Raw genomic sequence first — 1,075,375 nt, 5'->3', positions numbered from 1 at the left:
AATGGAAGGAGATATCTGCTCAAAACTTTCTGTGCTGGTGCAGACAGTGGCACCCGACATGCCTGCGTTGTCGTTTTCCACCGGGCACTCTTTGGGTCGGCGCAGCACGCAGAAACACCTAGATTGAAGATAAGCGCCTTTTGCTATTGACCGCGACGAACATAGAAGATGCACAAACTTCTTGCAATTCCGGCCCGGCCGAACGGAAGAAGATATCTGCTCGAAACTTTCTGTGCAGGTAAACTCAGTGGCACCCGACATGCCTGCGTTGTCGTTTTCAGCCGAGCACTCTTTGGGCCAGCGCGGCACGCAGAAACACCTAGATTGCAGATAAGTGCCTTTTGCCATTGACCGCGACGAACATTGAAGATGCACAAACTTCTTGCAATTCCGGCTGAACGGAAGGAGATATCTGCTCAAAACTTTCTGTGCTGGTGCAGACAGTGGCACCCCACATGCCTGCTTTGTCGTTTTCAGCCGGGCACTCTTTGGGCCGGCGAAGCACGCAGAAACACCTAGATTACAGATAAGCGCCTTTTGCCATTGACCGCGAAGAACAGAGAAGATGCACAAACTTCTTGCCATTACGGCCGAACGGAAGGAGATATCTGCTCAAAACTTGCTGTGCTGGTGCAGACAGTGGCACCTGACAAGCCTGTTTTGTCGTTTTTAGCCGGGCACTCTTTGGGCCGGCGCAGCACGCAGAAACACCTAGATTGCTGATAAGTCCTTTTGCCATTGACCGCGACAAACAGAGAAGATGCACAAACTTCTTGCCATTACGGCCGAACGGAAGGAGATAGCTGATTAAAACTTGCTGTGCTTTGTCGTTTTCAGCCGGGCACTCTTTGGGCTGGCGAAGCACGCAGAAAAACCTAGATTGCAGATAAGCGCCTTTTGTCATTGACCGCGACGAACAGAGAAGATGCACTAACTTCTTGCCATTACGGACGAACGGAAGGAGATATCTGCTCAAAACTTGCTGGGCAGGCGCAGCACTGAGAAACAACTAGATTGCAGATCAGCGCTTTTTGCCATTCATCGCGACGAACATAGAATATGCAGACACTTCTTGCAATTACGGCCGAACGAAAGGTGTTATTTGCCCCAAACTTGCTGTGCTGGTGCAGACCGTGGCAACCGACATGCCTGCATTGTCGGTTTGGCCCGGGCACTCTTTGGGTAGTCGCAGCACGCAGAAACACCTAGATTGCAGATAAGCGCCTTTTGCCATTGACCGCAACGAACATAGAATATGCAGACACTTCTTGCAATTTCGGCCGAACGGAAGAAGGTATTTGTTCAAAACTTGCTGTGCTGGTGCAGACAGTGGCATTGGACATGCCTGCATTGTCCATTTCATTCTGGCACTCTTTGGGCAGGCGCAGCACGCAGAAACACCTAGATTTCAGATAAGCGCCATTTCCCATTGACCGCGACAAACAGAATATGCACAAACTTCCTGCAATTACGGCCGAACGGAAAAAGATATTTGCTCAAAACTTGAGGTGCTGGTGCAGACAGTGGCACGCGACATGCCTGCGTTGTCGTTTTCATTCGGGCACTCTTTGGGCAGGCGCAGCACGCAGAAACACCTAGATTGCAGGTAAGCGCCTTTTCACATTGAACGCGACGAACATAGAATATGCAGACACTTCTTGCAATTACGGCCGAACGGAAGAAGATATTTGCTCAAAACTTCGGTGCTGGTGCAGACAGTGGCACCGGACATGCCTGCATTGTCGTTTTCATTCGGGCACTCTTTGGGCAGGCGCAGCACACAGAAACACCTAGATTGCAGATAAGCGCCTTTTCCCATTGACCGCGACGAATATAGAATATGCAGACACTTCTTGTAATTACGGCCAAATGGAAGGTGCTATTTGCACCAAACTTGCTGTGCTGGTGCAGACCGTGGCACCTGACATGCCTGCATTGTCGGTTTGGCCGGGGCACTTTTTGGGCAGGCACAGCTCGCAGAAACACCTAGATTGCAGATAAGCGCTTTTTGCCATTGACCGCGGCAAACAGAATATGCAGACACTTCTTGCAATTACGGCCGAACGGAAGGTGCTATTTGCCCCAAACTTGCTGTGCTGGTGCAGACCGTGGCACCCGACATGTCTGCATTGTCGGTTTGGCCCGGGCACTCTTTAGGCAGGCGCAACACGCAGAAACACCTACATTGCAGATAAGCGCTTTTTGCCATTGACCGCGACAAACATAGAATATGCACAAACTTCTTGCAATTCTGGCCGAGCGGAAGGAGATATCTGCTCAAAACTTTCTGCGCTGGTGCAGATAGTGGCACCCGACATGCCTGCGTTGTCGTTTTCAGCCGGGCACTCTTTGGGCCGGCGCAGCACGCAGAAACACCAAGATTGCAGATAAGCGCCTTTTGCCATTGACCGCGACGAACATAGAAGATGCACAAACTTCTTGCAATTCCGGCCGAACGGAAGGAGATATCTGCTCAAAATTTTCTGTGCTGTTGCAGACAGTGGCACCCGACATGCCTGCGTTGTCGTTTTCAGCCGGGCACTCTTTGGGCCGGCGCAGCACGCAGAAACAGCTAGATTGCAGATAAGGGCCTTTTGCCATTGACCGCGACCAACATAGAAGATGCACAAACTTCTTGCAATTCCGGCCGAACGGAAGGAGATATGTGCTCAAAATTTTCTGTGCTGTTGCAGACAGTGGCACCCGACATGCCTGCGTTGTTGTTTTCAGCCGGGCACTCGTTGGGCCAGCGCAGCACGCAGAAACACCTAGATTGCAGATAAGCACCTTTTGCCATTGACCGCGACGAACATAGAAGATGCACAAACTTCTTGCAATTCTGGCCGAACGGAAGGAGATATCTGCTCAAAACTTTCTGTGCTGGTGCATACAGTGGCACCCGACATGCCTGCGTTGTCGTTTTCAGCCGGGCACTCTTTGGGCCGGCGCAGCACGCAGAAACACCTAGATTGCAGATAAGGGCATTTTGCCATTGACCGCTACCAACATTGAAGATGCACAAACTTCTTGCCATTACGGCCGAACGGAGTAAGATATCTGCTCAAAACTTGCTGTGCTGGTACAGACAGTGGCACCCAACATGCCTGCATTGTCGATTTCAGGCGGGCACTCTTTGGGCCGGCGCAGCACGCAGAAACACCTAAATTGCCGATAAGCGCCTTTTGCCATTGACTACGACGAACAGAGATGATGCACAAACTTCTTGCCATTCCGGCCGAACGGAAGGAGATATCTGCTCAAAACTTGCTGTGCGGGTGCAGACAGTGGCACCCGACATGATTGCGTTGTTTTCAGCCGGGCACTCTTTGGGCTGGTGCAGCACTTAGAAACACCTATATTGCAGATAAGTGCCTTTTGCCATTGACCGCGACGAACAGAGAAGATGCACAAACTTCTTGCCATTACGGCCGAACGGAAGGAGATATCTGCTCAAAAACTTGCTGTGCGGGTGCAGACAGTGGCACCTGACATGCCTGTTTTGTCGTTTTCAGCCGGGCACTCTTTGGGCCGGCGAAGCACGCAGAAACACCTAGATTACAGATAAGCGCCTTTTGTCATTGACCGCGACGAACAGAGAAGATGCACAAACTTCTTGCCATTACGGCCGAACGGAAGGAGATATCTGCTCAAAACTTGCTGGGCAGGCGCAACACTAAGAAACACCTAGATTGCAGATCAGCGCTTTTTGCCATTCATGGCGACGAACATAGAATATGCAGACACTTCTTGCAATTACGGCCGAACGAAAGGTGCTATTTGCCCCAAACTTGCTGTGCTGGTGCAGACCGTGGCACCCAACATGCTTGCATTGTCGGTTTGGCCCGGGCACTCTTTGGGTAGTCGCAGCATGCAGAAACACATAGATTGCAGATAAGCGCCTTTTCCCATTGACCGCGACAAACATAGAAGATGCACAAACTTCTTGCAATTCCGGCCGAACGGAAGGAGATATCTGCTCAAAACTTTCTGTGCTGGTGCAGACAGTGGCACCCGACATGCCTGCGTTGTCGTTTTCAGCCGGGCAATCTTTGGGCCGGCGCAGCACGCAGAAACACCTAGATTGCAGATAAGCGCCTTTTGCCATTGATCGCGACGAACATTGAAGATGCACAAACTTCTTGCAATTCCGGCCGAACGGAAGGAGATATCTGCTCAAAACTTTCGGTGCTGGTGCAGACAGTGGCACCCGACATGCCTGCGTTGTCGTTTTCAGCCGGGCAATCTTTGGGCCGGCGCAGCACGCAGAAACACCTAGATTGCAGATAAGCGCCTTTTGCCATTGATCGCGACGAACATTGAAGATGCACAAACTTCTTGCAATTCCGGCCGAACGGAAGGAGATATCTGCTCAAAACTTTCGGTGCTGGTGCAGACAGTGGCACCCGACATGCCTGCGTTGTCGTTTTCAGCCGGGCAATCTTTGGGCCGGCGCAGCACGCAGAAACACCTAGATTGCAGATAAGCGCCTTTTGCCATTGATCGCGACGAACATTGAAGATGCACAAACTTCTTGCAATTCCGGCCGAACGGAAGGAGATATCTGCTCAAAACTTTCGGTGCTGGTGCAGACAGTGGCACCCGACATGCCTGCGTTGTCGTTTTCAGCCGGGCAATCTTTGGGCCGGCGCAGCACGCAGAAACACCTAGATTGCAGATAAGCGCCTTTTGCCATTGATCGCGACGAACATTGAAGATGCACAAACTTCTTGCAATTCCGGCCGAACGGAAGGAGATATCTGCTCAAAACTTTCGGTGCTGGTGCAGACAGTGGCACCCGACATGCCTGCGTTGTCGTTTTCAGCCGGGCAATCTTTGGGCCGGCGCAGCACGCAGAAACACCTAGATTGCAGATAAGCGCCTTTTGCCATTGATCGCGACGAACATTGAAGATGCACAAACTTCTTGCAATTCCGGCCGAACGGAAGGAGATATCTGCTCAAAACTTTCTGTGCTGGTGCAGACAGTGGCACCCGACATGCCTGCGTTGTCGTTTTCAGCCGGGCAATCTTTGGGCCGGCGCAGCACGCAGAAACACCTAGATTGCAGATAAGCGCCTTTTGCCATTGATCGCGACGAACATTGAAGATGCACAAACTTCTTGCAATTCCGGCCGAACGGAAGGAGATATCTGCTCAAAACTTGCTGTGCTGGTGCAGACAGTGGCACGCGACATGCCTGCATTGTCGGTTTGGCCCAGGCACTTTTTGGGCAGGCGCAGCACGCCGAAACACCTGCATTGCAGAGAAGTGCTTTTTTTCATTGACCGCGACGAACATAGAATATCCAGACACTTCTTGCAATTATGGCCGAACAGAAGGTGCTATTTGCCCCAAACTTGCTGTGCTGGTGCAGACCATGGCACCCAGCATGCCTGCATTGTCGGTTTGGCCCGGGCACTCTTTAGGCAGGCGCAGCATGCAGAAACACCTAGATTGCAGATAAGCGCTTTTTGCCATTGACCGCGACGAACATAGTATTCTATGTTCGTCGCGGTCAATGGCAAAAAGCGCTTATCTGCAATCTAGGTGTTTCTGCATGCTGCGCCTGCCTAAAGAGTGCCCGGGCCAAACCGACAATGCAGACACTTCTTGCAATTACGGCCGAACGGAAGGTGCTATTGGCCACAAACTTGCTGTGCTGGTGCAGACCGTGGCACCCGACATGCCTGCATTGTCGGTTTGGCCCAGGCACTTTTTGGGCAGGCGCAGCACGCCGAAACACCTGCATTGCAGAGAAGTGCTTTTTGCCATTGACCGCGACGAACATAGAATATGCAGACACTTCTTGCAATTATGCCCGAACAGAAGGTGCTATTTGCCCCAAACTTGCTGTGCTGGTGCAGGCCATGGCACCCGACATGCCTGCATTGTCGGTTTGGCCCGGACCCTTTTTGGGCAGGCGCAGCACTGAGAAATACCTAGTTTGCAGATAAGCGCTTTTTGCCATTCATCGTGGCGAACATAGAATATGCAGACACTTCTTGCAATTACGGCCGAATGGAAGGAGCTATTTGCCCCAAACTTGCTGTGCTGGTGCAGACCGTGGCACCCGACATGCCTGCATTGTCGGTTTGGCCCGGGCACTATTTGGGCAGGCGCAGCACTGAGAAACACCTAGATTGCAGATAAGCGCTTTTTGCCATTGACCGCGACGAACCTAGAATATGCAGACACTTCTTGCAATTATGGCCGAACGGAAGGTGCTATGTGCTGGTGCAGACCGTGGCACCCGACATGCCTCCATTGTCAGTTTGGCCCGGGCACTTTTTGGGCAGGCGCAGCACGCAGAAACACCTATAATGCAGATAAGCACTTTTTGCCATTGACCGCGACACACATAGAATATGCAGACACTTCTTGCAATTACGGCTAAACGGAAGGTGCTATTTGCCCCAAACTTGCTGTGCTGGTGCAGACCGTGGCACCCGGCATGCCTGCATTGTCGGTTTTGCCTGGGCACTCTTTGGGTAGGCGCAGCACGCAGAAACAGCTACATTGCAGATAAGCGCTTTTTGCCATTGACCACGACGAACATAGAATATGTAGACACTTCTTGCAATTACGGCCGAATGGAAGGTGCTATTTGCCCCAAACTTGCTGTGCTGGTGCAGACCGTGGCACCCGACATGCCTGCATTGTCGGTTTGGCCCGGGCACTTTTTGGGCAGGCGCAGCACGGAGAAACACCTAGATTGCAGATAAGCGCTTTGTGCCATTGACCGCGACGAACATAGAATATGCAGACACTTCTTGCAATTACGGCCGAACAGAAGGTGCTATTTGCCCCAAACTTGCTGTGTTGGTGCAGACCGTGGCACCAGACATGCCTGCATTGTCTGTTTGGCCCCCATTATTACCACATCATTCTGATTTGCTGCCTTGTTTATTTGCCTCAGTAATTGATCTTCTGGCTCTTCCATTATGTTCGGTGTCTTATAGCAAACCCCTGTCAGAATTTTTTTTATATACCCCCTGTATGTTGTAGGTTCCCTCCCCCCATTCCCTAGTTTAAACACTCCTCCCCCTGCTAGCCATCTTCTCCCCAAGCACAGCTACACCCTCCCTACTGAGGTGCAGCCCGTCCCTATGGTAGAGCCAGTATTCGACAGCACAGTCGGCCCAGTTCTCCATGAACCCAAACCCGTCCTTCCTACACCAGTTTCTGAGCCACTTGTTTACCTCCATAATCTCCCGCTGCGTCTGGCTTGTGGTACAGGTAATATTTCAGAAAATATTACATTGGAGGTCCATGCCTTAAGCTTGCGGCCTAAGTCCCTGAAATCATTGTTAAGGACACTCCACCTACCTCTTACTTTGTCATTGGTGCTAATATGTATCATTACCACTGGGTACTCTCCAGCCCCACCCAGCAACCTGTCAACCCGATCTGCGATGTGCCGAACTTGACCCCCCGGAAGACAACACACTGTTCAGCGATCACCGTCTTTGTGACAGATCGCCCTGTCTTTCCCCCTAATAATTGATTCCCCCACTGTCAGGCCTGCCCTGCACTCCTCCTTTCCACCGCACTGGAGCAGACACCCCCTGGCGGTTAGAGGCAGAGTCCTGCTGCAGTACTGCTAGCTCTGAAATGGCATCTCCCTCATCTGCCAACCGGGCAATCTTGTTGGGGTGTGCCAGATCAGGACTAGCCTCCCTGACACTTTTCCCTCTACCCCGTTTTCTAACTGTGTAATCCAGATAATTGCCTGATTGTCCTGCACCTCCATCCCACTATTCCCTCCCACCTCTACCCCAGAGAGTACTTGCTCACTGAGCAGGAGACTCCTCTCCATGTTGTCAATGCGTCTCAGTGTTACCAGTTGCTCCTCTAGATCCAGGATCTGGGCTTCCAAATGAACAACTCGCAGACATCTTGCACAACAAATGCACCCTCAAACTGCTGTTCAAGGATTGCATACATCGCGCAAGATGTACATCGGACTGCATATTTCAACATTGAGGCCATCTAGTTATGGGGATTTCACAGTTTAACAGCCAAAAATGCACAGTAACTATTAGAGTTAAGTTCTCAGTAGACCTTGTGAGTTAAAGCATGCTGGGAGTTGTAGTCCCTTCACTGTAAAACTTGCAAAATTACAACTTTCAGCATGCCTGGACAGTCTTAGGCTGCCTGGGCATGCTGGGAGATGTAGTCCATTTACTTTAAAACCTAACCTACATCCTAACTAAGCTACAATCTAAGCTAGCTACGCAACACTAATGTTAATCTATGCAAACCCCATACTAACACTTTGCTAACTATGCTGGTCTCCCTCCCTCCCCACCTCCACAAACTTACGCTAACCCCACACTAACTGTGTGTAAGTAGTTTTCTACGGATCGTGGAAAACTTTACATCACCAGCAGACGAATGGAGGGGTATAGTCACAAAAATAATTGCATATTGTGCGCTAACGTCCTCTGAAAGTCCAGCTTATATTAGTAAGAATATCTAGCAGCGTCCATAAGTGGGCAGCAATAGTAGGCAGCACTAATCAAGCAATGCTGGTCAGAGAAATCCATAATGAAGGTAAGTGAATTATTGAGCAAACATAGTAACCAAAACATCATGCTGTCATCACAAAAAAACAAAAGCAATAAGTAAGGCAATATAGCAGAATCCAACAGAGGAAAGAAATAGCCACAGTAAGAGGAATGCATAGTCTCCTGTAATAAATCATGAATGAGGTCACAAATCGTATTGCACCAAATGACATACAGCAACACACAGATAATACAGAGCATTTGGCAAACATACCCAAGGGTTTGTGAATAAATTATGATGGCCCACCTCCCCAAACAGAGGGGTCAGAGAGAACCTGTGAGGAGTAGAGAAACAGTACTGCTGGATTACTGCTGCCTACTATATCTTCCCACTACCTTAATACTACCAAGTCTCAGGATGGACTTTACTATGGACCCTGGTAGATTTTCTTACAATATGTGCCTATTTGGGACGTGTGACTATTTAGTCTGGCCCCCTGCATTTGTCTGCCGACAAGCCGCTCAGCAGCTCCTAGTACCCTAACAGATGTAACGTGCACACCTTCCCTGCTGAATTAAGTTAACCTGATTTCTGATAAGAGTCTGGTCTTTATATACCCACCTGATCCACACAGGTGCTGTCGGCAGCATGTAAGATATCATTGCACTGGATGCTGTGGGCTTGGTGGGAGGTTTGATTGCATACATCGCAGAAAGGCACTATTTACTAGCCTTACTGTGATGCAGGGAGTATGGTAATGTGTCACAATGCCTTTCATGCTACATGCTGTGAAGCAATTACATCTTGCTCCTATAATATGCTGTCTGGTCTGTATGAACCCTATGTTCACCAGGCGTTGTTACCATAGCTGATATACTGGGCTTTGTGTTAAATAGCCGATACTGTGTTTACGATTCCATAGCTGTCATATGGTGCATTATTGTCTCTATAGTGGTCATACAGTGCTTATGATTACTATAGCTGATAATTTGCGTTACATAACTAGTAACTGTATGTTATGCGTTAGTGTTAGTTAGCTGATATATGGTACATTAATGTTACTTGGGGCTTCTGTATTGGATATACTGGGCATTTAACATTATTTTAGCTGACATATGGGCCTATTGCTGGTAATTTGTGTTTGTTACTGTTGCTTTTATATACTGTGTATTAGTGGTTAATTTAGCTGTTATGCTGAACATTAATGTTATTCAGGGCTTACATTACTATAAGCTCATATACTGTGCCTTGATGTTACTGGAGATGTTATGCAGTGCTTATGTTACTTCAAGTGATTTACCATGCTTCAACGTTAACGGTTCCCTACAGTGTCACATACATACGACTCTCTACAGTGTGACATACATACAATACATACAGTTACCTACAATGTGACATATGTACTGTTCCCTACAGGGTACTATGCATACAGTTCCTTACAGTGTGACATACATATGATACATATGGTTTCATACAGTGTGACATACGTACGATTACCTACAGTGTGACATATATACTTTTCACGACAGGGTAATATGCATACAGTTCCTTACAGTGTACGTTTCATAGTTTATCAAATTCTTTTGTTTTCAGCTCTGTCACATTATGTATGCTAGTCAAGTATTTTAGGCTTTGGTCATAGTTTTAGGTCGAGAATATTAGGCTGTTATCACGTTGTTCTTGTAGGCAGGTCAGGTATGGTAAACATCATTATAGTTGGCAACATTCATAGGATACCCAAGCAAGTATTATTCTAAGACCAGGTTGTTTTACCTCTTAGCTCTATACGTTTGGTTTGGTCGTCACTTTACATGACTTTCGTATGTCACACACTCCCGTGAGAGATAGGCTGCCCGACAATCCTTCGAGCCTCATTGTCACGATTCGGCTGGCAGGAGGTGGATCCTCTGTGCCAGAGAGGGATTGGCGTGGACCGTGTTGGTGGACCGGTTCTAAGTTGCTACTGGTATTCACCAGAGCCCGCCGCAAAGCGGGATGGTCTTGCAGCGGCGGTAGCAACCAGGTCGTATCCACCAGCAACGGCTCAACCTCTCTGACTGCTGAAGATAGGCGCGGTACAAGAGAGTAGACAAGAGCAAGGTCGGACGTAGCAGAAGGTCAGGGCAGGCAGCAAGGATCGTAGTCAGGGGCAACGGCAGGAGGTCTGGAACACAGGCTAGGAACACACAAGGAAAGGCTTTCACTGGCAGGGCGAGGGAGTGCAGGGGAGGGAGTGCAGGGGAAGCGCGCGCCGGGACAAGACAGACGGGGAACGAGTCAGGTACGGGAGCCGGGATGCGCATCGCGAGTGGGCGCCTCCCGCATCGCGAATCGCATCCCGGCTGAGAGTGATATTGCAGCGCACCCGGTCAGCAGGTCTGACCGGGGCGCTGCGAATGAGAGGATGCTGCGAGCGCTCCGGGGAGGAGCGGGGACCCGGAGCGCTCGGCGTAACACTCATATTGTTATTATTCCTTTGTACATTACAAACGTTCTCATTTGGGGCAGATTGTATCATCATCTCGTTGTCATTTGTTTTGTACGTTACATACGCCCCTGTTAAGAGGCAGATTGCTTGACAATCCATGAGCCTCATGATGTTTCTGTGTTACATATGATTCTGTCCGGAGCAAATTGCACTGTCAGACCACAAGCCTCATGTTTAGAGATGAGCGAACTTTTAAAAAATTCGCTTCGGCCGATTCGTCAAATTTTTCCGAAAAGTTTGTTTCGGGTCGTATAAATTTGAGGTGAAACTGTATTAAAAACGGCTATTTCTGGCCTACAGAGAGCCCCAATAGGGGTGTAGAACACTTTGCCTTGCTGTAACACGCAGAGGGAGTGTGCTAGGTTAGTAAAATCCTACTGTTATTCACTTTGGCATGCAGATTACAAGCATTGCCATTAGAATGCCCGCTGCAGAGCATCTATGTAGCAGCAGGGAGACCTTAAGGTGTCAAAATTGAAGAGGATAAAGAGATCTTTTATGTCATATTTAATGTAATTTGGTGTGAAAATTAAATTTTTACATTACCCATTCTGGCGAGCATCGAGCTGGCGGTCCTCCACCAGACGAGATACCACCTGTTCCAACCTCTGCCTCTCAGTGCCCTCCTGATTATGAAAGTATGAATTTATCATTTAATCAGTTATGGTTCATTGCTATTGCTCCAACATGTTTCATTGGATTCTTGAGATAATTCCACAGTTCATATGACATCGAGGGCCAAAGGACCTCAGTCTTGAAAAAAATTACAACCCCTAAGATTAAAAGATGAATGTTTAAATCTCTATAGTGGTACCATCCAAAAATGTAAGGCCCAAGCCCAGAAGCATCAGTAAGCCAAGTAGTTAGTGAAAAAACGCAGGAGCAGTCAGACGCAGGCATCAGCAGTACACCCGAGGGTTTCATTGAAAGATCAATGTTGAAATCTCAATTAGCTAGTGCTACCATAACATATATTGAGTTTATATCCCAGTCCCAGCAGCATCAGAAAAAGATATATTGGCTTAATGACACAGCAAGGAGGTGGGGAAAGCATAAGGAGCCCATATAGTGTCTGAATGGTACAGCCTGAAGGTGGCTGAAGCATGAGGAGACCATATAGTGGCTGAATGACACAGCGTGGAGGTGTTGGCAGCATTAGGAGACCATATAGTGGCTGAATGGCACAGTCAAGAGTTGGAAGCAGCATGAGTAGACACTAGGCCTTCACAATCCCTATGATTAAAATATGAATTCAGATTTTTTTTTTTATAACATTCCTTTTTATTCAAAATTTTTAACATATACAAAAGCATACATCAAACGTAAAATGAAAGGTATAACACTTTGCATATAGTGCAATCAAATAGTGATATAACAATAAAAATAGGAAAAACATACACAAGTTTTGAGTAGATATTAGAAGATCTAGGAAATGCAGTTATCATTTTACAAAATAACAGACAGTAATCGCATAGGCAGGTTCCACCAGGATCTCCATTCATCCCATTCCAATAGATCAAATTTGAATAGTGTTATGAGGGCCTTGCAACCATACGTCCCATCTAGCCATGAACTCGTACTCTTTGTCACAAGCCGAAGCCACCTTGTACTCATGCCAACCGTTAAGATTAACCCTAGATATAATTTCCTTTATAGTCGGTATTTGGGGGGAGCTCCAGTTTTTAACAATAATCATTCTAACTACAATAAGTATGTGTAAAATGACAGATCTCTGGAAAGAAGAGTATTGGTCTATGTCTATATTTAATAGGGCCAGGGCCGGGTTCAGGATAACAGGGAATCCACAAATGCCAGACATCAGCTTACCCACTTTCTTCCATAATATAGGTATCTTGGAACATTGCCACCATATGTGGTAAAAGGTGCCTCGTTCTTTACATCTCCAACAGTTCCCTGATGAAGAGGTGAATTTAGATAGCTTGTCAGGGACCATATACCATCTATATAATAGTTTATTTAGATGTTTCCAGATGAGCAACACACCTGGAGAGCTTCGGTACAATTGAATGCGCTCTACACCACTGATCATCTGTAAATGCCATAGCCATGTCCTCTTCCCATCTAATTCTATTCACATCACCTCCTGCGATTAATCAAAAAGGAATAACACCAGGAAATACCCCCTCTATGGGCCCCCCCCTGTGAGAGCCATTTGTGTAGTTCAGAGTTAACGGCAGATCCAGGAGCCCGGATAGACCCCATAGCATGTCTGACCTGGAGGTATTTGTAAAAATCTTTATTGTCAAAAGAGAAGGAGTGATGTATCTCCTCAAATGTTAAGCACTTCATCACATCCCAAATGTCACCCAAACTACGTATCCCTTTTAAAATCCAGGTACCCAGATTTAGATGAGGTATAAGGGCCTCCAGTACCCCCACAGGCATCTCCACAGGCACAGTGTCATATAAGCGACGTGGTAGGACATAAGTGGACCATACAGAGTAAATAGCTGCAATCATGGGATGTGCGGAGGAGGGTTTTATGTTAAATAAATGCGTAGCAGTTAGTGTGTGAGCTATAGGTGTGTGGTTCAGTTTAAAACATTCAATTTCCACCCACAATTTCTATTTATCCATGAGCCACAAGGACTTCAATTGATCTAGAATCACTACTTTGTAGTAACATGCTATAGATGGACAACCTATCCTCCATTTTTCAATGAAGGGTATAAGGAAGATGTTTTTATTCTAGATTTTCTCCCCCTCCACACATATTTCATGATCAGTGATTGTAAAGATTGGACAGATTGGTATGGCAATGCTATTGGTACATTCCGGAATGCGTATAAGATCTTAGGGAGGACCATCATCTTAATAGCGGAGACTTTACCCAACCACGACACCCCCGGGCTGGGCATTTGAGAGGTGATCCTTTTTAAATCTTTAAAAAGAAGCACATAATTAAGATCAAATAGTTTTTTTATAGGGAAGGTTAGTCTGATGCCCAGATAAGGAATGGATTCTTCTGCCCACGAAAATGAGTATAGGTCCCTGAGTCTAGCCACTACCCCATTAGACAGACCCATATTTAGAATATATAACTTTGAGGGATTAATCTTGTAGTAAGAAAGTTTACCAAAGCCCTCCAGCTCTCCGACAATGGCGGGGATGGAGTTAGTAGGATCCTTACATATTATTAGGATATCATCAGCGAATAAACCAATGCGATGTTCCATATCACCTATCTTTATACCAGCAATATCCGGATTAATTCTAATACTCTCTGCAAGGGGTTCCATTGCTAGGGCGAAAATAAGGGGAGATAAGGGGCACCCCTGCCTAGTCCCGTTTGTGATATTAAATCTATCAGACAAAAAGCCTGAGGTGAAGACCGAGGCAGAAGGCTGCGTATATAGTGCCATAATTGCATTTTTAATTCTATCAGAGAACCCAAATTTAGACAACGTTCTGCCCAGGTATCCCCAGTGGATCCTGTCGAACGCCTTTTCAGCATCCAAAGTGAGCAATAGTGAAGGAATCCGACAGGATTCCACATGATGAATTAAGTTAATAAACCTTCTAGTACCATCCACTGTCTGTCTTTGCTGGATAAATCCTACCTGGTCATTTTTAATTAGTGAAGGGAGGATGTTATTTATTCTGTTAGCTAGGATTTTAGAGTATATTTTTAAATCAATGTTGAGAAGCAAAATTGGACGAAAATTTTCAGGCCTATCAGGGATCTTCCCGGGCTTAGGGAGCGTAACTATGATCGCTTGCAACATTTCAGGAGGAATATATCCTGATTGGAAAATATGATTAAGCAAAGGGAGGAGATGCTTACTAAGGATATGCTGGTATTTTTTGTAATATTCCCCCGTAAACCCGTCAGGTCCCGGCGATTTATTCAGCTTCAAAGACGTTATAGCCAAACTTAGTTCAGATTCCGTGATAGAGCCATTCAAGAACTCCAAATCTGCAGTATCAATAGACGGGAGGTTCAATTTTGATAAAAAGCAATCTATCATCAGTCCCTGGGGTCCCTCAGGATCTAGTTTTAAATTATATAGCCTCTCGTAATAGTCTGCTAGTGCATTTGCAATCGACTTAGGATTCAATATTTTCTCCCCTTTATTATTAAATATATGGGAAATCTTAGCTTTATTGGTTTTGTTCCTAAACTTATTAGCTAACATTTTCCCTGCCTTATTACCATGGCCATAAAATAGGGAATTGGTTTTTTTAAGAAAAAAAATCGAATTTATAATAAGGGGCCTGATGTAGTTGAAACCTTAGGTCTCGTAGCACTTTACTATTGCGAGTTTTTTTATGGTCATCTTCCAATTGTTTAATTTGCAGTGAAAGGCTATCTATCTTCTGGGACCTCATTTTTTTTGACAAGATGCTAATTTAATACATTCCCCTCTTAACACCGCTTTGTGGGCACACCAATGAGTAAAAACATTGGTATCAGTGAGAGAGTTCAGTTGAAAATAATCATTCAGTTTCTGTTCTATGGTTAAACTAGTGTGAACATCAGATAGGAGGGAATTATTTATTCTCCATTGAAAAACTGGGGGGGGCGTTGTATTCTTCGAGAATACTAGTTGTGACTGGGGCATGGTCTGACCAGCTGATAATCCCTATCTCTGACTTTTTCGACAACTGGAGAAGTCATTTGTCTACTATAATCATATCAATACGGGAATATACACGGTGAGTATGAGAAAAGAAAGTGTAATCTCTCTCCTCAGCATTAAGGGTTCTCCATGAATCGAAAAGGTCTTCCCTAAATAGAATGTTTCGATATGTCTGTATTACTGTCAGAAGTTGTGTGAGTGTTTTTGTCTATACGTGGGGATAATACTTTATTAAAATCTCCTGCCAATATTAGTGCTCCGTATTTATTTTGGGAAATTCTTTTAAGGACGTGGTTCAGAAAATTACCTTGTCTTGTATTCGGGGCGTAAATAGATGCAATAGTATACTTTCGATTGTTAATGTCGCAATTCAGTATGATGTATCTATTATAAGCATCATATATAACATCTATTGCCTTAAAAGCTACCGAATTCTTTATAGCTATTAGTACCCCTTTTTCTTATTAATGTTTGGGGTAAAAAAAATATTAGGAAAATTCCTATGTCTAAGCTTGTGGGCATCAACCGCCAACAAGTGGGTCTCCTGAGCACAGATAACGTCACATTTCACTCTGCCACACTCCCTCCAGAATAGACTCCGTTTGAAAGGACTATTAAGTCCCCTCACATTGAATGTAGTAATATTAAGTACCATGATGAGAGAACCTCAAAAGATCCCTAACTGACCCCTGAGTGTATTGTAATATGGATTCGTACCCGATGTGACATAAAGACCTACGCGTACAAGATGAATACCTTAGCGCATTTAGATTTTGTGTTGCATTATTGACAATAACTTGTGACATTTTAAACTTCAGAACAACGGTTCTGTCAGAACCAGCCAATACCCTGCGGTAAACCACGGCCAAGAGGAAGGCGTGGGTGATACAGGATTTAACATAGAAATACAATCTCAGCAAAAAAATAAGTATCAACATTTCCATACATTTAACTCGCCCTGAGAATATTGTGAGTATTGCTAACCCAACAAACAGTAAGTTACCCATAAGAAAATCCCTGAGGCAATCTGGTAATAATGTCCACTTGGTAGAGAGTAGTCCTCAGTCACCCACTCAAAGTGTCCTCGAACCTAATCCCCTCCTGCAAAAGGAAGTGTGAAGGTTAAATCACAGAAGGGAAGGACCTTGAGAGAGAGGGACCACACATGAGGAAAAGGGGGACAACTGCTTAGAAAAACAAGTTAACCAAGATAAATCACTAGTAGTGGTATTAGTCCATAAAGATTGTTGCAGTCTGGTTGTCATTTCTTGGAGAAGGATGTTCACAGGAGCCAACCTTCATCCCCTTACGTAGGTAAGCGAGATCTTGAATGGGACCTCTTATCCTGTCCAGAGGATGGTCCTGGGGACTTGCGCTGAACTTTCTACTATTCTTGATGTAAAGGAGTGGGTCTGGGTTTAGGGGAGTCCATCATAGAAGTCTTGATTCTCTCAGGGAACCATTTGCCCACCAAATGAAGAGCCTCTCTTGGCAAAGAGAGGGAGTGAGTAGCTCCATTCCGGGTAACCAACAATTTTACTGGGAAACCCCACCTGTAGGGAATCCCCTCCTCTCTCAGGACAGAAGTGGAAGTAGAAAAAGCTTTCCTCCTTTTTAGGGTAGCAGCCGACAGATCAGCAAATAAAGTGGTGTTCAAAAGCTGCTCTTAGTACCTCCTCCTTGAAATGAAAAAAATGAATCCTGGCTAGGACATCTCTCGGAACATCACAAGAGAGATGAGATGGTTTAGGTAGACGGTGAACTCTGTCCACAATCATGTCCCTCTGGTCAGCCTGTGGGACGAGAGCACAGAAGTAGTCAATAAGGAAATCACGCAGCTCAGAATTCTGTACTGACTCAGGAATGCCTCTGAAGCGGACGTTATTCCTCCTAGACCTGTCCTCCAGATCCGCCAGTTTTAGCTGAATAGAAACAATGTCATCTGTTGTCTCATTTTGAGAGTCCACTAAGGCGTTATGTGCATCCGTGAACTTTTCCATTTTATTTTCCAAATGAGCCGTACGCTCCCCAATTTGTGCCACTTGTTTTGAAAGTGAGCTTATAGATGATAAAAAGTCTTTCTGTAGGGACTCTGAATTCTTTGAACAGATTTCTCATAGTGGATTCAATGTTAACAGGTAACTTATCATCAACTTTTGAGGCCATGTCAGCTGCGTCGCAAGGTGGAAGAGGGATATGCGTGGCAATGTTAGGAGAAGAACCCTGTCCCCGAGTTGCTGATTTTGTAGCGGTTATAGATTCAGGATGAGAAGCTAGAGAACAGGGTCCACCTGTAGCAGAGCTGCAAGGTTGGTCTGAGAAATCACTATCTTCGTTAGCTAAACTGCCAGAGGGAGTGGATTTATTTCTTAAGGAGTAGTATTCAGTAAGTTTATTAGTATCCTTCTTTCTGGAACGTCTATGAGACATATTATATCAATCCCATTTAAAGAGGGTGCCAAATATATTGTTAAGCCATCTAATCTTGCTGTAGAATCTTGCTGAGGAGACAGCGCCCTCTAGTGGCGGCAGCACAGAAAGGAACCGATCTGTGCAATGCATACAGTCACACATATAAAAAAAAAGTGCAGCAGAGGCTGGAAAGTAGGAAGATATGATGAAATAGCACAAGTACGTCCTTGTTTGAGAATACAAAGTCCCACACAAAAATCCTTTAGAGAGTGAATAGATGAGTCATCAGGTGCATCACAATTCAAATGTTCCCCCTGCAGAATCGCCACTTAACTAAGTTCTGGAATGAATCCTTAGTCCAGTGCTGTAAACTACTGTTTTATTGTCTCATCCCAGGGATGACCAATTAATATTCTTCCCTTACAGTCAGTCTTAATTCTGTGACATAAAGACCTACGCGTACAAGATGGTAGTTTTGTAGGTGAGTACAGTCAATAGATAGGGCAGATACCAGCAACCCCCCGTCTCCTTGAGGGACAGAGCGGAGGGAGAGGACAAGATGGCGACTGCTCACCACAGACCCACGTTTTATTTCCTTTTATAAGGTAGATCACAGTCCCCCAATATGTTGGGATAAGAGGGGTACTCACTATCTATGCAGTGTATGGGTCCAGGGGGTCAATGCCTTGCAGCCCGCTCACTCACTGTGCTTTGCAAGTGACGTCCCGCTCCGGTGCTGATGTATGCGCAGCGGCGCACGGTAAGAATGGCGTCGGCGGCCTCACTGCGCTCGCGGCTCACGTCTCTCCCCGTCTCAGCTTCAGCCGTTATGGGATGGTAGATGTCAGGGCTGCGCCGATGACTTGGCTCAGGAACCGCCGCTGCCCCACGTTCCTGTGACCATCTGTCCGGCTGGGAAATGTGCCTCCGCTCATTGGTAAGATGGCGCCGACTGTACCACAGCACACGCGCCCCCGTTCTTCTGAACTCAACAGCTCCGGTCTTCTTGAACGGATCGGGGCCGGGATTATATCAGACTGCTTCTCTCTGTCAGCGTTATCAGTTGAGGGTAATGAGCCATCACGCTTAGAGGGTTAGCTGCTACTTTTTAGCAGGGCTTTAGGGAGAGCACCTTACATGTGCGTCTTCTCTCCTCCGCTGTAGGCCACGCCCCCCAGAAATTTAAACCAAACATTTTGCATAGCTAGTGCTACCTACCATAACAAAATCTTCAGTCCCAGACCCAAGCCCAGCAGCAGTATCAATAAACCATATATTGCCTGAATGACACAGCCTGGAGTTGGCTGAAGCATGAGGAGACCATTGAAACGTATGATTTTTTTAAATTTATATTTAAAATTTTGAAATTTAAATTAATGATTTTGAACATTTAACTCCCAAGTTTTAGTGTCCCGGACCCCGGCGTGTGGGTACAAAGGGCCAAATCTAACAAGCCCCCACAGGGCTCATGTGGCCGTGAGATGTAGGCGCAACGTCTCCATTGCCCTGACCAGACATTGTTTCCAACACTTTCCACCAAGGCAAACCATGTGAAGAACAGCGTGACACCACCGTGCCCTGCTCACATGGTATGCTGAAGGCCCACTGAGACTTGTCCAGGCAATGAATGCTGAGGACACGGTGGAGGATGAGGAGGCGGAGTCGCACACTGTCATAGGACCAACGGGCTGACAGAGTGGAGCAGGAAGCAGCATGAGTACACAAGAGGAGTTCCCAACCCCTAAAATTAAAAGGTGAATGTTGAAATCTCTATTGAAGATGCGTGTTAGGTAGTGCTACCATCCAACAATTTAAGGCCCAAGCCCAGAAGCATCAGTAAGCAAAGTAGTTGCTAAAAGACACAGTCAGCAAAAGTTATCAGCAGTACACAAGAGGATTTCATAACCCCTAAGATTGAAAGATCAATGTTGAAATCTCAATTAAGCATGTATGTAAGCTAGTGCTAAACATCCCAAAATTTAAGGCCTAAGCCCAGAAGCATCAATAAGCCAGATAGCACCTGAAACACACAGTCAGGAGCAGGCATCAGCAGTACCCAAGAAGCATGAGGAGAACATATAGAGTCTGAATGGCACAGCCTGGAGTTGAAAAAATAGGAGATAAATTCTCAGGATGTGCAAATAAAACGTAACTTTTACTATTAACTATATATGTTAAAAGGTAAATTTTCTTAGTGCAGATTAATGACGTTGCACGATGGCAAAACAAAAGTAAAGATAGAGTATAGGCTGACCCGGTGTGGCTGGGCCCAGCACACACAATGCCGCAAAAATCTGTTAAAAAACAGTAACAAAGCTCAAAAGATTATACCACCAACGCGTTTCTACCACCAGTCTTGGTGGTGTCATCAGGGAGGTCTATATAATAATGAACAGTCGTAACTCACCAGAAAGAGTGGCCCAAATTGGTGCAATGGAACAACAAAATATGAAAGTAAGCAACTGCACTATAGACAGATTACATGACAATATAGGGAAGCAAGATTTTTATCACTTCTAATAGGTGCTTTATAAAATATAATATAATTGCCCATCGACCTGAAAAGCAGAAACACGTATCATGCCAACAATAAATATATATATAAGGCTAGGTGTGCACTATAGCGGTCCTGTAGAAAGAGAAGGGAACGCATATAAGCATTTTATCCCTGGGCTGGTTTGTTCAGATGCCACTGGTAAGGGTCACCTAAAATAAAGAAATAAAGAAAATCCACTCACAATGTTTCCTGTGAAAGGAAGATATCTATAGATCTGTACAAAGACAGTCCATAGTACTCACGGTCACTGTGGTAGTACAGCAGAGAGACGTGAGACACCTGCATCCACATGAGACACCTGCCGGGATTACCGGCTCTTTCGCGGGTTCCAGCGAGCGTGTGGCATCTGACGTCACATCCGCTCCTAGTCGCGACTAAATATGAGTTTGGCCCAGCCCCCCGATCGACGCAAACACAGAGGGCGTGTGCAGTTTCGCACGTCAGAGCCAGCGCTGGTTGTCATCGAAGTGCGGAGCGCTGATGTCAGGAGAATATAAGGAAAAAGACAGGTAGGTCTGAGGCTAAGGTACAGAAACAACATCAGCCACGGTGCGACGTGCATCGGGTTCAAATCTTCATCATTCCCAAATATACATTTTTACATGGTTAGTTATTAAATGGATTCCTTGAATTTAATAAAGTAAATATGCAATTTGTCGCTACAGGGGATATCCAGAGGTACTATAACATCAGTAACAATGATAATTTATAAAGACCAGATATTTATCAGATATTTATCATCAAAGGCAGGGACGACAAATGTGTTAGTTGTTGGAGTGGGGAGAGGGTGAATGGAGGGCAGGTATATGGAAGAGGACATTCGGTGGATAAGATATAAGAAAGAGTAATGGATTAAATGATGGGCGAAAGGGGATTCCATGTGGCCCCACATGTAGCCCCACATGTAGAGGGGATGGTAGCTATTTATAAAAACATGGCTCTAAGGGGTGCTAAACTAGCCCTATAACTCCCTAAAAAAGGACCCTGCAGCCTAGGCAGCGTGGCCGCCGTAAAAAGGGCGGTCCCGCACAGGAACCTCCTATATCGTGCTACACTTATACCTAGATAAGGGTAATGACCACTAAACTCCTAATGGCTGACTACAGCAATCCCTCACTGCATGGTTGGTCATTAATATGTGAGGCCACACGGAAACCATGGAATACAAGAAACACCCAAATTGTATGTGCTCATTCAGGCCCCTAGGGGCTACTGTGTTTAATCTGTGTATCCACCGACATTCCTTTTGTAATAAAATGCGGTCAAAATTTCCCCTTTTTTCTGAAGTAAATACTCTCTCGATACCTATAAAAGATAACTGTCCTATATCTCCCCCATGTATGTTATTAATGTGATTTGCGACAGAAGTGTCACAGTGATTTCTAATGTCCCCAACATGTTCTAGAACCCTTTTCTTGAATTCTCTACTGGTATTCCCTATATATGAAAGAGGGCAAGAACAAACAGCAAGATATATAACCGCCCTAGTTGAACAGTTAATGAAGTGTTGGATTACTTTGGATTAAGTTTGATGGGGTAAGGTGTTCGTTCTAGTGACATGTTGACAGGCCCGGCAGTGTCCACATTTGTAGCACCCTTTGGTGCGTGCTAGATGGCCCAGCCAGTTCTGTGTGCTAGAGCGATTTGTTGAAGATGGCTCTGGACAAGCAGGTTGCCAAGACTACGGCCTCGTCTATATGTAATCTGCGGGGTATTGCTGACAATTTCTTGTAGATCTGGATCTATTTTTAGAATGTCCCAATGTTTCATAATTATGTTACGTATGGGGTTCGCTAATTCGCTAAGGGGATAAGCCCCTTATGCACTTTGGGCAGCAAGTAGAACGTGGGAATCACCGGAGTGGATGGTGATAAAAAATCAAATTCCTTTTTATCTATTCATTTCTTGGATAAAGCAACTATTATATTTTATAAAGCAACTATTGGAAGTGATAAAAATCTTGCTTCCCTATATTGTCATGTAATCTGTCTATAGTGCAGTTGCTTACTTGCATATTTTGTGGTTCCATTGCGCCAAATTGGGCCACTCTTTCTGATGAGTTACGACTGTTCATTATTACATATACCTCCCTGATGACACCACAAAGAATGGTGGTAAAAACGCATTGGTGGTATAATCTTTTGAGCTTTGATACTGTTTTTTAACAGTTTTTTGCGGGATTGTGTGTGGCTGGGCCCAGCCACACCGGGTCAGCGTATACTCTATCTTTACTTTTGTTTTGCCATCGTGCAATTTCATTAATCTACACTAAGAAAATTTACCTTTTAACATATATAGTAAAAGTTACATTTTATTTGCATATCCAGAGAATCTCCTATTTTTTCATTATTATTGTTGGATGACTATATTGTTGGATTTGGTGGCCTACGTAAGACCACTCATACTCATTCTTACGTAATTGGCACAGCCTGGAGTTGGCAGAAGCATAAGGTGACAAAACAGTGGCTGAATGAAACAGCCTGGAGGTGGCAGCAGCAACAGGAGTCCTGAAAGTGACCCAGTGACAGTGGTGCGGTGGGTGGCAATACCAGTACCAGGTGATGAAGGTGGCTGGAATGTTTGTAACTGGGGAGCAGTGCCTTAAATCTGTTTGGCACCATTCATATTTGTGCAGTGTTGGTGTAGCACCATGGTCAATCTACTCTGATGTATCTGGCATTGGTGGGTGGAAATCCTGGCTGATCCATGCCTGATTCATCTTCACAAAGGTCAGTCTCTCCACATTTTTTGTGGACAGGCAAGTTCTCCTTGGGGTGACTATGGCCCCCACTGCACTAAACACCCGCTCTGATGCCACACTACTGGCCGGGCAGGACAGCTTTTCCAGGGAAAACTCTGCAAGTTGCAGCCACAAATCAAGTTTGGCTGCACAGAAGTCCAGCGGATCTTCAAGGTATGTTGACATGGGCATGTCAAAGTATGCCACCACCTGCTGGTTCAGGTCCTGCTTCATGTCTACCTGCTGCTGATGAGTTGCTTCACTATGCGGGTGAAGAAAGGTACTCCTCAGCGACTGTATACTCAGGCTGCTGCTGATGGAGCTGGTACTGATCCTGCCACCCCACCCCAGCAGCCATGGCAGTGGAAGGTGAGCGCAGAGGGCCCCCCCGAGTAAGACCTGCTAGTGGATGGACGATGGTGCCGATAGGCATCAGCCAACTGAATACGTAGGATCTCTGTAGTAGGTCAGTTAGTCCTCCCTCTCAGTGGGTGTAAAAAAAGGCACCCATTTTGTGCGGGTAGCGAGGGTTCAATAAGGTGGAGACCCAGAAGTCATCCTGCTGCCGAATGGTGACAATTCGGCTGTCACTACGTAAGCAAGTGAGCATGTACCGTTTGTGTACATGTGTACATGTTCCCATTTGTGTAAGTGACTCCATCTCCACTGCATACTGCCATGGTGTGTCTGTGTCCTCTGTCTCGCCTTCCTCATAACCCTCTAGTTCATCATTAGTGTTGAGCTGCATAGGCCATATTCGAATTCGCGAATATTCGCGAATATATGGACGAATATTCGTCATATTCGCGAATATCCGCATATTCGTAATATTCTCGTTTTATTTTCGCACACGCGAATATTCGCATGTGCGAAAATTAACATATGCGAAAATTTGCATATACAAAAATTAGCATAAGCGAAAATTCGTATATGCGAAAAGTCTCACACAATAGTATTAGAGCCTTCTTACACCACATAAGCTGGAAGCAGAGAGGGATGATCACTGTGATGTGTACTGTGAAAAAACAAACAAAAAAAAAACAAAACGAATATTCGTAATTACGAATATATAGCGCTATATTCGCGAATATTCGCGAATTCGCGAATATGCGATATTCGCGAATAAAATTCGAATTGCGAATATTCGCGAGCAACACTATTCATCATGCTCCTCCCATACTGATGACTAGAAACACCGCCCATCTCATCAAATCTAAACTGTGCTACTCATCCTCCTCCTCCTCCAGTTAAGCCCCCACATGGATCATGCAATGTCTCCCTTGCCCTGACCAGCCATCGTTTCCATCACTTGTTGTAGGATATGAAGCAGTGGAATTACATCATCCATCCCATAATCCTGGCGATTTACATATAATGTGGCTTCCTCAAAGGGCCTGAGCAAACGGCAGGTGTCAGGTATGAGCTGCCACTGGTTCACATTGAAGTTATACACGAGATTACCCCTATCCGCTTGGATCATCAAGAAATCGGTGATGGCTTTACTCTGTTAATACAGTCGGCCCAACATATGCAGGGTGGAATTCCAACGTGTGGCAGCATCACAAATCCGTCTATGTTGGGGGATACCATTCTGATGCTGCAGCTCAAGGAGGGTGTGCTTTGAAGTGTACGAGTGGCTGAAGTGAATGCATAGTTTCCTTCCCATTCTTAGGATGGCTTGTAAATGGGGGGAACACTTGAGGAACTGCTTGACAACCAGATTTAACGTGTGTGCCTTGCAGGACGCATGGGTCACCCTTCCTTATCGCGGCCATGATGTTCTTCCCTTTGTCGGTCACTATGATTCAGATATCTCCGATTTCTTTACAAATGACTTTTAGCAGTTCATCCCGTGTGACTCTTTTCGCCAAGAACAGCCTGACACCGCCGCCCCCTGCACACATGGTATGCTGAAGGGCCACTGAGACTTGTCCGGGCAGTGGAGGCTGAGGACACAGTGGAGGATTAGGAGGCGGAGTGGCACACTCGCACAAAACCAACGGGCTGACAGCATGGAGGAAGAAGCGGTGTGACCTGTCAAAGTTGGGGTTGTGGCTGTGCAGGAACCACATTCACCCAGTGAGCCATAAAGGACATGTATTGTCCCTGACCATAGTTACAGCTCCAGACATCAGCACTGCCGTGCACTTTGCAACACACTGACAGGCTCAAGGACTGGCCCACCTTCTCTTCCACAAAATTGTACAGGGCTGGTACTGCCTTCTTCGCAAAGAAATGACGGCTTGGTACTCTCCCCCTCTGCTCGGCACAAGCCATCAGTTCTCTGAAAGGTGCAGAGTCCACACCTTGAAAAGGGAGGGACTGCAGCACCAGCAACTTAGACAGGAGCACATTCAGCTTCTGCGCCGTTGGATGAGTAGGCGCATACTGTTGTCTCTTGGATATGGCTTCGCGGATGGATTGTTGGCGGAATGGCTGACTACAAGTGGGAGAAGCAGGAGCATCTGGATTGACAGAAAGAGGGTATGACACACAGCTCCCTTTGGCTGAGGTGGTGGAGCCTTGGCTGGCTGAAGGAGGGAGTGGCTGGCCACTGGGTAATACAGCAGGCTGGACCACTACATCGGAGCCACGGTTCTCTCAGGCCGCTTTATGGTGGCGAAGCATGTGTTGACGCAGGGCCGTGGTGCCAACATTGGGACCCTGGCCACACTTCACCTTCTGCCGACATATATCTTGCATGTGGCTACGTGAACCTCCTCTGGATGCTTGATGAAAAACTGCCACATCGCTGAGTAGCTGATTTTCCCACCAACTGTCCGCACTAATTGATTGCTACTGTTGCCGTCTCCAGGAATCCCTGTTCCACAACCTCCCGGTAAGGTAGGCTGCTGCAAAGGAGGTGGTCTCCCCCGGGCACGTTTGGCTCCAGAATTTCCACTTCTGCCACCACACTGACGGCCAACCTTGCTACCGCCTTGCTTGCTCAGTTGCTGCCTCAAGGGCAACCTGTAACTCTCTTCTCCTGATGATGATGAAGCTCCTTCTGCACCCGGCTCCCAATTGTGATTGGCTTCATAATCATCGAGTTGTGTCTGCACGTCACTGATGTCCTCCTCAGGTTCCTCAACAGTGTCTGTTTCAGGACCCTGAACCCTGGCAACACTGCCTCCCATGTCACTCTCCTCATCACTACTTGCCTGCCTAGCGGAGGAAGCTGCGCATGTCTCCACCACTTTCTTATGTTACTTCAAGTGATATACCATGTTTCAACGTTAACAGTTCCCTACAGTGTGACATACATATGGTTCCCTACAATGTCACATATGATACATACGGTTACCTACCCTGTGACATACATACTGTTCCCTACAGGGTACTATGCATACAGTTCCTTACAGTGTGACATACATACAGTACCATACAGTGTGACATACATATGATTACCTACAGTGTGACATACATACTTTTCCCAACAGGGTAATACACATACAGTTCCTTACAGTGTACGTTTCATAGTGTATTGTCCCGTTATTTTGTTTTCAAAGTACTTTAGGCTGTGGTCATAGTATTACACTCAAGTTTTATGTGCTTAGGTCGGGTATATTAGGCTGTTATAGTGTCACTTTCTTGTAAGCAGATCAGGTATAGTAAACATCATGATCGTTGGCAACATTCCTAGGATACCCAAGCAGGTATTATTTTATGTCCAGGTTGGTTTACCTCTTAGCTCTTTACGTTCGGTTTGGTTGAAGGCTGATTGCTGTCATCAATCTGTAAAGCCTCATCTTTATAGTTTCCTTTCTGGTCATTACACACACCTTGTTACAGCCAGTTTGACCTTGAGGTTCGAGGTAAGCTTTAAGTCGTCACTTAACATGACTTTCATACGTCACATGCTCCTGTGAGAGATAGGCTGCCCCACAATTCTTGAGCCTCATATTGTTGTCATTCCTTTGTACATTACAAATGTCCGTGTTTGGGGCAGATTGTATCATCAATCCACGAGCCTCTTGTCGTCATTTGTTTTTGTACGTTACATACGCCTCTGTTAGAGGCAGATTGGTTGACAATCCACGAGCCTCATGTTGTTTCTGTGTTACATACAATTCTGTCCAAGGCAGATTGCACTGTCAGTCCACGAGCCTCATGTTGTTGTCATCTCTATCTTCCTCTTATGTTTGTTACTATGTGTCTGGTTGCGGTCTTAGTTGTACACGTCTTAGTGTTAAGTTCTTTGGTACAGCTTGTTCATGTGTTGTCACGTGTGTACCTATTGGGAAATTTGCCCTTTGGTCTTTGTAACCTGCTGGTCATGTAGATTTTCTGTTGCGATTGCCTCAGGGCACAGCAGTAATAATATTCTTTATGCCTGCAAGTATGAGGATACTGCCTTACTGGTACATGAAACCTCAGGTTAAGTATGTTATATCCTTTTATGTTTCGTCTATGCGGGTCTTTCTGTTGTCACTTCATGTATGGCATGGCTCAATAGTACTTATATGTGTACCACGGACACTTTGCAAATTTTCCTCTTCTGGCACTACCTATCTAAATACCTACTGATGTCTGTGTTTTGGCCACTTCTCAATCTAACCGACTCATAGTACCTTCTGTCTATCTAGCACTTCTCCAACATTTCCTATTTTGATCACTTGGGTTACCTTTATCCATGCTCACCCTGGTAGTACCATTCCGGTAGGCGCTATGGGTTCAGTAGTGCGAAGTGGTACATCCAGAATTCCATCTTGGCTTCGGCTCCCTAACAGCTGAGTCAGCTCAGAAGCTGACTCAGCTGTTAGGGAGCCGAAGCCAGAGGTAGGGGCTTCTCTTTGTCAGTTATCACTTATATGTTAAGTAAGTTAGGGCACTGTTATCACTCTGTTCCATTAACATGTTCCGACCTTAGGCTGTTAACTGCAGCATTTTGTCTGTAATCTTGGGTTCATATGACGTAGGTTATGCTTAACCATTAATTCATGCATTACCTCACTGATGGATTTTGCTCCCTTTCTTTAGGATACCCTTCATGGCTGTCCAGGCACACCCCAGGCCTAATTATTCATGCAAGTGGTACACCCTACTTATGGTACATGTAACTTGACCACAAGTAGTGGTTGGCTTGATTAAGTTAATCTGATTTGTGGGAGAAGTCTGGTTTTTATATACCCACTTGATCCACACAGGTGCTGTCGGCAGCATGCAGGACATCCCCACCCTCCCTTCCCTTTTTTTTTCTACAGTCACTCTCAGGGTATCCCCCTTTCTTTAGTATACCCTTCACGGCCGGCCCCCCCACCCCCGCCGGTTTATCAGCCCAGTGCTGCACCCCACAATCCCCACATCGGGGTACTGATCCTTTGTCACCCGCGAGCGCAGCTTCTCTCCCCCCCTGCCAAATAATTATCAGCCGCTGCGCTGTATCTATTCCTGTGTCCGGGCTGCAAATATTAAAAAGCAATCTTTAACTTACCTTCGTCCTCCGTTCCCCCATTGCTAAGGCACCGGCCTCATGGTCCCTCCGCTGTTCTTGCTGCATCCTGGTGTTGTGACGTCTCAGAGCCTTCAGCCTATCATCGACCGCCTCGGCCGATGATAGGCTGAGCCGACTGTCATGTAAGAAGCCGGCCGCGAACAAGAACAGCGGAGGACAGCGAGGCCGGTTCCTTAGCAACGGGGGAACGGAGGACGAAGGTAAGTTAAAGATTGCTTTTTAATATTTGCAGCCCGGGCATTGTCTAGGTCAGTGGTCTTCAACCTGTGGACCTCCAGATGTTGCAAACATTTGCAACATCTGGAGGTCCGCAGGTTGGAGACCACTGGTCTAGGTCTTATTATCGGGGTAGGGCTTATATTGCAGCCCACCCCGATAATCCGGCTAGGGCCTATTTTCGGGGAAACACGATATATATACATATATATATATATGTATATATTATGTGTGTAACCGCTATTGTACATGACTGTGTTTATACTATTATGTTTCTATCACTCTGGTATTGTGATTATTCATTGTGTTTATTGTTACCATGACAACTGAAGTCTCACCTAGCATGCTGGCTGCGGTGTGATGTCATCATTGGGCACCTTCTCACATGTATATTACTAGCACTAGACATGGTTTGTTTAGACAGCAGAGGAAGAAATCCTGCTGAAACATTTCCTGTTACTTGACACTATGTGAATAAATGTTCACCTTTTCTGCAAAACTGGTGAGTGCTGGGCCTTTCTTAATTTATACTGATCTCTTTTTGCCACACGCACCCCCACCAGATATGGAAGTGCCAACCACTATCTTCCACATATAACGGAAAGACTGAGATGTCTTCTCTTTTTAAAAACCATTCCTGGCTTTCTGTTCAATAATTGCAATTAAAACCTGAACTGTGAATATAATCTAAGAGGTTTTAGGTACCAATTACATTTGGCAATTATCAGCCAAATAAGACTATATTTTAATAGGCTGTGTTTACATGTTGCACTTGCACTGCAGTTTAATTGCGGTAACAGAGTAACATAGTTCATAAGGTTGAAAAAAGACCAGAGTCCATCAAGTTCAACCTATATCCCTAATGAGTCGATCCAGAGGAAGGCAAAAAACCCCTGATACTAGAGGTAAAAATCCCTTCCCATCTCCAAAAATGGCAGTCAGAATAAATCCCTGGATCAACGTTCTATCCTTATAAATCTAGTATACTTGACCAGCAATGTTATTACTCTCCAAAAATGCATCCAGATCCCTTTTGAACTCTCTGGCAGAGAGTTCCATAGTCTCACTGCTCTTACAGTGCTGGTATAAAAACCTTCTTTCATCAAGACATAGAGGATGCCCCATTGTTATGGATACAGTCCTGGTTATAGTTATTAGGTTGCCCCTAAGCCTTCTTTTTTCTAAACGAAATAACCCAAATTCTGATAATCTTTCTAGGTACTGAAGTCCTCCCATTCCCCGTATTACTCTGGTTGCCTGTCTTTGAACCCTCTCCAGCTCCACAATATCTGTCTTGTACACTTGTGCCCAGTACTGTACACAATAGTCTATGTGTGGTCTGACTAGTGATTTGTGCAGTAGTAGAATGATTTCCTTGTCGTGGGCATCTATGCCCCCTATTGAGGCCCCCCACGATTTTATTTGCCTTGGCAGCCAATGCCCGACACTGGTCACTACAGCTAAATTTACTGTTAACTAAGACCCCTAAGTCCTTTTCCACATGAGCCATCCTAAAGTGTTCTCCCATTTAATTCATAATCCCAGCCCGGATTTTTCTTCCCCATGTGCATTGCCTTACATTTATCAGTGTTAAACCTCATCTGCCACTTCCTAGCCCAAACCTCCAACCTATTCAGATACATTTGTAATATACGACACCCAGCGATTCCCGCGGGTCCAGTCTGGAGCTCACCTCCTCATAAAAGCTGACGAGGTTAGTTTGACAGGACCAATCCCTCATAAACCCATGCTGATATGGGGTCACACATTTATTTTTATCAAGATACTCCACAATAGCATCCCTTAGGAAACCCTCAAAAATTTACATACAACGGAGGATAAAGGGGTATTCCAGGAATTTTTTGTTTATTTGACTATGCTACAGGGGCTGTAAAGTTAGTGTAGTTCATAATATAGTGTCTGTACCTGTGTGTGACAGTTCTCTCACAATTCTTCTGTGATTTAAACTCCAATATTTATTTTTAACAGCATACAAAATGATTGTCTCAGATTTTTTCCAGGTTGCAATGCAGCCGAGACCTGACTCACTAGTCAGCTGATGACAGGGAGCCTGTCTCCTTCAATGGGTGGAGCTATCACTTGGTGGGAGAAAGATCAATCTGCAACTAATGCAACAGCTTTAGGCACCCTGGTTGAAAACCACAGGTCTTTTGAATGGATGCAGCTCATTTATGTTTCAATGGGTGGGATGGCTGATGTGTGGGAGGGAGGAAAATGGAATTATGGGATTTGTAGTAAAAAAAAGAAAACTGAAACAGGAAAAACCAGTTCACAAAAAGCTAGCCACAATGTTATGGTGGGCTCACAACATAGCCATTTAGCCCCAAGACAAGCACAGATCCTTCCTAAGCATGTCCATTACAATTTTTGTCTCAGATTTTTCCCAGGTTGCAATGTGGCCGAGACCTGACTCACTAGTTAGCTGATGACAGGGAGCCTGTCTCCTTCAATGGGTGGAGCTATCGCTTGGTGGGAGAGAGATCAATCTGCAACTAATACAACAGCTTTAGGCACCCTGATTGAAAACCACAGGTCTTTTGAATGGATGCAGCTCATTTATGGTTCAATGGGTGGGGTGGCTGATGTGTGGGAGGGAAGAAAATGGAATTATGGGATTTGTAGTCAAAAAAAGAAAACTGAAACAGGAAAAAACAGTTCACAAAAAGCTAGCCACAATCTTATGGTGGGCTCACAACATAGCCATTTAGCCCCAAGACAAGCACAGATCCTTCCTAAGCATGTCCATTACTGTCTGGCAGGTAAGTACTAAAATCACCTTATGGTGGATAACCCCTTTAAACTAACAGGTCTATAATTCCCGGGGTAACCTTTTGGCCCCTTTTTAAATATTGGCACCACATTTGCCATGTGCCAGTCCTGGGGAACAGTCCCTGTCACTATAGAGTCCTTGAATATTAAAAATAGGGGTCTGTCTATAGCATTACTTAATTCCTTTAGAACACGGGGGTGAATGCCATCTGGACCTCGTGTTTTGTCTATTTTTAATTTTTGTAGGCGGCAATGTACTTCTTCCTGGGTTAGACAAATTACCTGTACTTCTTCCTGGCTTAGACAGGTGACCTGTACTGGGGAGTTTATCTTATCTCGCCGTATTTCACCTGGCATTTCCTTTTTCTCTGTGAAAACAGTGGAGAAGAATTTGTTTAACATTTGCTTTTTCCTGATCCCCGTCTATAATTTCTTCCTCATCATTTTTTAAAGGGCCTATACTTTCATTTTTAACATTTTTGCTATTTATATAGTTAAAGAGCATTTTGGGATTAGTTTAACTCTCTTTGGCAATGAGTCTTTCTGTCTCTATTTTTATCTGTTTTATATTTGATCTGTTTTATACATATTTTACATTTTTTTCTATAGCTTTTTAATGCTTCTTCACTACTGTCCTGTTTTAGAAGTTTAAATGCTTTATTTTTGTCATTTATTGTCCCCTTAACATTTTTTATTCATCCATATTGGTTTTCTTTTATTCCTAACCCTTTTATTCCCATAAGGTATATATATCTTACAGTGAGAATTTAAGATATTTTTACAAGTCTCCCATTTAGTGTTAGTATTCTTGTTTTTGAGGACATTATCCCATTTTATATTGTTAAGGGCTTCTCTGAGTTGATCAAACTTTGCCTTCCTAAAGTTCATTGTTTTTGTGGCCTCTCGGAAGATTCCCTTATTGAAAAACAAGTTATAATGTATGATCCCTATTTCCTCGGTGTCCTTCTACCTGCACATTTGTTACTCTGTCAGGTCGGTTAATATTAAGTAGGGCACCCCCTCTGGTCGGGCTCTGCACCATTTGGGACAGATAATTGTCTTTAGCTATAGTCAGAAACCTTTATGTTTCCTTTATGAGATTCACAGATCTCAGTTTCCCAGTTTATATCAGGATAATTAAAGTCCCTCATTACCACATCATTCTGATTTGCTGCCTTCTTTATTTGCCTTAGTAATTTATCTTCTGGCTCTTCCATTATGTTTGGTGGCTTATAGCAAACCCATGTCAGATTTTTTTTTTATCTCCCTATATTTCTACCCATAATGACTCCACATTATCATTTCCCTCCCATATATCCTCCCGCAGTGCGGCCTTCAGATTAGACTTTACATAAAGACAAACTCCTCCCCCTATCCATTTTGTCCGATCCTTCCTGAATAGACTATTACCCTGTATGTTGACTGCCCAGTCACAGCTATCATCCAACCAAGTCTCTGTTATACCCACTATGTCATAATTCTCCTCAGACATCAAACACTCCAGTTCGTCAAGTTTTATTGGACAGACTTCTCGCATTAGTCAACATGCAATTCAATGGTGTGTGTTTTTTTTCCTATTGAGCCTATCCCAATTAAGTATTCTAACCCCTCCCTCAGCTCCACCCCAGGTACATTAATAAGTTCCCCCCTCTCTATCTAGACTATCTTCCCCCTCTACATTGTAGTTTCCCTCCCCCCCAGTCCCTTGTTTAAACACTCCTTCACCCTTCTAGCCATCTTCTCCCCAAGTACAGCTGCACCCTCCCCATTGAGGTGTAGCCTGTCCCTACGGTAGAGCCTTATCCGACAGCAAAGTCGTCCCAGTTCTCCTTGAACCCAAACCCTGCTTCCTCCAACAGCTTCTGAGCCACTTATTTACCTCCCTAATCTCCCACTGCCTCTCTGGTGTGGCTCGTGGTAAAGGTAATATTTCAGAAAATATTTTCTTGGAGTTCCTTGTCTTAAGCTTGCGGCCTAAGTCCCTGAAATCATTTTTAAGGACCCTCCACCTACCTCTTACTTTGTCATTGGTGCAAATATGTACCATGACTGCTGGGTCCTCTCCAGCCCCACCCAGCAACCTGTCAACCTTATCTGCAATGTGCCGAACTCGAGCACCAGGAAGACAACACACTGTTCGGCGATCCCGGTCTTTGTGACAGATCGCCCTGTCTGTCCCCCTAATAATTGAGTCTGGGCTTCCAAATGAACAACCCGCACAACAATATGCACCCTCAAACTGCTGTTCAAAGATTGCATACATCGTGCAAATGTACACCGGACTGCGTTTTCCGACATGGAGGCCATCTAGTTAAGGGGATTTCAGATTAACAGCCAAAAAATTCTAAGTAGACCTTATGAGTTAAAGTGACAGTGTAAAGAAAGTGACACTCACAGCGATCTCAAACTCGTGCTTTCAATCTCCTGTTTTACAACTCTCTTTCAACTGCCTCTCTTCCAAAGCAACATTCAGACAGAGCAAGCTCTGAACTGAGTCCCAGTCTAAGATTTAAGCATCTGTGACCAAGCTACTCCTCCCCCTAGAGGCAGAGTAGAGAAAAAAAGTGAAAAGGCTGTTTAAAATTCTATCAGTGATCCCTCTATGTGCAAATGTAAGTACTAACACAAATCACTCCAACTTCACATATTCACTCCGCACAGCAGATATCTTTCTGTTTTATAACTCTTTCAAATGCCTCTCTTCCAAAGCACACTCAGTGCTTTGTAATCACTGTAAAATACTGAAGTACTGCGACAGTACAGCTGACAAATTAGTAAGCATTTGTTTGTATGTTGATCACATCAGAATTTTGTGACAGGCTTTCATTCAGGTTTTTGAGCCAAAGCTAGAGGTGGATTCAAAAGGAATGAAAAATGTATCAGGAAGGACTTGTACTTCTCCTTACCACTGGTTCCACTTTAGGCTTTGGCATTTAAAAACTAAATGAAAAAAACTGACACAAAAAGCTATGTGTGAAACCCAGCTCCCCTTAGGGTACTTTCCCACAGACGGGTTAACAGCAAATCTCCTGCTGCGAGTTTGAGCTGCGGTGGGTTTACTGCTGTAGAAAAATCACAGCAGATTACACTAACTATAAAAAAGTTGCTGCGGATTTTCCACTGCAGAAAGTCTGCCATGACTCAAATTCTCAGAGGAAAAGCAGGTCTAAAAACCAATGTTTGTTGTCTGCACCTTTCCTTGTGTAATACGAGGATGTACAGCTATACCCACACTATAATTAGGCCATGAGGCCTTAACCTCTTAGGGATGCTGGGCGTACGGGTACAACCCCGTTCCCAAGTTTTAAGGACTCAGGGCATACCTGTACACCCTGAGTCTCATTACCAGGGTTTAAATCATCCTCACAAGTGGAGAACACTTCAAACCCCATGGGTCCCGGCTGCTATCAGCAGCCAGGACCCAGGGTTAATGCTGGGCACTGCTGATCGGGATAATGCCCTGCATTAACCCTTTAGATGCTGCAATCAAAGTTGATTGTGGCGTCTAAAATGAAAGTGAAACTGTCCCGGCAGTTCAGCGGTGCTGATCGATACCATTGCAACAAAATCATGATGTCCCGATCAGCTTACTGGGTGACGGGAGGGTCCTCACCTGCCTCCTCGCCGTCCGATCGGTCATCTGTTGCTTCATGACTGTTTAGCAGACTGGAGCAGCAGGGCTCCGATAACATTGATCAATGCTATGCTATGGCATAGCATTGATAAGTGTATGCAATCAAAAGTTTGCATGTTATAGCCCCCTATAGGGGCAAAAAAAAAGTAATTAAATGTGTAAGCCCCTCTCCTAATAAGTTTGAACCCCCCCCCCCCTTTTCCTATTTTTTTAAATAAAATAATGTTTTTTAAATAAAATACAGTTCTGTACTTGCTCATGATCGAAAGTCACTGATCTATGACACTTCTCCCAAAAGCTCTGCAAACCGCATAGCTTTCGTTTCACAATACAATGAGCAATCTCACCGTGTTTCTGAGATTGTCAGAAAACACTGGCATATATTGAAAAGATCATTCCCATCCATCAGTGACTTTCAATCACCACCTTTAATGACCTATAAGCGGGCACCAAATCTCCGTGATAAACTTGTTTGGGCCGACATTGGGACGCAGTCCTCTACTCGACAACTATATTTAACTGTCAAAAGTCAAGGTTGTTATCCCTGTTGCCACTGTATAAATTGTTCCAAAATGGTCAAAGGGCCAACATTTATCTATCCACAACATGGCAAGACCTACAAGATTAGACACTATCTTACTTGTTCGTCTAAATTTGTTATTTACATTCTTTTATGTCCGTGTAACCTCTTATGTGTGGGAGAAACCACAGGGGAATTTCGTACACGCCTTAATCAACATCGCTACACCATTAGGAAGGGGAGGAGAGATCTCCCTGTCCCCAACCATTTCGTCGAATGTGGCCACTCAGAGCGGGACCTTCGTTTCGCTCTGATTGACCACATTCCCCCCCTCAAAAGAGGAGGCGATCGCATCGCTGCCCTTCATCGTTGCGAACTACGTTGGATTTTCGAGTTATAAACACTCAAACCCAACGACCTTAATGTGGACTTCCCCATTGCTAATATTTAATCAGTCTAATTATATTCATTATTCATTAACTGTCACGCCCTTAGCCTTTGTATATTGTCACCTGTGGTTATGCTATGAACATACTGTGTAAAAAAATTTTTTGAATTTTTTTGAGATTGTAATCTCCTCTTTTTTAATTTCACTTTCTAGAGACGGCATGACGGAACCTGCATGAACATTCATTCTCCTCATCATATGTTATATCTGGGAAACAGAAGCTCAACCAGAACCTATATTGTTTTCATTATGTGATTTATCATTCATCAATCATACCTATTACCGTATATACTCGAGTATAAGCCGACCCGAGTATAAGCCGAGACCCCTAATTTCAACCCAAAATCCCAGGAAAAGTTATTGACTCGAGTATAAGCCTAGGGTGGGAAATACCTCATCCCCCCCTGTCATCATCCAGACCCGTCATTAACATCCTCATCATCCCCCCTTCATCATCCCCTTATCATCCCACACATCCCCCCTTCATCATCCCCTTGTCATCATCCCACACATCCCCCCTTCATCATCCCCTTATCATCCCGCACATCCCCCCTTCATCATCCCCTTATCATCCCACACATCCCCCCTTCATCATCCCCTTATGATCCCACACATCCCCCCTTCATCATCCCCTTGTAATCATCCCACACCCCCCCCTTCATCATCCCCACCCCCCTTCATCATCCCCACACCCCCCCTTCATCATCCTCTTCTCATCATTCGCCCTCAGTGGTCTTCAACCTGCGGACCTCCAGAGGTTTCAAAACTACAACTCCCAGTATAAGCCTAGGGTGGGAAATACCTCATCCCCCCCTGTCATCATCCAGACCCGTCATTAACATCCTCATCATCATCCCCTTGTCATCATCCCACACATCCCCCCTTCATCATCCCCTTATCATCCCACACATCCCCCCTTCATCATCCCCTTGTCATCATCCCACACATCCCCCCTTCATCATCCCCTTATCATCCCGCACATCCCCCCTTCATCATCCCCTTATCATCCCACACATCCCCCCTTCATCATCCCCTTATGATCCCACACATCCCCCCTTCATCATCCCCTTGTAATCATCCCACACCCCCCCCTTCATCATCCCCACCCCCCTTCATCATCCCCACACCCCCCCTTCATCATCCTCTTCTCATCATTCGCCCTCAGTGGTCTTCAACCTGCGGACCTCCAGAGGTTTCAAAACTACAACTCCCAGCAAGCCCGGGCAGCCATCGGCTGTCCGGGCTTGCTGGGAGTTGTAGTTTTGAAACCTCCGGAGGTCCGCAGGTTGAAGACCACTGCGGCCTTCAACATCATCCAGCCCCCCTCTCACCCCCTTTAGTTCTGAGTACTCACCTCCGCTCGGCGCTGGTCCGGTCCTGCAGGGCTGTCCGGAGAGGAGGTGGTCCGGTGAGGAGGTGGTCCGGGCTGCTATCTTCACCGGGGGCGCCTCTTCTCCGCGCTTCCGGCCCGGAATAGAGGCGTTGCCTTGACAATGACGCAGAAGTACGTTGGCAATGAACGCACCTCTGCGTCGTTGTCACGGCAACGTGACTATTCTGAGGCCGGGCCCGAAGCGCTTAGAAGAGGCCTCCCCGGTGAAGATAGCAGCCCGGAACCACTATCCCACCGGACCACCTCCTCACCGGACAGTCCTGCAGGACCGGACCAGCGCCGAGCGGAGGTGAGTACTGTACAGAACTAAAGGGGGTGAGAGGGGGCTGGATGATGTTGAAGGCCGCAGTGGTCTTCAACCTGCGGACCTCCGGAGGTTTCAAAACTACAACTCCCAGCAAGCCCGGACAGCCGATGGCTGCCCGGGCTTGCTGGGAGTTGTAGTTTTGAAACCTCTGGAGGTCCGCAGGTTGAAGACCACTGCGGGTGGGGGAGTTCACTCGAGTATAAGCCGAGGGGGGTGTTTTCAGCACGAAAAATCGTGCTGAAAAACTCGGCTTATACTCGAGTATATACGGTACTTTTATTTCTCTATAACTCTTTTTAATAAACTTTTTTGTTTACATTATTTAGTATTTTTATCCCTTTGAGCTATGGATGTACAGACTCCATGATAGATGTGTCTTTGCACAGTGGGTGACCTAATCATTTATTCCCTTAACCATTTAGACCTTTCTAGGATCGATTATGTATGTGTACATGGATGTGGGACACTTCTGGCTAGGGCTACAATTATGCCACTCCCAATTATGGGACTGGTGGAGACTGGGGTGTTTCCCGTATATCATGGGTTACCCCCATGCCTCCCCACTGTCGGGTTCCTGTACCATCTTTGTTTCGGGCACCTAGGGAGTCCAGAATGCAGTGTCCGGTTGCATATGGTCTCCTGTACGTTTTGGATCCTGGTCTATTATTTCCAAAAGAGTTTTATTACTTCTGCGGTAGTTTTTTATACCTATCATTTTGGTCCCCTGAACGTGCAGACACAGATTGAGTCCCTTCCTATATTTACCTTTTATTTTATTTATGTTTTTTCTTTATTTTTATTACTTTTTATTTCTATTCTTCATCAGTTTTTTTCATTTTCTTAATTTTTTCATTTTCTCCATTATCTACTACACCTTTAATTGCGCCATTTATTTACATTCTTGCTTATTGATGCGCCAATGTTGGTTGCCGTTCTTCTGCATCTATATTATATTGCCCTCTATTGACCTCTTTAATATGACGGCCGCGGAGTATTCTTCGCTCTGCCCCATTCATTTTGTACATTGCCCTTAATTGAGCCCTTTAGCATGATGGCTTTACTGCGCATGCGCCAATGCGCCTGTTTCCGGTTGGTCTCCTGTGCTTCCGTTTACTCTGTACACGCCACGCTCGCGCCTGTCACAGGGTGATGATGCAGCCGGCGTTTGTTTTTCGCATCAAGCAGGTTCCGCCCAGAGCTTCCGTCCATGTGAGTCACTTTCATGTTATTATTATGTTTATTCTATATACATATGCACCATTTTGATATCACCCTTTATCACTATTGATATGTTCTATGCTACTGTATGTACATTTGATTGAATATTTGTACCGATCGCTTCTGTTTTCTTATGCAAATGTGTGATGTAATGATGATGTCACAGTTTCCACCATATTTATATCACTACCTGTACACTGTGTGTTTGCTTGATAAAGGCTGCAGGTACGCAGCTGAAACGTTGCCTTTGAACTAGATGGAATAAATGCCACTTTTATTTTCATCTGAACTTGGAGTGCTGCAGTTCTTTTTGGACTATACATGTATATATATATTATATATAAATTCAAATAATAAATAACATGTATGAAATAAAGACAAGGTTAATATAATTTTTATATATAAACCCTTTTTATTATTTGGATATTCTGTAACATGTATTTATCCCCAACGAAAGTTGTCTTTGCAAGAAACTGTAAAGAATAATAATGGCATCACATCACACATTGTCACGCACCTGGATGCGGGCGGTCTGGAACAGGATGTGGATCCTCTACCTGTGTGGCTGATGACTCGGACCGTATCGGGGAGCGGAGTCTAACGTGCCGCCGGTCTTCACCAGAGCCTGCCGCAAACCCAGGTCGCTACCCCAATACGGCTCGACCACACAGGTAACTGGGCAAGACGAGGTACAGGAGGATGAGACAGAGGCGTAGTCAACGAAGCAGAAGGTCAAGGCAGGCGGCAAAGGTTCATAGTCAATAAACGTAGCGGAAAGGTCTGGGTACACGGGTATGGCAAACAGGAAATAGGGTACGCTTTCTCTCAGGCAAATGGCACTGAAGATCCAGCAGGGGGGTGTGGGAGGTGCAACAACTTTATAATGTGCTGTTCAGGTGCATTACTAATTATGGGCGTACTGGCCCTTTAAATCTCAAAGCACCAGCGCGCGCGCCCTAGGAGACAGGGACACGCATGCTGGAGTTGAGAATCAGTGAAGGAGGCAGCAGAGGAGCGAGGAAAGTGACGGGCCATTACTCGCATGCGGGCGAGTCCCGCAATGCGAATCCCGGCCCTGCCGGAAGCAGAGACAGTGCGCTCGCGGCTGACATGTGCGGCCGGAGAGCAGGTAGTAACAGTACCCCCCCTATTGGTCTCCCCCTCCTTTTGCGGCTAAGAAAATTCTTGAGCACCCAAGACCTTTCCTCTGGACCGAAAACTTCCAAATCAACCAGAAAAGAGCGTTTTCCTCTGACAAACTTAGAGTCCAAGATTTCCTTCACAACATACACATCTGAGGTACCAAAGATGGGAGCAGGAGAGATGTCCCTTGGAGAAAAACGGTTGAAGATGGATGGTTTCAGGAGAGAAACATGGAAGGAGTTCGAGATCCAGAGAGAGGAGGGAAGATGAAGGGAATAAGCCACAGAATTGAGCCGTTTCTTGACTTTATAGGGACCCAAATAACGAGGACCAAGTTTATAACTGGGTATCTTGAAACGGATACATTTAGTGGATAGCCAGACTTTGTCACCAGGAGAATACTCAGGAGGAGGACGTCTCTTCTTGTCTGCCTGAACTTTCATGCGAGAAGTAGCCTGTAGAAGTGAAAGATGTGTCTTTTGCCAGATGGAAGAAAAATTCCGTACTTGTCCATCGATGGCAGGAACTCCAGAGGAAGATGACAAAGGAAGAGGAGGACGAGGGTGATGTCTATAGAACACAAAGAAGGGAGAAGCACCAGAGGAATCGGAATCTTTGTGGTTGTAGGAAAATTCAGCCCATGGTAGCAGATCGACCCAATCATCTTGACACGCAGAAATAAAATGGCGTAGATAGTCTCCCAACACCCGATTCACCTTCTCGACCTGTCCATTGGACTGAGGATGGTAAGCCGATGAGAAATCCAACTTGATTTGAAGACGTGAACACAGGGCCCACCAGAATTTAGAAACAAACTGAACCCCTCGGTCGGAGACAATATGGGAAGGAAGTCCATGCAAACGAAAGATATGATGGAGAAAAAGCTTGGCAAGTTGTGGTGCTGATGGGAGACCAGGTAGCAGTACAAAATGAGCCATTTTAGAAAAACGATCTACTACCTAGTGAGGAAGCATCCACTTCCAAGAAAAATGGCTTGTTAGGATCAGGTCTGAATAAAACAGGAGCAGAAGCAAAGGCGTACTTCAACTGTTCGAAAGCTTCTTCAGCCTCTGGTGTCCACACCCTGGGATTAGCCATCTTCTTGGTAAGGGAGACGATGGGAGCTACCAGAGTAGAGTAATGTGGTATAAATTGTCGATAGTAGTTGGCAAAATCAAGGAAGCGCTGGGTCGCTTTCAAACCAGAAGGTTGAGGTCAGTCTAGAACAGCGGACAACTTGTTGGGATCCATCTGGAGACCTTCACTTGTAACAATATAGCCCAAGAAAGGAAGACTGTTTTTTTCAAAAGTGCATTTTTCCAGTTTGGCATAGAGACGATTTTCCCGGAGATGCTGTAAGACTTGGTGGAGATGAGAGCGATGAGATTGAGGATTGGACAAATAGATGAGTATGTCGTCCAAATAGACTATGACACAGGTGTATAGAAGATCACGAAAAATATTTTTGAAGAACTCCTGAAAGACTGCTGGAGCATTACAGAGTCCAAATGGCATGACAAGATACTCAAAATGTCCATCACGGGTATTAAATGCAGTCTTCCATTCGTCCCCTTTATGGATGAGAATCAAATTATATGCCCCACACAGATCAAGTTTGAGAAGATTTTGGCACCTCTCAGGCGATCAAATAATTCCGAGATTAGTGGTAGTGGATAACGGTTCTTTACAGTAATTTTATTTAACCCACTATAGTGGTCGCAAAGAACCGTCTTTTTTCTCAACGAAGATGAACCTTGCCCCGGCAGAAGAGGACTTCCTGATAAACCCCTTCCGAAGATTTTCTTGGATAGAGTCTGCCATGGCCTGGGTTTCTGGAACAGACAAGGGGGTAAATTCTGCCTCTGCGAGGAGTGGTGCCGGGCAGTAAGTCTATAGGGCAATCGTAGGGGCGGTGTGGAGGCAATACTTCAGCTTGCTTTTCACTGAAAACGTCTGCAAAGTCCTGGAGAAAAGTAGGCATGCCAGGCAGAGGTCTAGAAGTTGGTTTCAATTTAGTAACACGTACATGGATACAGTGACTGTTACAATGTGGACCCCAGCGTAGGACTTCTCCAGTTTTCCAATCCAGCTGTGGGGCATGGAGCTGTAACCAAGGTAGACCAAGAAGGAGAGGAGAAGTACAGTGTGGGAGTACGTAGAAGGACAAGGACTCCGACCTGCATAGACAGGTGTTCTTTGCGGTATAGCACGGTACAGTCCAGTCTTTTTCCATTGACTGTAGAGATGTACAGGGGTTTCAGAAGGCGGAACACAGGCAGACTATGCTTATGCACAAGGGAGGCATCAATAAAGTTTCCCGCAGAGCCTGAGTCCAGGACGGTCAGAACGGAGATGATCTCTATGGAGGGAAGAAGGAGCTGGACTGTCAAATTTAAACGTGGAGAGGCCTCTCCTACAAACCCAAGGTGCGAGCATTTCCCTGTGGCTGTGGACGTACAGGACAATCTTTGAGGAAATGATCGGCACTGGCGCAGTAGAGACACAGATTCTCAGCTCGGCTGCGAGTTCTTTCTTGTAGAGTCAGGCGAGACCGATCTACCAAAGTAGAAGGTTGCGGTCGTTGTTGGAAGACACGTGCCAAGCGAGGAAAGCGCCATGGTCGTGCTGATTCTCTTTCTTGATGTTGTTCCTCAGAGAAACGGATATCAATCCGGGATGCCAATTATATCAGTTCATTCAGATTAGATGGCAATTCCCGGGCAGCAAGGACATCCTTTATTTGGCTAGATAATCCCCTCTTGAAAGTAGCGCAGAGAGCTTCATTATTCCAAGACAACTCCGACGCCAGGGTCCGGAACCGGATGGCATATTCGCCCACAGTGGAGTTGCCCTGGGAAAGACTCAGCAAAGCAGTCTCAGCGGAGGAAGCTTGTGCAGGTTCTTCAAAAACTGTGTGAAATTCCATCAGGAAAGCCTGGAGGTTATTAGTGATAGCATCACTGCGATCCCATAGTGGAGTAGCCCTGGCCAAGGTTCTACCAGACAGGAGACTGATGACGAAGGCCACCTTTGCTCGTTCTGTGGAGAACTGGTCCGCCATGAGTTCTAAGTGCATGGAGCACTGTGTCACGAAACCCCGACAAGTCTTGGGATCCCCCTCAAACTTCTCAGGAAGTGACAGACAGAGTTTCGAACCGGAGGCAACTGCAGCAGCGGGAGGCAGTACTGAAGCTGGAGGAGGCTGTGGCTGAGGCAGATTCTGCTGAGCAGAGAGCAGCTGTTGCATCATGGTGGATAGCTGGTTTAGCTACTGTGCCTGCTGGGACTGAAGTGCCACGAAAGATGCAAGATCCGAATCAGGCAAAGGAACCCCAGTTGGATCCATGGCCGGATCTTGCTGTCACGCACCTGGATGCGGGCGGTCTGGAACAGGATGTGGATCCTCTACCTGTGTGGCTGATGGCCTTCCTTCCTATCCCCTGCAGACTCCTATCCCCCGAGGGGTGAGTCCCATGCCCTTACCCATGAAAATCTGTTGCTGATCAGGTATAAGGACAAGGGGGATGTCCCTATGCTCACCACAATTCATGGGAATGGCAGCACCCCTGTCCCTGTGTGAGGTACCTGTTACGCCGAGCACTCCGGGTCACTGCTCCTCCCCGGAGCGCTCGCGGTGTTCTCCTCGCTGCAGCGCCCCAGTCAGACCCGCTGACCGGGAGCTCTGCACTGACATTGCCGGCGGGGATGCGATCCGCATAGCGGGACGCGCCCGCTCGCGGGTCGCATCCAAATCTACTCACCTGTCCCGTTCCCCGGCTGTCACGTCCTGGCGCGCGCAGCTCCGCTCTCGCGTGCGCCTGCGCGCCAGCTCTCTAAGATTTAAAGGGCCAGTGCACCACTAATTGGTGCCTGGTCCAATCAGTGTAATTAGCTCCCATCTGCTCCATGTCTATATTACCTCACTTCCCCTTCCCAGCATTGTCAGATCTTGTTGCCTCAGTGCCTAGTGAAAGCGTTTCTGTGTTTGCCTTACCAGTGTTACCAGACCTTTTGCCGTTGCCCTTAACTACGAACCTTGCCGCCTGCCCTGACCTTCTGCTATGTCTGACCTCGCCTCTGTCTAGTTCTCCTGTCCCACGCCACTCTCAGCAGTCAGTGAGGTTGAGCCGTTACCGGTGGACACGACCTGGTTGCAACCGCCGCTGCAAGACCATCCCGCTTTGCTACGGACTCTGGTGAATACAGTAGCAACTTAGAACCAGTCCACCGGTACGGTCCACGCCAATCCCTCTCTGACACAGAGGATCCACCTCCAGCCTGTCGAATCCTAACAGTACCAATTGGCATATCAGTATTAAAATTGCAATTTTCAAACATGAAATATACAGAAATGTAAATATGAAAAACAAACAAAAGGAAATAAGGTAAAATAAAAGGAAGAAAATAAGTAATGAAACAATAGGAATGAAGAATTATTAAATAAATTAATTAAATACATAAATAAATAAATAATTTAAACAAATTAATGATTAAATAATAATAATAAGAATGAATAAATAATAATAATGAAAAAATTATGCTATAATAATAATAATAATAATAAATAAGGAAGAGAACAACAACTAATCTGTTACACTCTGCTGGAGCAGCAATGTAAGAGGAGGAGCTTGAACTCCCTTCTGACTGATTACCTACTTTATATCTAGCATACTAGATTACACCTAGTAAAGTTTTTTTTTTCTCTGTATTGTGATTAAATTTTTCTGCTGGAGATAAAGAGTACCTGCCACCATCTCCATTGCTTTATATTATGCTGCTGGTATGTTGCCCTCTTCATTACCTGCCCCCTGCAGTTTTTCTTTTTTCTTTTCACCCAGTATTTCCTTCATAATCCTCTTTCAAACTTGCTCACTGCTGGCAGTGTTCAATGTAGCTGAGGTGCGCCATACAGCGTGCACATTGCTTGCTCCCATCTGTCTGATTGACAGGCAGGGAGCTGTGCTGTGCTCTTCAGTGTCCAGGCTGCACCTCATCAGAGTTAGGACTCATGCGTGAGTCTGATTTCTATGAGAGACTTGCAGCCGGGACATGTAGGGAGACCCCTAGTAGTCAGTTTTTACAAGTCAAAAAAGGAGAATGATGAAAAAAGAAGGGAAAGACTGGCAACCACAAAGAATGCACACAAACACATATACAAATAAATATAAATATTACTTTATTAGAAAAACCACAAAGGGGGAGACCATCTTAAAAACACTTAAAAACACAAATTAATACACAGAGAGAAGGGACGTGACCCTATCTCAACCCCCTAACCAACTGTCACGATTCGGCTGGCTGGAGGTGGATCCTCTGTGCCAGAGAGGGATTGGCGTGGACCGTGTCGGTGGACCGGTTCTAAGTTGCTACTGGTATTCACCAGAGCTTGCCGCAAAGCGGGATGGTCTTGCAGCGGTGGTAGCAACCAGGTCGTATCCACCGGCAGCGGCTCAACCTCTCTGACTGCTGAGATAAGCGCGGTACAAGGGAGTAGACAAGAGCAAGGTCGGACATAGCAGAAGGTCAGGGCAGGCAGCAAGGATCGTAGTCAGGGGCAATGGCAGGAGGGCAGGAGGTCTGGAACACAGGCTAGGAACACACAAGGAAACGCTTTCACTGGTACAATGGCAAGAAGATCCGGCAAGGGAGTGCAGGGGAAGTGAGGTATAAGTAGGGAAGTGCACAGGTGAAGGTACTGATTAAAACCTCATGCGCCAATCAGTGGCGCACCGGCCCTTTAAATCTCAAAGACCCAGCGCGCGCGCCCTAAGGAGCGGGGCCACGCGCGCCGGGACAGCACAGACGGGGAACGGGTCTGGTAAGCAAGTCGGGATGCGCATCGCAAGCGGGCACGTCCCGCATCGCGAATCGCATCCTGGCTGGGAACATTATCGCGGCAGGTTTGACCGGGGCGCTGCGAATAGGAGAACGCTGTGAGCGCTCCGGGGAGGAGCGGGGACCCGGAGCGCTCGGCGTAACAGTACCCCCCCCCCCCTTGGGTCTCCCCTTCTTTTTGGAACTTGAGAATTTGAGGATAAGATTCTTGTCCAGGATGTTGTCCTCAGGTTCCCATGATCTCTCCTCTGGGCCGCAATTCTCCAAATCAACCCAAAAATTTTTTTTACCTCTGACCGTCTTGGATGCCAGAATTTCTTTCACCGAAAAAACGTCAGAGGACCCGGAAACTGGAGTGGGAGAAACAACTTTGGGAGAGAAGCGGTTAAGGATGAGTGGTTTAAGGAGAGAGACATGGAAAGCATTGGGAATACGGAGAGAAGGAGGAAGAAGGAGTTTGTAAGAGACAGGGTTGATTTGGCACTTGATTTTGAAAGGACCAAGATAACGTGGTCCCAGTTTATAACTGGGGACACGAAAGCGGACATACTTGGCGGAGAGCCATACTTTGTCTCCGGGAGAAAAAATGGGGGGAATTCTTCTTTTCCTATCGGCATGTTTTTTCATCCGGGATGAAGCCTGTAAGAGAGAATTTTGAGTCTCTTTCCATATGGTGGAGAAGTCCCGAGTCACCACATCAACAGTGGGCAAACCAGAGGGCATGGGAGTGGGAAGGGGGGGAAGAGGGTGACGGCCGTACACCACGAAGAATGGGGATTTAACGGAAGATTCAGAGACTCTGAAATTGTACGAGAATTCAGCCCATGGTAGAAGATCTGCCCAGTCATCCTGGTGGGAGGATACAAAATGTCGCAAATAGTCATTCAGAACCTGATTAATTCTTTCTACTTGCCCATTGGATTGGGGATGATAAGAAGACGAGAAGTTTAATTTGATTTTGAGCTGATTACAGAGGGCCCTCCAGAATTTAGACACAAATTGAACGCCTCTATCCGAGACGATATGCGTGGGCAGCCCGTGAAGGCGAAAAATGTGTATAAAAAATTGTTTCGCCAACTGAGGCGCAGAAGGAAGACCTGGAAGAGGGATAAAATGTGCCATCTTGGAGAATCGATCAACGACCACCCAAATAACTGTGTTGCCATGGGATAAAGGTAAGTCAGTAATAAAGTCCATACCAATCTGAGACCATGGTCATTCAGGAACAGGCAGAGGAGGGAGGACACCAGCAGGCTTCTGGCGAGGGGTCTTGTCCCGGGCACAGACTGCACAAGCCCGCACGAAATCAACAAAATCAGCTTCCAGGGTAGGCCACCAATAAAATCGAGAGATGAGCTGGATGGATTTTTTGATGCCAGCATGGCCTGCGAGGTGTGAGGAGTGTCCCCACTTGAGAATACTGAGGCGCTGGCGTGGAGAGACGAAGGTCTTCCCTGGGGGAGTTTGTCTGATGGAAGCTGGAGAAGTGGAGATCAGACAGTCCGTATGAATAATGTGTTGCGGGGAAGCTTCCACTTCAGAGGCATCCGATGAACGAGAGAGGCATCAGCCCTAATGTTCTTGTCAGCAGGGCGAAAATGAATTTCAAAGTTAAAACGGGCAAAGAACAACGACCACCTAGCCTGGCGAGGGTTCAGCCGTTGGGCAGACTGAAGATAAGAGAGATTCTTGTGATCAGTGTATATAATAACTGGATATTTGGATCCCTCCAGCAGGTGCCTCCATTCCTCAAGCGACAATTTTATGGCCAGTAGTTCTCGATCACCAATGGAGTCGTTTTTCTCCGCCGGAGAGAAGGTCCTAGAAAAGAAACCACAAGTAACAGCATGCCCGGAAGAATTTTTTTGTAGGAGTACTGCTCCAGCTCCCACCGAGGAGGCGTCTACCTCCAGCGAGAAGGGCTTAGATGGATCAGGTCTGGAGAGTACGGGAGCAGAAGAAAAGGCAGTCTTGAGATGATTGAATGCGTCTTCCGCTTGAGAAGGACAGGACTTAGGGTTGGCGTTTTTCTTGGTTAGGGCCACGATAGGAGCCACAATAGTGGAAAAGTGCGGAATAAATTGTCTATAATAATTGGCAAACCCCAAAAAACGTTGGATAGCACGGAGTCCGGAGGGGCGTGGCCAATCCAATACGGCTGATAGTTTATCTGGGTCCATTTGTAGTCCCTGGCCAGAGACTAAGTATCCTAAGAAGGGAAGAGATTGACATTCAAAGAGACATTTTTCCATTTTGGCATATAATTGATTGTCCCGAAGTCTCTGAAGAACCATGCGGACATGCTGGCGGTGTTCTTCTAGGTTAGCAGAAAAAATCAGAAAATCGTCTAGGTAAACCACAACACAGGTATATAGAAGATCACGAAAAATGTCATTTACAAAGTCTTGGAAGATGGCAGGGGCGTTGCAAAGCCCAAAAGGCATAACCAGATATTCAAAGTGTCCATCTCTGGTGTTAAATGCGGTCTTGCACATTAAGAGGGGTTTCGTGCGGTAACGCACAGTACAGTCCAATCTTTCATTATTAACAGAGGCGATGTTGAGGGGTCTGGCAAGACTGGTCACCGGGATGTTGAACCTGTTGATGAAAGAGGCCAAAATAAAATTTCCTGCAGATCCGGAATCCAAGAAGGCCATAGCTGAGAAGGAGAAGGTAGAAGAAGAAATCCACACAGGCACAGTAAGACGTGGAGAAGCAGAGTTCACATCAAGAGCTGTCTCATCTTTGTGCGGAGTCAGCGTGCGTCTTTCCTGACGTGGAGGTCGGATAGGACAATCCTTCAAGAAATGTTCGGTACTGGCACAGTACAGGCAAAGGTTCTCCATGCTGCGTTGTGTCTTCTCTTGAGATGTCAAGCGAGACCGGTCAACTTGCATAGCCTCCACGGCGGAAGGCACAAGAACGGATTGCAGTGGACCAGAGGAGAGAGGAGCCGGGGAGAGAAACCGCCTTGTGCGAAAAAAGTCCATATCCTGGCGGAGCTCCTGACGCCTTTCGGAAAAACGCATGTCAATGCGGGTGGCAAGATGAATACGTTCATGCAGGTTAGCAGGGATTTCTCGTGCGTCCAGCACATCTTTGATGTTACTGGATAGGCCTTTTTTAAAGGTCGCGCAGAGGGCCTCATTATTCCAGGACAATTCGGAGGTGAGAGTACGGAATTGGATGGCGTACTCGCCAACAGAAGAAGGCCACAGCTGAGAAGGAGAAGGTAGAAGAAGAAATCCGCACAGGCACAGTAAGACGTGGAGAAGCAGAGTTAACACCTAGAGCTGTCTCACCATTGTGCGGAGTCGGAGTGCGTCTTTCCTGACGTGGAGGTCAGATAGGACAATCCTTCAAGAAGTGTTCGGTACTGGCACAGTACAGGCAAAGGTTCTCAATGTCCTGTTCTCGCGTGTCCTCTCTTGAGGTGTCAAGCGAGACCGGTCAACTTGCATAGCCTCCACGGCGGAAGACACAGGAACGGATTGCAGCGGACCAGAGGAGAGAGGAGCCGGGGAGAGAAACCGTCTCGTGCGAACAAAGTCCATATCCTGGCGGAGCTCCTGACGCCTTTCGGAAAAACGCATGTCAATGCGGGTGGCAAGATGAATACGTTCATGCAGGTTAGCAGGGATTTCTCGTGCGTCCAGCACATCTTTGATGTTACTGGATAGGCCTTTTTTAAAGGTCGCGCAGAGGGCCTCATTATTCCAGGACAATTCGGAGGTGAGAGTACGGAATTGGATGGCGTACTCGCCAACAGAAGAATTACCCTGGACCAGGTTCAGCAGGGCAGTCTCGGCAGAAGAGGCTCGGGCAGGTTCCTCGAAGACACTTCGAATCTCCGTGAAGAAAGAGTGTACAGAGGCAGTGACAGGATCATTGCGGTCCCAGAGCGGTGTGGCCCATGACAGGGCTTTCCCAGACAGAAGGCTGACTACGAAAGCCACCTTTGACCTTTCAGTTGGAAACTGGTCCGACATCATCTCCAAATGCAGGGAACATTGTGAAAGAAAACCACGGCAAAATTTAGAGTCCCCATCAAATTTGTCCGGCAAAGATAAACGGAGGCTGGATGCGGCCACTCGCTGCGGAGGAGGTGCAGGAGCTGGCGGAGGAGATGATTGTTGAAGCTGTGGTAGTAGCTGCTGTAGCATCACGGTCAATTGAGACAGCTGGTGGCCTTGATGCGCTATCTGTTGCGACTGCTGGGCGACCACCGTGGTGAGGTCAGCGACAACTGGCAGCGGGACCTCAGCGGGATCCATGGCCGGATCTACTGTCACGATTCGGCTGGCTGGAGGTGGATCCTCTGTGCCAGAGAGGGATTGGCGTGGACCGTGTCGGTGGATCGGTTCTAAGTTGCTACTGGTATTAACCAGAGCCCGCCGCAAAGCGGGATGGTCTTGCAGCGGCGGTAGCAACCAGGTCGTATCCTCCGGCAGCGGCTCAACCTCTCTGACTGCTGAGATAAGCGCGGTACAATGGAGTAGACAAAAGCAAGGTCGGACGTAGCAGAAGATCAGGGCAGGCAGCAAGGATCGTAGTCAGGGCAACGGCAGGAGGTCTGGAACACAGGCTAGGAACACACAAGGAAACGCTTTCACTGGCACAATGGCAACAAGATCCAGCAAGGGAGTGCAGGGGAAGTGAGGTATAAGTAGGGAAGTGCACAGGTGAAGGTACTGATTAAAACCTCATGCGCCAATCAGTGGCGCACCGGCCCTTTAAATCTCAAAGACCCGGCGCGCGCGCGCGAGCGGGCGCGTCCCGCATCGCGAATCGCATCCCGGCTGGGAACATTATCGCAGCGCACCCGGTCGGCAGGTCTGACCGGGGCGCTGCGAATAGGAGAATGCTCGGCGTAACACCAACGCTAAATAGCGTGTAGATAGGCAACTGTGGGATTAAGGAGAGTGCATTTTGCTGTCATGGTTTTTGGGGGCCATGTTGCATTTAGGAGTCCCCCATGGAACCAAAACAGCAAAAAAAAAACTTGGGAAACTAGAACCCTCAAGGAATGTAACAGGGGATATAGTGAGCCTTAACACCTCAAAGGTGTTTGACAACTTTGAGTTGAAGTTGGACGTGAAAATGGAAAATTTGATTTTAACACTAAAATGCTGGTGTTAAAGGGGTATTCCGGGAAAAAAAACTGTTTGATATCAACTGGCTCAAGAAAGTTAAACAGATTTGTAAATTACTTCTATTAAAAAATCTTAATCCTTTCAATAATTATCAGCTGCTGAAGTTGAGTTGTTGTTTTCTGTCTGTCAACAGTGCTCTCTCCTGACATCTCTTCTTGTCTCTGGAACTGCACAGAGTAGAAGAGATTTGCTATGGGGATTTGCTTCTAAACTGGGCGATTTCTGAGACACGTGTCATAAGAGAGCACTTAGACTTTTCTGTCAGTACTGTCAGTACTTTTGAGCTTCTGAAGTTGAGTTGTTTCAAGTTGAGAATATTTTCAAACAGTAACCAACCCCTCAAGGCTAGTACTGTTACGCCGAGCGCTCCGGGTCCCCGCTCCTCCCCGGAGCGCTCACAGCGTTCTCCTGTTCTCAGCGCCCCGGTCAGACCTGCTGACCGGGTGCGCTGTGATAATGTCAACAACCAGGATGCGATTTGCGATGCGGGACGCGCCCGCTCGCGATGTGCATCCCGACCCGCTTACCAGACTCGTTCCCTGCCTGTGCTGTCCCGGCGAGCACGGCCCCACTCCCTAGGGCGCGCGCACCGGGTCTTTGCGATTTAAAGGGCCGGTGCGCCACTGATTGGCGCATGGGTTTTAATCAGTATCTTCACCTGTGCACTTCCCTATTAATACCTCACTTCCCCTGCACTTGCCGGATCTTGTTGCCATTGTGCCAGTGAAAGCGTTTCCTTGTGTGTTCCTAACCTGTGTTCCAGACCTCCTGCCGTTGCCCTGACTACGATCCTTGCTGCCTGCCCTGACCTTCTGCCACGTCCGACCCTGCTCTTGTCTACTCCCTTGTACCGCGCCTATCTCAGCAGTCAGAGAGGTTGAGCCGTTGCCGGTGGATACGACCTGGTTGCTACCGCCGCTGCAAGACCATCCCGCTTTGCGGCGGGCTCTGGTGAAAACCAGTAGCAACTTAGAACCGGTCCACCGACACGGTCCACGCCAATCCCTCTCTGGCACAGAGGATCCACCTCAAGCCTGCCGAATCCTGACAGTAGATTCGGCCATGGATCCCGCTGAGGTCCCGCTGCCAGTTGTCGCTGACCTCACCACGGTGGTCGCCCAGCAGTCGCAACAGATAGCGCAACAAGGCCGCCAGCTGTCTCAACTGACCGTGATGCTACAGCAGCTTCTACCACAGCTTCAGCAACCATCTCCTCCGCCAGCTCCTGCACCTCCTCCGCAGCGAGTGGCCGCATCCAACTTCCGATTATCATTGCCGGACAAATTTGATGAGGACTCTAAATTTTGCCGTGGTTTTTTCTCACAATGTTCCCTGCATTTGGAGATGATGTCTGACTAATTTCCAACTGAAAGGTCAAAGGTGGCTTTCGTGGTCAGCCTTCTGTCTGGGAAAGCCCTGTCATGGGCCACACCGCTCTGGGACCGCAATGATCCTGTCACTGCCTCTGTACACTTTTCTTCACGGAGATCAGAAGTGTCTTCGAGGAACCAGCCCGAGCCTCTTCTGCCGAGACTGCTCTGCTGAACCTGGTCCAGGGTAATTCTTCTGTTGGCGAGTACGCCATCCAATTCCGTACTCTCGCCTCCGAATTGTCCTGGAATAACGAGGCCCTCTGTGCGACCTTCAAAAAAGGCCTATCCAGTAACATCAAAGATGTGCTGGCCGCACGAGAAATCCCCGCTAACCTGCATGAACTTATTCATCTGGCCACCCGCATTGACATGCGTTTTTCCGAAAGGCGTCAGGAGCTCCGCCAGGATATGGACTTTGTTCGCACGAGACGGTTTCTCTCCCCGGCTCCTCTCTCCTCTGGTCCGCTGCAATCCGTTCCTGTGTCTTCCGCCGTGGAGGCTATGCAAGTTGACCGGTCTCGCTTGACACCTCAAGAGAGGACACGCGAGAACAGGACATTGAGAACCTTTGCCTGTACTGTGCCAGTACCGAACACTTCTTGAAGGATTGTCCTATCTGACCTCCACGTCAGGAAAGACGCACTCCGACTCCGCACAATGGTGAGACAGCTCTAGGTGTTAACTCTGCTTCTCCACGTCTTACTGTGCCTGTGCGGATTTCTTCTTCTACCTTCTCCTTCTCAGCTGTGGCCTTCTTGGATTCCGGATCTGCAGGAAATTCTATTTTGGCCTCTTTCATTAACAGGTTCAACATCCCGGTGACCAGTCTCGCCAGACCCCTCTACATCGCCTCTGTTAATGATGAAAGATTGGACTGTACTGTGCGTTACCGCACGGAACCCCTCTTAATGTGCATTGGACCCCATCACGAAAAGATTGAATTTCTGGTCCTCTCTAACTGCACTTCGGAAATTCTTCTTGGACTACCTTGGCTTCAACGCCATTCCCCAACCCTTGATTGGACCACCGGGGAAATCAAGAACTGGGGTACTACTTGCCACAAGAACTGTCTTATGTTTGCTCCCAGTACTGTCAGTCAAAACCCTATGGCTTCTCCGATACCAGGTCTCCCCAAGGCCTATCTGGACTATGCTGATGTTTTTTGAAAAAAACAAGCAGAGACTTTGCCTCCTCACAGGCCTTATGACTGCCCTATTGACCTCCTCCCCGGTACTACTCCACCCCGGGGCAGAATCTATCCTCTGTCCGCTCCAGAAACACAAGCCATGTCGGAGTACATCCAAGAGAATTTAAAAAGGGGATTTATCCGCAAGTCTTCCTCCCCTGCCGGAGCTGGATTTTTCTTCGTCTCCAAAAAAGACGGCTCCTTACGACCTTGCATTGATTACCGCGGTCTTAATAAAATCACTATAAAAAAACGCTATCCCCTACCTCTTATCTCGGAACTCTTTGACCGCCTACGCGGCGCCAACATCTTTACCAAATTGGACTTAAGAGGTGCATATAATCTCATCCACATCAGGGAAGGGGACGAGTGGAAGACCGCGTTTAACACCAGAGAAGGACACTTTGAATATCTGGTTATGCCTCTTGGGCTTTGCAACGCCCCTGCCGTCTTCCAAGACTTTGTAAATGACATTTTTCGTGATCTTCTATATACCTGTGTTGTGGTCTTCTAGGTTAGAAGAAAAAATCAAAATATCGTCCAGGTAGAACACCGCAGGCATGTCCACATGGTTCTTCAGAGACTTCGGGACAATCAATTATATGCCAAAATGGAGAAATGTCTCTTTGAATGTGAATCTCTTCCCTTCCTAGGATACTTAGTCTCTGGCCAGGGACTCCAAATGGACCAGGACAAACTATCAGCCGTATTGGATTGGCCACGCCCCTCCGGACTCCGTGCTATCCAACGTTTCTTGGGGTTTGCCAATTATTACAGACAATTTATTCCACATTTTTCCACTATTGTGGCCCCAATTGTGGCCCTAACCAAGAAAAACGCCAACCCTAAGTCCTGGCCTCCTCAAGCGGAAGAGGCGTTCAACCATCTCAAAACTGCCTTTTCTTCTGCTCCCGTACTCTCCAGACCTGATCCATCTAAACCCTTCTCACTGGAGGTAGACGCCTCCTCGGTGGGAGCTGGAGCGGTACTTCTACAGAAAAATTCTTCCGGACATGCTGTTACTTGTGGTTTCTTTTCTAGGACCTTCTCTCCGGCGGAGAAAAACTACTCCATTGGTGATCGAGAACTACTGGCCATAAAATTGCCGCTTGAGGAATGGAGGCACCTGCTGGAGGGATCCAAATACCCAGTGATCACAAGAATCTCTCTTATCTTCAGTCTGCCCAACGGCTGAACCCTCGCCAGGCTAGGTGGTCGTTGTTCTTTGCCCGTTTTAACTTTGAAATTCATTTTCGCCCCGCTGAAAAGAACATTAGGGCTGACGCTCTCTCTCGTTCATTGGATGCCTCTGAAATGGAAGCTTCCCCGCAACACATTATTCCTCCGGACTGTCTGATCTCCACTTCTCCAGCTTCCATCAGACAAACTCCTCCAGGGAAGACCTTCGTCTCTCCATGCCAGCGCCTCAGGATTCTCAGGTGGGGACACTCCTCACACCTCGCAGGCCATGCTGGCATCAAAAAATCCATCCAGCTCATCTCTCGTACTCTGGAAGCTGATGTTGCTGATTTTGTTGGGGCTTGTACAGTCTGTGCCCGGGACAAGACCCCTCGCCAGGAGCCTGCCGGCCTCCTCCATCCTCTGCCTGTTCCTGAACGACCATGGTCTCAGATTGGTATGGACTTTATTACTGATTTACCTTTATCCCATGGCAACACAGTTATTTGGGTGGTCGTTGATCGGTTCTCCAAGATGGCACATTTTATCTCTCTTCCAGGTCTTCCTTCTGCGCCTCAGTTGGCGAAACAATTTTTTGTGCACATTTTTTGCCTTCATGGGCTTCCTACGCATATCTTCTCGGATAGAGGCATTCAATTTGTGTCAAAATTCTGGAGGGCCCTCTGTAATCAACTTAAAATCAAATTAAATTTCTCGTCTTCTTATCATCCCCAATCCAATGGGCAAGTGGAAAGAGTTAATCAGGTTCTTGGTGACTATTTGCGACATTTTGTTTCCTCCCGCCAGGATGACTGGGCCGATCTTCTACCATGGGCCGAATTCTCGTACAATTTCAAAGTCTCTGAGTCTTCTGCTAAATCCCCATTTTTTGTGGTGTACGGCCGTCACCCTCTTCCCCCCCTTCCCCCTCCCATGCCTTCTGGTTTGCCCGGGACTCGGGACTTCTCCACCATCTGGAAAGAGAGACTCAAAAATCTCTCCTACAGGCCTCATCCCAGATGAAGAAACATGCCGACAAAAAAAAGAAGAACTCCCCCTGTTTTTTCTCCCTGAAACAAAGTATGGCTCTCCGCCAAGTATGTCCGCTTTCGTGTCCCCAGTTATAAACTGGGACCACGTTATCTTGGTCCTTTTAAAATCAAATGCCAAATCAACCCTGTCTCCTACAAACTCCTTCTTCCTCCTTCTCTCCGTATTCCTAATGCTTTTCATGTCTCTCTCCTTAAACCACTCATCCTTAAATGGATCAGTTTCTTCATATCCAGCATACACATCTACCGAGGAAAGGGCCGTGTTCTGCTTGTAAGAGCCCTGAAACGCGTCTAGGTGTATGATTTTAGCACCGATATTTCACTCACCTCTGAAGGATCGATTGTGGGTCAAACCAGCAATACCATCCAAGTCTACACATCCAGGCGGCGTTGCCAAGCGCCTGAGACGTCACACGCCATCAGGATACCACGAGGTCTGCACCGCTAAGATTCCAACTGCAGCGAAGGATCACGGGAGCGGCTATCATTCACACTGGTCTGTGGCAGGCAGACCGCCAGCGTCTTTTCACCACCCGAGATTTGCGGACCTCACGAGTTGTCCTCAGGTGACGTTACAGTGGGACTCTATTCAAGCTGGTAAATATTAACCCACCCATTCCTTTCAGTATATCAGGATTCTATATCAGTTACGGGACTTTAACACATCTCTGGATTTCCAGTTACCGGACTATCAAAAGTGATTTATTATTATATTTATATTTTTTTTTATATTTTTTATTTTACATTATATATTTTTGTAAAAATATCGGTGCTTATATATTACAAGTGTATGTCTAAGTAAATTTATTCCTTCACCTCGGCACAAGGGCCCTGTGCAACGAGGCTAAGTCATATCAATTGACATTTTATATATATTTTTAATAAAATTGTATCCTATATTTGAAGCATGATCCAGCTATTTATTTGTATTATTTTTTATCCATGTATCAGGCAACTGGTGCTTGTCACGATTCGGCAGGCTGGAGGTGGATCCTCTGTGCCAGAGAGGGATTGGCGTGGACCGTGTCGGTGGACCGGTTCTAAGTTGCTACTGGTTTTCACCAGAGCCCGCCGCAAAGCGGGATGGTCTTGCAGCGGCGGTAGCAACCAGGTCGTATCCACCGGCAACGGCTCAACCTCTCTGACTGCTGAGATAGGCGCGGTACAAGGGAGTAGACAAGAGCAGGGTCGGACGTGGCAGAACGTCAGGGCAGGCAGCAAGGATCGTAGTCAGGGGCAACGGCAGGAGGTCTGGAACACAGGCTAGGAACACACAAGGAAACGCACAATGGCACAATGGCAACAAGATCCGGCGAGGGAGTGCAGGGGAAGTGAGGTATTAATAGGGAAGTGCACAGGTGAAGATACTGATTAAAACCCATGCGCCAATCAGTGGCGCACCGGCCCTTTAAATCGCAAAGACCCGGCGCGCGCGCCCTAGGGAGCTGTGCCGCGCGCCGGGACAGCACAGACGGGGAACGAGTTGGGTAAGCGGGTCGGGATGCGCATCGCGAGCGGGCACGTCCCGCATGGCGAATCGCATCCCGGCTGGGGACATTATCGCAGCGCATCCGGTAAGCAGGTCTGACCGGGGCGCTGCGAACAGGAGAACGATGTGAGCGCTCCGGGGAGGAGCGGGGACCCGGAGCGCTCGGCGTAACAGTACCCCCCCCCCCTTGGGTCTCCCCCTCTTTTTAGAACCCGAGAATTTGTGGATAAGGTCCTTGTCAAGGATGTTGTCCTCGGGTTCCCATGACCTCTCCTCTGGGCCGCAATTCTCCCAATCTACAAGAATTTTTTTTTACCTCTGACCGTCTTGGATGCCAGAATTTCTTTAACCGAGAAGATGTCAGAGGAGCCGGAAACAGGAGTAGGAGCAACAACCTTGGGAGAGAAGCTGTTAAGTATTGCTCTGGTTGTAATCAAATCAAATGCACATGGGTGATGCTTAGGGTGAACACAAACTTGGGACGGATTTCCATGTGGATTACTTCATTTGTAAAATCCGTACTGGCATCACTCTCAGTGAATAGATGGATAAATGTCCGCGGTTTTGAACTACCATCATGTGTAAAAGCATATAGACACCAATCATAAGGACATCATAAAAATAGACAAAATTGAATACACAGTGTATTAAATCAATATACTTACAGAATATATCTTATACAAATGCAAATAAAGAAAATAATGAACTAAAAAATAATAATCATAAAAAGGTAGATTGAAATAAAAATAAAAAATGATAATAAATAAATAAAAATTAAAATAAGTGAATAAAATATATAGATATGAAAATAAATAAGAAAAGAAAGAGAAAAGAAAAAAGGAAAATTATAAAAATGGAAATAAAAAAAAAATAAAAAGAGTTGTTGCAAAAGATAATTATAAAAAATAAAATAAGTGTAAAAAAAAACAATAAATGAAAATAATAGAGAGATTGATAAATAATAATAAATAATACTTTTATGAGAACCACAATCATGTGAGTTGATATGTATAACTACCAAACCTAAACTTCGTACTATGAAAAGGAAGATGGAAATTCACACAACCAGGACTATATATTGTACATATACCTATGAATGAAAATCTTGCTGTGGAGAATATGTAGGGGACAAGGAAGCCCCCCGGGTCCACCCTGAATATAAAAAGAGGGTGGACTCTGGGGACCTGCACGTCCCCTACAAGAAACCAAATAATTCAAAAGTAGAATTCAGCCCATTTGGCTCTAAAGTATCAAACTCATAAATTGTTTTGCTCTCTGCTCTAGACATCCTTATAATTAGACTTCCCCCTCTCCAATCTTTTTTTATTTTCTCTATCCCGATGAAGGAAAAAAAATTTAAATCTCTATTATGCACATTTGCAAAATGTGCTGACAGGGGATGTTTCTGATTGCCATTTTTAACCCCTTAACCTCTTAAGGACCCAGGACGTATGAGTACGTATGAGTACGTCCTGGGTCCCGGTCCTGCGATATAACACGGGGTCACATGCGTCATAGTGAAGCCGGGACCCGCCTCTAATAGCGCTATTAACCCTTTAGCCGCGCGCTCAAAGCTGAGCCGCGCGGCTAAAAGTGAAAGTAAAAAGTGCCGGTTAGCTCAGGGAGCTGTTCGGGATCGCCGCAGTATAATCGCGGCATCCCGAACAGCTGTAGCACAGGAGGAAGGTCTCTTACCTTCCTTCCTGCAGTCCGATCGCCGATTGAATGCTTCAAGCCTGAGATCCAGGCTTGAGCATTCAATCGCCGAAAACACTGATTGATCCATTCCTATGGAGATGAATCAATCAGTGTTAAAGATCAGTTAATGCAATGTTATAGCCCCCTATAGGAGCTATAATATTGCATTAAAAAAGTGTAAAAAAAAATCATTAACCCTTTCAATTATCCCTTCCCCTAATAAAAGTTTGAATCACCCGGCATTTCCAAGAATAAAAAAAACACAGTGTAAATAAAAATAAAAATAAACATATGTGGTATCGCCACATGCGGAAATGTCCGAATTATAAAAATATAAAAAATATACCGCTTTTTAACCCCTTAAGGACCGAGCCCTTTTTCACCTTAAGAACCGGAGCGTTTTTTGCAATTCTGACCACTGTCACTTTAAACATTAATAACTCTGGAATGCTTTTAGTTATCATTCTGATTCCGAGATTGTTTTTTCGTGACATATTCTACTTTAACTTAGTGGTAAAATTTTATGGTAACTTGCATCCTTTCTTGGTGAAAAATCCCCAAATTTGATGAAAAAAATGAAAATTTTGCATTTTTCTAACTTTGAAGCTCTCTGCTTGTAAGGAAAATGGATAATCAAAATAATTTTTTTTTGGGTTCACATATACAATACGTCTACTTTATGTTTGCATCATAAAATTTATGAGTTTTTACTTTTGGAAGACACCAGAGGGCTTCAAAGTTCAGCAGCAATTTTGAAATTTTTCAGAAAATTTTCAAACTCGCTATTTTTCATGGACCAGTTCAGGTTTGAAGTGGATTTGAAGGGTCTTCATATTAGAAATACCCCATAAAAGACCCCATTATAAAAACTACACCCCCCAAAGTATTCAAAATGACATTCATTAAGTGTATTAACCCTTTAGGTGTTTCACAGGAATAGCAGCAAAGTGAAGGAGAAAATTCAAAATCTTCATTTTTTACACTCGCATGTTCTTGTAGACCCAATTTTTGAATTTTTGCAAGGGGTAAAAAGGAGACAATTTTTACTTGGATTTGAAACCCAATTTCTCTCGAGTAAGCACATACCTCATATGTCTATGTTAATTGTTCGGCGGGCGCAGTAGAGGGCTCAGAAGGGAAGGAGCGACAAATGTTTTTTGGGGGGCATGTCACCTTTAGGAAGCCCCTATGGTGCCAGGACAGCAAGAAAACACACATGGCATACCATTTTGGAAACTAGACCCCTCAGGGAACGTAACAAGGGGTAAAGTGAACCTTAATACCCCACAGGGGTTTCACGACTTTTGCATATGTAAAAAAAAAATTTTTTTTTTACCTAAAATGCTTGATTTCCCAAAAATTTTTACATTTTTAAAAAGGGTAATAGCAGAAAATACCCCCCAAAATTTTAAGCCCAATTTCTCCCGATTCAGAAAACACCCCATATGGGGGTGAAAATGTCTCTGCTGGCGCACTACAGGTCTCAGAAGAGAAGGAGTCACATTTGGCTTTTTGAAAGCAAATTTTGCTATGGGGGCATGCCGCATTATGAAGCCCCTATGGTGCCAGGACAGCAAAAAAAAACCACATGGCATACCATTTTGGAAACTAGACCCCTCGGGGAACGTAACAAGGGGTTAAGTGAACCTTTATACCCCACAGGTGTTTCATGACTTTTGTATATGTAAAAAAAAAAAAAAAATTTCCTAAAATGCTTGTTTTCCCAAAAATTTTACATTTTTAAAAAGGGTAATAGCAGAAAATATCCCCCAAAATTTGAAGCCCAATTTCTCCCGAGTACGGCGATACCCCATATGTGTCCCTAAACTGTTGCCTTGAAATACGACAGGGCTCCAAAGTGAGAGCGCCATGCGCATTTGAGGCCTAAATCAGGGATTGCATAGGGGTGGACATAGGGGAATTCTACGCCAGTGATTCTCAAACAGGGTGCCTCCAGCTGTTGTAAAACTCCCAGCATGCCTGGACAGTCAGTGGCTATCTGGCAATACTGGGAGTAATTGTTTTGCAACAGCTGGAGGCTCCGTTCTGGAAACAGTGGCGTACCAGACGTTTTTAATTTTTATTGGGGAGGGGAGGGGGGCTGTGTAGGGGTATGTGTATATGTAGTGTTTTTTACTTTTTATTTTATTTTGTGGTAGTGTAGTGTAGTGTTTTTAGGGTACAGTCACACGGGCGGGGGTTCACAGTAGTTTCTCGCTGGCAGTTTGAGCAGCGGCAGAAAATTTGCTGCAGCTCAAACTTGCAGCCGGATACTTACTGTAATCCATGTGAGTGTACCCTGTACGTTCACATTGGGGGGGGGGGGGAACATCCAGCTGTTGCAAAACTACAACTCCCAGCATGTACGGTCTATCAGTGCATGCTGGGAGTTGTAGTTTTGCAACAGCTGGAGACACACAGGTTGTGAAACACCGAGTTTGGTAACAAACTCAGTGTTTTGCAACCAGTGTGCCTTCAGCTGTTGCAAAAGCTACAACCCCCAGCATGTACGGACAGCGGAAGGGCATGCTGGGTCTTGTAGTTATGCAACAGCTGGAGACACACAAGTTTACTACTTAACTCAGTGTGCCTTCAGCTGTTGAAAAACTACAACTCTCAGCAGTCACCGACAGCCAATTTTTGCATTGATAGGACTTATTGATCGCTTTTTATTCATTTTTAAATGATATAAAAAGTGACCAAAAATGCACTATTTTGGACTTTGGAATTTTTTTGCGCACACGCCATTGACCGAGCGGTTTAATTAATGATATATTTTTATAATTCGGACATTTCCGCACGCGGTGATACCATATATGTTTATTTTTATTTACACTGTGGTTTTTTTTTATTGGAAAAGGGGGGTGATTCAAACTTTTAATAGGGGAGGAGTTAAATGATCTTTATTCACTTTTTTTTTGCAGTGTTATAGGTCCCATAGGGACCTATAACACTGCACACACTGATCTTCATCATTGATCACTGGTTTCTCATAAGAAACCAGTGATCAACGATTCTGCCGCATGACTGATTATGCCTGGATCTCAGGCACTGAACAGTCATTCGGTTATCGGACAGCGAGGAGGCAGGTAGGGGCCCTCCCGCTGTCCTGTCAGCTGTTTGGGATGCCGCGATTAGCCGCGGCTATCCCGACCAGCCCGACTGAGCTAGCCGGACACTTTCAGTTTCGCTTTTAGCGAAAGCGCGGCTCTGAGCGCGCGGCTAAAGGATTAATAGCACGCGGCGCCGCAATCGGCGCTGCGCGCTATTAGAGGCGGGTCCCGGCCTCACTATGACGCCAGGCCCGCCGTGATATGACGCGGGGTTACTGTGTAACCCCGCGCTATATCAGGAGAGCAGGATCAAGGACGTACCTGTACGCCCTTGGTCCTTAAGGGGTTAATATTCATAATATGCTCCCCAATATGTATCTTTAAAGTTCTCTTGGTTCTTCCTATATATTGTTTCTTACAACTACATTCTATTGTATATATAACACCTGTAGTATTACATGAAATATGATCTTCTATGGACCATTTGAAACTGTTGCTACAAGATATTGCTTCTATAGTTTTTTTAGGACCCTTTACTTTTAAACGATTGGGGCATAAACCACATCGGAAGAATCCTTTTGTACTAAGCCAAGTTTCAGATGATTTTTGAGTTTTATTTGTTGGGGATTTGACGGAGGGTGCCACCGCTCGTCCTAGGTTTGGGGCTTTGGTGTAAACTATTGCAGGACGATGAGGTATAAGACAGCCCACATCTTTGTCTGCTTTAACTTTACTCCAATGTTTGGATATAACATTCTGTATCTTTTTATGATCTGAATTGTATGGCAAAATTAATTTCAGATTGTGTTCTGTAGATTCAGTGGTTGTCATTTTAGGTGCAAAGAAAATTATGAATATTATGAATATTAAAAATGGCAATCAGAAACATCCCCTGTCAGCACACTTTGCAAATGTGCATAATAGAGATTAAAAATTTTTTCCTTCATCGGGATACAGAAAATAAAAAAAGATTGGAGAGGGGGAAGTCTAATTATAAGGATGTCTAGAGCAGAGAGCAAAAAAATCTATGAGTTTGATACTTTAGAGCCAAATGGGCTGAATTCTACTTTTGAATTATTTGTTTTTTTGTAGGGGACGTGCAGGTTCCCAGAGTCCACCCACTTTTTATATTCAGGGTGGACCCGGGGGGCTTCCTTGTCCCCTACATATTCTCCACAGCAAGATTTTCATTCATAGGTATATGTACAATATAGTCCTGGTTGTGTGAATTTCCATCTTCCTTTTCATAGTACGAAGTTTAGGTTTGGTAGTTATACATATCAACTCACATGATTGTGGTCCTCATAAAAGTATTATTTATTATTATTTATTAATCTCTCTATTATTTTCATTTATTGTTTTTTTTTACACTTATTTTATTTTTTATAATTATCTTTTGCAACAACTCTTTTTATTTTTTTTTATTTCCATTTTTATAATTTTCCTTTTTTCTTTTCTCTTTCTTTTCTTATTTATTTTCATATCTATATATTTTATTCACTTATTTTTATTTTTATTTTATTTATTATCATTTTTTATTTTTATTTCAATCTACCTTTTTATGATTATTTTTTTGTTCATTATTTTCTTTATTTGCATTTGTATAAGATATATTCTGTAAGTATATTGATTTAATACACTGTGTATTCAATTTTGTCTATTTTTATGATGTCCTTATGATTGGTGTCTATATGCTTTTACACATGATGCGGTAGTTCAAAACCGCGGACATTTATCCATCTATTCACTGAGAGTGATGCCAGTACGGATTTTACAAATGAAGTAATCCACATGGAAATCCGTCCCAAGTTTGTGTTCACCCTAAGCATCACCCATGTGCATTTGATTTGATTACAACCAGAGCAATACTTAAATGGATCAGTTTCTTCATATCCAGCATACATACCTACTGAGGAAAGGGCCGTGCTCTGCTTGTAAGAGCCCTGAAACGCGTCTAGGTGTATGATTTTAGCACCGATATTTCACTCACCTCTGAAGGATCGATTGTGGGTCAAACCAGCAATACCATCCAAGTCTACACATTCAGGCGGCGTTGCCAAGCGCCTGAGACGTCACACGCCATCAGGATACCACGAGGTCTGCACCGCTAAGATTTCAACTGCAGAGAAGGATCACGGGAGCGGCTATCATTCACACTGGTCTGTGGCAGGCAGACCGCCGCGGTGACGCATGCCAGCGTCTTTTCACCACCCGAGATTTGCGGACCTCACGAGTTGTCTTCAGGTGACGTTACAGTGGGACTCTATTCAAGCTGGTAAATATTAACCCACCCATTCCTTTCAGTATATCAGGATTCTATATCAGTTAGGGGACTTTAACACATCTCTGGATTTCCAGTTACCGGACTATCGAAAGTGATTTATTATTATATTAATATTTTTTAAAATTTTTTAGATTTTTTATTTTACATTATATATTTTTGTAAAAATATCGGTGTTTATATATTACAAGTGTATGTCTAAGTAAATTTACTTCTTCACCTTGGCACAAGGGCCCTGTGCAACAAGGTTAAGTCATATCAATTGACATTTTATATATTTTTAATAAAATTGTATCCTATATTTGAAGCACGATCCAGCTATTTATTTGTATTATTTTTCATCCCTGTATCAGGCAACTGGTTACTGTTTGAAAATATTCTTTTTAATTTCTAGCACCTGGTGTAGGTGCAAAACCTCCTTACCTCGGCTAGTTAATTGTGAGCTGCACAACCCTTTTTGTTCAATTTACAAATCTGTTTAACTTTCTGGAGCCAGTTGATATATAAACAAAGTTTTTTCCTGGATAACCCCTTTAACTTAATTTTTTCTTTTTCACAAGGGGGAATAGGAGAAAATGCCCCCCAAAATTTAAAACTCCATTTCTTCTGAGTATGCAAATACCCCATATGTGGATGTAAAGTGCTCTGCTAGTGCACTACAATGCTCAGAAGAGAAGGAGAAAAATTTGGCTTTTTGAAAGAGAATTTTGCCGAAATGTTTTGCATTTAGCATGTCCCCAGGGTTCCAAAACAGCAAAAAAACACATGTCACACTATTTGGGAAACTGCACACCTCAAGCAATGTAACATGGGGGGTACAGTGAGCCTTAACACCTCACAGGTGTTTGACGGGTTTGCGTTAAACTTGGACAAGAAGATGAAAAGTTTAATTTTTAACAAATGATGGTGTTACTCCAAATTTTTCATTTTCACATGGTGTAATAGGAGAAAATGGATCCCAAAATTTGAAGCCCAATTTCTTCTGATTAAGAAAATGCCCCATATGTGGACGTTAAGTGCTCTGTTGGCACACTACAGGTCTCAGAACAGAAGGAGCACCATTAGACTGTCAGGATTCGGCAGGCTGTGTCAGAGAGGGATAGGCGTGGACCGTGTCGGTGGACCGGTTCTAAGTTGCTAATGGTTTTCACCAGAGCCTGCCGCAAAGCGGGATGGACTTGCAGTGGCGGTAGCAACCAGGTCGTATCCACCGGCAACGGCTCAACCTCTCTGACTGCTGAGATAGGCGCGGTACAAGGGGTAAGACAAGAGCAGGGTCGGATGTAGCAGAAGGTCAGGGTCAGCAAGGATCGTAGTCAGGGGCAATGGCAAGAGGTCTGGAACACAGGCTAGGAACACACAAGGAACGCTTTCACTGGCACAACGGCAACAAGATCCGGCAAGGAAGTGCAGGGGAAGTGAGGTAATATAGGGAAGTGCACAGGTAAAGACACTAATTAAAACCCATGCGCCAATCAGTGGCGCACCGGCCCTTTAAATCGCAAAGACCCGGCGTGCGCGCGCCCTAGGGAGCGGGGCCGCGCACGCCGGGGCAGCACAGACGGGGAGCGAGTCTGGTAAGCGGGTCGGGATGCGCACCGCGAGCGGGCGCGTCCCGCATCGCGAATCGCATCCCGGCTAGAGACATTATCGCAGCGCACTCGGTCAGCGGGTCTGATCGGGGCGCTGCGAACAGGAGAATGCTGTGAGCGCTCCGGGGAGGAGCGGGGACCCGGAGCACTCGGCGTAACAGTACCCCTCCCCCCTTGGGTCTCTCCCTCTTTTTAGAACCTGAGAATTTGTGGATAAGGTCCTTGTCAAGGATGTTGTCCTCGGGTTCCCATGACCTCTCCTCCGGGCCGCAATTCTCCCAATCTACAAGAATTTTTTTTTTTACCTCTGCCCGTCTTGGATGCCAGAATTTCTTTAACCGAGAAGATGTCAGAGGACCCGGAGACAGGAGTAGGAGCAACAACCTTAGGAGAGAAGCGGTTAAGGATGAGTGGTTTAAGGAGAGAGACATGAAAAGCATTAGGAATACGGAGAGAGGGAGGAAGAAGGAGTTTGTAGGAGACAGGGTTGATTTGGCATTTGATTTTAAAAGGACCAAGATAACGTGGTCCCAGTTTATAACTGGGGACACAAAAGCGGACATACTTGGCGGAAAGCCAAACTTTGTCTCCAGGAGAAAAGACAGGAAGAGTTCTTCTTTTTTTGTCGGCATGTTTCTTCATCCGGGATGAGGCCTCTATGAGAGATTTTTGAGTCTCTTTCCAGATGGTGGAGAAGTCCCGAGTCACCTCATCAACAGCGGGCAAACCAGAAGGCATGGGAGTGGGGAGGGGGGGGGAAGAGGGTGATGGCCGTACACCACAAAGAATGGGGATTTAGCGGAAGACTCAGAGACTTTGAAATTGTACGAGAATTCGGCCCATGGTAGGAGATCGGTCCAGTCATCCTGGCGGGAGGAAACAAAATGTCGCAAATAGTCACCAAGAACCTGATTAACTATTTCCACTTGCCCATTGGATTGGGGATGATAGGAAGACGAGAAGTTTAATTTGATTTTAAGCTGATTACAGAGGGCCCTCCAGAATTTCAACACAAATTGAACGCCTCTATCCAAAACGATATGCGTAGGAAGCCCGTGAAGGCGAAAAAGGTGCACAAAAAATTGTTTCGCCAACTGAGGCGCAGAAGGAAGACCTGGAAGAGGAATAAAATGTGCCATCTAGGAGAAACGATCAACGACCACCCAAATAACTGTGTTGCCATGGGATAAAGGTAAGTCAGTAATAAAGTCCATACCAATCTGAGACCATGGTAGCTCAGGAACAGGCAGAGGATGGAGGAGACTGGCAGGCTTCTGGCGAGGAGTCTTGTCCCGGGCACAGACTGTACAAGCCCGAACAAAATCAGCAACATCTGCTTCCAGGGTAGGCCACCAATAAAAACGAGAGATGAGCTGGACGGATTTCTTGATGCCAGCATGGCCAGCGAGGTGTGAGGAGTGTCCCCACCTGAGAATCCTGAGGCGCTGTCGTGGAGGAACGAAGGTCTTTCCAGGAGGAGTTTGTCTGATGGAAGCTGGGGAAGCGAAGATCAGACAGTCAGGAGGAATAATGTGTTGCAGGGAGGCTTCCATTTCAGAGACATCCGAGGAACGAGAGAGAACGTCAGCCCTAATGTTCTTGTCAGCGGGGCGAAAATGAATCTCAAAGTTAAAACGGGCAAAGAACAACGACCACCTGGCCTGGCGAGGGTTCAGCCGTTGGGAAGACTGAAGATAAGAGAGATTCTTGTGATCGGTGTATATAATAACTGGGTATTTGGACCCCTCCAGCAGGTGCCTCCATTCCTCGAGAGCCAGTTTTATGGCCAGTAGTTCTCGATCACCAATGGAGTAGTTTTCCCTCCGCCGGAGAGAAGGTCCTAGAAAAGAAACCACAAGTAACAGCATGTCCGGAAGAATTTTTCTGTAGGAGCACAGCTCCAGCTCCCACCGAGGAGGCGTCTACCTCCAGAGAGAAGGGTTTAGATGGATCAGGTCTGGAGAGTACGGGAGCAGAAGAAAAGGCAGTTTTGAGACGGTTGAACGCCTCTTCCGCTTGAGGAGGCCAGGACTTAGGGTTGGCGTTTTTCTTGGTTAGGGCCACAATTGGGGCCACAATAGTGGAAAAATGTGGAATAAATTGTCTGTAGTAATTGGCAAACCCCAAGAAACGTTGGATAGCACGGAGTCTGGAGGGGCATGGCCAATCCAACATGGCTGATAGTTTGTCCGGGTCCATTTGGAGTCCCTGGCCAGAGACTAAATATCCTAGGAAAGGAAGAGATTGACATTCAAAGAGACATTTTTCCATCTTGGCATATAACTGATTGTCCCGAAGTCTCGGAAGAACCATGCAGACATGCCGGCGGTGTTCTTCTAGGTTAGAAGAAAAAATTTAAATATCGTCCAGGTAGACCACAACACAGGTATATAATAGATCACGAAAAATTTCATTTACAAAGTCCTGGAAGACGGCAGGGGCATTGCAAAGCCCAAAAGGCATTACCAGATATTCAAAGTGTCCATCTCTGGTGTTAAACGCGGTCTTCCACTCGTCCCCTTCCCTAATGAGGATGAGATTATATGCACCTCTTAAATCCAATTTGGTAAAGATGTTGGCGCCACGTAGGCGGTCAAAGAGTTCCGAGATAAGAGGTAGGGGGTAGTGTTTTTTTATAGTGATTTTATTAAGACCGCGGTAATCAATGCATGGTCGTAAGGAGCCGTCTTTTTTGGAGACGAAGAAGAACCCTGCTCCGGCAGGTGAGGAAGACTTGCGGATAAATCCCCTTTTTAAATTTTCTTGAATGTACTCCGTCATGGCTTGTGTTTCCAGAGCAGATAGAGGATAGATTCTGCCCCGGGGTGGAATAGTACCAGGGAGGAGATCAATAGGACAGTCATAAGGCCTGTGAGAAAGCAAAGTCTCTGCTTGTTTTTTGCAAAAAACATCAGCATAGTCCAGATAGACCTTGGGGAGACCTGGTATCGGGGGAGCCATAGGGTTTTGACTGACAGGACTGGGAGCAGACATAAGACACTTTTTGTGGCAAGTAGTAGCCCAGTTCTTGATTTCCCCGGTGGTCCAATCGAGGGTAGGGGAATGGCGTTGAAGCTAAGGTAGTCCAAGAAGAATTTCAGAAGTGCAGTTAGAGAGGACCAGAAATTCAATCTTTTCATGATGGGGTCCAATGCACATTAAGAGGGGTTCCATGCGGTAACGCACAGTACAGTCCAATCTTTCACCATTAACAGAGGCGATGTAGAGGGGTCTGGCGAGACTGGTCACTGGGATGTTGAACCTGTTAACGAAAGAGGCCAAAATAAAATTTCCTGCAGATCCGGAATCTAAGAAGGCCACAGCTGAGAAGGAGAAGGTAGAAGAAGAAATCCGCACAGGCACAGTAAGACGTGGAGAAGCAGAGTTCACACCTAGAGCTGTCTCACTTTTGTGCAAAGTCGGAGTGCGTCTTTCCTGACGTGGAGGTCGGATAGGACAATCCTTCAAGGAGTGTTCGGTACTGGCACAGTACAGGCATAGGTTCTCAATGCGGCGGCGTGTCCTCTCTTGAGCTGTCAGGCGAGACCGGTCTACTTGCATAGCCTCCACGGCGGAAGGCACAGGAACAGATTGCAGCGGACCAGAGAAGAGAGGAGCCGGGGGAGAGAAACCGCCTCGTGCGAACAAAGTCCATATCCTGGCGAGCTCCTGACTCCGTTCGGAAAAACGCATGTCAATGCGGGTGGCCAGATGAATAAGTTCATGCAGATTAGCAGGGATTTCTCGTGCGGCCAGCACATCTTTGATGTTACTGGATAGGCCTTTTTTGAAGGTCGCGCAGAGGGCCTCGTTATTCCAGGACAATTCGGAGGCGAGAGTACGGAATTGGATGGCGTACTCGCCAACAGAAGAATTACCCTGGACCAGGTTCAGAAGGGCAGTCTTGGCAGAAGAGGCTCGGGCTGGTTCCTCGAAGACACTTCGAATCTCCGCGAAGAAAGAGTGTACAGAGGCAGTGACAGGATCATTGCGGTCCCAGAGCGGTGTGGCCCATGACAGGGCCTTCCCAGACAGAAGGCTGACCACGAAAGCCACCTTTGACCTTTCAGTTGGAAATTGGTCCAACATCATCTCCAAATGCAAGGAACATTGCGAGAGAAAACCACTGCAAAGTTTAGAATCCCCATCAAACTTGTCCGGCAATGATAAACGGAGGCTGTATGCGGCCACTCGCTGCGGAGGAGGTGCAGGAGCTGGCGGAGGAGATGGTTGCTGAAGCTGTGGTAGAAGCTGCTGTAGCATCACAGTCAGTTGAGACAGCTGGTGGCCTTGTTGCGCTATCTGTTGTGACTGCTGGGCGACCACCGTGGTAAGGTCAGCGACAACTGTTTCTATCTTTGCAGATGACACCAAGCTTTGTAGCACAGTACAGTCTATAGAGGATGTGCATAAGTTACAAGATGACTTGGATAGACTAAGTGTCTGGGCATCCACTTGGCAAATGAGGTTCAATGTGGATAAATGTAAAGTTATGCATCTGGGTACTAATAACCTGCATGCATCGTATGTCTTAGGGGGGATTAAACTGTCAGAGTCACTGGTAGAGAAGGATCTGGGTGTACTTGTAGATCACAGACTACAGAATAGCATGCAATGTCAGGCTGCTGCTTCCAAAGCCGGCAGGATATTGTCATGTATCAAAAGAGGCATGGACTCAAGGGACAGGGACATAATACTCCCCCTTTATAAAGCATTGGTACGGCCTCACCTGGAATATGCTGTTCAGTTTTGGGCATAAAAGGGACACTGCGGAGTTGGAAAGGGTGCAGAGACGTGCGACTAAACTAATATGGGGCATGGAACTGTCACGATGCCGGCTGGCAGGTAGTGGACCCTCTGTGCCAGAGAGGGATTGGCGTGGACCGTGCTAGTGGACCGGTTCTAAGCCACTACTGGTTTTCACCAGAGCCCGCCGCAAAGCGGGATGGTCTTGCTGCGGCGGTAGTGACCAGGTCGTATCCACTAGCAACGGCTCACCTCTCTGGCTGCTGAAGATAGGCGCGGTACAAGGGAGTAGGCAGAAGCAAGGTCGGACGTAGCAGAAGGTCGGGGCAGGCAGCAAGGATCGTAGTCAGGGGCAACGGCAGAAGGTCTGGAAACACAGGCAAGGAACACACAAGGAACGCTTTCACTGGCACTAAGGCAACAAGATCCGGCAAGGGAGTGCAAGGGAAGTGAGGTAATATAGGGAAGTGCACAGGTGAAAACCCTAATTGGAACCACTGCGCCAATCAGCGGCGCAGTGGCCCTTTAAATCGCAGAGACCCGGCGCGCGCGCGCCCTAGGGAGCGGGGCCGCGCGCGCCGGGACAGAACAGACGGGGAGCGAGTCAGGTAGGGGAGCCGGGGTGCGCATCGCGAGCGGGCGCTACCCGCATCGCGAATCGCATCCCGGCTGGCAGCGGGATCGCAGCGCCCCGGGTCAGAGGACGTGACCGGAGCGCTGCAGCGGAGGGAGTGAAGCGAGCGCTCCGGGGAGGAGCGGGGACCCGGAGCGCTCGGCGTAACAGGAACATCTTAGCTATGAGAAGCGATTAAAGGAGTTACAATTGTTTAGTCTTGAGAAGAGACGTTTAAGGGGGGATATGATAAACGTATATAAGTATATTAATGGCCCATACAAAAAATATGGAGAAAAACTGTTCCAGGTTAAACCCCCCCAAAGGACCAGGGGGCACTCCCTCCGTCTGGAGAAGAAAAGGTTTAGTCTCAAGGGGCGACACGCCTTCTTTACCGTGAAGACTGTGAATTTATGGAACGGTCTACCTCAGGAACTGGTCACAGCAGGAACAATTAACAGCTTTAAAACAGGATTAGATACATTCATGGAACAAAATAACATTAATGCTTATGAAGAAATATAAAATCCCATCCCTTCCCCAATATCGCGCCACACTCCTACCCCTTAATTCCCTGGTTGAACTTGATGGACATATGTCTTTTTTCGACCGTACTAACTATGTAACTGGCAGCGGGACCTCAGCGGGATCCATGGCCGGATCTACTGTCAGGATTCGGCAGGCTGGAGGTGGATCCTCTGTGTCAGAAAGGGATAGGCGTGGACCGTGTCGGTGGAACGGTTCTAAGTTGCTACTGGTTTTCACCAGAGCCCGCCGCAAAGCGGCGCATGTTGCATTTAGCATGTCCCCAGGGTTCCAAAACAGCAAAAAAACACGTCACACTATTTGGGAAACTGCACACCTCAAGCAACGTAACATGGGGGGTACAGTGAGCCTTAACACCTCACAGGTGTTTGACGGGTTTGCGTTAAACTTGGACAAGAAGATGAAAAGTTAAATTTTTAACAAATGATGGTGTTACTCCAAATTTTTCATTTTCACATGGTGTAATAGGTGAAAATGGATCCCAAAATTTGAAGCCCAATTTCTTCTGATTAAGAAAATGCCCCATATGTGGACGTTAAGTGCTCTGTTGGCACACTACAGGTCTCAGAACAGAAGGAGCACCATTAGACAGTTAGGATTCGGCAGGCTGGAGGTGGATCCTCTGTGTCAGAGAGGGATAGGCGTGGACTGTGTCGGTGGACCGGTTCTAAGTTGCTACTGGTTTTCACCAGAGCCCGCCGCAAAGCAGGATGGACTTGCAGCAGCGGTAGCAACCAGGTCGTATCCACCGGCAACGGCTCAACCTCTTTGACTGCTGAGATAGGCGCGGTACAAGGGGTTAGACAAGAGCAGGGTCGGACGTAGCAGAAGGTCAGGGCAGGCAGCAAGGATCGTAGTCAGGGGCAACAGCAAGAGGTCTGGAACACAGGCTAGGAACACACAAGGAACGCTTTCACTGGCACAATGGCAACAAGATCCGGCAAGGAAGTGCAGGGGAAGTGAGGTAATATAGGGAAGTGCACAGGTGAAGACACTAATTAAAACCCATGCGCCAGTCAGTGGCGCACCGGCCCTTTAAATCACAAAGATCCGGTGCGCGCGCGCCCTAGGGAGCGGGGCCGCGCACGCCGAGGCAGCACAGACGGGGAGCGAGTCTGGTAAGCGGGTCAGGATGCGCACCGCGAGCGGGCGCGTCCCGCATCGCGAATCGCATCCCAGCTAGAGACATTATCGCAGCGCACCCGGTCAGCGGGTCTGACCGGGGCGCTGCGAACAGGAGAACGTTGTGAGCGCTCCGGGGAGGAGCGGGGACCCGGAGCGCTCGGCGTAACATAGACTTTTGGAGAGAGAATTTTGCTGGAATTGAAGTAGGGGGCCATGTGCATTAACAAACCTCCCATGGTGCCAGAACACCAGGGGTTGTTTGGGTTTAAAATTTGGAAGACAATGTACTCTGGGCTGGTACATTAAAGTCGAATGTAAAGGGAATTAAAATTAGAGAAAAGGATAAAAAATGTAGTGCTCCATGGAAGTTTGATACTCCCTGAAGCAATCCTTAATGCAGAGGCCCGGATGATCGGGGCAAGTGGCGCATTGAGTGGTGGTTTCCTTCTGAATCCCCCTCTTGCGAAACTGCATTTTTTCTGGGATCGTCCCTTCTTTCCAGTGTTGGGGACCTCACCTGGAAAATGTTGGCCAGGGACGCAGTTCCAGAGGTGCTCTGACCCGCTCTTTGGTGGTCACCAAAGATTATGGCTAGAGATAAGCAAATTTTTGAAAAAATTTGACTCGGACGAATTTTCCGAAAAAAATAAGTTTCGGTCCGAATTTATTTGCAGCGAATCGCTATTAAAAATGCAAATTTTTGGGCTACAGAGAGCCTCAATAGGAGTGTAGAACACTCATAGGGAATGTGCTGTGGTAGTAAATTAATAGAATGACACAGCCTGGAGGTGGCGGCAGCATGAGGAGACCATATAGTGGCTAAATGACACAGCGTGGAGGTGGTGGCAGCATGAGGAGACTATATAGTGGCTGAATAACCCAGCCTGGAGGTGGCAACAGCCTTACAAGACCATAAGGCCTCACAATTGAAAAGATTAAATATATTTTTCAACATTTTTAATTGAAGATTTCAAATAGATGAACCTAAAAAGTTTTATTTTATGTGCCAACAGTATGAGGAGACCACATGGCGGCACAGTAATACAGCCTGGAGGGAGGTGGCAGCAGCATGAGGAGAACATTATCTGGCAGACTGACACAGCCTGGAGTTGGCAGCAGCAAGAGGAGACTAAATAGTTGTTGAATGACACAGCTTGGAGTAGACAACAGCCTGACGAGACCATAGGGCCTCACAATTGAAAAGATTAAAGAGATTTTTTTACATTTAAATTGAATATTTCAAATAGATGAACCTAAAAAGTTTTATTTAATGTGCCAGCAGCATGAGGAGACCATATTGCGGCACAGTGAAACAGCCTGGAGGTGGCAGCAGCATGAGGAGACCATAATCTGGCAGAATTACACAGCCTGGAGGTGGCGGTAGCATCAGGAGACCATATAGTGGCAGAATGACATCGCTTGGAGTTGGCGGCAGCAAGAGGAGACCATATAGTGGCTGAATGACACAGCCTGGAGGTGCGTTTTCCGAAACATCGTAAGTGTTGACGCAAGCTCCACAGCTGTTCCCCTTCGTGAGAGGAAGGATCTTCAGCCAGAGGAGGCCCGAACATGGGCTGAGAATCTCCAGCAGCATGAGGGGTGTCTAGCGTGTCCGAGAAGGTGCACCTTGGGTGATTTTGTATTGTAACTTTTCATATGTTGGCATATTTCTGCATATTGGATTGTGAATTCCGTGAAATGTTCACTAAAGTACATTGAGAAAGTGAAACCGGTGAGTGGCGTTTATTATTTCTACTGCATGTCTGTCAAGTGAGTAAGGAGCCTTCCCAGGAACCGCACTAAACTGATAAAATAAAAACAAAAGTAAAAATAGCACTACACTGATACCCAGGTGTGAATAGGTGGCTTTCATATTTTATTATTTGGACTTTGTGGCAGCATGAGGAGACCATATAGTGGCTGAATAACACTGCCTGGAGGTGGCAGAAGCATGAGGAGACCATATAGTGGATGAATGAAACAGCCTGAAGGTGGCAGAAGCATGAGGAGACATATAGTAGCTGAATGACACAGCCTGGAGGTGGCGGAAGCATGAGGAGACCATATAGTGGCTGAATGACACAGCCTGGAGTTGACGGCAGCAAGAGGAGACCATATGGTGGCAGAATGAGACAGCCTGGAGCTGGCATCAGCATGAGAACATTTAGTGGCAGAATGAGACAGCCTGGAGCTGGCATCAGCATGAGAACATATGGTGGCAGAATGAGACAGCCTGGAGCTGGCATCAGCTTGAGGAGAACATATGGTGGCAGAATGAGACAGCCTGGAGCTGGCATCAGCATGAGGAGAACATATGGTGACAGAATTAGACAGCCTGGAGGTGGCATCAGCAGCATCGTGAGTCCAGAAAGTGACCCGGTGACAGAGTGGGGCGGTGGGTGGCAATACCAGTATCGGTGACGAAGGTGGGTGAAAGGAGAACTTGGCATGAGATGTCTGACATCAGGCGGGTGGCAGGATCAGAATAGTAGCTGAGGCAGGTAGGCAGAAGAAAACGGTCTATTTTGTAAAAGTGTTAGTGTGCACAAGTAAGTATTGAGGATATGCATTATGTAAAACGTAACTTTTAACCCCTCAAGGACACATGACGTACTGGAACGTCATGTGTCCGCTCCCGATCTATAACGCGGGGCCACGGCGTGGCCCCGCGTCATAGCGGGTCGGGCCCGGCCTCTAACAACGTCCAGGACCCGTGGCTAATAGCGCGCGGCATAGATCGCTGTGCCGTGCGCTATTAACCCTTTAGACGCGGCGTTCAAAGTTGAAGGCCGCGTCTAAATTGAAACTGAAACCATGCCGGTTAGCTCAGTGGGCTGTTCGGGATAGCCGCGGCGAAACCCGAACAGCTTACAGGACAGTAGGAGGGTCCCTACCTGCCTCCTCGCTGTCCGATCGCCGAATGACTACTCAGTGCCTGAGATCCAGGCATGAGCAGTCAAGCAGCAGAATCATCGATCACTGGTTTCTTATGAGAAACCAGTGATCAATGTGAAAGGTCAGTGTGTGCAGTGTTATAGGTCCGTATGGGAGCTATAACACTGCAAAAAAAAGTGGAAAAAAAAAGAAAAGGGAATAAATATCATTTAACCCCTTCCCTATTAAAAGTTTGAATCACCCCCCTTTTCCCATAAAAAAAAAAACCACAATGTAAATAAAAATAAACATATATGGTATCGCCGCGTGCGGAAATGCCCGAATTATAAAAATATATCGTTAATTAAACCACATGGTCAATGGCGTGCGCGCAAAAAAATTCTTTTAGCTGGAAATACGAAAAGGTTTCTGTGTGGGGCCACTCTTTTTAGGACAAGTAACACTTGCCTCCAAAAGGTGGAAGGGAACAACGTATTGTCCATTGTAGCAGGTGGTGGTAAAAACTTCCCCTGTAAGGCCCTTACTCGCCCTAAAAACCCTGGGGAATGGTAATGTTTTTAGTGGGAAATAGGGAGAGGTTTCTTGTGTGGGGCCACCCTTTTTAGGGTAACACTTGACAAGAAGGGAATTAATAGTGCGAGAGTAGGGCCTTACAGGAGAAGTTTTTACCACCACCTGTTACAATGGACTATACGTTGTTCCCTTCCACCTTTTTAGAGGTCTTTGCATCACATCAATACTTGGTGGTGTAGGTGGCATATGGTGTTTTTTGCACACCTTTCCTTTTCTTAGATACAAAAAAAATGGGGTTTATATATTTTATTCTAAGAAAAGTTAAGTTTTAGCTAATGCATATCCTCAATACTTGTGGTTTGATGCGGTGGAATTTCTGTAAAAGGGGAGCAGGACATTAAATACAGTGGTCCCTCAACATACGATGGTAATTCGTTCCAAACGACCCATCGTTTGTCGAATCCATCGTATGTTGAGGGATCCGTGCAATGTAAAGTATAGGAAGCTGTACTCACCTGTCCCCGCCGCTCAGGACCAGGTCCTCACCGCTCCCGATGCTGTCCAAGGGGCTCCCGATGCTGTTTCGCTGCTCCGGTGTCTTCTTCGCGATCCTCCGGCTTCTTCCGCATCTTCTTCAGGGTCTGGGCCTCGCTTTCTGGTGACGTTATTACGCTGCTGCGCCGGCGTGGCGTGCGTAGTGACGTAATAACGACGCCAAAAAGCGAGGCCAGGACCCCGGACAAGATGCAGAAGATAGGGAAATGTAGATATGTGTAGCTCAACCACAGAAAAATGAGCGAGGTTAACTAAAAGCTCTCCCCCACAGAGAGATGCAGAAAAGTGAAAAAATAGAATATTAGTCCTCAGCTCAATATCAGAAAAAAGATTAATGGGGGATGTCTGGTATCAATAATAGAGAAAAAACACAATTAATGTATAAATGGTATTTAATAAATATTAAATAGTGCGTTCCCGCAGGGCCCTACGGTAGCGCACAATTAGTTAAAAAAGAAGTATAAAATACAACAAGTAGTTACACTACAGAGCGAGTGTATCTATTATGGCTAACAGCCATATAATGATACACTGGGTGATCCACTGGGTGATGATATGTTAAAGTGTTACTCTGATCAGAATGATAGTAAATTCAGTGTGCACAAAAATAAGAATAAAAATAAAACGTTCCTCCTGATACACCACTGAGGAAGGGGTATTACTAATCTGCTCTGAACCCCGAAACGCGTTTGGTGACTGAGATTGAGCCTCTTGTATTGGTCTAGTTCACACTACAGCTGCGGTTATACAAGCACCTATCGGATAGTTCCTCTCTGGAGAGATTTCATCCACTATCCATTCATTACATGGTCCGGTACTTAAACTCATCTGCTGAACCGGTGTAGAACCCTCCACCATTGGATCAACATCTCTATCTACATGCAGTATTACTATACAACATCATTTAGCACCAACTAACCTCCCGCACAAGGTCAGCTGACCTGCCATCAGCTGACCTGCTACGTCAGACGCCAAGAGCTAACTCGCCGGTGAGAGCGGCTGGATATTCTGCGACCAACACTCCGCCCCGGCTAGAGAACACCTGACGCCAAGGGACAGCTCGCCGGTGAGAACGGCTGTATATCCCGCGACCATCACGCCGCCCCGGCTAGAGCTTATTCGTTCATCATCCATCTGTCCACCAGCGGTGCGGTGAGTGGCACAATCGTGCCAGTGACTTTATTTCTATTTGTAGGCTGTGGAGTGGAGAAACCGGCAACAGCGATTTAATTGCAATATCCACTATTCAAACAATTCATATGGTATCATCATATACAGTATACGTTTTTTTGCAGGACATTATTTTAGGCCAATTATAGGATCTATCCTACAGGTCATAACTCCATCATTTACAGGACTGTCACTTTTCATTTTCAGGACTTATTTTTCTTGTATCACCCATTTTTTCTATCAAACCATTTTTTTTTAATTTTAATTATTTTTTTATTTTATTTTTTTTCCAAGAGGAACGTTTTATTTTTATTCTTATTTTTGTGCACACTGAATTTACTATCATTCTGATCAGAGTAACACTTTAACATATCATCACCCAGTGTATCACCCAGTGTATCATTATATGGCTGTTAGCCATAATAGATACACTCGCTCTGTAGTGTAACTACTTGTTGTATTTTATACTTCTTTTTTAACTAATTGTGCGCTACCGTAGGGCCCTGCGGGAATGCACTATTTAATATTTATTAAATACCATTTATACATTAATTGTGTTTTTTCTCTATTATTGATACCAGACATCCCCCATTAATCTTTTTTCTGATATTGAGCTGAGGACTAATATTCTATTTTTTCAAGATGCAGAAGATGCCGGAGGATTGCGAAGTGGACCCGGAGCAGCGGGAATAGGTAAGCAAACCTGCCCGGAATGCTTAAACTGCTATCCGACAGCAGCTTAAGCATTTTGCACTGTCGGATAGCAGTTAATGCGATGGCCCCGACATATAAAAGCATCGTATGTCGATGCTGACATCGACATGCGATGGCCTCTGAAAGGCCATCGTATGTCGATTTTATCATATGTCGGGGCCATCGCATGTCGAGGGGGTTACTGTATGTTTTGCGCTATCCACATTTGTGAAGTGTTGGTGTGGTACCATGGTCAATCTACTCTGATGCATCAGACATTGGTGGGTGGAAATCCTGGCTGATCCATGCCTGATTCATCTTCACAAAGGTCAATCTCTCCACATTTTTCTTGGACAGACGATGGGGTCTCCTTGGGGTTACTATGTCCCCGCCGCACTAAACACAAACTCTGATGGCACAATACAGCTTTTCCAGGGCAAACTCTGCTAGTTGATGCCACAAATCAAGTTTGGCTGCCCAGAAGTCCAGCGGATCTTCAAAGTGTGTTGGCAGGGTCATGTCATGGTATGCCATCACCTGCTGGTTCAGGTCCTGCTCCAGGTCTACCTGCTGCTGATGAGTTGCTTTTCTATGCGGGTGAAGAAAGCTACTCATCAGTGACTGTAGACTCAGGCTGCTGCAGTCAGACCTGCAAGAGGACGGGCGATGGCGCAGATAGTTACATAGTTACATAGTTAGTACGGTCGAAAAAAGACATATGTCCATCAAGTTCAACCAGGGAATTGAAGGGTAGGGGTGTGGCGCGATATTGGGGAAGGGATGGGATTTTATATTTCTTCATAAGCATTAATGTTATTTTGTTCCAGGAATGTATCTAATCCTGTTTTAAAGCTATTAATTTTTCCTGCTGTGACCAGTTCCTGAGGTAGACTGTTCCATAAGTTCACAGTTCTAATGGTAAAGAAGGCGTGTCGCCCCTTGAGACTAAACTTTTTCTTCTCCAGACGGAGGGAGTGCCCCCTCGTCCTTTGGGGGGGTTTAACCTGGAACAGTTTTTCTCCATATTTTTTGTATGGGCCATTAATATACTTATATACGTTTATCATATCCCCCCTTAAATGTCTCTTCTCAAGACTAAACAATTGTAACTCCTTTAATCGCTCCTCGTAGCTAAGATGTTCCATGCCCCATATTAGTTTAGTCGCGCGTCTCTGCGCCCTTTCCAGCTCCACAGTGTCCCTTTTATGAACAGGCGACCAAAACTGAACAGCATATTCCAGGTGAGGCCGTACCAATGCTTTATAAAGGGGGAGTATTATGTCCCTGTCCCTTGAGTCTATGCCTCTTTTTATACATGACAATATCCTGCCGGCTTTGGAAGCAGCAGCCTGACATTGCATGCTATTCTGTAGTCTATGATCTACAAGTACACCCAGATCCTTCTCTACCAGTGACTCTGCCAGTTTAATCCCCCCTAAGACATACGACGCATGCATGTTATTAAGTAGGCATCAGCCAACTAACTAAGTAGGATGTCTCTGTAGTAGTTCAGTTTGTCATCCCTCTCAGTGGGTGTAAAAAAGGCCCCCATTTTGTGCCTGTATCGAGGGTCCAATAAGGTGGAGAGCCAGATGTAATTCGCTGCTGAATGGTAACAATTCGGCGGTCACTATGCAAGTGAGCATGCATAGTGCCATTGGAGGGACTCGGATGGACTCCCTGCCTCCATTTCCAGTGCATACTGCCACGGTGAGTCTGGGTCCTCTGTCTCGTCTTCCTCATCACCTTCTAGCTCCTCTGGCTGCTCCTACTCCTCCTCTCCTGTTAAATAACTATAAAAATCACTCATTTCGCGAAACCTAAACTGTGCTTCACTGTCCCCCTCCTGCTCTTCTTCCAGTTCAGCCCCCACAGGGCTCATGTGGCCGTGAGATGTAGGAGCCAGGTCTTCAGTGCCCTGACCAGCTATCGTTTCCAACACATGTTGTAGGAAATGAAGCAGTGGAATGACATCGTTCATCCTGTAATCCTGGCGACTGACTAATAATGTGGCTTCCTCAAAGGGCCTGAACAAACGGCAGGTGTCACATATGAGCTGCCACTAGTTACACAGGGGAGTCCCCCTATCCGCTTGGATCATCAAGAAATCGATGATGGCTTTCCTCTGTTCGTATAGTTGGTCCAACATATGGAGGGTGGAATTCCAACGCGTGGAAACGTTGCAAATCAGACTATGTTGGGCATGCCGTTGTGACACTGGAGCTCAAGGAGGGTGTGCTCTTGCTCCTCCTCTCCTGTCAAATCACTATAAAAACCACCCATTTCGCGAAACCTAAACTGTGCTTTACTGTCCCCCTCCCCCTCCTCTTCCAGTTCAGCCCCCACAGGGCCCATGTGGCCGTGAGATGTAGGAGCCAGGTCTTCAGTGCCCTGACCAGCTATCGTTTCCAACACATGTTCTAGGAAATAAAGCAGTGGAATGACGTCGTTCATCCTGTAATCCTGGCGTCTGACTAATAATGTGACTTACTCAAAGGGCCTGAGCAAACAGCAGGTGTCACATATGAGCCGCCACTAGTTACACAGGGGAGTCCCCCTATCCACTTGGATCATCAAGAAATCAGTGATGGCTTTCCTCTGCTCGTATAGTCAGTCCAACATATGGAGGGTGGAATTCCAACGTGTGGAAACGTTGCAAATCAGACTATGTTGGGGGATGCCGTTCTGATGCTGCAGCACGGAGGGTGTGCTTTGCGGTGTACGAGTGGCTGAAGTGCATGCAAAGTTTCCTTCCCATTGTTAGGATGTCTTGCAGATGGGGGGAACACTTCAGGAACCGCTTGGCAACCAGATTGAACACGTGTGCCAGGCAGGGCGCAAGGCTCAGGCTTCCTTGTCGTAGCGCAGACAAGATGTTCTTCCTGTTGTCGGTCACCATGGTTCCCATTTCCAGTTTTCGTGGAGTAAGCCATGATTCAATTTCTTTATGAATGAATTTTAGCAGTTCCTCCCGTGTGACTCCGTTCGCCAAGGCAAACCATGTCACAGGACCAATGGCCTGAGAGCGTGGAGGTGGAAGTGCTGTGACCTGTCCAAGTTGCTCTTGTGACTGTGCAGAAACCACATTTACCCAGTGGGCCGTAAAGGACATGTATTGTCCCTGACCATAGTTACAACTCCACAAAGCAGCGATGCCGTGCACTTTAGTACACATCGACAAGCTAAAAGGACTGGCCCACCTTCTGTTCCACAAAATTGTGCAGGGCTGGTACTGCCTTTTTGGCAAAGAAATGATGGCTTGGGACTCTCCACCTTGGCTCAGCACAAGCCATCAGTTCTGTGAAAGGTGCAGAGTCCACCATTTGAAAAGGGAGGAACTGCAGCACCAGCAACTTGGACAGGAGCACATTCAGCTTCTGCACCAATGGATGAGTGGGCGCACACAATTGTCTCTTGGACATGGCTTCGCTGATGGATTGCTGGCGGAAAGACTGACTCAAAGTAGGAGGAGCATGAACATCTGGAGCGACAGAAGATGGATATGACAGACAGCTCCTTTCGGCTGAGGTGGCAGAGCCTTGGCTGGATGAAACAGGGAGCACCATTCCACTGGGTGATGCAGCAGGCTGGACCACCGCATCAGAGCCACGGTTCTCCCAGGCCGCTTTATGGTGACGCTATATATGTTGATGCAGGGCCTTTGTGCCAACATTGGGACCCTGGCAACGCTTCGCCTTTTGCCGACACATCTTGCATGTGGCCATGTTAACATCCTCCGAATGCTTGATGAAAAACTGCCACACTGCTGAGTAGCTGATGTCTCCTCCACTTCTGGGCTGGGCAGTAGCTGCTGACTGTCTTCTAGTAGATTGCCCTCATTAAATAGTGGAGCTGAACCCACAGCATGCGATACTTCTGTGGGGGAGGGAACAGCATAGGACAGGGGCAATGGGAGGACAGGGACTTCTCCCGGGCCATGCACACTGAGGGTTGTGTTTGAGGAACCCACCGACTGTTGACTGGGGGTGTCGAATGTCACATATGACTAAGTGAATGACCGAGTTAACCAATCGATGACGGCAAATGGGTTGCTGGTCGAGACACGACCGCTAGCTTATACTGGGAGCTCAGGCCACTCGCCCCTAGTCTGCTGTGACCTTTACCTGATGAATTTAGGCCTCTGCCACTTCTCTGCCTGACATACTGATACACCAGCTGCGTGCGTATATGTTACACTTATGAGAGGAGGACAATACGCTCCACTACCCTTAAAACTGTATTAGTATTTTTGCTGCAGATTTGCTGCTGCAGATTTTGCTGCCCATTGACTTCAGATTTTGCTGCTTTTAGACTACAGAAACAAGTATGTAGCTTTTGCTGGGCTTTCACAGTAATTAGGCCCAAATTAGTTTAACAGGAAATTATATAAAGAACACCACGTAGGTGTACGTACAGTTTACACTTATGATAGCTGGACAATACGTTCCACTACAAACTGTATACGGCTGCAAAAACAAGTGTGTAGCTTTGGCTGGCCTTTCACAATAACTAGGCTGGAATTACTTTTTCTGGAAAAAATACGTACACATAGTTACATAGTTACATAGTACATAGTTAATACGGTCGAAAAAAGACATATGTCCATCAAGTTCAACCAGGGAATTAAGGGGTAGGGGTGTGGCGCGATATTGGGGAAGGGATGAGATTTTATATTTCTTCATAAGCATTAATGTTATTTTGTTCCAGGAATGTACCTAATCCTGTTTTAAAGCTGTTAATTGTTCCTGCTGTGACCAGTTCCTGAGGTAGACCGTTCCATAAATTCACAGTCCTCACGGTAAAGAAGGCGTGTCGCCCCTTGAGACTAAACTTTTTCTTCTCCAGACGGAGGGAGTGCCCCCTCGTCCTTTGGGGGGGTTTAACCTGGAACAGTTTTTCTCCATATTTTTTGTATGGGCCATTAATATACTTATATACGTTTATCATATCCCCCCTTAAACGTCTCTTCTCAAGACTAAACAATTGTAACTCCTTTAATGGCTCCTCATAGCTAAGATGTTCCATGCCCCATATTAGTTTAGTCGCGCGTCTCTGCACCCTTTCCAACTCCGCAGTGTCCCTTTTATGGACAGGTGCCCAAAACTGAACAGCATATTCCAGGTGAGGCCGTACCAATGCTTTATAAAGGGGGAGTATTATGTCCCTGTCCCTTGAGTCCATGCCTCTTTTGATACATGACAATATCCTGCCGGCTTTGGAAGCAGCAGCCTGACATTGCCTGCTATTCTGTAGTCTGTGATCTACAAGTACACCCAGATCCTTCTCTACCAGTGACTCTGACAGTTTAATCCCCCCTAAGACATACGATGCATGCAGGTTATTAGTACCCAGATGCATAACTTTACATTTATCCACATTGAACCTCATTTGCCAAGTGGATGCCCAGACACTTAGTCTATCCAAGTCATCTTGTAACTTATGCACATCCTCTATAGACTGTACTGTGCTACAAAGCTTGGTGTCATCTGCAAAGATAGAAACAGAGCTGTTAATACCATCCTCTATATCATTGATAAATAAATTAAACAACAGCGGTCCCAGTACTGAACCTTGGGGTACACCACTAATAACCGGGGACCAATCAGAGTACGAATCATTGACCACCACTCTCTGGGTACGTTCCATGAGCCAGTGTTCAATCCAGTTACAAACTAAAATTTCCAAACCCAAAGACCTTAACTTACCTGTCAGATGTCTATGAGGGACAGTATCAAACGCTTTAGCAAAATCCAGAAACACTATATCCACAGCCATTCCTCTGTCAAGGCTTCTACTCACCTCTTCATAAAAGCAAATTAGATTGGTTTGACAACTTCTATCCTTAGTAAACCCATGCTGGCTATCACTTATAATACTATTATCCCCTATGTATTCCTGTATGTAATCCCTTATAAGTCCTTCAAACAATTTACCCACAATGCATGTTAGACTTACCGGTCTATAGTTTCCTGGGGAAGACCTAGAGCCCTTTTTGAAGATTGGCACCACATTCGCCTTGCGCCAGTCCCTTGGCACAATACCAGACACCAGAGAATCTCTAAATATCATGAACAGGGGTACAGATATTACTGAACTTACCTCTCTAAGAACTCTTGGGTGTAGTCCATCCGGTCCTGGGGATTTGCTTACATTTATATCACTTAACTTACCTTGTACCATCTCTACATTAAGCCAGTTCAGTACATTACATGATGTGTTACCAGCACTGACCTGGCCAATGTCAGCTCCTTCCTCCATAGTGTATACAGAACTAAAGAACCCATTCAGTAGCTCCGCCTTCTCTTGATCGCCTGTGACAACCTCCTCATTATCATTATTAAGGGGTCCTACATGCTCTGTCCTTGGTTTTTTTGCATTTATATATCTAAAAAAATATTTAGGATTAGTTTTGCTTTCTTTGGCCACCTGTCTCTCATTTTGAATTTTTGCTGTTTTTATTACATTTTTACAGATTTTATTAAGCTCCTTGTACTGTTTAAATGTTATAGCTGACCCATCAGATTTGTATTTTTTGAAGGCTATTTTTTTGTTGTTTATTGCTCTTTCAACATCATGTGTCAGCCATGTAGGATTTAGTTTTAATCGTTTATATTTGTTCCCCTTTGGTATATATTTAGCTGTATAGTTATTTAGAGTTGATTTAAAGATGTCCCATTTACCTTCTGTATCAGTATTTGACAACACCTCCCCCCAGTCTATGTCCTGTAGTGCAGCCCTCAGCCCAGGGAAATTTGCCTTTTTAAAGTTATATGTTTTTGCCTTCCCCGCCTGTCTTTGTTTTCTACATTTTAAGTCAAAAGTAACTATATTGTGGTCGCTATTACCAAGGTTTTCCCGCACAGTTACATTACCAACCAGCTCTGTGTTGTTGGAAATGATCAGATCCAACAAGGCATCACTTCTTGTTGGGTCCTCCACAAACTGGCCCATAAAATTATTCTGCAATAAATTTAGGAATTGTCGCCCCTTTGTAGTTTTAGCCAACCCCGGACCCCAATCTATATCTGGATAGTTAAAATCTCCCATTATTACCACTGTACCTGCCCGGGCGGCCCTCTCTATTTGTTTATGAAGCCGAACTTCTATCTCTTCAGTGATATTAGGGGGTCTGTAGATTACACCAAATACAATTTTTTCAGTATTTCCCTCCTTTTGTAATTCTACCCACAATGATTCCACATCCTCAGAATCATCACACACTATGGCATCGTTCACACTGACTTTCATACCACTTCTTACATACAGACAGACTCCACCACCTTTTCTGTTCATTCTATCCTTGCGAAACAATGTAAACCCCTGCAGATTGACAGCCCAGTCATGCGAGGAGTCCAGCCATGTCTCAGTGACCCCAACTATATCAATATGTTCCTCCTTCCTATATCAAGGCCTCAAGCTCCCCCATTTTATTTGCTAGGCTTCTGGCATTTGTGAACATACACTTTACATTTCCATCCTTTATGTTATTGGGGTTAATAGGATTCAAGGGTGTAAGTTTTATTTTCCTATGAAGCTTATTCCTATTAACTATTCTAACCCCTCCCTCCGCTCCACCCCCAGGTACATTTATAATTCCCACCTCTCTATCTACACTATCTTCCCCCTCTTTGCTGTAGGTTCCCTCCCCCCAAGTCCCTAGTTTAAACACTCCTCCACCCTTCTAGCCATCTTCTCCCCAAGCAAAGCTGCACCCTCCCCATTGAGGTGCAGCCCGTCCCTACGGTAGAGCCGGTAACCGACAGCGAAGTCAGCCCAGTTCTCCATGAACCCAAACCCTTCCTTCCTACACCAGCTTCTGAGCCACTTGTTTACCTCCCTGATCTCCCGCTGCCTCTCTGGTGCGGCTCGTGGTACTGGTAGTATTTCAGAAAAGACTACCTTGGAGGTCCTTGCCTTAAGCTTGCGGCCTAAGTCCCTGAAATCATTTTGAAGGACACTCCACCTACCTCTTACTTTGTCATTGGTGCCAATATGTACCATGACTGCTGGGTCCTCTCCAGCCCCGCCCAACAACCTGTCAACCCGATCCGCAATGTGCCGAACTCGTGCGCCAGGCAGACAACACACTGTTCGGCGATCCCGGTCTTTGTGACAGATTGCCCTGTCTGTCCCCCTAATAATTGAGTCCCCCACCACTAGTACCTGTCTGGCCTGCCCTGTACTCCTCCCTCCCTCCTTACTGGAGCAGACACCCCCTGGCGGTCAGAGGCGGTATACTGCTGCAGTTCTGCTAGCTCTGTAATGGCATCCCCCTCATCTGCCAAGCGGGCAAACTTGTTGGGGTGTACCAGTTCAGGACTAGCCTCCCTGACACTTTTTCCCCTACCCCTCTTTCTAACTGTAACCCAGCTAACTGCCTGACTGTCCTGCAACTCCGTCCCACTGTCCTCCCCCACCTCTATTCCCGAGAGTGCCTGCTCAGTGAGCAGGAGACTCCTCTCCATGTTGTTAATGCTTCTCATTGTTGCCAGTCGCCCCTCTAGATGCAGGATCTGGGCTTCCAAACGGACAACTAGCACACATCTCGCACAACAATATGCACCCTCAAACTGTTGTTCAAGGATTGCATACATTGAACAGGATGTACATTGGACTGCATTTTCCAACATGGAGGCCATCTAGTTATGGGGATTTCACAAATGTATAGGAAAAAACAGACAGTCAAAATTACACTTAAAATTTTTTGTAGACCTTGTGGGTTCAAAAATTAAAACTCACAGCGATCTCAACCTCCTGCTTTCAAACTCCAGTTTTTGAAACTCCTCTTTCACGCCCCCTCACAGCAACACTTAGAAGAGCAAGCTCTCAATAAGAGTCCCAAGCTAAGATTTATACACCTGTGCCCAATCTACTCCTCCTCCCCCTAGAGGTGGAACAGAGAAAAAAAAAAAATAAATGAAAAAGGGTGTTTAAACTAACAGTTATCCCACTATGTGCAAAAGAGAAAAACTTACCCAAAATATGAATGTGGGCTATAGGCAATTGCACCCACTCCACAGATTCACTCCGCACAACAGATAATCACAGTTTTTGAAACTCCTCTTTCACGCCCCCTCTTACACAGCAACACTCAGAAAGAGCAAGCTCTCAATAAGAGTCCCAAGCTAAGATTTATACACCTGTGCCCAATCTACTCCTCCTCCCCCTAGAGGTGGAACAGAGAAAAAAAAAATAAAAATGAAAAAGGGTGTTTAAACTAACAGTTATCCCACTATGTGCAAAAGAGAAAAACTTACCCAAAATATGAATGTGGGCTATAGGCAGTCGCACCCACTCCACAGATTCACTCCGCACAACAGATAATCACAGTTTTTGAAACTCCTCTTTCACGCCCCCTCTTACACAGCAACACTCAGAAAGAGCAAGCTCTCAATAAGAGTCCCAAGCTAAGATTTATACACCTGTGCCCAATCTACTCCTCCTCCCCCTAGAGGTGGAACAGAGAAAAAAAAATAAAAAAAATGAAAAAGGGTGTTTAAACTAACAGTTATCCCACTATGTGCAAAAGAGAAAAACTTACCCAAAATATGAATGTGGGCTATAGGCAGTCGCACCCACTCCACAGATTCACTCCGCACAACAGATAATCACAGTTTTTGAAACTCCTCTTTCACGCCCCCTCTTACACAGCAACACTCAGAAAGAGCAAGCTCTCAATAAGAGTCCCAAGCTAAGATTTATACACCTGTGCCCAATCTACTCCTCCTCCCCCTAGAGGTGGAACAGAGAAAAAAAAAAAAAAATGAAAAAGGGTGTTTAAACTAACAGTTATCCCACTATGTGCAAAAGAGAAAAACTTACCCAAAATATGAATGTGGGCTATAGGCAGTCGCACCCACTCCACAGATTCACTCCGCACAACAGATAATCACAGTTTTTGAAACTCCTCTTTCACGCCCCCTCTTACACAGCAACACTCAGAAAGAGCAAGCTCTCAATAAGAGTCCCAAGCTAAGATTTATACACCTGTGCCCAATCTACTCCTCCTCCCCCTAGAGGTGGAACAGAGAAAAAAAAAAAAAATGAAAAAGGGTGTTTAAACTAACAGTTATCCCACTATGTGCAAAAGAGAAAAACTTACCCAAAATATGAATGTGGGCTATAGGCAGTCGCACCCACTCCACAGATTCACTCCGCACAACAGATAATCACAGTTTTTGAAACTCCTCTTTCACGCCCCCTCTTACACAGCAACACTCAGAAAGAGCAAGCTCTCAATAAGAGTCCCAAGCTAAGATTTATACACCTGTGCCCAATCTACTCCTCCTCCCCCTAGAGGTGGAACAGAGAAAAAAAAATGAAAAAAAATGAAAAAGGGTGTTTAAACTAACAGTTATCCCACTATGTGCAAAAGAGAAAAACTTACCCAAAATATGAATGTGGGCTATAGGCAGTCGCACCCACTCCACAGATTCACTCCGCACAACAGATAATCACAGTTTTTGAAACTCCTCTTTCACGCCCCCTCTTACACAGCAACACTCAGAAAGAGCAAGCTCTCAATAAGAGTCCCAAGCTAAGATTTATACACCTGTGCCCAATCTACTCCTCCTCCCCCTAGAGGTGGAACAGAGAAAAAAAAAAAAAAAATGAAAAAGGGTGTTTAAACTAACAGTTATCCCACTATGTGCAAAAGAGAAAAACTTACCCAAAATATGAATGTGGGCTATAGGCAGTCGCACCCACTCCACAGATTCACTCCGCACAACAGATAATCACAGTTTTTGAAACTCCTCTTTCACGCCCCCTCTTACACAGCAACACTCAGAAAGAGCAAGCTCTCAATAAGAGTCCCAAGCTAAGATTTATACACCTGTGCCCAATCTACTCCTCCTTCCCCTAGAGGTGGAACAGAGAAAAAAAAAAAAAAATGAAAAAGGGTGTTTAAACTAACAGTTATCCCACTATGTGCAAAAGAGAAAAACTTACCCAAAATATGAATGTGGGCTATAGGCAGTCGCACCCACTCCACAGATTCACTCCGCACAACAGATAATCACAGTTTTTGAAACTCCTCTTTCACGCCCCCTCTTACACAGCAACACTCAGAAAGAGCAAGCTCTCAATAAGAGTCCCAAGCTAAGATTTATACACCTGTGCCCAATCTACTCCTCCTCCCCCTAGAGGTGGAACAGAGAAAAAAAAATAAAAAAAATGAAAAAGGGTGTTTAAACTAACAGTTATCCCACTATGTGCAAAAGAGAAAAACTTACCCAAAATATGAATGTGGGCTATAGGCAGTCGCACCCACTCCACAGATTCACTCCGCACAACAGATAATCACAGTTTTTGAAACTCCTCTTTCACGCCCCCTCTTACACAGCAACACTCAGAAAGAGCAAGCTCTCAATAAGAGTCCCAAGCTAAGATTTATACACCTGTGCCCAATCTACTCCTCCTCCCCCTAGAGGTGGAACAGAGAAAAAAAAAAAAAAAATGAAAAAGGGTGTTTAACCCCTTAAGGACAATGGACGTACTCCTACGCCCCCGTTTCCGAGTCCTTAAGGACCGAGGACGTAGGAGTACGTCCTGTCCATTCCCGGCCCCCCGCCGCTAGCCGGAGGGGAGCCGGTGCCCGATGCCTGCTGAAATCGTTCAGCAGGCATCGCGGCATATCGCCCAGGGGGGTCATTATGCCCCCCCATGTCGGCGATGGCCGCAGATCGCTGGACAATTCAGTCCAGCGATCTGCGGCGATTCCGGGTCAATCGGGTCTCCAGTGACCCGGTGACCCGGAATTACTGGCTGATCGGGGCCGTCAGAGACGGCCCCGAACAGCCAGAGCCTGCAGGGGTGAGGTGGCACTGGTGCCACCTCACGATCGCCCTGATTCGTCGGCCGGATTACCGGCCGACGAATCAGGGCGCCTGCTGCGGGTGTCACTCCCGCACCTGCTCCGCCCCTCTTCCGGAGGACGTGAGCGGGTGCGGGACGTGCACCCCTGGTGCTGGGGACCCCGATCCCCGGCGTTAATGTTGGGATCGGGGCCCCAGGAGCGACGACGGCGGCGGCAGCGGGACTGACCTGTGCGGCGATCAAGCAACAGCAGGAGGTGAGTGACAGCCTCCTGCTGTTGCTTAGCAACAGCTCCCAGCATGCAAAAAGGGCATGCTGGGAGCTGTAGTTATGCAACAGGAGGAGGCAGACCACCACAACTCCCAGCATGCACTTATGGGCATGCTGGGACTTATGGTTTTGCAACAGCTGGAGGCACATTCTTTCTATGGAAAAATGTACCTTCAGCTGTTGTGTAACTACAACTCCCAGCTTGCACAAACAGCTTAAGTGCATGCTGGGAGTTGTAGTGGTGCATCTGGTGGTTGCATAACTACAACTCCCAGCATGCCCGTTGGCTGTCGGTGACTGCTGAGAGTTGTAGTTTTGCAACAGCTGAAGGCACACTGAGTTAAGTAGCAAACCAGTGTGTCTCCAGCTGTTGCATAACTACAATCCCCAGCATCCCCAGCCAAAGTAGTATGCCTCCCGCTGTTGCATAACTACAACACCCAGCATGCCCTTCCGCTGTCCGTACATGCTGGGGGTTGTAGCTTTTGCAACAGCTGAAGGCACACTGGTTGCAAAAGACTGAGTTTGTTGCCAAACTCGGTGTTTCACAACCTGTGTGTCTCCAGCTGTTGCAAAACTACAACTCCCAGCATGCACTGATAGACCGTACATGCTGGGAGTTGTAGTTTTGCAACAGCTGGATGTTCCCCCCCCCCCCCCAATGTGAATGTACAGGGTACACTCACATGGGCGGAGGATTACAGTGAGTATCCGGCTGCAAGTTTGAGCTGAGGCAAATTTTCTGCCGCTGCTCAAACTGCCAGCGAGAAACTACTGTGAACCCCCCGCCCGTGCGACTGTACCCTAAAAACACTACACTACCACAAAAAATAAAATAAAAAGTAAAAAAAACCCTATTTGGGAATCACTGGCGTAGAATACCCCTATGTCCACCCCTATGCAATCCCTAATTTAGGCCTCAAATGCGCATGGCGCTCTCACTTTGGAGCCCTGTCGTATTTCAAGGCAACAGTTTAGGGTCACATATGGGGTATCGCCGTACTCGGGAGAAATTGTGTTACAAATTATGGGGGGTATTTTCTGCTATTACCCTTTTTAAAAATCTAAAATTTTTGGGAAACCAACATTTTAGGTAAAAATTTTTTTTTTTTTTTTACATATGCAAAAGTTGTGAATCACCTGTGGGGTATTAAGGTTCACATTACCCCTTGTTACGTTCCCCGAGGGGTCTAGTTTCCAAAATGGTATGCCATGTGTTTTTTTTTGCTGTCCTGGCACCATAGGGGCTTCCTAAATGCGGCATGCCCCCAGAGCAAAATTTGCTTTCAAAAAGCCAAATGTGACTCCTTCTCTTCTGAGACCTGTAGTGCGCCAGCAGAGCACTTCTCACCCCCATATGGGGTGTTTTCTGAAGCGGGAGAAATTGGGCTTCAAATTTTGGGGGGTATTTTCTGCTATTACCCTTTTTAAAAATGTAAAAATTTTGGGAAACCAAGCATTTTAGGTAAGAATTTTTTTTTTTTTTTTAACAGATGCAAAAGTCGTGAAACACCTGTAGGGTATTAAGGTTCACTTTACCCCTTTTTACGTTCCCCGAGGGGTCTGGTTTCCAAAATGGTATGCCATGTGGTTTTTTTTTGCGGTTCTGGCACCATAGGGGCTTCCTAAATGCGGCATGCCCCCAGAGCAAAATTTGCTTTCAAAAAGCCAAATGTGACTCCTTCTCTTCTGAGACCTGTAGTGCGCCAGCAGAGCACTTTTCACCCCCATATGGGGTGTTTTCTGAATCGGGAGAAATTGGGCTTCAAATTTTGGGGGCTATTTTCTGCTATTATCCTTTTTAAAAATGTAACATTTTTGGGAAACCAAGCATTTTAGGTAAAACATTTTTTTTTATTTTTTACATATGCAAAAGTCGTGAATCACCTGTGGGGTATTAAGGTTCACTTTACCCCTTGTTATGTTCCCCGAGGGGTCTAGTTTCCAAAATGGTATGCCATGTGGTTTTTTTTTGCTGTCCTGGCACCATAGGGGCTTCCTAAAGGTGACATGCCCCCCAAAAACCATTTGTCGCTCCTTCCCTTCTGAGCCCTCTACTGCGCCCGCTGAACAATTAACATAGACATATGAGGTATGTGCTTACTCGAGAGAAATTGGGCTACAAATACAAGTAAAAATTTTCTCCTTTTTACCCCTTGCAAAAATTCAAAAATTGGGTTTACAAGAACATGCGAGTGTAAAAAATGAAGATTGTGAATTTTCTCCTTCACTTTTCTGCTATTCCTGTGAAACACCTAAAGGGTTAATACACTTATTGAATGTCATTTTGAATACTTTGGGGGGTGTAGTTTTTATAATGGGGTAATTTATGGGGTATTTCTAATATGAAGACCCTTCAAATCCACTTCAAACCTGAACTGGTCCATGAAAAATAGGGAGTTTGAAAATTTTGTGAAAAATTTCCAAATTGCTGCTGAACTTTGAAGCCCTCTGGTGTCTTCCAAAAGTAAAAACTCATAAATTTTATGATGCAAACATAAAGTAGACATATTGTATATGTGAACCCAAAAATGTTTTATTTTGAATATCCATTTTCCTTACAATCAGAGAGCTTCAAAGTTAGAAAAATGCAAAATTTTCATTTTTTTCATCAAATTTTGGGATTTTTCACCAAGAAAGGATGCAAGTTACCATAAAATTTTACCACTAAGTTAAAGTAGAATATGTCACGAAAAAACAATCTCGGAATCAGAATGATAACTAAAAGCATTCCAGAGTTATTAATGTTTAAAGTGACAGTGGTCAGAATTGCAAAAAACGCTCTGGTCCTTAAGGTGTAAAATGGCCTGGTCCTTAAGGGGTTAAACTAACAGTTATCCCACTATGTGCAAAAGAGAAAAACTTACCCAAAATATGAATGTGGGCTATAGGCAGTCGCACCCACTCCACAGATTCACTCCGCACAACAGATAATCACAGTTTTTGAAACTCCTCTTTCACGCTCCCCTCTTACACAGCAACACTCAGAAAGAGCAAGCTTGAGGTGTACCTACAGTTTAAATTTATACAGTTTTAAGCGGAGCATATTGTCCAGCTCTCATAAGTTTACACTGTAGGTGCACCTACGTGATGTATGTTTTTTTTCCTGAAAAACTAATTTGTGCCTAGTTACTGTGAAAGGCTAGCCAAAGCTACATCCTTGTTTCTGTAGCCTTATACAGTTTTAAGCGGAGCGTATTGTCCAGCTCTCATAAGGCTACAGAAACAAAGGTGTAGCTTTGGCTGGCCTTTCACAGTAACTAGGCCAAAATTAGTTTTTCAGTAAAAAACTAACAAAAACAAACATACACCACCTTTGTACGCACAGGTTACACTTATGAGGACAATAAGCTCCACTATGCAACCTATATTAGGCACTGTAATCAGGTGATTATGGCTTTTTGTGCTCACCCTAACTAGCCTGTTAGCTTTACAGTTGTTGTACACCCAACTGAAGCAGTACAGAATCGCTGTGTAGTAGAGCCCAGTAGTGTTATTAGGCACTAAAAGTAGGTGACAATGACTTTGAGTGCTCTGCTTAGCTGGCCCCTTTAAGCTTTCGAGTTGCTGTACACCCCACTGAGCAGTGGAGTCTCTGTGTATTACACCCAAAAGTGTACTTTCTCTCTCTCTGTCAGTGCTTTTATGGAGTGATTTGGGATTGTGGTGAATCGCTACTGTCAAGCTGTTTTTCTGTGCAACGCACACAATGCTCCATCTCTCCCTGCAATGAAATGCTCTCTCTGTAATAACATGCTGAAGTGACTCACTGCAAGATGGCTGAAGATTATATATGGTTGTGACATCACAGGGGTGGCTGGCTGTTGCATGTAATTCAGGGTCATTCCGCCTACCCGCCTTCCCAGAGTTCCTTGCCCCATGTCCTCACATGTGCATCCTCCATTTTGGATGCCCTGGAGCCTGGACCGCACTAAATGGAGTTTAATGAAGCAAATTTTTTCTGAAATTCATTACGAACTTGGATTTGTCAGATTTGATTCGCTCATCCCTAATTAAGACCTTTAGAACTTCCTTTTGGAACTGAAGGAATGTCCCTGCATTGCCAGCGTACTGAGATAGTACAAAAGAGTTGTACATGGCAACCTGTACCATGTAGACCGCAACTTTTTTGTACCATGCCCGTGTTTTCCGCATGGCATTATATGGCTTGAGGACTTGATCAGAGAGATCAACTCCCCCCAGGGAGTGACCCTGAATTGCATGCAGCATTGTTCCCCAAAACCATTTGGCACCAAGCAAAATAAAAAACCTTTCTGAAAGGGGTGAAAAATTACAAAAGATCCTGATATAGTATAAACCTAGATGCCTATGCTGTGGAATGATACCAGGTGAAGGAATCAAAACATTTTGTTCTAATTCTACAGGAGAAATATTCACATTAAAATCCCTGAATAATTGTGCCTCAATCTATGTTATATATTTGCGGATTACAGTACGTGGGACGCACAGTACAGACTCTACGTGCACGTCTAAATAAGCATAGACACAATATTAATACAAAATTTATGCTTCATAGTGTTTCTAGGCATATTACCTTGTCGCATGCTGGAGATGCTAAAGATCTTTTAGAATGTCTCATCGAATAGATTCCTGTCGATAGCCGAAATCGTTTTCAACAGCTCATCAATAGAGAGTCCTTCTGGATTTTCAAAATTAACTTGTTGCACCCTGAGGGTTTGAATTAAACCATTGAAAGAACAACGATTTGACATATTTTTATTAGAATTGTTAGTCTCCATGCAATCTACTTATGTTATTTGTGTTTCCACCTTTTAGGAGTAATAGTTGGCGTTGTCATATCCGGTGTATGACGTATCCCATCGATTCCCTATATATATTGACTTTACTATATTGACACGCCTGATGAAAGGGCCAACCCGATCCAAAAAATGCATTGTGTGTAAATAAATAGTTTATCTCCTACCTTGCTTCGCTTGCACCTTCCTTTCGGAACCATTACCTCTCCGGCAGCGCAGAAACCAAGTTCCTCAACTCCTGTCCGAAGTTCCTCCAGCGTGGGAAGTCTGCTGCAGCCCCATTCAGCTACGTTGCTCTGCGTTCACGAGTGTTGTGCCTTGTCTTGCATAACCACACAAGGTGAGCTTACTCAGCACCTTCATCTGCCCTTGTCTTATAACTGGACCTGCGCATAGGAGCACTTTGTGTTATTTCTCCTTTCTTCAAAAAATGTGCAATGGCACTAATACTAAGCTCATGGTTTATGTCTGTATATAAAGAGGATATATCCATAGTGACTAAAATGTATGTCTCTTCCCTTGTGAATACTAAAAAGTATTTCTGCAACAATAAATCTATGTAGTGCGATAGATTACTGGATAGTGAATTAATGCCCAAAATAAATAGGCAGCCTGGTCAATTCTTCTGATCTTTTTCAACTTTAGAAAGAAAACAAAAAATAATGGAATAGATGGTTTACTAGGGCTAACAATCTCTTTAGGACTTACTTAAAACACCTTCGAAAAACAACAGTTTATGTTCATCTGAATATTTCTCTGTGGGGTTAAAAGCAAGAGGTGCATAATAGGTGCTATCAGGCCTCAATGCCTATTTTATGTTGTTGTCATGATCCATGATGACAATCCCACCTCCCTTATCCACAGAGCATATATCCATGTTATCCTTGTTCTGGGATAGGTTTTTCACTACAAAGTTTTCAGCTTTCGTCATACTGTGGTTGTATTTTTTGTGTGACTTAGTCTAGTTTGCAAAGTCTGAAACCATTAAAGATGAAATGATGAAAACCTTTCTAAAAAAAAGTGCCCTTGATTGATGAGGAAAAAAAATTAGACTTTGGGCACAAATCCATATTTATAAAGGCAGGACATAGTGTGGTGACGTGTGCTAATGTTTCATCTCTTTTGGACCAACTGCTTCCTTGATGTAAAAAAAATTGGGTGATGGTAAGTTTTATAATTAACCTGTTGAGGTCTATAAACAAATTAAAACTATCAGCTTTATTAGTGGGTCAAAAGGACAGGCCCCGTTGGAGGACATTTTGTTCAATATTATTGAGAACATAAGAGAGATTACGGTAAATATTTTTTACTGTCTCTGCTGTTTCTTTCTGTGCCTAATGGCTTTTTTTTGTCCTCTCTCCATTTCGGGCTCAGAGGCTGGATTTTCAAAACGCCCGACAAAACCTAGTTTGGCGTTTTTTGCCCTGAAATCGTGGCGTTTTCCTCCCACAGAAGTCTAAAGGAGAGCAAAACCGCCAAGAAAAATGCCATGTGGATTTTAACTTTGGCGTTTTTGCAGGCGGTTTTTATTCTTGTTTGGAGTTTAGCGATCCAAAAAGGTGATGGACATTTCGTAGGGTACCAATAAAAAAATAATAAAAAAGATACAGTAGTGATGGAAAAAAATTATATCTAACGAAATTAATCCTTTTTATTTCTAAATTTGTATTCATTTTTAAACGGGGATCAATTTATGTGGGCGGGTAAAGCACAAAAAATGTAGCCGACAATAATAAAAATGTAGTGTGTGTGTTTTTCACATTTTTTAAAAACATTTTTAGGTAGTACTACTACTCCCAGCATGGAACACACTGTGTCCATGATGTGAGTAGTAGTACCTGTACTAATAGACAGATCATCCCTTTGCGATCCTCCTCTATAATTTAAAGATGCGGCCAGCTGCTCTTCTATGGTCCCCTGTACTGCCGTATATATACACCTATTCATATTTCCCGCAGAGAGCTGTGATTGGGCAGATGGTTTCAGGTAATCACAGCTCTCTGTGGAAAATATGACTAGGTGTATATATACGGCAGGGCAGGGGACCATAGGAGAGCGGCCGCATCTATACATTATACAGGAGGATCACTGCGGGTGTCAGTAGTGATACCCGCTGTGATGTGTTCTTAACTACAAGTACTACTACTCCCAACATGGAGTACACTCTGCTCCATGCTGGGAGCTGTAGTACCTGCATTAATAGACCGATCGCAACAGGTGTCAGAAGTTATGTGCGATCTGTCTATTAATGCAGGTACTAAAGCTCCCAGCATGGAGCAGAGTGTGCTCCATGTTGGAAGTAGTAGTACTTGCATTTAAGGATACATCACAGCGGATGTCACTCCTGACACCTGCTGCAATCGTCCTATCTATTGCATAGATGGAGCGGCTGTATACAGCACTCGCATCTCTGCTGTGTATTCCTGCCAGTGATGTGAAGAGAACATCGCTGATTCATATTTCCCTCTGAGAGCTGTGATTGGCTGCAACCATCCGGCCAATCACCACTCTGGGTGGGAAATATGAATCAGCGATGTTCTATTCACATCACTGTCCAGAGTACAGAGCAGAGATGGGGAGCACTGTATACAGCTGCTCCACATCTCTGCTATATTATGGGCGATTGCATCGGGTGTCAGTAGTGACTCCCGGGGCAATATGTCTATTAGTACAGGTACTACTACTCCCATCATGGAACAGTGTGTTCCATGCTAGGAGTAGTAGTACTACCTAAAAAATGTAAAAAATAAAAATAAAAAAAAAAGAGAAAAAAAAATGAAACACACAAACACACTTTTTATTATTTATTAAAATTTCGTTAGAAAAAAAATACATTTAGTTAAACACATTTTTTTGCATCTTTTCTTTTTTCTTTTTTGGTACCCAACTATTTTTGTACAAAAAACGCCAAAGGGGCCAAAATAAGGCAAATTCCACACAAAGGTAAAATCGCAAGAAAAAATGCCAAAACTCAGGGAAGCAGCGGCAGTTTTTCTGCCGATTTTTCTGGCATTTTTAAGCCCAAAAAAATCGCAGGACAAAAACCTCAGTTGAATTCTAGACTATGGCGGGATTTCCAGGATGAGGATGGACGGTGGTGTTCTTTGCATACATGAAGAAGCCCTAAAAAAACAGTGGAGTTGTTGGATGGTGGACTGACCGTATGCAATCTGAAGAGGGCTAGTACCCTTGAAACACATCATTGCACTTAAACACCACTGGTGTTCAACCAAATGTGGGAGTATTCTGGAATTCTTCACTGGAGCAAACAGTGCCTATTGTGTATGAGGTAGTTTTTTTTTTCTCCTTCCTACTGCTAATGTCCATTAACACAGTAATTTTACCTTGAATGGATGGATAATTGCCCAGTTTAAAAGACCCAGCTTAGGCCAACCATCTGCAGTGTATGAACAGTTTTAAAGGATCTTCCCAACATTAACATTATCCACAGGACCTGGGAACAGTATCCCATTATAATGGAGATCATGCCTGTGTACTGCTGCTTCAACTATTGTGCATGGGACTGCTCCACCATCTTTTGCAGTCCCATAGACAATGAATGGAACAGCAACACACTTGTGAGGCTAGGGGAAGACTCATGGCCTCAATTCTCATGATTGCTGGGGGTCCAGGAGGTTGGACTCTCCACAAGATAACACATCCTAGATATGAATGAATGAACTAATCGTATGGAATACTTTCGCCTTTACATAGTTGAATGTGCTGACGACAAAATCACACAAAAATTATAAATGGAAATTAAATATATCAACCCATGGAGGTCTGGATATGAAGTCACACTCAAAATCAAAGTGGAAAACCGCACTATAGGCTGATCAAACTTTGATGTAATGTCCTTAAAACAAGTCAAAATGAGGTTCAGTAGTGTGTGTGGCTTCCACGTGCCCGTATGACCTCCCTAAATGTCTGGGCATGCTCCTGATGAGGTGGTGGATGGTCTCCCGAGGGATGTCCTCCCAGACCTGGACTAAAGCATCCACCAACTCCTGGACAGTCTGTGGTACAACGTGGCGTTGGTGGATGGAGCGAGACATGATGTCCCAGATGTGCTCAATCGGATTCAGGTCTGGGGAACGGGCAGGCCAGTCCATAGCATCAATGCCTTCTTGCAGGAACTGCTGACACACTCCAGCCACATGAGGTCTAGCATTGTCTTGCATTAGGAGGAACCCAGGACCAACCGCACCGGCATATGGTCTCACAAATGGTCTGAGGATCTTATCTCGGTACCTAATGGCAGTCAGGCTACCTCTGGAAAGCACATGGAGGGCTTTGCGGCCCCCCAAAGAAATGCCACCCCACACCATTACTGACCCACCGTCAAACCGGTGATGATGGAGGATGTTGCAGGCAGAACGTTATCCCCGCCATCTCCACAACCAGCGTCTTCAGACTGTTACATGTACTCAGTGTGAGCCTGCTTTTATCTGTGAAGAGCATAGGGCGCCAGTGGAAAAATTGCCAATCTTGGTGTTCTTTGGCAAATACAAAACATCCTGCACGGTGTTGGGCTGTAAGCACAACCCACACCTGTGGACGTCAAGCCCTCATACCACCCTCATGGAGCTTGTTTCTGACCGTTTGAGTGGACACATGCACATTTGTGGCCTGCTGGAGGTCATTTTGAAGGGCTCTGGCAGTGCTCCTCCTTGCACAAAGGTGGAGGTAGTGGTCCTGCTGCTAGGTTGTTGCCCTCCTATGGCCTCCTCCACATCTCCTAATGTACTGGCCTGTCTCCTGGTAGCGCCTTAATGCTCTGGACACTTCGCTGACAGACACAGCAAACCTTCTTGCCAAAGCTTGCATTGATGTGCCATCCTGGATGAGCTGCACTACCTGAGCCACTTGTGTGGGTTGTAGACTCCGTCTCATGCTATCACTAAAGTGAAAGCACTCCCAGCATTCAAAAAAGACCAAAACATTAACCAGGACGCATAGGAACCACTTGCATGTGGCCACCACTTGCAGAACCACTCCTTTATTGGGGGTGTCTTGCTCGTTGCCTATAATTTCCACCTGTTGTCTATTCCATTTGCACAACAGCATGTGAAATTGATTGTCAATCAGTGTTGCTTCCTGAGTGGACAGTGTGATTGATTTGGAGTTACATTGTGTTGTTTAAATGTTCCCTTTATTTTTTTGAGCATTGTATATCTATACCTCACTCTATAGGTGTGTATGCATATATAGTCACCACACATCAGCATACCATAAAAATTTGCATAAAGCAATCTCTAAGTTTGGTCTCTGGAAGTCATTACGCTGTGTTTGTATATCTTTATAAAAGGTACTCTGATGAATGCCCGGGATGGGGGACCATAACCATGTGATGTAAATAAAGCCTAATATCCTTGGTACACTTCAATCAAAAACTGATTTTATATTATAACATGGAAGGTTCTACTTGGTCAGCATCAGTACAGTATCACATAGTGTGGATTACAACGCTTTCGTAGTAGAAAATTCTTATATTAATATATAATATATGCTATAATTGCACTTTTAAATATCTAGCACACAATGTTCAAGTTAAAAAAAATAAAAATAAATTAAGTTAATAGAAATAACTTAAAATTAATTTTCTAATAAAATGCAAATTAACTAGAGCTCAGTATAGGAACTTCAAGTTTGTGAAAATATGATTAATAATCCTTTTTTTCCTTACATTACTATTCAGCAAAAAAAACAAAAAAAAAATGAGTAGATTTTTAACAGGAAGAGCTATAGTTTCAAAATGCCTTTAGTAGCAATGCGTTTATTATAAACCTTACTATTTATAGGCATTTGTCTTTTAAAAAGTGAAGGCACAGTAGTTTTATCCATATCTAAGAAAAACATACCTTAAAGTTTTTTTTTTTATATTTAACAATCTTAACCCCTTAAGGACCAGGGGTTTTTCCGTTTTTGCACTTTCGTTTTTTCCTCCTTACCTTTAAAAAATCATAACCCTTTCAATTTTGCACCTAAAAATCCATATGATGGTTTATTTTTGGCATCACCAATTCTACTTTTGTAATGACATCAGTCATTTTACCCAAAAATCTACGGCAAAACGGAAAAAAAATCATTGTGGGACAAAATTGAAAAAAAAACGCCATTTTGTTAATTTTGGGGGCTTCTGTTTCTACGCAGTAAATTTTTCTGTAAAAATGTCACATTCTCTTTATTCTGTAGGTCCATACGATTAAAATGATACCCTACTTATATAGGTTTGATTTTGTCTTGATTTGTACTTCTGAAAAAAATCATAACTACATGCAGGAAAATGTATATGTTTAAAATTGCCATTTTCTGAACCCTATAACTTTTTTATTTTACCGTGTATGGGGCGGTTTGAGGGCTCATTTTTTTGCGCCGTGGTCTGAAGTTTTTAGCGGTACCCTTTTTGTACTGATCGGACTTGTTGATCGCTTTTATTCATTTTTTCATGATATAAAAAGTGCCCAAAAATACACTATTTTGGACCTTGGAATTTTTTTGCACATACGCCATTGACCATGCGGTTTAGGTAGGAGACCCTCCTCGTGTCCCACAGCTGTTCGGGATGCCACTATTTCGCTGCGGACATCCCGAACAGCCCCCTGAGCTATCCAACAATGTTTTACTTTCACTTTAGACGTGGCGTTCAACTTTGAACGCCACGTTTAAAGGGTTAATAGCGCGCGGCACCGCGATCAGTGCTGCGCGCTATTAGCCATGGGTCCCGGCCATTGTTAGAGGCCAGGCCCGACCCGCTATGACGCTAGAAAGGGAAAGGACTCAGGACGTACCGGTACGTCCTTGGTCCTTAAAGGGGTACTCTGCCCCTGGCATCTTATCCCCTATCCAAAGGATAGGGGATAAGATGTTAGATCGCCGCGGTCCCGCTGCTGGGGACCCCAGGGATCGCAGCTGCGGCACCCTGCCATCATTACTGCACAGAGCGAGTTCGCTCTGTGCGTAATGACGGGCGATACAGGGGCCGGAGCAGCGTAACGACCGCCACGCCCCCTCCCATAGACTTGTATTGACTCACTCTGCGCAGTAGTGATAGTGGGGTGCTACAGCAGCGATCCCCGGGGTGCCCAACAGCGGGACCCCGGCGATCTGACATCTTATCCCCTATCCTTTGGATAGGTGATAAGATGTCTAGGGGCGGAGTACCCCTTTAACAGGTTAAATTTGTGTTCTAAATGAGCTCATGTGTATTCAGTAATAACAACATTTCCCTCTATTAAGGGTTTACCAGATTTTGTAGTGTACTAGTTAAAAGGGAACCTGTCATTACTTTGCAGCCTGAATCACAAGCCACTGGGGCAGTTCTTGATTGCTTCTGTTTGCCAGTCACACTAGTCTCCCTATACCAAACAGCCAGAGATCAAGCAATCATGGCCGGTGAGGTGAGGAGAAGCTGGCGGGGACTTACTGTTCGCGAAGCGTGAAAGTGATGACAAGTTTCCTTAAAAGGGCGCTGTCAGAATCAAAAGCTTTTTATATGTTGTACATCTTGGCAAAACCTTAACTTTTCTAATGTACTTCGTAAGAAAATTTTATTTAATTTTTATAGAAATCATGGCTTATAAAACCATGGTTTTGTCCAAGCTGAAGCAAAGGCATGGACAAAGTCCCATCAGACAGGAGAGAGCACAGAGAGTGCTAGCCCAACCCTCACTTACTAAACTTTGTCCATGCCTGTGCTTCTGCTTGTGAAAACCCATGATTTTACATGCCATGATTTCTATGAAAAGGAAATAAAAATTTTTTATGAAGTATATTAGAAAGGTTTTTCCAAGATGTACAACAAAAAAAGGTTTTGTATGTGACAGTGCCTATTTAAAGTCTTGTCTATGCAAGTCTATAAAAGAGTACAGTAGTAAATCAGTAGTAAATTCAGCTACAATGTAAACCCTCTACTTAAAAGTGTGAATAAAAATTAAGTCATTGTACTGTCATTTTATAGTTCTAATTGGGTCAGAAAAGACAAATTTGTGATGGCAAAATTGTAAATACAATAGTAAGGAATTAATACAGGAAAAGAGAGATATGCATGAGTGAGTAGCATACGCAAATTTTCTTAAAATAGGTAGTGGCAATACTGGCACAGACCAGTGCATTACTTTAGGTTTATTGGTGCATCATCTAGTAATTATACATATGCTTTACTATTATTTACATTCACAACATAATGCAGCAAGAGATTCAGGTAATACATGGTTTTCAGGTGTCTTTGTATATATTGTATACAGAAAGAGCAAAAGAGCTGCTAGTTCCCAGCTCTTAAAAGACTTCTTTCATGACCCCATCTGATGACTTGTTCAGCTCAATCCTCACAGATTTTTCACCTAAAATAAATTAATAAGAAACAAAAAAAAGTATTAATTTCGAGACAAACCTGTATTAAAAAATATAGTTTGGAAAAAATATACATAAAACATAAAAACAAGAGTGGAAAACAGGCTGAACAGGAAGAAAGCCAGCACTCCAGAAGAGTATGTGTAATGTGCTAAAATTTTATTATTCATGTCACAATGCTTTGGTCATGTTCAAATATTAAATCTGTTTCAATAACAATGTTTCAGGCTATGCCCTTTCTTAGGCTTAGCCCCCTGATACTTCTTGTCTACCTGCCCACCAGTAGTAAAGTGACAGTTACCACACCCCTTTTCTAACAGAGCCTCACTAGGCCACGCCCCTTTGTGACATCATGTCACGCCCCTTCCCCGTACAGCTGCGCCCCTTTTCTCCCACAGTCATTGTTGTAATCTCCTAAATGTGTGTGACTGTTTATAGTACTATGTTAACTTAAGACATGTCTTACGACCCTCCTCCCTGCACAGCGTCTCCCACAGCCAGTGACATAATCTCCTAAGGGGCGGTGAATGGGCATAGTACTATGAACATGTCCAGCAACAGACTGCTTCTACGGCAGCTGTTCTTGCTTCTGTCAATATTCACATAGGAATCGTAGTCACGGTATTCATTTCACATTATATAGAAACATTTGCTCAGTATGTTAGTATGTTTTATAGAACATGTGAATATATAAATGTTATATCAGGTTTTCAACAGAGGTCAGCACAGAATGTTATATAAACAATTATACCACATTATATAGAAACAGATACTTTTTATGGTATTTTCACACATGCAGATATAACCTGATAATCCATCATCACAGCTGAATAGTTTGTTTATACAATATGTGTCTATATCAATGAATAGAAACGCCTCTATGTAAGGGATCTTGAATTATTTTAGTGTGGGATCTAAAACATATCATTTATAGCATCGTACATTGCATAATATTGATACCACCTTCTAATATAACGTTCCATGACCCATAAAATTAACCCCTTAAGGACCAGGCCATTTTACACCTTAGGACCAGAGCGTTTTTTGCACATCTGACCACTGTCACTTTAAACATTAATAACTCTGGAATGCTTTTAGTTATCATTCTGATTCCGAGATTGTTTTTTCGTGACATATTCTACTTTAACATAGTGGTAAAATTTTGTGGTAACTTGCATCCTTTCTTGGTGAAAAATCCCAAAATTTGATGAAAAATTTGAAAATTTAGCATTTTTCTAACTTTGAAGCTCTCTGCTTGTAAGGAAAATGGATATTCAAAATATTTTTTTATTTTATTCACATTTCCAATATGTCTACTTTATGTTTGCATCATAAAATTGACGTGTTTTTACTTTTGGAAGACACCAGAGGGCTTCAAAGTTCAGCAGCAATTTTCCAATTTGTCACAAAATTTTGAACCTCGCTTTTTTTCAGAGACCAGTTCAGGTTTGAAGTGGATTTGAAGGGTCTTCCCATTCGAAATACCCCACAAATGACCCCATTATAAAAACTACACCCCCAAAGTATTCAAAATGACAATCAGTAAGTGTTTTAACCCTTTAGGTGTTTCACAGGAATAGCAGCAAAGTGAAGGAGAAAATTCACAATCTTTATTTTTTACACTCACATGTTCTTGTAAACCCAATTTTTACAAGGGGTAAAAGGAGAAAATGTATACTTATATTTGTAGCCCAATTTCTCTCGAGTAAGCACATACCTCATATGTAAAGTGTTCGGCGGGCACAGTAGAGGGCTCAGAAGCGAAGGAGCGACAAGGGGATTTTGGAGAGTACGTTTTTCAGAAATGGTTTTTGGGGGGCATGTTGCATTTAGGAAGCCCCTATGGTGCCAGAACAGCAAAAATAACCCACATGGCATACCATTTTGGAAACTAGACCCCTTGGGGAACGCAACAAGGAATAAAGTGAGCCTTAATACCCCACAGGTGTTTCACGACTTTTGCATATGTAAAAAAAATTTTTTTTTTTCACTAAAATGTGTGTTTCCCCCCAAATTTCAAATTTTTGCAAGGGCTAATAGCAGAAAATACCCCCCAAAATTTGTAACCCGATCTCTTCTGAGTATGGAGGTACCCCATAAGTTGGCATGAAGTGCATTACGGGCGAACTACAATGCTCCGAAGAGAAGGAGTGATATTTGACTTTTTGAGAGCAAATTTTGCTCGGGGGGCATGTCGCATTTAGGAAGCCCCTATGGTGCCAGAACAGCAAAAAAAAAAACACATGGCATACCATTTTGGAAACTAGACCCCTTGAGGAACGTAACAAGGAATAAAGTGAGCCTTAATACCCCACACGGGTTTCACGACTTTTGCATATGTAAAAAAATATATATATTTTTTTCACTAAAATGTGTGTTTCCCCCCAAATTTCACATTTTTGCAAGGGTTAATAGCAGAAAATACCCCCCAAAATTTGTAACCCCATCTCTTCTGAGTATGGAGGTACCCCATAAGTGGACCTGAAGTGCACTACGTGCGAACTACAATGCTCAGAAGAGGAGGAGCACCATTGAGCTTTTGGAAAGAATTTGTTTGGAATGGTAGTTAGGGGCCATGTGCATTTACAAAGCCCCCCGTGGTGCCAGAACAGTGGACCCCCCCACATGTGACCCCATTTTGGAAACTACACCCCTCACAGAATTTAATAAGTGGTGCAGTGAGCATTAACACCCCACTGGCGTTTGATAGATCTTTGGGACAGTGGGCTGTGCAAATGGAAAATAAAATTTTTCATTTTCACAGATCACTGTTCCAAAAATCTGTCAGACACCTGTGGGGGCATACATGCTCACTGCGCCCCTTATTACATTACATGAGGGGTGTAGTTTCCAAAATGGGGTCACATATGGGGGGGTACATTGTTCTGGTACCATGGGGGCTTTGTAAACACAAGTGGCCTTCAATTCCGGACAAATTTTCTCTTCAAAATCCCAATGGCGCTCCTTGTCTTCTGCACCCATAGAGCACTTTACATCCACATATGGGGTATGCTCTTACTCAGAAGAAATTGGGTTACAAATTTTGGGGGGCTTTTTTTTATTTTCCCTTGTGAAAATGAAAAATTTAGGGTGACACCAGCATTTTAGTGAAAAAAAATTTTTTTTTTCACTTTCCCATCCAACTTTAATGAAAATTTGTCAAACACTTGTGGGGTGTTCAGGCTCACTATACCCCTTGTTACGTTCCGTGAGGGGTGTCGTTTCCAAAATGGGGTCACATGTCTGTATTTATTGTTTTGTGTTTATGTCAGAACCACTGTAAAATCAGCCACCCCTGTGCAAATCACCAATTTAGGCCTCAAATGTACATAGTGCGCTCACTCCTGAGCCTTGTTGTGCGCCCGCAGAGCATTTTACACCTACATATGGGGTATCTCCGTACTCAGGAGAAATTGCGTTACAAATTTTGGGGGTCTTTTTTTCCTTTTACCTCCCGTGAAAATAAAAAGTAAAGGACAACACCAGCTTGTTAGTGTAAAAAAAATTTTTTTTTTACACTAACAGGCTGGTGTAGACCCCAACTTTTCTTTTTCATAAGGGGTAAAAGGAAAAAAAGCCCCCAAAATTAGTAACGCAATTTCTCCCGAGTACGGAGATACCCCATATGTGGCACTAAACTGTTTCCTTGAAATACGACAGGGCTCCGAAGTGAGAGAGCGCCATGCGCATTTGAGGACTAAATTAGGGATTGCACAGGGGTGGACATAGGGGTATTCTACGCCAGTGATTCCCAAACAGGGTGCATCCAGCTGTTGCTAAACTCCCAGCATGCCTGGACAGTCAGTGGCTGTCCGGAAATGCTGGGAGTTGTTGTTTTGCAACAGCTGGAGGCTCTGTTTTGGAAACACTGCCGTACAATACGTTTTTTATTTTTTATTAGGGGGACAGTGTAAGGGGGTGTATATGTTGTGTTTTACTCTTTATTATGTGTAAGTGTAGTGTAGTGTTTTTAGGGTACATTCACACTGGCGGGCTTACAGTGAATTTACCGCTAGGAGTTTGCGCTGCGGTGAAAAATTTGCCACAGCCCAAACTTGAAGCAGAAAACTTACTGTAAACCCGCCAGTGTGAATGTACCCTGTACGTTCACATGGGGGGGCAAACCTCCAGCTGTTTCAAAACTACAACTCCTAGCATGTACTGACAGACCGTGCATGCTGGGAGTTGTACTTTTGCAACAGCTGGAGGCACACTAGTTGGAAAACCTTCAGTTAGGTTCTGTTACCTAACTCAGTATTTTCCAACCAGTGTGCCTCCAGCTGTTGCAAAACTTCAACTCCCAGCATGTACTGATCGCCGACAGGCATGCTAGGAGATGTAGTTATGCAACAGCTGGAGGGATCGCAACTACAACTCCCAGCATGCAGAGACAGCTGTTTGCTGTTTAGGCTTGCTGGGAGTTGCAGTTTTGCAACATCTGTAGAGCTATAGTTTAGAGACCACTGCATAGTGGTCTCCAAACTGTGGACCTCCAGATGTTGCAAAACTACAACTCCCAGCATGCCCAGACAGCAAACTGCTGTCTGGGCATGCTGGGAGTTGTAGTTTTGCAAGATCTGGAGGTGCACAGTATAGAGATCACTTTGCAGTGGTCTCAAACTGTAGACCTCCAGCTGTTGCAAAACTGCAACTCCCAGCAAGCCTAAACAGCTCTCTGGGCATGCTGGGAGTTGTAGTTTTGCAACATCTGGAGGGTTACAGTTTAGAGACCACTATAGTGGTCTCAGACTGTAGCCCTCCAGATGTTGCTAAGTAACTCACCGACTTCCGTTGGATCCAGGGAGCTGCGTCGCGGTCCTCTTCTTCCGCTGATCGTCGCCCGCTGCCGCCGCTGATCGACGCCGCTGCCGTCGCCGATGGGTAAGTGGATCTTCGGCGCCGGTCCCTGTCGGTTTCCCCGTTCTGCCCCGCCTATTGTGGGTGGGCAGGACGGGGAAACCGAAAGAAAACCCCTCCGCCCCCGATCTGCTATTGGTGGTCGCGTCTAGACCACCAATAGCAGAGATAGGAGGGGTGGCAACCCTGCCACCTCCCTCCTATCGCTACAGGGGGATCGTGGGTGTCTAGGACACCCGCGATCCCCCTTCTATTCCAGGTCACCATAGACCCGTATGACCCGGAATCGGCGCAAATCGCAAGTGTGAATTCACTTGCGATTTGCGCCGATCGCCGACATGGGGGGGTCTAATGACCCCCCTGGGCATTTGCGCGGGGTGCCTGCTGATAGATATCAGCAGTCACCCCGGCGCGATCCCCGCCCGGTGCGCGGCAGGGACCGAAATCCCCACGGGCGTACAGGTACGCCCTTGGTCCTTAAGTACCAGGGAGCAAAGGCGTACCTGTACGCCCTTGGTCCTTAAGGGGTTAATACAACACCTGATATTGTGCCCCATCAGTCATAACATGAATACAACCGCCTAATATGTTTCAACAGCCATAATATTAATACCGCCTTCTAATATATAATTCCATGACCCATAATATTAATACAACGCCTAATATTGTGCCCCAGTCATAAAATGAATACCACCACCTAATATGTTTCAGCAGCCATAATATTAATACAGCCTCTTAATATAGCGGCCATGACTCATAACATGAATACAACACCTAATATTGTGCCCCATCAGTCTTAACATGAATACAGCGCCTAATATGTTTCAGCAGCCATAATATTAATACCGCCTTCTAATATAGCATTCCATGACCCATAAAATTTATAACACCGCCTAATATTGGGGCCCAGCAGCTATAATATTAATACTACGCCCTGATATTATGTCTCATCAACCATAATATTAATACCACTGTCTAATATTGTGTCTCTAGGTTGAAGTCTTTTTTCAAACTTACAAACTGTTACTATGTCTTTTATATAGTTTTTGCTACATATATCAAACACATTTCATATAATAAGATGTTTTATTTTGTACATTTCTAAAGTTAAATACCATTTACAGGAATAAAGTAATGCTACCTCTTAATATTGTGCCCCATCAGCCAAAACATGAATACCACCGCTTAATATGTTTCAGCAGCAATAATATTAATACCGCCTTCTAATAAAGCGTTGCATGACCCATACAATTAATAACACTGCTTAATATTGGGGCCCAGCAGCTATAATATTAATACTACGCCCTGATATTATGTCCCATCAACCATAATACTAATACAACCGCCTAATATTGTGTCTCTAGGTTGAAGTCTTTTTTCAGCATTACAAACTGTTACAATGCTTCCCTTTGGAGCATTTTAGGTTTTGTTTTCTTTCTTTGTAATCCATGATATTCTCAAAGTTCCCAACTTAGAGTTGCAATTATTTTACACCGCTCTATAAGCGCTTTAGGTATTGTATACATGACAAAGATTTAGGATAATGTTATAACCAATAATATACAGCGCAACCAGGTATTGTTCCAAATGTAAGGAAAATATATCCAAATCAAGCTGTATAAACAGCGTTTTCCAGCAGAAGCACATTTTTCTGTACAGAAGCCACACATTCGGGGTACAGGCAGGATTTTCTATTACACCCTTAAAAACTGTGCAAAAGCAGCGTACAAGCATTTCCAACAGTCAATCCCCCTATTTCTCACATTAGACACCCCTAAAAGTAACAAAGCTGTGTATGTAGGGGATATATCAATGAATGGAGACTTGTTACACTATGCGCTCCGGCCTCACACGCTGGCAGTGAGCGCATGTTCCCCTTACCTTCTGCTGCCTACGGGGCTGGGACTCGCATCGCGGGACGCGCCCGCATGCGAGCCCCAGTCCGTCACTCTCCGGGTGTTTCTCCTGCCTCTGCCTCCACCTCTCTGCTCTGGCGCGCGCGTCCCCGTCCCTTAGGGCGTGCGCGCACCGGAGCTTTAAGATTTAGAGGGCCAGTACGCTCATTAGTGTAATCACTTGTGGCTTGTTTATAAATTCCTCCCCCCTCCTCAGTTCTCTGCCGGATCGTTGTTGCCTTGTGCCCTAGAGAAAGCGTTCCTTTGTATTACCTTGCTGTGTACCAGATCTCCTGCTCTTGTGACTTGACCTTGCTCCTCTGCCGCTTGCCTACTGAACTCCTGCTACATCCTGACTACGCTACTGTGCTGCCTGCCCTGACCTACTGCTATCCAGACTATGAGTTGCCTCATCCCTCCTGTGCCTCGCATCTCCTCAGCCGCCTGTGTGGTCGAGCCATGCCAGGGGTAGCGACCTGGGTGTCGACTGCAGCTGCAAGCCCATCCTGCTTTGCGGCGGGCTCTTGTGAAGAACAGCGGCACCTTAGACTCTGCTCCCTGGTACGGTCCGAGTCATCTGCCACATAGGTCCAGGGGATCCACATACACCAGAGTCCTGTCTTCAGAAACGTGAGTGTTACAAGACTCCTATATGTAAGGGATCTTGAATTATTTTAGTGTGGTATCTAAAACAGGGCATTTATAGTATCCTACATTGCATAACTTTAATACCACTCCTAATAGTGTTTCATCAGACATAACATTAATACAGCCTTCTAATATAGAGATCCATGACCCATAACATTAATACCACCCTCTAACATTGTGTCCCATGAGCTATAATATTAATACCATGGTCTGATATTATGTCCCATCAACCATAATATTAATACCACTGCTTAATATTGTGTCTTTAGGTTCAAGTCTTTTGCAACATTACAAACTATTACAATGTTTCCCTTTGGAGCATTCCGGGTTTTGTTTTCTTTCTTTGTAAACAATGATATTCTCAAAGTTCACAATTTACAGTTAGTTATTTTACACCGCTCTATAAGCGCTTTAGGTACTGTATACATGACAAAGATTCAGGAAAATATTATCCCCAATAATATACATTGCAGCTAGGTATTGTGCCAAATGTAAGGAAAAAAAATATCCAATCATACAAATATTGCTAACATATAAACTAAAAGAAAATACTATATTGATGATGTTATATACCGTAATTATAATACATAAATAATTCCATTATTATTATCAGTGACAGTAATAATAACAGGACATGTATGAAAGCATAGTAAATACTAGAGTAGGTGTATTTTAGGCTTCTGAGTCAAAGTATTTACATGAACAGGGCCCCTTCATTTAATATAAAGCTTAATTTTATTCAATAAAAGGGTTGCTGTAGAACGCAAGTAAGTAACATAGACAAAATAAATCTGAGGCAAGGATCTCATCTCTAAGAATTATAATTCTATAATGAAGGCACTACCAATGTAACTGCCTGTCAGTGCTGAAAATCATGGTATATTCCTAGGCTCCTGGTAACATGGAATGTTCTGCTGAACTGTAAAGTTACACATCTTCAATGTAGAAATCTATGTCAAGAGGGGTCAATTCAATCATACAAAGCCTGAGAGGGTATGCTTTAGTGGCAGACCAAGTGAGCTGCATGGCTAGTGTTTGTCATTTTAGAGCTGTAGTTTTAAACTCCAATAGTAGAGTTTAATTAAAATAAACGTCACACAAATTTGTGGTGGATTTACAAATGAGTCTTATTTTGAGAATTTTTTCTCTTTTGTGTGCTTTATTTGTAAATTACAGTCAGGCTAATACCGCTCCTAATTTTGGCTAAATAATGACCAAAATTCCAAGAATAATCATATGGGGCATTTGAAGTTTGTCCCTAACTAGCTGATAGGAAAACAATATGAGAACAAAAAGGAATAAATTAATTGAAAAATGCACACAATATTCCATGAGATCTTTGAGGCCTTATGGTATATGGTGTATATACAGCTGAATAGCTTGTTCATACAATAGGTGCATGGGTTTAACCATCACAGAGACAAAGTCCAGCAACACATTTCAAATTTGTGCTACTTGTACATACCCAAAAGGTAAATACTTTCAAAGTGCACAATTTATAGTTACATTTATTATGCACCCACTCCATAAGGGTTTCAGCTACTATATACATAACAAAGATTCATGAAAATATTGTGCTATCCAATAATATCCAGGGCAAATAGGCTCGGTGCCTATTGTAAGTAAAAGAAATGTTGCCAATCGTAGAAGATTTAGTAACATATAAACTTAAAGAAAATACTATAATAAAAATACTATAATAAAAATAATAACATCATAACATAAAAATAATAACATCATTATTATTTTTATTATAGTATTTTCTTTAAGTTTATATGTTACTAAATCTTCTACGATTGGCAACATTTCTTTTACTTACAATAGGCATACATTATTTATCATGTGCTATAAATATAGCACATGATAAATAATTGGCATTAAGCGTTGTCAGTGACAGTAATATTAATAGAACATGTATGAACACATAGTAAATACTAGAGTAAAACTATTTCAGGTTTTGCCAATCATTCTCACATGAACGAACATCACAGGAGGCACCAGGATTTGACTCTAAACACGGCACAATTCTTTGGTATTCTCACAAAAGCGGGGCTTATACTTACTGCACTTTCACTAATAAACAACAGGCTGCATTCTCTAGAGGTGCTGAGACACCTGACTGTAAGCTAGCGGTTTCTCCCTACACATACGTAGTGGCCCTCGCCTCTGTACCAATGTGTAAGGCTACACCATGAAGAAACTGCAGGCGGTGTAAAAGTTTACAATAGTGGCTCTATAGCAATCCATTCCTGAAATAACAAACACAAATGAAAATAACAAACACATGAAAAATGTATAACATTCCCTTATTATTAATATTTAATATTTATTTATTCAGCTTTTATATTATTTGTTATTGAATGATTTGTAAACACAACCAACTATTCAGGGTTTTATTAAAAACTTTAAAATAACAATCAATTCGCTGCTTTCAAAATAAGCAAAAATGTTCCTAGAGCTGTTTTATGTTAAAATGTCAGTGTGATTACGTGGTTCCTGAACAGTGCCTCTGTGTGGAAAGTGTTATGGTAACATCTACAGACACTAGGATGCAATGCTCTGCACATACCCCCATGTGTATAGTAGTGTAAGTGTGTACTACATGCACACTGCTATACACATGGTAGTATGTGCAGAGCATTGCAACCTAGTGTCTGTACTACAGACATAAGGGTGCAACGCTCTGCATATACCCCTATGTGTATATCGGTAAGCAGTGCACACCGCTTTACCCCTGGGGATTTGTGCAGAGCATTCCACCCTTGTGTCTGTACTACAGACATGGGTCGGGTGCAATGATCTGCAGTCTGCAAATACCTCCATGTGTATAGGAGTGCTATAGAAAAAGTGTAAAGTAAAAACAAATTAAATGTAAATAAACCGCCCCCAATAAAAATTAGCTCCACCTTTTCCTATTGCTATACAAAAAAATCATAAAGAAAAATATATATATTTTTACATATCTGATACTGCCGCATGGCTAATTGTCTGAACTATTAAAATTAAATGTTAGTAAATCGTTAACATTTTATTTTAATAGTTCAGACAGATATATCAAATTTACGCAGTATCAAATTTACGCTGGTTTCTGTACAGGATCATTAATAATGACCCTGTATAGCAACCAGCGTAAACTTTAAAAATAAAAATAAAATTGCTGTTGTTTGGTCACATCACATGCTAGAATACTTTTAATATGGCCATTGTACATAATTCTTCAAGTAGAATCAGCTGAACCCCTTATTTTGGCTTTTTTTTCCGATTAAAGATAAAATAATCAACAACTAATCGATTATTAAAATAATCATTAGATGCAGCCCTAGTCCCCTGATATATTTATACATGCACAATGATCTAAGTCTTCTCAGCAACATTTATTCAACTAACAGGTCATTATTGTACTTTATGATCATGAAGTGCAAGTCCACTAGCCACGTCATGGCCACCTGTAAGTAGCTGTTCCCTAACGGCCCTAGCATAACATGGTGTAGCACTGAGCGGCACCCATTGCCGCCACAACACCAGTGCCCTCAGGGGGAACGACCCACTGGCAGAGCAGACCCAATGTCCCTCAAACCATTACTAGGGCCGAGCCTTCCCACAGACACGGAGCAGCGGCGGTGGTGTTTTCACGAGGTCTAAAATCTGCCCTGGCTTGAGTGTTCTAAAAGATGAGCTTGAGAGGGGTCCCCAAAGACCCAAGGTGCATTGTAGAGGCGCAAAACTGAAACTCATATACTGTTTTTCTAACCCGATAGGGTTTTGGAGAGGCCAATCCATAGAGCCTTTAATGTGGTTGTTTTAATGGCGCCGCAAAACTGTTAACATAACACTTTCCACACAGTGACACTATACAGACAACACTGTAATCACATTGACATTTTTAACATAAAACAGATAGATCTAGGAACATTTTTGCTTATTTTGAAAGCAACGAATTGAATGTTACTTTAAAGTTTTTAATATAACCCTAAATAGTTGTCTGTGTTTACAAATCATTCAACAAAAAATAATAGAAAAGCTGAATAAATACATATTAAATATTAATAATAAGGGGGTGTTATACATTTTTCCTGTGATAAGCAACAGATTTGTGTTGGTTATTTCAGGAATGGATTGCTATAGAGCCACTATTGTAAACTTTTACACTGCCTGCAGATTGTTCATGGTGTAGCCCTACACATTGGTACAGAGGCGAGGGCCACTATGTATGTGTAGTGAGAAGCCGCTAGCTTACAGTCACGTGTCTCAGCACCTCTAGAGAATGCCGACTGTTGTTTATTAGTGAAAATGCAGTAAGTATAAGCCCCGCTTTTGTGTGAATACCAAAGAATTGTGCCGTGTTTAGAGTCAAATCCTTGTGCCTCCTGTGATGTTTGTTCATGTGAGAATGATTAGCAAAACCTGAAATACTTTTACTGTAGCATTTACTATGTGTTCATACATGTCCTATTAAAATAACTGTCGCTGACAGTGCTTAATGCCATTATTTATCATGTGCTATAAATATATAACATCATTATTATTTTTATTATAGTATTTTCTTTAAGATTATATGTTCCTAAATCTTCTACGATTGGCCTGATTTCTTTTACTTACAATAGGCACTGAGCCCGTTTGCCCCGGATATTACCTGGATAGCACAATATTTTCATGAATCTTTGTTATTTATATAGTACCTGAAACACTTATGGGTGGGTGCATAATAAATGTAACTATAAATTGTGCACTTTGAAAGTATTTACCTTTGGGTATGTCCAAACAGCTCAAATTTGAAATGTGTTGCAGGTCTCTGTGTTGGTTAAACCATGCACATATTGTATAAACAAACTATTCATCTGTATTGATGAAGTATCAGATTATATCTACATGTGTGAATATGCACAATAGAAATATATATATCAGCTCACCCCAAGCCCACCAGATTGAGCACGGAGCAGGGTGCGGACTGCACCCAAGTCTTGTAAGCAGAAAAATATGAAGAACTCCAGCTCAGTGCAGATCAATGTGCCAACTCAAAGCTACATGGGTAAAACACAATGTGACCCATTTCAGCCAGGTGCTGGCCTTACTCATACAATTAATCCACTGGGTGAATTGTATATATGGGCATGGACAGAGTCCCAAATGCACGACAGGTGTGGAAGACCACCCTCATGCAATTAACCGACTCCCCCATGTCCATTCACAAAACTGGAAAATATAAAACCATTATATGTGCATATAATGTATCATATATAAATCAATTAAAAAGTATACAGATACCAAAATTTTGAAAATATAAGGAAAGAAAAACAAAAAACGTAAATTCTACCTAATTTTATTAGAATGCAAAAAGGTTTGATAAAAATAATAATAAAAGTTCAGAAAAGAAAAGTGTATTTAGATATGCATGAACTTATAAAAGACCGCAATAAGATAGATACAGTACAGACCTTCCATTTTATATAGTCATAGTACTTAGAGAATTGCAAGCATGCATACTGTACTCATTCTATCAGTTTGTCAATAATATAGAAACCAAGAAGTATTTAATGCTAAAAAACTAAATTCTCAAAGAAATATATACTGAGAAAAGCCGCAAGCGTGTGAATAAATACATACGATATAAAAAATCACATTAAGGGTACGGTTTGGTTTCAAAGCTGAAACAAATACCAAGCTGAACCAAGATAAATCCAGAAAATCAAAACTGACGGAAACCAAGCATTATATGAATAATATATGCATGTTGATGAGACAAATTGCGTGCTCTCCGTCAGTATGATTATGGGTGGAAGTGGGTATCTGTTCTAATATAACACAATAAATAAATCTTGGGAACCAAAGAATGAATGAAAAAAGGAAAAAATACTAAATAATATATGAGTATTAGATAGAAAATATATACTATATATTATAAAAAAATGTGTGAATATACCATAAGGCCTCAAAGATCTCATGAAATGTTGTATGCATTTTTCAATTGATTTATTCTTTTTTGTTCTCGTATTGTTTTCCTATCAGCTAGTTAGGGACAAACTTCAAATGGCACCTAGGAATATTCTTGGAATTTTGGTCATTATTTAGCCAAAATTAGGAGTGGAATTAGCCTGATTGTGATTTACAAAGAAAGCAAACAAAACAGAAAAATTTTCAAAATAATAGACTCATTTCTAAATCCACCGCAAATTTGTGTGATGTTTATTTTATAAATGAAACTTTACTATTGGAGTTTAAACTACAGCTGTAAAATGACAAACACTAGCACTGTAGCTCACTTGGTCTACCACTAAAACATACGCTCTCAGGCCTTGTATGTTTGAATTGACCCCTCCTGACATAGATAGCTACATTGAAGAGGTGTATCCTTATAGTTCATCAGAACATTACATGCTACCGGGAGCCTAAGAATATACCATGATTTTCAGCACTGCTAGGCAATTACATTGTTAGTGACTTCATTATAGAGTTTGTATAATTCTTAGGGATGAGATCCTTGCCACAGATTTATTTTGTCTATGTTACTTACTTGTGTTCTCTAGCAACCCCTTTGTTATATATAATTAAGCTTTATTTTAAATGAATGGGACCTGTTCATGTAAATACTTTGACTCAGAAGCCTAAAATACACCTACTCTAGTATTTACTATGTGTTCATACATGTCCTGTTATTACTGTCACTGATAATAATAGATTTATGTATTATAATTATATAACATCATCATCAATATAGTATTTTCTTTTAGTTTATATGTTAGTAATATTTGTATGATTGTATATATATATTTTTTTCCTTACATTTGGAACAATACCTGGCTGCAATGTATATTATTGGGGATAATATTTTCCTGAACTTTTGTCATGTATACAGCACTTATAGAGCGGTGTAAAATAATTGTAACTGTAAGTTGTGAACTTTGAGAATATCATGGTTTACAAAGAAACAAAACAAGACACGGAATGCTCCAAAGGGAAACATTGTAACAGTTTGTTGCAAAATGACTTCAACCTAGAGACATAATATTAAGTGGTGGTATTAATATAATGTTTGATGGGACATAATATCAGGCCGTGGTATTAATATTATAGCTCATGGGACACAATATTAGAGGGTGGTATTAATGTTATGGGTCATGGATCTCTATATTAGAAGGCTGTATTAATGTTATGTCTGATGAAACACTATTAGGTATGGTATTAAAGTTATGCAAAGTATGCTACTATAAATGATCTTCTTTAGATCCCACACTAAAATAATTCAAGATCCCTTACATAGAGGCGTCTCTATTCATTGATATAGCCGCTAAATACACATCTATGTTACTTTTAGGGGGATCTCCTGTGAGAAATAGGGGGATTGACTGTTGCAAATTGCTTTGGTTATACAGCTGTTCTGGGATGCGGCTATGTACACTGGTTTTGCACAATTTTTAAGGGTGTAATAGAAAAACCTGCCTGTACCTCATTGTCCCTACTCTTTGGAATGTGTGGCTTTTGTACAGAAAAATGTGCTTCTGCTGGAAAACGCTGTTTATACAGCTTGATTTGGATATATTTTTCTTACATTTGGAACAATATCTGGTTGGGCTGTATATTATTGGGGATAATATTTTCCTAAATCTTTGTCATGTATACAGTACCTAAAGCGCTTATAGATCGGTGTAAAATGATTTTAACTCTAAGTTGTGAACTTTGAGAATATAATTGTTTACAAAAAAATAAAACAAAACCTAGAATGCTCCAAAGGGAAACATTGTAACAGTTTGTAAGTTTGAAAAAAGACTTCAACCTTGAGACACAATATTAGGCATTGGTATTAATATTATGGATGATGGTACATAATATCAGGCCGTGGTATTAATATTATAGCTGCTGGGCCCCAATATTAGGCAGTGTTATTAATCTTATGGGTCATGGATCTCTATATTAGAAGGCGATATTAATATTATGGCCGCTGAAACATATTAGGCGGTGGTATTCATGTTATTGCTGATGAGGAACAATATTAGGACAAAACCTAGAGACACAATAATAGGCAGTAATATTAAGATTATGGTTGATGGAACCCTATATTAAAATGTGGTATTAATATTATGGCTGCTGAAACATATTAGGCACTGTATTCATGTTATGACTGATGGGGCACAATATTTGGTGTTGTATTCATGTTATGGGTCATGGAACGCTATTTTAAAGGGGTACTCCGGTGAAAACCTTTTTCTTTTAAATCAACTTGTGGCAGAAAGTTAAACATATTTGTAAATTACTTCTATGAAAAAATCTTAATCCTTCCAGTACTTATTAACTGCTGAATGCTACAGAGGAAATTTCTTTGTTTTTGAAACACTGATGACATCACGAGCACAGTGCTCTCTGCTGACATCTCTGTCCATTTTAGCAACCATGCATAGCAGATGTATGTTAAGGGCAGCATGGTGGCTCAGTGGTTAGCACTGCTGCCTTGCAGTGCTGGGGACTAGGGTTCAAATCCCACTAAGGACAGCAATAAATAAAACATTATTATTATTATAATAACGTCAGCAGAGAGAACTGTGGTCGTGATGTCATCAGAGAGCATTCCAAAAAGAAAAGAATTTCCTCTGTAGTATTCAGCAGCTAATAAGTACAGGAAGGATTAAGATTTTTTAATAGAAGTAATTTACAAATATGTTTAACTTTCTGCCACCAGTTGATTTAAAAGAAAAAAGGTTTTCACCGGAGTACCCCTTTAACCCCTTAACGACGCAGGACGTATATTTACAAATATGTTTAACTTTCTGCCACAAGTTGATTTAAAAGAAAAAGGTATATTTACGTCCTGCGCCGGCTCCCGCGATATGAAGCGGGATTGCGCCGCGATCCTGCATCATATGGCGTCGGTCCCGGCGCTCATCAACGGCCGGGACCCGCGGCTAATACCACACATCGCCGATCGCGGCGATGTGCGGTATTAACCCTTTAGAAGCGGCGGTCAAAGCTGACCGCCGCTTCTAAAGTGAAACTGAAAGTGACCCAGCTGCTCAGTCGGGTTGTTCGGGACCGCCGCGGTGAAATCGCGGCGTCCCGAACAGCTGATCGGACACCGGGAGGGCCCTTACCTGCCTCCTCGGTGTCCGATCGACGAATGACTGCTCCGTGCCTGAGATCAAGGCAGGAGCAGTCAAGCGCCGATAATGCTGATCACAGGCGTGTTAATACACGCCAGTGATCAGCATAGGAGATCAGTGTGTGCAGTGTTATAGGTCCCTATGGGACCTATAACACTGCAAAAAAAAAGTAAAAAAAGTGTTAATAAAGGTCATTTAACCCCTTCCCTAATAAAAGTTTGAATCACCCCCCTTTTCCCATAAAAAAAATAAAACAGTGTAAAAAAAAAAATAAACATATGTGGTATCACCGCGTGCGTAAATGTCCGAACTATAAAAATATATCATTAATTAAACCGCACGGTCAATGGCGTATGCGCCAAAAAAATTCCTAAGTCCAAAAAAGCGTATTTTGGTCACTTTTTATACCATTAAAAAAATGAATAAAAAGTGATCAAAAAGTCAGATCAAAACAAAAATCATACCGATAAAAACTTCAGATCACGGCGCAAAAAATGAGTCCTCATACCGCCCTGTACGTGGAAAAATAAAAAAGTTATAGGGGTCAGAAGATGACATTTTTAAACGTATACATTTTCCTGCATGTAGTTATGATTTTTTCCAGAAGTGCGACAAAATCAAACCTATATAAGTAGGGTATCATTTTAACCGTATGGACCTACAGAATAATGATAAGGTGTAATTTTTACCGAAATATGCACTGCGTAGAAACGGAAGCCCCCAAAAGTTACAAAATGGCGTTTTTTTTTCGATTTTGTCGCACAATGATTTTTTTTTCCGTTTCGCCGTGTATTTTTGGGTAAAATGACTAATGTCACTGCAAAGTAGAATTGGCGACGCAAAAAATTAAGCCATAATATGGATTTTTAGGTGGAAAATTGAAAGGGTTATGATTTTTAAAAGGTAAGGAGGAAAAAACGAAAGTGCAAAAACGGAAAAACCCTGAGTCCTTAAGGGGTTAAGAGGCTGCATTAATATTATGCCTGATGAAACATATTAGGCAGTGGTATTCATGTTTTGGCTGATGGGGCACAATATTAAGAGGTAGTTATTACTTTATTCCTGTAAATAGTATTTAACTTTACAAATGTACAAAATAAAAGATCTTATTCTATGAAATGTGTTTGATATATGTAGCAAAAACTATATAAAAGACATATAGTAACAGTTTGTAAGTTTGAAGAAAGACTTCAACCTAGAAACACAATATTAGACAGTGGTATTAATATTATGGCTGCTGTGACACAATATTAGGCAGTGTTATAAATTTTATGGGTTATGGAACGCTATATTAAAAGGTGGTATTAATATTATGGCTGCTGAAACATATTAGGCGCTGTATTCATGTTATGACTGATTGGGGCACAATATTTGGTGTTGTATTCATGTTATGGGTCATGAAACGCTATATTAAGAGACTGCATTAATATTATGTCTGATGAAACATATTAGGCGGTGGTATTCATGTTTTGGCTGATGGGGCAAGATATTAAGAGGTAGTATTACGTTATTCCTGTAAATAGTATTTAACTTTTACAAATGTACAAAATAAAAGATCTTATTCTATGAAATGTGTTTGATATATGTAGCAAAAACTATATAAAAGACATATAGTAACAGTCTGTAAGTTTGAAGAAAGACTTCAACCTAGAGACACAATATTAGGCAGTGGTATTAATATTATGACTGCTGGGACATAATATCAGGCTGTGGTATTAATATTATAGCTGCTGTGACACAATATTAGGCAGTGTTATAAATTTGATGGGTCATGGAACGCTAAATTAAAAGGTGGTATTAATATTATGGCTGTTGAAACATATTAGGCGCTGTATTCATGTTATGACTGATTGGGGCACAATATTAGGTGTTGCATTAATTTTATGGCTCATGGAACGCTATATTAGAAGGTGGTATTAAAGGAGTTAAGATGCCTGATCGCGGGAGTCCCGCCACTGGGGACCCCCGTGGTCTTGCACGCGGCACCCTGTTTGTAATCAGTCCCCGGAGCGTGGTCGCTCCGGGACTGATTACCGGCAACTACAGGGCGGGCGGCGTGTGACGTCATGCCCCCGTGTGATGTCACGCTCCGCCCCTCAATGCAAGCCTATGGGAGGGGGCGTGACAGCTATCACGCCCCCTCCTGTAGGCTTGCATTGAGGGGCGGAACGTGACATCACATGGGGGCGGGGGCATGACGTCACACGCCGCCCTGTAGTTGCCGGTAATCAGTCCCGAAGCGAACACGCTCCTGGGACTGATTACAAACAGGGAGCCTCGTGCAAGATCACGGGGGTCCCCAGCGGCGGGACTCCCGCGATCAGGCATCTTATCCCCTATCCTTTGGATAGGGGACACGATGTCTAAGCACCGGAGTACCCCTTTAATATTATGCATGTACGATGCTATAAATGATATGTTTTAGATCCCACACTAAAATAATTCAAGATCCCTTACATAGAGACATCTCTATTCATTGATATAGACACATATCGTATAAACAAACTATTCAGCTGTGATGATGGATTATCAGATTATAGCTACATGTGTGAATATACCATAAAAAGTAGCTGTTTCTATATAATGTGAAATAACTATTTATTTAACATTCTGTGCCGACCTTTGTTGAAAACCTGATATAAAATTTATATATGTTCACACGTTCTATAAAACATACTAACATACTGAGCAAATGTTTCTATATAATGTGAAATGAATACCGTGACTACGATTCCTGTGTGAATATTGACAGAAGCGAGAACAGCTGCCATATAGAAGCAGTCTGCTGCTGGACATGTTCATATTACTATGCCCATTCACCGCCCCTTAGGAGATTACATCACTGGCTGTGGGAGAAGGGGGGGGGGGTAAAGCTGTGCAGGGCGGAGGGTTGTAAGACATGCCGGAACATGTTTATATAGTACTATAAACAGTCACAGACATTTAGGAGATTAGGACAATGACTGTGGGAGAAAGGGGCGCATCTGTGCAAGGAGATGGGCGTGACATGATGTCACAAAGGGGTGTGACATGACATCACAAAGAGTCGTGGTAACTGTCACTTTACTTCCGAGTGGGCGGTTTGACAAAAAGTATTCCCCCCTCACTACTGCTGTGCATAGTAAAGGATCAGTATGGGGTACAGAATGACGCAGGAGTCCCAAGAATCTTGCATGAAAGAGTGTGCATCACAGTGTGCATGTAAAGGACTCTAAGTAGCTGCACAGATGACTGAGCTTGGCAAGAGTGATACTCTCATTAAATTAAACATATTTTGCTCTGAAAAAAGTTATGCTGAGCTCAAAATGTGTTTCAACAGTATGTTTGAGTTATGTCAGCATACTGCAAAAAATGTATGCTGAAGTAAACCATGCCACACTTCCAGCAGGCCCACTACAATTTATGAACTGAATGGAATTGGTGAAGTTTTATTTGAACAAGGCTCAAAAGCCTACTATGTTTGGCCCAGTAATCTTAAAGGGACAAGTGTAAGTATGCCACACTGTGTCAGGATACCTTTTTGACAGAATGCAGATATATATCTGATGTACTGGTAAAATCCAGTATGAACCCACCCTTAGATAGTTTATCTGCTCTTATCATTACTGTATATAACTGGACACGTGCTGTGATGTACAGCGCTGCAGGGAGTAACTTCACGCACAGAGCCGAACATTTACTGCGACAGCTACAAAGTGAGTGCAGAAGCTGTGCTTTCTTCATAGCAGATGAGCTGAAAGCAACCACAGATAACAGTGGATCTCAGCAATCACGCTTATGTCCGACTTTTAACCTATATATGCTGTGGTTAATGGCATCTATAGGCAAAATAAAGGATTCGGTGGGCTCAATGGACACACACAGTGCAATCCTGAGGGGCCGATAATTGCAAACGGCTGACAGAGGTCTCTCCTCCTTCAGCATGTAGGATAACCAATCTTATGCGGCCTGCAGAGTCAGGCTGGACAAGTACATCACTGATAGTACTGTCCAGTACCATGTTGCATAGTACTGAACAGTACATTGCAATATAATGATTGCTATTAATAGTCCCTATAAGGGATTAAAAAGCGAGCCCTTGTACAGTAAGTTATAGGGGTCAGAATAGTACAATTTTTAACATACTTATTTTGTCAAAACAATTTGACAGTTATTACCACTTTTGGGGACCAAGGATGTACCTGTATGCCCTGGTCCCACTCCCATGCTATGACGCGGGGTCACCAGGACCCATGTCTAATGCCAGACATCACCGATCACGGTGATGCCTGGCATTAACCCCTTAGAGGCGGTGATAAAAGTTGATAGTCAGGTCTAAAGTGAAAGTAAACGGTTCCCGGTAGCTCAGTCGGGCTGTTCGGGACCACCGCGGTGAAATCGTGGTGTCCAGAACAGCTGAGAGGACAGGGGGAGGGTCCCTATCTGCCTCCTCTCCGTCTGATCGGTGATCTGCTGCTCCATGCCTGTTCAGCAGGCTGGGCCAGCAGAGTGCCTATAACACTTATCAATGTTATGCTATGGCATAGCATTGAACAGTGTATGCAATCAGAAGATTGCATGAAATAGTCTCCCCTAGAGACTAAAAAATGGGGTAAAAAAAAGGAAAAATAAAGTCAATAAATGTAATTTAACCCCTTCCCTAATAAAAATTTGAAGTACCCCTCTTTTCCCATTAAAGAAAAAAAATACGTAAACAAAAATAAACATATGTGGTATCACCGAGAGAATAAATGTCCGAGCTATAAAAATATAACGTTAATTAAACTGCACGGTCAATAGCCTATACGTAAACAAAATTCCTAAGTCCATTTTTTGTCGTCTTTTTGATCATTTTGTACCCTAAAAAAACTAATACAGTAACCCCCCGACATGCGATGGACCCGACATATGATCAAATCGACATACGATGGCCTCTCAGAGGCGATCACATGTCGATGTCAGCATCGACATACAATGGTTTTATATGTCGGGGCCATCGCATTAACTGCTATCCGACAGCGAAAAAATGCTTAAACTGCTGTCGGATAGCAGTTTAAGCATCCCGGACAGGTTCACTTATCTATCCCCGCTGCTCCGGGTCCACTTTGCGATCCACCGGCGTCTTCTGCATCTTCTCCGGGGTCCGGGCCTCGCTTTCCGGCGTCGTTAGAACGCCGCTGTGCACGCCGGCCCGGCGCAGCAACGTAATAACGTCACCAGAAAGCGAGGCCCGGACACCGGAGAAGATGCGGAAGAAGCCGGAGGATCCCGAAGAAGACGCCGAAGCAGCGGGACAGCATCGGGAGCCCCTGGGACAGCATCGGTAGCGGTGAGGACGCGGTCCGGAGCGGCGGGGACAGGTGAGTATTGAATGCAAATTTTACATTGCACGTATCCCTCAACATATCATGGATTCGACAAACGATGGGTCGTTTGGAACCAATTACCATCGTATGTTGAGGGACCGCTGTAAATAGTGATCAAAACAAAAAAGGTACAGATAAAAAATTGGTACAGATCACGGCGCAAAAAAATTAGCCCTCATACATCCTGTATGCGGAAAAATAAGAAAAGTTATAGTAGGGGTCAGAAGATGACAAATCTAAACATACTAATTATGGTGCATGTAGTTATAATTTTTTTTGAAGTAGTAAAATAAAATAAAACCTATATAAATTAGGTATTCTTATTACCGTATGGACCTACACAAAAAAATAAGGTGTAATTTTTACAAAAAGCGCACTGCATAGAATTGTAAACCTACCAAAAGTTACAAAATAGTGTTTTTTTTTTCAATTTTGCCCCACAAATATTTTTTTTTCTGGTCTTGCTGTAGATTTTGTGGTAAAATGATTGATGTTTTTTGCGCCACCAATTTTACTTTGTAATTACAAACCCTTATATGGGTCTGTAGGTGGAAAATTTTAAGTGTTATGATTTTTAGAAGGTGAGGAGGAAAAAAACGAACGCGCAAAAATGAAAAATGGCCCGTTCCTTAACCCCTTAAGGACCAAGGACGTACCGGTACGTCCTTGGTCCTGCTCTTCTGATATAACGCGGGGTTACACAGTAACCCCGCGTCATATCATGGCGGGCCCGGCGTCATAGTGAAGCCGGGACCCGCCTCTAATAGCGCGCAGCGCCGATCGCGGCGCCGCGCGCTATTAACCCTTTAGCCGCGCGCTCAAAGCTGAGCCGCGCGGCTAAAAGTGAAAGTGAAAGTTCCCGGCTAGCTCAGTCGGGCTGTTCGGGATAGCCGCGGCTAATCGCGGCATCCCGAACAGCTGACAGGACAGCGGGAGGGCCCCTACCTGCCTCCTCGCTGTCCGATCGCCGAATGACTGCTCAGTGCCTGAGATCCAGGCATGAGCAGTCATCCGGCAGAATCGTTGATCACTGGTTTCTTATGAGAAACCAGTGATCAACATAGAAGATCAGTGTGTGCAGTGTTATAGGTCCCTATGGGACCTATAACACTGCACAAAAAAAGTGAAAAAAAAAAGTGAATAAAGATCATTTAACTCCTCCCCTATTAAAAGTTTGAATCACCCCCCTTTTCCAATAAAAAAAAAAAACACAGTGTAAATAAAAATTAAAATAAACATATGTGGTATCACCGCGTGCGGAAATGTCCGAATTATAAAAATATATCATTAATTAAACCGCTCGGTCAATGGTGTGCGCGCAAAAAAATTCCAAATTCCAAAATAGTGCATTTTTGGTCACTTTTTATATCATTTAAAAATGAATAAAAAGTGATCAATAAGTCCTATCAATGCAAAAATGGTACCGTTAAAAACTTCAGATCACGGCGCAAAAAATGAGCCCTCATACCGCCCCATACACGGAAAAATAAAAAAGTCATAGGGGTCAGAAGATGACAATTTTAAACGTATTAATTTTCCTGCATGTAGTTATGATTTTTTCCAGAAGTCCGACAAAATCAAACCTATATAAGTAGGGTATCATTTTAATCGTATGGACCTACAGAATACATATCAGGTGTCATTTTTACCGAAAAATGTACTACGTAGAAACGGAAGCCCCCAAAAGTTACAAAACAGCGTTTTTTTTCAATTTTGTCGCACAATGATTTTTTTTCCCGCTTCACCATAGATTTTTGGGCAAAATGACTGACGTCATTACAAAGTAGAATTGGTGGCGCAAAAAATAAGCCATCATATGGATTTTTAGGTGTAAATTTGAAAGAGTTATGATTTTTTAAAGGCAAGGAGCAAAAAACGAAAATGCAAAAACGGAAAAACCTCCGGTCCTTAAGGGGTTAAGGGGTTAAAAGTAGTGCAATAATAGAAAAGCATGAAAATACAGGTATTGTTTAAATTATATTGACCTGCAGAAAAAAAAAAGAGTTCATGTCTCCCACCCCCAAAAAGTTGCAAAATTGAAGGTGTTTTTTTGGGCCATAAACACAGATCCATCTGAAGCCATGTTTCAATGTGCCATTCCAATTCTGAAACAAGATGCATAGGCTGTTGCACTCCCAGCTTTGGCTGCTCTTTATTGCCAGCCTCTGCCTCTGAAGAACAGTAGGAAGAACGAATTGTGACCACTGTATACAGCTCTAGTAAAACTACATCTGCCATACTGGGTTTAGTTCTGGAGACCTTACTTACAAAAATGTTAATAAAACAGAATGGTTTCAAAAATGTACAAAAAAATGTAAATAAATTGGTGGAAAGCATAAACCTTTTAATCTTTAGTTGGGGAGAGAGGGAGATCACAAGCAATGTAAGCAGAAGTGGTTGGTAAATACAAGTGAATTTATATGGAACCTGCTGGCAGCATGATGCAAATCATTTACTTCCCATTCAATGCACGTATGTAATGTGTCTGAGTAATTGTTTTTAGATAATAAACGGTTTGATGCCTATGCTAAATAATTAAGTACCTGTAGTTATTTGGGTGTTACACAGCCGCTCTTTTTCCCTGCTGCATGCACACTTCATTCTTGATGCCATCCCTGCTTGATTTCAATCATCAGGCAGGAGGGAATGCAGAGAGAGGACTCCTTGGCTTGGAGCTTTTGTGTAAAGACCCAGTGACCCCAGGTACTTCATTGTATATACAGCACAGGCAGCAAGAAAAGTTTATTATGAAAGTTGAATAAAAACATTTACCCACCTGACTGCCTTTGCGATGGGTACCATAATATTATATTGTGCGGTGACATGAATGTACCGCTCTTTCCCTCATGTGTTACCTCAACAGGCCATTCTGCAATCTCCAATAGTAAATTAAGAGCCCTACGCCTAAAGTTGTATACGATGCAGCTGAGTGACATGTGGCGGGCACTTCATCCCCAGGGGCGGGATTACACATTTTACTCCCATCCCAAGCAATCGTACAGTAGGACTGACTATATATTCTTTCCTCATCATCTCCTGCCTGATATCTCCTCGGCCTCCATTGGGATTGTTACACTATTCAACCAAGCTTCCGTTTTCTGTTCATTTTCCCTCCCCTCTTTTGCCAAGCCCCATTCTTCATGGAAGCTGAATGAGTCATCGCTTTTGGATGCTCTTTGCCTCCAGGATCTCAAAGACTCAATTATAAAATTTTAATTTCAAAAGTTTTATCGTTTTACAATAACACAGGAAATCGTAACACAAATAATAAGAGAGTACAGAAATTGTCACTTCACAGGCAGTAAACAAGTCGGTAGTAGCAGAGAAGGTGAATTTACAATGTCCTACCAAAGTCCAATCCAGTCATGACAACCCGAGAGTAATTAGGACAGTCCCGAAGACCAGTAAGTCCGTTGAGGTTTCTGGACAGCTGCAACATAGCAGCTCTGAGAGTCTCTTAGAACAGAAGGTAGAAAAAATCAAGGAACAGGGTAGGGCAACCGCCGAGCGTGGGGCACGCCCGTTTTAGTAACAAACCAAAAAGTCATGTCCGCATAAGTTCACTAGCCAATAAACACATATCCCTAGAGATTAAAAAAACAAAAACAAAAAAAGTAGGAAGAGTGAGTAAGTAGAGTAGAGAGAAGGGACAGGAAAGTAAATTGCTATCTTGTAGATCGAATTAAGGGTAAATGGACACATAGTGCAGGCTGTGCATCCAGAGGTCCCAATGTTTCAAGAAAGTAAGATCCCGTTGATTGGACAGTGCATAGGTACGTTCATATTCACATATGAGATTAACAGTAGACAGGATTTCAGGTAAGGTCGGGGTCAGTGGGGATTTCCATTTCCTGGTTAAACACAGTTTTGTGGACATACAGATATGAGCAATGACAGTTCTAGACATAGGAGGATAATGATCTAGGTCTAACATCAATAATGCAGTCGCCGGGCTTATTTGCGTCTCTATTCCTAGAAGTCTGGAAACAACAAGATTAACCCCCGACCATACAGATTGAAGAGCTGGGCATTCCCAGAGTAATATGCAGCAACGTACCTGTCTGACCACAGTTCCTCCAGCAGGTGTTAGGGCAGGTGGGCTCTATCTTGTGTAGCCTATGTGGTGTAAAGTACCGTCTGTCTATGGTTTTGTGTATAGCTTCCTGATGATTGGCACATCTAAAAATGTTGCGAATGCTGCGGAAGGCCATTTGCCACTGATCTAAGGAAATGGTGCATTGAAGATATCTTTCCCATCTGTCCATGTAAGAAAAAGTGGCTGTACCTATCTTGTCTTCTAATAAGTCATAAAACAGGGTAATGCCTCTAAATATGGTTCCAGAAGAGTTGAAGTACCCATCAATCTCGCTGGCAAACGGAACTTGGACAGCCAACCAGTACTCAGCAAACTTCTGATCTGTAGACTTTTGTAAAATTTCTTGTGTGGTAGTAGGAAGATCTCTCGCAAGGACGGGAAATGGATACTACCTGTGCTATCTAATATGTCTCCGACTGTAGTAATCCCGGCTGCCTTCCAGGGGGATAAATCTAAGTCTGTAATATAAAGTGTCAGATGGTCTAACGGGATAAGTTTGGGCGGGCATTGAATAAAGTTAGGTAGGTCTTTGAGGCAGGATCTCAATACCTTAACATCAATTGGAGTAAGGCCAGTGTCTTCAAGTCTAGTGTTTGAGAATGTAGCTAGCATCCTAGATCGTAGAGAACAGTCTGGGCAGTAAAATTGCTCCAGATTCACCCACAGTTTTTCAGGTTCCCCTGCCCACCAGTGTCGTGTCTGATCTAAAATGCATGCTTTGTAATATCCCTCTATATCAGGACAAATCAACCCACCTGCCGACCTGTGATGTACCATGACCTTTCGAGAGATTCTAGGACGCCTTCCTGACCATATACAGTCGTTCATAAGTTTATGTACTGCTTTGAAGAAAGATTTAGGAATTGCTATGGGCAGTGTACAAAAGAAATACAGCAACTTCGGAAGCAGAACGGGGTGGTCACGTGACAAGAGGATGTGATCTCGTCAGCTCCAATCGCTCCAGGAGATCTCTCCCTCCGTCCTCAGAAACATGATGCCTCATCCCCGGACTGATTACCCCAGATCGGGGTTGAAGAAGTGAAGTACCCCCATGGAGGACTTTGCCTGTACCTGTGGATGGGAAATGGATGGTCCGGGTAACGGTGCAGCGTGTGAGTTGCGTGGCGGAGGTGGATGGGTGGAGAGGCGTGCAGGGAAAAGAAAGGAGACCCGGCCACAAGAAGGAGGCGCGGCAGGAAGTAAGAGAGCGGAGCGCAGGGAGGTCTGGGTGGTCAGGTGACCTCTCCGTGCTGCCGCAGAAGGACGCCATCCACCACGAGGGCTCCGAAGCTGGGAGAATGCTGCTGAGGTTGGCGGTAAGGCTGGAGAAACATCTTCTGTAATGATGAGACTGAACTTACTCCTCCTGTGTTTCCTATGAGGGGGATTGCGGGCAGCGGCGTGGGGCTATGGAATGACGAATGCGGAGATGGGCGACCTGTGTGTTATATGGTTACAGTCAGCCCAGGGATGGGTACCATTCATTTTCATATCGCCCTATATCTCGCACTGATGATGTACTATGTACACCTGGTTGGGTGTGGAGGGGGGAGAAGTCAATCGTAATATACAGGAATATGCAAGAAGGGAAAGGGATGTAGTTTTATAATTCTGCATAAGCATTAATGTTATTTTGTTCCAAGAATGTATCTAACCCTGTTTTAAAGCTGTTAATTGTTCCTGCTGTGACCAGTTCCTGAGGTAGACCGTTCCATAAATTCACAGTCCTCACGGTAAAGAAGGCGTGTCGTCCCTTTAGACTAAACCTTTTCTTCTCCAGACGGAGGGAGTGCCCCTCGTCCTTTGGGGGGTTTAACCTGGAACAGTTTTTCTCCATATTTTTTGTATGGGCCATTTATATACTTATATACGTTTATCATATCCCCCCTTAAACGTCTCTTCTCAAGACTAAACAATTGTAACTCCTTTAATCGCTCCTCATAGCTAAGATGTTCCATGCCCCATATTAGTTTAGTCGCGCGTCTCTGCACCCTTTCCAACTCCGTAGTGTCCCTTTTATGAACAGGCGACCAAAACTGAACAGCATATTCCAGGTGAGGCCGTACCAATGCTTTATAAAGGAGGAGTATTATGTCCCTGTCCCGCGAGTCCATGCCTCTTTTTATACATGACAATATCCTGCCGGCTTTGGAAGCAGCAGCCTGACATTGCATGCTATTCTGTAGTCTGTGATCTACAAGTACACCCAGATCCTTCTCTACCAGTGACTCTGCCAGTTTAATCCCCCCTAAGACATACGATGCATGCATGTTCTTAGTACCCAGATGCATAACTTTACATTTATCCACATTGAACCTCATTTGCCAAGTGGATGCCCAGACACTTAGTCTATCCTTAGTCTTGTAACCTATGCACATCCTCTATAGACTGTACCGTGCTACAAAGCTTGGTGTCATCTGCAAAGATAGAAACAGAGCTGTTAATACCATCCTCTATATCATTGATAAATAAATTAAACAGCAGCGGGCCCAGTACTGAACCTTGGGGTACACCACTAATTACTGGGGACCAATCAGAGTACGAATCATTGACCACCACTCTCTGGGTGCGATCCATGAGCCAGTGTTCAATCCAGTTACAAACTAAAGTTTCCAAGCCCAAGGACCTTAACTTACCTGTCAGACGTCTGTGAGGGACAGTATCAAACGCTTTGGCAAAATCCAGAAACACTATATCCACAGCCATTCCTCTGTCAAGGCTTCTACTCACCTCTTCATAAAAGCAAATTAGATTGGTTTGACAACTTCTATCCTTAGTAAACCCATGCTGGCTATCACTTATAATACTATTATCCTCTATGTATTCCTGTATGTAATCCCTTATAAGTCCTTCAAACAATTTACCCACAATGCTCGTTAGACTTACCGGTCTATAATTGCCTGGCGAAGACCTAGAGCCCTTCTTGAAGATTGGTACCACATTAGCCTTGCGCCAGTCCCTTGGCACAATACCAGACACCAGAGAATCTCTAAATATCATGAACAAGGGTACAGATATTACTGAACTTACCTCTCTAAGAACTCTTGGGTGTAGTCCATCCGGCCCTGGAGATTTGCTTACATTTACTTTACTTAACTTACCTTGTACCATCTCTACATTAAGCCAGTTCAGTACATTACATGATGTGTTACCAGCACTGACCTGGCCAATGTCAGCTCCTCTGTCCATAGTGTATACAGAACTAAAGAACCCATTCAGTAGCTCCGCCTTCTTTTGATCGCCCGTGACAACCTCCCCATTATCATTATTAAGGGGTCCTACATGCTCTGTCCTTGGTTTTTTTGTATTTATATATCTAAAAAAATATTTAGGATTAGTTTTGCTTTCTTTGGCCACCTGTCTCTCATTTTGAATTTTTGCTGTTTTTATTAAATTTTTACAGATTTTTTTAAGCTCCGTGTACTGTTTAAATGTTATAGCTGACCCATCAGGTTTGAATTTTTTGAAGGCTATTTTTTTTGTTGTTTATTGCTCTTTTAACATCATTTGTCAGCCATGTAGGATTTAGTTTTAATCGTTTATATTTGTTCCCCTTTGGTATATATTTAGCTGTATAGTTATTTAGAGTTGATTTAAAGATGTCCCATTTACCTTCTGTATCAGTATTTGAGAACACCTCCCCCCAGTCTATGTCCTGTAGTGCAGCTCTAAGCCCAGGGAAATTTGCGTTTTTAAAGTTATATGTTTTTGCCTTCCCTGTCTGTCTTTGTTTTCTACATTTTAAGTCAAAAGTAACTATATTGTGGTCGCTATTACCAAGGTTTTCCCGCACAGTTACATTACCAACCAGCTCTGCGTTGTTGGAAATGATCAGATCCAACAAGGCATCACTTCTTGTTGGGTCCTCCACAAACTGGCCCATAAAATTATCCTGCAATAAATTTAGGAATTGTCGCCCCTTTGTAGTTTTAGCCAGCCCCCGGCCCCAATCTATACCTGGATAGTTAAAATCTCCCATTATTACCACTGTACCTGCCCAGGCGGCCCTCTCTATTTGTTTATACAGTCGACCTTCTATCTCTTCAGTGATATTAGGGGGTCTGTAGATTACACCAAATATAATTTTTTCAGTATTTCCCTCCTTTTGTAATTCTACCCACAGTGATTCCACATCCTCAGAATCATCACACACTATGGCATCGTTCACACTGGCTTTCATACCACTTCTTAGATAAAGACAGACTCCACCACCTTTTCTGTTCATTCTGTCTTTGCGAAACAATGTAAACCCCTGCAGATTAACAGCCCAGTCATGCGAGGAGTCCAGCCATGTCTCAGTGACCCCAACTATATCAATATGTTCCTCCAGTATCAAGGCCTCAAGCTCCCCCATTTTATTTGCTAGGCTTCTGGCATTTGTGAACATACACTTTACATTTCCATTAAGTTTTACACATATAGTCTCACTAATGGGATTTTCAGAGTTATTGGGGTTAATGTTATTATTTGAGTTATAAGGGCTAATTGTACTATTTAAGTTATTGGGGCTAATGGGATTTTTGAGTTATTGGGTCTAACGTTATTATTTAAGTTATTGGGGCTAATAAGATTTTTTGCGTTAATGGGTCTAACATTGTTATTTAAGTTATTGGGGCTAACAGTATTTTTTGAGTTAATGGGGCTTATTGTAGTTATTGAGTTATTGGGGCTAGTGGAATTTTTTGAATTATTGGGATTACAATTTTTCGGTCTACATTTATTTTTACGGCTGGTTTGCAACCCATGGATCTCCTTATCCACTGGTCTTAACCTCCCCCCACAGGACTCCTCTCCACCCACCATTAAGTCCTGACCCCTCTCTAACCTATCCATCCCACTGTCTGCTTTCTTTGCTTTATTATCCTCCCCCCACTCACCTAGTTTAAATACTCAGCCACCCCTTCCAGGATTCTCTCCCCCAGCACAGCGGGCCCCCTTCCATTCAGGTGCAAATTATCCGTAGAATAGAGTTTGTACCCCAATGAAAAGTCAGCCCAGTGCTCTAAAAACCCAAACCCTTCCCCCTCAAACCCCGACTTAAGCCATGCATTTAACTCCCTAAGCTCCCGCTGTCTTTCCTACGATGCGCATGGCACAGGAAGTATTCCAGAGAACACAACCTTAGAGGTCCTTCCCTTCAGCTTGTCACCTAGTTCCTTGTAATTATTCTTCAAGGACCTCCACCTACCATGTATTCTGTCGTTGGTTCCCACATGGACCACGACAGCTGGGTCTACCCTTTCCAGCACATGCCGAACCCTGGCACCAGGGAGACAGCAAACCATTCTGTTGAGGTGGTCTTGGCAACAAATTATTCTATCCGTCTTCCTGATTATAGAATCCCCTACCACTAACTGTCTTGGCCTACCTGCGTTACCATCCCCCACACTACTAGTTGAGCTGTTCCCACGGCTGTTAGGGAGACCAGTATTCACTAGGGTTGCCATCTCTGATACTGAGGCCCTCGCATCATCGCCCAACTTAGCAATTTTACTTGGGAGATAAGAAGCAGAAGTGGCCTTCCTTTTCCTTGCCCCCTTTCCAGTCCCTCTAACTACATTAACCCAGCTCCCTACTTGGGCCTCCTGGCTAGTTTCTCCAACCTCCATTTCTACCCCACTAACTGCTTGCTCTGTAAGATTGTCAATCCTCTAGATCTCTAATACGAGCTTCCAGGTGGGCAACATGCTCACATTTGTCACAGCGGTATTCACCCTGAAGCTGCTGCTCCAGAGATGTATACATGTGGCACAATGTGCACTGAAGAAAACCCCCAATCCTGCTGTCCATATCCTTGGTGACAAACAGCTGTTATTAACTATTAAGAAAAACTACTTTTATCAAGGGAGTGTAATACTTAGTTTACAGTGGGTCCTGCTTAATACTCCTGCTTTTTAAACTTCTGTGTATAAAACTTCTCAGATGTAACACTTAATAATACAACACTTTAGAATACAAACCCAGCTTCAGTTAGACTCAGTCAGAGCAGGGCTCACAGAGTTTCCCAGTTAGTTTTATACACCTGAGAGCAGTTAATCAATTAACCCCTCCCCCAGGTGTGCTACAGACAGGAGGGGAAAAAATGCAAGGGGAAAAAAAATGCAATCCACATTTGATGCTCAGAGAGGACAGATTATTTGCAAGAACTAACAACATAGGCTCTGCAGCATATCAGAATTGTAAGTGATTGTATGAGGGGGGAGACGAATACTATGTAAAGCCTTTGGTGTAACATCTTAAAGAAGGAAGGGGAGAAGAGGCACTTGCTAATAAAGGATGTATAATTTTTTCCAGGAGGTAGATACTATCCCACACACTTGATGTTCAGAGAGGACAGAAACTAGAGCAGATGAACTGTAAGTCCAATTTTCTGATATCTTAAGTATAGCATTTGTCTGGACCTCATGATGGAAATGGTAAGGAAATACCATGGCTCTTTGCTTTCTCCCTCTGGTATAGGCACTTTCTATGGGATTATTACACAGAAATATATTGTAAAGTGTTATGGCTCCCAAGATTCAGCCTAGGAGATCTGGTGGTAACTCAGCTGGGGAAGCAGGAAAACTGGATAAATTCCTAAAGTCGCCTAAAGAAACTATTGAAGCGAGGACACAAAGACATGGAGAAAGCATGTATGGTTCCGGATACGGGGTATTACAAGAGGAAGGAATGATGGAGGAGGGAGAGACCGAAGATGTTAATACTCCTATACTGTCATCTATACTATGTGGTGTGGAGAAAAGTAAGGAAGAGTTGACAGTCCAAGTGGGTAGCCTCAGCTCAGATGTGAGTTTGATTCGTGAGGATATAAAAAAGGTGAAAGAAAGAGTGGGAAAGATAGAGAAAATGGTACCCCAAATGGATGGTAAAATTCATAGTAATGAAAAAGTGCAAGAAGATCTCACTAAAGAGAATAAATATTTAAAAGGGAAAATTGAAGACTTAGAGGACAGGTCAAGGTAAGAGTTATTGGCCTGCCAGAGGGGGAAGAGGGAACTGACCCCATTGCCTTTTTTACAAAATGGTTGCACAATATTTTTGGAGAACAGACATTCTCTGCTTGGTACGCTATAGAAAGAGCACACAGGATTCCTTTTACTAAACCGCATCCAGGAGCCCCGCCAAGGATGCTATTGTTAAAATTTATGTGCGCTAAAGATTCTCCTGAAGCTATCAAGAGAGAGGGGGAAAGTGGAAGTGTTTTTTTCTACCCCGATTTCTCGAAAGAGACTCAAAGGAAAAGAATGGAGTACAGAGACATTAAGAAGAGGCTGCACAGTCTGAATATTGTCTTTTCACTGTTATTTCCAGCCCGTCTGAGGGTGGTTTATAATGGAAAAACACAAATTTTTTTGTCCTCAGGGGAAGCAGGAAAATGGCTGGAAAGTCAGGGGTTATAAAGTTATAAAGTTTTTAAAATTTGGAGGAGGTTGAGGGGAGAGGGAGGAGTATAAGAGCAAGTGAATAGTGGAGGGATCCGTTGTTAGGAGCGGATTGATGGGGGGATAGGGGGGGTAGAGGGAGGGAAGTCAGCCTGGTATAGTGACAAGAGTGAAGGAGGGGGCGTGATAGAGGAGTATGGAGACTCAGGGTAGCCAAGGTGGTAAAGTGCTAGTTTGGAATATTAGGGGTATCAGGGAGAGAAAGAAGAGTAGCTATTATGGATAGGATTAAAAATTATTTGCCAGCAGTCATATGTCTGTTAGAAACACACCTAACTAAAGAGTCTGTACATCTGATTAAAAAGAAATTTGCAGTTCAGGAATTTCATTCCTTTGGAACTAACTATTCATCCGGGATCTCTGTATTAATACATAGAAAAGTGAATATACAGGTTAAAAATGTCTTGTGTGATGACAGGGGGAGATTTGTGTTTCTCAATGTAGTGTGGAACAAGGTGTTGGTGGTTCTTGCGTTTGTCTATATTCCCCCCCCCCCCCCCTTTAAAACAGAGGTATTGTTAAATCTGTTGGATTTCTTGAATGGGAAAAATTACAGGGATTTGTATATCATGGGTGACTTTAACTCTGTGATGGATAACAAAAGGGATCGTAGAGGAGGAATAGTAAGGGAAGGGGAGCAACTCCCTAGCAGAGTTCTGCATTGAACTAGGGTGGAGGGACGTATGGAGAAACCTGAATCCAGAGAGAGAAACATTTTCCTGTTATAGTTTGTCCCATAAAACTGCGTCACGAATCGATATGATCTTGGCTAATGATAGTGGGGCAAGGGTTATTAAAAAAAATTGTTTATGAACCTAAGGGAGTGTCTGATGATTCTATGGTGGTCTGTAATTTGGGGTATGATGAGCCAGCTCCCACCCAGAGTAAAATTAGAACTATTAGAACTCGTGGATTAGAGATTGGGGGAACTAAGTATACAGAGCTTGTATTTGGAGTATTAGGAGTGGCAAAGATCTTGATTCTAAGGAAATGGATGGCACCAGTAGCATCTTCAATGGATGAATGGTTGGAAGGTGTAAACAAGGTTAGGCTTTATGAGATGATGCTTTATAAGAACAGTGGAAAAAAACAAAAAATAGAGAGTAAATGGCTACCCTGGGAGAAAGGTGAGAAGAGAGCGAGAAGAGTAAGGAACGAAAGGTAGTATAAGGGAAGGGCCAGGCTGACTTAAGAGGGAGGGAGGGGTTAATAGGGGAAATTATGAATTTGTAAGGATTTATATTATTTATTTATTGTATGTTCAAAAATTTATAAAAAAAAATATAAAAAAATAAAAAAACTTCAGAAGCAGTAGCATTTTGAACGATGCCAGTCTGCCGAACCAGGATACCATCTGCTTTCCGTAAGTAGAGAGGAGGAAAGGGAGGATAATAGTGGCAGAAAGTTGGTTTGAAAGAGAGCAGAAGTGGGGGAGGTTAGTTGAATGCCCAAATATGTAACACTACGTTGCTGCCAATCTAAAGGGAATTGGGGTTTCAGAGAATCTAGCAAAGGGGTGGGGACCTCTACTGACAGAACCTGTGATTTAGAGACATTTAATTTGTAATAGGACAATCTGCTAAAGGTTTCCAGAGTAGAAAATAGAGAACTCAGGGACTGCTGCGGATCCGTCAGAGACGGTAGCACATCATCCGCAAAAAGGGTTAATTTGTGCTCCACACCCCCCACTTGAACACCCTTAATGTTTCCGTTGAGTCATATGGCTTGCGCCAGGGGTTCTATGGTAAGAAGGGAAAAGCAACGGGGAAAGGGGGCATCCCTGCCGTGTGCCATTCGACAAGGTGAACCGATTTGAGTATAATGCTCCAATGGCCGACACAATCTGCCCCTCGAAGCCAAAGGCTCGTAGTGCCGAGAAAGCGAAAGGCCAGCTCACCCTGTCAAATGCCTTCTCGGCATCTAAAGTAAGAAAAACTGCCAGAATCCTCGCCTTTTCGCAATGTTGCAGTAAAGAGATCACCCTCCTTGTATTGTCTGGCGCCTGTCTTCCCAGAGTGAATCCCACTTGTTTTCGACCCAATAGAGCCGGTAGGTATGGACGCAAGCGCGTTGCTAAAATCTTGGCATAGATCTTAGCATCCCCGTTGAGAAGGGAGATGGGACGATAGTTGGATACCTGGTCCATAGGCTTCCCAGGTTTAGGGACGGTAGTGACGAGGGCATCCAACATATCGGGGTAGGGAGCCGGTCTCTACAGCCGAGTTATAGACAGGTAATAAGTGTTGCTGTAGAACTGGAAGGAAGCGTTTGTAGTATTCATTCGGAAGGCCATCAGGACCGGGTGCTTTATTTGAGGGCAAGGACTTAACAGCGTTTGAGATCTCTAGTGCAGTGATTAGTGAATTAAGAGTAACTAAAGCAGAGGGAGACAGTTTAGGAAGGTTAAGATTAGACAGAAAAAGGTTGATAATGCAAAGAGAAAAACACAGCCAAAGGTGCGCCCCTGGGTGAGGACCGTATGGAAAGATGAATCCAGGTAAAAGAAAAGATGGGTCCTTACCCTTGGGTGTTGCGCTAAGAGCACAACACCTCCAGTAGCGTCTGAGATAGAGGAAAGTCGGACAGCTGCCACGAAGAACTTTACGGAGTGACGTCAGTCTCACCGGTAGTAGAACAACAAGAGAAGGAATAAAAAACGTTTTCCTCAATGAAGGCGCTGGTCCGTGGGTACATTTAAATGTTTAATTATGACATATAAAGCAACGCGTTTCGACCCCCGACAGAGGTCTTCATCAGGCATAAAGTACAGCATACAAAAGACTTCCTTTTATACGATTTTACAACAGATGACTACTTCCAGAATACCGGAAAAAAGCTGTGTGCAAAGGAATCAGTTCGTAAAAGAATAATTGTAAAAAATAGCAGATAAAATACATGTATGCTTTAAAACATTTAAAATTAACCTATACAACATCAAAGAAAAAGAAACAGTGTCCCTTATAAATAAATTACATGCCAAAGTGACATGTGCTATACCCAGAGCATCCAGTAGATGGCAATGTTAACAACAGAATAGAGAAGTCTCATGTACTAAATGGAAAGACGTAATAATAAAAATCAACCACCAGATGGCAGTATTCACCCCAAATTTTTTTTTAGAGGAGTTTAACCTGTTTTGTTACGTTCAAGGGTTGGATAGCAAGCAGAGCGGACAGATTTGGAAGAAATCTCCCCGGTCACACTAATCAGCACATACACTACAGATGATTGGACCGATTAAGGTAAATGGCAATATATTAGTAGAGGCACAAATGTTTGCTTCTTTATTATATTGATATAGATACTTATGTGAGGGATATCCTAATAAAGAAAATGATGTATAGGCTGTCACAGCGAAGCCCACTTGGGTAAAGGAAAATTATCACAGCAAAAACCACTATTATAAAAGGAAATTGATATGAAGGATAGAATGGATATGAAAAGGGCTGGATAATTACAGGTAAACGTATAGTTGATGTTACAGTATTACTTCTGACAGTTCATTCAAACCGTCCGGAACTAAAGTTCCCATGCGATAAATCCAATAGATTTCCTTTCTTTTCAGTTGTTCAAATCGATTTGGAACATGGATAGGGACCGCTTCCAGTGGTGTAATAGTAATAGGGTACTGTATATCCGGATGAAATTGTGCGCAGTGTCGAGATACTCCATGTAATAGAAATGTATTTCTGATGTTTTGCCGATGTTTATTATGTCGATTGTGAAGAGCCTGTGTGGTGCGTCCTACATATTGAAGTGAGCACATACATTGTATAACATAAATGACATATTCAGACTGACATGTTAGTCTAGTTTTAATATTAAAAGTGTCACCAGTTTTTTTAGATGTTATAGTTGTCAGGCCGTGGGTAATTTCTTTACAGCATAAAGTTTCTTTTATTGCACTTGTAGCTTCCCGGTAATAGACCATTATCTCTGGTTATTTGTCGGTGCTGTCGCAATTTCATACTTTTGAAAATAAACTAAAAGATGAAATGCACCAACAGATAGATGTCAATTTTCTCGAACTGTATATTAGAGAGAAAATTACACCTCGCAGATTGAGACTGACCTTTAACCCATCTTTTTTGGAGGATGCAGATTATGTTGAAAACTGGCATATTTTACTTGATAATTGTTCATTTAGACTGCTAAAAAACATTTGTGATAAACGTATATCTCGCTGTATTGAACTAAATATTGAAATAAGGGGTATACATGATTCATTACAATGGTTTTCCACCATGGCTGACTTTAAGAAAATAAATCACAATATTTCTACTCGATTAATTAAATTAGAAACTGAAAAAACTGAGAAAAAAAGGCCAATAAATATAACAGAGACCGGAGTGATTACAATTCGGGTGACCCAGTGGTCATGGCACAAACAAAAGAATAATACAAACAACAACTTGTCCTCTGTAGCCTGCAATTCTGGCACATCTTCTATTGGGGCAGTTGCCACTAGCAACAACACTAGAACGTCACGACATTTCACCAACAGTAAATATAGAAATTTCCGCAAACCACATCATGCAAAATCATACCAGCAGCCACCGAGGGGCAATTCACATTTGCAGCCAGCACATATCCAGTCTTCATATATCTCTACTTCACCTACCTCAGCTTCTTCTTTAATTATCCAAAATACAACTTTACCTATTGTCACAGTTCCTGCATCAGCAGGAACTAATTGCTATTCAGAACACAATAACTACCCTCAGGACTCATCTCTGGTACCCATGCAACCAGTATCCAAACCTGATGACCATCCAGACCCCCCCCCCCCCCCGAACCCCCAGGAGCCTTTTTCTACAAGCCAGTAAAACAATTGAGTCAGGGTATCAGGAAACCAGTTATCCCAGTACCAATTTTACATCTGTCTCCTTCGCCATCACCACCTTCACAGCCCAATTTTTCTCTTCATAGTGATCTCATTGAGTTGCTAGATCTTTCTGTATGTCCCACCCCTATCAGAGCCTTTTCCAGTGTACCACTTACAACATCACCTATATCAGACACCGATCTAGATACCAGCAATAGCAGCAATCTAACCATCATAGATAACACTGACAATCATACATTTACCGTTCCGTTTATTGAGAGTGTCCACAATTCAGCTGCACCAATTGCATCTACTAAGGACCTTTTTTTAGGGGCTCGCCCAAAAGTGAATCAACGAAAAACGCAGTTCTTCAGCCCCAGGAGTCAAAAAAGGAAAAAAGGAGCAGACGTGGACACAGAGGAGGACAAAAAGGGAAAAAAAGGAAAAAAAGAAATATCCTCATCATAAATCCTGCAGAAGCAGGAACTCAAGATCTCATATATAAAAACTCTGAAAATACCACCCATTCAAACTCTGTTTACATATTTAATATTTCTAGGCATAAACGTAATGCTCAAGAGACCTCTCTATTACAGAGGGGTTTATCTTTCTGCCCTACCTCCACAGTGAATCATTTTCAATTATTCCTAGACTTTCAAAAATGTATAAGGAAACTCACTTTACAAAGGTTTTTTTCATTAAAAGAGTCCATGGATAAAATAGGGGTACCTGACAACATTGGTCAGAATGAATATAATAAGGTCGGATTAATAGCTAACCCTGTTGCTTCATCTGAGCCATCAGATTCTTCTGACACGAGACACCAACCAGTAAAATTGCCTTCCACTTTTTATCCCATATACAAACATGGACCACATATTGAAGTTTTTTCAGATCTTGTTTTGGCAGATTTTAATAAATTAATTCCTGAATATACAAAAAATTCAAATAAAAAGCACAATATTACTATTGCTGAAAGAAAAGCACTCAAGAATTTGCAGGATAATAAACAAATCATTTTCCGCCCCGCGGACAAAGGGGGAGGGCTTGTAATTATGGATTTGGACTACTATGAAGGTGAAGCCAAGAACATCCTGTCTAATGAAAAATATTACAGTGTTGTACAGTCTGATCCGTTCCTGCAACTGGAAACTAATCTCCACAAATTAATTGATGAGGCCTTTGAACAGGGCCTACTCACTAAAAACGAAAGAAATTATATTAAAATAAAGAACGGCAATAAACCGTATTTTTATTTTTTACCAAAAATCCACAAGGATGTGAACAAACCACCGAGTCGCCCCATTGTTTCCTGCACCCATTCTTCAACTAGTAATATGGCCCATTATGTGGACCTTTATCTACAAGAATATGTGGTAAAACTCCCCAGTCACCTTCGGGACTCTACGCACCTCATTTAATCCCTCCTTGATTTTAACTGGAAACGGGATGGCTATTGATTACGTGTGACGTCACTGCACTTTACAGCAACATTCAGCATAATAAAGGATTGGCCTGTATACAAGAATTTCTTAAATCGGATCCTTCCTTATCTGATCCACATAAAATATTTTTAATTAACGCTCTGAAATTTATTTTAGAGAATCCTTTTTTCTCCTATAATAAAAAAAATCATCACCAGAATGTCGGCACGGCGATGGGTGCTAAAGTCGCACCATCGTTTACAAATCTTTTCATGGGTGCATTTGAAAACCATTTTATCTGGAACAATCCCACTTTAAGTCCTCACATTATTTTATATCGTCGTTTCATTGACGATTTGTTTTTTATTTGGGAGGGACCCCCCATGCTCAGAGTTTTTGCTTATTGAGACCCTTAACAACAATGACTGGGGTATCACCTTCACCATGGAATCTAATGCAGATTGCATCACGTTTTTAGACATTGTCATCTCTCATGATGAACACTCCATTTTTACCCATACTCATTTTAAATCTGTAGATGCAAATAGCTATCTAGATTTTATCAGCAATCATTATAAAAAATGGATTCATAATATCCCGTTCAGTCAGTACCGACGCATTCGAAAAAATTGCACCAAAGATAATGATTTTTTTACCCAATCCCGTATTCTTAATAAGCATTTTAAATTAAAAAATTACCCACCACAGATTATTAATGAGGCATTTGCTAAAGCTAACCTCTTAACCCCAAAAAATTGCCTACTCCCGAAAAAAAGGAAAAATGATGAAGAACAGACCAAAAATTTCGCTGGAAATTTCATCACTACTTTTAACAGCAATATTACAGATATTAAAAAAAATTTAAAATCGCATTGGCATATATTACATCAAGATAATTATTTGAAAAAGTCTCTATCCAAAGTACCCAAATTGACTTTCCGGAGGGCGCTTAATTTAAAGAGTCTTCTGGCCCCTAGTCAATTGCGACAGCACCGACAAATAACCAGAGATAATGGTCTATTACCGGGAAGCTACAAGTGCAATAAAAGAAACTGTTTATGCTGTAAAGAAATTACCCACGGCCTGGCAACTATAACATCTAAAAAAAACTGGTGACACTTTTAATATTAAAACTAGACTAACGTGTCAATCTGAATATGTTATTTATGTTATACAATGTATGTGCTCACTACAATATGTAGGAGGCACCACACAGGCTCTTCACAATCGGCTTAATAAACATCGGCAAAACATCCGAAATAAATTTCTATTACATGGAGTATCTCGACACTGCGCAAAATTTCATCCGGATATACAGTACCCTATTACTATTACACCACTGGAAGCAGTCCCTATCCATGTTCCAAATCGATTTGAACAACTGAAAAGAAAGGAAATCTATTGGATTTATCGCATGGGAACTTTAGTTCCGGACGGTTTGAAAGAACTGTCAGAAGTAATACTGTAACATCAACTATACGTTTACCTGTAATTATTCAGCCCTTTTCATATCCATTCTATCCTTCATTTCAATTTCCTTTTATAATAGTGGTTTTTGCTGTGATAATTTTCCTTTACCCAAGTGGGCTTTGCTGTGACAGCCTATACATCATTTTCTTTATTAGGATATCCCTCACATAAGTATCTATATCAATATAATAAAGAAGCAAACAATTTGTGCCTCTACTAATATATTGCCATTTACCTTAATTGGTCCAATCATCGGTAGTGTATGTGCTGATTAGAGTGACCGGGAGATTTCTTCCAAATCTGTCCGCTCTGCTTGCTATCCAACCCTTGAACGTAACAAAACAGGTTAAACTCCTCTAAAAAAAAAACATTTTTGTGAATACTGCCATCTGGTGGTTGATTTTTATTATTACGTCTTTCCATTTAGTACATGAGACCTCTCTATTCTGTTGTTAACATTGCCATCTACTGGATGCTCTGGGTATAGCACATGTCACTTTAGCATGTAATTTATTTATAAGGGACACTGTTTCTTTTTCTTTGATGTTGCATAGGTTAATTTTAATTGTTTTAAAGCATACATGTATTTTATCTGCTATTTTTTACAATTATTCTTTTACGTACTGATTCCTTTGCACACAGCTTTTTTCCGGTATTCTGGAAGTAGTCATCTGTTGTAAAATCGTATAAAAGGAAGTCTTTTGTATGCTGTACTTTATGCCTGATGAAGACACCTGTCCGGGGTCGAAACGCGTTGCTTTATATGTCATAATTAAACATTTAAATGTACCCACGGACCAGCGCCTTCATTGAGGAACACGTTTTTTATTCCTTCTCTTGTAGAAAAAGGTTGATGACATCCCTGTTCAGCACCGAGCACTGAGAGTCTGTTTGCAGATTATACAAGGACTCTTAATAGTCCCGGAAGGCGTCCGCTATTTGTCTGGGAGAGCTCAAACGTACTTGTGACTTGGGGTGTTTGAGGACTGCAATGAGTTGTTTATAGAACACCGGTTTCAGTTTCTTGGTTAGGAGAGAGCCGGCTTTATTGTCATGTAGATAATAAGATAGTTTGTTTCATCTAAGGGTCTTCTCATAGTCACGGAGCAGTAGCTTCCGCAAATGGAGACGCTCAGACCGGAGCTGGGAGTCTGTATCCACAGACGGGGTTTGGTTTTGAATGGCCTCCAAGGCAGCAATAGCATTAAGGGACTCTGTGAGTTCCAAAGTTCTACGTTTTTTCAGGGTTGCACCCAGTTTGATAAATGTGCCTCTTATGACCGCCTTGTGTGCCAGCCAAACTGTTGTGGGGCTCACAAAGTAAAATATTCTAGTAGTGCCGAGTGAGTGGTATGAGCAATTAAATGTGTGTTCGCTCGCCAGACAAAATCACTGCGTTTATCTAAAGTATCACTGATGGTAAGGGATATTGGGGCGTGGTCGGATCAAGTCTGACTGCCTATCTCAGTAGAGACTGACCTGTCAATAAGGCTTCTGTCAACTAAGATGTGGTTGATTCTAGACAGTGTGTGATGTCTTGCAGAGCAGTGAGTATAATCACGCTCCGAAGCGTGCTGGAGGCACCAGCTATCAAAAAGGTCGTGTGTAGAAAAAAAGGAATCTAAATAGTATGGGCTTGAGGTGCTCGGGGAAGAAAGGTCAAGGGAGGGAGATACTACGGCATTGAAGTCTCCGCAGATTAATAGGGCACCTTTGCGTATCCCATGTACTTTGCGCATTACCTTAGATAAGAACCTATTTTGGCGTGTGTTGGGCGCATAAAGATTAACTATTGTGTATTCAACATTGTCTACCAATGCAACTTTAATGATAAATCTACTGTGCAGGTCTACAATTTGCTGAGTAATAGTAACAGCAATCTTATCACTAAAGGCCACCAACACTCCCTGCTTCTTCCTCGCAAAGGAGGAGGTGATCACTATAGGATATTTTCTGTGACGCAAGGCAGGAGGATTGTTTGAGGAAAGATGTGTTTCTTGAACACATAGTATATCGGCATGTTTCCTTACTGGCTCACGTCACAGGAAACTTCGTTTTTGCGGGCTATTCAGCCCATTCACATTGAAAAATAATACTTCCAAACCCATTTCGTAATGTTGCGGCAGCAAGGACCAAAAGCCAGAGGGAGAAAAAAAAAACAGAAAGCAAAGGAGAAAAAAAAAGAAAAAATAAGGAGGTAAGAGGAGGGAAATGTAGCTAAGAGAATACACTCTAGCGGGGTATTAGACAGGAAGACAATGCAGTAGAAGGTAAAACACCAAGATAGTTAGAACAACCAGAGAGAAGAGCAGAAAAGGAAGGAAAAGGAATGAAAGAAAAAAAAAAGGGAGAATAAGATAAATATATTCAGGGAAGGAAAATTAAGAAGAACCAGAGTAAGATAAGAAGGCGTTTAAAATATGAAAACACCTGTATGGGGTACGTGGAGTAACGACTACAACAATACAATATTCAACAGAACTCTTATAGCATCAATACAGTGAGCATCTGAGAACAAACCGGTTACCTAAGACAGCAAAGGTAAGTTCAACATGTCTCTAACTATGCATATCACGGGGGCTCCGGAGAGCCTTCTTCAGAGCAACTGATAGGAGAACCTTTAGGAACCGGGGCCGGGAATCCCCATTGAAGGAGTGTTGCGAATCCCGACTCAAGAGAAGTAAAAGGAGAACAACTTGTTCTGATGGGATACCAGGAGCTTTGTAGGGAATCCCCACCGGTAGGGGAGTTCAAAGCGGCGCAGTTCCTGAGTGAGGGGTTGCAAGTTACGTCTTGCCTGCAGCGTTGCAGCCGATAGATCCATAAAGAGTTGTATGTCCTCATAGGGAGCAGGCAGAACTCTACGTTTCCTGGAAAATTGCAGCAGGCGGTCTTTGGTCTGGAAGAACGTGTATCTTGCCAAAACATCCCTCGGAAGGCCCTCAGTGTCACGATGCCAGCTGGCAGGAGGTGGATCCTCTGTGCCAGAGAGGGATAGCGAGGACCGTGCTAGTGGACCGGTTCTAAGACACTACAGGTATTCACCAGAGCCCGCCGCAAAGCGGGATGGTCTTGCTGCGGCGGTAGTGACCAGGTCGTATCCACTAGCAACGGCTCACCTCTCTGGCTGCTGAAGATACAGAAGATAGGCGAGGTACAAGGGAGTAGGCAGTAGCAAGGTCGGACGTAGCAGAAGGTCGGGGGCAGGCGGCAAGGTTCGTAGTCAAGGGAGATAGCAAAGGTACTGGTACACAGGGTATAAACACACAAAGAACGCTTTCACTGGCACTAAGGCAACAAGATCCGGCAAGGGAGTGCAAGGGAGGAGACTAGATATAGCCAGGGAACAGGTGGGAACCAATTAAGCTAATTGGGCCAGGCACCAATCATTGGTGCACTGGCCCTTTAAGTCTCAGGGAGCTGGCGCGCGCGCGCCCTAGAGAGCGGAGCCGCGCGCGCCAGCACATGACCGCAGGAGACGGGAACGGGTAAGTGACCTGGGATGCGATTCGCGAGCGGGCGCGTCCCGCTGTGCGAATCGCATCCCCAACGGCCATGGCAGAGCAGCGCTCCCGGTCAGCGCTGACCGGGGAGCTGCAGGGAGAAGGACGCCGTGAGCGCTCCGGGGAGGAGCGGGGACCCGGAGCGCTAGGCGTAACAGTACCCCCCCCCTTAGGTCTCCCCTTCTCTTTATCGGGTAACTGCCTCCCCTGGGATGAGGACACCGGGAAAGGATGGAGGGATTCCTCAACGGCAGGCAGAACCGCAGGAGTAGGAATGGGGAGAGAGGGCAGAGGGCGAGACCTGGCACGGGGCAGTGTGACACCAGGACGAGGGCCATGAGGGGACACAGAAGCTTGCCTGATGGAACTGGGAGGGGGGGAGGGGCATTTCCTGTGGCAGGCAGAGTCCTTAATGACCTTAGGGGGACCGAATACAGGGGGAACCACAGAGTTACGGCAAGGGTTACTGGGAACCGGTTTTAGACAGTTCTTGGCACAAGAGGACCCCCAACTCTTGATCTCCCCAGTGGACCAATCCAGGATTGGGGAATGAAGTTGAAGCCAGGGAAGTCCAAGGAGAATTTCCGAGGTGCAATTGGGGAGGACCAAAAGTTCAATCCTCTCGTGATGAGATCCGATGCTCATAAGAAGGGGCTCCGTGCGGAAACGTATGGTACAGTCCAACCTGGCTCCGTTGACCGCGGAAATGTGGAGTGGCTTGACAAGACGGGTCACCGGAATACGGAATTTATTCACAAAGGACTCCCGAATAAAATTCCCAGAAGCTCCAGAGTCCAGGCAGGCCACGGCTGAGAGGGGAGAGCTGGCTGAAGTGGAAATCCGAACAGGTACCGTGAGACGTGGAGAAGCCGACTTGGCATCAAGAGACGCCACACCCACGAGAGCTGAGTGCGAGCGTGCGTTTCCCAGACGTGGAGGACGGATTGGGCAATCCACCAAAAAATGTTCAGTACTGGCACAGTACAGACAGAGATTCTCTTCCTTACGGCGATTCCTCTCTTCCAGGGTCAGGCGAGACCGATCCACTTGCATGGCCTCCTCGGCGGGAGGCCTAGGCGCAGATTGCAGTGGAGACTGTGGGAGAGGTGGCCAGAGATCTAAGTCTTTTTCCTGGCGGAGCTCTTGATGCCTCTCAGAAAAACGCATGTCAATGCGAGTGGCTAGATGAATGAGTTCATGCAGGTTAGCAGGAGTCTCTCGTGCGGCCAGAACATCTTTAATGTTGCTGGATAGGCCTTTTTTGAAGGTCGCGCAGAGGGCCTCATTATTCCAGGACAATTCTGAAGCAAGAGTACGGAATTGTACGGCATACTCGCCAACGGAAGAATTACCCTGGACCAGGTTCAACAGGGCAGTCTCAGCAGAAGAGGCTCGGGCAGGTTCCTCAAAGACACTTCGGATTTCCGAGAAGAAGGAGTGTACAGAGGCAGTGACGGGGTCATTGCGGTCCCAGAGCGGTGTGGCCCATGACAGGGCTTTCCCGGACAGAAGGCTGACTACGAAAGCCACCTTAGACCTTTCAGTGGGAAACAGGTCCGACATCATCTCCAGATGCAGGGAACATTGGGAAAGAAAGCCACGGCAAAACTTAGAGTCCCCATTAAATTTGTCCGGCAAAGACAGGCGGAGGCTAGGAGTGGCCACTCGCTGCGGAAGGGGTGCAGGAGCTGGCGGAGGAGATGATTGCTGATGAAGTTGCGACTGAAGTTGGTGCACAATGGTGGACATTTCTGACATCTGGTGGGTTAGATGGGCGATCTGTCGGGCTTGCTGGGCGACCACCGTGGTGATATCAGAGGCAACTGGCAGGGGAACCTCAGCGGGATCCATGGCCGGATCTACTGTCACGATGCCGGCTGGCAGGAGGTGGATCCTCTGTGCCAGAGAGGGATAGCGAGGACCGTGCTAGTGGACCGGTTCTAAGACACTACAGGTATTCACCAGAGCCCGCCGCAAAGCGGGATGGTCTTGCTGCGGCGGTAGTGACCAGGTCGTATCCACTAGCAACGGCTCACCTCTCTGGCTGCTGAAGATACAGAAGATAGGCGAGGTACAAGGGAGTAGGCAGTAGCAAGGTCGGACGTAGCAGAAGGTCGGGGGCAGGCGGCAAGGTTCGTAGTCAAGGGAGATAGCAAAGGTACTGGTACACAGGGTATAAACACACAAAGAACGCTTTCACTGGCACTAAGGCAACAAGATCCGGCAAGGGAGTGCAAGGGAGGAGACTAGATATAGCCAGGGAACAGGTGGGAACCAATTAAGCTAATTGGGCCAGGCACCAATCATTGGTGCACTGGCCCTTTAAGTCTCAGGGAGCTGGCGCGCGCGCGCCCTAGAGAGCGGAGCCGCGCGCGCCAGCACATGACCGCAGGAGACGGGAACGGGTAAGTGACCTGGGATGCGATTCGCGAGCGGGCGCGTCCCGCTGTGCGAATCGCATCCCCAACGGCCATGGCAGAGCAGCGCTCCCGGTCAGCGCTGACCGGGGAGCTGCAGGGAGAAGGACGCCGTGAGCGCTCCGGGGAGGAGCGGGGACCCGGAGCGCTAGGCGTAACACTCAGGCAGCGGCTTGGGTCGAGCCACTCTTTGTGCCTTGTCATTACAATATTCAAACTCTTGCAAATCGGGCAAACAGTGACGTGTCAGCTCCTGTACATATTTGATGAGTTGGGAGTTAGGGATGTTTTCTGGTATCCCCTAAATTTAATATTATTGCGTCAGCTGCGATCTTCAGTATCGACCAGTTTTTCTTGAATAGTCGCCATCTTGTCATCCAGCGCATTATGGGCATCCACTAATCCATTGTGGGCAGCAGCAAATGAAGCCAATTTAGTTTCAACGTGGGAGACTCTAGTTTCAAGGACTGTCACTGAGGACTGCACAGGAACTAGCAGTGAGGAAAAGTCCTTGTGCAGGGATGAGCGCAAGAGCTGTAGCATGTCTTTAAGCGCAGTTTCAGATACAGCCTTGTCTGTAACCTGGTAGGCTGCAAACATGTCCACATCCTCAGTGTGTGGGCCAGTATCCCCCAGCGTAGCTGCCACCTCGCCACCTGACTCATTAGCAGTGAGCCGTGGTCTTTGCTTCGCTGGGCTAACTAGTGGGGATGCAGGGTCATTAATAGGAGAGCTTGTTCTCCTGAGCAGCGCTGCTGCGAGAACTCCCGGGGTCAGGGGGAGGGTATCATCTCCTCCATCTCCGTCCGCCATATCAGAGCTCTCATGTGGAGTGACGGAGGCCCAGTCATCAGGTAAGGTACAGTCTTTATGGGCTATAGTGCAGGGCAAACCGTTCCCTTCCTTAGGGCTGCTGGGTCTGATCTTCCATTGAGGGAGCGGCAGCTGTGAGCGCCCGGAGTTGGAGCGAGCGGTGTGACCGCTCAGAGCCTCAGCACCATCTTTGAGCGTCCGCCTCCGGAAAAAAAGTGTGGTAGAGGTGCCTTAGGACCGGGTTTATTCTGTCTCTTCCTGCCCAGTGTCGCCATGCTGCTGTCACAGTCAGCGGGAGTCGCAGAGGTCGTCGCTGGCAGGTGCAGGATAGTTTTAGAGAGAGTCTGGCACGGAGCTCAGCAGTTAGGCAACCATCTCTCAGCACGGTCAGGCCACGCCCCCTCCATTATCCAATTTTAGCGACCCCACGCCCTCCACTATGAAGTGGGATACCCTGAAATGTGTGCTTCAAGGTGTTTTGATGAAGCATGGGGCTCGGTTGAAAAAAGAAGCTTCTGCCAAATTTTTGTCACTGATGCAGACACTCCATGTTTTGGAGACCCAACACAAAAGAACAGAGCAAGAACAGGTATATAGAGAATTGATTCAGGTCTGCCATGAGATGTTAGACCTGATGAATGCTAAACACAGCTACTACAAGCAGATCAAGGGAAAGGTTTACTATGAGTGGAGCAAAAAATCTGGCCTCTTACCTCCGCTCTTAAAGACAAGAGATCCTCCGCATTCATACCTGCTATCCGGACAGACTCCAGCTCCACCTCCTACCTTACACCTGATATCCTTGCTATAGTTCAAAAATATTATACTGATCTATACAACCTGCCCAAGCCTACAGCGTTATCCACCTCCTCATCCATCCCCCTGTCCCTACAACAATACATGGCATCCACAGCGCTCCCACGCCTCTTAGATGATACTATCCAGGCTTTGGAATACCCTTTCTGAGGAGCTGGTGTTGGCGATCTCTGCCCTGCCGTCTGGTAAAAGTCCAGGTCCGGACGGATACACTGCAAAGTTCTACAAGACTCTTCGGGCAGAGTAGCTCAATCCGCTCCTCACGGCTTTTAACAAGGTCTCCCTTGGGTCCCCTCTGATCTCCCCTCGGCGGGAAGTTAAGGTGAGCTGGTCCGGGCCATCTATGCTGCAGGGACCGTCCGGTGGGGATGGTAAGTCGTTGCGGGCTGTCCATTTTCACCCGGGGGGGCCTCTTCTCCGTGCCCGACTAGTGATGTTGCCTTGACGACGACGCACAGGGACGTTGCGCATGAACGTCCCTGTGCGTCGTCGTCAAGGCAACGTCACTTCTCCGGGGCCGGGCCCGAAGCGCGGAGAAGAGGCCCCCCCGGGTGAAAATGAACAGCCCGCAACGACTTACCATCCCCACCGGACGGTCCCTGCGGCATAGATGGCCCGGACCAGCTCACCCTAACTTCTCGGCGAGGGGAGGTGAGTACAAAACAAAAGGGGGGGGGGGCTGGATGATGACGAAGGCCGCAGTGGTTTTCTACCTGCGGACCTCCAGAGGTTTCAAAACTACAACATACTCGAGTATAAGCCGAGTTTTTCAGCACGATTTTTCGTGCTGAAAAATCCCCCCTCGGCTTATACTCGAGTGAACTCCCCACCTGTCAATCCCTTCATCAGTGGTCTTCAACTTGTGGACCTCCAGATGTTGCAAAACTACAACTCCAGACATGCCCGGACAGCCGCTCGAGTATATACGGTAGTACAGTTTATGTACATCCCTTAGAGGCTTTCACAACTGAATATATGTCCTTCTGTTCAGTGTGGGAAAGGGAATTGGACTGTTCTTTCTCGGATGAGGAATGGAGACAGGTCTTCTCATGGTGCCACCGGTCCTCCACCTCATGCAAAGCCCATGAAAGTTAACTTGTTACTTGCTCGCATCTATCCGAATGTCTCTGACGCTTTTTGATGTTGTGGGGACCCTGGTGGCACCATGACCCACATCTGGCCGGACTGTCCAGCTCTGACCCCTTTTTGGACATAATGTCCAGGCTGACATGCTTCCCGATCTCTAAAGCACCTAAACTGATTCTCTTATCAATCCTCCCAAGACACTTATCCAGGTCCTCTGCACGATTTCTCCACTTCCTGTTATTAGCGGCCAGGACTGTGATCCCCAGGTTATGGGAGTTGTCGACATTCCCCTCTGTCTCGTCCTGGCTTTGTGAGGTTTCCCACCTGCATAGGATGGAGGAACTGTTGGCTTACTCCCGGAACCAATTAGATAGATTTCATAGCATTTGGTGGCCCTGGATGGAGTTTATGTCCTCGAATGACATTGATACAATCAAGAAGTGGGGGGCTCAATCCAATAATGGGTGCATGCATCCAATAATGGGTGCATGCATAATAATGGGTGCATGCATCAGCGAAAAGAAGCACAATTGTCAAGTAGAGAAAAAGCTACACTGGAAAATAGAAGCACACCAAATGCATAATGTAGAAATACAAATAATCTCTTTATTGCACAATTAACACACAAAGATTAGATATCATAAGACATACAGTTTGATAAAAACATTTAAAATTGGCCATAAAGGGCCAGAGCACAACTGAGAGGAGAGGCCATGAACCCCCTCCACTAAAAAGGCACCTGTCCTGAAATATGATGTGATAAGAGATGGCACATGAACCCCAGTCAGCATTCAACACAGCCCTCATATAATAGTATATATAAACAGAGAGTATACTAATACACCTAGTTAAAAAAAAACTGCCAGACTCTTAGAATACTAAAAGTGTACAATACAAGCAATATACCACCATAGATGAGGCAGGCGAGTCAGACTGGAGGACATCCAAAGGTATATAATAGTAAAGTCAGGACAGGGCTACAGAGGACGCGTGGGGCGTTCCGTCACCACTGGCGACTTCCTCAGAGGTGTTGACGAATGACTTTGAAACCCTACACCTAGATGGTTAATCTTCACTCCCATATATCCACCTGTTCTGTTCCGCAACAATGCAGAAATGCAGACCTTATCATAGACCTTTCTCTCTCTTTCTCTTCCTACTTCTTTTCCTATTTCTCCCCTACACCTTTTCTTTTCTAGCCTTCTTGTCTGTCTGTCATGTGTATATATATATATATATATATATATATATATATATATATATATAGGGGAATATGCAAAGCAGCTCATTACACAACCTTTTCAGGTAGTGTTCCCTGGTATCAGCTTAGCTCCTGTTAAGGAATATAAAAAGCTGAATGGGATATATGCCAAGCCAGACTACTCCCCAAAAGGGAAGTTTCGACCCATCTGCAGACAGCTGTTTCGGGGTTTTTGCCCCTCGTCAGTACAGAGCAGGGTGATCTGGCTTGGCTGTGGTGAGAGGCCTGAGGCTTTAAAAGGGGTCAGTACTTTCCTCAGGGAGAGTGGTAGGGGAATATGCAAAGCAGCTCATTACACAACCTTTTCAGGTAGTGTTCCCTGGTATCAGCTTAGCTCCTGTTAAGGAATATAAAAAGCTGAATGGGATATATGCCAAGCCAGACTACTCCCCAAAAGGGAAGTTTCGACCCATCTGCAGACAGCTGTTTCGGGGGTTTTGCCCCTCGTCAGTACAGAGCAGGGTGATCTGGCTTGACTGTGGTGAGAGGCCTGAGGCTTTAAAAGGCCTCTCAAAGGCCTGAGGAAAGTACTGACCCCTTTTAAAGCCTCAGGCCTCTCACCACAGCCAAGCCAGATCACCCTGCTCTGTACTGACGAGGGGCAAAAACCCCGAAACAGCTGTCTGCAGATGGTTCGAAACTTCCCTTTTGGGGAGTAGTCTGGCTTGGCATATATCCCATTCAGCTTTTTATATTCCTTAACAGGAGCTAAGCTGATACCAGGGAACACTACCTGAAAAGGTTGTGTAATGAGCTGCCTTGCATATTCCCCTACCCAGAATGCCTGCGGAGTGCTAAATGGCCTAACCTGAATCTCCGTTACACCTGAAGAGGTGTCCTCTCCCTGAGGAAAGTACTGACCCCTTTTATATATATATATATATATATATATATATATATATATATATATATATGTCTGTCCGGTGAAAGCGATTTGTCTTAATTATCATTTAATTAGCGTTTGTTCTCCCTCGTATATCAAACAGAGCAACAGCGCATCCCTGGACCCTATTTGCTCTCTTTAGTAGTGAATGTCGAGCAATTTTGCATGGGATAGTTGATGTTTATGTTCATCCCTGTTATGACTGTATGCCTAATGAGATTGTAACCTGTTTGCTTTGTCGTATCTCCGACTCCTTGGGGGCTTCACCTTACCACATGCCCTTTGCAGTTTCATGACAATGTTATGTTTACTTGTAAAACTTAAGACATACTTTGGATAAAAAAAAAAAAAAACATTTACTCGGACGCGCATGGATAAATTGGACATTTAAATGGGCACTGTCATGAAGTAAAAAAATTGATATGTTGTAGTACTTAAGTACTACAACATATCTCTAATATACTTTAATAAAAAAAAAGTGATTTTAAACAAGTTTAAAATCACTTTTAAATTCGGCCACTAGGGGTCGCCCTCCTAGTGGCCGAATGCATTCGGCAGTGACGTCACTACTGAATTTCGACTCATTTAAGCCTGGCAATGAGTCGAAATTCAGGCACTGCGGTGCTTGCTCCCGTCTGTCAATCAAACAGGCGAGAGCGAGCATGCTGATAGCTGGGGCTGCGCGCATTGGCCAGCACCACTGGCCTCGCACACGGTCCCACCCGCCCACCCCCGTTACCCTGTCCCTGTGCCCACGAGCGTGATCGCTACCATCGTCGCTAGCGGGGTCCCTGTGCCCACTAGCGGTGTCACAAGAATGCCGAGCGCGGCTCTGTTCCCCGTCCCTGTCAGCTCTCAGGGTACGGGAACAGATTTAAAAGCCTTGCGCGACGCTAACAGATTTAAAAGCCTTGCGCGCTGCGCATGCCCAGTACTACGCAAATAGCGTAGGGCTAACGTCAGGCTCCTAGGGCTGCCTAAGTTAGCCCTACGCTATTTGCGTAGTGCTGCACCTGCGCAGTACTACGTTAGCCGCTCAAGGCTTTTAAATCTATTCCCGTACCCTGAGAGCTGACAGGGACGGGGAACAGAGCCGCGCTCGGCATTCTTGTGACACCGCTAGTGGGCACAGGGACCCCACTAGCGGTGATGTAGTGATCGCGCTCGCGGGGGGCATTCTTGTGACACTATGACACTAGACAATAGGGTGCCTCCAGCTGTTTCACAACTACAATTCTCAGCATGACCTGACAGCTAATAGCAATCATGGCGTGCTGGGAGTTGTAGTTGGGAAACAGCTGGAGGCACCCTATTAGATAAATAACACTCATGCATAGACGATTTGAGGGCAGAAGCAAGCGCCCAGCAAGGCGTCAGTGATGTTGCGCCTGTTGGGAAGCGCTGCTTCCTGTCCTGCTTTATAGAGCAGATTTAGAAGCACTAAATCTGCTATATTAAAGCTATTAAAAAAAATGTTGAAGCCAGGTAGGGGGTTAGGGCTAGATTACTACTAGGTAGGGACATATTAGATTATATAGTACTTGGTGGAAGCTACGCTTTAATGAATTGCATCACCTGCCAACACAGTCACTTTATTAAAGCTGCTGACAGGTTCCCTCTAAACAAGTCCAGGATAAATATATCCAAGACAACAAGATGAAAATAAGGAAAATAAGATAAAGGCAGACTACAAAGTTTTCCCCGAAATCTGAATTTCTGTACTTTTACTTTCAATAAGCTCCTTTCTTTGAGGTCTCATCCCCACAAAAGTAAAGGATTTCCTACTCCTGCTGCCCTGTGATTATCCACCAAGTCACTACAGAGTTCAACACTCACCCCTATAGTCCCTTATGATTGGCTGTTGCACAGGATCAGCTATCTGCAAGGCCCTTTCCCTATCTGTAGGAAGTCATCCGCAATTTTGCAATTCATCCATTTTATCAAGTAGGCACAGCTAAGCACTTAATTAACCCCTTGGCGGCAATCAACGTTAATGTACGGTACAGCCACCTCGGCCCTAAAGCACGCTACATTTACTATTAGTGCAGTAGTTCTAAGAAGCATGCTTCGGAGTCTTCATAGACTGACTGCTATCAGCAGGTGGTTTTAGAAGATCTATGGAAAATTGAGATTCAGCATAGCATCTACGTGATTTTTTACAATTGTATTTGATTTTTAAATATTTTTATTGTCATTTTTACAAATAAACAAAAGTATATAATCAGTGTTATTATACTAGTTAAACAACATTTGAATACCAAAACAATTGCAGAGCTTACACTTAGATTGGTAAATAAAATTCAATTTTTCTTTTTAACATAACATAAAAAATGCGACATGAACTTCACAAACAAGGTTTACCAATACATACAAATTGGAGCTTGGGGTCCAGTGATAATAAATTATGGGCAAATTGGCATAAATATAACACATCCATGACTAGGAAAATATGATATCTTACACAGCACTATAGTATCAATTTAATATGTCACTAGGGGGTAATGGAGTGGTGGGGTACCAGTACAATGGGTGAGAAATTCTTGGCACTTAATGCACTTATATGATATGTAGGATTGTTTTAGGTCAATGGGCCTGCCTGCACCTCTATAGGAGTGTGCTCCGTTATATCGGAGGCACAAGCAGGTGACATATTAAATTGATACTATAGTGCTGTGTAGGATATCATATTTTCCTAGTGATGGATGTGTTATATTTAGGACAATGTGCACATAATTCATGATCACTGGACCCCAAGCTCCAATTTGTATATATTGGAAAACCTTGTCTGTGAAGTACCATGTCGCATTTTTTATGTTATAATAAAAATTTATTTTTATTTACCAAGTGTAAGCTCGGCAATTTTTTTGGGTATACAATGGTTATGGGCAGAGTACTTAGTACTCATATATAGGCCCAGGGGAGGAGGACTTAATTGTTTATTGATAGTTAAACAACATATACATTTTTTTTTGGATTTTTTAAAATGTACAATACGCCGCTTATTAGTTCATAAAACCATGGAAAGTTGCAGCTTTGTTATGAACTAATTCAATATTTGTTCAGCTCAGTTGGGGCTTGCTTTAATTACAGTTGATTACGATGTGATAATTTACCCCTTGTGATCGAGCAATGAATCTAAAGTCAACAATGTAAGTTGATTTTTTTTTTACATTTAACCAATAAACAAAGATATAGTTATAATTATAACTCGGAAAGAGTGTACTCTTTAAATTGCATTGTTACCTGTTTTCCACATATTTTATGGCATTGGATATCCGGGCTTCCTGTGCCTTCCCCTTCTCCTCTGTCTCCTTCACCACAGAGAGGGTTATTGTGTGTGGTTGAAAATGTATTACTCATCACATACTGTTGAGATTTTGTTAATTGAGAAATACATTGTAATTGAATCGTCTTGCATTTGCTTTGTATTAAGCATATGCAATACCACCATAAGAAATTTATAACCACAGAAGTAGTGGTTCGGTAACCTGCTTGTGCACGATAATTAAAATAAAATCATGACATCCTCTTTATTAGTAAGACAGCGCTTAGTATACTTTATTTTATTTGACTGAGTAGTGAAGTAGCCATGCCCTCATAAGGGTCTGTGGATGAAAATATAAAAGAGTTATGATTTTTAGAAGGCGAGGAGGAAAAAACGAAAATGCAAAAATAAAATTGGCCTGGTTCTTAAGGCCAAAATGGGCTTGGTCCTAAAGGGGTTAAAGAATCATGTGAAACATTTGCAAAGTCATATAAATATTGGGGAGTTTTTTGCTTTCTTCCCCAGGTATTTTTGTAAATGTAATGAAATGGTAAAATATCTCCTTTTCTCATTGTCTCGTAATTTATGTTAAGTTTGAAGTTCTCCAAAATGACATAATCTGATCAATGTTATACAACTCTGAAATATAATGTATTCCTTTTGCTTGCCATGTTTGTAAACTTTTAATACTTGTAAAATAGCATATGGTTTAATTTTTAAGTATCTGGCTCATTCCTGTCTCCCTGCTCTAGATTAGTACTCCAAACTTTGAGGGCTGCTTTAAGGATGGTGTTGGGTTTAAACATACCGTATATACTCGAGTATAAGCCGAGTTTTTCAGCACGATTTTTCGTGCTGAAAACACCCCCCTCGGCTTATACTCGAGTGAACTCCCCCCACCCGCAGTGGTCTTCAACCTGCGGACTTCCAGAGGTTTCAAAACTACATCTCCCAGCAAGCCCGGGCAGCCATCGGCTGTCCGGGCTTGCTGGGAGTTGTAGTTTTGAAACCTCCGGAGGTCCGCAGGTTGAAGACCACTGCGGCCTTCAACATCATCCAGCCCCCTCTCACCCCCTTTAGTTCTGAATACTCACCTCCGCTGGGCGCTGGTCCGGTCCTGCAGGACTGTCCGGTGAGGAGGTGGTCCGGTGGGATAGTGGTTCCGGGCTGCTATCTTCACCGGGGAGGCCTCTTCTAAGCGCTTCGGGCCCGGCCTCAGAATAGTCACGTTGCCGTGACAACGATGCAGAGGTGCGTTCATTGCCAATGTACTCCTGCGTCATTGTCAAGGCAACGCCTCTATTCCGGGCCGGAAGCGCGGAGAAGAGGCGCCCCCGGTGAAGATAGCAGCCCGGACCACCTCCTCACCGGACCACCTCCTCTCCGGACAGCCCTGCAGGACCGGACCAGCGCCGAGCGGAGGTGAGTACTCAGAACTAAAGGGGGTGAGAGGGGGCTGGATGATGTTGAAGGCCGCAGTGGTCTTCAACCTGCGGACCTCCGGAGGTTTCAAAACTACAACTCCCAGCAAGCCCGGACAGCCGATGGCTGCCCGGGCTTGCTGGGAGTTGTAGTTTTGAAACCTCTGGAGGTCCGCAGGTTGAAGACCACTGAGGGCGAATGATGAGAAGAGGATGATGAAGGGGGGTGGGGATGATGAAGGGGGTGTGTGGGATGATTACAAGGGGATGATGAAGGGGGGATGTGTGGGATGATAAGGGGATGATGAAGGGGGGATGTGCGGGATGATAAGGGGATGATGAAGGGGGGATGTGTGGGATGATAAGGGGATGATGAAGGGGGGATGTGTGGGATGATGACAAGGGGATGATGAAGGGGGGATGTGTGGGATGATGACAAGGGGATGATGAAGGGGGGATGTGTGGGATGATAAGGGGATGATGAAGGGGGGATGTGTGGGATGATGACAAGGGGATGAGGATGTTAATGACGGGTCTGGATGATGACAGGGGGGGATGAGGTATTTCCCACCCTAGGCTTATACTCGAGTCAATAACTTTTCCTGGGATTTTGGGTTGAAATTAGGGGTCTCGGCTTATACTCGGGTCGGCTTATACTCGAGTATATATGGTAGGTGTAATCCCTTTACTAGCATAAAAAAATTAAGATCTCCAGTCTTTGATGTTATGTAGGCTTTCTTCTAAGATAGCCTATTCTTTTTTTATTTTCAAGTCTAAGCCACTCCAAAGACTATTTTAATATGATTACTTTGTGGAGCACACTCAAATTAGGCAGCCCAATACCTCCATGGGCATATTTTTTGTTAATATTATAAGAGAAACCCTTGGTAGACATTTGTCTTTGAAATTTATTGAGAAGGTTATTAGCCATTTGCAAAGGAAGAGTTCTCATCATGTATGTTATCTTTGGAAAAACAAACATCTTTTATAAATTTGCTCTCCCAAACCAGCTCTAATTTTGTTTAGCATAAGCCTCCTAGTTGAAGCTGTATGTCATCATATAGTTTGGGTAGGTTTTCAATAATTAAAAGTGTTTGTGTTATTCGTTAATTGGATGCCCAGGAAGGTAATGGACTTGTTCTCCTATTTGTATTTGTACAGAAATAACTGTGCTTTGTCATGTGTATTTGAAGTATATTGGATTTTCAGTATTTATTTTCTAATAAGAAAGCTTACTAAATCTCTCAAGTTCATAAAGTATTTGGGGGAGGGAAGAATATGGATCAGTAACTAGCAAAATATCATCCGCGGATAAGCTTATTTTGTGCTGACTATTTATCTGGGAAATGCCTTTAACCCCTTAAGGACCAATGCAAATAAACCTGTACGCCCCTGAAAGACCAGGCCTGTTTTTTCAAATCGGGATGTCTGTCTTTATTAGAGAATAACTCTGGTAACGTTTTGCCAATCACGATAATTCTGACATTGTTTTTTTGTCATAAGTTGTCCTTTATGTACATAGAAAAAGTAAGCCGATATCATTTGTAGTTTTTTTTTACAATGCAAAAAATCATGAAATTTTTACCCAAAATTACGATTTTTTGCTATTTTAACACTAATAGGTTGCATATATTTATACTTTCTGACCAAATAGTTTATGAAACTTATACTTTCAGATGTCTACTTTATTTTGACGTCATTTTTTTGTTTTTATTTAACATTTTAAATTAGTTAGAAGCCTAACAATTTAACTTGAAATTTAGAAAATTTGAAAAGTACATCTTTTTTTATGTGCTATGCAAGGTTTGCTGAAATTAAAAGGTAGTAGAACATAGGAACCCCCCCCCCCCCCCCCAAATGACCCCATTTTAAAAACTAGACCCCTCAAGTTATTTGCTAGGGGGTACAGTGAGTATTTTAACACCATAGTTTTTTGGCAGGAATTATTACAAAGTCAGTGTTAAAAATTCGAAATTTGCAATTTTTCACAAATGCATCATTTGGGGGGCATATTTTTTGTACATCACTTCTGATATTGAAAGAAATTCACCCTATATTTTATTTAGCTGCTTGTCCCATGTTCGGAAATACCCCCGCTTTGGCCATATATGGTTCCTTGGCCGCGTGGTAGGACTCAGAAGGAGAGGAGCGCCATTTGGCTTTCAGGGCAGAACAGTACCCCCACCCCCACAAGTGACCCCATTTATATACCGCACCCCTACAAGTTATTATTTGGACCAGGGACCTCTCTGATTGGTCCTTGGTCGGCTGGCAGTATAACGTGTCTGTCTGTGACAGTTAAAGCTCCTGATGGATATCTCCGCCATGTTGTGGGAATAAGCACCCGCTCATGGCGAATATACCCATCACTGCTGCGGCTGGGTAGCTCAGTGTGTCCGCTCATGACTGCTGGCGGGAAATCCGCCGCTATGAGTGGACACACAAAGCTACCCAGCCACAGCAGGGAGCTCATTACCGTGACTGCTGCATAATGTGTAGGATCACATGGTGGACATCCGCAGCATATTACATGCTGCGGATGTCCGTCAATGCGATCCTACACATTATGCATTTTTTTTTATTAGATTCATTTAATAAATGTATTTTTAATATTTTTTTTACACTTTTATTACATTTTTATTTATTTTTACACTTTTATTTTATTTATTTATTTATTTTTACACTTTTTAATGCCTTGGAATAGTTAGTATTCCAAAGCATTGCAGTTATATGCTGCCTGCCAGTTTTCACTAGCAGGCAGCATATCAGGGCGTGCCTCTGGCAAGTCCTTTCAGGCAATACCCAGGGCAGACCTGGGGGTCTTTGTAGGACCTCCAGCTGCCCAGGTATGCAGCAGCACCCCACGATGCCCCGGGGTGCTGCAGGAGAGACAGAGGGAGCCCCCTCCCTCTGTCAGAACTCCTTACAGCGCGCGGTCACTTCTGACCGCGGCTGTAAGGGTTAAACTGTCAGGAGTGAAGTGAACTTCACTCCCGACAGCGCGGCAGGTCCCGGCCAGCCGCGGCCACACACAGCACCCCGCGATCGCGATGCGGGGTGCTGCAGAGGAGACAGAGGGAGCCCCCTCCCTCTGTCAGAACACCTTACAGCGCGGTCACTTCTGACTGCGGCTGTAAGGGTTAAACTGTCGGGAGTGAAGTGAACTTCACTCCCAGCAGTGCGGCAGGCCCCGGCCAGCCGCGTATTACACACAGCACCCCGCGATCGCGATGCGGGGTGCTGCAGAGGAGACAGAGGGAGCTCCCTCCCTCTGTCATAACACTTACAGCCCACGGTCATTTCCGACCGCGGCTGTAAGGGTTAAAATTGCCGGGACCGAAGTTTACTTCGGTCCTGGCAGTGCAGCAGGGTCCCGGCTGTGTGGTACAGCCGAGTCCCTGCCGCGATCTCGTGGGTGCACTGGGCAGCACCCACGAGAATAATGGACGGGTATAGACGTCCATGTGCGGGAACGGCCGCCAACCTGGACGTCTATACTCGTCCATGGTCGTTATCGGGTTATAGTACGCGCAACTAAACTAATATGGGGCATGGAACATCTTAGCTATGAGGAGCGATTAAAGGAGTTACAATTGTTTAGTCTTGAGAAGAGACGTTTAAGGGGGGATATGATAAACGTATATAAGTATATAAATGGCCCATACAAAAAATATGGAGAAAAACTGTTCCAGGTTAAACCCCCCCAAAGGACGAGGGGGCACTCCCTCCGTCTGGAGAAGAAAAAGTTTAGTCTCAAGGGGCGACACGCCTTCTTTACCATGAGAACTGTGAACTTATGGAACAGTCTACCTCAGGAACTGGTCACAGCAGGAACAATTAACAGCTTTAAAACAGGATTAGATACATTCCTGGAACAAAATAACATTAATGCTTATGAAGAAATATAAAATCTCATCCCTTCCCCAATATCGCGCCACACCCCTACCCCTTAATTCCCTGGTTGAACTTGATGGACATATGTCTTTTTTCGACCGTACTAACTATGTAACTATATAGTAATTGCTTCTGCTAGTGGCTCTATTGCTATAATGAATAACGGGTGAGAGAGTGCACCCCTGTCTCGTGCCATTTGTGATCATAAATAAATCCCATTGACCAATATCTTAGCCGAGGGTGACGCATAAAGTGCATACACGGTTGATATAAATTTGTGCGGGAAGCCGAAGGTCCTCAAGACCTCCTTCATATATACCCAATGGACCCTGGCAAACTCCTCCTCTTCATCAAGAGACAGAAGAACAAAGGTGTTTATTTTTTTTTAGCCCACGATGTGAGGTTGATTACCCTCCTGGTCCCATTGCTAGCCTGACAGCCTAGGGTAAAACCCACCTGATCTTTGTGTATTATTGAAGGGATTATGTTTGTATCATGTTAGCTAAAGATGTCTCAAAAACTTTGACGTTGGTATTTATCAAAGAAAGAGTCTGAAGTTTGCCAGTGTGGTTGGGTCTTTTCCTGGTTTTGGCAACATAACCATGTTAGCTTCCAACATTTTCCTGGGAAATCTGCCTTAATGTTAATTATATAGTTGAACATTTTAGATGTTTAGGTGTGATAGTCTCCCCATAGCTGGAATAATATTTGGCAGAAAAGCCATACAGCCCCAGTGCTTTTTTATGTTTTCAATTTTTAAATACTAAGTGAACCTCGTCATTTTCTATGGTTTTCATTAACCGCTTAAGGACCACAAGGGGCTGCCAGCACATGCTGTCACAAGGGGGGGCGGAGCCGTGGTGTCACGATACTCCGGCCCCGTGATCGTGAGTCATCAGACACAAAGCGATCTTCACTCCGTGAGGCTGATGATAGAGGGTGCTATCCCTTTGGATAGAGGTGAATATGTCTAGGGCCAGAGTATACCTTTAAGGAGTTAATGAAGTGATTGTGTCTTCACTGATTTTTGGAAGGGAACAAGTTTTGAGAAAATATTTCTGTGTATTTCTGTGATGTTTGGTTGATGAGAAGGTTCATCATCATTTAGATTATATAGCTTATTGTAGAATTTCGCTATCTCATTAGTTCTTTGTTTTAGGTGGTAAATTCTAGTTTTAGATATCTTTATATGTGAGGTAGTGAATTTATTTAATGTTTTAGGGCCAAGTCCACCATTAAGTGGGCTTATTTAATAGATTGAATCCATTACTTTTCATAATTCTAAGATGTTTGTCAAAATCATCAGTGAGTAGGTTGTACAAAGCCATCCCCTGCTCTCTCAATAATTGGTCAACAAATATCTCTTTTTCTTATGTGATTTCTCTAAGGTATTTATATTCTCTAGAATGTTTTTCAGTTTTTGGGATTTTATTTTTCTATGTCTCACGGCTGGTTGCATGAGTATATCCCTAGCAAATGCTTTGTGCGTGGTCCACACTATAACAAGGTTATCTATTGGTTGGCTTTTAAAGTTAAAGTATTCCTGAATCTGCACGAGTTTATCTTTGTAGTCTTTATGAGTAAGAAGGAAGGAGTTTAGGCGCCACTTGTAGGTACCATTAGGGTATGATGATGTTATGGTCATGTGTATTGGGGCATGGTCTGACTATTTTTTATTCCCTATACTGGACAAGATCACTCCCATTATGTCTTCTGATGGAACCAGGAACATGTCCAGTGTAGTATACATTTGGAATGTGTTTGTCTGTATGTAAGCACCTCCATACATCTAGTAAATTGTTTCTTTGTGACCATACCTTTAAAGGGGTACTCCGCCCCTAGACATCTTATCCCCTATACAAAGGATAGGGGATAAGATGTCTGATCGCGGGGGTCCCGCCGCTGGGGACCCCCGCAATCTCTCCTGCAGCACCCGCATGTCATCAGCTGCACAAATCAAAGATCTTCTATGCTGATGACTCACGATGCAGGGACTGGAGTATCATGACGTCACGGCCCCATCCCCTCAATGTAAGTTTATGGGAGGGGGCATGGAGATAAGATGTCTAGGGGCAGAGTACCCCTTTAACCCCTTGGGGACGGAGCCCATTATGACCCTAAGGATGGCAGCATTTTTTTCAAATCTGACCTCTATCACTTTATGCATTAATTACTCTGGAATGCTTTTACTTATCAATTTGATTCCGAGATTGTTTTTTCGTGACATATTCTACTTTATGTTAGGGGTGAATTTTCGTCGATACTTGCATATTTTCTTGCATAATTTAATTACCAAAATTTGATGAAAAAAAAATTTGCCATTTTTCTAACTTTGAAGCTCTCTGCTTGTAAGGAAAATAGACATTCCAAATAAATTATATATTGATTCACATATACAATATGTCTACTTTATGTCTGCATCATTAAGTTAAAATTTTCTTAAATTTGGAAGACATCAGAGGGCTTCAAAGTTCAGCAGCAATTTTCAATTTTTTTACAAAATTTTCTAAATCGGAATTTTTCAGGAATCAGTTCAGTTTTGAAGTGGATTTGAAGGGCCTTCATACTAGAAATACCCCATAAATGACCCCATTATAAAAACTGGACCCCTCAAAGTATTTAAAATGACATTCAGAAAGTTTGTTAACCCTTCAGGTGTTTCACAGGAATAGCAGCAAAGTGAAGGAGAAATTTCAAAATCTTCATTTTTTACACTTGCATGTTCTTGTAAACCCAGTTTAAAAATTTTACAAGGGATAATAGGAGAAAAAGCCCCCCAAAATTTGTAACCCAATTTCTCTCGAGTAAGGAAATACCTCATATGTCTATGTGAAGTGCTCGACGAGCGCAGTAGAGGGCTCAGAAGGGAAGGAGCGACAATGGGACTTTGGAGAGTGAGTTTTTCTGAAATGGTTTTTGAGGGGCATGTCACATTTAGGAAGCCCCTATGGTGCCAGAATGGCAAAAAAACTAAACAAACACAAGGCATACTATTTTGGAAACTACACCACTCAAGGCACATAACAAGGGGTACAATGAACCTTAACACCCCACAGGTGTTTGACGACTTTTCGTTAAAGTCTGATGTGTAAATGAAAAAAAAAAATGTTTTCCCAAATTTACCATTTTTACAAAGGGTAATGGGAGAAAATGCCCACTAATATGCATAACCCCATCTCTTCTGAGTATGAAAATACAGCATGTTAGGACGTAAAATGCTCTGCGGGAAAACTACAATGCTCAGAAGAGGAGTCACATTTGCCTTTTGGAAAGCAAATGTTGCTGAAATGGTTTTTGGGGGACATGTCACATTTAGGAAGCCCTTATGGTGCCAGAACAGCAAAAAACAAAACAAAAAAAACACATGGCCTACTATTTTGGAAACTACACCCCTCAAGCAATGTAACAAGGGGTACGGTGAGCCTTAACAGGTGTTTGACGACTTTTTGTTAAATACGGATGTGTAAATGAAAAAAAAAATTTTCACTAAAATGCTGGTTTTTCTCCAAATTTTATATTTTTACAAGGGGTAATAGAAGAAAATGCCCCCCAAAATTTGTAACCCCATTTCTTCTGAGTATGAAAATACCCCATGTGTGGACATCAAGTGCTCTGCTGGCGCACTACAATGCTCAGAGGAGGAGGAGCGCTATTGAGCTTTTGGAGAGAGAACTTGTTTGAAATGGAAGTCAGGGTCCATGTGCGTTTACTAAACCCATCCCCCCACCGTAGTGCCAGAACAGTGGACTACACCCCTCACAGAATTTAATAAGGGGTGGAGTGAGCATTTACACCACACTGGCGATTGACATATCTTTGGAACCGTGGGCTGTGCAAATGACAAATTACGTAAATGATCACTTATTTACATTCTTATTACATTCCGTGAGGGGTGTAGCTTCCAAAATGGGTTCACATCAGGGAGGCTCATTGTTCTGGCACTGTGGGGGCTTTGTAAACACACGTGGCCTTCAATTCCGGACAAATTTTCTCTCTAAAAGCCCAATGGCGCTCCTCTTCTGAGCATTGTAGTTCGCCCGCAGAGCATTTTACATCCACATATGGGGTATGTTACATATTTTGGGGGGCTTTTTTCCCATTTTCCCTTGTGAAAATGAAAAATTTAGGGTAACACCAGCATTTTAGTGGAAAAAAAAATTTCCCTTAATTTTCGCATCCAACTTTAACGAAAATTTGTCAAACACCTGTGGGGTGTTAACCCCTTAGGACTCATGACATTCTCATAAGTTTTCATTTCAGAGTCATTAAGGACTCATGACGTATGAGAACGTCATGAGCTTTCCTGGCCCCCCCGCAGCCAGCTGGAGCAGAGTCGGTGCCCGATGCCTGCTGAAATCGTTCAGCAGGCATCGCGGCATATCGCCCAGGGCGGTCATGATGACCCCCCATGTTGGCGATGGCCGCAGATCGCTGTACAATTCAGGCCAGCGTTCTGCGGTGGATTCCGGGTCAATCGGCTCTCCAGTGACCCGGTGATCCGGAATTACTGGCTGATCCGCGCCATCTCTGATGGCCCCGAACAGCCATAGCCAGCAGGGGAGAGGTGGCACTGGTGCCACCTCACGATCGTCCTGATTCGTCGGCCGGTTTACCGGCCGACCAATCAGGGCGCCTGCTGCGGGTGTCACTCCCGCAACCCGCTCCGCCCCTCTTCCGCAGGACGTGAGCGGGTGCGGGAAGTGGACCCCGGGAGCTGGGGACCCTGATCCACGGCGTCCCTGGTGGGATCGGGCCCCCAGGAGCGGCGGCGGCGATGAGGGACTGACCTGCAGCGGCGGCGTGGATCAGCAGTTGGAGGTGAGTGACAGCCCCCTGCTGTTGCTTAGCAAACGCTCCCTGCATGCTGGGAGCTGTAGTTATGCAACAGCAGGAGGCAGACCACCACAACTCCCAGCATTCCCTTATGGGCATGCTGGGACTTATAGTTTTGCAACAGCTGGAGGCACATTTTTTCTATGGAAAAGTGTACCTCCAGCTGTTGTATAACTACAACTCCCAGCTTGCACAATCAGCTAAAGTGCATGCTAGGAGTTGTAGTGGTGCATCTGCTGGTTGCATAACTACAACTCCCAGCATGCCCGTTGGCTGTCGGTGACTGCTGAGAGTTGTAGTTTTGCAACATCTGAAGGCACACTGGTTGTAAAACACAGTTTTTTTTTTACTTGACTCAGTGTTTCACCACCGGTGTGCCTCCAGCTGTTGCAAACTACAACTCCCAGCATGCACCGCACATGCTGGGAGTTGTAGTTTTGCAACAGCTGGAGGCACACTGGTTATGAAACACTGAGTTAAGTAGCAAACCAGTGTGTCTCGTGCTGTTGCATAACTACAATCCCCAGCATCCCCAGCCAAAGTAGTATGCCTCCAGCTGTTGCAAAACTACAACTCCCAGCATGCACTGATAGTGTACCCTGTACATTCACATTGGGTGGGAGAAACATCCAGCTGTTGCAAAACTACAACTCCCAGCATGTACGGTCTATCAGTGCATGCTGGGAGTTGTAGTTTTGCAACAGCTGGATGTTTCTCCCACCCAATGTGAATGTACAGGGTACACTGACATGGGCGGAGGTTTACAGTAAATATTCGGATGCAAGTTTGAGCTGCGGAAAACTGCCAGCGAGAAACTACTGTGAACCCCCGCCCGTGTGACTGTACCCTAAAAACACTACACTACACTAACACACAATAAAAGAAAAAGTAAAAAAACACTACATATACACATACCCCTACACAGCCCCCCTCCCCTCCCCAATAAAAATGAAAAACGTCTGGTACGCCACTGTTTCCAAAACGGAGCCTCCAGCTGTTGCAAAACAACTACTCCCAGTATTGCCAGACAGCCACTGACTGTCCAGGCATGCTGGAAGTTTTACAACAGCTGGAGGCACCCTGTTTGGGAATCACTGGCGTAGAATACCCCTATGTCCACCCCTATGCAAGTCCCTAATTCAGGCCTCAAATGGCGCTCTTTCGCTTTGGAGCCCTGTCGTATTTCAAGGCAACAGTTTAGGGTCACATATGGGGTATCACCGTACTCTGGAGCAATTGTGTTAAAAATTTTGGGGGGTATTTTCTGCTATTACCCTTTTAAAAATAACCAAAATTATGGCACAGTACAATATATATTATAATTAGGGATCTATGATTCCTATTTATAATTATTACATATGGCCCGCTATGCACTCCTTATACTGAGAATATGCACAAAAAATGGGATGGAGTACTAGATTAGTAAAATATTATGACTTTATTAACAATTCATTACATTATATAAAAAGAACAAACATCATAAAAGGGAAAAGCCAACTTGTGGTGGAAAGAGGGCGTCACTCCAGAAGGTCCACAATGTAAACTACAGTATTAGACACATTACATATATTGCACTACTGCTCATTCTATTGCACAATCCCATAGAGGATATATCTCAAAAACTATAAAGTGTTTAGAGACAGTATACATACCAGTAAACAAAATACATGTACAAATGAAAGAGGGACCTCTGGAGAGACACCACCCCAACATACGTTTCGGGTTGTCCTTCGTCCTGGGGGCATATAAAAAGCAGCTCCTGCTGAGAGGACGTCTCTCCAGCGGTCCCTCTTTCATTTGTACATCTATTTTGTTTACTGGTATGTATACTGTCTCTAAGCACTTTATAGCTGTTGAGGTATATCCTATATGGGATTGTGCAATAGAATGAGCAGTAGTGCAATATATGTAATGTGTCTAATACTGTAGTTTACATTGTGGACCTTCTGGAGTGACGCCCTCTTTCCCCCACAAGTTGGCTTTTCCCTTTTATGATGTTTGTTCTTTTTATATAATGTAATGAATTGTTAATAAAGTCATAATATTTTACTAATCTGGTACTCCATCCCATTTTTTGTGCATACCCATTTTAAAAATTTAAAATTTTTGGGAAAACAAGCATTTTAGGAATTTTTTTTTTTTACATATGCAAAAGTCGTGAAACACCTGTGGGGTATTAAGGTTTACTTTACCCCTTGTTACGTTCCCCGAGGGGTCTAGTTTCCAAAACAGTATGCCATGTGTTCTTTTTTCTTCTGTTCTGGCACCATAGGGGCTTCCTAAATGCGGCATGCCCCAAGAGCAAAATTTGCTTTCAAAAAGCCAAATGTGACTCCTTCTCTTCTGAGACCTTTAGTGCACCAGCAGAGCACTTTTCACCCCCATATGGGGTGTTTTCTGAATCAGGAGAAATTGGGCTTCAAATTTTGGGAGTTATTTTCTGCTATTACCCTTTTTAAAAATGTAAAATTTTTGGGAAACCAAGCATTTTAGGTAAATTTTTATTTTTTTTTTACATATGCAAAAGTCGTGAATCACCTGTGGGGTATTAAAGTTCACTTTACCCCTTGTTACGTTCCCCGAGGGGTCTAGTTTCCAAAACAGTATGCCATGTGTTTTTTTTCTTCTGTTCTGGCACCATAGGGGCTTCCTAAATGCGGCATGCCCCAAGAGCAAAATTTGCTTTCAAAAAGCCAAATGTGACTCCTTCTCTTCTGAGACCTTTAGTGCACCAGCAGAGCACTTTTCACCCCCATATGGGGTGTTTTCTGAATCAGGAGAAATTGGGCTTCAAATTTTGGGAGTTATTTTCTGCTATTACCCTTTTTAAAAATGTAAAATTTTTGGGAAACCAAGCATTTTAGGTAAATTTTTTTTTTTTTTTTTACATATGCAAAAGTCGTGAATCACCTGTGGGGTATTAAAGTTCACTTTACCCCTTGTTATGTTCCCCGAGGGGTCTAGTTTCCAAAATGGTATGCCATCTGTTTTTTTTTTTTTTTTGCTGTTCTGGCACCATAGGGGCTTCCTAAAGGTGACATGCCCCCCAAAAACCATTTGTCGCTCCTTCCCTTCTGAGCCCTCTACTGTGCCCGCTGAACAATTAACATAGACATATGAGGTATGTCCTTACTTGAGAAAAATACAAGTAAAAATTTTCTCCTTTTTATCCCTTGCAAAAATTCAAAGATTGGATCTACAAGAACATGCGAGTGTAAAAAATGAAGATTTAGAATTTTCTCCTTCACTTTGCTGCTATTACTGTGAAACACCTAAAGGGTTAAAACTAGAGATGAGCGAACTTACAGTAAATTCGATTCGTCACAAATTTCTCGGCTCGGCAGTTGATGACTTTTCCTGCATAAATTAGTTCAGCTTTCCAGTGCTCCGGTGGGCTGGAAAAGGTGGATACAGTCCTAGGAGACTCTTTCCTAGGACTGCATCCACCTTTTCCAGCCCACCGGAGCACCGGAAAGCTGAACTAATTTATGCAGGAAAAGTCAGCAACCACCGAGCCGAGAAGTTCGTGACGAATTGAATTTACTGTAAGTTCGCTCATCTCTAGTTAAAACACTTACTGAATGTCATTCTGAATACTTTGGGGGTGCAGTTTTTATAATGGGGTCATTTATGGGGTATTTCTAATATGAAGACCCTTCAAATCCACTTCAAAACTGAACTGGTCACTGAAAAATAGTGAGTTTGAAAATTTTGTGAAAAATGTGAAAATTGCTGCTGAACTTTGAAGCCCTCTGATGTCTTCCAAAAGTAAAAACTCTTATGATGCAAACATAAAGTAGACATATTGTATTTGTGAATAAAAATATAATTTATTTGGAATATCCATTTTCCTTACAAGCAGAGTGCTTCAAAGTAAGAAAAATGCTAATTTTTCATTTTTTTCATCAAATTTGGGGATTTTTCACCAAGAAAGGATGCAATTTACCACAAAAAATTACCACTATGTTAAAGTAGAATATGTCACGAAAAAACAATCTCGGAATCAGAATGATAAGAAAAAGCATTCCAGAGTTATTAATGTTTAAAGTGACAGTGGTCAGAATTGCAAAAAACGGCCGAGTCCTTAAGGTAAAAAGGGCTAAGTCCTTAAGGGGTTAAAGGGGTACTCCTGTGGAAAACTTTTTTTTTTTTTTTCCAATCAACTTGTGCCAGAAAGTTAACCAGATTTGTAAATTAAAAAATATACAATGTAGCCCGGACCTTCTAGGTGAGTAAATGAAAATGGATATACGTGGATCGTGCTTCAATAATAATCAATATTTATTATAAAATATAAATAAGATTCGGCACTTCTCACAGGGCCCTTGTGAGAAGAACATACATATTAAAAGGCAACCTAACAATGTATTTAGGCATATAGTAATTAAAACTATAATCCTGGCATAGGATAATAAAATAGCAGAGTAAGATCTGTACCAAACAAATATGTTAAAGAGTTGCTCTTCTGGGTATTTAGGGTAGATATGTCCCTTTTAGATACAGTAGCAAACAGTCTGTAATATTAGAAATTGTTACCGGTCTGTAAATGGTAACTCAGGTGATGGGTGTTGTTCCCGCAATGCGTTTTCCCAAACAAATGTATTTTTTATAATAAAGAGAGATAATAAAAATAAAGATAAAAATACATTTTTTTTTTATTTTTATCTTTATTTTTATTATCTCTCTTTATTATAAAAAAATACATTTGTTTGGGAAAACGCATTGTTATACTTTTCCAACAGAATTCACACATCACTTTATACTTAGTATTGCTCTCTAGGTGAACCGATCCATTGAATCCATTTATGCTTTTTATTTTTATCTATTAATGTGTTAAGGGGTGGGATTTGTGCCTATATAAAACAACTGATGATTCATGGCAACTATCATGACTACTGAGGAAAGGGTTATATTATAAAACCCTGAAACGCGTCTAGTCGTTTATCTACTGGCATATTATTACCCTCGAAGAACTGTGCCCAAACCTCATGGCCAGTTATCTTTTATGAACTGTACCATTATCAGCGCTCTTACTCTGCTACCTGCCCGGTTCAGCAGTTCAGATCCATTCCGGTGTAACCATCCTGGTGTAGCCATCCCGGCTCTGACTACAGCTGACGTCAGACGCCGGCAACACGAGGTGAACTTCCAGCCCTCCAGTACATGGTCCTGTTCACCAACCAGCAAAGCGGTGAGGAATACCAACTCCAGCGCACGCCAGCGCCAGCAGTCCCCGGACACCATTGCGATCTTCGGCGCCTGCCAGCGCCTCAGCCGTTAGCGACTGCCACCGCGCTCAGATACTACTGGACCAGGCTCACGATTGGAAGCGCCGCACAGAGGACTGTGCACACCACGGACACTCAGCCATTGCGGGAACAACACCCATCACCTGAGTTACCATTTACAGACCGGTAACAATTTCTAATATTACAGACTGTTTGCTACTGTATCTAAAAGGGACATATCTACCCTAAATACCCAGAAGAGCAACTCTTTAACATATTTGTTTGGTACAGATCTTACTCTGCTATTTTATTATCCTATGCCAGGATTATAGTTTTAATTACTATATGTCTAAATACATTGTTAGGTTGCCTTTTAATATGTATGTTCTTCTCACAAGGGCCCTGTGAGAAGTGCCGAATCTTATTTATATTTTATAATAAATATTGATTATTATTGAAGCACGATCCACGTATATCCTTTTTCATTTACTCACCTAGAAGGTCCGGGCTACATTGTATATTTTTTGGTTTTCCCTTTTCTAGCAATTAAGGTATAGTTGCTTGCCCAGTTTGACCTCGGTGCGTATTAGTTGTGAGCTGCACATACCTATATAAGATTTGTAAATTACTTCTATTAAAAAATCTTAATCCTTCCATTACTTATTAGCTGCTGAATACTACAGAGGAAATGGTTTTCTTTTTAGAACACAGAGCTCTCTGCTGACATCTCTGTCCATTTTAGGAACTGTCTAGAGCAGCATATGTTTGCTATGGGGATTTTCTCCTACTCTGAATCGTTCTTAAAATGGACAGAGATGTCAGCAGAGAGCACTGTGGTCATGATGTCAGCAGAGAGCTCTGTGTTTCAAAAAGATAACCATTTCCTCTGTTTTTCAAAAAGAAAACCATTTCCTCTGTAGCATTCAGCAGCTAATAAGTACTGTAAGGATTAAGATTTCTTAATAGAAGTAATTTATAAATCTGTTCAACTTTCTGGCACCAGTTTATTTAAAAAAAAAAGTTTTCCACGGGAGTACCCCTTTAAGGCTCACTATACCCCTTGTTACGTTCCGTGAGGGGTGTAGTTTCCAAAATGGGGTCAAGCATGGGTATTTATTTTTTTGCGTTTATGTCAGAACCGCTGTAAAATCAGCCACCTCTGTGCAAATCACCAATTTAGGCCTAGACTGTACATAGTTCGCTCTCACTTCTGAGCCTTGTTGTGCGTCCGCAGAGCATTTTACGCCTACATATGGTGTATTTCCGTACTCAGACGAAATAGAAATTTTACTTTTACCTCTTGTGAAAATAAAAAGTATGGGGCAACACCAGCATGTTAGTGTAATTTGTTAATTTTTTTTTTTTACACTAACAGGCTGGTGTAGCCCCCAACTTTTCCTTTTCATAAGTGGTAAAAGGAGAAAAAGCCCTCAAAATTTGTAGTGCAATTTCTCCCGAGTACGGAAATACCCCATATATGGCCCTAAACTGTTTCCTTGAAATACGACAGGGCTCCGAAGTGAGAGAGCGCCATGTGCATATGAGGACTAAATTAGGGATTGCATAGGGGTGGACATAGGGATATTCTACGCCAGCGATTCCCAAACAGGGTGCCTCCAGCTGTTGCTAAACTCCCAGCATGCCTGGACAGTCAGTGGCTGTCTGGAAATGCTGGGAGTTGTTGTTTTGAAACAGCTGGAGGCTCCATTTTGGAAACACTGCTGTACAATACATTTTCATTTTTATTGGGGGGGGGGGGGGGGGCGGGGGACAGTGTAAGGGGTGTATATGTAGTGTTTTACCCTTTATTATGTGTTAGTGTAGTGTTTTTAGGGTACTTTTGCACTGGCGGGTTTACGGTGAGTTTCCCGCTAGGAGTTTGTGCTGTGGTGGAAAATTTGCCGCTGCTCAAACTTGAAGCAGGGAACTCACTGCAAACCCACCCATGTAAATGTACCCTGTACATTCACATGGGGGTGCAAACCTCCAGCTGTTGCAAAACAGACAGACTGGAAGTTGTACTTTTGCAACAGCTGTAGGCACACTGGTTGGAAAACCTTCAGTTATGTTCTGTTACCTAACTCAGTATTTTCCAACCAGTGTGCCTCCAGCTGTTGCAAAACTACAACTCCCAGCATGTACTGATCGCCGAAGGGTATGCTGGGAGATGTAGTTATGCAACAGCTGGAGGTACACAACTACAACTCCCAACATGCCGAGACAGCTGTGTATGCATGCTGGGAGTTGTAACAGTGGGGATCAAAAGTTTGGGCACCCCAGGTAAAAATTTGTATTAATGTGCATAAAGAAGCCAAGGAAAGATCTCCAAAAGGCATCAAATTACAGATTAGACATTCATGTCAACAAAAGTTAGATTTTATTTCCATCATTTACACTTTCAAAATAACAGAAAACAAAAAAATGGCATCTGCAAAAGTTTGGGAACCCTGCAGAGTTAATATCATGTACTGCCCCCTTTTGCAAGTATCACAGCTTGTAAACACTTTTTGTAGCCAGCCAAGAGTCTTTCAATTCTTGTTTGAGGTATCTTTACCCATTCTTCCTTACAAAAGTCTTCCAGTTCTTTGAGATTTCTGGACTGTCTGTCACGCACTGCTCTTTTAAGGTTTATCCATAGATTTTCATAGATGTAATCCCCCGTGGATTTCGAGGTGTGTTTAGGATCATTATCCATTTGTAGAAGCCATCCTCTCTTTTACTTCAGCTTTTTCACAGATGGCATCAAGTTAGCATCCAAAATTTGTTGAAATTCTACTGAATCCATTTTTCCATCTACTCGTGAGATGTTCCCTGTGCCACTGGCTGCAATACAACCCCAAAGAATGATTGATCCACCCCCATGCTTAACAGTCGGACAGAGGTTCTTTTAATTAAATTCTGTTCCCCTTCTTCTCCAAACGTACCTTTGCTCATTCCGGCCAAAAAGTAAAATTTTAACCTCCACAGAACTTGTTTCCAAAATGCATCAGGCTTGTCTATATGTTCATTTGCAAAGTTCAAACGCAGATTTTTGTGGTGAGGACGCATAAGAGGTTTTCTTCTGATGACTCTTCCATGAAGACCATATTTGTACAAGTATCTCTTTAAAGTGGAATAGTGTACCACAACTCCAGTGTCTGCCAGATCTTTCTGGAGGGATTGTGCAGTCAAACGTGGGTTTTGAATAGTTTTTCTCACAATCCTGCGAGCTGTTCTGTCTGATATTTTTCTTGGTCTTCCAGATCTTGCTTTAACTTCCACTGTTCCTGATGACTGTCATTTCTTAATTAGATTCCGAACAGAGGATATTGACATCTGAAAACGTTTTGCTATCTTCTTATAGCCTTCTCCAGCTTTGTAAGTGTCAACTATTTTCAGTTTCAGATTTCTAGACAACTGCTTAGAAGAACCCATGGTGCTAATTGTTGGGGCAAGGCCAAATGAGTCTGGGCATTTAAAACCTTTGAGATTGACATCACCTGGTCTTCCCAGATGATGATTGAGAACAATCCATGACACTGGTAGGTCTCAGCTTTGCAAAGGGGGTAGTGCATCCTATAAATTCTGCAGGGTGCCCAAACTTTTGCAGACACCATTTTTTTGTTTTCTGTTATTTTGAAAGTGTAAATAATGGAAATAAAATCTAACTTTTGCTGACATATTATAAGAATATCTAATCTGTAATTTGATGCCTTTTGGAGATTTTTCCATCTTTCCTTGGCTTCTTTATGTACATTAATACAAATACAATACAAACCTTCAGCGCCGGTCCCCGTCAGTTCCCCGTTCTGCCCAGCCTACTTTGGGTGGGCAGAACGGGGGAACCGAACGTTAAACTCCCCGCCCCCGATCTGCTATTGGTCGTCGCTTCTGAACGACCAATAGCAGGGATAGGTGGGGTGGCACCCCTGCCGCCAAACTCCCATCCCTTCAGGGGTCGTGGGTGTCTTGGACAACCCTGATCCCCCTTATTTTTCTGGCCGACATGGGGGGGGGGTGTCTCAGGACCCCCCCTGGGCCATTGGCTTGGGATGCATGCTGAATTTCAGCAGGCATCCTGTTCCGATCACCGCCCAGCGAGCTGCGGTGATCGGAAATGCGGAGGGTGTACAGGTACGCCCTCCGTCCTTCATTGACAGGACACGAGGGTGTATCCATACACCCTCCGTCCCCGACAAGTTAACTCCACACTGTTTGGGTGCTTGATTTGTCATGTCAACGGTCAGATCAGATTGTTTTACTTTCTCTAATTTTTTTTGCAGTTTATTCAGGAAATTGATTTGTCTTGCGTTATGGACATACATGTTTATTAACACATATATTTTGTTATTTATTGAACATATCAAAATCAAATATCTTCCTCTTGGGTCTGGGAAGCTATTAATAAGTTGGAATGTGACCGAATCTCTGACCGCCGTCATGACCCCTGCCTGTTTTTAACTCAAGTTAGCCATTAATAGGTTAGAGAAGTTTTTGTTTTTTAAATTAGGGTCATTGCCCTTTTGGAAGTGGGATTCCTGTACACAGATGACATCAGTTTTAGAACTCACTACTTCATTTCATAAAAAAGACCTATTTTTCGGGCTGTTAACCACTTAAGGACTCAGTCCGTTCTCTTTCTATAATGCGGGGCGCGTCATAGCGGGTCAAGCCCGGGTCCGTGACTAATAGTGCGTGGCACTGATCGCGGTACCGCACACTGTTAACCCTTTAGATGCGGTGTTCAAAGTTGATTGCTGCGTCTAAAGTGAAAGTAAACTACTCCTGGCTAGCTCAGTTGGCTGTTTGGGACCGCCGCAGTGAAATTGCAGCATTCCGAACAGCTGGAACACACAAAGAGGGCCCCTACCTTCCTCCTGTGTGTCCGATTGCTAATGACTGCTCCGTGCCTGAGATCCCGGAATGAGCAGTCAAGCAGCAGAATCATTGATCAATGTTATCCTATGGGATAACAATGATCAATGTTAAAGATCAGTGTGTGCAGTGTTATAGACCCCTATGGGGGTTATAACATTGCAAAAAAAAGTGAAAAAAAAGAAGTTAAAGAGCATTTAACCCCTTCCCTAATAAGTTTGAATCACCCCCCCCTTTCCCATAAAAAAAATAAAAATAAATAACAGTCTCAATAAAAATAAACATATGTGGTATCACCACGTGCGGAAATGTCTGAATTATAAAAATATATCATTAATAATTCTCACGGTCTATGGCGTACGTGCAAAAAAAATTCCAAAGTCCAAAATAGAGTATTTTTGGTCACTTTTTTATCATGAAAAATTTTATGAAAAGCGATCAAGAAGTCAGAACAATACAAAAATGGTACCGCTGAAAACTTCATATCGCCCCGTACGTGGAAAAATAAAAAAGTTATAGGGGTCAGAAGATGACAATTTTAAAGGTATAAATTTTCGTGCAAGTAGTTCAGATTTTTTCCTGAAGTACGACAAAATCAAACCTATATAAGTGGGGTATTATTTTAATCATATATGGACCTACAGAATAAAGATAAGGTGTCATTTTTACCGCAAAATGTACTGTGTAGAAACAGAACCCCCCAAAAGTTAAAAAATGGCATTCTTTCTTCAATTTTGTCGCACAATGATTTTATTTCTGTTTCGCCGTAGATTTTTGGGTAAAATGACTGATGTCATTACAAAGTAAAATTGGTGGCACAAAAAATAAGCCATCATATGGATTTTAGGTGCAAAATTAAAAAAAATATGATTTTTTAAAGGTAATTAATGGAATTTTTTTTACAGAAAAACTCCTTAAGGGGTTAAGCCCTCTACAGTTTAAGCTCATACATTTGATTGACACTGTGTATTTCCATCTGTGAGCGACACAACTTTTAGCCTGATGCTCCCAGAGGGAAAGGGTGTGTATACTGTGATATTTGTCTTACATCCAACAGATGCTGGAGAGACACGAGGAGATGCCCAGGAGCCTCAAGTCTCAACAGGCTTAGCAATTCAGGAAACTTTGGAAAAAGCTACTTTCCTTGATCTATAATAAACGTAAACAAAAGTAGTGTTAACATTTAATTAGTAACAAGAACAGGTATTGCTATGTAATAAGTTCAAGAAAATAATAAGACATAAGAATAGAAGTGAAAGATTGAAGGAATAGGATAGAGTAACTTTGGTGTGTGACGCAGTGTCACGTGAATCTGGGGGAGACTCACTACAAAGATATTAGTAAGAAGTAAGAAAAAGTAATGAGGATTGGCTAAACAAGTTTGGTTTGAGTTTCAACCTTCGTCCGTACGTCCTTTGGAAGGCCGAGGGTTATTTCCCCATTGTCATAGTCTTAGTCAGACAGAAGGAGACCAAGTGGAAATCCTGGATAACCCCTTTAATATATTCTGAAAGAAAGGAGTCAAGCTGATTGGGAGACAATAGCAAAAGACTTTCTTAAGAGTAGCATACTCTCTTTATTTAAGTTTTCTGAGGCGTCTTTTTTCTGAGTCTCAAAATCTCTGTCACCCTCAGCTGGATCAGAGTCATTGTCCTGTTTATGCCATTGTTTGGCCAGACTGGTGCTAGGTGAGGATTCCACTGAAGACATACTGTTGGTGAGTGGTTTGGATCTATTTGTGCTGGTAAAAACAGGTTTATCTTTGGGTTGGTTCTTTTTACTCATAATCGTTATTTCTTTCTTAAACTTGTTGGCATGCGGATTGTCTCTTTTCAGATTTTGATGATTTGTGGATCTGTGACTTTTCCCAGGTGTTTGATTCTGATATTGTCCCCTTCTCTCCATATCTGTTACCAGTTAGGAAATGAGAAATATGCAGAGACAAAAAGCAGACAAGGGAAGGCGCTGCCCTGTGCCGCTACCGGGGGGTGAGACCGTGTAAATAAGTGCTGTCGATTCCTCAAATACCTGGTAATGTTGGGCTCAGAGCTCAACATCTATTATTGAGTAGAAAGTGTAGTGCGGGGCTGCCTCCAGACCCGGGTCCACCTGCAGGGGGCAGATGGTAAAGGACTTGAAAAAGAGAGCGGGCCGCTCTCGAAACGCGTTGTCTATGTGAACAAAAGAACTAAAGCCTAATCCACGGCATCCGTGGTTCTTTGATACCTACGGTGTGCACCCCAAAAATTACCTGTTTTTTCCTCCCCTTTCGGCAATCGCCAGCGGTAACGCAAGCGGTTAGGAAATGAGTGATGTTATGAGCACCCCTAGTCTGCTGAGGGGAATGGTGGTCCCTTGGGATGTCTATATAAAAACTCCACTGTTGGAACTTTCTTTAACCCCTTAAGGACTTAGCCCATTTGGGCCTTAAGGACAATTTTATTTTTACGTTTTCGTTTTTTCCTCCTTGCCTTCAAAAAATCATAACTCTTTTATATTTTCATCCACAGACTAGTATGAGGGCTTGTTTTTTTGCGCGACCAGTTGTCCGTTGTAATGCCATCACTCACTTTACCTTAAAATGTATGGCACAACCAAAAAAATACTATTTGTGTGGGGAAATTAAAAAGAAAACAGCAATTTAGCAAATTTTGGAAGGTTTTGTTTTCACGCCGTACAATTTACGGTAAAAATGAAATGTGTTCTTTATTCTTTGGGTCAATACTATTAAAATGATATCCATGATAATATACTTTTCTATTACTGTTGCACTTAAAAAAAATTCGCAAACTGTTTAACCAAATTAGTATGTTTATAATCCCCCTATTTTGAAGACTTTTTCCTTTTTCCATATAAGCGGCGGTATGAGGGCTCATTTTTTTGCGCCCTGATCTGTACTTTTTATTGATACCATATTTGCTTATATAAAACTTTTAATACTTTATACATTTTTTGGGGAATAAAATGTTATAAAAAAAAAGCAGCTATTTTGGCCTTCTTTTTTTTTACGTTCACCGTACAGTATCATTAACATTTTATTTTAATAGTTGGGATATTTACGGGCGTGGCGATATCAAATATGTATATAAAATATTTTTTTTTCCACTTTTTGGGGGTGAAATAGGGAAAATGGGACAATTTACGTTTTTATTGGGGGAGGGGTTTTTTAAAATTTTTTAACTTTTATTTTTTACTTTTTTAACTTTTATTTTTACACTTTAATAGTCCCCATAGGGGACTATTTATAGCAATCATTCGATTGCTAATACTGTTCAGTGCTATGCATAGGACAAAACACAGATCAGTATTATCGGTCATCTTCTGCTCTGGACTGCTCGATTGCAGACCAGAGCAGAAGACCCGTGGAAGGCAGCGGAGGCAGGTGAGGGGACCTCCGGCTGCCATGCTGGATGATCGGGTCGCCACGGCAGCTCTGCGGGTGATCCGATCATCCATTCAAAGTACCGCGATGCTGCAGGTGCCGTGATCTGTATTGATCACGGCATCTGAGGGGTTAATGACGGACATCCGCGCGATCGCAGATGTCCGCCATTACGGGCTCCGATGCTCGCGGTTATGCATAGGACGTAAATGTACATCCTGGTGCGTTAAGTACCAGCTCACCAAGACGTACATTTATGTCCTGTGACATTAAGGGGTTAAAGAAAATACAGTTCTGGGTGTGAATCACTATTTTACTTTGGGTACAATCAATGCAAATAATCTCACAGCCCTCCGAGTACAGTAAATTATAGAAGAATACTAATAAGAATTCTGGCAATGCCAGCTTACCAGACATTCTCACAGTTGAATATTTTCAGTTAAATGGCACTTCCTATTTGTGCTGCAAGTTGATTCCTTTGGGTACCAGACCTGCTGGTAACAATGTAAGGGGAAAAAAAGGTGTTGTTTCTTTAAATGAAGTGAAAAATGTGCACTTTATGTGGTGCACAGGTAATAGGGATATTACAGCGCTGTCCACAACCAAGGTAAGATGAAAATATTTATTACATGTAACGCGTTTCAAGGACGCTCCGTCCTCTTCCTCAGACATGCATAGGACTAAAATTACGGCAATATATACAGCTAATCACATGATCAGGAATGACATCATAGTACATTTGCGTAAAATTAACATAGCATTTACATAAAAAGACATAGAGAGAAACATAAAAGAACATTTATAAAAAGGTAAATTAATTGTTTCCAGATCACCAGTATATGACCAAGATTACATTCTTTTTTTTTTTTTAATCTTTTCAAAAAATGTTTTCTTCCAAAGAAAATCTTTTAGAAAAATTCCTTTGAAAAACTTTTCAAAAAACATCCCCCATAAGAATACAATATATTCTCTTATATTTAACATGTTTTTTCAATTGTTTCATTAAGCCCTCTCGGCCATAACGTGTTAAGTGTGAAAATCCAAAAGGATTCTCTATTCACTAATTTTCTAAAGCGGTCAGATTGATCAGAGGGAATATTTTCTAAAATAGGGTCACTATTATGTATAGTCATAATGTGCCTAGAAATGCTGTGTAAAGCAAAATTCTTTTCAATATTATGTCTATGTTTGTTCATACGGGATCGAGCTGATTGAACAGTACGACCCACGTACTGTAGGCCACATTTACAGGTTAAAAGATATATAATATACTTAGATGAACAATCAAATTTTTCTTTTAAGTTGAAGGTTTCCCCCATTGCGAAAGATACGACCGATGCACACGGAGGAATCGCAATCCATCCGCAACACATACATCGCACACGATCGCATCGAAAGATACCGCCAGTTGTGAATTCAGTTCTACACTGTTTTTTTGTATGTATATCCTTCATCTTGCTTGGGGCTAAATGATTCCTTAGTGTTTTTGCTCTTCTAAAAGTTAGAAGGGGATGATTTGGAAGTAAAAGATTTAAAATAGGGTCTTTCTTGATTATGGGCCAATATTTATTCATAATAATTCTTATTTGTTTAGTACTATTATTATAAGTAGTAATAAAGTTAAATTTGGGTGTAATTTTATCTTTTTTATTTTTACCATTGTAATTAATTAATTCTGTTTGTTGTAATTCACCAGCTTTTTTATATGCATTATTTAAGATCTTTTTTGGATATTTTTTTCTCCCTATAACGGTTATATAAAATTTTAGATTGCTCTCTGTAATCCTCTAGAGAGGTGCAGTTTTTCTTTATTCTTCTGTATTGCCCATATGGGATGTTAGTCAACCACTTCGGAAAATGGCAACTATCGAATCCCAGAAAGCTATTAACATCCACTAATTTAAAATGCGTTTTGGTGCATATTTTCTGGTGCATATCTTGAAAAATTTCTAGGTCTAAAAAAACACTGGAAGAGGACGAAAAATTCATAGTAAAAGTAAGACCCCAGTCATTATTGTTTAGCTATTCTACAAAAATGTTTGCTTCTGTATATGGACCCTTCCATAAAATAAACAGGTCGTCAATGAACCTCTTAAAGTATAAAATATTGCCATTTAAAAACCAAGGGGACTGTGCGATGGACACACTTTCAAATACACCCATATATAGATTTGCATAACTGGGTGCAAAACGTGTGCCCATCGCACAGCTTGATCTGCCGGTATACCACACCATCAAAGGAAAAAATATTGTGATTTAATATAAATTTAATTGAATCTAATAAAAATTGAGCTTGCATGTCTCCCATTAATTTATCATTCTCCAGAAAATATTTTAATTGCATCTAGGCCTTTTGCCTCTAAAATATTAGAGTATAAAGCACTCACATCAAGAGTCAGAAATGGATAGTCTCCCTCAATAGATAAATGTGATAATTCCTTGATTAATTGTGTGGAATCCTTCAGATAACTTGGCAAATTTAAAACATACGACTGTAAAAACAGATCAACATAATGCGATAAGTGGCAAGTGATAGCATTCATACCCGATATTATGGGGCGACCCGGAGTTTTTTTTTATATTTTTGTGTACCTTTGGTAGATAATAAAATGTAGGTAGAGAATAATGTTGCACTTGCAGGAAGGTCTTTTCTTTTTTATTTAAAATACCATTTTGGTTTGCCTTTTGAATGAAAGTATTATAATCCTTAAAAAATTCTAAAGAGGGGTCTGATGGTAGAATTATATAATAATCACGATCAGATAAGATACGTAAAGCCTCCTCAATATAATCCTCCCTGTTTAAAATAACTGTTCCTCCTCCTTTATCAGCAGGTCTAATTATTATTTGATCGTTTTCTTTTAAGTTTTTTAGACCAGTTTTTTCTTTTTTTTGTAAGGTTGTTTTCCATATGGGAGGTTGGATTAATAGCATTAATCTTTCGAAATTCATCGCTTACCATCGCATAAAATGTGTCAATAAAATTACCACGTGAGCTTAACCCCTTCAGGACCAAGCCCATTTTGGCCTTAAGGACCAGAGCGTTTTTTGCAATTCTGACCACTGTCACTTTAAACATTAATAACTCTGGAATGCTTTTAGTTTTCATTCTGATTCCGAGCTTGTTTTTTCGTGACATATTCTACTTTAACATGGTGGTAAATTTTTGTGGTAACTTGCATCCTTTCCTTGTGAAAAATCATAAAATTTGATGAAAAATTTGAAAATTTAGCATGTTTCTAACTTTGAAGCTCTCTGCTTGTAAGGAAAATGTATATTACAAATAAAAAAAAAATTTTATTCACATATGCAATATGTCTACTTTATGTTTGCATCATAAAAGTGACGAGTTTTTACTTTTGGAAGACACCAGAGGGCTTCAAAGTTCAGCAGCAATTTTCCAATTTTTCACAAAATTTTCAAACTCACTATTTTTCAGGGACCAGTTCAGGTTTGAAGTGGATTTGAAGGGTCTTCATATTAGAAATACCCCACAAAAGACCCCATTATAAAAACTCCACCCCCCAAAGTATTCAAAATGACATTCAGTCATCATTTTAACCCTGTAGGTGTTTCACAGGAATAGAAGCAAAGTGAAGGAGAAAATTCACAATCTTCATTTTTCACACTCGCATGTTCTTGTAGACCCAATTTTTGAATTTTTACAAGAGGTAAAAGGAGAAACTTTATACTTATATTTGTAGCCCAATTTCTCTTGAGTAAGGACATACCTCATATGTCCATGTAAAGTGTTCGGCGGGCGCAGTAGAGGGCTCAGAAGGGAAAGAGCGACAAGGGGATTTTGAAGAGTACGTTTTTCTGAAATGGTTTTTGGGGGGCATGTTGCATTTAAGAAGCCCCTATGGTGCCAGGACAGCAAAAAAAACCTCAAATGGCATACCATTTTGGAAACTAGACCCCTTGAGGAACGTAACAAGGAATAAAGTGAGCCTTAATACCCCACAGGTGTTTCACAACTTTTGCATATGTAAAAAAAAAATGTTTTTTTTCCACTAAAATTTGCGTTTCTCCCCCCAAATTTCACATTTTTCCAAGGGTTAATAGCAGGAAATACCCCCCAATATTTGTAACCCCTTCTCTTCTGAGTATGGAGGTACCCCATAAGTTGACCTGAAGTACACTATGGGCGAACTACAATGCTCAGAAGAGAAGGAGTCATATTTGGCTTTTTGAGAGCAAATTTTGCTCGGGGGGCATGTCGCATTTAGGAAGCCCCTATGGTGCCAGAACAGCAAAAAAAATAACACATGGCATACCATTTTGGAAACTAGACCCCTTGAGGAACATAATAAGGAATAAAGTGAGCCTTAATACCCCACAGGTGTTTCACGACTTTTGCATGTGTAAAAAAAAAAAGAAAAATTTCCACAAAAATGTGTGTTTCCCCCCAAATTTCACATTTTTGCAAGGGTTAATAGCAGAAAATATCCCCCAAAGTTTGTAACCCCATCTCTTCTGAGTATGGCGGTACCCCATAAGTTGACCTGAAGTGCACTATGGGCGAACTACAATGCTCAGAAGAGGAGTCATATTTGGCTTTTTGAGAGCAAATTTCGCTCGGGGGGCATGTCGCATTTAGGAAGCCCCTAAGGTGCCAGAACAGCAAAAAAAAAAAAACACATGGCATACTATTTTGGAAACTAGACCCCTTGAGGAACGTAACAAGGGATACAGTGAGCATTTGCCCCCCACTGGTGTCTGACAGATCTTTGGAACAGTGGGCTGTACAAGTTTTCATTTTCACGGACCACTGTTCCAAAGATCCGTCAGACACCTGTGGGGGGTAAATTCTCACTGCACCCCTCATTACATTCCGTGAGGGGTGTCTTTTCCGAAATGGGGTCACATGTGGGGTTTTGTTTTTTTTGCGTTTGTCAAAACCGCTGTAACAATCAGCCGCCCCTGTGCAAATCACCTCAAATGTACATGTGCACTCTCCCTTCTGGGCCTTGTTGTGCGCCCCCAGAGGACTTTACGCCCACACATGGGGTATCTCCGTAGTCAGGAGAAACTGCATTACAAATTTTGGGGGGCGTTTTTCCCTTTTACCTCTTGTGAAAATGTAAAGTATAGGGCAACATCAGCATGTTAGTGTAAAAAATTAAATTTTTTTACACTAACATTCTGGTGTAGACCCCAACATTTCCTTTTCATGAAGGGTTAAAGAAGAAAAAGCCCCCCAAACCTTGTAACGCAATTTCTCCCGAGTACGGCGATACCCCATATGTGGCCCTAAACTGTTGCCCTGAAATACGACAGGGCTCCAAAGTGAGAGCGCCATGTGCATTTGAGGCCTAAATTAGGGATTTGCATAGGGGTGGACATAGGGGTATTCTACGCCAGTGATTCCCAAACAGGGTGCCTCCAGCTGTTGCAAAACTCCCAGCATGCCTGGACAGTCAACGACTGTCCGGCAATACTGGGAGTTGTTGTTTTTCAACAGCTGGAGGCTCTGCTTTGGAAACAGTGGTGTACCGGACGTTCTTATTGGGGGAGGGGGGCTGTGTAGGGGTATGTGTATATGTAGTGTTTTTAACTTTTTATTTTATTTTGTGGTAGTGTAGTGTAGTGTTTTCAGGGTACAGTCACATGGGTGGGGGATTACAGCGAGTTTCCCAGCGCAAAATTTGCTGCATCTCAAACTTGCAGCGAGAAATCCACTGTAAAACCCTCGTCCATGTGAATGGGGGGGGGGGGGGTGCACCAGCTGTTGCAAAACCACAACTCCCAGCATGCATGGTCTATTAGTGCATGCTGGGAGTTATAGTTTTGCAACAGCTGGAGACACACAGGTTAGGAAACACTGAGTTAGAAACAGACAATGTTTCCCAAACAGTGTGTCTCCAGTTGTTGCAAAACTACAACTCCCAGCATGCCCAGACAGCTGAAGGGCATGCTGGGAGTTGTAGTTAGGCAACATCTGAAGGGCCAGATGTTGCTGAACTAAAACTCCCAGCATGCCTGGACAGTCAGTGCATACCGGGAGTTGTAGTTTTGCAACAGCTGGAAGAGCACGGATTGGAGACCATTATACAATGGTCTCCAAACTGGGGCCCTCCAGATGTTGCAAAACTACAACTCCCAGCACGCATGGTCTGTTAGTGCATGCTGGGAGTTATAGTTTTGCAACAGCTGGAGGCACACAGGTTAGGAAACACTGAGTTAGAAACAGACAATGTTTCCCAACCAGGGTGTCTCCAGTTGTTGCAAAACTACAACTCCCAGCATGCCCAGACAGCTGAAGGGCATGCTGGGAGTTGTAGTTCGGCAACATCTGAAGGGCCAGATGTTGCTGAACTAAAACTCCCAGCATGCCTGGACAGTCAGTGCATGCTGGGAGTTGTAGCTTTGCAACAGCTGGAAGAGCACAGATTGGAGACCATTATACAATGGTCTCCAAACTGGGGCCCTCCAGATGTTGCAAAACTACAACTTCCAGCATGCCCAGACAGCCAAAGGCTGTCTAGGCATGCTGGGAGTTGTAGTTTTCAGACTCCTAGAAGCAGCAGTGAAGATCTTCACTGCTGCTTCTGAGGACCATATACTTACCTCCGGTCCCGTCGCTGCTCGTCCACGTGGCCGGTCCCGCGCTGCTCCTCGGTCCCGCCGCTGGTTCGGGTAAGTCTATGCCGCGAGCCCCCGCAGCCATCGTCCCCCGTTCTGCCCGACTTCCAGGGGCGGGCAGTGCGGGGGATCTGAACTTTCACCCCACAGGGACCAATCACAGTGATCGCTGACCAGGACCATCAATGGATGGTCCTGGGGGTGAAGCAGAAGTTGTCCCCTGCTGGAAACAGCGGGACTTCTGCCAGTTAACCCGTGCGATGCTGCGCATCGCCGGGTTAACTGAATGTCATTTATAAACGTCGGGATGCGCGAACGCACTGCACAACCCGGCGTTTATATATGACATTCTGCGGGAAGGGGTTAAAGGAGAAAAAGAAGATTTAGGTTTTACTTCAACATGTCTATAGTTGTCAACAATAGGTGGTTCATTAGTCTGTATTTCACACATTTTCTGGGATTTATTGTCCTGAATGTAAAAATGTCTGGCCAAACTGAGTTTCCTTGTGTATTCATTTAGATCAAGAAATAGTTGAAATTGATCTGGGTGGGACGTAGGGCAAAAGGAAAGACCCTTTGCTAAAAGAGATATTTCATTTTCTTTGAGGATATAATCCGATAGATTAAAGAGTTTGGCTGAATGATTAGTGGTTATATGTGCAGTTTTTTTCTTCCCCCCCTGCATCCTCGTTTATGATTTTTCTTTTTCCTTTTAGGGATGATGGTATGTGTGAACTCTCTAGGGGAAAGTAATGTGTGATTTTTGAGACCCCACATTCACAGGTCGGGAGACTAAAAAACTATCAGTGTCAGTGGTATCAGTAGAGTTAGTCACTGCATGAATTGTATTTGAAAGTATATCAATATCAGATGTAGAGAGTGCAGAAGTGTCATGGATAGTGCAAATGGATAAATCTAGAGCTTGACATTCCTCCAGTCTTAGGGTTGGAGTGTCAAAATTTCTTAAATTTTCATTTTTGTGAAGAGTTAAATCTCCTATTTCTTTGCTCAAAGATTGATAATTTTTTTTTGATTAAAATGGTAGGTGAAAGTGGATAAGGTGAAAATTTTTCCATATCTAGTTTAATTAAAGAATGTGCGGTCATTCGTGGTTGTAACAGTTCAGACTGCACGTGTAGCTGCTCGTCAGGAACTGTTGTTCCAGGTCCGACTTGCATCAATCGTGTGGGTGAAGGGGAGTCAGGTGCTTCGAGCTCCAAAATAGGAGGTAATTCAGACACTGTAATATGAGAATGTCCAAATTTATTTTCATTTATATTTACAAGTGGCAAATTTTATTCCAAAATTTGTGGGGATTTAGTTATTAGGTTAGTGACATATTGGTGATTTGCAGAGTGATTGTTGGTATTAGTGCCATTTTTTCGCCAGGCAGAATTAATAATTGTTCTGCCATTATTGGAAGTAGAATATCGTGTATTTATATGATTTTAGACCTAGAAATTTTTTAAGATATGCACCAGAAAATATGCACCAAAACGCATTTTAAATTAGTGGATGTTAATAGCTTTCTGGGATTCGATAGTTGCCATTTTCCGAAGTGGTTGACTAACATCCCATATGGGCAATACAGAAGAATAAAGAAAAACTGCACCTCTCTAGAGGATTACAGAGAGCAATCTAAAATTTTATATAACTGTTTTATATAACTATATCTCCCACACCTCACCAAAAAGAAGCAGTTTTAGCCATCACATTAGGTGAGTTAAGTAAAGGGGTGGTCAGGGGAGCAGGAAAGGTCCTACCTCTTGTGCTCTCCGGCACTCCACCTTGGCAGGTGCTTGTCCTGATCATCATGTGCAGCGGAAACCTATTGCACATCACATGTGGGCATGGTTTCGCCCTTAAATAATTTTATAAATCTCCAAATGACCCTTGGCACAAGAAGGTTCTCCACTCCTGTTATAAATAAAGAACAATTTCCCAAAAAATAATGACCTATTAAAGGTATTGTCCCACCATTAGAAGTTAATCCCTATCCACAAGATCATGAGATGCCAATGCGGAAGGAGGCCATTTTGGATTTGGTGTTCACAAATGGGGATTTGGTATATGATGTTATTGTTGGCGAAAGCTTGGGATCTAGTGATCACCAATCAGTGTGGTCTAATGAGAACAGTGAAGGAGTCACACCACACAAAAACAAAACAGACTTTTCCAAAATGAGATTAGTCATAAATGAGTCCCTATCAGACTGGAACAAATTACATGGAGTTCAGGAGAAATGGGACTACTTAAAAGACGCTTTATTGAAGGCAACAGAAAATTGCATTAGACTTGTCAGTAAAAGCAGAAAAAGGAAGAGACCACTGTGGTACTCAGCAGAAGTGGCCAAAATCATAAAAAAAACTAAAAACTAGCATTTAGTAATTATAAAACCACCCAGAGCAATGAATATAGGGAAATCTACAAGATTAGGCAGAAAGAGGCCAAGCAAGTTATAAGAACTTCTAAAGCACAGGCAGAAGAAAAACTAGCTCAGTCTGTGAAAAAAGGGGATAAGACAATCTTCAGATATATAAATGAAAAAAGGAAATTAAAACAAGGAATAACTAAATTAAAAACAAAGGAAGGAAGGTATGTAGAAGAGAATAAGGGGCTAGCCGACTGCCTTAATGAATACTTCTGTTCAGTTTTTACAGAAGAAAAAGAAGGAAAATGACCTCCATTAGAGAGGAAAACTAAGGAATCATTTTGATGCATGTGTCTTTACAGAGGAAGAGGTTCTACGTTTGCTTTCTAAAGTGAAGACAAATAAATCACAGGGGCCATGGGATACACCCAAAATTGTTAAGAGTTTAGTGGTGAGCTAGCAAAACCGTTAACAGATTTATTTAACCAATCAATGGTAACAGGAGCCGTCCCGGAAGATTGGAAATTAGCAAATTTTGTGCCCATTCACAAGAAAGGTAGTAGGGAGGAATCAAGCAACTATAGGCCAGTAAGTCTGAAATCAAGAGTGGGGAAATTAATGGAAACCCTACTAAAGGATAGGATTGTGGAACATCTAAAATCCCATGGATTGCAAGATGAAAAACATGGGTTTACTTCAGGGAGATCATGTCAAACAAATCATATTGATTTTTTTTTGACTGGGTGACTAAAATAATAGATGGCGGAGGGGCAGTAGACATCGCATATCTAGATTTTAGTAAGGCTTTTGACACTGTCCCACATAGAAGACTTATAACTACTCAATAAAAAAAACTACAGTAATTGAGCTTGGACTCCAATATTGTTGAGTGGATTAGGCAGTGGCTGTGTAACAGACAACAGAGGGTTGTAGTCAATGGAGAATATTCAGAGCAAGGTCTTGTCACCAGTGGGATACCTCAGGGATCTGTACTGGGACCAATATTGTTTAATATCTTCATTAGTGATATTACAGAAGGTCTCGATGGAAAGGTGTGTCTTTTTGATGATGACACAAAGATATGTAACAGGGTTGATGTTCCTGGAGGAATACGCCAAATGGAAAAGGATTTAGGCAAACTAGAAGAATGGTCAGAACTCTGGCAACTGATATTTTATGTGGATAAGTGCAAGATAATGCACCTGGGGCGTAAAAATCCTCAGGCAGAATATAAATTATTTGACACAGCCCTAACCTCAGTATCTGAGGAAAGGGATTTAGGAGTAATTATTTCAGAAGACTTAAAGGTAGGAAGACAATGTAATAGAGCAGCAGGAAATGCTAGCAGAATGCTTGGATGTATAGGGAGAGGTATAAGCAGTAGAAAGAGAGAAGTGCTCATGCCGCTGTACAGAACACTGGTGAGACCTCAATTGGAGTACTGTGCGCAGTACTGGATGCCGTATCTCCAGAAGGATATAAATTCTCTAGAGAGAGTTCAAAGAAGAGCTACTAAAGTAGTACATGGATTGCAGGATAAAACTTACCGGGAAAGGTTAAAGGACCTTAACATGTATAGCTTGGAAGAAAGAAGAGACAGAGGGGATATGATAGAGACTTTTAAATACATAAAGGGAATCAACACGGTAAAGGAGGAGAGGAGATTTAAAAGAAGAAAAACTACCACAAGAGGACATAGTTTTAAATTAGAGGGGCAAAGGTTTAAAAGTAATATCAGGAAGTATTACTTTACTGAGAGAGTAGTGGATGCATGGAATAGCCTTCCTGCAGAAGTGGTCGCTGCAAATACAGTGAAGGAGTTTAAACATGCATGGGATAAGCATAAGGCTATCCTTCATATAAGATAGGGCCAGGGACTATTCATAGTATTCAGATTATTGGGCAGACTAGATGGGCCAAATGGTTCTTATCTGCCGACACATTCTATGTTTCTATGTTTTAGGGAGAAAAAATATCCAAAAAAGATCTTAAATAATGCATATAAAAAAGCTGGTGAATTACAACAAACAGAATTAATTAATTACAATGGTAAAAATAAAAAAGATAAAATTACACCCAAATTTAACTTTATTACTACTTATAATAATAGTACTAAACAAATAAGAATTATTAGGAATAAATATTGGCCCATAATCAAGAAATACCCTAATTTAAATCTTTTACTTCCAAATCATCCCCTTCTAACTTTTAGAAGAGCAAAAACACTAAGGAATCATTTAGCCCCAAGCAAGATGAAGGATATACATACAAAAAACCAGTGTAGAACTGAATTCACAACTGGCGGTACCTTTCGATGCGATCGTGTGCGATGTATGTGTTGCGGATGGATTGCGATTCCTCCGTGTGCATCGGTCGTATCTTTTGCAACGGGGGAAACCTTCAACTTAAAAGAAAAATTAGATTGTTCATCTAAGTATATTATATATATCTTTTAACCTGTAAATGTGGCCTACAGTACGTGGGTCGTACTGTTCAATCAGCTCGATCCCGTATGAACAAACATAGACATAATATTAAAAAGAATTTTGCTTTACACAGCATTTCTAGGCACATTATGACTATACATAATAGTGACCCTACCTGTCTGAAACTTTCTATTTTAGAAAGTATTCCCTCTGATCAATCTGACCGCTTTAGAAAATTAGTGAATAGAGAATCCTTTTGGATTTTCACACTTAACACGTTATAGCCGAGAGGGCTTAATGAAACAATTGAAAAAACATGTTAAATATAAGAGAATATATTGTATTCTTATGGGGGATGTTTTTTGAAAAGTTTTTCAAAGGAATTTTTCTAAAAGATTTTCTTTGGGAGAAAAAAATTTTTGAAAATATTTTTTGAAAAAAAGAATGTAATCTTGGTCATATACAGGTGATCTGGGAACAATTCATTTACCTTTTTATGAATGTTCTTTTATGTTTCTCTCTATGTCTTTTTATGTAAATGCTATGTTAATTTTATGCAAATGTACTATGATGTCATTCCTGATCATGTGATCAGCTGTATATATTGCCGTACTTTTAGTCCTATGCATGTCTGAGGAAGAGGACGGAGCGTCCTTGAAATGCGTTACATGTAATAAATATTTTCATCTTACCTTGGTTGTGGACAGCGCTGTAATATCCCTATTACCTGTGCACCACAAAAAGTGCAAATTTTTCACTTCATGTTCCCTATGCCTAGCCAAGGGCGGGATAAGCTGCAGTCCTAGGTGGATATCCAGGTGGAGTCTCCATCCCAACCATCCGAAAGGATTACATGCCTGCTAGAGCGTTAAGCCTCTATAGCACAACATCATCTGGTGAGTCTCTCTATCATTAGGGGCTCACTTTCTTTTGTCTATTGTCCTTCACAGTGGAGCGCTTCTCCATCCTTTTTATTTCAGTTTGTTTCTTTAAATGTCCAGTCAGGAGACCTGCAGCTGTTTCTAGTAGTGCACAGATCCTGTGTTGTAACGGTGGTTCAATGTATCCTGTGTGGAAGAGCTGACCAGCCACCTTGATCCAGGTCTAATAGGTTTCTTCACCTCTTTTAAAGTTGTAGTCTGTTTGTAATTCTGTCTAGCTGTGATAATGAGAGAGATAAAGATGGCTGTGGTCTTCTTTCTTTTCTGTACTTTTGGCGGGATTACAGGCGCCCAAGTTGTTGTTTGTCCAGGAGGGTAAATAACTGTTGTAATCCTTTAGGGTTTAATCTCCTTTTCTTCCAAGCACATTGAATGTGTTTTTTAGTATTGGTTTGTTTCAGGGGTTATCAGAACATATCCCCCCCCCCCCCCCTCCTTCTTTCACTCTCTGGTTCTCCTGTATGTCTCTTTCTCAGATACCGGCACCGATCTTCTGACCGCTCTGGAGAGGTAGCTGTATGGCCGAGAGTCTGTTCTTCTGCACTGACGGTTCTCAGAAGTATGGGGTTAGCAGGAGCTGTGTACGGATTATAGGGCTTACCCGCTAGCTATTCAGGGACCTCTCTGGGCGCAACAAGTCCTCCCTGCTTTCCCGCTCAGCAGACCTTTCATGAACTGCTGCGCTGGTTTGATTTCAGTTCTGTCAAACAACTACAGACCTTTCTTGGTATGATCACTTACTGCCAACAATGGATTCCGGATGCCTCAGCACTGATGCAACCTCTATGATGCCATTCCAACTATATCTCAGAAGCAAGCACTATTATGGGAAGCCATACAGTGTTTGAACCACCTACAAGACCTTATCTTGTCTGCTCCAGAACTTGGCATCCCGAACTATGAACTACCATTTTATATGTCCCTCTCTGAAACAAAGGGCCATGCCTCTGAACAAAAACATGGAGACAAATTGAGACCTTTGGGATACTACTCATGCAGACTAGATCCGGTTGCATGAACTGCACCAACCTGCCTTTGAGCTGTGATAGCAGCTAAAGACCTTTTGGACAAAACTTTGGACATCATTCTTGGACATTCTATCATTATCCTCGCTCCACATGATCTGAAAGCTATTTTGACTCTATGCCAAAGAAATCCACTTTCTCTACAAAGACAAGTGAGGCGTCAATGCTCTCTCTTACTCACGGATAATGTCACTCTTCAAAGATGAGAGAGCAGGGAGAAAAAAAGCAGAGATGGCGCTTCAATGGTGTAGTATATCGAGATTAGGTGATTTTAAGAGAAATCAAAGGATGCTCACCTTTTTCTGTTGTGCGAGCAGGCACAACGCTGATGCGCGCTTTGAATGAGTATATCGGGAGGCAGCTAGCCGTCGGTCCCGCTTAGCAAGCGGAATGGAAGCGATGTGCAGATGTGGAGTCTGGGTTGCCCGGCAGGGCTAGCCAGATGTCCGATGGAAATCCGACTTAATGGCTGGGTTGGCACATGCCTGAGGTAGACACAGATGCGGTGTGGAGTTTAAAGTATTTATTTCAGGTGTAGAACAATGCATTTCGAGGGGGCACCCCTCTTCGTCAGGTTCATAACACACAGTATGCATTACACTCTCTTATATACATAGACAATTTCAAATTTTGGCAGGAGAGCGGGTCACGGGGTCAGTTGTGCCCCAGGGTCCACTGCTGGGTGGGCTTGTGCTGTACAACTTATTGTGAGGCTGCGTATTACTGTGAGAAATTTTTCCCATTGAAATCAATAGGCTCAATAAAGCCTATGGTAGGTGTGCTGACACGTTGGTTTGCTATACAGGAGGGACTGTGGTCAGGCAGTGGATGGGGATGCTGTGTTTCAAATCTCGGCACATGCATGAACTCTAGTATGTGGGTGAACTTTAATTTATGTCAGGTTGACAGATGTAGGTCAGTGGGTTAATTGAATAACAATGTGGTCATGTAAAGCAGATGTGTGTAGTGATGATTGACAGTGTGGGGTAATTGTCGTGGGAAAGTAAACAAAGGCCATGTGTATGCTTGGAGTGATCTGGATGCTTGGTAGTGACTTGTAACAATGTGTTACATACTTTAAGCCAGTAGATGGCAGCAAAGAACTGTAAATTCTAGCTGCCTATGTGTTGAATAGAGGAAACTTGAAGTTTGCTGACTGGAATATAATATTAGTTTTAAGAAATGAATTTCAGTTTCTGCCTTAATTTTGTTGGGGAGGGGGGGATGTGATGGATTATGGGGGTTGGGATGTGGTGGTGTTTTGTTTTACTTTACTTTGTTTTATATATTGGAGTGGTATGGAGTGTGGATCCATGATGGGGCGGGGGTTTTTAATGGTGGTGTTATTTGAAGAGTTCTGTTCAGGGCCGCTATCAGGGGGGTACAGCCAGTACTCCAGTAAGGGGCCCGAGCTCCCAGGGAGCCCGGGCCCCAGCTGCACCCCCCTTCAGCAGCCTGCAGTCCAAGTACAGAAGCAGGAGACTGCTTTTTAAAGCGGTCTCCTGCTTCCAGGGGCAAACAGAGAAGGCCTGCTGCTACCAGAGACATTTTTTGTGGCATGTTGTACCTGTAATATCAGCGCAGGGGCCGACGTTGTGCTGACCATCTGGTACCAGAGCAGAGAAGGAGAGCAGAGAGGACGTCCCTCCCCTCTCCTCACACTATTGATGGAGCATGATCACGTGATTTGTTTTTCCTTCTACAAGACCCTGACACTTGGTTGCCACTGGTAATTGGAAGACTTCCTACGCCTAGGGAAGGCATCCATCAATCATAGTAAGTTACTTTCTGGAGAGGGGAGAAGGGGAGAAGGGAGGGGGATGGGAGTTTGTAATTTGGGGATTAGTAGGAGATTAATAGGCAATATCTCATGCAACAGCTAGAGGCCCCTTGGTTGAAAAACAATGAGATAGTGACTATTTACCTCCATCTCATTGTTTCTCAACCAGGGTGCCCTCAGCTGTTGCAAAACTACAACTCCCAGGATGTCTTTGGCTGTGTGGGCATGCTGGGAGTTGTAGTTTTGCAACAGCTGAAGGAACCCTATTTGGGAAACACTTTAATATCTATCTATTTATTTATGTATCTATTATCTGTCTTTCTCATATCTATTTATCTCTCTCTCCCCCCCAATAGGGCCCCTACTCACTAGGCACCAGGACTGGTTGCGGGCCATATCTATCTATTTTTCTAACCAAAGAATAAGTTGGCCAGCACTATTATTTCCAAACTATTGTAAAAACCTGGCTTGCAGGTGAAGGCTGCTGGGCTAAATATACAGCAACAGGACAATACAGCAGCACACTGCTAGCACAAAGATATAGATGAAACATGAGTATATAGATAAAACATGAGTATATAGATAGAACATGAAAAGCTATACAGCTGTAATGCAATAAATGAAGATATGAAACTATGAAATTATGAGGTACTTAGCTTGCAAATTTGGCGCCAAATAGCGTGGACCGTCCCACCACGGTAAGGGGACCTCATTCTTGGACGGACCCTACACTGTGAATATGCCTCTGTGTGAACAGTACAGCAGGCATTGCAAGGTCTGGGATGGTCCACGCTATTTGGCGCCAAATTTGTAAGCTAAGTACCTCATAATTTCATAGTTTCATATCTTCATTTATTGCATTACAGCTGTATAGCTTTTCATGTTCTATCTATATACTCATGTTTTATCTATATACTCATGTTTCATCTATATCTTTGTGCTAGCAGTATGCTGCTGTATTCTCCTGTTGCTATCTATCTATCTATCTCAAATCTATCTATCTACCTATCTATCTCATATCTATCTATCTACCTATCTCATATCTACCTATCTCATATCTACCTATCTATCTATCTATCTATCTATCTATCTATCTATCTATCTATCTAGGGAAATAGGAAGAGCAGCACAGTGCTAGCAGTGTGCTGCTGTATTCTCCTGTTGCTATCTATCTATCCATCTCTAATCTATCTATCTATCTACCTATCTATCTAATATCTATCTATCTACCTATCTCATATCTATCTCATATCTGTCTATCTACCTATCTCATATCTATCTATCTATCTATCTATCTAGGGAAATAGGAAGAGTAGCACAACCTTGGTTGAAAGCGGTGGGTGCAAGCAGTAGAAAGGTCCCGGGTCAGGGGTCCCATAGATATCCACACCACAAATGAAGACTGAAGCACTACAGTATGTAAAGGTGAATAAGGTTTATTGACCCAACATCAAGGAACAACGTTTCAACTGCCCAATTGCAGTCTTGCTCAAGCTCAACAACCAGTGAGATTAACAGGGTATTTATACAGAAAGTGTACATAACATTAATTAGTTAACAAGATGAATTAAGTGATTAAGATCATATTTATAAGAACTACATCCACAAAATGTATTCATAAAGTGCATCAGTGCAATGTGCATTTTAAGACATAACTGCTTTACACTGCAAACAGTGTTCCGTATATGTAATCGTGATAGTGACAATATAAAATGTGATAAGAGAGGCAAATGATACATAATAAGATAAATTAAGTGTACAGTGTCGTTATAATTACCATGCAAGCCGTCTGTAACATGATTAAAGTGGTAGCGTGGGACGCCGCTCATACTTCCGGCGCATCACGCCGTTCCAAAAGTCAGGGCGCAGTCCCAATGACAGGCCGGCGTCCCGGGAGTCATAGAAACAAAGCACTACGTACTCGCGCGCAAGTGCAGTGTGTCTCAATGAGTCCTAAAGTGCCATGAGAGGGTCTGGCAGCCCTCACATACATACGAACAATATGGGTTAGTGCAAGGGGGATACATACCGGAGACTCTCACCCCGTGCAGATGCACAGGGAAGGAGACCCCTAAACGCACGGAGACCCCCGGATCAGCGGCGGGTCACCATGAGTATGCTGGCACATACCCCCCTATTACGTACCCAGAAAAATGCAAAGATGGCAACAGGACAACATAATGCTATGAATGGATAGTACATGTTCAGACGCTTGCCATGGTATTTTTCGTGTTTCGTACGTTGCCTTCTCTTGAGTGTAATCTAAAGAAATAAATAAAAACATAGCATGAGATACAAATATGTTTGGAGACTGGAAGATCAGTACGTTGCTTTCTTATTGAATAACGGTGTTGATTGATGCGGTTTTTGAAAAGATAAAGTTGTTTTTCCTACATAGATGTAACGACACGGGCAGCTAAGAACATATATCACGTGGTCCATAGTGCACGTGAGATATGACTTGATGGGAAATGTCTGACCCGTGCCCGGATGTACGAAATTAGGGCCTTTAATCATGAATTTACAGTTGATACATTGTCTGCAAGGGTAAGAACCTTTATTCTGGACTGTGATGAAAGATTGGTTGGTACTCTGATGGGTGGAAATATCAGCCTTTACTAACTTGTTGTGGAGGCTAGGAGGTCTGCGGTAGGACATAGTGTCTGAAATTCCTGTATATCGGGGAAGCTCTTTTGAAATAATATGCCAATACTTGCATACCGTACTCGCTATTTTTTCGAGTTAGGACTGTATGTAGTAACAAAAGGAATGCGTTTAGGGGAGTTAGTAGAAATTGGGGTGGAGAGTAAAGTACCTCTATCCATATCCTTAACCTTTTGTTTGCTTTGTTCCACAAGGGTAGGGGGGTAGCCCCTGTCTCTGAAGTTTTTTGCCATGCAATCCAATGTTGGTATGATGTTATCTTCTCTGCTTACAATGCGTCGTGCCCTCATCATTTGGCTCTTAGGTAAAGAGCGGGACACATGTTTAGGGTGAAAGCTATTGTATTTCAATATGGAGTTGCAATCAGTGCTCAGGCCCGCTCTTTACCTAAGAGCCAAATGATGAGGGCACGACGCATCATAAGCAGAGAAGATAACATCATACCAACAATGGATTGCATGGCAAAAAACTTCAGAGACAGGGGCTACCCCTCTACCCTTGTGGAACAAAGCAAACAAAAGGTTAAGGATATGGATAGAGGTACTATACTCTCCACCCCAATTTCTACTAACTCCCTTACACGCATTCCTTTTGTTACTACATACAGTCCTGACTCGAACAAAATAGTGAGTACGGTACCCAAGTATTGGCATATTATTCAAAAGAACTTCCCCGATATACAAAATTTCAGACACTACCCTTAATGTCCTACCGCATACCTCCTAGCCTCCGCAACAAGTTAGTAAAGGCTGATATTTCCACCCATCATATATATATATATATATCATATTTCCACCAATCTTTCATCACAGTCCAGAACAAAAGGTTCTTACCCTGGCAGACAATGTATCAACTGTAAATTCATGATTAAAGGCCCTAATTTTGAACATCCGGGCACGGGTCAGACATTTCCCATCAAGTCATCTCACGTGCACTATGTACCATGTGATATATGTTCTTAGCTGCCCGTGTCGTTACATCTACGTAGAAGAAACAACTTTATCTTTCAAAAACCGTATCAATCAACACCGTTATTCAATAAGAAAGCTACGTACTGATCTTCCAGTCTCCAAACATTTTTTGGAGGCTGAGCATAAAGAGAAAGATCTCAGATTCACATTACTTGATCATATTCCCCACCCTCAAGTATGGTGGAGACCGCACGAGCCTTTTAAAAAAACGAGAGTTGCGGTGGATCCATACACTCAACTCCTTGCGGCCTCATGGTCTCAATGTTGAATTTGTGGTAACCCCAGGTATTTTGAATGTAACATAAATTAAGAAGCTATTATGTTTGTTACCGTTAGCAACCATCTATGAGGCCTCTTGTAGGCTATGTGAATTTAATACAATCATACTATATTTGTATCTCATGCTATGTTTTTATTTATTGTTTTAGATTACACTCAAGAGAAGGCAACGTAGGAAACACGAAAAATACCATGGCAAGCGTCTGAACATGTATTATCCATTTCAAGCATTATGTTGTCCTGTTGCCATCTTTGCATTTTTCTGGGTACGTAATAGGGGGTATGTGCCAGCATACTCATTGTGACCCGCCGCTGATCCGGGGGTCTCCATGCGTTTAGGGGTCTCCTTCCCTGTGCATCTGCACGGGGTGCGAGTCTCCGGTATGTATCCCCCTTGCACTAACCCATATTGTTCGTATGTATGTGAGGGCTGCCAGACCCTCTCATGGCACTTTAGGACTCACTGAGACACACTGCGCTTGCGCGCGAGTACGTAGTATTTCTTATAAATATGATCTTAATCACTTAATTAATCTTGTTAACTAATTAATGTTATGTACACTTCCTGTATAAATACCCTGTTAATCTCACTGGTTGTTGAGCTTGAGCAAGACTGCAATTGGGCAGTTAAAACGTTGTTACTTGATGTTGGGTCAATAAACCTTATTCACCTTTACATACTGGAGTGCTGCAGTCTTCGTTTGTGCTGTGGATATCTATCTATCTACCTATCATTTCGAAAGGGGCAGGGCAGGCCTTGAGCCGTGTAAGGGCAGCCCTGGTTCTGTTGCTTCTTTGCATACAAGGGGCTGAAGCGTGCCAAGTTTGTAGATCCAAAACATTTCCCTTCGGATGAGGTTTTGAAGTCGGTTGGAGCTGTGGGTGGGAATGTGGTCCATGGGGCTGGATGTTCTTTAGTACAGTGTCTGGATACGCTGAGTAGATGGAATTTCTTTTTTATGTTGTTTCGGTGTTTGAGCCTGGAGTGGAGTTCCTGGGTAGTTCTGCCCACATAGGGGGACATGTATAATTGCCTTTAGACTACTTTTCATGTGTACAGATTTTGCGCAATTGCGCTTTTTTTTGCATTTGAGCTGCGTTTTTTTCTTGGTGGATGATTTTCTAAAGTTGGTGCACCATAGACAACTTAATCCAGTGGACTGGAATGTATCATTTGCGCAAAAAAAAAAAACGTACATTTTTTTTTGCGCAATTGTGCTTTTTTTTTTTGCAAAAATAGACTACAAATCTATGACTGGTAGCAAGGACACATAGAAAAGTGTTGGACGCTGGACGATGGAGGAGCCAGCCCTCAGCACTGCAATACTACAACTACTCACATCATGGGACAGAATCTGTCCATGATGGGAGTAGTTGTAGTACCGCAGCGCTGAGGAACAGCTCTTGTACATCCCCCGGCTGCGGGACTCTAGTGGGACTACCACTCCCATCATGGACAGACTCCAGCCATGATGGGAGTTGTAGTCCTGGGGCTGAGGTGCAGATCGCAGCAGGTCATTCTCTAGAGACCCGCTGCGATCTGCCACCGGGACAAGGGAGCTCTGATTGGTGAATAGCTATGCACAAATCAGAGCTCATGTGTTCCGGCGGCAGGGATTATGAATTATGATAGTGTATACAGAAGCCAGCGGCAGCGCAGTGAAGGACCCTTCATCCTCAGCACATGGAGGGACAGTAGAGATCCTTTAAAAAACTGGGCAGGCAGGGACAGATAGACCAGGGGCTGTTGGGAACAGACGAGCGCCGCGCAGGCATGCATGTATGATACATGTATGATGTGTATGCATCTATGTGTGATGTGTATGTATGATGTGCATGTATCTATGTATGATGTGTATGTATCTATGTATGATGTGTATCTATGTATGTATGATGTGTATGTATCTATGTATGATGTGTATGTATGATGTGTATGTATCTACGATGTGTATGTATCTATGTGTGATGTGTATGTATGATGTGTATCTATGTATGATGTGTATGTATGACGTGTATCTATGTATGATGGGTATGTATGATGTTTATGTATCTATGTATGATGTGTATGTATCTATGTGTGATGTGTATGTATGATGTGTATCTATGTATGATTTGTATGTATGATGTGTAAATTCTGCAGTAGGGAGTAGTAGTCCTAACAGTCCCAATAGAGTCCCGCAGCCGGGGGATGTGCAAGAGCCGTCCCTCAGTACTGCGGTACTACAACTACTCCCATCATGGGACACAGAATGTCTCATGATGGGAGAAGTAGTCCAAGGGACAGATCACACTGGGTCTCATTCCTGAGACCCCCTGCGACCTTTACTACTCCGCCCCTAATGATAACATCATTAGGGGGCGGAGCTATACAGTCCAGGCTCTGTTCTCATTATGTGTTTTACATAATGGGAACAGAGGGGGAGATTTATCAAAACCTGTGTAGAAAAAGAGTGGTGCAGTTGCCCATAGCAACCAATCAGATCGCTTCTTTCATTTTTAAAATGGCCTCTGAAAAATGAAAGAAGCGATCTAATTGGTCACTATGGGTAACTGCACCACTCTTTCTCTACACAGGTATTGATACATCTCCCCCAAAGCCTTTCTGGCAGCGTGTTCCCAAACAGGGTGACTCCAGCTATTGTTTAACTACAGCCCCCCATGATGGGAGTTGTAGTTTAGCAACAATTGGAGGCTCCCTGTTTAGGAACACACTGCATTATGTGCACTCTCCCCAGGGGAAAAAAAATACTAACCCATTTTTCATGTTTTTCTTTTTTTCTCATTTCAGATACGTGAATGCGAAGGACTATGTCAGATTCGGTGTACTGCGATGATTTTTTTATGTCATTAAAATGGTTAACGAGGGCTGTGGGGGAGTGTTTTTTAAGTAAAATTTTCTTTTTCAATGTGTTGTGTTTTTTATAATTGAATTTTCAGGCTTAGTAGTGGAAGCCATCTTGTAGACGGAATCCATTACTAAGCCGGGCTTAGCGTTAGCACCAAACCACACAAACCAGCTAGTGCTAACCCCCAGTTATTACCCCGGTACCCACCGCCACTGGGGTGCAGGGAGGAGCCAAAGCCAACAGGCCAAAACGTCAAAAATGGCGCTCCTGGGCCTAGGCAGTAACAGGCTGGTGTTATTTAGGCTGGGGAGGGCCAGTAACAATGGCCCTCGCCGACCCTGTTAACATCAGGCTTTTGCTGCTTGGTTGGTATCTGGCTGAGAATGAAAATACTGGGAACCCTATGCGTTTTTTTTTAAATGAATAAATAAACTCATAGGGTTCCCCATATTTTCATTCTCAGCCAGATACCAACCAAGCATCAACAGCCTGATGTTACCAGGGTGGGCAAGGACCATTGTTACCTCCCCAGCCTAAATAACACCATACTGTTACTGCCTAGGCCCAGGAGCACCATTTTTGACGTTTTGGCCTGTTGGCTCTGGCTCTTCCCGTCACCCCTGTGGCGGTGGGTACAGGGTTATAATTGGGGGTTAGCACTAGCTGGTTTGTGTCTAACACTAAGCCCTGGCTTAGTAATGGATTCTGTCTACAAGACGCCTTCCACTACTAACCCTGAAAATGTAATTATAAAAAACACGACACATTGAAAAAAAAAATAATTTAAAAAACACTCCCCCACAGCCCTCATTAACCCTTTTATTGACATTAAAAAACCAATGGTCATTGTCCCAATCCACCGAATCTGACGTAGTCCTCCGCATTCACGTATCTGAAATGAGAAGAAAAGAAAAAAAATGGATAGTACATTTTTGTCGCACTCCCCTGGGGAGTGCGCCCATACTGCAGTGTAACAGGGAGCCCCCAATTGTTGATGTCTACCTACTGTCTCCTGTATATACAGTCATCTATAGATGGGTGTATATACAGGATAGCGCACAAAGACTTTATCCAGAACTGCTCAGCAGCAGCGTGGGTTAACGCTTTCCTTGCTGGGCTCCAGTATAGTATACATGGATACACTATGCACCCCCTGTATACTATACAGCTGGCGGAGGTAAGTAGTGATGCTCTGCACCCTGTATATGTATATACTATACAGCCGGCGGAGGGGAGTAGTGATGCTCTGCACTGTGTATATGTATATGCTATACATCACTCCTCACCTTCTCACACTCTGTGGGCCGGGCGCTCTGCATCCGATCCACAGAGCGGTACCTGAAGGTAGTGAAAAAAAATCCCCACAGGGTAAAAAAAATTATTGTTTCCGCACACCAGCAAAAATGCAAGAAAAAACGCAAGAAAAAGCTGTGACAGTTTTTCTGGTGGACAAAAACATCAATGGAAGCCGAGACTCAAAGCAATAGAGCAAAATCCCTGTGTCCACTTTCCCTGTGAGGTGTAGATCAGGTGTACAAATAGAACTGTGTGGAAATTTAGAACGTTGCACAAGTATGGTAAATTTGGTGCAATTGCACCACATTTAGACCAACCAAAGTGATCTAAAAAAGACGTCAACATTGATACATTTCCCCCATAGTTTTTACCGCAGATGCAGGAAATGACATAGATTACGTAACTGGATTTGCATGTTAGGTGGTGTTTTATGGGGAATTTTAGTGAAAGAGGTTAGTGAAAGATTCTTTTTTGTGAGAAATTATTTTGCAGCAGATGCAATTTTTTGTGTGACATTTGTACGATCCTTCTGGTGCACTGGCGGTTTTTGACTGTTTTTTCTTGGTGTGTCGTTGGAGTCGGCTGGGGGCGATTATGCTTCTCAGTGTTGGGGCTCTGCAGTATGTGATTGTGGGTTTTTCGGGGAGTACGGTTTTGAGGAGGGGGTCAGCTTATAAGATATGCCAATGTTTGTGTAGTATGGATTTGGTTATGGGCAAAGTTGTATGTGGTACTGAAGTTAGTCTTGTTTTGTGTTGGGAAATGTTCTGGATCTAAAAACTTGGCATGCTTCAGCCCCTTGGACTCAATGAAGCAACAGAACTCATCAAATAACACCACCACATCAACCCTACAAATCCACATCACCATTAAACCCCCCCCCGCCCCATCATGGATCCACACTCCACACCACTCCAATATATAAAACAAAATAAAGTAAAACAAAACACCACCACATCTCAACCCCCATAATCCATCACATCCCCCTCTCCCCAACAATATGATGGCAGAAGCTGAAATTTATATCTTAAAACTAACATTACATTCCAGACAGCAAACTTCAAGTTTCTTCTATTCAACACATAGGCAGCTAGAACTTACAGTTCTTTGCTGCCATCTACTGGCTTAAAGCTGTATGTAACACATCGTTACAAGTCACTACCAAGCATCCAGATCACTCCAAGGATACACATGACCTTTGTTTACTTTCCCACGACAATTACCCCACACTGTCAATCATCATTACACACATCCACTTTACATGACCACATGTTATTCAATTAACCCAGTGACCTACATCTGTCAACCTGACATAAATAAAAGTTCACCCACATACTAGAGTTCATGCATGTGCCAAGATTTGAAACACAGTATTACCACCCCATCCACTGCCTGACCACAGTCCCTCCTGTATAGCAAACCAACATGTCAGCACACATACCATAGGCTTTACTGAGCCTATTGATTTCAATGGAAAAATTTCTCAGTTATACCCAGCCTCACAATAAGTTGTACAGCACAAACCCACCCAGCAGCGGACCCCGGGGCACAGTGACGTCACAACTGACCCTGTGACCCGCTCTCCCTCCAAAATGTGAAATTGTCTATGTATATAAGAGAGTGTAATGCATACTGTGTGTTATGAACCTGACGAAGATGGTTGCCCCCTCGAAACGCATTGTTCTACACCTGAAATAAATACTTTAAAATCCACACCGCATCTGTGTCTACCTCGGGCGTGCGCCAACCCAGCCATTAAGTCGGATTTCCACCGGACATCTGGCTAGCCCTGCCGGGCAACCCAGACTCCACATCTGCACATCACTCTTCAAAGATGCACAATCCTGAATCCAGCTACCCTGATTCCTCTCTCGGGAAGAAACTGAACAAAATGATGATGACCTCGGTGATCCTAAGCACAATTGTTTAGAGGTTATGGAAATGGAGACATCACATCTGCCAATGGTCCAAGAAACACCATTGGACAATGCAACCTTTACTTTCTACACAGACGGGTCCAGATATGCTGATGAAAGTGGCAACTTCCACACAGGATACTCAGTGGTAAGGCCATTCGAAGTTCTGCGGGCAAGACCACTCCCTCCCCATGTTTCAGCACAAGAGGCGGAACTCATTGCTTTAGCTGAAGCCTGCCGCATTTCAGAACCAACCACCAACATTTACACGGACTCTGCTTATGGGCATGGAGTGGCGCTGCACTTCGGATTTAAATGGGCCTTGAGGGGGTACATGACTGCAATAAAGAACATGACCTCTATAAAGAACTTTGAAGCTGTCAGGACCCTGATTGAAGCCTTAAAATTGCCTGAACAAGTGGCAATCAAAGTCAAAGCGCACGGAAGTTTGGACTCTGAAGAAGCCAAAGGAAATTTCTTGGCAGACCAGGCAGCTAAAGAAGCTGCAATACAGCCCCTCGCTCGAGAGGAAGCAGGGGTATATGTGGTGACAAGAAGGCAGAAGAAAGGATCAGAAGAACCAGAAGAGGAAAAGGAAAACCCCGGACTCAAGACACTGAAACAGTTCTAGACTCAAGCCTTGGACAAGGAAAAGAGTATATGGGAGAAAATGGGAGCTGAACTCAGTGAATCAGATGGCCTATGGAGAAAAGCAAACAAGATTGTCTTCCCCAAGCCCTTTACCCGGGGGTGACTCAATGGGCTCATGGAGTCATCCACAGAGGAAAAAAACAAATGATCACTTCTATCAATAAAATCTACCTTGCACCAGGAATAACAACACCAGTTGAACAATATGTCAAGGGATGTGACATTTGCAACACCTGCAACCTTGGAAGAACAGAAGTTACTCCGAAGAAACACTTGGCCAAACTTTACTATCCATTTCAGAGGATCTAGATTGACCACATGCAATTGCCCAAAAGTGGAAAGTTTAAGTATGTGCTAGTAGCAGTGGACATGTTCTCAGGATGTCCAGAAGCCTACTTAGTCACTAATATTACAGCAAAGACTACTGTAAAGAAACTGCTAACAGAGCTGGTACGCAGATTTGGAGTCCCTGAAGTAATTGAAAGTGACCAAGGACCGGCTTTCATTGTGGATATTACAAGAGAACTTTCGAAAAATGGTGGGAGCAGACCTCGGACTCCATACCCCATATCATCCCAGAGCAGTGGGAAACTTGAAAGACTAAATGGCACCTTAAAGAACAAAATCCTTTAAGCCATTAAAGAACAGTCCTTTCCATGGCCAGAAGTGCTGCCCATAGCTTTGTACTCTGTTATGTCATCCTTATTGTAGGCCCAAAAATGAATCACTATGTCTTAAATATGGCAATAATCTCAGAAGACCCAAAATAGGGTTGAAGTGTAGTTCATTGAAAGGGCACAGACCATGCCATTGATTGAGAAGGTGTATCTCTTCTAAGGGACATGTAAAGAAACTAAGGGTCAAAAACAATGGTTTATTGATAAGTGCTTTACCAAACAATGATAAAGTCTTGGGAGTAGCAAATACTGAAAGTGTTCACATCTTAACAGCTGAGATTTGAAGACAATGGCTCTCATATGTATTGAGCTAAGTGATACCGGGGGACTGTAAACAAAGGACAGATCCCTGAGATAGGTCAGTTTCAACTAGCCAGAGGTGACCTGCAGGTTAACATGAGATGTCTTCAAAAGACTATTCCTATAGATGATCTCATAATATGATCTTTGTAGCATGAATATGCTATCTTGCCCTATTATACAATATTGATATACATATATATATATATATATATATATATATATATATATATATATATATATATATAAAACTGATAGATAGGGGCTATATAACCATTAGCATTATTATTAATATGTTTACAGCTATATAGCTAAATGCTGTTTTCAGGTTTATAAATAATGTGTGAGATGTGTAATCATGCAATTGGTGTTGCCTGATGGATTACTTCATGACTATTGTTAATCTCAGGCATAATATATCATATTATGAAAATATAGTAGCCATAATACCTGGTATAGATATATTTATCCCTTATGGTGAATTTAATCACACAGAATATACCGGCTATAATTGAAGATCAGCTGTGATGTTATGTCACTTCCCACTAGCCTGATCTCCATATACACACCCACCAATCATCATTGGATGATCTGATATTTGTGGGGGTGGATCTTTTAGACAGGAGACAGGCTAAAAGCAGGTGTGGGGGAGACAGACGGACAACACACACTGAGGGAGACAGAGGCACCCCATCTTCATCACAGAAGATTCTAGAGGCTACCTGAAGGGGCGGAGCCATGAAGAGTCAGGGAGATATACTTTAGTCCATAAGCCCATTCTTCACTGCTAAACCGGTTAGGACTCCATGCATTCCCATGGACTCCAGGCAGCCATTTTTCTTTAATCCAGAAGTGCTCTTGGTAAGATACACAGGTTTCTTATTTGATTAAGTTACCTAATTTCAATGTGGACAGTTATGTCACATTTATGAGCAGACCGGCTTATTATATATATATATTCTCAATTGTGAGATGGTAACAGTAGTTTATAAGCCACACCCCCTTCTAACTGCAGATTGAACGGAGTGCGCCTTATGGGGATCAATGCAATGATCATATTGCATATAGCATAGTCTGTTGGGATCATATTCTGCTTGTACACATGACATAATAATTGCCACGAGGAAACTTAATTTAAGTTTTCTTAATAAATAGTATATTTAATACTGTATCTTACCAGAGAAAATTGTGGTTAGGACTGGGCGGGGTTTATTCCCATTTTATGCATCTAGAGATAATATGCCCATAGGATATCATATAATGTGATGATCCCTACACAAAGTAATCTACTGATATCTGAACTAACCCACTTCTGTGATTAAGTTTAATTATTAACATAATATATTAGTGCATTATAGTTTAAATCTGACATTATGTCATGGATATTCGTTATATAATTTCTTTTATATAATCATGGTCTGTTTGTATTACTCTCCTTAATGTTAATCAACTGTAACAAATAAATGTACTTATTTTTATAATAACTGTGTAATCATTGTATTATATTGCAAAAGTTACTCTACCACTACTAAAGAACTCATATCTGGGAAAATAGTCGGGCCCAGATATGGGGAATTGCATTGTTTGTATGTTTTTGGCAATTCATAACGGTCATAATATTTTTCATATTTTTGTTGACCATAATTAATAATTCATATAAATGAGTTATTAACCCCCAACAGTTAGAAACACACCCCGACAGCCAACAGGCCTAACCCCATATGAGACACTCTTGGGGGGGGGGGGGGGGTTCCTAAGCTAGGATTTTACTACCCTCAGTGCAGGAAATGATAGTTTGGTAAAGTTTGTCATCACACTGTGTAATGAGCTGAGAGTAATACATGTTGCAATCTACTGTCTACTCTTCCATTCCAGATGCTGAACCAGGAAGTAACAATCTGCAGCCCGGAGAGTTTGTCCTCGTGAAAAGACACGTGAGGGGGCCGTTGGAACCTAGATTTGAAGGTCCTCATCAGGTTCTACTGACAACTCTGACTTTGGTCAAACTAGAAGGAAAATCAACATGGATATGCCTCACACTGCAAGAGGGTTCCTATACCATGCTTCTGATACATATCCTTTTTAGTATAAGTGAGGTGTAAACCCAGCAACCCAATTCGAATCCACCACACTACTGGGCCGACTTGACAATGACCCAAGAGTGCTATCCCACGTCTTGGTATAACTCTTCCAATGCCCAAGTGGCTACCTTTAAATTTGACTACTGTGACATAGTGAATTGTCCCGAGATGCCAAAACAATGCCTTATGTATGTAACAATTCAATATACATGTGTGAAGGATGACTACTGGGGGAACAAATGTGACTATTGGGGAACAGTGGGATGAAACACAGGGACTGACTGGGACTATAGACCACAGAGTGCCAATAGAGGAAAAGACAATACTGGCAAATCTCTACTACAGAGAATGACACTAAATCAGGCTCTTTTAAGGACAATGGGAAAACTGTCTAGTATGCCTGTGGAATTGAAGAAAAATTCAGGGTATCAATATTTCTCATGGTTAGGAGACTGAGGAAAAAATAAAAAATGGCTTCTCCAAATAGTTATCACATTAGTGGTTTTCAGTGCAATAATAATGACAATTGCGTAGTCCCCTGTGTAAAGAAAACATTAATCTCCACAGTAGAGGCCGTTCGTCTGAAAGCAGTGAAGTATCCCATACCCGTTTTTTTCTTTTTTCCACCTGAACCTGAGACTATTAGGAGCAATATATTCTAGAGAAAGATGTTGTGTACGGTAACAAATATCTTTTAGGGGGGGAATTGATAGGGATGACCCTTACGTTTCTGATGACTGATCAATATATTAATACTAATATGCCATTGCTGATGGAAAAATATATTTGTTACCTACCCCTTAACCCATAAATCAGCTTGCAATCTGCTTGTGACTACGATGGAGGCTTTGCCATGATGCCGGCACGGCCGAGATAAGGAGTGGAAGACAAAATATCTGACGGACAGAGAACTCTGGAATTTCCCGGTAGAGGAACTTCTGCCAAGAAATTAAGAGATGCTAGATATGCTAATATATACGGATGCAATAATCAAACAACCAATAAAAATGTAACATGCCGATTTTGACGTCATAACTAAGCCTCCTATCTTGTCAAATGTAAAAACTAAATGTACTTCCTGGATTAAACAGAACTCTTTTGGGGCAGCTGCGGGTATGCTGAGAAAGAGTTTATACCAACATCCTGTTTGGTGTATAATTCTTGTGTCGACACTTAGCAGTATATAACAGCACAGTCAATAACATTTGAAAGCCTCTCATCGAGCCATCCTTGACACTATTACTACCTAAAGAGGGCAACTATGAGTACCTTATGGGGGCTACTTTGAGTACCTAAAGGGGTCTACTTTGATTACCTAAAGGGGGCTACTATTACTCCCTAAGAGGTGGCTGCTAGTACAACTACCTAAAGGGGACTGCTAAAACTACTTTCTACAGGGGGCTGCTACTGCCCACTATCTAAAAGGGAGCTACTGCTACTATATATGGGGTATTGTAAGTATCTACCTATCTACAGGGGGACCTTCCTACAGGGAGTCATTTCTATGTATAAGGGGCTGCTGCTGCCTACAAGGGGACCTACCTACAGGGATAAACCCCTACCTATAGGGGGCTGCTGCTGCCTACAAGGGACAGCTAACTATGAGGGGAATCTACCTACAGGTGGTCCCTACCTACTCAGGGCACCTGCGTAATGGGGAAAACAACTGTGAAGGGGCCTATCTACCTACTTAAGTGACCTAACTACTTACTTGTGGGGGAGCTACCTACTCTTTCCCAACTCATTTATCTACCCACCTTACTGTGTGGGATACCAAGGGGGTTATATTTACTGTATAGAATGCTATAGGTGCTGGAAAAGTGGCAACTGGCAAGTTCTGTTGGGATGAAGGTGGCTGGAAGAAATTCTCATCATGGTCTGGGCCAGAAGGAGAAGAAAAAGGAAAGTGAATGACTCCAATCAGAGAAAACGTCACCTTATGTAACTGTATGTAATCACTTATATGGTCTGCAGAGCCTGAGTAAAGCTGATATCTACCACTATATGGTCATTGTATGTGGGGAATATTTCCTCCTTCCATACTGGTATTAGTATTATTGGTCTCAGTATACAAGATTTGGTAAGTAACAGTATGATGGCAATATGTATAGTAATAATATTCCTCCTTGTATAATGGTATTATTGGAAATATTCATCTCAGTATACAGGATTAGGTCAGTAATAGTATGATGGTTATATATATGGTGTAAGATTACTCTTAGTATACTGGTATTATCAGTCTCATTATACAGTATTTGGTCAGTAACAGTATGATGGTAATAATATTTTCTCCTTGTATATAGGAATTATTGGTAATATTGGCCTCTGTATACAGGATTTAGTCAGTAACAGTATGATGGTGATAATTGTATGGTGATAATATTTCCTCCTTGTATACTGGTATTATTGGTATTTGGTAAGTAACAGCATGATGTAATATATGGTGATGAATGGCTCCTGTGTCATTGTGTGGGGACAGGGAGTTTATGCATGCTGGGAGTTACAAAACTACTACACCCAGCATGCCTGGACAGCTGTTGGCTGTCAGGGCAGGCTGGGAGTTGTAGTTTTGTAACCGCTAAAGGTTCAATGCTTGGAGACCACTGATTCATAGGCTAAGGCAGCAGTTTAAAGCGATATTACCATCTAATTATATTATCCCCTATCTGCAGTATAGTGGATAACAAGCAGATGGTGGAGTCTGACTGCTGAAACCCCACCGATTCTGTGGATGGGGACATAATTGTCTCCAGAGTGAATGGTGTGGACGATGCGTGTAAATGTTAAGCGACCTTATAGAAAATGATTGGTGCAGTGGCTGTAAAGGTGTGGTCTGCACCGTTCAATTAGGGACAACTATATGTACATTCTCAGGATCAGCTGAGGTTCCCGCAGTCAGACTGTGGATAAAAGATAATTCATATTATGGTAAAATTCCTTTAACCCCTTAACGGCCAAGGATGTAAATGTACGTCCTGGTGCGGTGGAACTTCACGCACCAGAACGTACATTTACGTCCTGTACATAACCGCGAGCATCGGAGCGCTGCTTGGGTCATGTGCAGCAGGTCCCAGCTGCCGATAGCAGCCAGGGACCCGCCGGTAATGTTAGACATCCGCGATTGCGCGTATGTCTGCTATTAACCTGTCATATGCCGTGATCAATACAGATCACGGCATATGCGGCAGCACCTGCCTCTACCGCCTTCCCGGCTTTTTCTGCTCTGGTCTGAGATCGAGCAGACCAGAGCAGAAGATCTGATCAGTGCCCTATGCATGGCACTGAACAGTATTAGCAATCAACTAATTAAAGTGTGTCTCCTACCCCAAATAAAAATGTAACATAGTAACATAGGGGAAGATACATAGGGGGAGATTTATCAAAAGCTGTCCAGAGGAAAAGTTGCCCAGTTGCCCATAGCAACCAATCAGATCACTTCTTTCATTTTTAACAAGGCCTCTGCAAAATGAAAGAAGCGATCTGATTGGTTGCTATGGGCAACTGTGCAACTTTTCCTTTGCTCAGGTTTTGATAAATCTCTGATATAGTTCGTAAGGTTGAAAAAACACCAGAGTCCATCAAGTTTAACCTATAACCTTAATGAGTCCCTACTGAGTTGAGGCAGAGGAAGGCAAAAAACCCTCATACCAGAGGTAAAAATTCCTTTCCGACTCCAAATATGGCAGTCAGAATAAATCCCTGGATCAACGTTCTGTCCCTATAAATCTAATATACATAACCAGCAATGATCTTACTCTCCAAAAATGCATCCAGACCCCTTTTAAATTCTTTTACAGAGTTCACCATGACCACCTCCTCTGGGAGAGAATTCCACAGTCTCACTGTTCTTACAGTAAAGAACCCCCGTCTGTGGTGGTGTAGAAACCTTCTTTCCTCTAAACGTAGAGGATGCCCCCTTGTTATAGATACAGTCCTGGGTATAAATAGATCATGTGAAAGATCTCTGTACTGTCCCCTGATATATTTATACATAGTTATAAGCCTTCTTTTTTCTAAACTAAATAACCCTAACTCTGATAATCTTTCTGGGTACTGTAGTCCTCCCATTCCCCGTATTACCCTGGTTGCCCGTCTTTTAACCCTCTCCAGCTTCACTATATCTTTGTTGTACACTGGTGCCCAGTACTGTACACAGTATTCTATATGTGGTCTGACTAGTGATTTGTACAGCGGTAGAATTATTTCCTTGTCGTGGGCATCTATGCCCCTATTGTTGCACCCCATGATTTTATTTGCCTTGGCAGCAGCTGCCCGACACTGGTCACTACAGCTAAATTTACTGTTAACTTAAACTCCCAAGTCCTTTTCCACGTCAGTCGTCCCAAGCGTGCTCCCATTTAATACATAATCCCAGCCCGGATTTTTCCTCTCCATGTGCATTACCTTACATTTATCAGTGTTGAACCTCATCTGCCACTTCCCAACCCAAGCCTCCAACCTATCCAGATCCATTTGTACAGTGTCCTGTCCTCTATTGTGTTTACCGCTTTACAGAGTTTAGTATCATCTGCAAAGATTGCTACTTTACTATTCAACCCCTCTACAAGGTCATTAATGAATATATTAAATAGGACAGGACCCAATACTGACCCCTGTGATACCCCAATCAGAATAAGTACCATTAATAACCACCCTCTGTTTCCTATCACTGAGCCATTTACTTACTCACTTACACATTCTCCCTCAGCCCAATCCTTCTCATTTTATGCACCAACCGTTTATGTGGTACCATATCAAATGCTTTGGAAAAATCCAGATATGTGACATCCAGCAATTCCCCCTGGTCCAGTCTGGAGCTCACCTCCCCATAACAGCTGATAAGGTTAGTTTGACAGGACCGATCCCTCATAAAGCCATGCTGATATTGAGTCATACATTTATTTGTATCAAGATATTCCAAAATAGCATCTCTTAGAAAACCACCAAACAATTTACATACAACAGAGGTTAAACTAACAGGCCTATAAGTTCCGGGGTCACCTTTTGTCCCGTTTTTAAATATTGGCACCACATTTGCCATGCGCCAGTCCTGGGGAACAGTCCCTGTTACTATAGAGTCCTTGAATATTAAAAATAGGGGTCTGTCTATTACATTACTTAATTCCTTTAGAACACGGGAGTGAATGCCATCTGGACCTGGCGATTTGTCTATTTTGATTTTTTGTAGGCGGCACTGTACTACTTCCTGGGTTAGACAGGTGACCTGTACTGGGGAGTTTACCTTATCTCGCTGTATTTTACCTGGCATTTCATTTTCCTAGGTGCACACAGTGGAGAAGAATTTGTTTAATATATTTGCTGTTTCCTGATCCCCGTTTATAATTTGTTCTTTATCGTTTCATTTTTGACCTTTTTGCTATTTATATAGTTAAAGAACATTTTGGGGCTAGTTTTACTCTCTTTGGCAATAAGTCTTTCTGTCTCTATTTTTGCAGCTTTTATCTGTTTTTTTTTTACATATTTTACATTTTTCTCTATAGCTTTTTAATGCTTTTTCACTGCCGTCCTCTTTTAGTAGTTTAAATGCTTTATTTTTGTCATTTATTGCCCCCTTAACGTTTTTATTCATTCATATTGGTTTTCTTTTATTTCTGACCCTTTTATTCCCATAAGGTATATACATCTTACAGTGAGCATTTACTATACTTTTAAAAGTTTCCCATTTAGTGTCAGTATTCATGTTTTTGAGGACATTATCCCATTTTATATTGTTAAGGGCTTCCCTGAGTTGGTCAAACTTTGCCTTCCTATAGTTCATTGTTTTTGTGGCCCCTCAAGAGATTCCCTTATTGAAGAACAAGTTATAATGTATTATATTATGATCACTATTTCCTAGGTATCCTTCTACTTGCACATTAGTTACTCTGTCAGGTCTGTTGGTTAACATTAAGTCTAGTAGGGCACCGCCTCTGGTTGGGCCCTGCACCATTTCGGACAGATAATTCTCTTTAGCTATAGTCAGAAACCTTTTTCCCTTATGAGATTCACAGGACTCAGTCTCCCAGTTTATATCAGGATAGTTAAAGTCCCCCATTATTATCACCTCATTCTGAATTGCTGCCTTGTTTACTTGCTTCATTAATTGATCTTCTGCCTCTTCAATTATGTTTGGTGGCTTATAGCAAACCCCTATCAGAATTGTTTTATTTTTATCTCCATATATTTCTACCCATAATGACTCCACATTATCATTTCCCTCCCTTATATCCTCCCGCAGTGCGGCCTTTAGACTGGACATTACATGAAGACAGACTCCTCCCCCTTTCCGTTTTGACCGATCCTTCCTGAATAGACTATAACCCTGAATGTTGACCGCCCAGCCACAGCTATCGTCCAACCAAGTCTCTGTTATACCCACTATGTCATGATCCTCCTCAGACACCAACCACTCCAGTTCCTCTGTTTTATTGGACAGACTTCTGGCATTAGTCAACATGCAATTCAATGGTATATGTTTTTTCTTTCTTTGAAGCCTATCCCTATTTACTATTCTAACACCTCTCTCCGCTCCACCCCCAGGTATATTAATAAGTCCCCCCTCTCTATCTACACTATCTTTCCCCTCTATTTTGTAGGTTCCCTTCCCCCCCCCCAGTCCCTAGTTTCCACACTCCTCCACCCTTCTAGCCATCTTCTCCCCAAGCACAGCTGCACCCTCCCCATTTAGGTGCAGCTCATCCCTAAGGTAGAGCTGGTAACCGACAGTGAAGTCAGCCCAGTTCTCCATGAACCCAAACCCCTCCTTCCTACACCAGCTTCTGAGCCACTTGTTTAACTCCCTAATCTCCCGCTGCCTCTCTGGTGTGGCTCGTGGTCCCTTTTTCCCATTTTACCCCAAAAAGTGTAAAAAGATAATATATATTTGGTATCACCGCTTGCGTAAATGTCCGAACTAATAAAATCTAATGTTAGTGATCCCGTGCGGTGAACGGCGTGAACGTAAAAAAAAGTGCAGAATTGCTGCTTTTTTGTTACGTTTTATTTAAAGGGTACCTCTCATCAAATAAACTTTTGATATATTTTAGATTAATGAATGTTGAATAACTTTCCAATAGCATGTTAATGAAAAATATGCTTCTTTCTATTGTATTTTTCCCGATCAGTCCTGTCAGCAAGCATTTCTGACTCATGCTGGAGTCCTAAACATTCAGAGCTGCCAGCCTGCTTTGTTCACAGCCAAACAGGCTGTGAACAAAGCAGGCTGGCAGCTCTGAGTGTTCTCCTTTGTGAACAAAGCAGACTGGCAGCTCGTAGTGTTTAGGACTCCAGCATGAGTCTGAAATGCTTGCTGCCAGGACTGGTAGGGAGACCCCTAGTGGTCATTTCTTCAAAGTGGAAAATTAAATAGAAAGAAGCATATTTTTTAATAACATGCAATTGTGAAGTTATTCTGCATACATTCATCTATAATATATCAAAAGTTTTTTTGATGAGAGGTACCCTTTAAAAAAAAAATGTATAAAAAAATTTATGAAAGTTTTATATACACAAATGTATCAAGAAAAAGTACAGATCATGGCGCAAAAAATGAGCCCTCATACGGAAAAATGAAACAGTTATATCATTTGGTTAAAAAGTTTAAAAATTTTTTAAAGCGCAACAATAATAGTAAAGTATGTAATCATGGGTATCATTTTACTTGTATTGACTCACAGAATAAAGAACATGTGTCATTTTTACTGTAAATTGTACAGCCTGAAAACGAAAACCTTCCAAAATTTGCAAAATTGCGGTTTTCTTTTTAATTTCCCCACATAAATAGTATTTTTTTGGTTGCGCTATAGATTTTAGGTAAAATGAGTGATGTCATTACAAAGGACAACTGGTCGCTCAAAAAACAATCCATCATACTAGTCTGTAGATGAAAATATAAAAGAGTTACGATTTTTTGAAGGCGAGGAGGAAAAGATGAAAATGCAAAAATAAAATTGGCCTGGTCCTTAACCCCTTAAGGACGCAGGGTTTTTCAGTTTTAGCATTTTCGTTTTTTTCCTCCTTACCTTTTAAAAATCATAACCCTTTCAATTTTCCACCCAAAAATCCATATTATGGCTTATTTTAAACCATATTGATTATATTGAGGAAGCCTCACATTCTGCCAGATAGTAATTATTAAGAGATTTTATCTTCTGATCCCTCAGTCATGTATTTTAACCACTCAAGGACCGACCCATTTTTTACCTCAATGACCAGGCTCTTTATTTTTTATTTTATTTGACATGTATCTCTTTAAATGGTAATAACTTTAGAACGCTTTTTCTGAGCAGAGCGATTCTGAGATTGTTTTTTCGTGACATATTGTACTTTATATAACTGATGCATTTATGTTGACACAAGGCTTTTATTGGGAAAGGGGCTTTTTTATACTTTTATTGAAGAACTTTTTATTTTATTTTTTACACTTTTTACAGGTTATACTATGCTGCAATACATTTGTACTGCGGCACAGTATAACCTGATGAGCTGCACACACTACAGCCTGTGCGATCCAGCCTTTGGATCAAAAAAGCCTTGTGGTCGGCCAAAAATCTCGGGCATTGGTGCAATTAGTAGTCATCTCTCTCATTTTGTAGACTTTTTTTGCAACAATATGTCCTAGAGTTGTCGGCCTATGTGAAGGACTCATCCTAAAAATTGATAAACTATATAACCTCTCAGTTGATGGCACTGATTCTATTTTTTTTTTGAACAGTAGATGTTTAACTCTTTTTTTTTATATTGAGGACAAATTCTTAGGGGACAACCAATCGAAATTTCTCCTGGATTTTGTCAAAATCATTTTAAATCACAATATTTTCTCTTTTAACCTCTTCAGGACGCAGGGCATATGGATACGCCCTGCATTCCTAGTCCTTAAGGACGCAGGGCGTATCCATACGCTCGTGGGAATTCCGGTCCCCACCGCTAGCCGGTTGGGGACCGGAGCCGGATGCCTGCTGAAATCGTTCAGCAGGCATCCCGGCATATCGCCCAGGGGGGTCATTATGCCCCCCCATGTCGGCGATGGCCGCAGATCGCTGGACAATTCAGTCCAGTGATCTGCGGCGATTCCGGGTCAATCGGGTCTCCAGTGACCCGGTTTACCCGGAATTACTGGCTGATCGGGAACAGCTATAGCCAGCAGGGGTGAGGTGGTACTGGTGCCACCTCACGATCGTCCTGATTCGTCGGCCGGTTTACCGGCCGACCAATCAGGACACCTGCTGCGGGTGTCACTCCCGCAACCCGCTCCGTCCCTCTTCCGGAGTACGTGAGCGAGTTCGGGACGTGGACCCCGGGAGTTGGGGACCCCGATCCCCGGGGTCAATGTTGGGATCGGGGCCCCAGGAGCGGCGGCGAGGGACTGACCTGCAGCATGGATCGTTGGTGGTGAGTGACAGCCTCCTGCTGTTGCTTAGCAACAGCTCCCAGCATGCAAAAAGGGCATGCTGGGAGTTGTAGTTTGCAACAGCTGGAGGCACACTGTTTGTGAAACACTGAGTTAGGTCACAAACTCAGTGATACATAACCAGTGTTCCTACAGCTGTTGCAAAACTAAAACTCTCAGCATGTACAGTCTGTCAGCGCATGCTGGGAGTTGTAGTTTTGCAACAGCTGGATGTCCCCCCCCAATGTGAATGTACAGGGTACACTCACATGGGCGGAGGTTTACAGTAAGTATCCGGCTGCAAGTTTGAGCTGCAGCAAATTTTGTGCCGCAGCTCAAACTGCCAGCGAGAAACTACTGTGAACCCCCGCCCGTGCGATTGTACCCTAAAAACACTACACTAACACAAAATAAAATAAAAAGTAAAAAACACTACATATACACATACCCCTACACAGCCCCCCTCCCCTCCCCAATAAAAATGAAAAACGTCTGGTACGCCACTGTTTCCAAAACGGAGCCTCCAGCTGTTGCAAAACAACAACTCCCAGTATTGCCGGACAGCCGTTGACTGTCCAAGCATGCTGGGAGTTTTACAACAGCTGGAGGCACCCTGTTTGGGAATCACTGGCTTAGAATACCCCTATGTCCACCCCTATGCAATCCCTAATCTGGGCCTCAAATGCGCATGGCGCTCTCACTTTGGAGCCCTGTCATATTTCAAGGCAACAGTTTAGGGTCACATATGGAGTATCGCCGTACTCGGGAGAAATTGTGTTACAAATTTTGGGGGGTATTTTCTGCTTTTACCCTTTTTTAAAAATGTAAAATTTTTGGGAAAACAAGCATTTTAGGTAAAAAAATTATAATTTTTTTTTACATATGCAAAAGTCGTGAAACACCTGTGGGGTATAAAGGTTCACTTAACTCCTTGTTACATTCACCGAGGGGGGTCTAGTTTCCAAAATAGTATGCCATGTGTTTTTTTTTTTTTTTTGCTGTCCTGGCACCATAGGGGCTTCCTAAATGCGACATGCCCCCCGAGCAAAATTTGGTCTCAAAAAGCCAAATATGATTCCTTCTCTTCTGAGCATTGTAGTTCGCCCATAGTGCACTTCAGGCCAACTTATTGGGTACCTCCATACTCAGAAGAGATGGGGTTACAAATTTTGGAGGGTATTTTCTGCTATTAACCCTTGCAAAAATGTGAAATTTGGGGGGAAACACATTTTTGTGAAATTTTGTTATTTTTTTTTTTTACATATGCAAAAGTCGTGAAACACCTGTGGGGGGTGTTAAGGCTCACTTTATTCCTTGTTACGTTCCTCAAGGGGTCTAGTTTCCAAAATGGTATGCCATGTGTTTTTTTTGCTGTTCTGGCACCATAGAGGCTTCCTAAATGCAACATGCCCCCCAAAAACCATTTAAAAAAAATGTACTCTCCAAAATCCCCTTGTCGCGCCTTCCCTTCTGAGCCCTCTACTGCGCCCGCCGAACACTTTACATAGACATATGAGGTACGTGCTTACACGAGAGAAATTGGGCTACAAATACTGTGTTTCTCCAAAAATAAGACCGGGTAATTTTAGTCACAAAAAACACACTAGGGCTTATTTTCAGGGTAGGGCTTATTTATTTACGGTATGTACCTTGAACAACATGGGGGGCTGTAGCAGTGTGGAGGATGGGGGCTGTAGCCATGTGGAGGATGCCGCACCCCCCCATCTTCCACACTGCTACAACCCCCCATCCTCCACAGCCCCCCATCCTCCACACTCCTGCAGCCCCCATCCTCCACACTGCTACAGCCCCCCATCCTCCACACTCCTGCAGCCCCCCATCCTCCACACTCCTAAAGCCCCCCATCCTCCCCTTCCCACGTCATCCTCCACACTCCTACAGTGCCCCCCACCCCTCTGCCATAATAAACTACGGTACACATTTCATCCCCAGCGGAGACCAGCACTTCCCCACCTTCATACGGGATCTCCTTCTGTTGCTTAGCAGCCGGGGGCAGGGACACGTCCGTGACATCGGCCGTGCATACGCAAGGACATTTTAAAGCGACAGCGTCCCTGTCCCGACTCAATTACGGTAACTTGCCACAGGACCAGCCAAAGGAGGGGATGGGGGTGGGGGGGGGAGTGGGGTCTGCGGGCATTACTGGCGGCCGCGGTCCAGACCGTGGTCCACCAGTTGATTACCCCTGGCCTAGGTCTTATTTTCGGGGTAGGGCTTATATTGCAGCCCACCCTGATAATCCTGCTAGGGCTTACTTTCGGGGTAGGGTTTATTTTTGGGGAAACAGGGTAAAGTATAAATTTTCTCCTTTTACCCCTTGTAAAAATTCAAAAATTGGTTCTACAAGAACATGCGAGTGTAAAAAATTAAGATTGTGAATTTTCTCCTTCACTTTGCTGCTATTCCTGTGAAACACCTAAAGGGTTAAAACACTGACTGAATGTCATTTTGAATACTTTGGGGGGTGTAGTTTTTATAATGGGGTCATTTATGGGGTATTTCTAAGATGAAGACCCTTCAAATCCACTTCAAACCTGAACTGGTCCCTGAAAAATAGTGAGTTTGGAAATTATGTGAAAAATTGGAAAATTGCTGCTGAACTTTGAAGCCCTCTGATGTCTTCCAAAAGTAAAAACACGTCAATTTTATGATGCAAACATAAAGTGGACATATTGTATATGTGATTAAAAAAAATTATTTGGAATATCCATTTTCCTTACAAGCAGAGAGCTTCAAAGTTAGAAAAATGCAAAATTTTCAAATTTTTCATCAAATTTGGGGATTTTTCACCAAGAAAGGATGCAAGTTACCACTAAATTTTAACACTATGTTAAAGTAGAATATGTCACGAAAAAACTATCTCGGAATCAGAATGACAACTAAAAGCATTCCAGAGTTATTAATGTTTAAAGTGACAGTGGTCAGAATTGCAAAAAACAACCGAGTCCTTAAGGTGAAAAAGGGCTAAGTCCTTAAGGGGTTAATGATACCATATACAGGCAAACAAGGGGCTGCGCTACGGGCACTCGTTTTGCAAGTTATGCAAATCTCTGTACGGGACTGTTTGAGTATTTGTACATCGCACACTACCCTGCACTAACTGGTCATATTTTATATTTTAAATGTTTTATTGATGACCTGTTCTTTATCTAGAAATGGGACTTTGGAAGAAGCCCAAGCCTTTGTTGCACATGTAAATAATAACGATTGGGGACTAGTTTTTACCCATAATTTTTCTAGTGACAAAATTGTCCTTTTAGACTTGAAAGTTTTTAAAAACATTGAGGGAAAAATGTCTACATGCACGCACTTTAAAAGAGTGGATGTGAAAAGTTTTTTGGGGATTGTAACAGTTGCCATTATTGTAAATGGTTGTGTAATAAACCCTATGGGCATTATCAGAAAATACAAAAAAAATGTAACCTTAGATAGTGATTAAAGAGCCCAATCCAAAATTGTATATGGCAGTTTTAAAGAAAAAGGCTACCCTAAAAAAATCCTCAATAATGCATACAAGAAAGTCCAAAAGCTAACCCAGGTTGATCTGGTAAAAAAGAAAAGAGTAGGTGTGAATAGTGTCCAAGTGAAACCTAAAAAGCAGATATAAAACAAATTTAAATTTGATTATATTCCAAATTATAATTGTAATACCTCTAAGATTAGGGATATCTTGGTAAAACACTGGTCTATCATAAGGATGGATAAAAATAAAAATGTAGATAAAAACATTGTTACTTTTGATGTTAAAAATATTGGCAATTTTCATTGCGGTAAAACCTGGTGTCTGTGTTGCCTCTGGATTCTGATTCCAGTTGCTATAGGGTACGTTCACACGTATGCAGATTTGATGAGCAGCATTTGATGCACAGGATTTTCTGCTGCAGATTTCAATGTAAACTAAATGACTGAGCACAGCTTCTAATCAGCAGTTACAAATACTGCACATCAAATCTGTGCAGGATCCTGTATGTGTGAACGTACCCATATAGTTTTGTTCACACTCAACAGATGAAGTATTCCATCTGAAGATGAGCAAAAAATCTGAGCAAAACATTTTTTTCTGCATATTGTATCTCGCCACATTTTCTTGGTTCATAATAATGATTGGGATTGTCTACAACTCTTAAAAAGTATCCCTGAATACTGCCGAAATAGATATCACAGGCTTATAAATCACAAATCATTTTGGATTTTCAAATTAAACACGTTATGGCTAGAGGGACTTAACGAAACAATATTAAAAAACTTCATATATATATATATATATATATATATATATATATATAGGGGCGTGGCTTGGCACGCTGGCGGCAAGTTGCATCCTGTGAGAGCTCCTGCCTAGGCCCTGATAAAGGAGACGTTTTGGCCTTGATGGGGCAGAAACAGACATAAAAAGAAGTCAGGGACCACTACAGACCTCTCAGAAGCCTCCCAGACGATTACCTCCTTCTTCCGCCCGCAGCCCGGACCCACCGCTTCTCCGGCACTGCTGTGGCCTGTGCCTGCTTTGACTCGGCCGCCACTAGCAGTCTCCTCCTCGCTCACAGCTCCTGCAGGGGCTTGCACAGCACGGACGCCGGGACTTGCGCACAGCCAGTGGAGAGCGATCCCGCCTGCCGCAGACAACCTGGACCTCCGCACAGTGAGTTGCTCTTAAGAGGACTTTCCTCCGCTCCATACTCCTGACTGTGCCCGCTGCCGCCATTGCTCCTGAGCGGGTGACTACCCCTCCCTCCCACGCCATGTCTGCCTCCCAGCGGTCTCAGAGCCCCCTCACCCCTGCCTGCACAGCCACAGCTGCCTCAAAGCTGCAGCCTGCCTCACAACAGCTGCAGTCCCTGAGATCTGCGCCTACTGCTACTGCAGCTCCCTCCACCATCACTGAGTCAGTGCCCCCCCATAGGGCTTGGGCAACCCCTGCAGTCTCAGTGGCCTCCTCCATCTCGTCCTCAGCAGCAAGATTCGGCTGTACCAAGTAATGGCAGCCCTTCTGTTGTACCCTATGGTTCGCCACTCCATTTAACTGCACCTGATCCTCCTGATGAATATCAACCCATGGACTCAGATGCGTTCCTCTCTGGTGAAGACTCCTCTGGACATGACAGTGTCCCTGACTACTGTGGGGAAAGCCCCCAAGCGAAAAAAAAAACTGTTTAAGACCCCTAAAAAATTCGTGCCTGCCAGCTGCTGAACATGCAGACTATTCCTCATCTGAAGATACTTGTGCCTCTCCCAGGGCCCGGGGCCCTGGTTATAGCTCATCCGCTTCCCATCCCCACCCTTCAACACATCGGGTCGCATCCCAACCGCTCCTCTCTCTTAGCTATTCTTCCTACCAAAATGGACCTACTATCCCTGGCAGAGGATATGAAAAAAAGTCATGGAAACAAGACCTGGCCCGGTCCAGGCTGAAGTTTCCCACCTAGTGACCTGGGTTCCTGACCTAGAGACCTTCCGCTCCTCAACTGCTTCTGAAGTCCACACACTGAGGACTGCCACTACCTCTCTCCTAGATCAGCAAACCCTGCTGGTTGACTACTTGGATGACTTAGACAACAGAAACATGAGGAATAATATTCGCATAAAAGGTCTCCCTGAATCTGTTGCCCTACAAGATCTACCTACTACTCTTCAAAAGGTGTTCAACAACATCCTGCAGAGACCAGCTGACTCCCCTGTTGAATTAGATCGTGCCCATCGGGCTCTTAAAGCGAAGGGTCCTGACCCATCAAAACCACGGGACGTTATCTGCAGGGTACACCATTACCTTCTGAAAGAAGACATCATGCGACGCTCCGGGCAACTGAAATCCTTGCAATTTCAAGGGACTGAGATCTGCCTCTTCCTGGAACTGTCGCTTCGCACCTTACGCTTGAGAGCCACCATGAAACCCCTTTTGACCACACTTCTTTTGCCCGACTACCTTACCGACTCGACACTCAATGGAAGTCCGCTCTGCCCTACGAAGATCTAGCGGAGAGAAGACCTCCACTCCTATGCCACTGAGGAGAGGGCGTACGACCTAACTTTCTACAAGATTGTGATGTATTAGGTTCTACTATCTGCTCTGGCCTTGGCTGGACTCTCTATAGCTATCAGGCCTTGATTTGACATGGTTATTTATCTGTTTGACTTCTCATGTGCTGAACTTGGTCCTAGACGACCATAGACTATCTCCCTTGCTGCTTTCCTTAACCTCCGTATGTCGCTCTACCTGATGTTATGTGTAAAAGACCCCCATTTCCTCTGTGCCATAAGTGGCTACCCACCACTCCTTTTTTCAGTAGTCTCCTCGGTGTTCAGCATTCCTCCTACTTCGCAGTGGGGGAACTCTATTAGTTTCCAACCGGCCCTTGGCCGTTGTTAATTCTTTTTTGTTACTTGACCCCGTCCGTTACGGTGTTGCTTGTTACTGTCATGACTTCTACATTACCTCACTAGACTAGCACCCAGACTAACTCTGTATGTGCTTCACTGTGGCCCTTATGGCCTTCCTCTATAGTCCCTGTGTACCCGTGCTCTTATGGTTGCTTTTCCTATACTTTCTCCTGTCCTATCTTCCTTATCCTTACCGTTCTGTCCTTTACCTTCCCCATAGACGGAGACATCTTTCCCTTGGACGACCTCGGTGGGTGACGGCGCGGGCTTGGCCCAGGTGGGGCGGTAAGTTCTACCAACATCTATACCATTGCCATGGCAGCTGACATTAATGTTACTAAACTAAATGTTAAAGGATTCAACACACCTGAGAAACGTGCACAAATCACATATTCCTTTCACAAGAAACACATCCTGGCCCTACAGGAGAAGAATTTCAAGGAGGGCCATATTCGCCCTCTTCCCTCCAGATACTATTCGACTTGGTTTCACAGTCCCAACTCTGAATCCCGGACCAAAGGGGTCTCCCTAGCGTTCCACAGGTCCCTGTCCATCTCTGTGTTGAACACAATCATTGATCCGAATGCTCGCTTCCTCTTTGCGAATTGTGACCTCTCGGGCCACCGTCTTACAATAGCCTCCGTCTACGCCCCCAACCACAATCATATAGCTTTCCTTACCAAAACCCTGGAGACCTTGTCCTCATTTGCGACTGGACACATATTGTTGTGCGGCGACTTCAAAGTCCCTATTTCTCCACTGTTGGATACCTCCTCAGGCCATTCCCTTATTTCCTATTGCAAGCTGAGAGCCCTCCGGACCCGCTTTCATGCCCTGCACCTTAATGATGCATGGCGTACCCTACATCCTCAGACCCGCGACTATACTTTCTACTCCCACCCCCGTAACTCTTACAGTAGGATAGATTATATCTTTTGTTCACACCATCTATTACCAACAGTGACGTGCTCCTCCATAGGCTCGATCACCTTCTCCGAACATGCACCTGTCCAGCTTGTCTTTTCTCTTCCCTTGTTCTCCAAGCCCCACTCCACTTGGAAATAGAATGAATCCCTCCATCTGGATACTCTTTGCTTTCAGGAGCTACAATCCGCGATCTCTCATTTCCAATCGGACCACGAGTCAGACTCTTCCTCCCCTCTTATCAAGTGGGAGGCGCTGAAGTGTGTGCTCCATGGAGTACTGGTGAAGCATGGGGCGAGGCTGAAGAGGGAAGCAGCAGCCAAGCTTTCCTCACTACACTGGGAACTACATTCTTTAGAAACTCTTCACAAACAATCCCAACAGGAACAGGTCCTTCGGGACATTATTAGAGTCCGTCACAAACTCCTAGCCCTGTTGAATGTAAAATACAGATATTACAAACAACTATCTGGAAAACTCTTCTATGAATGGGGCAACAAATCGGGCAAACTGCTGGCGAGAACCCTCAAGGAGAAAAGATCTTTCCTCTATATCCCCGCAATACGGGTCAATGTGGGATCCCTCTCCCATCTCACACCTGATATCCTTGAGGCTTTTCGCTCGTATTATTCTGCTCTCTATAATCTACCACGCCCAGGCACATGTTCCCCGACTGCCGCCCCCCTTCCCTCGCTCCAGTCCTATATAAACGCTACCCCCCTTCCAACGCTCTCTGAAGAGACTATCTCCTCCCTGGAGGCACCGTTCACATTGGATGAGTTGTTCTCATGCATAACGTCCTTACCTGCAGGTAAGAGTCCGGGACCTGATGGTTACACCGCCAAGTTTTATAAACTTCTCCGATGTGAACTGTCCTCTCCTCTCTGCCCTTAATACCATTTCCACCTCCTCCCCCCTCCGCCATCCTTTTTGCGGGCCATCATTACGGTGATCCTGAAAGAGGGGAAAGACTCTTCCTTGTGCTACAACTATCGCCCCATCTCACTGCTTAATACTGACACTAAGCTCTTCGCAAAGCTCATTGCTAACAGGCTGGCTACTCATATGCAAGCCCTAGTCCACGTTGATCAAGTAGGCTTTGTTCGTGGCAGAGAGGCCAGAGACAATATGCTACGAACCTTCTCGGTTATTCACAATGCTCCTAAACTCGGAATCCCCTTACGCCTTCTCTCACTAGATGCTGAGAAGGCCTTTGATCGCGTGGACTGGGGCTTCCTACGGGGCACTCTATCTCAGATTGGACTGGGTTCACGGATGATGGCACACATAATGGCGCTCTATGCACACCCACAGGCTCAAATTAGAGTTAACGGCCAATTGTCCTCCCCCTTCGACATTTGTAATGTGACGAGGCAGGGGTGCCCTACCTCCCCTCAGTACTCTCCACCATATGCACCTATGCACACTACTCAAACTATAAGGTGAACTCCACCAAAAGCGAAGCACTTAATGTCTCACTCCCTTCTGTGGTCGTTCACCAACTTAAGGCAAACTTCCATTTTAACGCTTTCAATTTAGCACCTAAAAATCCATATGATGGCTTATTTTTTGCACCACCAATTCTACTTTGCAGTGACATTAGTAATTTTACCAAAAAATCCACGCCGAAACGGAAAAAAAATTCATTGTGCGACAAAATTGAAGAACAAATTTCATTTTGTAACTTTTGGGGGCTTCCGTTTCTACGCAATGCATTTTTCGGTAAAAATAATACCTTATCTTTATTTTGTAGGTCCATACGGTTAAAATGATACCCTACTTATATAGGTTGGATATTGTCGTACTTCGGAAAAAAATCATAACTACATGCAGGAAAATGTATATGTTAAAAATTCTCATCTTCTAACCCCTATAACTTTTTTATTTTTCCACGTACGGGCCGGTATGAGGACTCATTTTTTGCACCGTGTTCTGAAGTTTTTATCGGTATCATTTTTGATCGCTTTTTATTCATTTTTTCATAATATAAAAAGTGACCGAAAATACACTATTTTGGACTTTGGAATTTTTTTGCGCGCACGCCATTGACCGTGCGATTTAATTAACGATATATTTTTATAGTTTGGACATTTTCGCATGCGGCGATACCACATATGTTTATTTTTATTTACACTGGGTTTTTTTATGGGAAAAGGGTGATTCAAACTTTTATTAGGGAAGGGGTTAAATGACCTTTGTTAACTTTTTTTTTCACTTATTTTTTGCAGTGCTATAGCTCCCATAGGGAGCTATAGCACGGCACACACTGATCTCCTATGCTGATCCCTGCAAAGCCATAACTTTGCAAGGAACAGTCAGATAAGGGCTCGATTGCTCAAGCCTGTAGCTCAGGCTTGGAGCAATCAATCGACGATCGGATGCCGCGGAGACAGGTAAGGAGACCTCAGTGTGCATCCTAGATTTTATTGCGATGTCCCGATCAGCCTGACTGAGCTGCCGGGAAGCGTTTACTTTCGTTTTCAGACGCGGCGTCTGAAGGGTTAACAGCTCCTTTGCTGCTCATTATAAAGACTGATTTGACCAGATCAGAGTGAAAAGACTTCTCCTGGTTAGGAAGGGTCAATATTGTGAAAATTAACATTCTTCCTAGACTTCTCTATATCTTCTCTTGCGTTCCCTCCAACCTCCCTAAATCCTTCTTTGGGGGACTCGCTTCGCTCCTATCTGGTTTTATCTGGGCCCATGCTAGACCGAGAGTAGCCTGTCGCATCTTGATTAGATGCAAATCTGGGTCTCCCTGATTGCCTCTTTTATTTTTTAGCGGTGGTGCTGACCAGAGTCACGGATTGTCGAGCAGTCCCGACAACTAAACAGTGGTTGACCCTGGAAGCCTACGCCTCCCCTCTGGACCCTAAAACTCTATTGTGGCTCCCTATACAGCCCCTGACGGCTGCTCTCTCCTCGGATGTACCCCCTGTCACCTCTTTAATCGCATTTACCCAACGATGCTACTTTGCTAATCCATCCCTCTTCTCCCCGGACGGACCCCTGATGCTGGTATTTGACAATCCGAATTTCCAACCCGCTCTCTCTTTACCCTCCTTCCTTGGCCATTCTAGGTTGGAGGGTGTCTCCTTCTGTGCTTTCTTGGACCACTCTGATCTGCGACCTCTCAGTGGCCTTGTGCCTGACTCCTCCACCACATCTCTCCAACACTTTTAATGTCTGCAACTTCAACATTTTTACTCTTCCCGGAGGCTCTCCCTAAAACTACATCGCCCCTTTTCCTTGTTTGAGAAACTATGTGTCTATGTGTATCTACGTCAGGGCCTGGTCGCCCAGTTAGCACCATCTACTCGCTCCTCCTCGACTCCTTAGAGTAGAATCCCCCCCTTTCCGAACCGGCTGGGAGAGAGAGCTATCTAGTGGGTTCTCTTGACGAGGAATGGGACATGGCAGTTCATACGTGCCACAAATCTACCTCTAGTAAAGCACAGGTAACGGACTGTAAAGTCCTAACGAGGTGGTACTGTCTCGTATATATCCTGGCGTACATGACGTTTGCTGGCGCTGTGGTGGAGACGGAGGCACAATGTCTCACATTTGGTTACACTGTCCCGTCCTAGCCCCATTCTGGACCCATGTCCGTGAGGTCATACACAAACTGACTTCTATACGCCTTGAGCTAGACCCGGCCCCTCTCCTTCTTTCCATTTTCCCTCCATCTATCCCAAAATGGCACTCTCACCTTATTGGCTTTATGCTTCTGGCAGCCGGGTTGGTAATCCCAAGGCTCTGGAAATTCACTACTGTCCCATCCTTCTCCTCCTGGGCCCAAGAACTGTCCCACATACATGGGATGGAGGAGCTTATCGCTGGCTCCAGAAACCAAACGGTGAATCACCATCGAATCTGGGGCCCTTGGACTACATTTCTGTCTTCTGATGACTATAGAACCTCGTATATAACACCCTAGCCTCCCACTAATCATGTTGCACCTTTCTCGGGTGTGTTGTTCTGCTCTACATTGTCAGAATACCTGCCCTACTGGGGCCCTGCCCGTGCCTGTTGCCTCCCGAGGTATATACTCCCCCTGATCCATTCCGCCTTTCTCCCAGTACCCTCCTTCCCCCTCTCCCTCCTCCTACTCCCCTTTCTAGCTTGTATTTCTCAATTTCTTCACTTCTCCTGCTTCTCACTTGGACTGCCGTCATCATTCCATTCTTGTCAATCACCAATTGCATCCTCAGTCTCCCATTGGCTGACCTGACCCCTCTGTGTACAGATTAATATCTACGCAGAGAGGCGAGTATTATGTTGCTTTCATTGTGCTTCAGTAACGCACCCCTTACTCTGTTATCTCTTGTAATATTCTGATCACGCCACGTACTAGTGTATCTGGTGCTTTCTTGGTGACCAATTTGTATGCGACCCTTACTTTGCCACGCATATCCTTGTTACTTGGTCCCACTGACATGTTTTTTTTTTTCCTTTTTATTCTGTATTGCATTGAAAATTTAATAAAACTTACTATTCAATATAAAGTTTGTAAACACCTTCTCATTCAGAGTTTTCTTTATTTTCATGACTATGAAAATTGTAGATTCACACTGAAGGAATCAAAACTATGAATTAACACATGTGGAATTATATACATAACAAAAAAGTGTGAAACAACTGAAAATATGTCATATTCTAGGTTCTTCAAAGTAGCCACATTTTGCTTTGATTACTGCTTTGCACACTAATTCGCTTGATGAGTTCAAGAGGTAGTTACCTGAAATGGTCTTCCAACAGTCTTGAAGGAGTTCCCAGAGATGCTTAGCACTTGTTGGCCCTTTTGCCTTCACTCTGTGGTCCAGCTCACCCCAAACCATCTCGATTGGATTCAGGTCTGGTGACTGTGGAGGCCAGGTCATTTGGCGCAGCACCTCATCACTCTCCTTCTTGGTCAAATAGCTCTTACACAGCCTGGAGGTGTGTTTGGGGTCATTGTCCTGTTGAAAAATAAATGATGGTCCAACTAAACGCAAACCGGATGGAATAGCATGCCACTGCAAGATGCTGTGGTAGACATGCTGGTTCAGTATGCCTTCAATTTTGAATAAATCCCCAACAGTGTTACCAGCAAAGCACCCACACACCATCACACCTCCTCCTCCACACCAGCACACCTGTGAAGTGAAAACCATTTCAGGTGTCTACCTCTTAAAGCTCAACAAGAGAATGCCAACAGTGTGCAAAACAGTAATCAAAGCAAAAGGTGGCTACTTTGAAGAACCAAGAATATGACATATTTTCAGTTGTTTCACACTTTTTTGTTATGTATATAATTTCACATGTGTTAATTCATAGTTTTGATGCCTTCAGTGTGAAAATGAAAATAATGAAAACTCAGAATGAGAAGGTGTGTCCAAACTTTTGGTCTGTACTACACATATATATATATATATATATATATATATATGATTCCAAGAAAAATAGGGCGGCGCTCCAGCGATCCAATATACAAAAATAACTTTATTCACACAATAGTGAAGCAACGTTTCAACCTTCTCAATGAGGTCTTTCTCAAGCATGTATATATGTATTTCATTTATTTAATGTCTTTTTTATACTATTGAAATGATGATATAATTTCCGCTTGACCTTTAACCTTTTTTTTTCTATTCCTTTTTTTAAATGTCATATTCATACAGTATAAATTAGTTCACATAGCACATAACCCCCCCTCCCTGTGTGGAGAAAAAAATAATAATAATTATAATCGCCCACACTACCATTTCCCCCATACACTCTCTTTGTTTCTTCTTTGATTTACCTATTCTAAATCTTTTGAAGCTTTTAACCCCTTAATGACCAAGGACGTATATTTACGTCCTTGGCCGGCTCCCGCGATATAACGCGGGGTCACGCGGTGACCCCCCGTCATATCAGGTCGGTCCCGGCATGTATCTGAAGCCGTGACCCGGGGCTAATAGCACGCTGCAGCGATCGCGGTGCCGAGCGCTATTAACCCTTTAGATGCGGCGTTCAAAGTTGAACGCCGCGTCTAAAACAAAAGTGAAAGCTGCCCGGCTGCTCAGTGGGGATGATCGGGACCACCGCAGTGAAAATGCGGTGTCCCGATCAACTGAGACACGAGCCGAGGTCCTCTTACCTTTGCAGTGAACAGTGTATAAGATCAGTGTGTGCATCGTTATAGCCCCCTAACTTTTGTAAAAAAAAAGTTAATAAATGTGATTTAACCCTTTCCCTAATAAAAGTCCAAATCACCCCCCTTTTCCCATTAAAAGAAAAAAACATGTAAATAAAAATAAATATACACATATGTGGTATCGCCGCGTGCGTAAATGTCTGAACTATAAAAATATATCATTAATTAAACCGCATGGTCAATGGTGTACGTGCAAAAAAATTCAAAAGTCCAAAATAACGTATTTTGGTCACTTTTTATTTCATGAACAAATGAATAGAAACCGATCAAAAGGTCTGATCAATACAAAAATGGTAACGCTAAAAACTTCAGATTAGGGCGCAAAAGATGAGCTCTCATACCACCCCATACGCAATAAAATAAAAAGTTATAGGGGTCAGAAGATGACAATTTTAAACGTATAAATTTTTCTGCATGTAGTTATGATTTTTTACAGAAGTACGACAAAATCATACCTATATAAGTAGGGTATCATTTTAATCGTATGGACCTACAGAATAAAGAGAAGGTGTCATTTTTACTGAGAAATTTACTGCGCAAAAACGGAAGCCTTCAAAATTTACAAAATGGCGTTTTTTCTTCAATTTCGTTGCACAATAATTTTTGTTTTCCGTTTCACCATAGATTTGTGGGTAAACTGACTAATGTCATTGCAAAGTAGAATTGGTGGCGCAAAATTTAGGTAAAAAATTTAAATGGTTATGATTTTTAAAAGTTGAGGAGGAAAAAACGAAAGTGCAAAAACGGAAAAACCTGTGGTCCTTAAGGGGTTAATCCTCTCCACCAAGCATAGCCACTGTTCAATATATGGGGGATTAGGATCAAACCATTTCCGTACTATCAAGTATTTAGCAAGCATTACCACTTTCAAAAAGAGATCCTTCAGGCTCCCAAAATCATTCATATCTCCCAATATTGCCGACCTAACACCCATACTTATTGTCTTCTTAACCACTTAAGGACCAAGGGCGTACCTGTACGCCCGCAGGAATTTCGGTCCCCGCCGCGAGGGAACCGGACCGGGGTGAATGCTGATATTGATCAGCAGGCACCCCGCGCAAATGCCCAGGGAGGGTCATCAGACCCGACCCCCCCCCCCCACATGTCGGCGATCGGCGCAAATCGCAAGTGAATTCGCGGCTATTCCGGGTCATACGGGTCTATAGTGACCCGATGACCCAGAAAATAAGGGGGATCACGGTTTTCCAAGACACCTACAATCCCTCTAAAGGGATAGGAGTGAGGTGGCAGGGGTGCCACCCCTCCTATTCCTGCTATTGGTCGTATATACGTGACAACCAATAGCAGATCGGGGACGGGGGGGTTAACTTTCGGTTTACCCATTATGCCCACCCACAATAGGCGGGGCAGAATGGCGAAACTGAAGGGGACCGGCGACAAAGTCCACTTACCCTGCGGTCGAGGCTGCGGGCGACGATCGGTGTAGGAGATCGTAGGGCGGCCATGTCGTGCGGCTGGCTCCCTGGATCCTAGGGAAGCCGGTGAGTTGCCTAGCAACATCTAGAGGGCTACAGTTTGAGACCACTATACAGTGGTCTAAACTGTAGCCTTCCAGATGTTGCAAAACTACAACTCCCAGCATGCCCAGACAGCTATTTGCTGTGTGGACATGCTGGGATTTGCAGCTTTGCAACAGCTGGAGGGCTACAGTTTGGAGATCACTGTGATGTGATCCAACTGTGGCCCTCTAGATCTTGCAAAACTAAAACTCCTAGCATGCCCAGACAGCTATTTTCTGTGTGGGCATGCTGGTATTTTTAGTTTTGCAACATCTGGAGGGCTACAGTTTGGAGATCACTGTGCAGTGATCTCAAACTGTAGCCCTCCAGATGTTGCAAAACTGCAAATCCCAGCATGCCCAAACAGCAAACAGCTGTCTCGGCATGCTGGGTGTTGTAGTTGCGTACCTCCAGCTGTTGCATAACTACATCTCCCAGCATGCACTTCGGCGATCAGTTCATGCTGAGAGTTGTAGTTTTGCAACAGCTGGACGCACACTTGTTGGAAAATACTGAGTTAGGTAACAGAACCTAACTGAAGATTTTCCAACCAGTGTATCTCCAGCTGTTGTAAAAGTAAAACTCCCAGCATGCATGGTCTGTCAGTACATGCTGGGAGTTGTAGTTTTGAAACAGCTGAATGTTTGCCCCCCCCCCCCCCCCCCCCCATGTGAATGTACAGGAGACATTCACACGGGCAGGTTTACAGTAAGTTTCCTGCTTCAAATGTGAGCTGCGGCAAATTTTTCGCCGCAGCGCAAACTCCTAGCGATAAACTCACTGTAAACCGCCGCCAGTGCGAATGTACCCTAAAAACACTACACTAACACATAATAAAGGGTAAAACACTACATATACAACCCCTTACACTGTCCCTCCCAAGAAAAATGAAAAACGGATTGTACGGCAGGGTTTCCAAAACGGAGCTTCCAGCTTTTGCAAAACAACAACTCCCAGCATTTCCAGACAGCCACTGACTGTCCAGGCATGCTTGGAGTTTAGCAACAGCTGGAGGCACCCTGTTTGGGAATCACTGGCATAGAATGCCCCTATGTCCACTCCTATGCAATCCCTAATTTAGTCCTCAAATGCGCATGACGCTCACTCACTTCAAAGCCCTGTATTTCCGTACTCGGGAGAAATTACACTACATATTTTGGGGGGCTTTTTCTCCTTTTACCCCTTATGAAAAGGAAAAGTTGGGGTCTACACCAGCCTGTTAGTGTAAAAAAAAAAAAAAAATTTAACTAACATGCTGGTGTTGCCCCATACTTTTTATTTTCACAAGCGGTAAAAGGAAAAAAAGACTCCCAAAATTTGTAAGGCAATTTTTCTGCTGAGTAAGGAAATACCCCATATGTGAAGGTAAAATGCTCTGCGGGCGCACAACAAGGCTCAGAAGTGAGAGTGCACTATGCACATTTGAGGCCTAAATTGGTGATTTGAACTGGGGTGGCTGATATTACAGTGGTTCTGACATAAACGCAAAAAAATAAATACCCACTTGTGACCCCATTTTGGAAACTACACCCTCACGGAACGTAACAAGGGGTATAGTGAGCCTTAACACCACACTGGTGTTTGACGAATTTTCATTAGAGTTGGATGGGAAAACAAATTTAAAAAAAATTTTTCACAAAAATGCTGGTGTTACCCAAAATTTTCCATTTTCACAAGGGAAAATAGGAAGAAAGCCCCCCAAAATTTGTAGCCCCATTTCTACAACATAACCCATATGTGGATGTAAATTGCTCTGCGGGCGAACTATAATGCTCAGAAGAGAAGGAGGGCCATTAGGATTTTGAAGAGAAAATTTGTCCGGAATTGAAGGCCACGTGTGTTTACAAAGCCCCCATAGTGCCAGAGCAATGGACCCCTCCCACATGTGACCCCATTTTGGAAACTACACCCCTCATGTAATGTAATAAGGGGTAGAGTGAGCATTTACGCCCCACAGGTGTCTGACAGATTTTTAGAACAGTGGTCTGTGAAAATGAAAAATGTAATTTTTCATTTGCTCAGCCCACTGTTCCAAAGATAGACAACATTTTACAACTAACATAAAGTAGAATATGTCACGAAAAAACAATCTCGGAATCAGGTAAAAGCATCCCAGAGTTATTAATGCTTAAAGTGAAAGTGGTCAGATGTGCAAAAAAAGCTCTGGTCCTACAGTGAAAATTAGCCTGGTCCTTAAGGGGTTAAACCTTTTCCCCCGACAGTCCTCTATATGCCCCCCAAAACCTCTTACCTTTTTACAACTCCATATCAAATGTATAAAGTTTACTTTATCTTCCGAACACTTTGGACATGTAGAATCGACTCAAGAAACATTGGGGAATAATATAGTCTATAAACAATCCTTAACTGTAAATACTGGAATTTTTTTTCCAAAGACCCCAACATGACATTATTCAGGACTTTCTCCCATGTAGGACCTTCCAGGGGGCCTATATCTCTTTCCCATTTATTTTTAATCTCATCTTGGATTATAGAAGATGTTTCATGAATTAAACATTTGTAAACATTCTTCAGGAACTTCATTGTGCTCTGTGGTTGCATAATATATGTAAAAAGTTTATGTGTTCCTATAATAAATGTATCTCTATCACTAGTGTATCTATCCTCTTCCTTTCATTGAAGATAGAAAAGTTCCTTCCCTTACCTAATGTTATATTCTACCCTCAGTGAGTCAAAGGGTCTCAGGTCCCCCTGATGTACAAATTCAATACCCCTTTGAACCCAAAATTGCTTTTCCAAACATCTATTAAATTCACTAAATTTATAATTCCCCCAAATCTTTGTGCATCCAAAACTGTGTCTAATTCCACAAATAAGTTTTATTTAATTCCAAACTTTATAGTATAAAAATTTATCACAGGTTCCAAGATGCTATTCCTGGTGCCTTGCATTATATCCTGTACTTTTGCCGCCAGGGGGTAAAATCTAAAATTCGGTAATGCCCATCCTCCTTTACCTTCTGGTAGAGTAAAAGCTGAGTATTTTATTCTTACTCAACCACAGTCCCATATTAATCTATTAAGAATTGCTTCTAGACCTTTAAACCAAAAGTCCGGTACCCATACTGGAGCAGCCCTAATAACAAACAAAATCTGCGGTAGAAAGATCATTTTTAGTGCTGCCACCTGCTATCTGCCTGTGATAGCGGTAATTTACAAAATATATTAACTTTTTTCTTGATTTTTTCCTTCAAATGTTTAATATTTGCATCCATGAATGTTTCACTATTTGATATAAAATTTTCACTACTGGCAATAGAAAAGATTTATCTCAATTCCCCTTCATTCCAGATATCTCTCCAAATTCATCGACAATTTCCATTACTGTTGGTATCATATAATTTGGTTTATCTAAAAATAATATCCTATTGTCAGCATATAAAAGGATCTTGTTATTCTCTCTCTTTATACCAAACCCCTTTTTATCTACCGACCTCCTAACTGCCTCAGCCAGTGGTTCTATAAATAATACAAAAAGGAGCCTTGTCTAGTTCCCCTAGAAAGTGGGAAGGAGTCTGTCAATCTTCCATTAATTATTATACTAGCAAAGGGGTCGCTGTATAACAATTTCACCCATCTAATAAATCTTTCACCAAACCCAAACTGGTCTATAACTTGCAAGAGAAACTCCCATTCCAGCCTGTCAAAGGCTTTCATTGCATCCAATGACAGGGCGGAATGGGAGGAATCCCCTTCCATCTTTTTTTTTTTTTTTTTTATTCTTTATTTATATTTGCACACAACATTACATTCCAACAGAGATCTCTCGAAAAAAAAAAGAAAAGAGAAAAGAGCAACATTGATGCTCAAATACATCTCATCTCTCGCCTTATAATCTTTTTATAAGCAATACTCTGTGTACCATATCTTATTATTTTCCCTATTAACCCCTTCCTCCCCCCTCCCCCAATAAAATAAAAACACAACAATAACACCCCTTGGGCTCCTCCCCTTCCCCCCCTAAACTCCCAACCCTTCCTCTCCCCCTCCCCTCCTCATTCCTCCAACCAGCTCATATTCCAATACCTCTTGGAATTTTTTCCAGCTCTCCCAGATATTCTGAAACTTATCTTCTTCTTCCCTATCTCCTAAACGTAAATTTTCCAGATACATGGCGTCATTTACTCTTGTATACCAGCTTATTTAAGATGGGGCATTTTTCTCTCTCCACAATACCGCCACACAGCTTCTAGCCGTGGTTATCAAAAAGCTAAGTAGGGATTCTCTATAGCTCTTTAAGGGGATATCATTATATTGTAACAAAAAAAATTCTGGAGTGAATGGTATATCATGACCTGTTACTTCACTAGTAATCTTATGGACCTGTTTACAGAATTCCCTCAACACAGCAAACTGCCAAAAAATATGTAACAAAGACCCCTCCTCCTTTCCACAGCGCCAACAAACAGTATCTGAACCCTCTTGGAATCTACCTAGCACCATTGGCACTCTATACCACCTCGCCATTATCTTATAATTAGACTCCTGTATACGAGTAGAGATAGCTGAGCGATGTGTGAGGCTGAACATCTTAATCCATTCTTCCAGTGAAAAATTTCTAATTTTCCCATTTGTGCGTAATTCCCGTTAAAGTTCCACATTTTATATATCAGTGAGACTGCATGTTTAATCCGTGTCCCTACCATACATATCTCTTCAAATCTCATATTAGTACTTCTAAACCAATCTGGGATTGGAATTGAGGCCAAGTAATGTCTTAACTGTAGTTCCCTCCAGAAGCCCAACTTACTTCCTCTACCTAATTCCCCCACCTCCTTCCATTCTTTGAGTTGTTCTTCTCTCCTCATATAACTTACAAATTGTCGGCCTCTATCCATTCTCTAAAGATTGGGTCTTCTAAGCTGACGGGAAAGGCTGGATGCCCTACTATAGGAATCTGCTGTGAATTATTAGGCAATAATATTTCCTGTACCCTTTCCTCTATGCACACCGCATGAGTGGCGCCAATGGTTGGATGTTCTTTCACCCCCCCCCCCCCCCCCCGAATAGCTCTTTTTACACCATGGGAGAGATTTTAAAGGGATTTTAGTCTCTGCCTCCTCAACTTCTACCCAAAGTTTACCCCTTGGTTGTCTGCACCATTCCATTACCCGTGCCAAATGTACAGATATATAATAGCCCTTTAAATCTGGTAAACCTACCCCCCCCCCCTTATCTTTAAGGCGGCACATCGTCTCTCTTTTTATCCTGGCCTTCTTCCCCCCCCCCCCAACCAAATCCTGCTGAATTTGATTCATTCCTTTAAAAAAAAAAAAATTGGAGGGAATTTGATTGGAATACACTGGAAAAGATATATGATTTTTGGTAAAATAGCAATCTTATAGAGTGCACACCTCCCAAACCACGAGAAAAGGTTAGGAGACCACTTCCGGCAATGTTCTCTTACTTCAATAACAAGGGGCGGGACATTCAAATTATACAGATCTTTTTTATCGGCAGCTATCCAAACCCCCAACAATCTCACTGCCTTATCCGCCCATTTTAAACTAAAATTCTCCTGCATAGTAGCCACTATCTTAGTATTTAATGAAATATTTAATGCTGCAGATTTCTTCAAATTTATCTTGTAGTTAGATAACGATTATATTTTTCAAATTCATTCAATAGCGTAGGCAGTGATATTATTGGTTCAGTAATAAAAAAAATCAAATCATCGGCAAATGCTGCCACTTTATGAGTCCTACCCTGAACTGTAATTCCATGCAGGTTAATGTTTTGTCTAATTTTGCATAGAAAAGTTTCTAGTACCAAAATAAAAATCAGTGGTGAAAGTGTCTTGTCTGGTGCCATTTCTTAACTCTATCTCACCCAACAAAATCCCATTGACCCTTACCCTAGCTGTAGGGTATCTATATATTTCCATAATACAGTTTAGAAAACTTTCTTTAAATCCTAAATATTTAAAGGTTTCTTCCATATAAGTCCAGTTCACCCGGTCGAACGCCTTCTGTCGCTAATAACATTGCCGGAATTCGTCTCGACCGGGCGAACTGGACCAAATCAACGGTCCTAATGGTATTATCCTTCGACTCTCTACCGGCCATAAATCCCACTTGATCTAAATTAATAATACCCTCCATTACATTTACCAATCTAGAAGCCAACATTTTTGTGAACAGTTTATAATCTACATTTAATAGTGACATAGGTCTATAGCTTTCACATTGAGATGCATCCTTCCCTTCTTTAGGAATAACCACTATTGTTGCTCTGGTAGTGTATTTAGGTAAAGGTACCCCTTTCCCTACTGCATTGAAAGTTTTTAAAAAATAAGGTGCTAGAATTTCCTTTACACTCTTATAACAACCCAATGAATACCCATCTGGGCCAGGGGCCTTCCTCTCAGCTATTGTTTTTATTGCGCCTTCCCATTCCTCCAACGTTATCTCTTTGTCTAATTCCTCTACCAACCCACTGTCCAACCGCGGAAGTCCTGAACTTTCTATATATTTTTTTACTTTTTCTCTGAATTTCTTACATAATGTCGCCCTATTCTGGTTGTCAATGTTATATAACTCTTCATAGAATTTTTTTTAATGTTTCTGCTATCACGGAGGGACAATACGTAATCTTCTCCCCATCTTGGCGTATTTTCGGTATATATGAACTAGCTTTTTGTGTCTTGGTTGCTTCCGACAATGCTTTACCTACTTTATTACTATATTCATAATTTGTCCTTCTCAACCTTGAAATCTGTTTTTTTGCTTGATCCATCAAAAGAGATCTAAGTTCTTCCCTTTTTTGCATGACTTTGAACTGTAAATCCTGCTCCTCTCCTCGCTTGTGTTTTACTTCTAGTTCCCCTAGTTCCTTCATTACGATATTCATTTTTTCTGTTTTAATCCGTTTAATTCTTGAACCATGCTTAATCAGTATCCCTCTGGCGAAGCATTTATGAGCCTCCCAGAGGGTACCTGGTGTAAGCCCCTCTGTGTCGTTGTTCTCAAAAAACTAATTTAATTGCTTTTTTAAATCTCCTATAGTTACCAAATCCTTTAATAACAAATCATTTAGCGACCAACTCCACTGCTTCGCCACCAACGCTGTTATTTCAATTACAATTTTAATTAAAGCATGATCCGCGAAAATGATGTTATCTATACTTGCTGTTCTCACACTGTCTATATCTTTTTGTTTTAGAAAAAAATAGTCTATTCGCGAAAAGGAGTTGTGTACTGAGGAATAAAAAGAAAAATCTCTATCCCTCGGATGCACAACTCGCCAGACATCCAGTAGTTGGTTATTATGTAATTCTTTTTTACACCTTGTATTGCTGCTGTACTCATACCCAAGGTACCTTTAGATGTATCCAACTAGGGGTCTAACACCAAGTTGAAATCCCCCCAAAAATTTGTATCCCTTCTGAGAACCTTTCCAATTTATCGAATAGCTTCTTTAGAGCAATCTTCTGTTTAGTATTAGGTAGGTAAGCCGATGCTAAAGTATACTTCTGTGACAAAATGGTCCCCTTCAGAAATATATATCTCCCTTCCTCACCTACTTCACTCTCTATCTCTTCCCAAGGAATATTTTGAGCTATAAGAATGCTAGTCCCTTTTGCCCTAGCCTGTAAGGTAAAGCAATGATAAGCTTTCGAAAAAAATTGGACATCAATTTATATTTATGCTGTTTCATATAATGTGTTTCTTGTAAAAAAAATGTCCAATTTTTCTTTTTTTAACATATTCCATAATTTAGACCGTTTACCAGCGTTATTTAATCCTCTCACATTTAAAGAACCAATTTTCAACCACCTTGTCTTACCCTTAGTACCTAACTTCTCCATAGTTCAACAACCCTATTATAAGAATAAGCAAAGGAAGAGGGAGAGAGAAAAGATAGAAGGATAAGGAAGAGGGAAGGGATGGAGAAAAAAAAAACCCAAGGCTATCTGCCTTCTCCTACAAATAAAAATAAAAAATTAATAAAAATGAAACAAAAAAAAATAAAAAATTCTATCTGCATATTGGCCAAAACCTTTGCTATATTATCATGGATTTGCCTACCTGGTATAAAGCCGGATTGGTCCGAGTGAATCAGTGTCGGTATTACCTCAACCAACCTTCGTGCCTGAATTTTTGCAAAAATGTTCACATCCACATTTAATAATGAGATTGGTCTCAATGATGTGAGCTCTATTATAGACTGTTCTTTCTTAGGAATAAAGATAATATTTGCCTCCATCATGGATGGAGTTTGCCACCCTTAAAGGATTCATTAAAAACAATAATATGGGCAACAATATCTCCCCCCCCCCCCCCCATTCCTTATATATCCCCACCGGGATACCATCCAGACCGGGAGCAGACTTTTCAGATAAAGAATCAAGTGCTGCTTTCGATTCCTCCATAAATAACTCATCTTTATTCTCAGAGAATTTAATATCTGATTTATATAGGCTAGAAAAATTTCAAGGACCTTCTGCCATATTTCTTTAGGCTGAGTTACTATTTCACCTCCAGCCGTCAGAATGCTTCCAATATCCATACTACCCTTTGTCCCCTAAATAATTTAGCTAACAGACTGCCTTGTTTCGCCCCTTCAATAAACTGTTCCTGTCCCCGAAAAAAGGCTTTACGTTGAGCCTTTTCCTGCAAAAATTTTGAAAAATTATCTTGTGACTTTTTCAAACAATCATATTGTATTTGTACCGGATTCATAGCCAACTCCATCTCCCCTTCCATAACTTCCTCCTTCAATTTTTTTTCCAACTCTCCAAATTCCTTCTTCTTATGAGATATTTCCCTAAACAGTAACCCTTGAATGTAGGCTTTAAAGGAGCTTGATGAAAGGTTTATATCTAAAAATTCCTTAAGCTGGGTTTCAATTAAATCTTTCCTATCAATAATACTCAACCACTAGGGGTTTACCGAAAAATTGCGTGGACGTCTCAACAGCTCCCCACCAATTGTAATCTCAGTGACCACTAAGCCGTGATCAGATATTGACCTAGGGTGGTATGACATTTCCTTCACCATTGGAAGACCACTATCATTACAGAACTCTAGGTCTATTCAAGAGGCAGACTGATGGGAATTTGAATAACACGAGAACACATCTTTTGTCAGATATAATTGTCTACAAATATCTTTCCAACCTAGTTCTCCCATTAATCTAGCCAAATGAGTTTGAGGTGATTTTAAATGATCTTTACTCCTCCCGACACTCCTCCTATCTCTCTCATTATCCTTTACACTATTGAAATTGCCCCAAATAAACATCGGAATATCCTCTTTCCCCTTTAAGAATTTCAGAAATGAATTCAGTGGACCCACCTGAAATGGAGGATGAATATAAAAGAATGCCAATATCAGCATTTGCTCTCTAAATTTAACGTGTACAAATACACATCTACCCTGATGGTCAAGTACTTTTTCAAATATATTAATTGGAAGACTCCTATGAAAATATAGTGACACCGCTTAGGAGAATTTAGAAAATTTTGAATGTAATACAATTTTTGCCCACTTAATATTCAGTGATTGCTCTGTTTCAACTGTTACATTAGTTTCAACCAGGGCTATCACTGCAGGAAGGAATTTTTCCACGCCGTCAAAAACTGCCCATCTTTTAAGTCTCTCTCCCATCCCACGGACGTTCCATAGAATAATCTTAAGTGCCATTTAACCCCTTAATGACCACGGACGTACATTTACGTCCTGTGTATGACCGCGAGCATCAGAACGGTGCTCAAGTCATACACGACAGGTTCTGTCTGCTAGCAGCAGCCGGGGACCCGCCCGTAATTGCCGACATCTGCGATCGCGCGGATGTCCGCCATTAACACCTCTGCGGCATCTGTGGCATTGCGGTACTTTGAATGGATGATCGGATCACACGCAGCGCTGCCGTCTCCGTCGAGCAGACCAGAGCAGAAGATCACCGATAATACTGAGCAGTGCTGTGTCCTATACATAGCACTGCACAGTATTAGCAATCAAAGGATGTCCTATGGGGACATAAAAAGTATTAAAAAAAAGTTGAAAAATTTTAAAATAAAAAGTAAAAAAAAGTGAAAAATCCCCTCCCCCAATAAAAATTGTCAGTTTTTCCCATTTTACCTCCAAAAGGCGTAATTTAAAAAAAAAATAAACATATTTGGTATCGCCGCGTGCGTAAATGTCCGAACTATCAAAATATAATGTTAATGATCCCGTACGGTGAATGGCGTAAACGTAAAAAATAAAAAAAAGTTAAAAAATGCTGCTTTTTTTGTCACATTTTATTCAAAATTTTTTTTTATTAAAAATGATCTAAAAGTTTTATATATTCAAATGTGGTATCTAAAAAAAAGTACAGATGACGGCACAAAAAATGAGCCCTCATACCGCCCTATATATGGAAAAATGAAAAAGTTATAGGTGGTCAAAATAGGGCGATATTATTTTAGAATACTGATTTAGTACAAAAAGTTTTAGATTTTTTTTTAGGCGGTCCAAAAATATAAAAGTATCTAGCCATGGGTATCATTTTAATCGTATTGAACCCACAGAATAAAGAACTCCTAAATGTGCAACATTTTGGTTTTCATTTAAATTTCCTCCCTAAAAAACAATTATTTTTTTGGTTTGCTGTACATTTTACGGTAAAATGAGAGGTTTCATTACAAAGTACAATTGGTCACGCAATAAACAAGCCCTTATACGGGTCTGTAGATGGAAATATAAAAGAGTTATGGATTTTAGAAGACGAGGAGTAAAAAACGAAAACGCAAAAATAAAATAGGCCTGGTCCTTACGGTGAAAATGGGCTTGGTCCTTAAGGGGTTAAATCAGAGGGGGGGGGAAACAAAACAAAAAACCTTCCACACAGGGAGTCCCCTCCTCCACCCCCCCCCCCCTTCCCCAACAATTCTGCCATCCCAGCAGATCTCTTCCTGACATCAATTTCAGGTAAATTTCCCTGATGCTGTTAGTACGGAGTGCTTGGGGGAATTTCTCCCACCCGATCTTCTTTGTGTAGGTTTGGGAGGCATTCCCCTTCGACGTACTTAACCCCTTAAGGACTTACCCCTTTTTCACCTTAAGGACTCGGACGTATTTTGCAATTCTGACCACTGTCACTTTAAACATTAATAACTCTGGAATGCTTTTAGTTATCATTCTGATTCAGAGATAGTTTTTTCGTGACATATTGTACTTTAACATAGTGGTAAAATTTTGTGGTAACTTGCATCCTTTCTTGGTGAAAAATCCCAAAATTTGATGAAAAATTTGAAAATTTAGCATTTTTCGAACTTTGAAGCTCTCTGCTTGTAAGGAAAATGTATATTCCAAATATATTTTTTTTATTCACATTTTCACTATATGTCTACTTTATGTTTGCATCATAAAATTGACGTGTTTTTACTTTTGGAAGACACCAGAGGGCTTCAAAGTTCAGCAGCAATTTTCCAATTTTTCACAAAATTTTGAAACTCGCTTTTTTTCAGGGACCAGTTCAGGTTTGAAGTGGATTTGAAGGGTCTTCATATTAGAAATACCCCATAAATTACCCCATTATAAAAACTACACCCCCCAAAGTATTCAAAATGACATTCAGTCAGCGTTTTAACCCTTTAGGTGTTTCACAGGAATAGCAGCAAAGTGAAGGAGAAAATTCACAATCTTCATTTTTTACACTCGCATGTTCTTGTAGACCCAGTTTTTGAATTTTTACAAGGGGTAAAAGGAGAAAATGTATACTTATATTTGTAGCCCAATTTCTATCGAGTAAGGACATACCTCATATGTCTATGTAAAGTGTTCAGCGAGCGCAGTAGAGGGCTCCGAAGCGAAGGAGCGACAAGGGGATTTTGGAGAGTACGTTTTTCTGAAATGGTTTTTGGGGGGCATGTTGCATTTAGGAAGCCCCTATGGTGCCAGAACAGCAAAAAAAAAAAAAAAAAAAAACACATGGCATACCATTTTGGAAATTAGACCCCTTGAGGAACATAACAAGGAATAAAGTGAGCCTTAATACCCCACAGGTGTTTCACGACTTTTGCATACGTAAAAAAATAAATAAAAAGATTTCACAAAAATGTGTTTCCCCCCCAAATTTCACATTTTTACAAGGGTTAATAGCAGAAAACACCCCCCAAAATTTGTAACCCCATCTCTTCTGAGTATGGAGGTACCCCATAAGTTGGCCTGAAGTGCACTACGGGCGAACTACAATGCTCAGAAGAGAAGGAGTCATATTTAGCTTTTTGAGACCAAATTTTGCTCGGGGGCATGTCGCATTTAGGAAGCCCCTATGGTGCCAGGACAGAAAAAAACAAACACATGGCATACCATTTTGGAAACTAGACCCCTCGGAGAACGTAACAAGGGGTTAAGTGAACCTTTATACCCCACAGGTGTTTCACGACTTTTGCATATGTAAAAAAAAAAAAAATGTTTTTACCTAAAATGCTTGTTTTCCCAAAAATTTTACTTTTTTAAAAAGGGTAAAAGCAGAAAATACCCCCCAAAATTTGTAACACAATTTCTCCCGAGTACGGCGATACTCCATATGTGACCCTAAACTGTTGCCTTGAAATACGACAGGGCTCCAAAGTGAGAGCGCCATGCGCATTTGAGGCCTAAATTAGGGATTGCATAGGGGTGGACATAGAGGTATTCTACGCCAGTGATTCCCAAACAGGGTTCCTCCAGCTGTTGTAAAACTCCCAGCATGCTTGGACAGTCAACGGCTGTCAGGCAATACTGGGAGTAGCTGTTTTGCAACAGCTGGAGGCTCGGTTTTGGAAACAGTGGCGTACCAGACGTTTTTCATTTTTATTGGGGAGTGGAGGGGGGCTGTGTAGGGGTATGTGTATATGTAGTGTTTTTTACTTTTGATTTTATTTTGTGTTAGTGTAGTGTAGTGTTTTTAGGGTACAGTCGCATGGGCGGGTATTCACAGTAGTTTCTCGCTGGCAGATTGAGCTGTGGCAGAAAATTTGCCGCAGCTCAAACTTGCAGCCGGATACTTACTGTAAACCTCCGCCCATGTGAGTGTACCCTGTACGTTCACATTGGGGGGGGGACATCCAGCTGTTGCAAAACTACAACTCCCAGCATGCGCTGACAGACTGTACATGCTGAGAGTTTTCGTTTTGCAACAGCTGTAGGCACACTGGTTATGTATCACTGAGTTTGTGACCTTACTCAGTGTTTCACAATCAGTTTGCCTCCAGCTGTTGAAAAACTACAACTCCCAGCATATACAGTGCATGCTGGGAGTTGTAGTTTGCAACAGCTGGAGGCACACCGGTCGTGAAACACTGAGTTAGGTAAAAAAAACTCAGAGTTTCACAACCAGTGTGCCTTCAGCTGTTGCAAAACTACAACTCTCAGCAGTCACCGACAGTCAATGGGCATGCTGGGAGTTCTATCTTTGCAGATGACACCAAGCTTTGTAGCACAGTACAGTCTATAGAGGATGTGCATAAGTTACAAGATGACTTGGATAGACTAAGTGTCTGGGAATCCACTTGGCAAATGAGGTTCAATGTGGATAAATGTAAAGTTATGCATCTGGGTACTAATAACCTGCATGCATCGTATGTCTTAGGGGGGATTAAACTGGCAGAGTCACTGGTAGAGAAGGATCTGGGTGTACTTGTAGATCACAGACTACAGAATAGCATGCAATGTCAGGCTGCTGCTTCCAAAGCCGGCAGGATATTGTCATGTATCAAAAGAGGCATGGACTCAAGGGACAGGGACATAATACTCCCCCTTTATAAAGCATTGGTACGGCCTCACCTGGAATATGCTGTTCAGTTTTGGTCACCTGTCCATAAAAGGGACACTGCGGAGTTGGAAAGGGTGCAGAGACGCGCGACTAAACTAATATGGGGCATGGAACATCTTAGCTATGAGGAGCGATTAAAGGAGTTACAATTGTTTAGTCTTGAGAAGAGACGTTTAAGGGGGGATATGATAAACGTATATAAGTATATTAATGGCCCATACAAAAAATATGGAGAAAAACTGTTCCAGGTTAAACCCCCCCAAAGGACGAGGGGGCACTCCCTCCGTCTGGAGAAAAAAAAAGTTTAGTCTCAAGGGGCGACACGCCTTCTTTACCGTGAGGACTGTGAATTTATGGAACGGTCTACCTCAGGAACTGGTCACAGCAGGAACAATTAACAGCTTTAAAACAGGATTAGATACATTCCTGGAACAAAATAAGATTAATGCTTATGAAGAAATATAAAATCTCATCCCTTCCCCAATATCGCGCCACACCCCTACCCCTTAATTCCCTGGTTGAACTTGATGGACATATGTCTTTTTTCGACCGTACTAACTATGTAACTATGTAACTATGTATTTATGCAACCAGCAGATGCACCACTACAACTCCCAGCATGCACTTTAGCTGTTTGTGCAAGCTGGGAGTTGTAGTTATACAACAGCTGAAGGAAAAAATGTGCCTCCAGCTGTTGCAAAACTATAAGGGCATGCTGGGAGTTGTAGTTATGCAACCAGCAGATGCACCACTACAACTCCCAGCATGCACTTTAGCTGTTTGTGCAAGCTGGGAGTTGTAGTTATACAACAGCTGAAGGAAAAAATGTGCCTCCAGCTGTTGCAAAACTATAAGTCCCAGCATGCCCATAAGGGAATGCTGGGAGTTGTGGTGGTCTGCCTCCTGCTGTTGCATAACTACAGCTCCCAGCATGCCCTTTTTGCATGCTGGGAGCTGTTGCTAAGCAACAGCAGGAGGCTGTCACTCACCTCTTGCTGCTGCTCCACTGCAGGTCAGTCCCTCGCTGCGGCCCTCGCTCCTGGGGCCCCGATCCCAACAGGGACACCGGGGATCGGGGTCCCCAGCACCCGGGGTCTTCTTCCCGCACCCGCTCACGTCCTCCGGAAGAGGGGAGGAGCGGGTTGCGGGAGTGACACCCGCAGCAGGCGCCCTGATTGGTCGGCCGGTAAACCGCCCCACGAATCAGGGCGATCGTGAGGTGGCTCACCCCTGCTGGCTCCGGCTGTTCGGGGCCGTCAGAGATGGCCCCGATCAGCCAGTAATTCCGGGTCACTGGAGACCCGATTGACCCGGAATCGCTGCAGATCGCTGGACTGAATTGTCCAGCGATCTGCGGCCATCGCAGACATGGGGGGGCATAATGACCCCCCTGGGCGATATGCCGGGATGCTTGCTGAACGATTTCAGCAGGCATCCGGCTACGGTCCCCAACCGGCTAGCGGTGGGGACCGGAATTCCCACGGGCGTATGGATACGCACTGCGTCCTTAAGGACTCAAAATGCAGGGCGTATCCATACGCCCTGCGTCCTGAAGAGGTTAATACCAGCAATATACGGCACCTAAGAAAATATTAGTTCAAAAAGTGTTTTTCTTACCCCCAACCTTCTTCATATCATCATAGTCATATGTAGAATACAATAGGGAAAGAGTCACTCACTGTTCAGTCGATTATATTCTGGGCAGATAAGATGTTTCCCTGTTCCAGAATAAGATAGAAATGAATACTGTGAGAGGCACAGAAGAGTTAACGTTTCCCCAAGCTTAGCGAGATAGCAGACTTTATAGAGTTACAAGAACAGAGTAATTACCACTAAGAGGACCACCAAGGTAGAATTTCTGTGGCTAGTAACTTTACCAGGTAAATGCGTAGAGGCAGGTGTTCTATTGGTAATACAACAGTAACATTGCCAGTGTTAAAGAGTACCTGTCATCATCTAAACTTTCCCTGATCCCCCTCTCCATCTGTCCCTTACTCTAACTATGCCTATCCCTGTGTTTATTGAGGTTTAAAACGCTGTGGAAATACCTTTTTTTTATCCATCTTCATTATCTCAGGAGCACTGTCTTTCTGAGGGAGGGAAGGAGGCGGGTCCCAGCAGGCATGATGTCACATGAAGCCTGGCCGGGACTCTGCTTCTGACAGTCTTCCTGTATGCTGCTCTCCCTCTGCAGCAGTGTTTCCCAACCAGGGCACCTCCAGCTGTTGCAAAACTACAACTCCCAGCATGCCCAGACAGCCAACAGCTGTCCGGGCATGCTGGGAGATGTAGTTTTGCAACAGCTGGAGGCACCCTGGTTGGGAAACACTGCTCTGCAGTGTGCATACAGACTAAGTACAGGGGAGGGACGGCAGCCTGTCTCTCTCTCTCCCCTGTGTCTCTCTGCACTAAAAAGTCAATGCTGAGAACCAGGGGCGGTGGGAGCAATTACAGAGGCAGTAATTAAGATGAATGTCAGGAGGGGGGGGGGGGGGCACTGAGCAGGGAGTGCAGTGAGATAATACAATGTATAAGATAATGTGTGGTGAGGGCCAGGGAGAACACAGAGCAGGGGGAGGGGGAGGTGACTGGCCTCTGTTATATGAGAGGCATGTGCAGGCTTGTAGCTCACAGGCTGGGAGCGAGTCCTGAGCTGAGAGTACTGAACTTCCGGTGGAAGGACCAGAGCCCTTTCAGCATTAGTCCTAAAAGCTGTACACTTACTATGAAAAGCATAGGAAGCTGCCTGCAGACCAGGCATAGAAGAGAGACCCCTAGTGGCCAAAAGTATAAAATGAAAAAACTGGTATAAATATTAATATTTTTTAATGAAGATATATTACAATATCTCTTCATTAATGATTATGAACAACATATTAAAAGTTTTTATTGATGACAGGTACTCTTTAACGGAACATTTCCATGGCTAGTGGACTGTAGAGGGTTAATGCATAGGTGCAGATGTTATATTGATAATACACTGGTAACCTTGCCGGGGGTACCAAATCCAGTAAACCAAGAGTCACCAAGGCTAACATTTCCATAGCTAATAAACTTTGCAGAGTCAATGAATAGGTACAGATGTTATACTGATTACACACAAGCCTTGCCGGAGTTACCGGAGCAAATAACCAGAGATAGCCACCAAAGTTAAAGGGGTACTCCCATGGAAAACATTTTTTTTTTAATCAACTGGTGCCAGAAAGTTAAACAGATTTGTCAATTACTTCTATAAAAAAATCTTTTAGTCCATTTTACGAACTGTCCAGAGCAGCATATGTTTGCTTTTGATTTTCTTCTGCTCTGAACGCACTCCTTGGCAGCACGCCAGGAGTTTTCCACGTGACTGCCTCATCACGTGGTGCCTCTCCTTCACCCACACAGCTTTGGGACGGACCATCTCAGATCTCAAGTAGGGGGTGAGACGCAGCATCGTCTGTCACTCACCATACTCCAACTTGCAAAGTCTCACCACTTCTTCCCTCCGGCCGCTCTTCTCTTCACCACAGCCCTTCTCACATTCCTCCAATCTGTCTTCCCTTCTCCAACGACCATCAGCCCGGCACCTAAATATATCATAGACTGGTCCATCCCGCGCTCTCCCTCCGGGGAAGGATCGCAGCTCTCAGGGAGAGGGAGGGGGGGGGGTGGAGACCTCCGCTGCGTGCCTATGGCATGACGCCCTGTTGACCTTTAGCCTTTACTATTTATTGTACCTGTTGTATGTCATTTGATCATGTCTGATGAAGGGGTCAGTTCGATCCTGAAACGTGTTACATGTGTATAATATTAACTTTAAAAAAAAATATTATTTCTCAAGTCACCACGTTTATGGAGTTCCTGGCAGCTCATTGTAAACCCTCAAATGAAAGGTATTGCTGATCCTGAAGGTATTTACTTTTGCTATCAGCAGCCAGAACTCCCTGTTGAGTTGCTTTTCGCCAGACAACCCCTTTAAGTGGCTGGATCAATAGCAATCACAGCCTTTAAAAGATCGAATGACAGGTGCTGCACCTGTTGACTGCCCAATTACCACCTCTGCAGCATGTTTTTGTGTTGTCGATCCCGTTTCCATACTAGCTAAAGGCCTTCACCAGGCCTGTGTGTCTGCCACTCTAATACAATTTGCCTCAGGTAATAGCATAGCATTGAATGATATAAGCAATCTAATGATTGCTTATAAAAATTCCCTAGTGGAGCTTAGTGTAATTATTTTATAAATGTAAAAAAGTTTCTACCTTAATAGAAATTCTATTTACCCCCTTTAAAACAAACAAACAAACAAAACAAAACAAAAAAACTAAAATAAATAAAATAAAAATATTTGTTATAGCTGTAATAGATGTATCTATGTTTTCCTTCCATGTAAAAAAATGATTCATTTAGGAGCCCCCTTCCCCATCTGCCCCTCCCCTCTCTGCTCACTTCATCTGGCCCCCACCATCGTCTGAAGACTTTGAACAAAGAAAACCCGGGGATGACTCAGGAGTGGCATGCCTTTCCCCCTAGCAGGGGGTGGGAACCTATTCTAATTAAAGAGGTTATATAAATCAGGAGCCTGCTTAATAAAGATCAGAAGTATTTTACCACTGACCAAGTGTGTCTGTGTAAATTACTCCAGTGCATGCACAAGAAATCAAAGGCCTTTTTTGTATTTGGTCGGGAGTAGGATACTTACCAGGCTATCTGATTAAATCTATATCAGAATTGGCGCCCAACGTGGGGCACTGGATTTTTTCAGGCTCATCGGCAAGTTGCTGGATACGGAGTAGAGATTTAAACAAAGGCCAGATGGCAGATGGAGCTTGATCAACTCCAAGTGTGTGGTAGGACATTCTTGTACCTAGCCAAATGTACCCCTGTCTCCCCTTTGTCTTATCTTTCTGCTCTAAGACGATTTGCTTGTGACTCAAACGAGTCAGGTAATCTCACCCAGTGTTATTTTACCCAGTACCTGTCATTTAAGTAACTATCTACTACCCGAGTGTGTATGAAGTGTGTGTGAGTGAATAAGTAGGATCCTGGCAGGAGGGTAGTCAGGGAGAATTGATTTTTGGTGCAGGACGCCAATTAGCTGGGCCTATGTCTCTTAGGGAAATTGAATTTTGGAGTAGACTGGCATTGGACTGTGTGTATTCTTAAAATAACATATTTCCAGGGACTCCCCAAAACAAATAACATATTCTCGGGACCCTCTTTGCATTGTAACTCATTGTCACGATTCGGCTTCCAGGTAGTGGATCCTCTGTGTCAGCGAGGGATTGGCGTGGACCGTGCTAGTGGACCGGTTCTAAGAAGCTACTGGTTTTCACCAGAGCCCGCCGCAAAGCGGGATGGTCTTGCTGCGGCAGTAGCAACCAGGTCGTATCCACTAGCAACGGCTCTACCTCGCTGACTGCTGAGAAGGCGTGGGACAGAAGGACTAGGCAGAGGCAAGGTCAGACGTAGCAGAAGGTCGGGGGCAGGCGGCAAGGTTCGTAGTCAGGATGGGTAGCAGAAGTTCAGGTACACAGGCTTTGGACACACTAAACGCTTTCACTGGCACAAGGCAACAAGATCCGGCAAGGGAGTGCAAGGGAGGAGACTAGATATAGCCAGGGAGCAGATGGAAGCCAATTAAGCTAATTGGGCCAGGCACCAATCATTGGTGCACTGGCCCTTTAAGTCTCAGAGAGCTGGCGCGCGCGCGCCCTAGAGAGCGGAGCCGCGCGCGCCAGCACATGACAGCAGGGGACCGGGACGGGTAAGTGACCTGGGATGCGATTCGCGAGCGGGCGCGTCCCGCTGTGCGAATCGCATCCCCAACGGCCAAGACAGTGCAGCGCTCCCGGTCAGCGGGACTGACCGGGGCGCTGCAGGGAGAAAGACGCCGTGAGCGCTCCGGGGAGGAGCGGGGACCCGGAGCGCTAGGCGTAACAGTACCCCCCCCCTTAGGTCTCCCCTTCTCTTTGTCCGGTAACTGCCTCCCCTGGGATGAGGACACCGGGAAAGAATGGAGGATTTCCTCAACGGCAGGCAGTACAGCAGGAGTGGGAATGGGGAGGGAGGGCAGAGGGCGAGGCCTGGCACGGGGCAGTGTGACACCAGGACGGGGACCATGGGGAGGCACAGAGGCTTGCCTGACGGGACTGGGAGGGGGGGAGAGGCACTTCCTGTGGCAGGCAGAGTCCCAGTTCCTGATCTCCCCGGTGGTCCAATCAATGGTGGGGGAATGAAGCCGGAGCCAAGGCAGACCGAGGAGGACCTCAGAGGTACAGTTGGGGAGAATAAAGAACTCAATCCTCTCAAGGTGGGGTCCAATAGACATGAGGAGGGGCTCTGTGCGGTAACGCACGGTGCAGTCCAATCTGGCTCCGTTGACCGCGGAAATGTAGAGCGGCTTAACGAGACGGGTCACCGGGATGCTGAATTTATTAACAAATGACTCCAAAATAAAATTTCCAGAGGCACCGGAGTCCAAGCAGGCCACGGCTGAGAGGGAGGAGTTGGCTGAAGAAGAAATCCGCACGGGTACCGTGAGACGTGGAGGAGCAGACTTGGAACCAAGAGACGCCACACCCACGTGAGCTGGGTGCGTGCGTGCGTTTCCCAGGCGTGGAGGACGGATAGGGCAATCCACCAAGAAATGCTCGGTACTGGCACAGTAAAGACAGAGATTTTCTTCCCTACGGCGATTCCTCTCTTCCTGGGTCAGGCGAGACTTATCCACTTGCATGGCCTCCTCGGCGGGAGGCCCAGGCGTAGATTGCAACGGATACTGTGGGAGAGGTGCCCAGAGATCTAAGTCTTTTTCCTGGCGGAGCTCTTGGTGTCGCTCAGAAAAACGCATGTCAATGCGGGTAGCTAGATGGATGAGTTCTTGCAGATTGGCAGGAATCTCTCGTGCGGCCAGCACATCCTTGATGCGACTGGATAGGCCTTTTTTAAAGGTCGCGCAGAGAGCCTCGTTATTCCAGGATAATTCTGAAGCAAGAGTACGGAATTGTACGGCATACTCGCCAACGGAAGAATTACCCTGGACCAGGTTCAACAGGGCAGTCTCGGCAGAAGAAGCTCGGGCTGGCTCCTCGAAGACACTCCGGAGTTCAGTGAAGAAGGCCTGGACTGTGGCTGTGGCAGGATCATTGCGGTCCCAGAGCGGTGTGGCCCAAGACAAGGCCTTTCCTGAAAGAAGGCTTACTACAAACGCCACCTTAGACCGTTCTGAAGGAAACAAGTCCGACATCATCTCCATATGCAGGGAACACTGAGACAAAAATCCGCGGCAGAGTCTGGAGTCCCCATCAAATTTGTCCGGCAGGGACAAGCGGAGGCTAGGAGCGGCCACTCGCTGCGGAGGAGGTGCAGGAGCTGGCGGAGGAGATGGTTGCTGCTGTAGCAGAGGCAGAAGTTGCTGTAACGTGGCGGTCAACTGCGACAGCTGCTGTCCTTGTTGGGCAATCTGCTGCGATTGCTGAGCGACCACCGTGGTAAGGTCAGCGAGACTTGGCAGCGGCACCTCAGCGGGATCCATGGCCGGATCTACTGTCACGATTCGGCTTCCAGGTAGTGGATCCTCTGTGTCAGCGAGGGATTGGCGTGGACCGTGCTAGTGGACCGGTTCTAAGAAGCTACTGGTTTTCACCAGAGCCCGCCGCAAAGCGGGATGGTCTTGCTGCGGCAGTAGCAACCAGGTCGTATCCACTAGCAACGGCTCTACCTCGCTGACTGCTGAGAAGGCGTGGGACAGAAGGACTAGGCAGAGGCAAGGTCAGACGTAGCAGAAGGTCGGGGGCAGGCGGCAAGGTTCGTAGTCAGGATGGGTAGCAGAAGTTCAGGTACACAGGCTTTGGACACACTAAACGCTTTCACTGGCACAAGGCAACAAGATCCGGCAAGGGAGTGCAAGGGAGGAGACTAGATATAGCCAGGGAGCAGATGGAAGCCAATTAAGCTAATTGGGCCAGGCACCAATCATTGGTGCACTGGCCCTTTAAGTCTCAGAGAGCTGGCGCGCGCGCGCCCTAGAGAGCGGAGCCGCGCGCGCCAGCACATGACAGCAGGGGACCGGGACGGGTAAGTGACCTGGGATGCGATTCGCGAGCGGGCGCGTCCCGCTGTGCGAATCGCATCCCCAACGGCCAAGACAGTGCAGCGCTCCCGGTCAGCGGGACTGACCGGGGCGCTGCAGGGAGAAAGACGCCGTGAGCGCTCCGGGGAGGAGCGGGGACCCGGAGCGCTAGGCGTAACACTCATTGTATATGTGTTGTGTCTTGTTTTGTCTCGTGTCCATGAATTACGTGTTAAGCTAGCTAATGTATTACTAGATCTAGTTCAAAAGTGTTTGTTGATTGAATTCTACTGTGTTAGTGTTTTAAAAGATATCTTCTAAAGTACAGGAGGGGTTTCAGTTGTGCAAACAGCTGGAGGTTTTGCAGCTGCAGCCCACTGTCCACCAAGAAAGAGAAGGAAGGGGAGGGCCTTGTGGGCTCTTGCTGAGAGAGGGAGATTTTAAGTGCAGGGTTGAGGCTTGCTTACATTGCCTGTTCAGCCTCTCTGTGTTGTGTTGAAGGAAGCAGGGGGGCTGAGCAGGGGGGGATAGTGTGTGCAGCACATAGACAGAATATTGGGACAGTGAAAGTTAAGGAGAAGAATAGAGTGAAGGATTTGGATCTCAAGAGAGATGGGGCAAAAGATTGTGAGGCCAGAGAAAAGTTTTTTGGCATGTGACTTGGTGGCAGAAAGAGAGGGGGAAGGGAATGTGAGAAGAATAGATAGGCTGTTAAAAGTATGTGGGATACCATACACAGCGGGGGGGGGGGGGGGGGGGGGGGGGCGTTTACAACCTGAATTATGGAGAATAGCACTTAGAACAAAGAAAGGAGTCTTAATGGACAGAAAATTGCTCAAGTCAGCGGAAGCATGGTTTAGTATGGCTAAATTTGTACATAAGGAGGGATGGTTAGAGCAAGAAATAGAAAAAGGGGACCAAATTATGTGTCTATCATAAATGTGAAAATATAGATGAAATACCTTCTGTACCATCTGCATCCAATGTTGGAGGGTGTAATCAGCCACCACCATATCCTTATTGATCATGTTTTCATTGTGGTGCTCAAAATTCCTTATGGAATGATATTTGTTATAGTTGTGGCAGGCACAGGCCGCACCCTAAAATCTCTACCCCCATTGTTTCTTCCTCCATATATCCCATGCTTTCTCCATATGGAGGTAGCCATGTTACCACTCCCAGAAGTGAAGTTCCTCCCATTTCCGCCCCTAGCAACCATGTCAACTCATCATGTACTCCCACTTCCACCCTTAGTAACCATGTTCCCAATGCCGGAAGTGAAGTTCCTCCCACTTCCGCCCTTAGCAGCCATGTTGACTCACTCAGTATTCCCACTTCCTCCGCCCCCAGAAGCCATTTTGGGACAGTCACTGTTCCAACATCTTCCTCCACCCCCAGCAGCCATTTTGGGACAGTCACTGTTCCAATGTCCTCTTCTGCCCTCAATAGCCATATTGAGGCACCCACTGCTCCTACAGTTCCTTCCATTCCTAGCAGCCATCTTGCTACACCCATAAAACCTGTCCTTATCTACCCTGTACTTAACTTAGATGGTTCCTATCATGTCCCTCCGGTACCTGTTCTCACTCTCTCTACGGATGGATCAGAAGACAGTGAGGAGCAGAAGGATGAGAAAAACAAATCTGAGGTAGCCAGTGGAGGCATAGATCTGGCAGGAGTGGCCCCAACTCAGCAGTTCCAATCTCACACATCTGCTGCTGAGGTTATCTTCCCTGTGGACCCTTATGGACCAGGACCCCATCTCAAAGGACGAGGGACCCAACTGGCACCTACTTGGCAACTACCAACCACCATGCCTTTTACACCCAAAAGTGTCAATATGTCAGCATATGACCCAAGGAATCAGTCTGAGACCCCTTTTGAAGACACCCCATCAGCTTCAAGGTGGCCCAAGGATTATACACGGGGCAATGCCCCTCATGATGCCCCTACTATGTATGGTACCTTTAGCCCTTCTCAAGCAGCTACTCTTGTTGCTCAGCTCCCAGACCCAGAAAAGCAATCAATGCCCTTTTACCGTAGGATCCGGGAAATCCAACAGACCTACTCAGCTTCATTGAAGGATCTACAGAGGATATTTCAGATTAAGGCTGGGGATGCTTACTGGCCAATTATGGAACCTGATCTTAGGAAAGGACACTACCCTGAAGATACCACATACCAGTCAGGCACCTATTTCTGTGAACGCCTGTTGAAGTGGGCCCAAGACAGATTAGCCGATCAAGCGACCAATGTCCATGATGTTAGTCAAGACAAAGGCAAATCGGTTGAAAAATTCTATGCCCGACTCAAGCAACTCTTCTATGACCTTGTCCAACAAATCACATTCACAGATGTTGTCCTCTGCTTTTGTCAATGGCCTGAAGGCTCCCATAAAGAAGGGCCTTGTACCGTCACGCCCGGAATACAGAGTGTTGACCTTGATACCCTACTCTAAGTGGCAAAAGGGTTAGAGTCCAGCCATGCTCTCACCAAGAAGCCAACCCCTCTTATGATGACTGAGGACCTCCCTAACCCACCGCCTGGACGACGCCAACCTTCAGTCTGTTATAACTGCAACAAACCTGGGCACTTTCAAAGTGACTGCAGATCCCCAAGAAGATCAGACCCCCATCAGGGCCAGTATTCAGGCAATTACCAGCACCAGAAACATAATGGACTCCCTGGTACACCAGACCCCAGGTACTACCCAAGCCAAGGACAAAGACTCGTGCAGAACCATATGGATCTGCTCCCATAGGATTTGGGCAAGCCTGTGTCTCACTCACCAGCTATGGCAGTATCAGCAAACAACAAAGATGGCCCTTTGGCTAGAATTACTCTACCCATCGAGGGACATCCCATCACTTTCCTGATAGACACAGGTGCAGCCAGAAGCGTTATTAGGGCTCAAGATCTACCTGATCCCTCTTTCCTGTCCACCACTGATGTCTTCTGTGTGGGTGTTGATGGTATCCCTAGGAGCAGCCCACTCACGAAGCCTCTACAGATTTCTAATTTTCCTCACTTGCTGGCTAGATTTGTTGCTTCCTCCACCTGCCCACTCAACCTGCTGGGTGCAGACGTCCTGTCAAGACTGTAAGCCACTATCCGATTTGGAGAAGATGGTACCATCTCTGTGTCCTCTCCATTAGAGACCGAGGATATCTCTGCCTTGTGCTCAATCCCTTTACTCCTGGCCCTGGAACAAGCTTCTCCAACCACTATACCGCCTGAAGTGTTGGCCCGTATACCGGAATATCTGTGGTCAACTGGACCTGAAGAGATAGGTCGCCTAAGAGTACCACCAGTGCCTGCTGTCCTTAAACCAGGAGCACCCCTTCCAAGGAATCCGCAGTACCCATTGAAGAGTGCCCAATCAGAAGCAATCACTAAACAAGTTCAGACCTTAATCAACAATGGGGCTCTTACACCCTGCACATCTCTGTGTAACACGCCTCTGTTTCCAATTAAAAAGAAGACTCCAAAGGGAGAGCCTGAAAAATACAGGATGGCTCAAGACCTGAGAGCTGTCAATGAGGCCACAGCATTGGATAGTGCCTCCTACTGCCAAGTATTTCACATTCGTGGACTTATCTAATGCTTTCTTCAGTATACCTTTAGATCCGAAATGCTGGTACCTATTTGCTTTCACTCATGAAGGACAATAGTACACCTGGACCGTGATGCCTCAAGGAGCTCAGAACTCCCCTAGCCAGTTTTCCAAGGCCATGACTCTCATCCTATCCACTTGGCAAGCGCAGAACCCATCTATAGTGCTTCAATCATATGTGGATGATCTCCTTCTGTGTGCTGACGACCTTCCATCTGCTGAGAGACACTCAAAGCCTGCTCTGTTACCTAGCCGATCAGGGTTGCAAAGCCTCCAAACAGAAACTTCAATGGTGCTCCACCTCAGTTGTGTTCCTTGGTCATTACATTTCGCAAGGAACTAGACACCTTACTCAGGACAGAGTGCAAACAATACACAACCTTCCAATACCAGCAGGGCCCAAGGCTCTACATGCTTTCCTAGGATTAATCTCTTACTGTCGGTTATGGATCCCAGAGGCCTCTCTATTGATGCAACCACTCTATGACCTTGAAGACAGACCCCTCTGACCTTCCTGAGGAAGCCATTTCCAACTTCTTCAATCTAAAAAATGCCATCACCTCAGCACCTGCTCTGGGACTACCGGACTATGATAAGATTTTTAAACTGTATGTGTCAGAGCGACAGGGACATGCTACTGGAGTCCTCTCTCAGTCTCATGGCAACAGAATGCGACCAATAGGCTACTACTCCTGCAGACTTGATGCTGTGGCCAGAGGAAACCCATCCTGCCTTAGAGCTGTGTTTGCTGCACAAGCACGTCTGGATAAAACTGCAGACCTAGTTCTGGGACACCAACTCATTCTTCTGGCTCCACACGAAATCTCTGCTATACTAAACCAGACTCAAACCAAACATCTCTCCACAGCACGGCATCTCAGGCTCCAATGCTCCCTGTTGATACCCGACAATGTCACTCTACTGCGATGCAATGTATTTAATCCTTCCACTCTGCTTCCACTTCCTGAGGGGGGGAGACAAAGGGAAAGATGATGATGAAGATGGTCATGAGGATTCCAGTCACACAAAACACTCCCATGAACTCATGAAAATGGAAACCGCACACTTGCCAACTGTAAGTGAAACCCCTTCTGCCCAATCCAGACCTCACTATGTTTGTGGACGGTTCAAGATTTGCAGACGAACACGGAAGATACCACACAGGATATGCCGTCACAACAGAAGATGCAGTACTAAAAGCTGAGGCCCTACCTCCTACCATGTCAGCACAAGAAGCTGAACTTCAAGGCCTGACCATGGCATGCTGCCTGGCATAAGGAAAAACAGCAAATATCCACACAGATTCGAGATATGGTTTTGGCATCACACATGATTTTGGAGTCATCTGGAGAACCAGAGGCTTTCTGACAGCAGCGGGAACACCAATGAAACATAGCATGGCCATCAGGGATCTGATGGATGCTCTACTCCTCCCAACTCAAGTGGCGATTCTGAAAGTGAGGGCTCAGGGACGATTGAACTCTAGGGAAGCAAAGTGCAATCACCTAGCGGATTCTGCAGCCAAGCAAGCAGCCAGAAACTCACAGTAAGAGAAGAGCAGAGTGGAAAATACTTCAATGCGGGCTCTACAAACCCTACCAGTGGACAAATCCCAACTGAAAGAACTTCAAGAGGCAGCAAGTGCTGAAGAAAAAGCCATATGGAAACAGAAGGGGGCCATGTTGAATAGGAATGGCTTATTCGAAAATAACAGGAAACCCTGCTTACAAAGAAGTATGTATCCAGCAGTGGTACAGTGGGCACATACATGGTGCTGTTCATCTGTCAAAAACTCTCATGAATGCCCTCATCCAGAAATATTATACAGCACCAGGGATCACGCCACTAACAGACATTTACTGCAAGTCCTGCGCTATTTGTGCAAAATGTAATCCAGGCCGTACAGAGAAGACACCCCAGAAACACCTGGCAAAACCATTATATCCATTCCAAAGGATACAGATCGACCACATCCAGATGCCAAAGAGCGGAAGATTTGAATACGCCCTTGTGGTGGTGGACATGTTCTCGGGATGGCCGGAGGCCTACGTGGTAGTCAATATGATAGCCAAAACCATGGCCAAGAAACTACTCAGTGAAATAGTGTGTCGGTATGGAGTACCAGAAGTAATAGAAAGTGACCAAGGACCTGCATTCACAGCCACATTGACTAAAGAAATTTGGTCTGCACTAGGAGTTACTTTGTCTTTTCACACCCCCTATCATCCCCAGAGCAGTGGGAATGTTGAAAGGATGAATGGTACCCTTAAAACGCATATGTTGAAAATGTCCCAAGAAACTGGTTTGCCCTGGCCTGATAGTTTATCCATAGCCCTCTATAGTGTCAGATACACCCCTAGAGGAGAACATTCAATATCCCCTTATAAGAACTTGTTCGGCACTGCTCCTAGATTAGGGTGTTACTATTCTCAGCAGCTACAAATGCAATCTGATGCCCTAACTAATTATGTGACCGCATTGTCAACAGAGTTGACTAAGATACATGCCCGAGTGTTTTCTTCTATTCCAGATCCTGAAGCAGATACTGGAACTCACAAGCTATTGACTCGTGATTGGGTACTAATAAAGAAATTTGTGAGAAAGAACCCTCTCAAGCCCAGATTTGATGGTCCATTCCAAGTCTTGCTGACCACAGCCACTTCAGTTAAAGTGGGAGGGAAGAACACTTGGATCCACGTCTCCCACTGCAAGAAGGCATCAGCACCAGAGGACTAAAAAGCTACGCTGTCCAGACCATGATGATTATACATATCCTTTTTTCAGTATCTATGGCACTAGGCCAAGAAGTTTCCATTACTCGAAAAAGTGACCTACCCACATTCTGGTATAATTCCTCAAACACCCATGTGGCATCACTTTCCTTTGATTACTGTAACGTAGTTAGCTGTCCAAACCAGCGCTGGCAATGTAGTATGTATCACCCATCTCAGTCAACTTATATTTGTGTCACTGATGAGTACTGGAGGGATAAGTGTGCCTATTGGGGAGCAGTAAGGTGGAACACAGGGGAGGACTGGAGATATAAGCCAGAAAGTGCCTTAAGAAGAAAGGATTTAAATGGGAAATCCTTACTCACCTGAATGACCCTGATCAAAACAGGGACATGTCATCATGCAGGGAGAATATAATATAATAAAATGGTAGCTATTGCCAACCCCATTTTTGAAGACACCATGGCCATAGAGACAGGATACTCTGATACAAATCTCTGGTTAGAATGGATGAGGAACTCCGCTGACAAGTCCAATAAATCCGGCTGCTATGTTTGTGGCAGTGCAAGACCCCATCTAGGTACAGTACCATTAAATATTCCTGAACAGGCAGAGGAATGCTTTCTTAGCCTGTACACTAATAGTTCCACAGACCACATCAGTTGTGAGAACTGGAAGAAAGAATACCCTATAACTACCAACACCCCCAAGCCAGGAGACAGCATAACTATCTACCCTGGGAACTACACTTGTTATTCTGTCCCAGGAAACCAGGGTAGATTTAGGGGGATCTTTAGCAAGGGTTATTGCTCCTCGTATAGGGAAATAGACAAAACCAAGTTACAGAACCAGGTCCAGTCACTAGGGGACATATATTTATTTTGTGGGGATATGAAACTCAGAACTCGATTAGAAGGGAACTGGACTGGAGAATGCACACTAGCTAAGGTTCTTATGCCCATACACATTTTCACTACTGAACATACAGAGGAACCCAAATCACACTCTAGAAGTAAACGTGCAGCCCCTGCTGGGAGCATTGACCCCCATGTATATATTGATGCTATAGATGAATTTAAAGCTAGAGATCAAGTAAAAGCTGGATTTGAGTCTATAATAACCCAGATTTCCATAAACAAGAATGTAGATTGGATAAACTATATCTATTATAATCAGCAGAGATTTATACATTTCTCAGTGGATGCTCTTAAAGGTCAGGCGGAACAACTAAGCTTCACATCTACTATAACATTGCAAAATCGTATGGCATTAGATATGGTGTTGGCGGAAACAGGGGGAGTATGTAAAATGTTTGGGGAAACCTTTTGTACCTATATACCAGCCAACACAGGACCCAATGGTAAAGTAACCATAGCCATAAAGAAATTAGAAGATCTATCGATAGAACTTAAAAAGAATTCTGGAATCTCAGAACCCAGTGATCAGTATTTTGATTGGATTGGAGTGTGGAAAAAGACTTTGGCCCAGATAGGAATAACCATACCTATAATCCTGATAATCCTAGCCTTTGTTGTGTGTTGTGTTTTGCCTTGTTTAAAGAAGATGTGTGAGAAGGCTGTCGAAAATGCTATAAACTATAAAATCAGTAAACCTTAGGGACAGCATCTGACTCCATATGTGTAAAGTCTGAGGCTAAGGGGGTCCATGGACAAGCCATGGGTCAACTAAAGTACAGTGAAACGTTCGAGAAAACAAATTGGGGCAGATGAGTTAGGATGATGGAAATTAGGGAAAGGTAAAATGATCATTTTTTTTTTTTTGGGGGGGGGGGGGGGGGGGGCTGGCTTGTAATAGATGTATCTATGTTTTCCTTCCATGTAAAAAAATGATTCATTTAGGAGCCCCCTTCCCCATCTGCCCCTCCCCTCTCTGCTCACTTCATCTGGCCCCCACCATCGTCTGAAGACTTTGAACAAAGAAAGCCCGGGAATGACTCAGGAGTGGCATGCCTTTCCCCCTAGCAGGGGGTGGGAACCTATTCTAATTACAGAGGTTATATAAATCAGGGGCCTGCTTAAGAAAGATCAGATGTATTTTACCACTGACCAAGTGTGTCTGTGTGAATTACTCCAGTGCATGCACAAGGAATCAAAGGCCTTTTTTGTATTTTGTTGGGAGTAGGATACTTACTAGGCTATCTGATTAAATTTATATCATAGCCACATGCAGAACTGTCTGACCTAACATTCACATCCAGAAAGAGCAGATTTAAGACCGCAGGAGCATGCACCCAGACGACAGCCTCTGTTTCACGCCAGTAGGCATTTACTCAGGCCCCCGGTGAAGTCCATTAAGTGTGTTTGTATTTGTACAGATATTTTTTTTTCACAATATGGTGCACAGTATGTATTAATGGTAAGGAGTAACAGGAGGTTACTCCTTACCATTAATACATACTGTGCACCCAATTATGAAAAAAAATATCTGTACAAATACAAACACACTTAATATAATACAGGACACAGTATGGTAAAAACAATATACAAACTAAAGAAAAGTTCATTACGGTCATTCAGACCTAAAAGACCGAGCACTCTGGTTCACATAATTCAGTGAGCTTCTGCTTGCAGCAAGTACTTGTGCCTGTCTCCTCCTCTATAAGGCCATTTAACCCTCTCAATGCCTGCAAACTTCCATGGCCATGCATCTCCTTTATCGACATTTAACATACGTGAAATTAATCTGGGAGCCCCCACTCCTGTTTTTAGTGATCACCAATGTTCCTTGATTCATAAGTACAACGTTCTTTTTGTTTTCCCTATGTAATACAGCCCGCATGGGCATATCAGATAGTACAATACATACGTGCTCTTGCAGGTTATGAATTGTCTCACATTCATCCTGCAGGCACCGAGAGTAAATTTTCTGTCTGGTGTAATAATTTAGCAGTAAGTTTAATTTCTGCATCTAAAAAGTTACCTATAGGAAAATGACCTATAAGCCAGTTAGATTTTTTCTGACTTAATCCTACGAGCCTGTCTGTTCTTTAATGCATTGCCGTTAGTTTTATTGGGGAATATTTATCAAAACCTGTGCAGAGGAAAAGTTTCCCAGTTTCCCATAGCAACCAGATCGCTTCTTTCATTTTGCAGAGGCCTTGTTAAAAATGAAAGAAGCAATCTGATTGGTTGCTATGGGCAACTGGACAACATTTCCTCTGGACAGATTTTGATAAATCTCCCCCATTAAGTCTATAGGCAATTAGGGGACTGTGTATGCAAACTTCTTCTAGATCTGGGTGACGCTCGATCATATGCCAGTTTTTCCTGATCGTATTATTAACCTCTTCAGGACACAGGGTGTATTTGCTTTCCAAAAGCCAAATGTGACTCCTTTTCTTCTGAGCATTGTAGTTTGCCCGCAGTGCACTTGACGTCCACACATGGGGTATTTCCATACTCAAAAGAGATGGGGTTACAAATTTTGGGGGGCATTTTCTCCTATAACCCCTTATAAAAATGTAAAATTTTTGGGGGAAAACCAGCATTTTAGTGAAAAAAAATTATTCATTTACACATCCGACTTTACCGAAAAGTCGTCAAACACCTGTGGGGTGTTAAGGCTCACTGGACCCCTTGTTACGTTCATTGAGGGGTGCAGTTTCCAAAATAGTATAACAAGTTTTTTTTTTTTTTTTTTGCTGTCCCGGCACCATAGGGGCTTCCTAAATGTTACATGCCCCCCAAAAGCCATTTCAGAAAAACTCACTCTCCAAAATCCCATTGTCACTCCTTCCCTTCTGAGCCTTGTAGTGCACCCACAGAACACTTGACATCCACATATGAGATATTGCCTTACTCGAGAGAAATTGGGGTACAAATTTTGGGGGGCTTTTTCTTTTTCTCCTTTTACCCCTTTCAAAAACTGGGTCTACAAGAACATGCAAGTGTAAAAAAATGATGCTGCTATTCCTGTGAAACACCTAAAGGGTTAACACACTTTCTGAATGTCATTTTGAATACTTTGGGGGTGCAGTTTCTATAATGGGGTCATTTATGGGGTATTTCTAATATGAAGACGACTCAAATCCACTTCAAAACTGAACTGGTCCCTGAAAAATTCAGATTTTGAAAATTTTGTCAAAAATTGGAAAATCGCTACTGAACTTTGAAGCCCTCTGATGTCTTCCAAAAGTAAAAACATCTCAACTTTATGATGCAAACATAAAATAGACATATTGTATTTGTGAATCAAAATATAATTTATTTGGAAAATCCATTTTCCTTACAGACAGAGTTTCATGAAATTTGGGGATTTTTCACCAAGAAAGGATGCAAGTAACAACAAAAATTTACCACTATGTTAAAGTAGAATATGTCACGAAAATACAATCTCGCAATCAGAATAATCGGTAAAAGCATCCCAAAGTTATTAATGCATAAAGTGACAGTGTTCAGAATTGCAAAAGAGGGCTCAGTCCTTAACCCCTTAAGGACAAGCACAAGTAAACCTGTACGCCCCTGAAAGACCAGGCCTGTTTTTCAAATGGGGGAATGTCTGTCTTTATTAGAGAATAACTCTGGTAAAGTTTTGCCAATCATGATAATTACGACACAGTTTTTTTGTCACAAGTCGTCCTTCATGTACATAGTAAAAGTAAGCTGATATCATTTGTAGTTTTTTTTTTACCATGCAAAAAATCATGACATTTAAAAAAAAAAAAAAAAGATTTTTTGCTATTTTAACACTAATAGGTTGCATATATTTATACTTACTGACCAAATAGTTTACAAAACTTATACTTTCAGATGTCAACTTTATTTTGACAGCATTTTTTTGTTTTTAATTAACATTTAAAATTAATTAGAAGCCTAACAATATACTGTATTTATCGGGGTATACCACGCACCGGCCTATAACACGCACCCTCATTTTACCAAGGATATTTGGGTAAAAAAAGTTTTTTACCCAAATATCCATGGTAAAATGAGGGTGCGTGTGTGCGTGTGTATACCCAGATATACCCCCAGGAAAGGCAGGAGGAGAGAGGCCGTCGCTGCCCGCTTCTCTCCCCCTGCCTTTCCTGGGGTCTAGAGCCCTGCTGCCGGCCCTTCCCTCCTCCTGGCTATCGGCGCCACTGCCCGTTCTGTCCCCCTGACTATCGGTGCCGACGCCCCATTGCCGGCGCCGATAGCCAGGGCGCCGTCGTTGCTATGCGCTGCACGGCGCGGCGCATGACGTCAGTGCGCCGTGCATAGCAACAACGCAGGGGATGCACGCCGAAGGCCTGCAGCAGCGCGGACCCGACCCAGGTAATTATGCCACCGTGGATGGGGGGAGGCAACGGGGCAGCGGCGCCGGCACCGATAGTCAGGGGGACAGAACGGGCAGCGGCGCCGATAGCTAGGGGGAGAGAAGGGCCGGCAGCAGGTCTCTAGACCCCAGGGAAGGCAGGGGGAGAGAAGCGGGCAGCGACGGCCTCTCTCCCCCTGCCTTTCCTGGGGGTGTATCGGCGTATATCACGCACATAGACTTTAGGCTAAAAAAATTTAGCCTAAAAAGTGCGTGTTATACGCCGATAAATACGGTAACTTGAAATTTAGAAAATTTGAAAAGTACATATTTTTTTATGTGCTATGCAAGGTTTGCAGAAGTTTGAAGGTGGTAGAACATAGGAACACCCCCCCCCCAAATGACCTTATTTTAAAAACTAGACCCCTCAAGGTATCGTTAGGGGGTACAGTGAGTATTTTAACACTATAGTTTTTTGGCAGGAATTATTACAAAGTCAGTGTTAAAAATTCGAAATTTGCATTTTTTCACAAATGCATCATTTGTGGGACATATTTTTTGTACATCACTTCTGATATTGCAAGAAATGCACCCTATATTTTATTAAGCTACTAGGCCCGTGTTTGGAAATATCACCGCTTAGGCCATATTTGGTTCCTTGGCGGCGTGGTAGGACCCAGAAGCATAGGAGCGCCATTTGGCTTTCAGAGCATCATTTTAGGCCGAATGGATTGTAGGCGGCACTTCATGCCTGCAAAGGGTTTTAGCTGCCAGAACCATACCGCACCCCCACAAGTGACCCCATTTTGGAAACTACACCCCTAAAGTATTCATCTAGACCAAAAGTGAGTACTTTGAGTCATTTTTGTGTGGCTGGAATGGATACAAAGTCAGTAGAAAAATAAAAAAAAACATTTTTTTTCACAAATGCATTATTTGTGGGACATATTTTTTGTACATTGCATCTGAAAAGTAGCAAACGCCCCATATTTTATTACGCTGTTTGTCCCGTGTTCGGTAATACCTCCGCTTAGACCATATTTGGTTGCATGGCCACACGGTGGGACCCAAAAGGAGAGGAGCACCATTTGGCTTTCAGGATATCATTATACAAATTATAGTCTGCACTTCATCTTGCAAAGCATTCCAGCTGTCAGAACAATACCGCACCCCCAGATGTGACCCCATTTTCAAAACTACACCCCCTAAAGTATTCACCTAGGGCAAAAGTGAGCACGTTGAGCCCTTATTGTGTGGCTAGAATTATTTCAAAGTGAATGAAAAAAAATAGAAATAAGCTTTTTTTCCCTACAAATTCTTTATTTGTGGAACATCATTTTGGTACGTCGCTTCTGAAATGGAGGAAATGCCCCCATATTTTATCACGCTGTTCGTCCCAGGCTGGGCAGTACCCCTACTCAGGCCATATCTGGTTGCCTGACCGCCTGGTAGGACCAAGTAGGAGAGGAGCCCCCTTTGGCTTACAGGGCATCATTATATGAATAGTCCCCATTCATACTGCGTTTCTGCAGTATCGGTGTCTGTTGTCATGTCAAAAAAGGGATGCGAATGTATACTGTACCCGTCTCATTCAGAAATGGATGGAGCTGCTACAGTATACGTCAGCATCACTCTTTTTGACGTGATGCTGACGGATACCTCTAACACTGCGGAAACGAAGTATGAACGGGACCGCAATGTAGGGGCACATAGAGCACATCCGCAGGTTATCTCACACCGCGGATGCCCCCCAGCAGTCAAAAGGGCGAGATCACTGCTGTGGCTGGGTAGCTCAATGTGTCCACTCATGACTGCCGGCGGGAAATCTGCCGCTATGAGTGGACACATAAAGCTACCTAGCCGCAGCAGGGAGCTCATTATTGTGACTGTTGGCGGGCATCCGCAGCACGTAATATGCTGCGGATGTGCGCCGTGTGATCCCACACATTATGCATTTTTATTTTTGATTATACTTATTTAATAAATATATTTTTATTATTTTTTTACACTTTTTTTACATTTTATTTTTTTACACTTATGGTCTTTCTTTTTACACTTTTATTTATTTTATATTTTTTTTACACTTTTTTTTAATGCTTTGGAATACTTAGTATTCCAAAGCATTGCAACTATATGCTGCCTGCTAGTTTTACACTAGCAGGCAGCATATGAGGACGTGCCTCTGGCACGTCCTCACAGGCAATAACCAGGGCAGACCTGGGGGTCCTAGTAAAGACCCCCGGCTGCCCAGGTAAGCAGCAGCACCCTGCGGTTGTTGCAGGGTGCTATAGGAGAGACAGAGGGAGCCCCCTCCCTCTGTCAAAACTCCTTATAGCTCGCGGTCGCTTCCGACCGCAGCTGTAAGGGTTAATTTGCCGGGACCGAAGTTGTCTTCGGTCCCGGCAGTGCAGCAGGTCCCCGCCCGCCGGGGATCACACACAGCACCCCGCGATCGCGCTGCGGGGTGGTGCACAGGTGACAGAGGGAGCTGCAGCTGTAAGGGTTAAACTGCCAGGACCGAAGTTTAGTTCGGTCCCGGCAGTGCGGCAGGGTCCCGACTGTGTGCTACAGCCGAGTCCCTGCCGCGATCTCGTGGGTGCACTGGGCAGCACCCACGAGAGCTATGGACGAGTATACACGTACTAATGGCTGAATGTGCATTCAGCCTGGACATGTATACACGTCCATGGTCCTTAAGGTGCTAAGGTGAAAAAGGGCTGAGTCATTAAGGGGTTAATCATCTGATTCATGGAGGTATTAGAACACAACTCTGTTTTCTTTTTTCTGAGTAAGTAAGTCTTTTCTGTTTATCTGGTTAACTCTTGAGAAGACATTCTGTCTGTTAGTCTGTGTTTCAAATCCATTGCTTGGTTTAGGAAGGTATTATTGTTGTTGTTTAGATGTTTTAAGTGAAAAAACTGACTGTATGGAATACTTCTTTCACATAATAGGGATATGAGCTCTCAAAATGTAACATGGCAATATGTGCTATAAATTTTCTGTAACCAGATGTAATCAATCTACCTTCCTCTACATGAACCAGCACATCCAAAAACTCGAGGGACTGATCATTAAACTGTAGGGTAAATGCCATATTGACTGTGTTGGTAAAGGGGTATTCCAGGAATTTATTTCATTTGACTATGCTACAAGGGCTGTAAAGTTAGTGTAGTTCATAATATAGTGTCTGTACTTGTGTGTGATGGTAGTCTAAGGTTGAGTTTACTGTCCACCAGTACCCCCAAGCCTTTTTTTGTAGAAGTTTTACCTAATGTCTTATTATTTAGCACATAATTGTACATTTTGTTATTACGACCCAAGTACATAACCTTACATTTATCCACATTAAAGGGTACCTCTCATCAAATAAACTTTTGATATATTTTAGATTAATGAATGTTGAATAACTTTCCAATAGCATGTTAATGAAAAATATGCTTCTTTCTATTGTATTTTTCCTGATCAGTCCTGTCAGCAAGCATTTCTGACTCATGCTGGAGTCCTAAACACTCAGAGCTGCTCTCTGCTTCCTGTCACTGAGCCAGTTGCTAACCAATTTACATATGTCCTCCCCCAATCCCAGCATCCTCATTTTATTTAATAACCTTTTCGGTGGCACAGTATCAAACGCCTTCGAAAAGTCCGGATATATAATATCCACAGCTTCACCCCGATCCAATCTATAACTGACCTCCTCATAGAAGCTGATCAGATTAGTCTGACAGAACCGATCCCGCATAAACCCATGTTGGTGCTCTGTTAGAAGGTTATTTTCATTAAGATATTCCAGAATAGCATCTCTCAGAAAACCCTCAAAAATCTTACCCACTACAGATGTTAACCTAACAGGCCTATAGTTCCCAGGATCCCTTTTTGAATACTGGTACCACATTTGCAAAGCGGCAGTCCTGTGGAACAATCCCTGTCATTATAGAATCTTTAAATATAGTGAATAGGGGTCTGTCTAGCACGGTATTTCATTCTTGCAAAACCCTGGGATGGATGCCTTCTGGGCCTGGTGATTTGTGTGTTTTTATGTTACTAGGGCAGCACCTCACCTTTTCTTGGTTTAAACAGGTGAGATTTGCCAGAGAATTTACTTCATTCCCTTCCCTGTTATCTGGCATTGGACCTTGGGCAATATATACCAGTAGGAAAATTTCAGGTTCTTAGGGAGCGGTTTAAGAGAAATTTTCTCTGACATAACCCCTTTATTCACATATTCCTTAGTAAGGTATGAACCTTTTCTTTGCTCTTAGCAGTGTGGTTACAAGATAGGCTCTCATATACCATGAAATTCCCTAACTGGTTATTAACTTCCCCAATGTAATCCGTCCTGTACCCTACCACCACTGCCCCTCCTTTATCTGCTCTAGAGACTACTTTCTCTTCATGATTAGCTAACCAATCTAGAGCATGTTGCTCCCCTCTGGAAATATGAGGAGTGGGTTGTGGGTATATCAGGGCCCTAATGGTGTAACTATCATGGGGTCCCTTGCTTGGTTTTAGGATTAACTGCAGAGGTACCTTCACCTGACTCATCTGATAATGAGATGTTAGATTCAGATGTAATAAAGTCTGACTGGACAGGCATCCTTTACTTGTAAGTAAAAAGAAATAAATAATAATAAAAAATAAAAAAATACAAATGTTTTGTAAATATGATATTGTTGTAATTATATTGTCCCACAGAATAAAGATCGTAAAGATATTGTATGTAAGTTTTGTTCAGCATTTTAAGCCAAAACAGGGAATGGGTCCAAAATGCTGGAAAAGGTATAAATCTTTCAATCAGTTTTGGCTCCACTTCGGGTTTTGGCCCCTCAAAAAACTGACTAAAATTAGATCAATATACTACATGTAAACCTTGCTTTAGCTGTCTCAAATAATACATAGAGGGGGAGATTTATCAAAACCTGTGGAAAAGAAAAGTTGACCAGTTGGCCATAGCAACCAGTCAGACTGCTTCTTTTATTTTTCAGAGGCCTTTTTAAAAATGAAAGAAGCAATCTAATTGGTTGCTTTGCGGATAATGTTGTGCTGAGAGCACAACACCTTTGCTGGCCCGTAGACTCGCTGGTTCCTGTGCGTCGTGGATCAAGACAGGCAGCAGCCTTGGCGTCCTTCCGATGCTTGCACAGTAACGGTAATTGCTGCTGAACGGAGGTCCGGGGTCAAATAGACCCCCCCCCCCAAAAAAAAAAATGGAAGTAATACCAAGGCGCCTTTACCCTTTAGTGCTGGTATGCATGAACTGAGCACTTAGATTAAAAGTACTCAAAATCTTTATTAGTCAATTGGAAACATAAAGTGACACATGTGACCAATTGTCAGTGTATTGGAATCAGACAAGAACCGCCTCTTGGAGAATCAGGCATAATAACATTATCACTTGCTTCCATGCAAGTTAAGTATGTGCCTAATAATATTATTATTATTTTTTATCTGGATAATTTACTGTGTATCTTTTTGGACTAAAACACTAGTCGCTAATAAGTGGGTGTGTAGTTATATTTATTTATTATTATTTTTATATTTCTCCAAAACAAATGCACAGGTGTTTCTATGGTATTTTAAGTTAATAACAGAATTTTTCTAATTTTTCTGTCCAGTTATAATGAACTCATCTTATTTTTAAGTTTCATTATAATTTTTTATTTACATGTATTTATTTGTTCATATGTTATTATGAACAAATTCAATTTATTTGTTCATATGTTATCTGACCTGATAACCTGGAAGTATTGCTTATGCCACTCGATTCCCGGATGAAGAACCCGGGTCGGGTTAAATAAAGGTTTTCAGTACTTTTAAACTGAGTGCTCAGTTCATGAATACCAGCACTAAACGGTAAAGGCACCTGTATTACGTCAATTTATTTGTGGGATATATTCCACCCCGCACCTCCATTCAATAATTGGTTGGTATTGACAACTGGTTGACTTTTGTTCTCCACAGGTTTTGATAAATCCCCCCCAGAATGTCTTTTAACTAAATTATTCTCTGCAAACACAAACTAGATGATTTATATGCTGTAAAAAACTTGAATGAATCGCTAGAATATATTCATAAATTTTTTTCTTTATAACTTTACATGAATATATTAGCAATAGTCATTGATTCATGCAAAAAATTTTCATCAGTCAGAAAAGATATTTTTTAACTAAAGACGCCATTTAAATGTAGATCTTATTTGGTCATTTTTTAGGCAAATGTAATACTGATACATTTTTGCACTTGCAATGGCACAATACCTGTAACTCCCTCAAATCATTAGCACTGGAAATATTGTTCCTTAACTCTGGTACTGCTGTCAGCAGCCTGTTTGTTAATATGTAAATGAGGGTCAAGTGCCCAAGAACATCCTCTAAAGTAAAAGCCCAGGGATAGCCAGTGGCTGACAGGTCCACTTTAACAAACACATTTTTTTTATGACATCCCCATTAATCTGTTAAGGACACAAGGGCGTAGAGGTACGCCCTTACGTCCCTGTCTTTAAGGATGCAGGGCGTACCTGTACACCCTTGGTCCCACTACTGGGGTTTGCAGCAGGGTTTGCTCACGAGCTGAGCACACTTCATACTCTGTTGGTCCCGACTGCTATCAGCAGCCAGGATCCACGGTTAATGCTTGGCATCATCGATTGGCCAATTTTTATTGCGGCATTTAAAACGAAAGTAAAATGATCCCGACAGCTCAGCGGAGCTGATCGAGACCATCGCAGGGAAACAGCAATGTCCTAATTAGCTGAGAGGATGGTGGGAGGGCCCTTACCTGCCTCCCCGCAGTCCGATCGGTCCACTGATGCTCCAGCCAGGCTCTGCGGGCTAGAGCAGCAGAGCACCAGTAAATGCTATGCTATGGCAAGCATTGAACAGTATATGCAATCAAAATATTGCATGGTAAAGCCCCTATGGGAACTTTAAAAAAAAAAAAAAAAAAAGTGTAAAAAAAAAGTTAAAAGTGAATTGGAATCCCTCTGTCTTTTCACACTTTTTAAATAAAATAATGTAATAAAAAATAATCATATGTGGTACCGCCACATGCGTAAATGTCCGAACTATTAAAATATAAGGTTATCTAAACTGCACAATCGAATCGGTGGTGTACATGTAAAAAGCAATACCAAAGTTCAAAATTGTGATTTTTTGGTCACTTTATATACCATTTAAAAAAATAAGAAAAAGCGATGAAAAAGCCCCATCAAAACAAAAATGAAACTGATAAAAACTAGACTATGGTGCAAAAAATTAACCCTGATATAGTCCCGTATGTAGAAAAATTAAGTTATAGGGGTCAGATGACAATTTTAAACATAATTTTGGTGCATGTAGTTCTTTTTTTAAGTAGTAAAATAAAATAAAACCTACATAAATTGAGTATCCATGTAACCGTGTGGACCTACAGAATAAAGATAAGGTGTCATTTTTACTGAAAAGTGCACTGTGTAGAAGATATAAAAAGTTACAAAATGGTTTTATTTTATTTCACCCCACAAATAAGTTTTGTTTCGCCGCAGATTATGTTATAAAATAAGGGATGCCATTACAAAGTACAATTGGTGACGCAAAAAACAAACCCTTATATGGGCCTGTAGGTGCAAAATTTTCAATTTCAGTTTCACTTTCAGTGTTACGATTTTTAGAAGGGGAGGAAGAAAAAACAAAAATGCAAAAACAAAAATTGTCTGGGTCCAGGGGCACTCTGGTGAAAAACATTTTTTTTTAAATCTACTTAAACAGATTTGTAAATTACTTCTATTAAAAAAACTTAATCCTTCCAGTTCTTATCAGCTGCTGTATTCTTCACAGCAAGTTCTTTGCTTTTTAAATTTCTTTTCTGTCAGACCACAGTGCTCTCTGCTGACACCTCTGTCTGTCTCAGGAACTGTCAAGAGCAGGAGAGGTTTGCTATGGGGATTCGCTCCTGCTCTTGACAATTCCTGAGACAGACAGGGGTGTCAGCAGAGAGCACTGTGGTCAGACTAAAAAGAACAACTCACCTTCCTCTGTGGTATACAGCAGCTGATAAGTACTGGAAGGATTAAGATTTTTTAATAGTAATTCACAAATCTGTTTAACTTTATGAAAAAATAATATATAGTTTTTCACTGGAGTACCCCTTTAAGGAAAAATGGATTGAGTCCATATGGTGTTAAAGGTACTCCGGTGAAAACCTTTTTTCTTTTAAATCAACTGGTGGCAGAAAGTTAAACATATTTGTAAATTACTTCTATTAAAAAATATTAATCCTTTCTGTACTGGATGGTACCGGTGGCTATAAGCCACCAAGACCCGTATCTAATGCCAGACATCACTGATCGTGGTGATGCCTGGCATTAACTCCTTAGATGCGGCGATCAAAGTTGATTGCTGTGTCTAAAGAGAATGTAAACCGTTCCTGGCAGCTCAGTCGGGCTGTTCGGGACCACCATGGTGAAATTGCGGCATCCTGAAAAGCTGAGAGGACGGGGGGAGGGTCCCTACCTCCCTCCTCAACGTCCAATTGGCGATCTGCTGCTCCATGCCTGCTCAGCAGGCTGGAGCAGCAGAGCGCCAATAACACAGATCAATGCTATGCTATGGCATAGCATTGAACAGTGTTTGCAATCAGAAAATTGCATGTAATAGCATGTAAATATGGGGACCAAAAAAATGGTGGGAAAAAAGGTTAAACAACAAAAAAAAAACAATATGTAAACAAAAATAAACAAACATATGTGGTATTGCCGCGTGCATAAATGTCCGAAATATAAAAATATAATGTTAATTAAATTGCATGATCAATGGCGTATACGTATAAAAAATTCCAAAGTTCAAAATTGAGTATTTTTGGTCATTTTGTATACCCTAAAAAACTGTATTAAAAGTGATCAAAAAGTCCCATCAAAACAAAAATGGAACCTATAAAAACAGAAGACGGCAGCGCAAAAAATGAGCCCTCATACAGCCCCGTATGCAGAAAAAAAAGTTATAGGGGTCAGAAAATGACAATTTTAAACATACAAATTTTGGTGCACGTAGTTATTATTTTTTTTTATTAGTATAATAAAATAAAACCCTACATAAATTAGGTATCCTTGTAACTGTATGGACCTACAGAATAAATATAAGGTGTCAATTTTACAAAAAAAAAAAACCACTGCATAGAAACGGAAGCCGCTAAAAACTCCCCAATTTTTTTTTAATTCATTTATTTTTTGTTTCGCCATAGATTTTATGGTGAAATGACTGATGTCATTACAAAGTAAAATTAGTAGCGCATAAAAGAAGCCCTCATATGGGTCTGTAGGTGGAAAACTGAAAGCTTTATGATTTTTAGAATGTGAGGAGGAAAAAAACGAAAGTGGAGTCCTAAAAGGGTTAAAAGGGGTTATACAGCCTGTAAAAAATGATGGTCATTGATATTAGATTGTCAGGGGTGCTGGGAGTAGGACCACAGCCAATCAGCTGTTTGAAGAGCCTGTGGCACTCCCTACAAGTTAAGTGTCAGAGATTGTTAATGTTCAGGAAACTGAATTTCAGCTCCGTTTAAACTGTATTTAAATTTTTATACTTTTTATTTAAGATCGCCAAGCCTAAAAACAAATTCCAGTATGCAAGAACAAGCAATAACAAAATAATGGAATACATGTCATATGTCAGGATACAACAGCATAAGAAAGTTTAGTATGGATAGATGGAAGTTTACTGCATTTGTAAAAGATTACCTGTCTGATACTTCTCTTTAGCTCGTGCTCGTTCATCTGCATCAAAGTACCACACAGTTATTGCGTACCTGTCAAAACAAAAGAATGCAGAATCTTCAGGAATATATGCCATTAATGTTAGATGGGGGTACCATCTATTGGAACCCGCACCTAGCTCGAGATCAAGGGACCATCATCAGGCCCCCGGCTTTCTCCAGCGTGGTTGCGTCCATTGTTGGTGAGAAATCAGAAACAGCCGTGTCGGCTGTTTTTTGCAGTTTGCCTAACTTCTGTTGACTTTAAAAGGAGTTGTACAGTGCCAAAAGAGAAACAAAACCACTATAAAGACCATAAAATAAAGTTCAAATCACTTCATTTTATTAATTTAACATACAGTACATAAAATTACACATACAGCAATGGGCATAGAGAAAAGATGTGGGAACTGGGAAAGGGGGATAGTACTCTATGGGCAAGCAGATAGTGAGCCCTGTATTTCATACATAAAAAAAAGGGGATTGAAAAAGTGCAAGTGCATGAAAGAATGTATAATAAAGTGTAGGAATCGACCAATATCGAGTTTTTTAGGGGCGATACCGATAATCTGTCACTTTTCAGGCCGATAGCCGATAACTTATACCGATATTCCAGTACAAGTTATCGGCTATTTCAACACCCCCCCACCCCCCCGGCGGGGCAGAAGCCGTTGCAGATCAATTATTTAAGGCGGGTGCTTTAAATCAATGAACTGCAGCGGCTTTTGTGGTGCCAGGGACAGCCGCCGCCACCCGCTTCTCTCCCCCTGCCTGTCCTGAGTCTAACCACCACAGTTGCCCCATCGCCTCCCCCACATGCCGCTGCCCCATCGCCTCCCCCCCATCCTCTGCCCACATACCGCCGCTGCCCCATTGCCTCCCCCATCCTCTGGTCACATGCCACTGCCCCATCGCCTCCCCCCCATCCTCTGCCCACATACCGCCGCTGCCATCGCCTCCCCCCCATTCTCTGCCCACATACCGCCACTGCCCCATCGCCTCCCCCCATCCTCTGCCCACATACCGCCACTGCCCCATCACCTCCCCCCATCCTCTGCCCCATCGCCTCCCCCCCATCCTCTGCCCACATACTGCCGCTGCCCCATTGCCTCCCCCCATCCCCGATGTTATAATTACCTGTTCCCGGGGATCAGCGATCCTTCTGGCGCCGTCGGCGTCCTGCGCTGTCACTGTGCGCACTGATGGTGATGTCGCGTTGGGGACGTCACTCGTCATTACGCAGTGCACAGCAATAGTGCGGGAACCAGAAGGATGGCGGACCCTCGGGAACAGGTAATTATAACACCGGGGATGGGGGGAGGCAATGGGGCAGCGGCGCCGGTATGTGGGCAGAGGATGGGGGGAGGCAATGGGGCAGTGGCGGCGATGGTCGTCTCTGGCCGGGGGGCGGGGTAATTGCCGATACCGATAATGTCCAAAATCGGGATTATAAGCCAATAATATCGGACAAACCGATAATCGGTCGATCCCTAATAAAGTGTCTAGGATCATGGATCTACATAAAGCATGAGAATCTCTCATATAGTACATGGTATTACCACACCCAGTCCCCTCAATACAAGTCACACCCCGCCCTCTCAATACCAGTCTATGGGAGGGGGCATGGTAGCCGTGATGTCAAAAGGGGCGGGGCTGTGATGTCACGATACTCCAGCCCCTGAATCGCCTGTCATCAGGCACGGAGCGAAGTTCGCTCTGTGCAGCAGATGACCGGGGTGCTGCAGGAGAGATTGCGGGGGTTCCCAGCGGCGGGACTACCGGGATAAGATGTCTAGGGGTGGATTACCCCTTTAACGCTCTCAACTCCTTGAACACTCAAGCTAGATAAATCCCCTGCATGTTCTTAAAAAAAGTGTTTAGTAAGTTCATACATCGATCTGTGAATTCTGTTCATATCTTGCAACATTTGCAAATGTTCAGCAATTCTTGTTTTAAAGGGGACTTACCCTATTTGTTTTGTTTCATTTCTATTCTTGTTGTTTAGCCTACTCTATTTCCGTTCTTTGTTGTCTTTTTATCCCCACTTTGTTTTCCTATCTTTGCTTCTATTTCCTGTTTCTTGCTGTGCTGAAAACTACAAATCCCAGCATGCCACATGCCTTGCTGGTTTGGGGCGGCTCCTTTTTTTTTGTTCCGCCCTTTACCCACCCTACTATTTTCCCGGGTCGGCCCCCTTATACACAGCACACTAATATAATCAGCCCTGGTTGGGATACACAGTCATGCACACACAAAAGGGACTACAACTCCCAGCATGTGTCATTCAGGAGTTTTTAGTCTGTGGTATAACACCAGCATGCTGCCTCTGTAGTCTCCTGAGGGTTGTAGTTCACTACATCTCTGTAAGGCATACACCAGTGTTTCCCAACCAGGGTGCCTCCACGTGTTACAAAACTACTACTACCAGCATGCCTGGACAACCAGAAGCTGTCTGGGCTGTCCGGGCATGCTGGGAGTTGTAGTCTTGATACAGCTGAAGACACCCTATTGGAAAACAATGCACTTTGTTTGTAATATACTGAATAGGCTAGGCCAGTGTTTCCCAACCAGTGTGCCTCCAGCTGTTGCAAAACTACAACTCCGAGCATGCCCAAAGTCTGTCCAGGCATGCTGGGAGTTGTAGTTTTGCAACAGCTGGAGGCAGACTGGTTTGTAAACACTAGCATATACACACATAACAGGGACTACAACTCCCAGCATGTGTCATTCAGGAGTCCCCCCCCCTCCCCCTCCCACTTCACACACAGAAATCATCCCCAGTCCGAGATTTATTCCCCTGCAGTCTATACGGAAGAGATTCATCAAAACCTGTGCAGAGGCAAAGTTTTCCAGTTGCCCATAGCAACCAATCAAATTGCTTGTTTAATTTTTCGCAGGCCTTCCTAAAAATGAATGAAGCGATCTGATTGGTTGCTATGGGCAACTGGGCAAGTTTTCCTCTGCACAGGTTTTGATAAATCTCCCCATACATCCCCAGCCCGTGTACCTTGTTATCCCTTCACATACATCTTCTCTGTCTTCTTTCAGTGCAGACCTGCATCCTCAGAAGGCAAAGCAGGGGGAGGGGTAGATGAGGAGCTGTGTAGGAGCTTCTTGCTCTCATGCACACCTGTGACCACCTGGAGGTGAAGATGAGGGGGCGTGGCCTCTCTCTGTCATGCAGTTCTCAAAGAACAGAGGAAAAAAAAAGCTCTGACATCTTGTCCACAGCCTAATCCTAACCTGTGGACAACAGTCAGAGATCCAACACAGAACTACAGAACTTCCTGGCCCACAAACAGGTAAGAAAAAAAGACACATGCTACACAAACATTTAATACATGTCAATTGCAAAAAACATGACCATTAAAATAAGATGCAATATAGCCAAAAATCTTAACCACCGGAGTACCCCTTTAACCACTTCAGGACGGAGCCCATTTTGGCCTTAAGGACCGGAGCTTTTTTGCACATCTGACCACTGTCACTTTAAACATTAATAACTCTGGAATACTTTTAGTTATCATTCTGATTACGAGATTGTTTTTTCGTGACATATTCTACTTTAACATAGTGGTAAATTTTAGTCGATACTTGCATCCTTTCTTGGTGAAAAATCCGTAAATTTGATGAAAAATTTGAAAATGTTGCATTTTTCTAACTTTGAAGCTCTCTGCTTGTAAGGAAAATGGATATTCCAAATATTTTTTTTACTTTATTCACATATACAATATGTCTACTTTATGTTTGCATCATAAAATTTATGAGTTTTTACTTTTGGAAGACACCAGAGGGCTTCAACGGTCAGCAGCAATTTTCCGATTTTTCACAAAATTTTCAAACTCAGTATTTTTCAGGGACCAGTTCAGGTTTGAAGTGGATTTGAAGGGTCTTCATATTAGAAATACCCCATAAATGACCCCATTATAAAAACTACACCCCCCAAAGTATTCAAAATGACATTCAGTAAGTGTTTTAACCCTTTAGGTGTTTCACACGAATAGCAGCAAAGTGAAGGAGAAAATTCACAATCTTCATTTTTTACACTCGCATGTTCTTGTAGACCCAATTTTTTCATTTTTACAAGGGGTAAAAGGACAAAATTTTTACTTGTATTTGTAGCCCAATTTCTCTCGAGTAAGCACGTACCTCATATGTCTATGTAAAGTGTTCGGCGGGCGCAGTAGAGGGCTCAGAAGCGAAGGAGCGACAAGGGGATTTTGGAGAGTACGTTTTTCTGAAATGGTTTTTGGGGGGCATGTTGCATTTAGGAAGCCCTTATGGTGCCAGAACAGAAAAAAAAACCACATGGCATACCATTTTGGAAACTAGACCCCTCGGGGAATGTAACATGGGATAAAGTGAACCTTAATACCCCACAGGTGTTTCACGACTTTTGCAAATGTCAAAAAAAAATAATATTTTTACCTAAAATGCTTGTTTTCCCAAAAATGTTTAATTTTTAAAAAGGGTAATAGCAGAAAATACCCCTAAAAATTTGAAGCCCAATTTCTCCTGATTCAGAAAACACCCCATATGGGGGTGAAAAGTGCTCTGCTGGCGCACTACAGGTCTCGGAAGAGAAGGAGTCACATTTGGCTTTTTGAAAGCAAATTTTTCTCTGGGGGCATGCCGCATTTAGGAAGCCCCTATGGTGCCAGGACAGCAAAAAAAAAACCACATGGCATACCATTTTGGAAACTAGACCCCTCGGGGAACGCAACAAGGGGTTAAGTGAACCTTTATACCCCACAGGTGTTTCACGACTTTTGCATATGTAAAAAAAAAAAATTTTTTTTACCTAAAATGCTTGTTTTCCCAAAAATTTTACAAAATTAAAATTAAAAGCAGAAAATACCCCCCAAAATTTGTAACACAATTTCTCCCGAGTACGGCGATACCCCATATGTGACCCTAAACTGTTGCCTTGAAATACGACAGGGCTCCAAAGTGAGAGCGCCATGCGCATTTGAGGCCTAAATTAGGGACTTGCATAGGGGTGGACATAGGGGTATTCTACGCCAGTGATTCCCAAACAGGGTGCCTCCAGCTGTTGCAAAACTCCCAGCATGCCTGGACAGTCAACGGCTGTCCGACAATACTGGGAGTTGTTTTGCAACAGCTGGAGGCTCCGTTCTGGAAACAGTGGCGTACCAGACGTTTTTCATTTTTATTGGGGAGGGGAGGGGGGTTGTATAGGGGTATGTGTATATGTAGTGTTTTTTACTTTTTATTTTATTGTGTGTTAGTGTAGTGTAGTGTTTTTAGGGTACAGTCGCACAGGCGGGGGTTCACAGTAGTTTTTCGCTGGCAGTTTGAGTTGCAGCAGAAAGTTTGCGGCAGCTCAAACTTGCAGCCAGATACTTACTGTAATCCTCCGCCCATGTGAGTGTACCCTGTACGTTCACATTAGGGGGGGGGGGACATCCAGCTGTTGCAAAACTACAACTCCCAGTATGCCCGTTGGCTGTCGGTGACTGCTGAGAGTTGTAGTTTTGCAACAACTGTAGGTACACTGGTTATGTATCACTGAGTTTGTGACCCAACTCAGTGTTTCACAACCAGTGTGCCTCCAGCTGTTGCAAAACTACAACTCCCAGCATGTACGGTGCATGGTGTACGGTGACTGCTGAGTTGTAGTTTGCAACAGCTGGAGGCACACCGGTCGTGAAACACTGAGTTAGGTAAAAAAAAAAACTCTGAGTTTCACAACCAGTGTGCCTTCAGCTGTTGCAAAACTACAACTCTCAGCAGTCACCGACAGCCAACGGGCATGCTGGGAGTTGTAGTTATGCAACCAGCAGATGCACCACTACAACTCCCAGCATGCACTTTAGCTGTTTGTGCAAGCTGGGAGTTGTAGTTATACAACAGCTGAAGTTACACTTTTCCATAGAAAACATGTGCCTCCAGCTGTTGCAAAACCATAAGTCCCAGCATGCCCATAAGGGAATGCTGGGAGTTGTGGTTGTCTGCCTCCTGCTGTTGCATAACTACAGCTCCCAGCATGCCCTTTTTGCATGCTGGGAGCTGTTGCTAAGCAACAGCAGGAGGCTGTCACTCACCTCCAACGATCCAACGCCGGAGAGTTAGTCCCGCCGCCACCGCTGCTCCTGGGGCCCCGATCCCAACATTGACGCCGGGGATCGGGGTCCCCAGCACCCGGGGTGCACGTCCCGCACCCGCTCACGTCCTCCGGAAGAGGGGCGGAGCGGGTGCGGGAGTGACACCCGCAGCAGGCGCCCTGATTGGTCGGCCGGTAATCCGGCCGACGAATCAGGGCGATCGTGAGGTGGCACCAGTGCCACCTCACCCCTGCAGGCTCTGGTTGTTCGTATCCGTCAGAGAAGGCCCCGAATAGCCAGTAATTCCGGGTCACTGGAGACCCTATTGACCCGGAATCGCCGCAGATTGCTGGACTGAATTGTCCAGCGATCTGCGGTGATCGCCGACATGGGGGGCATAATGACCCCCCTGGGCGATATGCCGGGATGCCTGCTGAACGATTTCAGCAGGCATCCGGCTCCGGTCCCCAACCGGCTAGCGGTGGGGGCCGGAATTCCCACGGGCGTATGGATACGCCCTTGGTCCTTAAGGACTCGGGATGCAGGGCGTATCCATACGCCCTATGTCCTGAAGAGGTTAAGTTTCCTCGAAGTGCATCCTATATATATTTGAGATTGCAAGTTCGGCAGATAGATGAATAAATTACATGCGTGGTTTGGCAATTTATAAATGATTTTATTCCATTATGTAGTATTAGTGCATAAAGATTGGAACTGTCGAGATGTATGCATAAACCTACATAAGCCGCATTCCGTGTGATTACATTTATAATTTCCTTTGCAGTTTAGCCAGGTAGTTTTTCATTTTTTATTGCTGGTAAGTTGATTGCGACGTCTAAAACGGAAGAAAACACTTGCCGTTAGCTCAGTGGGGTGTTCGTGACCGCCGCAGTGAAATCGTGGCTCTATTGCTCAGAGCCTGATAACACTGATCAATGCTATGCTATGGCATAGCATTTATCAGTGTATGCAATCTAAGAATTGCAACAAAAAAAGGTTGATAAATGTGATTTAACCCCTTAGTAATAAAAGTTTGTGGCTAAGAAGAAAAAAACGAGAGGCCACTCACCAGGTCTGTGCTCCAAGGTATTTTCTTTTATTTTCAGTGCATTAAAAGCACCAGCAAGACAGGATCAGATGCCTGGATGGCGCTGCCTGACCGACCACATATACCCGAGCAGAAGTAGGTTGTGCCGACCGCTGTCTCTTTAAAAGCAATAAAAGATTGTGCCTTGTGCCAACTGTGTATGGCGCGGGCTAACGCCATACCGCCCGACCCCCAGCTCAATCCTAAAGCTGGGGGCTGCCATTAATAGCAGACAAGCAGCGTTACTTTAGGGACTTGATGGTCCAGTGGCAGCATGAGCAGGGGGGTGGGGTGCGATCCACTGTGGAGGTTGCCGGAGGGCTCACCTCTCCTCCGGCGCTGGTACCGGCTGTGAGATTGATAGAACATATGTATGCCCATATACGAAAAAATAAAGTTATAGGTCAGAAGAGGAAATTTTTTAAACCTACAAATTTTCGTGCATAGTTTAACAGAATAAAGATAATGTGAAGATAATGTGTCATTTTTACAAAAAAAAAGGTGCTCTGCGTAGAATGGGAAGCCCCCAAAAGTTACAAAATGATTTTTTTTTTTATTTAGCATCCAGGCCCCCCTTGAACTTGTTTATTGAGTCAGACATCACAACATCATGTGGCAGAGAGTTCCATAGTCTCACTGCTCTTACAGTGAAAAATCTCTGTCTGTCATGATGGTGAAACCTTCTTTCCTCTAGAAGTAGAGGATGCCACCTTGTCATGGTTATCGGCCTAGGTATAAAAAGATCACTAGAAAGATCTCTGTACTGTCCATTCATATATTTGTACATTGTAATCAGATTTTATAACAAGACAAAACACTCCTATTATGCTTTTAAATCCTCTTTTACTATCTCAGCAGCAAAAGGGTTAACAGTAATGACAATACAGAAAAAACTTTAACAGATATGGCGTATCCTAGGATGCTGCCATGTGTGGTAACCAATCAGGAATCAGGATAAGGTATAACAGTGACAGTTGCCATTAGCTCTCCCTCTTCTTTTGCTGCTCAGCAGAGAATATAGATAAGTGTTTCTTGTGTATCTATTTGATTGATATATAAATGTTTTAATACTGTATATCTATACATATATTTTTAATTAAATTTTCTTGCACTTTTCTCATATTATCATTTATCTATTCATTTTTTCCTTTTAATTTCCAATTTTTCAATTTTCTTATTACCTCCATTTACAAGTATAATATATATACCCCATTTTGTTTAACATATAAATTTTTCTTTTCCATAATAAATTTCCACTCTTACATATATTCATTTCTATTCCACTCCATTGCATTGTATTTCAATTGACATGTTTTTTATCTTATTTCTTTAACATATGCCTTATTATTTACTCTTATTGATCATACATTACTTACCTTCACCTCCGATTCCCATTTCTATCATCTGCCACCTTCTATCTTCCCCGGAACTCCATCTCCAACATCTTCTTTCTTCATTTCTTGCTGCGTCACCGGCGCCACTTTCCCTGCTTGATCTCGGCTCTTGCGCGATCTCGGCAGAGTGGTCATCACCTGCCGAGGGCGGGAACATGTCATTAGGACGGTTCCTGTCAGCCAGTCAACACACAGCCTCCCGTTCAGCCCCCTCATAACATACGGAGCTGGTTATTTTAGTAACTTTTTATTTAATTGTTACTAATTTTGTCTCTTAGCCTCTACTACCACCTTGTGGCAATAATTGGGTACTTTGTACTCATACTTTCAAAGATTTTTCTCTCACAAATAACTGTGCATTTTTTCTATATACTGTTACTAACTTTAGATATTTTCATATCCAGTTAGTACCATATTATGGAAATGTCTGAGGAATCCAGGACTCTCCCTAGGGATACTCGCCCACAGCCTGTTAATGCTGATAATCCCAATGATAATATTCAGGCTCTAGTGGAATCCTCAGTTACACGCTCTATACATTCAGCTTTACATTCAGCTGTTACTGTCTTACAAGACAGCATATCCAAATCCATTTCTATGGCTATATCCCAATCCACTACATCTAATCCTAAAACCCCCTCAGATATATTCTGGTCTCCTGAGACCTCTGTCTCCAAAATGGCGACAGGTTTCCACCTACATAAGAAAGCCAAGGCTAAAAAACATCACATTTCTGTGAGTAGTCTCCCGTCTAAAAAACACCATAAAAAAGTCCGCCAGGACGATGTTGATAATGACAAACCTACTACCAGTCATTTAATTTCTATTCCTCAATCTCAACCTGCACCCTTAGCCCGTGAGGAGGAACAAGTTATCAGGGCTCATAAATCCGCAAAGCGGCTAAAACCTGACTCATTTGTTGAACTTGAGTCGGATGACTCCTCTGATCCTCATGATGACCTCTCTGATGAGAGTGTATACCTCTCACAAGAAAGTGGTGAGATTTTTGAAGACCCTGACATACAGGAGGTAACTGCAGCATCTGAACAGGATGCGACTTATTTTGACCCATCACTGATTCGTCATCCACTATCAGGCGAATGGCTGCCTAATTCTTTAGTAGCTCAATTCATGGCAATCAGGATCAACAAAGCTCTTGATAGGTCCACTCGTAATAAAATGAAGGCTGAATGCCCACGTCCATCTCTTCCCCACTGCTCTGCTATAACACCAGAGCTTGATCCTATTTTAAATAAATTCTTAATGAAGACGGGTAAAAACCCAAAAAAGGGAATAGACAGGATATTCAAATCCTGCCAAGATAAACTCCTGGATTTACTAGGTCCTTTATCAAAAATTTTAGATCTGGTAGAGGAATCGGCTTCCTCTTCTAAACCTATTGATATTGATGTACTTCGTGGTTGGGCTCAACGTGCAGTGTGTTTCCTAGGAAATGCTAACACTGCGATAAACACGGAACGCAAAAGAGCGATCCTCATGAAAATAGATCCCCAACTCAGTAATTTGGCATCTAATGAACCCCCTAACCCCACTGAGGGAATGTTATTTGTGGAAGAATTCATTCAACAGATGGGCAAATATGTGGGTATGTTTTCGTCCATCACCAAAGCACAATCTTCCTTAAAAAAGTTTTTTCAAACAGTTTTTACCAGGGCCGGAAAAGGCAGGAGCCGATTTTCTGTCCGTTATGCCCCTACCAGACAGCAGAGAGGCTCCTACCATCAATACCAACCCGCCCAACCATCCTACCCAACCCAACCCCCAAATCCCTCCCCCTTTTTCCCCTACAGAGCCCGGACCTGGCGCCCTAGAGGCCAACGTGGGATTCCTAGAGCAAAACCTTCTGCAGGTAGATCTCCCATTTTCTTTCCACAACATTCCATTGGGCGGAAGGATCATGCATTTTTTGAACAACTCGAGTATGATTACATCAGACTCCTGGATACTGAATACTGTTTCAGGATTCCAAATAGATTTTGTATCCCCTCTGATACAATACTTTCTTCCACACCCAATCCAATTCTCAAAATCAGACCAGATTCTGATAAATGCAGAAGTGAAAGACCTGATTACAAAGGCAGCTATTATACCCGTCCAAGAATCATCCACAGGTTTTCTAAACCTATTTCTGGTGAACAAAAAGGACGGAGGTCACAGACCTGTAATCAATTTAAGACTACTCAACAATTTTGTTGTGTACAGACATTTCAAAATGGAAGGTATACACCTCCTGAGAGACATATTACTAAAAGACGATTGGTTATTAAAAATCGATCTGAAAAATGCTTATCTGACTGTTCCGATTCATTCTTCATCCCAACAGTTTCTCCAATTTCCTTGGAACAATCTAATATGGCAGCTCACTTGCCTTCCATTCGGCCTATCTTCGGACCCCTGGTGCTTCACAAAACTTCTAAAACCGGTTGTAGCACTGTTAATAAGTCGAGGAGTACGCCTCATTATTTACCTCGACGACATCCTCATCATGGCACAATCCCCATCTCTTCTTCTCACACAGAGGGATTGGACCCTCTCTCTCCTATCAAATTTGGGTTTTCGGATAAATTTCTAAAAATCTATCCTAACTCCGTCCCAAGAATTGGAATTCCTGGGTTTCTTGATAAACACTCAATCCACTACCCTGAGTTTATCACCCAAAAAATTGAAAACTATTCGAAAGGAAATTTGTCAAGTTCTTCAGAGGGTTCTTATCTCTCTGAGATCCATCGCTCGGATTGTAGGTCAACTTTCAGCCACGATCCAGGCTATCTTTCCAGACCCTCTTCACTATCGAGCTCTTCAACGATTGAAGATCCAACATTTAAGAGATGGACTAGGATATTCGGACGAGATTCGTTTGTCTTCAGACGCCAAAGAAGAACTTCTTTGGTGGCTCTCTCACATTCAAATTTGGAATGGAAAAACCATCTTCCATTCGAACCCGGATATCATAATAGAATCAGACGCAAGTCTTTCGGGTTGGAGTGCTCGCTGCGGCTCCCTCTCTACTGGAGGGAAATGGTCTCCTTCCGAATCCCAACTACATATCAACTGCTTGGAGCTTTTAGCTGGGTCCTTCGCTCTAAAGAGTTTTGTCAAGGATTCATCTCACTGCTGTGTCTTACTTCGCATGGACAATATCTCCGCAGTCCAGTATACCAATAACCTGGCGGAACGAATTACAAATCCCTTGCCGATATTGCCAAAGATTTTTGGCATTTTTGTCTAGACAGACATATTATCTTGAAAGCGGAGAACCTTCCAGGAATTTCCAACTCCATAGCGGATTGGAACTCTCGCTTCCTCACGGATTTCAGAGATTGGAAACTTCATCTTTCCATATTCCAAATGATCGATCAATTATAGGGTCCCCTCAAACTAGACATGTTCGCTTCCAGACTGAACCGTCAAATTCCTCAGTTTTTCAGTTGGAGACCGGATCTGGACGCTCTAGGCTCGGACGCATTGCTTCAATTTTGGCCTCCAGAAGCTCTCTACGCGTTTCCCCCTTTCAACTTAATACCGAGACTTCTACTTCAAGTCTCAATTCGGAAATCTACTATGGTCATAATTCTACCTTGGTGGCCAACTCAATCATGGTTCCCTCAACTTCTTCCACTATTAATAGACTACCCTCGAATTCTTCCATCCTTTCCGGATCTCCTACTGGATCCTCTTGGCAAATCTCATCCTCTAATTCTCTCAGAACAACTAGTTCTCATTGCTGGTCTAATCTCAGGCATTCCAGACCGATCGCTCCATTTTCTCTCACAACTAGAGAACTCTTATCTGACGCCTGGGCTCCAGGTACCAGGTCTGCTTACAGATCAGCCTGGAAAATTTGGATTCATTGGTGCTCTCAACGAGACTTTGATCCCTTACAAACATCTATTTCCCACATCTTAAATTTCCTTTCTGCTTCATTTGATTCTGGTAAAGCCTACAGGACCATAAATGTATATAGATCTGCCATTTCTGCTAGACATTCTCTTATTGACTCAATCCCAATTGGTAAACATCCACTCGTTTGTAAACTTTTGAAAGGCATCCGTTTCCGTCGTCCACCTTTACCACGATATAACTCTACTTGGGATGTTAAACTTTTTTCTTTCCTGGGATGACAATGATCTTCTATCCCTTAAATTACTATCTTTCAAACTTACAGTTCTCTTGTGTCTTATTTCTATTAAACGCATCTCTGATGTTAGAGCCCTTGATGTCTCTAGAAGACAATATTCTCCCGATGGAGTTATCTTTACAATTTACCGTCGTACCAAAACCAATCTGCATTCAGTATTCTATCCATCTTTTCCTCATCATCCTAAGCTTTGCGTAGTTCGTTGTTTACGTTCTTACGAATCTAGGACGGAATCTTTACGTTCTACTTCCTCCTCTCAATTACTGATATCCTATTGTAAACCTCACAATTCTGTTTCTTCCACTACTACTAGCTCGCTGGGTTACATCAACCATGACCATGGCAGGTATAGAAACTTCCATATTCACTGCCCATTCCACTAGAGGTGCAACATCCACAAAAATGTTTCAATCTGGTGCTTCCCTATCAGATATAATTAAAGCTGCTAATTGGTCTTCAGACTCTACATTTAAAACATTCTATTTTAAACCTGATTCTCATGTTTCTATGGTTTTATTGTGATATAATTTTATTTCTTTTGATGTATATATTTCTTAGCTTTAAACTAGCATAATAGGAGCGTTTTGTCTTGTTATAAAATTGAAGATTTTCCTATCCTTGGTGAAGGAAAATATAGATTTTATTAAAATACAAAACGCGAGTATTATCCCTCCCTTGTTTCCCATCCCTATAACGTTTTTAATTTCTCCACAGCGGTTTAAGATGAAAGTCCCTAAGGGCCACTTCTCACTTCTGATGAAGTTTCTTCCAGTATTTCCTTCTACGATTTCCAACATTCAAGTCACTGTTCTAGGATAATTACTCTTCAAGTTTGACAAGTTCCTCACTTTCAAGGAAGTTTTTTCTACGAACTCCATCTCCTAAGATGACATCTCTACACTGAAGTCCTAGTCTTCTTCTACAGTTCTTATCCGGTTAAAGACTTCTTCCTGTTCTGGTTATTCAGTTCTGATTTATTCTACTGGACATTTTATTCTTCGCTACAAAAGAAGAGGAAGAGCTAATGGCAACTGTCACTGTTATACCTTTCCTGATTGGTTACCACACATGGCAGCATCCTAGGATACGCCATATCTGTTAAAGTTTTTTCTGTATTGTCATTACTGTTAACCCTTTGCTGCTGAGATAGTAAAAGAGGATTTAAAAGCATAATACTCGCGTTTTGTCTTTAATAAAATCTATATTTTCCTTCACCAAGGATAGGAAAATCTTCAATTCTCTAAACTAAATAACCCCAAGCTTTATAACCTGTCTTTGTACTGTAATCCTCCCATACCATCAATTATCTTTGTCGCCCTCCTCTGCACCCTCTCCAGTTCGGCCATGTCCTTCTTATATACAGGTGAACAGAATTGGACACAATACTCCATATGTGGTCTGGCTAGTGATTTATAAAGAGGCACAACTATGTTCTTATCATGAGTCTCTATGCCCCTCTTTATACATCCCATGATTTTGTTACCCTTGGCAGTCACTGCCTGGCACTGATTGCTAAAGTAGGGTTTACTGTCCACAGTACCCCCAAGTCTTTTTCAGTAGAAGTTTTACCTAATGTCTTATTATTTAGCACATAATGGTACATATTGTTTTTATGGCCCAAGTGCATAACCTTACATTTCTCCACATTAAACTTCATTTCTCATGTCTGTGGCAAGCCTCCGGCTTCTCCAGATCCCTCTGTAATATTATGTTATCCTCTGTGGTGATCACCCTACCCAGTTGGTGTGTCATACTTATTGTAGGCAAAAAAAAATTAAAGGGGTATTCCAGGCCAAAACTTTTTTTTTTATATATATCAACTGGCTCTGGAAAGTTAAACAGAATTGTAAATTACTTTGATTAAAAAATCTTAATCCTTCCAATAGTTATTAGCTTCTGAAGTTGAGTTGTTGTTTTCTGTCTAACTGCTCTCTGATGACTCATGTCCCGGGAGCTGTGCAGTTCCTATGGGGATATTTTCCCATCATGCACAGCTCCCGGGACGTGACATCATCAATGAGCAGTTAGACAGAAAACTTCAGAATGTGTGGCTTATATACTACTGTTACCATCTCATAATTGAGGTTATCTATAAGCCAGGTCTGCTCATATACATAACATAAATTTGTCCACATTAAAATGAGATAACTTAATCAAATAAGAAACCTGTGTACTTCTGGATGAAAGAAAGATGGCTGCCCGGGTTCCATGGAAACGCCTGTAGTCATAACCGATTATCAGAGAAGAATGGGCTTATAGCATCAAGTTCTCTCCCTAGCTCTTCATGGCTCCGCACCTTCAGGTAGCCTCTAGGAACTTCTGTGATGAGGATGGGCCTCTCTTTCTGTGTCCCCTGTAGTTCTCCTTGTCGTCAGTCCTCCTCTGATGCCTCTCACCCATGTTTTTAACCTCTTTCCTATCGTAAGGATCCACCCAAGTAATAATGTATTATCCAATGATGACTGGTGTGTGTGTGTGTATGGAGATCAGAGCTAGTCACGTGTCTAGTTACCTGACATCACAGCTAAACATGAATTTACTATAATTGTGTTATAGATGCAAATGATTATTTTGGCCACCTGTATACACATCAACATCTTTGTACTACAATGCCATTGATTCTTCTCAGGCATCTAAAATAGATGGTCAGAGATACAGATAAATAGAATGCAAATACAACCCATTGTTAAACACACACACACACACACCTGTATCCAGGTGTACAGAGCAGAAACCCCATTGGAGTCAAAATTGCAGAAATGTAAATGAGTTTCATTCTCCAGGACTTTCCTTGGAGACTTGTCAAACATAGGGGTATTGTCTTGACTGCTTTTAGACAGATAACAACACCTTTACAAACATTCAAAAATCTGTGATCTTTCCATGAACTCCATTTAAGCCTTAGTTAGAACTACTTAGCGGTCTCCAAACTGTTCTTCCCCAGTTGTTGCATAACTACAACTACTAGCATGCCCATACTGTCCAGGCATGCTGGGAGTTGTAGTTCTGCAACATCTGAAGGGCCAGATTTTGCAGAACTACACGCCCAGCATCCCTGACTGTCTGGCCATGCTTAGAATTGTAGTTTTGCAACAGCTGTAGGCACACTGGTTGAGAAACACTGAGCTAGAGTCTGTTTCCTAACGCAGTGATTCCAACCCGTGTGCCTCCAGCTGTTGCAGAACTACAACTCTCAGAATGCACTGACAGACCGTACATGTTGGGAGTTGTAGTTTTGCAACAGCTGGAGGCACATTGGTTGGAATCACTGAGATAGAGTCTGCTTTCTAACTCAGTGGTTCCCCACCAGTGTACCCACAGCTGTTGTAAAACTACAACTCCTAGCATGTACGGTCTGTCATTTTGCCACAGCTGAAGGTTTGGGGTGCCCCCCCCCCATGTGAATGTACAGGGTACATTCACACGGGCGGGTTTACAGTGGGTTTCCTTCAACAAGTTTGAGCTGCGGCAAATTTCCCGTCGCAGCTCAAACTCCCAGCGGAAAACTTATTGTGAACCCATGCCTGTATGAATGTACCCTAAAATCACTACACTACACTACCAAATAATAAAAAGTAAAACACTACATATACACCCCCTTACACGTCCCCCCTCACCCAATAAAAATGAAAAACTTCTCATACGGCAGTGTTTCCTAAAGGGAGACTCCAGTTGTTGCAAAACCACAACTCACAGTATTGCCGGACAGCCATAGACTGTCCTGGCAGGCTGGGGGTCTTGCAACAGCTGGAGGCACCCTGTTTGGGAAACACTGCTGTAGGGTTTTACTGTAGGTAACCGGGTCCGCCCCTATTGCAAATTTCTTATTTAGGCCTCAAATGCGCATGTTGCTCTCTCACTTCAGAGCCCTGTCGTATTTCAAGGCAACAGTTTAGTGCCACATATGGGGTATTTCCGTACTCGGGAGAAATTGCATTACAAATTTTGGGGCGATCTTTCTCCTTTTACCCCTAATGAAAAGGTAAAGTTGGGGGATACACCCTTTGCATCCAGTCTCTCCCAGCAGTGAAACAGCAAGGAAGTCTCTGCTAACTATAAGAGGGAAGTATATAAGCAATTGTTTGAGCTGTGATTGTTTTGAGCTGTATACAAGAGTGTGAAGTATACAAGTGAGTGTGGGTATAAAAGTGAGAGGGACTTAACATTAAGGGACTTTAAAGAAGATATCCCATGCAGCAAAGAAAAAAAAATACCTAGCCATTCCATAGTATATTCACCTACCACCTCTCTGACATGTTTGTGATTTTTTTTCCGGCCCCCATTCACTGGCTATTCAGCTCATAAATTCCAGTTACTTCCTGGTTATGGTGGCTATGCCTGTGATTTCAAAGACTACATTTCCCTGCATGCACTGCTCACATTTCCTGCTCTCAGCTGCCTGAGCAGAGAGCTTGTTACCTCCCCTAACTTATGTTAGTCACTCCCACATAACACTGAGCTCCAATCATAGCCCTATACAGCAGGGTGGCCATGAGGAAACAAAATGTAATCTCAGTGCTCAGAGAGAGGGACACTGGAGTTGAAGCTGCAGTTTTACACTGTAAAATCACTCCCTCCCCCTCCTCCTCTCAATGAAACAGCTTTACAGTGGCACAATCACCTCCCCCCTCCTCTGCCCTGCACTCCTCTCTCCCCAGTGCTCAGTGTGACAACTCTACTCTCCCTCCCCTCCATTCTCAGTGTGACAGCCCTACGCTGGCAGCTCTCTCCCCTCCCCCCTCTCCTCCGTTAAAGTCAGTGTAAAAACATTAGCAAGGCGAGGGGAGAGAACTATGATCTGAATCAGCCGGCATATAGGCAGTGCTGCTCAGCCAATCACTGCAGAACAGAGGGAGGACAGTGTGAATATTCATCAGATGGGAGGGGCTAAGGCCGAGCTCAGGGAGTTCTCTGCCGCACAGGGGTTTTCTGGGTAATTGTCACGTCATGGCCCCTGGATGCTGCTGATAACAGCCTGAATAGGGGGTCGAAAGTCATGAAAACCTGGAACAGCTGAATTTCCTATCAGACAGAAGAATGCAGATAAAGCTTGTTTCTAAGCAGCATTGGTAATGGAAGTGATTTACAAACCTATATAACTTTACCTTCTGCACTAGAAGCTGAACAATTGTTTACTGTGAGACTTGTCCTTTAAATTCAGGGAGTTTAATTGACATATTTGATTGTTTTTTGTTTTGTTTTCTGATATTTTTGCAATCCCCAAACCTAGAATGGCCTCCATGTTGGAAAATGCAGTCAGGTGTGCATCTTGTACAAAGTATGCAATCCTTGAGCAGCAGTTCGAGGGTGAATATTGTTGTGTGAGATGTTAGGGAGTTGTTCGTTTGGAAGCCCAGATCCTGGATCTAGAGGAACAACTGGCAACATTGAGATGCATTGACAACCCGGAGAGGAGTCTCCTGCTCACTGAGCAGGCACTCTCGGGGGTAGAGGTGGGGGAAGACAGTGGGACGGAGTTGCAGGACATTCAGGCAGCTAGCTGGGTTACAGTTAGAAAGCGGGGTAGGGGAAAAAGTGTCAGGGAGGCTAGTCCTGAACTGGCACACCCCAACAAGTTTGCCCACTTGGCAGATGAGGGGGATGCAATTTCAGAGGTAGCAGTACTGCAGCAGGATACTGCCTCTGACCACCAGGGAGGTGTCTGCTCCAGTAAGGAGGAAGGGAGGAGTGCAGGGCAGGCCAGACAGGTACTAGTGGTGGGGGACTCAATTATTAGGGGGACAGACAGGGCGATCTGTCACAAAGACTGGGATCGCCAAACAGTGTGTTGTCTACCTGGCGATCGAGTTCGGCACATCGCGGATCGGGTTGACAGGTTGCTGGGTGGGGCTGGAGAGGACCCAGCAGTCATGGTACATATTGGCACCAATGACAAAGTAAGAGGTAGGTGTAGTGTCCTTAAAAATGATTTCAGGGACTTAGGCCGCAAGCTTAAGGCAAGGACCACCAAGGTAGTATTTTCTGATATACTACCAGTACCACGAGCCACACCAGAGAGGCAGCAGAAGATTAGGGAGGTAAACAAGTGGCTCAGAAGCTGGTGTAGGAAGGAGGGGTTTGGGTTCATGGAGAACTGGGACGACTTCGCAGTTGGTTACCGGCTCTACAGCAGGGACGGGCTGCACCTCAATGGGGAGGGTGCAGCTGTGCTTGGGGAGAAGATGGATAGAAGGGTGGAGGAGTGTTTAAACTAGGGACTTTTCGGAGGGAACCTACAGCAAAGAGGGGGAAGATAGCATAGATAAAGAGGTGGGAATTATTAATGTACCTGGGGGTGGAGCGGAGGGAGGGGTTAGAATAATTAATAGGAATAGGCTTCATAGGAAAATAAAACACATACCCTTGAATCCCATTAACCCCAATAACATAAAGGATGGAAATGTAAAGTGTATGTTCACAAATGCCAGAAGCCTAGCAAATAAAAAGGGGGAGCTGGAGGCCTTGATACTGGAGGAACATATTGATATAGTTAGGGTCACTGAGACATGGCTGGGCTGTCAATCTGCAGGGTTTTACATTGTTTCGCAAGGATAGAATGAAAAGGAAAGGTGGTGGAGTCTGTCTGTATGTAACAAGTAGTATGAAAGTCAGTGTGAACGATGCCATAGTGTGTGATGATTCTGAGGATGTGGAATCACTGTGGGTAGAATTACAAAAGGAGGGAAATACTGAAAAAATAATATTTGGTGTAATTTATAGACCCCCCTAACATCACTGAAGGTCGGCTGTATAAACGAATAGAGAGGGCCGCCCGGGCAGGTACAGTGGTAAAAATGGGAGATTTTAACTATCCAGACATAGATTGGGGTCGGGGGTTGGCTAAAACTTCAAAGGAGCGACAATTCCTAAATTTATTGCAGGATAATTTTATGGGCCAGTTTGTGGAGGACCCAACAAGAAGTGATGCCTTGTTGGATCTGATCATTTCCAACAACGCAGTGCTGGTTGGTAATGTAACTGTGCGGGAGAACCTTGGTAATAGCGACCACAATATAGTTACTTTTGATTTAAAATGTAGAAAACAAAGACAGACGGGGAAGGCAAAAACATATAACTTTAAAAAGGCAAATTTCCCTGGGCTGAGAGCTGCACTACAGGACATAGACTGGGGGGAGGTGTTCTCAAATACTGATACAGAAGGTAAATGGGAAATTTTTAAATCAACTCTAAATAACTATACAGCTAAATATATACCAAAGGGGAACAAATATAAACGATTAAAACTAAATCTTACATGGCTGACAAATGATGTTAAAAGAGCAATAAACAACAAAAAAATAGCCTTCAAAAAATACAAATATGAGGGGTCAGCTATAACATTTAAACAGTACAAAGAGCTTAATAAAATCTGTAAAAATGTAATAAAAACTGCAACAATTCAAAATGAGAGACAGGTGGCCAAAGAAAGCAAAACAAATCCTAAATATTTTTTAGACATATAAATGCAAAAAAAACCAAGGACAGAGCATGTAGGACCCCTTAATAATAATAATAATAATAATAATGGGGAGGTTGTCACGGGCGATCAAGAGAAGGCGGAGCTACTAAATGGGTTCTTTAGTTCTGTATATACTAGGGAAGAAGGAGGAGCTGACATTGGACAGGTCAATGCTGGTAACACATCATGTAATGTACTGAACTGGCTTAATGTAGAGATGGTACAAGGTAAGTTAAGTAAAGTAAATGTAAGCAAATCTCCAGGACCAAATGGATTACACCCAAGAGTTCTTAGAGAGGTAAGTTCAGTAATATCTGTACCCTTTTTCACGATATTTAGAGATTCTCTGGTGTCTGGTATTGTGCCAAGGGACTTGCACAAGGCGAATGTGGTACCAATCTTCAAGAAGGGCTCTAGGTCTTCCCCAGGAAATTATAGACCGGTAAGTTTAACGTGCATTGTGGGTAAATTGTTTGAAGGACTTATAAGGGATTACATACAGGAATACATAGGGGATAATTGTATTATAAGTGATAGCCAGCATGGGTTTACTAAGGATAGAAGTTGTCAAACCAATCTAATTTGCTTTTATGAAGATGTGAGTAGAAGCCTTGACAGAGGAATGGCTGTGGATATAGTGTTTCTGGATTTTGCTAAAGCGTTTGATACTGTCCCTCATAGAAGTCTGACAGGTAAGTTAAGGTCTTTGGGTTTGGAAACTTTAGTTTGTAACTGGATTGAACACTGGCTCATGGATCGTACCCAGAGAGTGCTGGTCAATAATTCGTACTCTGTTTGGTCCCCGGTTATTAGTGGTGTACCCCAAGGTTCAGTACTGGGACCGCTGTTGTTTAATTTATTTATCAATGATATAGAGGATGGCATTAACAGCTCTGTTCCTATCTTTGCAGATGACACTAAGCTTTGCAGCACGGTACAGTCTATAGAGGATATGCATAAGTACAAGATGACTTGGATAGACTAAGTGTCTGGGCATCCACTTGGCAAATGAGGTTCAATGTGCATAAATGTAAAGTTATGCATCTGGGTACTAATAACATGCATGCATCGTATGTCTTAGGGGGGGATTAAACTGGCAGAGTCACTGGTAGAGAAGGATCTGGGTGTACTTGTAGATCACAGACTACAGAATAGCATGCAATGTCAGGCTGCTGCTTCCAAGGCCAGCAGTATATTGTCATGTATCAAAAGAGGCATGGACTCGAGGGACAGGGACATAATACTCCCCCTTTATAAAGCATTGGTACTGCCTCACCTGGAATATACTGTTCAGTTTTGGGTACCAGTCCATAAAAGGGACACTGTGGAGCTGGAAAGGGTGCAGAGACGTGCGACTATTCTAATATGGGGCATGGAACATCTTAGTTATGAGGAGCGATTAAAGGAGTTACAATTCTTTAGTCTTGAGAAGAGACGTTTAAGGGGGGATATGATAAACGTATATAAGTATATAAATGGCCCATACAAAAAATATGGAGGAAAATTGTTCAAGGTTAAACCCCCCCCAAAGGACGAGGGGGCACTCCCTCCGTCTGGAGAAGAAAAGGTTTAGTCTCAAGGGGCGACACGCCTTCTTTACCTTAAGAACTGCAAATTTATGGAACAGTCTACCTCAGGAACTAGTCACAGCAGGAATGATTAATAAATTTAAAACAGGGTTAGATACATTCCTGGAACAAAATAACATTAATGCTTATGCAGAAATATAAAATCCCATCCCTTCCCCCAATATCCCACCACACCCCTACCCTTCAATTCCCTGGTTGAACTTGATGGACGTATGTCTTTTTTCGACCGTACTTACTATGTAACTATGTTAGTGTAAAAAAAATAAAAAAAATTTACACTAACATGCTGCTGTTGCCCCATACTTTTCATTTTCACAAGAGGTAAAAGGAGAAAATGACCCCCAAAATTTGTAACCCCATTTCTTCTGAGTATATAAATACCCCATATGTGGAAGTAAAGTGCTCTGCGGGCGAACTGCAATGCTCAGAAGAGAAGAAGCGCCATTGGGCTTTTTGAGAGCGAATTAGGCTGGAATTTAAGGCTGTGTGTTTTTACAAAGCCCCCATGGTGCCAAAACAGTGGACCCGCTCCACATGTGACCCCATTTTGGAAACTACACCCCTCACGGAATGTAACAAGGGGTACAGTGAGCGTTTACGCCCCACAGGTGTCTGACAGATTTTTTGAACAGTCGTCTTTTGAACATTTGAACCGCCCACTGTTCCAAAGATCTGTCAAATTCCAGTGGGGTATAAATGCTCACTGCACCCCTTATTAAGTTCTGTGAGGGGTGTAGTTTCCAAAATAGTATGCCATGTGTTTTTTTTTTACTGTTCTGGCATTATGGGGCTTCCTAAATGCGACATGCCCCCAAAAACCATTTCAGCAAGATTCGCTCTCCAAAAGCCCAATGTTGCTCCTTCCCTTCTGAGCCCTCTAGTGCACCCACAGAGCACTTTACATACACATATGAGGTATTTCCTTACTCGAGAGAAATGGGGTTACAAATTTTATGGGGCATTTTCTCCTATTAGTCCTTGTGAAAATGAAAAGTTTTGGTTAACACCAGCATTTCAGTGTTAAAAATCAAATTTTTCATTTTCACGTCCCACTTTAACGAAAGTTTGTCAATCACCTGTGGGGTGTTAAGGCTCACTGTACAGCTTGTTAAGTGCCTTGAGGGGTGTAGTGTCCAAAATAGTATGGCATGTGGGTATTTTGTGCTGTTCTGGCACCATAGGGGCTTCCTAAATGCGACATGCCCCCCAAAAACCATTTCAGCAAAATTTGCTTTCCTAAAGCCAAATGTGACTCCTTCTCTTCTGAGCATTGAAGTTCGCCCGCAGAGCATTTTACGCCTCATGTTATGTACTAACATTCTGTGTGGCACAGTATGAAACACCTTAGAAAAGTCTAGATATATAACATCCACAGCCTAACCCCGATCCAATCTATAACTGACCTCCTCAGGGGTGTGGACATTTTTTTTAAAAACTACTTGTCCAAGGGACTAAAATGGAGCATATATCCCCCAGGTATCCCATAGATACATGGAGGGGGCATTTCAGCAGCCGTGTCATGCAGGGATGGAACATTCCCTTCATGCCGTCTGCTGGGGCCTCATACAAGAGATGGGGGGTTGTCCCAGCGGTCAGACCCCCGGGATCTATCACTTATGGGGATAAGTTATTTTGCACTACAGTATTTCTTTAAGTAGGTAGTACCCCTTCAGGTAGGTATGTCCTTTTATCAGGTAGGAATCAAGTAGGGCCCCCTGCGCCATTATGTTACCCCCCTCTGATGCCCCCTGCGCCATTTACCCTCTCTGATGCCCCCTGTGTCATTATATCCCCCCTCTGATGCCCCCTGGGTCATTATATTCCCCCCTCTGATGCCCCCTGGGTCATTATATTCCCCCCCCCCTCTGATGCCCCCAGGGTCATTATATTCCCCCCCCCCTCTGATGCCCCCAGGGTCATTATATCCCCCCCCCTGATGCCCCCTGTGTCATTATATCCCCCCTTTGATGCCCCCTGTGTCATTATATTCCCCCCTCTGATGCCCCCTGTGTCATTATATTCCCCCCCCCTCTGATGCCCAAGGGTCATTATATCCCCCCCCTCTGATGCCCCCTGTGTGATTATATTCCCCTCCCTTCTGATGCCCCCTGTCTCATTATATTCCCCTCCCTTCTGATGCCCCCTGTGTCATTATACCCCCTCCCTTCTGATGCCCCTTGTGTCATTATATTTCAGCCCAACCCCCTTCTCCTCTCCCACATTATTTACCAAAACTCCCCTCCTCTCTGATCCCCTGCTACCTGTACTCCGGCCCCATGTGTGCTCCTGCAGGCTCAGGGGCTCGACGATCACTTTAGTTACAGGACTGTTAAGAATATAGTTTTGCCCCTGGTCAGGCAGGCCCTCATATTAGGAATTCACACAGGTCCGCTCACACTGTTACTGTACTTACATCTCCCTGCAGCAGTCTATAACGAGACTTCCTTGCGATGATGCGCGCGATAGGTGACGTCATCTCAGGCGCCGCACGGGACGTCAGCGTCCCGACGTCCTGAGCTCCGTATGTGATGACGTGCGCATCCCCACAAGGAAGCCTCGTTATAGACTGCTGCAGGGAGATGTAAGTACAGTAACAGTGTGAGCGGACCTGTGTGAATTCTTCCGGCATTTAACGCTGCTTGCCTAATGCAGGGCTAAATGCCTGAAGAAATCACCTGCCCGGCATCCGGAACTGCTTGTCCCAGGCGTCAGGCGATAGGAATTCCACATCCCTGCCTCCTCATAGAAGCTAATCAGATTAGTCTGACAGGACCGATCCCGCATAAACCCATGTTGTTGCTGTCTCAGAAGATTGTTTTCATCAAGATATTCCAGAATAGCATCTCTATGAATAACCCTCAAAAATCTTACCTACAACAGATGTAAAACTTACAGGCCTATAGTTCCCTGGATCAATTTTTTACCCTTTTTTTAACCCCTTAACAATGCACAACGTATAATTACGTCCTGTGCCGGCTCCTGTGATATAATGCGAGGTCACGCTTTGATCCCGCGTCATATCAGGTCGGTCTTGGAGGCTAACGAGAGGCCGGGACCCGTGGCTAATACCTGACATTACTGTTTAAAGTGAAAGTAAACCCTTCCCGGCAGCTCAGTCAGGCTGATCGGGACCACTGTGGTGAAAAATATAGTAAAGAAGAAGTTATTTAGTAGATTGGCCTTTTCCTCATGCTTTTTCACCATTACCCCCATATTATTTCTTAAGGGGCCAACATTTTCAGTTTTAAATTTCTTATTATTTATTTAGGTGAAGAATATTTTGGGGTTCTTTTTACTTTCTTTGGCAATTCTTCTCTATAGTCTACAAAATTAGATATGACACAGTCTACCAACAATTATAGGAACAGAGTATGTAGACTAAAACTTAACCTTTAATCAAGTACACTTAAAATTGCCCTCACAAAACTGGACAAATCACACATGTCTGTTCTCAACACGTTTTCACTACTCCATTTCGTCAGGACAGCAGTTAGGTAAGATGATGATGAGCACACCAAAATGGATCAATGCTGTCACAGATAAATACAGGAAGTCCAAAGCAGGCCACTAAGTTGAGAACAGGAAGTCCGTAGCGGGCCGCTACATTACGAACAGACATCTAAGTCATCTGAAACATAAGTATCAGCTAGAGCGCATCTTATTTATCATACTTTTCTGGGCATATCCATGTATCGATCCTATACAACATCGCTTGATATTTCTGCCTGTTTATAGATATAGTTACATAGTTCATAAGGTTGAAAAAAGACCAGAGTCCATGAGTTTCAACCTATAACCCTAATGAGTCCCTACTGAGTCCAGAGGAAGGAAAAAACCCTCATACTAGAGGTAACAATTCCTTCCCGACTCCAAATATGGCAGTCAGAATAAATCCCTGGATCAAAGTTTTGTCCCTATAAATCTAGCATACATAACCAGAGATTATATTATTCTCCAAAAATGCACCCAGACCCATTTTGAACTATTTTACAGAGTTCACCATGACCACCTCCCCTGGGAGAGAATTCCACAGTCTCACTGCTCTTACAGTAAAGAACCCCTGTCTGTGTTGGTGTATGAACCTTCTTTCCTCTAGACGTAGAGGATGCCCCCTTGATATAGATACAGTCCTGGGTATAAATAGATCATGGGAGAGATCTCGGTACGGTCCCCTGATATATTTATACTTAGTTATTAGGTCTCCCCTAAGCCTTCTTTTTTCTAAACTAAATAACCCTACTTCTGATAAACTTTTTGGGTACTGTAGTCCTCCCATTCCCGGTATTACCCTGGTTGCCAGTCTTTGAACCCTCTCCAGCTCCACTATATCTTTCTTGTACACTGGTACCGAGTACTGTACACAGTATTCTATATGTGGTCTGACTAATGATTTGTACAGTGGTAGAATGATTTCCTTGTTATGTGCATCTATGCCCCTATTGATGCACCCCATGATTTTATTGGCCTTGGCAGCAGCTGCCTGACACTGCTCACTACAGCTAAATTTACTGTTAACTAAGACTCCTAAGTCCTTTTCCATGTCTGTCATCCCAAGTGTGCTCCCATTTAATACATTTTCCCAGCCCGGATTTTTCCTCCCCATGTGCATTACCTTACATTTATCAGTGTTGAACCTCATCTGCCACTTCCCAGCCCAAATCTCCAACCTATCCAGATCCATTTGTAACAGTTCACTGTCCTCTATAGTTTTTACCACTTTACATAGTTTAGTATCATCTGCAAAGATTGCTACTTTACTATTCAACCCCTCTACATGGTCATTAATGAATCTATTAAACAGAATAGGACCCAAGACTGTCCCTTGTGGTACCCCACTAGTAACAGTCACCCAATCAGAATAAGTACCATTAATAACCACCCTCTGTTTCCTATCACTGAGCCAGTTATTTACCCACTTGCACACATTCTCCCCAAGCCCAATCCTTCTCATTTTATGCACCTATCTTTTATGTGGCACTGCATCAAATGCTTTGGAAAAATCCAGATATACGACATCCAGCGATTCCCCCTGGTCCAGTCTGGAGCTCACCTCCTGATAAAAGCTGATCAGGTTACTTTGACAGGACCGATCCTTCATAAAGCCATGCTGATATGGAGTCATACTTTTATTTTTATCAAGATACTCCAAAATAGCATCTCTTAGAAAACTCTCAAACAATTTACATACAACAGAGGTTAAACTAACAAGTCTATAATTCCTGGGGTCACCTTTTGACCCTTTAAAAAAAATTGGCACCACATTTGCCACGCGCCAGTCCTGGGGAACAGTCCCTGTTACTATAGAGTTCCTGAATATTAAAAATAGGGGTCTGTCTATTACATTACTTAATTTCTTTAGAACATGGGGGTAAATGCCATCTGGACCTGGTGATTTGTCCTTTTTGATTTTTTGTAGGTGGCACTGTACTTCTTCCTGGGTTAGACAGGGGGTCTGTACTGGGGAGTTTAACTTATCTCGCTGTATTAACCTGGCATTATCTTTTCCTCTGTGAATACAGTGGAGAAGAATTTGTTTAATATGTTTGCTTTTTCCTGATCCCTGTCTATAATTTCTTCCTCATCATTTCTTAAAAGGCCTACACTTTCATTTTTGACCTTTCTGCTATTTATATAGTTAACAAACATTTTAGGGTTAGTTTTACTCTCTTTGGCAATGAGTCTTTCTATCTCTATTTTTGCGGCTTTTATCTTTTTTTTTATTTTTATTTTTTTTTACATATTTTACATTTTTCTCAGCTTTTTAATGCTTCTTCACTGCCATCCTGTTTTAGTAGTTTAAATGTTTTATTTTTGTCATTTATTGCCCCCTTAACATTTTTATTCATCCATATTGGTTTTCTATTTTTCATAACCCTTTCATTCCCATGAGTCTCCCATTTAGTGTCAGTATTCTTGATTTTGAGGATATTATCCCATTTTATATTGTTAAGGGCTTCTCTGAATTGATCAAACTTTGCCTTCCTAAAGTTCATTGTTTTTGTGGCCCCTCGCGAGAATCCCTTATTGAAGGACAAGTTATAACGTATTATATTATGATCACTATTTCCTAGGTATCCTACTACTTGCACATTAGTTACTCTGTTAGGTCTGTTGGTTAATATTATGTCCAGTAGGGCCCCCCTCTGGTCAGGCCCTGCACCATTTTGGGACAGATAATTGTCTTTCTTTTACGAGATTCACAAGTATCAGTCTCATAGTTTATATCAGGATATTTAAAGTCCCCCATTATTATTGATTTTCTGCCTTGTTTATTTTCCTCAGTAATTGATCTGCTGGCTCTTCCATTATGTTTGGTGGCTTATAGCAAACCCCTATCAGAATTATTTTTATTTTCATCTCGATATATTTCTACCTATAATGAATCCACATTATTGTTTCTCTCCCATATATCCTCCCGCAGTGCGGCCTTCAGACTCGATTTCACATATAGACAAACTCCTCCCCCTTTCCATTTTTGTCCAATCCTTCCTGAATTGACTATAACCCTGTATGTTGACCACCCAGTCACAGCTATCGTCCAACCAAGTCTCTGTTATACCCACTATGTCATAATCCTCCTCAGGCATCAACCACTCACTCTAGTTCCTCTGTTTTATAGGACAGACTTCTGGCACTAGTCAACATACAATTCAAAGGTGTATGTTTTTTCTTCCTATGAAGCCTATCCCTATTAACTATTCTAAGCCCTCCCTCCACTCCCTCCAGGTATATTAATAAGTCCCCCCTCTCCACCTACACTATCTTCCCCCTCTATGTTATAGGTTCCCTCCCCCCCCCAGTCCCTAGTTTAAACACTCCTCCACCCTTCTAGCCATCTTCTCCCCAAGCACAGCTGCACCCTCCCCATTGAGATACAGCCCGTCCCTACGGTAGAGCCGGTATCCGACAGCAAAGTCAGCCCAGTTCTCCATGAACCCAAACCCCTCCTTCCTACATCAGCTTCTGAGCCACTTGTTTACCTCCCTAATCTCCCCCTGCCTATTTGGTGTGGCTCATTCTATAGGTAATATTTCAAAGAATATTACCTTGGAGGTCCTTGCCTTAAGCTTGCGGCCTAAGTCCCTGAAAATTTTTTAAGGACACTCCATCAACCTCTTACTTTGTCATTGTTGCCAATATGTACCATGTCTGTGGGGTCCTCTCCAGCCCCACCCAGCAACCTGTCAACCCGATCCGCGATGTGCCGAACTTGAGCAGCAGGAAGACAACACACTGTTCGGCGATCCCATTCTTTGTGACAGATCACCCTGTCTGTCCCCCTAATAATTGAGTCCTCCATAACAAGAAGAATTCTCCACCGGCAGCTGGAGGTCACACAGCCGTTCTTCTGGTGTCCGGAGTAGTGGAGAAAATAGGGGATAACCTACATAGTGTAACTGTGGGTGACCGGATGACAGTGGGCTTACGAGATTCTGGAGCCTCATTTACCTTGGTGCGGCCTGAAGTGGTGGATACAGAGGACATCATCCCTGGAAGAACCATGGCCTTAAAAGGAATTGGAGGTGTGCGGCCTGTTGTGCCCATGGCCTGTGTGTACCTGGATTGGGGTACTGGCAAAGGTTTGCGGGATGTGGGGGTCTCTGAGGACATCCCTGTAAATATTCTGCTGGGGAATGATTTGGGTCGAATGCTCTGTCACTACCTGCACACCAGATGGGCTAGGAGAGAGCCCGGTTCATTCTGAGGTACTGTGCTAGACTTTGGGAGACACTGTGAAATGTGATAACTGGGAGGGAGTGCAGGGGATTGATAAATGTTTACCTGTGACTGAACCAGTGAGGTTTTCCAAAAGTCAAATGGGGTGTATTGTAAAATGTGATGACAATGAATTACCAATGCCAAAACCTAGTGGAGATGGGCTAGGGGGAGGGTTTGGTGTGCCGCTGGTGACATGTAAGGATGAGGGAACAGCAGTGAGTGATATGTCCCAATCCTGTGAGGAGGAAGGATGGAGTGATGGGCCTGTGTATGACTCCTATAAGACTGTAATGTGTGAGGAGGAGGGAAGGAGTAATGGGCCTGGTGTATGATGCCTGTAACATTGTTATGTCTGGGACTGAGGGGGAGGAAGGTAAACCCTAGGGAGGCATGCCAATGGTGGCAGTGGTAACACGTCAGCAGAGTGCCAGGGATGTTGCTGTAAAAAGAAGGGAGGATGGTGATCAAAGGAACAAGCTGTGTGACTTGCCAGCCAAAGCAGAGGAAGGTGGAGATGCTAGTTCACCTGAGGGAAATGTGCTCCCTGATGCCATGAGATAGGGGGAGGGCAATGAGCATTTCTGGGAAGCTCTGCGCAGTGAACCTTCCCTTGAAGGACGGAGACAACATGCTGAACAGCCAGGTGATGGGCATCAGGTATATTGGGAAAACAATATCTTGTACTGGGAGTTCCTTTCCAAAGGCATGCTAGGGCCCCAGGAGAGAGATAGACAGCTAGTGGTTCCTAGGCAGTACAGGAAAGAGCTGCTGAGGTTAGCCCATGAGACCCCCCTGGCAGGACATTTGGGAGTGGCCAAGACAAAGTCCAGGTTGGCACACAATTTCTACTGGCCAGATATGGGTACTGCTGTTACTGTAGATCCTGTCATGTGTGCCAAAGGGTGGGTAAGTCTGGGGATGTTACTCGTGTTCCCCAAGTGCCCCTACCAGTCATATCTGTACCTTTTGAACGAGTGGCAGTGGATATTGTGGGGCCTCTATCTATACCCAGCAGCACAGGGAAAAAATGTATTCTTACTGTTGTAGATTATGCAACCAGGTACCCTGAGGCTGTTGCCTTATCCTCCGTCCAAGCAGATAAGTTGGCAGATGCTCTGATCAGTATATTCTGCAGGGTGGGGTTCCCCAAAGAAATGCTCACTGATCAGGGCACACAGTTCATGTCCAATCTAATGCAAAGTCTCTGTAAGAAGGTGAATGTACAGCACTTGGTAGCAAGCCCATACCACTCCCAAACAAATGGTCTTTGTGAGAGGTTCAATGGGACCTTTAAACAAATCCTGAAAACCTTTGTAGAATCAGAGGGCAGAGACTGGGAAAAGTATATACCCCATCTGTTATTCGCTTACAGGGAGGTACCCCAAGAGTCTACAGGTTTCTCGTCCTTTGAATTATTGTATGGTCGCAAAGTGTGGGGACCCCTAGATTTAGTTAGGGGGAATGGGAAGGGGGGGCTACATGCCCCTGAGACTTCTGTGGTGGAGCATGTTTTGAGATTCAGGGACAGGATGCGGGCACTGACTGGGCTGATACATGACAACCTCATAGCAGCACAGTCCAGGCAGAAGTACTGGTAGGATCACAATGCAAGGGACTGGGTCTATGAAGTGGGGCAGAAGGTAATGGTTCTGAACCCCATCAGGCAGAATAAGTTGCAGGCTGCCTGGGAGGGTCCTTTCCCCATTCTGAAGAGCCTAGAACCCACCACATATGTAGTTGCTCTTGATGTGAAAGGTCAAAGGCAGAGACTCTACCACATTAATATGCTAAAGGCATACTATGACCCTGAGGAGGTGGTACTCAGTGCATGCAGTGTAGCAGAGGAAGGGCGGGGTAGTGATGCCTTACTGGAGCTAGTGGAAGAAGCTAAGAGTCAGGGATCCCTTCAGGATGTGGAGATCAACTCACAGCTCTCAGCTGCAAAGAAAAGGCAGCTAAATGAGGAAATAGGCCCCTTGAGTGCCATCTTTGCCTGGGAATGCAGGGCCTGTGATATCATGAAAAGAAATAGAAGGTTAATGGAGACAGATCTATCAGCCTGGAGAGGCAAGATCTCTCTGTCTCCATCTTAAGGGGAAGGTGTCAGGCCCAAGGCCTGATTATGGAATCATACATGTGTTATAATTGTATTTGTATGAGGAGGAGGGGCTGACTGAGCATGGCGGGAGTTTCAGTCTGGGAGCAGTAAGCTCAGAGATGTGAACTGTACCGCAAAATCACCGGCTAGCAGAGCGGCACGAATAGATGGGATACTTACGATTAACACAGCAGGAGGAGTGAATCGAAGAGGAGTAAATCAATCAAGATTGAAAGCGGTCCTAAAGCCAGAGTTATGACCCGCAGCAGGGCTAAGAAAGTTACCCCCACTAAACTTACAATGTATTACTCACCGGTGGAGCAGGGAAGAGGAGCGGACTCGTGACGCGGCAGAGCGGCAGGCATTGGTAGAGACTCCCCTGCCGCCGTAGGACCTGGACGCGGCGTAATGACGCAACCTATGGACGCCAGCGTAAGCCCAGCCGGAAGACGGGGATCGACGCTGCCAATGTGGCAGAGGTCCGGAGGAGCTGCAGCCCAGGGGAAAACAGCAGAGACAACGAGGACTACCACGGGAGCAAAGAAGACACAACACAAGGAAGATGAAGAGGACGGAAGTCAGGAGGTGAGATACCGACTAAGCTGCAGTGAGCAGAATTGGGGCAAGGAACCCCAGGTTGGGGACGAACATAATAATAACAGGGAGAAGGCAGCTTGTTCCACGACAGCAGGTTGGTGATGCAACGGTGGGGGAGGGGGAGGAGGTGCTAAATATGGAGGAGGACAAGATATAGAGAATGACCCCCCATTACAGGGGAATGAAAGCAGGAATGAATGTTGTAGAGTCTTAAAGCAGTCTGACGATATCAGAGATCTGATGTCAGGGGCAGGATTCCACTATTAAAGAACTTGCGCTCACCGTGCAGATAGAGGACTCTACTAATGCAAGGCCCCTGACAGGGGATAGCCCGGTATTTAGCCGGGGAGAGAGGGTTCCAACCCTAGCGAGGCTATCAGCTCCTATAGCATTCAGCCCTGTGACAAAAACAACATCAAAAGTGATATTAACATCACCGACCTCCCCCCCAAAACAACCTGACCTGCAACCACAATTTATATCCCCTAGGGAACAAAGTGACACTGAACTGCAAACACAAAGACACAATGCCCCCAGTACCCCTGTCACAGAACAAGCTATGTGCATAATGCTGCAGGAGCTCCAACAATCCTTTGCAGGCCTCCTCAACAATGTTGTCTCTAGTATACACTCAGAAATACACCAATTAGGTGAGCGTACAGCTCAGGTTGAACAAAACCTAGATAATGTAATAAGAACTCAATATACAATACAGAGCAGTTTGAAGGATTTAAAAGAAGAAGTGGAGACGCTTAATGGGCCGTATAGCAGTAGTTAAAATGACCCTCCTACCAAAGATACTATACTTACTCCGTAACATGCCAGTAAACATCCCCAAAATAACAATAGCTAAAGTACAAAGGCTGATATCATATTTTATCTGGAAAGGTAAAAAGCCAAGAATAGCTGCTAAATTTATATCCCTTCCAATTGTTAGGATTCGGCTAGCTGGATGTGGATCCTCTGTGTCAGCGAGGGATTGGCGTGGACCGTGTCGGTGGACCGGTTCTAGGGTTGCTACTGGTTTTCACCAGAGCCCGCCGCAAAGCGGGATGGTCTTGCTGCGGCGGTAGCAACCAGGTCGTATCCACCGGCAACGGCTCAACCTCGCTGACTGCTGAGAAGGCGTGGGACAGAAGGACTAGGCAGAGGCAAGGTCAGACGTAGCAGAAGGTCGGGGCAGGCGGCAAGGTTCATAGTCAATGAGGATAGCAGGAGATCTGGAACACAGGCTTTGGACAACACTAAACGCTTTCTCTGGCACAAGGCAACAAGATCCGGCAAGGAAGTGCAGGGGAAGTGAGGTAATATACACAGGGAGCAGGTGGAAGCTAATTAGACTGATTGGGCCAGGCACCAATCACTGGTGCACTGGCCCTTTAAATCTTAGAGAGCTGGCGCGCGCGCGCGCCCTAGAGAGCGGAGCCGCGCGCGCCAGAACATGACAGCCGGGGACCGGGACGGGTAAGTGGCTTGGGATGCGATTCGCGAGCGGGCACGTCCCGCTATGCGAATCGCATCCCCATCGCGAATGTCAGTGCAGTGCTCCCGGTCAGCGGGTCTGACCGGGGCGCTGCAGAGAGGAGAACGCCGCGAGCGCTCCGGGGAGGAGCAGGGACCCGGAGCGCTCGGCGTAACACCAATTAATAGAGGGGGAGCAGGAGCCCCCAACCTACAGCATTATTATTATGCCATCCTGCTAGAACAGGCCCAGGCATGGTGGAGGAAGGACCAAACAAAGCAATGGGTGGAAATTGAAAGAATAATTGCTAACAATGGCCCCCTGGATGCATTTTTGTGGACAGCGCGTAGTTCCACAGGATAAATTAGGCAGTACCTACCCACAATAACAGCTACAAAACAAGTGTGGCTAGTGCCCCAAATTAGGGAGGAAATTCTACCAATGTCATTATACGATCTGTCTATGGAGGCAATCCAATATCAAATCCCCAATATAAATTTTAAGCTGTGTGAAAATAATGGAATTCATAAATACGCTGACATTGCGGATCAGTCTGGCTTACTCCCATTTTCCAGTATAATTGAAAAATGTAATATCCCACAAGCGGAATTTAATAAATATCTACGACATTTTGTTGGGTCAATAAACTCTGCGCAAATATTAAAAAAGACTTCACTTAGGGCAAAGTTTTTCTTGGATAATACACTGCAAAAAGGGATCTCACAAATCTATGAAGCCCTAGCACCTGAGGTGACTATCTTACCCCCTTGTAAAAAATGGGAAAGAGATATGGGAATCAATTTTACCCTTGAACAATGGGAAACTTCCTATAGCTGGCCCATAAAAGTCTCTAAATGTGTCTCCCACTTGGAAATGGCAAGGAAGCTATTATTCAGATGGTACCAGACACCATATATACTAGCTAAAATGCATCCGAAGGTATCAGACATATGCTGGAGATGCAAAACAGAAGTTGGCACATTGTATCATATATGGTGGAGTTGCAAGGATATTAAACACCCCTATGGGAACAGGTTTTTATAACCCTGCAGAACATATTGGGGAACACACTCCCATGGGGACCTGAGGTCGCATTATTGCATCTAGGTTTAGAAGATAGACATCTAGCAGATATAATGGTACATATGTTGACAGTAGTTAAAATAAAGATTGCCAAAATGTGGAAAAAGGTAGAAGTTCCGAACATACACTACATAATCTCATGGAACAGTCTATAGCAGCAGACCAACTCCAACTCCCGGAATTTTTTAACTTATGGGTGAAATGGGACCAATTTATGGATAGACTGACGACATACGAAGGTTTGACTTAAGGGATTTAAGGGAGGAAGCAGAGACAGGCTCGGGAATACAAAAATAAAGGAACAGGCTGACGTCATACACTCAATCTCTTTCTCTCTCTTTTTTCTGCATCTTGTTCTATTCTCTCTCTCTTATATGATCCCATTTGATTATTCTCACCCTTTCTTGTCTGCCTATAGCTATCTTACGTAGGTACAGGATATTAGTTTTGAGATGGGAAATACAGGTAGGGGGGAATATAGCTATAGCGGAAATAGGTGAACCCTATGGGTTGATTTCATTGTAATTTGTATGTTTTCTTCTCCTATTTTTGTAAATGTGAAATAAGGCGGAGTCAAAGGGTGGATTTCTTTGTAAGATGTGTTGTTTATAAAAAAAAATATATATATTGTATTTGTATAATCTAGAGGCATGGGTGAGAGTTCATTCAGACTGTGTCTTTGTTTTGTGTATTCCAGCATTATTGGTGAGGGTCTGTTTGTGTATATCTCTTTTGAAGTCAAAGCCTTTATAGCACCAGGATGAGATGTCTGTGGTCCCATCGTAAAAATCTAAATCAGGTAAGGGACCCAGAAGAGAGATGCGCCCACCTGGTGAGATCAGAGGGGAGGGGGGGAATGGAGCTTTTTCCCTCCTAAAATGCCAATATAAGACTAGGATGCTGGTCAAGCCAGTGGTTCAAGCTTGGGGCATACGCTGACAAGACCATCCTAAGAACAGCTGGAGACTCAGTCTCATGGACTGCTATACCATCATTCTGTAAGGATACTTCCTCTTTTGTTTTCTAAACTCACCTTGCTAAACTCTTCCATATTTTTGTAACTGTATTTCATTTGTATATTTTTATATAGTCAGCATTGTGATACCTTTTATCAGATTAAATGTTTAATTAATCAGCTCTGATCTTTGATCTCTAAATATAGGAGCTCACCTTTCTGAAGGAAGCTCTGGTGAAACACGTTTATCAACTGGTTAATTTGGTGACTTGCTGGGACTAGTAGTGGATACCCAGAGGTCTTGTGGCTTTAACCCTTGCACCATCACACTCTCTCTAGCATCTTGGCTGGACCGATAGGGTGTGATCATGACAGGCAGTTAATTATGAGAGGAGCTATGATTGGACTGCATTTGTGTTTGGACTTCTGCCAGGCCAGCAGGAGTTCAAAGTCTGTGCAAGAGAAGGGGGAAATGTGCTCTGGATAAGTAGGGAGACACCTAGTGGCAGCATTTTTAAACATTTTTTTTAAACAAAGTACAGTCATGGCTGTAAATGTTGGCACCCCTAAAATTTTTCTAGAAAATGAAGTATTTCTTACAAAAAAGGATTGCAGTAACATGTGTTTTGCTATACACACATTTATTCCCTTTGTGTGTATTGAAACTAAACCAAAAAAAGGAGGAAAAAAAGCAAATTGGACATAATGTCATACCAAACTCCAAAAATGGTCTGGACAAAATGATTGGCACCCTTTCAAAATAAGATTGTTTCAAGCATGTGATGCTCCTTTAAACTCACCAGGGGCAAGTAACAGGTGTGGGCAATATAAAAATCACACCTGAAAGCAGATAAAAAGGAGGGAAGTTCACTTAGTCTTTGCATTGTTTGTCTGTGTGTGCCACACTAAGCATGGACAACAGAAAGAGAAGAGAACTGTCTGAGGGCTTGAGAACCAAAACTGTGGAAAAATACCAACAATCTCAAGGTTACAAGTCTATCTCCAGAGATCTAGATATGCCTTTGTCCACAGTGCACAACATTATCAAGAGGTTTGCAACCCATGGCACTGTAGCTAATCTCCCTCGGCGTGGACGGAAGAGAAAAATTTATGAAAGGTGTCAACGCAGGATAGTGATGGTGAATAACCAGCCCCCAAACATGTTGCAAAGACATTCAAGCTGTCCTGCAGGCTCAGGGAGCATCAGTGTCAGCGCAAACTATCTGTCGACATTTAAATGAAATGAAACACTAGCACGAGACCCAGGAGGACCCCACTGCTGACACAGAGACATAAAAAAGCAAGACTACATTTTGCCAAAATGAACTTAGGTAAGCCAAAATCCTTCTGGGAAAACGCCTTGTGGACAGATGAGACCAAGATAGAGCTTTTTGGTAAAGCACATCGATCTACTGTTTCCTGAAAACGGAATGAGGCCTACAAAGAAAAGACCACAGTACCAACAGTGAAATATGGTGGAGGTTCAATGATGTCTTGGGGCTGTTTTGCTGCATCTGGCACTGGGTGTTTTGCAATGCATCATGAAATCTGAGGATTCCCAATGGATTTTGGGTCACACTATACAGCCCAGTGTCAGAAAGCTGGGTTTCAGTCCAAGATCTTGGGTCTTCCAGCATGACAATGACCCCAAACATACGTCCAAAAGCACCCAGAAATGGATGTCAACAAAGCGCTGGAGTTTTTAAGTGGCCAGCAATGAGTCCAGATCTAAACCACATTGAACACCTGTGGAGAGATCTTAAAATTGCTTTTGGGAAAAGGCGCCCTTCCAATAAGAGAGACCTGGAGCAGTTTGCAAAGGAAGAGTGGTCCAACATTCTGGCTGAGAGGCGTAAGAAGTTTATTGATGGATATACCTTATATACTCGAGTATAAGCAGAGATTTTCAGCACGATTTTTCGTGCTGAAAACGCCCCCCTCGGCTTATACTCGAGTGAACAAAAACCTAGCTGTGAGTGGATGGTCCGGGCCGTCCATCTTCGGCCATCTATGCTGCAGGGACAGTCCGTTGGGGAGGGTTAGTCGTTCCGGGCTGTCCATCTTCACCGGGAGGCCCTCTTCTCCGCTCCGGGCCGGCCCCAAACTAGTGACGCTGCATTGATGCCACCTCACAGACGTCTGCTGCGCACGTATGTCCCTGTGCGTCATCGTCAACGCAACGTCCCTAGTTCGTGGCCAGCCCGGAGCGGAGAAGAGGGCCTCCCGGTGAAGATGGACAGCCCGAACGTCTAACCCTCCCACCGGACGGTCCCTGCAGCATAGGTGGCCGAAGATTGACGGCCCCGGTGAGTAGAAAACAAAAGGGGGGATCTGGATGATGATGAGGGGGATGATGACGAGGGGGATGATGACGGGGTGATAATGACGGGGTGATGATGATGAAGGTGTTGATGACGGGGGTGTAAATGACGGGGGTCTGGATGATGACGGGGGGGGGGGAGATGTATTCCCACCCAAGGCTTATAGTCGAGTCAATAACTTTTTCTAGGTTTTTGGGGTGAAATTAGGGGCCTCGGCTTATATTCAGGGCGGCTAATACTCGAGTATATACGGTAGGAAGCGACTGACTTCAGTTATTTTTTCCAAAGGGTATGCAACCAAATATTAAGTTAAGGGTGCTAATAATTTTGTCCAGACCATTTTTAGAGTTTGGTGTGACATTATGTCCAATTTGCTTTTTTTCCTCCCTTTTTTGGTTTAGTTCCAATACACAAAAAGGGAATAAACATGTGTCTAGCAAAACGTGTGTTATTGCAATCCTTTTCTGTAAGAAATACTTCATTTTCAAGAAACATTTCAGGGGTGCCAACATTTACGGCCATGACTGTTAGAAAGATTTCTTATTTACCATAAGGAGGGCAATAGCAAAAATTAGTTTTAATGAGAGTGCCCATTTAAGGGATATTCTGTAACAGGGAGATTGGTTGGTGAAGATAGATCTCAAGGATGCCTATCTTACCATTCCTATTCACCCTTCTTCCCAACCGTATCCTTAGGGGTATTCCAGGAAAAAACTTTTTTTTATATATATATATATATATATATATATCAACTGGCTCCAGAAAGTTAAACAGATTTGTTCATTACTTCTATTAAAAAATCTTAATCCTTTCAGTACTTATGAGCTTCTGAAGTTAAGGTTGTTCTTTTCTGTCTAAATCCTCTCTGATGACACCTGTCTTAGGAAACGCCCAGTTTAGAAGCAAATCCCCATAGCAAACCTCTTCTAAACTGGACGTTTCCCAAGACAGGATTTGCATTTAGGAAGCCCCTACGGTGCCAGAACAGCAAAAAAAAAAAAAAAACACATGCCATACCGTTTTGAAAACTAGACCCCTTGAGGAACGTAACAAGGAATTAAGTGAGCCTTAATACCCCACAGGTGTTTCATGACTTTTATATGTAAAAAAAAACAAAAAAAAAACTTTTTTCACTAAAATGTGTGTTTCCCCCCAAATTTCACATTTTTGCAAGGGTTAATAGCAGAAAAGACCCCCCAAAATTTGTAACCCCATCTCTTCTGAGTATGGAAATACCCCATGTGTGGACGTCAAGTGCTCTGCTGGCGCACTACAATGCTCAGAAGAGAAGGAGCGCCATTGAGCTTTTGGGAAAAAAAAATTTGGAATGGAAGTCAGGGGCCATGTGCGTTTACAAAGCCTCCCGTGGTGCCAGAACAGTGGACCCCCCACATTTGACACTATTTTGGAAACTACACCCCTCACATAATTTAACAAGGGGTGCATTGAGTATTTACACCCCACTGGTGTTTGACAGATCTTTGGAACAGTGGGCTGTGCAAATGAAAAATAAAATTTTTCATTTTCACGGACCACTGTTCCAAAAATCTGTCAGACACCTGTGGGGCGTAAATGCTCACTATACCCCTTATTACATTACATGAGAGGTGTAGTTTCCAAAATGGGATGACATGTGCGTATTTATTTTTTTGCGTTTATGTCAGAACCGCTGTAAAATCAGCCACCCCTGTGCAAAGCACCAATTTAGGCCTCAAATGTACATAGTGCGCTCTCACTCCTGAGCCTTGTTGTGTGCCCGCAGAGCATTTTACACCCACATATGGGGTATTTTTGTACTCAGGAGAAATTGCGTTACAAATTTTGGTGGTCTTTTTTTCCTTTTATTGCTTGTGAAAATAAAAAGTAAAGGGCAACACCAGCATGTTAGTGTAATTTTTTTTTTTTTTTTACACTAACAAGCTGGTGTAGCCCCCAACTTTTCCTTTTCATAAGGGGTAAAAGCCCCCCAAAATTTGTAGTGCAATTTCTCCCGAGTACGGAGATACCCCATATGTGGCCCTAAACTGTTTCCTTGAAATACGACAGGGCTCCGAAGTGAGAGAGCTCCATGCGCATTTGAGGACTAAATTAGGGATTGCATAGGGGTGGACATAGGGGTATTCTACGCCAGTTATTCCCAAACAGGGTGCCTCCAGCTGTTGCTAAGTTCCCAGCATGCCTGGACAGTCAGTGGCTGTCCGGAAATGCTGGGAGTTGTTGTTTTGCAACAGCTGGAGGCTCCGTTTTGGAAACACTGCCATACAATACGGTTTTCATTTTTATTGGGGGGGGGGGGGGGGACAGTTTAAGGGGTGTATATGTAGTGTTTTACTCTTTATTATGTGTTAGTGTAGTGTTTTTAGGGTACATTCACACAGGGTTTACAATGAGTTTCTCGCTAGGAGTTTGAGCTGTGGCGGAAAATTTGCCGCAACCCAAACTTGAAGCAGGAAACTTACTGTAAACCTGCTTGTGTGAATGTACTCTGTACGTTCACATGGGGGGGGGGCAAACCTCCAGCTGTTTCAAAACTACAACTCCCAGCATGTACTGACAGACCGTGCATGCTGGGAGTTGTACTTTTGCAACAGCTGGAGACACACTGGTTGGAAAACCTTCAGTTAGGTTCTGTTACCTAACTCAGTATTTTCTAACCAGTGTGCCTCCAGCTGTTGCAAAACTACAACTCCCAGCATGTACTGATCGCCGAAGGGCATGCTGGGAGATGTAGTTATGCAATAGCTGGAGGTACGCAACTATAACTCCCAGCATGCCGAGACAGCTGATTGCTGTTTGGACATGCTGGGATTTGCAGTTTTGCAACATCTGGAGGGCTACAGTTTTAGAGAACACTGCAAAGTGATCTCCCAACTGTGGTCCTCCAGCTGTTGCAAAACTACAATTCACAGCATGCCCTGACAGCAAACAGTTGTTTGGGCATGCTAGGAGTTGTAGTTTTGCAAGATCTGGAGGGCTACAGTTTAGGGACCACTATATAGTGGTCTCGAACTGTAGCCCTCCAGCTGTTGCAAAACTACATATTCCAGCATGCCCAAACAGCTGTCTGGGCATGCGGGGAGTTGTAGTTTTGCAACATCTGGAGGGCTACAGTTAGAGACCACTGTATAATGGTCTCAAACTGTACCCTCCAGATGTTGCTAGGCAACTCACCGGCTTCCGTTGGATCCAGCCGCACGTCATCGCCGCCCGACAATCTCCGTCGGCAGCAGCCTCCGTCGCCCTCCCGGATCGGTAAGTGGCTCTTCGGTGCCGGTCCCCGTCGTTTCCCCGTCCTGCCCCCCCTATTGTGGGAGGGCAGGACGGGGAAAACGAAAGTAAACCCCCGCCCCCGATCTGCTATTGGTGGTCGTGTCTAGACCACCAATAGCAGGGATAGGAGGGGTGGCACCCATGCCACCTCACTCCTATTGCTTCAGGGGTATCCTGGGTGTCTTAGACACCCGCGATCCCCTTACATTCCGGGTCACCGGGTCACTATAGACCCGTAATGACCCGGAATAGCACAAATTGTGAATTCACTTGCGATTTGCTGCTATCGCCGACATGGGGGGGTCTGATGATTTCAGCAGGCATCCCGCTCCGATCCCCGCCCGGCGGGGACCAGAACTGCCCATGACGTAAATGTACGTCCTTGGTACTTAAGCCCCAGGGTGTCGGGACGTACCATTACGTCATGGGTCCTGTAGGGGTTAAAGATACTATTCTTTTATGATTGATCTCTATTAACCCCTTACTGCAAACGGACGTACATTCACATCCATTTGCAGCTCCCGAGGTATGACGCGTGTTCAGCAGGTGAGCGCGCATCATACCCGAAGGGTTCCGGTTGCTATAAGCAACCAGGACCCACGGCCAATGCCGGACATCGCCGATCGGGCTGATGTCTGGCATTAACCCGCCGCGTCTAAAATTAAAGTAAACATTGCCGGTGAGCTCAGTGGTGCTGTTCAGGACCTGAAGCGGTGAAATTGCGTCATCCCGAACAGCTTGCAGGACATGAGGAGGATCGCTACCTGCCTCCTCGCTGTCCGATCGCCAAATGACTGCTCTGTGCCTGAGATCCAGGCAGGAGCAGTCAAGCGGCAGTACACTGATCAATGATATGCTATGGCAGAGCACTGATCAGTATAAGTGATCAGTGTATTGCATGTTATAGCGCCCTATGGGGCTATAACATTGCAAGAAAAAAAGTGTAAAAAAAAAAAAGAATAAGTTAATAAATGTGATTTAACTCCTTCCCTAATAAAAGTTTGAATCACCCTATTTTCCCATTAAAAAAAACGTGCAAATAAAAATAACCATGTACATTTACAAACCTCCCATAATGCCAGAACAACAGAAACCCCCCACATGTGACCCCATATTGGAAACTACACCCCTCACACAATGTAATAAGGGGGGCAGTGAGCATTTACACCCCACTAGCGTTTGACAGATCTTTGGAAAAGTGGGCTGTGCAAATGAAAAATTAAATTTTTCATTTTCACGGACCACTGTTCAAAAAATCTGTCAGACACCTGTGGGGTGTAGATGCTCACTGTACCCCTTATTACATTCCGTAAGGGGTGTCGTTTCCAAAATGGGGTCACATGTGGGGGGGTTCCACTGTTACATAGTTACATAGTTAGTACGGTCGAAAAAAGACATATGTCCATCAAGTTCAACCAGGGAATTAAGGGGTAGGGGTGTGGCGCGATATTGGGGAAGGGATGGGATTTTATATTTCTTCATAAGCATTAATGTTATTTTGTTCTATGAATGTATCTAATCCTGTTTTAAAGCTGTTAATTGTTCCTGCTGTGACCAGTTCCTGAGGTAGACCGTTACATAAATTCACAGTCCTCACGGTAAAGAAGGCGTGTCGCCCCTTGAGACTAAACTTTTTCTTCTCCAGACGGAGGGAGTGCCCCCTCGTCCTTTGGGGGGGGTTTAACCTGGAACAGTTTTTCTCCATATATTTTGTATGGGCCATTAATATACTTATATACGCTTATCATATCCCCCCTTAAACGTCTCTTCTCAAGCCTAAACAATTGTAACTCCTTTAATCGCTCCTCATAGCTAAGATGTTCCATGCCCCATATTAGTTTAGTCGCGCGTCTCTGCACCCTTTCCAACTCCGCAGTGTCCCTTTTATGGACAGGTGCCCAAAACTGAACAGCATATTCCAGGTGAGGCCGTACCAATGCTTTATAAAGGGGGAGTATTATGTCCCTGTCCCTTGAGTCCATGCCTCTTTTGATACATGACAATATCCTGCCGGCTTTGGAAGCAGCAGCCTGACATTGCATGCTATTCTGTAGTCTGTGATCTACAAGTACACCCAGATCCTCCTCTACCAGTGACTCTGACAGTTTAATCCCCCCTAAGACATACGATGCATGCAGGTTATTAGTACCCAGATGCATAACTTTACATTTATCCACATTGAACCTCATTTGCCAAGTGGATGCCCAGACACTTAGTCTATCCAAGTCATCTTGTAACTTATGCACATCCTCTATAGACTGTACCGTGGTACAAAGCTTGGTGTCATCTGCAAAGACAGAAACAGAGCCTCTATATCATTGATAAATAAATTAAACAACAGCGGGCCCAGTACTGAACCTTGGGGTACACCACTAATAACCGGGGACCATTCTGGCACCATGGCGGCTTTGTAAATGTACATGGCCTTCAATTCCAGACACATTCTCTCTCCAAAAGCCCAATGGCGCTCCTTCTCTTCTGAGCATTGTAGTTTGCCCGCAGAGCACTTTAATGTCCACACATGGGGTATTTATATACTGAGAAAAAATGGGGTTACACATTTTGGGGGGCTTTTTTCCTATTACCCCTTATGAAAATGAAAAATTTGGGATAACATCAGCATTTTAGTGAAGAAAATATATTTTTTCATTTTCACGTCTTTGACAAATTTTTGCTAAACACCTGTGGGGTGTTAAGGCTCACTATACCCCTTGTTACATTCCGTGAGGGGTGTAGTTTCCAAAATGGGGTCACATGTGGGTATTTATTTTTTTGCGTTTATGTCAGAACCGGTGTAAAATCAGCCACCCTTGTGCAAATCACCAATTTAGGCCTCTAATGTACATGGTGCGCTCTCACTTCTGAGCCTTGTTGTGCGCCCGCAGAGCATTTTACGTCCACATATGGGGTATTTCCCTACTCATGAGAAATTGTGTTACAAATTTTGGGGGTCTTTTTTTTCCTTTTCCTTCTTGTGAAAATGAAAAGCATGGGCCAACACCAGAATGTAAGTATAATTTTTTTTTTTTTACACTAACAGGCTCGTGAAGACCCCAAATTTACCTTTACATAAGGGGTAAAAGGAGAAAAAGCCCCCCAAAATTTGTTGGGTAATTTTTCCCAAGTACGGAAATACCCCATATGTGGCCCTACACTTTTGCCTTGAAATACGACAGGGCTCCGGAGTTAGAGAGCGCTATGCGCATTTGAGGCCTAAATTAGATATTTGCCTCGGATACCAAAATTACCCTACGGCAGTGTTTCCAAACAGGGTGTCTCCAGTCAATGGCGACCGGCAATACTGGGAGTTGTTGTTTTGCAACAGCTGGAGGCTCTGTTTTAGAAACCGTGCCGTACCAGAGGTTTCTAACTTTTATTGGGGGGGGGGGGGGGGGTGGTAACTGTGTAGGGGTATATGTAGTGTTTTACCGTTTATTTTGTGTAAGTGTAGTGTTTTTAGGGTACATTCAGACTGCCGGGGGGATTACTGCGAGCTTCGCTCTGGGAGTTTGAGCTGCAGCGGAAAATTTCCTGCATCTGTAACTTTCAGCAAGAGACTAACTGTAAACCCCCGCCTGTGTGAATGGGGGGGGGGGGCAAACCTCCAGCTGTTGAAAAACTACAAATACCAGCATGCATGGTCTGTCAGTGCATGATGGGAGTTATAGTTGTTCAAAACTACAGCTCCCAGTATGCCCAGACTGCCGACGGGCATGCTGCGAGTTGTAGTTTTGCAACATCTGGAAGAGCACAGTTTGGAGACCACTATACAGTGGTGCCCAAATGGTAGTGCTCCAGATGTTGCAAAACTACAACTCCCAGCAAGACCAGATTTCCCAGGCATGCTGGGAGTTGTAGTTCTGTAACATCTGTCCCTTCAGATGTTGCAGAACTACAACTCCCAGCATGCCTGAAAAGTCTCAGCATGCTGGGAGTTGTAGTTTTGCAACATCTGGAGGTCTATAGCTTAGAGACCACTGTATAGTGGTCTCCAAACTGTGCTCTTCCAGATGTTGCAAAACTACAACTCCCAGCATGCTGAGACTGTCTGGGCATGCTGGGAGTTGTAGTTCTGCAACATCTGAAGGGCCAGATGTTACAGAACTACAACTCCCAGCATGCCTGGACTGTCTGGGCATGCTGAGAGTTGTAGTTTTGCAACATCTGGAAGAACACAGTTTGGAGACCACTGCACAGTGGTCTCCAAACTGTGGCCCTCCAGATGTTGCAAAACTATAACTCCAAGCATGCCCAGACAGCCAAAGGTAGTCTGTCTAGGCATGCTGGGAGTTGTAGTTTTGAAACTCCTAGAAGTTGTAGTGAAGATCAAGGCGATCTTCACTGCAGGATCTGACACCGAAGCCGCACCACTTTCCTGCTGCGGTCCTGGTCCCCGCGTGACTGCTGACGGTCCCTGCCACATCAACGGCCCCCACACATCCCCGCCATCTTCCCCCGCTCTGCCCCGACATCCAGGGGAGGGCAGAGCGGGGGGAAATGAACTTTCCCCCTGCCCCTGCGATTCCAGCCCAGAATTGCTCAAATCGCTGATCTGAATTGATCAGCGATTTGCGCCGATCGCCGACATGGGGGGGTCTCAGGACCATCCCCCCAGGCATTTGCACGGCATCCCGGTCTCATCCCCGTCCGGTGAGCGACGAGGACCGTAAACGCTCAGGGAGTACAGGTACGCCCTGAGTCCTTAATGATCGGGGATGCAGGGCATATGTTACAGTGTGCGCTCCGGTCCCCGCTCCAGGACCGGAGCACTCACTGCCTCTGTCCCGGCACGCAGCGTCCCTGCGTGTCCCGGTCACGTGTCAGACACGCTGACCGGGAGCTCAGAGTTATTCCCGACGGGGATGCAGTTAGCCTGGCGGGAGGCCCAAAGTCTTCTATAAATGTTCCCTGCCCCTTCCTGTCCTCGCCGGATCTTCGTGCATTGTGTCAAGAGAAAGCGTTCCACATTCTTAGTGTTTCCCAGCCTGTTTTCGACCCTTGCCCGTGACTACTGCCTCTGAACCCGTGCTGCATGCCTAGACCTGTTGCCTGTGACTACCGCCTCTGATCCTGTGCCGCCTGCCCTGACCTTTGCTACTGACTACGCTTCCGCCTGTTCCTCCTGTACCGCGCCTATCTCTGAAACCAGAGGAGTTGAGTCGCTACCTGGTGGAACGACCAGGGGGCTACCTGCCGCAGCAAGACCATCCCACTTTGCGGCGGGCTCTGGTGAAGACCAGTAGCTCCTTAGATTCCGTTCAATGGGTACGGCCCACGCCATCACTCCTCTGGTCCAGTGGATCCACCTCCAGCAGCCTGTCCGGACCGTTGCAGCGTATGCATACACCCTGAGTCCCCAAGAGGTTAAACCGCACGGTCAATGGCTGCTCAAAACAAAAATGGTACCGATAAAAACTTCAGATCACAGAGGAGATTTTTCAACATATAAATTTTGGTGCATGTAGTTATAATCTTTTTTCAGTAGTAAAATAAAATCAAACCTATAAAAATTGGGATAATGTGCAAATTTTACTAAAAACTGAACTGCCTAGAAACAGAAGGTACAAAAAAAATTACAAAATGGCTTTTTTTTCAATTTTGACCCACAAATAATTTTTTTGGGGTTTCGCCGTAAAATTTGTGGTGAAATTATTAATGGTATTACAAAGTAAAATCGTTGGCACAAAGAACAAGCCCTCATATGGATTTTTAGGTGGAAAATTTTAAGTGTTATGATTTTTAGAGGGTGAGGAGGAAACAAAAATAAAAAAATGAAAATTTGCAAATAGGGAAGAGTATCTGATGCTAAAGCATTAGACATGCTTAGAAAAAGAGTATCTGATGTTAAAGCATTAGACATCTCTCACAGACAATATCTTCCTAATGGAGTTCAATTTTCCATTTTCAGACATACTAAAACTGATTTACCTTACATTTTTTATCCTTCTTTTCCACATCATGATAAATTATGTGTAGTACGTTGCTCGAAAGCATATGAATCCAGAACTGCTCCTCTTAAATATCAATCTTCATCTCTGAGTCTTATTTCCTACTGTAAATCTCACAGGTTACTTGTTTAATCTTCTACTTTAGCTAGATTGATCAAACAATCCATGGCTATGGCTGGTATAGATATTTCTATCTTTAACGGAATGCAATCGGGAGGTTCTATATCAGATATCTTTAAAACAACCAATTGGACTTCAGAATTCACTTTTAAAACATTCTACTTTTGACCTGATTCTCATATTTCTATGACTGTCCCTTGATTGTACAGTATTTGTTTCTTCCTAATTATATTATTTATTTTATATTATACCTTTAAACTTGCATAATGTGAGCCTTCAGTCTAGTCTTGTAATAAAATTAAAGATTTTCCTAGTCCCTAATGATGGAAAATATAGATTTTATTACAGACAGGTGGCGAACATTATCCCACTCAGTTAATCCATCCCTATAATTTAGTTTTTTTTTCGTTCTTTTCCTAAAGCCTACTGGATTCACAGAGATGAACAGTCTTCATCATATTACTTCTGTTCTCATATCCAAGTCAAGGAATTTTGATTCATCTACATATCCATGCTTTTCGATTTAAATGGGCACTGTCATATACAAAAACTTTTGATATGTTGTAAAGCAAGCAAAACCAATAGGTTTTGCAATTGCTTTAATTAGAACATTTTCAGTATTTCATACTGAAAAAGCCAGTCAAACAACTGCCCCCCCCCCAGCCTGCTTGGACACATACTAGTCCTGCTGTGTCCATGCGTCATTTTTTTCTAACACTTTAACCTGATTACCACAATACCTTTCTTGTTACTATGCCTTATATTACTATTATAGCTTTACCTATCATTGTGTGTACTGTAGCCCATTTTAACTCCCTCGGACCCCATTCCCCCTATAAAACAAAACCAAAAAATATTTTTTTTAAGGGATTTAGAGAACCTTCCCCCAAAATCCCTTAACCCCTCCCCTCAGACCTCCGCCCCTCTCCCCTCTCCCCCGCCTCCTCACCTCAAACCTCCTCACACTCCATTGCATCTTGAAACTTTTTCCATGCCTCCCAAATATCCCGGAACAGATCCTCTTCATCCCTATCTACTGAACGCAAATTCTCCAAATACATTACATCATGAACTCTTGCGAACCAACTTAACAAAGATGGAGCTCTCGTTTGTCTCCATAACGCCGTCACACAGCTTCTAGCCGCAGCTAATAAAAAACTGAAAAGTGAGTATCTGTACTTCTTTACCGGGATGTAATAATAATGTCATGAAAAAAAATCTGGAGTGAAACGAATAAGTTGTCCCGTTACTTCACAAATAGTCTTGTGGACCTGCTTCCAAAATCCCCTTATCAACGTACAATGCCAAAAGATATGTAATAGGGATCCTTCCTCTTCTTTGCAGCGCCAGCATGTATTATCTGATCCATCTTGAAATCTACTTAACACGTTTAGACAAAAGACAACAGAGCGCTTCTGTGTGCGATCTTCCAGACCAAGTAGGATTATGTGGGTGAGTGAGGAACGCACTCACCTGGTCGGGTTGTGCATATTCCAGGCACAACGCTGATGTGGGCTTAATGTAACAACTGCTGCGGCTTCCCACGCTGGATCCACCGGCGTGTAAGAGACAGTGAAGGAGGAGGAAATCGGAAGCTGAGATCGCGCTGTTGCAGAAAAGGTTCAAGGATACTGGTAGAAGTCTTAATTTCTTTTATTCTATTCACACAACGCGTTTCTGGATATTAATAATCCTATCTCAAGCAGTAATCTCGTTCAGATTAGCATGAGATAGCGATAGCTATTAGCTATCGCTATCTCATGCTAATCTGAACGAGATTACTGCTTGAGATAGGATTATTAATATCCAGAAACACGTTGTGTGAATAGAATAAAAGAAATTAAGACTTCTACCAGTATCCTTGAACCTTTTCTGCAACAGCGCGATCTCAGCTTCCGATTTCCTCCTCCTTCACTGTCACTTAACACGTTTGGCACTCTGTACCACCTCGCCATAATCTTATAGTTAGACTCCTGTATACGAGTAGCAATAGCTGAACAATGTCTAAGACTAAACATCTTAGTCCATTCTTCTAACGAAAAATGTCTATTTAAATCATTTTGCCATTTTTGAGAAAAACCTGGAAGGGTTTGATCTTCTGATGTAATCCATATTTTATATATCTGTGAAACAGCATGTTTAATCTGTATCCCTGACAGACACATATCTTCAAATCTCGTGTTAGTGCTCCTAAACCAGTCTGGGTTTGGAATTTAAGCCATGTAATGTCTTAGCTGTAGTTCCCTCCAGAAACCCAACTTAACTCCCACTTCTAGTTCCCCAACATCCTTCCATTCCTTAAGTTGATCCTCTCTCATGTGTGTTACTCTAAAGTTGTCTGCTACTATCCATTGTCTAAAAACTGGGTCTTCTAATATATATATGTATATATATATATATATATATATATATATCGTATATATACTGTTTTCCTTCTTTATTTTCCTGGAATATCACATAACGATGATTATATGTATAAGATATAGATCACTGTGATGTCTCTGGAGTTTGCACAGTAGTTGTCCTCAAGGGTTAATTTACCACCCCCTCCTCGAAGCTCCCAGGTATTTAGAGATGTGGCTTGAGGACAACCTGTGTAGGAACCAGTAGAAGTGACGTGTTACCGCGAAACGGACGTTGTTCCATTTGTCTGCTCCCTCTCTGTATCCCTACACCTGCTGATGTTCGTAAGTGAATAAATCACATTGCATACACATTGCGAAGTGCCATCCTTTTCTGTACTTTACTTTAGACGCATCTATCTTTTGGGATTGAGCACCGCCTAAGGTGGATTGTGTAGCAGCTGTGTGTACCATACACATCTCCCGTCATCATCAAGTCCGGATTGAGATTGGTAGTGCCGATCCCCCATACTTTTTTGTTTCGTTATATCACATAGGTCCTACTCCAATTGGTTACTCATGGTCGCATAGCATGTTTAACCACACGGTTTTAAAGTTTTTTCTCTATAATATCTCTTTCTATGTTTTTGCTGCTATTCAGTAAGAAAGAGTTGCAATGCATAATGTTTGCCTCCCGTCTTCAAATAAAATCTGTTGTTTTCTGTCATTAGGGACTAGGAAAATCTCTTAATTTACATTCCACAATATTGGACAATAATACATCTGTTAGGCTCCTAACTGTCAAAAGACATTTTTTTTAAAACAAGATAATGATGACAACATGAATTATAATCAAATGTATACTACTGTAACTAATCTGTACTGTAACAAGTAGTAAATTATATGCCTCCTACCATCAACTTTATGGAACAGGAATAAACCATTATGCTGTCAGATCTACAGGATTTATCTCCTCCCACATCCCCTAGAACTACAACCAGAACTATGTTTTCTACTATCACCCGAATGTTTTACCCTGTGAACTCCAGATGCAAGGCAATAGACTTATTTCAACAAAGTGTTAAACAAGACCTGAAGAAGGTAGATATGTGTGGTAATGCAACTAACAAATTTAACTTGGAAACAGAGGAAAGCACTTGTGGAATCAAATAATAATGAAAAAAATCATTATACGTGCATCTGACAAAGGTGGCTCAGTAGTTATAATGGATTGGTCCATATACAAGAAACTCATCACTAAAATGTTACAGGACCCTCACACTTACCACAAAATTCCAGCAGATCCCACAAATACCATAAAAAAAACTGAATACATTACAAGATAGAGTGAGTTTGAACATTATTAATAATGTTAATAATAATTAATAATAATTAATAATAAGCAAAGTACCAATTTCTTGGATGTTACCTGAAAGGGGTACATAACAGTTACACATTTATAGTTGAAGTAGGAGGAGGAAAAGGTGATTGTAACACCTGCAGGAGTGTTATCCCTTGCTATCCTTCACAAAACACTCTCCAACTTCTAACACATGCTTCAGAAAATGCACAATCTGAACAGTGTCAAAACATGAGACAAATATTGTATAAAAAATACATGTATAATATGTGCTAGAAAAGGAGAAACAAAAGAATTAAATCAAAACCAATAAGAAAAGATAAAGACACACCTAATAATGGAAAAACAGGTCAGTGTGATTAGTAAAAAGGTACTCCGATGGAAAACTTTTTTTTTTTTTTTAAATCAACTGGTGCCAGAAAGTTAAACAGATTTGTAAATTACTTCTATTAAAAAAATCTTAATCCTTCCAGTACCTCGTAGCTGCTGAATACTACAGAGGAATTTCTTTTCTTTTTGGAACACAGAGCTCTCTGCTGACATCACGATCACAGTGCTCTCTGCTGACATCTCTGTCCATTTTAAGAACTGTCCAGAGCAGGAGAAATTCCCCATAGAAAACATATGCTGCTCTGGACAGTTCCTATAATGGACAGAGATGCCAGCAGAGAGCACTGTGCTCGTGATGTCAGCAGAGAGCTCTGTGTTCCAAAAAGAAAATAATTTCCTCTGTAGTATTATTTAAAAAAAAAAAAAAAAGTTTTCCACCGGAGTACCCCTTTAACCTGTTAACCTCTTCAGGACACAGGGCGTAAGGATACGCCCTGCATTCCGAGTCCTTAAGGACCGATGGCGTATCCATACGCCCGTGGGAAATCCGGTCCCCACCGCTAGCCGGTTGGGGACCGGAGCCGGATGCCTGCTAAAATCATTCAGCAGGCACCCTGGCACATCGCCCAGGGGGGTCCTGAGACCCCCCCATGTCGGCGATCGGAGAAAATCAAATGTCAATTCAGACATGCGATTTTCTCCAATTCCGGGCTGATCGGGTCTCTGGTGACCCGATCACCCGGAAAATAGAGCTGATCGGAGTTGTCAGCAACAGCCCCGATCAGCCTAAAGGATTGGAGTGAGGTCGCAAAGCTGTGATCTACTCCTATCCCCTGGCATTACTCAGAACGGAGTTCTGACCAATGGCAGCGCAGGACAGGGGGTTGCCATGGCAACCCCCCGTTCTGCCCGCCCCTGGATGTCGAGAGGCTCTGGGAAGAAGATGGAGGCCGTACCTGCAGGAGAAGATGCCTGGGGACCTGGGATCTTCGCTGGAGCCTGCTGGATCCTGACCAGGTAGGGAATCGACAGTGGGGGGGGACGAGGGGGAATTGAAAGTGAAAGTAAATCGATCTTTACTGTGGCAACCACTAGGGGGGCCAGAGGCTGTCTGGGCATGCTGGGAGTTGTAGTTTTGCAACATCTGGAGGGTCACAGTTTGGAGACCACTGTTACAGTGGTGCCCAAACAGTAGCCCTCCAGATGTTGCCAAAATACAACTCTCAGCATGCCTTGACTGCCCAGGCATGCTGGGAATTGTAGTTCTGTAACATCTGTCCCTTCAGATTTAGCAATTTTCATGACATTTTTGAAAATTGCTGCTCTACTTTGAAGCCCTCTAATTTTTTCAAAAAGCAAAAATATGTCCATTTTATGATGCCAACATAAAGTGGACATATTGTATATGTGAATAAAAATAAAATTTATTTGGAATATCCATTTTCCTTACAGTTAGAGAGCTTCAAAGTTAGAAAAATGCAAAATTTTCAAAATTTTCATGAAATTTGGGGATTTTTCACCAAAAAAAGCATTTTCACGTTATTAATTCGTAAAGTGACGGTGGTCATAATTTAGAAAAAGGGCTTAGTCCTTAAGGTGAAAAAGGGCTGCGTCCTAAAGGGGTTAAGGACCCATGACGTCATGAGTCTGCTCCCGATCTATAACGCGGGGCCACGGCGTGAGCAGTCAAGCGGCAGAATCATTGATCAATGCTTTCCTATGACAAAGCATTGAACAATGTAAAAGATCAGTGTGTGCAGTGTTATAGGTCCCTATGGGAGCTATAAAATTGAAAAAAAAAAAAGTGAAAAAAAAGTGAATAAAGATCATTTACCCCTTCCCTATTAAAAATTTGAATCACCCCCCTTTTCCCATTTAAAAAAAAAAACTGTGTAAATGAAAATAAACATATGTGGTATACCCGCGTGCGTAAATGTCCGAACTATAAAAATATATCGTTAATTAAACTGCACGGACAATGACGTACGCGTAAAAAAATTCCAAAGTCCAAAATAGTGTATTTTTGGTCACTTTTTATATCATGTAAAAATATCAATAAGTCCGATCAATACAAATGTGGTAGCGCAAAATTCTTCAGATCACAGCGCCAAAAATGAGCTCTCATACCTCCCCATACACGTAAAAATAAAAGAGTTATAGGGGTCAGAAGATGACAATTTTAAACGTATAAATTTTCCTGCATGTAGTTATGATTTTTTCCAGAAGTACGACAAAATCAAACCTATATACGTAGGGTATCATTTTAACCGTATGGACCTACAGAATAAAGAGAATGTGTCATTTTTACCAAAAAATTTACTGTGTAGAAACGGAAGCCCCCAAAAGTTACAAAATGCCGTTTTTTTTTCAATTTTGTCTCACAATGATTTTTTTTCCTGTTTCACTGTAGATTTTTGGGTAAAATGACTGATGTCATTAGAAAATACAATTGGTGGCGCAAAACATAAGCCATCATATGGATTTTTAGGTGCAAAATTGAAAGAGTTATGATTTTTTAAAGGTAAGGAGCAAAAAACGAAAATGCAAAAATGGAAAAACCCCTGGTCCTTAAGGGGTTAACCCCTTAACGACGAAGGACATATATTTACGTCCTCAGCCGGCTCCCGCGATATGCCGCGGGGTTATGCGTGCTGGGAGTTGTCGTTTTGGAGCATCTGGAGGTCCGCAGGTTGCAGACCACTGTTTAAATCAGACATTGACAAGCGGTGATGATGAAGAGGGGGGGGGGTTATGATAACAGGTGGATGATGACAGGCGGTGATGATGAAGGGGGGGTGTGGGATGATGACTGGGGGATGATGACAGGCAGTGATGATGAAGGGGGGGGTGTGGGACGATGACAGGGGGTGGTGACAGGCGGTGATGATGAAGGGGGATGATGACAGGGTGATGATGATGAGGGTGTTAATGACGGGGGTCTGGATGATGACAGGGGGGGATGATGTATTTTCCACCCTAGGCTTATAGTCGAGTCAATAACTTTTCCTGGGTTTTTGGGGTGAAATTAGGGGTCTCGGCTTATATTCGGGTCGGTTTATACTCGAGTATATACGGTATTTTATGTTAGTGGTAACATTTTGTCGATAATTGCATCATTTCTTGGTGAAAAATTTTTGTAAAAGTTTTGAAGTGGATTTGAAGGGCCTTCATATTAGAAATACCTCACAAATGACCTCAGTATAAAAACTGCACCCCTCAAAGTATCCAAAATGACATTCAGTAAGTGTGTTAACCCTTTAGGTGTTTCACAGGAATAGCAGCACAGTGAAGGAGAAAATTCAAAATCATTTTAGACCAAGTTTTTGAATTTTTTAAAGTGGTAATAGGATAAAAAGCCCCCCAAAATTTGTAACCCAATTTCTCTCGAGTAAGGAAATACCTCATAAGTGTATGTCAAGTGTTCGGAGGGCGCAGTAGAGGGCTCAGAAGGGAAGGAGTAACAATGGGATTTTGGAGAGTGAATTTTGCTGAAAAGGTTTTTGGGAGGCATGTCACATTTAGGAAGCCCCTATGGTGCCAGAACAGCATAAAACCCCACATGACATACCATTTTGGAAACTACATCCCTCAAGGCACGTAACAAGGCGTCCAGTGAGCCTTAACACCCCACAGGTGTTTGATGACTTTTCGTTAAAGTCGAATGTGTAAATGAAAAAAAATATTTTTTTCACTAAAGTGCAGTTTTTTTTCCAAAATTTTCCTTTTTACAAAGGGTAATGGGAGAAAATACCCCCCAAAATATGTAACCATCTCTTTTGAGAATGGAAATACCCCATGTTAGGACGTAAAATGTTCTGCGGGCGAACTACAATGCTCAGAAGAGAAGGAGTCACATTTGGTTTTTAGAAAGCAAATTTTGGTGAAATGGTTTTTGGGGTGCATGTCGCATTTAGGAAGCCCCTGTGGTGCCAGAACAGCAAGAAAAACCCACATGGCATATTATTTTGGAAACTACACCCTTTAAGGAATGTAACAAGGGGTACAGTGAGCCTTAATACCCACAGGTGTTTGACGACTTTTCGTTAAAGTCGGATGTGTAAATGAAGAAAAAAATGTTTTCACTAAAGTGCAGTTTTTTTGCTCAAATTTAAATTTTTTACAAAGGGTAATGGGGGAAAATGCCCCCCTAAAACTCTTCTGAGTATGGAAATACCCCATGTTAGGATGTAGAATGCTCTGCGGGCAAACTACAGTGCTCAGAAGAGAAGGAGTCAAATTTGGCTTTTGGAAAGCAAATTTTGCTGAAATGGTTTCTGGTGGGTATGTCTCATTTAGGAAGCCCCTAAGGTGCCAGAACAGCAAAAAAACAAAAAAAATAAACACATGGCATACTATTTTGGAAACTACACCCCTCAAGGAACGTAACAAGGGGTACAGTGAGCCTTAACACCTCACAGGTGTTTCACAACTTTTTGTTAAAGTTGGATGTGTAAATGAAAAAAAAAATTTTTCACTAAAATGATGGTTTTTCCCCAAATTTTACATTTTTACAAGTGGTAATAGGAAAAAATGATCCCCAAAATTATGGAAATACCCAATGTGTGGATGTCAAGTGGAGGAGTGCCATTGAGCTTTTGGAGAGTGAATTTGTTTGTAATGGAAGTCAGGGGCCATGTGCGTTTACAAAGCCCCCATTGTGCCAGAACAGTGGACCCCCCCCCCCCCCACATGTGACCCCATTTTGGAAACTACACCCCTGCCAGAATTTAATAAGGGGTGCAGTGAGTATTTACACCCTACTGGCGTTTGACAGATCTTTGGAACAGTGGGCTGTGCAAATGAAAAATAAAATTTTTCATTTTCACGGACCACTGTTACAAAAATCTGTTAGACACCTGTGGGGGTTTCAAAACTACAACTTCCAGCATGTACTGACAGACCGTGCATGCTGGGAGTTGTACTTTTGGCACAGTTAGAGGCACACTGGTTGGAAACCTTCAGTTAGGCTCTGTTACCTAACTCAGTATTTTCCAACCAGTGTGCCTCCAGCTGTTGCAAAACTACAACTCCCAGCATGTACTGATTGCCAAAGGTCATACTGGGAGTTGTAGTTTTGCAACATCTGGAGGGCTACAGTTTAGAGACCACTGCACAGAGATCTCCAAACTGCAGCCCTCCAGCTGTTGCAAAACTTCAAATTCCAGCATGCCCAAACAGCTGTCTGGGCATGCTGGGAGTTGTAGTTTTGCAACAACTGGAGGGCTACAGTTTAGAGACCACTGTATAGTGGTCTCAGACTGTAGCCCTTCAGATGTTGCTAGGCAACTCACCGGTTTCCGTAGGATCCAGGGAGCCAGCCGCACGTCATCGCCGCCCGCCGATCACTGCAGTCAATCTCCTCCCGCAACATCCGCCGATGGGTAAGTGATCTTCGGCGCCAGTCCTATATCAGTTTCCCCGTTCTGCCCCGCCTATTGTGGGTGGGCAGGACGGGGAAACCGAAAGTTAACCCCCCCGCCCCCTATCTGCTATTGGTTGTCGCTTCTATATGACCAATAGAAGGGAAAGGAGGGGTGGCACCCCTGCCACCTCACTCTTATCCCTCCATGCGGACCGTGGGTGTCTTGGACAACCCCGATGCCCCTTATTTTCCGGGTCACCATAGACCCGTATGAATTCACCGGCGATTTGATCCCCCTGGGCATTTGCGTGGGGTGCCTGCTGATCGATATCAGCAGTCAACTCAGTCCGGTCCCCACCCAGCGGATGCTGCGGGAGACGGACGTACCGGTACGAAGCCCTGCCCCCTTGTGACGTCATGCTCTGCCCCCTCAATGCAAGCCTATGGGAGGGGGCGTGACAGATGTCACGCCCCCTCCCATAGGCTTGCATTGAGGGGGCAGAGCATGACGTCACAAGGGGGCAGGGCTTCGTGATCGCCAGTAATCAGACCCGGAGCGAACATGCTCTGGGGACTGATTGTAACGGGGTGCTGCGTGCAAGATCACGGGGGTCCCCAGTGGCAGGACCCCCGGAATTAGGTATCTTATCCCCTATCCTTTGGATAGGGGATAAGATTCTTAGTGCGGGAGTACCCCTTTAAGAATTTTTTTTTTCCAGTGGAGTACCCTTTTAAAATAAGAATTGTTGAACATGGGCAAATGCTGCAAGATATGAACAGAATTCACGGACCAACTTCTGGACTTACTAAACACTGTTTAGGAGAACACGCAGGTGATTCATTTAGCTTGAGTGTTCAAGGAAATGACAAAGCTAAACCTCCCGGTCATGGCGGAGACTGGAGTAAGCTGGTGTTTAGACAGGAGGTGTTTTGGATACCAGATACCAACGGAGATTAAGTTATTGAAATTATCTTTTATATAATTTAACAGATAAGCTAATTACTAGTAATTTATTATTTGCACTTGTATAATATCTACTTTAATTTTGTTCGCCGTCTGCATTTATCCTGCGTACCTGATCCTGCACTGCCACTAGGTGGCTCTGTTCTGTTCCCTGCCACAATGAATAACGTGAGTTTGGTCTCCTCCCGGCCTGGCAGTATGGAAATACCCATATGTAGGTACCATTCAAGTATGGAAAAACCTTATATGTGGATGTAAAGTGCTCAGCAGGCGCACAACATGGCTCAGGAGGGAAGCAGCAACTTTGGGATTTTTGTGAATTTACCTGTAATGTTTTTTTTTGGGCCATGTCGCATTTAGAACACTATTTGAAAAAATACACCCCTCAAGGAATGTAACAAGGGGTATAGTGAGCCTTAATAACCCGCAGGTGTTTGATGACTTTTCGTTAAAGTTGGACGTGAAAATGAAAAATTGGATTTTTCATTTTCACAAGGGGTAATAGGAGAAATTGCCGCCAAAATTTAACACCCCATTTCTTCTGAGTATGGAAATACCCCATATGTGTATGTAAAGTGCTCTACTGGTGCACTACAGGCCTCAGAAGAGAAGGAGCGTTATTTGACTTTTGGAGAGAAAATTTTGCTGGTATTAAAGGGGTTAACCACCATAAGGTGATTTTAGTACATACCTGCCAGGCTATCTTTTTGTGAATTTGGTATTTCCTGTTGGATATAGTTCTCAAACTACACATCCTATAGTTCCATGCTTCTAAGTTTGAGGTCACTTTCCTCACTTCCATACCTCACCCATTGCAGCACAAATGAGCTGCATCCATTCAGTGCTTTCTAATCAGGATGTTTAAAGGGTGCTGTCTTGATGAACTCTTGAAAAAAAATTATCGTTAAGTAATAATTCCAACTTTTCATTTCATCATCATGACAGCACCACCATGAGACATACCAGATAAACAGGCGACTTTAGGGAGGGACCACAACTTGCAACACCTTCCGGACGAAAGATAGATCTTGGGAAGATGTTACATTCAACTTATAATGGTTGAAGAAGGTATGTGGAGATGACCATGTTGCCGATCTGCAAATCTGTTTGATGGAAGCTGAGGCTTTTTAGGCCCAAAAGACAGCTAGCGCCCTAGTTGTGTGACCACGAAGACCTTCAGGGACTTGCTTACCGGAAGATTTATAGGCCTCCTGGATCTTCAGCCACCTAGAAATTGAATTTTTTGAAGCTTTATTGCCCTTATTGGGCCTTTGAAATTGAATAAAAAGGTAAGAATCTTTTCCCCAAGATTTTGTAGACTCCAGGTAGTGAATAACACATCTTCTGACATCCAGGTTATGTAAAACTTCTTTCAGATTTTTTGGATTATTGCAGAATGAGGGCAATATAATATCTTGAGACCTGTGAAAATTTGTGACAACTTTTGGAAGAGAAACTGGATTACATTTTAAAATAATTCTATCGTCCAGAATGAAGCAATATGGTTCTTCAATAGATAGAGCCTGGATTTCTCATACTCTTCTTGCTGAAGTGATGGCAACTAACAAGCAGTTTTATGGGTCAATAAGTTAACAGAGGCCTCGGATAATGGTTCAAAAGGATGTTTAGTTAAGGCAGAAAGAACTAAATTATGTTCAGCTAGAGAAGAATCAAAGTAGCATCCCAAAGCTGCCGTCCGAACTTTTAAGGTACTGATAGAAAGACCTTTTTCGAACCCTTCTTGGAGAAAGTCTAGTATTCTAGGGATGTCTGGGTTCAGAATGTCTAGGGGGGGGGGCAGGGAAGACAGACAGATTTTATTTAAAGGAGGAAGCAGTCTCTTCCGCAGTGTCCGTGGTTGAGGTGGAGTTCTCCGATCACTGTATGATTTTGTTTTCCTTGAATGTTTCAGAGACCCCCCCGGATGGGTAAAGGTTATTAGAAGTTGAATTCGTCCCTCCTGCATGGGTAAGACAGTCCTTTGAGGATTTTCTTCAGAGTCAGGTACCATAACTGGACCTATCAAGTAGTAAATCATAGTGGTGGGAGATATTCAAGAAGCGGGTTGCGGGGTTCTTCCGACAGCTCTCGAGCCTCAGGTCCCTGAACACAGTATTACCTGTATCAGGGTCTGAGGAGGAAACTCAAACTTCTCGTCTCGACTGGACGTAGCCGAGAGGATATCTCCAGAGTGAAGTCCTTGCTGATGAGGTGTCAGTACAATAGGCATGCATCTTTGGTTTTTAAGAGGGATTAAGGGAGGTACCGCTCGCCCGACCCTTACAGAAACTGCAAGAAGTCAGTGAGTAGTAAAGTAATTCCAGGACTGATTAATAGTACGGGATCTCTGAATCAGTCCAGATCAGGGATCTTGGAGGATGTCAGATCCTTCTACTCGCACCTCTTGGGAAGGAAGGATCTGGATCGGGATGTGATGTCGGGTTTCCTGGCTGAAGCCATTCCTGAGCCAGGGGTAGACCCCTCTCTTGGTGTTTTGGCAGAAGAGATCAGGGAAGAGGAAGGGAGACTGGTGATCTAGAGGCTTGCTCCTAAGAAGTCACCAGGTCCGGATGGCTTAACATCCGAGTGGTACAGGACCTTTATGGAGTCTTTAGCTCCCTCCTTGACTAAGGTATTCAATGAGTGTCTCTTCTAGGGCACTCTGAAGAGGTCAGCCCTGATTCTTCTCTCAAAGAGTAAAGATCCCAGCCATATGGAGAATTGGAGGCCCATAGCTCTTCTCAATATGGACAGAAAGCTTCTGGCTAAGATAATGTTTAATCGGTTGATCAAGTTTGCACCCCGGCTACTTTCGGAGGCCCAGCACTGCACTGTTCTGGGCCGAAGCACCTTAAGTGCTTTCCTTAGTGTCAGGGAGGCAGTGGAGCGGAGTAGTGCAGGTCTCTGGAAGGGGTACTTGCTGTCCTTGGATCAGGCCAAAGCATTTGATCGGGTGAACCACGAGTATCTCTGGTCCGTCCTCCTGAGATATGGCTTTCCATGTGCTTTTGTTAATTGGCCTAAGATCTTGTATGCAAGGGCAGAGAGTTTCCCGCTGGTTTGGCCACTCTTTTGAGCTGGGGTCCGGAGTCCGTCAGGGTTGTCCTTTGAGCCCGCTCTTATATGTGTTCGCGATCGATCCCTTCCTTAGGAGGGTTAGACGCAGACCATTGGAGTCGGGATGAGTCTGGCGGAGCCGGGTGTCGCCCAGAGAGTGGTGGCGTACGCTGACAAAGTCACTATTTTCGTCTCCTAGAGAGAGAGAGAGAGAGAGAGCGAGAGGAGGTTGATGTGGTGATGTCGGAGGTGGCCCGCTACTCGGAGGCATCCGGGTCTAAGATCAACCAGGATAAGAGTGAGAGTCTCTGGCTGGGAGGGGGATCCCACATTTGATCTCCTGGATATCCTTCCAGGGCCCCAAGAAAGAGTCCATCAAGTTCAACCTATAACCCTAATAAGTCCCTATTGAGTTGAGTTGATCCATAGGAAGGCAAAAAAAAAACCTCATACTAGAGGTAAAAATTCCTTCCGGACTCCAAATATGGCAGTCAGAATAAATCCCTGGATCAACCTTTTGTCCCTATAAATCTAGTATACATAACCAGTAATGTTATTACTCTCCGAAAATGCATCCAGCCCCTTTTTGAACTCTATTACAGAGTTCACCATGACCACCTCCTCTCCGGGAGACAATTGCACAGTCTCACTGCTCTTACAGTAAAGAACTCCCGTCTGTGCTGGTGTAGAAACCTTCTTTCCTCTAGACGTGGAGGATGCCCCCTTGTTATTGATACAGTCCTGGGTATAAATAGATCATGGGAGAGATCTCTGTACTGTCCCCTGATATATTTATACATAGTTATTAGGTCTCCCCTAAGCCTTCTTTTTTCTAAGCTAAATAACCCTAATTCTGATAATCTTTCTGGGTACTGTAGTCCTCCCATTCCCCGTATTACTCTGGTTGCCCGTCTTTGAACCCTCTCCAGCTCCACTATATCTTTCTTGTACACTGGTGCCAAGTACTGTACACAGTATTCTATGTGTGGTCTGACTACTGATTTGTACAGCGGTAGAATTATTTACTTGTCGTGGGCATCTATGCCCCTATTGATGCACCCCATGATTTTATTGGCCTTGGCAGCAGCTGCCCGAATCTGGTCACTACAGCTAAATTTACTGTTAAATAAGACTCCTAAGTCCTTTTCCATGTCAGTCGTCCCAAGTGTTCTCCCATTTAATACATAATCCTAGCCCGGATTTTTCTATTCCCCATGTGCATTACCTTACATTTATCAGTGTTGAACCTCATCTGCCACTTCCCAGCCCAAACCTCCAACCTATCCAGATCCATTTGTAACAGTGCACTGTCCTCTATAGTGTTTACCGCTTTACAGAGTTTAGTGTCATCTGCAAAGATTGCTACTTTACTATTCAACCCCTCTGCAAGGTCATTCATGAATATATTAAATAGGACAGGACCCAAGACAGACCCCTGTGGTACCCTACTAGTAACAGTCACCCAATCAGAATAAGTACCATTAATAACCACCCTCTGTTTCCTATCATTGAGCCAGATACTTACCCACTTGCACACATTCTCCCCCAGCCCAAACCTTCTCATTTTATGCACCAACCTTTTATGTGGAACCGAATCAAATGCTTTGGAAAAATCCAGATATACGACATCCAGCGATTGCTCCTGGTCCAGTCTGGAGCTCACCTCCTCATAAAAGCTGATCAGGTTAGTTTGACACAATCAATCCCTCATAAATCCATGCTGATACGGGGTCATACATTTATTTTTATCAAGATATTCCAAAATAGCATCTCTTAGGAAACCCTCAAACAATTTACATACAACTGAGGTTAAACTAACAGGTCTATAATTCCCAGGGTCACCTTTTGACCCCTTCTTAAATATTGGCACCACATTTGCCATGCGCCAGTCCTGGGGAACAGTCCTTGTCACTATAGAGTCCCTGAATATTAAAAATAGGGGTCTGTCTTTTACATTACTTAATTCCTTTAGAGCACGGGGGTGAATGTCATCTGGACCTGGTGATTTGTCTATTTTGATTTTTTGTAGGTGGCACTGTACTTCTTCCTGAGTTAGACAGGTGACATGTAAAGGGGAGTTTACCTTATCACACTGTATTTCACCTGGCATTTCATTTTCCTCAGTGAACACAGTGGAGAAGAATCTGTTTAATATATTTGCTTTTTCCTGATCCCCGTTTATAATTTCTTCCTCATCATTTTTTAAAGGGCCAACACTTTCATTTTTTACCTTTTTGTTATTTATATAGTTAAAGAACATTTTGGGGTTAGTTTTACTCTCTTTGGCAATGAGTCTTTCTGTCTCTATTTTTGCGGCTTTTATCTGTTTTTTTTTTACATATTTTACATTTTTCTCTATAGCTTTTTTAATGCTTCTTCACTGCTGCCCTGTTTTAGTAATTTAAATGCTTTATTTTTGTCATTTATTGCCCCCTTAACATTTTTATTCATCCATATTGGTTTTCTTTTATTTCTGACCCTTTTATTCCCATAAGGTATATACATCTTACAATGAAAATGTAAGATATTTTTAAAAGTCTCCCATTTAGTGTCAGTATTGTTCTTTTTGAGGACATTATCCCATTTTATATTGTTAAGGGCTTCTCTGAGTTGATCAAACTTTGCCTTCCTAAAGTTCATTGTTTTTGTGACCCCTCGAGAGATTACCTTATTGAAGAACAAGTTATAATGTATTTTATTGTGATCACTATTTCCTAGGTATACTTTTACTTGCACATTAATTACTCTGTCAGGTACGTTGGTTAATATTAAGTCTAGTAGGGCATACCCTCTGGTAGGACCCTGCACCATTTGGGACATATAATTGTTTTTAGTTATAGTCAGAAACCTGTTTCCTTTATGAGATTCACAGGTCTCAGTCTCCCAGTTTATATCAGGATAGTTAAAGTTCCCCATTATTATCACATCATTTTGATTTGCTGCCTTGTTTATTTGCCTCAATAATTGATCTTCTGACTCTTCCATTATGTTTGGTGGCTTATAGCAAACCCCTATCAGAATTTTTTTGTTTTTATCTCCATATATTTTATTTCTACCCATAATGACTCCACATTATCGTTTCCCTCCCAAATATCTTCCAGCAGTGCGGCCTTCAGACTGGACTTTACATAAAGACAGACTCCTCCCCCTTTCCGTTTTGTCCGATCCTTCCTGAATAGACTATAACCCTGTATGTTAACCGCCCAGTCACAACTATCGTCCACAAGTCTCTGTTATACCGATTATGTCATAATCCTCCTCAGAAATTTTCAACTCCAGTTCGTCAGTTTTATTGGACAGACTTCTGGCATTAGTCAACATGCACTTCAATGGTGTATGTTTTTTTTTCCTATGATGCCTATCCTTATTAAATATTCTAACCCCTCCCTCCACTCCACCCCCAGGTACATTATTAAGTCCCCCCCTCTATCTACACTATCTTCCCCCTCTATGTTGTAGGTTCCCTCCCCCCAGTCCCTAGTTTAAACACTCCTCCACCCTTCTAGCCATCTTCTCCCCAAGCACAGCTGCACCCTCCCCATTGAGGTGCAGCCCGTCCCTACGGTAGAGCCCGTAACCGTCAGCAAAGTCGGCCCCGTTCTCCATGAACCCAAACCCCTCCTTCCTACACCAGCTTCTGAGCCACTTGTTTACCTCCCTAATCTCCTGCTGCCTCTCTGGTGTGGCTCGTGGTACAGGTAATATTTCAGAAAATACTACCTTGGAGGTTCTTGCGTTAAGCTTGCAGCCTAAGTCCCTGAAATAATTTTTAAGGACACTCCACCTACCTCTTACTTTGTCATTGGTGCCAATGTGTACCATGACTGCTGGGTCTTCTCCAGCCCCACCCAGCAACCTGTCAACTTGATTCGCGATATGCCGAACTCGAGCGCCAGGAAGACAACACACTGTTCGGCGATCCCGGTCTTTGTGACAGATCGCCCTGTCTGTCCCCCTAATAATTGAGTTCCCCACTACCAGTACCTGTCTGGCCTGCCCTGCACTCCTCCCTCCCTCCTTACTGGAGCAGACACCCCCCTGGCAGTCAGAGGCAGAGTCCTGCTGCAGTAACGCTAGCTCTGAAATGGAATCCCCCTCATCTGCCAACCGGGCAAACTTGCTGGGGTGTGCCAGTTCAGGACTAGCCTCCCTGACATTTTTCCCTCTACCCCGTTTTCTAACTGTAACCCAGCTAACTGCCTGACTGTCCTGCCCCTCCATCCCACTATCCTCCCCCACCTCTACCCCAGAGAGTACCTGCTCAATGAGTTGTAAATGCATCTCAGTGTTGCAAGTTGCTCCTCTAGATCCAGGATCTGGGCTTCCAAATGAACAACTCGCACACACCTTGCACAACAATATGCACCCTCAAACTGCTGTTCAAGGATTGCATACATTGTGCAAGATGCACACTGGACTGCCTTTTCCAACATGGAGGTCATACTAGATTTGAGGATAGCAAAAATTTACAGAAAAGAAAAAAAACCTCAAATATTTCAATTTAAACTTCCTGAATTTAAAGTCCCTTAATTTAAAGTCCCCTCACTTTATAGTTAACAAACAGCACTTCTCTCTTCACAGCCTGGAAGTGAATGCAATCTTGCCTTACTACACTAGGATCTACAGCCTGTTTTTTTGCGAATGTTATGGGGAACAGGATGAACCTAGTCAAGAGGGAGGTTACGTACCGCACGAGGAGACTAGGGGGTTTATCTTTACGAAAACCTTCTTGAAAGCTAACATCGCAAACCTCTGGAAAGAGAGGGCTTCACCGAGGGTACTCTACTGCAGGGAATGGTTTCGGCCTTTCTTCCAGGAATGGGAGAGAGGAGGGCGAGTGAAGGACCTCTGTACGCCCAATGGATATTGGCCGGCTTACGCTACCCCAACTCTGAAGGCGATACATCGGTGGGGTCTGGGAGTGTGGGAGATCAGGACCCAGTCAAGGCAGTTCCTTGACAAACGGGTTTTGTTGATCCTCTGGCGCTCAGGGACTGCCCAGGTCAGGATCTGAGGGTGGGGTTGTATCTTTTAATCTGTTAAGGACGAAGGGCGTATCCATACGCCCTGCATCCCGAGTCCTTAAGGACGCAGGGCGTATGGATACGCCCGTGGGAATTCCGGAATGCGCCTCTAGCCCGTTGGGGACCGGATCGGGATGCCTGCTGAAATCATTCAGCAGGCACCCCGGCACACCGCCCAGGGGGGTCGTGAGACCCCCCCATGTCGGCGATGGGAGAAAATCGCATGTCAATTCAGACATGCGATTTTCTCCAATTCCGGGCTGATCGGGTCTCTGGTGAACCGATCCCCCGGAAAATAGGGATGATCGGAGTTGTCAGTGACAGCCCCAATCAGCCTAAAGGGATAGGAGTGAGGTCGCAGTGCTGCGATCTCCTCCTATCCCCTGCCATTAGTCAGAACTGAGTTCTGACCAATGGCAGCGCAGGACAGGGGGTTGCCATGGAAACCCCCCATTCTGCCCACCCCTGGATGTCGGAGAAGATGGAGTCCTGTACCTGAGGAGAAGACTCGCGGGGCCCGGCGATCATTGGAGACATCAGCGGAGATCACTGCTCAGGTAGGGAATCGTCGGTGGGGGGGGGAGAAATGAAAGTGAAAGTAATGTGATCTTTACTGTGACAACCACTAGGAAGGTCGGACTGCAACTCCCTGCATGCCCAGACAGCCAAAGGCTGTCTGGGCATGCTGGGAGTTGTAGTTTTGCAACATCTGGAGGGTCACAGTTTGGTGACCACTGTTACAGTGGTGCCCAAACGGTAGCCCTCCAGATGTTGCCAAACTAAAACTCTCAGCATGCCTAGACCACCCAGGCATGCTGGGAGTTGTAGTTCTGTAACATCTGTCCCTTCAGATTTTGCAATTTTCATGACATTTTTGAAAATTGCTGCTCTACTTTGAAGCCCTCTAATTTTTTCAAAAAGTAAAAATATGTCCATTTTATGATGCCAACATAAAGTGGACATATTGTATTTGTGAATAAAAATAAAGTTTACTTGGAATATCCATTTTCCTTACAAGCAGAGAGCTTCAAAGTTAGAAAAATGTAAAATTTTCAAAATTTTCATGAAATTTGGGGATTTTTCACCAAGAAAGGATGCAAGTAACGCTGAAAATTTACCACCAAAATAAAGTAGAATATGTCACGAAAAAGCAATCTCAGAATCAGAATATTCGGTAAAAGCGTTTTAGAGTTATTAAGTGGTCAGAATTGCAAAAAAGGGCTCAGTCCTTAAGGTGAAAAAGGGCTCAGTCCTTAAGGGGTTAAACATGAAAAGGATCCCCCAGAAGTTTTGGGACTTGGCCTGGCACTGCTTTCAGGGGAAGCTATATGTAAGGGTCAACCTGAAGTACAGGAACTCTGATGACCGGGGATGTCCCCAAGAAGAGTGTGGGGACATGCTGGAAAGCAGGGACCACTTCCTGCTTCATTGTCCCTTTAATATAGGGGTTTACAACCGGGTGGGTGCTCCCACCGGCTGGAGTCAACTTGCCGGCCTTACCTATCCGGAGTGGGCTTATGGGGCATTTAGGAACTTGGATGGCCGAGACCGGGGCACTTTATTCTAAGATAGCCTAGTGGTTAGGTACTACACGTGGCACGCAAGGTATTTAGTGTCGACCCAACAGAAAATCCTCTCCGAGGTGGAGGTCTGTAGGAATATCACCGGTGACCTTGGGAAGATCAGGTCTTTGGAGTATAGCAGTAGGGGTACCAGTAGGGGTTCTCTACTGTGGAGAGGTTTTTCTTTTGATGTGCCCTAGGTACTAGACCTTTTGGGTAGAGGACCTTTATTTTGGTTAGGGGAAGTGTTATAGGGATAGAGAGAGGGTGAGAGCAGGGTCAGTTTTAATGGAGGGATAGAATTAGGGAGAATTGTAGTGGGAGTTAGGGAAAGAGTTTAAAATTATTTTGAAGTACCAAGTACTTTTTCCCGGTGGTGGGCTAATGCATGTGAATGCTAGCTTTTTGTTTTGTTTTAAGCTGGTACATTATGAAGGGCTTACAGGCGACCAAACTTGGGCCTAAAGTGGGCTGTGGTTCAGTGTGTAGAAGTTTGTGTATAAGTTGGTTGGGAGGAGTGCTAGGTGGGGAGGGTATATTTGTGGGTGGTGGTGTTTTTCTACTTTGGGGGGCCTGACATGGGTCAGTTAAAGGGGTACTCCGGTGGTCAACGTGTTTTTCCATTTTTGACTTACCCTATTTGTTTTGTTTAATTTCTATTCTTGTTGTTTAGCCTACTCTATTTCCGTTCTTTGTTGTCTTTTTATCCCCCACTTTGTTTTCATATCTTTGCTTCTATTTCCTGTTTCTTGCTGTGCTGAAAACTACAAATCCCAGCACGAGACATGCCTTGCTGGTTTGGGGCGGCTCCTTTTTTTATGTTTGTTTGTTCCACCCTTTACCCACCCTACTATTTTCCCGGGTCAGCCCCCTTATACACAGCAAACTAATATAAATCAGCCCTGGTTGGGATACACAGTCATGCACACACAAAAGGGACTACAACTCCCAGCATGTGTAATTCAGGAGTCTTCAGTCTGTGGTATGACACCAGCATGCTGCCTCTGTAGTCTCCTGGGGGTTGTAGTTCACCACACCTCTGTAGGGCATACACCAGTGTTTCCCAACCAGGGTGCCTCCAAGTGTTGTAAAACTACAACTCCCAGCATGCCCTGACAGCCTTTGGGTATGCTAGGAGTTGTAGTTTTGCAACAGCTGGAGGCACACTTATTGGGAAACACTGGTGTAACATGATGTGTATGCTGAATAGGCTAGAACAGTGTTTCCCAACCAGTGTACCTCCAGCTGTTGCAAATCTGCAACTTCCAGCATGCCCAAAGTCTGTCAGGGCATGCTGGGAGTTGTAGTTTTGCAACAGCTGGAGGCACACTGGTTTGTAAACACTAGCATACACACACACACAACAGAGACTACAACTCCCAGCATGTGTCATTCAGGAGTCCCCCTCCCCCTTCACATATAGGGGGAGATTTATCAAAACCTGTGCAGAGGAAAAGTTGCCCAGTTGTCCATAGCAACCAATCAGCTTGCTGCTTTCATTTTTATGAAGGCCTGTGAAAAATGAAAGAAGCGATCTGATTGGATGCTATGGGCAACTGGGCAAGTTTTCCTCTGCACAGGTTTTGATAAATTTACCCCATAGAGATCATTCCCAGTATGAGATTTATTCCCCTGCAGTTCATACATCCCCAGCCCGTGCACCTTGTCATCCTCCCCTTCAGGTAACACTTATCTTCTCTGTGAGGTCCTTCTCCTGTGCAGACCTGCGTCTTCAGAATAAAGAGAGGGGGGGGGGGAGGTGAGTACTCAGCTGGATGAGATGAGGGGGCGTGGCTTATTCCTCTCATGCAGAGAGAAAAAAAAAAGCTGTGACATCTTGTACACAACACACTCAGAACTGTGGACAACAGTAAAAGAAAACCCTCTGAACTACAGAACTTCCTGCCCAACAAACAGGTAAGAAAAACACATACGTGCTGCAAAAACATATAACCCATGTATATTGCAAAAAAAATAAACTTACAAAGAAGATGCCATATACTCAAAAAAATTAACCACCGGAGTACCCCTTTAAGGACAGGACTTTTGAACTTACGAACGGTATGGACTCTGACCCATGTACAGGAGGGGTGGTGTGGGTGAGGGTACAGTTTTAGTGTAGGGATTTCCTCAGGTTTTCTATTGATTTTGTAGGCGTTTTCTGTAGTGCATATATTTTATATTTTATTTATATATTATATTTTATTTACATATTATATTTAGTGACTTTGTAAATATATTGTGTTTTATATCTATACTATCTGAGTACCCAGTGTTCCCCGTTTTTTTCTTCCTAATCCTTGTTGGGGAGGAAAATCAACAAAGGAGGAAGCTTTTGACTTAAAGGGGTAGTCCAGTGGTGAAAAACGTATCCCCTATCCTAAGGATAGGGGATAAGTTTGAGATTGCGGGGGGGTCCGACTGCTGGGGCCCCCTGTGATCTCTCTGTACGGGGGCCAGGCTATCCGGCCAGATAGCGGGTGTCGACCTCCGCACGAAGCAGCGGCCGACACGCCCCCTCAATACATCTCTATGGCAGAGATTGCCGAAGGCAGCGCTTTGAGCGAGTTGTATTGAGGGGGCATGTCGGCCGCCACTTCGTGCGGAGGTCGACACGCCCTCTTCCCGCGGGCTGTCAGGGCTCTGTACAGGAGATCGCGGGGGGCCCCAGCGGTCGGACCCCCCGCGATCTGAAACTTATCCCCTATCCTTAGGATAGGGGATAAGTTGTTCACCACTGGGTCACCACTGGACTACTCCTTTAACATCCCGTCCTCATATATTGTTGTCACAACCCAACCCCATATCTCGTCCTCATATCCCATCCTCATATCTCAACCTCCTATCCTGACCTCCTATCCCGCCCTCCTATCCTATCCTCATATCTCGACCTCCTATCCCGTCTTCATATCCCGTCCTTATATCCTGTCATCATATCTCAACCTCATATCCTGACCTACTATCCCGTCCTCATATCTCGACCTCATATCCCGTCCTCCTATCCCATCCTCATATCCCAACCTCCTATCTCGACCTCATATCTCGATTTCCAATCACGTCCTCATATCCCAACCTCCTATCTCGACCTCATATCCCACTCTCATATACCGACCTCATATGCTGACCTCCTATCCCGTCCTCATATCCCGACCTCCTATCTTGACCTCCTATCCCGTCCTCCTATCTCAACCTCATATCCCGTCCTTATATCTCGACCTCATATCCTGACCTCATATCTCGATCTCCTATCCAGTCCTCATATCTTGACCTCCTATCTTGACCTCATATCTCATCCTCATATCCCGACCTCATATCCCATCCATATATCTCAACCTCCTATCCCAACCTCCTCGCTTTGTGAGATGGGGTGTGGCTCTCAAGCCGGATTGGTACATTTACCAGGAGATGCAGAGCGGAGCTTGTGGAGTAAGGTACTGGAAGTCCCACATACTCGCATGGGATTTGAAACAAAAAAACATCTTTTATGTAAGGGTGTAGGTAAGGGTTAATTTAACTATCATATCATTTTATTTGACATATAAGTAATATGTGTGCCAGGTATTATTGAAATATCTCCAGCCGTACGGAAGTTATGTGGGAACAAACTTTTCCCATTGATTTGCATGGGATAAACAAAACCCCAACCCTCACAAATGGGGGTAGTTAAGGGTTAAATAAATTATCCTATATTTTAAGTGGACATATAAGTAAAATGTGACCAAGTATTATCGAAATATCTCCAGCCGTTTGGAGGCGTTGCACGGTTTTTCCTTCCTATTCCTTGTTGGGGAGGAAAATAAACAAAGGAGGAAGCTTTTGACTTCATATCCCGTCCTCATATATTGTTGTCATATCCCAACCCGATATCTCGTCCTCATATCCCGACCTCCTATCCTGACCTCCTATCCCGTCCTTCTATCCCGTCCTCCAATCCCGACCTCCTATCCCGACCTCATATCCCTTCCTCATATCTCGTCCTCATATCCCGACCTCCTATCCTGACCTCCTATCTCGACCTCCTATCCCGTCCTCCTATCTCGACCTCCTATCCCGACCTCCTATCTCGACCTCCTATCCCGACCCGTAATATGTGTACCAGGTATTGAAATATCTCCAGCCGTACGGAAGTTATGTGGTAACATACATTTCCCATTGATTTGAATGGGACTGTAAACAAAAACCCTGACCCTCACAAATGGGGGTAGTTAAGGGTTAAATAAACTATCCTATATTTTAAGTGGACATATAAGTAACATGTGACCAAGTATTATCGAAATATCTCCAGCCGTTTGGAGGCGTTGCACGGTTTTTCCTTCCTAATCCTTGTTGGGGAGGAAAATAAACAAAGGAGGAAGCTTTTGACTTCATATCCCGTCCTCATATATTGTTGTCATATCCCAACCCGATATCTCGTCCTCATATCCCGACCTCCTATCCTGACCTCCTATCCCGTCCTTCTATCCCGTCCTCCTATCCCGATCTCATATCCCTTCCTCATATCCCGTCCTCCTATCTCGACCTCCTATCCTGACCTCCTATCCCGACCTACTATCCCGTCCTACTATCCCGACCTCCTATCCCGACCTCCTATCCCGACCTCCTATCCCGACCCGTAATATGTGTACCAGGTATTGAAATATCTCCAGCCGTACGGAAGTTATGTGGAAACATACATTTCCCATTGATTTGAATGGGACTGTAAACAAAAACCCTGACCCTCACAAATGGGGGTAGTTAAGGGTTAAATTAACTATCCTATGTTTTAAGTGGACAAATAAGTAACATGTGACCAAGTATTATCGAAATATCTCCAGCGGTTTGGGAGTTATGCAGTTACATATATTTCCCATAGACTTGTATGGGACGCTAAACAAAAACCCCGACCCTGGCAAATGGGGAGTGAGTAAGGGTTAAATTACCTATCCTTTGTTTGTTGTTGACATATAAGTAACATGTGTGCCAAGTTTCATGTTAATATCTTTAGCCGTTTGGACGTGATGCTGGAACATACACACATACACACACACATTGAGTTTTATATATATAGACTAACTGAGTACCCAACGTTGCCCGGTTTTTCCTTCCTAATCCTTGTTGGGGAGGAAGATAAACAAAGGAGGAAGCTTTTGACTTTATATCCCGTCCTCATATATTGCTGTCATATCCCAACCCCATATCCCGACCTCCTATCCCGTCCTCCTCCTATCCTCTCCTCTTATCCTGTCCTCTTATCCTGTCCTCTTATCCCGTCCTCCTATCTCGACCTCCTATCCCGTCCTCCTATCTCGGCCTCCTATCCCGTCCTCCTATCCCAGCCTCCTATCCCGTACTCCTATCTCGACCTCTTATCTTGACTTCCTATCCTGACCTCCTATCCCGACCCGTAATGTGTGTACTAGGTATTGAAATATCTCCAGCAGTACGGAAATAATGTGGGAACATACATTTCCCATTGATTTGCATGGGACTTTAAACAAAAACCCTGACCCTCACAAATGGGGGTAGTTAAGGGTTAAATTAATCTATCCTATATTTTAAGTAACATGTGAGCAAGTATTATCGAAATATCGCCAGCCGTTTGGAAGTTATGCAGTAACATATATTTCCCATAGACTTGTATGGGACTTTAAACAAAAATCCTGACCCTGGCAAATGGGGGTAAGAAAGGGTTAAATCACCTATCCTATGTTTGTTGTTGACATATAAGTAACATGTGTGCCAAGTTTCATGTTAATATCTTTAGCCGTTTGGACTTGATGCTGGAACATACACACACATACACACATTGAGTATTATATATATAGATTGTTTCATATTATAGTTGTTATGGCAGTTGGATCAGTAATTGTGTTGATATGTGGTTTATTTGGTGTATTTGAGTTTATTTGGTCTTTTTTTTTCTTGCTGTGTGTTTCCTTGTTGTGGGTTTTCTTGTTGTGTATTTCCTTATAGCCGGATAATGTTAAATCTTATGTTTTTTTTTTTTTTTGATACGCCAAGTTGTGCTATTCTTATGTTAGTTTTCAGTATGTAAGTGTGCTGATTTGATAGTTTTATGTTTTTGATATTTTAATTTGTCCCGGGTGAGGATTCAGTAAATTAATTTGGTCTAGTTTTGAAAGTTAATGTGTGTGTGATACGATTATTTTTCTTATTATTTTTATTTAAAAATAAATAAATTAAATAAATAAATAAATAAATAAAATAAAAAAGAATTTTTTTTGGTGTGCTTGTTATGTTTCTGTTTTGTTTTCTTGTTGTGTGTACCAAGTATGGATGGTTGTGAGTTATAGCCGGGTAATGCTAAATTTTATGTTTTTATTTTAAGCCAAGTTGTGCTATTTTTATGTTCATTTTCGGTATGCGTGTAAGTGTGTTGATTAGATAGCTTGGGCATATTTTAGTATTTCTAGTAAAGCTGGGCTGGCCGGTTAGGCAGGGTTATGTTTTTGGTTCTAGAGTATTTCTTTATGTTATAGCTGGTTAAGCTTGCTTTGTTTTGTGTTTTTGCATTTGCTAAGTTTTGTATTTTTCTATAAAAAAGAGTTTCAGTGTAAGTGTGTTTCTCCTTGTGCTCTCAAGACTTCCAGGAAGAGAAGCAGGTGTTCCATCAGCATTTCCCAGGAGTGTGGCAGGCTCCTGGGAAGAACCTCCCTGCATGGAGCCCCAGGAGTCCCGGGCCTCCACCTCCCGTTCTTCCAGGCTGGCGGGGGGTGGAGAGCGAACTGCAACAGCCATTATTCCGGCCGGAGGAAGAAGATCTAGCAGTCTGCAGCAATGCAGGCTCTGCTTTCCAGGCGACGGGTGCCAGTCAGAGATCTACCAGTGGAAGGAAGGCGAGGAGAAAAAGCGTAGAGATGTGGGCTGAAAGAGGGCCCAAAGAATCCAGCTCCACCTACTGTTCCGGCTTGGCCGTACGGTTTGCGGAATATGACCAGTGCGGCAAGGAGCTGAGGATGGCCAGAGAGGACCTTCGTGTTGCTCAGAACATAGGGTCCAAAAAGAACAGGCCAGAGCTAAAAAAGAGGATTATGGCCCTGAAGAGTGAGATTGCAAAGCTGGAGGAGAAGAGAGCAGAGATACTGGAGGGGAGTGGTCTCTTTAAGGAGAAACTGGTAAATGAAGACAGGTTTGCTGCCATGAAATCCCCAGGTAAGGTGAAGGTGTAGGTGGATGATGGCGAGAGTAGTGGCGGTGAAGAAAGTGAGGATGGTGGTGATGAAGTAAAGGAGGAGGAGGAGAAGGTGGAGAAAAGTGTACAGTAGGAGAGGAAGATGTTGTACCTGTTTCTACTCCGTTTTAACACCCAGGACAGCTACATTGAGCCGGCACAGGTGGCGCTTAGCTTAGTGAATGTGAAGAGGAGGATGTGGAGACTGAGGCTGGGGGATTGCTGAGGGCTATTGTGATGCAAAAGTCCCCAGCCCACCTCCAGCATTTCACTTTTGGAGATGACCCATGTGAGGATGTGGCAGTGGAGCGCAAGTCAAAGAGGCAGAAGATCCAGGAATCTGTGCAATATGTGTTTTGTCCTTTCCAGCAGTCTAGGCCAGCTGTGAAGCTGGTTCAGGCTGTTGGGCCCCCCAGACTGCCAGACCCCCTATCTGTGGTGGAATGGAGCCAGCATGGGGGGGGGGGGGGGTACAGCATGGCGTCAGAAAAGGCTGCGGGCACAATAGATGTGAAGCCCACCCATCCTGCTGGTAGGGAGGGGCAAGATGGGCTCATGGTGGGCAGCTCTGGCACTACAGGACCGCCCCAGGGTGGCGGGGGGCGTGTCCAAGTGCCAGAGGCGAGTTTTGCTGCCGTGTGCTCGGGGGGCAGTTCCCCGAGTAATGTGGGCATTACCGGCGCTGTGGGGCACTGACCTGTGAGGGGGGGGGGGTGTCCGGGTGCTGACATCATCCGCAGAGCCCGTGCGGTTGGGCAAAGCAGGTGCTGGCACTGTGGGAGGAGCTGGGGTGCACCCGGTGGGGCAGCCCCAGACTCAGGAGGTGACATCGCCCATGGAGGAGGAGTCATCAGCATCGACCCTAGCAGCAACTAAGCCAGCGCAGAAGAGCAAACTAAGACCAGCAACACTACAAGTCCCAGCCAGCCCAGAATTTGTAATTATGGTCAAGAGTGCAGGGTGTGTGAATGCTGAGTGTAGTAGTGTTGTGGATGAGAGGAGTGTATGTGGGAGTGTAAGTGGAGTTAATTTTGGTGGGAGTGGTAGTGGTATGAATGGAAATTCTAGTATGGATGGAAATAAAGAGGATGAGAGTAGTGGTGTGAATGGTGGTATAGGTGGTTCTGGGTCTGGTCTGGCTGCACCCCGGTAGTGACTGCTCCTAGGAGCTATGCCAATGTCACTGCCGGGGGTTCGGGGGGTCCCGTCTCCGTCCAGCTCTGGAGGCCACTTGCAACAGCGCCTCCTGGAGGCTCTACAGGTCGATCCAGGTAGAGGGAAGGGGTGAGGTCGACTTGTCTTTCTGGATAGAGTGGCACGGTTTGGGGGCTTTCCAAGAGCGGAATGGGGAGGTGGTCTGGTCCCTCCCGACAACTGGGCAGGACATGTGGTCCGTATGATTTGGAGGGGCGAGGATGCGTGCCCACCTCGTGCTAAAGTGGTTGAGCTCCTCCTTCAGATAGAATTCACGGCGAGTGACATCTTTGCCCTGATTCACCCCTACGGTTCGTCTGAGTTTGATGTCAGTTCTGTTCGGCCAGAGGGTCTTGAACTCTTCTGGTCAAACTACGAAGTGGCAAAGAACGAGCCCGGCTGGTGGGATTTCGCCGTAAAGGCTATTTCCCATCAGAACTCTGTCAAGAAAGTGACCGTTTTGACCCGTAATGAGTCACTTTCTTGTTATGAAATCATGACCTGGCTCAGATGGTATGGGGATGTGACAGACATGCCCAAGAAAAACTTGGATGAGCACGGGATCTGGTCCGGGGCCTGGACGTTTTCCATGAAACTCAAGCATTCAGGGGGTACGGTTGCCCACATTCCGTCAGCCGCCTTCTTTGGACATGATGGGATGCAAGTCTTCTACCAGGAGCAACCTAAGGTCTGTCACAGGTGTGGCAGCCCTACCCACTTTAGCGCAGCCTGTACTGTGCAGGTCTGCGCTTTGTGTGATGGGGTGGGTCATCTGGCCGCATCCTGTAGGCAGATCAGGTGCCACCTGTGTGGTGTCCTCGGACATCCTTTTAGCCGTTGTCCTAGCGCCTTCACCCATGCAGCGGCCGCTCCGGCTAAGGAGAGCTTTGAAGTTGCCTCGGCTGAGGAGGATACGGGCAGGGATGGGGGCGCAACAGGGCTTGTGAAGAGGAAAAAGGGCTCCGCCAAACTAAGGCGGGAGGAAAATCGTAGAAAGAGCAGGGAGCTGGAGAGTGCCCAGGTGGCGGGGATAGCTCCTCCATGACCGCTGAAGTCATGGAGGAGATTGTGCTGGATGAGGAGATCAGGAGGCTGCGCAGAGAGGAAGGCAATATGGCAGACCCTTCTGATTCCTCCCACTATGAAAGTGTGGATGAGAAGAGTGGGGAGAGGCCTAAAAAGAAAGACAAGGGAAAAAGGAAAGGGAGAAAGAAGAGGTCAGAGCCCTCTGTTCCTTGTACTACGGGCCAGGTCCAAAACGGTAGCCTGACTGCCCCCACCCCCCCCTCTGATCAAACCAGTACTTCGTCCTCAATACCATCTCCCCCCCCCTGGGGAAGGTGAGGGCGGGGTGCCTAGGGAGAAAGAGCCTCTGGGGGCCTGTCCTGTTGAGACACCTTCCTCAGAGGGCAGGGCTAGACCAGGGCCAGAAGGAGACTGGGACAATATGGATCTATCAGAGTCCAAAAAAAGAACCAAGAGTGGTCCTGCCCTCTCGTCTTTTTCGGGGGATGAGGGGGCAAAAAAGAAGGGAAAGAAAAAGAAAAGGGTGTGGCCGTCTAATTTAATCACCCTGTATTGACGTTGGCCCCATTGACGCCCCACTGATGCTGGCATCTATTAATTGTGCCAGCATAAAGTCTGATACGGCTAGATTTGCAGCCTTTGATTTTCTCGGCTGTGTTGAAGCCGACATTTTCTTTTTACAGGAGACCAGGTTGTCAGATCTAGCCTCTCTGGTAAAAGCCAAAAGAGAGTGGAGGAACGGTCCCTCCAACTGGCCTCTTGCGGCTGAGCCGTATAGTGGGTGGTGATCCTTTTTACCGCTCGTGTTGAAAGCCGACGGGTAATTGAATTAGAAATGGGGAGGTGCATGATCTTAGATGTCTTCATGAAGGGACAAGAGCTCCGGCTCATTAACATCTATGCCCCACAAGCCAGGTGGAGTTGTAAAGATCTCTTTATGAAGATTAAGCCCTTTCTTTTTATGAGAAGAAGTGATTTTTGGAGGGGACTTCAATAATGTTACAAGGTCCCAAGATAGGAGAGGTTCCAATAATCTGCTGACATATGACTGTGTGGCCCTCAATAATTTAGTTAGGGAAGCTCGCCTACAGGATGCCCACATTCTGGAGCCCCTCAGGCCACGCGGGCTTCACCTTTCATCGAGTTAGCTGCAGGTCTAAAGGAGGAAGCAGTCTGTTCCACAGTGTCCTTGGTTGAGGTGGAGTTCTCCGATTCCTTGAATGTTTCAGAGACCCCCCCGGATGGGTAAAGGTTATTGGAAGCTGAATTCGTCCCTGCTGGAGGAAGGTAGGTAAGACAGTCCTTTGAGGATTTTCTTCAGAGTCAGGTACCTTTACTGGACCTATGTAGTAGTAAGTCAGAGAGGTGGGAGATATTCAAGAAGCAGGTTGTGGGGTTCATCAGAACCTTCTACTCGCACCTCTTGGGAAGAAAGGATCTGGATCGGGATGTGATGTCGGGTTTCCTGGCTGAAGCCATTCCTGAGCCAGGGGTAGACCCCTTTCTTGGCGTTTTGGCAGAAGAGATCAGGGAAGAGGAAGGGAGACTGGCGATCGAGGGGCTTGCCCCTAAGAAATCGCCAGGTCCAGATGGTTTAACCCCTTAAGGACTGAGCCCTTTTTCATCTTGAAGGGGTACTCCGGTGAAAACCTTTTTTCTTTTAAATCAACTGGTGCAAGAAAGTTAAACATATTTGTAAATTACTTCTACCACGAGGACACAGGTGGATACTGACACAAGCCAATCCAACTAGGTGCTCAGTCCAAAAACACGCTGCATTCGCTCCCCGGCGTCCTGGCCGGTTACCTGCCTCCACACCGCACCGCTATGCACCTTTTGCTTATGCAATAAAAATCTTTTGCAAGCCTAAAAATCCCGGTGAGTGCCGTCTTATACTTTTCACATCCTCTTTGTGTTTATAACCAATGTAAAAATCTGTTTAACTTTCCGGAGCCAGATGATTTAAAAGAAAAAGGTTTTCACCGGAGTACCCTTTTAAGGACTGAGCCCTTTTTTGCAATTCTGACCACTGTCACTTTAAGCATTAATAACTCTGGGACGCTTTTACTGATTGTTTTGATTCCGAGATTGTTTTTTCGTGACATATTCTACTTTAACACAGTGGTAAATTTTCGTCGTTACTTGCATCGTTTCTTGGTGAAAAAGCCCCAAATTTCATGAAAATTTTTAAAATTTTGCATTTTTCTAACTTAGAAACTCTCTGCTTGTAGAGAAAATGAATATTCCAAATAAATTATATATTGATTCACAAATACAATATGTCTACTTTATGTTGGCATCATAAAGTTGACATGTTTTTACTTTTGGAAGACATCAGAGGGCTTCAAAGTTTAGCAGCAATTTTCCAATTTTTCACTAAATTTTCAAAATCTGAATTTTTCAGGGACCAGTTCAGTTTCGAAGTGGATTTGAGGGGTCTTCATATTAAAAATACCCCACAAATGACCCCATTATAAAAACTGAAACCCTCCAAGTATTCAAAATGACATTCAGTAAGTGTGTTAACCCTTTAGGTGTTTCACAGGAATAGCAGCAAAGTAAAGGAGAAAATTCAAAATCTTCATTGATTACACTCGCATGTTCTCGTAGACCCAGTTTTTCAAATTTTACAAGGGGTAAAAGGAGAAAAAGCCCCCCAAAATTTGTAACCCAATTTCTCTCGAGTAAGGAAATACCTCATATGTGTATGTCAAGTGTTCGGCGGGCGCAGTAGAGGGCTCAGAAGGGAAGGAGCAACAATGGGATTTTGGAGAGTGAATTTTGCTGAAATGTTTTTTTGAGGGGCATGTAACATTTAGGAAGCCCCTATGGTGCAAGAACAGCAGAAAACCCCACATGGCATACCATTTTGGAAACCACTACCCTCAAGGCACGTAACAAGGGGTCCAGTGAGCCTTAACACCCCACAGGTGTTTGACGACTTTTCGTTAAAGGGGTATTCCAGGCCAAAACTTTTTTTATATATATCTCAACTGGCTCCGGAAAGTTAAACAGATTTGTAAATTACTTCTATTAAAAAATCTTAATCCTTCCAATAGTTATTAGCTTCTGAAGTTGAGTTGTTGTTTTCTGTCTAACTGCTCTCTGATGACTGACGTCCAGGGAGCTGTGCAGTTCCTATGGGGATATTCTCCCATCATGCACAGCTCCCGGGACGTGACATCCTCATTGAGCAGTTAGACAGAAAACTTGAGAAGCTTATAACTAATGGAAGGATTAAGATTTTTTAATAGAAGTAATTTACAAATCTGTTTAACTTTCCAGGGCCAGTTGATATATATATATATAAAAAGGTTTTGCCTGGAATACCCCTTTAACCCCTTCACGACGAGCGACGTACATGTACGGCACCGCGAAGTGTCACTTGGCGCGCGGCGACGTACATGTACGTCGCGGGGTTCCGGGAGCGCCGCGTCACCGGTAGCGGTGATCGGGCCGGGATGACTGCTGTTATCTAACAGCAGGCATCCCGGCAAATCGCTGAGGGGGGTCCTGAGACCCCCCCATGACCGCAATGCGCGCAAATCGCAGGTCAATTCAGACCTGCGATCTGCGCGATTCCGGGTCATACGGGTCACTGGTGACCCGGAAAATAAGAGGGATCGTAGGTGTCCGAGACACCCTCGATCCCCCTAAAGGGATAGGAGTTTGGTGGCAGGGGTGCCACCCCTGCTATCCCTGCTATTGGTCGGCCGAGCGACCGACCGATAGCAGACCGGGGAGGGGGGGTTAAAGTTCGGTTCCCCCCTTTGTCCACCTATCGGTGTCCGGGCAAAACGGGGGAACCGTCAAGGGAAGGTCGGAGCGGAAGGTCCCTACCTGGATCCCGGAGCGCGATCCTCCATGCGGGGATCCCCCACGTGCGGCGGCGGCGGCGGCTTCCGGGTCCTGCTAGGTGAGTTGTTGCCTAGCAACATCCGGAGGGCCACAGTTTACAGTGGTCTCTAAACCGTGGCCCTCCAGATGTTGCAAAACTACAACTCCCAGCATGTCCAGACAGCTGTTTGCTGTGTGGGCATGCTGGGACTTGTAGTTTTGCAATATTTAGAGGGGTTCAGGTTGTAGATCACTAAGTGGTCTCAAACTGTAGCCCTCCAGATGTTGCAAAACTACAACTCTCAGCATGCCCAGACAGCAAACTGGAGGGCCACAGTTTTGAGACCACTGGACAGTGATTTACAACTTGAACCCCTCTAAATCTTGCAAAACTACAACTGCCAGCATTCAGGAACAGCATAAGGCTATCTTGGCATGCTGGGAGTTGTACTTGCGTGCCTCCAGCCATTGTATAACTACATCTCCCAGCATGCCCTTCCGCAATCAGTACATGCTGGGAGTTGCAGTTTTGCAACAGCTGGAGGCACACTGGTTGGAAAATACTGAGTTAGGTCATAGAACCTAACTCAAGGTTTTCCAGCCAGTGTGCCTCCAGCTGTTGCAAAACTACAACTCCCAGCATGCATGGTCTGTCAGTGCATGCTGGGAGTTGTAGTTTTGACCCCCCTCCCGTGTGAATGTACAGGCTACATTCACACTGGCGGCAGATTACAGTGAGTTCCCCGCTACAAATTTGAGTTGCAGCAAATTTTCCGTCGCAGCTCAAACTCCTAGCGGGAGACTCAGTGTAATCCGCCGTCAGTGTGAATGTAACCTAAAAACACTACACTAACATAAAATAAAGAGTAAAACACTACATATACACACGTACACTGCCCCCCCACCACCCCCCTCCCCAATAAAAATGAAAAACGTATTGTATGGCAGTGTTTCTAAGATGGAGCCTCCAGCTGTTGCAAAACAAAAACTCCCAGCATTTCTGGACAGCAATTGACTGTCCAATAATGCTGGGAGTTTAGCAACAGCTGGAGGCACCCTGTTTGGGAATCACTGGCATAGAATACCCCTATGTCCACCCCTATGCAAATCCCTAATTCAGGCCTCAAATACACATGGCACTCTCACTTTGGAGCCCTGTCGTATTTCAAGGCAACAGAATAGGGTCACATATGGGGTATCGCCGTACTCGGGAGAAATTGCCTAACAAATTTTGGGGGGCTTTTTCTCCTTTTACCCCTTATGAAAAGGAACAGTTGGGGTCTACACCAGCATGTTAGTGTGAAAAAATAAAAAATTTTACACTAACATGCTGGTGTTGCCCTATACTTTTCATTTTCACAAGAGGTAAAAGGGAAAAACGCCCCCCAAAATTTGTAACGCAATTTCTCCCGAGTACGGAGATACCCCATATGTGGGCGCAAAGTGCTCTGGGGGCGCACAACAAGGCCCAGAAGGGAGAGTGCGCCATGTACATTTGAGGTGATTTGCACAGAGGTGGCTGATTGTTACAGCGGTTCTGACAAACGCAAAAAAAAAAAACCACACCCACATGTGACCCCATTTTGAAAACTACACCCCTCAAGGAATGTAATAAGGGGTACAGTGAGAATTTACACCCCACAAGTGTCTGACGGATCTTTGGAACAGTGGTCCGTGATAATGAAACATTTTGCACAGCCCACTGTTCCAAAGATCTGTCAGACACCAGTGGGGGGTAAATGCTCACTGTACCCCTCATTACATTCTGTGAGGGGTCTAGTTTCCAAAATGGTATGCCATGTGGGGGTTATTTTGCTGTTCTGGCACCATAGGGGTTTCCTAAATGCGACATGCCCCCCGAGCAAAATTTGCTCTCAAAAAGCCAAATATGACGCCTTCCCTTCTGAGCATTGTAGTTCGCCCGCAGTGCACTTCAGGTCCACTTATGGGGTACCCCCATACTCAGAAGAGATGGGGTTACAAATTTTGGGGGGTCTTTTCTGCTATTAACCCTTGCAAAAATGTGAAATTTGGGGGGAAACCCACATTTTAGTGAAAATTTTATTTTTATTTTTACATATGCAAAAGTCGTGAAACACCTGTGGGGTATTAAGGCTCACTTTATGCCTTGTTACGTTCCTCAAGGGGTCTAGTTTCCAAAATGGTATGCCATGTGTTTTTTTTTTGCTCTTCTGGCACCATAGGGGCTTCCTAAATGCGACATGCCCCCAAAAACCATTTCAGAAAAACGTACTCTCTAAAATCCCCTTGTCGCTCCTTCGCTTCTGAGCCCTCTACTGCGCCCGCCGAACACTTTACATAGACATATGAGGTATGTGCTTACTCGAGAGAAATTGGGCTACAAATATAAGTATACATTTTCTCCTTTTACCCCTTGTAAAAATTCAAAAATTGGGTCTACAAGAATATGTGAGTGTAAAAAATGAAGATTTTGAATTTTCTCCTTCACTTTGCTGCTTTTCCTGTGAAACACCTAAAGGGTGAAAACATTTACTGAATGTCATTTTGAATACTTTGGGGGGTGCAGTTTTTATAATGGGGTCATTTATGGGGTATTTCTAATATGAAGACCCTTCAAATCCACTTCAAACCTGAACTGGTCCCTGAAAAATTGCGAGTTTGAAAATTTTGTGAAAAATTGGAAAATTGCTGCTGAACTTTGAAGCCCTCTGATGTCTTCCAAAAGTAAAAACTCGTCAATTTTATGATGCAATCATAAAGTAGACATTGTATATGTGAATCCAAAAAAAAATTATTTGGAATATCCATTTTCCTTACAAGCAGAGAGCTTCAAAGTTAGAAAAATGCAAAATTTTTAATTTTTTCATCAAATTTTGGGATTTTTTACCAAGAAAGGATGCAAGTTACCACAAAAAATTTACCACTATGTTAAAGTAGAATATGTCACGAAAAAACTATCTCAGAATCAGAATGATAACTAAAAGCATTCCAGAGTTATTAATGTTTAAAGTGACAGTGGTCAGATTTGCAAAAAAGGGCTTCGTCCTAGAGGTGAAAATGGGCTCCGTCCTTAAGGGGTTAAAGTTGGATGTGTAAATGAATTTTAATTTTTTTTCACTAAAATGCTTTCCCCCAAATTTTACATTTTTACAAGGGGTTATAGGAGAAAATGACCCCCAAAATTTGTAAACCCATTTCTTCTGAGTATGGAAATACCCCATATATGGATGTAAAGTGTTCTGTGGGCGAACTACAATGCTCAGAAGAGAAGGAGCGCCATTGAGCTTTTGGTGAGAGAATTTGTTTGGAATCGAAGTCAGGGGCCATGTGCATTTACAAAGCCCCCCGTGGTGTCCGAACAGTGGACCCCCCCCCCCCCCACATGTGACCCCATTTTGGAAAATTCACCCCTCACAGAATTTAATAAGGGGTGCAGTGAGTATTTATAACCCATTGGGGTTTGACAGATCTTTGGAACAGTGGGCTGTGCAAATGAAAAATGAAATTTTTCATTTTCACAGACCACTGTTCCAAAACTCTGTCAGACACCTGTGAGGTGTAAATGCTCACTTAACCTCTTATTACATTACGTGAGGGGTGTAGTTTTGAAAATGGGGTCACATCTGGGTATTTATTGTTTTGCGTTTATGTCAGAACCGCTGTAAAATCAGCCCTGTGCAAATCACCAATTTAGACCTCAAATGTACATGGCACGCTCTCACTTCTGAGCCATGTTGTGCGCTCGCAGAGCACTTAACGCCCACATATGGGGTAGTTCTGTACTCAGGAGAAATTGTGTTACAAATGTTGGGGGTCTTTTTTTCCTTTTACCACTTGTGAAAATTAAAAGTATGGGGCAACACCAGCATGTTAGTGTAAAAAAAATGTTTTTTTACACTAACATGCTGGTGTAGACCCCAACTTTTCCTTTTCATAAGGGGTAAAAGGAGAAAAAGACCCCAAAAATTTGTAACGCAATTTCTCCCGAGTACGGAGATACCCCATATGTGGCCCTAAACTCTTTCCTTGAAATACGACAGGGCTCCGAAGTGAGAGAGCGCCATGCGCATTTGAGGACTAAATAGGGTATTTGAATCCACCACAAAAATACCCTACGGCAGAGTTTCCCAAACAGGGTGTCTCCAGCTGTTGCAAAACTCCCAGCATGCCTTGACAGTCAGTGGCTGTCGGCAATAATGTAAGTTGTTGTTTTTCAACAGCTGGAGGCTCCGTTTTGGAAACACTGCTGTACAATACGTTTTATTTTTATTTTTTTTATTGGAGTGGGGGGACGGGGGACTAGGGGTATGTGTATATGTATTGTTTTACCCTTTATTATGTGTTAGTGTAGTGTTTTTAGGATACATTCACACGGGCGCAGGTTTACAATGAGTTTCTCGCTGGGAGTTTGAGCTGCGGCGGAAAATTTTCCGCATCTCAAACTTGCAGCAGAACTCGCTGTAAACCCGCCCTGTGAATGTACACTTTACATTCACATGGGGGGGGGGGGACCTCACGCTGTTGCAAAACTACAACTCCCAGCATGCACTGACACACCATACATGCTGGGAGTTGTAGTTATGCAACAGATGGAGGCCCATTGGTTGCAAAACACAGGATGATTATCCCACCAAAAACTGGGATGGTAAGCTCAAGGTTGCCACTCATAGGGAGAACCAGTGGAAGGGTTGGTCTTTGACCCTCAGGGAAAGGATACACCTGATCAAATCATACCTGCTCCCCTTGTTTATCTATCTGGGCAGCGTATTTATCTTGCCAGAGGCTTACTATACTAAGATCTACAGCCTGTTTTTCCAACTGTTATGGGGGAACAGGATGAACCTAGTTAAGAGGCAGGTTACGTACCGCACAAGGAGACTAGGGGGTTTATCTATGGTAAACCCGGTGGTCTTCTTTACGAACACCTTCTTGAAAGCCAACATCGCAAACCTCTGGACAGAGAGGGCTCCTCCGTGGGTACTCTACTGCAGGGAATGGTTTCGGCCTTTCTTCCAGGAATGGGAGAGAGGAGGGTGAGTGAAGGACCTCCGTACGCCCCATGGATATTGTCCGGCTTATGCTACCCCAACTCTGAAGGTGATACATCGGTGGGGTCTGGGAGTGTGGGAGATCAGGACCCAGTCAAGGCAGTTCCTTGACAAACGGGTTTTGTTGACCCACTTGCAGAAGCCTCTGGTGCTCAGGGACTGCCCAGGTCGGGATCTGAGGGAGGGGTTGTACCTTTTAAACATGCAAAGGATCCCCCAGAAGTTTTGGGACTTGGCCTGGTGCTGCTTTCAGGGGAAGCTATGTGTAAGGGACAACCTGAAGTACAGGAACTCTGATGACTGGGGATGTCCCCGAGAAGACTGCGGGGACACGCTGGAAAGCAGGGACCACTTCCTGCTTCATTGTCCTTTTAATATAGGGGTTTACAACCGGGTGGTGCTTCCATCGGCTGGAGTCAACTTGCCGGCCTTACCTATCCGGAGTGGGCTTATGGGGCATTTAGGAACTTGGTTGGCCGAGACCGGGGCACTTTATTCTTATATAGCCTAGTGGGTAGGTACTACATGTGGAACGCACTGTGTTTAGTGTTGACCCAACAGAAAATCCTCTCCGAGGTGGAGGTCTGTAGGAATATCACCGGTGACCTCGGGAAGATCAGGTCTTTGGAATATGGCAGTCTTGGTACCAAAAGGGGTTCTCTCCTGTGGAGAGGTTTTTCTTTTGATGTGCTCTAGGTACTAGACCTTTTGGGTAGAATACCTTTATTTTGGTTAGGGGAAGTGTTATAGGGATAGAGAGAATTAGGGAGAATTATAGGGGGAGTTAGGGAAAGAGTTTAAAATTATTTTGAAGTACCAAGTGCTTTTTCCCGGTGGTGGGCTAATGCATGTGAATGCTAGCTTTTTGTTTTGTTTTAAGCTGGTACGTTATGAAGATGACCAAACGTGGGCCTAAAGTGGGCTGTGGTTCAGTGTGTAGAAGTTTGTGTATAAGTTGGTTGGGAGGAGTGCTAGGTGGGGAGGGTGTAATCGTGGGTGGTGGTGTTTTTCTTCTTTGGGGGGCCTGACATGGGTCAGTTAAGGACAGTTAAGGACTTTGTGAACTTACGAACGGTATGGACTCTGACCCATGTACAGGAACCCTGTGGGTGAGGGTACAGTTTTAGTGTAGGGATTTTCCTAGCGATTTCTGTAGTGCATATATTTTATTCAAATATTATATTTTATTTATATATTATAATTAGTGATTTTGTAAATATATTGTGTTTTATATCTATATTGTTTCATATTATAGTAGTTATGGCAGTTGGACCAGTAGTTGAGTTGATATGTGGTTTATTTGGTTTATGTGGTTTATTTGGTTTATTTCAGTTTATTTGGTCTAGGGTTTTTTTTGTTGTTTTTTTTTTTTTATATTCGGATAATGCTAAATCTTATGTTTATTATGATATGCCAAGTTGTGCCATTTTTATGATAGTTTTCAGTATGTATGTGTGAGTGTGCTGATTTGATGGTTTTGTTATGTTTTTGGTATTTTCATTAGTCTCGGATGAGGATTCAGTTAATTCATTTGGTCTAGTTTTGTAAGTGAAGTGCGTGATATGATTTATTTTTAAATAAAAAAAAAAAATTAATGTGCTTGTTATGTTTCTGTTTTTTTTTTTCTTGTAGTGTATTCCCAAGTATGGATGGTTTTGTGTTATAGCCGGGTAATGCTAAATTTTATGTTTTATTTTAAGCCAAGTTGTGCTATTTTTATGTTAATTTTTGGTATGCGTGTAAGTATTTTTATTGGGGCATATTTTAGCATTTTTACTAAGCTAGGCTAGCCGGTTTGGCAGAGTTTTTTTTTTGGTTCTAGAGTATTTCTTTATGTTATAGCTGGTTAAGCTTACTTTGTTTTGTGTTTTTGTATTTGATAAGTTTTGTATTTTTCTAATAAAAAAGAGTTTCAGTGTGTGAGATGAGCTATGATTGGCTAAGGCTGCCCCCCCCCCCCCCCCCCTCAGCACTCCAGACATGACTATGGAGTCCAAAGTTTGTGCAATAGATAGGGGGAAATGTGCTCTGGACAAGTATGGAGACACCTAGTGACAGCTTTTTTTAAACACAAATGAAACATGGAAAACTTACTTTTTCTTAAACAAAGTACATAAAGATTTTTTTATTTACCATGCAATAAAGTGCAACAAAAAAAATTGTTTTAATGAGAGTGCTCATTTAAACTGCCTGCACTGAAGTTTGTTTCAGCCCCGGGCTACAGCAGGTCCCCGCCAACCGGGGATCACAGGCAGCACCATGGGATTGTGCCGTGGGGTGCTGCAGGGGAGACAGAGGGAGCTCTCTCCCTCAGTTAAACCAATTACAGCCCACGGTCAGTTCCGACCGCGGCTGTAAGGGTTAAAACTGCTGGGACTGGCAGTGTCCCAGCTGTGTGTTACAGCTGAGACCTTGCCATGATCTTGTGGGTACACTAGGCAGTACCCATGAGAACCAAGGATGTGTATACTCATCCTGGTGCGAGTATGTGTATTTCCCCTCCCAGGACATGTATTCACGTCCTTGGTCGTTATCGTCTTAAAAGGGAAACAGACAGTAATCCGTCCAGCGGATTACTAGTTATCCCTTCCGATAGCTGCATTGCTACAGTGCTTCTGTGCACAATGGAGGCAGGTAGCCAGCTTGCTGTGCTTCCCTGCCTCCTCTATACACCATGCTGTGCCCGTCTCTGACATGAATATACGCTAGCAGGCTCTCACATCACTAGGAAGTTACAGTGAAGAAAACTGCGTACTGGGGGAGACAGGGAAGCTCGACAAGCTGGCTCCCCGCTTCCTTTGCGCACAGTAGTGATGGAGAAAATGAAGCCACCGGGAGGCATACCTTTTAACCTGCTAGATCAAATTACACAAGTGACCTCTCATTTTGATGCTGTTCACCTGCAAAATAACCCAGAGTTATCCCTTTAACACCATGATTTAGTCACTATGGTACTTCCTAAAAGTGAACACATACTTGGTATTGCCACATTTAAAATGGGACAACCCTGCCAGGAGCCAAGATCTTGTAAGTACACTGGGGAGTACCAACAAGATAATTGTGACGGATATATCTATCAACATGTGGGAACTTGCAACTACCTGTGATGTATATTGTAAAGATTATGGGGGACATTTACTAATCTAGTCTATTCTGGATATGCTTATAGTCCAGCGTATGTGGTAGTCTCCTGTCTATTGTGCTCCTAATTTATCAAAGGTCTCACAGCCCTTGATAAATTCTGTGCTCAGACTTCAGGGTCTACAGCTTAAACTGCATTTAGACCTGCTCCAACATGGTCTGACATTTTAGCGTATTTTGGGCAGATGCGACTTGTCGCACAAAAGTTGCACTTGATAAATTCAGCACCAATGCATTTTCCAATGCATTTCCGTCTAAAATAGACTTGCATGCATTATGTTCTAAAAATCCTCTAGAGCAAAAGTCGCAGAAAAGTCGCACATATTTAGACTGCGATTTTCTGTGCGACAAATTTAGACATGAAAAACCAGTCTAAATCGTTTGATAAATCTCCCCCTATATGTTTATTATACATGTTCCATATTATAAAAAAATAAAATAAATATAAAATAAGTTACCTTGTAGCAAATGCAGGTTGAACTTCATGAGGATTGCGCCGATCTGACCAAAAAAATAGTAGTCTGTCAAATTTCGGTTCAATATCCGCAAATTGAGATTTGCCTTCTGGAAATATTCTAAGTACACCTCCATTTGCCTGAAAAAAAATATGTCATTAAATAAGCAAACAATTTCAAATGCATTATAATCTATGCAAAGCAGGTTGTTTTGTATCTTAAGCTTCATTCACATCGGGATTGTAAGCTCACTTCCAATTTATATGTTTATATAGAAAGAGCATGTTTTTCTTCTGTCCCATGTACAACATGAGACAAGAACACAAACTTCAATTAGTTTTTAAAATGCTGTAACCACTTCTTGACTGGGCCTGTTAAACACCCCCAATGGTGAAAAAAAATATTTAAATACCCAAATGAGAAGAAGCTATTTAGCTTTCAATCTTTTCTTAGTTTATGAATAAAACAATCAAAAGGAAATATTTTATTAAAACCACATTTTTAATGGCACACATTACTGCTAAAAAATTTTTTTTTGAAAAGGTGTCACATTTTTGTTACAGTTTTTTCTATATAGGGAATCTATATAGGGGCAGGACCAGAATCTACTGTTTACGCTCCTCTTTTTTACATAGTCCCATCATTTCTAAGGATGAAAAAAGACAAGAGTCCATCAAGTTTAATCTAAAAGCCCTACTGTGTTGATCCAGAGGAAGGCTAAAAGCCTCCCATGAGACAGACAGAGGAAAAGTTCCTTCCTGACTCCAAAAAAATGTGGATAGAATCAACTTTCTATCTACCTAGATCTAGTATCCATAACCTGTAAAACATCCAGGCCCCAATCACAACATCATGTGGCAGAGATTTCCATAGTCTTAATGCTCTAACAGTATAGAATTCCCATCTGTGATTACCTTTTTTCCTCTACATGTAGAGGAGGCCCACTTGTCATGGTTGCCGGACTATGTAGAAAAAGATCACTAGAAAGATCTCTGTACTGTCCCTCGATATATTTGTACATTGTGGTCAAATCGCCCCTAAGACGTCTTTTGTCCAAACTAAATAACCACAAGCTTGATAACCTGTCTTGGTACTTTTATCCTCCCATATCATTAATTATCTTTGTCGTCCTCCTCTGCACCCTCTCCTGTTCTGCCATGTCCCTCTTATATTCAGGTACCCAGAATTAGGCAATACATCATATGTGGTCTGACAAATGATTTATACAGAGGCAAAACTATGTCACTGTCACGAGCCTCAATCCCTCTCTTTATACATCCCGACTTTATTAGCCTTGGCAGCTGCTGCCTGGCACTCTTCACTAAAGTAGAGTTTCGGCAGAAGTTTATTATTCAGCACATAATTGTACTTTTTTTTTTCTTACATGCTCATGTGCATAACCTTACAATTTACCCACATTAAACTTCATTTTCCATGTCTTTGCCCAAAGCTCTAGTTTCTCCAGATCCCTATGTAATATTATGTTATCCTCTTCTGTGGTGATCACCTTACCGAGTTTAGTAACATCCGCAAATATTGAAATTCTACTCTGTAATCCCTCTAAAATGTCATTAATAAACATATTGAAAAGAAGTGAACCCCTGCGGTACCGCACATGTAACAGTTACTCAACCAAAGTAAGTACTGGGTCCAGCCACTGATTCTTATCACCTAGCCAGTTGCTAACCCATTTATATATATATTCTCCCCTAGCCCCAGCATCCTCATTTTATGTACTAACCTTCTTTATGGCACAGTATCAAATGCCTTAGAAAAGTCCAAATATATAATATCCACAGCTTCACCCCAAGCCAATCTATATCTAAACTCCTCATAGAAGCTGATCAGATTAGTCTGACAGGACTGATCCTACATAAACCCATGTGGGTGCTGCGTTATTAGGTTATTTTCAGTTAGATACTCCAGAATAGCATCTATCAGAAAACCCTCAAAAATCTTACAACAGATGCAAAACTTACGGGTCTATAGTTTCCAGGATCAATTTGAGACCCCTTTTTGAAAAAAGGTACCACATTGTCTAAGGTACAGTCCTGTGGAAGAACCCCTGTCATTATGGAAACTTTAAATATAAGGAATACAGGTTTTTCTAGCAGGGTACTTAATTTCTGGGATGGATTCCATCTAGGCCTGATGATTCGTGTGCTTTAATGTTGTTGTTTTTTTGTTTTTTTTTAAGGCACACTTCTTGTTGCGTAAACCAGGTGAGATTATCTGGAGAATTTACATTATCCCTACTAATGTCATCCAGCATTGTATGTTCCTGTGTGAATACACTAGAGAAGAAGGAATTTAGTAGATTGGCCTTTTTCTAATCCTACTCAACCATTACACCCAGCTTATTTCTTAGAATGCCAGCATTCTTAGTTTTAAGATTTTTATTATTTATGTAGGTGAAGAATGTTTTGGGGGTTCTTTTTACTTTCTATGACAATACTTAATTGCTAATTTTTTATTTCTTGTTTACAGAATTTATTCTTCTCTTTAAGTTTTTTTAAGACTTCCCACTACCTTCTTGTTTTAGTAAGTCTAAATGCTTTCCTCTTACCATTTATCGCATCCCTAACTGTTTTAGTTAACCACATTGGTCTTCGCCTATTTGTAATATATTTATTCCCATAGGGTATATGTCGTTCACAAGATTTATTTAGGATGATTTATTTAAAAAATTTCCCATATAGCTTGCATACTTTTATTTCTGAGAACAAAGTCTGAATCTATTTCACTAAGGACCTTTATTAGGTGGTGAAAATTGGCTTTCATAAAGTCTAATGTTTTTGTAGCCCCACTAGTAGATGTCCTCTCATAGGATAAATGAAAACTTATTATGTTGTGGTCACTATTAGTAAGATGACCCCCTACCTCTACTTCTGATACTATGTCTGGCCCATTGGTTAGTATAAGTTCCAGAAGTGACCTTCCTCTTGTTGGATCCTGTACTAGTTGGGAAAGTAATTGTCCTTTATTATTGTCAACAATATATATTTCCTTTGCTGGACCTACAGGTTTAGGCTTCCCAGTCTATACTAGGGTAGTAATCATGTCCTCACACAGAATGGGCCTAAGATAGGATTTTACATAAAAGCATACCCCTCTCCCTTTCTTACCTGTATGGTCATTTCTGAAGAGACTGTAACCCTGTATATTAACCGCCATAGCTCACATCCGGCCATGCCTGAATTATTCTCACTATATCATTACTACAACATTACTAGTTCCAGTTCCTCCATCCTATTATTAAAGGGGAACTCCGGTGGAAAAACAGTTTTTCAAATCAACTGGTGCAAGAAAGTTACAGATTTGTAAATCACTTCTATTTAAAAATCTTAACCCTTCTAGTATTTATCAGCTGCTGCATACTACAGATGTACTACAGAGAACTTTTTGAAGTTCTTTCCAGCCTGACAAGGGTGCTCTCTACTGACACCTCTGTCCATGTCAGGAACTGTCCAGAGCAGGAGAGGTTTTCTATGGGGATATTATTCTACTCTGGACAGTTCCTGGCACGGAGAGAGGTGTCAGCCGAGAGCACTGTTGTCAGACAGAAAAGAAATTCACACATTTCTCTGTTTTATACAGCAGCTAATAAGTACTTAAAGATTACCAAAAATTTTTAAAAGAAGTAACTTAAAAATCTTTTTAACTTTCAGGCACCAGTTGATTTAAAAACATTTGTTTTCTACCAGAGTTCCCCTTTAAAGCTTCTGGCATTAGTATTTCTTTCCTATTTTCTTTCCTCTGATGACCTCCTCATTGAGGTGCAGTCCATCCCTACGATAGAGCCTGTATCCGACAGAGAAGTTGGCCCAGATCTCCATGAGCTTTCGCTGCTACTCTGGTGTGGTATATGTAATATTTCAGAAAATATTATCTTGGAGGCCTAAGTCCTAAGTCCCTGAAATAATTTTTAAGGACACTCCCCCTACCTCTTACTTTGTCACTGATGTCAATGTGCACCATGACAACTGGGTCTTCTCCAACCACTCGAAGTAATCTGTCAACCCGATCTGCAATGTGCCAAACTTGAGTGCCAGGAAGAAAACACACTGTTCGGCGATCCTGGTCTTTGTGAAAGATCACCCTGTCTGTCCCCATAATAATGGAGTCCCCCCCACTATCAGCACCTGTCTGACCTGCCCAGCACTCTTCCTTAATGGAGCAGACACCCCTTTGGCTGCTAGTACTGCTAGATCTGAGCTGTATCCCCCTCTACTGCCAACCGTGCAAACTTGTTGAGGTGAGCCAGGACTATGCTCCCTGACGCTTTTTCCCATACCCAGTTTTCTAACTGTAACCCAGCTAGCTGCCTGACTGTCCTGCACCTCCATGCCACTAACCTTCCCCACCTTTGCCCCAGAGAGTACCTGCTCAGTGAGAAGCAGACTCCTCTCCACATTATCAATGGATCTCAGTGTTGCCAGTTGTTCACTTAGATCCAGGATCTGGGCTTGCAACAACAACCTCACATCTTGCAGAGCAATATGCCCCCTCAAACGGCTGTTCTCAGAATGCATTCATAGCACAAGATGTACACTGGACCGCATTTTCAAACATGGAGGACATTGTTAACTTATGGGGGTAACAGAACCATAAACAGTTACCTTTTAGAGTCAGGTGTAAATTATAAGTGACTTTTTTAAACTCCCAAAATCTAATGCTCACACAACTCACTAATTAGGTTGCTTTTAAAGCATTCTTAGGCTACTTTCACACTGCCGTTGCTCCCCGTCGAAAACAGCTGTCAAAGTCTTTTTTTTTTTCCCTGACTTTAACGTCCGTTCACATAACGCAAAGCAACAGCCAACAACGGGGGCCTCCGGGTGCCGTTATGAATAGCGGGAGAAATAGACGGCACATGCTGTAATTTTTCTCCCTTTATTCTGCCCGGCCCTCCCAGCGGCCGTCACACTGCCGTGCACTAACGGCAGTGTGCAAGGGGCCTTATTCTCAGCCAAAATGCAGAAGCTGCTGTTCACTGCTCCACTGTTTGTTATATTCATTTAAATTTGTGCTTGCTTTATTTTTACACTGTGTACCCCTCAGTTACAGAGGGAATACAGACCCCCCGATACTCACACCTTAGCTGTGCTGGAAATCACATATCCTCCATTATGGGAAGCAGGAAGCCCATTACTTCCTGCAAAGCTGCATATACAGACCTCATTGTACTGTGAAATACCCTCTCTCAGTACAGGTTATGGTAAAATGAAGAGCTTCTTTACAACTGTAAAACTGTCCTTTGTGGATATGTGATTTGTTCACACTGAGGAAATGACAAGGAAAATGATGAGGATCCAACCAGAACTACAAAGAAATTTTGTTGGAATTTCCCTCAAATTACTCCGTCCACACAAGTTGATTAAGTAATTACAGCCCATTCACATGGCAGAATATCCAGGTGGAATCCAGCTTAAAAATTATGCTAGAAAATTCCAGTGTAGCAACCTTTCATTGTTTTCACTTGAATTCTGCTGCACTGTGCACATGGCAGAATTTCAAATTCCAGACTTCGCAGAAAGAATTAACTTATTAATTCTTCCAGCAGAATCTGCTTGAACATGCATTGCCATCAATGGCGATGGTACATGTCCGAGTGGACCAGCAGACTGATTTAGTTAGCACCTACCATGCATGCATGTCTACACAGAATTTCTCCTAGAGCAGTGGTATTCAACTGGCAGATCGCGATCCAGATCCGGACGGTGGCCACCAGTCATTCGGACCTCCAGCTGGATCTCCCCTTATTCATTTGTAGCTGTGTCTTATAGACAACTATACAAATGAATAGCTTCGGCCCGGAGCGAGGGAACAGTGTGCTCCCTGCCCGGCCGCGCTTGTTCCCCCTCCTGTGACTCTCCAGTTATTGTAGAACTTCAGCTCCCATCAAGACCTCCTGTCTGTGCATGATGGGAGCTGTAGTATGCACAGAGAGTCAGAGAGTGGCAAAGTTTATGTGGGGGCACAGTGGCATAATTGATTCTGGGCATAGTGGCATAATTAATTCTGGGGGCAAAGTGGCATCCTTAATTCTGGGGGAATAGTGGCACCATTAATTCTGGGGGCACAGCGGCATCATTACTTCTGTGCGGCACAGCGGCATCATTAATTCTGTGCGGCACAGTGGCATCATTAATTCTGGGCGGCACAGCGGCATCATTAATTCTGGGTGGTACAGCGGCATCATTAATTCTGTGCGGCACAGCGGCATCATTAATTCTGTGCGGCACAGCGACATCATTAATTCTGTGCAGCACAGCGGCATCATTAATTTTGGGGGCACAGTGGCATCATTAAATCTACGGGCACAGCAGCATTATTAATTCTACGGGCACAGTGGCATCATAAATTTTGTGCAGCACAGGGGCATCATTAATTCTGGGAGCACAGCGGCATCATTAATTCTGGGAGCACAGTGGCATACTTAATTCTGGGAGCACAGTGGCATACTTAACTCTGGGGGAACAGTGGCATCCTTAATTCTGGGGGCACAGTGGCATGCTTAATTCTGGGGGCACAGTGGCATCATTAATTCTACGGGCACAGCGGCATGATTCATTTTGTGTGGCACAACGGTATCATTAATTCTGGGGGCACAGTGGCATCATTAATTCTGGGGGCACAGCGGCATCATCAACTTTGTGCTGCAAGCAGCATCATTAATTCTGGGGGCACAGTGGCATCATTAATTCTAGGGGCACAGCGGCATCGTTAATTTTGTGTGGCACAGTGGCATACTTAATTCTTGGGGCACAGTGGCATCATTAATTCTGGGGGCACAGCGGCATCATTAAATCTGTGCTGCACAGCGTCATCATTAATTCTGGGGGCACAGTGGCATCATTAATTCTAGGGGCACAGTGGCATCATTAATTTTGTGTGGCACAGTGGCATCCTTAATTCTTGGGGCATAGTGGCATCATTAATTCTGGGGGCACAGCGGCATCATTAAATCTGTGCTGCACAGCGGCATCATTAATTGTTGGGGCACAGTGGTATCATTAATTCTAGGGGCACAGCAGCATCATTAATTTTGTGTGGCACAGTGGCATCCTTAATTATTGAGGCACAGTGGCATCATTAAATCTGGGGGCACAGTGGCATCATTAAATCTGTGCTGCACAGCGGCATCATTAATTCTGGGCGCACAGCGGCATCATTAATTCTGGGGGCACAGTGGCATCATTAATTCTAGGGGCACTGCGGCATCGTTAATTCTGAGTGGCACAGCGGCATCATTAATTCTGTGCAGCACAGCGGCATCATTAAAGGGGTATTCCAGGAAAAAACTTTTTTTTTATATAGCAACTGGCTCCAGAAAGTTAAACAGATTTGTAAATTATAACAGCTTTGTTATTCAGAGTAAAAAGAAGTCGCACTCACCCCGTAACTTATACACAAGTCTTGTAGTTTATTCACACCGGCAGAGTGGAACAATAAAAGCGGTCACACACGTGGGGAGCGAGAGCAGCCGCTCTCAAGATGCGGGGCACACCACCAAGGCAGGTTATATGGTCACAGCAGCTAGAGCCATCCCGTACCTTTATCTGGCTAATTGGACTCAGTAGTGCCTGGTGCGAGTCTTACTTCTGTGAAAATACTAGATTTGTAAATTACTTCTATTAAAAAATCTTAATCCTTTCAGTACTTATGAGCTTCTGAAGTTAAGGTTGTTCTTTTCTGTCTAAATCCTCTCTGATGACACCTGTCTCGGGAAACGCCCAGTTTAGAAGAGGTTTGCAATGGGGATTTGCTTCTAAACTGTGTGTTTCTCGAGGCAGGTGTCATCAGAGAGGATTTAGACAGAAAAGAACAACCTTAACTTCAGAAGCTCATAAGTACTGAAAGGATTAAGATTTTTTAATAGAAGTAATAGAGAGGATTTTAATAGAAATAATAGAGAGGATTTTAATAGAAGTAATAGAGAGAGAGAGAATTTAAAAATCTGTTTAACTTTCTGGAGCCAGTTGATATATAAAAAAAGTTTTTTCCCGGAATACCCCTTTAACTCTGGGGGCACAGTGGCATCATTAATTCTGGGGGCACAGTGGCATCAGTTATTCTGTGGGGCACAGGGGCATCATTAATACAGGGGCACAGTGGCATCATTAATTCTATGCGGCACAGCGGCATCATTAATTCTGGGCGGCACAGCGGCAGCATTAATTCTGGGCGGCACAGCTGCATCATTAATTCTGGGTGGCAAAGCGGCAACATTAATTCTGGGCGGCACAGCGGCATCATTAATTCTGGGGGCCCAGTGGCATCATTAATTCTGGGGGCACAGTGGCATCAGTTATTCTGTGCGGCACAGGGGCATCATTAATTCAGGGGCACAGTGGCATCATTAATTCTATGCGGCACAGCGGCATCATTAATTCTGGGCGGCACAGCGGCAGCATTAATTCTGGGTGGCACAGCTGCATCATTAATTCTGGGCGGCACAGCTGCATCATTAATTCTGGGTGGCAAAGCGGCAACATTAATTCTGGGCGGCACATCGGCATCATTAATTCAGGGGGCCCAGTGGCATCATTAATTCTGGGGGCACAGCGGCATCATTAATTTGGGGGGCACAGCGGCATCATTAACTCAGTGCCGCAAGCAGCATCATTAATTCTGGGGGCACAGTGGAATCATTAATTCTAGGGGCACAGCACCATCATTAATTTTGTGTGGCACAGGGGCATCCTTAATTCTTGGGGCAAAGTGGCATCATTAATTCTGGGGGCACAGCAGCATCATTAACTCTGTGCCGCACAACGGCATCCTTAATACTGGGGGCACAGTGGCATCCATATATATACATGGGGGGGGCGCACGGGGGGGGATGTTGGTTTGTAGCGCTTAGAGTACTTTTCAGGGCTGAAGAAAATTGGTGTGGGTTATTGTGTAAATGATGGGAGCTGCAACTTCTGTGCGACGTTCAGAGAAAAGTCGCACATCATGAATCGATCACCACTGCATAAAACTAGCCTAAAGCACTGTATATGGAAGTTATCTTTCAGATATGATCTATAGCAAAAGTCGCAGGAGAAGTGACAGACTTTTGATGCAACTTTTTTAGATAGAAAAAAAAACGGTCTAAATAGCTTGATTAATTCCCCTCCTAATTCTCACAAGGTTTGGGCAGCTTAAGCAGAACTATCAATATCTCTTCTAGAAGCTTTAAAGGAAAACGGTCACCAGTTCCCCTGCACTATAACCTGATACACCGGGTTATAGTGCAGGTGAACAGGAGACCGATGCGGGGTCTTCGACTGCTATACCTACCTGCAGTCCGGCACCCCGTTCCTCCAGGTCCCCCTTCTTCTATCGCTCACTTGCGCTTTGAGGCGGGCCCGCCAACTAGATTTAAATATTCATAAGCGCCGGTCACGTGAGCGCTCAGTAGGCACGAGCGCTCATGTGACCGGCGCTTATGAATATTTAAATCTAGCTGGTGGGCCCGCCTCAAAGTGCAAGTGAGCGTTGGAAGAAGGGGGACCTTTGGAGGATCGGGGTGCCAGTCTGTAGATAGGTATAGCAGTCCGAGAACCGCATCGGTCTCCTGGTCGCCCACACTATAACCCGGTGTATCAGGTTATAGTGCAGGGGGAACTGATGACCATTTTCCTTTAAGATTTTCCTTGCTTTTTACTCCAACATCCTGTTCCAAATCCCATAAATCTATTACAGAATTCAGTTGTTCTCCCTTTCAGGTTGCCCTTATAGCGCCAATCTAATAAAAATTTTACAAGGGGCTCACTAGAAGGAAGAGGCTTAGCAATCTTGATATTCTGATATATATATATATATATATATATATATATACACATCCCAAACAAACCCTACACCTCTGTTTTGGGAAATGCACAAGGTATCCCCTGTGGTCTTCCTTTTTCCTTTCATTAGGGGTTCTTAGAAAGAAAATAATTCCTGTGTCTTTAAGGAGTTAAACAGCTATAACCCACCATGCTTCCCTCTTAAACCAAAGATTTAATACAAAAAAAACAAAAAAAAAACCTAAACATAGTTTACCTTTGCATCCCAGTTCTTATTTAAATAATATATGCAAGTAACACATCTTCCATCTGCATTTGGGTTGTCAACATGTCGCACATAGCCTGTTCCTTTTCCAGGGTAACAAGCCACCATTGCCTGTTTGACAAAAACAATCAAAAATGTTTTAGATGCATTTAACATAATACAAGAAACAAAAATAAAAATAGATTATTAATTTGTATTATTACTTTTGAGATTAATTAATCTGACATTTTTGCCAGACATATAAAATGTTTACTTAGTTATATAAAGGGGTGCACCGTAATAAACATTTTGGGTAAAAAAAAGGATTGTCCAACCAAAACTAACTTTTCCCCTAACCACTGCATAGGGGATAAGTAGCGGATCGCGTGCGGGGGTGGGGATTGGGGATCGGGTACTGGGTGAGGAGCATGTGCGGTAGACAGCACGCGCTTCATTCATTTTTATGGGAGCGCAAGAGATGCCTGAGTGCTGTACTCTGGTCTATTTGGTACACCCATACAAAAGAATGGAGCACATGCAGTCTACCACACACACTCCTCACTGAGGGTTAGGGTCCCATTCCATAGATTGCTGGGACCCCCCTGCGGTCATCTACTTATCTTATTTTTATTTTTTTGACAACTTTTTTTTTTTTTTTTTATAGTTATTGTATATTTGTATTACGAGTCCTGTCCCTAACTAACAAGTAAGGCTCATCCCATGTAGCTTTACCTGTACTGCAGTCAGAGAAAGGTGAGGTAATGATGAGCTGCCAGCAGTAAGTGCTCTCAGTGGCCTCAAGTGCCAGTCCCTGGGAAGCCTCCAAGCCACAGCAAATTAGTAATTAGTGTTGGGCTAATCAGTACTTCCAGTGTGCCTACTACTTCGGCTGTGCGTTCAACTGGCTAACTTGCTTAAGCCACTAGGCATCCCCCTTTCCTGACATATGCTATCAGTCTCTAGTAACAGAAACACCAGGACAGAATACAGGAAAATGGATGGGGTGGGGCTTAGCAAGTGCTATGTACAGGAGTGGGGGAGAAATCTTGGGCTGTGTAACTGCAAGTCGAGTCAGTCTGCATTCAAAAGATAATCTACACAGTCCCTGAAAGGTAAATCAAAGCCTTCCTCTCATCATGCATAAAGCTCATGGCAGCTTGAATTAATAACAAAGTACCTACTGCTGTATGTATACTGTATTGCAGTACAATATCCCCTTCTATTAGCTTTTGTTTCTTTCCTTTCACACAGCAATGTGCAAAGTCAGTGCCATGCAATTTATAGTAGTGTTTAGGGTTGCTTAATCTGGAAAAAAAATGTCATATTGTGGAAAAATAGCTAAATATTGTGAGTTTGAAACGTGATTGCAATATAATAAATATATGAAAATCTCCCCATGTCAGGAACATACATTGCATTTTACATCTATCCCCCTTAACAACAATGGAGGTAAATGAACATCATGGTGCGGTGGTACTTAAATGTACTACGACGTACATTTACGTCATGGACATGACCGCGAGAACCGAACCGGTGCTCGCATCCTGCGCAGCAGGTCCAGGCTGCTATCATGATCGCACGGATGTCCGCCATTTACCACTCATTTACCCCTAAGATGCCGTGATCATGGCATCTGCGGCAGTGCGGCACTTAAAGGGGTATTCCAGGCCAAAACTATTTTTTATATTTCAACTGGCTCCGGAAAGTTAAACAGATTTGTAAATTACTTCTATTAAAAAATCTTAATCCTTCCAATAGTTATTAGCTTCTGAAGTTGAGTAGTTGTTTTCTGTCTAACTGCTCTCTGATGACTCACGCCCCAGGAGCTGTGCAGTTCCTATGGGGATATTCTCCCATCATGCACAGCTCCCGGGACGTGACATCATCATTGAGCAGTTAGACAGAAAACTTCAGAAGCTAATAACTATTGGAAGGATTAAGATTTTTTAATAGAAGTAATATACAACTCTGTTTAACTTTCCGGAGCCAGTTGATATATATAAAAAAAGGTTTTACCTGGAATACCCCTTTAACCCCTTAAGGACCCAGCCATTTTACACCTTAGGACCCGGCCATTTTTTGCACATCTGACCACTGTCACTTTAAACATTATTAACTCTGGAATGCTTTTAGTTATCATTCTGATTCCGAGATTGTTTTTTCGTGACATATTCTACTTTAACATAGTGGTAAAATTTTGTCGATACTTGCATTCTTTCTTGGTGAAAAATCCCAAAACTTGATGAAAAATTTGAAAATGTTGCATTTTTCTAACTTTGAAGCTCTCCGCTTGTAAGGAAAATGGATATTCAAACAAAAAAAATTTTAAATTCACATTTCCAATATGTCTACTTTATGTTTGCATTATAAAATTGACGTGTTTTTACTTTTGATAGACACCAGAGGGCTTCAAAGTTCAGCAGCAATTTTCAAACTTTCACAAAATTTCCAAAACTCACAATTTTTCAGGGACCGGTTCAGGTTTGAAGTGGATTTGAAGGGTCTTCATCTTAGAAATACCCCATAAATGACCCCATTATAAAAACTGCACCCCCCAAAGTATTCAAAATGACATTCAGTCAGCGTTTTAACCCTTTAGGTGTTTCACAGGAATAGCAGCAAAGTGAAGGAGAAAATTCACAATCTTAATTTTTTACACTCACATGTTCTTGTAGACCCAATTTTTGAATTTTTACAAGGGGTAAAAGGAGAAAATGTATACTTATATTTGTAGCCCAATTTCTCTCGAGTAAGCACATCTCATATGTCTATGTAAAGTGTTCGGCGGGCGCAGTAGAGGGCTCAGAAGCGAAGGAGCGACAAGGGGATTTTGGAGAGTACGTTTTTCTGAAATGGTTTTTGGGGGGCATGTTGCATTTAGGAAGCACCTATGGTGCCAGGACAGCAAAAAATACCCACATGGCATACCATTTTGGAAACTAGACCCCTTGAGGAATGTAACAAGGAATAAAGTGAGCCTTAATACTCCACAAGGGTTTCACGACTTTTGCATACGTAAAAAGAAAAAAAAATTTCTCTAACATGTGTGTTTCCCCACCAAATTTCACATTTTTACAAGGGTTAATAGCAGAAAATACCCCCCAAAATTTGTAACCCCATCTCTTCTGAGTATGGAGGTACCCCATAAGTTGACCTGAAGTGTACTACGGGCGAACTACAATGCTCAGAAGAGAAGGAGTCATATTTGGCTTTTTGAGAGCAAATTTTGCTCGGGGGGCATGTCGCATTTAGGAAGCCCCTATGGTGCCAGGACAGAAAAATAACCCCCACATGGCATATCATTTTGGAAACTAGACCCCTTGAGGAACGTAACAAGAGGTACAGTGAGCATTTACCCCCCACTGGTGTTTGTCAGATCTTTGGAACAGTGGGCTGCATGAAATTTTTAATTTGCACAGCCCACTGTTCCAAAGATCTGTCAGACACCAGTGGGGTGTAAATTCTCACTGCACCCCTCATTACATTCCGTGAGGGGTGTAGTTTCCGAAATGGGGTCACATGTGGGGTTTTGTTTTTTTTGCATTTGTCAAAACCGCTGTAACAATCAGCCACCCCTACGCAAATCACCTCAAATGTACATGGTGCACTCTCCCTTCTGGGCCTTGTTGTGCGCCCCCAGAGCACTTTGCGCCCACATATGGGGTATCTCCGTAGTCGGGAGAAATTGCATTACAAATTTTGGGGGGCTCTTTTCCCTTTTACCTCTTGTCAAAATGAAAAGTATAGGGCAACACCAGCATGTTAAAAAATTTATTTTTTTACACTAACATGCTGGTGTAGACCCTAACTTCCCCTTTTCATAAGGGGTTAAAGGAGAAAAAGCCCCCCAAAATTTGTTAGGCAATTTCTCTCGAGCACGGCGATACCCCATATGTGGCCCTAAACTGTTGCCTTGAAATACGACAGGGCTCCGAAGTGAGAGCGCCATGTGCATTTGAGGCCTGAATTAGGGACTTGCATAGGGGTGGACATCGGGGTATTCTACACCTGTGATTCCCAAACAGTAAGCCTCCAGCTGTTGCAAAACTCCCAGCATGCTTGGACAGTCAACGGCTGACCGGCAATACTGGGAGTTGTTGCTTTGCAACATCTGGAGGCTCCATTTTGGAAACAGTGGCGTACCAGATGTTTTTCATTTTAATTGGGGAGGGGAGGGGGGCTGTGTAGGGGTATGTGTATATGTAGTGTTTTTTACTTTTTATTTTATTTTGTGGTAGTGTAGTGTAGTGTTTTTAGGGTACAGTCACACGGGCGGGGGATTACAACGAGTTTCCCGCTGCGAGTTTGGGCTGCCGCGCAAAATTTGCTGCATCGCAAGCTTGCAGCCTGATACTCACTGTAAGCCCCCTGCCCATGTGACTGTACCCTGTACATTCACAGGGGGGGGGGGGGACCTCCATCTGTTGCAAAACTACAACTCCCAGCATGCACAGTCTATCAATGCATGCTGGTAGTTATAGTTTTGCAACAGCTGGAGGCACATGGGTTGGGAAACACTGAGTTAGGAAACAGACAATGTTTCCCAACCAGTGTGCCTCCACAACTCCCAAACATTCTCAGGCATGCTGGAAGTAGTAGTTCGGCAACATCTTTAGAGCCAGATGTTGCCGAACTACAACTCCCAGCATGCTTGGAGTTGTAGTTTTGCAACATCTGGAGGACTACAGTTTGCAGACCACTAATACAGTGGTTCCCAATCTGTGCCCTTCCAGATGTTGCAAAACTACAACTCCCAGTATGCCAAAACTGTCCAGGCATGCTGGGAGTTCTGCAACATCTGAAGGGCCAGATGTTACACAACTACAACTCCCAGCATGCCTGGACAGTAAGGGCATGCTGAGGATGTGTAGTTTTGCAACATCTGGAAGGGCACAGTGGTCTCCAAACTGTGGACCTCCAGATGTTGCAAAACTGCAACTCCCAGCATGCCCAGATGTCAAGGGCTGTCTGGGCATGCTGGGAGTTGTAGTGTAAGGGGTCCAGATGGAGCAGTCCAGATCGCTTTACGGCGGTCTGGACTGCTGCAAAGGTCCCGCGCCGCCGCCGAAGATCAACTCACCCGTCGCCACCATCGCCGCCGGGATCCGGGTCTTCAGGGACGAGGTAAGTACCGGGGCCAGGCCCCAGCACTCCCTCGTCCCCCGCCGCGTCCTCCGGTCTTCCTCCTGTCCTCTCCGGAGTTCCAGGGGTTGAGCAGGGCGGGAGGAAGTAACCGCCCCCCCCTGCGCTTGGTTGGTTAACTAACCGACGGATCACAGGGAATAGGAGGAGGTGGCAGGCTTGCCACCTCGCTCCTAGCCTCCAGCATGGTCCTGGATGTCTGTGACAACCGGGATCATGCAAAATTACCGGGCGGTCGGGTCCCAGAGAACCGATTAGCCCCGTATCGTCGCAGATCGCAGGGGCGATTTCCCTCGCGATTTGCGGCGATCACCGACATGGGGGCCAGACATGGCCCCCCTCGGCGTTTGCCCTGGATGCCTGCTGAAGGATTTCAGCAGGCATCCGCTTACGATCTCTGCCCGGCGCGCGGCAGGGTCCGGAAAATGCCAGGACGTAAGGGGACGTCCTGGGTTCTTAAAGCCCAGGGTGCGGGGACGTCCCCGTACGTCCTGGGTCCTTAAGAGGTTAAGGACCAAGCGGTTTTCTGTTTTTGCACTTTTGTTTTTTCCTCCTTACCTTTTAAAAATCATAACCCTTTAAATTTTGCACCTAAAGATCCATATGATGGCTCATTTTTGGCGCCACCAATTCTACTTTGTAATGACATCAGTCATTTTATCCAAAGATCTACGGCGAAATGGAAAAAAAATCATTGTGCGACAAAATTGAATTTTGTAAATTTTGGGGGCTTCTGTTTCTACGCCGTACATTTTTTGGTAAAAATTACACTATCTTTATTCTGTAGGTCCATACGATTAAAATGATACCCTACTTAGATAGGTTGGATGTTGTCGTACTTTTGGAAAAAATCATAACTACATGCAGGAAAATTAATACATTTAAAATTGTCCTCTTTTGACCCCATAACCTTTTTATTTTTCCGCGTACAGGGTGGTTTGAGGGCTAATTTTCGCTGTGATCTGAAGTTTTAAACGGTACCATTTTTGTTTTGATCGGACTTTTTGATCGCATTTTATTTATTTTTTTATCATATGAAAAGTGACCAAAAATACGCTATTTTGGACTTTGGAATTTTTTCGCGCGTACGCCATTGACCATGCGGTCTAATTTACGATGTATTTATATAGTTCGGACATCTACGCACGCGGCGATAACACATGTTTATTTTTATTATGTTTATATATTTTTTATATGGAATTTGGGAAAAGGGGGGTGATTTAAACTTTTAATAAGGAAGAGGTTAATGTGTGTGTGTTTCAACTTTTTTAAACTTTTTTTTTTTTTACACTTTTAGTCCCCTTAGGGGACTTTTAGGAGGAATCATTAGATTCCTCATACAGATCACTATGGTTGTATAGAACCATAGTGATCTGTGTGCTCTGCGCTCGAATGATAAAGCCTGGCCCGGCAGTGAAGGAGAGGTAAGCCCTAAGGCTAACTCAGTAGTGGATCGCCCCCCACGATCTCGCTGCGGGGGGGGGGGGGGGGTGAAACCACCCCCACTAGACCACCAGGGACTGAATACAGGCACCTTTAGACGCCACTGTCAACTTTGACAGCGGCGATCTAAAGGGTTAATAGCCGCCCGCGGCGATTGCCGCATGTCGGCTATTAACGCCGGCCCCCAGCTGCAGGAATCAGCTGGGGGCCGGCCGGTATGACACGGGCTCGAGTCGGGAGCCCGCGTCATACCCCAGTAACTGCCATTGGACGAGCATAGACGTCCATGGTCGTTATCGGGTTAAAATGGATGATTGGATCGCCCGCAGCGCTGCCACAGGGATGCGATCCTCCATAAGGCGAACAGAGGTTCCCTCACCTGTCTCTGTCCATCTCCTGGGGTCTTCTGCTCTGGTCTGATATCGAGAAGACCAGAGCAGAAGATCACCGATAACACTGATCAGTGCTATGCCCTATGCATAGCACTGAACAGTATTAGCAATCAAATGATTGCTATAAATAGAGGGAGGGGGGAATTATGGCACAAGGGGTTAAAGATGGAGGGGAGGGGGGAGGAATAATGGCAAAATGGGATCAGAGGGAGGGGGGAATAATGGCACAAGGGGATAAAGATCATCACCCCCCTCCATCTTAATCCCCCTGTGCCATAATTCACTCCTCCCTCTGATCCTCTTTTGCCATTATCTCTCTCTACCACTCCATCTTAATGCCCTTGTGCCATTATTTCTCCCCCCCCCCCCCACCCATCCCCCCCTCCTATCCCCCTGGGCTAATATATAACATCCCTCCCTCCCATACACTTAGTTTTAACTTTTCTTTTATATTTCCAGGCTTGTTCGGGTACCGCTTCCAGAGTCCCATTCGGCGCCGCACAGAAAGGTGACGTCCTCCTGCACTGTGCGGCACCTCCGAGCGACGTCAGGAGACGTCACACGTCTCCCCAGCAACCATGCAGCTGCCGTGGCCATTACTCGCAATGCGCTGACAAATGCTGGCCAATGCATGGCTGGTATTTGTCAGCACATTGCGTACCCCGCATAACCGGTGGCGTACCCCTAGGGGTACGCCTACCACCGGTTGAGAACCCCTGCCCTATGGGGACTATAAAGTGTAAAAAAAAAAAAAAAAAAAAAAAGGTAAAAACAAATTTAAAAATCCCCTCCCTCAATAAAAATGTAAATCATCCGTTGCTCCCATTTTACCCCCAAAAAAGCGTTTTTTTTTTTATAAAACATATTTGATATTGCCGCGTGTGTAAAAGTCCGAGGTATCAAAATATATTATCTCCCGTACGGTGAACGGCAAAAACAATAAAAAAAAAAAAGAAAAAGAAAAAAAGGCCAAAACTGTTGCTTTTTTGTCACTTTTTATTCCCCAAAAATTTATAAAAAAGTAAAAAATAAATTGTAAGCAAAAGTGGTACCGATAAAAACTAAAGATCACGGCGCAAAAAATGAGCCCTCATACCACCCCGTATACGGAAAAATTAGAAAGTTATAGGTGGTAAAAAAAAGGGCGATTTCAGACATACTAATTTTGTTAAAATAGTTAGAGATTTTTTTTTAAAGCGGAACAATTATAAAAAGGCATATACCATGGGTATCAATTGAACCGTCTTGACCCACAGAATAAAGAAAACATGTAATTTTACTGTAAACATTGGGTTGTGCCATACATTTTATGGTAAAATTAGTGATACCATTACAAAGTAAAATTGGTGACGCAAAAAACAAGCCCTCATGGTTATGTGGATGAAAATATAAAAGAGTTATGATTTTTAGAAGGCGAGGAGGAAAAAACTAAACTGCAAAAATAAAATTGGCCTGGACCTTAATGCAAAAATGGGCCTGGTCCTTAACCCCTTAACGACGCAGGACGTATATTTACGTCCTGCGCCGGCTCCCGCGATATGAAGCGGGATCGCGCCACGATCCAGCATCATATCGCGTCGGTCCCGGCGCTCATCAACGGCCGGGACCCGCGGCTAATACCACACATCGCCGATCGCGGCGATGTGCGGTATTAACCCTTTAGAAGCGGCGGTCAGCTTTGACCGCCGCTAAAGTGAAAGTGACCCGGCTGCTCAGTCGGGCTGTTCGGGACCGCCGCGGTGAAATCGCGGCATCCCGAACAGCTTACAGGACACCGGGAGGGCCCTTACCTGCCTCCTCGGTGTCCGATCGGCGAATGACTGCTCCGTGCCTGAGATCCATTATATATATATATATCATTAATTAAACCGCACGGTCAATGGCGTAAGTGCAAAAAAATTCAAAAGTAAAAAAAAGCGCATTTTTGGTCACTTTTTATACCATTAAAAAATGAATAAAAAGTGATCAAAAAGTCAGATCAAAACAAAAATCATACCGATAAAAACTTCAGATCACGGCGCAAAAAAATGAGTCCTCATACCGCCCTGTACGTGGAAAAATAAAAAAGTTATAGGGGTCAGAAGATGACATTTTTAAACGTATAAATTTTCCTGCATGTAGTTATGATTTTTTCCAGAAGTGCGACAAAATCAAACCTATATAAGTAGGGTATCATTTTAACCGTATGGACCTACAGAATAATGATAAGGTGTAATTTTTACCGAAATATGCACTGCGTAGAAACGGAAGCCCCCAAAAGTTACAAAATGGCATTTTTTCGTCAAATTTGTCGCACAATGATTTTTTTTTTCCGTTTCGCAGTGCATTTTTGGGTAAAATGACTAATGTCACTGCAAAGTAGAATTGGTGACGCAAAAAATAAGCCATAATATGGATTTTTTGGTGGAAAATTGAAAGGTTTATGATTTTTAAAAGGTAAGGAGGAAAAAACGAAAGTGCAAAAACTGAAAAACCCTGAGTCCTTAAGGGGTTAATATAGTGGCAGGAAAAAAAAAACTAAACAAAAAAAATAATGCTAGCCCTGGGCCTCTGTAGGTCTGCTACAGATCCCATTCTCCTCCAGGCAGCATAGGCTTCTTCTGTACTTTAGAAATCTCAGAAAGGTGCAGCTCACAACAAAAGGACCAAGGAAATGAAAGCTATAACCGGTTCCCACCGGCGTCAGGAAAATAAAGTTCCGAAAAATAGCTTTTACCTCAAGGGCCTCACCATTCTAGGTGCATAATGATATGGGTGGAAATGAATGTAACAAACAGCATCAATATAAAAATTTAATAAATGTAAAATAATTAATACACATAATAAGGCACTACAAAGGATAACTCCACTGGGCCCTAGTGGGTTATCAGATATAATTGTATAAAAAAGGACTGCTAAAAAAATATACAAGAATATAATCCGATGAAAGAGCATAAGAAAATACAGTCCGTTGGTCCGGTAACTGTGTTAAAGTCCCGCTGTGAATCAGATGGCAAAAAATAGGCTTGTTGCAAATAATGTAGAGTCAATTTTAGATAGATGGTATAATATATTATACAAACAATGGTTGAATTTTTCACTGCCTGTGGCCACCTGGTTCTCACTGCTGTGGACCGATGAATGGTGGCTGTGAAGTCCTCTCCAGTATGTCCTCAGATGGAAAATATACTACCGACACTCTGGCAGGAGTGACGGTGAGCACGGGAGCGGCGTCCCACTTGGAGACCTGGACTGCGGGAGGTAGATGAAGGGGAGGTGCCGCCAGGCAAGGCTAAGGAAGAGTGGATTAACTCCTCAGATGCTGGGTTAACTCCTCAGATGCTGGGACTTGCACAGTTAGGTTCGGACACTGGTATAATCAGATTGTGTGAACAGTGACGAAACGCGTTTCGGGGTGCTGGGAACAGTAGTCTTCCGACCCCTTCCTCAGTAGATAAATGTGTATACAACAACTATAAAATGATGCTGTTTATATGGCAGAATTGCACCTGATGGTACTTGTTAAACATAAAGAAAAAACGGAGTTAGGATCACAAGATTGTGTATATCCCCAAATCTGTCAAATAAGCGGAGTGGAGCAACAAGACAGAAAACAGGGAATTCTAATAAAACCCTGTTCACATTAGTTACCATAGCTGTAGTGAAAATATAGTTTAATGCAACAAACTAGCCAATATCAAACACCTAATAATGATCTATTCATTATACACACATATTTTCTGGGGCCGAAGAGTTGCCAAAATTCAAATGCACTGTAATTGCAAAATATGGTGGGCATAAAATCACAAAAGGCTAATACTGTGATTTGATTATTTTAGCGATAAATCATGCAGCTCTAGTAGTGTACTGTGTGAACCATTCCCCACCACAGCCTCCTCACTCCACAGCTCTTGAACCAGCACTATGCCATGGCATAGATAAGAGGAGTAGGTGCTATGCTGTAATTGGCCAGAGAAGTCAAGGAAAGCAAGTTCTTTGTATTTACTACTTAGAACAGCTAAGCACTGGTCCTGCACCCTGAAATGGAGAAAAATAACTGCAGCATACAGGAGAATCTCAGGGGCTCAATAATAGTGTGAGAGTACTAAAAATCATCTTGTCACTACTCTGAGGGGTTAATGTAACAAAACCAAGCAGGATTGTAAAAAGATTGTATGCCAATAATATGGCATATAAAAGACACAACTTTTTTGTGACGTATTAGCATCTTTACACCAAGTTTGGCTCGATTTAAAAAAGTAGGCATGTTTTAGTTGGTAGGGGCTCACATTTATTGTAATTAAACTGGAATAAATTATAGCTGAAATCTAACTTACGGTAGCTTATAGCTGGCAAACATTTTAGTTCAAAGGCAAATCAAAAAAGATGCTACAAATGTATTAAGATGTGCACCTACAATTAGCGCATCTTAGCAACACTAGAAGACATGAGCTGAGAGCACAAGGATATTCCAGGTGCCAGTTTTTCCACCAAGCCTAGACCCCTCAGCATACACAGCGACTGGAGTTATTAAAGTGGTACTCCGGTGGAAACCTTTTTTTTTTTTTTTTAAATCAACTGGTGCCAGAAAGTTCAACAGATTTGTAAATCACTTCTATAGGAAAATTTGAATCCTTCCAGTAGGGGCTGTATACTAAAGAGAAATCCAAAAAAGAAATGCATTTCCTGTGATGTCACCACCACAGTGCTCTCTGCTGACCTCTGCTGTCCATTTTAGGAACTGTCCAGAGCAGGAGAAAATCCCCATAGCGAACATATGCTGCTCTGGACAGTTCCTAAAATGGACAGCAGAGGTCAGCAGAGAGCACTGTGGTTATGACATCAGAGGAAATGCATTTCTTTTTTTGCATTTCTCCTTAGTATACAGCCCCTAAAAAGTACTGGAAGGATTAAGATTTTTTAATAGAAGTGATTTACAAATCTGTTTAACTTTCTGGCACCAGTTGATTTAAAAAAAAAAAAAGGTTTCCACCGGAGTACCCCTTTAAATATATACAACATACGGCTGAGGTGCTCCGCTCCAATACCTTTTCAAGTAACTCCAAACATGTAGAAAAAGAATGAGCGGGCACTCATCACTCCTGTAGTCTTCTGTTCACTTCGAACCGGTAGGGAGGTTGGCATGGACATGCAGGAGTACTCAGTGCCTCTGAGCACTCCTGCATGTCCACGTCAACCTCCTTGCCTGCTCGAATGAAGTGAACAGGAGACTACAGGAGTGGCGAGTGCTCACTTATTCTTTTTCTACATGTTTGGCACTGTTTAACTTAAAGCGTACCTGTCAGATCTCCCCCCCCCCCCCCCCCCCCACACACACACAAAAAAAAAAAAAAACTTAAATGTTACTTGGTACCTTATCCTAATCATGTACATACAGTCATGGCCATGTTGGCACCCCTGAAATTTTTCTAGAAAATTAATTATTTCTCACAGAAAAGGATTGCAGTAACACGTTTTGCTATACACATGTTTATTACATTTGTGTGTATTTGAACTAAACCAAAAAAGGGAGGAAAAAAAGCAAATTGGACATAATGTCACACCAAACTCCAAAAATGGGCTGCACAAAATTATTGGCACCCTTTCAAAATGGTAGAAAAATAAGATTTCAAGCATGTGATGCTCTTTAAACTCACCTGGGGCAAGTAACAGGTGTGGGCAATATAAAAATCACACCTGAAAGCAGATAAAAAGGAGAGAAGTTCACTTAGCCTTTGCATTGTGTGTCTGTGTGCGCCACACTAAGCATGGACAACAGAAAGAGGAGAAGAGAACTGTCTGAGGACTTGAGAACCAAAATTGTGGAAACAAGATCAACAATCTCAAGCTTACAAGTCCATCTCCAGAGATCTAGATTTGCCTTTGTCCACAGTGCGCAACATTATCAAGAAGTTTGCAACCTATGGCACTGTAGCTAATCTCCCTGGGCATGGACGTAAGACAAAAATTTATGAAAGGTGTCAATGCAGGATAGTCCGGATGGTGGATAAGCAGCCCCAAACAAGTTCCAAAGATATTCAAGCTGTCCTGCAGGCTCAGGGAGCATCATTGTCAGCAAAAACTATCAGTCTATATTTAAATGAAATAAAATGCTATGGCAGGAGACCCAGGAGGACTCCACTGCTGACACAGAGAAATAAAAAAGCAAGAATACATTTTGACAAAATCAACTTGAGTAAGCCAAAATCCTTCTTTGAAAATGTCTCCTGGTCAGATGAGACCAAGATAGAACTTTTAGGTAAAGCACATCATTCTACTGTTTACCAAATACGAAATGAGGCCTACATAGAAAAGAACACAGTACCTGCAGTGAAATATGGCGGAGGTTCAATGATGTTTTGGGGTTGTTTTGCTGCCTCTGGCACTGGGTGCCTTGAATGTGTGCAAGGCATCATGAAATCTGAGGATTACGAATGGATTTTGGGTCGCACTGTACAGTCCAGTGTCAGAAAGCTGAGTTTGCATCCGAGATCTTGGGTCTTCCAGCAGGTCAATGACCCGAAACATACGTAAAAAAAAAAACACCCAGAAATGGATGGCAACAAAGCGCTGGAAAGTTCTGAAGTGGCCAGCAATAAGTCCAAATCTAAATCCCATTGAACACCTGTGGAGAGATCTTAAAATTGCTGTTTGGAAAAGGCGCCCTTCCGATAAGAGAGACCTGGAGCAGTTTGAAAAGGAAAAGTGGTCCAACATTTCCACAGAGAGGTGTAAGAAGCTTATTGATGGTTATAGGAAGCAACTGATTTCAGTTTTTTTTCCAAAGGGTGTGCAACCAAATATTAAGTTAAGGCTGCCAATAATTTTGTCCAGACCATTTTTGGAGTTTGGTGTGACATTATGTCCAATTTGCTTTTTTTTGTTCCCTTTTTTATAGTTCCAATACACACAAAGGGAATAAACATGTGTATAGCAAAACATGTGTTACCTCAATCCTTTTCTGTGAGAAATAGTTCTAGAAAAATTTCAGGGGTGCCAACATTTACGGCCATGACTGCATAATTTTTATGTCTCCAACACCCATATTTCAATGAAAAAATTGAATAATAAACCTGATCACTGTCTTTTCATTCTCTCGTAAAGGGGGGGTGTCCCTCTCTTGGTTGCCTGGCAGCCCTGCTCTGTAACCCTTTCCTCTCTGGTTTTATGCTGTACATTAGAAATGAGCGAATTTTTGAAAAATTCGATTTTGCCGTTTCGCTGAATTCTCCAAAAAAATTTGGTTTGATCCAAATGTATTTATGGCTAATCGCTATTATAAACAGCTATTTTTTGGGTAAAGAGAGCCTCAATAGGGGTGTAGAACACTTTGCCTTGTCGTAACACGCATAGGGAATGTGCTGTGTTAGTGAAATAATAATCTTCCAAATGGAAAACTGTAGATTATTTGGATAACATCGTCTGGTAACAGACAGCACATGGCCGACGGGCCGTTTGTCGCCACACAGGGCGCTTAATCGTGATCTTTGACATTAGTCCAAACCCCTCCCTTATATACAAAAACTTTATTAGTATAACACCTATATAAACTCGACATACAGATACAGTGTAAATATAAAAAATAATTGGGGTTACATGCACATATAGACAGTTCAGGGGGGAGTTAATATTAATTAGCAAATTGCCTTAGTAATGTTAAGACAGGTAAACATAAATCGCTCAGTAAGGAAAGATGTTAATCATGCACCTGCTGTCAGTAAGGAAACACGCTCAGGTCTCCACGCTCGTTCAGACCGTTTCCGCCGCCAACCAAACTCACACACTGGGGGAGGCTATGGAGGGCGAGAAACCTCTGCAGATTGGCCCGCTGGGCTTTTCTATAAACCCTGATTTTTCCAAACAAGATATTCATACAGTACAGACACTCATGGATTTAGCTGGGGGAAGCAGTAGAAATGATGCACTGACAGAAATTACAGTCAAATTTTAATCCCTCTTTGGCGGTCGGTTCCAATATTTGCATGTTTATGTAAATCTTACGAGAGGGGAAAATGAAGCATTAAAATGGCTGTTCCAGCAGGACGATATTATTGTGAAACCGGCCGACAAAGGTGGAAACATTGTATAGGGTGAGCCATTTATATGAATACATCTTAATAAAATGGGAATGGTTGGTGATATTAACTTCCTGTTTGTGGCACATTAGTATATGTGAGGGGGGAAATTTTTCAAGATGGGTGGTGACCATGGTGGCCATTTTGAATCCAACTTTTGTTTTTTCAATAGGAAGAGGGTCATGTGACACATCAAACTTATTGGGAATTTCACAAGAAAAACAATGATGTGCTTGATTTTAACGTAACTTTATTCTTTCATGAGTTATTTACAAGTTTCTGACCACTTATAAAAAGTGTTCAATGTGCTGCCCATTGTGTTGGATTGTCAATGCAACCCTCTTCTCCCACTCTTCACACACTGATAGCAACACGGCAGGAGAAATGCTGGCACTGGCTTTCAGTATTCGTAGTTTCAGGTGCTGCACATCTCGTATCTTCACAGCATAGACAATTGCCTTCAGATGACCCCAAAGATAAAAGTCTAAGGGGGTCAGATCGGGAGACCTTGGGAGCCATTCAACTGGCCCATGACCTGGCACCCATAATGTGGTGGTGCACCATCTTGCTGGAAAAACTCAGGGAAAGTGCCAGCTTCAGTGCATAAAGAGGGAAACACATCATCATGTAGCAATTTCACATATCCAGTGGCCTTGAGGTTTCCATTGATGAAGAATGGCCCCATTATCTTTGTACCCAATATACCACACCATACCATCAATTTTTGTGTTCCAACAGTCTTGGGTGGGTTAGTGTCAGACCAATAGCGGTGGTTTTGTTTGCTAACTTCACCATTCACATAAAAGTTTGCCTCATCACTGAACAAAATATTCTGCGTAAACTGAGCTCCTGTTCAAATTTTTTTTTTCCATTCTTCAAATTCAGTGCGCCGATCTGGGTCATCCTCATTGAGATGCTGCAGTAGCTGGAGTTTGTAAGGGTGCCATTTGTGAGTAGCTAATATCTGCTGAAGGGATGTTCGACTAATGCCACTCTCCAGTGACATGCGGCGAGTACTACGCTGTGGGCTCTTGCTGAATGAAGCTAGGACAGCTACTGATGTTTCTTCATTAGTGACAGATTTCATGCGTCCACATTTTGGCAAATCCAACACTGAACCAGTTTCACGAAACTTAGCAAGCAGTTTGCTAACTGTAGCATGGGAGATGGGTGGTCTCGTAGGGTGTCTTGCATTGAAATCTGCTGCAATGACCCAGTTACTGCGTTCACCAGACATCAACACAATTTCTATCCGCCCCTCACGTGTTAACCTCGATGACATGTCAATGGCTGTAAACAAAGAGAAACTTGTAAATAACTCATGAAAGAATAAAGTTACGTTAAAACCAAGCACACCAGTGTTTTTCTTGTGAAATTCCCAATAAGTTTGATGTGTCACATGACCCCTCTTCCTATTGAAAAAACTAAAGTTGGATTCAAAATGTCCGACTTCAAAATGGCCGCCATGGTCACCACCCGTCTTGAAAAGTTTCCCCCCTCACATATACTAATGTTCCACAAACAGGTAGTTAATATCACCAACCATTCCCATTTTATTAAGGTGTATCGATATAAATGGCCCACCCTATAGTAGGAACAAAGAAGCAGTAGATGTACTATTATTCAGAGAATACTATTTATAAGAAGCATCCAGTCACCTACAGGACACTAGCACTTATGTAAAATTAAGCAAAGACCCCACCATGGACTATCAGAATAAAGATTGTTCTTTACTACGTAGAGGGGTGGAACAAAAGGTTTTCTCCGAGAGACTGGCAAAAAAAATTATTCATAGACCATCCGATGCAACCATATTGGTAGTAGATCCCTAAGATCCATAAGGATAGCAAGTTCCCTCCAGGCCAGCCCATTGTTGCGGATAGGGGTTCAGTTACGGAACCCCTGTCACAATATTTAGACTGGGTATTAAGAACAATACTTACCAATATCCCATCATATTTACGTGATACCAAACATCTATTGAACATACTGGAGGCATTTTGCTGGCAGAAAGGTTTTACTTTGGCTAGTATCGATGTTGAGAGCCTATACACCAGCATCCCGCAGGATGCGGGCGTACAAGCTGTAGGACATCGTATGAGCACCTTGCCCCAATACACACAAGGATATGTTGATTACATGTGAAATGTTATCTTTTGTATTGAGCCATAACGCATTTCAGTTCAATAGTCAGTGGTATACCCAGTCAGGTGGCACTGCGATGGTGATCCCTGTGGCCCCAGTTTTCACAAACATATATTTGCGGGTCCTTGAGTAAAATTTAATTTGCTCAGAAAACAAACCATTTGTATGCTACATAGCTCTATATATCCATTATGTAGACGATATCCTAGTAATATGGTCAGGGAACAAGGATGAATTTCCTAAATTCATAAGGTATATGAACAACAATACCAAGAAAATGGTGTTTACAAGTAAATATGGTGGTGACGAAATTGAGTTTTAAGACACAAAGCTAGTGGTCCATAATAACAAGCTGGAAATAGAAGGTTATTGTAAGCCCACGGCGACAAATAGTTTATAACAATATGATAGCTATCACCCTTTACATGTAAAACGCTCATTGTCCTTTGGACAGTTTACGAAGGATTAATTCTAGCAACCAAATATTAGAGTTACAAGCACGAGTTATGGTATAGATTGAGACGCAGAGGTTACCCAGAAAATGAATTAAATAAAGCATTGGAAAAAGAATGAAAGTGACAAATGAAAGTGACAAGTAAAAGATTTTCTTTTTCATTTGATTTTGGCCCTATGGAACATACTATACAAACAGCCATACATAAAAACTGGCATCTGTTAAAGAACAATGATGTTCTTAGCATGGAAAATATAGGTAAACCACTAATTGCGTTCCGTAAGACCCAAAACATACAGGACATCCTGGTCAAGGGGCGTTTAAAAAACCTCAAAGAAAACTGGATAGAGAGACAACTCCCCCAGGGTAATCATTAGTGAGGTCAATGCAACATGTGTAATAATTTTTCTGATGTGAAGCAAGTCTGCCTATGTATGCATACTATAAAGATTTGTGACTTTATTACGTGCAAAATAAAATATGTAGTTTATGCTTTAATCTGCAAATGTGGATGATATTACATCTGAAAAAGATAAGACCTCTTCATATGTGCATCCGCCAACACTTCAGATCCTTACAAACAGGACGGGGTTTTCCCGCGGGTGAGTGATAATATGAAGACCGTTCATAACAAAAAAGATCTGTGCTTTCTAGGACTTGCAGTCCAGAAGATACAAGCAGGTGGAGGGGATAGGAATAAACGATTATTGCAGAAAGAGACAGAGCTAATACTTAGGACAGACGCATTGGGACCGCTCGGTCTGAACGAGCGTGGAGACCTGAGCGTCTTTTCTCACTGACAGCATGTGCATGATTAACGTCTTTCCTGACTGAGCGAAGGATGGTGCAACACTCACATTTATGAAGACAGGAACCCCAGTGGATCCGCTGGACCTGTGTGGCAGATGTCTCGGACCGTACCAAGGAGCTGAGTCTAAGGTGCCGCTGGTTTTCACCAGAGCCCGCCGCAAAGCGGCATGGACTTGCTGCTGCAGGCAACACCCTTGTCCCAGCCCCTGCCTCTCAGCGCACCCCCATGCTCATGACTGAGTGTCCACTTGAAATGGGAGGGTCTGCAGCACCAGCAACTTGGACAGGAGCTCATTCAGCTTCTGCGTTGTTGGATAAGTGGGAGCATACTGCTACAAGTTGCTGCAGTGAAAAAGCTCGTACTTGTATCTTATAATCGAGCTGCCGGTCTTCCGTGAGGCCAGCTACCACCTGTGCCAGCCCCTGCCTCTCAGCGCCAACACCCCCCAAAAAATGCTGTCAAACTACAAGATCAATATTACAGGGAGATCGCATGGCGGCACAATGACAGAGCTTAGAGGTGGCAGAAGCATGACAAGACCATAGGACAGCACGATGATAGAGCCTGGATGTGACAGCAGTATGAGGAGACCATATTGCGGCACAGTGACACAATCTGGAAGTGGCGGCAACTATATAAGTAAACACGGCTGGTAATGCGAAACTGCCTATGAAACTGTAAATGTTTCATTTAATCAGTTATGGTTAACTTTCTAGCACCAACCTGTTTCTTTGGATTCTTATGGTAATTCCAGAGATAACATATGGCGAATAGCGATGATTGAATTTAATGAAAAATCTGATTTGTCCGATTAGCCTAGTTTTCCGAAAAAATTTGGTTTGATATGGATTTATTTGGGTCGAATAGCTATAAAAAAAAATTACATGAGCCAGTGGAGACCAAAGGGTGGCAGAATGACACAGCCTGGAGGTGGCAGCAGCATGAGGTGACCATGAGGGTGGCGCTATGATAGAGCCTGAATGTGGCAGCAGTATGAGGAGACCATATGGCGGAACAATGACATTCTGGTGGTGGCGGCAGCCTATGTAGGCCGCAGAGCAGCACAATGACAGAGTAGTGTGTCCGTTTGTCCTCCCTCTCATTGGTGCAGGCCTGACCTGGGAGGGCTACTGGATAGATCCTGCCAGTATCATATGCTTGAACAACCAACTTGGGGAAATAAATCCCCTCAGGATAAACCCTGACTAAAGATCCCCTAAAAAATAACTTTCGTTAATGTTTCTTTAAAATATTCCTTCACTTGTGTAATTCACATTTCTTGCCACAAGATGGCAGTGGTGTTTTAAAATCTTCAACGCTGTGCACAGCTACTCCATTCTATTGAAAATGCTCAGTGAATGTAAAACAGACACGTATTTAGGCTAATCTGTCTCGGGCACAGGAATTGCTAACTAAACTGTGGTTATTAAAACATAATCCTCCCTTCCTTTAACGTTTCGCCATTTCAAAATGGCTTTCTCAAAAAAGCATATGAAACTGTGAATTTTCATTTAATCAGTTAAGGAATTGGAATTTGGAATTTTCCAAAAAAATTTGGTTCGATCTCAATTTCTTTGGGTCGAATAGCTATTAAAAACTGACATGAGCCAGTGGAGACCAAATGGCTGCAGAATGGCACAGCCTGGAAGTGGCAGCAGCCTCGGTAATTCCAGCTCCAATAGTGTATAATTACTACTATAAGATCAATATAACAAGATCACATGGCGGCACAATGACAGAGCCTAGAGGTGGCAGCAGCCTGACGAGACCATAGGGCCTCACAATTGAAAAGATTAAAGATATATTTTTTAAAGTAAATTGAGGATTTTAAATGGATGATGAACATGAAAAATACAATTTAATGTGGAGTAGCATAAGGAGACCAGATGGCGGCAGAATGACACAGCCTGGAGTTGGCGGCAGCATGAGGAGACCATATAGTGGCTGAATGACACAGCCTGGAGGTGGTGGAAGCATAAGGAGACAAAATGGCGGCAGAATGACACAGCCTGGAGGTGGCGGCAGCATGAGGAGACCATATATTGGCTGAATGACACAGCCTTGAGGTGGCAGCAGCATCAGGAGACCATATAGTGGCTGAATGACACAGCCTGGAGGTGGCAGCAGCAAAAGGAGACCATATAGTGGCAGAATGACATAGCCTGGAGGTGAATGTAGCATGAGGAGACAATATAGTGGCAGAATGACACAGCCTGGAGGTGGCAGCAGCATGAGGAGACCATATAGTGGCTGAATGACATAGCCTGGAGGTAGGGAAGCGCGAGGAGACCATATTGCGAGAGAATTACAGAGCCTGGAGATGGCCGAAGCAGCATCAGGAGTCCTGAAAGTGACCCGGTGACAGAGTGGGGCAGTGGGTGACAATACCATTACCGCTGATGAAGGTGGGTGAAAGAAGGAGCACTTGGCATCAGATGTGTGGCATCAGGCAGGTGGCAGGATCAGAATTGTAGATGAGGCAGGTATACAGAAGAAACCAGTCTCTTGTCAAAGTGCTGGTGTGCACAAGTAAATATCTAGGATATGCATTAGCTAAAACTTAAGATGTAATAATATTCTTAGGATAAAAATATATGGACCCAAAGATTATTTTCTTTTATCAAACAAAAGGAAAGGTGTGCAAAAAACACCATGTGCCACCTACAAAACCAAGTATTGGTGTGATGCAAAAACCTCTAAAAGGTGGAAAGAAACAATGTATGGTCGACTGTAACAGTTCGGGGTAACAACTGACCCTGTAAGGCCCTATTCTCACCCTATTAATCACTAGGGCGTATGGATACGGCTTGACGCGCTAGTACTTAACCCCTTAAGGACCCAGCCCAAATATACCTTAAGGACCCGGCAATTTTTGGAACATCTGTCCACTGTCACTTCAAGCATTAATAACTCTGGGATGCTTTTAGCTTTCATTCTGATTTCGAGATTGTTTTTTCGTGACATATTCTACTTTATGTTAGTGGTAAAATGTTGTCGATACTTGTATCATTTGTTGCTGAAAAATTCCAAAATTTGATGAAAAAATTGAAAATTTTGCATTTTTTTAAACTTTGAAGCTCTCTGCTTATAAGGAAAATGGATATTCCAAATAAATTATACATTTATTCACATATACAATATGTCTACTTTATGTTTGCATCATAAAGTTGACATGTTTTTACTTTTGGAAGACATCAGAGGGCTTCACAGTTCAGCAGCAATTTTCCAATTTTTCACAACATTTTCAAAATCGGAATTTTTCAGGAACCAGTTCAGTTTTGAAGTGGATTTGAAGGGCCTTCATATTAGAAATGACCCAATTATAAAAACTGCACCCCTCAAAGTATCTAAAATGACAATCAGTAAGTGTGTTAACCCTTTATGTGTTTCACAAGAATAGCAGCAAATTAAAAATCTTCATTTTTTACACTCGGATGTTCTTGTAGACCCAGTTTTTTTTATTTTTACAAGTGGTAATAGGAGAAAAAGCCCCCAAAATTTGTAACCCAATTTCTCTCGAGTAAGGAAATACCTCATATGTGTATGTCAAGTGTTCGGCGGGCGCAGTAGAGGGCTCAGAAGGAAAGGAGCGACAATGTAATTTTGGAGAGTGAATTTTTCTGAAATGGTTTTTGGGGGGCATGTCCCATTTAAAAAGCCCCTATGGTGCCAGAACAGCAGAAAACCCCACATGGCATACCATTTTGGAAACTGCACCCCTCAAGGCACGTAACAAGGGGTCCAGTTAGCCTTAACACCCCACAGGTGTTTGACAACTTTTCATTAAAATCGGATGTGTAAATGGAAAAAAAAAAACATTCACTAAAGTGCAGTTTTTTCCCTAAATTTACCATTTTTAGAAAGGGTAATGGGAAAAAATGCCCCCCCAAATTTGTAACCCTGTCTCTTCTGAGTATGGAAATACCCCATGTTAGGACGTAAAATGCTCTGCTGGCGAACTGCAATGTTCAGAAGAGAAGGAGTCACATTTGGCTTTTTGAAAGCAACTTTTGCTGAAATGGTTTTTTGGGGGCATGTCGCATTTAGGAAGTCCCTGTGGTGCCAGAACAGCAAATAATACCCACATGGCATACTATTTTGGAAACTACACCCTCTCAAGGAACGTAAAAAGGCGTACAGTGAGCCTTAACTACCCACAAGTGTTTGACGACTTTTTGTTAAAGTTGGATGTGTAAATGAAAAAAAAATAGTTTTTTTACTAAAAATGCATTTTTTTCCCTAAATTTTTCATTTTTACAACGGGTAATAGGAGAAAATTACCCCCAAAATCTGTAACCCCATTTCCTCTGAGTATGGAAATACCCCATGTGTGGACGTCAAGTGCTCTGCTGGCGAACTACAACGCTCAGAAGAGGAGGACCGCCATTGAGCTTTTGGAAAGATAATTTGTTTGGAATGGTAGTCAAGGGCCATGTGCATTTACAAAGCCCCCCGTGGTGCCAGAACAGTGGACCCCCCCCCACATGTGACCCCATTTTGGAAACTACACCCCTCACAGAATTTAATAAGGGGTGCAGTGAGTATTTACACCACACTAGCATTTGACAGATCTAGGGAACAGTGGGCTGTGCAAATGAAAAATTAAATTTTTCATTTTTATGGACCACTGTTCCAAAAATCTGTCAGACACCTGTGGGGCGTAAATTCTCACTGTACCCCTTATTACATTACATGAGGGGTGTAGTTTCTAAAATGGGGTCACATGTGTTGGGGGTCCATTGTTCTGGCACTATGGGGGCTTTGTAAACACACGTGGCCTTCAATTCGAGACACATTTTCTCTTCAAAATCCCAATGGCGCTCCGTCTCTTCTGAGCATTGTAGTTCGCACGCAGAGCACTTAACATTCACATATGGGGTATGTTCTTACTCAGAAGAGATGGGGTTACAAATTTTGTGGGGCTTTTTTCCTATTTTCCCTTGTGAAAATGAAAAAATTAGGGTAACACCAGCATTTTATTTTTTTTTCATTTTCCCATCCAACTTTAATGAAAATTCGTCAAACACCTGTGGGGTGTTAAGGCTCACTATACCCCTTGTCACATTCCGTGAGGGGTTTAGTTTCCAAAATGGGGTCACATGTGGGTATTTCTTTTTTTGCGTTTATGTCAGAACCGCTGTAAAATCAGCCAACCCTGTTCAAATCACCAATTTAGGTCTCAAATGTACATGGTGCGCTCTAACTCCTGAGCCATGTTGTGCGTCCACAGAGCATTTTACGTTTACATATGGGGTATTTCTGTACTCAGGAGAAATTGCGTTACATATTTTGCGGGTCTTTTTTTCCTTTTACCGCTTGTAAAAATAAAAAGTATGGGACAACACCAGAATGTTAGTGTAAAATTTTAAATTTTTTTACACTAACAGGCTGGGGTAGCCCTCAACTTTTCCTTTTCATAAGGGGTAAAAGGAGAAAAAGCCCCCCAAAATTTGTAGTGCAATTTCTCCCGAGTACGCCATATGTGGCCCTAAACTGTTTCCTTGAAATACGACAGGGCTCCGAAGTGAGAGAGCGCCATGCGCATTTGAGGACTAAATTAGGGATTGCATGGGGTGGACATAGGGGTATTCTACGCCAGTGATTCCCAAACAGGGTGCCTCCAGCTGTTGCTAAACTCCCAGCATGCTTGGACAATCAGTGGCTGTCCAGAAATGCTGGGAGTTGTTGTTTTGCAACAGCTGGAGGCTATGTTTTGGAAACACTGCCGTACAAAACGTTTAAAATTTTTATTGGGGGGGGGCAGTGTAAGGGGGTGTATATGTTGTGTTTAACCCTTCATTATGTGTTAGTGTAGTGTAGTGTAGTGTTTTTAGGGTACTTTCGCACTGTCGGCTTACGGTGAGTTTCCCGCTAGGAGTTTGCACTGCAGCGAAAAATTTGCCGCAGCCCAAACTTGAAGCAGGAAATTTACTGTAAACCTGTCCGTGTGAATGTACCCTGTACATTCACATGGGGGGGCAAACCTCCAGCTGTTTCAAAACTACAGCTCCCAGCATTACTGATAGACCGTGCATGCTGGGAGTTGTACTTTTGCAACAGCTAGAGGCACACTGGTTGGAAAACCTTCAGTTAGGTTCTGTTACCTTACTCAGTATTTTCCAACCAGTGTGCCTCCAGCTGTTGCAAAACTACAACTCCCAGCATGTACTAATCACCGAAGGGCATGCTGGGAGATGTAGTTATGCAACAGCTGGAGGTACCCAACTACAACTCCCAGCATGCCGAGACAGCTGTTTGCTGTCTGGGCATGCTGGGATTTGCAGTTTTGCAACATCTGGAGGGCTACAGTTTTTAGACCAGTGCACAGTGATCTCCAAACTGTGGACCTCCAGATGTTGCAAAACTACAAATCCCAGCATGCCCAGACAGCAAACAGCTATGTGGGCATGCTAGGTGTTGTAGTTTTGCAAGATCTGGAGGGATATAGTTTAGAGACCACTGTATAGTGGTCTCAAACTGCAGCCCTCCAGCTGTTGCAAAACTACATATTCCAGCATGCCCAAACAGCTGTCTGGGCATGCTGGGAGTTCTAGTTTTGCAACATCTGGAGGGCTAGAGTTTAGAGACCACAGTCTCAGACTGTAGCCCTCCAGATCAACTTACCGGCTTCCGTAGGATCCCGGGAGCCGTCCTCTTCTGACGCACGTCACGCCGCCCGCCGATCACCATCGCCGCAGCCTCCGGATCGGTAAGTGGACGTCGGCGCCCAGTCCCCGTCATTTCCCCGTCCTGCCACGCCTATTGTGGGTGGGCAGGACAGGGTAAATGAAAGTTAACCCCCCACCCCTGATCTGCTATTGGTCGTCGCCTCTGATGATCAATAGCAGACCAATAGCAGGGATAGGAGGGGTGGCACCCCTGCCACCTCCCTCCTATGCCATCAGGGGGTTCATGGGTGTCTTAGACAACCGTGATCCCCCTTATATTCCGGGTCACCATAAACCCGTATGACCCGGAATCGGCGCAAATCGCAAGTGTGAATTCACTTGTGATTTGCGCCTATCGCAATGACCCCCCTGGGCATTTGCGCACGGCAAGGACCGAAATTCCCACGGGCGTATGGATACGTCCTGGGTCCTTAAGTACCAGGACGTCAAGGCGTATCCATACGCCCTAGGTCCTTAAGTGGTTAAGGACTTAAGGACGCAGACAATTTTATTTTTATGTTTTAATTTTTTCCTCCTCGCCTTCAAAAAATCATAACTCCTTTATATTTTCATCCACAGACTAGTATGAGGGCTTGTTTTTTGAGCGACCCATTGTCCATTGTCTCGCTTTACCATAAAATGTATGGCGCAACCAAAAAAATACTATTTGTGTGGTGAAATTAAAAAGAAAACCGCAATTTTGATAATTTTGGAAGGTTTCGTTTTCACGCCGTACAATTTACGGTAAAAATGACGTGTTCTTTATTCTTTGGGTCAATACGATAAAAATTATACCCATGATAACATATTTTTCTATTACTGTTGCGCTTGAAAAAAATCGCAATTTTTTTAACCAAATTAGTACGTTTAAAAACCCCCTATTTTGAAGACCTATAACTTTTTCATTTTTCCGTATAAGCGGCAGTATGAGGGCTAATTTTTTGCGCTGTGATCTGTGATTATTGATACCATATTTGCTTATATAAAACTTTTAATCCATTTTTTATAAATTTTTTGGGGAATAAAATGTTATAAAAAAAACAGCTATTTTGGACTTTTTTTTTTTTTTACGTTCACGCCGTTCACCGTATGGTATCATTAACATTTTATTTTAATAGTTTTTAACACTTTTTGGGGGTGAAATAGGGAAAATGGGACACTTTACATTTTTATTGGGGAGGGGGTTTTTCAAATTTTTTTCCTCTATTTTTTAACTTTTTAAACTTTTATTTTTACACTTTAATAGTCCCCTTAGGGGAATAGTTATAGCAATCATTCGATTGCTAATACTGTTCAGTGCTATGTATAGGACATAGCACTGATCAGGGTTATCGGTCATCTTCTGCTCTGGTCTGCCGGAAGGCAGATCAGAGCAGAAGATGCCGGGAAGGCAGCGGAGCCAGGTGAGGGGACCTCCGGCTGCCATGCTGGATGATCGGATCGCCCGGCAGCGCTGCGGGCGATCCGATCATCCATTTTAATGACCGCGATGTTGCAGATGCCGTGATCTGTATTGATCACAGCATCTGAGGGGTTAATGGTGGACATCTGCGGTATTGCTGATGTCCGCCATTACGGGCGGGTCCCTGGCTGTAATCAGCAGCCGGGACCTGCCACGCATGATATGGGCATCGCTCCGATGCTCGTGGTTATGCTTAGGACGTAAATGTACTTCCTGGTGAGTTAAGTACCAACTCACCAGGACGTACATTTACGTCCTGTGTCGTTAAGAGGTTAAGGACCCAGGGCGTATCCATACGGCCGTGGGAATTTCGGTCCCCATTGCGCGCCGGGCGGGGACAGGACCGGGGTGACTGCTGATATCTATCAGCAGGCACCCCATGCAAATGCCCAGGGGGGTCATCATGTCGGCGCAAATCGCCGTTGAATTCACACCGGCGATTTGCGCCGATTCCGGGTCATACCAGTCTATGGTGACCCGGTATATAAGAGGGATTGTGGTTGTCCAAGACACCCACGATCCCCCTGAAGGGATAGGAGTTAGGTGGGAATGCTAGGATTTGTAGTCTTGCAACAGCTGGAGGGCTGCAGTTTGGAGATCACTTTGTCTTGGCATGCTGGCAGTTGTAGTTGCATACCTCCAGCTGTTGCATAACTACATCTCCCAGCATGCCCTTCGGCGATCAGTACATGCTGGGAGTTGTAATTTTACCATATTGTCACGGTATAAATCATCAATAAATTTCCCACTGTGAAATTATGTTGAAAAGTATTTATGACCAACATTGTGGCCAGTGCCCCTTCACGGGGATAAATCACATATATACCATTAGCCCAAGGCTGCAGTCCCTGAGTACTAGTACCGTGACAACAAATAATTTTGGAGAGCCACTGACTGTCCAGGCATGCTGGGAGTTTAGCAACAGCTGGAGACACCCTGTTAGCGAATCAATGAGGTAGAATACCCCTATGGCCACCCCTCAATCCCTAATGTAGTCCTCAAATGTGCATGGCGCTCTCTCACTTCAGAGCCGTATTTCAAGAAAACAGTTTAGGGCCACATATGGGGTATTTCCGTACTCGGGAGAAATTGCAGTACAAATTTTCAGGGGCTTTTACTCCTTTGTACAGGGGGTGGCTGATTTTACAGCGGTTCTGACATAAACGCAAAAAAATAAATACCCACATGTGACCCCATTTTGGAAACTAAACCCCTCACGGAACGTGAGAACGGGTATAGTGAGCCTTAACACCCCACAGGTGTTTGATGAATTTTCATTAAAGTTGGATGGGAAAATGAAAAAAAGAATGCTGGTGTTACCCTAAATTTTTCATTTTCACAAGGGAAAATAGGAAAAAAGCCCCCCAAAATTTGTAACCCCATTTCTTCTGAGTAAGAAAATACCCCATATGTTAATGTAAAGTGCTCTGCGGGTGCACTACAATGCTCAGAAGAGAAAGAGCGCCATTGGGATTTTGAAGAGCAAATTTGTCCGGAATTGAAGGCCACGTGTGTGTTTACAAAGCCACAATGGACTCCCCCCCCCACATGTGACCCCATTTTGGCAACTACACCCTTCACATAATGTAATAAGGGGTACATTGAGCATTTACACCCCACAGGTGTCTGACAGATTTTTGGAACAGTGGTCCGTGAAAAAGAAAAATTTTATTTTTCATTTGCACAGCTCATTGTTCCAAACATCTGTCAAACGCCAGTGGGGTGTTAATACTCACCGCACCCCTTATTAAAATCTGTGAGATGTGTAGTTTCTAAAATGGGGTCACATGTGGGGGGGTCCACTGTTCTGGCACCTCGGGGGGCTTTTGTAAACGCTAATGGCCCCTGACTTCCATTCCAAACTAATTATCCTTCCAAAAGCTCAATGGCGCTCCTCCTCTTCTGAGCATTGTAGTGCGCCAGCCGAGCACTTGATGTCCCCACATGGGGTATTTCCATACTCAGAAGAAATGGGGTTACAAATTTGGGGGGTCATTTTCTCCTATTACCCCTAGTAAAAATGTAAAATTTTGGGGGGGGAAACTGCATTTTAGTGAAAATTTTTTTTATTTTTTTCATTTACACATCCAACTTTAACAAAAAGTCGTCAAACACCTGTGACGACACCTTTGTTACGTTCCTTAAGGGGTGTAGTTTTCAAAATAGTATGCCATGTTTTTTTTTTTTTTTGCTGTTCTGGCACCACAGGGGCTTCCTAAATGTGACATGCCCCCCAAAAACCATTTCAGAAAAATTTGCTTTCCAAAAACCAAATGTGACTTTTTTCACCCGCAGAGCATTTTGCGTCCTAACATGGGGTATTTCCATAATCCGAAGAGATGGTGTTACAAATTTTGGGGGGCATTTTCTCCCATTACCTTTGTAAAAATGGTAAATTTGGGAATAAAACTGAACTTTAATGAAAACATTTTTTTTCATTTACACATCCGACTTTAACGAAAAATCGTCAAACACCTGTGGGGTGTTAAGGCTCACTGGACCCCTTGTTACATGCCTTGAGGGGTGTAGTTTCCAAAATCATATGCCATGTGGGGGTTTCTGCTGTTCAGGCCCCATAGGGACTTCCAAAATGTGACATGCCCCCCAAAAACCATTTTAGCAAAATTCATTGTTGCTCCTTCCCTTCTGAGCCCTCTACTGCACCCTCCAAACACTTGACATACGCATGAGGTATTTCCTTACTCGAGAGAAATTGGGTTACAAATTTTGGGGGGCTTTTTCTCTTATTACCACTTGTAAAAATTCAAAAACTGGGTCTACAAGAACATGCGAGTGTAAAAAATGAAGATTTTGAATTTTTTCCTTCACTTTGCTGCTATTCATGAGAAACACCTAACGGGTTAACACTTAATGAATGTCATTTTGGATACTTTGAGGGGTGCAGTTTTTATAATGGGGTCTTCTATGGGGTATTCCTAATATGAAGGCCCTTCAAATCCACTGAACTGGTCCCTGAAAAATTTCGATTTAGAAAATTGTGTGAAAAAATGGAAAATTGCTGCTGAACTTTGAAGCCCTCTGATGTCTTCCAAAAGTAAAAACATGGCAACTTTATGATGCAAACATAAAGTAGACATATTGTATATGTGAATCAATATATAATTTATTTGGAATATCAATTTTCCTTATAAGCAGAGAGCTTCAAAGTAAAAAAAAAAAAAAAATTTACATTTTTTCATCACACTTTAGAATTTTTCACCAAGAAATGATTCCAGTATTGATGAAATTTTTCCACTAACATAAAGTACAATATGTTCTTCAAGATAGAAAAATGAAAAGGCTGCACTCACCAAGTATTTTTATCTTTGCTTTAGTCAATTCATAACATGGGGTAGCACACTGGTGGGCGCCTTTCATAGGATGTACAAAATTTATTCTTACCTGAAATTTTCTTTTCCTGTAGTCCGTAGGCGGCACGAATGGGTTAAAGTTTTCCTGCTTACCCGGAAGGAAGAACAAAATACTAGCAGTGTAAATTAGACAAGATAATTAATTAATTAAACATACTGAGTACACCTGGCTGGAGACTATAAAATTACTCAAGAACCACAGACACTTGTATCTTATGCAGCAATAAACTTATTTAATGGGGGGGTATACATGTGCCGCCTACGGACTACAGGAAAAGAAAATTTCAGGTAAGAATACATTTTCTACTTCCTGGTCGTCCTTAAAGGGGTATTCCAGGCAAAAACTTTTTTTTATATATATCAACTGGCTCCGGAAAGTTAAACAGATTTGTATATTACTTCTATTAAAAAATCTTAATCCTTCCAATAGTTATTAGCTTCTGAAGTTTTCTGTCTAACTGCTCAATGATGATGTCACGTCCCAGGAGCTGTGCATGATGGGAAAATATCCCCATAGGAGCTGCACAGCTCCTGGGACGTGAGTCATCAGAAAGCAGTTAGACAGAAAACAGCAACTCAACTTCAGAAGCTAATAACTATTGGAAGGATTAATATTTTTTTAATAGAAGTAATTTACAAATCTGTTTAACTTTCCAGAGCCAGTTGATGCCCACGTGGCCGCTTTACAAATCTGGTCCATTGGAACATGATACTTCTCAGCCCAGGACGCTGCCGTAGACCTTGTGGAGTGAGCTCTTAACAGGAGAGGAGACTCTTTACCTTCCAAGAAATAACAATGTTTGATGGTGTCCCTTATCCATCTTGCCAGTGATGATTTGCTTGCTCTCTTTCCTTTATTTGGACCTTGGAATTGAAGGAATAGGGCCTAGGATTGTCTGAATTCTGAAGTTTTATGCAGGTAAGTAGAGAGGGTTCTCTTTAAGTCTAGGAAATGCAATTCATCACTTAACTCATCTTTAAAGACAGGCAATATAATCTCTTGAATAATGTTGGTAACTGTAGAGACTTTGGGAAGAAATCCCAGCATAGTTCTTAGTATGACCGCATCTGATAGCATCCTAAGATAGGGCTCCTTTGATGACAGTGCTTGAAGCTCGCTGATCCTTCTTGCAGAAGCGATTGCCACTAGAAACAGACACTTGTAAGACAGGAACTTTAACCCCTTAAGGACTCATGAGTCCGCTCCCGATCTATAACGCGGGGCCACGGCGTGCCCTCTAACAACGGCCGGGACCCGTGGCTAATAGCGCGCGGCATTGATCACGCTGGCGCGCGCTATTAACCCTTTAGACGCGGCGTTCAAAGTTGAACGCCGCGTCTAAAGCGAAAGCATGCCGGTTAGCTCAGGGAGCCGTACGGGATAGCCGCGGTGAAATCGCGGCATCCCGAACAGCTTACAGGACAGCAGGAGGGTCCCTATCTGCCTCCTCGCTGTCCGATCGCCGAATGACTGCTCAGTGCCTGAGATCCAGGCATGAGCAGTCAAACGGCAGAATCATCGATCACTGGTGATCAATGTGAAAGATCAGTGTGTGCAGTGTTATAGATCCCTATGGGAGCTATAACACTGCAAAAAAAAAGTGGAAAAAAAAAAGTGAATAAAGATCATTCAACCCCTCCCCTAATAAAAGTTTGAATCACCCCCCTTTTCGCATAAAAAAAAAAACTGTGTAAATAAACATATGTGGTATCGCCACGTGCAGAAATGTCCGAATTATAAAAATATATCGTTAATTAAACCGCACGGTCAAAGGCGTGCGCGCAAAAAAATTCCAAAGTCCAAAATAGTGCATTTTTGGTCACTTTTTATATCAAGAAAAAATGAATAAAAATCGATCAATAAGTCCTATCAATGCATTTTCCTGCATGTAGTTATGATTTTTTTCCAGAAGTACGACAAAATCAAACCTATATAAGTAGGGTATCATTTTAATGGTATGGACCTACAGAATAAAGATAAGGTGTCAATTTTACCAAAAAATGTACTGTGTAGAAACTGAAGCCCCCAAAAGTTACAAAATGGCGTTTTTTTTTTCAATTTTGTTTCACAATGATTTTTTTTCCGTTTCGCCATAGATTTTTGGGTAAAATGACTGATGTAATTACAAAGTAGAATTGGTGGCGCAAAAAATAAGCCAGCATATGGATTTTTAGGTGCAAAATTTAAAGAGTTATGATTTTTTAAAGGTAAGGAGGGAAAAACAAAAATGCAAAGGGGTTAAGGATGATTCTTCTAAAGGTTCAAAGGGGAGTAACGTCAATCTCTTTAGAACTAAGGGGAAGTCCCAAGAAGGTAACGGTTTATGGAATGTCGGGCGTAGTTTGTTAAAGGAAACCTGTTACACAGGCTTGTAGTGCGGGTGATCCTGATTAAAACGCTCCTTACCTGGTTAAAAACGGTTCAGCGGTTCTTCAGATATCTTTATTTTTAGTTTTCTGTTATTCCCTGGCTTGGGACTCAGTGGGAGGTGTTATCATCTGGGACTCGGCCACACGTCATTCTAGCTGGGCGGAGCTGCCGCCCGGCTCATGAATATTCATGAACTTATCCTCGTAGTCTAACTGCTTTTTCTAGGTCTGGTGGGGAGGGCCGCGAGGATAAGTTCATGAAAATTCATGAGCCGGGCGGCAGCTCCGCCCAGCTATAATGACTTGTGGCCGAGTCCCAGATGATAACACCTCCCACTGAGTCCCAAGCCAGGGAATAACAGAAAACTAAAAATAAAGATATCTGAAGAACCGCTGAACCGTTTTTAACCAGGTAAGGAGAGTTTTAATCAGGATCACCCGCACTACAAGCCTGTGTAACAGGTTTAGTGCGGGTGATTCTGATGACAGATTTCCTTTAATAGCTCTGAAAAATCTGCTGATGAGAGGTGTTCCCGCAAAGATCCCATTAAGGCAAGAATTGATGGCAGTCAATTGCACTTTGAGTGTATTTGGCTTCCAGCCCTTTTGGAAACCTTCTTGCAAGAACTGTAACAGCGACGATCTTCTGATGCACCAAGCTGAATAGAGGGACCACACTCTATTATATACTTTCAGGGTAGCCGGCTTTCTTGAAGCTAGAAGGGTAGAAATGACTCCTGGAGATAAGCCCTGTTCTGTCAGGGTTCTAAACTCATATTCCATGCCATGAGCTGAAGTCTCTTGAGGTTTGGATGAAGCATCCCTGATTGAAGAAGCAAATCCTTCTGGAAAGGTAGTTTCCATATTCGATTTTTCGCCAGATTCATGGCCAACTGAAACCATGCCCTCCTGGGCCAAAATGGTAGAATCACCACTGCTCTCACCCTCTCGTCCCGGATTTTCTGTAATACCTTCGGGATTAATGGGATCGGGGGAAAGATGTAGACAAAAATCTTCTTCCAACTGATCGATAGAGCATCTATCGCTAGTGGATTCCCGATTCTCGACAGGGAACAAAACTGGGGGAGCTTCTTGTTCTGAAAATTTGCCATGGCATCCAATTCTGGTAACCCCCACTGGGACGTTATTTTCTTGAAAATCAGAGGGTTCAACTCCCATTCTCCTGGACAGATTGAGTTTCTGCTTAGCCAATCTGCCCTCACATTGTCCACTCCTTTGATGTGGATTGCTGTTAACAAAAAGAGATTTTCCTCTGCCCAGAGCATAATACGGGCACACTCTTTTTGGATGGAATGACTTTGTGTTCCCCAATGCTTGTTCAGGTAAAATACGGATGCCAGATTGTCCGATTGAACCTGAAAAGCCCTGTGGAGAATCCTGGGTTTGAAGTGTATTAGTGCTTTCCTGATTGCCGTGAGCTCCTTTAGGTTCGAGGAGATCTGCCGCTCCTTCTGCGACCAAGCTTCCTGTACCCAATGGTCCCCTACATGGGCACCCCAAGCCTAACCTGAGGCATCCGATGTGAGGACCGTCTGAATCGGACTCTTGAGAGATTTGCCCTGCAGGAAACGTTGTGGGTGTATTCACCAATGGAGATACTTCTTCACTACAAGTGGAATCTTAATGATCATCTCCAGGGAATCTTGGATTTTGTCCCACTGGCTCAAAATGTAATTTAGCAACATCCTGAAGTGAGCTTTCACCCAGGGCACAGCTTCCAGAGATGAAGTCATCATTCCTAACACCCTCATCGCTTTCCTCACTGAACACTGATCCACTAGCAGGAGATCTTGCACTGCTTCTTGAAGATTGCTGGATCTCTGTTCTGACGGGAACAACCTCATTCGTAAGGTATCTATTGTGAAACCGAGGTAGGATATCACTGTAGAGGGATTTAGACAGGATTTTTTTACATTCACTATGTACCCGTGGGAGATTAGCATCTGTAGGGTACTGTGAAGATGTTGTTTCAATATGGCTTCTGTAGGAGCTCTGATTAGCCAGTCATCTAGATAGGGTATCACGGATATTCCCTGAAGTCGCAGAGCTGCGGTAAGGACCACCACCAACTTGGTAAATACGCAAGGTGCAGAGGTAATGCCGAATGGGAGACATGTGAACTGTAGATGTAGCACTTGATGATTGGTTAGGAGCGCAATCCTTGATATTTCCTGTGGGCTTTGAGAATGGGAACATGCAGGTATGCATCTTGAAGATCAACCGACGCTAAGAAGTCTCCCTCTTCTATGTTTACTATGGCTGACCGAATTGACTCCATTCGGAACTTGCGTTTTATGAAAAACTGGTTCAGGTACGACAGGTCCACTACAAGTTTCCATCCTCTTGAGGCTTTGGGAACCGGAAAAATTGGGGAGTAGAGTCCCTCGAATTTCTCTTGATTCGGGAATCTTTCTAGAGCATATTTCTTTATGAATTCTTCCACCAACTCCAGGACTACTGGGTTGGAAGGTTTGTTGACCATGAATTTTCGAGTTGGAAATGTTTTCAGCTCTAGAGAATAACCTCTCGTGACAATGTCTGTCCCTCAGGAGTCTGACGACGTCTCTTGCCAAACCTGAGAAAAAAAAACTCAGCCTGCCCCCTACTGGTGGAGTGGTGCTGATGGCATCATAATTCTTTGGGTTTTTTGAAGGGTTTTTTCTTGGCCGCTGCCGAATCCTGTCTCCTTCGGTAATTGTTTTTTTTGTTCCGAAAGGAATAATTCCTTTTTGGGGAGTATCTGGCTCTCCCATAGAACGACCTAGCAGACTTCTTCCTCTCCAACGGGAAGGCAGCATCTTTCTCCTCCTTGTATGACTTCAATACATCTTTCAGATGAGGACCAAACATAGAAAACGGGTGGAAAGGCATGTTAACAAAACTGAACTTAGAAGACATGTCACCCGACCACTGTTTTATCCAAAGCGCCTTTCTGGACGCATTAGATAGGGCTAGGGATCTAGATGAGAATTTCATCACATCCACAGGGGCATCACACAAATATTCTGCAGCGGACTTCATCATGTCAACACCTTTTAGTAAGCGGTCTCTGGACACACCATCCTCTATATCCTGCGACAACTGGATTAGCCAGATCCTAAGAGCCCTAGCTATAGGAATTGAAGATGCCGTAATTTTAGAGGTTGAAGCTGCTGCAAGATAATTCTTGTTAGCTAAATTATCTGCTTTGCGCTCTAACGGATCAGATAATCTGGAAGATTCGTCAGAAGGAAATAACAATTTCTTGACCATCCAGGCAGCCGCCAGATCCAGTTTAGGTGGATTTTCCCATTCTGCAGAATTCTTTGGGTCCAATCGATAGGCAGTCTTAAAACGTGCACCCGCATCCGACTTCCTATCAGGATTGGCCCAATCCTTCCTGAACCATTCATTTAGAATAGGATGAGAAGGAAGCCGCATATCAGGGATTTGCGGAAAATAATATAACTGATCTTTCTTAGGTTTAGCAGAAACATCTTTAGCAGACTCTATAGTATCCTTAACAGCAGATAACAACTTAGGAAATTTTTTCCTTAGGCAGTAGGTACAAATCATTATCCAAATCACCAAAAACTATTTCCGGATTGGATGAGGAAGTACTACATTCCCCAGATGAGGAATCAGATGAGGCTGCAGAAGCATTTCTGGTAACCCTGTTTCTTTTCTTAGGCACAAGGGACTCATTAATCTCTTTAAAAGTATTACACATCTCGCCCTTGAACCATGAAAGGAAAGAATTGGCTTGCATGCTATCAGATGGGTTTAGGCATGATTCACAAGTATCCTGAGCCCAAGATTCTGGTAGGGGCTGATCACATTCAGCACAAATATTGTACCTAGATTTTCTCTTTGCTTTTCCAGAGTGAGACATCTGAAAAAACAAGAGAAACAAGGACCCCAAATAATGAAATGGGCGTATCACATAAATGAACATCATATTGCAAAATAAAGGACCAGTCCTACCTCTGACCGGCCGAAGGATCTGCTGCCCAGGCTGAGTGCCGCCATTTGCAGATCCGGCTGGTCAGATATACCTGAACAGCCGCCGATTCCAAAACCGGAAGTGACGCGGCGGAAGTGGGGAATGTGCAGTGAGGATTTGCAGCCGCCATCTTGGAGTCCCCGTACCAGACTGAGTAAACATAAAAACAAGTGCACGTATGCCGAGTTCATCGGTATTACTCAGCGCAGAAGCCCTGCGCCTTATGAAAAAGTTCCCCAATCTTCAGGTAATTTACGCAAATACCAGCGGCCGCCGGAAGTTCGTAACCACGCATGCGCAGTACTCACCGGCGCCTCCGACGCTGCACACGCTCACATCCCCCGCGTCCATTCGCCTCACGTACGGGTAAGGCATCCAGTTGGTAGCCTCTATAAGGGAATCTCCTCTGCTGCCAGGGCCAGGGGATGTCCGGGTGCAGGCTGAGGGACCGGGGATAGCACCCGGTATACGGCCGACCCTGCACTCAGGAACCTAGAAGCCCCAGGTATGAGCCACTTGTCTCAATATCTTCTTCCAGGTCAGAAGAAAAAAGAAATACAAGTGTCTGTGGTTCTTGAGTAGGTTTATAGTCTCCAGCCAGGTGTACTCAGTATGTTTAATTAATTAATTATCTTGTCTCATTTACACTGCAAGTATTTTGTTCTTCTTTCCGGGCAAGCAGGAAAGCTTTAACCCATTCGTGCCGCCTTAAGAACGACCAGGAAGAGCGACATATGTTTCGCGCTCTCTAGCGCATCATCTGGCTCCTATGTCTTTCCCCCTAACCTTACTTCTTTAAATACCTTAAATAAGGACACTCACCTGGAGGGTCCAGTGCTGTTCCGGGTCACATATCCTCTGTTCCACGCGCTGCGCCAGTGCCGGGTGGAAATGGCGAAATCTGGAAGCCGCCAGGCCCGGCTCGTCACGTGATCCGGCTCAGATTGACGTCATTGTGGCCCACGTCGGGAGGTACAACCTCCCGCGTGAGACAGCGCCGGCGTCACTGAGGTGCTGAACACGTGACCGCCATCTCCCAGCAACCGCCGGGACGCCAACACTCCGGACTATAGCACATCACATGACCTGAGGTGCGTCACCACTTACTATCTAATAGAGCCGCACTTAAGGATGGAAGGGGGTAAGAGCAAATACATACATATGTGAACTACTTTCAGACAATATGCAAATCAGTTTAAGTAAATGACAGAGGTTTGAAGTACATCTACAAGAATACAGACATATCGGTCTTGTCATTTAGGCCTGGGGGGCCCATTGCATCTGTTTTAAGTATCCATTTCACTTCTTGCTGGAGCAATAATTTGTTTCTATCTCCCCCATTATATGGGGTATTAACTATCTCCAACCCTGCGAATACTAATACATTAGGGTCACCCCCATGAACTTGATTAACGTGGTTTATTAGTCGTGGTGATCCAATTCCCGTCCGGACCGATCTAAAGTGCTCTTGCACTCTGTTGTACAAACAGCTAATTGTTTTCCCTATATAGAATAGTCTGCACGGGCACAGGATCATGTAAGCCACATATTTACTTTTACAAGTGATAAAGTTTTTGATCTTCCATTCTATACCACCTATCCTTACAAATTTGGCCTCAGAATTATACCTGCAATGGGTGCATTGGTAGCACTTAAAATTCCCTTTAGGTACAGCATCTTCCAACCATGGATTTGTCTTTTCTCTGAATTGGTTACTACCCAGTACGCTCACTAGAGTTTTGTTTCTTCTCTGTCCGATCGAGGTTTGATTGCTCCAAGCCTGAGCTACAGGCTTGAGCAATTGAACCCCTATCTCGCTGATCCATGCAAAGCTATGGTTTTGCAGGGAACAGCATAAGAGATCAGTGTGTGCAGTGATATAGGTCCCTATGGGAGCTATAGCACTGCAAAAAAAAAAAGGGAAACATTTTTTTTATCAAAGGTCATTTAACCCCTTCCCTAATACACGCAGAAAAATTCCAAATTCCAAAATAGCATATTTTTGGTCACTTTTTATATCATGAAAAAATGAATAAAAAGCGATCAAAAAGTCAGATCACTACAAATGGTACCGATAAAAACTTCAGATCACGGCGCAAAAAGTGATAGGGGTTAGAAGATGAGAATTTTTAACATACAAATTTTCCTGCATGTAGTTATGATTTTTTTCCAAAGTACGACAAAATCAAACCTATATAAGTAGGCAATCATTTTAACCGTATTGTTACGCCGAGCGCTCCGGGTCCCCGCTCCTCCCCGGAGCGCTCGCTTCACTCCCTCCGCTGCAGCGCTCCGGTCACGTCCTCTGACCCGGGGCGCTGCGATCCTGCTGCCAGCCGGGATGCGATTCGCGATGCGGGTAGCGCCCGCTCGCGATGCGCACCCCGGCTCCCCTACCTGACTCGCTCCCCGTCTGTTCTGTCCCGGCGCGCGCGGCCCCGCTCCCTAGGGCGCGCGCGCGCCGGGTCTCTGCGATTTAAAGGGCCACTGCGCCGCTGATTGGCGCAGTGGTTCCAATTAGGGTTTTCACCTGTGCACTTCCCTATATTACCTCACTTCCCTTGCACTCCCTTGCCGGATCTTGTTGCCTTAGTGCCAGTGAAAGCGTTCCTTGTGTGTTCCTTGCCAGTGTTTCCAGACCTTCTGCCGTTGCCCCTGACTACGATCCTTGCTGCCTGCCCCGACCTTCTGCTACGTCCGACCTTGCTTCTGCCTACTCCCTTGTACCGCGCCTATCTTCAGCAGCCAGAGAGGTGAGCCGTTGCTAGTGGATACGACCTGGTCACTACCGCCGCAGCAAGACCATCCCGCTTTGCGGCGGGCTCTGGTGAAAACCAGTAGTGGCTTAGAACCGGTCCACTAGCACGGTCCACGCCAATCCCTCTCTGGCACAGAGGGTCCACTACCTGCCAGCCGGCATCGTGACAGTAGATCCGGCCATGGATCCCGCTGAAGTTCCTCTGCCAGTTGTCGCTGACCTCACCACGGTGGTCGCCCAGCAGTCACAACAGATAGCGCAACAAGGCCAACAGCTGTCTCAACTGACCGTTATGCTACAACAGTTGCTACCACAGCTTCAGCAGTCATCTCCTCCGCCAGCTCCTGCACCTCCTCCGCAGCGAGTGGCCGCTCCTGGGATACGCTTATCCTTGCCGGATAAATTTGATGGGGACTCTAAGTTTTGCCGTGGCTTTCTTTCCCAATGTTCCCTGCATCTGGAGATGATGTCGGACCTGTTTCCCACTGAAAGGTCTAAGGTGGCTTTCGTAGTCAGTCTTCTGTCCGGAAAAGCCCTGTCATGGGCCACACCGCTCTGGGACCGCAATGACCCCGTCACTGCCTCTGTACACTCCTTCTTCTCGGAAATCCGAAGTGTCTTTGAGGAACCTGCCCGAGCCTCTTCTGCTGAGACTGCCCTGTTGAACCTGGTCCAGGGTAATTCTTCCGTTGGCGAGTATGCCGTACAATTCCGTACACTTGCTTCAGAATTGTCCTGGAATAATGAGGCCCTCTGCGCGACCTTCAAAAAAGGCCTATCCAGCAACATTAAAGATGTTCTGGCCGCACGAGAAATTCCTGCTAATCTACATGAACTTATTCACCTAGCCACTCGCATTGACATGCGTTTTTCTGAAAGGCGTCAGGAACTCCGCCAAGATATGGACTCTGTTCGCACGAGGCGTTTCGTCTCCTCGGCTCCTCTCTCCTCTGGTCCCCTGCAATCTGTTCCTGTGCCTCCCGCCGTGGAGGCTATGCAGGTCGACCGGTCTCGCCTGACACCTCAAGAGAGGACACGACGCCGTATGGAGAACCTCTGCCTGTACTGTGCTAGTACCGAACACTTCCTGAGGGATTGTCCTATCCGTCCTCCCCGCCTGGAAAGACGTACGCTGACTCCGCACAAGGGTGAGACAGTCCTTGATGTCTACTCTGCTTCTCCACGTCTTACTGTGCCTGTGCGGATGTCTGCCTCTGCCTTCTCCTTCTCTACAGTGGCCTTCTTGGACTCTGGATCTGCAGGAAATTTTATTTTGGCCTCTCTCGTCAACAGGTTCAACATCCCAGTGACCAGTCTCGCCAGACCCCTCTACATCAATTGTGTAAATAATGAAAGATTGGACTGTACCATACGTTTCCGCACGGAGCCCCTTCTTATGAGCATCGGATCTCATCATGAGAGGATTGAACTTTTGGTCCTTCCCAATTGCACCTCGGAGATTCTCCTTGGACTTCCCTGGCTTCAACTTCATTCCCCAACCCTGGATTGGTCCACTGGGGAGATCAAGAGTTGGGGGTCCTCTTGTTCCAAGAACTGTCTAAAACCGGTTCCCAGTAACCCTTGCCGTAACTCTGTGGTTCCTCCAGTAACCGGTCTCCCTAAGGCCTATATGGACTTCGCGGATGTTTTCTGCAAAAAACAAGCTGAGACTCTACCTCCTCACAGGCCTTATGATTGCCCTATCGACCTCCTCCCGGGTACTACTCCACCCCGGGGCAGAATTTATCCTCTCTCTGCCCCAGAGACTCTTGCCATGTCCGAATACGTCCAGGAGAATCTAAAAAAGGGCTTTATCCGTAAATCCTCCTCTCCTGCCGGAGCCGGATTTTTCTTTGTGTCCAAAAAAGATGGCTCCCTACGTCCTTGCATTGACTACCGCGGTCTTAATAAAATCACGGTTAAGAACCGCTACCCCTTACCCCTCATCTCTGAACTCTTTGATCGCCTCCAAGGTGCCCACATCTTCACTAAATTGGACTTAAGAGGCGCCTATAACCTCATCCGCATCAGAGAGGGGGACGAGTGGAAAACGGCATTTAACACCAGAGATGGACACTTTGAGTATCTGGTCATGCCCTTTGGACTGTGCAATGCCCCTGCCGTCTTCCAAGACTTTGTCAATGAAATTTTTCGTGATCTGTTATACTCCTGTGTTGTGGTATATCTGGACGATATCCTAATTTTTTCTGCCAATCTAGAAGAACACCGCCAGCATGTCCGTATGGTTCTTCAGAGACTTCGTGACAACCAACTCTATGCCAAAATTGAGAAATGTCTGTTTGAATGCCAATCTCTTCCTTTTCTAGGATATTTGGTCTCTGGCCAGGGACTACAGATGGATCCAGACAAACTCTCTGCCGTCTTAAATTGGCCACGCCCCTCCGGACTCCGTGCTATCCAACGCTTTTTGGGGTTCGCCAATTATTACAGGCAATTTATTCCACATTTTTCTACCATTGTGGCTCCTATCGTGGCTTTAACCAAAAAAAATGCTGATCCCAAGTCCTGGCCTCCTCAAGCAGAAGACTCCTTTAAACGACTCAAGTCTGCCTTTTCTTCGGCTCCCGTGCTCTCCAGACCTGACCCTTCCAAACCCTTCCTATTGGAGGTTGATGCCTCCTCAGTAGGAGCTGGAGCTGTTCTTCTACAAAAAAATTCTTCCGGGCATGCTGTCACTTGTGGTTTTTTCTCTAGGACCTTCTCTCCAGCGGAGAGGAACTACTCCATCGGGGATCGAGAGCTTCTAGCCATTAAATTAGCACTTGAGGAATGGAGGCATCTGCTGGAGGGATCAAGATTTCCTGTTATTATCTACACCGACCACAAGAACCTCTCCTACCTCCAGTCGGCCCAACGGCTGAATCCTCGCCAGGCCCGGTGGTCTCTGTTCTTTGCCCGATTTAATTTTGAGATTCACTTTCGTCCTGCCGATAAGAACATTAGGGCCGATGCTCTCTCTCGTTCCTCGGATGCCTCAGAAGTTGATCTCCCTCCGCAACACATCATTCCACCTGACTGCCTGATCTCCACTTCTCCTGCCTCCATCAGGCAGACTCCTCCAGGAAAGACCTTTGTTTCTCCACGCCAACGCCTCGGAATCCTCAAATGGGGTCACTCCTCCCATCTCGCAGGTCATGCGGGCATCAAGAAATCTGTGCAACTCATCTCCCGCTTCTATTGGTGGCCGACTCTGGAGACGGATGTTGGGGACTTTGTGCGAGCCTGCACTATCTGTGCCCGGGATAAGACTCCTCGCCAGAAGCCCGCTGGTTTTCTTCATCCTCTGCCTGTCCCCGAACAGCCTTGGTCTCTGATTGGTATGGATTTTATTACTGATTTACCCCCTTCCCGTGGCAACACCGTTATTTGGGTGGTCGTTGATCGATTCTCCAAAATGGCACATTTCATCCCTCTTCCTGGTCTTCCTTCTGCGCCTCAGTTGGCTAAACAATTTTTTGTACACATTTTTCGTCTTCACGGGTTGCCTACGCAGATTGTCTCGGATAGAGGGGTCCAATTCGTGTCTAAATTCTGGAGAGCTCTCTGTAAACAACTCAAGATTAAATTAAATTTTTCCTCTGCATATCATCCCCAGTCCAATGGACAAGTAGAAAGAATTAACCAGATCCTGGGTGATTATTTGCGACATTTTGTTTCCTCCCGCCAGGATGACTGGGCAGATCTCCTTCCATGGGCCGAATTCTCGTATAACTTCAGGGTCTCTGAATCTTCCTCCAAATCCCCATTTTTCGTGGTGTACGGCCGTCACCCTCTTCCCCCCCTCCCTACCCCCTTGCCCTCTGGTCTGCCCGCTGTGGATGAAATTTCTCGTGACCTTTCCATTATATGGAGAGAGACCCAAAATTCTCTCTTACAGGCTTCTTCACGCATGAAGAGGTTCGCGGATAAGAAAAGAAGAGCTCCCCCCGTTTTTTCCCCTGGAGACAAGGTATGGCTCTCCGCTAAATATGTCCGCTTCCGTGTCCCTAGCTACAAGTTGGGACCACGCTATCTTGGTCCTTTCAAAATTTTGTGTCAAATTAATCCTGTCTCTTATAAACTTCTTCTTCCTCCTTCTCTTCGTATCCCTAATGCCTTTCACGTCTCTCTTCTCAAACCACTCATCCTCAACCGTTTTTCTCCCAAATCTGTTCCTCCCACTCCTGTTTCCGGCTCCTCGGACGTCTTCTCGGTCAAGGAAATTTTGGCTGCCAAAAAGGTCAGAGGGAAAAATTTTTTTTTAGTAGACTGGGAGGGTTGTGGTCCTGAAGAGAGATCCTGGGAACCTGAGGACAACATCCTTGACAAAAGTCTGCTCCTCAGGTTCTCAGGCTCCAAGAAGAGGGGGAGACCCAAGGGGGGGGGTACTGTTACGCCGAGCGCTCCGGGTCCCCGCTCCTCCCCGGAGCGCTCGCTTCACTCCCTCCGCTGCAGCGCTCCGGTCACGTCCTCTGACCCGGGGCGCTGCGATCCTGCTGCCAGCCGGGATGCGATTCGCGATGCGGGTAGCGCCCGCTCGCGATGCGCACCCCGGCTCCCCTACCTGACTCGCTCCCCGTCTGTTCTGTCCCGGCGCGCGCGGCCCCGCTCCCTAGGGCGCGCGCGCGCCGGGTCTCTGCGATTTAAAGGGCCACTGCGCCGCTGATTGGCGCAGTGGTTCCAATTAGGGTTTTCACCTGTGCACTTCCCTATATTACCTCACTTCCCTTGCACTCCCTTGCCGGATCTTGTTGCCTTAGTGCCAGTGAAAGCGTTCCTTGTGTGTTCCTTGCCAGTGTTTCCAGACCTTCTGCCGTTGCCCCTGACTACGATCCTTGCTGCCTGCCCCGACCTTCTGCTACGTCCGACCTTGCTTCTGCCTACTCCCTTGTACCGCGCCTATCTTCAGCAGCCAGAGAGGTGAGCCGTTGCTAGTGGATACGACCTGGTCACTACCGCCGCAGCAAGACCATCCCGCTTTGCGGCGGGCTCTGGTGAAAACCAGTAGTGGCTTAGAACCGGTCCACTAGCACGGTCCACGCCAATCCCTCTCTGGCACAGAGGGTCCACTACCTGCCAGCCGGCATCGTGACACGTATGGACTTACAGAATAAAGATAAGGTGTTATTTTTACCGAAAAATGCACTGCGTAGAAACGGAAGCCCCCAAAAGTTACAAAATGAATTTTTTTCTTCAATTTTGTCGCACTATTAATTTTTTTTTCGTTTCGCCGTGGATTTTTGGTAAAATGACTAATGTCACTGCAAAGTAGAATTGGTGGCGCAAAAAATAAGCCATCATATGGAATTTTATGTGCAAATTTTAAAGCGTTATGATTTTTAGAACGTGAGGAGGAAATAATGAAAATGCAAAAACGCTGGGTCCTTAAGGGGTTAAATCGGGGTCACCTTCAATTAGTCCCCAATGCTTACGGATTGCTTGTTTGACTATACTATCCATATTTGAATGTTTCAGAGAGAAGACAAATCTCTTTTCATTCCTTTTTTACTTTCTATCTTTTTCTTTTAGAAGCTCCGCTCTGTTAAGCGATTTTGCCTTATTGTATGCTTTTTGGATAGATTTATAGGGATAACCTCTGGCTATTAATCTATCAGCTAGCTCTTTTGCCTGTGTTTCAAACGACTCATCCTCGCTATTTATTCTCTTTAGACGGACAAATTGCCCGTAGGGAATAGCTCGTTTGACGTGAAGTGGATGGAAACTCTGGTAATGAAGGAGGGAGTTTGTAGCCGTAGCTCTTCTGTCATTATGAAGTTTTAATTTGATTCTCCTCCACTCCCACCTTTACATCCAGAAACTCAAATTCAGTACCTCCATACACATAAGTAAACCGCATTTCAAATTTACCGTTCTCATTAAGATACTCGACGAATTCTTGGAACTGATTTTAGTTCCCTCTCCAGACTACAAATATGTCATCCATATAGCGTAAAAATGTGTCAATATACTTTACAAAGGGGTTCCAGGGGGTGAACATGAAATATTTTTTATATGCAGCCAAGAAAAGATTTGCAAAAGTGCATACTACAGGAGTTCCCACAGCGGTCCCCGAGTCCTGTCTATACCATTTGTTATTGAACCTAAATGCATTGTGAGAAAGAATGAATTCTAATGATTCGCAAATAAAACTGACTAAGGATGGATCCTTGCCCATGTCAACGAGGAGCTACCCCACCACCCGGACCCCAAATTTTTGAGGGATCCAGGTGTAGAGGCTCTCCACGTCGACAGAGGCAAGGCTATAATCTTCCTGCCATGGGATCTCCTTAATTACCCTCAAAAAGGCGTCTGTGTCTTTTAAGTATGTTGGGAGGTCCTTGACTATTGGTCTAAGTAACCAGTCTATATATTTCGAAAGGCCCTCTGTCACTGACCCGATCCCGGAGACAATGGAGCGTCCCGGGGGAGGGGTCAGTGATTTATGGACCTTTGGTAAATAATACCTATAAGGTTTTCTTGGATGTTTTGGTAGCAGTTTTTCTGCAGTTTTAGTGGATATAATACCTTTCTCTACGTGTTTTCGTAACAGAGATTGCAATAGACCAATATACTTATTAGTGGGATTTTCCGTTAGCCCCGTATATACTTCAGTGTCTCCCAGTAACCGCAAAGCTTCAGCTTTATATTGGTCTTTAGAGAGAACTACCAAGTTTCCACCTTTATCTGCTCTTCTAATTATGAGGTCCTCTCTACTTTTCAACCATTTTAATGCATCCTCCTGTTTTTGATAAATTTTTTGTTGCCTCAGGGTACAACAATACTTTGATTTTGTTAGTAACTAGACTTGTAAAAAAAAAGTCCAGTTTACTCCCTTGTAGAATTGATGGACAAAAGTTTGATGCATTAACTCCGGTGAAATATTGGCTATCACTGGTTTCACTAGGGGATCCGCTAAGATTTTCAGAGGTCAATCCCAGTAACAATTCTGCTCCCTCCCTTACATCAGTAGGTAAATCTGTGCAGGTGCTAAAACCGAGTGGGCCTATTTCCATAGGTATTTCACCTCTTTTTTTTTTAGGAATTTCATAGGCTCCACCCTTTTTAAAGTGCTGACTCAGATTTATTTTTCGCACGGCTTTAAAGATGTCTATTTGTAGGTTAGTTAAATCAAACGGTTCTGAAAGACAATAATTAAGACCCATTGTAATGTAAGGCATTCATTAGGAAGGACTAATGATTAATGACATTTTGAGTCTGAACTGGCTTCATAGACTCAGTTAGTCCTTCCAGGTGACCTGCTTGCGCTTTTGCACTTGCTGGCTCCTGGTTTTTCATGCCCCGCCCTCTGCGGATCCGCCTCCTAAAGGGACGAGGGGTTTCTAAGTTGCCTGTGGATTTTTTGGCTCATCTGAAAGATTAGAGTCAGAGTCCGTGATGCCGTAGTCTTGTTTCTTTCTTCTAGTTTGGTTTTTACGTCGCAGTACTTTTCTGGTATTCCACTCGAAGATGCGGCCATTTTCGTAGCTTGTCTCTAATAAATTTGTCCCTCTTCTTATCCTTGGTTTCAGCTTGGATTACAAGTAATTTCTTATCCCAATTTCTTGAGGAATACTGTAGATTGTTCCTCTTTGTGCCGTTTCTTGAGTTCTTGAGTTTTTGCACGGCATAGCTCTTGTGTAATGTTTTCATACCCTCTTTCATTCCTTTGTAGGATCATACACATAAGCTTGAACGTATGCTCGAGATGGGCCTCTTTCCATTTGGTTAAGAAATCTTCATCATCAGCAAACTGGACTGGTTCTTTATACCCTCTTAGACCTCTTGGGATCCGTTTGCACTCCTTGTATGAGTTCAAAGAGTTGATCATCCAAAATAGACATACTTCTTTCTCTGCTAAGTTGTTCACTTTATTTTCAAGTGTACGAATACTTAACATTTGCAATTCATCCTTGTCTTCACATGATGTAAAAAAAAGCGCCCGCATTCGTACGCCCCATGTTTAAAGCATTATCCATCTCGTGTTCAGGGGGATCGCTTTCCATATACATTCTTTAAACCCAGAAGTTGCACTCACAATAGTTAAGCCAGATTAATAGAAAGGAACTGGCACTCCTATATCATAGATATCACTGTATGGGTTATAATGGCCCTTTTGGAGTGGGATATTTTTTTATAAATAAAAATATTCTACTCCAAAAGGGGCAATTATAACCAATACAGTGATATCTATGATATAGGAGTGCAAGTTCCTTTCTATTAATCTGGCATAAAGTAGAATATGTCACGAAAAAAAAATCTCGGAATCAGAATGAAAGGTAAAAGCATCCTAGAGTTATTAATGCTTAAAGTGACAGTGGTCAGATGTGCAAAACATGGCCGGGTCCTTTAGGTGAAAATGGACTAGGTCCTTAAGGGGTTAAACTCCGGTAAAAAACTTTTTTTTTCAAATCAACTGGTGCTAGAACGTTAAAAAGATTTGTAAATTACTTCTATATAAAAATCTTAATCCTTTCAGTACTTAACAGCTGCTGTATGCACCAGAGGAAGTTCTGTAGTTCTTTCCAGTCTGAAAAGAGTGCTCTCGACTGACGGCTCTGTCTGTCTCAGGAACTGTCCAGAGAAGGAGAAGTTTGCTATGGGGATTAGCTCCAGCCCTGGACAGTTCCTGAAATGGACAGAGGTGTCAGCAAAAGTGAGGTGTGGATGTCAGTCTCCTAGTCTAACATGAACTTTAGCTTCTGATCCTGTGGGGGAGCGTTCATATAGCAAAGAAAGAAGCCGAGGGGAAAGGGGTCTATAAAGAAAGCATGCCTAAAAAAAAAGTGGGGCGAATATTAGCTGTTCCCGAGGTCTGGGTGTGAAAAAAGGAGAGTATCTGGTTAGCTCTATCGGGAAGGGCATGCCTAGCCCAAAGAGAAGTCAGAGAGCGCTAAGTCTAACCACAGGAGAAATTATTCAATCAAAGGAGCTTCTTCTCTATCTACCAATGGTAAATGGTCTGGGAAAGGCCTGGGGAGAAAAGGGGATTAGAAAGAAAAGATAGGGAGCAAAATAAGTAGAGCAGCCTTGGCAAAATAACCATTTTAACCACATTCACTCTACCCAACCAAAAAATATAAGGGTAATTCCACCACGAAAAACGAGCCCGAATAGCCCAATATACCATGGTGTAGTTAACCCTATAGAGTGTTTAATCCCCAAATAGGAAAGACCAGAGGAAGAGTCTTTAACGCCAAAATTATGGGCAATCAAATGTGCAAGGGAATATTACAACATTACAATAGAGAACCTCTGATTTCATTACATTTACGCGCAACTCCGACCCCTGGGCAAAATCATTAAGAATTTTTAAAAAGATTCGGCAAAGAAAGAGGGTTCGTAAGTGTCAACAAGAGGTCATATGTGAAAAGGTTCACCTTATACACAGACGAGCCAATCTTCATGCCGCTGATGTCAGGATGATCCCTAATCAACTGTGCCAAGGGCTCCATCACTTATGCGAAGAGAGACGGCGACAAGGGATACCCGTGGCGCGTTCCACACTGAAATGGATTGCGGAGATGTGGAAGGCAATTTCAAGTATGCAGTCATGGCTAAGTAAAAATGATGCAAAATATGAATAAAGGGGCCCGAAAAACCAAACTTAGACAACACTGCGAACAGGTAAGGCCAAGACACAGAATCAAAAGCCTTTTCTATATCTAAGGCGAGAACCACCAAGGGGGTAGCAGTAGACTTAGCCCAATGTATCTGGTCAAGGACCTTCCTGATGTTATCTGGGGCCTGGTGACCAGGAACAAATCCCACCTGATCCTGGTGCACTAGGCCCGGGAGACATGGGTTAAGGCGTGATAGAATTGGGTACAGGAGAATCCATTTTGTTTGAGAAGATTTTTGTTTTTCTACATAACTCCTAAACTTATGAACTAAAGACGGTTGGTGCCTTATCTTCAAGGATGCAGGATGCAGACACTTATCTTTTTCTACCCCAGATGTGTCCTTGAAACAATGGTTCATTATATTTCAGCTTAAGCAATGTATCCGTGTTTTCAACTTTCTGCTGACTACGGAAATGATTTACTGTTTGCTGTCTTTCATACAATTTAAAGTTTATTGCGCATGCCCTATATACGTGTATAAGAATGTTTATTTTAAGTAAAGAGCCAGTCTTAGAGACTGCACTCGACTTGGTCACAGCTGTTGTGTCTGTGTCTTGATTTGAGTGGCAGGTGGCGCTGGGGGAGGGTGGGGGGACTGCAGCCCCTTACAAGCCTCCAGCGCACAAATTGGGCATCCACCGACAGAAGACGTCTCGACCTTTGGGGTCGAACCTAACATTATTTGGTGCCCGAACTCACAGGGACCCGCTGCCGAATCACAAGGAGCATCTCAGCTATAGTGCGGGACCACTACGGCTCGGGCCTCCAGAGACCACAGACTGAAATCACCTGGCCAGGTAAGAAAAAGCTTTATTTTCTTATATCTGTGCCCTCCTGAGATCTGTGGCTGTGGGTCCTGCACTTAGACTGGGTTTTAGAATAGCTAAACTCCTGTGATAGTGGGTCTATTTGAAAAGACAAGGAACCAATATACCTTCAGTCGGTTGGATAAGTACACTGTTACTCCGCAAGGAGACATGGAATGAATGTATGAGCCAAGAGAGGATGGTATGTGATTTTATGAGGGTATTGCCGAACTGATCTGTGAAAGCGCCTAATGGGGTCACAGATTATGCTTAAATCCCATACTATCACATAAACCATTATCTGGCTGCTAGCATGAGCCTGGAATAAATCATTAGTCCAGGACAGGATTCATGTGATAAGCCTGTGTAGTCTGGGGGGAATAAGGTGTGGTAAAACACATCTAGACGGACACTGACCCTATAAGGACGGCCTAGGAGGACGGCAACGAGGGAAAGACACCTTACGAGGGTTTCCCCAATAAGCTACCTAGGACCGGACGGCTAGTATGAGTTAGCTAATGTCTAATACAGAATTGTCATGCATCACAGGAAAAGGCCAGGAGAGCCTTTTAACCTATTAGTCGCCTGAGAGGACGGCAACGAGGGAAAGACACCTACGAGGTTTCCCCAATAAGCTACTTAGGACCGGGCGGCTAAGGATGGGTCAGCTAATGTCCAAGAAGGCAGACGGAGAACCCCAGATACACGCTCTTAAAGCAATCCTTGAAGAGTTACATGGCAAGGATGCAGTAGTCCAGCTAGGGAGAATACTGAAGGAATTCCATGTTCCAAAAAATTACCAATTGAATCCAGAGGTTTGGAAAAATATTTCAGAGAGAAAGAAAGGCATAGTGAAAGATCACAATTGGGATTATCAAGTCAGATGTCTGATCAGTACCTCCACACAATGTGTTGAGGAAGGTTGAACATATGACAATAAGAAGAAAAAAATGGAAAATAGAGACCTCCAGACAGATGTTTATTACCTCTCTTAAAAACTCTTGTACGCAAAGACAGAGAGAAAGGGGGACGGTGACAGTAGGTACTCAAACCCCGACCCAGACTGTATCTGACTATTACCCTAGTCTAGAAGGTTCGGACATGAACAGTGACGCAATACAGAGACTGTTTGTTTGTGCTTTTGTGGACGGTCTAAGACCCCAGAGAAGGGAACAACTGAAAGCCCAGGGGATCTGACCTACGGGGAGCCCCTAGAAAGACTACGATAGCATATGTCTCTGAAAAATCCCAAGGTAAGGGTCGGAATAACAAAGGAGACAGGCTCCGGAAACCCCTAATTTGTTATTATTGTGACAAGTCAGGACATATAAAAAAAGAACTGCAGAAAACGTATTGCTGACGAGGGGGTTGACACGCAGGACTAAAGGGATGTACGGAGTTAAGAATTAAATCAGAATGTGACAGTGATGGAATTCTGAGTAATCAACATTTGGAAAGACAGTAGGTTATGGGAATGTTGACAAGTTGAGTTGACTAAAACAAAAGAAGAAAATAGAAGCTTTCTGTGAAATCTATGTGTATGTTACATAGTTAGTATGGTCGAAAAAAGACATATGTCCATCAAGTTCAACCAGGGAATTAAGGGGTAGGGGTGTGGCGTGATATTGGGGAAGGGATGAGATTTTATATTTCTTCATAAGCATTAATTTTATTTTGTTCCAGGAATGTATCTAATCCTGTTTTAAAGCTGTTAATTGTTCCTGCTGTGACCAGTTCCTGAGGTAGACCGTTCCATAAATTCACAGTCCTCACGGTAAAGAAGGCGTGTCCCTTGAGACTAAACTTTTTCTTCTCCAGACGGAGGGAGTGCCCCCTCGTCCTTTGGGGGGGTTTAACCTGGAACAGTTTTTCTCCATATTTTTTGTATGGGCCATTAATATACTTATATACGTTTATCATATCCCCCCTTAAACGTCTCTTCTCAAGACTAAACAATTGTAACTCCTTTAATCGCTCCTCATAGCTAAGATGTTCCATGCCCCATATTAGTTTAGTCGCGCGTCTCTGCACCCTTTCCAACTCCGCAGTGTCCCTTTTATGGACAGGTGCCCAAAACTGAACAGCATATTCCAGGTAAGGCCGTACCAATGATTTATAAAGGGGGAGTATTATGTCCCTGTCCCTTGAGTCCATGCCTCTTTTGATACATGACAATATCCTGCCGGCTTTGGAAGCAGCAGCCTGACATTGCATGCTATTCTGTAGTCTGTGATCTACAAGTACACCCAGATCCTTCTCTACCAGTGACTCTGACAGTTTAATCCCCCCTAAGACATGTTTGTTATTTCCATACAAGTTGTTTGGTTTGTCAAGTTGTGTTGTCTACAGTGTATGCAGAACGGTGTGTCTAACATGCTACATTTTTAAGTGAATCTTGTAATGGTAGAGAACGTGAAATGAAACTCTTTTTTTTTTTTTCTCTTCTCTCTTCTTTTTTTTTTTCTCTTCTCCAGATACCTTTATGGTCTAAAAATGGCATCTAGGGACTTGTACGTCACATACTGTAGACAAAGAAATAAGTGTTTACCTTATGGGATAGTTTGTGAATGCTTTTTAGTAAATGTGAAAGTTGCCGGATTAGTGGAAATTCTGGAGTATGCAATGTTTTAGTTAAATGAAGCAGAATATAATCTCTCAGTGAGGCTGTTTTAGAAGGCTATTGATAAGCTTTTGTGCCTAAGTATGTTTATATATATATATATATATATATATATATATATATATATATTTATATATATTTGTGTCACTATTAGTTTTGTTTGGTTGTGATTTCTGATCCCCAAAGATAAAGTTCAATGTTTGTGTTTACTAATCCTGATCCTGTGTCTTGATATCTGGTTAGTATCTGTATTTAATTGTATGTCACTGATCATTCTTGGATTAGTCATTTAACCCTTTGCCTCTTCTTGCTTATGATGTGTTGATAATATGTACTGTTCTGTTCTGTTTAACACCCTTGTATTTTAGTTCAGACATAGGCTTGTGACGAGTTGTCATGTGATCTGTGATTCATTGCTATGTGAATCCCTTTTTTTCTGTGTTTGAATTTTTGAGTCTCTTACGGCTCGTAAACAAAGCTGACAGAGCTTCAGCGATGCTGCAGAAGGGGGGGCAGCCTGTCTCTCAAGACTTTCTGTGTGAGAGCGGCATTGATGTATTGTCTTACTTTTTTTTCTCTCCCTCATGTGACCTTGTAGTAACAAGCTGTTTCTCTCTGCTTTTGGCGTATGGGTCAGTATGAGGGCTGTCCGGAGAGGAGGTCGTCCAGTGGGATAGTGGTTCCGGGCTGCTATCTTCACTGGGGGCGCCTCTTCTCCGCGCTGCGGGCCCGGAATAGAGGTGTTGCCTGGACGATGACGCAGAAGTACGTTGGTAATGAACGTACCTCTGCGTCATCGTCAAGGCAACGTGACTATTCTGGGGCCGGGCCCGAAGCGCTAAGAAGAGGCCTCCCCGGTGAAGATAGCAGCCCAGAACCACTATCCCACCGGACGACCTCCTCTCCGGACAGTCCTGCAGCACCGGACCAGCGCCGAGCGGAGGCGAGTACTGTACAGAACTAAAGGGGGTGAGAGGGGGCTGGATGATGTAGAAGGCCGCAGTGGTCTTCAACCTGCGGACCTCCAGAGGTTTCAAAACTACAACTCCCAGCAAGCCCGGACAGCCGATGGCTGCCCGGGCTTGCTGGGAGTTGTAGTTTTGAAACCTCTGGAGGTCCGCAGGTTGAAGACCACTGAAGGTGGAAAGTTCACTCGAGTATAAGCCGAGGGGGGTGTTTTCAGCACGAAAAATCGTGCTGAAAAACTCAGCTTATACTCGAGTATATACGGTAAATAAGATAAATTCATACTATGAACATATTATGTAATGATTGCATATACATTATGTACTGATTTTTTTTGTAAAATAGTATTGTGTAACATTACATTTGAATGGCTGATATCTTAAAATCTGTTCCAAAAATCTGTCAAACACCTGTGGGGTGTAAATGCCCTCTGCCCCTCTAGTTACATTCCTTGAGGGGTGTAGTTTTCAAAATGTGGTCACTTGTGGAGGATTTCCACTGTTCTTGCACCACTGGGGCTTTACAAATGCAGCATGGCTCCCAACATCTATTCCAGTCAAATGCACTCCTCAAAAGCCTAAAGGCGCGTTTTTACTTCTGAGTAGTGTTGAGCGGCATAGGCCATATTCGAATTTGCGAATATTCGCGAATATATGGACGAATATTCGTCATATATTCGCGAATATTCGCATATTCGTTATATTCTCGTTTTATTTTCGTATATGCGGATATTTTGCGTATGCGAAAATTAACATAAGCGAATATTGGCATATTCAAAATTAACACGCGCGTAAATTCGCATATGCGAAAATTAGCATATGCTAATTTTCGCATATGCGAATTTACGCACGCCAGTCTCACACAGTAGTATTACAGCCTTCTTTACACCACACAAGCTGGAAGCAGAGAGGGATGATCACTGTGATGTGTACTGTGAAGAAGAAAAAAAAAAAAAAAAAACGAATATTCGTAATTACGAATATATAGCGCTATATTCGCGAAATTCGCGAATTCGCGAATATGCGATATTCGCGAATAATATTCGAATTGCGAATATTCGCGAGCAACACTACTTCTGAGCCCTGCCGTATGCCCGCAGAGCATTTTATGTCCACATATGGGTAACATTTTGGGGTGCATATTCTCATTTTACCCCTGGTAAAAATGAAAGGTTTGGGGCTACACCAACATGCTTGTGTAAAAAGTTTACCATATTTATCGGCGTATAACACACACTGGCGTATAACACGCACCCCCATTTTAACAGGGAAATTTAAGTAAAAAAAATAAAATGTAAAATAAATGACTTGGACTAAATGCCACATCATCCCCCCAACTTCATTTTATTCTGCAAATATTCAGTTTGGTCCCGTCCCCTCCAGTGCCACATCATTCCTTCCCTTTTATCAGTCCCTGTGCCACATTTCCCCCTCTCATCGCCACCCCCCATGTCTCATCATCTCCCCATGTCTCATCATTTCCCCCTGTCATAGACCACCATTAGCCATACAGACATTAAGCATTTAGTGCCTCCCCCCTGTCTCATCATGTCCCCCATCATTCCCCCCTCATCATCCCCCCACCCTGTCTCATCATATCCACCATCATTCCCCCTCATCATCCCCCCACCTTGTCTCATCATGCCCCCCCATCATCATCCCCCCCACCCTGTCTCATCATCCCCCCACGCTGTCTCATCATGTCCCTCATCATTCCGCCCTCATCATTTCCCCCTGTCTCATCCCCCCCTGTCTCATCATGTCCCTCCATCATTCCCCCCTCATCATCCCCCCCACCCTGTCTCATCATCCCCCACCCTGTCTCATCATGTCCCTCATCATTCCCCCTTCATCATTTCCCCCTGTCTCATCCCCCCCCCTCATCATTTCCCCCTGTCTCATCCCCCCATCATTCCCCCCCCCTCATCATTTCCCCCTGTCTCATCATCCCCCCATCATGTTCCTCCTATGCCATCCAGTGGTCTTCAACCTGCAGACCTCCAGATGTTGCAAAACTACAATTCCCAGCATGCCCGGACAGCCAACTGCTGTCCGGGCATGCTGGGAGTTGTAGTTGGAGGGTCCCTACCTGCCTCCTCGCTGTCCGATTGCCGAATGAATGCTCAGTGCCTGAGATTCAGGCATGAGCAGTCAAGCGGCAGAATCATCGATCACTGGTTTCTTATGTGTGTGCAGTGTTATAGGTCCCTATGGGAGCTATAACACTGCAAAAAAAAAAAGTGAAAAAAAAACAGTGAATAAAGATAATTTAACCCCTCCCCTATTAAAATTTTGAATCACCCCCCTTTTCCCATAAAAAATAAAGTGTAAATAAAAATAAACATATGTGGTATCGCCGCGTGCAGAAATGTCCGACTTATAAAAATATATCATTAATTAAACCGCACGGTCAATGGTGTGCGCGCAAAAAAATTCCAAAGTCGATCAATAAGCCCTATCAATGCAAAAATGGTATCGCTAAAAACTTCAGATCACGGCGCAAAAAATTAGCCCTCATACCGCCCCATACATGGAAAAATAAAAAAGTTATAGGGGTCAGAAGATGACAATTTTAAACATAAATTTTCCTGCATGAAGTTTAGATTTTTTCCAGAAGTACGACAAAATCAAACCTACATAAGTAGGGTACCATTTTAACCGTATGGACCTACAGAAGAAAAAGAAGGTGTCATTTTTACCGAAAAATGTACGCTGCAGAAACGTAAGCCCCCAAAAGTTACAAAATGGCATTTTTTTTTTCAATTTTGTCTCACATTGATTTTTTTTCCCGTTTCGCCGTAGCTTTTTGGTAAAATGACTGACGTCATTGCAAAGTAGAATTGGTGGCGCAAAAAACTAAGCCATCATATGGATTTTTAGGTGAAAGATTGAAAGAGTGATTTTTTAAAGGTAAGAAGGAAAAAACGAAAATGCAAAAACGGAAAAACCCCGGGTCCTTAAGGGGTTAATCAGCGTCTCCCGCACTATCCACCACACCAGTACCTGTGGATAGTGCGGGAGAAAACAAGTGACAGAGCGGGGGGGAGACGCCGCTGGTCACCGATTAAAAGTGGCCGCGGCCGTGCTGTTAATACTTAACAAGCAGACGCTGCTGCGTTAGCTTTAAATCAGTGACCAGAAGACTTATTGGCGTATAACACGCAGGCAGACTTTTTGCCTTAAATTTAAGTTTTAAAAGTGCGTGTTATACGCCGATAAATACGGTAATTTTTTATTTTTTACAGTCCTCTTTGCATTCCTTAAAGAGTGTAGTTCTCAAAATTGAGTCACATGAGGGGGGGTTTCATTCCTGGCACCATGGGGGCTCTTTGTAAATGCAACATAGCGCCCCAAACTTATTCCAGCCAAATTCTCTCTCAAAAAGCCGAATGGCACTTCTTCCCATCTGAGCCCTGCCGTGCAGCTACAGAGCAGTTAACATCCACATATGGGGTATTTCCACGAGGTATTTCCATACATATTATATAAAATATTGGGTTACAAATTTTGTGGGTCTTTTGCTTCTTTTACCCCTTGTGAAAAACAAAAATTAGAGGTTACACCAGCATATTAGTGTAAAAATTTAAATTTTTCATTTTCACGACACACTGTTCCAAAATTGTGTCAAACACCTGTGCAGTGTAAATGCTCACTACACCCCTTATTACCTTCCTTGAGAGGTGTAGTTTCTAAAACTTCACATGTTGAGGTTTTCAACTGTCCTGGCACCATGGAGGCTTTGTCAGTGTGACATGGCCCCCAAAAACTATTCTTTAAAAGCCAAATGTAGATTTTTCCCTTCTAAGCCCTGTTATACACCCACACAGCACTTTCCGCCCGCACATGGGGGTATTTCCATATTCAGGAGAAATTTGGTTACAGATTTTGTGGGGCTTTTTCCCCTTGTAAATATGAAAAATTAGGAGTTACACCAGCATTTTAGTCTAAAAATGTTTCATTTTCACAGTCAACTGTTCCAAAATTGTGTCAAACACCTGTGGGGTATAAATACTCACTGTACCCCTTATTACATTCCTTGAGGGATGTAGTTTCCAAAATGGTGTCACATAAGGGTTTCCAATATACTGGCACCAAAGGGGCTTTATAAATGTGACATGGCCCCCCAAAATGATTTCAGCTAAATTCTCTTTTCAAAAGTCAGCACCCTGCAGTGCGCACGCAGAGAACTTTACATCCAAGTATAGGATATTTCCATACTCAGGAGAAGTTGGGTTAAAACATTTTTAGGGGCTTTTTCTTCTTTTACCCCTTGTAAAAATGAAATATGGGGCTACAACATGCTATTCCTGTGGAACTCCTAAAAGGTTAACAAACTGCATATCATTTTGAATACTTTGAGGGGTGCAGTTTTTATAATGGGGTAATGTTGGATGGTTTCTAACATAAAGGCCCCTCAAATCCACTACAAACTGAACTGGTCCCTGAAAAATCCAGATTTTCAAATTTTTGTGACAAATTGAAAAATTTCTTCTAAACTTTGAAGCCCTCTTATGTCTGCAAAAAGTAATAACAGGTCTCCTTTATTATGCCAACACAAAGTAGACATATTAGGGGAGATTTATGAAAACCTGTCCAGAGGAAAAGTTGCCCATAGCAAACAGATAGCTTCTTTATTTTTGAAAAGGCCTCTGCAAAATGAAATCAGCAATCTGATAGGTTGCTATGGGCTACTCGGCAACTTTTCTTCTGGACAGGCTTTGACAAATCTCCCCCAAAATGTCATTTGTTTGGCATAACCATTTTCATTACAAGCAGAGGATTTCACAATTTTTTAATTTTTTGAGGAAATTTTTGAATTTTCACAAAGAAATTATGCAAGTATCAACGAAAATTTACCACCATCTTGAAAAACAAAAAATCTCAGGATCGAAATGATATCACAGAGTTAGTTATGCACAAAGTGACACAGGTCAGATTTGAAAAATTTGGCTGCGTCCTTAAAGCGTACCTGTCATAGTGCAAAAAAAAAAAAGGAAAAAAGTGATATGTTACTCAGGAACCAATCCTGATCATGTGCATATAATTTTTATGTGTCTCGGACCTATATATCCAGAGATATAAGCATTTATCTGCTGGTGAGTTACTTTTTCATTGTGCAGGCTGGAGGGGGCATGTCAGTCTGTCTCCCTCACAGGAGCAAGCCTGTGCAGTCAGCCAATGAGTACTCTCTACTCTGTAACCCTTTCCTCTCTGGTTTTATACTGTGTCATGTGTCAGAGGAAGATACTTGGAGCTTGCCTGCATTAATCAGAAGACATTATGATGAATTCATAACAGGATAAAATGTATAAATATAAGAATAGATGTTTATAAAATTAGTGCAAGGATTTTTTAGATAAAAGTACAGCATTTTTATGAATACATGTTCTATCTGTTTTATCTTCTCCTAGTAAAGCTGGATGATAATCAGCATAGCTGTCACTATGTGTGTCATTCATCTTTCACAGACCCCTGAATGTCTGATCAACTTCTTTGTCATTCAGGAGTCCGAGAAAGCTTTGACTATTTCAGCATGCTGGGAGTTGTAGTTGAGTAACAACTGAAGCTGCAATGTTTGTAAATAACTGTGTTAGAGCAGTGTTGCCTCCAGCTGTTTTAAGACTACAGCTCCCAGCATGTCCACACATCCTTTATCTGTAGTTTTGCATACACAATAGAAATCTCCTATACTGGATATCGGTATGCTTTACGGCCGGTATGCAGTATGCTGTAAAATCTAAACTAGTCTGTCTGGCTAAAAGACAGGCGACCCCTAGTTGTGGCTATTTTGAGCTTGAATTTCAGGTGAAAATTCAAATTTTTTTTATCAGGTGTATATTGTGAAATGTCATATTATAATGAGTCCTGCAATATATGAAAAGTTTTTAACAATGGCAGTGCCTCTTTAAGCTTAAAATAAGCTGCGTTCTTAAAGGGTTAAACAGAAATCTAGTATTAATTTTATAGTGCTGGATAACCAAAAAGGATTGTGCTTTAATTGAGACATAAAAATCAGCCACATATCATTAGAAAATTTGTTAAAAACTTAAAAAGATAATTTTCTGATCCATTTAATTCACTTCTCCGCTTCTAGAGATTTCATTGGGATCCCCGCATGCAGGATTGCCAATTCAATGAGACGTGGTACAGACAGATTAGCGGGGTGGCCATGGGCACTCCAGTGGCGTGCACCCTCGCTAATCTGTTTGTAGCGATCTTTGAAAAAGAGTATATTTTTTCCACGTCCAATAAATTCATAAGTAAAATTAAAAGTTACAGTCGTTTTGTGGACGACGTGTTTCTTATATGGTCGGGAACAGAAGAAGAATTCGCAGATTTTGTCACTTTCCTTAATACTTCAAACAATATGAACTTAAAGTTCACGTCGAAAACCAGCAAAGAAAAACTTGAATTTCTTGATGTCCTTGTAATCCCTGAGGGCAGAATCCTCCTCACAGAAGGTTTCCGGAAGCCAACGGCGGGTAACTCCTTGCTGCATAATAAAAGTTATCATCCACAACATGTAAAAACCGCAGTACCTTACGGACAATTCCTAAGACTGCGTCGTATAAACAGTACAGAAGAATCTTTTCTGAAACAAGCCTCAGAATTATCTGATAGGTTGCAGCAAAGGGGTTATCCGCCGGAAGTTTTGGAAAAAGCTCTAAAAAGAGCATCAATACAGAAAAGAGATATCCTGTTAAAGAAAGCAGTAGAAAAAACTGGAAAAAAATTCGCATCTAATGTTACAAAAAAATCTACATGTTTCTCATTTGTATTCAAGTATAGCCCTCTAGCTAACATCATTAAAAAAGCTATTTTTCGTTATTGGCCTCTGGTTCAAAAAGATCCCCTTTTATCAGATGTTACAATTGAAAAACCATTTGTTACTTTTAAAAAAGCAAAAAATATTGGAGATGTGTTAACACACAGCAGATTTGTATCACAAAATCGCAACTGGTTGAACAAATCCACATTAGTAGGTAATCACCGCTGTGGAAGTTGTAATTGGTGTAGCTTCCTAAAAAAAGGGAGGAATTTTTCCCTAGGGGGCTGCGATTTTTCAGTAAAGGATTTTATCTGCTGCCGTACAGATTATGTTGTTTACGGAATCGTGTGTTCTTGTGGGCGTTTTTACATTGGATGCACTGTGCGCCCCATGCACACACGATTCCGAGAACACATACATTCTTTAAAAACGCTAAAGGGCTCTACAAGATTAATTAATCATGTATTAGAAGAACACAATGGAGATTCCAAAGTATTGGAATTCTTCGGAATAGAAAGAGCTAACATCAAAGACGGCGGTGATAGGAGAAAAACATTACTCCAGAGCGAAACAAGATGGATTTTGCGCACTAAGGCACAAGGCACTTTAGGGTTGAATGACAAGGTAGACCTAGCAATTTTTATTTATAAGGTTTTACCTGCATCCCCTTCTGGTTCTCCGCAAAGGTGTATTTGTTTTTAACTTGTCTGTGTTTCACTTTGGGTTTCTTTTTCTATGTCCCTTTGCACAGTTGTAAGTTAAGAGATACGCCCATCTGCACCGGAGCACAGGTATTTAACCTGAGTTCCGGCGGTAGTAGGGGAGTGGTCTGAGGAAGTGTGCCTCGCACACGAAATAGCTATCACCGCTACGTGGACGGCGTCCAAGTCCTCCCTTGCCTTGTCTGTCATTATGCTGCACTTTATGGAATAAACAAGTTTGTTATACTACGACACTGGTGAGTGCCATTTACCTTCTTTTATTGCTGCATTCATATGGACTGTTTTCAAATAAATTGAGCACCCCAGGTCGGATTCACTGCAGTTGCTACCTCCAACACAGGTGTATATGAACTTGCCAAAAGCCACAATAAGCAGTGCTGTGCCGAACGCTATTCCTGCATTTACCGTAATTCACTTCTCCGCTTCTAGAGATTTCATTGGGATCCCCGCATGCAGGATTGAGGGCGAGAAATTCAAATTGGTGAGTGTTTATCTCAGCTACAGCTTGGCAGGTCCCCCTGATCTGAGGTCTGTGTATACATTCTGACCCTTAGGGAAATATTATAGCAGAGGAATAGAATACAATATACATTGTACATTTCTAATATAGACCCAGGTCACCACAATGTTTATGAAAACCCCTCAGCATGGGTAACTTCTGTAAGTGCACCTAGAATTGTGTTTTCCTTCTAGCTACCTTTAAGGGGTGACCCCCTAGTGGGGAAAACCCTTACTAGAAACCTCCCATAAAATCTTGATGTTTATTGAAATTCATTAAAATAAGATGACATATACCCTTCACGAACATAAGCCAGGTCCGGTGACCGGAGGGACAGGAGCCTCACAGCCCTTGACAAAGCTGATTCGTTCAGCAAAACGTCGGGGAGGCTAGGTTCATGTTTTCATACAGCGGAATAGTGGCAGTTAATTGTGGAGAGTGTGTGCTGTCACCATATGTGCGCAGTATAGGGCGCACAATACAAACATAAATACAATTGACAGCACCACATCATAAACTAGGAGAAGCTACCCCCTCCTAAATTGACCACAGGGATACCACTAACAATTTTAACAATTGTTCATGAAGGGTATATGTCATGTTATTTTAATGAATTCCAAAAACATTAAGATTTTACAGGGGGTCATCCCTTAAAGGTTGTTTATGATTTATTGCCCTGGAACCTTCAGGGATCCTTTCTGATTAAGATTCCTTCTAGCTAGACTGTTAGATTGTTACGACAGTATTCTCTCTTTCAGTGGAGTCTATACCGGGGCTCTCTGAAGCCACTGCTAAGACAGTTTGGAAATCTGTAGCTTCCAGCAGCTTTCCAACAGAAAGACTTGGCATGGATGGCCATTCAAGAGGCTCTGCTCCTGAGAACAGGTGCTGCACAAGGTGCCCATTCACCGAGAAAACTTTGCATCTCTTTTGGCAGTGTCTATTTGCCCTGGCCCTGCTAAACGCACTGGAATATGAACTTACAGACTCTGATCCCAGGAGTAGCCTAATGCATTTTTTTGTGCTTTACTGACTTTTCCTGGATATTGCACTGTCGGGGCTCTCCAGGGGGGGCTGGCGCCTTATGAACTGTTATAAAAAATGCTTTGCGGTTTGCCAGGAAACAACTTATTTTAAACTCGGAGATGTCCGTCCAGGACTTCCACAGGCTGGTCCGCAGCTTGCTGAGGATATATTCCATCAGGGAGAGTCTGGACGTCAAGGAGAAAGAGGATTAAAACCCATTTCCAACCCCCTCTCCCTTGTGTGTCTTTTGTCTTTCAATAAAGCTTCGAGTCTGTGATCTTCCCTCCCTATCTCCTGTTTTCCCAACCCTATGCTTTCTTGTTGGATAGAAAGCAATCTTGAAAAGAGCATACTGCTTACAGAGCAAGCAGTTATTGAAGGCAACTTCTGCTTCTGATCTCCCAAGCAAAATTGCCAAGTTAGGTGATGATGCGAGAGCCTCCGTGTCAGAGATGGCAACCCTAGTGAATACTAGTCTCCCTAACAGGCGGGGAACAGTCCAACTAGTAGTGCGGGGGAAGGTAACGCAGGTAGGCCAAGACAGTTAGTGGTTGTTGGGGATTCTATAATCAGGAAGACTGACAGAATAATTTGTCGCCAAGACCGCCTCAACCGAATGGTTTGCTGTCTCCCTGACTTGGGGGGACTGTGGATGACCCAGCTGTCATGGTCCACGTGGGAACCAACGACAGAATAAATGGTAGGTGGAGGTCCTTAAAAGAATAATTATAAGCAACTAGGTGTTACTCTGGAATTCATCCTGTGCCATGCGCATCGCAGGAAAGACAGCGGGAGCGTAGTGTAAGGGGGAAGGGTTTGGGTTTTTAGAGCACTGGGCTGATTTTTCATTGGGGTACATTATTCTACGGATAATTTGCACCTGAATGGAAGAGGGTCCGCTGTGCTGGGGGAGAGAATCCTGGAAGGGTTGGCAGAGTATTTAAACTAGGTAACTAAGGGGAGGATAATAAAGCAAATCAAGCAGATAGTGGGACAGATAGGTTAGAGAGGGGTCAGGACATAATGGTGGGTGGAAAAGAGACCTGTGGGGGGAAGGTTAATAGCAGTGGATAGGGAGATCCATGTGAAAATAAACATAGCATAAATATATGTATCCCCAATAACTCAAAAAATCTAATTAGCCCCAGTAACTCAAAAAATCTCATTGGCCCCAGAAACTCAAAAAATCCCATTAGCCACAGTAACTCTAAAAATCCCATTAGCCCCAATAACTCGAAAAAATCCCATTAGTGAGACTGATTGTGTAAAACTTAATAGAAATGTAAAGTGTATGTTTACAAATGCCAGAAGTCTAGCATATAAAATGGGGGAGCTTGAGGCCTAGATACTGGAGGAACACATTGATATTGTTGGGGAGACATGGCTAGTCTAGCCATGTCTCCCCAACTATATCAATGTGTTCCTCCAGGATCTAGGCCTCAAGCTCCCCCATTTTATTTGCTAGACTTCTGGCATTTGTAAACATACACTTTACATTTCTATTAAGCCTCACATAACTGGGCTGTCAATCTGCAGGGGTTTACACTGTTTTACAAGGATAGGGTAAACAGGAGAGGTGGTGGAGTATGTCTGTATGTTAGAAGCGGTATGAAAGTCAGTGTGAATGATGCCATAGTGAGCAATGATTCTGAGGATGTGGAATCCCTGTGGGTAGAATTACAGAAGGAGGCAAAGACTGAAGAGATAATTTTTGGTGTAATCTATAGACACCCGTGCTTGGACATGTTATCCCCTATCCAGAGGATAGGGGATAAGATGCCTGATCATGGGAGTCCCGCCGCTGGGGACCCCAGTGATCTTGCACGCGACACCCCATTTGTAATCAGTCCCCGTAGCGTGTTCACTCCGGGTCTGATTACCGGCGACCACAGGGCCGGCGGCGTGACCTCTGTGATCTTGCACGCGACACCCCATTTGTAATCAGTCCCCGGAGCATGTTCGCTCCGGATCTGATTGCCGGCGGCGTGTGATGTCACGCCTCCGCCCCCGTGTGACATCATGCTGCGCCCCTCAATGCAAGCCTACGGGAGGGGGCGTGATAGCTGTCACACGGGGGCAGAGGCGTGACATCACACGCCGCCGGCAATCAGACCCGGAGCAAACACGCTCCGGGGACTGATTACAAACGGGGTGCCGCGTGCAAGATCACAGGGGTCCCCAGCGGCCGGACTCCCGCGATCAGGCATCTTATCCCCTATCCTTTGGATAGAGGATAAGATGTCTAAGCACCGGAGAACCCCTTTAATATATTTAAGGATAATTTTAAAGGGCAGTTTGTGGAGGACCCAACAAGAAATGATGGTCTGTTGGATCTGGTAATTTCTAACAATGCAGAGCTGGTTGGGAATGTAACTATGCGTTAAAACCTTGGTAATAGCAACCACAATATACTTATTTATTACTTAAAGTGTAAAAAACAAAGACAGGTTGGGAGGGCAAAAGCATATAATTTTAAAAAGGCAAATTTCACTGGGTCTGACTTTAACAAAAAGTTGTTAAACACCTGTGGGGTGTTAAGGCTCACTGTACCCCTTGTTATGTTCCTTGAGGGGTGCAGTTTCCCAAATAGTATGCCATGTTTTGTTTTTTGCTGTTATGGCACCATAGGGGCTTCCTAAATGCGACATGCCCCCCCAAAAAAACATTTCAGCAAAATTCACTCTCCAAAATCCCATTGTTGCTCTTTACATCCACATATGAGGTATTTCCTTACTTGAGAGAAATTGGGTTACAAATTTGGGTGGCTTTATTTCCTATTACTCAACGATTTTGAATTTTCTCCTTCACTTTCCTGCTATTCCTGTGAAACACCTAAAGGGTTGAACTTTCTGAATGTAATTTTGAATACTTTGAGCGGTGCAGTTTCTATAAACTGGGGTCATTCATGGCGTATTTCTAATATGAAGGCCCTTCAAATCCATTTAAAAAAAAGAACTGGACGAGTGGGGCAATAAACTGGGGAAGTACCTGGCAAGGGCCCTTCGGGAACAGCGTGCTTCCCAGTACATCCCTTCTATTCGCACACCGGGGGGAGGGAAGTCCTTCTTGACCCCGGACATCCTGGCGGCATTCGAACGCCATTATACCGATCTCTACAACATACCTGCCCCGACCACGCATCCCCCCCTCTCCACTGCCATGCATCTCCCTATCTGATTATATCAGAAACACTGCTCTCCCCCGCCTGTCTGACGGTGATATAGAGGCCCTGGAGGCCCCCTTTACGGAGGAGGAAATTGCCCTGGCCATAGCAGGACTGCCTTCGGGCAAGAGCCCTGGCCCCGATGGCTACACCGTTAACTTTTATAAATCACTGAAATCTGAGTGAATACCTATCCTGAGCCGAACATTTAATTGTATTTCCCAGGAGGTGGGCTTCCTTTCGGTGGCCCTTAGTGCTCATATAGTGGTTATCCCCAAGGAGGGTAGGGACCCCAATTTGTGCGCTAGCTATCGCCCCATATCTCTTCTTAACACAGATACTAAGTTATTCACTGAACTCTTGGCGGACCGTCTGGTGGCTGTCCTTGGACCTCTGGTCCATCCTGATCAGTCAGGTTTCCTTCGCTCACGTGAGGCGAGGGATAATACCATATGTGCATTCTCAGTTTTGCATAAAGCTACTGCCGAGCATGCCCCCCTAATGCTCCTTTCCCTTGATGCCGAGAAGGCTTTTGATCGAGGTGGACTGGAGGTTCATGGGGGCCTCTCTAGCGCAGATAGGGCTAGGCACTTCGATGTTAGGACGCATACAGGCGCTCTACCGCAGTCCACAGACAAGAGTGAGAATCAACGGGGCCCTTTCCTATACATATCCGTAACAGTACCTGCCAGGGCTGCCGGCTTTCCCCCCCCCTCCTCTACACACTCTGTATGGAACACCTCTTGAACGCCCTTAGAAATGACCCGGGGATAGAGGGGTTCTCTTCGAATGGCGATACGCATCTGTGCTCAGCGTTCGCTGATGATTTGCTCCTATATCTGTCAGCCCCTCGCACTTCCCTACCTGCTGTTACTCAGACACTTCAACTCTACTCACACTTTAGCAATTATAAAATTAACATACCGAAAAGTGTAGCCCTAAACGTTACTTTACCAAGATCAGAGGTTGCCCGACTCCAGGGGCTTCACCCCTTCCAATGGGCATCTCAGTCCATCAAATATCTGGGCGTGCACCTGTCCACTGCCTACTCCCTTAACTTCCTTCCCTTGCTCAGGTCTCTAGATAGGGATCTTACAAAGTGGACTTCTGGCGCTTTCTCGTGGGTGGGTAGGGCTAACATACTTAAAATGAATATTCTCCCCAGACTGTTATACCTTTTCTCGTCAGTTCCTGTGGCCATCCCTACCTCCTACTTCCAAAAGATCTCTAGAATGTTCAGGAAATTCGTTTGGGCGAGGCGGACGTCGAGACTTTCCAGAGAAGTGCTGTCTAGGCGCAAACAAGCAGGGGGGCTGGCAGTCCCGGACTGCAGGGCCACTATCTTGCAGCTACATTGGCTAGGTTTTTGGACTTCATCCACGGCCGCTCCTCCAAACGATGGGTGGGGATTGAATTGGCAGGCACCGGGTTTGAGATTCTGTCCCTCCCCTGGTTGACACCTAGCTCCATTCCCGCAGTGATACACACTACCTTACCATGGGTCTCCAGAGAACTGTACATGGCCCTTAGACGCTACCTGCCCGGTTCAGGGAGCCTGACCCCAGATGGCCAGCTAGTACCTGTCCTGCGCAACCCGAGATTCGCGCCCGGAGTTCACTGTTCTTCCTGGGCAGGACCGATCCTCCGATCTTTCTCCTTGGAGACCTTATGACAGGTTCCCTCCTCCGCCCATATGAAGACCTTGTGCCAGAACACCTCCGAACACCGGCCAGACACCAGCAATATGTACAACTCCACCACTTTGTGATGACTGAGGGTAGGAACTTGAGACTGAATAGGCCCCTGCTGCCCTTCATGATTCTGTGCACTTCCTCCTCGCCAGTCCCCAGGGCTATTTCCCAAATTTATGGCCTTCTCCTTGATGAGGTGGAGCTCCGTCTCCTGAAGTTTGTGAGGGCCTGGGAGGAGGAACTGGGTACGACCTTTGTTCCATCTGATTTGGCTTCGGCCTTCCAGATGTGTCACAAATTGCCAATCTCATGTCGGGCGCAAGATACAAACTATAAAATCCTGACCAGATGGTATAGGGTCCCTGTAGTCCTACATAAGATGTTCCCTGCGGTTTCTGACCTCTGCTGGAGATGTGAGAACTCCCGGGGAACCATGTCGCATGTTTGGTGGTAATACCCTTCCCTTAGTCAATTCTGGACCACAAATCTGTCCCGTATACTGACCATTGCTGGGATATGCTATCCCAACGATCCGAAAGTACTTCTGTTAACAATTCTCCCTACGGCGAGGAAATCTCCATCCAAGAAATTGGCGCATTTTCTGTTGATGGCGGTTAGGACGGTGATACCCCGCCATTGGAAAGAGACAGGCCCCCCCATCGATTTTCGAATGGTATAGGGAGGTACACTTCATTAGACGTATGGAAGAGCTTATGGCTGATTCACCTGGTGCCATCGTTAGATATATCGCGGTTTGGCAACCATGGTTGGCATTCACTGAAACCACTCTTTATCGTTCTGATTAGTCGTATGCATGCTTATTGGACCTCTTCTCTGGCCCTACGTCTCTCATTCCTGCGCGTCTTGGCGTGGGCCACGGCTCTGGGTTAGTGGACTGGTGACGTTCAGGTTTGTAGTTTATGCTATTTTCGACCTGTTCTCTCCTCCTATCCACCCCTCCCCACCTATGTTGGTCTCCTGAGACCCTCCCTACCCCCTCCTCCCCCCTCCTTCTCTCTTGCCTTCCCTGCACCCATGTCCCCCTCTCCTCTCCATAGCCCTTCCTCTCTCACCTTTCTCTCCCCTCCCCCCTTCTTCCTCATGTTCCTTGCTTTTCCGTCCCTCCTCTCCCTATACCTCCTCACCCACCCCTCCCCTTCCCCTCTTCCTGTTGCCATCTACCATACCCTGCCTTACCTCCCCCTCCTCCGAGTTGGTCTCTACTATTCCATTGTATACCCCCCTTTTTCTTTTTCTTTCTTTTTATTCTCTTCCTTTTCTGAATCACTCGATCTCCATTAGCACTGATATGTTATGCCATCTCACCCAGTTTGGTAGTGCATTTACTATATTGTACAGCCTTAATGTTACCTCTAGCCACTTAACGTTCCATTGCTATGGAGACACCGTGGTCTACGTTTGTATGGTTTCTGTGTTTTCTTATAATAAAACTATTTCTTGAATAATAAAAAACAAAAAACAAAGTACTGGTCCCTGAATTTTGAAAATTTCGTAAAAAATTTGAAAATTGCTGCTGAACTTTGAAGCCCTCTGATGTCTTTCAAAAGTAAAAACATGTCAACTTTATGATGCCAACATAATTGTATATGTGAATCAATATAAAATTTACTTGGAATGACTATTTTCCTACAAGCTGAGAGCTTCAAAGTTAGAAAAATGCAAAAAAAAAAAAAAAACTCGGGAAATTTGGGAATTTCTCACCAATAAAGGATGTAAGTATCGCCGAAAATTTACCACTAACATAAAGTAGAATATGTCACGAAAAAACTATCTCGGAATCAGAATGATTAGGAAAAGCATCCCAGAGTAATTAATGCTTAAAGTGACAGTGATCAGATGTGCAAAAAAACAATACTCTGGTAATGGGCTGTGTCCTTAACCCGTACAGGATGTAGGGCGTATGGATACGCCTTCTGTACCTGGGTCTTAAGGACCAAGGGCGTACAGGTACGCCCGTGGGAATTCCGGTCCCTCCCGCGCTCTGGGAGGGGATTGGACCAGGGTGACTGCTGATATCGATCAGCAGGCACCCCGCGCAAATGCACAGGGGGGTCATTAGACCCCCCCCCCCATGTCAGCGATTGGCGCAAATCGCAAGTGAAATCACACTTGCGATTTGCGCAATTCCAGGTCATACGTGTGACCCGATGACCCGGAGATACAAGGTAATCGGGGCTGTAGAATACCTATCACCTACTGTATCTATGGGGAGGTGGCGATTTCGCCCCCCCCCCCCCCCCCGGGAGAGCTGCTACTGGCTGGGGGCAGCCGGCAGGGGAAGGGTTAGACAGTATCCTATGCAGTGCTGACCGTTAGCTGGGTTCAGTCAGCAGGCAGCGCTGCATGAGGAGCCAGGGACCCCCCCTCTGCACCCATCGAATCCCCTCAGAAGACCCGAAGATCCCCTAAGATCAGGGACAGAATACACCAGAGGGAAAGGTAGGGAAATCCATGTTATAAAGTAAAAAAAAAATAAAGTAAAAAAAGAAACGCCCCCCCCCCCCCTAATAGGGCTCAAGAGTACGCCACATTTTTTTTTTTTTGCGTGACCCGGGCCCTATTAGGGGTTCAGGGCGCTGTGATTTCCCCCCTTTCTTTGCCCGCAGCGTTTTCTTTGCTCATATAATGGTGTGTGATTACTAATCACACACCGTTATACATAGTTACACCAATCACTCACTACACACTTCCCCGCCCCCCCCCCCCGCCCCACACACACACACACCCGCCACCGTAGATAAAAGGCGATGGTTCGCCGGGCATTTCTGGCGGCGGAGGCATTCGCCTTACTTGCCTCCGAATCCGCTAATCTGCCAGTGAGGACGAGGAAGATCCAACATTCCTGTGTTCTTCCTTGTCCTCCTCATCATCTAGTAGTGATGATGAGCCCCCAGAAGGCGGCGGAGATGCCGCCAGGCGAGGCCACGCACTCCCCATGAAAGTGCCCCAGTGGCTGCCACTAGTGCGAATGGTGATGCCGCTCGTACTAGGAGTCCGACCCCCCAGACAAGTTTACTGGAGCTCCCTTCCGGTGAACCTGTCTGGAGACCCCCAGAGGGTTATCAGCCATGGATTCTGGAGTTTGTTAGCGACTCCGGAATCCGGATTGACAGGGCAGGGTTCACTGAATTCGACTATTTCAGTTGTTTTTTTTCAGTGATGGCCTGGTCAATCTAATGGTAGAGCAGACGAATCATCGCCCACCACCCTGATTCTTTTTTGGCCTGGTCCAATGAATGGTACGCCGTCAGAGCAGCCGAAATTAGGACATTTTGGGGCCTCGTGCTGCACATGGGCCTGGTCAAAAAGCCTAGTGTCAGGCAGTACTGGAGCGGGGACGTCCTATACCAGACCCCGCTGCCATGACACATAAGCGGTTCAAGGCTATTTGGAAATGCCTTCATTATGCAGATAAATGAGGCATGTCCACCCCGAAGTGATCCCACCTTTACACAGGCTTTACATCGATCACTTTGGGGCCAAATTTTTGGAGGCCTACATACCCCTTAGGGAGCTCTCAGTTGATGAGTCTCTTATCAGTTTTAAGAGACTCATCTTCCGCCAGTATATTCCCTCGAAGTGGGCGCGTTATGGCGTGAAGCTCTATAAACTTTGTGAGAGTACCTCCGGGTACACTTAAAAGTTTAGAGTGTATGAGGGACGAGATTCCCGTATTGAACCCCCAGATTGTTCCCTCACTCCGGGTGTTAGCGGGAAAATCATTTGGGACCTTATGCACCCATTGCTGGATAAGGGTTACCATGTGTACGTGGACAACTTTTATACCAGCATCCCTCTCTTCACATCCCTTGCCGCCAGATCCACGTCCGATTGTGGGACCGTGCGGAGAAACCAGAGAGGCCTCTCTCAAAGTTTTATCCAGACACCTATTTTCAAGAGTGAGTCCCGTGCCATTTCCTATGAAAACCTGTTGCTGGTCAGGTATAAGGATAAGAGGGATGTCCTTAGGCTGACCACAATTCATGGTAACGGCAGCTCACCTGTCCCTGTGCGAGGTACCACAACAACGGTCCTCAAGCCTGATTGTATTCTGGACTACAATCAGTATATGGGGGGGAGTTGATCTCTCTGATCAAGTCCTCAAGCAATACATGGCCATGCGGAAAACACGTGTATGGAGTTATAGGTGCCAGGATCGTCCCAGGCCAACACTTTCCAGGTGAGGTCCCCTACACTGGAAAGAAGGGACGATTCCAGAAAAAATGCATAGTGTGTAACAGGAGGGGGATTTAACCATCAATGTGACACTTGCCCCGATCATCCAGGCCTCAGAATTAAAAACTGCTTCAGGGAGTACCACACTTCCAAGGAGTACTAAATTTTCCCTCTTGATTTAAATTTTCCATAATTTAACCCCAATGTACCAAGTCCAGAGTACATTGCAAATTTTAACCCCATAAAACCACTAAATTGCCCAAAAAACTATTTAATCAAAAAACTGATAAGACCTCTGGGGGTATTAAAAAAAAATGGGTCATGGGTCACTGAGTCACTATCGGGGAATTTTTATGTTGCCTCAATTGTGCAGCGCTCTCTCTCCACCTGAGCAGGGTGCGTATTTGAGGCAACAGGTTAGGTACGGCCACACACATCACATTCCCAGAATAATGATTCTGGGGTGGGCATATTTTTGGGTTTTGGCTATGCTCTGGGTCATCATTCTGGGAACATAACCTGTTTTATCATTTTATGTCCCACTGTACCCCTTGTTAGTTATTAGTGTACCCCATGTAATGCCCCTTGAGTATGCCATGTGGGGATGTTTTTTGCTGTCCTGGCACCATAGGGGCTTCCTAAATGGGACATGCCCCCCAAAAACCATTTCAGCAAAATTTTATTAGCAAAAGCCAAATGCGACTCCTTCTCTTCTGAGCATTGTAGTGCGCCAGCAGTGCACTTGACGTCCACATATGTGGTGTTTCCATACTCAGAGATGGGGTTACAAATTTTGGGTGGCATTTTCTCCTATTAACCCTTGTAAAAATTTAATTTGGGGGAAAACTAGCATTTTAGTGAAAAAATAAATTATTTACACATCCAACTTTAACAAAAAGTTGTGAAACACCTGTGGGGTGTTAAGGCTAACTGGACCCCTTGTTACGTTCCTTGAGGGGTGTAGTTTCCAAAATAGTATGCCATGTGTTTTTTTTTTTTTTTGTTGTTCTGGCACCATAGGGGCTTCCTAAATGCGACATGCCCCCCCAAAAACCATTTCAGAAAAACTCACTCTCCAAAATCCCGCCGAACACTTGACATACACATATGAAGTATTTCCTTACTCGAGAGAAATTGGGTTACACATTTTTGGAAGATTTCTCTCCTTTTACACCTTGTAAAAATACAAAAACCGGATCTACAAGAACATGCCAGTGTAAAAAATGAAGATTTTGAATTTTCTCCTTCAATTTGCTGCTATTCCTGTGAAACACCTAAAGGGTTAACAAACATTTTGAATGTCATTTTGAATACTTTGAGGGGTGCAGTTTTTATAATAGGGTCATTTGTGGGGTATTTCTAATAAGAAGGCCCCTCAAATCCACTTCAAAACTGAACTGGTCCCTGAAAAATGTTGATAATTTTGTGAAAAATTGGAAAATTGCTGCTATACTTTGAAGCCCTCTGATACCTTCCAAAAGTAAAAACATGTCAACTTTATGAAGCAATCATAAAGCAGACATGTTGTATATGTGAATCAATATATAATTTATTTGGAATATTCATTTTCCTTATAAGCAGAGAGCTTCAAAGTAAAAAAAAAAAATGCTAAATTTTCAATTTTTTCATAACATTTTGGAATTTTTCACCAAGAAATGATACAAGTATCGACAAAATTTTACCACTAACATAAAGTAGAATATGTCACGAAAAAACAATCTCGGAATCAGAATGAAAGGTAAAAGCATCCCAGAGTTATTAATGTTTAACCCCTTAAGGACCCGGGGTTTTTCCGTTTTTGCATTTTAGTTTTTTCCTCACCTTTAAAAAATCATAACTCTTTCAATTTTTCACCTAAAAATCCATATGATGGCTTATTTTTTGCGCCACCAATTCTTCTTTGTAATGACTTCAGTCATGTTACCCAAAAATGTACAGCGAAGCAGGAAAAAAATCACTGCGAGACAAAATTGAAAATAAAACGCCATTTTGTAACTTTTGGGGTCTTCCGTTTCTACACAGTAAATTTTTTTGTAAAAATGACACATTCTCTTTATTCTGTAGGTCCATACGGTTAAAATGATACCCTACTTATGTAGGTTTGATTTTGCCATACTTCTGGAAAAAATCAAAACTACATGCAGGAAAATGTATACGTTTAAAATTGTCATCTTCTGACCCCTTTAACTTTTTTATTTTTCCGCATCAGTATGAGGGCTCATTTTTTGCACCGTGAAGTTTTTAGCGGTACCATTTTTGCATTGATATGACTTATTGATCATTTTTTCATGATATAAAAAGTGTCCAAAAATACACTATTTTGGACTTTGGAATTTTTTTGCGCCATTGACTGTGCAGTTTAATTAACGATATATTTATATAATTCGGACATTTCCGCACGCGGTGATACCACATATGTTTATTTTTATTTACACTGTTTCTTTTTTTTATGGGAAAAGGGGGGTGATTCAAACTTTTATTAGGGGAGGAGTTAAATGATCTTTATTCACTTTTTTTTTTTTTTTTTTTGCAGTCTTATAGTTCCTATAGGGACCTATAACACTGCACACACTGATCTTTTACATTGATCAGTGGTTTCTCATAAGACACCACTGATCGATGATTTTGCTGCTTGACTGCTCATGCCTGGATCTCAGGCACTGAGCAGTCTTTCGGCGATCAGACAGCGAGGAGGCGGGTAGGTATCCTCCAGCTGTCATGTAAGCTGTTCGGGATGCCGCGATTTCGCCTCAGCGATCCCAAACAGGGAGCACTAACTGGCATGGTTTCACTTTCATTTTAGACGCGGCGTTCAACTTTGAACGCCGCGTCTAAATGGTTAATAGCGCGAGACACCACGATCAATGCCGCGCGCTATTATCCACGGGTCCAGGCTGATGTTAGAGCCCAGGCCCGACCCGTGGCACCGCATTATAGATCGGGAGCAGACTCAGGACATACAGGTACGCCCTGGGTCCTTAACAGGTTAACCCCTTCCCGCAAATGGACGTGTATACACGTCCATTTTTCCTGTGACTTAACGCAAATGGACGTGTATACACGTCCAATACATTTTCTATCCATTGGCATGGTGATAGAAACGTCATCTCAGCTGTTCTGGACAGCTGACCGATGACACTATGCAGTTGGGGACCAATCAGACTGGTACCCTGCTGCTGATCGTTGTCATTAGTCAGTCAGTCAGTGACTGACTAATGACAAGGACTTGCGGGGATCCGGGCTGATAGGGTCTCTGGTGACCCGATCGCCCATAAAATAGGGATTTTCGGAGCGGTCAGTGGCAGCTGCCACCTCGCTCCTAAACCCCTGCCATTGGCTAGCGACCAATGGCAGGAGGGGGGCGGGAGGTTAAAGGTGAAATCCCCACTCTGCCCGCCACTGAATGTCGGGGCAGAGCGGGGGGAAGATGGTGGACGGTTCGGAAATCTCACCTCACACCCGGACCAACGATCGCAGCAGGACTGGCGGCAGGATCGGGACAGGCAGTGCAGGACCGACGGAGGCAGTGGCGGACGTAGCAGTAAAGATCAGCCGTAAGTGATCTTCACTGCTGCGTTCCAGGAGTTGCCAAACTACAACTCCCAGCAAGCCCAGACAGCCAAAGGCTGTCTAGGCATGCTAGGAGTTGTAGTTTTGCAACATCTGGAGGCCCACAGTTTGGAGACCACTGTTCAGTGGTGTCCAAACTGTAGCCCTTCCAGATGTTGCAAAACTACAAGTCCCAGCAGCATGCCCAGACAGTCCGGGCATGCTGGGAGTTGTAGTTCTGTAACATCTGTCCCTTCAGATGTTGCAGAACTACAACTCCCAGCATGCCTTGACAGTCTGGGCATGCTTGGAGTTGAAATTTTGCAACATATGGAGGGCTACAGCTTGGACACCACTGAACAGTGGTCACCAAACTGGGACCATCCAGATGTTGCAAAACTAACTCCCAACATGTCTTTTGGCGTTCTGGGCATGCTGGGAGTTGCAGTTTTGAAACAGCTGGAGCAACCTTTTTTGGGAAACAATGAGTTAAGTAACAAACTCAGTGTTTTGCAACCAGTGTGCCTCCAGCTGTTGCATAACTACAACCCCCAGCATGCACGGACAGCCAAAGGGCATGCTGGGAGTGTTAGTAGTATGCCTCCAGCTGTTGCATAACTACAAGTCCCAGCATGCCCTCAGTTGTCAATGCATGCTGAGAGTTGTAGTTTTTGCAACGGCTGAAGGCACACTGGTTGCGCAGTTTGTTACCTAACACAGTGTTTCGCAACCAGTGTGCCTCCAGCTGTTGCAAACTACAACTTCCAGCATGCACTGATAGACTGTACATGCAGGGAGTTGTAGTTTTGCAACAGCTGGAGGCACACTGGTTGTGAAACACTAAGTTAAGTAACAAACTCTGTGTTTTGCAACCAGTGTGCCTCCACCTGTTGCATAACTTCAACCCCCAGCATGCACGGACAGCCAAAGGGCATGCTGGTAGTGCTAGTTTTGCAACAGCTGGAGGTTTGCCCCCCCCCCCCCCCATGTGAATGTACAGGGTACATTCACACGGGCGGGGGTCTATAGCGAGCTTCTTGCTACAAGTTTGAGATGCAGCAAGTTTTCTGCCACAGCTCAAACTCCCAGCTTGAAGCTCGCTGTAGACCCCGGCCGTGTGAGTGTACCATAAAAACACTACACTATGCTACATTACACAAAATAAAAAGTAAAACGCTACATACACACATACTCCTACACAGTCACCTCCCCCCCAAATAAAAAAAATTCTCGTATGACAGTGTTTCCAAAACGTAGCCTCCGGCTGTTGCAAGACAACTCCCAGTATTGCCGGACAGCGACTGACATTCCAGGCATGCTGCAACAACTGGAGGCACCCTGTTTGGGAAACACTGCAATAGGTTATTTTTGGTATCGGAGGCAAGTGTAATTCTTGCATCCGGTTCCGTCCTTATGCAAAGCCCTTATTTAGTCTTCAAATGCGCATGGCTCTCTCTCACTTCGGAGCCCTGTCGTATTTCAAGGCAACAGTTTAGGGCCACATATGAGGTATTTTCGTACTCAGGAGAAATTGCCTAACAAATTTGGGGGGGGGGGGGGGGCTTTTTCTCCTATTACCCCTTGTAAAAATTAAAAATTTGGGGGAAAACCAACATTTTTGTGGGAAATTTTTTTTTATTTACACATCCGAATTTAACGAAAAGTCATCAAACACCTGTGGGGTGTTAAGGCTCACTGGACTCCTTGTTACGTGCCTTGAGGGGCGTAGTTTCCATAATGGTATGCCACATGGAATTTTTTTGCTGTTCTGGCACCATAGGGGCTTCCTAAATGCGACATGCCCCCCTAAAACCATTTCAGAAAAATTCACTCTCCAAAATCCTATTGTCGCTCCTTTCCTTCTGAGCCCTCTACTGCGCCCGCCGAACACTTGACATACACATATGAGGTATTTCCTTACTCGAGAGAAATTGGGTTACAAATTTTGGGGGGGATTTCTCTCCTTTTACCCCTTATAAAAATTCAAAAACTGGGTCTACAAGAACATGCCAGTGTAAAAAAATGCAGATTTTGAATTTTCTCCTTCACTTTCCTGCTATTCCTGTGAAACACCTAAAGGGTTAACATACTTTCTGAATGTCATTTTGAATACTTTGAGGGGTGCAGTTTTTATAATGGGGTCATTTGTGGGGTATTTCTAAAATGAAGGTCCTTCAAATCCACTTCAAAACTGAACTGGTCCCTGAAAAATTCAGATTTGGAAAATTTTGAGAAAAATTAGAAATTTGCTGCTGAACTTTGAAGCCCTCTGATGTCTTCTAAAAGTAAAAATATATAAAGGAAAGAAAAACAAAGATGCGCTCCTAGTGTGGTATGTTTACGGTAGGTGAGCCCCTTAGAAAAAACAAATTTTAGGCTTAACAGAGGGCGTTGTGCTGAGGGCACAACACCTATGATGGCATGTAGTATCGCTTAGTCGTTGTGAGGTCAGCTGCTCCAGGGTCCCCTCTGAGTGCACTAGATGCTCAGTGCTTTAAGTGAGATTCCAGGCATATATACAATATGTATACTTTATGTTTGCATCATAAAGTTGACATATTTTTACTTTTGTGAGATTCCAGGCGTGTGAATCATATCATGGAACACATAAAAATGAGGACTCAGTTCCAAAGCGCTTCCCCTCCAATTTAGTAAATGGTATGCCAAAGCAGAAGAATTTCTTGGTATAAAAGGAATTTATTGCAACAATTAGTTTCGAGCCTTATGCAAGGCTCTTCCTCAGGCATATGAAATACACTGCAAGCACTCGTGGTTAAAAAGCCCGGGCTCACTCTGCATCCGGGTAAAAGGTCATCACATTATACATATTAAAACATCATAAAAGCAAAAAAAAAAAAAAAAACACAAAGGAAAAGTAAATATATATACACTCTCAGTAAGATATATACACAAATTCATTATAAAACATATAATAAAGGGCCAGAGGGCTGTTTAAGCAGCGCTGGAGGCTCACATACAGACCGCTTGTCACGGAGCTTTGAGTTGTTACTGCGCATGCGCTACTATGTAGCGTTTTGTAAACAAAAAGGGAAACGTCAGAACAACATTGGCACATGGCTCCAATTCATTAGAGCGCATGCGCTACTACGTGGCATTTTGTTGTGATGCATAGACAGAAACAGAGTAGCCATTCGCTGGGATGTATTTACTATAATGAAGTATCAAGGGGAAGTGAAAGCTAGCGTGTGTTTACTATGTAGCCGCGGAGCACAGGATGTTAGAAATCTGAGCACAGCGGCCACACAGCATGGGTCCCGCAAAATGATAGGGCATAGCATGATTGAGAATATAAGCACAGCGGTGCTACTGTTGACAGCTTATACATCCAGTAAATCTCTTTCTTCTTTAACGTATCGAACCGATTTGCAGTGTCAACCGGGATATGATCAACTGGAGTGACCGTATAGATGTCCTGTTCTCCTGGATGAAATGTGGCGCAATGCCTGGAGACCCCATAAAGTAAGAATTTATTTTTAACATTTTGTCTGTGTTTGTTTAACCGATTACGAAGAGGTTGTCTAGTCCGACTTATGTATTGAAGTTTACAACGACACTCAAGTAAATATATAACATAGGAGGAACTGCATGTTAACCTATGTATTATTGTGAATTTCTCCCCCGTAACATTTGAGGAAAATTCAGTCCGTTTGTTCCGGATTTCATTGCAACACAGGCACCTCTTAATGTTGCATCTATAGGATCCTGTGGGTAGAAGGAATTTCTTTAATACTGATTTGTGTTGTTTAATGATGCTGGGTGCCAAGATGTTTTTTAGAGTAGGGGCTCTCCGATATGTGATTGATGGTTTGTTTGGAAGAATATTGAACAAGGTGGAGTCGTTCTGTAAAATGTGCCAGTGTTTATTCAGAGTTTTTTTGATATTGCTAGCAGCATCGCAGAAAGTTGTAATAAAATTGAGTCTTTGCACATCACCGATTTTCCTTTTTTCTTTGGGTTTAAGGCATTGTAATTGCGTCTGATCTTTTACTTTATTAAAAGCATCCCGGACAATTGATCTTGGGTACTTCTTTTCTTTAAATCTATTGGATAAGATTTTAGCCTGTGCCACAAAGGTCTCATTATCCGTGCAGTTTTTCTTGATCCTCTTATACTGTCCATACGGCACATTATTTAGCCATTGTTTCTGATGAACACTGTCATACTCCAGATAACTGTTTACGTCCACCGCTTTAAAGTATGTGGACGTGATGTAGCTGGAGTGGTTATGTGTGATGTTTAAATTCAGGAAATTGATGTTATCATCACTATATTCAATGGTGAACTTGATCCCCCAATCATTTGAATTGAGGTGGATCAAAAAGGAGTCTATAGATGTTGGTGGGCCTTTCCATAGGAAGAACAGGTCATCTATGTAACGGCGAAACAGGTGGATATGGGAATTTGTTCTCAAATGCCCCCATAGCCGTACCGTTACACTGATGGTATACCTGTTTGTTATACACAAAATAGTTGTTGTCCAATATGAATTTTAGGCCTTTTATAATAAAATTCCTATGTTCCTTCGTGATGTTAATGTCTTTGGCCAAATATTCATCCACACATTGTACTCCAATGTTGTGACTAATCTTGGTGTATAGTGATGTAACATCACAGGTTATTAGATATACACCTGGTTCCCATTTGGTACTGAGCAGTTGTTCTATGAGTTGAGTTGAATCACGAAGATAACTAGGTAGTGCTGTGACATAATCCTGAAGGTACAAATCAATATAGTGTGACAGATTGCTTGTCAAGCAATTTGTATTTGATATAATAGGACGCCCCGGAGGTCTGGTAAGGGACTTGTGAACCTTAGGCAAGAAATAAAAGTATGGTTTGTTATCATTATTATATTGTAGGAATTTGTATTCTTGTTTATTCAAGATACCTTCAGACAACCCATCATCAATCAGTCTATTATATGCAGCGAGGACCCCTTTGTATTTTGAGGGTGCATATTGTTGTGCGAGATGTGTGCTAGTTGTCCGTTTGGAAGCCCAGATCCTGCATCTAGAGGGGCGACTGGCAACAATGAGAAGCATTAACAACATGGAGAGGAGTCTCCTGCTCACTGAGCAGGCACTCTCGGGAATAGAGGTGGGGGAGGACAGTGGGACGGAGTTGCAGGACAGTCAGGCAGTTAGCTGGGTTACAGTTAGAAAGAGGGGTAGGGGAAAAAGTGTCAGGGAGGCTAGTCCTGAACTGGCACACCCCAACAAGTTTGCCCGCTTGGCAGATGAGGGGGATGCCATTACAGAGCTAGCAGAACTGCAGCAGTATACCGCCTCTGACCGCCAGGGGGTGTCTGCTCCAGTAAGGAGGGAGGGAGGAGTACAGGGCAGGCCAGACAGGTACTAGTGGTGGGGGACTCAATTATTAGGGGGACAGACAGGGCAATCTGTCACAAAGACCGGGATCGCCGAACAGTGTGTTGTCTGCCTGGCGCACGAGTTCGGCACATCGCGGATCCGGTTTACAGGTTGCTGGGCGGGGCTGGAGAGGACCCAGCAGTCATGGTACATATTGGCACCAATGACAAAGTAAGAGGTAGGTGGAGTGTCCTTAAAAATGATTTCAGGGACTTAGGCCGCAAGCTTAAGGCAAGGACCTCCAAGGTAGTATTTTCTGAAATACTACCAGTACCACGAGCCGCACCAGAGAGGCAGCAGGAGATCAGGGAGGTAAACAAGTGGCTCAGAAGCTGGTGTAGGAAGGAAGGGTTTGGGTTCATGGAGAACTGGGCTGACTTCGCTGTCGGTTACCGGCTCTACCGTAGGGACGGGCTGCACCTCAATGGGGAGGGTGCAGCTTTGCTTGGGGAGAAGATGGCTAGAAGGGTGGAGGAGTGTTTAAACTAGGGACTTGGGGGGAGGGAACCTACAGCAAAGAGGGGGAAGATAGTGTAGATAGAGAGGTGGGAATTATAAATGTACCTGGGGGTGGAGCGGAGGGAGGGGTTAGAATAGTTAATAGGAATAGGCTTCATAGGAAAATAAAACTTACACACTTGAATAACCATTAACCCCAATAACATAAAGGATGGAAATGTAAAGTGTATGTTCACAAATGCCAGAAGCCTAGCAAATAAAATTGGGGAGCTTGAGGCCTTGATACTGGAGGAACATATTGATATAGTTGGGGTCACTGAGACATGGCTGGACTCCTCGCATGACTGGGCTGTCAATCTTCAGGGGTTTACATTGTTTTGCAAGGATAGAATGAACAGAAAAGGTGGTGGAGTCTGTCTGTATGTAAGAAGTGGTATGAAAGTCAGTGTGAACGATGCCATAGTGTGTGATGATTCTGAGGAGGTGGAATCACTGTGGGTAGAATTACAAAAGGAGGGAAATACTGAAAAAATAATACTTGGTGTAATCTATAGACCCCCTAATATCACTGAAGAGATAGAAGTTCGGCTTCATAAACAAATAGAGAGGGCCGTCCGGGCAGGTACAGTGGTAATAATGGGAGATTTTAACTATCCAGATATAGATTGGGGTCCGGGGTTGGCTAAAACTACAAAGGGGCGACAATTCCTAAATTTATTGCAGGATAATTTTATGGGCCAGTTTGTGGAGGACCCAACAAGAAGTGATGCCTTGTTGGATCTGATTATTTCCAACAAAGCAGAGCTGGTTGGTAATGTAACTGTGCGGGAAAACCTTGGTAATAGCGACCACAATATAGTTTCTTTTGACTTAAAATGTAGAAAACAAAGACAGGCGGGGAAGGCAAAAACATATAACTTTAAAAAGGCAAACTTCCCTGGGCTGAGGGCTGCACTACAGGACATAGACTGGGGGGAGGTGTTCTCAAATACTGATACAGAAGGTAAATGGGACATCTTTAAATCAACTCTAAATAACTATACAGCTAAATATATACCAAAGGGGAACAAATATAAACGACTAAAACTAAATCCTACATGGCTGACAAATGATGTTAAAAGAGCAATAAACAACAAAAAAATAGCCTTCAAAAAATTCAAATCTGATGGGTCAGCTACAACATTTACACAGTACAAGGAGCTTAATAAAATCTGTAAAAATGTAATAAAAACAGCAAAAATTCAAAATGAGAGACAGGTGGCCAAAGAAAGCAAAACTAATCCTAAATATTTTTTTAGATATATAAATGCAAAAAAACCAAGGACAGAGCATGTAGGACCCCTTAATAATGATAATGGGGAGGTTGTCACGGGCGATCAAGAGAAGGCGGAGCTACTGAATGGGTTCTTTAGTTCTGTATACACTATGGAAGAAGGAGCTGACATTGGCCAGGTCAGTGCTGGTAACACATCATGTAATGTACTGAACTGGCTTAATGTAGAGATGGTACAAGGTAAGTTAAGTAATTTAAATGTAAGCAAATCTCCAGGGCCAGATGGATTGCACCCAAGAGTTCTTAGAGAGGTAAGTTCAGTAATATCTGTACCCCTGTTCATGATATTTAGAGATTCACTGGTGTCTGGTATTGTGCCAAGGAACTGGCGCAAGGCGAATGTGGTGCCAATCTTCAAAAAGGGCTCTAGGTCTTCCCCAGGAAACTATAGACCGGTAAGGTTAACGTGCATTGTGGGTAAATTGTTTGAAGGACTTATAAAGGATTACATACAGGAATACATAGGGGATAATTGTATTATAAGTGATAGCCAGCATGGGTTTACTAAGGATAGAAGTTGTCAAACCAATCTAATTTGCTTTTATGAAGAGGTGAGTAGAAGCCTTGACAGAGGAATGGCTGTGGATATAGTGTTTCTGGATTTTGCTAAAGCGTTTGATACTGTCCCTCATAGACGTCTGACAGGTAAGTTAAGGTCTTTGGGTTTGGAAATTTTAGTTTGTAACTGGATTGAACACTGGCTCATGGATCGTACCCAGAGAGTGGTGGTCAATGATTCGTACTCTGATTGGTCCCCGGTTATTAGTGGTGTACCCCAAGGTTCAGTACTGGGACCGCTGTTGTTTAATTTATTTATCAATGATATAGAGGATGGTATTAACAGCTCTGTTTCTATCTTTGCAGATGACAACAAGCTTTGTAGCACAGTACAGTCTATAGAGGATGTGCATAAGTTACAAGATGACTTGGATAGACTAAGTGTCTGGGCATCCACTTGGCAAATGAGGTTCAATGTGGATAAATGTAAAGTTATGCATCTGGGTACTAATAACCTGCATGCATCGTATGTCTTAGGGGGGATTAAACTGGCAGAGTCACTGGTAGAGAAGGATCTGGGTGTACTTGTAGATCACAGACTACAGAATAGCATGCAATGTCAGGCTGCTGCTTCCAAAGCCGGCAGGATATTGTCATGTATCAAAAGAGGCATGGACTCAAGGGACAGGGACATAATACTCCCCCTTTATAAATCATTGGTACGGCCTCACCTGGAATATGCTGTTCAGTTTTGGGCACCTGTCCATAAAAGGGACACTGCGGAGTTGGAAAGGGTGCAGAGACGCGCGACTAAACTAATATGGGGCATGGAGCATCTTAGCTATGAGGAGCGATTAAAGGAGTTACAATTGTTTAGTCTTGAGAAGAGACGTTTAAGGGGGGATATGATAAACGTATATAAGTATATTAATGGCCCATACAAAAAATATGGAGAAAAACTGTTCCAGGTTAAACCCCCCCAAAGGACGAGGGGGCACTCCCTCCGTCTGGAGAAGAAAAAGTTTAGTCTCAAGGGGCGACACGCCTTCTTTACCGTGAGGACTGTGAATTTATGGAACGGTCTACCTCAGGAACTGGTCACAGCAGGAACAATTAACAGCTTTAAAACAGGATTAGATACATTCCTGGAACAAAATAACATTAATGCTTATGAAGAAATATAAAATCTCATCCCTTCCCCAATATCGCGCCACACCCCTACCCCTTAATTCCCTGGTTGAATTTGATGGACATATGTCTTTTTTCGACCGTACTAACTATGTAACTATGTAACGGCGGTGCCACGATAAAATAAGGGGGATCGAGGGTGTCCAAGACACCCTCGATCCCCCTTGAAGAGATAGGAGTGAGGTGGCAGGGGTGCCACCCCTCCTATCCCTGCTATTGATCGGCGGAGCGACAGACCAATAGCAGACTGGGGGCGGGGGGGTTAAAGTTCGGTTCCCCCCCGCTATGCCTACCCATCGGTGTAGTAGCGGCGGCAGCGGCGGTCACTTACCCGGCGGCGGCTGTGATCATGGCGGCGGTGGAGGTGAGTATGGCACTGCGTGTCCGGGAGTCTGTTGCCTAGCAACATCTGCAGGGCGACAGTTTGGAGAGTGGTCTCTAAACTGTGGCCCTCCAGATGTTGCAAAACTACAACTCCCACCATGCCTTGACAGCTGTTTGCTGTGTTGGCATGCTGGGAGTTGTAATTTTGCAAGATTTAGAGAGGTTCAGGCTAGAGATCACTGACAGTGGTCTCTAAACTGTAGCCCTCCAGATGTTACAAAACTACAACTCCCAGCATGCCCAGACAGCAGTTTGCTGTCTTAGCATGCTGAGATTTGTAGTTTTGCAACATCTGGAGTGCCACAGTTTAGAGACCACTGTCAGTGATCTCTAGCCTGAACCCCTCTAAATCTTGCAAAACTACAACTCCCAGCATTCAGGAACAGCAAATGGCTGTCTTGGCATGCTGGGAGTTGTACTTGCGTTCCTCCAGCTGTTGCATAACTACATCTCCTAGCATTCCCTTTGGTAATCAGTACATGATGAGAGTTGTAGTTCTGCAACAGCTGGAGGCACACTGGTTGGGAAATACTGAGTTAGGTAATAGGTTCTATTACCTAACTCAGTATTTTCCAACCAGTGTGCCTCCAGCTGTTGCAAAACTACAACTCCCAGCATGCACGTTCTGTCAGTGCATGCTGGGAGTTGTAGTTTTGCCCCCCCCCCATGTGAATGTACAGGTTACATTCACACTGGCGGCGGATTACAGTGAGTCCCCCACTTCAAGTTTGATCTGCAGCCGCAGCTCAAACTCCTAGCGGGAGACTCGGTGTAATCCGCCGTCAGTGTGAATGTAACCTAAAAACACTACACTAACATAAAATAAAGAGTAAAACACTACATATACACACGTACACTGCCCCCCCACCACCCCCCTTCCCCCCCCAATAAAAATGAAAAATGTATCCTACAGCAGTGTTTCCAAAACGGAGCCTCCAGCTGTTGCAAAACAAAAACTCCCAGCATTTCCGGACAGCCATTGACTGTCCAAGCATGCTGGGAGTTTAGCAACAGCTGGAGGCACCCTGTTTGGGAATCACTGGTGTAGAATACCCCTATGCCCACCCCTATGCAAATCCCTAATTAAGGCCTCAAATGCGCATGGCGCTCTCACTTTGGAGCCCTGTCGTATTTCAAGGCAACAGAATAGGGCCACATATGGGGTATCGCCGTACTCAGGAGAAATTGCCTAACAAATTTTGGGGGGCTTTTTCTCCTTTTACCCCTTATGAAAAGGTAAAGTTGGGGTCTACACCAGCATGTTAGTGTAAAAAAAATAAAATTTTTGTACACTAACATACTGGTGTTGCCCCATACTTTAAAATTTCACAAGCGGTAAAAGAAAAAAAGACTCCAAAATTTGTAATGCAATTTCTCCTGAGTACGGAGATACCCCATATGTGGGCACAAAGTGTTCTGGGGACGCACAACAAGGCTCAGAAGGGAGAGTGCACCATGTAAATTTGAGGTCTAAATTGGTGATTTGCACAAGGGTGGCTGATTTTACAGCGGTTCTGACATAAGTGCAAAACAATAAATACCCACATGTGACCCCATTTTGGAAACTACACCCCTCACGGAATGTAATAAGGGGTACAGTGAGCATTTACACCCCACAGGTGTCTGACAGATCTTTGAAACAGGGGTCTGTGAAAATGAAAAATACATTTTTTTATTTGCACAGCCCACTGTTCCAAAGATCCGTCAAATGCCAGTGGGGTGTAAATTCTCTCTGCACCCCTTATTACCTTCCCTGAGGGGTGTAGTTTTAAAAATGGGGTCACATGTGGGGGGGGGGGGTCCACTGTTCTGGCACCAGTGGGGGCTTTGGAAATGCACATGGACAAATTCTCTCTCCAAAAGCTCAATGATGCTCCTTCTCTTCTGAGCATTGTAGTTCGCCACCAGTGCACTTCACGTCCACTTATGGGGTATTTCCATACTCAGAAGAGATGGGGTTACAAATTTTGGGGGATATTTTCTGCTATTATCCCTTGTAAAAAAATGTAAAATTTGGGGGAAAACAAGCATTTTAGTGTAAAAAAAATAATTTTTTTTACATATGCAAAAGTCGTGAAACACCTGTGGGGTATTAAGGTTCACTTTATCCCTTGTTACGTTCCTCAAGGGGTCTAGTTTCCAAAATGGTATGCCATGTGTTTTTTTTTGCTGTCCTGGCACCATAGGGGCTTCCTAAATGCGACATGCCCCCCGAGCAAAATTTGCTCTCAAAAAGCCAAATATGACTCCTTCTCTTCTGAGCATTGTAGTTCGCCCGTAGTGCACTTCAGGTCAACTTATGGGGTACCTCCATACTCAGAAGAGATGGGGTTACAAATTTTGGGGGGGGGGGGTATTTTCTGCTATTAACCCTTGCAAAAATGTGAAATTTGGGGGGAAAACACACATTTTAGTGAAATTTATTTATTTTTTTACATATGCAAAAGTCATGAAACACCTGTGGGGTATTAAGGCTCACTTAATTCCTTGTTACGTTCCCCAAGGGGTCTAGTTTCCAAAATGGTATGCCATGTGTTTTTTTTTTGCTGTTTTGACACCATAGGGGCTTCCTAAATGCAACATGCCCCCCAAAAACCATTTCAGAAAAACGTACTCTCCAAAATCCCCTTGTCACTCCTTCGCTTCTGAGCCCTCTACTGCGCCCGCCGAACAATTTACATAGACATATGAGGTATGTGCTTACTTGAGAGAAATTGGGCTACAAATTCAAGTATAAATTTTGTCCTTTTACCCCTTGTAAAAATTCAAAAATTGGGTCTACAAGAACATGCAAGTGTAAAAAATGAAGATTTTGAATTTTCTCCTTCACTTTGCTGCCTTTCCTGTGAAACACCTAAAGGGCTAAAACACTTACTGAATGTCATTTTGAATACTTTGGGGAGTGCAGTTTTTGTAATGGGGTCATTTATGGGGTATTTCTAATATGAAGACCCTTCAAATCCACTTCAAACCTGAACTGGTCCATGAAAAATAGCGAGTTTGAAAATTTTGTGAAAAATTGAAAAATTGCTGCTGAACTTTGAAGCCCTCTGATGTCTTCCAATAGTAAAAACTCATACATTTTATGATGCAAACATAAAGTAGACATATTGTATATGTGAATCCAAAAAAAAAATATTTGGAATATCCATTTTCCTTACAAGCAGAGAGCTTCAAAGTTAGAAAAATGCAAAATTTTCAATTTTTTCATCAAATTTGGGGATTTTTCACCAAGAAAGGATGCGAGTTACCACAAAAATTTACCACTATGTTAAAGTAGAATATGTCACGAAAAAACAATCTCGGAATCAGATTGATAAGTAAAAGCATTCCAGAGTTATTAATGTTTAAAGTGACAGTGGACAGATGTGCAAAAAAGGGCTGCATCCTAGAGGTGAAAATTGGCTGTGTCCTTAAGGGGTTAAGGACAGGGGTGCAGGTGTAGACACTTGATTAATTGAGCATTGGCCCTTTGAGAGTAAGAGCCCCCGGGGCTACGAGGACACGGAAAGGCGGAAGATGAGGGAGGTGAGTGACTAGCTGGGATTTGCATGCGGGCAGCGGGGACATAAGCAAAGACGGCTCACGGCCGACGTGTGCGGCCGGAGCGCAGGCGTTACAGTACTCCCCCCCTCCCCTTTGATCTCCGCCTCTTCTTTGGAATTCAGAGAGTTCCCCACTACATGAGACCAGGGGGTTTCTGGAATGGACAAAGGCTGTAAGAAACTTGCAGGCTTCTGTCGTGGAGTCTTCCGTCTTCTAAGGTGACCAACTGGCAAGGAAGAATGTCCCCAGTTCAAGTCTTTACATCTAGGTTTAACAGGCACAGAAGATATCACAGGAGGAACAAGACAGTGATCTTGGCAATATTGTCCCCAACAAGTGATTACACCAGATTTCCAGTCAAGTTGTGGAGAATGACGGTGAAGCCAAGGAAGACCAAGAAGAAGCTCTGAAGTACAATGTGGTAGCACATAGAACTCAATTCTTTCCTTATGCAAATTTCCTACTTGCATGACGAGGGGTTCAGCGCAAAATTGCACCTTACAATAAATTTTTTGTCCATTAACAGAAGAGATGTGGAAGACATGTTTATGGACCTGGGAGGCACCAATGAAGTTACCAGCGGAACCGATGTCCAAATGAGCAGAAGTCATGAAAGACGTTTTGGCAGAGGAAAATACTTGAACCGGGGTGGTCAGGCAAGGCGAGGCAATATTAACATCTAGGGAAGCCACTCCTACTGGTCCAAGTTGAGCACATTCTCCCAGACATGAGGGACATATAGAGCAGTCTTTGAGAAAGTGCTCCGAATTGGCACAATATAAGCACAAATTCTCATTGCGTCGACTGGCTTTTTTCTGCTGTGTTAAGTGAAAACGGTCCACTTCCATAGCCTCTTCGGCAAGAGGCAAAGTAGAGAGTAGGGGTGGATGTTGGAACATGGGGGCCAGACGAGGTAAACGCCGTATTCGGGCAGGTTCTTTTTCCGAAGGTTCCTCTTGCCTCTCGGCAAAATGTACATCAATTCGAGTGGCTAAATGGATAAGTTCGCTCAGGTTAGCCGGAGAATCTTGTGCAGCGAAAGCATCCTTGATTCTAGAGGAAAGTCCATTTTTAAAAGGTAGCACACAAGGCCTCGTCATTCCAAGAAAGTTCAGAGGCAAGAGTGTGGAACTGAACCGCGTAGTTGCCAACGGAGGAGTTCCCTTGGCAGAGATTCAGTAGAGCCATCTCGGCAGAGGAGGCTCGCACGGGTTCTTCAAATGCATTGCGGAATTCAGCAAGAAAGGCAGACAGGTTCAAGGAGAACAGATCTCTACGATCCCAGAGAGGAGTAGCCAAGGCCAAAGCTTTTCCAGAAAGTAGACTGAACACAAACGCCACTTTAGTACGCTCTGTCAGGAACAGATCCACCATGAGTTCAAGATGGATAGAACACTGTCACAAAGCCTCTACACAGCTTGGGATCTCAGTCATACTTTGAAGACAAAGACAAACAAAGCTTGGTCCAGGAGGAAGCTGCAGAAACAGGAGGAGGCTCAGGAACAGGAGGTTGCTGCTGTTGTTGCTGCTGAGCGGCAAGAAGCTGTTGCACCATGGCTGAGACTTGATTCAGTTGTTGCACCTGACGGGCTAACTGCTGCGACTGATGAGCCATGACGGTGGAAACATCCGAGACATTTGGCAAAGGCACCCCAGCGGGATCCATGGCCGGATCTTACTGTAACGGCTCAAGTCAGATGGTCCTCTGGGCCTGTGTGGATGATGACGTGAGCCGTGCCAGGGAGCGGAGTCTAAGGTGCCTCTGGTTTTCACCAGAGCCAGCCGAAAAACAGGATGGTCTTGCAGCTGCAGGCAGCACCCAGGTCTCTACCCCTGGCATTACTCGTCCACACAGGTAGCTAGGAGGTGGCGTGGCACAGAAGGAGACTGGCAGGACATGGCAATATGGCAGTAGGTCAGGGCAGGTAACACTGGTGCAGGAAGGTAAGGTAGCAAGGAACAGGTACACAGAAACAGGAACACAGAGCTATCACTATGCCAAAAGGAAACCAAAGATCCATCAGGGAACCAAGGGAGGTGCTGATATTTAACCCCTTAAGGATGCCAGGCATATCCACACGGCCCCGTTTTAAAGTCCTTAAGGACTGAGGGTGTATGGGTACGCCCGTGGGAATTCCGGGCGGGGACCGGACCGGGGTAACTGCTGATATATCAGCAGGCACCCCAAGCAGACCCCCCACGTCAATTCAGACCGCCGATTTGCGGTTATTCCGGGTCAATCGGGTCTCTGGATACCCGGTGACCCGGAAAAGAAGGGTGAATGGGGCTAAGAGAGCCCCATTCACCCTTACCCAGCAGGAGTGAGGTGGCACTGTAGCCGCCTCACAACCACGCAATTGATCGGTCGGAACGACCGACCAATCATGACCCTGCTGGGTGGCGATCGGGACGGCAATGATGGCGGTGATCGGGGTCTCCTACCTTGCCCTGGTCCGGCAGGGGCCCCCTCAGGATCAGTGGCAGTGACAGGAGCAGCAGGATCGGTGGAAGCAGCAGGATCGTTGGAAGCAGCAGCGGCGGTCCCGGCGGCAGAATACAGCAGGAGGTGAGGCCTGTTCACCTCCTGCTGCTGCTTAGCAACAACTCGCAGCATGCACAGCCAAAGGGCATGCTTGGAGTTGTAGTTTTGCATCAGCTGGACTTCCAACTACAACTCCCAGCATGCCCTTTGGTAGTCTGTGCATGCTGGGGATTTTAGTTATGCAACAGCTGGAGGCACATTTTTTCTATGAAAAAGTGTGCCTCCAGCTGTTGCAAAAATACAACTACCAGCATGCATTGAAAGACTGTACATGCTTGGAGTTCTAGTTTAGCAACAGCTGGAGGCATACTGGTTGCGAAACAATGAGTTAAGTAACAAACTCTCAGTTTTTTGTAACCAATGTGCCTCCAGCTGTAGCAGAACTACAACTCCCAGCATGTATGGTCTGTCAGTGCATGCTGGGAGTTGTAGTTTTGCAAAAGCTGAAGGTTTGCCCCTCCCTCCCCCTCCCATGTGAATGTACAGGGTATTTATCCCTTATGAAAAGGAAAAGTTGAGGTCTACACCAGCATGTTAGTGTAAAAAACAAACAAACATTTTTTACACTAACATGCTGGTGTTGCCCCATACTTTCAATTTTCACAAGCGGTAAAAGGAAGAAAAGACCCCCAAAATTTGTAAAGCAATTTCTCCTGAGTACAGAACTACCCCATATGTGGGTGTAAAGTGCTCTGTGGGTGCACAACATGGCTCAGAAGTGAGAGCGTGCCATGTACATTTGAGGTCTTAATTGACGATTTGCACAGGGGTAGCTGATTTTACAGCGGTTCTGACATAAACGCAAAACAATATGTCACCGACAAAAATACAACAGTAGGGATAGAGTTGCTGAAACCACCTAAGTGGGAAAATCAACACCAAAAATAATTTTTTTCAGCAGCAAAAAATGTTTATGAAACAATGCAAAACTTTATTGATAATATATAAAACAGACACATGTTAAAATATATTTGTATAGGCAAGCACAGTGCACAAGGGTGGATAAAATGGCAGGGAAATACAGGCAAAGGCAGATGGTACACAATAAGAATCCCTGACGAAGGTTACTTATACCACATGCATTACAAGAATAACAGACTACAGATATAACAACATGAACACCTAATTACAAAGAAATAAATGCTGAGGAAAGAAGCAACAAAGTTCAGGAAAGAAAAGTAAAGTTCAGGAAAGAAAAGTAAATAACCAGAGCAGAGCCATGTATACCTGCACCTACCCCAACACACTTTTCACGCCAATGCGCTTCGTCAGGGGGCGTGGCTATTCCTGGATCCCAATGCTTTAGTTATACTCTGGGGGAACCTATCCTAAACTACCTACATAAGATTGACAACCTCAATGTCCAATGGAAATCATGGGCTGACGTATGGATAATGACCCCATGATTAAGTACCTTATGTGCGTAGTATACCATGATGGCAGCGGCCGTCAGTGGAGCGGACCATCCACACTGAAGTGACTTAGGTCATGTGATCGCGTCAGGTCACATGACCGGCGAAGCCTGCGTAATAACGCAGCTGAATGCAGAGCCAATGAAGTGGCGGCCATGTGATCCAGATGGGACACATGACCGGAGAACTTCTTGCGTGATTACATGACTGAATACAGAGACCGGGGACCTGTACGGTCTGTAATGGCGCATGCGTGCGGCTCGGCAGCGCATGCGCATAAGTGAAAAATGTGAAAGTGCTGAAAAATAAACAACATGCAGATGCTGGTGAAAACCAATGTGAACACACATAAGGATAAATAAAAAGTGATACTCACCTGTGATGTGTGATGGCTGTTAAGAAAAAATAAAGGCAGTGCATGCACATATATGAAACAGTAATTATATACATATTGAATGAAAATATAACAGACAATGAATGGACAATGATGTGAAAGTAAAAATGTGTAAGTGAAAATGTGAATGCATGATACCCTAAAGTGAAATGTATGTGACAGTGATGAGTGTGGTAGGAAAAAGGAAAGAAGTGCATGAATGTGTAAAGGAAATGGATATGTGTGGAAATGTTGAACAAGCGCATACTGAGTGTAAAATAAAAGTGACATGTCTGATGGATGTGATGGCTGTATAATGAACATGGGGGTAAAAAAAGGAAAAAAAGAGAAAAACCTCACAAAGTGAAGGTGGTATGTATGATTGACTATAGTGAAAAGCAATAGGGTGTGTGCTGAACAAAGGAGAGAAGTTCCTGAAAAATGTAAGACGTGAACAATTTCAAAACTGCAATTATGCTTTGCCTTAGAAAAGGAGAATATGAATATTAAAAAATAGCAAAATGAATGTTTATTGTGATAGAATGTGCATGTCAATCCAATATAAGACACAAATGGATAACTATGTACCAAAGTGCAGATTAATGAATGCATGCTATAAAGTGCATATAGGAAATGGCTCTGCATTGGTAAGAAATAAAGTGCACAATAGGAAAAGCAGCAACGATAGGACATAAGGTGCATATCAAGATGGATATTTTTCCGGCAGTAGATTTCCAGGATAGAAGAAACTAAAACATAAAGGGACAAAGAGAAAGAAAAAATTAAAACCAAAACGTAAAAAGACAATTAAAACCAGAAATAAACACTACGGATCAGACCAAGTGAATGATGTAAATGTTGATCTACAAAAAAGGAGCATAACTGATGTAATCATTAAGACCCGCGGGTTGCATGGTATTCAGCTTAACGATCCATTTGACTTCCCATTGTGCCAACAACTTCTTCCACTCACCTCCTCTAGGGCTGATGAAAATTCTGTCGATTCCTCTAAACTTGAAACCTGAAGGATCACAATTATGATGTGTTTGGAAGTGTCGTGGAATAACGGTAAGGCTAGAGAGATCCTCTTGATTTGCAACGGCTTGAATGCCAAGGATATTGTCACGATTCGGCTAGCTGGATGTGGATCCTCTGTGTCAGCGAGGGATTGGCGTGGACCGTGTCGGTGGACCGTTTCTAAGATGCTACTGGTATTCACCAGAGCCCGCCGCAAAGCGGGATGGTCTTGCTGCGGCGGTAGCAACCAGGTCGTATCCACCGGCAACGGCTCAACCTCGCTGACTGCTGAGAAGGCGTGGGACAGAAGGACTAGGCAGAGGCAAGGTCAGACGTAGCAGAAGGTCGGGGCAGGCGGCAAGGTTCGTAGTCAATGTGGATAGCAGAAGATCTGGAACACAGGCTTTGGACAACACTAAACGCTTTCACTTGCACAAGGCAACAAGATCCGGCCAGGAAGTGCAGGGGAAGTGAGGTAATATAGCCAGGGAGCAGGTGGAAGCTAATTAGGCTAATTGGGTCAGGCACCAATCATTGGTGCACTGGCCCTTTAAATCTTAGAGAGCGGAGCCGCGCGCGCCAGGACATGACAGCCGGGGGCCGGGACAGGTGAGTGACTTGGGATGTGATTCACTAGCGGGCGCGTCCCGCTATGCGAATCGCATCCCCGCCGGCAATGTTAGTGCAGCGCTAACGGTCAGCGGGTCTGACCGGGGCGCTGCAGAGAGAGGAACGCCGCGAGCGCTCCGGGGAGGAGCAGGGACCCGGAGCGCTCGGCGTAACAGATATGCTCCCTTATTTGTCGAAATTCTCTAGTCGTCAAGCCAATGTAAACGAGTCCACAGGGGCAGGTGGCATGGTAGATGATGCCGGTGGTGTTGCATGTGATACTAGGGGTGATCTTGTAGTTTCTCTCTCCCCTGGAATAAAGGAAATGGGTGTCATTCTACATTCTTACACGCTACACATTTTCCACATGATTTGCAGCCCCATCGTGGGCCTTTACTGCTAGGCCATGGCATGTTAGGGGGTCCTGTGTAGTGGCTGTGAACCAGATTATCCCGTAAATTGGCAGATCTCCTGTATGTAATTGATGGATGTTTCTGAATATATCATTTCAGAATGGGGTCCAATGTCAGAAGATCCAAATATTTCGCTAATACATTTCTCACTTCACTAGCCTGTGTGTGAAATGTGGCGATGAACCTCACCTGGTCGTCTGTTTTTCCTTGGCCGGGATTGAAGTAGCATGTTACGGTTAGCAGATTTGGCACGATGGTAAGCCCTTTTGATGACATGATCTTCATAGCCGCAGTCACGGAACCTCTGACTCAATTCTCTTGCTCTCATCTCGAAAGATTCTTCCGTGGAACACATGCGACGTATGCGTAGGAATTGCCCGATGGGTATACTCTAAATCAGCTTCCTAGGGTGAGAAGAATTTGCGTGAAGCAGTGAATTTGTGGCCGTACTTTTTCTAGAGAGATCCGATTTGTACCACCCCATTCTCATCTACATTAAAACTCACGTCCAAAAAATCCATGTTAGTTCTGCAATACTTGAAGGTCAGTCTGATGTTCTGATCGTTGCAGTTGAGGTCCTCGATAAATCGGTTTAGTTCTTCCACCGTTCCTTTCCATATGAAGATGACATCGTCTATAAATCTTGCCCAAAATTGGACCCTGTCGACAGAAAGGTGAGTGTCATTCTGGAAGATCACACGTTCCCAGGCGCCAAGAGACAAGTTAGCGTACGAGGGCGCACAGGCCACCCCCATTGCTGTACCTTACGTTTGCAGAAAAAACGGCTGTTTGAACATGAAGAAATTGTGAGTTAGCGCGAAATGCAATAGTTCAATGATAAACTCACCAACTGCATTGTCTGAATCCGACATCCTGAGGAAGTTTCATCGCGTTAATACCATCTGTGTGTCAAATTGACGTATATAGTGATTCCACGTCACACGTTACAATCAATCAAGGTGTATATCTTGCATCCTGCGGAGATCAGTGGTATCCTTCAGATATGATGGAAGCATTTCAACCATATTGCGTAGGACTGAATCAATAAGCTTACAAATTTGCTCACATGAGTTATTCCTTCCTGACACAATAGGTCGGCCCGGTGGAAATGTGGGGTGCTTGTGCACTTTAGGTAAGAGGTACAAAGTTGCCACGGTAGGGTGTTCAACCATTAGATATCCCATCTGTTGATGTGTAATTGTTCCCTTGGAAACCGCACGAGATAAGATCATTTTCAATTCTGCCTGGAATTTGGATGAACGTGGATTGAACGTGAGTTTTTTATAACAGGTGTTGTCCCTAAGTGGCCTTAATGCTTCTTTTTCATAAAGGTGGGCGGGCCAGATGACCACATTGCCACCCTTATCTGATGGCTTAATGACGACATCTGTCATCTTTTGCAAATCACTAATGGCCTTCCGCTGACTAGCTGTACAATTTTGATAGGTATCATCAACATTGATGCCTTCAATCACTTTCGTGGTTAGTTGTACAAATAAGTCAATGTTGGAACACAATGAGAGTGGAGGGCACGTACGTGACTTGGGCGTGAGTGTCTTGGGAAATTCAGGAAGTGTATCTATCTGATCATCTGCCAAATCTTCCAGTGCTTGGAGTGCAATATATTCGTCTCTTGATGTGCAGATGGAAGCCGAAGAATGAGTTTGTAACATTTTTTTGAAAACCAGCTTTCGTGCAAACAAATGCAGATCCTTGATGGTGTCAAATTGGTTAATGCTGCATGAGGGAGAAAAAGTGAGGCCTAAATTAAGGACTTCAAGTTGAGCAGATGTTAACATTCTATCTGAGAGATCAATTACCTTCAAGTTGGTACGTTGAGTATCTGTGGTATTGGCTCTGTCATTACGCCTCCTGCTGGATGGACCGCTCATCTGGTCTTTTTTCCTTTTGTAGGATTGATGTCTTGAGACACCGATGAGGTATAAGATTCCACGTCAGCCGAGGTCATGGAGGCGATGGATTGAGATCTTGAGCGAGACATTTTATTACCAAATTTCCACTTGTAGACCCTATTATTCAAAAAATCTTGTGTATCTCTCTTGAATTTCTTGGTCTTTTGTGTTTGTATTTGTTTCTCCCACACTTTATAGGCATCCTTCATCTCCTTCTTAAAGGCATCAATCTCTGTCTCAGTCGGCAGATCATACAGTTGTTTGGTGGCTGTTTCAATATCACTGGTGACTTGGTCAAGGGTTTGTGTATTAAATTCAATAATTAGTAGTAGAAATGTCATGGAACATTTGTTACACACCTCCTCCCATTGTTTACTGAACTGTTCGTCATCACGGCCATAAGAGGGGAATATCTGTACTCGGAGGCCTCTCGGAATGAAATTTCGACTCACATATTGTTCCAAAGAAGATCTATTCCACCATACCTTAACTCTCTTGTGTAGTAAGTATTTTCATTCAATATGTATATCATTACTGTTTCATATATGTGCATGCAGTGTCTTTATTGTTTATTAAAAGCCATCACACATCACAGGTGAGTATCCCTTTCTATTTATCCTCACGTGTGTTCACATTGGTTTTCACTAGCACCTGCATGTTGTTTATTTTTCAGCACTTTCACTTTTTTCACTTATGCGCATGCACTGCCGAGCAGCACCCATGCACATTACGGACTCTGTATTCAGTCCCCAGTCTCTGTATTCAGTCACGTAATCACGCAAGAAGCTCTCCGGTCATGTGACCCATCTGGATCACATGGCCGCCACTTCATTGGCTCTGCATTCAGCAGCGTTATTACGCAGGCTTCGCCGGTCATGTGACCTGACGCGGTCACATGACCTAAGTCACTTCCGTGTGGACGCTCCGCTCCACTGACGGCCGCTGCCATCATGGTATACTACGCACATAAGGTACTTAATCATGGGGTCATTATCCATACGCAGCCCATGATTTCCATTGGACATTGAGGTTGTCAATCTTATGTAGGTAGTTTAGGATAGGTTCCCCCAGAGTATAAATAAAGCATTGGGATCCAGGAATAGCCACGCCCCCTGACGAAGCGAATTGGCGTGAAACGTGCGTTGGGGTAGGTGCAGGTATACATGGCTCTGCTCTGGTTATTTACTTTTCTTTCCTGAACTTTATTGCTTATTTCTTCAGCATTCATTCTTTGTAATTAGGTGTTAAGGTTGTTATATCTGTAGTCTTTTATTCTTGTAATGCATGTGGTATAAGTAACCTTTGTCATGGATTCTTATTGTGCACCATCTCTCTTTGCCTTTATTTCCCTGCCATTTTATCCAGCCTTGTGCACTGTGCTTGCCTATACAAATATATTTTAACATGTGTCTGTTTCATATAGTATCAATAAAGTTTTGCATTGTTTCATAAACATTTTTTGCTGCTGAAAAAAATTCCTTTTGGTGTTGATAAATGCAAAACAATTAATACCCAGATGTGACCCAATTTTGGAAACTACACCCCTCATGGAAGGTAACAAGGGGTATAGTGAGCCTTAACACCCCACAGGTGTTTGACAAATTTTTGTTAAACTTGGATGTTAATATGAAAAAAAAATATATATATATTTATTTATTTTTTTTTAACTAAAATGCTGTTGTCACCCTACATTTTTCATTTTCACAAGGGAGAATAGGAAAAAAAAGCACCCCAAATTTTGTAGCCCCATTTTTTCTGAGTAAGAACATACTGGATGTAAAGTGCTGTGCTTCTGGGGAGAGAATGTGTCCGAAATTGAAGGCCATGTGTGTTTACAAAGCCCCCATAGTGCCAACAGTGGACCCCCCCCTCCCCTCATATGTGACCCCATTTTGGAAACTACACCCCTCACGTATTGTAATAAGGGGTACAGTGATAAGGAGTACAGTGGAAACTACACCTCTCACAGAATTTAATAAGGGGTGCAATGAGCATTTACACCCCACTGGCGTTTGAAAGATCTTTGGAACAGTGGGCTGTGCAAATGAAAAATAAAATTTTTCCTTTTCATGGACCACTGTTCCAAAAATCTGTCAAACACCTGTGGGGTGTAAATGCTCACTGTACCCCTTATTAAATTCTGTGAGGGGTGTAGTTTCCAAAATGGGGTCAAATGTGGGGGGGTCCACTGTTCTGGCACCACGGGGCTTTGTAAACCACATGGCCTCCGACTTCTATTCCAACCAAATTATTTCAGCAAAAGCTCAATGGCGCTCCTTCTCTTTTGAGCATTGTAGTTCGCCCGCAGAGCACTCTACATCCACATATGGGGTATTTCTATACTTAGAAGATATGGGGTTACAAATTTTGGGGGACTTTTTCTTCAATTACCCCTTGTGAAAAAGAAAAATTTGGGGTAAACCAGCATTTTAGTGGAAAAGATCTAATTTTTCATTTTCACGTCCAACTTTAGCGGAAATTTGTCAAGCACTTGTGGGGTGTGTAGGCTCACTGTATCCCTTGTTACATTCCTTGATGGGTGAGTTTCCAAAATAGTATGCCATGTGGGATTTTTTTTGCTGTTATGGCACCATAGGGGCTTCCTAAATGCGACATGCCCCACAAAAACCATTTCAGCAAAATTTTCTTTCCAATAGCCAAATGTGAGTTCTTCTTTTCTGAGCATTGTAGTGCGCCGGCAGTGCACTTGACATCCACACATGGGGTATTTCCATACTCAGAAGAGATGGGGTTACACATTTTGGGGGGCATTTTCTCCTATAACCCCTTGTAAAAATGTAAAATTTGGGATGTGGGGCGTATGCAAACGCCCGTGGGAATTCCGGTCCCCGCCGCTAGCCGAAATCATTCAGCAGGCATCCCGGCACATCGCCCAGGGGTTCCTGAGACCCCCCCCCCATGTCGGCGATCGCAGAAAATCGCATGTCAATTCAGACATGCAATTTTCTGCTATTCCGGATTCTGACCAATGGCAGCGCAGGACAGTGGGTTGCCATGGCAACCCCCGCTCTGCCCACCATTGGATGTCGTGGGAAACGTGGGGAAAAGATGGAGGCCGGTACCTGGAGGAGAAGATGCCTGGGGACCCCCGATCGTCGCTGGAGACAGGCACAGGTATGGAAACCACGTTGGGGGGGGGGGGGGGGGAATGAAAGTGAAAGTAAAGTGATCTTTACTGTGGCAACCACTAGGAAGGCCAAACTGCAACACCCAGCATGCCCAGACAGCCAAAGATTGTCTGGGCATGCTGGGAGTTGTAGTTTTGCAACATTTGGAGGGTCACAGATTGGAGACCACTGTTACAGTGGTGCCCAAATGGTAGGCCTCCAGATGTTGCCAAACTACAACTCTCAGCATGCCTAGACTGCCCAGGCATGCTGGGAGTTGTAGTTCTGTAACATCTGTCCCTTCAGATTTAGCAATTTTCATGAAATTTTTGAAAATTGCTGCTCTACTTTGAAGCCCTCTAATTTTTTCAAAAAGCAAAAATATGTCCATTTTATGATGCCAACATAAAGTGGACATTTTGTATTTGTGAATAAAAATAAAATTAATTGGGAATATCCATTTTCCTTACAAGTAGAGAGCTTCAAAGTAAGAAAAATGCTAAATTTACATGAAATTTGGGGATTTTTCACCAAAAAAGGATGCAAGTAACGCCGAAAATTTACCCCCAAAATAAAGTAGAATATGTCACGTAAAAACAGTCTTAGAATCAGAATATTAGGTAAAAGCGTTTTCGAGTTATTAATTCGTAATGCGACGGTGGTCAGAATTGCGAAAAATGGCTCAGTCCGTAAGGTGAAAAGGGCTGCGTCCTTAAGGGGTTAAAGAAATGTCGTCAAACACCTGTGGGGTGTTAAGGCTCAGTGGACCCCTTGTTACGTTCCTTGAGTGGTGTAGTTTCCAAAATAGTATGCCATGTTGTTTTTTTTTTTTTTTTTTGCTGTTCTGGCACCATAGGGGCTTCCTAAATGGGACATGCCCCCCCAAAAAGCCATTTCAGAAAAACTCACTCTCCAAAATCCCATTGTCGCTCCTTCCCTTCTGAGGCCTCTAGTGCACCCACAGAGCACTTGCTTTCCACATATGAGGTATTTCCTTACTCAAGAGAAATTGGGTTAAAAATTTTGGGGGGCTTTTTCTCCTTTTACCCCTTGCAAAATTTCAAAAGCTGGGTCTACAAAAACATGCGAGTGTAAAAAATGAAGATTATGAATTTTCTCCTTTACCTTGCTGCTATTCCTGTGAAACACCTAAAGGGTTAACACACTTTCTGAATGTCATTTTGAATACTTTGGGGGTGCAGTTTTTATAAAGGGGTCATTTATGGGGTATTTTTAATATGAAGACCCCTCAAATCCACTTCAAAACTGAACTGGTCCCTGAAAAACTCAGATTTTGAAAATTTTGAGAAAAATTGGAAAATTGCTGCTGAACTTTGAAGCCCTCTGGTGTCTTCCAAAAGTAATAACATGTCAACTTTATGATGCAAATAAAAAGTAGACATATTGTATATGTGAATCAATATATAATTTATTTGGAATGTCTATTTTCCTTACAAGCAGAGAGTTTCAAAGTTAGAAAAAGGCAAAATTTTCATGACATTTGGGGATTTTTAACCAAGAAAGGATGCAAGTAACGACGAAAATTTACCACTGTGTTAAAGCAGAATATGTCACGAAAAAACAATGTCGGAATCAGAATAATCAGTAAAAGCATCCCAGAGTTATTAATGCATAAAGTGACAGTGGTCAGAATTGCAAAAAAAGGGCTCAGTTCTTAAGGTGAATAAGGGCTCCGTCCTTAAGGGGTTAAGGACAGGGGTGCAGGTGTAGACACTTGATTAATTGATAACTAGCCCTTTAGGAATAAGAGCTCCGGGGCACACGTGTCGGGGCTGCGAGGAAATGGAGAGGCGGAAGATGAGGGGAGTGACGGGCTGGGATTAGCATGCGGGAGCGTCCCGCAATGCGAATCCCAGCCCTGCCGGCAGCGGGGACATAGGCAAAGACAGTGTGATTCGGATCTTGACATTTTTGCCAAGAAATTGCTGCCCCTCCAGTCTTTCCTGATTTTCTGTATACCATAAAATGTTTGTTGTGACGGATCCTGATTGTGATGTCTGAGAAAGTGAGCAGAAAGTGGGCGTTTTTCATTGCTTTTTTAATATTGTATGTGTGCTATGATATTAGTGTTTTTACCCCTTAACAACCACGGACTTAAATGTACGTCCTGGCTTGGCGGTACTTCGTGCACCAGGATGTACATTTACGTCCTGTGTATGACCGCGAGCATCGGAGCAGTGCTCATGTCATACACGGCAGGGGAAAGCAGCCGGGGACCCGCCGGTAATGGCAGACATCCGCGATCGCGCGGATTTCTGCCATTAACCCCTCAGATGCCGTGATCAGTACAGATCACGGCATCTGCAGCAATGCGCACGTTAAAATAGATTATTGGATCGCCCGCAGCACTGCCGCGGCGATCCGATCATCTGTAATGGCGGACGGAAGTCCCCTCACCTGCCTCTGTCCATCTCCAGGCATCTCCTGCTCTGGTCTGAGATCGAGCAGACCAGAGCAGGAGATAGCCGATAATACTGATCAGTGTTATGTCCTATGCATAGCACTGAACAGTATTAGCAATCAAATGATTGCTATAGATAGTCCCCTATGAGGACATAAAAAGTGAAAAAAAAAAAAGTTGAAAAGTGTAAAAAAAAGTAAAGAAAAAAAAAGTGAAAAATCCCCTCCCCCAATAAAAATTGTCAGTTTTTCCCATTTTACCCCCAAAAAGCGTAATTAAAAAAAAATAAACATATTTAGTATGGTCACGTGCGTAAATGTCCGATCTATGAAAATATAATGTTACCGTATATACTCGAGTATAAGCCGAGTTTTTCAGCACGATTTTTCGTGCTGAAAACACCCCCCTCGGCTTATACTCGAGTGAACTCCCCCACCCGCAGTGGTCTTCAACCTGCGGGCCTCCAGAGGTTTCAAAACTACAACTCCCAGCAAGCCCGGGCAGCCATCGGCTGTCCGGGCTTGCTGGGAGTTGTAGTTTTGAAACCTCCGGAGGTCCGCAGGTTGAAGACCACTGCGGCCTTCAACATCATCCAGCCCCCTCTCACCCCCCTTTAGTTCTGTACAGTACTCACCTCCGCTCGGCGCTGGTCCGGTCCTGCAGGGCTGTCCGGAGAGGAGGTGGTCCGGTGGGACAGTGGTTCCGGGCTGCTATCTTCACCGGGGAGGCCTCTTCTAAGCGCTTCGGGCCCGGCCTCAGAATAGTCACGTTGCCTTGACAACGACGCAGAGGTGCGTTCATTGCCAACGTACTTCTGCGTCATTGTCAAGGCAACTCCTCTATTCCGGGCCGGAAGCGCGGAGAAGATGAGCCCCCGGTGAAGATAGCAGCCCGGAACCACTATCCCACCGGACCACCTCCTCTCCGGACAGCCCTGCAGGACCGGACCAGCGCCAAGCGGAGGTGAGTACTCAGAACTAAAGGGGGGTGAGAGGGGGCTGGATGATGTCGAAGGCCGCAGTGGTCTTTAACCTGCGGACCTCCGGAGGTTTCAAAACAACAACTCCCAGCAAGCCCGGACAGCCGATGGCTGCCCGGGCTTGCTGGGAGTTGTAGTTTTGAAACCTCTGGAGGTCCGCAGGTTGAAGACCACTGAGGGCGGATGATAAGAGGATGATGGAGGGGGTGGGGGGTGGGATGATGACAAGAGGATGATGAAGGGGGAGGGGGGTGGGGATGATGAAGGGGGGTGTGTGGGATGATGACAAGGGGATGATGAAGGGGGGATGTGTGGGATGATGACAAGGGGATGATGAAGGGGGGATGTGTGGGATGATGACAAGGGGATGATGAAGGGGGGATGTGTGGGATGATGACAAGGGGATGATGAAGGGGGGATGTGTGGGATGATGACAAGGGGATGATGAAGGGGGATGTGTGGGATGATGACAAGGGGATGATGGGGGTCTGGATGATGACAGGTGGTGATGATGATGAGGATGTTAATGACGGGTCTGGATGATGACGGGGGTCTGGATGATGACAGGGGGGGATGATGTATTTCCCACCCTAGGCTTATACTCGAGTCAATAACTTTTCCCGGGATTTTGGGTTGAAATTAGGGGTCTCGGCTTATACTCGGGTCGGCTTATACTCGAGTATATACGGTAATGATCCCGTACGGTGAACGGCGTAAACGTAAAAAATTTTTTAAAATGCTGCTTTTTTGTCAAATTTTATTCTAAAAAAAATGTATAAAAAATGTTCTAAATGTTATATCTATGCAAATGTGGTATCAATAAAAAGTACAGATGATAGCACAAAAAATGAGCCCTCATACTGCCCTATATACAGAAAAATGAAAAAGTTATAGGTGGTCAAAATAGGGCAATTTTAGATTACTGATTTTGTACAAAAAGTTTAGATTTTTTTTAAGCGGTACAAAAATATAAAAAGTATCTAGCCATGGGTATCATTTTAATCGTATTGACCCACAGAATAAAGAACATGTCATTTCTACCGTAAAGTGTACAGTGTGAAAATGAAACCCTCCAAAATGTGCAAAATTGTGATTTTCATTTAAATTTCCTTCCTAAAAAAATATTTTTTTGGGTTCGCCGTACATTTTATGGTAAAATGAGAGGTATCATTACAAAGTACAATTGGTCACGCAAAAAACAAGCCCTTATATGGGTCTGTAGATGGAAATATAAAAGGGTTACGGATATTAGAAGGCGAGGAGGAAAAAACAAAAACGCTAAAATAAAATTGGCCTGGTCCTTAAGGTGAAAATGGGCTTGGTCCTTAAGAGGTTAATAATCTTTTGGTCCTCCATACATATTGTTTGTTGCACTGCAGAATATGGATAACCTGCTTTGTGTTGCATGTAATGGTTTCTTTTGTAACCCACTTAAAACAGTTTGATGTGGATTGAATTTCTGTGGTAGTTTTGGAAAAATCTGTTAGTTAGCAATTAGGATAAGTTCCACATCGGTGGAAACCTTTGATGGATAACCAAGTATTCTTCTTCTCACCGTTATCTTCTTACAGCTACGATCTTCACTTCACCCGTATACAGGTACGATCTCTACTTCAGGAACACAGGTAAAATACAACTTTAGGCCAGGAGCAGCCCATGCCAACCTGTGGGGCATAACTATTACAGATCAGTAGTCTGTCATAACTATTTTCTTTCCAACTGGATTTATTGCTGATATTGTCACAAACCCAAATCAGCACTTGGCACTAAGATACTATTTTTCCATCAAAAGACGCCCGTATATTGTAACTATACCGGTTATAAAAACATATATACATCCTATGTTACAATACTAGTAGCAGAATTACGATTTCGATTTAAAGAGGCACTGTCATTGTTAAAAACTTTTCATATATTGCAAGACTCATTATAATATGACATTTCACAATATACACCTGTTAATTTTTTTTTTACATTTTCACCTGAAATTCAAGCTCAAAATAACCACCACTAGGGGTCACCTGTCTTTTAGCCAGACAGACTAGTCTAGATTTTACAGCATACTGGATACCGGCCGTAAAGCATACCGGTATCCAGTATAGGAGATTTCTATTGTGTATGCAAAACTACAGATAAAGGATGTGTGGACAGGCTGGGAGCTGTAGTTTTAAAACAGCTCGAGGCAACACTGCTCTAACACAGTTATTTACAAACATTGCAACTTCAGTTGTTACAAACTACAAATCCCAGCATGCTGAAATAGTCAAAGCTTTCTCGGACTCCTGGACGACAAAGAAGTTGATCAGACATTCAGGAGTCTGTGAAAGCTGAATGACACACATAGTGACAGCTATGCTGATTAGCATCCAGCTTTACTAGGAGAAGATAAAACAGATAGAACATGTATTCATAAAAATGCTGTACTATTATCTAAAAAATCCTTGCACTAATTTTATAAAGATCTATTCTTATATTTATAAATTTTATCCTGTTATGAATTCACCATAATGTCTTCTGATTACTGCAGGCAAGCTCCAAGTATCTTCCTCTGACACATGACACAGCATAAAACCAGAGAGTAAAGGGTTACAGAGTAGAGAGTACTGATTGGTTGACTGCACAGGCTTGCTCCTGTGAGGGAGACAGACTGACATGCCCCCTCCAGCCTGCACAATGAAAAAGTAACTCACCAGCAGATAAATGCTTATATATCTGGATATATAGGTCCGAGACACATAAAAATGATATGCACATGATAAGGATTGGGTCCTGAGTAACATATAACTTTTTTCTTTTTTTTTTTTTGCACTATGACAGGTACGCTTTAAGTTCAGTAAGGTGGCAGATTGCATTCACCAAACAGCATATTAAATGCATTTTATTATAGGTTTTATTGTCATATTAACCATCTGAATCTGTAGCAAGGGTCCTGCTCAGATTCTAGTCTTACATGCTAATTTGTAAATCTATTCAATCATTTCTAATAAAATATATGTTTATTGACAAAGTATCAGCTTCATCCTCATTTTTTCTTAAAAAAAAAAAAGAAAAAGAAAAAGAAAAAAAGTTTTTGGAGAATTTGTTTTTTTTTAAAAACATTTTATAAACCCTGTATTCAGAAGAATGTAATTCCTGTCCACACCTAGAAGGCTGATTCCATTTATTTTTGAGCACTTCTATTTCCTTGGCAGCTTTGGGTAGGGTGTAACTCCAGTACCTCGGTGTAAACAGCGTTCATTCTCATAGTGTGCAGCCACCCAATTCCTATTCATTTTCATATTCTACATTAACATAGTAGTAAATTTTATACTTGCATAATTTCTGATGAAAAATTCCAAAAGGTCATGAAAAATTTGAAAATTCTGCATTTTTCTAACTTTAAAGCTCTCTACTTGTAAGGAAAACAGACATACCAAATATATTATATATTGATTTACATATACAATATGTCTTCTTTATGTTTGCATCATAAAGTTGACATGTTTTCACTTTTGGAAGACATCAGAGGGCTTCAAGGTTCAGTCGCAATTTTTCACAAAATTTTGAGGGGCCTTCATATTAGAAATGCCCCATAAATGACCCCATTATTAAAAAAAAAAAAAAAAGCACCTCTAAAAGTATTCAAAATGAATTCAGGGATTAATAGTTTTATGTTTTTTTCTTTGTAATAAAATGTATTTTTATATTTAGTTCCTATTCACACATTATTTTAAGCCGTGAGCACAAATTCAGTTCAAGAAAGAAAAGAAAGAAAGAGGAAAGTGTACCGGTGAACGTAATCAAAGTGTGTATGAAAACTTAGAGAACATAGGTGTGTCTGCTCCTCATTGTTTTTTCTTTTGTTTCAGAAAATGACATTCAGTAAGTGTGTTAACCCTTAAGGTGTTTCACAGGAATAGCAGTAAAGTGAAGGAGAAAATTCAAAATCTTCATTTTTTTACACTCGTGTTTTTTTTGTAGACCCAGTTTTAGAATTTTTACAAGGGGGAAAAGGAGTCAAAGCTCCCCAAAATTTGTAACCCAATTTCTCTCGAGTAAGGAAATACCTCATATGTGTGATGTAAACTGCTTTGTGGGTGCACTAGAGGGCTCAGAAGGGAAGGAGCGATAAATGGGATTTTGGAGAGTGAATTTTGCAGAAATGGTTTGTGGGGGGCATGTCACATTTAGGAATTTATGGTGCCATAACAGCAAAAAAAAAAAAAAAAAAAAAAAAAACAGAGTACAGGAACCTTAACATTAGGTGTTTGACGACTTTTCAGTTAAGTCGGATGTGTAAATAAAAAATTTTTTTTCACTAAAATGCTGTTTTTCCCCCCCAATTTACAATTTTTACAAGAGGTACCACAGGTGCTTGACAAATTTCTGCTAAACTTGGAATGTGAAAATGAATTTTTTTTTAACCAAAATGTTGGTGTTACCCCAAATTTTTCATTTTCACAAGGGGTAATTGGACAGCTCTTCCTTTGCAAACTGCTCCAGGTATCTCTTATTGGAAGGGCACCTTTTCCCCAACAGCAATTTTTACCCCTTAAGGACTCAGCGTTTTTCCGTTTTTGCATTTTAATTTTTTCCTCATCACCTTCTAAAAATCATAACGCTTTAAATTTAGCACCTAAAAATCCATATGATGGCTTATTTTTTGTGCCACCAATTCTACTTTGCATTAGTCATTTTACCAAAATATCCACGGCGAAACGGAAAAAAAATCATTGTGCGACAAAATTGCAGAAAAAATTTCATTTTGTAACTTTTGGGGGCTTCCGTTTCTACGCAGTGCATTTTTTGGTAACAATAACACCTTATCTTTACTCTGTAGGTCCATACGGTTAAAATGATCTCCTACTTATATAGGTTGGATATATTCGTACTTCGGAAAAAATCATAACCACATGCAGGAAAATGTATATGTTAAAAATTCTCATCTTCTAACCCCTATAACTTTTTTATTTTTCCGCGTACAGGACGGTATAAGGACAAATTTTTTGCGCCATGTTCTGAAGTTTTTAATGGTACAATTTTTGTATTGATCAGACTTTTTGATCGCTTTTTATTCCATTTTTCATCATATAAAAAGTGACCAAAAATACACTATTTTGGACTTAGGAATTTTTTGTGCGCACGCCATTGACCGTGCGATTTAATTAACGATATATTTTTATAGTTCGGACATTTTCGCACCCGGCGATACCACATCTGTTAATTTTTATTTACACAGTTTTTTTTTTATGGGAAAAGGGGGGTGATTCAAACTTTTATTAGGGAAGGGCTTTAATGACCTTTGTTAACTTTTTTTTTCCACTTTATTTTTGCAGAGCTATAGCTCCCATAGGGAGCTATAGCACTGCACACACTGATCTCCTATGCTGATCCCTGCAAAGCCATAGCTTTGCACGGATCACACAGATAGGGTCTCGATTGCTCAAGCCTGTAGCTCAGGCTCAGAGCAATCAATCGACGATCGGACCCCACAGAGAGAGAGAAGGAGACCTCCGCCTGCGTCCCAGCTGATCGGAACATCGCGATTTTATCACGATGTCTCGATCAGCCCGACTGAGCTGCCGGGAAGCGTTTACTTTAGTTTTCAGACGCGGCGGTCAACTTTGATCACTGCGTCTGAAGGGTTAACAGCGCGCGGCACACAGATCGATGCCACACGCTGTTAGCCCAGGGTCCCAGCTATGATTAGCAGTCGGGACCGACCCGGTGTGATGCAGGGTCACGGTGTGACCCAGTTTTTCACACCGGGAACGGGCTCAGGGCGTACAGGTACGCCCTGAGTCCTTAAAGGGGTACTCTGCCCCTGGCATCTTATCCCCTATCCAAAGGATAGGGGATAAGATGTTAGATCGTCGCGGTCCCGCTGCTGGGGACCCCGGGGATCGCCGCTGCGGCACCCCGCCATCATTACTGCACAGAGCGAGTTCGCTCTGTGCGTAATGACGGGCGATACAGGGGCCGGAGCAGCGTGACGTCATGGCTCCGCCCCTCATGACATCACGGCCCGTCCCCTTAATGCAAGTCTATGGCAGGGGGCGTGACGACCGCCACGCCCCCTCCCATAGACTTGTATTGATGGGGCGGGCCGTGACGTCACGAGGGGCGGAGCAGTGACGTAACGATGCTCCTGCCCCTGTATTGCCCGTCATTACGTGCAGAGCGATCTCGCTTTGCGCAGTAATGATAGCAGGATGCTGCAGCAGTGATCCCCGGGGTCGCCAGCAGCGGGACCCCGGCAATCTGACATCTTATTCCCTATCCTTTGGATAGGGGATAAGATGTCTAGGGGCGGAGTACCCCTTTAAGAGGTTAAGATCTCTCCACAGGTTTTCCATGGGATTTAGATCTGGACTCATTGCTGGCCACTTCAGAACTCTCCAGTGCTTTGTTGTCATCCATTTCTGGGTGCTTTTTGATGTATGTTTAGGGTCATTGGGGGGAGATTTATCAAAACTTGTGCAGAGCAAAAGTGGCCCAGTTGCCCATAGCAACCAATCAGATTTCTTATTTCATTTTTAACAAGGCAAAAGAAAGAAGCAATCTGATTGGTTGCTATGGGCAACTTTTCCGCTTGTCCTGCTGGAAGACCCAAGATCTCGGACGTGAACCCAGCTTTCTGACACTGGGCTGTACAGTGCGACCCACAATCCATTGGTAATCCTCACATTTCATGATGCCTTGCCCACATTCAAGGCACTCAGTGCCAGAGGCAGCAAAACAACCCCTAAACATCATTGAACCTCCACCATATTTAACTGTAGGTACTGTGTTCTTTTCATTCCATTTTTGGTAAACAGTAGAATGATGTGCTTTACCAAAAAGCTCTTGGTCTCATCTGTCCACAAGACATTTTCCCAGAAGGATTTTGGCTTACTCAAGTCATTTTGACAAAATGTAGTCTTGCTTTTTTATGTCTCTGTGCCAGCAGTGGGGTCCTCCTGGGTCTCCTGCCATAGAGTTTCAGTTCATTTAAATGTCGACGGATAGTTCGCGCTGACACTGATGCTCCCTTGAATGGCTTGAATGTCTTTGGAACTTGTTTGGGGCTGCTTATCCACCATTCGGACTATCTTGCGTTGACACCTTTCATCAATTTTTCTCTTTGGTCCACGCCCAATGAGATTAGCTACAGTGCCTTGGGTTGCAAACTTCTTGATAATCTTGCGCATTATGGACAAAGGCAAATCTAGATCTCTGGAGATGTACTTTTAACCTTGAGATGGTTAATATTTTTCCACAATTTTGGTTCTCAAGTCCTCAGACAGTTCTCTTCTCCTCTTTCTGTTGTCCATGCTTAGTGTGGCACAGACGAACAAACAATGCAAAGACTAAGTGTACTTCTCTCCTTTTTATCTGCTTTCAGGCGTTATTTTTATATTCCCCACACCTGTTGCTTGCCCCAGGTGAGTTTAAAGGAGCATCACATGCTAGAAACAATCTTATTTTTCCACAATTTTGGTGCCAATAAAATTTTCCAGTCCATTTTTTGGTGTGACATTAGGTGCCAATTTGCTTTTATTTCCCTCCCTCTTTTGGTTTAGTTCCAATACACACAAAGGGAATAAACATGTGTATAGCAAAACATGTGTTACTGCATTCTTTTCTGTGTGAAATACTTCATTTTATAGAAAACTTTCAGGGGTGCCAACATTTACGGCCATGACTGTATGTGGCCCTAAACTGTTGCCTTGAAATACGACAGGGCTCCAAAGTGAGAGAGAGCGCCACGAGCATTTAATGCCTAAATTAGTGATTTGGACCTGGATGCAAGTGTTACACTTGCCTCCGATACCAAAACACCCCACGGCAATGTTTCCCAAACAGGGAGCCTCCAGCTGTTGCAAAACTCCCAGCATGCCCGAACAGTCAATTTCTGTCCGGCAATACTTGGAGTTGTTGTTTTGCAACATCTGGAGGCATCGTTTTGAAAACATTGCCGTACGAGACGTTTTTCATTTTTATTTGGGGGGGGGGGGGTTACTGTGTAGGGGTATGTGTATATTTTGTGTTTTACTTTTTATTTTGCGTAGTGTGTGTGGGGGGGGAGGCAAACCTCCAGCTGTTGCAAAACTGCAAAACTACAACTCCCAGCATGCCCTTTGGCTGTCCGTGCATGCTGGGGGTTATAGTTATGCAACAGCTGGAGGCACACTGGTTGCAAAACACAGTTTTGTTACTTACCCCTGAAAGGGGAACTCCGGTGAAAACTTTTTTTTTTTTTAAACCAACTGGTACCAGAAACGTTAAACAGATTTTTTAAATACTTCTATTAAAAAATCTTAATTCTTCCAGTACTTATTAGCTGCTGAATATTACAGAGGAAATTCTTTTCTTTTTGGAACACAGACATCAATGTTACAAAGAAGACAAGGACTGCACTCACTGTCCATACAGCGTTAATTGGTGGTTGTCAGACATAACAAGCTGGTGCAAGAGCAGAGGTGGGGGACGTAACCGGGACAGACTGTTTTACACTTAGTAGTGCTTCTTCCAGCCAGTATACCAGGTATACCGTCTGGAAGAAGCACTACTAAGTGTGAAACAGTCTGTCAGTTACGTCCCCCGCCTCCGCTCTTGCACCAGCTTGTTATGCATGACAACCACCAATAAACGCTGTATGGACAGTGAGTGCAGTCCTTGTCTTCTTTGTAACATTGTTCATGCATTTTAATGGATTTATGCGCCGCATTATCCAACATAATTTTCTGGGAATCCTTATGCTACCCACGTCAGTCACCTGTCTCACTTCAGCCTTAGTATACATTGTCTCTGCTGACATCTCTGTCCATTTTAGGAACTGTCCAGAGGAACATATGTTTTCTATGGGGATTTTCTCCTACTCTGGACAGTTCTTAAAAATGGACAGATATGTCAGCAGAGAGCACCGTGCTCGTGATTCAGCAGAGAGCTCTGTGTTTCAAAAATAAAAGAATTTCCTCTATAGTATTCAGCAGCTAATAAGTACTGGAAGGATTAAGATTATTTAATAGAAGTCATTTACAAATCTGTCTTTCTGGCACCGATTGATTTAAAAAAAAAAGTTTTTCTATGCAGTAAATTTTTCGGTAAAAATGACACTATCTTTATTCTGCAGGTCCATATGATTAAAATGATACCCTACTTATATAGGTTTGATTTTGTCGTACTTATGGAAAAAATCATAACTACATGCACGAAAATGAATACATTTGAAAATGTTGTTTTCTGACCCCTATAACTATTTTTTCGCGTACGGGGCTGTATGAGGGTTCATATTTTGCACTGTGATCTGAAGTTTTTATCGGTACCATTTTTGTTTTGATCGGACCTTTTGATCACTTTTTATTTATTTTTTGTGGTATAAAAAGTGACCAAAAATACGCTATTTTGGAATTTGGTATTTTTTTTGGAACCTCCATTGACCGTACGGTAGGGATCAACCGATATCGTTTTTTTAGGGCCGATATCGATAATCTGTGGCGGTTAGGGCCGACAGCCGATAACTTATACCGATATTCCGGTATAAGTTATCGGGTATTTACCGCCCCAGCACCCCCCACCGCACCGCCCCGACCCCATTGCGTCCCCCATCCGGTTTTATAATTACCTGTTCCGGGGGCCCGGGGTCCACTCTACATCTGGCTCCGGTGGCGTCCTCCTGAGCTGTCACTGTGCGCACTGACGGTGACGTTGTGTCGCGTCACTCATCAGGACGCAGAAGGAGCCAGAAGTAGTGTTGCGGCGGGTCGGTGGGGGGGGGGGGGGGCGGTTACGGTGTGGGCGGTGCGGGGGGCGGGGCATTATCGGCATAGCGGCATGGTAATTGCCGATACCGATAATGCCCAAAATCGTGATTATCGGATGATAATATCGGCCGAACCGATAATCGGTTGAACCCTACCGTACGGTTTAATTAACGATATATTTTTATAATTCGGACATTTACACACGCGGCGATACCACATGTTTATTTTTATTTTGTTTCTATATTTTTTATATGTAATTTGGGAAAAGGGGGGTGATTTAGGAAGGGGTTAATGTGTGTGTGTGTGTTTTGAAACTTACTTTTTTTTTTTACACGCGCGTTCTTGAGGATGGGATAAAGGTACCGATAGACACCGCTGTCAGCTTTGACAGCGGCAATCTAAAGGGTTAATAGCCGACCGCGCCACATAGCCGATCGCAGCATGTCTACAGGTATCAGCTGGGGGCCGGCCAGTATGACGCAGGCTCGAGTCGGGAGCCCGCTCCATACCCTGTTAACGGCACATGGACGAGTATGACTGACGTCATGCGCCACGCCGTTCAGCGCATAGCAACGACGCCGGGGACGCACGCCGGAGGCCTGCAGCAGCGCGGACCCGACTCAGGTAATTATGCCACCGGGGATGGGGGGAGGCAACGGGGCAGCGGCGCCGGCAATGGGTGCCGCTGCCCCTTCTCTCCCCCTGGCTATCGGCGCTGGTACCGATAGTCAGGGGGACAGAACGGGCAGCGGCGCCGATAGCCAGGGGGTGAGAAGGGCCGGCAGTAGGGCTCTAGACCCCAGGGAAGGCAGGGGGAGAGAAGCGGGCAGCGACGGCCTTTCTCCCCCTGCCTTTCCTGGGGCGGTATCGGCGTATAACACGCACATAGACTTTAGGCTAAAAATTTTAGCCTAAAAAGTGCGTGTTATACGCCGATAAATACGGTATTTACAAGTTTCTGACCATTTATAAAATGTGTTCAATGTGCTGCCCATTGTGATGGATTGTCAATGCAACCCTCTTCTCCCACTCTTCACACACTGAGAAATGCTAGCACAGGCTTCCAGTATCCGTAGTTTCAGGTGCTGCACATCTCGTATCTTCACAGCATAGACAATTGCCTTCAGATGACCCCAAAGATAAAAGTCTAAGGGGGTCAGATCAGGAGACCTTGGGGGACATTCAACTTGCTTGCCCACGACGACCAATCCCCTTTCCAGGAAACTGTTCATCTAGGAATGCTCGGACCTGACACCCATAATGTGGTGGTGCACCATCTTGCTGGAAAAACTCAGGGAACGTGTCCGCTTCAGTGCATAAAGAGGGAAACACATCATCATGTAGCAATTTCGCATATCCAGTGGCCTTGAGGTTTCCATTGATGAAGAATGGCCCCATTATCTTTGTACCCCATATACCACACCATACCATCAATTTTTGTGTTCCAACGGTCTTGGAGGGATCTATCCAATGTAGCTTAGTGTCAGACCAATAGCGGTGGTTTTGTTTGTTAACTTCCCCATTCACATGAAAGTTTGCCTCATCACTGAACAAAATCTTCTGCATAAACTGAGGGTCCTGTTTTTTTTTACCCATTCTGCAAATTCAGTGTGCCGATCTGGGTCATCCTCGTTGAGATGCTGCAGTAGCTTGAGTTTGTAAGGGTGCCATTTGTGAGTAGTTAATATCCGCCGAAGGGATGTTTGACTAGTGCCAGTCTCCAGTGACATGCGGTGAGTGCTACGCTGTGGGCTCTTGCTGAATGAAGCTAGGACAGCCACTGATGTTTCTTCATTAGTGACAGATTTCATGCGTCCACATTTTGGCAAATCCAACACTGAACCAGTTTCACGAAACTTACCAAGCAGTTTGCTAGCTGTAGCATGGGAGATGGGTGGTCTCGTAGGGTGTCTTGCATTGAAATCTGCTGCAATGACCCAGTTACTGCGTTCACCAGACATCAACACAATTTCTATCTGCTCCTCACGTGTTAACCATGACAACATGTCAATGGCTGTAAACAAATGTAAACTTGTAAATAACTCAGGAAAGAATAAAGTTACGTTAAAACCAAGCACACGTGTTTTTCTTGGGAAATTCCCAATAAATTTGATGTGTCACATGACCCTCTTCCTATTGAAAAAACAAAAGCTGGATTCAAAATGGCTGACCTCAAAATGGCCCCCATGATCACCACCCATCTTGAAAAGTTTCCCCCCTCACATATACTAATGTGCCACAAACAGGAAGTTAATATCACCAATCATTCCCATTTTCTTAAGGTGTAACCATATAAATGGCCCACCCTGTACAACTCTCAGCATGCACTGACAGCCGAAGGGCATGCTGGGAATTTAGTTATGCAACAGCTGGTGGAACACTACTATAACTCCCAGCATGCCCTTTGGCTGTCTGTGCATTCTGGGGGTTGTAGTTATGCAACAGCTGGAGGCACACTTTTTCATAGAAAAAATGTGCCTCCAGCTGTTGCATAACTACAACCCCCAGCATGCACAAACTACCAAAGGCATGCTAGGAGTTGTAGTTGTGCCTTCTCCTGTTTCATAACAACAACTCCCAGCATGTCCTTTTGTGCATTCTGGGAGTTGTTGCTAAGCAACAACAGGAGGCGCAACTTTACCTCCTGCTGCTCTGCGGATCCTCCTGCATGCAGCCGCCGACTCCACTCCTGAGCCCCCCGCTCAAGGTAACAACTCTCGCCCTCTGGAATAGAGGCGGAGCGGGTGCCGTTAGGGACGCTCCCACAGCAAGAGTCCCGATTCGTCGGCCGGTGACCCTTGGACACACTCATGCTGCGGGGGGAGTCAGTGTCCCAGGAGTGGTAGGATTTTCTGATGCAGTTTTCTTTAATAAAATGTGAAACATTTTTAAGAAGTATATTAGAAAAACTATAGTTTTGCCAAGATTTACAACATATAAAAACAGGAGATGGTTCCAGTAATCAATGTCCTTAGTCTACTTGTCTTTGGCAAACTGTTTGCAGGCTTTCTGGTGCTTCATTTTTAGAAGAGGCTTCCTTCTGGGAAGACAGACATGTAGACCAATTTGAAGCAATGTGCAGCATATGGTCTAAGCACTGACAGGCTGACCCCACCACCACCCCTCCACTCATGAGGAGACACATTTCATTTGGGGGAAGGGGGGGGGGGAGCACACTGGCATCATTCATTGAGGAGGCACATATAACTCATTAATTGTTTTAACCCCTTAAGGACAGACCCATTTTTTGCCTTAACCCCTTAAGGACGCAGCTCATTTTCACTTTAAGGACACAGCCCTTTTTTGCAAATCTGACCACTGTCACTTTATATATTAATAACTCTGGGATGCTTTTATCTTTCATTCTGATTCCAAAACTGTTTTTTCGTGATAGTGGTAAATTTTCATTGTTATTTGCATCATTTCTAGGTAAAAAATCCCATAATTTCATAAAAATTTTGCTTTTTTCGAACTTTGAAACTCTCTGCTTGTAAGGAAAATAGACATTCCCAATGAATCATATATTGATTCACAAATATAATGGGGGACATTTACTAATCAAGTCTATTCTGGGTATGCTTATAGACCAGCGTATGTGGTAGTCTCCTGTCTATTGTGCTCCTAATTTATCAAAGGTCTCACAGCCCTTGATAAATTCTGTGCTCAGACTTCAGGGTCTACAGCTTAAACTGCATTTAGACCTGCTCCAACATGGTCTGACATTTCAGCGCATTTTGGGCAGATGCGACTTGTCGCACGAAAGTCGCACTTGATAAATTCAGCACCAGTGCATTTTCGTCTAAAATAGACTTGCATGCATCATGTACTAAAAATCCTCTACAGGAAAAGTCGCAGAAAAGTCGCACATATTTAGACTGCGACTTTCTGTGCGACAAATTTAGACAGGAACAAACAGTCTAAATCCTTTGATAAATCTCCCCCAATATGTCTACTTTATGTTGGCATCATAAAGTTGACATGTTTTTACTTTTTGAAGACATTAGAGGGCATCAAAGTATCGCAGCAATTTTCACGAAATTCAAGATCTGAATATTTCAGTGACCAGTTAAGTTTAAAGTGGATTTGAGGGGCCTTTCTGTGAGAAATACCCCACAAAATACCCAATTATAGAAATTGCACCCCTCAAAGTAATCAAAATGACATTCAGACAGTTTGTTAACTCTTTAGGTGTTTCACAGGAACAGCAGCAAATTGGAGGAGAAAAATGAAGATCTCAATTTTTTACACTAACATGTTCAAGTAGTCCAATTTTTTTTTCATTTTTACAAGGGTTATAAGGAGAAAAAGCTCTGCAAAATTTGTAGCCCAATTTATCTCGAGTAAGCAATTACCTCATATGTTGACATGAAGTGCTCTGCGGGCTTGCAACATAGCTCAAAAGGGAAAGAGCAACAGTGGAATTTTGGAGGGTGAATTTTGCTGAAATGGTTTTTGAGGGGCATGTTGCATTTAGGAAGCCCTCATGGTGCCAGAACAGCAAAAAAACACATATGCCACACTATTTGGGGTATAGTGAGCCTTAACATCTCACAGGTGTTTGACAGATTTGTAAGCTCTGTGTGAAATAAAACCTCACACAAACCCACAAAGACCCTTATAACCCCCCCCCCCCCCCCATACCCATCCTAGTGCTCCTGTCTAGGTGACATCAGCTGTCTTGGACAGCTGATTGTCACCATGCAGTGATTTCTGCAAACTGTGTGCCTCCTTATGTTGCTAAACTACAATTCCCAGCATGCCCAGACAGCTGTTGGCTGTCAGGGCATGCTGGGATTTGTAGTTTTGCAACATCTGGAGGGCCACAGTTTGGAGATCACTGTGCATTGGTCTCTAAACTGTGGCCTTCCAGATGTTGCAGAACTACAACTCCCAGAATGCATGAACAGCAGACCGCTGTCTGGGCATGCTGGGATCTCCCTGCACTGAGGAGATTGGAGCTGTGAAAGGCAGTTTTTTCAACTGCCTTTGCTGTGATTGGTCAATCTGGATTGATTGACCAATCACGGCAATCGAGGGGCAGGGCTAGCCACATGGGGTCCTGCGGCTGATGTCTGTGACGAACAGCTGTCTATGACAGCTGAAGTCACTTCTCCGTCACATCGTATTTACATGCTGTGGCAGTTTAGCTTCAGGACGACCCGGCTTGTCCTAATGCAGCAAGTACGAGCTGATTAGGAGGAGCTGCCTCGTCCTGTGTCAGCAACCAGTTAATGACCAGGCTCTTTTTATTTTTATTTGACTGGGTCTCTTTAAATGGTAATAACTTTAGAATGCTTTTTATGAGCGGAGCAATTCTGAGATTGTTTCTTTTCGTGACACATTCTACTTTATAAGAGTGGCGCATTTTTGCTGACACATGCAGCATTTTTTATTTTTTATTTTTTAAACACCAGAATATTGTGAAAAACTGGAACATTTCTGGCTTTTTTTTATGGTGTTCACTGTGCGGTAAAAGTGATTATATTTACGATTATGGCGATACCCATTTTATATAGCTTTCTATGTTCTTTTTCCTTTTCTCAGCAAAATTCTTTTTATGCCATTCATTTTCCGATTTTTTCTTTGTCCGACACCATTGAGTGAATTTTGCTCTTTTTTGTTGGGATTCTTTTTTTACAGCGTTCACCGTGCAAGGATAATTTACATTATAGTTTTATAGTACACATCATTACAAATGTGGCAATACCTATTATGTATATGATTTGTGTTTTTGATTTTTTTATGACAATACAGGTTTTTATTGGGAAATGGCTTTTTTTTTACACTTCATGCATGTATTAGGCGAAGCTTCCACTTGTTTTTTCTTCTCTGGCAGTTTTTGGAAAACTGCCACTGCAGTTTTTGAGCTAAAGTCAGAAGTGGATCCATAAGGGAGGAGAAGTGTAAGCCCTTCCTTTATATGTCCTATTCCTTTTGAATACACTTCTGGCTTTGGCTCAAAAACTGCAGTGGCAGTTTTCCAAAAACTGCCAGAAAAAAAACAAGTGGAAACTTAGCGTTAAACAACCTTTTATTATTTTATTTTTCACAGGTTATTCTATGCTGCAATACATTGGTACTGCAGCGCAGTATGACCTGATGAGCTGCACACACTATAGCCTGTGCAATCCAGCCTCTGGCTAGATCTCACAGGCTTCTGTAGCAGGCAGACAGGAGGTCATGAAACCTGCAATCATATCGCGGCACCGCCGTTAGTGAACAGGAGTAGCACACCACCCCTGTCAACACCATAGATGCCTTGATCAGGATTGATCATGGCATCTATGGGGTTAATGCTGCCGGGACCAGCACAATCACGGCAACTGCAGCAGGACCCTGGCTGTGATTGACATCCGGGTCCCGCCGCTGATCTCCTGCGCTGCCCGCGGCAGTGCAGGAGATCGTGAGAACGTATACAGACATCCCAGCGCACAAACATGTCGGGTGCTGAGACGTATGCATACGTTCTATAGCAGGAGGGTTCATTGGTTGGTTCAAGATTAAAGGTTCATTGTTTTAACATTGTTTACTAAAGGTACAATCATTTGGTAGAGGGCCCAGTGTGTGGCAGTATTTAGGTTATGCCGTGACTAGTAGAGTTACATCCTTCAGATTTCAGTTGCATATTTTACCCTGTGTAGTAATAATGTTCTACAACAGGCAGCACCTATTTCTTACATGGCACTGCAGCCGCTAGGTGAACCAGGCCTTAGCGCTCAGCTTGGACCATCACCTCACTAAAAATAGTTTAGTACCCCTGGGATTAAGTAATTGTTCAGTAATAATAACCAAGGTTTTAAAGGTTTAAAGGGGTACTCATAGTTAGTACGGTCGAAAAAATACATATGTCCATCAAGTTCAACCAGGGAATTAAGGGGTATAAGATGCCTGATCATGGGGGTCCTGCCGCTAGGGACCCCCGTGATCTTGCACGCCACACCCCGTTTATAATCAGTCCCCGGAGCGTGTTCGCTGCGGGTCTGATTACCGGTGACCACAGAGCCGCCCCGTGTGACGTCACGCTCCGCCCATCAAGGGGCGACACACCTTCTTTACCATGAGAACTGTGAACTTATGGAACAGTCTACCTCAGGAACTGGTCACAGCAGGAAAAATTAACAGTTTTAAAACAGGATTAGATACATTCCTGGAACAAAATAACATTAATGCTTATGAAGAAATATAAAATCCCATCCCTTCCCAAATATCGCGCCACACCCCTACCCTTTAATTCCCTGGTTGAACTTGATAGACATGTCTTTTTTCGACCGTACTAACTATGTAACTATGTAATGCAAGCCTATGGGAGGGGGCGTGACAGCTGTCACACCCCCTCCCATAGGCTTGCATTGAGGGAGGCGGAGCGTGACATCACACGGGGCGGAGCCGTGACGTCACAAGCCGGCGGCCCCGTGATCAACAGTAATCAGACCCAGAGCGAACATGCTCCGGGGATTTATTATAAACGGGGTGCGGCGTGCAAGATCACGGGGGTCCCCAGCGGCAGGACCCCCGCGATCAGGCATCTTATCCCCTATCCTTTGGATAGGGGATAAGATGACTAAGCGCCGGTGTACCCCTTTAAAGGAGTATTCCGGCTTTAGACATTTTATCCCCTATTCAAAGGATAGGGGATAAGATGTCTGATCGCGAGGGGCCCGCCACTGAGATACCCCGCGATCTCCCTGCAACACCCGTATTATATGCGGAGCTGCGTCTCCAGGCTCGTAAACCGGAAGTTTCAAGGACTGGAGATGTGATGTAACACCACGCCCCCCTCGTGACGTCACGCCCCCCTCAATTTATGTCTATGGGCATAACGGCCGTTAAACCACCTCCCATAGACATGAATGGAGGGGGCATGACGTCAAGAGGGGGGCATAATGTTATGTCACGTCTTCAGTCCCGGAAACTTCTGGTTTCTGAGCCTGGGGACCAAGCTCTGCATATAATGCGGGTGCTGCAGAGAGATTGCTGGGCTCCTAACGGCGGGCCCCCCGCAATCAGACATCTTATCCCCTATCCTTAGGATAGAGGATAAAATGTCTAAAGCTGGAATACCCCCTAGGCTATGTTCCCACTAGGTCTTTTGTGCTCTTTTCAGCCATAAAATGGGCCACAAAAATGGCTATTTTACATCTCACAAAACAAAAAAAAATTCTAATGAATTATATGGGAAGAAGACTAACTTTTTATATGTTGTACTTCTAGGCAAAACATTAACCTTTCTAATACACTTAACATTATTTTATGATTTCCTTTTTATAGAAATCAAGGCTTACAAAAGCATGTCTTTGTCTTTTGTCTGATAGGACAGGAGAGAGCACAGAGGAGGACTATCAGACAGAAAAGAGTGCAAAGGAATGCTAGCCCATCCTCACTTACTGGACTTTGTCCATGCCTGTGCTTCAGCTTAATCAAAGCCATGATTTTATAAGCCATGATTTCTATAAAAAGGCAATAACATTTTCTTATGAAGCATATTAGAAAGGTTAAAGGGGTACTCTGGTGGGAAAAAAAATCATATCATCTGGCTCCAGAAAGTTAACCAGATTTGTAAATTACTTCTATTAAAAAATCTTAATCCTTCCAGTATTTTACAACTGCTGTATGCTATAGAGGAAGTGAAGTTGTTCTTTTCTGTCTGACCACAGTGCTCTCTGCTGACACCTTTGTCTGTACCAGGAACTGTCCAGTACTGGAAGGGTTAATAATTTTTAATAGAAGTAATTAACAAATCTGGATAAAAATGTGTAGCTCACTTAGGATATGGGTAAAGTGCTCGAGGTTAAAAGGTGATGCCCCCACCCAATGGGCCTGAAACAATATGAGAAGGAATGTATGTATATACCAGTCCTCAAGAGCACAGGGGATGTAGTAAAGATAAAAGAGATAAGAGAATAGAGAATATGTGGATCCAGATGATTAAATTAAAATAAATTTATTATGTGGAATATAATAATGGAAGGTATATAACCGATCACTTAGCAGGGCCCTTGCATCAGGTGAAAGGTATATTCCTAATTGAATAATACTAATACAGGTAAAACAGTAAAATAGCACAAAAAACAATTATATAATGAATATCCGCTGTAAAAAAAATTGAAGAAGATGGTGGATTTGCAAAGAGTCTCTTTTAGTTATTATAAGCCTCTTTCAATTAATGTATAAGGACCAAGTCCATCAATCATGAATGATGTACCACAGATATCACAAATGTCAGGAATACCACGAGTATCAAAAGCATCAGAAAGTCTCAATGGTAATAGCGCTGATCGTCAGTGGTAGATCATGGGAATCACATCAATTATAAGACCTAGAACTATGTTGCGGTCTTGGATACAATGTAGCAAGTTATTGTCAGCGATGAATCGCGGTGCACAGCACTACTCACCCTCCTTAGCAAACTTGTACAGAATGTCAGAAGCGACCAATAGCAGATCAAGGGCAGGGGAGTTAAAGTTTGGTCCCCCCGCTCTGCCCACCCACTGTAGTCTGGGCAGAGCAGGGGAACCGTCGGAGACTGGAGCAGGAGGTCCCTTACCATCGGCGATCGAGTGGATAGCTTCAAAGAGGATCAACGATTTGTGCGTGACGCTGGACACAAGTGATGCAAACCAATGGATAAAAGCAAGGTAGTTTATTCTCCCATCATGCAACGCGTTTCACTGCAACAGCAGTTTCATCAGGCCTCAGACATGCCTGATGAAGCTGCTGTTGCAGTGAAACGCGTTGCATGATGGGAGAATAAACTACCTTGCTTTTATCCATTGGTTTGCATCACTTGTGTCCAGCGCCACGCACAGACCGGTGTTCCTCTTCGAAGCTATCAACTCGATCTCCACGTTTAACTGGTCGGCTGCGGATACCATCATTACACGCGCTCACCATTGTTGTGTATGTGGAAACACAACCTCCATAGGTGAGTGGTTAATTTATATTCCATATACCCCACAGGTTTATCGTTTAATACACCATGGAGCGCTGTATCTCTCTATGTTTGTTTTACCTTACCATCGGCGGCGGCGATGACGTGAGGCTGGCTCCCTGGTGCAGACTACGGAAGTCGGTGAGTTGCCTAGCAACATCTGGAGGGCTACAGTTTGAGACCACTATTGCAAAACTACAACTCCCAGCATGACCAGACAGCTGTTTGCTGTCTGAACATGCTGGAATTTGTAGTTTTACAACAGATCACTGTGCAGTGGTCTCTAAACTGTGGCCCTTCAGATCTTGCAAAACTAAAACCCCCAGCATGCCCAAACAGCTGTCTTGGCATGCTGGGAGTTGTAGTTGCATATCTCCAGCTGTTGCATAATCTACCAGCATGCCCTTTGGCGATTAGTACATTCTGGGAGTTGAACTTTTGCAACAGCTGGAGGCACACTAGTTTGAAAACCTTCAGTTAGGTTCTGTTACACTGGTTGTAAAATACTGAATTAGGTTACAGAACCTAACAGGGTTTTCCAACCAGTGTGCCTCCAGCTGTTGCAAAAGTACAACTCCCAGCATGCACGGTCTGTCAGTACATATTGAAACAGCTGGAGGTTTGCCCCCCCCCCCCAATGTGAATGTACAATGCACATTCACACGGGAGGTTTACAGTGAGTTTCCTGCTTCAAGTTTGAGCTGCGGCAAATTTTCCGCCGCAGCACAAACTCCTAGCGGGAAACTCACCGTAAACACCCACCAGTGCAAAAGCACCATAAAACATTACACTAAACTCACACATAGTAAAGGGTAAAATATTACATGTACACACCCTTACACTGTTCCCCCCCCCCCCACACCCCCCAATAAAAAATGAAAAACTTATTGTACGGCAGTGTTTCCAAAACTGAGCCCCCAGCTATTGCAAAACAACAACTCCCAGCATTTCCGGACAGCCACTGACTGTCCAGGCATGCTGGGAGTTGTAGTTCTGTAACATCTGGCCCTTCAGATGTTGCAGAACTACAACTTCCAGCATGTCTGGACAGTCTCCGCATGCTGAGAGTTGTAGTTTTGCAACATCTGGAAAGGCACTGTTTGGAGCCCACTATACACCCCAGCCTGTGTGAATGTACCCTAAAAACACTACACTACACTAACCATGAATAAAGAGTAAAACACTACACATACACTATACCCTTACACTGTCGCTCCCCCCCCAAATAAAAATTGTACGTCAGTTTTTCCAAAACGGAGCCTACAGCTGTTGCAAAATAACAACTCCTGGTATTGACGGACAGCCATTGACAGTCCAGGCATTTTGGGAGTTTTGCAACAGCTGGAGACACCCTGTTTGGTGAAAAGTGACGTACAGTATTTTTGGTGGAGGAGGCAAGTGTAACGCTTGCATCCGGGAACACCCCTATGAAAATCCCTAATTTAGGCCTCAAATGCGCATGGCGCTCTTTCACTTCAGAGCCCTGTCATATTTCAAGGCAACAGTTTAGGGCCACACATGGGGTATCTCCGTACTCGGGAGAAATTGCGCTACTTATTTTTGGTGGCTTTTTCTCTTTTTACCCCTTATAAAAAGGTAAAGTTGGGGTCTACACAAGCAAGTTAGCGTAATAAATGAAATTTTTTACACTAACATGCTGGTGCTGCCCCATACTTTTGATTTTCATAAGAGGTAAAAGGAAAAAAAGTCCCCCAAAATTTGTAACAATTTCTCCTGAGTATGGAAATACCACATATGTGGACGTAAAATGCTGTGCGGACGCACAAGGCTCAGGAGTGAGAGCGCACTATGTACATTTGAGGCCTAAACTGGCGATTTGCACAGGGGTTACTGCTGGTTACAGCGGTTCTGACATAAATGTAAAAAAATAAATACCCACATGTGATCCCATTTCGGAAACTACACCCCTCACTGAACGTAACAAGGGGTATAATGAGCCTTAACACCCCACAAGTGTGACAGATTTTTAGAACAGTGGTCCGTGAAAATGAAAAATTTAATTTTTCATTTTCACTGCCGACTGTTACAAAGATCTGTCAAACACAAGTGGGGTGTAAATGCTCACTTTACCCCTTGTTACGTTCCGTGAGGTATGTAGTTTCCAAAATGTGGTCACGTGGTGGGGTTTCACTGTTCTGGCATCATGGGGCTTTGTAAACGCACATGGCCCCAGACTTTATTCCAAATACTCTCTCCAAAATTCCATTGTCGCTCCTTCCCTTCTGAGCCCTCTAGTGCACCCAGAGTACTTTACATCCACATAAGAGATATTTTCTTACTCGGGAGAAATGGCATTACAAGTTTTGAGGAACATTTTCACCTATTATCCCTTGTAAAATGAAAAATTTGGGGTAACATCAGCATTTTAGTAAAAAACTATTAAAAAAATTCATTTTCACATCCAAATTCAACGCAAAGTCGTCAAACACCTGTGGGGTGTTAAGGTTCACTGTACCACTTGTTACGTTCATTGAGGGGTGTAGTTTCCCAAATAGTATACCATGTGGGATGTTTTTCGCTGTTCTGGCACCATGAGGGCTTCCTAAATGAGACATGCCCCACAAAAACCATTTGAGCAAGATTCGCTCTCCAAAAGCCCAATTTCGCTCCTTCCCTTCTGAGCCCTCTAGTGCACCCGCAGATCACTTTACATCCACATATGAGGTATTTCCTTATTCGAGAGAAATGGGGTTTCACATATTGGGGGACATTTTCTCCTATTACCCCTTGTAAAAATGAAAAATTTGGGGTAACGTCAGCATTTCAGTGAAAATTTTTTTTTTCTCATTTTCAAGTCCAACTTTATTGAAATGTTGTCAAACACCTGTGGGGTGTTAAGGTTCACTGTACCACTCCATGTGGGGTGTTTTTTTGCTGTTCTGGCACCATGGGGGCTTCCTAAATGCGACATGCCCCGCAAAAACCATTTCAGCAAAATTCGCTCTCCAAAATCCCATTGTCGTTCCTTCCCTTCTGAGCCCTCTAGTGCACCCACAGAGCACTTTACATCGACACGAAGTATTTTCTTACTCTAGAGAAATTGGGTTACAATTTTTGGGGCTTTTTCTCCTTTTAACCCTGGGTCTACAAAAACATGTTAGAGTAAAAAATGACAAACAAACTTTCTGAATGTCATTTTGAATATGATGAGGGGTGTAGTTTTCAAAATGGGGTCCATTATGGGGTATTTCTAACATAAAGACACTCAAATTCACTTCAAAACTGAACTGGTCCCTAAAAAATTCAGATTTTGAAATTTATTTGAAAAATTGGAAAATTGCTGCTATACTTTGAAGCCCTCTAATGTCTTCAAAAAGTAAAAACATGTCAACTTTATGATGCCAACATAAAGTAGACATATTGTATATGTGACTCAATATATAATTTATTTGGTATATCTATGTTCCTTACAAGCAGAGAGCTTCAAAGTTATAAAAATGACAAATTTTTGAATTTTTCATGAAATTTTTGAATTTTTCACCAAGAAATGATGCAAGTATCGACGAAAATTTACCACTAACATAAAGTAGAATATGTCATGAAAAGACAATCTCGGAATCAAATTCATAAGTACAAGCATCCCAGAGTTATTAATGCTTAAAGTGACAGTGGTCAGAATTGCAAAAAATGCTCTGGTCCTTAAGCAAAAAATTGGCTCGGTCCACAAGGGGTTAAAGGGGTACTCCGGTGGAAAACTATTATTTTTTTATTTGATTTTTTTTTATCAACTGATGGCAGAAAGTTAAATAAACTTGTAAATTACTACAGAGGAAATTCTTTTCTTTTAGGATTTCTTTTCTGTTTTTGTTTTTTTTTATATCTTTTTATTTAGAAAAAACATTACAATATCATCATTTTCAGACATAAAAAATAAGGAACATAAAAAGAGAAAACTTTTTTCCTTTTACTTCTATTTACCCCTAATTCTCCCACCCTTACCTTCCCGTGTCGACTAAGTGGATTGAAAAAAAAAAATTTAGATTAACCACGGTTTCCATTTCTCTTGCCATCTTTGACATTGCTTTTTAGATCTTCTGCATTTTATTTCCTCGAATTTACTAACCCTTTCGATCTCTTTTATCCATTCTATCAGTGACGGTGGCTCTCTTGACATCCATTTTCTCATAATTATCAGTCTCCCCAGTATTAGGATGTTCTTTAGTAGATTTTTCTTATTTTCCTGCACTGAAGGCAGTACTCCAAATAGGAAAGTTTCTGGTCTCCATGCCAATTCTATTCCTAGCCTGCCCTTTATCTGGGATCGTATTTTTTCCCAAAAATCCTGCACCTTCTCACATCCTGCACCTCCATGTTGGCCTTGCACCCCACCCACCTCTATCAGGTGTGTATATAAGGTGTCTTGGATGTTCCAGACCCTGCCATGCTTTCTGAACTGTTCACACAGAGGCATATTCACAGTGTAGGGTCCGTCCCAATGAGGCCACCTTATCCCGGAGGGACGGTCCAAGCTATTTGACCGCCGGCGGAGACAAATTTGCGAGCTAAGTGCCTCACTATTTCATAGTTTCACATTTGCATCTATTACACCATAGCTGTATAGCTCTCCATGTTTTAACTGCATATTCATGTTTCATCTATATCTTTGTGCTGGCAGTGTGCTGCTGCATTCTTCTGTTGCTGTATATCTAGCCTAGTAGCGTGCACCTTTAGGCCAGGTCCATATAATAGTTTGGTATCAACTAAAGTGCTGGCTGACTTATTCTTTGTCTGTATTGCACATACGGGGGAGTGGCTACCTCCATGTTGGCCTTGCACCCCACCCACCTCTATCAGGTGTGTATATAAGGTGTCTTGGATGTTCCAGACCCTGCCATGCTTTCTGAACTGTTCACACAGAGGCATATTCACAGTGTAGGGTCCGTCCCAATGAGGCCACCTTATCGTGGTGGGACGGTCCAAGCTATTTGACAGCCGGCGGAGACAAATTTGCGAGCTAAGTGCCTCACTATTTCATAGTTTCACATTTGCATCTATTACACCATAGCTGTATAGCTCTCCATGTTTTAACTGCATATTCATGTTTCATCTATATCTTTGTGCTGGCAGTGTGCTGCTGCATTTTTCTGTTGCTAGCTCCTTTGTATCTCTCTTCCATTCTTTTTTGCTACGGAATATTATCTTTCCAAATTTTTCTTTTGCTATTATTTTATATGTTGTAGAAATCCTCATCTTATTTTGTGTATCTAATAATACTATCACATCATGATCTTGTACTTTCAACCTCTCTTTTTCTTTCGTGTACTTTTGTAGCATGCTCAATTTGCATATATCTAAATTTGTGAATTTTTTGTGTGCCACACTTTTTTTGCAATTCTTCTAACTTAATTAAACCCCCTTCATGAAAGAACTGATAAACATATTTAAATCCCTTCTGCACCCAGTATTCGTATTACTCCACTTTATTAAACTCGGTTAAATTTCTATTCGCTCATAGTGGTGAAAATTTTACACTACCTTTAATATTAATACTTTTTTTTTACCTTTTTCCAGATACCCTTTATTTGCGTGATTAATTCATCCTTTTCTATTTCTTTATTTAATTCTAGCCATTCGAATATGTGTTTTGTGTTTAATTTATACTTGAATTTCAAGTGATCGTGTAATGTGTTACCATACACCCCTGTGAGTTGTGATATTTGAGAGGCTACATAATATGTCCTGAAATTTGGCATCCCCATACCTCCCTCCTTTTGGGGAACGTTAATACCTCATATTTAATTCTTACTTTCTTTTTCCCCCAAATTAATGTATTTATAAGGCTATCTATTTTCTTGAACCATATCTCTCCTATCAATACTGGAGATGCTGTCAGAAAATATAGTAATTGCGGAAGCACCACCATTTTCACCAGGGCCAAGCAGTCTTCCATCCCCAGAGGCAGTCTTATCTAAATCTCTATCTTTTTCCTTATTTTTTCTAATACCGGGACTATGTTTATTTTAATATAGTCTGAAATTATACCACTAATCCCTATACCTAAATATTCAAATTTTTCTTGATGAGATATTGTTCTTAATTCCCCGTAGTCTCCTTCCTTTTTTTCATCCAGTAACATTAGTGAATATTTGTTCCAATTTATTGATAGCCCTGATAGGTGCCCACATTTTTAAATTTTTCACCAAGAAATGATGCAAGTATCGACGAAAATGTACCACTAACATAAAGTAGAATGTGTCATGAAAAGACAATCTCGGAATCAAATTCATAAGTACAAGCATCCCAGAGTTATTCATGCTTAAAGTGACAGTGGTCAGAATTGCAAAAAATGCTCTGGTCCTTAAGCTCAAAATTGGCTCGGTCCCCAAGGGGTTAAAGGGGTACTCCGGTGGAAAACTTTTTTTTTTTTTTTTTTTTAAATCAACTGATGGCAGAAAGTTAAATACATTTGTAAATTACTTCTATTAAAAAATCTTAATCCTTCCAGTACTTATTAGTGGCTGTATACCACAGAGTAAATTCTTTTCTTTTTGGATTTCTTTTCTGTTTGATCATTGTGCTCTCTGCTGACACCTATGTCCATGGCAGGAACTGTCCAGAGCAGGAGAAAATTCCCAAAGCAAACATATGCTGCTCTGGACAGTTTCTAAAATGGACAGAGGTGTCAGCAGAGAGCACTGTGGCTGTGACAGAAAAGAAATCCAAAATGAAAAGAACTTTCTCTGTAGTATACAGCCACTAATAAGTACTGGAAGGATTAAGTATTTTTAATAGAAGTAATTTACAAATCTGTAGAAATATATATATTAGGGCTCAGGGTTTGAGACAACTGGACAGGTTGTGTTTCAAGTAATATTTCAATTTATTGATTATATATAGTCTGACAATAGAATATTAGATAAAATGTAAATAGCAGCAACTGCGTCTCACAGGGCCCTTGTGCAGGCGCAGCACCAACTATTAAGAACTATAGCATATGTATAGTACAGTATATAAAATATAAAAATATACTTGTAAAAAATTGTAAAAATTATAAAATATAGAGACCACCATAAACATATATAGAGAGAGGGATCTGGGTGGGAAAGTCTTAGTCCATCCGCTAAGGTCAATAATCTCCTCTCATAAAAAAGTCCTGCTAATATAGACCGATTCTGGTATTGTAGTAACCAATGGCAACCATAAGGTTAGTAACCCGTAGCAACCGTTCAGATGAGTCCGGCTATTTTAGCACTTCAACGTTTAAGTAGAAGATCTACTTGCTATTTGTAGACAATATTCAACATAAACAGCTAGTGTGCAGTCACTGTTAATATGCATGCATATTTGTATGATACTTTGTATCTCACCGCTCCCGGACACTGATGCGCTGAACTTCACGGGGATGCTGCGATCTCCTCCTGTTGCGCTGTGTATTCCCACAGTGTGTTAGCACTGAGTAGCTGTCTTGGCAAGCGACAGCATCACCGGAGACTCGGCCGTCTCCCACAGTGGTGATGTTGGTAGATGGTGGGTTGCGGGTGGTGTTGTCGCAGCCGTTCTGCGGATGCGCACGTACATGTGCCGGTGGCAGCGAGGCGCGGATGTCTCCTTCACCGGGTGTCGGGTGATTGACAGTTTATTATCTGGTATCGGACTGCTATTGACTAAGCAGGGCAAGTATGCTGGTGGTCTCAATAGGTATTGAGGGGACGCTGGACGCGTTTCAGGACTGAGACAGTGAAGTTCAGCGCATCAGTGTCCGGGAGCGGTGCGATACAAAGTATCATACAAATATGCATGCATATTAACAGTGACTGCACACTAGCTGTTTATGTTGAATATTGTCTACAAATAGCAAGTAGATCTTCTACTTAAACGTTGAAGTGCTAAAATAGCCGGACTCATCTGAACGGTTACTACGGGTTACTAACCTTATGGTTGCCATTGGTTACCACAATACCAGAATCGGTCTATATTAGCAGGACTTTTTTATGAGAGGAGATTATTGACCTTAGCGGATGGACTAAGACTTTCCCATCCTGATCCCTCTCTATATATATTTTTATGGGGGTCTCTATATTTTATAATTTTTACAATTGTTTACAAGTATATTTTTATATTTTATATACTGTACTATACATATGCTATAGTTTTTAATAGTTGGTGCTGCGCCTGCACAAGGGCCCTGTGAGACGCAGTTGCTGCTATTTACATTTTATCTAATATTCTATTGTCACACTATATATAATCAATAAATTGAAATATTACTTGAAACACAACATGTCCAGTTGTCTCAAACCCTGAGCCCTAATATATATATTTCTACAGGCAAACTACAATCTGACACCTTGGGTATAGGTGTCTAATTAGGTAGCCCGGGTTTATTTGGTGGGTAGTCAGACAAGAGCCTCTCCAACTCTTCTATATAATTTACAAATCTGTTTAGCTTTCTGGCACCAGTTGATATATATTTAAAAAAACGGAGTACCCCTTTAACCCCTTAAGGACTCAGCCCATTTTGGCCTTAACCCCTTGAGGACTAAGCCCATTTTGACCCTAAGGACCAGAGCATTTTTTGCAATTCTGACCACTGTCACTTTAAACATTGGCAACTCTTGTCCATCTTTGCATCATTTCTTGAAATCATTCCAAAATTTCATGAAAAATTTTAAAATTTTGCATTTTTATAGCTCTCTGCTTGTAAAGAAAATAGACTTACAAAATAAATTGATTCACATACACAATATGTCTACTATATGTTGGCATCATAAAGTTGACATGTTTTTACTTTTGGAAGACATCAGAGGGCTTCAAAGTTGAGCAGCAATTTTCCAATTTTTCAAGTGAATTTCAAAATCTGAATTTTTCAGGGACCAGTTCAGTTTTGAAGTGAATTTGAGGGTCTTCATGTTAGAAATATCCTATAATGGCCTATAATGAAAACTGCACCCCTCAACATATTCAAAATGACATTCAGAAAGTCTGTTAACCCTATAAGTGTTTTACAGGAATAGCAGCAAAGTGGAGGCGAAAATTCGAAATCTTCATTTTTTACACTAACATGTTCTTGTAGACCCATATTTTTTTATTTTTACAAGGGGTAAAAGGAGAAAAAGCCCCCCTAAATGTGTAACCCAATTTCTCTTGAGTAAGGAAATACCTCACATGTGGATGTAAAGTGCTTTGTGGGTGCAATAGAGGGCTCAGAAGGGAAGGAGTGACAATGGAATTTTGGAGAGCGAACTTTGCAGAAATGGTTTTTGGGGGCATGTCGCATTTAGGAAGCCCCAACGGTGCCAGAACAGCGAAAAACACCCCACATGACATACTATTTGGGAAACTACACCCCTCAAGGCACGTAACACAGGGTCCAGTGAGCCTTAACACCTCACAGGTGTTTGACGAATTTTCAATAAAGTTGGATGTGAAAATTAAAAATTTTATTTTTTTCACTAAAATGCTGATGTTACCCCAAATTTTTCATTTTCACAAGGGGTGATAGGTGAAAAAGTCCCCCAAAATTTGTAGCACAATTTCTCCCAAGTATGGAGATACCCCATATATGGCCCTAAACTGTTGCCTTGAAATGGATGTAAAGTGCTCTGTGGGTGCACTTAGAGGGCTCAGAAGGGAAGGAGCGACATTGGGCTTTTGGAAAGCGAATTTTGGTGAAATGGTTTTTGGGGGACATGTCACATTTAGGAAGCCCCCATGGTGCCAGAACAGCAAAAAAACACCCCACATGCAACACTAATTGGAAAACTACCCCCTCAAGGAACGTAACAAGGGGTGCAGTGAACCTTTACACCCCAATGCCGTTTGACAGATCTTTGTAACAGTGGGCTGTGCAACTGAAAAATTACATTCTTCATTTTCATTTAACTGTTTCAAAAATCTGTCAGTCACCTGTGGGGTGTAAATGCTCACTGTACCCCTAATTACATTCTGTGAGGGGTGTCATTTCCAAAATGGGGTCACATGTGGGTATTTATTTATTTTGCGTTTATGTCAGAACCGCTCTAACCAGCAGACACCCATGTGCAAATCACCAGTTTAGGCCTCAAGTTGAGGCCTCTCACTTCTAAGCCTTGTTGTGCGCCCGCAGAGCCTTTTACGTCCACATATGGGGTATTTCTCTACTTGGGAGAAATTGTGTCACAAATTTTGGGGGTCTTTTTCTCCTTTTACCTTTTATGAAAATGAAAAGAATAGGGCAACACCAGCATGTTAGAGAATTTTTTTTTTATATTTTTCACTAACATGCTTGTGCAGACCCCAACTTTACCTTTTCATAAGGGGTAAAAGGAGAAAAAGCCCTCCAAAATTTGTAGCGCAATTTCTCCCGAGTACGGATATACCCCATATGTGGCCCTAAACTGTTGCCTTGAAATACGACAGGACTCTGAAGTGAGAGAGCACCATGCGCATTTGAGGTCTAAATTTGGGATTTTCATAGGGGTGTACCCGGATGCAAGCGTTACACTTGCCTCCTCCACCAAAAATACTGTACACCAGTTTTCCCCAAACCGGGTGCCTCCAGCTGTTGCAAAACTCCCAACATGCCTAGGCAGTGAATGGCTGTCCGGCAATACTGGGAGTTGTTATTTTGCAACAGCTGGAGGCTCCGTTTTGGAAAAACTGGCGTACAATTTATTTTTTATTTTTATTGAAGGGGGGAGCGCTACAGTTGGGACACCACTGTATATAGGACTACAAACAGTGCCCTTCCAGATGTTGCAAAACTACAACTCCCAGCATGCCCAGACCATAGGCGTGCGCACGGGGTGTGCCGGGTGTGCCTGGGCACACCCTAATCAAGCCCAGGCTCAGTCAAATTCGGGATATCCAGGGAGCGTAGGAATCGGGGGGACATATCCCCCCAGAAAATCATGCAGGGGGACAGATCATGGGGGAATCCTCCCCAGTTCTGCCCGCAGACTTTGCTGTATTATATGCTCCGTGGGTCTATTTAACCCAGGGAGGCATTTATAGCTGGTCACTCACGGCCGGAGCTTCTGGACTGCATGCACACACAGTTCAGAGAAGGCCGTGACCCCTTCCCAGACGCAGGCGCTGATGACGTCAATCATCGGTGCCTGCACTGTGGAGAAGAGAGAACGCGGCCCGGCTCTTCAGGAGATCGCTGCGGGGGACTAGGTGAGTTTTTTTTTATTATTTTCTTTAGTACTTTAGGATGGGGAATCGTGTGGGGTGGTGACCCGTGGGGGGGGGGGGGGGGGGGGGGGGGGGCTTTTAGTCACAATACACAGTGTTACTTCAGACTTACTCTACTGCAGTTTTTCCCAACCAGGGTGCCTCCAGATGTTGCAAAACTACAACTCCCAGCATTCCATGAACAGCCTTTGGCTGTCCAGGCATGCTGGGAGTTGTAGTTTTGCAACACCTGGAGGCACCCTGGTTGGGAAACACTGCTCTACTGGCCCCTTTTCACATAGATATGCTATTATTCAGTTACTTCTATGAATTTTTATTACTGCTCTTTATTTTGCAGTCCAATTATATGTGAGTTAATGTCCTTTGTATGTTTAGTTCACAAATAGAGCAACTGATGGAGTGCACTTCATACAATCATAGATGCAGAGCCTCTAGTGCAGTGGTCTTCAACCTGCGGACCTCCAGATGTTGCAAAACTACAACTCCTAGCATGCCCGCACAGCCAACATCTGGAGGTCCGCAGGTTGGAGACCACTGCTCTAGTGTTATTCAAAGTGCATATATAATTAGGTGTAAACTGCGCATTCATAAACATAAGATGCATAACTTTGCCTTGATGTCAGGACCCTTCTTGTATAATTGCACAAAGTCCTGTGTATTACATGGGGTCCCTATATTAGCACCAGGTAATGTATTCACTGTTCACTTTATTGCAGATGTCCCAACACTGCGCTATTGCACTAGTGCCCATCACTCCATTTCCTAATCCACATATGTACACAGCTTCCTTTGTTATGCATTGGCTGCAGATTGTATAACACTATGCCATTGCACTTCGCTGTTTCCTAGGTAGTGGTAGTTGGTTTCAAGTATTTGGGCTCCGTTCACATTGCCATAGGTGATCCTACACACTTTAATTAATCAGGGATCACGTTGTAGCGTGTATTCTTCTAATATCGCTTCACGGGCCACCAGTGACGGGCACTAATGCAATAGCGCAGTGTTGGGACGTGAACAGTGAATACATTACCTGGTGCTAATATAGGGACCCCATGTAATACACAGGACTTTGTGCAACTATACAAGGGTCCTGACATCAAGGCAAAGTTATGCATCTTATGTTTATGAATGCGCAGTTTACACAAAATGTGAAACAGTAACACCTCATTATATATGCACTTTGAATAACACTAGAGGCTATGCATCTATGATTGTATGAAGTGACTCTATCAGTTGCTCTATTTGTGAACTAAACATACAAAGTGTGAAGTAACACTGTGTATTGTGATCTGACTTTGCCTACATGCTATCTACCTAGCTATCAACTACCAATCCATCTAGCTACCAACTGACCTAGCTAGCTAAAAACCAACCTACATACCTTATAGGCACTGATTTGAATAGGGACCTTCCATATGATAAAATATACCTTTTATTAAGTTCCATTTAACCCCTTAACGATGAAGGACGTAAATGTACGTCCTGATGACGTGGTACTTGACACACCAGGACGTACATTTACGTCCTAAGCATAACCATGGGCATCGGAGCGATGCCCGGATCATGTGCGGCAGGTCCCGGCTGTTGATCGCAGCCAGGGACCCGCTGGTAATGGCGGACATATACGCGTGCGGCGTGAGTTTGTGCTTTAAGGTGCACACCCTAATGCAATAGGCTGCGCACGCCTATGGCCCAGACTGTCCAAGCATGCTGGGAGTTGTAGTATTGCAACATCTGGAAGGACAGTGGTCTCCAAACTGTGGCCCTCCAGATGTTGCAAAACTACAATTCCCAGCATGCTCAGACAGCCAAAGGCTTCGTTTTCACACTGTACATTTTGACATGTGTTCTTTATTCTGTGGGTCAATACGATTAAAATGATACCCATGGCTAGATACAAAAATATAAAAGTACTTTTTATTGATACCACATTAGCATATATAAAACTTTTAGATCATTTTTTATTACATTTTTCTTTTAATAAAATGTGACAAAAAAAGCAGCATTTTTGGACTTAAATTTTTTACATTTACGCCGTTCACCGTACGGGATCAATAACATTATATTTTGATAGTTCGGACATTTATGCACGCGGCCATACCAAATATGTTTATTAAAAAGAATGTTTACACTTTTTGGGGGTAAAATGGGAAAAACAGACAATTTTCATTTTTATTGGGGGAGGGGATTTTTCACTTTTTTTTTACTTTTTATTTTTACATTTTTTAATACACTTTTTATGTCCCCATAGGGGACTATCTATAGCAATCATTTGATTGCTAATAGTGTTCAGTGCTATGCATATGACATGGCACTGATCAGTATTATCGGCTATCTCCTGCTCTGGTCTGCTCGATCTCAGACCAGAGCAGGAGACGCCGAGAGACGGACGGAGGCAGGTGAGGGGACCTCCGTCCACCATTACAGATGATCGGATTGCCGCGGCAGCGCTGCGGGCGATCCAATCATCTATTTTATCATGCACATTCCTGCAGATGTATTGATCACGGCATCTGAGGGGTTAATGGCGGACATCCGTGCGATCGCGGATGTTGGCCATTTTGGGCGGGTCCCCGGCAGCTGATAGCAGCCAGAACCTGCCGTGTATGACAAGAGCACCACTCCGATGCTCGTGGTCATACACAGGACATAAATGTACGTCCTGGTGTGCGAAGTACCGCCAAACCACGGCGTACATTTACGCCTGTAATTGTTAAGGGCAGTGGTCTCAAACTCCCGACCCGCGGGCCATTTGCGTCCCCGAAACAAAAGTTTGTGGCCTGCACCAGGTATGTGTAATTTGTATTGCCCGATGCCCGGGACATGCAGTTCCGGACGCTGGGCAGGTAATTTCTTCAGGCATTTAGCCCTGCTTCGGGCAAGCAGCGCTAAATGCTGGAAGGCTTCACTTAACCCGCCCTCCTCCTCCGCGTCTCCAGTTAGCCAGCCGGCCTGAGTCTGGATAGGAGAAGTGCAGCGCAGGACAGGTAAGTGTGTCTATGTGTGTGTGTGTGTGTCTCGGTCTATGTGTGTGTGCATGTGTGGGTGTCTGTCTGTGTGTGTGTGTGTGTGTGTGAGAGAGAGTCGGGGGGGGAGACGGGGGGACGACAATGCTACCTAATGTGGGGAACCTGCTACTACCCAACATGGGGAACCTGCTACTACCTAATGTGGGGAACCTGCTACTACCTAATGTGGGGAACCTGCTTCTACCTAATGTGGGAAACCTGCTTTTGCCAAAAGTGGGGAACCTGCTACTACCTAATGTGGGGAACCTGTTACTACCTAATGTGAGGAATAGCATGAGTTGACGGATGATGGGGGTGTTACTTCTGGGGGTTCCCCACATTAGATAGTAGCAGGTTCCCCACATTAGGTAGGTAGTAGCAGGTTCCCCACATTAGGTAGGTAGTAGCAGGTTCCCCACATTAGGTAGGTAGAAGCAGGTTCTCCACATTAGGTAGTTAGAAGCAGGTTCCCTACATTAGGTAGGTAGTAGCAGGTTCCCCACATTAGGTAGGTAGTAGCAGGTTCCCCACATTAGTTAGGTAGCAGCAGGTTCCCCACATTAGGTAGGTAGTAGCAGGTTCCCCACATTAGGTAGGTAGTAGCAGGTTCCCCACATTACGTAGTAGCAGGTTCCCCACATTAGGTAGTAGCAGGTTCCCCACATGAGGTAGTAGCAGGTTCCCCACATTAGGTAGTAGCAGGTTCCCCATATTAGCTAGAAGCAGGTTCCCCACATTAGGTAGAAGCAGGTTCCCCACATTAGGTTGAAGCAGGTTCCCCACATTAGGTAGCATTGTCGTTCCCCCCCAACTCTCAGACACACACAGACAGACAGACACAAACCCACACATGCACACACACATAGACAGACAGACACACACACACACACATAGACACACTTACCTGTGCTGCGCTGCGCTTCTCCGGCGGCAGCCTGACGAGTGACGTCACTGGCGTCCTCCTGTGTGGGTCTACGGAGGGACGTCACATGCGCGACGTCCCTCATCAGACTCGGGCCGGCCGGCCAACCGGAGAGGCAGAGGAGGAGGGCGGGGTAAGTGAAGCCTTCCGGCATTTAGCGTTGCTTGCCCGAAGCAGGGCTAAATGCCTGAAGACGTTACCTGCCCAGCATCCGGAACTGCATGTCCCGGGCTTCAGGCAATACAAATTACACATACCTGGTGCGGGCCACAAACTTTCGTTCCGGGGAGCGCAAATGGCCCGTGGGCCGGGAGTTTGAGACCCCTGCTCAAGATAGAGGAGTTGACTTATGCTACGCCATGCTCAAATGACCAATCAGCATATAAAAAGATGATGGATGCAATAGTTTTACCCTCCCCTTTTTGTCAACTGAAAAAACGAATGTGATTCTCTAATAAAGACTCGACAGAGCTCCTTGGGAGTGCTGAGAAGGGAATATATACCACCATTGTCTGGTGTAAATTTGCATATGTCGACACTCAGCAAAATAGCACAGCGGTAGTCACTCACAGTTTAAGGCCTCACTGCAAGGCATCCTTAACAGTATGAGGGCTTGTTTTTTGCGAGCCCAGTTGTCCGTTGTAATGCCATCACTCACTTTACCATAAAATGTATGACGCAACCAAAAAATACTATTTGTGTGGGGAAATTAAAGAGAAAACCGCAATTTTGCAAATTTTGGAAGGTTTCGTTTTCACGCCGTACAATTTAAGGTAAAAGTGACATGTGTTCTTCATTCTTTGGGTCAATACGATTAAAATGATATCCATTATTACATACTATTCTATTACTGTTGCACTTAAAAAAAACAATTGCAAACGTTTTAACCAAATTAGTACGTTTCGAATCCCTCTATTTTACCGACCTATAACTCTTTCCGTATAAGCGGCGGTATGAGGGCTCATTTTTTGCGCCGTGATCTATACTTTTTGTTGATACCATATTTGCTTATATAAAACTTTGAATACATTTTTTTGAAAAAAAAATAAAAAATTAATATATCTATATATATATATATATATATATATATATATATATACACACACACACACACACATACACACTGCAATTTAGGATTTTTTTTTTTACGTTCGCGCCGTTCACCGTACGGTATAATTACGGTATAATTACCGTACGGTCCGGTATAATTAACATTGTATTTTAATAGTCCAGATATTAACGCATGAGGCGATACCAAACATGTTTCTTTATTACATTTTTTTATTATTTTTTTACTTTATACTTTATCGGGGTTAAATGGGGATAATGGGACAATTTTAATTTTTATCAGTGTAGGACCTGGCCATTTTTTGCACATCTGACCACTATCACTTTAAGCATATTAATAACTCTGGGATGCTTTTACCTTTCATTCTGATTTCGAGAATGTTTTTTCGTGACATATTTTACTTTGTTAGTGGTAAAATTTTGTCGATACTTGCATAATTTCTTGTTAAATTTTTTCATAAAATTTGGGAATTTTTCACCATTTTGCATTTTTTTTTTTTTTTACTTTGAAGCTCTCTGCTTATAGGGAAAATGAATATTCCAAATAAATTACATATTGATTCACATATACAATATGTCTATTTTATGTTTCCATCATAAAGTTGACATGTTTTTACTTTTGGAAGACGTCAGAGGGCTTCAAAGTATAGCAGCAATTTTCCAATTTTTCACAACATTTTCAAAATCGAAATTTTTCAGGAACCAGTTCTGTTTTGAAGTGGATTTGAAGGGCCTTCATATTAGAAATACCCCACAAATGACCCCATTATAAAAACTGCACCCCTCAAAGTATTCAAAATGACATTCAAAAGGTTTGTTAACCCTTTAGGTCTTCATTTTTTTACAATGGCATGTTCTTGTAGACCCAGTTATTGAATTTTTACAAACGGTAAAAGGAGAGAAATCTTCCTAAAATGTGTAACCCAATTTCTCTCGAGTAAGAAAAAACCTCATACGTGTATGTCAAGTGTTCAGCTGGCGCAGTAGAGGGCTCAGAAGGGAAGGAGCGACAGTGGGATTTTGGAGAGTGAGTTTTTCTGAAATGGTTTTTGGGGGGAATGTCACATTTAGGAAGCCCCTATGGTGCCAGAACAGCAAAACAAAAACAAAAACAAAAAAACACATGGCATACTATTTTGGATACTACACCCCTAAAGGCACGTAACAAGGGGTCCAGTGAGCCTTAACACCCCACAGGTGTTTGACGACTTTTCGTTAAAGTTGGATGTGTAAATGATTTATTTTTTCACTAAAATGCTACTTTTCCCTCAAATTTAAAATTTTTACAAAGGATAATAGGACAAAATACCCCCCAAAATTGGTAACCCCATCTCTTCTGAGTATGGACATACCCCATGTTAGGACGTAAAATGCTTTGCGGGCAAACTACAATGCTCAGAAGAGAAGGAGTCACATTTGGCTTTTGAAAAACAAATTTTGCTGTAATGGTTTTTGGGGGGGCATGTCACATTACAGAAGCCCCTATGGTGCCAGAACAGCAAAAAAAAAAAACACATGGGGTCCACAGGTGTTTGACGACTTTTTGTTAAAGTTGGATGTGTAAATGATTTATTTTATTTTTTTCACTAAAATGCTAGTTTTCCCTCAAATTTTTTTTTTTACAAGGGATAATAGGACAAAATGCCCTCCAAAATTTGTACCCCATCTGTGGACGTCAAGTGCTCTGCTGGCGCACTACAATGCTCAGAAGAGAAGGAGCGCCATTGAGCTTTTGGGAAGTCAGGGGCCATGTGCATTTACAAAGCCCCCCGTGCTGCCAGAACAGTGGACCCCCCTACATGTGACCCTATTTTGGAAACTACTCCCCTGAAAGAATTTAATAAAGGGTGCAGTGAGTATTTACACCCCACTGGCGTTTGACAGATCTTTGGAACAGTGGGCTGTGCAAATGAAAAATGACATTTTTCATTTTCACGGACCACTGTTCCAAAAATCTCTCAGACACCTGTGTAAGTGCTCACTGTACCCCTTATTACATTACATGAGGGGTGCAGTTTCCAAAATGGGATCACATGTGAGGGGGGTCCATTGTTCTGGCACAATGGGGGCTTTGTAAGCACACATGGCCTTCAATTCTGGACAAATTTTCTCTTCAAAAACCCAATGGTGCTCCTTCCCTTCTGAGCATTGTAGTTCGCCCGCAGAGCACTTTACATCCACATATGGGGTATGTTCTTACTCAGAAGAAATGGGGTTACAAATTTTGGGGGGCTTTTTTTCCTATTTTCCCTTGTGAAAAATGAAAAATTTAGGGTAACACCAGCATTTTAGTGAAATTTTTTTTTATTTTTTACATGCAACTTTGAAGAATTTTCATTAAACACCTGTGGGGTGTTAAGGCTCACTATACCCCTTGTTACGTTTCGCGAGGTGTGTAGTTTCCAAAATGGGGTCACATGTGGGTATTTCTTTTTTTGCGTTTATGTCAGAACCGCTGTAAAATCAGCCACCCCTGTGCAAATCACCAATTTAGGCCTCAAGTGTACATAGTGCACTCTCACTCCTGAGCCTTGTTGTGTGTCCGCAGAGCATTTTACGCCCACATATGGGGTACTTCCGTACTCAGGAGAAATTGCGTTACAAATTTTGGTGGTCTTTATTTCCTTTTAACGCTTGTGAAAATAAAAAGTATGGGGCAACACCAGCATGTTAGTGTAAATTTTTTTTTATTTTTTTACACTAACAAGCTGGTGTAGCCCCCAACTTTTCCTTTTCATTTTTGTAGTGCAATTTTTCCCGAGAAATATCCCATATGTGGCCCTAAACTGTTTCCTTGAAATACGACAGGGCTTCGAAGTGAGAGAGCTCCATGCTCCATTTGAGGACTAAATTAGGGATTGCATAGGGATCTCAGACCAGGGCAGAAGACCCGTGGAAGGCAGCGGAGGCAGGTGAGGGGACCTCCGTCTGCTGTTCTGGATGATCGGATCTCCGTGGCATATTGATCACGGCATCTGAGGGGTTAATGGCGGACATCCACACGATCGCCAATGTTGGCCATTACTGGCAGGTCAATGGCTTCTATCAGCAGCCGGGACCTGCCGCACATGACCAGAGCATTGCCCCGATGCTCACAGTAATGTATAAGATGTAAATGTAAATCCTGGTGCGTTAAGTACCACCGCACCAGGACGTACACATTTACGCCCTGCATGGTTAAGGGGTTAAAGAAGGGATCCAGTATTAGAAAACCCTTCCTTCTTTTTTGCAAAACCAGCCCTATTCTTGTCCACAGGTTGTGTGTGGTACTGCAGCTCATATTTACTTTAAAGGAGCTGAAATGCAATACTACACAAAACCTGTAAACAAGCATGGTGCTGTTTTTGCACAAAAAAGGGGAGGGTTTTTCTAATTTTGGACAACCCTTTTAATTTGGAATGAACTTAGGGACATAAAATGTCCCCAAAAATGGTATTTTTTAAAAGCAGCAAAATAGTGTCTAATAATACAATCCTGAACCCCCACCAAATAAATAAAAAAGTCAAAGGGCAAATCGAAACTAGATGAAGTAGCTTAGCTTAATCGAAGCCCATTTTCACCTTAAGGACCAGGCCAATTTTATTTTTGCGTTTTCGTTTTTTCCTCCTCGCCTTCTAAAATCCATAACTCTCTTATATTTCCATCTAAAGACCCATATAAGGGCTTGTTTTTTGCGTGACCAATTGTACTTTGTAATGAAACCTCTCATTTTACCATAAAATGTACGGCGAACCCCAAAAAAAAATTTAGGGAGAAAATTTTAATGAAAAACTAAATTTTGCACATTTTGGAGGGTTTTGTTTTCACACTGTACACTTTATGGTAAAAATGACATGTTTTCTTTATTCTGTGGGTCAATACGATTAAAATGATACCCATGGCTAGATACTTTTATATTTTTGTACTGCTTAAAAAAAATCTAAAACCTTTTTCTACAAAATCAGTAATCTAAAATTGCCCTATTTTGACCACCTATAACTTTTTCATTTTTCTGTATATAGGGCGGTATGAGGCCTCATTTTTTGCGCCGTCATCTGTACTTTTTTAGATACTACATTTGCATATATATAAAACTTTTTTGGGGTAAAATGGGAAAAACTGACAATTTTCATTTTTATTGGAGGAGGGGATTTTTCACTTTTTATTTATTTTTTTAATTTTTCAACTTTTATTTTACACTTTTTATGTCCCCATAGGGGACTATTTATAGCAATCCTTTGATTGCTAATACTGTGCACTGCTATGCATAGGACACAGCACTGCTCAGTATTATCGGTGATCTTCTGCTCTGGTCTGCTCGATAGCAGTCCAGAGCAGAAGACCCCGGGAGACGGCCGGAGCCAGGTGGCAGCGCAGCGGGCGATCCGATCGTCCAATCAAAGTGCCGCAATGCCGTAGATGCCGTGATCTGTATTGATCACGGCATCTGAGGGGTTAATGGCAGACATCCACGCGATCGCAGATGTCGGCCATTACGGGCGAGTCCCCGGCTGCTGCTAGCAGCCGGAACCTTCCGTGTATGACGCGAGCACCCTTCTGATGCTCGCGGTCATACACAGGACGTAAATGTACGTCCTGGTGCGGGAAGTCCCGCCAAACCAGGACGTACATTTACGTCCGTGGTCGTTAAGGGGTTAACATCCATCATATTCAAGCAGAGAGGTAAAAAATAAGGGGTACGGGTGGATGAAGGAGAGAGGATTTAATTCTATATTTCTGTATATGCATTAATGTTATTTTGTCCTAAGAATATATCTAGCCCTGTATTAAAGCCCTCAATCATTCTTGCTGTGACCAGATACATAAACTCTTCTATAAATGTACAGTTCTTATGGTAAAGAAACATGGAAGAAATCGCAGAGTTCCAGGATTTCTTCTATGTTTATCTACATTACCAGATCCAGGAGCACCCATTTATCCACAGTGCTGACCTTGCTCTCTCTCTTTGGCAAAGATGGCTTGTGCCCCTTTGTCTATTTTTATTTTTTATAAAATGCATAACTTTACATTTATCCTTATTTGCCAAAGTCAGCTTGTAATGTATGCACGTCTTCCACAGATTCTACCATGCTTCAGATAATGAGAGACGCATCACTCAGGCCACCCGTCCGGAAAGCTGCATTACCAGAAAGCTGCATTACCTCCTGGGGATGCAGGGCGTATGCATACGCCCTGCATCCCCGATCCTTAACCCCTTAAGGACCGGAGGTTTTTCCGTTTTTGCATTTTCGTTTTTTGCTCCTTGCCTTTAAAAAATCATAACTCTTTCAAATTTACACCTAAAAATCCATATGATGGCTTATTTTTTGCGCCACCAATTCTACTTTGTAATGACGTCAGTCATTTTGCCCAAAAATCTATGGTGAAGCGGGAAAAAAAATCATTGTGCGACAAAATTTAAAAAAAAACGCTGTTTTGTAACTTTTGGGGGCTTCCGTTTCTACATAGTACATTTTTCGGTAAAAATGACACCTGATATGTATTCTGTAGGTCCATACGATTAAAATGATACCCTACTTATATAGGTTTGATTTTGTCGGACTTCTGGAAAAAATCATAACTACATGCAGGAAAATTAATACGTTTAAAATTGTCATCTTCTGACCCCTATAACTTTTTTATTTTTCCGTGTATGGGGCGGTATGAGGGCTCATTTTTTGCGCCGTGATCTGAAGTTTTTAACGGTACCATTTTTGCATTGATAGGACTTATTGATCGCTTTTTATTCATTTTTTCATGATATAAAAAGTGACCAAAAATGCACTATTTTGGACTTTGGAATTTTTTTGCGCGCACGCCATTGACCGTGCGGTTTAATTAACGATATATTTTTATAATTCGGACATTTCCGCACGCGGCGATACCATTTATGTTTATTTTTATTTTTATTTACACTGTGTTTTTTCTTTTATGGGAAAAGGGGGGTGATTCAAACTTTTAATAGGGAAGGGGTTAAATGATGTTTATTCACTTTTTTTTTGCACTTTTTTTTTGCAGTGTTATAGGTCCCATAGGGACCTATAACACTGCACACACTGATCTTTTACATTGATCACTGGTTTCTCATAAGAAACCAGTGATCGATGATTCTGCCGCATGACTGCTCATGCCTGGATCTCAGGCACTGAGCTGTCATTCGGCGATCGGACAGCGAGGAGGCAGGTAGGGGCCCTCCCGCTGTCCTGTCAGCTGTTCGGGATGCCGCGATTTCACCGCGGCTATCCCGAACAGCCCACTGAGCTAGCCGGCATGCTTTCGGTTTCACTTTAGACGCGGCGTTCAACTTTGAACGCCGCGTCTAAAGGGTTAATAGCGCGCGGCACAGCGATCAATGCCGCGCGCTATTAGCCACGGGTCCTGGCCGTTGTTAGAGGCCGGGCCCGAACCGCTATGACGCGGGGCCACGCCGTGGCCCCGCGTTATAGATCGGGAGTGGACACATGACGTTCCAGTACGTCATGTGTCCTTAAGGGGTTAAAAGGAGATATCCAGTGGTAAAAAACTTATCCCCTATCCTAAGGATAGGGGATAAGTTTCAGAGTGCGGGGGTCTGACCGCTGGGGCCCCCCGTGATCTCCTGTACGGGGCCCGTGGGAAGAGGGCATGTTGACCACCGCACAAAGCGGTGGCTGACATGCCCCCTCAATACAACTCTATGGTAGAGTTTTATTGAGGGGGCGTGTCGGCCGCGGCTTCGTGCGGTGGTCAACACGCGCTATCTGGAAAGCAAGCCTGGCCCCGTACAGAGAGATCGCGGGGGGCCCCATCGGTTGGACCCCTGTGACCTGAAACTTATCCCCTGTCCTAAGGATATGGGATAAGTTTTTCACCACTGGACTACCCCTTTAAAAAGGGCCCAGGACATAGCTGTAAGCCCGTGGGTATACAGGTTCCGCCGCTCGCCGGGAGGTGACCGGACCGGGATGCCTGCTGAAATTAATGTCCTGTGACAATACCAGGGGGGGGGGCACCCCATGTCGGCGATCAATTCAGATGGGAGATTCTGGGTCAATTGGGTCCCGGGTGACTCGGGATCGACCGATATAGATTTTTTAGGGCTAATACCGATAATCTGTGGAGGTTAAGGCCGATAGCCGATAACTTAAAGCCGATATTCTGAAAAGCCGATATTCTGGATATTCAGTTATCGGCTATTTCTCCAGCTTCACCCACCCCCCAAAACCCCACCCCACCCTGGTGACACCGCTGCAGATCACTGTAGAACACTGATTTAAAGCGGGCGCTTTAAATCAATGAACTGCAGCGGCATTTGCGGTGCCAGAGACTGCCGCCGCACGCTTCTCTCCCCCTGCCTGTCCTTAGTCCAACCACCGCCGCTGCCCCATTGCCTCCCCCATCCCCGGTTTTATAATTACCTGTTCCCGGGGCCCGGGGTCCGCGCTACTTCTGGCTCCGGCGGTATCCTGCGTTGTCACTGTGCACACTGACGGTGATGTCGTGTTGAGGAGGTCACTCGTCATTGCGCAGCGCACTGCGTAACACAGGACGCCGCAGGAGCCAGAAGTAGCCGGACCCTGGGCCCCGGGAACAGGTAATTATAAAACGAGGGATGGGGGAGTCAATGGGGCAGCGGTGGCGGCGGTCTCGGGCCAGGGAGGGGGGGTGAGGTGCGGTGGCCGGGTGCGGTGGGGGGTGTGGTGCGGTGGGGGGCCATTATCAGATTATCGGCAAGGTAATTGCCGATACCGTTAACGTCCAAAATCGTGAACATTGGCCGATAATATTGGCCTAACCGATAATCAGTCAATCCCTACCGGTGACCCGGGAAAAAAAGGGTGATATGTGCTGTCCGAAAAGGCACCTATCACCCTTTAGCAGGAGTGAGGTGGCACTGGTGTCACCTCACGATCGCCCTGTTTCGTCAGCCGTTACCGGGCAACAAATCAGGACTCCAGCTCCGCCCCTATTCCGGAGGGTGAGAGCGGGTGGCATGGAGTTAGTACCTGAAGTGGGGGCCCCCGATCCCCACTATCGGTGGCGGGATCGGGGGCCCCAGGAGCGGAGTCAGTGGCGGTGGCAGGCAGGAGGATCCGGCGTGCGCAGCAGCATAAGGTAAGGCTGGCCTCTTGTTATTGCTTAGCAACAACTCCCAGCATGCACAAAAGGGCATGCTGGGAGTAGTTGTTATGCAACAGCAGAAGGCACAACTACAACTCCCAGCATGCCCTTTGGTAGTTTGTGAATGCTGGGGGTTCTAGTTTTGTAACAGCTGGAGGCACATTTTTTCTATGAAAAAGTGTGCCTCCAGCTGTTTCATAACTACAACCCCCTGCATGCACTGACAGCCAAAGGGCATGCTGGGAGTTTAGTAGTATGCTTCCAGCTATTGCAAAACTACAAGTCCCAGCATGCCCTTTGGCTGTCACTGCATACTGAGAGTTGTAGCTTACGCAAAACCTGTTTGTTACCAAACTCAGTTTTTCTCAAGCAGTGTGCCTCCAGCTGTGGCAAACTACAGCTCTCAGCATGCACTGATAGACCGTACATGCTGGGAGTTGTAGTTTTGCAAAAGCTGGAGGCAAACTGGTTCCAAAACACTGAGTTAAGTAACAAACTCAGTGTTTTACAACCAGTGTGCCTCCAGCTGTTGCATAACTATAAACCCCAGCATGCACGGACAGCCAAAGGACATGCTGGGAGTTGTAGTTTTGCAACAAGTGGGGGTTTGCACCCACCTTCACCCAACCTCAGCGAGAATTTACAGTGAGTTTCTTGCTGCAAGTTTGAGATGCAGCAAATTTTCTGCTGCAGCTCAAACTCCCAGTGGGAAACTCTCTGTAAATCTTTTATAACAATTTTAAACATAACAATAAAGAAGTACAAAACATAAACATATCATATCTGACAGAACATATCAATATAATGAATCATAAAACCAACACCATAGCATAAAATACAACACCGGTCCACCCCACACTCATTCCTCCACACAAACGAATATATACAATATTTACAAGACATTTTCCTATAATACCCAATAACATACTAATAAACTATATACACTACTATTAAATGTGTATTCCCTGGCCCAGTTGCAATAACAAAAAACAAATAATTAAGCAAAACCTAATACCAAAATGAATAATAACAACAACAACAACAATAATACATACAAAAATAATACAAACCAACACAAACTTTATTTTTTTGGCCCTGAACTGGTCCCGCATCCCATGCCCCCAGTACATGTTACCAGACGTCCATGAACCAGTCCAGGATTTTCTGTATATATATATATATATATATATATATATATATATATAAATAAAAGTCCCTTAGAAACCCCATCCCCCCTTTTAACCCACCACCCAACCTAAACTAAACCCAAACCCCAGGTGGCGTCACACAATATATACAATATATACGGTACATAAAATACAGACTAACCATATATACAGTACATAAGTATACATTACAACAATAAATACCATAACAAATGCCTATAACACTAAAACAAACAACAAAGAGGCTTTTCACCTACATAAACCCCTAAAGCTCAAGTTCAGTGCCAGCAAGCCCTATATTACCATACATCTACAGCACAAAACAAAAAGACTAATGTGCCAGCATCAGCCCACCACCAGGGGGAGACAACAGGCTAAGGCATTTTAAAGGCAGAGCCCTTCCATAGACGAGAAGCCCTGCCAGCACCCAGCCTCTCGTACTCCAGAGAACACACCTTCACCAGGTCACAGAGAATGTTCCTAACCACCTCATCCACAGGGAGGATTTTTTGCTGCGTCGACACTAAACACCATGCATTCCAAGTGTAGTACCTGACCAATGAGCTGACTAGGAATAAAGTGCATCGGTCCCAGCTTCCAAGGTTTCTGAATGCCCCATAGGCCCATTCCGCGTAGGAGAGACTGGCCAGCCTAGGCCAAACAATGGAAGCGCCCACCCTGTTGTAAACCTCTGTGTTAAAGGGACAATGAAGCAGAAAATGCTCCATGCTTTCCAGCATGCCTCCACACTCTTTGCGGGGACATCCCCGGTCCTCAGAGCTCCTGCACTTCAGATTGTCCCTCACACACAGTTTCCTATGGAAGTAGTGCCAAGTCAAGTCCCAAAACTTCAAGGGTACAGAATTCAAAAGCCCTAAGCCAACCTCCAGATCCCGACTTGGGCAATCCTTGAGCGCCAATGGCCTCTGGAAATGAGAAGACAGAACCCTCTTGTCAGGAAATTTCCTCGACAGAGTCCTAATCTCCCACATCCCCAGACCCCATCGACGAATAACCTTCAGAACCGGGGTAGCATAAGCCGGGAGATGCCCATGTGGTGTGCGAAGATCCTTCACTTGCCCTCCTGTCTCCCATTCCTGGAAGAAAGGCCGAAACGATCCCCTACAGGAGGATACCCACAGAGGAGCCATCTCTTTCCAGAGGTTTGCAATATTGGTCTTAAGAAAGGTATTCACTAGGAATACCACAGGGTTGACCATACACAACCCCCCTTGGCTCCTCGTATGGTAAGTAACCTCCCTCTTCACTAGGTTCAGTCTATTCCCCCATAACATTTGGAAGAACACACTTCAGACCCGGGTCCAGAGAGGTTCTGGCAACATGCATACACTGCCCAGATATATCAACAAAGGGAGCAGGAATGTTTTGATCAGGTTACCCCTTTCCCGGAGGGTCAAAGACCAACCCTTCCACTGATCCACTTTCTGTGCGGCGATCTTAAGCCCGCTGTCCCAGTTCTCTTTGGGGTAATCCCCTTGGCCAAATTCGATGCCGAGGACTTTTGCAGATTCCTGGGGCTCTGGAAGGGAGTCCGGGAGATCAAAACCAGGATCTCCCCCTTCCAGCCAGAGACTCTCACACTTATCCCGGTTGATCTTGGACCCAGATGCCTCCGAGTAGCGGTCCACCTCTGACATCACCCATCGGCCCTCCTCTTGTGAGGAGACAAACACGGTGACATCATCAGCATACGTCACTGCCCTCAGAGCCGAAACCGGTACCGCCAGGTCCATTCTCACCCCCGCCAATGGTCCAAAATCAATCCTTTTAAGGAAAGGATCAATTGCAAAAACGTACAGCAAAGGGCTCAAAGGACAACCCTGACGGACACCAGACCCAACCTCAAAAGAGCGGCCAATCCAACCATTCACAAGTGGGAAACTCTCTGTCCCAACATACAGCGTCTTAAGCCAATCCATAAGAACAGACCAGAGGTACTCATGGTTAACCCGATCAAACTCTTTTGCCTGATCCAAGGACAGCAAGTACCTCTTCCAGTGGCCAGCCCTACCCTGCTCCACAGCCTCTCGGACACTGAGCATAGCACTAAATGTACTGCGGCCCGGAACAGAGCAATGCTGAGCCCCCGAAAGGAGTCGGGGTGCAAACTTCACCACCCGGTTAAACAGCACTTTTGCCAGAATCTTTCTGTCTGCATTGAGAAGTGCTATGGGACACCAATTCTCAATGTGGGATGGGTCCTTACCCTTTGACAGGATGATCAGCGCTAACCTCCTTCGGCAGCGTGCCTGAGGATAGACACTCATTAAATACAGCGGTCAACAGGGGAAACAAAGTGTCCTTAAAGGTCTTATAGAACTCAGATGTTAAGCCATTTGGACCGGGTGACTTCTTGAGGGCAAGCCCATCAATAGCCATTTTGACTTCCTCTTCCCGGATCATCTCTGTCAAAACGTCAAGAGAGGATGGTCTACTCCTGGTTCAGGGACGTCTTCAGCCAAGAAAGCTGATATCTTATCTCGATCTAGATCCTTCCTTCTCAAGAGGTGCGAGTAAAAGGATCTGACGACCTCCAGGATCCCTGATCTGGACCTTTTCAAGGATCCCGTACTATCAATCAGTCCTGAGACTACATTACTATTCACTGACATCTTGCAGTTTCTGTAAGGGTCGGGCAAGCAGTACTTCCCGTAATCCCTCTCAAAAACCAAAGATGCGTGTCTGTCATACTGGCACTTCATCAGCAAGGACTTCACTCTGGAGATATCCTCTCGGCTACCTCCAGTCGAGACAAGATGCTCAAGTTTCTTCCTCAGGCCCTGGTACAAACGGTACCTGTTCAGGCTTCTGAGGCCTGAAAGCTGGCGGAAGAATCTCGCAACCCTTTTTTTGAAGATCTCCCACCACTCTGACTTACTGCTACAAAGGCCCAGCAATGGTACCTGGCTCTGAAGAAAATCCTCAAAGGACTGTCTTATCTCCGCTTCTTCCAAGAGAGACGAATTGAGCTTCCAATAGCCTCTGCCCATCCGGGGGGTCTCTGTAACATTCAGAGAAAACAAAATTAAACAGTGGTTGGAGAACTCCACCTCAACAACAGACACTGCTGAAGGGACAGCTTCCTCCTTTAAATAAAACCTGTCTATTTTGGACCTACAACTACCCCTATGATAGGTGAATCCCACGTGGCCTGGGGTGTGCCGGATGTGGACATCCACCAGGCGAGCTTCACTCGCTATGCTATTAAGGGTGACGCCATCATAAGTCAGCTTGTCTCTGGAACCTCCCCTATCTTGGGGCCTCGTGACAGCATTAAAGTCCCCCTCCAAAGACCACCTGCCGACTTGTAAAAAGATAGGGCTTGATCCTCATAAAGAGACACTTCTGGTCCCACTTAGACTGTGGGCCGTAGATGTTAATAAGGCGAAGTTCTTGTCCCTTCATTAGGACATCTAAGATCTTGCATTTCTAAATCGCTAACCCGTCGGCATTCTATCGCTGTGGTAAAAAAGGACTGCCATGCCGCTATATGGCTCTGCCTCAAGAGACCAGTAGGAGGGCCCATTCCTCCACTCTCTTTTAGCCATATATATAGATGACATGTCTGTAAACCTGGTCTACGGCAAAAATAAAATATCAGCATTAATATGGGCAAAAAAATCATAGGCCGCAAATTGAGCCATATCTGACTTAATGCTGGCAACGTTAATGGATGCCAGAGTCAACAGAGAGGGTGCCGCCATCGGGGGTGATTGAGTTAGACAGCTTTCTTTTTCCCCACCATCCTTCCCATCCACCCCACCACCCTCCTCATCAGATGATGGTTTACCCCTTTTTAGTGAGATGGATATGTCCATTTTCTCTTTATTTACATTTTCCTCGTCCCCTGACTCCGGGCGAGTCCCCCCCCCCCCCTCTGAAGACATAGGTTCCCCAGGGAGAGAGGACTCAGCGTCTCCTGTGGGCCCCACCGCAACATCCAGTCCCTCAAACCCCAGCCTCCTCTTCCGAAGATGAAATGTTGCTGAGGGCTTGGAACCTGTTGGAGAGACCAATCAGAGGGGGGTCAGTTGTACCTTCCTTTGGCATCTGGCGGGTGGGAGAAGATCTTAAATCACCCTTTTTCTTATTCCTCCGAGTACCCTGCTTTGTTTCTGCCCATCTCCCACTGTCCTCGTTCATGCTCTCACCATGGGAGGACAGCGAGGAGACAGCATCTTCCTCTTTGTGGATCCTCCCAAACTCCTCATCCAGTTCACTATCCCCCAGGGCCTCAGCAGTAAGACTGGTTGCAGGGACAGGATCAGAAGTCACCTCAGTTGGCCGATGCTCCTGTGACTCCCGAACCTCCCTATCCCTTTGACGCTTCTTGAGACGCCTCAGTTGGGCAGGCGTCTTCTGATTACTTTTCTTCCCTGGCCCCTGCACCCCTTCATCCCCGCCAGCCGTCCCCCCAGCAGAATCCACCTCATGGCTTACTCCCACTGGGGCAACAACCGCGTTGACAAAGGAATGAGGGCAGCGACTGAATGGGTCACCTAAGTCACCACACAGGTGACACCTAATCTCCGCACAAGATGCAGCAAGATGACCTATTTCCCCACACAGAGTGCACTTCTGCACAGTGCAACTGACACTAAAATGTGTGGGGTCACCACATCTGTGACAGAGCTTCGGCTGACCCTGGTAGAAGATCTGGATACGATCTCTTCCGAGGAAGGTCGCAGATGGTATATGGGTAACGGTGTTTCCTGAACGCCTAAGCTTGACCATGAAACGTCCAGGCCCCTGACCAGATGCCATATTCATCCCTGTTCTTTTTTGGGACCTCCACCACCTCTCCATACCGACCTAGCCACGTCATGATGTCAATACAAGAGAGTGATTCCTTACGGGTTAAAACGGTCACTTTCTTGACATTGTTTTGGCGAGACACCGCCTGAACGGCAAAGTCTCACCACCCGGGCTCATTCTTTACCAGCTCATAATTCGACCAGAAGAGCTCAAGCCCCTCCGGCCGAACAAAGCTGATATCGAACTTAGGGGTACCATAAGGATGTATCAAGGCATAGCTGTCAGCTGCCTTAAAGCCCAACTTCAGCAGAAGCTCAACAACTTAGGATCTTGGAGGACATGTATCACTGCCTCTCCACCTCAGCCGGACCACATTCCTTCGAAGACCACCTGGCCCAGCTGTCGGGAGGGACCACACAGTATTCCCCCCTCTTTCCTCTCGAAAGGCCGAAAGATTATGTCTTTCTATCAAAAAGGATAGATCAACCTCCCTACCCTCTACATTGATTGATCTCTCCCCTCTCCTTAAGGCCCCCAGGAGACGCTGCTGCAAATTGCTCTCCCCAGAGCCAGAGGACGAGGAAGGTGCCCCCCTTCGAGTAGCTGCGTACTGGTGCTGCCACCGCTGGGGGTGCAACTGAACCAGGCCCTACATCCCCACCACTAATCTGTGCCCCTTCACCACCCTCCTCCACATAATCCATACTCATACCATTTCTACCTGTTTTAGCTGATGTGCCCCCCATACCTCCACCCGTGCTACAGCCCATACCACCATTCAAAGTCCCAGACAGATATTTATCAACAGTTCAATTTTCCAGCACATCCACTCCTTCATTCACTCCAACATTAACCTTCTTATTCATCCTGGCTGGACCGATGCGTTCTGGTGCAGATATATTGTACCATCAGCATCACTGGGTACCAAAGCTGGAGCCACTGCCACAGGACAGGCCACCGGTCCCTTATACAAGGACCGGGAAGCCTGCCTAGCCTGTTTATTAGCGGCCCCAGCCCTGTTTTTACTGGTACCCTCCGCCTCATCAGTACTGGAGTTTCCTGCACCTGGGCGCCGCTGATCTGGATAAGCGGCGCCAATACAAAATAGGGGTTTAAGTCCAGTCTTTCTGGGAGGCGAAGACATCTTAGCTCCGGCAGCTCCTCCACGATGACACCGCTGCTCCAAAGGAACAGCAGTGCCAGTGCTCAGAGCCACCGGAGCTTCCGCAGCCGACTCTGGCACAAAAGTTGCCCCCCTCTCCCGTTAGGGAGCAGCCCAATGTGCCAGAGCCTTTACTGCCCATCCCTGGGCAAATATCTCTGTCCGACCTCACAGCCGATACCTTTTCTGCTCCACCACTGTTACTGCAAACAGCTATGGAGCTCACCGCCACACTATACACTCCATACTCTCCCCACTCTCCTGCAGAACTCAGGCTGGGCTGCGAAATGGGGTTCACAGAGTGAGCTGACCCTGCGGCCAGTCCGGGGGGCTCAGGGAGGGGGGTATATACAAATGTTACCTGCTCCTGGAGCTTGGTCTTCTTTGACTTCTTCTTTTTCCTTCGCCCAGGTGCCTCCTCTGGTAACTCATTCCCAAACGTGAAGCCCTGGAGGCGACCTGGGGACTCCCGGAGCTAGATCTGGGCCATCAGCGCCCCTCCCTGCTGACTGGTGCTGCTCTCATACCCCGAACTGCCAGAGCCGTGGCCAGATGACATTGCCACTTGCCCTGCAGGGAGCCCACTATATGGGGTCAGATGTTGCAGACCCCCGGGTGGATTTGGCTCAACATTATCGGCCTCTGCAACGTTTCCTTCCTCCTCCATCCATGGCTGAAGCCCCCTCAGCTTTCTTTGCTTCTCTCTCTCCATTTCTGCAAAGCGATCTTCATTCTGAAGCTTTTCTTTAAATGGCCCGCTGTTCTCCAAAATAAACGTTTTCCTTTTCTTTAGATTGTTGATGCTGGCTTTTAGCTGTTTAATCCTTGCTGACAGCTCAGCCTTCTGGCATTTTGACGCAGTTTCCATTAAGGCTTTTGCCTCCTGTACCACCTCCTGGAGCCTATACAAGCTGCTCCTTGCTTCTTTATATCCCTGAAGTATCTCTGCCACACGGGACCCATAGGTGGTTCCTGGGCCCTTGGTATTGCCCAATCCTCCTCCACACCTCCATGGGCATTTGGCTTTGCTCCAGGAGGAGTATCAAAGTCCATAGTACCTGTAGTACCTTTTGTTGGAGCAGCCTTGCGGCTAATTTTCGTCTACATGGGCTCAGGAGGTGATGGAGATGCATCGCTGCATCTCCTGGCAGAGCACCTTAACCCAGAGACCTCTGGTGCAGTTTCTGACACTGGTCCCTCTGCAACTGGTGGCTGGCTCCCCCTGCCTCCTGCGGACCTACTTCGGGGGGCAGGTGTTGGGGTTCTCCACTCCTCGCTCATACCAGGAAACGAACCCTCCTTCTGGGTAAAGGAAGGTTGCTCCTGGGAGACAGATGGATCACTCTCATGGTCGAGCACACCAAACGCTCACAGGAAGCCCAAACAGGAAGATGCTCCCTCTAGGGAAACTCTCTGTAAACCCCCACAGTGTGAATGTACCCTAAAACACTACACAAAATAAAAAGTAAAACACCACATATACCCCTACACAGTTATACCCCCCCTCTCCCCAATAAAAATTAAAAACGCCTGGTATCGGAGGCAAGCGTAATTCTTACATCCGGATCCGTCCCTATGAAAATCCCTAATCTAGGCCCCAAATGCGCATGGCGCTCTCTCACTTCGGAGCCCTGTCGTATTTCAAGGCAATGTTTAGTGCAACATATTTCCGTACGTGGGAGAAATTGCCTAACAAATTTTGGTGGGCTTTTTCTCCTTTTACCCCTTATGAAAAGGTAAAGTTAGGGAAAAAGAAAGGGAAAAAAAAAAAAAAAAAGACTCCCAAAATTTGTGATGCAATGTACAAAAATACCCATTATGTGGGCGTAAAATGCTCTGCGGGTGCACAACAGGGCTTAGGAGTGAGAGTACATTTGAAGCCTTAATTGCTGATTTACACAGGGATGGCTGATTTTACAGCGGTTCTGATATAAACGCAAAAAAATACCCACATGTGACCCCATTTTGGAAACTACACACCTTATGGAACGTAACAAGGGTTATAGTGAGCCTTAACACCCCACAGGTTTTTGACAAATTTTTGTTAAAGTCGGATGGGAAAAGGAAAAAAACTAATGTTTTCACTAAAATGCTGGTGTTACCCAAAATGTTTCATTTTCACAAGGGTAAATAGGAGAAATAGTCCCCCAAAATATGTAACCCCATTTCTTCTGAGAAAGAACATACCCCATATGTCATATGAAAAACGAAAAAAAGGAGAGAAGGGGAATTTGCACCCCTAGTGAAGGACGTTACAGTTCAGTTTAAAGTAGAATTAAAGTTAAACTCACTGAGTTCAGTTGCACTCAGAGCGCAACACCTCAGATAGCGTTCTTTAATCAATATGTCTCCAGACCGGCAGCCTCAGTCCTCTGGTAGCATTCATGCTGTTCCAGCTCAAGGCAATAGGGAAAATAGTAGAAAAATGAACCGATCCTGGCGCTGGTACTCTGGATATAAGAAGGACTTGAAATCCATTGGTGTTCCTTTAAATGGTTTTTATTTTACAAACACATATGCGTTTCTGGTCCGAAACGGACCCTTCGTCAGGCATGGTGTGTATGTTAACCCTTTAGGTGTTTCACAGGAATAGCTGCAAAGTGAAGGAGAAAATTCTAAATCTTTTTTTTTAGACTCGCATGTCCTTGTAGACCCAGTTTTTGAATTTTTATAAGGGGTAAAAGGAGAGAAATCCCCCCAAAATTTGTAACCCAATTTCTCTCGAGTAAGGAAACCCCTCATATGTGGATTAAATTGTTCAGCGGACGCAGTAGAGGCCTCAGAAGGGAAGGAGTGACAATGGGATTTTGGAAAGTGACTTTTTCTAAATTGGTTTTTGGGGGGCATGTCACATTTAGGAAGCCCCTATGGTGCCAGGACAGCAAAAGAAAACAACAACAACAAAAAAAACACATGGCATACTATTTTGGAAACTAAACCCCTCAAGGAACGTAAAAAGGGGTACCGTGAGCCTTAACACCCCTCAGGTTTTTGACAACTTTTCGTTAAAGTTGGATGTGTAAATAATAATTTTTATTTTATTCACTAAAATGCTGGTTTTGCCCTAAATTACATTTTTATAAGGGGTAATAGGAGAATGTGGCCCTAAACTGTTACATAGTTACATAGTTAGTACGGTCGAAAAAAGACATATGTCCATCAAGTTCAACCAGGGAATTAAGGGGTAGGGGTGTGGCGCGATATTGGGGAAGGGATGGGATTTTATATTTCTTCATAAGCATTAATGTTATTTTGTTCCAGGAATGTATCTAATCCTGTTTTAAAGCTGTTAATTGTTCCTACTGTGACCAGTTCCTAAGGTAGACCGTTCCGTAAATTCACAGTTCTCATGGTAAAGAAGGCGTGTCTCCCCTTGAGACTAAACTTTTTCTTCTCCAGACGGAGGGAGTGCCCCCTCGTCCTTTGGGGGGGTTTAACCTGGAACAGTTTTTCTCCATATTTTTTGTACGGGCCATTAATATACATATATACGTTTATCATATCCCTTGAAATACAACAGGGATCTGAAGTGAGAGAGCGCCATGTGCATTCGAGGCCTAAATTAGGGATTTGCATAGGGACGGACCCGGATGAAAGAATTAGACTTGCCTCCAATACCAAAATTACCGTACGGCAACAGGGTGCCTCCAGCTGTTGCAAAACTTCCAGCATGCCTGGACGGTCAATGGCTGTCCGGCAATACTGGGAGTTGTTTTGCCACAGCTGGAGGCTCCGTTTTGGAAACAGTGTCATACGGGACATTTTTTTATTTTTTATTTAGGGGGGGGGGGGGGGGGACTGTGTAGGGGGTATGTGTATATGTAGTGTTTTACTTTTTATTTTGTGTAAGTATAGTGTAGTGTTTTTAGGATACATTCACACAGGCGGGTTCACAGCGAGTTTCCCGCTGGGAGTTTGAGCTGCGGCGGAAAATTTCCTGCATCTCAGACTTGAAACTCTCTGTAAACCCAACCGTGTTAATGTACCCTGGAGGGGGGACCTCCAGCTGTTGCAAAACTACAACTCTCAGCATGTATGGTCTATCAGTGCATGCTGGGAGTTGTAGTTTGCCACAGCTGGAGGCACACTGGTTGCGAAACACTAGGTAACAAACTCTCAGTGTTTTGCAACCAGTGTGCCTTCAGCTGTTGCAAAAACTACAACTCTCAGCATGCAGTGACAACTGAAGGGTATGCTGGGACTTTTAGTTATGCAACAGCTGGAGGCATACTACTAACACTCCCTGGTTAGTTACTTAACTCAGTGTTTTCTAACCAGTGTGCCTCTAGCTGTTGCAAAACTACAACTCCCAGCATGCAAGGACAGCCGAAGGCCATGTTGGGAGTTGTAGTTTTGCAACATCTGGAGGGCCACAGTTTGGAGAACCCTGTGCAGTGTTGTCCAAACTGTAGCCCTACAGATGTTGTAAAACTACAACTCCCAGCATGACCAGACTGTCCAGGCATGCTTGGAGTTGCAGTTCTGCAACATCTGAAGGGCCAGATGTTACAGAACTACAACTCCCAGCATGCATGGACTGTCTGGGCATGCTGGGAGTTGTAGTTTTGTAACATCTGGAGAGCTACAGTTTGGACACAGTGGTCTCCAAACTGTGGCCCTCCAGATGTTGAAAACTACAACTCCCAGCATGTCCAGACAGCCTTTGGCTGTCTGGGCTTGCTGGGAGTTGTAGTTTGGCAACTCCTGGAAGGCAGCAGTGAAGGTCACTTACCTTTACTGCTTCCTCCACCAGTCCCGATCAGCCCGAAACCGCAGCGTACCCCGCAAGTCCTTGTCCTTGGTCAGTAACTTACCGACTGGCCAACGACAACGATCAGCAGCAGGGGACCATTCTGATTGGTCCCCAGCTGCATAGTGTCATCAGTCAGCTGTTCAGAACAGCTGCGATAACGTTTCTATCACCATGCCAAAGGACATGGTGATAACGCAAAAGGACGTGTATACACGTCCCATACATTTTCTAAGTTAGGGGAAAAATGGACATGTATACACGTCCATTTGCGGGAAGGGGTTAAAATTTATCCACATGAAATTTAACCCCTTAAGGACAATGGACGTACTCCTACGCCCCCGTTTCCGAGTCCTTAAGGACCGAGGACTTAGGAGTACGTCCTGTCCATTCCCGGCCCCCCGAAGCTAGCCAGAGGGGAGCCGGTGCCCGATGCCTGCTGAAATCGTTCAGCAGGCATCGCGGCATATCGCCCAGGGGGGGTCATTATGCCCCCCCATGTCGGCGATGGCCGCAGATCGCTGGACAATTCAGTCCAGCGATCTGCGGCGATTCCGGGTCAATCGGGTCTCCAGAGACCCGGTGACCCGGAATTACTGGCTGATCGGGGCAGTCAGAGCCATAGCCAGCAGGGGTGAGGTGGCACTGGTGCCACCTCACGATCGCCCTGATTCATCGGCCGGTTTCCGCAACAGTTTTGCAACAGCTGGATGTTTCTCCCCCCCCCCCCCCCCCTCCCAATGTGAACGTACAGGGTACACTCAAATGGGCGGAGGTTTACAGTAAGTATCCGGCTGCAAGTTTGAGCTGCGGCAAATTTTCTGCAGCAGCTCAAACTGCCAGCGAGAAACTACTGTGATCCCCCGCCCGTGCAACTGTACCCTAAAAACACTACACTACCAAAAAATAAAATAAAAAGTAAAAAACACTACATATACACATACCCCTACACAGCCCCCCTCCCCAATAAAAATGAAAAACGTCTGGTACGCCACTGATTCCAAAACGGAGCCTCTAGCTGTTGCAAAACAACAACTCCCAGTATTGCCAGATAGCCACTGACTGTCCAGGCATGCTGGGAGTTTTACAACAGCTGGAGGCACCCTGTTTGGGAATCACTGGCGTAGAATACCCCTTTGTCCACCCATATGCAAGTCTCTAATTTAGGCCTCAAATGCGCATGGCGCTCTGACTTTGGAGCCCTGTCGTCTTTCAAGGCAACAGTTTAGGGCCACATATGGGGTATCGCCGTACTCGGGAGAAATTGTGTTACAAATTTTGGGGGGTATTTTCTGCTATTACCCTTTTTTAAAATGTAAACATTTTGGGAAACCAAGCATTTTAGGTAAAAAATATTTATTTATTTATTTTTTTTTACATATGCAAAAGTCGTGAATCACCTGCGGAGTATTAAGGTTCACATTACCCCTTGTTACATTCCCCGAGGGGTCTAGTTTCCAAAATGGTATGCCATGTGTTTTTTTTGTTTTTTTTTGCTGTTCTGGCACCATAGGGGCTTCCTAAATGCGGCATGCCCCCAGAGCAAAATTTGGTTTCAAAAAGCCAAATGTGACTCCTCCTTTTCTGTAGAGACCTGTAGTGCGCCAGCAGAGCACTTTTCACCCCCATATGGGGTGTTTTCTGAATCGGGAGAAATTGGGCTTCAAATTTTGGGGGGTATTTTCTGCTATTACCCTTTTTAAAAATGTAATATTTTCGGGAAATCAAGCATTTTAGGTAAAAAAAATTTTTTTTCACATATGCAAAAGTCGTGAATCACCTGTGGGGTATTAAGGTTCACTTTACCCCTTGTTACGTTCCCCGAGGGGTCTAGTTTCCAAAATGGTATGCCATGTGTTTTTTTTTTTGCTGTCCTGGCACCATAGGGGCTTCCTAAAGGTGACATGCCCCCCAAAAACCATTTGTCGCTCCTTCCCTTCTGAGCCCTCTACTGCCCCGCCGAACAATTAACATAGACATATGAGGTATGTGCTTACTCGAGAGAAATTGGGTTTCAAGTAGAAGTAAAAATTTTCTCCTTTTTACCCCTTGCAAAAATTCAAAAATTGGGTCTACAAGAACATGCAAGTGTAAAAAATGAAGATTTTGAATTTTCTCCTTCACTTTGCTGCTATTCCTGTGAAACACCTAAAGGGTAAATACACTTACTGAATGTCATTTTGAATACTTTGGGGGGTGTAGTTTTTATAATGGGGTCTTTTATGGGATATTTCTAATATGAAGACCCTTCAAATCCACTTCAAACCTGAACTGGTCCATGAAAAATAGCGAGTTTGAATATTGTATATGTGAACCAAAAAAATTTTTTTTGAATATCCATTTTCCTTACAAGCAGAGAGCTTCAAAGTTAGAAAAATGCAAAATTTTTATTTTTTTCATCAAATTTTGGGATTTTTACCAAGAAAGGATGCAAGTTACCATAAAAATGTACCACTTTGTTAAAGTAGAATATGTCACGAAAAAACAATCTCGGAATCAGAATGATAACTAAAAGAATTCCAGAATTATTAATGTTTAAAGTGACAGTGGTCAGATTAGCAAAAAACGCTCTGGTCCTTAAGGTGTAAAATGGCCTGGTCCTTAAGGGGTTGAATTTCCATGCCTAAGCCCAAACCTCCAGCTTTCCCAGATCCCTCAGTAATAATATGTTATCCTGCTCTTTGGTGATCACCTTACCCAGTTTAGTGTCATCTGCAAATATAGATATTCTACTCTGTATTCCCTCTACAAAGTCATTAATCAAGATATTGAAAATAAGTGGACCAAGTACTGACTGCTGTGGTAGCCCACTAGTAACTGTCACCCAACCAGAGTAAGTTTCATTGATCCCAACCCTCTGATTCCTATCACTTAGCCAGTTGTGGTTATAGATTGGAACGGGATGAAGCTGTGGATATTATATATCTGGACTTTTCTACGGCATTCAATACTGTGCCACACAAAAGGTTAGTCCATAAAATGAGGATGCTGGGACTAGGGAAGAGATTATGTAAATGGATCCCAGCATCCTCATTTTATGTACTAGCCTTTTGTACGGCACAGTATGATATGTCTTCAAAAAATCCAGATATATAACACACAGCTTCACGCCTGTCCAATCTATAACCGACCTCCACATAGAAGCTGATCAGATTAGTCTGACAGGACCGATCTTACATACAGTGGTGCAAAAAAGTATTTAGTCAGCCACCAATTCTCCCACTTAAAAAGATGAGAGGCCTGTAATTTTCATATGTATACCTAATGTAGCCATAATGAGAAGAAAAAAAAAAAAAAAAAACATAAAATCACATTGTCTGATTTTTAAAGAATTTATTTACAAATTATAGTGAAAAATAAGTAAGCATTTGGTCAATAACAAAAGTTAATCAATACTTTGTTATATACCCTTTGTTGGCAATGACAGGTCAAACATTTTCTGTAAGTCTTCACAAGGTTTTCACACACTGTTGCTGGTATTTTGGCCCATTCCTCCATGTAGATCTCCTCTAGAGCAGTGATGTTTTGGGGCTGTCACTGGGAAACATGGACTTTCAACTCCCTCCAAAAGGTTTACTATGGGATTGAGATTTGGAGACTGGCTAGGCCACTCCAGGACCTTGAAATGCTTCTTACAAAGCTACTCCTTCACTGCCCGGGCGGTGTGTTTGGGATCATTGTCATGCTGAAATACCCAGCCACGTCTAATCTTCAATGCCCTTGCTGATGGGAGGTTTTCACTCAAAAGCTCACGATACATGGCCCCATTCATTCTTTTCTTTACAGAAATCAGTGGTCCAGGTCCCTTTGCCAAAAAACAGCCCCAAAGAATTATATTTCCACCCCCATGCTTCACAGTAGGTATGGTGTTCTTTTGATGCAATTCAGCATTCTTTCTCCTCCAAACACGACGAGTGTAGTTTTTACCAAAAAGTTCTACTTTGGTTTCATCTGACCATATGACATTCTCCCAATCCTCTTCTGAATCATCCAAATGCTCTCTAGCAAACTTCAGATGGGGCCCGGACATGTACTGGCTTAAGCAGGGGAACACGTCTGGCACTGCATGATTTGAGTCCCTGGAGCCCCAGATCGAGGGAGATTATCAGTGGTCTTGTATGTCTTCCATTTTCTAATAATTGCTCCCACAGTTGATTTCTTCACACCAAGCTGCTTGCCTATTGCAGATTCAGTCTTCCCAGCCTACATAGTGGAGGTCTACATAGTGGAGTTTGGAGTGTGACTGTTTGAGGTTGTGGACAGGTGTCTTTTATACTGATAAGTTCAAACAGGTGCCTTAATAGAGGTAACGAGTGGAGGACAGAGGAGAGACAGAAATCTTGCTTGTTTGTAGGTGACCAATTACTTATTTTACAGAGGAATTTACCAATTAATTCATTAAAAATCCTACAATGTGATTTCCTGTATCCCCCCCCCCCCCCCCCCCCCAATTCTGTCTCTCAAAGTTGAAGTGTACTTATGATGAAAATTACAGGCCTCATATTTTTAAGTGGGAGAACTTGCAAAATGTTTCCCCCCACGGTATGTATTTTAAACTTTCTGACTGATCCTGTGACTGATTCCTGACCCGGTAGGAAATGTAGTTATAATATATAAGTTAAATGTGAATAAGCTCCTCCACTAGTAAACGTTTGAATCACCCCCCTGTTATGGACATGAAAATGACATACATTTTGCTATATTTTGTGATTCTAGTCCAAGGAGGCCGCATGGAGTTTAGACAAAAGAAAAGATGGAGGATCATCTTTATAGTAGGGGGTCTCCAAGGCATGCTTACAGGGGCTTTTGTAACATTAGACAGACCACCTGGGGGCTGGCTGGGGGGCGGAGAACATCTAATAAAAAGGCCATTCAAAGGGGGCAAAGGGCTCTCTTTCTCTTGCGGGGCTGGATACCACAACAAATGGCGACGAGGATGGGATTTTGCAGGAGTTATGAATATTAGTAACCAATTGACCAAATTAACTAATTTTCAAAACAATTATAATTAATTTATGAAACTTTTATAAAGGAATATTTTTCTGATGATTAACTTTGTAGTCTTCAAGGGGCTTCTTAACTAAAAGGGTGATTTGTATGTTGGTCTGTACTTCCTGTATCCGTTTTGTTCTTGGGGACAAAGAAAGCACATGGTCAGGGAGGTTAATCTGTTTAGATGTGGTTATCACGTGTAGCACTGTACTAGTTATACAGGATTCTCATAGACTGTTGCTTTGTGTTCCTTATTTAAGGGTAACTTGTATTGCATTAGTGATTTGTCACTGGTAATCAATAGCATTGCTTTTGTAGGTAATGGTTGCTTGTATTGCATACATGATAGTTATTAGACACAGATTGTAAAGCATATTGAAAGTCTCCGGTTGTACATGTGTTGCTAGATTGTGATTGTACCTTTAGTTGTGAGAGCTGTAACTCTACACTATATTTTCTGTGTTTCACTAGTGTGGGAGGGCGTATACACAAGTGTTTGTACGAGATACCCCAGTGTAGCCTGTTTGTGTATGTGTTTGGTGATTGTCCTGCCCTCTGATATTGTACTTGAGGTTCCTTTGTCTGATCACATTCTAAGTATATCTGACTGAGAGAATGAGCTTCATTAGAAGGAAGTTTTGCTCATTGATTGAGGATAGAAGGCCCAAATTTGGGGCTGTACCACATTGGGCTACTACTATGGGAAAATGGAGTGTTATAGCAGAAGAGCTTGTACGCTATGGTGCACTGGTCTACCCAGAGATGGGGGATGAGATAGGAGGTATGGCTCTGAAGCTTGATTTAGGGGTTTATTCCAAAAATGAGAGTCGAGCTGCGGCTGAAGCGGGCTGGATTCTGTTACATGCCCTAAAATGTGAGGTGCAGAGAAATGAGGAACTTGAGAAAGAGTTGCAGACAAAAACACAGGTGATTTGTGATAAAGATAAGCAGATTTGCATGTTGGAATCAGAATTACTGGAATGGGAGAGCCAATGTATAAATACTGATGAAAAATTGTCTCAGTCTTATGCTGAAATCCAGGAGTTGAGGAATGAGATTGCTAAAAGCGAGTTCCCCATAATGGTGTCTGGTGTGGCCTCTTCCCATAATTCCCAGCCACAATTCACAGCAGATTTACCCTCTGAAAAGGTCTGTGTTTCAAGTGCAAATAATGGGGCGCTAGAGAGTGAAATTGTAGAAGTTCCCAGTGTTGGTTCTCAATTGTGTAATAAACAGAAATTGAATAACAATAAGGGGAAATACATAGCAAATTGGAGAAGTTTAAGAGTTGTTAGAAGTGTGTCTCTGGCAGTGAAGCGGTATAGATCAGCTATGAAAAATGAGACCCAGATAGTAAATACGGCTAAAAGGGTAAAGTCTTGTTTTGCATGTGGTGATTCAGGCCATATAGCTAGATATTGTAAGGCACATGGTAACAAAACGAAACACTGTTCAGCTAAATGTACTACATGTGGTCATAGTGGCCATATCTCCACAAGTTGTTATTCTACTGGAAACATGATGCAGAGGGAACCAAGTAAATCCCGACTGACTGGGAAGGGAAATATACATTCTTCCTCCAAACAACAGTTTCCAGAGAAATCTCTCAGCTTCCCATATAAACCTCATCTGTTTAATCCTATGAAAGATGACATTACAAAATATGTGTTCAAGGAGTTGTGTGCACAGGTAGCAATATTCTTACAGAAACCGTATATACAGGTCGAGGATCCCATGCCCCCTGTTGGTCAAACGGGGGAAGGGAGACTAAAGAGTAAACAAGGGCCACCTTCCTTTTGCATGTAAATAGTGTTCACTTGTTTTGTCTTTTGGGGAAAAAATGGAGGTACATAAGATACTGACTAAACTTTCTTTCTGCCCACTAGGGCCATACCATAGGCTTACTTGTAAAAATGACAATTCATTTGTTAGTTTAGGGTTAACATTTACAGAAGCCTCCCCAAATTTGTGGGGAAAACTAATTAGGAAGAAACTAACTATCCACTTTGATTTATTTTTTTCAAGAGGTGGGGGAGGTTTAGCAATAGCTAGTCCTTCCACTAGAAGGCAATATGCCTAGAGGGACTGAGGTAACACTCACACTCAAATATTAGTTAGCAATGGTCGGAATAATGCTGGGAAAGTGAGTGTGGATATGCAGAGTGGAGTTCAACTGTGTCTAGTGTTGGGTTGTTCCAAGGTTCACTGATCAGCACAGGCAGAAGATAATCTCTGATGGGCCTGGAAATACTAAAATTGTATTGTTGGAAAGTGACTCTAAACATGTTTGTTTTCCATTCAGCAGATTAGTGGCAGTGTAACCCCGCTCAACCCATGGACCTCCAATCAGAAGAATCCAAGCTCACCACATACAGATGACCAGATGACCAACGCTTCTAATGGAGTGAAGAAGGCTACCTATTCCCCAGCATCCCGTGGTTGGAGGATGACAAGGATCAAGTCGTCAAGACTGGGTTTGGATGACATTGCGAGACAGGAGAACCCAGAACCAAAGGATTCCCTCCAACATTTTGGAAAAGGCTTTTGGACACCACAGAGGACGCTTTAAATAAACTGTCTCAAGAGAAGCTACAACATGAGGACAGTAGCTCCATCACTCGCCTAAGAACTAGACTATCCCTTTACTGGCAACAGTAGAGTCGGTGCTATAGCTACATAGTGAACAATGCGGGCGATGTCTACCATAATCTATGTAAGCTGAAAGCAAGAATCTAGGGCTACCTAATGTAAATTTAATAATTTGTAAATACTGAGTTTAGAGGATTACCCATCCAGCAAGCAACTCTAATGTGGTTTCCTGGTACTAGAATCAAGAGGTGGAATGTTATGGACATGAAAATGACATACATTTTATTTGCTATATTTTGTGATTCTAGTCCAAGGAGGCCGCATGGAGTTTAGACAAAAGAAAAGATGGAGGATCATCTTTATAGTAGGGGGTCTCCAAGGCATGCTTACAGGGGCTTTTGTAACATTAGACAGACCACCTGGGGGCTGGCTGGGGGGCGGAGAACATCTAATAAAAAGGCCATTCAAAGGGGGTAAAGGGCTCTCTTTCTATTGCGGGGCTGGATACCAACACACCTGGCCATTCGACTTCCTGTTTGGGCCTGAATCCTGAAACAAAGGACTGCAGCCTACTCCCATGCCTGTCTTTGTTGCTCATACTTACTGTAAAGGGTCCCCGAAGCTAAGTATTTCAGTATTATATTCTCTGTGTGTTTCATTTAGTATAGTTGTATATTTTAAGGAAAATCCACCTAAATAGCCAACGGATAGTGTTTTCTACTATAATCGTTGTATATGTGTCTACTTACACTGCAGATTTAAGTTTCTAGCTATTTGTAAAATCTTTTTCTCTTTTCTCTCTTAGTTAGAGTGTGTTTTAGTTAGCTGTATATTAAAACATCTTTATTTCTGCCAGTATTTGGGTGTGTAGTGTTAATTTGTGCATTGGATATTAGGATATAACTCTTCCAAAATTCCTAAATAGGTTGGTCTGTGGGGAGTTTATAAATGCATTTGGTCTCCGGTAGTACTGCTCAGTTAAGTGTCTATGCACCTGGTCTGTGAATATATTGTATTCACAACACCGCACGGTGGCAGCCATTTTTGACGGACATTTTGTGTCCCAGATGCATGGTCTGCAGATCTTAACTGGTCGTGTGACCCTTGGAGCCAGATATAATTCAACCCCAGAGCCACGAACCACAACACCCCCGTTTCCTATTTTTTTAAATAAAATAATTTAATAAAAATAATCATATGTGGTACCACCGCATGCATAAAATGTCCAAACTATTAAAATAAGGTAAGCTAACCACACGGTCGATGGCGTACACGTAGAAAAATACCAACGTCCAAAATTGTGCATTTTTGTTCACTTCATATACCATAAACATTTTTATAAAAAGCGATAAAGTCCCATCAAACAAAAATGGTATCGATAAAAACTACAGACTACAGCGCAAAAAATAAGCCCTCATATACCCCGTATGCGGAATAATAAAAAGTTATAGGGGTCAGATGACAATTTTAACCCCTTAAGGACCAAGGACGTATCGGTACGTCCTTGGTCCTGCTCCCGTGATATAACGCGGGGTTACACGGTAACCCCGCATCATATCACGGCGGGCCCGGCGTCATAGTGAAGCCGGGACCCGCCGCTAATAGCGCGTGGCGCCACGCGCTATTAACCCTTTAGCCGCACGCTCACTGCTGAGCCACGCGGCTAAAAGTGAAAGCAAAAACTGCCAGTTAGCTCAGTGGGCTGTTCGGGAACAGCTTGCAGGACAGCCGGAGGGTCCCTACCTGCCTCCTCGCTGTCCGATCGCCAAATGACTGCTCAGTGCCTGAGATCCAGGCATGAGTAGTCAAGCGGCAGAATCATCGATCACTGGTTTCCTATGAGAAACTAGTGATCAATGTGAAAGATCAGTGTGTGCAGTGTTATAGGTCCCTATGGGAGCTATAACACTGCATAAAAAAAGTGAAAAAAAAAAAAGTGAAAAAGTGAATAAAGATCATTTAACCCCTCCCCTATTAAAAGTTTGAATCACCCCCCTTTTCCCATGAAAAAAAAAACACAGTGTAAATAAAAATAAACATATATGGTATCACCGCGTGCGGAAATGTCCAAATTATAAAAATATATCGTTAATTAAACCGCTCGGTCAATGGCAAACGCGCAAAAAAATTCAAAAGTCCAAAATAGTGCATTTTTGGTCACTTTTTATAGAATTTAAAAATGAATAAAAAGCGATCAATAAGGCCTATCAATGAAAAATTGTACCGTTAAAAACTTCAGATCACAGCGCAAAAAATGAGCCCTCATACCGCCCCATACACAGAAAAATAAAAAAGTTATAGGGGTCAGAAAATGACAATTTTAAACGCATTAATTTTCCTGCATGTAGTTATGATTTTTTCCAGAAGTACGACAAAATCAAACCTATATAAGTAGGGTATCATTTTAATCGCATGGACCTACAGAATAAAGATAAGGTGTCATTTTTACTGAAAAATGTACTTCGTAGAAACGGAAGCCCCCAAAAGTTACAAAACTGCAGGATTTTTTTTTTCAATTTTGCTGCACAATTATTTTTTTTTCCGTTTCACCGTAGATTTTTGGGCAAAATTACTGACATCATTACAAAAGTAGAATTGGTGGCGCAAAAAATAAGCAATCATATGGATTTTTAGGTGCAAAATTTAAAGAGTTATGATTTTTTAAAGGCAAGGAGCAAAAAACGAAAATGCAAAAACGGAAAAAAACCCGGTCGGGGAAGGGGCGTTACATCATCTGAAGCCATACAGGGGACTTCCTCCCTCACTCGGCTACACACAGCTCAGAGTAGCTCAGTGTATGAGATTGCCCATTTATGTAGTTATTTTTTAAAGAAGTAAAATAAAATAAAACCTATAAAAATTGGGTATCCTTGTAACCGTATGGACCGAAGGATAGGGATAAGATGTCTGATTGCGGGGGTCCCACCACTGGGGACCCCTGTGATCTCCTTGCTGCATCCGGCATTCGTTTAGAGCTTCGGGTGCAGCGTCAGAGGCTCGTGACGTCAAAGCTGCGCCCCCACCCCCTCAAGTGTGTGTGTGTGTGTGTGTGTGTGTGTGTAGTCCACACAGAAATGCACTGCTGTCTAAAAGACAGCGCACTTCCGAGCTCTTATAGCACCGGCATGTTCTGCCAGCGCTCCGCTGTCGGTGGCACATCTGCACTGAAATTTTCTGTGAGGACATTCCACTGTCTGAACATGAACATAGCCTTAGCGGCTCTTATGCAAACCACTAATTTAGGCCTCAAATGCGCATGGAGCTCTTTCACTACAGAGCCCTGTCATATTTAAAGGCAACAGTTAAGGCCACATATGGGGTATTTCTGTACTCGAGAAAAATTGTGTTATTCATTTTTGGGGGCTTTTTCTCTTCTTACCCCTTATGAAAATGAAAAAATTGGCGCTACACCAACCTGATCGTGTAAAAAAAGTTTTTTTTTTACACTAACATGCTGGGTTTTTCCTTTATTTTTCAAGAGGTAAAAGGAGAAAAAGCCCCCCAAAATAAGTAACACAATTTCTCCCGAGTACGGAAATACCCCAAATTTGGAAGTAAAATGCTCTATGGGTGCATAATATGGCTCAGGAGTGAGAGAGCACCATGTACAATTGAGGTCTGAATTGGGGATTTGCACAGGGGTACCACATGTGACCCCATTTTGGAAACAACACCCCTTACGGAATGTTACGAGGGGTATAGTGAGCCTTAACACCTCACAGGTGCTGCCACGCCCCTTCCCTCAGTGCAGCTGAGGAACGGGGTGCTGCAGGAGAGATTGCGGGGGTCCCCAGCGGCGAGACCCCCACGATCAGATATGTTATCCCCTAGCCGTTGGATAGGGGGATAAGATGTCTAAGATTTCTCCCTCTTCGGTATGTTATAGATGGAGATTCTGTGAGTATTTCTCTCAAGTCGGAAATCTTGGAGACCGCCTGGTTAACAGCCATATCGAGTCCCCCAGCACCGGCACATGGCTAGACAGACGAGAAATGGGTACTTTTAAATGTGGGAAATGCCGGGCGTGTAAATTTATCAAGACTGGCCCTACATACATTGATACCCACCTAAATCGTACCTTCTACGCTAAATCCTTTGCAAATTGTAGGACCTGCAATGTCATATACATCTGCCTATGTAAATGCGGAGCAAGATACATCGGAAAGACCATAAGAGAATTAAAAAAATGCATTTTAGAACACATAGGCGATATAAACAACCAACGGGACAAACCAGTAGCTCGCCATGTCAACGATAAACATAATGGGGACCTTAACCCCTTAACGACGCAGGACGTATATTTACGTCCTGCGCCGGCTCCCGCGATATGAAGCGGGATCGCGCGGCGATCCTGCATCATATCGCGTCGGTCCCGGCGCTCATCAACGGCCGGGACCCGCAGCTAATACCACACATCGCCGATCGCGGCGATGTGCGGTATTAACCCTTTAGAAGCGGCGGTCAAAGCTGAAATCGCGGCGTCCCGAACAGCTGACCGGACACCGGGAGGGCCCTTACCTGCCTCCCCGGTGTCCGATCGACGAATGACTGCTCCGTGCCTGAGATCCAGGCAGGAGCAGTCAAGCGTCGATAATGCTGATCACAGGCGTGTTAATACACGCCAGTGATCAGCATAGGAGATCAGTGTGTGCAGTGTCATAGGTCCCTATGGGACCTATAACACTGCAAAAAAAATGTAAAAAAAAAAAAGTGTTAATAAAGGTCATTTAACCCCTTCCCTAATAAAAGTTTGAATCACCCCCCTTTTCCCATAAAAAAAATAAAACAGTGTAAAAAAATAAATAAATAAACATATGTGGTATCGCCGCGTGCGTAAATGTCCGAACTATAAAAAATATATCATTAATTAAACCGCACGGTCAATGGCGTATGCGCAAAAAAGTTCCAAAGTCCAAAAAAGCGTATTTTGGTCACTTTTTATACCATTAAAAAAATGAATAAAAAGTGATCAAAAAGTCCGATCAAAACAAAAATCATACCGATAAAAACTTCAGATCACGGCGCAAAAAATGAGTCCTCATACTGCCCTGTACATGGAAAAATAAAAAAGTTATAGGGGTCAGAAGATGACATTTTTAAACGTATAAATTTTCCTGCATGTAGTTATGATTTTTTCCAGAAGTGCGACAAAATCAAACCTATATAAGTAGGGGATCATTTTAACCGTATGGACCTACAGAATAATGATAAGGTGTAATTTTTTACAAATATGCACTGCGTAGAAACGGAAGTCCCCAAAAGTTACAAAATGGCGTTTTTTTTTTTCGATTTTGTCGCACTATTTTTTTTTTTCCGTTTCGCCGTGCATTTTTGGGTAAAATGACTAATGTCACTGCAAAGTAGAATTGGCGACGCAAAAAATAAGCCATAATATGGATTTTTAGGTGGAAAATTGAAAGGGTTATGATTTTTAAAAGGTAAGGAGGAAAAAACGAAAGTGCAAAAACGGAAAAACCCTGAGTCCTTAAGGGGTTAATCATGTTCAATTCAAAGTATTGGAAGTAGTCAAGACCGGAATATGCCGAGGAGACACGGACTCCATTGTTACGCAAAAAGAAACTAGGTGGATATTTACCTTGGAAACTGTGTATCCCAAAGGCCTTAATGACCAACTTAAGTTTGCCAGCTTTATATAGCTTAGAGACTGAGCTTTATCTAACCACTTCCATTTATCATTATGGAATGGCCTTTTTCCCCTCAGTCAGTCCAGAAGGCTTAGACACCGGTAGAAAGTAAATGAATTACTGGCTCCCCCACCATTTCTATTTAGCACCAGGGATACTACTATACTTGATATAGTTTTTCTATCTATTATAGTATGCCATATGTTGTCCCCTTCTCAGGCATAATATGCCTGTCTGTAGCCACTAAGGGTTAACCTATACTCCGCCACCTGTGGTATGCTTTACCCTTAGCAACCACAGTCCGGAGCGCATATCATCGGATATGCGCTCCACGCTGACACGCACTGCTCACGTGAGGTACATTCTACCTCGGCGCACGCCGGAGCGGAAGTTCTCTTGCGCTCCAGCGTGTTACGCATGACCAGATGCGCCAACACGCATGCGCACGGTTCCTCCAGACATCACTTCCGCCCACAACCCGGGACGGAAGTGGGAGTGCGCTGTACGCGAATTGGCGTGCTGTACAGCATTTAAAACAGGACAGGGATTAGCAGGCACTCATGCCAAGCACGTCCTGAGTACCTGGATCTACTGAAACTAAAGTAAGTCTCTCTCCGGTTTCTTTTCTTTCCGGCTACATAGCTCAAATACCTGGCTATCTTGTCTCACTGAGCAACTCTTACTTAGGTTCTCTCCAGGGGACTGCCATACGGCTGCAAGCCCGGAGGCTCTACCTAGCATAATCCTCCACAGGTACCCACTATCTATACAAATCAAAATACCAAGTATGTCATCTCAGCTATAAGTCTACCTAAAATATGAAATATCTATATCCTTATGGACTGCCTGCATAAAGTGATGAACATAAACATATGATTCCTCCCAATGAAGGGAGAACTCTGTAAATACATCTTATACCTCCATGCTGTATATCCAGCTATACACTAATGTGGGAGAAGAGAGAGGCACTCACCTATTGTGTACCCCCACTTCTCTAATTTGAATTCCCTGATGAGTTGTGCCGCAGAGTAAAGGACACAGCGAAACGTGTTGGATGATTATTTATCTATTGTTTACATCAATTGGTTTATTACATGTATACTTTGTGTTGTATGCACCTGACACACGCAGTGATATCCTGCCATATCGCATTGATCCCCATACCTTCCTCTCTCCCATCCTTAAGATATAGGATGAGACAGGAGGATCCGGATGCAGGCTGGCAGTCTATAGGAAGGCCTCCCTGCATTAATAGGTAGGGGGGGGGGGGGTCTGTTGACGAGCAGGGTCAGATACTTAGACAAATAGAAGTGGGCCATTATCTAGGCTTACTATCTCTATTCTAATTGTTTATCTATTATACATTGTTTATGTTGATTTTATTTGTATCCTTAATAAAAGCTATGTTTTATGAAATCTGTGGACCTCCTATTATACTATAAAATTAGTTACACAGATCCCCACATCTCCCTATACTCACTTATACCACTTCATATATACATACACATTAGATAGACACAATGATACAGACACATACACATATATCCACACACACATACATGCAGGGACACTTACTTTTTCGTCTGTAATGCATGTTTCTGCCTCTCTCATTGATGTCTGCTGTGTGAGAATCGGCAGCAGTCTTCCTGTCCCTCCCCCTCCCTTTCACATTAGTCTGCAGTGTGTACAGCCCCTCCCCCCTCCAAAACATCCTGGAGTCCAGGACAAAGCTGTGTAGACAAAAACACTTAATGCATTCCAGGAGGCAGGGGGGGGGGCAGTTCTTTGACTGGCTTTTTCAGTATGAAATACTGAAAATGTTCTAATGAAAGCAATTGCAAAACCTATTGGTTTTGCATGCTTTACAACATATCAAAAGTTTTTATATCTGACAGTGCCTATTTAACTTAATATTTGGTTGCACACCCTTTGGAAAAAATAACTGAAATCAATCGCTTCCTATAACCATCAATAAGCTTCTTACACCTCTCAGCCGGAATGTTGGACTACTCTTCCTTTGCAAACTGCTACAGGTCTCTCTTATTGGAAGGGCCCCTTTCCCAACAGAAATTTATCTCTCCACAGGTGTTCAATGAGATTTAGATCTAGACTCATTCCTGGCCAACTCTCCAGCGCTTTGTTGCCATGCATTTCTGGGTGCTTTTTTGACGTATGTTTGGGGTCATTGCCCTGCTAGAAGACCCAAGACCTCATACGCAAACCCAGCTTTCTGACACTGGGCTCTACAGTTCGACCCAAAATCTGTTGGTAATCCTCACATTTCATGATGCCTTGCACATATTCAAGGCACCCAGTGCCAGAGGAAGCAAAACAACCCCCAAAAATCATTGAACCTCCAGTATATTTCACTAAGAACTGTGTTCTTTTCTTTGTAGGCCTCATTCCGTTTTTGGTAAACAGCAGATAGATGTGCTTTACCAAAAAGCTCTATCTTGGTCTTGTCTGTCCACAAGAAGTTTTCCCTGAAGGATTTTGGCTTACTCAAGTTCATTTTGGCAAAATGTAGTCTTGCTTTTTTAGGTCTCTGTGTCAGCAGTGGGGTCCTCCTGGGTTTCATTTCATTTAAATGTCGACGGATAGTTCGCACTGACACTGATGCTCACTGAGCCTGCAGGACAGCTTGAATATCTTTGGAACTTGTTTGTGGCTACTTATCCACCATCCGGACCATCCTGCATTGACACATTTCATGAATTTTTCTCTTCTGTCCAGGGAGATTAGCTACAGTGCCATGGGTTGCAAACTTCTTGATAATGTTGCACACTGTGGACAAAGGCAAATCTAGATCTCTGGAGATGGACTTGTAATCTTGAGATTGTTGATATTTTTCCACAATTTAGTTTCTCAAGTCCTCAGACAGTTCTCTTCTTCTGTTTCTGCTGTCCATGCTTAACCCCTTAAGGACACAGCGTTTTTCCATTTTCGTTTTTTTTTCCTTCCCTTTAAAAAATCATAACTCTTTCAATTTTGCATCTAAAAATCCATACGATGGCTTATTTTTTGCGCCACCAATTCTACTTTGTAATTACATCAGTCATTTTACCCAAAAATCTATGGCGAAACGGAAAAAAAATCATTGTGAGACAAAATTGGAAAAAAAACGCAATTTTTTAACTTTTGGGGGCTTCCGTTTCTACACAGTACATTTTTTGGTAAAAATGGCACCTTATCTTTATTCTGTAGGTCCATACGATTAAAATGATACCCTACTTATATAGGTTTGATTTTGTCGTACTTCTGGAAAAAATCATAACTACATACAGGAAAATTTATACGTTTAAAATTGTCCTCTTCTGACCCCTATAATTTTTTTATTTTTCTGCGTATGGGGTGGTTTGAGGGCCCGCCATTGGGGCGGTTTTTTTGCGCGCACGCCATTGACCGTGCAGTTTAATTAACGATATATTTTTATAATTCGGACATTTCCACATGCGGCAATACCACATATGTTTATTTTTATTTACACAGTTTTTTTTTTTAATGGGAAAAAGGGGGGTGATTCAAACTTTTAATAGGGAAGGAGTTAAATGATCTTCATTCACTTTTTTTTGCAGTGTTATAGCTCCCATAGGGACCTATAACACTGCCCACACTGATCACTGGTTTCTCATAGGAAACCAGTGATCGATGATTCTGCCGCTTGACTGCTCATGCCTGGATCTCAGGCACTGAGCAGTCATTCGGCGATCGGACAGCGAGGAGGCAGGTAGGGACCCTCCTGCTGTCCTGTAAGCTGATCGGGATGCCGCGATTTCACTGCGGCTATCCCGAACAGCTCCCTGAGCTAACCGGCATGCTTTCACTTTAGACGCGGCGTTCAACTTTGAACGCCACGTCTAAAGGGTTAATAGCGTGCAGCAGCGCGATCAATGCCGCGCACTATTAACCACGGGTCCCGTCCGTTGTTAGAGGCTGGGCCCAACCCGCGTTATAGATCGGGAGGGGACTCATGACGTAGCAGTACGTCATGAGTCTTTGAGGGGTTAAAGCGTACCCATCCAGATCCAACAAAAAAACAAATTTTTTTTATATATATCACTCAGTACCTAATCCTGACCATGTACGTTTAATTTTTATGTGTCTAGCACATTTATTTTCTTTTTTATTACACTTTTAATTTAGCTCACTTGTCTGAATTCCTCTCGAAGGGAGGGGGCGTGGCTTCACTGTGCAGGTCTCCGCCCCCCCGCTCAGTATGCTATCTGCTCACATCTCCCCTAGCATTAGAAAAACTACAACTCCCAGCTTGTCCTCACTGACAGTAGCGGGACACAAGCTGACAGTGGGAGGATTTTTCCTCCAGCTGTGAGCCCTGCGCTCACAACTGTCAAGCAAGGGAGTGGGTCCATGACATAGGTGAAGATGCATGGACACAGCAGGACTAGTATGTGTCCAAGCAGGCGGGGGGGGGGCAGTTGTTTGACTGGCTTTTTCAGCATGAAATACTGAAAATTTTCTAATGAAAGCAATTGCAAAACCAATTTGTTTTGCATGCTTTACAACACATCAAAAGTTTTTGTATCTGACAGTGCCCATTTAATGTGGCACACAAAGACACAAAATGCAAAGACTGAGTGAACTCCTCTCCTTTTTATCTGCTTTCAGGTTTTATATTGCTCACACCTGTTACTTGCCACATGTGAGTTTAAAGGAGAATCACATCCTTATTTTTTAAACAATTTTGAAAGGGTGCCAATAATTTTGTCCAGCCCATTTTTGGAGTGACATTATGTCCAATTAACTTTTTTCTCTTCTCTTTTTGTTTTAGTTCCAATACACACAAAGGGGAAAAAACGTGTATAGCAAAACATGTGTTACTGCAATCCGTTGCTGTGAGAAATACTTAATTTTCTAGAAAAATTTCAGGGGTGCCAACATTTACGGCCATGACTGTACATCAGTTCGATTTTGTCTTACTTCTGGAAAAAAATCATATCTACATGCACGAAAAGATTTAAAAATGTCCTCTTCTGACCCTTATAACTTTTATTTTTCCACATACGGGGATGTATGAGGGCTCATTTTTTGCGCCGTGATCTGAAGTTTTTATTGGTACTATTTTTGTTTATACCGGACTTTTATACCATAAAAAAATTAATTAATTAATTAATTAAAAAAATGAATAAAAATTATATTTTGGACTTTGGAATTATTTTAAGTGTACTCCATTGACCGTGTGGTTTTAATTAATGATATATTTTTATAGTACGGACATTAACGCACACAGCGATACCACATAGGTTTATTTTTATTAGGGAAGGGGGTAAATCACATTTAACTTTTTTTTTTTGCAATGTTATAGTCCCCATAGGGGAATATAACAAGCATTACATTGATTGCAGGCACTGATCAATGCTTGCCCATAGCATTGCATTGATCAGTGTTATCGGCAGTCGATTGCTAATGCATGGATCTCAGGCTTGGAGCAATCAATCGCCGATCGGACGCAGAGGAGGTAGGTAAGGGACCCTTCTCGTGCGTCCTAGCTGATCAGGGCACTGCGGTGGTCCTGATCAGCCTGGGAATGCTTTTCAGCCGGGAATGCTTTTCTTTTTAATTTAGAGACGATGATCAACTTTGATCGCCACGTCTAAAGGGTTAATATCAGACATCACCACTAGAGATGAGCGAATCGAAGTTGACGAACCCGAATTCGTTACGAATTTCATGAAAAATTTGATTTGCAACGAATACGAATATCGCCGCGATTCTATCGCGCAAATCGCTTCATTAAACTCCATTTTACAGCGTTCCAGGCAATTGGGGACCTAAGATGGCGGATCCACATGTGAGTACATGGGGCAGGGGATTATGGGAGGGCGGGAAACAGCGGCGGGAATGAAGGTAGGCGCGCTGACCCTGAATCACATGTGAGATGCAGCCTATCAGTGTTCACTGACCCCTGTGATGTCACAGACCCTACATAATCGGCAGCCATCTTGCCTCTCTTCATTTCATCTATGCACTCAGATGGAGAGGACAGGACTGCGTGTGTGTGAATAGCTCATACCACAGCATTACACTGCAACTGCTAGTCACATCAGCATTAGGGAAAGGCAGGAGTGCAGAGTGCTTTGCTGTTACACTGAGAAGGATCATTGATAGCTAAACCTCCTATTCACTTTATTGAGCATTGCAGCAGAGAGGGGCAGATAGCTGCCTCATACAGATCTCCAAGCTGCCTGAACTTTCTGAAGCATCTTATCTCCTCATTTTTCAGCCCAACTGAGTTTATTTTTATTTGCTCCACAAATCTTATGCTGCTCAGAATTGTGTGACAGAGTACAATTTGAGGTTTAATCCCTGGATTTTTTTTTTTGTGGTGCTGCACTGTTGGGTCCTGCTGCTGTTCAGAAATACGTGATTGTTCAGTGGACTGTAGTGCATTTGTACCATTTTGGACCTGTTAATATGTCAAGGGGCTGGCTACATACTGTGCAAGTCCAAAAATACTATTCACCGGCTGTTTTTTTTTTTTTAAATAGTTTTATCTGCTTATAGTTACGCATATATAACTGCCCTCATCAGTGCATACCGCATAGGTACATGCAAGTATTGTACCATTTAGTACCTGTTAAGCTGTCAAAGTGCTCCATACCGTCAAAGTCCAAACAATAGTATCCACCGGCTGGTGTTTTACAAAAATACAGAGTTTTTTCTGCTAATAGGCATATTACTGCCCTGATCAGTGCATACCGCATAGGTACATCCAAGTATTGTACCATTTAGTACCTGTTAAGCTGTCAAGGTGCTCCATACCGTCAAAGTCCAAACAATAGTATCCACCGGCTGGTGTTTTACAAAAATACAGAGTTTTTTTCTGCTAATAGTTAGGCATATTACTGCCCTCATCAGTGCATACTGCATACGTACATCCATGTATTGTACCATTTAGTACCTGTTAATCTGTCAAGGGCCTACATACTGTTCAAGGACAGTCGTAAGTAATCACCTGCTGCTGTTCTAGACAAATACTGTTTAAAGAGTAGTGTAGCGTATTGTAATACCCTCATAAACGCACTAAGTATGTCAGGCAGAGAAGTGCCAGGACGTGCACAGAGGAGTGGCAGAGGCCTAAATACTTCAGGCAGAGTTGGCAGTAGACTTGGGGCGAGTGGCAGCAGGAGTCGCAGCGAGAGGCCTGAGCTCCCGTTATCAGCCAGCGGTCGAGTCTCCACCAGCAACCCATCTGCCGTCGTGAATTGGTTAACACGCTCATCCACATCATCACAAGTTACATCTGACACCCCCAGTCAACAGTCGGTGGGTTCCTCAGACACAACCCTCAGTCGGCATAACCCGGGAGCAGTCCGTGTCCTCTCATTGCCTATGTCCTCTGCTGTTCCCTCTCATTGCCTATGTCCAATACTGTTCCCTCTCCTAAAGAAGTATCTTATGCTGTGGGTTCAGCTCCACTATTTACTGAGGACGATCTAATAGAGGACAGTCATCAGCTACTGGACAGCCAAGAAGAGGAGGAGACATGCGCCGCTTGCTCCACTAGGTGGCCAAGTAGTGATGCGGAGAATGACGTCGGAGGCGGTGTTGCAAGTGTTCAGGGTCCTGAAGCAGACACTGTTGGGGAACCTGAGGAGGACATCATTGACGTGCACACAACTGTTGATGATGAAGTCGATCGCAATTGGGAGCCGGGTGCAGAAGGGGCTTCATGCTCATCAGGAGAAGAGACTTGCAGGTTGCCCTTGAGGCAGCAAGGCGGTAGCACGGCAGTCAGCGTGGTGGCAGTAGTGGAAATTCAGGAGCCAAAAATTCAGGAGCCAAATTCAGGAGCCCACCCGGACTGCGGGTGGGTAAATCAGCTACTCGGCGGTGTGGAAGTTTTTCATAAGGCATCCGGAGGAGGTTCACGTAGCCACATGCAAGATCTGTCGGCAGAAGGTGAAGCGTGGCCAGGGTCCCAGTGTCGGCACCACAGCCCTGCGTCAACACATGCTTTGCCACCATGAAGCGGCCTGGGAGAACCGTGGCTCCGATGTAGTGGTCCAGCCTGCTGCATCACCCAGTGGCCATCCGCTCCTTCCTTCATCCAGCCAAGGCTTCACCACTTCAGCCGAAGGGAGCTGTGTGTCAACCCCTCCTTCTGTCGCTCCTGCTTCTCCCGCTTTTAGTCAGCCATTCATCGGCGAAGCCATGTCCAAGAGACAACATGCCCACTCATCCAACGGCGCAGAAGTGTCCTGTCCAAGTTGCTGGTGTTGCAGTCCCTCCCTTTTCAAGTAGTGGACTTTGCACCTTTCAGAGAATTGATGGCTTGTGCCGAGCTGAGGTGGAGAGGCCCAAGCCGTCATTTCTTTGAGAAGAAGGCAGTACCAGCCCTGCATAAGTTTGTACAAGAGAAGGTGGGCCAGTCCTTGAGCCTGTCGGTGTGTTCAAAAGTGCACGGCAGTGCCGACGTATGGAGCTGTAACTACGGGCAGGGACAATACTTGTCTTTTACGGCTCACTGGGTAAATGTGGTTCCTGCACAGCCACAACAGCAACTTGGACAGGTCACACCGCTTCCTCCTCCACGCTCTCGCTCCCAGGCAGTTGGTCCTGTTACAGTGTGCGACGCCGCCTCCTCATCCTCCACTGTGTCCTCGGCCTCCACTGCACGTCCAAATCTCGGTGGCCATTCATCGCACCATGTGTGTAGGGCACGGCGGTGTCAAGCTATTCTTCACATGGTTTACCTTGGAGAACGGAGTCACACAGGAGAGGAACTGCTAAAGTTCATTCGTAAAGAAATCCGAGTATGGCTTACTCCATGAAATCTGGAAATGGGAACCATGGTGACCGACAACGGGAAGAACATCGTGTCCACGCTGCGACAAGGAAGTGTGAAACATGCGCCCTGCATGGCACACATGTTGAATCTGGTTGTCAAGCACTTCCTCAAGTCTTCACCCCATTTGCAAAACATCCTGAAAATGGCAAGGAAACTGCATGCACTTCAGCCACTCAGCTTGCTCTTTCTGAGTGTTGCTGTGTAAGAGGGGGCGTGAAAGAGGAGTTTCAAAAACTGTGATTATCTGTTGTGCGGAGTGAATCTGTGGAGTGGGTGCGACTGCCTATAGCCCACATTCATATTTTGGGGGGAGGAGGAGTAGATTGGGCACAGGTGTATAAATCTTAGCTTGGGACTCTTATTGAGAGCTTGCTCTTTCTGAGTGTTGCTGTGTAAGAGGGGGCGTGAAAGAGGAGTTTCAAAAACTGTGATTATCTGTTGTGCGGAGTGAATCTGTGGAGTGGGTGCGACTGCCTATAGCCCACATTCATATTTTGGGTAAGTTTTTCTCTTTTGCACATAGTGGGATAACTGTTAGTTTAAACACCCTTTTTAATTTTTTTTTTTCTCTGTTCCACCTCTAGGGGGAGGAGGAGTAGATTGGGCACAGGTGTATAAATCTTAGCTTGGGACTCTTATTGAGAGCTTGCTCTTTCTGAGTGTTGCTGTGTAAGAGGGGGCGTGAAAGAGGAGTTTCAAAAACTGTGATTATCTGTTGTGCGGAGTGAATCTGTGGAGTGGGTGCGACTGCCTATAGCCCACATTCATATTTTGGGTAAGTTTTTCTCTTTTGCACATAGTGGGATAACTGTTAGTTTAAACACCCTTTTTAATTTTTTTTTTTTCTCTGTTCCACCTCTAGGGGGAGGAGGAGTAGATTGGGCACAGGTGTATAAATCTTAGCTTGGGACTCTTATTGAGAGCTTGCTCTTCTAAGTGTTGCTGTGAGGGGGCGTGAAAGAGGAGTTTCAAAAACTGGAGTTTGAAAGCAGGAGGTTGAGATCGCTGTGAGTTTTAATTTTTGAACCCACAAGGTCTACAAAAAATTTTAAGTGTATTTTTGACTGTCTGTTTTTTCCTATACATTTGTGAAATCCCCATAACTAGATGGCCTCCATGTTGGAAAATGCAGTCCAATGTACATCCTGTTCAATGTATGCAATCCTTGAACAACAGTTTGAGGGAGCATATTGTTGTGCGAGATGTGTGCTAGTTGTCCGTTTGGAAGCCCAGATCCTGCATCTAGAGGGGCGACTGGCAACAATGAGAAGCATTAACAACATGGAGAGGAGTCTCCTGCTCACTGAGCAGGCACTCTCGGGAATAGAGGTGGGGGAGGACAGTGGGACGGAGTTGCAGGACAGTCAGGCAGTTAGCTGGGTTACAGTTAGAAAGAAGGGTAGGGGAAAAAGTGTCAGGGAGGCTAGTCCTGAACTGGCACACCCCAACAAGTTTGCCCGCTTGGCAGATGAGGGGGATGCCATTACAGAGCTAGCAGAACTGCAGCAGGATACCGCCTCTGACCGCCAGGGGGGTGTCTGCTCCAGTAAGGAGGGAGGGAGGAGTACAGGGCAGGCCAGACAGGTACTAGTGGTGGGGGACTCAATTATTAGGGGGACAGACAGGGCAATCTGTCACAAAGACCGGGATCGCCGAACAGAGTGTTGTCTGCCTGGCGCACGAGTTCGGCACATCGGGGATCGGGTTGACAGGTTGTTGGGCGGGGCTGGAGAGGACCCAGCAGTCATGGTACATATTGGCACCAATGACAAAGTAAGAGGTAGGTGGAGTGTCCTTAAAAATGATTTCAGGGACTTAGGCCGCAAGCTTAAGGCAAGGACCTCCAAGGTAGTCTTTTCTGAAATACTACCAGTACCACGAGCCCCACCAGAGAGGCAGCGGGAGATCAGGGAGGTAAACAAGTGGCTCAGAAGCTGGTGTAGGAAGGAAGGGTTTGGGTTCATGGAGAACTGGGCTGACTTCGCTGTCGGTTACCGGCTCTACCGTAGGGACGGGCTGCACCTCAATGGGGAGGGTGCAGCTTTGCTTGGGGAGAAGATGGCTAGAAGGGTGGAGGAGTGTTTAAACTAGGGACTTGGGGGGAGGGAACCTACAGCAAAGAGGGGGAAGATAGTGTAGATAGAGAGGTGGGAATTATAAATGTACCTGGGGGTGGAGCGGAGGGAGGGGTTAGAATAGTTAATAGGAATAAGCTTCATAGGAAAATAAAACTTACACCCTTGAATTCCATTAACTCCAATAACATAAAGGATGGAAATGTAAAGTGTATGTTCACAAATGCCAGAAGCCTAGCAAATAAAATGGGGGAGCTTGAGGCCTTGATACTGGAGGAACATATTGATATCATGGCTGGACTGACTGGGGTGTCAATCTGCAGGGGTTTACATTGTTTCGCAAGGATAGAATGAACAGAAAAGGTGGTGGAGTCTGTCTGTATGTAAGAAGTGGTATGAAAGTCAGTGTGAACGATGCCATAGTGTGTGATGATTCTGAGGATGTGGCATCATTGTGGGTAGAATTACAAAAGGAGGGAAATACTGAAAAAATAGTATTTGGTGTAATCTACAGACCCCCTAATATCACTGAAGAGATAGAAGTTCGGCTTCATAAACAAATAGAGAGGGCCGCCCGGGCAGGTACAGTGGTAATAATGGGAGATTTTAACTATCCAGATATAGATTGGGGTCCAGGGTTGGATAAAACTACAAAGGGGCGACAATTCCTAAATTTATTGCAGGATAATTTTATGGGCCAGTTTGTGGAGGACCCAACAAGAAGTGATGCCTTGTTGGATCTGATCATTTCCAACAACGCAGAGCTGGTTGGTAATGTAACTGTGCGGGAAAACCTTGGTAATAGCGACCACAATATAGTTACTTTTGACTTAAAATGTAGAAAACAAAGACAGGCGGGGAAGGCAAAAACATATAACTTTAAAAAGGCAAATTTCCCTGGGCTGAGGGCTGCACTACAGGACATAGACTGGGGGGAGGTGTTGTCAAATACTGATACAGAAGGTAAATGGGACATCTTTAAATCAACTCTAAATAACTATACAGCTAAATATATACCAAAGGGGAACAAATATAAACGATTAAAACTAAATCCTACATGGCTGACACATGATGTTAAAAGAGCAATAAACAACAAAAAAATAGCCTTCAAAAAATACAAATCTGATGGGTCAGCTATAACATTTAAACAGTACAAGGAGCTTAATAAAATCTGTAAAAATGTAATAAAAACAGCAAAAATTCAAAATGAGAGACAGGTGGCCAAAGAAAGCAAAACTAATCCTAAATATTTTTTTAGATATATAAATGCAAAAAAACCAAGGACAGAGCATGTAGGACCCCTTAATAATGATAATGGGGAGGTTGTCACAGGCGATCAAGAGAAGGCGGAGCTACTGAATGGGTTCTTTAGTTCTTTATACACTATGGAAGAAGGAGCTGAGATTGGCCAGGTCAGTGCTGGTAACACATCATGTAATGTACTGAACTGGCTTAATGTAGAGATGGTACAAGGTAAGTTAAGTGATATAAATGTAAGCAAATCCCCAGGACCGGATGGACTACACCCAAGAGTTCTTAGAGAGGTAAGTTCAGTAATATCTGTACCCCTGTACATGATATTTAGAGATTCTCTGGTGTCTGGTATTGTGCCAAGGGACTGGCGCAAGGCGAATGTGGTGCCAATCTTCAAAAAGGGCTCTAGGTCTTCCCCAGGAAACTATAGACCGGTAAGTTTAACGTGCATTGTGGGTAAATTGTTTGAAGGACTTATAAGGGATTACATACAGGAATACATAGGGGATAATTGTATTATAAGTGATAGCCAGCATGGGTTTACTAAGGATAGAAGTTGTCAAACCAATCTAATTTGCTTTTATGAAGAGGTGAGTAGAAGCCTATACAGAGGAATGGCTGTGAATATAGTGTTTCTGGATTTTGCTAAAGCGTTTGATACTGTCCCTCATAGACGTCTGACAGGTAAGTTAAGGTCTTTGGGTTTGGAAATTTTAGTTTGTAACTGGATTGAACACTGGCTCATGGATCGTACCCAGAGAGTGGTGGTCAATGATTCGTACTCTGATTGGTCCCCGGTTATTAGTGGTGTACCCCAAGGTTCAGTACTGGGACAGCTGTTGTTTAATTTATTTATCAATGATATAGAGGATGGTATTAACAGCTCTGTTTCTATCTTTGCAGATGACACCAAGCTTTGTAGCACAGTACAGTCTATAGAGGATGTGCATAAGTTACAGGATGACTTGGATAGACTAAGTGTCTGGGCATCCACTTGGCAAATGAGGTTCAATGTGGATAAATGTAAAGTTATGCATCTGGGTACTAATAACCTGCATGCATCGTATGTCTTAGGGGGGATTAAACTGGCAGAGTCACTGGTAGAGAAGAATCTGGGTGTACTTGTAGATCACAGACTACAGAATAGCATGCAATGTCAGGCTGCTGCTTCCAAAGCCGGCAGGATATTGTCATGTATCAAAAGAGGCATGGACTCAAGGGACAGGGACATAATACTCCCCCTTTATAAATCATTGGTACGGCCTTACCTGGAATATGCTGTTCAGTTTTGGGCACCTGTCCATAAAAGGGACACTGCGGAGTTGGAAAGGGTGCAGAGAGGCGCGACTAAACTAATATGGGGCATGGAACATCTTAGCTATGAGGAGCGATTAAAGGAGTTACAATTGTTTAGTCTTGAGAAGAGACGTTTAAGGGGGGATATGATAAACGTATATAAGTATATTAATGGCCCATACAAAAAATATGGAGAAAAACTGTTCCAGGTTAAACCCCCCCAAAGGACGAGGGGGCACTCCCTCCGTCTGGAGAAGAAAAAGTTTAGTCTCAAGGGGCGACACGCCTTCTTTACCGTGAGGACTGTGAATTTATGGAACGGTCTACCTCAGGAACTGGTCACAGCAGGAACAATTAACAGCTTTAAAACAGGATTAGATACATTCCTGGAACAAAATAAGATTAATGCTTATGAAGAAATATAAAATCTCATCCCTTCCCCAATATCGCGCCACACCCCTACCCCTTAATTCCCTGGTTGAACTTGATGGACATATGTCTTTTTTCGACCGTACTAACTATGTAACTATGTTATGAGGAAGTTGAGACAGAGGACCCAGACACACCGTGGCAGTATGCAGTGGAGATGGAGGCAGGTAGTCCCTCCAAGTCACTGGCGCAAATGGCACGATGCATGCTCAGTTGCTTGCGTAGTGACCCCCGAATTGTCAAAATTCGTCAGCGGGATGACTTCTGGATCTCCACCTTATCAGACCCTCGCTACCGTCCCAAAATGGGGGCCTTTTTTCACCCAGTGAGAGGGAGGACAAACTGACCTACTACAGAGAGATTCTACGTAGTCAGTTGGCTGATGCCTATCGGCCACATGGTCCATCCACTCCCAGGTCTGACTCGCGGGGCCCTCTGCGCTCACCTTCCACTGCCATGGCTGCTGGGGAGGGGTGGGAGGAGCAGTACCAGTTCAATCAGCAGCAGCCTGAGTCTACAGTCGCTGATGAGTAGCTTTCTTCACCCGCATAGTGAAGCAACTCATCAGCAGCAGGTAGACATGGAGCAGGACCTGAACCAGCAGGTGGTGGCATACCTTGACATGGCCATGCCAACAACCATTGAAGATCCGCTGGACTTCTGGGCAGCCAAACTTGATTTATGGCCACAACTAGCAGCGTTTGCCCTGGAAAAGCTGTCCTGCCCGGCCAGTAGTGTGCCATCAGAGCGGGTGTTTAGTTCTGGCCGGGGCCATAGTCACCAAGGCGAACTCGTCTGTCCACCAAAAATGTGGAGAGACTGACCTTTGTCAAGATGAATCAGGGATGGATCAGCCAGGATTTCCAGCCACCAATGCCAGATGCCTCAGAGTAGATTGACCATGCTGCTACACCAACATTTCCCAATTATGGTTGGTTATGAAACCCTCTTGGGTAATCAATTAGGGTTATGAAACCCTCTTTGGTACTGCAATTGCCTGCTCCTGGCTCATCCTGTGTCTTTCAGGAACTACTTGCCTCACTGATGCTTCTGGCCTTGGGCCTTTAATTTTTGGATGTTTAGCAGTAGCTAAATACATGCTTAATGCAAATGTCAACATTCATCTTTAAATGTAAGGGGTTATGAAACCCTCTTGGGTATTGCGAATGCCTGCTCCATACTCATTCTGTGTCTTTCAGGAACTACTTGCCTCCCTGCCCTCAGGCCTTCAATTTTTGGATGTTTAGCAGTAGCTAAATACATGCTTAATGCAAATTTCAACATTGATCTTTAAATGTAAGGGGATGGTTATGAAACCCTCTTGGGTACTGCGAATGACTGCTCCTGACTCATTCTGTGTCTTTCGGGAACTACTTGCCTCCCTGATGCCTCAGGCCTTGAGCCTTCAATTTTTGATGTTTTGCAGTAGTTAAATACATGCTTAATGCAAATTTTAACATTGATCTTTAAATGTAAGGGGTTGTTTATGAAACCCTCTTGGGTACTGCGAATGACTGCTCCTGACTCATTCTGTGTCTTTCAGGAAATAATTGCCTCCCTGATGCCTCAGGCCTTAAAGGGGTACTCCGCCCCTAGACATCTGATAAGATGTCAGATCGCCGCGGTGCCGCTGATGGGGAGCCCCGGGATCCCCGCTGCTGCACTGCGCTATCATTACAGCACAGAGCAAGTTCGCTGTGTGCGTAATGACGGGCGATACAGGGGACAGAGCCGCGTGACGTCATGGCTCCGCCCCTCTTGACATCACGGCCTGTCCCCTTAATGCAAGTCTATAGCAGGGGGCGTGACGACCGCCGCGCCCCCTCCCATAGACTTGTATTGAAAGGGGCGGGCCGTGACGTCAAGAGGGGCGGAGCAGTGATGTCCCGATGCTCCGGCCCCTGTATTGCGCGTCATTACGTGCAGAGCGAACTCGCTCTGTGCTGTAATGATAGCGCAGTGCCGCAGCGGGGATCCCGGGGCTCCCCAGCAGCGGCACCGCGGCGATCTGACATCGTATCCCCTATCCTTTGGATAGGGGATAAGATGTCTAGGGGCAGAGTACCCCTTTACATTTTTGGAAGTTTAGCAGTAGCTAATACATGCTTAATGCTAATTTCAACAATGATCTTTAAATTCTCGGAGCTCTGCTAGGGCCTTCTCCTACCCCGCCGGGGCCGATCCGAGGACCTCACTAAACCATCCAATCGGTAGTAGAGACATGCGGTGTGTACAAAGGGCAGGGACTTAATGAACTCGAGCTTATGACCGTTGCTTAGTTGTGATTCTTCTTTCCTGGCACAGAATTGCAATCCCTGATCCCTATCGCGAAGGGTGTTCAGCAGGTTACCCGCACCTGTCGGTGAAAGATAGACACACGCTGGTCCGTTCAGTGTAGCGCGCGTGCAGCCCCGGACATCTGAGGGCATAACACACCTGTTATTGCTCGATCTCACGAGTGAACGTGCAATGTAAGGGGTTATTAAAGCCTATTGGGTACTGCTGATGCCTACTCCTGACTGCTCCTGTGTCTTTCAGGAACTACTTGACTTCATGATGCTTCTGGGCTTGAGCCTTTAATTTTAGGATTTTTGAAATACATATACATGCATGCTTAATTTAAATTTCAACATTTATGGTGCAATGTATGGGGTTTATTAACAACTCTTGGGTAGTGTTTTTTTCAAATTTTCTGATAATTATCACAGTAATAAACTTGAATTTTCCACAATAATAACCATTACACCATTGAATGATTGTTGCGTGTGATTTTTTAAGTAAAATTTTCAAAACAAATACGGAGAGGGATGAACTCTGCTTCTTTATTTCATAAAAAATTATTTTATAGAAGACTGTCTTTTGGTGGTCCACCGTCCTGCATTATAGAGTCTTCTGGACTCTTGGATATGGGCTTGTTCTTAAACAAAGGTACAAAAACCAAAGATGGCCAGTCAGGGCTATGGAGATGTTGCGCCTACATCTTACGGCCACATGAGCCCTGTGGGTGCTTGTGAGATTAGGTCCTTTGTACCCACACGGCAGGGTCCGGGACACAAATTTTCATTTAAATTTCAAATAAAAAAAATCACACATTTCAATGGTCTCCTCATGCTGCAGCCAACTCCAGGCTGCGTCATTCCGGTAATATAGAGAGAGCACTCGCTGTCCTAAATTTTCGTAAAAATTTTTCGGCAAAAATGTTTTTCTTTTTTATTAGGGATTGTGAAGCTTTGGTGTGTACTCATGCATCAGCCAACTCCAGCCTGTGTCATTCAGGCAATATATGGTTTACTGATGGCGCTGCTGGGCCTGGTTTTGGGAATTTCAAATTCTCTCATAGGTAGCACCCGCTATCCATAAGTCTTCTTCATAAATTTCTACAATTGTTGTGTTTTTTTGGAGGGATTGTGAAGCCCTAGTGTGTACGCATGCATCAGCCAACTCCAGGCTGTGTCATTCAGGCAACATATAGGTAGCACCTAAATGTCCTAAATATTCTTAAAATTATATTAAAAATGGTTGTTTTTTCTTTGGAATTCTGAAGCCCTGGTGTGTACTCAATGCTGCTTCCTGCTACACTCTGTTAGCCCGTTGGTCCTGCGACAGTGTGCTACTCCGCCTCCACATCCTCCACTGTGTCTTAAGCCTCCACTACCCGGACAAGTCTCAGTGGCCCTTCAGCATACCATGTGTGCAGGTCACGGCGGTGTCACGCTGTTCTTCACATGGTTTACCTTGGCGAGAAGTCTTGGAAACAATGGCCGGTCAGGGCAATGGAGATGTTTCGCCTAAATCTCACGGCCACATGAGCCCTGTGGGGGCTTGTTGGATTTGGTCCTATCGTACCCACACGCTGGGGTCCGGGACACGCAAAGGTTGTTTTAAATTTCAAATAAAAAAATGATGGCGCTGCTGGGCCTGGGTCAGGGAATTTCACATTTTCTCATAGGTAGCAAATCTTTTTTTTTTTTAATTCTAAAATTGTGGTGTTTTTTGGGAGGGATTGTGAAGCCCTGGTGTGTACTTGTGCATCAGCCAAATCCAGGCTGTGTCATTCAGGCAATATATGGGTTACTGATGCCACTGCTGGGCCTGGGTCTGGTAATTTCAAATTTTCTCATGGGTAGCACCTGCTATCCAAAATCTTCGGTTTAAATTTCTTAATTCATCTTTTAATCTTAGGGATTGTGAAGGCCTTTTGTGCCTACTCATGCTGCTGGCAACTCCGGGCTGTGCCATTTATCCACTATATGGTCTCCTCATGCAGCCAACACCTCCATGCTGTGTCATTTAGCCACTATATGGTCTCCTCATGCTGCCAACACTTCCACGCTGTGCCATTCAGCCACTATATTGTCTCCTCATGCTGCCAACACCTCCACGCTGTGTCATTCAGCCACTATATGGTGTCCTCATGCTTCAGCTTCATCCAAGCTGTGTCATTTAGCCACTATATGGTGTCCTCATGCTGCCAACACCTCCACGCTGTGCCATTCAGCCACTAAATGGTTCCCTCATGCTGCCAACACCTCCACGCTGTCATTCAGTCACTATATGGTCTCCTGACACTGATGCCACCACCAGGCTCTGTCATTGTGCTGCTGTGCGGCAGTGATTCTAAAAGTGATGCCGGTAATCTGCATGTTATTCTGAATAACAGTATTATTTCACTAACCCAGCACACTCCATATGCGTTTTAGAACACAGCAAAGTGTTCTATACCCCTATAGAGGCTGTATGTAGGCTAGAAATAGCCTTTTTTAATGTAGATTCACCACGAAAAAATTCGGATCGAAACAAACTTTTTCGGAAAATTCGGCGAATCGGCCGAATCAAATTTTTCAAAAGTTCGCTCATCTTTAATCACCACGATCGGTGATGTCCTGTATTAGCCCTGGATCTCGACTACCGTTAGCCGCTGGGACCGACACAATATGACGCGGGATCACCACGTCACCCTGCGTTATATCGGGAGAAGGGGGTCCTTCGTCTTTAACCCCTACCTGACACGTTCGCGCGATGGGACGTATGCATACGTCATAACGATCTCCGGCACTGCCGCGGGCATCGCGGGAGATAAGCGGCGGGACCCGGCTGTCAATCACAGCCGGAGTCCCACCACAGCTGCCAGAGCCGCGATCGCGCTTGTCCCAGCAGCATTAACCCCATAGATACCAAGATCAATCCTGATCACGGCATCTATGGTGTTGACAGGGGGAGCACTCTCCCCCTTGTTCACCAACGGCAGCGCCGTGATACGATCGCGAGTTGCCGTTGGTTGCTATGGCAGCAGGAGGTCAGATCATGACCTCCTGTATGCCTGCTACGGAAGCCTGTGAGATCCAGCCACAGGCTGGATAGCACATGCTGTGCTGTGTGCAGCTGATCAGGTCATACTGTGCTGCAGTACAAATGTATTGCAGCATAGTATAACCTGTAAAAAATTAAATAAAAAGTTCTTCAATAAAAGCGTAAAATAAAATAATAAATGCCCATTTCCCAATAAAAGCCCTATATTATCACCAAAAAAGATCAAAAACACAAATCATATACATAATTGGTATTGCCACGTCCGTAATGATATGTACTATAAAACTATAATGTAAATTATCCCGAAAGGTGAACGTCGTAAAAATAAATAAATAAAAAACACACATCAAAAAAAGCGCTAAATTCGCCAATTTTGGTACAAATAGCGGAATAAAAAAGATCAAAAGGTAGCACGTATCGCAAAAATTATACCAATAAAAAGTACAGCTCATCCCGCAAAAAATAAGCCCTTGCTCATTGGCGTCGGAAGAAAAATAAAAAAAGTTACGGCAGTTGCAAACTGAATGGTAGAAAAATTATTTTGCTCAGAAAAGGAAAAAGAACATAGAAAGCTATATAAAATGGGTATCGCCATAATCGTACTGACCCACAGACATAACATCACTTTTACCGCACAGTGTGCACCATAAAAATAAAAAATAAACACATATTTTGGAGCTTTTCACAAAAAATGCTGCATGTGTCAACAAAAATGCACCACTTATATAAAGTACAATGGCTCAGATTTATCAAATGGTGTGAGAGAAAAAGTGCAGTAATTTTCTCATGGCAACCAATCACAGCTCACCTTTCACTTTACCAGAGCTGAGCTGTGATTGGTTGCTGAGGGAAAATCACTCCACTTTTTATCCTCACACAGTTTGATAAATCTGGGCCAATAGGTCACGAAAAAAAACTATCTCAGAATCGCTACGCTCAGAAAAAGCATTCTAAAGTTACCATTTAAAGAGATATATGTCAAATAAAAAAAATTAAATAAAAAATGGTCATTGAGGTAAAAAAAATGGGTCCGTCCTTAAAGTGCAACTATCATGATATTTTAGTGTAATAAAATGTACAAGTGTGGGAGCTCTACGTAAAATATAAGACACCTAAACCGAGGATACTGCATTGCCCATACCCGTGTGCCAAATATATACTGATTTAAAAAAATGGAAAAATAGCAGTCCTACTAGGCTAAGAAGAAAATTTTGAATAAGGCAGAATAAATTGAGATAAAGAAGAAAGAAAGGAAGTGTCTGATAATAAGATATAAAATATAATTACATTTATTGAATAATACTGTGAGGTCTGGGGCAGGGCCTTGCCACAGACAGCTCACTAAAATAGAATGGTAAAAGTTAGTTATAAACATGACGTTAAAGTAGTTTTCAACTTAAACGGCGGAACAATGGTGGGGGTTTATAGTCCAATGTTTGTAATAGGATATGTCCAATAAACTGTTTTTGCAGCGCTGGAGGCTCGCACTTACGAGCCCACTGAGTATACTTGTACGCGCAGTAGCGCTAAAGATCTATCCTCTATACCTCGATGGCACGGGGAAAAAGTACAAGAGGAAAAATAGATCAAAGACAGGCAGTTAGTGCCTCTTACCGGCTCCGGCGAAAGCAGTCATATGCGCATAGCCGTGCTTAATGGTGATCCGGATTGATGCCTTTCAGCCCCGGCAGCACGGGGAAGGTGTAGGAGAGGTGAAGATGTCCGGTACAGATGATTATTGCGTAGTCCGCTGGAAAAGGTAATGTTCGTTTGTGACACAGTCTTTGCATATCCACCATTGAAAAAGGGGACGCTGCTCCCCGAAACGCATCTGGTCCAAGACTGCCTTTGCACAATAAGTCGGGACTATTTGGATTATATGTCCACCACTATTGGTCTTTTACTGCCCTCTCAGCAGTAGAGAGGGATCCCACACCAAAGACCTCCAGCGCTGCCACACCTTACAAATGAACATTACCTTTTCCAGTGGACTACACAATAACCATCTGTACCTGACATCTTCACCTCTCCTACACCTTCCCCGTGCTGCCGGGCTGAGAGGCATCAACCCGGATCACCGTTAAGCACTGCTATGCGCATATGACTGCATACGCCGGAGCCGGTAAGAGGCACTAAATGCCTAACTTTGATCTATTTTTCCTCTTGTACTTTGTCCTCGTGCCATCGGGGTATAGAGGATAGATCTTTAGCGCTACTGTATACTCAGTGGGCTCGTAACTGCGAGCCTCCAGCGCTGCAAAAACTGTTTATTGGACATATCCTATTACAAACATCGGACTATAAACCCCCACCATTGTCCCACCGTTTAAGTGCAATACTATTTTAATGTCATGTTTTAAAAGTTTATAACTAACCAGGGGTGTGGGAATTTTATAAAAAACTACTTGTCCACGGGACTAAAATGGAGCAAAATCTACTTGTCCCTCATGACGATCCACTTGTCCGGGCCAATTTTCGCTTTTACGCTCAGATTTTTTCCTCCTCGCCCTATAATAGCCATAACTACCTACTATAATGATACCTTTAAATTTTTCAATAACATATTCTCTGAGCCAAAATATATATATTATAATATATATATATATATATATATATATATATATATATATATATATATTTAGGGAAGTGATATTGAAATAGTAAAAGATAATTTTGCAGATTTGGTGGTTTTATTTTCTACGCCATTTACCTTGTGGTTGAGGTAACATGTTAGTTTTATACTTTAGGTTGCCTGATTACAGCAATACCAGATTTGTATCATTTACGTCATGTTTTACTAATTCTGGAATTTTTCTAATTTTTTTAATTGCCATTTTTTAACCCCTGTAGCTTTATTTTTTTTCCACATACCAAGCTGTATGAGGGCTCATTTTTTGCGCCATAATCTGTTTTTTGTATCGGTACCATTTTGGTATTGATCTGACTTTTTAATCGCTTTTTTTACTTTTTTTTCTTGGATATTATAAAAATAGCAATTCTGTGGTTTGGTATTTTTTTTAACATTTACCGTACGGGATACATAATGTTATATTTAATAGGTTGTACAATTACGCACGAAGCGATACCAAATATGTTTACTTTTATTATGTTTACATGTTTTTATATAGGAAAAGGGGGTGATTTGAACTTTTAACATGGAAGTGGTTAATGCAGCGGTCTTCAAACTGTGGCCCTCCAGATGTTGCAAAACTACAACTCCCAGCATGCCCGGACCGCCAAAGGCTGTCCGGGCATGCTGGGAATTGTAGTTTTGTAACATCTGGAGGGCCACAGTTTGAAGACCACTGGGTTAATGTGTGTCTTTCAAACTTTTATTAAAACTTTTTTTTTTTTTAAACACTTTATTACACTTATATGAGGAATCATTAGATTCCTCAGACAGATGAATAGAGTTCTATTGAACTCTATTAATCTGGGTGCTCTTTGATCCATTGATAGAGCCTAGTCCAGCCAGGCTCTATCAATGACAGAGCGGGACAGCAGGGAACAGAGGTAAGCTCTCCGGCTACCTCTATAGTGGATCTCCCCCCACGATCGCGCTGCGGGGGGGCGATCTAGCCCACCAGGGAGCATTCACATGTCCCTTTAGACGCCGCTGTCAGCTTTGACAGCGGCGATCTAAAGGGTTAATAGCCAGCCGTTGCGATCGCCGCATGCTGGCTATTAGCGGCGGCCCCCGGCTACTGAGAACAGCCGGGGGCTGCAGAGTATGGAGCGGGAAGGAGTCCGGAGTCCGCTCCATACTCCCCTGTGAGCGCTGCATGCATCTCCCCGTGCAGACATGCCTCCTCCCCTCAGCACTCCGAAGCTACAGCTGGGGGGGAGTGAAGGCAGAGGACGCAGGTCTGCACAGGGAGCAAGAAGCTACGCCCCCTCATCTCCCCCCGCAGATCTGCAGAGCAGGGGAGAGAAGACAAATACACAGCTTCTCATCTCCCCTGCTCTGCTTCGGAGGACACAGGTTTTTATAACCGGGGGCTGCAGAGTATGGACCGGGCAGGAGTCGGCAGCCCGCGCCATACAGACTGCAGAGGCCCGGGCGACTTGTCAGGTCCGGCCCTGCTTGCCCGAAGCAAATTCACCTGCCCGGCGCCCAAAACTACTTGTCCCGGGCATCGGGCGATAGAAATTCCACATCCCTGCTAACTTTTACCATTCTATTTTAGTGAGCTGTCTGCGGCAAGGGCCCTGCCCCAGACCTCACAGTATTATTCAATAAATGTAATTATATTTTATACCTTATTATCAGACACTTCCTTTTTTTCTTATTTATCTCTATTTATTCTGCCTAATTCTAAATTTTCTTCCTAGCCTAGTAGGACTGCTATTTTTCCATTTTTTTTTTCATTTTAGTGTAATAACCTGCACACAGCCTTTGTACTGTGTGCAGGTGTTGTGTACAGCAATTATTTTACCTCATTTTTGCAGGCTTTCGTGATGCTTAAAAGTGCTTTTAATCAAAGCCACTGACTGTCGGATAGGCGTGGTGCGAGGTACGCGATGCCCCGCCGCCAAGTCCACGCACACGCCCACTTTGAATCTCAGTGCTGGGACCGCTGTGTGATTGACACACAGGTCCCAGCGCATGCGCCCTTCAACAAATGTAACGTGCGCACCTCTGCGTGTCATCCAGCAATCGCTCACTCGCTCACTCCCGCCGCCGTCCTCCTCCTCAGTGCGCCTGCGCAGGGCTTGGTGCAGAGAGCGTGCTTCCTCTCTGCTCCTTGTATCCTGGACAATACTGATTGCCCCTTCATACACTAACACACACACACATATATATATATATATATATATATATATACACACACACATATACACAATATATATATATATATATATAAATATGTGTGAGTATATATGTGTATATATATATGTGTGTATGTATATATATATATATATATATATATATATATATATATATATATATACACATATATATATGTGTAGATATTGTGGCAGTGTGGCTAGGAAAGGGTGTATTTCCCTTGCTATTTCTGCAGAATGATCCACCTGTGGCCTGATTAATGAGGTATCAGGAAGGGAAAGTGTGTTTAAAAGGAAAAGAAACAGAATAGTTGGGGCTCTCCCTGGGTAACAGCATGTCGCTGTAGGACACACGGACCCTATTGAGGAAACACACAGCGAACTGTGAGCGGTCCAAGAAGTGAAGAAGTGGTGTGAACTGTGAGTAACAGGTTGCAGGGGCACAGGTTTTATGCTGGCTGAGGGTAGCTCACCAGACAGTAGTCAGGGCATGCTGATATGTGTAGTCAGTGACCAGACGGTCTAGGACTTTGGTTTGTTCCTGAGTTATGTTTTGTTTTACCTGCAACCTGTCTAAATAAAGCTGGCAAGGTGCCAGGATTGCATGAATAACCATTGTCTGCGGGTTTATTGAGTGGAAACGTGTCCCGTGGCAGTGTCCAGGACGATCCCGGAGCTAATCCCCAAGGAGGAATCCTTACAATTGGTGTCGGATGCGGGCAAACACGTTGCTATGAGCAACCAGTGGTAGAGTTGCAGTGAAGTTGTTCCCAAGAGAAAATAATCGTGCATGTTGCAAGTGGGAACTCTTTTTCTCAGAGAGGAGACAGTGGGACGAGCCCAGCTGTGGAGTACAAGAGCAGGACTGAGCCTGTGGTGAAGTTGTTGCTAAGGGCAACAGATCGCATCAAGCGAGTGGGCGCTCTTTCTCAAGTAAGGAGACAGGTGGACGTGCCACCTGTAGAGTGCAGATTACGTTTTGAAACTGTGTATTAAGGCGTTTCTAGGGGCAACGGAAAATTTTGTTGGCAAGCGGCTGACATTTCGGAAAATTTTGTTGGCAAGCGGCTGACATTTCGGCAGAGGACTGTGCTGCGTTTGCAAGGTTTGAAGTGTTGCAAGCTGAAGTCCTGATAAGTGCTTTGTTGCAGACTGCTGCAGCGCAAGAGGAAGCAATCTTTGCAGAGTTTGAAAAGATTGCTACGCATGAGGCATGGCCCAAGACACACTGGGGAAACTTGGTGTATGGATTCATTGGAGGAGAGGCCCAAAAAGTTCATTGTGAACTGGATCCAAAGATCTTACGGGACTATGAGAAAGTCAAGACAGAGATCCTGACTCAAGTGGGAATAAACCAAGCTGCAAGACTACAGTGTGCACTGCAGCCTAACAGTGATGCTGCGTTTAAAGTTGCAGAGCTACTTAAAGAGCAAGTGGAGCGATGTTCTGCAGCAGAGAAGCTGGTAAGAATTGTCCAGCGCCAGCCCTTAACTGATTGGACGGCAAGAGGTTCTGGTAAGACTGTTCCAGGGGTTATGGGGGCCATGTTTAGAGACTATGAGACTGTACATAAGAATGATGGGACTGTGCATAAAAATGCTGAGGCGGAGGGTGGTGTTTCCCTAGTTGTCTGTGTGAACAGTGTTCAAGGTGGTACCAACCTATGTCCAGTTGCAAAATCATGTGAGGGTCGGGAACCCCTCATGAAGACTGATGAGACTGTTCACACTGTGCAGATCGGATTGAAAAAATCTGGTGAACAGAAAATGTTAAATGCAGGACTGGGAGAAAATGTAACAAAACACACTTTGTCTGAGATAGGTCCTAGTGCTATGAACTGTTCGGTAAATTCTGAACATGTGCAATCTGATAAGGTTTTTGTTGAAAAACTTATGTTGCGTTCAGATGTAAAGAGTTCTGTTGCCACCTCTGACAGGACAAAAGAAAACCTGTGTGAGCTGGAAATAGAAGGTAAAAAGATCATGGTTTTGTTAGATCCTAGATGTGTAATAAGTCTGGTAAAGTCCAGCAGCAGAAAGCCAGACCCCGCTATAGTGCCTATACAAACTGATATTTGGGGTTATAAAATGGTTAATGTCTGTATTTCTACTCCCTATGGTACTATAGGTCACAAGGTTGCAATAGAGCCCTCCTTGGAGTATGATGTAGTACTGGGGACAGATTTTCAATTTTTTCAGCAATTATGGGAAGACTGTCAGGTGACTAGAGCAGGTACACCTGATAGGCTCACAACACTTGACTTGCACCACACACTAGTGGAGAGTTACTCAGCAGAGGCTGAGGACGGGGAGTGTCAGCAGTCACTAGATATATGTCAGATAGGGGTCTTCCAGACGGCTGGGGGAGCTGAAGACCAGACCGTGAGTCAAGTCCAAGAGGATCCAGCGACTCAAGTGACAAGTGTGCCTCTGACTGAAACAGAATCTTCTGTAAAACCAGAAACTGATCAGGTACAGGAACATGGGTTCCATCCGCCAGCTGAAGATGAGCCCAAGGTGGGGCTAGAGTTGCGCTGTCACCTGGAAGAAGTGAATGAGACTGGAAAAGAGGAAGCTATGCTGAACCTTGTGAATAAAGATGAGCCAAAAGGGGAGTTGAAATTGCCCGGTCATCTGGAAGACTTGACTGGAAAAGAAGCTACAGAGATGTCTGTGGATAATGCAGAAGTACTGAAGAGAGTACATGTGGAGCTGGGTGCTGCGCTTACTGTCACAAACAGAGTCCTGAGTGAAGGAGATGTGATGTCTGGACCAGCGATGGATCATGACCAGGAAGGTCGAACCACTGGACCAGATGTTGTTGCAGACGCAGGAGCCCTAGACCTTTCTGCTGAAGTGAAAGAGACGTCTGCCAGTGAGCAGAGAGACAGTCCAGAGAGACTGTCCAGGAACTACCCTGAAGCCCAAGTGGCCAAGACCCTTGAAAAGGGGGAGACTACTCCTAAAGGTGGAGAAGAGTCTGAACGAGTTGGCTTGAAGGAAGAGACAGGCCAAGGACAGGTGACTGTCAGAGGACAAGAGAATGTCTCAAGGTCCAGCACTGAGAGTAAGGAGACCGCTGTAAGAAAGAGATCTCGGAAAAAACGCGCTGGTCTTGGTAAAAAAAAAAAAAAAAGGGAGCAGATCCAGTACCTTGAAGAAACCTTACAGATGGTTTCTGCTAAATTGTCTCAAAAGGAAGAATTGGTTCATCACCTGACAGAGGAGAAAGAAAAAATGCTTGCAGACTTGAATAAAGAGCAGGAAGCGACGCTTCAGCTGCAGAAAGATATGGAGCGCCACAAAAGTAAGTTTGCGGCTCTGCAGGATGAACTGTCCCACTCCCAGGGTCTTATGACCAGCAAGGAGAGAGAATTGGAGATTCTGGCCAAGCAGATCTCATTCAAGGATGAAGAAGTGAATGTCCTGTGTGGGGCATATCTGGCTCTACAAAGTGATCACAAGGCTAGGTTAGTAGTCATGGAAGAGCTGGAGAAAGAGAAAGTGGTAATGGCTCACAAGGTGCAGAGCCTGGAGGCGCAGAACGAAATGCACATTAAGTCTTGCGCAGCTGCCTTGGATTCACTGGGTACTCAGCTCTCTGAACAAGAGGCTCAGCTAAAAGTCTATGAGCAGAAAGTGTCCAAGATGGCGCAACTGAATAAATACAACGAGCAGATGAGAGAACAACTGCTGTCTCTGGAGGATACCGTCAAAAACTTGACAGAATTGCTGGAAAGTGAGAAGAAGAACTCTGCTAAGCTCAAGAGTGAGTAGCAGAAATGTTTAAAACTGGAAGGGGACATGAAGGTCCTAAAAGAAACCCGTGACCAAGCTATAGTAGAACTGGCTAACAAGAGGTTAAAAGTGTCTCAGATGGAAACTGAGGCCAAAGCCACAGCCGTCCGTGTAAAAGAAGAAAAACTGCTTGTGGGGCAAAAGCTACTGGAGACAGGGATGCTTTCTCTAAAAAAGGTGGAGTCTGAACAATGGACGCGAGAAACAGTAGAGTCTGAAGACCATGAGAAGAAGCCATATGAAAGGTCCTCTGAAGCTGAGACTGAGGTGAAACCATATGGGAAGTCCCCTGAAGCTGCAGAGATATTGACATTGCATGTTGAAAATTCTGAGGCAGAGAAGTTCTCTGAGGTAGAAGTTAAACCAGAGATAACTGCAGAAGCTGCAAGTAAAGTCAGTGACACATCTGAAGGTGCAGGTGAAAAAACTGGCTAAAGGAGCCAAGAGTTATCAGCCTAAAAATGAGCCTGTGAAGGTCTGTGTCCCTAAAGAAAGGGCTAATAAGAAAGCAGAGTCCTTAAAAAGAGGCACTGGATTAGTTCCAGAAAACACTGGAAGAAAGTCCGCAGAAGTAGAATTTGGAGAAGAGTCCGTCTCAAGGAGACGATGGACAGGTGCATTAAAGGGAAGCCTCCTGAAATTGTGGAGGATGTCTTAGAAGTCCTGCAAATGGGTGATACAGGCTCGGTTGGCAACCAGCAAAGTTCGGGCAATGGTCATACCAGTGACAGAAGAAGACAAAGGCCTGGAGCATCTGCCTTGTCCGCACCTAGTGTCCAGAGCACTGCACAGACCAAGATGAAGAACCTGGTGTTGGAAAGGTGTGATATGAATGGAGCTTTTTACAAGGAATTTGTCAAAGGTGACCAAAAGTCTTGTGCTTGGTGGCTGATGAAAGTGCGAATGAAAGAAGGGTGCACCATTGAAGTGGTGCAGATAAAATCTACTGATTAAGGAAGCCAAGTGCCTCAAAACCTGTTGGACGTAGTTGTTCAAGGAAAAGGAAAGGCAGTTGGACTTTTGAATACAAGTGCTCCTTCCCGGTGGTCTGAGCAGAGGGGGGGGGGGGGGGATATGTGGCAGTGTGGCAAGGTAAGGGTGTATTTCCCTTGCTATCTCTGCAGAATGCTCCACCCTATGGGACCTATGACCCTGCAAAAAAAATGTTAAAAAAAAAGTGTTAGTAAAGGTCATTTAACCCCTTCCCTAATAAAAGTTTGAATCACCCCCCTTTTCCCATAAAAAAAAATAAAACAGTGTAAAAAAAAATAAATAAACATATGTGGTATCGCCGCGTGCGTAATTGTCCGAACTATAAAAATATATCATTAATTAAACCGCACGGTCAATGGCGTACGCGCAAAAAAATTCCAAAGTCCAAAAAAGCGTATTTTGGTCACTTTTTATACCATTAAAAAATGAATAAAAAGTGATCAAAAAGTCCGGTCAAAACAAAAATCATACCGATAAACTTCAGATCACGGCGCAAAAAATTAGTCCTCATACCGCCCTGTACGTGGAAAAATAAAGTTATAGGGGTCAGAAGACATTTTTAAACGTATAAATTTTCCTGCATGTAGTTATGATTTTTTCCAGAAGTGCGACAAAATCAAACATAAGTAGGGTATCATTTAAACCGTATGGACCTACAGAATAATGATAAGGTGTAATTTTTACTGAAATATGCCCCCAAAAATTACAAAATGCCTTTTTTTTATTTTGTCGCACAATGATTTTTTTTTCCGTTTCGCCGTGCATTTTTGGGTAAAATGACTAATGTCACTGCAAAGTAGAATTGGTGACGCAAAAAATAAGCCATAATATGGATTTTTAGGTGGAAAATTGAAAGGGTTATGATTTTTAAAAGGTAAGGAGGAAAAAAACGAAAGTGCAAAAACGAAAAAACCCTGAGTCCTTAAGGGGTTAAAGGAGTTACAATTGTTTAGTCTTGAGAAGAGAAGTTTAAGGGGGATATGATAAATGTATATAAGTATATTAATGGCCCATACAAAAAATATGGAGAAAAACTGTTCCAGGTTAAACCCCCCCCCAAAGGACGAGGGGGCACTCCCTCCGTCTGGAGAAAGAAAAAGTTTAGTCTCAAGGGGCGACACGCCTTCTTTACCATGAGAACTGTGAACTTATGGAACAGTCTACCTCAGGAACTGGTCACAGCAGGAAAAATTTACAGCTTTAGGGTGCGTTCACACGGGGGTATTTGTCAGCGGATCCGCAGCTGCGGATCCGCTGACAAAGGCCCCTAAAGTGCTGCCCTCTTTGTGCCTGCTAATAGCGGCAATCCGCCGCTACCAGCAGACACACTGTGAAGTGCGAGTCGCAGTGTATCCGCACATCGCGGCCGCTCCCCCGGCTTCCTGAGCTACAGAGAGTGGCCGCGATGTGTGCGAGTACACTGCAGGGTAACACATGCAGATCGCACATCGCAGTGTTTCTGCTGGTAGCGGCGGATTGCCACTATTAGCAGGCACAAAGAGGGCAGCACTTTAGGGGCCTTTGTAAGCGGCTCCGCAGCTGCGGATCCGCTGACAAATACGCCCGTGTGAACGCACCATTAAAACAGGATTAGATAAATTACTGGAACAAAATAACATTAATGCTTATGAAGAAATATAAAATCCCATCCCTTCCCCAATATCGCGCCACACCCCTACCCTTCAATTCCCTGGTTGAACTTGATGGACATATGTCTTTTTTCAACCGTACTAACTATGTAACAAGGTGGTGTAATGAGCTGCTTTGCATATATATATATATATATATATATATATATATATATATATATATATATAAATATACACACATTATACATACACACACATATATATATATATATATATATTTATAGGGGATGAGTATTTAACTCAGGGCGAGTTCACCACTCCTGGTGTGACGGAGCTATCAAGGGCCACTAAGCACTCCGCAGGCATTCTGGGTAGGGGAATATGCAAATCAGCTCACTACATCACCTTCTCAGGCGATGTTCCCTGGTATCAGTTTAGCTCCAGTTACGGAATATAAAAAGCTGATCGGGATTAATGCCAAGCAAGAACTCTCTCTCAAGAAGGAAAGAGGACCCATCTGCAGACAGCTGTTTCGGGGTCACCCTGCTCTGTACTGACGAGGGGCAAGTACCCCGAAACAGCTGTCTGCAGATGGGTCCTCTTTCCTTCTGGAGAGAGAGTTCTGGCTTGGCATTAATCCCGATTACCTTTTTATATTCCGTAACTGGAGCTAAGCTGATACCAGGGAACATCGCCTGAGAAGGTGATGTAATGAGCTGATTTGCATTTTCCCCTATATATATTATACACACACACACATATGTGTGTGTGTATAATGTATGTATGTGTATGTACACACATACACAGTGGTCCCTCAGTGGTCCCACAGTGGTCCCCCATCGTATGTTGAGGGATTCGTGCAATGTAAAGTATAGGAAGTTATACTCACCTGTCCCCGCCGCTCCGGACCGCGTCCTCACTGCTCCCGATGCTGTCCCGCTGCTCCGGCATCTTCTTCGGGATCCTCCGGTGTCTTACGCATCTTGTCCAGGGTCCAGGCCTCGCTTTCTGGTGACGTTATTACGCTGCTGCGCCGGCACGGCGTAAGAACGACGCCGGAAAGTGAGGCCCGGACCCTGGACAAGATGCGGAAGACACCGGGGGATCCCGAAGTGGACCCGGAGCAGCGGGGATAGGTAAGCATCGTATGTCTATTTGAGAGGCCATCGTATGTCGATTTGATTATATGTCGGGGCCATCGCATGTCGGGGGGTTACTGTGCACACATATATATATATATATATATATATATATATATATATATATATATATATGTATGTATATAAACACACACACACTAACACACACATATATATATATATATATATATATATATATATATATATAGTGGCAGTGTGGCAAGGAAAGTGTGTATTTCCCTTGCTAACGCTGGAGAATCCACCTGTGGCCTGATTAATGAGGTATTAGGAAGGGGAAGTGTGTTTAAAAGGAAACAGAATAGTTGGGGCTCTCCCTTGGAAACAGTATGCTGGCTGTTAGAGGGGGAGACACACGGGCCCTGTTTAGGTAACATGCAGAAGGCGCTGCGAGTGGTCCAAGAAGTGGTGTGAACTGTGAGTAACAGGTTGCAGGGTACACATGTTTAACTGGCTGAGGGTAGCTCACCAGTTAGTAGTCAGGGCATGCTGATATGTGTAGTCAGTGACCAGACGGTCTAGGATTTTATTTTGTTCCTGCATTATGTTTGTTCTTCACCTGCAACCTGTATACATAAAGCTGGCAAGGTGCCAGGCTTGCATGAATAACCGTTGTCTGCAGGTTTATTGAGTGGAAAAGTGTCCCGTGGCAGTGTTCAGGACGATCCCGGAGCTATCCCCAAGGAGGAATCCTTACATTTTGGTGGAGGATGCGGGCACGCCGTTGCTAAGGGCAAATAACGGGAGAGTTGGAGAGGAGCCGTTGCTAGGAGCAACCCCCTGCAAGACTGCAAGTCGGAGGAGCCCAGCAGAGGAGTTCAAGCACAAGATCGTGTCTGTGGAGGAGTGTTGCCAGGGCCAACAGATCATTGCTGGGGGCAACCGACGTGGGCCACAACCGGTGGTCGCCAGGATGAAGCAGAGGTCCCGTTAGTTGTTGTTGGGCGGAATCCCACTGTGGGTGGACTTGGATTGTTGCCAGACTGTATCTCAGATTATGCCAGAAATTCCATTTGTGAAGTCCCGCCCGAAGCCCGGTAAGACTGTTCAAATTACCTTTGATACATGTTTTGGGACAGTAAGCCATATGATGGAGATATGTGCGGAACTTACAGTTGAAATTGTACTGGGCAGAGACTTTCCGTATTTCTGGCAGCTGTGGGATGCTGAGAGTGCACCTGAGAGTTCGCACACAAAGGTTCCGGAAGTAGTGAGGACTAGGGATCGACCGATATCGGTTTTTAGGGCCGATACCGATAATCTGTGCAGGTTAGGGCCGATAGCCGATAACTTATACCGATATTCCGGTCTAAGTTATCGGCTATTTAACCCCCTGCGACACCGCTGCAGATCATTGATTTAAAGCAGGCGCTTTAAATCAATGATCTGCAGTGGCTTTTGCGGGGCCATAGGCTGCCGCCGCCACCCGCTTCTCTCTCCCTACCTGTCAGGGTGGTCCGGGCCATTCATCCTTCCTTCCTGTAGTGTCCGGAGTCGTTCCGGGTGAAGAGTGAACCGGTCCGGGCTGTCCTTCTTCTCCGGCGGTCATCTTCTCCACTCTGGGCAGGCTCCGGCCTAGTAACGCTGCATAGACGCCCGTGCGCAGCGACGTCAATGCAGTGTACTAGGCCGGAGCCTTCCCCGAGTGGAGAAGATGACCGCCGGAGAAGGACAGCCCGGACCGGTTCACCCGGAACGCCCCCGGACACTGAAGGAAGGATGGATGGCCCGGACCACACCCATTACGGGTAAGTTTAATTTTTTTTATTGACTCGGAGGGTGGGGGAGGGGCCCGGCTGGTATAGCGTTATGGCCAAAAATCCATACCGGTATACCGCCCAGCATCACGGTGGGGGGTGTGGTGCGGTGGGGGCAGTGCGGGGCATTATTGGCTTATCGGCAAGGTAATTGCCGATACCGATAATGCCCAAAATCGTGATTATCGGCCGATGATATCGGCCATACCGATAATCGGTCGATCCCTAGTGAGGACTGGGTGTCTCTACTGGACTGTGTGAATGGTGCTGTATATTGTGAACCCATGCAGGCTGATAATGTTTTTCTTGAAACGCTTATGTTAATGTGTTCTGATGTAAAGAGTACTGTTGCCACCTCTCGCAGAACAAAAGAAAACCTGTGTGAGCTGGAAATAGAAGGTAAGAATGATGGTTTTGTTAGATGCAAAATGTGTAATAAGTCTGGTAAAGACCAGCGGCAGAAAGCTAGACCCTGCTGTAGTGTCTACACAAGCCGGTACCTGAGGTTATAAAACAGTTAATATGTGTATTTCTACTCCCTATGGTAAAATAAGTCATAAGGTTGCAATTGAGCCTAGAGTATGAAGTAGTGCTGGGGAAGGATTTTCCATTTTTTCAGCAGTTGTGGGAAGATAGTCAGGGTGATTAGAGCAGGAACACCCGATAGGCTCACAACACTTGATTTACACCACATAGCAGGGGACAGTAACTCCGCAGAGGTTGAGGACGGGGAGTGTCAGCAGACCCTAGGTATATCTCAGGTGGGAGTGTGCCAGACCACTAGGGGAGCTGAAGAACAGTCCGCGAGTCAAGTTAAAGAGGTGACTGGAATAGAAGCTACAGAGATGGCTGTGGAAAAAACAAAACTCAGGAAAAGTACCGGTGGAGCTGGGGGCTGCGCTTACGGTCACAGAGTCCTGAGTGAAGAAGATGTGGTGTCTGAACTAGAGAGAGGTCGTAACCAGGAAGGGCTAACCACTGGACCACATATTATTGCAGACCCAGGAGCCCTAGTAGTTTTTTCCAGGCCATGGAGAGACTGTGACAAGACAAAAGAAAAGTCTGCCAAGGAGCCGAGACAGTTCAGAGGAACTGTTTGGGAATCACCCGGATTCGCTGGTGCCCAGAGCCATTGAAGTTGTTGCTAGGGGCCACAAACTTACCGCCAAGGGATTGCCGGTCCGACGGGAGTGTTTAGCAAGAGTCTCCAGAGTTGCCAACGTGGTGGGAGAGGGAGAGTGCCAGGTGTCAGTGACACCTGTTGATGATAATGAGACCCAAGTGGCCGCAACCCCGAAAAACTGCATTTTCTTTCGCAAATATACACCACCTCGGAGAACACGTACCAAAGTGTCTATTTTGGCACAGTAAGGACTGCTACTGGACAGACTCTGCCCATGATAGGAGTTGTAGTCCAGGGGCTGAGGTGCAGATCGCACAGGGTCATTCTGCAGAGAACCGCTGCGATCCGCATTTATTAACTATAGAAACCGGCGGTACATGCGTCTACATCGCACTGCCACCGGCTTCTATATACAGCTGTCATAATTCATAATACCCGCCACTGGGAGAGGGGAGCTCTGATTGGTGAAAAGCTATTCACCAATCAGAGCTCCCGTCTCCCGGCGGGGATTATGAATTATAAGAACTGTATATAGGAGTCGGCGTGCAGCGCAGTGTAGCCGCATGTACCGCTGGCTTGTATAGTTAATAAATGCGGATCGCAGCAGGTCTCTAGAGAATGATCTGCTGCGATCTGCCCCTCTGCCCTTGGACTACTACTCCCATTATGGGACAGAGTCTTTCCCATGATGGGAGTAGTTTTAGTACCACGGTGCTGCTGAGGGATGGCACTTGCACATCCCCCAGCTGCGGGACATTTAGAACTACTACTCCCATCATGGACATCTGCTTATGATGGGAGTTGTAGTCCAGGGGCTGAGGTGCAGATCGCTGCAATCCGCATTTATTAACTGTAAAAGTCGGCAGTACATGTGGCTACATCGCGCTACCACCGGCTTCTATATACAGCTGTCATAATTCCTAATCGCCGCTGCCGGGAGAGGGGAGCTCTGATTGGTCAATAGCTATCCACCAAACAGAGCTCCCGTCTCCCGGCGGGGATTATGAAAACTGTATATGTATATAGAAGCCGGTGGCAGCGCGATGTAGACGCACGTACCACCGGCTTTTTAATTTAAATGCGGATCACAGCAGATCATTCTGAAGCTCTGCTGCGATCCGCATTGCATAATGCCGTTGACGGCGGATTGCGCAGGTCCTTTGCGCATTCCGCCATTTATAAACGGCATTCAGTTAACCCGGCGATGCGCGGCATCGCACGGGTTAACTGGCAGGATTTCCGCTGTTTCCAGCAGGGGACAACTTCTGTCGATGGTCCTGGTCAGCGATCACTGTGATTTGGTCCCTGTGGACCAATCACAGTGAATAAGCTGACTGGGGGTTAAAGTTCATTTCCCCTGCTCTGCCCGCCGCTAGAAGTCCGGGCAGAGCAGGGGAAGATGACAATGAGAGCTGCGGCAGGGACCGCCGCTCTCAACAGCTGGAGGCACACAAGTTGGCGGCGTAAGTGGAGGAGGCGGCGGCATCTGCATCAGAGGCAGCAGTGAAGCTCTTCACTGCTGCTTCTGGTAGTTTCAAAACTACAACTCCCAGCATGCCCAGACAGCCAAAGGCTGTCTGGACATGCTGGGAGTTGTAGTTTTGCAACATCTAGAGGGCCACAGTTTGGAGAACACTGTGCAGTGGTCTCCAATCGGTGCTCTTCCAGATGTTGCAAAACTACAACTCCCAGCATGCCCAGACAGTCCAGGCATGCTGGGAGTTGTGGTTCTGTAACATCTGGCCCTTAAGATGTTGCCGAACTAGATGTTGCCTTGGAAGTCTGGGCATGCTGAGAGTTGTCGTTTTGCAACATCTGGAGGGCTTCAGTTTGGACACCACTACAGTGTTCTCCAAACTGTTCTCCTCCAGTTGCTGCAAAACTACAAAACTCAGCATGCCCTTCGGCTGCCTGGGCATGCTGGGAGTTGTAGTTTTGCAACAACTGGAGGCACACTGGTTGGGAAACATTGTCTGTTTCCTAACTCAGTGTTTCCCTACCTGTATGCCTGACAAACCGTACAAGCTGGGAGTTGTAGTTTTGCAACAACTGGAGGCGCACGGGTTGGGAAACTCTGAGTTAAGTAACAAACTCTCACTGTTTTGCAACCAGTGTGCCTCCAGGTGTTGCTTAACTACAGCCCCCATGATGGGAGTTTTAGTTTAGCAACAATTAGAGGCTCCCTGTTTAGGAACACGCTGCATTATGAGCGCTCTTCCCAGGGGAGAGCACAAAAAATTTTCTAACCCATATTTCTTTTCTTCTCATTTCATATGTGCGTGAATGCGGAGGACTACGTCAGATTCTGTTGTCTGTGACGCACCATTTTATTATTTTTTTTATTTCAATAAAATGGTTAACGAGGGCTGTGGGGGACCTTAGATTTTTTTCATTGTCTCCGTGTTTTTTTATAATAGAATTTTCAGGGTTAGTAGTGGAAGCAGTCTTATAGATGGAATCCATTACTAAGACGGGGCTTAGAGTTAGCCACAAAATCAGCTAGCGCTAACCTCCAATTATTACCCCGGTGCCCACCGCCACAGGGGTGTCGGGAAGAGCCGCTACCAACAGGCCCGGAGCGTCAAAAATGGGACTCCTGGGCCTAGGCGGTAACAGGCTGGCGTTATTTAGGCTGGGGAGGGACAGTAACAATGGTCCTCGTCCACCCTGGTAACGTCAGGCTGTTGCTGCTTGGTTGGTATCTGACTGATACTGAAAATAGGGGGGGAACCCTATGCGTTTTTTTTTTTTCTAATAAATAAATAAAAACGTGTGTGGTTCCCTAATTTTTTCAGTACCAGCCAGATACCAACCAAGCAGCAACAGCCTGATGTTACCAGGGTGGGCGCGGACCATTGTTACAGCCTGTTACCGCCTAGGCCCAGGAGCGCCATTTTTGACGCTCTGGGCCTGTTGGTACCGGCTCTTCCCGGAACCCCTGTGGCAGTGGGTACCGGGGTAATAATTGTGGGTTAGCGTTAGCTGTTTTGGAGGCTAACGCTCAGCCCCAGCTTAGTAATTGATTCTGTCTACAAGACGCCTTCCACTACTAAGCCTGAAAATTCAATTATAAAAAAACACAATACATTGGAAAAAAATGTATCAAAAAAAAAAAACTCCCCTACAGCCCTCGTTAACCCATTTGACATCCTCCGCATTCAAGTATCTAAATTTCAAAGAAAAAAAAAAAAAGTTTGGTACATTTTTTTGTTTTCAAATACTAGCAAAAACGCTAGAAAAAAAATGCAAGAAAAACTGACAAAACGCAGGAAAAAGCTGGGACAGTTTTTCTGGCATTTTTGCTGATTGACAAAAAACCTCAATGGAAACCGACCCTCAAAGCAATAGAACAAAATCCCTATGTCCACTTTTCCTATGAGGTAGAAAAGGAGTGTACGGTAGAGCGAAGGGGGGCGTTTCTATATTTGCACAAGATTTATCAAAGGAGTGAACAGCCTTAGTAAATTCTGAGCAAGAGTGTACAATAGACAAGCAGTGTAAAAGTGGTAGAACTGTGTGTCTACAATAGACACATAATGATAAATTCCCCCAATATGCGTATGTGTGCATATATATATATATATATATATATATATATATATATATATATATTAGTGATAAGGTGGCAAGGAAAGGGTGTATTTCCTTTGCTCACCCTGAAGATTCTCTCACCTGCTTCTTAAGTAATGAGGCAGCAGGGAAGGGAGGTGTATATAAGATGGAGACTCAGTCTAATTTGTGCTCTCCCTGGGAAACAGCATACTGCTGTAGGGAGAGACACTCGGACCCTGTTGAGGAAGCACACAGCTGAAGTTGTGAGTGGTCCAAGAAGTGGTGTGAACTGTGAGCAGCAGGTTGCAGGAGTCATATGTTTAACTGGCTGAGGGTAGCTCACCAGTTCGTAGTCAGGGCTTGCTGATATGTGTAGTCAGTGACCAGACGGTCTAGGACTTTATTTTGTTCCTGTTTATGTTTTACCTGCAACCTGTGGAAATAAAGCTGGCGAGGAGCCAGACTTGTATACGGAACTGTGGTCTGTGGTGTTATTGTGAGGAACGTGTCCCGTGGCAAGTGACCAGGACGATCCCAGAGCTAATCCCCAAGACAGTTTGTCACAATATATACATACACACACACACGTGTGTGTGTGTGTGTATGTATGTGTAATATATATATGTGTGTATTATATACACATACACACAGTGGTCCCTCAACACTTCAACATACGATGGTAATACGTTCCAAATGAACCATCGTTTGTTGAGGGATCCATGCAACGTAAAGTATAGGAAGATATACTCACATGTCCCCGCCGCTCCGGACCCGTCACCTCTACCCTGAATGTCGCCCTCCATCGCTGTCAACGCGTCCCCGACACTCCGGACAGTCTCTGCTGTCCGGGAACGTCGCTCTCAGTCGCCACCATAACGTCACTATGCACGCCGCTCCTATTGGATGACGGGACGGCGTGCGTGGCGACGTGATGACGACGAAGGAGTGCCGGTGATGCAGGGGATCCCGAAGAGGACGCTCCGGAGCCCCGAGGACAGGTAAGAGACCATCACCGGAGCACACGGGGCACCGTAGACTGCTATCCGTCGGCAGCTGAAGCAGTCTGTGCTGCCGGACAGCAGTTTATGCGATGGCACCGACATACATGTTGATGCTGCCTTCATACATGTTGATGCTGCCTCTGAGAGGCCATCGCATGTTGAAATTATCGTATGTCGGGGCAATCGTAAGTCGGGGGGGGGGGGGGGGGGGTCACTATACATACATATATATACACAGTGACCCCCCCCCCCAACCTACGAAGGCCCCGACATATGATCAAATCGACATACGATTGCCTCTCAGAGGCCATCGCATGTCGATGTCAGCATCGACATACGATGCTTTTTTATGTCGGGGCCATCGCATTAAGTGCTATCCGGCAGCGCCAAATGCTTAAGCTGCTGCCGGATAGCAGCTTAATGTTCCCCGTGTGGTGCGGTAAGTATTACTTACCCCTCCACGATGCTCCGGGGTGCCCTCCAGGTCCAGCACTGGTCTTCCGGTATCTTCTCGGCCCTCTCCGATGACGTCAATACGCTGCTGCGCACATCATCCAATAGGAATGGCGTACGCAGCGGTGTAATGAAGTCGCTACGCAGGCCCAGTAAGGCCTTGTGGAAGACAGCGGAGGACCGGAGAAGACAGCGGAGGACAGGAGAAGCCAGCGGACCCGTCACCTCTACCCTGGATGTCGCCCTTCATCGCTGTCGCCGCGTCCCCGACGCTCCGGACAGTCTCTGCTGTCCGGGAACGTCGCTCTCAGTCGCCACCATAACGTCACTTCGCACGCCGCTCCTATTGGATGATGGGACGGCGTGCGTGGCGACGTGATGACGACGAAGGAGAGTGCTGGCGATGCAGGGGATCCCGAAGAGGACGCTCCGGAGCCCCGAGGACAGGTAAGAGACCATCACCGGAGCACACGGGGTACCGTAAACTGCTATCCCTCGGCAGCTGAAGCAGTCTGTGCTGCCGGACAGCAGTTTATGCGATGGCCCCGACATACATGTTGATGCTGCATTCAACATGCGATGGCCTCTGAGAGGCCATCGCATGTTGAAATTATCGTATGTCGGGGCAATCGTAAGTCGCGGGGGGGTCACTATACATACATATATATACAGTGACCCCCAACCTACGAAGGCCCCAACATATGATCAAATCGACATACGATGGCCTCTCAGAGGCCATCGCATGTCGATGTCAGCATCGACATACGATGCTTTTTTTTATGTCGGGGCCATCGCATTAAGTGCTATCCGGCAGCGCCAAATGCTTAAGCTGCTGCCGGATAGCAGCTTAATGTTCCCCGTGTGGTGCGGCAAGTATAACTTACCCCTCCACGATGCTCCGGGGTGCCCTCCGGGTCCAGTAAGGCCTTGCGGAAGACAGCGGAGGACCGGAGAAGACAGCGGAGGACAGGAGAAGACAGCGGAGAGCCCAGCGGAGGCCCGGGGACACCATCTCGAGCGGCGGGTACAAGTGAGTACAGCTTCCTATACTTTATATTGCACGAATCCCTCAACATATGATGGATTCGACAAGCGATGGCTCGTTTGGAACGAATTACCATCGTATGTTGAGGGACCACTGTGTGTGTGTGTGTGTGTGTGTGTGTATATATATATATATATATATTATATATGTGTGTACACACACTAGCTGAGTACCCGGCGTTGACCGGTTTTTCCTTCCTAATCCTTGTTGGGGAGGAAAATAAACAAAGGAGGAAGCTTTTGACTTCATATCCCGTCCTCATATATTGTTGTCATCCCAACCCCATATCCTGTCCTCATATCCCGACCTCCTATCCAGTCATCATATCCCATCCTCACATCTCATCCTCCTATCCCGTCCTCCTATCTCAACCCCCTGTCTCCACCTCCTATGCCGACTTCCTATTCCGACCTCCTATCTCGACCTCATATCCCGTCCTCATATCCCGACCTAACTTGACCTCCTATCCCAACCATACCGTCCTCCTATTTTGACCTCCTATCTCGACCTCTCATCCCGTCCTCATATTCCGACCTGTAATATGTGTACCAGGTATTGAAATATCTCCAGCCGTACAGAAGTTATGTGGGAACATACATTTCCCATTGATTTGCATGGGACTTTAAACAAAAACCCCGATGCTCACAAATGTGGGTTGTTAAGTGTTAAATTAACTATCCTATATTTTAAGTGGACATAATAGTAACATGTGACCAAGTATTATCGATATATCTCCAGTCGTTTGGAAGTTATGCAGTGATATATATTTCCCATAGACTTGTATAGGACTTTAAACATAAACCCCGCCCCTGGCAAATGGGGGTGAGTAAGGGTTAAATCACCTAACCTATGTTTGTTGTTGACATATAAGTAACATGTGTGCCAAGTTTCATGTTAATATCTTTAGCCGTTTGGAACATACACACATACGTTAAGTTTTATATATATTTATTATATACATACACACACAGTGCATAGTGAAAGTATTCGGCCCCCTTGAACTTTTCAACCTTTTGCCACATTTCAGGCTTCAAACATAAAGATATAAAACTGTAATTTTTTGTGAAGAATCAACAACAAGTGGGACACAATCATGAAGTGGAACTAAATTTATTGGATATTTCAAACTTTTTTAACAAACTGAAAAATTGGGCGTGCAAAATGATTCAGCCCCCTTAAGTTAATACTTTGTAGCGTTCACCTTTTGCTGCGATTACAGCTGTAAGTCGCTTGGGGTGTGTCTCCATCAGTTTTGCACATCGAGAGACTGACATTTTTGCCCATTCCTCCTTGCAAAATAAGCTCAAGCTCAGTGAGGTTGGATGGAAAGCGTTTGTGAACAGCAGTTTCCAGTTCTTTCCACAGATTCTCGATTGGATTCAGGTCTGGACTTTGACTTGGCCATTCTAACACCTGGATATGTTTATTTGTGAACCATTCCATTGTAGATTTTGCTTTATGTTTTGGATTATTGTCTTGTTGGAAGACAAATGTCCGTCCCAGTCTCAGGTCTTTTGCAGACTCCATCAGGTTTTCTTCCAGAATGGTCCATCTATGTATTTGGCTCCATCCATCTTCCCATCAATTTTAACCATCTTCCCTGTCCCTGCTGAAGAAAAGCCAGCCCAAACCATGATGCTGCCACCACATTTGACAGTTGGGATGGTGTGTTCAGGGTGATGAGCTGTGTTTGCTTTTACGCCAAACATAACGTTTTGCATTGTTGCCAAAAAGTTTGATCTTGGTTTCATCTGACCAGAGCATCTTCTTCCACATGTTTGGTGTGTCTCCCAGGTGGCTTGTTGCAAACTTTAAACAACACTTTTTATGGATATCTTTAAGAAATGGCTTTCTTCTTGCCACTCTTCCATAAAGGCCAGATTTGTGCAGTATACGACTGATTGTTGTCCTATGGACAGAGTCTCCCACCTCAGCTGTAGATCTCTGCAGTTCATCCAGAGTGATCATGGGCCTCTTGGCTGCATCTCTGATCTGTCTTCTCCTTGTATGAGCTGAAAGTTTATAGAGGGATGGCCAGGTCTTCGTAGATTTGCAGTGGTCTGATACTGCTTCCATTTCAATATTATCACTTGCACAGTGCTCCTTGGGATGTTTAAAGCTTGGGAAATCTTTTAGTATCCAAATCCAGTATCCAAATCCAGCTTTAACCTCTTCAGGACTCCGGGCATATGCATACGCCCTGCATCCCGAGTCCTTAAGGACGTGGGGCGTATGCATACACCTGTGGGAATTCCGGTCCCCGCCGTTAGCCGGTTGGGGACCAGGCCGAGATGCCTGCTGAAATCATTCAACAGGCACCCCGGCACATCGACCCCCCCCCCCCCCCCATGTCAGCAATCGCAGAAAATTGCATGTCAATTCAGACATGCGTTTTTCTGCTATTCCAGGCTGATCGGGTGTCTGGTGACCCGGTCACCTTGAAAATAGGGATGATAGGAGCTGTCAGTGACAGCCCCGATCACCCTGAGGGCTAGGAGTGAGGTTGCAGTGCTGCGATCTTCTCCTATCCCTTACCATTGGTCAGAACTGATTCTGACCAATGGCAGAGCAGGACAGTGGGTTGCCATGGCAACCCCCCGTTCTGCCCACCCCTGGATGTCGAGGGGAACATGGGGAGAAGATGGAGGCCGGTACCTGGAGGAGAAGATGCCTGGGAACCGCTGATCTTCGCTGGAGACTGCAAAAATCCTGGCTCAGGTAGGGAAACAACGGTGGGGGGGAATGAAAGTGAAAGTGATCTCTACTGTGGCAACCACTAGGAAGGCTAAACTGCAACTCCCAGCATGCATCCTTGCAACATCTGGAGGGTCACAGTTTGGAGAACACTGTTACAGTGGTGCCCAAACGGTAGCCCTCCAGATGTTGCCAAACTACAACTCTCAGCATGCCTAGACTGCCCAGGCATGCTGGGAGTTGTAGTTCTGTAACATCTGTCCCTTCAGATTTAGCAATTTTCATGAAATTTTGGAAAATTGCTGCTCTACTTTGAAGCCCTTTAATTTTTTCAAAAAGCAAAAATATGTCCATTTTACGATGCCAACATAAAGTGAACATATTGTATTTGTGAATAAAAATAAAATTTGTTGTGAATATCTATTTTCCTTACAAATAGAGTTTCAAAGTTAGAAAAACGCAAAATTTTCTAAATTTTCATGAAATTTGGGGATTTTTCACAAAAAAAAGGATGCAAGTAACGCCGAAAATTTACCACCAAAATAAGGTAGAATATGTCACAAAAAAACAATCTCAGAATAAAAGCGTTTTCGCGTTAATTCGTAAAGCAACGGTGGTCAGAATTGCGAAAAAGGGCTCAGTCCTTAAGGTGAAAAACGGCTGTGTCCTTAAGGGGTTAAGCTTCTACACAACAGTATCTCGGACCTGCCTGGTGTGTTCCTTGTTCTTCATGATGCTCTCTGCGCTTTAAATGGACCCCTGAGACTATCACAGTGCAGGTGCATTTATACGGAGACTTGATTACACACAGGTGGATTCTATTTATCGTCACTTAGGTCAACATCGGATCATTCAGAGATCCTCACTGAACTTCTGGAGGGAGTTTGTTACACTCAAAGTAAAGGGGCTGAATAATTTTGCACGCCCAATTTTTCAGTTTTTTATTTGTTAAAGTTTGAAATATCCAATAAATTTCGTTCCACTTCATGATTGTGTCCCACTTGTTGTTGATTCTTCACAAAAAAATTACAGTTTTATACCTTTATGTTTGAAGCCTGAAATGTGGCAAAAGGTTGAAAAGTTCAAGGGGGCCGAATACTTTCAATATATATATTTTATATATATATATATATATATATATATATATATATATATATATATATACACACACACACACACACACCTATATAATCACACTAAAAAAAATTATATATTTTCTGCGTGTGTATATATATTAGGGCTGCACGATATGGGAAAAATGTGCGCGATTGCAATTTTGGCCCTAAATATTGCGATATAATAAAAAAAAAAAAATTGTGAAATCCCCCCATTTCATGTCCAATCGCCTCCATTTCACATCTACCTACCCATTTTACACCCACCGCCTATTTCACATTATCCTCCCCGTCACATCCCCCCCCCCTTTGTCACATTCTCCTCCCCCCTTGTCACTCCCCGTCATTCTCCTCCCCCCTTGTCACACCAAACCCCCTTCCCCCCTCACCCCCTTGTGACATTCTTGTACTGCAGTAATATACTGGGCTTCCCGGGCGGATTTCAAATCTTCCGCGGGACCCGGAAAACCTAGTGTATTGCTGCAGTACAAGACCTTTCCCCAAGCCAATCACTGGCTTGACACGTGACACCACTGCAGCCAGTGATTGGCTGAAAAGGGAAAGGTCCTACTGTACTAAGAAGAGAGGAAACTCCGTAGTGCACTTTACTATGAATGATGTGCAATGAGGATATGCAATGTATACACAGATTGTTACTTATGTATATGGTGTTTATGAAATTCTGAGATTATTATATAATTGACACTTAATTTGAAATTTGATGATGTATTGTTCACACGGGTATTTAAACCCCTTACTGGTGTGTAGCACTAAGCTTGAAAATGGCTCCATAGGAGCAGAAACGTTGCTTGTACTGATGTGACAGAAATAAACCCACAATTTTTTCACCATTTTTTGGAGCGCCGCGTTGTTGCTGGATGTTATCTAACATAAGGACTTTTATCAAGAAGTTTTGGACGCTGGCACCCACATCTCTAGGCTGAGTAGTGCTGCAATATTCTTTTTGGTTATATATATCAGTGTTTTTCTACCAGGGGGGCTCCAGCTGTTGCAAAACTACAACTCCCAGCATGCCCAGAAAGCCAAAGGGTGTCCGGACATGCTGGGAGTTGTAGTTTTGCAACAGCTGTAGGCACACACACACATATTTATATAAAAATATGCAAATTAGCTCACCACACAACCTTTACAGGTAGTGTGTCCTGAAAAACAGCTCAGGCTCCAGTTAAGTCTCGAGGAAAGTACTGACCCATATATAATATAATATTATATAATTTGTGTGTATATATTTATATATCAGTGTTTTTCTTCCAGGGTGCCTACAGCTGTTGCAAAACTACAACTCCCAGCATGCCTGGACAACCATCGACTTTCTGGACATACTGGGAGTTTTGCAACTGCTGGAGGACCCCTGGTAGAAACACTTGATAGAGAGATATATATATTTCAGTGTTTCTACCAGCATGCCTACAGCTGTTGCAAAACTACAACTCCCAGCATGCACAAAAGCCAATGGTTATCCAGGCATGCTGGCACTTGTAGTTTTGAAACAGCTGTAGGCACCCTGGTAAAAAAAAAACAAAAAAAAAAAAGACACACTGATTTTTTTTTTTATTATCAGTATATATAATAAATATATATATAAATATATATATATATTTTTTAAATTAGTGTATGAAGGGGCTGGTACCTACAATAGAGGGAGAAAACCTGTATTCTTTATTTCATACATGTAAAAATTGATAAAAAAAATTTAAAAAAACCTTTATTCATACATGCACCTTTTTTTGCAGGCTATTATACTGTAAGTGCCCGTTATCTTCTTTCTTCTGTCGGGTGGAGATCAGTATAGTCCAGGATACTAGGAGCAGAGAGGAAGCGTGCTCTCTGCACTTAGCCCTGCACAGGCGCACTGAGGAGGACGACTGCAGCGGGAGCGAGCGCTTGCTGGATGACACACAGTGGCGCGCACGTTACATTGGTTGAAGGGCGCATGCGCTGGGACCTGTGTATCAATCACACAGCGGTCCCAGCACTGAGATACAAAGTGGGCGTGTGGGTGGGCATGGCATCGCGTACCTCGCACCACGCCTATCCGACCGTCAGTGGCATTGATAAAAAGCACTTTAGCGTCACGAAAGCCAGCAAAAACTAGGCAAAATAATTGCTGTACAACACCTGCACACAGTACAAAGGCTGTGTGCAGGTTATTACACTAAAATTTCATGACAGTTGCGCTTTAAGAAGTTAAGAGGTTAAGGTCAAAATGGTCTGCGTCCATAACGGATTAATGACCTTGTAGAGGGATTACGCCCTTCGTCCTTAAGAGGTTAAGGTTAAAATGGGCTGCGTCCATAAGGGGTTGCAGAGCGATTACAAAGTAGAATTTCTATATTTGCAGATGACACCAAACTGGGTAGGGTGATCACCACAGAGGATAACAACATAATATTACAGAGGGATCTGGGGAAGCTGGAGGCTTGGGCAAAGACATGACAAATGAAGTTTAATGTGGATAAATGTAAGGTTATGTATTTGGGTCGTAAAAACAAAATGTACAATTATGTGCTAAATAATAAGACACTAGGTCAAACTTCTACTGAAAAAGACTTGGGGTTACTGGTGGACAGTGAACTCTACTTTAGCAATCAGTGCCAAGCAGCAGCTGCCAAGGCTAACAAAGTCATGGGATGTATCAAGAGAGGCATAGAGGCTCCGGACAGGAACATAGCTTTGCTGCTGTATAAATCACTAGTCAGACCACATATGGAGTATTGTATCCAATTCTGGTCACCTGTATATAAAAAGGACATCATTTAGAGAAAAGATGTCTTAGGGGAGATCTGATTACAATGTACAAATATATGAATGGACAGTATAGAGATCTTTCTAGTTATCTTTTTATACCTTGGCCGGTAACCATGACAAGGGGGTATCCTCTAAGTCTAGGAATTTTTCCTCTGTCATGGGGAATTTGGCATCAGCCTCATTTTTTTTTGCCTTCCTCTGGATCAACACAGTAGGGTTTAGGTTGAACTCGATGGACTCTTGTATTTTTTCGGCCTAAGGGTGCGTTCACACGGAGTAAATGAAGAGTAATTCACGCCGATAAATTTACGGGCGGAAATTTTTTTTATTTTCACGTGAAATTGCGTGCAGAATTGCACGCGGACATGGGGGAGAAAAGTAAAGGGGTTTTTAGCCATTTCTGCGCAAATTGCGCGCAAATTGCCCGCGAAAACGATGTCGGGCGGAATTTTAATTTTTTTTAACCATTGACTTCAATTGATTTCTGCTAGCGGATTCCGCTTGAAGAATGAACATGTTCTTTCTTCAAGCGGAACGGAATTCAGCGTCGGAATTCTGCTAGCAGAATTTCCGCAGTGTGAACAAGCCAGCAGAAATAACATTAAAGTCAATGGGCAGAGGAGATGTGCATTCATTTGGAGCGGAGAATTCAAGAGGAATTATTCGAGTAAATTCCGCGTGAATTACTCAGTGTGAACGCACCCTTACAAACTATCATGGAAAAGACTGGTTTCAATGATGGGAGCAGTAGTTCCCTCAGCTGCGGTAGTCTGCTGGTGGCTGGGGAGACTACTGTAGTGCTTGTACTACCACCCCCATCATGGAACATAATCTGCTCCATGTTGGGGGTAGTAGTACTGGGGCTGAGGGATTGATTGCACCGGGTCTCACTTCTGATGCGATCAAAAGCTGATAACCAGAGGAGCGGACATCATGCTCGGGGGGGGGGGGGGGGGGGGGATATATAGTGTAGCGGGAAACAAGACATACAGAACACTCGGGAACGGGGGGCATACCTGTAGTGCCAAATAAATTTAGTGCTCTCCAGAGCGCTGCTAACCATTAAAGGGGGAGAGCACTAAATTTATTTGGCACTACAGGTATGCCCCCGTTCCCGGGTCCGCCGTCTGAAACTAAACTGGTCCCAGCAGCTCAGCTAGGCTGTTAGGGACCACCGCGGTGAAATCTTGGCGTCCCGAACAGCTGAATGGACGGGGGAGGATCCATACCAGCCTCCATCTCTGTCCGATCGGCTCGAGCAGCAGAGCGCCGATAACATTGATCAATGCTATGCTATTCCCCCTGTGGGGGACTAAAAATTGGTGTAAAAATCTTTAAAAAAATAAAATAAAATTTATAAATGTGATTTAATTCAAATGTCCTATCAAAACAAAAATGGCATCGATAAAAACTTCAGATCACGGCGTAACAAATGTTCCTCACACATGCCTGCATGCAGAAAAGTGCACTGCAAAAAGTGCACTGTGTAGAAACGGAAGCCCTAAAAAGTTGCAAAGTGGCGGGGTTTTATTCACCCTACAAATAAGCTTTTTTTTCCGCTGCAGAATAATGTTATTAAATAAGCAATGTCAATACAGAGTACAAATGGTGATGCAACAAGCCCTTATATGGGTCTGTAGGTGCAAAATTGAACACATTATGATTTTTAGAAGGGGAGGAGGAAAAAAACTGAAAATGGGCTGAATTCTTAACTCCATGGGGACGAAGGGCGTATGCATGCGCCCTCGCGTCCCGTCACTTAAGGACAGAGGGTGTATCCATACGCCCTCCACATTTCCGACCACCGCCGCTGGGTGATCGGACCGGGATGACTGCTGATATCTATCAGCAGGCATCCCGTGGTAATGCCTAGATGGGTCCTGAGACCCCCCCCCCCCCCCCCCCCTTAATTCAGACCAGCGATTTGCCCGCGATCTGGGCCAATCGGGTCACTGGTGACCCGATCGCCCGGAAAATAAGAATGATCGGAGCTGTCAGATACAGCTCCGACCATCCTAAAGGATAGGAGCGAGGTGGCAGTGTTGCCACCCCCTCCTATCCCCTGCCATTGGTCAGTCAGGCTGACCACCAATAGCAGGAGGGGGGCGGGGGGGGGGGGGGGGGGTTTAGAGTTCATTTCCCCGCTCTGCCCACTGATTGAAGTCGGGGCAGAGCGGGGAGAACACGGGCGGCGAGGGGAGAGCATGGCCCGGCTTACCCGGACCAGTGGAGGCATCCTGTACCAGCGGCAGCATCGACACAGGAGGAGCGGCCAGAAAGTGCGGCGGAGAAGGCTGCAGCGAAGATTGCAATAAGTCATCTTCTCTGAGGCCTTCTAAAAGCTGCAAAACTACAACTCCCAGCATGCCTAGACAGCCTTTGCCTGTCTGGGCATGCTGGGAGTTGTAGTTTTGCAATATCTGATGTAGCACAATTTGGAGACCACTATACGGTGGTCTCCAAACTGTAGCCCTCCAGATGCTGCAAAACTTCAACTCCCAGCATGGCCAGACAGTCAGTGATGCTGAGCATGTAGTTCTGCAATATCAGGCCCTTCATATGTTGCAGAACTACAACTCCCAGCATGCCTGGGCAGTCTGGGCATGCCTTGAGTTGTAGTTTTGCAACATCTGGAGGGCTACAGTTTGGAGACCACTACTTAGCGGTCTCCAAACTGTTCTTCCCCAGTTGTTGCATAACTACAACTCCTAGCATCCCTGACTGTCTGGCCATGCTGGGAATTGTAGTTTTGCAACAGCTGCAGGCACACTGATTGGGAAACACTTAGCTTGAGTCTGTTTCCTAACTCAGTGATTCCAACTCGTGTGCCTCAAGATGTTGCAAAACTACAACTCCCAGAATGCACTGACAGACCGTACATGCTGGGAGTTGTAGTTTTGCAACAGTTGGAGGCATTGGTTGAAATCACTGAGCTAGAGTCTGTTTTCTAACTCAGTGGTTCCCCACCAGTGTGCCTACAGCTGTGGCAAAACTACAACTCCCAGCATGTACGGTCTGTCAGTGCATTCTGGGAGTTGTCATTTTGCCACAGCTAAGGTGAAGCGTCGTCATCCCCCCCCCCCCCCAAAAAAAAATTAAAAAAAACACCCAGCGGAAAACTTACTGTGAACCCCCGCCTGTGTGAATGTACCCTAAAAACACTACACTAACAAATAATAAAAAGTAAAAACACTACATATACACCCCCTTACACGTGCCCCCCCCCCCCCCAATGAAAGTGAAAAACGTCTCATATGGCAGTGTTTCCTAAACGGAGCCTCCAGCTGTTGCAAAACCACAACTCCCAGTATTGCCGAACAGCCATTGACTGTCCTGGCAGGCTGGGTGTCTCGCAACCCTGTTTGGGAAACACTGCTGTAGGGTTTTACAGTAGGTAACCGGGTCCGCCCCTATTGCAAATCCTTATTTAGGCCTCAAATGCGCATGGCGCTCTCTTATTTCCGAGCCCTGTCTTATTTCAAGACAACAGTTTAGGGCCACATATCGGGTATTTCCGTACTCGGGAGAAATTGCACTACAAACTTTTTCCTTTTACCCCTTATGAAAAAGATAAAGTTGGGGGCTACACCAGCATGTTAGTGTAAAAATAAATAAACATTTTTACACTAACATGCTGGTGTTGCCCCATACTTTTCATTTTCACAAGAGGTAAAAAGGAGAAAATGACCCCCAAAATTTGTAACACAATTTCTTCTGAGTACGGAAACACCCCATGTGTGTACGTAAAATGCACTGCGGACGAACTACATGGCTCAGGAGTGAGAGAGCATCATGTACATTTGAGGCCTAAATTGGTAATTTGCACAGGGGGTGGCTGATCGTTACAGTGGTTCTGACATGAACGCAAAAAAAAAAAAAAAAACACGTGACCCCATTTTGGAAACTACACCCCTCACGGAACATAAGGGGTATAGTGAGCCTTAACACCCTTCAGGTCTTTGACAAATTTTCGTTAAAGTGGTACATGAAAATGTAAAATTAGTTTTTTCCCTGAAATGCTGGCGTTACCCCAAATTTTTCATTTTCACAAGGAGCAATAGGAAAAAAGCCCCCCAAAATTGGTAACCCCATTTCTTCTGAGTATATAAATACCCCATATGTGGAAGTAAAGTGCTCTGCGGGTGAACTACAATGCTCAGAAGAGAAGGAGCGCCATTGGGCTTTTTTTGGAGAGAATTAGGCTGGAATTGAAAGCCGTGTGTGTGTTTACAAAGCCCCCATGGTGCCAGAACAGTGGACCCCGTCCACATGTGACCCCACTTTGGAAACTACACCCCTCACGGAATGTAAAAAGGGGTGCAGTGAGCATTTACGCCCCACAGGTGTCTGACAGATTTTTTTAAACAGTCTGTAAAAATGAAAAAAAAAAATTCATTTGCACAGCCCACTGTTCCAAAGATCTGTCAAATGCCAGTGGGGTATAAATGCTGACTGCACCCCTTATTAAGTTCTGTGAGGGGTGTAGTTTCCAAAATAGTATGCCATGTGTTTTTTTATTTATTTATTTTTTGTTTTTTTTTAACTGTTCTGGCATAATGGGGGCTTCCTGAATGAGACATGCCCCCAAAAACCATTTCAGCAAAATTCGCTCTCCAAAAGCCCAATGTTGCTCCTTCCCTTCTGAGCCCTCTAGTGCACCCACAGAGCACTTTACATACACATGAGGTATTTCCTTACTCGAGAGAAATGGGTTACAAATTTTGTGGGGCATTTTCTCCTATTACTCCTTGTGAAAATGAAAAGTTTGGAGTAACACCAGTATTTCAGTGTTAAAAACCACATTTTTCATTTTCACGTTCCACTTTAACGAAAGTTCATCAATCACCTGTGGTGTGTGTTAAGGCTCACTGGACCCCTTGTTACGTGCCTTGAGGGGTGTAGTTTTAAAAATAGTATGCCATGTGTTTTTTTTGCTGTTCTGACACCATAGGGGCTTCCTAAATCAACATGCCCCCCAAAAACCATTTCAGCAAGATTTGCTTTCCTAAAGCCAAATGTGACTCCTTCTCTTCTGAGCATTGTAGTTCGCCAGCAGAGCATTTTACGCCCTAACATAAGGTATTTGCATACTCAGAAGAGATGGGGTTATAAATTTGGGGGGGCATTTTCTCCCATTACCCTTTGTAAAAATGGAAAATTTGGGGGGGGGGGGGGTAAACTGCGCTTTAGTGAAAAAAAAATTCTATCTTCATTTACACATCCGACTTTAACAAAACCTGTGGGGTGTTAAGGCTCACCGGACCCCTTGTTACGTACATTGAGGGGTGTAGTTTCCAAAATAGTATGTGGGGTTTTTTTTATTTTTTTTTTTTTGCTGTTCTGGCACCATAGGGGCTTCCTAAATGTGACATGCCCCTCAAAAACCATTTCAGAAAAATTCACTCTCCAAAATCTCATTGTCGCTCCTTCCCTTCTGAGCCCTCTACTGCGCCCACCGAACACTTGACATACACATGAGGCATTTCCTTACTCGAGAGAAATTGGGTTACAAATTTTGGTGGGCTTTTTTTCCCCAATTACCCCTTGTAAAAATTCAAAAACTGGTTCTACAAGAACATGCGAGTGTAAAAAAAATGAAGATTTAGAATTTTCTCCTTCACTTTGCTGCTATTCCTGTGAAGCACCTAAAGGGTTAACAAACTTTCTGAATGTCATTTTGAATACTTTGAGGGGTGCAGTTTTTATAATGGGGTAATTTATGGGGTATTTCTAATATGAAGGCCCTTCAAATCCACTTCAAAACTCCGATTTTGAAAATTTTGTGAAAAATTTGAAAATTGCTGCTGAACTTTGAAGCCCTTTGAAGTTTTCCAAAAGTAAAAACATATCAACTTTATGATGAAAATATAAAAGTATACATATTATTTTTGTGAATCAATATATAATTTATTTGGAATGGCTGTTTTCCTTAAAAGCAGATTGCTTCAAAGTTAGGAAACGCAAAATTTTCTATTTTTTCATAAAATTTTGGAAGTTTTCACCAAGAAATGATGCAAGTATTAACAAAAATTTACCACTAACATAAAGTAGAATATGTCACGAAAAAACTCTCGGAATCAGAGTGAAAAGTAAAAGCATCTCAGAGTTATTAATGCTTAAAGTGACAGTGGTCAGAATTGCAAACAATGCTCCAGTCCTTAGGGTTATAATGGGCTCCGTCCCCATAGAGCTAAAAGGAAAACTGTCAGTCTGTTCACCCACACTAAACCCCATACCCATAGTGTGGGTGAACAGGATTCCATAGAGGTGTCACTTACCTTAATTGGTCCAGTAGATTCTAAAATATCATCTTCGGAAGTTCCCTGGATTTATTGTGGGAAACATGCAGTAGAAGCCATGTGGGCGCTGCGAAGAGCGCATGCGCTGGAAGATTTAATCTTGTGAGAGCAGGGGAAAATATTCCGATGCTGAGGGGGCACTGCGCTCACGTGACCACTCTATGGAATCCCGTTCACCCACACTATAACCCAATGTATTGGGTTTAGTGTGGGCAAACAGGCTGACAGTTTTGCTTTAAGGGTGTTAAGAGCCCAGCTGTACAAAATATAAAATCCATTAGACAGAGAGCTGCCACTATCTAGGTCAGTGGTCTACAAACTGTGGACATCCAGATGTTGCAAAGACAACTACCAGCATGCCCAGCCATTTGGACATGTTGAGCATTTTATTTTTGCAATTTCTGGAAGGTTCACAGTTTAGAGACCACTGCTGTATGTTCTATGCTCATTTCCCATAGCTCCCCAAATAAAACCTTTATCAGGCCTCATTCCCTTCTTCCGAATTTGCAGTGTATGGCATGATGCCTTGCACACCTGAGCACATGTTAAGGCTAGTGATGCACTAGGAAGACTTGTAAGGTCCCACCTTGGTTCTCCCGTTTATCCTGAAGTTGCCCAGCTTGCCCCCGCAGTGGCGGATCAGGTCGTCCATGCTGTTCATCAGGTGCCCGATGGCCTTACATCCTGCCTCCTTGCCCTCCACCCAAGTGATCTGGTCCCCTCGAATGTCCTTGGAGGAGTCGCTCTTCTGGCTTACCAGCTGGCCGTCAGTGAAGCGTCCCGTGCTGTGCAAGGCTTTTACTTCGCCAACTATTCGCTCCCCGATGTCCTGGCCCAGAAAGTCGTCCAGTACACAGATGCCATGCTTGTTCATGCACGGGATGATGTACTCCAGGGCCAGTTTCTGGAGGAAAGGCTTGTTGTGCCCGTTGGGCCTCTCCAGCCCGTCCTCTCCTCGACTGCTGGTGGCACTGCCACAAGCCTCCCCCGACTTCTGCGTGTAGTCTTCCTCGTTGATCGCTCTCAGGGTTGCCCCTCCGACCACCAGCTCCCGCTGTTTGGAATGTGGGCACTGCGAAGCGGTTTTCCCGGGCAGGCTGTTGGCGGCAGGTCCGGCTTGCGGAGTGTGAGTCTGTTCCGCTTGTTTGCCGGACTTTAGCGGCGCGGAGCCCGCACTGGAATGATTGGCTGGAGAAGGCTTGGTGGGCTCCGTGTTCTTTCCTGCAGGTTTCGCCTCCGTGCCCTTACACACCAGCTTGTGTTTCTTCCAGTCCTGCCGCTGATGCTCTTTGCTGCAGTAGAAGGAGCTGCGACAGCGGCCACACCGTAACAAGTTCTCCATTTTGCCGCAAAGTTCACAGTATTGACGATCGCGTTCACTCTGGCTGGCACCTTCGCAGCCCGGGCCGCCTCCGCCGGCCATAATGACTGCTAGTCGTCTCCTCCCGGCTTCTGTCTGATACTCAGCGCCTTTCACCCCGGTCCCTCACCAAGAAGTATGAGCACGACGGATATGTCACTCGAGCCTCGGACCCATACGCATGCCGAGCTGGACTCACGTGTTGTTTACCTGTCAAACACGCGCACACAAGCCACCAGACATGCCAGAAGGTAACTCATTCACCGGACTTACTGCTGAGACAGAGAACAAATAGAGCCGGCGCACCGTGGCACTTGCTGACGTCATACAGCTGTCCACACAAGTTGTTGGCAAGCTGCCTGACAGCCTAAGCAATATAGTAATAAACGAAATGGTAGACCTTCTTTTCCTTCCTCTCAAAGCAGAAGGACCTTAGCAAACGTCACAGTCATGTGACCTCTTTACCACGTGACCATGACATTTTTAACTGTTGTGAAATAGCGGAAGAAGGTCATCAAGCTGTCGCATCGCGTCCCGTCCGTTACATGGGCGGGCCTGGGAGGGTCCGCTGTCAGATACAGACGCGTCCTATGCAATTCTGCGTTCGCTCCTCAGCTATTCGGAGACTGCTGAAGATACAGCAAGGAAAAGGGAAGGCAGAGCTTGTTAGGGACCCAACTCTGCAACCTTCTCAGGCTGGATTTGTTGTGTATGGGTGCTGGATCCGGTTGGGAGGAGCGAAAATCGGTGAGATTTCCGAACCCATGCAAAAACCGAACCGCTTCGCAGCCCGAGATCGCACGTCTGCAGGAGATAATTAAGCCACGCGCCTTAGGTTCGGAAATCTCACCTCTCACCCCTCCCGGAGGATGTAGGACGCTATGTGTGAGGGGGTTGTAGTAATAGTTTTGCAACATCTGTAGGCACCCTGGTTGGGAAACACTGGTGTATGAACTACAACCCCCAGGAGACTACTGAGATACAATAGAGGTGTTGGTGAACTACAACTCCCAGGAGACTACTGAGATACAATATAGGTGTTGGTGAACTACAAATCCCAGGAGATTACAGAGGCAGCATGCTGGTGTTATACCACAGACTAAAGACTCCTGAATGACACATGCTGGTAGATGTAGTCCCTTTTGGGTGTGTATGACAGTGTATCCCAACCAGGGCTGAGTTATTAGTGTGCTGTGTATAACTCTGCACAGGCTATGGCTATATATATTAGTGTGCTGTGTATAATGCTATATATATATATATATATATATATATATATATATATATATATATATATATATATATAAAAACCAGATACAGGCGCAGCACTCCAACAAAATAAGTGATTTAATATCTCATGTCAGCATTACAACGTTTCAGCTCCTCCTGGAGCCTTTTTCAAGCATGCTTGAAAAAGGCTCCAGGAGGAGCTGAAACGTTGTAATGCTGACATGAGATATTAAATCACTTATTTTGTTGGAGTGCTGCGCCTGTATCTGGTTTTTATCTTGGATGGACTCTGATCAAGTCCTTTGGGACGCTGGCACCAATTTTTTGGTTGGACTGGATAAGTAGTGCTGCTTTATTTTGGGATTATATATATATATATTTAAATTAGCTCACCACACCACCGTCACAGGTGGTGTGTCCTGCAAAACAGCTCAGGCTCCATTTAAGTAGTCTCAGAACTGATTGGGATTTATGCCAAGCCAGAACTCTCTCCAGAAGAGAGAGTTCTGGCTTGGCATAAATCCCAATCAGTTCTGAGACTTCTTAAATGGAGCCTGAGCTGTTTTGCAGGACACACCACCTGTGACGGTGGTGTGGTGAGCAAATTCAAATATTTTTTTACCCAGAAGCCCGCGGAGTGCTAAATGGCCTAACTTGAATCTCCGTTACACCTGAAGAGGTGTCCTCTCCCCGAGGAAAGTACTGACCCCGTATATATATATATATATATATACACACACACAGCAACATGAGAATACAGCAGCACACTGCTAGCACAAAGATATAGATAAAACATGAGTATATAGATAGAACATGAAAAGCTATACAGCTGTAGTGCAATAAATGAAAATATGAAATTATGAGGTACTTAGCTTGCAAATTTGGCGGCCAAATAGCGTGGACCGTCCCACCACGGTAAGGTGACCTCATTCTGGGACGGACCCTACACTATGAATATGCCTCTGTGTGAACAGTACAGCAGGCATTGCAAGGTCTGAAACATCCAAGGCACCTCCATGTTGGCTCTTGCACCCCACCCACCTCTATTAGGCGTATACAAGGTGCCTTGGATGTTTCAGACCTTGCAATACCTGCTGTACTGTTCACACAGAGGCATATTCATAGTGTAGGGTCCGTCCCAGAATGAGGTCACCTTACCGTGGTGGGACGATCCACGCTATTTGACCGCCAAATTTGCAAGCTAAGTACCTCATAATTTAATAGTTTCATATTTTCATTTATTGCACTACAGCTGTATAGCTTTTCATGTTTTATCTACATACTCATGTTTTATCTATATCTTTGTGCTAGCAGTGTGCTGCTGTATTCTCCTGTTGCTGTATATTTAGCCCAGCAGCCTGCACCGGCACTGCAGGCAAGACTTGTAGTCACAGATGGGTGCTCAGCTTCAAAAGGGTCCAAACTCCAGAACCTTCATCCAACCATACTCAGAAAAGAGAGAAGCGGCACTCTCATTTTCAATTGAAAAAATGGTGTCTTTTATTCACCCATCAAGTAAAGTGCAACGTTTCAACCTCACCATGAGGTCTTTCTCAAGCAATACATCAGTGTTACATCACTTCCTTTTATATGGTGATCCATAGTGACATCATCACCATCAATTAAGTGTAAACATATCCAATAAATAAATATACATATATAAAAGTACATTTGTAAACATACAGTGCAAGTGCTTCATACATTTGAACTTCATTTCTTAATGTCGATCTTCACCTTACATACCAAAACTATATAAACTGTATAAGTAAACAGCTCGGCGTGTCATAGAAGTGGGTGGTCCCTCACCTCAAATAGCCATGTGTTTTGCTCCTGATTCGCCACTTCACTCTTCCACATCATGTTTGTAAACAATCGTGATGCGCAGGTCCGGAACTGCGCTGCACGCATAGTGCGCGCATAGCGGCCTTACATCACTGTGAGTACGGACCTCTGGATTCCCAGCGCATGCGTGCCCGCTGAGGATTACAGACTTAACCAAATCCAAGTAAGGGCAAATAGCACCAGTGGGCATGCGCATTAATAGTTTATATGACCTCCGCAACTATCTTGATTTAGGGAAGCATGCCCACACAGTGTTCTTCAGTAGCCTCAATACTTGTATAAGATGAAAGGTCCCATCCCCCATGGTATTAATCTCAACAATCCCCCCTGTCTCCCCATATGCACCACAAGTGTCTGAAAAACAATATTAGGGGGGTAATAAAACGACCACTACAGAACCTCCGAGGGGTCACTGGGAAGACCAGAGCCCATTGGTAAAAATAAGTAGACCTGTCAGTAAAGGCAGAAAGTGACAGAGACGGCAATCTATGATTATAAAAAATACCTATAACTTTAAGACACACAGTACCCTGTTCGTCAACGGTGCATAATCTATAATCATACATCGTTCAGACGGGGAATAATCGTCAGTACACAATCTATAATCCTATACAGCCCGATTCTGTGTGTCTCTAACTACGTGGCTGCATGTTCACATGGAGTATCCCACTCCTAAGGTTTGTGCAGTCATAAAATATTGAGAGAGTGTCACGAGCTTGTTCAGAGCTTCCCCACTCAAGATGATTTTAAATCACCATCACCCTCTAAGGGATGAATCAATGTACCCCAAAATACACTGTCATAGAAAATTGCCCAACCTAAGACAGTCACCCAAAATACTCATATAGCTCTGATCTATCCCAGCCCCAGGCTAGATCCCCAACTTAGTCCTTACATCCCCCTTCCAATTGTACAGACACTCAGGTGCTCTATTCATGAGACATGGGAATTTATTTGAGCCTCACACCATATGGTATACGTCCATGACATCTCAATATCATCACAATTCGCATTGACATCAGGTCCGGCCATAGATGGAATCTTCATATTCATTACTTGTAGCAACGTGTTGAGTGAAGTAGCGATCCCAGGAGTCATAAGGTGACCAACGTGGATCACCATATAAAAGGAAGTGATATAACACTCAGGGATGCTGAATTCCTATCGCCCGACGCCCGGGACTAGCAGTTTTGGGCGCCAGACAGGTTAATTTGTCCGGCCCTTAGCCCGGCTTCGGGCAAGCAGGGCCGGACCTGACAAGTGCGGCGGCGATCTGCAGTCTGTATGGAGCGGGCTCCCGACTCCTGCCCACTCCATACTCTGCAGCCTGTGTCCTCCGAAGCAGAGCAGGGGAGATGAGAAGCTGTGTACAGTATTTGTCTTCTCTCCCCTGCTCGGCAGATGTGCGGGGGGAGATGAGGGGGCGTGGCTTCTTGCTCCCCGTGCAGACCTGCGTCCTCTGCCTTCACTCCCCCCAGCTGTAGCTTCGGAGAGCTGAGGGGAGGAGCGGTCGCACGTCTGCACAGGGAGATGCATGCGGCGCTCACAGGGAAGTATGGAGCGGGCTCGGGATTCCTGCACGCTCCATACTCTGCAGCCCCCGGCTGTTCTCAGGGGCCGCCGCTAATAGCCAGCATGCGGCGATCGCCACGGCTGGCTATTAACCCTTTAGATCGCCGCTGTCAAAGCTGACAGCGGCGTCTAAAGGGAGATGTGAATGCTCCCTGGTGGGCTAGTGGGGTGGATCGCCCCCCCCCCCCCCCCAGCGCGATCGCAGGGGGGCGATCCACTATAGAGGTAGCCGGAGAGCTTACCCCTGCTTCCTCCTGTCCCGGCTCTGTCATTGATAGAGCCTGGCTGGACTAGGCTCTATCAATGGATCACAGAGCACACAGATTAATAGAGTTCAATAGAACTCTATTCATCTGTCTGAGGAATCAAAAAAGTGTAAAAAAAATAAATAAAATAAAAAAGTTTTAATAAAAGTTTGAAAGACACACATTCACCCAGTGGTCTTCAAACTGTGCCCCTCCAGATGTTACAAAACTACAATTCCCAGCATGCCAGGACAGCCATTAGCTGCATTAACCCCTTCCATGTTAAAAGTTCAAATCACCCCCTTTTCCTATATAAAAACATGTAAACATAATTAAAATAAACATATTTGGTATCGCTTCGTGAGTAATTGTACAACCTATTAAAATATAACATTATGTATCCCGTACGGTAAATGTAAAAAAAAATACCAAACCACAGATTTGCAATTTTTGTAATATCCCAGAAAAAAAAAGTTAAAAAGCGATTAAAAAGTCAGATCAATACCAAAATGGTACCGATACAAAAAACAGATTATGGCGCAAAAAATGAGCCCTCATACAGCCTGATATGTGGAAAAAAATAAAGCTACAGGGGTTAAAAATGGCAATTAAAAAAATTTGAAAAAGTTCTGAATTAGTCAAACATAAACGATACAAATCTGGTATCGCTGTAATCAGGCGGCCTAAAGTATAAAACTAACATGTTACCTCAACCACAAGGTAAATGGCGCAGATGGGTGAATAAAAGACACAATTTTTTCAACTGAAAATTGGAGTGCCGCTTCTCTCTTTTCTGAGTATATATATATTACTGTGCAGTGTATAACTCTGCACAGGGGGTATATATATATATATATATATGTGTGCTGTGTATAACACTGTATATATATATATTAGTGTGCTGTATATAACGCAGGTTTCCTCAAGCTGCAAGGGGGAGGACAAGCTGCACGGGCTGGTTTCTGCTATTTCATGGGGTGTTCATTAGCCCCTTAAAGAGGACATAGAAATGAATGGGGTTTGTACAGGGCATTAACATCACTGTATGAACCCTGTGCATTTATATGTCGGAGTTCATTCAGGGATGTAGAAATCCCCACGGCCACACAGGGAGCGGAGATGCATGGGGTCCATACAGGGAGCAGAAATGCACGGGGTTCGTACAGGGAAGCAGAGATGTATGGGGTTCATACCGGGAAGCAGAGATGCACAAGGTTCGTACAGGGAAGTAGAGAGGCTCGGGGTTCGTACAGGAAGGCAGAGATGCACGGGGTTCATGCAGGGAATCGGAAATGCACGGGGTTCATACAAGGAAGCAGAGATGCACAGAGTTCATACAGGGAAGCAGAGATGCACAGGGTTCATACAGGGAAACACAGGGTTTGTACAGTGGTCTTCATTTCAGCGTTCATTGCACAGCAGCTTCGAGAGAAAATCATGTCAGGAGGGACATACAGGAGCACAAACATACAGGAGAAATAACACAGTAGCCTGTATATCTTCATCCAGGAGAAATCGAGAAGGAGGAGAAAATGGATTTTGGCGGCGGCCGCCACATTAAAACTTCACTTGCAGAATTCTGCGAGTGGAGTTTGATTAAATCATTTACCTGTCTAGGACCAAGGGCGTACCTGTACACCCTCAGCGTTTCTGTTCACCACTGGTAACCGGACGGTGAACGGAACGGGATGCCTGCTGAAATTGTTCAGAAGGTATTCCGTGCCAATGCCACAGCTGGAGCTCCCGAGCCCCACCTTGTCACTTCGGACAGGAGATTTGCAGCGATTCCACCCTGAAGTGATAGGAGTGAGGTGGCGGGGGTGCCTCCCCACCTATCTCTGCTACTGGTCGGTCAGAAGCAACCGACCAAAAGCAGATCATGGAGGTGGCGCGAGGATTAAAGTTCAGTTCCCCCACTCTGCCCACCCATGGTAGTTCGGGCAGAACGGGGGAACTGTGATGTGAGCAGCGGTGGAGGTCCTCCTCAAGCAGTGGCAGACGGCGATCATGCTGTTGACGGGAGCCAGGAGGTGAGTAGTTACTTAGCAATATCTGAAGGGCCACAGTTTGGAGATCACCGTACAGTGGTCTCTAAATTGTGGCCATTAAGATCTTTCATAACTACAACTTCCAGCATGCACAAACAGCAAATGGCTTTCAGGGCATGCTTAGAGTTGCATATGCGTGCCTCCAGCTGTTGCATCTCTACAACTCCCAGCATGCCCTTTGGCTATCAGTTCATGCTGGGAGTTGTAGTTTTGTGACAGCTGAAGGCACACTGGTGAGAAAACACCCAGTTACGGTAGTTAACATAACCTAACTGAGTGCTTACCCACCAGTGTGCCTCCAGCTGTGGCAAAACTACAACTCCCAGCACGAACTGATAGCCGAAGGGCATGCTGGGAGTTGTAGAGATGCAACAGCTGGATGCATGCATATGCAACTTTCAGCATGCCCTGAAAGCCATTTGCTGTTCGTGCATGCTGGGAGTTGTAGTTATGCAAGATCTTAATGGCCACAATTTAGAGACCACTGTACAGTGATCTCCAAACTGTGGCCCTTCAGATGTTGCTAGGTAACTACTCAACGGCACGATCGCTGTCTGACACTGCTTGAGGAGGACCTCCACCACTGCTCACATCACAGTTCTCCCGCTCTGCCTGGACTACCATGGGTGGGCAGAGCGGGGGAACTGAACTTTAACCCTCGCGCCACCTCCACGATCTGCTATTGGTTGTTCGCTTCTGACCGACCAGTAGCAGAGATAGGTGGGGTGGCACCCCCGCCACCTCACTCCTATCACTTCAGGGTGGAATCGCTGCAAATCTCCTGTCTGAATTGACAAAGGGGGGGGGCTCAGGAGCCCCCTCAGGCATTGGCACGGAATGCCTTCTGAACGATTTCAGCAGGCATCCCGTTCCGTTCACCGCCCGGTTACCAGTGGTCATTTCTCCATGTATACATCACGTCAGGCACTCAGCTGCCATTCACTCCCGCATTACCAAAAAAAAAAAGTGAGGGAAAATATGTACACTCTTATGTATGTAGTACTTTACAATACGTACCCACTGATCCATGTTACTTTCACAACTCTTGTTTGCTTACCACAGTTACTCGCTTCACACGCTGACGCTGCTACTGACACGTCTTCAGAGCCTCGCGCGTCCTCTCACCCACCAAGTTCCTCAGGTCTGTCTCGCTTCAGTCGGGGTCCTGGTGAAGTCTGCTGTTCCTGACTCTGCTTTAGTGCAATATGACTCGATACACATATGACTCGATACTCCATGCATACATCATGTCAGGCACTCGGCTGCCATTCACTCCCGCGTTACCAAAAAATTTAAAAAAAAATGATCTCAGGGGTTGCATACCATCTCCACCTGCCACGCCTGCAGGGAGATTTACGGCTTAGTCAATGTTTCCCTAACACAGGTCATAGAGTCACAATTTCACGACTCATAGGTGGTTATTTCACGCATTAATCTGTCTTGTCCACTCATGTCAACGTCACGCCAACAGCTATCACTTCCACTGACACGAGGGTTACTCAAAGACCTGTCACGCCTACAGGCACGAGGTTCAAGTCAGACTGCCATTCCAGGCACAGAGGTTACGCAAAGACCTGTCACATCCACAAGCACGAGGGTATGCAAGGCCTGTCAGACTACGCACGGGGTTCGTACAGGGAAGCAGAGATGCACGGGGTCCATACAGGGAAGCAGAGATGTATGGGGTTCATACCGGGAAGCAGAGATGCACAAGGTTCGTACAGGGAAGTAGAGAGGCTCGGGGTCCATACAGGGAAGCAGAGATGCACGGGGTTCGTACAGGGAAGCAGAGATGCACGGGGTTCATACAGGGAAGCAGAGATGCTCGGGGTTCATACAGGGAAGCAGAGATGCACGGGGTTCGTACAGGGAAGCAGAGATGCACAGGGTTCATAGAAGGAAGCAGAGATGCACAGGGTTCATGCAGGGAACCGGAAATGCATGGGGTTCATACAAGGAAGCAGAAATGCATGGGGTTCGTACAGGGAAGCAGAGATGTATGGGGTTCATACCGGGAAGCAAAGATGCACAAGGTTCGTACAGGGAAGTAGAGAGGCTCGGGGTTCGTACAGGGAAGCAGAGATGCACGGGGTTCATACAGGGAAGCAGAGATGCACGGGGTTCGTACAGGGAAGCAGAGATGCACAGGGTTCATACAGGGAAGCAGAGATGCACGGGGTTCATACAGGGAAGCAGAGATGCACGGGGTTCATGCAGGGAATCGGAAATGCACGGGTTTCATACAAGGAAGCAGAGATGCACAGAGTTCATACAGGGAAGCAGAGATGCACAGGGTTCATACAGGGAAACAGAGATGCACAGGGTTTGTACAGTGGTCTTCATTTCAGCGTTCATTGCACAGCAGCTTTGAGAGAAAATCATGTCAGGAGGGACATACAGGAGCACAAACATACAGGAGAAATAACACAGTAGCCTGTATATCTTCATCCAGGAGAAATCGAGAAGGAGGAGAAAATGGATTTTGGTGCCGGCCGCCACATGAAAACTTCACTTGCAGAATTCTGCGAGTGGAGTTTAATTAAATCATTTACCTGTCTAGGACCAAGGGCGTACCTGTACACCCTCAGCATTTCTGTTCACCACTGGTAACCGGACGGTGAACGGAACGGGATGCCTGCTGAAATTGTTCAGAAGGCATTCCGTGCCAATGCCTGGGGGGCTCCCGAGCCCCACCTTGTCACTTCAGACAGGAGATTTGCAGCGATTCCACCCTGAAGTGATAGGAGTGAGGAAGCAGAGATGCACGGGGTTCATACAGGGAAGCAGAGATGCACGGGGTTCATGCAGGGAATCGGAAATGCACGGGGTTCATACAAGGAAGCAGAGATGCACAGAGTTCATACAGGGAAGCAGAGATGCACAGGGTTCATACAGGGAAACAGAGATGCACAGGATTTGTACAGTGGTCTTCATTTCAGCGTTCATTGCACAGCAGCTTTGAGAGAAAATCATGTCAGGAGGGACATACAGGAGCACAAACATACAGGAGAAATAACACAGTAGCCTGTATATCTTCATCCAGGAGAAATCGAGAAGGAGGAGAAAATGGATTTTGGTGCCGGCCGCCACATGAAAACTTCACTTGCAGAATTCTGCGAGTGGAGTTTAATTAAATCATTTACCTGTCTAGGACCAAGGGCGTACCTGTACACCCTCAGCATTTCTGTTCACCACTGGTAACCGGACGGTGAACGGAACGGGATGCCTGCTGAAATTGTTCAGAAGGCATTCCGTGCCAATTCCTGGGGGGCTCCCGAGCCCCACCTTGTCACTTCGGACAGGAGATTTGCAGCGATTCCACCCTGAAGTGATAGGAGTGAGGTGGCGGGGGTGCCACCCCACCTATCTCTGCTACTGGTCGATCAGAAGCGACCGACCAAAAGCAGATTGTGGAGGTGGCGCGAGGGTTAAAGTTCAGTTCCCCCACTCTGCCCACCCATGGTAGTTCGGGCAGAACGGGGGAACTGTGATGTGAGCAGCGGTGGAGGTGTGGCAGACGGCGATCATGCTGTTGACGAGAGCCAGGAGGTGAGTAGTTACTTAGCAATATCTGAAGGGCCACAGTTTGGAGATCACCGTACAGTGGTCTCTAAATTGTGGCCATTAAGATCTTTCATAACTACAACTTCCAGCATGCACAAACAGCAAATGGCTTTCAGGGCATGCTTAGAGTTGCATATGCGTGCCTCCAGCTGTTGCATCTCTACAACCCCAGCATGCCCTTTGGCTATCAGTTCATGCTGGGAGTTGTAGTTTTGTGACAGCTGGAGGCACACTGGTGAGAAAACACCCAGTTACGGTAGTTAACAGAACCTGAGTGCTTACCCACCAGTGTGCCTCCAGCTGTCGCAAAACTACAACTCCCAGCACGAACTGATAGCCGAAGGGCATGCTGGGAGTTGTAGAGATGCAACAGCTGGATGCACGCATATGCAACTTTCAGCATGCCCTGAAAGCCATTTGCTGTTCGTGCATGCTGGGAGTTGTAGTTATGCAAGATCTTAATGGCCACTATTTAGAGACCACTGTACAGTGATCTCCAAACTGTGGCCCTTCAGATGTTGCTAGGTAACTACTCAACGGCATGATCGCTGCCTGACACTGCTTGAGGAGGACCTCCACCACTGCTCACATCACAGTTCCCCCGCTCTGCCTGGACTACCATGGGTGGGATGAGCGGGGGAACTGAACTTTAACCCTCGCGCCACCTCCACGATCTGCTATTGGTTGTTCGCTTCTGACCGACCAGTAGCAGAGATAGGTGGGGTGGCACCCCCGCCACCTCACTCCTATCACTTCAGGGTGGAATCGCTGTAAATCTCCTGTCTGAATTGACAAAGGGGGGGGGGGCTCAGGAGCTCCCCCAGGCATTGGCACGGAATGCCTTCTGAACGATTTCAGCAGGCATCCCGTTCCGTTCACCGCCCGGTTACCAGTGGTCATTTCTCCATGCATACATCACGTCAGGCACTCAGCTGCCATTCACTCCCGCATTACCAAAAAAAAAAAGTGAAGGAAAATATGTACACTCTTATGTATGTACTTTACAACACGTACCCACTGATCCATGTTACTTTCACAACTCTTGTTTGCTTACCACAGTTACTCGCTTCACACGCTGACGCTGCTACTGACACGTCTTCAGAGCCTCGCGCGTCCTCTCACCCACCAAGTTTCTCAGGTCTGACTCTGCTTTAGTGCAATATGACTCGACACACATATGACTCGATACTCCATGCATACATCATGCCATTCACTCCCGCGTTACCGAAAAAATTTAAAAAAAAATTATCTCAGGGGTTGCATACCATCTCCACTTGCCACGCCTGCAGGGAGCTTTACGGCTTAGTCAATGTTTCCCTAACACAGGTCATAGAGTCACAATTTCACGACTCATAGGTGGTTATTTCACGCATTAATCTGTCTTGTCCACTCATGTCAACGTCACGCCAACAGCTATCACTTCCACAGACACAAGGGTTACTCAAAGACCTGTCACGCCTACAGACACAAGGTTTAAGTCAGACTGCCATTCCAGGCACAGAGGTTACGCAAAGGCCTGTCAGACTACAGGTACGATAGTCACATAGAGGTCTTCCATATCCACAGGCACGAGGGCATGCAAGACCTGTCAAAATCTACAGGTACGATAGTCACAGAGAGGTTGGTGATTCTGTTGATGCCTGTCTGCAAGTATGATAGTCCTTAGGCTTAATTGTTACTGAGATCTGTCGAGTCTGCAGGCATGATCAGGATGAGGAGGCCGGTCGTTCGCTGCAGGTCATTACTCCTGATACCATATTCGTGACGGTATGTTGGCAGATTAGAATATGGCTCACCGTACAGTCCACTCAACTCTTCATATCTCTTAACTAACAATGTAGTTTTTGCCACTTATCAGCAGGCACAGGAGGACATGTTATGCCCGACAAGCTCTATCGGTTTCCTCTTTCTGCAATTACCACAGTGAGCATGTCAACATGAAAGAATCAGCTAGCACCTAGTCAGGTACCGTTCCAGTGCCGGGTCGGACGCAGTAGGCGTCACCACCATATCTTCTCAGTGTCAGGTACTGCCTCATGTGGTCGCCAGCCGGCAGGCACAACTCTCTTGTTTTCTTGAGTCTAGCAAGAACAGTTTAGGGGAAGATAGACATGACTAGTTGTGCCCTCACACGCGGTTATGGGCACAACTCAACCGCTTCGTCAGTCATTCTTATTTATATAGGTAAATAGGTTTGTATGTAGGTGCAATCTTAAGTACAGAACAACTCAAACTGCTTGGTAAGTCAATGTATGGTTTGCATAGTGGTGTATTCAGCGCTTGCTACCACAAGCTCGAATGTAAGCCCTGAGCACAAGTAGGAAGCCTATTGGGCTGAATTTGTGCGAGGGGGCGTAAATTCCCACGCCCCCTGCACCTACAGGCAGGGCAATGCAGGGGGCACCACTATAAAATGCCCCCGCAACAATACAGGCGGGGCGTATGTGGTTTCCAGGTACCCTCCCTTATTTTATCAATTTCACCATAGGGTATGCCCTCTATAGGCGTGCCCTCACACGCGGTTATGGGCACAACTCAACAGCTTCGTCAGTCATTCTTATTTATATAGGTACATAGGTTTGTATGTAGGTGCAATCTTAAGTACGGAACAACTCAAACCGCTTGGTAAGTCAATGTATTGTTTGCATAGTGGTGTATTCAGCGCTTGCTACCACAAACTGGAATGTAAGCCCTGAGCACAAATATATATATATATATATATATATATATATACATACAGCCTGTGCAGAGTTATACACAGCACACTAATAACTCAGCCCTGGTTGGGATATACTGGCATACACACACAAAAGGGACTACAACTCCCAGCATGTGTCATTCAGGAGTCTTCAGTCTGTGGTATAACACCAGCATGCTGCTTCTGTAGTCTCCTGGGGGTTGTAGTTCACCAACACCTCTATTGCATCTCAGTAGTCTCCTGGGAGTTGTAGTTCACCAACACCTCCTATTGTATCTCTGTAGTCTCCTGGGGGCTGTAGTTCACCAACACCTCTATTGTATCTCAGTAGTCTCCTGGGGGTTGTAGTTCACCAACACCTATATTGTATCTTTGTAGTCTCCAGGGAGTTGTAGTTCAACAACACCTATATTGTATCTCAGTAGTCTCCTAGGAGTTGTAGTTCATACACCAGTGTTTCCCAACCAGGGTGCCTGCAGACGTTGCAAAACTACTACTACCAGCATTCCCTGGTTGGGAAACACTGGCATACACACATAACTGGGACTACAACTCCCAGCATGTGTCATTCAGGAATCTCCCCCCCCCCCCCCTCAGACATAGAATTCATCCCCAGTATGATATTTATTCCCCTGCAGTCTATGTCTCCCTCAGACATAGAAATCCCCCCCAGCTCCCTGTAGTCCCTTTTATGTGTGTGTATTTGCTAGTGTTTCCCAGCCGGGGTTCATACAGGGAAGGAGAAATGCACGGGGTTCATACAGGGGAGCAGAAATGCATGGGGTTCATACAGGAATGTGGAAATGCACGGGGTTCATACAGGGAAGCAGAGATGCACGGGGTTCATACAGGGAAGCAGAAATGCACAGGGTTCATACAGGGAAGGAGAAATGCACGGGGTTCATACAGGGGAGCAGAAATGCATGGGGTTCATACAGGGAAGCAGAGATGCATGGGGTTCATACAGGGAAGCAGAAATGCACGGGGATCATACAGGGAAGAAGAAATGCACGGGGTTCATACAGGGAAGCAAAGACTCACGGGGTTCATACAGGGAAGCAGAGATGCACAGGGTTTTTACAGAGGCCTTCATGTCAGCATTCATTGCACAGCAGCTTTGAGAGAAAATCCTGTCAGGAGGGATGTACAGGAGAAATAACACTAGCATGTATAGCTTCATCCAGGGGAAATTGAGAAGGAGGGGGAAACGGATTTTGGCGGTGGCCGCCAATTGAAATCTACACTTGCAGAATTCTGCAAGTGGAGTTTTAGATTAAATCGTTAACCTGTCTAGGACCAAGGGCGTACCTGTACGCCGTGAAGGTTTCCAGTCACCACCGGTAACCGGGCGGTGAACGGAACGGGATGCCTGCTGCCCGTGCCAATGCCTGGGGGGCTCCTGAGGCCACCCCCCCATGTTGGTCAATTCAGACTTGAGATTTGTGGCGATTCCAGGTCATATGGGTCTCCGGTGACCCGGTAAATTCTGGGCTGTCCAAGGCAGGTTCAATCACCATGAAGTAATAGGAGTGAGGTGGCAGCGGTTCCACGCCTCCTATCTCTGCTATTGGCCGGTCAGAGTAGACTGACCAATAGCAGATCGGGGAGGTGGCGCGAGGGTTAAAGTTCAGTTCCTCCGCTCTGCCCACCCATGGTAGTCCGGGCAGAGCGAGGGAACTGAGATGTGAGCAGTGGTGGAGGTCCCTTACCGATTGCGGGCGGCTATCCTCCTCTAGGTGTGGCGGGTGGCGATCATGCTGTTGACGGGAGCCAGGAGGTGAGTAGTTGCCTAGCAACATCTGGAGGGCCACAGTTTGGAGATCACTGTGCAGTGGTCTCTAAATTGTGGCCATCGAGATGTTGCATAACTACAAATCTCAGCATGCTGGGAGTTGTAGTTTTGCAACAGCTGGAGGCTCACTGGGGGGGAGGCACTGAGTTAGGTTCTGTTACCTAACTGGGTGCTTCCTCACCAGTGTACCTTCAGCTGTGGCAAAACAACAACTCCCAGCATGCTCTGATAACCGAAGGGCATGCTGGGAGTTATAGATATGCAACAGCTGGAGGCACACAAATACAACTCTCAGCATGCCCAGGCAGCAATTTGCTGTTCGTGCATGCTGGGAGTTGTAGTTATGCAAGATCTGGATGGCTACAATTTAGAGACCACTGCACAGTGATCTCCAAACTGTGGCCCTCCAGATGTTGCTAGGCAAGTACTCACCTCCTGGCTCCTGTCAACAGCACAATTGCTGCCCGCCACACCTTGAGGAGGATCGCCGCACGCAATCGGTAAGTTACCTCCACCACTGCTCACATCACAGTTCCCCCTCTCTGCCCGGACTACCGTGGGTGGGTAGAGCGGGGGAACTGAACTTTAACCCAAGCGCCACTTCCCGATCTGCTATTGGTCGGTCGCTTCTGCTATTGGTCGGTCGCCAGTTGGTTCCCAACCAGGGAATGCTGGGAGATGTAGTCCCTGTTATGTGTGTGTGTATGCCAGTGTTTGCCAACCAGGGCTGAGTTATATTAGTGTGCTGTGTATAATGCAGGTTTCCTTGGGCTGCAAGGGGGAGAACGGGCTGCACGGGCTGGTTTCTGCTTTTTCATTGGGTGTTCATTAGCCCCATAAAGAGGACATAGAAATGCATGGGGTTTATACAGGACATGAACATCACTGCATGAACCCTGTGCATTTCTATGTCAGCGTTTATACAGGGAAGCAAAAATGCATGGGGTTCATACAGGGACGTAGGAATGCCCAGGGTTCATACAAGGGAGCAGAAATGCACCGGGTTCATACAGGGAAACAGAAATGCATGGGGTTCATACAGGGATGTAGAAATGCACGGGGTTCATACAGGGAAGCAGAGATGCAGGGGGTTCATACAGGGAAGCAGAAATGCACGGGGTTCATACAGGAAACCAGAAATGCATGGGGTTCATACAGGGGACCAGAAATGCACGGGGTTCAAACAGGGGAGCCGAAATGCACAGGGTTCATACAGGGAAGCAGAAATGCACAGGGTTCATACAGGGATGTAGAGATGCATGGGGTTCATACAGGGAAGCAGAGATGCATGGGGTTCATACAGGGAAGCAGAGATGCACGGGGTTCATACAGGGAAGCAGAGATGCACGGGGTTCATACAGGGAAGCAGAGATGCACGGGCTTCATACAGGGAAGCAGAGATGCACAGGGTTTTTACAGAGGCCTTCATGTCAGCATTCATTGCACAGCAGCTTTGAGAGAAAATCATGTCAGGAGCGATGTACAGGAGAAATAACACTGTAGCATGTATAGCTTCATCCAGGGGAAATTGAGAAGGAGGTGGAAACGGATTTTGGCGGTGGCCGCCAACTGAAATCTACACTTGCAGAATTCTGCAAGTGGAGTTTTAGATTAAATCGTTAACCTGTCTAGGACCAAGGGCGTATCTGTACGCCCTCAGGGTTTCCAGTCACCACCTGTAACCGGGCGGTGAACGGAACGGGATGCCTGCTGCCCGTGCCACTGCCTGAAGTAATAGGAGTGAGGTTCCAGCAGTTCCAAGCCTCCTTTCTCTGCTATTGGCCGGTCAGAAGCGACCGACCAATAGCAGATCGGGGAGCCGGCGCAAGTTCAGTTCTTCTTCTCTGCCCCCCCACGGTAGTCCGGGCAGAGCGAGGGAACTGTGATGTGAGCAGCGGTGGAGGTCCCTTACCAATTGCGGGCGGCTATCCCCCTCTAGGTTTGGCGGGCGACGATCATGCTGTTGATGGGAGCCAGGAGGTGAGTAGTTGCCTAGCAACATCTGGAGGGCCACAGTTTGAAGATCACTGTGCAGTGGTCTCTAAATTGTGGCCATCCAGATGTTGCATAACTACAACTTCCAGCATGCACTGACAGACCATACATGCTGGGAGTTGTAGTTTTGCAACAGCTGGAGGCTCACTGGTGGGGAGGCACTGAGTTAAGTTCTGTTACCTAACTGGGTGCTTCCTCACCAGTGTGCCTCAAGCTGCGGCAAAACTGCAACTCCCAGCATGCACTGATAACCGAAGGGCATGCTGGGAGTTGTAGATATGCAACAGCTGGAGGCACACAAATACAACTCTCAGCATGCCCAGACACCCATTTGCTGTTCGTGCATGCTGGGGGTTGTAGTTATGCAAGATCTGGACGGCTACAATTTAGAGACCACTGCACAGTGATCTCCAAACTGTAGCCCTCCAGATGTTACTAGGCAAGTACTCACCTCCTGGCTCCTGTCAACAGCACAATCGCTGCCCGCCACACCTTGAGGAGGATCGCTAGGTGGTAAACTGAGGAGTACAGTCTGCACTGGTCCTGTATCCAGCTAGTAGAAGACGGTCTGATATAATCCAAAGGTTTGGGAGATGCAATCAGCGGCCCTCTCGTCTTGGTCAAAGAACATGCTACTAGAATAACCGTCAGGGAACGAACTGGTTAAAAATAACAAACCATTTATTTACAAATACATGCAAGGGAACTATGCGTTTCGAGGGGCAGGACCCCCTCTTCGTCAGGTTCTGATTGGTGGCAGGGTGTGACGTTCTTTTTATACACATCCAGACCTGCGAAAATCAAGTACAGATGTGACATAAAAACATTGGTAAAATCAAAAGAAAATTACTACATCACATAAAAGTCTTCTACACATTATAAATATAGTCCGATTGTATTGTCACGTCAGTATAATGTGAAGTTTTGAAAGAAGCCGGTCGGGATGCCTTCAATTAGTGATATTATGTCACATTCATCCCGACGGCCTCTCCGGCACAATGTTCTGTCTGCACGGTTGTCAGCCGAGTCTCGAAGCACAACATCCCAGCATCCTCTGCTATACACGATGGCACCTGGCAGCTGACTAGATGGGAGACCGACCACAGCAGTGAGGATCGCCGGGAAAGAAACAGGACCGCACATTCAACAGATATGTAAATGTAGCTTGTCTATATTAACGGCATTTTAGCTACGATCGGGATAAAAAGAAGGGGTGTAGTTAGCAGTATTCCTAAAAGATCATGAAAAAAGGAGGGCGCTCCATATGGTCATAGTGCACCATATAGGTCCTGGATGCTTCACACATCATAAAAGTTCTGGACATTTCACACTTTATATAGGTCCTGGGTATTTCGCCAGGATGAATGTGACGTAAGATCACTAATCGCAGGCATCCCGACCGGCTTCTTTCAAAACTTCACATTATACTGACGTGACAAGACAATCGGACTATATTTATATAGTGTAGAAGACTTTTATGTGATGTAGTAATTTTCTTTTGATTTTACCAATGTTTTTATGTCACATCTGTAATTGATTTTCGCGGGTCTGGATGTGTATAAAAAGGACGTCACACCCAGCCACCAATCAGAACCTAATGAAGAGGGGGTCCCGCCCCTCGAAACGTGTAGTTCCCTTGCATGTATTTGTAAATTAATGGTTTGTTATTTTTAACCAGTCTGTTCCCTGACGGTTATTCTAATAGCCTGTTCTTTGACCAAGAGGAGAGTGCCGCTGATTGCACCTCCCAAACCTTTGGATTACAACTCCCAGCATGCACTGACAGACCATACATGCTGGGAGTTGTAGTTTTGCAACAGCTGGAGGCTCACTGGTGGGGAGGCAGTGAGTTAGGTTCTGTTACCTAACTGGGTGCTTCCTCACCAGTGTGCCTCCAGCTGTGGCAAAACTACAATTCCCAGCATGCACTGATAACCGAAGGGCATGCTGGGAGTTGTGCATGATGAGAGTTGTAGATATGCAACAGCTGGAGGCACACAAATACAACTCTCAGCATGCCCAGACAGCCATTTGCTGTTCGTGCATGCTGGGAGTTGTAGTTATGGAAGATCTGGATGGCTACAATTTAGAGACCACTGCACAGTGATCTCCAAACTGTGGCCCTCCAGATGTTTCTAGGCAAGTACTCACCTCCTGGCTCCCGTCAACAGCACAATCGCTGCCCGCCACACCTTGAGGAGGAGCGCCGTACGCAATCGGTAAGTTACCTCCACCGCTGCTCACATCACAGTTCCCCCGCTCTGCCCGGACTACCGTGGGTGGGTAGAGCAGGGGAACTGATCTTTAACCCAAGCGCCACCTGCCGATCTGCTATTGGTCGGTCGCTTCTGACCGGCCAATGGCAGAGATAGGAAGTTTGGCACCCCTGCCACCTCAATCCTATCACTTCAGGGTGATCGAAGCTTTCTTGGACAGCCCCGAACACCCTTATTTACCGGGTCACCGGAGACCCATATGACCTGGAATCGCCGCAAATCTATGGTCTGAATTGACCAACATGGGGGGCTCAGGAGCATTGGCACAGAATGCCTGCTGAACGATTTCAGCAGGCATACCGTTCTGTTCACCGCCCGGTTACCGATGGTGACCGGAAACCCTGAGGGCGTACAGGTATGCCCTTGATCCTAGACAGGTTAATGATTTAATCTAAAACTCCACTTGCAGAATTCTGCAAGTGTAGATTTCAATTGGCGGCCGCCGCCAAAATCAGTTTTCCCCTCCTCAATTTCCCCTGGATGAAGCTGTACATGCTACAGTGTTATTTCTCCTGTACGTCCCTCCTGATATGATTTTCTCTAAAAGATGTTGTGCAATGAACGCTGACATGAAGGCCTCTTGTCGTGCTAATTAGGCCCCAATCACTATGTTTAATATGTTTCATAGCATAATAGCATGATGTCGGCCATTTTTTGTATGTTCTAAATAGACCACATTGTATTCTAAGTTCTCCTATTCAAATGCCAGTCTGGGAGTAGAATACTTCTTATTTCTTTAGAAATTTATAGCTATTTAGATAAGACTTATGAGGGGGCTGATTACACTCTCTAGACGACACTACTACAATTCACCCAAAGGTAAAGGGGGGGTGAGATAAGAAACTGTGAAATAACTGTCTCATCCGAATGAACATTAGTTCTTTATATATAAGGTAATCAGTAGGACATATGATATTATCATATACTGTTAGTATTGAAAAGGACATCAGTATATATCTATTATCTTATATATGATTCTCATTGGAAGCATTGCTCAATGTTTATATTTCTAATACCTGGTGTAAAGGTCTCAAGTATAGACTTTGTGAATGTTATTGTAACTAACAATTAATTACCAAGACTAGAAAGACAGAGAGATTAACACGTCTGTGTGAAAGAGACCTACATGGGACTATTATTTCTCCAATAAATTTAAATGTCTAGTTGGTGACTCTATGTCTATGAGAAACCAGGTTTTGATTAATTATAGATGTCAAAAGTAATCCCTAAATTGTTAATTATGGCTCCATATGTCAAGTGTGGAATGTTGGTTTAAGCCAGTTATTGACAGTTAACCCTTAATGGTAATGATGCTAATTGCTTATGCAATAGCACCCCCTAGCGGATGGGTAGGTGACATTACACCAACAGGAAAGGCATTATGGGTGATAAGCTCAATGCCTTCTGGGTATTAAAGTGATGTCATAGTCATTACTATATGTACATGCCCAACCTAAATTCATTGGGGAATTCCAATTTAGGAGGGTGTGTCTAACTAATTAAAAAGTCTGGTAAACCAGATACTGGGGACTCTGAACTGAACTCTGAAATGTAGACACTAGACTGAAAAGAACACACAAAGACACAGGAAGGAGGTCCACAAGATGAAAGCCAGGTGAGATCCCTGCAAGCCGGACTGATCACACGTTACCAGACCAATGGCTGTCCCTGACGATGAGATGGACTGTTCAGTGTTCCTAGGAGCTGAAAGAAGGTTCTTACATAGACTTGGTAAGATACACAAGAAGGGTATTCCCTTTAATTAAGACTAATTTGGATAATGTGCATGGAATTATACCATTTAGATTGGCGAATAAATTAATTAAATAAAATAATTAATTATCTCCATATTGAGATTATAGTTTTAGGATATTGTGAGACTTCACTCTACCTGCAGAAGAATCAAGACTCATAATCTATCAAAGCATTAACCCCTTAGCGTATATGGACGTTTATGAACGTCCATATACGTGTCCTCATATATAATGCACGCTCATGAGGTGAGCATGCGTCATACCCGGTGGGTCCCCGGTTGCTATAAGCAACCGGCTGCTCAGTCGGGCTGATCGGGACCATAAAATCGCGATGTCCCGATCAGCTGGGACGCAGCAGGAGGTCCCCTCACCTGTCTCTTGCACGTCCGATCGTCGATTGATTGCTGCAAGACTGAAATCCAGGCTTAAGCAATCAACTGCCGATAACATTGAATGCAATGGCAGTGATCAGTGTATTGAATCAATGTACTGCATGTTATAGCCCCCTATGGGAGCTATAACATTGCAAAAAAAAAAGGTAAAAAAATAAATAAAAGTTAAGGCCTATAACATTCTCTAATTGGCCTCAACATATCCTCAATATATCCCCACACCTCTTGTTTGAATAGTTATTGTGTAATTTTATGTCTGATACTTGTCTTTGTTTGTACCCCATAATTGTAAGCGCTGCGGAATCTGTAGGCGCTATATAAATAAATAAAATAAATAAAGATCATTTAACCCTTTCCCTAATAAAAGTTTGAATCACCCCCCCTTTTCCCATAAAAAAATGAACATATGTGGTATCGCCACGTGGGTAAATGTCCGAACTATAAAAATATATTGTTAATTAAACTCCATGGTCAATGGCGTACGTGCAAAAAAATTCCAAAGTCCAAAATAGCATATTTTTGGTCACTTTTTATACCATAAAAAAAGGAATAAAAAGAGATCAAAAAGTCAGATCAAAACAAAATAAAAAAGTTATAGGGGTAAGAAGAGGACAATTTTAAACGTATACATTTTCCTGCATGTATTTATGATTTTTTTTCGACAAAATCAAACCTATATAAGTAGGGTATCATTTTAACCATGTGGACATACAGAATAAAGATAAGGTGCCATTTTTACCGAAAAATGTACTGCGTAGAAAAGGAAGCCCCCAAAATTTGCAAAATGGCGTTTTTTCTTCCATTTTGTCGCACAATTATTTATTTTTCCATTTCGCTGTAGATTTATGGGTAAAATGACTGATGTCAATACAAAGTTGAATTGGTGGTGCAAAAAATAAGCCATCATATGGATTTTTTGGTGCAAAATTGAAAGGATTATGCAAAGACAGTGCAAAGACAGAAAAACGCTCTGTCCTTTACGGGTTAAATAATTGCTTAGATATTGATAGAATTCCTACTCGCCAAGCTAAGTGTTCTAAGTATATTTCCCACACAGGAAACTTGTTTCAAGTTCTTCCTCCTAAAATATAGTCTAGCGATATCATAAAACTCTGCTATGTCCTACCAAGATTATGTATAGAAAATAGTCCAGAATGGGGTGGAAGTATATCATAGTTCTACCATGTTTATATCCTTAGATGGATCTGCTCATTCTTGGAATCATGGGATGTGTAGTTGGTTAGAAGGGGGCGGGGAGTTTATTTAGCATTCCATATTGATATGTCTATAATTAGATATTGCCCATCTTGATATCATGAGGTTCCTCTGGATAGAGTGATATGTAACCTTTTTCTTTTTTTTAAATAATTGTTCATTTTTCAAATTCTTCAAAATTTCAACCACAAAAAATAAAAAGGAAAAGCAAATATACAAAATAATAATATGTTAGTACACTCGACACTGAAAGAAAATATAAAGAAAAGAAAAGACTAAAAGAAAGCATATAAAGAAGGAGAAAAAAAAAACCTCAGGACATTTGTTAACAACCGTCACAGAGTCTCATGTTCACGTGTCCATCCGGGATACGACTTTGAGGATGGATGTTCGAGACATGTATGTACAATAACCATTGAAAAAACAATGTTTCCAGGTTATATAAAAAAAAATTGTAAATATTAACGGAAAACAAGGACAATGAGGATATTTCTTAGCACAGAAATAGAATAAAATGACTCACTCTGAACCGTTTGACTCCTGTGTCTATTTATTTAACATGTCTCAGCATGTTTTATTTTTAGAAATGTATCAAAACCTGGTGAATTTGAGCAGAACTGTCGATGGAAATATTCAAACGTTCTATTAAGTAGGGAAAACTATGAGGTGGATAGAGAAGTCATAGAAAAGAGGAACTATGGGAAAGAAGAAAGAGAAGAAAAGACAGGCAGAAAGAATGAGCCCGCACGGCTCCGGATCACAACCCCCATCCCCCACATCAATCTTTCAGAATCTATAAACTTGTCCCAGTCACTCCAGATCGTATAGAATTTGGGTAGTAGATTGTCAGTCGCAGCTGACAGATATTCCATTCTCCTGATTAATGAAATTCTATTCTTTAAGTTCAATACGGTAGGCGTTTTAGTTGTTTTCCAGTGTAAAGCAATTAAGCCCTTATCCGCGATTAGTATGTAATGGAGTAGTCTGACTTTGTTTATTGTTAGACCTGCGGGTGGAAGGTGAAGGAGGTATGTTAAGGGATGTAACAGGACATGTTTACCAATCACTGCTCTTATCAATGATTGGATTTCCAGTCAAAAATGTCTGAGCGAGGGACAATCCAGGAAAATATGTGCCAACGTGCCCAAATCTGATCGGAATCTCTAACAACAGGCGGACACATTTGGATAAAACTTGTTGAGGACCACAGGAGTGTGATACCAATGGAACAAGATTTTATATTGCGCCTCTTTATGAGCGATGCAAGAAGAGGTTTTTGCCGTCTGGGTCCAAATTGTCCGCCAAGTGGATGGAGACACTGGTGCGCCCAGGTATGACTCCCATTTTTTCATATAGGTATGGTTTATGTCAGAAATATTCAACAGAGCAATTAAGATGTTATAAATCTCCGATATCAGGCCTTGTGTCGAGACTTCCCTTTTACATATGGTTTCAAACAGAGTAGGACGGGAAAGGGGCATATTTAAAGTGGAGGGGTCTAGGTTGCCCAGAATAAGACGGTAAAAATCTTCTGACATATCTGGTAAGTGAAATCGCTGTTGTAGAGTTTCAAAAGGCATAATCGAACGATTAAGAGGGTCAATTACATCTGCAAGATGGAAAAGATGTGCTTGAATCCAAGGTGCAGTCATCAGTGGATCAGTGCTATCTGGGATCGAGGGATTAAATAGGATAGGGGAGAGAGGTGATAAGGGTGATTTCAATATGAATTTCAGAAACCTTCTTCCAAATAGCTAACGTGGATCTCATGAGACCTAGTAGATTTTTTGGGATGGTGGGGGAGGATGGGGTCCAAATCAAGGAGCATGGATGAATGGGTGCCATCCAATGTTTTTCAATATCGGTCCACTTATCGTACGCCAAAAATTGGGTCCAAGAAGGAATACATCTGAGATGTACTGCATAATAATATTTATATATGTCAGACATAGCCAAACCTCCATGCTCCTTCCACGCACTAATAACTGAATGCGGAACTCTATGTCTACCTCCCCTCCATATAAATGTAAGTAGGGCTGTTTGGAAGCGCTTAAGCGCTCCAACAGGTATCAATATGGGTAGTGTTTCTAAAAGGTACAATAATTTAGGTAGAATAGACATTTTAATTGCAGTTATCCTACCAATGAGCGATAGGGGTAAGGAGGACCACTTGTTCAACAGAGAATTTATTTCAGTAAAGAAATGTGGGAAACTGTGTCTATATAAAGTAGTATAAGTGGGTGTAAGGCGGATGCCAAGATAACTGAGGGAAGAGTCTTGCCATCTATAAGGAAAATTAGTCTTCAGATTGTTAAGTGTCAAATCGGGTAAATTAATGGGTAAAGTTTCTGATTTGCTATTATTTATTTTGTAGCCAGACATCTGTCCATACAGATCTACAATGGAGTGAAGTGACGGGAGTGAAATCATTGGGTTTGTGAGTGTCAATAAGACATCTTCTGCGAAAAGCGATGCTTTATATTCTTTAACATTCACTACCACACCAGTAATATCTGGACAGGAACGTATGAGGTTAGCCAAAGACTCTATGCATAATACAAAAAGCGACGGGAGAGGGGACATCCCTGTCGAGGGCCGTTACGTATTTGGAGTTTCGGTGGAGTGGCATGTGGTAATTTAATTTGGGCAGAGGGCAAGGTATAAAGCTGTTTGCACATAGAAACGAGTCAGAGAATCAGTACGCATCAAGAGTGGCCATTAGAAACCACCAATTTAAGCGGTCAAACGCTTTTTCTGCATCCTGGCTCAATAGGAGACCTGCAGATTTAGTTTTGTTCAATATGTCTATGAGATCAATGATGCGTCTGGTGTTATCTCCAGCCTGTCTATGAATGGTGAAGCCAACCTGGTCTTTGTCTATCAGGGAGGGAAGGATGATACTAAGTCTATTGGCCAATATTTTACTATATATTTTTAGATCTGAATTTAAAAGCGAGATGGGGTGGTAGCTCGCACATTCTGAAGGGTCCTTATTTGGTTTGGGGATGACCGTTATGTAAGAGTCAAGCATTGTGGGTGGTATGGGAGAATCCAACATGAACGAGTTGAAAAGTGATAGAAGGTGAGGGGATAAGATGTCAAAGAAAGATTTATAATATAAATAAGGAAGTCCATCCGGACCAGGGGATTTGCCATTAGGCAGGCTCAGATTGTGTCATATAATTCTTCTTTAGAAATCACCTTATTAAGAATCTGGAGGTCAGAATTTTGGACCTGGGGGAGATTACATTTATCAAGGTAGTTTTTAACCCCTTAACGACCATGGACGTAAATGTACGTCCTGGTTTGGCGGGACTTCCCGCACCAGGACGTACATTTACGTCCTGTGTATGAACGCGAGCATCGGAACGGTGCTCGCGTCATACACGACAGGTTCCGGCTGCTTGTAGCAGCCGGGGACCCGCCCATAATGGCCAACATCCGCGATCGCGCGGATTTCCGCCATTAACCCCTCAGATGCCGTGATCAATACAGATCACGGCATCTGCGGCAGTGCAGTACTTTGAGTGGATAATCGGATTGCCCGCAACGCTGCCGCGGCGATCCGATCATTCAGCATTCAGCCGTCTCCCTGGGCCTTCTGCTCTGGTCTGCGATCGAGCAGACCAGAGCAGAAGATGACCGATAATGCTGATCAGTGCTGTGTCCTATACATAGCACTGAACAGTATTAGCAATCAAAGGATTGCTATAGACAGTCCCCTATGGAGACATAAAAAGTGTAAAGTAAAAGTTGAAAAATGTAAAAATAAAAAGTAAAAAAAAAGTGAAAAATTCCCTCCCCCCAATAAAAATGAAAATAGTCAGTTTTTCCCATTTTACCCCCAAAAAGCGTAACTTTTTTAAAATAAACATATTTGGTATCGCCGCATGCATAAATGTCCGTGCTATCAAAATATAATGTTAATTATCCCGTACGGTGAATGGCGTAAACATTAGTGTTGAGCGGCATAGGCCATATTCGAATTCGCGAATATTCGCGAATATATGGACGAATATTCGTCATATATTCGCGAATATTCGCATATTCGTTATATTCTCGTTTTATTTTCGCATATGCGAATATTCGCGTATGCGAAAATTAGCATATGTGAATATTAGCAAATACAAAATTAGCATACGCGCAAATTCGCATATGCGAAGATTAGCATATGCGAATTTTCTCATATGCGAATTTTCGCACGCCAGTCTCACACAGTAGTATTAGAGCCTTCTTTACACCACACGAGCTGGAAGCAGAGAGGGATGATCACTGTGATGTGTACTGTGAAGAAAAAAATAAAAAATAAAAAATAAAAAAACGAATATTCGTAATTACGAATATATAGCGCTATATTCGCGAAATTCGCGAATTCGCGAATATGCGATATTCGCGAATAATATTCGAATTGCGAATATTCGCGAGCAACACTAGTAAACATAAACAATTAAAAAAGTCCAAAAATGCAGCTTTTTTTGTCACATTTTATTTTAAAAAAATTTATAAAAAATTATTTAAAAGTTTTATATATGCAAATGTGGTATCGATGAAAAGTACAAAATGAGTCCTCATACCGCCCTATATATATGGAAAAATGAAAAAGTTATAGGTGGTCAAAATAGGGTGATTTTAGATTATTGATTTTGTACAAAAAGTTTTAGATACTTTTATATTTTTGTACCACTTAAAAAATATCTAGCCATGGGTATCATTTTAATCGTATTGACCCACAGAATAAAGAACACATGTCATTTTTACCATTAAGTGTAAAGTGTGAAAACAAAACCCTCCAAAATGCGCAAAATTGTGGTTTTCATTTAAATTTCCTCTCTAAAATATTTTTTGGGGGGTTTGCCGTACATTTTATGGTAAAATGAGAGGTTTCATTACAGAGTACAATTGGTCATGCAAAAAAAAAGCCCTTATATAGGTCTGTAGATTGAAATATAAAGGAGTTATGGATTTTAGGAGGCGAGGAGGAAAAAAATAAAATGCAAAAAATAAAATTGGCCTGGTCCTTAAGGTGAAAATGGGCTTGATCCTTAAGTCCTTAAATGGGCTTAAATGGGCTTGGTCCTCAAGTTTGTTGGCTCTAATGGTTTGATTACTTGGAAGATTAGAAGGGAGATTGTAAAGGTTTGTGTAAAATTCGTGAAATGAGTTGGCGATATTTTCTGGATCGTAGGTCATTTGCCCACTCAAGTTTTTAATTGAAAAAGGGGTCCTGTTAGTTTGTTTCTGGTTCAGTTGGGACACAAGTAAAGAGTGCGGGTTTATTGGCTTTGGCATAGTACGTGTGTTTCGTATATGTCAATAGTTTTTCTACTCTTCCAACCTCCAAGTCTTTCAGGCTATTTCTAAGGGATATTATTTGTTTAACCCCTGGCTTTCTGGTACTTAAGGACCCAGGACGTATCCATACGCCCGTGGGAATTTCTGATATCTATCAGCAGGCACCCCGCGCAAATGCCCAGGGGGGTCATCAGACCCCCCCATGTCGGCGATCGGCGCAAATCGCAAGTGAATTCACACTTGCGATTTGCGCCGATTCGGGTCTATGGTGACCCGATGACCTGGAATAGAGGGGGGATCGCAGGTGTCCATGACACCCACGATCCCCCTGAAGCGATAGGAGTGAGGTGGCCGGGGTGCCACCCCTCCTATCCCTGCTATTGGTCAATAGTAGATATGCTATTGACCAATAGTAGATCGGGGGCGGGGGGCTTTACTTTCGGTTTCCCCGTCCTGTCCACCCACAATAGGCGGGGCAGAACGGGGACCGGCGCCGAAGATCCACTCACCCATCGGCGACAGCAGCGGGCGACAATTGACAGGCGGCAGCAGGCGACGATCGATGGAAGAAGAGGACGGCGACGCAGCTCTGTGGATCCTACGGAAGCCGCTGAGTTGCTTAGCAACATCTGGAGGGCTACAGTCTGAGACCACTATAGAGTGGTCTCTAAACTGTAGCCCTCCAGATGTTGAAAAACTACAACTCCCAGCATGCCCAAAGAGCTGGTTAGGCATTCTGGGATTTGTAGTTTTGCAACAGCTGGGGAGCTACAGTTTGAGACCACTGCACAATGATCTCTATACTGTCGCTCTCCAGATCTTGCAAAACTACAACTCCCAGCATGCCCACATAGCAGTTTGCTGTCTGAGCATGCGGGGATTTGTAGTTTTGCAACATCTGGAGGTCCACAGTTTGGAGATCACTGTGCAGTGGTCTCTAAACTATAGCTCTCCAGATGTTGCAAAACTGCAAATCCCAGCATTCTCAGACAGCAAACTGCTATGTGGGCATGCTGGGAGTTGTAGTTGTGTACCTCCATCTGTTGCATAACTACATCTCCCAGCATGCTCTTCGGCGATCAGTACATGCTGGAAGTTTTAGTTTTGCAAAAGCTGGAGGCACACTGGTTGGAAAATACTGAGTTAGGTAACTGAAGGTTTTCCAACCAGTGTGCCTCCAGCTGTTGCAAAAGTACAACTCCCAGCATGCACGGTCTGTCAGTACATGCTGGGAGTTGTAGTTTTGAAACAGCTGGAGGTTTTTCCCCCCATGTGAATGTACAGGGTACATTCACACAGGCAGGTTTACAGTTCGTTTTCTGCTTCAAGTTTGGGCTGCGGCAAATTTTTCGCCGCAGCACAAACTCCTAGCGGTAAACTCACTAACTCACTAACTAAACTCACTCTAAAAACACTACACTACACTAACACATAATAAAGGGTAAAACACTACATATACACCCCCTTACACTGTCCCCCCCAATAAAAATGAAAAATGTATTGTACGGCAGTGTTTCCAAAACGGGGCCTCCAGCTGTTGCAAATCACCAACTCCCAGCATTTCCGGACAGCCACTGACTGTCCAGGCATGCTGGGAGTTTAGCAACAGCTGGAGGCACCCTGTTTGGGAATCACTGGCGTAGAATATCCCTATGTCCACCCCTATGCAATCCCTAATTTAGTCCTCAAATGCGCATGGTGCTCTCTCACTTCAGAGCCCTGTCGTATTTCATGGAAACAGTTTAGGGTCACATATGGGGTATCGTCGTACTCGGGAGAAATTGCAATACAAATTTGGGGGGCTTTTTTTCCTTTTACCCCTTATGAAAAGGAAAAGTTGGGGTCTACACCAGCCTGTTAGTGTAACATTTTTTTTTAAACTAACATGCTGGTGTTACCCCATACTTTTTATTTTCACAAGCGGTAAAAGGAAAAAAAGACCCCCAAAGTTTGTAACGCAATTTCTCCTGAGTACGGAAATACCCCAGATGTGGGCGTAAAATGTTCTGCGGACGCACAACAAGGCTCAGGAGTGAGAGCGCACTGTGTACATTTGAGGCCTAAATTGGTGATTTGCACAGGGGTGGCTGATTTTACAGCGGTTCTGACATAAACACAAAAAAAGAAATACCCACATGTGACCCCATTTTGGAAACTACACCCCTCACTGAACATAACAAGGGGTATAGTGCGCCTTAACACCCCACATGTGTTTGACAAAATAGTTGGATGGGAAAATGAGAAAGACATTTTTTTTCGCTAAAATACTGGTGTTACCCTTAAATTTTTCATTTTCACAAGGGAAAATAGGAAAAAAGCCCCCCAAAATTTGTAACCCCATTTCTTCTGAGTAAGAACATACCCCATGTGTGCATGTAAAGTGCTCTACAGGCAAACTACAATGCTCAGAAGAGAGGGAGCTCCATTGGGATTTTGAAGAGAAAATTTGTCCGGAATTGAAGACCACGTGTGTTTACAAAGCCCCCATAGTGCCAGAACAATGGACCCCCCCACATGTGACCCCATTTTGGAAACTACATCCCTCACGTAATGTAATAAGGGGTACAGTGAGCATTTACGCCCCACAGGTGTCTGATTTTTGGAACAGTGATCCGTGAAAATGAAAAATTACATTTTTCATTTGCACAGCCCACTGTTACAAAGATCTGTCAAACGCCAGTGGGGTGTAAATACTCAACGCACCACTTATTAAATTCTGTGAGGGGTGTAGTTTCCAAAATGGGGTCACGTACGGGGGTCGACTGTTCTGGCACCACGGGGGGCTTTGTAAACGCACATGCCCCCCAACTTCCATTCCAAACAAATTCTCTTTCAAAAAGCTCAATGGCGCTCCTCCTCTTCTGAGCATTGTATTGTGCCAGCAGAGCACTTGACGTCCAAACATGGGGTATTTCCATACTCAGAAGAAATGGGGTTACAAATTTTGGTGGTCATTTTCTCCTATTACCCCTTGTAAAAATGTAAAATTTGGGGGAAACACAGCATTTTAGTGAAAAAATTATATTTTTTCATTTACACATCCAACTTTCACAAAAAGTCGTGAAATACCTGTGAGGTGTTAAGGCTCACTGTAGCGCTTGTTACGTTCCTTGAGGGGTGTAGTTTCCAAAATGGTATGCCATGTGTTTTTTTTTTGCTGTTCTGGCACCCTAGGTGCTTCCTAAATGCGACATGCCCCCCAAACACCATTTCAGCAAAATTTGCTTTCCAAAAGCTAAATGTGACTCCTTCTCTTCTGAGCATTGTAGTTTGCTCGCAGAGCATTTTACGTCCTAACATGGGGTATTTATATACTCAGAAGAGATGGGGTTACAAATTTTGGGGGCATTTCCTCCCATTACCCTTTGTAAAAATGATAAATTTGGGGAAAAATCTGCACTTTAGTGAAAATTTTTTTTTTTTCATTTACACATCCGACTTTAATGAAAAGTCGTCAAACACCTGTGGGGTGTTAAGGCTCACTGGACCCCTTGTTACGTGCCTTGAGGGGTGTAGTTTCCAAAATGGTATGCCATATGGGGGTTTTCTGCTGTTCTGGCACCATAGGGGCTTCCTAAATGTGACATGCCCCCCAAAAACCATTTCAGCTAAATTCACTCTCCAAAATCCTATTGTCGCTCCTTCCCTTCTGAGCCCTCTACTGTGCCCGCCGAACACTTGACATCCACATATGAGGTATTTCCTTACTAGAGAGAAATTGGGTTACAAATTCAAAGTTACAAATTCAAAGTTACAAATTCAAAAACTGGGTCTACAAGAACATGTGAGTGTAAAAAATTAAGATTTTGAATTTTCTCCTTCACTTTGCTGCTATTCCTGTGAAACACCTAAAGGGTTAAAAAACTTTCTGAATGTCATTTTGAATACTCTGGGGGTTGCAGTTTTATAATGGGGTCATTTATGGGTTATTTTTAATAAGAAAGCCCTTGAAATCCACTTCAAAACTGAAGTGGTCCCTGAAAAATTCAGATTTTGAAAATTTTGTGAAAAATTGGAAAATTGATGCTATATTTTGAAGCCCTCTTGTGTCTTCCAAAAGTAAAAACATGTCAACTTTATGATGGAAACATAAAGTAGACATATTGTATATGTGAATCAATATATAATTTATTTGGAATATCCATTTTCCTTATAAGCAGAGAGCTTCAAAGTTAAATAATGCTAAATTTTCAATTTTTTCATCAAATTTTGGAATTTTTCACCAAGAAATGATGCAAGTATCGACAAAATTTTACCACTAACATAAACTAGAATATGTCAGGAAAAAACAATCTCAGAATCAGAATGAAAGGTAAAAGCATCCAAGAGTTATTAATGCTTAAAGTGACAGTGGTCAGATGTTCAAAAAATGGACGGGTCCTTAAGGTATATTTAGGCTGGGTCCTTAAGGGGTTAAGGACCCTCAATGAGGGGCTTTCGGCCATTACTCTCTACTTGAATAATCTTTCAAAGCATCTTTTTTAATACGAGAGACCAGTGATATACAATTACCTCTAAAGACTGCTTTATAAGCCTCCCAGAGAGTGGAAGTGGAAGAAATACTGTTTATGTTTCTGTCAAAGTAGTCCCTGAGACCAGCCTCTTGTGTCTCTCTATGCTGAGTTTTTTTAATAAGAGATTCGTTCAATTTCCAATGACAATTTTTTCGAGGGGTAGATGCCGGCCGCAGGTCCAAGGTGGTCAGTTATTGGGTGTATTTTAAGCTTATCTGTCATTCGAAGACCCAGGATGTTCCTCATGAACATGTCAATTCTACTGTGAGTAGAGTGGGGGTGTGACAGAAATGTAAATTCTTTGTTATTTGGACTAGAAATCCTCCATAAATCAAATAGTCGATGTTTACGTGTAGTTTTACGGTTGATATGGAGAGTTGTATAGCAGCAGATGATGGGACTGGGTGTTTGACTGACTGTCCATAGAGGTTGAAAAGGGCACGTTAAAATCACCTCCAATAATCAACGTGGTGGGGAGTACCGATGTTAATTTGGTAAAAACCCTATTGAAAGAGGTTATTTGGGATGTGTTGGGAGCATACAAGTTACATATCGTGATCGGAACATTTGATAATTTACCTAATAAATATATCTGCCATTAGGAAACTTGAAAGAAGAGATCGCAGACGGCACTCACGGAATCAGCAAGAAGTTTAATTCGGGATCGCTGGTCCACGCAACAACAACGACAGGTAAGTCGACCGGTTTCGCGCTACACAGAGCGCTTACACGTGACCTCTGACATCACTTAACCCTACCCCCTTAAATACATGCACCAAGTAATACAAAAATAGAAAACTAGACATTACAGGGTTAAAAGCACAATAATGGTGTGTGGTATAGAGAGACTAGCATTAGTATTTACTAATTAGCTGTAACAACGCCTTAGACTATACAACACTATCGGAGGTATAGTATTAAAAACGCTAGGTGTGAACATAGATCCTATGCTAACAACATGGACCTGCACTATGGAAATACATTTAAATCCTCCCGTAGGTTTAATCCTAGTGGTCCTAAGGCGTCTGTAAGTATAATCATTTCTGATTCTTTTTGTAACAATAATTTGTGTCTATCTCCACCGTATTTTAAGGGTGCAACTATTTTTAATCCAAGGAATTTTAAGTCTTCAATTTTGTTATTGTGTTTATACTTCATATGTTCTATTACTTTTGGGCAGCCTTTTCCAGTAGTGAGTGAGCGAAAATGTTCCCTAATTCTTTTATACAAGGGTCTTATGGTCTTCCCGATATAATAAAAACCACATGTGCAAACTAATGCGTAAACAATATAGGTAGATTTACATGTCACAAAATCATGGATATCAATATTCTGTGATCCTAAATGTATACTTTTCGTTTGTATCATGTGCGAACATAATTTACACTGTCCACATTTAAAACATCCTTGTGGTTTTGATTTTTCTATCCAATTTTTGGACATATCATCTTGTAATCTACCTCGTACAATATAATCTCTAATATTCTTAGTTCTGCGAAAAGAAATTAATGGTTTGTTCAGCTGTGTTTTGCTTAAGATATCATCCTGCTGGAGAATATGCCAATTTTTATGTATCGCTGACCTGATTTTATTTTCCATAGGGCTGTATGAGAAGGAGAACGTAAAATTTTTTGTTTGATTTTCTTTAGCACAGTCTTTATCATGTGTTTTATGTTTTTTATGCAATAACTGACTACGAGGTATTTTCCTGACCTTAAAAAGTGCCTCACTCAGGATAGATATAGGGTAGCCCCTCTCTTTTAGTCTGTCCCATAATTGTTTCGCCTGTATTTCAAATGTTTCAGTAGTAGTATTTATCCGTTTCAATCGGACAAATTGTCCGAAAGGAAGGGATTTTTTGACATGATGAGGATGAAAGCTGTCATATCTAAGTAAGGAATTAGTAGCTGTAATTTTTCTAAATCCCTCAATCTCCAAATAATCATTTTTAGCAACAAGTTTAGTGTCGAGAAATTCTATACTATTGGTGCCCACCACACTAGTAAAATGCATATTGTAGTTATTATCGTTCATGTAGGCGACGAACTGGTGGAACTGGGCCGTACTGCCCGACCAAATAACCAGCACGTCGTCGACATATCTAACGTAAAGGGCCAGATATTCAATGAAAGGATTGTTAGTGGAGAAGACCTTATCTTCCTCTAGGACCCCCAAAAAAATATTTGCGAAAGTAGGTGCCACGGGGGTCCCCATCGCAGTCCCAGATCGCTGGTTAAACCAGCGATTATTAAACTGGAAAGCATTATGGGATAATACAAACTGTAACATCTCACAAATGTAATTAGTATAAACAGGGCTATGATTATCCGTCTGGTCTAGTCGACGTCGGACAGCCTCCACACCCGCACCCTGAAGAATGCGGGTGTAGAGACTCTCCACGTCGATACTAGCCAAAACGAAATGCTCCTGCCACCCAAAATTTTCCAAAATTTGCAATAAGTGTTGGGTATCTTTTAAGTAAGCTGGTATAGTAGGTAGTAATGGGCGTAAGACCCAATCTAGATATTGGGACAGAGGCTCAGTAACTGAGCCTCTGCCCGCAACAATAGGCCGACCTGGCGGTACTTGTGCATTTTTATGAATTTTGGGTGTCCAATACCAGTATGGTTTCTTAGGGTGAGTAATAAAAAGTTTGTTGGCAAATCTCTCCGAAAAAATATTATTTTCCACTCCCCTCCTAAGTAATGATCTAGCACTCTCCTGGTAGTGTGTGGTGGGGTCTTTAGATAATGCTGTATAAGTATTTAAATCACTCAACTGACGATTTGCCTCTTGTAGGTAATAATCTTTGGTCAAAAGCACAACATTGCCTCCCTTATCCGCAGGCTTCACTACAATTTCTGTATTTTCAGATAACCATTTTAGAGCACTCCTTTCTCCCCCCGTAAGATTCGGGGTAGATTTAGGGTAAATAAGTGCTTTAACGTCTTGAATGACGTTTTCCATAAAATTCTGGATATTGGAGCCTGCGGGCAAGGGCGGGTTAAATGTGGATGGAACACCTCCTGTAAAAGGTCTGTAAGTTGTAACTTTATCTGGATCATGAATAGTTTCATCATCTGCAATTTCCATTAGTAACGATACAACATCTCTATCTTGTTCTGACCAGGATGGGTTAACCATAAAGCCCAGCGGGCTAATAGAAGTTGGAAGTTCCCCTTCTAACTGATTAGACTCTTTACCAGGGGTATGACCACTAAGGAAAAACCTATGTAGGTTAATTTTCCTAATAGATTTATACAAATCTATAGTAAAATCCGTAAAATTGAATTCGTGATTAATACAATAGTTTAGCCCCTTCTTTAACAAAGATAGACAATCCTCAGAGAGAACATGCTGTGTCAAATTAATAATATTGGACTGACCTGTAGGATCTGGAGAGGCAGGATCACCTATTGTTGCCAGGTGACTTGCTTTCTCTTCATCCCACCTCTTTTTGAAAATCTTTTTGCACCTGCCCCGCCGTATCCTCCTCTTGCGGGTAGGTGCAATTGTTGGTCCCCCAAAGCCACAAGGTTAGAGGGGTCTTTAGGTAGGGTGGTGTCGCCAGTCCCACTAGAGTCGGACCCTGAATCTGTAGTCCAGTAATCCTGAGGTGGTCTCCGCAGTCGTCTTTTTCTTCTCATCTTATTAAGATTCCAATCAAAGACATGGCCTCCATCATAGTCTTGTTTATCTCTCAGATATTTATTCTTTTTACGTTCCTTAATATCAGCCTGGATCGGTAATATCTTTTTTTCCACCTTCTTTTCGAATGCTTCATATTGCTCTTTGTTCACACGGGTTTTCAGCTCTAATTTAGCTTTGAGCAGTTGTGCGGTAATTTGGGCATATTCTTTTTCTGTCCGTTTCAACATTAATTTAGTAAGTTTTAAACTGTGTTCTTGATGTAATAATGCCCATTCATCCGTAAATTCATTATCGTCTTGAAATTGAGACAGCTCTTTAAAAACTCGTAATCCACGTGGAACTCGGCCACTCTCACAATAGGACTGTAACGAATTGACTGTCCAGAACAATTTCACTTCTTTTTCAGAAAGGGTCGTAACTTTATATTCCAAGGATTTGGTACCTAGTACCTGCAGTTCATCCCTTAAATTGCATTGTGCAAAAAATTCAGTTGCGTCTTCTCTACCAGCTAATAAAGTCCCGGGACTAATGTGCAGTGTGCTATCCAGTGCAGCACTCGCCTCTGAGGCTGCTTGTTCCATAGACTCCATAATCTGTGAGTGGGATACACCTGCGACGTGCTCAGACTAGGATATTCAGCATAACACTATCGAACACATGGAGAAGAAGGAAAGTCGGCACTGCCGCACTCACGATTCTGCTGGAGTAACTGGATCACTGCACCTTCACGTCCAGATGCCACAAATCCGGTGCTCAGTCCGCCAGAAGCATAAGTGTAGGAAACTTGAAAGAAGAGATCGCAGACGGCACTCACGGAATCAGCAAGAAGTTTAATTCGGGATCGCTGGTCCACGCAACAACAACGACAGGTAAGTCGACCGGTTTCGCGCTACACAGAGCGCTTACACGTGACCTCTGACATCACTTAACCCTACCCCCTTAAATACATGCACCAAGTAATACAAAAATAGAAAACTAGACATTACAGGGTTAAAAGCACAATAATGGTGTGTGGTATAGAGAGACTAGCATTAGTATTTACTAATTAGCTGTAACAACGCCTTAGACTATACAACACTATCGGAGGTATAGTATTAAAAACGCTAGGTGTGAACATAGATCCTATGCTAACAACATACACCTGCACTATGGAAATACATTTAAATCCTCCCGTAGGTTTAATCCTAGTGGTCCTAAGGCGTCTGTAAGTATAATCATTTCTGATTCTTTTTGTAACAATAATTTGTGTCTATCTCCACCGTATTTTAAGGGTGCAACTATTTTTAATCCAAGGAATTTTAAGTCTTCAATTTTGTTATTGTGTTTATACTTCATATGTTCTATTACTTTTGGGCAGCCTTTTCCAGTAGTGAGTGAGCGAAAATGTTCCCTAATTCTTTTATACAAGGGTCTTATGGTCTTCCCGATATAATAAAAACCACATGTGCAAACTAATGCGTAAACAATATAGGTAGATTTACATGTCACAAAATCATGGATATCAATATTCTGTGATCCTAAATGTATACTTTTCGTTTGTATCATGTGCGAACATAATTTACACTGTCCACATTTAAAACATCCTTGTGGTTTTGATTTTTCTATCCAATTTTTGGACATATCATCTTGTAATCTACCTCGTACAATATAACCTCTAATATTCTTAGTTCTGCGAAAAGAAATTAATGGTTTGTTCAGCTGTGTTTTGCTTAAGATATCATCCTGCTGGAGAATATGCTGGAGAAAATTTTACGTTCTCCTTCTCATACAGCCCTATGGAAAATAAAATCAGGTCAGCGATACATAAAAATTGGCATATTCTCCAGCAGGATGATATCTTAAGCAAAACACAGCTGAACAAACCATTAATTTCTTTTCGCAGAACTAAGAATATTAGAGATTATATTGTACGAGGTAGATTACAAGATGATATGTCCAAAAATTGGATAGAAAAATCAAAACCACAAGGATGTTTTAAATGTGGACAGTGTAAATTATGTTCGCACATGATACAAACGAAAAGTATACATTTAGGATCACAGAATATTGATATCCATGATTTTGTGACATGTAAATCTACCTATATTGTTTACGCATTAGTTTGCACATGTGGTTTTTATTATATCGGGAAGACCATAAGACCCTTGTATAAAAGAATTAGGGAACATTTTCGCTCACTCACTACTGGAAAAGGCTGCCCAAAAGTAATAGAACATATGAAGTATAAACACAATAACAAAATTGAAGACTTAAAATTCCTTGGATTAAAAATAGTTGCACCCTTAAAATACGGTGGAGATAGACACAAATTATTGTTACAAAAAGAATCAGAAATGATTATACTTACAGACGCCTTAGGACCACTAGGATTAAACCTACGGGAGGATTTAAATGTATTTCCATAGTGCAGGTGTATGTTGTTAGCATAGGATCTATGTTCACACCTAGCGTTTTTAATACTATACCTCCGATAGTGTTGTATAGTCTAAGGCGTTGTTACAGCTAATTAGTAAATACTAATGCTAGTCTCTCTATACCACACACCATTATTGTGCTTTTAACCCTGTAATGTCTAGTTTTCTATTTTTGTATTACTTGGTGCATGTATTTAAGGGGGTAGGGTTAAGTGATGTCAGAGGTCACGTGTAAGCGCTCTGTGTAGCGCGAAACCGGTCGACTTACCTGTCGTTGTTGTTGCGTGGACCAGCGATCCCGAATTAAACTTCTTGCTGATTCCGTGAGTGCCGTCTGCGATCTCTTCTTTCAAGTTTCCTACACTTATGCTTATGGCGGACTGAGCACCGGATTTGTGGCATCTGGACGTGAAGGTGCAGTGATCCAGTTACTCCAGCAGAATCGTGAGTGCGGCAGTGCCGACTTTCCTTCTTCTCCATGTGTTCGATATCTGCCATTAGGGTCCATCTGAGTGGAAGTAACTTGAAGTGAACATGTACGAGAAATTAAAATTGCCACCCCTCCCCGTTTTTTGTCCTGCGTAGCTACATAAACTTCTGGATAATGTCTGAGGGCAAATTTGAATGAACAAGATTCGTCATGGTGTGTCTCCTGAATCAGGGCTATGTCTACTTTTTTATCCCTTAGCTCTTTCAAAAGGAGTCGTCTCTTAGTATCAGAGTTCAACCCCTTTACATTGAATGACATTAGACGCACCATGATGAAATATGAAGATCAAGCGTACAGAAAATGTGGCAGATCCTACCGTTGGAATGAATTAGAAGATTATTGTAGTTCGGAGAAAACCTGTTTCGATAAATGTGTTGTAAAAGGATGACTGGTATGACTTCAGCAAGGGTCTTCAGTAGGGCGGAGGTGGGTCCGAACTGCGCAGAGAAAAGAAGATAAAAATAAAAGAGGTTAGGTATGTATGAACAAACATCAAAAGCACAAGACATGATGAGATACAGAAAAAGATACATAATGAAAATAAGAAAAAAAAAGTTTAAAGAGAAAAAAAACTAAAAACAGGTCAATTAACCTAATAGAGATAAGGGATAATTCCCTTAAATATGAGGATCCACAATTAACCTCTCACACTTATAGCTAATCTAGCCTAAGGGAATGAGGGTCCCCAATATAAAGGGGGGAGAGGCAGAACCTCCGAAAGAGGAAACTCTACCTAAATAAGAAATTACACTTAAGTGACTAGATCTCACAGCTCTTAATTTAACCAAGAAACCCAAAATCTGGAAAGGGGGGAATAAACCCAAAAAATAACGGGGGCGTGGCCTGGACACCCATGGCGGAGGACGCTTGATTTGTGAGCTTCGTCTAACTCCGGTATTCTAGCACCACACACCGGCTATAATTTGCCCTAACCACCAGTGCTTGCTCCCTAACTGCTTCAGCTGCACCATGGCTCGCATGAAAAAAGAAATTGACGAAATTGACTCAGTTCTTTCCTGCTGCGGACCCTCAAGATGGCGCCGGCGGCCTGCCTACTGCTGGTGCTCGCAAGTCTCCTGTGCATGGCGGCTCCACTGATGTCGGAGGTGGAAATTCCCCTAGAAGGACTTCTTCCCCGAGCTCTGCTGGCTCGGCGCCTACATATTCACTGCGGCAACCCTCACCGGTCCTGCCGCTGGGCTTACCTGTTCCACCCCTCAACGACCTCAAGTGGCTGCGGGGCCGCCGCCCCTGGATACCTCCCCGGCTCTTACCGAAGCGGCCTTGCTGGCTGTAGCCGCGGACCTCACCACCACCATCCGCAGTGAAATTATGTCGGCGGTGACCAGTATTCAGCAGGAGCTGATCTCTCTTGGGACCCATACCTCGCATGTTGAAAACAGAATGGGCTAACTTACCTCGGCCCACAACACAGTTGTGGACAGCGTTACAGCCCTGGAAGAAGAGGTAGCATCGTTGCGCTCCAAGCTAGCGGATATGGAGGATCGCACCAGGAGGAACAACCTCCGAATCCGGGGGATGCCGGAAGATATCAAGACTTGCTGGGTTCGTCACCGATTTCTTTGAGGCACTCCTACCTTCTGCTTCTTTTCAAGACCTTCTGCCTGACCGTGTACACCGGTGCCCTCTATATCGCCTCAAGATGTCATCCAGAGGGTCCATTTCTTCCACATAAAAGAGAAGCTGTCCCTGGCTGCTCGTCACCCTCCGGATCTACCTACCCGATTTTCTAGCCTCTCCATATTTGCTGATCTGTCAGCCACAACCCTCTCCCGCCGTCGGGAATTCTCTCAAGGCGCAGCCATTCTGCGGGCCCAAGGAATCCCATACAAATGCAAGTTTACCTAATGTTCAGCATTAGGGCTCATTAACACTCTTACCGGACAGGTACACGTTATAATATGGCGTTCTTTTCTTTTCAATATTTCCCTGATTATGTCGCTCTTCCGGAGTCATTATGGCTTCCATGCTCTTTTCTCATTGGGATTCTACTGTTATGCTCCATGTTGGTGCACCCTGTTACTACATTTCTAGTTATTCCCCTGTTGTTTGTTTGTACACCTGATAGATTGCTCCATGCTGTGTAACTGGCTTTTATAATGTGTCGCATTCTTTTTATTACTGTTAGAGGTGTTCTGCCACTGATGCTCTCCTCCCTCCTAACATGGGTTTTCAAATTGCCTCATTAAATGTCAGGGGCTCAATTCCCCTTATAAACGGTCTCTTGTATGGGCTGAGGCCAGACGTTTGGGTGCTGATATCCTCTGTCTCCAGGAGACTCATCTCTCTGAGACGGACTGCACCAGATTGAGACAGATTGCACCATAAATCCTATCCCAACATTTTTTTTCGCTCATACCATCCACAAAAAGCGTGGCATGGCAATCGCCATTAAAAACACTGTGGCAGTTTCTGATGTAGTGATATTGCATATTCTTTGGTGGTTGTGTATGCTCCTAATAGGAAGCAACACGCGTTTGTCAAGCATGTACTCAACAAATTGGCGAATTCCCAAGTGGCCCCCTGGCTTCTTATAGTGGGAGATTTTAATACGGCACTGTGGCCGTCTATGGACTCCACCTCCACATTACCCTTCTCTGAACCTACCCCTATATCACAAACAATTTCTAGTAGTGGGTTGTATGATGTGTGGAGAGTTCACAACCCCAGCAGCCGTGATTTTACTTATTTCTCTCACCCCACTCTGTATATACCCGAATTGATTTCTTTCTTGTCAATAACCTCTTACTTCGTTCTATCTCTTCTTCTCATACCCATACAATAACCTTGTCCGACCATGCGCCCATCCAAATCACTGTAAATGAACAATCCTCCTCCCCTAGAACTTCACTGTGGCACGCTAGCCCATATGTCCTCCAACATTCAACTTATCTCCCCAAGCTACCAAGCTACACAACGACATTTCATCTTTCTTCACTCATAACACGGGTTCCATGGGGAAGGTGTCCACTTTGTGGTGCGCCTTTAAATCTACAATTAGGCGAGTTCTTATTAGTCAGTCTGCCCATCATAGGAGACAGGTGAGGGAGAAGCGGTTGGCGATATTGTTGGAACTCACTGACCTACACAGACGTAACAAATTGAACTTTTCCGCTAATCTTGCATCCCGTATATCCACACTTACTGACACATTACACTCTTTAGACCTATTTAAATTCGACCTAGCCCTTAGACGCCTTAAACTGAATACTTACTGGCTTGCTAATAAACCTGGTAAGGCCTTGGCTAGACAGGTGAGGGTCCAGGAGGCACGGAATAGAATAGCTTATCTCACTCTGCCTGATGGCTCTAATGCCTTTGACCCACAAGGTATAGCCGATGCTTATGCTGCCTACTACGAATCTTTGTATAACCTCTCTTCCTCTGACTCCCCTTATCTACCCACTTCCAGCTCTATCTCTGACTTCCTTGCCTCTGTCTCGCTCCCTGCTTTGTCCGTAACAGCTTGTGATTCCCCTTCCCTTCCTTTTTCCTCCTCAGAGGTGCTTGACGCGATCACGGCATTGAAGAACGCCAAATCTCCTGGCCCTGATGGCCTGATCAATGATTTCTATGAATTGCATGCGCCCTTGCTTGCCCCCCACCTCACTGCCATTTTTAACCACATTGCTAGCTCGGGTGATGTTCCCATGGAAATGCTGGAAGCGTTCATTGTAACGCTTCCCAAGCCCAGTAAACCTCCCACTGCGCCCCCTAACTTCCGCCCAATTTCCCTCCTCAACACCGAAATTAAATTGTATGCCAAATTATAGGCTAACTGCATAGCTGACATCTTACCTACCTTGATACATGGCGATCAGGTGGGATTTTTCAAAGGCCGTCAGTCCGCTGATGGCACCAGATGGGTCCTAAATGTTATTGCGGTGGCGAGTTGTGGTCATGCGCCTTGTCTGCTCCTCTCCTTGGACGCGGAGAAGGCGTTCAACCAAGTGCACTGGGGCTTTTTGTGTGGTATCCTAATCAAATTTGGCTTCCCTCCCCCTGTAATTACAGCCTTGATGTCTTTGTATTCAGTTCCCTCAGCGAAAGTCTTTACTTCTGGTGCGGTGTCCTCCCCCTTTCACATATGAAATGGCACACACCAGGGGTGCCCTCTTTCCCCTCTCTTGTTTACCCTAATCATGGAACCCTTTGCTACGAGAATTAGAAGCGCCGCTTCGGTGTCGGGAGTTCTGGTAGGTGGCGTTGAGCACAAAATTAGTCTTTTCGCCGATGACGTCCTGATCGCGTTGACCCACCCTCTTCAATCTCTACCTCATGTCCTCACTCTTATTGACCTCTTCAGCTTGGCTAGCCTCTATAAACTTAACATCTCTAAATCTATTATTCTTCCTCTGCATCTAGATCTCCCAACAGCTGCAACTCTCAAGGACCAGTATCCATTCCAATGAGCTACCACGAGCATTACATACTTAGGCATACTCCTTACACCTTCCTCTGCCTCTCTTGTTTCCTCCAATCTTACTAAACTGACCACCCAGCTCTCTAAGGATATTAAACTCTATACTCACATCCCCCTATCATGGTCTGGACGCATAGCAGTTGTGAAAATGTTCCTCCTACTGGGTATACTTTATTTTTTCCGCAACTTACCTGTTAAGTTTCCTTTAGCAGTTATCAAGCGACTACAGACACGACTGATGCATTTTATTTGGTTGGGGAAACGCGCAAGAGTGCCAGCTAGGTTACTATATTTACCGGCCAATTTAGGGGGCCTGGGATGTCCTGATTTATTGAATTATTATAGAGCTGCCCACCTTGTTGGCCTTCACCAATGGTGGACATCTGATTCGGAGGCTCGATGGCTCCATATGGAAGCGGATATAGCAGAAGCCAATTCAATGCATCATCTCCTCTGGAAAGTGGCAATCACCAGAACACCTGTCCCTACCTTTAGTCCTACTATTTCTGCTAGTCAAGATGTCTGGATCTTTGCTCTATCTTCACACCTGTTCTCCTTGATCTCCTTTCCCTCTACTCCAATTTCTGTTCTTTCTCTCCTCCTCCCCCACATATCTTTCTCTAAATGGGGTGACAACGGTATCTCTTGTCTGGGGAATATTTGTTCTGAGGGGTCTTTACTCACATTTGAAAATATATCTTATATTCTCCCTTTCGATGATTCATAGAAGACCAATATATGGAGGGTTAATCCAGATAATTCACCACAAGATCATCGCAGTGATCCACTAATTCCCTATTTTCCCATATATTAAAAACATATAACTTTATTGATTTATAATAATCCACACCAAATGAAAGATTAAAAATTCAGAGTGTCTCTCTTCCCATATGTATCAATATCCAATGAGTACCGCTGTACCAGAATCAGTTGTAATTCTGTATGCACCTGCAGTGTGACATACAGATGGGGAAGGCCACCACAAGAATTAAAATCAGTTTACAGCCCCCCTCGACATGTTTCGCCGTTGGACACGGCTTTGTCAAGAGCCCTACAACCTCTAGACTGAACCGAGGCATGGCATTGATCTCCCTCCAGCTTCAGGACCTCCCTACAGACACCGGCACTATTGCCTTTCATATATTTACCTCTGCACGTACACTCCTGGCCTCCCTATGGAAATCGGAGGATATCCTGGACTTTTCCTGCTCTATGGATAGACTGGTCGCAGCTCGCTTGGGAAAGGAACTCCAATTTCTTTAATATTGGGACAAGTGGATACACTCTGGTTATAGTAAATCTACATAGTTTAAGGCCTATAACTTTGATGATTGTATGCTCCTATGTCATTACGGTTTTAATCTCTGCCTGTTATCTTATGGAATGTTTGCCTTACTCTTTAACTGCGACTACTGTTGTTGTCTTTGATGCAGCATCTTTCCTACGAGTTGATCTAGATGCTTAATGTAGGGGTGTACTTTTGGGTTTTGTTCATGTCCCCTTTTGTTCATGTCCCCACTCCCCCTCCCCTTCTCCCCTCCCCCTTCCCAGCCCTTCCCTTCCTACCTCTTCAGACCTATGTTTTTTATGCATATTTTGTATGTGACAACTTTTGTTTAATAAAAAGACGTTTGGATTAAAAAAAAAAAAACATCCATGTATTGTTTTTTTTTTTTTAGCTAGAATGCGGTTCTACAATAAAGCTTATTACTTGCATTAGCCCTATATTGTAATTAATGCTAAACAGAACTGATAAACGGAAAATCACCACAATGCCTGGTGATGTTTCAACTGGCCTTAATGAGTTACTCATGCCTACTAATAAGGAAGAAAACAGTGTTAGTCAGACTAACTAAAATATGAAAGTCCTCAGGTGAACAGATCTTCTCTTGGTGGTCTTCGTTGAGATGGAGTACGATCCTGGGGTGGACATTTCTTCTGTGTGCTCACTCTGGTCCACACGGGAGGAGGAAAAGGTGGTGGGGGAAGCATCTCCCAATTAGGCAATTCTGGAACAGGTATGTCCAAAACATTGCAGAAGGAGTGTAAGTCTTGAGTTGACTTTAGAGTAGCACTTCTGCCATTATGTCTGGCGATGAGGCTGAAAGGGTATCCCCATCTATAGATTATGTCTCTGTCTCTGAGTGTTTGGAGTAGGGGTCGTAGCAGCCAACATTTTTGCAGAGTGGCCCAGGAGAGGTCTGGTAAAAGTTGAATTCTATAGTTTTCATCAGTCTTGCTTTCGCCATGATATCCTCTTTTGTGAAGTAGTCCGTCACGCAACAGATGATGTCTCTTGGAGTTGAAGATATACCTTTGGGTTTCAATGCTCTATGAGCTCTGTCCAACTGTATTTTATTAGAAGGAGGAGCCTTCAGCACCATTTTGAAAATGGCCTCTAAGGTTATCTTTAAGTCTTCATTGTGGGTTGTTTCAGGAAGTCCTCTGACTCTAATATTATGCCTCCTACCCCTGTTATCTAAATCTTCTAGGTGACATTGTTAATCACAGAGGCTCTGATGCTGGGCTGTGACTGTGGATTGTAAGGAAGAAATGTAGCGGTGGGTGTTGTCGTGCTCATCTTCCAATTCGTCGACCCTCTTGGCTACTCCCTTAATATCCTGTCTGACAGTTGATATTTCAGACTTAAGCGTTTCTTTGATATCTGTTAGATAGCCAGCAAGGTCTTATCTGAATCCATTGAACGTGGGGACCAGGAGGACTTATCTAGCTTTTTCCTGTGAGGAGAAAAAGGAGTGCTAGGGGGTTCTAAGTCCCATTCTGAGTGAGCAGCTAGAGATCTTTTTGTCTGCAGATTCATTTCTTTGGGGGTTCTTTGCTCTCTGGGAGCTGGCCCCATGGAGTCAGTAGGCATGGTCTGAGTCAATCTGCGCTGGTAGGTCTCTGGTAGAATATGATTCCCAATTTCTTGATCTGACATGAATATTTGTTGTGACCTACTTCTGGTCAATTGTCTTGGAAAATGAGCTTACGATTTGTGGGGATCTATAGCACGATTTATTTTGTTTAAACGTGAAGGGGACTGAGGTTCACTTCTTGTTTCCAAACTATATGTGAAGTATTTGCAAGCATATGAAAACGGTTTCTGTTGTCGGTTGGTTCAGTTAACCGAGAAGAATCTGTATTTTTCGGTTTTCTATTTGAGCGTTTTGTACCTCCCATGAAGATATGTCCATAAACAGGACCGGACTGGAGATTAAAACCAGCCCTGGAAATAATTGCAGACCAGCCCCACAGCATCGCGTCAGCCATCGGTAGCCACGCCTAGATTTATCCCTTTACAGTACACTAATATATATATATATATATATATATATATATATAATATTTTTTTATTTCCTCGATATATATTTCGAAGAAATAAATTGCTACTGTATTTCACTATGCTGAAGCAATTTATATATGTGTCAATTTTCCATGCATTATAATACTGTATATGTCTATATAAGCCATACATTTACCAAGTAACAATAGTATGGGAGGAAAGGAAATATTACCAAGTCCTCTATACTTAGACTGATATTAATAATAATGGCACTATAAAAGGAGGAATATTATCACCATACATATTACCATCTTACGGTTACTGGCCAAATCCTGTATACTGACCAATATTACCAATAATACCAGTATACAAGGAGGAATATTATCACCATTTATATTACCATCATACTGTTACTGACTAAATCCTGTATGCCAGTGTTTCCCAACCTTTTTCGGCTCCGTGGCACCCCTCCAATGCACACAAATTACAATATCTATTTATCAGTGGGTATGTAGTTTAAAGTGCTGCTTTATACAGCAACTCACATGTGATATCTTCTCTGATCAGCGTCGTTCATCTGGTCCGGACTGTCCTGACCATTTCTTCCAGCCACAATTCTTCACCGTTAAACCTGCAAAACAAATCTATTAGGATCCGCACTTTACCAGCATCAGCTTCCAGATTCCCCTTTTACAAGTGAAGAGGAATACAGGGGCATATAGGTGTAAAGGGGTAACAGAGGGAGTGTACATGGGAGACAGGTGTGTAGAGGAGTATACGGGGGAGACAGAGGGCTGTTCATGGGTGACAAAGAGGTGTACATGGGAGACAGGTGTGTAGGAGTATATGGGGGTGACAGAGGGGTGTAGGGGGGTTAACAGTAGTGGCAGAGGTGTGTAGAGGAGTGTACATGGGTGACAGAGGGGTGTACATGGGTGGCAGAGGTGTGTAGAGGAGTGTACATGGGTGACAGAGGGGTGTACATGGGTGACAGAGGGGTGTAGAGGAGTGTACAGTGGTGGCAGAGGGGTGCAGAGGAGTGTACAGTGGTGGCAGAGGGGTGTAGAGGAGTGTACATGGGTGGCAGAGGGGTGTAGAGGAGTGTACATGGGTGACAGAGGGGTGTAGAGGAGTGTACATGGGTAACAGAGGGTGTAGAGGTGTGTACATGGGTGGCAGAGGGGTGTAGAGGAGTCTACATGGGTGACAGAGGGGTGTAAAGGAGTGTAAATGGGTGGCAGAGGGGTGTAGAGGAGTGTACATGGGTGGCAGAGGGTGTAAAGGGGTGTACATGGGTGACAGAGGGGTATGAAGGGGTGTACATGGGTGACAGAGGGGTGTAGAGGTGTGTACATGGGTGGCAGAGGGGTATAGAGGAGTGAATATGGGTGACAAAGGGGTGTACATGGGTGAAAGAGGGGTGTAGAGGAGTGTACATGGGTGGCAGAGGGGTGTACATGGGTGACAGAGGGGTGTAGAGGAGTGTACATGAGTGGCAGAGGGGTGTACATGGGTGGCAGAGGGGTGTAGAGGAGTGTACATGGGTGACAGGGGGGTGTCAGGGGTGACAGGGGTGGACAGGAGTGACAAGGTGGTAACAGGGGGGACAGAGGGGTGTACATGGTGACAGAGGGGTGTAGAGGAGTGTACATGGGTGATAGAGGAGTGTACATGGGTGACAGGGGGTGTACATGGGTGACAGGTGGGTGTAGAGGAGTGTACATGGGTGATAGAGGAGTGCACATGGGTGACAGGGGGGTGTAGAGGAGTGCACATGGGTGACAGGGGGGTGTACATGGGTGACAGAGGGGTGTAGAGGAGTGTACATGGGTGATAGAGGAGTGTACATGGGTGACAGGGGGTGTACATGGGTGATAGGGGGGTGTAGAGGAGTGTACATGGGTGATAGAGGAGTGCACATGGGTGACAGAGGGGTGTAAAGGGGTGTGCATGGGTGACAGAGGGGTGTAGAGGAGTGTACATGGGTGACAGAGGGGTGTAGAGGAGTGTACATGGGTGACAGAGGGGTGTAGAGGAGTGTACATGGGTGACAGAGGGGTGTAGAAGACTGTACATGGGTGACAGGGGGCATCAGGGGTGGACAGGAGTGACAAGGTGTTAACAGGGATGACAAAGGGACAGAGGGGTGTACATGGGTGACAAGTATGTGGTCAGAGGGGTGGACAATGGGGGGGGTGAACAATGGTGACACGAGGATGGACAGGGATGACACAGGGGTGGACAAGGGTGACAAGCAGTTAAAAGAGGGGTGGACAGGAGTGACAAAGAAGGGTGGACTGGGGTGACAGAGGGGTGAATGGGGGGGGGTGGACATAGGTGACAGGTGTAGACTGGGGGGTGGTCAGAGGGATGGAGAGGGGGGGTGAACATGGGTGACAGGGGGATGGACAGGGGTGACAGAGGGGTGGCCAAGGGGGACATGGATGACAGGAAGGTGGACACGGGAGATATGGGGGTAAACAGGGATGACAGAAGGGTGGACAAGGATGACAAGGGGGATAAAAGAGGGGGGACAGAGGGGTGAATAGGGGGGCAGACATGGGTGACAGGGGGTAGATTGGGGGTGAACATGGGTGACAGGGGGGTGGACAAAGTGGACATGAATGACAGGAGGATGGACATGGGTGAGGGGGGGATGGACATGCGTGAGGGGGGGATGGGCATGGGTGAGGGGGGGATGGACAGGCGTGAGGGGGGGATGGACAGGGGTGAGGGAGGGGGGATGGACAGGGGTGAGGGAGGGGGGATGGATATGGGTGAGGGAGGGGGGGATGGACATGGGTGAGAGAGGGGGGGATGGACATTGGTGAGGGAGGGGGGATGGACATTGGTGAGGGAGGGGGGGATGGACATGAGTGAGGGGGGATGGACATGGGTGAGGGGGGGATGGATATGGGTGAGGGCGATGGGCATGGGTGAGGGGGGGATGGGCATGGGTGAGGGGGGGATGGACAGGGGTGAGGGGGATGGACAGGGGTGAGGGAGGGGGGATGGACAGGGGTGAGGGAGGGGGGGTTGGACATGGGTGAGGGAGGGGGGATGGACATGGGTGAGAGAGGGGGGATGGACATGGGTGAGGGAGGGGGAGGGGAGGATGGACATGGGTGAGGAAGGGGGAGGGGGGATGGACATGGGTGAGGGAGGGGGGATGGACATGGGTGAGGAAGGGGGAGGGGAGGATGGACATGGGTGAGGGAGGGGGGATGGACATGGGTGAGGGAGGGGGGGTGGACATGGGTGAGGAAGGGGGGGATGGATATGGTACAGTACCTTAAGGAAGCCATTTTTCTTCTCCGTTCTTCCCCTCTCCGGCAGGGCACCGACTCAGGGCTCCGGCAGGGCAATCATTCATGGCGCCACAGGGGGGAAGGGAACGCTGGGGCACGGGTAGTTACACTGGCCCGGCGCAGCTTCCGTATACTTCCACTCTCTGGGCCGCAGGGGGGAGGGGAAAGCTAAGGGACGCTGGGGGGCGTAGGGGTACGCTGAGGCCTAGAACAGCAGCCCTTGATCATGTGACTCCGACTCCTACATGTGACTGATCACATGATGGGGACATCATCGCAGGTCCTGTTAGCCTCACAGCGCACACAAACTTCCCTCCCCCCTGCGGCGCCGGGGAGGGAAATAAAAAATAAAATAAAATCAGGGTTGGGAATCACTGCGCTCTGGATGCGCAGGTACTGGGTTGAGTGGCGGGGCTGGGAGCCTACAGCTTATAGTTCCGCCTCTCTGTGGTCGCTTCACACAAGGTCCTGACTTAGTGTCAGCACCTTGTGTGAGTGAGCAGCCACTGTGTGGCCGCACATGGGCCGGCCGGTGTAGTGCAGAAAACCGGCCCACTGTGCAGTCGGCCCACCAGGAATTTTCCCGGTATCCTGCTAGGCCAGTCCGGCCCTGTCCATAAATATAATGATGTACAATGGTATAACAGTTGAGCACTGAGGAAGAGTGCAGTTCACAAAGTGACCAGAAGGTAGAGCTCCAAGACCATAGGAAAGTCCAGAGTATAAGCAATGGGAGCAATAAATGGTACAGATATCCTTCAGCAGGAAATATAGGGTTTTTTTAATTTAGATATCAAAAAGGAAAGTCCAGCAATATATAAATTCTCAGCCCAAACAAGGAGTATTGCGCCCAGAGATTAAAGCAGCAATTATAAGATATATCATATGCAGTAGCTATCTGTCTCCCTGTTTTTTACACAGACAGGGTATGAGCACTCAGGCACTTTGGTAAGGGTTAGGAGATAAAGTCCCAGTAGAGAAATATGTATGTAGCAATGAGTACTTTCAGTTCCCAAGCAAGGGAATTTATTTACTGTGACCAACTGATTCCTGTATGGATGTGAGGAGAGACATAGCAATGCAGCTCTCCACTGCAGGCAACCACGTGTGAGGGAGTGCTTGGAGGGCTCACAATGGAGGGTGCCAACTTCTCTATCTGAGGAGCTCTAGCAGTTCTAGGGGGATGGGGCTGTCATTTTCCACTGACTGACGGACCGTACTCTGTACAGTCAGTCAGTCAGTCAGGTACTCTCTCACCCGGCCCTGTCACCCATACATCGGAGGCCGCTGCCACTTTAAAAAAAACTGCAGTGGCCGTCGGGAGGTGCTAGCGCAACTAACGTGGCGCACGTAGGCACGTCCGTTGCGCTATGACGCAGCACGCCGGCCCGGAAGTCAGAGGAGAGCGGCACCCCAAAAAGAACCGGAGCGTAAGAGCAGCCTATAAGACGCGTGGCTGACATAGGGCCAGGAAGGTAATCACAGCAGGCTGCCTTCAATGCTCCGACCACTGCTCCTCCAGTCTGGGGGCCCACTGCTCTGATCAGTAGGCCCCGAACCGGAGGAGCAGTGGTCAGAACACAGGCATACTGCCTCCAGCCATATACTGTGTATGTCTGGAAGCAGTATGTCTGTGGGGGTACATGGGGCCTATAACTACTTGTTGGGGCACAAAGGGGGGGCTATAACTAACTGTGGGGGCTGAAAGGGGGGCTTATATCTAACTGTGGGGGCTTATATCTAACTGTGGGGACTGAAAGGGGGGCTTATATCTAACTGTGGAGACTGAAAGGGGGGGCTTATATCTAACTGTGGGGACTGAAAGGGGGGCATATATCTAACTGTGGGGGCTGAAAGGGGGGCTTATATCTAACTGTGGGGACTGAAAGGGGGGCTTATATATAACTGTGGGGACTGAAAGGGGGGCTTATATCTAACTGTGAGGGCTGAAAGGGGGGCCTATAACTATATAGAGGTATGCATTGTGCTAGAGAAAGGATCCTCAAATGTTTGTCTGGTTGCTCTGACAGGTCCGGCGGAGATTGGCCTCTTCATGATGCCCCTGGACCGGATAGTGGAAAAAGAAAAAAAAGGAAGCGTGAATGACTCTGATCAGAGAAGACGCCCCTTGTGAGTATCTAAGGGTGTGTTCACACGGAGTAATTCAGGAGGAATTTACTCGAGTAATTCCTCTTGAATTCTCCGTTCCAAATTAATTCACATCTCCTCTGCCCATTGACTTTAATGTTTTTTCCGCTGTCCTATTCACACTGCGGAAATTCTGCTAGCGGAATCCGCTAGCAGAAATCAATAGAAGTCAATGGGGGAAAAAATTCCGCCCGACATCGTTTTCGCGTGGAATTCGTGCGAAATTTGCGCGGAATTCACGCGGAACTCGCGTGGAAATGGCTGAAAAAACATTCACTTCTTTCTCCCCCATTTGCGCGCGCAATTCCATGTGCAATTCTTTTCTTCGCCCGTAAATTATTCCCTTGATTTACTCCGTGTGAACGCACCCTAAATGTGATTGTAACCATTTATACTGTCTGCCGAGTGATTTCTGGTATCTACCTCCGTATAGTCAGTGGGGGAGATCCTTGCCTTAAGCTGCGTAAAGGGCCCCAAAATTTCTGATGGCAGCCCTGAGAGTGACCTGAGGGTAGCAGGTATGTGCCTTGTTAATTATCTAAAGTCTGTCCAGAGGATCAGTGTCTGATGTAGAGGAGCACAGATATGCTTTAGAAAGGTAAAATTCAAGGCGCTGATCAGATGCAGTGGGTAAACACGGACCCGAGGTTATTGTCCAAAAAGCTGATTTATTAGAACAAACGTAACGCGTTTCCGGTCCGAAATGGACCATTCGTCAGACAGGTGCACCTGTCTGACGAAGGGTCCATTTCGGACCGTAAACGTGTTAAGTTTGTGCTAATAAATCAGCTTTTTGGACAATAACCTCGAGTCAGTGCAGGCATAAAAAATACGTTTTGTGGGCAATAACCGCTTTTTTAAGCTGAGAGAAGACGGAGCTCACTTAATGCACGTCTCACTCCATGGACTTCCGGCCATGCCCCTCATGTAACCTTTTTCTTATATGATATTCCTAACCTAGTAGCTTTTGTTATATTCCTAACAAGTTACTACTCGCATGTATTGTCCTACTATATGTAGTCAATTAACAAGCTTATAATGTTTACTAATATATCTAATTGAAATTCATTTGCATATATCATTGTGTTTGTTACTCATTTATGTTTATATTCTTATAACCAATAAATCTGCATACTTTTATAATACCTGTGTATTATTGTACAGGGTGGGCCATTTATATGTATACACCTTAATAAAATGGGAATGGTTGGTGATTTTAACTTCCTGTTTGTGGCACATTAGTATATATGAGGGAGGAAACTTTTCAAGATGGGTGGTGACCATGGCGGCCATTTTGAAGTTGGCCATTTTGAATCTAACGTTAGTTTTTTTTCAATAGCATGAGGGTCATGTGACACATCAAACTTATTGGGAATTTCACAAGAAAAACAATGATGTGCTTGGTTTTAACAGAACTTTATTCTTTCATGAGTTATTTACAAGTTTCTGACCACTTATAAAATGTGTTCAATGTGCTGCCCATTGTGGTGGATTGTCAATGCAACCCTCTTCTCCTACTCTTCACACACTGATAGCAACACCGCAGGAGAAATGCTAGCCCAGGCTTCCAGTATCTGTAGTTTCAGGTGCTGCTCATCTCGTATCTTCACAGCATAGACAATTGCCTTCAGATGACCCCAAAGATAAAAGTCTAAGGGGGTCAGATCGGGAGACCTTGTGGGCCATTCAACTGGCCCACGACGACCAATCCACTTTCCAGGAAACTGTTCATCTAGGAATGCTCGGACCTGACACCCATAATTATGTTCCAACAGTCTTGGAGATCTATCCAATGTGGGTTAATGTCAGACCAATAGCGGTGGTTTTGTTTGTTAACTTCACCATTCACAAAAAAGTTTGCCTCATCACTGAACAAAATCTTCTGCGTAAACTGAGGGTCCTGTTCCAATTTTTGTTTTGCCAATTCTGCAGCACCTGAAACTATGGATACTGGAAGTCTGTGCTAGCATTTCTCCTGCGGTGTTGATATCAGTGTGTGAAGAGTGGGAGAAGAGGGTTGCATTGACAATCCAACACAATGGGCAGAACATTGAACACATTTTATAAGTGGTCAGTAACTTCTAAATAACTCATGAAAGAATAAAGTTACGTTACAACCAAGCACATCATTGTTTTTCTTGTGAAATTCCCAATAAGTTTGATGTGTCACATGACCCTCTTCCTAATGAAAAAACTAAAGTTGGATTCAAAATGGGCGACTTCAAAATGGCCGCCATGGTCACCACCCATCTTGAAAAGTTTCCTCCCTCACATATACTAATGTACCACAAACAGGAAGTTAATATCACCAACCATTCCCATTTTATTAAAGGAGTAGTCCAGTGGTGACTCAGTGGTGAGCAACTTATCCCCTATCCTAAGGATAGGGGATAAGTTGCAGATCGCGGGGGGTCCGACCGCTGGGGCCCCCTGCGATCTCCTGTACAGAGCCCCGACAGCCCGCGGGAAGGGGGCGTGTCGACCTCCGCACGAGGCGGCGGCCGACACGCCCCCTCAATACAACTCTATGGAAGAGCCGAAGCGCTGCCTTCGGCAATCTCCGGCTCTGCCATAGAGATGTATTGAGGGGGCGTGTCGGCCGCCGCCTCGTGCGGGGGTCGACACCCGCTATCTCGGCAGAGAGCCGGGGCCCTGTACAGAGAGATCGCAGGGGGCCCCAGCGGTCGGACCCCCCGCGATCTCAAACTTATCCCCTATCCTTAGGATAGGGGATAAGTTTTTCACCACTGGACTACCCCTTTAAGGTGTATCCATATAAATGGCCCACCCTGTATATTGTAAAACTACATCCTTAAGCATTAATGTTATCCCATCATAAAAAGAACTTGTTGATATCTGAGGAAATAGTCGGACTCAGATGTGATTTGTATTGATTGGCTTTGTCTACAATTCACCATGTCATAATTTTGATATTTTTATAATTTTCATAATTTTTCATAATGAATAATTTTTATGACCATAATTAATAATTCATAATTGAGTTATTACCGCACGACACTCTGTAAAAACCCTGTGCATCTCTGCTTCCCTGTATGAACCCCATGCATCTCTGCTTCCCTGTATGAACCCGGTGCATCTCTGCTCCCCTGTATGAACCCCGTGCATTTCTGCTTCCCTGTATGAATCCCATGCATCTCTGTTTCCCTGTATGAACCCCGTGCATCTCTGCTTCCCTGTATGAACCCTGTGCATTTCTGCTTCCCTGTATGAACCCCATGCATCTCTGTTTCCCTGTATGAACCCCATGCATCTCTGCTTCCCTGTATGAACCCCATGCATTTCTGCTCCCGTTATGAACTTCGTGCATTTTACATCCCTGTATGAACCCTGTGCATTTTTACGTCCCTGTATGAACCCCGTGCATTTCTGCTTCCCTGTATAGACCCCCTGCATTTCTGCTTCCCTGTATGAACCCTGTGCATTTCTGCTTCCCTGTATTAACCCAGCGCATTTCTGCTTCCCTGTATGAACCCAGTGCATTTCTGCTTCCCTGTATGAACCCAGTGCATTTCTGCTTCCCTGTATAAACCCGTGCATTTCGGCTTCCCTGTATAAACCCAGTGCATTTCTGCTTCCTTGTAAGAACCCCGTGAATTTCTGCCTCCCTGTGTGAACCCCGTGCATTTCTGCTTCCCTGTATAAACCCTGTTCATTTCTACTTCCCTGTATGACTCCTGTGCATTTCTGCTCCCCTGTTTGAACCCCATGCATTTCTGCTTCCCTGTATGAAACCCATGCATCTCTGTTTCCCTGTATGAACCCTGCGCATCTCTGCTTCCCTGTATAAACCCTGTGCATTTCTGCTCCCGTTATGAACTCCGTTCATTTTACGTCCCTTTATGAACCTCGTGCATTTTTATGTCCCCTGTGTGAACCCCCGTGCATTTCTGCTTCCCTGTATGAACCCAGTGCATTTCTGCTTCCCTGTATGAACCCCGTGCATTTCTGCTTCCCGGTATGAACCCCGTGCATTTCTGCTTCCCTGTATAGACCCCCTGCATTTCTGCTTCCCTGTATGAACCCAGTGCATTTCTGCTTCCCTGTATGAACCCAGTGCATTTCTGCTTCCCTGTATAAACCCCGTGCATTTCTGCTTTCCTGTATAAACCCCGTGCATTTCTGCTTCCCTGTAAGAACCCCATGTATTTCTGCTTCCCTGTATGAACCCCGTGCATTTCTGCTTCCCTGTATAAACCCTGTTCATTTCTGCTTCCCTGTATGAACCCCATGCATTTCTGCTCCCCTGTAAGAACCCCATGTATTTCTGCTTCCCTGTATGAACCCCATGCATTTCTGTTTCCCTGCATGAACCCTGTGCATCTCTGCTTCCCTGTATGAACCCTGTGCATCTCTGCTTCCCTGTACGAACCCCGTGCATTTCTGCTTCCCTGTACGAACCCCGTGCATCTCTGCTTCCCTGTATGAACCCCGTGCATCGCTGCTTCCCTGTATGAACTCCGTGCATTTCTGCTTCCCTGTATAGACCCCATGCATTTCTGCTTCCCTGTATGAACCCCATGCATTTCTGCTTCCCTGTATGAACCCCGTGCATTTCTGCTTCCCTGTATGAACCCCGTGCATTCCTGCTTCCCTGTATGAACCCCGTGCATTTCCGCTTCCCTGTATGAACCCCATGCATTTCTGCTTCCCTGTATAGACCCATGTATTTCTACTTCCCTGTATGAACTCTGTGCATCTCTGCTTCCCTGTATGAACTCCGTGCATTTCTGCTTCCCTGTATAGACCCCATGCATTTCTGCTTCCCTGTATGAACCCAATGCATTTCTGCTTCCCTGTATGAACCCCGTGCATTTCTGCTTCCCTGTATGAACCCCATGCATTCCTGCTTCCCTGTATGAACCCCGTGCATTTCCGCTTCCCTGTATGAACCCCATGCATTTCTGCTTCCCTGTATAGACCCATGTATTTCTACTTCCCTGTATGAACTCTATGCATCTCTGCTTCCCTGTATGGACCCCGTGCATTTCTACGTCCCTGTATGAACTCTGACATATAAATGCACAGGGTTCGTACAGTGATGTTCATGTCCTGTACAAACCCCATGCATTTTTATGTCCTCTTTAAGGGGCTAATGAACACCCCATGAAATAGCAGAAACCAGCCTGTGCAGTTCATCCTCCCCCTTGCAGCCCGAAGAAACCTGCATTATACACAGCACACTAATATAAATCAGCCCTGGTTGTCAAGCACTGGTATACACACACAAAAGAGACTACAACTCCCAGCATGTGTCATTCAGGAGTCTTCAGTCTGTGGTATAACACCAGCATGCTGCCTCTGTAGTTTTTGTAGTTCACCACACCTCTACAGGGCATACACCAGTGTTTCCCACTGGCATACACACACATAGCAGGGACTACAACTCCCAGCATTCCCTGGTTGAGAACCACTAGCATACACACACATAACAGGGACTACAACTCCCAGCATTCCCTGGTTGAGAACCACTAGTATACACACACATAACAAGGACTACAACTCCCAGCATTCCCTTGTTGGGAACCACTAGCGAACACACACATAACAGGGACTACAACTACCAGCATTCCCTGGTTGGGAACCACTAGCACACACACACATAACAGGGACTACAACTCTCAGCATACACACACATAACAGGGACTACAACTCCCAGAATACACACACATAACAGGGACTACAACGCCCAGCATACACACACACACACACACACATAACAGGGACTACAACTCCCAGCATTACCTGGTTGGGAAACACTAGCATACACACACACACATAACAGGGACTACAACTCCCAGCATACACACACAAATAACAGGGACCACAACTAACAGCATTCCCTGGTTGGGAACCACTAGCACACACACACATAACAGGGACTACAACTCTCAGCATACACACACATAACAGGGACTACAACTCCCAGAATACACACACACACACATAACAGGGACTACAACGCCCAGCATACACACACACACACATAACAGGGACTACAACTCCCAGCATTACCTGGTTGGGAAACACTAGCATACACACACACATAACAGGGACTACAACTCCCAGCATACACACACAAATAACAGGGACCACAACTAACAGCATATACAAACACATTACAGGGACTGAGGTGAAAATTTGCACCCCCCGTGCAGACTTGCGTCCGCTCCTCCCCCAGCCCCGAAGCTAGAACTGGGGGAGAGCAGAGCAAGGGGAGAGAGGAGGTACACGCCCCCTCCTTCATCACCCCTCCCTGAGCTCGGGAGGATGCAGGTCTGCATGGGGAGAAAGAAGAAGAAGCCAGAGCAGTGCTCCTCATCTCCCCTCCCCCTGCTCTGTCTGTGTTGGAAGGTAACTGTTCTCCCCTTGGAGAACGCAGGTCTGCACGGGGAAAGAAGGCAGAGCAGGCCTCCTCATCTCCTCCCTGAGCTCTGCCTGTGTATGGGCTGTGGATTGAAGCTGAGGATGATGTCTATGTGTGAAGGGGGACATACTGCACGGATTGGGGATAAGGGGGGGGACATCACAGACTGCACTGGAGAAAGAAGACAGAGCAGGGTGATGATGACAAAGTGCACGGGCTGGGGAATAAATCTCGGACTGAGGATGATATCTATGTGTGAAAGGGGAGGGGGGGGGACAGAACTCCTGAATGACACATGCTGGGAGTTGTAGTCCCTGTTATGTCTGTGTATGCTAGTGCGGTGTCCCGGTACCGCATCCTATCTGGTACCTGTGTGTATAGGTCCCCTTAGCCAGAGTCCCTAGGACGTCGGGGTCCTTATTGTCTAGTTCACCCCTAGTCACCTCTCATCCAGATAGTAGTCATCCAGTAACCATTTAGGATTTATATATATAGGATTGTATAAATGTAAATAAATAGTTAATTACCTGTCCATAGCGTAGCAGGACCTGCGGGTCAAGTGATCAGGTAAACTCTATGGTTTTGTGCAACAGGACTGTCACGATGCCGGCTGGCAGGAGGTGGATCCTCTGTGCCAGAGAGGGATTGGCAAGGACCGCGCTAGTGGACCGGTTCTAAGCCACTACAGGTTTTCACCAGAGCCCGCCGCAAAGCGGGATGGTCTTGCTGCGGCGGTAGTGACCAGGTCGTATCCACTAGCAACGGCTCACCTCTCTGACTGCTGAAGATACTGAAGATAGGCGAGGTACAAGGGAGTAGGCAGAAGCAAGGTCGGACGTAGCAGAAGGTCGAGGCAGGCAGCAAGGATCGTAGTCAGGGGCAACGGCAGGAGGTCAGGAACACGGGCTAGGAACAGACAAGGGAACGCTTTCACTAGGCACTAAGGCAACAAGATCCGGCAAGGGAGTGCAGGGGAAGTGAGGTAATATAGGGAAGTACACAGGTGATCACACTAATTGGTAATTGGGAAGATTGGGCCAGGCACCAACATTGGTGCACTGGCCCTTTAAATTGCAGAGACCCGGCGCGCGCGCGCCCTAGAGAGCGGGGCCGCGCGCGCCGGGACAGGACCGACGGAGAGCGAGTCAGGTACGGGGACCGGGGTGCGCATCGCGAGCGGGCGCCACCCGCATCGCGAATCGCATCCCGGCTGGAGGCGGTACCGCAGCGCACCCGGTCAGTGGATCTGACCGGGGCGCTGCAGCAACGAGGATGAGGCGAGCGCTCCGGGGAGGAACGGGGACCCGGAGCGCTCGGCGTAACAGTACCCCCCCCCTTGGGTCTCCCCCTCTTCTTGGGGCCAAAGAACCTGAGGAAAAAAAAGTCAATTTTTCCGTGATGAGGTCCGATGCACATTAGGAGGGGTTCTGTGCGGAAACGCATGAGACAGTCCAATCTTTTATTGTTAATACAATAGATGTAGAGGGGTCTGGCGAGACTGGTCACAGGGACGTAGAACCTGTTGATAAGAGAGGCCAAAAAAAATGTTCCTGCAGATCCGGAATCCAAGGAGACCATAGTAGAGAAGGAGAAGGTAGAGGCAGATATCCGCACAGGCACAGTAAGGCGTGGAGAAGCAGAGTTGACATCAAGAACTGTGTCACCTTTGTGCGGAGTCAGCGTACGTCTTTCCAGGCGGGGAGGACGGATAGGACAATCCTTCAGGAAGTGTTCGGTACCGGCATAGTACAGGCAAAGATTCTCCATGCGGCGTCGTGTCCTCTCTTGAGGTGTCAAGCGAGACCGGTCAACTTGCATAGCCTCCGCGGCGGGAAGCACAGGAACGGATTGCAGAGGACCAGAGGAGAGAGGAGCCGGGGAGAAAAAACGCTTCGTGCGAACAAAGTCCATATCCAGGCGGAGCTCCAGACGCCATCCGGAAGAACGCATGTCAATGCGAGTGGCAAGATGAATGAGTTCATGTAGGTCAGCAGGAGTCTCTCGTGCGGCCAGAACATCTTTAATGTTGCTGGATAGGCCCTTTTTAAAGGTCGCGCAGAGAACCTCACTATTCCAGGACAACTCGTAAGCAAGAGCACGGAACTGAATGGCGTACTCGCCAATGGAAGAAACACCCTGTTCCAGGTTCAGCAGGGCAATCTCGGCAGAAGAAGCTCGGGCAGGCTCCTCGAAGACACCACGGACCTCAGCGAAGAAGGACTGGACTGTGGCTGTGGCAGAATCATTGCGGTCCCCATCAAACTGTCACGATGCCGGCTGGCAGGTGGTGGATCCTCTGTGCCAGAGAGGGATTGGCGTGGACCGTGCTAGAGGATCGGTTCTAAGTCACTACTGGTTTTCACCAGAGCCCGCCGCAAAGCGGGATGGTCTTGCTGCGGCGGTAGTGACCAGGTCGTATCCCCTAGCAACGGCTCAACCTCTCTGGCTGCTGAAGATAGGCGCGGTACAAGGGAGTAGACAGAAGCAAGGTCGGACGTAGCAGAAGGTCGGGGCAGGCAGCAAGGATCGTAGTCAGGGGCAACGGCAGAAGGTCTGGAATCACAGGCAAGGAACACACAAGGAACGCTTTCACTGGCACTAGGGCAACAAGATCCGGCGAGGGAGTGAAGGGGAAGTGAGGTGATATAGGGAAGTGCACAGGTGTAAACACTAATTGGAACCACTGCACCAATCAGCGGTGCAGTGGCCCTTTAAATCGCAAAGACCCGGCGCGCGCGCGCCCTAGGGAGCGGGGCCGCGCGCGCCGGGACAGAACTGACGGGGAGCGAGTCAGGTACGGGAGCCGGGGTGCGCATCGCGAGCGGGCGCTACCCGCATCGCGAATCGCATCCCGGCCGGAGGTGGTAACGCAGCGCCCCGGGTCCGTGGAACCGACCGGGGCGCTGCAGTGAGGGAAGTGTAGCGAGCGCTCCGGGGAGGAGCGGGGACCCGGAGCGCTCGGCGTAACAGTACCCCCCCCCTTGGGTCTCCCCCTCTTCTTGGGGCCTGAGAACCTGAGGATCAGACTTTTGTCCAGGATATTGTCCTCAGGTTCCCAGGACCTCTCTTCTGGACCACAACCCTCCCAATCCACTAAAAAAAAAGTTTTTCCTCTGACCTTCTTAGAGGCCAAGATCTCTTTGACAGAGAAGATGTCCGAGGAGCCGGAAACAGGAGTGGGAGGAACAGATCTAGGAGAAAAACGGTTGAGGATGAGAGGTTTAAGAAGAGAGACGTGAAAGGCATTAGGGATACGAAGAGAAGGAGGAAGAAGAAGTTTGTAAGAGACAGGATTAATTTGACACAAAACTTTAAAAGGACCAAGATAGCGTGGTCCCAACTTATAGCTCGGGACACGGAAACGGACATATTTAGCGGAGAGCCATACCTTGTCTCCAGGGGAAAAAATGGGAGGAGCTCTTCTTTTCTTATCTGCGAATCTCTTCATGCGAGAAGAAGCCTGTAAGAGAGAATTTTGGGTCTCTTTCCATATGGTGGAAAGATCACGAGAAATTTCATCCACAGCGGGCAGACCAGAGGGCAAGGGGGTAGGGAGGGGGGGAAGAGGGTGACGGCCGTACACCACGAAAAACGGAGATTTGGAGGAAGATTCAGAGATTCTGAAATTATACGAGAATTCGGCCCAAGGTAGAAGATCTGCCCAGTCATCCTGGCGGGAGGAAACAAAATGTCGTAAATAGTCACCCAAGATCTGGTTAATTCTCTCTACTTGTCCATTGGATTGAGGATGGTATGCAGAAGAAAAATTTAATTTAATCTTGAGTTGTTTACAGAGAGCCCTCCAGAATTTAGACACAAATTGGACGCCTCTATCCGAGACGATCTGTGTAGGCAACCCGTGAAGACGAAAAATGTGTACAAAAAATTGTTTAGCCAACTGAGGCGCTGAAGGAAGACCAGGAAGAGGGATGAAATGTGCCATTTTGGAGAATCGATCAACGACCACCCAAATAACAGTGTTGCCATGGGATGGGGGTAAGTCAGTAATAAAATCCATACCAATCAGAGACCAAGGTTGTTCGGGGACAGGTAGAGGATGAAGAAAACCAGCGGGCTTCTGGCGAGGAGTCTTATCCCGGGCACAGATAGTGCAGGCTCGCACAAAGTCCACCACATCAGTCTCTAGAGTCGGCCACCAATAGAAGCGAGAGATGAGTTGCACAGATTTCTTAATGCCCGCATGACCTGCGAGATGGGAGGAGTGACCCCATTTGAGGATCCCAAGGCGTTGGCGTGGAGAAACAAAGGTCTTTCCTGGAGGAGTTTGCCTGATGGAGGCTGGAGAAGTGGAAATCAGGCAGTCAGGAGGAATGATGTGTTGAGGAGAGAGTTCAATTTCAGAGGCATCTGAGGAACGAGAGAGAGCATCGGCCCTAATGTTCTTATCAGCAGGCCGAAAGTGAATTTCAAAATTAAATCGGGCAAAGAACAGAGACCACCTGGCCTGACGAGGATTCAGCCGTTGGGCAGACTGGAGGTAGGAGAGGTTCTTGTGATCGGTGTAAATAATAACTGGAAATCTTGATCCCTCCAGCAGATGCCTCCATTCCTCAAGTGCTAATTTAATGGCTAGAAGCTCTCGATCCCCGATGGAGTAGTTCCTCTCCGCCGGAGAGAAGGTCCTGGAAAAAAAACCACAAGTAACAGCATGCCCGGAAGAGTTTTTTTGTAGAAGGACAGCTCCAGCTCCCACTGAGGAGGCATCAACCTCCAATAGGAAGGGTTTAGATGGGTCAGGTCTGGAGAGCACGGGAGCCGAAGAAAAGGCAGACTTGAGTCGTTTAAAGGCGTCTTCCGCTTGAGGAGGCCAAGACTTGGGATCGGCATTTTTTTTTGTTAAAGCCACAATAGGAGCCACAATGGTAGAAAAATGTGGAATAAATTGCCTGTAATAATTGGCGAACCCCAAAAAACGTTGGATGGCACGGAGTCCGGAGGGGCGTGGCCAATCTAAGACGGCAGAGAGTTTATCTGGGTCCATTTGTAGTCCCTGGCCAGAGACCAAGTATCCTAGAAAAGGAAGAGATTGGCATTCAAACAGACATTTCTCTATTTTGGCATAGAGTTGATTATCACGAAGTCTCTGAAGAACCATACGGACATGCTGGCGGTGTTCTTCAAGATTGGCAGAAAAAATCAGGATATCGTCCAGATATACAACAACACAGGAGTATAGGAGATCACGAAAAATTTCATTAACAAAGTCTTGGAAGACGGCAGGGGCGTTGCATAGACCAAAGGGCATGACCAGATACTCAAAGTGTCCATCTCTGGTGTTAAATGCCGTTTTCCATTCATCCCCCTCTCTGATGCGGATGAGATTATAAGCACCTCTTAAGTCCAGTTTGGTAAAAATATGGGCACCTTGGAGACGATCAAAGAGTTCAGAGATGAGGGGTAGGGGGTAGCGGTTCTTAACCGTGATTTTATTAAGACCGCGGTAGTCAATGCAAGGACGTAGAGAGCCATCTTTTTTGGACACAAAGAAAAATCCGGCTCCGGCAGGAGAGGAGGATTTACGGATAAAGCCCTTTTTTAAATTTTCTTGGACGTATTCAGACATGGCAAGAGTCTCTGGGACGGACAGAGGATAGATTCTGCCCCGGGGTGGAGTAGTGCCCGGGAGGAGGTCAATGGGACAATCATAAGGCCTGTGAGGAGGTAGAGTCTCAGCTTGTTTTTTGCAAAAAACGTCCGCAAAGTCCATATAGGCCTTAGGGAGACCGGTTACATGAGGAAGCACAGGGACACGGCAAGGTTTACTGGGAACCGGTTTTAAGCAGTCCTTGGAACAAGAGGGCCCCCAACTCTTGATCTCCCCAGTGGACCAATCCAGGATTGGGGAATGGAGTTGAAGCCAGGGAAGTCCAAGAAGGATTTCAGAAGTGCAATTGGGGAGGACCAACAGTTCAATCCTCTCGTGATGAGATCCGATGCACATTAGAAGGGGCTCCGTGCGGAAACGTATAGTACAGTCCAATCTTTCATTGTTTACACAATTGATGTAGAGGGGTCTGGCGAGACTGGTCACCGGGATGTTGAACCTGTTGACGAGAGAGGCCAAGATAAAATTTCCTGCAGATCCAGAGTCCAAGAAGGCCACAGCAGAGAAGGAGAAGGCAGAGGCAGACATCCGCACAGGCACAGTAAGACGTGGAGAAGCAGAGTAGACATCAAGGACTGTCTCACCTTTGTGCGGAGTCAGCGGACGTCTTTCCAGGCGGGGAGGACGGATAGGACAATCCTTCAGGAAGTGTTCGGTACTAGCACAGTACAGGCAGAGATTCTCCATGCGGCGTCGTGTCCTCTCTTGGGGTGTCAGGCGAGACCGGTCGACCTGCATAGCCTCCACGGCGGGAGGCACAGGAACAGGTTGCAGGGGACCAGAGGAGAGAGGAGCCGGGGAGAAGAAACGCCTCGTGCGAACAGAGTCCATATCCTGGCGGAGCTCCTGACGCCGTTCGGAAAAACGCATGTCAATGCGAGTGGCAAGATGGATGAGTTCATGTAGGTTAGCAGGGATTTCTCGTGCGGCCAGAACATCTTTAATGTTGCTGGATAGGCCTTTTTTAAAGGTCGCGCAGAGTGCCTCATTATTCCAGGATAATTCTGAAGCAAGGGTACGGAACTGTACGGCATACTCGCCAACGGAAGAATTACCCTGGACCAGGTTCAACAGGGCAGTCTCAGCAGAAGAGGCTCGGGCAGGTTCCTCAAAGACACTTCGAATTTCCGAGAAGAAGGAGTGTACAGAGGCAGTGACGGGGTCATTGCGGTCCCAGAGCGGTGTGGCCCAAGCCAGGGCTTTTCCAGACAGCAGGCTGACTACGAAAGCCACCTTAGACCTTTCAGTGGGGAACTGGTCCGACATCATCTCCAAGTGTAATGAACATTGGGAAAGAAAGCCACGGCAAAACTTAGAGTCCCCATCAAATTTATCCGGCAAGGATAGTCGTATTCCAGAAGCGGCCACTCGCTGCGGAGGAGGTACAGGAGCTGGCGGAGGAGATGATTGTTGGAGCTGTGGTAGTAACTGTTGTAGCATAACAGTCAGTTGAGACAGCTGTTGGCCTTGTTGCGCAATCTGTTGTGACTGCTGGGCGACCACCGTGGTGAGGTCAGCGACAACTGGCAGAGGAACTTCAGCGGGATCCATGGCCGGATCTACTGTCACGATGCCGGCTGGCAGGTGGTGGATCCTCTGTGCCAGAGAGGGATTGGCGTGGACCGTGCTAGAGGATCGGTTCTAAGTCACTACTGGTTTTCACCAGAGCCCGCCGCAAAGCGGGATGGTCTTGCTGCGGCGGTAGTGACCAGGTCGTATCCCCTAGCAACGGCTCAACCTCTCTGGCTGCTGAAGATAGGCGCGGTACAAGGGAGTAGACAGAAGCAAGGTCGGACGTAGCAGAAGGTCGGGGCAGGCAGCAAGGATCGTAGTCAGGGGCAACGGCAGAAGGTCTGGAATCACAGGCAAGGAACACACAAGGAACGCTTTCACTGGCACTAGGGCAACAAGATCCGGCGAGGGAGTGAAGGGGAAGTGAGGTGATATAGGGAAGTGCACAGGTGTAAACACTAATTGGAACCACTGCACCAATCAGCGGTGCAGTGGCCCTTTAAATCGCAAAGACCCGGCGCGCGCGCGCCCTAGGGAGCGGGGCCGCGCGCGCCGGGACAGAACTGACGGGGAGCGAGTCAGGTACGGGAGCCGGGGTGCGCATCGCGAGCGGGCGCTACCCGCATCGCGAATCGCATCCCGGCCGGAGGTGGTAACGCAGCGCCCCGGGTCCGTGGAACCGACCGGGGCGCTGCAGTGAGGGAAGTGTAGCGAGCGCTCCGGGGAGGAGCGGGGACCCGGAGCGCTCGGCGTAACACAAACTTGTCCGGCAGGGACAAGCAGGGGTTAAGAACGGCCGGTTGCTGCGGAGGAGTTGCAGGAGCCGGCGGAGGAGATGGTTGTTGCAGCTGTAGCTGTGACTGAAGTTGCTGTATCTGCGGCAGCAGCTGCTGTGACTGAAGTTGCTGTATCTGCGGCAGCAGCTGCTGTAACTGTGACTGAAGACGCTGTGTCTCGGAGATCAAGTATGCCAGCTGTTGATCTCGTTGGGCGATCTTTACGCCAAATTTGTCCGGCAGGGACAAGCAGGGGTTAGGAACGGCCGGTTGCTGCGGAGGAGTTGCAGGAGCCGGCGGAGGAGATGGTAGTTGCAGCTGTAGCTGTTGCTGTATCTGCAGCTGCTGTATCTGTGACTGAATACGCAGTGCCTCGGAGGTCAAGTATGCCAGCTGTTGATCTCGTTGGGCGATCTTTAGGGCTAGCTGGGCGACCAGTGTAGGATCTTCAGCGGGATCCATGGCCGGATCTACTGTCACGATGCCGGCTGGCAGGAGGTGGATCCTCTGTGCCAGAGAGGGATTGGCGAGGACCGCGCTAGTGGACCGGTTCTAAGCCACTACAGGTTTTCACCAGAGCCCGCCGCAAAGCGGGATGGTCTTGCTGCGGCGGTAGTGACCAGGTCGTATCCACTAGCAACGGCTCACCTCTCTGACTGCTGAAGATACTGAAGATAGGCGAGGTACAAGGGAGTAGGCAGAAGCAAGGTCGGACGTAGCAGAAGGTCGAGGCAGGCAGCAAGGATCGTAGTCAGGGGCAACGGCAGGAGGTCAGGAACACGGGCTAGGAACAGACAAGGGAACGCTTTCACTAGGCACTAAGGCAACAAGATCCGGCAAGGGAGTGCAGGGGAAGTGAGGTAATATAGGGAAGTACACAGGTGATCACACTAATTGGTAATTGGGAAGATTGGGCCAGGCACCAACATTGGTGCACTGGCCCTTTAAATTGCAAAGACCCGGCGCGCGCGCGCCCTAGAGAGCGGGGCCGCGCGCGCCGGGACAGGACCGACGGAGAGCGAGTCAGGTACGGGGACCGGGGTGCGCATCGCGAGCGGGCGCCACCCGCATCGCGAATCGCATCCCGGCTGGAGGCGGTACCGCAGCGCACCCGGTCAGTGGATCTGACCGGGGCGCTGCAGCAACGAGGATGAGGCGAGCGCTCCGGGGAGGAACGGGGACCCGGAGCGCTCGGCGTAACAAGGACCTTTGGAGGTCCCTATGACGTATATCTCCCATCACTCCTTGTAACGGTGAGTGACAGTTGATTGGACCAGTAAAAGCGGCCCTGCCCCTGCCCATATAAGGGAGCTGCAGCCATTTTTCTCTCTTTGCTCCTGCGCTCCTGACGAGGAGGGACCTGTACGGCTATCTCCCACAGTGAGTTAGGCCCGAGCCTTGCGGCAACGGCTGATCGATTCTAAATTGAGAGTGCATCAATCCCTAAACACTCTGCAAGATCACCGGATCTATCCCCTAAATCCGGACGGATCTGCAAAATTACCCTAAATTCAGAGACTATTTCTAAAGTCAAGGTCCGCAACAACTGTCAGTCATTGCACTATATAGAGACTGTATTCCAGAAACTGTTATTGTGCATTGGATGTACCGCAAGCCTTTCAGTAAAGTTATCCAAGTTCAAGTACCTTGTGGACCTTCAGTCATTTTATACATGCACCTATCGTTACTGGGAAGGGCGGCTATAGGCCGGAGAATCACCTCAGCATACTAGCCCTCAGCCTGGTGTCACAAACTATAGGGTTAACATTAACCCCTCATTTACCGAAACAACACCCCAACTACCATACACCCCCCAAGGCATACCACAAAGCCTTTTTGGCATTGCACGAACAAGATTCGGGTGTGTGCCTACTACAGTTGCCACTAGTGAAAGTGTACTCCCCCCCAGAAAGCGAACTTTATTCATGTACTGTGACTTATACTCCGGAGTAAGGGGTTGCGCACACGGTGCTGTGTGGAGGAAGTGCGCATGTAAAGTAAGGGGGGAGGCGAACAGCACAGCGGAGCTACAAGCTTTGAAAGGAAGTACTGAAGTTAGCGCGGGGCTTCTCTACGCGCGTGATCCAGAGACCCCGCCCACTGAAGCCCTCGGTGCCGCAGCGGCCATTTTGTTGGAGTCTAGTGCCGGAAACCAACAAAGAGAGGAAGTTCAGCGGGGAGAAAAGGCGCAGAGTGCGGCAAAGGGTAGGAAGCTGTAAAGAGCCGGAACTGTACGGGACTTTGAGACACCAGATTGCTGAATTGAAGTTCTATATAGAATCACTTCAGCTACCGATCAACGCACTCAAATTTCAATTAAAAGCTGTTGAGTTTCAAGTCACCGCCCTCAAATTTGAAATCTACGCTCTAAATTTCCAGATTAGAGAACAACTGCGTATCTTCTGGGGACCTGGGAATTCAAGATCTATTTAAAGGGCCAGCATACCAAATACGAAATGTCGGAAACCTGCAGCGCCACAGTACCCATCTAAACAGCAAGGGGGCGATGATCCTGTGACCCCACCAATGGGGTCTCCACCCCAAGTTAGAAGGGTGTTGCCACCTTCACCAACACGTTCTACCTCACAAAGACGTGCTCTACCTGTGATCCCAGCGAGGCCTTCATCACAAGCGGAGCAGGACCCAGCAAGTCCACCTCCAGTCTCTCCTTACGTGTTGGGAGCCCCTGTTGCAGCACCTGTCTTCTTGGGGAATCCTGTGTTGCCCACCTACAATGGTGACCCCTTTACCTTGAGAGACTTTAAAGAAAAGTTCTACAGCCTCTTTGGGTTTTATGCATTACCCCCTCATCAACCGATACAGCTGCTTCTGGGACAGCTCCAGGGACCCGTCTTGGAGGAATTTCGCACCTGGCCGGCGGCTGATAAAGCTACAGTGGGACAGATTTTTGAAGGACATTCTCAAGTGTTTAAATCTCACTCTCCCTCGGAAGTACGCCTCCGACTATATGAACGGCGTCAGAAGCCAGGTGAGACTCTCCGAGCATATGCAGTAGCTTTACAGAGCGCGTTAGAGGCGGTACAGAAGTTGGACAGCATCACGCCCGATCAGGGCAATCGAGTACTGATGGACCGTTTTATAGAAGGGGCACTAAACAAATGGGACAAGGCCCAACTTAGGATGCTGGCCGTGCAAAATCCCGACATGGCTTTCCCAGCTTTTAAGAGACTAGCGGTTAAAGTAATAGAGTCGGGACCTCAGACAGAAGAGACTAGTGTTCCCGCTACCGAATCTCTGGGGCCTTCGCCCCAGCCGCCTGTCCCTTCTCAATCTGCCCCGCCAAAACCTTCTTCTAGCCCTTGGACAGCTGACTTACAAGACATCGAACAGGACATTGAACAGTTAGCCAAGGCCTTTAAAGAAATGGCTGTACGGCCAAAACCTTCTAGATCTGCAACACCCCCACCTAAGAAGGCTGCCCCTACCCTGTTGGTCCACCTAGTACTCCTCCTGTGAGACCACCTGGGAGTCAGAGACCCATCTGTAGTTATTGTAACAAGAATGGACACTGGAAGAGTCAATGCTGGGCTTTAAACAGGCATCCCCTGGGGTCGAGGACCGTACCCCAGGAGTAGCGGCTGAATGTCCAGAATCAACCAGCGACAAGAAAGGACTGTCTATGTATGTAGCTTCTTGTACTTATGTGCAGGTGATGGTTGAAGGTGTCCGGTTACAAGCTCTGATAGATATGGGGTCTCAGGTGTCCACTATTCAGCAAGTGGTTTTCTATAAATATTGGGGCCCAGAAAGGTTGTGTGATCCTCAGGAAGCGGAGTTTAGAGTAATTGCAGGTAACGGGAAACCAGTAACCAGGCATGGCTACTGTGAGCCCACGGTGCAGGTGGGAAAGCATGTGTTAGGAAGGCAGGGTGTGATTGTCACCAATCTTAGGGATGAAGGGGCAGCTGATTTCATTTTAAGCATGAATATTATGAGGCACTGTTTTGATTATATTGTCTGTGCACTGCATGCATCTCTCCCTCACCTGTCACCCCCAGACCGGCGAGCTGCCCAACACCACCTCAAAATCCTCCAAGCAGTACAGAAATTTGTGAATCATCAAGGAAAAATCTGCCGAGCTGCTATTAGCCTGGTAACAGTACGTAATGGGAAGGTTCCAGTAGGACTTGTTAACCTCTCTCAAGTTGCAGTCCAACTACCCAAGTATACTCCGGTGGCTGCCCTGCACCATTTGGATGTCAGAGATGTGGTCTTAAAGTCACAAGTGGCTCAACGAGGACCTGACCAGAATCCTGCAGAACCTTGGTGGAGCCAACTGCAAATAGGAGGCGAAGATACCCCCAAGGAACAGGTGGAAGGAGTCATCCAGGTAGCTAAGAGATATCAGGAAGCTTTCAGCAAGTTTCCCACAGACTTTGGCAGGACCACCATGATCAAGCATAGGATTCTCACTGGGGACAATCCACCCATCAAATAGAGACATCGCCCTGTGGCTCCTGGGATGTATCAGACCATAAAGAAAATGCTCGTGGAGATGAAAGAAGCCGATGTCATCCAGGAAAGCCAGAGTCCTTGGGCTGCACCTTTGGTCCTAGTGAAGAAAAAAGATGGGACTATCCGCTTTTGCGTGGATTACCGGAAGTTGAACAGCATAACTCATAAGGATGCCTATCCTCTCCCTCGCATCGAAGAATCCTTGACTGCATTGGGGTCGGCCGCCTATTTTTTCACACTGGATCTGACGAGCGGCTACTGGCAGGTGCCAATGGCAGAAGAGGATAGAGAGCAGACTGCATTTGTGACCCCTATGGGTCTCTTTGAGATCAAAAGTATGCCCTTTGGACTGTGCAATGCACCAGCTACTTTCCAATGCCTAATGGAGCTATGCTTGGGGCATCTTAACTTCCAGAGTGTTCTGTTGTATTTAGATGATGTCATCATCTATTCTCGGACATATCAGGAACACCTGGATCACCTGAAAGAAGATTTCCAAGTCCTTATCCAACATGGACTCAAGGTTAAACCTTCCAAATCTTACTTGCTGAAGCCACAAGTACACTATCTGGGACATGTCGTCAGTGCTCAAGGAGTCCAGCCTGACCCAGAAGTGAGTGCTGTGAAAGAGTGGCCTACACTCAGGATGGTGCGAAACATCCGAAGCTTCCTGGGATTTGCTGGTTATTACCGATGCTTCATCCCCCATTTTGCTCAAATTGCTGGACCCTTAACCGAACTACTGAGAGGGACTGCCCGGGATAATTATAAAGGGAGGCTCCCCATACAGTGGGCTGAAGAACAAGAAGATACCTTTCGAGCCCTGAAGTACCTCCTCATGGAACCCCCCATTTTGGTGTATCCTGAAAACGCCCCTTTGTGGGCAGTACAGAGTTTTTGTTTTTTGCGCCTTTTTTCCTTATATAAATGGTGCCTGACTGTATGTACCTTATAATATATTTCTTGCAATTGAGAAAGGGGGAACTTACCCTCGAAACGCGTTTTGCATTCCCACATCTCAGTTTATGTTACAATAAATGAGATTTTAATTATAAAACCGAAGCTTCATTCCGTTCTCTACAAGGTAGCGCCACCGCAGACCATATTTTTTTGCAATCCTTGCACCTGACTACAGCCTGCCATTCCGTTTGTACACAGACGCTAGCTTTAAAGGTCTGGGGGCGGTCTTATCTCAAGTGCAAGATTGCAAAGAGAGGGTGATTGCCAATGCAGCCGGCATCTGAGAAGAATGATGCCAACTATAGCTCCTTCAAGCTGGAGCTCCTGGCCCTGGTCTGGGCCATTACTGAGAAGTTTAAGGACTATCTGGCTGCTACTCCCTTCACGGTCTACACTGATAACAACCCCTTGGCCCATTTGAACACTGCTAAGTTGGGAGCTCTTGAACAGCGTTGGGCCTCTCGGTTGGCCAACTATGATTTTAACATTAAGTATCGCAGCGGAAAAACCAATGTTAATGCGGATGTACTTTCTCGCATGGCCCCGTGAGAAGCACCTCCTGCTGAAGATGTGTGGGAAGATGTGGAAATGCCTCCCTTCTACCGAAGGTTCCTGAGCCAGAGTGCTCTAACTGCCCAGGCGGGTGACGGACCTAAATCTACCAAAGTCCCTGAAGATCTGTCCACCTGGAAGACACTTCAGGTTTAAAGCTGGGTCATCGGGGACCTCCTAGACTATTGCCTCCACAAGAAAGTGCCCACTCTGGTGCACAAGGCCCACGGGGACTTCGAATTGAAGCAGCTGTGGTGGCAGAGGAATCGCCTGTTCCTGCACAAGGGGTTGGTCTACCGAAATTCCCTGGACCCAGTTTCCGGAGACCGCATACACCAGATTGTGGTTCCCAGAAGAGATGCAGCCATGGTCCTGAATGCCAGGAAAATCAGGATTAATCTGGACACTTCGGGGTCCATAAAACAGAGATCACCGTCAGAAGGAGATTTTACTGGATTGGGATGAGGGGAGACATCGAGAAATGGTGTGCCGAGTGCTCCGTGTGCAACGTGATAAAGAACCCCCGAAGGGACGCAAGATTCCCTTTACATCCCATCTGTACAGAAAGGCCAAATCCAATTGTTGCCTTGGATCATGTGAAGCTGGCCCCCACTCGATCTGGCTATTGTCATGCTCTAACCATGGTGGATCATTATTCCAAATGGGTGGTCGTGGTCCCTGTCAAGGATCTTACCGCCAAGACTGCTGCTCAGCTCTTCTATCGACATTGAATCCAACCTCTGGGGTGTCCCGAATCGGTCCTCATGGACCGGGGAACCGCCTTTGAAGCCCAGTTGTTCCAGGAACTTTGCTGGTTGCATGATTGCAAGAAGCTCCGGACGACGGCCTACCATCCCCAAGGGAATGGGCTCTGCGAGAGGATCAATCAAGTGTTCATCCAAATGCTTAGAGCTGCCTCTGTTTCAAAGCATGAAGAGTAGCCTCAGTTGTTGCCTGAACTCCTAGGAATTTACAAAAACACTGTCCACTGCTCTACGGGGTATACGCCCTTTTTCCTGATGATGGGCCGACACGGCCAATTGCCAAAGGATCGAACCTTCGGGCTACAGGCACCTTTCAACAATTCTCCTCAGGTTTCCCAAGGTTGGGTGTCAGAGCATCAACGAAGAATTGAGGAAGCCAAAGACATTGTTGAGAAGAAAATGGGTGAAGTTCATGAACGCCAGTAGAAAGATTATAATCGACATGCTTCGGCTCAGCCCTTACAGCTTGGAGATAAAGTGTGGCTCAAAAAATTTCCTAGAACCCATAAATTGGACTCCTTGTGGAAAACGGAGCCATACACCATTACTGCAGTCCCTTATCCTGAAACGGACGTGTACGAGATAAAGAAAGACGGGTTCGAGCCACAGGTGGTCCACAGGAATAGGATAAAAGTGTGCCTGAAAGAAGATATGCTTGGCCAATCTCCTCCTACTCCTTCTGCTCCTCCTGCTACTTCTACCCCACCTCCAACAAGGCCAGTGAGAGAATATGTGCCGGGAAAAGAAATTCATCCCACTATGGACGTTCCTTTGTTCCCATCTCAGCAGCCTATCATGTATTGGGGTATACTGTTCCCAGTTCCATCCAGCCAGCCGCCACTGGTTGCACCACCCAGTCAGTTGCCAGTAGCTGTTGCTCCCTGTCAACCACCATTGGTTGCTACACCCAACATCAGTCCTGCTCCAGTGACTGCTCCAGGTATTGATGCCATTACTCCACCTGTTTTCAGACAGCCCCCCAGTCCAACCGAAGATATTGCTTCTGTTTCCAGCCCTCCAGCTGGTCCCTCGGGGACTGAAGTGCTTGAAGAATCCCCAAGTGAAGGAACTCCTGATGACTCGGAGGGGGTGTTGCGGCGGTCTCAAAGGACTACACAGGGCAAACTACCCATAAGGTACCCGGAATCACATTGAGTACCTGCACACACAGTACCTTTGATAACCCACTTCAATGCTCTGCCTATCACTTTTCAGTACCCTAGATTACTGACTTAAATGTACTACCTCAAGTTTCTCTAGTACATACACCAAAGTAAATATCTCACTTATAAAACACTTAGGAATTGTAGCATATTGATACCCAATTCCTGCCACTGTTAGGTACACTTCTTCTCCTTCTTTGCGTGTGTGAGATGCTCTTGCGAATATAGAATTAAACACGTAATTTTAAGAATAACCTAGTTAGGTTGTTTTGAAAGTGTTCTAGGGGTAAGTAGCGTGTAGCCGATAGACCCTAGCAGCCACCCTTACTGTGACGTTGCTTCCGGCTAGCCAGTATAACCTTTAGTGTACTAACAGGTAACTTTTTGCGAATAAAATGTGTGAGATAATACAAATGTCTAGTCAGCTTGAAACTAAAAGTATAGAGAGCTGTATTAATGTTCAGTTTAGCCTCATAAAAATGTGTAGAGAGCTAATAAAATGTCAAATAGCAACTACATGTCAAATAGCTGCCTAATTGTCCAGTAAGCTTTACAGTGTATCATAAGGTTGATAGAATGTCTAAGAAGCTAGAGACTAAAGGATAGATAGCTTTGTTAATGTCTAGATAGCATTCTTGTCTAGATAGCACCAATGTCTAGATAGATTTCAATTGTCTAGTCCAGATACTGGTAGGAGTATCAGAGAATGTAGATGTGTTCAATGTTTACTTAGGATGTATAGCTAGTTTATAGATCATCCTGTTCTAGTCCTAGTCCCTCTGTCTTAGGAGACAGGCGTCGAGGTCGACTTATCTTAAGAAAGGGGGTTTGTGGTGTCCCGGTACCGTATCCTATCCGGTACCTGTGTATATATTGGTCCCCTTTGCCAGAGTCCTTAGGATGTCGGGGTCCTTATTGTCTAGTTCGCCCCTAGTCACCTCTCATCCAGATAGTAGTTATCCAGTAACCATTTAGGATTTATATCTACAGGATTGTATAAATGTAAATAAATAGTTAATTACCTGTCCATAGCGTAGCAGGACCTGCGGGTCACGTGATCAGGTAAACTCTATGGTTTTGGGCTTCTTGACCTTTGGAGGTCCCTATGACGTATATCTCCCATCACTCCTTGTAACGGTGAGTGACAGTTGAAAGCGGCCCTGCCTATATAAGGGAGCTACACAAGGAAAACAAGGAGCCTCCAAGGAGGTGGCGGACATCAGGAGGCGCTTGACACACTCGGAGGGTAAAATCAACTTTAATCACCCATCATGCAACGCGTTTCACAGATTATCTGCTTCATCAGGCATACTCAGGTGAGTAAAAGCATACTATATATAGGGAACTGGGTGGTTAGCCCTCCAGGTGAGCCAAGGAGGGAATTAACCCTCAAGGCTCCACTGGAGGGGAACCACCCAGTATACAAAGATACACATACGAATAAACAGAAAAGGGGGAAAATTTCACATATGAACAATATAGAAGGGAACTGTTACGCCTAGCGCTCCGGGTCTCCGCTCCTCCCCGGAGCGCTCACGGCGCCTCTCTCTCCGCAGCGCCCCGGTCAGTCCCGCTGACCGGGAGCGCTGCACTGTCATGGCCGTCGGGGATGCGATTCGCACAGCGGGACGCGCCCGCTCGCGAATCGCATCCCAGGTCACCTACCCGTCCCGGTCCCCTGCTGTCATGTGCTGGCGCGCGCGGCTCCGCTCTCTAGGGCGCGCGCGCGCCAGCTCTCTGAGATTTAAAGGGCCAGTGCACCAATGATTGGTGCCTGGCCCAATTAGCTTAATTGGCTTCCACCTGCTCCCAGACTATATCTGATCACTGCCCCTGCACTCCCCTGCCGGATCTTGTTGCCTTAGTGCCTAGAGAAAGCGTTTACTGTGTTTGTCCATACTGTGTACTTGACCTCCTGCTATTGCCATATTGACTACGATTCTTGCTGCCTGCCCCGACCTTCTGCTACGTCCGACCTTGCTCTTGTCTACTCCCTTGTACCGCGCCTTCTTCAGCAGTTAGAGAGGTTGAGCCGTTGCTAGTGGATACGACCTGGTTGCTACCGCCGCTGCAAGACCATCCCGCTTTGCGGCGGGCTCTGGTGAAAACCAGTAGCAGCTTAGAACCGGTCCACTAGCACGGTCCACGCCAATCCCTCTCTGGCACAGAGGATCCACCTCCAGCCTGCCGAATCGTGACAGTAGATCCGGCCATGGATCCCGCTGAGGTTCCCCTGCCAGCTATCTCTGACCTCACCACGGTGGTCGCCCAGCAATCCCGACAGATCGCCCATCTAACTCACCAGCTGTCGGAAGTGTCCACCATGGTGCAGCAACTTCAGTCGCAACTTCTGCCTCTGCTACAGCAGCAACCATCTCCTCCGCCAGCTCCTGCACCTCTTCCGCAGCGAGTGGCCACTCCTCGCCTCCGCTTGTCCCTGCCGGACAAATTTGATGGGGACTCTAAGTTTTGCCGTGGCTTTCTTTCACAATGTTCCCTGCACTTGGAGATGATGTCGGACCAGTTTTCTACTGAAAGGTCTAAGGTGGCTTTCGTAGTCAGCCTTCTGTCTGGGAAAGCTCTGTCATGGGCCACACCGCTCTGGGACCGCAATGACCCCGTCACTGCCTCTGTACACTCCTTCTTCTCGGAAATTCGAAGTGTCTTTGAGGAACCTGCCCGAGCCTCTTCTGCTGAGACTGCCCTGCTGAACCTGGTCCAGGGTAATTCTTCCGTTGGCGAGTACGCCATACAATTCCGTACTCTTGCTTCTGAACTATCCTGGAATAATGAGGCCCTCTGCGCGACCTTTGAAAAAGGCCTATCCAGCAACATTAAAGATGTTCTGGCCGCACGAGAAATTCCTGCTAACCTGCATGAACTCATTCATCTAGCCACTCGCATTGACATGCGTTTTTCTGAGAAACATCAAGAGCTCCGCCAGGAAAAAGACTTAGATCTCTGGGCACCTCTCCCACAGTCTCCGTTGCAATCTACGCCTAGGCCTCCCGCCGAGGAGGCCATGCAAGTGGATCGGTCTCGTCTGACCCAGGAGGAGAGGAATCGCCGTAGGGAAGAAAATCTTTGTCTGTACTGTGCCAGTACCGAACATTTCTTGGTGGATTGCCCTATCCGTCCTCCACGTCTGGGAAACGCACGCTCGCACCCAGCTCTCGTGGGTGTGGCGTCTCTTGATTCAAAGTCGGCTTCTCCACGTCTCACGGTGCCCGTGCGGATTTCTCCTTCAGCCAACTCCTCCCTCTCAGCCGTGGCCTGCTTGGACTCTGGTGCCTCTGGGAATTTTATTCTGGATTCCTTGGTGAATAAATTCCGCATCCCGGTGACCCGTCTCGTCAAGCCACTCTACATTTCCGCGGTCAACGGAGTCAGGTTGGATTGCACCGTGCGTTACCGCACGGAGCCCCTCCTAATGTGCATCGGACCTCATCACGAAAAAATTGAGTTTTTGGTCCTCTCCAATTGCACTTCCGAAATTCTCCTTGGACTACCATGGCTTCAACGCCATTCCCCAACCCTTGATTGGTCCACAGGAGAGATCAAGAACTGGGACTCTGCCTGCCATGGGAAGTGCCTCTCCCACCCTCCCAGTCCCGTCAGGAAAGCCTCAGTGCCTCCTCATGGCCCCCGTCCTGGTGTCACACTGCCCCGTGCCAGGCTTCGCCCTCTGACCGGTAGCGCTGCACTGTCATGGCCGTCGGGGATGCGATTCGCACAGCGGGACGCGCCCGCTCGCGAATCGCATCCCAGGTCACTACCCGTCCCGATCCCCTGCTGTCATGTGCTGGCGCGCGCGGCTCCGCTCTCTAGGGCGCGCGCGCGCCAGCTCTCTGAGATTTAAAGGGCCAGTGCACCAATGATTGGTGCCTGGCCCAATTAGCTTAATTGGCTTCCACCTGCTCCCAGACTATATCTGATCACTGCCCCTGCACTCCCCTGCCGGATCTTGTTGCCTCAGTGCCTAGAGAAAGCGTTTACTGTGTTTGTCCATACTGTGTACTTGACCTCCTGCTATTGCCATATTGACTACGATTCTTGCTGCCTGCCCCGACCTTCTGCTACGTCCGACCTTGCTCTTGTCTACTCCCTTGTACCGCGCCTTCTTCAGCAGTCAGAGAGGTTGAGCCGTTGCTAGTGGATACGACCTGGTTGCTACCGCCGCTGCAAGACCATCCCGTTTTGCGGCGGGCTCTGGTGAAAACCAGTAGCAGCTTAGAACCGGTCCACTAGCACGGTCCACGCCAATCCCTCTCTGGCACAGAGGATCCACCTCCAGCCTGCCGAATCGTGACAGGAACATGTATAAAAAGATATATAGAAAATATAAAAAATATATATATATAGAAATAATATGTTCATATATACAGGAATGCAGGGGTGAAAAAACACCTAGCTAACTAGCAACTATGTTCAATAAGGTAGAGTATTACACCAAAGGCAACTAGTAGAGAGTAATGATGAATAAAAAAAAATTAAAAAATAAAAAAAAAGGAAAAAAATACTATTAATATAACATAGAGCATAATATATATAAATCACAAAATTATACATATTACCGGGCATTTTCTATTGTCTCGTTCAATCCTCCTGGAAATAAAGTACCTAAAGTAAAAATCCAAAATGACTCTCTATTAATCAGTCTCTGAAATCTATTGCGGATGTGATCTGGAATGGTTTCAATAATGATTAGTTTGATGCTATTAATATCTTTATTGTGTTTTAATGTAACATGGCGTGAAACGCTTTGGAGAAGAAAATTTCGGTTGATGTTTGACCTGTGTTTGTTCATGCGGGACCGCACGGCCTGAACGGTGACAGCATGTTCACCCTCATACAGCAACATGTACACCAGTAGTAAAGAGATGGGGTGGGGGTTTGTTACAGTGTGCCAGCTCAGTAGTAAGGAGATGGCAAGGGGAGGGGGTTTGTCACAATTTGCACCTCAGTAGTAAATAAAGATGTCATGAGGAGGAGGTTTGTTACAGTGTGCCAGCCCAGTAGTAAGGAGATAGCATGAGGAATGGGGTGTTACTGTGTGTTCTCAGTGTGTTTGCTTATTTCCAATAGATTCCCCTTTGGGAATCCAAAAAAACCCTAATTTCCCATATACTACTTATTATGATTAAAATTCCCATAAGCTTTATTAGTTTCTACACATATATATTAAAATCAAACAGCCCTGTTTGCTCCAATTATCCTTTGATTATTAGATTCTCAATGCAGACTTCTCTGCTAATTTTTCTTCTTGTTTGTGAGTAAACTATCCTGTATGCCTGCAGGTCATACAGGGTTATTGCTTAGGAGCAGAAGCGCTGCCATGGTTAAAATATCCACTCTGCCCCCCTCAACATGTTTCGCTACGACGTAGCGTTATCAAGAGGTAGCGGGCAACTGAGCGTGGATGCGATGTCGGTCATATTTATAACCTACGTTTGTAACGTCACTGATAGACAGCAGGATGTGTTACACAACCAATGAGCTGCAATTGTCAAAATGCAGGCAGCTCATTGGATCGGCCCTTTTGATTGATGGGCTCTGGCTCCATTTAGAGTCCTGCTCCAAGGTCAGCCCTAATTTGTGACATCCTTCTCAGGTCCGTTAGCCAATCAATTCTTTTGTTTACTCACTACGTCAGTACATGACGTGAGTGGCGTAGTCTCGGCTGCGCAAACTCTTGATCTCTTTTCCTCGTCCCTGGGCTTATCATCACGTGTGCGCATTCTCGTGTGCGCGGACTGTTAGATGTCTTAAACACAGTATGCGCAACTTAGTGTGCGCGAAATCTTAGAGTCTTTTAGAGGTATATTACTCCATTATTCCATCTCTACATTATGATCCTATGCTTTGATATTTAAGTAGGATTTCATTTTTTTTCTTTTTATTGAATAGTTCTTGTCCAGAGTTATGTGATATCTTTCCAAATTAGGAAGGGGGGAGGGGGAGGGGGGAGGGGGGGGGGGAGAGAGAGGGGGGAGGGGGGAGGGTGTGTTTGATCCCATTAGCAATGAGATTACATGAGTAGGAGGTTTGTTACAGTGTTTCACCCCATTAGTAAGGAGATTGCATGAGGAGGAGGTTTGTTACAGTGTGTCACCCCATAAGTAAGGAGATTACATGAGGAGGAGGTTTGTTACAGTGTGTCACCCCATTAGTAAGGAGATAACATGGGGAGGAGGTTTGTTACTGTGGTGTCCCGGTACTGTATTGTATATGTTACCTATATAGAGGTCCCCATAGTCAGAGTCCCTAGGACATCGGGGTCCCTCTTTTGTAGTTTTCCCCTTGTCACCTCTCACTTAGTCGATGACTATATAGAAGTTCTTATTAATATAAATATAAGTATAAATATGTATATATATTTAGTTATCTACCTGTTCGGAGCGTAGCAGGACCTGCGGGTCACGTGATTAGGTTAGAACTCTATGGTTTTGCTACAAGACCTTTGGAGGTTCCCGTGACGTGTTCACCCACAATGCACTGTAACGGTAAGTGACAGTCGTTACGGACCAATCAAAAACGGCCAGCCCCTGCCCATATAAGGGACCTGTGCCATCTTGGCCTCTCTCTTCTCTCTTGGGTTGCTGACTCTGGAAGAGGTAGGACCTCCGCAGCTTACAAGACGATTTACTAGGCCAAAGCCATGCGGCCTAGGCCTCTAACATAGCGGATTCCCCGCTACTCATCGCAAGACCACTGGACCTAAATACTCCCCTAAATCCAGCGGATCTCTGCTATACAATCTTTAAGAAGCTAAATTGGGCTTATCTGATCCCAACCGACTGTCAATCGCTGCTCAAGCTATATGCAAAGAGACTGTTATCTGGACTGTTTCTATTACTACATGTACGAAAATTCTTCAGTAAAAGTTCCAGCAAGTTTTCAGTTAACATTGGTTGTGAACAATGCTTTATTTCTGCATCACCTATTGCTCTTGGGAAGGGTGGCAATAGGCCTATCAAGAAACACAGCATTTAACCCTCACCCTGGCATCACGAGTGACAAGGGGTAATAGCGCCCTTAACTATCCCGAACAGCAACACTCTAAATACCCTACACCTCCACAAGACAGTCTCCTCTCATCCGCCACCACATTACAGTGTGTCACCCCAGTAGTAATGAGATTACCATGGCAGCCTCAATATAAGTCCGACTCAGTGACTGTCTCACAGGGCTCCTCCCAGTCCTGACTGCTCCCCCTGCTACCACCGCACCACCATTTTGTTGTGCGCTCAGCCTGCCCTGGAGGATTGTTTACTCTGTACTCCATCTTCTCCCGCCAGCCTGGTAGGTCCGAGCCGCCACCAATGTTACTCACAATTCACACACACAGTGCGCTGTGCTGCGGCCTCAGTCTGCACTGCTATTCACATGGGGGTAAGGGCACTGCAGAGCATTGCACCCTAGTTTCTTCTACAGATCCTAGGGTGCAACGCTCTGCAGTCTGCACAATACCCATCATGTGTATAGCAGTGTGTTTAGTGTACATTCCTATACAGGTGGGGGTATGTGCAGAGCATTGCATCGGTCAGTGACCTAGGGCCTCTGAGTCTGCACATTCACTGCTAGTCACATCTGTACATACACTAGAGTGCAATGCTCTGCACATACCCCCATGTATAGCAGTGTGTGTACTACACACACTGTTATACATGGGGAGTATGTGCAGAACATTGCACCCTAGTATCTGTATTTTCCGAACAGGATTGGACAAAAAATAATTGGAAGCGGGCTGGAGCAGGATTGAAAAACAAGTCCTGCGCAGGGCTCTACTACAAAGTGTAAAGGAGAACCGCAGGCAAACTCCAGTAATGCTCCATCCTCTCTGTACAGCATAATACCAGAGAGGAAAGGGTTACAGAGCACAGTGCAGTGATTGGCTGACAGCGCAGTGACACACAGTGAGGGAGGAAGTTTATTCATGTACAGTGAGGGCAAGAGAGGGACACGCCCCCTGCCTGAGAGAAGATAGAAATACAGTGTTATCTGATATAAGCTGATTTTAACCTCTTGGTGATGCAGGGCGTATGCATTTCTGTTCCCCGCTGGTTGCCGGGTGGGGACCGGACCGGGATGCCTGCTGAAATCATTCAGCAGGCATCCCGGCACATCGCTGAGGGGGGTCCTGAGGTCCTGCTGCAAATCACCGGTCAATTCAGACTGACGATTTGCTACGATTCCGTTCCCCACCGCTCACCGGGCGGGGATCGGAACCGTATGCCTGCGGAAATCATTCAGCAGGCATCCTGACACTATGCCGAGGAAGGCCCTGAGGACACTCCATATCGGCGATTGCCGTTACATACAAATCGGAGATCTGCGGCGATTCCGGGTCGTAGTGACTGCACCATTCACAGTGTATGAGGAGGGGGGAGGAGAGCAGGAGCATGGTGCTCTGCTCTGATCAGCACCATTTTACATCTGTTGCTGATCAGAGCAGAGCCCCGTGCTGTATCTTCTCCTCACAGTGATAAAAGTGCCCCTTGGGAAAGCTTTAGATTAGGCAGGGACAGATATTTAGGAGGTAAAAAAAAAGATACTTTTTTTTTTGTCAGTGTACCATCTGTAGGTGTCCGCGGATGCGCAGCACTTTTAGCTGCATGACCCCGGCCCTACAGGGTGTTTTTTGCAGGGGGGCGCAGACCATTTATTTATTTTTTGCTAAATGTGTGGCCAGGCCCTCTTAGCCATAAAAGAGTGGTCCGCCACCGTGAGCTAAAGCCCACACGCCGCTGATCAGTCCCGTAGTGCTGATCAGCGTTTTTTTTTTTTCTTTTTTTGTGGTGCAGGTGCTTTTTGGGGTTATAGTGGCTTTTTTAATAAATTTTTTTTGCACCTATAGGCGGTCCGGGCCACCAGTAGCAGGCCTGTGCTGTGTGGATGGACTGTACCTCTGTGTGTGGCCTGCCCCACCGCTGTCAGTGACTTATCACTGATCAGCGTTTTTTTTTCTGTTCTGGGCTGAGTGGCCGAACTCCCCACTAACTTCTGTGCTATCTGCCACCACCAAGAACTAATCAGTGCACACACCACTGATTAGGTAAAGGCTTTTTTTTTTGCGCTAGAAGGCTATTATTTATTTATTTATTTTCCCTTTTTAGTTTTTATTCTTTTTGTTAGGGTGGGTTTAGTTAGGTTAGGGTGGTTTAGGGAGGTAGTCTCGCACCACACCACATACACAAATAAAGTTTTACACACCAACCACCCCCCACCCCCGTTGGAGTAGGGAAATGGCCCGCAGGGCGTTTTCAGCAGAAGAGGCATATGCCATATTTGCCTCTGACACTGAAAGCGCCACAGGGGATGAGAAAGACCCCACCTTCCTTATTTCCTCGTCCTCCTCATCATCTGGTTCTGATGATGAGCCACCAAGGCGACAGAGATGCCACCATGCGGGACCGCAAACCTCCTTTGCTCCTGACCCTGTGCCCCATGCTAGTATGAGTCCCCCTGGCGCTCATACTAGTCAAGCCCCCAGCCAAGATTACTGGTGCCTGGTACCGGCGAACTTGTCTGGACTCAGCCAGCTGACCATGAGCCCATGATTCCTGAGTTTGTTGGCAATTCAGGAATCAAGATTGACATCATTGGGTTCACTGAAATGGACTATTTCAGTTTTTTTTTCAGTGACGACTTTGTCAATCTGATGGTTGACCAGACAAACCTGTATGCCCAACAGTTTGTCACCGCAAACCCGGGCTCCTTTTTAGCTAGGCCGGTGACTGGTTCCCAGTCAGTGCAGCTGAAATGAGGACCTTTTGGGGCCTCCTGCTGCATATGGGCCTAGTTAAAAAGCCAAAGGTCAGGCAGTACTGGGGTGGGGACGTCCTTTACCAGACCCCGCTCTACAGTATGGCCATGACCTGTCCCTGGTTTGAGGCCATTCGGAAATGTTTCCATTATGCTGATAATGCGGCATTTCCCACCCGAACTGATCCTGTGTATGACCGCCTGTATAAAATCAGGCCGGTCATCAATCACTTCGGGGCCAAATTTTGGGAGGCCTATGTCCCTGGAAGGGAGGTCGCTATTGATGAGTCTCTCATCAGCTTTAAGGGGAGACTCAGCTTCCGGCAATACATCCCAACCAAGCAAGCAAGGAATGGCGTGAAGATGTATAAACTTTGCGACAGTATCTCAGGGTACGCTTGCAAGTTTATATTGTATGAGGATGAGATTCCCATTTTGAACCCCCAGAATGTCCCGTCCCCCCCCCCCCTCACTTTGGGAGTTAGCAGTAAAATCGTTTGGGGCCTTTTGCACCCATTGCTAGATAAAGGTTACCACCTTTACGTCGATAACTTTGACACTAGTATCCCTCTATTCCCATCCCTCGCCGCCAGATCCACGGTCACTTGTGGGACAGTCCGGAAAAATCAAAGAGGCCTTCCTTCCTATCCCCTCCAAATTGCTAAGCCCCGGGGTGAGTCCCATGCCTTTTCCCATGAAAACCTGTTGCTGGTCGGGTATAAGGATAAGAGGGATGTCCTTATGCTGTCCATAATTCATGGGAACGGCAGCACCCCTGTCTCTGTGCGAGGTACAACGGGACCGGTCCTCAAGCCCGATTGTATTCTGGACTACTCATCAAACAAGTAGAAGAATGAAAGGATGCACTCACCCGGGATTCTTGAAGATAGAAGACTTTATTGAGTCATCGGTGTGTCACACAGGCGGGTAGGCGCAGAGGAGAGACCTCACAGCGACAGGCTGTTTCCTGCGCACAAGGCGCACTTCTTCGGGCTGCTGATCTGCGCCACCGCTCACAGGTGAGTATTAAATAGACAATCACAGGGTAACCATGGAGATGTCTACACAAATACAAACAGCAGTACAAAGCATAGTAAAAACCAATCACAGGAATGGACTGAGATAATTCCGGTCATTAAGACCGGCTGGTCCCAGGGCATCTAGCCTGAGTATCCAGCGTGCCTCACATTGAAGCAGCTTCTTATGCCTATCACCTCCATTTTTAAGACAGTCCACCTTTTCCAGCCCAGCAAATTTCAAAATGTTGCCATCTCCTCTGTGGACTTCGTTAACGTGGGAAATAAGACGCGGGGCTCCCTTTCCAGTCTGAATGGAACGTAGGTGCTCCCGAACTCGTATGAAGAGATTTATGATAGTCTTTCCCACATACACGAATCTACATGGGCATATTAAAATATCAACCAAATATGAGGTCCTACACATGATGAATTGGTTTACTACATGAATATAACCTGCCACTACAATGTTTCTGCTCGCCAGATTGAGGGTACAAAACGAACACTGTCTGCATGCAAAATTCCCTTTAGGGAGACTGCCAGTTAGCCAATTCTTTCTGTCAGTGTCCACACTGCTTTTATTGTGTCTAGCATTTTTTCTAAAGACATCTCCCAGAGTAGTGCTCTTCCTAAATGTAATAAGAGGTGGACTGGCAGCTATTTTACCTACCACTGGGTCTCTCTGTAACATGTACCAGTTACGTCTGATTGCCGCACTCACTATTTCGTTCATGTTGCTATTGGCGAAAGCGAATGTGAATCGTTGCTGACCACACTGTGCATTCATGTTCTTTTTATATTTTAACAAGGAGGACCTATCTATTTTTTCAGCTCTTTCAAAACACTGATTAATGAGATTCATGGGGTAGCTACATTGTATGAATCTATGCTTCATTTCTTCAGCCTGCTCGTAAGGAAGAAGAAAAAAGGAGAGAATCCGATGTATGGAGAAAACGCAAAGGAGTGACCTGGAATGACTAGCTCCCCCCAGCAACGTCTTGAACACCACAGATGTGGTTCTACCTGAGAATGTGGTGACTCTCTCCTCTAAGGGTTCCAGTTTTGGATTAAACAATGTTTTTGATGCAGTACAATTTGAAATAGATTTGTTCAAATCCTTGAGAAAAATTAACCTCTATAAGTTCATCAACAGAGTGGACGCTGCTGCACCCACTGTTGCAGAAATTAGAGAGGGTGAAATACCCAGTAAAATTGGTCCTCTGGGGTTTTAGTATTGTTGAAAACTTTACTGCGACAGAAAATGAGTTGGTAGAGCTCCTTGCAGGTCTAGCTAGTGACACTAGTATAGGGAATGATGATGTTAGGACACAGGTAGCCCCCTTTAAAGGAGGCAACACGTCTACTTTCTCTCCCCCAGTCACACCCGGGAGCTCTATAGACCTTTTCAATAAAACAGTACTAAAGGAGGTCAAGTCTCTACTCTATCCCCCAGTGGTTCTAATTTATCTGTGAAGGAACAGGCAGCTATGAAGTGGCTTAAGACCAGACCTGACCTGAGAATTGGCAAAGCGTATAAGGGAGGTGGCACTGTAGTTTTGTTCGCCTCTTACTATGAGGAAGAGGCTTCACGTCTTCTTAGTGATTCTTCTGTATATGCCCCTCTGAAATCTAATCCGACTGCCAAGATTCAGGGTCAGCTCCGTTGTTACGCCGAGCGCTCCGGGTCCCTGCTCCTCCCCGAAGCGCTCACGGCGTCTCTCTCCCTGCAGCGCCCGGTCAGACCCGCTGACCGGGAGCGCTGCACTGACATTGCTGGCGGGGATGCGATTCGCATAGCGGGTCGCGCCCGCTCGCGAATCGCATCCCTAGTCACTTACCCGTCCCGGTCCCCGGCTGTCATCTGCTGGCGTGCGCGGCTCCGCTCTCTAGGGCGCGCGCGCGCCAACTCTCTGAGACTTAAAGGGCCAGTGCACCAATGATTGGTGCCTGGCCCAATTAGCTTAATTAGCTTCCACCTGTTCCCTGGCTATATCACATCACTTCCCCTGCACTCCCTGGCCGGATCTTGTTGCCTTGTGCCAGTGAAAGCGTTTAGTGTTGTCCAAGCCTGTGTTACCTGATCTCCTGCTATCCATATTGGCTACGAACCTTGCCGCCTGCCCCGACCTTCTGCTACGTCTGACCTTGCCTCTGCCTAGTCCTTCTGTCCCACGCCTTCTCAGCAGTCAGCGAGGTTGAGCCGTTGCTAGTGGATACGACCTGGTTGCTACTGCCGCAGCAAGACCATCCCGCTTTGCGGCGGGCTCTGGTGAACACCAGTAGCCTCTTAGAACCGGTCCACCAGCACGGTCCACGCCAATCCCTCGCTGACACAGAGGATCCACAACCTGTAAGCCGAATCGTGACAGTAGATCCGGCCATGGATCCCGCTGAGGTGCCGCTGCCAAGTCTCGCTGACCTTACCACGGTTGTCGCTCAGCAATCGCAGCAAATTGCCCAACAAGGACAGCAGCTGTCGCAGTTGACCACCAAGTTACAGCAACTTCTGCCTCTGCTACAGCAGCAACCATCTCCTCCGTCAGCTCCTGCACCTCCTCCGCAGCGAGTGGCCGCTCCTAGCCTCCGCTTGTCCCTGCCGGACAAATTTGATGGGGACTCTAGACTCTGCCGTGGATTTTTGTCTCAATGTTCCCTGCATATGGAGATGTTGTCGGACTTGTTTCCAACAGAACGGTCTAAGGTGGCGTTCGTAGTGAGCCTTCTTTCAGGAAAGGCCTTGTCTTGGGCCACACCGCTCTGGGACCGCAATGATCCTGCCACAGCCACAGTCCAGTCCTTCTTCGCTGAAGTCCGTAGTGTCTTCGAGGAACCAGCCCGAGCTTCTTCTGCCGAGACTGCCCTGCTGAACCTGGTCCAGGGTAATTCTTCAGTAGGCGAGTACTCCATCCAATTTCGTACTCTTGCTTCCGAATTATCTTGGAATAACGAGGCTCTCTGCGCGACCTTTAAAAAAGGCCTATCCAGTAGCATCAAGGATGTGCTGGCCGCACGAGAGATTCCTGCCAACCTGCAAGAACTTATCCATTTGGCCACCCGCATTGACATGCGTTTTTCTGAGAGACATCAGGAGCTCCGCCAGGAAAAAGACTTAGATCTCTGGGCACCTCTCCCACAGTATCCTTTGCAATCTACGCCTGGGCCTCTCGCCGAGGAGGCCATGCAAGTGGATCGGTCTCGCCTGACCCAGGAAGAGAGGAATCGCCGTAGGGAAGAAAATCTTTGTCTGTACTGTGCCAGTACCGAGCATTTCTTGGTGGATTGCCCTATTCGTCCTCCACGTCTAGGAAACGCACGCACGCACCCAGCTCACGTGGGTGTGGCGTCTCTTGGTTCAAAGTCTGCTTCTCCGCGTCTCACGGTGCCCGTGCGGATTTCTCCTTCTGCCAACTCCTCCCTCTCTGCCGTGGCTTGCTTGGACTCTGGTGCCTCTGGGAATTTTATTCTGGATTCTTTTGTGAATGAATTCTGCATCCCGGTGACCCGCCTCGTCAAGCCGCTCTACATTTCCGCGGTCAACAGAGTTAGATTGGATTGCACCGTGCGTTACCGCACTAAACCCCTCTTAATGTGCATTGGACCCCATCACGAATTGATTGAATTTTTTGTCCTTCCTAACTGCACCTCTGAGGTCCTCCTCGGTCTGCCATGGCTCCGGCTTCATTCTCCCACCCTTGACTGGACCACCGGGGAGATCAAGAACTGGGACTCTGCTTGCCATAAGAAATGCCTCTCCCCCCCTCCCAGTCCCGTCAGGCAAGCCTCAGTGCCTCCTCATGGCCCCCGTCCTGGTGACACACTGCCCCGTGCCAAGCTTCACCCTCTGCCCTCCCTCCCCATTCCCACTCCTGCTGTACTGCCTGCCTTTGAGGAAACCCTCCATTCACTCCCGGTGTCCTCGTCCCAGGTTAAGCAGTTGTCGGACAAAAAAAGGGGGAGACCTAAGGGGGGGGGTACTGTTACGCCGAGCGCTCCGGGTCCCTGCTCCTCCCCGGAACGCTCACGGCGTCTCTCTCCCTGCAGCGCCCCGGTCAGACCCGCTGACCGGGAGCGCTGCACTGACATTGCCGGCGGGGATGCGATTCGCATAGCGGGACGTGCCCGCTCGCGAATCGCATCCCAAGTCACTTACCCGTCCCGGTCCCCATCTGTCATCTGCGCGCGCCAGCTCTCTGAGACTTAAAGGGCCAGTGCACCAATGATTGGTGCCTGGCCCAATTAGCTTAATTAGCTTCCACCTGTTCCCTGGCTATATCACATCACTTCCCCTGCACTCCCTGGCCGGATCTTGTTGCCTTGTGCCAGTGAAAGCGTTTAGTGTTGTCCAAGCCTGTGTTACCTGATCTCCTGCTATCCATATTGACTACGAACCTTGCCGCCTGCCCCGACCTTCTGCTACGTCTGACCTTGCCTCTGCCTAGTCCTTCTGTCCCACGCCTTCTCAGCAGTCAGCGAGGTTGAGCCGTTGCTAGTGGATACGACCTGGTTGCTACTGCCGCAGCAAGACCATCCCGCTTTGCGGCGGGCTCTGGTGAACACCAGTAGCCTCTTAGAACCGGTCCACCAGCACGGTCCACGCCAATCCCTCGCTGACACAGAGGATCCACAACCTGTAAGCCGAATCGTGACATCCGTTCTTTTCTCCGTACTCAAATAGAGAGGAAAATACTTTTTATAAAACTGCTGAGAAATTATTTCCTGCCTTTCCCACTTTTCCCAAGGGGTACTTCTTTCCTAAAATCACAGAGCCGACCCCCTGGCCGCCCTATTGTGGCGGGGATTGGCTCTGCGACTGAACCCCTTTCCCAGTATATTGACTGGAGTTTAAGACCTCTCTTGGAAAGTGCACCCACGTATCTTAAAGATACCAACCACCTGCTACAGTATCTGTCTTCTTTCGATTGGCAACCGGGCTACCAGTTGGCCTCTATTGACATTGAGAGCCTGTACACTCGCATCCCTCACGATGCGGGTGTACAGGCTATCAGAGATTCCCACGATCTGAATAAGTTCATCTGCGAGTCCCTATGGCTGATCCTTAATAATAACACCTTCACATATAATGATAGGTGGTATAAGCAGATAGGTGGACAGCCATGGGGACTCCAGTCTCTTGCACTTATACTAACCTTTTTCACTCTATTTTTGAGAGGAGGTTTATATTTTCCAGTAGGAACGCCTAATGCAGCAACATCAAACTGTTATTGCGTTATGTGGACGATATACTAGTCGTCTGGGAGGGAGGTGAGGACCTGTCTACCTGACTACCTCAACGCATCCAATGATATGAACATGCTCTTCACCTCCCTCTTTCGTAACCAGGAGCTTGACTTTTTGGACATTAAAATCCAGATTGTACAAGACAGACTAGTTACATCTGGCTATAGAAAGACCATTGCTAAGAATTCTATCTTTCATTTTGACAGCTCGCACCCATTACATGTCCGGAGAGGTATCCCCTACAGCCCCTACTATTAAACTGGATTAATAGTGATAATAGTAAATATTACGATCAGGCTGAAGAAATGAAGGATAAATTCACACAACGTGGCTACCCCATGAATCTCATTAATCAGTGTTTTGAAAGAGCCGAAAAAATAGATAGGTTCTCCTTATTAAAATCTAAAAAGAACATGAATGCACAGTCTGGTCAGCAATGATTCACATTCGCTTTCGCCAATAGCAACATGAACGAAATAGTGAGTGCGGCAATCAGACTTAATTGTTACATGTTACAGAGAGAACAAGTGGTAGGTAAAATAGCTGCCAGTCCACCTTTTATTACATTTGGGAAGAGCACTACTCTGGGAGATGTCTTTAGAAAAAATGTTAGACACAATAAAAGCAGTGTGGACACAGACAGAAAGAATTGGCTAACTGGCAGTCTCCCTAAAGGGTATTTTGCATGCAGACAGTGTTCGTTTTGTACCCTCAATCTGGCGAGCAGAAACATTGTAGTGGCAGGTTATAATCATGTAGTAAATTCATCACATGTAGGATCTCATATTTGGTTTATATTTTAATATGCCTATGTGGATTTGTGTATGTGGGAAAGACTATCATAAATCTCTTCATACGAGTTCGGGAGCACCTACGTTCCATTCAGACTGGAAAGGGAGCCCTGCGTCTTATTTCCCACGTTAACGAAGTTCACAGAGGAGATGGCAAAATTTAGAAATTTGCTGGGCTGGAAAAGGTGGACTGTCTTAAAAATTGAGGTGATAGGCAAAAGAAGTTGCTTCAATGTGAGGCACGCTGGATACTCAGGCTAGATGCCCTAGGACCAGCTGTTCTTAATGAGCGGAATGATCTCAGTCCATTCCTGTGATTTGGTTTTTACTATGCTTTGTACTTCCGTTTGCATTGGTGTAGACATCTCCATGGTTACCCCGTGATTGTCTATTTAATACTCACCTGTGAGCGGCGGCGCAGATCAGCAGCCCGAAGAAGTGCGCCTTGTGCGCAGGAAACAGCCTGTCGCTGTGAGGTCTCTCCTCTGCGCCTACCCGCCTGTGTGACACACCGATGACTCAATAAAGTCTTCTATCTTCAAGAATCCCAGGTGAGTGCATCCTTTCGTTCTTCTACTAGTTTGATGAATGTTGGCTTCCACTCCTTCTGGATTGCACCCCCGGCACCACAGTGAACGTGTGAACAGGGATAGACTTTTCTATTGGGACTGGTCTTAGTCTTGGACAGCAGTGCCGGACTACACTTTTGGTATTCTGGACTACAATTGGTATTTGGGGGGAGTTGATCTTTCTGATCAAGTCCTCAAGCCATATAATGCCATGCACAAAACACGTGCATGGTACAAAAAAAGTTGCAGTCTACATGGTACAGGTTGCCATGTATAACTCTTTTGTACTGTCCCAGCATGCTGGCTACACAGATACATTTTTGGTGACCGCCAAGGAGCGGGTCAGAGCATCTCTGGAACTTCGATTCCCCTGGATCTTCACCAGCCAACACTTTCCAGGTGAGGTCCCCCACACTGGAAAGAAGGGACAATCCCAGAAAAAATGCATAGTGTGTCGCAAGAGGGGGATTTGGAAGGACACCACCACTCAATGCGACACTTTCCCCGATCATCCAGGCCTCTGCATTAAGGATTGCTTCAGGGAGTATCACACTTCCATGGAGCACTAAATTTTAATTGTTTTCCCTTATTTTAATTCCCCAGAATTCGACTCCAATGTACCAGTCCAGAGTACATTGTCTTCCAAATTTTAAAACCAAACACCCCCCCCCCCCACCCCCTACAAAAAAAAAAAAAAAAATAACAATATTTCCCAATACCGCTGATAATATCTTTTTTTTTTCTCCCCCCCCAAAAATTGTGCCATGGGACACAAAGTCAACAGCATTGGGGGTTTGGAGTTGCCTCAAATGCGCAGCGCTTTCTCCCCACCTGAGCGCATTGGAGGTAACAGAATAGGGCCGGCCACACACATCACATTCCCAGAATGATAATTTAGAGCATAGGGTTTGGGTCGGGCGTCATTTTTACTTTGGCTATACTCTGGGTCATCATTCTTGGAATATAATTGGCATATCAGTACAAAAATTGCAATCTTCATTTTCCCCAAACTAAACTTCATCCATTCCTGGAAAATAAATTTAGGGAACACTCGTCTGTTCCAAATCTTCCCTTCACCCCTCTACACCTTCCCTAGAGGGTGTACTGTTTGTAATAGGCTCACATGTGAGTGTTCCTTTTTTGTAATTTCCTCTGAATGTATGTAACTGTTAGGTCCGTAAGAAACATTGGCCTCAAATGTGAAGAGTTCTCGGTCATGAACTCTGACGTATTTCCAGGCAACAATTCGGAGTCACGTTAGTTGTTCACAAAATGATGAAGCAGAGCATAGTATGAAAATTGCAATTTTCAAAAGCTACCCTTCATCCATTCCTGGAAAATACATTTAGGAAATACCCGTGCGTTCAAAACGTCCTCTTTTCCTCTATACCCATTCCTCAGGGTGGGTACTTTCTGTAATGGTGTCACCTGTGGGTGTTTCATTTTTGTATTTTCCTCTGAATGTATGTAACCGTCAGCCACTTATATGCCATAGGCCTCCAATGCCTCTATGACTTCTGAGCCTTGTTCTGCGCCCGCCCAGCACGTTGCCTCATATGTGGATGTATTTCCATAGTCTGGAGAAAAAGCCCTCTAAAATATGTAACCCAATTTCTCTCATTACCCCTTGTGAAAATGTAAAAAATTGAGTAACCCCAACATTTTAGAGCAAAATTTTTTTTGCAAATTACGGCCCACTGTTCAAAAAACCTGTGAGGTGTAAGTACTCACTATACCCCTTTTTACCTTCCTTGAGGTGTGCAGTTTCAAAATTGTGGTCACTTGCCATTTTTTTATTTTTTTTTATTTTATGTCAGAACCTCAACCATTGCAGTGCAAAGCACCACTTAATGCCTCAAATCTCATCGGTGCTGTCTCACTCCTAAACCATGTTTTGCACCCGCATAGTGCTTTTCAGCCTTATATGGGGTATTTTCTTAATCTGGAGAAATTGGGCACCAAATTTTGTGGGCATTTTTTCCTCTTACTACTTGTGAATCTAAAAAAATTCTGGTTAATACAAACAATTCAGTGTTAAAAATCAATTCTTTCACTTTTACGACCCACTGTTCAAAAAACATGTGAGGTGTAAGTACGCACTATAACCCTTGTTATGTTCCTTGAGGGGTGTAGTTTCTAAAATAGTGTCATGTGTGGGGTTACTGCTGTTCTTGCACAATGGGGGCTTCGTAAACGCAAATGGCCCCCGACTTCAATTCCAACAAACTTTTCACTCCAAAAGCCCAATGGCGCTCTTTCAATTCTGAGCATTGCAGTGTGCCCACAGAGCACTTTACATCCACATATTATTTTACCACCTTTTATTACATTTGGGAAGAGCACTACTCTGGGAGATGTCTTTAGAAAAAATGTTAGACACAATAAAAGCAGTGTGGACACAGACAGAAAGAATTGGCTAACTGGCAGTCTCCCTAAAGGGTATTTTGCATGCAGACAGTGTTCGTTTTGTACCCTCAATCTGGCGAGCAGAAACATTGTAGTGGCAGGTTATAATCATGTAGTAAATTCATCACATGTAGGATCTCATATTTGGTTTATATTTTAATATGCCTATGTGGATTTGTGTATGTGGGAAAGACTATCATAAATCTCTTCATACGAGTTCGGGAGCACCTACGTTCCATTCAGACTGGAAAGGGAGCCCTGCGTCTTATTTCCCACGTTAACGAAGTTCACAGAGGAGATGGCAAAATTTAGAAATTTGCTGGGCTGGAAAAGGTGGACTGTCTTAAAAATTGAGGTGATAGGCAAAAGAAGTTGCTTCAATGTGAGGCACGCTGGATACTCAGGCTAGATGCCCTAGGACCAGCTGTTCTTAATGAGCGGAATGATCTCAGTCCATTCCTGTGATTTGGTTTTTACTATGCTTTGTACTTCCGTTTGCATTGGTGTAGACATCTCCATGGTTACCCCGTGATTGTCTATTTAATACTCACCTGTGAGCGGCGGCGCAGATCAGCAGCCCGAAGAAGTGCGCCTTGTGCGCAGGAAACAGCCTGTCGCTGTGAGGTCTCTCCTCTGCGCCTACCCGCCTGTGTGACACACCGATGACTCAATAAAGTCTTCTATCTTCAAGAATCCCAGGTGAGTGCATCCTTTCGTTCTTCTACTAGTTTGATGAATGTTGGCTTCCACTCCTTCTGGATTGCACCCCCGGCACCACAGTGAACGTGTGAACAGGGATAGACTTTTCTATTGGGACTGGTCTTAGTCTTGGACAGCAGTGCCGGACTACACTTTTGGTATTCTGGACTACAATTGGTATTTGGGGGGAGTTGATCTTTCTGATCAAGTCCTCAAGCCATATAATGCCATGCACAAAACACGTGCATGGTACAAAAAAAGTTGCAGTCTACATGGTACAGGTTGCCATGTATAACTCTTTTGTACTGTCCCAGCATGCTGGCTACACAGATACATTTTTGGTGACCGCCAAGGAGCGGGTCAGAGCATCTCTGGAACTTCGATTCCCCTGGATCTTCACCAGCCAACACTTTCCAGGTGAGGTCCCCCACACTGGAAAGAAGGGACAATCCCAGAAAAAATGCATAGTGTGTCGCAAGAGGGGGATTTGGAAGGACACCACCACTCAATGCGACACTTTCCCCGATCATCCAGGCCTCTGCATTAAGGATTGCTTCAGGGAGTATCACACTTCCATGGAGCACTAAATTTTAATTGTTTTCCCTTATTTTAATTCCCCAGAATTCGACTCCAATGTACCAGTCCAGAGTACATTGTCTTCCAAATTTTAAAACCAAACACCCCCCCCCCCACCCCCTACAAAAAAAAAAAAAAAAAATAACAATATTTCCCAATACCGCTGATAATATCTTTTTTTTTTCTCCCCCCCAAAAATTGTGCCATGGGACACAAAGTCAACAGCATTGGGGGTTTGGAGTTGCCTCAAATGCGCAGCGCTTTCTCCCCACCTGAGCGCATTGGAGGTAACAGAATAGGGCCGGCCACACACATCACATTCCCAGAATGATAATTTAGAGCATAGGGTTTGGGTCGGGCGTCATTTTTACTTTGGCTATACTCTGGGTCATCATTCTTGGAATATAATTGGCATATCAGTACAAAAATTGCAATCTTCATTTTCCCCAAACTAAACTTCATCCATTCCTGGAAAATAAATTTAGGGAACACTCGTCTGTTCCAAATCTTCCCTTCACCCCTCTACACCTTCCCTAGAGGGTGTACTGTTTGTAATAGGCTCACATGTGAGTGTTCCTTTTTTGTAATTTCCTCTGAATGTATGTAACTGTTAGGTCCGTAAGAAACATTGGCCTCAAATGTGAAGAGTTCTCGGTCATGAACTCTGACGTATTTCCAGGCAACAATTCGGAGTCACGTTAGTTGTTCACAAAATGATGAAGCAGAGCATAGTATGAAAATTGCAATTTTCAAAAGCTACCCTTCATCCATTCCTGGAAAATACATTTAGGAAATACCCGTGCGTTCAAAACGTCCTCTTTTCCTCTATACCCATTCCTCAGGGTGGGTACTTTCTGTAATGGTGTCACCTGTGGGTGTTTCATTTTTGTATTTTCCTCTGAATGTATGTAACCGTCAGCCACTTATATGCCATAGGCCTCCAATGCCTCTATGACTTCTGAGCCTTGTTCTGCGCCCGCCCAGCACGTTGCCTCATATGTGGATGTATTTCCATAGTCTGGAGAAAAAGCCCTCTAAAATATGTAACCCAATTTCTCTCATTACCCCTTGTGAAAATGTAAAAAATTGAGTAACCCCAACATTTTAGAGCAAAATTTTTTTTGCAAATTACGGCCCACTGTTCAAAAAACCTGTGAGGTGTAAGTACTCACTATACCCCTTTTTACCTTCCTTGAGGTGTGCAGTTTCAAAATTGTGGTCACTTGCCATTTTTTTATTTTTTTTAATTTTATGTCAGAACCTCAACCATTGCAGTGCAAAGCACCACTTAATGCCTCAAATCTCATCGGTGCTGTCTCACTCCTAAACCATGTTTTGCACCCGCATAGTGCTTTTCAGCCTTATATGGGGTATTTTCTTAATCTGGAGAAATTGGGCACCAAATTTTGTGGGCATTTTTTCCTCTTACTACTTGTGAATCTAAAAAAATTCTGGTTAATACAAACAATTCAGTGTTAAAAATCAATTCTTTCACTTTTACGACCCACTGTTCAAAAAACATGTGAGGTGTAAGTACGCACTATAACCCTTGTTATGTTCCTTGAGGGGTGTAGTTTCTAAAATAGTGTCATGTGTGGGGTTACTGCTGTTCTTGCACAATGGGGGCTTCGTAAACGCAAATGGCCCCCGACTTCAATTCCAACAAACTTTTCACTCCAAAAGCCCAATGGCGCTCTTTCAATTCTGAGCATTGCAGTGTGCCCACAGAGCACTTTACATCCACATATGGGGTATTTTCTTTCTCAGGTGAAATTTCACTAGAAATTTTGGGGAACTTTTGCCCTATTACCCCATGTGAAAATGAAACATTTGGGGTAACACTATCAATATAGTGCGGAAAATTAAATTTTTCACTTTTACGGCCCACTGTTCAAATAACCTGTGAGGTGTAAGTACTCACTGTAACCCTTGTTACATTCCTGAAGGGGTGTAGTTTCCAAAATGGTGTCACATGTGGGGAGTTTCTGCTGTTCTGGCTCCATGGGAGGTTTGTAAATGCACATGGCCCCGACTTAAATTCCAGCAAAATTCTCTTTCCAAAAGTCCAATGGCGCTCCTTCTGTCCTGAGACCTGTAGTGCGCCAGCAAAGCACCTAACGTCCACATATGGGGCGTCTTCTTAATCGGGAGAAATTGGGCTTCAAATTTTGGGGTCCATTTTCTCCTATCACACCATGTGAAAATAAAAATCTTGGAGTAACACCATCATTTTGGTGTTAAAAATCAAATATTTCACTTTTACGGCCCACTGTTCAAAAAACCTGTGATGTGTAAGTACTCACTGTAACCCTTGTTACGTTCCTGAAGGGGTTTAGTTTCCAAAATAGTGTCACGTGGGGGCTTTCTGCTGTTCTGGCACCATGGGAGGTTTGTAAATGCACTTGACCCCCGACTTAAATTTCAGCAAAAGTTTCTCTCCAAAAGTCCAATGGCGCTCCTCCTGTCCTGAGACCTGTAGTGCGCCAGCAGAGCACTTAACGTCCACATATGGGGCATTTTCTTCATAGGGAGAAAATAGGCTTCAAATTTTGGGGTCCATTTTCTCCTATTACCCCTTGTGAAAAAGAAAAATTGGGGGTAACACCATCATTTTAGTGTTAACCCCTTAAGGACTCAGCCCTTTTTTCACCTTAAGGACTCAGCCCTTTTTTGCAATTCTGACCACTGTCACTTTATGCATTAATAACTCTGGGATGCTTTTACCGATTATTCTGATTACGAGATTACGAAAGACTTTAACATCGTGGTACATTTTTGTCATTACTTGTATCCTTTCTTGATGGAAAATCCCCAAATTTCATGAAAATTTAGAAAATGTTACATCTTTCTAAATTTGAAACACTCTGCTTGTAAGGAAAATGGATATTCCAAATAAATTTTATATTGATTCACAAATACAATATGTTTACTTAATTTTGGCATCATAAAGTTGACATGTTTTTACTTTTTGAAGACATTAGAGGGCTTCAAAGTATAGCAGCAATTTTCAAAATCTTCATGAAAATTTCAAAATCTTAATTTTTCAGGGACCAGTTAAGTTTGAAGTGGATTTGAGGGGCCTTTTTGTGAGAAATACCCCATAAATGACCCCATTATAGAAATTACACCATTCAAAGTATTCAAAATGACATTCAGAAAGTTTGGTAACCCTTTAGGTATTTCACAAGAATAGCAGCAAAGTGGAGGAGAAAAATCAAAATCTGCAGTTTTATACACTAACATGTTCTTGTAGCCCCATTTTTTTTTCATTTTTAAAAGTGGTATTAGGTGGAAGAAAAAATTGTAGCCCATTTTCTCTCGAGTATGGAAATACCTCATATGTTGACATAAAAGGGGATATTTATCAAAGGATTTAGACTGTTTTTTCCTGTCTTAATTTGTCGCACAGAAAGTCGCAGTCTAAATATGTGCGACTTTTTTGCGACTTTTGCTGTAGAGGATTTTTAGAACATGATGCATTCTAGTCTATTTAAGACGGAAATGCATTGGAAAATGCATTGGTGCTGAATTTATCAAAAGCGACTTTTCAGCGACAAGTCGCATCGGCTGAAAGTACGCCGAAATGTCAGACTATGTTGGAGCAGGTTTAAATATAGTCTAAAGCATAGATCACAAAGTCTGTGTGCAGAATTTATCAAGAGCCGTGCGCCTTTTGATAAATTAGGCGCACAATAAGCCAGCCAAACACTCTGTGGTTTGGTCTATATTGATGCGGGACATAGACAGTTTTGATAAATATCCCCCAAAGTGCTCTGTGGGCTTACAACATGACTCAAGAGGGAAAGAGCAACAGTGGGATTTAAAAAAATAAATTTTGCTGTCATGGTTTTTGGGGGCCATGTTGCATTTAGAAAGTCCCCATGGTGCCAGAACAGCAAAAAACAAACCAAAAAAAAAACACTATTTTACTATTATACACTCAAATGATGGTGTTACCCCAAATTTTTCATTTTCACAAGGGAAAATAGGAGAAAATGGACCCCAAAATGTGTACAGTCTCTGAATCCCAGATCTGATTATTTTCTTAATTTTAGAAATTGCAGCCAATGGCCAATTTCTACTCATGCAACATGGAAAACTTGGAGATTGAGCTGAAGCAGGCAATGCTAACCCTACAAAGGAAAAAGTCATCAGATGCCATTAAGGTGGACACAATTCTCAAGTTCACAAATTTTATGGAGCCTTACTCTATTCCATTCCTTGAGCTTTACCGGCTTTTTGAAATAGCTTGTGTTTTGCCAGTCAGCAGTGCATCATGCGAAAGAAGCTTTTCTGCACTAAAATTAATCAAGTCATTCCTACGCACAACAATGACCAAGGAAAGGCTTTCAGGTTTTGCTATATTGGCAATTGAGGCCAGACTTGGATCCCAAATAAATATGGATGTTGTAGTTAGCAGGTTTGCATCAATCCATAAAAACTCACGCTTAAGCCTATATTAGTGTGAATGACTGCATTTTAAGTACAAATTGTATTACAGTTTACAGTAAAAGGATAGTATTGCATTTTTTGTTTGTTGTGATGTTGCACTTACGTATTAGTTAATAATAAATGATTGAAAGAAAATATTTTCAGTAAATTACATAGTGAGTGTCATGACCGACTGTGGGGACAGGGAGAGTGAGCCCTAAACTGACCCTAAAACATCTCTCCCTGCCTACTTGCCCATCCATCCTAAACAATGGTTCGACAACTGGGAGCCGGTCCCTTCCTGCGCTAAAGTGCAGTGGCGTAAAAACACATAATATACATAGTAGGTCACAGGCCAGAAACGGAAAATTACAAGACATCCAGATATACCAGACAGAATACAAATACTCATGCAGAGAGAGGAGAAAGGGAAGATGGAAGCTGAGATCGCGTTGTCATCAAGTAGGACGAGTCCAGGATATCAAGGTAAGTTACTTTATTTAAAATACACGCAACTCGTAAGTAACTTACCTTGATATCTTGGACTCGTCCTACTTGATGACAGCGCGATCTCAGCTTCCATCTTCCCTTTCTCCTCTCTCTGCATATTATCACGTCCGCCAGCCAGCGTGGGAAGTCGCTGCAGTCTCATTGTGTTAATACCTTTGTGAGTGTTGTGCCTGTGTTGTGCCTCTCCAGCACAACCAAACCAAGTGAGTGAGTTTTTATTACCTGTACTCCCTCACCGCTCAGCTCGCATTGATTCCACACAGGGAGCGCTCCGTGTCCTTTTTGTCTTAGAATACAAATACTAACATTGCAGAATATTATTCACAAACAGAACAGAATATAGTGAATTAACAAACAGTTCACAAAACCGGATATAAGATAAACGACAGACATGATAAAAATTAACAAGACTAGGCATGATATGAGTATACAACAGAATCCATGAGATGAACGGGATAGCGGAAGAAATGAGAGCCAAGACACTAACTGAACAAGTAAGTTACTAAGAACTATCACAAGCAGGTACAAATATGAAGGACAAAGATCAGATCAGCCAAACAGGATATAAATATAGGAAACTGTTCACACTGGGACACAGAACATACAAACTGGACTAAAACCGGATGAGTCTGAATAGACTCCAGAATACCGAACAAGAATATAACGTACAGAGCACAGGGTACAAGCTAGACTCAGACACAGTGTGAACACGACAAAGCTGGACAGACATAATACTAAAACCGACTAATGTAACACAGTCTAAAATACAAGGAGCATGCTATTTAAGCATGGCTAAAAACTCAGATAAAAAGAAAAAAAACTATAGTATTGTAATCATTTTGGCACCATAAGATATTGTCACATTGCAGGTAGACTGTAGCATATTTCACAATGTTGCTGGAAATCAGATTTTATGTGTATATATATACACACACACACGTTTTAAAATTGCCCCCCCCATATGCCCCCCCTAAATATGAATGCTGGAGAAGCCACTCCCCCCTATTCACCCCCCCCTGTCCCTTGGTCACCCCTGTCTCCCATTTTGACCCCCTTGTCATCCTTGTCCACCCTGTCACCAGTGTTCATCCCCCCATCTCCCATTTCCACACCCCCTGCCTCCAATGTCCATCCCCCTGCCCCCTGTCATCCATGTCCACCTTGGCCACCCCTCTGTCACCCCTGTCCATCCCCGTCACTCACGTCCCCCCCACCCCGGGCAACCCTATGACCACCCTTCAAGTCTACCCCTCTGTCACCCATGTCCACCCCTATTCACCCCTCTGACCCCCTGCCAACCCTGTCCACCCCCATGTCCACCTCCCTGTCACCCATGTCCAATTGTCTCCCATGTCCACCACCCTGTCACCCATGTTCACCCCCCTATTCACCCCTCTGTCCCTTTGTCACCCCTCTTTTATCCCCCTTGTCATCCTTGTCCACCCCGCTGTCACCACCCCCATCTCCCATGTCCACCCCTCGTTCATCCATCCACCTTTGCCACTCCCCCCTTTCCACTGCTTTGTCACCAATGTGACCCCTGTCACCTATGTACACTCTTCTACACCCCTCTGCCATCCATGTACACTCTTCTATACCCCTCTGTAAAAAAAAAAAAAAGTGTGGAGCCTAATAGGTTTGTTTTGCAGGTTTAGCGGTGAAGAATTGTGGCTTGAAGAAATTGTCATGATGGCCAGACCAGACAGAGAAGAAAAGGGAATGATGCTGATTAGAGAAGACGTCATTTGTGAGTTGCTGTCTAAAGCAGCACTGTAATCTACATACCCATCGATAAACAGATATTGTGTATTTTGTACATTGCGGCGCTTTTCCCTTTTTTTTTGCTCGTCAACTTCAGTAGGGGTGCCCCGCAAAAAAAAAAATTCATCAGAGGGGTTCCCCTCAGTCGAAAATGGTTGGGAAACACTGGGTTAAACCAACATAGAGCAAATATCAAAAAAGGATACCAACTTCATAGTGTCTCCAGACACTGTCATAAAGAACATCCACACATATCCAAACCTATCAAAATATATCCCATAGAACAAGTACCAGAAGGGATACCCAATCACATCCAAACTCTCTCCTTCTTTCCATCCTTTTTTCCCCTCCCCTTACTCGCAATAATTTCCAAACAGGTTTATTCTGTCAAAGGATCTCTTTTTAGTCTCCTTCACCCAGTTTCTATATTCAGGATGGTTCTAATGAACCATAAAATTCAAATTCCAGAATGCAAAAGAACAGGGAACACTATATTTATATCGTTATAATATTTTCGAATAACAATATTTTTATAGTATATTTATAATATCCCTATATACATGGATCTTGAATATCCCATATGGATCCTAAAACATCCTAAGTCCAAAACATCACTCACCACTTAACCAACCAGCTCTGACATGACAAGATCGATCCACGGCCCCTTAGCCTTCTATATGTCATTTGTTCATTCACACTATTATTATACCATAGCACCATTTAGTGGTCAAAAAATGTATCACAACCAGTGAATGCAAATGTAGAAGCTCCTATGTGGTTTTATCATCTTATCCATCCTATCCTAATGATAAAACATATAAAAAAGAAAAGGGTAGAAATTTTAATGTAAAACAATGTAAGTGGTAAGTATAACAATATACAAAGAACAAAAAATAATAAATTGATATTTTTCTACAATTGGTGGTTGGAATCAAACCCACAACTCTCATTAGCTAAACTAAACAGCTACTAGAAGCACCACTGGCACTTCTTTGAAAAGTAAAGGTACCAGAACCAATATTTGTACCTTGTAAAAAATAAATAAATAAATAAACACCTACTAGTGTTCGGCAGTGCGGTGCTATGCAGGGCAATCGTGGGAGGCTGTTGGTATTACAGACTGCTTGATTATCTCGCCTCCATTGACACTGGAGAGTCCACTGCAGCGTGGTCACTCCGGTATACAACAGGTTGCCTGGCAGGAATGACGCCAGCTGGCAGGGCAGGGCACTGTGAGAGGTGCCGACAGGCTGAGACGGCTCCAAGAAGAAGGTGGGAGCTCCCGGTGTCGGGTCACCTCTGGGGAAACTGAGCTCGTCAGAGCTCTCCTAGTACAGGACAGGCGCTCTGGCGGGAGCTTGAAAGGATCCTCCACACAGGTATACGGTGGTGCTGGTAGGCCGATGTAGCTCCAAGCGGGAGATAAGCGCTTTCTTTCCTTGTATTATAGTATGTATTCTGGTAAACCTTCAAAATGTTTTCTATTATTTACAGTGACCCAATCCTTTGCCAAGAGGAGTAGCAGCAGCAGCCTCTTTGAAAACCAAAGGACATGGTCGTGTGAGTATTTTTATTTTGTTGTTGGTTGGTGAATATCTGAAAGTGGAGATTGATCTATACTTGAGTTTTGTTCTGTAGTTGCCCATAGCAAAAAATCAGATTGTTTCTTTCAAATTTACAATCAAATATTATTTGAAAGAGGCAATTTGATAGGTTGCTTATGACAACAGAATGTTCTGTACATGTATATATGCAAGATCCTTAATTTTTTTGGTGATTTCAGAGTTCCCAAGGGTGTAGGTGGGTAACTGATAAGCAGGGCGATCCAGTGATCATACTGGGCAATGAGAAATTGATCGCATTGATTGAGGATTGTCCTGTTCTTTGGGATGCCTCCAAAACCCCTACATGCCAAAAAGACCTACGGCAAGGCTCTATGGGAGGAAATGTACGCCAACATGTGTCTAACCTGGGAGGACCTTTCCATCAATGTAAAAAATTTGATAGGTAGAATTTTATTTCTTTAAAATTCATTGATTCACAAGATTTGTGGTGTGCATATATTCCCTTTTAAAAGGACTTCAAGTATCTCATCAGCAACCTGCACTAGTGGACCCCCCAAAGAGAAACAGAGCCTACTTTCCCCAATTCCATACCCCTCCCCCAAGTATGGTCCAACTGCTGTTCCAGGGGGACCCTCCTTCCCATTCCACCCCTTCTGCCACATCCCCCACTATCCCTCTCCCCTCCAGTCTTCCCACCCCTTACCCAACAATTTTCCCATTCCCAATCTTATTCCCTTGAAACCTCCACAGTTTTTCCCAGTATTTCACTAAGCAGACAGTCAGACTCCACGCGGCCCCTGGAGTACCCAGTTCCCTCCCCAAGCTCCCTTCCACAGCCCCAGTTCTACCAAATCCAGATGCTTACCTTTTTTTTGTAAAAATAAAAAATAAAAAACTTTCTTATGAAAAAGAATTTATATTTATAAAAGAAAAAAATTACAAATATTTGTAATAAACAAAGGATTTGTTCTTTAATATATGTCTTGTGTTATCTTATTTTATAGAACCATAATTATTGTAGAAATTTCACTCTGGGGTTAGCTGTGGAATCATCCTTGACACAGCCACAGGACACGTTTCTACTTCATTCAGCAGGCAAACTGTCACGTATGGGCAGGGAAGAAATGCAGACCTTATCTCACCCACTCGCTCTGATTCTGCCTATTTGCCTATCTGCCCTAAACAGCGGATCGACAACCATGGTCCCTTCCTAGATAAATGATGGAAGTCACCGTCAACAAAATAAACTACAAAATACAGACACAGGTCGGGGACAGTAAGGAGACACTCACACTAACAGAAACAATACTAAACAAAAGAAACGAAAGGAGGTGTCCAGCGCAGACTCGTGGGTCAAAGGAACTTCTATATTGGCAAAATTGCATGGTTGCCATGAGATACAACAGCAAAGGATTCAAGTTGTGTGACGCGTTTCAGCCAGCAAGGCCTTAGTCATACACATACAAAACTTGGTATGAATCTTTTTTTATATGCTAGGTGGAAGTGACGACATCACAGGTGACACCCTCCCAAACACACCTGCATACATAATTCTGCATCACATCAAATCAGAACATTTAATGTAACAAACATTTGTAAAAATCTCAGAATGTATACCTTTATGTCACTTCTCTCCCCGATCACTCGGAGATAATTTGTCTAAACTCCAATAAAAAATAGAACATATAATGTGGTAACACAACTGATCAAGGGGGAGAAGAGACACAAAGTGAATTAAAAGCAGAAATATAAATAAACAAAATATCGATGGGAGAACATAAAAGATGTAATGTAATATAGATACTGAAGAGACCCTATTCAAAAAAAGAAAATATAATATAAGCAAAGTAAGTACTACTGTAACTTTGTAAAGAAACCCAAGGAGGAGAAAGACCATAGCAGCAAGGGCAGATAACAAGTGTCATGTATATAGAGTATACACAGTGATGTATTCAAACATAAAGAGATACAATTAAATGCTAATAATGCAATATAGTATCTAACCTCCTGTTAAGACCTTGCGGTACCAGCATCTGGAGTGTTAGAATCCAAAAGATTTCTTGATCGAGAATCTTTTGTCTAATATTACCTCCCCGTAGGGGTTTGTCCACTCATTCAATTGCTTGTAATATTAAACCGGATATGTTCACCTCATGCCTATCAGCGAAGTGTTTAGTTACCATAGAAACATGTCACGTCTGGAAGTGGGCTATATCAGATAAATGTTTACGTGCTCGTACCTTAAGGGAATGAATGGTACATCCCACATACTGAACATTGCAGGCGCAGCATGTAAAAAGGTAAATTACTCCTGCGGTTCTGCAGTTGTATTGTTTGATATTGTATGTAAGGTTATTACTGGATGATGTGAATGAGACAGAGTTATGCATGTATTTACAACATATACATCTCTGGGATCCGCATTTATAGGATCCCGGATGGTTAAGCCATGTTGGTTTCTTATGTGGCTACTCTATATGCAAACTCGGTGACAGTTTTTGACCGAGAGTGGGAGCTCTCTGCGGCTCACGTGTAGCCGTCAAGGAGGGCTTCCCTGAACTCTGGGTCAGTATGGATAATGGGCATATTTTTAGCAATAATTTTTTTAATCATCCCAAACTTCGTACTGAACTGAGTACTGAAAAGCAAAGAGGGTGTTTTTTTTTTTTTCATGGATTTATCAGATAGAATAAGATCTGTTTGAGCGCGGCTTTCCGCAATGGATTTGGCCCTAGAAATAGTCCACTCCGGGTAGTGTCGTAGTCTGAGCCTTTTACCAAGAGCAACCGCCTCAGACTCAAAATCAGAGTCACGAGTGCAATTACGGCGGGTGCGAATCATTTCGCCAACTGGCAAATTCTCAATCACATGAGCAGGGTGACATGACCTGGCATGAAGTATGGAATTAACCGCAGTTTTTTTGTGGAAAGTTACAGTGTAAACCTTGCCCAGAGATACATCACCCCGCAATGTGAGATCGAGAAAATTCACTGACTCAGGTTCAGACATCACCGTAAATCGTAAATTTAACTCATTGGAGTTAATGAAGTGACCTAGCCTTACAGGCACTATCCTGGTTTCTTGGCACCTATTCTCGATACCCATCTCCGTTATGTGAGTACATTTTACTTGTTGTTGAATTCCTATTGGGCCACAATTTTTTCATGTTTAACAAAAAGTTCTTCATTCAGGTCACTGGAGCTTCGATGGGGGGCGAAGTTCTCCCCCTCTCTCGCCAACATATATATGTGTTGGTGGGAGAGGGAGATTCTCTTTGCCCCCACGAACCCCTTTAGTCAACATCTCATCTGGTATGGCCGCTACATTGATGACCTCCTCTTTAATTGGGGGTCCGATGTGGCGGCCATACAGGACTTTACTCACTTCATTAACTCCAATGAGTTAAATTTACGATTTACGGTGATGTCTGAACCTGAGTCATTGAATTTTCTCGATCTCACATTGCGGGGTGATGTATCTCTGGGCAAGGTTTACACTGTAACTTTCTGCAAAAAAACTGCGGTTAATTCCATACTTCATGCCAGGTCATGTCACCCATCACCCCGCTCATGTGATTGAGAATTCGCCAGTTGGCGAAATGATTCGCACCCGCCGTAACTGCACTCGTGACTCTGATTTTGAGTCCGAGGCGGTTGCTCTTGGTAACAGGCTCAGACTACGACACTACCCGGAGTGGACTATTTCTAGGGCCAAATCCATTGCGGAAAGCCGTGCTCAAACAGATCTTATTCTATCTGATAAATCCATGAAAAATAAAAAAAAACACCCTCTGTGGTTTTTGGTACTCAGTTCAGTACGGAGTTTGGAATGATTAAAAAAATTATTGCTAAAAATATGCATATTGTCCATACTGACCCAGAGTTCAGGGAAGCCCTCCATGACGGCTACAAATGTGTGCCGCGGAGAGCCCCCACTCTCGATCAAAAACTGTCACGAGTTTGTATATAGAGTTGCCACATAAGAAACCAACATGGCTTAACCATCCGGGATCCTATAAATACGGATCCCAGAGATGTATATGTTGTAAATACATGCATAACTCTGTCTCACATCATCCAGTAATAACCTTACATACAATATCAAACAATACATGAACTGCAAAACCGCAGAAGTAATTTACCTTTTTACATGCCACGCCTGCAATGTTCAGTATGTGGGATGTACCATTAATTCCCTTAAGGTACGAGCACGTAAACATTTATCTGAGATAGCCCACTTCCAGACATGTCATGTTTCTATGGTAACTAAACACTGCGCTGATAGGCATGAGGGGAGCACATCCCAATCTGTTCCTAATCAGTCCTAATTACTGTGAATACTATATAAACTCACTTCCCCTTCCTGTCCCTGCCGGATCTTGTTGCCTAGTGCCTTGTGAAAGTGTTTAGTGTGAGCCATTACCTGTGTATCCAGACCCTCTGCTGTTGCCCCTGACTACGTACCATTGCCGCCTGCCCTGACCTTCTGCTACGTCTGACCTCGCCTCTGTCTCATCCCCTTGTACCTTGCCTGCCTCAGCTGTCAGGGAGGTTGAGTCGTTACCAGGGGAAACGACCTGGGGGTTACCTGCCGCTGCAAATCAATCCTGCTTTGCGGCGGGCTCTGGTGAAGACCAGTAACCCCTTAGACTCCGTTTCCCTGGTACGGCCCACGTCATTACCTCCCTGACAGAGGGGATCCACAGTGTCCTGACAGTAGATCTGGCCATGGATCCAGCTGAGGTGCCGCTGCCAAGTCTCACTGACCTCGCCACCGTGGTCGCCCAACAAGGACAACAGCTATTGCAGTTGACCGCCATGCTACAGCAGCTTCTGCCTCTTCAGCAGCAACCATCTCCTCCGCCAGCTTCAGCTTCTCCTCCGCAGCAAGTTGCCGCCCCCAGACTCCGCCTCTCTCTACCTGATAAGTTTGATGGGGACTCTAAGATGTGCCGTGGTCTCCTGTCCCAATGTTCCCTGCACCTTGAGATGATGTCGGACCAGTTCCGTTCCCCACAGAACGGTCTAAGGTGGCTTTCGTGGTCAGTCTTTTGTCTGGAAAGGCCTTGTCCTGGGCCACACCGCTTTGGGACCGCCCCGGGTACCACTCTCAAGGGGGGTGCCAGGGACGGACTGACCCGCCGCCGCCGCTGCTGAGGTCCGGGACACTCGTCCCAGATCCCCAGCAGACAGCGGTGCCTTCTCCTGTATGTGCGATATACGCTACATACAGAAGACGGTGTCCCCTCTGTGTGAGCCGCATCTGCAGCTACACAGAGGAGACGTGACCTCCGCCCCCACGCAGCACGCAGTACAGGCGCCGGTGACGTCACTCATCCGGCGCCTGTACGGTGGAGGGGAGAAGATGCGGGCCGTGCTGCTGAGGAGATCTCTGCGTGGGAAATCAGGTGAGCATCCTTTTTTTTTTTGCTCTGCATTTACCTATAGGGAAGGGGGGGAGAGGGGGGGTGCTCTGCATGTACATATAGGGAAGGGGGAGAGGGGGGTGCTCTGCATTTACCTATAGGGAAGGGGGGAGAGGGGGGGTGCTCTGCATTTACCTATAGGGAAGGGGGGGAGAGGGGGGGTGCTCTGCATTTACCTATAGGGAAGGGGGGAGAAGGGGGGTTGCTCTGCATTTACCTATAGGGAAGGGGGGAGAGGGGGGGTGCTCTGCATTTACCTATAGGGAAGGGGGGGAGGGGGTGCTCTGCATTTACCTATAGGGAAGGGGGGGAGGGGGGTGCTCTGCATTTACCTATAGGGAAGGGGGAGAGGGAGGGGGGGTGCTCTGAATTTACCTATAGGGAAGGGGGGGAGGGGGGTGCTCTGCATTTACCTATTGGGAAGGGGGGAGAGGGGGGTGCTCTGCATTTACCTATAGGGAAGGGGGGGAGAGGGGAGGTGCTCTGCATTTACCTATAGGGAAGGGGGGGAGAGGGAGGGTGCTCTGTATTTACCTATAGGGAAGGGGGGGAGAGGGGGGTGCTCTGCATTTACCTATAGGGAAGGGGGGGAGAGGGGGGGTGCTCTGCATTTACCTATAGGGAAGGGGGGAGAGGGGGGGTGCTCTGCATTTACCTATAGGGGAGAGGGGGGTACTCTGCATTTACCTATAGGGAAGGGGGGGTGCTCTGCATTTACCTATAGGGAAGGGGGAGGGGGGGGTGCTCTGCATATACCTATAGGGAAGGGGGGGTGCTCTGCATATACCTAGGGCTGGGCGGTATGACCATATATGTGTATCACTGTATTTTTTTTAACTAACGGCGGTTCCACGGTATATAACGGTATTCCCCCCCCCAAATCATGTGACCCGCCATCGCTGTTCTGACCCCCCCCCCCCGCCCCCATCATGTGACCCGCGCACGGTGTTTTGCTCCCCCCCCCCCCAAAATCATGTGACCCGCCAGCACTGTTCTGCTCCCCCCAATTAATGATCAGACCAGCGGGGCACTACTCACATATGTCAAGCACTGCCCTCCTCCTCTTTGTTGGGGGCTGCCGGCAATGGAACTCACTGTACGCCAGTGGTCTCCAACCTGCGGACCTCCAGTTGTTGCAAAACTACAACTCCCAGCATGCCCGGACAGCCGTTGGCTGGGAGTTGTAGTTTTGCAACAGCTGGAGGTCCGCAGATTTGAGACCACTGCTGTACGCTGTATCCCTATGCCCAGGCTGCAAAAGATACAGAAAATAAACTTTTAACTCACCCATGTCGGCCGCACGCTGGGGACGGGAGCGCTGGACAGCCGTCAGCCTATCACCGGCAAGAGCGATGCCCCGCCCCTGCCAGTGATAGGCTGAGCCCACTGTCATGTAAGAAGCCGGCTTCATACATGACAGTGGGCTCAGCCTATCACTGGCCAGGGCGGGACATCGCTCTGGCCGGTGATAGGCTGATGGCTGTCCGGCGTTCCCGTCCCCAACGTGCGGCCGACATGGGTGAGTTAAATTTATTTTCTGTATCTTTTGCAGCCCGGGCATAGGTATACAGTGTACAGCAGTGGTCTCAAACCTGCGGACCTCCAGCTGTTGCAAAACTACAACTCCCAGCATGCCCGGACAGCTGTTGGCCACTAGCGTACAGAGAGTTCCATCACCAGCTGTCCGGGCATGCTGGGAGTTGTAGTTTTGCAGCATCTGGAGGTCTGCAGGTTGGAGACCACTGGCGTACAGTATAGAGTTCCAGCACCCCCAACAAAGAGGAGGAGGGCAGTGCTTGACATATGTGAGTAGTACCCAGCTGGGCTGATCATTAATTGGGGGGAGCAGAACAGTGCTGGCGGGTAACATAGGATTAGTTCCCCGATATGGGGACAGTGCTGTGCTAGGCTGATAATACATTCCCGAGGGGGAGGGGCCCAACCGGTATTGCGGTATGGGGGAAAATTCATATCGTGCAGCCCAAAAAATTTGGTATTCGGTATGAACCGATATACCTATGGAAAAGAGGGGGGGTGTAGCTCTGCATATACCTATGGGTAAGAGGGGGGTGGGGGGTTTAGCTCTGCATAGACCTATGGAAAAGGGGGGGTGTAACTCTGCATATACCTATGGGAAAGAGGGGGGTGTAGCGTAGCTCTGCATATACCTATGGGAAAGAGAGGGGGGTGTAACTCTGCATATACCTATGGGAAAGAGGGGGGGTGTAACTCTGCATATACCTATGGGAAAGAGGGGGTTACCGGGCTACCTACCTACCTGCCCTTTTACTGTGCAGGACGCCAAGGAGGGCATTATTACAGTTTGTGGGCCTATAGAAAGATTGTGTAGAGGAGGGCACTGAATATATGCAGAGTCTGACATGTTTTTCCTGCAGATGTTAAGAGATCCACATGGTGGTCTTATCCGGACGGAGAAGAAAAGGAAAGAGGACGCCGCTGATCAGAAAAGACGTAATTGTGAGTCCCAAAATGTAACTGTAATCACTTATATGGTATATACATCCTGTGTACAGCTGATATCTACCGCCATATGGTCCTGTATATAATCACTTATATTGTATACAGATTCTTTATAGTATACTGGTCTGTATATAGTGGTTTTATTCAGTACAGTATGGCGGTATTATCCAGTTATTGTGTGGTGGTATATATTTACTCCTTGTATACCAGTATTATTGGTCATGGAAATTTACCTACGTTAAAGTGCTTCTTACATATATACATTTTAGTTTATTGTGTGTGGGATTTGGGTGGAACAGGAGCGTGGCAGAAGATTGACGAGCTGCAGAGCCTAGCAGGGGCCCTTGCCTTTTTTTTTGGTCCGGGGGCCCCCGAGTGTTGTCAGTCCGCCCCCGGGGGGAGGGGAAGGAGGGGGTGTAATTAAGGGGGGGTGCGTGTTTGTGTGTGTGTGGGGGGGGGTGCCAAACAAAGGGTCCACCCCGGGTGCCAAATGCTCTAGGTACGCCCCTGCAACCTACTCCTGTGCCTCCCGCCGAGGAGGCTATGCAAGTGGATCGGTCTCGCCTGACCCAAGAAGAGAGGACTCGTCGTAGAAACGAAAATTTATGCCTGTACTGTTCTAGTACCGAACGTTTCCTAGTGGACTGCCCTATTCGTCCTTCGCGTCTGGGAAACGCACACACGCACCCTGTTCACGTGGGAGTGGCGTCACTTGGTGTAAACTCATCCTCTCCACGTTTGACTATATCAGTCTCATATGGGTCTGTGAATGTAAATATAAAAGAGTTATGGATTTTAGAAGGCGAGGAGGAAAGAACTAAAAACACAAAAATAAAATTGTCTATGTCCTTAAAGGGGTACTTCCCTGGAAAACATTTTTTTTAATCAACTGGTGCCAGAACGTTAAATAGATTTGTAAATTACTTCTATTTAAAAATCTTAACCCTTCCAGTACTTGTCAGCTGCTGTATGTTCCAGAGGAAGTTCTTTTCTTTTTGAATTTCCTTTCTGTCTGACCACGGTGCTCTCTGCTGACACCTCTGTCCATTTTAGCAACTGTCCAGAGTAGAAGGAAATCCCCATAGCAAACCTATTGTGTGGTCAGACAAAAAAGGAAATTCAAAAAGGAAAGAACTTCCTCTGTGGCATACAGCAGCTGACATGTACTGGAAAGATAAAGATTTTTAAATAGAAGTGATTTACAAATCTGTTTAACTTTCTGGCACCATTTGATTTAAAAAAATAAAAAAGTTTTTTCAGGGGAGTACCCATTTAATCTCTTAAGGACCCATGACGTACCGGTACATCATGAGTGCCGCTCCCGATCTATAAAGCGGGGCCACGGCACGGCCTCTAACAACGGCCGGGACCCGTGGCTTAAAGAGCACAGCTTTATGAGAAACCACTGATCAATGTAAAAGATCAGTGTGTGCAGTGTTATAGCTCCCTATGGGAGTTATAACATTGCAAAAAGAATAAATTGCAAAAAGTTTGAATCACCCCCCTTTTCACATAAAAAAAAACCCAGTGTAAATAAAAATAAACATATGTGATATCGCCGCGTGTGGAAATGTCCGAATTATAAAGATATATAGTTAATTAAACCGCACGGTCAATGGCGTACGCGCAAAAAAAATTCCAAAGTCCAAAATAGTCCAAAATAGATCAATAAGTCCTATCAATGCAAAAATGGTACCGCTAAAAACTTCAGATCATGGCGCTAAAAATTTGCCCTCATACCGCCCCATACACAGAAAAATAACAAAGTTATAGGGGTCAGAAAATAACAATTTTAAACATATAAATTTTCTGCATGCAGTAAGTACGACAAAGTCGTACATAAGTAGGGTATCATTTTAATTGTATGGACCTACAGAATAAAGAGAAAGTGTCATTTTTACCGAAAAATGTACTGTGTAGAAACGAAAGCCCCCAAAAGTTACAAAATGCCGTATTTTTTTTCAATTTTGTTTCACAATGATTTTTTTGTCCGGTTTTGCCGTAGATTTTTGGGTAAAATGACTGATGTCATTATAAAGTAGAATTGGTGGTGCAAAAAATAAGCCATCATATGGGTTTTTAGGTGCAAAATTGAAAGAGTTATGATTTTTTAAAGGTAAGGAGGAAAACATGAAAATGCAAAAACGGGAAAAAAAACGGGTCCTTAAGGGGTTAAGGCTAAAATGGCTGTGTCCTTTAGAGGTAAAAAATAAAATAAAATACCAAGGTCCAAAATTGCATATTTTGGTCACTTTGTATACCCTAAAAAAACTTTACAAAAAGTTATCAAAAGTTCCAGCAAAATAAAAATGGTACTGAGAAAAACTTCAGATCACGGCGCAAAAAAATTGCCCTGATACAGGTCCATATGAAAATAGAACATGCAGACATTTCTTGCAATTTCGGACGAACGGAAGATGCGAGGTGCACAAAACTTGCTGTGCTGGTGCAGACAGTGGCACCCGACAAGCCTGCATTGTCAGTTTGGACCAGGCACTTTCTGGGCAGGCGCAGCACGCAGAAACACCTAGAGTACATTTAAGCGCTTTTTCCCATTGACCGCAATGAAAATAGAACATGCAGACATTTCTTGCAATTCCGTCCGAACGCAAGATGCGAGGTGCACAAAACTTGCTGTGCTGGTGCAGACAGTGGCACCCGACAAGCCTGCGTTGTAGGTTTGGACCGGGGACTTTCTGGGCAGGCGCAGCTTGCAGAAACACCTAGAGTACATTTAAAGGCTTTTTCCCATTGACCGCAATGAAAATAGAACATGCAGATATTTCTTGCAATTCCGGTCGAACGGAAGATGCGAGATGCACAAAACTTGCTGTGCTGCTGCAGACAGTGGCACCCTACAAGCCTGCATTGTCGGTTTGGATCGGGCACTTTTTGGGCAGACGCAGCACGCAGACACACCTAGAGTACATTTAAACGCTTTTTCCCATTGACCCCAATGAAAATAGAACATGCAGACATTTCTTGCAATTCCGGCAGAACGGAAGATGCGAGGTGCACAAAACTTGCTGTGCTGGTGCAGACAGTGGCACCCAGCGCAGCACGTTATAGGGGGTCAGAAGATTACAATTTTTAACATAGAACTTTTGATTCATGTAGTTATAAATTTTTTTAAAGTTGTAAAATAAACATATAAATTAGGTATCCTTGTAACCGTATGGAGCTATGGAATAAAAGTAAGGTGTCATTTTACCAAAAAGTGCACTGCGTAGAATCGGAAGCCCCCAAAGGTTACAAATGGAGTTTTCAATTTTGCCCTATAAATATTTTTTCTGGTTGTGATGTACATTTTGTAGCCCTCATATGGGTCCATAGATGGAAAATTAAATGTGTTATGATTTTTAGAAGGTGAGGAGGAAAAAACAAAAGTGTAAAAATGATTAAACTAGTCATCCTTAACACCTTCTGTACCGGGCCAATTGTGGCCTTAAAGGGGTACTCCACCAATAGACATCTTATCCCCTATAAGATAAGAAGTCTGACCGCGGGAGTCCCCCGTTTCTCCACTGCACAGAGCAAAGATTGCTCTGTGGCTGATGACGGGCGATACAGGGGACGAAGTATCGAGACATCACGGCTCCGCCCCTTGTGAAATCACGTTCCGCCCCCTCAATGCAAGACTATGGGAGGCGACGTGGCACCCATCAAGCCCCTTCCTATAGACTTGCATTGAGACACAAATTTTGCATTTTTCTAACTTTGAAGCTCTCTGCTTGTAAGGAAAATGGATATTCCAAATAATTTTTTTTTATTCACATATACAATATGTCCACTTTATGTTTGCATCATAAAATTGACAAGTTTTTACTTTTAAAAGACACCAGAGGGCTTCAAAGTTCAGCAGCAATTTTCCAATTTTTCACAAAATTTCCAAACTCACAATTTTTCAGGGACCAGTTCAGGTTTGAAGTGGATTTGACCCCATTATAAAAACTGCACCCCCCAAAGTATTCAAAATGATATTCGGTCAGCCTTTTAACCCTTTAGGTGTTTCACAGGAATAGCAGCAAAGCGAAGGAGAAAATTCACAATCTTCATTTTTTACACTCGCATGTTCTTGTAGACCCAATTAAGGGGTAAAGGAGAAAATTTACACTTATATTTGTAGCCCAATTTCTCTCGAGTAAGCGCATACCTCATATGTCTATGTAAATTGTTCGGCGAGCACAGTAGAGGGCTCAGAAGCGAAGGAGCGACAAGGGGATTTTGGAGAGTACGTTTTTCTGAAATGGTTTTTGGGGGGCATGTTGCATTTAGGAAGCCCCTATGGTGCCAGAACAGCAAAAAAAAAAAACACATTGAGGAACCCCTTGAGGAACATAACAAGGAATAAAGTGAGCCTTAATACCCCACAGGTGTTTCACGACTTTTGCATATGTAAAGAAATTTAAAAAAATGTCACTAAAATGTGTGTTTACCCCCAAATTTCTAATTTTTGCAAGGGTTAATAGCAGAAAATACCCCCCAAAATGTGTAACCCCCATCTCTTCTGAGTATGGAGGTACCCCATAAGTTGACCTGAAGTGCACTACGGGCGAACTACAATGCTCAGAAGAGAAGGAGTCATATTTGTTTTTTTGAGAGCAAATTTTGCTCGGGGGGCATGTCGCATTTAGGAAGCCCCTATGGTGCCAGGACAGCAAAATAACCCCCACATGGTATACCATTTTGGAAACTAGACCCCTTGAGGAACGTAACAAGGGGTACAGTGAGCATTTACCCCCCCCCCCCCCACTGGTGTCTGTCAGATCTTTGGAACAGTGGGCTGTACAAAATTTTTTATTTTCACAGCCCACTGTTCCAAAGATCTGTCAGACACCAGTGAGTGGTAAATTCTCACTGCACCCCTCATTACATTCCGTGAGGGGTGTAGTTTCCGAAATGGGGTCACATGTGGGTTTTTTTTTTTGCGTTTGTCAAAACCGCTGTAACAATCAGCCACCCCTGTGCAAATCACCTCAAATGTACATGGTGCACTCCCCCTTGTTGTGCGCCCCCAGAGCACTTTGCGCCCACATATGAGGTATCTCCGTAGTCGGGAGAAATTGCATTACAAATTTTGGGGGGCTTTTTACCCCTTTTACCTCTTGTCAAAATGAAAGTATAGGGCAACACCAGCATGTTAGTGTAAACAGTTAATTTTTTTTACACTAACATGCTGGTGTAGATCTCAACTTCACCTTTTCATAAGGGGTGAAAGGAGAAAAAGCCCCCCAAAATTTGTTAGGCAATTTCTCCCGAGTACGCCGATACCCCATATGTGACCCTAAACTGTTGCCTTGAAATACGACAGGGCTCCAAAATGAAAGCGCCATGCGCATTTGAGGCCTGAATTAGGGATTTGCATAGGGGTGGACATAGGGGTATTCTACGCCAGTAATTCCCAAACAGGGTGCCTCCAGCTGTTGCAAAACTCCCAGCATGCTTAGACAGTCAACAGCTGTCCGGTAATACTGGGAGTTGTTGTTTTGCAACAGCTGGAGTCTCCATTTTGGAAACAGTGGCATACCAGACGTTTTTCATTTTTATTGGGGAGGGGAGGGGAGGCTGTGTAGGGGTGTGTGTATATGTAGTGTTTTTGACTTTTCATTTTGTGTTAGTGTAGTGTAGTGTTTTTAGGGTACAGTCACACGGGCGGGGGATTACAGCGAGTTTCCCGCTGCCGCGCAAAATTTGCTGCATCGCAAACTTGCAGCCTGATACTCACTGTAAGCCCCCTGCCCGTGTGAATGTACCCTGTACATTCACAGGGGGGGGGGACCTCCAGCTGTTGCAAAACTACAACTCCCAGCATGCACAGTCCCAGGAAGTAGTAGTTCGGCAACATTTTTAGAGCCAGATGTTGCCGAACTACAACTCCCAGCATGCTTGGAGTTGTTGTTTTGCAACATCTGGAGGACTACAGTTTGCAGACCACTAATACAGTGGTTCCGAATCTGTGCCCTTTCAGATGTTGCAAAACTACAACTCCCAGTATGCCAAAATTGTCCAGGCATGCTGGGAGTTGTAGTTCTGCAACATCTGAAGGGCCAGATGTTACAGAACTACAACTCCCAGCATGCCTGGACAGTAAGGGCATGCTGAGGATGTGTAGTTTTGCAACATCTGGAAGGGCACAGTGGTCTCCAAACTGTGGACCTCCAGATGTTGCAAAGCTGCAACTCCCAGCATGCCCAGACGCCAAGGGCTGTCTGGGCATGCTGGGAGTTGTAGTATACAGGGTCCCATTACAGCAATGCATGTTGCTTTACGGCGACGTGCATTGCTGTAAAGGGCCCGACCGCGGCTGAAGAGGAACTCACCTGTCGCCGCCGCTGTCTTCATCGCCGGGATCCGGGTCTTCAGGGACGAGGTAAGTACCGGGCCGGGCCCCAGCACTCCCCCGTCCCCCGCCACGTCCTCCGGTCTTCCTCCCATCCTCTCCAGACTTCCAGGGGCTGAGCAGGGCGGGAGGAAGTAACCGCCCCCCCCCCCCCCCCCCCTGCGATTGGTCGGTTAGCTAACCGAAGAATCGCAGGGGATAGGAGGAGGTGGCTTGCCACCTCGCTCCTATACTTTAGCATGGTCCTGGCTGTCTGTGACAACCGGGATCATGCAAAATTACCGGGCGGTCGGGTCCCAGAGACCCGATCAGCCCGGTATCGCCGCAGATCGCAGGGGCGATTTCCCTCACTACATGGCCCCCCTCGGCGTTTGCCCTGGATGCCTGCTGAAGCATTTCAGCAGGCATCCGCTTCCGATCTCTGCCCGGCGCGCGGCAGGGACCGGAAAACGCCAGGGCGTATGGATACACCCTGGGTCCTTAAGAGGTTAAGAACCAAGGCTCATTTTTCAAATCTGATCTGTCCCATTTTATGTTGTAATAACTTCGGGCACGTTAAATAATCAAAGTGATTCTGAGATAGTTTTTTCGTGACATATTGTAATTTAGTGGTAAATTTTGGTCCATAGATTCTGCATTTTTTGTGTGAAAAACTCCAAAATTCGGTGAAAATTTTTGTGAAAAAAAAAATGACCCTACTATCACCCTTACCCTGTCCCTTACATCACTGTCCCTAACCAAAACATGGGTACTCTACCCAGAAGGTCTAGTACCTAGGGCACATGAAAAGAAAACCCTCTCCACAGGAGAGAAGCCCTACTGGTACCAAGACTGCCATACTCCAAAGACCTGATCTTCCCGAGGTCACCGGTGATGTTCCTACAGACCTCCACCTTGGAGAGGACTTTAGGCTGCGTAAACACTAAACACCGTGCGTTCCACGTGTGGTACCTAATCACTAAGCTAACTAAGAATAAAGTGCCCCGGTCTCGACCACCCAGGTTCCTGAATGCCCCATAAGCCCACTCCGGATAGGCAAGGCCGGCAAGTTAACTCCAGCCAATGGAAGGCCCACCCGGTTGTAAACCCCTATATTAAAGGGACAATGAAGGAGGAAGTGGTCCATGCTTTCCAGCGTGTCCACACACTCTTCTCGGGGACAGTCCCGGTCATCAGATCTCCTACACTTCAAATTGTCCCTCACACATAGCTTCCCCTGAAAGCAGCCCCAGGCCAAGTCTCAAAACTTCTGGGGGATCCTTTTCATGTTTAAAAGATACAACCCCACCCTCAGATCCCAACCTAGGCAGTCCCTGAGCGCCAGAGGCTTCTGGAAGTGGGTCAACAGAACCCGTTTGTCAAGGAACTGCCTTGACTGGGTCCTGATCTCCCATACTCCCAGACCCCACCGACGTATCGCCTTCAGAGTCGGGGTAGCGTAAGCTGGAAGATATCCATGTGCCATGTGGTGTACGGAGGTCCTTCACTTGCCCTCCTCTCTCCCACTCCTGGAAGAAAGGCCGAAACCATTCCCTGCAGGAGAGTACCCACGGAGAAGCCCTCTCTGACCAGAGGTTCGAGATGTTAGCTTTCAAGAAGGTGTTCGTTAAGAACACCACGGGGTTTACCATAGATAAACCCCCTAGTCTCCTCGTGCGGTACGTAACCTCCCTCTTGACTAGGTTCAACCTGTTTCCCCACAACAGTTGGGAAAACAGGCTGTAGACCCTAGTGTAGTAAGCCTCTGGCAAAAAACATACGCTGCCCAGATAGATAAACAAGGGGAGCAGGTACGATTTGATCAGGTGTACCCTTTCCCTGAGGGTCATAGACCAACCCTTCCACTGGTTCACCTTCTGAGTGGCATCCTGGAGCTTATCATCCCAGTTTTTGGTGGCATAATCATCCTGGCCGAATGTGATGCCCAAAACTTTTGCTAATTCTTGGGGCCCTGGAAGGGTGTCCAGGAGATCAAACGTGGGATCCCCCCCTGCCAGCCAGAGACTTTCACACTTATCCCGGTTGATCTTAGACCCGGAAGCCTCCGAGTAGCGGTCCACCTCTGACATCACCACATCGACCTCCCCCCACGAGGAGACGAAAATGGTGACATCATCAGCGTACGCCACCACTCTCTGGGCGATATCCGGCTCCGCCAGACTCATCACGACTCCCGCCAACGGTCCACAATCTACCCTCCGGACGAAGGGATCGATTGCGAACACGTATAACAGCGGGTTCAAAGGACAACCCTGATGGACTCCGGAACCCACCTCAAAAGAGCGGTCAGACCAACCGTTCACCAGCGGGAAACTCTCTGCCCCTGCATGCAAGATCTTAAGCCAATTAATAAAAGTACTCGGTAAGCCATATCTCAGGAGGACGGACCAGAGGTACTCGTGGTTCACCCGATCAAATGCTTTGGCCTTATCCAAGGACAGCATGTACCGCTTCAAGAGACCTGCACTACTCTGCTCCACTACCTCCCTGACACTGAGGACAGCACTTAAGGTGCTTTGGCCTGGAACAGAGCAGTGCTGGGCCCCCCGAAAGGAGCCGGGGTGCAAACTTCACCAACCGATTAAACAGTATCTTTGCCAGAAGCTTCCTGTCCGTATTGAGAAGAGCTATGGGCCTCCAATTCTCAATTCGGCTAGGATCTTTACCCTTTGACAGAAGAATCAGGGCTGACCTCCTCATTGACTTTGGTAGAGTGCCCGAGGAGAGACACTCATTGAATACCTCAGTCAAGAGGGGAGCTAAAGACTCCTTAAAGGTCCTGTACCACTAAAATGTTAAGCGATCCCTGATTTCTTCTGCCAAAACATCGAGAAAGGGGTCTACCCCTGGCTCAGGAATAGTTTCAGCCAGGAAAGCCGACATCCCGTCTCGATCTAGATCCTTCCTTCCCAAGAGGTGCGAGTAGAAGGATCTGACGACCTCCAGGATCCCTGACCTGGACCGATTCAGAGATCCCGTACTATCAATCAGTCCTGAGACTACTTTACTACTCACTGACATCTTACAGTTCTTGTAAGGGTCTGGCGAGCGGTACCTCCCAAAATCCCTCTCAAAAACCAAAGATGCGTGTCTATCGTACTGACACCTCATCAGCAAGGACTTCACTCTGTAGATATCCTCCCGGCTACCTCCAGTCGAGACAAGGAGCTCGAGTTTCCTCCTCAGACCCTGATACCTATTCAGGCGGTACCTATTCAGGGACCTGAGGCTCGAGAGCTGGCGGAAGAACCCCGCAACCCGCTTCTTGAATATCTCCCACCACTCTGACTTACTACTACAAAGGTCCAGTAACGGTACCTGAGTCTGAAGAAAATCCTTAAAGGACTGTCTTATCTCTGCTTCCTCCAGGAGGAACGAATTCAGCTTCCAATAACCTTTACCCATCCGGGGGGTCTCTGAAACATTCAAGGAAAACAAAATCATACAGTGATCGGAGAATTCCACCTCAACCACGGACACTGCGGAAGAGACGGCTTCCTCCTTTAAATAAAACCTGTCTATCCTAGACCTGCAGCTACCTCGATGATAGGTGAAACCCACGTGGCCTGAAGGGCTCCGGATGTGGGCGTCCTCTAGGCAAGCTTCCCTAACTATATTATTGAGGGCTATGCTATCGTAAGCCAGCGGACCATTGGAACCTCTCCTATCTTGGGACCTCGTGACATTATTGAAGTCCCCTCCAAAAATCACTTGCCGGCTAGTAAAAAGGAAGGGCTTAATCCTCATAAAGAGATCTTTGCGGCCCCACTTGGTTTGTGGGGCGTAGATGTTAATGAGCCGGAGCTCTTGCCCCTTCATGAGGACATCTAAGATCAGGCACCTCCCCATTTCTAACTCAATAACCCGTCGGCATTCAATCGGAGCGGTAAAAAGAACCGCCACCCCACTATACGGCTCAGCCGCAAGAGACCAGTGGGAGGGCCCGCGCCTCCACTCTCTTCTGGCTTTAACCAGAGAGGCTAGATCTGACAACCTGGTCTCCTGTAAAAAGAAAATGTCGGCTTCAACACAACCGAGAAAATCAAAGGCTGCAAATCTAGCCGTATCCGACTTTATACTGGCACAGTTACATAGTTACATAGTTAGTACGGTCGAAAAAAGACATATGTCCATCAAGTTCAACCAGGGAATTAAGGGGTAGGGGTGTGGCGCGATATTGGGGAAGGGATGAGATTTTATATTTCTTCATAAGCATTAATGTTATTTTGTTCCAGGAATGTATCTAATCCCGTTTTAAAGCTGTTAATTGTTCCTGCTGTGACCAGTTCCTGAGGTAGACCGTTCCATAAATTCACAGTCCTCACGGTAAAGAAGGCGTGTCGCCCCTTGAGACTAAACTTTTTCTTCTCCAGACGGAGGGAGTGCCCCCTCGTCCTTTGGGGGGGTTTAACCTGGAACAGTTTTTCTCCATATTTTTTGTATGGGCCATTAATATACTTATATACGTTTATCATATCCCCCCTTAAACGTCTCTTCTCAAGACTAAACAGTTGTAACTCCTTTAATCGCTCCTCATAGCTAAGATGTTCCATGCCCCATATTAGTTTAGTCGCGCGTCTCTGCACCCTTTCCAACTCCGCAGTGTCCCTTTTATGGACAGGTGCCCAAAACTGAACAGCATATTCCAGGTGAGGCCGTACCAATGCTTTATAAAGGGGGAGTATTATGTCCCTGTCCCTTGAGTCCATGCCTCTTTTGATACATGACAATATCCTGCCGGCTTTGGAAGCAGCAGCCTGACATTGCATGCTATTCTGTAGTCTGTGATCTACAAGTACACCCAGTTCCTTCTCTACCAGTGACTCTGCCAGTTTAATCCCCCCTAAGACATACGATGCATGCAGGTTATTAGTACCCAGATGCATAACTTTACATTTATCCACATTGAACCTCATTTGCCAAGTGGATGCCCAGACACTTAGTCTATCCAAGTCATCTTGTAACTTATGCACATCCTCTATAGACTGTACTGTGCTACAAAGCTTGGTGTCATCTGCAAAGATAGAAACAGAGCTGTTAATACCATCCTCTATATCATTGATAAATAAATTAAACAACAGCGGTCCCAGTACTGAACCTTGGGGTACACCACTAATAACCGGGGACCAATCAGAGTACGAATCATTGACCACCACTCTCTGGGTACGATCCATGAGCCAGTGTTCAATCCAGTTACAAACTAAAATTTCCAAACCCAAAGACCTTAACTTACCTGTCAGACGTCTATGAGGGACAGTATCAAACGCTTTAGCAAAATCCAGAAACACTATATCCACAGCCATTCCTCTGTCAAGGCTTCTACTCACCTCTTCATAAAAGCAAATTAGATTGGTTTGACAACTTCTATCCTTAGTAAACCCATGCTGGCTATCACTTATAATACAATTATCCCCTATGTATTCCTGTATGTAATCCCTTATAAGTCCTTCAAACAATTTACCCACAATGCACGTTAAACTTACCGGTCTATAGTTTCCTGGGGAAGACCTAGAGCCCTTTTTGAAGATTGGCACCACATTCGCCTTGCGCCAGTCCCTTGGCACAATACCAGACACCAGAGAATCTCTAAATATCATGAACAGGGGTACAGATATTACTGAACTTACCTTTCTAAGAACTCTTGGGTGTAGTCCATCCGGTCCTGGGGATTTGCTTACATTTATATCACTTAACTTACCTTGTACCATCTCTACATTAAGCCAGTTCAGTACATTACATGATGTGTTATACCAGCACTGACCTGGCCAATGTCAGCTCCTTCTTCCATAGTGTATACAGAACTAAAGAACCCATTCAGTAGCTCCGCCTTCTCTTGATCGCCTGTGACAACCTCCCCATTATCATTATTAAGGGCTCCTACATGCTCAGTTAATGGATGCCAGTGTCAATGGGGTGAGTGCCGCCATCATGGGTGATTGAGTTAGACGGCCACACCTTTATTTTTTCTTCCCTTTCTTCTTCGTCCCCTAATCCCCAGAAGAAGAAGAAAGGGCAGGACCGCTTTTACACCTTTTTTTGGACTCGCTTTGGTCCATATGGTCCCCGTCTCCGTCCGACCCCGGTCTAGCCCTGCCCTCCAAGCAAGGTGCCTCAACAGGACAAGGCCCAGTTCCCCCCAGAGGCTCTTTCCCCCTAGGCACCTCGCCCTCACCTTCTCCCTCCAAGGAGGGGGAGGAGATGTTATCAAGGACGAGGTACCGGTTTGACAGCTCAACCAGAGGGGGGGCAGTCAGGCTCCCGTTTTGGACCTGGCCCGCAGTACAAGGGAGAGAGGGCTTGGACCTCTTCTTTCTCCCTTTCCTTTTGGCCTTGTCTTTCTTTTTGGCCTTCTCTACACTCTCCTCATCCACACTTTCATAGTGGGAGGAATCGGAAGAGTCGGCCATATTGCCTTCCTCTTCGCCCAGTCTCCTGATCTCCTCATCCAGCACGTCCTCCTCCAGGGCTTCGGTAATTTCAGGGCCAGATTCAGGAGTAGGGGCCGGAGCTACCCCCGTCACTTGGGCACTCTCCAGCTCCCTACTCCTCCTCCGATTTTCCTCCCGCCTTAGTTTGGCGGGGCCCTTCTTCCTCACTAGCCCTAGTGTGTCCCCATCCCTGCTCGTACCCTCTCCAGCTGAGGCAACTTCGCAGCTCTCCCCAGCTGGAGCGGCCGCTGCACGGGCGAAGGCGCTAGGACAACGGCTAAAAGGGTGCCCGAGGACACCACACAGATGGCAGCGGATCTGCCCACAGGATGCGGCCAGATGACCCACCCCACCACACAAAGCACAGACCTGTACAGTACAGGCTGCGCTAAAATGGGTGGGGCTACCGCACCTGTGACAGACCTTAGGCTGCCCCTGGTAGAAGACCTGGATCCTGTCACGTCCAAGGAAGGCGGCTGACGGAATGTGGGCAACCGTACTCCCTGAACACCTGAGTTTGACGGAAAACGTCCAGGCCCCGGACCAGATCCTGTGCTCATCCAAGTTTTTCCTGGGCATGTCCGTCACATCCCCATACCGACCAAGCCAGGTCATGATGTCATAACAAGAAAGTGACTTGTTACGGGTCAAAACGGTCACCTTCTTGACTGAGTTCTGACGGGAAACCTTTACGACAAAATCCCGCCAGCCGGGCTCGTTCTTCGCCACCTCGTAGTTTGACCACAAGAGTTCGAGACCCTCTGGCCGAACGAAACTGACATCAAACTCGGACGAACCGTAGGGGTGGATCAGGGCAAAAATGTCACTCGCCCTGAATTCCATCTGGAGGAGGAGCTCAACCACTTTAGCGCGAGGTGGGCACGCATCCTCACCCCTCCAAATCAGACAGTCCACATTCCTGCGGTTATTGTTCAGCCCGGTTGTCGGGAGGGACCAAACCACCTCCCCATTCCGCTCTCGGAAAGCCCCCAAACCGTGCCTCTCTATCCAGAAAGACAGGTCGACCTCACCCCTTCCCTCTACCTGGATCGACCTGTCGCCCCTACGCAGAGCCTCCAGGAGGCGCTGTTGCAAGTAACCCCCGGGGCCGGACGGAGACGGGGACCCCCCTGGACCCCCGGCAGCGACATTAGCATAGCTCCTAGGAGCAGTCACTGCCGGGGGGGCAGCCGGACCAGACCCAGACCCAGAACCACCATTCACACCACCACTCACATCATCCTTTTTTCCATCCATACCAGACTTCCCATTCGTACCACTATTCCCACCAACATTCACTCCACTGACAATCCTCTCATCCACAACACTAGTACACTCAGCATTCTCACATCCTGCACTCAGACCCTGCCTAACTGATTCTGGGCTGGCTGGGAATTGTAGTACCGCTGGTTTAACCAAAGTCTTCTTTTCTGGCTTGGCTGCTGCTGGGGTCAATGCTGATGGCGATGGCTCCTCCTGAATGGGCAATGACGCCTCCTGAGTGTTGGGCTGCTGATCCCCTCACAGGGGAGTGCCCCGCAGTGCCCGCTGAACACACTGTACTCGGGGGACCACCCCCCGAGCACACAGACCCAACACTCTCCGGCGCCCGGACACTCCCCCCCTCACAGGGGAGTGCCCCATGGAGCCAGTAGTGCCCACAGTATTCGGGGAACCGCCCCCCGAGCACACGGCAGCGTAGCTTGCCTCTGGAACTTGGACACGCCCCCTGACACCCTGGGGCGGTCCTGCAGTGCCAGAGCTGCGCGGCATGAGCCCTACCAACAGGATGGGTGGGCTTCACAACTATTTCTCCCTCAGCTATTTCTGAGAGTGAGGCTCCACCACAGGAATGGGGTCTGGCAGTTTGGGGGAGCCCGCAGCCTGAACCTGCTTTGCAGCTGGCCCAGACTGCTGGAAAGGGACAAATACATATTGCACCGTCTCCTTGGTCTTGCGCTTCTTGGACCTCTGCTTATCCACCACATCCTCACACTCATCGTCGCCAAAGGTGAAACTCTGGAGAGGTGGGCTGGGGACTCTTGCATCACAATCGCCCTCAATAGACCCCCAGCCTCACTCTCCATGTCATCCTCCTCACTCTCACTTGGTGGTAGTGCCACCTGTCCAGCCTCAATGTAGCTGTCCTGGGTCTGGGTGTCACAGGGAGCAGCTACAGGCATAGCATCAACTTCCACACATTGTGCATTTTCCTCCACCTTCTCCTCTTCCTCCTTTACATCTTCACCCCCATCCTCACTATCTTCACCGCCACTACTCTCCCCATCATCCACCTCAACCTTACCTGGGGATTTCGTGGCGGCAAACCGATCGTTGTTTATCAGTTTCTCCTTAAAGAGACCGCTCCCCTCCAGTATCTCTGCTCTCCTCGCCTCCAGCTTCACAACCTTGCCTATCAGCGATGTTATCCTTTTCCTCAGTTCCAGCTTGCTCTTTCTGGATCCAGCGCTCACCAGACTCTGGGCCGCACACAGATCCTCTCTGGCCATCCTCAGCTCCCTGCCGCACTGATCATACTCCGCAAACCTTGCGGCCATGCGGGAGCAGTACGTGGAGCTGGACTCCTTGGGCCCTCTCTCCGACCACATCTCCACACTGCTTTTCCGTGCCCTTCTTCCACCTGTGGATCTCTGGCTGGCACCCGTAGCCTGAGAAGCAGAGCCTGCATTGCTGCAGACTCTGCCAGATCTTCTCCCGGCCGGAACAATGGCTGTCGAAGTTTTCACTCCACTCCCCGCCAGTCTAGAATGGGAAGTGGAGCCATGAGGCTCCATTGCAGGAGGCTCTTCCCCAGGAATCTGCCACCTTCCTGGGAAAGCAGGTGGAAAAATTCAGCCTCTCTCCTCCGGAAGTCTGGAGTCTCAGGAGCTCAGCAACAGACAGACACACCTAGTGACCACACCCTCCAGAGCTGTACTCACTATTCTGCTGGTGAGGCCACTGTGTACATACATTACATTACTTATCCTGTACTGATCCTGAGTTATATCCTGTAACTCTTTTTATTATAAAAATACAAAACACATCCAATACAAAACATAAATCAAAAACAAGCTTAACCAACTTTAACAAACATAACAAAAATAAAATTACAAAAACAAACTCTGCCTAACCGGACAGCCCAAATTTACTAAAATACACTTTTTTTTTCTTTTCCCCATACCAAAATAACTCACACAAACACACATACAAAAAAAACATGAACAGAAAAATAGCCCAACTTGGTTTATAAAAAATATATAAACATAAAATTCTGCACGACTTGGCTATAAAAATAAAACAAAAAGGAACATAAAAGTAGCACAACTGGCTATAACTCAAAAATTATCCTTACCCAAGGGAGAGAAGAAAAAAATAAATAAAGAAAAACATTTTTTTTTTAAATTAAAAAAAAAATAAAAATACTCGATACAAAATAACGCTCTGCCTCCCAGCCAGAGATCCACCGGTGAAAGAAGGGCAAGGAAAAGCAGCGCGGAGATGCGGCCGGAGAGAGGGCCCAAAGAGCCCAGCCCCACGCACCGCCCTCGCACGGCCGCAAGGCCCGCGAAGCACGCCCAGCGCGGCAAGGAGCCGAGGACGGCCAGAGAGGATCTACGCACGGCCCAGAATCCGGAGAGCGTTGGACCCAAAAAGAGCAAGCCAGAACCGAAGAGAAGGACAACACCGCCGAAAAACGAGACCACGAAGCCGGAGGCGAGGAGGGCAAGAGACACCGGAGGGGAGCAGCCCCCCCAAGGAGAAACATAAACATACACAAACATACACATACACATAAACACATATGACACCACTTTACTACTGGCCCAGCTCAATTTATGTAATCAATAGATCTGTACAGGCAGCCCTGGCCTCTGCTATAGTCCCCACCGGTACCCAACAGCCTCTACCCCTTTTGCCATTACCGTCATGCAGCGGGGAACCGCCAGTTAAGAGGGGCAAAGCTTCCCAGAAACGTAGACATACCTTACTGGTATCCGACTCCCCGGCAGGGGAAGCACAATTCATGCATCAGGCAGTACCTACCCCGGACTGCCGACCCACTATTCCTCCAGACTCTAATCGACCCCTGGGCCTCGGGGAGATATCCGCTAAGAGGCAGAGGTCCGCTAGGCAGATAAAGCCGGATTCCTTTGTGGATTCCTCAGAGGAGGAGTCATCCACGGAACCCGAGGCGGCAGACGCCACCTAGTCTGAGCCTATGGATGAGAAGAGTGGGCATATGGCACTTCCTGCGGACGCCAACCCTCTACCCCAGGGTGCTACCATCTTGGACTCTCTCGGAGAGCCCTTTTTTGACCCAGGCGCGATATCCCATCTTCGATCTGGAGATTGGGCACCCCTTCCTCAGGTGTCCCAATACATCGAATTCTGGGCCCAAAGGTCTGTGGAGAGGGATAACAGAAATAAACTAAGGGCGGAGTTCCCACGGCCCTCTATCCCCAATAAAGTTGTGAACACCCCCAAGGTTGACCCTATATTAATGAAGTATTTAACCAAAATGGGCAAATACACTAAAAAGGGCATCGAGAGGTCCTTCAGGTCCATTCAGGACCGAATCTTGGATCTTCTCGGCCCTCTTACCAAAATACTCAACCTCTCGGAACAGGCGGCTGTGACTGACCAGCCAGTTGATCTGCTCCAGCTCAGGGGTTGGGCACAGAGAGCAATCTGCATGCTCGGGTGTGCCAACACCACATGTTCGACAGAAAGACGTTGATCTATTATGATGAGGCTTGATCCTCAGCTATCACACTTGGCAAAGACGGAACCCGGCCCTGCAGCCGAGGGTATGCTCTTTGGTGATAACCATATCAAGGACATCAATAAATTTGTTGGCCTTTTTACCAGCCTTGATAAGGCCCAGTCGTCTTTGAAAAAATCCAGCCTTGCCGGAAAGGTTTTTCCCCGGGCCGGCAGAAGTAGGGGCCGATTTGCTGGCCGCAATTCATCCACTAGGCCATACAGTAGAGCTCCCACTCCACAGTACAACCAGGCTCCACAATCCTATCCCGTGCCAGTGGCGCAGCCGGCGCCGTTCTTTTCGCCACGCGGTAGACCTTGGAGGGGACGTGGCGGCATAGGCTATCCCCGGTCCCGGCCACCTACTGGTGAGTGCTACACACCTGACATGTTCTCACACACCTGTGGGGGGACGATTGAAACATTTTACCCACTTCTGGTCTGCGATTACGACAGACGTGTGGATACTCAACGCAGTGGCAGGGTATCAGATAGAATTTTGTTCCCTGCCGGACCTGAATGTGATTCCAACCCCCATCCGGTTTTCAAACCTAAACGTTGCCCTTATAGACAACGAAATACAAGATCTCCTGTTCAAACAGGCGGTTGTGGAAGTAGATCCACTTTCCCCGGGATATGTCAGCAACCTCTTCTTAGTCAAGAAGAAAGGTGGCGGCTACCGTCCCGTCATAAACTTACGAAATTTAAATCAACACGTCACGTGCCGGCACTTCAAGATGGAGGGGATCCACTTCCTTCAGGGTATCTCTTACAGCCAGGGGACTGGCTGGTAAAGGTGGACCTAAAGGACGCCTATCTCACCGTCCCCATCCACCCATCGTCTTAGCAGTTCCTTCGCTTCCTCTGGAGAGACCGGATGTGGCAATTTTCTTGCCTCCCCTTCGGCCTCTCGGCCGCTCCATGGTGTTTCACCAAACTGCTGAAACCAGTGGTGGCATCCCTGAGGAGCAGGGGAGTAAGATTAATTATCTACCTGGACGACCTTCTTATCATGGCTCGTTCCAAGGTTCAAACCAACGAACACATGGGCTGGACAGTTTCGTTGTTACATCCAAATTTAATGAAAAGTCGGCAAACACCTGTGGGGTGTTAAGGCTCAGCGGACCCCTTGTTATGTTCCTTTTGGGGTGTAGTTTCCAAAATGGTATGCCATGTTGTAATTTTTTTTGCTGTTCTGGCACCATAGAGGCTTCCTAAATGGGACTTTCAGCCATTTCAGAAAAACTCACTCTCCAAAATCCCATTGTTGCTCCTTCCCTTCTGAGCCCTCTAGTGCACCCACAGAGCACTTGACATACACATATGAGGTATTTCCTTACTCAAAAGAAATTGGGTTACAAATTTTGGGGGTCTTTTTCTCCTTTTAACCCTTGTAAAATTTCAAAAACTGGGTCTTCAAGAACATGCGAGTGTAAAAAATGAAGATTTACAATTTTCTCCTTTACCTTGCTGCTATTCCTGTGAAACACCTAAAGGGTTAACACACGTTCTGAATGTCATTTTGAATACTTGGGGGGGGGGGGGGCAGTTTTTATAATGGGGTAATTTATGCGGTATTTCTAATAGACCCCTCAAATCCACTTCAAAACTGATCTGGTCCCTGAAAAATTCAGATTTACGATCGGGCTTTGACAAATTTTCGTTAAAATTGGACATGAAAATTAAAAAAAATATTTTTCCCCCCGAAAAATGCTGGTGTTACCCCAATTTTTTCCTTTTCACAAGGGGTAAAAGGAAAAAAGCTCCCCAAAATTTGTAACCCCATTTCTTCTGAGTAAGAACATACCCCATATGTGGATGTAAAGTGGTCTGCGGGCGAGCTACAATGCTCAGAAGAGAAGTGCGCCATTGGGCTTTTTGAGAGAGGATGGAATTGAAGGCTATGTGTGTTTACAAAGCCCCCATGGTGCCAGAACAGTGGACCCCCTCCACATGTGACCCCATTTTGGAAACTACACCCCTCACGGAATGTAACAAGGAGTGCAGTGAGCATTTACGCTCCACAGGTGTCTGACAGATTTTTTGAACAGTCGTCCATAAAAATGAAAAATTAAATTTTTCATTTGCACAGCCCACTGTACCAAAGATCTGTCAAATGTCAGTGAGGTGTAAATGCTCACTGCACCCCTTATTAACCCCTTAAGGACCCCTATGCCCCCGTTTTCGAGTCCTTAAGGACTGAGGACGTAGGAGTACGTCCTGTCCATTCCCGGCCCCCCGCCGCTTGCCGGAGGGGAGCCGGTGCCCGATGCCTGCTGAAATCGTTCAGCAGGCATCGCGGCATATCGCCCAGGGGGGTCATTATGCCCCCCCCCCCCATGTCGGCCATCTCAGTCCAGACAATTCAGTCCAGCGATCTGCAGCGATTCCGGGTCAATCGGGTCTCCAGTGACCCGGTGACCCGGAATTACTGGCTGATCGGGGCCGTCAGAGACAGCCCCGAACAGCCATAGCCAGCAGGGGTGAGGTGGCACTGGTGCCACCTCACGATCGCCCTGATTCGTCGGCCGATCAGGGCACCTGCTGTGGGTGTCACTCCCGCAACCCGCTCCACCCCTCTTCCAGAGGACGTGAGCGGGTGCGGGAAGAAGACCCTGGGAGCTGGGGACCCCCATCCCCGGCGTCAATGTTGGGATCGGGGCCCCAAGAGCAGCGGCGGCGGCGAGGGACTGACCTGTGTCCCGGAGCAGCAGCAGGAGGTGAGTGACAGCCTCCTGCTGTTGCTTAGCAACAGCTCCCAGCATGCAAAAAGGGCATGCTGGGAGCTGTAGTTATGCAACAGCAGGAGGCAGACCATCACAACTCCCATCATTCCCTTATGGGCATGCTTGGACTTATAGTTTTGCAACAGCTGGAGGCACATTTTTTCTATGGAAAAGTGTACCTTCAGCTGTTGTATAACTACAACTCCCAGCTTGCACAATCAGCTAAAGTGCATGCTGGGAGTTGTAGTGGTGCATCTTCTGGTTGCATAACTACAACTCCCAGCATGCCCGTTGGCTGTCGGTGACTGCTGAGAGTTGTAGTTTTGCAACAGCTGAAGGCACAAACTGAGTTAAGTAGCAAACCAGTGTGTCTTCAGCTGTTGCATAACTACAATCCCCAGCAAAAGTAGTATGCCTCCAGCTGTTGCATAACTACAAGACCCAGCATGCCCTTCCGCTGTCCGTACATGCTGGGGGCTGTAGCTTTTGCAACAGCTGAAGTCACACTGGTTGCAAAACACTGAGTTTGTTACCAAACTCGGTGTTTCACAACCAGTGTGCCTCCAGCTGTTGCAAAACTACAACTCCCCGCATGCACTGATAGACCGTACATGCTGGGAGTTGTAGCTTTGCAACAGCTGGATGTTTCTCCCCCCCCCCCCCCCCCCCCAATATGAATGTACAGGGTACACTCACATGGGCGGAGGTTTACAGTAAGTATCCGGCTGCAAGTTTGAGCTGCGTCAAATTTTCTGCCGCAGCTCAAACTGCCAGCGAGAAACTACTGTGAACCCCCGCCCACGCAACTGTACCCTAAAAACACTACACTACACTAACACAAAATAAAATAAAAAGTAAAAAACACTACATATACACATACCCCTACACAGCCTCCCCTCCCCTCCCCAATAAAAATGAAAAACATCTGGTACGCCACTGTTTCCAAAACGGAGCCTCCAGCTGTTGCAAAACAACTACTCCCAGTATTGCCAGATATCCACTGACTGTCTAGGCATCCTGGGAGTTTTACAACAGCTGGAGGCACCCTGTTTGTGTATCACTGGTGTAGAATACCCCTATGTCCACCCCTATGCAAGTCCCTAATTTAGGCCTCAAATGCGCATGGCGCTCTCACTTTGGAGCCCTGTCGTATTTCAAGGCAACAGTTTAGGGTCACATATGGGGTATCGCCATACTCGGGAGAAATTGTGTTACAAATTTTGGGGGGTATTTTCTGCTATTACCCTTTTTAAAAATGTAAAATTTTTGGGAAAACAAGCATTTTAGGCAAAAGTCGTGAAACACCTGTAGGGTATTAAGGTTCACATTACCCCTTGTTACGTTCCCCGAGGGGTCTAGTTTCCAAAATGGTATGCCATGTGTTTTTTTTTTGCTGTTCTGGCACCATAGGGGCTTCCTAAATGCGGCATGCCCCCAGAGCAAAATTTGCTTTCAAAAAGCCAAATGTGACTCCTTCTCTTCCGAGACCTGTAGTGCGCCAGCAGAACAATTTTCACCCCCATATGGGGTGTTTTCTGAATCGGGAGAAATTGGGCTTCAAATCTATTACCCTTTTTAAAAATGTAAATATATACCTTATGGGAATAAAAGGGTTAGAAATAAAAGAAAACCAACATGGATGAATAAAAACATTAAAGGGGCAATAAATCACAAAAATAAAGCATTTAAAATACTAAAACAGGACTACAGTGAAGAAGCATTAAAAAGCTATAGAGAAAAATTTAAAATATGTAAAAAAAAAAAAATAATAAAAGCGGCAAAAATAAATACAGAAAGACTCATTGCCAAAGAGAGTAAAACTAACCCCAAAATGTTCTTTAACTATATTAATAGCAAAAAGGTCAAAAATGAAAGTGTGGGCCCCTTAAAAAATGATAAGGAAGAAATTATATAGGGGGATCAGGAAAAAGCAAATATATTAAACAAATTCTTCTACACTGTATTCACCGAGGAAAATAAAATGCCAGGTGAAATACAGTGTGATTGTCAGGATCCGGGGTGGTATGCAGGGAAGACACAGGTAGTGGATCCTCTATGTCAGTGAGGTGATGGCGTGGGCCGTATCAGGGGAACGGAATCTAAGGGGTTACTGGTTTTGACCAGAGCCCGCCACAAGGCGGGATGGACTTGCTGCGGCAGGTAACCCCCAGGTCGTTCCACCCAATAGCGACTCAACCTCACTGACTACTGAGTCAGGCGCGGTACACAAGGACTAGGCAAAAGGCAAGGTCAGACGTAGCAGAAAGGTCAGGGCAGGCAGCAACGGTTCGTAGTCAAGGGCAACGGCAAGGGTCTGGATACACAGGCAATGGACACACGGGAACGCTTTCACTGGCACAAGGCAACAAGATCCGGCAAGGACCGGAAGTGGAAGTGGGTTTTTATAATGTGGAAGTGATTGGTACTGATTGGGCCAGGCACCAATTAATGGTGCACTGGCCCTTTAAATTTCAGAGAACCGGCGCGCGCACCCTAGAGAGCGGGGCCGCGCATGCCGGGACGGGAGAGCAGGAGGACGGGGCAGGTGAGAAGATTGGGATGCGACCCACGGGTGACAGAGCAGCGCTCCCGGTCAGCGGGTCTGACCGGGGCGCTGCACACTAAAGGACGCCGCGAGCGCTCCGGGGAGGAGCAGGGACCTGGAGCGCTCGGCGTAACAGTACCCCCCCTTAGGTCTCCCCCTCTTTTTGGAGCCCAGGAATCTGCGGACAAGCTCTTTGTCTAGAATGTTGGCCTCAGGTTCCTATGACCTCTCTTCTGGACCACAATTCTCCCAATCAATTAAAAAAAATCTTTTACCTCGGACGATCTTGGAGGCGAGGATCTCTTTGACAGAGAAGACATCAGAGGAGCCAGAAACGGGAGCAGGAACAGTGACCTTGGGAGAATAACGGTTAATTATAAGAGGTTTGAGAAGGGATACATGGAAAGAGTTAGGAATACGAAGAGAAGAAGGAAGGAGGAGCTTGTAGGAGACAGAATTGATTTGGTTTTTGATTTTGAATGGCCCGAGGTAATGAGGACCAAACTTGTAGCTAGGGACACGAAACCGTATGTATTTGGCAGAGAGCCACACTTTGACAATAGGGACAAAGACAGGAGGAGTTCTTCTCTTTTTATCCGCATGTTTCTTCATACGAGAAGAGGCCAGTAAGAGCGACTTTTAAGTCTCCTTCCAGATAGAGGAGAAGTCCCGGGTTAATTCATCAACGGCAGGAACTCCAGAAGAATTGGGAATGGGGAGGGGGGTAGCGGGTGACGGCCGTACACCACAAAAAATGGAGATTTGGCGAAAGATTCAGAATTTTTTAAATTGTACGAGAATTCAGCCCAGGGCAGAAGGTCGACTCAATCATCTTGGCCGGAGGAGACAAAATGTCGCAAGTAGTCACCAAGAATCTGGTTCACTCTTTCCACCTGTCCATTGGATTGGGGGTGATAGGAGGAAGATACATTCAATTTGATCTTTAATTGATTACAGAGAGCTCTCCAAAATTTTGACACAAATTGAACGCCTCTATCCGAGACAATATGCGTGGGAAGCCCGTGAAGACGAAAAATCTTCAGAAAAAAATGCTTCGCCAACTGAGGCGCAGAAGGAAGGCCAGGAAGCGGAATAAAATGAGCCATTTTGGAAAAACGATCAACGACCACCTAGATGACAGTGTTGCCATGGGATATAGGAAGGTCAGTGATGAAGTCCATGGCTATGTGGGACCAAGGTTGTTCAGGCACCGGCAGAGGAAGGACCTGCAGGCTATAGTGTGTGCACGTGACAGTCTTGTCACGTGCACACACTATACAGGCTCGTACGAAATTGGTCATATCCTTTTCCAGGGAGGACCACCAATAGTGTCTGGCAATCAACTGTATAGATTTTTTGATTCCAGCGTGACCAGCCAGAGGGGAGGAATGGCCCCATTTGAGGATCCGGAGGCGAAGACATGGAGGAACATAAGTTTTTGCTGGAGGAATAGGCACCAGAGAAGCAGGAGCAGAAGAGATCAGACACTCAGGAGGGATGAGGCATCGGTGGTACGTGATAGAGCATCAGCCCTGACATTCTTGTCTGCGGGACGAAAATGGGTTTGAAAGTTGAAACAATGCAAAAAACAACGACCATCTAGCCTGGCGAGGATTTAGCCGCTGGGCGGATTGAAGATAAGACAAATTTTTGTGATCTGTATAGATGGTGATGGGATGCAGGGATCCTTCCAGAAGATGTCTCCACTCCTCAAGTGCCAACTTAATAGCCAATAGTTCACGGTCTCCTATGGAATAATTTTTTTCAGGAGGAGAAAAAGTCCTGAAAAACTGCTGGGGCGTTACAAAGTCCAAAGGGCATGACAAGGTATTCAAAGTGTCCATCTCTAGTATTGAAGGCGGTTTTCCATTTATCACCTGCACAAATACGGATGAGGTTATATGCGCCCCTTAGATCAAGTTTGGTGAAAATCTTAGCTCCACGCAGTCAGTCAAAGAGTTCGGAGATGAGGGGCAGAGGATAGCGATTTTTTACTGTAATTTTCTTAAGACTTTTGAGGTACTCCTGAATGTACTCTGTCATGGCTTGCGTTTCCGGGGCAGAAAGTGGGTAAATCCTACCACGGGGCGGTGTGGTACCAGGGAGCAAGTCGATAGGGCAGTCATAGGGTCTATGTGGAGGTAAGACCTCTGCTTGTTTTTTACAAAAGACGTCAGAAAAGTTCTGATAGGTCTTAGCAGGAAGGAACTGGGTGGAGACATCGCTTGTTGCAAAAAGATCCCCATCCCCAACTCTTAATGTCCCCGGTGGCCCAGTCGAGGCTAGGCGAGTGACGTTGGAGCCAGGGCAAGCCCAGAAGAATTTCTGAAGTACAGTTGGGCAGGACAAAAAATTATATATGTTCATGATGATGAACTCCAACACTCATGAGCAGCGGTTGAGTGCGGTAACGCACGGTGCAGACCAGCCTCTCTCCATTGACGGATGAAATGAAGAGTGGTTTGACCAGACGGGTAACTGGAATATTGAATCTGTTGATTAGGGAGGCTTCAATGGAACTTCCTGCTGAACCAGAGTCCAAGAAGGCAACAGCAGAGAAGGAAGTATAATCGGATATAGCAATCCGCACAGGTATAGTCAGTCGTGGAGAGGAAGAATTCACACCTAGCAACGCCTCTCCTACATTAACTAGGTGCGAGCGTTTCCCTGACGTGGAGGACGAATAGGACGGTCTTTTAGGAAATGTTTGGTACTTGCACAGTACAGGCATAGGTTTTCGTTCCTACGGCAAGTCCTCTCTTGTTGGGTCAGGCGAGACCGATCCACTTGCATTGCCTCCTCGGCGGAAGGCACAGGAACAGATTGCAAAGGACGCTGGAAGAGAGGTGCCAGGGGAGGAAACCGCCTGGTGCCAACAAGATCCTTTTCCTGACGAAGCTCCTGGCGTCTTTCACGGAAACGCATGTCGATGCGGGTGGCCAAATGGATGAGTTCAGACAGGGTAGCAGGAATTTCTCGTGCGGCCAGAACATCTTTGATGTGACTGGATAAGCCTTTCTTGAAGGTCGCGCAGTGGGCCTCATTATTCCAGGATAGCTCAGAGGCGAGGGTGCGGAACTGAATGGCGTATTCGCCCACTGAAGAACTCCCTTGGACAAGATTCAATAGGCTGAGGAAGCCCGGGCTGGCTCCTCAAAGACACTGCGTACTTACATAGTTAGTATGGTTGAAAAAAGACATACGTCCATAAAGTCCAACCAGGGAATTGAAGGGAAGGGTGTAAGGGAATAAGGGAAAGGGATGTAGTTTTATAATTCTGCATAAGCATTAATGTTATTTTGTTTCAGGAATGTATTTAACCCTGTTTTAAAGCTGTTAATTGTTCCTGCTGTGACCAGTTCTTGAGGTAAACCGTCCCATAAATTCACAGTCCTCACGGTAAAGAAGGCGTGTCGCCCCTTTAGACTAAACCTTTTCTTCTCCAGATGGAGGGAGTGCCCCCTCGTCCTTTGGGGGGGTTTAACCTGGAACAGTTTTTCTCCATATTTTTTGTATAGGCCATTTATATACTTATATACGTTTATCATTTCCCCCCGTAAACGTCTCTTCTCAAGACTAAACAATTGTAACTCCTTTAATCGCTCCTCATAGCTAAGATGTTCCATGCCCCATATTAGTTTAGTCGCGCGTCTCTGCACCCTTTCCAACTCCCTTTTATGAACAGGCGACCAAAACTGAACAGCATATTCCAGGTGAGGCCGTACCAATGCTTTATAAAGGGGGAGTATTATGTCCCTGTCCCTTGAGTCCATGCCTCTTTTGATACATGACAATATCCTGCCGGCTTTGGAAGCAGCAGCCTGACATTGCATGCTATTTTGTAGTCTGTGATCTACAAGTACACCCAGATCCTTCTCTACCAGTGACTTTGCCAGTTTAATCCCCCCTAAGACATACGATGCATGCATGTTATTAGTACCCAGATGCATAACTTTACATTTATCCACATTGAACCTCATTTGCCAAGTGGATGCCCAGACACTTAGTCTATCCAAGTCATCTTGTAACTTATGCACATCCTCTATAGACTGTACTGTGCTACAAAGCTTGGTGTCATCTGCAAAGATAGAAACAGAACTGTTAATACCATCCTCTATATCATTGATAAATAAATTAAACAACAGCGGGCCCAGTACTGAACCTTTGGGTACACCAATAATTACCGGGGACCAATCAGAGTACGAATCATTGACCACCACTCTCTGGGTACGATCCATGAGCCAGTGTTCAATCCAGTTACAAACTAAAGTTTCCAAGCCCAAAGACCTTAACTTACCTGTCAGACGTCTGTGAGGGACAGTATCAAACACTTTGGCAAAATCCAGAAACACTATATCCACAGCCATTCCTCTGTCAAGGGTTCTACTCACCTCTTCATAAAAGCAAATTAGATTGGTTTGACAACTTCTATCCTTAGTAAACCCATGCTGGTTATCACTTATAATACTATTATCCCCCATGTATTCCTGTATGTAATCCCTTATAAGTCCTTCAAACAATTTACCCACAATGCACGTTAGACTTACCGGTCTATAATTGCCTGGCAAAGACCTAGAGCCCTTCTTGAAGATTGGTACCACATTAGCCTTGTGCCAGTCCCTTGGCACAATACCAGACACCAGAGAATCTCTAAATATCATGAACAAGGGTACAGATATTACTGAACTTACCTCTCTAAGAACTCTTGGGTGTAGTCCATCCGGCCCTGGAGATTTGCTTACATTTACTTTACCTAACTTACCTTGTACCATCTCTACATTAAGCCAGTTCAGTACATTACATGATGTGTTATCAGCACTGACCTGTCCAATATCAGCTCCTTCTTCCATAGTATATACAGAACTAAAGAACCCATTCAGTAGCTCCGCCTTCTCTTGATCGCCAGTGACAACCTCCCCATTATCATTATTAAGGGGTCCTACATGCTCTGTCCTTGTTTTTTTTGTATTTATATATCTAAAAAAATATTTAGGATTAGTTTTGCTTTCTTTGGCCACCTGTCTCTCATTTAGAATTTTTGCTGTTTTTATTACATTTTTACAGATTTTATTAAGCTCTTTGTACTGTTTAAATGTTATAGCTAACCCATCAGATTTGAATTTTTTGACGGCTATTTTTTAGTTGTTTATTGCTCTTTTAACATCATTTGTCAGCCATGTAGGATTTAGTTTTAATCGTTTATATTTGTTCCCCTTTGGTATATATTTAGCTGTATAGTTATTTAGAGTTGATTTAAAGATGTCCCATTTACCTTCTGTATCAGTATTTGAGAACACCTTCCCCCTGTCTATGTCCTGTAGTCCATTTCAAAGTTATATGTTTTTGCCTTCCCTGTCTGTCTTTGTTTTCTACATTTTAAGTCAAAAGTAACTATATTGTGGTCGCTATTACCAAGGTTTTCCCGCACAGTTACATTACCAACCAGCTCTGCATTGTTGGAAATGATCAGATCCAACAAGGCATCACTTCTTGTTGGGTCCTCCACAAACTGGCCCATAAAATTATCCTGCAATAAATTTAGGAATTTTCTCCCCTTTGTAGTTTTAGCCAGCCCCCGGCCCCAATCTATATCTGGATAATTAAAATCTCCCATTATTACCACTGTACCTGCCCGGGCGGCCCTCTCTATTTGTTTATACAGCTGACCTTCTATCTCTTCAGTGATATTAGGGGGTCTGTAGATTACACCAAATACAATTTTTTCAATATTTCCCTTCTTTTGTAATTCTACCCACAGTGATTCCACATCCTCAGAATCATCATACACTATGGCATCGTTCACACTGGCTTTCATACTACTTCTTACATACAGACAGACTCCACCACCTTTTCTGTTCATTCTATCCTTGCGAAACAATGTAAACCCCTGCAGATTAACAGCCCAGTCATGCGAGGAGTCCAGCCATGTCTCAGTGACCCCAACTATATCAATATGTTCCTCCAGTATCAAGGCCTCAAGCTCCCCCATTTTATTTGCTAGGCTTCTGGCATTTGTGAACATACACTTTACATTTCCATTAATTTTTACACATATAGTCTCACTAATGGAATTTTCAGAGTTGTTGGGGTTAATGTTTTTTTTTAGTTATAAGGGCTAATTGTACAATTTAAGTTATTGGGGCTAATGGGATTTTTTGAGTTATTGGGTCTAACGTTATTATTTAAGTTATTGGGGCTAATGGGATTTTTTGCGTTATTGGGTCTAACGTTGTTATAGTTATTGAGTTATTGGGGCTAATGGAATTTTTTGAATTATTGGGATTACAATTTTCAATGGTTTGTAACCCATGGATCTCCTTATCCACTGCTCTTAACCTCCCCCCACAGGACTCCTCTCCACCCACCATTATGTCCTGACCCCTCTCTAACCTATCCATCCCACTGTCTGCTTTCTTTGCTTTATTATCCTCCCCCCACTCACCTAGTTTAAATACTCAGCCACCCCTTCCAGGATTCTCTCCCCCAGCACAGCGGGGACTGGATAGTAGCAGTGGCAGGATCGTTGCGGTCCCAAAGCGGTGTGGCCCAGGACAAGGCCTTTCCAGACAGTAGACTGACCACGAACGCCACCTTAGACCGTTCTGTAGGAAATTGATCTGACATCATCTCCAGGTGTAGGGAACACTGGGACAGGAACCCACGGCACAGTTAAGAGTCCCCATCAAACTTGTCAGGTAGGGACAGGCGGAGTCTGGGAGATGCGGAGATGCAGGAGCTGGCGGAGGAGATGGTTGCTGTTGTTGAGGCAGAAGCTGTTGCAGCATAGCAGTCAACTGAGTCAGCTGTTGTCCTTGTAGCGCGATCTGCTGAGATTGCTGGGCGACCACGGAGGTTAGGTCAGTGACCCTGGGCAGTGGGACCTCAGTGGGATCCATGGCCGGATCTACTGTCCGGATCCGGGGTGGTATGCAGGGAAGACACAGGTAGTGGATCTTCTATGTCAGTGAGGTGATATCGTGGGCCATATCAGGGGAATGGAATCTAAGGGGTTACTGGTTTTCACCAGAGCCCGCCGCAAGGCAGGATGGACTTGATGCGGCAGGTAACCCCCAGGTCGTTCCACCAAATAGCGACTCAACCTCACTGACTACTGAGTCAGGCGCGGTACACAAGGACTAGGCAAAAGGCAAGGTCAGACGTAGCAGAAAGGTCAGGGCAGGCGGCAACGGTTCGTAGTCAAGGGCAACGGCAAGGGTCTGGATACACAGGCAATGGACACACGGGAACGCTTTCACTGGCACAAGGCAACAAGATCCGGCAAGGACCGGAAGTGGAAGTGGGTTTTTATAATGTGGAAGTGATTGGTACTGATTGGGCCAGGCACCAATTAATGGTGCACTGGCCCTTTAAATTTCAGAGAACCGGCGCGCGCGCCCTAGAGAGCGGGTCCGCGTGCGCCGGGACGGGAGAGCAGGAGGACGGGGCAGGTGAGAAGATTGTGATGCGACCCGCGGGCGGGCGCGTCCCGCCACGCGGGTCGCATCCCCGCCGATGATAACAGAGCAGCGCTCCCGGTCAGCGGGTCTGACCGGGGCACTGCACACTAAAGGACGCCGCGAACGCTCCAGGCAGGAGCAGGGACCCAGAGCGCTCGGCGTAACAGTGATAAGGTAAAATCCCCAGTACAGGTCACCTGTCTAACCCAGGAAGAAGTACAGTTCCGCCTACAAAAAATCAAAACAGACAAATCACCAGGTCCGGATGGCATTCACCCCTGTGTTCTAAAAGGAATTAAGTAACGTTATAGACAGACCCCTATTTTTAATATTCCGGGACTCTATAGCAACAGGGACTGTTCCCCTGGACTGGCGCATAGAAAATGTGGTACCAATATTTAGAAAGGGAACAAAAAGTGACCCCGGGAATTATAGACCTGTTAGTTTAACCTCTGTTGTATGTAAATTGTTTGAGGGTTTTCTAAGAGATGCTATTTTGGAATATCTTGATATAAATAAATGTAAGACTCCATATCAGCATGGCTTTATGAGGGATCGGTCCTGTCAAACTAACCTGATCAGCTTCTATGAGGAGGTGAGCTCCAGACTGGACCAGGGGGAATCTCTGATGTCGTATATCTGGATTTTTCCAAAGCATTTGATACGGTGCCACATAAAAGGTTGGTGCATAAAATGAGAAGGATCGGGCTGGGGGACAATGTGTGTATGTGGGTAAGTAACTGGCTCAGTGATAGGAAACAGAGGGTGGTTATTAATGGTACTTATTCTGATTGGGTGACTGTGTTACTATGTTACTATGTGGGGTACCACAGGAGTCCGTCTTGGGTCCTGTTCTGTTTAATATATTTATTAATGACCTTGTAGAGGGGTTGAATAGTAAAGTAACAATCTTTGCAGATGATACTAAACTCTGTAAAGCGGTAAACACAATAGAGGACAGTGCACTGTTACAACTGGATCTGGATAGGTTAGAGGTTTGGGCTGGGAAGTGGCAAATGAGGTTCAACACTGATAAATGTAAGGTAATGCACATGGGGAGGAAAAATCCGGGCTGGGATTATGTATTAAATGGGAGAATACTTGGGACGCCTGACATAGAAAAGGACTTAGGAGTCTTAGTTAACAGTAAATTTAGCTGTAGTGACCAGACCAGCTGCTGCCAAGGCTAAGAAAATCATGGGGTGCATCAATAAGGGCATAGATGCCCATGACAAGGAAATAACTCTACCTCTGTACAAATCACTTGTCAGAGGACACATAGAATACTGGGTACAGTACTGGGCACCAGTGTAAAAGAAATATATAGTAGAGCTGGAGAGGGTTCAAAGACGCGCAACCAGGGTAATAAGGGGAATGGGAGGACTACAATACACAGACAGATTATCAGAATTAGGGTTATTTAGTTTAGAAAAAAGAAGGCTTAGTGATGACCTAATAACTATGTATAAATATATCAGGGGGCCATACAGAGATCTTTCCTATGATCTATTTATACCCAGTACTGTATCTATAACAAGGGGGCATCCTCTACATTTAGAGGAAAGAAGGTTTCTACACCAGCACAGACGGGGGTTCTTTAATGTAAGAGCAGTTAGACTGTGGAATTCTCTCCTGGAGGAGGTGGTCATGGTGAACTCTGTAAGAGAGTTCAAAACAAGTCTGGATCCATTTTTGGAGAGTAATAACATCGCTGGTTACGTATACTAGATTTATAGGGACAGAACTTTGATCCAGGGATTAATTCTGACTGCCATATTTGGAGTCGGGAAGGAATTTTTGACTCTAGTATGAGGGTTTTTTGCCTTCCTCTGGATCAACTCAGTAGGGACTCAGTAGGGATATAAGTTGAACTTGATTGAACAAATGTGACTCCTTCTCTTCTGAGAATTGTAGTTCGCCCGCAGAGCATTTTACGCCCTAACATGGGATATTTCCATGCTCAGAAGAGATGTGGTTAAAAATTTTGGGTGGCATTTTCTCCCATTACCCTTTGTAAAAATGGTAAATTTGGGAAAAGAAACTGCACTTTAGTGAAAAATTTTTTTTTTCATTTACACATCCGACTTTAACCCCTTAAGGACCAAGGACGTACCGGTACGTCCTTGGTCCTGCTCTTCTGATATAACGCGGGGTTACACAGTAACCCCGCATCATATCACGGCGGGCCTGGCGTCATAGTGAAGCCGGGACCCACCTCTAATAGCGCGCAGCGCCGATTGCGGCGCCGCGCGCTATTAACCCTTTAGCCGCGCACTCAGAGCTGAGCCGCGCGGCTAAAAGTGAAAGTGAAAGTTCCCGGCTAGCTCAGTCGGGCTGTTCGGGATAGCCGCGGCTAATCGCGGCATCCCGAACAGCTGACAGGACAGCGGGAGGGCCCCTTCCTGCCTCCTCGCTGTCCGATCGCCGAATGACTGCTCAGTGCCTGAGATCCAGGCATGAGCAGTCATGCGACAGAATCGTTGATCACTGGTTTCTTATGAGAAACCAGTGATCAACATAGAAGATCAGTGTGTGCAGTGTTATAGGTCCCTATGGGACCTATAACACTGCAAAAAAAAGTGAAAAAAAAAAGTGAATAAAGATCATTTAACTCCTCCCCTATTAAAAGTTTGAATCACCCCCTTTTCCAATAAAAAAAAAAAACACAGTGTAAATAAAAATAAAAATAAACATATATGGTATCACCGCGTGCGGAAATGTCCGAATTATAAAAATATATCATTAATTAAACCGCTCGGTCAATGGCGTGCGCGTAAAAAAATTCCAAAGTCCAAAATAGTGCATTTTTGGTCACTTTTTATATCATTTAAAAATGAATAAAAAGCGATCCATAAGTCCTATCAATGCAAAAATGGTACCGTTAAAAACTTCAGATCACGGCGCAAAAAATGAGCCCTCATACCGCCCCATACACGGAAAAATAAAAAAGTTATAGGGGTCAGAAGATGACAATTTTAAACATATTAATTTTTCTGCATGTAGTTATGATTTTTTCCAGAAGTCCGACAAAATCAAACCTATATAAGTAGGGTATCATTTTAATCGTATGGACCTACAGAATACATATCAGGTGTCATTTTTACCGAAAAATTTACTACGTAGAAACGGAAGCCCCCAAAAGTTACAAAACAGCGTTTTTTTTTTCAATTTTGTAGCACAATGATTTTTTTTCCCGCTTCACCGTAGATTTTTGGGCAAAATGACTGACGTCATTACAAAGTAGAATTGGTGGCGCCATCATATGGATTTTTAGATGCAAATTTGAAAGAGTTATGATTTTTTAAAGGCAAGGAGCAAAAAACGAAAATGCAAAAACGGAAACCCCCCCGGTCCTTAAGGGGTTAACGAAAAGTTGTGAAACACCTGTGGGGTGCTAAAGGACATATTGGGGATTGAAAAATTAAAAAAACAACTTAATATCATTTTGTAGCGCATGTGCTCACCTTTCCGTAGCGCTAAGTCCCGTGTGTATCGCCGTTCCGTTCACCCATTATGGCTAGGTAAAAACCTGTTACTTTCGGGTTCTGGGCACTCATTCTCTCATGGTTTACAGCGTGAGCTTCCTGCTCCGACCAGCCTGCTCTGCCTCCCATCCCCTGCCTACTCATTACAATATTACCCTCCCCCTGCAGTCACACACGGAAAAAACACACCCACATCTTCCCCTCAGAGATGTTGACCAATCCCTTCAAAGGCACATCTCCTGACACTGTGCATCTTGTGTTCACAGCTTACACAGTGCTGGAGAAGCAATGTGCCTGCCCCTGTCAAAACAACCAAACACAAAACAGCAAAGAATATTGTTAAATAAAAAACACTAATCACACTACTTGCCAGTGTTTTCACCCCAGGGTGCCTCCAGCTGTTTAAAAACTACAACTCACAGCATGCCCGGACAGCCAAAGGCTGTCATGGCATGCTGGATGTTGCAGTTTTTCAACAGCTGGAGACACCCCTGGTTGTGAAACACTGCTACATGCAAAACATACAGTCCCTTTGAACATATGTGTACACATATATTTATATGCATATGTGCACATATATGTATGTATATATATATATATATATATATATATATATATGTTTATATATGTATGTGTATATATATGTGTATTAGACATGTGCAATTCGTTTCGTAATGAACGCGGAACAAAACGAATTTAAGAACACTTACATAGAAATACACAGGGTTCATACAGTGATGTTCATGCCTGTACAAACCCTGTACATTTTTATGTCCTCTTTATGGGGATAATGAACACCCCATGAAAAAGCAGAAGCAGCCCGTGCAGTTTGTCCTCCCCCTTGCAGCCCGAGGAAACCTGCGTTATACACAGCACACTAATATATATATATACAGTGTTATACACAGCACATTTACATATATATATATATATATATATATATACAGCGTTATACACAGCACACTAATATATATATATATATATATATATATATATATATATATATATATATCATCCAAGGGAAACAGCACCCCAAAAAAAGGAAGTAGCGGTGCACGCAGAGCCGGACCCTGGTCAATGGTCCTATCTGTAATACAAATTAGTAGAAGTCCGCAGCACACAATCCGAAGGAGTGTAAAAAAGCGAAGTTTATTCCATAAACAGGTGAAAGTTACAGCGACGTTTCAACCAGCTCTCCTGGTCTTTCTCAAGCATAACACAAGTGAACAAAAGGACCCTTTTTATGGGCCAAACAATTACAAACTCAATTAGTGAAGAAATATATAAAAAATCAATACATAGTGTAAAAGAATTCAAAAAATACATCACATAAACAAGTGTGAAAATATGTGTCACATATATCTGTATGAAATACAGTACAAAAATATAAACGTGAGTCCCAAAATCATGTAAAGTCCCTAATAAGGTTCTGATCACCTATTCAGAACAGATGTGCAAAATAAATAAAATCATTAAAAAACGATATTTGCAGTAACGGATATGGGGAAATCACTCACCGCTATGATGGAGAATGTAAGCGTGGGTAAAATGTAACTGCCCATGTGCGCCCAATTCTGTAACGGAAGTCAGAGGATGTATATAACATGTAGTCAAGGTGATCGTGTGGGGACGGAGCGTATCGGCCCTACTGCGCATACTCATGGCATTCCAAGGCTCGCTCTCATACTAAGAGCCTACGTGTCCCATTGCGCACGCGCGCAGTGTTCCAGGCCTGGAACGAGGCCTGGAACACTGCGCGCGTGCGCAATGGGACACGTAGGCTCTTAGTATGAGAGCGAGGCTTGGAACGCCATGAGTATGCGCAGTAGAGCCGATACGCTCCATCCACACACGGTCACCATGACTACATGTTATATATAAACACTGGCATACACACACATAACAGAGACTACAACTCCCAGCATATGTCATTCAGTAGCCTCTCACACATCTCCCCCCCCCCCTCACACATAGAAATCATCCCCAGTATAATATTTATTCCCTTGCAGTCTATACAAATCCCCATCCCATGTATTATGTCCTCTCATCCCCAGTGTCTCCTCACACACAGCAGTCATTATGGAGGTGAGGAGCTCTGCATGTTCTCTTTTTCCTCTCCCACTTTTTGTTTCCCCTGTGCAAACATCAAACCTCCCCGTGATGAATGAGGTCCTGTGTGTACAGAGCGGGGGGGGGGGGGGGGGGGGGAGGGTCTGTGGACGTCCTCTTGTATTAGGCAGAGCTGCACTTGAAACCTCCTGAAAACATCAAACCTCCCCGTGATGAATTAGGTCCCGGCTGCGCTAGCTAGTTTCACACTGCGTCTAACTAGCTGCGCTCGCTAGTTGGACGCATTGCGCATGCGCGAGCGGCGAAAGTCTATTGCTCCTATGCGCTGTGACAGGGGAATCACGGCGCTTGCGCGTAGCCCGCAGACCGATTGGTTACATGCGGCAGCACCGCAGGGCCAATAGCTAACCATTGTCCCCGGGGGCGGATTACAGGCGAAGGGGGAGGATGAATATTTATTACATGGGCATGGCCACAGCGGTGGCAGGGCGGGTGTCTGGGCACAAATACATTGCGTTCTGGCCACAAAATGGACGCAGACGCTCGCAATGCTGTGGTCGAATGTCAGAATTCTATAAGACTCTATGGGACTTCCGGTCAGGCAGATCAAAGCACAAAAGGGATTGTTACGCCGAGCGCTCCGGGTCCCCGCTCCTCCCCGGAGCGCTCACAGCGTTCTCCTATTCGCAGCGCCCCGGTCAGACCTGCTGACCGGGTGCGCTGCGATAATGTTCCCAGCCGGGTTGCGATTCGCGATGCGGGACGCGCCCGCTCGCGATGCGCATCCCGACCCGCTTACCAGACTCGTTCCCCGTCTGTGCTGTCCCAGCGTGCGCGGCCCCGCTCCCTAGGGCGCGCGTGCGCCGGGTCTTTGCGATTTAAAGGGCCGGTGCGCCACTGATTGGCGCATGGGTTTTATCAGTACCTTCACCTATGCACTTCCCTATTTATACCTCACTTCCCCTGCACTTCCTTGCCGGATCTTGTTGCCATTGTGCCAGTGAAAGCGTTTCCTTGTGTGTTCCTAGCCTGTGTTCCAGACCTCCTGCCGTTGCCCCTGACTACGATCCTTGCTGCCTGCCCTGACCTTCTGCTACGTCCGACCTTGCTCTTGTTTACTCCCTTGTACCGTGCTTATCTCAGCAGTCAGAGAGGTTAAGCCGTTGCAGGTGGATACGACCTGGTTGCTACCGCCGCTGCAAGACCATCCCGCTTTGCGGTGGGCTCTGGTGAAAACCAGTAGCAACTTAGAACCGGTCCACCGACACGGTCCACGCCAATCCCTTTCTGGCACAGAGGATCCACCTCCAGCCAGCCGAATCGTGACAGTAGATCCGGCCATGGATCCCGCTGAGGTCCCGCTGCCAGTTGTCGCTGACCTCACCACGGTGGTCGCCCAGCAGTCGCAACAAGGCCACCAGCTGTTTCAACTGACCGTGATGCTACAGCAGCTTCTACCACAGCTTCAACAACCATCTCCTCCGCCAGCTCCTGCACCTCCTCCGCAGCGAGTGGCCGCATCCAGCCTCCGTTTATCATTGCCGGACAAATTTGATGGGGACTCTAAATTTTGCCGTGGTTTTCTTTCACAATGTTCCCTGCATTTGGAGATGATGTCGGAGAGGTCAAAGGTGGCTTTCGTAGTCAGCCTTCTGTCTGGGAAAGCCCTGTCATGGGCCACACCGCTCTGGGACCGCAATGATCCTGTCACTGCCTCTGTACACTCTTTCTTCACAGAGATTCGAAGTGTCTTCGAGGAACCAGCCCGAGCCTCTTCTGCCGAGGCTGCCCTGCTGAACCTGGTCCAGGGTAATTCTTCTGTCGGCGAGTACGCCATCCAATTCCGTACTCTCGCCTCCGAATTGTCCTGGAATAACGAGGCCCTCTACGCGACCTTTAAAAAAGGCCTATCCAGTAACATCAAACATGTGCTGGCCGCACAAGAAATCCCTGCTAACCTGCATGAACTTATTCATCTTGCCACCCGCATTGACATGCATTTTTCCGAAAGGCGTCAGGAGCTCCGCCAGGATATGGACTTTGTTCGCACGAGGCGGTTTCTCTTCCCGGCTCCTCTCTCCTCTGGTCCACTGCAATCCGTTCCTGTGCCTTCCGCTGTGGAGGCTATGCAAGTTGACCGGTCTCGCTTGACACCTCAAGAGAGGACACGACGCCGCATGGAGAACCTTTGCCTGTACTGTGCCAGTACCGAACACTTCTTGAAGGATTGTCCTATCCGACCTCCTCGTCAGGAAAGACGCACTTCGACTCCGCACAAAGGTGAGACAGCTCTAGATGTGAACTCTGCTTCCCCACGTCTTACTGTGCCTGTGCGGATTTCTTCTTCTACCTTCTCCTTCTCAGCTGTGGCCTTCTTGGATTCCGGATCTGCAGGAAATTTTATTTTGGCCTCTTTCATCAACAGGTTCAACATCCCAATGACCAGTCTCGCCAGACCCCTCTACGTCGCCTCTGTTAATAATGAAAGATTGGACTGTACTGTGCGTTACCGCACGGAACCCCTCTTAATGTGCATTGGACCCCATCACGAAAAGATAGAATTTCTGGTCCTCTCTAACTGCACTTCGGAAATTCTTCTTGGACTACCGTGGCTTCAACGCCATTCCCCAACCCTCGATTGGACCACCGGGGAGATCATGAACTGGGGTACTACTTGCCAGAAGAACTGTCTTAAGCCTGCTCCCAGTACTGTCAGTAAAAACCCTATGGCTCCTCCGATACCTGGTCTCCCCAAGGCCTATCTGGACTATGCTGAGGTTTTTTGCAAAAAACAAGCAGAAACTTTGCCTCCTCACAGGTCTTATGACTGTCCTATTGACCTCCTCCCTGGTACTACTCCACCCCGGGGCAGAATCTATCCTCTGTCTGCTCCGGAAACACAAGCCATGTCGGAGTACATCCAAGAGAATTTAAAAAAGGGGTTTATCCGCAAGTCTTCCACCCCTGCCGGAGCTGGATTTTTCTTTGTTTCCAAAAAAGACGGCTCCTTACGTCCTTGCATTGATTACCGCGGACTTAATAAAATCACTGTAAGAAACGCTATCCCCTACCTCTTGTCTCGGAACTATTTGATCGCCTACATGGCGCCAACATCTTTACCAAGCTGGGCTTAAGAGGTGCATATAATCTCATCCGTATCAGGGAGGGGGACGAGTGGAAGACCGCGTTTAACACCAGAGATGGACACTTTGAATATCTGGTTATGCCCTTTGGGCTTTGCAACGCCCCTGCCGTCTTCCAAGACTTTGTAAATAACATTTTTCGTGATCTTCTATATACCTGTGTTGTGGTCTACCTGGACGATATTTAGATTTTTTCTGCTAACCTAGAAGAACACCGCCGGCATGTCCGCATGGTTCTTCAGAGACTTCGGGACAATCAATTATATGCCAAAATGGAAAAATGTCTCTTTGAATGTCAATCTCTTCCCTTCCTAGGATACTTAGTCTCTGGCCAGGGACTCCAAATGGACCCGGACAAACTATCAGCCGTATTGGATTGGCCACGCCCCTCCGGACTCCGTGCTATCCAACGTTTCTTGGGGTTTGCCAATTATTACAGACAATTTATTCCGCATTTTTCCACTATTGTGGCCCCTATCGTGGCCCTAACCAAGAAAAACGCCAACCCTAAGTCCTGGCCTCCTCAAGCGGAAGATGCATTCAATCATCTCAAAACTGCCTTTTCTTCTTCACATTACAGTGGAGACTGTCTGATCTCCACTTCTCCAGCCTCCATCAGACAAACTCCTCCAGGGAAGACCTTCGTCTCTCCACGCCAGCGCCTCAGGATTCTCAGGTGGGGACACTCCTCACACCTCGCAGGCCATGCTGGCATCAAAAAATCCATCCAGCTCATAGTTACATATAGTTACATAGTTAGTACGGTCGAAAAAAGACATATGTCCATCAAGTTCAACCAGCGAATTAAGGGGTAGGGGTGTGGCGCGATATTGGGGAAGGGATGGGATTTTATTTTTCTTTATAAGCATTAATGTTATTTTGTTCCATGAATGTATCTAATCCTGTTTTAAAGCTGTTAATTGTTCCTGCTGTGACCAGTTCCTGAGGTAGACCGTTCCATAAATTCACAGTCCTCACGGTAAAGAAGGCGTGTCGCCCCTTGAGACTAAACTTTTTCTTCTCCAGACGGAGGGAGTGCCCCCTCGTCCTTTGGGGGGGTTTAACCTGGAACAGTTTTTCTCCATATTTTTTGTATAGGCCATTAATATACTTATATACGTTTATCATATCCCCCCTTAAACGCCTCTTCTCAAGACTAAACAATTGTAACTCCTTTAATCGCTCCTCATAGCTAAGATGTTCCATGCCCCATATTAGTTTAGTCGCGCGTCTCTGCACCCTTTCCAACTCCGCAGTGTCCCTTTTATGGACAGGTGCCCAAAACTGAACAGCATATTCCAGGTGAGGCCGTACCAATGCTTTATAAAGGGGGAGTATTATGTCCCTGTCCCTTGAGTCCATGCCTCTTTTGATACATGACAATATCCTGCCGGCTTTGGAAGCAGCAGCCTGACATTGCATGCTATTCTGTAGTCTGTGATCTACAAGTACTCATCTCTCGTTTTTACTGGTAGCCTACCCTGGAAGCTGATGTTGCTGATTTTGTGCGGGCTTGTACAGTCTGTGCCCGGGACAAGACTCCTCGCCAGAAGCCTGCTGGTCTCCTCCATCCTCTGCCTGTTCCTGAGCGACCATGGTCTCAGATTGGTATGGACTTTATTACTGACTTACCTTTATCCCATGTTAACACAGTTATTTGGGTGGTCGTTGATCGATTCTCCAAGATGGCACTTTTTATCCCTCTTCCAGGTCTTCCTTCTGCGCCTCAGTTTGCGAAACAATTTTTTATGCACATTTTTCGCCTTCACGGGCTTCCTCCGCATATCGTCTCGGATAGAGGCGTTCAATTTGTGTCGAAATTCTGGAGGGCCCTCTGTAATCAACTTAAAATCAAATTAAACTTCTCGTCTTCTTATCATCCCCAATCCAATGGGCAAGTGGAAAGAATTAATCAGGTTCTTGGTGACTATTTGCGACATTTTGTTTCCTCCCGCCAGGATGACTGGGCCGATGTTCTACCATGGGCCGAATTCTGTTACAATTTCAGAGTCTCTGAGTCTTCCGCTAAATCCCCATTTTTTGTGGTGTACGGCCGTCACCCTCTTCCCCCTCTTCCCACTTCCATGCCTTCTGGTTTGCCCGCTGTTGATGAGGTGACTCGGGACTTCTCCACCATATGGAAAGAGACTCAAAATTCTCTCCTACAGGCCTCATTCCGGATGAAGAGACATGCCGATAAAAAAAGAAGAATTCCCCCCGTTTTTTCTCCCGGAGACAAAGTATGGCTCTCCGCCAAGTATGTCCGCTTTCATGTCCCCAGTTATAAACTGAGACCACGTTATCTTGGTCCTTTTAAAATCAAATGCCAAATCAACCCTGTCTCTTACAAACTCCTTCTTCCTCCTTCTCTCCGTATTCCCAATGCTTTTCATGTCTCTCTCCTTAAACCACTCATCCTTAACCGCTTCTCTCCCAAGGTCGTTGTTCCCACTCCTGTTTCCGGGTCCTCTGACATCTTTTCGGTGAAAGAAATTCTGGCATCCAAGACGGTCAGAGGTAAAAAAAAAATTCTTGTTGATTGGAAGAATTGCGGCCCAGAGGAGAGGTCGTGGGAACCCGAGGACAACATCCTTGACAAAAACCTTATCCCCAAATTCTCAGGTTCTAAAAAGAGGGGGAGACCCAAGGGGGGGTACTGTTACGCCGTGCGCTCCGGGTCCCCGCTCCTCCCCGGAGCGCTCACGGCGTTCTCCAATACTTTGAGGGGTGCAGTTTTTATAATGGGGTCATTTATGGGGTATTTCTAATATGAAGGGCCTTCAAATCAACTTCAAAACTGAACTGGTCCCAGAAAAATTCCAATTTTGAAAATTTTGTGGAAAATTGCTGCTGAACTTTGAAGTTCTGATGTTTACCATAAGTAAAAACATGTCAACTTTATGATGAAAATATAAAGTAGACATATTGTATATGTGAATCAATATATAATTTATTTGGAATGTCTGTTTGCCTTACAAGCAGAGAGCTTCAAAGTTAGAAAAATGCAAAAGTTTAAATTTTTGCATCAAATTTTGGAATTTTTCACCAAGAAATGATGCAAGTATCGACACAAATTTACCACTAACATAAAGTAGAATATGTCACGAAAAAACAATCTCTGAATCAGAATGAAAAGTAAAAGCATCCAAGAGTTATTAATGCTTAAAGTGACAGTAGTCAGAATTGCAAAAAATGCTCCCGTCCCTAGGGTTATAATGGGCTCCGTCCCCAAGGAGTTAATAACGGACGTTATTTTGTGACAGGAGAAAGTAACGGGAGAAATAGTGCATGCGGATGGGGAAAAACGGATGAATGTATAGTGTGAAAGGGGCCAAAATGGGGGAAAGGGGGAAGTGTTTGTTTATTTATTTATATTTATGTATAAAGCCTGATGGGGCGGAAGTAATTATCGCTCCCTGCACTTCCAGGTGGGGCTTATTGGGAACAGGTGGGGGCGTGTGTATATAACTTCCCCCTCTCCTACAGGGGCGGAGCACGTGTCGTTTGTGGAACCCTCCCTTATCTTATTCCTTCACTAGAGTGCATGCCCTCTATAGGCGTGCCCTCATTGCGCGGGTATGGCACAACTCAGACCGCTATGCTAGGGTAAGATCTTGTATAGGTATGTTGGCAATCTTTCCTGTCACTAGTACACGTATGGAGCCCCGATCACAAATATATTTCATTTTCACGTCCCACTTTAACGAAAGTTCGTCAATCACCTGTGTGGTGTTAAAGCTCACTGTACCCCTTGTTATGTGCCTTGAGGGGAGTAGTTTCCAAAATAGTATGCCATGTGTTTTTTTTTCTGTTCTGGCACTATAGGGGTTTCCTAAATGCGACATGCACCCCAAAAACAATTTCAGCAAAATTTGCTTTCAAAAAGTCAAATGTGACTCCTTCTCTTCTGAGCATTTTAGTTCGTCCGCAGAGCATTTTACGCTCTAACATGGGGTATTTCCATACTCAGTATCGACACAAATTTACCACTAACATAAAGTAGAATATGTCACGAAAAATCAAACTCTGAATCAGAATGAAAAGTAAAAGCATCCCAGAGTTATTAATACTCAAAGTGACAGTGGTCAGAATTGCAAAAAATGCTCCCGTCCTTAGGGTTATAATGGGTTCCGTCCACAAGGAGTTAATAACGGACGTTATTTTGTGACGGGAGAAAGTAACGGGAGAAATAGTGCATGCGGATGCGGAAAAACGGATTAATGTATAGTGTGAAAGGGGTCAAAATGGGGGAAGGGGGATGTGTTTATTTAATTATATTTATTGTTTACTTTACATTTACTTCTTTATTTATTTTTTTCACTTTATTTTTACTAGGGGACTTGACACTTATAATACCCTGCAGTACAGATCTGTACTGCAGTGTATTATGCCTGACAGTGTTTCACTGACACACATAGTAGATCAGACTTTGCCTCGGGCAGAGCCTGATTGGCTTCCATAGCCAGGTAACCAAGGGCCGTTCTGAGATCTCTGGTTACAATAGCTACCAATGAGACCCTGTGATCGCATTGCGGGGTCTCATTGGAGAACAGAGAGAGCTGCCTCCCTCTGTCACTGGCGATCGGTGCTGCGGTCACACTGACCACAGCACTGAAGGGGCTGTCAGAATCGGGGTGCAGCTCAGCTCCTGACAGCTGTGGCGGGTACATCCATTTGCGTTGTCACCGGAAAAATGGATATATATATATATATATATATATATATATATATATTTAGATTTTTTTTTACATTTAGTAAAACATTTTAATTGCGCCGATTAGCAGTTTTACCACACGGTGAATGGTGTAAAAAAGGAAGATCCCTCAAATTTTCAAAATATCTTTTTTTTAAATTTCACCTCACAAATAATTTTATTTCTGTTTTATTCAAATTTTATTTGGAGCATATGTTATGAAAAAAATGAAACAACAAAATTGGCCTGGTTCTTAAGTATGTCATATGCACTAGACTGATGTGAAAATGGTAATGTGAATTGACCCGGAATTACACAATGGAGGGCCTGAACGTAGCCTTCATCACAGATGTGAGCTAGCCTCCCTGTCACTAACGGCCATGCAATTCCTCGATTATAACGCAGAGGGTGATCCGGGAGCGGCCGCGCATCCACCACACGCCGACCAGTGTGGCGCTCAGCAGTACCAAACACCCTCCTACTGACCAAACGTTGCAGTGAATGTAGCGGCTTGGTGCGCATGCTCTGTAAATGGTCACTTCTCTCTCCATCCTTCCCAGTCCCGCCCTTCTTCTCGGTGCCGTTAGTCGTCGATTGTCGCTGACAGCCTACATCTCGATGATACAAATGCAGTAATTTATGGGAACAACAGGCTTCTCGTTAAACCCTTTCGGTTCTGGAGCCCGGAGGACAGGCGTGGTGCCCTGCTGGCGGTAAGTGATGATTGCCCATAAGCGGCCTTTATCCGGAGGAGTTATGGGCCTGTATCCGGGGGAATCGCGTCTCTTCCTGCAGGCTTTGCTGCTGCCGTTCATTGGATTATAGTTATTAATGTGGGATCTCGTTGTGTCTTATGTATTAGTGGGAACAAAGCGGTACAACTACTTTTCCCTTCCCTACTGTGCCCTCTTACAGCCGCTGGTCATATCTGTGCTAGACCCCCATTAGGCTGGCAGCTCTCTCATATGATATATGGCTGTGAATTATGAATGCTTGCTGTGCTGTCTGTTAAAAGACGATTTGGGCTGAGGTTGGGCAGTGTGTACAGTTCTGATAAAGGAAAGCTTCAATTGTAGTATATACAGGGCTATATCATCGTATATTGCAGTGAAGCTACAGTTACCTACAGATGTTTCTTTGTTACAGTGTATTAAAAAGATTATATTCCAATATTGAAGAGTGTTTTCTTTATAGATGAGACAGTCCCCTTCTGTCATATTGTTAAGCTGGATCCCTTTCTTTGATTGCTGAGTGACAAGCATTATTGCCCTACAGCTTACCCATTGTTTTCTGCCCAGGGATATCGCCTGCTTCCCTGGAAAAGTTCTTGTGATATTGAGAGTGGGAACCTGAGTCTCCTTTCAGAATATTGTGGGGGATAAAAAGTTTTTATATGTTGTACATCATGACAAAACAATAGTTTTTCCAATATACTTTTTCAATATTTTTCACATTTTTATTAAAGTAACTGCCTTTGAAAATCACTCCACTAGGGGTCCCCATAACTCCTGGGATACTGATGAGTCCCAAAGCAGCATTAGCTTGTCCAAGGGTCATGGACAAGAGATGGCTGATGGACAAAGGCTGCTGGAGGAATATAGTTTGTAGCAACACTTATGTAACAGAGTTTTACAAATCATGTGCCTTCAGCTGTTGCAAAACTCAAACTCCAAGCATGCCTGGAAAGCCAAAGGATGTTTATGCCAAAACTACAAGTACCATTACAGAACTGCCAAAGGATGACAACCATAAGTGCCACAGGGACAGATAGAAAATCAATGCATAAAAAACTACTGTACTTTTAGCACTAAACCTTTGCACTAATTTAGGAAGATCTAAGTTATACACTCACCATATTGTCTTTGGTGGTAGAGTACAGCAATCTCCAATAATTATTCCTCCTCTCTGTGTAACATGTACAGCATAAAACCAGAGAGGAAAGGGTTACAGAGCAGGGCTACACGCTCCACTGAGAGCAATGTGAGGGAGAAAGCTAAGCCATGCACAGTGTAGGCAAGAGAGGGACATGCCCCCTCCACAAGAGAGAATGAAAAAGACAGTAAGCAGGTTTATTATGCAGTTTTTTTGTGTGAAATATGGGTGTTAAAGACATAACGATATGTACATGATAAGGTACTGAGTAACATATAACGGGTTTTTTTTTGTGTGGGATCTGACAGGTACACTTTAAAGACAATGGACATAAACGGACATCCTGATGCAGTGGTACTTAAAGGACAACTGTAGTGGAACACTTTTATATATGCCTGGGCCTCAAAAATAAACAAAATAAACTCATACATACCTTCCTACGAGCCCCCGTTGGTCCGGCACAGACCTCACGGTCCGGCAGTGCTTACCTCATTCCACTTCCTGGGGACGGGGACGCAGCGATGTCCCACCCCGGCCTATGATAGGCTGAGCCCACTGTCATGTAAGGAGCTCTGGACGGCTTTTTACATGACAGTGGGCTCAGCCGGGGCGGGACATCACTGCGGCCGATGATACGCCGACGGCTCTGCGGCGTCCCTGTCCCCAGGACGTGGAATGAGGTCAGTAAGGCCTGTGTCGGACCAATGGGGACTCGTAGGAAGGTATGTATGAGTTTATTTTGTTTATTTTTGAGGCCCGGGTATGGGCATATATAAAAGTGTTCCACTACAGTTGTCCTTTAAAACACCAGCAGGTACATTTACGTCCTGTACATGATGCGAGTACCAAACTGATGCTTGCATCATGCATGGTAGGTTCCTGCTGCTATCAGCAGCCAGGGATCCTCTGGCAGTGGTGGACATCAGCAATTTTTTTTGGTTGCATCGTACATTTTATGGTAGAATAAAAAGTGTCATTACAAAGTGCAATTGGTCTAGCAAAAAAAAAAAAAAGCCCTCATATCTTCTGTGGATAGAAAAATAAAAAAAAGTTATGGATTTTAGAAGGCAAGGAGGAAAATTTTTTTAAATGCATAAATGAAACTGGCTTTGTCCTTTAATATGGTCAGGGATGTGGAAATCCTATCGCCCGACGCCCGGGACATGTAGTTCCGGGCGTCGGGCAGGTGAATTTTTCATACATTTAGCCCTGTATCTGGCTAGGGCCGGACCCACTTTATTTTTATATAACGCCGGTGTGAAGTGCAGACTGACGGGAGGAGCGGATGCAGACTTGCATGGGACGCAAGACTGCACTTCACACCGGTGCCCAGGGTGTACAGAGCAGGCTCTTGACTCGAGCCCGCTCCATACTCGGCAGCCCCCGGCTGATTTCAGATGCCGGGGGCCGCCACTAATAGCGCGGCGTGCGGCGATCGCTGCGGGCGGCTATTAACCCTTTAGATCACCACTGTCAAATTTGACAGGGGTGTCTAAACGGATCTTTTAACCATCCCTTATGGTCTAGTGGGGTGGATCGCCCCCCCTGCAGCGCGATCGCAGGGTGGAGGTAGCTGGAGGGCTTACCTCTGCATCCATGGCTGCCCCCATAGATCTGCATTTGATTCAACAGGCTCAACCAAATGAACACAGTTCAATAGAAATGCATTTATCTGTATGAGGAATCTAAATGATTCCTCCTAAAAAAAAAGTGTATAAAAAAAAAAGTTTAATAACATCCATTAACCCCTTCCATATTAGAGGTACGTTCACACGGGCGGATTTATTTGCAGGTTTCCCACTGCGTATTTGAAAGGGGGCGGTCTTTTCTCTGCTGTCCGCAGCAGATTTTCCGTGGCAGAATTTCCACCATGGAAAATCCGCCGCAGATCCTTCTGACTTCAATGGGGCTTGCGGCAGATTTTCAGAAGCGTAAATTCCGCCACGGAAAATCTGCTGCGGACAGCTGAGAAGAGCCTGCCCCCTTTCAAATACGCAGAGGGAAACCCGCAAATAAATCCGCCCCTGTGAACGTACCCTAAAAGTTCATATCACCCCCCTTTTCCATATAAAAATATGTGAACATAATAAAAATAAACATATTTGGTATTGGCGCGTGCATAATTGACTGAACTATTAAAAATAACATTTTATATCCCATACGATAAATGGCGTTAACGTAAAAAAAAACTAAAACAAATCACAGAATTGCTTTTTTTTTTTATGTTTATAACATCATATCCCAGAAAAAATGAAGTAAAAAAGTGTTCAAAAAGTCTGATCAATGCCAAAATGGTATCGATACAAACAGCATATTACGGCCCAAAAATGAGCCCTAATACAGCCCAGTATACAGAAAAATTTATATATTATAGGGGTCAGGGATTTTCTTTTTTAAATTAAAAAGTAAAAAAAACAAAACTAAAATTTGGTATTGGTGTAATCAGGCCGAGGTAAAGTATCCAAAAAACAACCTCAAAATTTGCATATTTTTTTCAATTTCACCTCACAAATAATAATTTTTTTTGTTTCAGAGCATAAGTATGTAAAAATAAAAGGTGTAAATACAAAGTATACTTCCCCGCAAAAAACAAGCCTCATATGGGTCTGTAGATGGAAAAATAAGGGTTATGGCTGTTATAGGGCGAGGAGGAAAAAATGAAAATGCATACCCTATTTTCGTACTATTTTGGTTGAAATTATTTTTTCTATCAGGACAAGAGGATTTTCTTGAGGGACAAGTAGATTGTGTTCCGCTTTAGTTTCTTGGACAAGTAGTTTCTTTTTTTTTATTTCCACACCCCTGTGTACCACCAGTGGGAAAAAATTTTTTTTCAAATCAACTGGTGCCAGAAAGTTAAACAGATTTGTAAATGATTCAAAAAACATTATCCATACCTCAAGGATTTTACCATCCCAAATGGTACACAATGATAGCTGGAAACAAATTTTCTGATAACAATGTGAAAATGTATTGCACAATTGTATGATAATATTAAATAAACCTAAGACAGAAATTAATTAGAATATTGCACTATTTGAAAAAAATAGAACAATACAATTTGAATTATCTTTGCATTTTTTAAAACATCACAAAAAAGGCCCATGTTTTAGTTTTATTTTCATGCTATTTTATTTTTATATTTATTTTTACTTTTATTTTATTCTACCACTTTTTTTGACACATAAAAAATATTTCTCATCAACAAGTATTAACCCCTTAAAGGGGTACTCCGCCCCTAGACATCTTATCCCCTATCCAAAGGATAGGGGATAAGATGTCAGATCGCCGCGGTGCCTCTGCTGCAGAGCCCCGGGATCCCCGCTGCGGCACTGCACTATCATTACAGCACAGAGCGAGTTCGCTCTGTGCGTAATGACGGGCGATACAGGGGACGGAGCCTCGTGACGCCATGGCTCCGCCCCTCGTGACATCATGGCCCGTCCCCTTAATGCAAGTCTATGGCAGGGGGCGTGACAACCGTCGCGCCCCCTCCCATAGACTTGTATTGAAAAGGGCGGGCCGTGACGTCACGAGGGGCGGAGCCGTGACGTAACGATGTTCCGGCCCCTGTATTGCGCGTCATTATGTGCAGAGCGAACTCGCTCTGTGCTGTAATGATAGCGCAGTGCCGCAGCGGGGATCCCCAGCAGCGGCACCGCGGCGATCTGACATCTTATCCCCTATCCTTTGGATAGGGGATAAGATGTCTAGGGGCTGAGTACCCCTTTAAGGAGCAGGCCATTTTACACCTTAGGACCGGAGCGTTTTTTGCAATTCTGACCACTGTCACTTTAAACATTAATAACTCTGGAATGCTTTTAGTTATCATTCTGATTCCGAGATAGTTTTTTCGTGACATATTCTACTTTAACATGGTGGTAAATTTTTGTCGATACTTGCATCCTTTCTTGGTGAAAAATCCCCAAATTTGATGAAAAAAAATAGAAAATTTTGCATTTTTCTAATTTTGAAGCTGTCTGCTTGTAAGGAAAATGGATTTTCCCCCCAAAAAAATTTAATTCACATTTCCAATATGTCTACTTTATGTTTGCATCATAAAATTTGAGTTTTTACTTTTGGAGGACACCAGAGGGCTTCAAAGTTCAGCAGCAATTTTCCAATTTTTCACAAAAGTTTCAAACTCACTATTTTTCAGGGACCAGTTCAGGTTTGAAGTGGATTTGAAGGGTCTTCATATTAGAAATACCCTATAAAAGACCCCATTATAAAAACTGCACCCCCCAAAGTATTCAAAATGACATTCAGTCAGCGTTTTAACCCTTTAGGTGTTTCACAGGAATAGCAGCAAAGTGAAGGAGAAAATTCACAATCTTAATTTTTTACACTTGCATGTTCTTGTAGACAAAATTTTAGAATTTTTAAGAGGGGTAAAAGGAGAAAATTTATACTTGTTTTTTGTAGTCCAATTTCTCTCGAGTAAGCACATACCGGCGGGCACAGTAGAGGGCTCAGAAGCGAAGGAGCGACAAGGGGATTTTGGAGAGTACGTTTTTCTGAAATGGTTTTTGGGGGGCATGTCGTATTTAGGAAGCCCCTATGGCGCCAGAACAGCAAAAAAAAACACATGGCATACCATTTTAGAAATTAGACCCCCTGAGGAACGTAACAAGGAATAAAGTGAGCCTTAATACCCCACAGGGATTTCACGACTTTTGCATATGTAAAAAAAAAATTTTTTTCACTAAAATGTGTGTTTCCCCCCCAAATTTCACATTTTTGCAAGGGTTAATAGCAGAAAATACCCCCCAAAATTTGTAACCCCATCTCTTCTGAGTATGGAGGCACCCCATAAGTTGACCTGAAGTGCACTACGGGCGAACTACAATGCTCAGAAGAGAAGGAGTCATATTTGGCTTTTTGAGAGCAAATTTTGCTCGGGAGGCATGTCGCATTTAGGAAGCTCCTATGTTGCCAGAACAGCAAAAAAAAGAAAAAAAAAACACATAGCATACCATTTTGGAAACTAGACCCCTTGAGGAACTTAACAAGGAATAAAGTGAGCCTTAATACCCCATAGAGGTTTCATGACTTTTGCATATGTAAAAAAAAAAAATTTTCACTAAAATGTGTTTCCCCCCCAAATTTCACATTTTTGCAAGGGTTAATAGCGGAAAATACCCCCAAAAATTTGTAACCCCATCTCTTCTTAGTATGGAAGTACCCCATAAGTGGACGTCAAATGCACTACGGGAGCGCTACAATGCTCAGAAGAGAAGGAGTCACATTTGCAAATCCGGCCTGCTCTTTCCCGGTCACCAAAGATCAGGACCTTTAGGACTTCTTCTTGGAACTGGAGAAATGTCCCTGTGTTGCCAGCGTACTGGGACAATACAAAAGAGTTGTACATGGCAACCTGTACCATGTAGACCGCAACTTTCTTGTACCCTACCCGTGTTTTCCGCATGGCGTTATATGAGGACTTGATCAGAAAGATCAACTCCCCCCATATACCGATTGTAGTCCAGAATACAATCGGGCTTGAGGACCGGTGTTGTGGTACCTCGCACAGGGACAGGTGAGCTGCCGTTGCCATGAATAGTGGTCAGCATAAGGACATCCCTCTTATCCTTATACTTGACCAGCAACAGGTTTTCATGGGCAAGGGCACGGGACTCACCCTTGGGAATAGGTGTCTTAACAAAATTTAGAGGGAGGCCTCTCTGTTTTTTCCGCACGGTCCCACAAGCAGACGTGGATCTGGCGGCAAGGGATGTGAACAGAGGGATGCTGGTATAAAAGTTGTCACGTACACGTGGTAACCCTTATCCAGCAATGGGTGCACAAGCTCCCAAACGATCTTCCCGCTAACACCCAGAGTGGGGGAACAATCGGGGGGGTTCAATACGGGACTCTCGTCCCTCATACACTCTAAACTTGAGAGTGTACCCGGAGGTACTCTCACAAAGTTTATAGAGCTTCACGCCATACCGCGCCCGCTTCGAGGGAATATACTGGTGGAAGATGTCTCCCCTTAAAACTGATTAGAGACTCATCAACCGAGAGCTCCCTGAGGGGTACATAGGCCTCCAAAATTTGGCCCCTAAGTGATCGATGACCGGCCTCACAGTGTGTGTGGGGGGGGGGGAGGGTGGCGGGGATGTATGTAGTGTGTGTGCTTGGCGTATACTATATATAACGGTGTGTGATTAGAAATCACACGTGACCCGTATGACCCGAATCGCGGCAGATCGTTAGTGTGAATTCACCAACGATCTGCCGCGATCGCCGACATGGGGGGGTCTGATGACCCCCCTGGGCATTTGCGCGGGATGGCTGCTGAACGATATCAGCAGGCATCCCGGTCCGGTCCCCGTCCGGCGCGCGGTGGGGACCGAAATTCCCACGGGCGTATGGATACACCCTGGGTCCTTAAGTACCAGGACGTCAAGGCGTATCCATACGCCCTAGGTCCTTAAGTGGTTAAAGGTAAGGAGGAAAAATGTCAAATGAAAAAACGGAAAAACCCTGAGTCCTTAAGGGGTTAAGGGGTTAATGAACTGCTCTGAGGCTATGTTTCCAGATGCAGGTAAGGTATTCAAAGGGTCCTCTGTATCTGTAGTTAGCTCATTGTTTTATAGGACTAGTCAGAGAGGATGAGTCATCAGATGACAGATTCCCTTCAACATTTGTTTTCTCCTCTTGGTCTGCCAGTAATGCAAATCTGTTATTATTTTCAAATAGTGCTATCTCCTGTGACTAGTATTATTTGTTCATCCTTGTTTTCAGTTTCTTTGATTGGGAATGCTAAACTGTGTCCCACTTTAGTGTGGTCTGAGATTTATTATTTGTCCTCAAACTTTTTCTTAGAGTCTGAACGTTTCTCCTGTTTCCCATATTGTATAAAGGCCTGCGCAGCTGGCCTGAATTTGTGGGAGGAGCGGGCTGCCTTTAAGAACTCACAGCCGCCTCACATCCGGACGCTGTGGGTTCTTCGGTTGCAGGTCCTGTTACGTCATCCCTGATCAGCTGACCGTCGGGTCAGCTGACTGGAAGTTGAGCTGACCGGAAGTTTGGTCGGCGTCGGTATGGGTAAGTGGCTGGGACTGACTGAGGCATGCGGCGGCGCCCTCTTCGCTCCGGAGGTAAGCCGCAGCTTCGGGGGGACCTCAGTCAGTCCAGCCCTGGTGTTTATATGCTTTATTTGGCGCACGATTAACAATGTTATGGGGACCTGGGGCCGCGTCGCAGGCACTGGCCGCGAGATGCGGCACCACGTGTGTGACATGAGTTTTCTCGGTCGCATCTAATCGCATTTAACCCTCTCACACCTAACCGCCGCGGGTTCTTCACGTCATCCCCGATCAGCTGACTGTTGGGTCAGCTGATCGGGGCTGGTGTGGTTAAGTGGCATGGGACTGGCTGAGGTGTGCGGCGGCGACCTCCTCGCTCCAGAGGCAAGCCGCAGCTTCGGGGGGAGCCTCAGTCAGTCCAGCCCTGGGGATTATACATTTTGGGGGGGGGCACAATTAATAGTGTGGTATTCATGTGGGATTTCATTTCATATTTATACTTTCAGGGTTTCCGGGCGGTGTGCCTCCAGCTGTTGCGGAGCTAAAATTCTCACTTATACTGCGATCGATTTAAGTTGGAGCTCCACTTCAGGTGGGAGGTCTGTCCTTAGTAAACGGGAAAGGTGTATTGTTTAAGTTTGGGGCTTATCAGTTCACATTTCTATTTATTCAACACGTCATTTGCACAAATTATGCTTTTCATGCGTTTCGCTAGGTTATTTATAAAAAAAAAAATAAAAAAATTTTTAAATAAATGTGTACGCTCATTTAGTCATTTCATGCACACATTTCTTATACATAGACGGTCATGTAGTTATGACGGGCACACGCTTCATTTTCTACGCATATGCTCATATAGTTGTCGGTGTACATGCTCTTATGAGTTAATTTACAGAAGTTATGGTCTGTGCAGGTAGTTGGTCTGTACATTCATATAATTTGTTCGCTCTTATAATTTGTTCTACACATTCGATCATATTGTTATTCCGTGTTGTTGTACACGTCCATAGCATTTATACCATACACACGTTTATAGGAGTCACGCTGTACACACGCTGGTAGGTTTCATGCTGTTCACATCTTGGTAGGATTCATGCCGTACTCACACTCGTAGGATTCATGCTGTATACACGCTTTCAGGTTTTATGTTGTACACACACTGGTTGGATTTATGCTGTACACGTTTGTAGAATTCATGCTGTACACATGCTTGTAGGATTTATGCCATACATACGTTTATAGGATTTATGCTGTACACACGCTTGTAGGATTTATGCTGTACACACGTTTGTAGGATTTATGCTGCATATACGCTGGTTGGATTTGTGCTGTACACACGCTGGTAGGATTTGTGCTGTACATACATCTGTAGGATTCTGCTGTACACATGCTTGTGGGATTTATGCTGTACACACGCTGTAGATTCTCATTCATATGCTTGTAGATTTTATACTATACACACGCTCATAGGATTCATGCAGTACTTGTAGGACATATGCTCGTAAGGTTATATTGTATACACACTTGTAGAGTCATACTGTATATACGCTTGTAGGGTTTATATTGTACACAAGCTTGTAGAATTATACGGTACACTCACTTGTAGGATTTATAACCGTACACTCGCTTGTAGGACTTATATTGTACTCACGCTCGTGCATGTTTGTAGGATTCATGCTGGTAACATTTATACGGTACACGCTTGTACAGGCTTGTAGGATTCAGGAGTTTCTTATTGTTTATACGCTTGTCGGATTTATACTATACACACACTCGTAGGATTCATACTGTACTTGTTGGGCTCATCCTGTACATACGCTTGTAGGGTCATACTGTATACACCCTGTAGAGTTTATACTGTACATGCGCTTGTAGGGTAATACTGTACACACGCTTGTAGGGTGATACTGTACACACACTTGTAGGGTTTATACTGTACCCACGCTTGTAGGGTTTATACAGTACACACGCTTGTAGAATTTATGCGCTACACTCGCTTATAGGAGTCATACTGTACACTCGCTTGTAGGATTATATTGTACATTCGCCTTTTAGGATTTATGCTGTATACTTGCTTGTAGGATTTATACTGCACTCACGCTTGTGCACCTTTGTAGGGTTCATGCTTGTAGCATTTATACTATACACACGCTTGTACATGCTTGTAGGATTGTGCTGTGCACATACTTGTAGGATCCATGCTGTACACACCTGTAGGGTTTTCTGCTGTACACATACTGGTAGGATATGCTGTACACGCGCTTGGTGAATTCATACTTTACACGTTAGGATTATACAATACATTCGCTTGAAGCATTTATACTGTACACTCGCTCGCATAATTTATACTGTATACTCGCTTGGACAAGCTTGTAGGATTTCTTTTGTACACGCGCTTGTTGGGTTTATACGGTACACACTCTTGCAGGTTTCATACGGTACATACGATTGTAGCGTTCCATACTGTACACTTGCTCGTAGGTTTTATGTTGCATACACGCTTGTAGATGCTTGCAGGGTTCATACTACACACGCTCTTGTAGGAGTCATGTTGTACACACACTCATAGGAATCATACTATGTACGTGCTCACACGAGTTATACTGTACGCACGTTCATAGTATTACACGGTTCTCACGCTCGTAGGATTAATACTGAACATGCACTCATAAGGATTGTGCTGCACACCCCGTCGCAGGACTTGTATCGTGTAGGTTTGTAGGGTTATATTACCTGTGTGCTCGTGGGAATCATGCTGCGCATGCGCTCGTGGCATGTGTTCTGTACATGCGCTTGCGGTATTTGTGAAGTTCGCACGCTCGCAGTGCATGGGGTGTGGCCCTGTACGCAGGTATGTGGTCATAATAGTTGCTACATGCATGCATATTCTTCGACATTGGTTGTGGTTAGCAACATATGCGTTTGCTGGTGGTGCATACGCGCATATAGTTGGCCCAAGTATAGGTTCATCAAGTTGGTGGTACAGCCACTCATAGCTGTTTTACGTCAGTTTCGCACATAGTCGTTCTGTACACATCTGTATATAGGCAGGGAGATACATGGCAGTTGTTGTTGCTGACACGTCTTCAGAATGACAACTACACGACGCACAGGCGGTGTTTACCCATTAAACCGTTCACGCTGCAGACGGGGTACGTTGCATTATTGGTGTTACTGACACGCCTTCAGCACAACAATAACATGACACATAGGGGGTGTATACCCATTATGCCTACCTCGTCCGCAGGGGGATACATTGCAGTTGTTTTTACTGACACGTCTTCAGAGCAGCAACATTATGACACATAGGTGGCGTATACCTGTTATGCCTGCCACGCCTGCAGGATGGGTACATCGCAGAATTGCTCTTACCGACTCGCCTTCAGAACAGCAATAACACCACACATAGGTGATGTTTACCCATTGTACCTGCCACGTCAGCAGGGGGATACATTGCATAGTTGTTGTTGCTGACATCTCTTCAGAGCAACTGTCACGATGCCGGCTGGCAGGTAGTGGATCCTCTGTGCCAGAGAGGGATTGGCGTGGACCGTGCTAGAGGATCGGTTCTAAGTCACTACTGGTTTTCACCAGAGCCCGCCGCAAAGCGGGATGGTCTTGCTGCGGCGGTAGTGACCAGGTCGTATCCCCTAGCAACGGCTCAACCTCTCTGGCTGCTGAAGATAGGCGCGGTACAAGGGAGTAGACAGAAGCAAGGTCGGACGTAGCAGAAGGTCGGGGCAGGCAGCAAGGATCGTAGTCAGGGGCAACGGCAGAAGGTCTGGAATCACAGGCAAGGAACACACAAGGAACGCTTTCTCTGGCACTAGGGCAACAAGATCCGGCGAGGGAGTGAAGGGGAAGTGAGGTGATATAGGGAAGTGCACAGGTGTAAACACTAATTGGAACCACTGCACCAATCAGCGGTGCAGTGGCCCTTTAAATCGCAAAGACCCGGCGCGCGCGCGCCCTAGGGAGCGGGGCCGCGCGCGCCGGGACAGAACTGACGGGGAGCGAGTAAGGTACGGGAGCCGGGGTGCGCATCGCGAGCGGGCGCTACCCGCATCGCGAATCGCATCCCGGCCGGAGGTGGTAACGCAGCGCCCCGGGTCCGTGGAACCGACCGGGGCGCTGCAGTGAGGGAAGTGTAGCGAGCGCTCCGGGGAGGAGCGGGGACCCGGAGCGCTCGGCGTAACAGTACCCCCCCCCTTGGGTCTCCCCCTCTTCTTGGGGCCTGAGAACCTGAGGATCAGACTTTTGTCCAGGATATTGTCCTCAGGTTCCCAGGACCTCTCTTCTGGACCACAACCCTCCCAATCCACTAAAAAAAAAGTTCTTCCCCTGACCTTTTTAGAGGCCAAAATCTCTTTGACAGAGAAGATGTCCGAGGAGCCGGAAACAGGAGTGGGAGGAACAGATTTAGGAGAAAAACGGTTGAGGATGAGAGGTTTAAGAAGAGAGACGTGAAAGGCATTAGGGATACGAAGAGAAGGAGGAAGAAGAAGTTTGTAAGAGACAGGATTAATTTGACACAAAACTTTAAAAGGACCAAGATAGCGTGGTCCCAACTTATAGCTCGGGACACGGAAACGGACATATTTAGCGGAGAGCCATACCTTGTCTCCAGGGGAAAAAATGGGAGGAGCTCTTCTTTTCTTATCTGCGAATCTCTTCATGCGAGAAGAAGCCTGTAAGAGAGAATTTTGGGTCTCTTTCCATATGGTGGAAAGATCACGAGAAATTTCATCCACAGCGGGCAGACCAGAGGGCAAGGGGGTAGGGAGGGGGGGAAGAGGGTGACGGCCGTACACCACGAAAAACGGAGATTTGGAGGAAGATTCAGAGATTCTGAAATTATACGAGAATTCGGCCCAAGGTAGAAGATCTGCCCAGTCATCCTGGCGGGAGGAAACAAAATGTCGTAAATAGTCACCCAAGATCTGGTTAATTCTCTCTACTTGTCCATTGGATTGAGGATGGTATGCAGAAGAAAAATTTAATTTAATCTTGAGTTGTTTACAGAGAGCCCTCCAGAATTTAGACACAAATTGGACGCCTCTATCCGAGACGATCTGTGTAGGCAACCCGTGAAGACGAAAAATGTGTACAAAAAATTGTTTAGCCAACTGAGGCGCTGAAGGAAGGCCAGGAAGAGGGATGAAATGTGCCATTTTGGAGAATCGATCAACGACCACCCAAATAACAGTGTTGCCATGGGATGGGGGTAAGTCAGTAATAAAATCCATACCAATCAGAGACCAAGGTTGTTCGGGGACAGGTAGAGGATGAAGAAAACCAGCGGGCTTCTGGCGAGGAGTCTTATCCCGGGCACAGATAGTGCAGGCTCGCACAAAGTCCACCACATCAGTCTCTAGAGTCGGCCACCAATAGAAGCGAGAGATGAGTTGCACAGATTTCTTGATGCCCGCATGACCTGCGAGATGGGAGGAGTGACCCCATTTGAGGATCCCAAGGCGTTGGCGTGGAGAAACAAAGGTCTTTCCTGGAGGAGTTTGCCTGATGGAGGCTGGAGAAGTGGAAATCAGGCAGTCAGGAGGAATGATGTGTTGAGGAGAGAGTTCAATTTCAGAGGCATCTGAGGAACGAGAGAGAGCATCGGCCCTAATGTTTTTATCAGCAGGCCGAAAGTGAATTTCAAAATTAAATCGGGCAAAGAACAGAGACCACCTGGCCTGACGAGGATTCAGCCGTTGGGCAGACTGGAGGTAGGAGAGGTTCTTGTGATCGGTGTAAATAATAACTGGAAATCTTGATCCCTCCAGCAGATGCCTCCATTCCTCAAGTGCTAATTTAATGGCTAGAAGCTCTCGATCCCCGATGGAGTAGTTCCTCTCCGCCGGAGAGAAGGTCCTGGAAAAAAAACCACAAGTAACAGCATGCCCGGAAGAGTTTTTTTGTAGAAGGACAGCTCCAGCTCCCACTGAGGAGGCATCAACCTCCAATAGGAAGGGTTTAGATGGGTCAGGTCTGGAGAGCACGGGAGCCGAAGAAAAGGCAGACTTGAGTCGTTTAAAGGCGTCTTCCGCTTGAGGAGGCCAGGACTTGGGATCGGCATTTTTTTTTGTTAAAGCCACAATAGGAGCCACAATGGTAGAAAAATGTGGAATAAATTGCCTGTAATAATTGGCGAACCCCAAAAAACGTTGGATGGCACGGAGTCCGGAGGGGCGTGGCCAATCTAAGACGGCAGAGAGTTTATCTGGGTCCATTTGTAGTCCCTGGCCAGAGACCAAGTATCCTAGAAAAGGAAGAGATTGGCATTCAAACAGACATTTCTCTATTTTGGCATAGAGTTGATTATCACGAAGTCTCTGAAGAACCATACGGACATGCTGGCGGTGTTCTTCTAGATTGGCAGAAAAAATCAGGATATCGTCCAGATATACAACAACACAGGAGTATAGTAGATCACGAAAAATTTCATTAACAAAGTCTTGGAAGACGGCAGGGGCGTTGCATAGACCAAAGGGCATGACCAGATACTCAAAGTGTCCATCTCTGGTGTTAAATGCCGTTTTCCATTCATCCCCCTCTCTGATGCGGATGAGATTATAAGCACCTCTTAAGTCCAGTTTGGTAAAAATATGGGCACCTTGGAGACGATCAAAGAGTTCAGAGATGAGGGGTAGGGGGTAGCGGTTCTTAACCGTGATTTTATTAAGACCGCGGTAGTCAATGCAAGGACGTAGAGAGCCATCTTTTTTGGACACAAAGAAAAATCCGGCTCCGGCAGGAGAGGAGGATTTACGGATAAAGCCCTTTTTTAAATTTTCTTGGACGTATTCAGACATGGCAAGAGTCTCTGGGACGGACAGAGGATAGATTCTGCCCCGGGGTGGAGTAGTGCCCGGGAGGAGGTCAATGGGACAATCATAAGGCCTGTGAGGAGGTAGAGTCTCAGCTTGTTTTTTGCAAAAAACGTCCGCAAAGTCCATATAGGCCTTAGGGAGACCGGTTACATGAGGAAGCACAGGGACACGGCAAGGTTTACTGGGAACCGGTTTTAAGCAGTCCTTGGAACAAGAGGGCCCCCAACTCTTGATCTCCCCAGTGGACCAATCCAGGATTGGGGAATGGAGTTGAAGCCAGGGAAGTCCAAGAAGGATTTCAGAAGTGCAATTGGGGAGGACCAACAGTTCAATCCTCTCGTGATGAGATCCGATGCACATTAGAAGGGGCTCCGTGCGAAAACGTATAGTACAGTCCAATCTTTCATTGTTTACACAATTGATGTAGAGGGGTCTGGCGAGACTGGTCACCGGGATGTTGAACTTGTTGACGAGAGAGGCTAAGATGAAATTTCCTGCAGATCCAGAGTCCAAGAAGGCCACAGCAGAGAAGGAGAAGGCAGAGGCAGACATCCGCACAGGCACAGTAAGACGTGGAGAAGCAGAGTAGACATCAAGGACTGTCTCACCTTTGTGCGGAGTCAGCGGACGTCTTTCCAGGCGGGGAGGACGGATAGGACAATCCTTCAGGAAGTGTTCGGTACTAGCACAGTACAGGCAGAGATTCTCCATGCGGCGTCGTGTCCTCTCTTGGGGTGTCAGGCGAGACCGGTCGACCTGCATAGCCTCCACGGCGGGAGGCACAGGAACAGACTGCAGGGGACCAGAGGAGAGAGGAGCCGGGGAGAAGAAACGCCTCGTGCGAACAGAGTCCATATCCTGGCGGAGCTCCTGACGCCGTTCGGAAAAACGCATGTCAATGCGAGTGGCAAGATGGATGAGTTCATGTAGGTTAGCAGGGATTTCTCGTGCGGCCAGAACATCTTTAATGTTGCTGGATAGGCCTTTTTTAAAGGTCGCGCAGAGTGCCTCATTATTCCAGGATAATTCTGAAGCAAGGGTACGGAACTGTACGGCATACTCGCCAACGGAAGAATTACCCTGGACCAGGTTCAACAGGGCAGTCTCAGCAGAAGAGGCTCGGGCAGGTTCCTCAAAGACACTTCGAATTTCCGAGAAGAAGGAGTGTACAGAGGCAGTGACGGGGTCATTGCGGTCCCAGAGCGGTGTGGCCCAAGCCAGGGCTTTTCCAGACAGCAGGCTGACTACGAAAGCCACCTTAGACCTTTCAGTGGGGAACTGGTCCGACATCATCTCCAAGTGTAATGAACATTGGGAAAGAAAGCCACGGCAAAACTTAGAGTCCCCATCAAATTTATCCGGCAAGGATAGTCGTATTCCAGAAGCGGCCACTCGCTGCGGAGGAGGTACAGGAGCTGGCGGAGGAGATGATTGCTGGAGCTGTGGTAGTAACTGTTGTAGCATAACAGTCAGTTGAGACAGCTGTTGGCCTTGTTGCGCAATCTGTTGTGACTGCTGGGCGACCACCGTGGTGAGGTCAGCGACAACTGGCAGAGGAACTTCAGCGGGATCCATGGCCGGATCTACTGTCACGATGCCGGCTGGCAGGTAGTGGATCCTCTGTGCCAGAGAGGGATTGGCGTGGACCGTGCTAGAGGATCGGTTCTAAGTCACTACTGGTTTTCACCAGAGCCCGCCGCAAAGCGGGATGGTCTTGCTGCGGCGGTAGTGACCAGGTCGTATCCCCTAGCAACGGCTCAACCTCTCTGGCTGCTGAAGATAGGCGCGGTACAAGGGAGTAGACAGAAGCAAGGTCGGACGTAGCAGAAGGTCGGGGCAGGCAGCAAGGATCGTAGTCAGGGGCAACGGCAGAAGGTCTGGAATCACAGGCAAGGAACACACAAGGAACGCTTTCTCTGGCACTAGGGCAACAAGATCCGGCGAGGGAGTGAAGGGGAAGTGAGGTGATATAGGGAAGTGCACAGGTGTAAACACTAATTGGAACCACTGCACCAATCAGCGGTGCAGTGGCCCTTTAAATCGCAAAGACCCGGCGCGCGCGCGCCCTAGGGAGCGGGGCCGCGCGCGCCGGGACAGAACTGACGGGGAGCGAGTAAGGTACGGGAGCCGGGGTGCGCATCGCGAGCGGGCGCTACCCGCATCGCGAATCGCATCCCGGCCGGAGGTGGTAACGCAGCGCCCCGGGTCCGTGGAACCGACCGGGGCGCTGCAGTGAGGGAAGTGTAGCGAGCGCTCCGGGGAGGAGCGGGGACCCGGAGCGCTCGGCGTAACAGCAACAACATTACGACACATAGATGGTGTATACCCATCATGCCTGCCACGCCTGCATGGGGGTACGTTGCATGGTTGTTACTGACACGTCTTCAGAGCAACAGCATTATGACACATAGATGGTATATACCCATCATGCCTGCCACGCCTGCAGGGGGGGTACATTGCATGGTTGTTACTGACACATCTTCAGAGCAATAGTATTATGACACATAGGCTGTGATTTACTCATTATTCCTGACACGTATTTATAAAAATATACATATATACAGTAGAGAGATCGCCTCACATCAGTACTTTATAGTTATTGTACAGTGGGATAGACACCGTATGAATAAATTCAGGTGTTGCATCATACGTCATTGTTTCAGGTAGTTGTATAGTGGTTCTAGGCACATGTGTAGATAAGTCACTCTGTGCATCTGGTCATATAGTTTGTTCAGTGTATATGCTCACCCATACAGTTCGTTCCAGCCACATGTTCATAGTTTGTTCGGTACATACGCTCAAAGCTTATACATACACTCATATAGTTGACCTAGACCAGTCACGTCTACAGGTCAGTCTGGATACAACCTGACACGACTAGGGGTGGCGATAATGTCTTTGTATACGTTGTGTTCTTTCAGCAATTCGGTTATGTTACAGGGATAGCAGGATGTTTCCATTGTTAATTACCACGTCTATAGGTATGTCATGGTTACAACCTGTTTTGGTTCAGGGTGATGGTCATACTGTTAGTTACAGATTTAGTTGAGTCTTTCATGTTTCGACCTATTAAGTCTATAGGTCAGTTCAGTTGCGACCTGACACGACTTCAGGTCGGCGGTAAAGTCATCACGTGTCCATACGTTTACTTAGCATTGGGGACATAGCTTGGTTCTGTGTGGTTGCTTTGGTTTGTCTTGGCCTAGATTAACGAGGTTAGTAGTCACATGTTGGGTGAGTCTCATCATCATGTTGCTGCATAAGGGGTTGCATTGCCGTTCACGTCCACAGGTTGGTTACAGTGGTAACCTGACACAGGTTTAAGTTGGTGATTACGTAGTCTTTGTGTATACACTTTGTTAGCACTCGGAGTTGTATATACGGGCATAGGGTTGTTCTCAGTCGAGATTTTTCACGCCCACAGCTCACAGAGAATTTCCAACACGTAGCCTAGAATACTTACGTGATATTTTCAATAGGTACCTAGTGGATGTCTCACTTGCCATTTTATTCTACTTGCATTCATCGGGTTTTGCCATTTTCCTTGCATCCAGCATAATACTATCAAAATATCTGTCAGGTATCCAGCATAACATCGCATGGTTTTCCTCTGACAGGGCGCCATTGTTTGCATTCCATTCCATGCCATCAAATCTACCTTGAAGAGTGTACGAAGAGGGAGGTTGCGAGCCCTCTAGCAGCCGTCAGCTCGAGCAGCTGACCTAGTTAGTTGGTCAGCTGATGCTTAGGTAGTTCCCCATCGGGACATCAGGACAGCTCATCGTTAGAGGCCGCGCGGTATTTCAGTTGTCATGATTTCCTAAGGTTAGGGGAATTACATACAGAGGAATGCCCGTAGTTACAATAGCTTTGTAGGGATTAAATAATTACATGTTGGAAAGAGATGGCTAATGCTTTTGAAACGTTGGTTTGTAAATGTACTTTCATGCAATTATAGGGTTTTGCCCTCTTTTTTCTCCAGGCATATTCTATACGCTGCAGTTATGGCACACCTCAGACTGCTTGGTTAGTTAGGGGTTGGTATTCAGCAGTGGTAGGATAGGTAGGTACGCTTCTCGGGCAGGAGCTACGACCACAAGTATAAAGGCCTGCGCAGCTGGCCTGAATTTGTGGGAGGAGCGGGCTGCCTTTAAGAACTCACAGCCGCCTCACATCCGGACGCTGTGGGTTCTTCGGTCCCACCCACCCTCCCCTAATTTTCATTTACTCAGTTACAGGGTATGCCCTCTTTTTTCTCCAGGCATATTCTATACGCTGCAGTTATGGCACACCTCAGACTGCTTGGTTAGTTAGGGGTTGGTATTCAGCAGTGGTAGGATAGGTAGGTACGCTTCTCGGGCAGGAGCTACGACCACAAGTACATTTATAGTGCTGAGTTTGTTATTATAATGGACAGGTATGACAGATAAATAACTTTTATTTGCTTAGTCCTGTAGTCCTTCAGAACCAGTTGTGTATCTATGCAATGTATCTATGCAATGTGAGATAGATACAGTGTTTTACAATGTCTCTGCTTTCGTCCCAGTAACAGTGCTTAACAGATTTAGTCCCGAGCAATTGTATCAGCAGTATACATATCAGATTCTTGTTGCTGTTATATGCACTTCTATGGAGCCGGTTGTCCATTTGGTATATTAAATGTTGGGTTTGTAAATCAGCATGCATATATAGATAGGAGCTTTAAAATGTAAAGCTTGAGTATATTGAATTTTTCACAGCTTTTATGTTCACAAACTTGGAGGTTTGCTTGGATCTGTAGTCCTTCAGTGATTCAACACTATAATCTCATTGTGACTTAGCAATAGGGTTCCCTCACATATAAGCTTAATGTAGCAACTTGCAGCTTTCCTTTGTATTGCTCCTTTAGGCTAAGTTTCTACCTTGCCTGAAAAAATGCCAGTGCTATTTCCTGCGTGTGGCGTTTTTTCTTGTGTTTTTTCATTTGTGTGGAAATTGCACCTTGGCAGTTTTTTTTTTGGTACCCAAAGTTTGTTTTGTACCAAAAAAAAAAAAAATGCAGCAGTGATGGAAACATTTTTATTAACTTCTGACACCCGCTGCGATCTGTCTATTAATGCAGGTACTACAGCTCCCAGCATGTTAAGGAACCTTCAGTTAAGGAAAGATCACAACGGGTATCACTATTGACACCCGCTGTGATTCTCCTGTATAATGTATAGATGCGGCCGCTCTTCTATGGTCCCCTGCACGGCCGTATATATACACATATTCATATATCCCACAGAGAGCTGTGATTGGCTGGAACCATCTGGCCAATCACAGCTCTCTGCGGGAAATATGAATAGGTGTATATATACGTCAGTGCAGGGGACCATAGAAGAGCGGCTGGCCACATCTATACATTATACAGGAGGATCACAACGGGCGATCTGTTTGCTAGTACAGGTACTACTACTCCCATCATGGAACAATGTGTTCCATGCTGGGAGTAGTAGTACTACCTAAAAAATTAAAAAAAAAAAGAAAAAAAAAGTGAAAAACACACACTACATTTTTTATTATTGTCGGCTGCATTTTTAGGTCCCCACCCACCCACATAAAGTGATCTCTGTTTAAAAAGTGATACAAATTTTGTTATAAAAGATACATTTCGTTAGATACAATTTTTTTCTTCACTACTGTATCTTTATTTTTTTTTTTTAATGATACCCTACGAAATGTTATTAAAAAAGTATCTCCATCACTTTTTTGGATCACTAAAGTTCAAAAAAGAATAAAAAACGGCTGCAAAAACACCAAAGTTAAAACCCACATATTGTTTTTCTTGGCGCTTTTTCACTCCCATAGACTTCTATGGGAGAAAAACGCCACAATTTTGACAAAAAAATCGCCAGTGGCTCAACATGCTGCGATTACCAACGATCTGAAAAACGCCAAAAAAGAGTGAAAAAACGGCAAAAGGATGAAAAAAAAAAGTGAAAAACGCCAAGTGGAAAAAGAATTTTGCGATTTCTCATTTATTTACAGCTAACACAGCTAACAAGTGGAATTCCGGCTTTAGGTACTGCTAGTGCAGATAAAATGGCAGCCGGCTGTTCAGTGGTAAGAAAAATGGTGCCAAAACTCCTTTCCCCTGTAGCACCTCCCAGCGGCAGTGTAATACAGTCTATAACTTACAGGGTTCTATAAAGATTATTATTTGTCTCACAGTATGTAACATTCAGAATTAGATGCTCCTGTTATGTCTTATCCTGCCGGCTCCGGTCCCATTGAATGTAGCTGTGACACAGCAAAAATGAGACTCCACATTGTTTTGTCCTGCCTACTCCTCCGCTCTTTGCAGTGTAGATCTCAGCTGTCCCAGTATAATAAAAGTGTCCTTTTCTCCAAGAACCTCCGCTCCCTTCACTTAGGTTAAAGTGTACCTGTCAGTTACATAGTTAGTATGGTTGAAAAAAGACATACGTCCATCAAGTTCAACCAGGGAATTGAAGGGAAGGGTGTAAGGGGATAAGGGGAAGGGATTTAGTTTTATAATTCTGCATAAGCATTAATGTTATTTTGTTCCAGGAATGTATCTAACCCTGTTTTAAAGCTATTAATTGTTCCTGCTGTGACTAGTTCCTGAGGTAGACTGTTCTGTTCCATAAATTCACAGTTTTTATGGTAAAGAAGGTGTGTCGCCTCTTCAGACTAAACCTTTTGTTCTCCAGACGGAGGGAGTGCCCCCTCGTCCTTTGGGGGGGGGGGGGGGGGGTTTAACCTGGAAAAGTTTTTCTCCATATTTTTTGTATGGTCCATTTATATACTTATATACGTTTATCATATCCCCCCTTAAACGTCTCTTCTCAAGACTAAACAATTGTAACTCCTTTAATCGTTCCTCGTTGCTAAAATGTTCCATGCCCCATATTAGTTTAGTCGCACGTCTCTGCACCCTTTCCAGCTCCACAGTGTCCCTTTTATGGACAGGCGACCAAAACTGACCAGCATATTCCAGGTGAGGCCGTACCATTGCTTTATAAATGGGGAGTATTATGTCCCTGTCCCTCGAGTCCATGCCTCTTTTGATACATGACAATATCCTGCTGGCTTTGGAAGCAGCAGCCTGACATTGCATGCTATTCTGAAGTCTGTGATCTACAAGTACACCCAGATCCTTCTCTACCAGTGACTCTGCCAATTTAATCCCCCCTAAGACATACGACGCATGCAGGTTATTAGTACCCAGATGCATAACTTTACATTTATCCACATTGAACCTCATTTGCCAAGTGGATGCCCAGACACTTAGTCTATCCAAGTCATCTTGTAACCTATACGCATCCTCTATAGACTGTACTGTGCTACAAAGCTTGGTGTCATCTGCAAAGATAGAAACAGATCTGTTAATACCATCCTCTATATCATTTTTATAATTCTGCATAAGCAAAAATGTTATTTTGTTCCAGGAATGTATCTAACCCTGTTTTAAAGCTATTAATTGTTCCTGCTGTGACTAGTTCCTGAGGTAGACTGTTCCATAAATTCACAGTTCTTATGGTAAAGAAGGCGTGTCGCCCCTTCATACTAAACCTTTTCTTCTCCAGACGGAGGGAGTGCCTCCTCGTCCTTTGGGGGGGGGGGGGGGGGGGGTTAATCTGGAACATTTTTTCTCCATATTTTTTGTATGGGCCATTTATATACTTATATACGTTTATCATATCCCCCCTTAAAGTCTCTTCTCAAGACTAAAGAATTGTAACTCCTTTAATCGTTCCTCGTAGCTAAAATGTTCCATGCCCCATATTAGTTTAGTCGCACGTCTCTGCACCCTTTCCAGCTCCACAGTGTCCCTTTTATGGACAGGCGACCAAAACTGAACAGCATATTCCAGGTGAGGCCGTACCATTGCTTTATAAAGGGGGAGTATTATGTCCCTGTCCCTCGAGTTCATGCCTCTTTTTTTTTGAAAAGTTTTATTTTGTAAATATTTCAAAGACAAAGTACAGCACAACATTAAAATGCAATATCACATTGTAAAACAAGTGTAACAGAGCATACAGAAGAATAAACCATCAAATGAGGCCGATGGCCTAAGCAGGTCAGATAGAATTAGAGCTCATCTTATGAACATTAGAGCTCAACATATGAACATTAGAGGGTTAAAGAAAAAAAAGACAGAGTTCCTCCTCAAAACAGAAAAGGGGAGTCAACTGACTCTGTCTCTGGGGTAGTTAGGATAGTGGGGACTCGAGATCCAGCTGCCCCATTGTTTAAGGAAATTAGTATGAGTGTTGTGAGCCAGTGAGAAAGACCGTTCATAGTCACACGTCAAGTTTACAGAGTTTATAACTTCGCTTAAGGAGGGTACCTTGGTTGTTTTCCAATGCCTGGTTATGTGCAGTTTAGCAGACATGAATATGTGGGCAATTGGGGTCTTCACCTCAGGGTGTAGAGTATCAATGCCAATCAACAGTAAGGTCATGGCAGGGCTGAGGTTAGAGTGGATATGTGTTAGTCGTTTGGTCAGTAGCTGAACACCATTCCACATAGATGATATTCTAGGGCATTCCCACAGTATGTAGTAAAGTGTCCCCACCATCCCGCAGTCCCTCCAACATAGATTAGAGCATGTAGGATCTAGGAGGTGTAATCTGGAGGGAGTGTAGTACCACCTATATATTGTTTTAGCAATTGCCTCTTGGTGACTGACAGAACGAAACAAGGACCTAGAACAGGAAAACGCAGATGCCCATTGGTCAATGGAAAATTCTTGTCTCAGATCAGTTTCCCATTTAGTCATAAAGTGGTGCTTAATGATTGTCTTTTTGTCGTGTAGGAGATTGTAAAAGTAATTGATCCCTTTAGAAGCAGAGGAATCTCTATTGAGGAATGAGTGGATGTCTTTTGGAATGGTATGGGATTGGATGAATCTAGGGGTTAGTGAGTCTCTAAGTTGGAGTCCTTTAAAGAACTCCCTGTGGGGTAGATGAAACCTCTCCCGGAGGGAGGGGAAGTGTACATCTTCCTCTGGGCCGATCAGATCCTGTTCTGTGTAGATACCTACCGTGTGTTCCCCAGAGGCTCAGATTCAAATTCGGTATTAAGTTTTCTAAATATGTAAGCGGGAAATTACTCAACGGACAAGTGATTTTAGAAGGGCTTCGGTTAAGAGCGTATGACCAAGCTCGCTCTGTCGAGGTGATGGCTGTGAGATACGATGGTGGAGGCCTAAGCCCTCGCATCTGTATTAGTAGACGGGATTTAAGTGCAAGGGGCGATGAGCTGACAGCCTCTAGGTCATCCCAGAGTTTCCCAGGAGTCGGAGACCACCAGTGTTGTAGTTGGTCTAATAGGCTTGCAACATAATAATCTTCTAGATGGGGAAGACCTAGCCCACCCCCCAACCTGTGTTTTGTCATAACCTGTCGTGCTACCCTAGGCCTCCTATTCAACCAGATGTACTGGGACAGCAGTTTATTTAGAGCGGTAAAGTAGGATTTGGGAAGAACAATGGGTATGGTGCGGAATATGTAAAGAATTTTAGGGAGGAGCATCATCTTGAATGCCGCCAGGCGACCAAACCACGACGGCTTCAGTTTAGAGTATTGTTGCATGAGTTGAGCTAGGGTTTTGGACATAGGGGCAAAGTTATTGTCAAAGAGGAGAGAGGAAGGGTACGAAAGGTGGATGCCCAGGTATGGTAATGAGGAGTCCTGCCAATCCAATGGAAATTTGTTTTTGAGTGGGGAGACAATGTCATTAGCTAGAAAAATGGGCAAGATTTGAGATTTGGTAGTGTTTAGTTTATAGTAGCTAAGGGAACTAAAGTTCGTTAACGTGTCAAATAGGGGGGGGCAATGAGGTGTCTACATCTGTCAGGGTAAGGATAACGTCGTCGGCAAATAATGCCAGCTTATGCACTGTAGAGCCTATAGTGATTTCTTTGATCTGATCATTTAGCCTAATAGCTTGTGCTAACGGTTCTATTGAGAGATTAAATAGAATTGGGGAGAAAGGACATCCCTGCCGAGTTCCATTTGACAGGGTGAACTGGTCGGAAAGCACACCATTTGTGAAAACCCTTGCAGTGGGATTGGAGTATAAGGCCCCAATTGCTGACAGGATAGGGCCAGTGAAGCCAAATGTACGTAGTGCCGCAAACGCATACCGCCAGTTCACCCTATCAAAGGCTTTCTCTGCGTCTAGTGTTAAAAAGGCAGCAGATTTCTTGTAGTGCTCGCAGTGTTGGAGTAGTGAGATTACCCTTCTAGTGTTATCTGGGGCCTGTCTGCCCTGGGGGAAACCTACTTGGTCTGCATGGAGGAGTTTCGGTATTATGGGCATAAGTCGGGCAGCTAAGATGCGGGCGTAAATTTTAACATCTCCATTCAGTAGAGAAATGGGACGAAGATTGGAAGTTTGATCCATGGATTTGCCCGGTTTGGGAATAGTGTTGATTAATGCCGAGAGCATATCCTGAGGGAGACTCCCAGAGTCCATTGCCATGGTAAAGACTTTCAGCATATGAGGAAGTAGGACAAATGTGAACCTAGAATAGTATTCGTTTGGCAGGCCATCGGGTCCAGGGGATTTATTGGCCGGTAACTTTTTGATGGCGTCAAGGATCTCTTGAGCTGAGATCGGTAAATTAAGTGAAGCAAGAGCATGGTCGGGGAGGCTTGGCAGATTAAGAGAGGACAGGAAGTCTTCTATTTTAAGGGGGTCTGGCTGTGGTGTGGAAGGGTCTCCGTTCAGGTTATAGAGATTATTATAATAATCTCTAAATGCATTAGCTATGGCTCTAGGGGCTAATTCAGGACGACCAGTGACAGGATGGTGGATCAGAGGGATACATTGTTTATAGTACGCTGGCTTCAGTTTTTTGGCTAGAAATGCACCAGTTTTGTTGTCCTGCGAATAGAATTTAAGCCTTGACTTTTTGAAGCTCCTTTCACATTGATTCAGAAGTAACTTGCGAAGACTCAGACGTTCGGCTAGAAGCGCTGACAACGTCTCATCAGTAGGAGAAGCTTTGTGAATACCTTCAAGAGTGGTAATCTTCGCAAGTGACTCATCAATGAGGGCGGTGCGTTGCTTTTTGAGAATCGTACCTAGTCGTATAAAGGTTCCCCTAATGACAGCTTTGTGGGCCTGCCAAAGTGTGTTTGGGTTTATATCGGGGGTGGAGTTTAAGGTAAAATAGTCAATAAGAAATTCCTCAAGCTTTTTAGAGTGCTCGGAGTGATTGATTAGATGAGTGTTGGCCCTCCAGACAAAGTCATTATGTTTTGGGATGAGGTCAGTCAGTGTTATGGTCACTGGGGCATGATCACTCCATGTAATGTCTCCTATGTCCGAGGTTTCAATCCTGTCCATCAGTCCTCTACTAGTGAGTATCATGTCCAATCTAGAGTATGTCTTAAATCGGGGTGAGTAGTACGAGTAGTCCCTCTCCATAGCATGTTGCAGTCTCCAAATATCATATAAACCCCTATCACTGAGAAATTGACTCGGGAGAGAGCGACGCCTAGCGTGTCCATCGGACAGGTCTAATAGCGGGTTTACAACTAGGTTAAAGTCGCCACAGATGATAAGTTCACCCTGTTTGTGTTTGTCAATCAAGTTGGATATCTTCTGTAGGAACCTTATTTGCCTGGTGTTGGGGGCATAAACATTTACAATCGTGTATTCCACACCATCTATTTTGCATACCAGGATGATGTATCTGCTGGCTGGATCTACTATCTGGGTTATTATTTGGAGAGCAACATCAGAACCTATTGCAATCAAAACTCCTCTTTTCTTAGTTTTATAGGTGGAGTAAAGAACATTCGGATATTTTTTGTGGCTGATACTAGGTGTATTGGAAGCGGATAGGTGAGTCTCCTGGATGCATGCAACAGCGACCCGCTTCTGCTCTAGTTCACGCCACAAAAACTGTCTTTTGTATGGGCTATTTAGCCCATTGGCATTAAGAGAAAGGACTCTTATACCCATTCCCTCACTGTAGGCCGAGCTATGTACAACTAGGGGGAAATGAGCAAAGTACCCAATGAGTTAAAAACCTGACTGGTGTCTACAGACACCAGACAGGGATGTCACAAAAAACAACTGAGAAATAACAAGAAATAATAAAAGTAAAAAGAACAGTAGAGCAACTAGGCTGAAGACTTAGTAAGTCAAATATCAGCACTCAGAGGAGTGGGAAATGAGCAAACAGAAAAATACAATCATACACTGCATAGCACCGTCACGCTGCCTGGACCTCAACCATCTGGACTCCTGGAATGCGGCGGTCCTCTGTCAGAGATGTGACCTCGCCGGGGTCTTGATTCGCCACCATCTTCCTCCAGCAGACCCCACGAGCGAAGGATATCGACACCCTCCTCCACGGAAGAGAAAGCATGGGTCTTTCCGTTGCGGGTGATAAGGATCTTCGTGGGGAATCCCCATCTGTAGGGTAAGTCAAAGTCTCTTAATAAAGACGTGAGTGGTCCAAAGTCTCTCCGGGCCTGAAGGGTGGCAGCTGACAGATCTGCATACAGCTTTACATCCTCATAAGGAGTGGGGAGCATCGGGTGTATTCTGGAAAATTGGAGCAATTTATCCTTGGTCTGAAAGAAAGTGAACCTGGCCAATACATCTCTGGGAACTTCATCTGGCAAGGCACGGGGTTTCGGAACCCTACGGGCCCGGTCGACACTGTAATCATAAGTCTCCAGGTCAGAAAGCAAGGATTTTGTTAGATCCGTCACATATTTCAGAAGCTGGGAGTTCGCCACTGACTCAGGAATTCCCCTGAATTTAACATTATTCCGTCCATTTCTGTCCTCAGAGTCAGTCAATTTAGCCTGCAGGCTCAGCACCTTCCCTTCCAGCTCCTCATGCGTGTCAGCGAGACCGTTGTGAGTGTGCGCAAAAGTCTCCATACTGGACTCTGCATGCGCCATTTTTTGCTCTAAGACATTAATGAATGATTTAAGCGGTGTGATCAGAAGGCAAAAGTCTTTTTGGAAAGTGCTGCGGAACATTTGGAGCATGCCTTTCAGGGTCGTATCAGAGACCACAGTGTCAGTGGTCGGGTATGCATTAAATAGATCACTGTCTGGAAGCGGCAGAGTGTCATCCAGCTCTCCGGGTTCATTATGGGTGTAAGGCCCACTGAGTCTTGTCCTCTGTTTGTAAGGGCTAGAGTGGGGAGAGCCTGAGGGAGAGGAAGTGCTGTGGAGAATCCGTCCGTCTCCATTAAGGGCTGTGGAGATGCTCTGGCTGCAGGCTTGCGCGGGCAAGAGAGATGACTCACCGGTATGCGTAGCCTGGGCTGGAGAGGACCCGTCCAGAACCGGAGTGGTATAGGAAAGCCGGAGGTTGTGACCCGAGCGCTCCGGTAAGTCAGTCTGCCGTTTACCCTCCGCTGTGTTCCCGTAGTACTTAGCAGCCTCCGAGCGCCGCACACCAGAGGGAGGTGAGTGAGCGCGCGAACCAGCGCCATTATTGTCCGGGCGCCGGGACGGAGGGGCCGCAGCAAAGAAATGCTGTAGCGGCTTGTAGCGTCCAGATCCTGAGGTTCGCTTTCTGCCTTGGGTCGCCATAGTCATTCGCCTGACTCACGGAGTGGTCAGAAGTCGCTGGCAGGTATCGTAATTTGCTGTGTAACGGTGTTAGTGCAGGAGCTCCTTGTCTAAGCAGCCATACTGCACGGTGGCCAAACCACGCCTGAGTCCATGCCTCTTTTGATACATGACAATATCCTGCTGGCTTTGGAAGCAGCAGCCTGACATTGCATGCTATTCTGAAGTCTGTGATCTACAAGTACACCCAGATCCTTCTCTACTAGTGACTCTGCCAGTTTAATCCCCCCCTAAGACATACGACGCATGCAGGTTATTAGTACCCAGATGCATAACTTTACATTTATCCACATTGAACCTCATTTGCCAAGTGGATGCCCAGACACTTAGTCTATCCAAGTCATCTTGTAACCTATACACATCCTCTATAGACTGTACTGTGCTACAAAGCTTGGTGTCATCTGCAAAGATAGAAACAGAGCTGTTAATACCATCCTCTATATCATTGATAAATAAATTAAACAACAGCGGGTCCAGTACAGAACCTTGGGGTACACCACTAATAACCGTACGAATTATTGACCACCACTCTCTGGGTACGATCCATGAGCCAGTGTTCAATCCAGTTACAAACTAAAGTTTCCAAGCCCAAAGACCTTAACTTACCTGTCAGACGTCTATGAGGGACAGTATCAAACACTTTAGCAAAATCCAGAAACACTATATCCACAGCCATTCCTCTGTCAAGGCTTCTACTCACATCTTCATAAAAGCAAATTAGATTGGTTTGACAACTTCTATCCTTAGTAAACCCATGCTGGTTATCACTTATAATATAATTATCCCCTATGTATTCCTGTATGTAATCCCGTATAAGTCCTTCAAACTATTTACCCACAATGCACGTTAAACTTACCGGTCTATAATTGCCTATATTATACAACAATACATTTTTTTATATATCACTCAGTACCTAATCCTGACCATGTACATCTAATTTTTATGTGTCTAGCACCTTTATTTAATTTTTATTACACTTTTATTGTAGCTCACTAGTCTGAATTCCTCTGAAAGAGAGGGGGCGTGGCCTCACTGCAGGTCTCCGCCCCTCCCTCTGTATGCTGTCTGCTCATATCTTCACAAGCATTAGCAAAACTACAACTCCCAGCTTGTCCTCACTGACAGTAGCGGGAGACAAGCTGTCAGTGGGAGGATTTTTCCTCCAGCTGTGAGCCCTGCCCTCACAGCTGTCAATCAAGGAAGTGTGTCCATGACGTAGGTGATGACTCATGGACATAGCAGGACTAGTATGTGTCCAAGCAGGCAAGGGGGGGGGGGGCAGTTGTTTGACTGGCTTTTTCAGCATGAAACACTGGAAATGTTCTAATGAAAGCAATTGCAAAACTTATTGTTTTTTTTTAATGCTTTACAACATATCAAAAGTTTTAGTATCTGACAGTGCCAATTAAATCTGTCTGCTCCGATTCTTTGTTTTCCTCCCTTTCGGCTGTTCTGTGTGCTTGGGTTGTTTCCCGCCACTTGCCTGCTACCTTCTTCTCAATTGTGTCGGGGAAGTCTTCAAGGGGACTTCAATGCGATATGTATAACGAGCTCGGAGAAAAATCTGTTCTATTGAGGTGGGGGCAGGACCCCTTTCCTTTTATATGTTACAAGTAGAAAAACAAGTAAGGTGATGTCATATACATGGTACAATACTTAATTCATACAAGATGTCTTTCCACACGCGATGAGGCCCCTTCCGGTGGGGACCCTTCCATTCCTTCTAGAAAGGTCCTATGTCAATTTGCAACAGATGTATTCAATTATGGCTGAAAATGAACAACTTATTCTCTCCCAAATCCCCCATTAGAAGCTTGGAAAATGGTAGTGATAAGGATGGATCGAGTGGGGGCTATCAAATGTGATTGACTGTGCTGCTATATACTTTGCCAAGTGTTGACACAAGAAGATATACACCACACAGGGTATGTTGGTATACATTCTTTCTTAGCATGAAGCTCTGCTGCTCCCATAAAGAGTTCTGCTTTATTTCAGGAAAAACAGTTGGTTTTTACATTGTGCAAAGAAGGAGGTTTAGGGAGGGTTGATTATGACATCACAATTAATATGTTACAGTTTGATTGGTTGTTCAAATATTGTGTCCGTATATATTAGCCTATCTAGTGTCCATTAATTTATTGGCAAAAGTTCTCTGTTCGTCAGATGTTTAGTCTTTCTATTCCCGCATGGAGTCGTCTCAGGGCCTCTGTTTGGAGTCACAAGCAGATAACATTCTGAGTATATGGGTTGAAGGGTAAAGCTATGCATCATTCTATATGCTGATTAGTCATTTGTGGCGTAGCATAAGTCTTTATCTTGCAAGTCCTCTAGCTTAAGATTTCTGCATTTTCCACAAAGTCCAATGTTTAGACGTCTTGTATCCATAGTCTCCATCTCAAGGCTCTAGTCTTAGTTACAGGCAAAGCGATAAGATGAAATGTTTTGAATTAAGGAAAGCAAAATTCTTCTGCAATATTCAGCAATAGCATTTAGCATTCTGATGTATCTGAGTTAAAGGGTAAGAGAACAGATATATTTTTCTAGCAGCAATGGCATATTAGTATCAGTCATCAGTCATAAGAAACATAATGGTCATCCCTATCAGTAGCAGTGTTTATATTGAAGGTACTTCAGAGGCTCTATACCACTGTCTGCTGGACTTTGGGTTACATGCTTCGGTGCTTCACCAGATCCTGTAAAGTGTGGTTATATTTCTTTATATGTTTTCTACATATTCAACATCTTTTAACTAATTATGCAATTTAGATAAGTTGTAGATATATGCAGGTAATTCAGTAAAGGAGGAAAAGTTATGTTTTTGAGTATAAACAAGCGTATATCATTTTCAAACAAGAAAGTCTAATTTTCCCAATGCAATACATGAACACCTGATATGCACCCTGAGAAGGGAGCAGTAAGATTAAGGGGTATGAGAGTTTCATTATCATTACTGTGGAATATGAGAAAAAAGAGAGTAGCGCTCCTAGTGTGATACTGTCAGTTTACAGATGTTTGAGTGTTGGGTTATTGCACCTTACCGTAATATGTTGCGCTCAGAGCACAACACCTCAATGTGCGTGTAGACTCGCTGAGAGTTGTGATTCCAGATGTGGCTGCCTGTACATCCTTGACCGTGATTTGCAGGTTCAGTGCGTGAATAGGAGCAATAATGGTCAAGATTCGGACGAGATGACGGCGCCTTCCATCACTTTCAGTTTTATTTTAAAATGCAACTTAAAAGTTTTGAATCCGGACCGGATTCTTCGTCAGGTAGTGTGTATTATTGATATAAAACGCGCCAACTTTAAATGTACAATGCTGAAGTGCCGCTGGGTCACAAGGTCATGGGGGAGAAGCGTACATGTACAGTATGATAAAAACATTAAAGACTTTTTACATTACAAATTGTGTAGAGATGACAGTGGTTATTAAACAAATAATGTATGTTCAGAGTACAGAGAACATACATTATTTTTTTTTAATAACCACAGACATCTCTACACAATTTGTAATGTAAAAAAAGTCTCTAATGTTCTTATCAAACTGTACATGTACCCTCATCCCCCATGACCTTGTGACCCGGTGGCACTTCAGCATTGTACATTTAAATGTGCGCATTTTTTTAAAATCTATAATACATACTGCCTGACGAAGAATCTGGTCCGGATTCAAAACTTTTAAGTTGCATTTTAAAATTAAACTGAAAGTTACTCAACTCTCCCAAGTTTTTATTGAAATGAAGGAAGGCGCCGTCATCTCGTCCTAATTTTCACCATTTCTGCTCTCAATGAGGGGCATTTACTAATCTTTTACTATGTAGTTTGGTTTTTACCCTGTTTTTTTCTACTTCATTTTTGACTATGTGCGACAAATTTACTAAATTGTTGCACGGCATTAATAAATTTGGCACACATAGGCAAAAGTGGGAAATTTACTTCATGTAGTAGAAAAAATAGTCTGTTCCTTTTTCCTGCTGTCTGAATAGGTTTGGCTGCTGGTTTTCTTCTGGATCTTTTGTTTTTGAGTTTTTTTTTAGCTTTTTCACCACATCTAAATAATTCAATAACTACAGTGGTCCCTCAAGTTACAATATTAATTGGTTCCAGGAAAACCATTGTAAGTTGAAACCATTGTATGTTGAGACCATAACTCTATGGAAACAGGGTAATTGGTTCTAAAGGCACCAAAATGTCATCCAAAATAGGAAAAAGTGACAAAGAAAAATAAGTAGATAACTGATATAGATAAAGCAAATCCCTACATATAAAAGTAATAAAGATCTGCTGGGAGCTGTAAATCACTGTCTATGTCAGTGTTTCCCAAGCAGGGAGCCTCCAGCTGTTGCAAAACTATAACTCCCAGCATGCCTGGACAGCCAAAGGCTGTCCGGGCATGCTGGGAGTTGTAGTTTTGCAAAAAATGTGGCCACCCTGCTTGGCAAACACTGGTCTATGTAGAGGACAGGAGCTTCTTCAGGGGTCCTGTACAGTACAGGCAATGTCCAAAACAAGTAATGGAGTTGCCCTCACCTGGTGTCCAAAAGAGCAGCTAACCCTGATACAGGTAAAGTGTACAGAACATGTAATACCAGTCAGTGCATACACTTCAGTAATACAGGGGTTTTACCAGTGAATGCTCATTTTGATTGGTTGGTTCTTCCAGCCATTGACACGTTTTACAGATCTGGACTGTCTGTAGCATTGTATGTTGAGTCTGGTTTCAACTTACGATGGTCCAGAAAAGACCATTGTATGTTGAAACTATTGTATGTTGAGGCCATTGTAAGTTGAGGGATCACTGTAAATTGTAGTCATGGCTCAGAAGTGGTAAACGGCGTTTAGTGTGTGTGTGTGTGTGTTTATTACATTTTTTTAACACAGTTTTTTTTTTCCCTAAATGTACTTACACTTTTTTTTTTTTTTTGGTTACTTCTTCTACAGATCTGTGTATCCTGTGGACTCCTTCGGATTCGGTGGACTACTTCGATGACCAGCGTTTTTCTTTGCTTGATGTTAATAAAATGGTTAACGAGGGCTTGTGGGGGAGTGTTTTTTGTAATACATTTTTTTTAAAACCTGTTGTGTTTTATTTTTATTTTACTTTACTAGACAGGCTTAGTAGTGGAAGCTGTCTTATAGACTGAGTCCATTACTAAGCCGGGCTTAGCGTTAGCCACAAAAACAGCTAGCGCTAACCCCCAATTATTACCCCGGTACCCAACACCACAGGGGTGCCGGGAAGAGCCGGTACCAACAGGCCCGGAGCGTCAAAAATGGCGCTCCTGGGCCTAGGCGGTAACAGGCTGGCGTTATTTAGGTTGGGGAGGGCCAGTAACAATGGTCCTCGCCCACCCTGGTAACGTCAGGCTGTTACTGTTTGGTTGGTATTTGGTTGAGAATAAAAATAGGGGGAGCCTATGCGTTTTTTTAATATATTTAATTATTTATTTTAAAAAAAACGCATAGGGTCCCCCCTATTTTCATTCTCAGCCAAATACCAACCAAACAGTAACAGCCTGATGTTCCCAGGGTGGGCGAGGACCATTGTTACTGGCCCTCCCCAGCCTAAATAACGCCAGCCTGTTACCGCCTAGGCCCAGGAGCGCCATTTTTGACGCTCCAGGCCTGTTGGTACCGGCTCTTCCCGGCACCCCTGTGGCGTTGGGTACCGGGGTAATAATAGGGGGTTAGCACTAGCTGTTTTTGTGGCTAGCGCTAAGCCCAGGTTAGTAATGGACTCTGTCTATAAGACAGCTTCCACTACTAAGCTGTCTAGTAAAGTAAGAAAAAAACACAACAGGTTTTAAAAAATTTTTATTACAAAAAACACTCCCCCACAAGCCCTCGTTAACCATTTTATTAAAATCAAACAAAGAAAAACGCTGGTCATCGAAGTAGTCCACCGAATCCGAAGGAGTCCACAGGATAAACGGATCTGAAATGAGAAGAAAACAAAAAAAATGGGTTAGTACATTTATTATCACCTGCTCACACATCTCCCGCCCCGCACGACTACAACTGCCAGCATGCCCTTACAGTAAGGACATGCTGGGAGTTGTAGTTGTGTGGTGCAGGAGATGTGTGAGCAGGTGATAATAAATGTGACAAGCTTGTCCCCTGCCCCCAGCTGCAGGACTACAACTCCCAGCATGCCCTTACAGTAAGGTGGGGCGGAGGCCGGGCACAGTGTTTCCCAACCTGGGACTTGTAGTTTTGCAACATCTGGAGGCACCCTGGTTGGGAAACACTGTTTTAGGCCAGTGTTTCCCAACCAGGGTGCCTCCAGATGTTGCAAGACTACAACTCCCAGCATGCCTGGACAGCCTTTGACTGTCCAGGCATGCTGGGAGTTGTAGTTTTGCAACATCTGGAGGCAACCTGGCTGGGAAACACTGGCCTAAAACAGTGTTTCCCAACCAGGGTGCCTCCAGATGTTGCAAAACTACAAGCCCCAGCATGCCTGGACAGTCAAAGGCTGTCCAGGCATGCTGGGAGTTGTAGTCTTGCAACATCTGGAGGCACCCTGGTTGGGAAACACTGGCCTAAAACAGTGTTTCCCAACCAAGGTGCCTCCAGATGTTGCAAAACTACAAGTCCCAGCATGCCTGGACAGTCAAAGGCTGTCTAGGCATGCTGGGAGTTGTAGTTTTGCAACATCTGGAGGCAACCTGGCTGGGAAACACTGGAATAAAACAGTGTTTCCCAACCAAGGTGCCTCCAGATGTTGCAAAACTACAAGTCCCAGCATGCCTGGACAGTCAAAGGCTGTCTAGGCATGCTGGGAGTTGTAGTTTTGCAACATCTGGAGGCAACCTGGCTGGGAAACACTGGCCTAAAACAGTGTTTCCCAACCAGGGTGCCTCCAGATGTTGCAAAACTACAAGCCCCAGCATGCCTGGACAGTCAAAGGCTGTCCAGGCATGCTGGGAGTTGTAGTCTTGCAACAACTGGAGGCACCCTGGTTGGGAAGCCTGCGCAACTTACCGGCTTCCGTTGTATCCAGCGCTGCACGACAGTGCCGCGAGACGATCTCCGACAGCGATCGTCGATGGAGCCTCGGAAGGGTAAGTGAACTTCTTCGCCGGTCCCCTTCAGCTGTTTAGTTTTGCAACAGCTGGAGGACTACAGTTTACAGACCACAAACCAGGGGTCTGCAAACTGTGGCCCTCCAGCTGTTGCAAAACTACAACTCCCAGCATGCCTGGACAGCCAATGGCTGTCCAGGCATGCTGGGAGTTGTAGTCTTGCAACATCTGGAGGCACCCTGGTTGGGAAACACTGTTTTAGGCCAGTGTTTCCCAGCAAGGGTGCCTCCAGATGTTGCAAAACTACAACTCCCAGCATGCCCGGACAGCCAAAGGGTGTCCAGGCATGCTGGGAGTTGTAGTCTTGCAACATTTGGAGGCACCCTGGTTGGGAAGCTTGCGCAACTTACCGGCTTCCGTAGGATCCAGCGCTGCACGACACTGCCGCGCGACAGTGCCGCGCGACGATCTCCGTCAGCGATCGTCGCTGGAGCCTCGGAAGGGTAAGTGAACTTCTTCGCCGGGCCCCTTCAGCTGTTTAGTTTTGCAACAGCTGGAGGACTACAGTTTACAGACCACACACCAGTGGTCTGCAAACTGTGGCCCTCCAGCTGTTGCAAAACTACAACACCCAGCATGCCCTGACAGCCAAAGCCTATGGCTCTCAGGGCAGGAGCCCGGGCTGACATTACAGTGCAGCCGCCCGGGCTCCTCATACGGTCTCCCCGCTACCCCCCTTGTCTCCCGCCCGGGCTCCTCATACGGTCTCCCCGCTACCCCCCTTGTCTCCCGCCCGGGCTCCTCGTACGGCCTCCCCGCTACCCCCCCCTTGTCTCCCGCCCGCGCCGCTCAGCTCCCGCTGCTACAAGACTACAACTCCCAGCGTGTCCTCACTGTAAGGCCATGCTGGGACTTGTAGTCTTGCAACAGCAGACAGATGGGAGTTGTGTGGCGCTGGCAGGTGAGAGGGGGGGATGTAAATCACTGCAGTGTCCCGGTAGCGCAGTGAGGGTAGCGGGGAGAAAGTATGTCGGAGCCCGGGCGGCAGTAGCTTTTCCTGCTCCATGTTGGAGCTGGAGTAAATTTAGTCATTTTTTACGGCCGTTGCGACAGTTTATTGCGCAACTGCGACTGTCTCAGTTAATAAATTCCTGACCACTGCAAGTAAAAACTGAAAACTTGCGTAAATTAAGCGGGAAATTTTTTTTTGACTTTCTAGCTCTTGCTAGGGAAAGTCGCACAATTTATAGGGTAGGCGCAATTGCGACAATTTTGCGCCAAAAATAGTCAGAAAAAAATGACTAAACCCCTTAGTAAATGCCCCCCATTGTCATTACTAACCAAACACACTTGTCAAGGATCTACCTCACTAAAATGATTTCCCACAGTGACTGGAGTTCTGTAGAACTTACATATGTTACTTTCATGTTGTAACAGACAAAGTTCATATACCTCAGTTCCCTTACCACAAACTTGACCCTTATTAGCATCATTACACAAGGCTAAATCTTGTGTCTTGTTCTTTCCATCCAAATATTTACCCAGAATTTCAGGATACCAGAATTCGGGAGGACTGTCTGCTGTAGTGATAAGTAGAGGTATGGAAATCACTTTGGAATGTCAGGGAAAGAAAGATTAAAGGTAATAAGAACTTTTTGTTGACTTAGAGAGACTTTAATACAGGTGCGAGGAGGGGGTATTAGTACAGAAGTGTTAAAGGTGGGAGGCTCTATTCTCAACTATATTTAACCCCTTAAGGACTTAGCCCTTTTTCACCTTAAGGACTCAGCTGTTTTTTGCAATTCTGACCACTGTCACTTTAACCATAACTCTGGAATGCTTTTACTTATCATTCTGATTCCGAGATAGTTTTTTCGTGACATATTCTTCTTTAACATAGTGGTAAAATTTTATGGTAACTTGCACCCTTTCTTGGTGAAAAATCCCAAAATTTGATGAAAAAATTGTAACATTTTGCATTTTTCTAACTTTGAAGCTCTCTGCTTGTAAGGAAAATGGATATTCAAAATAATTTTTTTTTGGTTCACATATACAATATGTCTACTTTATGTTTGCATCATAAAATTTATGAGTTTTTACTTTTGGAAGACACCAGAGGGCTTCAAAGTTCAGCAGCAATTTTCGAATTTTTCACAAAATTTTCAAACGCGATATTTTTCAGGGACCAGTTCAGTTTTGAAGTGGATTTAAAGGGTCTTCATATTAGAAATACCCCACAAATGACCCCATTATAAAAACTACACCCCCCAAAGTATTCAAAATGATATTCAGTCAGTGTTTTAACCCTTTAGGTATTTCACAGGAATAGCAGCAAAGTGAAGGAGAAAATTCTTCATTTTTTACACTTGCATGTTCTTGTAGACCCAATTTTTGAATTTTTGCAAGTGGTAAAAGGAGAACATTTTACTTGTATTTGTAGCCCAATTTCTCTCGAGTAAGCACATACCTCATATGTCTATGGAAAGTGTTCGGCGGGCGCAGTAGAGGGCTCAGAAGGGAAGGAGCGACAAGGGGATTTTGGAGAGAACATTTTTCTGAAATGGTTTTTGGGGGGCATGTCACCTTTAGGAAGCCCCTAGGGTGTCAAAACAGCAAATAAAAAAAAAAAAACACATGGCATACCATTTTGGAAACTAGACCCCTCGGGGAATGTAACATGGGATAAAGTGAGCCTTAATACCCCACAGGTGTTTCATGTCTTTTGCAAATGTAAAAAAATATATATATATATTTATTACCTAAAATGCTTGTTTTCCCAAAAATTTTACATTTTTAAAAAGGATAATAGCAGAAAATCCCCCCCTAAATTTGAAGCCCAATTTCTCACGATTCAGAAAACACCCCATATGGGGGTGAAAAGTGCTATGCTGGCGCACTACAGGTATCATAAGAGGAGTAGACACTGTCACGATTCGGCTTCCAGGTAGTGGATCCTCTGTGTCAGCGAGGGATTGGCGTGGACCGTGCTAGTGGACCGGTTCTAAGAGGCTACTGGTTTTCACCAGAGCCCGCCGCAAAGCGGGATGGTCTTGCTGCGGCAGTAGCAACCAGGTCGTATCCACTAGCAACGGCTCTACCTCGCTGACTGCTGAGAAGGCGTGGGACAGAAGGACTAGGCAGAGGCAAGGTCAGACGTAGCAGAAGGTCGGGGGCAGGCGGCAAGGTTCGTAGTCAGGATGGGTAGCAGAAGTTCAGGTACACAGGCTTTGGACACACTAAACGCTTTCACTGGCACAAGGCAACAAGATCCGGCAAGGGAGTGCATGGGAGGAGGTCAGATATAGTCAGGGACCAGGTGGAAGCCAATTAAGCTAATTGGGCCAGGCACCAATCATTGGTGCACTGGCCCTTTAAGTCTCAGAGAGCTGGCGCGTGCGCGCCCTAGAGAGCGGAGCCGCGCGCGCCAGCACATGACAGCAGGGGACCGGGACGGGTAAGTGACCTGGGATGCGATTCGCGAGCGGGCGCGTCCCGCTGTGCGAATCGCATCCCCAACGGCCATGACAGTGCAGCGCTCCCGGTCAGCGGGGCCGACCGGGGAGCTGCAGGGAGAAAGACGCCGTGAGCGCTCCGGGGAGGAGCGGGGACCCGGAGCGCTAGGCGTAACAGTACCCCCCCCCTTAGGTCTCCCCTTCTCCTTGTCCGGTAACTGCCTCCCCTGGGATGAGGACACCGGGAAAGAATGGAGGGTTTCCTCAACGGCAGGCAGTACAGCAGGAGTGGGAATGGGGAGGGAGGGCAGAGGGCGAGGCCTGGCACGGGGCAGTGTGACACCAGGACGGGGGCCATGGGGAGGCACAGAGGCTTGCCTGACGGGACTGGGAGGGGGGGAGAGGCACTTCCTGTGGCAGGCAGAGTCCCAGTTCCTGATCTCCCCGGTGGTCCAATCAATGGTGGGGGAATGAAGCCGGAGCCAAGGCAGACCGAGGAGGACCTCAGAGGTACAGTTGGGGAGAATGAAGAACTCAATCCTCTCAAGGTGGGGTCCAATAGACATGAGGAGGGGCTCTGTGCGGTAACGCACGGTGCAGTCCAATCTGGCTCCGTTGACCGCGGAAATGTAGAGCGGCTTGACGAGACGGGTCACCGGGATGCTGAATTTATTAACAAACGACTCCAAAATAAAATTTCCAGAGGCACCGGAGTCCAAGCAGGCCACGGCTGAGAGGGAGGAGTTGGCTGAAGAAGAAATCCGCACGGGTACCGTGAGACGTGGAGGAGCAGACTTGGAACCAAGAGACGCCACACCCACGTGAGCTGGGTGCGTGCGTGCGTTTCCCAGGCGTGGAGGACGGATAGGGCAATCCACCAAGAAATGCTCGGTACTGGCACAGTAAAGACAGAGATTTTCTTCTCTACGGCGATTCCTCTCTTCCTGGGTCAGGCGAGACCGATCCACTTGCATGGCCTCCTCGGCGGGAGGCCCAGGCGAAGACTGCAAAGGATGCTGTTGGAGAGGTGCCCAGAGATCTAAGTCTTTTTCCTGGCGGAGCTCCTGGTGTCGCTCAGAAAAACGCATGTCAATGCGGGTAGCCAAATGGATGAGTTCTTGGAGGTTGGCAGGAATCTCTCGTGCGGCCAGCACATCCTTGATGCGACTGGATAGGCCTTTTTTAAAGGTCGCGCAGAGAGCCTCATTATTCCAGGATAGTTCAGAAGCAAAAGTACGGAATTGTATGGCGTACTCGCCAACGGAAGAATTACCCTGGACCAGGTTCAACAGGGCAGTCTCGGCAGAAGAAGCTCGGGCTGGCTCCTCGAAGACACTCCGGAGTTCAGCGAAGAAGGCCTGGACTGTGGCTGTGGCAGGATCATTGCGGTCCCAGAGCGGTGTGGCCCAAGACAAGGCCTTTCCTGAAAGAAGGCTTACTACGAACGCCACCTTAGACCGTTCTGAAGGAAACAAGTCCGACAACATCTCCATATGCAGGGAACACTGAGACAAAAATCCACGGCAGAGTTTAGAGTCCCCATCAAATTTGTCCGGCAGGGACAAGCGGAGGTTAGGAGCGGCCACTCGCTGCGGAGGAGGTGCAGGAGCTGGCGGAGGAGATGGTTGCTGCTGTAGCAGAGGCAGAAGTTGCTGTAACATGGCGGTCAACTGCGACAGCTGCTGTCCTTGTTGGGCAATCTGCTGCGATTGCTGAGCGACCACCGTGGGAAGATCAGCGAGACTTGGCAGCGGCACCTCAGCGGGATCCATGGCCGGATCTACTGTCACGATTCGGCTTCCAGGTAGTGGATCCTCTGTGTCAGCGAGGGATTGGCGTGGACCGTGCTAGTGGACCGGTTCTAAGAGGCTACTGGTTTTCACCAGAGCCCGCCGCAAAGCGGGATGGTCTTGCTGCGGCAGTAGCAACCAGGTCGTATCCACTAGCAACGGCTCTACCTCGCTGACTGCTGAGAAGGCGTGGGACAGAAGGACTAGGCAGAGGCAAGGTCAGACGTAGCAGAAGGTCGGGGGCAGGCGGCAAGGTTCGTAGTCAGGATGGGTAGCAGAAGTTCAGGTACACAGGCTTTGGACACACTAAACGCTTTCACTGGCACAAGGCAACAAGATCCGGCAAGGGAGTGCATGGGAGGAGGTCAGATATAGTCAGGGACCAGGTGGAAGCCAATTAAGCTAATTGGGCCAGGCACCAATCATTGGTGCACTGGCCCTTTAAGTCTCAGAGAGCTGGCGCGTGCGCGCCCTAGAGAGCGGAGCCGCGCGCGCCAGCACATGACAGCAGGGGACCGGGACGGGTAAGTGACCTGGGATGCGATTCGCGAGCGGGCGCGTCCCGCTGTGCGAATCGCATCCCCAACGGCCATGACAGTGCAGCGCTCCCGGTCAGCGGGGCCGACCGGGGAGCTGCAGGGAGAAAGACGCCGTGAGCGCTCCGGGGAGGAGCGGGGACCCGGAGCGCTAGGCGTAACAGACACATTTGGCTTTTTGGAAGCAAATTTTGCTCTGGGGGCATGTCGCATTTAGGAAGCCCTTATGGTGCTAGGACAGCAAAAAAAAAAAAACACATGGCATACCATTTTGGAAACTAGACCACTTGGGGAAGGTAACAAGGGGTAAAGTGAACCTTAATACCCCACAGGGGTTTCACGACTTTGGCATATGTACAAAATATAATAATAATTTTTACCTAAAATGCTTGGTTTCCCAAAAATTTTACATTTTTACAAAGGGTTAAAGCAGAAAATACCCCACAAAATTTGAAGCCCAATTTCCCCCTGATTCAGAAAACACCCCATATGGGGGTGAAAAGTGCTCTGCTGGTGCACTACAGGTCTTAGAAGAGGAGTATTCACATTTGGCTTTTTGGAAGCAAATTTTGCTCTGGGGGCATGCCGCATTTAGGAAGCCCCTATGGTGCCAGGACAGCAAAAAAAAAAACCACATGGCATACCATTTTGAAAACTAGACCCCTTGGGGAACGTAACAAGGGGTAAAGTGAACCTTAATACCCCACGGGTTTTTTTTTTTAATTATATTTTTATTAACCATTTTGCAGAAACAAAATCATACAGAAAATGAAGGTAGGGAGACCCGATACAGGGTAAACAATAGGTACTACACCACTTGTCGGTTTCCCTGACCACCCCACAAAGATACATAAATGGAACACATTGCTAAATAACAGAAGAACAAAAACCGTCCCCTTCCCTCGCCCTTCGACTCCTGGGGGAAACCACGTGTCATCAGCATTTAGAGATCCATTAGAATCTAGCTATCTGGAAGCTGTAGTGCTCCCAAAGTGCCCTTAAGGAGCTCCAAATTATACCACTCTGTGTGTCGAAAAGGTTTAACTATGTCGGCTATCCCCGATGAGTCGAAATGAGTAACGATAAAGGATTTCCATTTAGAGAAGAACTTCTTAGTACTTGAATTGCGGTGGTGTTCTGCATCTAAACGGTCGACCCCCAAATTAATCTTTAATTGAGCAATCAACAAGTTTAAGTCTGGGACCTGCGATTCTAGCCATTTCAGGAAAAGACACCTTAAAGCCACCAGTACTACAACATGAATTATGTGTGGGATATGACTACCCTCCTCCTCTCCCCCCTCCCTCCGGGGGCCGAAATTGGTGAAAAAGCAGGGCCTGAGGAGTAAAAGGGAGAGAAACCTTCCACTTATCGTGAACATATGTGCATAGCATCCGCCATCCATAGTCAGCCGAGCCCGGACAGCTCCAAACTCCATGGTATAAATTAGTTAGGGGCGTGTTACACTTAGGACAACTCGTGATTCTATCAGGAAATGTGGGGGAAGGTAGGATGTTAAATCCGTAAAGGGCTGCATGAGATAGCTTGTAATATGTTTCCCGCCATCTCTCGTTAATGATGTGTTTGCGTACTAAACCTCAACCCGTTAGAATGATATCGTGTATATCCGCGTCCCCTGTCCAGCGCTCCCATGTGGGAAATAATTTCTGCGGGTCCAGTTTAAGAAGACGGCTCCGGAAAGAGGAGTAGAGCGACGAGATAGACGCCCTTCTCGGTTCCAAGCCAATAATATAGTCCAGGGGGTGATCAACTGCTTCCCCTGAAAGGTCTCTCAACCTGGACAAGCAGAAGGAGAACAATTGATTGGAATAAAGCAAGTGTGACTGGGGTAAACCAAAAGTCTGCAAGATATCCCCGGGTAGGAGCCATTGTTTAGTGTCCCTGTTAATAAGGTGACCCGCCGTCAGTACCCCTCTAGATTCCCAGAGTCGCAACCATAGAGATGTATTACAGTGGGGCAATTCAGGGTGACCCCTGAAGGGCATTCGCTTAGAGAGGAGAAACGGAAGTCGATAAATCTTACGCACCTCCCTCCAGGTTACAATGGTGTCCCGGAGTAAGATCGAAGACCTGATCAAAGGAGGCAACTTAGCATATGAGGTATGAAGCAACGCACTCAGAGACCAAGGTGCCGCCAATGCTCGGTCTACCGCTATATTAGAGTAATAGGTCGTGTCATGTAGCCAGTCCCTAACATGTCGAAATAGACATGCTAAATTTTATCCCCGCACATTCGGGAAGTTGACTCCGCCCTGCAGAGCATAAGTTTTTGGAGGGCAATCCGTGGGCGCTTTCCCTGCCAAATAAAGCGAGTGAAACCAGCGTTAAGACGACGAATATCGTCATGTCTCAAAAGTATCGGGAGAGTTTGGAGAGGATATAGGAGATGAGGAAAACTGACCATCTTAACTAGGTGGCAGTGTCCCAGAAAGGAGAGTGGTAGATTTTCCCAATGTTTAAGCTCCAATGAAATCTTCTCAAGAATAGCAGTGTAGTTCAGTTTATATAGGGTGTCAGACGTACGTACGTCCTATGATGTTGTTATTTTTACCCCCAAGCCCCCTGCAGAAAGTAAGGTCCTAGGATTCCCATTTCCCAATGGTAGCAGCGTGCTTTTGCTCGCGTTTACCTTGTATCCTGTGAAGCGACCGAGCTCCTTTATGAAATCTAAGATTTTGACTACATCCCTCACAGGGTTGTTTAGATAAAGCAGAACATCATCGGCGAACATGGAAAGTCGCAATTCCCTGGAGCCCACTGTGATCCCCTCAAAGACGACTCCGAATAAAAGCGAGCGCCAGGGGCTCAATGGCTAAATCAAATAATAAGGGGGATAGTGGGCTGTCCTGCCTGGGGCCCCTCAACAGTGGGATGGGGGGGGGGGGGGGGGAAGAAAGCCCGGGTAAAGACCTTTGCCGTAAGTCCATTGTATAGGCCAGAGAGAAAGGAGCTGAATTTCCCACTGATCCCGAATTTAGACAGGACCAGTCCCAGCCAGTCCCAGCGAACATTATCGAAAGCCTTCTTGGCATCAAGGGTCAATAACGAGGGCTGGGTGTCTGGCCGCGACTGGTCCCGAATCCCATCCATCACCGCCAGTACCTTACGGATATTGGTCACCGCAGATGTGGATTTTACAAATCCGACCTGGTGATCTCCCACCAAGTCAGGCAAAAAGCGGGCCAGCCTGTCAGCAAGGATTTTAGAGAGTATCTTGGCATCTTGATTAAGGAGGGAAATGGGACGGTAGGAACCAGGATCTAGAAGGTCTTTCCCCGGCTTGGGCAACACCTTGATGTATGCTAATTTGGCCGTTGGGGAAATACATCCCGTTCTAAAAATTTCGTTGAAATAGGCCGTCAGGGTGGGGGAAAGTTTGTCCTTTAGAGCTTTATAAAATTCCCCCGGATATCCATCTGGGCCAGGGGCCTTACCACCAGAAAGGAATGTGATAGTCCGACGCACTTCCTCCTCCAACACCTTAGCTTTGAGTTTGTGACGCTGGTCCTCCGACAAAGACGGCAAAGGCATGGAACTAAGGAATCGTTTGCCCTCTCCGCATATAAATCAGTGTAATAAGAACTCAAAATGCTGTTGATCTCACCGGGGTCATACTTAGTCTGTCCCTGTGAGTCGCGGAGTTCCAGGACATGGGATGGGGCACACGCTCCCTTGGCTAACCTTGCTAACAGTCGACCCGACTTGTTGCTATGTTTAAAGAATTCCGTTTCCATATGGGACCTATAAATGCGTTCCCGCCTATCTAGCCATAACTCGTAGGTGGATCGGGCCGCCTGCCATTTCAGCTTGTTAGGCGGAGTAAGGGAGTCAACAAAGCGGGAATATGCCTCTGACAAAGTCATGCTAGCAGTCTCAAAACCCTCCCTTGTCTTACGTTTCAAAGAGGAGCAATACATCATAATTTTACCACGTATCACTGTCTTGGCTGTTTCCCAATATAAAACCGGAGAGTCTTTATGCACAATATTGTCGGTCTCAAACTCCACCCACCACCCCGCTAGCAGGCCTAGAAACGAGTCATCTTTGTGTAAATAAGTCGGGAAGCGCCAAAGAAAGTCAGTGCCCTTGGGACTGGTCGCCATAAGGTCTAATGTCACTGGAGAATGGTCAGACAAGACCATCTTCTGAATGTTCACCTCTAGTAATCTGGAGCGTAGGGATGGACTGATCAGGAAATAATCTATCCGGGACCATGTGTTATGCATGTTGGAGAAATGCGTGTACTCACGAATGTCAGGATGAAGATGACGCCACGCGTCCTGCAAACTTGTTTGGGCGAGTAGAGGGGGGAGAAATTTATCACTTTGTCGGATGACCACTGGCTGAGTCGACGCCCCAGACCTGTCCAGCATTGGGTTCGCCACAGTGTTGAGAGCTCCACCCAGCAGAGTGAGCGGACCCGCCGTGCGGTTGATAGTATCTGTCAGGGAGGCGAAAAAAAGAAGTGTTAACACCATTAGGAGCGCACACATTAAAAATATCATACACCAGTCCCGCTTGTTCAAGTGTGTTGTGGGACATACGACCCTCATTATCATGTACATGGGAAAGCAATCGACAGGGAAAAGCTTTGTGTATGAGTGTCAACACCCCTGACTTGCCCTCCACTGCGGACGAGCCTACTACCTAGCCCACCCATAATTTGCGCATCCTTTGGAAGTCATCCTCCATGAGATGCGTCTCTTGCAAAAGTACAATATCAGGGCGAAGGCGTTTTAGATATCTCAGAATGGACATGCGCTTCTGTGGTGATCTCAGGCCCTTAACATTCTAGGAAATGACTCTACACGTGTATATCACTTCCCCCCGCCCCCAGAATCGAAGGAGGACAGAAGGTACACATACTCTCGCCGGGTATCATCCCATCAGGAGGAGAGGAGGACGGGAGTGGCAGACACAATAACAGGTGAAGCAACAAGGACAAGGGGAGCTCAGGATGACGTACGGATGGCAGTATCTGAAGAGAGAGCGTCACATCAGGAAGAAAAAACAAACAGACCGTGGCATCAGAGCGTAGCGTTCGAAGGAAGAGGACAAAGAGAAACAAAAAGAACAAAAACAGAAACAAAAGCAACCAATAGAACAATCCACTAAGTAGTGGCGCCTAGGATAACACTGTTGACGCCATCAGGGTGGTATGGGACTTCACTTTTTTCAGACACATAGTGAGATCACTGAACAGTAAACATTTAACTCCCCTTTATGTAGAGAAATCTGCATTGAGAGCAATCAGAATTAGAAGTACCCCTGGCAGTAAAATCCTTATCTAAGGTCAGACCCCCAGGTCTCATACCACACTATGAAATTTGCCCTGAACTACCCACAACAGTATTAGAGTGCAGGCCTAATGACCAGAAGAAACAAACATAGCTGGTCCCCAGGCTATACCTCCTCCCTCCTCAATAACCCACTCTGAGCAAAATACTAAACCAAAATAGAGATACTCAGTCCTCAGTCCGGGGAAGAAAATCGGCTGCTGCGGCTCCTGCTACAATGGCTCGGCGATTTTCTCCTTTTCCTGTGGTCACTGGGCGAACTTGCTCCATCTTCACGGCGACGGTAGGATCTGGAGGATTGTTCATCCCTGAGGATGAGCGTTGGGGGAGATCCTGTGGTCGGTAAGTTGCTTGGGACAGTAGATCCTGAAGCGCCGCATCTTCCGGAGTTTGAAAGGATCTGAGGGAGCCATCTGGTAGAAAGACTTTTAGAGTGGCCGGGTACTGCAGGGTGAAGCGCTTCTTCGCCCTGTACAAGGCCGTGCAAACGGTGCTGAAAGCTTTGCGGCGTTTGGTAATTTCAGGTGAAAAGTCCTCAAAGATCAGAATTTTCCTGTTGTGATAGGTCAAGGGGGAGGTACGCTTTCAGAAAGCCCTGAGAATTTCAATCTTATCGTTATAGTCCAGTAATTTCAGTATCACGGCAGTGATGGTCCGGAGCTGCGGGGACAGATGAGTATAACTTCCTATTCTTTACATTGCACGGATCCCTCAACATACGATGGTTTCAACAAACGATGGTTCATTTGGAATGGATTACCATCGTATGTTGAAATACCACTGTATTTCAATTTTGCACCTAAAAATCCATATGATGGCTTATTTTTTGCGCCACCAATTCTTCTTTGTAATGACGTCAGTCATTTTACCCAAAAATCTACAGTGAAACGGAAAAAAAAATCATTGTGAGACCAAATTGAAAAAAAAAAAAAAAACGCCATTTTGTAACTTTTGGGGGCTTCCGTTTCTACACAATACATTTTTCAGTAAAAATGACACCTTCACTTTATTCTGTAGGTCCATACGATTAAAATGATACCCAACTTATGTAGGTTTGATTTTGTTGTACTTCTGGAAAAATCATAACTACATGCAGGAAAATTTATATGTTTAAAATTGTCATCTTCTGACCCCTATAACTTTTTTATTTTTCCGAATATGGGGCGGTTTTAGGGCTCATTTTTTTGCGCCGGGATCTGAAGTTTTTAGCGGTACCATTTGTGTATTGATAGGATAGGATTGATCCTTTTATTCATTTTTTCATGATATAAAAAGTGAACAAAAATGCACTATTTTGGACTTTGGAATTTTTTTGCGTGTACGCCATTGATCGTGCGGTTTAATTAACAATATATTTTTATAATTCGGACATTTCCGCACGCGGCGATACCACATGTTTATTTTTATACACTGTTTTTTTTTTTTATGGGAAAAGGGGGGTGATTCAAACTTTTATTAGGGAAGGTATTAAATGATCTTTATTCACTTATTTTTTTCACTTTTTTTTTGCAATGTTATAGCTCCCATAGGGGGCTATAACACTGCACACACTGATCTTTTACATTGATCAGTGGTTTCTCATAAGAAACCACTGATCGATGATTCTGCCGATGACTGCTCATGCCTGGATCTCAGGCACTGAGCAGTCATTCGGCAATCGGACAGCATGGAAGCATGTAGGGATCCTCCGGCTGTCATGTAAGCTGTTCGGGATGCCGCGATTTCGCCGCGGTGATCCCGAACAGCTCCCTGAGCTAACCGGCATGGTTTTACTTTCACTTTAGACGCGTCGTTCAACTAATCTAAAGGGTCAATAGCGCGCAGCACGCGATCAGTGTTGCGTGCTATTAGCCACGGGTCCCGGCCATTGTTAGAGGCCAGGCTCGACCCGCTATGATGCGGGGCCACGCCGGGGCGGAGCGGACTCATGACGTACTGGTACGTCATGGGCCCTTAAGAGGTTAACCACCCCTCATACAGCTGTCTGAACTTGGACCAGTAACTTTTTACAAGCTTTCCCACCAGAGTCTTTTCCTTTCCTGTACTATCTGCTTGGCTGTCTTCAACTTAACTGGTATCTTTTTGCTGAAGAAGTTACCCATTTTCTTCTGCTTTTATCCCCGCTTACTTCACTGTCTCTTTTATTCCTGACTGCACTAGTGCAAATTCCGCCCTGTGAGTCTTAATATTCCTGACTTGACCCAAATTCCTGAGTAAGTCTAATTTCTGAGCAGTTAGTGGGTTCAGGGGTTTAGTATCCCCTTTTCTAGCTTTCTGTGCTATTTTCCAGAAAAGATAACCCATAAGCAAAAAGAACAAACCCATACAGATACATGCAGTTACAATGTCTAGCTCATATGACATGGCTCTTTCTTATTTTGTATTCTTACAGGCCAGAAGCATAAATGTATCAAGAAGGCATGCACACACCTACCCCTCTGGACAGAAAGCAAAGGCTACCTCGGGAAACACAGATAAGATTGGTAAGATAAGGTCTTACCTTGACAAGCGCTTGTTCCTTTAAATCTGTGGTTTCGGAGGTCTCCTGCTTTCCGCTCGGTCCAGGGGATGATGTGGCTGCTCTGCTTCTGATGTAAGCTTCTGGCAGGAAGTCTTCAAGGGGACTTCAATGCGATGTCACAGAGTTTCTAATTAATATATATATATGTATTATGAGCTCGGAGAATAGACACAGACACAGTGTTCAGTATCTGTTCTGTTGAGGAGGGGGCAGGACCCCCTTCCTTATATATGTTACATATAGAAAAACAAGTAAGGTGATGTCATATACATGGTACAATACTTAATTCATACAAGATGTCTTTCCACACATGATGAGGCCCCTTCCTGTGGGGCCCCTTGCATTCCTTCTAGAAAGGTCCAATCTCAATTTGCAACAGATGTATTCAATTATGGCTGAAAGTGAACAACATGGCTGCTTGAACCAACACTTATTCTCTCATAATTGTGACAGGGGCTGTAGCTGTATGTTTGCACGGCTCCCGTGAGCTAGAAATCGGGTAGAAGTAGACAATATTGGTATCAGGACTTTCTATTCCTCTTCCTCTATCCAATAGTGCTTGTTTTGACTAGTTATTCACAGATTAGTTGGTTATGTCGCTTTTTCTTTTTGGCCCAGCCAGAGCTCAGCTTATGCACGTCCTCTCTTCATCAGTGCAAGCCATGACCCCCTTTCCCATTCCCCCTATTGATTGCCTGCTAACATCTGTTTGCTGCGGTTTTTCCCACGGAAAAACACTGTGTAGCCATTTTGGCATTTTTTGGGCAAACCCATCCAGAAAACCCAAGTTGAATTCTAGCCTAATATTCCAGGTGAACTTGATTAAAAATAGGTATAACTGACACCGAATGCGATGAGAGCCAGGGGGGAAGCTGGAGCACATAATACAGAACTTCCCTGCCTCGGTTCTCTCTACTCTCATATGCCCGCCTACCTTGTGATCGTATGAGCAAAGTGTTTTATGAATGTTTATGAGGTGGGGGGGAAATATGAGAGGACAGGGGCAGTGATGCTCTCTATGCCGTCTCCTGCACTCCACGCCAAGATTCGCTAATAATGCCAGACGTCAGTGGTCATGCTGATGTTCGGTATTAATCCATTAAATGCCGTGATCAAAGCTGATCGTGAAATCTAAAACATTAAATATTCCAGTGCTGGGTGTTTGGGGCCTCTCCTAGCTTTAGACATGCTGTACAACCAGATCGCCAGTTATACTGATCAATGATGTGCTATGGCATAGCATTGTTCAGTGTTTGCAATCGTACGATTGCTTGTGTTAATTCTCTGTGTTGACTACAAATGGAGAATAAAATATTTAAAAAATGTGTTTAGAAATATGGATAAAAATAACATTTCATTACAACCCCCCTACTCCCATTTCCCCCAAAAAAATAAAAAATGTCAGCACTATTTAGTCGTTAAGGATGAAGGGCGTACCTTTACACCCTTGTCCCGCTCCCTTTCTGTGATGCGTGGTCACGACCTGACTCCGCGTCATAGCAGGGTGGTCCCACCGGGACCCGTGGCTAATACCAGGCATCACCGATCACCGTGATGTCTGGCATTAAACCCCTTAGACGCGGCAATCAAAATTGATCACATCATCTAAAATAAAAGAAAATCTATCCTGCTAACTGCGGTGTCCCAATCAGCTTATAGGATGGCGGGAGAGCCCTTACCTGCCTCCTCACCATCCGATCATTGGTCTGATGCTCCAGCCAGGCTCTGCAGGCTGGAGCAGCAGAGCGCTGATAACACTGACCAATGCCATGCTATGGCATGGCATTGAACAGTGTATCCAATCAGAAGATTGCATGTAATAGTCCCGTATGGGGATTTTTAAATTGTGTAAAAAAAAAAAGTTAAAAAAATAAAGGTTTAATAAATGTGAATTAACCCTTTCCTTAATAAAATTTTGAAATCACACCCATTTTCCCATTTAATAAATAAATAAATATGCAAACAAAAATAAACATAAACATATGTGGTATCGCCGCACGATCAATGGCGTACACGTAAAAAAATACCAAAATAGCTGTAACTGAGCTGGATGTGGATCCTCTAACCTGTGTGGCTGATGACTTGGACCGTATCAGGGAACGGAGTCTAAGGTGTCGCTGGTCTTCACCAGAGCCCACCGCAAGGCAGGATGAGCTTGCTGTGGCAGGCAACACCCATGTAGCTACCCCCGACATGGCTCAACCACACAGGTAGCTGGGCAAGGCGAGGTACTGAAGGATAAGGCAGTAACGTAGTCAAACGTAGCAGAAGGTCAAGGCAGGCGGCAAAGGTGCGGAGTCTAATAACATAGCGGAAGGTCTGGATACATGGGAAAGGCTAACAGGCTAAAGGGTCGCTTAATCTCAAGCTAGGGGCACTGAAGATCCGGCAGGGAAGTGTGAGAGGTGCAGGGACTTTATAATGTCGTGTCAGGTGCAAACAGTAATTATGGGCGTACTGGCCCTTTAAATTTCAGAGCTCCGGCGCGCGCCCTAGGAGACGAGGACGCGCGTGCCGGAACTGAGACACAGGGGAGGAGGCGGCAGCGGAGCATGGTGAGTGACGGGCTGGGATTTGCATGCGGGCGCGTCCTTCGATGCGAATCCCGGCCCCACCAGCAGACTGGAACACAGGGACTCTGCGCTCACGGCCAGTGCTTGCAGCCGGAGCACAGAGTGTAATAATAGCATATTTTTGGTCCCTTTTTTTTTATACCCCAAAAAATATAGACTTCTGATCACGGTGCAAAAATTGAGCCTTCATACATCCCTGTATATGGAAAAATTAAAAAATGTATAGAAGTCAGAAGATGACAATTTTTAACATACTCATTTTGGTGCTATTGGTGTAGTTATAATTTTTTTTATAGTAGTAAAATTAAATAAAACCTATATAAATTAGGTATCCTCGTAACAGTATATACCTACCTACGATGTCATTTATACAAAAAATTGCACTGCGTAATCTGAATCCACTTAAAGTTACAAAATGACGTTTTTTTTTACCTACTTTGCCCCACAAATATTTTTTTCTGGTTTCACCATAGATTTTGTGGTGAAATGATTGATAGTATTACAAAGTAAAATTGATGGAGCAAAAAACAAGCCCACATATGGGTCTGTGGGTGGAAAATTGAAAGTGTTATGATCTTTAGAAAGTGAAGAAGAAAAAAATTAAAGACTGTTGTTAAAACATAATGTATATGGCACATGGCATAAACTTAAAAAAATATGGACATAATGTCAAACCAAACTCCAAAAATGGGCTGGACAAAATTATTTGCACCCTTAACTTGATTATTTGGTTGCACACCCTTTGGAAAAAATAACTGAAATCAGTCGCTTCCTATAACCATCAACAAGCTTCTTACACCTCTGGAATGTTGGACCACTCTTCCTTTGCAAACTGCTCCACGTCTCTCTTATTAGAAGGGCGCCTTTTCCCAACAATTTTAAAATCTCTCCACAGGTGTTCAATGGGATTTAGATCTCGACTCATTGCTGGCCACTTCAGAACTCTCCAGCGCTTTGTTGCCATCCATTTCTGGGTGCTTTTTGACGTATGTTTGGGGTCATTGTCCTGCTAGAAGACCCAAGATCTCGGACGCAAACCTAGCTTTCTGACACTGGGCTGTACAGTGTGACCCAAAATCTGTTGGTAATTCACAGATTTCATGATGCCTTGCACAGATTCAAGGCACCCAGTGCCAGAGGCAGCAGAACAACCCCAAAACATCATTGAACCTCCATCATATTTCACTGTAGGTACTATGTTCTTTTCTTTGTAGGCCTCATTCCGTTTTTTGGTAAACAGTAGAATTATGTACTTTACCAAAAAGCTCTATCTTGGTCTCATCTGTCCACAAGATTTTTTCCCAGAAGGATTTTGGCTTACTCAAGTTCATTTTGGCAAAATGTAGTCTTGTAGTCTCTGTGTCAGCAGTTGGTTCTTCCTGGGTCTCCTGCCATAGTGTTTCATTTCATTTAAATGTTGACGGATGTTACGCCGAGTGCTCCGGGTCCCCGCTCCTCCCCGGAGCGCTCACAGCGTTCTCCTATTCGCAGCGCCCTGGTCAGACCTCCCGACCGGGTGCGCTGCGATAATGTTCCCAGCCGGGATGCCATTCGCGATGCGGGATGCGCCCGCTCGCGATGCGCATCCCGACTCGCTTACCAGACCCGTTCCCCGTCTGTGCTGTCCCGGCGCGCGCGGCCCCGCTCCTTAGGGCGCGCGCGCGCCGGGTCTTTGCGATTTAAAGGGCCGGTGCGCCACTGATTGGCGCATGAGGTTTTAATCAGTACCTTCACCTGTGCACTTCCCTACTTATACCTCACTTCCCCTGCACTCCCTTGCCGGATCTTGTTGCCATTGTGCCAGTGAAAGCGTTTCCTTGTGTGTTCCTAGCCTGTGTTCCAGACCTCCTGCTGTTGCCCCTGACTACGATCCTTGCTGCCTGCCCTGACCTTCTGCTATGTCCGACCTTGCTCTTGTCTACTCCCTTGTACTGTGCTTATCTCAGCAGTCAGAGAGGTTGAGCCGTTGCCGGTGGATACGACCTGGTTGCTACCGCCGCTGCAAGACCATCCCGCTTTGCGGCGGGCTCTGGTTAATACCAGTAGCAACTTAGAACCGGTCCACCGACACGGCCCACGCCAATCCCTCTCTGGCACAGAGGATCCACCTCCAGCCAGCCGAATCGTGACAGTAGATCCGGCCATGGATCCCGCTGAGGTCCCGCTGCCAATTGTCGCTGACCTCACCACGGTGGTCGCCCAGCAGTCGCAACAGATAGCGCAACAAGGCCACCAGCCGTCTCAACTGACCGTGATGCTACAGCAGCTACTACCACAGCTTCAACAATCATCTCCTCTGCCAGCTCCTGCACCTCCTCCGCAGCGAGTGGCCGCATCCAGCCTCCGTTTATCTTTGCCGGACAAATTTGATGGGGACTCTAAATTTTGCCGTGGTTTTCTTTCACAATGTTCCCTGCATTTGTAGATGATGTCGGACCAGTTTCCAACTGAAAGGTCAAAGGTGGCTTTCGTAGTCAGCCTTCTGTCTGGGAAAGCCCTGTTATGGGCCACACCGCTCTGGGACCGCAATGATCCTGTCACTGCCTCTGTACACTCTTTCTTCACGGAGATTCGAAGTGTCTTCGAGGAACCTGCCCGATCCTCTTCTGCCGAGACTGCCCTGCTGAACCTGGTCTAGGGTAATTCTTCTGTTGGCGTGTACGCCATCCAATTCCGTACTCTCGCCTCCGAATTGTCCTGGAATAACGAGGCCCTCTGCGCGACCTTTAAAAAAGGCCTATCCAGTAACATCAAAGATGTGCTGGCCGCACGAGAAATCTCTGCTAACCTGCATGAACTTATTCATCTTGCCACCCGCATTGACATGCGTTTTTCCGAAAGGCGTCAGGAGCTCCGCCAGGATATGGACTTTTTTCGCACGAGGCGGTTTCTCTCCCTGGCTCCTCTCTCCTCTGGTCCACTGCAATCCGTTCCTGTGCCTTCCGCCGTGGAGGCTATGCAAGTTGACCGGTCTCGCTTGACATCTCACGAGAGGACACGACGCCGCATGGAGAACCTTTGCCTGTACTGTGCCAGTACCGAACATTTCTTGAAGGATTGTCCTATCCGACCTCCACGTCAGGAAAGACGCACGCTGACTCCGCACAAAGGTGAGACAGCTCTTGATGTGAACTCTGCTTCTCCACGTCTTACTGTGCCTGTGCGGATTTCTTCTTCTACCTTCTCCTTCTCAGCTATGGCCTTCTTGGATTCCGGATCTGCAGGAAATTTTATTTTGGCCTCTTTCATCACCAGGTTCAACATCCCGGTGACCAGTCTCGCCAGACCCCTCTACATCGCCTCTGTTAATAATGAAAGATTGGACTGTACTGTGCGTTACCGCACGGAACCCCTTTTAATGTGCATCAGACCCCATCACGAAAAAATTGAATTTCTGGTCCTCTCTAACTGCACTTCGGAAATTCTTCTTGGACGACCGTGGCTTCAACGCCATTCCCCAACCCTCGATTGGACCACCGGGGAAATCAAGAACTGGGGTACTTCTTGCCACAAGGACTGTCTTAAGCCTGCTCCCTGTACTGTCAGTCAAGACCCTGTGGTTCCTCCGATATCTGGTCTCCCCAAGGCCTATCTGGATTATGCTGATGTTTTTTGCAAAAAACAAGCAGAGACTTTGCCTCCTCACAGGCCTTATGACTGTCCTATTGACCTCCTCCCTGGTACTACTCCACCCCGGGGCAGAATCTATCCTCTGTCTGCTCCGGAAACACAAGCCATGTCGGAGTACATCCAAGAGAATTTAAAAAAGGGGTTTATTCGCAAGTCTTCCTCCCCTGCCGGAGCTGGATTTTTTTTTGTTTCCAAAAAAGACGGCTCCTTACGCCCTTGCATTGATTACAGCGGACTTAATAAAATCACTGTAAAAAAACACTATCCCCTACCTCTTATCTCGGAACTCTTTGATCGCCTACGAGGCGCCCACATCTTTACCAAGCTGGACTTAAGAGGTGCATATAATCTCATCCGCATCAGGGAGGAGGACGAGTGGAAGACCGCATTTAACACCAGAGATGAACACTTTGAATATCTGGTTATGCCCTTTGGGCTTTGCAACGCCCCTGCCGTCTTCCAAGAACTTTGTAAATGAAATTTTTCGTGATCTTCTATATACCTGTGTTGTGGTTTACCTAGACGATATTTTGATTTTTTCTGCTAACCTAGAAGAACACCGCCAGCATGTCCGCATGGTTCTTCAGAGACTTCAGGACAATCAATTATATGCCAAAATGGAGAAATGTCTCTTTGAATGTCAATCTCTTACCTTCCTAGGATACTTAGTCTCTGGCCAGGGACTACAAATGGACCCAGATAAACTATCAGCCGTTTTGGATTGGCCACGCCCCTCCGGACTCCGTGCTATCCAACGGTTTTTGGGGATGCCAATTATTACAGACAATTTATTCCGCACTTTTCCACTATTGTGGCTCCTATCGTGGCCCTAACCAAGAAAAACGCCAACCCCAAGTCCTGGCCTCCTCAAGCGGAAGATGCATTCAATCATCTCAAAACTGCCTTTTCTTCTGCTCCCGTACTCTCCAGACCTGATCCATCTAAGCCCTTCTCGCTGGAGGTAGACGCCTCCTCGGTGGGAGCTGGAGCAGTACTCCTACAAAAAAATTCTTCCGGACATGCTGTTAGTTGTGGTTTCTTTTCTAGGACCTTCTCTCCGGCGGAGAAAAACTACTCCATTGGTGATCGAGAACTACTGGCCATAAAATTGTCGCTTGAGGAATGGAGGCACCTGCTGGAGGGATGCAAATATCCAGTTATTATATACACTGATCACAAGAATCTCTCTTATCTTCAGTCTGCCCAACGGCTGAACCCTCGCCAGGCTAGGTGGTTGTTGTTCTTTGCCGTTTGTCGTTTTAACTTTGAAATTCATTTTCGCCCTGCTGACAAGAACATTAGGGCTGATGCCCTCTCTCGTTCATCGGATGCCTCTGAAGTGGAAGCTTCCCCGCAACATATTATTTCTCCGGACTGTCTGATCTCCACTTCTCCAGCTTCCATCAGACAAACTCCTCCAGGGAAGACCTTCATCTCTCCACGCCAGCGCCTCAGGATTCTCAAGTGGGGATACTCCTCACACCTTGCAGGCCATGCTGGCATCAAAAAATCCATCCAGCTCATCTCTCGATTTTATTGGTGGCCTACCCTGGAAGCTGATGTTGTTGATTTCGTGCAGGCTTGTACAGTCTGTGCCCGGGACAAGACCCCTTGCCAGAAGCCTACTGGTCTCCTCCATCCTCTGCCTGTTCCTGAACGACCATGGTCTCAGATTGGTATGGACTTTATTACTGACTTACCTTTATCCCATGGCAACACAGTTATTTGGGTGGTCGTTAATCGATTCTCCAAGATGGCACATTTTATCCCTCTTCCAGGTCATCCTTCTGCGCCTCAGTTGGCGAAACAATTTTTTATACACATTTTTCGCCTTCACGGGCTGCGTACGCATATCGTCTCGGATAGAGGCGTTCAATTTGTGTCTAAATTCTGGAGGGCCCTCTGTAATCAACTCAAAATCAAATTAAACTTCTCGTCTTCTTATCATCCCCAATCCAATGGGCAAGTAGAAAGAATTAATCAGGTTCTGGGTGACTATTTGCGACATTTTGTTTCCTCCCGCCAGGATGACTGGGCAGATCTTCTACCATGGGCCGAATTCTCGTACAATTTCAGAGTCTCTGAATCTTCCGCTAAATCCCCATTCTTCGTGGTGTACGGCCGTCACCCTCTTCCCCCCCTCCCCACTCCAATGCCTTCTGGTTTGCCCGCTGTTGATGAGGTGACTTGGGACTTCTCCACCATATGGAAAGAGACTCAAAATTCTCTCTTACAGGCCTCATCCCGGATGAAAAAACATGCCGATAGGAAAAGAAGAATTCCCCCCATTTTTTCTCCCGGAGACAAAGTATGGCTCTCCGCCAAGTATGTCCGCTTTCGTGTCCGCAGTTATAAACTGGGACCACGTTATCTTGGTCCTTTCAAAATCAAGTGCCAAATCAACCCTGTCTCTTACAAACTCCTTCTTCCTCCTTCTCTCCGTATTCCCAATGCTTTCCATGTCTCTCTCCTTAAACCACTCATCCTTAACCGCTTCTCTCCCAAAGTTGTTTCTCCCACTCCAGTTTCCGGGTCCTCTGACGTTTTTTTCGGTGAAAGAAATTCTGGCATCCAAGACGGTCAGAGGTAAAAAATTTTTTGGGGTTGATTGGGAGAATTGCGGCCCAGAGGAGAGGTCATGGGAACCTGAGGACAACATCCTGGACAAGAATCTTATCCTCAAATTCTCAGGTTCCAAAAAGAGGGGGAGACCCAAGGGGGGGGGGTACTGTAACGCCGAACGCTCCGGTTCCCCGCTCCTCCCTGGAGCGCTCACAGCGTTCTCCTATTCGCAGCGCCCCGGTCAGACCTGCCGACCGGGTGCGCTGCGATAATGTTCCCAGCCGGGATGCGATTCGCGATGCGGGACGCGCCCGCTCGCGATGCGCATCCCGACTCGCTTACCAGACCCGTTTCCCGTCTGTGCTGTCCCGGCGCGCGCGGCCCCGCTCCTTAGGGCGCGCGCGCCGGGTCTTTGTGATTTAAAGGGCCGGTGCGCCACTGATTGGCGCATGAGGTTTTAATCAGTACCTTCACCTGTGCACTTCCCTACTTATACCTCACTTCCCCTGCACTCCCTTGCCGGATCTTGTTGCCATTGTGCCAGTGAAAGCGTTTCCTTGTGTGTTCCTAGCCTGTGTTCCAGACCTCCTGCCGTTGCCCCTGACTACGATCCTTGCTGCCTGCCCTGACCTTCTGCTACGTCCGACATTGCTCTTGTCTACTCCCTTGTACCGCGCTTATCTCAGCAGTCAGAGAGGTTGAGCCGTTGCCGGTGGATACGACCTGGTTGCTACCGCCGCTGCAAGACCATCCCGCTTTGCGGCGGGCTCTGGTGAATACCAGTAGCAACTTAGAACCGGTCCACCGACACGGTCCACGCCAATCCCTCTGGCACAGAGGATCCACCTCCAGCCAGCCGAATCGTGACAATGGATAGTTTGTGCATACGCTGTGGCTTTCTGAGCCTGCTGGACAGCTTGACTGTCTTTGGAACTTGTTTGGGGCTGCTTATCCACCATCCAGACTATCCTGCGATGACACGTTTCATCAATCTTTCTCTTCCGTCTATGCTCAGGGAGATTAACTACAGTGCCATAGGTTGCAAATGTTGTGCACTGTGGACAAAGGCAAATCTAGGTCTCAGGAGATGGACTTGTAACCTTGAGATTTTTTATATTTTTCCACAATTTTGGTTCTCAAGTCATCGGACAGTTCTCTTCTCCTCTTTCTGTTGTCCATGCTTAGTGTGGCACACACAGACACACTGCAAAGACTAAGTGTACTTCTCTCCTTTTTATATGCTTTTAGGTGTGATTTTTATATTGCCCACACCTGTTACTTTTCCCATGTGAGTTTAAAGGAGCATCACATGCTTGAAACAATCTTATTTATCCAAAATTTTGAAAGGGTGCCAATAATTTTGTCTAGCCCATTTTTGGAGTTTGGTGTGACATTATGTCCAATTTGCTTTTTTCCTCCCTTTTTTGGTTTAGTTACAATACACACAAAGGGAATAAACATGTTTATAGCAAAACGTGTTACTGCAGTCAGTTTCTGTGAGAAATCCTTAATTTTCTTGAAAAATTTCAGGAGTGCCAACATTTACAGCCATGACTGTATAATATCATTGTTTTTTTGTTGTTTTTTTTTACTTTCCCTTACAAATAATTTATTTCTGTTTGCCATAGATTGTGTGGTAATATGAGTGATGTGATTGAAAGGTACAGTTGGTCCCTCATAAACATGCAACAAGCTCGCAAGGCTATTAAAAAGCGAGGAGGCAAATATGAAAATACATAAATGAAAAATGTCTGTGTCTTTAAGGGGTTAAATAAACAAATAAAATCTTCCACCCCAAAATATTAGGGAATTATTAACATAATACAAACTGGGTGCTTGTTTGCTTTGCTTTTTTATTTCTAAAGTATATTTATTTTTTTTTTCCTTTTTTTATTTTATAGAGTATACAAATATGAAAGGTTGAAAACTGAAGCCTAAAGATGAGTTTAACATCATGGTTTTTAGTGAACAGCGGAGGCACGCGACATAGACTACCACGTGAAATGATTTTTGTTGGAAGAGATGACTGTGAGCTTATGTTACAGGTAACATCCTTTACAATTTAGATATCTAAAACAGGTGTCTGATCTTTTTGAGGGCAAATATAAAGATGATGATGATGATAATAATAAAAATTAATTATAATGATAGTATATAATACAAAGATAAAAATGAAATAACCTGTGACCAGCATAAAGGAACCCCCCACCAAGTCAATTATCTGTCAACATAAACAGTAAATTGTGTATGCAAGGCACCTCTAACGAAGGTGACGAGCAAAAAAAAAAAAACAGGGAAAAAGCCGCAATGCATAATATTTATTTATCTGTGGGTATGTAGATTACAGTGCTGCTTTATACAGCAACTCACAAATTATGTCTTCTCTAATCAGCGTCGTTCCCTTTTCCCGGGCCATCATGACGATTTCTTCCAGCCACAATTCTTCACCGTTAAACCTGCAAAACATACCTATTAGCACTTTTCCAGCATTAGCCTCCAGATTCCTCTTTTACAAGTGAAGAGGAATACAGGGGCGTATTGGTGTAAAGGGGTAACAGAGGGGTGTATACAGGTGTACATGGGTGACAGAGGGGTGTAGAGGAGTGCACATTGGTGGCAGAGGGTTGTAGAGGAGTGTACATTGGTGATAGATGGGTATACATGGGTAACAGAGGGGTTTAGAAGAGTTTACATGGGTGACGGGGGCGTGGGGGTGACAGAGGGGTGTAGGTGGTTATAGAGGGGTGTACATGAGTGACAGAGGAGTGTTAGAGGTGTGGAGGAGTGTACATGGGTGATAGACGGGTTTACATGGGTGACAGAGGAGTGTACATGGGTAACAGTGGGGTGTATATGGGTAACGGGTGTAGAGGAGTGACAGATGGGTATAGCAGAGGACATGGATGGCAGAGGGGTGTAGAGGAGTGTACATAGGTAACAGGGGTGTATACGGGTGTACATAGGTAACAGATGGGTGTAGAAAGATGTACATGGGTTGCAGAGAGGTGTAGAGGAGTGTACATGGGTGGCAGAGGGGTGTAGAGGAGTGTACATGGGTGGCAGTGGGGTGTAGAGGGGTGTTCATGGGTTACAGAGGGGTGTACATGGGTGACAGAGGGCTGTAGAGGAGTGTACATGGGTGACAGGGGTGTAGAGGGGTGTACATAGGTGACAGAGGGGTGTACATGGGTGACGGCGGGGGTGTAGAGGGATGTACATGGGTGACGGGGGGGGGGTAGGGGGTGACACGGGTGGGTGTAGTAAAGTTTACATGGGTGACAGAGGGGTGTACATGGGTGGCAGAGGGTTGTAGATGGGTGACGGGGTGTAGAATAGTGTACATGGGTGATAGGGGGGGGGCGTAGGGGGTGACAGTAGTGTGTAGAGGGTGTACATAGGTGACAGATGGGTGTAGAAGAGTACATGGGTGACGGGGGTGTAGGGGGTGACAGAGGTGGACAGGAGTGACAAGGTGGTAACAGGGGTGGACAGCGGTGACGGGTGAATAGGGGGTGGACATGGTGACAAGGATGTGGTCAGAGGGGTGGACAATGGGGGGTGAACATGGGTAACAGGGAAATGGACAGGGGTGACAGAGGAATGGATATGGGGTGGCCAAGGTGGACATGGATGACAGGAGGGTGGACATGGGAGACAGGGGGTCAGAGGGGTGGACAAGGGGGTAAAAAAGGGGTGGACAGGGGTGACACAAGGATAGAGGGGTGAATAGGGGGTTGCCATGGGTGACATAGGGGTAGACTGGGGGGTGGTCAGAGGGGTATACAGGTGGGTAAACATGGGTGACAGTGGGGGTGAACATGTGTGACGGGAGGGGGGTGGACATGGGTGACGGGAGAGGGGGGTGGACAGGGCAGTACCTTAAGCAAGCCATTTTTCTTCACTACACCAGCACAGGAATCCGTCGCAGCTTCCACGGCGAGTTCTTCCCCTCTCCGCCAGGGCACTATTTTCAGCCTGCGACTCATTCACTGCACTGCAGGGGGGGAGGGATGCAGGGGGACGTTGGAAGACGCTGGGGGATGCTGTATGCACACGCACAGCAAAGCGCACACTGGCTGGCTTCCCTTCCCCCTTGTGGCGCCGTGAGTCACAGGCACGCAGACCGTGGTGGAAAAAAAAAATTGACGGCAAAATCCCACGGCACCCTAGTGTGCCAAGGCATCTCGAATAGGAATCACTGCTCTATGCTATAATAAAATTATTAAAAGTTTGATTTAAATAAACAATACCCCATTTACTCTGTTTGAGTAGATAGAACTGACTGCAGCTTCTACACTAGGAGTATATTTTTACAATTTCTAATGATTTAAAGGGGTTATCCAGATTTTCTTTGTGATGCATTGAGCCCCGATTACCAGTTGCGTTGTAACTCATTGAACAGGGGTAATCAGGAAAAAATACGCCACCAGAAAACTGCGGCAATACCAGGACACCAAGGGAGCAGCGACAGGTGAGTTCCGTTTGTTTTTTTTATAGGCATAATGGCTGAAGATTTTTCAGCATGAGATATGTTCTTTAAAGCGTCACTGTCATTTGGAAAAACTTTTAACATCTTATGAAGACATTAGATTGTAGTGGGTATTAGTCCTGTTATATAACACTGGGAAGTGCACACAGCACTCTGCACTCCCTGGCAGGCTACTCTGGCCAACTCATTCACTGCATTAAATGAGTTTGGTTTGAATAACAGCCATGGAGTGAAGTGTGCACTGCTTGCATTTCACCTTGCTATAATGTGTGATTACAGCGGGTCTCTGGAGCAAGACCTAGTGCAGTGTAAATTTTTCACATGTCTGCACAACATGTCAAATATTTTTTTTTCAAATGACAAATGTTAGCAAATACATTGCTAATTGTTAGTGTTTTTTTTTTTTTTACCCATGTAATGCATATTCATCCCCAATATTGTTGTTGGACCATGTGTTTTCTTCCAGCTCCACTCGATTCTTACATTTTATTACTGTAGCTTTGACATGTAATCACCAGTTGGACCACCAGGAAATGACAGTGCTTAATATGTCAGGCAGTCATCGATACTGTGTCATCTGACTTCACAGATCTCACTCACCTCCCAGCTTTACCCTCCTTTTTTTTGTAAATGGCTCTATATTCCTCTCTTATATCTTCCCTTTAGTAAGGCTAATTAGGGTCCATGTGAAATCAATTTACAGTATGTCCCTATTGCATTCAGTAGTAAATATTTTTGTATTGTTCACATATTCCACACATTCTCCACTGTAATTGCAATCTGTGATGCAAAAAACAGTCATGTTATTTATCATTCAATAATTCCACGTGGAATCCCTCATTGACTTTAATAGAGAGACTATAATTTGCAAATAATCTGCCAGTGCATAAGATAGCCATTGCATTTTGTGAGTGAATATTGTAAGAAAAAGAAACATAACTAAAAAGGTGTGAAACCGGAAGAATAGAACTTCTATTGCACAAGAAGGAGAGAGAAAGGGTCCCTTGGGCAGCCATGACCTACTACATGACGGATATTGATGTTGGAGCCCTGATGTCTAAGGTAACTGACAAAAAAAACAGTCTTGGAATTCTGTTGTGTTCAGAAGGGTTTTACATTTTGCTCCATATAGATGTTTTGCAGGTGTAAAGACAATAAAAGTGACAGCACAGCACATGCACAGATGTAACTTTTAGGGGTATTCCAGGCCAAAATATTTTTTTTATATATCAATTGGCTCAGGAAAGTTAAAAAGATTTGTAAATTACACACAACAGAAAAGCGACAATGTCCGGCACTGCTAGGGTACACTAGTTGTGACTAGGGGTTTGGTATGTCATATATGAGAAAAATGTAGAGATATGGCTGTGCTCTGATTCGCTAGAAACAGCAAGAAATCCGAACTTCTTAATCCAAGGAGAATGAAGACAAACCGGCACTCACCATTCTTCTCTTTAAAATTCCTTCTTTATTGCAAAATACTCACAACATATAGGTGGGAGAGGGATCAACGTGGGGGGTATACAAACAGGCGACAGATTCTGTTTCACTCGACTAGCGAGCTTCCTCCGGCCATGAAAGTCAGGAACGTGTGCTGGTTCTTATACAGGTGAGAGGTGGACCCAAAATTCATCTGGACCACCTACCTGCTCTGACGTGATTAGTGTGAACTCTATGGCTCACACCATTGGCTGTAAGTCGCCATTTTATATACACGTCCGAAGAACTCAGAACAAACATACAAATACTACGTATAAACAGGGTATTTAAAAACACAGTGCATAATCCACTTTCTCATTTAACCCTAGCAGGCCTGCTGCGGCAGTATGTATAATCCAAAAGGTTTCTCGTTGTAATAAATATTTATCTAGATTTATTCCTGGTCTAGGTCTTACTCTTTCTATTCCTGAAAATTTTAGCAGGTCTGTCTGTCCCCTGTGGGCTTCAATTACATGGGCGATCAGGCGCGGGGCTCCTTTCAAGGTGCGGAATGAGTACATATGCTCTCTAATTCTCGCATTCAGTTGCCTGATCGTCTTCCCTATGTAATAAAACCCACAGGGGCAGAAGATCACATATACCACATATTTAGTACGGCACATAATAAACTCTGTGACAGTATGTGTTATAGCTCCCATGCGCATCGTTTTTAATTCGGCTTGAAAAAACCGCCCCAAAAGGGAATTTTGCTTGTAAATCTTGTAATTTCTGCAAGTTCAATGCCGAATTAAAAAATGATGCGCATGAGAGCTATAACACATACTGTCACAGAGTTTATTACGTGCTGTACTAAATATGTGGTATATGTGATCTTCTGCCCCTGTGGGTTTTATTACATAGGGAAGACGATCAGGCAACTGAATGCGAGAATTAGAGAGCATATGTACTCATTCCGCACCTTGAAAGGAGCCCCGCGCCTGATCGCCCATGTAATTGAAGCCCACAGGGGACAGACAGACCTGTTAAAATTTTCAGAAATAGAAAGAGTAAGACCTAGACCAGGAATAAATCTAGATAAATATTTATTACAATGAGAAACCTTTTGGATTATACATACTGCCGCAGCAGGCCTGCTAGGGTTAAATGAGAAAGTGGATTATGCACCGTGTTTTTAAATACCCTGTTTATGCGTAGTATTTGTAATTTTGTTCTAAGTTCTTCGGCCGTGTATATAAAATGGCGACTTACAGCCAATGGTGTGAGCCATAGAGTTCACACTAATCACGTCAGAGCAGGTAGGTGGTCCAGATTAATTTTGGGTCCACCTCTCACCTGTATAAGAACCAGCACACGTTCCTGACTTTCATGGCCGGAGGAAGCTCGCTAGTCGAGTGAAACAGAATCTGTCGCCTGTTTGTGTACCCCCCACGTTGATCCCTCTCCCACCTATATGTTGTGAGTATTTTGCAATAAAGAAGGAATTTTAACCCCTTAAGGACACAGCCCAAATATACCTTAAGGACCCGGCCATTTTTTGAACATCTGACCACTGTCACTTCAAGCATTAATAACTCTGGGATGCTTTTACCTTTCATTCTGATTCCGAGATTGTTTTTTCGTGACATATTCTTCTTTATGTTAGTGGTAAAATTTTGTCGATACTTGCATCATTTCTTGGTGAAAAATTCCAAAATTTTATGAAAAAATTGAAAATTTAGCATTTTTTTTACTTTGAAGCTCACTGCTTGTAAGGAAAATGGATATTCCAAATAAATTATACATTAATTCACATATACAATATGTCTACTTTATGTTTGCATCATAAAATTGACAAGTTTTTACTTTTGGAAGACATCAGAGGGCTTCAAAGTTCAGAAGCAATTTTCCAATTTTTCACAAAATTTTCAAAATCGGAATTTTTCAGGGACCAGTTCAGTTTTGAAGTGGATTTGAAGGGCCTTCATATTAGAAATACCCCACAAATGACCCCATTATAAAAACTGCACCCCTCAAAGTATTCAAAATGACATTCAGTAAGTGTGTTAACCCTTTAGGTGTTTCACAGGAATAGCAGCAAAGTGAAGGAGAAAATTCAAAATCTTCATTTTTTACACTCGCATGTTCATGTAGACCCAGTTTTTGAATTTTTACAAGGGGTAACAGATGAAAAATCCCCCCAAAATTTGTAACCCAATTTCTCTCGAGTAAGGAAATACCTCATATGTGTATGTCAAGTGTTCGGCGGGTGCACTAGAGGGCTCAGAAGGGAAGGAGCGACAATGGGATTTTGGAGAGGGAATTTTGCTGAAATGGTTTTTGGGGGGCATGTCACATTTAGGAAGCCCCTATGGTGCCAGAACAGCAGAAAACCCCAACATGGCATACCATTTTGGAAACTAGACCCCTCAAGGCACGTAACAAGGGGTCCAGTGAGCCTTAACACCCCACAGGTGTTTGACCACTTTTCGTTAAAGTCGAATGTGTAATGAAAAAAAAATTTTTTTCACTAAAGTGCAGTTTTTCCCCCAAATTTACCATTTTTACAAAGGGTAATGGGAGAAAATGCCCCCCCAAATTTGCAACCCAATCTCTTCTGAGTATGGAAATACCCCATGTTAGGACGTAAAATGCTTTGCGGGCGAACTACAATGCTCAGAAGAGAAGGAGTCACATTTGGCTTTTTGAAAGCAACTTTTGCTGAAATGGTTTTTTGGGGGCATGTCGCATTTAGGAAGCCCCTGTGGTGCCAGAACAGCAAAAAAATACCCACATAGCATACTATTTTGGAAACTACACCCCTCAAGGAACGTAACAAGGGGTCCGCTGAGCCTTAACACCCCACAGGTGTTTGACGACTTTTCGTTAAAGTTGGATGTGTAAATGAAATTTTTTTTTTTACTAAAATGCAGTTTTCCCCCTAAATTTTACATTTTTACAAGGGGTAATAGGAGAAAATGACCCCCAAAATTTGTAACCCCATTTCTTCTGAGTATGGAAATACCCCATGTTAGGACGTAAAATGCTCTGCTGGCGAACTACAATGCTCAGAAGAGGAGGAGCGCCATTGAGCTTTTGGAAAGCGAATTAGTTTGGAATGGTAGTCAGGGGCCATGTGCGTTTACAAAGCCCCCCGTGGTGCCAGAACAGTGGACCCCCCCACATGTGACCCCATTTTGGAAACTACACCCCTCACAGAATTTAATAAGGGGTGCAGTGAGTATTTACACCCCACAGATCTTTGGAACAGTGGGCTGTGAAAATGAAAAATTAAATTTTTCATTTTTACGGACCACTGTTCCAAAAATCTGTCAGACACCTGTGGGGCGTAAATTCTCAATGTACCCCTTATTACATTACGTGAGGGGTGTAGTTTCCAAAATGGGGTCACATGTGTCGGGGGTCCATTGTTCTGGCACTATGGGGGCTTTGTAAACACATTTGGCCTTCAATTCCGGACAAATTTTCTCTACAAAATCCCAATGGCGCTCCTTCTCTTCTGAGCATTGTAGTTCGCCCGCAGAGCACTTTAAATTCACATATGGGGTATGTTCTTACTCAGAAGAGATGGGGTTACAAATTTGGGGGGGCTTTTTTCCTATTTTCCCTTGTGAAAATGAAAAATTTAGGGTAACACCAGCATTTTAGTGAAAAAATATAATTTTTTTCATTTTCCCATCCAACTTTAATGAAAATTCGTCAAACACCTGTTGGGTGTTCAGGCTCAGTATACCCCTTGTCACGTAGTGTGAGGGGTGTAGTTTCCAAAAGGGGGTCACATGTGGGTATTTTTTTTTTTTTGCGTTTGTCAGAACCGCTGTAAAATCAGCCACCCCTGTGCAAATCACCAATTTAGGCCTCAAATGTACATGGTGCGCTCTCACTCCTGAGCCTTGTTGTGTGCCCGCAGAGCATTTTATGCCCACATCTGGGGTATTTCCGTACTCAGGAGAAATTGCGTTACAAATTTGGGGGTCTTTTTTTCCTTTTACCGCTTGTGGAAATAAAAAGTATGGGGCAACACCAGCATGTTAGTGTAAAATGTTTTATTTTTTTACACTAACAGGCTGGTGTAGGCCCCAACTTTTCTTTTCACAAGCGGTAAAAGGAAAAAAAGACCCCCAAAATTTGTAGTGCAATTTCTCCCGAGTACGGCGATACCCCCTACATGGCCCTAAACTGTTTCCTTGAAATACGACAGGGCTCCGAAGTAAGAGAGCACCATGCGCATTTGAGGGCTAAATTAGGGATTGCATAGGGGTGGACATAGGGGTATTCTACTCCAGTGATTCCCAAACAGGGTGCCTCCAGCTGTTGCTAAACTCCCAGCATGCCTGGACAGTCAGTAGCTGTCCAGAAATGCTGGGAGTTGTTGTTTTGCAACAGCTGGAGGCTCCGTTTTGGAAACCCTGCCGTACAAGACGTTTAAAATTGTTTATTGGGGGGGGGGGGGGGGGGGTACAGTGTAAGGGGTGTTTATGTAGTGTTTTACCCTTTATTAGGTGTTAGTGTAGTGTTTTTAGGGTACATTCACACTGGCGAAGCCCAAACTTGAAGCAGGAAATTTACTGTAAACCCGCCTATGTGAATGTACCCTGTACGTTCACATGGGGGGGGGGGAACCTCCAGCTGTTTCAAAGCTACAACTCCCAGCATGTACTGACGAACCGTGCATGCTGGGAGTTGTACTTTAGCAACAGCTGGAGGCACACTGGTTGGAAAACCTTCAGTTAGGTTCTGTTACCTAACTCAATATTTTCCAACCAGTGTGCCTCCAGCTGTTGCAAAACTACAACTCCCAGCAACTTATGCAACAGCTGGAGGTACCCAACTACAACTCCCAGCATGCCGAGACAGCTATTTGCTTTCTGGGCATGCTGGGAATTGCAGTTTTGCAACATCTGGAGAGCTACAGTTTTTAGACCACTGCACAGTGATCTCCAAACTGTGGACCTCCAGATGTTGCAAAACTTCAACTTCCAGCATGCCCAGACAACAAACAGCTATGTGGGCATGCTAGGAGTTGTAGTTTTGCAACATCTGGAGGGATATAGTTTAGAGACCACTGTATAGTGGTCTCAAACTGCAGCCCCCCAGCTGTTGCAAAACTACATATTCCAGCATGCCCAAACAGCTGTCTGAGCATGCTGGGAGTTGTAGTTTTGCAACATCTGGAGGGCTACAGTTAGAGACCACGGTCTCAGACTGTAGCCCTCCAGATCTACTTACCGGCTTCCGTAGGATCCCGGCAGCCGTCCTCTTCAGACGCACGTGACGCCGCCCGACGATCAACGTCGTCACAGCCTCCGGACGGGTAAGTGGACGTCGGCGCCCGGTCCCCTTCGGTTCCCCGTTCTGCCCCGCCTATTGTGGGTGGGCAGGACGGGGAAAACGAAAGTTAACCCCCCCTGCCCCCGGTCTGCTATTGGTCGTCGCCTCTGACGATCAATAGCAGACCAATAGCAGGGATAGGAGGGGTGGCAACCCTGCCACCTCACTCCTATGCCTACAGGGGGATCGTGGGTGTCTTAGACAACCGCGATCCCCCTTCTATTCCGGGTCACAATAGACCCGTATGACCTGGAATTGGCGCAAATCGCAAGTGTGAATTCACTTGCGATTTGCGCCGATCGCCGATTGAGCTCTGCCCACGATAGAATAAGTCCGGTCTCCTTGAGGAGCACTTGGGACTTTGTGCCACCCTGTCTGTTGATATAAGCCACTACGGTGGTGTTGTCTGACCGGACTCTTATTGCTTTCCCTAAGATATGGGGAGCAAAGTGGAGGAGCGCTAGACAAACTGCTCTTAGTTCTCTCATGTTGGATGAGAGTAACCTTTCCTGAGGGGTCCAGGTACCCTGAACCGGATTGGTCGTCCAGATGGGCTCCCCACCATAGAAGGGAGGCGTCTGTGGTCAGAGTGATCCACAGAGGTTGAGTCAAGGACTTCCCATCTGTCAGATTCGTCCACCACCTGAGAGAGGCACGGACTTCGGACGACAGGGTGCACCTTTTGTCCAACCCACTGGGGTTGCGATTCCAGGCAGTCAAGACCTGGTCTTGGAGAGTTCGGAGGTGCCACAGGGCCCAGGGGACTGCCTCTGCAGACACTGACATGTGGCCCAACATCTTCATTAGAGTTCTGATGGGCACTCTGCGAGATGCCTACAAAAACTCTGCGGCTCTTATGACGCGCTCTCTCCTTTCTGGGGTGAGAGACAGCATCATCTGAGAGGAGTCTAGGACAAACCCCAGGAACCTTCTTGAGGTAGATGGAATGATCTCGGACTTTTCCCAATTTATGAGCCTCCCTAGGCGTTGAAGAAAATCTAGGGTCAGCTGAAGATGAGCTTGAAAAATGTCTAGAGTAGCGGCTTTTAAGAGCCAGTCGTCTAGATAAGGAACAATCTCTAGGCCTTTTAGTCTTAGAGCAGAGACCACTGGAGCCACCACCTTTGTGAAGGTGTGGGGAGCGGTGGTAATGCCGAACGGTAGAACAGCAAATTGGAAATGCCTTACCATACCTTTTATGGTGACGGCAATTCTTAAGAACTTCCTGTGGGAAGGAAATATAGGGACATGAAGGTATGCATCCTTCAAGTCTATAGTGACCATGAGATCTTGTGGGTTCAGGATACTGACCACTGAACGAATGGTTTCCATTCTGAACCGCCTTTTCCTTATAAATCGGTTTAGATAGCGCAGGTCTATTATCATGCGCCAGTCGCCATTTGGTTTGGGAACCAAAAATATCGGGGAGTATACGCCAGATCCTCTTTGATCTGGGGGAACTTCTTCCAAAGCTTGCTTTTTCAAGTATTGGAGAACTGAGGTTTCTATGACAGCCTGTTTTGGCTGAGGAAGTAACTTTGTTAAAACAAACTTCCTTGGGGGAGGGGAGATAAATTATATCCTGTACCCCGACTGAATAACCTTCAGAACCCAGGGATCCTGGATTTCTTGCATCCAGGTTGTAAGGAATAAACTTAAATGTCCTCCTACTGGAGGAGGATGGGCAGATAGATTCTCTGCAAAAAACACTTGAGGGGAAGGGAGAGGGAAAACGTTGGTGGATGTCAGAGGAGAGTCATAGCTCTGCCTTCCGGTCTTTACCGCGGCCGCGACCTCCACCACGTTTTTGGGAGGACTGACGTCTCTGGGATCTAGAAGGGTCCTGGGACTTCCCCCCCCCTCCCCTCTGGCTCTACCTTTACCCCGAAAGGCCTGAACAGGAAGGCATTTGCCCTTTTTGTCAGTATAACCTTCCATTATGCGATCCAGTTCAGAACCAAATAGCCAAGTAGGCTCGAAGGGCATCCCACACAAGTTAAACTTGGAGGTGTTGTCCGCTACCCAAGGGCGTAACCACAAGGGACGTCTACTAGTGGAAGCGAGTGCCATGGACTTGACAACTAGCTTAAGGTGTTGCTGGGAGGCCTCGCAGAGGAAGTCTATACCAAGGAGGAGTGTCTTGAAGCTGTCCAAGATGTCTTCCCGGGGAACATTGTTGTCAATCTCGGTTTGTATGCGCTCCACGCGCTCCTTCACGAAGTCAGACACTTCTCCCGAGGCAATAGCCACAGAGGCAGACGCTGATGCTGCTGAATATGTGCGTCTGAGAAGGGAATCCACCTTCCTATCAAGCGGGTCCTGGAGGTTGCTTCCATCATCCGCGGGAACCAAGACTCTCTTGGACTCTCTTTATTTCCCGCCATATCGACCTTAGGAGGTGGCATCCAGGAATCAGATTCCGCGTCTGAGAGAGGGTACATCAACTTGAAGGTGCGAGTGACAAGCGCAGGTTTATCTGGGTGCTTCCACTCAGCCTTCATCATCTTTTTGCGTGCATCATTCACCTTGAAAACCCAAGGTTCTCTAGAGGTGGATGCAGAGGCTTCCCCTTGGTCAACATCCTGGTCCCTTGACCGGATGGACCTAAGCAATCTCTGCGTCTTTTCCGCAGGAAAAAGAGGCGGAAACATCTTCACCTCAACAGGCTGTTCAGACTGTACAGATGATCTCTGGTCCAATACATCAACCGACATAACGGATTCTTCCGCCACAGAAGGAGTGGATTCAGTTTTAGCTCTTTTGGGAACAAGAGCACTCTTAATTTCAGAGATGGAATTTCCCATAAACTCCTTCATCCAGATGAACCTGTCCTGGACAGTAGGTTCAGCTATATTAGCGGGTGGACGGCAACCGGGACACCTGTTATATTCATAAGCGTCCAGAAGCGGAGTGCCGCAGTTGGCAAAGTTAAATGGTGTTTTTTGGCGCTGGCCTTGCGACCACCAGAGTGTGGGTCACTAGAGGAAGGAGTAGACATGACTCTGGAAAGGAATAAAATAAATTAGGGATAATAAAGAAAAATATTATCGCCCTAGCGCCAAATAGCGGGAGAGATACCTATAATGCAGAAGGAGCTCTAACCACTAATGCTAGGCTAGTGAATAGGTCTAGCTAAGATGGCAGCAGAGACCGAATGAAGGTCTCAGCTGTCTTTATATGGAAAGGGACCTGGAAGTCCCGCCCCCTCCAGAAAAAGAACAGCCTACAATAGGCTGAAACACACAGAAGGGAATTTTTATAAAAATTAACCACTGAGCCCTTCCCTAACTAGGAGAGGGCTCACGCCTGAATCTTCACCTAAATATGTACTTTAGAAGCAGTGCAAAGCGCTGAAGAAAAGTGAGGCCGGGATCGGAAGTCGTCAGATGACGTACTTCCGGTCCACGGCCCGCACAGTGTAATGGAGGTGCGGAGGAAACGAGCGCGCGGCGGGACACGTGGGACGCCGGACGGGTAAGAAAATACCTGCGGCGGCATCCCTAATGCTAGGAGGGATCAACGGATCCCTCTAGCAACAGAAAATAGTCAAAACAAATTGTTTTAAAGATAAACCAGGCCAGAGGCCCAGATAATATAAAAAGAAAAAAACAGGGGGCAGTTGGAAAAAGGTACTGCGCCCCAAAAATATCTCCCCAAATACAGGGGAGAAGTCCAGGCAGGCTCCAAAGGAGCCTGCACCGTCCTGCTGTCCTTACACAGGACAGAAAAAAAGCGATATGGCCTAGGGGAGGAGGCCTTTTATGGGGGGGGGGGGGCTAATTAATTTAATTTGCTTGGGCGGAATTAAAAATTCCACCGTCCTGCCAGCTTCACAGGGGCAGAACACCCCACTTGTGCTGCTGGTTAGGACGTAAGGGAAGGGTTTATTTCTATATGTGCACATTCTATAGATTACAGCTTCAATGTATGTTAAAGGGGTATTCCAGGCAAAAACTTTTTTTTTATATATCAACTGGCTCTGGAAAGTTAAACAGATTTGTATATTACTTCTGTTAAAAAATCTTAATCCTTCCAATAGTTATTAGCTTCTGAATTTTACTGTCTAACTGCTCAATGATGATGTCACGTCCCGGGAACTGTGCATGATGGGAAAATATCCCCATAGGAGCTGCACAGCTCCTGGGACGTGAGTCATCAGAAAGCAGTTAGACAGAAAGCAGCAACTCAACTTCAGAAGCTAATAACTATTGGAAGGATTAAGATTTTTTAATAGAAGTAATTTACAAATCTGTTTAACTTTCCGGAGCCAGTTGATATATAAAAAAAAGTTTTTGCCTGGAATACCCCTTTAAGAAATGTTATATAATAATAATTTGTTTTAAAATATTATTTTTTTCTGTTTCAGTGCAGACGCATCCAGGTCTGTGGGACAAGAGTTGCAATTGGTACACTGACAAGCATTGCTGCAAGATTTCTTATGTGATTTTTTTGTTTTAGTTTTGTTCTTTTTTCCCCATACAGGAGTCAGACATTTAAACTAGGGCTGCATGATTTATCACAATGATTGCAATATAGCCATTTGGCCCTTCACAAAACAATGTAATTATCTAACTGGGAGGAAAATCAGTGGGCCCCATGCTGGAGGGGACGGGCTACGCTGTATGGGAGCAGGGCCTGTCCCCGGTGCTGGCTGTAGGCTCAGCTCCCGTGCGATGCAGTCCGGCCCCTCCATTGTACAGCCCACTGTCTCTCCACCCAGTAGTGCCTAGCGCTGCCATATCCTGCAGGGTCTCAATCAGCTGAGAGGATTGGCGGAGTGGGTCCCTACCTCCCTCCTTCCCGTCTGATCGGTGCTTCAATAATGCAAACAGCCTCAGCAGCCTGTAGTAATATATATCAGCCCTAGGGATTCGGCAAAGTATCATGAAAAACAAGTTTGTATTCATGCTATGACATAGGACAAACTTTGAGCTATAGATACTTTCTTTGTTAGAGACCAAGGGGGAGATTTATCAAAACCTGTCCAGAGGAAAAGTTGCCTAGTTGCCCATAGCAACCAATCAGATCACTTCTTTCATTTTAAACAATGCCTCTGCAAAATGAAAGAAGCAATCTGATTACTATGTTACTATGGGCAACTTTTCCTCTGGACAGGTGTTGATAAATCTTCCCCCAAGAGACTAAATTGCTTACTTATTAACATTAGCGTTATTACATATTATGTTTTATGCACATTAATACCCAATAGGTCCCACCCCGACTATGGAATGTATGTACATTCCCAAAAGAGGCATTTTCTCTATGTGGTTCAGACTCAAAGATTCAGTAATTTGCAGAATTAACTGGAACCCTAACTGGAACCCTGACACACGGTTAACCACTACGATCTGCGATTGGCAAATCACTGCTAAGCTTGGATCCAGTCAAGTATCAAACGATTCTTCAGCAGAGCAGATTGATAACAGTTTTAAAACTTATACTATATAAAGGGGAGATATGGATCAGACAACACCCAAAGAATATTAAATATTTTTTCGCATGTCGAAAAGGATGGGACACCTACTGTCTTCTTGGCTCTAGATGCCGAGAAGGTGTTCGACCGGATAAACTGGTCGTACGCCTTCTCGGCACTCCGAAATATGGGCTTTGATGAGAAAGCAATGAGGGCGTTCAATGCACTATACTCAGGACCATCGGCCCAAATACAGTGGTCCCTCAACATACGATGGTAATTCGTTCCAAACGAGCCATCGTTTGTCGAATCGAATCCATCGTATGTTGAGGGATTCGTGCAATGTAAAGTATAGTAAGCTGTACTCACCTGTCCCCGCTGCTCGCGATGGTGTCCCCGCTGCTCCCGATGGTGACCTCGGGCCTCCGCTGGGCTCTCCTGGTCTTCTCCGGTCCTCTTCTGTCTTCCGCAAGGCCTTACTGGGCCTGCGTAGCGACGTCATTACGCCGCTGCGTACGCCATTCTTATTGGATGACAGGACGGCGTGCACAGCAGCGTATTGACGTCATCGGAGAGGGCCGAGAAGACACCGGAAGACCAGCGCTGGACCCGAAGGGCACCCCAGAGCATTGTGGAGGGGTAAGTAATACTTACCGCACCACACGGGGAACATTAAGCTGCTATCCGGCAGCAGCTTAAGCATTTTGCACTTAATGTGATGGCCCTGACATAAAAAAGCATCGTATGTCGATGCTGACATCGACATGCGATGGCCTCTGAGAGGCCATCGTATGTCGATTTGATCATATGTCGGGGCCATCGTAGGTCGGGGGGTCACTGTATATACAAATGGAGTTATGTCCGATACTTTTGGAATTTCTAATGGAACCTGAAAGGGCTGCCCCCTATCCCCATTAATTTTTGTTTTACCAATAGAACCTCAAGCCCAATTTATCAGAATTAATACAGATATATCTGGTATCAAAATAGGAACATTAACCCACACAATCTCCCTATATGCAGATGATATTTTCTTACATTAACGAATCCAGTTAAGTCCATAGATACAACATTAAAACTGTTATTACATTTTGGATTAGTCTCATATTATGCATTAAACAAATCAAAATCGCAAGCTCTCCCTATTAATCTTTCTAAAACGACTGAATCCTTTCTTAAACTCTCATATCAACTAGATTGGCAGACAACCCAAATTAATTACTTAGGAACTCAGATAACAAATTCTTTTCATTTATTATATGAGACCAACTATGTACCATTTATTAAACAACTCCTCTCTGAAATGGAACAATATAAAAGGGTAGAAGTCTCCTGGTTGGGAAGAATCCCGGCCTTTAAAATGATGCTGCTACCAAAGCTCCTTTATTTATTTCGAGCACTTCCTATCATGATTCCAACTACCTTTTTTTTTTTAAAAAAGGTGAAGATAATGATTTCCCTATATATCTGGTTAAATCATAAACCTAGAATAAATCACTTACTAATGACTAAAAATAGAGCCGTAGGGGGACTGGGCTTACACGATATTTTCCACTACTACATTGTATCAGTAGTAGCACAGACCAAGGCATGGTGGACACGCTCATATGACACCCACTGGGTACAAATTGAAAAAACATATGTTAAAAATAAAGACACTCGTTGCCTGCTCCTCCTTCCATTTTGGAACAGAGGAAAGACGACGGATATGACCCCATTAATGCAGAATGGCATACGTTGTTGGAATCTGTCATAAATCGGGAGGACAAATTTCACTAGGGTATAAAGAACACACACCATTACAATTTTTATTATATAACATTGAAGATCTAGATCAGCGAGAATGGGGAAAAAAAAAAAGGTATAGTACAAATCAATCAACTATATACAAAAAAATAATACAATACCATTCACAGAGCTACAGAAGAAATTTGATCTTCCATCACGGGAACTTTTTAAGTACCTTTGAATTAGGCATTATTTAGAAGCGTGTAATTTTACACCATATGAATAATCCAACCTCTAAAGGGTTGAAGCAAATTTATGGGGTAATAATTAACCGCTCAACATTCCAACACATTAGGGGTGTGAATCGCCAAGAATTTGGCGATTCGATTCGAATCGTGATACCAGTGTGGCGATTCGATATATCCCGATATATATCGCGATACCGTCTAGGTGACGATACATCGCGATATATCCCGATACATCGCCCACCTGGGAGCATTCATAGATCCCAATAGAAGCCGCTGTCAGCTTTGACAGCGGCGATCTAGTAGTCCGGTGCTCACTTTTCTCATGTTATCCCGTCCGGGCTGCAAAATAAAAGAAAACGCACTTTATCTTACCTGCCAACGAGCCCCCGGAGCTCCGGTACAGGTGTTCGGTCCCCGGGCTGTACTCTTCTTACTTCCTGTTAGCCCGGCACGTCACCGGGAGCTTCAGCCTATCACCAGCAGAGGCGGGACATCGCTGCGGCCAGTGATAGGCTGAAGCTCCGTGTGACGTGCCGGGCTAACAGGAAGTAAGAAGAGTGCAGCCCGGGGACCGAACACCTGTACCGGAGCTACGGGGGCTCGTTGGCAGGTAAGATAAAGTGCGTTTTCTTTTATTTTGCAGCCCGGACGGGATAACATGAGAAAAGTGCGCACTGGAGTACTCCTTTAATAGCATGCTGGCTATTAGCGGCGGCCCCCGGCTACTGAAATCAGCCGGGGGTCGCATAGTACGGAGCGGGCACGAGTCGGAGCCCGCTCCATACACCCAGAGCGACGCCGTGTCAGATCTGGCCTGCCCGGCTCCACAAATGTGGAACTTTTATTTCCTGATGCCCGGGACATGCTGTTCCGGGCGTCAGGAGATAAAAATTCCACATCCCTAAAAGTATCGATTCAAAAATATTTTGAATCGATTCAGTATCGGCAAATGAAAAAATCGCGATTATCGCGAGAATCGATTTTTTCTTACATCCCTACAACACATAGGACCATATTTAAAATGGGAAAAGGACCTGTCGCAAATTTATACCGATCAAGAATGGACCTATGCATTCAAATTGACCCACTCATCACTGATGGCAATCCCTAACTTGCGCTATTGCTAAAACTAACTTTCTTCTGAAAGGCTCTATAGGATGTCTTCTGCTAATTCCGGAGAATGCTTGCGCAAATGTGGGAAGACAGGGTCTCTTATACATATCTTATGGCAATGTCCAATGAGTCAAGAATATTGGCATAGGGTGGAATCACTTTTAATAAACATTACCCATATCCCAATTACGCTGTCACCACAAAGAGCGTTGTTATTATTACAAACGCAAATATACCCAGTGGAGATGCGGTTCTTGATCTGTAAAATTCTTGTAGTAGCAAAATCAGCTCTCTGTAGATATTGGAAACAAACGGAAGTCCAGCAACAGGAGGAAGTTGTGAATATGATACAACATTGCTATAAATTAGAAGAAATAATAGCGATAGGAAGGAATTAAATTATACTGTTTCACCAGAAATGGGTGTTATGGAAAAAATTTAAGGAAGATACAGGGAATTCTTATTAAAATACTGGAATGTGTAGATATAGATTTAGATAATCTTAATAGTTTTACACAACTAGAAACACTAGATAGAAATTGATAAAAAGACAAAAGAAGACAATAGCACCATTGTATGGAAGATGATTGGGATGTATTTATGTATGTAATTGTTGGAATCACGTAGAATGAAACTATGCAATTTTGTAAAATGTTAATTGTATCATTAGAAAAAAATGAACTTATACTATACTAATATTCTAGAATTCAGAGAACAAAACCCGTCAGGTGGGGTCCCAGGAGGGTATGTCCAGTGGTATTTAGTAAGCACAACCAGTTCCTTCTCTCCCGAATTTTCCCAACTACCGTCCCACTTTATTCCCCAGGATCTTTGTATAACCCAACCTCTTTCTCCACTACACCGCCTTGGGTCATAGGGCGCACCCTGGGACAATATCCCTACATCACTCACGATGGCAGTAGCATAATATACAAAAAAATACTTATCAATATAAAAACAGTAACAAATAGAGGATAAGACATCCATGACAATGGATGTTGTTATGGCAGACTGTCTCTTGTGGGGGCCATTGTAAGCTATCCACATATGTAAACCAAAACATTGTGATAAAGTTGCCTTGAATGTATTTAATCATGTGAAGCACTGAATCTTTGATGACCTTCAGTATTTTGCAAGCATATACTGCACTAGCTTACAAGCTCTTAACTATTTTTAAAGGCTGACCAAATGTCAAAATGGAGACTCGTGTATCTCTGCTTCATTCTGACATAGTCCAAATGCATGACAAGTTGTAGTTTTGTAACAGATGGAGGCACACTGTTTGAGAAAATACTGCCCTATGTGAACTAAAAAGTTGTAATAATGAAAAAAAAAGGTAATAAATGTTAATAAGCCCCTCCCCCTAATAAAGGTTTAATTCATCCCCTTTTACCCCATTTTTAAATAAAATGGTGTAAACTAAAATAAACATTAACATACATGGTATCGCCGCGTACGTAAATGTCCAAACTATTAAAATATATTATTAATGAAACAGCATGGTCACATATGGTCCTTTTACTGGCACTGCGGTGTCTTTTTGCCAAATGGTTAGAAACTGTTACTCCAGATTTGCCGATGCTGTTCTCTCACCTGAAGACCTTTCTAGAAGTAGACAGACCCGGAGACTTTGCTACCATTTGGTGTGTTGCCCGAAGCCTTGTTTTTGCGCGCATGTCTTATTTTGTTTGCTAAAAATTGTTTAACCCCTTCAGGACCAAGCCCATTTTGGCCTTAAGGACCAGAGCGTTTTTTGCACATCTGACCACTGTCACTTTAAACATTAATAACTCTGGAATGCTTTTAGTTATCATTCTGATTCCGAGATTGTTTTTTCGTGACATATTCTACTTTAACTTGGTGGTAAATTTTTGTGGTAACTTGCATCCTTTCCTTGTGAAAAATCCAAAAATTTGATGAAAAATTTGAAAATTTTGCATTTTTCTAACTTTGAAGCTCTCTGCTTGTAAGGAAAATGTATATTACAAATAAAAAATTTTTTTATTCACATATACAATATGTCTACTTTATGTCTGCATCATAAAAGTGACGAGTTTTTACTTTTGGAAGACACCAGAGGGCTTCAAAGTTCAGCAGCAATTATCCAATTTTTCACAAAATTTTCAAACTCACTATTTTTCAGGGACCAGTTCAGGTTTGAAGTGGATTTGAAGGGTCTTCTTATTAGAAATACCCCACAAATGACCCCATTATAAAAACTGCACGTATTCAAAATGACATTCAGTCATCATTTTAACCCTTTAGGTGTTTCACAGGAATAGAAGCAAAGTGAAGGAGAAAATTCACAATCTTCATTTTTTACACTCGCATGTTCTTGTAGACCCAATTTTTTAATTTTTACAAGGGGTAAAAGGAGAAAATGTATACTTATATTTGTAGCCCAATTTCTCTCGAGTAAGCACATACCTCATATGTCTATGTAAAGTGTTCGGCGGGCGCAGTAGAGGGCTCAGAAGGGAAAGAGCGATAAGGGGATTTTGGAGAGTACGTTTTTCTGAAATGGTTTTTGGGGGCATGTTGCATTTAGGAAGCCCTTATGGTGCCAGAACAGCAAAAAACCCTCACATGGCATACCATTTTGGAAACTAGACCCCTTGAGGTACGTAACAAGGAATAAAGTGAGCCTTAATACCCCACAGGTGTTTCACGACTTTTGCATATGTAAAAAAAAAAATTTTTTTTCACTAAAATGTGTGTTTCCCCCCAAAATTTCACATTTTTCCAAGGGTTAATAGCAGGAAATACCCCCCAATATTTGTAACCCCTTCTCTTCTGAGTATGGAGGTACCCCATAAGTTGACCTGAAGTGCACTATGGGCGAACTACAATGCTCAGAAGAGAAGGAGTCATATTTGGCTTTTTGAGAGCAAATTTTGCTCGGGGAGCATGTCGCATTTAGGAAGCCCCTAAGGTGCCAGAACAGCAAAAAAAAAACACACATGGCATACCATTTTGGAAACTAGACCCCTTGAGGAACGTAACAAGGGGTACAGTGAGCATTTGCCCCCCACTGGTGTCTGACAGATCTTTGGAACAGTGGGCTGTACAAGTTTTCATTTTCATGGACCACTGTTCCAAAGATCTGTCAGACACCTGTGGGGGGTAAATTCTCACTGCACCCCTCATTACATTCCGTGAGGGGTGTCGTTTCCGAAATGGGGTCACATGTGGGGTTTTGTTTTTTTTGCGTTTGTCAAAACCGCTGTAACAATCAGCCACCCCTGTGCAAATCACCTCAAATGTACATGGTGCACTCTCCCTTCTGGGCCTTGTTGTGCTCCCCCAGAGCACTTTGCACTCACATATGGGGTATCTCTGTAGTCGGGAGAAATTGCGTTACAAATTTTGGGGGGCTTTTTTCCCTTTTACCTCTTGTGAAAATGTAAAGTATAGGGCAACATCAGCATGTTGGTGTAAAAAATAAAAAAATTTTACACTAGCATTCTGGTGTAGACCCCAACATTTCCTTTTCATGAAGGGTTAAAGAAGAAAAAGCCCCCCAAACCTTGTAACGCAATTTCTCCCGAGTACGGCGATACCCCATATGTCGCCCTAAACTGTTGCCCTGAAATACGACAGGGCTCCAAAGTGAGAGCGCCATGTGCATTTGAGGCCTAAATTAGGGATTTGCATAGGGGTGGACATAGGGGTATTCTACGCCAGTGATTCCCAAACAGGGTGCCTCCAGCTGTTGCAAAACTCCCAGCATGCCTGGACAGTCAACGGCTGTCCGACAATACTGGAAGTTGTTGTTTTTCAACAGCTGGAGGCTCTGCTTTGGAAACAGTGGTGTACCGGACGTTCTTATTGGGGGAGGGGGGCTGTGTAAGGGTATGTGTATATGTAGTGTTTTTAACTTTTTATTTTATTTTGTGTTAGTGTAGTGTAGTGTAGTGTTTTTAGGGTACAGTCACATGGGCGGGGGATTACAGCGAGTTTCCCAGCGCAAAATTTGCTGCATCTCAAGATGCGAGAAACCCACTGTAAAAGCCTCGCCCATGTGAATGTACCCTGTACATTCACGGGGGTGGCGGGGCGGGGGGGGGGGGGGGGGGGCTTGCATCAGCTGTTGCAAAACCACAACTCCCAGCATGCATGGTCTGTTAGTGCATGCTGGGGGTCATAGTTTTGCAACAGCTGGAGGCACACAGGTTATGAAACACTGAGTTAGAAACAGACAATGTTTCCCAACCAGTGTGTCTCCAGTTGTTGCAAAACTACAACTCCCAGCATGCCCAGACAGCTGAAGGGCATGCTGGGAGTTGTAGTTCGGCAACATCTGAAGGGCCAGATGTTGCTGAACTAAAACTCCCAGCATGCCTGGACAGTCAGTGCATACTGGGAGTTGTAGTTTTGCAACAGCTGGAAGAGCACAGATTGGAGACCATTATACAATGGTCTCCAAACTGGGGCCCTCCAGATGTTGCAAAACTACAACTCCCAGCATGCATGGTCTTTTAGTGCATGCTGGGAGTTATAGTTTTGCAACAGCTGGAGGCACACAGGTTAGGAAACACTGAGTTAGAAACAATGTTTCCCAACCAGTGTGTCTCCAGCTGTTGCAAAACTACAACTCCCAGCATGCCCAGACAGCTGAAGGGCATGCTGGGAGTTGTAGTTCGGCAACATCTGAAGGGCCAGATGTTGCTTAACTAAAACTCCCAGCATGCCTGGACAGTCAGTGCATGCTGGGAGTTGTAGTTTTGCAACAGCTGGAAGAGCACAGATTGGAGACCATTATACAATGGTCTCCAAACTGAGGCCCTCCAGATGTTGCAAAACTACAACTCCCAGCATGCCCAGACAGCCAAAGGCTGTCTAGGCATGCTGGGAGTTGTAGTTTTCAGACTCCTAGAAGCAGCAGTGAAGATCTTCACTGCTGCCTCTGAGGACCATATACTTACCCGTCGCTGCTCGTCCACGTGGCCGGTCCCGCGCTGCTCCTCGGTCCCGCCGCTGGATCAGGTAAGTCCGCCGGTCCCCACGTGTTCCCCCCGAATGCCGCAGGTCCCCGCGAGCCCCTGCAGCCTTCGTCCCCCGTTCTGCCCGACTTCCAGGGGCGGGCAGTGCGGGGGATCTGAACTTTCACGCCAGATCACTGTGATTGGTCCACAGGGACCAATCACAGTGATCGCTGACCAGGACCATCAATTGATGGTCCTGGGGGTGAAGCAGAAGTTGTCCCCTGCTGGAAACAGCGGGACTTCTGCCAGTTAACCCGTGCGATGCTGCGCATCGCCGGGTTAACTGCATGTCATTTATAAACGCCGGGATGCGCGAACGCACTGCACAACCCGGCGTTTATATATGACATTCTGCGGGAAGGGGTTAATAAAGATATATAAAAAAAAAAAAAAGGAAAAATCTAAACAAAAAACGTATGGTCAATGGCGTAAACGTTAAAAAAAAAAATTGACAGGATTGCAAATTTTTTTTACTTCATATACCAGAATTTATTTTTTTATTTTTTATAAAAAGTGATCAAAAAGTCCCATCAAAACAAAAAGGGTACCGATAAAAACTACAGATCATGGCGCAAAAAATTGCATCATGTGAGCCTGTAGATGGAAACTTGAAAGCTTTTTGGCTTTTAGAAGGTGAGGAGGAAAAAAAGAAACCCCTTCCCCATTCCTGGTCCTTAAAGGGGTACTCCGCCCCTAGACATCTTATCCCCTATCCAAAGGATAGGGGATAAGATGTCAGATCGCCGTGGTCCCGCTGCTGGCGACCCTGAGGATCGCCGCTGCGGCACCCCGCTATGAATACTGCAAAGAGCGAGTTCGCTCTGCACGTAATGACGGGCAATACAGGGGCCGGAGCATCTTTACGTCATGGCTCCGCCCCTCGTGATGTCACGGCCCGCCCCCGTCAATACAAGTCTATGGGAGGAGGCGTGGTCATCACGCCCCCTCCCATAGACTTTCATTAAGGGGACGGGCCGTGATGTCATGAGGGGCGGAGCCATGACATAACGCTGATCCGTCCCCTGTTTCACCCGTCATTACGCACAGAGCGTACTCGCTCTGTGCAGTAATGATAGCGGGGTGCCGCAGCGGCGATCCCCGGGGTCCCCAGCAGTACCCCTTTAAGGGAATTCACTTATTTCCAGTGCTTCCTTCCACGTGGATCCACAATAGAGCAATGCAACAATGCTGGAGAGTGTGCAGACTATAATACACCATGCCAGGAACATGTAATACAGAGGAGGAATTAAGCTAATTTCTCCCCATTTCATATCTTTTTTTTTTTTCAGTTCGTTTTTGTAGAACAGCTTAACAGCTTATAATCGTATAGTTGTGTCAATAACTAAACCTTACATTGTTACCATTTTTTTCCTTATTATGATCATTATTAATATTTCAAAGACCTGAAGAATCATTTTGTATGTTAAAAAGTCTTTTAACATACAAAATGTTAATTCTATGAAGAGTTGCTTTTTCTCCTGACAAACATGAGCCTCCACCAGGAAGTAGCTCTACAAGTAAATTTTTGTACGCTTCAGACTGTAGCCCAAAAATACGCAAGAGAAAAAAAAATAAAAAAAAACGCCAGAAAAAACACCACAGCATTTTCCTGTGTTTAGTGTTTTTTTCTTGTGTTTTTTTCTGGCTTTTTTTGTATTTGAGTGGAAATTGCATTTTTGGCCACTGTGACGTTTTTTTCTTTGGTACCCACAATTTTTTGGGTACCAAAAAAAAAAAAAAAAAAGAATGCAGTAGTGATGAAAAAAAAAAGTATTTTACGAAATGTATATTTTTTATAAAAAAATGTTAATTAATTTTTAATAAAGTGTGCATGTTTCACTTTTTTTCACTAAATTTTTTTACATTTTTTTAGGTTGTACTACTACTCCAGCATGGAACAGACTGTTACATGATGGGAGTAGTAGTACCTGTACTAATAGACATATCGCCCCGGGTGTCAGTCATAACCTCCGATGCGATCGTCCATAATATAGCAGAGATGCGGAGCGGCTCTATACAGAGCTCTGTACTCCGGCCGGCCAGTGATGTGAATGGAAATTCACGTATTTTCCGCCCAGAGTGGTGATTTGCCGGATGGTGGCAGCCATTCACAGCTCTCCTGACACCCGCTGTGATCCTCCTGTATAATGTATAGATGCATCCGGTCGCTCTTCTATGGTCCCCTGCACTGATGTATACACCTATTCATATTTCCCCACAGAGAGTTGTGATTGGCTGGAACCATCTGGCCAATCACAGCTCTCTGTGGGAAATATGAATAGGTGTGTATATATTGCAGTGCAGGGGCCCATAGAAGAGCGGCCAGTCGCATCTATACATTATACAGGAGGATCGCAACGGACCTGGGGTGATCTGTCAATTAGTACAGGCACTACTACCCCCATCATGGAACAGTGTGTTCCATGCTGGGAGTAGTAGTACTACCTAAAAAAATGTTTTAAAAAAAAAGTGAAAAACACTACATTTTTATTATTGTCGGCTACATTATTAGTGCCCTGTCCGCACACATAAATTGATCTCTGTTTAAAAAATTTATAAAAATTTAGTTATAAAAGAAAGAATTTTGTTAGATACATTTTTTTCATCACTACTGCATCTTTTTACATTTTTTTTTTAATGGTACCCTACGAAAAAGAATAAAAACCGCCTGCAAAAACGCCATAGTTAAAACCCACTGGACTTTTTTTTTTTTTACTTCCATAGACTTCTATGGGAGAAAAATGCCACGATTTCAGGGGAAAAAAACACCATTGGCTAAACATGCTGCGACTTTGCAAAACCACCAAGGAGCTAAAAAAGAGTGAAAAAAACACCAAAAGGATTAAAAAAACGCAAAACTAAAAAACACCAAGTGTAAAAAGAATTTTGAGATTTCTCATTGATTTACAGCTAACCTCTGGATGCAGCGTTTTTTGGCCGAAAAAACTCCATGCGGCAAATTTGGTGTTTTTCTCTGCGTTTAAAAAAAAAAAAAAAAAAAAACAAGTACAAACTTATCCTCAGGGTAGGGTCAAACATGTCGTATTTTGCTGAGTATTTTCTGCACCTGATTTTGCAGCAGCAAAATACAGCACGTGATCATTTTTTGTGAACAAGCTTTACAGAGGTGCTGGCTGTCCAGTAAGATGTGCAGCAGTTCAGAGAGAGAGAGAGAGAGGGATACAACCAACAGACAGTCACGAGTGGCAGCACCATCAACAGCTCCTGTTGCTGAACAACACCCTACAACATTGGAAACAGCAGCCCTATTGCCTAGAACAGCCCCCAACCCTACCATGTGCACAGCATCATATGTATGGGATCAAAGGAATCTTAGGGCAACGGACAGGCAGCTAATGATAGAAAGTGAGGTCCTGTCTCTTATGCCAAGGAGTAGATGCTCTATGAAAAAGAGAGAGCAGAGCTCATCATAGGGAAGTATTGTTATGAAACACAATTGTGCAGGAAGAGTGCGGAAAAAAAGGCCACCAAAGGCGGTCTTGCTCACCTTGCTCTGTTGTGTATGATGACACAACAGCAATAAACGCATTCAAGTTTCCCAGTGTCGGCAGCAGAGACCTCTGGCCGATGTACAGGGTGGGCCATTTATATGGTTACACCTTAATAAAATGGGAATGGTTGGTGATATTAACTTCCTGTTTGTGGCACATTAGTATATGTGAGGGTTGAAACTTTTCAAGATGGGTGGTGACCATAGCAGCCATTTTGAAGTCGGACATTTTGAATCCAACTTTTGTTTTTTCAATAGGAAGAGGGTCATGTGACACATCAAACTTATTGGGAATTTCACAAGAAAAACAATGATTTGCTTGGTTTTAATGTAACTTTATTATTTCATGAGTTATTTACAAGTTTCTGACCACTTATAAAATGTGTTCAATGTGCTGTCCTTTTTGTTGGATTGTCAATGCAACCCTCTTCTCCCACTCTTCACACATTGATAGCAACACCGCAGGAGAAATGCTAGCACAGGCTTCCAGTATGCGTAGTTTCAGGTGCTGCACATCTCATATCTTCACAGCATAGACAATTGCCTTCAGATTACCCCAAAGATAAAAGTCTGAGGGGGTCAGATCGGGAGACCTTGGGGGCCATTCAACTGGTCCACAACGACCAATCCACTTTCCAGGAAACTGTTCATCTAGGAATGCTCGGACCTGACACCCATAATGTGGTGGTGCACCATCTTGCTGGAAAAACTCAGGGAACGTGCCAGCTTCAGTGCACAAAGAGGAAAACACATCATCATGCAGCAATTTTGCATATCCAGTGGCCTTGAGGTTTCCATTGATGAAGAATGGCCCCACTATCTTTGTACCCCATATACCACACCATACCATCAATTTTTGTGTTCCAACAGTCTTGGAGGGATCTATGCAATGTGGGTTAGTGTCAGACCAATAGCAGTGGTTTTGTTTGTTAATTTCACCATTCACATAAAAGTTTGCCTCATCACCGAACAAAATCTTTGTGTACACTGAGGGTCCTGTTCCAATTTTAGTTTTGCCCATTCTGCATCACCTGAAACTACGGATAATGGAAGCCTGTGCTAGCATTTCTCCTGCGGTGTTGCTATCAGTGTGTGAAGAGTGGGAGAAGAGGGTTGCATTGATAATCCAACACAATGGGCAGCACATTGAACACATTTTATAAGTGGTCAGAAACTTGTAAATAACTCATGAAAGAATAAAGTTACGTTAAAACCAAGCAAATCATTGTTTTTCTTGTGAAGTTCCCAATAAGTGTGATGTGTCTTATGACCCTCTTCCTATTGAAAAAACAAAAGTTGGATTCAAAATGGCCGACTTCAAAATGGTTTCCCCCCTCACATATACTAATGTGCCACAAACAGGAAGTTAATATCACCAACCATTCCTATTTTTATTAAGGTGTATCCATATAAATCACCCACCCTGTAGAATGAAGGAACTTGGAAGTTAAGAAATAATCTGGGTTGGATAGTGCAATCCACCAGTCAGGAAACTTCATGCAATAATTTTTATTAGCCACAACATTACACGTTATGAGGTATTGGTACCTCTTCCTCAGAACTGAGGAAGAGCTTCCAATACCTAGTAACATTTAATGTTGTGGCTAATAAAAATTACTGCATGAAGTTTCCTGGTTGAACTTGATGGACATATGTCTTTTTTCGACCGTACTAACTATGTAACTATGTAACTATGACTGGTGGATTGCGCTATCCTACACAGATTATTGCTTCACTTCCAAGTTCTTATCCCAAGGATGGATGGCAATGATGACTACATCTGACATTCATTTATCTCATACGTTTAATGCTTAGCAACAGTAACATAGTAACATAACTCATAAGGTTGAAAAAAGACCAGAGTCCATGAAGTTCATCCTATATCCCTAATGAGCCCCTACTCAGTTGATCCAGAGGAAGGCAAAAACCCCTCATACTAGAGGTAAAAATTCCTTCCCTACTCCAAATATGGCAGTCAGTATAAATCCCTGGATCAACGTTCTGTTCCTATAAATCTAGTATACATAACCATCGATGTTATTACTCTCCAAAAATGCATCCAGACCCCTTTTGAACTCTTTTACAGAGCTCACCATGACCACCTCCTCTGGCAGACAGTTCCATAGTCTCACTGCTCTTACCTTCTTCCCTCTAAACGTAGAGGATGCCCCCTTGTTATAGATACAGTCCCGGGTATAAATAGATCATGGGAGAGATCTCTGTACTGTCCCCTGATATATTTATACATAGTTTTTAGGTCTCCCCTAAGCCTTCTTTTTTCTAAACTAAATAACCCCAATTCTGATAGTCTTTCTGGGTACTGTTGTCCTCCCATTCCCCGTATTACCCTGGTTGCCCTTCTTTGATCTCCAGTCACAATATTCTATGTGCGGTCTGACTAGTGATTTGTGCAGCGGTAGAATTATTTCCTTGTTGTGGGCAACTATGCCCCTATTGATGCACCCCATGATTGTATTTGTCTTGGCAGCAGCTGCCTGACACTGGTCACTACAGCTAAATTTACTATTAACTAAGAATCCCAAGTCCTTTTCCACATCAGTTGTCCCAAGCGTGCTCCCATTTAATACATAATCCCAGCTCGGATTTTTTCATGTGCATAACCTTACATTTATCAGTGTTGAACCTCATCTACCCAAACCTCCAACCTATCCAGATCCATTTGTAACAGTTCACTGTCCTCTATCATGTTTACCGCTTTACAGAGTTTAGTATCATCTGCAAAGATTGCTACTTCAACCCATCTACAAGGTCATTAATAAATATATTGAATAGAACAGGACCCAAGACTGACCCCTTGGTACCCCACTAGTAACAGTCACCCAATCAGAATAAGTATCATTAATAACCACCCTCTGTTTCCTATCACTGAGCCAGTTAATCCTGGGGAGAATGTGTGCAAGTGGGTAAGTAACTGGCTCAGATAAACTACATCCAGCTATTTCCCCTGGTCCAGTCTGGAGCTCACCTCCTCATAAAAGCTCATCAGGTTAGTTTGACAGGACCTATCCTTCATAAAGCCATGCTGATATGGAGTCATATCAGCATGGTTTTATGAGGGATCATAACAGGGATAAATTTCCCCTTTGAGTTCCAGCAAAGACAGTACAGACTTATAGTCTGTGTTTTCCAATCCAGCATGTCAGCTTGTGAAAATGCGACCCCTCCATTCTTCTCTATGGGCGAGACACGTTCACATGTCTGCGCCTTTCCTATAGAGATGAATGGAGGGGGGTGTGTTTCCACCAGTGGACGTGCTGGGTACGAAACTCGCTCTAGCAGAGCCGGGGCCCCGTACCGGAGATGGCGGGGTGACCCAGTTGCCAGAAACCCCGCGATCAGGGATACATTTCTTACCGTGTGTTTATCTTCTTTAATATTATATTTTAATAGTTCAGATATTTGCTGTGATACCAGATTATGCTTATTTATTTGTTTTAATTTTTTATATGTAAAATGGGTAAAGAGAGTACCGTATATACTCGTGTTTTTCAGCATCATTTTTCGTGATTGTACTCGATTGTACTCGGCTTGTACTCGAGTGATGGGAAAAATAAAAAATCACAGGCATATTGGTGGGGGTGGCGAGGGGATGGGCCTGGCCGTCCATCCTCGCCCATCCATGCTGCAGGGACCGTCCGACTTCCAGTGGGGAGGGTGAGCCGGTCCGGACCGTCCATCTTGACCAGGAGGCCCTCTTCTCTGCTCTGGGCCAGCCCTGGACTAGTAGTATATCAACGAGAAGAAGCAACAAGAGGTGCGCCCCTAGTGAGGACCGTTTATCATAAATGAAAGAGATAACGCAAAGATGGGTTCTTACCCCTAGGTGTTGAGCTCAGAGCACAACACCTACAGTAGCGTCTGGATGCAGAAAATCAGATGGAACCGCTGCCACGAGGAACTTCCCGGTGTGACGTCAGTCAGTCCGGTGGATTGCAATGGAAAGAGATATGTGAACAAGTTCCTCTAAAAGAAGGCGCTGGTCCCCGAAGATGGAGGTATACTTCTTTATTAGCTACGCGTTTCGATCCCGAACCGGGATCTTCATCAGGCATACATTTCCATAGAATACAGTTACATTTATAGTCTCAGAAAATTGATGACCACTTCCGGAGAACCGGAAAGCAACGTGTCACTGAGATCAGAATGACGCTAATCTAAAGTATTTGTGCAATACTATACAATACAATATAAATTTATAGATATAATAACAATGGTAATAATTATTTTGTTATGTATAGTTTTGTAGAAAAAGTAAACCTGTCTTTTATTTATTATTTTTTATCATTTTATTCATAGAAATAGCATGATATAATATTGTGTATTTATAGAATAACTTCAGACAGTTCATTGAGGCCATCGGGAACCAAGGTTCCCATCCTGTATATCCAATATGCTTCTTTACGTTTTAATTGCTCAAATCTATTAGAGACATTTTGTGGTATAGCCTCCAGAGGGGTAATAGTGATAGGATTTTTTGTGTCAGGATGGACTTGGGCACAATGTTTAGAGACTCCATGTAACGAGAACTTATTTTTGACATTATGTCGATGTTTATTCAACCTATTGTGGAGCGGTTGGGTAGTTCTTCCGATGTATTGGAGTGAACATATGCATTGTATGACATATATCACAAAATCAGACTGACATGTCAGATGGGTTTTTATATTAACTTTTTCACCCGTTTTTTTTAGAACTGATGTGAGTACAGCCGTGTGTAATTTCTCTACAACACATGCAGTTTTTCCTGTAGCATTTGTAGCTGCCAGGTTTCCTAGAGGGATTTCCACAGTTTTCATCAGTTTGAGAACGGTGTTGGCGTAGCTGGCTCGGGGCTAGCAAGCTTTTCAGATTAGGTGCTCTCCGAAAGGTTAACTGCGGTCTGTTAGGTAAATGTTGTTTGAGGTAGTTATCTTGTTGTAAGATGTGCCAATGTGATTTTAGAATATGTTTATTTGACGGTATGTTTTTGTTGATAGTTGTAATAAAATTCATAGAAAATTTATTAGCTTCTTTTTCGACATTTCTCTTTTGTTTTGGAGCCAAGCAGCTTTTTTGGTCTAAATTTATGGCTTTCTCAAATGCAGTTTGAATAATTTGTTCAGGATATTTCTTAGATTTAAAACGTTTATTTAAAATACGAGATTGGGTTAAAAAAATCACTGTCTCTTGTACAATTTTTTCTTATCCGCCGGAATTAGCTAAAAGGGATGTTATTAATCCATTTTCTATAGTGCCCACTTTGGAATTCCAGATAACTGTTCACATCAACAGATTTAAAATGAGTGGATGTAAAAATATTATGGTCATCATGTGAAATACATAAGTCTAAAAATGTGATATTGTTAAAATTTAATTCCATAGTAAAAGAAATGCCCCAGTGATTTTTATTTAATATTTCCAATAAAAGAGACTCTGATCCATCATGTCCTTCCCATATAAAAAACAGGTCGTCTATAAAGTGACGATAAAATTTTATATGAAGTGATAAGATGGGATTATCCCAAATAAAAGAATTTTCAAAACAGCCCATAAATAAATTAGCGAACAAAGGTGCCTCTTTCGCGCCCATTGGTGTACCTGTTTCCTGATGGTATATTTTTCCATTGTATGTAAAGTAGTTGTTTTTTAAGATAAATCTCAGACCGTTAATAAGGAATTCTTTGTGCGCGATGGACAAGGTGGCATCTTGCTCTAGATATTTTTTGACACAATGTATGCCTCTGTCATGATTAATATTGCTATAGAGTGCTTGTATATCACAGGTGATACATTTCCAACCTGATATCCACTTTATATCTAGCAGGGATTCAATCAAATGAAATGAATCCCGAAGGTGACTTGGCAATTTCAGGACATGTTCTTGCAGATATAGGTCTATATAATGAGCTAGATTACTCGTCGCTGATGATGTACAGGAAACAATTGGACGACCTGTTTTTTTTTTTTTACATATTTGTGGATCTTAGGTAAGAAGTAGAAATAGGGCTTATTGCCATTTTTTATAGTAATATAATTCCGTTCTTCTTTAGTAAGGATACTCTGTTTAAAAGCATCATTGATACGATTCTGAAGGTCTGCTTCTACTTTCCTAAAAGGATAATTTGCAATAGTGCTATAATATAATGTGTTAGATAAAATATTAGTTGCTTCCTTCTCATAAAAATCCAGATCCATGATGACCAAACCACCACCCTTATCTGCCGGTCGTAGTACAATGTTTCTATTGTTCTGAAGGTCCTTGATTGCTTTCTGTTCGTTTCTAGTAATATTAAGTTTCTTTCTCGGTACTTGAATAATTTTATCCTTAAAATCAGATAAAACGAGGTCTGAAAAAACTTCAATATAGGGACCTTGTTTGTAAAAGGGATAAAAAGTGGAAGATGGTTTAACAGGTTGATGTCTTGTGATTATAACTGGAGGTTTTTCTTACTGTGTGTCTATTGGTGAATAATGCACCGGATGTACCGGGTTCGTAATCTCCCTCGGATTTTCTTCATGTTTGATATTTTGGAAAGAAAAAAATCTTTGAAGAGTTAATTTTCTTTTGAATTTATTGAAATCTAAAAAAAGTTGGAAATGATTCACAGTAGTGGTGGGGCAAAATGATAAACCCCTCTGTAAAAGGCTTGTCTCATGGTCATTAAGAATATATCTAGATATATTGTATATATAGACATATTCAGAATTCCTCTGTGCAGTACATATATTTTCTTTTTCATTTTCATTGCAGTCCGGGTGTTTTTTTTTTTTTTTACATTTTTTATATTGATATTTATAGTAGTATTCAATGTACACCTTTTTTTTCCTTTTTTGGCCCCCTCTGCTCCCTGGGGCTCTTCTGTTTTTCTTTTTTGGCTTCTTGGGTATAAGAATTTAGTGATGGTTCAGTTGGTTTTGGGGCGAGGGCCTAAAAAAAGGGGATCAGAAGAAGAAGTATGTGGATATGCTACAGAAGGGGTGGGATTTAAAAATGGTACTGTAAATGTGTGATTATCTGTGTTATCAATGACTGTGATGTTGCTGTCACAAATACATTTTCTATGAATTTTATTACAACTTTCAACAAAAACATACCGTCAATTAAACATATTCTAAAATCGCATTGGCACATCTTACAACAAGATAACTACCTCAAACAACATTTACCTAACAGACCGCAGTTAACCTTTCGGAGAGCACCTAATCTGAAAAGCTTGCTAGCCCCGAGCCAGCTACGCCAACACCGTTCTCAAACTGATGAAAACTGTGGAAATCCCTCTAGGAAACCTGGCAGCTACAAATGCTACAGTAAAAACTGCATGTGTTGTAAAGAAATTACACACGGCTGTACTCACATCAGTTCTAAAAAAACGGGTGAAAAATTTAATATAAAAACCCATCTGACATGTCAGTCTGATTTTGTCAAAAATGTCATACAATGCATACGTTCACTCAAATACGGCGGAAGAACTACCCAACCGCTCCACAATAGGTTAAATAAACATCGACATAATATCAAGAATAAGTTCTCGTTACATGGAGTCTCTAAACATTGTGCCCAAGTCCATCCTGAAAACCTATATAGATGCACCAAACTGACACAATATTATGAGTAAATATAAATCTTTATTATAATCAGATAAGATAAAACATGATAAAAAATCAGCAGCAGTTAGAAAGAAAACGACTCCGAACACAGATATTAAATAATGTCCAATAGGCACATGGACTGGCACATAAATATAGGTATACAATACTCAATGAAAAGTGGACTTAAAAACAAGCCACAGTACATGTATATATATAAAGAATACACCTAGAGGTGCCTAAGTAAACCCAGTACACTAATGTAAACAAGAAGGACATATAAAGAAGTATAGCTAGTATAGTGTCATTTGCCCAGTGCTATCGGCAGTATGAATACAGGGAGACAAGGATGTTGCCCATACATATCTGAGGGGAAACAAACCACCTCGGTAAAAGTTGGAGCATCGGTTGTCCCTGAAAAAAGTTTTATTGAACATATAAGACTGTCCATGCACCTAGCCAACTGACACCCAGCTATACTTACAAAGGTCGGGAGCCTACCCCTACGTCGTTTCGCTCACTCGCTTCCTCAGGGAGTGTCATATGGAGGGTAAACGGAAATATATATATATGATATCGACCAATCAAACAAGTTCTATAAGAATTAAATACCTGGTACAGCTGTGCGCGCTGTAAGCGTGACATGTAATGGTCTGCGCCATCTTGTCTTCAACCGCGCATGCGCACGGCACCACCGGAGTGCGTACGTATTGACATCACCACGATGGTAGCGGGCGCACGCGCAGTGAACACAAGAAGCTGGAACTGGTAAGGGAAAATCCAACGCATGTGCAGACAGGTAAATAAGCTGCGCGTGCGTGGAGAGGATAAGCCCGTATTCAACGGGCGCATGTAACCAAATAGTGGTAATAAGGGGAGCGCTATATTAAGAACATAGACAACACAAACCACATGTAGTGATGACAAGAATGTGCAAAGTGCTCGTGCCCAAAATAAAATAAAGTGATCATGCTCGTGAAAAAGTGAAACATAAAAACACAGAGTAAAATGTAGTAATAATATCACATGATGAGGAATAAATTTGTAAAAAATGACACATAAATATATAATGGATAAAGTGCATGTGTGCATATGCAAATATGTGCATGTAGGTGTATCCATATTGAGTGTACTTATACATAATTATGTGTAAAATGAATAGGTGAATGATGAAGTGTATTACAAAAATATTTATAATAATACATAATCACAATGTGGTGTTGAGTCGGTGCATATAGTCCCGCGCTGAACTCAAAATCTGCAGATATGCCAGGTACCTGAGATGAAAAAGAAAAGAGAAAGAAAAAGGAAGAAAGAAAGAAACAGAAAGAAAGAAAGAAAAACCAGGATAAAGATATAGATAAGCCAGGGAACGGAAAAGAAAAGAGGGGAGAAAAGAAGAAAAAAGAAAAGATACAAATGAGGAAGAGAAAATAAGAAAGAACAAAAAGAATATAAAACCAATTAGTCCATAAAATCTCAAAGAGTAATGATAAAACCAACCACAGACCAGACGTGGTCAGTACAATAATAAATGAAATATACATATGAAGATAAAGATAAAAATATGGGGAACAACCATGATTACAAGAATGGAGCATAATTATTGTGCTCGTTGAGGCCAAAGGGGATAACAGTTTTTAAATCAAAAATCCACCGGGTTTCCCTCTGTGCCAAAATACGCTTCCAGTCTCCCCCTCTGGGTCCCACAATCACCCTATCGATTCCTCTTACCTTCAATAAATGTCCATTGCATGCATGATGCTCTTTAAAGTGCCTAGCCAATGTCTTGAGTTTAGTGACATCCTGTTCATTCTTGGCTGCTTCGATGCTCAGAACATGTTCTCTTACTCTTCTCCGTAGCTCCCTAGAGGTCAAACCCACATAGATCAAATTGCAGGGACAGACAGCATAGTAGACAACCCCAGTAGTACAACAATCTATAGCGTGGGTGATTTTATACTTTTTGGACCCTGTGGAGTCCCAAAAGTCTGTGGCCCTTTCAATGTTGGGACAAGCCACACATCCCCCACATGGTTTGCACTCCCATTTGGGGCCCCTTGTTCCGAAAATGCCTTTCATAGATGTTTTTTTTATGGTGGCTGTGCACAAGTATATCTTTTAAATTTCTTGCACGTCTATATGTAATAGATGGCTTAGTGGTTAAATACTGTGCAATAACTGGATCCATTTGCAAAACGGACCAGTGTTTTTGTAGCGCTTTCTGCATTTGTCGCCAGCGTGAGGTATAATTAGATATATATCTCACCTGGTTATCCGGGTTTTTCTGCTTGGGTTGCATCAACAGATTGTTCCTGGGGGTATTCTTTGCTCTTGAATATGCTTTTGATATATCCTGCTGCCTATATCCTCTTTCCTTGAATCGATTTGTAAGGTCCTTAGCCTGTTCCTCAAAGAATGTATCCGATGAACAGATGCGCTTCATCCTGAGGAATTGACCTACAGGGATGTTGGAGATGAGAGGTTTTGGATGAGAAGATGTCGCGTGTAGAAGGGAGTTTGTGGAGGTCTTTTTACGATATACATTTGATGATATGTATCCATCTGATTCGATGTTGAATAGTACATCCAAAAACTCCATATTTGTACGTCCATATTTATATGTAAGTTTAATGTTGTAGTTGTTATTGTTGAGTTGATCCATGAATGATCCTAACTCGTCAATGGACCCATGCCAGACAAACAGAATATCATCAATAAATCTGCCCCATAGCGACACCTTTTCAATGAGTGCAGGGGGTTCAAGCATGAATATCCTCCTCTCCCACAATCCAAGGAATAAATTTGCATATGAGGGCGCACAAGCCGCCCCCATAGCAGTTCCCTGGATTTGTAGGTAGAGGAGGTCCCCAAATAAGAAGAAGTTGTGCGTAAGAGCAAATCTCAATAAGTTTAAAATAAACTCACAAGTTTCTGGTTCGAAGTCAGTCATAAAAAAGAACATCTCCACTGCTTCAAGACCGTCTGCATGGCGAATGGACGTATATAGAGCTTCAACGTCACACGTTACCAGAAGGGCATCTTGATCCAATTGGATGCCATCTAACAGTCTCAGAATGTCCGTTGTGTCTCGTAGGTAGGAAGGTAGGGATTCAACGATGGGTTTGAGAAAATGATCAATGTATCTACAAATGGGTTCAGAGAGAGAATTATTGCCTGCCACAATTGGGCGACCGGGTGGATTTTCCAATCCTTTGTGGATTTTAGGGAGCAGATACAGTGTGGCTACCGCAGGGTGTTCCGGTAGCAAGTATGAAAATTGTTTTTGAGTGATTACACCTTCCTCCACACCCAATTCCAGGATAGCAGCAAGTTCCTGTTTATACTTGGAAAGTGGGTTGAAGGTCAGGCGTTTGTAACATACATTATCCCTTAACTGTCTACTTGCTTCTTTCTCATACATCGATCTGGGCCACAGGACGACATTGCCACCTTTATCAGATGGTTTTATGACAATGTCGTCCAAGTGGCCCAGATCGATGAGAGCCCTGCGTTGCACCCTTGTAAGATTGTCAGATGCTCGATTCCTGGGTATACGTTCAAATTCTTTGTTAACCAACTGGAAAAAAACGTCTACATAATGGTTCAAAGTGAGTGGAGGGAAGTTTTTAGACTTGGAAAAAAGATGTTTAGGGAACTTACCAATTTCTGGGAGTTGTTGTTCCTCCAAAAGTTCATTCAATGTATGAACTGCATCAATTTCTTCTGCTGTTTGGAAGGTCTCTGTGTCCGGTGTAGAGTGAAACATCTTTTTAAAAATTAATTTTCTCGCAAAGAGATGTAAGTCCTTCACTGCAACAAAGGGATTGAAAGATGAAGAGGGTGAAAAAGTTAAGCCTAAGCTTAGGACCTCCTGTTCTGCAGGAGTCAAAGTCCTGTCTGATAAATTAATTACCTTGCGTGGGCCATTAGAACTTCTAGTGTCCATACGCTCCTCAACTCTTTTCCTTTGGTTCTGTCTATTTCTCTGTGGTTTCCTATTGGTAGCAAATCTAGGATTATGGATAGTAGGTGTATATGATGAAGTTGTAGATTCAGCCCCCATTGATGTAGTAGAGGAAACAGAGGGTATCCTGGTTCTGCCCTCTCTCACAGCCTGTTTCCATTTATACACCTTGTTTCCGGTGAAGTCACCCACATCTCTTGAGAATTTCTTAGCCTTATTGCTCTTAATTTGTTTTTCCCATATTTTCATTGTTTCATATAATTCTGTTTTAAAAGTACAGAAATCTTCGGATGACAGAACCTTAGATATTTCTTGTTCAACACACACAATTTGTGCTGCTATTTCTCCCAAAGATTGTGTATTATGCTCCATGATTATGGACATAAAAGTCCTGGAGCAAAAACTACATGCTTCCTCCCATTTTTTTGTATAAGACTCATTGTCCAAATTAAAAGACGGAAAAGTCTGTATCCTAAGGCCCCGTGGTATTAACTGTTTTTGTACATACTTGTCAAGTGTTACACGGTTCCACCAGATTTTCATCTGTCGATGTAATAGATTTTTCAAGGAATTCTTCAACTCCTTGATATTGCACTGATCCACATCATTACTAGCTGCTGCTGATTCAGAAAACAGAGTGTTGGCTTGTTCCAGCCAAACTGCTTCTCGGGCCTGAAAATCCATCGTCCAACTGGATGAAAGAGCCTTCTGCAATAGATACAGGAATAAACTATGTAAACCAATAAATTGAGGCCAAAAACAAACAAGGTATAAACCACTGTTCGGTGCCCAAAAATACTAGAAAACCTATATAGATGCACCAAACTGACACAATATTATGAGTAAATATAAATCTTTATTTTAATCAGATAAGATAAAACATGATAAAAAATCAGCAGCAGTTAGAAAGAAAACGACTCCGAACACAGATATTAAATAATGTCCAATAGGCACATGGACTGGCACATAAATATAGGTATACAATACTCAATGAAAAGTGGACTTAAAAACAAGCCACAGTACATGTATATATATAAAGAATACACCTAGAGGTGCCTAAGTAAACCCAGTACACTAATGTAAACAAGAAGGACATATAAAGAAGTATAGCTAGTATAGTGTCATTTGCCCAGTGCTATCGGCAGTATGAATACAGGGAGACAAGGATGTTGCCCATACATATCTGAGGGGAAACAAACCACCTCGGTAAAAGTTGGAGCATCGGTTGTCCCTGAAAAAAGTTTTATTGAACATATAAGACTGTCCATGCACCTAGCCAACTGACACCCAGCTATACTTACAAAGGTCGGGAGCCTACCCCTACGTCGTTTCGCTCACTCGCTTCCTCAGGGAGTGTCATATGGAGGGTAAACGGAAGTATATATATATATGATATCGACCAATCAAACAAGTTCTATAAGAATTAAATACCTGGTACAGCTGTGCGCGCTGTAAGCGTGACATGTAATGGTCTGCGCCATCTTGTCTTCAACCGCGCATGCGCACGGCACCACCGGAGTGCGTACGTATTGACATCACCACGATGGTAGCGGGCGCACGCGCAGTGAACACAAGAAGCTGGAACTGGTAAGGGAAAATCCAACGCATGTGCAGACAGGTAAATAAGCTGCGCGTGCGTGGAGAGGATAAGCCCGTATTCAACGGGCGCATGTAACCAAATAGTGGTAATAAGGGGAGCGCTATATTAAGAACATAGACAACACAAACCACATGTAGTGATGACAAGAATGTGCAAAGTGCTCGTGCCCAAAATAAAATAAAGTGATCATGCTCGTGAAAAAGTGAAACATAATAAAAACACAGAGTAAAATGTAGTAATAATATCACATGATGAGGAATAAATTTGTAAAAAATGACACATAAATATATAATGGATAAAGTGCATGTGTGCATATGCAAATATGTGCATGTAGGTGTATCCATATTGAGTGTACTTATACATAATTATGTGTAAAATGAATAGGTGAATGATGAAGTGTATTACAAAAATATTTATAATAATACATAATCACAATTAACAAAAACAGTTAATACCACGGGGCCTTAGGTGTACAAAAACAGTTAATACCACGGGGCCTTAGGATACAGACTTTTCCGTCTTTTAATTTGGACAATGAGTCTTATACAAAAAAATGGGAGGAAGCATGTAGTTTTTGCTCCAGGACTTTTATGTCCATAATCATGGAGCATAATACACAATCTTTGGGAGAAATAGCAGCACAAATTGTGTGTGTTGAACAAGAAATATCTAAGGTTCTGTCATCCGAAGATTTCTGTACTTTTAAAACAGAATTAGATGAAACAATGAAAATATGGGAAAAACAAATTAAGAGCAATAAGGCTAAGAAATTCTCAAGAGATGTGGGTGACTTCACCGGAAACAAGGTGTATAAATGGAAACAGGCTGTGAGAGAGGGCAGAACCAGGATACCCTCTGTTTCCTCTACTACATCAATGGGGGCTGAATCTACAACTTCATCATATACACCTACTATCCATAATCCTAGATTTGCTACCAATAGGAAACCACAGAGAAATAGACAGAACCAAAGGAAAAGAGTTGAGGAGCGTATGGACACTAGAAGTTCTAATGGCCCACGCAAGGTAATTAATTTATCAGACAGGACTTTGACTCCTGCAGAACAGGAGGTCCTAAGCTTAGGCTTAACTTTTTCACCCTCTTCATCTTTCAATCCCTTTGTTGCAGTGAAGGACTTACATCTCTTTGCGAGAAAATTAATTTTTAAAAAGATGTTTTACTCTACACCGGACACAGAGACCTTCCAAACAGCAGAAGAAATTGATGCAGTTCATACATTGAATGAACTTTTGGAGGAACAACAACTCCCAGAAATTGGTAAGTTCCCTAAACATCTTTTTTCCAAGTCTAAAAACTTCCCTCCACTCACTTTGAACCATTATGTAGACGTTTTTGTCCAGTTGGTTACCAAAGAATTTGAACGTATACCCAGGAATCGAGCATCTGACAATCTTACAAGGGTGCAACGCAGGGCTCTCATCGATCTGGGCCACTTGGACTTGTTCTTTTTGATGACTGACTTCGAACCAGAAACTTGTGAGTTTATTTTAAACTTATTGAGATTTGCTCTTACGCACAACTTCTTCTTATTTGGGGACCTCCTCTACCTACAAATCCAGGGAACTGCTATGGGGGCGGCTTGTGCGCCCTCATATGCAAATTTATTCCTTGGATTGTGGGAGAGGAGGATATTCATGCTTGAACCCCCTGCACTCATTGAAAAGGTGTCGCTATGGGGCAGATTTATTGATGATATTCTGTTTGTCTGGCATGGGTCCATTGACGAGTTAGGATCATTCATGGATCAACTCAACAATAACAACTACAACATTAAACTTACATATAAATATGGACGTACAAATATGGAGTTTTTGGATGTACTATTCAACATCGAATCAGATGGATACATATCATCAAATGTATATCGTAAAAAGACCTCCACAAACTCCCTTCTACACGCGACATCTTCTCATCCAAAACCTCTCATCTCCAACATCCCTGTAGGTCAATTCCTCAGGATGAAGCGCATCTGTTCATCGGATACATTCTTTGAGGAACAGGCTAAGGACCTTACAAATCGATTCAAGGAAAGAGGATATAGGCAGCAGGATATATCAAAAGCATATTCAAGAGCAAAGAATACCCCCAGGAACAATCTGTTGATGCAACCCAAGCAGAAAAACCCGGATAACCAGGTGAGATATATATCTAATTATACCTCACGCTGGCGACAAATGCAGAAAGCGCTACAAAAACACTGGTCCGTTTTGCAAATGGATCCAGTTATTGCACAGTATTTAACCACTAAGCCATCTATTACATATAGACGTGCAAGAAATTTAAAAGATATACTTGTGCACAGCCACCATAAAAAACCATCTATGAAAGGCATTTTCGGAACAAGGGGCCCCAAATGGGAGTGCAAACCATGTGGGGGATGTGTGGCTTGTCCCAACATTGAAAGGGCCACAGACTTTTGGGACTCCACAGGGTCCAAAAAGTATAAAATCACCCACGCTATAGATTGTTGTTCTACTGGGGTTGTCTACTATGCTATCTGTCCCTGCAATTTGATCTATGTGGGTTTGACCTCTAGGGAGCTACGGAGAAGAGTAAGAGAACATGTTCTGAGCATCGAAGCAGCCAAGAATGAACAGGATGTCACTAAACTCAAGACATTGGCTAGGCACTTTAAAGAGCATCATGCATGCAATGGACATTTATTGAAGGTAAGAGGAATCGATAGGGTGATTGTGGGACCCAGAGGGGGAGACTGGAAGCGTATTTTGGCACAGAGGGAAACCCGGTGGATTTTTGATTTAAAAACTGTTATCCCCTTTGGCCTCAACGAGCACAATAATTATGCTCCATTCTTGTAATCATGGTTGTTCCCCATATTTTTATCTTTATCTTCATATGTATATTTCATTTATTATTGTACTGACCACGTCTGGTCTGTGGTTGGTTTTATCATTACTCTTTGAGATTTTATGGACTAATTGGTTTTATATTCTTTTTGTTCTTTCTTATTTTCTCTTCCTCATTTGTATCTTTTCTTTTTTCTTCTTTTTTTCTTCTTTTCTCCCCTCTTTTCTTTTCCGTTCCCTGGCTTATCTATATCTTTATCCTGGTTTTTCTTTCTTTCTTTCTGTTTCTTTCTTTCTTCCTTTTTCTTTCTCTTTTCTTTTTCATCTCAGGTACCTGGCATATCTGCGGATTTTGAGTTCAGCGCGGGACTATATGCACCGACTCAACACCACATTGTGATTATGTATTATTATAAATATTTTTGTAATACACTTCATCATTCACCTATTCATTTTACACATAATTATGTATAAGTACACTCAATATGGATACACCTACATGCACATATTTGCATATGCACACATGCACTTTATCCATTATATATTTATGTGTCATTTTTTACAAATTTATTCCTCATCATGTGATATTATTACTACATTTTACTCTGTGTTTTTATTATGTTTCACTTTTTCACGAGCATGATCACTTTATTTTATTTTGGGCACGAGCACTTTGCACATTCTTGTCATCACTACATGTGGTTTGTGTTGTCTATGTTCTTAATATAGCGCTCCCCTTATTACCACTATTTGGTTACATGCGCCCGTTGAATACGGGCTTATCCTCTCCACGCACGCGCAGCTTATTTACCTGTCTGCACATGCGTTGGATTTTCCCTTACCAGTTCCAGCTTCTTGTGTTCACTGCGCGTGCGCCCGCTACCATCGTGGTGACGTCAATACGTACGCACTCCGGTGGTGCCGTGCGCATGCGCGGTTGAAGACAAGATGACGCAGACCATTACATGTCACGCTTACAGCGCGCACAGCTGTACCAGGTATTTAATTCTTATAGAACTTGTTTGATTGGTCGATATCATATATATATACTTCCGTTTACCCTCCATATGACACTCCCTGAGGAAGCAAGTGAGCGAAACGACGTAGGGGTAGGCTCCCGACCTTTGTAAGTATAGCTGGGTGTCAGTTGGCTAGGTGCATGGACAGTCTTATATGTTCAATAAAACTTTTTTCAGGGACAACCGATGCTCCAACTTTTACCGAGGTGGTTTGTTTCCCCTCAGATATGTATGGGCAACATCCTTGTCTCCCTGTATTCATACTGCCGATAGCACTGGGCAAATGACACTATACTAGCTATACTTCTTTATATGTCCTTCTTGTTTACATTAGTGTACTGGGTTTACTTAGGCACCTCTAGGTGTATTCTTTATATATATACATGTACTGTGGCTTGTTTTTAAGTCCACTTTTCATTGAGTATTGTATACCTATATTTATGTGCCAGTCCATGTGCCTATTGGACATTATTTAATATCTGTGTTCGGAGTCGTTTTCTTTCTAACTGCTGCTGATTTTTTATCATGTTTTATCTTATCTGATTATAATAAAGATTTATATTTACTCATAATATTGTGTCAGTTTGGTGCATCTATATAGGTTTTCTAGTATTTTTGGGCACCGAACAGTGGTTTATACCTTGTTTGTTTTTGGCCTCAATTTATTGGTTTACACAAGTCCATCCTGAAACAAAAAATCCTATCACTATTACCCCTCTGGAGGTTATACCACAAAATGTCTCTAATAGATTTGAGCAATTAAAACGTAAAGAAGTATATTGGATAAACAGAATGGAAACCTTGGTTCCCGATGGCCTCAATGAACTGTCTGAAGTTATTCTATAAATACACAATATTATATCATGCTCTTTCTATGAATAAAATGATAAAAAATTATAACAAATAATAAATAAAAGACAGGTTTACTTTTTCTACAAAACTATACATAACAAAATAATTATTACCATTGTTATTATATCTATAAATTCTTTTACCACTCACCCATTAGACGTCCTTTTATGCATTCAGCTGGAGTCTTCTAAATAATCCTTCCTCTCCTGCGAATGCCACTTCAATCCGTATGTGAAAAATACAAATGTAGGAAATCAGGGTTATATTGCCATCTAGTGGTGGTTTCTGAGCATCAACACCACATAACGTTTCCTTCCACATTTATGCACTACAACACTGCCACCCAATGGTTGTTTTTAGGTACTGTTTTTCATTCATTCATTCTCTAGGTTCTTAACTAAGAAATGTTTTAATTATAAATATTGTTAATTCCTGAGGATTTTATTAATACTAGTATGTTTATCTTATAAACTCATTGTATTTATTGCACAAATACTTTAGATTAGCGTCATTCTGATCTCAGTGACACGTTGCTTTCCGGTTCTCCGGAAGTGGTCATCAATTTTCTGAGACTATAAATGTAACTGTATTCTATGGAAATGTATGCCTGATGAAGATCCCGATTCAGGAACAGAGGTTTTTTTGGCATTTTCTTTTAGTTTTTTTGAAAACTGGCACTGCAGTTTTTGGGCCAATGTCAGAAGTGAATCCAGCAAGAAGGAAAAATCCTTCTTATATATTTTTCATTCCTTTTGAATACACTTTTGGCTTTGGCTCAAAAGCTGCAGTGGCAGTTAAAAATTCCAGAGAAAAACCTGTGTGGAAACCTAGCCTAGTATGTTCACACTGAGGGTTTGGAGAGGAATTTCAGTGAGTAATTCTGCTCGCTTATTTCTCTCCAATGAATTCAGCAGTGCCATACCCCATAGTATGTAGTTAACATTCCTCTCCTCAGTTCATACTGAGGAAATTCCGCTAGCGGAATTCTGTTACAGAATTCCGTTCCGCATGAAGAATGAACATGTTCGTTCTTCATGCGGAATTCGGCTTGTAACTCCATAGAAGTAAATGTAAAAATTTTTGGCAGTCTGCCACGCTTCCGTGTGGAATTTGCGCGGAATTCGCGCATTATTGTGTGTCCTATCCCCTTTCATTTCCGCGTGGAATTCAGCTTGAATTCTGCGCAAATTCCGCAAAATTCCATGCAGATTCCGTGCGGGAAAAAAAACGTCATTTTGAGCGGATTTAATCAGCGAGAATTCTGCAAACATCTTAACCAGTGTGAACATACCCTAAGCCAGGTCTGGGCTGGTGTAGATTTGCAGTTTTATAGAAGTTTGCAACTTTTTGTGAAACTTTTTATAGAAAGTCATAATGATAAATTCCTGACCATTGCATCTGCAAAGACAGATTTGACTGTCAACTGTAATTTCTCAATGATCTGTGCAATGAAAATGCGCAAAAAAGTCGCATGCAATGCTCGTGTGACTTCTTGCGCCTAACCACAGCAATAATAAAAAAATAAAAAAGTCTAAGGGTATGTTAACACTGAGGAATTGGAGAGGAATTTCCCCGAATAATTCTGCTCGCTTTTTCCTCTCCAAATCATTCATTAGTGAAATCCTCATAAAGTTGTACAGAATTTCTGCCCCTCAGTTCACACTGAGGAATTTCCTCAAGCAGAATTCTGACGAGGAAGTCTGTTCCGCTTGAAGAAAGAACATTTTCTTTCTTTCAGGCGGAATCAGCGTCGTTCTCCCATAGAGATCAATGTTATTTATTTTTTTCAGTCAGAAGTATTTCCACGCGGAATTGGCGCGGAATTTATTTTTTTATGAATAGAAATACTTCATACTCCTCCTCCGCATGAAACCTGTATTTCAATTCCGCGCGAAATCGCTGCTAATCCTGAGCGGAAAAAAACTGTGTTTTGGTGCGGAAATCTTCAGTGTGATTTCCGCCCCAATTCCTCAGTGTGAACATACCCTAAATCTCTTGACTAATTCTCCCCAAAGATTTTATCAACATCCTCTGAATAGTCACCTGCCTGTGACGTGCTCCTCCTACTTCTTTCTCCAGGTTGTTGGTCATATCCATTTTTTTCCAGACTGATTCATTAGTTTTTCTGCCCATTATCCTCTCTTCTTTTTCCCATTGATAGTTCAGTTTTTTTAGTTGTTAAGTTTAGGGGCAGGGATTGGGAATGCGATAGGGCAGCTGTTGAATCACAAGAGATTTTCTAATCTGTTTTTGTAATTATTAAACTTAATTCCTTGATTGTCAAACCCTGTGTTTGTGTCTTTATTTAACAACTAGCTGAGTACCCGGCGTTGCATGGATTTTCCTTCCTAATCCTTGTTGTGGAGGAAAATCAACAGAGGAAGCTTTTGACTTCATATCCCGTCCTCATATATTGTTGTCATATCCCGACTTGCTATCCCGACCTGCTATCCCGACCTCCTATACCGTCCTTCTATCCCGTCTTCCCATCCCATCCTCCTATCCAGACCTCCCATCCCGACCTCCTATTCCGACCTCCTACCCCGTCCTCCTTTCTCGACCTCCTATCTCGACCTCCTATTCCGACTTCCTATCCCGTCCTCCTATCCAGTCCTCCTATCCCATCCTCCTTTCTCGACCTCCTATCCTGTCCTCCTATCCTGTCCTCCTATCCCGTCCTCCTATCCCGTCCTCCTATCCCGTCCTGCTATCCCATCCTCCAATCCCGTCCTCCTATCTCGTCCTCATATCCCGACCTCATATCCCGACCCGTAATATGTGTACCAGGTATTGAAATATCTCCAGCTTACGAAAGTTATGTGGGAACATACATTTCCCATTGATTTGCATGGGACTTTAACCCCTTAAGGACCCAGCCATTTTACACCTCAGGACCCGGCCATTTTTTGCAATTCTGACCACTGTCACTTTAAACATTAATAACTCTGGAATGCTTTTAGTTATCATTCTGATTCCGAGATTGTTTTTTCGTGACATATTCTACTTTAACATAGTGGTAAAATTTTGTGGTATCTTGCATCCTTTCTTGGTGAAAAATCCCAACATTTTATGAAAAATTTGAAAATTTTGCATTTTTTTAACTTTGAAGCTCTCTGCTTGTAAGGAAAATGGATATTCCAAATAATTTTTTTTTTATTCACATATACAATATGTCTATTTTATGTTTGCATCATAAAATTTACGTGTTTTTACTTTTGGAAGTCACCAGAGGGCTTCAAAGTTCAGCAGCAATTTTCCAATTTTTCACAAAATTTCCAAACTCACAATTTTTCATGGACCAGTTCAGGTTTGAAGTGGATTTGAAGGGTCTTCATATTAGAAATACCCCACAAATGACCCCATTATAAAAACTGCACCCCCCAGAGTATTCAAAATGACATTCAGTCCGTGTTTTAACCCTTTAGGTGTTTCACAGGAATAACAGCAAAGTGAAGGAGAAAATTCACTTTCTCCATTTTTTACACTCGCATGTTCTTGTAGACCCAATTTTTGAATTTTTACAAGGGGAAAAAGGAGAAAATGTATACTTATATTTGTAGCCCAATTTCTCTCGAGTAAGCACATACCTCATATGTCTATGTAAAGTGTTCGGTGGGCGCAGTAGAGGGCTCAGAAGCGAAGGAGCGACAAGGGGATTTTGGAGAGTACGTTTTTTTGAAATGGTTTTTGGGAGGCATGTTGCATTTAGGAAGCCCCTATGGTGCCAGAACAGCAAAAATCCCCCAAATGGCATACCATTTTGGAAACTAGACCCCTTGAGGTACGTAACAAGGAATAAAGTGAGCCTTAATACCCCACAGGGGTTTCACCACTTTTGCATACGTAAAAAAAAAAATAAAAAAAATCACTAAAATGTGTGTTTCCCCCCAAATTTCACATTTTTGCAAGGGTTAATAGCAGAAAATACCCCCCAAAATTTGTAACCACATCTCTTCTGATTATGGAGGTACCCCATAAGTTGACCTGAAGTGCACTACGGGCGAACTACAATGCTCAGAAGAGAAGGAGTCATATTTGGCTTTTTGAGAGCAAATTTTGCTCGGGGGGCATGTCGCATTTAGGAAGCCCATATGGTGCCAGGACAGCAAAATAACCCCCACATGGCATACCATTTTGGAAACTAGACCCCTTGAGGAACGTAACAAGGCATAAAATGAGCATTTACCCCCCACTGGTGTCTGTCATATCTTTGGAACAGTGGGCTGTACAACATTTTTAATTTGCACAGCCCACTGTTCCAAAGATCTGTCAGACACCTGTGGGGTGTAAATTCTCACTGCACCCCTCATTACATTCCGTGAGGGGTGTAGTTTCCGAAATGGGGTCACGTGGGGTTTTGTTTTTTTTTGCGTTTGTCAAAACCGCTGTAACAATCAGCCACCCCTGTGCAAATCACCTCAAATGTACATGGCGCACTCTCCCTTCTGGGCCTTGTTGTGCGCCCCCAGAACACTTTACGCCCACATATGGGGTATCTCCGTACTCGGGAGAAATTGTGTTACAAATTTTGTGGCGCTTTTTTCCCCTTTACCTCTTGTCAAAATGAAAAGTATAGGGCAACACCAGCATGTTAGTGTAAAAAGTTTATTTTTTTACACTAACATGCTGGTGTAGACCCCAACTTCACCTTTTCATAAGGGGTGAAAGGAGAAAAAGACCCCCAAGATTTGTTAGTCAATTTCTCCCGAGTACGGCAATACCCCATATGTGACCCTAAACTGTTGCCTTGAAATACGACAGGGCTCCAAAGTGAGAGCGCCATGCGCATTTGAGGCCTGAATTAGGGATTTGCATAGGGGTGGACATAGGGGTATTCTACGCCAGTGATTCCCAAACAGGGTGCCTCCAGCTGTTGCAAAACTCCCAGCATGCCTGGACAGTCAACGGCTGTCTGGCAATACTGGGAGTTGTTTTGCAACAGCTGGGGGCTCCATTTTGGAAACCGTGGCGTACCAGGCGTTTTTCATTTTTATTGGGGAGGGGCGGGGACTGTGTAGGGGTATGTGTATATGTAGTGTTTTTTACTTTTTATTTTATTTTGTGTTAGTGTAGTGGTGTGTAGTGTTTTTAGGGCACAGTCACACGGGCGGGGGGTTACAGCGAGTTTGAGCTGCCGCGCAAAATTTGCTGCATCGCAAACTTGCAGCCCGATACTCACTGTAAGCCCCCTGCCCATGTGAATGTACCCTGTACATTCACAGGGGGGGGGGGGGGGGACCTCCAGCTGTTGCAAAACTACTACTCCCAGCATGCCTGAGAATGTTTGGGAGTTGTGGTTTTGCAACAGCTGGAGGCACACGGGTTGGGAAACACTGAGTTAGGAAACAATGTTTCCCAACCAGTGTGCCTCCAGCTGTTGCAAAACCACAACTCCCAAACATTCTCAGGCATGCTGGGAGTAGTAGTTCGGCAACATCTTTAGAGCCAGATGTTGCCGAACTACAACTCCCAGCATGCTTGGAGTTGTAGTTTTGCAACATCTGGAGGACTACAGTTTGCAGACCACTAATACAGTGGTTCCCAATCTGTGCCCTTCCAGATGTTGCAAAACTAGAACTCCCAGTATGCCAAAACTGTCCAGGCATGCTGGGAGTTGTAGTTCTGCAACATCTGAAGGGCCAGATGTTACAGAACTACAACTCCCAGCATGCCTGGAGAGTAAGGGCATGCTGAGGATGTGTAGTTTTGCAACATCTGGAAGGGCACAGTGGTCTCCAAACTGTGGACCTCCAGATGTTGCAAAACTGCAACTCCCAGCATGCCCAGACGCCAAGGGCTGTCTGGGCATGCTGGGAGTTGTAGTTTACAGGGTCTTATTACAGCAATGCATGTCGCTTTACGGCGACGTGCATTGCTGTAAAGGGCCCGACCGCGGCTGAAGATATACTCACCTGTCGCCGCCGCCGCCATCTTCCTCGCCGGGATCCGGGTCTTCAGGGACGAGGTAAGTACCGGGGCCGGTCCCCATTACTCCCCCGTCCCCCGCCGTGTCCTCCGGTCTTCCTCCCGTTCTCTCCGGACTTTCAGGGGCCGGGCAGGACGGGAGGAAGTAACCGCCCCCCCTCCTGCGATTGGTCGGTTAACTAACCGACAGATCGCAGGGTATAGGAGGAGGTGGCCGGCTTGCCACCTCGCTCCTATACGTTAGCATGGTCCTGGCTGTCTGTGACAGCCGGGATCATGCGAAATTACCGGGCGGTCGGGTCCCAGAGACCCGATCAGCCCGGTATCGGCGCAGATCGCAAGGGCGATTTCCCTTGCGATTTGCGGCGATCGCCGACATGGGGGGCCTACATGGCCCCCCTTGGCGTTTGCCCTGGATGCCTGCTGAAGGATTTCAGCAGGCATCCAGTTCCGATCTCTGCCCGGCGAGCGGCAGAGACCGGAAAACGCCATGACGTATGCATACGTCATGGGTCCTTAAGACCCAGGGTGTGAAGACGTATGCATACGTCATGGGTCCTGAAGAGGTTAAAACTAAAACCCCGACCCTGACAAATGGGGGTAGTTAAGGGTTAAATTAACTATCCTATATTTTCAGTGGACATATAAGTAACATGTGACCAAGTATTATCACAATATCTCCAGCCGTTTGGAAGTTATGCGGTAACATTTCCCATAGACTTGTATGGGACTTTAAACAAAAACCCAACAGACCCTGGCAAATGGGGGTGAGTAAGGGTTAAATTACCTATCCTATGTTTGTTGTTGACATATAAGTAACATGTGTGCCAAGTTTCATGTTAATATCTTTAGCCGTTTGGACGTGATGCTGGAACATACATACACACACTCACACACACACACACACACATTAGGGGAGATTTATCAAAGCTGTCTATGTCCTGCATCAATATAGACCAAACTACAGAGCATTAGGCTGGTCTATTGTGCGGCTATTATATCAAAAGGCGCACGGCTCTTGATAAATTCTGTGCACAGACTTCGGGACCTATGCATTAGACTGTATTTAAACCTGCTTCAGTATGGTCTGACATTTCAGCTTACCTTCAGCTGATGCGACTTGTCGCTGAAAATTCGCTTTTGATAAATTCAGCACCAATGCATTTTTCCGTTTAAAATAGACTAGAATGCATCATGTTCTAAAAATCTTTTTTTTTTTTTTTAGCCTATTAACAGTTCAAAATGAAAAATTGTTAATCACAGTCATGGTTTCACATGAAATAGACCATGGGTCATTCTGATGTTGTCCCTAACCTGTTGTATGTACAGCTGAACCCAATAAAGCAACATTTTATTAAAAGTGTATTTTGAGCTTCAAAAGTAGTTTTAGTACTGCTTAATCAACTTTATAAATACTGAAGAACATTTTGCTTCACTGGGTGTGTTTTGGGTAAAATAATGTCTGTGGAGTTATGTAGTTTCAAAGATGCATTAGAAGATGGAAATTTGATTTGGAAGGCCAGTCTTTTGGTTTAAGAAAACAATAAAAAATTGCTCATTTGGTAAAAAAAATTTCAAAACCAACGAATAAATAAAATAAAAAATAAAAAAATCTCTAAACATATATACAATTTCTGATGAAAGACATTGTCCGAAGAAAATATGAATTAAGTCTTCAGGGTGGTGGTCATAATGGGATATCTATTAATGTGGGATACTTCACTAGGTACTGATGTGGGCATTATGCATGGGCATGACACCTTCAGGTTTCATGAAGTAGTCCATGAACGTGTCATCCACTCATACAACCTGAATTTCCCAGTACTACCATAGGTGCCAAGTTCGATCACAACATGCTTGTTAACTAGTGTCAGCCTCTGCCATCAGGACCACTGAAAAGTACCTTTTGTAGTTAAAGTAATGCCATCCTAATGCAGAGGCTGCTGCTTACATAGGTGCTTACATTATATATTTTAAGAAATTAGCCACAGACTGAATGCCTTCTTCAACCTGTAGCGAAATGGGATTGGACTAGGCATTACAATGTACTGCAATTCCTTCCAGTTTATGTGGTTTGCGCCTCTCACAATTCCAGAAATGCCACATTTACCAACATGGAACTGGAGAGGCAGGTATGTATAACCCTAATTCCCAAAAATCATAAATAAAAGTTGTAATCGAAACAAAATTTGGACAACCATATTGTAAATTTTTAACCCTCTATTGACCATAGCCATTAATAGTAAATGTATTGCTAAAGATGATCAAGTAGTTTGAAACCTGTAAGGAGATAAGGTTGTCAAATGCCTCCAATGGAATCTGGCCAAAGTTAAAAACTTTCTAAGGAAATGTGGCATCAGCTCTAACGTCCACTGAAGGTCTGCTTGCTCTGCAACGAAGCATAACAACATATTTATGAGGAATGCATACCCAATAAAAAAAACAGGCAGACTTTCAACCTATGTGAAAGTACTCTTATACAATTAAATGGGTTATCTGAATTACAGGGTGGGCATTTATATGGATACCCCTTAATATAATGGGATTGGTTGGTGATATTAACTTCCTGTTTGTGGCACATTAGTATATTTGAGGGGGGAAACTTTTCAAGATGGGTGGTGACCATGGCGGCCATTTTGAAGTCAGCCATTTTGAATCCAACTTTTGCTTCTTCGATAGGAAGAGAGTCATGTGACACATCAAACTTATTGGGAATTTCACAAGAAAAACAATGGTGTGCTTGGTTTTAATGTAACTTTATTCTTTCATGAGTTATTTACAAGTTTCTCTTTGTTTACAGCCATTGACATGTCGTCGAGGTTAACACGTGAGGAGCGGAAATAAATTGTGTTGATGTCTGGTGAACGCAGTAACCGGGTCATTGCAGCAGATTTCAATGCAAGACACCCTACTAGACCACCCATCTACCATGCTACAGTTAGCAAACTGCTTGCTAAGTTTCGTGAAACTGGTTCATTGTTGGATTTGCCAAAATGTGGACGCATGAAATCTGTCACAAATGAAGAAACATCAGTGGCTGTCCTAGCTTCATTCAGCTAGAGCCCACAGCGTAGCACTCGCCGCATGTCACTGGAGAGTGGTATTAGTCGAACATCCCTTCGGCGGATATTAGCTACTCACAAATGGCACCCTTACAAACTCCAGCTACTGCAGCATCTCAATGAGGATGACCCAGATCAGTGCACTGAATTTGCAGAATGGGCAAAAAAAAATTGGAACAGGACCTTCAGTTTACACAGAAGATTTTGTTCAGTGATGATGCAAACTTTTATGTGAAAGGTGAAGTTAACAAACAAAACCACCGCTATTGGTCTGACACTAACCCATATTGGATAGATCCCTCCTAGACTGTTGGAACACAAAAATTGATGGTATGGTATATGGGGTACAAAGATAGTGGGGCCCTTCTTCATCAATGGAGACCTCAAGGCCACTGGATATGCAAAATTGCTACATGATGATGTGTTTCCCTCTTTATGCACTGAAGCTGGCACATTCCCTGAGTTTTTCCAGCAAGATTGTGCAGCACCACATTATGGGTGTCGGGTCCGAGCATCCCTAGATGAACAGTTTCCTGGAAAGTGGATTGGTCTTTGTGGGACAGTTGAATGGCCCCCAAAGTCTCCCGATCTGACCCCCTTATACTTTTATCTTTGGGGTCATCTGAAGGCAATTGTCTTTGCTGTGAAGATACGAGATGTGCAGCACCTGAAACTACGGATACTGGAAGCCTGTGCTAGCATTTCTCCTGCGGTGTAGCTATCAGTGTGTGAAGAGTGGGAGAAGAGGGTTGCATTGACAATCCAACACAAAGGACAGCACATTGAACACATTTTATAAGTGGTCAGAAACTTGTAAATAACTCATGAAAGAATAAACCAAGCACACCAGTGTCTTATTTTGTGAAATTCCCAATAAGTTTGATATGTCACATGACCCTCTTCCTATTGAAAAAACAAAAATTGGATTCAAAATGGCTGCCATGGTCACCACCCATCTTGAAAAGTTTCCCCCCTTACATATACTAATGTGCCACAAACAGGAAGTTAATATCACCAACCATTCCCATTTTATTAAGTTGTATCCATATAAATGGCCCACCCTGTATTTTAAAAGCCTGTTAATATGTTCAAAATCGAAAAATAAGGTATACTCACTTGTTTGAGATTTACTGTGTCAGGTGCCTGTGCTCTAGTACTCCCAAAAGGCTTTATTTACTTCTCTGCATGACATGCTTTAAGTATTAGGGTGGGTTCACACTACGTTTTCTCCCATACGGGAGCGCATACGGCAGGGGGGAGCTAAAACCTCGCGCTCCCGTATGTCATTCATTTCAATGAGCCGGCCAGAGTGAAACGTTCAGTCCGGTCGGCTCATTTTTGCGCCGTATGCGCTTTTACGACCGGACCTCAAACCGTGGTTGACCACAGTTTTAGGTCCGGTTGTAAAAGCGCATACGGTGCAAAAATGAGCCGACCGGACCGAACGTTTCACTCCGGCCGGCTCATTGAAATGAATGACATACGGGAGCGCATACGAAGGCATACGGGAGCGCGAGGTTTTAGCTCCCCCCTGCCGTATGCGCTCCCGTATGGGAGAAAACGTAGTGTGAACCCAGCCTTACTCTGATGACTTGCCTGGGCACCCGGCTATCAACCACTGGCCTCAGTGATAGCTAACAGGAGAGACCAGTGATTTGGCTTTAGTGTGTTCAGACTCACCATCACTGCAAGGAAAAGACACTTTTTATTTTAAACAGTTATTGGCTTTTAAAAATTATTATGATTATAATAAGTAAAATAAATTGCATTATTACTTTAACCTTTAGTCTGTTTAAAATTTTTTCAATATAATTTTATAGCCTTTGGTGTCTCATTCAATTTTGTTGTTAACCCTCCTACTGGTTGACTATCTGCACTTTCCACTGAATAGTTTGCGAGACATGAACTTTATTTTAAAAAAAGGCTGTGAATGCTAGGTTGAGGGAGGAGTGTGAATATTAGTGCTAATACACTCTTGAATTTTTAGTTAAAGTGCAGAAATATAGATATAGAACTATACCTCTGGAACAGGAGTGGTGTACTACCAAGGTAAAAACTGATTTATAAAACTGTTCATATGCCATAACATTATATAATTTAGGATAATTTTAAAGGGGCTATCCAGGAATCGGAGCTTTTTTTCTTTCAAAAACAGCTCCCTGTCTGTCTCCAGGTTGCTGTGGTATTACACGTTGGCTCCATTCACTTCAATGGAACTGAGCTGCAGAATCACACCTAACCTGGAGACAGACAGGGAGAAGTTTTTAAAAGAAAAAAGCTCTGTTTTTCAATTCCTGGGTAATCCCTTTAACTACATGTTTATCCAAGAAACCTAATGATTATATATAACCAGTATAATAGAAACAGCAGCACTCTAATGTAAGATGAGTGTGTGTTAGGCTTTATTCTTCAGATGCAGCACCTTCCAACCGTCTCAGACGGTGTGAGATGGTTGGAACCTTGCGGCATCTGATGTGGAGTGCTGTTGTTTCTATTATACTGGTTTCTGTGGGAGTCCTGACCCGGGCTCGGCCAGCGTGCACCCGCCTGCATATCCAGTAGTGCGGTTTCCCTTCTAGTTGTTAAATATATATATATATATATATATATATATATATATATATATATATATATATCCTTATATAAATTTATTTTATTTCATGTAAATAATTCTATTTCAACTATTTTATTTTTACAGTCAAGAAGTGTGGACAAGCAACATGCGGTTATCAACTATGAAGCCTCTACTGATGAACATTTAGTCAAAGACTTAGGTAGTCTTAATGGGGTAAGTTTAAGCATCATAATTTGTACATTAAAAAAATATATATTTTCAAAATTAGTGCTTAAAAATAGGGTATAGTGATTTTATCAACTTGCTTAAAAAGAGGGATTTTTTAAAGTCCTATTTCTCTATGTAATAATGTTTTAGTAAGGCATTTTCCCGACCCTCAACGGTCATTTTGCATCTGCTGGTGGTTGTCAGGAAGCTGATAATGGCTGAGGTGGCTTTCTTGCTTTGGTGGTTATCTCCTTTTAGATTTTTTTTTAACCTGTTAAGGACTATGGACGTACGCGTACGTCCTAGCTCCCTGGTACTTAAGGACCAAGGACGTACGCGTACGTCATGGAGAATTTCGGTCTAAATTGCAAGTGAATTCACATTTGCGATTTGCGCCTATTCCGGATGATACGGGTCTATGGTGAACCGGAATATAAGGGGGATCGCGGTTGTCTAAGACACCCACGATCTACCTGAAGGGATAGGAGTGAGGTGGCAGGGGTGACACCCCTCTTATCCCTGCTATTGGTCGTATAGACGCGATGACCAAAAGCAGATCGGGGGGCGGATAACATTCGGTTTCCCTGTTCTGCCCACCCACAATAGGCGGGGCAGGACGGGGAAACGACAGAGGACCGGGCGCCGAAGTCCACTTACCCATCGGCGATGGCAGTGGGACACGATCGGCGGTGGCAGCAGGCGGCAGAAGAGGACGGCTATGCGGCTCCCTGGATCGTACAGAAGCTGGTGAGTTGCCTAGCAACATCTGGAGGGCTACAGTCTGAGACCACTATACAGTGGTCTCTATACTGTAGCCCTCCAGATGTTGCAAAACTACAACTCCCAGCATGCCCAGACAGCTGTTGGGGCATGCTGGGAGTTGTAGTTTTGTAACAGCTAGAGGGCTACAATTTAAGACCACTATACAGTGGTCTCTAAACTGGATCCCTCTAGATCTTGCAAAACTACAACTCCTAGCATGCTCACACAGAAGTTTGCTGTCTGGGCATGCTGGGATTTCTAGTTTTGCAACATCTCGAGGGTAACAGTTTGGAGATCACTGTGCAATGGTCTCTAAACTATAGCCCTCCAGATGTTGCAAAACTGCAAATCCCAGCATGCCCAAACAGCAAACAGCTGTCTCGGCATGCTGGGAGTTGTAGTTGCGTACCTACAGCTGTTGTATAACTACATCTCCCAGCATGCCCTTCGGTGATCAGTACATGCTGGGAGTTGTAGTTTTGCAACAGCTGGAGGCACACTGGTTAGAAAATACTGAGTTAGGTAACAGAACCTAACTGAAGGTTTTCCAACCAGTGTGCCTCCAGCTGTTGCAAAAGTACAACTCCCAGCATGCAAGGTATGTCAGTACATGCTGGGAGTTGTAGTTTTGAAATAGCTGGAGGTTTGCCAGGGTACATTCACTGCCTATGTGAATGTACAGGGTACATTCACATAGGCAGATTTACAGTAAGTTCCCTGCTTCAAGTTTGAGCTGCGGCAAATTTTTCGCTGCACCGCAAACTCCTAGTGGGATACTCACCGTAACCCGCCAGTGCGAATGTACCCTAAAAACACTACACTAACACATAATAAAGGGTAAAACACTACATATACACCCCCTTACACTGTCCCCCCCAATAAAAATTTAAAACTTATTGTACGGCAGTGTTTCCAAAACGGAGCCTCCAGCTGTTGCAAAACAACAACTCCCAGCATTTCCGGACAGCCACTGACTGTCCAGGCATCCTGGGAGTTTACCAACAGCTGGAGGCACCCTGTTTCCACCCTATGTCCACCCCTATGCAATCCCTAATTTAGTCCTCAAATGCGCATGTGCTCTCTCACTTCAGAGCCCTGTCGTATTTCAAGGAAGCAGTTTAGGGCCACATATGGGGTATTTCCGTACTCGGGAGAAATTGCACTACAAATTTTGGGGGGCTTTTTCTCCTTTTACCCCTTATGAAAAGGAAAACTTGTAGTCTACACCAGCCTGTTAGTGTAAAAAAATTATTTTTTTTACACTAACATACTGATGTTGCCCCATACTTTATATTTTCACAAGCGGTAAAAGCAAAAAAAAAAAAACAAAATTTGTAACGCAATTTCTCTTGAGTACAGAAATACCCCATATGTGGGCATAAAATGCTCTGCGGATGCACAACAAGGCTCAGGAGTGAGAGCGCACTATGTACATTTGAAGCCTAAATTGGTGATTTGCACAGGGGTGGCTAATTTTACAGCGGTTCTGACATAAATGCAAAAGAATAAATACCCACATGTGACCCCATTTTGGAAACTACACCCCTCACAGAACGTAACAAGGGGTATAATGAGCCTTAACACCCCACAGGTGTTTGAAGAATTTACATTAAAGTTGGTAAGAAAAATAAAAAATAATAATTTTTTCACTAAAATGCTGTTGTCACCCTAAATTTTACATTTTCACAAGGGAAAATAGGAAAAAAGCCCCCCAAAATTTGTAACCCCATTTCCTCTGAGTAAGAAAATACCCCATATGTGGATGTTACGTGCTCTGCGGGCGAAGTACAATGCTCAGAAGAGAGGGAGCGCCATTGGGATTTTGTAGAGAGAATGTGTCTAAAATTGAAGGCCATGTGTGTTTACAAAGCCCCCATAGTGCAAGAACAATGGACATGCACATGTGACCCCATTTTGGAAACTACACCCCTCACTTAACCCCTTAAGGACCGGGGTTTTTTCCGTTTTTGCATTTTCGTATTTTGCTCCTTGCCTTTAAAAAATCATAACTCTTTCAATTTTGCACCTAAAAATCCATATGATGGCTTATTTTTTGCGCCACCAATTCTACTTTATAATGAAAACAAAAATCAACAGTGAAACGGAAAAAAAAATCATTGTGCGACAAAATTGAAAAAAACCCGCCATTTTGTAACTTTTGGGGGCTTCCGTTTCTACGTAGTACATTTTACGGTAAAAATGACACCTTATCTTTATTCTGTAGGCCCATATGATTAAAATCGTAACTACATGCAGGAAAATTAATACGTTTAAAATTGTCATCTTCTGACCCCTATAACTTTTTTATTTTTCCGTGTATGGGGCGGTATGAGAGCTCATTTTTTGCGCTGTGATCTGAAGTTTTTAACGGTACAATTTTTGCATTGATAGGACTTATTGATCGCTTTTTATTCATTTTTAAATTATATAAAAAGTGACCAAAAATGCACTATTTTGGACTTTGGAATTTTTTTGCGTGCACGCCATTGACTGAGCGGTTTAATTAATTATATATTTTTATAAATCGGACATTTCCGCACGTGGTGATACCATATATGTTTATTTTTATTTTTATTTACACTGTGGTTTTTTTTTATTGGAAAAGGGGGGTGATTCAAACTTTTAAAAGGGGAGGAGTTATATGATCTTTATTCACTTTTTTTTGCAGTATTATAGGTCCCATAGGGACCTATAACACTGCACACACTGACCTTCATCATTGATCACTGGTTTCTCATAGGAAACCAGTGATCGACGATTCTGCCGCATGACTGCTCATGCCTGGATCTCAGGCACTGAGCAGTCATTCGGCGATCGGACAGCGAGGAGGCAGGTAGGGGCCCTCCCGCTGTCCTGTAAGCTGTTCGGGATGCCGCGATTTCGCCACGGCTATCCCGAACAGCCCACTGAGCTAGCCGGCAACTTTCCCTGTCGCTTTTAGCCGCGCGGCTCAGCTCTGAGTGCGCGGCTAAAGGGTTAATAGCACGCGGCACCGCGACCGGCGCTGCGCGCTATTAGAGGCGGGTCCCGGCTTCACTATGATGCCGGGCCCGCCGTGATATGATGCGGGGTTACTGTGTAACCCCGCGTTATATCAGGAGAGCAGGACCAAGGACGTACCGGTACGTCCTTGGTCCTTAAGGGGTTAATGTAGTAAGGGGTACAGTGAGCATTTACGCCCCACAGGTGTCTGACAGATTTTTGGTACAGTTGTCCGTGAAAATGAAAAATGTAATTTTTCATTTGCACTGCCCACTGTTCCAAAGATGTGTCAAGTGCCAGTGGGGTGTAAATACTCACTGCACCCCTTATTACATTCTGTGAGGGGTGTAGTTTCCAAAATGGGGTCACATGTGTGGGGGTCGCCTGTTCTGACACCACGGGGGGCTTTGTAAACGCACATGGCATCTGACTCCCATTCCAAACAAATTCACTCTCCGAAAGCTCAATAGCGCTCCTTCTCTTCTGAGCATTGTAGTGCGCCAGCAGTGCACTTGGCGTCCACACATGGGGTATTTCCATACTCAGAAGAAATGGTGTTACAAATTTTGAGGGGCATTTTCTACTATTACCCCTTGTATAAATGTAAAATTTGGGGGAAAATCAGCATTTTAGAGAAAAAATAATTCATTTACACATCCAAATTTAATGAAAAGTCGTCAAACACCTGTGGGGTGTTAAAGGACAAGTCTCACAGTAAAAAATTGTTCAGCTTTTAGTGCAGAAGGTAAAGTTATATAGGTTTGTAAATCACTTCCATTACCAATACTGCTTATAAACAAGCTTTTTCTGCATTCTTCTGTCTGACAGGAAATTCAGCTGTTCCAGGTTTTCATGACTTTCGACCTGTTATCAGCAGCATCCCGGGGGGCCGTGACGTGACAATTACCCAAAAAACCTCTGTGCTGCAGAGAGCTCCCTGTGCTCGGCCTTAGTCCCTCCCATCTGATGAATATTCACACTGTCCTCCCTCTGTTCTGCAGTGATTGGCTTAGCAGCACTGCCTATATGCCGGCTGATTCAGATTATAGCAGCCCCAGCAAACAGGCTGATTCTCTCCCCTCTCCTTGCTAATGTTTTTACACTGAGAACGGAGGAGAGGGGGGAGGGGAGGGAGCTGCCAGTTAGAGATGTCACACTGAGCACTGGGAAGAGAGAGTAGAGCTGTCACACTGAGAATGGAGGGGAGGGATAGTAGAGCTGTCACACTGAGCCCTGGGGAGAGAGAGTAGAGCTGTCACACTGAGAATGGAGGGGAGGGAGAGTAGAGCTGTCACACTGAGCACTGGCGAGAGAGGAGTGCAGGGCAGAGCAGGGGGAGGTGATTGTGCCACTGTAAATCTGTTTCACTGAGAGGAGGAGGGGGAGGGAGTGATTTTACAGTGTAAAACTGCAGCTTCAACTCCAGGGTCCTTCTCTCTGAGCACTGAGATTAGTTTGTTTCCTCGTGGCCACCCTGCTGTATAAGGCTATGATTGGAGCTCAGTGTTATGTGGGAGTGAGCTAGCAGAGCTGTGGGAGTGACTAACATAAGTTAGGGGTGGTAACAAGCTCTCTGCTCAGGCAGCTGAGAGTAGGAAATGTGAGCAGTGCATGCAGGGAAATGTAGTCTTTGAGATCACAGGCATAGCCACCATAACCAGGAAGTAACTGGAATTTATGAGCTGAATAGCCGGTGAACGGGGGCCGGAAAAAAAATCACAAACATGTCAGAGAGATGGAAGGTGAATATACTATGGAATGGCTTGGTATTTTTTTTTTCTTTGCTGCATGGGATATCTTCTTTAAGGCTCACTGTAGCCCTTGTTACGTTCCTTGATGGATGTAGTTTCCAAAATAGTATGCCATGTGTTTTTTTTTTTTTTGCTGTCCTGGCTTCCTAAATGTGCCATCCCCCCAAAAAACCATTTCGGAAAGACTCACTCTCCAAAATCCCAGTGTCGCTCCTATGCTTCAGAGGCCTCTACTGCGCCCGCCAAACACTTTACATACACATATGAGGTATTTCCTTACTCGAGAGAAATTGGGTTACAAATTTTAGGAAGATTTCTCTCCTTTTACCCCTTGTAAAAATTCAAAAACTGGATTTACAAGAACATGTGAGTGTAAATAATGAAGATTTAGAATTTTCTCCTTCACTTTGCTGCTACTCCTGTGAAACACCTAAAGGGTTAACACACTTACTGAATGTCATTTTGAATACTTTAAGGGGTGCAGTTTTTATAATGGGGTCATTTATTGAGTATTTCTAATATGAAGGCCCTTCAAATCCACTTCAAAACCGAACTGGTCCCTGAAAAATTCAGATTTTGAAAATTTTGTGAAAAATTGGAAAATTGCTGCTGTACTGTGAAGCCCTCTGATGTCTTCCAAAAGTAAAAACATGTCAACTTTATGATGTAATCATAAAGGAGACATTTTGTATATGTGAATCAATATATAATTTATTTGGAATGTCTATTTTCCTTACAAGCAGTGATCATTTCTTCACCAAGAAATGATGAAATGTTACCACTAACATAAAGTAGAATATGTCATGAAGAAACATTCTCGGAATCAGAATGAAAGGTAAAAGCATCCCAGAGTTACTAATGCTTAAAGTGACAATGGTCAGATGTGCAAAAAACTCTGTGGTCCTTAAGGCCAAAATGGGCCTGATCCTTAAGGGGTTAAATACTTTTTTTTGATGCGGCGCTACAGGGGAATGCTTAACATACTGCTGGTGAAAGGGCAATGTGCTGGGGATAATAAACACAGTCCATGAAGAAGGGGTTACTGATGCACTGGGTTTGAAAGGAAGCAGTCCCCCGTCACATACAATTTATAGTATTGAACTGTGTAAATTGCACAGTACCAGCACTATGTCATGTCATTATATGGTAGAGAGGATTATGTGCTGTGCTGTGATTGACCACAGAAGTTATTGAAAGGAAGTCCTGTGTGTACTTTTGGTGTTTGATTAATCATTTTGATCTTTTCAGACATTTGTGAATGATACCCGGATTCCTGAACAAAGCTATGTTACCCTGAAGCTTGAAGATAAGCTGAGATTTGGTTATGATATCCTTTTATTTATAATCCTAATTTCATGGTTGCCAAATTAAAATTAAATAAGTTAAGAATTACTGTGATCAGTCCAAAAAACTTGAGTTAAATATATCAATTTGAAGCCTTTTGTCTAAAGGCTTCAAATTGATACTTTTTAGCCATGTTCCTGGTTTCCTGAAATATAGAAATATACAGTAGATGTTTTACTATTTGGTTGGCTATTATTTGGTTGGCTATTTTTATTTTTTATTTGTCATATGGGTGCCGTGAATCATGTTTGGAGATATGTGATTAAGAAGCTCCTAATCACACCTGTTCAGCCTGCTATTCACACCCAATTTAGCAATTAAGTTCCCACCAATCTGTCTATTTTGTGAGAGGTACAGATAGTCAGTCAAGGAGTAAAACCCCTATATCTCAGGAACCAGGAGGTGCAGCAAGAAAATAACACTGTTTGAATTTGGGTACCTGGAACCTCAGATATGCACAGTGCACTCAGACATAGTGGCTGCTCTGCGATGGCAGAGTGGACTCAGCGACTAGCAGGTCCCCTGTGCGGCTGTGCGGCTGCGCGGATTGCCGATGTGAGCAAGCCAGGGACAGGACGAGGCAGGGGAAGGGGGGGATGGCAACAGCTGGAGGCACAAAATGAGTCGGGTCACCGGCAGATCCGCAGCGTAAAATACGCTGCGGATCCGTTACGGGTGACCCTACCCTTAGGCTAGATTTCCATACAGTTTTTTTTTTTGTGGCATTTTTCTGAAAACTGCCACTGCAGTTCTTGAGCCAAAGTCAGTACTATAGGCAATACTATAGGCAATATATATAACTGGTAAAGGGGGCGAAATATAATGAGAGTCTATGTGAAATAAACCTATCACTAAACACAAGACTCCAAATAAATCTTAAAGAATACAAATTTTATTGTTTGACACAAAAAAACAAACAGACATATAAAAACACATAAAAAAGACAGAAGCAGTAGCCAGGTAAAAGATGTACTTGTGCATTGATAAGGAAACAGGGAATAAAGAAAATAAGAGGTAACATATGTCCCCAATTTACATATATGAAGAAAAAAAGCTATAATATGTGCTAAATCATCTTTACTTCCTGACCAATAATATAAGCTGCTGAGTATATACACTACTGGTACAGGACACAGCTGATTACACAAAGCAACAAAGCAGTCAGTATTGAGGGCTATGGTAAATAGGAGTAAAATGGCAATGGGGAGATTTATCAAAACCTGTCCAGAGGAAAAGTTGCTGATTGGCCCATAGCAACCAATCAGATTGTTTCTTTCATTTTTGAAAAGGCCTCTGAAAAATGAAGGGATCTGATTGATTGCTATGGAAAACTCAACAACTTTTCCTATGGACAGGTTTTGATAAATCTCCCCCAATGTGTGCAGCCTTCTCATGGTTAGTAGTGGAAAGAACCCACCATGAGCCTCTGTTCACACGTCGGAATTTCCGTGTGGAATTCCGCTACAGCACAATCCTGTTGGATTTAACAGGGTTCTTTTGCACTAGGAACATGGCACAACTTCCATGCCAGATGCAAAATTTTATTTTCCATGTCTGCAGAAAGAATGAACCTGTTCAATTTTTTCTGCGGACACCGCACGGAATGCATATGAGTGTATGAGATGCATTCCTGTGCGGTCCTGCGTGCCCGCAAACATCGGAAAATCTCTGTGCGGACTACAGAATGGAAGAACATTGCCAAAAGTAAGACTCCAAAAGCTGAAGCAGAACAAGCAGGCAACCATCTACAGGAAAAAGCTTAGGCACATATAGCCGCAAAGGATGCACCAATATTTTGGCAACCGGACATCAACTGTAAATGGTGCTATCGTCATTTTGCCGAAAGAAATCTTTGTTGATAATTGGTTTGGGCGTGGCTTGGGCACAAACACCTGAAGCCCCACGTGTGTCCCAGACTCCCCTGCAACCTGTGGCTCTAGTATAGAATTATAACTCCTAGTATGCCCTGACAGCTTGTCAGGGCGTGCTGTGAGTTGTGGTTCTGCCCAAGGTGCAGAGCCACAGGTTGCAGATCTTTGCTCAGTCTAGAGTGCTAGACATGCTAGATAATAGACATGGAGGAGCCCCCCCACCCCCTCCCCACCTTACGCACGTAAAGCCTCTTACTTCTTACTCCCCCTGTCCTTCTTATTTCCCCTCCCTGTGTCCTTCTTACTGCCCCCTCTATGTTTTTTTCCCCTCCCTACCCTACCTATGTTCTCAGTTACCTCCTCCTGCTCTTTCCCTGGACCCTGTAGTGTGGCCGAGTTCCTCTACCTCCTGGCTGTCACTCAGTCCGGGAACAGGAGATTCAGTTTCATGTTCCCGGCTGGACTGAAAGGAAGTGAGCACTAAGTGTACACTTCCTGTCAGTCCGGCTAGGAACAGGAAACTGAATCTCCTGTTCCTGTAAGGAGCGGTAACCAGCCGGACTGACAGCCAGGAGGAAGAGGAGCTCGGCAATACTACAGGGAAGGGGAGGAACTCGGGAGGTGACCAGGAGTGCTGCAGCCACCTAAGGCTCTCTATAGCCTTATAGAAAGCACAAAAAGCACCAGCTCAGGGCCCCAAGCAATTGCTTGGTTTTCCTGTCCTTTAGCGATGGGCCTGCAGCCGCATAGTGGCTAAAACCAGGCCCTTAGGGTATATAAAACTATACAGTTTAGCATGGCTGAAGAAACAACAAGATTCTTGTGTATGAACCCCTTCTCCAACCTCACCCCCTAGCCACTTGCCATCCTAGTGGCCGCTATGAGTGACAGACTGTACATGGTACGGGCAGCAGAAGTGCAATTTCTCCAATGGGCACTCGAGCAGTTACCCTAGAGGAGAGTCTGCAGTGCAGGTGAGAGTACACCCGCCACCCCTTCATGGAAACTTATTACTGCAACTTGGCCAACTAACTGTGTGTGCATGGGGAGCGAAAGGGACTTAGGTTCATCCGCATCTAGGTTTATGCTCGTTTATATACTGTGTCCTCCACTGCTTCTTGTAGTACATTCACCCTGGTGTCAGAGCTGCTATAAACCCAGGGTGTGGTGAAGGTGGGGATTTCCTATTAGTTATTGCACTATTCCCCAACCTGTGGCTCTCTGCATGATGGGAGTTGTAGTTTGTGGGAGGTCTTGCTGCATATGACTATAGCAACGAAGACTAAATGTAAACAGAGCTTTATGTAAGCAATGAATATCAATATAGCTTTGATCAGCCACCTGTAGCTCTAGTGTAGAACTATAACTCCCAGCATGGCCTGACAGCCTCTCGGCATTGTAGTTCTGCACCAGCTGCAGGGCCACAGGTTGCAGATCACTGCTTCTAAGTGCAGGGGGAGGGACTTGCATGGGGACAAGATCTAATTTTGGATGCCATTTCCTACCAGACCCCATGGAATAGAACTCTGTAACTTTTTGTAAGTAAAGATTCCAGTTTTTTCCCATTTTTTTTTCTGTGTGTTGAAACTTTGTCTTGTAAAATATCTGTTTTATATTTACTGTGAATATTTTTCTTTCATAATAAATCATTCATTTATTAAGTCCCGCCTTATGTCTGGTAAAACGGACATACTTTGTCCTTGAAGAGAGTTAAGTTATAGTGTTGAATTTACTTACCTGTTCGGCTACATTAAAGATTTGGATTAATCTTTTTCCTGTCTTTATATACTATTGGGGATAGTAGATTATATTTGGGAATTGTAGCATATCCAGATTGGATTGATAGCTTCCTGTCGGCGTGAAATTGACAGGTGGTGGCAGCAATACCTTTTAATTGGGTGGTGTAAGAGGAATTTTTTATCATTATTTTCGGTCTAGTGTAGACAAATAGTGATTTTATAAATAACCCTACCACCCACTTGTGTCGGTTCGTGACAGGGCCTACTTCTCTGACCGCGTCTGTGCAGCTTGAAATGGCAGTAATGATGTCATCACTCTCCTCCCCAGCTCCTGATGTGAGCGCTGCCTCTCCGGAGACAGCTCAGACTGCTGCTATATCTGATGTTGCTCAATTTCCACAGGACCTGATCCCTTCATCCACACCTGTCCTGTCACCTAGGGGGGGAGTGCTTTGAGACCGTGGACACTGTTCTCCTGACTACACTACTACTATTGGGCCCCAGTTGTTTTAGCTGCCTCTAAGCACCGACTTCCTGACCTATCCTCAGGGGCAGAATCCTGAGTTATGGACTCAGATGACAATGATACCTTACCATCCTCATCATGGGGTAGAAGTCCGCCAGGTAAAAAAAATGTATTGCGGACCCCAAAGAAACATATCATGGTGGGTCATTCCTCTTACTCTGAGGACTTGTTATCTTACTCAAGTGGTACTGACTCTTGATCCAGTGTTTGCACGGTTCACGTAAGAATCTTGATGTTCCTCAGGTGCCTATATCCCCCTCTACCCCGCCTTTGGACCCTCGGGTTCATGGTCTTGAGGGGTGTCCATTGGATTTCACAAGTCTGTCCCAGTTAAGGTGCTCCTGCAGATACAGAGGCTCATTTTTTATTTTTATACTTTGACATTGCCAGCCAGACAATAACTATAGCTTCCATATACGCCCCAAATAGAGACCAGACCTCTTTTTTTTCTCTCTACTCTCAGTTCTCTTACCTCTTTTGAAACAGGTTGTATCCTTCTGGGCGGGGATTTCAATGTTCCTCTTCACCCAGAACTTAACCTTTCTGGCTCTTCTTCTATCTCTTGGAATAAACTAACTGCTGTTCTTCGTAAATTGCATTCCCTACAACTCTGTGATGCTTGGCGCATAGCGAACACTAATGTTAAAGACTAAACTTTCTATTCCAACCCCCAGAATTCATATAGCCGTATAGATAATTTTTTGCTTCAATGATCTCCTTCCCCATACTGTACAGGGTTCCATTGGTTCTATCCTCTAATCTGACCATGCACATATCTCCTTTCATTTAACTCTTCACTCCCTGCAAAAACCTTTCTTCACTTGGAAGTTGAACAAGTCTCTTTTATTGGATTCCCTTTGCCTTGCAGACCTCTGTTCTACAGTACAGATCTTCCAGAGGGACCACTCCTTGAACTTCCATTCACCCTGTGCAAACCCCTGGGGGAGTCCTGAGACCCCCCCCCCATGTTGCCGATCGGCGTAAATCGCCAATCAATTCAGATCGGCGATTTGCGGCGATTCCGGATCAATCGGGTCCTGGTGACCCAGTAAAAAAGGGTGATAGTGCCGTGTCAGGCAGGAACTGGCAGAGTAGCAGCAGGAGGTAAGGCCATGCCTCCTGCTGTTACCTAGCAACAACTCCCAGCATGCCCTTTTGTGCATGCTGGGAGTTGTTGTTATGCAACAGTAGAAGGCACAACTACAACTCCCAGCATGCCCTTTGGTAGTTTGTGCATGCTGGGGGTTGTAGTTATGCAACAGCTGGAGGAACATTTTTTCTATGAAAAAGTGTTCCTCTAGCTGTTGCATAACTAAAACCTCCAGCATGCACTGACAGCAAAAGGGTATGCTGGGAGTTGCAGTAGTGTGCCTTCAGCTGTTGCATAACTACAAGTCCCAGCATTTTCTTCGGCTGAAAGTGCATGCTGAGAGTTATAGTTGTGCAACAGCTGAAGGCACATTGGTTGCGAAACACAGAGTTTGTTACCTAACTCAGTGTTCCGCAACCAGTGTGCCTCCAGCTGTTGCAAACTACAACTCCCAGCATGCATTGACAGACCGTACATGCTGGGAATTGTAGTTTTGCAACAGCTGGAGGCGCACTGGTTGTGAAACACTGTTATATAACCACAACCCCCAGCATGCAAGGACAGCCAGTTGGCATGCTGGGAGTTGTAGTTTGTAGAGGGTACATTCACATGAGCGGGGGTTTACAGTGAGTTTCTCGCTGCAAGTTTGAGATGCAGCTCAAACTCCCAGCGAGAAATTCGCTGTGAACCCCAGCCCGTGTGAATCTACCCTAAAAACACTACACTACACCTACACAAAATAAAAACTAAAACACTACATATACACATACCCCTACATAGTCCCCCCCCCCCCCCCAATAAAAATGAAAAACATCTGGTATGGCACTGTTTCCAAAACGGAGCCTCCAGCTGTTGAAAAACAACAACTCCCAGTATTGCTGGACAACCATTGACTGTCCAGACATGCTGGGAGTTTCGCAACAGCTGGAGGCGCACTGCCGTAGGGTAATTTTAGTATCGGAAGGCAAGTGTCATTCCATCCCTATGGTCCATCCCTATGCAAATCCCTAATTTAGGTCTTAAATGCACATGGTGCTCTCTCAATTCGGGGCCCTGTCGTATTTCAAGGCAACAGTTAAGGGCCACATATGGGGTATTTCCATACTCGGGAGAAATTGCCTAACAACATTTTGTGGGCTTTTTTTCCTTTTAGCCATTATGAAAAGGTACATTTGGGGTCTACTCCAGCATGTTATTATACCAACAAAAACCAGCAATAATGGTACTCAGCCACAGCTGGTCCGCCTTAAATACAAACTCCAACAAAATAGAACCAGACTGTGTAAAATTGATCAGTTTATTAACAGATATGCAAAGAGACATACATTTAAAAATAGAAACATATAAAATATACAGCACTGGAGTCACAACCACAGAAGATATGGAGGAGGCAAGATGGATATCAAGACATGGAATACAGGGGAAATGAAGACAGTACAGCGATAATGAGAGTGGTCACTGGAACAAAAGTACAAAGAAAATAATGTAAAGACCTCATGAGGTATATCCAGTAGACCAACATGCACAATAAGACATACTGAAATCATAAAGAAGATGGTATAAAAAGGAGGAGAAAGCCACATAGAAGTCCACCTGCCATGCAGACACACACCTACCAACTCCTACCCCAACGTACGTTTCGCCTGTGCTTTGTCAGGGGGCGTGTCTTATGCCCCTTCCTGGTGGGTATATAAACTATCTCCAAACCAATAAGAGACTGGATGTAAGTAGATTGATGCCTCCATTAGCCAATCATGGCTATAGACCGCCTACCTGATGTAATGCTTCTGCCAATAGATACACATAGAATGGTCCTACCTGATTGAAGTCACCTGTACATAGGATGTGACATCAGAGAGATGCGTCACATCATCATTACTATGTGCCGTACACAACGCCGCCTGACCACGCCTAGTCACATGATCATGATACTGATCATGTGGCTCAGCGTCCTGACTATATGAGTCAGAAGGTTATGGTGCAAATTAGTGACGTAGCTTGTCTACGCCCAGTCCCATGATACAGGTCACGTGATATCCCATCATGCAGGGATAGTCACATGATCGGGACAGAGAGCACGTCACTCATTGACATCACCGGAGGCGGCGTTAGATTTAACGCCGCCCCCAATGGTAAGTAAATGAATCAACGAACCCGGAGGTGATGAACCTTAGGGTAGGGTGAATGGCGCATGCGCGTCAGGTGATAACCACCAGAGGGACGGCATGATGTGCCTTCCCTCTGGTGGTTATCACCTGACGCGCATAGACCGCACATAGTAATGATGATGTGATGCATCTCTCTGATGTCACATCCTATGTGCAGGTGACTTCAATCAGGTAGGACCATTCTATGTGTATCTAATGGCAGAAGCATTACATCAGGTAGGCGGTCTATAGCCATGATTGGCTAATGGAGACATCAATCTACTTACATCCAGTCTCTTATTGGTTTGGAGATAGTTTATATACCCACTAGGAAGGGGCATAAGATACGCCCCCTGACGAAGCACAGGCGAAACGTACGTTGGGGTAGGAGCTGGCAGGTGTGTGTCTGCATGGCAGGTGGACTTCTATGTGGTTTTCTTCTCCTTTTTATACCATCTTCTTTATGATTTCAGTATGTATTATTGTGCATATTGGTCTTCTGGATAAACCTCATGAGGTCTTTACATTATTTTCTTTGTACTTTTGTTCCAGTGACCACTCGCTGTACTGTCTTCGTTTCCCCTGTATTCCATGTCTTGATATCCATCTTGCCTCCTCCATATCTTCTGTGGTTGTGACTCCAGTGCTGTATATTTTATATGTTTCTATTTTTAAATGTATGTCTGTTTGCATATCTGTTAATAAACTGATCAATTTTACACAGTCTGGTTCTATTTTGTTGGAGTTTGTTTCCAGCATGTTATTGTAAATTTTTTTATTTTTTACACTAACATGCTGGTTTTGCCCCATACATTTCATTTTCACAAGAGAAAAAGACCCCCAAATTTTGTAAAACAATTCCTCCTGAGTACGGAAATACCCCATATGTGGACATAAAATGCTCTGCGGGCGCACAACAAGGCTCAGGAGTGAGATCACACTATGTACATTTGAGGTGATTTGCACATGGGTGGCTGATTGTTACAGCGGTTCTGACATAAACGTAAAAAAAAAAAACACCCACATGTGACCCTGTCTTGGAAACTACACCCCTCACGGAATGTAACAAGGGGTATAGTGAGCCTTAACACCCCACAGGTGTTTGAAGAATTTTCGTTAAAGTTGGACGTGAAAATGAAAAATTTAGATTTTTTCACTAAAATGCTGGTGTTATCACAAATTTTTTATTTTTTACAAGGGGTAATAGAAAAAAAGTCCCCCATAATTTGTAACATAAACATATATAAATACCCCATGTGTGGACGTAAAGTGCACTGCTGGCACACTACAGTGCTCAGAAGAGAATGAGCCCCATTTGGCTGGAAATGAATGACATGTACGTTTAGAAAGCCCCCATGGGGCCAGAACAGTGGTGGTGGTGGTGGGGGGGGGTAGATGCTCACTGCACATCTTATACATTCCGTGGTTCTGGCACCATAGTGGCTTTGGAAACGCACATGGCCCCCCGACTTCCATTCCAAAAAAATTTTCTTTCCAAAAACCCAGTGGCGCTCCTTCTCTTCTGAGCATTGCAGTGAACCCGCAGAGCACTTTACATCCTCATATGGGATATTTCTATACTCAGAAGAAATGGGGTTACATATTTTGGGGAGCATTTTCTACTATTACTTCTTGTAAAAATTGTAAATTTGGGGACAAAAACTGCATTTTAGTGAAAAAAATAAAAATTCATTTACACATCTGACTTTAACGAAAAATCCTCAAACACCTGTGGGGTGTTAAAGGGGTATACAAGGTTTTTTTTTTTTTATTTGACTATGCTACAGGGGCTGTAAAGTAAGTGTAGTTCATAATATAGTGTCTGTACCTGTGTGTGAAAGTTTTCTCACAATTCTTCTGTGATTTTCACTCCAATATTTATTTTTAACAGCATACAAAATGACTGTTGTCTCAGATTTTTCCCAGGTTGCAATGCGGCCGAGATGTGACTCACTAGTCAGCTGATGACAGGGAGCCTGTCTGCTTCAATGGGTGGAGCGATCGCTTGGTGGGAGAGAGATCAATCTGTAACTAATGCAACAGATGTAGGCACCCCGATTGAAAACCACAGGTCTGCAGCTTATTTATGTTTCAATGGGTGGGGTGGCTGATGTGTGGGAGGGAAGAAAATGGATTTGTGGGATTTGTAGTCAAAGGAAGAAAAGTCAAACAGAAATACCAGTTCACAAAAAGCTAGCCACAGTGTTATGGTAATCTCACAACATAGCCATTTAGCCCCAAGACAAGCGCAGAACCTTCCTAAGCATGTCCATTACTGTCTGCCAGGTACGTACTAAAATCACCTTATGGTGGATAACCCCTTTAAGTCTCACTGTACCCCTTGTTACTTGCCTTGAGGGGTGAAGTTTCAAAAATAGTATGCCATGTTTTTTTTTTGTTTTTTTTGTTTGCTGTTATGGCACCATAGGGGCTTCCTAAATGCGACATGCCCCCCCAAATCCATTTCAGCAAAATTTGCTTTCAGAAAGCCAAATGTGTCTCCTTCTGAGCATTGTAGTGCTCATGCAGAGCACTTTATATCAACACATGGGGTATTTCCATACTCAGAAGAAATTGGGTTATAAATTTTGGGAGGCATTTTTTCCTATTACCTCTTGTAAAAATTGTAAATTTGGTGAAAAAAACTGCATTTTAGTGAAAAAAAAATTTCATTTACACATCTGACTTTACCGAAAAGTCATCAAACATCTTTGGGGTGTTAAGGCTCACTGTACCCCTTGTTACATGCCATGAGGGGTGTAGTTTCCAAAATAGTATGCATATAGTATGTATGTTGTTTTTTTTTTTTTTTTCTCTGGCTTCCAAAATGTGACATGCCCCCCAAAAAACAGCAAAATTCACTCTCCAAAATCCCATTGTCTCTCCTTCGCTTCTGAGCCCTCTAGTGCACCCACAGAGAACTTTTATGTTTCCTTAGTCGAGAGAAATTGGGTTGCACATTTTGGTGGGCTTTTTCTCCTTTTACCCCTTGTAAAAATTTGGGTCTTCATGTTAGTGTAAAAATGGAGATTTTGAATTTTCTCCTTCATTTTGCTGTTATTCCTGTGAAAGACCTAAAGGGTTAAAAAAACATTTGAATGTCATTTTGTATACTTTGAGGGGCGCAGTTTTTATACTGGGGTCATTTATGGGGTATTTCTAATATGGAGGCCCTTCAAATCTACTTCAAAACTTAACTGGTCACTGAAAAATTCAGATTTAGAAAATTTTGTGAAAAATGTGAAAATTGCTGCTGAATTTTGAAGCCCTCTGATGTCTTCCAAAAGTAAAAACATTTCCACTTTATGGTGCAAACATAAAGTTGACATATTGTATATGTGAATCAATATATAATTTATTTGGGATGTCCATTTTCCTTATAAGCAGTGGGTTTCAAAGTAAAAATTTTTTAATCAGATTCTGGAATTTTTTATCAAGAAATGTGCAAGTATCGACAAAAATTTACCACTAACATAAAGTAGAATATGTCACGAAAAAACTTTCTCGGAATCGGAATGAAAAGTAAAAGCATTCCAGAGTTATTAGTGCTTAAAGTGACAGTGGTCAGATTTGCAAAAAATGCTCTGGTCCTTAAGGAGAGCGTGGGCTGGGTCCTGTTGTTGATGGCATCCGGGCTAACTTTTCCTTCTCATGGAATCCACGATCCATTAAATATTTGGGAGTTCACGTACCTACTGATCTTTCCGAGATTAATATTCATAATTTCCCCCCCTTATTGCGCTCTATTCATGCCAATCTTTTGAAGTGGGAAAAGAAGGACTTTTCTTGAAAAGGCCATATTTAATATACTTAAAATTAATGTACTTCCCGACTTTATCTATTTTAGACCCTGTATATTTATCTAGTTCCTTCTTTTCTACCCTCAATTCTTCTTTTTCTTCCTTTGTCTGGTCTCGGAAACCACCTCGTATTGCTCGAGAAACATTGATTAGGACTTAACAATTGGGAGGTCTAGGCCTCCCTGACTGTCTTTCTTATTATCTGGCCATGGCATTGTCATGTCTCTTAGATGGCTTTCATGCTTCTAAGCCTTGGGTGCTGTTGGAAAGTCGTGATACTGTAAGGGAGCACACAAACTAACATAAATAATATCTTAAACACACACAATAAGTCACAGTTCACAAGCCGAGTCAGTACAAAGAGATCACAGAAGTGCAAAGTCGCAGAAACAGGAGAAGGGTCAGAGTACATAGCCAATAGGTCAGATGCGCCAAAAATACACGCTAGCTAGGAGGTGAAGCTCGTTCGCAGCAGGGTGTGGGTGCAGAGCCAGAATAGGTGCTCCAATTAAGGTCAGCTGACCATTCCAGACAGCCGGGTGTAACCCAGCAACAAAAAGTAAACAAAAGAAACTGTCAGAACCGTTTAACCCTATGGGTTCCGACACCTTTGCATGCTTTATCTTTGTCTAAAACGTTTGCCCCGGTCTTGCAAACCTTAAGAGTTGTTTGTAGGTCCTATCTTTTTTCTTCATTAAGCCTACCTAAAGGTGGACCCTTGACCCTTGGTTTGGCATTATTATGTTTTCACCAGGCGTGGGGGCACCTTCCTTACTAACGTTCCCAGCTATTGTCCCTCTAGTTGCTCAACACATTGAGGCAGATTTATCAAAGGATTTAGACTGTTTTTTCCTGTCTAAATTTGTCGCACAGAAAGTCGCAGTCTAAATATGTGCGACTTTTCTGCGACTTTTGCTGTAGAGGATTTTTAGAACATGATGCATGCAAGTCTATTTTAGACGGAAATGCATTGGAAAATGCATTGGTGCTGAATTTATCAAGTGCGACTTTTGTGCGACAAGTCGCATCTGCCCAAAATACGCTGAAATGTCAGACCATATTGGAGCAGATCTAAATGCAGTTTAAGCTGTTGACCCTGAAGTCTGAGCACAGAATTTATCAAGGGCTGTGAGACCTTTAGGAGCACAATAGACAGGAGACTACCACATACGCTGGTCTATAAGCATACCCAGAATAGACTAGATTAGTAAATGTCCCCCATTATGTCTGGTCTGTCTCTTAAGCCTATAATGAGTTGGTACCTCAGAGCCTTTGCAGTAGCACAGTCCTCTTAGAGTACACCCAACTGAGACATTTTGTGTCTACTCAGTGTACTAATCTTTCTCTCACTAGAAAACTCACTCCTTATGAGGAGCTTTGTGTATCTTCGCAGCCGCTTGTTAAGTCTATTTCTCTTATTTATGCTTTCTTGATTGATCCCCCGAAAGACCAATGTTTGGTTTTCATGGCTGGCTGGGAGCGCGAGTTAGATCGCACTTTTTCAGATGATGATTGGGCAAATTTTTTTTTCTTGAGCCACAGGATGTCTCTTTCTGGGCGTATTCAGGAGACAAACTACAAGATAGTGTCCAGATGGTACAGGGTCCCTTTTCTCCTTCATAAGATGTACCCACTCTCTTCAGATCAGTGTGGGCGGTGTGACCAGGGACTTGGCACAATGACTCATGTGTGGTGGTCTTGTCCACTAATTCACGTTTTCTGGACACAAGTGCTTGATCTTAATTTTAAAATTATGGGACAGGCCATAGCTAATATCCCGGCTCCCCTGTTACTTTCTATGATCCCCGGTGACACCTCCCGCATTGTTAATTCACTCTTTCGTTTTATTTTACTTTATTTTACTTAGCTTGCGTAGTCATTCCTAAATTGTTGAAGATTCCTAAAGCCCCAACAATTACAGAATGACTTGCAGAAGTAAATAGGATTTATAGGATGGAGGAATTTCTTGTTGTTTATACCCCTAGGGCAGATAAACAGGCCCATCTTTGGTACCGATGGGTGGAATTCACCAATTCTCCAGATTACTCTACTATATATTTTTGCTCTACCCCCTCTTAGAATCCCAATCCCCCCCCCCCCCTTTTTCTTATATTGGTTCCTCTTATATTTCATGTTAGGCGTATATACCCATTCCAGTCTGTGCTTCTTTTGGGATGGGTGGCTCCAGTCCTCCACATGGTTCCTATGTCTCACTAGATGCCCTTCTTTATTCTTTTTCAAATGCCTAATAGTTTAGACTAGTATAGTTTTAGTTTAGATTTTTTCTTACACACCTTTTCTAATTATTTTTATTTTTTTAATTATTATTTATATTATTCTTAATATTTTTCTTATTCCAGATAATATTGTTTCTTGTATTTGTGTTTTTTATTGATATAGCACTGAACCTGTTTACTTTGAGATAACTCGGCACTATTTTGGTCTCCTTTTAGCTAGTGATTTAACCAAGGCCTTAGGCTTTTGCGCTCTCTTATTGCGCTTATATATTTATGCTTATATTGGATACGGCTGATCCATGTTGATTTTATGTATACTGCCTATATTGTCATGGAGGGGGAGTTCTCTCTGTGCACCGGATGACTGGGGTGCTGCATCGAAGATCGTGGGAAGTCCCAGCGGCCGGACCCCCGCAATCAGACATATTGGCCCTAATTTATCAATCAGCCTGATGCCCTAATAGTCTATTTTTTCTCATAACAACTAATCAGAACTCCACTTCCACTTTACAAGAGCTTGTTAAGATATGAAAGTTGAGCTGTGATTGGTTGTTATGGAAATAAACAGACAATTGGGTTTCTGGCTGATTAATTAATCTCCCACATTATCCCCTATCTTTTGAAAAGGGAATAAGATGCTACGCGGCAGAGTAGCCCTTTAAATATATCATCATCGCTGTACATTGCTCTGTGCAAAGTACAATACATAATATTAAATAGTACAATAATGAAGCCATAGAAAATGTTAAATTATATGTGCCTACTCCATAGGACATTATAAGCAGAATGCAGGTTTCTATTTTTGCCTGCCTGTAATCTCAGTAAACTGCAAACAAAGATTGTCATGTTGCGGTTTTGGAGATCCAAACAGCTATAGTGTTTATATTAAAGGGAAGTTTTAATCACTTTCATGCTGCCTGAAACATAAGTCATTGGGGCAGTTACTAGCAGCTTTTTCCCACCAGTATTAATTGATTGAGCTCTGTTTCAGTACAAGGAAAGATCTATCAATCAAGGCTGGTGGGACAAACAGAAGCCACTTTGGACCGATGATAACGTCTACCCTTTAAGTTGGGGGAAAAATGGTTTTCTCTGACATTTTATATTAAGCCCTGGACTCTTACCCGTCTTGGTCATTTTAAAGGAAGATTAAAGAGGTACTCTGGCAAAAAACACTTATCACCTATCCAAAGGATAGGGCATAAGATGTCTAATCACGTGGGTCCCACCGCTAGGGACCCCCACGATGTCCACTGCGGCTCCCCAGTCTTCCGATGCACGGAGCAAAGTTTGCTGGATAACTGGCGACTACAGCCGCCACTCCCCCCTCCATTCATGTCTATGGGAGGAGGCTTGACGGCTAGTACGTAGCCTACTATAGACATGAATGGAGGGGGTGTGGCGTGAAGCCGCCGCTGCTGGCCTGGAGATCGCGGGGTCCCCAGCGGCAGGACCCCCATGATCAGACATCTTATCCCCTATCCTTTGGGTAGGGAATAAGATGTTTTCCGCCAGAGTACCCCCTTTAAACCTAGCAGTGAATGATACATTTACCCAAAGGCTTTGTTATTCTGGAGAATTCTCTGCATGTCCAGAAACAAATAGTCCTGCATAGAACACAGGGGTTACTTTTCTGCTGACCTGTAAATGCTTGCTTTAGCTAAGGGGGGTAGGGCTTACCAATCTTTATGTCCTACTGCAGACAGGGCTAAAGGGGAGGCTCCTGCTGCAGCCAGTTGTCGTGACAGGGAAGAGGAGGGAAAAGGCTTAGCTCTTGGGGCACAAAAATAATATTTCTTGCTATATTTATCAGTTTTAAATGCAGTATGAAACAACCTTGGATTGAAGGAGACAAGACAATTAAAGGTACAAGAGCCAAGATTTTTTTATTTATTTTTATGCATAATTTATAAGTTTACTGTTACTGTCATAGCGACGCTGAAATTGATCTGTGCTCCCGTGTCAACATTTCCATGATGCCTTCTGCAGCCAGTCACAAGCTGCAGTAGAGGTTAATTTATGAAACTTCACCACTGGAGGCCAGATGTACAGAGACCAGTCATAGGACCAGGGAAGTGTTGCCACAATGCGAATGAAGTTTTCTCTCTATTTCTTTTTCAAATTTTTTTTTTTTTTTTATCTCCCACCTTCTCCTCTCTATTTTTCCTTTTCTTGTTTCTTTCTCTCTTTTGTGTCATTCTTCTTTGTCCTGTCTTTCTCTTGCACTCTCTCTCCTGCCTTTCTCTCTTTCCCTTCCTCTTTTTTTGGTTGTGCTGTCTTTCTATCTTGTCACTTATCTCTCTCTTTCTCTCTCTTTCTTCCTGTTTGGATGCAATATGCTTTAATCTAAACTTGTAGTGATTGTTTTTTGTAAATCTATATCTTAAATGAATAGATTTAGAGTTTTGTACCAGAATACCTGAGCTCCTCCCTTTTAATGATAGTTTCAGTCAATTAAACACCACCGCCTACTTTCTCAATAACATTATAGAAAATTGTTTCTGAGATTTTAATTGCTGCTTCCTTAATAAGAAATACATACCAACCTTTTTACTGTAGTACGTGGAGAATTAAAGGTACCCGAAGAGGCTCTAAAGGTAATTTCATCTTATTTTATTTTGTTAATTTTCCTGTCATTATGTTATTTCTCCATATAGTTTTATGTCTCCTTATTTTGCAGCATGAAAAGTTTACAAGTCAGCTCCAGTTTTCACAAAAACCTATGGAATCAGAAAAATCAAAAGAAACTGACATAAAAACGAATGATTCTGCTGAAGCACATCAGGCACCATTATATCCACAGAAATCTGAAGAAAAATTGACAAGTATGTAAAGTTTGCTTCAATTTATCTAATAGTGAAGGTATACTAGGTTTGTTATCATGGAGGAGCATACAGTTAGAGCTTGGTGAGGAGGGAAGGGATCTGAAAGCTGCCAGGAGATATTTGGTAGATGATGACGTAATCATATAGTTACTGATCTCACTCCTACACGGGATAGCATGTGAGGGACTGATGGTCACAACTAGAGATGAGAAAACTTTTCAAAAATTCGATTCGGCCGATTCGCCGAATTTTCCCGAAAAGTTTGTTTCGGTCCAAATTTATTTGCGGCAAATCGATGTTAAAAAAGGCTATTTCTAGCCTACATACAGCCTCTATAGGGGTATAGAACACTTTGCTGTGTCGTAAAACGCATATGGAGTGTGCTGGGGTAGTGAAATAATACTGTTATTCAGAATAGCATGCAGATTACCGGCATCACTCTTAGAATTACTGCCGCACAGCAGCACAATGACAGAGCCTGGTGGTGGCATCAGTGTCAGGAGACCATATAGTGACTGAATGACATAGCGTGGACATAGCATGGCAAGAGGAGACCATTTAGTGGCTGAATGGCACAGCGTGGAGTTGGCTGATGCACTAGTACACTACACACCAGGGCTTCACCTGCTGGTTCAGGTCCTGCTCATGTCCACCTGCTGCTGATGAGTAGCTTCACTATGCGGCTGAAGGAAGCTACTCATCAGCGACTGTAGACTCAGGCTGCTGCTGATTGAGCCGGTACTGCTCCTGCCACCCCTCCCCTCCCCAGCAGCCGTGGCAGTGGAAGGTGAGAGCAGAGGGCCCCCCGAGTCAGACCTGCGAGTGGATGGACCATGTGGCCAATAGGCATCGGCCAACCGACTGCGTAGAAGCTCCCTAAGGTAGGTCAGTTTGTCCTCCCTCTCAGTGGGTGTAAAAAAGGCCCCCATTCTGGGCCGGTAGCGAGGGTCTAATAAGGTGGAGATCCAGAAGTCATCGCGCTGACGAATTTTGACAATTCAGGGGTCACTACGCAAGCAACTCAGCATGCATCGTGCCATTTGTGACAGTGACTCACTGGGACTACCTGCCTCCATCTCCACTGCATACTGCCACGGTGTGTCTGGGTCCTTTGTCTCGCCTCCCTCGTAATAACCCTCCAGCTCCTCTGGCTGCTCCTGCTCCTCCCCTCCTGTCCAATGACCAGAAACACCGGCCATCTCATCCACCGTAAACTGTGCTCCGCTCTGCCCCTCATCATCCTCCTCCAGTTCATCCCCCACAGGACTCATGTAGCCTTCTGATGTAGGCGCAACATCTCCATTGCCGTGACCAGCCATGTTTTCAATAATTTTTTGGAGTAAATGTAGGAGTGCAATTACGTCGTTCATGGGGTAATTCGAGCGACTAACAAAAAATGTGGCTTCCTCAAAGGGCCTCAGCAAACGGCAGGTGTCACGTATGAGCTGCCACTCGTTCACATTGAAGTTACACAGGGGAGTACTCCTATCTGCTTGTATCATGAAAAAATCCGTGATGGCTTTTCTTTGTTCGTATAGTCTGTCCAACATATGGAGGGTGGAATTCCAACGTGTGGCAACCTCACAAATGAGACTATGCTGTGGGATACCGTTCTGACGCTGCAGCTCAAGCAAAGTGTGCTTGGAGGTGTACGAGTGGCTGAAGTGCATGCACAGTTTCCTTGCCATTGTCAGGACGTCTTGCAAATGGGTTGAAGACTTGATGAACTTCTTGACAACCAGATTCAACACGTGTGCCATGCAGGGCGAATGGGTCACACTTCCTTGTTGCAGCGCGGCCACAATGTTCTTCCCATTGTCGATCACCATGGTTCCCATTTCCAGATTTCGTGGAGTAAGCCATACTCGGATTTCTTCCCTAATGAACTTCAGCAGTTCCTCCCCTGTGTGACTCCGTTCGCCAAGGCAAACCATGTGAAGGACGGCTTTACACCGCTGTGCCCTACACACGTGGTACGATGAAGGGCCACCGAGATTTGGATGTGCAGTGGAGGCCGAGGACACGGGGGAGGAGGAGGCGCACACTGTAAAAGGACCAACTGCCTGGGAGCGAGAGCGTGGAGGAGGAAGCGGTGTGACCTGTCCAAGTTGCTGCTGTGGCTGTGCAGGAACAACATTTACCCAGTGGGCCGTAAAAGACATGTATTGTCCCTGCCCGTAGTTACAGCTCCACACATCGGCGCTGCCGTGCACTTGATCACACTGACAGGCTCAAGGACTGGCTCACCTAACATAGTTACATAGTTAGTACGGTCGAAAAAAGACATATGTCCATCAAGTTCAACCAGGGAATTAAGGGGTAGGGGTGTGGCGCAATATTGGGGAAGGGATGGGATTTTATATTTCTTCATAAGCATTAATGTTATTTTGTTCCATGAATGTATCTAATCCTGTTTTAAAGCTGTTAATTGTTCCTGCTGTGACCAGTTCCTGAGGTAGACCGTTCCATAAATTCACAGTCCTCACGGTAAAGAAGGTGTGTCGCCCCTTTAGACTAAACCTTTTCTTCTCCAGACGGAGGGAGTGCCCCCTCGTCCTTTGGGGGGGTTTAACCTGGAACAGTTTTTCTCCATATTTTTGGTATGGGCCATTAATATACTTATATACGTTTATCATATCCCCCCTTAAACGTCTCTTCTCAAGACTAAACAATTGTAACTCCTTTAATCGCTCCTCATAGCTAAGATGTTCCATGCCCCATATTAGTTTAGTTGCGCGTCTCTGCACCCTTTCCAGCTCCACAGTGTCCCTTTTATGGACAGGTGCCCAAAACTGAACAGCATATTCCAGGTGAGGCCGTACCAATACTTTATAAAGGGGGAGTATTATGTCCCTGTCCCTTGAGTCCATGCCTCTTTTGATACATGACAATATCCTGCCGGCTTTGGAAGCAGCAGCCTGACATTGCATGCTATTCTGTAGTCTGTGATCTACAAGTACACCCAGATCCTTCTCTACCAGTGACTCTGCCAGTTTAATCCCCCCTAAGACATACGATGCATGCAGGTTATTAGTACCCAGATGCATAACTTTACATTTATCCACATTGAACCTCATTTGCCAAGTGGATGCCCAGACACTTAGTCTATCCAAGTCATCTTGTAACTTATGCACATCCTCTATAGACTGTACTGTGCTACAAAGCTTGGTGTCATCTGCAAAGATAGAAACAGAGCTGTTAATACCATCCTCTATATCATTGATAAATAAATTAAACAACAGCGGGCCCAGTACTGAACCTTCTCTTGTACAAACTTATGCAGGGCTGGTACTGCCTTCTTCGCAAAGAAATGACGGCTTGGGACTCTCCACCTCGGCTCGGCACAAGCCATCAATTCCCTGAAAGCTGCAGAGTCCACCAGTTGGAAAGGGAGGGACTGCAACACCAGCAACTTGGACAGGAGCACATTCAACTTCTGCGCCGTTGGATGAGTGGGCGCATACTGTTGTCTCTTGGACATGGCTTCGCCAATCGATTGTTGGCAGAATGGCTCACTACGAGCGGAGGAAGCAGGAGCGCAAGAAGGATGGTTTGACACAATGCTCCCTTCGGCTGAGGTGGTGGAGCCTTGGCTGGATGACGGAGGGAGCGGATGGCCACTGGGTGATGCGGCAGGCTGGACCACTACCTCGGAGCCACGGTTATCCCAGGCCGCTTTATGGTGGTGAATCATGTGTTGACACAGGGCCGTGGTGCCGAGATTGGGACCCTGGCCACGCTTCACTTTCTGCCGACAGATTTTGCATGGGACTACGCTAAGGTCCTCCTGATTCTTTATGAAGAACAACCACACCACAGAGTAGCTGATTTTCCCACCCGTAGTTCGCACTATTTCACTGCTGTTGGCGCCGTCTCCAGGAACCCCTGTTCCACTACCTCCCTGAATGGTAGCTTGCCGCAAAGCAGGTGGTCTCCCCCTGGCACGTTTGGCTCCTGAATTTCCACTACTGCCACCACCACGCTGATTGCCAACCGTGCTACCGTCTTGCTGCCTCATAGACAAAGAGCAAATCTCTTCTCCTGATGATGATGAAGCCCCGGCTTCTGCACCCGGCTCCCAATTGCGATCGGCTTCATCATCATCAAAAGATGTGTGCATGTCACTGATGTCCTCCTCGTGTTCCACAACAGTGTCTGCCTCAGGACCCTGAGCAATTGAAACACATCACGTCACTCTCCGCATCACTACTTGGCCGCCTTGCGGAGCAAGGGATGCATGTCTCCTCACATTCTTGGCTGCCCATTAGATGCTGACTGCCCTCTATTACATCGTCCTCGCGAAATAGTGGAGCTGAACCCAAAGCATGAGATACTTCTTTGGGAGAGGGAACAGCATAGGACAAAGGCAATGGGATTACAGGGACTGCTCCCGGGCCATGCCAACTGAGGGTTGTGTCTGAGGAACCCACCGACTCTTGACTGGGGTTGTCAGATGACGCTTGTGATGATGGGGATGAGTGTGCAAACCAATTGACGAGGAGAGATGGGTCGACGACACGACCGCTGGGTGTTGCCCCAAGTCTGCTGCCAACTCTGCCTGACGTATGTAGGCCTCTGCCCCTTCTCTGTGCACGTCCTGGCACTTCCCTGCCTGACATACTTAGTGCGTTTATGAGGGTATAGAACAGCAGCAGGCGATTACTTACAGCTGTCCTTTCAAAGTATATAGGCCCTAGACAGAATAACAGTTACTAAATAGTACATTCCTTTTTTGTATGTATGCCCTTTGCAATGATGAGCGCACTGTTAAGCGTATTTATACGCAGGAAAAAAATCTTTTTTTGTTGTATACACCAGCCAGTGTATACTAATATGTGGAATAGCACTGAATTTAGCACCGAGACAGAAATACAGGTACTAAATAGTACACTACTTGGTTGTATGTATGCCCTTTTCAATGATGAGCGCACTGTTAAGCGTATTTGTACGCAGGAAAACCTTTTTTTTTTCTTTAATACACCGACAGGTGTATAACGTGTGGTATAACACTTAAAGAAGAAGTATCATGGACCAAGTCACAATTTTTTTTTATATCATGTGAAAGTGCATCAGCTCACCATTCTGACAATCTGCTCCTCATGTATCTCACCCTCTCCATTCTCCTGCAATCCCCTCTGAAAGATCGGTACTTCCTGGTCAATGGAGGTCACTGACTTCCTGTCTCCCATAATGCCTTTCAGTTCATCACAGAAGTAGCCCAGCCTAGACCAGTGCTTCCTAACCAGGGTGCCTCCAGCTGTTGTGAAACTACAACTCCCAGCATGCCTGGGAGTTTTAGTTTTGCAACAGCTGAAGGCACCCTTGTTGGGATACACTGGCCTAGACACTGATCACTTTCCTAACAGCAGGCTCAGTGTTTCCCTTCCCCCTGCTTCTATTCTCAGGACATCGTTCTTTCAGACTGACCTGCTGTCAGATTGTGATCAGTGCAGGGGAAAGCAGGGATCTCCCCTCCCCCTCTGCTTCTTGGGACATCGTTCTTGCTCTTATAAACACTGAGCTGGCTGTCAGATGCTTCCCTGCCGAGGAGATGAAGACGCTTGCTCAGCTCACTGGGGCTACTATGATTTGCTGAAGCTGCATATGGGAGGTGCCCTTGCCGTGCTCAGAGCTGGCTAAGCTGCAGGCAGCACACAGAACTATGGGAAATTGTGACATCATGGCCCCCAGCATAATGCAGCTCAATGGGGGGTCGCAAGTCATCAGAACAGGGAGCTGCTGAACTTCCTCTCTGAACAAAGAAGCTAGAAAAACAGGTTTTACATACAAGATGGGTAACGTAAGTGATTTACAAAGTGATATAACTTTTGCTTCTGCATTTAAAACACAATACTTTTTCTACATTGGACTTCTCCTTTAATTTAGCACAGAGACAGAAAAAAAGGTGGTATATGGTACACTATTTGCTTGAATTTAGGCCCTTTGCAATGATAAGGCCACTGAAAAAGCATATTTTTACGCAGGAAAACCTATTTTTTTCTTTAATACACCGGCAGGTGTATAACGTGTGGTATAACACTTAATTTAGCACAGAGACAGAAAAAAGGTAGTATATGGTACAATATTTGCTTGTATTTAGGCCCTTTGCAATGATTAGGCCACTGTTAAGCGTATTTGTACTCCGGGAAAAAAAAAATTCTTTAATACACCGGCAGGTGTATAACATGTGGTATAACACTGAATTTAGCACAGAGACAGAATAACAGGTGAAAAATGGTAAAAAGGTACTAAAGTCCACACTAATATGACTTATTTCTGAACAGCTGCAGGACCCAACAGTGCAGCACCACAAAAAAATCCAAGGATTAAACCCTAAATTGCACTCTGTCACACAATTCTGAGCAGCAGAAGATTTGTGGAGAAAAAAAAACTCAATAGAGCTGAAAAATTAGGAGATGAGATGCTTCAGAAAGTTCAGGCAGCTTGGAGATCTGTATGAGGCAGCTGACAGTTATCTGCCCCTCTCTGCTGCAATGCTCAATAACGTGAATAGGAGGTTTAGCTATCAATGATCCTCCCCAGAGTAACAGCACAGCACTCTGCACTCCTGCCTTTACCTAACGCTGATGTGACTAGCATTTGCAGTGTAACGCTGTGGTATGAGCTATTCACACACACACACAGTCCCGTCCTCTCCATCTGAGTGCATAGATGAAATCAAGTGAGGCAAGATGGCCGCCGATTATATAGGGGCTGTGACATCACAGAGGTCAGTGAACACTGATAGGTTGCATCTCACATGTGGTTCTGGGTCAGCCCGCCTACCTTCATTCCCACCGCTGTTTCCCGCCCTCCCATAATCCTCTGCCCCATGTACTCACATGTGGATCCGCCATCTCAGCTCTACAATAGCCTGGAACGCTGTAAAATGGAGTTTAATGAAGCGATTCGTGCGATAGAATCGCAGCGATATTCGTATTCATTGCGAATCGAATTTTTCATTCGCTCATCTCTAGTCACAACTCAACAAGAATAATGAAAGTATGAATGCAGCTAAGCTAGGGAAAAACAACAAACACTATAGGAACATTTTTGTTGAGGAGAAGTATAAAGTAGGATCAGCAGCTGATGGCAATTAGCCAATATTGCTTTATGCCTGTAATTTGAACTTTGTTGAGTCATAGACTGAAGTGATATATGCTAAAGATCCAGGAGTGGCTGTTTTTTGCAGCCTAAGACTAACAATTTTTAAAAAGGATAAGTTTGGCGAGCAAAAAATGGGCAGCAAAAGATGTGAAGCTACCAATAAGGCCTTTACCACCTGTCACCAAACTAAGCTTTTAATATATTGTTCCTTATGTAATTATAAGACACTTTGCTATTTACATTCTGTTAAAATTCTCAACCTTTACATGCTTTTGATGTGATTGAAAAAAATGGCCGCTAAGTGGCTCTGTTCTGTTCCCTGACGCAAATCAAACAGTTATTTTGGTCTCCACATGGACTTTCAGAAGTCCAAACTGAGGAAGTGCATGCGGAGCATGGCGAGGCACTGCTCTCGCTTGCTTCAGTGACATCGCGCCTGCTGCGGAATGCCCACTTTCTCCTGCCGGGAGCTCACACAATGTGAGCAAAGTAAAAGGTATGATACACAGCTTTTTAAAGCTCGAACATTTTTAAGGGCAGGAGGGGTGTTAGGAGTAGTTAGGGAATATAATCTGAGTTAGTTTAAAAAATATGGTTTGATGAAATTCAAAACTAAATTGTTTATTGATTTGGTTCCATGTAATAGCATAGCATTGCTCAGCAACTGCATTCTAGTGATTGCATATAATAGTCCCCTTTTAGGGCTTAAAAAGTGTAAACAAAATAAAAAGATATATATACATATATATATATATATATATATATATGACAGGTGGAGCAGCACAACCAAATGACTGGGCTGGTGCTTTGGTGCTGGCAGTCTACGGGATGCCGGTCATGGGTCCAAAGTAGCTAGTCCAAAGAAAATAGGCACAGCACAAGCGTGGAGTAGCTTTATTCCAGAAATTACATGGTAAAAAATTTCTGTGGTCTCGCACCACCATTTTCAATCTTGAAAATGTTGGTGTGAAACCACAGAAACGTTGTACCATGGTATTTCTGGAATAAAGCCATTCCACACTTTTTTCACTATGCTTGTGTGCTGTAGTTTCCTTTTTTCTTTGGAATATATATATATATATATATATATATATATAAATATATATATACATACATACATACAAACAAAAGTCCAATGCCACAGAACAAAATGATGGACGACTCTGTTTCATTATGTAAAGAGCTGTGATGTATTTGTTCCCCACATGCAACGTTTTCGGTTAGATGTAAGCCTTTTTCAAGACTTTTTCTGCTTGAAAAAAGCTTACATCTAGCTGAAACGTTGCCTGTGGGCACCAATGGTCCAGTGATGTCTTCTTTTTTTAATCAGTAATTATTATTAATTTTTTTTCTTTAAAACAGCATACAGAAACAAAAAACACAACAAAGAAGCAGGGAAATAATCGGCAACTCACCGCGGCCAGCTGAGTAAATCTTCTTTTATTTCATACTCACAAATGTATCATATGGGAAGAGGGTAGTGGGGGGACACAGGATGGCGACCAAGCTCCGTTTCGCACAATGATCGTGCTTCCTCCGGCCGGAGGAAGCACGATCATCGTGAGAAACGAAGCTTGGTCGCCATCCTGTGTCCCCCCACTACCCTCTTCCCATATGATACATTTGTGAGTATGAAATAAAAGAAGATTTACTCAGCTGGCCGCGGTGAGTTGCCGATTATTTCCCTGCTTCTTTGTTGCGTTTCCATGCACTATTGCTAGTCAGAGCACCACCTCCAGCATTCCTAGTCTAAGTCTGCCATTTCATCACTGTTCTATACCTAATGGGGAAGTAGTGCCGTGCTGGCTATCTACGAACTGTATCTAGAAACAAAAAACATACAACCCTAAATAACCTGTCCCACCCACACAGAAACCTTCCCCCACCCCGTTCTCGGCCTTCACAGTAGATAAAACAATAAAAACCATACTAGAAATAACACAGTGCAATATGGAGAAATACCCCCCTAGGCAAAAGGCATAAGATGCTCAAAATGCATATCCAAATATTATTCAGTAACTCCAAGTGGAAAGGAAAAAAAAACTTGTGTCAGTTAATACAGGAGAGGGGGCATCAATAAGGTATATACATAACCCCTACACACAAACAGCGACTCGAAAAGTGATCAACATATAATAACAGACATGAAACAGGAAGGTAAATGAGCCGAAAATAGCAACGAGCACAACACAGGCAACATCAATTATTAGACCCCCTCCCCCCCGACCCCCCTAGAAGCACCTCCATCGGATTCCTCCGTAAGTATGTGTAAGGCACACCATAGGTATCTATCCACGGACCCCATATGGACTCAAAGTTACATATAGCTTTTCTCTTAAGCTCTACACCCTTTTCCAGTCTGATGATATGATTCAGTTTTACAATTAATTCAGATATGGTAGGTGGGGAGGCCTGCAACCAATGCTGTGCAATCAATTTACAAGCCTGGTACAAAATCCTACTAATACCATATACAAGCCACCATCCTCATTCAGCTCGTCCAGAAAGCCCAACATACACGTCAAGGCAGACAAACTAAATGAACAGCCTAACTAGCTATACCACCACACTCCAAAAATGTGCAAGATGAGTACAGTCCCACATTACATGAAGCAGATATGCATCAGGTAAGGAACAACGGGGACAGCAGGAGTCCGTCATACCCCAATCCTGTGCAGGAAGGCGGAAGTTTGATACACCCTATGCAATTCAAATATTTGGGACACCCGGTGGGCTTCCGAACTGCAAACCACGAGGTCATAGATACAATCTGTGCCCACTGCTCATCCAACATGGGACTCACATCTGACTCCCATTTATCCTTGATATTCAACGGATAGGTCTCATGGTAAGAGGACAGCAGCTCTCTATACAACACAGAAATCACACCTTTAGTAGAAATCTGAGTAAACAGTTCATCAACCGCCACGGATGAGCCAACAGTCAAATCACAAGCTCGAGATTGCGCATCAAGGGCATGTCACAATTGTAGATAGTGATAGAAAAATTAGTGAGGTAGACAAAAGTCCTCTTGCAATTGAGCAAATGATTTCAGTATCGGCCCATCATACCATTGGGAGAGATACAAAACCCCATGGGTAACCCAAAGGGAAATGTCAGGCAGCGAACACAGTTCAGACAGACTAGGATTGTGCCATAAAGGAGATTATGTAACAAACAGGATAATGAATAAGGGTCCTAAATTTCGTCCACACCTTACGAATAAGTACAAAAGTAGGAGGCTTGTCCGGGGGTCATGTCTGTGCAGCCACCTCCAGCAGATATATAAGGGTCACCTTACCAATACGCCTCGACACTAGATCACCTGTGAGCGCCATAGTGACAAACGGGATATGGAATAGAAAAGCCACGGCCTCCTTGCCACACTACAACGTTTCAAGACAGATCCTAGTCGGCTTGCCGTTCCAAATAAGTTCTCTATATAATGACTGGATTTGAATGAACCATCTCCTGGGAATCCAAACAGGGGTATTATGTAGAGTATATAAAACTGGGGCATAAGAACCATTTTAACCAAGTTAGATCTACCAATCATGGAGAGGGGAAGTTTATGCCAAGCACCCACTTTACAAGATCCTGCAACGGAACCAGGTTAAGAGTTACGTAATCAGAGATAAAGGCAGTAACATACACACCCAAATATTTAAACTGTGTAGTAGGAAGGCCAACCCTAGCAATAACTGGTGCAGAAGGAAGGGGATCAAGGGGAAGAATCGTGGACTTATCCCAATTAATGGACAAACCAGAGTAGCTACCATCCGTTTATATTAGGGCCATCAAAGGGGGCAAAGAATGCTCAACATCCCCCAGGAAAAGGAGCATGTCATCTGCATACAGGGCAATATGTTCCTCTAAATCCCCATAACGAAAGCCTCTAAACTCCGTGGAAGCCCTACTGAGTACTGCGAGGGGCTCTATCGCTATGGCAAATAGAAAGGGAGACAGGAGACATCCCTATACCATGACCCAGGGGAAAGAAATGGGAAAGCAAACCATTAGCCCGAATTCTAGCACGAGGAGCAGCGTACAACAATTGCACCCAGGTCAAAAACCGGGGCCCAAATTCCATGTGACGCATGACACTCCACAAGAAATTCCACTCAACGCTGTCAAAGGCCTTGGCAGCGTCGAGTGAAAGCACAGACCTAAAAACAGCACCCTCAGGGAGTAACTGTAGGTTCAGAAAGAGCCCCCTGATATTATTCACCATCGATTTCCTCAGCATGAACCCCTCTGATCACCATGTATCTAAGTAGAAATGACCCCCAGGAGACGGTTAACCAGCACTTTCGCTATCAACTTAATATCAGAGCACAATAAGGAAATTGGCCTATACGAACCCGCCGAGAGCAGATCCTTACCAGGTTTCAATAGTAATACAATAATCACCTCCAGCATAGACCCAGGTAAACCCTCCCCTTCTTCAGCAGCCCACAAAACCCCCAGTAGCTGGGGTAACAGATCGTCTTGATACTGTTTAATATACTCATTTTGAAGCCCATCAACACCCGGCGACTTCTTAGTAGGTAAGGCCCCTAATGCCACCTCTAACTCCTCAAGAGTGATAGGCTCATCTAAGAGGTCTGTGACAGCGCCAGGGGAGCGAGATGTCAGAAACAAACTGATCAATAGCAGCCGCATCATATGTCAGCTTAGAAGAATATGTCTCCTCATAAGAGAAAACCAAGACATTCAAAATGTTTGCATCGTCCTGAACAACATTCCCGGCACTATCACAGAGACAAAAAAACAGCAGCAGACCCCTGCTGGGTCCTAATGGTAGGAGCCAGTAGGCGACTCATGCTCTCGCCACTCTCAAAGTATCACTGTTGTTGGAAAAATCACTTATTGTCCGCCATCTGCAACATATGTGAGTCTAATAGGGCCTGTAGGGATTGCCAGTTATCTCTAGCTTGGTCAAAAGGGTCACGTAAAAACCCCTACTCCGCTAAGAGCACCTTCTGCTGTAGTGAGGCCTGGATCCCCCTATTCTTAGATTTACAGGTCGTAATATAATATCCCTGATAAAAATACCCCTTACAAACGCCTTCAAAGAATCCCATACAGCACCCACCGAGGCAGTTCCCGCATTGATCTCGAGAAAGGCTTCCATATCAGTCTTAAGCGTATGGCCTGCTGAGGGGACCTGAAGCCAAAAGGGGTTCAGTCGCCACAGAGAACCTCTCAACTGAGGATTAGAGTTCTAAGTGAGGTGTACAAGGTTATGGGAATGATCAGAAAGACTGGAGGAGATACTCCACTGACGTAATCAGGGGGGAAAAATCTATTTGTTACCTAGTGCGAGATCAATGTGTGATAGCGTACCATGAGAGCTAGAGAAGAAAGAATCTTGCACCCCAGTAGGGTTATGTCTTCTCCACAGGTCTGCCCACCCTACCTCCTCCACAAACCTAGCCAAACCCATAGAACCAATAGCCCTGGGAGGCCCTCTGCCACCAAACCTATAAAGTGTCGGATTAAGAAGATTGTTAAAGGCCCCGACCACCAAGAGCGGCACATCAGGCAAAGAGGATAGATAAGATACCACTCTGTGTAAGGCATCGCTCGAGTATGGAGGGGGAATATATTAGGGGTGTGAATCGCCAAGAATTTGGCGATACGATTCAAATCGCAATACCAGTGTGGCGATTCGATATATCGTGATACCATCTAGGTGACGATATATCCAGATATATCCCGATTCTGTCTCAAAAACAATGTCTTTTACACTTTTATTAAAACTTTATTTTTTTTATACACTTTATTAGACTTTTAGGAGGAATCATTAGATTCCTCAGACAGATGAATAGAGTTCTATTGAACTCCATTGATCTGTGATCCATTGATAGAGCCTAGTCAAGCCAGGCTCTATCAATGACAAAGCCACGGGACAGCAGGAAGCAGAGGTAAGCCCTCCGGCTACCTCCACAGTGGATCGCCCCCGATCGCGCTGCGGGGGGTAGGGGGGGGGGGGGCGATCCACCCCACTAGCCCAGCAGGGAGCATTCACAGATCCCTTTAGACGCCGCTGTCCGCTTTGACAGCAGCGATCTAAAGGGTTAATAGCCAGCCACGGCAATCGCTGCATACTGGCAATTGGCGGCGGCCCCCAGCTACTGAAAACAGCCGGGGGCTGCAGAATATGGAGCGGGCAGGAGTCGGGAGCCCGCTCCATACACCCCTCTGAGCGCCGCATGCTGGATATTAGCGGCGGTGATGCATCAACGGCCCCTGGCTACTGAAATCAGCCAGGGGCTGCAGAGTATGGAGCAGGCACGAGTCGGGAGCCCGCTCCATACACCCAGAGCGCCACCGCGTCAGATCCGGCCCTACTTGGACGAGCCGGAAAAATTAATCTGCCCGGCTCCACAAATGGGGAATTTGTATCTCCTGACGCCCGGGACATGCTGTTCCGGGCGTCAGGAGATATAAATTCCATATCCCTAAAAGGATCAATTCAAAAATATTTTGAATCGATTCAGTATCGCCAAATGAAAAATCGCGATAATCGCGCAAATCGATTTTTTCTTACGTCCCTAGAATATATAGTGCAACCTGAACACATTAAGTACGATTAAAGGTGCCATAGAGGAAAACAAATCTTCCATCTGGATCAATAAGTCTAGAAGTACATGAAAACTAAATATTTTTACGAATGAGAACACTCACTCCCCGCGTGTGTGAGGAAAAAGTGGCGTGGAAGGTGTGGCCAAACCATGGTTTATTTAAAGGGTACCTGTCATCAAATAAACTTTTGATATATTTTAAATTAATGAATGTTGGATAACTTTCCAATAGCATGTTAATGAAAAATATGCTTCTTTCTATTGTATTTTTCCTGATCAGTCCTGTCAGCAAGCATTTCTCACTCATGCTGGAGTCCTAAACACTCAGAGCTGCCAGCCTGCTTTGTTCACAGCCAAACAGGCTGTGAACAAAGCAGGCTGGCAGCTCTGAGTGTTCTCCTTTGTGAACAAAGCAGACTGGCAGCTCGTAGTGTGTATGACTCCAGCATGAGTTTGAAATGCTTGCTGCCAGGACTGGTAGGGAGACCCCTAGTGGTCATTTCTTCAAAGTAGAAAATTAAATAGAAAGAAGCATATTTTTTAATAACATGCAATTGTAAAGTTATTCTGCATACATTAATCTATAATATATCAAAAGTTTTTTTGATGAGAGGTACCCTTTAACACATGTTTTGTATAATTTGTCAGGTGTGTCTCGGAGAGGCACAAGACAGCAGGCTAATAAGATTTAAGCGCTTGAAAAACAGTGAGATGGTTAGTGGGGTTATTAAGTCCCCTCACATTCCACGCCACTACATGTAGATCAGTAGCCATAGGAAAAGAAGGAAACATAAATGAAAACACAAAAGGGCGAGCACAATAGCCGCCAACAGCTTAGGGGGAAAAGAGAACAAAAGGGGAGAGAGGGGAGCACTGTGAGAAGACTGTGAGGAAGGACACAGAACAAAACTAACAACCCAGACAAACAACAGAAACTAAAGTTGCAACTTGCAACACAGGGGGAAAACAAAAAGCCCAAGTAGAGTGAGCAGGCAACATATGGGCGGAAAAAGATCACACAAACATTCCGTGCTCAAGTCCGAGCAAAAGAGAACAGAATAACGAGGACATCTGGCAACATGTATTGTAACCCACAAAATATATGGCCAAACATAAAAAGAATAAATGGAAATAGAGAAATATAAAAAAAAAAAAAAGAAAAAAAAAAAAAGGGGGGGGTGGGGTGTTTAATATAAGCAATAGCAAGGCAGATAGGGACAAACAGAGCCATAACATAAATCAGGGCTCAGTTAGTTAGGTAAGACCGACATCTACAGACACAGGCCACACAGGAACCTCAGGTATGGGCACGCCCTAGTTGCGCCTCATGAGCATCCAGCCAGTCCGCAGCTGCCACAGGAGTCTCAAACGTGGGTAGTCTCTAGGGCAACCACGTGGAGTCTGGCAGGGTATAGCTTAGAGTACACTGCAGTCAGTTCAGTGCACGCAGGCGTCGCTTGAAACCATATATTTAGCCCGCCTCTTTTGAACCTCAGTAAAAAAATCCGGAAAGATAGAAATGTGGTTGCCATTAATGGTGAGCGAGTCCATGTCCCTGGCTTTGCGGAGAATAATGTCTCTGTCCTTGAAATGTAAAATATGGATGAGGATGGCTCTGGGTGGAGCTCCAGGAGGGAGAGGACTAGTCGGCACCCTATGGGCGTGCTCAACAGCAAAGAAAGATGTCAAAGTCTCTTTTCCAAATGTATCAAGGACCCAATTCTCAAAATACTCCCCAGGGTCACGACCCTCAACCTTTTCAGGGATGCCCACCAAGTGTAAGTTGTTCCGCCACAAGCGGTTTTCCATATAATCAAATTTAGCTGCAAGGGCGGTCAGATTGGTAATCACACAATGCATATGCCTCTTGAGTGGAGGAACTTGATCCTCCAAATCACCCACTCTTTCCTCAACCGCACCAATTCTTTCGGACACCTTCTGCATATCATGGCGGATAAGGTTAATGGGGGAGATTTATCAAAACTTGTGCCGAGGAAAAGTTGCTCATAGCAACAATCAGCTTGCCTCTTTCATTTTTAAGAAGGCCTCTGAAAATGAAAAAAAGCAATCTGATTGGTTGAGCAACTTTTCCTTTGCACAGGTTTTGATAAATCTCCCCCAATGTCCTCACGCAGTCCACCATCAGTGTTACCTTTGGAGACAGTCAAAAATATATATTTTAACCCCTTAATGACCATGGATGTGTATACTCGGTAGCCTGAGGGCTTAGCTCTACTTCCATGTGGGCTCCTGCTCTGAGAATGTTAAAGCCTGACAGGACCAGGCTTTATCAATCGAGCGCAGAGCACACAGATCAATGTGGTTCTATGAAACCACATTGATCTGTAACGGGGAATCAAATGTTTCCTCCTAAAAGTCCCCTAAGGGGACTAAAAGTAAAAAAAAAAAAAGGAAAAAAAAAGTTTAAAAACTCACACATTTACCCCTTTCTTATTAAAAGTTTAAATCACCCCCTTTTCCCAAATTCCATATAAAAAATATATAAACAGAATAAATATAAACATATGTGTTATCGCCGCGTGTGTAAATGTCCGAACTATAAAAATATATCGTTAATTAAACCGCACAGTCAATGGCATTTGCGCCAAAAAATTCCAAAGTCCAAAATTGCGTATTTGTGGTCACGTTTCATACCATAAAAAAATGAATAAAAAGTAAACAAAAAGTCTGATCAAAACAAAAATGGTACCTTCAGATCACGGCACAAAATATGAGCTCTCAAACAGCCCTTTGGACGAAAAAATAAAAAAGTTATAGGCATCAGAAGAGGACAATTTTAAATGTATTAATTTTTGTGCATGTAGTTATGATTTTTTCCAGAAGTACGACAAAACCAAACCTATATAAGTAGGGTATCATTTTAATGGTATGGACCTACAGAATAAAGATAAAGTGTCATTTTTACCAAAAAATTTACTTCGTAGGAACGGAGGCACCCAAAATTTACAAAATGGCCTTTTTACTTCTATTTTGTTGTACAATTATTTATTTATTTTCGTTTCGCTGTAGATTTTTGGGTAAAATTACTGATTTAATTGCAAAGTAGAATTGGTGGTGCAAAAAAAAAGCCCTTCTATGGTTTTGTAGCTGCAAAATTGAAAGGGTTATGGAAGACAAAACAAAAGTGCTAAAACAGAAAAACCCATGGTCCTCAAGGGGTTAAGGTAGGCTCAGTAGTAGTAGATAAAGGCAGAGTGTCACTCAATGTAGCAGGAACCACACCAGCAATGGAGGGTTTAATAGTGGCAGGAAGCTGGATAGCCACAGCTGACACAACTTTAGCATAGGAGACAGTGGACGTAGATTTCTCAGGGCTAGCAAACATAAGGGCAGCATAGGACCCAGCTTGCCAGTCAGCCCCATCTGCCTCCTCCTCGCTCCAATCATCCACCGGGGTCCGCTTCGGCTGATCAGTGACTAGTGCGAAGCACTGCAGCCACTTCGCAACTCCCGATACCTCCACACAAGATGGTGCCAGCTCCCCCTTCAGCTCGGCCTCACTGTCCTCCTGCACCCTCTACGTCCTGGTATTGTGTCTCCACCCAGCCATCCCGACTCCACAACGATCCAGGTATTGTTACCCACAAGTAGGCACTAAATGGAGATAGTTTACAGGCCAGATGCCCATGATAACAGCAGGATGCCCAGCAGAGCTCCGGACCGAGTGTCTGCTCACATGCCGCGCTAAGCCACGCCCCCCCCCCAGGGCTGTCTTCTACCATATATATATATATATATATATATCAAAGTCCTTCCCCTAAGAAAACTTTAAATCACAACCTTTTCCCATTTTTTAAATAGAATACATAAAAATGAAAAATAAACATATTTGATATCGCCATATAACGTTAGTGATCCTGTATGGTGAAAGACCTTAACGCAAAACCATAGCAAAGTCCAAAATAGATTTTTGGTCACATCACATCACAGAAAAATGGAATAAAAAGTGATCAAAAAGTCCCATCAAAACATGAATGTTATCGATAAAATCTACAAATCACGGCGCAAAAAATTAGCCCTCATATTGTTCCATAATAGGAAAAATAGCAAAATTTATAGGGGTCAGAATAGGGCAATTTTAAGAATAATTATTTTGACCCACAGAATAAAGATAACATGTCTGTTCTACCAAGTGCACCATATAAAAACACAACCCCCCAAAAGTAGCAGAATTGTGTTTTTTCCCCCCCAAAAAATAGCAATATTTTTGTTTCGCCGTGTATTTTATGGCAAAATAAAAGGTTGTACTTATTATAAAGTGCAATAGGTCCCACAAAAACAAGCCCTTACATGGCTCTGTGGATGGAAAAAAAAAACTATGGAAGTACGGAAGGAGGAAAAATGATAAAACATTTAATTAGCTGTGACCTCGCGGCGCCCGCACTCAGCCGTATAGGGGAACCGTATTTAATGCATGTCTATGTGCCGATCGGAGTGAACCGCAGCCTCCGGTCGGCTGCTTTTTCGGCCGTATGCGGTTTCCTGACCATAGGCAAAAACGCGGTCGACGGCTGAGTGCGGGCGCCGCGATTAAGCTCCGCCCCCCTCATCCCAGCCGTATACGGGAACCGTAGTTACAAATCGTAGTGTGAACCCAGCCTAACACAGGTTGTCATTCACCATGAGCTTGAATCTTTTAGGGACATTCAGAGCACATCTCTGAAAGCTATGGAAATAGCCATGCATTGGTCTGCTTCCATCACAAATTGCAGTGGAGACATACACTGGTTGCAAAGTAGCACCAAGACACACAGAGATTTAGGAAATACAATTTTTGACAGTATACACTTATTTATTAATATTTAATATGTTTTTATCAGTTTCTATGACTATTTGTTCCATTTCTCTTAGTGGATCTTTCTGCTCTGCATCGTGGGACTCCCTTGTATGGACAGCCATCTTGGTGGGGTGATGAAGATGCTGCAGGTTGCACAAATAACCAAGATAAGGATAGCAATCTTCAAGATTCTGGTGCTACAGGTGTGATTTATTTATTTTTGTATTTTTTTAAAACCTATTTTTATTGCATTTTACAATAACACAGGCTCCTTGTAGACACTGTAGAGACCTACACTTCTGAAACATACATCTTATGTGATCAAAAAATGCATTAAGTTGCATACATAAAAGAAAGAGCTTATAAAAAAAGAAAGAGCATTTCTAACCAAAATTCACAAATAACCAGGTAAAAATACAAGTTCCACAGCAGACATACTGCTAAAGTAGTCCTTAAAATCATTTAAAAACAGTTTACACAAAAAGTTTACACATGATATAATATAAATCACCAGCTGACGAGTGAAAGAGGTGCCTAAAATCTAACTTTTATTCCTATATTTCTTTAAAAATTTACAAAGCAACAAATGTATGTATAAAGTGCTTGTATTCTGGTTTAAGATACCAAGACAAGAAAAAGAGCTGTTAACATATGATAAACCAATTAGGAGTGCTATGTTGTTCACACAAAAGCACATCCAAGATAGATTTGAGCGTTAAAGTGCACTCCTTTAGTCATCCATCTCTGGTGACTAGTTCACCCAACACGTTTCTGTCGCCTCCTTCAGCGATATCATCAGGGGATAGGGGTTTAATAAGAAATTCACAGGGTACAATAACCCTTATATAGTACATTCATCAGACAGTCACAGATTACCATTTAGTATATGAAGTACTATCAAATGTGCTCTTAATCAAGTATCATCCCTTATAGTTGTTTTGCCCATGAATAATATCAGAATCTCTGCACCAGTTTGTAGAAGCCAGTATTAAAAGCAAATGACCAAGTTAATATAGAGGCTGTCCTTCTATACGGATCGCAAACAGTTAAACATGTCCGGCTAGTGCATGTAACTATGCACCACCCCAGGAAGCGTCGCCCAGGGAAGCAGGGTGGGCGCATCGGATGTGACGTAGTGGCCCGTTAGCATAAGACGTCAGATGCCGGCTTCTCCTTGTTTGAAGACTCAGAACCATGAGTAACTCCGTATGAAGCATTATCTTTCTCTGCAGGAATACCCTACTTCTGGAATACTGAGTAGGGCTATGCTTTTATTTTGCAGGGACACCAGCTGGAGGGTTATAAGTGAGTGAACAACGTTGTGCTGAGGATAAATACAAACAATCCGGAAGGGGCACATACTTTTTTTTATTGTTGCACTACTTGCTGGTTTACTATTTTTTACAGGGCAGACCCCCACTGGCTGAGGACTTCATGAAAAGGGATATACCCATATGGTTTATTTTCCTTTCAACATGATTCTTGATTAAGAGCACATTTGACAGTACTGCATATACTAAATGGTAATCTGTGACTGTCTGAGGAATGTACTATATAAGGGTTATTGTACCTTGTGAATTTCTTATTAACCCGCTATGTTCTGAATACTCCCCTGATGACGTAGCTGATGGAGGCGTCAGAAACGCGTTGGGTGAACTAGTCACCAGAGATGGTTGACTAAGGTAGTAATCATTTTGGAGTACACTTTAACGCTCATATCTATCTTGGATGTGCTTTTGTGTGAACAACATACCACTCCTAATTGGATTAATTATATGTTAACAGCTCTTTTTCTTGGTAACTTAAAGGGGTATTCCAGCAAAAAACTTTTTATATATCAACTGGCTCCAGAAAGTTAAACAGATTTGTAAATTAGTGTCCGTGAAGAAAAATGAAAAATCGGCACTCACCGGTGTGGCTGCAGGGTCTTCTTTATTGAGACATACTCACATCAGGAGTACAGAAGAGAGGGGTGGTGGGGGGACAAGTGATGGCGACCGAGCTCTAGTTTCGCACACTTGGTGTGCTTCGTCCGGCCATGGCCCATAATGCCTATGACTGCCTTATATACAAGTGAACCTGGTGCTTCACCTATCACGTACCTGAACATCTCTCACATGATCAGGTGACGTGGTAGGAGGGGAGGTGTGTTAAAAGCAAAGGTAATTAGAAGCATGCTGAAAGCTCCGTTCTATCGTTTAACCCTATGTTGCCTGTGGCATTAGTTTTAATGATCCATAGTGTCTCCACTTGTAGTAATTTTGACTCAATTTGTTCATATTTATTACATGGCACTTTTTCTAAGCCTACGAAGCGCAGTACATCTGGGTTATTGTTGTGGGCTTCCCTTACGTGGGCCTGCATACGGGACGCTCCTGGCTTTCCAGCACGTATGGTGTAAAGATGTTCCCTAATACGCATCTGGAGCTGGTGTTTCGTCTGACCCACGTAATAAAAGCCACAAGGACATATTATTGCATAAACTACATTTTTCGTGCGGCAGGTAATTCATTCTTTAATAGTATGAAAGACTGCTCCTAGCCTTATGTGTTTAGTTTCCAAGCAGTATTTGCATTGGTTGCAATTTTTACATTGGTATGTGCCTTTAGGTGTAATGTCACTAAGCCATGTTTCTTTTTTAGCTGATTTAGTGCTACTCTTGGGTTTATTTCTTAGCTTATCACCTATGGTGAAATTTTTTCTGTATGTTATACGTGGTTTGTTTTCTGCTCTTTTTTTCAGGTCCTCATCGGCTTCCAATAGGAACCAGTTTCTACGTATAGCCCGCTCAATCACTGGATTCATAGGAGTATTCTGGAATACAAAGGTAAATCTTTCTTTTAAGTTTTCTGAATTATTAAATGGTTGTTTTCTATCTTTCAGTAAGTCTTTCCTGTTGGCTTTATCTGCTTTTTTTCTTCTGTAATTTATTACTTCATCTGGATAGTTGCGTTCTTTCGACCTTATCGCTAGCTCATTAGCTTGTTTTACAAAAGTGTTATATTTACTATTGTTTCTTTTAAGGCGGATAAATTGTCCGTATGGGATGTTCTTTTTGTCACAAATCTATGGGAGCTATTAAAGTGTAGCAATGTGTTTATTGGCTACTGTTTTTCTGTAATTTTCAGTAGTTATGTGATTCCCTTCAATCCGGAGTTTCAAATCTAGAAACTCCAAAGTCTCACCACCATAGTTATTGGTGAAATGCATATTCTCGCTATTGTTATTTAAATATGTTGTAAATTCGTTAAATAAAGCTTCTGTACCCGTCCATATTAGGATAATATCGTCTACATAGCGATAATAAATTTTTATAAAAGGAAGATATGGATTGGTGGTACTGTATATAAACCGATTTTCAAAACTACTCAAGAATAAATTTGCATAGGCACTGGAGACCGGTGTCTCCATAGGGGTCCCGGTCTCCTGTTTGTACCATTGTTCACCATACATGAAGGTGTTGTTATGGAGTACAAAATTAAGGTCCTCTGTAACAAATTCGATCATATTATCAGAAACATTGGCTTGTGTGAGGGACTCTTTCACTGCCTGTACACCCGCCTTGTGAGGAATATGGGTGTACAGGCTAGTGACGTCAATCGAGCACAGACTACTCCCACCTTCTACATAGACATCCTTTAGAGTTTGGAGGAGGTGCTTGGTGTCCTTTATGTGTTACAATATAGATGTTTGTAATGAGGTAAGTATCCAGTCTAGATATTGAGATAGGAATTCTGTCGCTGAGCCGATCCCGGCTACAATTGGTCTACCTGGGGGTCGGCTCAGCGACTTGTGGACTTTAGGCAAGTGATACCATCGTGCTGGTTTTGCAATGTCAGGTAGTAGTTTTTCGGCATTTTTCTCTGATATAACCTTTTTTGTGACATATTTATGTAAAAATGATTTGAGATTGTCAAGAATCTTAGGGGTTGGGTCAGCCGACAAAGGGGTATATGTTGCTGTGTCCGCCAGCTGTCTACCAGCTTCCTCTACATAGTCTGTAGTATATTGTACTACAACACTCCCCCCTTTGTCGGCACGGATTACTGTAATATCTTCCCTTTTTTCTAATATTTTGAGTGCCTGAAGTTCTTGACTGGAGAGATTCATAGTGGGGCTCGGATATATCATAGCTTTTACGTCTCTCGTGACTGCTTTGACTAAGGAGTCTATACTGCTGCCTTGTGTAACTGGCGGATTAAATTTAGATTTTTTCCCTTTGTTGAAAAAACTATTCTCCTTACTAAGGCTATCAGTAGACTTCCTATCATGTTCGAATCCTGTGGCTAACATCGCTATGCATTCTCTATCCATATCGTCAATATCAGGAGGGAAGAACCCCAAGGGACCTATACATATACGGTTGTCTCTCTCATATATCTGCTCATTAGATTTAGGTTTATTAGAAAAAAACTTATGTAGGCTAATATCTCGAGTGGCCCTTGCCAAGTCTATTTCAAAGGTAGTCTCATTAAAACATTCTGAGAGTCCGTAATTGAGTCCTTTCATGAGGATGGATATGCTGGCTGGATCCAATGGGTCGGTTGTAAGATTGATGACGTTAGAGTTTAGGTTTTGTTCCTCCATGTTGCGGTTCATTTTTTCTTTGTTTCCTGCATTGGTGGGTCTTGATCGGTTTCTCTTTGTCCTTTGTCTTCCTCGTCTAATCCTTTTTCTTTCTCTAAAGGGACAGCTTCATTTTTATTAGTGGATGTTTGTTCAGATAGCAGTTGCGTTTCTTTAGACGTTTTTTTTCTCTATTATGTTGTGGTGGCTTATGGTTAGATTGCTGTGATATTTATCTGTTTTGGGTTTGTAATTTCTGACGTTTTTATTTCCTGCTTTATTCACAGGAATTTGATTCTGCCAGATAAACTCCTGATTATTATCATAGTTCCTTTTATCTCTGACAAATTTATCATGCTTTTTGATTTTCAGGTCTTCCTGTAGTGGTAGCAATCTATCTTTCAGTTTCTCTGAGAATGAATTAGCTAGATTGGGTGGTGATCTTTTGATAAATTCCAGTTTTGGTTCCTGTAGATGTTCAGTGATTTTATCGTGCTCTATGCGGTTACGCGTGAGGACTATGTGGAGCAGCTTCATGGCATGTTCATGATGAGCTTGAATCCACGTCTGAGTGAAGATGGCATCATCCTGGAAGATTGCCGGTTGCTTGTACATACATAAGCCTCTGGGAGCTCTATCGCATTGTTCATAGGATTGCTATGAATGAATTGTCCAGAAGGATGCAATTTCCTTCTCTGAGAGGTTAGTGATTCGATGTTCTAGGGTTTTCAGACTAATAACTTCTATATCTTCCTTGAGATTGCAGTCAAGGAAAAATCCCCCCACGTCCTCTCTCCCTGTGAGTATCGCTGCATCCAATTGCTCCAACATGGTATGCTCATCCGTTTCCATGCTGTCCAGGTATATTACACTCTTGCTGACTGGCAGGTCTGCTGTGCGTGCTCTGCACTAGTAGAAATATAGGCAAGTAACAATTCAGATAGAAGGTAGTGCGGCACTGCGTGAGTGTACTGGATGCGGGATGGCAGGTAGGTAGTTGGTGTAGCTGTATTGCCTCAGGTGGTGCTCAGATTATGCAAGCAAAGTTCATAGTGTCCGTGAAGAAAAATGAAAAATCGGCACTCACCGGTGTGGCTGCAGCGGCTTACTTATTGAGACATACTGACATCAGGGGTACAGAAGAGAGGGGTGGTGGGGGGACAAGTAGTGGCGACCGAGCTCTAGTTTCGCACACTTGGTGTGCTTCGTCCGGCCATGGCCCATAATGCCTATGACTGCCTTATATACAAGTGCACCTGGTGCTTCACCTATCACGTACCTGAACATCTCTCACATGATCAGGTGACGTGGTAGGAGGGGAGGTGTGTTAAAAGCAAAGGTAATAAGAAGCATGCTGAAAGCTCCGTTCTATCGTTTAACCCTATGTTGCCTGTGGCATTAGTTATAATGATCCATAGTGTATCCACTTGTAGTCATTTTGACTCAATTCGTTCATATTTATTACATGACACTTTTTCTAAGCCTACGAAGCGCAGTACATCTGGGATTTTATTACGTGGGTCAGACGAAATGCCAGCTCCAGATGCGTATTAGGGAACATTTTTACACCATACGTGCTGGAAAGCCAGGAGCGTCCCGTATGCAGGCCCACGTAAGGGAAGCCCACAAAAATAACTCAGATGTACTGCGCTTCGTAGGCTTAGAAAAAGTGTCATGTAATAAATATGAACGAATTGAGTCAAAATTACTACAAGTGGAGACACTATGGATCATTAAAACTAATGCCACAGGCAAGATAGGGTTAAACGATTGAACGGAGCTTTCAGCATGCTTCTAATTTCCTTTGCTTTTAACACACCTGCCCTCCTACCACGTCACCTGATCATGTGAGAGATGTTCAGGTACGTGATAGGTGAAGCATCAGGTTCACTTGTATATCAGGCAGTCATAGGCATTATGGGCCATGGTCGGACGAAGCACACCAAGTGTGCGAAACTAGAGCTCGGTCGCCACCACTTGTCCCCCCACCACCCCTCTCTTCTGTACCCCTGATGTGAGTTTGTCTCAATAAGGAAGACCCTGCAGCCACAACGGTGAGTGCCGATTTTTCATTTTTCTTCACGGACACTATGAACTTTGCTTGCATAATCTGAGCACCACCTGAGACAATACAGCTACACCAACTCCTACCTGCCATCCCGCATCCAGTACACTCACGCAGTGCCACACTACCTTCTATCTGAATTGTTACTTGCCTATATTTCTACTAGTGCAGAGCACGCACAGCAGACCTGCCAGTCAGCAAGAGTGTAATATACCTGGACAGCATGGAAACGGATGAGCATACCACGTTGGAGCAATTGGATGCAGCGATACTCACAGGGAGAGATGACGTGGGGGGATTTTTCCTTGACTGCAATCTCAAGGAAGATATAGAAGCTATTAGTCTGAAAACACTAGAACATCGTATCACTACCCTCTCAGAGAAGGAAATTGCATCTTTCTGGACAATCCATTCATTGCAATCCTATGAACAATGCGATAGAGCTCCAAGAGGCTTACGTATGTACAAACAACCGGCAATCTTCCAGGATGATGCCATCTTCACTCAGACGTGGATTCAAGCTCATCATGAACATGCCATGAAGCTGCTCCACATAGTCCTCACGCATAACCGCATAGAGCACGATAAAATCACTGAACATCTACAGGAAGCAAAACTGGAATTTATCAAAAGATCACCACCCGATCTAGCTAATTCATTCTCAGAGAAACTGAAAGATAGATTGCTACCACTACAGGAAGACCTGAAAATCAAGAAGCGTGATAAATTTGTCAGAGATAAAAGGGACTATGATAATAATCAGGAGTATATCTGGCAGAATCAAATTCCTGTGAATAAAGCAGGAAATAAAAAAGTCAGAAATTACAAACCCAAAACAGATAAATATCACAGCAAGCTAACCATAAGCCACCACAACATAATAGAGAAAAAAACGTCTAAAGAAACGCAACCGCTATCTGAACAATCATCCACTAATAAAAATGAAGCCGTCCCTTTAGAGAAAGAAAAATGATTAGACGAGGAAGACAAAGGACAAAGAGAAACCGATCAAGACCCACCAATGCAGGAACCAAAGAAAAAAAGAACCGCAACATGGAGGAACAAAACCTAAACTCTATCAATCTTACAACCGACCCATTGGATCCAGCCAGCATATCCCTCCTCACGAAAAGACGCAATTACGGACTCTCAGAATGTTTTAATGAGACTACCTTTGAAATAGACTTGGCAAGGGCCACTCGAGATATCAGCCTACATAAGTTTTTTTCTAATAAACCTAAATCTAATGAGCAGATATGTGAGAGTGACAACCGTATATGTATAGGTCCCTTGGGGTTCTTCCCTCCTGATATTGACGATATGGATAGAGAATGCATAGCGATGTTAACCACAGGATTCGAACATGATAGGAAGTCTACTGATAGCCTTAGTAAGGAGAATAGTTTTTTCAACAAAGGGAAAAAAATCTAAATTTAATCCGCCAGTTACACAAGGCAGCAGTATAGACTCCTTCGTCAAAGCAGTCACGAGAGACGTAAAAGCTATGATATATCCGAGCCCCACTATGTATCTCTCCAATCAAGAACTTCAGGCACTCAAAATATTAGAAAAAAGGGAAGATATTACAGTAATCCGTGCCGACAAAGGGGAGAGTGTTGTAGTACAATATACTACAGACTATATAGAGGAAGCTGGTAGACAGCTGGCAGACACAGCAACATATACCCCTTTGTCGGCCGACCCAACCCCTAAGATTCTTGACAATCTCAAATCATTTTTACATAAATATGTCACAAAAAAGGTTATATCAGAGAAAAACGCCGAAAAACTACTACCTGACATTGCAAAACCAGCACGATGGTATCACTTGCCTAAAGTCCTTAAGTCGCTGAGCCGACCCCCAGGCAGACCAATTGTAGCCGGGATCGGCTCAGCGACAGAATTCCTATCTCAATATCTAGACTGGATACTTACCCCATTACAAACATCTATATTGTCACACATAAAGGACACCAAGCACCTCCTCCAAACTCTAAAGGATGTCTATGTAAAAGGAGGGAGTAGTCTGTGCTCGATTGACGTCACTAGCCTGTACACCCGTATTCCTCACAAGGCGGGTGTACAGGCAGTGAAAGAGTCCCTCACACAAGTCAATGTTTCTGATAATATGATCGAATTTGTTACAGAGGGCCTTAATTTTGTACTCCATAACAACACATCATGTATGGTGAACAATGGTACAAACAGGAGACCGGGACCCCTATGGGGACACCGGTCTCCTGTGCCTATGCAAATTTATTCTTGAGTAGTTTTGAAAATCGGTTTATATACAGTACCACCAATCCATATCTTCCTTTTATAAAAATGTATTATCGCTATGTAGACGATATTATCCTAATATGGACGGGTACAGAAGCTTTATTTAACGAATTTACAACATATTTAAATAACAATAGCGAGAATATGCATTTCACCAATAACTATGGAGGTGAGACTTTGGAGTTTCCAGATTTGAAACTCCGGATTCAAGGGAATCTCATAACTACTGAAAATTACAGAAAAACAGTAGCCAATAAACACATTGCTACACTTTAATAGCTCCCATAGATTTGTGACAAAAAAGAACATCCCATACGGACAATTTATCCGCCTTAAAAGAGACAATAGTAAATATAACACTTTTGTAAAACAAGTTAATGAGCTAGCGATAAGGTTGAAAGAACGCAACTATCCAGATGAAGTAATAAATTACGGAAGAAAAAAAGCAGATAAAGCCAACAGGGAAGACTTACTGAAAGATAAAAAACAACCATTTAATAATTCAGAAAACTTAAAAGAAAGATTTACCTTTGTATTCCAGAATACTCCTATGAATCCAGTGATTGAGCGGGCTATACGTAGAAACTGTCACCATAGGTGATAAGCTAAGAAATAAACCCAAAAGTAGCACTAAATCAGCTAAAAAAAGAAACATGGCTTAGTGACATTACACCTAAAGGAACATACCAATGTAAATATTGCAACAAGGCTAGGAGCAGTCTTTCATACTATTAAAGAATTAATTACCTGCCGCACGAAAAATGTAGTTTATGCAATAATATGTCCTTGTGGCTTTTATTACGTGGGTCAGACGAAACGCCAGCTCCAGATGCGTATTAGGGAACATTTTTACACCAGATGCGCTGGAAAGCCAGGAGCGTCCCGTATGCAGGCCCACGTAAGGGAAGCCCACAACAATAACCCAGATGTACTGCACTTCGTAGGCTTAGAAAAAGTGTCATGTAATAAATATGAACGAATTGAGTCAAAATTACTACAAGTGGAGACACTATGGATCATTAAAACTAATGCCACAGGCAACATAGGGTTAAACGATAGAACGGAGCTTTCAGCATGCTTCTAATTACCTTTGCTTTTAACACACCTCCCCTCCTACCACGTCAACTGATCATGTGAGAGATGTTCAGGTACGTGATAGGTGAAGCACCAGGTTCACTTGTATATAAGGCAGTCATAGGCACTATGGGCCATGGCCGGACGAAGCACACCAAGTGTGCGAAACTAGAGCTTGGTCGCCACCACTTGTCCCCCCACCACCCCTCTCTTCTGTACCCCTGATGTGAGTATGTCTCAATAAAGAAGACCCTGCAGCCACACCGGTGAGTGCCGATTCTTCATTTTTCTTCACGAACACTATGAACTTTGCTTGCATAATCTGAGCACCACCTGAGGCAATACAGCTACACCAACTCCTACCTGCCATCCCACATCCAGTACACTCACGCAGTGCCGCACTACCTTCTGTCAGATTTGTAAATTACTTCTATTAAAAAAATCTTAATCCTTTCAGTACTTATGAGCTTCTGAAGTTACGGTTGTTCTTTTCTGTCTAAATCCTCTCTGATGACACCTGTCTCTGGAAATGCCCAGTATAGAACCAAATCCCCATAGCAAACCTCTTCTAAACTGGGCGTTTCCCGAGACAGGTGTCATCAGAGAGGATTTAGACAGAAAAGAACAACCTTAAGTTCAGCAGCTCATAAGTACTGAAAGGATTAAGCTTTTTTAATAGAAGTAATTTACAAATCTGTTTCACTTTCTGGAGCCAGTTGATATATTTAAAAAAGTTTTTTCCTGGAATACCCCTTTAAACCAGAATAAAAGCACTTTATACACACATTTGTTTCTTTGTAAATTTTTTAAGAAATATAGGAATAAAAGTTATATTTTAGTCACCTCTTTCACTGGTGTTGGTCAGCTGGTGATTTATATTGTCTTTATGCTAAGAGGATTTTTATATACATCGGTCGTGTACAGGACCTTACTTGTTGTGTACAATTGGTAATTCATTGGTTACACATGATATATTAAGACCACAAGTAGGTGGGTCTTTTTTTTCCATCACTAATATGTAAAGTGGTGTTCATATGCTTCAGTGTAAGTACAGTGTGTTAGTTTTATTGCCTAAAATATAAACAGGTTTGCAACATAACAATTAGAATAGTCTGTGTATTTTCTGAAGCAATTACCCTTCCATTCATGTGTGTGCTTTGAACAGGATTGGTTCAGAAAATACAGAGATTCTATTAGATTTCAGTGTAGCAACCAGTATTTTTTTGTCAAGTGAGGGGGGTTTGAAGTTGAGGTTTGAAAGGTTCAACTTGGGGTATTACGGGAGTTATTAACTTTTAACTATCCTGCCCTTTATGCACAATTATGTCAGTTATCCATTTACTTGTTGTATGGCTCTGCTGCGGATTGTCCACTTTTTGTTCTTTATATGGTCCCACAGGTTTAGCATTCCATTGTGGTATGGATTACTGTCATCTTGAGCCTTTCCAGTGAACCTGTTCAGCTCAAGATGACAGCTGATCACAAGCCAGCCCTCCGAGGACGTGTGTGGTCCATCTGGACATCCTAGCATCACGTGGTCTTAACAGTCTGCAGAATGTGGGCATGCAGTGAAATATGCAGGTTATCTCATGAGGTTAATTAGCTTTGTCAGATTAAGGTTGTATATGACAAACAATTACATCCAGGCATCAACATATGCTGTAGTTTTATATCCACAGAACATCAAACAGAACAGAAAACTAGAGCTGTAGCAACTTATTCCAATTCAACATAATGAGCAACATAAATCTTCTTTACCATACCATTCAGTGTAGCAGAACAGGGTAATCAGAGCCTTCTCTATCCAGAACAGTTGTAATAAAAGGTTGCCATTTGGCAAAAAGGATTTTGTGGAGTTGGTGATCTCTGTCATCTATGGGATGGATTCTTTTTTTTTTTTTTCCCCCTCAACTATAATTTTTTTTATTGAGCATATAGTAATAAACAGACATTCAAACCCCAAACATGGGCCATAGGAACAAGCTCACATTTTTCACAGAGTCAAGAATAGGAGGGAATAGGAGGGTACATACAACCAAACTAGAGGTAAATCAACAACACAGCAATAAACCCTTTTAGGGTGAAAGGGGGGGGGGCAGGAAAACTTGGGGAAAGACAGAAAGGGTAGGCATGTTTTACAGAGAGGCAGAAGAAAGAGGAGGGAGGAGGATTAAATAGAAGGGGGAAGGGGAAGGAAGAAAAAGAAGAGGAAAAGAGGAGTTACAGAGGATCAACATATGAGTTGCATAAGAGACACCAGGGGAACAAGCAGGATCAGTAGGGTTAGTCCTGACAAAGAGTAGGTACAACCACTATCAACATTTAGAGTACAAAGAGTTAAACCATGGTAACATAGTAACATAGTTCATAAGGTCGAAAAAAGACCAGAGTCCATCAAGTTCAACCTATACCCCTAATGAGTCCCTACTGAGTTGATCCAGAGGAATGCAAAAAATAAAACTCATACTCGGGGTAAAAATTTATTCCCAACTCCAAATATGGCATCAGAATAAATCCCTGGATCAACTTTCTGTCCATATAGATCTAGAATCCATAACCTGTAATGTTATTATTCTCCAACAATGCATCCAGACCCCTTTTAAATTCTTTTACAGAATTCACCATGACCACCTCCTCTGACAAAGAATTCCACAGCCTCACTGCTCTTACAGTAAAGAACCCCTGTCTGTTCTGGTGTAGAAACATTCTTTCCTCAAGACTTAGAGGATGCCCCCTTGTTATAGATATAGTCCTGGGTGTAAAAAGATCATAGGAGAGATCTCTGTACTGCCCCCTGATACATTTATACATAGTTCTTAGGTCTCCCCTAAGCCTCCTTTTTTCTAAACTAAATAACCCCAATTCTGATAATCTTTCTGGGTACTGTAGTCCTCCCTTTCCCCGAATTACTCTGGTTGCCTGTGTTATAACCCTCTCCAGCTCCACTATATCTTTCATGTACACTGGTGCCCAGTACTGTACACAGTATTCTATGTGTGGTCTGACTAGTGATTTGTACAGTGGTGGAATTATTTCCTTGTCGTGGGCATCTATGTTCCTATTGATGCACCCCATGATTTTATTTGCCTTGGCAGCAGCTGCCCGACACTGGTCACTACAGCTAAGTTTACTATTAACTAAGACTCCTAGGTCCTTTTCCACATCAGTCATCCCAAGTGTTCTCCCATTTAATACATAATCCCAGCCCGGATTTTTCTTCCCCATATGCATTACCTTACATTTATCATTTATCATGTTGAACCTCATGTGCCACTTCCCAGCCCAAACCTCTGACCTATCCAGATCCATTTGTAACAGTGCACTGCCCTCTATAGTGTTTACCGCTTTGCAGAGTTTAGTATCATCTGCAAAGATTGCTACTTTACTAGTCAACCCCTCTACAAGGTCATTAATATATTAAATAGAACAGGACCCAAGACTGACCCTTGTGGTACCCCACTAGTAACAGTCACCCAATCAGAATAAGTACCATTAATAACCACCCTGTGTTTCCTATCACTGAGCCTGTTACTTACCCACTTGCACACATTTTCCCCCAGTCCAAGCATTCTCATTTTATGCACCAACCTTTTATGTGGCACTGTATCAAATGCTTTGGAAAAATCCAGATATACGACACCCAGCGATTGCACCTAGTCCAGTCTGGAGCTCACCTCCTTATAAAAGCTGATCAGGTTAGTTTGACAGGACCAATCCCTCATAAAGCCATGCTAATATTGAGTCATACATTTATTTTTATCAAGATACTCCAAAATAACATCCCTTAGAAAAATTTCAAACAATTTACATACAACGGAGGTTAAACTAACAGGCCTATAATTCCCGGCGTCACCTTTTGACCCCTTTTTAAATATTGGCACCACAGTGTCCATGCACCAGTCCTGGGGAACAGTCCCTGTTACTATAGAGTTCTTGAATATTAAAAATAGGGGTCTGTCTATTACATTACTTAATTCCTTTAGATCATGGGGGTGAATGCCATCTGGACCTGGCGATTTGTAAATGTAGATTTTTTGTAGGTGGCACAGTACTTCTTCCTGGGTTACCATGTTTTAGTAAAGGTATCATGTGTGCGGTTAGCACAGCTGGTGATTTCCTCAAATCTGAATATCTGATGGACTTTCTCTATCCAGTCATCTAGGATAGGGGGGTGGTTTGGAGCCATCTCAAGGGGGAAAAAGATTTTGTGGCTGGTGAGGAGGTGCGTGACAAGTACATCCGATGAGGGCACATACAATGGATAGGCAGCGCAGCAGAGTCACTTCTGGGGTCAGAGATATAGCTTTGCCAGATATTGAGGACAAAGCAGTTTCCGTTTCTGACCAGAACGGTGTAATGAGAGGGCAACTCCACCAAATGTGTGTTTGAATGCCTACATGGGAGTTTCAATGCCAGCAGCTATGTGTGGGGGCTAAGCCATGTGCATAGAGAAATTCAGGGACCTTATACCAACGGGACAAGATTTTTTAGTGTGTCTCTTGGAGGCGTACACATCTGGAGTGACCATGAGAGGTGGATAGGATGCGTTCAACGTCCACATCAGTGAAGTGGCGATTAAGCACCTTTTCCCAAGAGGCAATGTAGCCTGGTCTGCTCCTCATCTGTGCCCGCCTGCAAGCGTCCAAAATTTTGGACAGTTTCCATTCTTTAGCAGAAAGCGCAGTCAAAGAGGTTTCAAAATCAGTCAAATCACGAAGGGGGAAGTGGCATTTCACAAAGGTAGAACAGCAACTAAAGTGTTGTATATGTAAAAAAGACATGGATACCTCCGGAACGATGGCATGGAGCTCCGTTTCAGTAGGGACCCTTCTGTCGCTACATAGTTGTAAGACCGGAATAATTGACAGTTTAGACCACATGGGAGTGAAGGTAGGGGAGAACATCCCCATGACCACAGGAATAAGACATGAGGGAAGAAGAGGTGAAACAGGGGGATAGAGTGAAGGGGATAGAGATGACCAAGCTGAGAAGATACCCTGGTAAAGCATTTTCTTACTCATGGCTATGTATCGTGCGTCGAAGGGAGAGGGCATCCAGAGATTTCAAAGCAATTCGCCACCATAGACAGAGTGAGACCACTTGGTGCTTTGGGAGGCGTGGGATGTAAGAGAAACCCAACATTTAAGCTGGATTGCGCTAAAAAGCTTGTGAATATCTGGGAGCAAAACATCCCACGCATGCAGGCTGTGCAAGAAGGGTGTGGGACGATATGAGGTCTTTTTTGCTTCCATACAAATCTAGAAAACAGTGAACGAATAGAGGCAAAAAAGGTCCCTGGCAAGGCTAGGAGTCATTTGCATCTTGTATGAGAGTTTTGGGAGAACATAACATTGAAGGTCATTGTGGCGACCCAGCCAGAAAATCAATGGTATATCATACTTCTCAAGGGTTTTGCGTATGTCTTGCAAAAGTGGTTTGTTATTAGAATCATACAAGGTGTCTGTCTATCTTAGCCGTGATATGTACTCCTAGATATTTAAGATGTGTGGGAGCCCAGGCAAATAGGGATATATATTTAAATAGAGACGCTTTAGGGAGGGGATGGGATACATTTAGGATCTCTGATTTGGAAATATTTACTTTGAAATTTGAGACACCTCTGAAATCATCAAAGAGGCGAACCAGGCAGGGCAGGCTACTGATAGGGTCATTGGACAATAAAGTGATGTGTGCTTCTTGTGACTGTTTAGGGAGGGGTGTGCCTAGCAGCAGTGAGGAGAAAAAGACAGTGAGATGGGGCAGCAAAGTGTCTTGGAATTTTTTCTAATATATTAAGGGAAGCCTGTCAGGGCCTGGGCTTTTTCTGGGGGGGAAAGGATGATAACACTACCTTAACCTCCTCAGGCGTGATAGGGGTGATAAGCTCTGCGGACATATCCGGCTCAAGTTGCAGGAGGGACAGGTCCTCAAGAAACTGTTCAGTCAGTTCAGCATGGCTGTACGTGGGTGAGTGAGTAGAGGCCCCAGACAAATTGTATAGATTGGAATAGAATTTCTGGAAGGTGATTGCTATGTCCTCTGTAGAGGCATGAAGGTTGCCACTGGCATCCCTCACTTCATGGATGTTTTGTTTAGCCTTTGCCTTCTTGAGGAGTGTGGACATTAGCTTCCCACCCTTATTGCTGTGAGCGTAGATGCAATGTCTGAAGTGTAGGTAGGCCTTGGATGACTTATGGTTAAGGAGGGAAAGGAGACGCTCCCTAAGGGAGCGGAGTTTAGTTTGAACATCTATGGTTCTGGGGTCTTTGTGTTGTCTCCTTTTGTTGTAAAAGAGCATCAGTCTCCCTTTGGCTAGCTTTTTTTCAGTTTAGTACCACAGGAGATGAAGATCCCCCTTATGTATGCCTTGTGGGCTTCCCAGATAATTGGCAGTGAGGGCCCCGGGTCTACATTTGATTGGATGTAATTGGATGTCAGTGACTGCCTGTGGGTTCTCTAACATATGTTCATTTAGGGCCCAGCGCCAAGGCTTAGGAGGAGTATTAGAGAGGAGCAGAGAGAGATAGATAGGAGTGTGGTCAGAGAGAGAGAGATAACATCAATACCTGTGGTCGTGAGGTGCGTTAGTAAAGATGAATGGATAAACAGGTAATTCAGCCTGCTGTGAGAATTGTGAGCAGCCAAAAAATGCGAGTAGTCGTCGATGGATGGGTTCTGTAGTCTCCACGCATCTACATGAGATAAATCAGTTAACTTAGAACGTAAACAAGCTAAAGCCCTTCGAGAGACTGTAGCCTTAGGAGCAGAGGTGTCTAGATGTGGATCAAGGGTTACATTGAGGTCACCTCCTAATATTATCGGCCCATCTGCAAACCGTTGCCAGTCTTCAAGCAGTTTCAAAAACCATGAGACCTGGGCATGATTTTGGGCGTATATGTTTGCCAAAGTAAGCTTTGAGGTATTGAGTTGTACTCTAAGAAAGAGAACTCTACCTGCAGTACCTTGATAGGCAGGGATCGGTGAATGGCTATTGAGACTCCTTTAGAGGCTAAAGTAGCATGACAGGAATGATATACCATTGGGGTAAGTGCTTGACAGGCATTTTAGTTACCCTTTCCTGCTTAAAATGGGTCTCCTGCAAAAATATAATAGAACAGTTAGGGTTCCTGACCAGTGTAAGCACGTGGTGTCTCCTACTGGGCGTCAGTAGCCCACGAACATTGAATGAAGCACATCCAATGCTGGACATGATAGAGGCTAGTAGGAAAAACGAGAAAGCAAACGGGAAAGAGACTGGCAGATAACGCAGGGAATGGGATGGGGCAGAGACTTAGAAAGGGGCGGAGAGAAGAGAAAAGGCAGTGGAGGGGATAGGATGGCAAGGATTTAGGAACTTTAGGACTGGGAAAGGGAGAGGGGGGAAGGAAACACAATATGGGCATGTAAATGAGAACAGGGTAGTAAGGGAAAGGTGGTAAGGGAATGGACAAAAGATAAGAAGTAAAGTGGTAGAGTGTGTGTGTGGGGGGGGCGCTAGGTAACCAGCAATAAAGAAAAAGAAGTGCCTAGCCTGTGGGGCACTCCTGTAGCATTAAAGGGGTACTCCCTTGGAAAACTTTTTTTTTTTTTTTTTTTTAAATCAACTGGTGCCAGAAAGTTAAACTGATTTGTAAATTACTTCTATTAAAAAATCTTAACCCTTTCAGTACTTATTAGCTGCTGAATACTACAGAGAAAATGGTTTTCTTTTTGGAACACAGAGCTTTCTGATGACATCATGACCACAATGCTTTCTGCTGACATCTCTGTCCATTTTAAGAACTGTCCAGAGTAGGAGAAAAACCCCATAGCAAGCATATTTCTGCTCTGGACAGTTCCTAAAATGGACAGAGATGTCAGCAGAGAGCACTGTTGTCATGATGTCAGCAGAGAGCTGTGTGTTCCAAAAAAAAAAAAAATTCGGCTGTAGTATACAGACCCTAAAAAGTACTGGAAAGATTAAGATTTTTTTATAGAAGTCATTTACAAATAATAATAAAATAATAAAAAAAAAAACAATAATAAAAAAAGTTTTCACGGAAGTACCCCTTTAAGTTTAGACCAAGAATAGGTACATGCAGACAGTAGGTAAAACAAGTTCCTGAGTAGCAGGGTAGCTATCAACCAGTAGTAATCTGTTAATATAGGTGTAAAAGTGCACAAAGAGTAGGATGAAGAGGGGGGGGGGGGAGAGGAGAGAGATAAGACATGAAAAGTGCATACAATAAACGCATACAATAAAATCCAATAGCATAACATCTTAGGAGGTGTAAGTCTCCAACTATCAGTCTAGGAAATGGAAAAACCAGCAATCAGGCGGGGCAGAGGTGTCCATCATAATAACAGCAGTTCTTCTACTAGCAGCTCTCTCGCAGTCAGGCAGCTTGCGGTGGCAGTTCGAGTGGCTGCAAGTCACATCAATGCAGACGTAGTCCAAGTGTGAGTGGCTCGGTGGAATTGAATGGGGTGATGGTCAAAGGGCACCGAGGTGTAGTAGTAGCATTGCCTGGAGGAGCGGACTATGTGATGGGGATGAAGGGGATGGGGAGGAGAGTGGTATGAGGGACAGGGATAATGGAAGGACTCAATGGCTGCATATTCAACAGGGATATGGCATCCAATGTCCCAGGGTGCAGATCTGGGCTAGATAGTCCAGCATGTCACAGAAGGTGGAACTCACCAGATCTTTTGTCGTCAACTGCAAATTAAAGTTCTACTGTACTTCCAAGTAAACCAAACGGGAATGGAGGTGCGGGCACATAGTGCGCTGTGTCATGGTAGAACTAGGCAAGGAGGCAATGCCTCAGTAACAGGCAGAGGTATTCAGCGGCCCGGAGGAAGAGCTTGCTCCGGGGTATTCTTGGGCTTCGAAGCGCGAGAGCGTTGTACCTGTTTCCACTCTTCCAGAAGTGGCAGCGACGGGAGAGGAACATGGTCCGAGACTGGAAACCATGAAGGCACTTCTATCGGGGAGATCCCCAGCAGGGACCAAGCGGTTTCCAGGTCAGCAGGTGTCTTAATAATAATGCGTTTACCTTCTATAAGAACAGACAGGCCGAAAGGGAAGAGCCATGCATACAGGAGGCCTTTGTCCCGAAGCTTTTCCAGTAACAGGTGCATGATGCGTCTCCTCATCAGAGTCGTCAGGGCAATGTCCTGTTAAAGGGAGATTTCATCTCCGCCATAGTGGAGAGGTCTTTGCTCCCAAGTGGCTTGCAGAACTGCTACAGTTTTCACATAAGAAAGTAGGCCACAAATAACATCCCGAGGAGGTTCACTAGGTTTATGTTTCGGTCTGAGAGCTCTATGTATGCGCTCAATGACGTTGGTGGCAGCGTGCTCAGGGCCGAGGAGACCTGCGAAGATCTCCTGCGTCATGTTGGGGAGCGCGTTGTTCGCCCACGATTCAGGCAGCCCACATTCTTCTTGCTTCGGTTCTCTTGTCTTCAATTAAGGTAAGAGCGTTGTATATATGTATTTCCATCTGCTCCGTGTTGGTGGCTAATGCAGCTGAATGAGACGTGAACTCAGTGCACACTGTTTCCAGTGCTTTTGTGCGGAAGCCAATGGCCTGCACCTCCGTCTTGATCTTGGCAAGATCCGCTCTAACAGGCGTTAGTGCTTGGGTCAGGGTTTTCTTCAAAAATGACTTTAGGAAGGCTGGAGTGAGAGCCGACGTGGCTGCCCCCTCAGATTCGCTGTCCTGGCCTCCCTCTTCCTCCGAGTTGTACTGCGAGGCCGGATCAGGCGCCATCTTGGAGGACCCGGCCGAAGAGCAGTCAGCCCGTTTAGTAAACAATTTCGACACGTTGGCCATGTTTTTCAGCGATTTAGGTGTTTCAGCAGGGTCACTGGGTTGATAGCGTCCAATTTTGCCCATTCCAAGTGTAGTGAAGAGGGGATAAATTGTGCTACAGGAATGCGTGGCTGGAGAGCTAAGTCTCGTGTAGCCATGCTAGTCCACTGCCAGGCTCTGCCCCTATGGGACAGATTCTTCTCCAGGCGCAACAGACATTTAAGAGCTACTAACAGAATGATGTGGACCCCTTCCTTGGCTATGTGAGATGACCTCTTTTGGTATATAATGGAACAGAAACCCTGTGGGGTTGGGTTCATTGTTACGGTGCCATGTTTTTGTGATAAATTGACTCAATAATTAGCAAGTTTAGGGAAGTTCCAAAGATCAAGTTCCAAAGATCAATGTAAGCCTCCCAAGCTCAAAAAATAGCTGAAGATGTAGGGGGGATCTATCAAAAAAGCTTTTTAAACTGCTTTTTAGGAAAGCTTTTTAAACTGCTTCTTTCTCTGTTTGTCGCACAAAATGTCGCACAATGGGTTCATGCGACTTTTTTTTGCAACAGTTGCAAAAAATACTAAAGAATTAAGCCCGACAGTGCTGGATTTGTTCGAGGGGCTGGAGTTTACTAGCCTTTAGGCGGAGTGTATAGGGTCAGTGCAGGGGCGTGGGTATTTAAGGCTCCCTGCATCACAAGGCAGGGCTTTTCGTGACATTTTCGGAAGTCCATGCATCAGTGGCAGCGTCTGGTGTTTGAATTCCACGCCTAAATCATTTAACATTGAACGTAAGGGTCATCCCTATCAATACCTTCTGCCATGCTGCTACAGCTTCACTTACTTCAGTCTCCCTCCAGAGGGCAAACCTGCTTTCTTAAAAACTTTCTTCATTCCCGTCACAGCATATTTACCTCCTTCAACACTCACAATATCACAGGCGGAATGGAGCCCATCCTTGGCTCCTTTACTGAACAAATTCCCCATTACTACTCAAATGGTATTGCTCAGCTTGCCAGAGCAAGTTTTATCACTTACTCGCTATTTTCCAGAACAGAACCTCCATCTACTCAACTTTTTCTCAGGAACTGAACAGGTTCCTAATTTCGTTTCAATCTTTTTTATTAAGAGAGTTTTCATAAAAACAGACAAGAGATCCCATAAAAACAGGATCTCCAGACCAACAGAGGTAACAAATTAACAAGTTCCAGGTGCACGGCAAGGAGATCACAAGAGCAATACATAGTATGGGTCTTACATGGATACAATTAATATCCTAAATACCCTTCAATACAAGCAAACCAGCAATTACATTTACATGTAGGGATCAATTCAGGTCCTGCTTTTATCCATTTATTTACACACATTCATAAGTAAACAGTGTACACAATTGCAAGGTGGGTAGGGAGGGACGGAAAGATGAGTCGCTTTGTCATTCTTGGAAGTGGATAGACTTGCTCCATCTATACCACAATTGGGTGACCTTAGTATAATATGTACCTTCATTAAGTGCTATAGTCTTTTCGTATTTACATGCTATATTAAATAGGGAATCAACTTCTCCTGCAGAAGAGGAAGTTGCCGTTTTTCAATGTGGAGTTACCACCAATTTAGAGATGACCAATATTTTGCACAAAAGTGGTGTAAAGTCAACAGGGTAGTCTTGAATACAATCAGTAAAAGAGCCAATTTGGGGGTCAAAGCCGGCATAGGGGCATAGATGGAGCGCAATGTGCACTCTGTATTTTATAGTGTGCACTCAAGAATGAAAACTGATGCAAGTATACCCCATCATACAACTGTGAAAGAGTGGGAAGACCTTTTTCTACCCAAGTCTGTATGTTTAGATCAGGAATATCCTGAGGCAAGATCCCCAAGGGTGTACAGGATGGGAATGAGTTGTGTACATGTGATCTATGTCCGTGAAATAGAGACCAACACGCAAGGCCTGCTCTAGTAAGTGGGGATATTTCATTGGGAAGCTGCAAATTCCATATAGAAAGCAATAAAAGTACTTTACGATCTCTTAAAGAAGCTAGTTGGTAGACTCATTGGGAGCGAGCGATAGAGAAATATGTTACGCTATGTGCTCCAGCCTCACACGCTGGCCGTGAGCGCATGGTCCCCTTACCTTCTGCTGCCGACAGTGCTGGGACCCGCATGCGAGCCCCAGTCCGTCACTCTCCGGGTGTTTCTCCTGCCTCTGCCTCCGCCTCTCTGCTCTGGCACGCGTGTCCCCATCCCTTAGGGCGTGCGCGCGACAGAGCTTTAAGATTTAAAGGGCCAGTACGCTCATTAGTGTAACCACCTGTGGCTTATTTATAAATTTCTCCACCCTCCTCAGTTCTCTGCCGGATCTTTGTTGCCTTGTGCCCTAGAGAAAGCGTTCCATTGTATTGCCTTGCCGTGTACCAGATCTCCTGCTCTTGTGTCTTGACCTTGCTCCTCTGCCGCCTGCCTACTGAACTCCTGCTACGTCCGGACTACACTACTGTGCCGCCTGCCCGGACCTACTGCTATCCTGACTACGAGTTGTCTCATCCCTCCAGTGCCTCGCATCTCCTCAGACGCCTGTGTGGTCTATCCATGCCAGGGGTAGCGACCTGGGTGTCGCCTGCAGCTGCATGCCCATCCTGCTTTGCGGCAGGCTCTGGTGAAGACCAGCGGCACCTTAGACTCCGCTCCCTCGTATGGTCCGAGTCATCTGCCACACAGGTCCAGCGGATCCACATACAACGGAGTTCCTGTCTTCAGAAACGTGAGTATTACAATATAGCAGTTTCGGTAGCCCTAACATTTTAAATGCAGCAATTCTGCGTAACCAAGATACAAGATACTTCGAATCGTCCCAATCTGTCTAGCTCACGTTGGAGGGTCTGTAGAAAAGGGATATAATTAAATTTATAAAGCATCTTGAAGGAGTGAGTTAATTTTATCCCTAAATAAGATATTGCCTCTTGTTGCCAATTTGTTATATTTATGAGATAGCTGCCGATGGTCAGCTGCAGGGATATGTATGGGAAGGACCTGTGACTTAGACATATTCAGCTTATAATAGGACAGTTCCCCAAAATAATTCAGCTGCTCCAATGTCCCCGGCAGGGAGTGCTCAGGGTTTGATAACGAAATTATAATATCATCTGCATATAGCAAGATGAGGTGTTCAGTATTCCCCATCTGAATACCCGTAATAGAGGGGTGCTGTCTAATGGCTAGCGGCTCCATACATAATACAAATATTAATGGGGAGAGTGGACACCCCTGCCGAGTTCCATTAGTGAAAACCTTTGCATTGGGAGATGTGTATAGAGCCTTCGCCCCTAAAATGTTCCCAGTTAAACCTGCATGTCTCATGACCGAAAAGGCAAACGTCCAGTTAATACGGTCGAACGCCTTTTTGGCGTCTAGGGACATGAACAGGGTTGGTAGTCCTTGCTGTTCCACTATATGTAGTAAATCAACAACTCGCCTTGTGTTTTCAAATGCCTGCCTTTTTTAAATAAAGCCCACCTTATCCTTGTTGATCAACTGAGGTAAGATGGGAACTAATCTATGTGCCAACAATTTAGCATATATTTTTAGGTCAACATTGAGTAGCGAGATTGGTCTGAAGTTACTTGGTGTATTTGCAGGTTTCACAGGTTTGGGTAATGTTATGATTAAAGCTGTCGGGTTTTCCTTAGTGAGCCCGAGCAAAACACAGCTGTTAGAAAAGCATGTAAATATTGATCAAGGATGTTGAAAAATCTTTTGTAATAAAAAGTAGAAAGGCCATCTGGGCCTGGCGCTATACCTGACCAGGGCTGTGGAGTCGGTAGATAAATGTTCCGACTCCGACTCCTCTGTATTAATATGCGAATGTATTTTATACATTCCTTGAAGGAAAGAAAGGCAACATACATGTCATAGTTACATAGTTAGTACGGTCGAAAAAAGACATATGTCCATCAAGTTCAACCAGGGAATTAAGGGGTAGGGGTGTGGCGCGATATTGGGGAAGGGATGAGATTTTATATTTCTTCATAAGCATTAATCTTATTTTGTTCCAGGAATGTATCTAATCCTGTTTTAAAGCTGTTAATTGTTCCTGCTGTGACCAGTTCCTGAGGTAGACCGTTCCATAAATTCACAGTCCTCACGGTAAAGAAGGCGTGTCAATACCACAGGACTACTGGCTGAGAAGCCAACAGTCTACTGTATTGAACAGTTTGTGTGCTGATCTGCTGCTGAAGATAGGGCAGTGGGAGGATCCAGGAAGGGGCATTTATTGTAAAACATGATTTCCCTAGTAGAATCCCATAGTCATATTTAATGTTTGAAGGGGTACTTCACCCTTAGACATCTTATCCCCTATCCAAAGGATAGGGGATAAGATGTCAGATCACCGTGGTCCCGCTGCTGGGGACCCCTGGGATCACCGCTGCGGCACCGCGCTTTTATTACTACGCAGAGCGAGTTCGCTCTGTGCGTAATGATGAGCGATACAGGGGACGGACCAGCATGATGTCATGGCTCCGCCCCTCGTGACATCATGGTCCACCCCCTTAATGCAAGTCTATGGCAGGGGGCGTGACAACCACCATGCCCCCTCCCATAGATTTGTATTGAGGGCGGCCCGTGACATCATGAGGGGCGGAGCCGGGACGTAACAATGCTCCAGCCCCTGTATCGCGCTTCATTACGCACAGAGCAAACTCGCGATCTGACATCTTATCCTCTATCCTTTGGTTAGGGGATAAGATGTCTAGGGGCGGAGTACCCCTTTAAGCTATCAATCGAGTTTACAAGTTTTTATAGCCTTAGCTGAATGGCAGCAGTTTTTGCAATGGTTTACAGCTTCAGTCTTGAACTATTGACCCTCCATTCCCTTCACTTATAGAAGTGTCTCTAGTCTTGCAAAAAACATATTTACTTAATCCCTTATCAGTGAGAGGCTAGGTTACCCATGGGTTCCCTGTAACAGCAGAACACAACACTATGGAAAGTATAAGTATTGCCGCTCCTAATTGTGCGTTGTGTGCCATATAGTAAAGCACATGAAAAGCATGCTTCTTCACGGTCACTTAATGTGTTTGTTTTGCGGTTACGTGAGGCACTGCATGTATTGGTCTTTATTCTTACAGTAGAGAAGTCATTAATTATAACTTTTTGTTAATTGGGACATTTAAACTTGATTCTTTTTTTTTTTTTATTCCAATCTAAATTTAGTCGGAGTCGGTGCATTGTTTGCCGACTCCGACTCCAGGTACCCAAAATTTCGTCCGACTCCACAGTCCTGTACCTGACGGGAGGGAGGATACCAGGTCTCTCTTTATCACTCCTCCATATTGAGTATGATGCATTAAAAACTTATTGCTACACCACAGATCTGTCGGAGGTGTGGAATCTACTTCATGCAATTCCAGGAGAATTGGAGAATGGTCCGACCAGGAAGCATCTACAATTGACGTAAACTTCAATAAATTTAGGAGGGACCTGCTAATAATGAATAAATATTATGTGATGGAGAGTAACAGGCATAGTCACGTTCAGAAGTGCGCATAATTCACAAAGCATCAAAAAGTTCCTCTCTATGGAGCAGGGCAGGTAGAGACACTGGTTGGATAGTTGAGGAAGAGTCAATGTGAGGATCTGCATTGAAATCCCTGCATAATAGTACCTGTTTACATTGGTTTATAATGCAAAATATCTTGTGAAAGAAATGTATTTGCCCTTTGTTGGCAAACACAGATACAATTGTGTACACTACATTGTTACATGAGCACTCTAGCACAATATATCTACCATTCACGTCTGTAATGACAGATATCTCTTGAAAGGCAACTGAACTATTAATCGGTAAAAAGTACTCCACGGAACTTAGTATCAACGTGGGATTGGTAAATGAGTGGGAAGGAGGGGCTGTGCACCCGAAATGCATCAGACTGCACTATATGCGTTTCTTAAATGCAGAGGATGTTACATCCCGCCCTGCCCGCCTCAGACCAAAGATGAACCCTCTTTTGAGGCCTGTTAAGACCATTTGAGTTAAAAGACAAGACCTTCACAACCATTGAGATCCCATCTTGAGGTGTTTGAAGAAGTATCAGCAGCTGTAGTCTGTCACTCACTTGGCCCTCACTTGTCAAGGTGAACCTAGAAGAAAACATAAACAGACAAAACAGACAAACATAAGAGAACATAACAACAGCTCCAGCAGAGGATAGGTGCCAACAACACAAGGAAAATGGATGTCGCCTAAGTAGCATCCTAGGGATGAAGGGCCTTGTGAGTCAACCGAGGAATTGACACCAGCAAAATAGATAGACAGGTAGATAAATAATGCCGTTTTTGGGAGGCTTTCCCCTTACGTTTCCATTTGCCATTTTGGTGGTAGAGTCCTCAGCGGACCAGAAACGGTCTGAGGGGGTAGAAGGGTCAGGGTGAGGGGAATTGTTATTAGGAGGGCGAGTCATAGCTTTTGCTACGGTTTTTGCAACACATCAGAAATGGTGGACATAGTTGAATGCATGGCAACTTGAATAGATTTGGATTCTGATTCATCCACTATGAACGGGAGCTGGCACTTTTTCAGCCTCCTCATTAGCCATGATAGTTAAGGCAGAGGGGTTATAAATATGTATTATATGTAAATATTTAATATACTGTACTGTAAATATACTAATTATCAGATAGAATTAATTAATAGCAGGAAGTATAAAAATCTTTAAATCAATTGAAGAATTAGGGGAGAATGAAATATATACGGTATATATGTGTGTGTGTGTGTGTGTGTAACAGGAGGATTAAAAGAAATAACCAGCAGGTGGTGACAGGAGACTGGCAAAAGGGAGGAGATGGGGCCGGAAAATAGTAACAATGTATGCGGAGTGAAGGGAAATATGAGCCACTGACCGTAGATCTCCGACACTGTGAGGAGATTGAGAGAGAGAGCGGGAAGGCAGCGGACAACCAGCTGATCCCACATCTCGCGATACTACGAAGCTCAGCGATGCAAGGAGGAAGAAACGACAGTTGGAGGAAAAAAGAACTGCGTAGTGAGGTTAGAAGATGGCGGGCTGTGAAAGAAAATGTCGGTATCGCCGTAACGGGGACGGAGGAATATAGGTATATATAAATGAATAAGAAATAATTATGATAATGAAATTAAAATAAGAGTGGAAAAATTAGGGAATTAACGTAATGAGAAATGGCAATCAGATATTGATATAAATTATATTGTTGAAAAGACAAATAATAATGGGAAAAAAATAAAAGAGGAAGAAAATAATAATAATAATAATATTAATTAAATGGTAATAAGGAAATGAATAAATAATATGTGAAGAGCAAATTGACAATGTACTTATCCTGCAGAGCAGCAAAGAAAAGAGGGTGTGGTTTAGCTGATCACATGTAATGTTACCTAAACTGGTTGCTGATTGGTCGGTCTGACATGCCTGTTAACATGTCACATGTCCAGATTCATTTTTCTTTATATCTATTTATTGTTATATTTGCTGCTGGAGTAAAAGTAAAGAAAAGATTTAAGGATAATGCGAGCTTCCAGTCTTGTAATAAAATCAAAGTTTTCAGTTTAAAAATCCTAAAGTTTTCTCTTCTGCATAACTGTGTATAGCGGTGGCGAAAATGCTCGATGGGTAATACAGAAAAGTTGGAAAAATTGCCTTCATGTTTCAGTGCGGCATGGCAGGAGACCCTATATTGATGATATCCATTTTTCACCTTTGACCGTTGTTTGTTGAGTCTTGTGCTCAACATCTGTGTGGTTCTCCCAACGTATTGGTTACCGCAGGGACATTCAAGTAAATATATAACATAATCAGTTTTGCACGTCATTAGAGATTTGATTTTGTATGTTTCTCCTTTTGTTTTGGATGTGAATTCTTTACATCCGTTTTTTATATTCAGACAGCATTTACAGTTTGAGTGCAGCATCGGAAGTAACCTGTAATTACCGTATTTTTCGGGGTATACCACGCACCAGCCTATAACACGCACCCTCATTTTACCAAGGATATTTGGGTAAAAAAAAGTTTTTTAGCCAAATATCCTTGGTAAAATGAGGGTGCGTGTGTGCTTGTGTATACCCTGATACACTGTTTCTTACCCCGCAGAAGCCAACAGGAAAGGCAGGGGGAGAGAGACCGTCGCTGCCTGCTTCTCTCCCCCTGCCTCTCCTGGGGTCTCGAGCCCTGCTGCCGCCGCTTCTCTCTGCCTGGCTCTCGGCGCCGCTGCCCCATTGCCTCCCCCATCCCTGGCTTTATGATTACCTGTTGCCGGGGTCGGGCCTGCGCTGCTTCTGGCTCCTGTCTGTGGTGCTTCTGGCTCCGGTGTGGCGTATATCGTGCGGCTGGATCGTACGGAAGCCGGTGAGTTGCCTAGCAACATCTGGAGGGTACAGTTTGAGACCACTATACATTGGTCTCTAACTGTAGCCTTCCAGATGTTGCAAAACTACAACTCCCAGCATGCCCAGACAGCTGTTTGGGCATGCTGGAATATGTTGTTTTGCAGCAGCTGGAGAGCTACAGTTTGAGACCACTATATAGTGGTCTCTAAACTGTAGTCCTCTAGATCTTGCAAAACTACTACTCCTAGCATGCCCAAACAGCTGTTTGCTGTCTGGGCATGCTGGGATTTATATAGTTACATAGTTACATAGTTAGTACGGTTGAAAAAAGACATACGTCCATCAAGTTCAACCAGGGAATTGAAGAGTAGTGGTGTGGCGCGATATTGGGGAAGGAATGGGATTTTATATCTCTTCATAAGCATTAATGTTATTTTGTTCCAGGAATGTATCTAATCCTGTTTTAAAGCTGTTGATTTTTCCTGCTGCGACCAGTTCCTGAGGTAGACTGTTCCATAAGTTCACAGTTCTCATGGTAAAGAAGGCGTGTCGCCCCTTGAGACTAAACTTTTTCTTCTCCAGACGGAGGGAGTGCCCCCTCGTCCTTTGGGGGGGTTTAACCTGGAACAGTTTTTCTCCATATTTTTTGTATGGGCCATTCATATACTTATATACATTTATCATATCCGCCTTAAACTTCTCTTCTCAAAACTAAACAATTGTAACTCTTTTAATCGCTCCTCATAGCTAAGATGTTCCATGCCCCATATTAGTTTAGTCGCGCGTCTCTGCACCCTTTCCAGCTCCACAGTGTCCCTTTTATGGACTGGTGCCCAAAACTGAACAGCATATTCCAGGTGAGGCCGTACCAATGCTTTATAAAGGGGGAGTATTATGTCCCTGTCCCTCGAGTCCATGCCTCTTTTTATACATGACAATATCCTGCCGGCCTTGGAAGCAGCAGCCTGACATTGCATGCTATTCTGTGGACGATTTGTAGTTTTGCAACAGCTGGAGGACCACAGTTTGGAGATCACTTTGCAGTACAGGGTATATTCACACAGGCAGGTTTACATAAGTTTCCTGCTTCAACTATGGGCTGCGGCAAATTTTTCGCCGCAGCGCAAACTCCTAGCGGGAAAATCACCGTAACACGCCAATGCGAATGTACCCTAAAAACACTACGCTAACACATAATAAAGAGTAAAACACTACATATACACCCCTTACACTGTCCCCCCCCCCAATAAAAATGAAAAACGTATTGTATGGCAGTGTTTCCAAAACGGAGCCTCCAGCTGTTGCAAAACAACAACTCCCAGCATTTCCGGACAGCCACTGACTGTCCAGGCATGCTGGGAATTTAGCAACAGCTGGAGGCACCCTGTTTGGGAATCACTGGCGTAGAATACCCCTATGTCCACCTCTATGCGATCCCTAACTTAGTCCTCAAATGCGCCTGGAGCTCTCTCACTTCGGAGCCCTGTCTTATTTCAAGGAAACAATTTAGGGCCACCTATGGGGTATTTCCGTACTCGGGAGAAATTGCACTACAAATTTTGGGGGGCTTTTTCTCCTTTTACCCCTTATGAAAAGGAAAAGTTGGGGGCTACACCAGCTTGTTAGTGTAAAAAAATATAAATTTTTACACTAACATGCTGGTGTTGCCCCATACTTTTTATTTTCACAAGCGTTAAAAGGAAAAAAAAAAGAGACTTCCGGTTCCGGCGCCATGCTGTGAGGCAGCAAGAACGAGAGCTCTCCTCCACCAAGTATTCAAAGGCCCCACAAGCTGACCATTTTACCTGCAGTCGGTGCTCTGATACCTCCTCCGTGCATGGGGGCAGTTTATGGAGCGATATCTACTTCGCACGGGCCGAAAAACTACGCAGAAAAGCAAGAGGGGAACGCTTAAGTCCCGCAGAGACTCTGCAAACATGGCGACGCCTAAAGTCACCGGGAAGGATCGCATGCAAACACCCTCGGACGTGGAGGACGAAAGAGACGCTGGCGCCTCCGACCTACCGGGACTGGATTACGCCCGCTTGGCGGCAGAGGTGGCGAAATATATTGCACCGAGAGTACAGGAGATCCTGGCAACCACAGTACAGGAAACTTTGAAAGACCTCCAACATGGTGTGACGCAGCAGGGAACCAGATTGACTGCGCTCGAGGAGTGCTTTGAGAAAGTGGAGGCCACGGCTGAAGCTGCCCTGACTAAAGCCTCTATGGCCGAAATGGAGTGCCGCCGTCTCAGAGACAAGGTGGAAGACCTCGAGAACAGATCCCGGAGGAATAACCTCCCGGTGATTGGTGTCCCTGAGTCTGTCCCGGGCAAGATGCTCCATCGCTTCTGTGAATCCATCCTACCTGACATGCTGGGCTTACGCCACTATTGTAAGGTTGAAAGAGCCCACAGGGTGGGCCCTGATATGCGAGCAGCACCGGAACGTGGAGATCCCCCCGGCCCCACGAACAGCAACAGACCGCGGCAGGTTATTGTAAAATACTTGGACTTTACAGACAAGGTTGTCCTGCTCCGAGCCTTCCGCCAAAGATCTGAGCCCTTACTGTTTGAAGGGACAAGACTGCTTCTATTTGGCGACTTTTCAGCGGAGGTGACCAGGAAGAGAAAGGCGTTTGCTCCTCTATGTACCACACTACACCGAAAAGGGATTCGGTTTGCCTTGCTGTTTAAGGTGTACGGTACCAACGGCACTGCCTCAACCTACCTGCATCCGGAGCAAGCTGAGAAGGACTTAAAATTGACTTTGCAAAGTGATCCCGAGACCAGACGCTCACCGACACCTCAACCTGTGGAAAGGAACGGCACTTCTCCAAGACCCAGCTCTCCCGGATCCGACGGTCGCCGCCGACCGCCCGATCCGGAGGAATCCTGGTTCACCGCTCCTAGGGAACAACGCCAGCGTTGAGTTCTCCACATTCTTCAACCTTCACCTTAACCGGGTGGAGACCTGTTCTTCATCCACTGATCGTCCGGAGGGGTAATGTAGACATAATTATGGGGTTCTGAACCCCCATAGCTGCCTTATCCCCGAACATTCCTATCATTCGCTATTGGCCAAACTGTATTGTTTCGGTGTTTATTGGTGTGCCAGACTGATCTTATGTGCTCGTGATACCACCGATGTTACTGTTCCTGGACTGGACTGGTCTAGATCAGGACTTGGCTACTAGACCTGAGCCCTGTTCACCTACATTGCCCTGTTACCGCTGTAGATCTTTACTTACCCGTGAGGCGCTCGAGACTTTATGCACATTTTGTATGTTCTCTTGTTTTTCCACTGCTCAATTACGAACATATGAAGGTGGGGACAGAGTTCTCTATGATACTAGTAGTTGTTCAGTATTTTTGCCCTGCCTCACAGCGTGGAAAAAATGGTAGTCTGTAAGGTTTTCTGCAACCTAACGTTAGTATGTCTGTTGGGTAGCACACCTATGTGCTTTGAATTTTGGGGTCTTAGATTGGGAGGGGAGGGGGAGGGGGGAGGGATAGATTTGATATGTTGGGATGGGCTATGTTATTGTTATATGGCATGTGTGGGGTCTCATCATCCTTTATTTTCTTTTACTCTGTACTATTATGAGAATCATCTCCTGGAATGTTAAGGGACTGCGATCCCCTCAGAAGAGGGGTATGGTGTTGAGACACCTGAAGAAATTGTCTCCTGACGTGGTTCTACTCCAGGAGACTCACCTGGAGGAGCTTGATTTCCCGAGAATGCAGAAGGGGTGGGTCGGGAAAGTAGTAGGGTCCCCCTCCATTGATCGTAAAACGGGAGTTCTGACTCTGTTTAGTAGGAATTTCGCAGCTGACATTACCTCTACACGTCATGACGCAGAAGGGAGGGTATGCTCTGTTGACTTTAAAACCGCAACAGACTATTACACTATACACAATATCTACGGTCCGAACGGGGATGATGGCTCTTTTTTCCGTTCTCTAACCAACACAATGCTGACGTCCACTACATCCCAGGGGATAATGATGGGAGATTTTAATGCTGTGATGCACTCTTGGGAGGATAGGAATAGCAACAGGTCTCCCCAACCTCCCCCTCGTTCATATGACTCACTGCTGCGCCAATGGGCCGCGCAGGTGGGAGTGATAGACTTATGGCGGACTTTACATCCAGATGACCGGGAATATAGTCACTACTCCCACCCCCATGACTCATGGTCACGCCTGGACTATGGTTTTGCTCCCGAAACCTTGCTTTCCAGGGTCCGACAGATCTATTTTACTGACTTGGTCATATCTGATCACGCGCCCCTGGTGCTTGACCTGCATGACACAATGCCTAGGGGGTCGGACTTCATATGGCGCTTTCCTAGGGGCTTGGCCCGGGATAAACGCTTTCATGCTCTATTGAAGGGTTGGTGGGCGGAGTATGCGGGAGACAATTCCATCCACCTCCACACCCCGCAATTATTTTGGGATGCTGCTAAAGCTGTATTACGGGGTAAGATTTTGGGTTATACTCACTCCCTAAAAAGGAAGATCGCAACCCAACTTAAAACTCTTAGTTCACAATTCCAAACTACTTACACTGCTTTCTTGCATACCCCTTCTGAGTCTAACAAAAGGTCGTGGACCACTGCTAAAGCCGCTTATGATCTGTGGTGTGCTAAGGGAGAAGACGTAAATAGATCCCATTTTGACGCCACTCTTTTTAGGTTTGGGAACAAGCCGGGCAAACTGCTGGCGAGATTCGCCAAGGGCAGGCAGGGGTTGACACACATTTTGGCCCTAAAAGACCATCATTGCAATCTACACAAACAGCCTGACAAAATCAATGCCATCCTACGTGACTATTTCAATGATCTTTATACCTCATATGATTCCGATGCACAACCTACCAGAGACTGGTTGACCGCTGCGGACCTCCCAACTCTGACAGATACAGACCTAGAGCTCTTGAATGCTCCCATAACACGGGAAGAGATTGATGAGGTTATAAAGAACTTACAATCTGACAAGGCGCCAGGCCCTGATGGCCTCACCGGTGACTTTTATAAGATCTTAAAATCTAAGACAGCCCCGATTCTGCTGGACCTTTATACCTCCTACCTGCGGGGGGCGAACATCCCTGACTCTGTCAATACAGCGTATATTAAGGTATTGCCTAAACCGGGTAAAGATCTACTGTCGCCCAATGGTTATAGACCTATCTGGCTTATTAATGTTGACCTAAAAATGATGTCCAAAATTATGGCGGATAGACTATCCTTGATACTACCACGGGTGATTTCCCCTCTGCAGGTGGGATTTGTGAAGGGTCGCTCAGCAGTAGCTAATGTTAGGCGAGTGATCGCAGTTTTAGACGACATTAAACTTAGGCCACAACTACACAGATCGGATGCCATATTATCGATTGACGCGGAGAAGGCGTTTGACAATGTCTCCTGGGATTGGATGTGGAAGGTGCTTCGCACTATGCATTTTACTGGTCCTTTTCTTCAATATTTGCATACCTTGTATTCGAATCCTAAGGCTAGAATACATACCCCGGGGTTCTTGTCAGACGCCTTCTCCCCCCAGAAGGGGACTCGCCAAGGGTGCCCGTTATCACCGTTGCTTTTCAATTTAGCGATTGAGCCCTTGTCTAGATTTTTGTCCACTGCTAATGGAGTGAGGGCATAAAAGTGGGGAGGGTAACGGTGACACATGCGCTATTTGCTGATGACCTGTTGGTTTTCTTGACCAACCCTGTAGAGGACCTACCTAAGATTTTCCAATACTTGGAGGATTTTGGGCTTGCTTCGGGTTTCAAAGTAAACATATCCAAAAGTGAATTGTTAGACTTATCTTCCCCGGAGTGTGCGTTATCGGCAGGGAGGATATCCTCTCCAGTTCAAATCACACGTAGTTCCTTGAAATAGCTGGGTAATTGGATTGGCCGTACAGCACATTCCCTCTACACGCTTAACTTCCCTCCCACCATTCAAAAAATCAAAGCAGAACTGACTAGATGGCATTCATTACCCATGCCGTTGCTGGCTAGATGCCACTTACTGAAGTTGCTCAGTTTTGCTAAATTGTTGTACCCACTTCAAACAATCCCCATTCTACTTAGGCACACTGACATTAACCTACTGACATCTATCTTTACTAAATTCATATGGGCCGGCCGACGCCCCCGCATAGCCCTGCGTAAGTTGATGCTCCCAAAAGACAAAGGGGGGGGGTGGGACTCCCTGATATTCGTCACTACAACCTGTTTTGTTTATGTAGACACGGGGTGGACTGGCTAAGGGGCAGTAACTGCTACTCGAACTTCGATCTGGAGTCCGAGTTGGTCGCTCCTTGGTCATTGGGCGCCCTGCTCCACACTTCTTGTGGATCTTTGCCGCGCTCCCTCAAAGGCAGCCTTATTATACGTGACACGATGGCTGCCTGGAAGGCATGTAGATTACTTATGGCACTACCTGTTCTCCTCAGCAAACATATGCCCCTCTGGTCACATCCTGACTTCCCCGCTGGATGCGACAATAGATTGTTTAGTGTTTGGAAGAGGGCAGGGATACTGACTGTACACTCCTTATTACACGACACCGAACCCCGCTATCTCACCTTCCCAGAACTTAGCTTGAAATTCTCTTTAGGCCCAGGACATTTCCTCCCATATTCCCAAGTGATGTCCTTTGTTAACCCTCGACTACAAAATCTTTCTAGGGAATGGGCTAGAACGTCTTTTGACTCATATATTTTTACTGAGACACCCTACCACTCCCTATCCCACCTATACCGACACATCACGAGACGTGGTGAGGAGACTGTGACTTCTTCCTTATTTGACTATTGGGAAAGGAAATTGGGGGTCGCGGACATAGCTGTGCCTCTACTAAACGGGTGGACTAAAGTAAGGAAGGCAGTGATTAACGAAACCTGGAGGGAAACCCAGTTTAAAATCGTCCATCATGCTACCTATGGATTTTCCTTCCCCCGTACACCGGACAATCCTGACCATATAACTCATTGCCCGAACTGTGGAGCCTATAAGACTGACCTGTTGCACGGACTGGTGACGTGCCCCAAGACAAGGAGGTTTTTGGGGGCCCTATTCCGACTATTGGGCATTACACTTGGGACCTCTCTATCCATCACTCCTACGCTTTTACTTCTCCACATTGAACCTGAGGGGGTGGTTGTTTCGCTCCTCCTGCATACCTTTATTCTTGTGGCTAAAAGGTGTCTACTGTCTAAATGGTTGGTCCCTACTATGCCCACAATCACGGATGTGATTACTACCATGAAAAAATATTTGTTCTTTGACCTTACTGAGCTGAGTAAATCAAAGGACCGCTCGGCTAAAGGGTTCTTCAAGAAGTGGAGATCCTTTATTACCCATTTTCTCAATGATGATGAGATCATACAAGTAGTCACTCCCTTTAAAGACACAGTCTGGTACCTTACAAGGAGCATAGCGGGATCCTTGGGTAGGTTGTATATTGGGTAGGATGTTAGGGGTTGGCATGAGTAGCTGGCGTACACTGAGAGAATTGAGGATCGCAGTCCCTTGTGAATGGATAGTTACTATTATGACTCTATGACATTGTAATATTGTCTCAATGTATCACTCATTTTTGATTGGTGTTTTCATTATCTACACTAACCGATATTTCTCCCTCGGGAGTAATAGCTGACAGTCGGGAATGGGAGACCCACATTGGCTTTGTTGTGTTTATTGGGGCTGAGTTGAATGTTATAAGGGGAGGGGGAGGGTGGGTGGGTTGGGACTTGGGATGTCATAGCAAACATGTAATATCTGCTGTACTTTGTTAGCGGTGTTTTGGTCGATATGATGTATCTGCTATTTACTACGGCACTTATATATCCTCTCTGGGAACTTCCCGGAACCCTCTTTGTATTATGAAAACCAAATAAAATTTTATTGAAAAAAAAAAAAGGAAAATAAGAAAATAGGAAAAAAGGGAAAATAGGAAAAAAGCCTCCCAAAATTTGTAACCCCATATCTTCTGAGTAAGAACATACCCAATATATGGATGTAAAGTGCTCTGCGGGTACACTACAATGCTCAGAAGAGAAGGAGCGCCATTGGGATTTTGAAGAGAAAATTTGTCCCGAATTGAAGGCCATGTGTGTTTACAAAGCCCCCATAGTGCCAGAACAATGGACCCCCCCTACATGTGACCCCATTTTGGAAACTTCACCCCTCACGTAATGTAATTAGGGGTACAGTGAGTATTTACGCCCCACAGGTGTCTGACAGATTTTTGGAACAGTGGTCCGTGAAAATGAAAAATTTAATTTTTCATTTGCACCGCCCGTTGTTCCAAAGATCTGCCAAACACCAGTGGGGTGTAAATACTCACTACACCCCTTATTAAATTCTGTGAGGGGTGTAGTTTCCAAAATAGGGTCACATGTGGGGGGTCCACTGTTTTGGCACCAAGGGGGGCTTTGTAAACGCACATGGCCCCTGACTTCCATTCCAAACAATTTTTTCCCCCCAAAAGCTCAATGGCGCTCCTTCTCTTCTGAGCATTGTAGTGCGCCAGCAGAGCACTTGACATCCACACATGGGGTATTTCCATACTCAGAAGAGATGGTGTTTCAAATTTTGATGGGCATTTTGTCCTATTACCCTTTGTAAACATTTTAAATTTGAGGGAAACTAGCATTTTAGTGAAAAAAATAAAAATCATTTACACATCCAACTTTCACAAAAAGTCGTCAAACACCTGTGGTGTGTTAAGGCTCACTGGACCCCTTGTTACGTGTCTTGAGGGGTGTAGTTTCCAAAACAGTATGCCATGTGTTTTTTTTTTTTTTTTGCTATCCTAGCACCATAGTGGCTTCCTAAATGGGATATGCCCCCAAAAACCATTTCAGCAAAATTTGCTTTTCAAAAGCCAAATGTGACTCCTCTTCTGAGTATTGTAGTTCACCCACAAAGCATTTTACGTCCTAACATGGGGTATTTCCATACTCAGAAGAGATGGGGTTTCAAATTTTGATGGGCATTTTGTCCTATTACCCCTTGTAAAAAAATAAAATTTGAGGGAAAACTAGCATTTTAGTGAAAAAAAATAAAATGTACACATCCAACTTTAACGAAAAGTCGTCAAACACCTGTGGGGTGTTAAGGCTCTCTGGACCCCTGTTACGTGTCTTGAGGGGTGTAGTTTCCAAAATAGTATGCCATGTGTTTTTTTTTTTTTTTGCTCTCCTAGCACCATAGTGGCTTCCTAAATGGGATATGCCCCCAAAAACCATTTTCAAAAGCCAAATGTGACTTCTTCTCTTCTGAGCATTGTAGTTTGCCCGCAAAGCATTTTACGTCCTAACATGGGGTATTTCCATACTCAGAAGAGATGGGGTTTCAAATTTTGATGGGCATTTTGTCCTATTACCTCTTGTAAAAAATTTTAATTTGAGGGAACACTAGCATTTTAGTAAAAAAAAAAATAATTTACACATCCAACTTTAACGAAAAGTCAAACACCTGTGGGGTGTTAAGGCTCACTGGACCCCTTGTTACGTGCCTTGAGGGGTGCAGTTTCCAAAATAGTATGCTATGTGTTTATTTTTATTTTATTTTTTGCTGTTCTGGCACCATAGGGGCTTCCTAAATGTGACATGCCCCCCAAAAACCATTTCAGAAAAACTCACTCTCCGAAATCCCAGTGTCGCTCCTTCCCTTCTGGGCCCTCTACTGCGCCCGCCCAACACTTGACATATTCATATGAGGTATTTTCTTACTCGAGAGAGAAATTGGGTTACACATTTTAGGAAGATTTCTCTCCTTTTACCCCTTGTAAAAATTCAATAACTGGTTCTACAAGAACATGCCAGTGTAAAAAATGAAGATTTTGAATTTTCTCCTTCAATTTTCTGCTATTCCGGTGAAACACCTAAAGGGTTAACAAACCTTTTGAATTCATTTTGAATACTTTGAGGTGTGCAGTTTTTATAATGGGGTAATTTGTGGGGTATTTCTAATATGAAGGCCCTTCAAATCCACTTAAAAAAAGAACTGGTACCTAAAAAATTTCAATTTAGAAAATTTTGTGGACAATTGCTGCTATACTTTGAAGCCCTCTGATGTCTTCCAAAAGTAAAAACATGTCAACTTTATAATGGAAACATAAAGTAGACATATGGTATTTGTGAATCAATATATAAATTATTTGGAATATTCATTTTCCTTATAAGCAGAGAGCTTCAAAGTTAAAAAAGAAATGCAAAATTTTAAATTTTTTCATCAAATTTTGGAATTTTTCACCAAGAAATGATGCAAGTATCGACAAAATTTTACCACTAACATAAAGTAGAATATATCATGAAAAAACAATCTCGGAATCAGAATGAAAGGTAAAAGAATCCCAGAGTTATTAATGTTTAAAGTGACAGTGGTCAGATGTGCAAAAAATGGCCGGGTCCTACAGTGAAAATTGGCTGGGTCCTTAACCCGTTCAGGACCCATGACGTAACGTTACGTCCCGACACCCTGGGTCTTAAAGGGTACCTCTCATCAAATAAACTTTTGATATATTTTAGATTAATGAATGTTGAATAACTTTCCAATAGCATGTTAATGAAAAATATGCTTCTTTCTATTGTATTTTTCCCGATCAGTCCTGTCAGCAAGCATTTCTGACTCATGCTGGAGTCCTAAACACTCAGAGCTGCCAGCCTGCTTTGTTCACAGCCATACAGGCTGTGAACAAAGCAGGCTGGCAGCTCTGAGTGTTCTCCTTTGTGAACAAAGCAGACTGGCAGCTCGTAGTGTTTAGGCTCGTAGTGTTTTTTTGATGAGAGGTACCCTTTAAGGACCCTACAGTTACGTCATGGGCAGTTCCGGTCCCCGCCGTGCGCCAGGCAGAGATCGGACCGGTATGCCTGCTGAAATCATTCAGCAGGCTTCCCGTGCACATGCCCATGTCGGCGATCGCGGCAAATCGCAAGTGAATTCACACTTGCGATTTGCGCGATTACGGGTCTATAGTAACCCGGTGACCCGGAATGTAAGGGGGATCGCGGGTGTCTAAGACATCCAGGATCCCCCTGAAGCAATAGGAGTGAGGTGGCACGGGTGCCACCCCTCCTATCCCTGCTATTGGTGGTCTAGACGCGACCACCAATAGCAGATTGGGGGCGGGGGGGGGTTAACTTTCGTTTTCCCCGTCCTGCCCTCCCACAGTAGGCGGGGCAGGACAGGGAAACGACGGGGACCGGCGCCGAAGATCCACTTACCGATCCGGGCGGGCGACGGAGATCGGCGGGCAGCGATGACGTGCGGCTGGATCCGACGGAAGCCGATGAGTTACCTAGCAACATCTGGAGGATACAGTTTGAGACCATTATACAGTGGTCTCTAACTGTAGCCCTCCAGATGTTGCAAAACTACAACTCCCAGCATGCCCAGACAGCTGTTTGGGCATGCTGGAATATGTAGTTTTGCAACAGCTGGAGGGCTACAGTTTGAGACCACTATATAGTGGTCCCTAAACTGTAGCCCTCCAGATCTTGCAAAACTACAACTCCTAGCATGCCCAAACAACTGTTTGCTGTCAGGGCATGCTGGGAATTGTAGTTTTGCAACAGCTGGAGGACCACGGTTTGGAGAGCACTTTGCAGTGTTCTCTAAAACTGTAGCCCTCCAGATGTTGCAAAACTGCAAATCCCAGCATGTCCAAACAGCAATCAGCTGTCTCGGCATGCTGGGAGTTGTAGTTGCGTACCTCCAGCTATTGCATAACTACATCTCCCAGCATGCCCTTCGGTGATCAGTACATGCTGGGAGTTGTAGTTTTGCAACAGCTAGAGGCAGACTGGTTGGAAAATACTGAGTTAGGTAACAGAACCTAACTGAAGGTTTTCCAACCAGTGTGCCTCCAGCTGTTGCAAAACTACAACTCCCAGCATGCACGGTCTGTCAGTACATGCTGGGAGTTGTAGTTTTGAAACAGCTGGAGGTTTGCCCCCCCCATGTAAATGTACAGGGTACATTCACACGGGCAGGTTTACAGTAAGTTTCCTGCTTCAACTATGGGCTGCGGCAAATTTTTCGCCGCAGCGCAAACTCCTAGAGGGAAACTCACCGTAACACGCCAGTGCGAAGGTACCCTAAAAACACTACACTAACACATAATAATGAGTAAAACACTACATATACACCCCCTTACACTGTCCCTCCCAATAAAAATTTAAACCGTTTTGTATGGCAGTGTTTCCAAAACGGAGCCTCCAGCTGTTGCAAAACAACAACTCCCAGCATTTCCGGACAGCCACTGACTGCCCAGGCATGCTGGGAATATAGTAACAGCTGGAGGCACCCTGTTTGCTAATCACTGGCGTAGAATACCCCTATATCCACCCTATGCGATCCCTAATTTAGTCCTCAAATGCGCATGGAGCTCTCACTTTGGAGCCCTGTCGTATTTCAAGGAAACAGTTTAGGGCCACATATGGGGTATTTCCGTACTCGGGAGAAATTGCACTACAAATTTTGGGGGGCTTTTTCTCCTTTTACCCCTTATGAAAAGGAAAAGTTGGGGCTACACCAGCTTGTTAGTGTAAAAAATTAAAAATGTTTACACTAACATGCTAGCGTTGCCCTATACTTTTTATTTTCACAAGCGTTAAAAGGAAAAAAAGACCCCCAAAATTTGTAACGCAATTTCTCTTTAGTACAGAAATACCCCAGATGTGGGCGTAAAATGCTCTGCGGGCGCACAACAAGGCTCAGGAGTGAGAGTGCACTATGTACATTTGAGGCTGATTTTACAGCGGTTCTGACATAAACGCAAAAAAATAAATACCCACATGTGATCCCATTTTGGAAACTACACCCATCACATAATGTAATAAGGGGTACAGTGAGCATTTACGCCCCACAGGTGTCTGACGGATTTTTGGAACAGTGGTCCGTGAAAATGAAAAATTTTATTTTTCATTTGCACAGCCCACTGTTCCAAAGATCTTTCAAACGCCAGTGGGGTGTAAATACTCACTGCACCCCGTATTAATTTCTGTGAGGGGTGTAGTTTCCAAAATAGGGTCACATGTGGGGGGGTCCACTGTTCTGGCACCACGGGGGGCTTTGTAAACGCACATTGCCCCTGACTTCCATTCCAAACAATTTTTTTCCCAAAAGCTCAATGGTGCTCCTTCTCTTCTGAGCATTGTAGTGCGCCAGCAGAGCACTTGACGTGCACACATGGGGTATTTCCATAGTCAGAAGAGATGGGGGTATAAATTTTGGGGAGTCTTTTCTGCTATTAACCCTTGCAAAAATATGAAATTTTGGGGGAAGCACACATTTTAGTGAAAAAAAAATTTTTTTTTTTACATATGCAAAAGTCGTGAAACACCTGTGGGGTATTAAGGCTCACTTAATTCCTTGTTACGTTCCTCAAGGGGTCTAGTTTCCAAAATGGTATGGCATATGTTTTTTTTTTTTTTTGCTGTTCTGGCACCATAGGGGCTTCCTAAATGCAACATTCCCCCCCCAAAACCATTTCAGAAAAACGTACTCTCCAAAATCCCCATGTCGCCCCTTCGCTTCTGAGCCCTCTACTGCGCCCGCCGAACAATTTACATAGACATATGAGGTTGGGCTACAAATATAAGTATAAATTTTCTCCTTTTACCCCTTGTAAAAATTCTAAAATTGGGTCTACAAGAACATGCGAATGTAAAAAATGAAGATTGTGAATTTTCTCCTTTAATTAGCTGCTATTCCTGTGAAATACCTAAAGGGTTAAAATGCTGACTGAATGTCATTATGAATACTTTAAAGGGTGCAGTTTTTATAATGGGGTCATTTTTGGGGTATTTTTAATATGAAGACCCTTCAAATCCACTTCAAACCTGAACTGGTCCCTGAAAAATAGTGAGTTTGAAAATTTTGTGAAAATTGATGCTGAACTTTGAAGCCCTCTGGTGTCTTCCAAAAGTAAAAACACGTAAATTTTATGATGCAAACATAAAGTAGACATATTGTATATGTGAATCAAAAAAAATTTTTATTTGTTATATCCATTTTCCTTACAAGCTTCAAAGTTAGAAAAATGCAAAATTTTCAAATTTACCACAAAATTTTACCACTATGTTAAAGTAGAATATGTCACGAAAAAACAATCTCGGAATCAGAATGAAAGGTAAAAGCATCCCAGAGTTATTAATGCTTAAAGTGACAGTGGTCAGATGTGCAAAAAATGGCCGGGTACTACAGTGTAAATTGGCTGGGTCCTTAAAGGGTTAAGGGTTTAAAAAACATACTAGCACCAAGCAAACTAAAAAATACAAAGAAACTTACCTTATCAAACAAAGTAATTACAGGTCCCTTCCGATGCTGCACTCCAAACTGTAAATGCTGAATATAAAAATACGATGTAAAGAATTCACATCCAAAACAACAGGAGAAACATAAAATCAAATCTCTAATGATGTGCAAAAGTGATTATGTTAAATATTTACTTGAATTGATTCTGTTAGGTCTCAATGAATATATTGAGCATACCGCCTAAACCAACGAAAAACCCAGTCCTTATCAAGTTTAGATCCAGGGGACGTAATATCCATTCAGAATTCCCTCCTAATAAGAATAGAAAAAAGAACTCTATGGCGATTGGGCACAAGTTCGTAATTCGAGTAAACTGATTGGCTATTGGATCTACGTAATCATACAAAGCACATCATAAGAAATAAGCCACGAAAAAAATATACAAAAAGACAGACACTTCGGCTTCAATCTGATTGGCTGAATAGCTCTCTTCAGTAAAATTAAACTTGTGCGCCCCAAGGTAGGCATGAAACCTATTGGTCGGAACAAGATCTTTGAGAAAAACCCTTAGACGTCGGCACTAATTTCATTGGCCGCCCACTCCCCGCCATAACATTGTTTATTGGCCGCTACAAGCCTGACGCTTCATGCAAGAAATTACGTCACACTTAGCTCCAATGCGGACTGGCTGCTGGGTTTTATGAATGAAACAGAGGAAACTATCCAAGCTACGATGTACACAACCGACTCCAAGCCTCATCCTGGACACTAAACAGCCTAGCCTTGCATCGGGAGCGATCGCACCGCAATATATTTACACTTTTAAAAGACTAAACAAACCAATACATTTTAAACACATTTTAGTGTGAGAATGTATATTATAACTATGTATTTTTTATTATAAACATTGAGATCCAGATATGCTTTTATTTAACCCCTTGGGGATGAAGCCCATTATCACCCTAAGGAAGGGAGCATTTTTTTCAAATCTGACCTCTATCATTTTATGCATTAATAACTCTGGGATTCCTTTTCTTATAAATTTGATTCAGAGATTTTTTTCGTGACATATTTTACTTTATTTTAGTGGTAAATTTTCATCGATACTTACATCATTTCTTGGTGAAAAATTCCCAAATTTCTGGAAAAAGTTGAAAATTTTGAATTTTTTTAAAAACTTTGCTTGTAAGGAAAAGAGACATGTCAAATAAATTACATATTACTATATGTCATAAAGTTGACATGTTTTTACTTTTTGAAGACATCAGAGGGCTTCAAAGTTTTCCAATTTTCCAATTTTTCACGAAAATTTCAAAATCAGAATTTGAGGGTCTTTATGTTGGAAATCCTCTTTGATGGACCCTATTATGAAAACTGCACCCCTCAAAGTATTCAAAATGACATTCAAAAAGTTTAACCCTTTAGATGTTTCACAGGAACAGCAGCAAAATGGAGGAGAAAAAATCAAAATCTATATGTCATAAAGTTGACATGTTTTTACTTTTTGAAGACATCAGAGGGCTTCAAAGTTTTCCAAATTTTCCAATTTTTCACGAAAATTTCAAAATCAGAATTTGAGGGTCTTTATGTTGGAAATCCTCTTTGATGGACCCTATTATGAAAACTGCACCCCTCAAAGTATTCAAAATGACATTCAAAAAGTTTAACCCTTTAGATGTTTCACAGGAACAGCAGCAAAATGGAGGAGAAAAAATCAAAATCTCAATTTTTTACACTAACATGTTATTGTAGCCTCATTGTTTTCATTTTTACTCAAGTAAGGAAATACCTCATATGTGGAAGTAAAGTGCTCTGTGGGTGCAATAGAGGGCTTAGAAGGGAAGGAGCGACAATGGGATTTTGGAGAGCGAATTTTGCTGAAGTGGTCTTTGGGGGGGCATGTCGCAATTAGGAAGCCTCATGATGTCAGAACAGTAAAAAAAATCCACATGGCATAGTATTTTGGAAATGACACCCCTCTTGGAATGTAACAAGGGGTAAATTGAGTTGTTATACCCCACAATTGATTGACGAGAAATGGGACGGGAAAATAAAAATTCGATTTTTAACACTAAAATGCTGGTGTTACCCCAAACTTTTCATTTTCACAAGGAGTAATAGGAGAAAATGCCCCCCAAAATGTGTAACCCCATTTTTCTTGAGTAAAGAAAAACTTATATGTGGATGTAAAGTGCTCTGTGGGTGCACTAGAGGGCTCAGAAGGGAAGGAGCGACATTTGGCTTTTGGAGAGCAAATTTTGCTGTAATGGTTTTTGGGGGGCTTGTGGCATTTAGGAAGCCCCCATGATGCCTGAACAGTAAAAAAACAAAAAACCCACATGGCATACTATTTTGGAGAATACACCCCTCAAGGAAGGTAGCAAGGGGTAAAGTGAGCCTTAAAGGGGTAATACACCCCTAGACATCTTATCCCCTATCCAAAGGATAGGGGATAAGATGTCAGATCGCCGGGGTCCTACTGCTGCAGCACCCCGCTATCATTACTGCGCAGAGCGAGATCGCTCTGCTCGTAATGACGCGCAATACAGGGGACAGAGCATCGTTACGTCACGGCTCCGCCCCTCGTGACGTCACGGCCCGCACCCGTTAATACAAGTCTGCCCTTCTGAGTATGGAAGTACCCCATATGTGGATGTAAATTTCTCTGCGGGCGCACTACAATGCTGACAAGAGATGGAGCGCCATTGGGCTTTTGGAGAGAGCATTTGGTTGGAATGGTAGTCTGGAGCTATGTGTGTTTACAAAGCCCCTATGGTGCCAGAACAGTGGAACCCCCCTACATGTGGAATTGAAGGCCATGTGCGTTTACAAAGCCCCCATGCTGCCAGAACAGTGGACCCCTCACGGAATGTAATAAGGGGTACAGTGAGCATTTATACCCCACTGGCATTGGACAGATCTTTGGAACAGTAGACTGTGCAAACGAAAAATTACATTTTTCATTTTCATGGACCACTGTTTCAAAAATCTGTCAGACACCTGTGGGGTGTAAATGCTAATTGCACACCTTGTTACAATCCGTGAGGGTTGTAGTTTCCAAAATGGGGTCACATGTGGGGGGGGGTTTACTGTTCTGGCAGCATGGGGGCTTTGTAAACGCACATGGCCTTCAATTCCAGCCTAATTCTCTCTCCAAAAGCCCAATGGTGCTCCTTCTCTTCAGAGCCTTGTAGTTCGCTAGCAGAGCCCTTTACCTCCACATATGGGGTATTTCCATAGTGCAGAAGAAATGGGGTTACACATTTTGTGAGGCTTTTTTCATATTACCCCTTGTGAAAATGAAAAATTTGGGGTAACACCAGCATTTCAGGGGGAAAAAAAACAAATTTTTAATTTTCACGTCCAACTTTAACAAAAATTCATCAAAGACCTGTGGGGTGTTAAGGCTCACTATACCCCTTGTTACATTCCGTGATGGGTGTAGTTTCCTAAATGGGGTCACACGTGGGTGTTTTTTTAATTTTTTTATTTGCATTCATGTCAGAACTGCTGTAATCAGCTACCCCTGTGCAAATCACCAATTTAGGCCTCAAATGTACATGGTACACTCTCACTCCTGAGCCCTGTGGTCTGCAGACCATTTTACATTCACAAATGGGGCATTTCCGTACTCAGGAGAAATTTTGGGGGTCTTTTTCACCTTTTACCTCATGAAAATGAAAAGTATGGGGTCAACACCAGCATGTTAAGTGTCAAATGTTTAATTATTACACTACCATGCTGGTGTAGCCCCTAACTTTTCCTTTTCATAAGGGGTAAAAGGAGAAAAATCCCTCCAAAATTTGTAACAATTTCTCCTGAGTACGGAAATACCCCATATGTGGCCCTAAACTGTTTCCTTGAAATACGACAGGGCTCCAAAGTGAGAGAGCTACATGCACATTTGAGGCCTAAATTACGACCTTGCAATAGGGGCTGACCCGGATACAAGAATGGCTCTTGCAAAACTCCCAGCCTGCCAGGACAGTCAATGGCTGTCCAGCAATACTGGGAGTTGTTGTTTTGCAACAGCTATATGCTCTGTTTGGGAAACACTGCTGTATGAGACTCATTTTTATGGGGGGGTAACTGTGTAGAGGTATATGTAGTGTTTTACTTTTTATTTTGTGTTAGTGTAGTGTATTGTAGTGTAGTGTAGTGTTTTTAGAGTACATTCACACAGGAAAATTTGCCGCAGCTCAAACTTGTAGAAGGAAACCCACTGTAATCCCCCGCCCGGGTGAATGTACCCTGTACATGCTGGGAGTTGTAGTTTTGCAACATCTGTAGGCACACTGGTGGGGAACCACTTAGTTAGGAAACAGACTCTAGCTCATTGATTCCAACTGTGTGCCTCCAGCTGTTGCAAAACTACAACTCCCAGCATGTACGGTCTGTCAGTGCATTCTGTGAGTTGTAGTATTGCAACAGCTGGAGGCACTCGGGTTGGAATCGCTGAGTTAGGAAACAGACTCTAGCTCACTGTTTCCCAGTGTGCCTACTGCTATTGCAAAACTACATCTCCCAGCATGCACTGACAGCCGAAGGGCATGCTAGGAGTTGTAGTTATGCAACTACTGGGTAAGAACAGTTTGGAGACCGCTAAGTAGTGGTCTTCAAAATGTAGCCCTCCAGATGTTGCAAAACTGCAACTCCAAGCATTCCCAGACTGTCCAGGCATGCTGGGAGTTGTAGTTCTGCAACATCTGGAGGGCTACAGTTTGGAGACGACTGTATAGGGGTCTCCAAACTGTGCCACTTCAGATGTTGCAAAACTACAACTCCCAGCATGCCCAGACAGTCAATTCATGCTGAAAGTTGTAGTTTTGCAACATCTGGAGGACCATAGTTTGGAGACCACTACACATTTGTATCCAAACTGTGGTCCTCCAGATGTTGCAAAACTACAACTCCCAGCATGCCCAGCCAGCTTTTAGATGGCCACAGAGAAGATCACTTACCAGCAATCTTCACTGGAGCTTTCTCCACCGCCGCAATTTCTGGCCGCAGTCTCCCTGATGTCTCTGCCGCCACCTGATGGTCTCTCCCGGCGCCGCTGCTCCGATGCCACTGACACCCCCCCCCCCCGTCGCACTTGTTTCTCCCCCGCTCTTTCAGAACTTCAATCGGTGGGCAGAGCAGGGGAAATAAACCATCCCGCCGCCAATTGCCATTGGTCGGGCACCTTTCCTAATTCTCTGGAGGGAATGTCCTCTGGGACGCTGCTTAGCTGGGCTGCCTGAAAGTGAGGGCGTAGGGAGGCCCTGTCAGATGCACGCACCTGTTATGTCGCTGGGCTTGTGGTTTTAGTCCCACACTGGGTGCCCGAAGGGTCCCGGTCTCCACTATCCTCCAGCACCGATAAAGAGCTAATGTATCTTCTAGCTGCATAAGAGCCATCTTCCTGAGGTGAGCACCGTCCGCCACTAGAGGGTGAAGGCGGGGAAGATCAGGGCTACGGCGGGGCGGACGCCTTCTTGGGACACATCGCTACTGGGAGTGTAATTAAAATCGGTTAATTTCTTCGGTTCTGGTCCTCCTCTTAGACGCCATCGCTTCCAGAGATGTTACGATGCCCGGCAGTGTCGGTGAGATCAAATATTAACGCCATTAGTCGCTGTGGTTGTCGCTTAGCTCCGGAGCCATCGAGCTACGCAGCCATCCCAGTCGGCTGTCAAGCCACGCCCCCTGATCAGGTTTCTCATTTATCCACTGTACGTGCAGAAGTTTTTTTTCCTAGTTTCCACCACCTGCAATATCTTCCTCAGGATTGCCTCTCCCTCTGTTTCTGCAGTAGCCCTCTGTTTTCAACCAACAACAAGTTACACTTATCACTAAGACCAGAGTATACACCACAATAACATCTTCCAACACACTTACTATTATAACACATTCCACAAGTTCCAAGAATAACTCCTTTTTTTTTCTTCTTAAAAAAATAAAATAAAAAGAAATACTGGATAAGCCAGTTCTTCCTAAATAATATAGGATTGGAATATAAACAGCGAGCTTACCTCAGTCCTTGGGTATGAGGAGAAAAGCTGCACAGACGAAAAAGAGAGGTCGATCAATGGTCAACAGCTGCAGTCTTATCCAGTTTGTTATTGGAAGCCATTCTCGACACACTGCCAGTGGTCTAAGGGGCTGCCCTTTGTGCCCCTCTTAGCACTTCTCCAATCCTGAGTTATCGGCACCATTTTGATCTGGATAAACATCCACTTAGAGGTCACCTGTGTGGGTCCAAATTATTTTAAATAGTATAAGTTCACATGGTGCACTTGAATGGTCATGTTACATAAAGCTCAGGGTTTCTATGTACCACAGGAGCTGCACGTTTATGAGGTAACTTTGCTTTAGACAATTTTAACCCCATAACGATGCAGGACGTATATTTACGTCCTGCCCCGGCTCCTGCGATATAACGTGGGGTCACAAGGTGACCCCGCATCATATCGGGTCGTCCCGGCGGCCATCAATGGCTGGGACCAGCGGCTAATACCGGACATCACCGATCGCGGGGATGGGGGGAGGCGATGGGCGGTGGCGGTATGTGGGCAGAGGATGGGGGGGGCGGTGTTGGCATTATGTGGGCAGAGGATGGGGGGGCGACGGTGGTATGTGGGCAGAGGATGGGGGGTGGCGGCGGTATGTGGGCAGAGGATGGGGGGGAGGCGATGGGGCAACTGTTGTGGTTAGACTCAGGACCCCAGGACAGGCAGCGGGTGGCGGCGGCGGCGATCTCTGGCCCGGCAAAAGCCACTGCAGTTCATTGATTTAAAGTGCCCGCTTTAAATCATTGATCTGCAACGGCTTCTGCCCCGCCGGGGGCTTGTTGAAATAGCCTATAACTTAAACTGGAATATCGGTATAAGTTATCGGCTATCGGCCGGAAAGGTGACCGATTATTGGTATCGGCCCTAAAAAATCGATATCGGTCGATCCCTAATTTAAACCCTTCCCTAATAAAAGTTAATCACCTCTCTTTTCCCATTTAAAAAAAAAAACTATGTAAATAAATATAAACATATTCGTTAATGTCCGACTTATAAAAATATATTGTGAAATAAACTGCATGGTCAATGGCGTACACGTAAAAAAATTTCCCAAGTACAGAATAGCATATGAATAAAAAGTCAGATCAAAACAAAAATGGTACCAATAAAAACTTCAGATCACGGTGCAAAAAGTGAGCCTTCATACATCCCTGTATGCGGAAAAATAAAAAAGTTATAGGGATCAGAAGGAAATTTTTAAACGTATTCATTTTCGTAGTTAGGATTTTTTCCAGAAATAAGACAAAATCAAACCTATGTAAGTAGGGCATCATTTTAATCGTATGGCCCTACAGAATGAAGGGAAGGTGTCATTTTTGCCCAAAAATGCACTGCATAGAAACTGAAGCCTCCAAAAGTTACTAAATGTTTTTTTTTTATTATGTCGCACAATGATATTTTTTTTTCGGTTTGTCCGTTGATTTTTGAGTAAAATGACTTATGTCATTACAAAGTAGAATTGGTGGCGCAAAAAAAAAAAAAGGTGGGTGTTACGCTTTGCGCTCCGGCCTCACACGCTGGCCGTGAGCGCATGGTCCCCTTACCTCCTGCTGCCGACGGGGCTGGGGCTCGCATTGCGGGACGCACCCGCATGCGAGCCCCAGTCCGTCACTCTCTGGGTGTCTCTCCTGCCTCTGCCTCCGCCTCCTTGCTCCGGCACGCGTATCCCCGTCCCTTTGGGCGCGCGCGCGCCGGAGCTTTAAGATTTGAAGGGCCAGTACGCTAATTAGTGTCTCCACCTGTGTCTTGTTTATAAATTCCTCCACCCTCCTCAGTTCTCTGCCGGATCTTTGTTACCCTTGTACCAAGTGAAAGCGGTCCTTAGTATTGCCTTGCCGTGTACCAGATCTCCTGCTCTTGTTAATTGACCTTGCTTATCTGCCGCCTGCCTACTGAACTTCTGGTAAGTCCCGACTTTGCTACTTTGCCGCCTGCCCTGACCTCCAGCTATCCAGACTACGAGTTGTCTCATCCCTCCTGTGTCTCGCATCTCCTCAGCCGCCTGTGTGGTCGAGCCGTTGCCGCAGGAAGCGACCTAGGTATCGCCTACAGCAGCAAGCCCATCCTGCTTTGCGGCGGGCTCTGGTGAAGACCAGCGGTACCTTAGACTCCATTCCCTGTTACGGTCCGAGTCATCTGCCACACAGGTCCAGCGGATCCACATCCACCGGAGTTCCTGTCTACTGAAACGTGAATGTTACAGTAAGATCCGGCCATGGATCTCGCTGAGGAACCCCTGCCTGAAGTTGCGGATCTTTCCTCTGTAGTGATACGTCAGTCACAGCAGTTGTCCCGACAGGCGCAGCAATTTTCTCAACTGGCAGCCATGATGCAACAGTTTTTGGCCTTGCAACAGCAGCAGGTACCACAATCTGGCCCACTCCCACCTCCAGCTCCTGCAGTGTCTCCTGGCTCCCAGCTGCACCTGCCTTTGCCTTCCAAGTATGATGGGGATTCCAAGTCATGCAGAGGCTTTGTTACATAGTGCTCCATGCACTTGGAGCTCATGTCTGAACTGTTTCCGACTGAATGTAGCAAGGTTGCCTTCGTCATTAGTCTACTTTCCTGAAAAGACCTGGCTTGGGCTACACCCCTTTGGGACCGTGGTGATCCTGTATCCTCCAATTTTTCGGCATTCTTGGCAGAATTTCGCAGTGTCTTTGAGGAACCCGCACATGCCTCTTCGGCTGAGACGGTGTTGCTGAAACTTTGTCAAGGGAATTCTACCGTTGGAGACTACGCGGTTCAGTTCCGCATTCTAGCCTCAGAACTTGCCTGGAATGAAGAGGCCTTGTGTGCCACATTTAAAAAAGGACTGTCAAGCAGGATTAAAGATGCCCTTGCAGCAAGAGATCTACCATCTTCTTTGTCTGAACTTATCCACTTGGCTTCACGCGTTGATGTGCGTTTTGACGAAAGACAGGAGGAATTGCGCTTTGAGAGGGAATCTGCCCACCTGACACCTGTGTCCCAACGTCCTCCTCTTATCTCTCTTGCGCCTCTTGCCAAGGAGGCTATACAAGGAGATCATTCTCGTCGTACACAGCAGGAGAGGACGCGATGGCGCAATGAGAATTTGTGTCTGTACTGTGCAAGAACCGGAGCACTTTCTCAAGGACTGTACCGTTCGCCCGCACCTAGGGTATGTAGGAGAGGCGTCTCTGGGTGTGAATACTACCTCTCTACGCTTAACTATTCCTGTACAAGTCTTCGCTTCAGCCAAGTCTTCCTTCAGCGCTACAGCATTTCTGGACTCCGGATCAGCAGGTGACTTTATTGATGCAGCTTTAGTCTACAAGTATCATCTTCCTGTCACTCAGCTTGCCAAGCCCTTGTTCATCTCCTCTATTAATGGACGAAATCTGGACTGCAAGGTTCTCTTCCGTACTGAATCTCTCGCCATGCAAGTGGGAGTATCGCATAAAGAAAAGATTGAATTCTATGTTCTGCCACACTGTACTTCTGAGATTCTTCTTGGCCTTCCTTGGCTGCAACGCCACTCCCCGCAACTGGATTGAAGAACTGAAGAAATAATTTGTTGGGGACAATCCTGTCAAAATGTTTGCCTCCAACCTGTTCTACGTAGAGTTGTTTCTCGTCTTTCACCTTTGCCTGGCCTGCCGCCACCCTTTCAAGATTTCTCGGATGTCTTCTGCAATAAACAGACTGAATCTCTGCCTCCACATCGTCCTTATGACTGCCCTATTGATCTTCTGCCTGGTACCACTCCTCCTCGTAGGAGGATATACCCTCTTTCAGTTCCTGAGACCAAAGCCATGGCTGAGTATATCCAGGAGAATCTCCAAAAGGGATTTATCCATAAGTCCTCTTCTCCTGCTGGAGCAGGTTTCTTCTTAGTAGGGAAGAAGGATGGCTCACTCCGTCCATGCATTGACTACAGGGGACTTAACAAAATCACGGTCAAGAACCGTTATCCTCTACCTCTTATTTCTGAACTTTTTGACCGTTTACGTGGTGCTAAGGTCTTTTCCAAGCTGGACTTACGCGGTGCGTATAACCTTATCCGTATCCGCAAGGGAGATGAATGGAAAACGGCCTTCAATACTCGTGACGGACATTTTGAGTATCTTGTAATGCCTTTTGGTCTCTGCAATGCTCCAGACGTTTTCCAGGAGTTCGTCAACGATATCTTCCGTGTTCTTCTCTACACCTGTGTTGTCGTATACCTAGATGACATCCTGATCTTCTCTTCCAACTTAGAGGAGCATCGTGCTCATGTTCGTCTGGTTCTTCAGCGACTACGGAAGAATCATCTCTACGCCAAATTGGAGAAATGCCTGTTCGAAAAATCTTGTCTTCCGTTTCTTGGCTACATTGTCTTCCATCAAGGCCTGCAGATGGAGCCAGACAAGTTGTCTGCGGTGTTGGATTGGCCTCGTCCCTCGGGCCTACGTGCTATTCCATGCTTTCTGGGATTCGTAAAATATTATCGCCAGTTTATCCCACATTTCTCTTCCTTGGTTGCTCCAATTGTGGCTCTCACTAAAAAGGCATCTAATCCTAAGTCATGGCCTCGAGAGGCTGAAGAGGCCTTCTCCCATTTAAAGTCTGTGTTTGCCTCTGCCCCCATGCTGACAAGACCTGATCCAGAGAGGCCCTTTGCGTTGGAGGTTGATTCCTCATCTATTGGAGCGGGTGCCGTTCTCACTCAGAAAAACGCCAAGGGCAAGAGTGTAACTTGTGGGTTCTTCTCCAAGACTTTCTCTCCTTCTGAGAGGAATTACTCCATTGGAGATCGTGAACTCCTCCTTATTAAGTTAGCTTTGGAGGAATGGCGACATTTATTAGAAGGTTCTTCTCATCCGGTCAGCATCTACTCCGATCATAAAAATCTTCTATACCTTCAGTCTGTTCAGCGATTGAACCCCCACCAGGCAAGATGGTCACTGTTCTTTTCCCGATTCATCTTCTTCATTCACTTGCGTCCTGCAGACAAGAACATCAGGGCTGATGCTCTCTCGAGGTCCTCTGACGTCATTGGTTTGGACTCCACCCCTAGGCATATTATTCCTCCTGACCGTTTAATTCCTGCCGCTCCTGCCGAAATTCAGCAAGTTCCTCCGGAAAAATCCTTTGTGCCCACCAGATTAAGACGCAGGGTCTTGAAATGGGGTCATTCTTCCTTGACAGCAGGACATCCAGGAATACGCAATACCCTACTTCTTATTTCCCGGCACTACTGGTGGCCCCATCTTGAACATGATGTATCTGATTTTGTTCGGTCCTGTGTAACTTGTGCCCGTGACAAAACTCCTTGGCAGAGACCTGCAGGACTCCTACAGCCTTTACCCATTCCAGAGACTCCCTGGTCCCATATCGCCATGGATTTCATCACTGATTTGCCACCTTCTCATAATAACACTGTCATCTGGGTCGAGGTAGATTGGTTTTTCAAGATGGCTCATTTCATTCCTCTACCAGGTCTTCCTTCTGCTCCACAGCTGGCAAAATACTTCTTGTTGCATGTCTTTCGTTTACATGGTCTTCCACAGCGTATCATTTTGGATCGAGGTGTGCAGTTTGTCTTGAAATTCTGGCGAGCCCTGTGTAACGTTCTGGACATCAATCTGGACTTCTCCTCGGCCTACCACCCTCAGTCCAACAGTCAAGTGGAAAGGGTCAATCAAATCCTTGAGACTTATCTTCGACATTTTGTTTCAGCTCGCCAAGATGATTGGGTCGACCTTCTCCCCTGGGCTGACTTCTCATATAACCTAAAGGATTCCGAGTCTACGAGGTTGTCTCCCTTTTTTTCGTCTACGGACTCCATCTCCGTCCTCCACTTCCTCTCCCAGTCTCCTCCGATGTGCCTGCTGTTGATGAGCTGGTCCGTGACTTCTCCACCATCTGGCAACAAACCCGACAGTCATTGTCCCAGGCTACTTCTCGCATGAAGGCACAAGCGGATAAAAGTAGAATACCTCCTCCGTCCTTCTCTCCTTGTGGTCATGGTGTGGCTTTCATCCAAATACATCCGCTTCAAGATTCCCTGTTACAAGCTCGGTCCCCGCTACCTTGGTCCCTTCCAGATTCTACAAAAGATCAATCCCGTCTCCTACAAACTCTGTCTACCTGCTACGTTACGTATTCCCAATTCCTTCCATGTCTCTCTGCTCAAGCCTCTTGTCATAAACCGGTTTTCTCAGAAAAATCCTGTCCCAACACCTGTTTCCGGCTCTGCTGATGTCTACAAGGTTAAACAGATTCTTTCTGCAAAAACTGTGAGAGGTAAACAATTTTTTTGGGTCGACTGGGAGGGTTACGGTCCTGAGGAGAGATCTTGGGAACCTGAGGAGAATATCCTGGACCGTGATCTTCTCAAGAGTTTCCTCTCTCGTAAAAGGAGGGGAAGACCAAAGGGGGGGTGGGTACTGTTACGCTTTGCGCTCCGGCCTCACACGCTGGCCGTGAGCGCATGGTCCCCTTACCTCCTGCTGCCGACGGGACTGGGACTTGCATTGCGTGACGCACCCGCATGCAAGCCCCAGTCCGTCACTCTCTGGGTGTCTCTCCCGCCTCTGCCTCCTTGCTTCGGAGCTTTAAGATTTAAAGGGCCAGTACGCTAATTAGTGTCTCCACCTGTGTCTTGTTTATAAATTCCTCCACCCTCCTCAGTTCTCTGCCAGATCTTTGTTGCCCTTGTGCCAAGTGAAAGCGTTCCTTAGTATTGCCTTGCCGTGTACAAGATCTCCTGCTCTTGTTAATTGACCATGCTTCTCTGCCGCCTGCCTACTGAACTTCTGGTACGTCCCGACTTCGCTACTTTGCCGCCTACCCTGACCTCCAGCTATCCAGACTACGAGTTGTCTCATCCCTCCTGTGCCTCGCATCTCCTCAGCCGCCTGTGTGGTCGAGCCATTGCTGGGGGAAGCGACCTGGAAATCTAGGTCTAGAGTCCTCCAGAGTCTTGCATTAACCTTCTATTCGGCCACCACTCACCAATGCTCGCAAGCAGAAATGGCTGCATTGGGTAGAAAAATACATGAAGACTAATTTTCAAACAGTCTTGTTCACTGATAAGTGCCGTGCAACCCTGGATGGTCCAGATGAATAGAGTAGTGGATGGTTGGTGGACGGCCACCCTGTTCCAACAAGGCTGCGATGCCAGCAAGGCAGTGGTGGAGTCATATTTTGGCTTGGAATCATGGGGAGAGAGCTGGTCGCCCCTTTTAGGGTCCCTGAAGGTGTAAAGCTGACCTCTGCAAAGTATGTGGTGTTTCTGACTGACCACTTTCTTCCCCGGTACAGAAGGAAGAACTATGCTTTCCGTAATAAAATTATCTTCATGCATGACAATGCAAAGAATTCCTCTGCATCAATGGCTGCTATTGGGATGACTGGAGAGAAAGTCATGGTGTGGTCTCCATCCTCCCCTGACCTCAATCCTATTAAAACCTTAGGAGCATCCTCAAGCAAAAGATCTATGAGGGTGGGAGGCACTTTACACCCAAATATTAGCTCTTGGAAGCTATTCTGACATCTTGCAGCAAATTCAAGCAGAAACTGTCCAAAAAACTCACAAGTTCAATGGATGCAAGACTTGTGAAGCTGCTATCAAATAAGGGATCCTATGTTAAAATGTCCTGTTAAAATGTTTAAAAAGTAAAAATGTTGTTAAAAGTTTGATTGAAATAGCTTTTGATTTAAGTAAATATGCTTCAAACATAACAAAAAAATGACAATTTTCAGTTCTTTACAACCTATTAAGTGTTTTGAAGCTTACATAGTTACATAGTTAGTACGGTTGAAAAAAGACATACGTCCATCAAGTTCAACCAGGGAATTGAAGGGTAGGGGTGTGACGCGATATTGGGGAAGGGATGGGATTTTATATTTCTTCATAAGCATTAAGGTTATTTTGTGTTCCAGGAATGTATCTTATCCTGTTTTAAAGCTGTTAATTTTTCCTGCTGTGACCAGTTCCTGAGGTAGACTGTTCCATAAGTTCACAGTTCTCATGGTAAAGAAGGCGTGTCGCCCCTTGAGACTAAACTTTTTCTTTCTCCAGACGGAGGGAGTGCCCCCTCGTCCTTTGGGAGGGGTTTAACCTGGAACAGTTTTTCTCAATATTTTTTGTATGGGCCATTAATATACTTAGATACATTTATCATATCCCCCCTTAAACGTCTCTTCTCAAGACTAAACAATTGTAACTCCTTTAATCGCTCCTCATAGCTAAGATGTTCCGTGCCCCATATTAGTTTAGTCGCGCGTCTCTGCACCCTTTCCAGCTCGACAGTGTCCCTTTTATGGACTGGTGCCCAAAACTTAACAGCATATTCCAGGTGAGGCCGTACCAATGCTTTATAAAGGGGGAGTATTATGTCCCTGTCCCTCGAGTCCATGCCTCTTTTTATACATGACAATATCCTGCTGGCCTTGGAAGCAGCAGCCTTACATTGCATGCTATTCTGTAGTCTGTGATCTACAAGTACACCCAGATCCTTCTCTACCAGTGACTCTGCCAGTTTAATCCCCCTAAGACATACGACGCATGCAGATTATTAGTACCCAGATGCATAACTTTACATTTATCCACATTGAACCTCATTTGCTAAGTGGATGCCCAGACACTTAGTCTATCCAAGTCATCTTGTAATCTATACACATCCTCTATAGACTGTACTGTGCTACAAAGCTTGGTGTCATCTGCAAAGATAGAAACAGAGCTGTTAATGCCATCCTCTATATCATTGATAAATAAATTAAACAACAGCGGTCCCAGTACTGAACCTTGGGGTACACCACTAATAGCCGGGGACCAATCAGAGTATGAATCATTGACCACTACTCTCTGGGTACGATCCATGAGCCAGTGTTCAATCCAGTTACAAACTAAAATTTCCAAACCCAAAGACCTTAACTTACCTGTCAGACGTCTATGAGGGACAGTATCAAACGCTTTAGCAAAATCCAGAAACACTATATCCACAGCCATTCCTCTGTCAAGGCTTCTACTCACCTCTTCATAAAAGCAAATTAGATTGGTTTGACAACTTCTATCCTTAGTAAACCCATGCTGGTTTTCACTTATAATACAATTATCCCCTATGTATTCCTGTATGTAATCCCTTATAAGTCCTTCAAACAATTTACCCACAATGCACGTTAAACTTACCGGTCTATAGTTTCCTGGGGAAGACCTAGAGCCCTTTTTGAAGATTGGCACCACATTCGCCTTGCGCCAGTCCCTTGGCACAATACCAGACACCAGTGAATCTCTAAATATCATGAACAGGGCTACAGATGTTACTGAACTTAGTTCTCTAAGAACTCTTGGATGCAATCCATCTGGCCCTGGAGATTTGCTTACATTTAAATTACTTAACTTACCTTGTACCATCTCTACATTAAGCCAGTTCAGTACATTACATGATGTGTTACCAGCACTGACCTGTCCAATGTCAGCTCCTCCTTCTTCCCTAGTATATACAGAACCAAAGAACCCATTCAGTAGCTCCGCCTTCTCTTGATTGCCCGTGACAACCTCCCCATTATCATTATTAAGGGGTCCTACATGCTCTATCCTTGGTTTTTTTGCATTTATATATCTAAAAAAATATTTAGGATTAGTTTTGCTTTCTTTGGCCACCTGTCTCTCATTTAGAATTTTTGCTGTTTTTATTAAATTTTAACAGATTTTTAAAGGGGTACTCCGCCCCTAGACATCTTATCCCCTATCCAAAGGATAGGGGATAAGATGTCAGATCGCCGCGGTGCCGCTGCTGGGGAGCCCCGGGATCCCCGCTGCGGCACTGCGCTATCATTACAGCACAGAGCGAGTTCGCTGTGTGCGTAATGACGGGCGATACAGGGGACGGAGCCGCGTGACGTCATGGCTACGCCACTCGTGGGGCGACCCCTTAATGCAAGTCTATGGCAGGGGGGCGTGACGACCGCCGCACCCCCTCCCATAGACTTGTATTGAAAGTGACATCACGAGGGGCGGAGCCGTGAGGTAACGATGTTCCGGTGCATTGCCGTAGAATGAGATTTGCCATAGAATGAGATGGTCCGCCTCCATCACATCCTATTGGCTCACTCTTGTCACGTGACATATTTAAACGTCACGCATCGATGCGCACAGCAGTGTCAGTTTGGCTATCACAGGGAGAGGATCTCCTCTCCCTGTGATAGCTGAAGCTGCACGGAGCTCTCATGGCCTCTGTGGCCCGACAGAAGTTCACACATTTACGCAGCTCATACGGCTGCCTCATATACACTTACTCTATAATTACATGTACTGTTGATCCACAGCGCTATCGGGATCCCTATGCCCGATGGCGCTGTCATCAGTGTGCATCTCCGCGAGCGCCCCACGCCCGCAGCTCTACTCCCCGTCCCCCGCCCCCCGCAGCTCTTCTCCCCGTCCTATGCAGCTCTACTCCCCGTCCCCTGTGAACACTCAGGGAGCGATCCACAGCGCTATGGGGATTCCTACGCCCGATGGCGCTGTCATCAGTGTGCGTCCCCGCGAGCGCCCCACGCCCGCAGCTCTACTCCCCGTCCCGTTAACGCTCAGGGAGCGGGGAACAGAAAGTAGAGCATCGGGCGCAGGTAATGTAGTACTGCGCATGCGCAGCATTACGCAAATAACTTAACCTGCGCCCGATGCTCTACTTTCTGTTCCCCGCTCCCTGAGCGTTAACGGGACGGGGAGTAGAGCTGCGGGGGGCGGAGGACGGGAAGTAGAGCTGCGGGCGTGGGGCGCTCGCGGGGACGCACACTGATGACAGCGCCATCGGGATCCCGATAGCGCTGTGGATCAACAGTAAATGTATATGAGGCAGCCGTATGAGCTGCGTACATGTGTGAACTTCTGTCGGGCCACAGAGGCCATGAGAGCTCCGTGCAGCTTCAGCTATGACAGGGAGAGGAGATCCTCTCCCTGTGATAGCCAAACTGACCCTACTGTGCGCATCGATGCGTGACGTTTAAATATGTCACGTGACAAGAGAGAGCCAATAGGATGTGATGGAGGCGGACCATCTCATGGCAAATCTCATTCTACGGCAATGGACCGGCCCCTGTATTGCGCATCATTACGTGCAGAGCGAACTTGCTCTGTACTGTAATGATAGCGCAGTATGGATCCCGGGGCTCCCCAGCAGCGGCACCGCGGCGATCTGACATCTTATCCCCTATCCTTTTGATAGGGGATAAGATTTCTAGAGGCGGAGTACCCCTTTAGGCTCTTTGTACTGTTTAAATGTTATAGCTGACCCATCAGATTTGAATTTTTTGAAGGCAATTTTTTTGTTGTTTATTGCTCTTTTAACATAATTTGTGAGCCATTTAGGATTTAGTTTTATTAGTTTATATTTGTTCCCCTTTGGTATATATTTAGCTGTATAGTTATTTAGAGTTGATTTAACCCCTTAAGGACACATGACGTACTGGAACGTCATGTGTCCACTCCTGATCTATAACGCGGGGCCACGGCCGGGACCCGTGGCTAATAGCGTGCAGCATTGATCGCTGTGCTATTAACCCTTTAGACGCGGCGTTCAAAGTTGAACGCCGGGTCTAAAGTGAAACCGAAAGTATGCCGGCTAGCTCAGTGGGCTGTTCGGGATAGCCGCGGCGAAATCGCAGCATCCCGAGCAGCTTACAGGACAGCGGGAGGGCCCCTACCTGCCTCCTCGCTGTCCGATCGCCGAATGACTGCACAGTGCCTGAGATCCAGGCATGAGCAGTCATGCGGCAGAATCATCGATCACTGGTTTCTTATGAGAAACCAGTGATCAATGATAAAGGTCAGTGTGTGCAGTGTTATAGGTCCCTATGGGAGCTATAACACTGCAAAAAAAAAGTGAAAAAAAAGCGAATAAATATCATTTAACCCCTCCCCTATTAAAAGTTTGAATCACCCCCCTTTTCCCATAAAAAAAAACACAGTGTAAATAAAAATAAAAATAAACATATATGGTATCGCCGCGTGCGGAAATGTCCGAATTATAAAAATATATAGTTAATTAAACCGCACGGTCAATGGCGTGCGCGCAAAAAAATTCCAAAGTCCAAAATAGTGCATTTTTGGTCACTTTTTATATCATGAAAAAATGAATAAAAAGATCAATAAGTCCTATCAATGCAAAAATCATACCGTTAAAAACTTCAGATCACGGCGCAAAAAATGAGCCCTCATACCGCCCCATACACAGAAAAATAAAAAAGTTATACGGGTCAGAAGATGACAATTTTAAACGTATACATTTTCCTGCATGAAGTTATGAATTTTTTCCAGAAGTACGACAAAATCAAACCTATACAAGTAGGGTATCATTTTAACTGTATGGACCTACAGAATAAATATCAGGTGTCATTTTACCGAAAAATGTACTACGTAGGAACGGAAGCCCCCAAAAGTTACAAAATGGCGTTTTTTTTTCAATTTTGTCTCACAATGATTTTTTTTTCTGTTTCACTGTAGATTTTTGGGCACAATGACTGACATCATTACAAAGAAGAATTGGTGGCGCAAAAAATAAGCCATAATATGGATTTTTAGGTGCAAAATTGAAAGAGTTATGATTTTTTAAAGGCAAGGAGCAAAAAATGAAAATGCAAAAACAGAAAAAACCCCGGTCCTTAAGGGGTTAAAAATGTCCCATTTACCTTCTGTATCAGTATTTGAGAACACCTCCCCCCAGTCTATGTCCTGTAGTGCAGCTCTCAGCCCAGGGAAGTTTGCCTTTTTAAAGTTATATGTTTTTGCCTTCCCCGCCTGTCTTTGTTTTCTACATTTTAAGTCAAAACTAACTATATCGTGGTCGTTATTACCAAGGTTTTCCCTCACAGTTACATTACCAACCAGCTCTGCGTTGTTGGAAATGATCAGATCCAACAAGGCATCACTTCTTGTTGGGTCCTCCACAAACTGGTCCATAAATTTATCCTGCAATAAATTTAGGAATTGTCGCCCCTTTGTAGTTTTAGCCAACCCCAATCTATATCTGGATAGTTAAAATCTCCCATTATTACCACTGTACCTGCCCGGGTGGCCCTCTCTATTTGTTTATGCAGCCGACCTTCTATCTCTTCAGTGATATTAGGGGGTCTGTAGATTACACCAAGTATTATTTTTTCAGTATTTCCCTCCTTTTGTAATTCTACCCACAGTGATTCCACATCCTCAGAATCATCACACACTATGGCATCGTTCACACTGACTTTCATACCACTTCTTACATACAGACAGACAGACTCCACCACCTTTTCTGTTCATTCTATCTTTGTGTAACAATGTAAACCCCTGCAGATTGACAGCCCAGTCATGCGAGGAGTCCAGCCATGTCTCAGTGACCCCAACTATATCAATAGGTTCCTCGAGTATCAAGGCCTCAAGCTCCCCATTTTTATTTGCTAGGCTTCTGGCATTTGTGAACATACACTTTACATTTCCATCCTTTATGTTATTGGGGTTAATGGGATTCAAGGGTGTAAGTTTTATTTTCCTATGAAGTCTATTCCTATTAACTATTCTAACCCCTTCCTCCGCTCCACCCCCAGGTACATTTATAATTCCCACCTCTCTGTCTACACTATCTTCCCCCTCTTTGCTGTAGGTTCCCTCCCCCAAGTCCCTAGTTTAAACACTCCTCCACCCTTCTAGCCATCTTCTCCCCAAGCACAGCTGCACCCTCCCCATTGAGGTGCAGCCCGTCCCTACGGTAGAGCCGGTAACCGACAGCGAAGTCAGCCCAGTTCTCCATGAACCCAAACCCCTCCTTCCTACACCAGCTTCTGAGCCACTTGTTTACCTCCCTGATCTCCCGCTGCCTCTCTGGTGTGGCTCGTGGTACTGGCAGTATTTCAGAAAGTACTACCTTGGAGGTCCTTGCCTTAAAGGGATACTCTGCCCCTAGACATCTTCTCCCCTATCCAAAGGATAGGGGAGAAGATGTCAGATCGCCGGGGTCCCACTGCTGGGGACCCCGGGGATCGCTGCTGCAGCACCCCGCTATCATTACTGCCCAGAGCGAGATCGCTCTGCACGTAATGACGGGCAATACAGGGGCTTGAGCATCGTTACGTCACGGCTCCGCCCCTCGTCACGTCACGGCCCGCCCCCGTCAATACAAGTCTATGGGAGGGGGCGTGGCGGTCGCCACGCCCCCTGCCATAGACTTGCATTACGGGGACGGGCCGTGATGTAATGAGGGGCGGAGCCATGACGTCACGCTGCTCCGGCCCCTGTGTCGCCCATCATTACGCACAGAGCGAACTCGCTCTGTGCAGTAATGATGGCGGGGTGCCGCATCGGCGATCACCGGCGTCCCCAGCAGCGGCACTGCGGTGATCTAACATCTTATCCCCTATCCTTTGGATAGGGGATAAGATGCCAGGGGCGGAGTACCCCTTTAAACTTGCGGCCTTAATCCCTGAAATAATTTTTAAGGACACTCCACCTACCTCTTACTTTGTCATTGGTGCCAATATGTACCATGACTGCTGGGTGCTCTCCAGCCCCGCCCAGCAACCTGTCAACCCGATCCACGATGTGCCGAACTCGTGCGCCAGGCAGACAACACACTGTTCGGCGATCCCGGTCTTTGTGACAGATCGCCCTGTCTGTCTCCCTAATAATTGAGTCCCCCACCACTAGTACCTGTCTGGCCTGCCCTGTACTCCTCGCTCCCTCCTTACTGGAGCAGACCCCACCCCCCTGGCAGTCAGAGGCAGTATCCTGCTGCAGTTCTGCTAGCTCTGTAATGGCATCCTCCTCATCTGCCAAGCGGGCAAACTTGTTGGGGTGTGCCAGTTCAGGACTAGCCTCCCTGAAACTTTTTCACCCAGCTAACTGCCTGACTGTCCTGCAACTCCGTCCCACTGTCCTCCCCCACCTCCACTCTCGAGAGTGCCTGCTTAGTGAGCAGGAGACTCCTCTCCATGAGAGACATTTATCAATGTTTGCTTATGTATTCTTTTTTTTTAGTAATTTTTTCCTTACTTTTTTTTTTGCTTATGTGTGACTTACCGTATTTATCAACTGGTTTCAGCCTGTTGATAATTTTTTTTCACGTAAGCAATTTTTCCTTTTTTACTTTGGTAGTAGCTTTTTCTGCTCCATGTTTGAGCTGGAGTAAATTTAGTAAATTTTTAACCCTGTTGCAACTTTTTTTTGCGCAGTTGCGACTGTCGCAGTTAATAAATACCTGACTACCCATAGTCCATTTTAAAATTATTACTACGTAGTTAATTTTTGGAAAACTTGCTTTTCTCGCTTTCCAGTCAAACTGTCGCACGAAAAATCGCGTAGTCGCAGTTGCGACAATTTTGCGACAATTATAGTAAAGAAACCTGACTGAACCCGTTGATAAATGTCCATACATGTTGTTAATGCCATTGTTGCGAGTCGCTCCTCTAGATGCAGGATCTGGGCTTCCAAACGAACAACTAGCACACATCTCGCACAACAATATGCACCCTCAAACTGCTGTTCAAGGATTGCATACATTGAACAGGATGTACATTGGACGACATTTTCCGACATGGAGGCCATCTAGTTATGGGGATTTCACAAATGTATAGGCAAAAAATAGACAGTCCAAATTACACTTCAAATTTTTTGTAGACCTTGTGGGTTCAGAAATTAACACTCACAGCGATCTCAACCTCCTGCTTTTAAACTCCAGTTTTTGAAACTCCTCTTTCACGCCCCCTCACAGCAACACTTAGAAGAGCAAGCTCTCAGTGGTTCACTCTACGTTTTTTCCATACTGTTTTCAATCCGTTTTTCTAAAGAAAACCGTATGACTAAAAAACGGATGGAACAGTATGGGAAAAAGTAAACTGTATGCGTTTTTAAACAGTATACTGTTTTTTAAAGTGCATACAGTTCCGTCAGTTTTTATTTTAAAAAAACCCATACGTTTTTGAAAATGTTGTCCATTTTTAATGGGAGGGGTCTTGGGTGGGGACTTTAGGATTCAAATGCGCATGTGCAAAGTAAAAACGTATACGTTTTTCCCGTATGGAACCATATACATGTGCTTTTCCCATTGACGTCCATGTTAAAAAAATGTATGCGGTTGCAGTACGGTTTTAAAACCGGAGACAAAATTGTGGTTAACCACGGTTTTGACTCCGTTTTAAAAACTGTACTACAACCGCATACGTTTTTTTTAACATGGACGTCAATAGGAAACGCACATGTATACGGTTCCATACGGGAAAAACGTATACGTTTTTACTTTGGACATGCGCATTTGAATCCTAAAGTCCCCACCCAAGACCCCTCCCATTAAAAATGGACAAAATTTTCAAAAACGTATGTTTTTTTTTAAAATAAAAACTGACGGAACTGTATGCTTTTTAAAAAACAGTATACTGTTTAAAAACGCATACGGTTTACTTTTTTCCATACTGTTCCATCCGTTTTTTTGCAATACGGTTTTCTTTAGAAAAACGGATTGAAAACAGTATGGCAAAAACGTAGTGTGAACCCAGCCTAAGTGTGCATAATAATTTGGAACAGTGCATTGTAAGTTCTTTATGTAAAAAAAAAAATACTGTTATCATTAGGAGATTTTAATTGTACTCTTAATAGTTGATAACATGAGTATTAGGCTGACTGTTATTTACATCAATTATTTAGGTAAATAAGAAAAATATTTGCATAATAATTTGGAACAGGGTGTAAGGGCTCAGAGCTGAAGAGGGGCATAGACAGCTGAGACAGAGTCCACACTGGGAGTTGTAGTCCAAAATTGTCTATTTACTATTAAATTCAAAGTTATCTCATGATCCTGCAGCTCCTGTGGGAAAAAGAGGATGAGAATTACACTGCTGGGAGTTGTAGTAGCAGCACAGTACACACTGCTCACTGAGTTCACTCACTGTCTACCCCTCCCCATACAGCAGGACAGCAGTGACAGTGTAATGTTTTATTACTCACATCCATCACTGTAACTGTGTCTGCTGTGTATGGAGCTCCTCAGTCTTATCTCCTGCCCTGCATAAGGGTGCATTAACACCATGTTTTGTACATAAGGGTGCCTTATCCGGCGGGGGGGAGGGGCAAACCGGGCGCTACCGTACCCCGGCCGGATCAGCCCGTGACTCCATTTACTTTAACGACCCGACCTGAGTCTAAAGGTGACTCCGGTCGGCTCAGTTTTGACCCGTATGCGGTTTTGGACCGGACCTAAAACCGTAGTATTTACAAAACGTGGTGTGAATGTACCCTTTGTTAGCAGATGAGAGGGAGGGGGAAGGGGAATCCTCTCTGGCCTCACTCTTCCTTCTGCCCCTTCCTCTCCATGCTCCAAGATCATGGCGCATGCTTCCTCTATTAACCCATACTAGCAGTAAGTTGCCACTGTGCAGTACTGTTGTATAAAAAACAGACAGCCCCCGTACGTTATCCCCTATGTCCTGTGACTGCCATAAAGCATCTCTCCCTGTGTCGTGCAGTGATGCAGTTCAGAGATGTTTTAGACATGGCAGCCCCCTGTAACATTTATCAATAATAAATAAAATTAGAGTACACTTTGCAGCATACAAATATGTATACAGTAACCCCCCAACATGCGATGGCTCCGACATAAGATCAAATCGACATACGATGGCCTCTCAGAGGCCATCGCATGTTGATGTCAGCATCGACATACGATGGCCTCTCAGAGGCCATCGCATGTCAATGTCAGCATCGACATACGATGCTTTTATATGTCAGGGCCATCGCATTAACTGCTTTCCGACAGCGCAAAATGCTTATGCTGCTGTCGAATAGCATTTTAAGCATCCCGGACAGGTTCTCATACCTATCCCCGCTGCTCCGGATTCCCTTCGCGATCCTCCGGAGTCTTCTGCATCATCTCCGGGGTCCGGGCCTCACTTTCCGGCATCGTTGTTACATCGCTGCGCGGGGCGCAGCAACGTAATAACGGCACCAGAAAGCGAGGCCCGGACACCGGAGAAGATGCGGAAGAAGCCGGAGGATCCCGAAGAAGACGCCGGAGCAGCGGGACAGCAGCGGGAGCCCCTGGGACAGCATCGGGAGCGGTGAGGACGCGGTCAGGAGCGGCGGGGACAGGTGAGTACAGTGATCCCTCAAATTACAATGGCCTCAACATACAATAGTTTCAACATACAATGGTCTTTTCTGGACCATTGTAACTTGAAACCAGACTCAACATACAATGCTTTGAAATCTGCGAAACGTGGTGGAAGAACCAACCAATCAGAATGGATATTTCACTGGTAAAATCCCTGTGCATGCACTGACTGGTGTCTAGTAGCGCCCCCTACAGTACAGGGAGGTATTACATGTTCTGTACTCTTTATCTGTACCAGGGTTAACTTCTCCTTTGGACACCAGGTGAGGGCGGCTCCATTTTCTTTTTTTTAGGACATTGCGTGTTCTGTACAGGACCCTGAAGAAGCTCCTGTCCTCTACATAGACCAGTGTTTCCCAAAGAGGTTGTCTCCAGCTGTTGCGAAACTACAACTCCCAGCATGCCCGGACAGCCTTTGGCTGTCCGGCCATGCTGGGAGTTTTAGTTTTGCAACAGCTGGAGACAACCTCTTTGGGAAACACTAAAATAGACAGTGATTACAGCTCCCAGCAGATCTTTCTTACTTTTATATGTAAGGACTTGCTTTATCTGTATTAGTTATCTACTTATTTATCTTTAATTCTCACTTTTTCCTATTTTTGGATGACATTTTGGGGCTTCAGAACCAAGTACCAGGTTTCCATAGAGTTCTGGTCTCAACATATGATGGTTTCAACATACAATGGTCGTCCTGGAACCTATTAATATTGTAACATTGCACGAATCCCTCAACATACGATGGATTCGACAAACTATGGAACGAATTACCATTGTATGTTAAGGGACCACTGTATATACATTCATTTATTATAGCAAATATTTTAATAAAAAATAGAAAATTGTGGCACATTCCCTTTAATCGGGTGGGCTTCACCTAGTAGGGAGAGTGGGACTTGTTCCTCTTGTGCCTTAAGACAGTGAGTAAGATTTTTCCATTTTCCACCTCAACCTTCTGAAGCTAGTGGTTGCAGTGTGGGACAAGTTTACTCTTCTATAGGAATTCAACCTGAGCTTATAGTGAAAGAGAAGGAACACACTAAGTGGACTTCAATCACTACTGCAAACATAAGGCTAGGAAGCCACACTTGCAAGGAAGCCACACTAAGGCTGGGTTCACATCAAGTTTTCTCCTATATGGGAGCGCATACGGCAGGGGGGAGCTGAAACCTTGCGCTCCCGTATGCCTTTCTATGCGCTCCCGTATGTAATTCATTTCAATGAGCCGGTCGGAGTGAAACGTTCGGTCGGGTCGGCTCATTTTTGCGTTGTATGCGCTTTTTCCCCGGACCTAAAACTGTGGTCAACCACGGTTTTAGGTCCGGTTGTAAAAGCGCATACGGCGCAAAAATTAGCCGACCGTATCGAATGTTTCACTCTGGTCGGCTCATTGAAATGAATTACATACGGGAGCGCATAGAAAGGCATACGGGAGTGCGAGGTTTCAGCTCCCCCCTGCCGTATGCGCTCCCGTATTGGAAGAAAACGTGATGTGAACTAGTGTTGAGCGGCATAGGCCATATTCGAATTCGCGAATATTCGCGAATATATGGACGAATATTCGTCATATATTCGCGAATATTCGCATATTTGTTATATTCTCGTTTTATTTTCGCGTATGCGAAAATTAGCATATGTGAATATTAGCAAATACAAAATTAGCATACGCGCAAATTCGCATATGCGAAAATTAGCATATGCGAATTTTCTCATATGCGAATTTTCGCACGCCAGTCTCACACAGTAGTATTAGAGCCTTCTTTACACCACACGAGCTGGAAGCAGAGAGGGATGATCACTGTGATGTGTACTGTGAAGAAAAAAAAAAAAACGAATATTCGTAATTACGAATATATAGCGCTATATTCGCGAAATTCGCGAATTCGCGAATATGCGATATTCGCGAATAATATTCGAATTGCGAATATTCGCGAGCAACACTAATGTGAACCCAACCAGAGTGATAGGGACGGGACTTGAGAGAACCTGATTATTGTACACAGAATGCTAAGGCGATACAGCCCTGTAGCATCTGCCTTATGGTTAAATTTTTCTGTTTTTTGTATGTTTTTCTTGTGTACATTCTGATGCTGCACATTACATGGCTCTGTTATTTACTGCAATCTAATGCATGCATTGTTTGACATTAGGTACTTTAGGTCAGGTATTCAGTTATAAATGTATAAACAAAGGCTTGGTCCTAGAAAGCAGATGATATTGTACCTTCCTCTCTTATAAATTGTGCATATTTTTAACATGTTTTAACCTTTGTATTTTATGCTACAACAATGGGGTATATTTACTAATGAGATCTCAATGTTTTTTTCTCGGGTTTTGTACCCAAATGGGTCGCACGTTCCATGCGACACAATTTGCGACAATAAAAAAGGGGGCGTGGCCATGTGAGAAAAGGGGTGTGGTCCGGTGTGTCCCCAACAGTTTTGAAAAATCCCAACATATTTACTAAGGTTTCCACAGAAAATGTGGTGGATATGAGCTGGGAAATCCCCCACGGATCAGAACAGTTGTAAAACAAAAACGTAGGGAAAAGTGCAAAATGTAGGGAAACATTAGTACATATCATGGAAAAATACCTGTCGGGAATCAAAACCCACAAAGAAAACTCCACTCCACCCTCAATATATAAACCCCAATCAGTGCACTGTTACGCTATATAGCATACCCTCTTTTATGGACTCCAACTACTGGTGAGGCGCAGACATTACTTTCTCTCTTTGTGGTGAAAATCTTGAGAAGTCATAGGCTATTGTCATAGTAAGAAGAAGGAGAGGGTTGGGGAGGCTGCAGATGCTGCTGTTTCTTAGGCTGGGTTCACACTACGTTTTTCAACTACGGTTCCCGCATACGTTTTCTATCAAAAACCTATGGGAAAAAAACGGATGGAACAGTATGGGAAAAAGTAAACCGTATGCGTTTTTAAACAGTATACTGTTTTTAAAAGTGCATACAGTTCCGTCAGTTTTTATAGAAAAAAAACTCCATGTTAAAAAAAACGTATGCGGTTGCAGTACGGTTTTTAAACCGGAGTCAAAACCGTGGTTGACCACGATTTTGTCTCCGGTTTAAGAACCGTACTGCAACCGCATACTTTTTTTTAACATGGACGTCAATGGGAAACACACATGTATACGGTTCCATACGGGAAAATCGTATACATTTTTACTTTGCACATGCGCATTTGAATCCTAAAGTCCCCACCCAAGACCCCTCCCATTAACAATGGACAACATTTTCAAAAACGTATGGTTTTTTTTTCTATAAAAACTGACGGAACTGTATGCACTTTAAAAAACAGTATACTGTTTAAAAACGCATACGGTTTACTTTTTCCCATACTTTTCCATCCATTTTTTTCCCATACGGTTTTTGATAGAAAACGTATGCGGGAACCGTAGTTGAAAAACATAGTGTGAGTGAGACAACATGAAGGAGAGAAGTGAAGAGAACGAGAGGGGGAGGCTAGATATATAACGAAATCAGCACAGACAAATCCCATCACTGAGAAGGCATGGAGAGAGAAAATGTCCATTTATAGAAACTAGCAGTTGGAAAGAAAAAAAAATTCCAAAAGCCTGTACATAATAATGATGATAATAAGGTATAAACGGAAAACTTCATAAGTGATTAAGATTATTATTGTGATTATTATTAGGATCATTGTTTGGGAATAATAGTGCAAAATTTGACAGTTTCTTCAAGTACTGCTCTGTTTAAATGACTCCAAATTATTCGCTTACATTTTCCCTTAGACAATTCTTTTGTTTTTAAATGCCCTGTGCTCAGAATGCTCAGAATTGTTTTCAAGTTCCATAAATGTATGAAACAAGGGTGGCTGCAAAGTGCCAATGCGTTGTCATGGCAATCCATTGCCTTAAAATGGGCTACAAGTCTTCCTTGAGAGTAAGTGGCAGAGGCAATTGACTGCCAGACATAATACATTGTTGAACATTCAGTTCAGTAATTTCATAACTGAAATGCTAAAATGTTTTAGAGTAAATAGTACACTATACTAATAAGGGAACAAGTCCCTGTTTTTGCTGCCTTATGTTTAGGCAGCTCGAGAGTGATGGCTGGGTACCCTTAATGTGCTACATATACTGCATATAGAACTGCTATTGCTTTCCAGTTATCCTTCAAAAATCATGATTTAAAGTTTGCAGTACATTTTTATACCATGAAATGGTCCCAACAAAATGCATGTCAAGGTATATGTTATGCAATAATATAAAATATCTCTGAATAATAAAGGTCAATATATCTGCCTTTAGGGTTTTAGCACAGAAATTGTTTCAGTAAAATAGATAATTGATCCAACGGTTGTATTGGTTGTAATTTTGTTATTCTTTATGCCAATAATTCATGAAAGGAGAGGGGGGTTTCCTAATGCTGGGACTCCTGCGAACTCCGGAACACTACCCAGACTGTCAGTGAGAAGTGCTTGTCATCTACTGGTAAACAGCACACATTTCATTCATTTCCATGGGAGTGCTGATGATGGTGTTCTTGAGTCTCTTCAACGCTCCCATAGAAATAAATGGAACGCGTGCTTTCTGCAGCACATGCTCCTTCCTGAAAGCTTACTGAAAGATAGTGGGGGGTCCCAGGGATCAGCTATTTATCCCCTATCCTGTGGATAGGGGATAAGTTTATTTTGGCATGAGTTCCCCTGTAATAAAGAGTTTAAAAAAATATAATTGATCCTTTGTTGTTTTTTTTTATAGGCTCATGCAAAAGTGGAAAAAAAGCTGCTGAGCAAGTAACCTCAACAAAGGAAGTTGCTTTTAGTTCATTTTGGAGAGAGACAAGTTATTTTGAGATCCCTAATAAGGAACTTCAGCAAAAATCTGAGGGAGAGGGAAATGGTGTATATGAAATTGCAACATTAGACCCTCACTGCCAGCAAACCTCAGGTGCAGGGCATGCTTCCTTTACAATTGAGTTTGATGACAGTTCTCCAGGAAAGGTAACCATTAAAGATCATGTTACAAAGTTTACAGACCATCGCCAAAAGGCAAAGAAGCCCTTATCCTCTGGAGATAAAGACCTGGCTTTATTAAATACAGAACTAATTGCTGCAGAAAATAAAGTAGCTGACTGGTTAGCACAAAATAATCCACCCCATTTGCTAAAAGAGGCAGCTGAAGAAGATACAAAAACTGTTAAAAGTGACGTACCAGTATACTTAAGAAGGATACAAGGTAGTACATTTTAACCAAAATACTGTACTTGGTGTAGTATTCTGTTTTTTAGCTTTATTTAGTATGTACATTTATATTAATGTCATATCAGGTTTTGAAAAATGTTAGCATACGTTGGCACATCTACTCACCTTTTAAATCTGACCTTTCTTTTGTTTTCCTCTGGTACCATGAAAGGGAAAATGACAGCCGGTTCACCCACTAATCCCAGTACATGGCCTTATGGAATTAAATTAGGTAAAACTTACCCATATCCATCATCCGGGTTAGCCTTCATTGCTAATATGTTAATCGCCATCTTTGCGCATGGAGGTGGGATCTGGTGGGATCTCCATCCTTTCTGCTCCTATATGCCTGCCCACCTTGTGAATATTCATTAAGAACCCATGTGAGTGCTCTGTGAGAGAGCATATTGAAGCAGAGAGGATGGAGGCAAGGATGCTCGTCATGCCGGTTCATGCCTTCATTGTGCAAAGCCAAATATGAACTCACGTTTAATACTAGATCTCCCTAGATCTCCCAAACTGGACCAGGGATCCAGGTAATATACCACATTTAAATCCAGTCAATGGCAGCCCCCCCCCCCCCCCCGATTAATTTCCCCCCACAGTACTAAAGATATCCCTTAAAGATCTTTTCAGGACACTAGGATGCCCTGGTTTACTCTCTGCTGCTTTGTGTTAACTTTAAATACAGTGAGGATCAAAAGTTTGGGCACCCCAGGTAAAAATTTGTATTGATGTGCATAAAGAGGCCATGGAATGATGGAAACATCTCCAAAAGGCATCAAATTACAGATTAGACATTCTTATAATATGTCAACAAAAGTTGACATATTATATCATTTACACTTTCAAAATAACAGAAAACAAAAAATGGCATCTGCAAAAGTTTGGGCACCCTGCAGAAAAATCTTGTACTGCCCCCTTTGGCAAGTATCAAAGCTTGTTAACCAGTGGTTCTTAACCTTGTTGGAGGTACTGAACCCCACCCGTTTCGTATGTGCATTCACCGTACCCTTCTTAATTGGAAAAATAAAATGTGATTTTTCCAAATTTAAAACATAGGAGGTATATATTTTAGTATATATTTACACATAGGTGCACAAAATGAACAAAACCATTAAAGAACAAAACCATTAAGACACATTAGGCGCAGGCAGTGTTCCCCCACACATTAGGTGCAGGCAGTGTTCCCCCACACATTAGACGAAGGCAGTGTTCCCCCACACATAAGGCACAGGCAGTGTCCCCCCACACATTAGGCTCAGGCAGTGTTCCCCCACACATTAGGCGCAGGCAGTGTTCCCCCACACATTAGGCGCAGGCAGTGTTCCCACACACATTTAGGTGCAGGCAGTGTTCCCACACACATTAGGCGCAGGCAGTGTTCCCCCACACATTAGGCGCAGGCAGTGTTCCCCCACCGATTAGACGAAGGCAGTGTTCCCCCACACATAAGGCACAGGCAGTGTTCCCCCACACATAAGGCACAGGCAGTGTTCCCCCACACATTAGGCGCAGGCAGTGTTCCCCCACACATTAGGCGCAGGCAGTGTTCACCCACACATTTAGGTGCAGGCAGTGTTCCCCGACACATTAGGTGCAGGCAGTGTTCCCCCACACATTAGGCACAGGTAGTGTTCCCCCACACATAATGTATTCTATGGAGAAAAAGAGCAGAGCTCCTCATTGGGCAATACGTTTGGAACAAGGTATATATGTATATGGTGAAGCTGTAAAACAAGTATGTAATCTTGCTCACCTTGTGCTGTTGTGTGTATAGACACAACAGCAATAAGCGCGTGGTTATAAGTGATGGTGGAGCAGCTTCCTGGAATCGGCAGCAGGTTAACCTGTCCGAGGTATCAGATGCAAGTGCTGGTGCTAGGCAGGAAAGGTACCAGGTTCTGTAGCGCAATCCACCACTCAGGCAACTTCTTGTGATAAAAGGTTCAATTTATTTAGCCAAAAACATAATGCGTTGCGAAGGTTTAGACCCTCTTCATCAGATGTACAGGCAGTGTATGACAATGGTTAAACAGAGCAGGTTTAAATGTGAAACAAGGGCGCCAAAAAGAAGCTAGGCTCCGCCCCCTAGTGGGCGTGGGGATTGTCTCACATACACAGAATCAAGCAAAGTTAAAAAATACTTTAAAATAGCATAAAATTTTACTACAGTAACGTCAATACTGTCAATACAATAAATAATATATATAGTTTAAAAAGAAGAATGGTTATTAAATGATCCAAGTACGTTGGAAATGTCAGAGTGTGTTTGTCGGCGTTCCGCTATAACTAGCGGAGCTGCCGGCAGTGTGCGCATGCGAGAACTCGTAAAGTTAATAATGATGACGGAAACCTAGTACCCTAGAAACCTAGTAAGGCTGGGTTCACACTACGTTTTCTCCCATACGGGAGCGCATACGGCAGGGGGGAGCTAAAACCTCGCGCTCCCGTATGTCACCGTATGCGCTCCCGTATGTCATTCATTTCAATGAGCCGGCCGGAGTGAAACGTTCGGTCCGGTCGGCTCATTTTTGCACCGTATGCGCTTTTACAACCGGACCTAAAACTGTGGTCAACCACGGTTTTAGGTCCAGTTGTAAAAGCGCATACGGCGCAAAAATGAGCCGACCGGACCGAACGTTTCACTCCGGCCGGCTCATTGAAATGAATTACATACGGGAGCGCATACGGTGACATACGGGAGCGCGAGGTTTTAGCTCCCCCCTGCCGTATGCGCTCCCGTATGGGAGAAAAAGTAGTGTGAACCCACCCTAACACAATGTGCGTGCCGCTGGTACATTGTGTCAGCTTATAGAGAATAAGTGCGCTGCAGGGCACATAAACAGTGTCCCGCAGTGACCTTCCCAAGGCGCCGTAAGTGATGAAATGGATTATAAAAAAAATGATGAGGTTAAAATGACATAGAAAAAATTAATGAATGAAGGTGAAGACGTGTGTAGATGCTGATGTGGAGCTGTGTATATATATATATATATATATATATATATATATATATATATATATTAAATCGGCACTACATTAGTATAGTATGCAGAATAGTCAGCATATGTGATCAGTATATATAGCCAGCATTATAAATGTCAGCATTTATAGTTAGCAATACATTGTCAGCATATATAATAGGATTAAGGTAAGGTAGAAGGACAATTTAAATATATATGATGATATAAAAGGAACATAATAAAATATATATGTTACATGGTGTACAGGGAAAAAAAAAAATGTTATGCAATCCTATAAATATAACAATACACAGCAATAACAGCCTGTGACAGATCAATTGAATACAAGTATACTTCAGTTCGTATTATTATGATAAATAAAATAAATTAAAGATACCATTAAATTGAGAAAAATGCATGTGTCTATGTCTAATGATATTTTCAATGTCTATACATACAAATTTTATTCTACAAAAGCGTGGCAGAAGCATATAGGGACATAATAGAAAGCCATAATGTGGCTACTGGAAAAAACAGAGGATAATGTAAATAATAGGACTTCTAACGGATAATGCCCATTACTTCGTTCAGTCCATTAGGTATTAAAGAATTTAATTTATATATCCAAAATGACTCTCCGTTGTAGTTTTTCAAACCTATTGTATGTATCCTCTGGAATGTGTTCCAAAATGGTTAAGGAAAAGGCTGAAAATTCCTTATTGTGGTATTGTGTTACGTGTCTAGTGACGCTGTGTTTAATAAATCCTTTATGTACGTTGGATCTGTGTTTGTTCATACGTAGTCGCAACTGTTGAATAGTGCGACATACGTATTGTAGTTTGCAGTCGCATTCTAGTAGATATATCACGTGGGTTGTGGAGCAGTCCATCCTAGTTTTAATAGGAAAGGATTCCCTGGTAGAACTGCAAAGGAAATCTTTTTTACCATTAGTAATGTTTGCACAGCATTTGCATGTCGTCTTATAACATTTGTAATTTCCCGGGGTGAGATGGTTAATTTTGCGTTTGTTAGTGAATTCTTCTTTTAGATGACTGGGTGCCAGTATGTTCTTCAACGTCTGGGCGTGTCTATAGGTAATAGAAGGTTGATTGGAAATGTCGTTTTTCAGGAGGGGGTCTTGTAGTAAAATATTCCAATGTTTATTCAAGATACTAGGAATGCTGTTGTGTGATGCGCAGTAGGTGGCAATGAAGTTATTTTTGAAAATGTCTTGTTTTGCTTAAATGGGATGATCATTCACTATGGTGGGTGTCTTCTTCACGGTTGTTCTAGGGCCTATTAGGGCTCGTTGATATGCTGCTTTGATGATCTTTGATGGATATCCTTTCTCCGAGAGTCTAGTTTTTATGATTTTGCTCTGTTCCTTATAATCCGTGATATCAGAGCAATTCCTACGGACTCTGTGGAACTGACCATATGGAATGTTTAACTTCCATTTTTTATAGTGACTACTGTTGAAGGAGAGGAGATTATTACAGTCTACTTTCTTAAAATAGGTTTTTGTAATGACTTTGCTGTTATGATTGGATAATTCCAAATCCAGATATTCTACAGAGGCTTTGCTACTTATTCCAGATAATGTGATATTGAAATTGTTGTTGTTGAGGTATTTTGTGAAGTCTGTAAATTCCTCCTCTGTTCCTCTCCAAATAAATAACAAATCGTCGATATATCGTTTATAAAGTTTTATCTTGTTCTTCCAAGGGTGGTTAGCAAATGCTGGTGCAAAACGGGTACCCATTGCGGTCCCCTGGGTTTGTAGGTATGTTTAGTCGTTAAAAGAGAAATAGTTGTGGTGTAGAATGTACTGAATGCTATTGCAAATAAATAATTTTTGGACTGATGGCATTGAAAGGTCTTGGTTTAGAGTCTTTCTGATGACACTTATACCCTTATCGTGTGGTATGTTGGAATATAATGAAGAGACATCTTATGTGGCCCATATGAAGACGGGTTCCCATACGATGTCCTGGAGTAATTCTATTAGGGTGGGTGTATCATTGAGGTATGAATCTAACTTTATCACATATTTTTGTAAGATGATGTCAATATACTGAGAAAGATTACTGGAGATGGAGTTAATGCCTGCTATGATTGGGCATAACTGTACATTTATGTATTTTAGGAAGATGGTAAAAGATTGCGGTTTTGGGGTTTGTAATGGTGATGAAATCCTTCTCCTTTTTATTGAGAATTCCATAATTAAAGGCTTTTTTAATAAGGTTGGTGAAGGTGACAGAATATTCCACTGTTGGATCATGGGGTAGAGTGGTGTAATATTTAATATCTCCAAGTATCTTCATGGCTTCCTGTATGTATGCTTCTCTATCTTGAACAATAATCCCTCCCCCTTTGTCTGCATTTCGGATTACAATATTGGGGTTTTTTGAGAGGGACTGCAGTGCTTCTTTCTCTTTCTGGTTCAAGTTTGATTGGAAATGATCACATTTACTGAGATCTCTCAGGTCCGATGCAACAAGTTCATAGAAAGTCTCAATGAAAGGACCCCTATGATGGACCGGATAAAAGGTAGATTTGGGTTTAAGAGAAGTAGCAAACCCTCTGCAGAATATCTGGATTTGGAATTATCCAATCATAATAGCAAAGTCATTACAAAAACCTATTTTAAGAAAGTAGACTGTAATAGTCTCCTCTCCTTCAACAGTAGTCACTATAAAAAATGGAAGTTAAACATTCCATATGGTCAGTTCCACAGAGTCCGTAGGAATTGCTCTGATATCTCGGATTATAAGGAACAGAGCAAAATCATAAAAACTAGACTCTCGGAGAAGGGATATCCATCAAAAATCATCAAAGCAGCATATCAATGAGCCCTAATAGGCCCTAGAACAACCGTGAAGAAGACACCCACCATAGTGAATGATCATCCCATTGAAGCAAACCAAGACATTTTCAAAAATAACTTCATTGCCACCTACTGCGCATCACACAACAGCATTCGCAGTATCTTGAATAAACATTGGAATATTTTACTACAAGACCCCCTCCTGAAAAACGACATTTCCAAACAACCTTCTATTACCTACAGACGCGCCCAGACGTTGAAGAACATACTGGCACCCAGTCGTCTAAAAGAAGAATTCACTAACAAATGCAAAATTAACCATCTCACCCCGGGAAATTACAAATGTTATAAGACGACATGCAAATGCTGTGCAAACATTACTAACGGTAAAAAAGATTTCCTTTGCAGTTCTACCAGGGAATCCTTTCCTATTAAAACTAGGATGGACTGCTCCACAACCCACGTGATATATCTACTAGAATGCGACTGCAAACTACAATACGTATGTCGCACTATTCAACAGTTGCGACTACGTATGAACAAACACAGATCCAAAGTACATAAAGGATTTATTAAACACAGCGTCTCTAGACATGCAACACAATACCACAATAAGGAATTTTCAGCCTTTTCCTTTACCTTTTTGGAACACATTCCAGAGGTTACATAAAATAGGTTTGAAAAACTACAAAGGAGAGAGTCATTTTGGATACATAAATTCAATTCTTAAATACCTAATGGACTGAACGAAGTAATGGACATTATCCGTTAGAAGTCCTATTATTTACATTATCCTCTGTTTTTTCCAGTACCCATATTATGGCTTTCTATTATGTCCCTATATGCTTCTGCCACGCTTTTGTAGAATAAAATTTGACATTGAAAATATCATTAGACATAGACACATGTGCATCTTTCTCAATTTAATGGTATCTTTAATTTATTTTATTTATCATAATAATACCAACTTAAGTATACTTGTATTCAATTGATCTGTTTCAGGCTGTTATTGCTGTGTATTGTTATTTTTATAGGATTGCATAAAATTTTTTTTCCCCCTGTACACCATGTAACATATATATTTTATTATGTTCCTTTTATATCATCATATACATTTAAATTGTCCTTCTACCTTACCTTAATCCTATTATATATGCTCACAATGTATTGCTAACTATACATGCTGACATTTATAATGCTGGCTGTATATACTGATCACATATGCTGACTATCCTGCATACTATACTAATGTAGTGCTGATTTTTTTATATATATATATATATATATATATATATATATACAGCTCCACATCAGCATCTACACACGTCTTCACCTTCATTCATTCATTTTTTCTATGTAATTTTAACCTCATCATTTTTCTTATAATCCATTTCATCACTTACGGCGCCTTGGGAAGGTCACTTCGGGACACTGTTTATGTGCCCTGCAGCGCACTTATTCTCTATAAGCTGACACACTCCGTGCCGCTACATTGTGTTACTAGGTTTCCGTCATCATTATTAACTTTCCGAGTTCGCGCATGCGCACACTGCTGGCGGCTCCGCTAGTGATAGCGGAACGCCGACAGACACACTCTGACATTCCCAACGTACTTGGATCATTTAATAACCATTCTTCTTTTTAAACTCTATATATTATTTATTGTATTGACAGTATTGACGTTACTGTAGTATGATTTTATGCTATTTTAAAGTATATTTTATCTTTGCTTGATTCTGTGTATGTGAGACAATCCCCACGCAGAGCCTAGCTGCTTTTTGGCTCCCTTGTTTCACATTTAAACCTGCTCTGTTTAACCATGGTCATACACTGCCTGTACATCTGATGAAGAGGGTCTAAACCTTCGCAACACATTATGTTTTTGGCTAAATTAATTTAACCTTTTATCACAAGAAGTTGCCTGAGTGGTGGATTGCGCTACAGAACCTGGTACCTTTCCTGCCTAGCACCAGCACTTGCACCCCCACACATAAGGCACAGGCAGTGTTCCCCCACACATTAGACGCAGGCAGTGTTCCCCCACACATTAGACGCAGGCAGTGTTCCCCCACATTAGGCAGGCAGTTGTTCCCCCACACATTAGGCGTAAGCAGTGTTCCCCCACACATTAGGCGTAGGCAGTGTTCCCCCATATTAGGCAGGCAGTGTTCCCCCACATTATGTAGGCAGTGTTCCCCCACAGACATACAGCCTCCAGCCATATACAGTGGAGGCTGGAGGCTGTATGCCTGTGTACTGCCCACTTCAGTGCTCCAACCACCGCTCCGGCTATAGCAGTAGGTCCCGGGACCGGTGGTCGGAGCACCGAAGACTGGTCACTTACCAAGCTGACCAGCGCGTGTCTTCCTCCATCTCGATCCTCTGGTCCTCGACCCCTTTGTTTCTATGGGCGCACGCACGGGACTTCACTGACGTCATGGCGTGCGCTATCTCCCGGCGGCCCCTGCATTTTTAAACTTAACGCAGGGCCGCAGGGAGTTAAAAGTGATTGGGGGGAATTGCCCCGTAGCTACAGGACGGGCAAACACCGGCTCTGCTCGGGGCCCCCGGGCCAGCTCGGGGCCCCAAGCAATTGCTTGGTTTGCCTGTCCTTTTGCGACGGGCCTGGAGTCGGTTGTGTGTATTGACCTCCGCCGAACCCGCGAGACTGACTCACCGGACCCCTGTGGTTCGATCGAACCCAGGTTAAGAACCACTGTTGTAAACGCTTTTTGTAGCCAGCCAAGAGTCTTTCAATTCTTGTTTGAGGTATCTTTGCCCATTCTTCCTTACAAAAGTCTTCCAGTTCCTTGAGATTTCTGGGCTGTCTGTCACGCACTGCTCTTTTAAGGTCTATCCATAGAGTTTCAATTATGTTGAGGTCAGGAGATTGTGAAGGCCATGGCAAAACCTTCAGTTTACGCCTCTTGATGTAATCCCCCGTGGATTTCAAGGTGTGTTTAGGATCATTATCCATTTGTAGAAGCCATCCTCTCTTTAACTTCAGCTTTTTCACAGATGGCAACAAGTTAGCATCCGAAATTTGCTGAAATTTTATTGAATCCATTTTTCCTTCTACTCGTGAGATGTTCCCTGTACCACTGGCTGCAATACAACCCCAAAGCATGATTGATCCACCCCCATGCTTAACAGATGGACAGGGGACAGAGGTTCTTTTCATTAAATTCTGTTCCCCATCTTCTCCAAACGTACCGTTGCTCATTCCAGGCCAAAAAGTAAAATTTTAACCTCATCGGTCCACAGAACTTGTTTCCAAAATGCATCAGGCTTGTCTATATGTTCATTTGCAATGTTCAAATGCTGATTTTTGTGGTGAGGACGTAGAAGAGGTTTTCTTCTGATGACTCTTCCATGAAGACCATATTTGTACAAGTATCTCTTTATAGTGGAATAGTGTACCACAACTCCAGTGTCTGCCAGATCTTTCTGGAGGGATTGTCCAGTCAAACGTGGGTTTTTCTCACAATCCTGCGAGCTGTTCTGTCTGATATTTTTCTTGGTCTTCCAGATCTTGCTTTAACTTCCACTGTTCCTAATGACTGCCATTTCTTAATTACATTCTGAACAGAGGATATTAACATCTAAAAATGTTTTGCTATCTTCTTATAGCCTTCTCCAGCTTTGTGAGCGTCAACTATTTTCAGTTTCAGATTTCCAGACAACTGCTTAGAAGAACCCATGGTGCTGATTGTTGGGGCAAGGTCAGATGAGTCTGGGCATTTAAAGCCTTTGAGATTGACATCACCTGGTCTTCCCAGATGATGATTGAGAACAATCCATGACACTGGCAGGTCTCAGCTTTGCAAAGGGGGCAGTGCATGCCTTAAATTCTGCAGGGTGCCCAAACTTTTGCAGACACCATTTTTTGTTTTCTGTTATTTTGAAAGTGTAAATAATGGAAATAAAATCTAACTTTTGTTGACATATTATAAGAATGTCTAATCTGTAATTTGATGCCTTTTGGAGATTATTCCATCTTTCCTTGGCTTCTTTATGCACGTTAATACAAATTTTTACCTGGGGTGCCCAAACTTTTGATCCCCACTGTACGCAGGGGCCGCTGGGAGGTAGCGCACGCAGGGACTACCAGTGCGTACGCCCATAGGAGGGGAGCATCGAGAAGGAGGAGGACACGTGCTGGCCAGCACGGTAAGTTACCAGCAGCACGTCAGCTTCGGTGCTATAGGCCATAGCAGTAGATCATGACCCCGGAGCGGTGGTTAGAGCCCTGAGGTGGGGCAGTATACACAGCCTCCAGCCATTCACTGTATATGGATGTAAAGGATTAGCTTCAATGGAGAAAACCGGCTCACACGGCGCTGACCGACCAGGACCTCCTTTATTCACTGTATACGGTTGGAGGCTGTATGCCTGTGGGGGCCACTGCCTACCTAATGGGGGGGGGGGGAACTATACTGCCAACCTAATGTGGGAGAAACTATGCTGCATACTTAAAAGGGTAGTCCACCGCCCCAGTGTTTGGAACATTTTGGTCTGAACGCTGGGTGCGGGTTGCTTGTCTTTACACGCCCCCTCCCATAGACTTGCATTGAGGGGTTGTGGCGTAACGTCACGAGGGGCGTGAAAGTGGCATCACGTCACGCCCCCTCAATGCAACTCTATGGGAGGGGGCGTGTCAACCACCGCACGATGCATTGATTGTGCCCCTCATGAAACTAGACTCTAGATCTGCCCCTGAATCCAGTTAACCTGCACTATAATCTTGTGTTTTGGGTTTAGTGGGGGTCAATAGGCTATCAGTTTCGCTTTAATGTTCTTAGCTGTAAAAGTGTAATGTTTTTGATGATTTAAATGCATATAAGAAACTTTTTAATATACCGTATTTTTTGCCGTATAAGACGCACTTTTTCTTCCCCAAAACGGGGAGGAAGTTGGCGCGTCCGATACGGCGAATATACGCCCGAGGCTGCTGCGGGCGAGAGCGGGAAGCCAGCGGTAAGTACAGAGGCTGCGGCGGTGCGGTACAGCACTGACTACCCGCTCCCCTCCCGCGGAAGCCTCATGACCGCCAGTGAATTTTTCACCTCACACTGGCTATGTTTATTGCCCTACGCCTGGAACATACAGTTCCGGACGCTGGGCAGGTGAATTACTAATAACTCTATACTAAAAACCAGGGTGCCTCCAGCTGTTGTGAAACTACAACTCCCAGCATGCCCGGACCGGTAAAGGCTGTCCGGGCATGCTGGAAGTTGTAGTTTCACAACAGCTGGAGGCACCATGGTTTTTAGTATATATTAATTAGTTTTTACCTGCTCTGGCCGGCCCCCACCTGCAGCCGCACACAGGAGCCGGCCCGGGCAGATAATCATAGGTTTTCCTATGTCGGACATCCCTGTGTCCCGAAAAATCTTTTCGGGACATAAGGATGTCCGCGGGTCACTAACCATTCCTCGGCAGATGCACGTCCTCCTCCGGTCCTCCTGTGGTCTTCCTATATGGTTGTACGCACGGGACCTCATTGACGTCCTGTGCTTACAACCATAGAGGCGCAGGAGGACCGGAGGAAGACGCGTGCCGGCCGGGGCCTGGTGAGTGACCGGCGGCGTGTAATCTTCAGTGTTGGGGTCACCGCTCCTCCGGTCCCGGCACCTACTGCTATGGTCCATAGGCCATAGCAGTAGATTGTGACATCGGGCCAGAGGAGCGGTGACCGGAACACTGTGGGGGCAGCACACAGACATACCGCCTCCAGCCGTACACTGTATATGGCTCGAAGCTGTATGTCTCTGGGGGGGAGCTGCCAACTATTGTGGGGGAACTATACTGCCAACTATTGTGGGGGAACTATACTGCCAACCATTGTGGGGGGACTATACTGCCAACTATTGTGGGGGGGAACTGCCTACCATTGTGGGGGAACTATACTGCCAACTATTGTGGGGGGGAGCTGTCTACCATTGTGGGGGAACTATACTGCCAACTATTGTGGGGGGGAGCTGCCTACCATTGTGGGGGAACTATACTGCCAACTATTGTGGGGGAACTATACTGCCAACCATTGTGGGGGGAGGCTGCCTACCATTGTTGGGGGAACTATACTGCCAACTATTGTAGGGGAACTATACTGCCAACTATTGTGGGGGAACTATACTGCCAACCATTGTGGGGGGGGGGGGGGGGGGAGCTGCCTACCATTGTGGGGGAACTATACTGCCAACTATTGTGGGGGAACTATACTGATATAAAATATTTTACTACAGTATTTGGTTCAGAATCTTTTTTTTTCTAGATTTTCCTCCTTTAAAATTGGGTGCGTCTTATATGCCGGAGCGTCTTATATGGCGAAAAATATGGTACCTTTTATTAGAGAAAAATACCTCATTCTCTTCTTATGAGCCACTTTATCCAGCCCCCCCAACTCCACCTACTACATTGATCATTAATATTCAGTAACTTCAAAATCTGTCTTGAGAGATAAGACAGACAGCAGCTCAGAGGGATCATGTACCATACTGCCATTATACATTTATTTAGAGCGGAGGAAGAGTACGCTGCTTGTAAGATACAGAGGCAGGGACATGGCTGCAGCATCTAGTAAGTGTTTCCATATCACCCCAATGCTAAATTTACAACTTTGCTGCTCATTTCCGCTCTATAATTTCCTTCATAATGCTGCTGTTTCTGATTGATATACATTACAATCCAACCAAAACAAAGAAAGGTGTTCCTTATCCAAGTGAAAAAGGTTATAGTAAAAATCATACCACTGTCTCACATAGGAGTCATGCCCAACAGAAAATAGCAGCAGCATGCTGTCAATATGTTAATATAATCACTTATCTTATTGCCCAATAAGCCATATGGGCCAACACAAGCAGACATTTTTTTTTAAGTCCATGATAATAATGTACGTGTAACATACAATACCATGCTTGTCACAGCACTATTATATTTGTAACAGGCGTTCCCAACATATGTTTCTATCCCCCAATGTGATCAGGCACATACAGGAGACATCCTCAGGGGAACTTTAATAGTTTCTTAGACACATGTGGTAATCCTAGATATTTATGGTACTCATTACAGGATATGCATTAAAGATATTCACAACACAATACCAGAGGTGACATTTAAAACAGTGATCGTAAAAATGAAGTCCACATGCTGACTGTGATTCCTTCCTGGATAACTCCAATGTAGAAAAGTAAATACTAAAAAATATATATCATAGTACCTCAGTCCTGGAGTGTAATATCGGGTCTGTGAGCCTGGATATACATAGACGGAGTACCTCAGGGCATCTAGTATAAAAAAACAAACATAAACCAATATTGCATGCGGGCAGAGGTTCCTACAATAGCAAACGGTGGCTAAGTAACTATACACCGTACATCCGCGGTCATTGAAAAGATTCCTGATCCCCAGTAATAGGGTACTCACATGCCGCCAGGATGTCAATAAAAAATCGTTGTGGTCCTGCAGTGGCAGGATGCCGGGTAAGCCGTACCGTTGTAGCGTGCTGTTTGCATGCCGACATCTGTCTAATGAAGCCCTTCCTGCTTCCAGGATCCTCCCGGTCCACCCCTCCATGACGCATGGAGGGGGCAGAGCCTCGATACTATGAATGAATGGCCGGTAGGTGGGTACTGATGTACGCTGTAAAATCACATTGGTATTTGGATTTGCTATGGGATGCCAAATCAGGACCACTGTATCAAGAGTAGGCTATACAGAAGTGAGAACAAAAAAAGCATGACACGTTTAGGGTTAGGAGGCATCAGTCCGTAGTACGATTGACGCCGCAATTTAACCCGCTGATGACATATGAATCGAGAGCATACTTGACATGATATGTAACATATGAAATGGATCATGTCACAATATAGAAATTATACCATGTAGTTGTGCATTACATATGGTTCCATGCTATTAAAAGAATAATTCAATATAAATCCAGCAGTATCATAACTGGCATAGAGGTGAAGTCTGCATAGTGCTGTGATAATCCTACAATCCCATACACAGTTTGTCCTTCAACTTTTGGAATATACCTTGACTCACAACTATTTTCTGTTTAATGGGCAATTCTTTCACCAGCTCAGGGGCACTGCTATGGGGCGCCCCTGTGCCCCCAGCTCTGTCAATTTGCTCCTGGGCTGGTGGGAGGCTGCTACCGCCTTTACAGATGAGAGAGAGTACCTCTCTGAACATACCATCTTGTGGTAAAGGTATATAGATGATATTTTCATCTTGTGGACAGGCACACAGACAGAGTTTGAGGAGTACCTTAACCTCTATGAGGAGCGATTAAAGGAGTTACAATTGTTTAGTCTTGAGAAGAGACGTTTAAGGGGGGATATGATAAACGTATATAAGTATATTAATGGCCCATACAAAAAATATGGAGAAAAACTGTTCCAGGTTAAACCCCCCCAAAGGACGAGGGGGCACTCCCTCCGTCTGGAGAAGAAAAAGTTTAGTCTCAAGGGGCGACACGCCTTCTTTACCATGAGAACTGTGAACTTATGGAACAGTCTACCTCAGGAACTGGTCACAGCAGGAACAATTAACAGCTTTAAAACAGGATTAGATACATTCCTGGAACAAAATAAGATTAATGCTTATGAAGAAATATAAAATCTCATCCCTTCCTCAATATCGCGCCGCACCCCTACCCCTTAATTCCCTGGTTGAACTTGATGGACATATGTCTTTTTTCGACCGTACTAACTATGTAACTATGTAACTATGTAACTCTTCAGGACGCCGGGCGTATGCATACGCCCTGCATCCCGAGTCCTTAAGGACGTGGGGCGTATGCATACGCCCGTTGGGGACCAGACCGGGATGCCTGCTGAAATTATTCAGCAGGCATCCCGGCACATCGCCGAGGGGGGTCCTGAGACCCCCCCATGTCGGAGATCGCAGAAAATCCCATGTCAATTCAGACATGTGATTTTCTGCTATTCCGGGCTGATCATGTCTCTGGTGACCCGATCACCCGGAAAATAGGGATGATCGGAGCTGTCAGTGACAGCCCCGATCATCCTGAGGGATAGCAGCCGAGGTCGCAGTGCTGCGATCTCCTCCTATCCCCTGCCATTGGTCAGAACTGATTCTGACCAATGGCTGCGCAGGATACTGGGTTGCCATGGCAATCCCCCGTTCTGCCCACCCCTGGATGTCGGGCAGAACGGGGGGAAAGATGGAGGCCGGTACCTGAGAAGAAGATGCCTGGGGACCGCAGATCGTCACTGGAGACAGGCGCAGGTAGGGAAACGACGTTGGGGGGGGGGGGGAGGAAGGGGGCAGTAAGCAATATTTATTGCTGCCCTACCTAGTGGGTGCCAAACTGCAACTCCCAGGGACTGATGTTACAGAACTACCACTCCCAGCATGCCTGGGCAGTCTAGGCATGCTGGGAGTTGTAGTTTTGCAACATCTGGAGGGTCACAGTTTGGAGACCACTGTTACAGTGGTGCCCAAACGGTAGCCCTCCAGATGTTGACAAACTACAACTCTCAGCATGCCTAGACTGCCCAGGCATGCTGGGAGTGGTAGTTCTGTAACATCAGTCCCTTCAGATTTAGCAATTTTCATCAAATTTTGGAAAATTGCTGCTCTACTTTGAAGCCCTCTAATTTTTTCAAAAAGTTAAAATATGTCCATTTTATGATGCCAACATAAAGTGGACATATTGTATTTGTGAATAAAAATAAAATTTATTGGGAATATCCATTTTCCTTACAAGCAGAGAGCTTCAAAGTAAAAAAAAATGCAAAATTTTCATGAAATAAAGTAGAATATGTCACGAAAAAACAATCTCAGAATCAGAAAATTCGGTAAAAGCGTTTTAGAGTTATTAATGCGTAAAGCGACGTTGCTCAGAATTGCGAAAAAGGGCTCAGTCCTTAAGGTGAAAAAGGGCTGCGTCTTAAGGGGTTAAAGCGTACCCGTCAGATCACTCAAAAAACCGAAACTGTTATATGTTACTTTTTTATGTGTCTGTGTCCTATATTTATTTCTCAACAAATGCTTGAGAGGTAGTGCTTAGGTAATAATATACAAAACAATCCAAACCCCACACCTGGAAGAGATTCCAGATGGGGGTGCAAAACCCCTTATAGAGTACACCCTCCCTTTAAAACTTCACTTTTATTGAAATTGCTTTTAAAAGTTTACAAATGTCAACATGATGAGGGGAAATTGTGGTTTTAAAAGCCCAGCAGTGGTTTCCGTACTCTAATGTATATAGTTTGACATCTAGCTGATTGTTTATATATGCCTCAGATACCCCTGATGACGTGACCCTGTAGTACTGCAGATACAGGGCCATATATAGACAATCAGCTAGATGTCAAACTATATACATCAGAGTACGGCAACCACTGCTGGGCTTTTAAAACCATGATTTCCCCTAATCATTTTGACATTTGTAAAATTAGCTTTATTTCTGAAATACCTTAATTTTGTCCACCAGAAGCAGAGCGGCGGGTCCCTCACTGTGATAACCACTCCCCCTCCCTCACTCTCCACAGTCCAGTGCTTCCCAACCAGGATGCCTCCAGCTGTTGCAAAACTACAGCTCCCAGCATGCCCACACATAATTTGGCTGTGCAGGCATGCTGGGAGTTTTAGTTTTGCAACAGCTGGAGGCATATGATTGTAGTCCTCCTTCATTACACACAAACTGGCTTCATATATTCTTACACATACACATTAGATAGATTCACTGATATACACATATATACACACACACATACATGCAGGGACACTTACTTTTTCATCTGCAATGCAATGTGTTTAAGCATCTCTCACACAGCAGACATCAGTGAGAGCCCGGCAGCAGTCTTCTTGCCCCTCCCCCTCCCCTTCTCTTCACATGAGTCTGCAGTGTGTACAGCCCCTCCTCCCTCCAAAACGTTCTGGACGAAGCAGTGTACATAGCAGGACTGAATGCATTCCAGAAGGCGGGGGGGGGGGGGGGGGGGATGGAATGCGGGGGGCAGTTCTTTGACTGACTTTTTCTGTATGAAATACTGAAAATTTTCTAATGAAAGCAATTGCAAAACCTATTGGTTTTGCATGCTTTACAACATATCAAAAGTTTTTATATCTGACAGTGCCTATTTAAATTACTTAACAATAACAGTATTGGCTTGTTTTTTGTTTTTTTTTTACCTCTGAAACAAGTCTGCAAGGGCTGGCGTTCCTGCCTGGACGTCTTTATCTCTAAAGATGGACACGGTGGTATTAAAAAAAAAGACCTCAACAAACAGCCTCCTGAGATAGGAGAGCTGCCACCCAGGTCCCCTTAAATGGGGGTCCCCAAGGGGCAGTATCTCCGTCTCAGGAGGAACTGTTCGGACATGGCGGATTTTATTAATCAGTCCATGGATCTCCGTGCCCACTTCAGAGAGAGGGGGTATCCCGACCATACTTTGAGACCAGCATATCAATCTGCAAAGGAGCAAAGAATGGATCAGCTCTTGGTACCTCGAAAAAGCGATCCCACCTCACAACCCACGAGAATCATTGGGACTTTTAATTCTGCATCTAGCCTAGTGAGACATATATTCACTAAGCACTGGAACATCTTACGGCTTGATCCTGATTTAAGGGATGTAGTAAGTGAACATCTGGCCATAACATTCAGGAGGGGGTGCAGCTTGGGCGACTCGCTTGTACACAGTCACATGACACCACGTCCTTCACGTGTAACTTGGCTACATAACACATCACCTTTTGGATCGTGTCCATGTGGACATTGTAGGGCCTGTACTAGCGTAAGGAAAGCAAGGACTTTTGAGGACCCTAATGCAGGTAAAAGATACCCATTGAAAAGCTTCATTAACTGTATACTTAGCCAAGTGCGCCTGTGGTATGAAGTATGTGGGAAAAACAGTTCGAGAATTTCGCAGACGCATCCTAGAACATCTGAGAGATGTCAGAAACAGACGAGATACACCAGTAGACAATCAGATTCACAATATACATCAGGGGGATGCTAAACAGATCCAGTTCATGGGCATCGAAAAGATACATAGATCTCCACGAGGTGGGGACTATGATAGAATACTCCAACAGAAAGAATTTAGATTGATTTTTGAGCTTCAAGCCATTGCCCAAAAGGCCTAAATGAAAAACTCACATATACCCCATTTTTTTTATGACCTTCAAGTGGGTCTGTCATTGCCACAACATTAACCTTTATGTGTAGCTTTATTGGAGGGGCCAGTTTGAGGGTATGTAGTTTTAGATAGTCTTGGTTTTTAGTCAGCCCTTGGAGATGGAATACTCTCATAGACAAGGTGTACTAATAGGAGGTTCCAGACTTATGGTACCACCCTTTAAAGGGTGTCCCTTCCATGTAGGATTGAAGGCAAACATAGGGGATGTTTAGGGCATAATAGTCTCCAAGGCCCAAAGTTTTCTCTACAACTCCCCCAATCCTGATAGGGTGGTCCTAACTGGCTCCCTCTATCTTATTCTGTGAGCAGTGGTGGTCTTTCATGTCTCTACTCACAATTTATTGGAATCTACATTCCATATGGAAGTCCTTGTCTCTCCCTCAAGCTGGCCAGTGTCCTGATTCAGAGAGAGAAATCTACCTGTTCTCTTACTATCTTAAAAGGAGTACTCTAGTGGAGAACATTTTTTTTTATTTATTAATCAACTGGTGCCAGAAAGGTAAACATATGTGTAAATTACTTTTATTAAAAAATCTTTATCCTTCCAGTGTTTATTAGCTGCTATTTACTTTTTTTCTGTCCACGGTGCTCTCTGCTGACCCCTCTGTCCGTATCAGGAACTGTCCAGAACAGGAGCAAATCCCCATAACAAACATATGTTGCTCTGGACAGTTCCTGATACAGACAGAGGGGCCAGCAGAGAGCACTGTGGACAGTAAAAAAAAAAATAAAAAACAAAAGAACTTTTTCTGTACTATACAGCCGCCGAAGGAAGGATAAAGATTTTTTTATAGAAGTAATTTACAAATTTACACATTTTTCTTTTTGGCACCAGTTGATTAAAAAAATAAATGTTTTCCACCAGACTACCCCTTTAACCTGTTGGGGATGGAGGGCGTACAGCTACGCCTTCACGTCCTGGTACTTAGGACGGAGGGCGTACCTGTACCCCCTCCGTATTTCTGGTCACCACCGCTCGCCGGGCGATGATCGGACCGGGATGACTGCTGATATATATCAGCAGGCATCCCGTGGCAATGCCCAGGGGGGTCCTGAGACCCCCTTCATGTCGACGATCGCCGCAAATCACCGGTCAATTCAGACCAGCAACTTGCGGCAATTCTGGGCCAATCGCCCAGAAAATAAGAATGATCGGACTGTCAGAGACAGCTCCGACCATCCTAAAGGATAGGAGCGAGGTGGCAGGGGTGCCATCTCCTCCTATCCCCTGCCATTGGTCGCTCAGGACTGACTGACCAATGGCAGTTGGCGGCAGGGGGGTTAAAGTCAATTTCCCCTGCTCTGCCCACCGACCGGAGCAGTGGCGTTGGCGGTACAGACATCGATCAGCTGTGGCAGCAGAGACATCATGCGGCGGTGGCAGGAAGAGTGCGGCCGTGAAGTCCAGCGGTGGAGGAGGCTGCTGTGAAGATCACTGGAAAGACACCTCTGTCCGTATCAGGAACTGTCCAGAACAGGAGCAAATCCCCATAGCAAACATATGCTGCTCTGGACAATTCCTGATACAGACAGAGGTGTCAGCAGAGAGCACTGTGGACAGAAAAAAATAAAATAAATTAAAAAACAAAATAACTTTTTCTGTACTATACAGCCGCTGAAGGAAGGATAAAGATTTTTTAATAGAAATCATATACAAATCTGTTTTACTTTCTGGCACCAGTTGATAAAAAAAATGTAATTGTTTTCCACCGGACTACCCCTTTAACCTGTTGGGGACGGAGGGCGTACAGGTGCGTCCTGGTACTTAAGGATGGAGGGCGTACCTGTAACCCCTCTGTATTTCCGATCACCATCGCTCACCGGGCATCAGGCAGTGTAGTTCTGCAATATCTGGCCCTTCAGATGTTGCAGAACTAAAACTCCCAGCATTCCTGGACAGTCTGGGCATGCTTGGAGTTGTAGTTTTGCAACATCTGGAGGGCTACAGTTTGGAGACCACTACTTAGCAGTTTGGAGACCACTACTCTCCAAACTGTTCTTCCCCAGTTGTTGCATAACTACAACTCCTAGCCTTTCGGCTTTCAGTGCATGCTGAGAGTTGTAGTTTTGCAACAGCTGTAGGTGTGCCTCCAGCTGTTTCAAAACTACAACTCCCAGCATGCCCAGACAACCTTTTGCTGACCGGGCATGCTGGGAGTTACAGTTTTGCAGCAGCTGAAGGCACACACTGGTATCCTAACTCAGTGGTTCCCCAACAGTGTGCCTACAGCTGTTGCAAAACTACAACTCCCAGCATGTATGGTCTGTCAGTGCATTTTGGGAGTTGTAGTTTTGCAAAAGCTGAAGGGGGGGGGGATTTTCTCCTTTTACCCCTTATGAAAAGGAAAAGTTAGGGGATACACCAGCATGTTAGTGTAAAAAAAAATAAAAAAAATTACACTAACAGGCTGGTGTTGCCCCATACTTTTCATTTTTACAAGAGGTCAAAGGAAAAAAAGACCCCCATATGTGGACGTGAAATTCTCTGCAGGTGCACAACAAGGCACAGGAGTGAGAGAGCACCATGTACATTTGAGGCCTAAAGGTCTCTACAGGTCTTTGACGAATTTTCATTAAAGTTGAATGTGAAAATTAAAAATGTGTTTTTTCCCCTGAAATGCTGGTGTTACCCCAAATTTTTCATTTTCACAAGGGGTAATAGGAAAAAAGCCTTGCACTTCTGAGTATATAAATACCCCATATGTGGACGTAAAGTGCTCAGAATAGAAGGAGCTTTTGGAGAGAGAATTGGAGAGAGAATTAGACTGGAATTGAAGCCCATGTGCGTTTACAAAGCCCCCATGGTGCCAGAACAGTGGACCCCCCCACATGTGACCCCATTTTGGAAACTACATCCCTCACATAATTTAATAAGGGGTACAGTGAGCATTTATACTCCACAAGTGTCTGACAGATTTTTTGAACAGTCATCCGTAAAAATGAAAAATTAAATTTTTCATTTGCACAGCCCACTGTTCCAAAGATCTGTCGAATGCCAGTGGGGTGTAAATGCTAACTGTACCCCTTATTACATTCTGTTAGGGGTGTAGTTTCCAAAATGGGGTCACATGTGGGGGTCCACTGTTCTAGCATTCCAACCAAACTCTCTCTCCAAAAACCCAATGGCGCTCCTTCTCTTCTGAGCATTGTAGTTCGCCTGCACATGTGGGGGTCCACTGGACTTCCATTCCAACCAAACTCTCTCTCCAAAAACCCAATGGCGCTCCTTCTCTTCTGAGCATTGTAGTTCGCCTGCAGTGCACTTTATATCCACATATGAGGTATTTCCATACTCAAAAGAAATGGGGTTACACATTTTTGGGGGCTTTCTTTTCCTCTTAACCCTTGTTTTTTTCTTTTACATCCTACTTTAACGAAAGTTCACCTGTGGGGTTTAAAGGCTCACTTTATACCTTGTTATGCTCCTTGAAGGGTTTAGTTCCCAAAATAGTGTGCCATGTGTTTTTCTTTTTACTGTTCTGGCATCATGGAGGCTTCCTAAATGCGACATGCCCCCCAAAAACCATTTCAGCAAAATTCGCTCTCCAACATGCCATTGTCGCACCTTCCCTTCTGAGCCCTCTAGTGCACCCACAGAGCACTTTACATCCACATATGAGGTATTTCCTTACTCGAAAATGAATTAAAAGTTTTGGGTCGCCTTTTTACCTTTTACCCTATGAAAAAAATGGGGCTACAGTAACATGTTAGTGTAAAAAATTTAGATTTAGATTTTTCTCCTCCATTTTGCTGCTATTCATGTGAAACACTTAAAGGGTTAAACTCTTTGAATGTCATTTTGAATACTTTGAGGGGTGCAGTTTTCATATTGGGGTCCCTGAAAAATTCTGATTTTGAAGTTTTCGTGGAAAATTGCTGTTATACTTTAAAGCCCTCTGATGTCTTCAAAAAGTAAAAACATGTAAACTTTATGTTGCCAACATAAAGTTAACATATTTTATATGTGAATCAATGTGTAATTTATTTGACATGTCCCTTTTCCTTATAAACAGAGTGCTTCAAAGTTAGAAAACATTTTCAAATTTTTCCTGAAATTTTTGAAGTATCGACGAAAATTTACCACTAACATAAAGTAGAATATGTCACGAAAAAACTATCTCTGATTCAAATTTATAAGTAAAAGCATCCCAGATTTATTAATGCATAAAGTGATAGAGGTCAGATTTGAAAAAAATTCTCCTGTCCTTAGGGTCATAATGGTCTCCGTCCCCAAGGGGTTAATAACAATGGGTGATGTGCTATTATACACTAAAAACTAACATTTCATTATTATCAAAATCTTAATAACAATGGGTGAAATGCTGTTATACATTAAAAACTAATATTACATATTATAGCGATACGTCATTGTTCTATTCTGTGGGCAGGTATATTCATATTACCTCCTATTCCAGTTATGATACTTCTGGATTTATTTTGGCTTATTCTTTTAACAGCATGGAACCATATGTTATGCACAACTATATGGTATAATTACTATATTATGACATGTTCTTTTTCATATGTTACATATCGAGTTGCATTTTTACAAGTACGCCCTCGATTCATATGTCATCAACGGGTTAAATTGCGGCGTCAATCATACTGTGGACTGATGCCTCCTAACCCTAAATGTTTCATGCTTTTTTTGTTCTCACTTCTGTATAGCCTACTCTTGATACGGTGGTCCCGCATCCCATAGCTACAAATATCAATGTGATTTTACAACGTACACCAGTACCCACCTACCGGCCATTCATTTATAGTATTACGCGTAGGGATCGACCGATTATCGGTTTTGCCGATATTATCGGCCGATAATCACGATTTTGGGCATTATCGGTATCGGCAATTACCTTGCCGATATGCCGATAATGCCCCGCCCCCCGCACCGCCCCACCGACCCGCCGCGGTGATAGGACTCAGGAACCCCAGGACAGGCAGGGGGAGAGAAGCGGGTGGCGGCGGTGGTCTCTGGCACCGCAAAAGCCGCTGCAGTTCATTGATTTAAAGCGTCCGCTTTAAATCAATGATCTGCAGCGGTGTGGGGGGGTAAATAGCCGATAACTTATTCCGGAATATCCGTATAAGTTATTGGCTATTGGCCCTAACCTCCACAGATTATCGGTATCGGCCCTAAAAAAACTATATCAGTCGATCCCTAATTGCGCGTCATTTGGAGCGTAGTTAGGCTGTGCCCCCTCCATGCGTCATGGAGGGGTGGACTGGGAGGATCCCGGAAGCAGGCGGGCTTCATTAGATAGACGCCACCATGCAAACAGCACGCTACACCAGGACAACTTACCCGGCATCCTGCCAATGCAGGACCACAATGATTTGTTATTGACATCCTGGCAGCATGTGAGTACCCTATTACTGGGGATCAGGAATATTCTCAATGACCACGGATGTATTGTTTATAGTTACTTAGCCACCATTTGCTATTGTTGGAACCTCGGCCCACATACAATATGTTGCTGAGATACTCCGTCTATGTATATCCAGGCTCACAGACCCGATATTACACTCCAGGACTGAGGTACTATGATATATTTTTTTGTCTGTTTACTCTTCTAGATTGGAGTTACCCAGGACGGAATCACAGTCTGCATGTGGACTTCACTTTTTATGATCACTGTTCTATATATCACCCCTAGTATTGTGTTGTGAATATCTTTAACTCATATCCTGTAATGAGTACCATAAGTATCCAGGAAACTATTAAAGTTCCCCTTAGGATGTCTCCTGTATGTGCCTGATTACATTGGGGGATAGAAACATATGTTGGGAATGCCTCTTATCAATATAATAGTGCTGTGACAAATACAGTAACGTATGTTACACAGACATTATTATTAGAGATGAGCGAATTGAAGTTGACGAACCTGAATTCGTTACGAATTTCATGAAAAATTCGATTCGCAACGAATACGAATATCGCCGCGATTCTATCGCACAAATCGCTTCATTAAAACTATATTTTACAGCGTTCCAGGCTATTGCAGAGCTAAGATGGCGGATCCACATGTGAGTACATGGTGCAGGGGATTATGGGAGGGCGGGAAACAGCGGCGGGAATGAAGGTAGGCGGGCTGACCCTGAACCACATGTGAGATGCAGCCTATCAGTGTTCACTGACCCCTGTGATATCACAGCCCCTATATAATCGGCGGCCATCTTGCCTCTCTTCATTTCATCTATGCACTCAGATGGAGAGGAAGGGACTGTGTGTGTGAATAGCTCATACCACAGCGTTACACTGCAACTGCTAGTCACATCAGCATTAGGGAAAGGCAGGAGTGCAGAGTGCTGTGCTGTTACTCTGAGAAGGATCATTGATTGCTAAAACTCCTATTCACGTTATTGAGCATTGCAGCAGAGAGGGGCAGATAGCTGTCAGCTGCCTCATACAGATCTCCAAGCTGCCTGAACTTTCTGAAGCATCTCATCTCCTCATTTTTCAGCTCTATTGAGTTTTTTTTCTCCACAAATCTTCTGCTGCTCAGAATTGTGTGACAGAGTGCAATTTAGGGTTTAATCCCTGGATTTTTTTTTTTTTGTGGTGCTGCACTGTTGGCTCCTGCTGCTGTTCAGAAATAAGTCATATTAGTGTGGACTTTAGTGCCTTTTTACCATCTTTCACCTGTTACTCTGTCTCTGTGCTAAATTCAGTGTTATACCACACGTTATACACCTGCCGTGTATTAAAGAAAAAAAAGTTTTTCCTGAGTACAAATACGCTTTTTCAGTGGCCTTATCATTGCAAAGGGCCTACATACAAGCAAATAGCGTACCATATACCACCTTTTTTCTGTCTCTGTGCTAAATTCAGTGTTATACCACATGTTATACACCTGCCGGTGTATTAAAGAACATTTTTATTTTCCTGAGTACTAATACGCTTAACAGTGGCCTTTTCATTGCATAGGGCCTAAATACAAGAAAATAGTGTACCATATACCACCTTTTTTTTCTGTCTCTGTGCTAAATTAAGTATTATACTACACTTTACACACCTGCCGGTGTATTAAAGAAAAAAAAGGTTTTCCTGTGTAAAAATACCCTTAACAGTGGCCATTTCATTGCAAAGGGCCTAAATTCAAGAAAATAGCGTACCATATACCACCTTTTTTTCTGACTCTGTGCTAAATTAAGTGTTATACCACACGTTATACACCTGCCAGTGTATTAAAGAAAAAAAAGGTTTTCCTGCGTAAAAATACGCTTAACAGTGGCCTTATCATTACAAAGGGCCTAAATTCAAGCAAATAGTGTACCATATACCACCTTTTTTTTTGTCTCTGTGCTAAATTAAGTGTTATACCACACGTTATACGCCTGCCGGTGTATTAAAGAAAGAATTTTTTTTTTCCTGCGTACAAATACGCTTAACAGTGCGCTCATCATTGCAAAGGGCATACATAGAACCAAGTAGTGTACTATTTACTACCTGTTATTCTGTCTGTGCTAAATTCAGTGCTATTCCACACATTAGTATACACCTGCTGGTGTATATAAAAAAAAGTGTTTTTTCTGCGTAGAAATACGCATACCAGTGCGCTCATCATTGCAAAGGGCATACATACAACAAAGGAGTGTACTATTTAGTAACTGTTATTCTGTCTAGGGCCTATATACTTTGAAAGGACAGCCGTAAGTAATCGCCTGCTGCTTTTCTATACCCTCATAAACTCACTAAGTATGTCAGGCAGGGAAGTGCCAGGACGTGCACAGAGAAGGGGCAGAGGCCTACATACGTCAGGCAGAGTTGGCAGCAGACTTGGGGCAAGTGGCAGCAGGAGTCGCAGCAATAGGCCTGAGCTCCCGTTAACACCCAGCGGTCGTGTCGTCGACCCATCTCTCCTCTTCAATTGGTTTGCACACTCATCCCCATCATCACAAGCGACATCTGACAACCCCAGTCAAGAGTCGGTGGGTTCCTCAGACACAACCCTCAGTTGGCATGGCCCGGGAGCAGTCCCTGTAATCACATTGCCTTAGTCCTATTCTGTTCCCTCTCCCAAAGAAGTATCTCATGCTTTGGGTTCAGCTCCACTATTTAGCGAGGACGATGTAATAGAGGACAGTCAGCATCTAATGGGCAGCCAAGAATGGGAGGAGACATGCGTCCCTTGGCTAGGGGCGGGTAAGTATTGATGCGGAGAGTGACGTGCGAGGCGGTGTTTCAATTGTTCAGGGTCCTGAGGCGGACACTGTTGTGGAACACGAGGAGGACATCAGTGACGTGCACACATCTTTTGATGATGATGAAGCCGATCGCAATTGGGAGCCGGGTGCAGAAGCCGGGGCGTCATCATCATCAGGAGAAGAGATGTGCTCTTTGTCTATGAGGCAGCAAGGCGGTAGCACGGTTGGCAATCAGCCAACAGTGGTGGCATTAGTGGAAATTCAGGAGCCAAACGTGCCAGGGGGAGACCACCTGCTTCGCGGCAAGCTACCATTCAGGGAGGTAGTGGAACAGGGGTTCCTGGAGACGGCGCCAATAGCAGTGAAATAGTGCGTACTGCGGATGGGAAAATCAGCTACTCTGCGGTGTGGTTGTTCTTCATAAAGAATCAGGAGGACCTTAGCGTAGTCACATGCAAAATCTGTCGGCAGAAAGGGAAGCGTGGCCAGGGTCCCAATCTCAGCACCATGGCCCTGCGTCAACACATGATTCGCCACCATAAAGCGGCCTGGGATAACCGTGACTCCGAGGTAGTGGTCCAGCCTGCCGCATCACCCAGAGGCCATCCGCTCCCTCCGTAATCCAGCCAAGGCTCCACCACCTCAGCTGAAGGGAGCAATGTGTCAAACCCTCCTTCTTGCGCTCCTGCTTCTTCCGCTCGTAGTCAGACATTCTGCCAACAATCAATCGGCGAAACCATGTCCAAGAGACAACAGTATGCACCCATTCATCCAACGGTGCAGAAGTTGAATGTGCTCCTGTCCAAGTTGCTGGTGTTGCAGTCCCTCCCTTTCCAACTGGTGGACTCTGCAGCTTTCAGGGAATTGATGGCTTGTGCCGAGCCGAGGTGGAGAGTCCCAAGCCGTCATTTCTTTGCGAAGAAGGCAGTACCAGCCCTGCATAAGTTTGTACAAGAGAAGGTGAGCCAGTCCTTGAGCCTGTCAGTGTGTTCAAAAGTGCATGCCAGCGCCGACGTGTGGAGCTGTAACTACGGGCAGGGACAATACATGTCTTTTACGGCCCACTGGGTAAATGTTGTTCCTGCACAGCCACAGCAGCAACTTGGACCCCCCCCCCCGTGTCCTCGGCCTCCACTGCATATCCAAATCTCGGTGGCCCTTCATCGTACCACGTGTGTAGGGCACAGCGGTGTCAAGCCGTCCTTCACATGGTTTGCCTTGGCGAACGGAGTCACACAGGGGAGGAACTGCTGAAGTTCATTAGGGAAGAAATCCGAGTATGGCTTACTCCACGAAATCTGGAAATGGGAACCATGGTGACCGACAATGGGAAGAACATTGTGGTCGCGCTGCGACAAGGAAGTGTGAACCATTCGCCCTGCATGGCACACATGTTGAATCTGGTTGTCAAGAAGTTCATCAAGTCTTCACCCCATTTGCAAGACATCCTGACAATGGCAAAGAAACTGTGCATGCACTTCAGCCTCTCGTACACCTCCAAGCACACTTTGCTTGAGCTGCAGCGTCAAAACGGTATCCCACAACATAGTCTCATTTGTGACGTTGCCACACGTTGGAATTCCACCCTCCATATGTTGGACAGACTATACGAACAAAGAAAAGCCATCACGGATTTTTTGATGATACAAGCAGATAGGAGTACTCCCCTGTGTAACTTCAATGTGAACGAGTGGCAGCTCATACGTGACACCTGCCGTTTGCTGAGGCCCTTTGAGGAAGCCACATTTTTTGTTAGTCGATCGATTTACGCCATGAACGACGTAATTCCACTCCTACATTTACTCCAAAAAATGATTGAAAACATGGCTGGTCACGGCAATGGAGATGTTGCGCCTACATCAGAAGGCTACATGAGTCCTGTGGGGGATGAACTGGAGGAGGATGATGAGGGGCAGAGCGGAGCACAGTTTACGGTGGATGAGATGGCCGGTGTTTCTGGTCATTGGACAGGAGGGGAGGAGCAGGAGCAGCCAGAGGAGGTGGAGGGTTATTACGAGGGAGGCGAGACAGAGGACCCAGACACACCGTGGCAGTATGCAGTGGAGATGGAGGCAGGTAGTCCCAGCGAGTCACTGTCACAAATGGCACGATGCATGCTGAGTTGCTTGCGTAGTGACCCCCGAATTGTCAAAATTCGTCAGCGCGATGACTTCTGGATCTGCACCTTATTTGACCCTCGCTACCGGCCCAGAATGGGGGCCTTTTTTACACCCACTGAGAGGGAGGACAAACTGACCTACCTTAGGGAGCTTCTACATAGTCGGTTGGCCGATGCCTATCGGCCACATGGTCCATCCACTCGCAGGTCTGACTCGGGGGGCCCTTTGCGCTCACCTTCCACGGCTGCTGGGGAGGGGAGGGGTGGCAGGAGCAGTACCGGCTCAATCAGCAGCAGCCTGAGTCTACAGTCGCTGATGAGTAGCTTCCTTCAGCCACATAGTGAAGCTACTCATCAGCAGCAGGTGGACATGGAGCAGGACCTGAATCAGCAGGTGGTGGCTTACCTCGACATGACCCTGCCAACAACTGTTCAAGATCCGCTGGACTTCTGGGCAGCCAAATTCGATTTATGGCCGCAACTAGCAGAATTTGCCCTGGAAAAGCTGTCCTGCCCGGCCAGTAGTGTGCCATCAGAGCGGGTGGTTAGTGCGGCCGGGGCCATAGTCACCCCAAGGCGAACTCGTCTGTCCACTAAAAATGTGGAGAGACTGACGTTTGTCAAGATGAATCAGGGATGGATCAGCCAAGATTTCCAGCCACCAATGACAGATGGGTCTGCGTAGATTGACCATGCTCCTACAACAAAATGTTCTCTATTGTGGTTGGTTATGAAACCCTCTGGGGCAGACCTGGGCATTGTACGGCCCGCTTGCCACATATGGCCCTTTGATTGGCTCTGACCGGCCCACGCTGATTGGGGGACAACTATGCTGCCTAATCTGGGGGACATCTATGCTGCCTAATCTGGGGGACATCTATGCTGCCTAATCTGGGGGACATCTATGCTGCCTAATCTGGGTGACATCTATGCTGCCTAATCTGGGAGACAACTATGCTCCTTATCTGGGGGACAACTATGCTCCTAATCTGGGGAACAACTATGCTCCTTATCTGGGGGACAACTATGCTCCTAATCTGGTGGACATCTATGATGCCTAATCTGAGGGACAAGTATGCTCCTAATCTGGGGGACATCTATACTGCCTACTCTGGGGGACAACTATGCTCCTAATCTGGGGGACAAGTATGCTCCTAATCTGGGGGACATCTATGCTGCCTAATCTGGGTGACATCTATGCTGCCTAATCTGGGGGACAACTATGCTCCTAATCTGGGGGACAATTATGTTCCTAATCTGGGTGACATCTATGCTGCCTTCTCTGGGGGACAAGTATGCTCCTAATCTGGGGGACATCTATGTTGCCTAATCTGGGTGACATCTGTGCTGCCTAATCTGTGGGACATCTATGCTGCCTACTCTGGGGGACAAGTATGCTCCTAATCTGGGGGACATCTATGCTGCCTAATCTGGGTGACATCTATGCTGCCTAATCTGGGGGACAACTATGCTCCTAATCTGGTGGACATCTATGCTGCCTAATCTGGAGGACAAGTATGCTTCTAATCTGGGGGACAAGTATGCTCCTAATCTGGGGGACATCTATGCTGCCTAACCTGGGGGACAACTATGCTCCTAATATGGGGAAAACTGATGCTTCTGGCCTTGGGCCTATAATTATTTGAAGTTTAGCAGTAGCTAAATACATGCTTAATGCAAATGTCAACATTGATCTTTAAATGTAAGGGGTTATGAAACCCTCTTGGGTACTGCGAATGACTGCTCCAGACTCACTCTGTGTCTTTCACAAACTACTTGCCTCCCTGGTGCCTCAGGCCTTGGGCCTATAATTTTTTGAAGTTTAGCAGTAGCTAAATACATGCTTAATGCAAATGTAAACATTGATCTTTAAATGTAAGGGGTTATGAAAACCTCTTGGGTACTGCAAATGCATGCTCCAGACTCATTCTGTGTCTTTCAGGAACTACTTCCCTCCCCGGTGCCTCTGGCCTTGGGCCTTACATTTTTGGATGTTTAGCAGTAGCTAAATACATGCATAATGCAAATTTCAACAATGATCGTTAAATTCTCTGAGTTCTGCCAGGGCCTTCTCCTACCCCGCCTAGGCCGATCCGAGGACCTCACTAACCAACTCACTAACTAATCCAATTGCTTATAGCGACGGGCGGTGTGTACAAAGGGCAGGGACTTAATCAACGCCAGCTTATGACCCTCACTTACTGGTAATTCCTCGTTTTAAGGTTAAATAATTGCAATCACTGATCCCTATCACGAACTGGTTTCAGCGTGCAACACGCACCTGTCCTTGAAAGATAGAGACACGTTAATCTGTTCAGTGGAGCGCTAGTGTGGCCCAGGACATCTGAGGCCATAACACACCTGTTATTGCTCAATCTCGCAATTGATCGGGCAACGTAAGGGGTTAATAAAGCCTCTTGGGTACTGCTGAGGCCTACTCCTGACTGCTCCTGGTGCAATGTATGGGGTAATTAAACACTCTTGGGTAGTGTTATTGTTAAATTTACTGGTAATTTTATCGGTAATAAAATAGAATTTTGCAGAATGCTAACCGTTACACAACGGAACGCTTGTTGCGTGTGATTTTTTTATGAAAAAAAAATAGATGGAGAGGGATTAACTCTGCTTAATCATTTTTGGCAATTAGAATCCTTTTGTCATCTGATTTTTTGGAGACAGATGCGCTTACACACATGTAATAATTTTTTTAACCAAATTTCAAACATTGTGTGGTTTATTATTTTTGAGAAGAATGTCTTTTGGTGGTCCACCATCCTGCATTATAGAGTCTTCTGAACTGCTGTATATGCGCTTGTTTTTTTTAAAAAAAAGGTATTTTGTCAGACAATTTCAATAAAATTTTGCGGTCTTTTGGGGTGGACTGTGAAGCCCGGGTGACGGGTGTGTAGTGTGTACTCGTGCATCAGTCAACTCCAGTCTGTGTCCGTTAGGCAATATATGGGTTACTGATGCAGCAGAGGTGGGGCCTTGGTCTTGGAATTTCAGTTATTTAACCCCTTAAGGACCGGGGGTTTTTCCGTTTTTGCATTTTCGTTTTTTGCTCCTTGCCTTTAAAAAATCATAACTCTTTCAATTTTGCACCTAAAAATCCATATGATGGCTTATTTTTTGCGCCACCAATTCTACTTTGTAATGACGTCAGTCATTTTGCCCAAAAATCTACGGTGAAACGGAAAAAAAAATCATTGTGCGACAAAATTGAAAAAAAAACGCAGTTTTGTAACTTTTGGGGGCTTCTGTTTCTACGTAGTACGTCCTGCATTATAGAGTCTTCTGAACTGCTGTATATGCGCTTGTTTTTACAAAAAGGTATTTTGTCAGACAATTTAAAAAAAAATTTGTTTTTTTGGGGTGGATTGTGAAGCCCGGGTGTGTACTCGTGCATCAGCCAACTCCAGGTTGTGTCTTTCAGGCAATCTATGAGTTACTGATGCAGCTGAGGTGGGGCCTGGGTCTAGGAATTTCAAATTTTTTTTTTTTAAATTCAACAATTGTGTGGTTCATTATTGTCTTTGGGTGGTCCACCGTCCTGCCTTATAGAGTCTTCGGAAATGTTGGATATGCGCTTGTGCTTACACAAAGTTGTAAATTTAAAAAAAAATTTATACAATTTTGTTGATTTTGGAGCGGATTGTGAAACCCTGTGTGTACTGGTGCATCAGCCAACTCCAGGCTGTGTCCTTCAGGCAATAAATGGGTTCCAGATGCTGCAGAAGTGGGGCATGGGTCTGGGAATTTAAAATTTTTGTATTGCGGGTGCTACAAAAAAAGATGGACACACCCTAATCCGTTCAGTGGAGCGCGCCTGCAGCCCCGGACATCTGAGGGCATAACACACCTGTTATTGCTCAATCTCAGGAGAAGGGGGGTTCATCAGCGGGAGAAGAGAGTTGCAGGTTGCCCTTGAGTCAGCAAGGCGGTAGCACGGTTGGCAGTCAGCGTGGTGTGGCAGTAGTGGAAATTCTGGAGCCAAACGTGCCCGGGGGAGACCACCTGCTTCGCGGCAGCTTACCTTTCCGGGAGTTAGCGGGTTACCAGCATAGGTCGATGAAAGATAGAGACACGCTAATCTGTTCAGTGGAGCGCGCCTGTTGCCCCGGAAATCAGAGGGCATAACACACCTGGTATTGCTCGATCTTGCAATTGATCGTGCAAAGGTAGGGGGTTATTAAAGCCTCTTGGGTTCTGCTGAGGCCTACTCTTGACTGCTCCTGGTTCAATGTATGGGGTAATTAAACACTCTTGGGTGGTGTATTTTTTTTTATTTACTGATAATTTTATCAGTAATAAAATTGAATTTTCGAGAATGCTAATCGTTACACAACGGAACGCTTGTTGCGTGTGATTTTTAATGAAAAAAAAAATAAAAAATACAGACAGGGATTAACTCTGCTTCATCATTTTGGGCGAAAAAAGTCCTTTGGTGACCTGACCTTTTGGAGACAGATGCGCTTACACACATATTGAATTAGTTTTTGTAAAAAAAATTCAAACATTGTGTGGTTTATTATTTTTGAGAAGAATGTCTTTGGGTGGTCCACCGTCCTGCATTATAGAGTCTTGTGAACTGTTGGATATGCGCTTGTTCTTACACAAAGGTATTTCTTTAAAACATTTCAAAAATTTTGTTGTTTTTTGGAGGGGATTGTGAAGCCCAGCTGTGTACTGGTGCATCGGCCAACTCCAGGCTGTGTCCTTCAGGCAATATATGGGTTCATGATGCCGCAGAGGTGGGGCCTGGGTCTGGAAATTTCTAATTTTTGGATAGCTGGTGCTACCTATGAGAAATCTTTGTCAAAAATGTCATATATTGTGTTGTTGTTTTTTTTTTTTTTTTTGGGGGGGGGGGGGGATTGTGAAGCCCTGGTGTGTACTCTTGCATCAGCCAACTCCAGGCTGTGTCATGCAGGCAATATATGGGTTACTGATGCCGCAGGGGTGGGGCCTGGTTCTAGAAATTTCAAATTTTTGGATAGCGGGTGCTACCAATGAGAAGTCTTTGACAAAAATGTCTCATTGTGTTGATTTTGGAGGGGGGATTGTGAAGCCCTGGTGTGTACTGGTGCATCAGCCAACTCCAGGCTGTGTCCTTCAGGCAATATATGGGTTCCTGATGCCGCAGAGGTGGGGCCTGGGTCTGTTAATTTCAAATTTTTGGATAGCGGGTGCTACCAATGAGAAATCTTTGGCAAAAATTTCATATATTGTGTTGTTTTTTTGGGAGGGATTGTGAAGCCCTGGTGTGTAGTGTACTAGTGCATCAGCCAACTCCACGCTGTGCCATTCAGCCACTAAATGGTCTCCTCTTGCTGCCAACATGTCCACGCTATGCAATTCAGTCACTATATGGTCTCCTGACACTGATGCCACCACCAGGCTCTGTCATAGTGCTGCTGTCCGGCAGTGATTCTAAGAGCGATGCCGGTAATCTGCATGCTATTCTGAATAACAGTATTATTTCACTACCCCAGCACACTCCATATACGTTTTAGGACACAGCAAAGTGTTCTATACCCCTATAGAGGCTGTATGTAGGCTAGAAATAGCCTTTTTTAATATCGATTCGCCGTGAATAAATTCGGATCGAAACAAACTTTTCGGGAAAATTCGGCGAATCGGCCGAATTGAATTTTTGAAAAGTTCGCTCATCTCTAATTATTATCATGGACTAAAAATCATTTTTCTGCTGGTGTTGGCCCATATGGCTTATTGGGCAATAAGATAAGTGATTATATTAACATATAGACAGCATTCTGCTGCTATTTTCTGTTGGGCATGACTCCTATGTGAGACAGTGTTCTGATTTTTACTATAACCTTTTTCACTTGGATAAGGAACACCTTTCTTTGTTTTAGTTGGATTTTAATGTATATCAATAAATAGTAAGTTTTATGGCACTTCCCCCTAAATTAATGTATAGGTTTTGGTGACATTCTACAGTGATTTAGGGGGACAGGTTCTCCTTTTCTCTGTGTATACTTTGTATAGGAGATATCATAGCATCTACACTCCACCTACATTGAAGCTGAAAACTGCTTTTCCTTATGTACACACACGACAGCTTAGACTATGTTCACATCACATCTCTGAGGTATATACAGTGTATATGCCAGGAAGCATCCCAATGTGCACTTTAAATGTTTCCATACATTTCATTAACCAGCGGAGGTCAAAAGATTTCGTCTTATTCAGCACTACTGCTCCATGGGAGGTTTCTGTCCTCCCTGAGCTCGCCTTAGGGTCTTATTCTGCCTAGGACAGTCATGGCAGTAAATGTTGGCACCCCTGAAATTGAAGTGAGAAACATGAAGTTTTCTCACAGAATTGCAGTAACACATGTTTTGCTATACACATGTTTATTCCCTTTGTGTGTATCGGAACTAAGCCAAAAGAGGGAGGAAAAAAAGCAAATTGGACATAATGTCACACCAAACTCCAAAAATGGTCTAGGCAAAATAATTGGCACCCTTTCAAATTTGTGGAAAAATAAGATTGTTTCAAGCGTGTGATGCTCCTTTAAACTTACCTGGGACAAGTAACAGGTGTGGGCAATATAAAAATCACACCTGAAAGCAGATAAAAAGGAGAGAAATGTGCTTAGTCTTTGCATTGTGTATCTGTGTGTGCCACACTAAGCATGGACAACAGAAAGAAGAGAACTGTCTGTGGACTTGAGAACCAAAATTGTGTAAAAATATCAACAATCCCAAGTTGACATTTAAATGAAATGAAATGCTATGGCAGGAGACCCAGGAGGACCCCACTGCTGACACAGAGACATTAAAAGCAAGACTACATTTTGCCAAAATGAACTTGAGTAAGCCAAAATCCTTCTGGGAAAACATCTTGTGGACAGATGAGACCAAGATAGAGCTTTTTGGTAAAGCACATCATTCTACTGTTTACTGAAAACAGAATGAGGCCTACAAAGAAAAGAACACAGTACCTACAGTGAAATATGGTGGTGGTTCAATTATGTTTTGGGGTTGTTTTGCTGCCTCTGGCACTGGGTGCCTTGAATGTGTGCAAGGCTTCATGAAATCTGAGGATTACCAACAGATTTTGGGTCACACTGTGCAGCCCAGTGTCAGAAAGCTGGGTTTGCATCCGAGATCTTGGGTCTTCCAGCAGGACAATGACCTCAAACATACATCAAAAAGCACCCAGAAATGGATGGCAACAAAGCACTGGAGAGTTCTGAAGTGGCCAGCAATGAGTCCAGAAATCTTAAAATTGCTTTTGGGAAAAGGTGCCCTTCCAATAAGAGTGACCTGGAGCAGTTTGCAAAGAAAGAGTGGTCCAACATTCCGGCTGAGAGATGTAAGAAGCTTATTGATGGTTATAGGAAGCGACTGATTTCAGTTATTTTTTCCAAAGGGTGTGCAACCAAATATTAATTTAAAGCGTACCTGTCATAGTGCAAAAAAAAAAATATAGAAAAAAGTGCTATATTACTAAGGACCCAATCCTGATCATGTGCATATAATTTTTATGTGTCTTGGACCTATATATCCAGAGATATAAGCATTTATCTGCTGGTGAGTTACTTTTTCATTGTGCAGGCTGGAGGGTGCGCGTCAGTCTGTCTCCCTCACAGGAGCAAGCCTGGGCAGTCAGCCAATCAGTACTCTCTACTCTGTAACCCTTTCCTCTCTGGTTTTATGCTGCGTCATGTGTCAGAGGAAGATACTTGGAGCTTGCCTGCAGTAATCAGAAGACATTATGGTGAATTCATAACAGGATAAAATGTATAAATATAAGAATAGATCTTTATAGAATTAGTGCAAGGATTTTTTAGATAAAAGTACAGCATTTTTATGAATACATGTTCTATCTGTTTTATCTTCTCCTAGTAAAGCTGGATGCTAATCAGCATAGCTGTCACTATGTGTGTCATTCATCTTTCACAGACTCCTGAATGTCTGATCAACTTCTTTGTCATTCAGGAGTCCGAGAAAGCTTTGACTATTTTAGCATGCTGGAAGTTGTAGTTTAGTAACAACTGAAGCTGCAATGTTTGTAAATAACTGTGTTAGAGCATTGTTGCCTCCAGCTGTTTTAAAACTACAGCTCCCAGCATGTCCACACATCCTTTATCTGTAGTTTTGCATACACAATAGAAATCTCCTATACTGGATACTGGTATGCTTTACGGCCGGTATCCAGTTTGCTGTAAAATCTAGACTAGTCTGTCTGGCTAAAAGACAGGTGACCACTAGTGGTGGCTATTTTTAGCTTGAATTTCAGGTGAAAATGTAAATTTTTTTTAACAGGTGTATATTGTGAAATGTCATTTTATAATGAGTCCTGCAATATATGAAAAGTTTTTAACAATGACAGTGCCTCTTTAAAGGTGCGTATAATTTTGTCCAGCCCAGGTTTGGAGTTCGGTGTAACATTATGTCAAACTTGCTTTTTTTCCTCCCTTTTTTGGTTTAGTTCCAATACACACAAAGGGCATACATATGTGTATAGCAAAACATGTGTTCCTGCAATCCTTTTCTGTGAAAAATACTTGTTCTTGAAACATTTCAGGGGTGCCAACATTTACAGCCATGACTGTATACATCCATATATTACAAAAAAGTATTAAAGGGGTACTTTGGTAGAATCTTTTTTTTTTTTTTTTTTTTAAATCAACTGGTGCCAGAAAGTTAAACAGATTTGTACATTTTTGAATTTCTTTTCTGTCTGTCCACAGTGCTCTCTGCTCACACCTCTGTTCATGTCAGGAACTGATCATAAAAGGAGAGATTTGCTGTGGGGAATTGTTCCTGCTTTGGAGAGTTCCTGACATGGACAGAGGTGTCAGCAGAGAGCACTGTGGACAGTGATTAGTCCTGGAAGAATTGATATTTTTAAATAGAAGTAATTTACATATCCTTTCCCTTTCTATAACGCGGGGCCACGTCATAGCAGGTCGGGCCCGGCCGTTGTGGCTAATAGCGCACGGTACTGCAATCACAGCCGCGTGCTATTAGCCACGGGTCCCGGCCGTTAGACGCGGCGTTCAAAGTTGAACGCTGCGTCTAAAGTGAAAGTGAAACCATGCCGGTTAGCTCAGGGAGCTGTTTGGGATCGCTCCTACCTTGCCTCCTGGTGTCCGATCGCCAAATGACTGCTCAGTGCCTGAGATCCAGGCATGAGCAGTCAAGCGGCAGAATCATCGATCACTGGTTTCCTATGAGAAACCAGTGATCAATGTAAAAGATCATAGTGTGCAGTGTTATAGGTCCCTATGGGAGCTATAACACTGCAAAAAAAAAGTGGAAAAAAAAAAGTGAATAAAGATCATTTAACACCTCCCCTATTAAAAGTTTTAATCACCCCCCTTTTCCCATTTAAAAAAAAAAACTGTGTAAAAAAAAATAAACATGTGGTATCGCCGCATGCGGAAATGTCCGATTTATAAAAATATATAGTTAATTAAACCGCACGGTCAATGGCATACGCTCAAAAAAATTCAAAATTCCAAAATAGTGTATGTTTGGTCATTTTTTATATAATGAAAAAATGAATAAAAAGTGATCAACAAGTCCGATCCACACAAAAAGAGTACCGCTAAAAACTTCAGATCATGCCGCAAAAAATGAGCCCTCATACCGACCCATACGCGATAAAATAAAAAAGGTATAGGGGTCAGAAAATTACAATTTTAAACGTATACATTTTCCTGCATGTAGTTATGATTTTTTTCAGAAGTACGACAAAATCAAACCTATATAAGTAGGGTATCATTTTAATCGTATGGACCTACAGAATAAAGAGAATGTGTAATTTTTACCGAAAAATGTACTGTGTAGAAACGGAAGCCCCCAAAAGTTACAAAATGGCGTTTTTTTCCAAATTTGTCTCACAATTATTATTTTTTCCCTTTCGCCGTAGGTTTTTGTGTAAAATGACTGATGTCATTACAAAGTAGAATTGTTGGCGCAAAAAATAAGCCATCATATGGATTTTTAGGTGCAAAATTGAAAGGGTTATGATTTTTGAAAGGTAAGGAGGAAAAAGCGAAAGTGCAAAAACGGAAAGAACCCTGGTCCTTAAGGGGTTAAAAAAAATGGTTTCCATCGGAGTATCCCTTTAAAGAGAATACCAGACCGATGGAATGCTTGAAAAATGTATCCAATAAATTATACCATATTAAATAATACCATATTAGCCTACTGGAAAGGGATGCCAATGTATGGCATCTGTCTCAGACATCTGTTTAACAGTTGCCATTATAGCCTATGAGGGGAGGAGGGCCGTCATTTTACCTATACATATTTGTCTATGTAACTATGTCTTTACTATGCTATAATACAGTGAAAGAGAAAGTGCACTGGACTGAACAGGTTGGTGTTGTCACACAGTGCAGTATTATATGGCATACAGAGGTAGAATGATGCTATGCGAATAGAAAGGAAACAACAACAAAGGATAGGAGATAAGATGCCTGATCGCGGTGGTCCTGCCGCTGGGGACCCACGTGATCTTGCACGCAGCACCCCGTTATAATCAGTCCAGTGAGCATGTTTGCTCCGGGTCTGATTACTGGTGATCACGGGGGCCGGAGCATTGGATAGGGATTAAGATGTCTTAGCGCCGGAGTACCCCTTTAAACACTGAGCTGCTGCTGAGAAGCTAAAGGGAGGGGAGGAATACACAGCCACACTGTGGACATACAGCAGTAGATATATTGCTATTAACATAAGGGACAGCTGCTTGAAACTTTATGGGTTGTCAGAGATAAGAAGGAAGCCTTGATTTTCATCAAATGAACAGTGTGGATCAACTTGAGCAGGCAGACTGTCTTAGCATGCACATACACAGCCCAGGCTGCACATGGTAACCACCCCCACTTGTAATTTGTCCTGATGCAGCTGTTACTAAAGACAGATTAGCCCAGACAACAGGCTGTGGCCTGCTGATTGAAGGGAAGGAAGACACCAAATGGTCAAGATTGCATGGCTTTCTTCTGTGTTAGTGAGTAATTTTTGGTAATTGAAAATATGTTAGGAATCACATCGGAGGCAATATATTAGATATCAAATGGAGGAAAGGTGTTTGAAATGACAATGACCATTTAAATGAAAGCTTTCCCATCACAAGTGCACTTGAAACAGAAAAACAAATTACATGCTTTTAGGGTAAACAAATCAGATTCAACAATACTTGACATGAGCTTGTTGATGATGACATGCTCTTGATGTTTATTTAATGGTTTCTTTACTGCTCTACGTTTTTAGGTAACAAACATGAAGATGGTACTCAAAGTGACTATGAAAACAGTACAGCTCTTAAGCGGTTGAACAGAGCTACCCATCTTCAAGACCATGCAAAACAAAAAAGCCTAGAACAGAGAATGTTGGATCTTAAAATTCATGCAGGGGGAAGGCAGCAAGACACGGCAAGTCAAACAGCATTTCTTATAGAGTTTTTTGATGATGAACACCCAAGAAAGAGACGTTCTCATTCATTTTCTTTAAATGTTAGTGCCTCAGGTCCAGAAGCACCATATCCTATTCCACAATCTAGAATAGAGAAAGTAAAAGCTGGATCTGTAGATTCTAAAGGGCTGTCCTTAGGTCTGCAGTCAGGTTCGTCATCTCACAGAGTAATTCATAGTACCCAGCATGCAAAACTGTTGCTAAAACAGAGATCTGAGGAGCCTTGTACATCTTTATTTTCACAAAATATTTTACTGAGAAGTTCTGGGAGTCTTGGACACCGACCACCAAATAAGCATTCTACAGTGAATGGTATACAGACACCTTCTGTGAGTAAGGATCAGAGAAATAGTCAGCTCAATGAAAAAGCAAATATGAAAGAAGAAATGGTCACTTCAGATGCAAAGGTAATTCAGAATACAGATTTAATTTACTTGCAGATATTGATCTTTAGCAACAAGGTAATATTGCAGCCATCATTCACTTACATGTCTTATTTTATTAGTCAGTGTTCTCATCTCTCCCCTTGTCCCTCATCACAGGTAGAAAGAGAGATTTATTAAAATCATCTAATTTCCTTATGCTTTGGTCTAATAAAGGTAATAGGCCAATACTATTGAGTTTCCTTTAGGCCCCATTCACACTACAGACTTTCTGTGCAAAATTTCCTCTGTGGATCCACTATGTTTTTGTTCCATGGTCAATATCAAAAGGGACAATGGGCCCAATAGAGGCAGTGGTACTACACCTATTTCTTCTAGAGCACTGTGTAAGCAGCGGTAAAGATAGGTAATGGGAGCAGTGATTGTTACATAAGGTTGAAAAAAGAACAGAGTCCATCAAGTTCAACCTATATCCCTAATGAGTCCCTACTGAGTTGATCCAAAGGAAGGCAAAAAAAAACCCTAGGAGGTAAAAATTCCTTCCCAACTCCAAATATGGCAATCAAAATAAATCCTTGGATCAACCTTCTGTCCCTATAGATCTAGTATCCATAACCTGTCATTTTATTACTCTCCAAAAATGATAATCCACTTTCATCTTTTTTTGACCTTTTAAATTATAAAATGAATAAACTTTATTCACTGAAACTGAAATGTCTCATTAAAGAGTACCTTTTTGCCATCCCCCAAAATATATTTTTCGATCATTAACCCCTTAACGACCACGGACATATATTTACGTCCTTGGCCGGCTCACGCGATATAACACGTGGTGACCGTGTGTCATATCTGGTGGGTCCCAGCATGTAACTGAAGCTGGGACCTGGGGCTAATAGAGCGCAGCAGCAATCGCGGTGCTGCACGCTATTAACCCTTTAGACGCGGCGTTCAAAGTTGATCGCCGCTTCTAAAACGAAAGTAAAACCTTCACGGCTGCTCAATGGGGCTGATCGGGACCACCGCAGTGAAAATGTGGTGTCCCGATCAGCTAGGACGCGAGCAGAGGGTCACTCACCTTCCTCCGGCGCGTCCGATCGGCGATTGATTGCTCCAAGTCTGAGATTCAGGATTGAGCAGTCGATCGCCGATAACACTGATCGATGCAAAGCTATGGCTTTGCAGTGAACAGTGCTGGCAATCAGTGTATGCAGTGTTATAGCCCTCTATGGGGGCTATACCATTGCAAAAAAAAAGTGTAAAAAATAAAGTTAATAAATGTGATTTAACCCTTTCCCTAATAAAAGTCCAAATCACCCCCCTTTTCACATTTAAAAAAACCAAACAATGTAAATAAAAAAATATATATATATAAACATATGTGGTATCGCCGCGTGCATAAATGTCCGAACTATAAAAAATGATCATTAATTAAACCGCAGGGTCAATGGCATATGCGCAAAAAAATTCCAAAGTACAAAATAGCGTATTTTTGGTCACTTTTTATATCATGAAAAAATGAATAAAAAGCGATCGAAAAGTCCGATCAATACAAAAATGGTAACTTTAGATCATGACGCAAAAAATGAGCCCTCATACCGCCCCATACGCAGAAAAATAAAAAAAAGTTATACGTTTCAGAAGATGACAATTTTTAATGTATACATTTTCCTGCATGTAGTTATGATTTTTTCCAGAAGTACGACAAAATCAAACCTCTATAAATAGGGTATCATTTTAATCGTATGGACCTACTGAATAAAGATTAGGTGTCATTTTTACCGAAAAATGGACTGCGTAGAAGCCCCCCAAAAAATACAAAATGGCGTTTTCTCTTCAATTTTGTCACACAATGATTTTTCTTTTCTGATTCGCCATAGATTTTTGGGTAAAATGACTGATGTTACTGCAAAGTAGAATTGGTGACGCAAAAAATAAGCCATCATATGGAATTTTAGGTCCGCAAATGAAAGGGTTATGATTTTTAAAAGGTGAGGAGGAAAAAATGAAAAAGCAAAACCGGAAAAACCCATGGTCCTTAAGGCGTTTAATGTCACTGTGTGCCCTAATTGCCCTGCAATGTGGGTTTATAGTTTGTTTGATATTTTAGGAAATATTTAGATGGGAATGAGCTTAAAGAGTTTATCCGGTAGGAGTTCGTTTTTCCCCTGACTATGCCCATTGTGTAAGATTTAAAAAAAACGCTACTCACCTCCAGCGCTCCCACAGTGCTTCTGGTGTCCTGCTCTGGTCCCTCTGTGCAATCATCTTTCTTAGTTGCAGCGTTACTGCAGCTCAGTGAATCGCATTCTGCGGTGATGTCCCGCGTTGACCAGTGATTTGCTGAGTTGCAGTATGACACATTGGGCCCATAGTCATGCTGTAGCTCGCATTGCATTGCATTGAGGGACCGGAGCAGGACACTGGAAGCATCCCAGAAGCGCTTGGGGTAAGTAGTTTTTTTCCCCCCACAGAGTGGGCACAGTTAAGAAACTCAAATAACAAACAACTTCAAATAACTCCTTTAATTTTAATAATGGGTATGTATACTGGTGATGGCATGGTTATACAGTCAGGGTTTTACATTGAGGGTCGTGTACATGCCTAAGGCTGCATTCACATGTTGATGTTGTCTTGCGGTTTTATTACAGTGCTGTTGCAGTACTGCCGCACTTTTAATATGATTGTCCAGTACTGCAACGTTATTGCAATACAGATTAATGGTCTATTCACATGTACAATATTCTGCGCAGATTTGATGCGCAGGATTTTCTGCTGCAGATTTCAGTGTAAACTGAATGAGTACAGCTTGAAATGCTGCGCATCAAATCTGTGCAGAATACTGTATGTGTGAATAGACCCTGAGTAAACACCGCCTCATACAAACACCCTAAGGCTATGTTCACACAGAAGAATTTCTGCACTGAAAATTTCAGTGTGGACATTTCCCCAACAGCGGAGTGCTGGCAGAACATGCCAGCGCTAGGCTTGCTCGAGAATTCTTTCTTCGGACCCCAAAATCGGGATTTCTGTAGCAGAACAGCTAGCTTGGAGAAATGTTCTTAATAGGATTTAACCTCTAGAGGTCCTACATGTATGTATGTACAGTTAGTCTATAAAGCTTCTCTCGCTTCATATACATTAAGTAACAACTGCTATTAACAGCTGGAGTACATTAACGACATCACAGAACACGCAAATGTCATTACCCTTTAAACCATCTAATAGGTTTCTGACAGGAGTGGCCTTTTCTTTTACCTTATGTTCGTCAACCCCGCAATATGACTGTGGGGTTCCGATTGTTTTCCCCAGCAGTCTGGGTCCTCTTTTTGCAGCCTGTGCAAGTCCTGCGGCGATCTGCTGTTAGAACTTGACTCCGCAGACAAGCAGATCACCGATCAAAATGAGCGGTGCTATGTAAAAGCATAGCATTTCTCAATAAATGCAATATAAGGATTGCATAAAATAGTTCCCTGTGGGGACCTTAAAAGTGTAAATAAAATAATGAATAAATTTGATGAAAAATTTGAAAATTTAGCATTTTTCTAACCTTGAAGCTCTCTGCTTGTAAAGAAAATGTATATTCCAAATAATTATTTTTTTATTCACATTTCCAATATGTCTACTTTATGTTTGCATCATAAAGTTGACATGTTTTTACTTTCGGAAGACACCAGAGGGCTTCAAAGTTCAGCAGCAATTTTCCAATTTTTCACAAAATTTTGAAACTCTCTTTTTTTCAGGGACCAGTTCAGGTTTGAAGTGGATTTGAAGGGTCTTCATATTAGAAATACCCCACAAATTACCCCATTATAAAAACTGCACCCCCCCCCCCCCCCCAAAGTATTCAAAATGACATTCAGTCAGCGTTTTAACCCTTTAGGTGTTTCACAGAAATAGCAGCAAAGTGAAGGAGAAAATTCACAATCTTCATTTTTTACACTCGCATGTTCTTGTAGACCCAATTTTTTTATTTTTGCAAGGGGTAAAAAGGAGAAAATTTTTACTTGTATTTGAAACCCAATTTTTCTCGAGTAAGGACATACCTCATATGTCTATGTAAAGTGTTCGGTGGGCTCAGTAGAGGGCTCAGAAGGGAAGGAGCGACAAATGGTTTTTGGGGGGCATGTCACCTTTAGGAAGCCCCTATGGTGCCAGAAAAGCAAAAAAAAAAAAAACACATGGCATACCATTTTCGAAACTAGACCTCTCGGGAACATAACAAGGTGTAAAGTGAACCTTAATACCCCACAGGTGATTATTTTTTTCCTAAAATGCTTGGTTTCCCAAAAGTTTTACATTTTTAAAAAGGGTAATAGCAGAAAATACCCCCCCCCAAAATTTAAAGCCCAATTTCTCCCGATTTAGAAAACACCCCATATGGGGGTGAAAATGGCTCTGCTGGCGCACTACAGGTCTCAGAAGAGAAGGAGTCACATTTGGCTTTTTGAAAGCAAATTTTGCTCTGGGGGCATGCCGCATTTAGGAAGCCCCTATGGTGCCAGAACAGCAAAAAAAAAAAAAACACATGGCATACTAGTTTGGAAACTAGACCCCTCGGGAACGTAAAAAGGGGTAAAGTGAACCTTAATACCCCACAGATGTTTCACAACTTTTGCATATGTAAAAAAAAATATATATTTTTTCTAAAATGCTTGTTTTCCCCCCCAAAAAATTACATTTTAAAAAAGGGTAATAGCAGAAAATACCCCCCCCCCCCCAAAATTTGAAGCCCAATTTCTCCCGATTCAGAAAACACCCCATATGGGGGTGAAAAGTGCTCTGCTGGCGCACTACAGGTCTCGGAAGAGAAGGAGTCACATTTGGCTTTTTGAAAGCAAATTTTGCTCTTGGGGCATGCTGCATTTAGGAAGCCCCTATGGTGCCAGAACAGCAAAAAAAAAACCACATGGCATACTATTTTGGAAACTAGACCCCTCGGGGAACGTAACAAGGGGTTAAGTGAACCTTTATACCCCACAGGTGTTTCACGACTTTTGCATATGTAAAAAAAAGTTTTTATTTTTTACCTAAAATGCTTCTTTTCCCAAAAATTTAACATTTTTAAAAAAGGGTAAAAGCAGAAAATACCCCCCAAAATTTGTAACACAATTTCTCCCGAGTACGGCGATACCCCATATGTGACCCTAAACTGTTGCCTTCAAATACAACAGGGCTCCAAAGTGAGAGCGCCATGCGCATTTGAGGCCTAGATTAGGGATTGCATAGCGGTGGACATAGGGGTATTCTACGCCATTGATTCCCAAACAGGGTGGCTCCAGCTGTTGTAAAACTCCCAGCATGCCTGGACAGTCATTGGCTGTCTGGTAATACTGGGAGTAGTTTTTTTGCAACAGCTGGAGGCTCCGTTTTGGAAACAGTGGCGTACCAGACGTTTTTCATTTTTATTGGGGAGGGGAGGGGGCTGTGTAGGGGTATGTGTATATGTAGTGTTTTTTACTTTTTATTTTATTCTTTGTTAGTGTAGTGTAGTGTATTTAGGGTACAGTCGCACGGGCGGGGGTTCACAGTAGTTTGAGCTGGCAGTTTGAGCTGCAGCAGAAAATTTGCCGCAGCTCAAACTTGCAGCCGGATACTTACTGTAAACCTCCGCCCATGTGAGTGTACCCTGTACATTCACATTAGGGGGGAGACATCCAGCTGTAGCAAAACTACAACTCCCAGCATGCGCTGACAGACTGTACATGCTGAGAGTTTTAGTTTTGCAACAGCTGTAGGCACATTGGTTGTGTATCACTGAGTTTGTGACCTAACTCAGTGTTTCACAACCAGTGTGCCTCCAGCTGTTGCAAAACTACAACTCCCAGTATGTACGGTGCATGCTGGTAGTTGTAGTTTGCAACAGCTGGAGGCACACCGGTCATGAAACAGTTAGGTTAAAAAAAAACTCTGAGTTTCGCAACCAGTGTGCCTTCAGCTGTTGCAAAACTACAACACTCAGCAGTCACCGACAGCCAACCGGCATGCTGGGAGTTGTAGTTATGCAACCAGCAGATGCACCACTACAACTCCCAGCATGCACTTTAGCTGTTTGTGCAAGCTGGGAGTTGTAGTTATACAACAGCTGAAGGTACACTTTTCCATAGAAAAAATGTGCCTCCAGCTGTTGCAAAACTATAAGTCCCAGCATGCCCATAAGGGAATGCTGGGAGTTGTGGTGGTCTGCCTCCTGCTGTTGCATAACTACAGCTCCCAGCATGCCCTTTTTGCATGCTGGGAGCTGTTGCTAAGCAACAGCAGGAGGCTGTCATTCAGCTCCAACTGCTGCTCCCCAGGTCAGTTCCTCGCCGCCGCCACTGCTGCTCCTGGGGCCCCGATACCAACAGGGATGCCGGGGATCGGGGTCCCCAGCTGCCGGGGTCCTCTTCCCGCACCCGATCACGTCCTCCGGAAGAGGGGCGGAGCGGGTTGCGGGAGTGACACCCGCAGCAGGTGCCCTGATTGGTCGGCCGGTAAACCGGCCGACGAATCAGGGCGATCGTGAGGTGGCACCAGTGCCACCTCACCCCTGCTGACTATGGCTGTTCAGCCAGGAATTCCGGGTCACTGGAGACCCGATTGACCCGGAATCCGCCACAGATCGCTGGGCTGAATTTTCCAGCGATCTGCGGCCATCGCCGACATAGGGGGACATAATGACCCCCCTGGGCGATATGCCGCGATGCCTGCGGAACGATTTCAGCAGGCATCGGGCACCGGCTCCCCTCCGGCTATCGGCGGGGGGCTGGGATTTGACATGACGTACTCAAACGTCCTGAGTCCTTAAGGACTCGGAAAAGAGGCTGTTTGAGTACGTCCTGCGTCCTTAACCCCTTAAGGACGCAGGACGTAAATGTACGTCCTGGTGAGGTGGTACTTAACACACCAGGACGTACATTTACGTCCTGTGCATAGCCGCGGGCATCGGAGCGATGCCCGTGTCATGTGCGGCTGATCCCGGCTGCTGATCGCAGCCAGGGACCCGCCGGCAATGGCCGACGCCCGCGATCTCGCGGGCGTCCGCCATTAACCCCTCAGGTGCCGGGATCAATACAGATCCCGGCATCTGCGGCAGTTCGCGATTTAAATGAACAATCGCATCGCCCGCAGCGCTGCTGCGGGGATCCGATTATTCAGAACGCCGGACGGAGGTCCCCTCTCTCCTTCCTCCGTCCGGCTCCCGGCGTCTCCTGCTCTGGTCTGTGATCGAGCAGACCAGAGCAGGAGATGACCGATAATACCGATCTGTTCTATGTCCTATACATAGAACAGATCAGTATTAGCAATCATGGTATTGCTATGAATAGTCCCCTATGGGGACTATTCAAGTGTAAAAAAAAATGTAAAAAAATGTAAAAGTCAAAGTAAAAAAAAAGTGAAAAATCCCCTCCCCCAATAAAAAAGTAAAACGTCAGTTTTTTCCTATTTTACCCCCAAAAAGCGTAAAAAACACTTTTTATAGACATATTTGGTATCGCCGCGTGCGTAAATGTCCGAACTATTAAAATAAAATGTTAATGATCCCGTACGGTGAACGGCGTGAACGAAAAAAAAAAAAAAAGTCCAAAATTCCTACTTTTTTAATACATTTTATTTAAAAAAAAATTATAAAAAATGTATTAAAAGTTTTTTATATGCAAATGTGATATCAAAAAAAAGTACAGATCATGGCGCAAAAAATGAGCCCCCATACCGCCACTTATACGGAAAAATAAAAAAGTTAGAGGTCATCAAAATAAAGGGATTATAAACGTACTAATTTGGTTAAAAAGTTTGTGATTTTTTTTAATAATATAAAACAATAATATAAAAGTATATAATAATGGGTATCATTTTAATCGTATTGACCCTCAGAATAAAGAACACATGTCATTTTTACCATAAATTGTACGGCGTGAAAACAAAACCTTCCAAAATTAGCAAAATTGCGTTTTTCGTTTTAATTTCCCCACAAAAATAGTGTTTTTTGGTTGCGCCATAATTTTATGATATAATGAGTGATGTCATTACAAAGGACAACTGGTCGCGCAAAAAACAAGCCCTCATACTAGTCTGTGGATGAAAATATAAAAGAGTTATGATTTTTAGAAGGCGAGGAGGAAAAAATGAAAACGTAAAAATTAAATTGTCTGAGTCCTTAAGGCCAAAATGGGCTGAGTCCTTAAGGGGTTAAAGGGGTACTCCGGTGAAAAACTTTATTTTTTTTTTTTTTTTAAATCAACTGGTGCCAGAAAGTTAAATAGATTTGTAAATTACTTCTATTAAAAAATCTTAATCCTTCCTATACTTATTAGCTGCTGAATACTACAGTGGAAATTATTTTCCGTTTGAAACACAGAGCTATCTGCTGACATCATGAGCACAGTGCTCTGCTGACATCTCTGTCCATTTTAGGAAGTGTCCTAAGGAAATCCCCATAGCAAACATATGCTGTTCTGGACAGTTCATAAAATGGACAGAGATGTCAGCAGAGAGCACTGTGCTCGTGATGTCAGCAGACAGTTCTGTGTTTCAAAAAGAAAAGAATTTCCGCTGTAGTATTCAGCAGTTAATAAGTACAGGAAGGATTAAGATTTTTTAATAGTAGTAATTTACAAATCTGTTTAACTTTCTGCCACCAGTTGATTTAAAAAAAAAAAAAAAAAAAAGGTTTTCACCGGGGTACCCCTTTAACCCCTTAAGGACCGGGCCATTTTACACCTTAGGACCGGAGCGTTTTTTGCAATTCTGACCACTGTCACTTTAAACATTAATAACTCTGGAATGGTTTTAGTTATCATTCTGATTCCAAGATTGTTTTTTCGTAACATATTCTTCTTTAACTTAGTGGTAAAATTTTACGGTAAATTGCATCCTTTCATGGTGAAAAATCCCCAAATTTGATGAAAAAAATGAAAATTTTGCATTTTTCTAACTTTGAAGCTCTCTGCTTGTAAGGAAAATGGATATTCAAAAAAAAAGAAAATTGAATCACATATACAATATGTCTACTTTATGTTTGCATCATAAAATTGATGAGTTTTTACTTTTGGAAGACACCAGAGGGCTTCAAAGTTCAGCAGCAATTTTAAAAATTTTCACAAAATTTTCAAACTCACTTTTTTTCAGTGACCAGTTCAGGTTTGAAGTGGATTTAAAGGGTCTTCATATTAGAAATACCCCACAAATTACCCCATTATAAAAACTACACCCCCCAAAGTATTCAAAATGACATTCAGTAAGTGTTTTAACCCTTTAGGTGTTTCACAGGAATAGCAGTAAAGTGAAGGAGAAAATTTAAAATCTTCATTTTTTACACTCGCATTTTCTTGCAGACCCAATTTTTGAATTTTTGCAAGGGGTAACAGGAGAAAATTTTTACTGGTATTTGTAGCCCAATTTCTCTCGAGTAAGCACATACCTCATATGTCTATGTTAATTGTTCAGCGGGCGCAGTAGAGGGCTCAGAAGGGAAGGAGCGACAAGGGGATTTTGGAGAGAACATTTTTCTGAAATGGTTTTTGGGGGGTATGTCACCTTTAGGAAGCCTCTAGGGTGCCAGGACAGCAAAAAAAAAAAAAACACATGGCATTATATTTTGGAAACTAGACCCCTTGGGGAACGTAACAAGGGGTAAAGTGAACCTTAATACCCCACAGGGGTTTCACGACTTTTTCATATGTAAAAAAAATTAAAAATGTTTTTACCTAAAATGCTTGTTTTCGCAAAAATGTAACATTTTTACATAGGGTTAAAGCAGAAAATACCCCCCAAAATTTGAAGCCCAATTTCTCCCGATTCAGAAAACACCCCATATGGGGGTGAAAAGTGCTCTGCTGGCGCACTACAGGTCTCAGAAGAGGAGTAGTCACATTTGGCTTTTTGGAAGCAAATTTTGCTCTGGGGGCATGCCGCATTTAGGAAACCCCTATTGTGCCAGAAAAGCAAAAAAAAAAACCACATGGCATTATATTTTTGAAACTAGACCCCTTGGGGAACATAACAAGGGGTAAAGTAAACCTTAATACCCCACAGGGTTTTCACAACTTTTGCATATGTAAAAAAAAACTAAAACATTTTACCTAAAATGCTTGTTTTCGCAAAAATTTTACATTTTTACAAAGGGTTAAAGCAGAAAATACCCCCCAAAATTTGAAGCCCAATTTCTCCTGATTCAGAAAACACCCCATATGGGGGTGAAAAGTGCTCTGCTGGCGCACTACAGGTCTCAGACGAGGAGTAGTCACATTTGGCTTTTTGGAAGCAAATTTTGCTCTGGGGGCATGCCGCATTTAGGAAGCCCCTATTGTGCCAGAAAAGCAAAAAAAAAAAAACACATGGCATTATATTTTTGAAACTAGACCCCTTGGGGAACATAACAAGGGGTAAAGTGAACCTTAATACCCCACAGGGTTTTCACAACTTTTGCATATGTAAAAAAAAACTAAAAAATGTTACCTAAAATGCTTGTTTTCGCTAAAATTTTAAATTTTTACAAAGGGTTAAAGCAGAAAATACCCCCCAAAATTTGAAGCCCAATTTCTCCTGATTCAGAAAACACCCCATATGGTGGTGAAAAGTGCTCTGCTGGCGCACTACAGGTCTCAGAAGAGGAGTAGTCACATTTGGCTTTTTGGAAGCAAATTTTGCTCTGGGGGCATGCCGCATTTAGGAAGCCCCTATTGTGCCAGAAAAGCAAAAAAAACCCACATGGCATTATATTTTTGAAACTAGACCCCTTAGGGAACATAACAAGGGGTAAAGTGAACCTTAATACCCCACAGGGTTTTCACAACTTTTGCATATGTAAAAAAAAAACTAAAAAATGTTACCTAAAATGCTTGTTTTCGCTAAAATTTAAAATTTTTACAAAGGGTTAAAGCAGAAAATACCCCCCCAAAATTTGAAGCCCAATTTCTCCTGATTCAGAAAACACCCCATATGGGGGTGAAAAGTGCTCTGCTGGCGCACTACAGGTCTCAGAAGAGGAGTAGTCACATTTGGCTTTTTGGAAGCAAATTTTGTTCTGGGGGCATGTCGCATTTAGGAAGCCCCTATGGTGCCAGGACAGCAAAAAAAAAAAAAACACATGGCATTATATTTTGGAAACTGGACCCCTTGGGGAACGTAACAAGGGATAAAGTGAACCTTAATACCCCACAGGGATTTCACGACTTTTGCATATATAAAAAAATATTTTTTTTTTCACTAAAATGTGGGTTTCCCCACAAATTTCCCATTTTTGCAAGGTTTAATAGTAGAAAAGACCCCCCAAAATTTGTAACCCCATCTCTTCTGAGTATGTAGGTACCCCATAAGTGGACGTCAAGTGCACTACGGGCGAACTACAATGCTCAGAAGAGAAGGAGTCACATTTGCAAACTTTGCTGAAATGGGGGGGACATGTCGCATTTAGGAAGCCCCTATGGTGCCAGGACAGCAAAATACCCCCCACATGTCTTGCCATTTTGGAAACTAGACCCCTTGAGGAATGTAACAAGGGGTAAAGTGAGCCTTAATACCCCACAGGGGTTTTACAACTTTTGCATATGTAAAAATGTGTTTCCCCCCAAATTTTACATTTTTACAAGGGTTAATATCAGAAAATACCCCCCAAAATTGTAAATACATTTCTTTGGAGTAAGGACATAGCTTAATTTTTGATGATTTTCGCTCCGCGGGTGCACACCAGGTCTTGGAGTGGGAGGTCAGTCAGGGGCCTTGAGCTTATTATAGCAGCCAGGATGTGGGACTCCCCCTCAAGGAGCGTTAATGGGTGAGGAGCACTGAGCCCTAAAATAGGGGAACACTATGGGGGACAACAGGCCGTAACTGGGGTAGACAGGTGGGGTACAGTGGCCCGTAATATGGGGTACAGTGGGCCAGAAAATAATATAATAATAAAATAGGATATGTTCCCAGAATGATGACCCAGAGCACAGCCAAAACTAAAAAAAATAAGTCCGCCCCAAACCCTGTGCTCTGAGTCATCATTCTGGGAATGTGATGTGTGTGGCCGTCCCTAACCTGTTGCCTCAAATGCGCACCCGCTCAGGTGGAGAGAGAGCGCTGCGCATTTGAGGCAACATAAAAAGTCCCCGATGATAGTGACTCAGTGAACTATGACCCATTTTTGAAAAAACACCCCCAGAGGTCTTATCAGGTTAATTTTTTTTTCAGGTTTTTTTGGGCAATTTAGTGATTTATGGGGGTAAAATTTTGGAATGTACTCTGGACTTGGTACATTGGTCAAATTATGGAAAATTAAACTGAAAAGGGAAAATTTAGGGCTCCATGGAAGTGTGATACTCCCTGAAGCAGCCTATGCAGAGGCCCGGATGATCGGGGCAAGTGTCACACTGAATGGTGGTGTCCCTCTGTCTCCCCTTCCTGTAACACACTCTGCATTTTTTCTGGGATCGTCCCTTCTTTCCACTTGGGGGGGGGGGGGGGGGACGGGACATCACCTGGAAAGTGTTGGCCTGGGACGATCCTGGCGCCTATAACTCCAGACCCTTGGGAAGTCCGGCCTGCTCTTTCCCGGTCAGCAAAGATCAGGAACCTTAGGACTTCTTCTTGGTACTGGAGGAATGTCCCTGTGTTGCCAGCGTACTGGGATAGTACAAAAGCGTTGTACATGGCAACCTGTACCATGTAGACCGCAACTTTTTTGTACCATGCCCGTGTTTTCCGCATGGCGTTGTATGGCTTGAGGACTTGATCTGAGAGATCAACTCCCCCCCATATACCGATTGTAGTCCAAAATACAATCGGGCTTGAGGACCGGTCCCACGGTACCTCGCACAGGGACAGGGGTGCTGCCGTTCCCATGAATAGTGGTGAGTATAAGGACATCCCTCTTATCCTTATACTTCACCAACAACAGGTTATCATGGGTGAGGGCACGGGACTCACCCTTGGGGATAGGCGTCTGGACCAAATTTAGAGGGAGGCCTCTCTGGTTTTTCCGCACGGTCCCACAAGCAGACGTCGATCTGGCGGAAAGGGATGTGAAGAGAGGGATGCTGGTATAAAAGTTGTCCACGTACACGTGGTAGCCCTTATCCAGCAATGGGTACATAAGGTCCCAAACGATTTTCCCGCTAACACCCAGAGTGGGGGAACAATTTGGGGGTTCAATACGGGAATCTCGTCCCTCATACACTCTAAACTTGAGAGTGTACCCGGAGGTACTCTCACAAAGTTTATAGAGCTTCACGCCATATCGCGCCCGCTTCGAGGGAATATACTGGCGGAAGATGAGTCTCCCCTTAAAACTGATGAGAGACTCATCTACCGAGAGGTCCCAGAGCGGTACATAGGCCTCCAAAAATTTGGCCCCAAAGTGATCGATGACCGGCCTCACTTTGTAAAGCCGGTCATGGGCGGGATCACCTTGGGGCGGACATGCCGCATTATTTGCATAATGCAGGCATTTTCGAATGGCCTCATACCGGTTCCGTGTCATCGCCATACTGTAAAGCGGGGTCTGGTAGAGGACAACCCCGCTCCAGTAATGACGAGCACTTGGTTTTTTGACCAGGCCCATATGCAGCGTGAGGCTCCAAAATGTCCTCATTTCCGCTGCATCAATGGCGAGCCATTCATTGGGCCTGGCCAAAAACGAATTGGGCTGGTGGGCAATGAACTGCTGGGCGTACAAGTTCGTTTGCTCCACCATTAGATTGACCAGGCTGTCACTGAAAAAAAACTTTAAAAAGTCCAGATCCGTGAAACCAGCCATGTCAATCCGGATTCCTGAGTCGCCAACAAACTCAGGAATCCGTGGCTGATAATCCTCTGGGGGGCTCCCGACAGGGTCATCGGAAGGGGGCTCCGGTGCACTTGTCTGGGGGGCCGGACTCCTATTACGAGCGGCATTGCCACCCGTACTAGTGTCGGCCACCGGGTCACTCTCATGGGGGGTGCGTTGCCTCGCCTGGCGGCGTCTCCGCCGCCGTACAGGGGACTCATCATCACTACTAGATGATGAGGAGGGCGATGAAGAACACAAAAATTTTGGATCTTCATCGTCCTCACTGGCAGATTCGGAGTCGGAGGCTAAAAAAGCGTAAGTCTCCACTGACGAAAATGCCCGGCGGGCCATCGCCTTTTTTGTACGGTGGGGGGGAGTATGTAGTGTGTGGTGCTTGGTGTACAAAGTGTAGAACAGTAATAGAAAGAAGAAAAAAAAGCTGTGGCAAACGCAGCTCCATGAACCCCTAATAGGACCCTGGGTAACGGATCAGACCCTAATAGGACCCTGGGGGACCTATTAGGGGGTCAGGGGGGGATTTTTTTTTTTTATAAAAAAAGCTGCGGCCCAAAAAAAAAAGGGGTGGCACACGCAGCTCCCTGAACCCCTAATAGGACCCAGGGTCAGGGATCAGACCCTAATAGGACCCTGGGGGACCTATTAGGGGGTCAGGGGGGTACTTTTTTTTTTACTTTTATTTAACTTTTTAACTATTTATACTCCTACCTGTCCCTAAAATGATCTCACCCTATTCTAAGGCTCCTGAGGGGGCTCCGGAGCTCTGAGGGGGGATCAACGGTCCTCTTCCTGCTGCTGCACCCGCTGACTGAACCAAAACAGCGGGTCCAGCAGCGGGAAGGAGCCGTTAACCCCTCCTCTGCCGCTCTGCTATTGGCTGGACGATCGCCAGCCAATAGCAGCGTTGCTGGGGCAGTGAAAGTATTGTCACTGCTCCCCAGCAATGGTAGGTGATTGGCGGTGTAATTGTACACTGCCGATCACCATTTATTTCCAGGTCATCGGGTCACAAGTGACCTGAATGACCTGAATCGCTGAAGATCGCTTGCGTGATTTCGCAAGCGATCTCCGGCGATCGCCGACATGCGGGGGTCCCGGGACCCCCCTCGGCATTTGCACGGCATGCCTGCTGAAAGATTTCAGCAGACATGCCGTTCCGATCTCTGCCCGGCGAGCGGCAGAGACCGGAAGTACAACAGGACGTCCTTGGGCATTAAAGCCCAGGTAGCGGGGACGTTAGAGAACGTCCTATGTCCTTAAAAGGTTAAAGACCAGGCCATTTTACACCTTAGGACCAGAGCGTTTTTTGCACTGTCACTTTAAACATTAATAACTCTGGAATGCTTTTAGTTATCATTCTGATTCCGAGATTGTTTTTTCGTGACATATTCTCCTTTAACATAGTGGTAAAATTTTGTGGTTACTTGCATCCTTTCTTGGTGAAAAATCCCAAAATTTGATGAAAAATTTGAAAATTTTGCATTTTTCTAACTTTCAAGCACTTTGCTTGTAAGGAAAATGGATATCCAAAAACTAATTGTTTTTTATTCAAATTTACAATATGTCTACTTTATGTTTGAATCATAAAATTGACGTGTTTTTACTTTTGGAAGACACCAGAGGGCTTCAAAGTTCAGCAGCAATTTTCCTTAAAATTTTCAAACTCACTATTTTTCAGGGACCAGTTCAGGTTTGAAGTGGATTTGAAGGATCTTCATATTAGAAGTACCCCACAAATGACCCCATTATAAAAAATGCACCCCCCAAAGTATTCAAAATGACATTCATTCAGCATTTTAACCCTTTAGGTGTTTCACAGGAATACCAGCAAAGTGAAGGAGAAAATTCACAATCTTCATTTTTTACACTCGCATGTTCTTGTAAACCCAATTTTTGAATTTTTACAAGGGGTAAAAGGACAAAATGTATACTTATATTTGTAGCCCAATTTCTCTTGAGTAAGGACATACCTCATATGTCTATGTAAATTGTTCGGCGTGCGCAGTAGAGGGCTCAAAAGCGAAGGAGCAACAAGGGGATTTTAGAGAGTACGTTTTTCAGAAATGGTTTTTGGGGGGCATGTTGCATTTAGGAAGCCCCTATGGTGCCAGAGCAGCAAAAAAAAAAAACACATGGTATACCATTTTGGAAACTACACCCCTTGAGGAACGTAACAAGGAATTAAGTGAGCCTTAATACCCCACAGGTGTTTCACGACTTTTGCATATGTAAAAAAAAAAAAATGATTTCACTAAAATGTGTTTCCCCCCAAATTTCAAATTTTTGCAAGGGTTAATAGCAGAAAATACCCACCGAAATTTGTAACCCCATCTCTTCTGAGTATGGAGGTACCCCATAAGTTCACCTGAAGTGCACTACGGGCGAACTACAAGAGGAAGAGGAGGAGCACCATTGAGCTTTTGGAAAGAGAATTCGTTTGGAATGGTAGTCAGGGGCCATGTGCATTACAAAGCCCCCCGTGGTGCCAGAACAGTGGACCCCCCCACATGTGACACTCTTTTGGAAACTACACCCCTCACTGAATTTAATGAGTGGTGCAGTGAGCATTTACACCCCACTGGCGTTTGACAGATCTTTGGAACAGTGGGCTGTGCAAATGGAAAATTACATTTTTCATTTTCACGGATCACTGTTCCAAAAATCTGTCACACACCTGTGGGGCGTAAATGCTCACTGTACCCCTTATTACATTACATGAGGGGTGTAGTTTCCAAAATGGGGTCACATGTGGGGGGGGGGGGGGGTCCATAGTTCTGGTCCATAGTTCATAGTCCAAGTGGCCTTCAATTCCGGACAAATTTTCTCTTCAAAATCCCAATGGCGCTCCTTCTCTTCTGAGCATTGTAGTGCACCCATAGAGCACTTTACATCCACATATGGGGTATGTTCTTACTCAGAAGAAATGGGGTTGCAAATTTTGGGGGGCTTTTTTCCTACTTTCCCTTGTGAAAATGAAAAATTTAGGGTGACACCAGCATTTTAGTGAAAAAAAAAAATTTTTTTTTCATTTTCCCATCCAACTTCAATGAAAATTCGTCAAACACCTGTGGGATGTTAAGGCTCACTATACCACTTGTTACGTTCCGTGAGGGGTGTCGTTTCCAAAATGGGGTCACATGTGGGTATTTATTTTTTTGGGTTTATGTCAGAACCGCTGTAAAATCAGCCACCCCTGTGCAAATCACCAATTTAGGCCTCAAATGTACATGGTGCGCTCTCACTCCTGAGCCTTGTTGTGCGTCCGCAGAACATTTTACGCCCACATATGGGGTATTTCTGTACTCAGGAGAAATTGCGTTACAAATTTTGGGGGTCTTTTTTTCCTTTTACCTTTCGTGAAAATAAAAAGTAAAGGACAACACCAGCATGTTAGTGTAAAAAAAAAAAAATTTTTACACTAACAGGCTGGTGTAGACCCCAACTTTTCTTTTTCATAAGGGGTAAAAGGAAAAAAAAAGCCCCCAAAATTAGTAGTGCAATTTCTCCCGAGTACGGAGATACCCCATATGTGGCACTAAAATGTTTCCTTGAAATACGACAGGGCTCTGAAGTGAGAAAGCGCCATGCGCATTTGAGGACTAAATTAGGGATTGCACAGGGGTGGACATAGGGGTATTCTACGCCAGTGATTCCCAAGCAGGGTTCCTCCAGCTGTTACTAAACTCCCAGCATGCCTGGACAGTCATTGGCTGTCTGGTAATACTGGGAGTAGTTTTTTTGCAACAGCTGGAGGCTCCGTTTTGGAAACAGTGGCGTACCAGACATTTTTCATTTTTATTGGGGAGGGGGCTGTGTAGGGGTATGTGTATATGTAGTGTTTTTTACTTTTTATTTTATTCTTTGTTAGTGTAGTGTATTTAGGGTACAGTCGCACGGTCGGGGGTTCACAGTAGTTTGAGCTGGCAGTTTGAGCTGCGGCAGAAATTTTGCCGCAGCTCAAACTTGCAGCCGGATACTTACTGTAAACCTCCACCCATGTGAGTGTACCCTGCTGTCCGGAAATGCTGTGAGTTGTTTTTTCGTGACATATTCTACTTTAACATAGTGGTAAAATTTTATGGTAACTTGCATCCTTTCTTGGTGAAAAATCCCCAAATTTGATGAAAAAAATGAAAATTTTACATTTTTCTAACTTTGAAGCACTCTGCTTGTAAGGAAAATGGATATTCAAAATTGATTTTTTTTTTGGTTCACATATACGATATGTCTACTTTGTGTTTGCATCATAAAGTTGCCATGTTTTTACTTTTGGAAGACACCAGAGGGCTTCAAAGTTCAGCAGCAATTTTGACATTTTTCACCAAATTTTCAAACTCACTATTTTTCAGTGACCATTTCAGTTTTGAAGTGGATTTGAAGGGTCTTCATCTTAGAAATACCCCACAAATGATCCCATTAGAAAAACTGCACCCCTCAAAGTATTCAAAATGAAATTCAGTAAGTGTTTTAACCCTTTAGGTGTTTCACAGGAATAGCAGCAAAGTGAAGGAGAAAATTAAAAATCTTCATTTTTTACACTCGCATGTTCTTGTAGACCCAATTTTTGAATTTTTGCAAGGGGTAAAAAGGAGAACATTTTTACTTGTGTTTGAAACCCAATTTCTCTCGAGTAAGGACATACCTCATATGTCTATGTTAATTGTTCGTCGGGCGCAGTAGAGGGCTCAGAAGGGAAGGAGCGACAAATGGTTTTTGGGGGGGCATGTCACCTTTAGGAAGCCCCTATGGTACCAGGACAGCAAAAAAAAAAAAAAAACACATGGCATATCATTTTGGAAACTAGACCCCTCGGGGAACATAACAAGGGGTAAAAAATTGTACATTTTTAAAAAGGGTAATAGCAGAAAATACCCCCCAAAATTTGAAGCCCAATTTCTGCCAATTCAGAAAACACCCCATATGGTGGTGAAAATTGCTCTGCTGGCGCACTACAGGCTTTTTGAAAGCAAATTTTGCTCTGGGGGCATGCCGCATTTAGGAAGCCCCTATGGTGCCAGAACAGCAAAAAAAAAAAAAAAACCCACATGGCATACCATTTTGGAAACTAGGGAACATAACAAGGGGTAATGTGAACCTTAATACCCTACAGGTGTTTCACGACTTTTGCATATGTCAAAAATTTTTTTGTTTTTTTTACCTAAAATGCTTGGTTTCCCAAAAATTTTACATTTTTAAAAAAGGGTAATAGCAGAAAATACCCCCCAAATGTAACACAATTTCTCCCGAGTACGGCTATACCCCATATGTGACCCTAAACTGTTGCCTTGAAATACGACAGGGCTCCAAAGAGAAAGAGCGCCATGCGCATTTGAGGCCTAAATTAGGGATTTGCATAGGGGTGGACATAGGGGTATTCTATGCCAGTGATTCCCAAACAGGGTGCCTCCAGCTGTTGTAAAACTCCCAGCATGCCTGGACAGTCAGTGGCTGTTTGGTAATACTGGGAGTAGTTGTTTTGCAACAGCTGGAGGCTCCATTTTGGAAACAGTGGCGTACCAGACATTTTTCATTTTTATTGGGGAGGGGGGCTGTGTAGGGGTATGTGTATATGTAGTGTTTTTTACTTTTTATTTTGTGTTAGTGTAGTGTAGTGTTTTTAGGGTACAGTCTCACGGGCAGGGGTTCACAGTAGTTTCTCGCTGGCAGTTTGAGCTGCGGCAGAAAATTTGCCGCAGCTGAAACTTGCAGCCGGATACTTACTGTAAACCTCCGCCCATGTGAGTGTACCCTGTACATTCACATTAGGGGGGAGACATCCAGCTGTAGCAAAACTACAACTCCCAGCATGCGTAACAGACTGTACATGCTGAGAGTTTTAGTTTTGCAACAGCTGTAGGCACATTGGTTGTGTATCACTGAGTTTGTGACCTAACTCAGTGTTTCACAACCAGTGTGCCTCCAGCTGTTGCAAAACTACAACTCCCAGTATGTACGGTGCATGCTGGTAGTTGTAGTTTGCAACAGCTGGAGGCACACCGGTCATGAAACAGTTAGGTTAAAAAAAAACTCTGAGTTTCGCAACCAGTGTGCCTTCAGCTGTTGCAAAACTACAACACTCAGCAGTCACCGACAGCCAACCGGCATGCTGGGAGTTGTAGTTATGCAACCAGCAGATGCACCACTACAACTCCCAGCATGCACTTTAGCTGTTTGTGCAAGCTGGGAGTTGTAGTTATACAACAGCTGAAGGTACACTTTTCCATAGAAAAAATGTGCCTCCAGCTGTTGCAAAACTATAAGTCCCAGCATGCCCATAAGGGAATGCTGGGAGTTGTGGTGGTCTGCCTCCTGCTGTTGCATAACTACAGCTCCCAGCATGTACGGTCTATCAGTGCATGCTGGGAGTTTTAGTTTTGCAACAGCTGGAGGCACACTGGTTGTGAAACACCGAGTTTGGTAACAAACTCAGTGTTTTGCAACCACTGTGCCTTCAACTGTTGCAAAAGCTACAACCCCCAGCATGTACGGAAAGCGGAAGGGCATGCTGGGACTTGTAGTTATGCAACAGCTGGAGGCATACTACTTTGGCTGGGGATTGTAGTAATGCAACAGCTGGAGACACACTGGTTTGCTACTTAACTCAGTGTTTCACAACCAGTGTGCCTCCAGCTGTTGATAAACTACAACTCTCAGCAGTCACCGACAGCCAACGGGCATGCTGGGAGTTGTAGTTATGCAACCAGCGGATGCACCACTACAACTCCCAGCATGCACTTTAGCTGATTGTGCAACCTGGGAGTTGTAGTTATACAACAGCTGAAGGTACACTTTTCCATAGAAAAAATGTGCCTCCAGCTGTTGCAAAACAATAAGTCCCAGCATGCCCATAAGGGAATGCTGGGAGTTGTGGTGGTCTGCCTCCTAATGTTGCATAACTACAGATCCCAGCATGCCCTTTTTGCATGCTGGGAGCTGTTGCTAAGCAACAGCAGGAGGCTGTCAATCACCTCCAACTGCTTCTCCGCTGCAGGTCAATCCTTCGCCGCCGCTCTTGGGGCCCCGATCTCAACATTGACGCCGGGGATTGGTGTCCCCAGCTCCCGGTGTCTTCTTCCCGCACCCGCTCACGTCCTCCGGAGCGGGTTGCGGGAGTGACACCCGCAGCAGGTGCCCTGATTGGTCGGCCGGTAAACCTGCCGACGAATCAGGACGATCGTGAGGTGGCACCAGTGCCACCTCACCCCTGCTGGCTATGGCTGTTCGGGGCCGTCTCTGAAGGCCAGTAATTCCGGGTCACTGGAGACCCGATTGACCCGGAATCCGCCGCAGATCGCTGGACTGAATTGTACATCATGACCCCCCTGGTCGATATGCCGCGATGCCTGCTGAACAATTTCAGCAGGCATCGCGCACCGGCTCCCCTCCGGCTAGCGGCGGGGGGTCGGGAATGGACAGGACGTACTCCTATGTCCTCGGTCCTTAAGGACTCGGAAACGGGGGCATAGGAGCCGGACATTTTTTGAACATCTGACCACTTTCACTTTTAGCATTAATAACTCTGTGCTGCTTTTACCTTTCATTATGATTCCGAGATTATTTTTTCATGACATATTCTACTTTATGTTAGTGGTAACATTTTGTCGATACTTGCATCATTTCTTGGTGAAAAATTCCAAAATTAGAAAATTGAAAATTTTGCATTTTTTTAACTTTGAAGCTCTCTGCTTATAAGGAAAATTAATATTCCAAATAAATTATATATTGATTCACATATGCAACATGTCTATTTTATGATTACATCATAAAGTTGACATGTTTTTACTTTTGGAAGACATCAGAGGGCTTCAAATTATAGAAGCAATTTTCCAATTTTACACAAAATTTATTAAAATCAAAATTTTTCAGGGACCAGTTCTGTTTTGAAGTGGATTTCATGGGCCTTCTTATTAGAAATACTACATAAATGACCCCGTTATAAAAACTGCACCCTTCAAAGTATTCAAAATGACATTCAAAAGGTTTATTAACCCTTTGGGTGTTTCACAGGAATAGCAGCAAATTGAAGGAGAAAATTCAAAATCTTCATTTTTTACACTGGCATGTTCTTGTAGACCCAGTTTTGAATTTTTACAAGGGGTAAAAGAAGAGAAATCTTCCTAAAATGTGTAACCCAATTTCTCTTGAGTACGAAAATACCTCATATGTGTATGTCAAGTGTTCGGCGGGTGCACTAGAGGGCTCAGAAGGGAAGGAGCGATAGTGGCATTTTGGACAGTGAGTTTTTCTGAAATGGTTTTTGGGTGGCATGTCACATTTAGGAAGCCCCTATGGTGCCAGGACAGCAAAAAAAAAAAAAAAAAACACATGGCATACTATTTTGGAAACTACACCCCTCAAGGAACGTAACAAGGGGTCCAGTGAGCCTTGGATGTGTAAATGATTTTTTCTTTTTTTCCACTGAAATGCTAGTTTTCCCCCTTATTTACAATTTTTGCAAGGGGTAATAGGAGAAAATGCCCCCCAAAATGTGTAACCCCATCTCTTCTGAGTATGGAAATACCCCATATGTGGACGTCAAGTGCACTGCGGGCGCCCTACAATGCTGAGAAGAAGGAGTAACATTTGGCTTTTGCAAAGCAATTTTTCCTGAAATGATTTTTGGGGGGCATGACCCATTTAGGAAGCCACTATGGTGCCAGGACATCAAAAAAACACCCACATGGCATACTATTTTGGAAACTACACCCCTCAAGGCACGTAACAAAGGGTCCAGTGTGCCTACAGGTGTTTGACGACTTTTCGTTATAGTTGGATGTGTAAATTATATATTTTGTTTTTCACTAAAATGCTAGTTTTTCCTCAAATTAAACATTTTTACAAGGGGTAATAGGACAAATTGCCCCCCAATATTTGTAACCCCATCTCTTCTGAGTATGGAAATACCCCATGTGTGGACGTTAAGTGCTCTTCTGGCGCACTACAATGCTCAGAAGAGGAGGAGTGCCATTGAGCTTTTGTTAAAAAAAAATGTTTGGAATTGAAGTCAGGGGCCATGTGCATTTACAAAGCCCCCCGTGGTGCCAGAACAGTGAACCCCCCCCCCCCCCACATGTGACCACATTTTGGAAACTACACCCCTCACTGAATTTAATAAGGGGTGCAGTGAGTATTTACACCCCACTGGCGTTTTACATATCTTTGGAACAGTGGGCTGTGCAAATAAAAAATTACATTTTTCATTTTCACGGACCTTGGTTCCAATAATCTGTCAGACACCTGTGGGGCGTGAATGCTAACTGCACCCCTTATTACATTACCTGAGGGGTTTAGTTTCCAAAATGGGGTCACATGTGGGGGGGGGTTCCTTTGTTCTGGCACTATGGGGGCTTTGTAAACACACGTGGGCTTCAATTCAGGACAGATTTTCTCTTCAAAAGCCCAATGGCGCTCCTTCTCTTCTGAGCATTGTAGTTCGCTCGCAGAGCACTTTACATCCACATATGGTGTATGTTCTTACTCAGAAGAAATGGGGTTACAAATTTTGGGGGGCTTTTTTCCTATTTTCCCTTGTGAAAATGAAATATTTAGGGTAACACCAGCATTTTAGTGAAAAAAAATAAATTTTTTCATTTTTCCATCCAACTTTGAAGAATTTTCATTAAACACCTGTGGGGTGTTAAAGCTCACTATACCCCTTGTTACGTTCCGTGAGGGGTGTAGTTTCCAAATTGGGGTCACATGTGGGTATTTCTTTTTTGCATCTATGTCAGAACCGCTGTAAAATCAGCCACCCCTGTGCAAATCACCAATTTAGGCTTCAAATTTTGGGGGTCTTTTTTTTCCTTTTAACGCTTGTGAAAATAAGAAGTATAGGGCAACACCAGCATGTTGGTGTAAAATTTTTTTTTTTTTACACTATCAAGCTGGTGTTGCCCCAACTTTTCCTTTTCATAAGGGGTAAATGGAGAAAAAGCCCCCCAAAATTTGTCGTGCAATTTCTCCCGAGTACGGAAATACCCCATATGTGGTCCTAAATTGTTTCCTTGAAATACGACAGGGCTCCAAAGTGAGAGAGCGCCATGCGCATTTGAGGACTAAATTAGGGATTGCATAGGGGTGGACATAGGGGAATTCTACGCCAGTGATTCCCAAACAGGGTGCCTCCAGCTGTTGCTAAATTCCCAGCATGCCTGAACAGTCAGTGGCTGTCCATAAATGCTGGGAGTTGTTGTTTTGCAACAGCTGGAGGCTCCGTTTTGGAAACACTGCCATACAATATGTTTTTCATTTTTATTGGGGGGGGGGGGGGAACAGTGTAAGGGGTGTATATGTATTGTTTTACTCTTTATTATGTGTTAGTGTAGTGTTTTTAGGGTACATTCGCACTGGCGTGTTACGGTGAGTTTCCCACTAGGAGTTTGCACTGCAGCGAAAAATTTGCCACAGCCCAAACTTGAAGCAGGAAACTTACTGTATACCTGCCTGTGTGAATGTACCCTGTACGCTCACCTGGGGGGCAAACCTCCAGCTGTTTCAAAACTACAACTCCCAGTATGTACGGACAGATCGTGCATGCTGGGAGTTGTACTTTTGCAACAGCTGGAGGCACACTGGTTGGAAAACCTTCAGTTAGGTTCTGTTATCTAACTCTATTTTCCAACCAGTGTGCCTCCAGCTGTTGCAAAACTGCAACTCCCAGCATGTACTGATCGCCGAAGGACATGCTGAGAGATGTAGTTATGCAATAGCTGAAGGTACACAACTACAACTCCCAGCATGCCGAGACAGCTGTTTGGGCATGCTGGGATTTGCAGTTTTGCAGCATTTGGAGGGCTACAGTTTTAGAGAACATTGCAAACAGCTGTTTGGGCATGCTAGGAGTTGTAGTTTTGCAAGATCTTGAGGGATACAGTTTTGAGACCTCTGTATAATGGTCTCAAGCTGTAGCCCTCCAGCTGTTGCAAAACTACATATTCCAGCATGCCCAAACAGCTGTCTCGGCATGCTGGGAGTTGTAGTTTTGCAATATCTGGAGGGCTACAGTTAGAGACCACTGTATAGTGATCTCAAACTGTAACCTCCAGATGTTGCTAGGCAACTCACCGGTTTCCGTACGATCCAGCCGCACGACATCGCCGCCCGTCGATCTCCATCTTCCGCCCGGATGGGTAAGTGGATCTTCGGCGCCGGTCCTCATCGTTTCCCCGTCCTGCCCCGCCTATTGTGGTGGGCAGGACGGGGAAAACGAAAGTAAACCCCCCGCCCCCGATCTGCTATTGGTGGTCGTGTCTAGACCACCAATAGCAGGAATAGGAGGGGTGGTACCCCTGCCACCTCACTCCTATCCTTTCAGGGGGATCGTGGGTGTCTTAGACAACCGCGATCCCCCTTATATTCCAGGCAACCGGGTCACCATAAACCCGGAATGACCCGGAATAGCAAGTGTGAATTCACTTGCGATTTGCGGCGATCGCCGACATGGGGGGGGGTCTGATGACCCCCCTGGGCATTTGCACGGGATGCCTGCTGAATGATTTCAGCAGGTATCCCGGTCCGATCCCGGCACGGCGGGGACCGGAACTGCCCATGATGTAACTGTACGTCATGGATCCTTAAGACCCAGGTTGTCGGGACGTAACGTTACGTCATGGGTCCTGTAGGGGTTAAATAGGCACTTGTATGGAGGAAAAAAGTGACAAACAGTGGTGCGCACTTAAGTGCCGTAAGTATAATAAAACTAGAAAAAAACAGATAGTGAGTACGTGCTTACCTTGTGATGTTGCACTTAGAGTGCAACATCTAATGTTGCATATATCGCCCCGGAATCATGGGTAAGTAGCCGGGGTGCAGCCAGAAGCTCTTCCGTCCGGAGATGTCCTTCGTTCGGTGTAGAGATGAGTGCAGAGCGTCCGCAGGATTTGAGGGCAGAAGGAATGAAAGGCTTTGCAAGGCGCTTCACCCAGGGTCTTATAGTATGAAGAAAGGCTCCAGTCGATAAGTACAGAGGCAGACTTGGTGAATATGGAATCGATAAATAAAAGTTCTTTATTGTAGATACAGCGCTAGGACTCTTCGTCAGGTCCAATAATGTTACAGCGTGGCACTGCTGTATATATTCCAAGGTAACTCCTCTATTACGCTTGTAAACAGATCTGTTCAAATCCTGCGGACGCTCTGCACTCATTAAGTAGGCACTGTCAGGTATAAAAACTTTTGATATGTTGTAAAGCATGCAAAACCCATAGGTTTTGCAATTGCATTCATTAGAAAATGTTCAGTATTTCATACTGAAAAAGCCAATCAAAGAACTGCCTTTTGGAATGCATTCAGTGCTTTTGTCTACACTTCTTCGTCCTGGATTCCAGGACGTTTTGGAGGGGGGAGGGGCTGTACACACTGCAGTCTAATGTGAAGAGAAGGGGAGGGGCTGTACACACTGCAGACTAATGTGAAGAGAAGGGAAGGGGGAGGAAGACTGCTGCCAGCTCTCACACAGCAGACATCAATGAGAGAGGCAGAAACATGCATTTCAGACCAAAAAGTAAGTGCCCTGCATGTTTGTGTGTGTGTGTGTGTGGATATATATGAATGTGTGTATATCAGTGCTTCTATCTAATCTGTATGTGTAAGAATATATGAAGCCAGTGTGTGTGTGTGTGTGTGTGTGTGTGTGTGTAATAAAGGGGGACTACAATCATATCCTCCAGCTGTTTCAAAACTAAAACTCTCAGCATGTCTGCACAGCCAAATGATGTGTGTGCATGCTGTGAGCTGTAGTTTTGCAACAGATGGAGGCACCCTGGTTATCAGGCACTGGACTGAGGAGAGGGAGGGGGAGTGGTTATCACAGTGAGTACCCGCCCTCCTGCTTCTGGTGAAATAAAGCTAATTCTGAGAGAAATGTAGGTCACAGACACATACAAAGTACATGATCAGGATGAGATACTGAGCAACATATAACAGTTTTTTTTTTTTTGAGTGATCTGCCGGTGCGCTTTAACCCCTTAAGGACACAGGACGTAAATGTACGTCCTGGTGTGGTGGTACTTAACGCACCAGGACGTACATTTACGTCCTAAGCATAACCGCGGGCATCGGAGCGATGCCCGTGTCATGCGCGGCTGATCCCGGCTGCTGATCGCAGCCAGGGACCCGCCGGCAATGGCCGACGCCCGCGATCTCGCGGGCGTCCGCCATTAACCCCTCAGGTGCCGGGATCAATACAGATCCCGGCATCTGCGGCAGTGCGCGATTTGAATGAATGATTGAATCGCCCGCAGCGCTGCTGCGGGGATCAGATCATTCATAACGCCGCACGGAGGTCCCCTCTCCTTCCTCCGTGCGGCTCCCGGCGTCTCCTGCTCTGGTCTGGACCAGAGCAGGAGATGACCGATAATACTGATCTGTTCTATGTCCTATACATAGAACAGATCAGTATTAGCAATCATGGTATTGCTATGAATAGTCCCCTATGGGGACTATTCAAGTGTAAAAAAAAAAGTAAAAAAATGTAAAAGTTAAAGTAAAAAAAAAGTGAAAAATCCCCTCCCCCAATAAAAAAGTAAAACGTCCGTTTTTTCCTATTTTACCCCCAAAAAGTGCAAAAAAATTTTTTTATAGACATATTTGGTATTGCTGCGTGCGTAAATGTCCGAACTATTAAAATAAAATGTTAATGATCCCGTACGGTTAACGGCGTGAACGAAAAAAAAAAAAAAAAGTCCAAAATTCCTACTTTTTTTATACATTTTATTTAACCCCGTTTTTGCACTTTCGTTTTTTCCTCCTTACCTTTTAAAAATCATAACCCTTTCAATTTTCCACCTAAAAATCCAAATTATGTCTTATTTTTTGCATCACCAATTCTACTTTCCAGTGACATTAGTCATTTTACCCAAAAATGCACGGCGAAATGGAGAAAAAAAATCATTGTGCGACAAAATCGAAAAAAAAACGCCATTTTGTAAATTTTGGGGGCTTCCGTTTCTACGCAGTGCATATTTTGGTAAAAATTACACCTTATCATTATTCTGTAGGTCCATACGGTTAAAATGATACCCTACTTATATAGGTTGGATTTTGTCGCACTTCTGGAAAAAATCATAACTACATGCAGGAAAATTTATATGTTTAAAAATGTCATCTTCTGACCCCTATAACTTTTTTATTTTTCCACGTACGGGGCTGTATGAGGACTCATTTTTTGCGCCGTGATCTGAAGTTTTTATTGGTATGATTTTTGTTTTGATCTGACTTTTTGATCACTTTTTATTCATTTTTTAATGTTATAAAAAGTTACCAAAATACGCTTTTTTGGACTTTTGAATTTTTTTGCGCGTATGCCATTGACCGTACGGCTTAATTAATGATATATTTTTAAAGTTCGGACATTTACGCACGCGGCGATACCACATATGTTTATTTTTATTTTTTTTTACACTGTTTTATTTTTTTTATGGGAAAAGGGGGGTAATTCAAACTTTTATTAGGGAAGGGGTTAAATGACCTTTATTAACACTTTTTTTTTACTTTTTTTTTGCAGTGTTATAGGTCCCATAGGGACCTATAACACTGCACACACTGATCTCTCATCCTGATCACAGGCGTGTATTAACACGCCTGTGATCAGCATTATCGGCGCTTGACTGCTCCTGCCTGGATCTCAGGCACGGAGCAGTCATTCGTCGATCGGACACCGAGGAGGCAGGTAAGAGCCCTCCCGGTGTCCGATCAGCTGTTCGGGACGCCGCGATTTCACCGCGGCGGTCCCGAACAGCCCGACTGAGCAGCCGGGATACTTTCAGTTTCACTTTAGAAGCGGCGGTCAGCTTTGACCGCCGCTTCTAAAGGGTTATTACCGCACATCGCCGCGATCGGCGATGTGTGGTATTAGCCGCGGGTCCCGGCCGTTGATTAGCGCCGGGACCCACGCGATATGATGCGGGATCACGGAGCGATCCCGCTTCATATCGCGGGAGACAGCGCAGGACGTAAATATACGTCCTGCGTCGTTAAGGGGTTAAAAAAAAATTATAAAAAATGTATTAAAAGTTTTTTATATGCAAATGTGGTATCAAAAAAAAGTACAGATCATGGCGCAAAAAATGAGCCGCCATACCGCCGCTTATACGGAAAAATAAAAAAGTTATAGGTCATCAAAATAAAGGGATTATAAACGTACTAATTTGGTTAAAAAGTTTGTGATTTTTTTTAAGCGCAACAATAATATAAAAGTATGTAATAATGGGTATCATTTTAATCGTATTGACCCTCAGAATAAAGAACACATGTCATTTTTACCATAAATTGTACGGCGTGAAAACGAAACCTTCCAAAATTAGCAAAATTGCGTTTTTCGTTTTAATTTTCCCACAAAAATAGTGTTTTTTGGTTGCGCCATACATTTTATGATATAATAAGTTATGTCATTACAAAGGACAACTGGTCGCGCAAAAAACAAGCCCTCATACTAGTCTGTGGATGAAAATATAAAAGAGTTATGATTTTTAGAAGGCGAGGAGGAAAAAATGAAAACGTAAAAATGTAATTGTCTGAGTCCTTAAGGCCAAAATGGGCTGAGTCCTTAAGGGGTTAAGGGAGATATGCGGCGAAAATGATTTAACTATTCCTGTGCCCGGGCTGCAAAAATAAAAAAAGACAAACTTTAACTCACCTTCCTATGTTCCCCCGTTGCGGAGATATCGGGTCCCGTTCCTCTAGTGCTGCAGGTATTCTGGCTTCTTTAGGGTCGGAATGTCACAGAGCCTTCAGCATATCGCCGGCCGCAGCGATGTCCTGTAAATCCCTGTAATTTTTTCTCAAAACCCTCTAAAATTCCTTTTTCCAGAGCTGTTTTGCAGCTCAGTCTCCTGCTGTGTGCGAGGGGAAGAAGGGGGCGTGCCCCAGCAGGTACTACGTCACTGAAGCCTTCTGGGGTGGGGGGGGTGGGGGGCGCTTTCGCCCTCACTTCACACTGTAGCAGAGTCCGGACGTGGGAGAGCAGAGTAGCTTACAGCTGCAGGCCGGCCGGGAGAAGGTGAGAACTTCTTACACACAGCGCTCTCACCTGTCTCCAGCCAGCCGGCCATGTCTGCAGCTGCTGCCAGCACAGCACTCATTCCCGCCTGTCAATCAGAGCTATGCTCGTCACGTGTCCTGGCCACAGTCCCAGGCCGGCATGAGTCCGAAATCACTAGCAGCCGGGACATGTAGTGAGACCTCTAATGGTGGGATTTCCAAATTTAAGAAAACATATAAATAGAATTTTTTTTAAAAGAGACATATTTAGGAACTTTTTATACATTATTTAACAACATATAAAAAGTTTTTTTGTTGACATTTACTCTTTAAAATTTTTTTTAGGTGACAGGTGATAGCAGGGGAGAGAGAGACTACATAAGGTGTGAGGGCATAGGGTCACTAGAGCAGGTAGTGGGGCGGGAGCGGGAGAGGAGCATGGAAACTTCATCCTCCACTCGAAATCTGAGAGTGATGAAGAGGAAATATGGCCGGGAATTGAATCCGAGCTTTTTGGGGGACTGGGATAGTATTTAATTACGAATGTCATCAATTTTAGTTTTAAACTAATTGGCCAGGTCTTCAGCACAGAGATCAGTGATTGGTGTATGTACGTTTGGCCTAAGGAGAGAGTTCAATGTTTTGAAAGGTGTCTTTGTGTCATTTTTGGTTGTCAGACAGAGAGGAGATGAGGGAGGTGAAATATATTTGTTTAGCGAGATGAAGAGCAGAGTAAAAGGATTTTAGCATGAATTTATAATGCAGTTAGTCTGATGAAGTCTTAGTTTTCCTCCACAAAGGTTCAGCACACCTAGAGCACCACCTGAGAAAGCGAGTTCTTAGCGCGTGCCAGGGTTGCTGCTGTCTGTGTTGGGAGGTTCGTGATTTGGAGGGTTTTGTTTCGGCCAGGGTTGATTTTGAAGGTATCATGGTAATGTTCGGTTGCTAGATTGGGGCAGGAAATTGGGGACAATGAAGAATTTAGAGTGCCTATAAGTTGGTTTGTGTTTATGGCACATAAGTTTCTGAAAGTGTAAGTTGGAGTAAATGGAAGAGGATAAGAGTTTTTGATAGAGAAAGAGAGAATGTTGTGGTCAGAGAACTCAAAAGGAGAATTAGTCAATTTAGAGACAGAGCAAAGTCTAGAGAAGATCAAGTCCAGTATATTCCCATCCTTGTGTGTTGGAGAGTCAGTAAGCTGTGAAAGGCCAAAAGAGGAGGTTAAAGGTAGAAGTCGAGAGGCAGATGAGGAGAATGGGGTATCAATAGGGATATTAAAATTACCCATGATGAGGTGTTTCTGAGGTAAGTAAGTGAGTGAGCCAGGTAGCGAAATGATCAAGAAACATTTTAGGAGAGCCAGGGGGTTGATGGTTGATGGTTGACGATTGGCACTTTGAGAGAAAATGGGCGAAAGAGTCTTAGGGTGTGAGTGAGGGTAATGGAGGGATGACCTGAAAAGTGCATTGTGGGGAGAGAAGCACCCCAACTCCTCCACCATGCCTGTTGTCAGATCTGGGGGTATAGGAAAAGTGAAGGTCACCGTAAGTCAGAGCAGCAGGGGAAGCAGTGTCGGAAGGCTGTAGCCATGTTTCTGTAAGAGCCAGCAGGTTAAGAGAATTAGTGATAAATAAGTCATGAATCTGGGTGAGTTTGTTGCACACAGTAACACATATATGTAACAGCTGGAGAGTCATAGTTTGGGGATTACTGCCCTAACATGTGTCTCTCTATATGATACACAGCTACCACTCCCAGCACTCCCTGAGTTTTAATAAATGTGAATAAGCCCCTACCCCAAAAAAATAACAAAATTATAATTTACCCTCTTTTCCCTTTTAACAAATAAAAATAGAAACGTAAAACAAATAAATATATAAACATGTTTGGTATCGCCAAAGGTGTAAATGTCTAAACTATTAAAGTAAAATGTTACTGATCCATGCAGTGAACGATGTAAATGTAAAAAAAAAGTACAAAATTGCTGATTTTCTGGTCACATCATAGTTACATAGTTAGTACGGTCGAAAAAAGACATATGTCCATCAAGTTCAACCAGGGAATTGAAGGGTAGGGGTGTGGCGCGATATTGGGGAAGGGATGGGATTTTATATTTCTTCATAAGCATTAATGTTATTTTGTTCCAGGAATGTATCTAATCCTTTTTTCCTGCTGTGACCAGTTCCTGAGGTAGACTGTTCCATAAGTTCACAGTTCTCATGGTAAAGAAGGCGTGTCGCCCCTTGAGACTAAACTTTTTCTTTCTCCAGACGGAGGGAGTGCCCCCTCGTCCTTTGGGGGCGTTTAACCTGGAACAGTTTTTCTCCATATTTTTTGTATGGGCCATTAATATACTTATATACATTTATCATATCCCCCTTAAACATCTCTTCTCAAGACTAAACAATTGTAATTCCTTTAATCGCTCCTCATAGCTAAGATGTTCCATGCCCCATATTAGATTAGTCGCGCGTCTCTGCACCCTTTCCAGCTCCACAGTGTCCCTTTTATGGACTGGTGCCCAAAACTGAACAGCATATTCCAGGTGAGGCCGTACCAATGCTTTATAAAGGGGGAGTATTATGTCCCTGTCCCTCGAGTCCATGCCTCTTTTTATACATGACAATATCCTGCCGGCCTTGGAAGCAGCAGCCTGACATTGCATGCTATTCTGTAGTCTGTGATCTACAAGTACACCCAGATCCTTCTCTACCAGTGACTCTGCCAGTTTAATCCCCCCTAAGACATACGACGCATGCATGTTATTAGTACCCAGATGCATAACTTTACATTTATCCACATTGAACCTCATTTGCCAAGTGGATGCCCAGACACTTAGTCTATCCAAGTCATCTTGTAACCTATACACCTCCTCTATAGACTGTACCGTGCTACAAAGCTTGGTGTCATCTGCAAAGATAGAAACAGAGCTGTTAATACCATCCTCTATATCATTGATAAATAAATTAAACAACAGCGGTCCCAGTACAGAACCTTGGGGTACACCACTAATTACCGGGGACCAATCAGAGTACGAATCATTGACCACCACTCTCTGGGTACGATCCATGAGCCAATGTTCAATCCAGTTACAAACTAAAGTTTCCAAACCCAAAGACCTTAACTTACCTGTCAGACGTCTATGAGGGACAGTATCAAACGCTTTAGCAAAATCCAGAAACACTATATCCAAAGCCATTCCTCTTTCAAGGCTTCTACTCACCTCTTCATAAAAGCAAATTAGATTGGTTTGACAACTTCTATCCTTAGTAAACCCATGCTGGCTATCACTTATAATACTATTATCCCCTATGTATTCCTGTATGTAATCCCTTATAAGTCCTTCAAACAATTTACCCACAATGCACATTAAACTTACCGGTCTATAGTTTCCTGGGGAAGACCTAGAGCCCTTTTTGAAGATTGGCACCACATTCGCCTTGCGCCAGTTCCTTGGCACAATACCAGACACCAGTGAATCTCTAGATATCATGAACAGGGGTACAGATATTACTGAACTTACCTCTCTAAGAACTCTTGGGTGCAATCCATCTGGCCCTGGAGATTTGCTTACATTTAAATTACTTAACTTACCTTGTACCATCTCTACATTAAGCCAGTTCAGTACATTACATGATGTGTTACCAGCACTGACCTGTCCAATGTCAGCTCCTCCTTCTTCCCTAGTATATACAGAACGAAAGAACCCATTCAGTAGCTCCACTTTCTCTTTATCGCTATGACATCCTCCCCATTATCATTATTACTACATGCTCTGTCCTTGTTTTTTTTGCACTTATATATCTAAAAAAATATTTAGGATTAGTTTTGCTTTCTTTAGCCACCTGTGTCTCATTTTGAATTTTTGCTGTTTTTATTACATTTTTACAGATTTTATTAAGCTCTTTGTACTGTTTAAATGTTATAGCTGACCCATCAGATTTGTATTTTTTGAAGGCTATTTTTTTGTTGTTTATTGCTCTTTTAACATCATTTGTCAGCCATGTAGGATTTAGTGTTAATCGTTTATATTTGTTCCCCTTTGGTATATATTTAGCTGTATAGTTATTTAGAGTTGATTTAAAGATGTCCCATTTCCCTTCTGTATCAGTATTTGACAACACCTCCCCCCAGTCTATGTCCTGTAGTGCAGCCCTCAGCCCAGGGAAGTTTGCCTTTTTAAAGTTATATGTTTTTGCCTTTCCCGCCTGTCTTTGTTTTCTACATTTTAAGTCAAAAGTAACTATATTTTGGTCCCTATTACCAAGGTTTTCCCTCACAGTTACATTACCAACCAGATCTGCGTTGTTGGAAATAATCAGATCCAACAAGGCATCACTTCTTGTTGGGTCCTCCACAAACTGGCCCATAAAATTATCCTGCAATAAATTTAGGAATTGTCGCCCCTTTGTAGTTTTAGCCAACCCCGGACCCCAATCTATATCTGGGTAGTTAAAATCTCCCATTATTACCACTGTACCTGCCCGGGCAGCCCTCTCTATTTGTTTATGCAGCCGACCTTCTATCTCTTCAGTGATATTAGGGGGTCTGTAGATTACACCAAGTATTATTTTTTCAGTATTTCCCTCCTTTTGTAATTCTACCCACAGTGATTCCACATCCTCAGTATCATCACACACTATGGCATCGTTCACACTGACTTTCATACCACTTCTAACATACAGACAGACTCCACCACCTTTTCTGTTCATTCTATCTTTGCGAAACAATGTAAACCCCTGCAGATTGACAGCCCAGTCATGCGAGGAGTCCAGCCATGTCTCAGTGACCCCAACTATATCAATATGTTCCTCCAGTATCAAGGCCTCAAGCTCACCAATTTTATTTGCTAGGCTTCTGGCATTTGTGAACATACACTTTACATTTCCATCCTTTATGTTATTGGGGTTAATGGAATTCAAGGGTGTAAGCTTTATTTTCCTATGAAGCCTATTCCTATTAACTATTCTAACCCCTCCCTCCGCTCCACCCCCAGGTACATTTATAATTCCCACCTCTCTATCTACACTATCTTCCCCCTCTTTGCTGTAGGTTCCCTCCCCCCAAGTCCCTAGTTTAAACACTCCTCCACCCTTCTAGCCATCTTCTCCCCAAGCACAGCTGCACCCTCCCCATTGAGATGCAGCCCGTCCCTACGGTAGAGCCGGTAACCGACAGCGAAGTCAGCCCAGTTCTCCATGAACCCAAACCCTTCCTTCCTACACCAGCTTCTGAGCCACTTGTTTACCTCCCTGATCTCCCGCTGCCTCTCTGGTGCGGCTCGTTGTACTGGTAGTATTTCAGAAAATACTACCTTGGAGGTCCTTGCATTAAGCTTGCAGCCTAAGTCCCTGAAATCATTTTTAAGGACACTCCGCCTACCTCTTACTTTGTCATTGGTGCCAATATGTACCCTGACTGCTGGGTCCTCTCCAGCCCCGCCCAGCAACCTGTCAACCCGATCCGCAATGTGCCGAACTCGTGCGCGAGGCAGACAACACACTGTTCGACGATCCCGATCTTTTTGACAGATCGCCCTGTCTGTCTGTCATATCCCAAAATCATGGCAAAAATAGTGACCAAAATGTCACATATATGCAAGAGTGATACTGCTAAAAACTACAGATCAGGGCGCAAAAAATGATCCCTCATACAGCCCCATGTATTAAAAAATAAGAAAGTAATGGGGGTCAGCAGCAGGGGGTCAACAATACAGCAACACAGCACTTATCACAGCCACTTTCAAGATTGACTTTGCTCAGCTAATTTTTCCTAGCTGTGTATTGCCCAGACAAATTTATCATATGCTCTGTTCCATGACATAATTTTGACGTATGTCAGCACTTTTGCAGCTAAAAATTGACTGTAAAACATGTCTACCACAGACAACAATGATAAATCCCCCCCCCCCATCATATTTTGGAAAAATGTAATAAAAAGTGACCAAAAGCATATCCAAATAAGAATAGTACGGTAAAAACGCCAAAGCACAGCAGAAAAAATTATCCCTCAAACAGTCATACACAGAATACAGCAATTTTAAACTTACGTATTGTGTTAAAATAGTTTGAATTTATTTTTTAAAGTAGTACCATAATAAAAAAGCATGTACACATTAGTATCATTTTAATCATATTGACAGACATTTATCAACCGATTTAGTAAATTTTTTTAAATAAAAATGTCGCACAAATGTCGCACCTGCGACTACGCGATTTTTCGTGCGACATTTTGACTGGAAAGCGAGAAAAGCAAGTTTTCCAAAACTTAACTACGTAGTAATAATTTTAAAATGGACTACGGGTAGTCTGATATTTATTAACTGCAACAGTTGCAACTGCGCAAAAAAAAACAAGGTTAAAAATTGACTAAATTTACTCCAGCTCAAACATGGAGCAGAAAAAGCTACTACCAAAGTAAAAAAGAAAAAATTGCTTACGTGAAAGAAAATTATCAACAGGCTGAAACCAGTTGATAATTAAGTCACACATAAGCAAAAAAAACAAGCATTGATAAACGTCCCTCATTGACCCTCAGAATAAAGATAACATTTCAGTTTTAATATAAAGTGCACTGTGTAAAAACAAAACCCCCAAAAGTTACAAAATAGCTTTTTTCCATTACCCCACAACAATAGTAATATTTTGGTTTCACAGTACATTTTATGGTAAAATAAAAGTTATCTTTACAAAGTACAAATAATCAAGCAAAAAATAAAATAAAAAAATAAGCCCTCACATGGCTCATTGTATGGAAAAATAAAAAAAGTTATGGAAATTAACTAAGGGACACCTTACCTTGATAGTTTGCCAAATATATGCACAAAGCTATACACTTTTTTGATGTTGTTGTTGTTTATTCTAAATTGCCTTTAAGGCAGGCATAGATTGTTCCTTCTTTCTAAATTCCCTATACATGCAATTCAATTGGGAACTATTCTTATTATCATGGCAAATTATATAGTTTTTATATGTTTAAAATGTTATTACTGTACATATGGAGTATGCAAAAAGTACAGGGTTTTGCTTGAGAGCGCTACTGTATGTAGATGGGAGTCAGATGCAACAGATAACAAGCCAGCACTTACGCAGGACTAACTTTTATTGGTAAAAGAAGTCAAAAGTAAAACAGGACAATGCATTTCGGCGCACACTCGCGCCTTCCTCAGGTCCACATATACAACTACAGAAAAAGCATACATATGAATAAAAGTAAATAAAAAATCATGATGATAATCTCAATGATGATTGATGTATAAAATCAGAAATCAATGAACAGTACAAATTAATAGATGAGAGGGAGGTGGGATCCTTACTCACTTTTGTGTAGTCCTGGCCGGGAATCCTGCAGGCGGGCTGTGGATGTGAGGTGTCGGCGATATATGCGGGCGCCACTGATTGGGTGTGCGACTCGGCGGAAGATGTCACTTCCGGTCATGCGCGCGGCTTCGCTAGGTTGCCGGAAACACCGAAAGAGCGCGGCTAGCGCATATGGCGATCGGTGTAGTTCTGTCAGGTGCTGTTAGCGCCAATTACAGGGGATTTAGTTAAAGTGTTCTACAAAAACTATAATTAAAGGCATTTGAGCTGTAATGGGTTTCCTGGACGTATGTGAAAGTGTGTTTGAATTGTGTGTGGGTAGCTCCATATGGTTGGGATGTGACCTGGAGCATATGAGATCCTGATTGTAAGTGGGGAGGGAAATGAGGAGGAGTGGGAATGGGGTATGGATGTAGCTCCATAAGGTTGGGATGTGACCTGGAGCATATGAAATCCTGATTGTAAGTGGGGAGGGAAATGAGGAAGGTATGGATGTGTGAAATATGGTGAAATGGCAAGTATGGAGGGGATGAGTGTGGAAAGGGTACCGGTTGAGAATGTGGAAACCTATGGGAGGATTTGTAGGGCAGGGAAAGGGTAAACCACGGCTAGTGGATAGGATGAGGCAGGGGTGTGTGGGGGATGTGTGGGATGGCTGATGGTCGTGTCTCTGTGCAATTATAACTCTATGCATTCATTTATAACTCTATGCATTTATTTAGACCATCTGGCATTAAGCATTTCAATTTATAGATCCAATAAGCTTCCCATTTGTTGAGGGCTGCTTGTCTATTGTCCAGATCTGTGGAGATGTGCTCGATGGCCGTAATCTTCAGGCACGAAAAACCTTTGCTGTGGTCTTCTAAGAGGTGTCTTGACACACTGTGTTTTAAATAGCCTGTCTGGAAGCTATGTCTGTGGCTGTTGAGACGTTTTCTTAAAAAGTCTGGGTGGTCCTGCCGATGTAGTAGGTACCACATACACAGTCAATCAAATAGATGATAAACGAGGACCCGCAGTCCATACGTGTTTGTATTTTGAATGTGGTCGCAATGTTCTTTGATGTAAAGGACTGTCTCCCGTGTTGGATAGTTTGACAGCAAAGGCACCCTTGTTTCCACATCTATATGATCCCGGGGTGAGAGTGTGTGATTTTTTTGTTTACCTTTTCTTAGACGGCTTGGAGCAAGTATTTTCTTGACAGTTTGTCCCCTACGGAATGTCAATCCAGGTTTTTTGGGGATGAGGTTTTTTTAAGATCGGATCCGTGAGCAGGATGCTCCAGTGCTTCTCTAGGATTTTCTTGATCTGTTGGTGTTCCCTGGTGTAGGTGGTGATGAAGTTGTAACCGTAGCTGATAGTGGTTGTCTTTTCTTTTTGTTTGGGTATATCAGATGGTAAGAGAGTGGTTTTTTCAATGGCCAGGTTGGATAGGAACGCATTTTTCAGTAATGTAGAAGGATAGCTTTTTTGCAGAAATCTCTTTTGTGGGATCTTGGATTGTGTTTTGTAATCAGAAAGGTTCTTACAGTTCCTTCTGTACCGACTGTAGGGTATATTTAGAAGCCATTTTTTATGGTGAAATACAAACAAGGAGAGCGCTCCTAGTGTGATAACGTACTGTAAAGAGGAGATGGAAAACAAGCAGAAATGCTCACCAAGTGTAGTTGTACTGCGACCAAGTACAACTATGGTGAAAGCGTGGGATAACCCTTCGACGGGCGAAGAACGGCAGCCGCTCCTGGCAATACAGGTGAAGCACTTAGACGGATCCCTCCAAGGAACAGCCCAGGATAAAGGCAGCGCACAAGACTTCAAAGGTAAAAATTGTATATTTACCCGGCATGCAACGTGTTTCGCTGGATGACCAGCTTCATCAGGCATGTTAGGGGTAGAGACACATGCGGTATTTATACATAATAGTTAACCCGCACATTGCTGGTATAAAAGCAATGTGCAGGAGCACATAAAAAACACACATAAAAACTAGTAGATTAATAATAAAAAATACCACATACATAACTAAAAAAGATCAGATATAGATATAAAAAATATACAAATATATATATATATATATATATATATATATATAAAAACAATAATAATATATTTATAATATGATAGTAGAAGGCCGGTCATGCTACACAGCGTTCTCGATCATCTCATTTAAACCACCAGGAAAGAGGGAACCAAGTGAAAAAATCCAATATGATTCTCTATTAATTAACCTTTGGAAACATTTTTTTATAGTAGATGGTATAACTTCAATAATTTTTTATTTTAAACAATCAAAGTTCCCTGCATGGATCTGACAAATATGTCGTGAGACACTGTGTAGCATGACTTGCCTTCCCACGTTAGATCGATGTTTATTCATGGGGGACCGCACCATCTGAACGGTGCGGCCCACATACTGCAGACCGCAAATACAACATAAAAGGTAAACCGCATAGCTGCTTTCGCAATCATGCGCTCCTTTGATCCAAAAGGTTTTTTTCGAAATATTACAAACAAAATTATCACCTTTTTCTATCATGATGCAACATTTACATCTCATTTTCCCACATGGAATAGTGCCATTATCCTGTACTCCACAATTGGATGTAACAAATCGGTTATTCTTCAAACCATCACTGGTTTGTGATCTGCGGAATGTGACACCCGGGTGGTCAGACAAAATATCTTTAAGAATCGGATCACCTTTTAATATATACCAATATTTATTAAGTATTGTTTTTATCTTGGGTGCTGCACAGTTAAAATTGGTGACAAAATTATGACTGTAATTCTTATTAGATTTTTTACTGTTTTTACATTTGTCGATTGTAAGGTTTGTAATTTTTTTCTCAATATTATTAGCAGCGGTTTTATCAATTATCAAATCCTCTTGTTGTTGTACCTTAGACTGATTGAAAGCTTTATTTAAAATAGATTTTGGGTAATTTTTCTCTCTAAAGCGACTCTGTAGAATACGGGATTGTTCCAAAAAATCTGTGTTAGATGTACAATTTTTCCTGATGCGCAAATATTGCCCATAGGGCACATTGTGAATCCACTGGGGATAGTGAGAACTATTGAAGTCCAACAGGCTATTTATGTCCACTGGTTTAAAAAATGTTTTAGTTTTTATACAGCCGTCAGAATCCTTTCTGAGTTGGAGATCAAGAAAATCAATAGAGGAGGAAGAACAGTGTATAGTAAATTTTAAACCCCAAGTGTTCAAATTAAGAGTGTCCACAAAATCGTGTGGTTGGGAAAAAGAACCTGTCCAAATAATGAACAGGTCATCAATATATAAAAGGCGACATACTGATTAAAAGCAGGGGACTGTGCGATATGAGAGGACTCGAAACGCCCCATAACCAAATTGGCATAACTAGGGGCGAATCGAGTCCCCATCGCACAGCCCCTGCATTGTCTGTAGATAATCTCATTAAAACTAAAAATATTATGTTCTAAAATGAAGAAAATAGATTCAGTAATAAAAAGTGCTTGGGTGGGTGAGAAATTACCATCTGAAAGAAGAACCTCCTTTATGGCCGCTAGACCTATAGAAGTGGTTATATTAGAGTAAAGTGCACAAACATCAAGTATCAAAAACAAAAAATCAGCCGGAAAAAATAATGTTACTAACTTCCCTAATTAACTGTGTGGAATTTTATTGGATCGTGAGTCTGCACGAGATACTATTATTTCCCAACTTATCGGCAGTGTTGTAGTCCAGAAATTGTCGGAACCCCAGCAAAATCAGGAGGCATTGTCTGATTCGGATATTAAGACATTGAATTAACTTTTTAAGCAGTATGAAGATACTTGTAAGTTAGAAATACAGCAGAGCATTGATGTTCTTTTCTTATCTAGATATGCAGCTAAACACATTTCTCCTAGAGATCTCCGTCCTTCGATTGAATCCTCTTTTCCCAACGATATTGTTTTCTCCCGTGATTGGGAAGATTTTCTTGAAACTTGTTCACAAGGCATGATTGAGCGCTTGTGGGCTAAAAGAAATAGTTTGTCAAAAAATTACCTGGAATCTGCACGTAATATTAGAGTTTCCTTGATACTGTATAGTCATTATGGTATTTTTAGAAAAATGGATGCTGCTGTTTTAAATAGGTTAAAAAAGTTTGAACTTGATATTATCAATAAAAAAGCACATAAATTTAATAGGGATTTGAATGACTATGCCTGTGGCCAAGTTCGTAAATGGCCCAGATATAGTCATAACAACCCTAAACAAATGGGAACTAATCATGATTTTGTTGCTGATCCCCCTGTATTACCATCTTCAGTAGATATTCACACTACTAGCAAAGTTGATGCGACTTTAGCTTTTATACCCTTAGGAGAAAAAAACGCAAGTATCCATGTGGGCTTTAATGCTAATGATGTGAATAAGGTTTTGAGTTTAAATTCTGCTAATGTGAATTTAAGACCACAGAATATGGGTGCAGTCCCAAAAAGATATCTGAGTACGAACCATAGTGGTTATTCCAATACTTCCAAGAATAATTATAAAGGGAAATATAATATAAAAAATCATCATGAATTTAGATCTCCTTCTAATGGGAGCCGTTTGATTTATAATTCCAGATTTAAAAAAAAAACAGAATACACCGAAGGTACCCATAGATCCTCAGCTATCCCCTGTGAAAAAAAGCCAGATAAATCTAGTGATAAATATATATTACCTTTAAATATTGGAACCCCAGATATGACTGGAATTCCTGTTAGTTTAACTAATACTAACCAACCTGGAAAAGCAGCACAATAGGCTACTCCCTTACCGCAAAAATTAATTAATACTAATCAATCTGTGAAAATGGTACTACATGCTGCTCCCCTACCGCAGCATGTAAACCAGGTTCTAAATACTTTGCAATTTGAAAAACTAGTCCAGACACTGCCGCAACATGTGAATCTGATCCACACACCAGATCCACCTGTTGATGGATCCTGTGGTGATGAATCAATGTCAGAAGATATTAGTCTCAATAGTTCTATACTCACGGTACACGATGTTTCTTCTTCTACCTTGCTCCACAGTCCGACAGACACCACTTCTGACTCTAGCCTTTTTTTAGGCTCCCGCCCTATAATTGCCAGCACTGTCACACTCCAACACATGGAGGAGTGTTTCACCACCAACCGTATCACTCAATATTTTCAGCCGATTGCAACAAAGTCAATAAAAAGAAAATTCGATATAGAGGTTGCAGGGGAGGCAGGAAAAATAGATCAAAAAGGTCCCAGTCCAGATTCCAAGAAGAACAAAAATCTGCTATAATAAATTCTGAACCAAGTATTCCTGACAATATAGTTAGAGATAGTGATGGTAAAATAAAATTTTTTAATTTATCTTCTTATGTTTTGGCCCAAAATGAAAGCGACTTACTATCAAAAGGGTTATCTTTCTGTCCAGTCTCGTTACCAAACAATTTTCAATTATTTTTAGATTTGAATCGGTTTACACGCAAACTTACACTTAGTAGACATTTTTCTCTTTTGAATAAACGTAATGCCCTGGTGGAGGATCCACATTTGGGGCAATCTAATATAAGAGTTTTACCAACCCTGGATACTTCAAGTAATACTGAAATTAAGCATGTAAAAGTAGCCCCCTCCTCATCATTCTACCCTATCCATAATAAAGGCCCTTATGTTGATACTTTCTACGAGATTGTTTCAAAGGAACTTTGTTCTTTATGGGGTAGCCATAATTTTGGCAAAATACAAGATAATCCAAGTGCTGTTGAATGACAGGCTGTAAAAAGTTTACAGGATAATTCCTCTATAATTATCCGCCCCGCTGATAAGGGGAGCGGAGTTGCAGTTTTGGATAGAACTGCGTATATTGATGAGGCCCTCAGAATCCTTTCTGATAAGGAGTATTATGAAGTTTTGGTCAGTGATCCTTCTCCTATGTATTTTGTAGAGTACAAAGAGCTAATAAAAAGTGCTACTGATAATAATTTGTTAAATAAAAAAGAATGTGACTTTCTATCAGTTAAAAATGATTCTTTACCCATTTTCTACTATCTACCTAAGTTGCATAAATCCCTATTTTGTCCCCCAGGTTGCCCTATTATTTCTGGTGTAGGTTCACTCACTTGTAATTTATCACATTATATAGATTTGTTTCTACAACCTTTTGTTCTTTCCCTCCCATCCTACCTTAACCCCTTCAGGACCAAGCCCATTTTGGCCTTAAGGACCAGAGCGTTTTTTGCACATCTGACCACTGTCACTTTAAACATTAATAACTCTGGAATGCTTTTAGTTATCATTCTGATTCCGAGATTGTTTTTTCGTGACATTCTACTTTAACATGGTGGTTATTTTTTGTGGTAACTTGCATCCTTTCCTTGTGAAAAATCATAAAATTTGATGAAAAATTAGAAAATTTTGCATTTTTCTAACTTTGAAGCTCTCTGCTTGTAAGGAAAATGTATATTACAAATAAAAAATTTTTTTATTCACATATACAATATGTCTACTTTATGTCTGCATCATAAAAGTGACGAGTTTTTACTTTTGGAAGACACCAGAGGGCTTCAAAGTTCAGCAGCAATTTTCCAATTTTTCACAAAATTTTCAAACTCACTATTTTTCAGGGACCAGTTCAGGTTTGACGTGGATTTGAAGGGTCTTCATATTAGAAATACCCCACAAAAGACCCCATTATAAAAACTGCACCCCCCAAAGTATTCAAAATGACATTGTCATCATTTTAACCCTTTAGGTGTTTCACAGGAATAGAAGCAAAGTGAAGGAGAAAATTCACAATCTTCATTTTTTACACTCGTATGTTCTTGTAGACCCAATTTTTGAATTTTTACAAGGGGTAAAAGGAGAAAATGTATACTTATATTTGTAGCCCAATTTCTCTTGAGTAAGCACATACCTCATATGTCTATGTAAATTGTTCGGCGGGCGCAGTAGAGGGCTCAGAAGGGAAAGAGCGACAAGGAGATTTTGGAGAGTACGTTTTTCTGAAATGGTTTTTGGGGGGCATGTTGCATTTAGGAAGCCCCTATGGTGCCAGAACAGCAAAAAACCCTCACATGGCATACCATTTTGGAAACTAGACCCCTTGAGGAACATAACAAGGAATAAAGTGAGCCTTAATACCCCACAGGTGTTTCACGACTTTTGCATATGTAAAAAAAAAAAATATTTTTTCACTAAAATGTGTGTTTCCCCCCCAATTTCAAATTTTTCCAAGGGTTAATAGCAGGAAATACCCCCCAATCTTTGTAACCCCTTCTCTTCTGAGTATGGAGGTACCCCATAAGTTGACCTGAAGTGCACTATGGGCGAACTACAATGCTCAGAAGAGAAGGAGTCATATTTGGCTTTTTGAGAGCAAATTTTGCTCGGGGGGCATGTCGCATTTAGGAAGCCCCTATGGTGCCAGAACAGAAAAAAAAAACACATGGCATACCATTTTGGAAACTAGACCCCTTGAGGAATGTAACAAGGAATAAAGTGAGCCTTATTACCCCACAGGTGTTTCACGACTTTTGCATATGTAAAAAAAAAAAAAAAATTCCACTAAAATGTGTGTTTCCCCCCAAATTTCACATTTTTGCATGGGTTAATAGCAGGAAATACCCCCCAATATTTGTAACCCCTTCTCTTCTAAGTATGGAGGTACCCCATAAGTTGACCTGAAGTGCACTATGGGCGAACTACAATGCACAGAAGAGAAGGAGTCATATTTGGCTTTTTGAGAGCAAATTTTGCTCGGGGGGCATATCGCATTTAGGAAGCCCCTATGGTGCCAGAACAGCAAAAAAAAAAACACATGGCATACCATTTTGGAAACGAGACCCCTTGAGGAACGTAACAAGGGATACAGTGAGCATTTGCCCCCCACTGGTGTCTGACAGATCTTTGGAACAGTGGGCTGTACAAGTTTTCATTTTCACGGACCACTGTTCCAAAGATCCGTCAAACACCTGTGGGGGGTAAATTCTCACTGCACCCCTCATTACATTCCGTGAGGGGTGTCGTTTCCGAAATGGGGTCACATGTGTTTTTTTTTGTTTTTTTTTGCGTTTGTCAAAACCGCGGTAACAATCAGCCACCCCTGTGCAAATCACCTCAAATGTACATGGTGCACTCTCCCTTCTGAGCCTTGTTGTGCGCCCCCAGAGCACTTTGCGCTCACATATGGGGTATCTCTGTAGTCGGGAGAAATTGCGTTACAAATTTTGGGGGGCTTTTTTCCCTTTTACCTCTTGTGAAAATGTAAAGTATAGGGCAACATCAGCATGTTAGTGTAAAAAATTTTTTTTTTTTACACTAACATTCTGTTGTAGACGCCAACATTTCCTTTTCATGAAGGGTTAAAGAAGAAAAAGCCCCCCAAACCTTGTAATGCAATTTCTCCCGAGTGCGGCGATACCCCATATGTCGCCCTAAAC

General features: G+C 44.3%; 2 protein-coding genes and 2 long non-coding RNA genes across 14 annotated transcripts in view; 3 read left to right on the top strand and 1 right to left on the bottom strand.

Moving 5' to 3' along the window:
- Positions 1-103,795: 103,795 nt before the first annotated feature.
- EGLN1 (egl-9 family hypoxia inducible factor 1) lies at positions 103,796-605,713 on the bottom strand. 11 transcript variants are annotated; one of them, XR_008891417.1, is made up of 6 exons: positions 603,840-605,505; positions 378,709-378,828; positions 368,677-368,813; positions 279,479-279,546; positions 251,739-251,839; positions 103,797-104,383 (listed from the first exon to the last, which is right to left on the bottom strand). XR_008891417.1 is itself a non-coding variant. In XM_056566909.1 (6 exons), exons 1-6 carry the CDS (start codon positions 604,674-604,676, stop codon positions 104,319-104,321), a joined length of 1,266 nt encoding a protein of 421 aa, XP_056422884.1. In that variant the 5' UTR covers positions 604,677-605,512; the 3' UTR covers positions 103,801-104,318. The 11 variants fall into 11 exon arrangements, 8 of the variants coding, with proteins under 8 accessions (XP_056422889.1, XP_056422884.1, XP_056422885.1 ...); XR_008891418.1 differs by lacking the exon at positions 251,739-251,839 and adding an exon at positions 180,807-180,907 and having other exon boundaries at positions 603,840-605,503; XM_056566909.1 differs by having other exon boundaries at positions 103,801-104,383; positions 251,801-251,839; positions 603,840-605,512.
- On the top strand, positions 439,293-441,004 carry LOC130362435 (uncharacterized). Its single transcript, XR_008891421.1, has 3 exons — positions 439,293-439,507; positions 439,612-439,752; positions 440,529-441,004. It is a non-coding gene; the product is annotated as an uncharacterized LOC130362435 (long non-coding RNA).
- On the top strand, positions 558,861-559,684 carry LOC130362434 (uncharacterized). The gene is made up of 3 exons (XR_008891420.1): positions 558,861-559,255; positions 559,342-559,532; positions 559,620-559,684. It is a non-coding gene; the product is annotated as an uncharacterized LOC130362434 (long non-coding RNA).
- Positions 605,714-760,111: 154,398 nt separating the features above from the next.
- Positions 760,112-1,075,375, top strand: part of CEP170 (centrosomal protein 170) — a 539,078-nt gene continuing 223,814 nt past the window's right edge. Inside the window, exons 1-9 of the mRNA XM_056566907.1 lie at positions 760,112-760,594; positions 820,523-820,666; positions 876,415-876,504; positions 883,242-883,320; positions 899,286-899,344; positions 899,428-899,572; positions 918,139-918,267; positions 989,346-989,822; positions 1,029,316-1,029,923. Coding sequence (XP_056422882.1) covers positions 820,562-820,666; positions 876,415-876,504; positions 883,242-883,320; positions 899,286-899,344; positions 899,428-899,572; positions 918,139-918,267; positions 989,346-989,822; positions 1,029,316-1,029,923 — 1,692 coding nt within the window. The 5' untranslated portion in view covers positions 760,112-760,594; positions 820,523-820,561. The remainder of the gene's footprint in view (positions 760,595-820,522; positions 820,667-876,414; positions 876,505-883,241; positions 883,321-899,285; positions 899,345-899,427; positions 899,573-918,138; positions 918,268-989,345; positions 989,823-1,029,315; positions 1,029,924-1,075,375) is intronic.

Source organism: Hyla sarda, chromosome 3 (assembly GCF_029499605.1).
Source record: "Hyla sarda isolate aHylSar1 chromosome 3, aHylSar1.hap1, whole genome shotgun sequence".
Lineage (NCBI taxonomy): Eukaryota > Metazoa > Chordata > Amphibia > Anura > Hylidae > Hyla > Hyla sarda.
This window is presented reverse-complemented; position numbering and strand designations above follow the sequence as displayed.

Coding starts and splice junctions, on each gene's coding strand:
- EGLN1 (XM_056566908.1), bottom strand. CDS start 604,676: ATGGCCGGCGGAGGCGGCCCGGGCTGCGAAGGTGCCAGCCAGAGTGAA. Junction 279,547..368,676: donor CAACCTGCATTTGCTACAAG/GTAACTTATTTT, acceptor TTGTTTTGACAG/GTACGCAATAACTGTGTGGT. Junction 251,840..279,478: donor TAAAGAGAAGTATCAGACAG/GTAATCTTTTAC, acceptor ATTCTGGAACAG/GGAAACATCTTATCTGCCCA.